This window comes from Serinus canaria, chromosome 2 (assembly GCF_022539315.1).
Source record: "Serinus canaria isolate serCan28SL12 chromosome 2, serCan2020, whole genome shotgun sequence".
In the NCBI taxonomy this organism is placed as follows: domain Eukaryota; kingdom Metazoa; phylum Chordata; class Aves; order Passeriformes; family Fringillidae; genus Serinus; species Serinus canaria.
In genome coordinates, this window is record NC_066315.1 from 55,689,057 (window position 1) to 56,793,796 (window position 1,104,740).

At 39.1% G+C, this 1,104,740-nt stretch overlaps 11 protein-coding genes and 1 long non-coding RNA gene across 50 annotated transcripts; 6 read left to right on the forward strand and 6 right to left on the reverse strand.

The window, feature by feature from the left end:
- Positions 1 to 24,310: 24,310 nt before the first annotated feature.
- On the reverse strand, positions 24,311 to 37,190 carry PDIA4 (protein disulfide isomerase family A member 4). Its single transcript, XM_009093859.4, has 10 exons — positions 37,023 to 37,190; positions 31,491 to 31,668; positions 29,712 to 29,917; positions 28,943 to 29,081; positions 28,242 to 28,447; positions 27,365 to 27,523; positions 26,310 to 26,461; positions 25,761 to 25,917; positions 25,433 to 25,666; positions 24,311 to 24,985 (listed from the first exon to the last, which is right to left on the reverse strand). Exons 1-10 carry the CDS (start codon positions 37,123 to 37,125, stop codon positions 24,570 to 24,572), a joined length of 1,950 nt encoding a protein of 649 aa, XP_009092107.3. The 5' UTR covers positions 37,126 to 37,190; the 3' UTR covers positions 24,311 to 24,569.
- A 26,895-nt stretch (positions 37,191 to 64,085) lies between these two features.
- On the forward strand, positions 64,086 to 84,359 carry CRTAP (cartilage associated protein). Its single transcript, XM_050971428.1, has 7 exons — positions 64,086 to 64,591; positions 68,229 to 68,378; positions 68,973 to 69,144; positions 71,607 to 71,735; positions 72,673 to 72,818; positions 74,842 to 74,925; positions 83,669 to 84,359. The coding sequence occupies exons 1-7, from the start codon at positions 64,142 to 64,144 to the stop codon at positions 83,726 to 83,728; spliced, it is 1,191 nt and encodes a 396-aa protein (XP_050827385.1). The 5' UTR covers positions 64,086 to 64,141; the 3' UTR covers positions 83,729 to 84,359.
- Positions 84,360 to 90,761: 6,402 nt separating this feature from the next.
- On the reverse strand, positions 90,762 to 131,932 carry SUSD5 (sushi domain containing 5). The gene is made up of 5 exons (XM_009093862.3): positions 131,227 to 131,932; positions 122,976 to 123,153; positions 110,842 to 110,960; positions 102,450 to 102,638; positions 90,762 to 94,178 (listed from the first exon to the last, which is right to left on the reverse strand). Exons 1-5 carry the CDS (start codon positions 131,321 to 131,323, stop codon positions 92,902 to 92,904), a joined length of 1,860 nt encoding a protein of 619 aa, XP_009092110.1. The 5' UTR covers positions 131,324 to 131,932; the 3' UTR covers positions 90,762 to 92,901.
- Positions 131,188 to 148,595, forward strand: LOC127059313 (uncharacterized). Of its 3 annotated transcripts, XR_007777003.1 has the most exons (6): positions 131,188 to 131,291; positions 132,424 to 132,648; positions 132,775 to 132,805; positions 133,601 to 133,680; positions 147,222 to 147,296; positions 147,884 to 148,595. It is a non-coding gene; the product is annotated as an uncharacterized LOC127059313 (long non-coding RNA). The 3 variants fall into 3 exon arrangements; XR_007777001.1 differs by having other exon boundaries at positions 132,424 to 132,805; XR_007777002.1 differs by having other exon boundaries at positions 131,204 to 131,291; positions 132,401 to 132,805.
- Positions 148,596 to 158,176: 9,581 nt separating this feature from the next.
- On the forward strand, positions 158,177 to 210,685 carry FBXL2 (F-box and leucine rich repeat protein 2). 2 transcript variants are annotated; one of them, XM_030235815.2, is made up of 15 exons: positions 158,177 to 158,281; positions 172,029 to 172,090; positions 187,083 to 187,137; positions 188,581 to 188,655; positions 191,552 to 191,646; positions 193,855 to 193,923; positions 194,010 to 194,105; positions 194,412 to 194,538; positions 194,734 to 194,808; positions 197,970 to 198,100; positions 202,087 to 202,147; positions 203,567 to 203,611; positions 203,904 to 203,960; positions 207,659 to 207,871; positions 208,825 to 210,685. In XM_030235815.2, exons 1-15 carry the CDS (start codon positions 158,279 to 158,281, stop codon positions 208,930 to 208,932), a joined length of 1,272 nt encoding a protein of 423 aa, XP_030091675.1. In that variant the 5' UTR covers positions 158,177 to 158,278; the 3' UTR covers positions 208,933 to 210,685. The 2 variants fall into 2 exon arrangements, with proteins under 2 accessions (XP_030091675.1, XP_030091681.1); XM_030235821.2 differs by lacking the exons at positions 158,177 to 158,281; positions 172,029 to 172,090; positions 187,083 to 187,137; positions 188,581 to 188,655 and having other exon boundaries at positions 193,991 to 194,105.
- Positions 210,686 to 210,915: 230 nt separating this feature from the next.
- On the reverse strand, positions 210,916 to 245,663 carry UBP1 (upstream binding protein 1). Of its 3 annotated transcripts, none has more exons than XM_018918239.3 (16): positions 245,007 to 245,663; positions 235,703 to 235,854; positions 230,607 to 230,683; positions 228,283 to 228,388; positions 227,572 to 227,678; positions 226,240 to 226,392; positions 225,973 to 226,083; positions 225,322 to 225,429; positions 218,780 to 218,883; positions 218,058 to 218,112; positions 217,787 to 217,877; positions 216,364 to 216,454; positions 215,584 to 215,690; positions 214,148 to 214,290; positions 213,539 to 213,590; positions 210,916 to 212,798 (listed from the first exon to the last, which is right to left on the reverse strand). In XM_018918239.3, the coding sequence occupies exons 1-16, from the start codon at positions 245,117 to 245,119 to the stop codon at positions 212,761 to 212,763; spliced, it is 1,608 nt and encodes a 535-aa protein (XP_018773784.2). In that variant the 5' UTR covers positions 245,120 to 245,663; the 3' UTR covers positions 210,916 to 212,760. The 3 variants fall into 3 exon arrangements, with proteins under 3 accessions (XP_018773784.2, XP_018773783.2, XP_018773785.2); XM_018918238.3 differs by having other exon boundaries at positions 217,787 to 217,880; XM_018918240.3 differs by lacking the exon at positions 225,322 to 225,429 and having other exon boundaries at positions 217,787 to 217,880.
- A 12,789-nt stretch (positions 245,664 to 258,452) lies between these two features.
- On the reverse strand, positions 258,453 to 404,449 carry CLASP2 (cytoplasmic linker associated protein 2). 12 transcript variants are annotated; one of them, XM_050970769.1, is made up of 39 exons: positions 404,106 to 404,449; positions 392,475 to 392,553; positions 379,829 to 379,932; positions 376,445 to 376,536; positions 376,049 to 376,124; positions 374,486 to 374,583; positions 367,348 to 367,418; positions 346,852 to 346,998; positions 331,633 to 331,712; positions 326,135 to 326,227; positions 325,350 to 325,495; positions 323,725 to 323,860; positions 320,627 to 320,697; positions 319,084 to 319,143; positions 317,891 to 317,968; positions 317,176 to 317,343; positions 314,486 to 314,541; positions 312,891 to 313,061; positions 309,556 to 309,579; positions 306,775 to 306,792; positions 304,747 to 304,848; positions 299,500 to 299,670; positions 298,479 to 298,586; positions 293,924 to 294,030; positions 289,836 to 290,077; positions 289,217 to 289,280; positions 284,015 to 284,178; positions 283,231 to 283,309; positions 283,025 to 283,075; positions 278,402 to 278,545; positions 274,564 to 274,707; positions 274,101 to 274,210; positions 272,591 to 272,744; positions 271,663 to 271,891; positions 267,192 to 267,385; positions 266,266 to 266,394; positions 264,401 to 264,607; positions 263,163 to 263,279; positions 258,453 to 262,104 (listed from the first exon to the last, which is right to left on the reverse strand). In XM_050970769.1, the coding sequence occupies exons 1-39, from the start codon at positions 404,298 to 404,300 to the stop codon at positions 262,018 to 262,020; spliced, it is 4,566 nt and encodes a 1,521-aa protein (XP_050826726.1). In that variant the 5' UTR covers positions 404,301 to 404,449; the 3' UTR covers positions 258,453 to 262,017. The 12 variants fall into 12 exon arrangements, with proteins under 12 accessions (XP_050826726.1, XP_050826725.1, XP_050826729.1 ...); XM_050970768.1 differs by having other exon boundaries at positions 289,836 to 290,080; XM_050970772.1 differs by lacking the exon at positions 309,556 to 309,579 and having other exon boundaries at positions 289,836 to 290,080.
- A 12,545-nt stretch (positions 404,450 to 416,994) lies between these two features.
- Positions 416,995 to 423,935, forward strand: HUS1 (HUS1 checkpoint clamp component). Of its 2 annotated transcripts, XM_009093868.4 has the most exons (8): positions 416,998 to 417,145; positions 417,426 to 417,553; positions 418,003 to 418,179; positions 418,826 to 418,933; positions 419,838 to 419,912; positions 421,755 to 421,854; positions 422,220 to 422,351; positions 423,139 to 423,935. In XM_009093868.4, the coding sequence occupies exons 1-8, from the start codon at positions 417,094 to 417,096 to the stop codon at positions 423,219 to 423,221; spliced, it is 855 nt and encodes a 284-aa protein (XP_009092116.1). In that variant the 5' UTR covers positions 416,998 to 417,093; the 3' UTR covers positions 423,222 to 423,935. The 2 variants fall into 2 exon arrangements, with proteins under 2 accessions (XP_050826755.1, XP_009092116.1); XM_050970798.1 differs by lacking the exon at positions 418,003 to 418,179 and having other exon boundaries at positions 416,995 to 417,145.
- An 18,144-nt stretch (positions 423,936 to 442,079) lies between these two features.
- Positions 442,080 to 657,292, forward strand: TNS3 (tensin 3). 22 transcript variants are annotated; one of them, XM_030236610.2, is made up of 33 exons: positions 442,080 to 442,283; positions 473,346 to 473,390; positions 488,753 to 488,864; positions 503,708 to 503,745; positions 516,797 to 516,835; positions 529,219 to 529,260; positions 540,833 to 540,885; positions 541,650 to 541,821; positions 545,776 to 545,826; positions 547,040 to 547,162; positions 548,639 to 548,703; positions 551,493 to 551,576; positions 554,763 to 554,875; positions 556,569 to 556,629; positions 556,782 to 556,857; positions 567,051 to 567,180; positions 568,141 to 568,206; positions 571,579 to 571,683; positions 593,731 to 594,987; positions 604,512 to 604,690; positions 605,046 to 605,163; positions 605,251 to 605,334; positions 627,619 to 627,790; positions 630,186 to 630,826; positions 631,452 to 631,538; positions 635,229 to 635,357; positions 637,651 to 637,746; positions 641,174 to 641,251; positions 642,972 to 643,049; positions 647,140 to 647,308; positions 648,243 to 648,311; positions 648,444 to 648,470; positions 649,409 to 657,292. In XM_030236610.2, exons 6-33 carry the CDS (start codon positions 529,234 to 529,236, stop codon positions 649,551 to 649,553), a joined length of 4,455 nt encoding a protein of 1,484 aa, XP_030092470.2. In that variant the 5' UTR covers positions 442,080 to 442,283; positions 473,346 to 473,390; positions 488,753 to 488,864; positions 503,708 to 503,745; positions 516,797 to 516,835; positions 529,219 to 529,233; the 3' UTR covers positions 649,554 to 657,292. The 22 variants fall into 22 exon arrangements, with proteins under 22 accessions (XP_030092470.2, XP_018773800.3, XP_050826754.1 ...); XM_050970781.1 differs by lacking the exons at positions 442,080 to 442,283; positions 473,346 to 473,390 and adding exons at positions 453,645 to 454,096; positions 514,104 to 514,268; XM_050970788.1 differs by lacking the exons at positions 442,080 to 442,283; positions 473,346 to 473,390 and adding exons at positions 453,645 to 454,096; positions 514,104 to 514,268 and having other exon boundaries at positions 540,833 to 540,877.
- Positions 657,293 to 1,044,566: 387,274 nt separating this feature from the next.
- On the forward strand, positions 1,044,567 to 1,060,266 carry IGFBP3 (insulin like growth factor binding protein 3). The gene is made up of 4 exons (XM_009093870.4): positions 1,044,567 to 1,044,951; positions 1,049,063 to 1,049,289; positions 1,051,876 to 1,051,995; positions 1,057,941 to 1,060,266. The coding sequence occupies exons 1-4, from the start codon at positions 1,044,567 to 1,044,569 to the stop codon at positions 1,058,064 to 1,058,066; spliced, it is 858 nt and encodes a 285-aa protein (XP_009092118.1). The 3' UTR covers positions 1,058,067 to 1,060,266.
- Positions 1,060,267 to 1,068,343: 8,077 nt separating this feature from the next.
- On the reverse strand, positions 1,068,344 to 1,074,384 carry IGFBP1 (insulin like growth factor binding protein 1). Its single transcript, XM_030229668.2, has 4 exons — positions 1,073,994 to 1,074,384; positions 1,072,140 to 1,072,318; positions 1,070,413 to 1,070,541; positions 1,068,344 to 1,069,246 (listed from the first exon to the last, which is right to left on the reverse strand). The coding sequence occupies exons 1-4, from the start codon at positions 1,074,382 to 1,074,384 to the stop codon at positions 1,069,115 to 1,069,117; spliced, it is 831 nt and encodes a 276-aa protein (XP_030085528.2). The 3' UTR covers positions 1,068,344 to 1,069,114.
- A 13,806-nt stretch (positions 1,074,385 to 1,088,190) lies between these two features.
- CCDC201 (coiled-coil domain containing 201) lies at positions 1,088,191 to 1,089,705 on the reverse strand. The gene is made up of 2 exons (XM_030227395.2): positions 1,089,169 to 1,089,705; positions 1,088,191 to 1,088,277 (listed from the first exon to the last, which is right to left on the reverse strand). The coding sequence occupies exons 1-2, from the start codon at positions 1,089,703 to 1,089,705 to the stop codon at positions 1,088,191 to 1,088,193; spliced, it is 624 nt and encodes a 207-aa protein (XP_030083255.1).
- Positions 1,089,706 to 1,104,740: the final 15,035 nt, after the last annotated feature.

The window sequence follows — 1,104,740 nt, forward strand, 5'->3', positions numbered from 1 at the left end:
GGGGACCTTTAGCAGGGCCAGGCAGTCGGTGTGAGGAAGGGTGAAATCTGCGTGCTCAAAGTAATCCTGAGACAAGCCGAGGGCCATGTTTCCTTTGTACATTGCTGCCATCTGCTGCATTTCACCAGCAGGCTCGTGGAGCGGCTTTTTCCCTTCACCATCCGCGGAAGAGCTCCCAAAGTAGAAAGAGCCCCCCAAAATCCGTCTCTGGGCAGCAGTTTCAAAGCAGCCCGGATTCATTTAAATCCGGTAACTAAACCTCTCTCTCGGTACTCGCCCAACCCTGCGATGTTCCCGCAGCTCAGGCAGGAGAGTTTACAACTCAGTCATTTGCTTATATTTCCCATCATGCAAATTTGTTGCGAGCCGAGAACTAGTTCTGCTCTCTGAACTGCCAAAAAATGTGGAGAGGGTACAGGGACACTGTTTAGTGGTGCCCAGGACACAAAATATGTGCTCTCCGTTAATCATCTTCTTTGCTTGCAGTAGTTTGTGTGAATCAACCTAACCAGAGAGGAGGAGTGATTTGAGAGAGTTATATAAATATCTAAACAGCTTAGGTAGCTGTCTGGTCTGATGGTAGTGCCCCCACTAAAGTTATTGATGTTAGTTACAGTAAGCTTTCTATGCTCCACCCCACTGCTAACCTTGACTGGTCTTTTCAAAGACCAGGTTGGCAGCTGCTGGTCATATTTATCAATCTGTAGTCATACTGAGATTGTAGCTGCTTAAAATTCTTCGGGAAATTTTGTGCTGCCAATATCAATTTTCACTACCTACTGTGATGCTCACAGAACCCAAAAAAATCACTATGTGGTACCACGTTTGCCTCTGCAACAATAAATTAAAATAGTCCTAGTATGGTAAAAGGAGCATTGAATTTCCAAGTGTTTATGGTTTTATTGGCAGAAATAGATACTTGATCATGCTAGGTACTTGGCCCATAATAGTCAATAAAGGAGACTACCTGAAAATAGAGATGATAAATCTGGCTTTGTGACCAAAGTAGAATCAGGGGTATGGCACTGATCTGGCATTTCTGTGGGTAATTATCTTGCCCAAAATATATATTTTTTTAATACAACAACAAAAAACTGAGGCTTGGAAAAAAAAATCTTTTTATTGATTAGAGATTCTTGCCTGCTTCTGTAGGAACTGGTCTCTAGTGGTCTCTAGAGTGTTTGCCTGGGTTATGAGTTGTCATACCAGATAAATGTTCTCTGCAGAACTCTGAGAAAAATTTTGTTTGTTTCTCAAAACCTTTGTTTTCTTGGACACATTTTCATTTTTTCCAGTAATTTTTAGCTGAAAAATTCCTCAAATTGTAAGAGTGTAAGAATTCCTGGCATTCTTCTCTAGAAATTGGAAAGACTCAGGGACCACTATGTAAAATTAATGAAAACTTCCAACTGTCCCTAGAATGAAATGAATATATTTATTTAATTAACCTGGCTGTCCTCACAGCAGTTGAGTGTCAGGCAGCATTTGCTAGGTAAGGGGGAAATGAAATACAAACACAGAAAGGAAAATTGTTTGTGGTTAGTAGTCTAAAACATATCCAAAATCTCAAAGTTTTGGGGGCTTTTTTTTCCCCTTTGCAGCAGTGGTGCAAGACAGCACCACTGAAACTCAGAAGAAACTTCAATTTCTCATTCTATTTAATGTAACTTATCTGAAAAAAAATATTTACACTACAAGGAAAGAAAGTCTGGAAGGAAAACCAGAATAAGAATCTCTGGCTCAGCCTTGTATAACAGTCTACATTACACAAAAGTAAACTGAATCCAAGTGAGGCCTCCTTAGGTCATTCCTGAGTGTTGTAGCATCATAAACATTACTTGTGCTTGAATATATGCAGTAATGTGTGTCTATGTGCTTGCCCAATGCCATTCAATGCTTTACTAAAGTACATTCTCGAGGATCACAATACTTTATCTTTCTCAGAGGCCTTCAGCAAATGTTAAATTTCCTCATTAGCCTTGACTGACTCCTTAGAATAAAAACTTTTTAAATGAAGCTGTTGTTTTAAGGGTAACGTGCTGGTTTTATTATTTTTCCCCTGATACAAAAACACATTAGTATCTTTCCAAAATTTGAATCTTTCCTTGCTACTGCGGTCTGTCAAAATAAACTGCTTTCATATTCCATACTATGTTCTTGAAGTGTAGAAAGTAGCTGTTATTTAGGTTTCTAGAATACTGGATGTCTTATTTTTGATGTCAACATTAAACTTAAAGGTTTTGATAAGAGGAAAGGGTGAGATAAGAGGAAAGGAGAAATAACAGTTATTTTTGTTTTGTTTACTTTACAGCCACTCGGGAAATCATTGGGACCCAATGATTTTGCAGAGACATTTAGCACACAAAATTTAGGAGGGGCTCCACATCTGCCTTCTAAGGACTGAATTATCCTAATTTTCTTGTGTCTCTAAGCCTCAGCCTTTTCTAACACTATACTTCTGGGGAGGGATGCTGTGAAAACAGCAAGAGGAGGGCTGGTCTCCACTTGTGGCACAAATATGCAACGTGCCAAAGCCTTTGCAGGAAAACATCTGTAACCAGCACAGAGGAAACATTATTAGGCCTTGATTCAGGATTAAGCTCATGCACAATATTTTAAAAACTGAAAGGAAGGCTGCATGCTTACAGGACTGCCAATATTTAAATATTCTGCTGACTTCAGTTGACACTGTTGCTAAATGAGATTTGATTAAGCAATGCTTTGCCATAAACCATGGAGTGGTTTTCATATGGTCATGAACTTCATATGGTCATGAACTGCCTGTACAGTAAAAGGTGTAGACTTTAATAAGAACATACACTGTAAATAAAACAGTGAATAAATAAACAAATAAATAAATAATGCAAAAAGCATCCATTTTTTTTTTACTTGAAAGCCAGCTGAGTGCCAAGTACTAATAGCGAAAATTATTTGAAAAATAAAGCTAAAACTATTATATACTAAGCACTTCTGAAGGGCAGCCCTAAACCTCTGTTAGCTGGAACAGATATATTTTTAAACATTATTTTATCTGAATTCCTGCCAGTCATTTATATTTTTGTATTTAAATTCCTATTCTCACCACAACAGTGTCTTATTCCCTGATCAGGCCCACTCGAAGCAATTCAGCTGAGATGTTCCAAATGGCAAATGTAATTGATGTACCAGTTTATGCAGGGCATAACATTACTACTGCATTAAGATTTCAGCATATGTAGGTTCCTGAATAAAATTACATGACATAATAAATTAGAAAACTGCAATATCAATTTAGCTTTGGAAGAACAAGTTGGATTAGAAAGATGAAGCACAGAGACTATCAAGAGATTTCTTGGTAGGCAATTTAAACTTCAATAAAAATTTCTGAGTGGACTTGGCCAGTGCTGTCAGAAAAAAAATAAAGAGCAAAATAATTTTCCTATTTGAAATTGATAGAAATCAATATTCAGGTGACATTTCCTAAAGTTGTCTGTCCTAAAGCAAATAAAATTAGGTTTAATCCTTGAGAAGAACATTTTCAAGTAGCTATTAATCATGAACATCACAAGCCTTTAAATATTTTGCTTGTGATCTCTTGCCTGTACAAGTGGAAAAACTTGTTGCTCCATTTAATACTCTTAACAAATTGCAACATTTAGTTTACTCACCTTGCTAAATTATGCTGTACCTTTAAAATAGAAAGAGAGAAATTAGAAAATAGTTTTCCCCCATGTCTGAAAAAGCTTGAAAGGTAGTATTCAAATTTCTCATTATATAAATGCCTATTAACAGGTTTTTCCCTTGGGTGAAATAACAAAGACTCCCTGTCCCCATAACTCATTATGTCCCTGTCTGATCACTCCTTCAATCTCTGAAGAATCCTGCCATTTACTACTGCATTTATAGACACAAAGCAAAAGCAGAGCAGCAGAGCAGTTGTACTGCTGCTACATATGGCTTCTGATGATTCTGTAGTGTTATGATCTTACTAAATCTCCTGGGAAGGAGGCGGAAGCAGTACACACTAGCAAAAATTAAGTTATTCTGTAAATCTCTTTGTCTTCAGTGGACACTTGCAAGTCTGCAGTGAATTAGAGAGCTAATGTTACAGAGAACAAAAACAAGTTGTTTTAAAGAAAATGAGTGTCATGCTGTAAAATTTAGTTGATTTCAATCAGGAAGCTCAGACATCAGTGGGAAATTTGTATCACCAAACACTTGGTGTGTTTGGTGATACAAATGTTGGTGTTTTTTGGGTTTTTTTTTTAGTTTGTATCACCAAACACTTTGTATCACCAAACTACTGCTTCTTGGCTACACTTATGATGCTTTTTAAACCTTTATGAATCCAGGGACATTCAGGAAAAAATAAGCAAATAAAGCCCAACCAACCAACTAAAAAAACCCTACCCACAAACTAAATCATGTTTCTCTTAGGAATTACAAGGTAATGATAATAATGGTAATAATGATTTTGGGACCATATCTCCACCCAGTGCAACCCTATTGCCAGATTAGTTCACTTGGAAAAATCCAGAATAAGTCCCTCAGCAGGGTCATTTGACTCCTTTATTTTCTTAAAATGGATTAGAGCTGTATGGAAATCAAGGAAGTGTTACTTCTCAGTACTTTGAATGAGTATCCTGATTAACAAAATTCCTTTCTGAGACACCAGCTATACTATTGTTTGCTAAAATCAGGAATATTCACCAAGCATTTCTTCTCAAGTATCTGCTTTCACTGAGGAAAATGCTTTGACTAATGTAAGCTGCTTTTCCCTTCCTACACAGTGGAAGGAGACACCTCTCATTTTTTATATTGGCAGGTGTAAGGATGATGTGAAGATGCTCATGTGTCTTGTATTCCTCAAACACTCCTAGGAATGTTGTTTGCAGTGTGTGTTGAAGAGTTAAATGAGATTATTTTGGTGAATGCCTGTACCCCTGTCACTAACACTCGATTTTCAGGTATACTGTGCTTTAAATACTGTGTGTAGCACACAGTATTTAAAGCACATTGCAGAATCTTTGTCACCTTCCTTTCAGTTTCTAAAAATTAATTAAAAGTAACCTTACAGAAGTATTCCCAAAGGTTCCTGTAGCAACATTAACCCTCTGACTCAACATGTCAAATATTTTGGCAGTGTGTTAAGTCTCCAAAGACACAGCTAAACACAGAGAGAGTGGGTCACAAGAGGGAACTCAGCATTCAACAGGGCCAGTCAGAAGAGCAGTTGTTCACAGCAAGCAAATTAACACAAGCCACATAAAGAAATCCTCTTGAGCTCTTACCAAAAAAACCTGTCTTATTACACTCCACTCTAGATTTCCTCTTCTAGAACACATAGCAAGGTTCCAGCCTACATTTTCAAATGTACATTCAAAAAGGTGATATAGAAGATGACACATACCCCAAAATTTATCCCTCAAGCCCAGCTCATACTGTTTGGTATCTAATGAGTGTGATAAAATAAAATACCAAATTTGAGGCCTGGGGAATGTGGCTGGAAGAAGGACAAAGATGAACAACCTCAGAACAACCCTGTGGGCTGATTTAAGGTTCCATTTTCTGCCAGGGTTTACAAATATTTTGGGGTTTTTCCATGATTATTAGATTCAAGAATTTCATCCCTTGTGAATCTCTGCAATAAGTAAAAGATGTGTCTGTGAAGATAAGTAGGGCCTTGTTATAAAACAATATGCACAAAAAAAGGGGTATGAAAACTCAGGGAAAATACACAATTCCTCTCAAGGGGAAAAAAAAAAAACTTCCAGTTATATTCACTGGCTGGAACCACTGTAACAATGGCAAAAAAATGCATTAAAGGGCAGCTGAGAGTGGCCCAATTTTGCAACCTTATGAAGAAAATTATTTCCACAAAAAAACCTACACAGATTTTGAAGTAGCAGCAAGTAAAGTGGATTCCAACTGTGATAAAGTCCAAAAACTTGTTGTCAAATTACGAACTTGTTTGAAGAAGCCTGGATACAATATTACTGATGTAAAGCATGTGCAAACAGACTGAGCTGAATAAACAAATCCCTAACCAAACATATTTGCAGCATTACCAAAGTATTTGACAAAAACGAGAGGTAGCAAATAATCTCAGGAGTAATTCCAAATTTTGTGTGCATCCCTTGCATTGCATTTTAACTAATATTCTACAGTGACATGCCCTTTTTTTTTCCTGCTTCTCTTCATGCTCAGTAGGTCTATGCAGCCAAAAAAACTCTGCAGGACTTAAAAAAAAAAAAAAAACAACAAAAAAAATAACCAAAAAAAACAAACCAACCTCCCCCCCAAAAATACCAACCAAAACCAAACTAACCAAAAACCCACAAAACAAAAAAAAAAAGAAAACAACAACAAAAAAAAAACCAAAAAAAAACCCACCCAAAAAACCCCAAAACCCAAAAAACAAAACAAAACAACCAGGACCCCACCACTTTTGATTTTCTGATAAATCAGGAAAGGTAATATTGTCTTCAGTTTAAGAAGGAAGATGAAAGACAAGAGATGTGGTTGTTGTTGCTGGCCGGGAACTACATTCCCACGAAAGAGACACTGCTTTGGTGCCCCTAACTTGTTTTATCTTAAGCTTTCTCAGACCCACGTTGAACCTCCTGGGTCTCAAGCACAACAGAATGTTATGCCTTCAAACAAAACAAATTGGATGAAGTTTTGACTCTTCACTTCCTGGTTTATCTGGCTTCAGAATATAAAAATTCTGGCATTCAATTGGTATTGGAATGAAATCGCAGCTTTGTTCTGAAGAAATTAATCCATAAATCATGATGCCATCAGGATACCAGTATTCTACAAAAAAACAACCAACCTAAAACTTTTTTTTCTGGTTCCAAACTAATGCTGTAAATACAGAGGCAGAATAGCCCAAATTTTGAAATTCAGACATTATTCAAAATTTTGGAAAATAACTCCATTTTCTAGTCTCCTTTTGGAGCAACAAATGACTGCATTTCACTTTTTATAGCCCAAAGAAGCCTGATATGACAGACATCAAGCTGAACTGAGTCTCTGCAATATTTAAAGCCAGTCTCTCTGAAATCACTAGGAGCGATGTTTACTCTCTTTAGGGTTATTAAAACTACTCCTGACATGAGACAGTGAGCTACTGGGCAGACAGCAATTTGAAGACAATCTAAAATCAGGCTCCTGAAGATTTTCCAGGGCAATTTCTTCTTTCCTCACCCTGCTGTGTGCACTCTTGGGCTGAAAAGGTAACATTTGAACTGCTATTTGCCACTGTATCGCTTTCCAAGATTAGCTGTGCCAATACAAGGGAGAGTGTGGGACTGCAGGTGGGAAATCAGGAACCGAAGTGTGACCTCAGAGGTAGGACCTGAGAGGTAGGTAGGTCAGCAGAAGAGGTTGCAGAGATGCCCAAAAGCAGCTTTCACCTTTTTGAGGTGAGCATAAGGGGGATAGTGAAAAGAACTGCAGCACAATGAAATAACAGTGAGTGAAATGCTGATTTTGGAAGGTGGAAGAACTTCTGTCCCAGTGCTGTGGTTTAACCCCAGATGACAACTAAGTACCACACAGCCACTTGCTCACTCCCCACCCTTCCACACCTCCCCTGGGATGGGGAGAATGGGAAAAACAACCACATAGATTGAGGTAAGAACCACTTAACAATTGGAATAAAGTTAATTATAAGGAAAAGAAGAGACACAGAGGAAAAAGCCCAAGAGAAAGAAGATCACTGATTGATGTCCAGCCCATCTCCCAGCACTGGTCAGTGGCTCCCTGCCAACTCCCCCCAGTTTATGTGCTGGGCATGGCATTCTATCCTGTGGAATATCCCTTTGGCCAGCTCAGGTCAGTTGTCCTGACCATGCTCCCTCCCAGAATCTTGTGCATCTGCTCCCTGGTGGAGCATGGGAAGCTGAAAAGTCCTTGACTTAGGGTAAGCATGGGACAGCCACAACTAAAACATCAGTGTCCTATCAGTCTCATACTAAATCCAAAACATAGCATTGTACCAGCTGCTAGGATGAATCCCAGTCCAAACCTTTACACCCAGTGCTGGGGTGCATTGCCCTCATGGCTGTGCTCCTTTGGACTTAAAACTGTGTGGCTGAGCTGGTCTGCACTATCTGGAACCCTCCATATATTACATGGGGTTTTTGTCTTGCAAACTGACACCTCTTTCTCCCAGGGAGTGACGATTTGCTCCACAAGTAGTTGCTGAGGGGCAGGTAGATGTGGGAATGCCTGGGGCAGGAGAAAGAATCTTCTTCAGGTGATTTTGTTTGCAAGGAGAGCATTTCACTGAAACTCTACCTTTTGGGTTTGCATTTTCACTGGTGCCCTTTGGCTCTGATATTGCCAGAAAAGAAAAAACCAAACTATGGTTTGGTAACAAACCAAACCAACAGAAAAAAAAACCCTCACCACGATCTTTCCTTTCTTCCTTCGTCGCTGTCAGTCTTTCGTATGTGTTCTGTCTTTGCTTTCATCGAGTTCGGGTTCGGCTGGGCGTTGGATGTGTTTCTTTGGGCTTCTTTCTTGTCGTTCTCGTTTAGTTCTTCGTTCTCTCTATTTGCTCTTTACTTTTTTCCTCTCGTCTTTTTCTCTCCTCTCTTTTTATCCTCTTTCTGTTCTCTCTTTCTCTCTTCTTTATTTTTCGCTTTTCTCTCTTTCTTCTTTTTCTCTTTCTCTTCTTTCTTCTTCTTGCTTCTTTTATTTTACAGTGTTTATTTTACCCCTAACATAAAAGTTCTATTTTGCAACAACAGTTTCTTAGTAGCTGTTGAGATCGGGATCCCGCCCATGCCGGTTTGCTCCGGGCCTCACCATCTTCTCCTTTGCAGCCCCGATGCGGTGCGGAGCAGGGAGCCAAGGACCCGGCATCCCCTCCCGAGCGGAGAAAGGTGCGGGCTGTTTGTTACGGGCTACAGCAAACACGGCTGAAATAATCCAATAGTTCAGATACATCTGCCAGACTGCTTGCTTGTCTCTGCCCACGCAGTAAACTCACACAGCAAACTCTGCACGCTTCGCTGGCTGGAGATTATCTGAGAGCAGCCTTTTTGCTGCTATCAGAGATCGCCGGGATGCCGGGAGGAAGAGCCGAGCACAGCCTCCTCCCCCAGCAGCCTCCACGTATTTCCATGGTCCATCTGCATAGCGCTTACCCAGCAGGCAGCGGTGCCCGGGGACGCTTCCAGGAGAGTTCTCACACGAAATTTAACACCTATGAGAGTTTAGGAGAGATACAGCATGTGGTTTTGGAAAGGGAAGAACACAACCATTTGGTTTTGCCAGATCCGATTATTAGCTACACCGCCACAACACTGACAGTGTGCCTTTCTGAGAGCTATAAATACCAATCTTACTGCTTGGTGCTTTGGCTGGTCCGATGGCAGTGGTATTTATAATTGATCACAGTCAGTTACAGATTTCTTTGTTCTTTCTCCACACCCACTGCTGCACTTGACTAGTCTTTTCCTGCTGAATGTCCACATTTTTTTTTTTTAATTCCCGTTTAATTTGCAAGCTAACAGTCTCTTTTGACAGCCTCAATCTTTTTTTTTAGCCTCTGATTTTCTGGAATAAATGAGGATCAAGTCAAGCATATGTATTTTAATCTTAATTCCTCATGGAACAGCCAGTACCTGATACTTGATTTTTGCCATTGTTCACAACACAGGCACTGTGCTTCAAAGGCATTTGTGGAGCAGCAGTTGAAAGTGCTGCTGTTGGGGGCAGAGGAGGAAAGAGGAGTCACTTACCTGAGATTCTGCTTTAATTATGTGGTTTTCATTTCTAATACACAGCATGCTTTTCACCGATTGATGAAATAGTCAAAGGGATAAATAGCAGAAATACATGATGACTGCCTAAACCTTTCACCTATAAAATGCAGGAATTTCTGCTCTAGGTGCTTCAGACCAATATGCCATTTGACTTCCAGAGAATACAGCAACTGAACAAAGTGGAGGTCCTTGTTTTGTGCAGAAAGGTGCTTAATTTTTGGTTGTTGAGAGCCTGAAATATTTCCTTAATGATCACTCCCACAGGTGGTGGCTCAAAGCTCATTTCTTTGGGCCATATTAGGCCCCACTTTCTTGACTGGGGAAAATATACAAGGGATTTTTTAAAGTCAGCTGCAAGATATTAATTGCTGAGAGGAATATATCCTCAGCCACCACAGATTCATTTTCCTGTAGGTTCTTCAATCAGAATTTATCATCGATTTGAAATCTGTATTTATTGTTTAATTATTAAATCCTGCTGGCTAAAATGCTATGGCTCCCATTGACCTTTCTCTTCCATTCCTCTTCGGGTTTTTTCCACTGCCTTCCTTTCAGCTACAGCTACCTCATAAATGCCTTGCAGCCCCACAAATGCAGAGCCTGCAAACAAAAAGCTCATTTTGTGGACTGAGCTGCAAAGTTGTCCCGTGTGCTCCCATCACCACCTCCACAACCTGCCTCCAGCCATGCCCACAGGCTGAACATGCAAAGGTGCTGACAGCTCTCTTGTGCTCACACGCTGCAACTGCACCACAGGATCTGCAGGCACAGCTCTGGAAATGGAGACCCATCCACCTCCCCAAAAACCCAAATGGCGTGAATATGCCTGAATATACTAGAAACCTGCATGCTGTCATAGATTTAAATCCTTTTTTGTTTTTTTTTTTCCCATTTCCCACCTTCAGGATTTTCTTTACCAATTCCAAGTTTCCCTGTTACAGATATGCTACTGCAATCCTTCTCCAAGGGTGTAGAAGCTATTTCCTAATGAGGGCTGAAGATAACCTTCCAATAACACTCCTTTGTCATGTATTGATATTTAATTTAACACTGTTAATCACCGTGGTAGTAAGTGTGCTCCCTTTCCTTTCAGTGGGTGTGGCGGCTGCAAACGCTCAGCTCTGTCCCAACCACACAATGAGCCCTCCCATCCCTACCACAGGGACACAGCCCCTCCAAATCCCAAGGGACATGCACACCAGGGAGAGTGCTGAGAGCTGGGTTAAACGATGGGAATTAGTAGCAGAGGCATCCCGGCACCAAGCCATTCATCACGAATTCCCGCTGGGATCTCAGCAGAGAGCCTGCCTGCTCCCTCAGTGCTCAGACACTCACCTTTACCTAGTAGGTGTCCCGGAAGGTGTTGTGCCAAGGAGGCACAAGTTGTGAAGCCTGTTCCGAGGTCAACACAGCCCATTTTTGGGGAGGAAGGGCTGCAAATCCCAGGGAAAGGCCCTTTTTGCCCTCAGGCCAGGCCCCGCTCCTTTAGCTGGCGCTGCCGGCAGCCAGGGCCCAGTGGCCGCGCGTGAGGGCAGCCGGGAGCTGAGGGCCTCTCCCTGGGGTGCAGGAAACCTCCCTCTCTTTTCTGGATTGTTCTTCTTTTGCCATCATGCCTCCTCCCTGCTTGTGTCACCAGCCCACCCGTCCTGCTGGCAGCTGCCTTTGCTCTTGGGCAGCCAGGCCTCGATGCCATTTTCTCTTCCCTGCCTCATCCCAGCTTTCAGCCAAGTATTTGGCCCTGGCTGGAGCTTGTCCCAAGCTGCCTGTCTCCCCACGGTCCGGCGGGAAAGGCACCTCCATTACTCATCACTGCATCCAGACACATTTATATGGTTCTGTTATATTGCACTATATGATTCTAGTGTGCTCTGTTTTCATGAGGAGTTTTCTCTCGGTTTTCCCGCTTTGGAAATTGAATCTTGATTCTCTTTTCTAAATACTTCTTCCTACCACTTGCTGCATGCTCTAGGCAAGCACAGTCATTTACAATAAACCTTTTAAATAAGCAAGATTTGAAGTATTTGGGAGTCCAATAAGAATGCGTCAGCCAGCTCTGCTCATTACATCTCCTGGCTGGCTTTGCAGTCATTAGGTCAGTAAATAAATTCCTATTAAATACAACTCTCATCTCAAGGCATTTTAAAACACTGTACCTAACGTGAGGAAGTAAAAATGACACCAAGTGCTTTTGTATATATGTGATGACTTTTTTCCCTAGAAAATTCCTTGCCTTCAAACCACCTTGAACCTACAAAGTTTGTATCTGGGTGCTAGGCTTCAAATAAAATTTTATAGGCTGGTTTCATTAATCATCCAGGGTATCAATTAATAGAATATTAGTTACCAGAACATTGTAAAGAAAACTCTAGTGAACTTTTTATTACCGTGATATAAACTGCAGCAACCAAGTCTCACACAAATGAATGTGATAGAAAGGTCAGTGACAGCAATCATCTGCTCTTAGTTTGATCACCCAAGTGGAATTTTCATTAGGGATTCTTAACCACAGGCTCATGGTTCTTTTTATGATCAGAGCAGCTTATTTATGGAGCCACTGTTTTTCTACATCTCAGGCCCACCGATTTCAGCAGACCAAGAAAGAAAGGTTAAGGTAACTTGATTAAGACCAATGAAATTTCCACTGGGAAGACAAAATCCAGTCAACAGCAATCAGTCCCAGTGATGCAATTTAGAGAGCTCCTTCCCTCTGGAGTCTTTCCCTCCCTGCTTCCTGCAGCACCAGGGAGTCTCACCACACTGCAGCAGAGCCTCTCTGCCTGCTGGGACAGTCACTCACTGGGGGAAACCCTTGTGTAGGGTTTTGGGCTCCTCAGACCTACAGCTGATGCTTTCCATGCATCCCTGTCCCCCCACACAGGTGTGGCACCTGCTGCACCTGGCACAGTCCCTTTACCTTCTGCTGGACACTCTGTGACAGAAACAGCGCTATGTTTCTGCCAAAAGCTGTTTACACCCATGCAGGAGGGAAGAGGATTGTCCCCAAAATAAACTGCAAAGGGAAAACTGCTGCCTTCCCAGCTCCCACATCAGTCTTTAGACACCAAACACCACCATCTCGGGCACATCCACACCATAAACCTGCAAGAGTCAAAAGTGATAAACAAAAATACATAAAAGTAATCTTCCTTGCAACTCTACCAAGTTTCTTGTGAAATTTGCTCAATTTCTTTTAGCAAAGTTTTATAAAAGGCTAACAGATTACAACATTGTCTCATTAAAGCAAAACAAACATTTTGAAGAGAACATAGTTCAAAGTACAGTTAGAGAAAGTATCTTCTCTCTACGCAGAGTTATCCTTTCACTAGAAGTTTATTTTGTTGTTTAAACTGAATTCTGGAAGTATTAACTTAGATGCTCAGTGTAAGAAATAATAATTGCAAATACGCAACATTGTTACCTCTGCTGAAAAAGCTGAGCTGTTTCTTTAGCAAGCGTTCCCTAGGGAGAGATGTTAGAAGGCTGAATATACAAATACCTATAGTCTGCAGAGATTAAATAAAGTCATTTTAATTAATTCCCAAGGGGGAGAGAGTCTTTCCAACCTCTAAATTGTATGGAAGCTCTGCAAGAAAAAAAAAAAAGAGACATGGTGTGTAATTTCAGCTGCTTCACAGCTTTTTTCCACCCCAGAAAACACAAAAGGTTTTCACAGCGATACAGGTTATCTTCCTTAGGACTGATACCCTGAGAAGGGGAAAACTATGTCTCACTTGGCCTCAGAAATGCTGCTAACAGGGAAAACATGAAATAATTTTCTCTGCTATCTTGAAAACACAGATCTATAATTTAAGAAGTTGTTCCCCACCAATTTAAAATAATGTCAGGTTACACACCTAAAAGAGATGTGCTCTCAGAATGTGCTGCAATAAGTGTGCATCATTCCCTGTCACTCTCCTAGCCCTGTGAATACTCCAAGGACTGGAGCTGCCGTAAATCAGAATGCATTAATTCCATGCCTTAAGGAGCTTGCAGGGAAATGTCTCTTGCCTGCTGCTGGTACTGTCATCTGTCAGAGGGGGAGCTGGTTTTGCTGAGGCATGTGGGTGCTCTTTCCATGCCAATAAGAGCTAACAGTAATTGATGTTAATAAAGCAATACTCTTTTACACTTACTAAAGGCATGGACTTAATGATCAGCAAGCATAAAAATAAAACTAAATGGAAACTCATCATACATGTTAGCTAGAATAGAACAGCTACAGTACATTAGAATATCCCCATGAAAAAATCCTCAAGTTTCAAAGAAGCCAAACTATGGATAAAAATAAACCATTTTGCAAAAAAATCTTTTTTCATGGAAATTTCCATAGCCACAATGAATGGCACTGTGGCCTCCAAATAAATTTCAATACTTCTTGCTGTTCTAGAATTCTCACCCTAAGCAGGAAGACTAGGCCACAAGTCTGATTCTATTTGTGTTTCTTTAATTGGTTCCAAAAGAGAAAGCTGGTCAGGTAAAAATCTGAGCCCATGATCTTCTAATGGAAAAACAGAAAGAATAAAGAAGAGAAAGAAGAAAGAATAAACTGCTATAAACATGCAGGAACTTAACATCTCAGTGATCCTCTGTGACCATATGTAATTGTTACTCATGCTCTGAAAATACAACGTAAAGATCAGTCAGATAAGAAGGTTTTTAATTTTGGGTAACTCATAATGCTGCTGTTCCTGTGTCAAAAAAAAACCACCCCCACAAACAAACAACAGCAAAAAACACCTTTCTACCAGCAATGCACCTAAACATTTAAACACCTATCCTTTGTTAATCCCCATCCAATCACTACTACTCCCCTTTACAGATGGGTATCTTCAGCATTAAAAAAAAAAAGAAAATTAAGGGAATATAATATGATTCCATGCAAAATACAGCAAGTCCAGCCCTTGGAGGATTTCTCTCTGCTTTTACATATTCTGTATTTCAGGTTTTACTGCTGCTGAGATGGTTTGTCTAGCTGATAATTCTTTATGTGACACAGAACCATTCTGAAAGATGTCTGTGTGACAGAGTAATGAATTTCCTTCCTGTTACAAGTTTTACCTATCTCAGATTTCATAATCATGTCACTCCAAATCCAAGGGAGCCACCAGTTTTTTTTCACAACCTATTTCACCACTCTCACTGGGGCTCCTCCCTGTGGGTCACACTGTGGCAATTTCAGCGGCAGTTTGCCAGGCCACAGAAGGAAAAGAGCACCTGATGCCATGTCTCTGGGAAGGGTTAAGGAGGAGACAAGATGGAAGCATAGCAGTGGGTGAGAGACAGATAATCTCCTCCTGCACATGTATTGGAAACTCAAGAACCAAATACTCCTGTCTTTTCTGTGGTGAGCATTAAAATCCCACACAGCCTGGGCATGTTACATTTCACTATACACTCCCCAGAGCAGGACTATGGGGATAAAACTCTGTGTTCTCCTGCTAATTATTTGACCAGGACAGATTTTCTCCAACATGTATGTTGGCACCAAGAAAACTTTCAAGAGTTTGAAGAGAGACTGACCTGCGAAACATTCCTTGAAGTCAGTTATGGAAACACTTCCAATAAAGAATTACACCAAAAGCCATGGAGACAAATACTCACAGGCCTTGAGAGAAAACCCAGGAATTCCTCCAAGTCCAGGAAAACCTAGCTTCCTTCAGTAACGACAAGCCTTTGGGGAAGGAAAAAGGTAGCAATCAGAGATATTAACTACCAGTTCCTTCTGCTTATTACCTAAGGAGAGAATGCCGCTCTGCCTGGGTCAGGGTTCCACTAGGCAGAAGAGACTATGAATTTCATAACAAAAGCAGCCCTCAGAAGGAGAGAGAAGCCCAAAGGAAAATAAATCAGATGAATCGGTGCTTATTGATGTCTGCATCCATTACATGAGAAGAAGCTGAAAAATAGGCTGAAGGGAAACTCTCAGACATGAAGTTCCTTTCTGCAGCTGAGCTTGCTTCTGGCAGACAGGGATGCTCTCATTTCCTAGCTTATCCTAAACATGTGCTGCCACTGCTCCCCTTGGGCTGCCTCCAGTGCTCATCAAGCTTCTCAGTGAGCTGATACAAATTTTCAGCATCGGCCCAAAGCACAAACACATTGAACTACTGAAGTTTCTCCATAGGCCAGTCTTTGGAACCCCTTGCTTGCTTGGAAACCGCAGAGCTCCTCTCAATCAGAGTGCCGAGGAGCTCGCTCCTTCCTTCCTTCCTTCCTCCCTCCCTCCCTTTTTGCCTTAACTGTCAGAAATGGATTAGTTTTGCCATTCCACCGATTAAAGCCATTAAAACAATCCGAAGGAGGGAAATGCAAATGAGCTTCCCAGTGGAAGTTCAGTTATCTTCGGAAAACGCAGCAGGGAGATATAAGGGGGGGGGGGGTGAAGCCAGCTCCTAGGAGACTCACGGGGAAACTCTCCGGAGCTGCGCCGTTCCCAGGGAAGGGCGGTGGGAGGCGGTGCTGCCAGCAGGGGCGGGACTCGTGATTTCCATAGAGCGCTCCCAGAATGCGGCGCGGTATCCCGGCGGGAGAGAAAGGATCTTTCCTGTCCCTAAAGGAGTGTCTTTGCAACCGTGGCTTTCACCGCCCTGCCGGGAATACGGACCTGAATGCCTGGGTAGTGGAAAACGAGGGACGCTATTTCTCCAGTAGCCATAACTTTAAAGTCATACTTTTAAGGGAGGTATAAATAGTACTGCTGGAGAACGGAGCCTTTGGCTGGTCCGAAGGTAGTGGGGTATCTCAATTGATTGTTCACAGTCAGTTACAGATTGATCTCCTCGTTCTCTCTTTCCCCCCTTCCCACTACTGCACTAGACTAGTCTTTTGCACCCCGAGCAGACCTTCCCACAGCATTTGAGCACCAGACTCTCAGCTCCAGCGTAAGGAAAAGCACAGCCCACGCCACAGCCAAAAAAAAAACCCCTCTTATAAATATTTATAACAGTGCCTGCTATCGCAATATCCACATTTCCAGCCACATTCTTGGTGGTTCAGCCTGCCAGGCATTGCCTGCAGCCTCCAAAGCACTGAACATAACCTGGCTAATTTAGACTAACCTGGTGACATGCCAGGAGCACAGCAGGGTGCTCTCAGCAGAAGTGTCCCATAGAGATAGGACTGGTTACAAGCATCTATAAACACATACCACTTAGCGCAGTTAAAAGTGTTGCCAAGCATTTTTGAGAAGTGGTGTAGGAACCTCATTTTCAAAACTACACCTGGTCAGACAGGTGCACCAGAGCAGAGGTGGCAGAAGGGACAGCCTAGCTCTGTCTCTGATGGGTAGAGAGCTAAAGTATTGTCTGAAAAGATGCACATCTGACCATTTTCAGGAAGAGAGGTGTCTCCTTGGCCTTGGGCAGAAGGCCTATCCACTGTTGTTAAAACATGGAGGGTCACACACCTGCTGCTCAAAGATAAATTCTTTGATGGAGCATGTCAGGCTCCTACTTTCCAAAAGGGAGTTCTATGCTGACGATCACAACAGACTGCAAGCACAGTTCTGTGACCTCAAGAAAGGTGTTTAGGTCTGAAAGAGGGGTGGCCTTCAGGCCCTTTTCTGCTGGCTGGAGCTTCACTGGGCTTTACCCACCACCCTGTTTGTTTGGGATTTTGTCTGATTCTCTCCCCATAGAGAGAAAATCTCCATAGAGATTTTTACGCCATAGGTGCATCCCAGATACCAAACTTCAGGCTTTACATTCCAGTGCAGGTGCCAGTCACCTAATTTTCTGACAATGAATCTTTTACTGGAATTAATAAATCATGGCTTGTGATGAGGAAAATTTTGTTCCATCTATAGTGTTGGATAGATCTTGCATATTCGGAAAGATTAACACTGGATTCAATGTAGTAGAAGGAAGAAAAGTTGGCCTAGGAAAAAGGAAATGTCATAGACAGCAGAGAGCCACATAATAACCACTCCTTTCTTGTGGCAAACAAATGAATGTAGCAGGACACTTATTAACACATTTGATAGGTTCTCTGAAGTCAAAGTGTCTGAAGAAACTAAATTTTGCTATTAGACTCTATTGAGTCTGAAAATGTTCATTATTTAAACACTATTAAAATGCATGGTCTAAATTAGTTATTGATTTCAGCCAATCACCAGATGAAAGCAAGGAATGCTTCAAAGTAAAAGAGTTTTGTGGCAATGTTATTTTTCCCCCCTATAAACAGTATCCCAAGATCTACAACTCTCACGAGAACTTTTTTGTACAGTTCTACTAATTTTATATCTGAACTGATGCATGTCTCCTAAGTGTTTTCTCTTGTTTTTTAGCTCTCATATGGTTATTGATCTGTAGTTACTAGTGGCAAATACATGTAATTGGCTGTATTGCCTGGTACTGCCTGTGATTCATTGACATATGTGTAGCAATCTTCACACATTGTCCTAATTTCCTCTTTCCTTTCCAAGCAGTGTGTTTTCCATCAGTGACTTAGGTCTGGCCTTTCAAAGTGCAGTGCTTCATACTCAAGAGGATGACTTGCTCCTTATATATCCACAGTTCCTCTTCAGGCTGAAGTGTTCAAGTACTGGATGTCTTGTGACACTGAAGTTTGACCATCCCTATAATTTTCAGCAAAACAAGCTGCATTATTAGGAAAATAACTCCAAACAAACACTGATTTTATCATACCACTGAAACTGTTACCACAGCACTGTAATCAAAGGAGGACTTTTTGATCCTTACCCGTTCTTTTGGACATTTCCCTGCATGAGCAAGCACTACCCTTACACCTACTGTTGTGTAGCTATAGCAAACAGCATGCTTCAAGGAGATCATTAACAATTATGGTGCACTTTGGAAGTGAAAGAATGAAAAAAACCAAACCCACTGTGACCCTTTTTTTAAATTTAAAATGTGGTTTTTCTATTGAAAGAATGGCTGGTTTGTCCAAATTGAACATTAAGGGTGATGTCTGAGAAAAACAAAGAGGCAGGCAGATTACAGTAAGGCCACTGATATTTCCATGGACTCATTAGCACACCAGTAAACAGCTCTCTCAATTTGCATCTGCTGAAGTCAGGTGCTCTATTACTGCTCCTTCGGGCTCAGGGAAAGGTGCTTAAACAAAGCTCAACCCTCTTGTCACTGGGCCCTCTGTGACAATCTGCTGGCTGGGACAAGCTACAGCTTAGTTAAACTAGTGGAGTTTTACTTGTTATATGTTAGTAGGTATCTTGAGACTGAAAAAGACCAAAACCAACTCAAAATCACAAAAGAAGTACCAACCCCCACATGAAAATACATCACTAAAGTCCACTGTCCAAAGGCATCAGCAGAAGTTACATATGAAATATTCCACATGGCAAAGTGAATGCAAAACTGAATGCAAACTTCCTTACTCAAAGCAGCAATACCAATTTCCAGTGGCATGTCCTGAATGCATTCTGTTGTTCAGAAATGAGTGTTAGTGCAGCAGGAGCAATCAGCAGAGCTGTGGAGCCTAGTTTGTGTTGCATACTTTGTCTGGAATAGGCCCATAGGTTAAATGAAAGTTATGAAGCTGAATATGGAAAGCAAACAGCAGAGAACTTGTGGTCTGATGTGTAAACCAACAAGATTAGCTGAGTAAATGGCCTTGTCTAGCATCAACTTCTCTAACTTCAGGAAAAATCTATAAATTACCTTTCCCTCCTCCCCTGAGACCACCTTCTGCTGGTTTTTTTTTTTTTTTTTTTGCTTTTTTATCATTCTGAGCAGCATTTTACCAGGCTGTACTGCAGAACAATTCTCTCCTACTGTAAGGCAAAAGATACCAGATTTCAGGAAGGCCACTATAACTTAGACAAAGGCAAGTAGAAGGTATTAATGCAGGCCAGGCTGTCAAGTGTCAGCTTTCACTATGAAGAAACAACTGGCTGTCCAAAACCCCAGCCTGTGGAATTCCTTCAGAGGATTAGGTTACTGATGGTGATAAGGGTTTTATTTGCATGGTTGGATTAATATAGCTTATCTCCTTTATGTTTCTCTTAACCAAGTCACACATAGCTTGAGAAGTGAACAGCATTTCTGAAACTGAAACTCCCACCTTTTTAATGTAAGGATTTGGCGCAGTTCACAGACCACATCCCTTTCTCTCTGAATGCAAAAATGAAACTGGAGAGTGGTCATGTTGTTCCAGACCCAAGCAGCCTCATCCAGCCTCTACAAAGACATGATCATTTATTTTTCATGGTACATATAGATCTTGTTCAAATTACAGCACAATGGTTTCACATAAAACCAGCTGCTCCTGACACAAAATCCAGCACTAAAATTAACATGACGTCGTCTGTGGCCTGAGAGCAGGCAGAGCTCTGTCTAAAAGAACTTGCTTCAAGTGCAGAGCAACCTCCAAGGATATTGAAAAAAACAATTGACTTGTGAGTGGGATCTGGGCAGATATGAGGACAGGTTATACATGGTAGAAGAACGTTTCTTTTGCCCATGGTTGCATGGCTTCACACAACCTACATGGGTCCAGGAAGGAAAAGAAGGGAAGCCCTTTGTAGTCAGCAACTGTGAGCCCTCACCTGGCACATGCACTACAGTGACATGCCCTGATTCCTGTGACTCTTCAAGCTGTGCTGAAGTCTTAGAAACGCCTGGCAACTGATCCAAAATGCTACTGCACTGAGTTTTGCTAGGGTTGCTCATAGATCCCTGATTTGCACTGACAAAGGGAGTTCTGCAACTGAAGCACAGCAAACCAAAGCCAAATTGCATAACAAATACAAGGGTTTATACCAGTTTGACTAAGCAGATTACACAGTTTGCACAGGGCTTGACTTACTCACTACCCACATCAAGGGCTGAGCATACAGACTGCAACACTCAGCCCTCAGCCCAGTGTCCATGACCCATGCAGGCTGTCAGCAAAAGGCCTTTTGGAGCACCAAGTTTGCAGTGGCTTCTCTTGCCTACCAAAAAAGAAAGGATGGCAGTCTGATCACTGCAGTAAATGCTACTTTCTGAGAAGCCTTTAACCTATAGCATTTATTCACGTTCTACTTTCCAGAACATCGCTACTTTCCTCAGCACATAGCTTCACACACAAGAGGGCAGAGAAAACTTTGTGGCACCAGCTCTGCAGTGCCTTTCTTGCCTGCCACTAGCCAAATCCTGGACCATACCCAGGCACTACCATAATTAGCAGTTCAGGCAAACAAAATTGCTGAGAGTAGAAACCAGGTAACAACCTTGATTGCAAACCCTCTACTGTTAACAATTCTCTTCCAGTACTAAAAAAACTATCACTTAATTCAGTATCAAGATCCCAGGACAGTATTTACTGTCACAGACACAGTACAGACAAATTCCTCAAGGAGCACCAGCTGTGCTACAGTTGCTGCCTACCTTAGTTCTTAACCCTTCAGGGAAAGGAGCTAACCCTGAAGAAGTCCCAAGTCTGACTACTTTAAGATGTACTACATTTTACAGAACTAAGTTTGTTTCCAAGAGGATGAATGTGTGGGAGATACACCAGGCCAGGCTCCATGGACTTTTAATATTAGACAAATCCTGCTGAAGCATAAACTGCAGGATCTCTTCCAACTGGAACCATAATCAGAAATTATGTCATAGGCTCATGCAGCTGTAGCAAAGAGCAAGTGAGGGGAGCTCCCTCATTCTCTTGCACTGCACTTTTTTTTTCTTCTGTAAGGGAACAACAAGGCTAATCAGCAGCATTTGGGTAACTGTTTAATAAAAGAATTTAGGATGCTTAGAAAGCATCCTAATGCTTCCGGAAGGAAAGAGCAGACATTGAATAGTGCATTTAACAAATTCCAAAAGATGGTATGAGCTGTTCTTCTTAGAATGCATCAACCACATTAATATCACTTTCTGTACAGAGATAACAGAGCTCATGGTGTATCCATCCCAGTGAGTTTCACAGAGGGTTCACACGATGTTGACAGTGCACACAGCAAGGGATAGGATACTTGTACTAAGGAAAGCAATTTGCTTTCTACTGTGACTCTGCCCAAAGCTTAGAGGCAACAGTATTCTCATCTTGCTGGGGAGTTATAAATGCATTTATTATGACATGCAGATGCCAAGGTGAGTGGCACAGCAAGGACTCACAGGAAATGTGGCCAGGTGACACCAGTGTAAGGATGGAACATTCCCTCTACTGCTCACAGTCTAAATCCATAACCTGCTTGGGGTAACACTGCCTGCTCTTGCAGCTCACTGTTGTCAAGAAACTGTAAGCAGTATTAATTACTGTATTCCTATTCAGCTCTGACTCAAGCACTGCTGCTCCTGAACAAGAGTCATGTGTTTCAGCACCATACTGAAGGAACTGTTTGTGTACCAGGCTGCCTCCACCTGGGGAGGCAAGGAAGAGAGAGATGGCAGGAGCACTGAGCAAGCACATCTAGGACACTCCCCTGGGCCTTGTGTCTTCTCTTGCCAGAGGGGCTCCCTGGAGGCTGCAGAGGTTTCAACCCAGAGAGGGGTTGGCTCCTGCTGGGAGGAAGCAGTTTAAAGGAACAGTACAGCATTGGCAATGACAATGCTAATAATTTAGCACATGTCAGAAGAGACGTGAGAAATGCTCATGCTCAACTTTAACCCTTACTGTCCCAAGGAGAATGGTGCCTCAGCCTTTCACCACCCATAAAGGACCCTCCCTTCTACAATTTCCACATTTATCCATATTCCCCTGTTAGACAGCAGCTGTTTTGGAATAAAACCCTTTAAGTCTGCAAACAACTAACAAGGAGTAATTTAGTTCCCCACAGTGCTGTGTGAGGTATTTGCTTAGGCACAGAGCCTGAACTGTGTTTTAAGAACTGATTTTAAAAGCCTGTGCCTAGTTCTTTGAAGAACTGAATTAATAATACTGACAGATAGGACAGAACTTGTTACTTGTCTTGCATGTATCTTTTCTAAAGCTGAAAAATAATCACCTCTGGTGTTCAGCTAAGTCTCATCTCATTCCTGTTGCCTGCACAACACATTTAGAATAGATTATAGCTTTTGAAAGCTCTACAGAAGAGCTGCAAAGAGAAATGGCAGTAGATGGGAAGATAATGCACTTTATCTGGTAAGAGTCTTGTAGATGAATACTGCCTAAGCTTAACAGCCATCTGTCCACTTAAGGACAGTGGAAAGAAAAAGCCCTCTAATGTGAAAAAAGGAGATGGATACTGCTTTAACACTTACTTTCTTAGCATGTCCCAGCTTTTGCTGATAAAGAATAGGAGCTGAATAGCGTTCAGGCACACCCCAGCACTCCCAGGAGATTTGATACTGTCCCTCTCACTCACAATCTGCTGGTGAGCTTTGTTCATTATCTTTGGCTAAACCATGAATTAAGAGAAAGCCTTCCTGCAGTCCCATACACCTCTGCAAGAGTAATTTGATAGTTGTGCGTTGCTGTGTGGGTTGTTAACAGTGGGGGACAGTCCCCTGCTAAGGCGGAAGGGAAGGACACCCCTACAATAGGGATGCCACGTGCAGTAGGAAAGCATAAGGACTATGTATCCCCTTGCAGTCCCTTTGAGTCCCCAGACTCTACCTGAACAGCCACCTCCTGGACATGGGTTTATCCTTGCTACACAGAAGAATGCATCTCTCCAGAAAAAAAAGAAAAAAAAGACTGGGGAGTGGTTTTAGATTTACACACCCTTCAAAAATCTAAAAACTAATGCACCAAGCAATTACTAAGGAAGTCTAGTCATATTTTCAAAGACAAAAATAGTGCTGCTAGAAGAAGAACTACCTGTAAAACAAAAGGTGAATCAAAACTTCCTCAGGGACACTCAAGCCACACACACTGCAGCATCACAGCTCTGAGAAGGGTCAGACAGTCCTTCTAGAGAGCATAGAAGCACTGTCTGCAACCTCAACATGGCCCATGAATTTATGGACACATCCAAACTGGGCCACTAGATAAAACCCCACTTTTAAATGCATATAGTCCCAAGGGCAGCACAGAGAGGATGTAATTATTCTTTGTACCTGCAACATGAATAAAGGCTGTTAGAAGGTCTCAATCTGCTTGCCCAAAGAAGAATCACTACCAAACTTTCCTCTCTGCAAAAGGAAAGGAGACAGTAACACACAGATTTGACACCAGAATCCCAGCATTTCCACCCACTAGATGCTCTCTTTCTGCCATACTCCAATTACTCCAAAACATATTCAGGAAGACTACGATGCAAATGGATAAATAAGGACTAGTAAAGAGAGGTACATTAGAAAAACTTGCTATTTTTGCATCACCCTCTCTACAGAGAGGAACAAAGCTAAAACAGGTCTAGAGCATATTTAGTTAGCAAGTCCCTGTGTCTTATCTCAGGAGGACCAAATAATTCATCCACACTTTAGAAAACCTCCATTCTTATCCTCAGCTACGAATACAGTGATAGAGTCACATGAATAGGTACAAAGAAACATAACAGAAAAGACTAGCAAAAAAGACTGCTCCCCCCAGTAACCATAACAACAAATAAAAGAAATCTGTTTGTCTGAGGGATCTGCTTCTCTGTTTTTGGTAGTATCCTTTAACTTAAAAACAGCTGCATTTGAGTCAAAGAACAAAGCTCGAGATAGTCACAAAAAATAAAGGATGTATTTTTCTCCAAAGATCAAAACCGTAACTAACATAAGACATTCATATTAGAGTATTAAGTTCAGTGTCCAGAAAAAAACTCATCTGCCATATAAAAAAAAAAAGATACTGAAATTGCTTTACTGCTCAAGAATCTCTTTTCTCAAAACTGCTTAATTCTTCTCTCACCAAGTTTTGTCAGTGACTTGATTTTAACTACATTGTACAAACAACTTTTCTTCTCCACCCTCATCTTATCTAAAGCTCTTCTTTTGTTCTGGAGAGTTTTGTTGCATGTTCCTCTATAAATTTGCTCAAATGCTCTAAATCTCTGTCCCCGCCTTCAAATTTAATTGGGTTGTTCTTCTTGTCCTTTGGAGCAAAGTAGATGGTGGGGAATCCCTCCACTTTGTAGTGGTCATTCGTCACGTCGTTGGCAGTAGCATCCATCTTGGCTATAATCAGATTTTTCTCATTCTTGTATTTTTTGCCTAGCTCATTATACACTGGTTCTAGTTTCTTGCAGTGTCCACACCATGGGGCATAGAATTCTATAAGAACATCATTCTTTGGATCCATCACTATGGTATCAAAAGTTTTACCCACTACCACTTTCACAGGCCCTTTGTTATTTTTTGGCACTGGCTGGGACTTCACAATTGGCTTCAGTTTTCCTAGAAGGAAGCAAAACACACACAACACCATTAGAATGTGGTAAGAGCAGCCCTTACAATCTCCCCTAAGAGAGGGCAGAAGAGTACATCCTCACCCTCCTGCCAGTGAAAGATCACTGCACTGGCAAATGAACTTGCCTCAGCTTGAAACACAGGCTAGTCAACTGGTGACCTTTTGGCCCAATAACCTTGTGAAATACAGGCAACAGGTTTTTTTGCAATTCCCCCTAGAACTCTTCTCCTCTTTTTATGGCTGTCCATCCACAAAGTAATAACCCATGATTCAATATAATAGTCTCAAATATGAATGACCACCTCACACTTTAATGCCACAGGAACATTTTAGGCTTGTAAAACAGACTCTGTTTACTGGAGCCATTGCCTCAGGAAACAACTCTTGGAAGTTTAAACAAAATAGCTTAGAGAGCCCTATTTTAGAAACTGTACCTTTTTTGAATGCCACCACAAACTGCCTGAGTACATCAGAGTCAAACTCTTCTGGCTCCATGGCATACTTCTTGCCACCTTCATCCAGAATGGCAGCATTGACATCCTCTCCACTCTCAAGCAGGCCCAAATCTTTTATTTCAGAAGAATAATCTTCCTCATCAGAAACAGCAAACACATATTCAGGGAAGTCTTTAGCCACTTCCAGGACTTTGCTTCTCCAGTACTGAGTAGCTGAAAAACCAGAACAGGACAGAATTGGTAATTTCTAGTTATTTTGTGCCCGCCTCCTCTCAAAGTGAAGGAAGGGTAAATGTAGCAAACCCACCAACACGGTAGTCGAAACTGAAGTCCACAGAGTAGTAGACAACCACTAGAGGACGCTTGGAGTATCTCTTGGCATCGTTGGAAGGCTTGCGATGACCAACTAGAGGCAAAGCATGTTTTAGCACGTGCTCTTTAATCTCAGATCCATCTGTAGAGTCCTGTAAAGAAATAGTGAAAAAAGTTCAAGCAAACAGATTTAAGCAGCATTTCTGCTACACACTACTAAAAAAACCAATATTGGGACACACATGAATGCAAAAGAGGGAAGGATGCGCTATAAAAACAAGGCTGCAACCACATTTTCTTCAAACCTTTGAGCACTGAATATTGTATGGACAAATTATTATTTGAAAACGTAACATCTGGACTAATTATGATTCATAAAGTCCTCTTGAAAAAGAAATACAGTTTCAGTGGACAAACAGGATATTTGACTCAAATGTCTAGTGGGAGTACTTCCAAGAGGAAGATACCAACTGATCGTAATTTGCAGAGAAAGAGAACCTTCAGTCCCACACATAAACATTTTAGCTCTGGACCATCTACTCACTTTAAGATTCAGAACGTGCATCTTGGGCTCGTGCTTCGACTGAAATTTTTCTGGCTGCATGACAACCAGTTTTCCTGGAGAAACTTTCAATAGTTTTGCAATCTCGTTGCTGAAGGTGTGATGGAACTTATAATCTTCTCTCAAACCATTAGCTGAAAAATTAAGGTTAGGGTGAAGGAAAAGTCATTAGAAAGTGAACAGACAGACTGTAACTGAGATAACTGCAAGGAAACTCTCTTCCTGTTCTCCAAGTGACACAGAACAACCCAGTCTAAGACAACAGCTCTCATCCATGGGTGAGAAGCATATACATCCAATTCCAGCAGCACTATTTGAATGCTGTTCAACAACCCATCCACTTGGTGAGTTATCATACACATTCATACACCTTGAACAGATTCCAAAACATATGCAGCAATACAGTTATTCTTTTGTCAATCTCTTACCTCTTGGCTTCCCCCCAAATAGGTCAGCTAGCCAAACTACTGGGGCAGCCTGAGAAACAGTTCTGTGTCTTGCCATGCTGAAGCAAACAAATGAGCTCCTAATCCAACTATGACAGCAGCCCAGAATCAGACATAGACAGGTTGCCAGGAATGGTCTAAACCAAACTGACCCAGAAGTGGATGATGATCCTTTCTGCAGCTGTCTCATCCAAAATGAGTTTGGTGACAACTGACTCTGGGCTGCCAGATAAGAAACAAGAGTTTCCTATCTGGCAGCAAATATATCTAGGCTTTAAGCCAAGAAATTGTGGTTTGCTCCTCAGGAAAGAATTTTTCCCTCCTCTCTAGTCCACATGTTTTTAGTGACACAATTACCAAGCAGAGGTATATTCTGTGACTGGCTGACACTTAAGTTACAGTCTCAAAATCTGGTGTGAGCTTATTTTTTGAGTACAAGTAGAAGATCCTTCTTCCTCCTACTACTTCTTCTCCTCTCCAACCCTCCCCTACTATACTACAAGCAGAAATACATGATCTCTCCATGCCCAAAGTCCTAGGCAGAATCCCAACCAAACATATATTCCATTAATATTTTAAAACATTCTTTACCTGCTTCCTGATAGAGCTGATAGGCTTTGTCATTCTCTCCACTAAAGACACCAATGATGATGACATCATCCCCATCCTTCAGAAATTCTTGTACCTGCTTGGTAGCCTGAATCTGTTTGGATGGAGGACCAGCCTGTTCAATCATGTAGTCGACAATACCTGTGAGAGAAACCCGCCCCCAAAAAGTTGCTTAGAACATTAACTGAACTGAAAGATCCAGGCATTCCACCTAAAACATTTAATGTCACACTTCCCATGAATACCTTTCCTCCTGTGCAGCCCTCCCACAATAACCTAAAGACCAAATCAGCAAGATTTCCGTCCAAGTTTTTAAAGCTGCAGTTCTGAATATTCCCTTTCAGGCTGGTTTCAGAAGAGGTGACCAAGCACACAAATCCAGGAATATCAGTTGATCGTGCAAGCAATGCTCCTTTCTGAAATTCCAGACCCTTCACTGTCTCCTGAACCTGTTATGAACTAAAGTGCTACTTGAATAGTCTTAAGTCTAATTAAAACTTAATATTTGGTATTTTTGCCAGCCCTCAAGGTGCATTCCAGTATAATTAAAACCTACCCATTTACCCATACTGCCACTGCTTCACCAAGTGTATTTAACTCACTTGACATTGAAAGGAGCTGATACTACCAGCAAGTGTATTTAACTTACTTGATATTGAAAGGAGGTGATACTACCACCAAAAGAAGTTATGAAGACTAGAGACAAATTTAAATATCCTGTGTATGTATGAGAGCAGAATTTTTCAGTTTTTCCCAGCTACAGCTGCTATGACATTAACAAGTCTGTGAGTCCTACAGATACGTCAAAATATCTGTAGCCAAGCCCTGAGAGCACAAGAAGAAGTGTAAGCTGCAGTACCGTATTTTTCCCGTGGACCACTGTAGTCGTAAGGCTTGCCCTTGCGGAAGATTTTGAGAGTTGGGTAGCCAGTAACATCAAACTTCTTTGCGAGCTCCGTTTCAGCCGTGGCGTCGACTTTAGCCAGGGGGATGGGAGGCGTGCGCTTGCTGAGCTCCTGGGCAGCCTTCTCGTACTCTGGAGCAAGCCTCTTGCAGTGGCCACACCTAGGGAGGGAGAGCAGAGGGCACTTCTTACAAGCCATTAAGAACTTACTGCCAGGTACCTTCTACCCCTGGAGTGGAAGAGTTAAATATTCCAGAATGCAGAAATAGGATCATTGAATCTACAGAGGACACTTCAGCCGTGTCTCTGCAACCTGAAGCTGGCCTCTGTGCCTGGCCTCACATTACCATAGGTAGCTTCATTTTTAAGCTAAGGACCAATTCCTTTTGGTTTTCAGTATCTCAGTGTGTTCTCAAATCAGTAAATATTGTGAACCTCCAGTGAAGATCTGGACACCACCCCTCACTGAGACATAGATCCAGTCTAGTCTGCTAGTGATTAGCAACATGATCCCAGGTGCAGATTAGAACTGAGGTACATCAGAGCTTTGCATGAGGCAAAGGTGTGTAACGAGGCATAGCAATGGAAGACAGGCTCACCAAGTGTGTGCAGGCCATCTGTGCTAGATAAATACAGGTGACTGCCCTCTTGCTTACCATGGAGCATAGAACTCCACCAGGATTATGTCGGCATCATTCACAACTTCGTCAAAATTATCCTGGGTCAATACCAGAGTAGCTTCGGGTGGAGGGGTCCAATTGGGGTCAGAAACCTCCTTGACTTTGGCCACAATAGCTGAAATACAGTTCAATAACCCAATCAGCAAGCATGCATTTATCTTATTAGCAGCATGTCAAATACAAAAATTTGAAATCAGAGGGCAAGCACAATGCTGGACCAATGCTTACACATCAAGCTTACATGAGAACACTTTCTTAATCAAGCTCCTTTATGCCTTATTTCCTTGTTGGCATTACCAAGAAGATCTCTTCACTTCATAGAATGTCTTATGCAGAGCACAGATCTGTACTTCGAAGCACTGAATTCCATCTCAGACAGAAAAGGTAGTTTTTCCCCCTCTGACTAGAGTTGGGCATATAAATTAATCAAAATACAAGGGGGTTTCTATACAGTCAATATTTAGATCAAATGTTTATTGGCTGATTCTTCTGCAAACATGAGACTGTCCCCTCTTCTAGTCAAGTCATATTTCTAGAAACCTTCTGTCAGTAACAGCACTACCCACTACCTGCAAAATTGTCCTCTAGCATGTAGCTTGTTGAGTGAACAGGGAAAATTTCAGCATTCATAATATTACTTGTTTTAAGATAGAGATCAGAGTCCTTCAAAACAGCCACATCCTAAGAAACAAGATTCTAGGCTATTTTGTTTTCTTACACAGAACTGCAAAGGACTGGTGCTTACCATCTTCTGTCCGAGACCCATCGTAGTCAACAGCTTGACCTTTTTTCAGGATTTTGATGGTTGGGTAGCCACTGACATCAAAACGACTCGACAGTGAAGTGGCTGCAGTAGCATCTATTTTGGCTACAGGAATAGGAGGGTCATTTTCCTTCAGAGTTTTGGCTATCTTCTCGTACTCAGGAGCAAACTGCTTGCAGTGCCCACACCTGTCAGAGGAAGACACAAGTAGGTATGTAAATGCACAACAGACATGCAAAGATGCTCAGCTGCCCTGAAATGCCAGGATGTCTTCTGACAGATGTCCACATCATCAGCACAGAAATGTTTATTTTGGTACATGTTCAGATCATGGAGAGATGAAGAGCAACTGTAGCTAATGTAATCGAAACCTTTATTTTTCTTAATTTTCATTCAGTGTAGAATGTATTGCCATATGCTTCATAAAACCACTGTAAAAAATTCAAAAACTGCTTTTACAACAAAGTTGTAAACCTTGTATTTCTCAATTCAACTTCAGCTTCTCCTAACCAAGGTTCATCTTCTCTCCCTAACACCCTAAATTGAAATAAAGAGGAAATGAACCAGCAGTTCAGTCTGCCTAATGCAATCTCCCATTCAAGATGGTAACACACCATCTGCCCCCTCTCTGGCCACATCAGAACTCTCTCAGGAGAACAGAGGCTCCTGATGCAAAAACAGGCATGACCAAGGATACCAGCATAATAAATGTTAAAGACAGCCTGACAAGCTAAAGATGAAACCTGGAAAATGTAGGAAAACAGAAATGTGTGGCAGATAGCCTTTCCCCCTTAGCATCTCAGCTGGAAGGAGGGGGAGCAGAAAAATAGGAGAGGTGTTTAGTCACACATCCTTCTGCTCAGATAAATTGAACTTCATGTTTAGTTTTCATCTAAGATCATACTGCCCCTCTATTCAAGGGTTGGAGAAGGACCAAAGTCATTTTTCTATCACTGAGCCGCAAAGGAAAGGTTCTGGCTGCAACACTAACTCAGCAACTCTACTGAAAGTATCTTCTATCTTGTTTTCCCCCAGTAACCATCCCTAATGTTTTTGAACATAAGAATGCAAGAGAAGACACATCCTGGCCTAAATCCTTTGTCTTGGTTATATGCAGGTAAGTCCATTGTAGCTCTCAGGAGCAGACCAGTGGTGCACTATACCCTGGGATGCCAGCAGAACTGCCATTATTAGGCAGATGTATGAGGCACTGCTTAAATTGATAATACAAACAAGCTGTGTCCCTAACACCTCCACACCCTTCTGGCAAGGACAGAAATGTGAATTTGGAAAGGAAAACCTTCTGGCAATTCCCCTGCTAGGGAACCCTTCATTACTCCATCTAGGTGAGCAAGTACACACGTTCTCAGTGGTCCAGCACTGGCACAGGACGATAGCAGGCTGCAAGGCCACACTGAATGACTTTTGCCTCTCTGAGACCATTTCTGTTCCCTGACAGGCACAAACCAGGGATAGAATCAGGCTTGTGCTCCCCTTGGCATGGGATCCCTCAGTATGACCCACATCTGTGGAACAGGAGCAGGCTGCTGGTTATTGCATGGTACAGGGGCGGGAAAAAAGGTTCTTCCCCACCACCAGAACCATCTCTTTTTCTGGACTAGCAGAGCCCTGGGCACCTCCTGCAGTCAAGTTACACCTTTGTCACCTTTAAAATGGCAACCCAAGGTCACTTTTTAGGAGCTTGCCCTGGCAGAGAAGCGCTCTGACACTGCACCCATGGAGGTGCTGCTGTGAACCCACCATGGTGCGTAGAACTCCAGCAGCACGGTATCCTTGTCTGCCGTGAAGCTGTCAAAGTTTGCATCATTCAAGACTAACACACCATTTTCTTCTTTAACTACAGAATCATCGTCATCTTCGTCATCTTCTTCATCGTCGTCATCATCACCTTCATCATCAGCTTCTTTTGTAACAGATTCTGGGAAGGTAAGAATATGACCCAGATTAGATTGTGTCAAATTTTACATTAAAGTGACAGTACCAGATTGAAGAGGATTAGGTACCTCCTGTGGTTAAGTACCCACATGAATTAGTTTCTGCTCCACATACAGTGACAGCTGTCTCAGTTTGCAAAGAGCCTGGACTCAGATGTTTGACCATTTCAATTTTGTCCACACTACACCAGCTAACAATTTTAATATTTCAGTAAAGTATCAACAGGTATTTCACATTTCAGGGAGAACTAACAAAACGGACACAAGAAGAATCAAAGCACGCAAATCTATGCAACAGTTTCCATCAAGGTTTGGTGGACATCTTGTTGAAATGTGGGCAGAGAGGCATGTGTTGCTGGGCAAGAAGGGCACACAGACGATACCTGAACTTCAAACAGAACCCCTTCGTCATGCAACAGAGCAGCTGTCCTTTCAGTAGCCAACCTGAAGTTGGAAAAATTAGTGTCTTACAACAAAAAAGCAGGTGTTATCTGTTCCCAATGCTCCCCATGTACCCCTGCTCAAGAGACCTGTAACACCACAATAGCTACGTGCTGTCTGTCTGAAGGTCTAATAAACAGACACACTTGCTATAAACCCAAAATTTAACATTTCACTACTATCAAAGTGATTTGGAGGCAGCACTTCTAAATTGTGCTTCTTTCCTGACTGCTCCATCCACCTCTGCAACTCCTGCTTTCAGTTACAGAGATGCTTCAGGTCTGCTATTCATTGAGGAATCTTTCCACTCACAGGAGCATCAATCACTGCTCTGGATCAGCAACAGGCTGCAGTGAGTGTAAAATCAAGTAACTGACTGCAGGAGTCCCATGAAAACCCACTCCTATGCAACTGGCAAATGCCAGGTACTCTTCTAAAAAAAAAACAAAACAAAACAAAACAAAAAACCCAAAAAAACCCCAAGCAAACAAAAAAAAAAAACCCACAAACAGAGTGAAAGCTTCTTCTTTCAAAGAATTTTTGGGGAGGCCTTTGAATTAAGGCCGAAATCACTGATCCAGAACAGTCCTTTAAAGGAGAAAGGAAATTTGTTAAATTACCAAAGCAAAATTAGCATATGAAAGCTGAAGCCAGCATATTTCTACAGGTCCATTCTTTTTTGGCTTGGAATTTGAGATGGTTTTTTCAATATCTGACCTTTCACATGTTCCTTTAAGCTTTTTTTAAAAAAACAAATCTGCTATCTTTCAAGGAAACCAGACCTTCCTGAAGGACTTGAAAAGAATTTCAGTTACAGAACAACTAATGAAAATATCTCATCCCAAATGAAAACTGTAAAACAATGAAGTTAAGTCCCTTTCAACCAGTGGGAGTCCCAGGAATTGGATTAAAAAAAAATTTAAAAAAGAAAAAAGGGATTAGGGTTTCTTGTTTAAAATTATTTTCTCTTTAAATGGCTTTTGACTAAGCTGAGAGGAGCTACCGCAGCAGTATTCTGAAAATATTCTGATTTCACCAGGAAGTTAAAAGTTAAAAATGATAAATATTGCTATCCAGATATGAAAAAGTTAACAAAACAAAAGCCACTTTTGTCAGACCAACAGCAGACATTAGGAACAACCTCACCATGGATAAAATTATGCGATTAAATTGCAACAGCTACTTTTATTTTAGAAGAAAGTATACAAAAACAAGCCTATATGCTCTCAGGAATAGGGCTCTTGGAGAAAATATGCTGATTTTAATTAGAGGTCAAATTTACGTAGCATGAAAATAGAAAATACTTAAGCTTCTGATGAAGGGAGAGATCACAGGAGATCATTTATCACACAACCCTAGTCAGCTGGATTAGGTTTCTTTAACAAGTACTAGTGTTTCACCTGATCTTTGAGGCAGCTAAAAAGCACTATTTGCAAGCAGACAATGCCTCCTGTGTTGCAGCTCTTGCTCACCCTTGAGTGAATGCACACCTCACATACCGGCAGGACTGCCCTGGTGAAACAGCTGGATTTCAGGAGGCTTCAGCAGGCAAAACCCGTGCCTTACACGGGTGCCCAGCAGTTCTGAGGGCTCTGTTTCACCACAAGCTGTTCCTGAATTCCCGGCCATTGCATTCCTAGCAAATTGCTTCAGATATGATTTTTCCTAACACAAAGGAATGTGAGCAAAACCAGCCGGCCAGTTCTGCTCCTGCACCTCGAACTACCCGCCAGGTTGTGACCCTTGTTCCTGCTCACTCTGCTCACTCCCCACCCCCAAGAGAGACACAAAGACCACAGCAGCTACAGTGGCACCTGTTTTTTTAGAAAGAACAAGGTATTACCTGCAAAAACATCCAGCACTGGTGGAAAAAGTAACCATCAGATCCACTATCCCTCACTGAAATAATTCTGTGTCTTTCCCTACAAGTGGCCGTACAGCCTGCCAGTGACACATTGTCAAGGGCATTACACACACACCCCCTTCCTCCTCCCTGGAGATGGAGGCAGACAATAGCCCTGGAACAGCAGGACTCCACCTCTTCCCAAACGGCTGAAGGAGGGCGTGCATTAAAAAGAAACCTAAGTACACTTAGATATCGGTCCTTGGAAGGGCAGACTTACTTTCTGTAGCTTCCAGCTTCACCAACACCCAGGGCTATCACAGCTACCTCTGCCATCCCTTTACTGCTGGAACTGAAAGACCTGTTTCAGGGACCCAACCACGGGAAAAGCAAGCAGGACTTTTTTTTTTTCTTCTTCCCATAAAGAGCAAGAAACTTTCCTCTGCATTAAAGATTTACAATTTAAAGAGAACAGAATGAATCTAACTGTGACACCTGAAGTGGCATAAGTAGCTAATAAATACTTACATAAGTCAGCTCATGAAAATAAAACAGCTGCCCCCAAACTGAAGTATCTTTGTTTCCTAAAGAGACTTGCAAAGCCAGTGGACAAACCAACAGCTGTGACAGCTGTGGCTAAAACCTGTCCTCTGGTAAAGTGTGTATGACCCCCTCCTACTTAAAAAAACCCAAAACTGCACACAAAAATTTTTTTAAAAAACACCAAAACAAAAAAACTCCCCAAAAACTCACAAAATCAATCCACAAATTTCAACACATTACTACACAAGTCAAAAAACATGATCAGGAAGGTACTTTTTTTAAGACTTGAAGTACACAATGCTGGCTGGCAGGCCTTCTTTAGGATAACAGCTACTCTGTAATGAATTCTTACAGTAACTTCACTGAACACTCAGCATTTATCAGAAATATGGCCTAGTAATATTTTCTTAAACAAAGAAGATCCTGTACAGAAAAGCTGCATCCAGACACCAATGACTTTGGGATGCTGCCTGAAAGTTTCCTTTTGAGGAGCACACTATTCCCTAATTGGATGAGCTCAGTTTTCAGAAACCCAGAACTCAGGACTCATCATGTGTTGCTAGGGTGTTCAAAGGATTTTCAATAATATCAGCCCCCTTCAATCTTTTCTGTGCTGGACCCTCTACATGATCCCTCCTTTCCCATCATCAGGATGCCAAGGGCGTAATGGTCAGGTTCCAGACTAACCTTACTTCCAGCACATTCACCCCCCTGCCCTGCTCAAACCTCACTTCCCAAACCATGCAGTGCCACAAGCTGGCTTCAGAACTTTTCATCTCCCCAACAACCAATGTGTGTAAGATTACTTCCTTGTTGCAAAGTAAATTTATTCCACTTCACCCAAGTCTGCATTCCAAGGACAAAAATTGAAATCCCTAACTATGTGCATTTTTAAGGCAAAGGCTTTGTCAAGGCTAGTTCATGATCTATATACAAATTCAAGATACACAATAGAACCTGAGAAACGATTCAGAGTTGGGCAGTGGATTAGTGTTCAGCTCCACACAGCAGGAGTTACTTCCATCCCTGTGTACCTTTGATCCCCAGAACTCCAATAATGAGAAGAGCAGCAAGCACGGGAAATACTGATGAGAGCCAGGCCCACAAGAAGCTGAGCCACTGCTGCCAGCCACAGGTAACACTGTAACATCACAGGTGTTACTTCACACTTTGAAGGTGGCAGGGGAAATCGGTACTGGGCTTTGTCACATGATACTAAGAAACCATAACCATGTTCTAGCTAAAAGGAGAGAAAGAGGCATAAAAATTGTATTCCAGTTTACAACAGAAAAAAATAAAAGAGCTCCACAGGAAGATTCTGTGTCTCCATCTCCTTACTGCAGATACCATATTTAAAACAAATCTCAATTTAAAACAAATCTCTTTACCCTCGTCCTACAGACCAGTTAGTTACACAAATTGGGTAACCGATCTAAATGCACTTCTGCAAGTTTTAGTGCCTGTTAGGCCAGCTAGAAGTTGCAGGACATGAGTTCAGAAGGTCATCCATAATCCAGTCTCTCTAAAAGCCCTCTAATACTTAAAATACAGCGGTGTTCATGCAGGAAATACAAACGATGCATAATTTACTAAAATCCACATGAAAGAAACTTAAAACCAAAAAAAGAAACACCTTTAAATGTCTGCCTCCTACTATACTCATTAAGCCTCAGCAGCTTTGTTTCAGCTAAATTTGGAAAGGAGGAGATACACGTCAGTGAAATCCAAAGACGGTAAGAAGAAACACCAAGAAGATGGTAACAATGGGCTTCCTTCTGCGAGGGAAAAAACAAAAAAATCAGTTCGAAACACGAAGAACGCACAGAGCTCCTGAACAAAGGAATAAGGAAAAGAGTCCTCAATTACAGAAGCGTAGAATGATAAGGGTTGGACGGGACCTTAAAGATCTCATAGTCCCAACTCCTCGGCCTGGGAAGGGACACCTCCCACTAGAGGTGGTCTTCAACACTGCCGGCACTGGGGTATCCACAACCTCTCTGGGCAACCTGTTCCAGCGTCTCACCTCCCTCAGAGCAAAGCATTTCTTCCTCATATCGAACCTAAATGTCTCCTCTTTCAATCTGCGCCCATTACTCCTCGTCTTAACACCACAGTTCCTGATGAAGAGTCCCTCTATGCATAATGAAATCGCAATCTGTCCCATAGGAGTCGAAATAAAGAATTCGCAAATTCCCTGGAGATTCAGAAGCCGGGGATTGCCAGCATGGCTAATTGTTTAGCTAGCTGCCACCTCCGTGCTTGGGAGAGGCGAGGCAGAGCCGCCCCACGGCGCACGACAGACGAGCAGCGCCGGGACAAGCGGCTCGCACAGACCTCAGCGCCTTCACGGGGCGGGCTCAGCGCCCTGCACAGAGGCCTGCGAGGAGCACCCCGGCCCCAGAGGCGCCCCGCCAGCCCGGGCTCCCCGCACGCCCAGCGCCGGGGCCGCACCGCCGCCTCCCACGGGGGGACCCGGGATGCACCGCCGGCCCGGCCCCTGCCCGCGCTCACCTCCGTCGCCATCCTCCTCCTGTGCGGCCGCGCCCCGCGCTACGAGGGCGATCTGAGCCAGCCCCAGCAGCAGCACCAGCATCCACAGCCCGCGCATCCTCATCCCGCCGCCGCTCCCGACCCGGCCCGGCCCGTCCGCTCCCTGCGCTGCGCTCCCGCCGCTCGCCCCGCCCCCGGCGGCACGCCGCACCCTCTGATTGGTCGCTGCCTCAACACGTGCTTGGCGCAGTCGCCAATCAACAATCATCACGAGGGCCGCCGGCGCGGGAGGCGCGGATTTCGCGGGCTCCGCGGCGCCCCCGGCGACCCCCGGCGGCAGCGGCCGCGGCGGGACACCGGCGCCATCGCGCGCGGAAGCGCCCGGCCGGAGCGGCGGCGGGAAAGCGGCGGCGCCACCGCGCACGGAAGCGCCCGGTCGCTCTGAGGTGCCGCCCCGCCATTGGCCGCCGCGGAGCCGCCAACCGCAGGCCGCCACGCGTGGAGCGCGCGGCCGCTCCGGGGGCGGGAGGGGGGAGGGCCCCGAGCGCGTGCAGCCACATCGCCCTTCGGGATTGGCTGGCCGGCATCGGGGGGCGGGGCCAGCTGCCCGCGGCAGCCTGTGAGGGCGCGCCGCGTGCTGCGGGGCGGGGCGAAGGCAGCGCTGGGGCCGCTTAAATTCCCTCGCCGGGAGAGGGAATGTCGGTGGTGTGCTGCTGCCGACGGGAGCGGGGGATGGAGGCGCCGCCCCTGGGCCCTCCCGCAGGGACCAGGGAGGGTGTGGCGCAGTCGGCCCGCCGGTATTGCCGTGGTCGCACGGAAAGGTGTGGCGGCACAATTTCTGTCTGTGGTTGTCCGGATGGTTTGTGTGGTGAACGTCTTAAGATGCAACAAGACAGCGCTAAAACCTGGGCTTTTGGTGCCAAAATTGCCAGTCTGTCCCCGTGCTTGGGCGAATTGCATAGGCTTATGGGACAATTGTTTTCATTTTTGCGAAACTTTTGACTCTTGAATTGGTAGGTTGTAAGCATAAAGCACTGCTAATTTCAGTGTGCGGCAGTTACACTGTAAAAGAGTAGCAGTAGCTGATGATAAATGAATGTTTCCAAGGTTTTGAAGTGCAGGCTTTAAGTATAAACTCCACAATTTTAGAGGATTAAGACACTGCATTGCTGTGAAAGGCTGCTGTTGCGTCAGTTGCCATTTGGCATTTGTAAGTGGTCTGGAGGTTGAAAAAAAACCCACATTAAAAAGCCTGCTGTGTTCTGCATTCACAAGTTATAGCCTAGAAGTCAGTGCTTTTCCTCAACTTAGCTGCCACAGAAGTTATCTTGAAAATACAGCAGTTGATACAGAAACGGTTTTTAAACTTACTTGGCATATCCCTAGAATGGAGTGGGACCAAGTTAAAACTGTCAGGATCCTGCCAAAATTGTGATCCTGATCCTGTCTGGTTTTGGTATTGGTATAAAAATTAGTTTGATTAATGTTGATATTCAGTAGTTTGAAGATAGCACATAACCAGGTTGTACACTCCATATTCTCAGTGGGAAGAATTAAGAGTATGGAAGGTTTTTATTTAGAGTCTTGTTCACTGTTTAACACAACCCTTGATTTTGAATATCATCTTGATGTGTGAAATATTTACTATCTTTGTATAGTAATCCATTTTTTTCTGATTTAAGCTGGAGGTTTTCCAACTGACAGTGACCTATCAAGGTGGAGGAGTACTGTCAAGCCCAACACTTCATGACAGACCATTGCAAAACTGGTTAAAGTAGCTTGCAGAAAAAGTGAGCATGTAAAATGGGGAAGTGGTGTCATTATTACTTTTGTCTGCTGGAGTGTGAAATACTGAATTAAATGCTTTTTTTTCATGATGAGTTTTATGGTTATTGTGGTTTCTTTCCATCCAGGTTAGCCAACTGAAAAAGGAGATCAGTAAATTTGCTAGGCAGTCAAAGGTGCCAGACAGTGAAAAGGAAATGCAAGTAATACAAATATAGGGAAGGTGGGATTGTTATTACTTATTTGAGCTGCAGGAGGAACGTCTGGAATGGAGAACTCCTGTGATCCCTGTTCAGCCAAGGACAGCCTGACTGAGAAATTTGCTGAATTGTCAGTTCATTGTGTGGGTGGTTACAAATATACTGGGCACTTGGAAGAGTGTGCCAGCTGTGCAGCTCTTCCAGGGGATTCCTTCCTGCTCTCTAAAGGGCTGGCTACCTGTGGGGCTGACCATATGCAGATGAAAATCCTCTGGGCTAAGCACTACTGGTAAGAGCACTGCTGCCTTTTGCTGAGTGCTCATTCCTTATGTAAGTTAAGACAGGAACCCTCTCCTCTTTGCCAGGAGGCTCTCCAGGCAGGAGGCAGGTGAAACACCTGCCCAGTATAGGGTCATCTCAGGGTTAGATGCGTAGAAAAGTGGATGGCACAGGTCTCCTGCAGCTTGTCTGATTGTGAGAAATTTGCCATACAAATTTTCTTGTCATGAGACACACTGGAGGGTCCAGAAAGCATGAGGCCTCACAGAGCACCTATGGTGTAGTTTCTGGGTAAAAGGCATTTCTGCCTGATAACATCTGCTGTGCTGCAGAAAATGTGTGTATTAGTGCACTCTAGTTATTTGAAAGTGGATTGCATTTTGTGCATACTGTGTTTCATGTCCTGATAAGGTGTTAGCATCACTGCTGGCAGACCTGTATCCCCAGGAACAAGCAGACAATAGTAGTTGTTAAATATGCTTCTCCTCTGGAACATTCAGTAAGTGTCTATCCTGTTGGTTTAAGTTGCCAGTGCCTACTTTAAAGTCTTCACAGGTTGCACTTGTGTTCTCCAACATCATTAAGTGGTGGACTGTGGAAATCTCTCCTTTACAAGACAGGCTAGACACTAGTAATCCTATACCTCATTTTGCACATTCTGTGGGGTACAACTGTTAGTCTTAGAAGATGCATATTCAGCAGTAAATATCAAAAAAGAAAAAGCCAATGTTCTTCCACAAAAATAATGAAAATGGTAAGATAGGTCAGACTAGGCTATATGGGTCTAACTTCTGCTATTAAAATGTATTACAATCTCAAAAGTAAACGTGGACCTACTTGGCCTTTCACAAGCTGTGAATCAACACAGAAGGGCAGCTGAGACAATGACAAACTCACAGCAAGAACATAAAGAGTAAATTTGAGCTAAAAATATAAGATTTAAAATGGCTCAGTGTCACACAAGTGTTTTGAATTATTTTTCTGGTAGTTTTCTTGTCGACCTCAGTTATCTAGTTTGCATAATAGCTAAAATTTCACATGATGCTGAGTTGCCTTGCACATACTCTTCATGTAAATCAGTTCAGTGAACCTCAAAACAATGCTTAAAATATCCATCCTGATTGCATTTCACCTAAATGATTTGCATTTCTTCTAAATCTAAAAACAATTTAGAGTAAGAGAGACACTTGTAGAGCTCATCATTTTTTTGCTCAGTGGTTGATTCATCTATTATGATGCTTATTTTGAAATACCTTTCAATAATTTCCAATCATCATTGTAGAAAGATGATAAAAAGTTTGATGTGAAAATGTTCCACTTCAATACTACTAAATTCTTGTAAGTTAATGAAATATGTCACAGTAATATAAATTCCTGTATTGCCCAGGAAAACTGATTGTTTTGCTGCAATGATTTTGAGTGTCTGTCTGGATGACTTCTCTTTTTTTGCCTCTTCTTTTGCCTTTTCTCCTTTTTTTTTTTTTCAGGGACCTGCTTCTAGGTTCTTGGTTCTGTTACCCCTTGTTGTGTCACTACCAGCCTTGGTAAAAATTCTCTCTCCATCTTTCTTACAAGACCCCTTCATCTGTTAAATAGGCTGCAATAAGTGACCCTGGAGATTTCTCCAGGCTGAGAAATTCCCACTCTCTCAACTTTTCCTCAAAAGAGAGGTGTTTTAGTCCTGTCATCATTCCTGTTGCCCTCCTCTAGAGTTGCTGCAACAGGTCCATGTCTTTCTTGTGCCCCAAGAAAGGAGCAGGATCCCAGAGCTGGACACAGTGTTTCAGGCGAAACCACCAGAGCAAAGTAAGGGAATCCCTCTGGATAGCATCCCGTCCTTCAAGTGTATCAAGTGTATCAATAGCAAGTGTATTTGGACACTCCATGCTGGGAGGATTTGGGCAGCATTTGTGGTAGTAAGTTAACCAGGGCCCAGGAAAAGAATGTGGTTACTTATTGTCAGTAAACTGAGATGCTGGCTGGCACAATTCTGGCCTGTGCCAAGCAGAGCACTTCCAAGGACTTCTGAATATTCTTCTGGGGCTGGCACGTTCTTGGAAGCTGTTTGTGTGCAGCCAGGCTGCTTGGATAATGAGAGAATTTATTAGCACAGGTGCAGGCACCTCCACATTGGTTGGCCTGGGTGCCTAGGAATATCCCAGACATGCCCAATTTACTGGGGCAGGTGTGGCAGTTCAGTAATGTGTAAGTTGGTGCCAAGAATAGCAGAGAACATGTGGGAAAGTATGTACTCACTGAGGTTAGTGGCCTAAATGCTGACTCTTACTATATTTTTGTTAGGGTTCTACATTGTAAGAACCAATGGATAATGAGATTACTTCAGTTCTCTATAAAGTTACATCCTAAATTTGGATGGCCACCTATCCAATACAGCTCTGTAAAGGTGGTTCAGATCTAAACTGTAGTTTATATCTACTTTTTCTTTTCTTCAGATTAAATGTACACCTCTAGAACACTTCCATGGAGTTTATTGGTAAATGGACATGGAATAAACTTCAGAACTTTCAGCAAAGTCACATTCTAGTGTTTTCTAGGGGGGCCTTCCAGGCTATCACCAGTTTTACCAGTGTCAACCCCACAGGGTGCTGATAGCTTTCATGGGACAGGGTGGATGTAACAGAACTTTGACCGTGACTGCTAGACTACCTTACTTTTTCAAAAGTAATTTTTCACTTTTTGTATAGGTGACAGAACGTTCTGCCTCCTGTAGAGGACAATTAAACATGTTCAGTGCATTGCTGGCTCTAGGACCTGGCTCTGAGAGGCAAGTATTGAAGGATGCATCTTGAACACGTGGCAGAGAAGAAGAGGAACTGTGTTTTTCTCAGCAAAGGTGCTGGTGAGGGGTGTGTGGAGGAGCAGTTGTGCTAATGGTGCTGTGCACCAGTCACTGGAAACACTGGTTTCATTTTGGGGTTGTTTTGGGGGGGGTTAGTGGAAACAAATAGAAATACAGATTTCTCAGCATTGTCTGTTTACACTTAATGCCTGCGTGGATTTTTCTCTGGTCTTAATTTATCTTTACTCTGATCCTTTGGCCTGTGAAGAGATCCACTGATCCTACAGGAAAAAAAAAAAAAGGGGGGATACAAGATGGAATGAGAAATCCCTTTTAAGTGAGGGTCCCATCTCCAGCAGAGTGAGTGAGTTGTCATATGCACAGTTGGTCACAAGATGTCAGTGTCAAAGAGTAAGTTGGAGTGAAGGGCCTGGGAAGCTGAGATCCCCCAGTTCCCCATGCTGGAAATACTGCAGGGAAACATTTGCTGCGTTGCCTCTTGGCATTGGAAACTGTTGCAGTATTGCTGGGGCTCGAGGCCATAGTGCAGGTGAGAAATCTTTCCAGCTCTTTGCAGGGTGGTTTTGGTTTGGTTGGTGCAGAAGACCCAGCAGAAAGCTGAGAAATTTCTGAGGCAAGGTGAGAGCAGGAAGCAGATAGGATTAGGAGCAGGAACAGATTCTGGCTGGAGGAGGAGGCTGTTGCTCTTTGGACATCAGTCTTCTGTGGTAGAGTACTCCACTAGGCAAAGTTAAGTATCCTGCATACAGCTTTCAGCTGACATATGAAAGCAGGGGCCTTCCAGGCTGTCACCTGTAAAGACAGGTGACACCCATTTTTTAATCCAGGATCATGATACAAAGGATTTAAGACTGATCTGGTTTGCTATGGTCTGTTCCAGATTACATCAGTGGAAAAACTCCAAAACTAACAAAAAGTGCTGTGTATAGCTGGCACAGCTTTTGCACCTCAGACTGCTGCATGGGAGTCAAGAGCAGGAGAACTTGTGGGGTCATGGGAAGCCCACTCTTATAATGCTTTCATTAAAACCATTATTTTGGCCCACCCTCCCTGGGATTTCCAAGAGCTTCAGGAAGCAGCTGTTTTCCAGAAAGAAAAACATGTCAGGAAAACACATGGTTTCTACTGAAACATCATTTTCCAGAACTGTAGTTAGGATGTGGTCTCCTTGACATTTATTTAGATGCTCAGTACTTCCTTCATGAAAAACCTTTCAAATGGGTTATGAAGGAAGAGTATTCTCTCTTCCACCACTGACTAAAACTGTGTAACAAAACATGCACTACTACAGATCAAAAATTCCTTCTATTTATAGCAAATCAGAACTAGACTACTTGAACTGTGAGATAGATTTGTTTTCTAATTAACATTGCATTTTTTTCCAAGATGCTCTTGCTTTTTTATGTTCTAAAGGCTCAACCTAGGGTATTTTTTTCCTGTTTCTGTTCCCAAGCACAGGCTTGTGTTTGCAGTTTGTTGTGTATTGTATGTTTAAAAGCCATGTCATTCTGCTGTTGCTTCTAGTTTTTTAGGAGTAAAAGCACCAGGAGATGCTACTTCTTGGTCTTTTGCTTTCAACCAAAATCAAGGCATAAGCTATCCTGAAATCTTAAATTCTTAAATAATTACATTGGCTAGCTTACATCCATTTTCCTCATATATGTACAATTTGCCAAAATAGGAGTCACATTGTATCCTTGAAAATTCCCTCCCTGCTCTCCAGCGCTGCTGTTCCAGCCCCTGTGGGCATAGCCAAGCTCACTGCTTGGGTACCAACAGTGACAAAGCTGTTGAGAAACTGCTGGTGTGAAAGCCTTGCCAAGGCTTCTACAATTTGTCTTGATCCAGATTCAATACCATGCAGCTTAAAGCTACTGGAAGTACAAGCAAGTCTGAATTTTCCCCTGCAAGCCTGCAGAACTGTACACTACATTTATGTGACTGTTGCTCAGTGATTTCCACTTCTCCCTTTTCAGAGCCTCTTACCAGAGCAGCGCAGTAAGAGAGACCCTCTGTAATTCAACAGACTTCAGCCACACTTTGGCTCTGGGTGAATACAGGTGGCAAAGCCATTTTTATGCTTATTTCCATAAGAAAGCATATTGCTCTCTCACCTTGTTCTGTGAGTGGCAGCTGCTGCCAATTTGTGATCAGTATTCTCAGGTGGATTGTGGGTGAGCATGTCTAAAATCAGTCACATGTAGGCTGGGAAGTGTTAGGCATTTACACTTCAAAAAGAAAGTGTCCTGCAGTACATCTCCTCCTTTCTTTTGGTCTTCCAGCTCTCTGAATGTTACTGAAAATAGTTCTTTCTTCAAAATCCTGCCTGCCTCCTGTTAGGGGGCCCCAGCCTCACCTCAGCTGGCATCTATGGGAGGAGCCCATTGTTTTGGTGGATGAGCCAGGACTGGAGGCAGAGTCAAACATCTTTGATAGTATTAGCATTGTATTGCCTGCTGTTACATTGGCCTCATGATTGTAAGGCAGCTTTTAAATGGTGATTCATCAAAACTGAGTATTTGTCATGTGCCTGTTTAAAGTCTGAGATGGTCCAGCTTGGGAACAAATTTTATGTTATTCTTTGGCTGTTTGAGCAGGGCCTGTGTAGGAGGGGACTGTAGATGACTGAAGGGACTGTGTGGAAATCCCAGATTTTGAGCCTGCTGGAGGAAATAAAAACCACACACAGAATCATACAGATAAGGATGCAAATACAGTGCCTGTGTCTAATTTGGCTTTATATTGGGGCATCAAATTGCCTTGCATTTCTGCAGATTTTGTGCCTGTTTGTCAGTCCTACAATGCTGTACTTCAGTAATACTTTGACTCCTTCAATTTTAAGTATTCTCTTTTTGTAAATAAATATTTAAGTAGAACTTTCCACATGTGGAAACTGATGAAAATGGGGAGACAAGGTTGTTCTATAAGACAGGCTAGTATTTTTTTTTCCAGTCCCCCCTTCTCATGCTTATGGAAGGTCCTTCCTGATCAAGCAACATCACTGGAGAGTAAGGCATTTTTAACCTAACTTACTACTTTGTGCTGAAACTGACTTCCCTGCACTAAAAATCAAGAAGAAAATACAGGTAGAGACACGGAGACAACAAAAAATAATTGAACAATTACAGGGGTAAATTCCCGTTCATAGCTTTTGAAGTCCTCTTTGCAACACTTCTGGATCTCATTGTAAGGGCACAAAAGGAGAGCAAAGCAGCGAACACCGAGGAACACAACTGCTTGGGAGAGGAGGGGATTCTTTCCAGACACGAAGGAGAAGTGGGATATCAGGCTGCAGTTTGCTAACAGGCTCCAGCTCGACCCTGGTCCGCCCGGGGAGCACCCAGGGGCTGGCGGGCACCGGGACCCCGCCTGGACCCCCGCGCCGGCCGCCGCTGTCCGCGGTGCTGAAGCTGCGCGGGGAGGAGGCGGACGGGCAGCATGCGGCGGACTGAGAGGGTTTTGTCCTTTCCGTGCAGGGGAATGATGCGGAGTTCCGCACGCTGGCTCATGCCGAGGTGGTGGCCGCGGTAGGTCTGTGCGGGCTGCTGGCAAAGCTTTGGCAGTCGGACTGCCTCGTTGGTTGCCTAGAGCTGGGATACCGGTTCAATGCAGAGAAGCCTGGACAAGGAGCTAGGGCATAAGGCTGGCTTTGACAATGTAAAGAGTTTGGGCTGAAGTGTATCCAAGGTTGCAACCTGTGTCCTGGAAGAGTCCCGTAATGGCACTGTTGGGGGTATGGCATATTGCAATGGTCGCATTCCCTGCTCACTCACCCTACCACACACACCCCCACCTACCCTCCTTGCCCCCTCCCCACCCCCCCCAAAAAGAAAAGAAAAAAAAAAAGAAGTATCCTTTACTTGTTTGACAATAGTGCTTTTTTTAACAAAAAGAGTCAAGCTCTTTGTGCCCTGTTTCAAATCTGTGGGATGGTGCTAACTGGGGTCGTTGCAGGAGAAACATTACTTGGAATCAGCAAGGAACATAATGAGGCTGTTAGCTGGGATTTAATGCACACACAACTCGTTCCCGTAAGATAAACGGTGTGTGAGCAGGAATGCTTTGTGTTTAAAAACCTCAGGTCTTCAAGTCACTTTTATTGTGTGTCCTTAACCATGTGTAGTCACTGGAAAGCAGGAGTATACACAGTTTATGGCTATGTTTAACATAATGATCCTTCCTGCTGGCTAGGAAGGAAGGCACAGGGTGGATGGCTGGGAGAAACCCCAGCCCCCTGCTGCTGGGCTGAGCATTAATGTGCTCACCAGCCCAGTGCAGGTATGAGGTACTGCCCACCATCTCTCAGAGCAGGTCAATCCTTGTTCTTACCAGGTATCCATCTTCTGATCCACTGTGTTTCTCAGAGGAATTTGGTTATTTTTTGGTTGTTGCTGGTCAGGAATATTTACGTTTCTGACTCCACAGCCCCTTTCTTTGGGTTTTGTTGGGGCTTTTTCCTTTGCTTATCTTGCTTGTTTTAGTTTGCTCCATTGACAGGAAATTTTTCTGACTAAACCTAAGCCAAGAGACCAGCCAAGCCTCAGGTCAGATTCAGCTAAACCTTAAAAAGAAATGGCTATGAGCTCCAGTTCCACTCTTTGAGGGTTTCATCTCTTTTGGTCACTGATGCCATTGCTTTGTTGATAATTAGGTCTAGCATCAAGCTGAGTCTCCACTTATATCTCTGGCTAGAGGGCTGCAGCAGGGTTTGGAGTCTTAATGGCAGCTCCCAAACCAAAATCAGATATCAGAGAACATGCAAACACCAGTCTGTTCAATACCCTGACTAACTGGACCTCTAATATCATCACAGCCTATCTTCTGGAACATTTTTAGCTTCTTTAGCATTTTATTAGCATCTGGTTTGGGGCAGTGATGGAAGTATAATACAGAGCTTGATACAGAACACAGAGTTCAGTGAACCTTTGGTCTGACATGGTAGGGCTGTATTTTTGTTTTTAATATTCCAAGTCAGGTTGTCAGCTGATTTAGAGCAGCTGAGACTGTTCTGAAAAGATAAGAATTCAAGATCCTAGTTTTGTTCTTTGGCAGGTTTTACAAAAGCATACAGGTGTCTGAAAATTCATTGCTGCTCCTGTAAAATTTAATAGTGTTAGGAACACAAACAACAAGAACACATCTGTTTATTACAGGTGCCTGTTTTTTCACAACTTCCATGTGTGTTGGAGATTGGCAGATTGGGTGGGTATTTGGTGTAAATTGATGCAGTCTTTGATAAGAACAGTCTTCTTGAAAATATGCAAAGTCTTCTACGCACTGAAAAGTAAAGGGACTTTACTGGGGATCAGAGGATTGATTTACAAATGGCATGCAGTCTTTGCTCAACATAGCACTGAACTGCAGTCACAGGAACTGTCCAATAATCTCTTTTTGTGCTGTCTGTCAGTCCTGAGTGAATCTGTAGGGCTTGTTTGGGAAAGCAGAATGTAAATGACAGAACTGAAATATAATCAAGACCCAAGTGTTTGAAATGTTGTAGGTAATAGTTGTTATTATTTCACATGCCAGTCTTGAAAAGCTAAGAAACCTGGAAGACCAGATCCTCTTTCCTGTGAAAAACAAACAAGTGAAAAAACCAACAAAACTCTTCCCCCCCTCCCCCAAAAACAAATCAAGCAAAACAAAACAAAAAAAATAAACCCCAAGCAAACAAACAGAAAAATAACCTAAAACAATGATGTTTAAAAAGAAAACTTTTCAAAACAAAATGTATGAAGTTTTACAAAGACAAGCACCAGATTCTGTATCTGGCATGGGACAACCCTGGGTGTATGAACAAATTGGGAAATGAGAGGCTGGAAAGAAGTGCTGTGGAAAGGAACCTGGGAGCTCCTGGTTGATGGCAAGTTGAATGTAAGGGCACAGCATCATCAGCTGAGCAAGGGAGGGGATTGTCCCACTCTGCTCTGCACTGGGGCAGCCTCACCTTGAGTCCTGGGGACAGTTTTGGGCACCACAATATTAAAAAGATATTAAGAAATCAGAGAGCATTTACCATTACATAAAGTAGGGGATGAGAAATATCACTAAGCATAGGCTGTCTGAGGTGCTCAAAGTCCTTTGCAAGTGATTCTTAAGGCAATTTGGAAGTGGTTCTTCACTACATAAAATAATGATTATAATAAGAGCTCCTATGCTGACTTACTTTCCCAAATTCAGGAAGAGGCCAGAGCAGGAATCCTTAGTGCACTATTTCCTGATCCTTGTTTTTACAAAACTGAGCTCGCTTCCTGTTCAAATAGACATTTTCCATTCACACTTCACAGCTGTAGAGTAAGACACATGACTTGAAATCACAGCCACCTTCAAAATACCACAGTTATTCCAAAGAGCACAATAATTCCCAATGGTGCAATTCATCAAGAACATCCACTGTGGAACATCCACTCAAAGGGCTTCAACAGCACTGGGATTCTGGACTCTGCTCCTTTACTCCACTGAATTTTCAGGATAAAGGGCAAGTGACTCCACAGCTTTTATCCCTGTATACCACAGGTAGGTTTGAAAGAATCCTCACTCTATGAACTTAAAGGCCTGTTAAGTAGGAATCACCAAAGGGAGGATTCCATTTCCCTTTGCCTGCTGCTCCTGCTTCTGGCAGGGCCATTTCTTGTCATGGAAACACCTGTGGCTATCCAGCCAATCCAGGCATGAAGCAGATGACCAAAATGTCTGCAAGTCATCTTACAAGGTAGCATGGGATCTTGGTAATGATCTGTGAGGCTGCAGCTTTTAATTATTCTAAACCTTCTCTCTTTGAGCTTGACATCTGCAGGGCACACCAGGGGCAGTGGGCCAGGATGCTACAGAGCTCCAACAGAACAAAACTGAAGCAGAATCCAGCAGTCTTAGATGCTCTCAAATGTTAAGATTCCAAAGAATGAATTAGCAATCAGAAGCATGGGGGCTTTATGTCAGGGGTTTAATCTTGCTGCAAAAAAAGGATGTCAGGCTCCACTGTCAGTCAGAGCAACATTGAAGTGGGCAAGAAGTAACCTGAAATGATTCCATCCTGTGGAATATTCCTGAAATGAATTCTGTTTTGCCTTCTGGCCCCTAAATGTCGCTGAAATGGTGACTTTTCTTTTTTGCTTGTTTTCAGAACTAACGGAGATGGGAGAAGCATTCCTACTCTCAGTTGGAAGCATTAGTGACCAAAGGTTATGTTTACTTTTGTTCCTTCATGTCCTTGTTTCTTCTCCATGTTCAGATTGGCATACAGGGCATACTTGTCTGGGGTGTTGTACTCTTGGGTCCTTTCAGAAATGGTTTTTTTCATTAGCTTTCCAGGAGATTGCATAAATTTGCAAACTAAGAATGGCTGCTACTGTGATGTCAGCAGAAAGTTGCTGCTGCTGCTGACGCTGTGCTGCTGCCAACAGAATGTTGCAGTGGTGCATAGAAAGCCTGAGTGCCCAGAGCACCCCTTTGATATGCTTGTTGCAAGAGGGTTCTCCTGATCCTCTTGGAGGAGAGTCCCAGCTTATAGGCTGCCCCTTGGCCCTGGGGGTCCCATATTTTCCCTTTTCAGTGCACAGTCTGCAAAGCTGCTGCCCGGCATCACTAAAAATGTTCAAGCAAATCTTTGCTGCAGTTAGTAATTTTTTTCCACTGGCATATTCTTTCTATTTTTTCCCAGACAAAATCTGGCTGGTGACTCACCTAGCAAGTAAGTAGAGGTTTTTTCCTAGGTGCATCTGATCTGGCTTTTGTATCAGTGTGTTGTTCATGCTCTCCTTTAGTAACTGAGTTGGTTTTGAAATGAAAAGGCCATTAAGATACTAGGACTTTGGTAAAGCTCATGTCAACAGCTTCAGCCAAAAAGGGGATGTCTGTAGCTCTCTCATGGGGTGTGGGCAGCTTTTGTAATTGAACTTGCAGGGGTTCCTTTCCCTGCATTGGGTTGGCCTGTGGCAGTGGGGTCTGTAATTTCCTCAGCTACTGGTTCAACAAAGACAACTTCCAAACTTCTGCAGACTGGCAGAGCTTCTGAGAAGTCTGTCTAAAGACTCTGCACTTATCTCCAGAACTGAAGGAAAGCAACTTAGTTTCTAAATTCTGTGATTAAAAGTTTTGATGGTCTGGCTTTACAATGGACGGAGAAAAAGAACAGCCAGGTATATTGCACTGTTTTCTTGCTTGCTATGTAAAAAAATCACTGCTACTTGGAGGGACATCCTGGAAGAAAAATGCTCTTTATTTGGGTTTACTCATTCTGTGGGATTCCCCACAACAGGCAGTTTTCTAACAACATCTGTTTTATTTTCCCTTGCCCATTACAGGTGAAATTGCTCATGGACACAGAAAAGCCCATGCTTCAGTGAGTGGCAAAGTAACCTCTGATGTTCCAAGCTTTTCAGAATCATGGAGCAAGCCACGAACTTTGCCTGCTGCAATAGGAGCCAGCCTTGTAGCCTGAATAAAGTTTCAGTGTATTTGCATCACAAAAAAGGGGTCCCTGGCTGTTTTGTCATTTTCTTTTGAAGGGCTTTTAAGTAGATGAAAGTCTGCTTCCTGCAGACAGGAAGTTTGTTTTTAGCCATGGTGGAATATATGGTTGACAACAATATTCAGTGCTGTCTAATTAGCCACTCTAATTTAATTTTAGCAACTCAGAATCCCATTTCTATCCAAGTTCATGATTTCTCCTTAGTATAGCTGGATAGATTGATGCAAATTGATAAGATTGTAAATAATTTGTAACGCTCTGTGACTCACACTGCTGTCTGTCCATGGGGAACAACCCCAGAATCAGAAGGGCTCCTTCTGTTTCTAAAGAAGATGATGGTAAAGAGGAAGACAACCAAGCTCCACCTGGTTTTGGACCAGAACCTGAGAGTCCAGTATCAGTAAGGGCCACCTTTGGTCAGCATTGTGTTTGGTGTAATTCAGAGCTGTCTGTTTCTGGTCAGGCAGCACTGGTCATTCATGGCTGAAAATACTGAGGGCTGGAGTCCTAGTGTGACAAAGTGCTTCCCCTACTTCCAGCCACTGACACCTGGAAAATCAGCTCTGAACTTTCAAGTTTGGTCATCATTTTGCTGGCATTCTGAGAGGGACCATGACTTTATCTTAGCATTGGATAAGAGGCAGCATTGTGTCTTTAAATGCTACTGGTGTAAAAGTGTAAAATCTGTGCGGGCTCTCTGTCATCAGCAGAGCCAGCTGTCCAAAGCACAGTTCACAGAAACTGTCCTGTGTCCTGCCCCTCTCCATGGACCATCTAAGTAGCTAAATGGACAGCTTAGACTGCACCTGTAAATTTTTTCATGACTAAAATTTGATGAGGAGACTCCTGTGTAGTCCTGCCATGTCAAGAGAAGGTTGGGCTGAAGGGCTGGAACACAATTCCTAATGGAATCTTCCTAAAGCCTGAAATACTAATGAAAATTATCTCTGCCAGCCACCTTTCTGACACAAACTGATTTCTTGTCACAGATCCACGCATCCTCTGGAATAGTAGCTGACACTTTACCAGTATCCTCTGAAACAGGCATTCCCACACCTGAGAACTCCAGCACCAGCAGTTTGTATAGCAAAGCCTGCCAGGAGCAAAAGAGGACAGAGGAGGAGGGTCTAGGGACACTAAGTAGGTCTTCTGCTCTTGTGGTCTGATAGAGCCATGCCAATGTTCATAGACAGGACACACTTGCCTTGGTACCTGTTCTTTCCCTCTATCTGTCTCCTCTGAATGTTTCTCCCTTTTCCTGGTTTCCTGTCAAGGTAACTCTTCAAAGGACTGTAGAAAACCAGTCCTTGTGCAGGCCATCTGTGCTATGGAGCTGCCTGTCTTGTTGTTGTTGCCCAAATGACTACAGCTCACAGCCCCAGCGACGAATTTCTGCTCTGCTGGATGGTGGTATCTCCTACTGAAGTGATCTTTCATTTTGTTCCTTTCAGGGAGCATTGTCAGTGTGGATAGATATTTTGTCGTGTGACAAAATGTGTTGGATCAGAAAAAATGGCCAAAGGGTAAGCCCAACCACAGTTCCTTCTCCAGAGCCACAGGCCCGGTGTTTTGCTGTTGTGAGATCAGGTGTGAAGTCAGACAAGATCCAAACATGTTCAGACAGGGGATTTAGATCCTTCTGTCTCTCAGTCCTGACCAGAATTTATAACTCTGATCAAAAGAGCCAAAGAACTTCATATGGTAAGTGTCTTGCCTTCAGCAAGGAGCAAGACCTGGAATATCTCCTGTCCCTCTAGTTCCTGGAACTTCTTTACCTATTTTCTTAGGAGAAATCTTTTTTTTTTTTTTTTTTTCCTCAAAATAACAGGGCCCTAGATAGATTCAAATAAGAGATCTGAGAACAGAGCAATAAGAGTTATTGAGGACTCAGCAAGACAACATAGAAAAAGAATGAAAGGTATTACTTTCCAGTTTTTGTAGATGTGCTCCAGGCCCTGCAGAGGTTTGGAAATAAAATAAATCCAGTGTGTGCATTTTTGAGATTGGTATTAGACATTCATGTTGCACCTAAATTTTCTTTGGACACCCTGCATGGCAGAGGGCTGGTGGGCTGCTGTGCTCTTGGCTGAAGAATAGGTGATGCCAGGTGTCTTATGAACACTCCAGGCAGCAGAGACCTCCTGTCTGGGCTGGCTTTCACTTGTGGGAACTCAATGGCTTCTCCTTTCTTTGCTGCTGTTTTGTTTCCAGGGTTTCAGAACGGTTTATACAGCAACTGCTACTGCCACAAGAAGGAGAGGAAAGTGTCAATAATCCCAGACTTTGCCACTCTTGAGTGCCTTTCCCTCTGGTGTGAGCTGTGGCTGGAGTGTTGGGTTTCCAGGAGAAAAATCTTTCTTGTAAAGGCTGTTCCTACAAATCACAGACTAGCATTGTCCTGCCCAATCCCTTTTGGACAGCTCTTTGGGGCTACAGCTTAAGATTTCTGAAAGCTCCTGTCTGTCTGATAGCAAATACATCTGATTCTTCCCAGTAGCTTCTAATCCCCTTGGAGTACCATGCTTTGTAACTGTGCTTAGATAGAAGTCTACAAGAGACTGAGGGCATGTCCACAAAATGCCATGGAGTGGATAATTTCTTTTTAAAGCCAGGAAACTGTCACAAATCTAGAGTGTTCAAGAATGTTTTTTAGAGTTGCAAGATCAAAGTTCTACAAGTTAGGAAGTGGTAGGATTCTGCTTTTTGGGGGATAACCTTAATGATCCTATTAGGATGGCATTTTATCTGTAATGTCTGTCTGTTTGCTTTGTTTTGCCATCAAGAAGAGCAACAGCTGCATTTGAAAAAATGATCAAACTCCATAGAATTCCTAAAGGGTTTCCAGATATTTTGTGATATTTTCACAGGAGCAAAACTGCTTTGTGTTTGCAAACCATGTGTGAATGGATAAACTAAGGACATTGGAAAAGAATTTAGGCACAGGATGTTGTTAGAGCTCTAGGGTTGGTAGCCTAAGAGATTATTTTTACCAAGCTGACAAGGCAAAATGTCTGTGGCCATGTGTCCCAACGAACACCTGAGCTGGCAGAGACATGGGCTGTTGTAATGCCAGTGACTAAGCTCTGATGTGTCATCACACAGCAGTTTGGCATAGCTGGGCTCTCCTACTCCAGAAGTGTTCACTCCAGCATCATTCTGACAGACTGCTCAGGTTAATGATTTTCAATATCATTTCAGGTTGCTGTAAAGCAAGCGAGTCTCCAAAAACAGCCCCAAAAGGAACTAATCAATGAACTCCGAGGTGTAAGGGACAATAAGCACCCTAATATTGTTAACTATTTAGACAGGTAAGTTCTTCTGGTATTATTGTGTGAATGTTCATTCATGTTCTGCAAGACAAAGGTTGAAAAAAACCCTCTTCAGATAATGCTGGAGAGCTTTTTACTTTTATTTATCTATTTGTATGCAATATGTGGGAGGAGAGTGAATTTTGTTTGCACTAATCTTTTCTGTCATGCATTGTTGGAAACCTGTTTTGAAAAACCTATCTGACTAAAACACCAGCCCCTAAGTTCACTACCTCCATGTGGTTTTGTTGGTTTGGGTTTTTCTTTTTTTAAGTTGAACGTATTTTCTGTGTTTTAGGATAAATGCTGGTAACTCATCATAGAAATTATTTCCCTGTACTTTTCACTTTCTTGCCACCTAAAATATCTCAGTTTTCACAGATGGGCCTTTCTCATTAGACTGCACAGACTCCAAGTAGTGTATAACCTAGGAGAAATGCCTCTTCTTCTCATTCTGTGTTCATTTACAGGTGCCCTGGAAATAGGAATAAACTGTTTTTCATAAGGTAATTTAGCTATGCACATTCATCTTCATGCCATTGTTTCCTTCTTTCATCTACCTTGCTGGGGATAAATTCTGGATAATTATGGAATACATGGATGAAGGACCTTTGAGCAGTGTCATTAAAGTCCACATAGCTGAAGGAGAGATAGCAACATCTGCTGAGAGGTAAGGGATGCCACTGGTACTTCTGGTTGTTTAGGCAGGCTGGTACTTCTGGACAGGTGTTAAGAACAGGAGTGATTTCATATTCAAAGCTTTGTTACTGCGTTGCTTTGGTGATACAGAGAAGCAGGGGTGTCTTAGGTGAAGGACCTGCTAGCACAGCTGTTGTGGTTCTCTCTTTTTAAAAAAAGATTAATTAATTTTCTTTTTGTCACCTGGATGGAGAGAGCCCATGCCCTGTTGCAGCATTGTGTCTGTGTTTGCAGGGGACAGTCTGTAACAACAATTGCCATTTCTCTTTCAAGAGGTGATACGTCTTAGCCTAGAAAGATACTGCTCTACTATTGATGAAGCAGCAGACTCTTCCTCTTGACAACACCATGTTCTGCCACTACTCACCTTTCAGCTAGAAGTGAGGTTGTTTAGAGCCATTTCCTTTCTTGGTAATGAAATCAGGTCATTATTTTTTACCCTCCTGTTTGTTTTTTATCTATCAGTGCCTGCAAGCACTAAGTCCCTTTTACTCCAACCTTGTAAAAAGTGAAAACATTCTTCTTGGAATGGATGGATCTGTCAAACTGGGTCGGTATTCTTGGTCAGGTACAGCATTCCTGGGCTATGAGGTGTGGGGCTGCTTAAGACTGACCACCAGTTCTCCAAGAGCAGTCATTCCCCTCATATTAATGCCCAGTCTGGGTGATTTCCAAGAGAAAACTGAGTAGAATCATAGAATAGTTTGGGTTGGAGGAGACCTTTAAAGGTCATGTGGTCCAACTTCCCCACTATGAGTGGGGATATCTGGAAGTAGATTAGGTTGCTCAGAGCCCTGTCTGACCTGACCTTGAATGTTTTCAGGGATGGGGTGCCTAGGACCTCTCTGGATAACCTGTTTCAGTGTTTCCCTACACTCCTTATAAACAGTTTCTTCCTCAGACCTAATCTGAATGGACCCTCTTTTGATTTGAAAGCATTTCCCCTTTTTCATAGGCCCTGACAAAAAAAACATTCCCATCTTTCTTAGAACCCCCCAGGCTGAACATCCCCAAGTGATGCATTGTTCACAGGGGTCCCAGGATGAGGGAAGAGACGAGAAAGTTGACTCCATGTTCAGAAGGCTTGGTTTATTATTTTATGATAGATAATATATAAAAACTATACTAAAAGAACAGAGGAAAGGATTTCATCAGAAGGCTGGCTAAGAATAGAAAAGGAATGAATAACAAAGGTTTGTCTCTGACCAAGACAGTCTGGACAGTTGGACTGGGATTGGCCATTAATTAGAAACAACCAGATGAGGCCAATTACAGATCCACCTGGTGCAGTCCACAGCAGCAGATTAGAATTGCTTACAGTTTGTTCCTGAGGCCTCTCAGCTTCTCAGGAGGGAAAAATCCTAAGGAAAGGATTTTTCATAGAACATGTCAGTGACACCCAAGTATTGGAGCCTTTCCTATAGGAGAAATGTTCCATCCCTTGACCATTTCTGTGGCCCTGTTCTGTGTTTTGGTAGCATGCTCAGCTTTCCCTGGTGGCAAAAAAAACTGCAGTAGGACAATCCCAGCTATGGAGGCCTGAAATGGTGCTGGTGGTGAAGGAATCCAATGAAGCCATCCCAGCCAAGGAGTCTAAGACTTGGCTGTGAGAAGGAAGGGGCTGTTGGGGGGCTCCCTTTGAGCATCAGAAGGGCCTCAGCTTGTCCCTCCTACCCCACTCTTAGAGGTTTCTGACACCAAAACAGAGACAACTTGAGTGGGACTTGTCACAGCCCTTTTTGCTGCCTGGCACAGTTGAGGAGATGAGAACTGCTGCAGCGTTGATGCCAGGTTTTATGACAGATTGGGAGCTGCAGAATGTGCCACTTGGCTGTCCCTGCTGTGAAGGTGCCAGCCAGCATGGGAGGTGCAGGGGATGCAAAGGAAGATGCTGCTCTCCCTGCAAGTCAGAGCTGAGTGCTCCCATCAGTGCCCTACCACTTGTCTCTCTGCTCTTGGTGCTGAAAACCTCAGTGGTCTTCAGATGAACACATGGGCCCAGATCCTACTGGGATAAACATTTCTTAGCTGTCCTCTAGTTTCTTGAAGAACAGCTTGTGCTCCTCATCTTTTCTGACAACTAAAATAGCTCATGCCTATAGGAAGAGGATCCCTAAGTCAATATTTTGTGTTTTCTGAGAGCAGAAAATTCCTGGACTGCAAGCAGCAGCATTCCCAGAGTCTTGGCAGGGCAAATATTGATTCAAGCTAGAGATATCTTGATAAATTTAATAGAATTATGGGCCAAGTATTCCAGGTACTGGACATGTGTTAGCAAGGTGCATGAAGATGGAGGTGCAGATTGTTCCTTCAGACCTATTTCTGCATCTTTCTGGTATCTCAAGAAATAGTACTTGAGCCCATGAGGAAATGAGTTTGGAAAGCTGTGGGTCATTTGTTTTCTTTTCCTTTGAGCAGCATCCATTTTTACTGTCAGCCAAGCATCTCTCCAGCCCCACCCCTCACTGATCACTGTGGCAAGGCAGATGAGGGAGGACAGGAGATGTGACAGTGAGAAAACTGCTTTGTCCAGAACCAGCCATGAGTGGCTCTCAGAGTAAAAACTGTTTAAAACCTCAGTTCAGAGGATACCCTTCCTTATCACTCTGTGATAAAGTTGTACATTCACTTTTTATTTGCCACTTTTTTCTTAAAGATGCAAAATCCCATTTATGGGGGGTTTTTGGTATGGCTTGAGATTGGAGAAGGGTCTCTTTCTTTCCTAAACTCCAGACTGCACTGCTTATGGAATACAGCCCACTGGATGGGTTTTATTCCCAGTCATAGCCCTCCTAGGTAAGGAAGACAGCACATTTGCATTCGCAGCCAGACACGAATGAAGAGTGTGGCAGAAAAAATATCATGTGGAGATGCAAGCTTTTAGTTGTAGCTCTGGAGGGTTTCAGCTCTCAGCCACTGGACTTGTACAACTCATATCAATGTCTTTGCCTGGATGAGAGTCTTACTCAGATGAAAAAGCAGTAAGATCAGTCAGTGCAGTCTGAAAGGGCCCATCTGGGGCAAAGCTGTCAATGGAAACATGAGGTGAGAGCGGGCCCAGCCAAAGCCAGCTCTGAGCCCCAGCAAAGCCCTGGCAGAGCGCAGAGCAGCCTCAGTGTCACTGACATGTTTTATGAAAAATCCTTTCCTTAGGATTTTTTCCTCCTGAGAAGCTGAGAGACCTCAGGAACAAACTGTAAGCAATTCTAATCTGCTGCTGTGGAATGCACCAGGTGGAATCTGTGATTGGTCTCATCTGGTTGTTTCTAATCAACGGCCAGTCACAGTCCAGCTGTCCAGACTGTCTCGGTCAGAGACAAACCTTTGTTATTCATTCCGTTTTTATTCTTAGCTTAGCCTTCTGATGAAATCCTTTCTTCTGTTCTTTTAGTATAGTTTTAACATAATATATACCATAAAATAATAAACCAAGCCTTCTGAACACGGAGTCAACTTTCTCGTCTCTTCCCTCATCCTGGGACCCCTGTGAACAATGTCACACCTCAGCACTGGCAGCCTGGAAGAAGGAGTTTGTAACAGCCAGCAGCAGCAGACCAGCCCTGGATGCTTGCCTCTTCCTGGAACCAGATCATTCATCCTGTGTCAGAACCAAACTGGTCGTGGGCTGCACCCAAGGGGAATTGTAGCCATGCCATGGACTGTGCACCCTGGTGGGACCGGCCACCTTGAGTCTGTGCAGGTGTAGAGAAGAGCCAAAGAGAGGGGGGTGGTGGTGTCACTGCTGGGGAGGCTGCTCTCCTGGGAGACTTGCAGCTAAATATTAATTAACTGTCCTGGATTTCCTGGAAAGCACAGCAGGCCTGATTTTTCAGATGGCTGCTGAGGTGAGCCGCTCTGGTTTCCTGAACGGCATCTCCAGGGGAAGCTGAGGGAGCTGCCAGGAGCCTGCAGCTGGCACAACAGAGGCTGGCAGGACTTGGGTGTTCCAGGAGCAAGGGGGGCCAAATGTCCAAATGTCCAAATGTCCAAATGGCCAAATGTCCCTCCAGCCCCATAAGAAGCTTCTGGGGAGTGCCACCACCCAGGGCAGGAAAACAGGCTGTGGCACATTAGAGCATGCAGAAGGACACTGAAGCTCTGCCAGCTTGACCAAGGAGCAGCAGTACCCTACAGGGAGAAAGCCATGGCCTCTTTAAGCTCTGCACCCACCAGGATTGATGCAGCTGCCCAGGGAGAGTGCCAGGGGGATCCTGCTGCCACCCAGTATGAGCTGCAGGCTGTGCCCTGCTCTCAGGGCAGTCCCAGACAGCAGCAGTGAGCACAGCTCTGGGAGCTGAGCCCGAGAACTCCTCCACTTAGCGCCAGAGCTGTGCCCTGGGAGGAGGTGAGTAGTTATACACTATATACAAGAGTGTATCTATACACTTAGCTATTTATCTGACCACTTAGTGCAGTATAAATTAGAGGGGTTTTCTTCCAAGCTTGGTGTTCGCAGCCCATCCTTGTGGCCAAATCCAAATTCTTTCTCAGCTGTTCAGGGTTTGGAACATTGGCATGGGCTAACCCGTGTTTGTGCTGGATGTTGTAATTGCCTGGGCTGTTGACAGTTTTCAAGTTTATTTTCTTCCTTGAGTTCTCCCCCTTTCTGAACAGAAGGGACAATAATTAAGACTCTTTGATTTCCAGGTTGTTGTAGTCTAAAGAGGAGTTGCCATCCTCCAGGGAAGGAAAACAGGGAGACAGAGTTGAGAGGTCAAAGAATACCCCTCTTTTCTTTGCAGGGGGTTTGAGACATATGAAAGTTGTTCCTCTTTCTGCTAGAAACTTGCTGCTTTTGACTTGAAACAGATTTAAACTTCCAAAGCCACCTGAGTGATGCTGAGGGCAGTAGGAAGATCACCCCTCACAGCCCAAAGGTTTTATTGGAACCTCAACCGTCAGAAGGAAACTCTGGCAACCCCCCAGTGGGCAACAATTTCATAAAGGTCAAAATAAAACTTCTGGGTTTAACAGCATTAATGGAATTCAGGGAATTAAGAATGAAGGTTTGTTTTTTCTAACTTCCAGGGTGTTGGACACAACAAGGGGAAGGAACATGTACATGAGAAGCCATGGCCTGTCAGAGGAAGGGTCTCTCCCCAAGGTTAAATCTTAATTTGGGGGTTTACTGGGGGTAGAGAGAGTTTAGGAGGGATATGAGATTGCTTTTCTACTTAGTTTATTAGCAAGGGTTATTGATTAGTAAATGTAAGAGTTTAGGAGTTGCTATGTTTGGTCTTTTTGCCTCTATTAAATAATGAAATTTAAAAATGTCACACTCAAACCAGACAGAAATTCAAAAAAGCACAACTGACCAATTGAATTAGAAAGAAAGGAATTAAAATGCAGGGTTGTTTTCTCACTTCCAGGATGACTGCCACAATGAGAGGGAGGAACACTTCTGTGAGAAGCCATCACCTGCAGGTCAAGGAAGAGCCTTTTGCCAAGACTTAAAGAAGAATTTTGGGGCTAACAGATCTTAAAGATGGAATAGGGAAATGAATGAGCTTTACTATCTGCTTTTGTCTTAAACTTATAGTCATGTGCCACATTCCAGATGTCACCTGCCCTGTTTTTTCAACATTTGTTTTCTTTTTTCTACTTAATTTATGTAATTGTGTTTTAAATAATGGATGTAAGAGGGTTTGGGTTGATTATGTTTTATAATGTGTTTTTATAATATGTTTTATTATAAGGTTTACTATTTATTATGGGTTTCATTTATTAAGTTATGGTTTTATTTATTAAGTCATAATGTGTTTTTTGTTAGTTAAACCCAAATTTGTTTGCTTCCTTCATGTTCCAAATGCAGCATTGATTTGGAAAAAACCCCAGGCACTCACTTTCTTCCTTTGGAAAGAACCCAGCCCCTCACTTGGTGGGTGAGGAGTATGAAGGAGGATCCTTCTTCCTCCAACCTGTGGGATTTTATCATTTATTCCTAAGAATTCTGAAGAATAAGCTTGAAACTGCAAACCCTTCAAGGCTGGGGACTAAGCCAGGTTTAACTTGCTGTTGCATGGAAGCTCCTTTGCTCTCCAGTCCAGATGTAAACATTTCCTTCCTTTTGCTAATTCAAATCCTTTTGCCATGGGGTTCCCTGGGGGTGGATGCCAGGGTGTTGCCTAGTTTATTTCACCAGCCTGTGCTGCTCCCTGTATTCTCTGTGGTGCTGCAGCCCCTGCTTCTGGGGCTCCCCTCACTCCTGGGAATCTGACTAGCAGCACATGGCACTCGGGTTTCAGGCTCCAAAAACAAGCAGCAGGTTTTAGTCCAGTAAGAGAGAAAGAGTCAGCCCCAGATCCCACTGCACCATCCATGGTTTCCTGCCTGTACTTGTTAAAAATGGGATAACTTTCCTAATTATTTGTTTTAATTAACCTATTGATTCATTGTTTTAAATCTATAAGTAGTGTATTAGTCTTTAGCAGTGTAATTTTCCATTTTAGCCGGCATGTATCTATGTTGGTTTTTTTTGGTTTTTTTTTTTACTGACTGTTATTGTTAGAGTGTGATTATTAGATCCCCAAAAACTTTAAGCTATGATGAACTCACCCTGATAAGCTTCAATGAAAAAAGCCCTTGGGAGTTAAAGGCTGGACACCTGGAATCCAGAATTTCTAGTCCTCCAAGAACACATGGAAGTAACTAGAAGATAAAGAAGAGACTAACAAAGGTGATTCAACATGTTCTGGAGACTCCCTGTCTGGGGAAAAGATAATAAGAAAATATGTGGATTAATTAGCATGAGAAGTGAGAAATCAATAACCAGTAGAAGATAAAATAATAATTGATGCAAAAATTTGTGAAATTTAGAACCAATGAATATTAACTTTTTTGCTAAAAATGTAGAAGTAAATGAAAAGTTTTGCAAGTCGTGTGCATCTATGTGGAGCACCCCAGCCTGGAATAAACTAATGCCTACTCCCTAATGCTACAAAAACAGTGCCAGAGGGTTTCATTTATCCTGATGCTTTTGGCAGCATACTGGCAAGTCTCTGGGAATCAGCTGGCAGCAAAACTCCAGGAACTGTCAGTGAGTAAGAGCAGGAGTGACTGTGGGAACAGGACAACAAGCATTCAGTGGGAATGGTGGCAAAGTGAGCAACATCCATCCGCACACACAAACCAGACTGTCAGGCTCCTCCTCCTCCTGGGGGCTCCTCCCGGGGTGTGTGAGCTCCCAGCCGCGTCTTTGTTACTCAAGAAGGTTTAAAAATGGGATTCAAAGTGTTTAGAGCCATGTGCCAGGAAAATCAGGAGAATCATCCCTATTCCATGCAAAGACAAAATGCAGAGTCCAGGCTGACAGAGCTGACAGCAAAAGGCTGGCAACAAGCAAAGCTTCAAAGCCTGGCTGGGGACACGTTGGTGCTCAGCCCTCTTGTGGAGAGGAATCAAACACCAGCAACGTTTGATGTTTTATTTTGGTTTGGTTTTGGCTTTTGGTGTTTGTCTTCTCACAGGAAAGAGGATCTGGGGTTCCAGGTTTCTCAGCCGTTCAAGCCTGAAGTGTGAAATAACAACAACTACTTAGATACATTACATTCAATTACAACATAATACTTAGGTACAGCATCCCCAGCACTTGCACCTGCAGGGCTCAGATTTTGGGCTCAGAAGGGCAGGCTCAGCTCAGTAATTTGTGAGAGCCCCTGCTCTAAGGGTAGCCACTGCAATGAAGAATTCTTGAGCAGCTCACCAGCCTCCATCCTGTGGCTGCATCTGCTGAGAAATGTACACAAACAGTCCAAGGATGAAGTGTTTCTAAGAAATCATTTTCTTCATGATTGGTCATTTAGGTCACACACCTACAAAAGCACTGATACTCAGTCTAAGAAAGCACAGGGATAGAGAGCTGGTCTTACTAGATCCTGAAAGCACAGGGTTAAATGCCATCTAAAGGAAAGGTAAATACTGGAACTGTCAGGGGCTTGGGTTTTCTTAGGTTGTTGTTATTTTATGGGGTGAGGTTTTTTGTTTTATTTTTAATTACCTGTGACTTCTCAGTTTAAAAATAAAAAAGAACAGACAAAGCTCTGGGCGTTGGCTATTTGTCTAGTTTGGAAGCCATGCTAGCATTTTAAATGGTTCTTCGCAAGTTTTTTCCAAGCTGGAGGGCTCTTCAGCCCCAAGATCACCACTGATCAGTGCATGAGTCCACCAAGAGCAGTGGAGAGAAAGCAGCTGGTCCAACTCTGACTGTGAAATCTGGGAGGTTGCATAGTGTCATAATGCAAATAATCTCTGTGTGTCAGACCGAAAGAACAGTTCTAAAGAACTGCTTGATTCGATTGGGAACTTTCAAATTCTTTGGATCTACAGCCACAGCTTTTCCCACTTACTAATGATTAATAATTAATTAATGTAGCTGGACATCAGAAAATGTCCCAAAGGACTGTACAGAACCAGTGCAGGACACACTGTTGGCATTCTATAGCTCTATAGCTAATATTTGAAGTACACTTTTCTGGCAAGTATCCAAAAAAAAAAAAAAAAAAAAAGAAAAAAAGAAAAAAGAAAAACCACTTCCCTTATAGACCTTCCACATTATTTTTCCTCAGGAAACCAAACATTGAACAGAAACAAGAGGTAGAATTGGTGCTTACAATTCTGTAACACCTTCTAACACCATATCTAAAACTCCAGTTTCAAGGGAAATAATGCCCAGAATTGTAGGAATATTCCAACAATGTACTTATTGCTTGTCATCACAATATGAATGAGTGAACATATGTCACAGGTTTTGTAGATAAACACACACACACAAAAAAAAATTGAAGGGTACAAGAGATTTATTTAGAACATGTGAAAAATGTGTATTTTATGTTTGGCTTTTCGCAAATATTCAAATGAATATTATATGTGTTGTGTTAGAAAGTTATGCTGTATTAATTTTCTTAAGTAATGTGTAAAATATACTTTTAGGTTATAACATAATGTTAAAATAGAAACTGTGCTATGTAAGACACTTCTTTCAAACACAGGTTGTTGTTTTTAAGGGTTAATCCTCTGTTAACGTGGGTCCTTTTTCGGGCATATGCTGCCCAGAAAAGGAACCCGGACCGACTGTAACTCTTTGTTTCTATTGTCTCATATTGTCCTAATCCAAATTGTCCAAAATTTTTATTACTCTAATTATTTTGCTACTTCTATAACCATTTTATTACTATTAAACTTTTAAAATTTTAGAAACAAGCCATTGGCGTTTTTCACAGAACATATATTTTCCAAACAAAACCCCTAAATCGTGGACGGCAAAAAACCCCAGTTCTCACGGACACTGGGAAAACACTTTAACGCAAAGTTTCCTTACAGTCGCTGGCGGTCCGGGCAGCCCCGCGGGCGGCCGGAGGTGCCGGCGCTGCGCTCGCCCCGCCCCGCCGCGGCCGCGCTCCCACCCCGGGGCCGCCCCCGCCTCCGCCCCGGCGTCGGGACCGCCTCTGCCCTGCCGTCGCCTCGGCCCGCCCGCTTCTCCCTTCCCTCCTCCCGTCCCGGGGCCGCCTCTCCCGGCCCTGCGCCCCGCCGGCGGTGGCAGCGACGTGGTGCTGTGCGGTGGCGGTGGCGGAGGCGCAGCCATGTGGGTGGCGGCGCTGCTGGCGGCGCTGCTGGCGGCGGCGGGGGCGCAGTACGAGCGCTACAGCTTCCGCAGCTTCCCGCGGGACGAGCTGATGCCGCTGGAGTCGGCCTATCGCTACGGGCTGGACCAGTACAGCACCGAGAACTGGCCCGAGAGCGTCAGCTACCTGGAGGTCAGCATGCGGCTGTACCGCCTGCTGCGCGACAGCGAGGCGTTCTGCCACCGCAACTGCAGCACGGCCGCGCCGCCGCCGCCCGCGGTCCCCGCGCCCCGCAGCGCGGCAATGCAGGAGCTGCGCCTCCTGTCCGGGGTGCTGCGGCGGGCGCAGTGCCTGCGGCGCTGCAAGCAGGGGCTGCCCGCCTTCCGACAGGCGCAGCCCGGCCGCGAACTGCTCGAGGAGTTCCAGCGCCGCGAGCCCTACAAGTACCTGCAGTTCGCCTACTTCAAGGTGAGCCCCCACCCTCTCCCCCCGCCTCTCCTTGATCCCTCCTCCTTTCTCCTCCCATCGCTCTGCTCTGCCTCCGCTCCCCCCGAATCTGTCGGAAGCTCTCTAAGTCTCGCCGGGTGCGGTGCCACCCTCCAGGCGCTCCCAGCGCGCTTGTCAGTGTCGTGGTGTCCTGGTGTGTCCCAGGACAGCCTCGACGCCCAAGTGCCTCGTGCAGCCAATGCTAGAAAAACCTCCTGTCATGCCGACCTCTCACCTGGCCCTCGGAGCAGGTTACTCTGGGCCACAACCTCATTCCCCATCACCTCCTCCTCTACACCAGTTCTCATCTGCCCCACCTCCATTTCTTCCTTGCCCCCTAGGCTGCCTACTTTGTAATTCTCTCCTTGACAAACCTTTCGGTTGTTTCCTCCCACTCCCGTAGCCCACAGTGGCATTAGCGTGTGCCTTGTCTTTCCCCCTGATTACCCACGTACCATCCAGCTCGCTCTTCACCTGTTTTTTACAACTCATCCAGCACCTCCCCTAGAATCAGCCCTTCCTGTTCTTCCTAGATGTCTGGCCACTGGACGCTGCCTCTGTGTCCAGTAGCTGTGTCATTCCTGCCCTTCTCTTTCCATCTTTCCATCTGCCTTACTTTCTAACTTTCTCTGGAACCTTTTTCAGACTCTTCATGTCACAGCTCTGCTATTGCAAATGATCTTCACTACTTCTCCTTCAGCGTGTCCACCTTCTTCACTTGCTCGTTTCTGGGCCAGTTCTTTCAAGTGCAGCAGCCCCCAGCCTGTGACTTGCAGATAGCCTCGTGCCTGGAAAATTCCAGTTTCATTACAGCTGCAAGAAGGAACGAAGCAAAAATTGGCTGCTGAAGTGGGACGCTGTAATGCTAGCCCTGGAATGGTATTTACCTTTTGCTCTTGGGTCAGCCAAGACTGGGGACACACTTCTCTCTTAACAGATTTCATCCTGTTTTTCTAGCTTCTCATCATTCTTCTGTCAAGGATCGAATTGAATATTTTCTCCCTTCTCATGCTCACCTTCCATTCTCGATATCAAGGTCCATCCCTCCTGCCATCCTCTCAGATACTGCAGTTATTTGCATTTGGGATTAACAGGGCCTGTCTGTGGGGAGGAAACAAGCTGAGCTCTTTGGTTGGGTAGTTTTCCCTTTTAGGCATTCACTCCCAGCATATCCCAGTATACATTACATAGGGTTGTATGCTTGTGCATTATTCTGAGATTGCCTCTTGAAAACATACATCTTCTAAACTGCTGCTGTGCCCTGTTCTCAGGAGTGCTGTTTCCTCAGCAGTTTTTCCAAACACTGGCAGGGAAATGGGTTCTCATGAAACCAGAACAGCACCCACATGCACAGCATCACACTGGTGTGTAATGCCTTCCTTAAAACCATACAAAAGAACTCGATACATTTTAACCTCTGCCTTTTCTTTTAACTGAGAGGGCAGGAATTCCTCGAATTCTCAAAGCCATATATGGATACCGAAATGACATCGCCACAAATGTTTCCTCTTCTTATCTTAATTTAACTATCAATTCCCCCCTTGTGGCATGTACAAAGTTTGTACTGTACAGATAACACCAAATATAATTTCTTCTTATCATTTTGAATACAGTCTAGTAACTGCCAGGTAGGAGTGTGAGAGGGGAATTGGAGGAATCCCTCCCCCTCCCTTTTAACTCTTTTTTCAATCACATCTGCATTAAGTTTGAGTAGTAGTTGGGTGGTTTTGCCCTTAGTGTCTGTTGTTTTTATTGTGTTTCATACTGGATTTGTAGTTCAGCTCTGAGCCCTTATCTTTCTCGGGGCGTTCTAAATGGGCCTTCTAGAGCCACAAACTTCTGCATCCAAAGGGCTTTTTCCTGGCTGGCGGTTTCTGTGAAAGGAATGTCCTTTCCCCCACCCCTCCACCCCCTCAAACAGCGTTTATAGTAGAGGAAGAAGCCGGAGGGAAATGCTTTATGTAATTTTTTAGAGTGACCATGTGTGTATTCAGGTGGGCTCCACAGAGAAATTTGCCACGTTGTAAGATTCTGGGAGTAGCTGTTCCTGCGCTGCTGCTTGCTCCTCTGGAGGGAGCTTTCTTAGAGCCACTGAGTTCACTTAGGAGTGTGTTTCTACAAAACCTTTTTTTATTTTTTTTTCCCCTAAGAGGTGAAAATTGAAACCAAGAGTGAATCACAGACCTAAGTAAAAATGAGACTTGTCAGCCTAGCAAAGAAGCAGCTTTACAGCTACAGCACAGAAGAAACCAGAAAACATTTGACGAAAGTGCAGCTGAGATTTCCCTTTGCATTTAGCGTGGTCGGGGCGGACTGGAAACACGTAGTTTTGGGACAGCCAGGAAGGGCAGCTGGCAGAGCTCCAGTGCTGGGACACTCCTAGCAGCACAGCAGTAGTGGGTGGGTTGAAGTTTTGCTCCTGTGCAGCCGTCTCTCAGGTTCCTTTCCAAAATGAAAGGGCACCTTTTGTGGGAGTGAGCAGAAGGGTGTGTGTGCACACTGTGATTCTTGCTTGTGGTTTCAAACGTGTGCTGCCAGAAGCTGTTGCACGTGTGAGTAGGGTTCTGTAGGAGTTTATTAGATTCACTGAAAACTGTTTGAATTCTGGTTTACTCTTTTGCTCATGTCAGTAACATAAATAAAGTCTCTCAGGAAATCAGAACAGAGATCTTACATTAGCATGGAAGTTCTGTGTCACAGTAACATAGAAGTGTAAACAGCAGCTGCTCCGTCTGGGTAGCAGTGGTCATCCAGCCAGGTCTCTTGACCATCATTTCAGTATCAGTACATCAACACACTGAACAGCCTGGAAAAGGGGTTTTAACCATTCACAAATACCCCAGACTTTTTCTTTCTCTCTCACTCTTCCTAAATATGTGCATATATACAATATAATTTATGAAAATACGTGTGTGTGTGTGTGTGTGTGTATATATATATAATTTTCAGAAATCATAAATGGCATTCATACAGAAGTACATACATGTTTGGTACATGGAGCTGTAAATGAGAAATGCACACATCACAGAGTATATCTAACAGGGATTAAAGTTAATTTAAAAATGGGCTCAGAAAGTTGCTTTAGGACACAGTTTTTGACCAAGTCTCTGCAGTATGATGTAACTTTGTAATGCCACCAGGAAGATATATTATTGTAATAATGTTCTCTGTGCTGCTAGGCAAATAAGTGACATAAACACATACAAACAGTAATGACTCCCAGCTACTATCCATAGGTTAGCGTCAGTACTTGCTGTGAGATTAATCCCTCCCAGGAGCCCTGGTATTTTGCCTTAGCTCTGTGAACAGGGGAGGAGCAAGGGATAAAACCTAATCTTTTTGATTTACAACAATCTGCAAAACAATTCCATCTGCAAAAATGATAGACTTTTAAGCTAAATTTTTCACACTCCGCTAAGAGCAAAACTGAGAGGCATTATATCAGTTTTACTGTACAGTTGTATCTGCTGAGACTGTGCTCTCAATAGAAGTAAAATTGTGAGTATAGTGAATGCAGGAAAAATCATTGAGAAAACTGGGAACCTTTGAACTGTTTTGTTTTGTTTTCTCCAGGTAATCTTTTTTTTTTTAACACCGTCTTTTCCCTATCCCTGTTTAGGCTAATAATCTTCCAAAAGCTATTGCAGCAGCTCACACATTTCTTCTGAAGCATCCAGATGATGAAATGATGCAAAGAAATATGGCCTACTACAAGAGCATACCTGATGCTGAGGAGCATATTAAAGACTTGGAGATAAAGCCTTATGAGGTATGCTTTTTTTGGGGGAGACTCTGCTCTTTCGGAACTGTTCTATTACTCCTCTTATTGGGTGAGATTCAGGGATCTCATTTGCTTATGTGTTCTCAGTTCTTAATCTCTTTATGTCATCTCAGTCATCTTTGTTGTGCCTTTTTGGTGCATTCAGTAATTCTCACCTCTCCTGCACTTCATTGTTCCATAAATGAGTCACAGCAAATCAGAGAGTGGCGCACCTGAATGCTGCTACACTGCTGGAGCTAAGCAGGTGCTCAGTTATCCAAATTCATGACTGCTGTAGTGGCACAGCTGAAAATAGCTCAGACATTTGGCTTTAAGATTCCATTGAAAATCTCTGTCACAGCCTGCACTTCAGACTCACACCGTTGCTTCTCTCCAGCAGGCTTTTCTTTTGAGTGGAAATAGAATGACATACTCTGCTCTCTAGGAAATACCTGTTAAAATCCATTAGTCTCCTGTGTTTGTTCTCACATGGTCTGGAGAGCAGCACATCCAGAAATGTGGAGACATCATGTGCTGTGTTTGAGTTGACACAACACTTCTCACGGGTCAGTTACTGCTGATTCAGTGCTGCCAATTTTTCAGAATCTCTTTGTCAGGGCGGTGAGAGCGTACAACGGGGACAATTGGCGCACGTCCATCTCCGACATGGAACTGGCTCTTCCCGATTTCTTCAAAGCCTACGACGACTGCATAGCAGCCTGCGAAGGCTCCCGAGAGATCACTGATTTTAAAGACTTCTATCTTTCCATTGCAGGTGGGTGCTTACCTTGAAACATGAAGGAAGGATGTCCCCAAAGTGCATTTCAGTTTATTCATAGGATTGGTTACCCAAGTCCTGTTCCTCAGTTTAGCCCAGTAGGAGTTTATTAGATTCACTGAAAACTGTTTGAATTCTGGTTTACTCTTTTGCTCTTGTCAGTAACATAAATAAAGTCTCTCAGGAAATCAGAACAGAGATCTTACATTAGCATGGAAGTTCTGTGTCAGAGTAACATAGAAGTGTAAGTAGCAACTGCTCCATCTGGGGTAGCAGTGGTCATCCATCCGGGTCTCTTGACCATCACTTCAGTATCACTTTGAGGCTCAGTGGTTAGTCAGCCTGCCTTTGCAATCAGCTTGCTGGTTTGTGTAGGTCTGGTGATCTGCATCTCCTTTCTCATAAGTATGACAAAGTTCTGCTAGCTATTTTTAATCTTTCCTGCATTAGAGTTTTACTCGTAGGTAAAATCTTTATTTTGTGTGTATAGCCAAAAAAAAAAAATCTATTGCTTTCAAAGGAAAAGGGACATCAACTTTTTAAATTGTTGTTAAAATGGCACATGCACATTTCCTATGCTCTTTGTCAGTGAAAGAAGCAAGTAATTTCTGTCTGTGCTCTGACATCTCAGTGTTGTTGGCAATATTTTTGTGGAGAGCACCTGCATGTTGTCTCAATAAACTTAGAAATTCTCTTGCACTTTTTATATTTTAAGTTGCCCTCAGGAAAAACATTCCAGCTTTTTGTCCTAAAGCCATGATATGTCTTGGTGAGGGCAAGCTTTTGTGAAGTATGTTTATACATGAGCAGCTTCAGTTTCTCATGGTGTGCAGCTGGTATCCACCAGAGCAGCTGACATGGAATAGCTATTGCAGGCTATTTCCTAAGCCTTGCCTTGCTCTTGGGCAAAACATGCAGAGGTCTAGAATAAAAAATACAGAGTGAAGCACAAATTGCAGGAGGTGAAGCAAGAAACACAGACTTTCTTCCCCAGTGGATCAGAGCTCTGACATCAGGACAATCCCCAAGCCACTGTAAGGACTAGTGTCTATGCTTAGCTGTGATTGACACTTATTATCACCCTCCCTCTTCCTCCTTGGAAGGGAAGGACAATCCCCAGCAGTAGTGATGAGAAGGAAAGGTAGGAATCACTGCATGATGTCACCATGGCCATGTTCATGCATTTCAAGTATTTCACTCTTTAGATAAGAACACTCAAATTTGAGTGGGCTGAATCATGCTCATGTTCCAGGGAGAGATATTCTGCCTGCAAGGGTCTGCAGGAAGCAGATAGTGTTAATGCTTCTGGTTAGCACTTACTGCAGGTAGCAGTAAGTGTTAAGCAGAAGAATTTGGGTCTTGCCCTAGGTATGTATCTCTCACTGAGCAGTGAGTTGTGTTAGGAAGCCAGCTGCCCTCATTGCGCGGGATCGCTTCGCCGAGGGACTCTCATCTCTGGCTTTAACTGCTGGCTGGAATTGAGCACTACTGTGTCTGGAGATTCCACTGCTCTTGTAAGAGATGGGTCTGGGAATTTCATTTGGCCAGTTATTTTTAGTTAGTTTCAGCAGTTATATTTAGGTAACCTCAGTGTTCTTCATGTTAGGAGTTGTCAGGGATGAAAAGTTCTTTTGTCTTTGTCAGAAATTTGCTGCACAAGCTTAGCTAACTTGCTTTCACCTGCCAAATGTGGCCAACAGGGAAACTAAGACTTTAAAATATCTATTTTCTGTGCTGTTGATGAATGTGATATATTCAGAAAATGCTTGAAATTTTTTCTGGAAGGTTTTCTTGATATGCAATTTCTTGAAGATAAAATCACCTCTAGTCCTATATTGCATTACGTATAGCAATTTTTAGGCTGGGTAAGCTTGTTCCTGGCTGAAAGTTTTTCTGTGGTGAGCAGCATATTCTCCTCTTTTTTCTCCCTTAAAACATCCAAACTCTGGGCCCATAATGCAACCACCTCTGGAGGTTTATTTTGCAATCACCTGCTGCATCTATTTGTGACACAGTTGTACTCAGCACCACAGGGACCTTATTTGTGCAGTAATATAATGAAATTGCCAAGGTTTGCAAAATTTAGTGAAGGGAAGAAAGGAAGTTTACAGCTAGGACATAATGCTGTAATACTTTGTACTGTGTAATACTTTGTAAAACCCACCAACCACATGCTGCCTGTAGGTGTCAGTGAAACCCAAGTGCTCTGCTCTCTGGAATTCCAGCTCTGATGCCTTCAAAGTCAGCCACACAGATTCTTACAGAAGGGCCTAGTACCAACACTTGATTCATACTTCAGATGGAGTTGAAGATTCTCAGTACTTCAAGCAGCAAGAGCCAGATGCCCAGGACCCAGGAGAGCATTATAAAGCCAGATTTTAGTGGGTGACTAATGGGAGTGATTATAACAACTTGCTCTGTGCTATCCATATCCTCTGTTGCTGTTTTCTTCCTTCCAGACCATTATATTGAAGTCCTTGCGTGCAAAGTGCAGTGTGAGAGCAATCTGACACCCATTATAGGAGGCTTTGTCGTTGAAAAATTCGTGGCCACCATGTACCATTACTTGCAGTTTGCGTATTATAAATGTAAGTAGTAATTTTTTGTGCTTAAATAACACTGATGTTGGATGATGTGGGATGGATTCCATTCATAATCTTTTCCCTCTAATTTTATGCTTTAGAATGTAAGTTGTGGCCTCCAGAATCTGCATTTTAAGCTGTTCTGGGACAGAAACCCCAAGTTTCCTGGTGTCTTTTGCTCCCTGTTATCACTGTAGTTAACAGACATGGGACAGAATTTCTTCCACAGACAAACCTACAGAGTATTTCATACTATTTGCTTTTTCCTAGTGTATTCTTATCATCCTGTTAGAATGGGGCTAAATGGATTTTGAAGAAAGAGGGGACCACTTAAAAGAAATTGTTGTATTCATTGCTCAGTGATCACATGTTTGATAGGTAAATTAATCAGTGGAAGTTGTGGTTTCTTAAGGAGCTGCTTGCACTGTAAAGAACACATGTAGCCCTTACAGCTGCTCCTGCAGGCTCCAATGTCAAAGGGAAGACACATCAGCCATGCCTCATCAAGCCATTCATGACTCTTGCTTGTGTTGTTTGACTACACACTTCACACCCTGACTCTTCCCTCTTTATCAGGCCTAGTACAGAGGGGTAGGGAGGGGTTTAATATATTTTTGTTGTTGTTGTTTTTTAAATAAATGCCCCAGTGTGTTTCACCAAGCTGTGTGCTGATCCTGGGATACCTGGGAGGAGCATTTGGTTAGGATTTCCATGGAAAACCATCAGAGGTTGATGATGAGTTGATTTTTGAATCATGGCCTTATGTGTTTCAGAGCAAAAATAGCATACAGTTTCTGGGGAGCAATTTTTTTTCCCTCTGTGCAGCTGGTGAGGAGGTAGAATATGGGCTGTGTTTCCATTTGAGTTTTCCAGAGCTTAGATAATAGCAGGAATTTGTTCATTTACCTTACCTGGATTTTTTTGGTGTGTGTTTATCAATTAGTGAATGACATGAAGAATGCAGCTTCTTGTGCTGCCAGTTACCTTCTGTTTGATGAGAAAGATGAAGTAATGAAGCAGAACATGGTCTATTACCAGTACCACAGAGACAAATGGGGACTTAAAGAGGAGGATTTTCAGCCCAGATCGGTAGGTGGATTACCTAAAATGCCTTCTAGACACATTCAAATATTTCTCTGAAATTCAGCAGAAAAATGTGAGATATCTTCTGGTTCTGGAGTTTAACACATCCTGTTTTATTAGAGCCATGGAGAAAGTTGTTGTACACAGAGGTGCAGTGTGTCATGTAAACAGTGAATGCCATTGTAACTCTTCCCTTTCTGTTGAAATATACTCTGATAGCACATAATATATGATGAGAAGTAAACTCATGCTGGTACTCCTCTGACACTTGGGCATATTTATGTCTTATGTACCTCTACAGAAAAAAGCAGCTGGCCCCTGAAATCTCTGATGATGAAATCTCTGAGTGACATTCAGGCTTTTGTGAATCATTATTTGCCAACACATAGTTGCCCACTCACTTGTTATTTCAGGTTCTGTGGGCATTGGAATGTGTCTGGATATGGTAACTCCAGCTAAACTGACTTTCCACTTACTCCATTTAGAAGACATTTGGGTGGATGAGGATGGAAAGAGGCTCAGGACTGCATTTCATCTAATTATCTAAATTAAAATGCTTGCTGCAAAGAAGACACCAGTCCATCCAGCAATAGTTGTCATCTGGCTTTGGAAAACGATTTTAAAAACGGGTTTCCATGCTGTTCTTAAATTTCCACGTCCAAGGAAATTTTGCAGCCTGGACTGTGACATCAAATTGGATTTTCCAATGATTCTTGTTACCAGGATTTAAGTCATGCAGCCAAATTGTGACACTCACTGACTGCTTAGGCTTCAGTCATATGGGCTGTGCAACTAGTTAGTCATTAGTTTAATTTGTGGAACATGTATTGCTTAGTGCCTTCTAGTCATGCCTCTTAGAGCACACACTTCATTGGCACAGTGGGAGCCCAGGCCTGCCCTGCAGGGCCAGCTGAGACAAAAGGCACAAAAATGCATTTGGTTCTTTCAGGCAGCAGCAGCAAGTCTGAGCTCACTGGGGAAGGGGACTGCTCCTTTGTCACTGCTTTTGGGAACAGAATGGTGCTTTGTAACCATGTTGGAGACAATGTTTGGTGCTGGTGGGAGTGAGGGGTAGCAACAGTATGAACCTCAAACCGCAGACACTTTTGGCATCCGAGCGCAGAGAGGGCAGAACAAGGGCCCTACACATGCACTCTGAATGTTTCATTGATAACTTCTGGAGCTGGGCACTGCAGATAATTTGATTTTAAAATACAAAATATTAAATGCACACAGCTGTATTTTCTTGTACTTTGATCTGTGTAGCTATAAACAGAAGTTGCTTGCTGTCCTAATCACTTGCCTCGAAAGCCATAATGCCTCTGGTTTATTTCCTAAAAGTGGTAATGGGGTGACAGCAAGATTTGGCTCTGGCACTAACCTTTAGATGTTCTTGTGAAAGAGGGAGTCTCCTGTTTTCTTCCCCAAAAGGAGTTAAATAGAATAATCAAAGTAGATGGCAGTTGGTACTCACAAATGTGAGAGTGTGAGGCTGAGCCACCCTGAGCTGTCCGGGCACACAGTGGGGAAGTGAGGAGGGACAGGTGAGTGACCTTGCAGAGTTTCCCTAGCCCAGGCTCAGGCTGGGCTGGTGAGTCATTATCATGCAAAGCAGCTCAGTGTGTCTCTTTCCCAGAACTGCCTGCTGCCATACGCCAGCACAGGGAGACAGAGGCTTTCTCCTGTCCAAAGCCCACTGGAATGCAGGCACAGGCTGCTGCTCAGCCCTGGCAGTCTCATTCCTTATTCTCAGCCTCGCCAGTGCTTTGAAACATGAGAAAGAGGAGAGTGCTTTGTTCTTGCAGTGAGGAAGCCTGTGCTTAGGAAGATCCACGGAAGAGTTTGGAATTGGCTGTTTGCTGTTTTGCTGTTTCCTTTCTCAAGCACTGTGAGCCCTGCCTGGGATCCACCTTTGCTAGGTCCTGGGATCCACCTTTGTGACCTCACTGGGATGGTTTCAGGAGGCATGTGATGACACTCACCTGTCTTGCTCCCCTAAAGTAACAGAAATTTGGGGCTTTTTTGGTAGGAGGCAGTTCGATACCACAACATTACCACGCTCCAGCTGGAAATGTATGAATTCGCAAAGGAACATCTGATGGATGATGATGAGGTGAGTTTTCCAGAAACGAAATCAGGGTCAAAAAAGCAGCAATTGTGTTTAAAGTGAAGATGATGCATAGCTGTAATTCCAGGATTTCACTAATATGGAAAAATCCTCTTGTAACCACGACCAATTTATAATGAATTTTTGTTTGGTAAGTGGAGTATAAGAACAAACCCAAAGAACATCATGTACCCTTAAAAAAGCATGGACAGAATTAACACAAAGGTAAATAAATAATGCACTGAGCCCACAGAAAAGAAAGGAAACCCAGTTTTTGAGTTGTAACACCAGGGGGCAGAGAAATGGTACAAATATATTTAAGCCAAATGTTTTCCTGGGTTTGGTGTTTGGGGGGGCTGGGAGGGGGTGTGGTGTTTTGTTTTTTTTTTTCCTAAAATATTATTTAAATTAGATTTAAAGGTCCTTACAATTTTGTCCAGAAGTAACCACCCAAATTGTAGTTTTTGTCCAAAGGAAGTCTTGTTATCTGTTATTTTTTCTGCTCAGTGGCATTTTGGTCACCCAATAATGCTTTTTAGATGGCTGGAATTCATGGTCAAGTAACATATAATGACTACTATTTACACTGGAAAATATCTAAGAGGGATTTTTTTATTTTGGTGCAAGAAAAGTAGTTTAATTGTTGAAAGGGCATTTCCTTCCGCAACTGAAATTAAAGTATAATTCATGGGAGGTTTTGGATTGCCTTTTGCTTTGTTTTTGGGTCCTTTCATTTAGAGGTTTAGAAAAATCTTCAAATGATGAAATGTTGCTGGCATTGACAAAGAAAGAGCTGTGCTCAGTTGTGACATGAGGCAAGGGTATCTGTAATGAGCACTGCTGAGGTCTTTTCTAATTAGAAAGATGATTAGAAGATGGTTTATGTTAAAAAATGAAAACACCTTTGCAATCTTTGTTATCCAACACATAGGGAGTGAGAATCTTTTACAGCAGAGAAGTAATGTCTGTGCTGCCTTCAGTATTCTTGTGATCTGAAAACAACTCTGTGTAAAATTCCATTGCAAGGTTACCAGACTTCAGGAAGACTTTCCATTGGGATAAAACCCCCTGAAAGACAGTTTAATAGGCTGGCTTTAAGGTTAAGCTTAGATGAGGACTAGTCTGTATGGATTTTCATCCAGGTGTGAAATATTTGAGCACTTTTTATGTTCCCTTGTCGGTTTGTGCTTCGTCCATGATGTTTTCTTATGTTAGGCATCAACTTAATTTGTATTTTTTTCCTTCTTTCTTATCTGCTGCTTCAAAACACAGGGATGAGTAGGGGGGTGAAGAATTAGGGTGGGGGGGGTGAAGAAGTCCTTTTTGAGGGTTCCCCCCATATGTTGTTAGAAGAAGGAGTTATAGAACAATCTTCAGTCTCCAGCACTGTGTGTAGAATAAACAAACACTCAGTTGCTGGCTTTCATTCCTGTAGCCCCTTTCACCAGGGCAATTACAAATGACCTTGCAATCTGCAGTGTAAACCTCAGTTGACTTTTGGGCTGACAAGGAAGTCACATTGCACTGGATTATATGTTTGGATTAAACAGGCAAAATTACTGGGCCTGCTTATGCTGCAGATACCCCTACCTCACATTCACTTTGTTTAGGAGAGTTACCATTCTTCTTCTCAGGGGAAAAGCTGAAGGGCCCAAAAACCTGTGGGGGATGGAGGCTGTCCATGCCTCTGGCTTGGCTCTGGCTTTTGGTAGTGAGCTCATAAATCCTTGGCTACCAGAGCTTGTCTTTGGCTGCAGGAGACTTCCAGGGAGTGCAGACAGAGCAGGAATAGCACAAAGGTAAAACCACTACCTTGCAGTTTCTGCTCTATGGGCAGGACCTGGTAGTATAAGTGGAATTTTTTTATTTTGTTTAATATTTCTCCTGGCACGGATCGAAAAGTTTGTTCCATAGGAATGTTGAAAACTGATGAAAACCCCAGATAAGGCATTACAGTAAAAACTTTATTAAAAGTTGTTAAGGATGGAAGCAAGCTCTCTTCTAAGTGCACTCTGTTTATTTAAACCATGTGCTCCTTGGGCCATAGGTCATACTTTCTGTGAGTTTCTATGGTCCATGTTTGCTGTTTGTGAAGTTTCTTGTGGGCTGGTAAGACAGCCTGCAAGATAATCTGCAGGGAAAAAATAATTCTTTTTCCCTTGATGGAAGCAAAAGGATTGATGAGGCAAGAGGATCACTTCCTATGTGAGTGTCATTATTTTCAAGTGGAGAATGTCATTTTATCCAGACTTCTTAGTGCTCCTGTATCCCAGATCATCCATGTGTCTTTCTAAATCCCCTTAGCAAAGCGAGTGAAAACATTGGGCTTCTTCAGGAACACACAGCAGTAATTGCAGAGGCTGGAACTGTCAGTAATGATTTTTGCATATGTTACTACAAGAATTACTGTCCTGCTTGTGTTACTCTATTAGTGTTTTTCCACAAGGAAATGAAAAACTCTTAATTCAAACATTTAACACAGCAGAGGTGACAGAATATCAGCGCCAGCTAGCTGCAAATTACTTTTAAGAAAAAGTAATTATTCTTAAATATCCTTGCAGTTTTCCACAGGGAAGTTAAAAGAACATTGCAGTGTTGCCATCTTGGTTAGCCATGGATGGCCAAGCTTCTTAATTTCTGTTCAGATGTGTAATGCATCAAGGCTATCATGGATACAGCTCCTGGTACTGCACGGATTTAAGTGGCAAACTGAGATGCTGTTAAGAGCCAGACACTCAGCTAGTGTAGATGTAACTCAGCACCACACTAATTGTATGAGACATATTTTTGGCCTGTAAAATCAGTGTTCTTATGGAATTTTTTGGGAGGGAGATAGCTACTTAGGTGTTCTAAATTACATAAGAACCACAAATATTTGGCGGGGATGAGCCTACAATGTGATTTTTCTTTCAGTACTTAATCAGTAGGTGAAAAGCTGTTGGCAGCTTTGACCCACTTTTGCTGGACATCTTTCTTTTTATTTATATATAGTGTGTGTTCCATTGGTGTAGTGGCTGAAATTAAAAGGCTCTGTGTTTCATCACATCCATGTAATGCAAAGAAGAAGAAGTATTGAACTAATGTGACTGGTGGAAAGAGGACACATGGAATAGCATCAAAACACAAGGGCCCCAGTGGAGTACTGATAGCAAGTAGTAATCTGAATTCAGGCTGTTTTTCTGTTTGGGAATTGCTACCAACATACTTTGAGCTTTATTAACTCACTCCTTGCATATGATTTACACAAGTGTGCTTGTAACAGCAAGTTTTAAGTGCTGTAAAGCCTGCCCTGCCTGTGACCTCAGCCCAGCCCAGCTCCAATAGCACTGCTGCCCTGGGAAGAGCTGGTGGCAGCTGTTTCAGAGAGAGCTGCCAGCTAATGGGCAGTGTTATGGTCCCTGTTCAGCACACACTTTTTTAAAGAAAAAAGAAGATGAGGTTGGTTTTGGGGTTTTTTTTTTCCATCGTCATTTTCTAGTGGAGATTGTTCCCGTATGGCTGGGTCTTTCTGCTTTCCGCTCTTGCTTCTGCACTGCTGGATGTGTGTCTTGGTCAAAGGGGTTCCTCCCCCCATCTAAGCCACTTTGCATGGGAAGCTGCCAGCGTGGTTGGGCTCAAATGGATGGCCCCAAGCTGCAGGTACTGGCACTAGGAGGAACTTCCACTGCCCAGATTCTCTTACACTTCTGCACGCAGCATGAAGCAGGCAAGAGGCTCAGAAACAAGGCCTCTGCTTTCAGTGCAATTGGAGCAGTGTTCAAGTCCCTCTGAAATTGGGTTGACTCATGTTTTACAGGCTTTAGAAGTAAGTTAAAAGGAAAACACTTTTACTGGTTTACTGTAAAATACTACTGTAATAACTGCAGTGTACTGTAGTCTCCCATAATATATGGGGAAAAAACAGTTAAAGGTTCAGAATATAGCATTGAAATGAAATGGAAACATATTTGAGAAAGTAGTCAATAGTCATGTAAAAAACAACTAAGCTCTCTCAATATTGAAAGAAAAAAAAAAGCCCTATAAGCATGTGGCAGTTGCTCACACTGTGGACTAAGTTTCTGAAAAAGAAATAAGTTAAGGGTCAAATAATTTTTCTGCACAAAGAATTGAGGGATTTTCTTGAATTTTCCCCAGCTAGAATGTGAGGAATGTCCAGTCTGGACTGTACAGCTCATGGAAGTTCTGGCAGGGCTTTGAGGTGGTTACAGTCAATTCTCAGATTTTAACTGAATGTTAGATCAAGAAACTTTCTCTTGGTTGAAGGCTGAATAAACCTTTCAGGCTGAGCCACTCACTGACACATGCCTTACTGTTGCCCTGAAATAATGTTTTCCCTCTCCAAAACATTACTGGCCAGTGGGCTTTGTGGTGTGTGTATGTGCAGGCTCTGTCAGGTCCATGGTCCACAGTCATCCGTGCCAATCCTTTGTCTTCACTCTTGCAAGGTGATTATTTGTTCTTAAACAAAATCTGCTGGTTTTCATAACCTAATCATTGTGACCACTCCCATTGCAGTTACAGGACAATAATTAATTCCAGGGCTGCTAGATCCTCACCTAGAGGCCACCCTTCTCACTACCACAACCTGATCACCTACACCCGGTACATGAGGGAATCAAATCTGTTGCTCTCACCGTTGAATAAGTTTCCAGTCATTGAGGTCTTTGAACTTCAGCAAAATTTGAATTTTTGCTCTGAAAGACAACTGGGGGACATTTTGGGAGATAAATATTTTCTGTTTAGGTCATAGGTTATAAGGAAACAAAGATCCAGTCAATTCTTCCTGCTCTGTGTGTTGTCTCTTTAGGCTGTTTGTTGGATGAGTTAGAATAAAAGCTGTTTCCTATTCATTCACTGGTAGTCACACATAAAAGCATGTCCAGAATAATAATTTTCTGTGGATCTTAATTCATTCTAGAACACTGTCTTTTATTATCTTCTCTGTTGCTTCCCCGAGGAATGGGATATCCCACTGCAGTACATATGGAATCCCTATAGGAGAGGCCATCAGCAGGTCTGCATTGGAAAGTGTGGGTTATTACCAGGAAGCAAATTGTGTCCCATAACTTTTCCTGTCCAGCTGAGAAAGGGCAGAAAAGATTATGGGTGGAGGCAAGGACCCATGAATGATTCATGCTGGCATTTGCAGAAGGCAATCATTGCAAGCAGTGGCAAAGTGTCTGGTCTGTCAGTGGGCAGCACAACTGCTGCTTGCTACTGTTTTTAAATGATGCTGTTAAAAGAAAAGTTGGTGCTGGACCATCAGCCTCAAGTGTGCCATGACAGAGCCAGGCACTCAGAGCTCTTCCTCTTTGCTGTTTTATTTTAATAGTTGGCTAGGAATCTCCAAAGTGCAGGTGTTTCTCTAAAAAGCTGTGTTTTCTGAGTGTGAATGTGAGGTTTAATGTTGCAAAAGGAAGGGTCTGGCCCAATGTATATCATGGTCTTGGACACTCAGTACACTGAGGTACTAAGTGAGGAGTTTTGCTGTCTTCTCCTTTTTAGGTCTTTTTTTTTCTTTTCAGGTGTTCTAGCTTCTCATAAGATTGTGCCCCAGTCTCACTGGCCTGGATTAGCTTATTCAGAATTGACCAAGAAATCTGTTTTAAAATTATTTTTTTATTATAATCCACCTACTCACATACTTTCTGTAAAACCTTCTTGAATTAATTACTGTGGCACACAACTTGTTCTTTCTGTCTGTGCCTCTGTTCCATTGTTAATCTATGCCAAGAGGGCTCACTTTGCATATCTAACAGATAATTAGAGGTTCCAGTTGGACAGATCAGCTTCAGTGTGAAGTGAGTGCTAATGGGACAAGGACAGTGCTGGCCTGGTCACAGCTGCCAGTGTGACAATGTGATCTCCTCCTCTGAGGCTGAGTTCCCACCTCTTCACTGGGCTGCCAGCCTCTCCAGTGACAACTTGCAAATGTTTCACATTTTGATTGTGAAGGCACAGGCAAAAATATTTTAGCTGGGGTTTTGTTTATGTTCAATCTGGAGGTTTTGCCTTTTCCAAAATAACCAACATCCAGGCAATTACTCAGCTGGATTGCAGCATATTTTATGTATATTGTTTCAGCAACAGTTTTTATATTTTTGCCATATTTCAACCTCTCTTATTCCTCAGTACACCTAATTAGACCACAATAGCTTCTGCTATGTTTTCCTTTAGAGCTCAGTTTCAGACACTAGAGATTTCAGTTTAGAGGTTTGTTTGGGTTCTTTTTCCCTAATATTGTTGCATTTAAATATATTTTTTTCTTTTCTTACATATTTCTGGATTTGAAAACATAGCAGGAATCAAAAACTTGAATTTTGTCTGTATGTTGTGTGCCTTCTGAAAAAAAAATTCTGTCTTAGTGATGGGAGTGACAGTTATATGTTGGATACTTAAATCTTTTAAACAAATTCAAAGTACAACAAATTGCCACCCTTCAGGACTTGCTAAAATCACCTCACAGTTTCAAAACCTCAGTGGTCTTATGAGATGGATCTGTGAAGTAGGGAACAAGAACAGCAGATATTTCAGCCAGCTTTCCTCCTGCTTTTATTTTTGTTTGCTTAGTTTCATTATTTCTCTCCTGACTAGTCATACTTCCTAAAAGTGTGATGTTAATACTTTTTAATCACAATATCCATAATACCATTACTGTATTCAAAATAGGCAGAATTTTCCTATTTCCTCTTACTGTTTTCATTGACAGTTTTAATGCCCTTTTCTCACCAGAACAGAAAACAGTAAAATTTTGAGTCTCAGAATCTAAGTGTCTAGAGGATGCTGTCTTTTGAAGGAATGCCTATTTAGACAAAAATGTGCTAAAAATGTAATTTGGATTGTAAACATCAATTGAGCAGACTCAGAAGCCCAGTGCAGTTCACAGATTTGGAATGGGTGGTGAAGTAAAGGGAAAATGAGCATCCAAACAAGGAGGACTTGCTTTTAACATAACTGGTAGCAGTTCTCATTAATTTAAATATGAGAGTGAGTACGAGCTGATCAGGTTTTCCAGCAGAAAATTACAATTTATTTTGGAAAAAACCTAAATGACATCTTAAGACTTTTTTAGACCATAGGTTTTTGTTAAGAAAGAAAGGACAGAAAGGTTTAAAGAAAACAGAGTTTATCAGAACATTGTAGTTACTAGAGTAAAAGGTTGGAAATGTAGCACTGAGCATCTGCATCTCTCTACTTTAAGTTGTATCAAAAAGTGAAGAGAGGCCCAGGTATTCCCACAGGGTCTCCCCTCTCGGGCAGTGTTTCTGAACTGTGCATGGAAGGCAAACCAGAAAATACCTGTGTTTCTGAGGGTGCCAGCAGATGGGCTGCTACAGGTAGTTTTGAGTAGTTTGAGATGCTGCTGTGGCAACCCAGGGCACTGGGAATATTTCTCTCTCTGCTCTGGGGTGCCCTGACCCCCAGGGGAGCACTGACTTTGACTCTCATTCATGGAGAAAGTTTCCTAGACTTCAAGATAGACTAGAATCCACAAAAGTGTGAAATAGATTATAGAGAAGAGTGCAGGTGCATCACTTGGTGAGATTTTTAGTATGTTGTGGATGGAAGCAAGATGGAGGGCACAGGGTGTTGTTCTGGGTTTCTTCTTCATGCTTCTTCTTCCTTCTTCTTCATGGGTTAGGGTGACATTTTGTAATGGGGCAGAAAGGGAAAATAATCTAGGTGTCAGTTCTTAATTGGATAGTTTAGTCTTAAAAGACCTTGTAACAAGAGATTGTTGGGCATTTTGTGCCTTCTAATGAAAAGCTGCCAAACTCACAGTAGTGAGACTGGTTTACTGATAAGAAATAATAAACACCTGAGTCCCAACATGAGCTACTGTCTCAAGTGCCTTCAGTCCAGACCCAGAAATGCTGCTGCACAGTTGCTGTTGACCACCTGCTTTCCACCGCTGACGGTGTTACCTTGTGCTGGAAGGGATCACAGAGGATTTTAGCTCAGTTGCTGTAGTTTGGTTGACAAGACAGTAAGTTCCAGCCAGTGGAGCTGTACCATCCCAGAGTCCTCAGGCTGGACTGCAGGAAGACATTTTGCTAAGGTACAGGACCTAGAGCTACGTTGGGAGTAGTTAAAATAAAGTTGGATTGCTACGTTGTGTTGGTGCCCTGAGTTAGCAGAGTGGAGCTTGTTAATTTTGTGGTCTGAATTAAATCCAGTGTATTTTTTCCCAGTATGGAAAACATTCTAGTATCTCTGGTTCTTCACAGTTTTGCTGCATTGAAGCATGGCTTGTGAAGATCCGTGGTTGAGAATGGAGAAGGTGTGTGTTGAAGGGTGTGACAGGGAACGTAAAAGGTTAGAGCAGACATACAAAGTCAAAGTTATGGCTCTACAAAACTCTTTGGCTCTGAATTTGAAGCTTTCTAAATTTTTTTAATGTTTTATGGTATCCTAACAACTTCCTAATTTAACAGGTGCTTTAAACATTTATTCCTCTCTAAGTTTGAAGATTTCATTGTCTATTTAAATAGCTGTAAAAGTACAGGAGAATTTACTGTGAAGTGTATAACATTTTCTCCTTTTAAGGTCTGTGTCACTGCAAGTCTAGTGCTACACTGGTATGGTCCATTTACCTGCATTTTATAGGTTTGTTGTACTAGTGTCTGCATGGAGGGTGTTTAAAACATTTGCACACCTGCTATTACAGTTTATTTTTTTATTAAAATAGCAGAAATTTCCCACCAGTTTTGGGGGTTAATTTCTTTCTGTTAAATTTAATCATTTCTAGGGTGAAGTTGTGGAATTCCTTGATGAGCTGTTAGAAGTGGAGGAAAAGAAGGAATCCTGATGAGTGAAACCACCAGGAAGTGAAGACTCACCATTGCTCCTTATATTATTTTTGATCACCTGTAGTTCCAGTTAGATATACCTCAAAGGTGCTTCTTTGAGCTGCACCTTTTGTCCCAAAATCCACTCCCAAAAGGTCACTTCCATGCTGCACTGACTCCTCTGTGAGCATGGCTTTTCACTGTGCAGAACTGGTGCACATGAGTTTCCCCCTTGAGCTTCCTTTCCCTTACACAAACACAACAAAACAGACCATTTCTGTTTTCTGGGATAACACTAAGCTTCCTCATTTCAGTGCTGTTCTACTAAGTTGTAGCAGTACAGCTAAATTCTCAACAACTTCTGTCAGATTATGAATTATGGAAGACATAAAAGTTCCTCTTTCTGAGCTATGAATTGTATTATTTATGTATGTCTTTTTATGTGATGGTGAATAAAGTGACAGTGAATCCCAGTGCACCTGAAAGATATTAAGGTACATTTGAATAGCTGAAATAAGGTGTTTAACAAAGCACAACTAATGATCTTGTAAACATTGCTTAAAGAATTCTGAAAGCAGTGTTGATCTTTCTTTAAAGCTAAATTAAATTCCACCATGTGAAACTGAGAATAAAAATATTTTTTTCTTCCTACCAGTTTTCACTCTTTCTGTTGAAACAGCCTGTGGTCCCTGTTGAGCTGGGGCCAGTCTTGTATGAAATACTGATGAATTTAGTATTGTCTTCTGTAAAAAAATAGTTTGTGTGGTTTTTTTCAGCCTGGACTGCATAGTTTTCATCCAAAGGTAAGTGCAGGTGGAAGCTGAGGTGATTTTCAGTAGAATAATGAAAAATATTTACATGTGAACTCCTGTCCTTTTTGTTAACTGTACAGCAGAGTCCAATACAGAAGTATTGGTGCAGACCAAAAAAGGTGTGATAGAGAATGGTAAGGAATTAGTGCCTAAGTCTAGTGAAGAGCAAAAATCCCCTTGAAGGGGATCAGAGAAGGATACAGGATTTCATCCTGTGCTTTCCACTTTTGTTTTCAAGGATCAAGCCCTGCAAGTGGTTTCATCCTGCTTGCATCAAGGGGAGATGAGCATTCAGTGCATATGAGCATCCATTTGAGCATTCACCTCCAGTGATGGAACTGTATTGAGCTGAATGGAAGTGAATTACAAACACTTAAAAAGGCACAACATGATCTACATTAGCTTGCCAAGTAGTTGCTCTTATAGTTTATATAAGCTGTAGTAATCTACACTATTGAGTGTCTGTAGGGAATAAGAAGGAGAATCCATAGGATGAGGTTTCAGTGTCCTTCAGCATATGACAGCAATGAAACATTTGAATTTGAGTGTGAAAGATGTTTGGAAGATCAGATTGGCTTTTTTAAACTGCTTTAATATAAATCACAACTAATCCACTGAAGTTGTTGGGCAGACTGTTTTAATCTCAAAATGAAAATCCATCCAGAGCCTTTTAACTTTAGGAGATTTGCCCAGCTCAGTTTGAGGTAAGGAGACCAAAATCTGGCTTGCTGTGGGCCTTGAACTGACAGAGGGTTGGATGTATCACATTTCCTCATGGTTTTGTTCCACACAATGTTAGCACTCAGCTCATTGTAATTTTATCTAAGAATTGAAATTTGCTTTTAAAAGTTCTTTACAAGCAGTTGATTGTAAACCATCACATCATCCCATGAAATACATGTCATATCCTACTGGGGTAGCTCCTCCAATTTATTCTGTGTTTTCTCTTGTTGGAGGTGTGTGTGTATGCTCAAGGGAGAGGCTATTACTCTGGAGCCCCCTTTTGTCCTTCTGCCTTCCAGCCTGATGGACAACTCCAGATTTTGTGCTCAGGAGCTCAGCCAGTGATGAGGGGAGACCTCATTGCAGTCTACAGCTTCCTTGTGAGAGGAAGAGGAGGGACAGGCGCTGATCTCTGTGGTGACCCGTGACAGGACCTGAGGGAATGGCGTAAAGATGTGCCAGGGAAGATTAAGGTTGGATATTAGAAAAAGATACTTCACCCAGAGGGTGGTTGAGCACTGGACCAGACTCCCCAGGGAAGTGGTCACAGCCCCAGGCCTGACAGAGCTCAAGAAGCGTTTGGGCAATGCTCTCAGGCACAGGGTGTGACTCTTGGGATGTCCTGTGCAGGGCCAGGAGTTGAACTCCATGATCCTTGTCAGTCCCTTGCAGCTTATAATATTGATCCTGTGATTCTGTGACAGCCAATATCTTCATCCTTCTCAAATCCAAAAATCCCACCATTAAAGGGTGTGGAGCTGTTTGAAGATGAATGTATCCGTCTACATTTGTTTTATACAGCATTTTTAGTTCACGTTTTTGCTATCACCCCTTACCAAACTGACTTCAGAGCTCTGCTGAGCTCTGGCTGTTGCCTGGCTCTTTGTTTCTGTGGTGTCCCAGCTCCTGTGTGCTGTCTGTGGACACTGCACTGCAAAGCCTCAAAGGCTCCAAGAACAATGGCTGTAATTCAGGTTCCTGAGCCCAAGGTGTCCCATAGCTGTACATCCTGGGTGGAAATTACACGTGCTTAAAGCTCCTAATCAGGTGTTGCCTGTTGGTGGAGCAAGTAGCATAGACTGCAGTAGGTACAAGATGAGAGAAAATAAATTCCAGGACCTCTTTATTTTGCACCCAGAATTATTTCTCTCCAGTTAAAGAACTCCATTCCCCTTTCGAGCACTAATTGTCTGAGATTCCTATTATGTTTTTTAAAGAGCAAAGGACATGGTAAAATACTGCCATTTTTTCACTCCACCTGTAAAAACTAGGCACCAGAGTTACCTTTTTTGTGATTCATTTGACTTCAACAGATTACAGTGGGAATACATTTGGTGCCTATGAACCTGATTTTTCCTCTTCACTGAACAGTTTCTCAATGGTTATTGCAAGCCTCTCAGGTTTTATCAATTTTCTGGCAAGCTTGTGATTTGGTCGTCAAGGCTTTCTTAGCTAATCCCTTCTCATGTTCACTCATTTCCTCACATCTTGATCTTGCAGCTAAACTCCCCTCCCTTCTCAGGTGGGGATTTCATGAGTTACTAAGATGTCCATTAGCCAATGATTTCTTTTTCTTAAGCCTGCCTAAAGTAAGTCTGATGTCCTTTACCATTTGATTTAACTTGAGGAGGCAACTGATTCTCTTGCAGCCTTGTGAGATAGCACCTTGCTCCTTTTTTCATTTTGTTCAAGTGTCTGTGGATTTTTTTTCTGGCTTTCTTAATTTCCACTTCATATAGTCCCAAGCCAGTTCCATCTTAATAAGTACAAGTAGTTCTCAAACCCTTGTTCTTTTCTAATGAGAAATAGCTCCTCTTCCAGTACTTCAGTATTTATTGTGGCTTTTTCCAGCATTCTCAGGTTCTTTTGACTGATTTTTCTTTTCCTGCTGCTATTGTTAAATGCCAACATTTACATGTGACTGTAATAACTTAGTGTCTATTCTTCCACTTCTCTGATCCTGCCAACTCTTCTTGGGAGGCAGTGGGAATATTCCTGCCTCCCTTCTGCCACCCCAAATTCCTGCAGTTGTGAGTCTGCCTCAGATGTTAGCAGCTTCTGCCTAACCAGATGGGATATTTAGATTTGTCTCCACTTTTGGCATGGTTTTCAGTGTGATGCTGATGCTCATGGGAACATCACCTTGCCCAACACACCATGTTCACGTGGCAGGTTTGAATGCAGCACTGGTACAGTGCATCTGTCCACCTTGGTGGTAGTATTGCCTGTTGCAGAGCTGTACAGCTACACTTTTGAATAATTACTCACATTTCTAATAGCAAAGCTGGCCGTCCTGGTAGCTGCTGTTGGCCTCTGACGCTCTGTCAGTGCTCACAAGCGAGTCTGTAATAACTCCACCTGCATGTTCCATCACCACTTAGGGGCGAATGGTGGGTGAAGTCCATCTCCTGGCAGATTCCTAGCGCAGGGATCTGCGTGCATGGGAGTCCTGAGCTTGTGTTCTTGTTGAATGGGGTCCTGCAGGATCGGGAGCTGCTTGGGAGCTGAAGATTAAACTGAGTCAGGAACAGTGTTGCACTGAGGGGGATATTTGCTTAGGTGAAAAATGCAACCACTGACTTTCAGGAGAGTGTTTCTTATGTAAGCACTAAAGCTTGGGTAAGGGAAGACATGCACAGGATAAAAATCAGTGCATTTCACAGACTCTGCTAGAGTATAATCCTTTTCAATTTAATGCCTACTCTTGCTGATAGCAATTCTTTTTATTACTGGCTCCTTGCGAATTCATTCTTACAAATGGCAACATCCATTAAAAAAAGGAGGAAGGATGGTAGTGATTTTTCTCCTCAAAGCTTAATTTTGCTCCAATAAAAGAGCATTTCAGGCTCCATATTTCTGTGCCTCCTATTTCCAATTCCTATTGCCAACAAAATCAACTATGAAAAACAAATACTTTTAGAATGATCAGTTCTGGCAAATTCAAAGGGAATACAAATGTCCTGCTGGGCTCTTTCATTTGCCATAGCAATCCTGCAGCAGACCTTCATTACTTCTGTTGACAAGGCATGAGCCAAAAGCAAATTCAAATTGCTCCGTTTTCCAGAGCTTTACTGCTTTGGAATGCTAGAATATAAACCCAAAAGTTAGTCAGTTGCTGTTCTTAATTCACCCTAAGAGCCCATCCAACCAACAAGGTGTCATTTCTCCCTACTTTCCAGACAAACTCTCCCCCTGAAAATCTGATAGCATGTCCTGCTTTACAAAGTTCTTTCTCAGTCAGCATCAATACCCACCATTTATCTTCACATCCTTTAGAGAGAATTATTGGTCTGTATTGATAATGGAGGCACACTTAGAAAGTCTTTCCATTTCAAGAGAGTCTTCATGAAAAATGGTTTAAATAGCATGCAAATTTTACAGCCCTGAAAACAGAGTTGTGATTAGACAAAGATTTGTTGGATTATAAAAGTACAAGTGTTTATTATGGCTGGTACTGAGAATAAACAATTGCCTGCATATGCCAGCTACTATGGAAATATGTTTTTAAGTTCTAATGTGAACTGTAAACCAAAGCTACTTCAGTTAAAAAAAATTCAATACTTAAACTGTGGGGAGGAGAAGCCAGTGCCAGAGAAAACATTCCCATTTAATAATGTTTGAACATAGAGCTGTGATGCAGTTTGTAGCAAGGCAGTGAGAAAAACCCACAACTAATCCTTCATTGCAGCTGTCTGAACTTTTGGTTGTCTGCCATACTTTAAACAGCGACTTCTTTTTCCTGGTGACTCAAGACTTGAATGACCTAGTGTGGAGAGTTTAAGCTCTATACAAAAAAGGAGTTAAGTGAGAAGTAGCCAAAGTAAGTTGGGTTGCACACCCCAGCAAATCAGGGGTTTGTATCTTAAGTCCTCTTCAGTGCCTAGGAGAAAATGTTAAAATAGATGGATACATTTTTATTTATTTATTTTTGGCAAGGAAATATTCAGTGGTTTAGGCATCCATCTCTCCTCCTTCCCCTCTTGTCTCTCCTTAAAGTACTGAAGTTATATGGAAATGAAATTCTGTAGAGAGCTTGAATTTTGAAGTTCATAAATGTGAACCTTTCCTGTAGAAAAACTTTCTAAGTTTTCTTTGATTATTTTAAACTTTTTCTTCCCATTGATATATCTCGTAGGCAGGTCTTTTCAGCATCCTGAAGTAACAAATGTACTTTTTTTTCCCTGATTAATTCTTTTGCAAAGTAATGGAATTTGCTTACTTTCAAGTGGAAATATGGGAGTCAGAGAAGTAATTTTATGACTGTTAACTTTAAAGGAAAAAAAAAAAAAGGGCTTTCTGCCTTTGCCCCATTCTCACTATCACTTATCTGAAAAAGGATTAAACATTTAAGTGTTATCCTGAGCTGGTAGAAACCCTATAGTTTGACAAGTCTTATGATAGTGTAATATTTCTTATTAAAGGTAATTTTTAAATGGTCATTCAAAGCTACATAATGTGATCTTTCACAGATATGTATTGTGTTTTAGCTTTGCATTACAAATTTTTGGGTATTAAAAAAAAAGGTAAATCATTGAAGAAAATAATCAATCTATGCTGGGTCCAATGCCCATGGCAACAAATCTCCAACATAATAGCTTTTGAGGTACAGTAAGCAATAAGACATCACAACACAATAACCATATATTGCTAGGACAAGCACAGAAATTGAGGGGATTTCAGCCCAAGAACTTAGCAAACACCTAAAATACACGACCCCCAGTGTTTCTGTACAAAGGGGGGCAGCCTCCTTTTGGTTGTGTGGGTTTGAACCCCCAAGCACTGCCAGTAGCTGTGGTGTCACACCCCTCAGGGTCTCTTTTCAGCCTGCTGAAGTGTCCATACACCTGAGCACAGGGTCTGTATGAAAAGGGGGGCAAGTTAATAGGTTAACAAAGGAAAGAAGAAGAAAGGGAGATGATATCCCAGTCTGGACATCAGTGGGAAAATTCTGACCAGCCAGTTGTAGCTTGGGGTTTCCCTAGAAGAGAATGATAGATAATTTTTATCACAGACTAACAGATCAATGGCTGGATGTCACCATCACAAAAGCACTTCTGGTATTCCCCCATTTTTTTCCTCTCCTAATTTCAACATGCAGCTGGCAGTTTCAGCTTTGATTTCTAATTAATTCATCTCCTACTCTATTTTGACCTTATTAAGACTTTGTATTCATTGTACAATGTGTATATTATTTACCATTCCCATTATCTGTGATTAGCCAAGTTTCACACACAGAAGGAAGTCTAAGTCAAATGCATAATTGAAGAGCTGTTTATCCCCATCTGTTTATTAGTTTTCCCAAACTCCCTGGTAAAGCAAATACTGTGAATACAAACAGATGATGCTGCAAAGGAGGGGAGCTGTTCTAAAGCAGAACTGGTCTGGCAGTCTAAGCTAAACACATTTTAGCTAATATTCTACAAGAATTGTGAAAGGCCTATCTCTTCTCCATAAACTGGAGTTTGTGGGCAAACTGAATCATTTGCACAAAAACACATGCACACACTTCCTTTCCTGGTGTTTTTGTAACTTGAGTTTTATTTAAATAACTCCAAAGCATTATGTTAATGTACACTTTCTTCTGGTTCATGAATAACAGGTGTTTCTAAGTCTCCAATAAGATCCTTGTACAATTTGTATTTGTAATTATATTTTGAGTCTCATTTTTACACATTCAGTTCCTGAGACAAATAGAATTGACTTTTCATTTGGAATGTTGCTACACGGAACTGTAACACCTACTTGTACCTTTCAGTTAAACAATATTTTTAATGGATGTTCCTGTGTTTATTTTTCAGCATATTTCCATGGGTTTACAGATTATATGTTTTAGTTGAGTTAACAGTCTCCAAAAAGTTGCTTGGTGTGAAATCCGTTGTTGAGTTTTTGTTTTTTAACTGCTTTAAAAAAATAGTTTACAACAGAAATTTTGAGTCATCTCATAGTGTAGAATGCATTAAAAGCATAAAGTCATGCATATGTCAGAGACATATTTACAAATCTGTACAGTTTCTGTCATTTTTATTTACTGTGGCTCTTGCCAGGCACACAAGATTCAACTCTTACCCCTCCAAGGTCAAACTCTCCAAGATAACCCATAGCCATTGCCTAAAAATGCTTTTTTTTTGTTGTTTACCAGCCCTGAGATTGATGGCTGCATGTAAGATGGGCCCAATTCTGCACTCCATTTCATAAAGCCTGCCTTCCAGGGAGTTAGAGGTGATTACCAGTGAGACTCAAGCCAGAGCACGGAATGAGCTCTACCCAGGCAACCTTTTCTCACTCTTTGACTAAGGCTGAATGGCAGATGAATTTATTTCTGACCTGCAGATTATTCACAGTTGCCAGACTTCCTCTTGTTCATTCAGAAATATAAGGAAGACCTCGTAATAAACTCACACGAACTATGCTAAGGGATTCTAGAAAACATGTTCCCCTCTCTTCCTGTTTATTTTCAGAACTGTTGGAGATGGAATGTGTTGTTGGAAAAGCCTCAGTACTTTTGTACCAACACCCAGTCTAAAAGCTGAATGCATTTTATCAGCTAGATGCAATTTATTTCTTTCCCAGGTCCGCTTTATCTTTCAAACCACAATAAGCAGTATGCAAAGGGGCTGCCCATCTCCCAGAGCCAGTGTCCGCTCCTCCAGCCAATGCAAGAGCAGAATGGTAAAAAACCAGTCCTTCCACAAGTATTACACTTGGCTTCGGTTGCCAGAGGTACTACTGGCTGTGAATTAAAGTTCAGTATCTTGGTCAGTCAACATCGTGTTCAGAAAGCAGCCGATGTTACACAGGGTTCCCCTGGAAAGTGCTTTATCAGTGTTTGGCTCTGTGATGAGAGGCTGCTCATCATAACACCTGCATTCCAAGGTGCTCTGACTCCTCTCCTGCTCATGCTCAAGGAAGAATGGAACTTACAGCATTCTCTGAATTCCAGGGAAACATCATCATTTCTACAGCAAGATTAGTTATAAGAATGGCATTTCTTCACTAAGGCTGAAAGAACACCTTCCAGAAAAGTAGCATAACGATCCAACATTTGTGGCTTGTTAAATTCACAACACTGAAGAAAATGACCTTAGTAATCATTGCAATACTATCCATTAAAGTCTGGTAGCAAATAGTTTTTCTTTTTAAGACACATCAGGTAATAATTTGTTATGGTGGTTTATCCTGACCAGCTTGGGCAGGTTCTGAAAAAGGAGCAAACACCAAGTGTGTGGTTGCTCCAAAAAATCCTTTTTCCATTCTTCCCTCCTTCTTTTCCTCTTCCAGCGAGAACAGACCAAAGAGGCCTGACCAGCCCTACCATTTCATTATAACCAGGTAACACAGAAATTAATCAATTAATTTATTATTAATAGGAGAAAAATGTAACAGCGGGACAAATTGAAGATGTACTACTGAGCACACTGTGTTCTGCTGGTGTCTCCAAAAGACCCTTGTGATAAAAATGTACAGATTCTCTAGCTCTGAAAAGTCGAATATGCTAGACTGCAATTTCAAAAGGATGAAATCTTTTCTGTCTTCTATGTTCTTCTAGCACACTTTTTTTATTCTGCTTTCTGCACTGCTGGATTTTAGCATCCATGAGTCAAGTGATTCTTCTAGCATCAGTATGTTTTTTCTTCTGATCTCTGCCAAAAGGCCCCTGGTTAGACTTTCTGCATTTCAATGTGCTGGTGGTGGTAGTGGTGGTAACAGTGATGTCTGGGCTGACACCTTCCATTTAGTTTATAAACAGAATTTTTCTGCTGCCTTTTTTTGAAAAACCACACGGCCAGAACAGCTGCAACCAGTAACAAGCAGAGAAGAATCACTATTACTGCTATGATAGCACCTTTACTGGCCTTGGGACAATCCTCTCCCTCACATGGCTCAGAAGTGGGGATGGGCTTTTCTCCAAGGCCCTGGGTGAGATTTTCTTGCTCAGCTAATTCCTGGGATGCTGTGTCAGTAATGATGTCTGGAGCTGGAGCAGTGGTTGCTACTCGTTCTGGGTAGGTGGTTGTGTCTCTTGGTTCTGTGTATGGAGTGTGATCAGAGGTGCTGACAGTCACAGAGGTTTCTGACATGGATGTTTTTAAGCTGCTGAGGTCAAACAGCACTGTTGTGGTGTGCTCCTGAGTTACAGTTTCCAGAGATGTAGCCGGATGTTCCCACACAGCGTCATCGTAACCCCTGCTGACACTGAAGCTCTCCAGACCACTCACTGATGTAAGTGGCACCGCTGTCTCTTCAGCCCCTTCATCATCTGCTGCTGTTGTTGCTGCCACAATCTGTGTTAGACCTTCCTCTGGAGCTGGGCTGCCATTTCCTGATTTCCTTACTTCCACGTGATTTGGCTGATCAGTTGTGAGGATGATGTCATCTTCTGTTCCCATGGAACCATCGACTTTATCACCCTCTTCATCATCCTCCACCACCTCTTGTGTTACTGGGTATCCATCTAACCAGGACTCGTCAGTGATGGCAACTGCATCCATCGCTGTCTTTGTGTCATTCGTTGTGAGAATGGGTCCTATGGGGAAATCCTCACTGTCATAAAACATTTTGGCACCAGGTTCATCATAGACTGTCTTCACACCAATGTGGTTATCACCTTCAGAAAACCGTGCTTTAGTGGAATCATCTGTCTCCTTCTCTGGTTCGGGCTCACTGAAAGTTTCTGATGGAAACCAGAACAAGTTTTTTTGGCTGAGGAGTGACACGGGGGACTCAGTTGGTGCCCTGCTTCCTTTTTCAGAAATGTCTGTGTGCTGAGTAACCCCCTTGGTACTTCTAGTTCTTCCTTCCTCTGAAGTTTTACTGAAGGAAAGCTGAATTTGCTCCTGCTCAATTTCCTCTTTGCCATTGCCATGGTCGTTCTCGGCAGGTATTGATCTGTCATCAGGAAAGTTATCTTCATAGTCAATGTGGGCCTCAGTTTCATCTAGAAAAATGAAAAAAAGCCTCATAAGCCAACATTTCATTCTCTGTCAAAGCACTGAGCTCATTTATTACAAGAATCCAAGAAGAAAGTGCAATGCAAAGCGTCTTCTAGGCAGTATTTTCATTCTGTGTAATTGTTTATTTGAAGAGGGCATGGTCTGTGAGCTGATGCTCAGTTTCAAGGGTTTTTTTTAAAAATCACAATAGGTGTCAATGCTAACTGCTAATGTCTTACCTTTCCAGATTTAAAAATTAATATAAATAACTCACTGTCTGCAGTTAGAGGACTTCCTTTGCTTATTGTTTTCTCAAACCTTTTCTTTCCCTAGTATGACTCTTTGCAAAATTTGAGGAAAAAAATTCATCTTATTCAAGCAAGAAGTGTGTGTGGAGAGAAAGATATAGCAAAAAATTAACAAATTACTAATTGGTAATTAAAAAAAAAAAAACCCAGACAAAACTAGAAGTTTTACAGCAACTTCATCCCTTTTGAGCCAGATGATTTTTTCAGTAGCTTATGATCAAGATATCAAGGCACGTTCTTATCAGTATCCTGCTTTTCTTCAAGCACCTTGGTGTTACAGTGGTACAATGCCTGGGGCCAGAACAGTTGTTCTTATTCCATAAGAGCTCTTCAGAGCTGACTGAGGCAGACTCCATCACCAAGGCTGACACTGAGTTCTGCTAGTTTTCATCTGAAGAAAGCAAGATGCACCCTGCAAGGCTGGAAAACTCTGTCTCAAACACTTGAAGCCTAACACCGAGTTAGCATGATAATCCTGTCTGTTCAGTAAACAACTCTCAGGCTTCCAATTTTAAGGAATTAAATGTTGCCACAGAGAAAACAGGAAAAACAATGAACACAGGACACAAAATTGGTAAAAAACTGAGTGCAGCAGAGGGGCAGATTCATTACAAAGCTTGGGTTTGATTTAGAAATACTCAACAGCTCTACCACTGATAGCAAAATAGTCTCGACTCAAAGCACAAAGCTAACTGTTTGAATTTGAATGGAACAGTGCATTGTACTTAATATTTCTTTCACTACTCTAAAGCCTTAGCTCAATGAAAAATTTTCCAAACTAGACAGGGTGGTTGATTTTCAGTTCACACAAGTTTTATTCTATAGAAAGTTGATGTAATTTCTGAGATTTATGCTGGCATTAGAAGTCATAAAAAATACAGCCTTGGGATATGGAAAATAACCTGAATCATGGTGAGAATTTTTCTTTTTAAGAGGGTGTTTAGTCTTTTATGAAGACAGTGAAGCAATAGACCTGGCATGACATGGGAAACAAGAAATTAATAGGAGAACCTGTTTTACAGATCACTGCTTGTAAACCCTTATCTTTTTTTGCCTTTTTACAGGCAACTGATTTTGAATTACATTTTCATCTGGGGCCCACCTCAATTTCCGCCTGAGTCACATTTTCCTTGGAGACTGCTTCCCAGACTTCTGGCAGAGCCATATTTGGTCTACTCTTAAGAAAGATTAGAAATATTGTCAAACCAGGCTGACCAAAACCACTTAGCAGTGATACAGCTCACACCAGCTCACTTTTTGCCAGAACAGCTTAAGCCAGGAGCCAAAACAGAATGAGCATTAGCAAAAGATATTTTCCTTGGAATAGCATCTGGGTCTACCAGAAACCAAAGCAGTTATGCGTAGGAAACCCAAATGAGTGTCCCAAATAGCCTGCAGAGAGTTAATGCCTCTGTGAAAGCTATCATGGTGGAGAGCTGGATGCTCTTAGCAGGTCCTCTCATCTCACAGGAAGTGCCAACAGCAGACCTCTCTCCCTCCTGGTCCCAGTGTTCTCATCTGCTTGTGTAATCCTCTAGATCCTCCCCATCCTCTCCAAAGCAGGAAAAAACTTCTTTCTCGTTCAGGGATGATTTAACAGTCAGGGGAATAAAACTCAGAGTGGAAATCTTCCTGGTAGGACTCCCACTTTTCTAATTAATCTTGAAATCTTTTCCAATAGCTTTTCAGACTTTCATGAATGTGTGGAGGCTACCTCTGAATATCGAGGCACTTTAGCAACATATTCAAGAAGCTCTGCATGGCACTATCCACCACAATGCAGCACTTCTACTAACTGGCAAACATCAGCCTCACTTTGTCCCTTCTCTTGCTTTCACTCTAGAATTTTTCTACCTGGCTGGCATTCTCTTTACATGGAAGTGGTGCCTCAAACTGTTTTATTCTCTAATCATCCAGACTCCTGCTAGAAGCTGATATCTGGCACATCTGCTTCACTTGAGTTCAGTGTGTCTGAGGAGAGCCTGTGGGTGTCTGTGGCATGTACATGAACTGGAAAATCACAATGTGAGAAGTCACCTTTTACCAACTGTTATGGTCATTGTTTTATTTTTGTAATTGAATCATCACAACAGTCTGCCTTCACCTCTATGTCTCTTGCAACCTCAATTTTTGCCACTCATTCACTTTCCACACTTCAGTAATCCAGCTGAGGTTCAAACAGTAATTTTTATGTTGTGGTGAGCAGGCACACACATCTGCAAACAAAAATTACATCCACATGCTTGTGCTGTTTCCTCCAGACCTATTTTTTAGTTAACAGTATGGATGGGCAGCTAGTATTCATCTCATTGACTGGTACCCAATGTGTGAGTGGATCACTGATGAATGCTTAACAAATGTAGTAACAGGCTTTTTAGAGATTTTGAAGCTCTTTCCCTTCAGTGTTTCTCCTGCCATGTGGTTTCAGCCCTCTAGGAGAAAATCCTATGGAGGCACATCAGGAAAAAGCATGGGCTTCTAAGAGAGTGCAAGTCCCCAGTCTATCAGAACATATCAAAGGTTTTTTGAGCCATCAATTGAGTCTCCATCAAACATGCTGCCTTTGGGCACGATCCTGCCTGTAGAGAAATGAATTGGTGTTTTCTTAATGCAGAGCTGGGGGAAGAAAAAGCCCATTGTAGTCTAAAGAGATCCTGAGATTGGAGCTTATTATGCGCTGCTCGTCACCACATAAGGGAGTCTTGTTCCCTCTCACAATCAGATTGTGGCCCAAGTTGTAAAGCTTGGGCCACAAGCTTTTGAATATTTTCATATTCAGTCTCCCCTATTTGTGGAGTTTATAGCAGAGACTATCAACATAACTAATGTTAGCTTATGGGATGCCAAAATGAAAGCAACTATTGGGCTCTCTAACCATCAAAGGAAATACAGACGCCCTTACTCTGGAGCTTTGATTTATATGGTCCTGGATTGACTTACACAGTAATAATACTCTATTCTTTCCTTCTGGGCCTCAGACCTTCAAATGGGACTTGGATTCAGTATTTAGTGACTCTGTGTTACCATGGCAATCTTTAAGTCCACCGTGAGCTTGATTTTCTGGGAACAGATTCCACAACTTCTGCACTTCTTTTTGCTCACCTCCTCAGCACTTTCCTGAACTTTCCAGTTCCCTGAATTTTAGTGTTGGTACTGAAGAGCAACAGCCAAACCTGATTCAGCTCCACCTCTTACCCAAGAAGTTGTAACTGTTATTTATACATATTTTTAAAACTGCTAGCAACTGTTTTTAAAGTGATTACATCTATCTTTCTACCTAGGCAGGTCTGGTTTTATGAAGAGCTAGCCCTAAAGATCCAAGATCAAAATCTTTCTATATTTGGTCATTGTTACATCTTGACCGTACCATCTTCTGGCAGACTCAAGGGTCAGTGAGTTTTAATTCACTGTCTGAGGGATTACTGAGTCTGAAATGAACACTTTACAGCAAGAGATGCTGAAATGACATACTACCAAAGATGTGAAGCTCAGTTACAGGGTAAAATCCTTTCAATTATTAATTAATCCTTCTTGGGAAGCATCCAGTTCTATAGAGCTTTCATCTCCTTCAGTTTTTGATCCTACTGTGAAAACAGTAACCAAACATAGAGACAGGCAAAAACAAAGAGCCTGGTCTTCCACACTCTAGGATCAGTTTAATTTTTCTTCTAGATAGCATATTGGCATCCAAGCTCTATTTTGGATGTTGCTATTTTGGGCAACCATAAAACGCACTGCATATTTTATGGGTGTATTTTTGGAGTACAGGAAATTGAAACCTGATTCTATGTAGACCATCATTATAAATATTTGTACTGTATGAAAACATCTTTAGTCTAAGAATCTCAAAGTAGCTACAGCAAACATTAACAAGACAGCATCTGTCTTTAAGGATGGGAAGGAAAAGAGCATGTAGACTGATTTGCCTAAGATAAGTAATTTTGTGAGCTGCAGCATCTCAAAGAGTTATCCATTTGGTTTGGATCTGGCACACAAATTTCTCTGTAGTTGACCACAGTATGCTAGACAGAAATTGTGCCTTTTGTTTTTTGCAATAGCTATAAGAAAGAGGATAACTTTTATTCCAGCAGAAAGCCTGCTAATATAAATAAATAACCCATCAAATTTTTTTCAACTTATTCCATTTGGCAGAATCCATTCATGCCAGATCAATACTTAACATTAATCTAATACAACCCCTCAGTGGCAGGCCTGGAAAGGGAACCAAATTTTGTCATAACAATTGTTTTGACAGGCCGCGGACACATTTGTTACTGATTATATTTGTCTGTCACAACTCTTCCTTTGCACTCACAGAATGGACAAAAAAAAGCATTCTCAAATAAGATCAAAAGCCATAGACATTTTGTTTGATTCTCCATATTAAAAATAAAAAAAACCCAAAAATAAATGATGATAGCTAGTCGTGCTTACAGACTACATGAATGTGAGCCAATATAATTTTTGAAAACTCTGGAAGTAATGTTTGAAGTAATGAGAGTTGTTGAGCCAGGCAACAAGACTGGTAGCTGCAGATTAAGTGGTCAAAGTCAGCCAAGTCCTCCTTACACTGACATCTGAAGGGTGGTCCTCAGCCTGGAAAAATTGGACTACCTTGGAATACACTATCTGTGTATCCAAGTGATGTCATTGGAGAGACTCCTTAGATGTGTAGAAGATATGGACTCTCTTGGCACAAGCATGTAGCTGGAAAAACCCAAATAATCCAGGGAAAAGGATAGATACATGACATTCTTCTGAGTTTTAGGGCAGAGGTGGAGCATGATTTCCCAGCCATCTCATCTGCCCTCTCTTTGAGGGAGGAAACCCTAGAAAATGCAGCCTAATGCAGTCCAGCCCTGACCCCTGCCACTGAAGTGTTGGTATTAATGCTTCTGGTATTGAGCTCATGGTTTATTTTGGGAAAAAAAAAAAACCAAACCAAATGTCATTTAGCAATTGTCAGTTTAGTCTCTGAGCTTGCAGGACAGCCACAGCATGGAACATATGCATCTGCTTTCAGACCTTACTACAATGTTCTTCAGGATATATTTTGTGAAGCATTCTCTCTACAGAAATTAAAAAAATAATAAATGGCAAAATCCATGTATTTCCTTGTTGTCTCCTTAAGGTTGCTTTGTTGGGCTAAATATCCCTGTGCTTTCAGCTAGAACACAGTGCCTTTTCATGACAAGGAATTACAGGAAACAGTCACGGGTTTTTTCTTAAAAAGCATCTTAATTAAAAATAGCTGTCTATTACCTGGTGTGCACAATGCCCATTACAGCCATTAGTAATGTCCTGCTTTCCTAATTTCCATCATACTTTACTGTATCCAGAATCCCCTTGAATTTCCATCATACTTTACTGCATCTGAAACCCACTTAATATAAGTCCAAAACTATTTTGTTCAGTTATGCCCATAGCCAGGGTTTGCCATGAATTTTGCATTATGTGCCTATTTGATTATCTACTTTTTTTTTTAAATTTTAATTTGCAAATCTGCTGACTGTATAGCTGTACATTTATATCCCAGGTGCACTTGCATCCCAGGTGCCAGAATGGACTGTATCTCTTCTTACTGGATCAAAACAGAGAGGAAAGATGATCACAAAGAGACTTCAAAGAACATTTAACTGCTATATTTAGACACTGCTATGATGATAGTTCTGTGACTCCATATTTGCTCTGCATGAGCAACTGGGAATGTACAGCCAGTCTGATCCTTTTCCACAAACAAGAAAAGCTTGCAATTATTGCTGTTTGTCTGATATTCTGCCTGGACAGCTGGGTATTATAATGGGGCAGTTACCAAGTAGAACAACGGTACTCAAGGTGCAACATCCACAAATCCCAGCAAGTTCTTTGAAATTGGATAAATGTCATCACTCTTCCACGGATGAGGTGGAGTAAGCAGCAAAGAGCAGTACAGTGACTTGTCCCTAGTCTCAGAGACACTGCAAGATGTAGGAACAGGCCTTATATCTCTCAATGCTCTGACCACAGCTTTGTCCCTGTGGCTCCCTTTTGTTGGAGTAAGAGCACTGGGACCTTTTCACACTTCCCAGTTGCTCACCCAGCACAGATGCAGAGCAAGGGCACTGTATCATCTTACCAGGCTCTAAACATAGCACTTAAATGTTCACTGAAGTGGCTGCACGAACATCTTTCCAGTGATGTCAGCCAGCTAGGACAGAAGTGGTCCAGTCTGCCAACAGGAATATAAATTCTCCATTAAGTCCCATCATTAACCTTCACAATAGGGAAGGTGCTCTCTTGCCTCAAAGCACTTAAAAATCAGTCTGTGTGCTGACTTCTGGAGTACTTAATAATTGTTCTCCTCTCTCCTATGACCCCAAAATATCAGTCAACTTTAAATCAGGTTCCTTTTAATTAAATTCTCTTTTTTTTTGTTGTTGTACTTTTTCACTGGATTCTTGCTTTTTAAAAAATAATGAAACCTATTATCACACATTTCAATCATCCTGTAAAGTCTTCCTTCTTAAAGAATTATGATCAGGAGGATTAAATACATAATTATTACTTGAACAATTATTGTATTTTCTGTCCCATGTCCTTAAAGCATTTGAAAAACATTAATCAGAGGAAGCCCACCTGAATGAAGTCTACATTTAAATAATTTACAAAATCATAATCCACAATATCACATCTGCTCCCAAGTTTCAGTGTTGATGTTTGTGATTTTACAGCCATGCTTTCCTACTTTTTTAAAAAATATTTTCCTCTCCCTGGCAGCTGTGTGAAAGGCTTGGGAAAAACAGGGGAAACAGAGTGTTTATCCAGAGAAAACAGTGAAACACAGACAACTTAAATGGCCTGGCTCTTTCCCTTCCTTATTTGGCTGTAATACAGCCTTATGTCTGGGTGTGATGAAGATAGCATTTCCATTAACCTCAGTAAAGGAAAAAGAATTATCAATTTGGTGCAGATTATAGGAGATTCAGACCCACTGGGTAAGTTGAAGTTGTCCCTGTTTATTGTAGGGGGGTTGGACCAGATGGCCTTGAAGGTTCTTTCCAACCCAAACTGTTCTATGATCAGATACAGATACTTATTTTTTTCCTTTTTCCCTCCACGTTCTTCCTCTATGTCCTGCATTGTTTTGCATAATCATCTGAACTGCTGTTTGTAAAACAGTTTTGGAAACTGAAACAGTTCAGAAAAACGCTGGTGCTTTCATTCTTTGGATTTTTTGTGTATCTGTACCAGTTGGATGGGGTCCCTAGTGCACAGACATGACCTATTTCTACTAAGAACAAGTTTGAACTTTTCTCACGATTATCCACTACCTGATGGTATATTCATGAGTCAAAATAACTCCTTGCAAGCTCCAGACATTAAGGAATATATATTCTGAAATGGATATACTAACTCCAGCCCATATAGATAGCTCAGCTACCCAACAGCTGCTCATTCCTTTGCTTAAAATGTATCTGTTTTGCCACAAACCTTACTTTAAAGATGTGATAGCCTTCTCAAAAAAACACTAAAATTTTCTGATGAGCATTCTTAAATACTGGGAAAAATGGTGGGCTTATACATTGGGCAAGGAGAAAGCAGAATTCAGATTACACGTACGTCTGAACTCATGGTGCTGTTTAGCCTATGTTTAAACAAGGGGAAAGTTAAAAGACTGCTGTGGAATTTAACTAACACATAAAGGTGGTTTTTACTGAGGGTTTAAATTAAGGAAATGTCATTTTACAATTTGCTTGGGGGTTTTGTGGTTTGGTTTTTTTTTTTTTTTGAAAAATCTTTTCTCGAGTCAAGTCATTTGGTAAGAAAATCCACTTTCACTTTTTTTAATGGAGTGAATATTCAGGCAACTACTCTTGCGCTGGCAGACAAAAATCCTGGAGGCATGGTGCAAGGTAAAAAGTGTTTGCCAGTTTATTGTTGGGGCAGAGGAAAAAAAGCCCCATCCCACAGTTTTTTGGCTGAGCTGACCTTTGACACAGGCCTGGACCTGGCCGTACCACTCGCCGCAGCTGTCGCAGAGCAGCGTGAACGCCGACTCCTTGTTGCCCATGGCGTAGCCCTGGGCACAGACGTACAGCAGCTCGTCCCCCATTTCAAAGCCAGTGTGGCCGTGCAGGATGGTGTGGGGGAAGGATGGTGGGTCCCCACAGGGCTTGTCTGGAAGGAAAAAGGAGATGACATTGTAAAGACTTCACAATTGTCTCTTAGTACCGTGCTAAGAACAGTTCTACTGAGGATGAACTTATGTGCATCCACAGAAGTTGTACATCTCATCTGTTTCATGCCCTTAATGTCCTTTCACAATTATTTCCAGCTGTAATTGCCCATTACAGCTGGAAAGTACAAATTGGGCTGTAACTGTGATGCCACTACCATAACTACTGCGATGTTATTGGTGTCAGACAGTCATGCATCTAGAAGGGATTTGTTTCAAACAAGGCAGGATGCCAGATCACAGCTGCCTTCCCTGCCTGATTCTACAAAAGCTAACAAGAGCTTGGGCAGGTTGGGACTGGAATCCAACAATTTGGACACAGTCATTTTTCTTAACCACAGAAATGCCTGTGGAGTTGTTTTAGACTGTCATTTTGATCTCTTCTACGCTGTAGGGAACCAGCAGATGCTGAGCAATGGCTCAGTCCACACTCACAGAAAGAAGAGGTCCAGGTGAGCACCAGTCAGTTTTCAGACTATCTCTAATCTTCTAATCTTTCTCCAATCAGGGGTCTTCCCAGATAGTAAAATCTCCCTTTCCAGGGTAGAGACACCCTAAAATAAATAGTGACTTGGGCTCATCAGCTCAGGAATACTCAGGCGTAACATAGCTCTGCTGTCTAGGAGAATCTGAAGAGCTAAATTTATAGCAGGGTATAAAACTCAAAAAGATGTTTGATAGTATTTTTGCTGACAGCATTAGAAGCCAGGAAGAAAAATTACTATGAGCGAGATCAAAACTGGTTTTTGTTGCATTAAAGAAGTGTGGAGAGGAGGCAGGGTGACAGCTGCCACCACTGGTGTAAACTGAATTTTAGCTCTCTTTTTCAGGTTTGAATGATCTTGGCCATTGTTAACAAGGCAGATCAAGATTTTCTAGAGAACTTCTGAGCATTGTGGATTCTCTTTCCTCAAAGTCTTTCCTGTCTGACAAGAGCTCTTCACAAGGGGTTTGCCATGTCCCTTTTTCCTCCATATTTTTTACATTCCTTTTTGGAATAGGTGCATCTTGGTTACAGAAAAACAAAACAAACAAACAAAAATATAATGTAAGAACATGAATTTTACCAAGAAACCCAAGGACAAAGACTGTGGTGTTGGTACAAATTATCGCTTCTATATTCTTTCTCAAATCTGTGAATTTTTTCCAGTGTCTCTAGAACCCTTATTCACTGTGTTAGAAAAAAACAAGCTGTTTATCTTGCCAAAGTAACTCAAGATCCAAAATCTTCTTTTGTCCATATACAAAGCAACCAAAATTAAAAGGCTCCTGAGTCCTGGTAATTATATTGGATAAGGGAAACACGGGCCTAAGTCTATGTTTTAGTATTGATCTCTCCTGTTGAAATAGTTGGCTTTGGTACTAAAACTTGATTGCTTAGCTGGTAAAGCAAAGATGATGTTCCTTGAAAAGGCTTTTATTTGGAAGCTGAAAAGACTCCAAGACTATGTTCCTAAACATGCAGAAGAAGAAACATCTTCAAAGAACACCCTTGCTATTTTGCTAGAGTCTTTTAGGGCATCATCACCACGAGATCTTGCAAGCAAGACAAGTGTTTCATTGACACCAGTTCATGTCCAGGGTTTTCAAAGGGCAATAGGCTAGACAGAAAAGCTTTTTCAATCTCCCCTCTGCAAAAACTCAGGCTTTCCTGCTTTTGCCCAGGGACATTCTGCAAAACACTTCTAAGTCTCAGGCTGCAGCTTTTCCCATCATCTACCCACTTCTGACTCAGGCATAGGTAGATACATGCTTATTTAGAAATATGATGTATTTATTTTGCCAGTCATTTACCTCGTAGTGAAATAAAAATCCTATGATAAACATCCACAATCTGTGAAAGTTCCTTTGGATCGGGCTTTTGGAAATTGTCTAAGAGACCTGACTAACCACTTCTCAACCGGGTATGCTGAAAAATATCTGCCACTAATGTAAGGGACATGCTACTGAAGTCAAATTTTGAAGCTTGTTCTCTGTACTGTACACACACAGAGGCATATATATATATATATATATACACTGTCTAACACCTTCAGAAGTTAGTGGGAGTTATGCACACATACACTGACAGAAAAAACAAGCTTTTGAGGCTACACAAAGCTCAGTTTATATGGAATCTTATGGAGGTTTGATATCCGAGGAAGTGAGGAGCTGTTAGCAGCTAATGCTTTTCCTGTGAACTGGCCGGATGAATAGAGATTGATGTGGATGAAAGGTATAAAAAAATATTTTATTGCCTCATAGGAAGGCTACAGAGCCTTGCATTTAATGTACTTTATTTATGTAGCTACTTCCATCCATACAAATGGGAGCTGTGTATCTGTTCTGAAGGAAGTATTGACCCCAAGGCTGCATGGAACAATTATACATCAGAGAGTATTCTTATCTATAAAGCCTTGCTTCTTAATCCTGTTGCCAGAGGAAGCAGAAAAGCCACACATTAGTTAACTATGGCAAACACATTCAAAAAGTACATTCTAACCTTCCAGGAAAGAAGAAAGCTGAAGGGATCTCTACAGTAAAATTTGAAAACAGACTCGGTGACAGAATTATGAACTCCTAAAAGAGAGATCTGGCTGACGCATGAACAAAAAGAAAAGCAGAGATTTTAAAGATGCCCATGGACTGACACTGGATGGGGAACTCTTGACTCTCTTACATGAGACTTTGTAAGGTCATGCATTTGCTGCAGAACATACTGAGTGACAGCATGGACAAGCATAAGTGAAAACTGATGCACTACAAAGACAAACTCAAGTTCCTACATCCATTTTGCTGCTGTCCTCTCCTGCATAAAGTGTACAGGAATTTTCCAGGTTACAGCATCTAATGGCTCCTCGTCCTGCTGCAGTCTCAGTTGCTATGACAATTCCTGCTCAGCCTTTTGCCAAACCTGTTCTTTCTGGCACACGAGCAGAAGTGACACTGGCACAGCAACTCATCAAACTGAGCCACTTCTGGGGACAGGCTTCGTGTTTTTGTGTGCAGCCTTTGTACCAGGAGCTGGAAGAGCATGGGCTTATTTGGAACAACAGGCAGTGCTCAGTGCTGGCATTGAGGCCATTTTCTTGCTGGAAGAGAGGAGGCAGATCTGGGCCACGGAGCGTGACAGAGGGTGTGTTGGCAGCAGCTTGTCATGCAGAGGAACAGTGGTGCTCTTTGTTAAGGTGACCACAGGGGCTGCCTGCAGTGGTACTGTTGGGTAGAGGAGGGCTGGGCTCCTCCATCCATCTGGAGCACTGATTTTTCCCTCATCTATCCTCCCATAAACCTGCATATTTTCTTGCTACTGGCTGGAAAATTAGCCCAACTCATGGTTCCCAGTAAAAAAGCTGCATCTGCTGGATACTGAAGGGCCATCCAGCAGAACATCAAGCAGGTCCCATGCTTGTCTTGCTTATGTCCGAGATCATATCTTAAACCTGAACTCTTGGAATTGGTTTCTGGACATCACAACCTTCCAGAATTTTCTACATGCTGACACTGAGGTCAAACAGATGACAGGCCTCCATATGTTGATAACTGACCTCCAGTAAGAGAGGGTGGATTGAGCTTCAGAGCAAGACAGCACAGCACAGATATAAGGAAATTAGTTAAAGTTCACAGGACATCCTCACATCAGCAGTGATTTGGCACAGATTGTGTCCTGGAGTGAAAGTCACCACCGCAGTCAAGAAAGATCTCAATATACATGTGCAGAAATCAGAACAGTGTCAACATCTGGTAAATGCATGGGAATGAGTGACACAGTGAAGATATATATGGGTGTTGAGCACTGATATGTTAGGGCTAGTGACAGCTGTGGTTACAGACCTCTCAGAGACTCAGCAACTATTTTTTACATGAGACTAAGGAGATCTGTTAATTGAGTTAGCACATTCAGTAATGATTGGCTTTTAGGAAAAATATCTCCTCAGAATAGTAACTTTAAGCCCAGAACACATGCGGAAAGGATTTTGTAACAGGTGATTCCTGGCAAAGAGTTGGCATGTGTCATTTGAAGAGCACAGCAATTCTCCTCCCCAGTCCAGATTACACCAGAAGCATCCCCTTTATTTGAACTATATGCATCCCACTAGTCTGTAAAGATTTTTTTTTGAGATGTCTTGATAAAATACTGTTTACAGAAAGGATAGCCTAAGATCAATGCAAAAAAACTAACATGAAGAAGATGCAGGCTTCAGCTTCCACATCATGTGGCAGAACCAGAAATTTACTGAAATCTGATTATCTAGAATTGCTGCTTTAACTGTGCACCACACTCTGAAAGCTGACATGAGACATCCACTTTGACATAAAACATCTCCCATTACAACCATCCAATTCAGTGAAGTTTTTCCAGAGAGGCCACTGGAATTTTTAGGATGTCATCTTGTCATTAAGAAATTAGAAAATGCAACTCTTATTGGTCAGACTTGTGAAGGAGATGAGTGAGGGTGTTTATTTTGCTTCTTGATTGCAGAGACCCTAAAGTATATGGAATTTTTCAGCAGGATAGAAGTACTGAGTGTGAAGAATCAAAACTCAGTTATAGCCAATGTAAATGATGCTTGTAAGCTACCAGTGCTAGGATGCCTCTTACATCAGACAGGACTTGTGGGACTTTATTAGTTTAAGTAACATCACCAGAGAAGTGGGAATTAACTGTCAGCTGTATGCAAAGCCATGAAAAATAAAGCTGTAGCACTAAAAAAAAATTATATCTACAACAAAGCATGACAAATACGAAGAAATAGTTCAAATATTACACAAAGCAAACTGCAGTTTGATTGCTATTGTATAGTACACTTAATAAATTTGCTGTGAAGAATACACTGATTTCTTTTTTTCTTACTGCTGAGAAAGGCTAACTAAAATATGTACACAAACCATCAAGCTTTGATGGATATCTGGAGCCAGCAGTCATATTTTAAAAAGTTTGATTTGCATTTATGCTGTACTCTACAAGCTGCTGCCTGTTTAGTTTTCCTGTGGCGGCAGCAAATCAAAGCCTTATGGAACAGATCTTATTTGTTGCCTGTAAATAACAGTGGGTCACTGAAAGAAAGAACCAGTAAAACCTGGGGGTTATTAACAAAGAGATCTTTCCTTTGCTGCAATAAAAATATAAGGAAGAAAACCAAGAGGATTATAAATATTCACATGGAATTGAATGGTATGTGTTATTACAAAAAAAATAAGGCAGAAAAAATTCCAGTTTTCTAGTTTTCTTGCTTTACCTACTTTAAGGTATTTTCTTATGAACTCTGATAGAGATACACATTCTGTGTGCCAGATCTAACTTACTTGTGATACTGCATTTTCAGAATTGGCTGAATCTAATATATCTTTAGATATTTTTTGGCACTCAGAGCCTAAAAGGGAAACGTTCTCAGCAGATTCTGAGCTGGTACAAGAGATGTCTTGCTGACTCTAATGGCTGCATAAAACATGTGTTTATGAGAAGCTGAGAAGACACATTTCTCTGTACTGTGAAAACTGCAGCTAGACTCAGAGCATTCATAAAACATTACAGCTACATCTTTCCTTGTCAAACAGAGCCCTTAGAATCAATTCCCCGTAAAAGATAACTCTTAGTCTCAGCAATTGCTGTGATTCTTCTGCGTGTACAGATCAAAATCCATTTCAGAAACAAACAAAAAAACTGTCTCTCTCTTCAGGACTTCTATTTGCAAAAGCCTGATGCTGTAAGCACACCCAGAGCTCTTGCTAGCGTCTGACTGCTGCCCTGGTGTCTGGGGCAGTAGTCAGTAGGGGAATGCTGAGATGTGTGCTTAAGGAATTTGACTCCACTCATTTGCATGGGAAAGGTTAATTGAGTGAAGATTAGTTATAAATCAAGGGATAAGAAGCCAATTTGGTTTGTACTAGAACTTTCAGAGTGTTTCAAGATGCATTCTGCACAGTCCTAAGAACTGAAGGTGGAGTTGCAAGGAGTTATTAATGTCAGCTTAGTTTCTGAAGTAGAGGTTGATGTGACTGTTCCCTCTGTCTGTTTTCAACCAGTCTATCTGAGCCTTTGGCTCTTCTCAGCCAAGTCTGACAAAGAAGGAAAGCTGCTGTCTGCTCATTATTAGTTGGGTGGATGTAAAAGAAATGAAAGGGCTTGAAGAAATTAATATAGCTCTCAGTGTAAGAAACCTGGGATTTATAACTTTCAGCAGGGCAAAATAACTTGCCTTTTGCACTTAACTATAATGTGTTACTACATTATAATTGCAAATGTATGGATTAAAAGGGATGTCCACTTTTCTAAGAGTTTAAAAAAAATTCATGAGGTTTCAAATAAGAAACAACTCATTAATCCAAACTTAGACGTGTAGTTATTAGCCACATGTACATAAGATCAGAACAGATATGCTGTGTGTGAGGTTGTGGTGCAAAGTTTACTCTTGCTGCTTCTTACTGGATATTTGCTAAAACTGGAAGTGGCATCCCTGAGGATGTTCTTTCATCAGTCAACAGCTCTGTGCTGCCTTGTGTGTTACTGCTGTAATGTTAAGGCTGTTTCCCTTCTGGGCTTTGCTCTTCTCATACCAGCTACAAACTAGGCTCTGCCACACAACTTCATTTAGGTCTTTCTGTTCAAACATAGGCTCCACATCCCAACTTTTTTATATATTTAAGGAAGAGGGAACCTTAGAGTCACCCAGAAAAGTTTCTGTGTGTAAGGACTACTTGAGTGCATTGGGATGATCATCCCTTTCTGTCATCAGAAAATTCCTCGTCTTCTACAAAACAAATTCTTCATAACTTATACATTCTTTGCAAATGATCTGAATTTCCCCCAGAGTTTAAAGTATGGCATAGCCTTGTCTGAGTATATTCTTGTCTGCCCCTTTACTGTGAGCAGTACCAAACCCAAAAGGTAAACACAGCTCCTTTTCCAAGATCCAGCATCTCGGGTGGAGCAGGTGGGGACACACAGGGGAGCACAAGGGCACAATGGAACAATAGTGGCCAGAGCAATGATTGCAGCATCTCACAGCTGTCCCAGCCCACTGCAAGGTTTTTCTCGAGGGGGAGGATGATGACAAAAGAGATTTGAAGGAAGACAATGAGAGAGTTTTGCAGATGTTTACAGGGAGCTGGTCCCATGTGTGAGGAGCAGCATGGAGAAAGCACAAAGGTGCTTGTGTGACCACATTAGCAACTGGGTGACACAGTTGGCATTGCTCACAGCAGCACGGAGCCTGGAGTTGATATCAAAAGGGTTATTTGAGAGGATGGTCAAACTCTGCTAAAATCATTCTTTCTAGAAAGAACAATTTGGTATACATCAATTATGCATTACCTCTGCCACATTTCACTTCAACCATATTTTCATCCCCACTCCTGCCACTGGCAGTTTATCAGAATGACCCCCCCTGTGCTGTGAACTTACTTTTTTTCAGTAAATGCCATCAGCTTACCCTTGGTTGTCCTGGAAATCAGATGCAAAAACTCACTGTGGGCATCAACAATCTGTTTCAGGGGTTCCCAAATTTCTTTACTCAATCCTGCCTATCAATAACAATTTACTTTTTGCCTCCAGAATTCATCTTTGTTTGTGGATTCTGGTAATTAAATATTGAAAAATTTAAGCACCAACGTACATTGGAAATAATTTGCTTTTCATAAACCATCTGGGATATATCAGCGTGCCTAGCAGCCTTGTCTACACTTGTTAAAAAAACACCAAAACCAAACCAAATTTAAACTAAAATGGAGGCAATGAAGTTGTTTGCATACAAAAGTTGTGTACTGATATACAACAGGGTTCTGTGTTGCAGCTGGAAACCAGCTTGCTGAGTTACAGTCAGCCACAGTGCTGAGTAAGGGACATGCTTCAGCCATCTCCATTAGATTGGTGCCAGATATATACCTTTCCATAAAGTATGTTCTGTGAGCACCAAAATGGGTTCTGCCAGGTCAGTAGTGCTGTTTGAACTCCCTAAACTGCAGCAAAGACAAAAGACAATACGATTTATTTGCTGCAACTTATGTCTTTGCAGAAGTTGGCTCTTGTAGCGGGCGATTACTACAAAGATTTATCCCTTAACATTCCCCCTTTCTCTCTCAGTAGCAGAAAAATTGAAGGCAAAACTTTTAATGTTGCAAGACAGTGTTGACTCTGTGTTATTTCAGAAGTATATCAGTGCTGACCTTCATCCTTTACACAAAAAGCATCATATTGGTCATTCACAAAGGGATCGGTTTCAATTTTAACATCAATGGCTTTCACGCTCTGCTGTTTGCTGCCCGTCTTTCTGCATATAATTGTCCTAAAATAAAGAAGAAGAAGAAAACAATAATCAGAAATCTTCTGGAGCTGTACATGCAGGTGAAATTTGGAGATTTTTTAATCAGAGTAGTCAGGCTTTAGCCTTAGCTGTTTCAGCATTGGCACGCAAAGTAGTAGTGTGGGAAGATCTATGAAAAAAAGCCAAGGGAGAAATAGAAGTAATTAGAAAAATGTTTGCTGTAGATCAGTTCAAGGCGTAGGGAGCAATAAAGGATGTTTATCTTATAATGTTCTATAATACTTCTAAATATCAGACCTATATCCAGAGTAATTAAGTCAATATTTTGCTCTCACAGCTCAGCAATATATATTCCCAGTGATGGCACCTGGATAGAAATGAATAGGAAACTCAAGATTTGATCTGAAATTTTATAAATCATTAGCATTTACATTAAAGAATCATTAAGGTTGTATATTTAACTGCTCAAAAGCTAACACAGGCAAACAGAAAATTCTGCTTGGGTTCTTGGAAGAAAAACAGCTTTTCTTTGTTTTTTTTTTTAATACCGATTTCACACTCCTGAGTAAACTCCATTTCTTCTGGTTTGGTACTCAGCAGTACCTAATCCATCCTGTTGCCCCTGATAGGATTGAAGAAAGATATTAGATCTGTTTCGGGTTTTACAACCCTGTGGATGCTGATGATGAAGAGTTTACTAATTATCCCTTCCCTCAGCTGTACTGGCTGATTAAAACTAGCAAATGGAAGAGAGTTTGTTGTAGAAAACATTGGTCCTACTGTTGGACTGAAGGTTACAAAAGCTGGGAAAGTCATTTCAGAGCAAATTTTTGCAGCTAGATATTAATGGTGTGGGTTTATATTTTTGTGGACAGCAAGCTTGTAGAGGTATTGCACAGTCAGCTATTCTAGTGAAAGGAAAATAAAAACACTTCCCATAGAACAAATCCTTCCACTGGAGGAAATTTATCATTTTGTATTGTGCAATTGTTGAACTAATGTGCCATCAGTCCTCCACTAAATTTGAGGAATAAAATAAGATAAAATAAAATCCAATAATACAAAAAAACTCCAAAATAAAGTAAATAAAATGCCCATTCATTGAGGGTGAAAAAGATCCCGTTGAAGCCCAGTATTTGATTGGGCACTTAAATGTTATAAAACAATTTACAGAAATAGGTTGAATTATGGTTGTACAGACTATTTTCACTTGGGCATGTGTTAGCTTTTGAGTAGTTAAATATGTAACTTTAATGTTCTTTTAATATAAACAAACAAAAGCAACATGAAACAAGACTTATGGTGGTGGTCACGCATATGCGCCAGAATGGTTCCTGCCACACTTCTCCTCTGGAAAACAACATGATGTCATTCCCTGCTGAAAGCCCTTTACCATTTAAAACCAAATTTGTTCCCTTTGTAAAGAAAGCTCCACTAGATTTTTTGAGGGAAAAAATAAATCCCTTCAAAAATGTCACTTTTTAAGGACAATATTGTCCCCACAAGTTTTAAATCCAGTTCTCTCATAATTTAATGGATTTAAAATATGAGACCTCTAATTCAGTAATTAAGCACTTAGTCAAAAGCAACTTGGTCTGTCAAAATAAGTACAGATGAGTGGGAGGAACAGGATATCAATTAGAAATTTTCTGTATGTATATAATATTCCCATATTGTTCTACTAAGTCTTAAAAGGTCTAACAGAATGAGACACTTATGCTTCCCTTCAAAAATTAACTCATCAACCTTAATCTTTCCAATAATTACTCAGTTGCTTAGATATCTGGATCAGTTATGTCTTGCAACACTAAGTAAACAGTAATTATATGACTGCAAAAACAAAGTGCTTTTCGTCTGTACTTTTGTATTTTAGGCTTCAGGCGCTCTCTTTCTCCCTCTCAAAAAAAAAAAAAAAAAAAAAGAAAAGAAAACAACAATAAAAAAAATAGTTTTGAAAACTGTTACCATCACAAAATTCTGGTCTCTGAAAATCAGTCCACAGTCATTCCTATGTTCTATCAAAAACTAAAATTCCTGAGACTTGGAAGCCACTTTTGAAATTCTTGTCTTGAATTTTCTGATTTCTAATTCCAATTTCTATGTTTATCTATTTTGCTTCTGCCCAAAACACTGTAATTTCTTTATCAATTCTTCATCAGGCTACAAAGTTATCTGTGGGTGACACATCTTTGGTACAATGAGGTCATCACCAAACCAGGATACCTGGCTCACGAGTAATATTGCACATTTAAAGTACTGGTTTTTCTCACCTTTGTTTTCAAATATTGTACATAAATTACAAGTTTGTAGTTGATAGATTTTAGCAATTAGCCAATTCATTTTAAAAACCTTTCTCAGGTGCTATCCAGTGTGACTAAACTTACAAAGGTGTACCTTGTATATAGTTTCAACATTATACTAAAGAAAGGCTTTAATTAAGATCTTTCACATATATTTACATATATCTGCTACTTAGAACTTTAATTTGGATTTTTGTCATATTAAAATTTATATGATTAAAACTGCAAGCATCCTAGTGCAATTCATCTGAAATGAAAGAAATCTTGCCTTGTACACAAGACACAGTGCTGGGTCAATGATTGGACTTGATCATCTCAGGTGTCTTTTCATACCTTACTGATTCTGTGATTCTAAAAAACTGAAGGAAGAAAAAATCTATTTAATCTCTTTCATTCCTTCTTCTCTGACAGTGGTTTCCCACCTCAAGCTCAGTCCTGCAAGCTTTAAACACCTTCAGCAAGTTATTACTGCTGCTGATGACTAGAGCTTCAAGAGTGCTCAGCATTTCTCAGCCACGAGTTGATCAGACCTGCAATGCCCATGGCATAGAAATAGTCTCTTTGCAGACAGTAGGGTTTCAGGTATGACTAAAAATACACATTAATAGTCTATTCTCTGAGTTCTTGAGGGTGGCCCTAAATCCTAAAGTGCTAGCTTTTAATCTATAATTAGAGCTTAAATACACGGGTACACTTTTGTCACAGTTCTAAAAGGTAGAGAGTGATGCTTTTAAGTTTGTTACATTTTTCATGACTGAAAAATGGGGACCAATTCAGAATTCATCATATCTTGAAATTTCTTCAGCAGCAGCACAGCTGTGCTGAAATAAGAGACAAAAAAGTTGTGCAGCAGTTCTACTCTTTCCAGCACCCTGCAGAGAGGTGTTGTCTCCTGGTTTGTTTCTTGACTGTTTTGAATTATTGCCCTGGGGTGTGCATCATGCCTGAGAGGATGCCACAAACTTTGTAATTTTTAAGGGGTACATCCACCTACACAGCCACTCAGAAGAATGTAGTCATGTATGCTTAGTTCTATTTATGGATAATTTCATGCATTAATTGAACTTAAGCTCATTTCTCAGCATATAATGTCATCTGATGCTCAGAGCAGTGTAAGGCTTGATTTTGTGCCTTTTAGTTAAGAAACACATTTGATTTCATTTTCCTTCTGTGGAGATTCCTGATGAAGGCAGACATGCTCAGAAGAAACAGACTGAGTTCAGAGAGCATACCACCCATAAAAATTGTCTGTGATCCACATCTGCCTGAAACATCTGTGCATCCCTGAAAATTACTCCTACATGGCCATGAACTCACAAGCTCAGCATTAAACCAGTCAGAAACACTATCACCATAGACCATCAAAGTACCACATATTATCCAGCAAGATAAAGATGTGGTTGGTGGTGTTGACAGCTGCCCCTGCTTTCTGATGAAAAATTGGAAGGTGCCTAAAGGTGTCTCCTTTGTTTCCTTGACAAGCTACTGAGAATCTTCTTAGCCTACTGTGACCCAGCTTGGAAGGACAAACTGCTTCACAAGGCCTCTTCTCCCCCAAAAGAGACAACAGGAGACCAGGGATTCTGCACTTTGTTGGACCTCAGCTTAACTTCTGCTGCACAATATGATTCATCCAACTAACAACAATTAACAGTCCTTCTTCTGTACCCACCTTGGAAAAAGGTCAGAGCTTGGCCAGTCTGATCATTGTTTTCCTGTGCCATGACTCAGATATTGCAGACATCATGTGCACACACACAGAGAAATTCTGATATGTGGCACAGTAAGGTATGAACCAGACTTCCCAGAAGCCTCCTGCTTACTCTTGTGCTGCCTAAATTTTTTTCTAATGTGTTATGTAATGAATGAGTAACTGGTATATTTTGCTCCACTCACATGGATGGAAATGAATAGTACTTATTTTACAATATACCATAATATGCCAGAATATAATACTTATTAATAAATATATGATAGTTATAGGCTTGAACTGTTGTAATTATAGTTAATGTCATAAATTTGATGGATGTATATATGTATGTATGTATGTATGCATGTATAATAAAGGAATTTTTATTAAAGACATAGTATTTTAATATAAATTATAACTTCTTTTTTATAGTAGTATCCACTGATAATTTTGCTTTCTAAGAAAATTACAAGGCAATTTTGTAATACTTGAAAATGTTTCAGTAAGCCCAAGTTAAAACATATGATTTGACAGCTGAGTTTATATGATAAAGTGTGATCCATCAGCACAGAAAACAGTAGGTGGGACAATTTTTGTAGTTGCTACTTTATCCACCAGTTGATTTTAGGTTTTGTAGTCTTAGTCAATAAATTCACTGAGCTGAGTCAGAATGGTCTTATGACATTGATTCATAGTAGTATGAGCTTGCAATATATTCAGCTCAGAAGAACATCAGGAACAATGTGTTTGCTGAGGCACTGTGAAATTCTGGTTCATAACACACTCTAAGAAACCTTCCCCAAATTAGAAAGTTTAAAGCTTCATCACTTTTCTTGGTAAAGATCAATCTTTAACATGTTGTGCTTTTTTTTTAATGGGTCAGCTTTACTGTTTGTGTTTCAGTAACTAGGTAAGAGAAAAAAACCAACAGTAGTCTGGGAGCCAAACTAGGGGGTTTTTATTCTTAGTCTTTCCCCTCTGTATTTTGGGAAACTGCAAATTACAAAGCTGGCTCTGATGAGGAATAAAATATAAATGACATGTTCATGATTACCAAAGGGAAGAAAATTTCCCTGAAAAGTCATGAAGGGGAGTGCAGGTGGGCTTTGGAAAGTCCATTGCCTGGGAACTATAGAGGATAATTTTGGCTGGATGTGTCCCAAAGAAAGCAGCTGCTAAGTGTGACATGAAGACATTCCAACAGCAATACTGCCACTGGAAATGTCAAAAGGAGGTCTTACCAAGGCAGAACCAATATCCTTTAGATTCTTAAAAATATACACCAAAATGCAGCCTTTTGTGCTTAAAATTGTACATATGACTACTGAAATAGTAAGGCCTCTGTTCATTAAATAAATATGGCCCATTCATGCAGGCTTTCCTACTGTAGCCTAGTATGGAAGGTTTTATATGGCCATTTTACTCTAATATTGCTAGGTACATATAATTTGAGCATTCTGAGTGCATGCAAAGGAGTGCATGTTGCTTCCTGGCCCGGACTAGCTGGGTGCTCAATGACATGTCAAGCATCACTAGAAAGGTGGTTTTACCCAATTTCACAGGCTCCAGTTTAATCCATGGCTTTCATAACAGAGGTTACTGATTAGTTACCAAAAGGTTTAAAAAAATATATTTTGAATGCTATTAATTTACAAAACAGTTTGTTTCATTCTCAGAGGAAAGTCTTTCAGATACCACAAAGCATTACAGTGATTCTAAAAAGAAAAAAAAAGGCAAAATACATGAACTTCTTTTGAAAAGTAGAAATTCATCCTCATTAGAACTGTCTGGCAAGCTAAAATCCTGGTATTAGCACCTCTTGTGCATTTGCAAAGAATAAGTATATCCCATTTCTGTCTTCATTTGATCAGATAAACAAAGGATCACCTTTAATCCCTTTTGATAAGAGAGGTGCTTTTTTTGTCTCATCCTAGTCTGAGCCCAGACCTCCTGAGCTTGGGTGCAAAAAGTTGCATTACACTATTGCAGGGGGTGTCTCACTGGTGCCTCAATCAAGCTCTTCAATACTGCCCTCTCTCCTCTGGAATTGCTGCTGGATGTCTTTTAGGATGATCACATTTCTTTTTCTCACAAATTTTACGTGAGTTATTTCACTTTACAACAAGCCCACTGCTGTGCTGTGTTCTGTGACTGCACCCAGCTCTTTCTCCTGCTGTGCCTTTCTAGCTGGTTTAAGGAAGAAATTCCTATTAGCCTTCATCAAATACTGTTGCATTGCACCCCATTTCTGTTACTCCAGCTCTAAAGTCAGGCTTGCCTTCCTGTTCAATATTCTGCTTTTCCTTGGTCTTATGAAAGGTTTCTAACCTTCTGGCATTAATTAATTTCACTAGCAAACTTTGGCCTTTTGTGCCACAGCTTGCTTAAGTTTTGCTAAATCCCTTAGAGCTTGTTACAAAACACCTTCCAGTAAAAATACAATTGGAAAGGGGGAGTCATATCTCACTTAGTAAATGGCAACTCTGAGGACTGTGATACTACAGTTCAGCAGATGGTGGTTTGGGTCCTTGTCCTAGAAAATACATGAAAAATATGTATTTTCTTTTGTGCAGTGCTTTTCCTCAAAAAAGTACATTTTCTAAAAAGTTATTCAATTATTGGGCTGTCTCTTTCACAAGAAACATAGCTGTCATACTTTGTCCATGCTGCTGTCCCAATTGTGCTAAGAAAAGATTTGATTTTCTCCTCCCAGAGCTGATGGAAAGTGGCTCATGGCTACATTGCTCAGTGATATCATCCCTTGGACTAAGCTGGCCATGCCCTTTTCCTAAATTCAAGTTTCCTGACTGAGCTTTACGCAGAAATCCCTGTTCCTGAAACACAATTACTTTGTTTTTTCCTTGCATGAGACTCACTGAGAAGATTGACAGGAAGCAGCCAGAAGACAAAGTCATGACACGAGCCGTGAGCTGTGGGGCTGGATTTTGTGACATGAAGGAATTCTGTAGTCCAAGACCTCCTCAGACAATTTCATAAGCAACATCAGCATTTTGAATTGGACCATGTCCTGTCAGTTATGTCTGGATTTTTCTCTTGAAGGGAATTACTTGACCTGCCTCAAATACATGTCTGGGAGCAAATTCATGCGCATTATCACCAGTCAGCAGAGCACAGCCTTGAAATAAAACCAAGAGCTTGCCAAAGCAACCTATCACCAGAACTGCTTCTCTGCAAAGAGCTGGTGGCCCTGTTTTAGCATGCACACCTGGATGAATTTCAGGGGACCCACAAGCCCAAGGCTTTACAAGTACAGATGAGAGGACTGGCAAGGGTTAGCAACTGACCCTTTATGTCATTCCTTGGATATTGCTTTTTTTCTCTCCCAGGAAATGTGATTTTATTGCCATGCTGTCAGGTACTGGGCAAGTCCCACACAGTAGGCAGAAAAAGAAGTAGGTAGTCTTGTGAAATGTCATATTTGAGTCTTATTATTGCATTTTCCACTGGTGCCATCTGTAATGAGGGCCCTGTTGTGTTTGACACTGTAGAAACATTCAAAAGTGCAAAACCCAAAAAGCTAACAAAAGGAAGGAAAAATAGAGACAAAGTAGTTTTCCTGGTAACAAACACCTGCTCTAAAGTCAGCCAAGAAAAAAACCCTCTTTTGTGACTCTCACAGCAGAGCTTATTCTAGCTGACTCTGCTTGCTCACTCCAGACTTATCCCCTCTGGAATAAATGCTCCAGGGACTGGGTAGGAACCAGCCCAGGGATTTCACACACAGGAGCAGGTTGACAGCCCTGCAGGAAGTCTGTCATAGAAGAAAAATTCTATGCAGAGCTTCAAAGCTGTTATAGAAGAGCTACATGGCTCCATCTCTTTGCAGGCAAATAAGGAACAGGATAGGGAATAGGACAGCTTCAGCTTTTCCATCCTACTAAAGCACTGGAAATGAGTAAATTTGAAATGGGGATATTAATACAAGGTGTTGAGTTTGTTTAACAATTTCTAAAATAAATGCCTGTTTGCACAGGGTTGATATTAATACCAATTGTGTCATGTTCACTTCCTAAATTTCAAAAACCCCAGAAAAGAAGTCAAGACCCTGCAGGACATGCTGCCCAGGGTCGGAAGTCTCAACACAGTTTTCCACCATGACATCTGAATTCACAAGATAGCAGTGAGAGCCTTTCAGAGAACTCTGCCAGCTTTTTTTCATTTATATTCTGGCAGATCACTTGATGGTTTTACTGACTCACTTGTCTGACATGCAAGTAAGTCATAAGAGTGTCATTTTTAGTACAAATAGCTATTAGGTCTCATCTGACAAATGAGACTTGCCTAACGACATCTCATTTCCTGAAATGCAACAATGTGTAATCCTTTATAAGTTACACATGGCAGGACTGACTTGTAAAGGGCTTACTTCTGGCTTGCTGGGAGAAGTTATCCCTATCTACTTGTCAGTGGCTCTTCTCAAAAAGTTCCCAAGCCCCTGGACTGACAGGGACATGTCTGTGTGAAGAGTTCTGAACCCTGAACTGGGTTGGCCTGAAAAACTGCAAGGGAAAGACAAGAACATGCCCTTATTCCTGTGAAAGAAGTTCTGTTTCAGGCTGCTCAAACCACAAAACCACCCAGTTTATTGTGTCTTTGGATTTACTGGCAGGGATCTATTTGTTTAGGCAATTTCCATTCTGCATCAGTTGAAATGATTCATATTCATCAAGACCTGCTGCTTGGGCTAGCCCAGTTTGCAGGGACTGAAGTGGCCATATTTAAATATGGATGATCTGCATTTACATGAGAGTCATCAGAAGCTTGACAGTCACCCAAGTTGGACTGGCTCTTCAGTCCAAATGCTCCTCTTTGCCCATAGAAGAGGTACAGCCCAGAGAGAAGGCAGTATAAAAATGCTCACACTGACTCAGTGCCTCTGCCATAACAGGAGAAACTCGCACTGGTTTCCAGGCTATGATTTGGCTGTAAAAATAATAATAAGGACAAAATAATCAACAGTGGTGGATATATTTACCAGGAGTGGGATTGTAATTACTCACGAAAACCATAAAGAGCCATCAGAAGTGAACAAATCACAGACTTGTGCAAATCCTGGAGAATGGATCTAGCAGTGAAAAAGTCCTTACATGTCTGCTAGAGATCCTGCTCAATTTTAAATCTAAGTGGTGAAAGGAAGGCTGAAGCATGTCAGAAAATCTGCAACACTGTAATGACTTCAATCACATCATTTGTTTGTGTTTACTTCTACTGCCAATGTCTAATTCATTTTTCCTCAGGGGAAAGATTGGGATACCTTCCAGGCACCAAATAAATAAACCAAACCTCATTCTTCCTGAATTTAGGAACTTTTATCATACTCCCTCCTATTTGTCTCCTTTCTGATGTACACAGTCCAAGAGGATACGGGAGAGCATTCGACTGAAGCTCTGTGATCTGCATTGGATGCCAGTCAGCTGCTGGGAGGATTCCAAGGATTTAGATCCAACTTATAAAGTCTTGAAGAGTTCTGGACCTGCCATATGTGGGGAGGTCACCTATCATTCAAGGACGTGGAGCTTCATCAAGATCAATACACAAGGTGTGCCCAGCAAAGAGTCCTTTATTTTGGAAATAATTTTCCATACTTCTCTAACTTGTGGGCATGCTGTGAAGCCTGCTTTCCCTTCTCTGGGTTATATCAACTTTATATCAACTGATGTGGAGAGGTTTTTCTGTGTATCTATCTTTTATCCCTGCTACCTTTTCTCCCTCCTGTCGTGTTTCCAGTTACCAAGTAAATGCCCAAAGTATTGAATTAGTAAATTTTAAAAAATAAATAACTAATTTAGTAAAATAATTGAAGTCCCTTGTTAGTAGATTTTCTATTACTTTAGTCATTCTTGAGCCCTTTTTTGAGACACTTTTAGTACTTTTCCCAAGACACTGTAGCAATACATATAGTATTCCAAAGGAGGCTATTACACCGACCTACACATATACATTTTTCTCATATTCTTCATCCCATTCCATGAACATTCTGGAAACTTCTTTGTTTGCTTGAATGTTTGTTTGTTTGTCTGTTTTTACTACAGCTGCAGTCTGACAGAGGTTTTCTTTGTGCTGTCCATAGCAATGTTCTCATATCTTTCCTGGCCTGACAAAGGTAAATCAGACCCTGTAAAGATATTTTCAAGTAGATTGCATGTTCCTCCTGCATGTATTATCATTGAACTCCTTCTGGCATCATTTCACCCTTCCATCTAAATTTCTCTGTAAATCACTATATTGGAGCTGAACTTGTTCAACTTAAACAGCTTTGTCCCCTTTGCACTCAGCAGCTCAGTTCCTTCTTCAGAGCTGCATTCACTTACAGTGAAAACAGGTTAGCCTTCTTAGGCAATTTACAATTCCTATTTTTCCCCAGAGCCAAAAATACCCAGTTCAGTGAACCAAGTAATATACTTCCTGGTGCTTGCCCAGCCATGGGTAAAATAGCCCCAGAGTATAAAATTCCAGCTCTGAAGAACATTTCTCTCTGGTGAAGCTTTCCAGTGAAGGTCAGTTCTGGTGACTGCACAACAGTGGTGTGCTGATGTGCCCCCACAAGGTTCTTTCTGATAAATAGTTTAGAGACTTCCAGGCTAAGGACAGGTTTACTGGGGGAATGGAGTACACCAAGCTAGAATGGATGAAAAGTCTCCATTTCCTTCCCATGCTTATGATGTCCTTTTATCACAATTTTGATATTGAAGATATTCAGTCCACAGCTGATCTATTAATAGTCACAGCTCCAGTGCCTGTAGCAATTAACTGAGGATCTCACTGGACTAACTAGTGGTACTGCTTAGATAAAAAAGCCAGGATTTCTTCTCCTACCCTTCACAATTCCTTACTTCCAGAGCACAGAGGGTGTATAAAGGACCCTGTACAACAACATTGCCATAGATTTCTTACAGTTTTTTAGCTTCCTGGCTTGTCAGCCTGCAAGACACCTCAGCAACTGTCTTTGAAAAATTATTTTTGGGGTTTAGAACACTGTCTTTTATCCTGAGACATTTCTGGAATTTTTGGGTTTTTTTTTTTTGGTACATAAAAATAAATTTTCAATCTATTTTTTCACCTGGAAAAAAATATAATCATAGAAAATGGTTGCTTTTCCTTGAAAGAGTTTAAATCTAATATTTCATTAACAGTAGTAATTTTCTGTCCTTTGGAAATTTTATTACTAAAAATACAGAAACACCAATGCTTACCTAAAAAACAGGCAACTGTCACAAAATCTAATAATATGCTAAAGTTTGGAAGCATTTTTTTCATAAAACAAAACTTTATCCCCACCAAATGTTGAAAATAGATTTGATATACTCCTTCTGGACAATTCCTGTATGGTCCCAGCTTCAGTGACATCAGACATTCCCTCAACACCTCCCTTTACATTCCTGCTTCAAGTTAGTCTCTCCAGAGGTGACAGTGCTTCGTGCAAGGAGAAGAGCTCAGCCTAGTGCCACGATGAGTCACCCGAGTTACCTCAAACACATGGAGGGACAACAGTTCCCTGGTGGGCTTTCCCAACAAACTCTCTGGCACATGTGGGTTGTCAGATCTGAGTGCATCTGTGCCCTTTGGAACATGCCTACTGTCTGCTCAGCCATGCATCAATAGCTTGGACAGACACGTGGCTTCCATGAGAAGTTTGGTTTGTGGAGCTTCTGAAGGACTGGAGAATAACAGAGTCAGTGGGAGCATGACAGCAATTCCAGCACTGTGTCTCAGCAAGGTCATGTGTCCTGCAAGGCTCTTTAGGGCTCAGCACCCCACTATAGGCCAGGGGAACAGGAGCCACAATGATGTAAAGACGAGGAAATTGCATCAAATCTGTGAAATCACAATGTGAGACTGATGAATGCTTGTGTACCTGCAATATTAGCTGTAAAAAACTAATTCTTGGAGGAGTGGACAATTTAGCTGTTTGTCATGGTGATTGAATTGTGGCCAGTGTTTTTCAGCAAATCTTAGTCAAGGTGGAAAACTTGCTTGACAATCATCATTCACACTTCCCAGAAAGCGATATGCTGTTGTACTTACCCAGCAGAGCCACTGGCGAGCCATCCTGTGGTGCAGCCAGCAAAAGAACAGTCCAGAACAGCCCTTTTCAGCTCTTCTGCAGTTGCTAAGCGAGCACTCAGGTCAACACAAGCTTTCTCAGCTTCAGCTAAATCCAGACCCTGAGAGTTGTTCTTGGACTCAAGTGCAAACACTTTCCCTGCAACACCAAGAAAGGACATGTCATCCATCATGGAATTGTACTCAATACATATTCAACAGAAATGTTGCAAATTATCACCAAATAAAGCTTTTGTGCTTTCACTAAGGTTATTTTAATGGCCCACCTTTTTTTTGTTTGTTTTGTTTTTGAAAGCCTAATTTAATCAGGACTGTAAGTATCCTTGTGTTAGCTTTTCTTTTAATTTTGTCCACCACAGGAAAAGCAAGAATGGTACTAGTCATTCCTAACTCAGAGGGGAAGCTTGTCTTGCCTCTGTAGGTCTGTGCTTCAGATCTGGAGAGATAAAGCATGATACTATCTCACATGCACATATAAAGTTAAAATCACAAAGAACAGCTCCTGCAGGCTACTAATGCTGGAATCCATTACTACACATTTTACAGTTACTCTATAACAGCTACATCCATAAAGTAAGCACATGCCTGAAAGCCAGTATTGCAACCCTGCCTTCCTTTCTATCAGAAATAGATTTCTACTTACTCTCTAAAATCAAAACTGTGTCATTCCATGACATCTGGTGTCTAAATGCAGACTGCTTCATTATCATGTCTTTTTGGAAAGAGAGATAGAGTTTTTTATTAATGGAAGGCTTTTTTTTTTTTTTGAATGATCATGAGAACATATTTAGCATAACATTTTTTTGTGTTATTTTCAGTTCAGTTCAGTTTATTTTACTTTAATTTATCTAATACCAGGAAAGCTGAAAGGGTGAAAGAGGTTTTGGCAACTGGGAACAGGGGTTCTGGGGTTTTGGCAATGAAGTTTGAGAAGTTACTGGGTTATGGAATAAACATATTATCTGGGTACTCCAGTTAAAGAAATAAACAATGAGACACTTTGCAGCTGACATTTAAATTGACATAACTATCTTGTTTTCTGATGATAACATCCCTTAGAATACCTCCTAGATTTCAAAGGTACAGACTGAGATTGCAGTTGCAGGAAGAAAACTTTTAAGCACTGAATTTACATTCAGTAAATGCCTGGAAACTCTTCTTTATGTCTTATTTCCAAAGGGGATTCGTGGTAGTGGTTATATGAATGCATAACTTCCAGCACATACCAAGTGTTTGCTATGTAGCCAGCTTCACACTCACAGGAGATATTGACCAGAATTGGGAATTCTTCAGACTAATTTAATTCTGCCTGGTTCTGTACCAAGTGCCACTCTCACCACACACTCTTTCAGCAAATTGGTAAATCTGATTCTAATCCTAAATCCAGGCAATTTATACAGGGAAGGTCTGCCCCCAACAGCTTTCTGTTCTCACCTGTGCACAACTACACCCACTAGAAGAATCACAGTCCTTACATCAAAAAATGTAGTTTCCCTCAAGCAAACATGTAATTTGTGTTTACATTAGCTAACAAGGGCAGACAGGTCCTAATGAAGACTCCTACCTTGGTGGGAATTCTACAGGTGCACTGCAGGAAGTCATCCTGACTTGGGAAAAGGGCAATTTAAATAAGCAGGACAAGCAGCTATGAGAAGGAACAGACATTCAGAGTACCCAGAGTGATTTTCCTAAGGCAGTTACCAGTAGCTGACCAGGAATACAACCAGAAACACTGGTCAGTGTGATAACCACTAGGTTATATTATCTTTGGATTCTCCACTGTAATCAAAACCATTAAGTGTAATTAGAATGGGGGGTTTTACTCAAAGTTGTGAAAGCAGCAAGTTTCTGCATCTCTGAGGGCACAAGCATCAGGATTCTTTACAACATGTCCCAAATAATGCACATGGCACTAATGCAGCTCCTTTTTCCAAAGCCTTGACACACACAGTGAAGTGTGCATGGCCTGGGGAGAGAGACAGTATAAACAGAGAATGATGGTTTTGAACAACCATTCTTAAGTGGCAAAACAACTTTTGCTCCTAAAGGAAAACAGGGATTAAGTGTAATGATTTGCAAGGCTCTGTCCCAACTAAAAGTTTGTCCACATTCTACATTTCACCATTAGACTGTTAGGACTAAAGTGCATCATCAAAGACATATAGAGTGAGTTTGCATAACATCTAACTTAAATAGTGAATGTTATTTTGACATGGCATAACCTTTATTTTCTAGCTATTAGTATTTCAGTTAGAAGCCTTAAAGAAAGGAAATGGTCAAGCTTTGAGTTCCATCTAGATACAGTTTTTTTTTATTAGTTTTACCAGGAAGCAAGATTTACATTTTTAAAGGAGTTTAGCCTATCCAAGACAGGGGCTGAGACAGCTTCCCTTGACTACTGTTATGCTGTTTGCTAGTACTTAAGATACATTAACTTTTTACTAGAAACTATGAAGATGCTGTCAACACACAGTCTTGACATTTGAAAAGGTATCTGGGATGATCAAATTATATAAACAAGTGAATTAAAAGGTGAGCTACGAAAGACTTGCTGGTTGGGAAGTTACAGTGAACTACTTTATAGGAAATTCTGGTTAGCCAGAATTTGGTTAGAAGTGGACAAAGAAGGCCAATCTGTTTACCAGACCAACCTGTGATTTTTCTTCCAGTTCTAGAAGCTCTCTGGCTGTCCAGTTTTCAAGATGTGCTCTCTGTTTTATCTAATTTCTTATTTAGAAAATATAATAGCAAGCAAAGTTCACTTATCAGATGGCTGACCAATGGAATGGCTGGATCCTCAATATCCTGAGATGTGTCCCATTACTGAGGGGCATTGACAGGGAAAAAATACAGGAGACAGGCTAATATGGTAACAAGAAAAACACAAAACCACATGAAAACAGGAAATCCCCTTAAACAAAAAAGACTGCAACATTGAATTCTGCACCTTACAGTGTCATGGCTAACATACTCAAGATACGGATGTGTTAGATTTTTCTCACTTTTAATCTCAAAAGTGGTATCATTTTCAGTCTAAAGGAATCTAAGGGTCCTGGATAATTATTTGTAACATTTTTATTGGTCCTACTTGCAATTAAATGTTTCTTAAAAAAAGGATTGTCTCTCATACTTGATGGCAAAGCAGTCATTTTTTTATATTGGGGTGGTTAAAATCAGTCTTATCTCTGAGAGAGTATCAAGAGATGTGTTGTCATTTTGTTTTAAATTTGAGACTGTTCTGTATTTCCATAAGACACAGGATGAAGGATCATGTCTACATGAAGAATGCAGGATGCCTTTGGTTGTGGTACCTTTGAGCAGCCACCATGTCTCAGTTCCCTCTCAACTCTGTCACTCCATTTCTGCCCTGTAACATCCATTTCCCATGACACTTCCACCTCCACAGGGGGGTGGAAACTTGTGACCAAAATGACACACTTTTCTGAAGCTTTTCTAAACAATGCAAGTCCCTTTGATTTAAAGATAAAGCTAAAAATCCACGCAGAGTAGTATTTCTCAGGACGCTTACTGAACATGTTGAGTTTAGCAGGTTCAGAATGAAAAAGATCCTTGTCACAGTATGATTCTTTTAGATTCCCATTTGAAACAAGTGATAAAGCTTTTAACCTCAATAATGAGGCATAAATAATGAGACATCATTCTTCCAGCCTCTATTTGTCAGTGTGATTCACAGTTCACATGAAAAATTCATGTTTGAAACGAAAGAGATTTCCTCTTTAATAACTAGCCTATATTAGATTGCTAGCCTCTACCATTATCTGATCACTGTTATTACAGAATATTGATTATATTTTGATTTTTTGAGAATGTTTTAGTTATTTTTTTGCAATAGATTAATATAGTTTTTATTTAAAAGTACCCCACTGTATTCTGATTGAAAGCATACCCAGAGATGTAGATCTAAGAGCTTCTAAGAATCATTTTTATCACCTTGTTCAATTCCTGCCTAACTAGACTGTAGATTTCCCCTTGTAATGCTGCCACCGAGTCAAAAAATTCATGGTTGAACCAGAGCATGTCTTTTCAACATGCATCCAGTCACAATTCAATGCCTCCAAGTAATGGAGAATTTACAGCACACCTCATAGTAAACTATTCTAGTGGTTCATTACTCTTACACCTTATTTCCAGCTCCAAATTTTGCTAAAGTCAGCTTCTAACAACTGATCCTCATAATGCTTTCAAGACTTAAGAGACATCTACAATCAGATATATGGAAGTGCAAAAACAGATGTTCCTCAAAAATAAAATCAGACCAAAAGCTGTTTCTTCATATTTTACAGAAAATCAGTGGGTTTAACAGAATTGTACTGGTTATCATGAAAAGAGTTTGGCTGAATTATTCTTTTACGGTAACAGATACAACAAGAAGTTTTTCTGAGGTGCATAGGCACAGTTCAAAACCCACCTCAATGAGTTCAAATTTCTCCATGTCTTCAGCAGGATTTGCATCATGCTTGAAGAAGGAACATAAAACTGCATAGTCAAATATACCTTAAAGTAGGAACATCCCTCAAAAATAATATAAAATGAAAGGACTTTAAAAGGCATGCCCAGTGTGCTGACCTCATGACATGACATTTCCTATTTCAAATCATAAAACTTAATCAATTTCAACAAAACAAATTTAGTGAAAGATGTACAAATGTGGAATCCAATACATTTTTACTTGAATGTTAAATATTTCAAATTGAGGTAAAGGAGAGCAGAGGAAGGAAAGGTTACTTCCGTACTTTGAGAGAAATTTAATTTTCATTTCTATGAATATGTGTAGCAATGTATCTTGATTTTCAGTGTAAAGGTGGAAGATCCAGTAACTCTACAACTGCAGACAGAGATTTGGCTAATTACCGGTTCTACTTAATGTTCACAAATGTGGAGTTTATTTCTGTGAAAAACAGCAGTGAATGATGTCTTATTCAATTTTAAAAATATTGCATTGTCAGAAAAATAGCAAAATCAAGATGTGATCTTTGAGTTCCCCATCAGCTAAACCCACCTTGAGCCTAAATTTTGATTTTACTGGGCACTTCAGAATCAAATAGTTGGAATTGTTCATGCATGAATGTGTGTTATTTTGCAAGCAGGAGAATGAAATGTGTAGGCACCTGCTACAGAAATGTGAGCATCAAGAGAGAGCAGAAGAGAAAAAACATACATTTTTTCCTTTACTTAAAAAAAAAAGGACACAAACCAAGCCAAATTAAATACTTTAGTTGGGGGGTTTCCTGCTTTGAAAGTCATGCCTTTAGTTAGAGGCATGTCTCTCAGATCCTATCTGTGCCCAGCTTCATGGACTCTGGATCCTTCCACCTGCAACCTCTGCAGGCACTATGCATGGGCACTGCTATGACTGGCTGGACCAATAGGGCTTCATGTGATCCAAATTTAGCAACAGGCCAGCTCCAATTTGGCACAATTGGTAATGCTTTGAAGTTAGCACATTTTTCATTTCAGGAGTTTCTCAGTATGGTGGAGGAATCACCATCACCCTCTCCTGACGTGCTCTGTCTCAGAGCAAGTACTCTGCAGAAAACTATGGTTCATACGTGTGGGTATTTTAGGAGCCTTGTAAAAACAAAAGAGGGAGGCAAAAAAGTGGAGGCAACTCCTGTTAAAGATTTAGGAAGTCACATCTTGTTCTCCTATTCCAGTGCAAATGGAAAACAACTTAAACACCCTGAATTTGCAGTGATACAATTGAGAAGTGCCACAATAACACATATTAATCTCCAGTGAATGCACTGGCAGTGGCACACCATGGTACCTCAGGGCATAAGCAAGCCTTTGGGGAGTCTTCTGTCCATCTGACCTGGACCTGTACAGATTTGAGCAAGCTCATTTTGATTGGGGAAAAAAGCAGCAAAGCGAAACAGAGCTATATTTTATTTCTGCATTTGCCTGGGTATTTCTGCAGCCTGTTTGTGCTACAGCAATATGTGCCACTGTAAAGAGTGGTCAAAAGAGATCAATTAAGCTCCAAAGTTTTACACCTCTATCAGACCTCGATGGCCGTCAGTTTTATTGCCTACTCTCCGTCATTATTTTTGTGTGAGATAATAAAGTGAAAGTCTTCCTTAGGGAAACACATTGCAACCAGTTTCAGAGGTTTGACTGTAAGAGGGGCCAGTCTGAATTTCACAGGTTTTTTACAAGACATATTCTAAATCCCTTTAGCAGTTTGCAACACAGTCAGATACCTTCAGTTAAAAATGACAAATACACAAACACATATGTGTCACTCAGAATGGTCCATTGGCACTTAAGTGACATTTACACGTATTAGAAACTTGCACCATTGTGTTTTCACCCACACCTTAAAAATGAGAAGGTGGTTTCTGACTGGATCAGACCAGAATCTGCTATAAAAAAAGGATTAATCCTATTTCATACTCTCAGATCTTCTTAAATACAAAGTGGTGAATTTTAAAGCTGACATACAGCATTTTCTTCTGTTTTTAACCCAGATGGCTTATAAGACAGTGTTACAGTTGTGTGTTCAAACATTAATATTAAGAGAATCCATTGAAGATCAAGTTAATAGCAGACTTACATATCTTTCACAATACTGCCAAGAATTTAAATAAAATTGCAAACCACATCATTGTAATAACGCTTGACAACTGCAAAGTACTTCAGATATTCTGCCCATTCATACTATAAATATTTTACTACAAGTGAAGCAAATTTGACAAACTGTTGAATGACAATTAAAATCTGTCATGACTTCTGCCTTAAAATGATCTCCAAGTTCTTTTCCCTCTCTCTTTTACAAGATGCCTGTTTAGGAATCAAAAAAAGTTAGTTTTGTTAATTTTATAGAAATAATAAAAATTGGAATGTGCCCCTGAAAGAACAAGGGGACCTTCAGGTGAAGCATTCTCAGCAAGGGAAATTATTACTCTTGCCCTGTGTCCTTAAGTTCTGTGAAGAGTCCTTTTTAATGGATATGCTTTTCCCCTCTCTTCTCATTTCAAAGGCATTTTGCTGAGGAAGGAGTGCATCCTAAAAACAGAATCACAGTTTTTTTCTACTGCAACATAGTGCAGTTGTTTGATGCATTTCTTTTCCTCTATGCTTAATGAAATGTAACTCTCCTTAAACTTTACAAGAAAGGGTTCTGTTGTATAAATGTATAAATGTATAAATTTATACATTCTACTCAAAGCTGTAGAAACATACAGGCAAGATTAATTTTCTCCCTTTCCTTTGTCATCAACTGAAAGAAATTTAAGTTAAACAGGAAAAATGCTGTGAGAACGAACAAGAAGAGATTTTTATTGCCCTATAATGTGTAAGTTCTGTTCTCTGGAATAATGCAGCAAACATCAGTGGTAAAGGATTAGGGTATTGGAATTAAAAAATCCTGAGATTGGGCATAAATCTATTGCAGCTGTGAAAGTGGAAAAATGTGACCATTCAGCATGCTGTCCCAGGAATACAGTTGTTTCAGAAGTGTTTTGGTTTAGACAAGTTGGTTATCATTTTATCACAAGCTGAATAAGTAAAAGGGTGTTAGGCTACTGGAAACTTTCAAGGGATGCAGCTTTTCAGGGTCACCATTGCTGAGTAAAAAGTCCCATTTCAGAGTAACTGGTAGCTGGTGCTTCAGCCAAATCCATGTCCTGATCACATTCCTGAGCAGGGAAGTGCAGATGAAGCTCATGTGCAGAAAGGTGGGCAGTCATTTTCAGCATGTGTGGCACTGAACAGAAGAGGTTATCAAAGTCTTTCAGTTCTTGGATTCCCTTCCTCAAGTATCTGCCTCGATAAAGTGACACATCTGAAGTGGGGAGATAGGAAAGTTCTTTGGAGAAAAGGTACTTTGAATTATAAGGAGAGGTCTCCTAAAATATAGCTGAGTCTTCTTAGTTGTGTTCTGGCTTTGTTTCATTATTCCTATTTCCTCTGGAAAAGTTCACTATCCTGTCATTCTGTTGTAATAAAATAATCTTAGCCTTCTGGGATCTTATTTCCTTTCTTTGCTTAACCCCAGGATATTTGTAAAGTCTCAAAAAGCTCTGAATCAGAAGTTTCCTAATACAAACTGGGGCATGTATTTAAGCCTCTTATTAAAAAAAAAAAAAATTTGGTTTGGTTTTTTTTTTTTTTCTTTTTGCAATAACACATTTCAACATACAGCCCTCATTCCAGCCATAGCAACCCAGCCCAAACTCAATGGGAGACTCACCATCAGCCTGAACAGAGATGATCTGAAGTAAGAAGAAGAAGACAGATCCCACTCCCAGGAGAAAGGTGAGAGAGAATCTCTGAGAGCCTAGAGCCATTGCCCTGCTTCCAAAGCCCTCAGCTGCAGGAGGTTGGCTGCCGAGGCTTTTCCTCTCTCCTCCTCTGCACTTTCGTAGCGGGGTCTGCGGTGATGATTTCAAGGAGCACTTTCCCTCGGCAGGATCCTGCGTCTTGGGTTTGCACTGAAGGCGGGAGGGGTGGAAAAAGAAAGAGGGAGGGAGAGAGGAATCCTTGGCTTGGCTAGTGTGAAGGGGAGGGGAAGGTGGGGGGAGATGTCCAGCCAGCTGGGCTTGGGGAGAGAGAGGCTTTATCCAGCCCGGTCTGCGGGGCAGCGCACACACAGAAGCGGTGTGAAAAGTCACATTATCCTGCCGGTAAATACCTAATGGATCACGGTGGAGGAAATGTAAAAGCCAGGAGGGAGAGAGAAGGGGGGAAAGGACAAGCGACGAGCAGCAGCAATCCCAGTCTGAGAGGAGAAGGGCAGCTCCATAGCTGGTGCTGGTTCCCGGTGAGTTTGTGGGCTCAGCTGTGCATCTCCAGAGGGATGGGCGCAGGCGTGGGCAGCATTTTCCTCTCCTCAACACAAAATCAGCCAGCAGTGCCTTGCTGAGGTCAGTGGCTGCTGCAGGAGAGTGATGGTGCACAGGTGAGGGCTGAGGAGAAGTGACAAAGGCGTAGAACCCTGGCGACCGAGCCTCCCTGAAGAGCAGCACTGGGATGGATTAATCCTGCTATTTCAGATTCCAGCTTTGGGACGGCCATGAGGAACTGCAGGTTGAAGCTGGGGTCCATCAGCTGGTCTCTGTCAGCCCTCCTGCTCCAGATAAATGATCTCGGTCAGGTTTGAACACTCTGAAAGCAGCTGTTGAAGGGAGTTTCCAGTTCCCACTAGCACTTACAGAACTGACATCAGTCCTTCATTCTCATTCATCTTATATTTGTCCCAACACAAGTCAAAAGAAACCCCCACAATGAGAGGAAACATGCTAGTGGTGATGCCAGGATTAATTTAGCTAAATACATAAACGGAATAGTTTTGTGTTGCTGTTGGAACTCAGCAGGGCTCAGAAATGTTGTTTTCATATTCCCATCCTATTCTGCTTTTATTTCAGCTTCTTAAAATTTTTTCCCTTAGAAATTTGAAGCGGGGCAGAAATGTTCAGTCTGGCAAGAAACTATGAGCTACCAGAAGCAGAAATAAGGAGCTGACCCTTCTCACTGCCAGAAGTCCTGGTGTCCTCAAAGGCAAGGTGTAGGCAGCCACAGGCATGATCTGAGAATGAAGAACTTGTGTAGTATTGGTTTTGGTCTCACAAAAGTGACTCAAGCTCAGGAACTCCTGTATGAGAAATTCAAGGATGTAAGTAACACCGTAGCAGTAGAAGTTTTTAAAACACCAACATTTGATGAATTTGGGAAGATGATGCTCCAGTCCTGTTGACTTTAAAATATTGTGACCTTCTTCCTCTCCTGTATACCCATACAGGCATATGAATCTACAGGCAGAAAACTTGCAGGTAGGTTTTAGGTGGCTTTGAATTTTCTGTTTATCCAAAGAATAGGAAGGGCAGGAGGGTTGGGGTTGTTTTTTGTTGATTTTTTTTTTTTTTTGCATTGTCTTGCCAGCCTAACTCATAAGGATTGCCCCCAAAATTAGAAGGATGGGAAGTTTCTTTCTCACGTCATCCTTAACTTAGGAGGGTTGGCATAACACAACTACAAAAGTGCATTTCATTTCAACATAAACTCCATGTTCTGTATAACAAGAATGAACATACAACATAACAGAAAGGGAAACAGAAAATTGTAACATGCATTGAATTTATGTTTTTTTACTAGCAACATAGCTAATGGCATAAAATCAAGTTTTAAACCTCTGATACACCAATTGTTCTGTCCCTATTTTAAAAAGTGCTGGACACATTTAGAGAGACAGCAAAGAGACTCCATGAATCTGAGTAAGTAATTACAGCAAGACTCACAGACATTACCAGAGACCTACCATGACCACAGCTATAGGTCCAGGTTTCCCTGACACTTGTCATAGGGATTATGACTTTGTTGGCCCTTTGCTGTCCTCATGAGTTTGGCCAAAGCAGGTGGAGGAAAGGGCAGTATCTTCCGGATTTCCATCTAAAATTCCTAAGGTCTGTTGGGTTAGTTTTGCTGTAATTGGCTCATTTCCTTGTGTTGATATAACTAAAGGCATGTTGCCACTCTGGCTTCTGTCTTGGAAAATCTCAGCTTGTATTCTTGAGTAGAACATCTTACTGATTTTAAAGATTTACCACAAGATCTGTTACTTTTTGAAGGAATGAACAGTTTGTAGAATGACCTGGCTTCTTCCTGCCATCCCATCTCAAAGGCAAAGGAAGTCTGTAAGTGTGGAAAGGTAAGGATATTTACCAGTTATGAATTCCTGGAAGATAAGTACTTCACTGCCAAAGAGTTGTCCTTCCAGTCTTAGATTCCAGCAAAAATTCCTGGTCTTAGTGTATTTTGGAAGATTTTTATAGAGCTCAGCAGAGTAGGTTTTAAACTTAGAAGATATGCATGGTTTTGCATTGAAATCAACATTAATAGAGGAAAAAATTCCCGCTTTTAGAATCAAATCCTTCTTGGAACCAAAATCTCAAAATGAGATCTGGAAGTTAAGATGCTTAGAAACCGATAAAACCTTTTGCTCAGAATCTCTGGCATTCATGGCACTATAGTAGCACATCAGTCAGACTATTCAGTGTATAAAATACAAAGTTTTATGACAGATTACAAAAGATTAATTGTGCCTGCAGCTTTACACCACAGATAGATCGTGCCTGCCTTGGGAGCAGTGAAGGTGTCAAAGGGGATATTTTATAAAACAGAGTTTCATTGTGTGCAAACCTTTATGCAGTGAGTAAGACAGGGGAAGGCACTGGGTTATAAAGCATGCACATACACGTATGAATGCACACACAAAAGACACTTGTGTGCTGTGAAGCACACAATAAAGGTTTGGACATCTACAACCTGAACAGCATCTGTGCACATTTACATCTGGAATATGTCATTCAAGTTAGAGTGGATTGTTAAGACTAAATAAAACACCTAAAAGAAATGAAAGTGAATAAAGACACATTTGCAAACAGCAACACAATTATTTACATTATATATTATTGTATTTGGTCTCTTCATATCTACTACTAGGAATATTTACTTTCTGCCACTGAAAATTTCTATACTGTAAACATTGCTCCAATTCTGCAGATTCTAACACATGATCTTGAGCCTCTTCAAGATAAGGACTAGGCTCCTAAAGCCTTGAGCAAGTAGCCACTCCAAATCATTTGTTATCTCAAGCCAAGCTGGGCAGATGCTGGCAGATTTGTTAAAGTGCTGCAGCTGGCCAAGAAACTTGTCTTTGAAGAAAGAATGCTGGAAAGTTATAGGAATGGCCACCTTTCATATCAGAATAAAGCACAATAGAAATAAAGTTTCTGTTCAGAAAAAGATACCTCTCCCATTACTAAAGCATGAGATTCTGTTTAACTTGATTCTCTGTATAATGCAATAGCTTCAATAGATGTTGACAGTCTGGACAATTTAGCTTGAAGAACTGAATTTCAATGGGATATAGGCTTCAGGTTTACTTATCATCCTAAATTTTCGCTACTTTCTTTTAAAGAAAGAGATGCAGAAAGAGCAAGGTGGCAGCTAAATGACTCTAACCAGCATGATTACTAGAATTTATAATACAGTCTGGAAGTTCTGAAGGCCTCTCTTGAGCTGAAGTTGGAAGGAGCTAAATGCACAAATAACTGAGGCATACTGTTTTCTCAGTGCCCTACACTCAGCTGCAGCATCTACACAGAATTATGGCACTGTAGGATAACTCTGTAACTATTTGCAGTGATGCCATGCCCAGGTATGAGTTCCCATTTCCCAGCTTTCAGACACCAGTTGATCCATATATAAATGCAACCAAATAACTGGTTTCCTATGGACCAGACATGTTGACAATGTCTCTCTGAGGATTTGGGTTCTGCAGTTTAGTAGCACATCAACTCATGAGCCTGCAAAGCCTCTCCAGACTCTCTCTCTTCACATATAAACAGAGATAACCAACTTTACACACCGCTCTGATTTGCTCTTAGTGAATCAGCATAAGTTCTTTAAAAATACTTCCATAGTATCATATCATTGCAATGGGTAAGTCTATGCCTTGTGCCCCTGCTAGAAAAAGGACATGAAGAATTATGACTTGGCTTCCCAAGGACCATGTAAAGGGATCTGAAGTACCTAACAGATTATATAGCATTTACATACAGGCACTGCAATGATATCTCCTAAAGGCTATGGAGCCTGTGTGACGGAAAGGCAGGCAGGGAACCTTGGTAGGACTGTACACCTATTGTTTCCATGGATAGTACACCTACTGTATACTGGGATCCAAACTTATTCTGCAGCTGGATCCAAGCTTCTAACCCCCAAAAGCTAACTGGAAATGTGAGAGAAAAAAGTGGGAGAGAAAGATTTCTTTGTTTATAAAATGTGAATTATTAGGCAATGGCAACACAGACAAACATTTTTCAGTGTCTGGCAGTCTGCAACAGTCTACTAGCTTCAGAGAACTTTTTATTTTATTTATACAGAGTGTTTGCACCTAATTAAATGAAAAAGTAGAAATGTGCAGAACTACCTGAAAGTAATTCAGGGAGCTGACAAAAAAGGAGAAAATTTTTTAAAAAAGGAAAAGACATATTTCCCCCACTTTGTGGGTGGTGGGTTGAACAGAGGGATCTGTGTCATGGAGCTGCTGACCCTAAGAAAGAGTGTGATTCTTACACTTACATCATGCTATGTGGGGTCAGGTGTTGTCATGTGACAGGCCATGACCCTCATATAAATCATTGCCATGTAAACTGTTAAAATCACACTTCATTTCGTGGAGACTGAGCAGTCTCAATAAAAGAATGAAGATATCTGGTCATAAAATAGCAGCTGCAATATTAGTGATATACAAAATTAATTCAATTCTTTTTTCTGACAAGCAGAGGCAAACCAAACTTTTGGCTGCTCTTGGTTGGTGTTATTTGGCCAGGGGAGACTGGTAGCTTCTACTTTCTTCATTTTTTAAGGCCTTGCATCAGTTTAAAGGGTGAAAGTTATGTAGCAGTGTAGAAAATGATGTAGTTTTACCCAAATGGTTTATCTGTGTTCTCTGCAGGCATCTGTAAAAGTCTAGGTGGATAAGAATCTAATACCTTGCCTAGATTTCTATGTTGAGCCTGCAGACAAAACATTCCCATTTCACAATTTCATCTGGTTTCTCACTCTCTCCAACCTTCACCAGCCATGACCTGCAGTTAGATGAGAGAGAGCAATTAAGTTCGAGGCTGCCTTCATCTACTCAGTCTACAGCTGCTGAATGCTCCCCACTGTGGATATATGGCATGGCATGAGCAAGTATGGAATGTGGCTCATCTTCTCACAGTCCCAGGGCAACAACCAGATAAAAGACAGTCCCTTCCTGAGCTCTCACTGATGCTGTGGGTCTCCTCCAAAGCAGGCTGCCTACACCAGCACCTGTACCTGCATCAGCAGGTGCTGTGCTGCATCCCCTGCACACACAGGGCCAACAGGGACCAACACACGAGAGCTGACCGTCAGTATTTATCACAAAACCTCAGACCATCTCCCTCCACTCCCACTTTAAGTGCCTCCAACCACCTGTGAGCTGCATTGTATGGAAACCCAGGAATACTACAGGGCCAGTGGCAGGAGGACTTTGGCCCCAGCAAAGTTGGCACCTCCCTGGCACACAGCTCATATCATGGAATTTCCTTCCCATTGCAGAATTGTGTTCCAGCACCTCTGCTTTGGTTTTCAAAGGGACACCATTTGCAAACAGATCCCTGCAAATATGGAAGAAGGAGGAGTCCCCCAGAGCTGCAAATGTTCCCAACCAGCTGTGGGGAATACACAAGGTCATGGTTATAGTGTTTGTCATGCATCCAGCACAGCAATTGATTTGTAATTTATTTTACCAATCACCTGGTAAAATTTGTCACTATTTTACCAGGCACCTTTTGACTTTTGTGTCTCAGCTTCGTTCTCCAGCTATTTCCCAGGAGTTTGTTTAACTGCATTCTAAGGAGTGTTCCCTGAACCTTAGGGCATCCTAATTTGTCCCCAGGTGTTAGCTCTGCCCTCTAGTGCTGTGCCTGCCCCAGGGTGGTGTGTCACAGAGCCGTGGCTGCTGTTCAAAAGCTGACTGGTCAAACGCTAAACTGCCAAAAACTTACAAGCTGACTAAACTGACTTGACATTTTTGTGCCTCCTGGGAGTGGGCCACCAGTCTATTTCTAATCATTTAAACAGCAAACCTCTTAAACACAGCCTGCCTAAACCCCAGCATTTTACAGCACCAACCAGTTCAACTAAAATCTATTTATTGCATGTTGAAGTGGCTCAACCTGTGGCACTGATCCACCCCACAGGTTCTTGGCTGCTGGGGGTGTGACCAAGTGTTGTGTTGAGCAAAGGCAACTGAGAAAGCTCTTCACTTCAGTGCCTGGAATTAAAGGTCCCAGTCAAAGGAACAGTGAGCCAAAGGGAGTACAGGGCTCTGCTGAAGCAGAAGGTTTTTATGGCAGACTGTCACAGTAACCAGCCATGGTACAGTCAGGAAATATAAGTGAGTTTTGGCCTGGATGCTGTGCAGTTTGCAAACCTTATGCAAGAACTTGTGCAAGTGCTTTGCACTAAGCCAGTAGCATTTTTAAGTAGAGTTTTATGCAGACTCTGAAGTGCTGTGTTTTTCTAATTCCACTTGGGGAAAATGACATTGCTCAAACGCGCTGTAGCTGTTAGGATAAAGTTGTCATGTTTCCTAGCTCTGCAGAACTGAGTACAGAGAGTTGAAAGCAAGGCTGTTGATATCAGTATTTGAAATGCCTTCCCTCCTTGCACAAGCCAAGCATGTCATTACTAAGGTCGCTATAATTTTTGGTAAGACAATAAAGAATAGGAAAATGGGAAATGCCAAAAAAGCTTTGAGTCTTTCTTGTCATAGCTGCTCATTTGTACTTGGGAAGAAAATAACATTCCACAGTCCCCATCTTCCCTTTTTCCACACAGCATGCTTTCAGGTCAGACTTTTTTCACACCTCCCTGAGATCTTTCCAATATATACAGGTACTTGAGAAACATGGAACTGAGCATTTGGGAGCATAGGGTTTCTGAGTGATATGTAAAGATCATTGGAAAAATTAGTATAACAGAGAATAGATTAGAAAAGCTCATGCAGATGAAGAGGTTTCCAAGCTCCTGTGAGAGTTTGGAGAATTAAAGCATGGAGAAGAGGATAGAAGGAAAATTATCAAGCTCTTTTGCTCATAGGCTAGGGAAGCCTAATTTCTGTTTTCTCAATTCCCCCACCTTCATCTTTTCAGAAAATTTCTTTATCAGGTTTCTCTCAATCTCTTCTTCTGCATCTTTTTTGCATCTTTTCTACAACATTTCAGCTTCTGAGTCTCATGCTGACACTCAGCTCTTCTGGTGGGCTGTGTGGGCATGGGGGTATGTCAAATACCCAAGCAACTTATATCAGCAGACCTACCAGCCATCAGTTTTACAATAGTGGGGGTTCACTTTGGGAGCATCACCTTGCATCTTCTCCCTCTCAAAGCACCCTTCAGTTTGTGTCAAGAAAATGGATACACAACATTCAAACCACGTTCACACTACCTGCCAAATACCATCCAAAACACCTGAAGTTGACTACACTTCCATCCTTGCAGTAAATCCAATCATCAGGAGCTGACTAAAAATTGAACAACTGTTAATGCAAACCCCACAACCCCCTAATGGTGGTGGGAGTTGGGCAATAACATAATTTGTGTACCAAAATATGGTCTTAGAAGTCTATGAGTTACTGTCTACCCCTGGAACTGGTCAGCTCTTGCAAATAGGTTTGAGTTGAATAATGTAAGGAACTGTAATTGGTGTGCCCACAAATGCCTGGCTACTAACATTGCAACCATTGATTTTTATTACCACTACAAAAATAGTAGTGTATTATTATTAGCTAAAAAAAATCCCATGAAAATATAAATATGTTGTTACATTAAATTTAAATGGACACCAAAACATGCTCTTTTAGCAGTGGAAGTAGCCAGGACATTTTTGATATTAAAATATTTATTTAGAAAAAAAAAGACCTATTATTCTTCATCTGGTTAAAAAAAAACAAAATAAGAAGAAAAATCAACACTGTGTGTCCTCAAAGAATTGATCATTTAAACTCCATAAGTAGAAGGAAATTTGTAATAACTCTGTATTCCTAGGCCAGTTCAAGGGTTGAATATTCCTATTGAGAAGATGAGCAATTTTTGTTTTTAGCATATTAATCATATATTTCATTGGCAAACAAAACTGAGCTCTGCCCTGAAGTTTGGAACGTCTGCAATTTGTAATTGTACAAAGAGGCTGGGAGAAGGGAATCAAAACAGAAGCTTTTTGTGTGTACGTGCATGCATGCATGCACACCCACACGTGCGGGTGGGTGTGCTCCTGTGGGTGTAGGAGAAGGAGGGAGGGAGGAAGGGAGGGAGAGAAAAAAGGAGAAATATTTTCCTTGCTTCTATATTTTTGCAGCTCAGGACCTGGCAATAGGTGATTTCCAGGCATGGATCTAATGGTGCAGACTTCGTCGTGTGCTGATAATGCCTAAATTATATATGTGGCTAATGCTTCCCACTTGGAAAACTTCTGTATTTTTCCTGTGTGCCTTATGAGCATGTGATATGTTTGGTTAAATGTATGAAAAAGATGCTCTAAAGGATCAAATTAAGTTAGATTCAAAGTTCAATATTCGCAAAAGAAAATAAGTCTCTGGGATAGGAAGGTTAAATAGCAAGCTATTTAATAAATAAATCATTTTTAAAAAAAAAACCATTTCGATAAATAAACTAGTATTTAATTATACAATAAATATGATCTAATTTCAGTAGCTGACTGAGTTACTTTACTAAAAGTCAATTTTAAATCAGCAACAAATTATTGACCAACACATAATGCCTGAAATAAGTCCTGTCGCAATGTTGTTTGGTCTCTAGTGTTAGCATATTTATCAATCTGTCTTTTCTTTTTATTTGCCTCATCTTTTTCTGTCTCTTTCAGTCTACTTGTTGCCTTTGCAGAGCACAACCAGTACTTCCTACTAGGCCAAGCAGTCTTAAGGGAGGAGAGATGAAAGAGGGCTTTGCATGTGAGTGCCAAATGCAAATATTCTGTGCCTTTGTGTGCAACAGAGAGAAGATAATGAAAGTTCAAGTTTTTTCTGTGTTTCAGAAAAAGGTCAGAGTTATATCACAATAGCCATCTGGTCAGAGTCATATCACAATGGCCATCTGGTCAGAGTTACATCACAACAGCCATCTTAGCTTTTTACAGTGCTTCTCTAGTTATGTATTTGTCACTCAGTGAGAAAACTTCATTCCAGGTAGATTGTATACAAGGAGCCTTATTCTAATTTTGCCTTTGCATTTGAAATCTGGGGTGGGGGGGGAAGTCCTGACATTTACCAAGATTAAATATGGCTCACCAACTACAACAAAGCTAAATCCAACCTCCCTAACTAGACACCATGCTAATTACTCTTCATTCCATAGGGATACAGGATACATGGAGTGGCTAAGCAGGTACTAAACATGACACACCTATTTCACAAGCTCTAAGAGTAGATGGTTGCAAAGAGAACGTGTTATGGCTCATGATACAGAAATCTTGCTAGCTCACTGACATATTCAAAAGAAGATGGGAGGTAGTTCAATGTACATTAAGTACGACAGCTCTGATTTTTGGGCCAGAGAGAGAAACATAAAAGAGTTAGTGCAACATCACATGAAAGGGGTAAGAATTCTACAGGAGACACAGTAGCAAAAACATACAGAAGAGTAAAAAGGGGAGCTTCTTCTAAAATAGAGAAGAAGTTTTTCCTTTGAAGAAATATCCAGACTTCTGTGTTTTGCTGAATTGTTCCTTCAAATCTTCTGCAAGTCGTGTATCACATATACTCAGGCTATCAAAAATCAGACTGTGATAGCCCTCACCAGAGCTACCTGCTAAAGAAAGCAAACTTTGCAGATTTAATTTCAGACCTAAATTAAAATTTCAGAATTTTAAGACTGTCCCTCCAAACCAACTCTCTAAAGATCTCTGAATTTCAAGTTAACTTGGCCCTGCAGAAGACACATAAATGTGGAACACAAGGGTGCAGCATTTAGAAGTTTGTAAATACCTGGTCTCCAAAGGTCCACCTGCTGTTGCCCATTTGCTTTGGCAGCACTAATTCCTGGCTAAATATTGGCGCAACTTGAAATAATTAATTACAGATACATAGCTATTTATAGCCCTAATAGATTCCAGAGCTCCAAAGCTGCTGTCATACTAAAGGACAGGTATAGGCAGAATTATCTTTGCTCTTTTTTAGCTTTGCTTTCTCCTCCTAAATCTTTCCCATGGCAAATATTTCTGTCCTCCTGCTTCATTTTAGTTTCCATCCTTGCCCTCCTTTCTCTTTTTTGTTTCCTTAAGTTGCTGTCTCTCCTTCCCTAGCTCTCTGTTCTCATGATTTTATTCCTATTGACTTGTCCATTTTCTTCTTCTGTCCTGCCTTAGACTACAGCAAACAAAACAAAACATGAGGTGAACAAGATGAATGGTTTTACCTGCAGTAAGTTTATTGCACATCTTATGATATTTGGTACATGAATCCTTAGCATAGGACTAGGGCTGGTCTTGAGAAATAGTGATTTTTATTTGGAAAAGAGAAAGCAGCTTTCTAGCACACATGGTTTCTGAGAAAACATTATCTGAGCGTACCCTGAAGGCTGAGAAACCAAAGGCAAATAAAAGGAACCTCAAATTGATTATTTTTAAGCCAGAAGGCAAATAAAAAGTAACTCCATATTGATTATTTTTAAGCCACCCTCATCACGTATGATTTTGGAACACTTAGAGCTGGCAACAGTGCAGCACAGATCAAGCAGAGGATTTGCCAAAAATCAGTCTGAGCTTTCTCCATACATTTGTTTCCTCTTCTGCTCTTACCTTAAACCTTTGTGCAGGATTTTTTAGGACGGACTGTTAAAATCTGTTGCCTGCAAAACAGCAGCGTGTACTCTGAAAATCTGAGAAAACAAGAAGTGGTGATTGAAAAAAGGAATAGAGGAATTTTGTGAATGTCATGCTTCCTCCTTTCACAATTCCTAAGTGTGGATGGGCTCTGAGTCTGCCTCTGAAAACAATATACTCTTCTGCCTCATTTCTATGGCTGGTCCCCCAGGCCACCTGTCGTCTTTTGATCACAAAGACCAAATAATGGCAAAAAAGAAAGGCAGTGTGACAACACTGGCAAGTGGTGAGCGTGATTGGTGCTCAGGAACAAAAAGGGAACAATGCTAAGCCACAGCATCATCTATCTTCACCTTGGGTGTGAGGGGTATTGCTTAGCTTTGTTTTTAACAGCCTCAAAGATGTCTCAGTAACAGCTTAGCTTACATAAAAAAACTTCTCCAAACTTGACCAGATTTTTGTGATGGGTGCTTGACTCTCATCAGCCATTGTTATTTTATTTTGTTTTATTATGAGAGGGAGCAGAAAAATTACAAGCTGAGATGATGTTCCCAGTTCTCAGTTGTTTTCCTTCTGTTTGTGTAGACAAGGTGTCTGGCATCCTGGTCATACTGAAAATACCCCATGACACGTACACGTGCCTCTCTGTGCAGTTGCTATCTTATTTTTCAGTCCCTTCCAGGCATGAATTTATCTCTTCCACTCTGAGTGATCTAAAGCTCAGAAATCAGAAACTGTGGAGTCCATAAGGGAAATAACACACAAAGAAGAAAAACAGTGATTTACAATGATAGCGACTGGGGTTTTTCCAAGAAATTCTTATTTTGTGTATTTCTCTGCCCACGGTGTTTCAGTTTCTGGGTTGGTCAGTTTCATGGGTCTGAACTGGAACGACGTGCTACACCATCAGGGCAGAAACAAGCGCAGAAAGCTTGGCAGCGCTGCTGTTGGCCACCTGCTGGGGTCGAGCATATGGAGGTTAATGGGCGAGCCAGGGCTCGGCTGCTGAGAGCAATCCATGGAAGGGGTTCAGCAATTCCTGTCCAAGCAGAAGCGAGCAGGAGGGGTTTGTGGGTGCCCTGCAGAGGTGCGTGCCTGCCGTGACTGCATGTGTGGCGTGAGGAAGACGGATGTCTCTAAAGCCTCAGCAATGCTAGGGGATCACAGATTCAGGCTCACCTTTCCTGAAGTGCACCAAGCTGTTCCTGCATGATAATGTCACCCTGCTCCTCTTCTGTGTGCAGGCACACCTGTCTCCTTCCTAAACATTCCTGCCATTCCTATGTTTTCATGTTACTGAGTAAATGGGAATAAAACTTGTTCTAAACTTACCCTGTTCCCTTCCTGGGCCACACAGGAAGAGAAGGTGCTTAAAATCTGCAGTAATATTCAATGCTGAATGGTGCATTTAAAAGCTGACAGAAATTGGCCTTTGAAGCAGCACCTTTTGGAGAGTCAAAGGGTCTCTCAGAGATAGAGCCAAGCTGTTAGAAAAATTCCTGACTGTAACACTCATTTGTCCAGTTCATAAATCTGCCTCCCTATTCTTCAAAGTGCCAGAAGTTATCTAGCCAGACATCCAGCTTTTATAAGACAGTCTAACAAGCTGTCTGGCTCAATTAGATGAACTCTGATGGTGCTCCAGATTTTCAGTCAGCAGACCACTTTGTAAGGAAAATATCTTCTTGCAGACCCAGTTCCCTTCCAGTGCTGGTAGTTTAACCTACAATGTTACAGTTCTTAAATGTTTTTTTTCAATGAACCACAAAAAAAATAAGCTCAGCAGTCCATCCACACACCACAGTTTCAGCTCCTCAGTTCCTCAGCCCCTTTTTTTCTTGGCCTTCTTCACTGTAAATGGTGAAAGCAATATTTCCTATGGTCTGGTTGTGCAGAACATATTGTGAAAAAAATAAAAAGCTACATGCTTGGTTATAACTGAAAAATTCTGAGTACAAAAGTACTATTTGGGGTTTCTTCAGCCTGAGCTCACTCTGTTCTCAGATAATCCCATAACAGACTGTTCCATACGACCGCAGATGTAAATGGCCCCACAGAAGCTGGACTCTATTACCAGGTTAGGCTGTATAGCCAAGTTATATCTAATTTCTGTTTCCATTACAACTTCTAGTAGACAGCTGATATGGCTCACTTAAACAGAAGCAGTCCTTATAAAACACAGTTAGGACTTGTGATCAATAAAGAGTAAAATAACTACTAGAATTACAGACTTGATGTGATGACTCTTTCTAAAAAAATGACTCACTTAAGAAAGTAACTTTTTTTACTAGCTACCCAATTAACCTAATCTTTCAAGTTTTACCTTTGTCAGTCAGCATATATACTGAGAGTATCACTTTTTCTCCTGGCAGACAAGGGGCAGAGATGCTTTTACCTTCCTGTGTTTCTACTGTTCACCGCTAATGACTTCAGGAACCTTCCCAGCAGCAGTCCAAGAACCCATCTGCTCTGGTGATCCCGCACTAGTGACATAGGCATAAGTAAGGCAACCACAGAGGCAAAACTTTAGGGTACAAAATCCAACCAGAAACCTGAAAAGCTGGAGTTTCATAATGACTCATTTCCCATCATTTCATGCAAGGTTCCTTTTTTTTTTTTTTTTTTTAATGTAGGCCATGCAAAACTTATTCAAATGTGTTCTATCCTCTGACTGAAAGTTGACAGTGATAAAATTCTCAGTCATGCAAAACACAAAGAAAAAAGGTAAATGCACGGTAGGAATGCAGTGTTATTAGAGCACTTATGTGTTCAAGATTTACTACATTTTAGCAAGCAAATTCAGCAAAACCATGTGGATTAATTTTTGCCTGTGTTTAGTTTTTTGATTTTGAACAACCATTAGCAATACAAAGTGAATCCAAATAAGATGCAACTTCTGCTTAGTATGTCATTAACTTAATTCTGTACAAATTGTTCAAATAAAGGCTTAAAGTATAAGACAACAACTTATCATCCTGTATGAAGAAATTATCAGAGAAGAAAAGCTAAACTGGTTGCATGTACTTCAACACATTCTAGAGCAGACCTTATTTTTATAAACTTCAAATGTTAATATGCTTTTTATATGGGAGATAATCAGCAGGATTACGTGGAAAGATGCTGACACTGTAACACACACAGTAAAATAATTCTCAAAATACTAGTCATTATTTTCAATTATGTTTTTTATTTGATTGTTAGAAGCCAATCTTGTTGATCCAGCAATATACACTTGGCTTTGCAGCCACTGTTGCTGCTTAGTAATGTCTTGGGAAATCCTATGCCTTTGAAATTCCATGCAAATCATCTAAAAGGAGCCAACATTAACACTCAGGCTGAATTAGAAAATAGAAAAATACACGAAGAAAGTTGTTTAAGGACAAAGTTGTCTCCAGCTAAAATTAAGCACTGATTCACAGTGACATTATGAAAACACTGAACTGTACATTAAAATTCCTAAACATTGCTGCTATTCACAACAGGCCAATGCAAACATTTGTTACTTCTCTGTCTGAGAGGGAATTTGTAAGTTAGGAAAATGATGTCAGTACAAAAGAATTCAAAACTAATTTTATCTGATTGGCAAGTGAGTTAAAGTACTGAGATACTAAATAAATATTTGACAGCACCATTCCATAGTATAATTTATTTCACATATGCAGTAAATTAAAGGGAAAGCTTTCCTAAACTGCAAGCAATTTCCAGGCAAACCACTAAGCAGGATGGTGGTGATCGCTGCCATTGTGTCATGGCACAGCAACTTCCTACCCTTGCAAAGGTCACCAGAGTTTTGAGCGAATAATCAAAACCACAAGGCAGAGAATGGTAGAGTAGGTCCAATTTTGTCACACTTGTGACAGGGAATTTAATTTTATATCACTGAGCATTTCTGCTTATGAGGATGAGGAAACAATGCTGAATGCCTGGCCTTGTACTTGTGTCAACAGGGCTATCGCTATGGATAAGGAGTTCAGAGTTTTGCCTAGCAATTGGTATTGCTGGGAAAATTCATTCCAGCATGACAGGCCTTGTTGAGATCTTATTTTAAATTTTTGATGTGTCTCAGTAAGGGAGAGTGTGGAAATGTGTTATTCATGACCAGTTCTCATAGGCACACAACGGCACAGGGGAGATACAGGAGGTGGGATATACAAACTATTAGATGGGATGTACAAACAGACCCAGGACTCAGAAATACTTTCAGAGAGTAAATCAAGATTTAGTGTGGATCATTTCTTGTTGTGTGGCAAAATGGAAGTTGCAGAGGTACTACATGTTTAGGTCCCCACAGTTTTGGCAAGGTTGGTCTGTTCAGTGGTTCCTTCCAAAGTAGACTTTCTATGAAAAGTTTGGTGATCTGACATACAAAGGAGAAAGAGTCTCACATCATTACAAGGGCATAGAGCTGCATTTGTAATACTGCAATTATAGAGATATTCAGCCTGGTTTAGACCTTGCTGAAACACTAGGGTCAAAGTTGGAACTGAAATTCCCTGAAATTGAAAGGCTTTTATGCAAGATTTTTATTAAATCCCCTGCAGAGACAATAAATAGCTGCAAAGTTCAGCTTGTTTATATCCCAGAGGACTTACCAAGGGCAAGATTTATAACTAATTATGGGGAAATATAGGTAACACTCAAAAAATGCAAGCCTTAGCTATATGTAATATATGGTTTTTAATATCATATGCTTTTAAAATTGATGTACACCTTATGACAATATTTTGGACACTAAATATAAAACAAAAACTGTTCAATTCTAATTTCACTTACAAAACAATCACCATCAAATTTGTGCTTTTTTTCCCTTTACAGAAAAAGAAGAGTTGTAGGCATCTATTGTCAAAAACCCAAAAGAAGTGAAAGGAAAATGAAAACCTGATTTATAGGGTGAGATTAAATTCAGAATGACAATTTTCTCTTTTTTCTTTTTTTAATAGTACATTTTATGGTTTTTACTTCGTTTTCTCCCTTAACTTAGAGAATATCTACTGATTATCCTACAAATCATGAAACCTTAACTTACACGTCTTTAACATGCTTGAACTATTAAAAGAAAAATGAATACAGACAGCATTGGAGGTTGTACATTAATCTTCACTCTTGATATAACAATTTATATCATAAATGAATATACATGGTCTCCTTGACATATTTTTTGTCATGTATGCAGGGTCCTTTTTCTAGAGAATGCTCATACAGAAACATGCATTTGTTGTGAAGCTTTCCTAACAAAATGCTGGGTCTGTATGGCACTTTGGCATTATTCTGGGTGAAAAGCATTACATGCACATAAGCTGTGTCATTTAAAAAAAACAATTTGGAGATTAGAAAGGGTGAAAGTGAGAAAGAAAATAGAGGTGCTAGGAAGTCAACATTTTATCTTCCTAGACTTGCAGTGCAATATAATTACCAGTCTGAAGTAGCTGTTCACTTTGTTTAGCATTGTAAAATAAACTCTCTTTGTGTGCATGTAGGTTCTGCTGCACTTTGGAACTGACTACAGATCATGACTATGGAAACACCAGCAACAAACCATTTTCTAACAATGAGCAGGAGGAGTCAGAAGGTTGACTCATAAGTCAGCACCTACTCAGTTACCTACTACTGATTTCTTCAGAGGTCTCAATATCTTTTGCAATTTTTCCAGTTTTAAAACTTTCAGCCAAAATGTCCACACACAGCTGCTGTACAGGCAATCTTATGGGCAAGTACACCTGTCCCCAAACTGGACACAGACAGGATAGAACTGTTTGGTTTGAAGAAGCTGAAAGAGTTATTTCAATGACAGGTTTAGGTAATTTGCTCTATAATTTGTAGCAGAGGTTTGGACTGTCTGTATTACTTCTAACTACAGGGAAAATAATAACTGTTAAATTTAACAGCATCTCTGAGAATATGAATGCATGGTGTAAAGTTGTGGCATACCGAGTGAGAGTAGTTTTAGTAACATTTTAATTAAACAGCTACTGTGAATGCCAAATCATGTGCTCTTAAATTGATGAAATTCAAGGAAAATACATTACAGCTACATCTACCTGTGACCACACCTCGTGTGAGCTGAAGTATGATATATACTGGGATCTGACTAGTCTGAGTGCTATACAAGAGCTGACTTATTCTTTGGTTACTTTAAAATTGTCAGAAAACACCTCGGTTTTGACGGGAAATAACTTTTAATAAAGGATATTGTCACCACAATACCTTATTTTTTTCAATGTTATATTATTGAGAAATACATTTTTGGTAGGTGAAAAATTTTATCATGGGATCTAAAGGCAATTGCACTGCTCTTCTTTCTCTGATCTTTAAGTACATTGACTTCCAGCTTTTCCTTCATTGTTCACTCCTGTCATGACCCCAGTACAATGCTGGGTAGTCCATCAAAATGTACTAGTTTCTCTTCTGGCCTTTTTCTGAGCACAGGCTTCTCTTCCCGCTGATCCACATAGTGCCTGGGGAATTGGTTCCTTTTGAAATGAGGTTGGTTTACCACCCTGTGTTGTAAATGTCACTCTAAACAGAGCAAACACAAACACATACGTTGGTTTGGCTTATCCCTGTCTTTCAAATCCTCCGTGTTATGCTCCAGTAAATTTTACCACAGAACCTTTGCAATAGGCACATTCCTCCCACCCAAAGCCTAGTTCTCTACAAATGTGCTTACGCAAATGCCTTGCCACTCAGTATCATTTCCTAGTTCATTTCTGCAGCTTGGCCATTCTTGCTGCCAAGTGTCATTTTTATCTGGACAGGGTAAAAACAAGCAAATAAAAATATGTCTGCAAAATTAAAAAATTGATAAGGCAAGTGGAACTGATGTTTGTTTGTTAGTGATCTCAGATTTGTAACAAGGGTATGAAATTAAGATTCTTGGACTTCTAATCAGCTGAGGAAAATCAAATTATAGGAGCAAAGGGGTTGCTATGAAAAATTAAGACAGTGCCTCACTCCTGACTCACTGAACAAGGAACCTGTCTGTCTCTGTTCATTACAAAGGGAACACAGACACTGTGTTTCTAGAGCCAGCACATGCAACACATGTACTTCTATGATGTCCATTACACAAAGGCTGAAGCTCATTTGGGAATATCTGCAGCCCTAGACTATCCTTACCTTTTCTGAGAAGAAACACCTTTTGATTCATTCATCTGCAGGACAGCTGGAACTTTCAGGCTCCAGGACCGTGCCAACAAAAGAGGTAGGTGTAAGAGGTAAAGCCAGAACAAAGTAGCATCCCCTTATCTGGGATCCAAGTAGCATCCCCTCATCTGGGTCACAGCTCTCTTGTCCTGGGCGTCAGCAGAGCAGAGAATTGGCCAGCAACAAAGGCCAACAGCATCACAGGCTATATTAACAGGAACGCATTCAGTAACTTCAGAGAAGTTATCATCTCCCTCTGCTCAGCACTTATATTAGACCAGATCTGGAGCACTGAATAAAGTTTTCAATCCCCAGTACAAGATAAATTGGAGTAAGCTCAGTAAAAAGCCACCAAAATGGTTGAGAGAGTTGGAGTGGTTGTCCTGTGGGAAAAGGCCGAGGGACCTCAGCTTGTTAGGCCTGGAGGATATAAGAATTTGGACCTAATAGAAGACTGCAAATACCTCTTGGGAGGCTGTTGAGAAGATGGAGACAGGCTCTTCATACAGTGGTACAGGATGGAAGCACAAGAGACAACAGTTACAAGATAAAAAGCAGGCTTTTACTGGATATTAGGAAATCCTTTTTCTCTATTAGGGTAATCAGGGAGTGGAACATGTTACCTAGAAAGACTGTGTCATCTCCATCATTGGAGGTTTTAAAGACCAAACTGGCTAAAGTCCCAAGCCACCTGCTCTGATCTTAGAGCCAATCCTACTCTGAGCAGCAAGTCAGACAGGATGACTGCCTGAGATCCTCTCCAAGCTGAATTTCTCTGTGATTCTGTAATACTAAATCATTATGTGTGCTGTTCAGAAAAACAGCTGCTGGAAAAGGACACTTTAGTTACCTCCTATGTGTTGATTTTACCCTGTCTGACATTCTGCACTCAGAAAAATGCTGGGTTGCACTCTGAAAAATTTCAAGGATAGTCCAAAACCATGCCTTTCTTCCTGATTAATAACCTCTATAGAGCTGAGTCTTGGGAAATGTAGAGATTTCTAGTGTTTCCATTTTATTTTTTTTCTTCCAACACCCTATCTCCCAAATCCACACCTCAACCCTGTACTGCTGCTGTAGTCTGTAAATACCAGGAATATAGCAGAAGAATGACCATGGATAATTCCAGTGCAACCACATAAAATCAGGGAAAACATCAGGATGAAATAATAACGCTGCAAAATGTTATAAAATAAGTATTTCCATGCCAAGTAATTTAATTGGTATGTAAAAAGCTTTTTTTTCTTCCTTCCTTGCATAAGATGACCTTGTTCACCACCACTTTAGGATTGATACTTTTTCTCAGAACAGCAGATTGCACTACACAAAGTCACACTATACGTTATTGGTATTAATAGCTTAGCATCAAACTCACACTTTTAACAATGATAACTCTTTCTGCCTGAAATCTGCTATTGCTTCACCCTGCTGCCACCACTCCTCTGTAAAACATCTGGTTTTCATCCATCCTCACTCTCCTCCAAATTCTGACTCTTCTCCCCACAGTTTCAGAGACCCAAGCCTGCTCATTTTCTGGCTGCTTCCTGCCTTCTTTGTTAGCCAGACTGTGACTGGCAGGAAGTGGAAGCATGTAAGGTCAATCAGTCTGCTGCAGAAAACGCATGCAGCAGATGCAACAAATGCACAAGCCTTGTAATAATCCTACAGATGAACAACACAGGAGGTAAGGCACGCTTCAGCAGGTGACCTTAAATAGCACATTAATTGGCATAAGAAAGGAGATACTGCAGTTGAATGTGAGAGCTGGCACCCAACATCTGTGTTGTCTGCAGATGTCACATTTTCCGTAGAGGCAGGTGATGTTCAGGCTCTACAAGGAACAACACAGGGAACATCTGTTTGCCTCCTCCCATGGAGTCATGGGACATCACACCTATGTCAGATGGGACCAACAGCAATTATTGAAGGGATCAGGGTCCGTCCACTCACGAGGTAAATGCTTTTCTACCACTTAGCCCTGGATATAAAATGTTCATGGACTTCCAAGGAAATCCTAAACCATGCCAAACCTTGACCCACTGATGTCTGTCATTTTTCCAATGGACATATTGAAATTGGGATCTTTCCCCCAGAGTAATTATTTGTTCCATTCAGTATCTCTGAAATGATTTCTCTATATGAGGTACACTGTGGCTGTTATTTGATGTAATTCTGGAAAATCTCTATTCCTGCAAAGCATTTGTCCTCCAGAAAATTAAAACAGCATCATACTTTTCTATTTTCCAAATAAAGTAAGATCAAAAGAAAAAAACAGTGAATTGCAGAGTATGAACTCCTGAACTATTTTCATGAATGCCAGTAGAATTAGAATGCAGATTAATTTAACTCTGTGACTGTTGAGGAAAGAAACTGATAAATTTTGTCTTTTTTGGTAATGAAGGGACACAAAAAGATATTCTGTATGGATCCCTATATTGTCTAAATAACATATTCAATAAGAAGTAAGTGCAATTCACCCTTCATCATTTATTATTCTCTTCATTAATGTGCTTATCACAACAGATAGTTGCAGTGTTGCCGTTAGGATTTTGTCACCATTTCCTGCAAATCAAACTGAGAGCTATTTTTATCTCTTATGTATCCGATATTTAAGAGACATTTCCTACGTAAAAAATGTAGATATCATGGAAATTCTTCAGAAATACAGTCTTGGCCTTGATTTTGCATGTTCTTCTACATTATTGCACGCTTTTTTTGGATATGTTACAAAATTTCCAATCAACCATTAGTAATAGGTTTAGCAGTCGTTCAACCTCCCTCAAAACCCTCGTTCTCATTTTTTATTCCACAGAAGGCAATTTAGGGATCCATATGCAAACACTTGCTATCCAAAGCAGTGCTTGCTGCCATTGATAGTCCCTGTGAAATCAAAGTACAAGTACTTTACCTAGTAATGGGAGTCTGGAGGACTGGAGATGAGGTTGCAAATGTTCATTTAATTTTGGGAAGACATTCAGGCCAGCCATGTTTCACACTAGAAGTGTACACATCATGTTCAGTAATGCCTTCCTTCTAGCTCTAAGCCTGCCTCTGCCCAGCTGTGTGACATTGAACAGGGGTCATATCGGGCCATGCTGCAGTTTATCTTGATTTAGAACAGAAACAAAAACTATTCCTGGGCATTTGGGAACAAAATGCTCCATTGGATAATTTGAGAACTAACAGTGCCAACGACAGAAATACACTGAAATTTTCAGTGGAAATGTACCCTTCTGAAAATCCATGAAAAGAAAAAAAAGTTTAAAACCTTATCTTATCCATCATTTCTAAATGGGCATCCCATTTGTGACTCCCACTGTTTCTGTATACAGTGGTCCCACCCAGGGATCCATTACCAAAAACACTAAACATCCTGACAGCATTAATATTTATGCTTCACTTCGTATATGTATTTGTGTTTGCATCTTGAGGCATGTAATTCCAGGCTCCCTATACAGTCAATAAGGAGCACATGGATTCTTTACTTTTCACAAGTCATTATAAAGACATGTTCTTTTAGCCTAAGCAGCTAATTTAGATGCCTAAAACTCAGCTGTGTCCAAAACTATGCATTGAAGCAACTGAATGCCAACAGAAGAAAAACCTCAAGCATGAATTTCAAACTGGTAATTTGGGAAAGAATCACTACCAAAAGGAGCAATGACTACATAAATTAGGTATCTTTGCTGTCTCTTCATCTTTGTTCTTTACTGCGCTCCAACCTTTTGCTGTGAGCCAGATGAGAAGGACCTCTCTGCATTTAAGTCTAATCCAAAGAGTCCAGGGTTTCACAATGTTTGCTTTTCAAAGAACCAAGCGCATTCTTAAAATTTAAGAAATCTCAAATAAGAAATATACAGTAATGGAAATGCCAGAGGCATGAAATATCTCTTCTGTTAAAGCAATAGTTTGTTTTCAAAGTTTAGAGAAAAGAGCTACCCTGCCTAGGCATTTGACCACAATACTTTTCATTCTCCATTTAAAATTCTAGTATTTTTCTTCTCCTTTGCTTGTATTCAATAAAACTCCATTCAGGTTTCTACTTCCCAAGACAAAACAGATGCAAGGATTTTTAGTTTAGGTGACCAACAACTAACTACATTAAAAGGCTTTTATTTCACAGTTGCAAACTAACATTATTGGAAAATTCCAAGATATTATTTACAGCATAGAATGGGTTTATCAAACATAATATTCAAACAACTGAATTGTTGGAAGTTATGACACACATAACCTAAATTCAAATGTTAGGTCTGCTAAATTTAATGAATAATTTGAGTGTAACAAGCTGAGATTTTTTTTTCTGGTGATTTTATGCCAATAAATATACATACATTCCCCCAAAATACAAAGCTTGAGAAAGAAAGCCTTTGTAAAGCATCTTTAAGAGTTCACATTTGTATCCTTTAGGGAGTGGCTTATAAATGTCTTTAAATTAAAAAGATTTTTAAAACCAAAAGCACTGCAGCACATTGTATAAACAAAGGGTTTTATTGTACTTTGCAAAGGGTATCCTATTCCTCACTGCTTCTGCCACCCTAATATATTCACATGACTGCAACAAATGGGAACTAATTCAAAGGAGTATTAAACAGTAAGTTTTATTAGCATTTATTATTACACAGACAGAACATTGGGACATGCAATAAAATACCACTCTGCTTGTGAGCCTAAGTTTTATTTTTATTTTCAACCACACAAATCTTACAACAGTGACTTTTTATACCTTTAATTTTGCTTCATTTTTTTAAACATAGCTCCAAGCCAGCTATGCTAAGCTACTGGGGAAACCATACATGGTCAAACTGCTACCAAATGTCTGTACCCTCTGTGCTGTTGACAGACATATGCAACAGCAGCTAAACATATGTACCATGTCCTTCTCTGGCACCCAAGTTACCTTTCCAAACTTTTATCGGACTAGTTCTCCCAAACAAATATTTCCTAAGGGCAAATGTGATAGAAAATTCAACACCTCTTACTTGAACTGGAAATTAAATTAAAAACACCCAAGCAGAGCTCCTTCTGCATGGCAAATGAAAGTGTGCTCTGAAATGCAATTTAAATATACCATATTAGAAGAAGTACATAGTGAGAAAAGCCGGGAGCTGGATATGGGGGAACTCCTATAGCAGCCCTCTGGTTTTGTGATTACTGAACTATATCAGAAGGTGAGGGCAATCAATCACACAGACACTTACAGGACTGATGCCATGCCTTATCAAAGTCTCTCACATAGATGATAATTGTCAAACTTTGCCAACATATTATTATTATTATTTGAGTGACTGTGGTAAAGTTCAAAGACTTTGTCTGGTTGAATTTTTGTTCTCTTTTTGCATTAAGTAAAATTTTCCGCTGCAAAGATTCACTAACACAAAACTGAGTCTAAAAACACCACTTTAAATTTTTCTAGAACAATGAGAACACAAAAGAAGGACCAACCTTGGCCTATCAAATCTAGGAAAAATGGTTGGTATGGGAATGTCCTAAACACAAAGCTTTCACACATCATCTATCTGTGCCTGAAAATATTGTCTGGTTGACATTCAGAAGTTTTCCTGTAAATCCTGTAAGTAAGTAAGTGCAGGTTGCTCATGACCTTGTCCAGCCATGCGCTGAAAATCTCCAACATCAGAGACACCACTGTCTGCGTGATCCCTGTTCCAGAGCACAGCCACTCTTATTGCCACAAACCTTATATCCAGTTGGAATTTCTATTTTTGCAACATGTGACTGTTATATCTGTATTTCACAGGACATCTTCAAGGAGAGTCTGGCTTCATCTTCTCTATATCCCCCATTTTAGGTAGTAGAAGCTTGCAATTAGATCCCACATGGATGTCTTGTCTAGATTAAATGAACACCAGGTCTCCCCTTGTTTGGCATAGTCTGCAGCCTTCAAAGACTGTAGTGCTCTTACACCTGATTCTGCCTATTTTGTCAACATCTCTCTGATGACGAGGACCCAGACCTGCTGACAGCACTTCAGATGCAGTCTCATGGGTGTTAGGTGGATACAATCACTTTACTCAGCCTCCAAGCTGCTCCCTTGCTAATGCAGTTTTTTAACACAGAGGTCACTTCTGACTCACGTTCAGCTCAATGTCCACCAGAGATGGACAGAGCTGCCCCAGCCTGTGCCCTTGCAGAGGGATACCTCATCACAGATGCAGGATTTGGCATTTGCCTTTGCTTAGTGTCCTGAGATTCCCATCAGCATTTGAGGTTACTGTTATTACAGCTTGCAAAGGCCCCTCTGAATGGCTGCCCTGCCTGGCAGCAAGTGACACACTTCTCACAATCTAGGGCTGAGGTGGCTGAGGATGCACTGTGGCCCTTTGTCAGTGTTGGGGGGAATAAGTTAAATGCAGAAAACTGGCAAGGAGGACTGCAAATTGACCTGGGAATAACTTTGATGAGCCTGAGTGAACAGCAGCCAAGTGATCCTCTAGCATGGATCGAGTTTAACAGTGTCTGTGTCTCTGCTTAGGTACCTCTGCCCAGCTGCTGCATTGGGAATCCCCTAGATAGTGAGGTAATGGAAAGAAATTTACTCTTATATTCAAAGCTCTTATATAAATTACTTTCTAGGAATGAGCTTGTGGTTGTCCCAGCTGACAGACTTTTTCAGCTTGCAGGGGTTTTTTGATTAAAATATTTTTTGCATTTTCAGGTGATACCACAATATGGACAAAAAGGAGTCAAAAAAGTCAGTAGTGAGGTGCAATAACACCGCTAATTGGTCCAGACCCAAAAGGCTGGATTTCTGTCTCTCACATCCTAAATATATCCATAGGTGGCAAATGTATGGCTGTCTTTTCCTTCTTGTGGGATGAAACAAGACATCTTTTTTCATATAGTCTTTTTTTTATACATAAAATATTGATTCAAATCTATTTTGTGACAATTCGCTCCTTCTGACAGTTTTCAATCAAATGAGAACTGATGTTAGGCAATGGAGAGTCTGCTCACACATTTGCCTCCTGTCTTGCATCTCTTGCAAAAACACATCCAAATTTAGCTAATCATACTGGAGTCCTCATCATCAAAGATGGTGGATGTTTTGTAATGCCCCTTCTTTTTGCAAAATAAGATAATTTTTTCCTTCAGGTTACTGCAACTATAATTGATTCTAATTCTCTAGATTTCTTTATTTTTACTGTAGTGATAGGGAAATTTGTCACTATCCTTACAATACAGTCCAGACATTTGCCATATGAAATTTTTTTTTTTAAAAAAACGTATCATGGGGTAGTAATCTTTTCCTTTTTCTAAATGTGAACAAATAGAATTTAGAAACTGCTAGTCTGGGCCTTCTGCAATTCAGCTGAACATGTCTAAATTGTTTATACATATTTCACATTTCTGAGGCTTTCTTCCCTGCCATACAAACCAGATCAGCTGTATTAACCAGGTCATTCTCCAAAATCTGAAGAGTAGAAGACAGCAGATTCAAAGATGTGCCAACAAATTATATGTGCATGTACCAACTATTTTCGTGTGGGTTCTGAGAAAGGACACTTTCATAAGAAACTATTTTTTACTGTTAATCAAACCAGAATGTTTCATTCCTTAAAGGAATGAACACAGCCTGTTCCAAAGTGCAAACTCCTGTTCCTCTGCAACGACCACTTATAAGTCTTAGAAACCTGAAGGACTGAATCAACAGAAAACAATACCTGCTGGGACAATTTTTTTCCTCACAATTTTTCCCATCCTTTCCCTCACTTTTGCATGGGGTATTGTGACTGCTGAACAGATGTGACCCGTAAGTGCGCTACTAACAATGTTGTATTTGGCTTTGACAGAAGTTTTGTACAGAGAGTGTTTGCAGAAGCAAGCAGTGCTCTTACTGACAGCACGCATTGCCTGAAAACTCTTGGCTGGCTGACAGACCGGCTTTTGTGGATTTTTCTGTAGTGATTTAGGATGTTATTGTCCCCCGGTCATCTACAGCCGTGGTTGCAAGTTGCAGCTCCCATTGGTGGCCATGGTGGCATCTCAGGCTGAACGTTTCATCGCTCTCCACAACTACCTGAGCCTGAGGGGAGGCTGTACCCAGGTGGGAGCTGGCCTCTTCTACCTCCTTGCAGTGAGATGACCAGATGTCATGGCCTGAAGCTGAGACCAGGGAGATTTAGACTAGACATTAAAAAATAAAAATTTCACTGTTAGTGTGGTCAGGCCAATGCCTGAATAGGCTGCACAGGGAGGTGGTGGAGTCCCCATCCCTGGAGGTGTCTAAGAGGTGTTTGGATCTGGCGCTGGGTGATGCTGTTTAGCGGTTTAGAGGTTCCAGTGGTAGCGCTGGTCGATGGTTGGACTTGATGATCTTGAAGGTCCCTTCCAGACTTGACGATTCCATGATTCTGTGTCTCCAGTGTGTCTCCAGGAGGTCACTGCGCCCAATACAAACCCAACACCAGGCCGCAGACGGGCGGCCACACCTGCACGGGCAGCACCCCGCAGAGGCCCGGGAGGGCGGGCAGCGACCGCAGCCCCTCCGCCGCCCTCAGGGCCGCTCCCGCTGGACGACAGCGCCTTCCCCCGGGAGGCGGCGCGGGGCGGACCGGCCCCACGGCGCAGGGGCGGTGCCGGTCACGCGGGCGCGCGGCGGCCCCGCCCCGGCTCCGGCGGCAGCGGCGGCGGCGGCGGGGGCACCTGGCGCCCTCCTCGGGGCTCCTCGTCGCCGGGACAACCGGGATCGCCGCCGCCGCGCCTCTGCCATGGTGAGGAGCCCGCGGCACGGCCCCGCCGCTCCGCCGCAGCGGGCTGGCCCGGCCGCCCGGGGTCCGGGGCGGGCAGCGAGTGCCGGCCGGGCCGTGCGGAGCAGCCCCGGGGCCGGGCGGCTCAGCCCGAGGCGAGGGTGGCGGGCGGGGGAGCGCGGGGCGCGGATGCGGGGCTGGGCGTGCGGCCCGCCGCGGGGCTGCGCCCACCCGCGCTGTTGGCGAAGGGGAAGGAGAGTGTCTGTCTGCCCCTCTGTCTGTCTACCCCTCTGCCTGTCTGCGTGCCTGCCCAGAGCAGGTGGGGCCGCGCTGTCCCTCGCTGTAGCACATGCCTGCGTGTCTGTGGTGAGGTGTGACGGGCGCCTTGCCGCCTCCTCCTCCTCCTCCTTCTCCCGTGTAGCGTCGGAGCAGCCATGGCAGGGCTCTGCCTGGCGTGTGACGCGAGTCAGGTGTGTTGTCCGCCTGGATAACACAGGCGGGATGGTGTGTTTATATGGGTGTGTAAGGCGGCCGGGGAATGGTGAAGGTGTGTCGTCCCCCTTATAAAGTCGAGAGGAAAAGCCAGGGCGTGTGTCGGTGCGCAGGGCAGGGATGGGGTGTCACCGTGTGGATGCACGGGATGCTGGGTTTGGGCGCTGTGCTGTGTCCTTATGTGTGTGCCGTGAGTCAGGGTGTGGCCTGGGCTCTGTGCAGATAGTAGATACACAATGAGCGTAATGCTGTGGCTCTGTGTGTATCTGCTGTGATTTAGGCTTCGGGTATGGTGAGTTTGTGTTGTAGCAGAGATGTGACATTGTGTGTAGGGCCATAACATGTCATCGTATATATGTAGCTGTGTCTGCCTGCTGCTGTCTGGTACGGGCTTGTTCCTGTGTGTATGTGTAGTGAATATTGGGTGTGGCATAATCTGTGGATATTTTTAAAGGCATGTATTCTATGGGTGTGGCAAGGATTATCCGTAGTCCTGTAGGTACATAGCAGATACTGGGAATGGTGTTTTGTGTGTACAGAGCAGCAGTGGCATGGTGTGTGAGCGTGCATGGTGTGACATACTGTGATGTTGTGATGAGTATGCAATGCATTTATAATAGATATGTGGGGTGAGTGTGGCAGGCACAAGGTTTGTTTCACCTGTGTGTGGGGACGGCATGGCACAGAGCACATGTGTGAGGAGGGTTGCAGCGGAGGAGGAAGAGCGGCTGTGGTTTGCTCTGTGGGGATGTGACACAGTACGTGTATGCCACGAGTGGCAGGGCAGAGATGCATCAGATGTTTGTGAAAGGAAGATGACAAGGCACGTAAGGGGGAGTGTGTAGGGACAGGCACAGCATGTTTGGAAAGATGATTGGTTTGAGCCCTGTTTTCAATTATGACTTAATTGTCTGATGCCTTACTGCTTCACAGTGATAGCTACAACGATAGATGCAGGAAGAAGGCACAGTTGCTGGCCTTTCCCACATGAGGAAGTACACAGTGTTTTAAGGCAGTCACTTCATGTGTATATTTACGTGTGTGTAATGATAGTAGGTTTTCTGGATCAGGTTCTAGGGAGGCAGAGGGAGCGCTCAGCCTCACAAAGGGAAGAACTATATTCCCGTGGTATTGCAACTTTTTGTCCTTTAAATGAAGGCCTGTTCATGCACTCACTCTTTCTTCCCCTGCAAGTTGCTTTCTGTTCCTTCCCAATTCTAGCCTGCATGTTCTGAACACAAACAAAGCAACCTTGAAAACTAAAATGTAAGGTGCAATAAAAATATGAATAGACTGTGCATGATTGCAATATGCTTTGATGGAGAATCAGTTTGGATTTGCTTTGCAAAGGTCTTAGGATGTACCTGTTGCTACAAGGAGGAGTGAACCTCAGTGAATGAGGCTGTGGATGGTGTAGCATGGTGGAGTGATTGTGATGTGACTCAGTGACATGTTCTTCATGTTAATATCCCATCAGAGAAGATGCAGTATCTTAAGTCAGTTCAAGAACATGGATTTCTCTCATGTTCTAAATTGAAGATAGATTACAGACTGAAAAGCAACTAACCAAATGTCTATGAACTGCACCAGGGGAGGCTCAGGTTGGACATATGGTAAAATTTCTTCACTGAAAGGGTTGTTAAGCATTGGAATGGGCTTCCCAGGGAGATGGCAAAGTCACCATCCATGGGGTATTCAGGAAACTACTGTGGCACTTAGAGCTATGGTTTAATTGACCATGTGGAGGTATTCAGACAGAGGCTGGAATCAATCTTGGAGGTGTTTTTAATTCTTAATGAATCTATTGTTCTATAAATTAATATTCTCCATTCACCAAATTCTAGGCATGGAGATTTTCTTTGTGGTCCATTTTGACATTCCCAATGAGATAGCTTTAGCAGTCTAAACTCAGCAGACATAGAATCTGCAAAGCAGCATTGGTGCTGTAATTGCACAGGGGAAATCTCAGAAATTATGCCATCTGCTCTGCAGATTCTTATATTGGGCAGCTTCTTAGTTGCACTTGACAGCTGTTAAGCTGTTAACCACCATTTTTGGTATTATTTTAAAATTTTTCAAGTATTTTATTCAATTCATGCTTGTAATTAAAATTTTTCTGTCTTACAGGGTTAGTCCTTTTCAAATTGTTCTTTCTTTCTTAATTCTTCATAGCTTCATAGAATTAATTTTGAGCAATTAACACCAGACCTTTTAGTACAGGGAATATCAATGTTCCTAAAAATCAGAAGGACTATTAGCTTACTGCTTGCTTATTTTACCACAGAATAGACTATTTGGTCATCCTAGTTAAATTGAGGGATAACATGGAGCTAGCAGATGTGGAAAGTTGCTAATAAAAGTCAGGTTTTCTGTGAAGCATGGCAACTATTTTTAGGTAGGTGTAGAAAAGTAGTACTAGTCTTGGCACTGGGACAATATTGATCTGAATCCCAGCAGAAGGCTACACATTGACAGTACTTCAGCTGTTTCATCATTTGGAAGTCAGAATAACTGCATTAATTTAATGTAAATTGTTATCAACTGGTAATTCATTCTACTGAATTAGAAATGCACATAAGTGGGATATTTTAAGTAGGACAAAACCAGATGGAATTGACACCAAGGAGTTCTCCCTCAAGCTAGTTTAGACAATAGCCACAACATCCACTTGCATTCTGTCTGATAATCTTTTTAGGAAGGTGATCCATATTCTCCATAGAGTTCTGCTTTTCCCTTGTTTGTTTCTTTGTTTGGGTTTTTGGGTTTGTTTGGTTTATTTTAACCCCTCCATGTGTTTTAGGACAATGCAAGAACTGTTAAAATGTTTCATCATACTTGATGTGAATGTGATGAAGCTTGAGTCCAGCTATTCCCCTGAGCTTCTACAAAACAACTTTCCCACTTGAACTTTTAATGCAGAGTGAGACATTCTCATTCTTGTAAAGCTTCTGAGAAGGAAGATTGTAAACACAGAGTAACTTCTATATGGTGAAAATCAGATTTGCATTCTTAAAAATGCACAAAAATGAATACATGAGGCATTAAAAGTGTATAATGATGAACTTAAAATTCACTACATACTGATATCTTCTCTGTCAATTCCTTTTTTTTTCAGGATCAATAAATTACTTGCATGTCTCTCAAACCTTAAACTAATTGTTCTTGAGACTGAAGAACAAATGGTTTGTAAGGATCAAACATTTTTCTCAGCCTAATTTTTCAAAAAAATATGCTGTACTCTGAATGTCTGAAAATCTGTGTGATTATATGTGAATCTGTGAAAATATAGTGTGATTCTACAGCACTGTGTGAAACCAAATGGATTATTTATGTGACAAAATTAATTCTAATGCAACTGTAGTCCCTGTGAATCATTTTGTGGTGGAAGCTGCCTTAGATTCTATTTCAGTATGTCTCTGTAGAGTCTCTGAGTGGTCAAAGGAAAGTATCTTTCTCAGGTGTTTTGAACTTAGGCTGTTGCAACTTACCTTTGAGTGTTTGATACTTAAGGAGGGATTTTTTTATGTATCTGGTCAAGGAAAAGTAAGCACAGGATCTGTAAATGCTTAATTTTTGCTGTCTTAAATGACCTCCCTCTTATACATCTACCCCCATCCACCTGAACCAAAACAGAACAAAATCCATCCAAACAAAACTACAGCATGAATTTGGAGTAAATAATTTCTGTTGGGTACAGGGAGGTAATGGAAATGCAGCAATAGTTGACACAAGGGCACATCAGCTTACAAAATCAACTACAGCCAATTTCTAGAGGGATTCCCCCGGCTTTTTATCTTTGCATTGGAGGAACCGCTGCTAGAGGAGGACTTGAAATTTGTCCTTTTCTGGACTTGCACATTTTTGACTGTTTGGAGCTATGAACTCCTGCTGTGTAGCCCACAAGAAAGTACTCAGTATTTGGTATCAAGCTGCAGCACTCAAAATATTTACCTTAATTATTGTTACACTCTTCTTTTTCTATTCCATTGTTTTCCTGTGTTCTCCTTGGTAGGCAGAAGGAAACAGTAAATTTGGTTTTCATTGGATTTGATTGCTGTTCAGCTGGTTACCCAGTATGTTCTGTAAATTTAAATCAAGGAGACAAGGACATAATCAAATCTGCATAAATGTGAAACTCTACCAGTATGTCAAGTTTGTCTGTCTTCAGAGGTTGAAATTGAGGTCAGAGCTTCACAGAGAAAAGGCATTTCCATATCATAGCTTGATGTTACATGGTAGTTATATAGATATTAAGGGGCAAATGTCTAAGAGTACTTGCAGATTATAGGCTATTTTCAGAACTACGTCTGAAACAAAAGTATCAAGATAATTTTATTTCTGCAGAAACATACACTTTGACAAATATTGAATGTCCAGTTTTCTAAATCTCAACCTATTACCTTTCTTGAAACAGTTTGAAAAAGATGTTTTGGAAATGCTACTATGATGCTATTTCCTTGGAAGTCAAGTGTAATGCTTGTAACCATGAAGAGGTACCTAGTTTTGTCTTTTATAATTGAAAGCTTTTATTAATAATGCATTTCACGTATGGCAGCTTTTATTAATTATGCACTACATATATGGCATATGTAGCCACAAAGCAGATTTTTTTCTTGTTTCTTTCTTGTTAATTTTATATGGAGATTTGACTTGCAGAGAAGATTTGCACTTCATAGTAAAGATTTCAGGCTCAGTACTAGGAAAAACCTCAGTTCTGGCATAGTGTTTAGGAGGCAGATCAAGCACTGCTTTGAAATGGCTTTGTAGAAACTGTGGAGCCATTTCTGTAATAAGCCATACCTTTTATGTCTCAAATGTGTTTTTGAAGAGCAGTTGTGGAGGGGGAGGATTTGTACTCAAAATTTCAGTTCCACAGGTGCTTAGAACAAGGGTTCTGACTGCTTCAACCATGCAGTCAGTACTTAAGCTGTGATTTCATTTGCAGTTTGTGCTAAGCTTGCAATAAGAATTGCCTTTCTGGATATGGGATTGCGTGACTGGAGGGAGGACTCTGTCAGTTCAGATTAGAATGGTGCAAACTCCTGGGGAAATGGACTTGCAGAAGAATCTCCGTGTGAACACTCCAGGAGGATTTCAGGTCTCTGTTGTCGTGCCATCAGGCTGTTAGTTTGTGTGTTGATATTGAAGACTGGGAATAAAACTTAGCCATATGTATGTCAATAAAAGCAGCTATATGTAGAAGTGGGGATTCAGAGATGTTTTGATAGGGATTCTCCTAAGGGCTCTGAATCTGTGATGTAGATTAAATTTGGATGGCTGGAACTGCATGGCTGTCCCTAGGCAAATGTTACTACATTGAAATGAACGGACACTAACTTTTCTCTTGGACTGGTTTTGTTCAGGAACATATCATGTTCTGAATGCCTTTGAGAATGTGTATTTATAGTATGATTCTACAAAATGGCGTGACACCAGCCAGATTTTTTTTTGTGATTACACAATTATTAATTTGAGCACACAGTCCTTGTGGATGTTGTGATGGAAACTACCTTAGAATCTTCTCCAGTATTTTTGCTTACAGTCTCAAAGTTACTTGAGTGGTCAAAGAAAAGAATTTTTCTCAGGCGTTTCAAATTTAGGCTTTTGCAAATTCCATTTGAGACTCTGCTTGATACTTAAAGAGGGATTTGTCATTTACCTGGTCAAGAAATACAGAATCTGGATGATGTATAATCAACATTGTAAGGGGCTACTTTGTACCCTTGTGATGGGTTACAGGCAACAACTGCTTTGTCCGCCTGATTTTAATTTTCTGCCATTCTCCCATTAATTAATGGGTCTGTTGCTTTTCAAGCCCATAAAGATGATAATATGGGTTTCCCCATATTCCATTTCAAAGTACTTTATACATTGGACTGCTAATTAAATGCTTTATTTTAATTTAGTTTTTTTAGGAATGATGTCTAAATGCATCATCATGTACAGTTTGGAAGGGTATAATCTTAAAAGACAAGTAATGGATAATTATTGGAAAAAGGAAATGTTCAGTCATTTTTTTTTTTTTAAGAGAAAGTAAATTGAAAGAAAGATTTGCCAGTCAGTATATGACTAACAGATGATGAGGATAAAACTTTGTCAAACCTGTTTTTTCAGCTGTCTCTCTGCATATGTTTAAAGAATATATGGGGATACAATTAACAGCTTTTTTCCAGATCTCTTAGTGTTTATGTGGTAGTTGTTGGATTTTTAATTTTATTTATTTTTCTTTCCTGATCTGAACTAGTCTCTAGTCATGGAAGATTAGGTAAGGAGTAGTTTACTTTTCTATGTGGTTTAGGTTTGTTCTGCCATCTCTGGTAGTGGTTAGAACTAAGTGCCTTGAAAGGCAAATGTGAGCTGTGTGCACCTGAATGAAGGGTTAAGTCTTCCATGTAGCTCCTATCTCAGAGTAGCATAGGGAAAGCAGAGCTTGCAAACCTTTTTTGCCAATAAAGTGTAATGCCTCTTTCTTTTAGTGAGATATCGGATTGAACATAATGTTTTCTGCCATGCTGGCTACCAAACACCAGTTACATGATAGCAAGTATTGATAAAATGTAATCTTTCATCTGAATTTTAGGCCTGCAAGTAATTATGTCAATCACTAATCTGCAAACCATTGGATTTCCCCTTTCTAACCAGCAGAAATAGGAGCTATTCCACTGGAGTCAGAGGATTGCTGTCTCTTTGGTGACTTAGTAGGAGAGGGTGAGTCTTGCATTAGGGTATGGGCATCTCAGCTAACAGGTCATGTTAATCTGTTAGACCTTAATACCCTGGCTGCTTGCAGGAATGAAGCTGTACTCTTTAAAAGACTTGAGCGGTAATTTCCAAATATGTTGTTGGCAGTAGGTGACTGCCCTTCAGAAAAACACACAGGAAAGGGTGATGAGAGCTGTTTGAGCAAAAAGCAATGGGCTGGTGTGCTCGAGGCAGCAGGAAAGGTAACCTCCTAACACCTGCTCTGCACTGAGGCACTCCAGTTGGAACAGCCACAGGCCTCAAAGTAGGGTTGTGCAGCTGTGGACTACAGCTCTGAAGTTCACAAGTGACCTTGTTCTGTCACCCAGTAAGAACAGGGCCTTGAGAGCCAGGCTGATGCCCTCCAGTAAAATGTGAATGATGTGGTATGAATACCAGTGCTGGCAAAACAAGAATGATGGCTTTTCTGGAAGAGAATCAAGCAGCAAAGTGGGCAGTGTGGCCAGCTGCTTCTGCCTGGAAGGTTTTATTATGTTAAACAGCACTTATTCTGGGGAAATTTTAAAAGCATTATGGCCCTTATAAGCAGCCTTAGGTCATTGGGAAACATTAAGGAAAAATAGAGAGATGTGCTCAGTTGCATTTAATCTTCTCTGAAAGTGAGCCTTAACTCTTTAAGATGACCAGCAAAATAAGAACAGAAGCATTTGATGTGAGGTGTTGCTTTTGTTCAGTCAATTTGTCATCACAGCGTTAGAAGTGAAAATACCCCAAGGAAAGACCAGTGCAAAAGATCTAGGGGGTATCTGGCAGCCGGGAGGAAGCTGTAAGGCTACTGAAGACCATGCCCTAGGCTCTAGCAGTCTGTGTCCAAAGGGAAGGAAATGTTAGCCACCACAGCAGGCCAGGAGGGCTGAATTTTAAAATGCTCAAAGCCATAACCTGAGCCAGGGTAGGGTGAACAGCTGGAGCATAGGAACAAGAACCTGGAGGGCAGACAGTATCTGTTTGTTGAAGTAAAAGATTTTGCCAGTCTGTCTCTGCTGTAGACAAGCTTGGTTCAAGATGGGATTGCATTTCAAGGTTCATTTTGGTGTATTATAATTTTTATTGATTATACAGAAAGCTTTACCATGGGTTCCAGTTTAGCAGCAGTCCTGTGTCATCAGCTGTTGTGTCTTCAGTATCACTTACTTCAGTTCTGTTGGCAATGTATATCCTGTCTAACGCTCCTTTTGTTGCCTGGATACGTTTTGCCACTTGCATGGTGTTAAATGGTTCTGCCTGTCTGATGCATTGATTGCACATTTCTGGAGGAAGCCCTAGCTAGCAGCAATTCCCTGAGCATTGGAGAATTTTATACACTTATGCTAGACTGCAACATGGGATAATCTGAAATTTATGGTAAAGGAAGGTTGTTTTGCCTCTTCTTCCTCCTCCATTTTTATGGTGTATTTAAACAGAGAGCTTTTTAGGATGCTGTTCATTACTTTAGTTTGCTTCTGACCTGCTCCATGTAGCAAAACCAATTTGGTGGCTTTCCTACCACTATAGCACCAGGTGCTTTCAATACTATGGCAAAAAGAAAATTGCACAGGCAGCAATTAGGTGTCTCAGTAGAGGAGGAGAGATGTGCAGCAAGCTGCTGGGTTTTGTTTGGCAACAAAAATCTGCAAATCAAGGTACTGAATAAAACTTTAATTTTATTTTCTCAGGGTTTTCCTTTAGAATTTGGTTTTATCATGTCTATTAGTGCATGGATAATACTTAATAAAAATTGTTCTTTCCCGTGAAAACCTGAAAGACTTGATGCTTTATACATATGGCTGTATTTACAATTTAAATAGGATGTGTGCTCTGTCAGCCATAGAAGGGAAGGAAATATATGGTTTTAATTCCAGCCTATTGTCTCCTTTGGTGGAAATGACCCAATGTTGGGTTTTTTCCTGAACTGATAAATATTTCAGCCTTGTTTTCAGTCTAGATGTCTTTTGCTGATGCTCTTTAGAGTCTTTCACACTTCATCTTCCTCAAACCTACTCTTGCCCATAATTCCTTTAGCATGCTACTAAGCAAGGCTATTTTTGAGAGTCTGGGTTTTTAATAACTTTTGATTTGAGAAGTTGACAGGTTGAAAGTCCTTATCTACTCTGATTTCAGTGGAAATTAGATACATAAATATCTCAGTGGAACTGAGCCATAATGGATGAGCTGCTACCAAAACTGTTTCATCTGTTAAGAAAATAGTCCTCTTCAATAGAGGACTGAATGAGAACTGAAATTGCATGCTTTAAAAAAAAAAATATATATAAGGACTGTCACCAAAATTAGTAGTGTAACCTTATTTTGATCTTGAAATAACTCTATCAGAAAAGATTTCTTCATCTCATTAATTCTGGTGAAAGCAGGAGACCCTTATCACTAGCTGTTAGACCAGAAGAGATTAATGTGGTGCTTTCAATGGTGGCATGCTAAGTGTGGTGTACCAAGAAGTAATGTTCTAGGACTAGTGGCAATTAGTATGTTTAATAATATGGAAAGGGAATTCAAATGGTGAAGTTATCCTTTCTGGGTTTCACAGATTTACACAACGGGCGCTTTGTTTATATTATAAAGAAATTTTAAAAAATGTAGTTGCTAAAGAAGTTAAATGTAAGAAGCTATCAGGTAATTTTTAAAGAAAATACTGCCTTTTTAGCTCATAACCAATCTTCCAAAACTACAGTGAAGATATTACCAAGACAGATCAGTTAAGGAATGTAAGAAATGGCTCAAGATTCAAGAAACAAGGAATTACAGTTTTCTCTTGCGGATTTTGTTTTGTGTTATTTGTTCTTGCAATTCTTTTGGAATGTGGAGATCTTCTGTAACTCCTCTTATGTTTACAGGAAATTTGAAACTGGTTTTAGTGTAACATATATTACATATCTTCAATTGCATCCTTTTTCCTTGTGCACAGATTTGTCTGTTGTATTTGGGGATTTTGTACAGTTAAAACCATACTTTTGTAGAGTTTGAGATACCCAATCTTTAATGCAGTCAAACGTAATACAAAAGCAACGAGAGGAGAAATATTCTTTCTATGTTCAGGGTATTCTTAATTGTTATTCTGGATTACTTTGTACAGGTATTCTGAGGGCATGTTGATCTGTAAGTAAAGAAAAAAAAATATTTGGCAAGAATACTGTGATATTGTTACAGTGATCAGACATTTCCTTAACTGAATGGTTTTGGTGGATTTTTTTTTTTATGAATAGAAACAGAAAACTAGAGGTTATGTAATAAAAATTAAGTAAAAATAAAAAGAACAATACATGAATGTACTAGAGTTTTAGCTTCATTAATGGAAGTTTTAAATCATCAGAAACTGTTCAAACAATGGATATGTTGTCATTTGCACCTACTGTCTTCTTTCTCTGCTTGCATGCGTTTGAAATCATGTTACAAATGTTTATCTAGAAAATGGCTACTCCAGTTGTCCTGTGTTGGTTCTCTGCTAGGGGGGAAACTTATTGAGGGGCCTTTAAAGCCTCTCTTCTTCTGAGATGCAAATGCAATATGGCTCTAGAGCTTAATAAACTTTCACAGAGTAAAAGAGTACTATAAAGAGACACTTCCATTTTTCTTGGTGTGCTTATTCCATAACAATAATACATTAATATATGAGAACTGCTGCTAATACATACAAGAACACACAAAAGTTGCTGTTTGAGGGAAAACAGCTTTGAATGTGTTTGTGGCCTCATCTGTGGCTGGTGTAGCAGGGGTGGTACTTTGTGTGGCTGGGCAGGTCACATGCTTCTTGTAGTATGTAGTAAAAGCTGTGCTTTTTCCAGTTTGAACTGGGATTCCTAAATGAACTGTATTGATCAGATAAGCTGTCATATATTCAAAATAGTTTGCCCATCCAACTTTACCTTTAGAATATTCTTACATAAAGATTATAAGCTTTTTTCCTAAGAGTTGCTGGCTTGGTTGTAAGTTTAGCTTTTCAGCTTGGCCTCAGTGGGACAATACTTACTACTGTGCTGTGATTTGTAGCCAATTCACTTCTGTTGATGAATAGTTGAAAATACTATTTAACACAGAGAGCTGTAATGCATGCTTAGGTCTTTAGAGCAACTTGCCTCATACCGTACTAACTCAGATCCTGTGTTATCTTCACACAATGAGCATATATATATAAATGGGTGTGTGTGTATGCATATATATAAATGTCTTTATATATATATCTCCATGTTACTGTGTACTTGAGAATCTGTGGTGTAAAAAAATGAGGATGGTTAGATTTTTTTTATGCAGGCAAAGTGACAGCACATGTAAACTAGTAGCACTCTGCAAAGTAGGTTTATTTAAAAATATATGCTTATGCATATGTGTGTCTGCTAGGTGATGTCACTTTTGAGGCATTATCTGCAGCTATGGAATAATTTAAGTTAAAAGAGGATTTCTTGGTCTGTGATACTGAATGTTCAGATTCTCAACCACAATTAATGAGATTTAAGTTTACTTGTCTGTTTTGTCACAGACTTTGCATGCTCTCATGGAGGTGACATCCTTTTTTTGTGATTTATGTTCCTAACCTGCAATGCATAGGAATATTTCCTTACTTGACTCTTTAGTGATACTAACTTCTATGAGGATGGCATATATGCCCCTTTTTTCTGGATGAGTTCAGCTGTAAACACAATTAGGCATACAGTCTCTTCTTAAAAAAAAAATGAAAAATCCCAATATATGCTATTGTTTTCAGACCCCAAGCTGCAAATTTTGAGTAGCATATAATATAAAAATGGCACACATATGGATAATTCATAAACCTATGAGTTGTCAAAGTCAGAAGCAGTCAACCAGTTCTAAAAATGTCATTGATGTACATGGTATATTTCAGCCTAAAGGCTGAAAGTATCAGCAGCAATGGGTATTGGATATAAAACAACCAGAGCAAAGCTGAGCCTATGGTCAGCCATGTGGAAGTGCTTAAAGCCAACGCCTCTCCTCTGAAGGAGCTAGAATTGTCCTATTGCAATATGTGTTCATGGTTGTTTTATGCTTTGAATATCTGTAGTCCCCAGTCTCTGAATAAATGTGCTGCTCCAGTTGCTGGAAAAGGAAGCTTGATTAAGCTTGTCAGTCCTGTTGAAAGTTGACAGCTTTATTGTCTTTAGAGGTGTGGATAGCTGTGCACAGAGGTAGTGGGTAAAGAAATCTGTGTCAAAATTGAAACCAGTAGTATGCAGTTGAACTTGCAATCAGTCTAGGATGTACTGGATGAGAAAAAAGATTCTTGGCAGCAGCCAGAAGGAGGTTCAAGTTTTCAAATCTTACAATATTTTTGGGGGAGATATTTTCAGAATTCCCAGGTGTGTAATTTTTGCAGTCTCCCTTCCTTTATGAAGACAGAGCCAAGCTTAAATTTGGCTTTTTTTTTCCTCTTTCCTTGCTTTTATGGATCTTTTTTCTTTTTTCATTTTTTTAAACAAGAAGCAAAGCAAATAGTTTCCAAGTATTCAATGTGTGTGGACAGTAGGATGAACAACAATACCCTGATGTCAACAACAGCATATGCTTAATAAAGGCAGAAGATTTCTTCCAGTTGTTTTAAGTTTTGTGTGATTTTTCTTGTTTACCTTTTAGTGTTCAGAAAACTCATCTGTTTTGTATCCTTCTTCCTATTTTTTCTTTCTGGTATTGTGGACAGCAAATGAACTCCCTAAAGCTCTTCTCTTTGCACAGGAAATGATTGCTTGTGACTTTGACATCTTCCAGTCTTTGCCATGGTTCCTTAAATTCCATTTCACCTTCTGTTTTGTTTAGTGCTGTGTTCCTGTGGTAAAATTTCTCAAACTTAAATATTTAGACTAAGTTGTAAATCTGGTCAACATCTTTGTTTTAGTCTTTCTATTAAGCTGTTGACTATATAACTTTAGTATTACCTGCTTATTTCCTTGGCTGTTTTCTTTTAGTCTCTTTTTTTTTTCCCTTTTAGGCTATGTATTAATTATATAAAGATTGGGTGAGAGGTATTTTCAGTTTTTCTTGTAGCATTTCTTGACCTGCTTACTTTGCTTATATAGCAGTTGCTGCCCTATCTGTGACACTAAATTCCTTAAATGTGCAGATAGTTATGTTTTATCCATATTCACATGCCTGAGCCAAAATATTTGCACTGTAGACAGTGAAAGGAGGTACCTGAATAACTGGGAAGTGTCCAGGTTTTTTTTTGTAATGGGACAGTTTTAGGACTGTGCAGCCACTATGTGTTTGTATATGTCTTGTCTGAAGTTTCCCTACTGCTTGAAATACTTCTTTGTGCAGTGTAAGTGTGCTTGCTTCAGAATTATTAAGTTGCTCCACGATTTCTGTGTGGTTAAATTAGCACTAGGTAAGAGCAGGTGTATCTGGTCTTTGTTTTGTACATTGAAATTATTTTATAGTATTGACAACTAACGTGTTGGAAACTTGATATTAACAGTAATTGAAGAGAATTAAGCACCTAAGTAGAAGGTGAATAGCCTCTTCAAAAGTCGTTTTTCTTGTTGGTTTTTAAAATAGTGATTTTTCTTTCTTTTTCTAGGTTTTCTCAAATAATGATGAAGCCCTTATTAACAAAAAACTACCCAAAGAACTTCTGTTAAGGTAATTGTACATAACATATTAAGGAGTGAAAACCTGAGGATTGTACATGGTTTATGTGTCTTACAGGCTATCAAGTGCTATTCATTCTTTCTTAAATCCTCTTGAAATAAATAACACACCTGATTTAGTTCTTGGAATTCTTCACCTTGTTGCCTTGATTTGTTTTAATTTGTTCAAGTTATACTGTACCATGGAAGATGTAATTTAGTTGTGATTTTTGACTTGCATGTCAAAAAAAGAAGTGAAATAAAATGGCCATAAAACTTTGTGTACCAAGTAGCCAGCTCTTCCACATTCTCAATGTTTTATATCTGTCTGAAGAGCCTGATTCTCTAATGTAGTTCACACTCTTCATGCTATGAACTTTATTATAACAAAATAAAATACAGATTCAATGTCAGAGCTTCCAAAAAAGTCAGTTCTCTATCTAAATAATAAAGTGAAAAGCTCTATCACCATTACTGCCAGTCTGTGTTGTATAAGGTAGAACCAACAGAGGGATCTTTCTTATTGTAGTCATTGGGTTACTCATAAATTTTATCAGCTTGCTGGTGTGTGAGTAGATCATCTTTGCAAAAGGTACCTAGAAGACCAAGATCAGTAAGTTCAGCCCATGACTGGTGGAGTCTTCATGCTCTCACATGGTTGAAAGTTGATTTCAAGCATAGAATAAACCAACTGCCAAATGTGGAGGTATTGCTTGGTTGGATGTGGCCACTGCAGAGCTGGAACTGAACCAGGTCAGCAAGGTCTTCTGTTCCTACAGAGAGGATTTGTTACAGATTAATCCTTAAGGTGAATGAAAGAAAAAATGTTTGGTTATGATGGTGCAATTACAATTTTTAGTACTGGTGTTATTGAAATTGAAATAGCTGATGATTATTTTCTCAATATACTGAAGAGGTGTTTGGGTCAGCTTGTGTCTATGTCACTGCTTCAGTCTGATTTGAAGTGGAAGAGTGTCTCAATGGTATTTTGCATCTTGCGCGCAAAGAAAATGCTCCTAAGATCATTGTGACTATCACAGTGCTCTCTCAATGATATTAAAAAAGCAGTCTGTTGTTAAAGGAATTGAATTTTAAAAGGCTTTTCATTTTTGTTGAGATGTATTCCATGTGGTGGCAGACTGTAATTAGACTCTTGGAACTGTTTAGAAAATGTGATTAAAAGAGACAGTCACTGAAGGAGGCCCTGAACAGGAATTCTCATACCTTTTCCTTTGTTGAACTCGATGCCACACATGAACCACAAGATAAAAGTCTATGTAGGATGCTGCCTCCTTTGCTAAAAATCTGCAAGCACTTCTTTTCAAGCATTAGGACTCGCCAATATTTGTGGAAATTACTGTCCTTTTCACTGTTATGGATGCTAAGTATCTCATTTATGTAATTGACTATAATTTGTTTATATGGTTTAAGTAGTGCAAAGTATCATGCACTGAGATAGTAAGGATGTCTTTTGGAGCATCTTTCCTAACAGAGAGGCTGAGGGAGCTGGCCCTGTTCAGCATCAAGAAGAGATGACTGAGAGGAGCCCTCATCAATGTTTGTCTGTACCTGAAAGGAGGATGCCAAGAGGATGGAGCCAGGTGCTTCTCAGTGGTGCCTAGCAATAGAACAAGAAGCCATGGGCATAACCTGGGACACAGGAAGTTTCACTTGAATGTGAGGAAGAACTTCTTTACTGTGTGGGTGGCCATGCACTGGAACAGATTGCCCACAGGGATGGTTGAGTCTCCCTCAATGGGGATATTCAGGAACCATCTGGATGCAATCCTTTACCGTGTGCTCCAGGATGATCCTGCTTGAACAGGGAGGTTGGACTGCATGACCCTCTGTGTTTCCTTTTAACCTGACCCATTCTGTGATTCTCTGATTTTAAAGAATTCAGGAGGAATAAAATCCAAACAAATAAGTCCAAGTAATTAGACTCTACCACTGACTTAGCTGTTTGTTCTTATATTCAAGATAGCTTAGTACAAAGCAACTTGAGGCTTATCTTGGATTTGAGGAAGTGGCGCAGCTAATCCCTGCCACTACACTGTTACAGCAGTGTCTAAAGAAGCCTTTTGCACTGTTGAAAGGCTTAGTGGGGCTGGAACAAGAACATAAAATATCCCAGGCCAAGCGTACGCGGAACTGATTCAGCCAACCATCTATTTTTTGTGCACAAATGTCCTTTTTGCAATTGCATGGTGATTTACTAAAGTAGTGTTGCAGATGTAGCTAGAAGAGTTGATGATCTGAGAAACTGAACTGAGACTCTCAGCTTTGTCCATAAAGAACGTGATGATCCCATGGGTCTGCTCTGCCAGAGAGAAATAAAGTGCATATTTCATTATACCCACAAGACTGTCTGATCACCAGGGTTTTGAAATGGAATGGAAGAAGTGTGAGAGAGGTGCTCTGTAAATCTCCTTTTGAAATTGTACTGGTACAGGGACAAACTCACAAAGCAAATGGCAGAACATGTCAGAGAGAGGGATATGCATCTGGGTTCTCATCCCTGCAGGATGTAGATATCTAAGGAAGTTTCAGGGCACAGACCTGCCTGTCTAAAGCTTTATCAGTGGGGAATTTATTTTATGAGCAGCACCTAAAGGCTGTTCTAAGCATAAGCCTGAATGCCTTTTGACTCCTGAAACAGTATCTGTTCATGCTGCAACATGTTTTAAAATTGTCTTGCCCTATGGCAAGACAATGACAGGAGAGCTTAAATATTGCTGCACTGGGTGTAATTAATATTCTAATTATTTTTCCTTTATTAGCTATGCAGTCTGCCTTTTAATTAAAAGGAGAGTAAACCAGTTGCAGTGGAAACATTTTGCTCAGAGAGCTGGAATTGAACAGTAAATACCACTGAAAGTGTCATCAAATGTACTTAGTTTGCTTTTTGCTTGTATCAGATATGTATGAAAACTGTTAGCATTACAGCCCACTTTTAAAAAAACCCTACTGGACTTGTAGAAAAAATGTGATTAATGTCTTGTTACAAATACCTGGAAATTAAATGTAAACACCATTTCTTCTGTTTCCAGAATTGGTCTTGTTCTCATTTGCATGAGTATTTAAATTTATGTAATCTGGCTATAACAAGCAGTCAGTCCAATTTTTTCCTCTAAAATTGAAAAACTTTTTTCCTGATGGTAGACTTACAAAATAAAACCACTTTGAAATTTATTCATAGAATAGTGTTGCTATACTTGCATACTCTAAAGTTGAACAAAGTTATCCATTGGTCTTTTACTGCAGTTTATCATCGCTTTTAATATTATGATTGCAATTATTGCTATTACTAATGTAACAATCAGAATTATATTGGAAGGCTTTCAAGCCAGTGTCATGTCTGTTGCACATTTTCTGTGGAGTATCTACTATGCTTCTAAGTAAATGGTTGAGATCCCGAACTACTCAGGCACAAAATTCTTTTGAAAGGATAAGAAATAGGAGATTATTTGTTCTTTCTCAAGCAGACTCAGATAACTGGGCAGAGGAGGAAGAAGATATCTGATTAATATGGACAGTGGTGCTTTTGAAGAAGACCCTTGTTTGGAGGGGCAAGTTATACTTTGAGGTTGGTGGGATAGCTGGAGTGGAGAAAGGGAGGTATTTAATTTGTAACTTTTTCTGGTTTATGGAAATTCATTTTTATTTGTAGTATTGGAGTATATTTTTTACCTGTGAAAGAAATAGTCTGCTTCTAAAAAAATTTTTGTAGTATTCAGGCTAAAGGAAAAATTATCACCCCTGTGAGCTGTTGAAGTGCTATTAGTTTGCCAGTTGGCAAGGAATGCTTGTTCCCTTCTACTATTACATATTGCAAGGAGTAAAAGGTTGAATAAACGCTCATTTGTATGATGTTTAAGAATTGTGTGGTGGTATTATAAATTGTGCAATTTAAACAGTTTTTGGATGATTGTAGCTTTTTTCTTTTTTTTTTTTGTAAGCCTATGTGTTTATGAGAACGCATCAATTGAATATACAGGACATTCATTGTAGAATTGAATTGGTGTCTGAAATTCATAAACACTTATCTGTCATCAGAAGAATGAGAAATCAAGTCAGGCTAATACAAATTTTAATTGCTGGGGAAAAACTCTAAAACAATGGATTATTACAGTTACAATGTGCATTTGAAAATAAGTTGAAACTAAAAAAATGAAGTCTATGTAATTAATGTTAGAATGTCCTGATTTTTTTTTTACTTGATAAAAAGTAACAAAGCACTTCTGAAAAGGGAGATACAGCCAGTTCTTTTGGCATGTAGAAAGATGAGTAACATTTGTTAATTTGTATTTTACCTGCTAATGCTCTGTGAAAACTGTAAGTTTTTTTACAAAAGTAGTAAGCTTAAGGAACAGAGATATTTGTCGCTTTCAGCTGCTTAAACCATTTTCAGTTCCTTTCTGCCTACAAAGTACCAACTTCATAAATTGTACCACAAATATAGAAACTATTGTGAATTCTGTTGTAAACCATACTTTCTGACTGCATGTACTTAAGAGTAGATCTTAGCTATCAGTCTCAAAATTTGAGTGGTCAATCAGATTTAGAAGAGAATAAGTATTTGGGACTGAAATTAGGAGAGGAACCCAGGAGTGGCATTTCAGCAGCAGCTCTTTTTGTAAGCAATATTATGCAGCTTGAGAGTTGAAGTTTTCATGTAATGAAGTTTTGATAAAGTTTCTCATGCTAATAAAGTTTTCATGTTTCCATTCTTTGTTTTTATTACTGCGTGCTGCTTTTTGCTGAGCCTTTAATGTGTTCATTGTTGTAGAGAAAAAGTAAGCTTAAAACTGGTGAAGTGAAACATAGTAATTGATGTATTTGAAGTGATGCATTACCATCTGTGTGCTGAACTGGGGGGGAAATAGAAAAGAAATACAGCAAAGGATACAAAAAGAAATTGTCATAATGCCATGGGTATTTCTTAGCTAAGTCCTTGGATGGCCCACAATTGCTGTAAAGTTTGGCTGCTGTATCTTAGCATACAGAGTACTGACTAGTGAGTCAAAGAACTGAAAAATATAAAACTTTTGTCTGGACCAGTTCTTGGTTGGTAAGAATTTTGTAAGCAGAAAAACAATATATGTGTTTTGAAGGGGAAAGGAAAAAACAATCTGTCATCTCAGACATGATTCATTTTCCCCACTACAAGGATCTGTATAATTAAATAGGGAAATATTTCACCCTGAGTAGCTGAGACTGCTGTTTAGTGTTTGACAGTCTCAGGGAAACATTCCAGTTTTATAATGCACATGCAGTCTTTTATTTTGATTTTAGAGTGTTTTGCAAGTCTTCAAAGTCCTCTATAGTAGTCTGCCAAACAATTACAGTTAAACTGTTTAGAATTAGAAAGAACCAAATTGATACAAGTATGTAAACTATTCACAATTATAAACTGAAGTGATTATATTTCTTATGAAAGTAAGACTTCTTTTCTGTATATTTTCACAAGTCTATGGTTTTTGTAAAGCAAATTCTAATATTGCCTCATAACAAGTAATTTTCATTAAGTCTTTTAATTTAACATGCCTGAAGTACATCTGTCCAAAGAATTAGTGCAGAGCGGCTCTAATTCACACTATTCAATAGGGTGTGAGTATCCTTTAAGAATTTGCTAACTAGAAATGTGGAGACTAACACTGACAAGAAGGAAGCAGAAACAATGCAACAGATGACAGCAAGTCCTATGACTCCTGTGGAGTCATATATCACCATTTCCAGTGGTCCTTACCTCTGAAAAAGTGATCAGAAATTAAACTGAGTAAGTGATCTGAATGATCAGGCACAGGTCATGGATAAGATAAAACCTTTGGAAATTAGTTAAATATTTTGACCTTTAGCTAGAAAAACAACAGAATTATAATTATTTTAGGACTATAGAATATATGCAGGGTTCTTTCAGAATCCTTATGTGCTTTGGCAGTAATTAAAAAAATAATATCACCTTATCAATGCTATTTTTGTTATAACATGATTTATGTAATGTTACAATGTATGGTCATTTAGTTTCTCTGTGCCTTCAGACTTCAAGGTAGTGTATCTAACTTCAAATACACACAGACAATGCAGTAAGTTGCAATTTTCTTATTAATCAGCTTTTTAAAGAAAAGTTTCCTTTTATTCTGGAGAGGGATAGTGTTTTAAAACTTCCCAGTGACTTATCTCATGTTCAGGACAGAACTTGGGCTCTGCCTGAAGAAACTGAAGGTTGAATCAATGCTTGGTGGTCAGTATACCCCCTTCAGAATGTGGAGAAGGTCTCATGTTGACCTTTTTCTTACACTGCTACATGCATTGTTTTTCTGCTTATGAAATTCTTACCAAGATCAGTTCCAGATGCAAGTTTATATTTTTCAGTTCTTTGCTTCACCAGTCGGCACTTTGTATGCATTTTCTTCCTTCTTTGTATGAGATGCTAAACATTTGCAAATGATTATATGAACAATTCAGTTTGAAATTGGAGTAGGTAGCTGCCATCCTCTATTTAGTATTTTTAAGTGATTTGGTTTTGTTCACAAACAAGTGCCAGTGTAAGCTCAAAATGGAATGTTTTGGGCAGCGATATTTCAGATGGAATCCTTTAAAAATGTGAGTGAGAGGCTCGAAGAACAGATGCAGAAAATTGCACACTAGTGCTCCTGTATACTGTGTTAATGAGGAAGAGGAGGTATGGAAATGGAAGTGGAGTTTTATTGTGTCAAGGTGCTAAGTAAAATTTGTGAATTTTGAAAAGCAAGTATTTTCTTTAACATTTCTGCTTGGGGCTTCCTTATAAATGGAGTGCTTTAGCTGTACATGGTTCAAGTCAGAAGTATTATCTCTCAGTAAGAACTTGCTTGTGATAAAGGATTAGTCACACTGGAACAAAAAAAACAAAAGTAAATAAGTATTTGAAGGAAGAGTAACAGTTGGAAGGAATATAACAATGATTTACACTACCTTTAGAATTGTACTTTACCATTTATTTTGTTTCATTTTGTTTTTCTTTTATTTGCTATTCTGACTCTCTTTGGAATCTCATATTTAGTGAAGACTTAATTCGATGTAAGGCTTTATTTCCCTTGAAACTGGAGTTTATTTAAACTCAGTCTCTTCCTTCATTCATTCATTCATTATCAGAACTAATTGTTCAGAAGTATTAGTGATATAATCAAGTCTGCTTTTTATATGGAGGCAGAGGGGGAAATGTTCTTCCTCATTTCCATGTGAAAAGTGCCATCAAAGAACAAAAAGGCAGTCAAAAGATACTCTTACTTTCTAAAAACAAAAAAAAATATTCTTAAATATTGATGCTAGACAGTTTAAATAGAAAACCATACATAAAAATACTCAGACTTTTTGGTCTGTAATTCATGAAGTATTTATGGAAGAGGTGAACATTATTATCTGTGTTTTCATGATGCAAACACAGACATTAGGAAGATAAGTCTTTTGTTAAAGGTCATCCTCCAGGCCAGTAGCTGAGCTACAGGTTGGATCAGGTCTCCTGAATCCTACTCCAGCAACTAACCAAAGCGCATTATATCTGTGGTTTATGGAGTGTCCTTGAGCTGCATGTCACCAGTGTGTCATGTTATTTATCCACTTCCCTAGCTAGGCACTAATGTGCAGGGTAGATAGGGTGGATTTTTGGCTGTTTGGTGCCCAGATTATAATCCCTTCACTCATGAGAAAAAAGAGACTGTAAGATAGTTGGGATGCCCAGTGGGTTGTATTAGGACTGCAATTTAAACCACTGTGAACTAATCATTAGGCTGACTGCTTTTATTTAGTAAGATGTGTTATAGTTGCCAAATTTGTACTTCATAAAATCACTTCATAAAAATAAAATCTATATTAAAAATTATAGACTAGCTGAGGCTGGAAAATTAAACAGAACTTGCCCTTTTTGAATTTATCATTGGGCATTTTGTTTCAGATACTGAGAGTATCTGAAAAGGTTGCTGTTGTGTTGTTATACATAGCCGTACTTTACATATAAATAAAACTTATTTTCAAAGAATGAATAATAGGATCCACTTGTATTGCAAGTAACATGTAGACCATAAAAGGTTAGATGCTGTCCTTTCTAAAATGAATCCAGCAAAGCTCATTTCTGTTGCAATGGAAAATAGATGTCAGACATCCTGTAGTTAGCCTAGTATTTTGCAATTGCCAATACTTATGTCAATGTTCTGTAGTAATAAGTACTTTGGTGAAAGAAAAGGAGGTTTGGCTTGTAAAGAAGTGGGTTTTGCATTTGTTACTGAAAAACTTTCTATGGAGATCACCTGAGAAAAATCTGAGTTGTTTACAAGTGGAAACGGCAGAGTTAAATTACTGGAAAGTTTTGGAGCATGTAACAGAGTTCCTAGTTTAAGTGCTTTACTTTACAAAATAGCTCATCTGCAGTGAAAATGGGTTTGTTTTAATATTGACCTGCATTAGATGAGTCAATGGATGTGTGCTTTGTTGGTGTTCCTCAGCCTTTTGCTATTGAAACAGTGCTGACAGATAAGATACTTGTTTTTTTAATAGAAAATAGTAAATTCCTTAAGATTTAAATATGCCTCACAGTTTATCTTTCCAGGACAAGTGTTATATTGTGGGTTTTTTTTAATAAGGTACTACGGGATTTAGCTGCAAAGTTGGTGAAGTTCAGAAGTACACCAGCATTAACATTGCTAATTTAATCATATAGATATAAGCTTATTTATTTAATATTCATTAAAGATTCTGCTTTTCTGAATTATGGCTAAGAGTTATTTCTCTTACCTATATGTTTTCTAGCCTGCATATTTTTGTTCTAGTGTTTGTACACAGTGCTGGACTACACTTAACCATGAGATGCCTCATACCTCAGTAGGGTGTTTAGTAAAATGGAGGACAGATGGTGACGAGAAATCTCCCATGTATAAAGAATTGTACATATGGTTTCTATACACTAAGTATGACATTTTAGGAGAAATACAAGACAGTTTCTGTGGTGGTTATCAGACTTCGCCACTGTGTGTGTTCAGACACAATTAGTGTTTACAAATAGTGAACTAAGAGTGTCTGATGCCCATTTCCACTGTTGCTTGGTGTCATGGTTTGAGCCTGGCACAATGTCGGTGCCCCCATGAAAATACATTCTCCCTGGTGTCTGCTGTGAGATGTCATCAGAAATAGAGCAAAGCAGGCTCCAGCTTAGAATAAAAGGGAAAAAAACTTTATTACCTACAACTATATGTAAAAAGAAACACACAGAAATCAGAATGAAAACCTTCCAAACATTCCTCCTCCTCCCCCCACCAGATTTCCAACACATCACAGTAAGACAAAACCTTGTCTTTTCAATTTAATTACCACCCCTCAGATCACTAACTCTCAGTCCAGCACCACCCTTCAGATAATCAATTCTCAGTTCATCAAGAAGAGAGGAGTCCCTCTTGCACCATGGGCTTCCCCAGGAAGCACAGTTGAGACCTCTTGTGTTTCCATGTCACACGTGGCAGCGCCCAGAGAACATTTGCCATCGTGACATCTTCCTTCTATGTCCAGTGCTCTCACCACTGTGCATGGACCAGAGCTGCTTCTAGGGTTTTCCTTTTAAGGGTGCTTTGCCCAGTTTCCTTTTAAGGGTGCTGTGCTCCAAAAAGAGCACAATGTCTCACTTTTGGGACACCTGTCCCCCCCAGATTTCACCCCCTGGTGCTGAGGGGTCTCAAGAACAGAGATCTTCTCCACTGAAGATCGAGGGCACCATCACCCTCCTCACCCGTCGTCTCTGTTCATGCACTCTTTCACATCACGTCACCTCACTTTCTTGGCTCCAGCCATTGCCTCCCCCTAAATGCAGTCTCTGTGTCACAGGAAAAATGGTTCTGTCCATGGCTATACAAGAAAAGTCCAGCCAAAGGCCACTCCATCACCTCCTCCCACCTAGGATTCTTCTCAACTTCTCTCAGACATCTTTCACTTGCAAAAACTTGCATCACACTTGCCCATTTCCTGCTATTCCATCTCTGTCTCTCTCCTCATTCAGCTCCAGGAGGATCAGCATTTGTAAGGTTTCCATCATCCAAGAAATGGGTTAAAATCTCAGGCTCTGCCTGTCAGAACTCCCACAGCTGCCCTGCCGGGCACCTTCTCACTACCCCCCTTTTCAAGGTGGCACAAGCTCTCTCTCTCTCTCTCTCTCTCCGGGGCTGCCCAATGTCTCTCAGGTTCCTCCACCCGGGCAGGGGAGGTCTGATCTCTTTCAGGGATGGAACACAAGGGAGCTTCCCCCTGAGAGTTCTCAGCTTTTAACGCCCGTGTGTTCTCAGAGGCATATCCATGTCCTCAGTGGCCACACCAGGTGCCAATATTCAAATCTGAGCACCTATTGGATTGACCACAGCATCCCAAAAACTCACTTCCTCTCAAACCAGGACACTTGGGCGTGCATGGAGAAAATGCTGAGAAAAAACTACTAAAAAAAGAAAATCAAAGCTGTGAAAGCTGTACTTTGTCTCCTATTTTTCCATGCATGTAGACTTTACTCTTCCGTATTGCATGTGAAGGACTTTAATGCGAACAGATTTGCTATGCAAGGAATTCTACAAGTCACTAAGAAATCCATAGTCTAAAGTAGGAAAGACATAACAGATTTGTTGTGTGCATGTTTTGTAACAACTGGACAGTGTGGCATAGTTGAAAAGATCTTCTAAGCAAGTTATCTAGTTGATGTGGTGTCTTCACTGAGACATTTCTCATCCTGGTTACTTTGGTTTTCATTTAGATAAAGTTTGTTATCATCCTTGTGTGCAAAGCCACTATAAATTTAAACAGCATGAAAACCAAAAGTTCTGGTGTGGAATTCCATTCATAAGTCAGTTGTAAACAAACCCAATCTTAGGGTTTTAGTGAAGCTTTTTAGAAATTACCAGGTGTCATACCAAATTCTGGGGGTAAGGCCAGAATTTCTAGGAAGTAAAGTGTCTGTGTGTGGTGCTCACTGCATGCATCTCATGATCCATTTTTTATCAAGCCTTATGGCATTGTATCAAAATACCTACAATGAGTACTTGCTGGGGTATTACTTCAAAAGCTTATTCTTCATGTGATCAAATCTGGAAGGGCCTTACAAAAGCAACAGAGAAGCAGTTTGACTCTTGCACAAATTGATTTCTCCCTCTGTAGGAGGTACACTGTTCAGTGTTGGGGTTTTGAGAAATAGCTTGTTTCTTTCTGTTGCCCCTTAGGGAAGGAAACAATGTTAGGAGTCAGCTGTCTCTGTGTTTGGAAAGACATTGGGCAATCTATTTATAGCACAAGAGAATAAAAAAGCACATGTGGAAATACATGGGAAGATGCTGGAGACTAGATAACCACTTCCTGTCAGCAGAACCATATAAATTGCAGTGAAAGTATCTCAAAAAGACAACCTAGAAGGTCTGTGGCCCTCTTATGCTGGATTTTGGTGAGTCTTGGGTATCAAGCAAATTCCAGAGTAGAAGAATATGAATCCCAGCTGCAGCACTTTTAAGCAGGCAAGAAATGGGTGAGATTCTGTAAGAATCTGATGCTGTGTCAAAAAGGCTGTTACGATGGCCTGAAATGGCTTTCAAAATGGTGGTGATGAAATCATACTTCATGTCTGTGTACAGCCTTGCTGATACTAATTAATTTTTTAATGCTCCATATGCTTCTGATGTCTACATTTGAAGAAACATACTGGAAAAGTAATGGGCAGAGAAAAAGAGATTTAAAGAACTGAAGTAAAACAACTGTTAAAATAGGAATTAAAGATGACATGATAAGTGGCTTTTTAACTTGGTGAGGATAAAGTATGAACTGCTAAAGCCCTCTTTAATTTGGTGAAGAAAAGTAGAAAACAGCATAGAGCTGAAAGTCAGACATTCACCTTGGAAATAAGGGAAACATTTTGACAGAGTGATTAACCAGTGGAACAAACTACCAGAGAAGGTGATGATTTTCCATGTCTTGAAGGCTTTCAAATAAAGAATAGATCCTTTTCTCTAAGTCAGGCTTTAGCCAAATGCTAGTTTGCCATGAGGGAGTTGAGGAACTCTGAGCTTGTACAACTCTTTGTGCCTTTGGCATGAAACTGACGTGTGCTGTAGGGACTGTTAACATTGAAAGGTCTCCAAGGCCAAACTCATGAGGCATGTGTCCAGAGTGGTGTGTGCCTAGGGATGAAAAGGCTTGAAGGACTACCAAGTGTTGGTAAGTGTATTTTCCTTCTTGAGCTCCATACAGCCTTACTGTGGAGAATGGAATAGCCTGGGACACTAGAACTCAGAACAGATGATCTTAAACGTTACTGTGAATGTATTAACTTAATTTCCATTTCCTTGTGTTAATACATGCCAAAGACTGAAGTGGAAATGAATCCTGCTGCTGGCTGCTTCCACCCATGTAGTTGTGGTCATAGAGGACAGAAATGCTATACAACCAGCAGCTGCCCTGCTTGGTAGTTTTTTCCACTTTTTAAAATTGCAAGTGCCTGCTGATGGTCCTTCACCCAAATGCCAGACAATGTCACTGTCTGTTCCCATCTCATTTTGTTGGTTGCATTTAAAGTCTTTAAAGACTCTGAAGTCTTTTAAAGACTTGAAATGACTTTAAACCTCAGAGTCTTGTGCCTTCTTGTCTAGTTTTCCTGACTGGTAAGGATTTGCTAGTAATTCTGTGGGACTGCAAGGAGACAAGACAGTGTTTGTTAGTGGTACACATGAAAGACTGTATTATAGAGGGTAAATAAATCGAAAAGCATGGAAAAAAGTGTTTTCAAGCACATATGCAAGATGCCTCTTTGGAATTATAAAGGTACTTACTGGCATCTCTTGCCTATTGTACTGTGTAAGTGAAGGATAATAATTAATTGTGCTTTTGATTGCTGGTAATGCATCTTAATGTTGTTAACTGTTTTCATGTGAACAGCTTGGGCTGCCTTCCAGGAAAGGTTCTTCTCTGTAACAAAAAAAACCCCTAAAAGCATCACAAATGTTTACACTTGCTAAAATATTTCTTCTCTTAATATAGAATAGCCACTTTCAGTTTTTAACTTCTTGAAAAGTCACTTCATACAGAATGAAGCAAAAATAAATACATCTGTTCTCCATTTGGTTTTAGTTTAACTTTTTTTTTTAGCAGAAATCCTGCATCAGCGTTAAACTCTTAACAGCAATAAACAATGAAACATGAAGATAGACTGTCAGACAACTCAAGAGGGGTGGAGGTGTATAAAATACCCTTTCCTCAAGATCTTACAGTTTCCTCTGTTGTTTCTTATTTCGGTAGAACTGGATACCTCACTTCTAAAGCATGTCACATTCTTATTTAGGCAAGAGTATTGTGTCACAAGTTCTTTCATTGTGCAAATAACATGGAAATCTGTCTTTTGTGCTTCTGTAAATCTGAGATAACCCTCAGGTTCCACTCTCACAGTGGTTCTATAAGGAAGCTTCTGCAAGCTGGGAAGCTTTTGCAGCTCTCTCTTGTTGTAATCTCCACAACCTCATCTGCTGACATTTCCCTCATGGTGGGGAGAAAGGTGATGTCAGAAGAGGGTTTCTGGTGAGTTGCTGGTATTTATGCTGCTCTTAAAAGAGAGAGAACACTTTTCAGTGTTTATCTGAACAGTCCAGCAATTTTCTGAGCACATTAGTGCATTCAATGCCGCTAAGTTTCCTGAAGTGGACAGGCCTCAGAAAGGATGTTCAAATGTCAAAATACATGCTATCAAAATAAATGTCATTGACAGGATTTTATAAACTGTTTCATAGCTTCTGAAAACATCTTTCCTTCTGTTTGCTTGGCTTTTAGTTTTTTTGAGAAAGTATATTACTCTATGGTAAAAAAGAGAAGGAAAAAAGTTTCTAGGTGTCAAATGAAATATTGGAAGACTACTATCTTAAGTTATCGTAATAAAGGTCCAGAAGTTTGTTCTGTTTAAGAAGTACTTTCATTACATTTTTTGCTCTTACCACAGCTAAAACAGTGCTTAAGATGTAGGCATCCATTTTGAGCTCTAGCTTCAGGTTTTCATTTGAAAAACAGTAACCAGAATGTTATGTGATTAAATTCAACATCTCTTACTGGTTGTTTGCTTCTCGGTGTTATTATCTAACTATAATATGAAATTGTTCTTATTACTGTTCATGATTTTGATGACTGAAAAAGTTCCTTGGCAATCAGATAGCAGTTTATCAGTGAATTACAGGATCATCTTTCATATATTTCATAGCTTTCATTCTATGTAATAGAAAATTATTTTTAATAGGATCTATATTTTATGCTTAAGCTAATGATTTCTTTTTCACTGAGAACATACTCTGAACTAATTTAGTTGGTGTTTGGACATGGTATTTAGCAAAATTCATTTTGACAGTGAAAAATTTCTTTCTGTAAACTATTAAGAGCTGACAACCTCGGAAAACTGGTTCCATGATCAGAATAGTAAATCTGAATTTTCAGCTGTAGTTGTTTCTTGTAGAGTAAATTTTTTAAAAAGATACTATGTTAGACTTGTTAGTCACTGTGAAACACTTTCAAAAATTTGGATCATTGTCCCTTGTATTAATTACTTAGATTCTTGAACTTGGATTTATCTATGTGTTATCTATTTCTTACTCTTCACCAACCTCTGAAATCTTCATCAGTATTTGTGTACGTTATTTCTTTAATTGTAGCACAATTAAAGGAATATAAGCTAGTTTCTCTGAATTAAGAAGAAAAAATGATCTGTTATAGTAGGAATAGGGAACAGAAAATAGATTTTCAGAAGCAGCACCTGCTGGGTTCTCATATGTTGGTGTTGACTGTCTTTAGATGATAGCTATGATATTATCCTGTAAGTCTCAATAACCAAAAAAAATTTGGTAAAACACTCATACAGCATTTAACCTGTTTTTTTTGTAACTGGTGTCTTTCTGTAGAACTACAGAAACGTGAATACATGCAGTAGTTGGAATTTATAATTAAACGTTTTAATTATACTTGTTTTCCTTTCTTTCTAGAATATTTTCTTTCTTGGACATAGTTACTTTGTGTCGCTGTGCACAAGTTTCTAAGGTATGTATTTCTCCTGGGGTTTTTTATTGTTCCCTATGCTGTTCTCTTAATTACATCCAAATAATGGGATTCATTGCAATCTGCTTCCTGTTAAAAAAAAAAAAGTTTTCTCAGTCTCTTAGTTTATTTAAGCAAATGAGCAGGGGTCCCAATTTTGTATGTAGATGTGGGCTTAGTTGCTGTGTACAGGAGTTCTGTCTAAAGGCTGTGGAAAAGATATCCAGTCTTGTTTGCTCTGTATCTGGAGAAGGGATTAAGCACAGTTTGGCATTATGGCATTTGCTTTTTATAAAGCATGTGGCTGTATAATACTATTTTTCAGGTGTAATTGCTGCTTAAAATTCCATGTAGTTTGGTTAATGTGCACCATGTGTCTAAGAAGTAGATCCATCATTTTCTTGCCAAGTACAAAAGTAGATTGATGTTAAGTAGATGGACTGCTAGTGGAGGAAAAAGGTACACACAAGATATTTGTGAAGACATGCTAAGTTTTTATGTTTAGCTTGTCTTCATTTTTTCTTCTTGAAATAAAATGAATAATACTCCATTTCTACATCAGCTGCACACAATGAACTGTATTATTATACAACATAAATGAATTTCATTTCATATTTTTCTTCCTTCTCTTACAGTTGGGTTTGGTTTGGGATTTAATTGGTTGGTTGTTTTAATGTATAATTGTGTAATGATTTCATTCTTTACCCATATCACCTTACCCTGCAAATTCAGTAAGTCTTGTGAGTCAGGTAACATCAGGTTTCATCTAAAACCTACAAAACTGCATAAGAAAACCAAAGTGGTTGAATAAATTGTATATTTCTCTGAAAACTTGTCAGTTGGATGTGGTATTCTTTTTTCTCTCTTTTTCTGCATATATCTGTGTTTCTCTGGCTTCTTAATTTTGCTTTTCTTTGAACAGCTATTGCTTTGACAGTGAAGGACAAGCTCTCAAAGATGTACATGTAACTTAGCAGATGGAAAGGAAAGGCCTGGTCCTAATAGTGGAAAGTCAGCAGTTTTCTGAAAGGTTTCTGTTTTCTCAGAATAGTAACTAGTGAGGTTGAGGAACTGTGGTTTTATTGAGAGGAATCTCATCTGCAGCTACTTTTTTTCCAGTTAGATGTAGCAAAAGTAACTAGAAAACTTTACAAAAGCTTTTTAAGAATGGAGGATTAAATCTTTCTGTGTATGTGCTTTACATTTAATATTTTGCTTTTTCATATGTTTTGTAGCCACAAGTTAACCTTTGAAGTGTAATCCGTTTAGGACATTTGAGATTAATTTCTGCAAATTCTATGTTTTTAGCTATGTATGAGTACTAATATCTACAATTTCTTTTTTTTTTTTTCATGCTGCCTGAAATTGTCAAGTTTGTAATTGCATTTCTGAGAGGAAAATGAAGGGAGCTGGCAGTAATGAATAAACTGTATTTGTTTTCTGTAGGCATGGAATGTTTTAGCTCTGGACGGAAGCAATTGGCAAAGAATAGACCTCTTTAACTTCCAAACGGATATAGAGGTTAGTGTCTTTTTCATTTAAGGGCTTTTTTTATTCCTATGGAGATGTTTAAGGGCATAGCCCAGTTTGAGTGCCCCTCATGCCATGCTTGTTTTCACACATTTTAAAGACTAAGTTCACAAAAATAGTACTGTAAAGCAGCAAATGAAAAAAAACTCTGTATTTGCCTTTTTTTTTTCCTGGATGTATGTTTCAGTTTTGGTTGCCAGCTGTGTATCAGATTATTTTTATATATCATATAGATATAAGGCTCTAGAAATTGAAGCCTGCTCATTTCCAGAAAGGAAAGGTGTAAACAGTGCCTCTGGATGGAGTGAGATTCTTGGAATTGCTTTTACAGTCTAGAGGATGGTTTTGCTAGTCCCAAATCCTTCTGTGAGGGGGCCATCTAGTGCTGGAAGCTCACTGGACACTTGGCTACAGCATTTGGAGATAGAAGCATTAAAATGCTGGACAACTTTTCCTACTGCTGGGTTGCCTAGATTTGATTTGTGTGTATCTGATTAACATTTTATGACCATTTATTTCATTTCCATTTAAACCTTGTGTGAAGTGCAGGTAAAAAGTCCTTTCCAGTGTATAGTGAAAGGTTTAAGGGCAGACTTGTCTTCTGCAAGAAAAACGTGTCTGCATTAATGCCATCATAGATGTGCATAACAAAATAAAATATGACATCTGAAAACGAAGAAAAAATTAGTGGGGAACCACAATTCCTTGATTCAGTCTGAACTGGTTTATTATTTGTTGAGACAAACTAAATGTAGACTACAATAATAGATTTGCTTCTGTATTTTATGTTTTAGCTTCTTAGTTGCATGAATAAAATCCAGATGTGTTTCATTTGCTGCATTTTGCTAACCATAGTACAAACTGTTCCTAAAGCTTTGCAGTAACATAGAAGGTAAATTTTTTTCACCATTCTTTTGAAACTTTATTGCCAACTCCTGTGCTCTACTTACCTTAAACAAGAGAATCTTACAGAGGTAGGAGAAAGATTTTTGGCATCTGACTCAATCTAAATGTGTCAAAGAAGATTTGGAGTTTTAATGTCATGCTTTCAGTTGCCCTTAATCTTGTGTTCCTCATTTGCTAAGAAATAAAGTTAAACCCCGCAGGTCTGCAGTCCTTCCTGTTGATAGGCCTTTTCTGTGTTTGCAGTCATTCTGGTATTTAGAAATACAGAATTGTATTTTCAAGCTTTCAATATTTTTATAATATTTTTTACCTAGTGATGTTGCCCTCTGAGATGCTGAGGTATTTGTAACATGGGATTCACGAGAAGGAGTGAAACTAATTTATGATCTTCTATTGCTATAAAAAGCTGTTGTGGTTTGGAGCAATTCAGTTACTTCAGTATATTTAAGTACATTTGTAATACATACCTCTTTAATTTACTCATAAAAGTGTGTTCAGCAAGAAATTATTTCACAAATCAGTTCTTCAACAAAAGAATTTCACATTTGGTGTCTAAGACCTCTTTTTAGCTGTTTTAGTATCATATCTTTTTGTCTGTGAATTTAGGACAGGTAAAAGCTCCCAACTAGATTTGGCAACTTTGTGCTCAGTTGGACATTGTGCTGTTTGGTGATTTTTCAGTCACTACTTGATCTAAGAATATCAAATTATGAAAAATTAGGTTTTGTGAAATTTTCTTTGTTTATGACTTTACATGGTAGAGAATAAGGTGGGGGGGAGGGAACCCTATAAAAAGGGTTTGTTTTATATCGAAAATGTGTGATCTTGAATTTAAACATACCTTAGGATTTCTTGGTATGTGGAGCCAATTGTAAGCTGAGGTAGGTTGAAAAACTAGTTTTTTGAGTGAGAAATATTCAAACAGCCAAATGCATTTGAATGCAGAAAAGTTGTTTTCTTTAGTGTGCTGTTTTTTTGGGAGGTTTTATCTGATTAAAGAAATAAATGAGTTTCAGAAAACTTATCTCATTATTTGTTTGCATTTTCTTTGAATAATTCTTTAGGATTTGGCTTTTTTCTGCAATGTAAATTTAACTTGCATTATATGTTATTCATTGAAGAATTTATCCTTATAGTAAAGGTATTTGGCCTTTGCTGAGAAATAATACTGATTAATTGAAAAGCTTAAAAAAAATTAAATTAGTTTTTCAGTTTGTTTTGGTGTAAATTCTTTGGAGTGATAAGATAAGCAATGTTGCTTATGGACCAAGAAACAAGCTCTGATAAGAAAATATTTTCCCATAGTGATGGCCAGGACATTAGTATTAGAGAAGGACAATAAAATGTAACAACATGACAATAAAAAATCCACTGGCCTGTAATTCTACACAAATTTCTTCTTTCAAAAAATAAAGGGAGAGTTAAAAATGCACAGTGCTGTTAGGTGTTAGTCCTGTTGTTGCTGCTCCCACCAAGGTGTTTGGCACCATTCAGTTGCAAGCATCCCTAGCAGGAGCTGTAAAACAGGGACTTACTGGAGGCTGTTGTGATGGACTGGCCTAAGCAGGTCTCTGTGGGCAATTTAAACTTAGGTGCTGTAAGAGTGGCTGGGACCCTTGAGGAGTGGCCAAGCCTCCCATTCCACCTCTGGGGCAGTTCCCTATCCATCTGACAAAAATTGAAGATCATTTTAGTAGTCTTAATGGGGAGGGTGTGCTGTGACAAAAAGTTAAGCTGTGTGTGATCGAGTGAAAAAAAGGAGGAGAGAATTAAAGATTGAATTGAACAGTACCTAAGTGTGAGTGGAGATTCCCAACAGGTAACTGTTCTTTCTTAAAACAGAAAAAGAAATTCAAAGAGTTACAGTTCTTAGTATAGTGGGGTGTAGCTGGGGCTAGTCTTAACTCCTGGGATTTTTAATTTGGTTAGAATATTGTGTCAGAATAAAACTCAGCTAAATCTTCCTTTTATTTGGTTTAAGGGTCGTGTTGTGGAAAATATATCAAAAAGGTGTGGTGGGTTCCTGAGACAGCTTAGTCTGAGAGGATGTCTTGGTGTTGGAGACTCCTCTTTGAAGTAAGTAAAATCTTTGATGGAGACATCACTTGTTTCCTAATGTGTGCACCAACTGCAATTAGATTACTGTTATGTCTGTTTGTATTTCTGACTCCTGACTGATGAGCAAAGTGGGATACTTAGGTAAGTACTAAATACCTTAGTATTGATTGACTAAATGAGACATCAGTTTGAGATCAAAATATAGCTTCTGTTATTTTCTAGTAATGAACTAAGAAATGAAAGCCTGTGCTTTTCAGAAGCATGCCTTTTTCTTTCATTAGTATTATGTTGATATTTCTTCATTTTCAAGTGGTTAAAATGTTTTCAGACTGTACTCTGTCTTCCTTCAATAGTCAGAGTATCAAGATTAGTGGTCATTTTATTGTTCATCATTTAGTCTGGACAAGAGGTGACCCTAGAAATAGGAGGAAGGATAAAGACTGGTACTTACATTGAGTGCCTTCAAAATCAGGAAAGATCTGGAATTTTTTTCTTGGTCAAAATAAGAACAGACAGGTGGCAAGAACATCCTGGGAGGATCTAGAGAGGACAATGACCCTTCTTTTACACTGGATATGAACACAACTGAGCAGTTTGTTCCCAGAACAATGTTTGAATCCATATAAGCTTTTTCCAATGCAAACCGTTTAGCCAGGTTCTTCTGGATATATCTGTGAGTATTTAAACCCTAAGATCCTGCCTCCAGCTTAAGGTGGAGCACCACAGGTGCTTTAGGGCTCAAAGAACATTTGGAGGAAATCTTGGGGTCTGGCTTTTTGCAGTTATGCTTTCCTCCTCTCTGCCTGGAGCCTGGGCTGGATGGTGTTCAATCTCAAGTACTGCAGCCATTCTCAGGTGGAAAATATAAGCACAAAGATTTTGTTACCAGTGGGCATTAAGCTAGTGTCCTGTGACTTTTAGCTATTTCTAAAATTTATAAGTAAGTCAATTCTTTAACTTTTGTCTCTAGAGTAAATTCATGCAGCATTAATTTGCAGATACTTGTTCTGAAAGTGATTTTTCCTGTAAGGCTATTTGCATTGTTTCCAGATCTATTAGTTTTGTAGGCAATGCTAATTTTTCTATTTATCCTTCTTCTACATCAACTTTTAAGTAAAATAGCCAATTACTGATGTAGATGTTGGCCATGTAAGCACTGAATGCTTGTGGCAGGTCTGTCAGGACATGCCCCATGCTTGAATCTCAGAGGCAGTTTGCTGTTCCTCCAAAGTGTAACATCTTTCCAAGTGATTTGAAGAGTGTCTTGATTGTAAATCTCCCTCCAGTATATGAATTTTGGAATAGCTGTTTTGAATATTCAAGTGGAAACTCTCACCACTATAACTGCTTGCTGGGTTTTTTTTCCCATTGTTTGCAACCCCTGCTGTAGAGCCAGAAGTTGTTACCAGCTGAGCGTGTAGTCAGATCTGTTAACCAGGGCAAGCCTCCAGACAAAACTGTTTTTGTGTCTTTCCTTCCCTCCTGCCAATAAAATCCATGCAGCTGAAGGAAACATAGGCATAAAAACAGTTCTGAAATGCAATGTATCTGTAAATATTACTTTGCACAGATGAAAAGAAAATGTATGTATTTCTTCTGGCTAATTAGTATAATGATATATACAAGCTCTCAGCAGAATAATAGATCAAATAATTCTTAAAGTTCATATCCAGTAGTGCACACTGATGCTTTTTAATTTTTAAAATAATAAAGAAGCAATTTGCAGCCTACAGGGAATTCCACTGGTAGTTCTATAGACTTAGGTCACCACTGCTATTGTACCAGGTGTGTCCCTTTCCATTTGCTGTGGGAGCAAGCTCCTTATTAAGACTTGCAAAGGCTTCAGTAATGACATGTGCAAAAACTCTTCCCAGAAGCCTAATGTTTTACTGATGTAAGACTTGAAGCTTTCTGTTTATGCCCTTTGAGTTTTTGTTACGGTATTTGAAGAAAATCCTGGCTGATATATGACAGAAATAACCACCTTGCCCAAGTGGTGTTTGAGAGAGAAACAGCACTTTCCTAAGACCAGAAACTTGCAGTAGGAAAAGGAAGAAGCAACCACCGAGACAAATGTGTTTGAAGCATGCTTTGCAACTACTCTGTGGCTTGAAGATCAGCCTTTTTTGACCAAGGTGGGAGGAGGTACAGGTGGGACAGAGCGCACTCTAGTGACTGCCTTGCGCTCGGGACTTTTTATTAATGCAGCTTTTTGCTGTGTTTTAGGACCTTTGCACAGAACTGCAGAAACATCGAACACTTAAATCTGAATGGGTGCACAAAAATCACTGACAGGTAAGTCAAAGAGGTTTTTTGATTGATGGGAAATTTTGGAAAAAGAAGTAGCTGAAGGTATTTTTAGTGTGTCTGCTGTTTTGCAGCACGTGTTACAGTCTTAGCAGATTCTGTTCCAAGCTGAAACATCTGGATCTGACATCCTGCGTAGCCATCACAAACAGTTCTTTAAAAGGCTTAAGGTAAGAAGATTCAGTGTTCTGTGTTAAAGAAAAGTGTTTAAAGAGCTGTTCAGCATTTAATAAAGTTAAAAAATTGGTGCTGAACCTTTATACTGTGAATCAGCACAGGCTGTATTCTATATCTAAGACTTCTGGGGTGTAGACTGTGGTGCTTGTGTGTGGTCTTTTCTCATGACTTTTCTGTGGAAGCCTGGCACAGTCCACTGGCTATCATTAATTTCTAACAGTGTGTTTAATTTGGGTTTCCCACTGTTATGACTATTTGAAGGCTGGATTTAACTTTATGTATTTTTTTAATTCTCCCAGTGAGGGTTGCAGAAATCTGGAACATTTGAATCTTTCCTGGTGTGATCAGATTACGAAGGATGGTATTGAAGCACTGGTGAAAGGGTGTAGTGGACTAAAAGCTCTATTTCTTAGAGGTTGCACACAGGTACATAATTGCTTGGGTGATCCTTTAGGAATAAAATTTTATTTTGGGTTTTTGAAATCTCCATGAATTAAAAAATGTCATTTTTGTTATAGTATTTTGTTCAATATTGCAAGATGTGTACATTTGTTGGGCTGCTTTGCTGTGCTTTTAATTTCTTGTTTCTTTTCCTATGTCCAATTTAATCACTAAATACAGTTAGAAGATGAAGCATTGAAACACATTCAGAATCACTGTCATGAGCTTGTAATCCTGAATTTGCAATCGTGTACAGTAAGTATTTGAAGCTTCCAAAGGTACATTCTCTAAAAATCAGAAATCATTTTGAATGCTAATCAATTGATCTGCTATACATCTAAGTAAGATAGTGCATTTATGGTGTTTATAGCATTTTGTGTGAAATAGTATCTTTAAATGAGCTGGCTGTTTCTACAGCTGAATTTTGACTTGAAGTGTTGGGTTATTTTTTCCCCTTCATTACATCTTTTAAGTGTGGTAAGCTCTAGAGTAAGAATTAACTGCATTCATTCAAATTTTATGAACTGTGTAGCATTTTGGTCTATTCATAATTCTAAGGTTTCTAATTGAGCAGAAGTCATGTTCTGGGCTACATAATAGAGAGTAAAAAGTAATGGCATCATAACTGAAGATGATTCAGAACCATCTAAGTGGCAGAAGGCATGCCTTTCCAATATTAATGGAGAAGACATTCATTAGTCATGAAATGACTGGGAATCATTCATGTACTTTTAATTCTACTTCAAGAACACAAATTTTCTTTGCTCTGGTTAATATTGGCTTTTTCATTGTTTCTGATGTGACTTTTCAAGAATGGGAAAGGCCTTCTTTTAGATTTTAAATGTATCTAGGTCATTCTTTCCCTGAAAATAAGCCTTAAAAGATATTGAAATCAATTAGAATTTCAGTGTTTCAATCATGCAGAGTTGAATAATAAAATTATATTTTTATTTGTTTGTTTTTGAAAAATTTTCTAGTTTTATTGCTAGAAGGCATCATAAAAACCTGCTAGCCTTTCAAATCTCTTGTACAGATTATTCTAGAATGAATGTGGCATGGGAACATTTTTTGTTAAGATTGAACCTAATAGATTTCTTTAAAGTGTTGAGTATTTTTGAGTGTTCAGGATTATTTGAAGTTACATTAAAATTGCAGAAAATAAGAACAATAAGAATACAAAGCTTGAGCTTCCATGTTACTGATGTTTAGTGAAAGAGAATTTTTCAGTCTGAATGTAGGTGCCCACAGAAGCTGGGCTCTGAAAGAAAATGGCAAGGAAGTTCCTTCTTTTGGTCAGAACCACGCCTAAAAAAAACCAGTACATAATTTCCTCCCCTTTTACTCTTCCTTTTGCTGCCCTTCTCACAAGTTCTTTTGCTGTTGTGTCTTGCCTGAGACTAATGAGATATATCAAGGCCAGCCCTTTCTGATTGTTCTTATGGAAGGATCTCAAGCAGTCAGATGATAATCAGTTCTTATCTCTCCCACTTCACAGTGGCATTGGCACAGAGTTGCACCAGAGCTTTCCTTTGGTCAGGATATCTGTTGTTATTTAGTACAAACAAAAAATCCTCCTGAGGGAAAGTATTTTTTCCTTTCATTTTTCCGAGTTGCTAGTCTGTGTGTCCTACCTAATTACATGTGCTTTAAGGCTGTATTTCACTGGAAGTCTGTCCTGCTTGCTATGGCTTGGAAGCATGCTTCCAGAAGCATCCAGGCTCCATATGATCAAAGGGATTTTTACACAGCAGGTGTCCTTGTGCTTCATATGACCCCCACTGTCATTCTAGTGACTCTGTTTTATGGACCCTGTAAAATGCCAGGCCAGCTCCAGCAGTTGTGGAATGAACTTGTATTAGCTTTGGAAACTGCACATTTAAAAGGTACCATCTTTAGAGAAAGATTCTAGAAATTTGCAGGCATTTTTCAAACACCTTTCTTTCCTGACAGTGATATGGGCATTGAAATCACAAGCAGTTTCAGAGTGGAAAATTTTCATATATGACTTGAGGACTTGTTAGAGCAGCATAAAATTTACATAGTCCTTGCCTTCAAAGCCATCCCTTTTTCCAGTAACAGCATCATGTGTATTTCTCAAAGCAAACAGAACAGTTCCAGAAAATAACATGGTTTTGGAGAGTTAATTCCGGAAGTACCTGACTGATTTCGACAGAACTCCAAAACTTATCTTCTTACCTGTGGATTATACAAATCCTTCTGGATCCCCCAAACGAGACTTCTAATTTTCTGCTGATAATAATTTGACTGAATTATTTGCAAGATCTAAACTTCTGATATTAAAAAGTGATGGGCTGGGGAGGGAGAAGCATAAGGTAATCTCCCTTTGCACCGAGCTACTGCTATTTCTCATGCAGTTTTCATCTAGGAATGATTATTTTTGTGGTAATAGCATCATAAATACGCTGCAGTTGCATGAGCATACTCAAATGAGGGGCTTATACAAGGCTTTCTATTAAAAATACTGTGAAGGTCTTTGCTACTATTTCAAGATTAAGGCAGGAAATAAAACAGCCTGTTCCACACAGCAGAAAAATTAAATTGATAGTGTTAGGAGGAGGAGGACAGAGAGCTTTTTTCAAAATAGAAGACTTGTAAACAAAATTCTATTTGCACACACACAGTAATCCAGTTCCTGTTGCTATTTTGTGTGCAGCTGCAATGGGGCTATTTCTTATAGTTCCTGTTTCAGAGAGAAAACTTATTTATTCATATTCTAAATTTGGAGCTACTCCTTACAGAATATTTACCTACAAAATGTTTTTGAGAAATTAAAAGCTCTCTTTTGAGTTAAATTTTTCATCTAAAGGGGTATGTATAGGCTAGGGCAAATCTGGCTTTTACACTTACCCTCTGTAAAATATTGATTATGTGTAATTGTTTCCCTGTAACTCTTGCTTCAAAAATTATCAGAAGCTGAAGGGTTTTGCCCCTGGGTTTTAATGCTCCAGGGCAAATTAGGTAGTTAGCTCTCCTGCTATGTGGCTTTGAAATCTCTTTTGCACTGTTCCCAAATTTACAAACTCACTGGAACAGAAGACCTGGACCCCACCAATATATAAGAAGTGAGCACAATTTTAAAAAAGTGAAAAATTATAAACCAAAAAGCAATGTGAAAGAGGAAGACAACAACAAACAACTCTCACTTTGTGATTCAGACTGCCTTAGAGTAGAACTTAAGGTCTGTGGAAGAATACATAGTTAGGTAGGAATTGTAAATGTTGATTATCTTCAGTTTTATCTTTGTATGTGGCTTCCTGACTGTATTTTTTGATGAAAATCCAGGTTGCCTTGGTTATATACAGTGTGACAGTAGCAGTTCAGTGGCAATGTCTTGAGTTTTGCTCTTGGCTGATTACTTGATAAGGAAGTAACTTCAACCTCCTTCTGTATTGCAGCAAATTTCAGATGAAGGCATTGTGAAAATCTGTAGAGGATGCCATAGACTGCAGTCACTCTGTGTTTCAGGCTGTAGCAACCTGACAGATGCTTCTCTCACAGCACTTGGTCTGAACTGTCCAAGGCTGAAGTGAGTATGTTGTGAGTGTGTTGTGTGTCATGTTCTTACGGCCCGATCTAAGAAATTCACTTCTGAAGATGAACTGCATTTGCAACCAAAACATTAGGTACATAAACTTGAGGGCTGGTCCTCTGTAGCTTCATATTAATGTAGTTCACTGTGTATCAGAAAAACAAGAGCTAATATACAAGAAATAAGATGTGCTGAACCCAGCAGTTAAATCCTGTGCTTCTAGCTAAATATTTTAGGTACTAACTACAAGCAAGAAAAAAAGAAGATATAAAGCCCATTACTGTTTTAAAAGCTAAGATCTGTGGTTGTGTTGTTTCTTTTGATGTTTGTACTGTGATGTGGTTTTATGCAGTCATTTGCCTTGAAAAATAGCTAAATTATATCTGATTATTATATTTAAAGATTTTATTATAAAAGTGCTTTTAATATGCACTGCAGTACAGCCTGGTGTTCTTAAACTCTGAAATAAAGTGTGCTCATATCTTTGCAAGCATGGACTGATATTTATGAGAGATGTTTTGAACAATAGGGGCTTATCAGTTAAAAATAATATAAGCTTCCACATTGGTGTAATTTGTGCAAACATATATGATAAGATGGGCTTTCAAACCATTGTTCAGTTATGCAGCAGCTCCCTGGGGTTGGAGACATTGTAGAGGCAGATAATACTTCTAATTTTAAAATAAATTAAATTAAAAGATTTTTTGGATGACAAATGGCCATCTATGACAGGAACACACAGATGTCAGGACTTTTTATTCTTAAATCACAGACAGTGGAGGAATGAGTAGTCTGTAAAAATTAGGGGATGCTGCATTCAATTTCCAGTGTACCATATGCTGATGCACAGTGTTCCTTTAGCTGAATGGGTGAAAAAGTGGTTTTGTTACTGTAGAAAACCTGTCCTTTAGACAATTCCAGCCAACAGTGCCCTTTGTCTCCCTGTTCATATTTATTAGGAGCCTTTTGGCACACTTACTTGGGTTCCCTAGAAAGCTGTGCTGTTACTGCTGGTCTTTTCCCACCATTTCTCTCATTTTCTTTATTAGCATCTCAGATGGGAAATAAAAGGAGGTCTAAACTGCTGCTAGTTGTGCAGTGCTTTCCAAGGGCAGTACAAGTGCAGCAGGAATTGTTTCATCTTTGGTACGAAAACTGTCAGCCACGAGGGGGAAGGCGTCTGCTGCTCTGCTCCTGTAATGAGGAGCAGCACAGGGAAAGAAAATGACCCTTTGCAGTGATTGCTGCTGAGGATTACTGCGTGTTGGAAGGACAGAGGATGCAGCTGGTTACAGCTAGACTTTTGGGACCATGGATGGAAAGTACTTGATAAGAATTTTGTTGGAAATCAAAGGGAAATGTAATTCCACACTTGTTCTGTACCTTCTGAATATATCAGTGTTGAGTGTGAAAGAAAACTGCTGCCTCTGTTGGACTTGTTGACCCTATCAGGAAATTTTTGTGTATTTTCTGTGCTGTGCTACTGTCACTTCACTTCAGGATCTTGATGTCCTACTATGCTGCTTTCCGTGATATTGCTGCATTTCCCTGATTCCTGTTACCAGTCACAAATATCTCCTTGGGCAGAAACTTAGGTCAAGCTTCCAGCAGACCCTTCAGCTGTATTTCTTATCTCACATCAACATACAGATATCTTGTCATCCCTCTTTACATTTGCTCTTTCAGGTGCTTGGTACCATCTGGTTGGGTTTCTTTTGGGTTTTTTTTGGTTTTTTTTTGTTTTTTGTTTTGGTTTTGGTTTTTTTTTTGTTTTTTTGTTGTTGTTGTTTTTTGTTTTTGTTTTTGTTTTTTGGGTTTTTTTTATTATTTATTTGCACTTTTTAATGCTATAATACTTGTAGGTATTTTGGCAAGGCTTGTCAAGAAAAGCACCTGTGAACCATGAATGCCTTTGTCTGGGTGGAACTGTGAAAGTCAGGATCATATTCCTTTCAGCCTCACCAGTTGCTAATTCCACAGGAGTAGGGAGGTGCTGAGAGCAGAGACATTCCAGGTGTGCCCAAAAAGCAGCTGTAGGCAATGAATGCAGCTCTGAGTCTGACTCAGAGAACATTTCTTCATAAGAGGGGAGAATCCCCTTTGAATATCATTTTGCCTCATCAACTCCTGTGTTAGGTACTTTTTTTCACAAGTCACTGGGTGGGAAATTCATGTCAGCTGTAACAGGAAAAAAGAAGAGCCCTCTGTATTTAAGCACAATCACTAAAACAAAAGCAAAAATTAGAACTTTGCTCATCATTTCCATGCTACCCACTGCCATCTCACCTGGTTTTTTCATTCTGAGGCCTGATTAATGCAGCATGTGTGATTACAGCTCACTCCCTATTCTCCTGCCCTGTCTGCACACCCAATTTCAGGACAGCTAGAGCTGCTTACCCTTTCTATTCCTCTGTTTCTGTAGTTGTCTTTTCAACTGGGTGTGCAGGAGATAGTGTCCTCACTATTTGGGATATCATTGCAGATGTCACTGCCTCTGCACCCCCCTTTAAAATCAGCCATGTAATGAGATGGGGTTTGTAGCAAAGGGGCTTGTAGAAAGGAGTTAGAAGGGTGACAAATGTGAGCTGAGTTGTGGGAGTTTTTTTTTTGTGGTGGTATTGTTTTTTCCCTTCCTTTTTGGTATCACAGGCAATTTTCAGAGTAGCTGAGAGTATTTTATGATAGGCTGCTAACTGCCCTTGATGGAAGGGCTCAGAATTCCTGAATATAAGACTGTAAAGTAAGTCCCAGAGGTATTAGAACCATCCATTTGGAAAGACATGCCTGTCTTGTACTTAGCTTGAGTTTCCCTCATACTTCTGAACCTCGTTGGAAGACTGGAACTCTGAAAGTGGCTTTTCAAGCCTGTGGGGCTGCTCAGCTCTAAACTTGGCTGCCCTCTTGCTTTTGGCTTGGAAGAGGCTGATCCAGCAAAGTCATTGTCAGAGCCCCACATCCTGTACTTCGATGGGGTTGGAATTCATTCACATACCCAGTGTGGCTTTTCCCTTTGCACTTTCTCTCTAAAGAGAGTGTTCTAATGGCCTCCCAAACCAGTGGAAGGATCTGGAAGCTTCTCAGTATTTCCACAGACAGTTCTTTTGTCCCTCTTTCCCTGCCTCCTCCCTGCCAGCCCCAGCAGTGGTTGCTGTGGTAACTTGCACTTAGTTTGTGCTGCTCATCCCATGGCTAAGGGGAATGTGGATTCCCCTTACTCATCATGATACTCACTCCACCTGCAAAGGAAAGTGTTCCTTAAAAAAAGGATAAAGAAAGCAAAGACAACAAATGGGGTGGAGGCCTGTTGTGCATACTAGTTGTGCTGTTTGGGGCAGTTGACCTTCTGGGATTTTTTTTTTTTTTATACTACTACTTCCCAGTGCCTGTTGGAAGAGTGTTAGGATTATCTTTCCAAAACACTGTCATTTTATTTAAAGTTGTGTTGATATAGTTTGTTTAGTTTGTTGTTCTTGCTCCAGGCTTGGAGGTTTTTAGCTCCATGCTTTCTGCTAACTTACTTCACTGTGCTTCAAGCAGGGGCTCTGAGGGGATTTCTAGTAAGCACTTTCTCAGTTTTGTGGTTTCCCAGCAGCCTGTGCTTAGATAACAGATGCAGGCTTCATCTGCATATTCCTTATCTCATGGTTTATTTTCCTATATCTTTCCTCAGATAATACATGAGAAAATTGGTCACTATGCTTTTAGTGAAACAAGAGGTTAAAATGACCCTCATTGTGTATAATTTTTTTCTACTTAATGTTCTCTGCCTGTCAGAATCTTCTGATAAGCTGGATTAAAAGTCTGCTTTTTAATTTGAAATCATGGTGAAAAATAGGGAAGGGTGTGTGTGTGTGTATATTTCTGTATATATACACATACTTTTACTATTGAGAACTTTTAAGTTGCAGAAGACAGATTTGTATCTCAAATGCATTTGCTTCTCTCTATGCTAATGTTTTCTTTAACATTTAAAACTTTTCCAGGATTTTGGAAGCTGCAAGATGTTCACATCTCACAGATGCTGGGTTTACCCTTCTTGCACGGGTAAGGGTCACTTCAGAAGGCAACAGCTTGCCCTGTTTCATTGCTGCTGAGCAGCTGTGAATTGATGTAGTCCTGCTGGGAAGCAATATGAGAAGAGGAAAATTAAAGCAGAAAGAAGCCAGTGGAGGAGGGGATTAAAAATCTATTTCATTTCTGGGATATACTTAGATCTGCAGCTTGATCGAATTTGCCATCTATCATTGTATTTTTCACTTTTTTCCTCTCTTTTTCCATTTGTTTCAGTTGTGTTTGTTACTCTTAACATAATTCTAAACTCGTGTTATGTATTCTAGCCAAATTTCCCTTATATTGATGGCACACTCGCTTGTGATATTTATATCAACAAAATCAGCATATAATTGATTGTTCTGAATATAACTTTAAATTACAGTTCATTTATATTATACATGATAAACTATAAGCACTTGTGCCCTGGTTCATGCTGTAAATCTGTCCAGTAAACATATTGGTGTCAAATGCTTCATGTTTAGACTTGGTTTTTTGCTAGTTAAGAAATCTGACCATGAAAATTATACTCTGCAAATGGAATTTATGCTGCTGATATTTAATGTGAATGAAAGGGGTTTTTTTGGTAGCCACAGTGGTTAAACAGAGTGGTTTTCTGATTGTCCAGCACTGCATCCTCAGGCTCTTGGTAGTCACCTCCCTCAAGCCTGCTCTTAAACCTTTTTTTTCCTATTCCTGGAAAAAGCAGACTGGGAATTGAGCCAAGCTTTGGCACTGTGTGGTCTCCTGCAAGGTCACAAGGTTACATCCTTTTCTTGAAATTAGCCATGATCAGATATTGAAAGCTCTTCTGAAAGCTTGCATGGGGGGGTCTCAGAATGTTGCTCTGAGGAAATTGGTAGGTGTGACACGCAGCTTCCTTTTAAAATTTTCAGCATTTATTGCCAAAGTATTTTGGTTTTAAGGCTTCTTTCTAGTGTATGACAATGAAGGGAAATGTGCCATGGGCTTCAGTGTATTCCAGGTGAGTCAGGTGCAGCTGATAAAGGCAGAAGTTGGGTTCATGTGTGTGCAGAGGAGCTGGCTTTAGTGCATGGGCTGTACATACCATGGGTTTGGAGTGAGCCGGGAAGGGAAGCAGGGCTGCTGAGCACTGGTATGTCCTGTTCAAACCTTACAGGACTAGGAGGAGACTTTTCACTTCATAGGAGAAAGGCTGAAATGTATGTAGATGTTTCAGAGGGAGGTGAGCTATTGCTTGTTAATTCATTTGTTTGTTTCTTAACAGTTTTTTTTGTCATTTGATGATGATCAAATATTTGAAGGGATTTAGATCACAGTCTCCTCTTGCAAGCTGTGCTGTCCCATATTATAAGCCCTGTGCATCATTTTATGTCTATATGTTGTTTAGTTTATTTTTTTGTTTATCTGTTCATTTTTTGTTTATTTTAGAATTGCCATGAGCTGGAGAAGATGGACTTGGAAGAGTGTGTTTTGGTGAGATTTAATATGAAAAGGAATATTGAATGTATAATGTAAGAATGCAATACATTAACACCTTTGTCTAGATGTTCTTTGGTTTTTATAAATAGTCTTGTGTTTATGGTAGGAAATAAAAATAATTTTTGGGAAATTCTATACAGGGAAATACTTGGAGAGTAACAGGTGCTGAGTTGTTTTCCAGAAATAACAGAACCCTCATCTGGTAGAGAAAGAGATAACTTATTGGAGGGTTGCCTCTCCTGCTGTCTGTTGCTTCTTGCTCATGTTCGGTTTCTTTTATTCCCAGATAACTGACAGCACATTGATACAACTTTCCATACACTGTCCTAAGCTTCAAGCATTGGTAAGTGTAACTCCTGGTCTGTGGCCTGTGATGCTTCCCCGGGAAGGACCCACAGGGACAATTCCTGCAGTACAAGCCCAGGCTGTTCACTGTGTCTAGAAATAATTCCTGATGTACAGTGACACTGTGACATCAGTGCAAAATATGTGCAAGTTTCATAAGTATTCCAAAAGCAGCACATTACTCCTAAAATATTTATATGCATTGTATGATTAAAAAAATATTACCAAATCAGTAAGTAAAAACCAGAAAGCTTTTATTTTATGGTTAACATCTTTCATATTTGATTTAACTTAAAGCATTTAGATTCTTTATGGATATTCTCAAGTGTTCAGTAATGGTTTTCTTAAAGAGTATAACACTTCACATCAAATATTGAATAAACAAAACCACCCAGAGAAGATAAATGTAATCACTCTGTAAGCAGTTTTGCATGCAAGCACTTTTTTCCAAGCACTTTTTTCCATTTACATAATAAATTATGGAAGGTTTCTTTGGACTTGACTTTTGAACATAATTGGAGAGGATTCAGAGTGGGGTACCCTGCTTACTGGATTTCAAAGAACTGTTTTCTAGGGAGTGGTAGCTTAGATCTTTCAGATCACCAAACCCAATTTGAGGTAACATAAATTTGTCTGTTCTTCAATCAAGGTACTTGAAAATTGCTGGCTTGTTCTTACAGCAGGAACTCCTGTATTTCAGGCCAGTTGTCCTTTTAGTGTAGATTTGTTATAACTACTTAAATCTACGTGAGAGAACAAGTATCTTTATAATCTGTTCTTAGATGGGATTAAAGGAAGGTGTTCTGCTTCCCTAATTAAATAGTGTTATGATTAGTGTTACTAAGGTAGCAACATGAGGAAAGATGGCTTTTAAAAGGAGCTTGTTCACTATTTAATGTTGTTGGTTTTTTTTATTTTTCCTTATCAACTGTCTAGTTTCATTTCTGAACCATCATTCTTGATGTTAAACCAAATGAGTTGTCAGGAATTGCAGAGCCATTTATGTGGGGCACATTTTTAATTGTAATCCCTTTGCAGCCAGTTCTTGCAAAACATTTTTTGTACCAGTTCTGTCAGTGCTTCAACAGAGATACCATAAAACCTCATAAATCCCAAGCATTTTTTTCTGAGCCTGCTCCTCCTTGCTGGCCTTTGTGTGTTTGCCCACTGGCAGGGAAGTGTGGCATTGGTGAACATCACAGCTTTTCCAAGGGAACCAGAAATCTTGATTTCTTTAGTATATATATGCATCTTTATATATAAACTGTGGATAGGAAGGATGGATACTCAGAGATTGTGTGTGAACAGCAGTGGCTGAGAATTACAGGAAAAGACAAGGCAGGCAGGTGCCAAATACAGTGCATGAGCTAATCTTGGTGCTTCCTGTAAACTCCTTTGCAGCTGTGCTTTAGTGTATTTGCAGTTAGAACAAACATCTTGGAGTTGCAGAGATTGACTTTGGATTTGCTTTTGTCTTGTTTGGAGACTCAGTAGATGATGGAAATGGGAAAATCTTCTTCAGTATTAGAGTGCTGTATTGCCTAATGCACTTAAGAAGTCATTTCTGGTAAAAGTGTTTAATTGTACATTTAAATTAGTAGAGAAACTGTGAAATACTCATGATAGTCCTGAAGATGAGAAGACAATTGTATTCTTGACAGCATGTGAAGTTCTCATAGTATGTCATGCCATACTAGATTTATGGACAGCTTTTAGTATGTTTTAACAACAACAACAACAAAATAATTTGACCATATCTCTTTGTTCTTAAGGTTTCAAGCAACTGTATTTGTAAAATTCCACATTATTAATGCTTTTTAGCAAGCTTGGGAAGTCAGAAAAATCCTGTGGTTTACTATGAAGTGTGTATAATTTGGCATATTTGTTCTACAAAGTTCTATGAACTCAGCTGTACATCCTGTGTTGTCTTTGCAGTACCAATACCGTGTCCCAGGAAAGCTGATTTTATAAGCTGCTTACTTCCAGGGATGGAATACTCCTAATTAGCCAACAGCTTCACACAGCCTCCTGCCCTTCCTTGGAACAGCAGCTCTGCTAGGAACGTTGGTTAACCCTGCAGCTGCTGGTTGTCCCCAGGCTCTGAGCCAAACCAAGCACTCAGAGCACGTACACAGAGAAAGGAGATACAGGAGAGAGCTGATGTGTTTGAAGACTTGGGAGACTGCCTGAATGGGTGTCAGGAGTTAAAACACTGTTGCTAGGGGCAAGCACTTCATTTCTGCTGTCTTTTGGAGACAGCTTGCCCTTGTGGTGTTGCTTGGAGTCCCTCTTGGGTGCTCACACTTTGCGTGTAAAACTGGACCAGCTGGAGCTGAAGGGAAGCTGCTGAGGTGGCTCCTGTCAGACTCTAGGGAGATGCAGACCTGTCTCCCAGCCTTTCTTGGGTTCCTTGTTCATTCTGTAGAACAAAGGCGAAAAATGTTGAGGCCAAATTGTTTCAAAGACAGAAGAGATGCCATGTGTCTGGTAGCAGGAGGGAAATGCTCTGACTGTAGCTGAGGTGAAGCAAGGTTGGGTGTCCGCAGGTTGCCCTGTCAGGCTGGAATGAAAAGATGTGTTGTACCCAGAGAGGGGAAAAGTTACATGTTAGAGTTGGGGATTTGGCAGGAGGTCCTTTTGAGCACTGCTATTTGCTTGCTCTGAGTTAAAAAGTGCTTTTGGACTGCTGCAAGTGTTTCTTCATCAGTTGCTGTCTGAAAAAAACTACTTGGGGCAAGGAGCTGCTGCTTCAGAACCAGGCACTGTTAGACTTAGGTACAAGTACAGGCAGAGCCCAGGGCTGAGCATAAAGCAAGGCGCTAGCTCAGAGCCCAGGGCAAGAGGAGAAGAGTTCACAGATCCTGCACATTTCACTGGGGAGGACTTGAGAGCATTCGTTTCAGTGGTGACAAAGAGTGGTTTTTCTAAGCCGCCTCTGAGGAATGTCTGTTTCCTGTTGTCATCATCCGTGCTTCTCCAAAAGTCATGAATTCCCTAAAGAAATGAGAGTGCTTTATGTGGTGCCACTGCCTGAGATGCAACATCATTTTCCGTGTTCTTCAAATTCAAGGGAGTAAAAAAATATGCTGAAGAGGAGCAGATTTTTTTGGTTTATTATGCTGACTGTTGCAGAAATTACTGTTCCTGCAGCTGTACAAGATGTTTATTGCTCCTTGTCTGTACAGCCTGAGGTGCCAAATGTTCATGGCTTGTTTTTCTTTGAAATCATTATTTGGCAAATCGGTCTATTGTGATTGTTCGCCATTTGTGTGAACTTGCACAGGCTTGGTGTATGTATGAGACCATGGCAGCTGTGAAACAGTAACCCCTGAGTAGATACTCAACTATTCCCCTATGTTCTCGATCATCCTTTAAAGTTGTTTCTGGCACAGTGCTATTTGCACTGTGTGGGACAGTTGGAAAAGAATTCCCACATTCATAGAGAGCTAAGGGGCCTGAGGAGCTTTGCCAGTGATGTGTTTTGGGACTCAGCTTGTTTTGAAGGAAAGTTAAAATCAAGTACAGCCATTTTGTTAAGTAAAGCAGTTTCTTTTTTTACTCTTATGGGTTTCAGCTTTCTATTATTTGTAGCTATTTAACCACTGGAGTGAAGGAGGTTGAAGAGGACTTCTGATGTCCAGAGGCTCGAGTAACTTAGGACTGAGGGATGTTGTTAATTGTTTGCCTCTGTTTTAGAGCTTATCACACTGTGAACTGATCACTGATGATGGGATTCTTCATCTGAGCAACAGCACGTGTGGGCACGAGAGACTGCAGGTGCTGGAGCTCGATAATTGTCTCCTCATCACGGACGTGACTCTGGAACACCTGGAGAACTGCCACAACCTGGAGAGAATCGAGCTGTATGACTGTCAGCAAGTCACACGAGCTGGCATCAAACGGATCAGAGTAGGTGTTTCCTGACTTGCTCCCGTGGAAAAGCCAGAGCTCTTGGTGCTGCTTGAGACTGTAGGAGTCCTACAGGTGTCCCAGGCATGGAAGGCTGGATAAACCATCCTTCTGTTAGGTCCCCATGCGTGTAACTTCCCTCTATGAACAGCAATAATTGTCAGTTCTAACTCATGACATTTTGCTGTTGGAATGATGAGCTCTTCTGCCTTCTGTATTTTTTTCAAGTAGAGTCCTCTGTTTTTAGGATGGTGTAGTGGCATGCTAAATCCTAAATAAATGTTAATACACAGAGCCAATAGTAAATGGTTCTGTATGGGTATTTCAGATATTTCAGGGCTGTAGGGCCCTCAGGTCCTGGAATCCAGCCCCAAACCTTCTCCCTGAGTATCTCACTCATTAGGTCAGGGACCACCAGCATTGTGGAGGTAGCCTATTAGCCTTGAAGTTAAACTTGTCTGCAGCTTCATATCCCAAATTTGCATACAAGCACTTTTGCAACTGGAAGGATCATCTCTGATAGTGACTCGAAGGCAGAAGCACAATTTTATTTCATCCTGCTTTCCAGGATGAGAACAGCAGCAGAAATATGGGAAACAAGATTCAGAGAAGTTGTCCCTCAGTAGCCAGGGTCCACCCCTCTCACCCTTGCAGCAAAACCTGTGCCTCTCCTGATGCAGAGCTGTCTGGGCTCATCCGTTCTTTTGTTGAGGAACCAGAGGGAGCCCTGTGCAGGTTGAGTGCACAGACACTGGTGTGCCTTACTGGATGTGTCACGAGGAATTACATGTGAGGAGAAGACAGTTTGGCTGGTATCCATTGTATAGATGCTTCCTTCATAGCTAACTAACCTTGATGAGATAGCACTTGCTGGCACCACAGTTGAGGTGGGCTGCTTCTCTTTTCAATTCTGTTCTTTCTCTGCCATTATAATGCAGCCTTTTCACCCACAGGCTCATCTACCTCACGTGAAAGTTCATGCTTACTTTGCTCCAGTAACTCCCCCTCCGTCTGTCGGAGGGAGTGGACAGCGCCTGTGCAGATGCTGTATTATCCTCTGACAGTGAGTGCAGCCACACAGAAAATGTTGTTGAAGAAAGGGACGGCAAGTCAGCGGAAGGAGTTGGTTTCCTGACAAGTCCTAATGGTGTTTGGTCATCCAGTTTTGTGACAAGAAAAGTATTTTTTTTTTCCAGGTAAAAATCTTAACGTAATGTGCAGCTGTGGATTAAGTTGGTGATGCTTTGGTTTGTATTAGTAACTCCTTCCTTCTGTTGGCATGAGAACTGCGGTACCGCGTCAAACGTGTGGGCGTTGCAGCGTAGCAGCTACTTGGTGGAAGTTCACAAAACTTGGAAGTTAATTTGCATTTGTCAGCACTACTCGGTGTGAAGTTCTGCTGTAACGTGGGGCTCAAGCTGCCACACCAAGGAACTGAGCCTGCTGTTCTGTAATATACACCACAGATCAAGTATCAGGTTTTAAAGACAAATCAGCTTTAGCAGATGTTGACCAAAAAATGCAAAGTAATCATAAGCTCTTACAGTAAAACAGCAGCTTGTTCTTCTTCATGATTCAGCTTCATATTTAATTATGTAACAGGACATAATAGGTAGTGTCAAAAGGTAAGGTAGTACCTCCAGATACCACAGAACTAGAAATACTTCCCAAGTTTTTGGACTTGGTTCAGTTGAACTCTGCTGGTACAAAGCTTGTCCGACGCAGGTTGTGCCCGATGCCATCGGCTTGACTGAGGGTAAGAAATCCTCTGTGGCAGTGCCCATGCACTCTACTGTACCTGCTGCCACAGCCAGCCCTGCTGCTGCCACCAACACTGCCGTGGGCTGGAAGGAAAGGATGCAGCGCTTCCCCGAAGAGAGGTGCAGCACACATGCTTTTCTACAGATGAAGGGAAAACAGGTTCAGCTACAGAAGAAGGATGGAGCAAGGAATTCAATTTGGCCCACCCATTTTAGGGACAAGCATATGGGCTCACCTGTAGGCAGGAGTTGAACCATACCAAACCTGTGGTTTTCAAATGTAGAAAGCCAAACTCTTCACGTTTGGTTAAGAAGCTGTCAGCTTCTGAATGATAATAATGATGATAAAAATCTGTGTATTAACTCTTAAGGCCATGCTTTCATCCTTAGTTTTTCAGTGCTAGACGATTAGATAAATTTTTATATTAAGCAATTTAATTATCTGAGAGAAACTACTTGACAATTCAGAAAGCTTTTTTCGTGTAAGTTTGACTGTGTGTGTGTGTGTGTTTTAAGAGTTCAGGACCTGTGTTTACTGAAAATTAAAAAGCAGTTGGAAAAGCTAATACTGGACAGTACTGCCATTCCCCCCTGCAAATTTTAAATGACTTCTAAACAAGGAGTGAGTGTGAGCATGAACTTCTGTGGCCAGCAATGGCTGGGCTGTGTGGACTCACAGAGGATGGGAACAGTAAATTAAGAGTTCAGCTTTGGGGTTAAATTACACCTTAGACAACAGTACATAGATTTCTTTACTAGTACAAAGTAAGGCAATCTGGGCTTCTTTTGCACAGTAGTGGAGTGCTGTTACAATCATACTTAAGAGTTCCATTCAGACACTGCTGGTCTAATGAGAGTTTTAATTAGATTTTATTCTCAACTGTACCAGGGCAGTCGTTGGTACCAGTATGTCAATGTGTTGCCTTTTGTTGGCTCATTTTTTTTTTCTAAGACCATAATGAACCTTGTAAGTCTATTGCATTGAAGATGTACAAAAAGAAATGGAACCTACTCTGATATAGGAAACTTAAATAAACAATCAGCTGATGTCAAACTTGGAATTTGTTGGAATTATTTCAAATCTAAGCAAGATTTCTACTAGAAGCAGAAGATCCATGGGAATGCACTGTGTGCAGGATATACTGCAGGGCTGGTTTACTTCCCTTCCTTACCTTGACTACGATTCTTGCTAGGGCAGGTCTTGCAATTAAACTAAATCTTAACAAAGGACTGTCTCTAATGTGGGTGTGGGAAAAAAAGAAGTAAACAAAAAGAAAAGCACATTTACAAAATTATTGAAAAACATTTATTATACTTAAATTGAAATGTGTACATCTTATTAAAAAACAAAAGCCATTTGCTGGTGCCATAATTTAATTCCAATTTCAAGTGAGCTGGACAAACTACTGTACAACTTTCAATATTCTTTAAAATTAGATATTTGGATACTTTCCAATCAAGGATTTTTCCACTTTTATAAAACATTTGGATTTGAATATGGTGTGAGCTAAAAAGACACAAGTGTCAGTTCAGGAAAATACTAGGACCAAGCAATACCCAAAGATGAATGAACAACTTATAGGCAGAAATGTTTAAGTACATAAAATTTTACTTTCAGTGCAGAAAAAAAAAACCAACCAAAAATAGGAAAAAAAACTAGGTTTGATGAATTTAAATTTTCAAAATGCTACAGCTTTCAGAAGCTTTTCTGCTAAGCACTTGAGCCAGTTATGGAAGGGGAAATGAAAAAGTCAAAGTTGCTTTTTTACATGCTGTAGTATTGGTTTACACAGAACACCGCAGCATAAAAAGCAAACTATTCCCAAGCTTTTAAGCCAGAGATCAAGTTGGAACTTTCCAAAGGCACAGAATAACAGCTCTGAAACTGTCGCTTAATACCTCTGGAAATACTCCCCTCGAAGTACCTGACCAATTGAAACTTAATGTTAGCCTAGGAAATGCTGTGCCATGACTTTACAAGACACATCCAAAATACCAAGAAAGCACATTGCCTGTTTCAGAGAAAAGTAAGTATTTGGTCATATGAAAGAGGCACTGTAACAGGTGTACAGTATGGATGGATGGAGGGTGCAGGAAGGTCAACTGAAAAGGTAAGAAGAGATTTGTCCAGAATAGGAGCTCCAGCAGGACATTCACCTGCTGGGAAGGAAACTTACAGGGTGTGCATTTAGTGTTTCTCAAGCAATTTATTTGATGCTGCTGAAAGCTATGACAGCCCTGTGGTGCCAGTGGGTCATCTTCCCTCATCTGCATAATTCCACTGAAAACCCCACTTCTCGCTGCCAGTATTTTTAAACCCACAATTTTACAAGCAAAGAGTTAAACTGCAGCAGTGCTCTGCAGAGAACCTAGGAAACTAAACATAAAGGATGCATAGGCAATTCTTTTCCATTAAATTCATTAAAGCAAAACACAATTACTTGGTACCCCATAGGATTTATATTAATCCCTCCAATAAGGTACTATTGATAATGCAGTTTGCTGCATGCATATATTGCATCTGTCTAGGGCTTCTTAAAAGCCCTGTTCTGGCATTTACACTTCTTACATACACTCTTATACACAATTTACACGGGAAGCTGTTTTGACAGCTTTACTCTCAAAGACCTGACAACCTGATCACTATCACCTTAACTACTCATCTCCACACAGATTAGCATGTGCTCTGCTAACATCAAAAAATAAAACCAGCCTAAGGTACAAGCACGTAATAGACAAACTGGCACAGAAAGGTAAATGCCCCAAAATAAGTTTACATTCATCTCCAACTGGATACAGTAATAGAAAAGCAGCACTGCTTCGCTTCTATAAACTGCATCTACTGGCCATAGTTTGCCTTATTTCAGTGAAGGGCAAGCACCTTTGCTTACATTGTCTTCCATGCCTGTACAGAAGCTGTCATGGCATTATACCTCTCATGAGGACACTTAGCTATGGCAGTGATAAGAAAGTTCACCTATCAAACAGCTCATTAGAAAGGTCATTTTGTGTTTTCAATATGAAACATCTTATACAGTGAAGTTAGATCCTAAGGTTTTGGATGATCTTCATAGTCTTTAGGCAGGACTTCATTCTGCGTTGGAGTATCAGTCTAGCAAGTGTGTGATGTCACTTCAGAATTATATGGAAGCCTTCTCCATTTTCAGCTGAAAAAACCAAAGGAAATGTCTGTTTGTCTTCCCTTAACAGAATCACAGAAATACAAGCCAATGCACCAAAACACCCTAGTATGGACTTGGTTTTGAAAATAAACTCATCTGCAACAAAAACTTAAAGGTTTCCTACTTGTGCTAAACAAAAATGTTATGATTAATGATTTGTAACTGGATCTTCAAAGAGGGAAAGCTCCTGTAGGTGAAGTTTGCACAGAGTCAAACTTGTCCACTGATTACAGCCATTTGCTGGCACCCTGTACCAGAAATGAACTGGAGTTCTATGGAAGAGTGGGATTCAACAGCAGCCTATTGAATGAAGATGACTATTGACTAGCAGAGAAATAAGAGAATGTTATGCTCAATTCTGCTGACTTTCAGGACTCAGTTAAGATTCAATTTCTGAACTTCAGAGGTACTACTGCCAGGATTTTTGATTTTTTTTTTTTTTTTACCTATTTTGAAACTTCAGCATTCTCAAAAATTATTAGCAGCATCCCTGTCCAGTGATGGCTGACTGAATTTGACAAAGTTTGTTACTGAATCCTGCACTGGTTCTGAACTGAAAGCTCAGAGAAGAGCCTGAGATGCTACACAGAGGCTGAAACCTAGCTAGGAGAGGGAGAACTCTGAATATCTTCTGTCACTGTGTATGGAAAACTTTTATAATTTTTAAAGAAGGCTCCTTGCTGGAATAAATGATTAAGTTTTGACTGTCAGAAAAGACAACATACCTTTTATTGTGGTGAATAAGAAACAACTCTCATCTTGAAAGTTTTGAACCATCTAAAAAAAAAAAAAAAAGTTTCAAAACCTTCTGAGTATGACCAAAACAAAAACAACCCTCAACAACCCTGATATTAAACACAGCCTTTTGTGAGCAATCATGTATTTTTGGTTTTGTTCAGCAAGTGACAGGCATATACAAAATTAAAATCCATGACTATTAAAATACTGCTTTTTACTCTTGTGACAACCAGCTGGGAGCCTATTACCGCTGTCTGTGTTGTTGGAACGCTGTGGGGCAGACACTTGAACAAGCAGAGTTCAACAGTGTTTAAATGCTCTCTGCCTTTGGTTGTGCTCAAAATAAATAACTGCTGCAGCTTCTCAAACTATATAAACCAGCTGCCTCTGTCTTCCCATAGTTTCAGTTTAGTCAGGCAGACAAAAAGTCACATTTAAAGAATTCGTCTGTTCTTGTAAAGGAAAAAATACTCTAAATGTCAGCAAACACTAGGGTTGCATTATCAAACAGAAAAACCAGTAATAAATGAGCAAGCATAAGAAAACCCTCCACTCCCAGTCATAAATAAAATGCCAAAAATTAAAATTTCAATTACCTGATCACTAACAAGAATGTGGATGCCTGTGGGACCCTGTCTGTAAACTTGGTTGATCTGATGCAACGGAATATTAAATGCCAAAGCAAGCTTGCGTGTGACTTCTGAGGCTGCCATCTCCTCTAAGTAGATTGCATGATAAACTGCAAGAAAAAGATCATCTACATAAGCATGGTACTAATGGATAACAATAGCTATATGAAAAATACCTGAATTTGTTTATTTGCTTACTTTATACTTTCAAAAATTTTAAACCCTAAAACTTTAAGATTACTCTCTTCTTGTTCTCATTAAGAGCATGAACTGGCCTAACTTTTCTTTCAAGGGAAAAGTCATAAACACAACTCTAATGGGGGAGGCTTCTATTTGTTGAGACCAAAGGCAACGTCCACATTTTTTTCCTGTATCCTGCACAAAAAGGCACAATCATGTCAAACAGATTTAAAAATGGATCTTTAGAGAGTTACCTAAAGATGGTTTTGAAAGCAATTTTGGGCAGTCTCAAAAGAATCAGGAAATACCTACATTCCACTTATGTGCCTATGCTGCTTCTTTAAATACAGATGTAGATTTTGGGTTTTTGGTAAATAGATTCAGACAGTTGCCAAAGGCTTAACTTTCTACAGATGATCTCAGAGCTGAATGGAACACAGCAAAGAGAACAGTAAGACAAAGCAGCTCTTCAGTTTGAAGCTGTATTTACAGTTCAATATCTTTATTTAACAATGCAACAAACCCTTGGCAGCTCCAAGTTTGCACGTTCTTCTTGCTGAAGATATCTTGAGTGAAAACATGTATTTGACAAGTAGCAGTATTTTATTTACAAAACCTCCTCCACCTCAAATCTTGCATAGAAAATCCACAAGCAGTATTGCAGTAGCCTGTGCAGATTTTAGCTGGGGAGAGAGGTCTCTCAAAACCAAGAGCAAGTAAAGAATAATTTTAATAGCTTCATTCTCTTCACTGTAAGAGTGACATGGATTTACAAATAAACAGTTACATTTCCATCTGTGTTGAATCAACAGTTGTCAGGGAAATAATACTAAAATCAAGAGCGCATTCACTACTTGGCCGTTTTTCCTCGTCCAGGCTCTACAGTTTTAGTGAAAACGACAGCAAAATCTAACAGAAAATGGGAAAGAATTGTTTTATTTGCATGAAGCTTTTACCTGCACCTACATTTACATGGCTGATGCCTTGTCTGTAACAACATGCACAGCTGATTCCAGAGCTCCTTCATTCACGACCATGTAACTACAGTCAGTTTTATCAACAGACTGAAAACACTCAATGGTTTAACCTTGAGGGGTTTCAGGTTCTGTTTGCTCTGTGCTGTTAAAGCAACAATTGTGCTGTGCTACAACTTCCCACGGTTGCTTTGTGCACCAGGAGCAGCTGTCCTGCCCAAGCCCCAGCTGTGTCCCCGCCTGCCGTACCGTATATTGCACCGTTGCTGTCTGCGCTGCCCGCGTCCTGCCGTTCCAGTTGTATGCTCCGTAGGGGCTCCTGGCACACGTAGATTGTTAAACGGGGCCTCACGGACCTGCAGGCCAAGGAAATCACAAGGAAGTCACACGAAAGGTACCCTGCAAATACAGGGGCTGATATGCCACAACTGTAGGTTTGTTATGGTAACAGTACACTGGATATGGCGTTTATCACTGAGCCCAAAAAAATTAAATTAATCTCTAAGTAAGTGGTCTCAGATGCTGCTGGATTTACACAAAACTTCGATCAAAACTTCAATCCATTCAGATTCAGCATCCTATGGATGCTGCTTGTTGGGCTCCTGTAACAGGACTACTGAGTAACAACAGCAATTCTTCCAGGAGGGTCTATAGTACCAAACACCCATTTCAAACAGAACCAGACATCCCCTGGGATGCTGCCTGTGTTATAACTCAATACCTGTAACCTCAAAACACCTCAGGGGTTGTTTTTAGCTCCCCAAATGACCAGTTTTGAGCCTTGGCAATAAATTCACCCATGTCCAAGAAAATGGCAGGGCCCAAATGCATTGCTGCAGCCTTACAGCCCACCTGCACCTCACCTGGGCATGCCCTGGAGGTGTGCACAGGGAGAAGAGTGTTAAACACTGCTGCCAACTCCTGAGGCTGATCACACAGGCACCAAGGCCCATCCTGACACTAACTTGCCAAATCTCCCAGTTCTAGAAACCCCCATCTAAACCCACTCAGCCTCAGTCAGCACATCACCTGGATTTCAGTGCATTATACAGCCGAATTCCATCGGCTGGACCACAGATTTGTACCAGATCTTCTCTTGTCAGCTTTAATAAATCAGCACCTGGACAAACACATGAGGATTTAATGAAGATTACTGTAGCACATAAATTCTTTCAAAAATAAATGGTATGTTCATTTAAACCAAGAGTACCAAACTTCACCATGACAAAAACAGAATTTGGGACATGGGAATAAGTAATCTTCAGACCAGGCTCTAGGGAGTGCCAAATAAATCAACCTGTTTTCCAAAGGTGGTGAGTTACAGTTTATGCTATTTACAGCTTTGGAACAGTATGAGTCTGCAAGGCACACAATTTCTGTGGAGAGAGATGACTGTTCTAGAGAAACAGTGATTTTTGCTGGCACCCCAGGGTAGTTAAAGTAATTTTAAACACATTCAAAATACAGAGCAAAAATATTCCATGGTTTGTCACGCAGTGAATTACCCCAGACATTCAACTACCCATCCATCACTTCCTCTGTGCACTTAAGTAACAACAATGCACTTGAGTATAGAAGGTGTTGCTGAAGCAAAAAATGGGAGGACAGATTTTTTGAGAAGCAGCATGAGTGTCAGAGAATAAAGCAACACTCTGAAATATATACACTGTAATAGATAAGTGGAAAACAGGGAAAAAAATAGTCTTCATGCATGAAAATACTCCACAGACTATCCAGGAATGCACAAATAAAAGCCAGCAAAAATAACTGATCAAAGCCCTTAAATACTATAGTAAAAAAACCCCCAGACCTGAGGTAGCATAATAAAATTCACATAAACTACACCTCTTGTTTAAAAAAAAAAAAAAAAAAAAGAAAAAAAAAAAAAAGAAAAAAAAAGCCAGCTAGCTCGTACTTGATTTTTATAAAGATAATAATGAAAAAAAAGAAAAGTTTTCCAAGAGTCTCTGTCAGAAATTTGGTACTATAGTTTATGGAGAAAGCTCAGCAACACTCATACAAGAAGCACAGGTCAAAAACTAACCAGCAGCAGAAGAATAAACCTTCCCAGAGAAAAAACCTGGTACAAAGGAATTCTGACAGAAGCATGAGCTAAGCTAAGAGGCAGAGAGCTGACATCATTCACAACACTATCCCCATTAAGTGTCACCAAAGAAAAAGGAATTTACTTATGGTGAGTACTGTGGCATACCACCCTTTGCACAATTCCAAGGAATATTGAAGAAGCAAACAGCAAAACACAGCTCCACACAGTTGTATCTATTGCCATGTCTTATGTTCAGACATACCATGGGAATTGCACTGCTCTTTAACCAGCAAATCAGTAAATAAATATGCATAAATGTGGATACCATGATGTTGTTAGAGAACTCTTTTCCCACACAGAACCTGCTCAGTAACACAACAAAAGAAAAAAGTAAACTATAGATACCTGAGAAATTTGAAAAAAGCCTTGTATAGGCAGAGAACCTATTCTTGAGCAACCATTGCTGAGTTTCCTGGATTGTGGCTGAAGGATGAAGCTGCTGTAAGAAACGAGATTGGATACGATAATTTGGATACTAAAAAACCCAAACAAAACCCCAGCAATTAAAAAAGATCTCCCTCAGTTCAACACTTTCTTATAACATCAAGTGCAAATCAAATATCTGACACAGCTATATAAACACACTTATGATCAATACCAGAAAGCAAACACTCACATCTCCTGACCCTTGAGAGGTTCCATCTCCTTGATGATTTGGGGAGGAAGAATTGCTACAGATTAAAAAATAAAACCATGTATTACTAGAATTCTATAAACCAAAATATTTAACCATTGTTGACAGTTAACTTGGAAATTCCGAAACAATAAATATCACAGTTGAAATTAAAAGACTGCAACTTGTTAAACTTAAGAGAAAGACCATTCCACAGTATATGGATCAGGCCACACCACTGCCAATAATTTTTGTATGAACTGCAGGTTTGGTTAAAGCAGTTTAATTAACACCTCAAAACAAAATGCCTTCACCAACGCAATTTTTGTTGAAAAGTTTTTAAAGATATCTGTTGGGCCTTTTTCTTGCAAATTATACTAACTGTATGATGGAAATGAAGACTGTTCTTACTGAAAAAAGGTAAAAATAGTTTCCATGGAAAAGGACTAAATTACAATAGTGAAAAGGTAAAGTGTTTGCTATATGGCAAAGGATAAGAAATTGTTTTAAAAAATGTATAGTAAGAAAGAAAGATGGTGAGGCAGAAGTAATTACCTTATAAGTGAACCATGTGATACAAATGTCATACTCTAAAATGAATATATAGGTCAAAACAATCTCCCAATTCCCCAATGGAAACAACACAGTTGAATTTAGTCAGAAAATGTTCTGAAAAAGCCTGATTAAAATGTTGCCTTAAATGGGGATACAGAATAGAAACCTACCTGTCTGGGACACTGTAGGTGTTATGCTGAGCAGAGGTGAAAGTTGGAGCAGGAGTAGGACTGTTGTTTACAAATGTTGTAGGAGTATCTGGCCATGGTGAGCACTGAAGATAAAGAATTAAAATTTAAGTTTCTCTTGACAAAACCCTCTTTACTCTGATGTATGCTTCTCTCATTTAAAGCCAGGGGTTTATCCACAGACTATTCTGATTTGCACTTCCAAATAAAGACTCCCTCTATCCCACACATTACATGCAGATATTCCAGGTAAAAAGCAGCTGTTTTATCTTGTTCTTTTAGAAGACTTCTAGTTATACTGTCTTCTCTTCACAAAAATGTACAGATTATTCAGTTTAAACCAAAACCAAAAAACACCCACAGCCACCTGCTGGAAAAAAAATATTTTATCCTGAACAGGATGAAAGGGCTGTTTAAACTGCCCCACGACAAAAAGTGTTCCGTAACATTAAGGAAAGCTATGAAGCTAGATTGCACCTTGTGTATAAAATTAATGTCTCTGCCCTGAAAGCAATCAAATACAAACAGAATTTTCTGTGGAAATTTTGTGAATTCAAATTTTTTAATAATTTACTGCAGGACTAAAATTATGCTTACTTACATGGACTGATTTTTCTGAACTGCTTGGTAAACTGGAATTTTTAAAACAGGCTTAAGTCATCACAAGTATATGATAAGCCAGTTGTCCAATTCTGTCAGTCTTTTTTGGGTATTTTTTTAAATCATCGTGAGAAAGCTTTTTGAAACAAGGCTACCTTTTAGTGCTTCCAACAGTACAAAAAACCAGTATTTAAAGAAAAACAAAAACCAAACAAGTTTTGATATGTTCAAGACATGATTAAAAGAAGCAAGCAGCCCACAATCAGGTAAGCTAAGACCACGCCTCTTAAGACAAAGATTTCTGATATACTTATCATGTACCAGCTAAATACCTTGTAAGAATTTTCCAGATTTATATCACAGCCTTGCAGAACAAGGTGGAGGGGAACAACTATGACTTAATACCAATAGAAACTTCTTTCAACAATTTTGTGTTGAAAAATCCTTCCTTTATCTGAGGGAAACAGTAATTAAGGGCAACACCAGCTGCCACATTCTGTAAGAGAGTTAGCAACATTGCTGTGCTGGACCCCAGTCTTCACTTGTCAGCATAAGATGGCAAGTTCCCCAGGACGGCACATGGAATTAAAATGAATTTGTCTTGCATGCAAATAGCTTAAAAATGAGGAACTTGCTTTATTTCTCTGAGATTTAGCATTTTTGTTTGCCACAGAGTCCACAGTCTGATTACATGGTCAAAGCCACCCTCTGGGCTGCAAAAAGTGCCTCCACACAGTGCATGCTCCTCTATAACCTGGTAGAGTGACACATTCCTCCTCCAAATCTGTATATTCATTCCCACCTGTCTCTCTTCTCAAGCTGATTAAATATTAACCTCAAAGATGTTACACCAGGTAGCTACAAGTAGCCTTCATTCCCTAAATATGTGATCCAAAGTTGTAATTTTAAAATAAAAGCCTGACATAGTAACATTAACTTTGTTCTTCTGAAATATTTTGAAAGTGCAATTAAAATTATTTAATTTTGTGACATCCTCCTCTTAAACTTTAATCCAAGATGTTTATCTGGACACACAGATGCAAGTTCCACATCCTTGGCAACCATTCCCACACAAGATTCTAGCCACCATATATTTAAATTCAGGGGCACAGAAGAATTCACTGGTGCCAGAGAACACCTTTTGAGCCACTCCCAAGGTAGGTACTGCAGCCAGTGTTTCTGTCCTTCAAACCCAGCTGAAGTTCTTCACAACGAAGCTCTGGGTTTAAATCCAGAAAGAAGCACATTTGAAGCATTCAGAAAATTAAAATCCCGATCCAAAGCAAGTAGCCTTTCTTCTCCCATAAATGTACTTTCCTGCCTTGTCTCCTATTCCAGCAAAAACACCACTAACTATCCACTGAGACTCAACAGGCTGGTTATAAAGAAAAAAAAGAAATAGTAGAGTGTAATACTACTGCAACATAGCTACTGCCTCTGTTCTCCTTGTTTGGGTCTTACAGGCTGGGGAGAGAAAAATGAGCATTTGAGCACTGAGATACTTAATTCTGAAAGGTTCAAGGAACAAGAAAGTCTTCCAGCAATCAACCCGAGCCGATTATGCTTTTGGAATCACTGCAGTTCACAAACTGGATTAAGCAAATGCCTGGCAGACCAAATCCATTAACACTACAAAGACTAAGCAAGGATGTGTTTTCTTTTCTAACATCCAGCATGATGATTCTGGATTGAGGCAGTTGAGGGCTACAAGGGAAACGGATCACAGAAAGTAGCACTGCTTCCCTGAAAAAGCCCCTGCCATTGTCACTCTCAGGGACAGAACACGACTTCACCCTTGTGGACTGATCCATCAGGATATTTCTTACATTCCTAAGCCAAAACTGAATTAACCAAAGGACATTCAGGAAGTTAATGATACTAAAACAGAAGTCCCTGAGCAGTAGACACAAAACTGGGAGAAAATGCCACCCTGTCACTGTGTAATAAGAAATTAATATATACTGATGAATTTACCAAGATCATGTTTTTGAGGTCTCAAGACTAAATGCCCTCCATTACTAGCACACTGATACTACTATACTCCAGAAATTATGTCTTATTTCCAAATGGGGATTAATTAAGGAGAAAACTATTTTGGTTTCAGATGTTTAACAGCCTTCTGTAAAACACCATGACTGAAGATCTACTGAGTTAAAAAGAAATGTAAGAGATCTTTCTAAGTGTGACTAATCAGATTTAGGATTTAAACTCAGAACATTTCTAACTGTAGAGGAACTGCAAAATCTCAAATTGTTCTAAGCCGTGGTTTAATGTAATATCCTTTCCTACCTCCAATATACTAGAATCTGCCCAAATTCATGCCTTACAAGAGATTTTAGCTGAACCTTGATAAAGAACTCTATACTATATTCAAAGACAAAATAAACATAAAAACATAATACACAACCAAAATACAGTAAGTCTAATTTGTTCTCCAGTTTAGACTTATACTTGGACACACAGCACCCCTTAGAGAATAAAGCATCAATTTTCTTATACATGGTATGGAGCAACCTTTCCTGTCTACATTTAACATTCCAATTTATTTCAAGGTCTATACCCGAAAGTCTTTTAACTTCCAGGTGCTCTATAATCAGCTCTATCTGCAAAAAATGCCCATTTGACAAGGTTTAATCAATGTGTAGTTTATATATTAAAGCTTGTGACATATAAAACACAGTACTATAAAAATCAACCAAAATACTGCAGACAGAAAAAAGTGCAAAGGCCCAACTACTACAACACAAATTTTCCCACTTTTACAAATTCAAAGCAGGGGGAAAAAAAACAGTGTTTTTTGGGTTTTTTTTCCCTTTTTCATTAGGCAAGAACTAACTTTTATGTACAAAGAGAGAGGAAAACAAAGTGCCTCCTTCATAAAGTGGCCCCTGAATGAAGGTCACATGTATGTAAACATCCACTCTGAGGTCCAGAAGGCAAGGTTAAATTTGTAGCCTTTTATACCTACAGAAAAAGCTAAGTTAAAAGCTTCATAGTGTGAAGAGTCTAATGAGCAGTTTAACTGTATCCTGTCTGTTTGAACAACACTGAGATAAACATTGCAGAGCTGCATTGAAAGCACTGAATTTTGATACATCTGGTAAATTCAGAGAAGCAATGGAAAAGCTTATCTAGATGGCATTCTTATGAAAATAAGTGATAAGGGAAAGATGGGTGATGGTAGTTAGAAAAAAACCCTCTGGTTCTTTGAAAGGACAAAAGAGCAGAACAGCCACGCAGAAAGAAGTTTCACAAAATTCCTTAAATTATGTTAGAAAGTCATAAGAATTAAATTGAAAAGAAAACATATTAGATTCAATGTTTTCTGAAGGAAGGATAGCAAGAAACCAATCGATCCAAACCCAATTGTGACTGAGCTGGAAATAATCACATAGGAGAAAAAAAAAAAGAAGCAAAAAACCTGTAATATCTAACAAACAGAACACTAAAATCTTGGAGGGGTAAAATAAAAAAAACAGTATACAAAATGAGATGCAAATAGCAAGTAATGAAAGGTTAGGTTAGGTGTAGCAGGAAGATAAGAATTCACAGCTTTAAAATCAAAGAGAATTATAGACAGGATCAACATTATTTTCAGAATTCAAAAAAGGTAACTGAGTATTTCTGGGCAACTAATAAGCAGAGCTAAGTCAGCAATCTTGACTGCGTCTAATAAAAATACATTCCAAACAATTCTGGTTTGGCTTTTTCCTTTTGTAGAGCTACAGCTCCTACAGAACATGTGAAGTAAAAAGATCCATCATATAGAAACACATAACAAGTGAAACAGTGTCCATCTCATACTTAAACATAGGGAAACAAGTCTTCATTTTTTGTGTCTCAGCACCTCTGTGACAACAGTACTGCACAATATGGAACACTTGATCTGCACGTCTGAGGATGTCTGGAAACAGCCAAAGCTTCTGATGGCCATGTTTAGGAAGACAGATTTGCAAGGACAGAACTGCTTTAAGTAGAAACATTTATCATACCTGTCCATATTTACAAGGCCCACAAAAATAAGCATGTCTGGTGACAAAAGAAAAAGGTCAATGAATTTGCCTTCAAGATGTAGACCAGATACTCCTTTTCTACATGAAGCAAACAAGTTCTACATTCACCTTCTATAGCTAAAACCAGTACTGAGTGCATGGAAATAACCAAGGCTTTACTATGAATACAGAAAAAATAGTGTTTCCTGGTATTTTTTATGGGCTTGGTGATTTCTAATAATTTTGCTAATGATAAAAAACATAGTAATGATGGAAATAGCATGTGTTGAAATCTGCAAACAATACCAAGTTAGCAATGCTGAAAAGATTTCATCCAGTGCGGACAAACTTCAAAATGGTCTCAACAAACTGACCAAATTATCTCAAGACAGCGTTTTATTACAGGCAATTGAGAAACAGGAATAGTGAGCTGCACGATTACGAGAACAGGAAAGCTGTACACAGCTCCTATTCAAAATAGCCTGTGGGTCATTATCCTTTGTGGGCTTTGGGAAAGACATCACAAATCCAGTACTGTCCTATCTAAGCTTTTCTTCACTACAATTAAGGTAATGTGGAATTAAGGTAATTCATAGGAGCTTAGTATTCCAAGAGATTATTAAGGAAAGGTTAGACAACTTCTAGCTGAAGTGATGATTTAGCTACAGTTCGTCCTACTCTGGACAATGGATTTGTCTTATCTGTTTAAAAATACTCTTCTCTGTTATTCTTCCTGTAAGCAACAATCATTCAATGAAATACTTCTAACAGCAGGAGAAAAACACAGAAATCCCTCCAAGGACAAGCTTTAGAAGATACTTTATAACCAAAAGTGATAAAAGTCTGTTTTCTCCTGCCTCTCCCCCAGGGCCAGCTGGAACAAGTAAAAGAATGCACTGCCAAAGAATCATAAAGGCGCACCTTAAAAGAAAGAACAAAACCCAAAAAACCCCCAAAACAACAGCTAAGAACAGTAGAAGGTAAATTCAGACAGCTCAATGCATACAATAGTTTTGGGTGCACAAAACAACAAATTCAAATATCCTCCAAAGAACCCATCTGACTAATATTGCTTGTTCCTTCCCACCCAGTTAAATGGGTTATAAACAACAAGAAGCATACACACTTAAAACCTAAATATAAAACTTTACACATCAATTTCATAGATCATAAACACGAACCAAATCATGCTTAAGCACTATTGGTAAGAGCTTCAGCACAATATGACTGTTCAAAGAACAGTCAAATAATGGCCTTCCACAGCCACGTTATTGATTGACATTTAAATCTGCCAAGTGAAAGATGTGGAATTGCTCCCCCTTAAGGAACAACATTTAAGAAATCTAAAATGCTAACCCTTGGCAGGATGACTGCACAGGACATTTGTCAGGAAGGGCACAGGATATGTCAGATTCCCTCTGAGGTGCACGGATAGGGTTAACATAACACAGATCATGAAGATGAGCTGACTCTTCTGAACTGCATTAAACCTGCTTGGAGCACAGTATGTAGATGGCTAAAGGAAAAATCACTAACAACGATCTGCAACACAGCATGGTTTTTTAAAAATGCTGATGTACATGAAAACTTCTACTGAATATAAGTACAAATAGGAGCAAACCACTAAATTTAGCTGTTCTTACTTCCACCAATTACACATGTATAGCAAAGCAAAATGCTATTTCATTTCAAGTCATATAAACTGAAAGCTCTTGACTCAAGTTACACAGTCCCTCTCCAACAGTTTAAGTGTTAGATTTAGGAAGGATTCCTTTGCTGAAAACAAACATGGAGTAATTGAGATACAAAGAAGTGAATAAAATTAGGACACAGCAATCAAAGTAGTTTTACTTTACATAATGGAAGTTTCTCCTATATCTAACACTGCACAAGGTATCTTGCATAATCAAAAGGTAAGCAGAAGTCCCTTACACTGCCTCGCTTTGCCAGAGAATCACCGTAGTCTGCTGGCAAAGTCCGCTTGCTGGACTTTTTCTGCTCATGTTCAACTGCATCTTCAATTATAGGCTCAAGCCTCATCTGGACAAACACCAAAGATGTGGATCAATTTCTTTTCATTATACAGTGAGGAAAGATCTAAAAGCCTTTTAAAAACTTCTGAAATATTTAGAAAACTGCATAGAGCTCACTGATGTTTAAATAAAAAAACCTAATGAGGCTCTGGCCTTGAATTAAAAAATCTCTGAAAAACCGACTTTAAAGCTCAAATTTGGTCAATAAACTTAGGAGTCCCCCCTCATTTTTTTTTTGGTTTTTTTTTTTTTGCTTTTCAGCTGCAAGATTTTGAAATCCATATCAAAAGTCTTGCTCAAGGGTTCAGTACAGTCAGTCAAACAGTGTTCAATCTAAAGTGTGTTTTAACACAGCATCTACTTAGTATCCAAGTTTACTAAACAACATCTTAAAATTGAATACTGCTGCTTGCTGGACAAGTTTGTCAAATAAAAAGTTTATTTCTATGCAGAAATAATTCTTCCCAAACCCTTCCAAGACTGCAGCTAAGTAATGTGCTGTATCTGTGCATATTCTCCTCAGTCAGAGAATGCAATTTTATTTTGTTACCTCTGTGAGAACTGTGGTGTCATATGAAGGCTGATACTTCTCTTTTTCATGTGCAGTTCGCTTTTCCATCTTTTCTCTGTCTGTTTTCTGTTTTCTGTCTGCTCCTTTGGGCTAAAAATGAACAGTTATGTGAACATGAACGGAAGTGGGAAATGGTTTTATAACTGAAATCTGATCTCAGACATGAACCATTACAAGCAGTAATATAATGATTTCCCATATCTTTATGAAAACTTAGAGACTCAAGGATCTGTTTTCTAATGTTACCTTAAAAACTTTGATTTGACAACTGGCTGAATGCAGATGATCTGTATATTCTCCATTCTCAGTCTGTTTAAAGGTGTCAACCTGAATTCTAAAAGGAACTCCTTTCTCTCCTCCGTGTTTACGAGGTGTAAATTCAGTGCTGATACAATGTACCTGAAAAGAAACAATGACCAAACAAAAAAGACCTTCAGAAGCATTGCAGGCATGAACTTTGTATGTTACCTACATCACATGAACAGTTTCTTGTAAAAAAATATAGCAACGCTAAAGAAGGCCACTGACTAAAAGAGTTTTTCATCTCATACACCCTCATTTCAGAATATTTTCAAATACGCCCAACTCCTTTAAAAGTCACCTTTTAATCAGTGTGTAATTGCTTCAGCTGCTACATCAGAATGAACACTGTGTTTCAAAGCTATACAGACCCCTTAAGGGTATCTAGGCAGAAAATCAGCGCATGAATGAATAATCTCACTGGACAGTGCTCTCAATTTATTTTGCTTCCTTATGGAATTTTAAGTGAGCCTGTAGAACAACCCAACTATAGTGGCATAATATCAGTTCCGCTTTCAGTCTGTTATCATTTCTTCTAAAGAAATGTATAAATGAAACTAGTCCCTAATTTATCGCACAGTCCTTCAAGGCAACTACATTTTAGCAATTATGTAACTCTTACTAAAAAAGTATCATTCTCAAGCTCAAACTTAATTTTCTGACAATATAGAATTTAACCTATTTTGACAACCAGAGTAAGACAAGTTGCTACCTCAAACTTGACAGCCATACTTTTTTACAATGAAATCAGATCTGAGACAAAAGTAAGCAATGTGAATATGAACATTTAATCTAAATAATTTCCAAAGAAAGCATGTCCAGTTGCCCTGAATATCAAATACACAAATAATAGAATTCTTACCAGGAAGCCTACTGACATAGTAAGAAACATCTTTTGAGTGCCTGATTTTAAACACTTTTTTGGTAGGACAGTACTTTTAATTTTGAATCCTTAAGCCAAGCTTCTGCTGAAAGTAGTAATAAGAGTTACTGAGAGGAATGTAAGTTAATTCTTATACTTCATACAACTAAATATTTTAACTATGACAGCTTTCTTCAAAGAGTTTTCTGAAAGATTTTTATTTAATTTTTTTCTAGAAACCCAAATTAAATAGAAAAACCATACTGGGACTCGAATAAATCTATGAACATGTGCTTTTTGGTATTTAATGGCCATCCCACAAATAATAAAACAGGAAGCTTTGTAGTTCAAGTATACTGCTGTTTGTGACCTGAAGGGCACCAAACACAGACATCCAGTCAAATAAAGTTTCAAACCTGAATAAAAGCAGATGTACATTTTGTTGGATCCCATAAAAATTCAACTGCATTTAGCTGGCTTGGATTTGTCTTGATATCAATGACTCCAACAGACATTGGAATATCTATTAAAATAAGTAGCATATATTTCAGAAAAGTAAACAGCAAGTAAACACTATTAATAAATCATAATATAATTCATAATTACCATCACCATACACAAGGCAGGATGGAAAAATCTGGGCTTTGGTGGCTTGACCAGTTTCTTACGACTGATACAAAGAATCTTAGTAGATTCAACATATAAAGCGCTCAAGGTTTTGGGTGCTTTTTCATTCTCCTCCCCTGCTGCCACCCCTGAAGTTAGGCACTAAAAATGATCAAGTTACAAAAAGTACAGAAACCATGTTGGTGCTGTTTTCACAATCTAATAGAGAAAGTTACTTCTGTCTCTGTTTTACTAATCACTGCAACACTTTGCAATCAAAATCAGAAAGAATATTAAATGTGTATGGCTGCAGAACTGCTATCTAACTTTTATAGCCCTTAAAATTCGAAAAGAATGTATAAGTGGTAAGAACGTTTATATTCAAAACACACACTATGACAAAGCAGCATCCAGAAATCTGGTCTGTCCTTTTCCATCAGCCTCAGCATAAAAGTGAACGTGACCAATTTAAATTTGGAAACCGAATTCCATACAGTGGCAACAAAGAGAAACAATTATACCTAAGTCGAGCAGTCTGTCCCCAGGGCGGTTCCACTTCCAACCCTCTAGCTGCTGGTGCTCTGTGTACTGCAACCTTCTGTCATGGAACACAACTCTTATAATGCTCTAACAAAGAAGAAAACAAGCCTGTGATGAGCCACAGAGTCACTACAGATAAAAGTACTAAACCATCCCAAAATAGCCACAGTGCTAATAAATACATTATTTACAGCAAAAATTTGGCAAGCATCAGTATCCCAAAATATTCCAGAACACAGAAATAGAACTGAGCAGCAGGAGATACTTTAAGATGTGGTAAAAATGCAAGGCAGAATTACATCTGACTGGATACTCAAAAGGTCACTATGAATTACATACAGTAAACTGTGCAACACTGGCAGCACACCATCAACCCTGTGTAGGCAATACCAAAATATTTTAGAAAGCAAACACCAAAGATTTCATTTATTAAGAAAAGTGGTATATATTACTTGATCATTTTTTCACTGGGAATTCTGTGAACTTGTATAGGGCATTTTAAGAAATAAAATAGAAAATTCCCTTCCTAGTACTTGCAAGATATTTACAAAAAATCTATGATTTTACTTACTAGATTTAACAAGTTCCAAACTTTCTCAACTACTCTAGATGAAATATTCATCCAGAACAACTACAACACGATTAATTTTATTCAGCTAGAAGCAATTCTCTTACAATACCTGTTTTTGTGGACAGCTTTGGTACTGATAAACGAATGCACATATAAAGTAATTTGTTACAAAGAGGCTGGAAAATACTGTGTACATTGACAGTTACCCAACAAATAGAATGTAGACAGATTTGCATATTTTTTTCCACTATTCTACAGTCTTCCTTGTATTAACAGCAGCTAAAAGTGTCCACAAAACCCAAAAACTTTTAAATGGAGTGCCTCTTCAAGCTGGATTGCACTTCCTTGGGTTTATTTCAAAGATATTATTTCAAAGGGTTTATTTCAAAGATAATGGAAAGCAAATGTGTGTGTGTGTGTGTGTGTGCATGTACACGAATAAGCACACACACACAAGGGCACCATTCCTTCTGCACTGCAAACTGGCACCTTTGGAACTTGGAAATATCTGTAGCCACCTTCACCTCCATGAAATGATTTCTTTGGTAAAATACTAGGATTCCAATATTTAATTATCCAAAATGGAAAATTCATTGATGCAGCGTTACAATACCTTGCTACGGTAAAATTAACTTTTCTAAACTTTTACACTGCTTTGCCCTATTGTACTTGCCAAATGACTCATCACCCACATACAAAGCTAGAAAATTACAGAAGAGAGACACCCAAGGCTACAAGGAAATTGCACCTAAGGGGGCAAAACAGTCCACATGCTTATTACAGCAAGCCACCATGCCAGGATGTAAAATGTTTAATTACAGAACTCTCAAATCCCACTTTTATTGCTCGTGCTTAACTCTTCCTGAAATGATCTCTAAACAAGCATCCCACAGACAAATAAGAACAAGGCCTAGGACTATACAAGGAAGCCAAAGTTCACAAATTACACAGCCCAAAGCTGGCATGTAAAGATTTAGACTCCCACAGGCACACTGTTCTGGTGCATTTATCAGCACCACTTTCAAAGTGACTTTAAGTGAAGTTTTTCCCTTCTTTCCTAATACCTGAATAAGATTTTTTTGGAGACTTCTATAAAATCAATAATCATCAAGTGCTTAGAAGAAAAATCTAAACCCTTCCATCAGCTCTTTTAATCATCTGTACTCCAAACTGGTTAATTTTTCAGTTTGCCTCATTTTCATACTTTTTAAAATACCTCAGATCAACAGTACTTTCTACTAACATTGAAACACAAGGAGACAAATCTGGAGCTGAGGAAAGGGGCTCAGCTGTGGAACAAACTGCTCAACAAGCAGCAAAATTAGAGATCCATTCTCCTATGGATGCATCTCCAACATCCCGCTGCTGCAAAACCCAGAGGCTGGCTCCCTGTGTTTTCTGTAACACTTAAGGAACATGATCACAATACCTCCACTTTTATCTAAATGATCCTCTACCTTCCTCTCACCTCTCCTAATCACTTGAAGTGGACAATGTGATGGCTCAGAAGACATGGATACAAAATCTACAGACAACTATCTTAACCTTTGCATAAATGCTTAGGTCTACAGCACACACAAGTGTGCACTGGGTACTTATATCCATATGTTTTTATTTGTAAACATCACTGGTCCACATATTCTAACCAATACCTAGTGACAGCAGAAAAAAAAAATCCATAGAACATAGAGTCTCTGGTTTGTTAGTAACACTATGTAGTGAACGTGAATTTACCTTCACCAGTTTTCCATTGATCTCTGGTATGTCTCCAGCTTTCCGATTATCTAGCATCCGGATCTCGTAGGACTGACCTTTAAAGAGAAAAAAATTACACGAGTAAAACAGCAAAAGCACAAGGTTATTCTGTGTTTAATGCATTTAGATTAGCTTTTGGTTCACAGTACAGAAGGATACCAGTACCCGCAACTTGAGTTTGAGAGATCCAGATAGCAACGTGCACTTTACACCATGCAAATTAACAAAACAAAGTAACACTTTTGGGTTCCTTTAAAACCAGAGATATTTTCAAAGTTTAGTTATTTATTTTTGTGTCAAGTGTAACTACTTGTATCTCTATTTCTTTTTCTGAAAACAAAACATTTCAAGGCTGAATTCCTTTCTTTTTAAAACTGCTGAATGGCAACATACTGAGAACCATTAACTGGTCTTCCAAAACAAACTCTTGTAGAGTTTTCATACTTCTTCCAAAACCTAAGTACTATTCTCCCAGGTTTAACTTTGTCCATATACCTGTTGCCTTTGAACAATTTTATGCTCTGTATGATTTCAGAAATAGACCTTTAAAAGAGACAATTACCATTTATATCAACAGTAAAAGGAAACCTATCAGTGAATATGACAAACTGTTGTGCTTCAAAAGCAAAGCTTGCTACAATTTATTTAATTACAAGGATTTTTTTCCTTCCAGAGTAAGCAGCACATATTCATTTGCAAAATCATGTTTCCATAACTAAAACATGGGACTAAATAAATTTCAACACCTTCACTAAGATGAAATGCAGTAAGATCATCACATACACTGCCCTTCAGGCTACCTTTATGGTCCAATGTGTAACACGTTTAAGACATTCTGACATGCCCTACAAGGAAATAACCCTGTGAATGAGCAAATAACTTCCTTCATCTCCTTTCACTTTTCACAGACTAATGTTACTTCCAACTATGGACCATTTCAGGGTTGTTTTTTTTTTTTTGCTCAAACACAATAAGCATATTTATGTATATACTCTACACATGTACAGGCTTTCCTTACACAAGCAGCATGTGAACAGTGATACAGTCATTGATGACATAAATTCATATGAAACAGATGTTCACCTGGTACAGCTGAGTAAATAACATATAATTCCTCCTCCTATATTTAACAGGAGGAAACTTTTCCTGTTAGTGTGATTCATTCAATTACCAGTGTTATTCTACTCACATAGCTATAATATATATATATGTTCAACTGTGTTTGAAGTCAGCATCTCTTAGATCTGGCAATATTAATAAACTTCCTCAAATATTTCTCTGTTCTCTCTCAATGTTTTTTGGGGGGGTAGGGAGGTGGGTGAAAAAAAATTCTGATTGTTTCTTCAAGAAGTATGGCTAGCCTTTCGTAGATACAAAATAGTATTAAGACAGTAGATTTGATAAAGGTAAAAATCAAAGAATACAAGACTTGAAAATGTGAAAACAGCTCTGGAAATTTTCAAGACAGAGGAACAGATACAGTCCATTTTGGAGTTTTGGACACGTAGCTGCTCTGAAAGTGTAAAAAGCACCACAGCACTCATTTTTGCTATCCCTACATAAGACCTATATACACTACTTTCTCTGTTCTTTCCTGGAGAACAGGCAGAGAAGCAAGATGACACAGGCTATGGACAGTAAGTGAATCCAGTGTGAACTAAGTTCACACTGAACCTCTAGCAGCTTCATTCACAAAAATCCCAGAATGTTCAAATTTGGAAGGGACTTTTGGAGGTCATCTTCAGCAATTCCCCCGCTCAAGGCAAGGCCATCTACAGCCAATTGCCCAGCACTAAGCCCGGCTGGCTCTGAGTGTCTCAAAGGATGCTCATTGAGACCATACTTCATAAGCTTCTTGCTAAAGACCTCATGGGAGAAACCAACAAAAGCCTTACTGAAGGAAATCACTTACAAACAATACCTACTATCCTCTCCTTGTCTGCCAAACCACCCAGTTCATCACAGATGTTTATCAAGCTGGTCAAGCATGATACCCCCTTGGGAAATCTGTGCTGACTACTCCTGATGGTCTTGTCCTTTATGTACCAGGAAATGGTTACCAGAAAACACTGTTCCATCGCTTTCCCAGGAAGCCTGTAGTTCACTGGGTCCTCCTTTTTGAAGATCGGAGTAACATTAGCTATGATGTAGTATCTAGCACCTCTCCTAGTCACCAAGATCATTCAAAGACTAGTTATTAATGGTGGCCTCACAGTGACACAGGACACTGCCCTCAGCACTTGTGTGTGCTTCCCATCAGGACCAGTGGATTTATGTATGTTCAGTTTGCTTAAGTATTCCATGACCTGTTCTTCTTTCACCAAGGCTACATATTCCTTGCTTCAGACCTTCCCTTCAGCTCAAAGGCCTGGAATTCCTAAAGACCAGTGATACCAGAAAAGACTGAGCCCAAGAAGGCATTCAGTACTTCGGCCTTTTCAGTGGCCCATGTCACCATGACCAATGGCCTATTCAGCAGGGGGTCCACTTCAATCATCTTCCTCTTGCTATTTATGTACTCACACAAGACCACCTTGCTTTTGACATTCCTCACCAAATTCAGTTCCAGCTGGGCTTTGGTTTGCTGATTGCACCCCTGCAGGCATGGATAGTATCTCTCTACTCCTCTCAGGTTACCTGTCCGTGCTTCCACATTCTGTATGCCTATCTTTTGTATTTGAGTTCCCTTGCTTACCCATGCAAGCCTCCTGCTACTTTTGCCTGACTTACTGTTCATTGGGATTTGCTGCACTTGAGCAAATTAGGAGGAGCTAATCCTTGAATGTTAACCAGCTATCTTGGGCCCCTCTTCCCTCTGGAGCTTTATCCCATGGGACTCTACTCCCCTGAAGTTCAAAGATGTGATACTGGTCTTCTGCCTTGCTTCTTCCTCTCAGGATCATAAAGTCCATCTTGAAGGCAAACAAGGCAGACTGACCTTGATGCTCACAACCCCAATGAGCCTTTTCCTGTTTCATGAGGTATCGCAGAGCCATCCTCTACCACTTGGATCAGGAAGCTGTGTATCAGCCCTCTGCAGTCATACCCTGCTGTGCTGTCCCTGCAGGAGACACCACGTTGCTTGAGGTCCTCCTACAAGGACCATGGCCTGTGAATGTGAGGCTACTTCCAGCTCTTCAAAAAACATCTCATCTACTTGTTCATCCTGGTCAGGTGGCCTACAGCAGACACCCACTACAATGTCATCCAGATGACATAATCCATCTATAATCCTTACCCATAAGCTCTCAACATCACCTATCCCTAAGCAGTACCCCACACATTCCAGCTGTTCTCCCACATAACACTTAACCTCTCCTCCCTTATCCTCTTGCTCTGCCTTTCCTTAAGAGCTAATATACCCAGACTGTAACATGGCACTTTGCAAGCCATCCTATGTCATCATGATCCCAAGATCACACAGATGTCTTAAATCCTCATGCTTACTTCCTATGCTTCTTGCACTACTGACGTGTGCACTTCAGAGGCACCTCAGCATGCTGACTTACCACAAAGGGCTTTGCTGTTTCCTTGGAATGATGCTGTGCAGACACTTACTTGTTCATGTCCAAATGCTGGAGATGACCCTGTCTAAGCCTCCTTTTGTTGATGCTGTGTTCCCTTTCACGTTCTTTGCTTATAAAACATGGCCATCACTCCCTCACAGTGCTGCTGTCAGTCACCCCCTGCCTGACTGTTCCTACTTCAAAGCCCTCTTTACCAGGTCAGCCACAAACTGGCTAAGATACCTGCACTGCCCTTTCAAAGCTGGATCCCATCTCTCCCAAGCAGTTCTTTGCATTCACAGAACTCCAAGTTTTGCTGCACTGTATAAACCAACCCAAAGAATGCTTCCCTTTTAAAAGCAATTCTCTTCCATACCACTTCTGCTGTTCCACATACATCTAGCTGAACAGCAGCCAACCCAAAACACTGTGCCACAACTCCAATGTGTTTCCAATGGACCCATTTAACAGATTTCATAGTAAGGACCCTGCAAACCCCTGAACAACCAACCATCATTGCTCCAAGATCAGAACTTCTGGAATCAGCTTCAGCTGAACATCTAATCACGTTAAATATTCCATCACAGTCTATTGAGATTTAGAGTCAAATTCCACAAGACAAAGAAAGCTGAAGTAGATAAAGGATTGGAGATCCTAGGGCTTTAGAGCTAGAGAAGGGGGAAGAAGAGGTGGGAAGGTATGAAGCCATTGATATGATCCAAAACAAATGATTTTGAGTTCAGAATACTAGCTGACAAAACTTAGGACACCAATGTAATTCTCAACGTAAACCTTCTCAGAGGAAGGTTTTATCATATGGCAATAACTACATTCAGCTTATTCTAGCCAGCAGTCAGTGGTCTCTCTAGGAAAAAAAAATCAGTTTTCATGAAAATTAAAACCCAGGGAAAAAGGAAAAAAAAATCCTGATTCACATGAAGTATTTTCTAGTTAATTTCTAGTAAATGTATACAAACTCCAAAGGTAACTGAACTTGTGATTGTGTTTAAACATAATACAGTTCTGGACAGACTAATTCTGTCAGCTCTGTCTAGCTAATTTGAGAGCAATTACAGTGGTTCCTTCTGTGCAACACCTCAGGGACTGACATTTTAACATTTATTATGATTTTTGAGGGCTGCTTCTCTGTACCTCATGCATATATCCAGTTAATCTTATCGATCAAATTTAAACAGAAATGCCAAATTAATCATGAATTTTCAGCTATTACTGCCTGAAATCTGTCTCCTAAAAGGTCCGTTGGCTTGATTTTACTGGGGGATAAGAGGGGCAACACACAACAGGAAAAAAAAAATAAAACCAAACCAACAAAGGAAGAAAGACCCCACCCCTACTAGAACCAAAGGGAAAGTAACACCATACTACAGCTGTGAGCCTACAAATTGGACCAAAAAAGACTACTAGCAAGGCATCCTTATCACCTCAATGTCCACAATCTCATTTCTAACACGCATTTATTTTGGATATAGACACACACGTATCAAAACATGAAATATCACTCCAGTTTCAGACTCGCACCAGAAGCTGCATTCACACACATATACCAACCTTGATTCAAGTATGTGAGAGTTTCATCATATAATTTTACTGCTGGAGATGTTGCAGCACACATAACATACTGGAAAGGTGGATGTTTGGTCTCATTTTCTTGTGGAAGGCTGGAATCTTCCTGTTTGAAAATAGGCAGCGCCAAAACATCACTGAAAAGAAAAAAAACCAAACAACTTTGAGATTGTTGGCCCTGTTTTGATTGAAGTCAAAGTAAAAAAGTTATTTGTGACTTAAAAAACCCCATCGTGAAATACATACAGAATTTTGTTACTCATTTTATTAGTTAAATCTATATGAGCAGTATCAAAAAGATTTCCCACCAGACCTTCAGGCTAGGATTCAAAAACAATACTATGGGACTTAAGCAGACAAACAATTTTGCTGATACTTTCAAAATCTAAACTTTGCTTCCTGTCTCCACTTAAAAAATTCAGTTCTCTCTTAACTTTTCACCTGTCAACACAGCCAAACTTGCCTAATAAACATGGAAATGAAAGCAAGGCTTTCCTTTTCTTCTTTAGAATAATGTATTTCCCAAAGGAAGTTGCCTACACTGTGAAAGTATCTCTCTCCTCATTTAGTACCATTATGTCTAAGCTGTTAATTCTGTTGGCATTGTCAAGCGTTTCTTAGGCTTTGGCAGACTGATTAGCTCAAAAATGATTAAGCAGCAGATTCACAAAACATAAGCTATGAAAAGTTTATGCCAGGATTCACTTCACTTATCTACGATGCATAACCATCAGAAACACTTTGGAAATGCTATGTTTCTAAAGAATTAGAGAGCAATCCACATTGCCCACAAGCTGTGGTAAGAGAGACAGCTCCACCACAACCAGCAAACACATCTTCTGCTTTCTACAGAAGTTACTAATCTGTTTTAGTAATAATCTTCCTTGTATATGGAAATCCTTCATAAATTCGACTTTAGGAGCTTTTCTTGCACTGAATTGTTGTTCATGAAGACATCATCTGCATATGCATGCAACTTTCTTTAAAAATGTTTCTAATGTGAATTAAGATCTCACACCACCACATCTATTAATTTAGTTTTTAACCAACATGTATCTCGTTTGTATCTCTTGCACTGATCATAAACATGGATTTAATATATATTGTAAAACAGTAATAAATGCCTATATTGCACAACTATTTTTAGGTTGCACACTAAAATTTTTGAAGTAAAACTGTTTTTTTACTGTTCCTCATTTCTGCAAGAGTCTGCTTTATTTAAAGAAAAGTCTATTAACTGCTCTTGAATTCCAGCTCATATCTGAAGAATCAAAAAAGTATATAATAATAAATTCAAAAAATGAAATGACAGCCAATATTTTCTTGTCACATGGTCTGCTTAAGTCTTAGATATGCAGAGTGTAGGTGGGGCACCCCAACTTTTTTTCAGAGCAAGTGCCACATTCCGTTAGGGATGTTACTCCCCGGGCTACTTGGGAGACTGTTATATCGACAAGAAAATATTTATGAAGGGTGAAAAACTCTAAGAAATTTGTCTATGCCTTGGAGAGACTGTACTGTGTCTCCCCAAAAAGAGACCAAAAAAAGACACACATACAAGTTTCCTTTCACTAGGAAGAAACCGCAGGAGATGCTACAAAGACTGATGTAAACAGGACAAGGCAGTACACTGTTCAAAAAGGCATCACAAGCCTACTGAACCGTGTCCTAGCTACTTCTGACACCACCTCCTCAAACTGTAGCTCAGAGAAGAATTAAGTAAGTTACAAAGGAAGATGTGAAATAACCACTTAAGACAAGCGGACACCCTTAAAAGAGTTTTCTCATACAGAGGCAAGGATCCGTGAGTAGGACAGCAAAATCCATAGATGGGTGAGTGCTCCTTGAGGATGACTCAGAAGAAACAAGGAGCTGCTTCAAGCCCTGATGTCATCAGGAGGGCAGCAGGAGCAGCCTGACACAAGAGGGAGTGCCCTGAGAGTGACAAGCAGAGGGAAGCCTGCTCTCAAGACAGAACTGCTACACCAGGAACCCGTGCTCACCACACACTTCAGCACCCAAAACACAAGTGCCATTATGAGGAGGAACTTTAAAATGGCAAGAACATGGAAACAATGGCAATGTTTAAAATACACACATGAGTCAAAGTGCAACAACCAAGGCATGAGAAGTATCTCATTAAATAAATTACCTGTAATTCTTGACTAAGTCCTGCAGCAATTGCGTTCCCATAACACACAAGATTAAAGAGAAGTCTTTAATGTATTCATGAAAAATATCTTTAAAGCCTTCATTTTCTACTCACAATTTGAAGTTTAAAATGTAGCTGGTCTGGCTTAAGAAAGTGTGATGTGAGGTTAATGAATTAGCTAAGAGACTTCGCATTGGAAGCCTACAAATACACCAATTTAGGCAGCTTTAAACCAGCTTTTGCTAATACTTACAAAGCATAATTACTAACTGCCACTGGAGAAGAAGAAGGAAAAATAAAGACATACAGCTCTATAACCCTACAATTTAGCTCTAAAGAGAGCACAATGTTCATTCTTAAATGCCACCATTCTAAAAAATACTCCAGAAGACAGCAGAAGCCAAATTTTTTCCTAGAAAGTCTTCTGAGTACTAATACATTCCAAAGGAAAAGACAAGCCAATGCAATGTAAACTCCTTCCAACACCATCTTTAAATAAATACCACTTAAATAATATTTTGATTCGTTCACTTGCAAAGAATGAAATATTGGTGTTTTTTGCACTTCAACATACACTCTTTCCCCATCTAAAAACAGATTAAAGCTGCAATTAAAACAGTCAATAAGGTATGGTAAAGTATTTCAAATTAAGACCTAAAGGACCAGTTTAAATAAGGACTAGCTAAACTTCACAGCGACAAGCATCTTCTACAAAACAAAATTCATTGCAGCACAGGTGAAGAAGAGATGCAAAGACTGCTCACAATGGGAAACAGAAACTTAATATTTTAATAGTGCTCTTTACTTAAGCTAAAGAAGATAAACTGCACATAATATATGCTATTGCATCAATCACATTACCAGAAACTATGGAGATGCTAAAGCAGTCTTTTTACCACCTCTAATCTTATACTGATTCTATTTTAACACCCAAACCAAAAAAACCCCAAACAATCAAAATAAAACCCCATAAAGAAATCCCACTAACAAACAAACACAATACAGAGAACAGATCAACCTTGTCAGTTCTAACCTTTTTCCTCTCACACCCCCATTACAATTTCTGCATTTATGAGCCAATGTCCCAGCAGAACAAATCATCTGCCCACAGTCAACCTCTGGCAGCCTCCATGCTTACATTCACTTATGTAGGCATCCTTTAGTCATTTTCTTACCTGGTGAAATCTTGGTTTTGCTAGGCCAGTATAGATTAGAGACAGGGACTTGTAGTGCCAGCTTCGCTTAAGTTATTCACACAGCAAAGAACCTAAACCTAAAGTTCTTACCTAAACTGAAGTGCCCACTGGCAGAGCAGCCCAGATGGAGGAAAAGCCAAGTGTTCCAAAATAGCTACTGTTGAAATGATTTCAGACTACAGGAGAACAGAGAGCTTGAAGAGACTGATTCTGTTACTTTTTTGTCTTTATTAACTTTTGATCTTGTGAAGTAAAGACTCATTTACTTCACTTGTCTAATTTAAGTGAACTTTAAAACTACAAGCATGCTAATGTATGGGTGGATAGTAACCTTTGGAAGGACAAGTAGCATCTTTTGTTGTATTTTCTGATATCATTTGAGAAAGCCCATCTAGCAGGGCTTACTCTCCTGATGGAAGGAACTCCGAGACCAAGTTTTTGAAACTATTAGCTCTAGTAAAAAAAGTCTTATCGCAGTTCCTCAGCATGTGTTATCTAACGCATTCAAATAAAAGGCATTCTTTTCTTCCTATAGGGAGGAGGAAAATTAACCCATAAAAAAACCCAACAGAAACAGTCTTCATTACACCCCAAGTGCAGGCAGCAAACCTATCCTCCAACACAAGTCTTAGCTACTTATGCTACAGAGGTGCATACATGAAACATCATCATACAAAAGCAGGAAGGCTTAGAAGAGGAAGCAAGGCGAATGTTACCACTTGAACTAAAGCATCCAGTGGGACGCACCACATGTGAGAAGCTGTCCTATGTCATGTACCCTAGGTGAAAAGAGTACAAAAAGACCAAGAAAAATGTAATTTATCTCCCACATGCTTGTGTTTGTAAGCTTTCAAAATCACCTTCCTTAAAAATTTAAAATCTTCTTTCCACACATTGTCCACAGCATTTTAAAAAAGCCTAACACACACATAAAAAAAGCCTCTCCCTAATAATAATAATAGGGTCAAAAAATAAATGAAGAACATCCTGTCCTCACAAGAACAGGAACTACTATGTCAACAAAATTCAAACTGGTGTTCCATCAATCATCTGCCTTATCTATCTTCTGGATTGTATACTTTTGGGTGTGAGTACTAAAGCATCCCAAAGCCTTTTGAAACTTGAAAGCACTTTTTTTACAAGGACAAATACCTGTAAGAAAAAATTTTCTCAAGCAGTCTTTGAATTAAGAGTTATGATCTCAAGGCCAAGCTCTGAACTGTTCAGAGGTATGAGCAAGCCACCGGAAAATGTAACGCAATGGAAGACCTAATACTTCCTAAAAAGCAAGTTTGATGGGGGAAGGACCCCTGGAATTAATTTCTGGGAAACAACCTCCTCTGCAGCAGCTGTGCAAGAAATCCAACACAGGAGAAACAGGTGCAAATGTAATGCTGCTCCTGGGAATCCCACAGACCATCACACAGAAACTCAGATGGAGAAAGGCTTCAATTTAAGAGGAGTCTGGCACTCCCAAATACAAGAAACCACCTATCAAAGAAAGAAGAAAATGCCAACAACAAAACCTGTGTCCTTCCTACCAAGGAAAAGAAGTAAGAATGTTCACCATGACAAATCCACTCCTCTGACACAGGGAGGTCAGGCAGCCACTCCCGCTTGCAGCAGGCTCCAGTACAGACGGCTCCTACATAGGAGAATGCCAGAAGAGCACATGAAGGCAGACCTGCTGCCCTGCTCTCAATCTGCTATATCCATCCAACATCAGAGGTGACAGGGGAACAAAGAAGACAGTCCTGCCCTTTGAAGTCTTTTACTTAAAAATTAAACTGGCCCCTGACTTTTTGTAATGTATTCACACACTCAACCTGGAAGAAAACAACAACAAAAAACCTCAAACCCATGTCAATGTCAACAATCAAGAACACGAGGTTTATCTTTCAACTTGTTTTATCTGTGCTAACAGAACAAGGAAGCTTAGGTTTATGGACACACTTTTCCTTCAAATGCCTATTTCCTCACAGGTATTCACTTATTTGTGCGCTTGTATGAAGAATCCAGCTCCAATTCTAATCAGTACCTGACATTTTATTTTAGAGTCTATATGTGAGCGAAAATTATTTTTCTACAGTGCAATGCATAAAAAAATAGAACAGACCACTAAAACAGAAGCCTTATAATGTATTCTGCAGAAAACACTTTGTACATCTAAAAAAGCAGAAAAGAAAAAAAATCAGGATACCATCAGCAAACACTCCTCTTTCAAAAATCCAATATAAGCAGCAGTGGAGTCTCAAAAGAGTGGGAGACATTAGGGGAAACATAAACAGCAATTTGTCTGTCATAATATAACAGCAGCCAAAACCAGGGCCTGAATGAGATAACTCTTTTTTGGTTTTGCACAGCAATTACTAAGTTAAGGCAGTAACTGTCATGACCCAATCATGTTCATCAGAAGCCAAAAAGGCTGTCATGGACCCAAAAGATGTTAGAAGAGAACACTCTCCCTTTCTCCTCCTGAAGAGAGCTCTAAGTTGTAAGACAACGTTCCCCCAACTCCTGACTGACCATCTCAGAGTTACTTCAGCCTGAATTGTGCTTGAGAGGTTGGTACACAAAGTCCCCTCACCAGCCAAGGCTCTCCACACCACAGTAAGGAGACAAGAGTGAAGACTGCATTAGGCTTTCCCTCTTTTCAACCAAGGCAGCAGACAGCTGCATTCTCCAAAGACATTTTAAGTGTTTGGGAGATGCAGCAGAGTCAAACTGACTTGATTCTCCAAAAATGGAGGATTGCCTGGATGTACTTTCTTACAGTCTTTTGTAGAGACTTTTCCATTTCACAACCAGAAGTCATTCTTTTTTATTTAGTTTGATGAATTTCAGGTTTTAACCTACAAATATGTACCAAAACAGCTACTCTTGATATAATTTTCAAGTTACCCATGACAGGGTTGAATTGTACCACAATTGTATTGGAATTGAAAACATTTAAATAAATCCATATACTAAGCTTTCAAATTACACATAAAAATTTAGTCATTAAGATATCTGTCTATTAATGCTCAATTAACTCAATGTATAGTGATTTAATTATCAAATACTTCATTGATAAAAAATTTTTCTGCTAGAAAGATGACAGGCAGTTCTTTGAAACTTGTCTTTACATAGCCTCCATTTTTTTGCAGTTCATAGCAACCGTGAGTGATCCTAAAACATACACAACTACTTCTGTGTTACAACAGATATTATGAGGGATTCATAAGAAAACATTATGGGTGCCATTATCAATGGAAAATAACATTAACTCCCTTAAATTACCTCAAAACTCAGTATCACTGAAGGGTACAATGTTTTTATATGGGTTTTGGTGCAGGTGTTATTTGACATATCTGACGACTGCTACTATCAATTTAATTTAATATTGTGATTATAGGTAGTTTCTTTTTGCATGAGAAGGCGCTACCAGAAAAAAAACAGGTTTTGAGACTTGATAAAGAAATTTCAAAAAGTATTTAAAACTGGGTGAATATGCAGGGAAATTTAGGAGGCACTTAGCTGCCTTCTAACAAAAGTTCTATAATGGACTGATGATCAATGAACATGTGCAGCTTTATCAGGAAGAATAAACACAGGAGTAATGCCATAAATTCTGTCTAAGGGCTCTGACTTATCATCAGCTCCAGGAAGTATCAACTCCTTTAGATACACCCCCAACAGTTAAAAAAATTACATGCAGATCTTCTAACAAAATCAAGGTGGCATATACCTTGAAGAGTTCTCCGAGGACTCTCCTCTAAGCAATATTAATTTTCTTCTTTTGTTTTGTTAGAAAGTGATAAGTAATTAGCTTCTAGTAGCACAATGAACAGTGACAGAGCAGTATCTTTCCTGTTCATGCTTTGCCACTTCTCTTGGTTTTCCCGTCTCACATCACTTGACAGGCCATAATTTCTCTGAAATAGAAATCTAACCAATACATAGAATAACCTACGTAAGTGCTGAGAATCATTCTAAATCCAACGAACACTAATGGCAATGAGGTGACCCCTTGAACTATAGGGTCTGTGAATTAAGCTACAAATACCATTACTACTCTGCATGTTTTCCAAAAATACTCTGCAGATGAAGTGCATAACAAGATTCAAGACTAATATATAGCTTAGCTTATACAACATTACTTTTTAAGTGATGTTTTTAATGGCTACAACTCTTTCTGCAGTAATTCAAAATGTCCTTACAGGCAGGTTATATGCAACAAAAAGCCAGCCATCATAACAGGATGATACGACCAGAAAAAAAAAAAAATCTATCCCACAACAATAAGGATCATAATTCTTACAGTTCCTAGAAACTGGAGTAGGTGCATTACTGGAATGAGAAATGAAGGTATGAAAACACAGGAAAATATAAAAAACCTAACAGTCAAAATGCAGAACTTTTATTCATAAGAGATTCTAGAAAGAACTGAATCAAAATAGAGAAGATCAGTTCTTGAACATGAGCACATGCATTTTCCATTGGTGCCTGCACTTAGAACCCATCCAGGCAACAACCACACAGCTGCCCACAAAAACTGGCACACCACTTCAGGGGATGAATGTCTAAATGTTTGCAAAGACAGAAATGAGACAGAAGAGGGATAAAATCCAGACAAGCTGAATATAAAATCAGGAATATTCTCATCAAGAGAAATGAATCACTTTGTCCTCTGAACTGGCAAGTTCTAAATGTTATTTTTAATAAAAAAAAAAAACCAAACACAAAACAACAAAAAACAAACCAACCAACCAAAACACAATCCAAACCCCACACAGAACAAAACCCCCATCAAATACATGCCCCACCATAAACCCACTGAACTCACAATACCAAATACTATAAGAACTGTCCTCATTTATATCCAGCAGAAGCCCTTTTCCGTAACTTCCAGCAAACTGCACGTCCAAACATTTTACCTGGGAAGTACTGCCTTAAAGCATACAAAATAGATGAAGCTTGTGGTCACCTGCAAGCTTCAGTTTCCCCTGAGAGAGAACGGGCCTTTTATAAAGGCTAGGCCATCAAAACTATCAAGCACAAGTGTTTTACTTCTCCAGACAAAATCCTTTAACACCGACAAACCCTGTCGAAAACATTGGACTTAAAATGTCTGTCGTTGCCTCCAAAACAGTTTCTCTTTTTCACACTAAGTCGTCACTCAGGAATCCACACATTCTGCCCATGAGCAAGCTGAAATTTACTCAAACAGTTTTAACTTAGTTTCGAAAAGGCACATCCAAACGCTACTTAAACACGAACTCTGTAAAACCTGGAAGACAATCAGAAGGTAAGGAAAGCTGACTACGAAGAGAGACCTACACAGCAAGAAAAAAACCTCCATCATTAAAGACACACTACATAGAAATAACCCCATCACTACACAGAAATACAGAATAAGCACTGAATAAAGAATAACCATAGTACCACTCTATTAACGACAACGTTTACCTGGTCTAGAAAGAACATTTTTAAACCTGGCAGGAAACACCTATTGTTTATCACGACAGAACTAAATTTGCCGAGTGTAAGATGACCATAGTTTGGAACGCAGGGTTCGGTTACACCCCGAAGGCTCAGCGAAATATCAGTTTTAGGGCAGGAATTTCGCATGTAAAGGGAACAGCAGCCCAGCGCAGGCAGCTGCCCGCCCTTCCCGAGCGGCCACCTGCCAGCAGCATGGGAGGGCAGGGCGGGAGCCCCTCCGGCACGCTCGGGAAAAGCCTTCGGAATTAAAATAAGTAAATAAATAAATAAATAAATAAATAAACAAACAAATAAATAAATAAATAAATAAAATAAAATAAAAGGGGGGAAAGGAGAAACTCCGGCTCCTTCCCGCGCAGCCTCAGCCTGCCCAGCGGCACGGGCAGGGCTGCGCGGCCCGAGGAGGCCGGCGGGGACGCGGCGCACAGCGGCGGGGATGTGCTGCGGGGCGAGTTACCTCATGCTGTAGGCACCGGCTCCCAGCTCCTGCCCGATGCCCGAGAGGCTGGCGTCGAAGTCGTGCACCAGCCCGGACTCGATCACTTCATCCATCTTCAGCACCCACGCCATGTTCCGCCGGCCCCGCCGCGCTCCCGCCGCGGGAGGAGCCGGACGGGGCGGAGCCGCTCGGCACCGGCGCCGCCGGGAAGGCGGTGCCGGGCAGGCGAGGGGGCTGGAGGAGACGGGGGGAGAGCGGGGAAAAAACACGTGCGGGTCGGGGGAAGGGGGGGGACTCCGCGCTCAGCCCCGGGGGGGGCCTTTCCTCGCGGCGCGACCAGGGCGCGGGGTCGCTCTCAGCATCCTGCGCCCGCCCGGCCGCCGCGGGGCGCTGGGGACCGGGCGGCCGCCGCCTCCTCCTCCGACCGGACACTGCCCAGCGCCGCCGCTTCTGCCGCCGCCCGAGCTCCGACCCAGCCCAGCGGCGCCTCCCGCCGCATCATTCGCAGGGGGGAGGCTGCGGCGGCAGCAGCAGCACCGCGGGCGCCCGCCGGGGAGGAGCCACCGCCGCCGGAGGTCACGGCCGCCCCGGGGGCTCGCGCCCGCCGCTCCGGCGCGTCCCGCAGCGCCGCCACCGCCGCTGCTCACGACAACATGGCGGCGGCTTCCACCCCCGAACGCCTGCCGGGGCGGTGCCTGCCCGCGTTCGGCGTCGCCGATTGGCCGGGGCCCTCCGGCAGGGCCAATCAGGGGCAGGCGCGGAGGGGTGAGGGGGTAGCCCGGCCAATGAGGAGGCACTTCCTCACGCCAGGTGACGTCAGCGTGACGGGCGCGAGCGCTGCCTGCGCTCCGCCCCGGGCCCGCGGCATGGCGGGAGCGCGCCCCGGAAGCGGCGGCGGCCGCAGGCCCAGGGGCGGGAGCGGGAAGGGGCGGTGGCTCGCGCGGCCCGCCCGGAATGGCGGCTGCCTGCCGGGCCCCCACCGCTCCCCAGAGACCTCCGGGCGGTGACTGCTCTGAGCAGCCGCGTTCGGTGCAAGGTGTCCCTTCCCGTGGCTGCGGGGATAAGCTTTAAGGCCCCTTCCCAACCCAAACTGTTGCGTGGTTGCTTTTTCCAGAGAACACCGAGGAGCCTTCCCGGAAAAACAGCCAAACCCCACAGAATCACTGACTATTCTGAGTTGGAAGCGACCCTCGGGGAACACGAGGTTGGAAGGGACCACACTGGGTCATGCGGTCCAACCTCCCTGCTCAGGCAGGATCGCCCTGGAGCACATGGCGCAGGATTGCATCCAGATGGTTCCTGACTATCTCCAGTGAGGGAGACTTCCACAATATCCTCTGTGGGCAGTCTGTTCCAGCGCTCGGTCAACCACACAGTAAAGATGTTCTTCCTCGTGTTTAGGTGGAACTTCCTGTGCATCAGTTTCTGCCCATTGCCTTTCATCCTATTGCCTGGCACCCCCGAGAGCCTGGCTCTGTCCTCTTGACACCCTCCCTTCAGATAGTGATAGATACTGGTGAGGGCCCCTCCCTACTCCCAGAACAATTCCCTTCATATTTAATAATTCAGACAATACTTGGATAGTTTTAGGAGTTTTTTCCTTTAAATGTTATGTCTGGAGAACAAACTACAGAACAGTGTTAAGACTGTAAAATGTATTTTGATCCTATAGCAACGTGCTTGAAGTACAGTTGCACAAGTTTTGCAAAAGATAAAGGCAGGAAGGCCCTAACTTCATTAAGAGTTAACAAAATGGTAGCTGTTGTTCGAAATGTGCATATGGCATCCTCAAAGATAAAGAGAGGTACACAGACCATGATTTATGATCTTCAAAGAAAGTTTGTAAGTTGAAATGTCTACGATCTTCTCAAAAAAACAAAAGTACTGGTATTTTTCCTGCTGTAATTGTTGTAAGAGTTCTCTGCCTGTCTGGGCAGAGATGAACACTTCATCTGCCTATAAGGGGAAGCTTAGAAAAAGTGAAATTTATTAAGAAGGCAGGGGCTCATGGAGAAGACACTAACATGGGCACTAGCTACCATGTTACAGCTTTGAGTGAGAAGAACTGGAATTTACTACAGGCAAGATTTCTCTTTTATGCCTTACAAGATGACAACAATATCCAGGCAGCAGAAATAACACAAACACCCAGTTTTGTAAGTTTTACAAAAGAAGGCTTGTGGGAAACTAGAAGTAGTGCACTTTCTACTTCTGGCAGATAAGACAGGCTACAAGACCAGAGAGGCCACACACACTTTGATTTATGCAGAGCAAAACTGGTTTCTCTGCTTACTAGACCTATGCTAACATAGCTACATAGCAGTTACGAGATCATAAACTGGTGATTTTTATACTGGGAATTGTTTTCTTGTGACATAAATTCCAGTCATTCCTGAGTGTATCCTGAGTGGACACAGTGAAACCCATCCTCTTGCATTTCAGTCTTTAAAAGTTGGGTGTAGCTTGTCCATGATAAACAAGGTGACTGCTAATGTTTCTGCAGATGTTCTCTTTACCTATTTTAGGACACAAAATGCCCCTTTTCTGTTAAAACATGAACATTAAAGGGGAGGTATTTTTTCTTTAGCGTTATTTGTATCCCTAGCTCATTCGCAACAAGTTTTCTGTAGAGGTGTGCATTGTTTGGTTTTTGCTGTTTTTAAAGTACAGGCCTGTGATGTGTTCCTTTGGGGCAGGTTCCTTGACCAGTGCCATTCTCACATCCTCAGCTGAGGATCAGCAATGCACACAAATTGCATCTGAGCAAGCCACATCCACAAGTCTAGGACACTGCCTGTGGTCCTGCAATTCCATTTCTGCAGACCCAGTGACTGGAATTGCAGAGATGATGTGATGGAGAAAAAGTGCAGGCAGTGTAAGTCTGATTTTGCCAATGTAATTTTGCTTTTGCAAAAAAAAAAAAAAAAAAAAAAAAAAGCATTCCAAGTACAGTTCTGCTGAGATGTGGGGATTCTTGGACATTCCTTTCTCCATCTGCTTATCACTACTGCTGGCTGGCATCCTCCCCTGAGGCTGATTGCTTCTCTGTCAGCCTTACTGATGCCCAGATGTGGGACTGGGGTGTGCTGTTTCACTAAAGGTGCACTGAGGACAGAGCCAAGCCACTCAATGATTAAGACCAGACTGAAGCCTCGTGCCTGAACTGGTTTGTGTTCTTTCTCCTCAAGGTAGTTGGCCTTGAGGGGCAATTTTATTAGAGATCAGCTCCTGTACACAGCCCAGAATTGGTGGAAGGACTCCCCCTACGCTGCATTTCAATACCAAAACACAGATGCAGGCTGCCATCCAAACCTAAAGGCAGCTGCTCAAAGTGTGTGGGAAGAGCAACTTCAGAGGGACTCAAATGGCAGATTTTTAGATAAAGGTGGGAAAATAGAAGCATATATAGCGAGCAAAAGCTAGGACAGGAAAGGCAAGGACATGGCAAAAACAGGCCCTGAGAAAAGCTGTGAGGGGACCAACCTCCTTGTGACTGAATGAGGGAAGACTGGAGGAGTGAGTGGATACTTTCCACCCTCAATTTCCCTTGTGGTTTGCTTCCTTTTGGGCAGGAGCCGTGCATGTCACTTGTGAACAAGGTGGGAACTCGAGCACCCATCCTTCATTTCTGCTTTATTGCTTGAGTCAATAGAAACAGCACTGTGTTTGCTATCTATTTGTGTTAGCCAATCTAAATTTCAAATCACTCTCACTTTTGTACTGAGATGGATTGATTTTATAAAATTCCACTGCAGTTTCATTAGTTTCAGGCTTTGGAACCCAAATATGGCCTCAGTTCCTTTGGGTTTCTTTTTGGCTGTTTGTTTGCTTTAAAATCTAAAACTTAACACATTTCTAATAATGACATGCTACTCAACAATTCTGCAAGAGGGCTAGTAATGCTGTGATGCAGCAATAGTTGAAAGGCTACCAGTATAGAAAGAGCTACCTCAAGATAAACTATTAAACACTGTTATGTTTATGTACATTGTATTTAGCCAAAAAGTAATAAACTAACGCTTAATACAAAGGGTGGCCTACATTATAAATTGAAACTTAATTAAGATCAAGATTATCTGTAATCTATGAGCCTAGCTCTTGTCAAAGCACAATCATTTTTAATTATAAGAAAATTTGAATACTGTACACAAATAATATTTCAATCATGCAGAGGTTAAGTGGGTTCATAGCTCACAGGAATATGCTGATGCAATAAGCTGTATATTGCATGAGAATTTCAATGCAAAGCATTTAGCCTGCACTGATATGACAAGCAGCCCAAAACCCTGGTCCCACGGATCAGTTGAGCTCCAGCAAATAATCAAAGGAGATATGAGACATCAAGGTCTTTCTACGTCTGTATTATTTCATATAAACGGAGTTTTATCTACAGACTGCAAATGTAATTAAAAAATCTCAACCAACCAACCAAACACATCTGTGAATATCATAATAAGCAGCAAAGCATTCCTAACACTATTAGCAGCATGCACATACAGTGACATGGCTTGTGAAAATTGTAGGGCTACAGCAAAGTAGACCTCCACCATGTTGACTCTACAGCTCCAATTACTTTGAAATTACCAGCTCTATTTGAAGCTTCAACTTGTGGATTAGCAAAGATTGCATGTACAGTCTGCATCCCTGTGTGTTATAGCATTATAATTATGATGATTAAAAGTCACCCCCATTCTTCACTTACCGCAGGTAGCTGTTGTTACTGGTGGGATACTGGTGGTGGTGGTAATGTTCAGGCTGGCTGTGCCAGAAAAGCATTTTGGGGTGAGGTGAAGGTGAAGCATTGTGTTCAGCTACGAGATGGTCGCTGCAGTGATGGGAGATAGAAAAGAGAAAACAAATACTCAAATTCAGATTACCGTTGCAGTTGTGTTGCTCTCAGGCCTTTATGTTCAGCTGCTGGCAGCAAGTTGTCCCTCCCTCCAGAAGAGGCAGGTAGCTGATGGCTTTGGCTTCCCACATGCTCTCCTGCTCCCCAGACTGACTGTGCTCCTGCTGCTGCCCAGCTGCAGGGCTTTTCTACTACCAGTGTGGCATAAATGCAGTTCAGCATCCCTGTTTCTTTCCTCCTGTCCCCCCACACTGTCCTGGAGTGCCAGTGAGCAAACCCTGTGCTACAGAGCCAGGGAAAGGGCTATTTCACTGCACTTGGCCTCAGCTCCCCCTTCACACAGTCCAGAGACCTTGAACACTGTAACCTGCATAGACACGACTGACTGCAGAGAAAAGAAAAACGTTGGAGTATACAAAGATCTCTCTAAGGGAGAAAGATGCCTTCTCAGCAGTGTTTAGACTGCAGCCTTTTTGCCTGTTCATTTCATTCTGGTGGCAGGCAGACTGCAACCTTATAGTCACCTTCTTGCCTTGAACCAAGATTCAAAAAACTCCAACCTAATGATAAAAACACTGTCAAATTGCAGGAAAAATATTTACTCCAACACCACTCCTCACACCCACACTTTAGGGAAAAATCATATTCAGATGCAAAGCAGCTGCTTGGTGCACTCAGTGCCATTTGTTTGCTGGAATTTGCAGCCAGGATTGCAGTATCAATTTTAAAACATACAAAATAGTACAGGTTGATACTGGAAAGACCTTGACACTCAGAAGTAATAGGAGGCACACATCCAAAATCCTCATCTGAAAATAGTTACCTGCAGAGGGCACCCATTCTGCTTGAAGAGAAAGAACTACTGACAAATAGTAGTTCATTGGTGGGTTTTTTTTTTTGTTCTTTTTTTAAATACCAGCTCATTCAATAAAAAGGTATTTGTAAAACATATTACAATATTGTGGCAACACACAAGCTATAAAAATCAGGACACCAGAGAGCAAGATTCTGGGAAACAAAAAGGAATTATTTAATATTAAAATTATAATAATATGTAGCAGTCAAAAAAGCTTCAAATAAACATAACTGGTTGGGGATTTTTTTAATAGCCTCTCAGATAATTCTCCCTTAATTTACTCTCTTTACTTAACATCAAACAAAAAAGCAGAGACCAGAATCATAAAATGGCTTGGGTTGGAAGGGATCACAGAGATCATGTACAATGGGCAGGGACTCCTTTCACTGCACCAGGCTGTTTAAAGTCCTATACAACCTGATCTTGAACACTTCCAGGAACGGGGCAGCAACAATTTCTCTGAGCAACCTGTTCCAGCATCTCACTACTCTCACTGCAAAGAATTTCTTTCTAATATTTAATCTAAACCTACTCTCAGTTTGAATCCACTCCCCCTTGTCCTATCACTACATACTCAAATGTCTCTCTCTGTCTTTCTTGTGGGCTTCCTTCAGGTACTGGAAGGCTGCAGGTAAGGTAACCCTTAACCCTTAAGCCATCTCTTTTCCAGACTGAACAAACCCAATTCTCTCAGCCTTTCCTCACAGGAGAGGTGCTCCATCCCTCTGATCATCTTGGTGGTCTCCTTTGGACTTGCTACAACAGGTCCACATCCTTCCTGTGCTGGGGAACCCAGAGCTGGATGCAGCTTTCCAGGTGGAGTCTCACCAGAGTGGAGTAAAGAGGCAGAATCATCTCCCCAGCATACAATAATACAGAATAGTAGAGGAACTGTAAATGTGGGATGAGAAACAAACACCCACAGGTGACACTGCCCAGGAAAGCAGACAAGAATTGGGACTGCTGCCTTACTGATTCTGGGAGATTATTCTCCTCCAAGTGGCACGTAAGTACTTTGAGGAGGACTGTTATGACACAGATCTGCTTGTGTACACAAACTGATATTTGGTCCAGCAAGGATGAGAGCTGGATGAGTCTTTTCAAGGTTGGTTGTTCATCTTCCATGTCTCTGTAACCACAGACTTGAAACAAGCATCCAGGAAAGGGCTGCACATGTCCCAGCGATCACTGTTTTACTTTTTTAATAATTATTTTGATTTCAGCGACTGTAGGAAAAGAATATATATCCTGGCATCCAGTTTGCTACATAAACCGGTAAGTTGTAAAATAAAGCTACTCTGTCTTCAGCCCTAGATTTCAGCAAAGGAGTTAAATGCATGCACTGCATTTATTTGGAAGCTCCATTTCCATCTACACTGATTATTCTCAAGAAGAGAACTACACATCCCACAGAACACTTTCACAAACTTCCCTTGGGGTTTACAAGAGCTTTCCATACAGAGGGCAGGCATGTTTTGTTCTGTGACTTGTGTTTCTGTCAAATGGAAAGGGTAATAGCACAGGTTCCCTTCCACTCAAAAAGCTCTACCACAAAATGGCTCCCACCTCTCTATGCATGTCCCACAGAGCTCATGTGGCTTTAAATTGTCCAACACTTTTTTCCCTCCCCAAACAGCTCACTGCTTTTGACAGATGCTCATTTGTCAGAATGCAAATGAGAAGGAACACTGCAGTTTTGTTTAGTCTTTTTTTGTGAAGTCCAAGACAGAACTTGGGAGCAGAAGCATTTGAGACCTGTATTGTGTCTTTAGCATAGACTTGGTTCCTAGCCCTTTTAGAATTAATCTTGATATTTTTGAGCAACACAAACACCATATATCAGGGTCGCAGATTTGTTCTTAATATCAAGACAGACAATTTACTGTCACTGAAAATAACCATCCCAGGAGAGCCCAGGCAAGCAATTGCAGATTCAGCAGGTCTGGGTTCAGCCCATGTATTCCAAATGCAGATAGTGAGCAAGAGCTTTGGTTCTCTGATTTCAGCTGTCATTAGCTTGCCCAGCTGTTACCAGAGCTTTGACTCTCCTGACCACAGCAGAAGGCTGTAATGAAACACAGGAGCATCACAGCAAATGTGCCCATTCAGTCTCTTCCCTTCATTTGATTCTTCAAATACTACCCCTATGTGGACAAGTGAGTCATTGATAATATCCAAAAACTACTGCCTCGAGGAGATGGGGTGTTTGTAGGGAGGGTGAAATAATGGCAGCTTTTCTGATCTAAGTACCTGCTTCTTACAAGAGGTAGAAGTCCCAAGGCCCGTGTAACAGGTGTCCCTCATGGTATGCAAACTATTTCATACTTGACAGAGTGTGACCACAGAAGCTGCTGCAACAAACCATCCTATCCCACCGTGATCACTGTCCCTGATGGTATAACAGAACCAAAGCACAACTAGGTCTTGTGGACTTCTATGGAAAATCACTGTGAAAGTGGAAATTTTGCCCTTTTTATTCCCCTCCAAGGGTTGACAAGATGATTATCAATCATGATGCTTTGAGTTCCTTGTATGGAATATAGTAGACAGAAATGAAAAAAAAGTTATGATTCAAACTAATTATTATTCAAAATAATTCAGTGTTTCTTGTCTTTGTCCTATTCAGTCTTGTGTTTTGACTGATTGCTGTTGTGAACAGTATATGGGTACAGCTTCAAGTAACTCAGTTTTTAAAATCAGAATAAACTTCTCAAGTTACATCTAAGTCTGGTATTTTGCCTTGTGAAACACTGTATATTCCCCACACCCACACCTGCTGCCCTTGACTAACCTCTAGACATAAAGGCATGTGGTTACACGGTCCTTCAAGTTTGGGGACAAATAAGATGAGTTTTTTACCTTGTACTGTTTATTGTTAGGGGGCTATTTTTTTCTTGCTTTATGATCTGCCCAGTAAGTACACTGATCTCAGCAAAGGAGCACTGTATACACAAGCAACAAGACATTATTTATTTAAAACATCTCTTGCTCTAAGGCTTGTGTATGGCATGCAAAGTCCAACCTGAAATTTAAGGTGGGGAGGCTCATGTTTTGCTAATGGGTGGATATGAAGTTAAGTACTTTAGCATGTAGTACCTGATAACTTTATTGGATTTTTTTCCCCATGAGCTGCATGCAAAATGATGAAGTCTCCTGAGGCACCACTCAACTTGCTAATCTTTTTAATAGTGATCAGACTCTTCATATAATTTTTCTGATTGCTCTTCTGAGAACTACAACAAATGACCTTAAATACTGGCATATTACATACGACCAAATGTCATCTCTGCTCTTTGCTTTCACCAAGTAAAAATTGTTCCACAGACAACACATGTAAAACTTAAGCAGACACAATATAAGACACTGTGAACTCAGTATCTATTCTGAAAATTTTGTTTAATAGAAGCTTTTACTGTCCAGTGATTTTTGTTGTGCTTAAAATACTAGTTTTCAGTTTAAAGTCAGAAGAAAGTTTTATATTGATGCACAAGCAATCCCTACATACTTCATTCCCAAAACAGAGTTGAGGAAAGTATTGTTATTTTGATGCATCCTGTTTGGTCTTTGGACTCTTTTTGGTTGTACAGCAGTTGCTGCCTAATGCAGGGTGACCTTGGATAACAGTGTTAGTTATCCATGTCTAAATAATACTCCTGGCTTGGATGGGCTATGAATCCATCATACATCTCTGTGAAAGGCGCTGACACACACTTCTAACCCCTCTGTTTTTGAGAACACAACTTCTCTCTGTCTCTCCTATACACCTTGTTAGTGGGAGTGTATTCCCTCCTACTGCAGTGAACTTAATCCATGCTGGGTAACAGCCACAAGCAGGAACAACTTCTGCACGTGATCCATCCCTGCACTGACCTGCAGTTCTCCACACATCTCCTGACACATTAAGGGCTGACCCAGGCCAGTCCTTTTGCTGTGTCTGGTCATCTGAAGGTGGCAGAAGTACAGGGTCACCGCTGACAGCCTGAGAACAGCAATGCACTGTGTCCATGGAGTACAGCAGAGGATGAGCAGCAATGCCCCCACATACTCTCCATGTCTACCTGCCAACTTTAATCTTGGATTCTTGGATATTCTAGGCATTATAATTTGGGCCTGTTGAATGCTGAAGCACTGTAAGCACTGCTGCATTTACCAGCCCTTCTGTGATACAGAACTCTTGAGAAGCAGGCCCGCCAACAAAAATAAAAGGGAAATGGAAAACCCACAATGAACATTTTTAGTAGAACTCCCAAGTTCCAGCAGTAGTCTTAGGACAGTGCCAGCAAAGAGACAAGGCAACACATCACAGGATATCTGACAGAGCTCTGCTTGATGCATAACCCTGCTGAGCATGCTAAATGCTTCAACAGCTCCTTCTGATCATTTTGATCAAATACATCAGATATGTAGCAGACCCTGTGGACTTGCTTCAGTGTCTCCTTGATACGAGTGCTCACTTGGAGAAGTCACTTCATATGTAAAGGAGAAATATGGATTGCTTCCAATGCTCAACTGTCAAATTACAAAAACTATAGATTTGGCTGCTTCTGAAGAATGCAGCAGGATATGCTCCTTTCCTCATGGGGTCTTGTCCCCTTTTAGGAAAGTCTGCATTGCAAGGAATTCCGGGTCTGTAGTTTATTCCTCTGTAGTCATATTCCTCACACAACCTACTTCTCAATCTCAGGATGCAAAAGGTGCTGAAGAATACATGCCTTACTGACTTCACACCCTACAAGATGAAGCATGGCAAGTATTACCTTTGCTTTCTTCTGTTTTATCTGCTGCCTTTTAGGAAGACCATGGCCTCCAAAGAAACCCATGACATGGAGATCATTTGTAGGCACTGAGATTTCAACAGCATCACTGACCAGAGAGTATTTTGATTTAACCCATTACATCATACCTGAATCTAAACTTAAGCTAGCATATTTTTATGATGGTGGCAAAGGGTGGAGTCCATTTTATTTTTAGATGACTCACAAGTCTGTAAAGGTGGACAAGTTCAAGAAGGTGTTATTCTGCTATCCTGTGCTTGGTAGTGTAAAAATCAGTATTTGGACTCCCAGATTGCTGTGGCAATGTAGGCTGCCTGACACAGAGCTTGGTTATTTCTCACTTCTAATGGACTGACTCCCTTTTACTTGAGGCTCTGAGGCAGCTTTGGTATCCTGCCAGGTCTAACATTTTCTAGCATGGGGCTGGCTTGGGTTTGTAAATAAAGTCCTCCAAAATCAGTATTTTCCTCTCAATTCTCAAAACAGAAAGCAAGACATAGTGTATTTCAAGAAAATTCCCTTCCTAAAAACTTTACAAATCCCAAAGGGGCTTTAAGGTTTTTCAGAACATTAGCTACAACATACAAGGGGTTAAATTAAGTATTTACACCATGTATTTTCCCTCTTATTTTCTAGCAACTCTGCCTTTTCCACCTCCTAACAGTGCAAAAATCTTCTTATATGGCTCAAGCAGTGGCCAATTAATAGATTTCTGAGAAAAGGAAGCCTCCAACAGTATTAGCTCCTTAAGTAAGGTTTTAAAAAGTTTAAGCTGACACTTTCTAAACAACCAGGTAATATCCAATTTAGATTTCTTCTCTAGGGCAGGTACAGACTATAATAAATGGTGATGCATGAAAATTCCTTAGGGAAAGCAGGTAATTTTGTCTTGGAAAAGTATTTCAATTGATTAGTTGGCCAGCATGGCTGTAGCTGTCATCTCTAAGATCAAAACCAGCATCAAACAGCTCAGAAATTCTTTAGGAAAGATACAACCATCTGTAAAAGACATTTACTATAGTGGAAAAATGTATCTGCATCAGTTTAAGTTGTGCTGAAAAGACACAAAGTAACAGGCCAGAAATCACTATTTTTCTAGCTTAGAGGCTTTTTGTGTTTGCATACCGTTAGGTACATTTCACATGTATTATTTCAGACTAGCATATAAATTATGGGTTTTAAAACATGCTGATCTGCAATTTCAAATGGAACACACATCCCTTCCCCTACAGGCTTGCCTTGAGCTGTTTATCCAAGCTGTAATCAACAGTTTCCTCAGCTTCCCCGGTATTTTGGCATGGGCTGTATGAACTCAGGTTAAACACACTGTGGTAAAAAACAGGTGGGGGGTTTTCTCATATTTCCTCCCCCACCACTGCCCCCTTAGAGGCAGACCCTCTCAGCCCAGGACAGACATTCCTTCATTGTCTGGCACAGGTTTGTGAGTCCTTGGTGTTGCTGGAAGATCAGTCTGAGATTATTCCAGACAAATCAGATGGGGGAACATATTAGGGAAGCTCCCCCAAAGGTATTCTGTTGGGTCTGCCACAGGCAGAGATGAATAGATGGTGAGGGAATACCTAAACCAGTTCAGCTGACTTTTGACAATATCTGTCTACTGCCTAACTTAAATCTACACATTTGTTTTTAACTGCTACAGGTGTTCCTTGGACAGACAGGCCCTGCTTTTGAATTTATCCTGACATAAGGTTATCAGAACCATCTCCAGTACTGCCTGTAATACGAGTTTACGCAGGGCCAAAGATCAGCATTGGTGGACAATATCATGATCTAGGTAAGAAAGGACACTGAAAAAGAAAACTTGTAAAACTGTGATGTCCAAGATCAAGTTCAGTTACCTTTTCACCTTGTATCTGATATCAGAGTGGTTATCAGACATTCACATGCACATATGTTCCTTTTTCCACCAAAGAAGTATTTTCCATGTTTCACCATCCATAATTTTTTCCAATCTTACCCGCTCAAAGTATTTCCCCTAGGATCACTTATATCTATCTAAAATACATCAAAAGTGACAGAATTTTTATATTCGACAAAAATCACAAGCAGTATTCAAAACTGATTCAAATCAAAAGCAGTATTCAAAACTGCTTGCAAATTTCTTAGTAAATACACTTATTATCCTAAAATCCCATCAGCAAATGAAGGAACTTCTTTAACTGGGATAATCCAAGCTGCACAGCTTGGAAATTCTGAGCTCTTAAAGTACACTAAAACATAGAAACACAAATAAAATATAGGAAAAGAGTAAGCAAACTTTGATTTTTTTGCCAGACCAGCACAATTAGTTATTCAAACTTCCCACATTTCTGGAAATCTACTGTGTTTGAACAAAAGAGAAAAAAACCACAAAAATTATGAAGCAAATCTTTAAAGTAAGTACATTTAATGAGTTGGAAAACTCACATGGGGGAGAATTTAAAGATGCTTTCTTCAGTGAGCTCAATATAAGTATTGACTTTTTTCCTACCCGGAAGTAGACTGCAATTGCAAAACTCATCAGTTTACTGTTTTAAGTGGGAGAAAGCAACAGATATTGTTCTCCAGAAAATCTTCCAGTTCCGAACTGCTTGTGCATCCTCACCACATTGATGTTTATTGTTTCTCTGTGTTTGTGAAGTCCCAGCCTAAGACAGTGCAAGTTAGCACAGCCAGTGGGACCGTTCTCACTCGCCTCCCATAGAGAGTAATTGCAGTGTAATTCAACAGACTTATTTTTCAAAATTATTTTCTCTTTTATGATTGTTTCCAAAGGGACAATGCCACAATCAGCATTTGAATTCCTTTGCTGAAAATTCAAACTGTGAGCAGTTTAGGCCTGCATTCTCAATACAATTTTTTCATGGGTATGTTTGTGACTTTAAACACGGATAGAGACCATTAAGAATATGTAAGTGTTTCAGGATCCAGATGTTTGTTCTTTTTGCTCTGTGACTCAGACCGCAAATAATAAACACAACTCAATCTGTTCCAACCTTTATCTTCAAAAACAAACAAGCAAGCCAACTCAGGAAAATTTACATGATCAGCTCTCCTTTCAATTTACATTTATTATCCCAACTTCCTTGCTAAGACTTCATCTGAACATAACGTGTTACTCAAAATTCCTTAAAGCAAATGACATCCAAGTCTGAGACATCCACAATATTCATTTCCCATCCTGATTCTGCATGTAGCTTTTCTTCTCCTTCCTCTTTTTTAAAGCCCAAACCCAACCTTTAAGAATTACATTTCAATATTCAAATGACTGCAATGACCTATATCTTCACAGGATATTAGAAGGAACATATAGAAACTCTGTCTGAAAAAACAGCAACTTATAACTGTCCTATTTTTTCCCAGATTTTTAATGCTAATCCATTAGAGAAACGACCTCCAGCAGGAACATAAGGCATGACTAATCATTGCTTGAATTTAACTGAGCTAATATCTACTTATAATATAGGAAATGAAGGCAAAAAGCAATGCAGTGAATCTGATCAACTGGCTGCTGTGGAAATAATTTTCTTTCCGAATTGTTACATTCTGATGGGTTCATGTAATATAAATAGGTTCTATCTGTTTACAAAGATAGCAACCCCATCTCTGCTGGAAACAAAACTAGTCATATCACAAGTAAAATATTCATTTAAATATATTGCATTGAGATTTTTAATACATGGGATATCTTCACTTGAAACATTTAAAGACTGCTTCAAAGCAAAACTGATGAACAAACTTCAGGTAAATATCTTCCTCCCCCCTACCTGGAGCAAAAATTTTCAGTCATATAGGGGATAAAAAACATATCTTTTGTTTACATGTAAAAAAAACTAGGTTTCATCCAGAATATATACTGTATGTTTTCAATAACTTATATTTTCAGTATGAAATAGCATCTTCAAAAAGATGACAAGTAACAGTCATCTTGCAATGGTTCTCTGAAAATAAATATTACCTATACAAAATGCAGGAATAACATACAGGGCTATTAAGCTTAGAATTCGTGCAATTTTTTGATGTGACTTTTTGTATCATTAAAATGTAAAAACTACAAGACTGCAGACTGAAAAATATTTTTAAATATTAAAAAAATAATATGTAAATGATGTATAATGTACAAATAAATGAAATAATAAGCAAAAAAAATCTGCCTAGATGAAGGAAACTGTTCATATTCTATTCAATTTTTTAAAAATTTGTCTAATATACCTATATTCACAGCATGTTCTCAAATGCCAAGTCAGATTTAGTAACTATATAAAGAAATATCATTTGGATGCATAAAACATGAAGATACATTTTTTCAACCAATGCTGTATGAATCACATTTATAATTTTTCTTATAGCATGTGATCAAATAAAACAGAAAAACCAGAATGTATACATTGCTAATCTTTTAAGTAATGTTATGTACATTTTATTGCCAGTATATGCACAATGGTAAGCATAGAACTATAAATACACAATGTAATTAAACAGTAGAAAACAACAAGGATGTTACACGTAACAAAGGAAAGAAGGAGGAGATCCTATTTTCTTCATGTAGCTGCTAAAAAGGGCTAGCAACGAGTTATGACAGTCTTGGATTTAAGTCTTTACATATATTTCTACAACTTTTCCTCCAAATAAATCTCTGCAATGGCATTGCTTCTTTAATAACCACATCTTAGCTCTTTCTATTGCATTCACTTCAAACTAAAGTAAGAACAACCTTTCATGTTAACTACAAGCATCCGACAATTTTTTATTCAGTTTTGTTTTTCAGGGTTCCTAGCAGGTAAAGTATGTAAGTAGTTTCTTATGATATTTGGCTGCAATGTTGAAGAATAGAGTGTTGAATAGACATTAAGTGATAATTTGGAAAAAAAAAAAATTAAGATTTTTCTGTAGATAGTTCTTCTACAGGGTGCTATATGCAGCAGCTCAGTCAAAAATTAGTCACCCTGAAGAGGTAGAGAGAATTTTAGCCTAGCATAGATCATCATCCTTGGCAACACTATTTTCTCTCTTATCAGGACACACTTCCTCCAACTAGACAAAATCACAGTCAAAGGGAAAATAACGCCAGGAAAAAAAAGTTCCACTATTCCTGGGAAGGGCACTGTTTCATCCCATTTCTCACTTAATTAGCTTGCTGCTTATACAAAAGAAAAAAAGGAAAAAAAAAAGGAAAAAAAAAGGAAAAGACAACATTTAGGGACACATTTACTTATCTTTGTTCTCTTTCCATTATCAACTTCATAAATACAAAGAACCATTATTCACAATATACTAACTCTTTTTCAAAAATGGAAAAACAAACCCTCGAAACATTTCCACACCTTAATCCAGATGGGTATTGAGGATGCTATTCAAGAAAACCATGCAAATAATTTGGTGCAGCTTTTCCTACTCATCCAAAATATATATTTTTCTTTAAATTAAAAGGTGGTGAGACCCATAGCATTTGTGACTATTCCCCCCTCCCCCCATTTAAATTCAATGCAGAAAAATCTTGGTGCTTTTTGGAAGGTAAGGAATAAATAGTTTTCTGCACTGCTGTCATAAGATCCCAAGTGAGTTACAATACAAGACTACTTGTTCCAGCAATTAGGTTGAGAGGAAACATTCTAGTGATAAAGATAAATACATACTGAGCATGCTTGGGCAGAGCACTCCATTCTGAAGCATCCTGCTTGAAGAACGAAAGGTGACAAGGATGGTTCACGTCCATCAAGTGACCATGAACTCTGCTGCTCACCAGCAGGCTGCCACACTGCCACCAGCTCGGCAGTGCTGCCCTGGCAGGGCTGTCTCCCACAATAAGAGGTACTGGTTGTACCAGTCCTCTGCTGCGCACACGAAATTCTTATTTATGCAACAAACATACAACCAATGAACAATATCACTGTGACAGAACTGGATCAATCCAGCTTTCTTTTTATAGGCATATTTCTCAATCTCCAGAATATCCCAAACAAGCTGTAAATAAGATGATGAACCACCAACACAGTGAACGAGTCTCACTGCAGTTCAGACTAGTTCAGCCTTGTTTCGCATCACTTCTTGTTTCTAGCAAAGGACATGATGCTCAAACAAAATAGCAATAAAAAGGTAATGTTATCTGCAGCTGAAGAAAAGCAACAGAATTTATATTTTAACTTCTGAAGCTTAAAGCATACCTTTTTAATTAGCATTAAAAAAAAATCTTTTTTTTTTTAATACAGTAACACTGGCAAAAGTTAATGGGAAGACACAGAGGATTATGAACAGGGTAACCGATGGATAAGATTATTTAAAATTTTTATTCTGCTTTGATCAACTGATGTTAATACTGTTTTTCCTTAGATTTGGAATAATTCTATTGCAACAGTCTCATGCAGGCTGAGGACAGCCATTGGTTAAAGAAAAAAAAAAAAAACCAAAACCCCAAACAAAAGAAAAATAACAAAAGAAGGGGGGAACAAAACAAGAAAAAAGTTCCAGAAGTTGCATGTAAGGATTTTCTTTCACTGAAGAGGGCCTTGCCCTTGCTTTAGGAGACCTGGTTAACTCTTGTCAGCTTCATTAGCTTTGTCCAGACATATCTGCTGCTGTATCCCCTGCTCCAGAGCCTGTTTGTGCACGTTTGATGTAAAGGTTCAATAATTTCATCTGCAAATTTAAGCCAGAAATTAACTCTGTTTAGTATTTGCAAGCCATACAGACTGACTACAGAAATGGTACAACAAAATAAGACATTAATCCTTTTTCTTTCCCTAAAACCAAAACTGTACTTTACACAGTTATTCAAAAGGAACATACATGCCAATGAAAACATCAAACACGAGTAAATTTGACACAAGGAAACTGCTCAAGCTTCTGTAAGGATGTAAAGAATATGACACAAAGTAGCTTGATTAAGATAGATGGAATATCTTCCTCCAATTATAATGCTTTTCTAAATATGGTAGTGTTTTGGGTTCCTTTATCTTTTAAGTTACTGCTGAGGTTTAAGCCTCTAGTCAGAGCTGCTAATGCTGGTATGTACTAAAGCTTCCACTGTTGTCTAGAGTCACTTTAAATACAATCACTGACAGAGACTATTTTAAAGATAGAACTGTCTTATTCACAAACACACAAAATTAATTGTCCTCTTTTACTCCCAAGGACAAAGAGATTCACAACTAAAATATAGCTGTGTAGATGCAAAAAACTGCATGAAAAAGATGTCAATGAAATCACAAATATCCTGAAACAAAAAGGACCAGAGACTGGTTCTTATTATTTCAAATCAGAGATATTGAAAAGACTGGTGAAAGCAAAATAACAAGGAGGAAGAATAAAGGGAACTGCTGTATGTAACATGGACATACTATGTTCCTTGTTTTTCAATCAGAACTTGCATGAAAACAAATACAAGAAACACTGATAGGAAAAGCCTGCTGGATACAGCCATTATCACTGCTACCAGCATACAAGGAACTGACTTCATTAAAAAGTAGTAAGAAACATAGTTGAGTAATGATCTTTATGCAAAAGTTTGCACACTTGCATATAAAAGACCTGTGGACTTTCAGTTTTGAATATTTTACAGTGAAGCCATATTAATACAGCTGATAGTCTCTTTCAACTATACACTTCTTTGAAACCTTCTGGCAATGGCAACCAAAATGCAAACTCATAGATGCAATTATGAGCCAAGATTTCTTTAAATCATATCTTGTACTTACTTTACTGCCAGTGAGTTGACTGAGATGTGGTTTTAGTTCATCACCTATTACTGCATGAATGGCTACGAGGCAGAAAACACATGCCTTACGAACGCTGCTCTCTGAGTTATCATAACCCTAGAAAGCAATAAAATGAACTTTAATACCTTATCAGTTAATGATCAGAAGCCCCAGAAAGTTATTTACTATAATAAATACATTGAAGTCTATGGGAAATTATTCTCAGCGTAGCCCAACAAAGCATTCTAAGAAAACCCCAAACACACAAATATAGAGCATGCAGTAAAAAAGCAGACTGCATATTAATAGTCATTGATGATCATTTTCCAGGGTGAATTTAAAACCCACACAGTCCTGTTCATAAGTTACACTGAAAACAGAGCTGCTGCATGCAACAGGTGAGCACATAAGAGAACCTTTATAGATTATACAGGTGTTTACTTAAAGCAAAAGACCAGTCACAATTTAGAGCTTTCTGGCTCTTAATGAAGAACTCTCTTAACAGTTAGAGACTCTTCAGTTAACCCCCACCTCATTCTTCCACGATTTTTGGGATTTTTGCCATTTTTCTATCACTCCATGCCTGGCTGTCTCACTCAGACTCCCTTCTCTGACGGCACCTTGCAAGCCTCTATTTTCCTGCAGATGTGTGACTGGATCACACTCATTAAAGATAGAAATCTGCAGACTGCAGCTGCCAACTCTAAAGAGTCTTGATCCATGAAGGAAATTAATGTATTTTGGCTCTTGAAAAGGTGGTAAAAAATTCAGTTTTAAAGACAAAGGAAGAGAAAACTCGAATATTCTTCTAATTTTATTTAACTTTTTAAAACTGCTTCTTTCCTCTTGCCTCCAAAAGCCCCAGCTGATGAAACCCTACAATTATACACAAATAAAACATGGACAATTTCACATCAAATTACATAACTTGGAAAAAGGTATGAACAAGAAAGAACTATCTTAGAACTGGAATTATTTACCAAGCTTACCTATAACCAGGACTTTATATCCTACTGAGATTTCCTGAGTCCTAATCATGGTTATAATTTAGCTCCCTGCTAATCAAAGAGATTGTTCCAACTATTGAAAGTATTTTGGGTCAAGGCAGCCATCAACTATCAGACAAGTGAAATCCTTCATAAGAACCAAATGGTACTATTTTTTACAAGTCTTTGCAACTCCTATGTACACAGTTTCTTTTTATTAGTCTGTTTGCTGCTTCTTTCTTCTTTCCTTACCTGTATTAGACCTGGCACAATCTCTGGTAAAAGCTGAGTAAGGGTTTCTTTAGATACTCTTTCTATAACTTTTGTTTGCATTTTGATTGCAGCCAGATTAATGGGATAATCTGCAGTTTGGATAATTGGACAGAGAACTTTGATGCACTGATCTGGGCTAATGGAAGTGGCCAGCATGGAAGCAGCTTCTTCAGCAGATCTCACCACCTATTGAAAGAAAAAGACACAGAGAAGTGATTTGTATAAGACTCTTACTCTGCGGTCTGTTTTCTGGCAGTAATGGTCTTGAGCATAAAAATTTTCTATCAAGATATCTGCAGTATTATAGAAATATACAGAGAGTCCAGTCTTCAGACATTATTTTCTAAAACCACAATTCTTCCCAGTATTCCGTGGCTACTATGCCCTTGGCAATACACATATCAGTTTTTCAAATCTGTTTGTTTAATAGGATCTAAAATTTCTGTATTCTGCATACCCTCCAACTACACAATGAAGTATCACCACCTTTGTAAACCTGTAATTTCTTGTGTTGTCATTTGTTATTGCTTGTTGGGTCAGAGATCACTGATAAAACTTGCCTTCACATTCATTTCAAAGGTGTGTTTAATGACATGCCTAGATTGCTAGTTGTAGAAGCCAATCAAGCTGTTTTTCTTCCCCTATAATTTTAAAAGAAACTATGACAAGAGAGTACTTTAACCCTGAACAATATGCAGAACAAGAATAATAAGGTAGGACTTCAACAGGTACACATGCTCAAAACACAACAAGGGCACCACAGAGAAAATTAACATCTGATCTTCACATTGGTGCTGTGGTGGCATCTGCCATCTAACAAGGGGAAGCAGTGTACAGAATGAGTGGTACACAGTGATGTACAAAAACCTTCAAAATTTTCTCTCCATCCCTTACTCTCTCACTCCTAACACACAAAATGATGAGAGGTAAAAAAGCACAGGAGCAGAGAAGAAACAATGGGGAAATGACACTGTAATAAATACAGTGTATGAAACAAATCCAGAGAGCAAAGGGAAAAGAGAAATGAGTATCAAATGAGTGATGAAGTCATGGGGTGAGAGGAATTGCACAACTTCAAAGCTTGAAACTCCAAGTAAATTCCACAAAGTGCCATTGCATGGGGAAGATGTACTCATTTAGCATAAACATGGATTCTTTCCACAGCATCAGTGACACTGATGTCAGAAGTTGAATATTGGGTTTGTTATTGTATCTGTGTTTCCTATATTTACATGCATTGTCCTTTATTGTGTATGCAGGCATCACAAATAACTCTGAGCAAGGTTACATTTACCCTTCTCCTGAATCCCCTCACTATTCCTGGCACAAGCACCTCCCCCACTGACATATTCCTGTGCATTTTCTCTTAACACCATTCAAAGCCATGCTTTCAAATGGAGCAGAATGGAAAGGGTTGACAATTCCTTGTCTTGTTTAGTCTCATCTCTCAACTATAAATCTCACTGCAATCCAGAAACTTGTTTTACATCTCTAGGACATTTATATTCTGCTCAAGATGCCAAACAAGGAAAAAGCACCTTTCAGTAATTTCTTGAAGAGCCATGGTGACACATGGTCCTGTGGGATGGCACCCAAGGCAATTGTTATTAGGGATGATATTAACCATTCAAGAGCTTTTAGAACTGCAAGGGTTTTTTTTCCTTGCATACCCATGTTAGCTAATATCATCATTGTTATTAAACATAAAATAATATGCTTGTTATTAAAAAAAAATTACTTCTTCAGTAAGAACTGGTTATTGCACATTTTCTGGACAGCTCTTTCATTTTGTAATAATTTTATAATAATATAACCTTAAACAAATAAAATAACTGATTACTGACCTCCTTATGAGGATCCTTATGTGCTTCTAAGGTCTTCATAATTGTGAGCTCTGCATAATTCTTAAACCTTGCTGGCTGGTTTCTTAGAATTTCTCTTAGAACTTTCAGTGCCAAAGCTCTAATTGCATGCTAAAGATTCAATATTAAAATAAATGAGTTATGCATCTTTAAACAGACATATGTTTATCACATTTGTTCAGATGCTGGAAAAGTCTTTAATAATGGAAAAAAATATCTGATTATGCTTTGCACACATATACAGGCTCAATCTAGTGTTAATAAATAAAAGTAGGAAAGAAAGCTCTTCAATCTCTTTTTTTGCAGAAAATGCAGGTTACATATCATAAACACATTACTTAATTATTTTGACTTACCTATGCTACCCAGAGTTGCAAACACAAGGGCTGATAAAACCATCATGCAAATATATTTTTTACTTTTTCTTTATATAATTATTTTAAAAATCAAACACAAATACTAGTGTCTTTTTGATCCTGAGTAATTTCAGAAACATGGCCTTTGTAGAGAACTATTACACAGAAAGAACTCAATCTCTTCACAACAAGTATTACTGTGTTTTAGAAACAAATTTTTAAATGCTTTGCCACACATGCTGTTTTGATATTCCAGATTCATTCAGGGGCTATAAACAGATAAGCTTTGAATCTCAGAGCAAAATGTTTCATTCAATCAAATATGTCAGATTCCACTAATAGGAATCCTGGAGAAAGTAAGTACCACCGATGCCCTTTTCATCATCAGAGGAATTGGACTTCATGGCATTTTTGTATTTCCACAGTTTTTTAGTTTTTCCACCACTGATCTGGAATTTGTGTCCTTTCTACAGCTCATACAAATGTCAAAGGTACTGAAAAAGTAAGCCATGTACTTTGTTAACATTCTTAACTGGATGTTTCTGAATTTACCTCTTTATCTCCAAGTGTTTCAAGCAGCAGCAGAAGTATTGTTTTGAAGTGCTCATCCCAAACACCAAAAGACTCTTCCTGAGTTAACTTCATGAGCTCATACAGGGCAGCCTTTCTTTCTTCAACTCTCTCATTATGGTTTGATAACTCTTTCAGTAGCTCTGCAACCAGATCAGAATGGTCCATGGGAGGCTCTGTCAAAAAGGAATGCACAAACACAGTTACTACAGATAATAATAACAGTGCCTGTTGTACAACTAAAGGATATATTTTAGTATGACTTGCTTGTTTCCGAGCACGCTTTTGTTTGTTTCCCCCCACATCTGCCTGCAAGAATTGCAGTTTAGCTACTACATTTTCAGTGCAGCCAACACTGCTGAACAAGCTAACAATCCCTCCCAAATCCCTACAATGACACAGCAAAAGCTCCCTTGCAGGCTAGTCTCCTGCAGGAGTTTTTAGGGTTGCAGTACCCATTAAATACTCTGCATCCTTTTAAATCTGATCTATAAAAGAAGGGCCATCTTTCCCATATGACCCTTCCATTCAAGATGAAAAAAATTATTTTCTATGTTAGTATTACAAAATTGTTTAGACTGTTGTAAGCCACGATTCCACAATAGCTAGGTTGCTAAAACAAATGGGGGGAAAAATGTACAACAGCTCTTTGTACAAAAGAGCTGAAATAAAGGCAAACCAGGGCTACTAGTCCCATAGATCCCAAAACCAATTCATTAAGAGATGGCTCTGGATTTTTGTTTTTATTAGAGAGGATTCCATGAGAATGGAAAAATACATTATTAATACATAATTAATGTATTTGTAAACACTGGACTGCAAACCGTCAAGAAACTTAAATATGGTCTTAATGAAAACTTGAGCATAAACTTGATTATCTTTATTCCATCACTGAGACCCATTTAGCCTTTAAGCTTCCATCTTTTCACTGAAACATCTGGATAAATTAACAGAAATATGCCTTTTCCTAAGGTGAAAATTTGGAAGTTCTGGCATACAATGCAAATGCATTGCACCTTTCCTGAAATGACTGCATGTATTAACTAACACATGAAATACATCCTCCGTAACAAATTAATTATATCATACACTGAGAAACCACAGCCCTTGAAATGCTGTACAAAGCATTCATGCAAAGAAAACAGTAAATGCTGAGTAACACAGAATTAAGTGTCTTAATATCACACATCAGCTACTGTAAAAATCATGCCAGTTTTGAACCCCACATTCCTATTTGCATTCTGTTTTGCATGAATAAACAGGAGTACCAGTAACTGAAAGCAAACTACAAACACTTCTGCTGCCTCTGTATTAATGGATGATTAATGTTTGACTAAAGGGCAGACTGAAATTGCGTTAGGTCAGTTATTTAAAGCAGATGAGCAGAATGGACAGTCATTTTTATGGAAGAAAGGTCATTACTTTTACTGGCAGCACTATTATACCTGTTCTACCAAACTGTAAGGATTATAGTTACAGCAAATCCAATTTCAGAGAATGCATACCGACACATCATTAGCAAAACTACTTGTATCTGTTTAAATAACATATTTTCATTTAAATAAAGTATTTTCATCCATAGATGAATGGATGGAAGGGTTAAAGAGAGGGGAAAGTAATAGCCATGTCCATGGAGGAATAAGAGGAGGAAAGAAGCTCCAGTAGCAGACTACATAACTGAATAATGTGAAGCTAACCAACAGAGATATGCCTTTTCAACTTGCCTTTTCCATTCCTTTGTATGACTTAGCACCCAGTATTTAATTTCCAAACATTCTCCAGATAAGAATGGAGAGGCATAGAAGAAGTCACGTTCAAAGTCTACTCTCAAAATTTCTTTTTCAGAAAGGAAACAAAACACAAATGAAGAGGAGCAGATACAACTCCTTTATTTGAATGAATTAAAATATGCATTAGAGAGATAAATAATTGATGAAGAACAGTTCTTTTCAAACCAATCAAATAATATCCTTTTGACAGGACAAACAGTGTAAGGGCTAAAAGGGAACATGTATGTCCTGAATTTTGGAAAGATTTTCCTACTGCCACTCACAGCATCCTAATATAAAAACTATGCAAGCATGATGGCCAAAAAAAGCAAACAAAGCAAGTGCAAAACTTGATGAATCACTTGCAGGGTGACTGGATTATAAATGGCTTTCTACTAATCCAGAAGGATATGAGCGATGTCCTTGCTTGGATGTGTGCAGAGCCTGGTTCTGCTGGATGCATTCAAAGTAATGTGGAGCCAACTCAGAAAATCTGTAGATGACATCACTTTAAGGAGCAATCACAAATGTTCTGAAGAACAGGATAAGAACTAAAAATTATCATGTTAAATCAAAGGAATGGTCTGAAAGAAAGAAGATGCCAAGTGAAGGCAGAAATCTTAAGTCCATTTACAAAGTGGGAGGTAAAAAGGAAGATGTTTGGAAAGTGCAATCCATGGAAGTAAGCTGAAATAAATAAGCTTCTTTGGAAAAGAACACTGTTTTTTAAACAGAGACTGTGAACTGCTTTTAAGTCTGGAAGTGACTTGGAGAGCCAGGTTTCCTTAGGCTTCAGATAAAAAGCATTTCCCTTGGGGGAAAAACCAAAGTGCAAGTGGTTGGAAGATTTAAGTTGTTACTCTGAAAACCTTTTTATGCAAGAGAAGGAAAACACTCAAATGTGAGTCATGTGAGGCACTATGGCATCTCCTCCACAGAAAATTTTCAACTGCCAGACAAACCATCTGTAAAATACATGTTCCTGCCCCAGTGCTGTTGACAGGACTGTATGAGCAGCTAAGGTTTTCCCATCTAGCCTTGTATTTCCACGTCTTTCTGTCAGTAATGCAAAACAGGATAGCTGGGAATCCAGTACTAACGTAATTTTGTGTCAGGAACAAGCAGCAATTCTGTGGAGTTTCCAAAAACTGATAACTAATTAGCACTTCAGGTTTATGGGGAAAGTGTGTAACTCTCAACAGAGGAGTCGCACACACAAGGTATTTTGCCAACTGTATCTTCTGTCTTGCAGACTTTTTGCAAATAATCCCAGTGAAATTTTAAAAGTAACACACAAATGACAGAATGTGCATGATACAGCTAAATACTATGGGTGAACAGCACAGGAATGAAAGCGAGTACTTCATCAAGACCCATTAAAGAGCAGACCTAAATAATGCATTGCACTACTCTTCCAAGCAGCACAAACTCATACTAGATGGGGATGCTTCACTCCAGCCAGTCATGAGTTGTTACAAACTGGATCATGCTGGCACAGCACAGACTGCATCTGGCTTAATGCAATGCCCAAAAAAATGTTGTCAGAAGGTAGGAGGCTTCTCCCATGTAAAACAAGATCCTTTAATACAGAATCTCGAACATAACCTGTTTCTGTATGTGGATGGCAAAGCTATTTAATTATTAATATGTACATGATAAGATTTGTAAAACAGTGCTTTTCCCTCCATCTTTTTCAGATGATAGTATCTGGCTACATTATATGCTTCTTTATGATAAGTAAGAAAAACAAAGAAAAATGCACCATACTTGAATTTGGTTTTGATTTGATGCAAACTTAAAGCCAACTTATAGAATAGGTGGATAAAACACCATGTCAAAAAATAACTCTGTTTTTCAATTGTTTCTGTAACACATCTTGTGCAGAATGACAAAAGCAAAACAGGTAGAAGGGAGATGATTACTTTGTCCCTTATTATTAAGAAAGTGTTTACTTAAAAACTTAATCTATAGCTGAACAACAGTGAATACCAGATTATGAGAACCACTGTTTGTTAAAATAATGACAGCAGTGCTACTTTGGAATCTTCTTAACACAGAGATATAAAGAAATACCTAAAGATAAATGGAGAAATATCATAAAGAAGCTCTGGAAGCCTACAGAACAGCAACCCATGTTCCTGGATTTACATGGCCTACATGAAACACCTTCCTGGTAAAAAGCCAGTTTGTTTTGTTTCATTTAAAAATAATGTTTAGTCAATAGGAAATGCCAGTACCATGTTTCAAATATAAATATATTACTAACAAAATACTTAATCTTTCACCTAATTCCCAAACCAGTTTGATCCAGTTTTACTTCCTTGCTGTAAATCTTTTCTCCGCCCTCCTGCTTTAAATTTCAATCATAAAACAATCTGATAGGTAAATTTATACTGGCAATACCAATAAAGGATGTGCTTTCAGAAGTGTATAACATATTTCAGTGTAAGTATACAACATAGTTAATTTCCTTCACTTTTACCCTTAGTCTCTACAGATACCAGGTAATCCAACAATGTAACTCAAAGAGATGACTAACAAATAAACTAATTTAAAATACAGCATTTGTAAAAACCACTCAAAGAAGTGATACGTATCTTCCTAACAATAGCTTCAGAAACTGAACTCCAAGATAGAAAATCTCATCATTCTTCTTCTAGCACAGAATGTAATCTGAATCTTACCATCACGAAACTGCTCTGCATCATCATCAAACATTGCTTCTTTCAAAGCAGATTTATTAAATGCACTGATACCATCAGAATAATTGTATGGGTTGTAATCTCGTGAGCGTGGTGAGGAGTGGGGAGGCATGGTGTTGAGTAATGATGTTTTGTTATCCAGAGCTGTCCGGCCTGTATCGCTCACACCGCTTCCCGCTCGCATGTCCACTATTCCTGAAGCACTGCAAATCTGCACGAGAGGAAGTGTCACATGAGCATGTGAAACACACTCTTACACCTTTCCATTAACTGCATCACTAATTCATTTATGTGAAAAACTTACAAATTTCAAAATGCTTAGAATTTTCAAACCAGCCTTCTAATAAGAAGTCTTAGTTCCCTAAACACTGCTTTCCTTAAAAAAACCCAGAAAAAAGAAAATGTATGTTGTCCAAAAAAATAAATCATAAACCAAAAATAGTTGTATTTATCTTACAAGTCTGATGCAAAGTGATTAAAGATATGTTTAAGCATATATGTATATGGCAAGTTCAACAAATCTTGCAGCCAAAGTTCCACAGAAACAGGAGCCTTAAATATTGCATCTTAACAGCCCACAGGTGTACAAAATAAAATAAAACATTCAGAAAAACCTATGTTAGGATACAAACTTCTCAAAAAAATATTTTCAGCTGTTTTGCAAGATCACAGATTTCTAAACTGCTAACATGTTAAACACACAGACATTGCTACATAAAATCAGCATTTACGTTTTCAAAATGCAGCTCAAGACTAGAAACATATTTTTCCAAAGCTCTTAAGTGATTCAGGAGAAATGCCCAATTTAAGAAGAATATAAACCTCCTGAAACAGATGCCTTCTTATCTGCAATCAATCAGACACTAGCTTAGTTTGCTGATACCAATATGGACTGAGTTGAAATACTCACCGAATCACCATCATCTTTTTTAGCGTCGCGTTTCACAGGCTCATTCATATCTTCCTGACTACGAAAACTGAAATTCTGAATGGCTTCAGTGACTCCACGAAGAGAGCTGTAAATATCTTCAGAATTCATGTTTTCAGTGTCATAGTCAAATGCACTGTGGGCCATGGAGAAGGACATAGGAAGTAAGATGGATTTATTCTGTTGATCTGTACCTTTAAATCACATTAGCAGGCAACTATAGAGACTCAGGAAATATTACTAAAATTATTACTTTTCTTGAAATACTTTAAGAAAATTGTCTCTTCACAATACAAATTTGTATTATGGTATGCCTTAATAAGTGTACTACCACTGACACAGAAAGCACTGAAAGCAGATAAAGGAAAGGCTACATTAGGTAACAGCATCTGCCTGAAGAAAAACTTATTTTGCTCTGTTTTTCTCTGCTGAATGTGAAACAACTGGAATTTTTACACCATCCTCTTAGTCTGAAAAAAGTCCTAAAGTAAGGAACACTGATAAAAACTCAACAGCAAGTTGACTGGTAAAAGCAAAATTACACAGTTGTCCACTTTGCTGACAACATCGTTACTATAAAAACACTTGTAAGCTATTACTTCTTTAATCTCCCCAGTATTAAATCTGGTTTGATGACCCAGTGTATTGCTTTTGGCTAGGACAGACTTAACTTTCCTCACAGTAGCTGGCTGGAGGGCTATGCTTTGGATTTGTGCTGGAAATGAGATTGTTACCATAGGGCTGTTCCAGTACCAGCTGAGCTGTGCTTACACAGAGCCAAGGCCTATTCTGCTCCTCACACAGCCCTGGCAGTGAGCAGCCCAGGGGTACACAAGGAGCTGGAAGGGGACATGGCTGAGACAGTTGATCCCACTGACCAAAGGGATGTTCACACCATATGGCATCATGATCTAAGCATATATCACTGAGGGAAGGAGGAAGATGTTTAGAATCATGGCAATTGAGTTCCCAGGTCACTGCTACAAGTGGTGGGGCCCTGCTCTCCTGAGGACAGCTGGACACCTGACCCCCCCATAAGAGGTAGCAAATTCATTGTCTATTGCTTGCACATGCAGCTTTTGCTTTACCTAATTAATTGTCTTTATCTCAGTTTTCTCTCTTTTATATTCTGATTGTCCCCCATATCCCACCATGGGGATACTGAGTGGCTGCATGATGCTTAGCTGTTAACTGGGCTTACACCATGACCCGAGATGACATATTTTAACACTTGTTAGAGAAGCACACTTTGGTTTGCTCTCTTGCTAATCCATCTGCATTCCAAGATGGACAGCCCTTTCCCACCTCAGGCCAGCATGTCAGACCCTTCTGGGAGGCTGAGCAGTTTCATTCTATGGAGGAAGAGGGATTATTATTGAGCATCTGTCATTCTGTGCAAAATTTTGCCCATGCTTTCATTGCTGGGGTTCCATTTTGGACAATGTGTTTTAAGCATTAGATGTGGAATTGTAACACCACCAGTCTACATTACCTTGGTGACAAAGCGTTCTGTGATGTATTGGTTGGGGAAGTGAGAGGAGGGCTTGACCAACCTGCTGGGGAGCGTGGAGAAGGTCTTGTTAAAGGACTTCCCATCGATCCCTGGAGAAGGAGAGGTGAGAAAAGATACTTTAGTAGGACTAAATGCATCCCTTTTAACTTACTATATTTATTATTATATTTATTTTTCTGGTGCCCAGAAACATTTAAAGAGCTTCAAGTAAATTCCTGGACTGTCTAACCCATTACTAGTAATTTCAATCGTGTGGAACTTTGAAATTAGAAAGTACAAAATAATCTACTCTTACGAAGCACATCCAAATCTATTAAGCCACTTGGAAGCAACACAGACTTAGAAACTGTAACTGCAGAGAGGAAAAGACATTCCATAGAGAGCTACTGAGTAGGCTTTTACACAGTAACTTCAGAAGGAAGAGTAACAGAAGTGTGGATACCTGACTGCTGTTGCCTGTATTCCGGAGATGATTATGGAGAAGCTTTGTGGCTCCATCCTGAAATGTTTTTGGTAAAGCACCCAACAGCATTGTAAACTCTGGAGTGTTGAGTTCAAAAAGGGAAATCAGCACTGACTGTGCAGCCTACAAGAAGAAAACACAAACTGAAGACATTAATTAGAGTTTCAAAGTAATTTTATCAGCAAAAGATGCCATAATGAGTGGTAATCACAAAATGTGAGTTAAGTCTTGATCAAGCTTGAATAAAGATGTTAACAGATGTGAACAAAAGCAATTCATATTTGCTGGCAAGCTGAAGTTCTGATTTTGATAAATTCAGGCACACAACTATCATTGTAACAAGCAGTCTTTCAGAAAAGTGCTTTTCAAGCCCCACAGCCCCACATCCTTACTGAGGAAAAAAAAAAAAGAAGGAATTTGCAAAATGGCTTTCAGAGTTTGGGAAGTTGAATAAATTTAGAGAGAGAAATGAAACACTCAAGGCAGCAGCAAGCATGTGATCCTTTCTACTGAGTTCTGCAAGTGGTAAAAAATTACAGATGGTAACACACTTGCCTAAAAAGGAAGAGTTAGCAGTGCAGAAACCCAACCAAACAAGATACCCTAATGTGGAATGAGACAGTAGTGATCACAGCACTTGATACTCCTCATAACTTACCCTACAGCCAAACTGGTTAGTTAGCCTTGCCTCTGCTTCCCTTAACCTTTCTAAAAGGCAGGCAAACGTCATGGGCAGTGGAATTCAGCTGACTACATATTCTGATGATGAAAACTGTGGAGTAGTTTTGTACTGGATGTCACCTCCCATACTCTCAATTTAATCAGTTCATCTTTACCATCACATTCATCCTACAGCATGTTTTACATATGCTGGGTTTTGGTTTTTTTTTTACCTGAATAAAGAAATCAGCGTTCTCTACTAACAAAGCAACACAGTAAATTACTCAATAGCTGGATTCCCTCTAGTACAGGAGCTGCTGATTGAAAGAATCAAGTCATGTTTGTACAGTCTGATGAAGATTCACTGGATAGTATAACAAACCTGTCAACATAGTAACTAAACTTACAAGTGCAAATGAGAGCTGGAGGAAGTTCTCCAGAAAGACTTCTTTGTAACACAAGACTGTGGTTGTAAGACTAAGCAACTATGAGCAACTTACATAGCTCACCCTCAATATGTGCCATGCACTGGAGAGAACCAGCGCCTCATGCTAGACAGAATGATAGGCAGCTTGCATAACCACCAATACACTCCAAGCAAGTAGTTTAGTAAATTCTTTTAGACATTTATTTCCCTCCTTTTGCTTCCAGAGCAATGAACTGTAGCATTTTTTAATTAAAAGTGGAGAGCCAAGGTATGAGCACACATACCTGCACACATCTCAGTATTAAGTTAAACAACAAAAATCCTAGCGTGTCAGATTGCCACAAATTATCTTTGCATACTCATGACTGGTTGTTTTCTTTAACACTTATTTCCTTGTCCCTTTGACAGCCTTCCCTTCAAATGATCACCCTGAATGTCCTCTGCAATCTGTCTGATGTTTCTCCTGTCCTTGTCACTTCTAATGGGCAGTCTATTAATCAAAATTGATACAAAGCAAAACCAAGACAAATTTCCCAGCTGAGCAGAGGTTTGGGAATCACCACTTTCTTTTTTCTGTCTAGTTAGTTAGCCAGTCTCCTCTCCTTAATACTGTGTCTATTTAAGCTGCTATTAAGAGAACACAATAGCCAGTCCAGGACTGTATCAGGATAGAAACTGATACCATCAAGTCTGCACAAAATGAAGCTCTGCCTATAGTATCAAAATTGATACTGGCTTGCAGAAGGTTTTCAATGCAATTATCTATTTTCTCTCTTTCTTCCTTGCCAAAGAAACCCTGCATTTTAGAGTATTTAGAGGTTTTTTTTCTCCCCAGCATAAGGTCTCTGCTGAGATTTAAATACACTCACATAGAGATTACCTTTAAATGACTGAAATAAGGATTAGAAATATTTCTTTGGTTTGCTTTCTTCTTAAAAATCTAATAACAGATTCAAACTTTTCCCAGAAACATTCTAATCTTGGAAGAAATCTAAGTTTTTAAACAGAATTTTACCTTCCAGAAAGAAGTCCCATGTTACTGAACTACACTAAGAGTGCCCAATGTGAGACTAATCAACTAGGATTTTTCATAATACTTAGCACTGGAACTGTTTTTGCTAAGGAAAAAACCAAACCCATGAATTACACAGAAATTTCTTTAAAAAACTTTTAATTTAAAGAAATTACATTAAGTTCTACAAAGGTTATTACACTAAATAAAATTAAGAAGGCTGTGATTGCAGGTTGAGAAGACTGTTAAGAGAATTAAACATTTTATACTATCAGAATAACTCTTTTGACTTCTAATTGGCAAAATTTTACTTTCAAGAGTTAAAGGATTTTTGCAGTTAGTTGCCTCAAAGAGCTGTGTTATGGAAAGAAAAATAAATTCTGAAAATTTACATAATTAAGGTGTTCCAGATGGTTAAACACACTGGTAATTCCTAGCATGATTCAGTTACTTTTTGACATAAAAATGCTTATTAGGGTTACGACCCATCAGATAAGACAGTTTGCCACGTGTCTCGGGACTAAAACTTCACAGATGTAGAAGATAGCTCTGTTTCAATTCTCCTCCTGTTTTATGATCTTTTATATGTTACTAGAATATGATATCTAGGCAAGGAAAGTCCATTGGATGTCATCTATTATTGTTTTCTCAAACTTGTGAAGTTATACAAGAAATGAATGACTAAAACACTACCCCCAATACAAAAACTCTCTGGTGTTTTTTTATTATGTATTACAACCATTCTAGATACCAAAAAGTCTTGGTTATTTTTGTTTTTGTTTTTTCTTCACATTACAATTTGTAAGCAGTTCCTACTATTCTTTCCTACATCCCTCCTAAACAAAGGAAGTTGCTTTCTCCAGAAAAGATGAAGCTGCCAAAACTCAAACTTAATTGAAAGAAGCAAACAAATCTCAACAAATTAACTGCTGCAGCTTTTCAAACTGCAAAAACAGAAAAAGAGAAGAGTTAGCTCTCTGCGTTGCAGACACTTGCACTGAGAAACCATAAAAGGTACATTTTTGTAGTGTTGACATGCTAAAAATGGCAGCTACACAGCATGACCTGTAATCATCAGAACAACAAAACTATTCCATCAAACCACACATAAAATGATTTTTTTGCTTTCTACAAATTGAAGTGCTGTTTAGAAACCCTTTCCAAAGACAGCACTAGTACATTTCTTAGGGTTATTTATCCCTGCTGTGTCTATGTAGCTCACAAATGTTAATTTTCATTTCACATTTTCATTTCATTATGTGGAAAAGGGAGGTTTGCACGGGTGGTGCACCATCACAATAAGACTATGACAATAAGACTATAACCTTATCAAAGCACTTTCTTTGTCCAAGGTTCAACAGCTATCTACCTACCTGTTGTTTATAAATAAAGGACTCTAGAAAATCCAACAGAGATTACACTGAGTTTGCTACCAAATTTACCACTCACTCTTGATATAAATATGCTATCTAGTATCACAGGGGGTGGTCTCTGAAGTAATATTAAAACTGTACAAAAATGGCCAGTAAAGAGATTTTAGTACTAGACAGTACTTGCAATGAAGAATGATAAATTATGAAACAGAATCTCAACATACTAACATATATAAAAACACAACTGTGATGGAGAGTTTCAAGATGTTGATTTAAAATTTTTACTTCAATATTTTTAATTACCTGGAATGTTTTGCAATTCTAAGGACACATGAACAAACATACCTTCCTAACATCTGAGCTTTTAGGTTCTGTGGTCCAGGTGATGATTCGAGACACTGCTAACCTAGTTTCACTTGAATTTACAAAATCTCCTGGATCCATTTGCTGCGCAAGAGTTTCTATGTATTTTAGGATTGCAACTTTGACCTGCAAAGAGAAACAGAGTCAGGTGGACAATAAAAATGGTGGGCTGCAAGAACAACAGAGCTCACAGAGCGTTCACTCCCTAAAATAAAGATTACTTTTTTCCAATTAAACTACATGTCTTCAGCATTAATATATTTTTTTTTTGCAATAAAACAATCTACAAAAAGATTTAACATTTGAAGAAGAAAGTTATTCCAAAGACATCCAAATACTCATAGAAAGATTACAGTTCACTGGTAGCAACTAAAAGACATAAATCATTGCATATGCAGAAGCTTATATTAAAAAAAAAAAGAAGTGAAGAAAAGATTCATTCAGAATTATTAAGAAAGTTTTTCAAGTGCTAAAATGAAAAATGAACAATGAACATCATCTGATGAACCAATGATCACTTCTTACTAGCTCCTACCAGGTAGTTAACACTCAGTGCTTTTTCACAAACCATCAGGTTGAGCAGTCACAGTCTCTGGAAATAAGCCACAGGAATCTTCCCACTAAGTACTGAAACATGTATGGAATAGCATTTCTAGGAAAGACTTAAGATGGGTCACATGCCCACTTTGTTTGAATATATTTAGATGACAGAGCCATGGATTAACCAGGAGGACAGAAAACCTCCTGAGCTCCCTGATTTATCTAATCATTCTCTTACTCCACAAGCCTGTTTTATGCAGAATCCCTGGTTTGTACCTCCCAGGGTGCAGCCCCTCTCTACTTTCTCCAATACTGCACCACTGCACAGTTTTGGGCAAAGGTCTATTACACCTGTGTATGTCTACAATATTTACTTCCTCAGCTCCCACTACCTCAGAAATTTGTCACCCAATCTGTCAACAAAAGTTGTGGACATTTCTTTAGACCATCTATCAGGTTTAGCTACTTTTATTTCCACTAGTAATTGTAGTGAACCAAAAATACCTATCAGGAGGGAGAGACCTAAGTCCATCATAACCAGAAAGAAAGATTTCTGGATGTATTTCTGGTTGTTCATGGCTTGTAGTGCTATTTAGAAATTTCTCTCGGTCATGAAACTTGCAAGTGATTAAAAACTCAAGATACACTGGCACACACAATGACGATTAATAATGAATACTTCATTTCCAAAGCAGCTGTTAAAGCTCAACTTCTCTGAAGTTATACCAAGCAGGAGCTGAAGGCTTTCATCTTATGCAGATGAATATCTACAAATGCTCACTATTTGATAGATATTTTCCAAGGAAAAAACCAAGCCATGAACATCTCTGCAGCAAAAAAACTTAGGCCACATGGCTTTCCAAATTCAAAGCAATAGCTGACATTTCTAGATTACATAGGGAAACCACTGTGACACCACTACATTTGACTGTTGATGATTTAAATAAATCTAATTCAAGACTTAAAGGTTGCTGTTAAGGACTGTAACACTTAGAACACCTGGAGGTACTTCTCCTAATGAAGAGACTCTGAAGTACTGTATGTAAGAGAGACCAGGATTATTTAGTGTTTGAAGAACTGCTTCCTGAGAAACTTGCACAGACTGCTGCAAAGAAGGGGGATCTCTGACAGAACAGCACTGAACAGAAAATGAATGGAGCGAGTTCTTACTAACAGAACTCTTCACAGTGAAACAGAGTGCCAAAGCTAAACCTGACAGCTATTTTGAAAAAAAACCCCATTTTTTACTAATTGTTTTTCAGGTAAGAAATTCTGTAAGGGCTACACCTTTCTGTGGTCACTATTATTACAGATTAAAAACTCCACGCTGAAGTAAAACTCTGTAAGAGCAGCAAATCTAGCTTAGAAGTATCTTTGCCAATATTTCCAGTAACTACGTACAGAGCTGAAATTTAGAAATAGAAAGGCTAACATCTTCAACAATCTATTTCACTCTTCAACAATCCATTTAATCTTTCAGAGAAAAAAAATTTTTGGACTGCAGTGAAAGCATCTCCAGCATTCTTACAATGAGTATTTGCTGTTAAGTCGAAACCACTCTCTAACTTATTGAATACTTAGGAGTGATTGCCTGTACCATTACACAGCCAAATGACTAAAATATACACTAAAGATAAATTGTTGCAAATCTGTGTTACTCAGGGTTTTTTAAATCTAGAAATTTTAATGCTGACTTAGGTAAAAAAAAAAAAATCTTCCGATCAACTGTGGCAAAAATCATTGTCAACAAATCAGCATTTTCAAAATTAAGAAGGATTCAGGAACTTGAACTTTGGTCACAAATGCTTAAATCAATTCCTCACTGAGGCTGAGTTGATATGAAACACAAGAAAAATGAAGTGATGATTGGAAGTGTATTTCAGGACAATATCCATCCTTTGGAAACTGTATGTTTTGCACCTGCAAAAATAAGCTAAACAGATTATATCCCACCTGGAACATTTGACTCCTACGCCTATCCAAACATTTGACCAAACCAGACACATATATCTGACACCTCCAAACTATGTCTCAGTAATTCACCCCACCTAAGTTTAAAATGACTGCAGAAGCATGACAGATACAGCACAGTACACTAAGCTGCGTCCCTCATGCATCAGGCAGTACAATTCTATCTTCTCTATGCTTGGCCATCTCACTGCCCAGCTATCCAAATCTACCCCTCTAAAAGCTCAAGTTTTACTGTCTGAGACTTAGCTGTCTTTCTAAGTGTAAGAATGATAATGACAGCTTACTCCAAATGATGATGATTATTTATTACTATCATGTGAAAAAGATGAAAAAGTAATTTGTAGAAGGGAATCATTACACAACTCTAATTTCTGATCTACCATCCCCTCCTTCTATCTGACCATCTTTAGGGATGCTGATAATCCCTTCTCTTTTTCCTGTCACAGCAAATGCTGTTTCTCAATATTCCTAGAAGAAAAGCAATGAAATAATAATTTATTAAAGAATAAAAGCTCAAGACTTCAAGAATTGGAGTACTCCAGGATTACCAATTATTCAGTGGGTTTTGACCACACCAATTGATTATATCAATTATTCTCTCTGGGTGCACTGAAGATGGGATTTAGGCAAAATACTCAATAATGTGGATATTAAATAGATAGTTCTGATCTGTGGGCAATGAATAACTTTACTGTCTGAATCTTGAAGTTTAAGTTACCACATAAAAAGGAAGTAAGGGGCACTTCCTTCTGGAAAAATAAAGCTAACCTTCTCTTAAACAGTTACATAATTTACCGTCCCGAAAATTCATTCTAAATACTCTTGGTTTTGCTTCAAACTATACTATAGTATAGTATAGAACTATAGGTGCTCTTCTATGGAGCTAACTTTTACTGGCATCTTGATTTCAGAATTCCCTCCCAAAATTATTTTCAGAATGTCTTCCCACCAAGTGTTTCATTTTTCTGAATTCCTTCTTGACCATTTAGGGAATAATCTTTAACTTGGTCCCAAATCAGCCTAGTAGGAGTCCATGTCTTGCTCCAAATCTACACTCTCAGCTTTGAAATGTGCTTGACAGACCTTTAACAGCTACACACTATTTCATGGAAAAAGGAGTATCTCAACCATCAAATTCGCCTTCCTGGGGAGGAAAACCAAGCAAAATAAAACCAATCTCAATTTGTTCCAAGGATTCATTTAAACAACAAACTGATTTTTACTACCTCATTTGCTGTCTTCAATAAATGACAGCAGTCCCTTTTTAATAGAGCTCTACGAAGCAACAGTGGTCAACGTATCAACTGTCCTCAAAAGCTTAAAAATATAAGTTTTACTGTATTGTAGACAAAAAAAGGCATATTCATGTGACTTTAGGTTCAACATAAGTCTGGAAAAGTCACATTCTTGTGCAGCATCAAACGGAGTAAAAATATTTCGTGCAGGATAGAGCAGAAGATGCCAGTTACCATATGCTTGTTATTTCCCCTTTCTCATCACTTTTAAGTCGTCTTAGGATTTGATGCATTTGTTCTAAAATCAACACTCTTTGGAACTGCAAATGTACTACCAATACATTTTTACTTTTCAGATATGCAGGCAGGACTACAGATTCTTAGGTAAAAATGTGTGTAATTCTAAAGCTACACACTGCTTTCAGAGAAGTAGAGTGTACCACAGAAGTAGCTGATTTTTATAATAGTAACTCAAGTTCACATTAATATTAGAATAATTTAAAATAACTCAAGGCCTATCAGGCTGAACACAGGAAAAAATATATCTGAACTAGGGAAAAAGTATGGGAAATCACAAACATAAAATTAGGAAAGACTTGATAGAGTGAGTTTGCATAACCAGCTTGATGTTAGGCAGCCACATTTCTGTTGCTCATTTTTACTGTACTGTGTTTTTATTAGATCTCTCTTGCAGCAAACATTTTCATACTAGTGTCATGTTTAAAACTGAGCATCTGCATGCTTAAAGTTTCTCGCAAAGGTTAGTAGCAGCATACAAGGCATTCAAATAAAAATTATTGGTAACACTGTAAGAGTTTCACAGAGGGTTAAGAATAAAAACAGTAATTCAGACAAAAACCTTTGAGCTCCAAAAAGAGCGAAGCTGGTCCTGCAGTGCTGGCTTGACTGTCTGAAAGTTTATAAAAACAAAATCCACTAATTGAAAACCTTTTTTTTTGTTGTTTTTACACAAAACAAAAGTAACAATCTAAATTCAAAAATTAAGACAAGCAAATTTCTATAAATGATGACTTCTGCTTGCAAAGCAAGCCTAAAAAGTCTTACCTTCAGGCTAGGTGTTTGGGTCTGGTCAACAGTAAATCTCATTAAAATATTGAACTGGAGGTCATTTGGAAAAGATTCCCTGTAAACAAACAAAGTAATGTTAAGTTACATTAAATTTTCTTTTAAGAACTGTTGAGAGGCACCAAATAAGCCCTCACTCCTCACAGTAAAGCTTAAACTGCTACCAGGTGCCAGTGTATCTCACCTTTCAGAAACATCTACCTACCATGTTAAGGACAAGATTTAAGGAATTCCTGCTATTAAGCAATTATAGCTAGAACAGATAATGCTAGTAATTTGGAATGATATAATAATGCTATGCTAGAATTCTGATTCGAAATCAGGCTATTAGTGAAGTCTGGTGAGAAGGAAGGGAAGACAGAAAGCAGATCCATTATTACCATAACTCCTTAAAAGTTAATGCTGACGCAGAGATGAATATTCCAGTGGAAATTTCACAGCAAAATAAAGAAGTGCAAGCAAAATTTCTACATCACAAGATGAGACAACAAACATTCACGTCTCAAATGCACATTCTGGAATCAGCTAAGTAGTATCATATTAATTGTTCAGCACTGAGGACTCAAACCCTTTCGATTAGGAGTCATTTCATAAAACCAAAATGCTGAAGCAACAAGGTTTACAGAAGTTTCAAGATCTGCTATGAGCTATGCATTTTTCCAGAAATCAAACAGCACACCAAAAATATAAAAGCAGCAAAAACCTTGAAAATAGCTAACAACTATGTTTATTATTACTTTTTAAAGAGCTCATTACACATTACCTTGTGACATCAAGTGCCTTCTGAACTTTTGCTTGTACTGACCCAAGCAAATCAGCACCCATTTTTTTCAACAGCTGTGTCAGCAGTACAAACAGCCAGTCCTGCAGATCTTCTCTATGGACCTGGATGAAGTCGACCAGTGTCTCCAAAAACATACTGAACACCTACAAGGCAGAAGAAGATGGAAAGAGGGTAGGATGGGGCAAAAGAGGAAACGACACTGACATATGCCGAACTTACAAACGAAGAAAGCAGTAAGGGAATCAGAGGCAGAGAAAGGCAGTGTTTTGCAGCCAAGCGGGAAAAAAAGAAAAAAAGAAAGGAAAAGAAAGAAATCTGCCTTGCTTTTTCATTGGATTTTGATATAGGAGAACTTTGGAAATGTTAGCTGACTTCTGTAGAAGTTTGACAATTAGTTATTCCATGCAGTTTCGTCAAGAAAAGGAATGCTTACTGTGATGGCTGGCGCAACCTCAATTTTTCCAGTAAAACTTTATTTTTTACCCTCTCAAGCTCTATCATTAAGTTGATTTGTCATATGCCTCAAAGACTACAAAACCACTTTCTTTTAAAAATAAAAAAAGCTGCCAGAATTCTTTAGCAAAATATTAATTTTAAATATCTGCATTATTAAATACTGCAAAATGATGACAAGCTGGCCAATTCCTTTACAGAAAATACTTGTACAACAGAACAAGATTTTTCTACTATTGCAGGTATCCCAACACAAAATTATTCACCACAGTAGGGAAAAAAGCCACAATAGACTTCAGATTGGCAAGTGTTTAAAACACAGAAATACTTCCATTTTTTTGAAAACATTATATCCATTGTTTTCTTTTCAACAAATAATGTTGAAAAGACTGCATTAGATAAAAAAACCCACCAAAACAACAAAACCAAAAGAACCAAAACCATGTATATTTTATTGGACTCACATCAGGAAGAAGGGCTTTTTTGGAGAGAAGGGGTCAAGGAGGGTGTGACAAATAGGTAACTTTGTTTAAAGAGCTCTTTTAATATATCTGACTTGTCCTAAGTTTTTTCCAGACCTAAGTGGGAAATCAGGATGTATACACTCTATACTTGTGTGGCCCATGGGTCTCCTGTTTCTCTGACAAGACAAATGGGTGTTTGAGCTGAAAAAGGTTCCTTCACAATGCACACTCCAGCACAGAGTTGAGTACAGAAGCACTGTTGTGGTGCAAAGAGGGTTGGGCAGAAATTGTCTCCTGAGTGCTTGGATGCAAAGCTAGAAGAGCTGGTGCAGAGGAAGGGCTGGAGCCCCACATCCTCCTGCAGCTGAACTGCCTTGTCATTAGGCCCAGTTCTGCTGCTTCTGTGAGAGTGGAAAACCCCAAATTGCGATCACACCCCACACAGCTGTACACACTAGGCCATGGAAGCAGACTTTCTTCCACAGCACTGAAGCAGTAAGGAGGAGCTGGCATAGGCTGCTGCAAGCCTTCTTTGCTGAGGAAATTTGATAGCTTTTCATGATGATCATCAAGTCAGGGAAAGCAAATTCACACCATAAAGCAGTAAAATTACACAAGTATCTCTTAAAGTAGTGTCTCCAAATTTACACTAGAAATGAAAAATAGATTCAGATTCATTTTATCAGGAAAGGTTGGACCAGATCATCCTTGAGGTTCCCTTTTAACCAGGTATTTTATGACTCTTTCACGATCTACTGGAAATGTGGGGAAATTTTTTAATAGATATCTTAAATACTGAAAACCTGTGTTAGAAAGAGAACAATACAAATCCCTACTCAATATAAAGCCCATCAGGAACAGCTACTTTAATTAACTTTGCTTTTGCTACAAATTACATTAAATACTGGGGAAAAAAATTGCCAGCTTCTGTGCTGTCTGTGTAAATGTATATTCAAGTCTGAGGTTTCAAAATTACCCTGCCAGTAGTGGGATAAGACTTTTATGTGCAGGACTGGAAACATCTTCTGTCTCAGGCTAAACTGAAAATATACAGAATTTTGTGGCTACAAGCAGTAGCCACAGTTGTAAGAGAGGTAAAACCAAACCAAATACGTCCTTTCTGTATTGTAATATGGAGTCTTCAGCTTTCACAGCCCTAAAGTAAGGGGAAAATACACTTAGGCAAACAAACAAGTTCTGGTGCTATAAAGATTACATTGTGCGTGTGTGGGGTGTCTCACAAAATCCTTCAAACTGAACTACACAGCTTGGCAGAATTTAAACTTGTACCTGTTTCACAGAGTTTGCAGACACTGACACACATGGCTTTTCCATTAAAACATGGAAGCTGAACAAACTGGTTACAAGCCCTGACTTGATGAAGTAATATGGACTTCTTATGACACTTCAAACATATAAAGTGGCTTAAACTGAAATAATTATAAAGTGAATTATGATTCACTATGGCTAAAGTACTCTGAAGATCCTGTGCTAATGTTTTAGCTGTTAAAAATACATGCAATTGAGGACTCAGCTTTTTTTTAAAGCTTTGTTTCATTTTAGATTTACCACAGAGAATATTTAGAAAAAAATAAGTCAAGTAATTTTGTTGCATTTAAAAAAAAATACTTAACCTATCATTTTGTCTCAGCATGAAGAATTTAAGAAGGCTGAAAGAGCATTTAAGGTAAAGGATGAATTTGGAATGGAAAATGGAACTCAAGCACCTATATGTTGAAGAATGTATGTGGGTACTGCAAAAATTGCAGTTTCTGTTTTTATGATGCAAACTAAAATACTGAAATCAACCATCTAAAGTTCAAGTTCATAATAATTTGACAGTGGAAGAAGATAAACAGATATGGAAATAATTATAAGTGATCTACCTCTAAAGTGAATTATTTCAGATGTGCCAACCACCACAATATAAAGCAGGAATGCATAACCAAAAAATGTCAGTTAATTAGTAGATAAAGCACATCTCGTAACTTTACCACACGTTTTACTAATTGTTTATAGCATTTTATGATTGCAAAAGGCTTGACACTGCATGAACTCTTTGGGGAAGAAAAATAGAGAAAAGGGGTTAATTGCACATTCATGCAAAATAAGGTTAGGCTTCCAACAAATACTGAACCAACTTACTCTCTAAAGAGAGTTCCAACACAGGGGACAGCATGCAAAACCAAACAAAAACAGAACAGAACAAAACAACAAAAAAGGGAAAAAGATAAAAACACACAAATTAGTGGCCATCAATACGAAGTTCCTGTATGGAATATAAACCAAAATAAAACAAAAAAGGTACTTCAAAACTTTAATGACAAATTTAAGTAATTTTATTGGGATACCCAATTTAATTTTAAAATAAGCACTTGGCATGTCCTTTAAGACATTCTCCTATTTTCTCCTCCAAATATTATTACTCTCTTATTCTATGCAATTCCCTCCATCCAGATATCATGTTAAAGTAAACCTTATAAAATCCCACAAAAGTGATGACAGCATAATTCCTACAGACACTTGAGTAGAATCTATGATGAGATTTATGTAGGCGTATGTGTGTGATTAAAAAAAAAAAAAATCACAGCTCATGAACTCTTACTACTTAAAGGGTTCTCCTGATAACATATTGATAACTATTAATAGTTTTGCAACACCAAAAACCAGGCAAAGTTTCAGGGACTGAACAGCTGTACCACAGGTTACAACACAGGCCAAATTTTTTTGAAGCTACGTAATTTCATATCACAGTGGCCAGTAAACAGAACAATCAACTGAACAAGTCAATATAACATTTTTAAAGGCTTATTTAAAAGGTAAAAAGCTCTTCTAGCTGTGACATATGCATTACTGCAATACTAATTACCACAGAACAAACACACTTAAACCAAGCTGCTATTAACAATTTGGTAATTACTTCAAAAATTCCAGCAATATTTCCATACTTAATATTCTTTCCTCTGCTTTCACTTTTTATGTAAAGTTTTTTTTTTTTAACTGCTTGGTTTAGTCTTTTCTTCTGGATTTCTGCAGTATGTGAACAACTTTAATACCATGTTGCTGTTGGCAGTACAAGTTATTTCCAAAATACACGGTGTCAGAGATAGCAGCAGTTACTTTTTCCAACAGGAAAAATAAAGAGGACAGATGAACACAAACGTTAACCTGTGAAGACCTCTCATCACTCTCAATTTTATTTTCCATTGCAGCAATAATAAAAAATGTTACATATTTTTAAAAATATGTAAAATGTATTGCATAATCAAAGTAGTTTTTCAGGATTCTTCTGGGAAAAGTCAATACTTCTAAAATAATACCCTATAATGAATTCATCTTTATAATTTTATTAATTCTGAAATACCAACACAAAGTAGGACATGTTATACTCAACATAAAATACACCTCTTCTTTCAAACAAGCCTATAATTAAATAAAATATAAAGTTAGGCTTTTTTTTTTTACATTATTACATTTATTAGGCTCCTTCCTTACCTGCATTTCCCTTCTGCTATGAGAAACTGCCAGGTTTAATCAAGCTGTACTAGTAACCCACCTCCCACAAAAACTGTAAAAATACTACCATGCAAAGTAACTCACTTAAAAAGATTTTAATGGTCTTAGAAAACAGAAGCACTTTCCTTGTTATATCATCCATACTGAGTCATTACCTAAGTAAAACTGAATAAAACAGCACATTTTCTTTTATACCAAAGTATAGTCTCCTTCTGGACTATTAAAAAAATAACCTAAAAATTATTCACCAGTCTCAACTGCCAGCCCTATCTACAAAATTCATGGAAGATATCATAAGCTACGATAATACACAATGTCCTAGAAAATAACTAAGTACACATTTGGCATAGTTTATCTGATTATGTATGATTTAGTCAGACAACTCTATTTGTAACTTAAATTTCTGCAGAGCCTTTTCTTCTCATTGAGAGAAAAGCTATACTTGTGTTGAAGTGCCTCTCTAAACAACTTCTTAAAAACACAGATTTTCAGCACAAACCGCTGGACTACTTCAATGCATTTTATATAACATTGACCTTCACTTTATTTCCACGATCCTGCAGAAAAAGGGTGAAAAATTACCTTGCTCAAAACTCCGAATTAAATTAATTGAAATCTGATACCATTAACTACTTTTGCTTGTGAAATTTTATATATGCAAATATCACTGATGTAATTTACCATACCTGCCTTTCTTTTAATTTATGTTTTCAGAAATTTATTGAAGATAAGAAAAACTTACACATACCTTACTGTGAGGATCAGCAAACATTCTTGTGAAGATCTCACACAATCTTTTCAATTCAACACGACTGTCAAAATGACAACAAAACATTAGTCAACTCCCCTGCTAGTTCTGCAAGAACACTAATGCACAGCAATCAGTGAAATCACTAGTTAATACTGAATCAAGTAATCTAGTAAATTAAGTTTTGTTTGAGACATGGATAAAAATGTAATAACTTTCATCTAAAATGAGACTTCAAACCTCTTCAAATGTCTCTTTTAAACTGTCTCATGTATTATACCTTACTTTTGTAACAGTGCAGATACTGAAAAAGGTGTTCTTAGTAGTGAGTAGTAAACAATTTCTTCTGAATAAATACCCCAAAATTATAGTAACAATAATTCTTCTATTGACAGTAGATGGAAGCATCTTATGAACCAAACCCTCTGTATGGCAAGAATTCTCAATTGTGAATTCCCTACATCCACTAGTATATAAACATACACTAGTAGCCAGAAGTGAGAAAAGCTTTGTTGTTCCTTCCCCCATCTTACTCTCAAAGACACACCCTGCCTTCCCTCTCTCTCTACCTTTAACCAACATTGAAAGAAGATGTTTCTCTACTGAGATGCCATCCTACCTTAGAGTTCTCTGGTTCTTTAGTAAGTTCTGCAGGCCTAGAAGGCCTTCTTTCCTCTCTGACCAGTTGGTGCTGGCACAGCGGTTCAGGACCTCAGCCACGTCTTCTGTCTGCCTCATGTAGGTGGGGATGCTCCCGTTCCTGGAGCTGTAGGACCTTTCTGAACAGGCACTTGATGCATCACTGTTGGCATCATCATCTGAGTACATCCCATACGATTCGTATCTTCTTCGCACGGGCTTCTTCTATTGTACAGAGACACCCCAGATCAGCACTGATTCTCAAAAGGATAATACAACATACCCATAATGGGTCGAAACACCAACAGTTTCAATAACTGGTGTGTCCCCTACTCCCTGCAGTGACAAATGGCTCCAGCCATTCAGCAGGTCAAACCAAGTTAATGAAAACATTTTGACATATGCCTTACATAATATTCCAAATATAAACCCAAAGGAAATGCAGATGTTTGATGAAACATTTAACTTTAGGTCTTCTTTCAAAAACCCATGAAATTGCATAATAGGGTGACAAAAGACCATTGCAAGTTAGTTATTTCACTTCATAGCTTTATATAAATTACAGAGTTTAAGAATCAGAGGTCTACACAAATTTTGACATTTTAACTCATTTGTATCAAACAGGTTAATATCAAAATATCAAAATATTAAACTATTAAAGAAGAAAAATAGTTTCTATACCTTAGTCCGTATGTCTCCTAAGAGCTGTTAGCAGTAAATTATTGAAAAGAAACAGAAATTGAGAACAGGAAGGTAAGGCATAGCAGCACTGTGAGTAATAAACTTCCTGCCACTGGACAATATATATTCTTACTGTAAATTTTGTTCTTAGCTCTCTGTGTCTCATTAGCATATCACAGAATGTCAAGATGTAGTTTGCTAAGTTTCCATTTCCAGTAAAATATTACGTATCATGGGCAGGTTGCTCACAAAGACTTCTCTGTCAAAATCTTTGTGTCTTATGTGGTGATATTTGAGCATGAGCACATTAACTTAACACATGCAGTCAATTGTTACTTAACTACAAAACCTTGATTTGAACTATTTGTTTAACTTTAATATCTAAATTTTGTCATTGCAACAATTACAGTCAATGTTCTACAAAAAAAAATTATTACATAATGCAAAATTCTAAAATCTCCTAAAACAAAAAACAAGCCAGCAAAACAAAACACAACATACCAAAGATCAGAGGGGGGGAAAAAGCTATTTATCCTAAAATGAAAAAAACCACACACCTCTGCAAAAGAGCTCTTGCCATTCAAACTCTGGAGCTGAAGTCAGCATTTAAAAACTTAGTTTTGTTACATACTCAAAGAAGCAGTAAGTACAAGTGATTGTTTTCCCCTTAGTTACCACTGCCATTTGCACAGGGCTCTCATTTTTAACCATGGAATAACTTAAAGGATATCACAATACTAATCACAAACTAATCAATACAACAGGAAACAAGCAGGCTTACTGTCAGCAGAATGAGCATACATACATGTGTGAGAGAATAACTGAAGGGAAAAATCACAGAGATGTTAAGTGTTTTGGAAAAGGGAAAAAAAAGATTTTTCAGTAAACGAATCTGAAATGCCAAGGATGGTACTAAAGTAAAAGACAAAAATATGGAAAGATTTCCATTATTGCTGCATTTTATACAGCAATATTCAAAATGGATCTTAGGCAGAAGACTGACACCTCTTTGGCTTCACCACTACTAAAACTGGCGAAGTATTTTTCATAAAATAAAAACAGTAACACAATCTGGAATATTTTTGTATTTATATTATGTATGTCAGGACTCAACATTCTACCTTTTAAAAATACCACTATGAGTGTGAATCTTCAGTCTATGGTAAAACAATAAGGGTGTTTATTACCAGATTTCCATCTCCATGGAGCCATTTGTACAGGACAACCTGTACCATTTAGAACATGGCAAGGAACGAGGCATGCAAGTACTACAATAATAAAATGATGCAGTTCTTGATCCTTCTTTGTCATGTCAGACTCTAGTTAAAATATACAAACCAATTTTCCTCTAACATTTCTAGCAACATCATGATATTTTGGATTCAGGTAATGCAAACCGGTTTCTCTGAAGAAGTTTTATTGCTTCAACAAAGCAGGACATATTCAAGCCTCAAGAGTAGTTATTGGAAACATGACTTTCTCCTCAGCTTATATTCTTACTACATTATTTTCCCAGCAAGTTTGAAAACTAGGAGGCTGCTGAAAGTAATGAAGATACTCTTTGTGATGGACCCATGTGGAGAGGACCATAGCACAGACTTTCCAGCTATAGCCACAAAATTTCTATGTTCCACAGACTATTCTTCTATTGTTCCCTATTCCAAAATCCAGACTGACTTCCAGTTTACAAACCAGAATTCACTATTAATGCTGAAAACTTTAGGCAAGTTTGTAATAACAGAAAGGGGAAAATGCACTCAACTTCACCATGACCTCTTATGCAAGATTTCACAGATATTCTGACGTCTATGCCAGTGAAGGCACACAAATTTTAAACTAATATGTCAAGAAAGAAGTATTAACCAAGAAATTAATAAATACTCATACTAAGAATATGACAGAGTTCTTCACATTTTGAAATTTTGTTTCTCTCTACTGAGTTATATCTGACTGTTATTCAGAGTCTCATTTGTAGTTGTTTACTAACTTTCAAAATAAGTTTTTCTTAAAACAGAGAAATAACCATTTCTCTAAAGCATTCTGGTAACTAGAAAAAAGATACTTACAAGTATTTAATGAGATGCAAAGAGCATACAATAATTGATAAAATGTACCTGATTCATAACATCAGTATTTTAAATTAACCAAGGATTTCTACTTGCTGATGTAAATATCAGAATAGCAAAATATATCACGTGTTCAGTTTGGCTTACAGGGGCAGGAAGGCAGAGAAGCCAAACCCACACTTTTAAAGAACAGCATAGATTAAGAAAGAGAATAAGCAGTTTTAACTTAGTGTAACATTTTGAAAACAAAGAAAAACAAAAACTAAACTTATGAAATGCTACCTGCTGTGATGGTTTTGGCTGGGCTAGAGTTAACTTTCCTCACAGTGGCTGGGTGTGAGGTTGTGTTCTGGGTTTGTGGTGGTGGATTATCCACATGGTGGATAACATAGCGAGGTTTTGTTATTCCTGAGCAGGGCTCACACAGAGCTGAGACTTTTTCTGCTTTTCCTACTGCCATGCTGGCCAGGAAGCTGGGGGTGAATGGGAGAGTGGGAGGAGACACAGCCAGGACAGGTGACCCAAACTGACCAAAGGCACATTCCAGACCACATGACATCATGCTCAGTATATAAAGTGGGGAGAAGGAGGAAGAGGGGGATGTTTGGAGTAATGGTGTTTGTCTTCCCAAGTCACTGCTGTGTGTGGTGGGGCCCTGCTCTGCTGGAGATGGCCTGCTCATGGGAAGCACTGAATCAATTCCTTGCTTGGCTCCTCCTAGATGCATGGGTTTTGCTTTCCATATTAAACTGTCTTTATCTCAAGCCACAGGTTTTCTGGCATTTAACCTCCTGATTCTTTCTCTGACACCAGTGGTGGGGGAGAGAGAGAGTGGCTGTGTGGGGCTTGGCTGCCCAGCCATCATTTTCTCTCTTCAGTATCAATTTCACCTGCTGTCAGACAGAAAAACTTTAAATGGCACCCAGACTTCTGGTAAGCAGAGGGCTTTAGCTGTCATCATTTCCAGCTCTAACAAGCCTTCAACCTATCCTGAAGTTTTTCTGGCTGTTGTGAGAAAACTGCTGGTTAGTTCAGCCTGCTCAAGTGGCTCCTTAGGCCACTCCAACACAACAGTCCAAGACTGTTCCTATCTGCCATTAAAAAAAAGCATTCTTCTCAAAAGTTAAAACCTTTTTTTTTTCTCTAGGGAATGAAAATTCCAATACTTGCAGCTCCAGCAACTCAGTTTCTTTCTTTTTTATATTTTGCCCCCCAAGAAGCCAATAAAACAGTAATTTACAAGTTGTTCTGCATGCTAATGTACAGGAACCAAACACTTAAAGAGCCTGTAACCCCCACAAGGTAAGTGTGTGATTCTTACCAAAGCATCTGCTACTGCCTCTTCCACATCAGAACCTGTGTTCAGAACTCGCATAGCGCTGACTGATGACGATAATCTACTCGACTGACTAATTCCAAAGCCAGCACCTGTTACAACAACAAAAATAAATACAAAGAATTCAATCAGAATAGAAAGCTGGGATGTAAATATCACACTGACTTATAAAAACCCAAGTAGAAGAAAAGCATTTGCTTAGCATTTTTAATAAGTTATGTAGTAGATAAAATAACCATTTCCATTCTGAAGTCTTTAGTGGTACAGACAAAAGTAAGAATTCAAGTAAAAAGCCGGTCACCCACAAATGTTCCGTTCCAACATCACATGGAAAAACCCCTATAAAACAATGGTTTTATTTGAAAGAAGTTTTGCTTTTTCAAAAATTAATGTCTTCTTCATTTTGGGTTTTTGTTTTCATTTAGAAAGAAAGCAAATACAATAGGAAGGCTATTCAGATTGTTGATTAGAAAACTACATGCATAAAGAATGCTCTACAAATACTAAACAAATAGAAAACTAAAAAAAAGTTTTTCTGCAAGTAAAAAAATGTTAAGGATAAAAGGATTAACATTGGAGGATGAGGGTGGAGACAAAATCTAGCAACATAAACACAACTATCTGGATTATTAAAACCACAAAACTCAAATTAATATAAATAATGCTTCTAAAACTGAACTATGAAAATAACCAAGTAGGCGGGGAAAAAAAAATCCAGGATGACTGCACAGATGACAGCAAAGGGTACTCATCCTTCACCTGTGGCCCCATAAGCATCAGGAGCGTAGAGGGCACCAGTGGATCTGGAGTGATGTCTGGAAGCTGCAATAACAGGATTAAATATACCCTATCTATGACCATGGAATCAAAGTGCTGCAATAGCTGCTCAGGTGAACAAGAGAATATTTATCAAAAAGATTCAGCTTAAGCACAAGAAACTGAGTATTAAAAAGAAGCAAAAATCTTCAGAGTAGCTCTTTGATTATACCAAATATGATTATAAAGGTTTATGTACACTGGACATTTCATGCATAATTTTTTTTAATTTACAAGATTAAGAGCAGGATAAAAGCAAGTACGTTTAAGTTCAAAGAAGAAAAGGTGCACAGACACACATGCACACACTCACACACAAACAGAATCACAAGAAATACCTAAAAAGTTAACAGTCCACTGACACTGGTCTTTCATTGTGGACTTAAATTCTGTGTGCTCCAGTCAGAGCCAGAGCTCACATATCAAACATTATCTGCAAAAAGTGCCTCCTACACAAACCTGCTGTGTTGGCAGCTGACAATTTGTACACACTTGAATTCTTGCCTATGTTGCAGACAACTCAACCTCAGTAAAAACTCACCACTATGTAAATGAAGTTAAAATTAGGCAATTATAATTAAAAGTTTAACATAAGGCAACCAATGCAATTAATAATTCACATACTTACTATTTTATTTAAATGAATAAAACGTGAAGCTGAAACACATGTTAGTTGCTACAGCTCATTAAGATTCTTTAAAGATATGGCAACTGGAAACTGAAAATCCTTAAGGATTTCTGAATAAAACTGAGTACTCCACTCCTTACGGCACTTGTATAAAACTGCTTTTTTAGTAATTCTGAAGAAGCTGACTCACCATTGCTAGGATTTTCTTTCTTAAAACAAGAAATTTTTCAATTAAATGTGTTTTTAAACAATTCAACTTTTTTCTTCAGTTCACTTAAGTCAGAATTTTACTGCCACATAAATGACAATTTAAGCTTGAACCCAAATGTCCACCCACAGAGGCAAAACTCCTAGATAAAATCTTACAATTTAATAAGCAACCATAAATGAACATATCTTACTCCTTCTGGATATATAAAGTAGCACAAACAGACAAATCAAATTAATCATCCTTTTCTCTGATTAGCAAAGACCATTCAAGACTCTGATTTGAATCACATACAGGTGAACCATGGACCAAACAACATTTTGGGAAGGACCTTTTAACCTGAGTGCACTTCCACAATGATCCTAAGCCCTGTAAAGATCCCAGAAACAACACTGTGTCTTTCCTCATTAACTTCTCCACTCCTTACATAAGGTACAGTGAGGTACTTTATTTCTAACTAATCCTACATAAAGATGTTTGGCTAGGGCATTTTAGTTTGGAATTAATGCTTCATGGAATGCTTGGTTTTTCAGAAAGTGAATCTCAGCATGGAAAAGGAGACAGGACTGAGGGTGTCCCAACACAGACATCACAGCTGACAGCTCTTTAAATACAAGCATTAACAGGATAAACTTTCCCCTTACTTTCAATCAATGAACGCTGAAAATTACAGGTTCAGCTGAAAACTAGAAATTCAAGCTTTAGGCAAGAAACTTGAAACGACTCCTGCCCCTACATACATTTGAAATATGCTGGACAAGTTTTTAGACAGTGAAAAAAAGCACTATATATAGGGCAAAATGTACCTCATTCCAAAACATATCTTCAAGAATATTCTTTGTACCCCTCAAACTGCAGAAAATGTCAAGTATTTCCTTTTGCTGTTGCATTTTTTAAAGTAATAATAAAAAAAAGACTTTATTTTAAATAGACTCACACTAAGATGAAATGAATGGTTTCTTAGCTAAAATACAGACATTATACTAGTCTGATATTTAACACTGACTATATTTAACAAAGGTAGACACTTCTATATAAATTACAAATCACTTGCCTCTTAATAGCTCTTATCTCCCAGTTTACAACATTAAACTGAGATGTGAGATTACATAAACACTTCATACCAATGTATACAGTGAAGCAATTATGTAGCATTTAGGTCATTTTATACCCTAAAGGGGGATAAAATCCATTCTATTTCATTTGTGTTCATTAGCAAAAATTTCTGTGCTGACAATGAGAGGCAATACAAGTTACATTCCCCTATTCAACCCCATGTCAAACTGCCTCTAGATACACAGAACTGAATTTGCCTTATTTCATCTTTCACTTGTACCAACAAAACAATAAATGACATTTTAAATCATTCAAATAAAAAGTCATACTGAAAGAAATCTTCATTGATTCCTATTCCCAGTATAATTTCCTTTTTTTTTTTTTTAAACCAATGCTAGATTCCTATACATGGTACTTTGCATTCTCTGTGCTACCAGACAATTCCACCTATTTCACTAGTATAGGTACATGTTTTGATATCTGAGTTGTAGAAATGAACTACATAAATAAGAATAAAACCTTCAGTGGCATCTATTCCAAATATCTCACGGTATTGCCTAATACAGACTTCTCAAGATAGTAAGCATTCCACCAATTACAAAATGTAAATCTGATCTTGAATGCATGTAATTCAAATCAAGCTGTAATGCAGCAAAAGAAGCACCAAGAGTTCTGAAAAACACCCTTGTTTTTAAAAGAACAGAAGGTACATATGTACTTCAACACAATCTCCCAGCCAGTCAGTGTTTTAGAAAAAATACAGGTTTCCTAATGGATCCTGAATAACATCTACATTTAGTATCATTTCCCAATTAAACAGCATCTGGGCAAACTAGCATTACTTACTGAAACAGCTTTCATTCAATTAATCTGTACTCTCCCAATAAAACCATGGCTGGCAGGAAGCCCTAACAGACCACAACATATGTCCAGTGCTAATTAGGAATACAGTAGGGTGCCTCAATTTGAGATAGAAACCAGAGATTTACTATTTTCAGACTATGTTTAACAGCTAGTATTATGAAGTCCTTAACTGTAAGCTACACTGAACAAAGCAAATAAGAAGGATACATACTGAAGACTATTTCAGACAAAGGTAACATCAAAAAGAGATATGTTTCAGATTCAATTGCACAGAGTGTATTATTACCAAACAAGCAAAACAAAAACTCAATCAACAAACCCAATATGTAAAAGTATTTTAAGCAAAATTTACTATCAACTTCGTAGTAACCTCGTCAAAAATACATGGAGATGAAAACCTTCCCTAATCCTTAGCCAACATGTTAACGAAATAATAAACTAATATCCTTATGCCTCATTGCCATCTCAGAAACAGACTGATAATCTTGCAAAACCTTGCAATTCATGTCAGACCAATAAGTTGCTGACCATATAGCTAAGGGGACATAATTAAGTGTATTTTCTCCTTACACACTAGAATAATTCATTGACTAGGTAGAAAATTTTGAGCAACAGCTGACTCTGGACTCAAGTACCCAAGCAGTGAGTGCTGCAATAAAAAGAGAAACAAGCCATTTCAAGAAAACATCCAAAACCAGGAGTGCCTTTTCAAAATGGCACCTGGACACTGTGTATCACACACCTTTCTAGACTTGGTACTTCAGACTAAGCCTAGCAAAGCCTGTATTTCCCCTGTGTGCAGCCCATTCACACTCTGCTCAATCCTCCATGGGGGTAAGTGGGGGGAGAGCCAAAGGAAGGGAGAACACGGTGGCCAGCTACAAGCTAAACGCAGGAGGCACGGATTCGTTAGGCGCACGTAAGGAGGGGCAGGGACAGCCATGCACGACAAGGCTCCGAGTACTTACCCAGGGGTGGGAAAGAGCGGACAGGGCTTGTGTCCCTGCTACTTTCACGGCTGGCCTCCCTGCTGCAGCCCTGACTCACACTAGGCCGAGGAATGCGGCTGCCTCGCGCTAGTATGATTCAGGGTGCAGACAAACAGCGGCACAAAGGGAGAAGACATAAGAAAAGTTGCAGTTTTAATGCAATTCTGTTCCGCAGTAAGATCAAAGATGCATTTCTAAGAAAAAACATTGATGATTATGTCGCATTTTAAGTCATAACCTTTTTTACAGACTTTCTTCAGTGTGCTGGGTTAGTCTAAGTGTAGTCAGTTCAATGAAATTACTCTTTTGCACAGCTTAAAACGGAAATTTACTAACTCTTTATAGAATGGTTGAAAGACCCGTTGGAAAGGATGGAGAAAAAATGAGCAACATTGAGTAATGGTTCAGAATTTGTGCTCAAGATGAAGTTAATCAACAGCAGCACCAATGGAAAACTCCACAGCTTTATAAAGAAGGAAAATAAAATTATGTGGCTAAGATAAAAATCAACAATACAAAGGAAGAACAGCATCAGTACCATTAAAATCAACAGATGTTTTTCAATAACACTGTGTGCAATAAAGTGTAATCGAATTATACTGAGGCTGAAGACATGTAACCTTCATTTCAGCATCACAGCATTTACACATGTGCACACACATACATGGAAGACATGAAGTAATGAAGAACAGATTTCCAAAATGGTATTACACTTTCATTCAAAGGATATGGGTATTTTGGGTGTGAAGTGAAAAAAAGAGAAGGAAGAAAGGGAGGTGAGGAAAAGTACAACTACAACATTCTGACAAGACAAACCTCAGATTTCAGTTTCAGTTTAAAACTGTCTTGAGTATCATAAACTAGCCTCAGAGAACTCAGCCATGTTCCAGGACATATTCTATTTTTTCCATCCACCTATAATTAAACAGCAGCTGTAGATATCCAGCACTTAAAGTAAGAAGGGCTATAAAAAAACCAAGAGTTATTTGGTGACTCTTACCTACTGACAACCTAGAAGGACTAGCTTCTCTACTGCATCCCTGACTTCGTGGGATTTTGCTCCGTTTTTGTGCAGCTGCAGGATTCACCAATACTCTCTGAACTCCTGTGTTCATAGTGGAAAGCGTGGTTGTTGTCAAAACTCTTCCAGGAGACCCCGATCTACTGCCAGCTGAAGGTAGAATGAATAAATATTAGCAACAGCACAGTGGACAATCAATCATGGTTAAAAAGAAAATAATACCTGAAGTTAGTAGGAAGGTGGTGGCAGACTGAAATGATCAGGAAAAACTTACAAGGTAAAAACATGAAATAGAATGCCTTGGTCCGAGTTCTTACAGTACTGCATATAAGGCAGCTCAAATTATCGAGGCAAGGAAGCACCTGACATGGTATTTAGCACTCCATGAGCTCAAGAAACCACAATTATTATTTCTGGACTTCGTCAAGAGCTCCACAGTCCCAAATATGAATGTGTTCTTTTTTTTTAAGCTATGTGGTCTTGCTAACCACATTTTCTATTAATAGAGAAAAGCAAGCAAACAAACCTGTTGGAAAGCTAAAGGGAGAAACTTTAAACTAGGATTTAATAACTATCCCAGCTCTTCCAATGCAACCAATGTTAGAATTAATTAATGTGATTTTCCTAACATTTGAAATCTTCTCCCTTGCTTTTAAAAGTCTTCAAGGACTATTCTGACATTAAACAAAATATGACAGAAGACAGAGTACTCATGTACATTTCCGTGGAGCTTACCCCACAAATGACATAAAACCTTCAATTAGTTTAAAACAAGCTAAAAATTTGACTAGGATATATTTAAGTGCCTTAAATTTCTGGTAATTAAAACTGAACAGTACAAAGTACTACAGATGTACCAAGTACACTATCACTACCAGAAACTTTGGTCACTTATCTTTAATTTTGAAATTTTAGTTACAGAACATTCAAGTTCTAAGTTCTTACTAAAGAATTCATTCTTCCCTAGCTGTAACTAATTTATATCACCAGCTGATATTAATATATTGTTTCCAGCTGTACAATTCAAGAAATATGACCAAATAAAAGCAAAAGAGAATTTCAATCAAAGACTAATTGCATACAGTTTTGAACCCTTCATTAATCTTCAAAATACAATCAGGTAACTGTATGACCACAGTGATGCTATCAGATTTACAGACAACATGCAACTGTTCAAGTGAATTTCATGGGTTACTTCTTATGAAACACATTGAAAAAAAGATACAAGTTGACTAAAGCTTGACTATATGGGAAAAGAAACAAAATCCCAAACGAAGTAAAACATATGCTGGGTGGAAGAGAGAAATCTAAAAAAATGTACCATGCATGTACTTTCAGATTCATTGTTTGAATTCAAACTTGAAATGATTATTTAGCAAAATCCCTTTTCCAAACTATGGGCCTATTCAGCAGAAATGATAAATAAAGTATTATGCAGCCTGGAAAAAAACAAGCACAACTTGTATAGCAACAGAAGAATAAGCAAACTTATAAAACTGCTGTTATGTGCAAAAATTAAGGGTTTGACGGTTTCTTCATATCAGGGTATTTCAACTTAGAGCTGAAATTACTATGCTTTCTTCCTGTTTTGTAACTCTTTAAAACAGTAAAAATATTGCTGAAGGTTTCATTGTGGTACAGACTGGTACATTTTCTTCAATAGGTTAGAAATCTAAAAAAACTTACTCTTCTCAAAATATTCAGAAGAAACGCAACCACTTGTTCTAATACTTTATTTAATCCTTCTAATAGTCTGACCTGTAAAGTGTACCACTGCAGTGCAAGCTAACTGAATGCAGCTACACAGCCTGAAAACAGCAGCATTGGCTTACTCTTGTCACTATTACCACTACCACCAGACCTAAGTGAGCTGAATGATGAAAGATAGATTACTAAGGCACTACTCCAAAATGACAAACCCTTCCCACCTCTCCTGCTTTCTACATAAGGATTGCACCCAATTAAGTTATGCGCAGCATATGGTAAAAAGCCAGCCAGAATTTCTGCTGAATAGGGTCCTTAAATGAGGCATGTCAAACAGGTGATCAAACAATGATGTGTACACAAATTCTGTAGACTCTTACCACCAATGGGGTTAGCAGACTGTGATCCTGAACAAGTGTAAAGGCAGGATTAGGGTAGGGATTTATAATCCATGAAGAGGGAGGGAGCAGAGCAGATTAAAAAATGAATGGCAAATGGAAATAAGAAAGCTTTAGTCATTTCACACAGGAAAAAAAGCCACAAGGGGGTTATGCTAAAGCAGTGCTATTAAGTAGCTTCCACAATTGAAGAATTAAACTCAGATGCTATGTACAAAGCAGATGAAGCAAAGCTGCACAAGCAAATTACAATTCTTCAGCTTTCTAATCAACAACCCAACACTGAAGAATTAAATTTCAATTAAGCATGAAACTGTAGCCTGGATATTACTTGAAAATAATATTACATTGCCAAAAAGGTTCAAGAAGTTCAACAGCTGAACAAAAATTACACACAAGATCAAAACTTTGTTTTTGAGACACAACAGTAAAGGAACTGAGCTGCAGGTGCGGTGGATGACCAAAACAAAAATCCAAATTCACAATGGCATAACTGAAAAGACTTGCATAGAATTCTTTGTTTTCCTCTTTAAAAGTAATCTTGAGTACAAAAGGAAGAATTTGTTTCCATTCAGAAATTCTCTGAATGTCAACTGTAATGCAATTTTAGCAGACTCTGTTAAATTACCCAACAACCAAACTGGAAAGAAGAGGAAAGAAATGTAACCATTTTTTTCCACAGGTAGGAATAAAATAGAGACATTTACTTTATGTTAATTTAAAAATAGAAGAGTAAAGGGCTTTTAAAACCCTAAAAAAAATGGTTTTTTGTAAAAGCATTCAAATTTGCAAGTCTTTCGTAAAATGATTTTTGAACAAAAGATAGCTGTAACCCAAAAATTAACAAAAGCATCTGTGCTAGAGTGGTTTTAAAAAAAAAAAGCTTAAATCTAGTATGAAGCTATTCTCTCATTATATAAGCTGGGGAACTTAAACAATCCCCTGTATGGAAACATTAAGCATCATGCTTCACACAATGCTGTGAAAATTTTCAGTCACATAAAGAAGCATCACCCAAACAGCTGGCATACAGTCCCTGAGAATTCTCCTTCGCCTCTCCATTTGTATTTGCCCTGCTTATCTTCCTTAAAACATCTCAGAATTCTTGTTCTCCCCCACTGACAGGTTATAATGAGCTATTTGAAGCAACTGGTTATGAACAGAAGTAGTAATAAAAGGCTGTAAAGATGCATTCATGCATTTAATTTTCACACATCATCACATGTAGTCAGATCTAGTTATCTCAATTTATCTCTTGAGACATTAATACTGTGTAAAAATGAAAAATAACCACAACAACCCTGTCATTATTAGTAAAAAAACTGGAAAGGCCTAATTTTGCTTCTCTGGATATACAGTTATTTATTGTTATATGAAAGTGATCATCACTTAACTATTATATTGCTACCTAAATTTATCCCCCTCCCCAGACATTTATCAAGTATCTTCACTTTTATCTTCACTTAATCTTCACAAATTTACCAAATCTATTCAAAGTGCAAAAGTATTTTCAAAAAGCTTAATTCCCAACTTTCTAATACTAATGAAAAAATTGTTACAGACACTGCTTATATCTTTTCATAGAAGGGAAGAAGGGATTAGAAGGAACTTTACCTTCCCTCCCTCTTAAATTATTCACATATTCTTTGCTTATGGTACAGTGTTGCAATCTGTAAAACAAGTTTTGCAGAACTTTTGTCCCAACAACTCATTTCAAGGCTCTCATTTCACAAACACTTCTGGGACTAGAGTATTGTCAAAGTCCTTAAGGGAACTTCTACTGAATTTTAGTAGTAGCAGTAGTAGTAGAATTTTAGTAGTAATTCCACTGAATTTTTAGTATGCTACATTTATCTGATCACATTGTTTGAAAGCTTTATTTCAGAAAACCTGAAAACACTAGATCAGGCTTGATCCAACTGTATTTGCTGGGAAATTAAATTATGCAAAACTGAACAGCAAGTACTCTAACAGGAAAAAAGGAGCTACTACCTGCTTTTTTAACTTCTAAAATCATTCTATTTATAATACATGCAGTCACTGCTATGAAGATAAATGCTTCTCTCATTAAATAAATTATTAAAGGGTTTTATTAAAGCAAGTGGATATGGTTAGTGATAGCAAAATAACTGTATTGAAATTTTTAAACCTGGTTTAGAACATTAGATCTGACAATTTATACATGTGGGAAGTTAATTTTAATTTTATTGTGCATTTGTCTTCTTTTCATTAGTTTAGCTGCATTTCACTTAATCAGACAAAGGTAAGAATCTGAAAATGCTACAGAGCTTAGTCAGAAAATGTCTGTTGGAGACATGAGATGTGTGGACAAATTGCAATAGGTCAGCCAGTGCCAAGAGTGTGAGGTAATCAGGTCTTTTTAATTAATGACCAAGTGCTTGGCTAGATCTGCTTTGGTTACTAAACACACACAGAAAATTACTGTGGATTAGCTGGCACATATTAAATTGCTTGTTTTAACCCTTTGACTCAACACAAGCTCAGTAACTGATTGTAATGTCAGGGGTTACTATTTTTCCTTCAAAGAAGAGTTAAGTAACGGCTGTCTGTAATAAAAAAAAAAAAAAGGAGTTTATACACAAAAGCTATAGCAGCACCTAGCTTAAAGAAAATGAGTATTTCTGGCTGAAATAAGACTATTTTAAAAATGGAAAATTAGGTCTCTCAGGTAACAATGAGAACATCATTCAGTCTACCCATTCTTCTCTATTACTAGTCCATGTTTATTGGCCTTTGACGTTGGGGAAGTCAGAAAAGGGGGGGAAAAGAATGTTGAGAAGTTATAATTGAAGACAGAATTTAAGGATAGATTTCAATTCCTACTACATTATCTAATTTAATTGGCAAACTAAGACCTAACCTAGTATTTTGTCCAGAGAAAACAACATGAATTGGAAAAGCATGCAAATACCACTGACCCAAAACACTGAAAAAAATACCTTCATTTTGGTCTGGCGATGATGAACCTAAGGCACAGAACAACAACTCAGTATGTAGCTTTTTTTAAAAAAAATTAACTTTGACTGTAGCCATTGGTCAATGAATATATGCTTAAGCATTTGGCCTCTTTATCAGGTATAACTGATAAACAGAAAATACATACGCTGAGATTGTGACACCACTTTGGTTCTACTCCGTCCTCTGGAATCTGTTTTAGAATTTCCAATGCCAACAGAAGGGGTGGAGAGCTTTGATCGTATACGACCTAGAAAAGAAAAAGGGCATTAAATCAGTTTTTCACAGCCATGCAGGAAGCAGAGCATCAGTAGTATTTACTAATATTTTCTAAAGTTTCTGCATATAAAAGAAGCACAATGTAACTGAACTGGTGACAATTCGCTTGGGATAATTAGTAGAAATTTGACCACCTTGAGGAATTTAATAGCTGAGGAAGCAAGATACTTTTCCTCTGATGCTACATGTTTCATCAAACAATTTGCACATTACACCTTCAACACCCTGGACTGGCTAGCTACGTCTTCCTTCCTTCCATATGTGTCTACTACATTAAAAAGGGGGAAGTTCACTCAATACACTGCAATGCAAACACTAATGTTGCTGTATCAGGTACAGTGTTCTCATGATTACTTGAGCTTCTAATTCTACTTTTGCTGTCATAAGAAAACAGATTCTGAGCTTTCTTCCTAACTTCACTTCTCTTTTTAAAAATCTAAATACCAGATTCCTTATTACTGAAGATTCTACTGTATTCCTGGCCCCAGTCATACAGACTTCTACAGGATTTCCCAAACCTTCTAGAGCATTTTGCAAACACTAAATGCATTTAAGTACTTCTCATGACAACATGATATAAAGAAATACTACTCTCCTCACTAGACAGGAAAGCCAAGCAAGAGACACATTAAACTAAGTATCTACAAATGAAACAAGAGATTCACTTTTCTCTAGAATGCCAAATGGCAAATTCTCTTGGGTTTGCTCAAAGCTTTCTGCATTGCTAGCCATGTTCCTTGTAACATCCAGCATATACAAAGAAATTACAGAAGAAAGGAAGATCCCAGTTGTCTGAATTATAGCTATCTGAAAGACTGTTCATAAAAGAAAATAGTGGTGTTGTATACTACATTTCCCAAGCCAACCTCTCAAACAAGAGAAAAACTAAATCAAAACCAAACTCATGCTAATCATAATTCTTCTAAGCTGCAAGAACAAACACCAAAAAGTCTGTACAGGGTGGATCTAGCTCAACAAGCTCAACACTTTTAAACACAGCATGATTAAAATATTTTCTAGAGATGCTGAGTTAATATTTGATCTAAAAGAATTAAGTACATAGACTGTTATTTAATTCTAGCCTCCTTAGGCTTTCCACAGCAGAATTTGGAGATCAACCAAGTTAATATTATTAATCCAAGTAGAGGGAATAGCCACAGATGAGAGTCTATAGAAAGAGAATCAGGATAAAGGAGGTTATTCACTAAAACAATAGGCTTAGCAAGAACAGTTAGATTAACTAGTCCAAACTCTACTAGTTATCCCCGTGCAATGGCATTTGAGAGCTGTGAGACTGCAAGGCATGTAACTGCATTCAGAATTTGGCCCAAAACCTAGGAATACAGAGTGCCACTATTTCAATACTAAGTTAAAGTATCACCTGGAACCTGTTTCAGTTTTATCAATGTAAAATAAACCAGTTTGTGTCTGTGAGTTAAATGAACTGTTAACTCATTTGGAGCCTCTACATCCATTCACTAATGGCAGGTTTAAATGCTAATTACAGATAGAAAATTAACTTCCAAGTCTCACAGAGATGAGTAATAGTAGCACCTGCTTCCCAGAGCATGAACACACTTGATGAAATATTCTGTGACAAGACTTGCTTTAAAAAATGAACGCAAAATTATAAAGCCCCTGTATTTTCACAGTAGAAATGCTAAGCAATGGTACTTAAGACTGCAGATGAGTAACTGAGAATTAAAAGCAAAAGAATTTTAAAAATAGTATATAACAACCAAGTATTAAATGCATAAGCTGTTAGCCCATAAGCCCATTTTTGTTATGAACCTCCACAAAGCCCGAGAAATACCAAGTTCTACTTTTAAAGCTTCATTTGTATCAATGAAAATACAAAGCTGAAAATATTAGCTAGTCTAACAAAGTAGTTTCTTACCATCTTCAGAAGCTGTTCCTAAACAGAAAAAATAATAAAATACATGATATTCCATACATAACCATGTCTTTGAAGTTTCTTTTTGAGATTAATCTTGGAAATCTTGAGAGCTAAAGCTTTTATGTTGTAACTCCATAACTGAAGTAAAATAATCAAGAAAATATCCATACTACACTGAGAGCAATTTACAAGAACAAAATGCACATCACTGCCTTTCAAACCACAAAAAGTTCAATAGAAGAAAATTACACCTATGAGATCAGTCAAAAAATTACATATATAGATCAAAACAGACATTAAAAATACTGTAATGCAAGCTCTCCTGGAAATATGAAACATACTGTTATACATAACCTCAGAGAAAAACACAGAGACAGTGTTTCTCACACTGGACAGTGATAATTTGATAGGAACTGCCAGCAGTAGGATTTCTCTGAATTAAGCCTGTGATTACTCTCAAGACCAAGTCTTGCTCAGAGACATGGAAGGAATATGAGCTTGCTGAAATCAGATCACACTCGGACAAGTATGCTGAGCTTAACAAGGCTTGATTTTTGGTAACGTGAGAGTCAGATAAGGCTTTCTCCCATCAGTACCTACGAACTGATGGGACCCCTCCTCATCAGCAGTCCTTCCTCTAAGTTCCTCTGAAACACATCTTATTACAGAATAAAATGCATACTAGTAATGATAAAAATGTTAAATACCCCTAAAAAAAAAAATCAAAGGGTATTTCCATTTTTATTTTCACCCTCTACCATTTTTGCCCTGCAAGAAAACTACAACGATGAAAACATCTGGTAGTGTTTTTGGCTAGCCTGAACACAGCTAGACTTGCTGGGAAAGTTTTCTCATGTTACAATATCTTCACAGAACTATTTTTAAAAACTCCCTCTAAAAAACTAGTTCAGTGTATTCAATGCTTCTTCCCAAAAATCAGTTACAGTAATATGTAGGTAGGAGTGCCTCAAAGTACCAAGTGAAAATTTGCCAGTTTGCAAAAACTCAAAACCAAGCAAAAAACCAAACCCCCCAAACCCTGAGCTATCTCTCCAAATCCAACAGTCTTGCAGAGATGGATCTTGGAAGGCAGATCCTATGCAACACCTAAGACAGGCTAACAGACTCCTCAAAGCTCCTAAAAGGGGTGGTTCTGTTTCTCGTTCCCCTCAACCTTGTGCTACCACCTGGTCTGGATGGCTAAAGGTTCACTGGCAGCTCCAAAAGCTAAAGAACAGAGTATTAGTCACTTTTATGAAATCCGTTTTATGGAGTTTGTTCGCCTACAGTCATCAATAATGGAATATCACAAGGTGCTAACAAAAGAAGAGATAAAAAATACATGGTAAAGGTTAGTGGGCACAGGGAAAATTATTAGTTCCTCCTGGTGGTGGTTAGATCAGAACAGCTGTATCATACAACTACAGCTGGACAGCTGAGCTGTTTTCATTCCATCTTGTAGATCGTTTCTAGAGACAGCTTCTAGAACAAAACCCCAACTGTTAACTCTGATCAATTGTATAGCACTTCCCTTGCTGCTTTAAACAGAAATGTGCAACGTATTAGTTGTGACTTCTGGACAGAACAAAAGAAAAAGCCTACATGGCCCTAAGAACCTTTATTTCTGGTGACAATGTCCAAAGCTCAAGATTTGCTATAAATAACAGCTATAAACAAACAGCTACAAGTAAAGCCTACTATAGCCTAAAGAAATGTAACGTGGAAATAAGCAATACAAACTCTACTATCCTATACAAACACTCCTCATTTTATTAAACTAGTATTGACATCTTTAGTGCTCAAAACCAGCTCCAATTCTTTCAAGAAGCATCTGTTTTGAAATTATTCAGGATTATGATTTAGAGATCTAGTTTCTTACTTTTTTCATTTCTATGAGGTACATTTGCTTCCAATAAGCTACTAATTCTTCCAAACATGCACAGTTAATAAATACATCCCATAAAATATTAAGTAAGCAGCAAACTTATTTAGGGCTTGTTAAGTGCTCCCAAGCAGTAAATTAGAACTACAATCACCAAGCAGCAGGGTGGGACTGTCAGTTTATTATATGAGAAGCATTATTTGCACACACCTGAAACAGACAATTGCTATGAGAAGCTTGATGCTCAACTGCTTTGCAGTCCCTCTATGTGTTCGTAACAGAGTGAATTAATCAAAATCAAAAGCGAGTGCTAAAACTTATGTGGGATACTTGATATGTGATTCTAACAGCCAGGGCTTCTTCATAAATGATTTTTTAAATAGAATTACATTTTACTACAGAATTTAGAAGCACTTAAAATTATGTAGCAAGTCTAAATTTTTATATAGGAGATTTTTTTGGGTTTTTTGCCTTTTTTCATACTTAAGTGGTCAAGCATGTTCATCTCTCCCACTGCTGTTCTGCTAAGTCAAAAAAATTGAATTCACATGTAAAACTACGGAATCAAGTGGAACTAGATTAATTTCAAATGCATGTATTTAACTAGTTAAAATCAACATGTAACAATTACAAAACTGCTCTGTAATTAACAGAGTTTCTTTAAAAAAGAGGGGTAATGTCAGATTTCTGATAATGTTTCTGTTGCTGACACAGACCAAACATTCACAAAATTGGCAAATACAGCAATAGCACATAAGACATCAAGATTACATAGGTGTTAATGGAAACAGCATAGTAATTTGTTAATGGACAAATATATTAAACACCAATACTTTTACATAAAAGACACTTTATTAGATATTTAATAGAATTAGAGGACAGACTAAATAATTTCTTACCATCCATCTTGTCAGAAGTATCCTCTTTGTTGAAAAAGCAGGCAAAGAAACATGGAAAACTTAGTGTGTTAGAATAAAGGTGTTCACAGCAGAGTCATAAAACATTAATTGAGGAAAATACATTAATATTAAATACAGCAGACATGTTTATCTAATTAATGCATGTATAAGCTAACTTAAGCAAAGTCGGTTTTGCTCAGTGCAAGGCACAAAATTACAGAAGAGAGTACAAGTACCCTGCATAGTGATATTGATTCTGTATTTCCCAAATTTGAGAAAACCCATACAGGAAAACATTTATAAATGGTTTCATTCTTGGTGTATACAGTTACTGAAGCATCAGGACATATTTATATCATTAATGAACCATATATTTCTATTTCTTATGAAATGTGCTTCTGAGTATGAAGCCCCACCTGGGGTAAGGGACAGGAGGGAAAAAAACAGCACAATTAAGACAGAGGACAAATGAGAGAAAGTTTCACTCTGTTTTAAAAGCATTAAATATTTACCAGTTCAGCTGGAAGGTAGGGCAGAAATATTCTGACAGTAACAATCAAAATTAAAATATTTAGCACAAGACATATAATTACAGCTCAGGCCTCCTCAACAAGGACATTAATACTCAAGAATGTCAAAGATAGTCAACATTTATAATAACTAGAGAGTATCCTCCTGCTTCTAGCATAGTGTTATAATAAATCATAAATAAGCAAGAGTTCTTGTATTAATAATGAAAAAGGGAAGAGATGGGTGAACACAATTATGGATTACTATGCTTATAAGCTTCTGGCCTTCTAAGGCTTGAAATTTGGTAGCTGTGTAAGCAAAAGGTAGATATTTCTCTGCAAGCCAGGCTGAAAATAAATTCCAGCTCTAGGACACAATGTCATTTATTTTGGTATTGACTGCAACACCTAAAGGAAGTGGAAAGCACTACAGAAATAAAGTAACATTGCTTAGGCCTTTTCAGACCATGGTCAGCATTAACTTGATAGTTCTGTCATTTAACTTTCCATATTTGGGCTACTATAAATAAATCCCTTAAAATGAACAGAAGAAAGAACTTTACAAAGTAGCCCATTATCTGAAACATGGCACTTGCTTGGATTTGCACTCCATTCATTTAAGGGTTACCTTTTGAAAACAAAGAGTAAACAATATTTTGAAGCTAATCCACAACAAGCAACAGACACTGTCTACATAGTATGTATCCTTCAAATTACCTTACCACAGTGAAAAAACTGCTAGGAGATTGAGCCAAGATCAGTCAAGCAGTACTGCTTTTACGTGACTGCAAAGCAACCTTGGTCTCCTTGCCCTTTCACCACTGCCCTTTCACTGTCGGCACTAGGATTTGACTTTCATTGTACTTCGCCAGTATTGTCTTATTTTGCCATTTCAAATGACATCACACTGTTCTCCACAAGTGAGTGCCTCTACTAGCTAGGCAAAGCTATCCAGCAACTCAAATCCTTCAAATGAATAGGACCTGGATTTATTGCTTATTATTCCTCTCCCCCAATCCTCACTCATCCAATCAATACATTACAAAGAGAATAAGCTATTTCTGTTACTTTCCTGCTAAATCCACCACTGTTTACTTCACTGGAAACCTCTGTGCCCTTCTCAACCCTTGCTTACAAAATTCTTGGCATGAATCAGATATTGCTTTTAAAGTTGTAAAAGCAAACCAATACTCCAATCAAGAGATAATTTTCTGTGAAAGTCTTAAGACAATATAGTCCCTTCATTTGAGCAGCATAAAGAAGACATTAACAGAGCAGGATCTCTCTGATTTTCATTTGACTTTTCTTTTCCCTCTGTCACCATGCTCTGTGCCACTTTTACTTCTCTGAATGCCAGCTTTGACTGAGGTTCAAAACATGTTTTTTTGCACATCAAAACACACCAGACAATACTCTGATCTTGGAAAATTATCATCCCACATCTTTCAGCCTTTCAGACATTAAGTTAGAAGGAACTCACAGTTCCAGGATTATAGAACAGTTTGAGTTGGAAGGGACCTTAAAGGGACCACCAAGCACCAACCCCCTTACTGTGGACAGGAACACCTTCCACTGGAGTGGTTTCCTCCAAGCCTAGTGCTGAACACTGTCAGGGATGGGGCATCCATCATTTCCCTGAGGAACAACCAGTCTGTAGCCTCCACCAAGCAGCCTCATGTCGGTGTCTACCTGCAACCCAGCAGGCTCTGCTGCCCCCACTGTGGTCAGCAGAGGGAGCCCACATCCAAAACTGCTATTCCAAATACCAAGTATTGCTTTTAGTTCAGGATTGCTCACTCTTTAAATTTACACTAAAATCAATGCCGTTCACAGCACTTCAAGCGGGCCCGGATGACAAAAAGAATCAAGTAATTTTAGGTAGCTTTAAACTTAAGTTCTGATTTTAAAAAGCACAACTAAAACCTTTGTAAACCACAGCCTACATGGATGCTAACAACTGCCCAAACACAATCCAAATCAGAAGAACTATACAGTGTCTTTGCCTCCTGTGATCACCGATAGCCATACTAACATGTCTCTCCTTGGTGGTCTAGCTGGCACAGAAGCTGAGAAGAAAAAAACAGTTTCGTGAACACTGAACCTCTCTTTCCTCACTGTTATCCCTACAGCACTGGTAAGATAAATATTTAGAAAAAAACCTCCTTCATAGTCCTTTACTATTGACACTTCATGGATGTTCTAGCACCTACACTACCACTACAATTACCAATTACTTTTCTGCACTCTTACCACTTGTAGCACTTCCTAAGTCTAACAGCAAATATCAGTGGAGACCGTCAGCTAGGTAAAGCATACACATAGTTCCATCAATGCCCTTAGGAAGAAATTATGAACTCAAAGTAGCAAGTTGTTGTGTAAAACACTTCTCTATTTCATGAAGAAGCCACCTCTGACTGCCAGGGATCTCTTCAGCACTCTTACAGAATACCTGAAGAACTGTGAAAAATGGAATATCAAGAGCTCTCACACTTACTTCCCTGTTACTTTTGTTAACAAAAAAAGGCATGATCACCACGTGCTGTTAAGTAAAGGTACCACTCCTTCCAACACTTAACATTAATTCTACATTAAGACATTCAGAGAGCATAGTATGGACACATTCTTTGCATTGGCATTCTTCCAGCACAAGAAAAATTAACCATGTAGGAAAGTTTGCAACTTACTTCAGAACACCTGCTCTTTTGCCACACTCCAGTGCTACTAACAACGATGACTGCTTTTCAAATACAGGAGGACTGCACTGTAACTTTTTGATCAAGAAAATCACAAAGACCTCTTAGAGCAGCGCAGAGGTGCTCCTCTTACCTAGGGAGGCGTAGGACCCCGGGGGCAGCCCGGCTGCGGAGAGGCGCCCAGCTCCAGCTGTCTGTCCAGCAGCATGGCGGGCCTTGGCGCCCGCCGCAGCGTTCACGTCGATGTCACTGCGAGACCTCTGCAGGGTGCCTGGGCTTGGGACGCCCCTGCTGCTGCCTGGAACTACCAGAAAAGGGGAAGAAAAAAAAAAAAGGAGTCGATATTAAATAAAATTAATGATATTTAAGAGAGTAGCATCTTCTATTACCACACCGTGCTTTGAAGAAAGCACGAAAAACTATTTAAAAAACTAGTATTAAACCAAAAATTACTGAGATTAAAAAGCAAACTAGACCTGGTCTTGCCATGAATGGCATATAGAAACAATTTGTGTGACAGCAGTATTTATCTCCATTCAGCATGAAATTTTAGCATTATTTAATGCCAACTGTCTGTTCCCACTGTAGCACAAATGACCTAATTCTGAACCTTCATGTGATTTATTACATTATTGAATGATTCACAACTGTAAGAAAATTCACATCCTTCCTTGAGATACTGAAGGAAGAAAAATATTCCCACATTTCAGCTAAGGTGAGCTGAATGTGTACTCTTGATATGTTTTAGGGTTTAATTGTCGCTCTGATTGTTTAAGATTTTCTAAGCCTTCTGATGTTTACATTCTTGTAGCAAACTTTCTCACACACTTTCTGTAAATATTGTTTTGCATTCTTTTATACAAGAAGAGAAATTTGATAGACTTGGTTTGTCCAGAGTCATTGGAGAAGAGGTACTTTCACCCTCCAATCCACTGTCACTTTTGGAAATCTATAAATGTTGGAGTCAGGAAATAAACTTCCCTTTTTTTTCACCTTGAAAGCAGCAGTGTGTGCGCTTGTGTTGTTTTGTGTCCTATAGGACATCTAATCTTTAGCATTTTTGTATTCACTTTCTGTTATTTACTGAATTTTAACTATTTGCTTAATTTTAACCACTGTTTTAGGTCTTCTAAACTTGACTCCCCTGATCAGTTTCAGTATCCATTCTTAAATTACACTCCATTTGTAAAAAAGCTGCTCAATGATTTACTCTCAAGAAGTTACTAAGACATTATGGGAAAAGAGACTGAAGTTATTAAATTCCAAAAACTAAACACATAATTAAACTCTTTGAATTACAAATATGCCATTTGGCTGCTGTTCTTTATTTATTTATAAAGAGCAACAGCTACATGGGAACAGATGAAAGAGAGAGTGAGTCTTTAATTTCTAATTGCCATAGGCATAACCATGAACAGACCAAAGAATAATGTTTTGTTTCTTTGAGAATGACTGTTCCATGACAAAACTCCAGGACAGCGGATCAATGAATTCAAAATTCATAATGAATTATGTCTTATAATTGAAACAACTGAAACTACATAAAATGTGAAGTGAGTGTGAGGCAATCTGAGCTCCAGGTACAGTTTGTAGTGACATATACCATTATTAATCTAGGAAGCGAGGTAAATGCTGATACAGTAAATTTTTAAGCTGCGTTTAGAACTTTTAATTCATAGAACACGAAGAACAATAACTATGCACTGCACTATATTACCACCACCTTACCTCTGCCTGCAATACTTGCTGGGCTGGCTGCAGACCATTTAGATGACAGAGGCCGACTGAAAAAAGTCAATAAATCCAGTAAGTCTCATGTATCAGATGTAAAAATAAAAAATAAAAGAGCAAAAAAAAAATTTCTGTTCTTTTCTCCCCTTCAACCTTCTCACCATATTTTTTAGATAAATACTTTAAACAGAAAATGGTTAAGAAAACCAGAATTATCTTTTCCCTTACATTTTATAAAACTACATCCTTATCAGAAAGCACTAATCCTTCAGCTACTGACAGGCACACTTTGCTAACAAAGTTCAGGCATTCCAGACTAGGTCACAGAAACATTTAAGGTAGTCAGTACAAGGTTTTAACCACAGGGCTGATCTTAGACATCAGCCATCAAACAAGAACAGTGGGAGATACTGAAAAAGTTTTATTTGTGAGAGACATTATGTGAAGTGGTGTCTGCAGAAACAAGAAAAACAGGTGTCCAACTCATAAGCCTCCTCCAGTCCCAGATGTCTCAAGAATCGAGTTACAAATTAAAAAAGGAAATGCTGATGTTTCCAAGCAGCTAGACTCCATTTCCCCTGTTGGAATGTAGAGGCTCCCATAACTTATAGAAGAAGAAAAATCCCATGTCTTTTCCTCTATGTTTTGCCTTCATTTTGTTCTCACTGCAAAAACAAGTAGTTACTGAAGCACAATCTTCCAGTCTATTCAAGTTTAATTGTGAGCCCATCCTTTGGCCTGTTTGGAAGGGTAAAATGCAGCTGGAGAGACCAGGGAAATGAAAAGGACTGGTAGAAGAAAACATAATAGCATATTCATTGGATAATATTCATTGGTTAAATGTCTGATGGGGAAAGTTTGTATTTGATGAAATAGTTGAGTATTTCATCAACAGTCAAATTTCAAGCCCAATTTCAGCCAAATTTCAGTGTCTCAGCTTTAGTAAAAACAATTCCTTTAATTTTAAACCTAAAAGTAGAGAGAAAAGAGATGCCTCATACTGTGTATTTACGCCAGTTATTAGCTCAGGCACTCAGCAGTAATATAGAGGTCAACACCATAACCTAAATCTTCACAGAAGAATACGTGTTTGCAGCTTGCTCTGAAGAAACCTGCTTTTCTGACATGACCAACTAGTGTTTTGAAGGTACTTTGCCTCAAGTAAGGTGAGGAGGCTGAGGTAGAGCTCCTGACCTTACAACTTGCTCCAAACAAAATTCCCAGACAACTGCCACAATCTACTGCAAATGACATTTTATGTAAACAGTTTCATACAAGTAGGCAGAAGTTAGCACATTTCTCTCTCATTCCTCCATCTTCTCTAAAAAAATTCTGGATTAATGATCTGTATGAGATGTAAGTTCAGAAGGTCAAAAATCACAGAGGATCAGACTTCTAGGAAACCATACCCATATTTCCTAATTTAGCCTATACAGGGGGAATTCAGCATTCACTATAGTAAAAGCCAGAAATAAAATTTTGGGTAACAAACATCCATCTGAATATGAAGTTTGTAATAAATTAATTAAAATTTCATGAATTCCAATATCATCACCTATTCTTTTCATTTCTTATTTTACCCCTCCCTTCCTGTACTTTAGCACTTACACATCTTGCAACATGGAAAGCAACATTTGAAGATTTAAGAGTATTTTAAGATTCTAATTTCCCTGTAATTTAGTTTTTAACAGTATATTACCAGTAACTCATTAACAGCACTTTTATTTTCAGATGGGGAACAGATTAATTTTAACAAGAATATTTAAATGTTTATCTTTGAATAAACATTTGTGGAAAATAAAATGCTGGCAATTGATTGCATCACAGACAATTAATTTTTAAACATTTTTTTATAATTACAAGTATCATAGGAAAGGTAAACCTCTGGTATTTAAGGAATTAGCCCCCCCCAAAAAAAAAGTGAATTCCCATATGTGAGAAGCAGTCTTTGCCTTCAAGCAACAAGTGAGCAGAGAAGCTCTCTGGTTTTGTCAATTAAGATCTGAAATATTAAAAGGTTGAAATACTTTGAGAAGCTTTCTAGCTTCAAAGACAAAAATGGCCACATACTGCTTCTACTACTACTTCACACATTTCCGCTAAAAAGCCAGTAGATTTCTTTTACTATTGGTACCTAAGAAAGCTTTAATTTATTCAGCTCAAGATTGTCTATGTATTTTAATACATCACTGACTGCAGCAGACTCACCCTGTAGTAAGTGGCAGAGCTATGAAATACTGCTAATACATATTCAGTACTGTGAAGACAGGGAGAAAAAAACAAACCAATCTCCAACAAATCTCACTGTTGACATTCCTTTTTCATGCTTGCCAGTGAAAAGACATGATAAAGGAATTACACCATTACAGCTTTTCTAGACCTATTCAGAACATCAGAATGCTGGACATCAATATGATGCTTGAAGATATTTTGGTGTTTAAAGCAGCTGTTAAGGAAAGCTATTATGAATACAGCATCCTAGTATCCAGTTAAAGACTGTCTGTACTTTGCACCTTGCTGGGGTAACACTGCCATATAACAAAACACCAGAGAAGATATTTTAATTAAAAAAATTAGAAGTCACAAAATAAAACTGCAGCTTTTCTGTACTCAACAGGAATCTGGATAATTTGCCTTTGAGAAACTGTGTTTGTTTCTTGGCTCAGAAACAGTGAAGTGTCTCTTACTTGAGGCTCTCCTGTGAGCTGGAGGATGATCTGTCTGACTGAGGGAGAGATGCTATACTGCCAGAATTCTTCAAGTAGGTCTGAAGGCTTCTTTGATAGGGTGGTTCCAGAGAATTGTATAGAGTCTCAGCTTCACTAGGAAAGTGATTTCTAAGACCCAGATAAGCCCTGCAAAAAAAGAATAACCACGCGTAAATGCTCAGTATTTAAAGGGTGGAGTCAGGAAGTAAAGATTACAGAATGAACCATGGATAGGAGTGAAAGGAACTGAGAGTATGTAAAGCACACAGCAATGCTCATCAAGTCAGCTGCATGGACTGAATTAATCTTTTCAAAATAACTTAAGTCTATCCTCTGAATGTCTCACATTCACTCACCAGTTGTGTGGGGAAGCAAAAAGAATTGTTTTCTGGTCTTCCCAAAGTGCTGCAGTTGTTTAAAGATTTAATTAATGGGATTATAATGATTATGCAGCAATATCAACCTTTCTAACTCTTCTTTCAGTGGAATCATCAAATGCTGCACAACTGCACTGACTCACTTGGCTTTGAGAATGTCTTTTGCAAAAGACACTAGGTAGCAATTCAGGACAGAAACATCAAACAAACTTGCTTGTATCTTCTTCAGCCATGGATAGCAGCTTACCTTGGATTAGAACCTTCTATCACTCATTCAGCACATGCACTTTTTCAGAGAAAAATTAATCAAAACTCACTTTCTTGCCTCCACTCTTGCTTCTGCATCAGCATCATGGATACCCTTCTTGATTGTTTCAACCAAGACAGCTGCATGCCTAGAAGAAAGACATTTTTCATGCTATTTTGCTACTCCAAATTCTAAGCAGTAGCTTTACACTTTAATTAACATTTCACCAACTAAAAAACAGCTGCAATGCTAGTTCTTTCCAAAATATGCAGTAAACAAACACTTAAGCACACTGATGACATAACTGTACCTTCTGTAAAGGTTTAGGTCAGCTTACTCCTTCAATCTAAAAGGATTTTAATCTACTTCTGACATACACCCACCTATCACACTTAAAATGTTATTTAAAAATACCTTTTTTAGGACACCTGCCTTCCTGAAATGGAAAAACTATTTCCACTGTTTTATCAATAGTAGGAAAACGGAAAAACTAAGACCATAAGTTTTCTTTCATCTCTGAAAGCTTTTATCATATGTGTTCTAAACCTGAACACAAGTTCAATGAACAGCAAAGTACCCATCAGAACACAAACCTGTGAAGATAAAAAAGTTTTAATTCAAGGTAAGCTTTGGGTGGGAGGTTTGTTATTTGGGGGGTGGGAGAGAGATGGTGGGTTTTGTGGGTTTTTTTAGACACTTTGCCATAAATGATTTCCCCATTACTCCCCTTCTCGGGAGCACCCTGGGGAAGAAGCAATGTGACTAGAATGAGCTGGATGAATTCTTCAGAGCTTTTCTGGATGCCCTTTATTCTCTTTGCTCCCACCCTGTGTTTACAGTGACCAACCTGCAGAACTGATGCACGTACAGTTTTCCCATCTATCTGGAGAAGCCACAACGTGCTCATTAGCACAAAAAGACCTCCAGCCTAAGCCCATTTGCCCTTTCACAGCAAACACACAGATTTCCTCCTGCCAGGAGAAAAGACAGATGCTTACCTGCATATGCATTGCTCACACGCAGGATAGGAGAGGCAGAGGGTAAGGAGAGGAGGCCACAGGAAGCCAAGGCTGTAAGATGCAGCTCTCCTTCCCCCTGGCACCTGAATGAGCCACATGACTTGCTGTGCTAGAAAGGCTATCTATGCCAGAAAGGCTGGCCAACACTCAACAACATAATCCAATTAAAGGATTCAACGACAATATTTCTGTCTTAAATTACATTAGCAGTTTATTTTAGGGGAAAAAGTATACTGGCCCATACCTTTCCAGTGAATGTGTTTGCCACTCTTGTAATAACAGGTCTAAAAATTCAAAGGAGCGCCTAAAAACACAGAACCAAAGTCATAATTAAATACTCATTTCTCTAATGTGCTTGTGGAATAAACACAAACTTACTCTCTCCCCCTGAGGGAAATAAATGAAATAATTGATCATCTTATTGGAAACTTAAAATATTCTGTATATTAAGCAAACACGCAGGCTAACTAATCTTAAACTTCAAAATAATAGACATGGTTCAATTTACAATGTGCTGTTCAAGTCATGTTATTACACACACCCCATGTCAACTGTATTAGATGACATAAACAAATGAAGTTGAAAAAATTTGTAGAGTATAAAATCCTAATATAAAAAAATATTAAAGACACAATATAGGATTTCTGTGGCAGTATACTTCTGTCCCAAACACTATTCCCCCATCCTTCCATCTGCTACTGCTGAGTATGTAGCATAAAGAAAAACACGAGACCATTAGCAGAGGCCTCTGCATATAAAAAGAACTGCAAAATATTTTCTGGCACTGTACTAATGAAGATATCTAACTGTATTCATTATTAATTTGGGAATCTTGACAATTTAGCAAAGTGCCATTAGCAAAAAGCATACTTTTAAAAACTATGTCTGAAGCTAGATCCTGATGAAAAATCAAACTGACACAGATTAGGAAGGTGTAGATAATTTTCAGGCATGTAGTGAACCTGACAGCCTGAAACTATCTCTTTTTCTGGTTATTCAGCATTTTGGACCTGTTCTGGAGGGACAAATTTGGTTTTTATTCTGCCCAAATCCTTTGGACATTGGCAAGGCATGGCAAGAAGCCCTGCAATGCTTTTCACTATTACAACCAATCTAGTGTTTTGCTGTCTTCCCAAAAGAATGAAGCAATATGGAGACAATGCCTTCAGTGATGCTCACTGGATTGTGAACTGCAGTACCAAAGCCACCTGCAGTCTAATGTTCCTCAGTAAAGGCACAGCACGTGGAGGCACTGAAGCCCTGTGAATTGTTCAGCAGTCAAACCAGAAGTTGTGGCAGCTCAGTACAATCTGGGTTGAGGTAACACTTGCTCTGGATGCAAAAGCAGCTTAGACTCAAAAAAAGTAATTCAGATGCTCAAGTTGTTCCTGCATGCACACAGTCACTTCGCTTTCAGGACTAGTGTCAGTCCAGAAACAGCATTAACTGCTCTTGTGTGATTCGGTACAGAAAATGACACTGTCAAAACACAATTCATTTCTTAAGAGCCATCCCATGGGTTCAAGCATCATGTTCTCAGAGAAAGCAACATGCTGGAGATGTAGCTGAGCTGCTGAACACCACAACACATGGATGCTCTATGTCCTAAGGTAGCTGCCACTTTCTCAAGGCTGAAATTAAAATTTGCAGTTTGCAGTTTACTAGCTAACAGTTTTGTGTGTTCAGCATTTATGGCCACAAATCTTCTAATTTCTTAATTTTCAACATATGATAATTGTATTTTAAAAAGCAACAGCCTTGGTAATTATCATTTATAATGTACCCACCTTCTAACTGCAACTGATTTTGAGGTACAGTTGCTTGTTATTAAAGGTATGAGTCGTGGCACATGAGTATGCTGCCAAAAAAAGGACAATGCAGTTAATGAGAAAAGCATTCCTGAATCCTGAATTTGTACTGTACTTATTAATTCAAACAGAATTTACACCATAATAAAAACTGCAATAATTTAAACTGCTTACCAAAACTTAATCATAAAATACTATAAAATGAAAGACTGCTGTTAGCATGTCAATTGATTAAAGCTAGTTTCTTCCAAAAGGTCAAGCAAAAACCACTTCCATTGCCATGATATCATGATATACAATACTTTGCTGTCAAAAGTAATATAAGAAGTTCAAATGTAGCTGTCTGCTCAAAGGAGCTGAAAGTTGATGCTATTTTAGTTTTACCACAGGAAAAAAAAATAGACATAGCTGTCTTGGAAGTCAAGGTTAGAGAGCAAAAAGTGAATCAATGAATATGAAAATATAGGCATTCTTAAAAGGATCAGTATGATTAGTATCACAAGGATTAAATATATTTAATGCAAAATATGTCAATAAAGTAATAAAAGCACTGATATAGAAGCAAGCTTATATATATAATCTATATGGAAACACCTGATGGGAGAAGAAAACTATTAAACTATGCACAAGATAAACTACATTCAATCCAAATGCATTACAGAATTCAGAATTAAAGCTGCCTTACTTCGCTTTTCTTAACTAATTGTAGACACAAAGCATTACCATTTTAATTTCAAGTAAGAGGTTCAACAAATCTATTTTCAGTTAATTTCTTTGGTCCTTTCTTGATTAAATACCTACAGTAAATAGTCCCCAACACAGTGTGAAAGACTAGGCTAATTTAAAAAAATCCAAGATCTTCAGAAATACAGTACTGAAGAATTCTTACTCTCTCATGTATCACAGCTGCAGGATATAAACACACAAATCACAAAAAAAGCAGAGATAATCATCAGCTCACAGAGTACTGCCAATTTTAGGATTAGGAAGGAATTAATAAAAAATTCTGGAAGAGCCTAGCAGTTACATTTGTTTGTCCTGATATACTTTTAAACACAGTTTTAGGGGGTTTGTTTGTGTTTTGTATAGATTGTAAATTGAAAAGAGGCATATGACTTCCAGAAAGGGACAATGGGCAAATCAGGGTAAAAGTAAAGTTTTTACAGATGGAGTAACCCATGCATTCCAAGTATTTGGAACTAATGAGTTGCAATTTCTAGAAAGTTATTTTGCAAAGGAATCAAAGCCCCAGGCTTGTCTTCATTCTGTTTTTAACATGTCATACTTCACCTGCTGCTCCTTTGAGGATGTAATGATGTGCTTCATTGCAAACCACCTTGAAGATCAGTTGACAAACCTGAATCTCGCCTCCTTCTGAGAAAGATTTCTGCTACCATGCCATCTCTCCATGATTCCCTCCCCGCCCCCCACCTTTTTTTAAATTGGCTTCCTGATGTACTAAGTGTCAAGAAAGAAAAACCAGACTGCAGTGTAAGAACTTCCTGCAGAAGAAAGATGAAATCCAATGAAGGTACAAAGACGTGATGAAGCTCTTCAAGATCACTGGTATTACACAGCCTCCCTGTTTCTATGCAGACTCTCTCCAGAGCAATCACACAGTAAAGCACCAGGATCTGAACTGGCTGTCACTGGATGCTCGTGGGAATTTTTGAGTAAAACACTGACTCCAAAAACTGTAGTAGCTTGGGTTCTAAATATTCAATTGATCAAAGACCCCCCTGACCAAGACTCATTTAGTCCAAAGGACAGAAGCCCAAACAGACATGGGAATACACTTCTTTTTGATATTTAATTCTGAAAACTGAATTTTCTACTAAAAAACCTCACATATGCCATTTATTGGTTGGGTATTTGAACACTGTAGGTAGGATTTTCTTGGTTTTTTATGCTTCAAATCCACTATGTTAAGTCACAGCTAGGAACAGAAATTTAAGCAAAACCAGGGCAACTATAGCTGACGTGTAAGCTTGTCTTCAAATTAACTAAACCAATAAAGTCAATTTAATGTAATTGGTGAATGTTTATAATTTCTTACATGCCAGAGCTTGTCTTACATTACTGCAAATGGTATTGTTCTCTTACAACTTTAATTATCCTGTGTAAGGTGTATTCTTTCCCTCTCAAGTCTGTGCCATCTCACAGTGAAGTGTAAGAGTCTGGGGAAAAAATACCGAGGAGTTTTGTGTTAGCCCAAGTGCTAATGCAAAGGTCATGCATGCAGAGGTCTCAGAGCACATTCTCAGAGGCACAGAGAGACAAAGCAATATACATTCTGAACCATACTGAAGATGGCAACAAAAGGTGTAAGTCATGAAACCTCTTAGTTTTCCAACAACACCACAACCTCTAATGCAGAAACTACAGGCAATCTCCCACTTTATGTGAAACACACCAGTACAAGTCCCAAAACTCTAAACATCTTGCCTGAGACACCAGTCAGTAGATGCTCAAAGAACATTCAGTAGAAAACAGCTAGGATAGAGCACTCCTCTGTTCTGTATGTTATAGCTTTGGGGACTCAGCTTGGAAAGTGCTTGAATTTAGAAATTCAAGTCTCTATTGGATTTTTCTTCACGAACTTGTGCTTTCTGAACTGATCCAGGCATGTGTAGCCTCTTCAACATTTTATCATTAACTCCATGGTTCCAAATTTTTTTTTGGAGGTGAGTGTATATGTAGAAAGAAATAACTTTGTTTTGTTTGCACTATTTAAATTCTCACTAGTTTCTTAACTACTAGCTTAACTTTGTCTTTTCCAAGAAGGCAGTTAAAAGCAGTTACCCTTTGAAACACACTTGGTCTTTTTTCAATTAACACATTACAAAAAAATCCCAAACCCACGAAAATAGACTAGCTTTTCACATCTATTCTTCTATCTTTACTATGACAATGCTGTCAGTTGGTTTCAACGATATGTAGCATTTGTCAACCCATGAGAAACATTACTCCTTTGTTAAAGAATGATTTAAAAACCTGTATTTCAGTGTAGTTGTTATCTCTGCCAACAGCCATGACCTGAAAATTCCTAGCAGGTGAAGTGAGACTGGAACACCTACCCGAATGATGAACCTGATGGCTGCACACCCAGAGGTTGCCATCACTTTGGCGCTGTTGGGAACCAGGTTAAAAAGAGTAGGCACAATTGCTTCAGCGCCATGGTCAAACTTGTTTCCCAGAACAGTTGAAAGGTGGCTGTTTAGAGGAAACATAAATTAATTTCTTAGACTTAAAATAACAAAGTTCATTGTGGATTTTAAAGATTTATCCTTCTAAACAACAGAATTTCTTAATATCATGATTTCCAGGAACACTAAGAAACCAAACATGAATAACTTTGCTTCATAATGAAAAAACAAGTGCTACAACTGGAAAGCATAAATTTTCATGTCCACATAAAGTATCACTGTATTTCTGCTTTTTAACAGACTGAGATCTATAATTCCAAAATTTTAATTAATTATTGAGGTTTTTTCCTTTTGAATGCAGGCAAAACTTCTAAACTCACCACAATCAGCCAACCATAAAATTTGACCCCCTTGTCTGTTAAAGGTTACATTTTCAGTTTTAACAAATATAAAAACACATGCCACACACAGTAATTTAACTGTCCATTGGTGACAACAAATGCTTCCTTTGTGCAGAGACTATATAAAAAAGAATTTGTAGCCAGCAGCAAATGACACATCAAATATATCAAAGTTTTAGGGATCAAGGAAAATTCCAGGTTGTTAGGCCTGCATGAGAATATTTGCAGAGTACTTTTAGACTGCTCCTGACTTCATGTTGGGAATGATTATTACAATTTTCTCAAAGTCTCAATTTCCTTGGAAAGGGCAGTTGTATGCTTCAGCATTTCCTCTCAGTCTGTTCAAACAAGAGACCAAAATGTGGTGTCCTGTTTCAGATGGTCACTGAAAATCAGTGGTTACACTAATGTCTTTCCAGAGGATAAAAAAAGTCATGGAAAACATAGAAATGTCAAAGACTACTCTGGTTTTCCCCTCTGCCCTTCAATTTAAAGGAGTCCATGAGATGCTAGGCGTGAAGATTTTATTTCAGTTTAGCCACAGCTTCTAAAATTATTACGCTCATCCGTCTCGTGCCCAGACAGACAACCCTGGAAGTTCAAGGCTAGGCTAGATGGGGCTTTGAGCAACCTGGTCCAGGACAAGGTGTCCCTGGACTGCCAACAGGGTTGGAACCAGATGATCTTTAAGGCTCCTTCCAAGCCAAACCAAATCCCTGATTCCATAAGAGGTATTACCTCAGCAAAATGCTCTATGTTCAAACCACTACAGCACTGTTTACATTGTCTTTACAAGCAGTGCTAGTGAGGTGCTCTGCCAATCACCCAAGCATAAGTGATCCTAAGGTAAGTCCCCAGTATCATTCACAGCAGTTGGTATTAACCTGCACTAACGATGACTTGGCAATGATGGTAACTGGTTATGCACATACAAGTCATTATAGGATTATAAACCATGTGTGTCCCCTCAGAGAACAAATTCCTTTAAGCATTTCTTTTCCTCTGTGGCTTCAGATCCTGACTTGACTCTATCAGTCACAGAGTACAGCAGTCCAACAAGAGAATCCCTCCTCTGAGAGACACTGATAAAGCACCACTAAGCCAGCCCCACAGTAGCATCTAGCAAGGTGCACAAGGCACAGGAACTGTACTTACGCTACAGTAATGCAGGCTTCTCTAACCACCTGGGATCTGAGATCCTTGGCTGACAGCTTGAAAGCACCATCCAACAGCCGTAAATGCTGGAAAAATCCATCGTACTGTGCAGCTCCAGCAACAAGCAAGGACCGAACCTTCTTCAGCTAAAAAAATATCAGCATTTGGGTTAGGACACTGCCAACATGCATTTCAAAACAAAAGAAAAAGGAACAGCTTCACTATGCAAAAATACATGTTGGCATTCCTTAAAGCAAAATTTTCAAAATATATGGCAGGGATTAAAAAGAGCTGTAAAAAATTAATACTAAGCTCTAGAGGTAAAAAAAAAATCTCAGAATCCAGAATACAAATATACAAACACATACTTCCGTTCACATACCTGTTTATAAGCATTAAGATGCCATAAATCTGATTTAAAAATAGAAATGGTACATACACACAAAAATTTTAACCCTGTAAGTGGAACTTTTCAAAGCTGCACACAAGAGATGTTAATGTTAGCAGTAAACCTGTAGAATATGCAACTTTACATAAATGCCAAACTTAAACATCTGTGACGGCTTTTAGAAAAGCTTCCACTTAAATGTCAGCAAAAACGCATTTCAGACTTAAACCACTCAAACTTACTTACTATACAGAAATTCAAGGTGTAAAAACTAAAATGAAAATTTCTTTCATTACATGGAGTGCAATGACTTTAGGAAAAAATATTTTAGAATATCTGGCTGTCTGTGCTTTATGAAATGCACCCACCCAAACCTAAAATCAGATTAAAAGTTTACCGCATTAGTTCGCTGATCCCAATCATGTTTGTCATCTGAGAGAATTTCCCTGATTTTGTTCAACGTTTCTTCAAGTTCTCGACTAGAATAAATCTGTAGTATTAAAAATAATAATAAAAAAAAATCAGGAAGTTCATATTGTTAATATCCCAGGTAATGTGATGAAGAAAAACAGCTTGATAAGAGTGAAAATACAATTCTAATCCCACAAATCTTACCCCTAAAGTTCCAGAGATCTGTGTAAGAGTCATAAATGGGCATTTTAAGACCAGTCTGTAAGGATATCACTGAGTAATGAATATTCATGAAAAAAAAAAGGCTGAAGAAGCAACATTTTCCCTTCACCATTTTCCTTTTCTTTTAGCTCATCACAAAGATTTTAACTTTCACCTTCGTGATGAGCTAAACATACCCACAATTTCATTAACTCCACTTAAAAAAATAAATAATTCAATAGGAGCAGAGGTTTCAGACAATCTGCTGCAATACTGTTGAAACTCAGTTTCATTTTCATAGTCTTATAATGAAACTCGACCAACATTTTAATTCATTGCAACTCTTTTGGAGCTGGGACTCTCTGGGGAACTAACTGTGCTGTGAGAACACTAAAACTAAAATTTGTCCGAAAAATTAAAGGGCTTCCATAGCTTCTCTATGTATTGCTACTTTAGGACTATCATTTATTAACTTATACAGTCAGTAAATAAATATAAGGAGCCACCTCTAGTCAGAATTCTCACTATACAGTAAGACTACCAATATCAAAGCCTGAGCAATCTAATCATGCAACAGTCACTATTTGTTTATAAATGAATTAATGTCTTTATTGAACTGCACATGTCTAAGAACAGATTTTTAAAGAAGAAAGGCCTACTTGTGAAAAAATATTATTTTTAAATTAACTGATTTCTCTTCTATTTTCCTGGACATAACTCAAAGGATGCTTTTTTCTGTTTACACTGCATACACAAAATTTCTAGTTCTTTTTCTTTTCAGACTGAGAACAAGTTTAGGAGAATATGAAGCAAATTACTAAACAGAAACTTAAGCTGGCCTGTTTTTGTTTTTTTTGGTTTGGTTTATTTTTTTGGTTTGTTTTGGTTTTTTTTCCCCCTTTGTTTTGTTTTTATCTTTTTTTAAGTATCATCAGCTAAATATTTCCAGTTTTTTGGATCAGAAGGTTTTTTTATGTAAACACATTAGGCAAAACTCACTGGCCCACACACAAGCACCTGACACCACCTGACATACCTTCCAGACACAGGGCTGGCAGATGTGGGTCAGGACTTCAAGGAAACTCATGCCTTTCTACAGTGGAAGCTAGACACCAGCATAACTTATGTAGCACCTAAACAGCAGGACCTGATGCTCCCTCATTATTTAAGACATAATTTTTGTATGTGCAAGAGCACACAGAGGTAACAAGGGCCAGTGGTTAGGCCACCTTGTTTTGCATGAACTGGTTAAAAGCTGTGTCTCTTGAACACACTGTTGTTCTAGCACGTATATATGCATCTTTGATCTTATTACTAAAATGAGGCAATGTCTTTCTTCGGTTCTGCAGTTACATTGAATGATTCTTTTCTTTAAAATATCTTAATTTCCAAGGCATCTTCAAATTATTGTAGGGATTATTCCAAATACAGTCCAGTTTTCCAGTTTCCTGAGCACATCAAATAAATTTAACCTACAAAAGATATGGAACCTTAACTCTACTGACATCTACTCTTTTCCCAACACTTTAACAGAATGCGGTTGTGGAGGTATGCATATTTCATGCTGGAATCTGGAGGAGGTGAAAGACATCACAGCTCTAAAACACCTTCATACTGGATTTCCAGAAAAAAAAGGGTAGGAACCTTCTGAGAAACAGATTAATTAGTACACCCAGACCAGCTTCACTGTAAGGTGTAAAATGCCTTCTGAATATACTTTACCAACAAAAGAGAGATTTTTATTGCCATGCAGCTGTGTGAGCTCTTCCAGGATACACTGTGGAAGCAGCTTTGCACTTCTATACACTTCTATGACTGCATCCATAAAAACCAGAAAGCTGTTCCTCGTGATTATTGTTTCCTTCACGGGAAGTCACTAAATATCTCATGTATTACTTACTTAAAATGAACAAATGACTTAATGAAAAAAATTGGGTCCAAGTGTAAGATGCTTTCTACTCCACCACCCACAAAACATGAGTTTTGTATCACCATTTAAGATATTTGTGTATACTATTAATAGTTGTTAAACAACCCTAGTGGTAGCCTATTAATAGTTAAACAACCCTAGTTTATTCTAACACTAATTCGGTAAGTACCACACTCTGAAAAAACCTAAGTATTATGTGTATCTCACTAAGCTTTTTTATGAAAATTAATTTCCATTCTGAAAGAAAATTTTTATTTTTGTGTGAAATTGTAAAGGACTAGTCACTGGTTAACTCAAGATGCAGTTTCATACTACAGTGACACTTCATGCCATCAGAATTCACCATGTGATTCAACCCCCTCAGGATCTCCCTTTACCACAACTCTCTCTTTGACCTGTCTCCTGCTCAGTTCAGACCTTTAATACACAGAAAGCTCATCCTACAAGAGGAGAGGCAAGAATTTCTTTGCCAACTCAGCATTTCTCTGTGAATTTATCATAAAGTGAGGTGCAACAAGAATGGAAGCAGCATGATGCCTTTTGGTGGCATCAAACTGAGGACTGACAATGCACACTCAAATCCCAGACTGAAGTCCTGGTCAAGGTACAAAAACCTTTTGCAAGCTGTTTCATTAAGCAAATCCAGAAAATATAACTTTTCTGTTGTCAGCCTCTGTGTCACAAGAGACCATGTTGTACAGTATAGTTACTGCTGCAAGACTAAAACATGCTGGGCACCAGGCAAACACAGAAGCAACCTGTACAACGGGTTAATGTCCACCCCATTAGCATTTCCAGGCAAGGAATTCAATTTTTTCTTTAATTACTTGGCACATATAGAACTGGGCTTAGGAATATTCAAATTGGCATTGCAGTGTAGAATTTAATAAGCGGTATAATTTTATTTTGTCATGAAACGAAAACCATAATTCCACTGAAAAATCCTGTATTTTCAAGGTTGCACATACCTACCTTAATTTCACAGGAATAAAAGGGAAAATTTTAATAATTTCTTTTTTCCCTGCCCTCAATTAATTACACTTTTAGGAGGCCAAGATGAAATTACGTATTCAGCCAATGACATAATGCATTTTTTGCTCAGAAGTTCCCACATCAGACTCTATAAAAAGAACTGAACTTGTTTTTAAACAAATTTTAGCTATTAATGGGAGTTTTTCCTAATAACCCGAACACAGAATTTTCTTCTGTTTCAGCAAAGGCTTTAGTTGTAAAAACAGGGTGGTTGTAACCTTGAATATGAGGGCACGATCCTGTCACTACAGTACTTTTTAGCACACAGATCCATCAGACTACATCTAAAAATCACCCATCTTCTTCATAAACTGCTGCTATCCATTAGAGGGCAACATAAACACACCTCCTTAAAGGCAACTGTAACATCAAAGACAGAAAAATTAAAAGCTCAAACACAAGTAAGAACAATAACTATACAGATGGAAAGTATTTTCAAATGGGGATTTAAAAACTGGGTACAAGTAAACAATATGATATTCCTAAAAAAAGATGAGCAGTCATATGAACAGCTTACTGGAAAGTCAGATATACCATCAGAGACTTTTAAGGATGACTTAAAACATACCCATAGTGTAAGTAACCTCAAGTTATTTGATTAATTCAAATGCACTTAATCTTGATCCAGAATTGAATCTGGTTTTCCTTTTTTACTTTCATTGAAGCCACTTCTCAAACCCATAAATGCAATGAAAACAGAAGAGACACAGGAATGGGCCCAGTAACGCCCAAACAACTCTCTCTCCTCGTGCTGTCCTTTGCTTTTAGAATAATTTGGTAAAATACAGGTCATAAACATTCTTTTCTCACAAGTCTAACAGAGAAATTTCCCACTTCCTTAGTAATTAACATGGTTGCAAAACATGAAATCTGCTTTGGTTTTTTTCTTTTTCTGGAAGATGAGAGACTGTCTACAGCCAGAAGCATGAAGTTGGCCAGGAAGTCATTATTCCTAAGGACACCAAAAAAAAAAAAAAAAAGCTTTCTCTTGTGTGCTCATCCATGAAACAAACTGGTAATTTTGGAGTCAGCTACATATTTCTCTCCTGCCTCCTCACCTCAGCTTGAGGGGTATCAGAAAAGACTCATGTCTTTCTTCCCTATCTCCTGCAGCTTAGAGAATGACCTGCCTTCCTAGGCCATTCAGCAGTCAGACAGAAAATAACACGTGTTGGTCTGTGTCCTGTGGTCAGCCCAGTTTTGTTCCTGCAGTGTTACCAACCAGCCTGAGTAATTAGAGAACTCTGTGTGGGACTCTGTGCTTAGGACAGCACACACTAAGGCACTTAACCACAAGCATCACGTTCTCTGTTCTGTGGAACATTCTCTGTTCAACATAACAGGGATAAACAATATTAAGAGCTGCATGTTTTTATCCTCCGAAGAATTCTTAACACAGTCTGAAGAGGCAAAGACACATAAAGCTCTTACAGTGTTAGACAAAGACTTCCTTGATGTGACAGGGATCATGGAGACTGAGTGCTCCTTCAAGAAAGCAGACAGTATTGCTGCCTGCAGAAGCAGATCTAACAAATAACTATGCTTGGGAAATAAAAATAGAACAAAAGTACATATCAGGAAAGGGGAGTCTTACAAAATCCTTCTGTCATTTGGGAACTATGGCTTACTGAGATTTTGGTTGTGTTCCACACCTCAGCTCCTCAAGGAAAACTTAGTCAAAATAGCCCTCGTACACTACACACATATTAAATGACTCAACTATGTGAAAGTATCAAATACATGCAATTCCCACACTAAAAGAATAGAAATTCAAATCTGATCTTCTTAATTAAGAATTCGGAATCCAACAAGTTCATTAATATGAAAATAAGGCACTAGATTAAATTTTTTTAGGTATTACTAGAATAAGGACATGTATACCAGACACACATCATTACAATTCAGACAAATTTGAAAATAAATTCTTGCTGTTTAAATTATTTGCCTATATTATTATTCCTTGATTATGCCTTGAAATTGTAGCCCTAAACTTTCCAAATATCATGTTAAGCTTTTTCTTATTAAAACATCCAATTATTTTCACTAGTTCATTGAAAAAGTTTGAGAAAAGCAATAAGGCATTGTAGCCAAAACACAATGTGGTAATAATTAGTAGGACAGTAAAGAAAAGGTGGCATTTTTTTTGTTAACTCCTGGGAAAATATAAAGAGCTTTCCATGTAGACTCTAAGGTCAGAAAGAGGGAAAAGTAACGATGCTTGCTTAGAACAATGTAAAATTATGTAAATTGAAAAAGCATGTTAACCCATTATTGTAAATAAATATTTCTGAAGACAAACATGAATATACACAGCCTCTTACCTGTACAGTAGGAACATCTGTAAATGCCTTAATAAAATCATCCTCATCCACAGCTCCAGCTCCTCCTTCTTTAGAGGAACCTAAATGAACATAAAATACTGTTAAAACAGAATGCAACATACAACAAGGTTTTAAATCTCTTACCACCATCTTTCACCATACCTACTTTCAAATATTTAATATATCTTAAAAAAATGCTGCATTTTTGTGCAGAATCTCAAGACCTTGAACTCTGACTTCACCATGAAAAAAAAATACCTTTTTTATCCAAAATGAACAATTCCAAGTAACTTCTAATTTGACAAATTTAATGGTGTCATAATTTTTATTTTTGCGTCTAATTGGAAACATGTTTCATATAACAATCCCCCTAGCAGCTTTTGCATTCCATTCTGAGACCTGCACCCTGACAACAAAGATGTTCTAAAATAAAGCCCCAAATTTCAAATTATTTACCAGAGCAAGAGCTATTCATCACTAAATGGAATTCCTCAGGATGAATTTTCATCTTAACATATGTGCCTTAAGTAATCAACCCTGAAAGCCTGGGCGTTGATTTTTATCTTTTCCAGTATTCTCACATGAAGCTAAGAAGTGTGAGGTACATTTCTTAGTCTTAAGGTTACAAGAACTTCAACAACAAAAGACAAGACACAGTGAGGAGAATTTGCAATGGAGCAAAATCTGAACTTCAGTGACCTTGTTTGCAGACCACTCATGATGGAACTGTTCTCACATGACAGCCAAAGAGGCCCAGCAGAAGGCCCAGGGAAGAATTCTGACAGGTAACCACCTGCTGGTTTCACACTGGTATACCTTGCAAATTTCATTAACATCTTGTCTTAGAAGCTAAGACAACTCTAAGCAAGAAAAGTATTTGAAAATAATGTCTGATTTTGCTTTCCTGAAAAAACTCAGGTAATCAAGAAAGCCCCCCTTTTTAAAGAAATGAGCTCAAGTTTGCTATCAAATTAAAGAACAAGGTCATAAAATCCAGGCTACACTACAAGTTTAGAACTCTAAGCACAAGGTGAAGCTTGGCAGAATCCTTGAGTATCTTCAATAATTGCATCAGGAAGGTAATACGACAACATATTAACCACATGGAATCAGTCCAGTTGAACATTTCCTTTCTAAAAGGAAAAACATAATCTGTCATAGCAAATTTGGGAACAAGTGCCTCTTTCAGAGTGAGACCTACAGGATAGATGGCAGAATGTCCTCCCTGCCTGGCAGAATGAAATGGAGGCATCACACAGAGAAGACACATATTTCACTAACTACAGAACAAATAAAAACCATAAAGAAAAAGCATTTAAGAGGCTGAATGGTCAACCAAGAACAAAAAGCTACAAATTCTTGATAAATCAAATTTTTGATGGCTGCACTCCAAGAACCATGGTTTACAGTCCCTGACCTCTTAATTCTAGTGAAGGAAATTATGTCTGCTGTGTTTGTATACATGTGCAGTTTGGAAGCATGAGGGTGCACTACTACTACAAATTTGGTGGCAACTTACTAGATCTCAACACTGCTGTGCAGAACAAGATCTCTCAGATACCTCTGTGGCTCATTAGGGTAAAACCACAGAATCTGGACACAGTACCTGCAGTATGATATAGGAACATCTAATAGATTTTGAGTGCCTTAGCTCAAGGATGCTGTAAAGAGATGCTGTGCACAATACATTTCAATGTGTGCATCTCCAACACCATCTGTCACAATTGCCAGTGGCAGCCAGAAGAGAAAAAAGAAATTATAAACACCTCTTTCTTCTTTCAGAGAGCAAAGGGAACAAACCCTTCCAAAAAGTTAATGACTTTTTGACCAGCTAAAAAAAATGAAGAGGGAAAGATTGATTTACACTCAGAACACACCCTTCTGCCACACAAACTTGTACAGCTCTTCAAAGGGAGAATACCCTTGTCAGAGCAGAATTTTGTGGAGAGACACCTTGAAAGAAGTAATTTGGCCCAGAGGCACCACGTTAGAGTAGGTGGTACAAACAGCTACTTAGATGTTCAGATCATAACCTCATTTGTTTGTCCATAAATACTCCAACAGTTAAGGAAGTCTCATAGAAACAAAATAGAGTCAATATACAATACCTACTCATGAAAAGTAAATAGAAAAGTAAGGTTATAAAAGTTCTGTATTATTATTCAGTTACATAAATACACAAATACCTATGCTAACACAGGGAAAAAAGTACTTTGCATTCCCATCCTTTACTTACCATTTTTTTTTCTAGGGAATAAACTACAGAAACATTACAAATTGACACATATAGGCCATGAACACAGAAATACAGAAAAATGTTTGGGTTTCAAGTGTTTGTAGTTCACTGCTGTACACCATAAAGATTAAAAGAAGATAAAGTTGCCCTTGCTAAGTAAGTAAATGCTGTCACCTTCAGTCTACCCTAAAGTATCACTTTTAAAATTAGGGAACAGCATGACTTAATGACAGATATTTCTAGCACCTAAACATTATCTAGTAATGCATCCTGAGGATTAAGGAAAATCCTTTATCCAAAGAATAACAATTTTTTACTTCAAAAAGAGAAAGAAGAGGGACAGACTACTATTAAAATCCATTTGACATAGTACAGACACAGAGAACTTTCCATCTTTCTGAGTTTCAACAACTAGTTCACAACTAAAAACCCGTTTTCCTTCTCCAAAAGTTGTTTTATTACCTTGTTGACTGGTAAAAAAATAAAAAAGTTATATGGTTCAAAGCTATCTGTAAACCACATTTCACTTCTATTTCACTGATCCTTTGCCACAACTGCACGATGGCATATGCATACCAGAACAAAGTATTAAGTAACTTATTTTCATACAGTATAGAAGTCAAAAGTCCACACTGCCTAAAGAGGAAAAATACTCTTCAATTTTTCCCTTCCCTTTCCAATTTCTCTGTAAGTATTTTTACCAATTCTGTTTACCAAGTCACTGTTTCTGTAGAGACAATCAAAAAATGACAGAACTCCACCTGCTGTTTCCCAATTCAGGAGAAAGTATTTTACTGTGCTCACAAGATACATAACAGTCATACACATGCAGATGCCTTCAAAGGATCTCTCATGCTTTTGTAAGGCTTGACTCTCCTCCACAAAAGCAACACCAGAGCTTTAGTAAATTCTCAATACAGACAGTGCTGCCTCCAGACCCCAGACTGATACATCTGTCAAAGCATACATACAATCTGTTTTGTTGCTTACCTTCTCAGACCAAACCTGTGATCACAAATTTCTTATATCTCTCTCTAGTATTAATTCCTTCCACTGAACAGTGCATGTTCAAGGCTCCCCACAGAACACACACTCCTTTGACCAAATAGGGACAGGTTCAGCTACTGCATTCCTAAAGGCAAGAACACTATAAACAATTCTAGGGGGCTTGAACCCCACTGCATTTTTAACATCTTTAAGTGCTCAGCACACAGCTAAAATTCAGAGCCTCATCAGTTGGGTAATTATATTACCCTGTCTTAGGACTTGAATCCAACCGAGTTTTTTTTTCAGCTGAGACCCAGAAGAAAAAATTCTCTCATGGAGAGGAATAAAAATACATTCAAGACATTTATCTACATTGTTTGTTAGTTTTCATTCCTAACCTTTACTTTTTCTTATCCTCAAGCCTCTTAGTTAGACAGACTCTCAGAGAGCCCTGGAAGCCTGAGTTTGACTTGAGGAAGCTGGTGAGAATATACCAAATATAAGAGACAGACCTGAAATGGAAACATATCACGGCACCTAAAGTCCCTCTCAGTTTTACAGTGGAGTGGTGGGGATTTTGAGAGGTTTCTCTTTTTTGTGTATATGTTTTCAAGTTTGTTTTGTTTTTTAAACTGAAGTTCAATGAGTCTAGAAATGGAAGCAAAAAAAAAAAAAAAAAAAAACCCTCACTTCTTGCAGACTGCTAAGAGAGATGACATTTTTATGAGTTAAACTTAAAGTTTTCTAACACTTTGCAAGGCCCTAGGAGTCTTTTTTTGGAAGAAGGTTTATTCCAGTCATAAGGCTGAATTCAGCACTGAGAATAACTCAACACCAGAAAGAATATTGTATGCAAGCAAGGGAATTACCCAGCCTTTTGTGAAATCAATTTTTTCACCCAGGAGTTAATTCCTGTGGTTGAGTTCTTCTCCTCTTCAGACTAAAACACATGAAAAACTTCCAATATATCACAACTGTGGAATGTTCACTTGCTCTACTGCCCTGGTGCTTTCCCCAGTATTATCTACAAATCTGTACACCATCGGATGACAAAACAATATGGAAAAAGAAAGATGCTGAATGTGATTTTGGACTTGTATTCCTGTTTTGAAAAAGTGAACTGCTTCTTTAAAGTATGCCTAACTGTTAAATAAAGTACAAAAGTGGTGGCTTAAAAGTACAAAAAAATATATTCCATTTGTATTTGGTAGCAGGCCTTTACTGGTCAAATTCATTTTTTTCTACTTTCCTAAGTCTTTTGACAAAAATTTCAAACAAAAAATTTCCCTGTGAAAAAAGGGAATTTTAGGGTATAGAAACTTAGGAGTAACAAATACTCTAAAACTGTTTCACTTGTTGTTCCTAAATCCTTTCCTCAAAATGTTTCCCTAAAAAAATTTTAACTATTTTCTGATACAACATGCATCACAATTTAACATTTCAGTAAACTCTGAAAGAGATACTGTTTCTCAGATGTCTTTTACCCCTCAGAAATCTCTAACTGGAGGCAATAATTATCTTACTTAAGATTAAGAACATACCTACAGTAAAATGATGGGGAGTACATTTTTTTTTCTGAAAGATAATAAAATGTTATGCCTTTGTCTCAGCTAATTCAAAAGCTTAATTTCTTATCTATCAGAGACTGAAGCAAAAGATGCAGTTAATTCGGGACTGAAAGGAAAAACTACTGCTACCCTTTTGGCTTTGCAGGTTAATCAACAATCAGCTGCAAATTAGGAACAGACAGCAGCTTCAGCTCTGCGTGGGATAAATGGCCAGGATAAGCTCAAGTACTTACTCAGCTTTTCATATAATAGATTAACTGGCAACTCCCACTCACTCCTACTGACCTCTCTCATTCTAGCACTGGTACAGCTGAGCACTAAGTCACAAAGGGAGGGGCTAAACCAAGAATAAAATAAACTGGCCAAGACGAATAGTTTCACTGAGCAAGTTCCCTAGTCTGCCTCACTGTGGGGCCATACAAACACCAAGGCAGCACAATCCAGCAGCTGACTCAGGATCCAAATGAGTTAGAGAAGACAGGGAAGGAAATTAGCCCAGGCAGCTTAAAAAAGTACAGCTGCTGAAAGTCTAAGTATAGGCTGAGGGGAATAGAGCAGTACCTAAACAAAATGAACTCAAGGAAGGACAACTGCAGAAGCTACATGGTGAAATGGACAGCTTCTCTCACAAGACACAGAGTGGATCTAACTGCTGATCCCAAACAAAGATAGATAAACAAACAAGCCAGTGCACACACACAAACTATAAATAATAGATCACAACAACCCTATCAATGACAAAGACACAAAACCTAATTGTTTCTTCAGCATGATACTTGCAATAATAACCACATTCTGTTCCCAGCCATAGTGGGCAGATGTTGCAAAGGTCGTATTTAATTCTTTGAATGTACATTCTGCTGTCTGTTAGTCTCTGTAACTGGGATTTTTCCTGAATCTTCTGTAGCTCTCAGTCTTTGCAAAATCTCCTTGCTTATCCTTGGGTCAGGCCTTATTATTTACTTTTAAAGTGGTATCTGCTGGGGGCCAGGGAAGGAAATTCCAGTGCTTCATGATCTGAACCTCTGAGATGGCAAGGGCGACTTTTAAGGCAATGACTGTGATAGTACCCTCCTGTACAGACTGATCTCAATCTCAGTATCTCAGTAAGGACTCTCTTTATCTTTCCAGGTATCATAAGACTACAAAAATAGTCTAGAATAGCATCTTTCCATAAGTCTGGTTCTGTAAAACAGGAACCTAATGTTGAGAAAATTGGCTAGAGACTGAGAAGTTGTGAAAATTCCCTTCAGGTTTTAAACTACCGAGTTATCTAAAGCTATCTGATGTACTGTGCATAGAGACCTTGTTGTATTAACAGATTCTAACATTCTAAATGTTCTTATTTCCATGTTTGAAAAACTGATCTGTGAACTTCAACTGACAAACCTATATAAAACCTCCCATAAAACTAGCAAATAAGTATTCTTCAGCCTCAAGTATCTGTATGAAGCACAAAGAAGGTGTTCTTTCATCTTCAGGCGAGTGACAGTAACTTAGTATAGAGATGCTTTCAGCTTGCCTTAGGTTAGGAAAACATTTGAGAGCAACAAAGAAGCAGCAGTTGCTCGAGTAAAAACCACTTGGATCAACATTAGACAAGACTATTTTTTTAAACAAGAACCATAGCTCCAGATAGTTATACTGGTAAATCCTACAGGATGGATATAATTAGACCAACTTAGATACAATTATGTTAGTTTAAGTAACTTGTACTGTTGGCATCACTTACTGGCTTTGCTATATACAAGCTAAGAAACAGATCATGCTGCTAATTGCCACAACTCTGCCAATAAAGCTTTGGGGAAGACCAAACTATGAAGAGCTGCAGAGATCCTAGCTTAGACAGAAGTTTTCATCAACTGAATTTCAGCTGCCTTATGTTCATTTCCCGAGAGAACAGCAACTGCATCTGCAAACAAGTAACTCCCCATTCTCCAAAACCTCTCTGTTACAAACGTTTGCAAGCACACACCTTGTCTACCAGAGAAACAAACAGAACTTCATTGGGAGATTAATTTACTGGGTTGCTCAACACATTTGTCTTATGGTAGTTATTACCTGCATATAGGGAAACAGGAGAGTGAGAGAACAGCCAAAGGAACCTGTACCAGTCCCGTGGGCCACTGCAGTTCATGACTGAGTAACTTAGCCTAAAATGCATCTGACTGAAGCTGAACTGCCTTTGACAAAGACACCCAGGCAGACAACTAGTATGAACAAACCCATTCAGTTGTTCCAACACAAGCCACCAGAGTTTTTGAAATGAATTTCAGAAAAATGTTTTTAAATCATCAGATACAATACTAAACCCAAATTAACCTCCCCCCCCCCCCCCCACCCCGCATCTCCACTGGCAAAACCTTCATGTTGTTTTTAACCAGCTTAGAAAACAATTCATGTGACTAAGCAGAACAGAAAAGCATTCACTAGAAAGCCCACTTTAAGGAAACTGACAGATGAATTCTGTCATGTTCAGCCCCAGTGACTGACATTCACTCTGTACTGACTTGTCCACCCCACTTCCTCCAATGCCAAAAGTCATCATCCCTGAGGCACCCAGAAAGTCATTCAAACTGGAACAGCAGCATAAACTGAACAAAACAGCAAAGTATCTTGAAATACCTTTACAATACTTTGTATTCCTTACTTTATCTGCCTATGTTAGAAATTTGGCAGACACAGTTAAGAACTTCCCAAAACAGCCAACCTGCACTGTGCCTGTTCCATTGAAACATTCCTCCTACATGCCAGAGACATTGCTCATGAACACAAGTTTCTACCCAACAAGTGAGCTGTCTCTGAGGGCTGAGATGCTAAGCAGATCTCTCCATACAATTATACACCCCATGAGAGAACAGGAACAGGAGGGACAAGCAGAAATTAGGAGTGAGCTGCACTTCCAAGGAAGAAAGTGATGCCAGATTTTCAACTATTAGGATAGCCCATCTCAAGCCTTGAGGTGTGACATGTTAATCAGGCACAAATACAGGACTCCTGTACTAAGAGGAAGCACAAAATAATTCTTAGGTGGACTGAAGATGACAGCACCAGCATGCATACTGTACAATTCGAAGCTGCTCTTGAGTGTGCAAATTCCTTTGGAATTATGTATTGAATATAACATGCTTCAAGAAACTTAGTCAGTAATGTCTGAAGCTGATTCTTAACACTGAATGCATAGTTTCAACAAGCTTAGCCTCAATTCCTTTGTACACAGATTCACAGGTATAAAGGATTAATAATACTAGTTCTTCACAGATATGCTGTGGTGATCAATTCAGTTAATAAACATTTACCAAGCACACAGTAAATAAGAATATTACAAAACAAGGAAAATAACAGTGCTATACTTAGCACAAAGTTTAGACAGCATACATTAGGTAAGACCAAAGCTGGATGTGGAAGAAGACAAGCAGTTCCACAAGCAGTGAGAACAGAGATGCCTGACTTTTTAGGCTTCTCTCAAATTGATTAATGTTGGTTTCTACTCAACTGGAAGCTCATGCAGTCTTCTTTCAACTCATGCACAGTGTTCATGCTCCCATGGTAATCTTTTAAAGCACTCATGTATTTCTTTTCTCTACTGGCACTCAGTTTTCATAAATAATTAAAAGGACATACATTTGTGACCCTGCCCCCCCACTGGCATGATTGCCAGTTTCAACAGGTGAATTTGGAAGTTATGCTAATTTTATGAACATGATAACATTAGTCTTATTTTCAGTTTTTAATGTAACTTCCTAATAACCTATTTACATTTTACTTTAATTTGATCCTAATTTTACATTTGAATGGGGAAAACTGCACTAATTATTTTACATTACAGAAATTACTGAGAACAAGCAGGAACACAAACAATTGATCTGTACCATCTGTAATTCTGATGCCAAAACAGAATGATTTGAGACACTGTGACGTAATAGTTTCAGTAATATAGAATTTTCATTACTGTTCTAAGTGCCTATTTGTGTACCCCATTCTGGAACAATTTAAACAGACACTTTATTAACAATTATTCATACCACCTGTCACCACAAACTACACAATTACCATTTTCACGTGCTCTAGATAATACATTTTCATCTTCTAGAAGTTCACTAGGGCAAGACAGAAGATGAAGGTTGTTTTTTCTCTTATACTGTAAGAACAATTTAATTTATATGTTCCAAAAAATAATTTCCAACACTGGTGCAAATACTTCAATTACAAAAATAATTTCCATTCCCTGCTTCTCTGCTTGAAAGCATATACCATTGTCAAAAGAAATGAAACAGGTTTCTTAAGACTCTTCTCCCACACACCCTATGAAGAGGAATCACACCTGCTACTCCACAAAGCAGCAATGCAGGAACATTTTGAAATGGTTGTCTTTGCTTATTCTTTGACACAGTCACAGTCCATAAGGACTCCAAGTGGCAGGGCCAGCTGATTTCAGTCCATCTTCCTCCTCCCTCCTTCCTCTTTTTTCTTCTAGATTAACCCACATGAAAACAAACAAATTGCTTCTCCTTCCTATTGCTTCAAATAATCATTACTCAGTGTCAGCAGCTAAACAAGGGCTGGGTTGTCTTCCTTACTCTCATCACTGTCTGGTACAACCATGATTGCCAGTAACATGTCTGGGACCAGAACCCCAGGCAGAGATGTCACAAGCAGGCTGGGCTACATCTTGTGGTGTGCTTTTGTCTCCAGACCTCTTCATTTGTGCTCCACTGGTACTCTCTCCCTATTTTATCAATTTACAAGCTGACTTTCAAATATGAGCCTTTTGAGAAAAGATTGTCTGATAAAATATCATGCTTATACCAACATAATGAATCTTACTGTCTGATAAAATATCATGCTTATACCAACATAATGAATCTTACAATTTAACTGAAACTTCTAGAAATTTAGTGAAAAACAGGGTAGTATGAACTATCACTTGGGTGACACAGAAAACAGAGAGGCTAATGAACAGTGTTATGGACACATATTTTCTGAAAGTATATGTAAATGGAAACTCCAGTGATTGCACAACCATTTATAATGGTCCAAGGAGAACAGGAAGGGATCCCTAACCTCAAGTGCCATTCAGGGGAATAAACAACAACAAAATCCAGTAACTCTCAGAGAACACAGAAAGTCCTCCTACCTCCCTGAACTCTGTATAAGGTTAAAATAGCTGCAGTTCATGACCATAGGATTGCAACCCAGCAATTCTGTAGGCAAGGACTCTTGGGATGGAAGTTAATTGACGTTAACTGTGGGGAAGAGGAAGCAAACAGGCATTCTGTAACAAATTCTCTGATTCAGAGTCTGATACCCAAGGCTAATCTCTAAGGGTGCTCAGAATGACAAAAAGACTTTTTAGCTGGGATGTTGAAGAAAAATCCTTGAATTTCACTACCACCTGGAAATCAAAAAGGAAACAAAGTGCCACAGAATGTCAGGGGTGCTTTGTTGGCTAGTATTACCTCAGAGCAGCTTTACATCATACAAAGGGTCAGGGTAGAACAAGGAAAACCAAAAAAGCGTAGTTTATTTTACACAACGAATAGAGCACTTTGGAAATCACTTAATGAGGGCTAACAAGAGTAACAGAGTAGACATTCATGGACTTCAGAACTCAAAATTTAAAAAAAACCCTTGTGGGCATTGATTATTATGAATTCTTTTGGTTTTTGTACAAGTGAACATAGAACTCTCTTGAGTCTGGAGACAATCGATACAGTGAGCATGAGTTCTTGTTTCAAGTCCATTCACAAACCTTCTGTATTTACAGTTCCACAATTACTGAAACCCTTCTAACACAAATGTTTCTTAACTACAGCACCTAGCTCTAATGAGGTTAACTTCAACTGGCTGAAATTCCACCTATCTTTCAGTCTTGCACTTGTTTTATGCAGGTCCTTTTTACTTAAATTTCGTCCTACTAAAGCTTCTAAAGGCTTCAGACTGTCTCCTGCTAGGAAATCAAGCCAAAAAAGCAAATAAGCACTATTTTAATATTTTTCAACAAAGACCTGTATGTCTTATTGAGAAGGGGGAAAAAACATAATGAGAGATACAAAAGCCTAGCTTAAATTTTCCTAAAGCTGGGAATAGCTTTCTACATCTCCTTCATGTATGGTGTTACTACAGTGCTCACAGCCTTCTATTGCCAAACTGTTCACCTGGTTCAACCAGGTTTTCTAATTACTTGATTTCTGCAGACACATTAGACACATTAAAAATTGTAACAATGTTGTCAGTATAAAACAATAACCAATACATAATATTGCCAGCCCACCAATGTAATAGATTTTTAAAAAACCCAATGAACATAGATAAAAATACACCATACATCAAGCATTTCTTCCAAAGGCCACATGGCTCTCTTTAAGAATCACCACTTCTACATTTAATCCATTTTGAAGACTACTGACCTAAACTAACATTTTGGGAAAAGAGAGGATGCCAGACTTCTTATTAAGGCAGCCTGAGGTTTCCTACTAAAACTTACCTTATATAAAACTTCCAAATGGTATGCAAGCAGGCAATTCCCTAGAAGACTTGGAACAGAACTTTCAAATTTGCAAGAGAACTTGACAAAGACCTATCAGAGATCTTAAACAGCACTGGGAGAGGAATAGAGCTCATTTGGCTGACATGAACTCAAGCCCTTTTCTACTGTAAATTATGGTGTCCCTTACAATTAAAAAGCTGCTTGAGCCATACTGCCAAGAAAAAGCCTCTGAGAATCGAATTTCTGCAAGGGCAGAACACAGAGTGCACATCCTCAGTAATAAGAAGGCTTTAGAGCAAAGAGGTATTTTCCAGAGGCTCTACCACCTGAATGAGGAGCCGAGAGCAAGTGTATCAGGACTAAGTAGATCAGCTGTGTGCTTGCTGGCAAAGGTCTAACTTGGCAAAGTGTATCGACCACAGAATAAGAAATATGCCAAACAAAGCACTGTCCCATTAAGTGGAAGACCTATCACTTCTCATTCATCACTAACAAGAAGCTCAGTGTCTGAACATCTCCAAGCAGAAAAGTCAGAGGAAAAACAGCCTGCTGGATTCTTTACTCCCAGAGCAGGAAACCACTGTGGCCGCCTGATCTGGTACTTTTTTGGCAAGCTGTCTTCAGCAGGCTTGATCATGCCTGTCAGCAAATCCACAAATTCTACAAACCTTCCCATCTCGACTGCCAATAGGAAAATGTCTGGCATAGTCATTCCAAGCACAAAGAGAGAGAATTCCAGGCTGAATTCCAGGCTGCTATTGCTCATATAAGACCTGTTTTACCTGCCTTCCTGGACCATGATGTTGCACTTCCAGTGCCACCAAAGTACATTTTTTATATTAAAAGGAAAATGCCCAAAACAGTGAGAAATTCTTCTTTTTTTTTAATATCAGATGTGTCCTTTCACTTGAACAGCTTATCTGGGCAGTAGTGGAATTACCCATTTCTTCCTTAAGAACCATCTCCATGACATATATAATGAAAAGCCAAGCACACAGACATCTGAGGTATAATTCAGCAGGTGTCAGCAGGTAAGAAAGCTAGAGACGTGGCTAGGGAGTACATTTTTCTTAGCCTCAAGAGAGGATAGCCTCAAACCCTTTCTGGACCCAGGGAAAAAAACTGTTGCCACCTACAACTCATAGGAAAATACACCTTTGTCAAGCAACATTCTATGAAAAGGATCTTAGGGATCCTTTAAAATATAAAAGGCAGTTTAAATGAATGGAAGTTGCAGTAATCTCAGCCTTTGCTCAACACAATTTCTATCTGCACTAAATTGTGCCTGGTCACAGAAGACTGAAGAAGAGAAACTGCAGTAAAAACTTATTTCAACTGCACTTGTCACTTACATGACTTTGGAGATTTTTGTGGAAGGGAAATAAAAAGCAACACAGTTAAAGGAGCTGCTCCTAGTTTTTTCTCCAAGGCTGAATTGCAACTTCTGAATATGGATTAATGGCTATTTGAGAGTCAGAGAAAAGGGACAATCAGGACCAACAGGTGGCAGAAGCACGAGGTGAGCAGTGAAAGCCTGAAATACCCATCCAGTGCTTATGAAGAAAAGGCGAGAAATGGCACGCCTACTGACTTGGAGTGCAGTGGTGAGCACAAGGATTTGGGACTGTAGGATACAGCAGATTCTTACTACATCAGCAAGAGCAAAAAACTTCCAGAACTATAAATGTACTCCATGGCGATGGCAATTTTGAGGCTGGAGAAAAATCTCAGGTGTCTTTTAGGCACCTGTGAAGTAGATCCTATACAAACTGGATGTGAAAGAGCATCAAGGTTTTGTTGTAGCCATAAAGATCCAGGAAGTCTCTAGGATAAACAGAATAGGATGCCCTAACTGGGCTCTCCAAAGACCATGGTTCTCTGTGGAATAAAGCTTTCTAAAACCAGCATTTTGTCCCATCATGACAGTGTGCCTCTAGACACTTCTCCTACTCTTGTACTCTTCTAGCAGTCGTTTCTGACCACTGTCAGATGGGACAGTGGGCTGCCCAAGCCTCTTGTCTGACCTCGTGTCATTGTTCATATGAAGATTATTGCAGGAAACTCCTCACTCCTGGAAGAGACTACGACATTATTGTTAAAGAAATACATTTGGCATCTACACTAATGTTCTTGATTAGGCCAGGAGATGCAGGATTTGTAAATACTGTATTAAAATTCTGACTACAGACATCCTACAGAATGAAAAAAGAAGGGAAATAGATGGGTATGTAAACACACCCAAATATTTTCCTCAGTTGAAAGGAGATGGTACAAAGCAAGGAATGACCAAAGTATTCTGGTTTTGGCATGATTAATTTTAATTTTTTTAAAGTTTGGCAATATAGGAAAAAAAGAAAAAACAGCGTACTAATTTTTGGGGTTTTAATCTGCTTTACTACTGTATTTTCAGATAAACTGAAAAATCAGTGAGTGGTTATTCTGTTCTTATTTCCCTTCACCTTGTATCTCCATGTTTTCAGTGCAGAGCATGTAAAGTGAAAGCCTACATGTAAAAAAAACCAAAACATTAAAAACCATCTATATTTAGTAAAATATTATTAAAAGCCCATACTGAAATAAAGACGAATCCTAAGCATTCAGTTCTGGTACTATGTACATTAGTCTTGTATGCAAAAAACCACCATGCTTCAGGTTAAAGAGATTACATTATAATTAGTTATTGATTTATATTTACTCATTTATAACACTTCCTCTGTGCAATAATAACAACAATAATAAATATCAATGAGACAATTTCCTTTATTGAGTCTTTTAGGTGGTATTTTCTGATACTATTCTGATATATGTTCCTATCAATTCTCAGTTACACTATGACAGTGTTGATGCAGCCCTGTGGAAATCTTTTCAAATTATTAGGAATTCTTAAGATCACTATTGAAAACCAATAAATTTTCAAAACATCAGCTGTATCTTAGTAATGTGAAAATACTTAAAGCAGCTTATTTGCCATGCATATTTTCTATTTGCTTTGCAGATCACATTTGAGATTACATGAATAGGAACACAGAAAAATAACTCTTACAAAAGCCCCTTACTAAAAGAATCACTTATTCATAAAAACCCTGTACCTGAAGCATGGTGTATTTCCACAGAATTATGTATTTTTTTTAATGTGTACATGAACCATCCAAAAAGCAGCCACTTCTTTAGCAGTAAACAGTTGCTTTTGTTAGACTACCCCCGCCCTAAAAAAATGCGGATTTCCCTGTTCTAAGATCATAATTACTAAGCATTCCTCATACACATCTTTAAAGCTACACCATGAAAAAAAATATCCTGCCAGGGGTTTTGGCCCTCATTTTTTATCTTTCACAATCAATCTCACAATACTGACAGTTAAAAGAATAATAATAAAAGTCATCCAGACGTAACATACACCTCTGATGAGGGCTCTGGGTGATGGCTAATCCTTTCTAGACAAGTGAAGCAGTGCATTCCTACAGTAAAAATTTAATCTACACAGACCTTCTCCAGAATTTCATATATATATATATATATATATACACAGTGTGTATATATATATATATATATATATATATACACACACACTATATAGATATAGATATATATATATATACACACACACACACAATAAGTGCAGTGTGGATTCCAGCAGAGATACCCATATATATATATGTATTTTTTTCTTTTCACCAACATAAATGCTATCTCCAGACATTAATTTTATTTATAATATGAGAGACCTGTATAAGCTTAGTGTACACTCACAAAAACAGACAGATATGCACACACCTTTACAGATGAATAATTACATAAAACAGGGTGCCTTACTGTTCTCTGCTCTGCAAAAATACTGCAGTCATGAATTAAACATCACCTTCCAAAGTTCTCTGTTTTGTGCCTCTCTGGCAAGGTTTCTGGGAACACTGATTAGAATCTGAATAGCTTTACATTACCTCCAACCTTAGGCCCACCAGCTGATCCTGGCTTTCTTGCACTGTTTGAAGGATTTCCTGGCTTTTTAGGTGCCGGAACCTTGAAGGCTGAAGCAGCTGATGATGGCCTATTTCCATCCACTGACTCTTCATCATCAAAGCTTTTGTCTAGAAAAAGATATGTTAAATAAAAACAGAGCTATTAGAATGGCTTTATTTTCATTTCTTAACAAACTATTTTCCTTCACGTTTCACAGAAATTCACAAAATGCATAAATAAAAACAAGTATTTATCAGTTTGCCCTGTCTCTGATCTAGGAATAAAATGACAATGGGAGATAAACAGCATTTTCCACATTTCACATTCTTATAAAATATAATTTTAGCTTCATAATTAACACAGTAGAACTGAGCATAAAAAAAATGAATCCTACACATCCACTCCCACAAAGGAAAAATATCTTTGCACAGACTGCATTTTTTTAATCATTTCTTAATATTTTCCCAAAAGGAAAGCCCTTAATATAATTTTTATCATTCCAGTCTACTGAAGAAAAATGCTTCTCCTTTTCCTTCTTTCACTCATGCATGCATTTTCTGCTACACATCCTCCCACAATGTGTCTAACTAGCACTCCCTGTCTCCTTCCTTCCACCCAGATTTTTCAACTTACAATCACAGATCCTCTTGCAGATCAGCCGCCTCATTCCTCTGATAGCTGTTCAATCCCCTCACCCTAGGACGGACCCAGCACCTCACATGGCCACATGCGGTAAATTCTTAATACTAATCAAAGATTCTATCAAAATCTGCTCGCAAACACCCTAGATCCACCACTGAGATTTGTGCCGGCATCTTTCTCTCCCTTCCCTGCACTAGGTGCTGCACAGCCAATGAGCTGCAAGGTGACATCATCTTCTGGGAGCCAACGCCAGAGGAAAAGGTGAAAATTCTCCATGCAAATAAATTCATTCCCACACATGGTATTTGCCACTATTCCAATCCTTCGTTTAAAAAATTAGACAGGCAGACAATATTCAGAAAGAGGGCTTGCACTCCTCTTTCCTATAATTTCAGGTTTGTGTATTTTTAATCATGAAAGAAATTCATGCCTAGTGACTAAACAGTCTCAATTCAAAACACTGTGCCTTAAAAGAACCCCAACATATTCCAACAGCAGAACATAATGTTTTCCCCACCCACTTAGGGAAGAAGGATTTATCTATAAGCTTGAGCATGGAAAACATCCAGCCTATGGTTCCTATAATACATAAAATGGGCGAGGCTGAGACACAGCTGCACTACAGTAATGAAAGACCAATTTAGCATATTACCTTCTCGAAAACCTGCCATTTGTAAAAAATAAAATAAATTTCATGGCAAAACTTCATTATCTCTGGAATGGTTAACTGTTTACCCTTTGCTAATTCAGAACTTGCTCCCAGGGAAATGTCAACTATATTTAACAATGTAGCCTCCCAGAGGAAGGCAGCTTACATTAAAGGGTATAGCAAGGTTTTGTCCAGCAGCACTGGCAGCACCATCCAACATCAGAACACCCTGCATTTAACGTGTCCAAGATCACTGCTGCTATAGTTAGCACATTTTTCTAGCATTTGCCAAAAGCTGTGTTTTGCACTAATGAATCTCCACGATCAAAGAAACAAATAATCACAAGAACAATATGGGTGCATATTACCGATCTGCATTAACATTACTTGTTCCTCTCCTATAAACACTCATTTTTAAGCAAATCTTGCTAAGAGTAATTGTTTGGATCTGTAAACTCTCCGAATGGGAGGAAAAGGCATCAGCCTTCCCCCTCAATGTCCTGTGTGTTGCCATGGAAACAGCACTCCCGCTCAGCATACGGGCTGAGCCAGAATACATTTTGATTCCTAATGCTTTTACTCTCACTATCTTAAATAGAACCAGACATCAAGAATTCGAGCAAAGAAAACCACTACCACAAAGGCCAGATTAAGTGAAATGACTTAAATAGTCACAGAAGGGTAGATGGCAAGTGTTAATATCTAGGATACCTGCAGCATTACAGGTAATTTTAAATTAGAAATACCTTGCATATTTTTGAACAGCATGATCAGATCAACACTGACACGTGAGTATGGAATCATGAAAACAGACTAAAAGTGAAAACAGGCTTCACAAATAAAAATGGTTCTGTCGTTGCACTTTCAAATCTGATGAAGAAACAGGCAAGACTTTCATGCTACTACCCAACAGCTCTACAATGCTGCACTGATATGCAAATATTGCACAAGCCTTTGCAACAATAAAGTTATCTGCAATACAATCCTAAAAACAGAAACTAAGCATTTGCTCATTTATGCAAAATCTCCTAATCAAGAAAAATCTAGACAACCCTAAACAACTGTGTACTTTGGGAACCAGTGACTCAGATAAAATAGTTTTATTTTTACCAAACAATTCATTATGAAGGAGTATCAAAGATGGTTAATTTTAGAAGTTACTGCTCAACCCCAAAACATGCAAACAGAAAAAAATGCAAAAGCAAATGTTTTGACCTACTGACGTGCTGTGTATATTAGAGGATACATTAAATAATGTTCTTGGTAATACTGTCAAATTACTTTGCCTAGATAAAAAAAATTTTTCATACATTTTAACAATTGTTAACACTGTATTAAAAATCTACACTATGAAATAGTTTTATACAGTTTTTCAGTCCACATAAAACTCATCTTTTTAAAATAAATGCCTATTTTTTTTAAGATACACAGAACTGAGTTAAGCCACTGATACATGGGTGTTCTTAACTAGACTTTTCATGGTTTATGTTAAAATACATTAAAAATTGCTGTGCAGTTACTTGAAGTGTTCCAAAATAACAGCACAGTACCATAAGCAAGTAAAATTAATGGCTGAAAAGGATCTGTTTGATTCTATTAATGCTGAAGTGATAATGCAGCTGAGCCTCTTTTGTTCTGGATTTGTTTATTTTTTAAATAAACATAAGCAGGAAAAACTCATGCTGTCTTTTAAAGAAACCAGAGGTTTTCCCCACCCTTTTAGGCCTTTACACTTTAATCTCCCTAGGATTCATCATCAAAATCCCTAGTGATCTTTAGGGACACAAAATTTTCAGAAATATGCCTTACACTGTGAAGATCCAAAACCTGAAGTCTGTATTTACAGCACTTCATGAAAAGAGAGCACTATACTTGCTCCCCTACAATGCACCTTCCATGTGCTCTCACTCATCTGCAATGATCCACTTGCTGGTAGCTCCTGTAAAAGCATTTCCATGTACTTCAGCATAGAGAAGCCCAGCTCCAGTTGTAACTGCTGGTCCCCAGGGCACAATCAAGGAGCAGCTCTGCTCAATCTGGCTTTACTATGCCTTTGGCTGGCCAAAGGAGCAGGGGCAGAGCTCCTGACAGCCAACATACAGAGCATGGGGATCACCATATTTCAGTATCAAACTGTGCCTCTAAGGTTAGTTTTATGTAGTCTACAAGCAAAATATATCTCTATAATGGAAGTCATAAAAACCTAAATGTAATTGGTATTTCAAAACAAAGCCATCTGATAGATGCAAACTTTTTCATTCTAAAATGGCTGGATAATTTTCATTCTAGGTCATTTTAACACTTTCAGAGTAACAAATAGACCTGACAGCTGAGAAAGCATTATCCAAACAGTGTTTTAAAACAAAGCTCCAAAGTACTAAAAATAAAAAGCTGTATGAATTGCTAGCAGCCCACAGAACATATTAAAGGCAAAACACAATAAATCAAAGACAGTGAGCCTCAGTTAAACCCCACAACATGTTCTTGTACTTCATATGCAGTATTTTAAACCCTAGTGCATAAGGAATTTTGGAGGTAAGCACACCATACAGAGAAGAGCCTGAAATCCTGTACTGCCAAAAACTCCTGAAGAAACCTGATGAGCAACAAATGTTCTCTCTCTGGTACAAGCTCTCTTCCAGATGAGCAACTTCAAAGCAGGGGAAGAAACAATTCAAGAAAAGGTTGTTTTTACCTTCAGAAAGCTAGGAACTCAGGATTGAAAATCTAAGCATTAGAAGTTTTCTATTCTAACAGAGGGCAGAAATCTGTCCACAGAGGATGCTCTGCAGGTACAATGCACCAAGTGAACTGCTATCAAAGAACTGCTGTGCATTTCTACAAAATCTTTGAAGAGTTGTCTAAGAAATCTTTCCAGTAAAAGACTCACCAAACCAACCTGCAGGACACATCAGAACCCAAAGTCTACACTTTCAGACCTTATGATTTACCAAAGTTATTTGAAGATTAAATGCATGCAGACAGACCAAAACTTGAACTATCACTGAGCATTAAACACTAAAATTCTTAAGAAACAGACTATGTCATTTGAACTAAAAATAAACAAAATATATGTACTATCTTCCTTGTAGCATTACTCTTGGGGGCCAGATCACAAATATGTAGTGTATGTTTTCTGAAGTATTCAGAGAGATCAAAGCATAAACATTTATAACAAAACTTGATATTCAAAGAACATTCTAGTACTCCCAATATTTTAAACTCCAGAACAATCTACTTACTGTGATTTGCCTATACAGCAGTAAAAGTAATTATTCATCCAGTAAATGTAAAGATACATCCAGTGACAAGGAGAATCTAGGAGAAATCTAAAGTTTTTCACATCCAGAGGGAAAAAATATTTCATTTTCAAAGAAGATTAAATTAGAATACATTTATTGTTAATGCAACTCAAGCCTCCACCTTAACTGGTTTGAAGGTTCATATAACTAATGTGACACTCTGGGATCTAACATTTTGTAAGTCGTAGTCAGTAACAGAAAAATAAAACACAGTATCACCTACAGAGCAGTACAAATACAAGATCTATATTCTACCCATGCTACACAGCAGTAGGAAATCAGAAGTTGATTTAAAGCAGATCCTCAAGTGACACCATGACGGTAAAAAAACTGGATCCCCTGCAGTAATACTTAACTAAAGCTGGCAATAAAGGCAAATCCGGATATTGTTTTCAGTAGCAACATCGTACATATCTAACACAACTAGGGTTGTAAATACCAACTTGCAGTATTTTACTGTTGACTGACAAGAGTCAAACTAGAGAACACAGTATACTTAATATTTACATATTTAGTAAAACTGCTTTTAAACTGACTTCTGTTCAAAACATCTGTATCAATTTTACTTCAATAACTGATCATTATAAGCTTTGCCAACAAGTACCTATTTTTACCTGCTGTTATCACTTCCTCTTTCTCTCCACAAAATATTTATGAGGATGACTGCAAAACCCTACCTAAGCAGAAAAACCCCAAGTAGATGAACTCTTTAAATTTCCCAGTCACTCCCCCAATCTGTGCCTACCAAGACACCCAGTGCCAGTCTCCCTTCAGTGACTTATAAACATAGACTGCATCAATTACTTGGAACATCTGGGACTGGATCATTAGCTCAATTCCAGATGAACTGGTGCGGCCTACAACAACTTCTGTCAAGCATGAAAATGAAGCCGCAAGCACTACACATGCATCAAGTTAGCTGATCCCTCTAATCCATACTTCAAGCCAATGCCCCACATCATTTAGTGAGAACTTTATCCCTTACACATCAGGCATTCCATACAGTCCAAATCTGTTTGTCCTGACACAAAGGACAGGATTCATTTGCCTAAGCACAATCATCTAAAACCAGTTTAGACAGTCCTGGGCATCCTGTCTGGCGGCCAGCTGACATTCCAGAAGGCCACAGATCTCTTGCAGCTCTTGTGTCAGCCCCTCACTCACTCTGCATGGCTACCGAGGATCCTGCAAGGCACCTCGAGCGGCACCAGACTGTGGCAGCAGCTCTCTGCCTACAGAGAGCAGGGCACAACTTTCCCAGGCATTGTCCTGGGAAAGGCTGTGAGAAGATCAGAGAAAAGAATGATAAACAATTCTAATCTTCACTTGCTGCACCTGTTGAACACGTGGAATGTGTTATGGAGATTTGTCTACCAAAGGGTGGTTTCTTAATTGGCCAATGGTGACGGTGTTTAGATGGAAGGACCAATCGGGTCCACGTGTATCTTGAGTGTCTGTAAGGATGATGGGTTTCTTAATAAGTATAGAATAAAAAAGTGATTGATCAGTCTTCTGAGAATCATGGAGTCAATGCTTGTCATTACCCGGCTAGGGGCCTGAGGTGACAACAGACACCTATGGCTGGACAGAAGAATTGCACCTAAGAAGCCTCAGATCTGTCATAAAGGCATTATTCCTTGGCATTCCACCCATGCCACAACAGGTCTTGGGCTTCTAAACCACTGAGAGACAAATTCTCAAGCTCAAACAAAAGCCTGCATCCCACAGTGATGGAGCATGGCTCTTCCTGGGACAACAGTGGAAACACAGAAGTAACGTGAGGCCACTTACAGATGGATTTAACTTTACTTCGTGTTACCTCCTTTGCTCCTCTTTGCCTTCCTGAAGGAAGCAACTGTACCAATGATAGTGCTGGCAAATGGTTCTCTTCTGTGCAATACATGCTGATGCTCACCAACAAAATCTCAAACTCCTACCAAAAGAGACTCCTTTTTCTGCAGTAACACCAGAGGGGATAGACAAGATAAAAAAATACCAATGAGAACAGTGTTTGAAGAACAACAAAACCTGGTTCAAAAATCCCACAGAGTTCTTAAACCAAACATATTCTTTCACATGCTATTTTTTCAGGCAGTTCCAGTTAAAAAAAAAAAAAAAGAACCAAAAAGGCAGCAAGTAAGGGGAACAAGAGTCAGCAGCAGGAATAAGGCAAATATTTGTCAGTTAAATTTTGCTGTTGATCTGACCTCAAATTTTAATAAAGTTCCCCTAATTTTTCAACAAGCAAAGCAAAATACAGTTCTCCTACAGTCCACTGATCAGTTACAGCACTGAAAGAGGCTCACACCTGCTTTTAGGGTTTTTTTGTTCTGCTGTATGCATTTGATCTCTTTTAAAATATTACCCTCAATGAATAGGACAAAATAAAAGAAGGAAAATGAGGAAGAAAATACTACACCTAACAGACTTTTGAAAAAAGAAGTATTTAGGAGTGGCAATGGCACATGCCACGATAATTATTCACATTTAATACAAGTCTATTCCAATGACATTAGTAGTTTATCCATTCTGCTCCAGTTTCATGAAGGACTATGTTAAAAAAAGATTAATTAAAAAAAACATAACATATCCCCAGTATTATTTTCCTAACCCCAAAGAAAAGTTAGTCTTACAGTTACAGTTACTACTGTCTGGATGAAAGACAAGACTTAACTACAGGTTTCAAATAAAGCTGCAGTAAGCGCAAATAAGCAACTGAACTAATTTTGCACCCAAGTAAAGCTTCATTCCCATTTCTAGCTCTAGAATATCTCCTGTAAACCTAAGTACTTTTCTAATTTTTACTTATTAAAGTTTAAGACAGTTTCTGCAAATCTTGCCGTATTTTACATTTTTACAACATCTGTGAAATCACCATAGTCCACATGTTTAAATTAATTAATAAATAATTTAGTCCTTCCTAAATTCTTGCAGTTGGACTTTCTTTTGTTACAAATGTGCAGCATTTCCCAAATGTTACTGAACATTTCCCAGAAAACTTACTGAAAAGTGAAGATGCCGTCAGTATCACGGCATATTTAAAAATCATCAATTTCACTCTTTACATCCTTCCTGAGGCACATTCAATGGCCTTCTGAATCAACACTGAATAGTCTACAACCTATTAGCAAATGAAGCACAATTTTCTCAGTAAAAGGAGAAGAGAAAGATAATGAGGTTCTCCAGAATTCACGACAAGGTCACCATCTAAAATAGGATTCAAGACTAAACAGCAAGGCTGAATATAAAACTACGTAACCTTATTGTTCTTCCAACATCTGGACTATGTTATTGCTCTAGGCCACACTGCACTATGTCCAGCATTAACAAGTCAGGTGCCTTTTAGGCAGGGGTAGAAGGACACAGACATGCCTTGCATAAGAAATCAAAGACTGGAAGGTTTTTGGCATTTTAAACACAAAGGTTGAATCACTAGCTGTAACACAGAAACTGATGGTATACTCCTCTATTTTAGCACAAAGTAAAACATGCCTACCACAGCACAAATGTTTTGCTCTCTTATGAAATACCAGAATTAAAGCTGAGAAAGACAGTAACTTCTGAAGCACTCAAGAGTTCTGCTAAATGAGTGAGTACTCCCTCAGAGAGTTTCCCTATCCAGACACTGATTAAAATGAAAGCAGGTAATTCAGTAATAAAAAAAGAAAGAAAAAGAAAGAAAAAGAAAAAGCCCTTACTAAACTTTTACTCGATGCCTGGTAAATTTTTGTGAGCCACTTTACACATAAAAGACTCTCAATTTCTATCAAAAGTGATGGTCTATTTAAATGTTGAAGTCTTTCTGAATTCAGACCTCACTTGTGGCCAAACCCTTCACTCAGTTGTTTAAGCTGCCCTCTAAAAAAGCTGCCACTTCAAGTATCTTCTTGAAGTATAAACTTCACTATTTGCATTTAAAATATTCTGTAAGCTAACAGCCAGTCTTTGCTCAGCAGGCCTGCTTTAATTTCTTTCTTTATTATTTCATCTTCAGAAGTAATTTTATTTTTTTCTTCACAAATTCCTTTTGCTTATACATCAAGTATCCAACTCTCAACAGCACCAGCATTTTCTTCAGTGAATCTAATGACCGATTTTAAAACCAATATATTTATCACAAGAGTGGGTTTTATCTAGAAACCACTATCTATAAACTGCAATAATATGCCTGGCATTATTGATGTATGTAAGTTCAGAAAAGTAGCAAAAAGAACCACCAAATTTACATAGCAGCAGCTAAGTCAAATGACTGATATCCACTGAGAAACTATTCAATTCAGGACATTTCCAGTACTTAATTCAGTGACACAGAAGCACCTGGGCTTAATGAGTTGAATTTTCAAACTATCAATTACATCACAGCAAGGGTAAGAGAGGCACTCATAAGTACCAAGTTCATTCATCCTTAACATATATCTCAAGTACACGTGATAGGGAAGGGGTACTGGATATATGCAATGTCAATCAGAAAGTTTACAAACAGGGAGCTTAAATTGGGATTTACTATTAGAGTGTGACAGTGACAAATGTAAGTCTACCATCAGAGAGATTACGATAGCAGCTAACATTTCCATTAGTTTTTAGTGTGGCCAATTTCTGCATGTTCAACTCCACCAGCATGTTGAAAATGTAAAACAGCAAGCCAGACTCACAAATAAAACATGGATCCTAGAAGCAGAAAGCGCAATATGAGCACACAGCAGATAAAATATTGAGAAGTTTCTTTTTCTGCATTTTAGATCCATGTAGCTTAGGAATTACAAGTTAGTATTTGCACAAGAAAACATGCATATCACAGCACAGAATAAAAGGGGTTGCTAATGGCCTTTCAGCTCACTGACCCACCTGATCTCTGCCTTACACAGTCAGAAGTAGAGATTAAGAAAATATGGCAAATTATCTTTTACTCTCAATGCTGCCACTTCACGTGTGGGTCATAAAAGTGGTGGTTTTAAGAGGCCCAACTCTCCTCAAACTGGATTTCTTAACACAGAATTATAAAATAGTTTGGGTTAAAGGGACCTTAAAGATTGTCTAGTTCCATCCCTCCTGCCATGGGCAGGGAGACCTTTCACTAGACAAGGTTGCTCAGAGCTCCACCCAACCTGGCAGTGAATTCCTCCAGGGAATGAGGCATTCTCAACTTCTCTGGGCAGGCTGATGCAGTGCCTCACCACCTCAAGTGAGGAATTTCTAGTCTAAATATACTTTTTTCAGCTTTAAGCCGTTAGGCCATGCCTTTGTAAAACATCCCTCTCCAGCTTTTCTGTAGGCCCCCTTCAGGTACAGGAAGGTGCTGTGAGGTCTCCCTGGAGCCTCCTCTGCTCAGGGCTGAACAATCCCAATTCTCTCAGCCTGTCTTCACAGTAGGGGTGCCTCAGCCCTCTGATCATCTTTGTGGCCTCCTGTGAACTCACTGAACGGATCACCTCCCTTGCCCTGCTAACCTCTCTGCTTTTGATGCAGCCCAGTAGAGAATTGGGTTTTGGGGCTGCAAGCCCACACTGCCAACTCATGTCCAGCCTCTCATCCACCAGCACCCTAGAAGCTAAAAAACTCACACCAGATCTGGAAAATCTGAAGTGCTTGGTATATGGCTAGGCAGCTTTAGTGGCTGCCATTTTTCTAATTTAGTGGGAACATGATCCAACTCCCAAATAACATACAGAGACTGTTCCCTCACAGTGTTTCTAATGAGTTTAAGAATCGACAATGCTAAGAAATTTTAAACAAAACCAACCTACACAGAAATGTAAAAAGTTTGACTTTTATGTTCAATAGCCAACCTCACACTGTGTAAGTTCATTGACCAAAGGACTTTTATCAGGTCAACAAACAAAACAATCCATAATGATAAAAGGATTTTTTGTCAAATACAAATCTACTCATGCTCATTGCTTATGCAATCATGGAACACCATGCAGCTCCTGACATGTGATGAAAGCAAAACCATCTAATTTGAAGGAAGTAAGGTTTTTCTGCAGGCTCTTAAGAGTTTTGCTCTACAACTTCAGCCCTTCTCACCTTTCCTCAGGCTCCAACCATCCATAACTTTGAGGGCTTAAAAGTGTTTCTCAGTTGAACAGAAAAATTTTCACATCAATTAAATATACATGAAGAAGTACCAGAAAAATTCTGGTACCATGAAAATCCTGTTGTCTACATTCCATATAGCTGCGAAATTCCTGTGCATTTTAAATTGTAGGTAGTTCTTGTAAGAGTCTACATACACAGCTGGTTTTCAAAAGGCACGTTCAAGTTATCAATTGCTCTTTCCAGCTGTTGCTATGAAAGAGTATTTTGATGAACAAGCTGGGCAAAGAAAGTAGACACAAAATCCAAACCACAAGTTTTTAAAATTAAGATGCTTTTATAAATACAATACACAGAATGGAATTTCTGATTCAGGCATTTCAGACCCTGAAATGATCCAAACGTAGCTTACTTGCTCATCAGTATTTATTAAAAATAACATATAACAGTAAGGAAATACTCCTGGTATTTCATAGATAACAAAGATGAAAATAAACCCTTCAAGGCAAATATCCAACCAGTCATGTGGAAGATTCGTGCAACATCTATGAAAGGAAACCCTTAGTAGGCATTAAATTTCTCCTGTGGCTGTTCACAATTCTAATGGGTTTTTTGGTTTGGTTTTTTTTTTTCCCGAAATGTACTTTCAAAAAATAAAAAAATAAACAACACACCCCCCCCCCAAACAATCGAAAACATGCAGACATAATGGAAACCACCAAAATAATATTTTTTTTTTTATTACATAACTTGTTCTTAAAAGCTAATAAAAATTGACTCCAGCACTCCAGATAACCAAGAGTTTTGGATGATAGATTAAACATATCTGGAAATCTTTTTAGTACCTTTTTAGAACTCGTGTTTCTTGTTTAATGAAAACAGCAACCACCACCACCCACAAAATTCTTTGACATTTTGAAAATGTCATTTAGAAATAGGAAAACAAAACTTGTAGTTATTCCCCTAGAATATATTAAAAAAAATCAGGTGCACTTATCATTCTAGAAGCTATGCTGGTTTTGAGAAAAAAACTGTGTCTGTCATATGCTTGCAGCTCTGTTTTTTAAATAAAAAATGCTCTGAGTTGCATCCTGAACTCTTCTTTGAATTAATTTTGCTATTCACATCAGTCTTGAACCTTGCTGTATTCATCCGTTCTCTCTCTCCATCTTTTCATAGAGCCCTTGGCTTGTTTACACATTCCCTTCCTCTCCCACTCAGCTGCTTTACTTTCCCACTGTTCTTTTACTGCCATTAGCAACAGTACTTGCACTCTACAGACGAAACACAACTCAGAATCTATGTTAATCACTGGGAGTAGCATATGACCTTGCTGTGAAAAGAAGCTTTGCACTAGTTCGGAACAGAAATCACATTGCAACTCACGGTATCTGTCCTTGCTCTCTCAGGCACAGCCATGTCCCAAACCATGGGCCCACCAACTGCTAAAAACAGAGGAGGAGTGGTGGGGAGCAACTACAGGAAAAGGACTGCATAGTCCTTCCATAGTCCAGGAAAACGACACCATGCCACTGCAGGTGTGGTCAGCATGGTGAAGAAAACACGGGCCCAAACAAGAACAGAAAGGAGAAAAAGTGACACACTTCTATCCCACACAAAACCTTCTGCTCTTTATATTCCCACACCCAGGACACAGCTCTGAATGGTACAAAGCACCACAGTTACAGCCTGACCAATTTCTAGGCCAGCGTAGCAATTGCTTTATTATCACCATTCACAGGACTCTGTTGGTTTAAAAACTCTCCTACCAGAGGGTAAGAAAAATCAGAAATACACCTCAAAAATCCACATGCACTAAAATAACATATATATTTTAAATCAAGCTAATGCCTCAAACACCATGGTAGCTTCTGTACCTTTAATATGTTCAATCCCTTTTTCAGTCAAAAGTAAAATATTAAAGCTGTACAGCACCCACACTTCATAGAAACTAGTTAATCAGATTAAAGACTTAGGAAGACAGCCTTCCCTCAGAAGAACATCAGGGAATGGAAGATAATTGTTCTCATGCTTTAGGACCATGCATACATTAATCAAGTATTTTGAAAGAAGACAAAACACAAAATTTTATATGCATATGCAGTAAGATAGAAGGATAATTTATATTTATAAACCAGTCACATATGCTTTATCATCTAAAATCTGACAAATGCTTAAAGCCATGAAACATCATTACATTGCATGCCATTTACATCAAAATACACTAATAAATAAAGAAGTGCTTATTCATTGTATGATACAAAACAGTATACTTAATATACACTAGTGCAACAAATGTGTACCAAATATGTCCTCTTACAAAGCTGATTATATGCTTTTAGATAGTCCTCAAATACCTTATGTCTGGTACTGCAATATGCTTAGCACATCTTAAGAAAACCTATGTCTGATCTTCCCTGGAAGGCCATTCGTAGTTTTAGGCAGATAATTTTGTCCTTATCCTGATTACCTTGCTCAACTGGGATCAAGGGAGTCCCTCACCTATGAAATCACAGGGTAACATAGCACAGACTGCCAAAAAGGTGAGGAAACACCAGTGGAAGCTGTTGAACTACAAACCCCGGAGAGAAACCGCACAATGCGATGCGCACACTGCGGTTCCATCCACCACCTCCTCAGCAACCTAATCTGGTTACCAACGGATAATGGCAGATATGCATTATCCTCCCCAAGGAACAAGAAAACCTGAGCGAGGAATGGTTCCTGGCTGGCTTTTCTCAGCAGCCTCCACAACTTGCAGGGCAATCACAGACCTCCACTCACATCAGTATGTGCAATGCCCTTAAGATTCAGGCAGCACATGCTTTCCCACTGGCGTGCATTCACTACAGCAGAAGTTACGGTCCATTTGTTTGCTGGGCCACAAGCACAGGATTATTTTTTTCCCCCTCCACATTCTTCCAACAATAGCTTGGAGAGCCTGAGACAGTTAACATGGGGGCAAACTGAAAATCTGGTTCTTCCCTTTAATCTTCACTTGAGAAATCAGATTAAGATTCAACTGCTAAGCATCATGTTTTATTTACATTTCTGCTTGTGCTCAAGAAAACTGGGAAAAAAAATTCCAGAAAGTTCCAATAAGCCAACGTCTTGCATTCAAGATAAAATTGACATTACTACTTCTTAACAGCATTCCCAAACATACTTTGCAATTCTGTAACACATCTAGGCCGATTAAGTGAGCAAACCAAATACGACAAGTAAAAAATCTGATCTCTGGAGTATCTGCACAATGCCTTCAGCCTAGTCTCACAAATATTTAGTGAAACATACATACTGGTCACGACAAAGTGACATTTTGCAGAGAAAAGACATTTCGCAAAGGCTGCAGAATCACTAACCTTAAAATATTTTCTTCTATGTTGCATATATTAGGAGGATATACAGAATATTTGCAAAACAAAAGACTGCAGCCAAACCATCATTAAATTTAGAAAAATAGATTAAGAAGTTTTCTTAACAGTAACTAAGGTTTTGTTTTCCCTTGCAGTTTCATAACACAACATCAGAAGACCGGATTCCTTGTAAATGTGGTAAGCAGTAGTTTTAAGAGAGACCAACAGCTACATAATCATCCTACACACTGTTAATTGTATCTGGCATTATTGCTCAAAGCTCCTACACAGAATGTCAGCTGACTGCCTGAACAGTACTTTGTTCTTAGTGCCTTTGTTAATGACGAATTAAATTATACAGAAGAGAGCTCCACAACCACCCTCACTTTATAAACCTCGACCATAACAGAACGACAAAAATCCTACAGATTTGCCTAGAGAATGCAGTTATTTCTTAACATGCTACAACTTGTATTCTTAGTCTGCAAGTTACCACAATTCATGTTTACACTGCGGAGAACTGTGTTGCCTCACAGGAAGGAAACAAAGATGAAGAAAAACATTTCCAAGAAAAAAAATCTCAGCAAGAGTGAGCTTGGTACATATTCAGTTTTATAAAGACCATGACTTCCCTTGCACCTTGCAAATGACAAAAATATAAACATCAGAGAACCGCCTCTATTTTTTTTTTAGCATGTACAGTCCAGACATAATTTCAACGCTCTGGTCACAATCATTATCTCCTTCAGTCTCTGACATATGACAGAACGAAGAGAAAAACACACATTTCAGGTTGCCTCAATAAAGAGTCTTTCCAGGACTCTTACAACTACTGTTTCAGCAAATTCAGACAGAAGATTTAATCTTAATCTGTGATCTTTATTTATAATCTTTTTTATGCAAATCTGCATATGTCGTCACTTGTGAAAGCACAGCTATCCTACCTCATCCCTAAACTTGCTGCAAGTCCAATGAATGTGCCTCAAGTCTCTCTAAAAATAATAATGCATATATAGAAAGTCATCAAGGTATTAAGCTCAGAGAGCCTGGTTGACATGCAAGACCAAGGGGTGTCCTAAAGATAAAACATAAGTCTAGTTTTTAACTAAAACCCAACCATATAGTCTGTATTGCTTTACTGACCTACTTTCCATTGGTTTGTGTAACAATACACTGTGCAGTGAAGGAAACGTAGTAACATCCCATGTCTCTATTAAATATACATCCCCAGCTCTAGCAGCAAGGCTCTTCTTTTATGGCTATGCCGACTAAGTGGGAATTTCTTCACTTAACAGAGCAGGTTAACATCCGCATGTTTACAAAGCAGTATAGTAAAACCTGCCTTATGTTGCAGAGGTGGCCAACACAAGTAATACCGAGGCGAGAGGGGTAAACACAACGCCAACATAAAAATGCACAGCGGAATCGGCCAGAGCAGTAAATAATTGAGATCTCGGGCCATCCCAGAAACGCAGGCACGGTTAAAATTCCAAGAAGGGCTGAAGCTGCCACGCTCGGCGCCCCGATACCCTCCGGCTGCCGCACGTAGCATCTATCGCCCGGCTCGGGCGGAAGCGGAGCCCGTCAGCCCGAGATACCAACCTGCCGTACCAACCTCCCCGGCCCGGCCGCGCTGCCGAGAGCCCCCGCAGCCCCGCGCCGCTCCCCAAGGGCACGGCGGTCCCCACTCACCGTCCCCCACAGCCATCATGCCCGCCGGTGCCGCGGGAGGGCGGGCGCGGCGGGTCCCGACCGGATCCCCGCCGGATTCCTGCCGGCTCCCCGCCGCTAACAGCCGCCGCCTCGCTTCAAAATAGCAGTCCCGCCTTGGGAAGGAGCCTCCGCGCCGACTCGGCCCCGGCCCGGCCCCCCGGGCGCTCCGCCCCCGCCGTCAGCGCCCGCCGCAGCCCCCGCCACCGGGGACAGCCCACAGCCCCGGGGAAGCTTTGCCCCCTAACCACCATCACGGGACATGAAACCAGAGGAGAGGAAGGAGCCTCGGTTAAAGACGAGCACTCTGCAGAACAGAGATCAACCAAAACGTAACATAACACGAAATGAAACAAAACAGTAAAGCCACAGGAAGTAGGAAAGAGCTCCGTTGAAGAAAGCTGCTGCCTCTTTTTTTGAGTTTTCGGAATAATTCTTTGGAAACACCCCCCACCCACAGCACCTTTAAAAGAGAAACTGCTTCCAAAGCATGTGTGCAAGACACGCTGGGGAGCATCAATGACAGCCTGCCCAGACCTGAGCTGCTGATCAGATTGTACCTGAATCTACGTTTTGGGTGACATGTTGAGAGCAGAGAGTGCAATCCAACAGTGATCAAAAAAATAAAAAAAAGAGTAGCAACTAAGTACCAATTTACTTAGTCTAGCCAAAAGAAAACTTTAAAACTCAGGCAGACTGCAGCATATGCTGTTGCACAGAGCATGAGAACCACGCATTTCCAAGGAGCCAGACACAGTTCTCTGTAGTAATAATCCAAAAACTCCTTAAAACCAGTGAAAGCATCAGCCTGATGAGGCCCTTTTCTTCCAAATGGGCTCAAACTGACCAATACACTTCATTGGTCAGTAAATTTTCCTATTTAAAATGATAAGCCATCGGGAAGAGCAGCTGAAATGGAAAATGATGTGGCTACATTTTGACCACTTGCATTGAGCACACCAAAGGAATACATGCAGCTCAAAACCTCTGTAAAATCATCACAGCAGCTATCACCACTATTCCCAAACTATATATATTCATGTTGTGCTGCACTGGTGAGCTCTATTAAGAGTATGTCGTCACTGTCTCCATAGTAACTATATTTCCAAATAGAAAACAGCAAAGGGAAATAAAAAAACAATAGTGTAATGTGGAAAAACAGATACACACTAGTGCTATGGATTTTTATTTGCCCCTTTTTTTTCAGGAGATCATGTATTTCAGCTGCATCTTTATTACCCATAACACAGCTCCCCTACACCATGATACTAACATCACATGTCATATCAGTCATATTTTGTGTTTGCAAAGTCAGTCCTTTAAACCATTAAATAATAAAATGGAAAAAGTGCACGGGTTGCACAGAGATGTACAATCCATCTTCAGCCCAATCATTCTGCTGAGTGCAGCAGGGAGTTCAGTATTAACAGTTTCCCTACTTTTGTTTTAATTCCCTATCTCAATAATGACACTACTATCCGATACAGGAGTCTGCTTGAATTCTCTTCAAGAAAACAGTATTTACAAATCTCAGGCAGCAGAAACAAGTGCTTTTGTAGTGCTGAGATTGGCTGCCAGTTCTGTTTCCATAGAAATGAACATTCACTTGCTGAAAAATGGTGGGGGGGGAGGGGGGTGTGCTTCAAAGATCTTCTCCAGTTTGGAAGGCTACATATAGTTCTGGTGGAGTGAAAGGGCAAAAACTAGCAGCTCGTGTCAGATACTACTTAACAGGCAAACATCCTGTGATGATTCTTTTAATACACATCATTACGAATGTAAACAAATCCCAAGGTTTGCATAGCAGCTTATTCATTCACATAATTCACATTAAAGAAATGATCTCTGATTTTACTATACACATCCTAAGAGTAAAAAATCAGGGGTCAGCTGGAGAGGCAAGCTAGCAGTGGGATACTATTTAAGGCTGTAAGCCACTCTCATAAAGCAAAAGCACTAAGATTCCTACCCAGTTCCCTTGTTAGACATGGCACCTCCTCATGTGTTGGCTTTTGAAAATCCTTGTTTCCCACCCCAATCATTCCACCCATAAGTATTTGAATTTGCCTTCCACCTTGTCTACGCTCGAAGAGGATCTGTCAGTCCCTAACGGTTCTCCCCCTGTTCTTAACCATTCCATCAGAGACCAGATACAATAAAGGAAAGAGGTAACATAAGACTAAAGGGACTTTTCTCACTAGGTCCCCTCTAGCACACTGAAAAAGTAAGATATTATATCTACCAGTGTGCTAAGATGGCAAGAAGGAGACCTTTTCCTGTTCTACCTGTATTTCTCCCACATACCTAAGCATACCAACATGATGTCTTTTAAAACTTTCAAGTATTAGATCAGTATTTTTTAAAATATATATTTGTTTTGACTATCAATAAAGTATGGAAAACATTTTTGTAATCAGGTTGTTTAAAGCTGCAAGCTTTGACTCTTTATTCCTTTTTTTCTTCCTAAGTACATGCTGGATATAAAGACTGAACAACTGACGTTAGTATTATTTGATGAGAGAATCCTAAGTCACATCTCTAGATTCTCAGAAACTAGGTCAACACACCAAATATTCACTACCACAGCAGTGCAACTCAGGGCTATGAAGATGACATATTTCGAGGTTGTATTAACAAGTTTGTCCCTTTGTCCCCACCACACAGTGAACAGGACCCCTAACAGTACACTCACCCTACTTGGGACAGTAACTCCACCTGGCAAAAAGCCATTTCTTTTGCTGTTAAGAAGGCCCACTAGGGAGTTTAATTATATTAAAGCCAGTTGAAGTGTTTTTGTGCTTTCCACCCTGCCTCTGCCTTCCCCCACTTAGGAAAGACAACCCTATTCTCCCCCTCACCATCCCAAACCCTGCTACAAAATATACAAAACAAAACAAACAAACAACAACAAAAAAATCCTCAACACTGTAACAGATATATTTAGCCAGCAAAATCTGGCCTTTATCCAGAGATGTTTGATAAAGCTCCTGAAAGAAAAGTTGGAACCAAGGCCACAGGAATTCAACAGTAACTTGAAATCTACACGTGCAGGCAGTAAATACAAATTGTCCTTCAGAGAATAATGAAGCACAAAGCCAAGATAAAGCACTAACAATGGAAGAATACCTTTTCAATACCATTAAAAAACTGCCTAGATGGAAGCAACAGATGAACTAGGTTCAAGCAAAAATACTGAAACCAACGCATCAAGAGGGATTCTGTAATTTATGGTACCAAAACAGAATCACAGTAACTTTTGCATAGAAATTGCCACCTACAAGACAAAATACACGGTTTATACTGTCATAGATCAGCATTAATATCTGTGTTTTGCACATGAGATAAAAATAGCTTCAAAATAAACTTTCTCAACTCTCTTAAATGGAGAAAAAAAGGACAGAAGTGCTATGTTAACTAGTCCAGCAATGTGGTATATATATTTTCATATATTTAAATTATTTCAATACTTATATTACCCTTTGCAACTTTCTCTGTTCTCCTGAGAACTGACAGAAAAAACAGACAGAAAATACTGACAGAAAAAATACACATGTAAAATGCATCTCTGCATCTCTCAAGCCTATGAAACCTAAGCAGCTGTATTAATGTTAAATGCAAAGATAATGGTTTACCCTTTCATAATGACTAACTTTACAATCTAACAGAACACAAGCATTTACATTTTTATGTAGAACATTCTTCCCCAAATTAGAATGCTGTGGGTTTTTACAAAAAAATATACATTTTTACAAATGAATTTTTAGGTGTTCAAAAATAGCAATGTTTTATTTCAAAGCAAAATGCAGCATAAAAACTCTAGCTATGTCTAAGAAAAGGTTACAAAAACACTTTCCTTTGAACTTAAAGAAACTTCTGTTTTCACACTAACAAGAAAAGGGTGAGAAAATTTAAAATGAAAAAGGTATATTTGAGTACATTAGGGATTATATACATTCCTCAAAGTATTTCAACTCTTGAACAGCTACACTTTTTTAGATACAGCAGACCATAATCAACGTAGTTACTTTGAAAGACAAATTAATATGAGGAAACTCTTCCCGATAAACAAGATCTATTGATTCCTTGCAGAAGACAATGAGGCTTCCAAAACTGACTATGCTAAAGCCACTGCCACAGCACCTCCTTTTTTTTTGCTGTTATGTAACACTTTTTTCATAATTTACAGTTTTAAATCAAATTTTCATCCTAAGAAATACTGTAGCAAAAAGCAGTAAGAAGCAACTTACTGCTTTCTGCCTAACTGGTTGTCTTTTTTTGAAATACACCAAAATAAGGAGCTCAAGCTCAATGAAGTTTTAACTTCAACAATTAAGTTGTCTTTGAATGCTGCAGTCTCCTATTTCTGTAACTGAAAACTCCATGTATTATAATCATGATACATCATTTTAACAGAGAAAGTATCAAACACACCCATCACTAAAGTACATTTTTCTCTTAGAAACATACTAAGGATAAAGGTTCATCTGAACTTTTTTCCCATACATGAACACTTTGCAGCATTCTTCTATCCTCTACTGAGCACATCTGTAACTCATTAAATATTCACTGCTTGTTTCCATGCAGTTTCAACACCTTTTCCAATCGTATTCTGACCACAATCCAACAAATAGTTCCAGTAAAGTGTACAAGCTCGTTTCACCAAGTGTCTCATTTTCTTATTATTTACATGTTGCTATTCATCCATCTCACATTGAGAATGCTAGTATTTAAATACTTATTTTGCATTAATCTAAAGCTGATAAATATTTGATCTTTCATACTCACCACTGACGTTACTTAAAATCATATTGTCAGAGTTTCTTATTTCATCAAATTTTGCAAAGATTGTTTGCAACCTATAAAGAAGAAAAGCAACAAAGGATTTTTACATGTCTGAAATCCCACGGGTTACTGATAAAAACAGAAATCAGTTTATTAGCATATATAAAGCAGCAATGCAAAATACACAAGGGATGAAGTGTATGAAGAAACAATTCCTAAAGGATTCCTCTTTAGCTGAGCATCTTCACAGAAATGCATAGAAAACAAAGTATACTTAGCAAAGAACAAAAATCATGTTATTAGCATGATTAAAAATAACCTTCTATAGTTCAGGTTCAGTAACAGCACATTTTAGGTATATATAGTGTGTATATATATATATACACACATTTATTCATACTCAACAATAAAAGGTTACAATTTGAAGTATGGAATTTTCACTAGAAGAAAAAAAAAAAGGACTGCTATTTAATTTATTCTAAGACTATTAATAATTTTCTTCAAAGTTTTTGTTCCATAAAATTTCCTCAGTTGGTTATGAAAAGAGCTCTGTGCTAATTAGCACTTCCATAGGAAAAAAAACCCAAACAACAAGACTTTCTTCTAAACTTAAGATATCCTAAACATTTAAATGTGTCTAACCCATACACCACTGATTTTAACTGTCATAACAGAGAATACACTGCAAATGTTTTGCTACATCTAAACAGCAAACAGACCAACAAAACTCAGAATAAACCAAGCCAAAAACTCCACAACTCCTACATTTGCAATCTAGTCCCACAGGGCAAAAAGTGGTGTTCAATCAAGAAAGCTGGCAAAACACTTCAACAGCCCTTCCTCATCACTTCTGCAGAAAACTCAATAAAAGCAGTGGAAGTATCTCCCAGAAAAATGTGACCCATGCATTAACAATAGATTTGTACTGACACTGTTCAGCTGCAAACAATTGAGAATATTTTCTTGTATTTCTCCAAAGACTTCTCTGAATTTTAGACTACTTGGAATAGGGTAATATGTAACACGCACAGGCGATTTTTAGCTCCAGGACTATCAGCACTGAATTCTGATTTTAAATTAACAAAGTTATGAACAACAAATGACATTACAATCTGCAGGTTTCTAAACAGGTACAGTTCAGCTACATCAGAAGAACCAGAGACTGTACTACTCAATCCAAAATTTGCACTGATAGGCTGTCTTTACAATTCACAATCCAAACTGTTTTATGACAAAACAAGAAAAATGGGTAAAAACTAAACCTGGGTATGAAAATTCTCACAAGAAGAAAAGTCAAGGACACACGAAGATTTCACTTCAGCACTTCATTATGCACACACCACTTTTATGCAATGATCCATGCAGAGAGGCAGTGCACCTAGTCTACATTCTCTGAGACTTGCATATCCCTTTCACTCACTGGGACCTCATTTATCTAATAAACCTCATTTACCTAATAATGAAGAATGTGATAAAAAAATTAAATGAAGACAGACAACAGCAGAAAAAATGTGAGCCTTTCCCCCCCTTTCCAACAATTTGGGACTCTCAGAATGCATTATTTTTACTTTCCGAATACTTCTAAGCAATATGCTACAGAGCAAATTTGTCCTGGACTTAGGCCCACAACAAGAACTATACAGATCTCCACAAAAAGGCCTACCCTACTACAAGGATCTAAAACAAAACAACCAAAAACCCTCTTAACCATTTAAGTCAATAACCCCTAACACAAATCAGCAGTTATTCTACCATCTCAACTTATCTCGAAACTAGATGTAGCTCAGTAGTAGTTTGCCTAATCTTTCCCTAGCACACTCACCAGCTTGTGTCTAGAACCTATTATACCCTCTCCTTTTTGCACCACCATTGCATTTCCAACCAGTGCTGCCACAGCAAAATGTTTGAAACGGCAGCAATTCACAAATGTCACTGCTTTACTATTAAAACTCAAGTTTTGAAAAGATCAGTTTTGCCAACCAAAGGCAGTATATACCGAAATGGGGTTTTCTGCACTTCAACTTGAAAAAGTAAAACTTTTGAAATGAAATTGTGGTACTGGAATTTACTAATGACACATGAAATCCCATTAACAAGCTATGTCCTTTCAACCGTACCAAGCGAGAAGTTCACATGAGAATCAATATCTATAACAATGCATTAGGCCATCTTGCTTTCATAACAAGAATGTGTTTGCCTCATATGTTTGTGTTTATCAGGGATTGTTGTGAATTCCCCTCAACAGTGCTGGATTCCATAGCAAACACTGCATTAGCAGTTCACCTAGTTAATGAGGAAGACTTAACAGTATGTCTGAAAGGCTAAAACCGTCATCCTGAGAGAAACTAAATATGACTAGAGAGATTAACAGATTTGCCTTAAAAGTTCACTTTGATTTTTACATCCTGTAAAGCTGATGTTATCCACTTGGCACAAATATTTTAGAGAATTCAAAAGAAAAAAAAAATTTCCTGCCCTTTTAAACTTTGTTTTCAAAAATGCTTTCCTGAGTGTTTTAAACAGAAGATAAAAGCAAAATGCTTCCTTGTAAATGCGTTACAATAATACACATGTTGCCTCTCACTCTGGGCAAAATATTTGATAAAGTATTAACTATAAATAATGAAAAAAATTGTGTTGGTCAGCACTGGACACTACACTGTCAGTGTTGCAGGCTGGAGAACAACACACAGTACTGCCACTCCTCAAACTTTCAAAGCATGTCGTTATGACCAGAGACACACTCTACAGTATTTGTCATAGCTGCAGCAACAACAACAGAAGAGCCAATTATCACACAGCTGTCAACATGGTAAAGCACTACTGTAGAACCAACCCTCTCTTTAGAAGAGTTTACAGGATCTGTAACTACTACTTTGCAAAGTCTCCCACAACAAGCTTCTTCCTCCCTCTCCTCCCACCCTGCTCTTCTTACTGCCTTCTTCTCTTATTTTTTCACATGGTGACAAGCAGCAAGGCAGTATGGGCTAGAGTCTCTAAAATTATTGCAACCACCATCAATTTAACAATGTTTACAGGAGGTTCAGCTTCTTGCAAAAGAGAGCCTGCCAAGAGGAGTCCAAGAAATTTTACAGGGCTGGATGAAGACCAGTTTTACTGGCAATAAGGAATGTTCTTTGAGAAGGGAAGCATTATTGCTCCTTCATCTCATATCTGCAAGCCCAACTCTGGATGTGGCAATCATAATTAACCACTGAAGTCACCACGTCACTGGTAGATAGAAATACTATCTCCTTTTCCCCAGTAGCCATAGACAGGTCTTCCCCAACTTCTGATACAGACGGGAAAATTCCCATTGACAAAACCAAATGTTTGGGACAGCAGATACTTCTGGATGGACTGTGAGTGAATGAATGAAATTGTAGCACTTTAAATGGGGGCTCCTGGCAACCTGCCAAACCTTCTCCAGCAGGCGACAGGTCTCAATCAAAATATGAAAATACTGTGGTGAGGATGGGCAACAGGAGGAATACATATGTACTCTGCTAGGACACAGCTTGAGTTGACACGCACACACACGGAAACATGGATGCTTCCAGAGAACGTGCACAACGCTTCACACTGAAAAGCTGTTTTTCATGACCATGCTTAGATGGAGTTCAGCTATTCATATGACAGGCAGAGGGGGATACCTAAATGTGTGGACCTTGTGGTGAAGAAGCAAAAGAGCACCACTCCCCTATCAACAGCAGAAGGAAAAAGAAGAAGAAGAATGGATGGTGAACTAGTCTGTTGTTTATGTCCAAACTGAGTCTTAAGCAGGAAATGGCCCATATGAAATTTTGCAGTTGTTTCACCATATTTCCCCCTTCCAAGAAAAAAAAAAAAAGATCTTGAAGACATGTGTCCACATCTGGACACACAGATGGACCTCATCTACAACTTGAACTAGACAGATAAGTAGAATGTGCATACCACATAAAATGTGGTATTCAGAAACGCATACTGCAATATGCTTCAACATTTTAGAAAATGAAGTTTTGGCCCTAGACATAGGAACTAAACAAATGACTGGTTTTTTACATTTCCGTTTCTCAAGCAACAGTGGGGGAATTTGTCAGATGAATTCCTCAATGATAAAAGCTTTTAACACTCAGACTAAGTAACTGCTATCCAGAGCCTTGTATACTATTTCCATTCAGGAAAGATGAGCCACACAGATTCCATACAGTAAAACATTCCATTTGGCCCACTGAGAACAGAACCTCTTCAGTATTTTTGGCTCACTGAACAATAAATATAACATCCATTTTCAGTATTCACAAATATATTAGCACTACTGCTTTCAGGTCTGACACCAAAGACTGTCAAACCTTTCAGGCAGCAATTATTACAAAAGAGAAAACAACATCCAAATTTCCAACCACTGACTTGATACTGATTGTTCTGAAAAAGGAACATTCTTCAAGCAAAAAGCACAATAATAATCTGAGATTTCTAAGTTAAAAAATAACAAATAGGAAGAGGAATTCACTGATGTTATTTATAAACAAACTCACCAATTAATCTCAGTAAAGAAGAGAAATGCACTGAAGAAAAATAAATAGTAAATAAGTCGAATTGAACTACAAAAGCAAGATCTCATATTTTATTCATTACTTAGATTACAACAGGTCCAGTAAAGCCCTGTAGAAAATCCAGTATTTTCCACAAAGGCAAACCCTACCAGGTGCAGATTAGAAAACCTTTTAAGCCTACTATTATTAAAGCAGTGACTGTAACTGGCTTTATACAGACACAACATGTATATACCATTTGCATATTTAAGGAAGTTGAACAATTTCTCAAAACAATGCTTGATTAACTTTCCTGCCTTCCTTTCAGCAGACAGGAGCTCTTATTTTCAGTGCTCTAGGATGGAGTGCATTCAAGCAGCAACACACAGCTCTGTAATGTGTAATTTGTTATGCAAACTAAACAAGCTTACGTTCTATTGATTCATGCGTGCACCAAACACTAAAGTAATTGATTTTTTCTGCTAATATTTATGTTTACATGTAATTTTTAATGCACTGACTTACAGCAAAAGGAGCTGCAATGCAGTTCTTTAAGGCTGAACTCAACAACTGAAAGCAGCCGTGTCTGAACTACAGATTATCTGTAATACTTAAAACCCTTAAAACCTACCCAGACACACACACACGAACACAGATTCCCCTCAAAATAATGATGATACTCTACATCAAAGGGTTTTTTCCCCACAGATCATAGCTCCTGCATAACCACCTGAAAATTTTACTGCATCTGAGCAAAGGGAAAACCTCTGACAGGCACGGGGGAAGAAGCATCTTAAATGAGGTCTGCCTCTTAAGGAACAACAGTCTGAGCTACCACAGAGCTAATCTGTCTTTCCTGAGCTTTGTCAAACGCCTTCTTAGTTGTGTGAAGGAATAAGACAGGACTACAGGAACTCATCTTTCTGTCAGGGATGGATGGGACAGAGAGTAGCAGTCTCATGTTTAACTCAAGCAAATCATAACTCCCCACCTGAAACCTACTGCAGAGGACACTGCACTGACTCTCAGCTCATGTACTATTTAATACTAGGCCTGACTGTCAGGTGCAAAACTGTTGGAGATTTAGTGGCAACAACCCATTTAACATGCACCAAGTAGAGTCTTGCTTCTTTATGTAAATGCAAATTATACAACCATGCTTGCTTTCAGATCAGGGGGAATTTTGTATTCAGCTGATTCAGACAGTGGAAACAACAACTTGGCACCTACTGCAACTAAATTAGAAGCTGTTGATTGTCCTGAGGATACAAAGCACCTATGGTGTTTAATCCTATTTGGATCCCAGGATGTACTCAGCTTGTATCACATGGAATTGTAAATGGTGAGTACTGAACTTAAACTTACAGTCAGACCCAACATTCATTGCAAAAAAGTTGTTGTATCTGCACTCTTTTACTCTCTGTTCCAAAAGATGTCCCAGGCCCTATCTTAATGAAAGGAAGATCTTCTTGGATATGTCCCACTTATTTGCTAGGAAACTTAATTTTTTGAATTGTAGTAATAATATGGCCTAACTTCTGTGGTAACCATATAATCCATTACTAGTCTAAAAATAAGACTATCATTAAATAGAAGAGAAGGTGTATGACTTCTCATTCTCATAGGCAGAGTAAACTTGTGTCTCAACAGGCTGAATGCTGCCTGGAATGAGAAACGATAAATTCAACACCCTTCTTCCATGGCACTTTTTCATTCATAGAACTCTAGAATGGTTTTGGGTCATCCAGTTCCAACCCCTCTGTCATGGGCTGGGATAACCTTTCATTAGACCAGCCTACTCAGAGCCCCATCCAATCTCACCTTTAACACCGCCAGGGACAGGTTATTCACATATACAGCTTCTCTGGGCAGCCAGTTCCAGTGTCTTACCATTCTTACAGAAAAGAATTGCTTCCTAATATTGAACCTAAACCTATCCTCTTCCAGTTTAAAGCCCTTGACACTGGTCCTATCACATCCTTGTAACAAGCCCCTCTCCAGCTCTCCTCACACTCTCTTTAGATATTGGAAGGTGTTCTGAAGTCTCCTAAGAACCTTCTCTTAGGAGAGTTCAGTTTTAGCTCTTAGTTTAGTTTAGTTTTTTAGGTGGGTCTGATGAGTCACTCATCTGTTATTTTCTCTGAAACCAAGTAGTAGACATATTCAGCTTTATCAAAAAGAAGTGAGATGAAAGTGATAGTAAAGTGGTATGCTAATATATACAAGGGGTTAACACATTTTAAAAAGTATAAATTGTTTTAACAAGGAATTTAAAAGATTTTATGGAATAAACAGTCTTTCTCACTAAGTATAATTTCAAGCTCTGTCTAGCTTTCTTAATTAATCAAAGGTAGAAACAAAACAACGTTTTGTTTCATATAAACTAATACAATAATACTACTAATACTATAATAACTAATAACTAATTTGCTTTCATATAAACTAGTCAACATACAACACAGTCAGAAACTCTAGTAACATCATACTGAAAGGCAAAACTAATCGGAATATAAAATAAATATTGTAGTAATTTTAAAACACGGTTTTTAGTGAGTTTAAAGTTCAGATAAAGAACAGTAAAACATAAATGGCTCAGAATTACAAAATCAGAACAGCTAGCTCACCTTCCAGGAGGAATTCCTCTTTTTGTAAGATCTATTCGTACTTTCTCTCCCACATGTCTATAAACCTCTACAATGGCTAGTATGGCAGCATCTCTCACCTGTGAACAGTTTAAAGAGTTAATTTCAGGGTTATAGAAACCAAAACAACATTTGCTGACAGGCCACTCATCTTTCTGTTTCTATGGTCCTGTATGTCAATTCAGTTGAAACAGTGAGGGTGAAAAGGAAAGGAAATACAACTGTTACATCAAGATGGCATTTGTTCCAAGTTAGAGCATGCCCAGATGGTAAAAAATCCTAGAAATAACAGCTTTCGAGGGAATTTCTGGATCTGACATAAGAATAGCATTTGTGGAAAAATGTGCTTTATCTAGGACTTGCTCACAGCGGGCAATACATTCGAAAGTTAGCTCCTGCACTCAGTCTTGACATTTCATCTTGCTTTCATCTGTTTTGACATACAGCAAGGTCCTTCTGGAAGACTAAAACTGTCCACAAGAGTGTACCAAAGTGATTGGCATTTTATTTATTTCAACTGGAATCAGGTGGCATGAGATCAGCACAGGAAAGGGAATAGGGCAGGACAGTGGAAGGGGAAAGAAAGGAGATAGAGTGCCTCTTCAAAGATTTTAAACCATGGTCATCACAATAAAAACTGCCAAAGGTGCATTTTAGTAAATGCCATTATTCTCTATAAAGAATGTCCGGAATTAATTTAGTATTCTTCTTTCCAGCAGTTCAAACTAAACATACAATTGCTCTAGCAAGATGTGAACTACATCTTTGCTGATCATTAATAAACAGGACAAATTCTCATCAGAATTTCTCTAGAACAGAACAATGCTATGCAGCACAGGGGAGATAAGAACTTTGCTGCATTCAGAAATTAGGCATAAAGACCAATCCCGTTTAAAAGTCCATCTCCTACCAGTGTTATCTTCTCCCTTACTGTATCCATTTTCCCTCAAACACAACTTCAGATAAATCAAGATATCTTAACTGTTTCCACTGGAAGATTTTCTGAGGTTCAGATGTCACCATTATGAACTACTTCCTGATTTTCACTGCAGATGTTTTTGCTTACTTTAATGACTTTATTGACAGTCCTTGCATGTTCTTAAATGCCATTTGGGTTCTAACTGGAAAATAATTACACATAATGTTAACCTCAGCAAATTTGGCAAACAAGTGCAGGTTTCATATAAGGGCTGCTTCTGGAGGTAATTTGTCGTGTCAATAGCTTATTTTTTCATTTATTTCCTTTCAACATGCTCTGCAAGAAACAATTACTTTCAGCAATTACTAGTTTCAACTTCTGAAGAAAAAACTAAAGGGACCAGTATATCATGATACTGCTGCCTTTGCAACTCTAGTTTCATCTTCCAGTGAACGGACTGATTAAGAAGAAATTTCGCTGACTTTTTCTCATGGTAGAAAAGAATAATCTGCTGCACACAAGGACTCTTATCAGCTTTTCTTTGAATGCTTACATTTATTTTGCTTTCACTGCTCTATCAAAGAAAGTATAGTTGTTCAAGACCCAGTAAGTACTGAAATCCTTACCTGACTGTTGGAGTCACCAAATGCTATACACAGATGTGGTACCAACTTGCTGAGGATTAATGGCTGTGCACCGTAACTAAAAGAAAAAGGGGAGTGTTATTTAAGAAAAAAACAGAAAATTATTTTTGCAGAAGTGAACTTTTGGCTTAGATTTTACAGAATATAAACGGACATCAATCAAGCTCTGTCTCTCTCTTACTAGTCCTTTATCTACTTTCAAATAAGATAAAATTTCTGTAACTTTAGTCTTTCTTTCAGAAAGCCTGCTACTTAAGTTGTTTGGTTTTTCCCATACATTAATTTAATTGAAGCAGACTCCCTAAAGGATTACTTTCAGAGAAAAATGACATTCAGAAGGATAGAACCATTACATCTCCATAGAAACAAAAAGCTTACATGTTTAATGTAGCAACAAGACACAAACACACTCCTTCTCGGGATCGGTAATTCTTGTGTTTAAAACCAACAGCAAGGCGTTCCCAAATGTACTATAAAAGCAGAAATAATGGTCTTTAATTACCAGGAGCACAATACAATGTAATTCTATTCCATATAATTACATTCATACTAGTTGCAAAAAAAAATAACAGAAGGCAGGTCCACTGGAAAAATGATAAAATTAACTTATGAAATGCACAATATGGAACACAACACAGATTAATTCTATGCCAAAACAAATTCCTAAAAAAAGTCCTTCAGCAATCTAACTGAGCATTTCCCTTGTCTGAGAATGAGCTCTTAAAACATACAGAATTCTTACAGTTAAGGCACACAAAACAAACATTAACATCACAAACTACTGACTCAAGCAGAAGTTACTATATTCTTTTTGCTTCATATTCTGTTTCCCTGCCAGAATTTCCTCACATCCATTTTAGCTGGTCCTTATCCATACTCCTGCTGCCCTACTTCTCCCTTACTTTTGCTTTAGATCTATTTCTTCATTTTTTAATTATTTCTTGCCCCCTCATTCTAATTCCTGAGCTTCCATTTTTGTTCTGCTTTCGGTTCTCCTCTCCGTGCTGGTGCCGCTTCCTGTGGTACGATCCCCCGGCTCGCTACACCCTCGCTCACCTCCTTGCGCACTCCTTTTTCTCTGCCCGCCCTGGCTCTCTGCCTGCTGGGTTTATCCCGTTACCTTTCCATCTCCTCGCCGTGCTCTAGCTGAGTATCAGGGCGCTGGAAGCGCAAACGTGGAGCAGAGGAGCTCGGGGATTCTCCTTGGGAGCAGATGCATGGGCTCAGCCTGCAACTCGCCCCAGCTGCAGCGCTGCCATTGCAGCCCGGCCAGCATCCGGGCAGCGTTGCCTAGCGATGGATGGCTGCACACTGCCAGGAGCTGCACACTTTGCAGCCCAGGCACCTCCCTCCCGCCAACTGCACCCTGGAGTGCTGCAACTGCAACCTATAATGACGCCACACAAAGCTGCTAAAATGTATTACATACTAATTATTGCAATCGGCTTTCTGGAAAAAAAAAAAATAAAGCCCTCACAAACAGCTGTTGATCAACAGAAACAGAGCATAAGAGCAGGGAATATGCATCCTCTTTATTAATGAGGTAGCACGCTTCAGAGCAGACATAAAATTTTCCAATTAGAGCCCTGCTTGATAATTTTGTCCCATCTGTGGTTTTTTGTTTGTTTGTTTTATACTTCATTGCATTTAGAGAAAACAAACCTTAGACGAGCAGGATATGGCTTGCCAAAACTGCATAGCTTAACAACAAAGAACAGGATTTTATGAAGAAAACATCCTTCCAATTAACCCACTGTCACGGACAAACGTGGGAAAAAGGAAATCTCCTTGCTAGATGTATAAAAATACAGGTAGAGAGGGAACTGCAGACTACTGAAATAAACAAAGCAGACCAAAGAGAAATTTCCTCTTCCACTGAATTATCTCTTAAGAACTAAATTTTTTAAGCAAAGTAATTCAAATGGCTGCTTAAAAATTTTAACTCTCACAAGTTCCTAGCAAGAGTTGATGCCAACCTTTCATCCACATTTACACTGCCTATATTTTTATGCCTTCCTGCCCATAAACAGCTATATCCAGTTCTTGCTCATAAAAGAAACAAAAAAGCCCCAAACATCTAAAACAAGTAAAGGGATTTACCAACAGGACAAATTAAATATTTTTCAACAACATGCTAGAAGAAGCAAGGTGAGCTGACTAGAAGAAATCTACAGGACTTATCTTCAAACAATTGTTCTATTCAGCTCTTCTAAAGGGATGCTTCACTACAGCAGAGAGCCTAAAGCTCTGTATTTCAGTGTTGGAGGCACAGGAAAGACTCTGCTGTTTTGGTCCCTGCTGTGAGGATGATTGATGCTTTTCATCCAAAGTTGTAATGACCCATAAGCTCTCCTGAGAGCAGACAACCAAAGCCAGGCTTCTCCCACCCTGGAGGAGTTACCAGGAGAGCCAAACTTTGTCTTACACACACATGCTCTTCCTTGGACCCCACAAACCTCATATGCTTTCTGACACAGAGTCATCTTCACAGGGGATGGAAACTTCTTCCATCACCTCTATATACAGCCTAACAACTCTGCACAAAGATGGACCAACAATGTAAAACTTTCCTGACAAGAAAAGCTAGTTGCACAAAGCAACTACCATCAATTTCTTTATCAGCAACTGAAGGTGCTCTGCTGTGCACTTGTCCAAATGCTGTTGCTCTGGAGGTACTGGTCTGTATGGCAGGTATTTGGGAGCATTTGGGGCACAGAAATATGACATTTATGAACTACTTTCACATCAACACAAAAAATACTGCCAGGTCTCTTGGTCAATGAATATGACCAACACTGCAGCTTGTGAATAGATAAAGGCGTGTTTTGTGGATGGTATTACCAGACCCTGATGCCTAAATCCCAACCAGATCTGTAGCCAAAGGGAGATAAACATGTTCTATAACAGCCTAGCATGCTACATGTTTTATCAGACAAAGCAACTGACAATGATTTTCTCACTCCAGATAAAGTCCACAACACATTATTCACTGCACACAAGCATTTAAACTTGAATCTATGAATAAACAAAGCCAGGAATTAGCACATACAAAACCCCATTTTTTTCCTTATTAACCTCTAAAATTAGAACCCAGAAACAGATTTTCTTCAGGAACTGAAGACTCAAATAGTAAGTTCTTACTCACATCCAGCATCTCCAGATTCCAAATAACATCACTATTCAAGAATATAATCTTGTTAAACAGTCCTCCATTTTTCAGACTCACAGAGTCAAGATATAAGATTAAGCACTCAGAAGCCACATAATGCTTAGAACTGAAGGTTAAGCAAGGCTCCTTACAACCAAAAATGACAAGCAAAAGGGCAACTTATCCCCACCTCAGTTTGTTCATGGTTCACATAGCACCATTGCTAGAAGGCCAGATTCTCCTAAGTTAGAAAATGTGCACCTTAACTGTAGGACTAGTCCTACATGTTAAAGTACAAATCTAATTTTAAATCAATTTGGAGCTAATTAAACTTATTTATTCCCACTGTCCAAACCCAGAAGATAATTTAATTAACAAAGCCTGGCATAAAAATATCTACTCAGAATTAAGCAATGATGTGCAAAATATGCAGAATCACATCGTGCCAAGAATTTTATCTTTAGCTGAACAATACATCAGTGTCAATCCATTAAGAGTATCTTTAACATTTACACCATTAACAGTGGCAATAACATTGTGACATGTTCAAAGTTCATACAAAAGTCATAAGCTCACTGGAGGCCTCCATCTGAATCTGCATTAAGCAATCATACCATGGGTGGTGCTGCTTCACACATCAGTTTCAATATAAGATTCTGTGCTTGCTCTCGAACTTGGTCTTTGGCATCTCCCATACGATCTATCAAAGCCAGGAGAACTGCAGAAAGACAGGGGAAAACAAGAGAAAGTAAAAAAGATTAAACACTCAGTGGAGATTTTCTAATGCTTAAAGGTATTTTTTTGAAACAGATGTAATATACATGTCATTCAAAAATAAAAGCTGAGTTTAAGTAGGCCACAATATTTTAAAACCTCAAGTGCATTTCTGAGTATTTTATAAGGCTAACAACAAATGCATAAGACTAAAATTGAAGAAAACAGTAACTTTTAACAGGTTAAAAAGAAACCAAGATTCCCATCTTCAAAACTGTGTGAATGACTTTGATTTCATCTTCAAAAAGTGTTCCAGAGTGTTAGCTTCAGAATGTCTGGCTTTTCTAAAAAATAATGCTAGGGGTGGTGAGTGGCAAACAATTGGAATAGAAATACACAACTATTTTAAAGTTGGTGTGACTTAGATGTTTAAGAAAATCGAAAGTTTTAAATCCCTTTATTCACACAGACTATCTTCAGGAAACCCAACCTTACTTCAGTAAAAGCATTGTTAAAGATTACTATGTTAAAACAAGCATCCTTAAACAATATTTAAGTAAAATTGCACGACAGCTGATGATTTCACATCCTAAAAATAAGTAAAAATCAAAATCAAGGGACTTGCCAATTCTTTTTGTTTGCATTTCCAGAGAGACGTTTATCGTTACATCAGATAAACGAATACTATGACATTAGCAAAGATATCCCAATGAACACATAGCCAGCTCTGTGCTGTGCAAGACACACTGCTGTACTGGTTCCCAATCCTCCATCTGGGACCTACTCTTTGTGAGATTCTCCCGCCCAGTGCTTTCATTACCACTTCTTCAAAATGAGGGGTGATGATACTGAGTGTGCTGCCTTCCTTCAGGGAGAACAACTGATGGAGTTGGTGGAATTGGTGGAGATGCCATCCCTCACAGGACAGTGATGTAAGGTACTCCAAGTAAAAAAAGAACCAAACATCTTCACAGCTAAAATTACTTTTTGCTACATTTGATACAACATCACTGAACACCTGAGAATATTTTGCAGTTACTGCCTAACCTCAACAGACTGCTGAAGAATTTCTACTCACTAAAGAAATAACGGTATTTGGCTATTGTTTGAAAGACAGATCTGAAGTAATTTTACCAGTACTTAATGATTTTATAATAATAGGTAAACAATAGATTTGCCAGCAAAATAAAGGGAAGAGAGTCATACAATCTGAGGAGGTTCCCCTAGTCCCCTGTTCCTACATCAAAACCAGCAGCCATTTCTGTACCACGCCTGTTACTGACAAAAACAATGCTGAAGTTGGAACTTCCCCTCCTGTGATATCTGATGGCTTTCTAAACGTCCTAATCTGAGTATTTAATTCTACTGGTTCTGGATACTCCACTGACATCTCCAGCCACCGTTATCAAGGTTTTGTGTTTTTCATCTATCTTCTCTACCATTTCTCCTCTGAATAAATTAGTACGGCTACTTTCATCTAACAGTCTGAAAAGAAGAGTCTGAGAGCTTTTTGTTTGGGTTGGATTACCATTGTTTTGATAATGTGGGACTTTGTCTTTATGGTTTGGGTTTTTAAGGGGTGTTTCTGTTTTGCTTGGTGGTTGGGTTTCGTTTTGGGGTTTTTTCCCATTTTGTGAACAGAAAAAAAAGTCCAGACCTTAAGACGTTATTTTTGGGAGTACACAGCTGACCACTCCCATGAACTTCCAACCACCCATATTACCTATCACTGACTACATTTTTCTTGTCAACAGTATTTTCCATGTCCATTTTCAGCACTTCTGAACTGACCTTGTCCCCATGCCTTACACTACTAGTGATGTGTCGACACTGACCTGACTGCTAGGCAGCTGAAGGCAATTCTAGCTTTACAGAGAAGGAAACAAACACAGCCAGTGCCAGTTCTGCAGGAACAGGGCTCCTTTGTGACTAATTAGCACTCTGAGTCATTTGATGGAGCTGCAGATACCAGGGCTCTGCTCAAATCACCAAGGCAAGCATAGAAAACAGCTAGGCGAAGCTGCTGAACAGAGATGAGGTCACCGAGTTAAACTAAGCTATGACACAGCCCGCAGATTTCAGTGTGTGCAGCTACTGAACACACCAGCCTTTGCCACTCCTGGAGCCCTGACAGAGGGACAGTACGCTGTGGGAGCTGTTAAAGGGCCCAAATGGCTGCAGGCTTGGCTTTTTTCCCCTAAAACTCAAGTTTCTATAAGACTCCGTATAAGGCATGATACATTCTATTTGCACAAGACAAAAGAAATTAGGCTGTTGAATGCTGGCAACCACCGGCTGGTTTCCAGTGTGGCTGTTCATCTTTTCTGTCAGAATAAGCTCCAACAGAAAATCATTGGAAGTTGGTTTTCCTATTGATCAAGTTTCAAAACAGAACATCATTTTGGCTGCTACTTTTCTTTTAAGATGTGCAGGCTTTCTCACCAGCATTATTGAATTAGTGTCCCTCTTCATACTGCAATGCAAATACATGCATTTGGTTGTTCCTGGCATCAGCCTGCAAACTCAACAATCTCAAACAGATGTCAGAATTAAAAGAAGGGTGACAAAGGAGAAGTAGGACCATACATGAAGGCTGTATTCAATATGGCAGCCTCCTAACAAATTACTCAGTGAGGTATATAATTTGTCACATGCACTCTGGACTGAACAATCCTACTGTGTTATATTAACCTTATCCCTCTTTTATCTTATGTTGCCTGAATTCTTAAATTATTTCAAATAGATTTTAGAAAACCTATTAACATATGACATCTTTCTGTTATTTATTTCTGCTGATATGCTGAGAAAAAAACTACAGTAAATTTAGGAGACAGTGATTCCTTTTGCAGCTGTTGTTTATTTTTTGTGAAGCACTGTATTTCATTCAATTTGCCTTTTTGCCACATTTTAGCATGTTGTCAAAGTTTCTTACCACTTCCAGTCACTCCTGAGGTTTTCCTGTTAAGGTTTCTACACTGCAGAAATCTTATTCTCCTGAGGATTTCCCGCTAAGATTTCTACATCACAATTTTACAGGTTTTGATTACTGAACAAAACCTAAAAGTGCTAGCAAAAATACTCCATAGCGGACATTAATTCTACCAGATCTACCTCAAACTGACCTCCTATTTCATAGAGTCATAGAATATTCTGAGTTGGAAGGGATCCATCAGGATCATTGAGTTTGACTCCTGGCCCTGCACAGGACGCCCCAAGAGTTGCACCATGAGCCTGTGCATTGTCCAAAGGCTTCTTGAGCTCTGTCATGCTTGGTGCTGTCACCAATTCCCTGGAGAGCATGTTCCTCTGGCCAAAGAACCTTTTCATGATATCCAGCCTCAACTGCTCCTAGCTCAACTTCAAGCCATTCCCTCAGGTCCTGTTGCTGTTCAGCATAGAGCAGAGATCAGCACCTGCCCTTCCTCTCCCTCACAAGGAAGTTGCAGACTCCTATGAGGTGTCTCCTCAGTCTCCTCTTCTCCAGGCTGAACAGATCAAGTGACTTAGTCACTCCTCACATGGCTTCCCCTCCAGACCCTTCACCATCCTCTTTGGCCTCCTTTGGACATTCTCTAATGATCTAATGTCTTTTTTATGTTCTGGTACCCCAAACTGCACTCAGCACTTGACGTGAGGCCACTCCAGCGCAGAGCAGAACAGGACAGTTACCTCCTTTAACTGGCTGACAATGCTGTGCATTTACATCTGAGCTGCTATTTATGCTTTTTTCTGCTATATTCATAACAGAGTTTATCATCCCATCAGTTTCTTTTTCCATTGCCTTCCTTTTCTTATCTCAGTATATCTGAATAAATTTTCCTTTATCCAAATTCATCCAATAATTTTATCACCACTAGTTGGGACAGTATGCATGAGTGAAGGCCAAAACCAGCCTTCAGAGTCAGAATACAGCCTGAGAGATTAAATATTTATTTCCTCTACTAGGATTGAAAATGATAAAACAAGTAAACTGCAGAAATTGCCTAGAATGACACCCACTGTATTTTTTAAAAATCTGAGCAGTTTAACTATTTGACCCCTGCAGCAAAGAATACCATAGGCAGCCCAAACAATTTCCTTCTGTTAAACTTTAATAAGAGTTCCTTCTGGAGCTTTTCAGTTTGTATTGTTGCTTTTTCTTCTCTTCTGACCACTTACACCTGCTGTTCTTTGTACACCTGTGCTCATTTTAAGTCTCAGGTCTACCTATTTCTATGAATCAACTTTAGATAGTCCATTACTGCAGGCTTAGAAAAAATCATTAGGCAAAAAAGCATCTTTACTGAGGAAATGTTATTAATGTTGGCAAAAATTCTGTTACTAAATAGAAAAGTCTTTGAGAACAGAAAGAGATAAAACCTAGGCAGCAATATCTTCCTCGTTCCCTCAGAAACCTTGCCAGCTTGGGCAGCAGCACTGAACAGCTGTCATTAGGAAGGAGGGAGGGAAAGAGCTGCCTCTGCAATTAGGGCAGTTTCTGTTCTAGGCAGGATGCACAGGAGAGAAAGGCATCCCACAGGGGCTCCTACAGGGCCAGCCTAACAGATCCATGTGGTCAAGGGGCTACTTCTAAGCAAAGAATCATAAGCAGGCTCTCAGAGAGGGCCTCAGTGCTCCCCTCCTCAACATAAAGTCCTGGCCAGTTTAATCAACAGCAATTTCAGACACTAATGTGCTTCTTGGGGTCTCTCCAGGAGCTAATTAAGAAAAGCATTAGTGGGATTAATGACACATACTGTTCATCATCAGTAGCAGAGAGGAAGAAACAAAAGCTTTTTTTATATGATCTATCCATGTGCCTATCAAGGTGTCAGTCTCAGGAACATGAAAATAGTCTTAAAGGCCAAAGAGGTTCAAGAGGTGTATTAAACCTGAAAGAAAAGTAGAAGATTGAGAACAAATATTCATGGCATCTTCTGAAATTTTTAAGCAGTAAACTAGGTTTTTTACATAATTAGAATTAATTGGAATCAAGCTGAAAGCAAAGAAGGCTAGGATTTCTCTACTCTGAGTTAAAAGCACTGCATTTCTAGGTGTCATACAGGGAAATACCCACGGACAGCAAGCAGATGGCATTCTAAATCACAGCCTATCACTCAGGCATGGATCACTTCAGGTAAAATTAATTCCCACTACTAATAAACTCCAGTGTTAGCTAGCCAGGACAAAGAAAACCCCAACAAACACCAAAAAGCCTGCATAGATTTTTACTTTTTTCACTGAAATTTCAGAGAATCAAATCACAAAGATGAAAAAAGTTGTGGCTTTAATCAGTTATGACCTTCAGCTGTGACCATTAACTACCGAGGAAATCAAAGAAAATTTAAGGATTTACTGAGGTGTTGCAGGAAGTTAGTAGTTTTGTTAAATTTAAAAATACAAAAGCAGCTATTATGGAGAAAAAAATACAAATAATGGACTATCCTCTAAATGCTTTTTTCAAAAAAGAAAGAAACCCATGAAACAGTCACCATTTTATTGTTTAAGAAAATCCTACAACAATCCAAAACAGCTTTTCCTGAGGTCAGTAAGCTATAAAATGAAAAGGCAATATCAGACAAAATACTTGACTTGCATTTAGATGCAACAAGGCATCCCTGAGACAAAACATCTTTCATATAAATAGAAAAGCTTGCTTTACTTTATCTGAACAACTCAGTTTCTTGAGTTATTTAATTTCCAAGTTTTCTCTAACAGCATAGCTTGGCCATTTTTTAAGCAAAGACACGGAACAGATAATTTTGAAGGTCCCTTCCAACCTAATTATTCCAAGTTTTATGTTTAGTTGTTCTGCAAGCATTTTTAATCTTGAACCCTCAGCAGAACGTGCCCTTAGTCTCAACATCCCAATTAAATTAATAAAATTGAAAAATAAGAATAAAATTCAGTCGGGCACTAATACCTGAAGATCCAGGATTTTTCTACATGCCATATATCCATAGTAACTCATGCTAATACAGTTCGTGGTCTTCATGGATTTCATGGATTTTCAAAGCATTTCTCCATACCACACTAAAACCACTTATTAGAGAGTCACAGCTTGAATAAACTGCACACTTGAGTCTTTTCCACCCAAAAATTCAATCATTAAGTAAGAGAAAAAGCAAAAACTTACAATGTGGGTCTCACTTACTGAACGCTGATTTCCTCAAACTACTATTCCAAATTCTTGGACCAACTGCTTTCAATCCAAATCCACTCAAAAAATTGAGGCATGCTGCAAGCCCTTACAACTGCTTTAAAATACATCAGGAAACACAGAACCATTTAAGTCAGAAAAGCTCTTTTAAGATCATCATGGCCAACCCCTAACCCAACACTGACAAGGCCACTGCTAAACCATGTCCCTCAGTGTCACATCTACAGTAGACTTTCAAATACCTCCAGGGATGGTGATTTAGCCTCTTCCCTGGCCAGTAACAGTGCATGACAACATTTTTCCTAATATCCTATCTAAATCTCCCCTGGCACAACTTGAGGCCATTTCCTTTTGTCCTATCACTTGTTTCTTAGGCGAAGAGACCGACCTCCACCTTGCTACAACCTCTTTGCAGGAAGCTACAGAGAGCAATAAGGTCACCCCTGAGCCTCCTTTTTTCCAGGCTACATAATCCACAGCTATTCCTCATCAGCCTTGCACTCCAGACCCTTCCCCATCTCTGCTACCCTTCTCTGGACATGCTCCAGCACCTCCATGTCCTAGCAGTGACAAGCCCAAAACTGGACACGGGATTCGAGGTGTAGCCTCACCAGTGCCAAGAACAGGGGACAATCACTGCCCTGGTCCTGCTGGTCACACTATCCCTGGTACAGGCCAAGACACCCCTGGCCTTCCAGGCCACCTGGGCACACAATGGCTCATCTTCAGCCACTGTCAACCAACACTCCCAGGTGCTCTTCTCCCAGCGCTGCCTGGGGTGGTTGTGACCCAAGTGTAGAACCAGGCATTTGGCCTTGCTGACCCTCCTACCACTGGCCTCAACCCGCTGCTCCAGCCTGTCCTGATCCCTCTGCAGAGCCTTCCTACTCTCCTGCAGATCAACACTCCTGCCCAGCTTGGCCTCATCTTCAAACTGTCTGAGTGTGCCTTCCATTCCCTTGTCCAGATAATGGATAAAAATATTAAACAGAACCAGCCCCAGTGCTGAGTCCTGGGGAATACCATTTGCGCCAGTCACTAACTGGATTTAACTCCGCTGACCATCAACCTCTGGGCTCAGCCATCCAGACAGTTTTTAAGCCACTGAAGAGTGCACCCATCCAGCACATGAGCAGCCACACTTGCAGGCTTCATTGTAACAATAAATTTCATTAAGCATTTAAATTAGTCTGAGGACACTAGTTTAAATGCTCTTCCAACACTTCTAGAAGCTACCCGGTAAAAAACTTAAAGACTTCAAATTTGTTTTACATGTTAACATATGGCACTACAACTATCTTCCAAAACTATTTTTGCCCAGTGGTTTCTTTTCATAAGAAGATGAATTTCAAACTACTATTAAACATATAAACACATTTACATATTGAGTTTTTGTGTGTAAAATGTGTATCCCTATTGAGACTTATACATACAGGTATATATGCAAATTTAACCTATTGGTGTTTCATCATTTTAACTGTCAACTACATTTCCTGTAATTTTCAGGTAAGTGCAATTATTTTGCAACATGTTGTATGGTTGTATGTAAAAGCTAATGTCAATATAGTTATGTAAAAGACTAATGGACAGTTCAATATTTGCAGAAAAATATGCCATGGTACTGCACAGTAAAACTGAAACATATTCTGTATACCTTTATTGTATTCTTTCTTTTCCTTTTGACAATAAGGAGAAGACCAAGTCATATTCACTTGTTTTAGAAAACAGAACTAAAAGTATGAGCAGACACTTTTATCATCCAGACACATATGCCCATAATTCTAATTATCTCTTTTATTTTGGATATATATGATTATTTTAATAATTAATGTGATCACCTGGGAAAAGACACTGTGATACAGTAATTATGTACTCTTATGTAACATCTCTTTTAATCACAGAACAAGCAGTAGTTTTAAATACCAAATGATGTAACACTCAAACACTGCTTTATTTTTCCCAGAATACAGATGCATTGTCTTATGAAAGAACACATACCCTGGTATTTATTGCTTCCAAAGTATTTTCAAAGATTTTAAGTGGAAGTACTAAAAGCAAGATTCCAAATTTGTGTGTCTAGACTCCCAGAACACTGATGCCAGCTGCAGAGCACGCTCAATGTGGATAATCATAAAAGGATAACACCTTATAAGAAATTTAGTGCAACGTTAGATGGTTGCCTAGGAAACTGAATTAAGTCTCTTATCAGGCATTATACTTCAATACAAAGATCACTAACATGCTCTTTGAAATACTGGAAGGCACCTGCCCCTACCACTGTTGTATTGATTTTGCCCAAATGTAATTTACAGCATATATGTAGGTTGCAAAGACTTAAGACTTAGTAAAGCATTCATGTTTTTCACTTCATAGCAGAAGCCTGTAATGTTTAAGGGGGTGACTATTCAGTGACATTAGCTGTCCTCTGCACTTAAGAAAATCCACCCACATCAAAACAGAACAGGAAATTAAATTGGGATGGGGTGTAAAAGGTGAATATGTTTTCCCATATTGCAGTTGGATAATGTATTACTATACTTCCATCATTTACTCAGATCATTTACTCAAAATCACAAATAAAAACATCACATGGTCACCAAAATGTAACAGTCTTTATTAAAAGAAAAATGCATTTAAGGTTGCAGGTTTGTTATAAGTGAAAGCAGCTATAAAATTGAAGCTTTACCTAGAAAAGAGAGTGTATTGTATTTTTAAAAAAGCAGAGAACAAAGTAGGTAGGTATTTTACATCTATCCTGCTTTGCTGTAGTTATGGTGTAATCCCTATTTTTTTTGAGAATGCACGTACCTACAATAGCTTAGTGCAATAAATGAAAAGTTAACTATAGTTTGAATATTTCAAAGTAATAATTGAATTCCCTGGAAAAATTCTGTTATGTTTGCCTTCAAAAAATAACACATTCACATTTATTTGACTAAAATAGAGAAAGTAAAAGCCTACCATATAAATTACTACTAAGATGGTCTGTGGAGCCCGAAGAACCTGTTACTTAGCTGAACTACTTTGCTTACAAATTTCCCAACATTTTCAAGCTTGATTCCTTGATTTTTGTTTTTTCCTCATATCACCTAAGCCACTGCACATCTGCAATACATGATTATATACCTCACTAAAAATATTCAGATCAAAGACTCACTTAACTGGACATAACCAAGTTAAAAAAAAAAAACAAGAAATAAAACCCGCTAAAATGGCAGTTTGCATAGAATACTTGCTTCTCGACAAATGCATAACTGTGGATATTGATTGTATGAGGTTCAACAAGGCCAAATACCGGGTGCCCTGTTTGGGTCACAACCACCCAATGCAGTGCTACACAGGCTGGAGAAGCATCTGGGAAGTAAAATAAAAAAATGAAGTGGTACCTCACAAGCCTGTAAGAGGTCTCTGCAAACACCTGTGCAGAAGGTAACTCAGCTAACAAGAGTGCAGCTGGACTTCCACACAGCTCTCAAGAAGGGATCTTGCCCTAAAGAGGATGAGGCATGGAGCAAAGACGCTGCCCTGGAGAGCAGGCCCCAAATCCACCATCACTGCACAGGAAACAGGTTGTTGTAGTAGACAGTCTCATGCATTAGTATTAGGTAAATTTTCAGGAAGCAGCTGCTGTCATCTTATTGCAGGGGTTCCATACCACTGTCTCCTTATCACAAAAGTTTCATACCTTCTTGGTGTTTCTTGTGGGCAGCTCCTCAGAGCACTGACTCTTTTTTCCTCACAAAGAAGCCAACTGACTCCAGTTGCCTTCTCAACCACTCAACCCACTCTTATACAGCACTCTTCTTCCCATTGTTACAGCTGTGGCCTGGTAAAGTCAGGCCTGTTCCTAATCTTTGATAATTGGCCCAGCTGCAACTCCTTACTTTCTACACTATCTTTATTTTCTTATATTCTATCCCCCTACAAGCAGCTATGCAATAGAGGAATCTATAAGCAATAATTACAAAAGTAAGAGACGACAAATACAAACAAATACAATTATGCCACTATGAATATATGCCACCTCTCTGGTATGGTGTGGCAGATATGGCTTCCTCAACTCAAATGTACCACAATAGAAAGGCACTGAAAGGGCAAACAGTTCTATACAAGAAACAGCTCCATTATGTCTCTGAGCTGGGGCAGAGGGAGGGATAGCAGAAGACAGGCATGGAAGAGATCCATAAATAGAAAGTGGCAGTCAGGAAGGTAAGAAATGTTGGCTCACCTCTCTAACACAAGATCTAGCAAGCACCAAGTTTTCCAGGCAATCAGTCCTGGAAGTTCTGCATACTTAAGTACTTCAACAGAACACTGCAAAAGCCAAAGATCTGTGTGGGTCAGAACTAAACATATAAAGCTGTAGGAAAACAAAGTGACAGGGCAGACACTGGAGACACACCATGTGCCTCAGCTGGCCCTAACTGTGAGACTGCTGACAACTCCTACTGATGAAGGAGTTATCACTGCCTGTTTCTCCTGTCCTTACTTTCTTCTCAAGCATCTGCAAACAAATCACTGTCAAATACGAGTCTTTGGTCTGACTTACTGGAGTCAGATTACATTAGAAGACAAGTCTGCAGAGTCAACAGAACATGATTTAGGAAACTCCTGGTTCTTTGAGTTTTCTTGAAGGAAGCAGTTCTTTAGTTCACCAATGTGCTTTTAATTATTCTCATAAGCCCTGGACTATACAAACCCAGACACTTACAATAATGTTTTTATATTACTGCTTAACTGACAAAAACTGAATAATATTCCGATCTTGTTATGAAACTTGGAGAGAGAGCTAACAACTGAGGAGAATTCACATTGCTCTTTTTAAAAGTAATGTAAAATACTGTTTTCTGCCTTTACTGAGATGAGACTAAGATTTCAGCGACTGTTAGGTTTGTTTATACAGAAGTTGATCATGAACAACAGTAACTCGCATATTCTAGAGGTCTTGATTCTGGAGATGCTCTGAGGATCAGTTTCAATTGAAGGCACTGCTTCTTAACTTAACTGAAAAATACTTTGAGAATACACAGCTTCAGATGTTATGTATGTTTGACGGTCACCCAGTGCCAGTACTCTCTCTCTTCTGTTTTTTAATATAAATACTACTGAAATTTAAAAATTCAATTTGCACATGGTCTCACTCAACTACTGTGACAAGAAAAGCCCGAATCCACAAGAGGATTTTCAAACTGTTCTCAGATAGTTCATACTTAAAACAACAGAGAAAAAGTGAATAAGCTTTCCAACCTTCCTTTAATAATGTTACTATAATTTTAGGTTTTACAGAGTCTTAAAATAAAAACCAAAACTTTGCCAAACTCTGGAGCAAAACAGTGTTTGTAGCTACAAATGGAGACTATTCAGAAATCAATACTGTGCATAGCACAATATGCCTTCAGTTCCCTTACACTGTTCCAATACAAAATTAATCATCCAAAGAAAAGCTCTCAGCAACAAAACAGATTTAAATTCTGCAGCACACTACTGCAGTAGTTCCACAGAATACTGAAATACGCTTTCAATTAATTTAGTTAGCAGCTTGTCATAAATTATACTTTGTATTCCTAAACTTTGAAATTTTATTTCAAAGCTCTTAATTACAAAACTAGATATGTAAAGAAGAGGAAGCTTAAAATTTTGACAGACAATTTGAGATAGCTAGGGATCAAGGAAAATGATGTAACTTATTCAAATTTTGAAAAAGGACATTCACTAGAAACTTCTGTCAAAAACAGCCAGTGGTATAAAACCAACATTAATGTCCTAATATCACTATCTCTTTTCAAAGCCAGCAGCAAATGAGTTGATTACTGTAGTTTGCTTGTACCTCCCAGAAAAAAGGTCTCATACTCCAGCACATGTAGATCCATTAACCTGAAATTCATCTGAGTAAACATTTCACACAGGAGTAAGAGTCAGTATTTTTTTTTTTCATCCCATAAAAACTTTAGACTACTACAAGCTACAGTCAAGTTAGCTAACAGGAGGTGGACCACATAATCCTCTGAGACTACAGGCTTCAGCAGGCATAAAGCTCTGATTAAAGTGATCTGCAAATAAAACCTTCCATCTTCAATACAAGTTAAAGATAATACTTGTGTTTCAATGTAAATTTTAGAGGACTGTCTCAGGGAGTGGTAAGCAACTATACAGCATGGAACTAATCAGTGGAAAAGCACTCCTGAAACCTTTAAAAAAATCCCAACCACCACGTAAGAAATCAGTGACAAATGAATACTGACATGCTACTATACAATTATTTCAATTCCAACACCAGTAAAATGCCTGCCAGTACACTATAATTAGCTGAAAATGTTTTCAACATGTTCCACTTCAGCTGCTAGGAGGTGGGGGGGAAAGTGTCTTTTACTGTTTGGTCTTAGGGAGAAAAGTTGTATTTCACTTACCAGTTCCTATATAGGGTTTAAAGCGTCCTGATAGTCTGTCAACAAAGGCACCTAGAACATCTAATCCCAGTAGTGCTACCTGTTGAAACAAAAGCATTAGATATTATGAAGCAGATCAATGAGGAAATTTTTAGAATATATTGCAAATAACTTAAGCATAGAAATGCAAGTATGCTGAAAAGCAATCTTAAATTAAGTTTCAGTTGAAGAGCTAAGAATTCTTTCAAAGTTCCTATCAAGACAAAGTTAAGAATATGCTTGAAATGGATCAAGTTTCTTTACATATACCAGAGCTATTCAGATTTTTAAATTCTTGTCTTAAAACAGAAGAAAATAAATATTAGAAATTCATTGCTTTCCTATTTTCAACTACAAAACCCAAAGACATGGTTTAAAGCCTTCCCAGATGCTAAGAGCTTACTCCTGGCAACTTAGCTCATCCACTAAGGTCATTACATCATTTTCCAAACTCCGAAAAGAAAATAACTGAGAAGCTAATTCTGCTTTCCCTAGTGGTCCAGACTAGACCATTTTTCCACTTGCTTGTTAAACTAGGGAAGCCTAATTTTTCTTTTGCTCATTAAAAAAATAATAAAGAACCTCCTCAAACCAAACAAAAATAACAAGAAAAACTAAATCAAAACAAAAAACCAACTCAACCCACAACAATGAAAAAAAAATAATCCCAAACAAAAACTAAACCAAAACAAAAAAAAAAAAAAAAAAAAAAGGAAATGCAAAATACTACTGGAGTTTTGAGGAATTTCCCATCCTTGCAGAGAAATCAGACGAGACAACAATATCCACTAATACAGAAACAGAAACACGAACAGAAATTATCAGTTTGACAAAATTATTTTAAGAAGTAGGGCTTCTTTTGCTATTTACTATCCTGCATATTGTTCCAAGACTTCCTTCTGTATTTCCTACAATAGCTCATAAGGAACACCAGAACCTGCATTTTCACAACTTGTAGTCAACTCAATTTGCTGCTGCCCATGAAGGTGCAAACGGAACAACCATTTGTCAAAGGAACAACCTCCTCAAGCTTGGGAGTTCCTTACAGCTTTTCCTCCTCTTTATTTTCTAGTAAGACATGCACTGCACATTTTCCCCCATGAACTCATGACTAGAATTCCTCTCCTTTATTAGCTGTTTATTTTCATAACATTTGGATCTGCATTTTTTGGACCCCTCTGTTTCTTTAAGATCCCTATCTGTCACAATTGTCCACACTAGGCAGAAGGCCAGAAGAAAATTTGACTGGATATGCATGTGATACACATGGCCCACGCACACAGGGCTCATACGAGCCTTGTTTCCATAGGAAACTAGAAAAATAAGGTCCTCAAAAAACCCAAGATTAGAAGCAACCACACAATTAAGCTGGTTTTAATAAATTCAGTATTAGCACAACAGATCTTCTTTTAAAAAGAAGTTAGTACACGGTTAGTACAACCTACCTGGACACAATTCTATTACATACTAAGATACAGGATAGCATATATAAGTGGATGCATCACCAGCTTAAATTAATATATTGCCAACAAGTAAGTACCTACAGATTAGGGAAATAGAATATTATAACTAGTAACTTACTTAGACAAAAAAATAAATATAGATTAGCTTTTGTGGTAATGTCAAGGCTTTCCACAAGGTTTTTCCTTTAATGTTACTTTCCAGGTTATCAAGCAATAAGAAACCATAGTCAAAAGCTCTGTCTAAAAACCAGTGTCTGAAAGAAATAAATTCCTTCTGGAGCCACAGTTCTCCTATGCTTCTGTTTCCTGACTACAAACCCACCTGAGACTTGACAATTTTAAGGTACCTTTCCATGAAAGTGTTTTGCACAAACAGGAGCCTTTTCATCTGTAAACATACATTTTTAAAAGTTTCTCTCTTCTACAAACATTTGATTATCTTTGCAAAATCTGTCTTGAAGACTTTCATCCTCATGAAGAACAGCAACTCAGAAACTTAGAGCAAAACACATGCATGAGCTTTACCTCACACAAAGTCTTCTGTAGTCTGCAACTTTGAAAAGGTATGAAAACAGGTATAAAAAGTCATAATAACTGAAGAGTTAAAATGTTAGTGTGGCCACAAGCTGAAGTAATGGAAAACTGCTCTAGCTACAAAACTTGCTTTCATTCCACATCACAAAACAAGTCAGCAGAACCACACAACTACAGGGGATAGCAAGTGAACTATCATCTGCTGTTTTTTTAAATCAGTTTTAATATTTCTCTGTTCTGATACACAATGCTCTAAGCTTCAGCATCTCCTGGTAGGTATCACCTGTGCATTATTCAAGCAGCACTTTGGAAAGAGTCCTTACTTTAAACGGGGTCACATAAACACCATTCCAAAATAAGAAAATTAATTGTAAGTTGCGGCAGAACTTAGAGGTTCTGCAGAAGACCTGCAACAAAGAGGTTCCAAGTTCTGAGGCACTGTGTGAGACCATTTACCAACACAGGCTCTCCACTATCAACAGAAAAACCTTTCAGCAGCATCACTGCTCTTTCCCCAACAGCTCCAATGAAGGATGAATGCCTTCTGGGATTAAAATCAATGGATTTGTTTCTTACTCTGCATTCATTAGGCCTTTTGCTTGCTGTCTAGAAAGAGCCTTTGTATGTTGAGACTGATTCATCAGCTCACCATTGTTTGAAGCATTTAAACAGTGCTTTTAAAGTTCATAGGGAAAAAGAAATTTAGGCTCATTTGAACTGGAGTTGGTTATTTGCTGTTCTTTAACAAGCCAATATTAAGCCCATCCTTGACTTCTCAGATCACAACAAAGTTGCCAAACCAACTGAGAAATATTTTACTGTTCTGGATAAAAAAAGACCAGACTCTTTAGTGAAATCAAGACGTTCCAACCAAAAAATGATTATGAATAGAAACAGTGATTAGTAATTGGGCCTATTCTTGCTCTGCAAGCTTGTTCCTTTTCCAGCTCTCCTTCTGCACACACTTTCCAGCACTTTTCCTGCCCTTCTGTGGACAATTTCCAGGCACTTAAGTTTTCTGCTAGAAAAAGAAATACTGTTCTTCAAACCATACCTGGATAACCGTGCGTGCTTACTGTTATTTTCATTGTGATTCTGTAATTTCCCATCCCTGTGGGATACAGCTAGGGGCAGGACACTACTAGGAAAACATCTCTACTTGTGTAACTTGCCAAATGACCTTAATACAAATGTCCTTGGATATAGTCATAGGATCTCTGAACTGTACATGGAAATATGGGTTCTGTAGAACAGGATCTGTGAACTAGTGATGAGAATCTAATGGGGAAATTATGGAGGTCCCTATCTGGAACTCCAAAGAATGAAGTTAAGGCACTGGACTTCCTGTCACCATGGGGACAGCTGTGGTATCACTAACAATTACTGACAAACAGGACACAGCATGCCAAACAACTACGCCCTGCAAGAGCAAGCATTGTTCCAGCACTGCACTGCTGGAGCAAGATATATGCAAAAACTTCATGGGATGTTTTTCTTAAAGTATTATCAGCCAAGACACAAGGTACACTTTCTTAATTCTCATAATCTCAAGAACCTTGCAAGCAGCTCAACATGAAACAAAAATCTTTATATTTGTGCAGTATCTTGTACTTCACTTCTTGAAGTTTCATATTCTTAGTTCTCTCTACTCATCTTTCAGGACACACTTCTGCTCTCCTATTCTATACTTCCTGCTCCCTTTACTATTTCCCACTCCAATTCCATCCACTTCCCCCATATGCAGAGATCTACCCATACTCCATTCCCTCCCTTAGCTCAAAAGCTTGCAGACACTTAAACATGCCCTTGGCCCCATGAGCTAAAGGACACTTCCATTTCTCTGGGTCATTGCTTCAACCTGTGGGGTTCTTCAGTCCCAGCCATGACATCTTCAGACTCCATTCTCCCTGCCACTCAGCAGCAGTTGGACAGCTGCCTCTGCTGACAGAAGCCAAAACTGCAGTCCCAGCTGCTGAAGCTATCGCACACATCATCTATACTGTAGATATTTTAGCTGACAAGAACACATTATTTCCATTTTCTTGCTTCTTTCTCATTCAAGAGCACTCATTGTTCACTTCCAACTCCAATAGTATGATTTTTTTTTTAACACATATCACATCACATTGCAAGGAGAGAGCAGGGTTGCTGGTATCTAAAACAGTCTTCAAGCTCAACAATTGGAGTCCAAGTTCATTAGCAAATGCAGAGCCCCCTCTACCTAAAAACACAAGGCTACTGCCTTCAAAATGATGCTTTGCAACTATACTTTGGACTACAAGGTAAGATTCTCCTAAGCACCCCATCTTTGCTACTGTTGAACTACCTATCAGCTGCAACCTTATTGTCTCAAAAAGGGTATAGACTATCAAACTTCTGATAACCTTCCCTTCACAATTCTCCTGTGATGGCCAACCACAGAACATCTCAGTTACTCAGTGCAAGCAACCACACTACCAGAGGATTGCTGAATGAATCACCCATATTTATCTAAAGAGTGACAAGTGTATTTCTGCACTGAAAGGCTTGGCTTCTTCAGGGGACTTCCCAAAAGGCACAATTCTGGGATGTCCCAGTTATGCTGACCTCTCCTGCACTGCAGCCAGAACAAGCAAGCAAAGTGCTCTCAAAAAAATCTGAGAGGTTATTAAAAAAAAAAAAAAAAAAGGAAATATGTTTTAATGCCCTTTCCCTAAGTTGGGAACTTTGGCTACCTATCTTGTCTGCCCACATTAACTAAGAAACATTTAGCCAATTCTGAAGAATACAATGATATAACACTCAAAATGATCACTGGAAAAAAAAATGTTTACAACCTTCTGCTATTTCAAAATCTCTCTTCATTTTCAAACTGAACTCAGACTGCGAGTGTGATCTCCAGACTGTTCTGTATTATGTGGACAACGCAGTATTCTAAAATTTGTGTACTGCCTCCAGCTTGATCCATTACAGGAGCATCTCCAGTTTACTTCACATGTGTGTAAGAAATTTTTCATAATTATTGTCCCAAGGACTGTGAGCAAAACCCAAAAGCATATGATGCAGCAACACTTGACATCATAAGCCTCTTTTTTTTTTTTTTTATAAATTGTCTAGCTAAAAGTTTATGTGCTGCACTGGAAAAAGTTTCCAAACAGAGCCTCTTTAAAAGCAAGGCTCAGTAGGAAGACAATGAGATGTATGGTATTTCTCATTTTAATAAATAATTAATTTTAAAACTTTTTCCCCCCAAAGAAACTTGCAGTCGAAAGCCCTTCTAAGCACATTGATGGTGCAAAACAAAGAAACACTTTATTTTAGGACTCAGTTCTTTCAAAAGAATTTAATTCTTTTTGTGCCCAAGGTCTCTTATTTCCTTTCCCATTTCCTCTTATTTAAATTGTATCAAACATACAGTGACCCCCGTTCTCTGCTACTTACTCCCACCTCTGCACCAGCCCTTCTGCTGTGGAAAGAAAAGCATTCATGCAGCTGAACAGCAGCCCACTTCAGGGAACCAGCCCAACAAAGAACAAGAGAAGGCATCTTGTGAGCTGTGTCTCCTCCCTGATCCTGCTAGCTGGGCAGCCTCACAAGCACTCCCATCAGAGCAATGCAGGAATGACGCACCAGCACCACTCCTCAGCCAGGAACAGAAACTGCTTGAATCAGCAGTGCTGCTAAAATCGCTGGGCTCACACGCACTGACTGCTGCCAGCTCTGCTCTGAAGGACACACCTCTCTTCTGACAAACTGCATAGGGCTTGGAAAGGCACTCTACCCACACCCAAATCAATCAAACTGCAAGCTAAAAGTGACAGTCCTGTTATCCCTCTTGACCTGCAGACATATTTGATCTGGTGCACTGAAATTGCCTTTAACATCAGTCAAATCAGCTTGCTGAAACACTGGAAAATGAACTGAACATTGACAAAATGTTAAGTGTCTCAAGAACAACAGTGAGAACAGAACACCTGGCCACAGGAGCAGCAGAGCTGCTGTTTCAACCACCAGCACAGTGACGCTGGATAACACAAACTGAAGTTGCAAAACAACTGAGAACTGTCAATTCCACCTGTGGAGGAGATGCCTGAGACTTTGAGACTATATATTCCCCATTCCCAATTAAAGACCAGACAAAATTAATTTTAATTAAAATAATTAAAACTTCTTGGAAGTGTCCCTTGTCTTCAGGAGATCTGCTTGATTATTTGCCTAATATTCCATTACACTTAATGTATCATGAAGAGAACATAAACATTACATAAAAAAATAGCAATTATTACTCAAGAAGGAATCAAATAATTGAGTTTGAAACTAAAATTGGATTCACACATGGACAGGTCAAACCATGTTCTCATTACATAGAAAAAAGAAAGTAGCTCCCACACAGCCAAGATCAAACAAAACTTGAAGAAAAAAAGAATGAAATTCAGCAAAGAGTTCAAAGTCAAACATTTCTTCTTCAACAAAGACATTTAAATTAACAGCATTTGCTAACAAAGACTAAGGAAATACTGGAATCTACACCGTAACTGAAAATAAAGGTTTAGCAGGGTCCTCTTTTATTCCATTTCTCTGTCCTGCATCTTACAGTCCTACAACTCACTATGGCATTTGCCTTTTGTGCAGCATATGTTGGCTTGTGTTCAGCTTCAGATCCAAAACAACCCACATATTTTATTCCTGAGATCTGCTACACACACCCCGCACATCCTGCATTTGTGCATTTGGTCATTTCTAATTAAATGTCTGACTCCACATGTTTTATCTCTGAACTCTCTTTTTTCAGATCTCAGTATCTCCATTTTATTCAGGTAATTTTAAATCATAGGTTCCACCTCACACACATATGTGCAGTCAGCCAAGCTTTAAGTGCTGCCATCTCTCTGCAAGTCCTTCAGACAAGCATCCCAATCACTTGTCTTTACCTATCTGCAAAATTACAGTTCAAATCTTCTCTTCCCTTCTGGAAATTGAAAGCTCCTCCTGCTGGCCTTTTGTTGAACTAAAGACAAACCAAAATAAATACTTGCCAAACCAAGGAAATACAAAAATGCAACACCAACATTACTGGTATTTTAGTATCTTTTGGTATTTGGCATCGAGACAAACAAACCTCAGAAAAATCTCACTCTTCAAGATGCATAGAATAAGAGATAATTCCAAGGATTTGACTAAAAGAAACAGTTTATCCACACTATCAGAAAGAGATAGAGTGAAATCAGATTTTCTTCTTCCCATGGCAAACAATCTGCTGCTCTGGCATAAAACTAGTGATTAATAATTATTTTTCTACTGCAGCTGAGGAATAAAACAAGCGAAGATATTGACCACAAAGGTAAGAAATCCAAAAGTGACTCATAGTCACAAACATTCCTGATTACTCTTCTCATATAAAACTACCTGGAGAAACTACCACCATTTTAGTCATAGTTTTTTGTTAGTTCTGAGCATGTATGATTTCTTTAAAGAACCAAAAGGTGGCTTTATTGCTCACAAATAATTTTAATGAGGTAGTTGTTCAGTTTTGGTGTTCTTAAAAGACTCCACAACATACTAACAGTTAAGAATAGATTTGCAAAGCTCTACATTAAAAGCAGTATTTCCCCATCCCACTTCTCTTCAGCAGGAGATCAAAGCAGATTTCCAGATTACTTGAGTCAGACATAGAACAGTTTGAGTCACCAGACTGCACAGTTAGATAATCTTGTAATTATTTCAAGTGACTACTGAGCATGAGAGAGACCAAATAGATGTGTTAAACAAAACTCATGTATACATAGATGAAGATCCAGGCTAACCCAGTAACACCAGCAAATATCTATCAGTAGTACCACACTCAGAATGGGAACTCATTTACTGTTTGAAGTTCACCTGAGAGTCCAAACAGAAAAAATAGCACTGTTCCCATTTCCTGAGATTGCTAAATATTTCAGTTTGAGATCAAATACCAGCAGAATAAGTCTATCACTCAACTTTAATATTTTGCATTCAACTTACCTACTCTTATTCCTCACAGCCTTGAGAAAACAGTTGAGGGAGGGGGGATAGGGACTGACATATAGCCAAAAACCCAAATCTCTGCATTGTAGAAGGAGAGAGATTAGACCTAACCAATACAAAATAAACCAGATCACCAAGCAACCAATTTTCAGTTCAGTGAGGAATTCTTTCTTTCTATCAAGATACAAAATAAAAATTTAAATTATGCACATCATCTGTGTACTCCCTGACGTTGCACAACTTTGAGAGTCTTTGTAAGCCAATCCATCACTGCATAGACATCATAACTGAAGTCCTCATCATTCAACATAGACTCATCTCTCTCTAGGTCATTCCCTATGTTCTGCAACCAATTTTCACTACAACTCTGAACCACCTGCAGATGAGTCAACACATTCTTAATCCCACCTTTCTGTTTTACCAGTAACTCAAGCTAGTAATTGTGTTTTCCACTTCAATGAGCTAGATCAACTCAGAAATTTTCCTATCTACTCTCTCAGTTTGGAATTAGGTTGTTTATTAAATAACTATAAAAAGTTGCAAACTTCAGAACAGCAAAAGCACTGTCTGCTTTATGTGGCCAAAATCTTTTTGGGATGAGTTAACTCAACCTTGCTGATAACTAGCCCACATTTAGAATTATAGCATTGTTTAGGCAAAGGCCTTTAAGATCATTGAGTCCAGCTTGTTTACTGAATGCTTACTCTTTTTCCCCCCTCTCACTATCAAGCCTGCCAAGCCAACCTTCCTATTACTCCTCCAGAGTCTTTCCCTTCTGGTTACATGAGCCAAAAACTTTCTAGGGTGGCATACCATAGAAAGTTTTCTCTTCACAGGCACAACATAAGAGTTGAGACCAGAGCTCTCAGATCATGCATCTCCTCTTTCAGTATAGCCAACAGAGTACACTGCATGCAAGAACTGAGCTTTCAGTGGGAATAAAAAATATGGCACATTCAGGGCAAGTCACATTAGTTATCCCTTTATTATCCATACACATCACCACGAGCAGAAATAATGCTCTCCATCAAAACTTCCTCCAGCATTCCCCACTTGTATCTCCAATTCATCTAGCTCAGCAGTTCTGAGTCTCCAGCCATTATCACTGCTTGTGATATCACCAGTTATGTCAACTGGGAGGGATTCATTACTTTAGGACTCTGGAGACCTGCAAGACCTTCAGCAAGATACAAAAGAAAGATGATAAGCAGAATTTTTAAGTGCTCTATGAATCCATTTCTCAGTAAAGGGTGACCAACAATATGTTAAATAATACAGCAATCAAAAATCACTAGGTTTTTTTTGAGAAGACACATAAGTCTACTTTCTATTGTTCAGGGCCTGAGTGTAATAACAAGATAGGATATAACATTTAAATGTGTAACATCTATGCTGACATAAGACAAAATATGCAAGTAAAACACACCCCATTTTCCTATAATATTAATCTTCATTTTGAAGCAGCACATACTGGCAGTCACTACCACAGCCAGGAACAATGGTACTGATCATGAACAAAACACCCAAGATCTTATGCTGTTGCCATTAATATAGTCACAGAATCCTCTGAGCTGGAAGGGACCCACAAGAATTATCAAGCCCAGCTCTGAAGTGATGGCCCCTACAGGGATCAAAGCCATACTATAACATACATGATGTGCTTTGAAACACAATAAAGAGCCACCAGTAAGCAGACATAGAGAAGATGTAACAAAAATACTGTAATGATTTAGCAAGCTATCTTTAAAATTCTCAGAATTTGTAATAGTCTCATTCTGCATGACTCTTTTCAGTGGTACCCAGCCATGTCATAAGGGCAACAGGCTCAAACAGAAACACAAAAATTCTATCTAAACACATGGGAAAAATTTCCTTTACTTTGAGGGTGACAGAGGACTTGAACAAGCTGCCCAGAGAGGTTGTGGAGTCTCCTCTAGAGATATTCAAAACCCATCTGGCTATAATTCTGTGCAATCTGCTCTTGCTAAACCTGCTTTAGCAGTGAGGCTGGACTAGTGGATCTCCCTTCTGTGACTGATGCTTGTGGAGCACTGCATAGTTCTCATTCATCCTACACTCCAAACAGCTCAGGAGTTCTGTCATCTTACATCAACACCAAATAAAATGTCTTGCACTATGAAAAATACATCTTGAAAATTGCATTTCCAGTCCTAATACTGAATTCTGCTAATTGCAAGAAGAAACTCTTACATTACCCTGTTAAGTAGCTAGCACTCTTCAAGAAATGAGTATTTTTAAAGACCTGTCTAGGACTTGCACTAATCAATTTTTTCACCAACAGCTGCCCTCAGATGATTAATTTAAAGGCAAATAAATTATATTTGTCCAGCATACGCTACTTCCTCAAGCTAACCCGACCTTTACTGACAGACATGCTTCCAAAATAAATAAACCATATGCGCAAATAGAGTTAAGCCTTTATTATTTTCAGACCTCAAACTCAGAAGTTGCTACGTGCAAACACTGGCGGATTAAAGTCAGTGTAGGGGGGAAAAAAAAAAAATCCGTTTCAGGAACACACTGCCCTTCGAGGTTACTCTGCGCCCTCCTGCTGTGTCTCAGAAAACAGAAAAAAAAAAGCGAGAACAAGCTCACTGCAGCGAGTTTAAAGGTCCCAGTGCGGGCCGATCACATTAGCAGGGCAGGGCGGAGCTGGCCCGGCAGGGAGCCCAGGGCGAGCAGCGCGGCTCGGCAGCGCCCCCCGGCGGCGGCAGCGCGGGCCTGCCCCGGCCGCGCCGCGCACACGCACCGCGGGGAGGGGAAAATTCAAAATAAATAAATTAAAAAAAAAAAAAAATCGCCAATGCGAACACGATTGTCCTTGGCACTAAAACTGCGCTGTCAATGGCCTTATCGGCTGACCGACGTCAGAACAACTCGCAAGTGTTAACGCTGTGTGAGGGAGTGATCGCTCTTTTCCCGTGGCTCCGTCTAAAAGACACACGCACACAGGAAAAAGCGAAACGTGAGTCATCATCGGGCCGCTGTGAGGATACTGTATAATTTCCCAGGTACGGGAAAGTCACCTAAAGACGATATAAACAACTTTCAACTTACAGTGGGAACCCCAAGAAGCCAATTATTCCTTAAATCGTCTAAAATACACACACCGTGATACAAATCCGGCGGAGCAGCACTCTTTACGGCCTGCAGAAAACGATGGCAACCCCATGAAACACTACACCCAAGTACAGAGACCATGGAATGGGAGTGGTAGCGCGAAAAAAAATAAGAAAAATACTCATCAGCTATCTTGTTTCTGAGAAAGAAGCACAACCCGAGTGTGTAATATAGTCGTGGGGGTGAAGGTGAGGGAGGGGTTTAACATAATGCCGTGAAAAAACCCTCAAATCCAAACCAAAACCAAAACACCACCTAGCCAACAATAAAGGCAAAACCAAAACCCCTATTACTGCTTCTTTAAGGATACACACAATAAAACATTAACCACCCTTCCAGAATTTCGGAATTCCCCTTTGTGCGGGGAGGGATAATACTGGCACAAATGCAGTTTTACTTCTGCTCTTACCTGATTAAAAAAGTAACTCTGTACCTCCCTACCATGATGAATCATGGTCTTCCCGGACCGAGCCCCGCCGAGTAGTCTTACCTTAAAATTACTAGAGTTGACCCACGCTGTTAATTCGTCGATCACTTTGTCAAGGCGCTGCTGGTCCTGCTCTAGATCGGGGGACCTCGCCGGGTCGCCCAGGTACTCCAGCAGCTCTTGGCCGACCTGCATCCTGCGGCCCACGTCCTTCTGCTGTACCTGCTCGCAGAAATAATCCATGCTGGCAGGCTCCATCTTCGGACGCTGCGGAAAAGTTTCTTCGTAGGCGAGACGAGGGCCTCAGGGTCGGAAGCACGGGCAGGGCAGGGCGGGCGGCGGGGGCGCGGACAGGCCTGCCGTCCTCATGGAGCCGCTCCCGGCGCTCCCCGCCCCGGCTCCGCGCCCGCCGCCCCCATGCGCACTCGCAGCCCCGCAGGGGGAAGCCCCCGGCGGGAAGGGAACGCGGCGCTGCGCCGGGCTCGGTAGGAGCCGCTCACTCCTGCTCAGGGCTTTCCAGCCGCCTCCACGCTGTCCCGAGGGATCCCGACAGAGCTCCCCGCCGCCGCCCCTCCTCTTCCCCCGCCGGGGAACGGGAAATAGAGCTCGAGAACAGGCGCTGCGGGTGGAGGGGCTCGCAGGCACCCCGGCCGTGGTCTAGGAGGGTCCCCCGGCGAGGTGATGCGCCCCCGCTCGCTCTGCCTTCTCTCCTCCCGCCCGAAGACAGATCTGCGGGCCGCCTCTCACGGGCACCGGCGAGGCCGCAGAGAACCTCTCATGCTCCTGACGCCGTGGCCTCCGGCCCCTCCTGCCCGCCCACGGGGCGGCTCCCAAACTTTCGTCCCGGCGGGTCTCAGCGCCGCCTGCTCCACTCCACCGTGAGCCGAGCCGGGCCGGGCCGGGAGAGTACCCCCAGAGAGCCGCTCACGCTTCGCCGCGCCTTCCCCCGGTGGGCTCTGCGGCGGCAGCGCCGCCTCCGTCCCGTGGAAGTTGCGCCTGCCGCCGCTGCCGCTGCCGCCCCGGCCGGCGCCAGGCAGACACGCCAGGCGGACACACCGGGCGGGGCACGCGCGGCCCCGCCTCCCGCCGCGGCTCCCGCTTCCCTTGGGAGTGCGCGCGCCCGCCCCGCGCTGCGGCGGGACGGACGGACGGATGGGGTGGATGGATGGCCGGGTGGATGAATGGCAGGCAGAGGATGGGCAGGCAGACGGGTAGTGCGCGCTCCCGCCGGGTGCTCCCCCGGGACCTCTGCGGGTCGTGTCCGGCAGCATTGGGGGCGCATGCGCCCTTCTCCCCGCTGATCGCCGCCGTGCCGGTCCGGCGCTCTTGAGGAGAAAGGGAAAGTGTTGGAAGAACGGGGGAAGAGGTATGAAAGGTCCTGGGATGCTTGGGTGCTCCCCTGCCTTCCTCTCTCCCCCTTCCAAGCGCGGTCCCGGCTTTGCCTAGCGATGCCCTGCAACCCCTCCCGCCTTGCTCAGTGCCCAGGTATAAGGCGGGGAGATCGTCATGGAGCCATCCCACTCCCGGTGTGGTTGGCTCTGCGGCGTTGCTGTCCGCAAAATCCTTATCTGGAATGCGACAACACGCCAGAGAGACACGGATTATTAAATTCAGAGTTGTGCAAACCTGGGTGCACAGTGCTATTCCATAAATCCAGCACAACCCATCGGATTTTGCACACTGTTACTAAAACAGAATCACTGATTCACAGTTAGGGTTGAATGGGACCTCTGGAGATCATCTAGTCCAACCCATGCCAAGGCAGGATCACCTAAAGGAGATAACACAGACATACATCCAGACATGTTTTGAATGTTTCCAGAGAGGGAGACTCCATGAACTCCCTGGGCAGCCTGATACAGGGCTCCACCACTTTCAACATAACCAAGTTCTTCTTCATGCTGAGTTGAAACTTCTTGTGTTTATTTTATGGCCATTGTTTTAATTTATGGCCCCTGCTCCTCCTCCTGTGGCTGGGCACCACCGAAAAAGAGTCCAGCACCATCCTCTTGGCATCCACCTTGGAGATGTTTATCTGCATTAATGAGATCCTTGTTCAGTCTACTCTTGTCTAGACTAAACAGGCCCAGTACCTGCAGACACTCCTCATAAGAGAGATGCTCCAGACCCCTAATCATCTTCATGGCCCTCTGCTGGACTGTCTCCAGTAGCTCCTTTCTTGTTCTGAGAAGCCCAGAACTGCACATGGATGTGCAGTTGAACTGGAGGAATTGTTCATGAATGGCAATTTCCCAAGTAAAGCCCCAGCATGGCTGACCCACATGCAACCTGCCAGGAATCCACTTGAATTAAAACAGAGACTCTTAGGTGAGGGGCTGTGATTTTAGGTGCTGTTTCAGGGCCAGTTTAAACTGGTCCAAGTCCCCTTGATGGTGGGAAAGGCAGTCATGTCCTCTCTGTCCCCCTGCATTGGCCTCTGTGGCCTCTGAAGGTGTGATTATGGCTTTCACATGCAGGGAAAGGAAAGCAGAGGAGGTCACCCTTCCCCTTCTCCCACCCTAGCTGCTCCATTTGGCCCTCGTCCTCTCCCCCGTGCCAGACCCTGCACACGTTGATCACTTGGGCTGATTTAATGGGCTAAATGACAGAGCTGGTGTTGGTGAGCTGCGCTGGCTCACAAGTCCTACAGGCAAAAGCATGGGACTTGGAAGATGGGAAGCATAACAACCTCCATCAGTGGCCATGGACAGTGACATTGGCCTCCTGCCCCTCTGATATTGAGAGGATTCACCTCATGCTAAACTGGAGGCCACTGATGATACAGGCAGTCCTTTTCTTCCCTGCTGTCATGTATACAATTCTTCCCTTCCATACACCAGAGCTGGTTTTTATTTATCCACACTTAAACAGTTCAGAAAGATAATATTTTTATTCCTTTTTCTCCCTTTTTTGAAATCACATAACTAGCTTTTTGCTGATTCAGATTCCTAAATTTTCTCACTCTGGGGTTAAGCAGCTACCAGAGTTGGAGCAGGTAAAGTGGAAGCAGACACCCAGAAGATAGATGGGGAAGACAGCCTTTGTGTTATGAAAGCTCAACTTAGTTTCAAGACAGCACAGTCTGGCTGTCTGGCTTGTCTTGTAAGTCTCTACACTGGGGAAGAGTGAAACTGCAGGAAAGCAAGGTACTCCCTTCATTTGGCTGCTGGATTTAGACTGAGGAACCACACCTGCAAATTGCTGCTTCACAGCAGTGTAAACCAGTCAAACTAAATTGATGCTACAGTGCTCCTACTTGTCTGCTTCTCACAAATCCCTTTCTCAGGAATTCTCCACTTTCCTTCTGTCCCATTGATCTGGAAAAAAAAAAAAAAAAAAGAAGAGAACTCTGCATCCACAGGTGTGGCAGGAGGCAAGACAACAAGCAGCCTTTTGTTGATTTTGGTGAGATGCAGCAACTGAGGATCCCATGCTTCATCAATCCCTTTACAATAATGAAGATGGTGAAAAAGCTTAAAGATGCCTTTAAAACAGAAATGTATGTATTTACTTTGAGCTTATTATAATTGACAAGAAGATTATGAACTGCTCATCATGTTTTCAGGAAGGAAATCCAAAAAAGGAATTTTGGATGAAGCTGAATAGTTCTTGTCTTGTGTATGCACTGCCACTTAAGAAGATATGGAATTGCAGGTTACTTTTCTAGGAAAATGGGACCCAAGAAACTTCTGGAAGTGAAAAAATAAATTTCAGAAAAAAAAAACCAAACTGGATTGCACTATTTTTTATTAGTTCACTAGAATCTGATTCACTGGTGTTGTCAGTTTAAAAAGCAAATATCTTGCTATGAAAGTTTTAAAAGTAATTGTTGACCTAATAATATTGGCTAAATAGAAAAGAACTAAGTAGATGGTACTGGACTCTTGGAGTATTAGCAACTCTAAACAATTTCTGTCCTTGTCCAAGCTATCTGAAAAAAAAAAACCCAAGTAACACATAATTCACTTTTCATTACAGTCTAAATTAAGCTCAGTCTCTGAAGAAAGAAAATCCTAAGCAAAAAGAGGGGGTAAAGCTTGTGGCACTACGTTTCTGAAATTCTCTCAATTCAATTCAAATACACTGATTAGGTAATCCAGTTGCTGTGACTAGCATTGAAACTGAGGGGAAGGGTAAAGTATAGTAAGACACGCACTTGAAATATCAAAACTATTTTGTCAACTCAAAGACGGCATTGCAAAGCTATGCTAAGGGCAAAAAGTCATGCTGGGCTATGTGACCTTTCTCTTTTTTTCCATTTCACGTAATAAGTGTTTTCTTAAAAACCACGGCAGAAAATAATTGCCTTGCTGTAAAATCAGAGGATTAGACCACTGTATTTCATCCTGTGATCCTGTGACTACTTGCCATGACTAGTGCCTTTTTACATATTGATTATAGATACACTGTTGTGAGGTACTGTTATTGATATAACAGCAGAAAATGGTAGCCTTTTTATTCCTGAGGTGTTTTGCTAAGACTAAGTCAATTTTATTTGAAACCTAACACTGAGAGGATTTTTTTTTTTTGTGGTATCAATAAATGTTGGTTGACATTTTCCTCTGCAAACAAATAGCTTTTGGATTTAGCAAATAGAACTTCTGGATGTTCATTTCCTTTTTTAGCAAGGCAGGAGTAGCACTCCAACTCTGAATCCAGAGCAGTCCTTCAGTTTGGACAAAAGACATGGCTTCGTTGTAGATGTTCTCACAAAGTCCTAGTGGACTTTATACTTAGGGATGTGGGCTAGGCTCCAAAAAGAAGGCATTTTCATTCAAGCCAAAGATCTTTTAAAGCTTCTTATTCTCAGTTAAGGAGATTGCTTCCTCTGGAATGCAATCTTCTTTTTGATATGCGAGCATGTGAGCCTAAATCCACGACTTTTGTGTATTCATACAATACATAATATTTTGTAGAGCCATTAAGCCCCGTAATTGGATGCAGAATCAAAATTTCCTTCTCAATGTGACTTGCTAGCAACCAGAGCAATTACAGCAGGAGCCGAGGTAAATGACGCTAATCCAGTGAGGCGCGTTTCCAACCTGAATTGCACACCAAACCTGTTTCTACACCCCCAGCCCATCCGAGTGTGCTGCACAATTCCTGCACGTATTTTCCTGTTCTGAAAAAGGAGACAATCCTACCAGCGGGCTGGGGAGGGAGGATGCCGTGCTCTTTGTTCCTCTGGCTGATAAGAAAGCACGTAGGGTGCTTCAATCTCTGCTCTGCCCTCCTTCCCTTGCTAGCAGTAAGCCTGAACAGGTTCAGAGCTCAAGCCACCTGGTCATTGATCTCCTGTAGCAGGAGATTGTCAGTCACTGCTGCAGAAAAGCTACTTCTACAGAGTGACTTCTCTTTCTGAGAAACCCTTCCCACACAGAGGATATGATCCCATTGATGAAAGAACCACAGAAATCCTCTAAAAAGCCTCTGCTAAAAAGTTCTCTTCATCACAAATAGCGAACACGGACCAAAATAATAAAAATAGAGTGAATTTTAAAATTTCAACATGAGTCACTCAGAAAATTCCCATAAATTACACTTGATGTAGCCTAGGTTGACACTGAAGAAATCTAAGAGAAAATTTTTCTTCCTGTTGGATTCCCCAGGAGCTGGGTCAGCACATCTACAACATGTTCCACCCTGGGTGACTTGAAAAAAATGTTTAGATTGCGACTTGGATGTACTGTCTTTCAGTCACCAACATTCAAAAAGGGCCCAGAGTGGCTGGCTGCCTGCTGAAATTCCTCATTGTGCAGTTGCCTCCCAGACCCAAGCTGGTATCAGTGCCAACTCGGGCTGCTTTGACAGTGCCACGTGGCTCCTGCAATCTGCCATCAGGAACCTGAACTGGTGAGTTTTGTTAGCCAGGGAAAAGGGCCGGCATTGGTGTTCAGGGACCTATGGCCCAGAGTGGCCGGCTGGCTCCTGAAATTTCGCATTGCACAGTATGCCTCCCAGACCTCAGCTGGCACCACTGCCAACTTGGGCTGGTTTGACAGTGCCAAGTGCCTCCTGCAATCTGCCATCAGGAACCTGGGTGGGTGAGTTTTGTTTGCCAAGGAAAAGGGCTGGCATTAGTGTTCAGGGGCCTGTGGTGCTAAGTGGCTGGGCGTCTGGTGGGGTTCTGAAATCCAGGTTACCCCTGCCCCATCCCTTACTCCCCCCACCGCCCACCAGTGACTCCCTGCAGGAGCATGTGGAAGCCCAAACACAGGCTTTGGGTGACATGCAGACATTGTGGCCTCGAGGGCAAAAGGCGGGGGGGGAAGGGGGGGGGGGGGGGCTTGACAGGTGCAGAGCTGACACTGAGGATTAGGGGTGCAAAGGATACAGGGTAGCAGGTAGGGTTAGGGTACAGGTGCAACCCTAATGGTGGGACAGCCCCAGAACCCTCCCAGCAGGTGCAGGCTGTTACCCCAATTGAAAGGTAGGGATGATGTTTGGATGCTGCAGTGTTACAGGTAAGGGTCGAGCAGGTTTTTTTTTGTGTTTTTTTTTTTGTTTTTGTTTTTTTCAGGGGTTTTTAAGGATATTTTAGGCATTTTTTGCAGGAGTTTTTTAGGAATTCTCTGGGAATGTTTAGGATGCCTTTAGGGCTCTTTCAGGGCTTTTAAAATACTATTTTAGGGTGTTTTAAGGGCTGTCTTACTACTAATTAGAATTTTTAGGGGTGATTTTGGGTATTCTTGAGGCTGTTTTAGGACTACTGAAAAGTTTTTAGGGCTTTTTGAGCAGTATTGAGGGTATATGGAAAACTTTTTTAGAACTAGGGTATTTTTGAGGTTTTTGAGGGAATTTTTTAGGGTTTCTTTTAGGGTCTTATTAGGGCATTTTAAAGACTTTAGGGGTGTTCTTAGAGCTCTTTTAGGACTCTTCAGGGATTTTTAAAGGTTCTTTGGGGATTTTTAGTGGTGTTTTAGGGGCTTTGTAAAAGTAGGGTACTTTTAGTGTATTCTGAGGCTCTTTTTAGATTTTTGTGGGGTGTTTAGGACACTTTGAAAACTAGGGCTTTTTTAGGGAATTGATAGGGTTTTTTTTAAGGGTCATTTCAGAGCATGACAGAGGCTGAGGGGCACTGTGGGGGCTTAAGGGTGGCAGAGTCTGGGAGCTAAGGAGGGAGCAGGGAGAGGGGGCAGTGGGTGACACAGAGATGCTGAGGGTGGCAGGGGTAGCTGGAGGTTGATACTGAGAAGCTGGGGGCTGAGGGGCAAATGAGAGGGCTTAAGGGTGACACACAGGAGCTGAGGGGCAGCTGAGAGGGGGCTTGAGTGGCATGGGGGGGGTTTGAGGGTGACAGACAGAGCCTGAGGGCTGGGGGGCAGAGGGAGGGCTTGAGGGCTGGACAGTCCAGTGGAGATCAGTGCTGGAGGGTACAGCTGCATCACCCCTCAGCCTAATTAGCCCCCCTAACAACAGCCCTTTCCCCCAACAGCAGCACAACACAGCAATCCTAACAGTGAGACCAGAGTGGAACCCTCCCAGTGGGACAAGACAGCAACCCTCACACCAGGACAACAACAGAACCATGAGAGGACAGCAAGATCCACTGCAAAAAGGTAGGGAAGACATCTGAGTGTTAGAGAGCAACAGGTGGGGCTTGGAGGCTGAGGAGCTTTTTTTCAGGATTTTTCCACAACTTTTAAGGATATATAGAGGATTCATGAAGGTTTCTTAGGACATTTTTGGCTTCTCAGTGTATAGAAGGGGTTTTTAAAGGCTATTTCACGATATTTTGGAGTATTGTTATGGCCAGGGTCAGGATCAAAAGGGGATGCTCAATGAAAATGCAGAGTTTTGAGACTGCAGTGGAATCCATTTGACATGGGTCAGTGGTCAGAGTGGACTTGAGTAAGACATTGCAGGTCTGAAGGCTGTAAGTTCTAGGACCAGTGGAGTCTCTATGGCTAGGGTCAGATGCTAGCAGCTTTGTAGGGGAGCAAATCCGGACAGTAAAACTCATCACCCCACGACTTTGCCACATTTAAAGTCACACCAGGAACGTAGGCTAGTGAATTTTGTTTCCCATGGAAAAGGGCTGATGTTTTTGTCAAGGGGCCTGAGACCCGGAGTGGCCATTGTCTGCTAGGGTGCTGAAAACCACAAAGCCCAGAGCTTCAGGCACATTGCACCTGCAAAAGGCATCCCAAGGGGAACACAAAGCTGCCACAACATGGCTTCCACCACAGCTTTTTTCCTTGGAACCGGCCTTAGACAGAGTGGCTGGAAGCCTCCTGGAATTCCACATTTCGCAGGATACCACCCGGACCCAAGCTGGCACCAGTGCAAACTCGAGCTAGTTTGGCAGTGCCAAGCACCTCCTGCAATCTGCCATGAATCAACCCGAACTAGTGAGTTTTGTTAGCCAGGGAAAAGGGCCGGCGTTTGTCTTCAGGGGCCAGTGGCCCGGAGTGGCCAGCTGTTTCCTGAAATTCCACATTGTGCAGTATGCCTCCTGGACCCAACCTGGCACCAGTGCCAGCTTGGGCTGGTTTGACAGTGCCAAGCGCCCCCTGCAGTCTGCCATCAGGATCCTGGGCAGGTGAGTTTTGTTTCCCAGGGAAAAGGGCCATTTTTTGTGCTCAGGGGCCTGTGGCTCCGAGTGGCCGGCTGCCTGCTGAACATCTGCATTACGCAGGATGCCTCCCAGACCTCAGCTGGTACCACTGCAAACTCAGGCTAGTTTGGCAGTGTAATGTGCCTCCTGCCATCTGCCATCAGAAACTCGGGCGGGTGAGTTTTGTTTGCCAGGGAAAAGGGCCGGCGTTTTTGTTCAGGGGCTTGTAGCCTGGAGTGGCCGGCTGCCTGCTGGAATTCCGTATCGCACAGGATGCGTCCGAGACCCAAGCTGGCACCAGTGCCAACTTGGGCTGCTTTGACAGTGCCAAGTGGCTCCTGCAAACTGAAACAGGAACCAGGGTGGGTGAGATTTGCTTCCCAGGGAAAAGGGCTGGCATTGGTGTTCAGGGGCCCATGGCCTGGAGTGGCTGGTTGTCTGCTGAAATACAGCATTGTGCAGGATGCCTCCAGGACCCAACGTGGCACCACAGCCAGCTTGGGCTGTTGTGGCAGTGCTAAGTGGCTCCTGCCATCTGCCATCAGCAACCCAGGCTGGTTTTGTTTCCCAGGCAAAAGGGTCGGCATTGGTGTTCAGGGGCCTGTAGCCTGGAGTGGCTTTCACAAGCAAGAGGATGACAGGCTGTCCTAGGGTGATGTTATGATGCTTGTATCCCTAATTGTGTCTTGTGTTTATGCTGGATATTACATTCTGTGCCTTTAAGACTGGCTGAGAACGAGGGTGGGGAGAAGAAGCAGCACTGAGTTTTTTATCAGGGACTGGACTCACTCTTCCACAGTCTGCTGGAACAGAGAGCACACTGTTGTTGTCTGGGCACAGACGGGGCAGAACACGGCACTCCTTTTGCTTTTTATTTAGCTAGCTGAGGCAGTCTGAGCTTTCCTTGGATTGGTTTTCTTTCCATTTTCTTGGAACCATTTAAACCTGCTCCAGATTAGGACCCAGGGAAACACCGAGAGCTTGCACTTTGTAGCCTGCCGGGGTCTACTCTGGGCCACAGCCTTTCCCAGCACTGGAGGAACTGATAACAGAGCGACCACCCAGGAGAAACTTTCTTAATTTGTTGTTTCTTCAGAGCGGTGAATGAGTTTTTTTCCTCCAGTATTGTTAATTTTGTGTACTGGGGAGTGCTTTGCCTGTTAGATAAACAGGTTTTTTTCCACTTCTCTCTGAGGAAATCCTTCCCAAACTGGTTGGGGGGAGGGGCCATGCGGATTTGCTTTCCGGAGGGGCCCCTTTTGGAACTTTTCTCACAAATTTGCCCTAAACCAGGACACAGGCTGAGAAGATCCACAGACAGCCCAGAGGTTCTGAGTTATTAGGAGAAGAGGGGGTACAGCTGCTGTGACAGTTTCCGACTCTGTCACAGCAGTTGTACCATTTCAAGGTTCCTTCCCAAAGCTGTCTGTATCTGCTCTCAATAAACCCTAGCACTTCCGTATTAAGCCAGTATGGATAGAGAACTGAACCTCTGTTAATCTGCCTTTTCTCCTACAGCTATAGTAATAAATGGCTCCTGCCTGGCCTGAACCCCTGAAGTAGAGCCTGTCAGTCAACTGTAATGAGAGCAAGAGCAACATAAATCCCTTTTTTTGCAGACTTCTGGGTGTATGTGTGGCATATAGTAATTTATTTCTGACACCCATCTTGGTTATTAATTCTCTGTTCTTTATTATTTAGGGCAAGCAGTGAAAATTTTTTGTATACATAAAGACTGTCTTCTCATTGTGGCTTAATCTTCAGAGGTTATAAAGCATTGTTAACAACAGACCATATGTAGAAAACAAGCTAGAGAACAAACTTCTGTCCAGCTGGGTTGGTTTTGGGCAGCCTGGGTTTTGGTAGTGGGGAGGCGCAGCTTTTGTGAAAAGCTGCTAGAAGTTTCCACCATGTCCAGCAGAGCCAATCTCTGATGGGTCTGAGACAGACATGCCACTGGCCAAGGCTGGGCCCATCAGAAATGACGGTAATGCCTCTGTGATAACATATTTAAGAAGAAAATCAAAACAAAGCGGTGGCACAGTTTGAATTCCAGCTAGAGAAGAAGAGGAGGTGAGAACATGTGAAGGAAACAACATGCAGACACCAAAGTCAGTGAAGAAGGAGGAGGAGGAGGTGCTCCAGGCACTGCAGACAAGATTTCTCTGCAGGCCGTGAAGATCCACAGGGGTTGCAGAGATCCATTTGCAGGCTGTGGGGGAGGTGCCCATGCCAGGGCAGGTGGATGCCTGGAAAATGCTGTGATCCAGTGGAAGACCCAGTAGAGAGAGGGCACCCCTGCTTCCAGGCTGGAGCAGCCTGTCCTTGGGGAACTGCACCCCACAGAAGTGTGATCCATGCCACAGCGGTTTTGGGAGGACTGCTGCTCATGAGAGTGGATCTGTGCTGAAGTTCATGAAGAACTGTCTCCCATGGGAGGGACTCTCACAGGGGAAGGACCCCCTCTCCCTGAGCAGCAGATCTCAGGTGACAAACTGACCAAAACTCCCCATGCCCTGTCTCCCTGCACTGTTGGTGGGAAGAAAAGAGGGTTTGAGGGAAGATGTTTTTAAGAGCTTATTGTACTTCTCATTATCCTCCTCTGATTTTATTAGTAATAAAAAACAACCTACTTTGTATCTCCAAGTCGAGCCTGTTTTGCCCTTGGAGTGTCTTCTCCCAGTCCTTATCTCAACTCATGAGCACTTTGTTAGTTTTTTCTCTCCTCTGCCCAGCTGTGGTTGGGGAGGGTCAGTGGGTGACTTTCATGGGTGCCTGGCGTTTGACCAGGGTCAAACCAGGAAACCATAGTCAAAGACAGAAAAGCAAATTATTTGGATCTCTTAAACCTTATGCAATCCACATGTATTAGGATGCCACAACTTGAAAGGGATTAGGTCAACCTTCCTTCCACAAATTCCTGCTTAACTTTCATGTAGCAATGATTTCCCTAAAAGCAGTCTGCAATTATGCCTGTGAGAGATGGAAAGTGTGTTAAACTGCAAAGTTTAATGTGTGGGATTTCACACCACCAGGGCTTTATCTTCTGCAGCCACGTTTCACAAAACAAAAGGCTAATTGACCAGTATTTAATGAAAAAGTTGGAGATAATTCTGCTAGGTATAAACTATTGTCCAAGTCTGAAGCTAAGACTGGACCAAGCTGCACCTAAGCTCTATGAGGAGTTTAGAAAGCAAGAGAGTATACTCTGAATTTGTGATTCTTCCTTACTCTTTTTTCTCTGTAAATAATTCTACAATTATTCTAATTAGATTTTTCTTTGTATGTTTCATCCATGATGGAATGAATCTTGTCATTGAACTTGTCACACTTTTATAAATGTATGTTAACCCCACTTTTGCTAATACCTTTCATGATGATTCTCTAAACTACTCATTTGTGACAAATTGACATAGTTGGCAGGATCCTAGATGAGAATTTGTGACGCCCTGCTGTACTGGTTTCTCTAGGAAAATCTTCAGCTTTTTTCTACAAAATTTACAAGGCCTAAGATAAATACAAGCAGAGAATAACCTCTCCAGAAACTATTGATGTATCTGTCACTATGCAGACCCAAGGTTATTTCTTTTCATTTTCTTCATAATGACAATTGAAAGAGAGCATCAAGGTGTGTGAGCAGTATCTCAAGAACATTACAAAATTAAATGTTAGAGAGGCAATTTAGCTGATCTGGGGAACTTGCAATGTGACAAAAGAACACCAGACAATCCTGACAGACCAAAAAAGAACATTAGAAAACTAGTGTTGTTCTTTTTTGGTCTGTCAGAATTCGTCTCTGCAAATGCTGTAGTTTTGAAGGACTGCAAGGAACCAAAACCATTAAGGTAAAGGACGCCGTCAATAGGAAACAGGCATGCTGCACATTGACTAGGAAAAGCAAAGTTTTCCTTCACTTTCTATTTTCTTGACCTATTCTAACCTTTGCCTAAATCCCAGTGCATTAAGCTGGGAGCCTGGCTACATGAGGTGCCCGGTCTGGCAGAGACTACCTTTCCCAAAACACTTTCAGTTGCCCAGCCCTTTCTGGGTGGCCTGGTACCAGTGAGGCAGTGGAAAGGCCCCTCACGAAGCTGTTGGCTCCACATTGTAACACGACTGTGGCTTTCCTTCCCCACCACCGCGTCCTGTGGGGCAGTGTCGGAGCTTGGCCCCTGCCTGGGGCTGATGGTGTCTGCCGCAAGGGCCCCCTTGGCTTTGAAAAAGAAATTTCTCCAGACGTCCGGGCTGCGACCCATACAGCCGAATTTTCACGTATGTTCCGGGGACGCCAAAGCATTTTCGTGCTAAGCTTTTCAGCCCGGATTGCGACGAGACGGCCCCCGCGGCGGAAGTAAACGCGGTCGGTCTGAGCCAGGCCCTGCCCAACCCCGCCGCGCATCCGGGGGCGGTGCGGGGTTGGTTGTGAGGCCCCTCCCGCCCTCCCTGGCCCCCTTCTGTGGCAGCGGGACAGGGGCTGCGCGGGCCGGCGCCGCCATGCGATTTCGGGCTAAGATCGTGGATCTCGCCTGCCTCAACCACTTCAGCCGTGAGTATGTCGGGCCAGGCTCAAGGGCGGCAATGCCTCTCTGAGCGGCTGGGGCCGGATTTCTCGGGCAGAGAAAACAGGAAGGGCGGTGGGGGCCACAGTGCTTTCCTGGGAGGACGGGGCATGAGGCGCTTTCCTTCGCCCCGAGGTATTTAGGAGTTTGCGAAGCAGCACGAGCTGCGTTTGTAAAAGCTGAAGGGTTTTCTGTCTCGCAGAGACTGGGGTGCATGGAGTGATCCCCGCTGTAACATCCTCCTCTCTCCCTCCCTACCTCCGGCAGGTATAATTAACACAATCGCCAAGTTAGCCAAGACCTGCATCCTGCGCCTTACTGTCTGCAAGCTGTATTTCATCCTCTCCGATAAAGTAGCAAATGGAGGCGCCAGTATGTGGTGTGAGCTGAGCCAGGTGAGCCCGGGAAAGTTCAGTAACCACATTTTGAAAACCAGAGCATTCAATTGGGTTTGATGTACGAGGCATTTCTTGTATCCCTCACCTTCCATGTGCCAGGTCTCTCAAGGTCTGTCTGGTTGCACGGGTGTTTCAGGTTGGATACTCCCTTTCCCTTGATTGTCACTTCAGTGTAAAACTTCAGCGTGTGCTGGCCCACGTGGGCCTGCCCAAAACTGGAAACAGGAAAGTATAACTCACTGTCTGATGGACTGATTAGGTGTTAGGGGAGTACATTAAACTGCTTAGTCTGAAGCAATGAGTTTTCATGGCTGAGAGTCCTCAGGTGATGTGGGGTGGGGGGTGGGGGTGTGTTCTGGTGTACAAATGCAGTTCTAAGCTTAAGGACCGAGAAATAAAACTTGCCTCTCTCGATTGCTTTATTTCCTGACTTTCAAAAATTGTAGGGGAATTTCTTCGATGAATTTCAGATGGAAGGAGTAGCTGCAGAGCACAATGAAATCTATTTAGAGTTTGTGCCTGAGAACCTGTGGAGAGCATTAAAAACTGCCCAGAATGCTAAGGCAGTGAAGATCAAGTTGACTAATAAACACTGTCCCTGTCTCAGAGTTGCTGTGGAGCTAGTAAGTGCAACCATGCTTTCACGTTCATTATTAAGAAAAAGATTTCTAAAATTTAGTGTGTTTCCCAAGATCAAAGAGTCATAAATGGTATAATTCTAAAAAACTAAAGAAACATTGTGCCATTTTCCATTGCACTAGCCTTTCTTGCCATTATGGTTGGTAGCATACAGAACCAGCTTCGTGTTTTCCAAAAGACAAGGAGGAGGTGGAGGAAGAAAACTATGTTATTGAAACAAGTTTTTCTAAAGTCTGCTTTTCTCCATTCCTTCATCCTCTGTATCTTCTGCAGATTATTGCCTTTTCATTGAAGCCGTTAGGTGAAGGAGGTTTCAGTGTTTGGTTCTGTGTTTTGGCTTTGGTTTTTCTGATATTGTATGCTGACTTCTGATTCTTTTGTCGTTGCTAACTCTGCTGATTCACCTCTTCAGCTCTAAGGGTAGCTTATAGATACACTAATGATACGTCACAAACTCTTCCTCATTTGAAAGGGAAGCCCACTTAAAAGCATATTGATAGGAACTGAGGGAAAACTGGAACTGAATGTCAGGCATGTAGTTATAGCATTTCCCAGAGTGGGTCTGAAAAATTTAAATTTGGAATTCCAGTCTTGTGTTTAACTGCAAGAGCATCCTCTTTTTCCCTCAAGCCATCCTTATCAAGCAGCAGTAGGATTGTGACACATGACATTCCTGTGGGAGTTATTCCCAGAAGAATGTGGAATGACTTCAGAGAGCCCAGTGTGCCAGACTTTGATGTAAGCCTCTGCTTTTATATTCCCTTCTGAAAGGGGGGTTTGCAAATGGAATGGTATTGCTATAGAGTATACTATGGTGGGGTTTGCAAAGGAGTTGAAAGGCAAGAGGAAAGACTGGAGGCTGCAGTTTTGGAGGGGTATGGAACATGGCTTCTATCCTTACAAGAGAGCCCAGAACATATGGAAACAGAGTGAGTGGTTGCCAATTGCTTCTGTGATGCTCATGGCAGAGGAAGGGAGGAGAAAAGGACTTGCATGGCTTAAGTCTGGAGCATCTCACACAAGTTTAGACTGTTTCAGCTGTTCAGATGCCAAATGGCCCAAATAATCTATTCTTTCTGAAATTTATGGCCTGTCTGGCAGAGTTAAAGTTATATGTGTTTCCTCCTGATTTTGACTTTTAGCAGAGTTGTAAGGAAAGGTCCTTGTACAAATGTGCTCCTATTTGAGGTTGTGGTTGTCTGTTACCTCTGTACCTAAGAGTATTTAGATTCTGAAGACATACAAGAAGAAACTTTCAGTATTTTGTTCTTTTATTTCAGATTTTCAATTCCACAAATTACTGCAGTATCATAGGAATGTTGTTCTTTTCTTTTTGGCTATGGTAATTGACTATTTAGTAACACAGATGTTCATGTGAGAGTGTGATCTGCAAAAACATGCCTCTGTTTTGAACATAGACTTGGAATGTTAAGTATGGAACAATTGCTAGAATGATGGCCTGTTGGTATAATGGGAAAGAGTTCCTCTGTTTCTGAGACATTTGCTGATTTCAGATAGATATTGTACACCCTGAAAGCCGTAGATAACACGGTCCAAACTATGAAAGAATTGAAAGCAGAAATAAATGTGTCCCAATCACATCTGAAATACTTGTGCAAATGTAGTTCTTATGCATTCCTAGGTCAGTATTTACCTGCCAGTGCTGAAAACAATGAAGAGTGTTGTGGAAAGAATGAAGAATCTCAGCAATTTCATTGTAAGTTAAGGTACTTAAAGCATGTGTGCTACAAGTGTTATTTCATGAGGGTCATAACAGGTTGCCTAAACTGGTGCTGCCACATTATCTTATCTTGAGATGACTTAGACATTGAAATCAAGGCACCTGAAGCCTGTGTAAAGCCTGAATAGAATTATGGGATTTATTTTAGGATTTACACTGAAGAGCTTTTCTTGGCCTTCTCAGAAAATGATGCTCTTTGTACTAAAGAACATGGCATTGTGTTGCTACAAACTACTCTTTATAGCTGGTAAGAAATGACAGTACTTCAGGAAGCTGTGTGGAGATTTTCTGGGCTATTTCATTAAGGAAATGCCTGTTAAGTGAGTGTTGTGTTAGGTATCTGTGAATGAACTTCAGGTAAACTTGACATAGGATTTAAAGGAAATGCTGCTAATAGCCCCTGGATGTGACACTCTGCTTTAGACTGACATGTTGGATTTGCAGTCTACCCTGGATTTCTAGAGTGCCTTTTAACAGAAGGAAGCCCTCTGCAGTTGGACAGAAAAGGGCTTTGGTTTTTTATTTAGTTGTTTGTGCTCACATTCACCATAACTGACTGACATGAAAGTTAGTAAGTAAATGTAGAGCTTTGAAATAGTTTGGGTTTGGTGCTGTTCATACCAGTTTTGATGAATAGGAAATTTTCTGTTGACTGAGAATACTGAAATTGGAACAGTCTCAGTTTTTCAAGACTTGGAAGAGTTGAGAGATTACCTTGGGTTACTGGCAGTTTTGCAAATGGTAGCCGTCCTGCAAATACATATAAAACTCTTTCCTTTTGTGAGATTTTTTTGGGGGCTTTGTTTTTATTTTCTTTCCTTCCCCCATGTCCTTGGTGGATATGCTTATGCAAAATTGAGCTCAGTGCTTTTGTTTCTAGAGCTAAGGCTCTTTTCTCACACAGCATAGTTGTATGATGGGATTGGATTTATACTAGGTGTCTTGCTTTCATGTTGTTACATCAAGTGTCACAATTAATTATTTTTGCAAGATGCATCCTGGTAATTAAACTGGTCAAGATTAGTGCTGCAAAATGGGCTTAGAAGCAATTTCTGATAGTACTTGTCCATTGTCCATTGTTTGGAGCCATTCTATACAAGATTCTGATTGCAGTACAAGCCTTTTTTTTTTTTTTTAAATTACTGAGAATTCATCTAATCACAGAAGCAAAGTGCTTAGTTGTGCTTTAGGAATCCTCTGATCTGCTTGGGATTTGTGTAAGACCATATATTGTCTCCTTCAAATTCTTTCTTCCAGTTTACAGGATGGAATTTGAAAGCTTTTAGCACTTTTCTAGGATTTCTGTCAGTTCAAAGCCCTTATTGGAGTTACTGATCTGATCTACTGTTGTCTATTTTAAATTCTTGAAAGCAGCACTGTCAGCTTCTGGTGCATCCCCTTTTCTGTGTGTGTCATATAGACTGTGTAGGTGCCTTTCTATTTGTTGAATAACTGAATGGAAATTCAGGAATCTTTGCATTTCTCCAGCTTCAGTCTCTTATTTCTGAAGTCTTTTCCTCAGCACATGAACTTCCAAATCTATTACTTGTTCTAAAAGTACTGGAGAACAATTAAATTTCTTTCTTTTCATAACTTCTGAAAGTTTGGCTCAGAGTAATTCATATGGGAATTACTCTAGACCAAATTCCCAAATGGGAATTTTATAGCTGAACAATCAAATGTTCAACCATTTTCAGAAAGTATGGTTGACTTGTACTGAAGTACTCCTGGAAGCTTTTATTTGAACAAAACCAAACTCTATTCCTCTGTAATTCTGCAATGTGAAAGTAGGTTGCCTAAAATTGAGATTGATTGCAGGTGATTGAAGCAAACTTGAGTGGTGAAATGAACTTGAAAATAGAAACTGACTTAGTGTCTGTAACAACACATTTTAAAGACCTGGGAAATCCTCCCTGGGGTAAGTTTCTCTGTTACCTCTTATGTCTGTCTGATCTCATAACTTAAGTGTATTGGTTATAACAGTACTTTTTGACTTTTATTCTTTTGAAAATAGCATTAAGTACTTTAAAGTCTTCAAATGAAATCTTAAAAGAAAAAGTGGAGTGGCCAGTGCAGTGTCTGTTTCATGTTTTGGGTGGTGGTGGGGAATCTCTTCCATTATTCTTGACAGTTTGATAGGAAAACTGGGATTTCTTTTTCTTGCACTGTTCTGAAAAACGAGCCAGTTGAGTTCCAGCACTTCAGCAGTTTTCAGATATGTCCTTATGGGTGTTGAAAGTGCTTTTTGTGTTTGGACTAAGTATTGTGTTCTTACTCTTTTAGCATCAGAGGACGGATGTCAAAGTTCTGCTCAAGGCAGAGATTTGGAAAGTATGGCTGAAGCATGCATAGACATCAAGAAGCTGCTGCAGCTGCTTGCTGGACAGCAGGTCAATCCTACAAAAGCATTGTGCAGTAAGTTCAACAGCTCTGCTTGTGAACTCCAGTTAAGTAGGGTCGTTTGCCATACTTAGTTTCAGCAGAATATCAGTCTTCTGTTTTGTCTGTCTGAAAGTCAACTATTTTTACTGTACCCGAGGACTTCTAGTATTTATATTTTTAGGCAGTTAGATTCACGTCCTAGGCATTTGGGAAAGAAAAAATAAGTCAGGCTGTTTTAAAAGTCTCAAGCTGAACACTCAGACTCACTAATCATGTGTGTTGTCTTGTTCTCTTTGTTTTAAAGTTATTAATGTTTATTATTATTTTGAGATACTATTTTTGAAAGTCTTAATGCCTCTAGCTTCTAGCAGAGAAATTGGAATTTACTGGCATGTTTTTTTGGTTGGGTTTTTTTCCCTCAGGATGTTTTCTAATACTAAAATGCTTTTTATACAGCTAGTGTTTCTAGCCATAGAAAACAATACTTCTTTTCTAGCAGAAGTCTTTGCAGGGGTTTATATCCTATTTTTATAACTGTGATTTTTCTGAGAACATCTGTTTGTTATGGTTTAGTGCAGATACTAAGAATTTCCCAAGGATGATTTAAATAATTGGTGTAGCATTATAAACCTATACACTATATATTTACTTTTTGGTATCATCTTTCATAAATTATTAATGTTTCACAAACCCTCAAGGATTTTAATTGTCAGAAGTGGTGGAAGCATTGTTTTTATGGTGACATCTTTAAAATATGTAATTTTTAAGTATTTTTCCTGCTTTGAGGTGAATTCGTGTTTTAATTTTTTTTTCCTCACAGATATTGTACGTAAGAGAATTGTCCACTTCATCTTGCTCCATGAGGAGGTTTCACTTCAGTATTTTATTCCAGCAGTTGCCTGAGTGTTTTGGAATCTTGGTCATTTTCCAACCTGAGGCCTCTTTCATGAAGTCTGAAATCTTTCCTGAGTTGCTGGAGTATTTTGATGTGAGACACTGTCAGATGCAGCCATCAGATGGACATTATTTCAATATTTATGAAAGTGTTCAAAATACCTCCTCCTCCAGACAGCCATTTTTGTGAATAGTTATATGCTGTGAAAGACACAGTGCTGGGGAGTGTTGGTATATCTTACTCTTAGGAGGAGCAAAACTGAAATTTGTCTTAGCCACAGCTCAAAACATCCCAAAAGCACACTGAATTAAATACTAAAAAACTAAAGGTAGAATTCACCTTTGGAGCTGCTGTTGTGTGTATTCAGTATTGAGCAATGCAATCCAAGTTAAGAGGTCTCTGAGCAAGCTATCATACCTCCATGAAACAGGAGAACCTTCTGGAAGGTTGCCTGATTGGTATTTGCCTGGGCAAGTGTGAAGTGGTACAGAATTGAATTCTGTTCCAGTAGGAATCTTTTGGTTACACTTGCTCCAACATATCTCAGTAGCTCTGTTTGTGCTTAGTCTTTGTTTGACTCTTGGCCTGGGAGGATGAGCAAAACAGTCTGGATTACTTTGTTAATGTGGGCAGTGAAAATCACTGTGTACAGAATGAATATCATATGAGGGCATGCGTGAGCACAGAAATTGGTGTGAAATAAAGAACAAGTTCTCTGTGGATCACATTTTTCCCTTTCTGGCTAGAAAACATTGTACAACCTGTGTCATCATGGTGTCAGACATGGTAAGATTGCGTGTAGGCTCTCATGCCAAGCAGCCAAGAGGATGACTGAATTTCACTCATAGGAGTACTGTCCCTGCTTCTACCTCCTGGTTATTTTCTGAGGTCTTTTCCTCCTTATTCAGTGTGTGATTTATTTGTTACCCTGGCATGTACCATGCAGCTTTTGATTGTTTTACTGATTGAGTCTATGCTGCCAAAATGGACTGGCAGTTTCTTCTAGAAAGTAGCTTGTCATGGTCAGAAGTGCTGGGTTTTTGATGGTTTGGTTTTTCTTTCAAGGGGCATTGACATTAAGGTAGCAATGAATCTTTTGTCCATGGAGATGCAAATGCTCAAGAGAAGGCTGAAGGAGATGCAGTGGCAATGAGAAGGTAGAATAGTCTTGCAGTGATGAGTGTGTTGACTGACTGTTTATAGAACTTTCTACCCTCTTTGTTCCTTCCTGCTCTCCCTTGCCCTGCACATTGCCTCATCAGTTGTCATATTTCTACCCACTGCCTGCAACATGCTAAGGTTTGCATCTTTACTATTTGCAATGTCCAATTTTGCCTATGTTGTGAGTTGACCTTGGTAAGCAGCCACTCACTCACACCTGGTGGGATGGGGGAGAGAATTGGAAGGGTAAAAGTGAAAAAATTCATGGGTTCAGATAAGGACAGCTTAACAGGCAAAGCAAAATACAGAATTCATTCACTACTTCTCATGAGCATAGGTGTTTAACCATTCCCAGGAAAGCAGGGCTCCATCATGCATAACACTTACTTGGGAACACAGACTGTATAACTCCAAATGCCCTTTTCTTCCTCCTTCTTTTTCCTGATGCTGTATGATACAGACGTTCCTTTGATCAGTTGGAGTCAGCTGTCCCAGCTGTGTCCCTACCAATTGCTTGTCCCCAGCATATTTGCTAGTGGGACAGTGTGGAGGTAATGCCTTGATGCTATATAAATGCTGCTCAGCAATAACAAAAACATTGCTGTGTTATCAACACTGTTTTGATCTTAAATCCAGAACACAGCACCATATGAGCCACTACAAAGAAAACAAATTCTATCACAGCCAAAACCAACGTAGGCTGCTGTTTCTTGATAGCCCAACTGACAATTAATGCAAACAGATATTTTCAGTTCTCTTTTTTTATGGTTACTGTCTTTGTTTATGCTAATCAATCAGGTTTTATATTTGTGTTTGCCTCATTTGTTTTCTTTTTCTAATCCATTATAGGATGTGATCAATCAGATAACCATAGAATAAATACTCTAACACTCTCACATAGATGCCTCCTAAAATACTTGCATCACTTTTATGTCCCTTGGTGTCCCTTCATGTTTTTGGTTTCTTCCTCTTAAACCTTTTTTGATATGATATGGAAACTTATAATCTTCTCTTGTTTTTCTTGCTTTTTGGTTACACACTGCATTACTGATCCTTATTTTTATGCTGTATTTGAAAAAGCCTTTGCTAATAGTCTGATTTTTTCAATGTCACAGCAATTAAAAAAGAATGACATTTTGATTAGAAAAAGAAAACAGGGTGGTAAAGAGCTGTGGGAAAATGTATTTCTCTGCATTGCTAAGAAAAAGCTGGGAACAAGTAATGGACCACAGTTAACCCTTGTGAGAGGGTTTTTCATGAATGACAATTCTCAAATGGGCAGATTGCCATGACTAAATGTAAGACTGAAATTATTTTGACACTGTATGCTATGAAAAAAAATACTGTTTCCAGAGCAAGCATCATGAATGGCCCAGTTAAAATCATTTAGGCATAGACTTAGTTATGTTGCATGCAGAATAGGTGGCTAAATAGCTTATGTGATCCGGACTTAAATATCTCTGCTTCAGTTCTTCATAAAACAAGAATCTTTCTGCTATACAGCTGGGTGCAATAAGTGATGAATAACTGTGTGAAGGATTTCCAGTGCACTTGGCTTGTCTGATAGAAGCTTAAATTCTAGCCTTCTTATTAATGCAGGGACATCTTTATGTCAGGGAAACAAACTACGTTAGTGTGTGTGGGCTAGTGCCATAAATGTTTGATTCTTCTTTGTTTAGACTGGGATGATGCATGTGTTCAGCTCTTACTTGCATTCTAATTAATCTTCCACTTTGTGATATACTATTCATGACAATCTTAAGCACAATTTATTGCAGTTCACTAAAGGACTGTTGGACATTCTGACTTTTCATACCAGATCATTGGCTAATTAGGTAGGGTTTTTTAGCACTTACCAGATTTATATTTTATGAACTTTTATGGTTTACTGTCATGTCATAGCTATGGAATAAGGCAAATTTGAGATGATTGCTTCTACAGTGGGATAACTGGCTGGATAAACTGGAAGGGAGAACAGTGAATGTGGTCTTCTTGGGCTTCAGCCAGGCTTTTGACACTGTCTGCCATGACATTTTGATAGACAAGCTCAGGAAGTGTGAGCTGGATGAGCAGATGGTGAGGTGGATTGAGAACAGGCTGTATGGCAGGTCTCAGAGGGCTCTGATCAGTGGTACAGGGTCTAGCTGGAGGCCTGTGGTGTCCCCCAGGCCTAAGTATTGGATCCAGAAGTAGCCAATACTGCAGAATGTTGTGCTGCCATTCAGGAGAATCTCGACAGGTTGGAGACTTGTTCAGTGAAGAACCTTCTGAAATTCATCAAAGGCAAGAGCAGGGTCCTGCACCTGGGGAAACAGAACTGCATGCACCAGTACGGGCTGGGGGCTAACTTGCTCTGAAGCAGCTCTGGAGAAGCAGGTCCTGGTGTGCAGTAGGCTGCCTCAGTGTGTCCCTGTGGCAGAGAGCCACTGATATCTTGGGGGTGCATTAGGGAATGTGGCCAGGAGGTCATAAGAAGTGATCCTGCTGCTCTACGCAGCCCTGGTGAGTCCGCATCTGGCGTGCTGTGACCTGCCCTGAGCTCCTCACATGGACACATGGAGTTCCTGGAGCAAGTCCAGAGGAAGGCAGTGAAGATGAGGAGGGTACTGGAGCACCTCGTTCATGAGGAGAGCCTGAGGGAGCTGGGACTGTTTAGCCTGGAGGAGAGCAGACTGAAAAGGGATTTTATCAACGTCTGAAGTATTTGAAGGAGGACATCAAGAGGTAGGACCAAGGCTTTTCTTGGTGATGAGCATCAGGATGAGAAGCAATGGGCAGAAATTGGAACACAGCAAGTTTCACCTGAACATGTAAAGGAATTTCTTTTGAGCACTGGAATAGGTTTTCCAGAGAGGTTGTGGAGACTCCCTCCCTGGGGATATTCAAAAGCCATCAGGACATATTCCTTTTTAATATACTTTAGGGAGCCCTGTGTGAGCAGGGAGATTGAGCTAGGTGTCCCACTGGGGTCTCCTGCAACTTTACCGATTCTGTGATCCCTGCAAAGCTCATCTCCCTCAGAGATCATTTGGATTTGCAAAGTCAGACATTCCAGAGCATTTTGGACAGGAGGGATGCATTCCATTGTGTAGAAGACCTGGAGCACATGCAACATGTTCTTTGCTTCATTCCAGTCTGCCTTTTTTCCAATCATACTTGGGAAAAATGTTTAAGAAAGCGGAGATAAGGAAGACCATTGTGATTCATTAAATCTCTGCCATAGAGTGTCAGCCATGATGGGTGCAAGTCTTTCAAAGTCTCCTGTATCTGCAACTAATGCTGTTAAAGGCAATTTTGTATTGTTTTTGGTTTCTCAGAGAACAGTAGTTTTTTCAGTGATGCTTTTCTGTCTGCCTTATAGTCTCTCTGTCTCTGGGAGATAGGCAAGAGATTTTAAACTTACTCTGTATGTATCATGTGTCTTCAGTACAGTTTCTGTGAGTGAGCTTCCATTCTGAGTCTTTGAACATTTCTCCTTATTTGCAAATTCACCAAGTCCTTCAGGTTAAAGACTCATGCTTGAAAATCTGTAAGTTTCCATGGTTGAAATTACAGTTGGCTTCAGATGGACAGCACAGAAGGTAGTTGTCCTAGGGGGACTTTATGGTGCTTGTATCCCCATTGTCTGTTCTGTTTATGCTGGATTTTAAGATCTGCACCTTTAAGACTGGTTCTGAGAGCGAAGCTGGGGAGAGAAGAAGCATACAGTTTGTTTTCAGAAACTGCACTTGCTCCCACACATTCCTTGCTCTCTCTCAGTGCGTGTTGTCCTCAGCACAGACAGGGAGCAGGAGAAAGCTCTCCTTTGCTTTAGTTAGTTTTTAACTAGCTGAGGCAGAGAAGTTCCACAGATGGTGAGTTTTCTTTTTCTTGGAACTGATTGCCCCTGTTCTGGATTGAAAATCCAAAAAACCACCTGGAGTTCGTGCCTGTGACCCACTGAGGCCCAGGATGCAGGATTTTCCAGCTCAGGAGGGACTGATAAGAGACTGAGTGAGCCAAGCTGCACCTTATGACAAGGACTTTCTGAATTAGCCATCTCTTCAGAACAGTGAGAGGTTTTATTGTTTAATATTCCTTTTATGCTTGTGAATACTTGGCAATCTTTTCCACTTTTCTCCAAACAAATCTTTCCCCAAACCAGTTGGGAGAGGGGCTGCTTGAATTTGGTTTCTAGAAAAGACCACTTTAAAAGTTTCCTCCCAAATTTGTCCCAGAATAGGACAATAGTGAAGGCAGATGGAAGATAGGCCCACTAGAGGGGAAATGAATGATTAACTCCCTCAAGTATGGTATATTCATATTTTAATATGACATGGCCACAAAAAGTTATTTCCTTCATTCTGCAATAGCCTGTGAGTTGTGAGGAATGAATATATTTACAGAGAGGGGAGAGGAGGCAGCAGCCCTATTTACTTGGATTTTTCTTTTACACAAAACCATTTTGTCACAACTAGACTAGTTGACAAATGAACTTTTATTTGGTTCAGTTGCACTGGTGGAATGGAAATCTCATTACACGCAGAAAGGAATGCTCCATCTGATCACCGCCACTGTAGGCTTGAAGTAAAAAAAGTAATCCCTCCCTGTAGTTTTTTTTATGTCCTCAAACAAAACATCTGTACATTATATGTGTAGGATGCTGGTTTTTCAGAGGACTTCAACACATTATCTTTTCTAGCCCAGTTAAAACATGCTTATGAAGTCCACTGATTTTAATAAGAATTAAGGAAATCTTCAAGTTAAGGATGAATTTATTGCCAGTCTGGATATTTTAGCCATTAAGATCCTAAATACTTCAGCACCAAAATGCAACATAATTTTTGACATTTCCTTCATTTTTTAAGTGCACACCATTTCCCTCATTTTTAACAACGCACAGTTGATTAAATGAATGTTGCCACATGTTGATGACACTTTTGTAAAGAGGCTTCAAAAGATTAATAAAATACTGGAAATAGTTTTATTTCATTATTAAGGTATAGAAGGATTGTTGTTGTAATGCCAAAGATAAAATCCCATTGAAGTAGAAAGAAGTATGTTCTACTGGTCTTCTTCCCTAGCTTTAGGCTAACATGTCACTACTTCTAAGATCACACTCCAGCTCCAAAAAAACCCAACTAACCAACCATACAACATCCTGCAGCTGAAAGTTTTGTGTACTATATTTTTTCTATACTATTGCAATCCTGTCAGTGAAATAATTAATCACAATTTTCTCACTGCTAAATTAAATCAGAGATCTTTGTTATGCAGTGAGTTAGAGTGTGTTATCTTCCTATTGCTGGTAGTTGTTACATTTGTAGAATTCAGTAAATCACTTCCTAGCCAATGGAAGGAAGTAGCTGTTAAAACCTGGGAGAAAAGTAATTTTCTATTATAAAAACTGATTTATGCTAGCAAGACCAAGCCAGCAGGAACTCTTTAAAACATTTAAAACATCTAAATTACAATTCCCCCACCCTACCCCCAAAACCAGGAGACAGTTCACATGCTGGTAGTGTAATTTGGTGATTCTCTATTGCATTCCTTGCTTGTCAGTTGACTTTCATCTATGGATAGGTTTGCTTTCTGATTAACTGTCCATATCCTGGAAATAACTCTGAGAGTTTTTGTTCGGGTTTTTTCCCCCCACTGTATGCAGTAGCAATACAGTTAATAGGAAGGAAAACAATATCTTAAAAAAAACCCAACAAACAAGATTCTTTCTCTCACTTTCACATTCTTGTATGTCCTTTTATTTAGCACTACAAGTCTCATACTTCTGCCTGATTTCTAAATGCTGAAATGTCTGTCATGACAAATGCTGTGCCATAATTTATGATGGCATTACTTGCCCTGTCTTTTCTTTCCACAGTTAATTGTCATAGTTTTAAATACAAGATTTATTTCTACTTGTGGTCTTAAATAGAATGATAGAATCATGAGGTTTTTAAGGTTGGCAAAGACCTCTAAGATCATGGAATCCAACTATTAACATATTGTTGCCATATTCACTGCTAATTTACATCCCCAAGTACCACATCCACACACCTTTTGAACACTTCCAGGGATGGTGATCTCACACTTCCTTGGGCAGCCTATTCAGTGAAGAGATTTTTGCTAATATCCAATCCAAAGCTCCCCAGTACAACTTGAGGCCATTTCCTCTCATCCTGTCACTTGCTACCTGGGAGATGAGACCAACACCTACATGGCTACAACCTCCTTTTGGTAGTTATAGACAGTGGTGAGCTGCCCCAGAGCTTACCTTCTCCAGGCTAAATACCCCAGCTCCTTCAGCCATTCTTCATAGGACTTGTGCTCCAGACACATCACCAGTTTTGCTGCTCTTCTCTAGACATGCTCCAGCACCTCAATGTATTTTTCTAATGAGAAGCCCAGAACTGGACACACGATGTGAGTACTCTGAGTGCTGAGTACAGATGATGATAACTGTCCTAGTGCTGCTGGCCACACTATTTCTGGTACGGGCCAGGATGCCATTGACCTTGGCCACCTGGGCACAATCTGACTTGTGTTCAGCTGCTGCTGAGCAACACCTGCAAGGCCTTTTCCACTGGGCAGCTTTTCCAGCAACTCTCTTCACACTCTGCACAGGGTTGTTGTTACCCAAGTGCTGGACCTGGCACTTGAACTTGTTGATCCTCATACAATCCAATTTCTGGCATAAAAGTGTGCTTGTATTTAATTAAATGTAATCCAGCTTTTTAACACGGACACCCTCTCAGTATAGGCAAGATTTTTTTCCTGAGTTCATAAAGTGTATCTTGGTTTGACATTTTTATTGGATTCTCTTATGCCTGTGTTTTAATTGTCTGTGTTTCCCCATGACTCATTTTTTTTTTAAGTGTTTTTTCCTGAGGTAACAAGAGCAAAATCATCAAACTGTACTTTGGTTCAGAGCTTCTTTCCAGGATGAAGGGAGCTTCTGCAGCTATGACTGCATCATAAAAACCCCCTTGAATCTGGGTAACTGTACTGGAGCAGTTATCCTATGTAAGTTAAATTTATTATAATTTTTTGTTTGGCTGTTGAAACAGATCCTGTTTCTAGAGGAAAATTCTATCCTTCTGTTCAGTTTATTTTCATTATAAAAATGCAAGCTACACAAAAAAGCTAAATTAGTGGTGGGGGTTGAGGGAAGACTGGTGGGGCCTGGCCGGGATTTTTATAAACACAGCAATTACAGAGAGACAGGGATTTCCAGCCCAATATAAACAGCTGAGGCTGAATTGAAGTTCTTGTGAATTTGTTGTCCTTTCCTTAAAATGTACATTGTATTTTGCAGCTGAACAACCTACTTAAAAAATGACTGCTTCAATGTGCTTCAATTTCCACATTTTAACAAATTGATTTTACTGGTGGCAATAAAAAGCTACTGTTCATTTGATTACTGCTGAATGTTTGAAGGTGTCATAAAACTCAATTTGTTTAGAAAAGTGTGAAATGTTGCCCATAAATGAGAAGGCATTCTACAGTGTTCCCCTGTATACTCTTTGATGAAAGAAAGATTATTACATACATCTGAAAAAATAGACAAATTATGGTTATTTCTAAGATCAAAGAGCAGTTCCCCAAAATGCCCAATCTATTTAAATTTAACCTTTTATTTTTATATCTAGTTTTTGATAGAAGTTTGTTACATATATTTTAAGGGACTATCTTGGCTTTGTACGGTGGGCTTCAAGTAACCATTTTTGATTGGTTTGAATTCCACATTTGAATTCTTAGGCAAAGCAAACACCCTTTGTATCTGCCACATGCTGTTGCCAGAGTGGTTCAGCTTCTCCTAAAAGACCTAAGGCCTTAGAAAGGCCTGGAAAGACACTTTCAAGGCTTTCTGTGATCTTGTTCAAAACACATTAAATTTGTAACAGCTGCTAAAGTATTTCAGGAAAATAGCTACTGTGTTTTATTATTTTTTATGCATCCACACAGCCACCCAAGAATAATTGCACTAGTAGGAAAGAAGTAATAAATAGTTATAATGTGTATTTTGATGGCAATTACATAATTTCTTAAGAATTCCAGAAATTTATTTTAATGTAATTTCTACAGCACAAATTGGAAAAAAACTTATGGGACTGGATAGCCGTTGTACTGTTACTGAGAAGCTGACATACACTATTCACTCCAACCATCTGCAGAGAAAAATGTTGAGGTTTTTTGGGTTTGGGATCTTTATCTTCTTAGACAAACCATTTTTGCTTTTGGTGTCTCAGGCTTGAAGTAACACAAAGTGAAAGTTACTTCCAGATAAATGTGGGAATGGTGCCGTTATATGAGGGATACCCTCTTGAGAAACTGTCTAATTTTAAATATTTGTGTGCATTAAGGGGCTGATATAAAGCCTGCTGTAATTGGTGTGTCTCCCTAGCTTTACTAGCATGCATTAGATCCTCAGTCCTTTCTGAGATTTGCTAACAGACTCAGATTCTCTGAAAATATTAATTTGTCTGCCTTTTAACTTGACAAGTCCTGTGTCAAAATGTTCCTTTAATAGGTGCTCAGAGTTAAGAAAAGCTACAGAACTCTTAAACTATCCAAAATGAAAAAGAAAAAAGTCATCATAAGTTACTTTTTACCATGATAATCTTTACCAACTGGTTTTTGCCTGAAGCCAAATTTTTTTTCGATTAAGGTACCTCAAGGCTTTATTGACCCATGGCATTCACCCAGAGGACAAAGCTGTTGCTGCATGCCACCTCTTGATGGCAGGAGATATCCACATACCAGTGTTGACTCCATCTGCCAAAACTGGACGTGCACTGGAGCTAGTGTTTGGGGCTGAAGTACACAGATTAAAAGGTTATTGTTTCTTCCTGCAAGTGACTGCCAAATAATGTAACATAGAACAAAATTTCCATACTGGGGAATAAATGCCACTAATTTAGATTTCAAGGTCAATTCAGAGAAGGCCACATCCAGACTGTGGGCAGACAAATGGATAAGCTAAAAAAAAATAGTAATTATTTTTTTAATACATTTGTGAAACAGAAGTCACATCCCTCTTTCAGAGTTTTGAGGCTTTTGAAATAAAATACCACTTTTATTTTTGCCAGTTATTTACATAAATCTCCCCCCCTTTTTTTTTAAGGAGTCTTTCAGGAATACCTAATTTCTTTTTTTAACAGTCTAATAATATCACCCATTTCAGGTGTAGTAAACATTAGGGCTAAAGACATAAGCTATATAATAACCTTCCTCACTTAGGTTCACATGGCAATTACCAACAGCTTTGCCATTTGTATGTGTCTTGGGTTAATTAAGAAAATTTAAAGAGGTGGACTCTCTACAAAGTGTGGATGCTAACTCTCCTAAGTTTCAACTTATTCCTTTCCTATTCCTCCAATAAGGAAGGAATACAAGTAGACATAAGTGAAAAAAGTAACAGTTTACCAACAATTGAAACAACAATAGGCAAAACCCCCCCAAAGCAACAAACAACCCACCTCTGAAGAAAGTTTAAAAAATCTACAAAATTGCTAAATCTTGTTGAAAGAAATTAGAAGGAAGTGTCTTTACAAACAAACTGATGGTAGATAAGGCCAGCTATGGAGAGATTAAAGAAGCAATGGGGGCAACTACAAATTCCATAGGAATTCCACTAATTAACACAGACTGTTACTCACTCAAGGCTGTGCTACATCTCTGGATTTAGAGAAAAAGAACAGAGACACAAGGAAAAAGGAAAATGTGTGTGCGTGTGTGTACATGAGAAGGGGTCATTAGGCATTTTGGGAATCTGTACCTCTTAAGTACCTCAGCCAATGGGGAAAGAGGGAGGGGAATGTGGCCGGGAAATTGGCATAAAAGGAAGGCTGCATCCTCTAAAAATTTTGAGACACTCCATGGGGAATACCTCATGACCTCTCCCTTTATTCAAATAAATTTACAGGACTCCTCTGTCTCCTTTTTGGCCATAAACCTCTGGTGTTTGTGGATTAATTTTCCTGACATCATGAAGCCCATGGGAAAAACCAGACACCTAAAATGGCAGGGTACCACTCCCTTCCAAGATCGAGGCCCTTACTGCCAGCAATGTGTAGGGAGACAAAGGGAGAAATTATGTCAGACTCTACCCCTCTAGATGGTGCCCTCCGGCTACCACATGGCTTGAAAGACAAAGGGAAAATCAGCTCTCTATCCCAAGATGTTGCTCCCCGGTTGACCAGGGAGTCTGGAAGACAAAAGGGAAAAAAAGACAGCAGTCAAAAAGAACTCTCCAGTGAAGGTAGGAGCCTATGAAGCAGCTCTAGTGGTAGACAGGAATTCTTGGCACATGTGGATTCAGCTCCACTACCCACTGATTCCTCCTGCTGCCTGCTGGGCTCTACTGATGTTGGTGCTTCTGTTCTCCACACTGCAGGTGCATTGGGCGTGGGGTGGTTGGGCACAGCCCCAGGGACCTGCTTAAACATTTTCGGCATATAGAGCTTGCAAACTTCACTTTGAAACAGTTCCTAATTATCATGTGCCATTTTTCTGAGTCGCTACAATTGCAAGCCCAGAAACTTGCCTGTTGTATTGCACTAAATTGTTTAGTTGTTCTTTTGCACTGGGTGATTGGAGATTTGCACTGAGTAGTCGTTATATTGAACTGAATAGTTTATGTTATAGCACATGGTTGGTTCTTTCCCTCTCTTATCACATGGTTTTTCCCTCACACACCTCTCTCTCCCCTGGTCAGTCCCTCCCCTTGCCCCTCCTCACTTGTATCCCATTGGCTGTAGTCCCTCCCCTCCAGCCCCCTTTCCCAGCTCTTAAAATCCCATAGAGGAAACTGGGTGGCCTCTTTTTTCAATGTGAGTTTTTCCATCGGGTGGTTCTCGTGGGAACAAACTGAGGACATTTGTCCCGACATGGAGAAGAGCGCTTCTCATCTTTTGCCTTTGTCCATGTAAGATCGTGTGGGCTGGGGTCCATAGCTAGCCGGATTGGACCTGAACAGCCCATGCAGACATGGCTTCTTACACTTGCCTGAAGCAACTCCATAGGAAGCAGAGCCTCCACTTTCAGCAAACACTTCTGTCCAACAGAGTGAGATGCCTAGGAGACCCAACTTTTAAAAGTATTTGCTGCACCTCTTCCCTCCTACCCCCTGTATTTGTTTTCCAGCTGCAGGGTCCTAAAGAGACACTAACAGTTTTTGTTGCAGATAGATATGCAGTATAATAACATTTTGGATTACCCACAACAGCATGGCACTTGTTTGGGGAGGTTCTTCAAGCTGTGTGCCATTGACCATCTGCACTCATCTACAGCTGGGTTGTCACTTAGATGCTAACACTTAGATCCTTTTTGCAGTCTGCTCCTCAATATTTAATTTAGTCCTTGTCATAGGTGGACATTTCTTGTTTTGAAGGCTGAAAGTCATTCTTCCTAGAAATCAGGAGAGAAGGCAGCCAGTATTTCCTCCCGCAGAACAAATTATGGTAGAGGCATCAGATATCTGAGTCCTGTAGCTTAATCTCCATCCAGATTAACTGAATAGTGAATAGCAAGTCCCTCAGCCCTTTCCACACAGATGATCCACAGGCTTTTTATTAGTCAGTGATGATAAATTTCGCTGCATTGTATTCCTTAAGTGGGTAGTAATATATTCAAGCCTTCCTTCAAGGCTTGAATAGTTATTAATTAAAGTAATTATTTAAGTTATTAATTAAATTCTCTAATTACAGGTGAAGAAGAGCTTGAACTACAAATATGAGTGTAGGCAGGAGGAATGCTATGTAGAAAAGTTTTTGTGGCTCTCAGTTCAGTAAAGAGGAGGCAAGTGTAACAGGTTTAAGACACGTTAGGAAAAAGTTTTCTAATTATTTTGGCAGCAAAAGACCTGTTTCTATTCTTATAGGAAATATAGCAACCATCTACCCATGCCAATATCCAAAACACTTTAAAAGGCGGTATGTTTTCAATACACTGTCCCCTGAAGACCCTCTCCTGTTGCAGGCAGCTTCTTTCTCTTTCTTTCTTTCTTTCTTTCTTTCTTTCTTTCTTTCTTTCTTTCTTTCTTTCTTTCTTTCTTTCTTTCTTTCTTTCTTTCTTTCTCTCTTTCTCTCTTTCTCTCTTTCTTTCTCTCTTTCTCTCTTTCTCTCTTTCTCTCTTTCTCTCTTTCTTTGCCTCTTTCTTTCTTTCTTTCTTTCTTTCTTTCTTTGCCACTTTCTTTCTTTCTTTCTTTCTTTCTTTCTTTCTTTCTTTCTTTCTTGTCTTCAGACAAGGTTCTGTGTTAACATATTATTTGACTGTTGTTAGACTAATATGGGCAAAGAACAGCACCATCTCCCCAATGGAAATCCCTTTACTAAATTGATTTAGTACAGGAAATACTGTACTTTTTGTTAGGAAGAATAAGCTCTTTATGACTTTCTTATTTGGGTTATAATTCTCCTCTTCCCAGTCTGCCTTTTTGGAATTGTATTATGGTCCACTCTCACGCCAGCTTGGACTCTAATTGTCTGACTAGAGGTTGGGCTCTAATTATCTTATAGCTCATGTAATGTTAAACCATCTCTCGGACTGGTTGGGTGAATTGCAAGAAAAATATAAGCTGCCACAGCTGATTTTGATCCTTTCAATATGGGACCTTTGGCTGATCTTGAATTGTACCAATAACCCAGTGTGATGGTAATGGTATCCTTTTCTAAACTGAGAGGGACCAATCTGATTTTTATTTATGCCTCAACATATTGTCAGGAAAATTAATCCACAAACACCAGAGGTTTATGGCCAAAAAGGAGACGAAGTCCTGTAACTTTACTCAAATAAGGGGAGAGGTCATGGGCATCTCCCATAGGGTCTCTCAAATTTTTAGAGGATGTAGCCTCCCTTTTATGCCATTTTACCAGCCACATGTCCTTTCTCTTTCCCCACTGGCTGAGGTACTTAAGAGGTTCAGACTTCCCAAAATGCCCAATACCTAAGACCCTCTTCTAATGTATACTGCCCCATAATTTTTTTTTCTTTGTGTTGATCAGTGGAATTCCTATGGAATATATGGTTCTTCCCGTTGTTTCTTTCATTTCTCTAAATCCATCTTTTTTTTTTTAGCAGACCCACTGTTTGTTTGTGTTATTGATACATATTATAAAATTGGCTTTTTGCAAATATTAAAATGGATTTTATATGTGTGATGATAAAGTAACTTTGTTATAAAGATATATTTTTTATTTCTGTTGTTAATTAAGCTTGGTGAAATAGCTGACATAATTATGCTTGTGTTAAAATGCCTGCTTGGATGGGATACCATCCAATGAACAAATGAAGAAGACACCTGCTACAGATATGCCAACTATCAGCACTCACCTTCTGAAGACAGTGTGGACCAAGGCTCAAAACTTGGAGGTGATAACAGAATGGACTAAAACCACAACCAAGGAATATGCATGCTCTAAAAAGGTGGATCCCAGGAGGAGATATGCTAAACAGTTCTCGGAACACATAAACTAGTTTGGGGAAAGGTTTACTATGCATAAGGATCCAAGAATATGCAACAGGCATGTAAGGGAAAAGGTATTTAAGGGGTATCTCTGAAGATAACAGTGTGGCTTAGTGCCAAGATGCACCTGGCCATAATAACCTTTGCTCTATGGTCCTTGTCTCCTATTGTCCTTTATTAAACGTTTTAAATTTTCACAGGAGAGTGAACGTGTTTTTCACAGTTTGTAAAGAAAAATCTCCCTCATTCCAATCATCAATCAGTAGAATCCTTCCCATTGTTTTTTTATCTCTCAGTACTAGTTTTATCTACCAGCAGACTCACAGTTTGTTTGTAAGGGCAAGCCCCTCATTCTTTCCAATATGTTATACCTGAGGTGAAAAATTACTTTAGAGGCTGTATGCGTGCTGGCAGCCCAGTCTCCAGGGAGGCTTCACCTGACAGCTCATTAGAGCTGCAAGCGAGTCCCCACTTGCCAATAGGACAGATGCCCCGATGTCCAGGAAAAATATGCCTGGGAAATTTGGCAATGGGAGGAGCCTTAACACACAAAAGCAGTTAACAATGGGGGCCATTTTTCTTTGGTTTTCTTAGAGGGATCAGGGGCTTGCCCAGAGGGTCATCTTGGCTCTCCTCTCCCCCTCTCACCTTTTCCTCTCTGGGGTCCTGCTTTCCCATCTGCACCTGTCCTGCCCTTTTCCTCTCTGGGGTCCTGCTTTCCCATCTGCACCTGTCCTGCCCTGCTTTGCCATTTCCCTGATGCAGCTCATCGTCATGCCAGCCCAGTGAAAAGTGAAACTTTCCACATTGTGAAAAGTGCCTATTATATGGCTCTACGCAGATATTTACTATATTATTATGTTGTATTGACTAGTAGTGCTCTACTAACATTTTAATAGTATGGTAAATGTAGTTTTGTAGTTAAAAACTAACTTTTGTAGTTAAAATAGGAACTATGTAGGTGGGATATTTTTTTAAGAAAGGAATGAGGTACTCGCACCTGACTTCCAATCAGAATGTAAGAAAGTGACCTCTACCATTGGATTGCAAGGAAGGGCTTGACTGACAAGGCTCTAGGAGAGGCTAGAGATATAAAAGATATATCTTGAAGATGAGCCAGCCACGTGGTAGGCAGCCACGAAGAAGGTTCCCAGGCCTGTTTTTCACATGCATGCGCCTTTCTTTCCCATGTTTAAATGTCTGTCCGTGAGGGCAGGTGTTTCTCAGTCCTCCTGTTTTAAAGTGAAGTATTATGAACTTTTCTTTTAGCTTCCTTGAAAAAGTCTTGAGTAGGGACCACTAGAAAATGAGTATAAATAATTTTGCTAAAATGTGACAAATAATCTTGGACACTTAGGAGCATCACAGGATTTAGGTTCAGTTGTGTACTTTCTTACTTGCAAAGTCCAAAGTATATGGTAATGTTTGCCTCAGCTGAGCGAAGGCATAAAAACCAATGTGGTTATTTTGCATATGTGAAAGATTAAAATACATAAAAAAGAAGAAGCGTGTAGAATATTTCCATGGGAAATGAGTGGATTAAGTAGGCAAGCAAAGTTTCACATTGGAAAGAAGAACTACTTATTGAAATAGGTGGCCTTGGGATTTAATGTTTTGTCTTCTTCCCTACATCTCTGAAGACTGAAATGTGCAAATGATATTAGCACATTTATTATATTTAGTTATAAAAAATATTAACTAATCATTCTCATTAGTTATTAATTATTAGCAACTCTGTCTAACATGAATATTAAGAACACGTGATTTTTGCAGGTTTAGTGTACCATCTGTCATCTACTTTTTCAGGGGAGAAATGCAGCAGAAGAGTTGTCCGGGGCAGGCCAGCAGCAAGTGGGTGCTTGCTGCCATGGAAGGACACTGCAATCCTCTCACTCCATCGGCACTCCCAAGGCAGGACCACATTTCTGGGAAATATTTTAAAGTCGCAGGAAGAAGCTTGAAATTTTTACTTGTTTTTAAAACATCATAAAGCCATCTCCTCATCATTTTAGGACTTGATAAAGTAATCTATCATTTTAATTGTACTCCAGCGTGTACATGTTTACAAGGTTTCATAGCAGTTACCCACGAACAGTTTGTGACTTGATCATCTTTCACTATTACTCCATCCTTTTCACTCTCCTTAATTAACTATCAATGCCTCTTGTTTCCCTGTGTATACTTTTACACTCGTCTTTATCCTTATTTTTCAGGGTGACTGTAATACTTCATTTATTGTAACCAAAATAGAAGAGTAAAACCATAACACAATCCTATACAAACCACCTACATATAAGATAATATTTATGTAAGTCAAGAGACGGCAACAGTAAGGATGCCCATGCAAAGAACCCAAAGGAAAGCAAAACAAACCATACTCACCACCAAGAAAAGATGCAAATATTTTTTCTTAGGCTTACAAAGAACTCTTTTGTAATTTGTAGTTAGCCTAAATAAATTTGTAACCTGAAAAGTAAATATCTATTTAATTTGAAGATTTCTCTGGTGAAAGTGGAAATGCTGAAAAGAGAAAGTCTGGAATCTATCAGACCACAGCCTGAAAAGAAATTTTACTAATGTTTCCAGAAACAGAAATTTTTGTGATAATTACTGCTCTTGTAATATACTCCAGTTTTGGTCATAACAAATGTTTTTTTCTTTACATGTGCTAAAAGCTGTCTGTACCATCTCCCTGGATTAAATGCAACATGCCAAAGAATGACTTTCAAACTTGGAGCCATTTAAAATGGCACAGATGGAACTCAGGGGAAGTAACTCTGACTGGATTGCAAACACTGAATAGCACAAGAGCTATTCAGCATCACATGCCTGCTTTACTACTCTTTCCAGATTGATATTCCTATTAATATTTAACTTGTAAGCAAGCTGCATCCATAAAATAGTGTCATCTGACAATCTGACTTTGTTCTATATAGTGTGACATTTCCAAGCTTTGACTCTGCAGTCTGAAGAGTTGCACACTCTGAATTATCTCAGAGCTCCTTCTAATCTCTCTCCTTGAGCTACCATGGCCATTGCTTAACCCTAAACCAATCTCCATCTGCTGGTTTCTGTACATTCCCACATTTTTTATCTGTCTGTGAGTTTGACTGGTTCTTGATTCCCCTGATACTAGAAAAGGAGCAGCAAAACATTAGAGGTTGCATGTTCATCACTGATGGAGAGAATCTTGTCTCAAACCTTACAGTATTTTTGTTATCTAAATGAAATGAATGAGAGACAGAAAAGCTTCCTTTTGAGTGCAGTAATTTGATGCTGCCCTTGGTCCACACAACTCACAAACATAGGTTGTGAAGATTTCCTTCAGAAGCTGTTGCTTAATGGTAACTTCTACTTAGAATATGAAGAAAAAGAGAAAGGGAAAACTTTAACTAATGCAGGATTCATTTAGAGGACTTCAGCTGTCTTAAAGATACTCTCCCAGGTTTTCACCCAGTTTATCATCATGTCTTCAGAGGGAGGGGTAGTGAGGGAGAATGAACCCTTATTCACCAGGAATGGGGTGATTACAGAGCAGCTGACAAGAGGAAAAGGGAAGGCAGAGGCCAAATGTATGGCAGGTTTGTGAAAGGAAGAACTGTTTTGTTTATACTTGTCCTTCTTATTGCCTAAGGACAAAGTTAAGATCGAATTCAGCTGTGGCAAACTCTGTTTTTCTCTTTTGTACTCCAGATGCTGAAGCTTGTGTTTCTTTACTGTGGTTTGGACTGTGGAGAGTCAATTAAGTGAATGCCCTCTGGTTTGGGAAAAGAGAAAGAGATGAAGTAAGTGCATTTAAAACAAAGGTAAATAGCAAAGTTAACTAGGTCTGTTTTCCTGAGCTTTAGTGTCTTGAGGTCAGTCTCTTGAGCAGATTCGATGTACAAGGATGTGCTCTCAGGATTTTATTGATGAAGGTGTCCCAAAAGGGGGATTCGGGAGGATTAATTTTGGTAGATTTTCTGACTAAAACGAAGCGCAAATGCAACAAAATTATATATGAGAACTGTTTATTGATAAAGAAGGGTAAGTGTTCTTACCGAAGGGAGATAGAAAAGAGGGCAGAGAGGGAAAAGAGAGAGAAACAGAAGGCAGGAATGGCGTTACAGCAAGAACCCCGTGCGCTCTGTCGGCATCAGCCCGGCAGATGGAGTGTGTGTGCTGCAGGGCGCGGCGAGCCCACACGGCTCCCGTGAGCGCTCGATTTCCGAGCGGCGGCGGCAGCGGCGCGTCCCCGGCGGTGGGGGCAAGGGCGGCGAGCCTGCGCGGCTCCTGGGAGCGGCTGGGGGCAGGCGGCGACTGTGGCGGGCTGGTCACCGCGGGCTGGTGCTGCGGGCAGCTCTGGAAACACGGCGGTCTCTGCTCCGTCCGGGAAGCAGCGGAGCACCCGGTCGTGGCTGCGACGAGCTGCCTCTCGGAAGCGGTGAAGCAGGGCAGGACAGGTCCGTCCAGGGAAGCAGGACCACAGGTAGGAAAAGGCGAGGGGGGGAGGAGGGCCAAGCTGAGCCTCCGAGCGAGCCCCTGATCCCTCCAAGAAAACCAAAGAAAATGGCCCACGGTTGTGTCACAGTTAACTGCTTTTATATTCTAAGGTTCCTCCTACAGCCCGATTTCCCAGGCATTTCTTCCTGGGCATTTTTCCCGGGCATCCAGGCATCTGTCCCGCTGGCCAGTGGGGGGTCGCTTGCAGCCTGATCGTAGAAGCTTCTCTCCTGCCTGGCTGCCCGGCGAAGTCTCCCCTGGGACAGGGCTGCCAGCCCGCGTACAGCCCTTACAGGAAGCCTTCAACTAATGTTTAACATATGTTGAGGCGTAAATAAAAATCAGATTGGTCCCTCTCAGGAGGCATTAGCATAGTTTGCATGCTTCAGCTACCTCCTGTTTTTAGGAAATCTGAATGAACTATCCAGGAATGAAATTGCTGAGTTTGAAAACGACTAGAAAAAATTATTAAGACAGAGATCTAAAGTAAGATGTACTCACAAGCAATAGTTATAAAACCAAGCTAAAAACAAAAGTAACAGAGACAAATGCACTGTGCAAGGCCACCGCAGCCTAATTCCTGGTTAGATCTGCTGCCTCACACTGCACCTAGCTGTGAATTTTCAACTTGTCAAGAATTAAACAAGAATGTGTTTATAGTGATTATTTCTATTACTGAAATCTTCTGGGAATACATGAACACCTCCAGCCAGAGCTGAGTGAGAAAAATCTAGCAAATTTGCATGAGGGTGGCTCTGCAATAGCTATGTTTAAAAACCTCAGGCAGTTCTGATGTCACTGAGGGGTACTTTTTAAGGGGAGTAAATAAAAATTCAGCATATTGTCATGGTTTAACCCCAGCCAAGCACCATGCAGCCACTTGCTCACTCCCTCACCAGCTGGACTGGGGAGAGAGTTGGGAAGGTAAAAGCTGGAAAACTCATGGTTTTGGAAAGATAAAAGCTGTTTAATATGGAAAGCAAAAGCCGTGCACACATGCAAAGCAAAACAAGGAATGAATCCACTGCTTCCTATGGGCAGGCAGATTTTCAGCCATACCCAGAAAAGCAGAGCCCCACTGTGCATAACAGTTACTATGGAAGACAAACACCATCACTCCAAATGTCCCCTCCATCCTCCTTCTTCCTCCCGCTTTATATGCTGAGCATGATGTCAGATGCTCTGGAATACCCCTTTGGTCAGTTTGGGTCATCTGTCCTGGCTCTGTCTCCTCCCAACCACCTCCAGCTTCCTTGCCAGTGTGGCAGAACAAAAAGCAGAAAAGGCCTTGGGTTTGCAGGAACACTGCTCAGCAACAACAAAAACATCTCTATTATCCTCTCTTCAATCCGCACAAATCTAGAGAATAGCCCCATACCAGCCACTGTGAAGAAAGTTAACTCTACCCAGCCAAAACAAGCACACGCCCTCTTTCATGATCATTGAACCTTTATTGCTGGTAAATATTTTTTATAAAGAATATTCAGATTAAAGGCAAAATTGCTACTGCAATCTTCTACCTCAGTATAAAATTTTAAGTAATTTCATTCTGATTTTAACTGCTTTAGCTGATTAGTAGAGACAGTAAAAGAATCACCTTTGAGGCAGGTGCCATTTGACCCATTTATTCCTTGGGGAAAGAAAGGTATTGACTGGCAAGCTTCACACAGGAGCTGAAAACTTCTCTTGTAATGGTTAGCATAACCTCAGAAATTATGACTATTTGGTTAAACATCTGAATAGCTTTAATAGAAGGGAAGGGCCAGAGATACTGCCCCCAGAGTCACTCACTAAACACATTATTTTTTCAAGTGTCAGCCATTATTACCTGCATTTCCACTGTACTCAGAAGGTGAATGCTTTGACATGATATGGTGTTGATTGTGTGCTTCATAGTACAGACACTGACACATTGCCCGTGGTTTCCCATGTAATCAACAACTATTCAGGCTCACAGTGTGATCCAGATGTCAGTTACAATTATGGTGTTTTGAGTTTCTTTTATTGCTAGTTGGTACTTATTTCTTTATTTTGGTATTTGTAACTCCAAGTTTTCTTGGTGGGAAAGAAAAAGGAAAGTGATCAATATTTTATTTTTCTGTGTAATTTTGAATTATTTTCTTTCCTGTTAGTCTTCTTTTTTTTTTTTTTGGCAGTGATTTTGTTGTACAAAACAGTGAAGTGCTTGGAATTTGTCTTGAAAGTGTCTTTTCCCTGGTGACTGAAATGAAAGGAAGCATTGTGTATGTCAGGTTATAGAATGAATTGAATGGAAGGAGATGGTTTAAGATATGCTGTGGTGTGTCTTACTATACATAAATGCCTGCATTTGATAGCTGCCTGTTGAGCTGCAGAAGAAGATGCAAATTATCTGAGGGATGCCCAGACCCTGATGTCAGTGTTATAGCTGTCTGCCTGCAGCATTGTAAAAGCTGAAGTCCAAAGAGAGGTGGATAAATACTTCATGTCCAAGATGTCATCAAAATGTGTGCAAATTATTTAAACCACTCTAAAAACTCACTCTGAAGAAAGATGCTAGTGTTCTAATTTCTAATTCTAATTTCTGGAATTAGTGTTCTAGTTTATAATCTGTCAGTTAGTTACTTCTGCTAGATTCGTTCCTCCTAACATGGTCAAAAAGTTTTTGCAAGGTATTATTTAGCTACCGATCCCCCCCGACCAAACTAGATAGGAGTTAGACTTACAGCTAAAATCAAAGTAATTGACATTTTACAGGAATACTTTTTAAATAGGAATTTTAAAAAGTAAATGGAATTAAATATGAAAACTGATAGTCTGGAGATAGTTCTAAAAATGGAACAAAGATAAGAAAATTAGCAAAGGAGGGTGACTTTAAATGACTGTGCAGGTACAGGCATTTATGGAAATAGATTGGCTTGAGTTAAGTAAGAGGGTAGAGAACTGGCAGAAACTAATGTAATTCTGCTTTATATTGCACCTGGAGTTTATGTGCAAATACTCTGGTGGCAGAAAGGCACCCCAGGTTCTGAGGGCTATAGGCATTACAGATCAAGAATAAGCTAGGAGTGGATCCCATTTAGGATGGGATTATCTGTGCTGTTAAATTAAAGAATGAGTACATTCACAATTGCCAGAAAGGTGGACACTAGCAAATACACAGCAAAGCAGGCACTGTAGACATAAGCTTTAATAGCAGCTACAATATGTAGTGATCAAAGCTGAAGATAATAAAATGGTGCTATAAAGTAAAGGAAAATAGTTAATACAGAAGAAATAAAACCCAATATTAATCCCAGTAGTATTCATGGTGGAAAAGACAAAAAGTATAACAGGGAATTCCACTAGAAATGAAAGAGTTGTTAATGGATAAACCTTAGTTTCATAGCACAGCAGTCTTCAAACATGATTAATTTCTCAGTTGTTCCAAATTAGTTATTTACATGATTCCCTGATTTCTCTGTCAAGGTTGTTCTGAACAGGGGACAAAAATTCCTATCTTCAAAATTTTAGGAAGTATTTCAATGGTAAAAGGAATATGTAGAGTACTCTTACTAAGGAGAAGGCAGTGACTGACAAGACAGGACTTACAAGACCTGGGCATAAGTTAATGTGCTAGGAAAAATTGTTATATGTACTTGTAAAGGCTTGTACAGATTCACTGTATATCACTTTGAGTCATAACTCACCAAAAATAGCAAGATGCTTTGGATGTAAGAATAAAGAAATGGATATAATTGTACCTAAAGTCACTGGTATTGTGATAAACTGTTACATACACCAACCACTTACCCCTTCTAATGCTTCTAATGCAGTGAAGCTAGGCTTTGCTATAATCAAGTGCTGATATCCCATCCATAAAAAATAAACAGCAACCTGAACACAGATCTTGCAGAACACGTCTGGTTTGCGTGATTATTAAACACTCAAACTGAAACGCAGTTTATTTGTAATTTTTGGCATTTCATCTATTTCTTCAGCATGGATAGATGAGGTTGAATTGGCTGAGTCTCTACTCAGTAATCTCTGCTGTTGGAAGAACCTGGGCAGAATAGTAGTAGGGCACTTGTACTTCCACTGCTGACTAAACTTGGCCCTGGGATCTAAATCAAGGAAAAGAAAGTAGCCTTGCTTTGAACAAAGGCATTCTCTTTCTCTACTTGGTTTAGTTTCAGATATATCATTACCAAATGTCAGACATGAGATCGCCCTCCATCCCTGTACTTATAAATTGCAGAGCAGTAGTTAGAAGAATCCCTTAAGGCACAAGAGTTAAGGATGCATGATGTGCATGCTTAAGGTTTCTGAGGCAACATTTACAAACAATAAATGATCTGGTTTTATCTTATTTTCTTTGGGGAATATTTTTTGTGTAATTTGGTTAACGATACAAGGATTATAAGTGTGTGACTATGTGTATATATAAATACATACTCACAGTTATCCCCAGGAGAAATGCAAATTAATTGCTAAAGGTCAACAGTTGCCCTGTTGCTGAGCCAGTAGTAAGAGGCTCCCTGTTGATGAGCTAATGCTTTCTTGGTTACATTCACTTAGATAAGCTAGAGGACTCTTCTAGGACAGAAGAGTCCTCTTGATGTCTGTTGAGGTGCTAACTAACATATCTCGAAGACATGTTTGCTGCTCATATTGTAACTTACTTCTGGAATGCATCATGGTAGTATCCTAGGTGAGCCAAAAAAATGTGTACTATATTCCATATTTCCTCTAAATCCATCTGCACTGTTTGTGTTACTGTCACTAAGAGTCAACAACCTGGGAAATTGAACTTGTGTGTTTTACCCTGGTTCACAGAAAAGAAGGGGTCTGTGGTCCCTTTAAAAGACAGCCAACAGACATGCAGAGACCTCTTTTGTCACTCTCTGGGCTCCCAAGGAAGTTCTTTGGGCAGGTCTCTGGTTAGAAACCTGAGAAGCTGAATTTTGCAATCCAAAACTGTTTCAGAGTTGAGTAACTGGACAAAAATTTAGGCTCCTTGAGGCACAGCATTGGTTCTAATATTACAGAGACATAGCACACTATGCTTAAGAAGGGATAATTATTATCACGTTTGGTTAATTACATTTCCTGTTTATAGTATTGTCCTGGTTCCAGCTAGGACAGGGTTAAGTTTTCCAGTAGACAGGAGGGGGCATGCCTAGGATGATGAGGTTATTCAATACTACTTCACGTCATTCCTAGGATGGGGGAAGGAATTCTCTGAATCACTCTCTATTTTGTATACTTTTGTTGTTAGGATTGTTACTATTTGTTTTCTTATATAATTGCTGTTTCCAGCAATTGTTCTTATTTGATATTTATTTTTTGTGCCTCGAATTCTCCTCTCCAGCTGCCAGATGGGAGAGGGGAGTGAGTAGAGCAGGGCCTGGGTTTTGGTGGGAATACTAAATTGGGGAACACCGTTCATAACCCACAACAGGTACTTAAAGAGTGCAGCTCTATCTACCCTTATCTAAAGAATCTTAATTTCCAATAAATTGCTAGAACCCAAGTGGTCTGGCTCCGTATTCTAGAAAGCAGTAGTGGCTAACCTGCAGTCTGTGAAGGTTCTAAATCGACATGGAAACTCATGGCTGCTCATTTATGAGGTCTTGTATGACTTCACTGATAATTGGTAGCTGATACTACTGGACCATAACTGGGATGTAGGATGCTCTGCACAGACTTGAAGAAGGCTTGCTGTCGCTTCAGTTTAAGGAAATCCTCCCATCTCCACTAATAACTAGTGTACACATGTACTAATTTTATTCATAGACACTCAACATGTACAGCAGATTCTGTCTCAGAGCTGTTATCTCTACAGATTGTTCTGAGTTGGGGCCTGTTTCACTGTCTGAAAAAGGGAGGTGGAGGAAGAGAAATATATTATTTTGAAGCTCTTGTGCCATCAAAAAGCCCTGGCAGTCACTAATCATGGAGCAATGCACTGAGATTTGAGGAAGCATGTCGTAATGCCATTGGTTCTCTGTTTTGGATTTTTTTTTTCCTTAACTTTGTGTAGCCAGTTACACACACTTTTGTATGTTCTGCACTAAATTTCCAGTCATGTTACACTAAGTATATGATACATGGAATTTGATTCAGTTGTATCCCATCACAGGAGTTTAAGAACTGTGCAACTGATCCCTGTGTGTGGAACTTCGTTTGAGTCCTTTCCCTGGGGTGACTTTATGATGCTCATATCCCCATTTGTCTGTTTAGCCCAGAAATAAGTTTTGCACCTTTAAGACTGGTTCTGAGAGCGAAGCAGAGGGAAGATGAAGCTCAGAGGTTTTTTTCAGAAACTGCACTCACTCCTCCACATTCCTCCTCCTGGACTGCATTGTCTGTGGACGGACAGACAGATGGCGCGACAGAGCTCTCCTTTGCTTTTAGTTAGTTTTTAGCTAGCTGAGGTAGAGAAGTTCCCTGGACTGTGTTTTTTGTTTTTCTTTGGACCTGTTTAAACCTGCTCTGGACTGAACACCCAGAGGAGCACCAGCAGCTCACACCTGTGGCCCACCAGGCTGGGCCTGGGCAGAGGCATTTCCTGATCAGAGACTAAGCAAGCCGAGCTGCAACCCATGAAGGGGACTTTTCTGAGTTTGCCACCTCCTTTGGAGTGGCAAGAGGTTTATTTTTTAATACGGCTCATTTATTTTGTGCTGGTGAATACTTTGCCTGCCAAATAATCAGGCTTTTTCCATTTTTCTCCAAGGAAATATTTTCCTGAACTGGTTGGGGGAGGGGCTGCTTGAATCTGCTTTCTAGAAGAAGCCCTTCAGAGGTTTTCTCCCAAATTTGCCCTAAACAAGGACAGTTCTATGAGAGAACTGATTTGAGTTTTGTGAAGAGTAAAAAACAGCAACTGTTTTACTTTTTATTTAGTTCTCTTTCTTACCAGTTTTCTCTGTATCAAATGACACATGACTTCCCTCACTCAGTACCACCAGTCTTGCCTTGAAAGCACCTCTGGAGTTAGTGTTTTTTTTTTTTTTTTCTGGACTACAGTTGTACTAGTATATGTTAAACAAAGCTTCAATTATGCAATTTATTAGAGGCTTTTCTGCAGCCTTCACAATTTTAAACGTGCCAATTTCAGTGTTTCTCACTAGTTTCTTCATAATGCAAGGAAAAAAAAAAAAAGAGGAGCAGTTCCAAGAAACTGGAGAACAGAAAAATGTTTATGCAAATATGTAAAGTACCAGGCTTTTTTTGTTATATCACAGAGTATCAAGTATTGGATTGCATGAATACACATATAGTGCTCATTGTATAATAATGTAAATGAGCCAACCTTAAAACTGCATAGTCCTGATTTTTTACAATTATTTTCAGCATGTTTATATTATCTTGTAGGGGGTAATGTAGGCATATATTTACAAGGGCTTGCCTTGCAAGCTGATAACCTGCAAAAGTGTAATAATTTATTAGGAACATCATAAATCAATACAGGGAGAAAATGCTGTAAATATTGTGCAAGATTCTTGTTCTTGTCCATTTTTTATTAAAGAATCAGAGTACCAATAAGAATCAAATAATTGATTGATTTTTCTGCAACGCACCGTCAGTACAGACTGAAGTTATTCCCAGTTTAGAGATTTTGCATCTTTCTTTTGATTTTGTACCAACTGAACATTTCAGAAGGTTAATGCAGATCGATATTTCATTGCTGCACTTGTAACACGGTCAGGGGTGTGTTTGATAAGTCAGCAGATTTAACATTAGCTTTTTAACCACCACCGATGCCATGTATCATCTGTACCAGTAAGTGAGTGATGGAAAATAGGTGAGGTGGGTTCATTCCTAGAACACGATGTTAAATAAGCTTGAAAATTTCTGAAATGGTGACTTAGTGCCCAAAGCTGACATGCAGGGGCAATTCATAAATCATAGAATGGTATGGGTTGGAAGGAACCTTACAGATACCAGTTCTGTCAACAGTACATGAATGAGATGAATATTACTTGTATGGCACTGCAGCTATAAGGATTTGTTTTGCTGAAAGTGAAAAGAAACAATAAATTCAGTTACCAGAGTGTTGTTGCAAGCCCTCAGCTGGGTAATAATTAGCATTGACTCCATGATTGCAGAAGGCTGATCAATTACCGTACCATACCATACCATACCATACCATACTCATTAAGAAGAAACCTATCACCCTTGCAAACAGTCCAATACAGCTTTGACCAGATTGGTTAATCCAATCCAAACACCATCACTGTTGACCAGTCAAGAAATCACCCTTTGGTAAACAAATCTCCATAACACATTCCGCATGTGCACAACAACAGATGCAACAAGTGAAGAGAAGAATTGTTTCTCATTTTTTTCTCTGAACTTCTCACAGCCTTCCCCAGCACAATGCCTGGGGAAGTTGTGCCTGCTGCTCTCTATGGAGAGAGCTGTGGCTACACCAGAGAACTCTTTTTCTTGTTACAAATAAAAATGTGGTGGTTTTTCATGCTAGAATACAGCTGCTGGATGGACATTTACGAAACACTGTAAATTCTTATGCTACTGTTTATGTTACATTTGGAGATACCTAAAGTTATTTTGCAATCTCTAACACTGAAGTCAGATTACAAATTTATATTATATTGAAAGTGTTCTGAATTTTAGGAGACTTAGTCAAGGGAAACTTGGTATCTATCAAGTGCTCTTGAGGCAAATGTGATCTATATATATATAGATCTCATATGGCATATATATATATAGATATATATCTATATGCCGTATGAGTGGATGTAAACATAGCATATGCCATCACTGTATTTATTTTATGTGCATGAAAGACTACTGTACTGGTTTGTGTTACTGAAGCAAACTAACAACAGGACTGAAACTATTTTTCTGTGCCCTGATTTCTGCATAACTTGCTCTTAATAAGTTCTTGGTTGCTGGTAAGAATAGATGATTAGTTTCATCACAGTAATAACTGACCAAGCAATGCTTCTTCCGATGTAAAAACTTGATTTGTTCACCTGATACATTATTCAGATTTGGTTGCTTCTGTAGAAACGAGTAAGAATAAAGCAGATCAGGGCAAGTGGTAACCCAGTGTGTGAAAGGTATGAATCACTACCATAACTACTCTTACTTCATTCTTTGGAATATGTAAAAGTTTTTGTGATGTCATTAAAGTAGAAGACGAGACTATTTTGATAGCAGGTTAGCATAGCACACAGCTGATTCCTTGACTCGGCAAGTTTGTGTCTGAGATTAATATTTAACATGGTCAGTGGCAACATCTCTAGGCAGGTTCAAAACCACTGAAACTTCTTTAAAACACTGACACAGATTTTCTCCTTCCCTGTCCTTCCCAATTCCTAAGAAAATGTGATGAAGGGAGGGATTCACAATATAGAGGTGATAATTACAGCTGTAAACATATTAGAAGGTATTATTTACCATAGACATACTATAAAAAGTAAAGAACATTTATGCTAGGCTAACACTGTGGTATTAAACCTACACACTGAACTTCCTAGCACTGAGCCTTCACATTGCAGATACTGTGCAAAATATTTTCTTTTCTTTGGCTAGGGTCATATGTAAAATACGTGCATCTGTAAGCTGGTATCTGCATATATGTGCAGCATTGCCTAAGTGCAAGAATTTAAAAACCATGTGTTAGAGTGCTAAATCATGATAGTTTAAATTTTAAAAAATATATTAATTTCTGCCTTCTTTCCTTGGAGGTCAAGTTTTGAAACTTTTGCTTGAAAGCTAGAAGGTGATTGTAATTCTGCTTTTGTTTTGTTGCAGGCACTTTGCCTATTCCCATAATATGAAGCATTGCAAAAAGCAGACTTAGCATTGAACTTTGAAACCCATCTCTGGGATCTCTAGAGATCTCTGTTTCTTGGTGGTCCTTTGTCCTCAATGCAACAGAATTGCAAATATTAGCCACTGTATTGTCTAAATAAGGCAGAGGAAGTGCCTTGTGCTAGAATAGGCTCGCTGTAAATCTAGCCTCTAAGAGTAAAAAAGTGTTTATTATTGCTTATCACTTCTATGAGCTTGTTTCTGGGACAAGCTACAAGGTCACATCATGTTTACATGGGGTCCTAGTCATAAGAGGCATGCTCAAATCCTTTTCTTTGTCACTAGTAACATGCATTCACCTTAAGTGAGCCCTCAGTTACCATCTGAGTGTGGTGTGTTAGCAAATCCAATTCTATTAAAGTTCCTTTTTGCTTCAGTTAATATTTGATTATATATAGATATAGATATAGATATAGATATATGCAAGGAGTGGCCTCAAGTTATGCCCGTTTTAGCTAAATTTCAGGGTCCCTTTGGGGGTGAAATTCTACACCAAAGGAAAGTTATGGAAGTTACTCCTTATGCAAGTGGAAGTAGCTGTGAACCAGCAGGTACAGAGAACAGTGCCACGTGTGCATGTCCTGCAGGTAGTCCAGGTATGGAGCTGCCCTTTCTTGAGCTGCCTCAAGGGAGAGGGTAATTCTTGGTGTGTAAATAGCATAAATATCAGTGTAGTAAAGAACTCTACTTGCATGAACATATGTACACAGGGAATCTACAGCCTTAGGCAGTGTGAAAAACGCCATTCACTTTTGTTAAAAATTTAGAAGTTTTATAGTAATGAAAATAGTAATAAAAGTTAGCACAATAAGAGACAATAAAAAGTAAAGAATTACAGACGTCCATGTGCCTGGCACTCTGCCACAAAGCACACCTTGCTAACAAAGGACTACCCCTTAAAAGCAATAGCCTATTGCATATTCATATATCTCATACATGATTCAAATATTCCTTTCATACTAGGGTGTTTCTGCTTAATTTTAGCTTCCCCCCGCCCCTCATCTTCAAAATCATTCTTCTTGGTTCCTCGAAGTCTGAGCTTTCCTGATAAGGAGGCAATACTTCTTCTCTTGGGCTCTTGGTGTCTGTTGCTGTTATCTCTGTCCAGTTAGGATAATGTGAAAAATTTCTTGATTATCTTTTCCATTCCTTGAGCTAGTTACAAAAAGTATCTTACATCACATAGTTTCTATTTTAATATTATGCTATAGCCTAAAAACTATATTTACCACACTACTTAAAAGAGATTAATGCAGCATAACTTTTCAACCTAACACATATAGTATTCATTATAATATTTGCGAAGAGCCAGTATTGTAATATGTTTCTATAACAAGCAGCATCTAAGCTGTGATTTTAGGGATCATCTTTGCATCTGTGATGCTGTGCTGAGAAACTAACAGGTGCAAACCTCTCGGTTTTGGCTTCTTTACTGTGGCCGCTTTGCACGTGGCTGCTTATGGGTGTTAGCCTCACTCCTCTGCCGGCAGCCACGCCAAGCCGTCCGGGAGAGAGGTAAATGCTCTTGTTCCAGGAGCTGCAGCTTCCAGCCTTGCACTTAAGCTCAAAGCCGCTGGGATACAGGGAGGAAAGCCAAGCCATGCAGGGCCCTAGGGGTGGCGGCACTCTCCCGGCCTGGAGATCCCCCACCCCCCTCCCGAGCAGATCAGCCTCCCGAACGGGGCGGTCGGGCTGCCGCAGGGAGATGGCGCCAGGTAGCAGGCCAGAGGAGGGGGCTGGTGTCGCCGCTTCAGGGTGAGGGGCAGCAAGGCACGGCTAGGCTGCCCCGTAGCCCCCCGCCCCAAGCCGGGAGTAGTGCCATGCGCCTCTTCCCCGCCTCCTCTTCGGCCTTGATCGAGACGCTGGACGCTCCCCACGGCGGGAGGGAGCAGAGGAAATAAAAACAAGTGTGTGCCGCGCTGGGGGAGGGGGATCCCTGCTCCCGCTCCGCGGCCGAGCCGCCTTGTCCTGTCCCGGAGCCAGGAAAACGAGGTAAACTTTGTCGGCCGTCGTGATCCACGGGAATGGGAACGCGCCGGCCGGTGCGGCGGCGCGGGGCTTTGTTCCTGGTGGGACGGAGGAGATTCGGCGGCCGGGAAGGGAGGGAGGGACGGAGGCCCTCCTGCGCGCCGCGGGGACTGAGGAGATGCGGGGCCCCCACAGTCGCCGCCACCGGGTGCCCGGGCTCCGCGCTCGCCCCGGAGCGTGTTAGGGCGGGAAGGGCGCATTCCCGGTGGTGGGGCCGGGCGTGGGTTCGGGCAGTCGAGAGGGATTGGGAGCTCCGTCCACTGGGACAGTGTTTGGGAGTTCATGTTAGCAAGAGGGCAGAGATGGTGGAGCGGTGCCGCAGGGAAGGCAGGATGGCGGCGGGGCTGAGGGCCGTACCGTCCGCAGGCAGGCTCCGGCCGAGGGCGCGGGAAGGCGCTACCGTATCTTTGTAGTCACGCTAGCTCTCTGTCCATGTTGGACAGCTTAGTGGACGGGTACTCGCTTCTCTCTTCGAAAGTTACTAAAAACCTGTGGGTTTGTCAGGCAGGGAGACGGCCGGTCTGGGGCAGCGGGGAGCCTCCCCCCGCTAGCTCGTCGTCCACAGACAGCCTTGCTGAGGCTGTCCTGGGCCTCAGCGCGTCTGCTGGTCTGTGTGATAAATGGTGATGGTTTTGGTACCCATCCAGATCTCTCCCAGCATTTCTGAACTGTTGGCAGTGTCTTGCCGTCACTGGCTAAAACTTCCAGCTGCTTGAAACTTTCTGATCACTTTCTTAGATAAATGATCCTTACTGAGGATCGATATTGAGAAGCTTTGTATGTCTTCTCACAAACGTCCGGGTCTTGAACGGCTTTTGGGATTGGTGCTGGCCAGTAGTGCAGTGTAGGTGGCTCAGGCTCCACAGTTGTGATCCTCCATGTCGGGTGGTCTCCTGAATGTTAAGGAGTTGCACCTTAACCAAGAGTCGCATTTCCAAGTCTAGGATTAGGTGAGCAGGTGAGAACTACAGTATTTTCTGTAACTTGAATTTTTTATTTTAGAATACTGCTTATATGTTTAACAGAGTTTTGGGGTTTTTTTTTTGTTTGTTTGTTTTTTTTTTTTTAGATGCTGAGAAGTGCCTGGTGGTAGTCATTACATTTGTAATTGCAGTGTTTACTTTCTGCGAGGTATGAAATGAAACAGTAGTGAAAGCTGTATGGGCTTTGGGACTCTTTTATGTGATATTTGATAGGAAATTTCTGTATGCTGCTCAGCTTCGACTGATTACAAATGTCTTAGACTGGCTGATTTTTAAAAGAAACAACTACAGCTAGTCTAGGCTAAGCAGGACTTTCGCTTAAACAAAATGAGATTTTTGATGAGGTTGAAGCTGTGAAAGAGAACCTCAGAAAGTAGTGACCCTGTTGAAACCTAGGTTCTAGTGAACCTCGAAGAGGTTGAAAGTAGTGAGTTTTTCTTCCTACATAGACAGAATTGGCTTTTTTTGGTGCAATTAAATCAATTACTTCTAATAACTCATGTTTATTGGGAGTTTTAATTAGTCAAGAAATTTGTTGAAAGTACATGTGCTCATGAATCAGTGGTGCATTACCAAGAGTTTTCTATTAATTAAGTTAAAACATTCTATTTCAGCTTAGATTGTGCATGTGCCCCAGGGAATTATTATTTAGAGAAGGCAGTGGCCACAAGTAGTTTAATCTGTGTTCCTTGCAATCTCTGATTTAATCCAAAGTACCTTTCTGCAAGTCACACTTTGTTTTACTAAAACAGTTGTGATATTTTTGAATATCATCACCATTGGCATTACCTTCTTTGGTCTGCTCTTGTTTTTTGGTCATTCAAAAATATTTCTATCTCAAACACAGAACCCACAACAGGGATCTTTTTCTTTCTCTCTCTGGGCTGCTTGCAGGGAGGCATGTTAGTCCATTCCTCAGGGTTATCTGCCTCTTTGACTATAACCTCTGTAGGTAGCAGATCAGAAGATACCACTGAGATGGAATATAATCATGCAGAATTTGGAAAAATACAATAATTTCTTTTGCATTAGAAAAAGTTGATGGGGAGTCTCCGAATCTCTTTTGTCTGACTTCCCTTCTCTGGAAGTGACCATAATGACAGAGAATGAGTTGGTATTTTTGAGAGCTGGGTGGCACTTATTTGGATAAAACCATGTTAGTATAATTATCTACATGTCTCCTAAATATACAAAAAGAGAGATATGATAACTCAGAGTAGTTCTGAAATTGCATAACAGGTATAATGAAGGAGAACCAATATAAGGAAATTCTTTTAGAAGTCAGTAAAAATGCTATAGAAACTTAATAATTGGTTAGCATTTAATTTTGGGGCTTACAGTTCCATATTATTCCTGGTGAGAATTTCTAGTGGTGCTTTTCTGGCTGCCAGTTCAAGAATGGGATTATTAACTCATTTGCATTTTGGAAGTATCTTGGCTCAAATACAGGACTGAAAGTAACTGGAAATTACCATGTCCTAATGAGAGTCTATGTATCAGCTACACACTTGACCTATTGCTGAAGTGTCTTTTGGAAAATACCTCTTGATGGAGACTCTCCAGCTGTGAAGGAAAATGTGTGATAGGTGAGGTGGGAGACAGGGAGTGAAAAATTCACTTTTTTTTTTCTATTCTTTTTTTGAATTTTGCTTTGGCTGGGCTGGGTTTTAGATATTTTGTTTCTCCTGGTCTTAGTACCTTTGTGGGTGGAAGGTGAGAAGCAAACCACGGGACTGGATACCCTCTCTAAAAGTTAAGTTTGGTTTCTGCTTAGTTATTTCTTACACAGCCGGCCTGTAACAGGGATTTGTAGGTAAGTATTTGCAGGTGTTTGGCAGCAAATTATTTTGGTGAGGGGTAGGGAAAGCAAGCATCTGGGAAATGTCAAAGCTATTAAAGGTTTTGGCAGGCCAGCGTCCCCAAAGCCTGCCATTTGATGATGAATAAAAACTGAGTTCCAGAGAAACAGCCTGCAATCTGATGTTTTACAACTAGGGATAGAGCGGGCTGCTGTTTCTTATAAAAGATGTACAATATCAGCAGTTTGTTAAAAATTACATTTCAATTGCCAGCACGACAGGAAAGTCCACCAGGTAAACAAAACCTAGCATGTTTTCAGAAAATCAGATGTTCCCAGAAGTACACAATACCCACAAAGATATTCCTTATAGGTACTATTTCCAGGACACTGACTGTTTAGAAAAGTATGCTGTAACAAGTCACTATTACCCTGAGGTATGTCTGAGGTTTTATTACGTTTATGGTAGTGTGAGGGAGTCTGCAGTGATAATGGTAATGCACTTAATGTGTGTTAGTGCCCCCTCACCCTTTTTTCCCACTTTATTTGGTAGTCTTCTGTATTGATGTATTTCACAATGTAACTGTGCTTTTAAAGTTGCTTTTTTCACAGCTTAAGAATATAACTGGATTTGCATACTCAGGACTTGATAATTTCTGGAAAAGAGTATAGCTTTTCTGTGCTTGATATATTAAGGCAGAATTTTCATAGTCTGCAAGGGTCTGTTGTAGCGATCTGCCAGTGACAGGAAATTAACATTGCCTTGCTTCACAGGGATTAGGTGTCCAACTTTCTTTTTTCTTTTGCTCCTCACTCTCTCATCTTGCCTACCCACCGTGCTACTGTCTAATTACCCTGCAGGTACAGACCTGTGTGATAACAGAATTGAGATAATGAATTGCTTGAGGCATAAGGTGGCAGATTGATATGCAGTAGTCTAACGGACAGATGTGTTAATGCAGCCTGCTTTCAGTGTACATCCACTAAAAAGGACCTGAGGAAATTAAGTAGCCTCAGAGACAGAGGAAGGGAAGATGCCATTATATCTTTGTAGTCCCGTGGGCTGCACAGACACTCTCTTAGCTTTGGAGATGGCAGAAAGAGGATGTGAACCCATTTAAGAATGTATTTATTTGTGATTTGGGGAATAAGAAAAAGAATGGTGGTGTTTGGAGAACAGTCTATTAGATTTTATATGTTCAGGAGAAACCACTAGAACTTAGCTTTTTAACTTTTGGTCTTGCATTAATTTACTGAAAAGACAAAACTTTGGTGGTGATATCTTTTAAGCCTTAACCAAGAAACAAACAAACAAACAAAAAGCAGAGTAGATGGCATCTTTTTTCCTCCCAACTTGTTCAAATCTGTATACTTGCAGATGAAGTGAAAAGATGATTGTAGACATGTGATTTTACTTTCAATTAAAATGCTGTATTATGGTTCTTCTTGAAGAATAATTTTAGTTAGGGAAATTGTGGAATCCTGTGATGTGAGTTTGAGCACTTTTCAATACAAGGAAGAATGTATGTTAGACCATATGTAAAATTTTCAATGTACCATACTAGCTTGTGTACCTTGCATACAGTTTCTCAGACTCAATGCTTTGTAAGCACATTATCATTGATCAGTAGAAGAACTGTATTTAGAGCTGTCTTTTTAGTTGAAGTAAAATGGGTGGCCTTCTTTCTTCCATAGGTCTTTCTGTACTTGTTCTTTTTTTGCAGCTAGTACTACTAAAATTCTTTTGAGGAGATAAGGTAAAAAGAAATTGCTAGTATCTAATTTGATGAGGGATATTTATATTTGTGTAATATTGCCTTGTTGGATACCAGGCTCTCTGCTTAAATGTGTTGTCTATAAGTGTTTCTTTGTGCCATATAAAGCATGTTGCACCTTTTACCTTTTGGCAGACAAAAATGTCAGGTTTTTGCAAGGCTTCTTGGTTGCCAAAATAGGACATTTTTATGTCCTAATCATCTTTATTCATCTCAGTTAGTGCATTTTGGGGCCTTTTTTTGTGCACTCAGGTTTCCATATGTCTTGGTTTAGTGATTCAGCAACTTGCTGCAGTTGAAAGTGACCCAGAGAACACTCTGATCTGGCTTGCCACCTGTTCTCTGGAGGGGGTGAGGATGGCCCAGAGATTTGTGTTCTGCATTCTGCACCTTCTTTCGTGCTGCTGGTCAGTGTCAGGATGCTGCTGTTGCTTCTTGTCCTTGCATAAGTGTTGAGATAAGGCACGAAATGATGACACAGACACTGCTGCTCTCGAGGGGAACAAAAAAAAAGGGGACCTTTATTTTCTGACTCCAACATTTATAGTTTTCCAAAGGTGACAGTGGATTGCAGGGTGACAGAGCCACCTCTCCAATGCCACTGGACAGACCAAGGGTCCATCAATTCTCTCCACCTCCATGAAAGAATGCAAAACATAGGTTATTTACAGAATTGTGTGTGAGAAAGTTTGTTGAAAGAATATAAACATCAGAAGGCTTTACAAAGTTTTACAAAATCAGGGCGACATCTCACCCTTTTCTGTCTAAAAAAGAAAAAACGAAAAAGAAAATGAACAATGTGAAAAACAAACGTGAACAATGTTCAGTGTCCATTTGCGGAGGAGTCATCAGAGCGATCACTCGCGTCGTCTGCATCCGAGTCATCACTCGATGAGTCACCCGCTTGATGCCTTTCAGGTTGGTCACGGTCTCCATGTTGCCCGTCGGCCGGATTCTGTCTCTGCGGTCGCAGGTCAGGGCGAACACACTTCGAAGGTACCCAGCGTACCCCAGTATCTGTGGATACACAAGCATACCCGCGCCCCGAAGCGATAAGGTCATAGGGACCTTCCCACTGTTTGGTGACTAAATTCCGCACCTGAACCTTCGCTCGAGGCTGAAGTGCCTCATCCGCAGCCTGCAACGAGAGATGATGGTTCAAAATGACAGGATTATTTGAGTTCTGCGGCACAGTGAGATGATTGATTGTGTACAAAGCTTTTGCCAACCGACTGTGCGGGGTTTCACCCTGCATTCCCCGTTTTTGTTTTTGAAGAACCCGCTTCAGAGTACCATGAGCGCGTTCTACAATAGCTTGACCGGTTGGAGAATGAGGGATACCAAACTTGTGTGAGACACCCCACAACTGCAGGAACTGCCGCACCTTCTGTGATGCGTAAGCAGGACCATTGTCGGTCTTCACAGCAGAAGGTATGCCCAGAACGGCAAAGGCCTGCCTCCAGTGGGCAATGACATCACGGGCCTTTTCTCCAGTGTGAGCAGAAGCCCACATCGCAGAGGAGAACGTGTCCACCGTGACATGCACATACTTGAGCCGGCCAAACTCGGCAATCTGGGTGACATCGGTCTGCCAAAGCTCCAAGGCCCTAAGGCCTCTGGGGTTTACCCCTGCCGGCAAAGGCGGAGCAAGCGCGTGGCAGTCGTCACACGACTCAACAATGTCACGAGCCTCAGTTGGCGTCAGCTGAAACTGCTTCTGCAGGGTATGTGCGTTTTGGTGGAAAAACCCATGTGATGCCTTGGCCTGCGCGAGTGTATCAGGCTGAGGTGCCACCCACGCTGGGTTAGCCAACTTGTCAGCCCTCGCGTTACCTTCCACTATAAAGCCTGGCAAAGAGGTGTGACTCCTCACATGCAGAACATAGAAGGGATGAACCCGAGCCTGAATGGCACGCCACAAGGTCTTCAGCAAATGAAACAAGGCAGGATTACTGACCTCCTTCAAAACCGAATGACCCAATCGCTGCGCGATGTCGGCCACATAGGCGGAATCCGTGACCAAGTTGAAAGGCTCCTGGGAAAATTTCTCAAATGCCATGACAGCAGCCCTCAGTTCAACCAATTGGGCTGATCCATCCTCATGACCTTCCAAAACCTGCCACTCAGATCCATCCTTCCAGGTAACAATGGCCTTTCCGGTCCTCCCGGAACCGTCAGTGAAGACGGTGGGTCCTTGCACGGGTTCCTGACTATTTTTGGGCCGCAAAGACATTCGTGTGAATTTCGCCACATGCAACAGCTTATGGCTGGGCAGATGATAAGTGATCTGCCCTGAAAAGTTTTCCAGAGCACTCTGCAGGGACACACTGTTTGCAAAGCTCCAGTCAAAATCCTCCCGTTGCACCGGGAGTACAATCTTTGCGGGATCCGCACCCATCAATTGCAAACACCGTTGCCGGCATTTGATTATCAAGCGAGCGATTAGCTCAAACAATGCAGTTGCCGTCTTCTGCGGCTGATGGGGCAGGAAAACCCATTCCAAGATGTGCAAGGAATCGGACCATTTGTCACTCCACTGGCCAATGATACCTGTGGGATGCGAATCTGGAGTGGTGATGAACACAGTGACATCAACGGAGGGATCAATGCGATGAACTTGGCAAGCCGAAACAGCTTGCTGAACCACCTCCAGCGCCTTTTGCGCCTCAGGGGTCAATGTGCGAGGTGACTTTAGATCATTGTCTCCTTTCAACAAATCATACAGCGGAGACAGCTGTGCATCGGTCAGTCCCAAATATGGACGCAACCAAGTGATGACACCTACCAATTTCTGAGCATCATTCAGTGTCTTCACAGAATGCACAAATTGCACCTCTTGGTGACAAATTGTCTGTTCCAGAATTTTGACCCCCAAATACTTCCAAGGTGGTTGTTGTTGAACCTTTTCTGGAGCCACTTGCAGCCCATGAGCATGCAAAGCATCCAGCAACCGAGGCTGAATCCTCAGCAGCTCATCCTGGGTGGACGCAGCCACCAAAATGTCGTCCATATAATGATACAGACGTGCATCAGGAAACTGCTTGCGAACTCCAGACAAGGCCTGGGCCACATACCATTGGCATATGGCTGGGGAATTGCGCATGCCCTGGGGCAGCGTCCTCCATTGATATCTCTGTGCCGGCTCAGCGTTGTTAATTGCTGGCACCGTGAAGGCAAATTTCGGCCTGTCATTGGGATGCAAAGGAATTGTAAAGAAACAATCCTTCAGATCCACAATGAGGATCGGCCAGTCCGCGGGAAGCATGGTAGGCGATGGCATGCCCACCTGCAATGTTCCCATGCCTTCCATCACGGCATTGACCTTTCGGAGGTCTTGCAACAACCTCCATTTCCCAGATTTCTTTTTGATGCAGAAGACAGGAGTGTTCCAGGGACTGGTAGAAGGCTCCAGATGACCCTGGTCCAACTGCTCCTGCACCAGATTTCGAAGGGCGACCAATTTTTCATGAGGGAGGGGCCACTGGTTCTCCCAAACAGGTTTGTCTACCAGCCACCGTATAGGAGGCGTAGAACAGTCTGCGCCCTTCGTCGCAGTGGCCCCCATCAAAAACCCGTCCCGATGCGCACCCCCCAGGCGGACAGAACATCCCTCCCCCAGAGGTTAGCAGGGGTAGAGGTAACATGAGGCCTAACCCAGGCCGTCTGTCCCTCCGGGTTTGCGACCAGCACGGGCCGCTGGCTCACGAAACATTGCGCCGTCCCTCCCAGTCCTGTGACAGGCGTCTCCACCGGATCCAGGGGCCACTCCGGGGGCCAGGCAGCAAGGGAGAGAATCGTGACATCAGCCCCACTGTCAAGAAGTCCGCGGAGGCGGATGTCCGACGGCGTCGCACCAGGGTTGGACAGGGTGCACAGCATCTCGGGACGGTCCTTGGACAGGACGGTGGTCCAGTGAACTTGAGGCGACCCAGTGGATCCAAAGCCGCCCACACCACGTGACCGGTCAGCCGTCCTGCGAACAGAGGACTTAAAAGGCACAAGTTGAGCAATGCGCGTCCCTTTTGGGATTGTGACGGGGGGGTGGGTGTGGAAACCATGGCACAAATCTGCCCTGTGAAGTCTGCATCAATGAGCCCCAGGTGCACAATGATGCCCTGAATGGTGGCGCTAGACCTCCCCATCAGGAGAGCACTCATGCCTCCACCCAAGGGACCAAAAGCATCCAGGGGAATCTTGTGTATCCGACAAGATTCTAAGACAACAGTTGCTGCGGTGCAGACATCCACACCTGCTGATCCGCGGGTGCTGGCCGCAAGCCGGCAGAGCAGACCTCCATCGGCTCCGGGGTCTGGAGAGAGACTTGTGTCGGAGCGCATCTCTCCGGGGCGCTCCGCTTCCAGTTTCCCGAACCCGGCAAAGCCTGGCCATTAACATGAGCCGTCGCCTTGCAAGCATTGGACATGTGACCAGGCCGTCCACACCGACCACATAAAAACATGGGATATTTGGCCTTCTGCGCCTTCTTCCCCCGCTTCTTGCCATTCCGCGCATTCCCCTGCTGCGGCCACTGGCTCTGCGGCGCCGCCCAGACTGGCTGCACAGCAGTAGCCACGGCACCCAACTTTGGCCTCACAAGGTTGAAATTCGAACAGGCCTCTGCTATGTCTGCGATAGTAGCAGTCGCAGGCAGAGCCGCTATGACCCTCCTACAAGCCTCATTGCTGTTAAGTTTTAACATGTTCGAAAGGAGGCGATCCCTTGTCATAGCATCAGACACCTGCCTCTCCAGAGCTGCAGACAGCCGCGTTGCATAGTCCATGAACGGCTCATCAGCCCTTTGGCGAATGGTCTCATACGGCGCCTGCGGAGCAGCCACCTCCACAGCCTGAATCAGTGCCGCCACGCCCAGCTCGTGGGCCTGTTGAAGCACAAGAGGATCATAGCCAACCTGCCCCTGAACATCACTAAAATGCCCCGTGCCCAACAGCATGTCAGCGACAACCGCACGCCGGGGGTCCTGCGCCCCCAGCGCAGCATTCTGCTGCACCGCTTCAGCTGCCAGGCGAGTCCACTTGGCGTCAAAAACCACAAATTGCACAGGGTTAAAAAGAGCATGGCCCAGCTTGCGGATGTCGTGAGGTGTCAGCACGTCCGCGGTAATTCTCCGGAGAATGTGCATAACTTCCACAGACCCCAGACCATGCTTAGCAACCGCATCGCAAAGTTCCTGCTCTACCTTAAACAAAATAGGTTGATGGGTGTTGTGAGCAACACCCCTGATCACAGGGAAGGCCTGGAGACCCTCTGACGAAGTTGCAGCACCTGCCACAACCTGTCCTGTGGGCATCACAGGGACAAAAGCAGATGCTGGGCTGGGAGCCAGCCTGACAGCGCCAGGCCCTGCATCTCCTGCAGCATCAGCAGAGCCAGATGAGACTCCCCCTTGATCCCGCAGCTGCCGTGGGGATGCAGGATCACACATCTCGTCAGTCTTAGCTTTAACTTCCTGCCAGAAACGGTTAGGTTCCTTCGGACGCACCGTCACCTGACATGAAGGCAGCGTCCACAAAGCCAACGAGGAGTGACCCTGGCCCCGAGGAGTCACTGGCTTCCTGCCGGCAGCGTCGGTAGACGCGCTGAATCGAAACACCTCAGCGCCCTGCCGCGCCGCAGCCCCGGCAGAGGGCTCCGCGGGGGGGGCAGGCGCGGGCACCAGCACGGATCGTGAAACCGGTGTGGGGCCCCCCTGCCCCGACACGGGGGCGGGGCCGGGTGCCGAGAGGGGCACGGCCCATGGAGTCACGTCAGAGCGGGCCGGCACAAGGGGGGGCGGGCAAAGCCCTGATGAGCGCCGGACCCGTGCCACGAGAGGCGGCAGCCGGTACCACCTCCGCTGGGCGGGGCGGGGCGGGCTGCCCGGCCGCGGGGGCCGGGCCACCTGGAGGAGCGACGGACAGCCCGCCCTGGGCTGCGGCCACGGACTGTGCTTGCCCAGGGACGGGAGAAAAACCGCCTCCCCCTCCGAGAAGCTGGACCCAGGGGGAGGCGAAGTCCCCCCCACCGCAGCCAGGGGGTACCTGGTGGAGACACCACAGTGCGGACACAGAGTCGTCACGGAATCAGAGTCAAACAGAGGCGGTAGCAGGGCCCGTGACTGCCCGCCGTCCCCAAGCGCCGGGAAGGCACACAGGGAGGGAGGGTCCCCCCCCGTCCCGCCGGCTGGGCGGGGCGAGGGCGGCCCCCCGGCTCCACCGAGCCCCCAGATGCCCGCGGGGCACCCCCCGCCGGGCTCGGGACCAGCTGGCCAGGAGCCCAATCCACCCCGGGGGAAAAGACATCGCCCTCCGAGGCGGAGCTGCCCCCCAGCTCTCCCTCTCGGGGTGGGGGGGAGGGTCCTGCGTCATACAGAAAATCAGACTCCCCCTCCTCCACATCTGAGACAGAAGGGGCCCCTAGGGAACCCCGAGAGCTATAACGAGGAGACCCCCGCCAAACGTTACTCAACTTTTGCCAGTGCACCATCAGCGACCTCACATCCACCGAACAATCGTCAAGGAGAGCAACCATGAGGCGATCCCCCACGTGAGACCACGCCTCCCTAGAGATTGCCTCCAAAGGGTCCGAAAAAAACCCTTGCTCTCTGGCCCACAGAAACAGACTCTCAAATTCACTCCAGGAAAGAGAAACTCCCCTCCGGTCGAGGAGAACTTTCCAGAGATCTGAAAGAACAGAATCATCCGAGGAACTCACAGAGGCTGCCATCTCTCACAAGAGCAGCAGGCAACGCCAGGCAAACAAGGGGTGGGGGGAAAGGATTCAACCTCACCCAGCAAGGCCACACGACACTCGAGGTCTCAAATTCACATGAAGGGGTTCACCAGATGTTGAGATAAGGCACGAAATGATGACACAGACACTGCTGCTCTCGAGGGGAACAAAAAAAAAGGGGACCTTTATTTTCTGACTCCAACATTTATAGTTTTCCAAAGGTGAAAGTGGATTGGAGGGTGACAGTGCCACCTCTCCAATGCCACTGGACAGACCAAGGGTCCATCAATTCTCTCCACCTCCATGAAAGAATGCAAAACATAGGTTATTTACAGAATTGTGTGTGAGAAAGTTTGTTGAAAGAATATAAACATCAGAAGGCTTTACAAAGTTTTACAAAATCAGGGCGACACATAAGTGGGTACGTCCTCCTTTACAGTCCTCTGGCAGCAGTAGTGTCAGTAGCTCCATCCTTTGGTATACTGAGGTTTTTTCCTGTTTCAGGGCTGTGGCTGTATTTGTAGTGGTTAGCAGGGATAGCTTGCTGCTGTTAGATAAGATGGTAGTTTAGCAACATAGGGGGAATTGAGGGCAGCCCACTGTGAAGAAGGGGGATGAAATTGGTGTTGGAATCTGAGACTAGGCCATTGTGGCAAATAATCCATTATTCAGGGAGCCAAGAAAAGACGGATACCACAGCACTGTGTTTGGGGTGCTCATGTGCAATCTGGAAGATAAGGTGAGAAGGAGCTTGAAGGTGAGCCTTCCACATCAGAGGACACTCTGCTGGTTTAGAGGTCTTCCAGTATGCCTCTCAGTATGCTGTACATGCAGATTATCCCCTTCCTGCTTCAGTACTTTATTATGAAGAGCAATTTCTCTAACAGGAGAGACTGAGATGTGCTCAGGTCAGGCATTCCTGACTGTTTCATACCAACCACAAGCTAGTGGTTTACTCCATTAGAAGTTTCTTCCAGCGCTAGATGGTTTGGAATGCCTAGCTTTAGCAGTGTTAGATTCTGTACCACATTGTGAGCATCCTTGTCTTCTGCCTCTCATGAAGCTAGTGAAGTAGGAGGCCTGATCTGTGTTCCACAACCTGGTATAACTTTTACCCTAATTGTAAATGAGTTAGTCTTGGAAATACAGCTTTTGTGCATGCAAGCTTTTGATGAATGGATGATAGTGGCTTGTTACAGTCTGCATCCTGGAAATAGTAGCTATAAAGAATATCTTTGTGGGTATTGTGTACTTCTGGGAACATCTTATTTTCTGAAAACATGTGCTAGGTTTTGTTTACCTGGTGGACTTTCCTGTCATGTTGGCAATTGAAGTGTAATTTTAAACAAATTGCTGGTATTGTATGTCTGCCAGGTTACAGGTGATTTGCTGTTTTTAAAATTATTATATATACATGAAGAAACTTTAGCTTCCTGGATTTTGGTAACAAACTGTTCCCTCTGGCTTTGATGAATGTGTTGTTACCTGACTGTAGCTAATAAACACGTAGACTGTTGTAGTGGTGAAGAAAAGCGAACCTAGATCTATGGTTTAATTAATTGCCGTTGATTTTAGTATGTAATCAGTTTAATTTGTGCTTGAAAAACCTCTTAAAACTTTTCCTTTAAGAACATAAAATATTCCGCTAAGTTAGAAATAAGTAATTCCTGAGGCATGTAATCTTGTTTTGCAGTCATTCAATTATTTTTGCAATTATCAGCCACACTCAGTCTTTAGGACTTCTTTTATTTTCAGTTGAGATGGATTTGATTTGGAAGATGAAAAGTCAAGTACAACCTATGTCTGCAGGTTCTGGGAAACCTGGCATTTCCAGTGGCAAATTCAATAGGTTAGGGTGTTTAGGATCAAACTCTGGAGGAAAATGCAGGGCTTTTTTAAGTACTAGACTGGATTTTAAGTAATAAATGTTTGGATTAGTAGATTTCAGTTGAACCACTGAGATTGTTATTAGCCTGTTTCCTAAAATTTCTGTCTGTTCTCTACTGGGGCTCTGGTCTAGCCCCAGTATTGGATTTTTTTTTTTTTTTTGACCTGTAAGGTTATAAACATTTAAAAAAAAAAACCTGCTATTCTGTTATAGCTGCTCTTGCTCCTTGAGTATATTTTGTTGGAATAAAACTGTCTTTCAAATATCAGCAATATGCATGTTTTAGAAGTGCATCTTCAATCCGTAAGTAAATTATAGCACATAAATATGGACAAGTCTTACGTACTTTCTTTATGACTGTGGAAACAAATGACTGACAATTCTGTGCTTTTTGTAACTTTGCCGGTATTCCCTCTCAGCAGGTATTCAGCAGTGGCCTTGCTACAGTTGATACCAGCTGTTCTGTGTTATTTTGAGAGCTTTTTGTATTCTGTAGTATTTTATGGATGCTAGTATTCTTTTTGTCTATTTTCTTTCTGTCTTATATACTGTGGTTATGTAAAATATTTTGTTGCTGCCCTGCTGCTCCTTTACCTGCCTGCCTTCCAAAAGTATATTTAAAAGTGAAAGCTCAAATCTTATGTTAAGATTTGTCTGTCTGTATTAAATTACATATGTTGTTTCAAGATACTTAATGATGGGGGAGAGGAGGAATTAGTTTTAGTTCTGGCTTGACTCTTAATATTCTTCCATAGAGATCTTGCCTTTTGAAGCTTAAAAATTCTGCCTTTTCAGTCTGATATTGTGCTTTGACTTCTGTTCTGCTTTCTGGAATGACTTAATTTGTGATATTTTTCTCCCCCCTCCCTCCTCCCCTACCCCCAGCCTTGGTGAGCACTGGACTTTTCTCCAAGGAGTAGCTTTGCTGAAGCACAATAGTTTTATTGTTAGCATTGATAAAATGCATCATAGGATTTATAGTTCCATCTAGGAAATGAACCTCTAGAGGAGTTATGCCAGAAGCCAATTAAAACTCCATTCCCCAGAAAATGCAAGAATAGCATGTCAAAATCTTTTAGGTTTTGTGGGGAGTATTCTTTTGTTTAATACCTGCTCTCTCTGCTGTGCAAAGGTAATTTGAAGAAAACTAATTAAAAAACCCTGCAGTTTTAACTTTTTAGTACTATGGCATTGAAACACTTTGACTGTTCCCTGTGTGTATACATGCTGTTACTCTATTTTATTTTGAAATGCAGACGCTCATTCTGCCCTGAAAAAAGAATAGCTGTTCTCTTTGTATGTTAGGGTAATAAAGGTATGAACAAGCTGACCTTTACTGAAAGCTAGAGACTACTTAATGAGGCACTCCAGCTTTCATTATGGTCTGGAGGAGATGATATGTCTCTTACCAAGAAAGAGGATTTGGGGGCTAATTGGGAAAGAGTTGCTGTGTTCAGCTGTGACGTCTTGAATCTGCAAGTACAGAACAGTACTTCTGAGGAAAGTCAGGGCTGAAGCATTGATTCACAGTCTAGTTTAAGGCTATAGATTCAAAATGGTCAGTGATCATGTGGTGCAAGATCACGTGTTGCTAGAAGGAGCTGATAAATAATCAGAAGAATCTTTGAGAATTGTTTTCTAATGGCTTGTGCTTATTTGTGAAGAAGGCAGCCCCTAGTTAAATTAACACTTCATGTTAAAGATCCAGTTGTCCTGGTTAGTGCCTTTAGCTGTGTGCTTTCAAGTGAGACTAGGTCCCCTGCCAGGTGTGAGATTTTGTGAAACCATAAGTTATTTTGCTTAATGCAAAAAACTTGGTTAGGCTGAGCTGGACTGAAATGTGAGTAAAGCCATATTGGTTGTGCATGGTCTGGGTTTTGGTAGCGGGGGGTCACAGAGGTGGCTTCTCTGAGAAGCTGCTAGAAGTTTCCACCATGTCCAGCAGATACAATCTCTGATGGGTCTGAAGAGGGACATGCCCCTGGCCAAAGCTGGGCCAGTTAGGCATTATGGTAATGCCTCTGTGACATAAATGAGAAGAAAATCAAAACAAAGTGGGGTCATGGTGTTTTTCTATCCAGAGGAGAGGAGGAGGTAAGAACATGTGAGAGAAAGAACATGGAGACACCAAGGTCAGTGAAGAAGGAGGGGGAGGAGGTGCTCCAGGTGCCAGAGCTAAGATTCCTTTGCAGGCTATGGTGACTGATGACCATGGTGAAGGAGCTGTGCCCCTCCAGTCCATGGGGATCCATGGGGGATGCAGAGATCCCCAGCTCATGGGGTAGTTGTTCATGCTGGAACAGGTGGATGCTTGGAGGAAGTTGTGATCCAGTGGGAAACCCAGTGGAGAGAGGCTGTCCCTGCTTCTAGGGTGGAGCAGCCTGTCCTTGGAGGACTGCACCCGGTGGAAAACTCCCCCATGCTGCAGCAGTTTTGGGAGGACTGTTTGTCTGTGGGAGGGACTCACGTTGCTGTGGTTTTGGAAATACTACTGCTCATGAGATTGGAACCATGTTGGAGAAGTTAACGGAGAACTGTGTCCTGTGAGAAGGAACCCCACGGTCTCACAGGGGAAGGACTTCTCTCCCTGAGCAGTGGAAGAAGATCTGGGGTGATGAACTGACCAAAACTCTGCCCCCTGTCTCCATGCACTGTCAGTGGGAAGGAGGGAGGCATTGGGGGAAAAAAAGTGGTATTAAGGGCTTATTTTACTTCTCATTATCCTCCTCTGATTTTGTTAATAATGAATTTACTTTGTACCTCTAAGTTGAGACTGTTTTGCCCTCGGAGTGTCCTCTTCGGGTCCTTAGCTCATGAACCCTTTGCCCAGCTGTAGCAGGGGAGGGTGGGTGGGTGACCTTCATGGGTGCCTGGCGTTTGGCCAGTGTCAAACCATGACAGTATTCTGGGTAATCATTCTAATTTCAAAGACTTTAACTTCTTGCTCTGGGAGGGACAGGAGGGATATACTATGTGTGAATGGGAGGTGGTGAACATTCCTGAAGGGGATTAATTTTGAGGTGACTTACATGCTTTGATCCTTGCCATCTGCAGGCTGGCTTGTTTTAGCTTGCTAATATAGGGATAGCAAATTCCCGCCTTCCTTTTATGTTTGGAAAATTGCTTATAGCCCACACATGACTCTGTAATTGGGGAGAGATTGTTCATTCTTGCCTGCTGGAAGACATTTTTCTGTCTGCTGACATGGAGTTCCAGACTAGACAGAGAGAATGCAAGAAGAATGTAGATGGGAAGTAGGGCTGCACAACTCCTAAGCTACAACTCTTGAAGAAATTGACACCAATTGTCCAGAACAACATCATGTATTCTGCAGGATGAGGGATCAGTAGCACTCTGAGGCTCCTCTATAGTATTTGGTTACTGTGTAGAAACTTTAGTGAGTTAAGGAAGATTTTATTTATTGACAATGCACAATAGTTCACTCTCATGAATATGTTTTTCTTGTTTATTTCAACTTCAGACCTCATAAATGTGGGTAGAAGGGATCATATACATGGACAAGGGGCTGGTGATTGTAAATTTATGCTCTGCTTCTCAACCAAACATCTTAAAGACTGTTAAGCTTGTTCTCTGTTGAACTTGTATTGCCCTGCCTCCTCTTAAGTTTCTTTTTTTTAAGTCAAGATTTTCCAAAATAATTCGGATTTTCTTTGCATTGAATTTTCTCAGAATTCTGCCTGGGTGCTTATCCTGCAGGTAAGATAGCACTTGTTGGATTACAGAGAGATTTAATCCCTTAAACTCTTCCCCCGACCAAAGACATTTTCAAAAGTTTTGCATGTGCGCGTGTGTCATTTGGAACTTTTTATCTCTCTGAGGGTATTTATTTCTTATTAAGGTAGAAACTAGCAGCACATGAGTCAGAGTTCTGGCATAAGCTTGTAGGTTTTTTTAGTGGAATTTCCCCCAGTGCTTCTTCTACATTTAAGGATTTTAGGAGTTTGCTTTGGGTTGGGATCATTCTTAGATTATTTTAAGGTCTCACAGAATTTTGTGCAGAAATGTGTTTGATAAAGGCTGTGATCTAGGATGGATAAATGTAGTCTGTCCAGCTTTGGTTAGATGATTTACCTTGATGCTTTTGTAGTTTGTGGCTCGATCTAGGTGCATTGGGTCCTAAGGAAAGAATATTAAGCACTCTTCTCACCCGCCTCATAGAGGTCTTTTTAAGAGAAACCAGGGGCAGTTGAAACCTTCTGAACTCGCAGTGACTGTCACCTGCTGGTAGCTGGGCCTCTGCTAACAGGAGATTGTGTATTTGGGGTTAAATTTGAGTAAACTGAATAAAGCTTTTTTTTTTTTTTTTTTTTTTTTTTTTTTTTTTTTTTTTTTTTTTGTGTTTGGGAGACCTTGGGTGATATAGTAGTATTAAAAAAAATTAAAAGAATTGGCAATTCTGCCATCTGCTACCATTTTTGAAGAGCAGTAAGTGGTTTCTAGTAATTGAATTGCTTTCTTAACTGATGTCTCTTTAAGAAGTGGTGACTTAAGCAAGTTAAGTGAGTCAAAGAACATAAACCTGTAAAAATGATTTTTTTTTTGAGGACTGTATTAGATATTGGCACTTACTATAGGAGGACCTTTGGGACACCTTGGAGGATAATTTTTTGTTGCTGTCTCTTTGGAAGTATTTACTTCTAGATGTAGATAGGTCAGTCAGTGGTGAAGAGGAAGTCTTAGCATAGGTCATGATACAAGTAAGCATTGCAGTAGATTATAAGCTATACAAGCTTATGCAAACTGGAATGCTTGGAAATGATGGCATGAGTTGGACAACTATGAGTCTAAATTCCAGATCATCTGATTCTGCTAGAAATTTTCACTTAGATGACCTTGTAGGATCACCTTGCTTTCCTGAGACTGAGCTCACTGGAATTTCAGTTCAGGCAGCCTGATGTTTGGGGAATGCTTCACAAAAACCAAGAAGTCTGTAAGTGGTTCTCTCCTTTTCACAAAGCACATTCAGTCACAGAGAGTTAAATACAGCCATCCTTTAAGAGGCAGAATAATAGAAAGATAAATTTTCTGCAAAGGGTTACTATTACAAGACATATCATTTAGTCTGAACACATCTTTGTACTCAAAGCACCTGTAAGCAGTAAGAGCCAAAAGGGCATCTATATGTTGTGGTACAATAATTATACAATTAATAGATTGTGTATATGTGCATGGAAAAGATTAATTTGTCATGGTTGGATGAATAGAATAGAGTAGTTCAGGTTATGAAATTGCAGAATTTGTTTTAGCTTAACTTTAAGGAATTTTGTCACTTATTCTAAAAAAAATACTTCATCCTTTATTTGCTTGCAAAATGGTATTTCTTTGTTACAAATTTCTGCGCTGGTATTGATATCTTATTACCTGTTCTATCAGTAGTAAATTTTGATTTCCAGAGTTCAAGCTGCTATCGTATATAAACACAGGACGCTTGTGACTGTATGGAGGACTTGGAGACAGGTTGGAGTCTCGGGTTCACATGGTGAACTGTGGTGAGTTAGGTTGTTCAAGGTGGTGAAAGAATAACTGGAAAGCAAAAAGGTGGACAGTTAATTGCAGGCAGGGGAAGGTGACAGTTGCAGTCAGTATAATAACAGGCTGTGGATGAACTTAAGCTGAACTGAACATTAGTTTGAACAGCTGTCTGGCATTTTGTTTTCCTTTATGCATTTCCTCCTGTGCCGTAACCCTTCCTTCTGCCCCCTGTAAAAAAATTCAGTCCAAGTGGGTTCTGACACAGATGTGAAAAAAAATGTTGCCTTCATCTCTGTTAATAACATTAGGAAGCTTTATCAGATGCTTTGGTAAACATTTTTATTTCTCACTTAACTGCTTTCTTGTTTTACAGAGGAGAAATGGATATGCTTAGAGCATACCTATGTGGCTGTGTAGGGGTTAAGTGCTATTTAAAAATTGTTTTAGTCAGGGGAAAAAGGTTTCTAATTCTAGTGAAGTATTTTTGGAATTTGCCTTGTCAGTTAGTAATATTTCACTAATTGAAGCAACCCTTTATTTAAAACAGGCTCACAACAATTCATCTGGAGAATTGGCTCGTGGGCAAACTGAGGTACGTTCATTCATCAGTGATTCAACGTATTTTATATGCTGATGTTTCTGAAGTAATGCTTTTAACTTAGAAGAATGTAATCACATCTGTGCATTCCTTGTGGTTTCCCTGCTGCTGAGGGCTGCAGCTTATAAAAAATTTTACTGCCTTACAATCTTATATGTAGTGAAAATTAACAAACAAAACAAGCATATAGTCACTAGGCTCTCTTTGGCTCTTAGTATCAGGTTTGTTTGGCAACATTAAGACATTATAAATCTTTGCTGAAAGAATACTATGAAGAGGCAGGTCTCTCTTTCCCCCTTTCTCTTCTCTACGCTCTTGCTTGGCAGAACAGTGTGTATTCTGACTGTAGTTGGCTCAATATGCTTACATGTGTTTGTAGGAAAGTGAGTTACTGTTTGGAAATTCTGCTTTTGCTGTAAGAGAAAGGACAGGACAGGGCCTATGTTGATATACAGTGACAGTTGAAAAATTTTACAAATTTTCCTGCCCTAAACTGCATTATACAAAGAAAGTCACATACTTCTAAAAGGTCAACATACAAATCTTGAGTAGCTAACTGTACACTTGCAGGGGGTGTTTTCGCAGTACTGCAGAATCACTGCTTGTTCTTAGTTGCTTAGTTTTGTCAAATGGCTTGCTGCTTGTTGAAGAAGTCTACTTTGCCAGATAAATATATTTTGAAAGAGCAAAACCTCTAACCATCTGGCTTTTTGGGTGAAATCTGTGGAGTGATGAAGACCTACTAATACTTTTGGCTGGACTGAGACTTGGTAGCTTTTTCTGGAAAGATTGCCTCTTCTTCATTAATAGATGATCGCTGACACACCTCAGGTTTTGACAAAACAGTATTTGTGCTTTCCCTTCACAACATTTATAAAAATACCAGCCTGCAGATCTGCCTTGTCAACAGACCTGCAAACAAACATGTCCAGGCAATAAAGATGCTTCAGAATTTGTGGTTGATTTCAACAGCAATATTGATACACTACATGATATACTCTGTAATAATGAAAATGTTACCAAATAATGTCAAAACTGACTAAGCCTTTTAAATAAGCATTCAGTGGTCTCACATGTTTTTTGTTATTAATTTCCACGAAATTTCAGATTTCGGCAAGTGTATCATGGGACTATTGTTTTGGAAATTGTTGGAACCCAGGAAATTCCTCTAGCTGCCCTAGAGGACTCGTTCCCCTGCCCAGGGGGCTCAGAGACCTTGGCCCAGAGCCCAAGACTCCTCTGCCTTTGATCTTTACCCATGGAGCAAATTACCACCTTTATATGAAGAATTACAAGTCGAGTGAGTTTAAGGAATAATAGTTAGTTTGTCACGGGGTGAAAAAACAGATTTTTTAGGTTTTTAGACTGGGGGCTCGGGGTCCCAAGATAGAGGAATTTGGGCGTGCCTTGTCCCTTTTCCTTCTTCTTCCTAGCCTCCATGTTTTGAGTGATGGTGGCACTTTTAGATTGGTTTAGAGTAGAAGCTCACTGTCTAACATAAGTGATTTGTATTGGGAAATAATTGTCAATAATGTACACGTAGTTTTTAGTATAAAAACACAACACCACCACTGAGGCAGTCAGTGTGCCTCAACCCGACCTGCCAGACAGACCTCAGCGGGTCAGAGAAAGAATTTTATAGATAAGAAACAATCAGCAACCTTGAGAACGAGAATAGAAGAGTCTGACTCCTTCTTTGAGTGCCAGGCTGGGAAAAGAGACTTTCTAATGCATCTCGGGGTCACTCTGACCAGCAGAGATTCTGAGAGTAAATTGCTGTGATCTAGCAAATTACTTTATTTGAAGAATCTATTCTAGAAGTGCTTTCAGGTTTTTTTTGTTTTTTGTTTTATTTTTCGTGTGGGGCAGAAGGAGTAGTTACTGCTCTGATAATGAAACCCTCTAAAAGTGCAAGAAAAAGAATCTAACCTTTGATAAAGTAGAAATTATGAAGGCTTTAAAGGAAACTTTTTTTCTGAGAAAAGAGTAAAAAAGCAGAGTACTTTTCCAGTGTACCAATATGAAAGTACTCTTGGTGCTACAGATGTGAATTGAAACTGAAGATCCCTGATGGAGTGATACTGATGAGATTGGAGAGTATTTGTTAAGAATAAAAGTTTGTGGAGCTTTGTTGTTGGTAGAAGGAAGAAGTTGGTGTTTGAAGTGGATTCTTTGGGCCTTTGAAAAGGATCATGAAAATCAAGTTAGGCATGTGTCTTGGTGAGTTTTTCTTTACTTGCTGTGATAAGAGATCCTGATTTTAATACCAGAGAAATAACCAGGATAGCTATTTAGAAATTTAAAGTGTGTAGGTTTTTGAGCCAAAAGAAAAGAGCAGGTTAGTTGAGTTAAGCAACAATTGCATTTTATGTAATTTTCTTGATGTAATAGTTTAACTGTTTATCCTTGGGTGAGTGTCCAAGTTAATCAGCTACAGAGTAGGCAGTGTATAATAACTCCATAAATGTCTCTTGTGTTTGATTTCCATTTCCACAAGAGCTTTAGGTCTTGTAGCTTAATGTGATCCTTGTACTTATGCCATTTTACATTATTCTGGTTCATTCATATGGTAGAGGAGAGGAATTAAAGTTCCAAGCCTCAGGCCGGTAGCAACAAATCTTTTCTTGGCTGGATGAGAACATAGAGTGGTCCCAGTTGGTTGTAGCCTGCACTCGTCAGTGACCTGAACTGATTAAATTTGTCAAGACGTCTGTTTTCTTGTACTCTTTCTAGATGTAAACATTTGAATGGGAATAGCCAACTGAAAAGGTAGAAACCATTTGGACAGGCAGGCAAGGGTGTTATCCCATCTCCTGTAAGGTGGGATTAAGGTTAACTTAATTAAAATTCTTTTATGTATAAAAATCTGAGGTTCAGCAGAAGTAGGTATAATTATGGTTATTAGCTTGCTATTGATGCATTCTTTTACATAGCATGATACGCTTTGCTGCTAAATATTTCTTACATTTGCTCTCTCAAATAGAGGTAAGGTTGAACCTGATATGGAAAGTGCTTTCCCCTTCTGTATGGCAAATTGTGAGGGCATTTTGTGCTCAGCGTGTCTGCCAAAGCCTGAACAGCCTGCTTTCCATAGTACTGATTCAGGTACCAGAGTGTTAAGGATGGTTAGAGCTGGGAGCACTGTGCAGATTGGAAGAAGAGCCTTATTTTGCTGTTTGTCACAATAAGCAATGTGTCTGTTACCATGAGGTGAACACTGATTCCTCCTTAGCATTTGTTGTGATATAATGACAGTTTTAACCAGGAAGTTTTGACACTAGTGCTTGCTGGTTTTGGTTTGTTTGGTTTTTTTTTTTTTTTTTTTTTGGGGTGTGTGTCATTCAGGTTCTTTAGTAAAAATACAAATCTACCTAGTACCTGCACTATATCAAACTTTCCAAAGTTTAGGTGGTGGGTGTGGATTCTGTATATTATCTGTGGTTAGTAACAATAACGGAATATGTTCGAGGCTTTGATCCAGTATTCTGCTTTAACAAGAAACACTTGTGTTCAGTGGTCGGTACCACCAACCTTGTAATATCAAAAATAAAAAAAAAAAACAGAAGGTATACAGAATCTACAGTTCCAAGCAGAGTGTTTTTCATCAGCTTGTGTTTTTAAGACCACACAGGACCAGGATAAATGCAAAATAAATGACTAACAACAAGTTGTCTGCTCTCCAGCAAAAGTAATGAATTTGCATCCTGGAGCAGGACTATTGAATAAATATTTCTGATTTTTGGAGTGGCACTTATCCTATATAATTTTTTGTAGAAGTCAGTGTAATACTAGTTAGATTCTCTTTCCTGAAAATGGTTTATTATAACTTGATGGAAAAAAATTGTCAAAGCTTCAGTAAAAGAGCAGGAAAAAGTGAAACTAGATGTTATGAAAGAAATTAGGCTTTACCCAAAAGTGCACAATGGAAATTTTAGTTTTCCACATGAGGTTCACTCCTGCTTCCTAAATTACTGAATAAAAAATTTTGTAAGCAAAAAATGTTGAGTGCTCAGGTTTAATGAAATGGAAAAAATGTTTTTATTTTAAGTAGTTATATAAAATATGTTGGTTTAGATTACTGTTTAGAATAGTCTAAAATAAAAATAAAAAGAGGAAATAGATAAGGACATAATTCCAGGCATACACATTGGGTGTTGTTTTCAATATGAGTTACTATCATTAGTGCATATGGTAATCGGTATAGGAGTGCTTGTTTAACTAGAGCTGTTTACACACTGAAACAGGAGTGTTTGGAATGCCATTGCTTCTAACCTAGAGGAATAAATTGAAGAACCTGCTTTGGTGTGGAGAGTGAAGGTGTTGAGTGAAGATGTTTTGGCCATAGATGCTGGTCTGCATTCTGTTCTTTGCTTAGAGTAACTCCAGCCTTTCAAAGTATAACAGCCAGGTAGACTTCAGTCAATAATACTGTCTTTGTCAGTAGATCTTATGAGCCATGCTAATGGCCTGGGTTAAAATGAAGTAGGTAAATAAGGATGTGTGTGGGGAGAGGAGGAAACTGAACTGAGATTGCAGTTTCTTCATCTCACCTGAATACCTTTAATGAGGTCTTCCTGCATACTTGGAAGGCTTGTTGTCTTCTGCTTTTGAAGATGTAATGGTCTGACTGATGACCTCCCTGATAAATGCACTTTCAGTGTTAATTCTTCCTTAGTACAGCAGCTACTGAATGCACATATATATGCAGTGTGCAGCTGTCAACTTCCTTACCTCTGTGAACTTCTGTCCTGGATGCTGATTTTTTTCTGGAGGACAGTGGGCAGAAAAGATATATCTGTATGATACCACTTCTGTGCTGCACACATTACCTGCCTGAAGTGCTAAATTGAATATGTTTTAGTAGCACACTTGCCTCAAGCAGGATTGTTAGGGTAGGAGAGAAAACTTGAGCTTTGAGCCTAAATTAAATGGGTAAAAATATTCGCTGCATTAGTATCAGTAATATTTCTTCTACTTCTTAGTGACTGATTTAGTGACATACATCTTAATTTCTCTCAGCTGTTTTTCTTCTGAACAATGTTCTGACACATAGCTGCTTCTGTCTGTCCTTTCTCTAGTGCAGGTCTGACCTCTTCTTTTGCTTTCTCTCCTTTCTCTGCAGAACTTGATAAATTTCCTGGTTATTCCTTGTTAGATTGTTCCTAGTTGTTTCCTTGGGAGATTTCCTGGTTGGGTTTTTTGTGATTTTTGTTTTAAATTATTATTTTGTTTGTTTTTGTTGTTTTTAATAATCTGGTTCTTATCACATTGGGAATCTCTACAAGAGAACTCTTGGTAGCTCTTTGGTATTTGGCCTTGTGTCTGCATTATGTCACAAGAGGGTTATGTCGCACATTGCTGCAGTCCTTTGTTCCTTCTGGAAACGGTCTCATTAGGGACTATCAAGATAGAGAGAGAAAACACGCATATAAACTCAATGTGTTTGTGTACCTGAAAGAATTCATCTGCAGGTGTGATTGGAAAAATAATTTGATTGGATTGGAAAAGATTTGATTGGAGATTGTTTGTGTAAGATGATTTTAAAAAAACCTGGTTAGCTGGCAACATTTTGAGGGTAGATGCCTGATGTATTTGAAGTGCAAGTTTTCTTATGGTCTTCATTTTGTTTTTCTGTAAACAGAATAAACCAAGTATGTTCAGATATGGCCTTTCCCCCCCGTTATTTAAATACATGAATTCTAGTCTTCAGCTGTCTAGTTCTGTCTATGTGGGAGTTCCAGTCATTATGTAATAAAAGCAGTGTTATAGACAAAGTCAGTTCATTTAACAAAGAAGAAAAATAGCCATTGACAAACACTGAAATTTCATGAAAAGTGAAGGATAGTCCTTTGCTGCTTTCAGACGTTTCCTTTCTGTGGTATTTTCCCATGCAGAACCAATGTTGGCTTGCCAATGAGATGGGGATAAAATAGACAAGTTTTTCAGTGTCTGGAGTAACGATTGTCTTAATGGACTGTCCATCTGTCTCCTAATTGCTATTCTGCTTGTACAGATGCATGAGCAGTGGAGAAATGGAGGTGTTGAAACAAAAATGCAGAAAAGTGATAAAATGAAAAGATGTGAGATCTGCTGCTATTTTATGCGAGGAGTGAACCTCAGGCTCCTCTGTTTGTTCGTGTTGGGAGGAGTGGGGATGAACCACTGCTCTATACAGGTTACTGATTCCTAGGGATATTAGGATAAAAGAGAGCAGTGAAGATTTGGCTGGAGAAAGGCAAGAAGGTTGTGTCTCTCCAGCAGGCATGTCGCTCTGCCTCCATTCTCCTGAAGGAAGTTAGACTGCTAATGGGCATGCATTCAGACAATCCTGGGTGCTGTTTTTCTTCAGCATACCCAGTTTTTCTTCAGTTACCCACTTCTGTGCAGATCTGTACATACTATTTTCTGGGCTGAAATCTCAGCCAGATCATAACGGGAAGAACTCTTTGCAAAACTGCAAACACGATGAAGTTTGTATTTGTGGTTTAAAGTTGGAGGTAGTCAACTTCAAAATTTAAAAAGGGAAAAGAAATGTATCTAATTACCAGTCTTTTTCAAACGTTTTATTCTCTTATGTTACGTTTGCATCCTGTAGAAATAGTTTTTCAAAGAAAGCTGATAGTGTTTTGTCTCAAGAACTGAAAATTTTGAGAAGAGCACCTGCAGTTGATGAAGGACCTAGAGGGTCTAGGTAATGGTCCTCCTCTGAGGTGAACTGTCTACAAAGGATAAATATGCATGAAAGAATAGTACATGAGACATAGATCCACTCTCTTATTAGAGAGCAGTGAAGTTGCTCTTACCTTTAGTCATGGCTCTCTCTGGACAGGTCACTTGATAGGGTAGCTAAGGCTCTGGACCCATGTTCCAGAACCCAATGTGAGACTAGGTTTGTTCTGCTGCTTCTCTGTTGCATCTTGCACTGCCTTGTGTCTGTCTGGCTTTTAACTTGTTAGTTCAGAGCTGTAAGTCACAGAGCTAAGGTGAAAAGCTTTGTGTGTGACGGCCAATACAATTTTCCTTTCAACTACTAAGGTGTTTTTTTTTAATTCTGACAGCAGCAATTGGAAGCAGCTGTGTCTGGAAATCTAGATCTCGAGTACTAGGCTGTACGAATAGGCTGTGGAGCAAATTTATCCTTTTGTATTGTTAACTTTAAACTTTGAAGTATGTGTCAGATACCAGCCTGTATAAAAGCATGTGGTAGGGTTATGAAAATGGTCAAGGGGATGGAACAATTGATTTTTGGGAAGGGACTGAAAAGATGGGGACTCTTCACTTTGGTTTTCCAAAAACATGGGGCAAGTTATGCAGTCTCACAATGCAGAAACTTGTGTCAGACACAGTGGGGGTTTACTTTAAAGTGAACAAATAAAGATACTTTAAACAAAGGAGAGTTGACTTTTTGGAGCATTCTGCTGCAGAATATTGTGGGGCAGACAGTACAAGCATGTTCAAAGCAAGAATTTAACAGAACTAGTGGGAAATGTGCCCATTAGCATAAACGGGGAGGATACGTCTGTGATAGACCTTCTAGCATGCATGTACATGCAGAAGCATGAAGGGAGTGGGACACAGAAGGGACGGGGGGCTGGCTTGTTCTGCTTGAATAGTGTCTCTCTGAAACAACAACGAAGTACTTGTGTGAAGGAGGTGGATGTTGTGCTAATCCAGTAAGGCAAAGTTTGTTTTGAGCCATGTTTTTTGCAGTTGGCTGTTGATATACTGAATAAACATTGAGTGCTGGTGCTTTTCACCTCCGACCTTTTTCTTTAAATCTGTATGGCTTGTAAGGTCATTTGGACCCTGCTTTTCAGGGGCTTTTTTTGGTTGGGTTTATTTATTTGTTTGTTTTTTGAAAAGTGTATAGGTTTGAAACCCTGGTACTTGGCAAAATTTCTTATTAAAGTAATGAAGACCGGGATGTCTTTAGTGTGAGAAACTACAAAGGCCTCTGCTGCTTGAAATTATAACACAAAATATTTTCAGCAAGCTGGGATAACAGTACTTTCTGTCATTTTCTGTTGCTTTTTTGGCCCTTTATGCTTGTATAGTAAGGCAATTTTGTGCTATCAAATGGCATGATTTTTTTCTTTTTGACATGAACTTTACACAAGTGGTTTGGTGAAACATTTTTTTCCTCACTAACTTCTCCATGTGCTGCCACTTGAATCACAAATCAGGAGCAGACTCCACTTGGAGGCGTATTGCTGGTTCAGGTTGTGTGATCCTAAGTCATAGCTCTCTTCTTTAGCTTGGTCTACTTCTTTATCTTTCTGTGAAACACCTTGAATGGATGAGGAGAAAATGGGGTATCTATAACAAAGACTCCATTGTCTTTGAAATTCCTCTTAAGTTATTTAGTAATAGTGTTACTACTATAACTAGCCATTTGTGTACATTTTAGGATGTGTGTGTAAAAATAAAACCATATTTTTATACATACATACAAATATATACAGCCAGAAATGCCTTATTTCAGTCAGTATAAAAATACTTTGGTGTTCTAATTCTTTCACCACCATCCTTCTTGTCACGTAGCATAGGTTCTACAATATTTATATATTCACTGTTAGTACTTGTGGATGTACTTAAATGTGAATGATAGGTTTAGTTGATGTCATTTGGTTAAAATACAGTGCTACTTTTGAAGCAATAATATGTTTTCCAAGAGATTCTCATATGAGAGCTTCAGGGAATCTCATATGCTATGCTCTTTGCTATTTCTGGGAAGTTCTTAATTGTATATTCATATTATCCTTGTATAAGACTTTTGACATAATCACTTTTTTTATTCACCAAGAAGTTGTGGTGAGTCCTATTCTAAAAGCCAGGTTTAGAGGGGAGATGGACAATATATTACTTGGTCTGTATGCACAGTAGGCATTCTTGAATATTTTTCTGGAAATGAAATCTGCAGCAAATGTGGAATACTGGTTCAGGAGGACGAAAGTTAAAATATCCTCTTTGACTGCGTGGAGAATAGAGAAACTCAAAGCTATTTTGTTTCATCAGTATAATACCAACTGTTGTATTCTGGGAAGCTCTATCTCATCAGTATTTGCTTGAGGATTGCTGGTTATGGGAAAGTGTGAGTAACCTGAAGAGATTTTATTCTTGGATTTTTTTCTCTGAGATCTTTACGTAACTGGACAGAAATCATGCAACTTCTGTGGTGCATTTCAAGTAAGAAGGAAGAGAGGAAGTGAAGAAGTAACAGTGAGCAAACTTAACAGAAAGGGCTGAGAGATGACATTCCTCTGTTTGGTGTGTGGTTTTTTGTTAGTGATACGGTTTATTTATATGGCTTATGATTAATATCATAAGCCATATAAATAAACCGTATCACTAACAAAAGTTTTGAAAAGGTTTTCTTTTTTGAACTAGGGCTGAGTCTTTTCATGAAGACTTCTTTCAGTCACCTCTTGTCTGAACCTTTCTTTTGGACACATCTATGGACATTTCTTTAGCCTATAAAAGGTGTTGAAATACCTATTCTGCTAAGACATTTCTGGCCCCTCCCTCCAGGTATTTAAAATAATAATTGTAACCATTATATAATCCAGTGGATTTAAAGCTACCTTGGAGAGTAGAAGAATGCACAGGGAGAGTCCTAGGAAATTGCAGTATAGGTTGGTAAGTTATAGGATAAGGAAAAGTAATTTGTACGACCACAGGTGGGAAGTGAACAAAACATATATTTTTTTATTATGATTCTGCAGTTATGCTGAGGTCATGTAAAATTCAGCAGAACTAGAATCTGCCATAGGGAAAGTTAATAGGGTTTTGAATGTATATTTATAATTTTCTTTTACCTGGAATGTGACATGGATTTTTACAAGTTTTGGAGATAGCCAAAACCTGTTTGCACATTATTTCTCTATCTCATCAACACAGAGAAACACCTGAAATAAATGATTTCATTTCAAAAGTCTAATATTTTTTATTAGATTTTTGAAAATTTTCTCATAAGTATAAATTAATCACTGCCTGTATGACTTTGTAGGGAACCAATTCTGTTCAGCTAAGTGCCTTTTTTTCATTTGTTTTTAATGGGGCATGTATGTGTGTGAATATAACTATAGTTACATAGTTTTTGTGAAGATTATTTGAAAATGTTTAATAATATTTCCTTGATTATTTAATAAAATATCTAAACCCTCTGACTGCCTCTTTAAAGAATGAAGTGTTATTACAGTTGCAGTTTTCATGTTGGAAACATGAAGTTGAAATAAACTAATGTTGCTTAGGTCTATTATTCATTGAAACATTAACTGTTATGTTGTTATACAATATTTGGGAATAATATTAGGAATACCTATTCCATAGGTGTAATGAACCAGTGCTAAGTCTCTGTCAAGAAGGAATTGCTGTACTGGTATTGCCAAAAACAAAGTTGTGGATCTTGACTGTTTTAATCTATATTGGCTTAATGTCAGTCTGGAGAGTTTTTTGTGTAAACTGCCTTTGACAGAGTTGCTGTGAATTTTGCATCTGATGATGTTTAGCCTGTAGCTACCTAATGAAAGTGCTCTGGCCTGAGTAGTATTTGAAATTCATCAGCTGATGAGGACAGCTGAGGATGCATCTGTAAGTTTTTACACAGTCTGCAGAGTTATGTTGATATAAGTCTGCGACAGAGTTCCAGCTTCATTAGATTTCTGCATGCCAAAGAGAGCACAGCATGGCAAAATATTTCCAGAGTAATTTTATAATGCTATCAGTTGAGACCACATGTAATTGCAGCCTTTTCTTTCAGCAAAACCTGAGTCTGGAGCCTATGGTTCTGCACTGTTTTCTTCCAGTTTTTGCTCCTAACAATTATGCGCACTTTGGATTCCAATCTTGAGCCTCATAAAATTAACATTGCTTGCTGTTTGATGTATTTGCTTTGCCTTATCTTCCGTTCCCTTCCCCTTCCCCCCTTCTTTTTATATATTTTTCTTTCTTTTTCCTTGGTGTCTTTTTTTGTGGTTCTCCACTAAAGCTGTACCAGGTGACAACAAAAAAACCTTTGTCTAGGCTTCTGTAGATTTCACAGTAGGTTATGATGAGTTCTTGTATAAAGAGACTGTAAGTTGTTGGTACTGAATTTCCTAAATGAACTGTTTAACTGAATAGCTTGGAGAGCCCACAGTGGCCTAAAATGAACCACAGGGAACAAAACATGCACATTTTTAAATACAGATGCCAAGACTGCAGTGCAGAATATTTCCTAAATACCACAGAGAAAAATTGCATTTGATGTTTGTGTTATAAATTAAATGGACAGGTCGACTAGTTGATCAGCTAATGTCAAGACCTACTTAAACTAAACTTCAGTATATAAACTGTGAGTTATGATAATTGTCTTTGTAAGAGTGCAGGTGCCAGGGTTTGTGAAGAACTGTTTGTTAGGTGGGAAATAAGGAGAAGCAGGCCTAGCAACAGAATAAATTTACGGTCAAGTTTATCCATTAATTTCTTCAAAAGTGCAAGTTCTGCTAAACTTATTTTCAGAGAGCGTCACAGCCATGTCCCAAAAGAAGAACTTTGCAGGGAAGAAGGGAGGATAAATCTAAAAAGAAGAATTGTGTTTTGTTGTTTAGAAGTTTACAAAGAGAAACTGCAGCAACCAGTGGAGACTGCTTTTATCTTTTCCTTTTTTTTTTTTTTTTTTTTAATATATATGTAGAAGAGGCTATGGAAATGAGGGACTCCCAGCTCTTTGGGAACAATGCCCAAACCCAGTACAGAACCTCCTTGTCTTGGATTGGAGAAGTAACCTGCATGTAATGACATTTTTTCTTCTTCCTAGACCCCTGTCTCCTTAAAAGCATCTCCTGTAGTTTCAAAGGCAAAAAACCCAACCAGGACAGAGATTTTTCAAAACTAAAAACTTTGATCTGTTTGCTATCAGCTATGTTCCTATGTAATTCTGGAGTTCAGCTATTCTTTTTCTTTATTGTTTATTTTTGATATTAATCATACTTCTGACAACATCATCCAATTTAACCTGAAGTAACATGCTGCAAATGTCATACAGGGGAATTTGTGCCTTTGATTTCTACAAGGAGTGATCAAAGTGTCTAATTACCCTGGTTTTAGCTAGGGTAGAGTTAATTTCTTCTCAGTAGCTGTTAGAGTGCTGTGTGTTGGATTTGGTATGAAATGGTGTTGATAACAAACTGATGTTTTGTGTTTTGCCAAGTTGTGTTTATATTAAGTCAAGAACTTTTTTCTCCCCCTTGTCTCACGCTCTGCTGGTGAGGAGGTGAGCAGAACAATCTGGGAGGGAGTATAGATGGGACAGGTGACCTGAACTGCCCAAAGGGATGTGCCACACTATACAACATCATGCCCTATATATATAAACTGGGATGAATTACTGAAAGAGTGGCCAGGCTGCATTCAGGAGGGGTGGTCTGGCATCAGTCAGCGGGTAGTGAGCAATTGCATTGTGCATTGCTTACTGTTTCCTTTTTATTCTCATAATTATTTACTATTGAAAATTAGGTACAATACAATAGTAATTATTAATAAATTGTTCTTATCTCAACATACAAGTTTCACACGAATTCTTCTCCCCATTCCATGTGGGGTGGAGGGGGAAGAAAGAGGGGAGCTGACTGAGCAGCTGGTAATTTCCATCTGGGCTTAAACCACAGCAGGCGCCCTTCCTGGGTTTTGGCACCAAAAAGACTATAGTGGGTTGATCCTGACTGGATGACAGGCACCCACCAAAGCTTCTCTATCACTTTTCTCTGTAACTGGACAGGGAAGGGTTCATGAGTTGAGATAAGGACAGAGCCAGGTGACTCACCAAATGCCATCATGGGCAAACTAGGCACACATTAGGGAGATTAATTGAATTTGTTGTTAACAAAATGAGAGCAGGCTAATGAAAAGTCAAGTTAGACATTAAAAATACCTTTTCCCACCCCTGTGTTTTTTCCAGCTCTACCTCATCCCCCGCCACGGGTGCAGGGAGATGGGGAATGGGGATGAACATCAATTGATGACAAGTTATTTCTATTGCTGTTCAGGGAGAGGAGTCTTTCCCCTGCCTCCAGCATGAGGTCTGTCCCATGGAAGGCAGTGCTCCACAAACTCCACCAGTGTGAATCCATCCCATAGGCTGCAGTTCTGCATAAACTGCTGCAATGTGGGTCACTGTTCCATGGGTCCTTTGAGAACAGCCTGCCCCAGTATGGGTCCTCCATGGGGTCACAAGTCTTACTAGGAAACCTGCTCCCTCCTCTTCAAGGGTCTGCAGGTCCCTGCCAGAAGTCTGTTCTGCACAGGTCTCTCATAGGTTCACAGCCTCCTCTCACGCATCTACCTGCTCCAGTGTGGGTCTCCTCCATGGGCTGCAGGTGGATTTCTGCATCCCTGTGATCCTCCATGGGCTGCAGAGGGACAGCTGCTTCTCCATGGTCTTTACCACAGACTGCAGAGGAATCTCAGCACCCATGCTTGGAGCACCTCCACCCCCTCTGTCTCTACTGACCTTGGTGTTTGCAGAGTGGTTCCTCTTACATATTTTCACCCTGCTCTTCTCTGGCCAAAATTATATCTGCACAATAACTTTTTTCTTCTTAAAAATGTTATCATAGAGGCATTACTACTATTTCTGATTGGCCTGGCCTTGACCAGCAGTGGCCGTCTTGGAACTGGCTGGCATTGATTGTGGTGGAAATGGAGGAAATTTCTATCCATTTCTCATAGAAGCCACTGCTGTAGTCACCCTGCCCACAAAAACCTGGCCATGCAAACCCAGTACATTATTAAGCACTGTATGCAATCCAGTTTTATTTCTCAAATGTTTCATCCTCTCATTTAGACTTCCAAGGAAGTAGACTAGTAGATTATTTCTCTTGCTAATTTCTGCTGATTAATATACCTTATCATGGGAAAGATTTTCATAAAAGTTTATTCCTGTAGTCTCTAATTTATTATTTATGGATGTAAGTGAATTATCTTGGCTTTACACTGTGAGTATGACCAACAATATTTCTTGAAGCTATTCTTAAGATCAAGCTGACTGTGAATCCCCAGTGGGGATAGCCTCTGAGCCCCCAGACTGCTCAGTGTAGTCAATTGTTGCAGTCTCAGCTCCTCGGGGCTTCTGTGGAGTTTTGGATATGCCCGTGTGGAGGCCGTATGTGAAAAGTGTAATTGATTTTTATTACTGTTCTTGTGCCTGTCATGTAGTTGTGTTTCAGTTATTTTTGGAATCAATAAACCTTTCACCTAGAGCCATGGTAAGTTGCTTAAAGCCACAAAGAAATCTTGTGATACCTCTTTACCAAGTTACCTTAGGCATTGCACCATGCTGGGAAACTCTCTCAACCAACATATGGGTGGAAGTCTGGTGCTACAGTGGTCCAGCCATGGGACAGCTTTCTGCTTCTAGACACTTGTGATGCTAAAGCTCAGCACAGGTGTTAGTGTTGAATGCAGGCTGTTTGCAGTATTTTAAAGACAGTAAGGTGCAAATGTGAAATGCAAATGAAGAAATGTGAAGAGTGCTTGGAGGTTTTTATGGTCTGGTGAAACGTATATTTATTTCTGAATAGGTGGCTGATATTTCCAAAAAGTCTGCCAATGAACATGAATGTTGTTCTGTACCTTCTAGAAAAGATAACAGCTGTCAAAGGCTTTTGGTAGCCTTCTCTGTTTTTCTACCTAAATATTTCCTAAGTTATGGAAGCCATAAAATACATGTTGCAAATGGTATTGACTTTTTGAATTCTGTCCCCCGTCAGATTTAATAATCACATTATATTACAATATGATATTTCAGCTATTGTGGAAGTAATGCTACTTTAAACTAGTGTATGTTTCTTATGCAGAAAAGAAACAAAGAGATTTTAAGGCTTTGGTTAAATTGGCTGCTGTGATAGGGCAGTACTTATGATATTTTTAATCAGTTTAAACTGAACCAGTGCTAGTTTTTATGTAGATAAGACCTTACGTCAAAAGACTGTTGGGTCATATCATAGACCTTATTCTTTATTTCCACTTAAAAGATAAGGTATAGAGGGAATTGTGAAGTTATGATAAAAATTAATTGCAGTGGCCATGTCCTGATATGGAAGAGATTCCTCACATTCTGTTGTCTCCCACACTTGAGAGTGGAAGAGCAAGGATGAGAGAATGAGTGAGACCACTTTCATGCTACTACTGTTATACTGCTAAATATAACTTACTGTTAAATTGTATTATATACAAAAGTATACTGTTAAATTATTTTACATATATACACTACTATATATAACACCACTGTTATTTTTATTTTAAAATTATTTATATTTCCCTTAAAATTATGACTCAAAAGCTGAGTGAAGATCTGATGTTATTCTCCTTGCTTCCAGCCTCAAGAAACAGCTTCAAGGTCTCACACCTTCAAAAATAAGTCTTTTAAGAAATCCAGTATCTGTGGATTCTGCAAACAAGTCATTGATAGCCAAGAAATTTCATGCAGAGGTGAGTAATACATGATGTGGTTTTTACTTTCTTGCTTTGTTTAGAAAATTAGTTTTATATTAAAGTTTTTAGGAATACATGTTTCTGGTAATTCCCCTTGGACTAAGTTACCTTTGGTTTATTTCCTTCCTTTGTACAGTAAGGTTTCCTGCTACTGTCAGGGAATAGGGTTCTGTAGTAGGTAATTGGACTTGTATAATCATGTGCTTTTACTACTATGCTGTTCAGGCAGAGTAAGGCAGTGCCTGCCAAGGATCTGTGAGGGGGCATATGAGTGATGTTTGCACAGTGGATGACACTTGGCTCTGAAATTCAGTCTACAAATGAGGAAGTGTGTGACCCTTGCTCTCTGAAGCAAGAAGGATTTATCTATGTTAGTTTGCAAAAAAAAAAAGAAAAAAAAAAGAAAAAAATCACAAGAGCAGTTGTCTATTTCCTTTATTTTTTTTATTTGCATTATGCTCTGTCTAATCCTTAGTCCTTCAGTCTAATCACTCACTGAAAGAATAAAGATCTCCTGGATAACACAGACTAGAGACTTTCTGCCTGCGGCATTCCTGCCTGCACCTTACTGCTGTTTTCCCTCACTCTTCTCCCTTCCTGAGTAGAATTGCCCATCCTTTCATCTTCTCCATGGGAACACCTGTGATAAAATTAAATATTGGGAAAGCTTAATAGGTCTTTTCTGCAGGTTATCCAGGGACAGGGCTTTTGATCCCCTGGTTCCGCCTGGTTAATGTTTGACTCCTGTTATTCTACGTTAATCAAACAGTTTCTCTACTTGCTATATGCATGGTTTACTTCCTAGAATGAGAATGTTATTGTCTGTTCATCTAAAAAGTAGTTGCTGTTTTCACTTAGAGGTGTTTACACCAACTTCAGGTTCTATTGAATCTCCTTCTCCCATCTCCACTCTTCCATATTCTTCAGACACCTTAGGATCCTTCTGAGGGTTTGAGAGGGAAGTGTGAGAGGATGTGGAAGGAATGGGGCCATTTTTGGAGCTATGGTACAGACTGCACCATAGAACAGCTATATATCCAGCATTATAGCTGTCATGATAGGAATGGTAATTATGTATGAATTTCTTTAAAAATTTCTTCTGTCTGTCCTTCTGGAGGTTGGTTCCAAAGTTCTTAGGATTTAGCTGTTTTTAATATAGCAGATTTTTTTTGGAAGGAAAACTGTTTAGTGAAGGAACTGCCAAAACACCTTCTGGATCAGTTTCAATGTAAAAAGTGCTGTATCAGGAGAGAATCAGAACTTTGATTCATAGAATTATTTAGACTGGTAATGACCTCTGACATCATTGTGTCCAAGTGCTAACCCATCACATCCAAGTATAACACTAAAACATGTCCTAAAGGGCCACATTGATGTGTCTTTTAAATGCCCCTTCCTTCCAACACACTCCCCATTCAAATACATTCATGTCTATGATACATCTGTGTCTATATCAAAGTCAGTTTTGGATAAAAAAAGCTGTGAGTGTTGTGTAGGTTTTTAGTAGTATGTGGTAGTAATTTTGGGAGTGTGGGTTTTAGCCCTGTCTTGTAAATGTGGTGTGTAAAAACTTACTGTGAACAATGAACTATTGAATGAAAGGTGCCTTTGAATGGTGTCCCTTTAACCTTTTGTACTTCATTCTGTCCCAGTAAAGCATTCTCAGTTACAGTTTTTTTACAAAAGTAGTGGCAGAAAGGAGAGTTGGAGGAGGGGAAGCTCCTGGCTCTTCTTCTGCATGGTAAGCATGTTTGTCTTTGATACAGATTCTCATTATGAAGTAAGGACAAAAAGCTGTGGATTGATTTTGACATATCTTGCAGTAAGTTCAGTACTGCACAGCTCCCCGTGTCTCTTCAGCACTACCTCAAACTTGAATGTTCTGGTTTGATTTTCCCTGAAGTACAGTATAATTTAATTCACGGCTAAGTAAATAATACGTAATCTTGCACGTTTACATGGTTAGCAAAAGGCCACTAGAGTTACAGGAGCCTTTTGATTTTTAAGCTGCTTACCCTAAATGTTGAATGTTCACTATTTTACCTTATTTGTAAATGTAGAAACCTCCCCAGGGATCCCCCTGGTGGGGAGACCCCTAAAAAGTTCTGTGCCAGTATTGACAGATGAGTCAGACTTTTGGTTTTTTTGGTCTTCAGGTTGCTGTTTGTTTTTTTCTTATCAAAAGTTCAGCACACTGTCTACATCTCAGACTTAGCGTACAAACAGAAGGCCCTAAAAGTCACAAGGCACACAGCTTCAAGGTCTTTTAAAGCTATTTTGTCCAATTAACTCTTAAAAAAGTATTTTATTTCTACCTTTCTACCAATAACTAATTATTTGTCTGCTCACGCAACATCCACATTGAGGCTCTTTCTAACCAATCACTCTGTTCTACCAACACTGCAGAAAATGGAGCAGATGAAGAACAAGAAAGCGATCACACAATACCCAAAATCTTCTATCTTGTCTTCTATCTACCTCCATACCAAAAACCCAAAACTCTAAGTTTTTCACTCTGTGATAAACTATACTACTATCTATTTCACACACTCATAGATTTCAATTAATCCTAAAGTCTTGGAAGCTTTCTCCATGGATGAAGGTTAAAAGCAGTATTCTCCTGGGGATCAGGATTCTCAGGACCAGCATGTTGTCTTAGTTAGCATGAGTTCTAACATCATTATACTGCAAGGATTTCATATCACCAGAGCTTGTTACCTCCTCGACGTTTCTCTCAGGCAGCTCCTCTAAGCACTGACTGTTCCTGGTCCTTGCAGCAGTCATCTAACTCCAGATCCCACTAATCCACTCTTTTATACCACTTGTTGTTATTGGCTACAGGTGTGGCCTGTTAAGATCAGGCCTGCTTCTAATCTTTAGTAATTGGTCCAGCTGCAACTCATTGGGGGATAAGATTACCTTGTATACCCCCTTCATTTACCCATAGTTTATCCCCCTACACAGGCAGAGAAATATTCCCTGTGGAACAGGGTTCCAACAGTAAACAAGCTGTCATAAGGATGTAATTTCTGTCTTTACAAGTGGATTTCTATTTTATTATTTTTACTTTATATTTTATATATATAAAATAGATGCTAAACATTTCTTTTATTTTCCTTTCCTTTTAAAAATTACTATTTTTCTTTGTTGTGTTGTGATAGAATAATTTTTAGGGTAGAACAGAGAGCTCTGAATCGCCTGAATGTCTAGACTTCCTGGCAATTAAAAAAACTGAAGACCAGATATGGGAGATTTGAGTAATTTTAAATAAAAAAGTATAACTTCACATGTTTTAGAACATTGATGTGATGGGTGAAATATATGCAAAAAGTTGAAGCACTGTGTAGATGTCTTTTGATGAAATTCCTCTCATCTCCAGTTGATAGTTAAGTTACCTAGTTTAGGTTTAGCTGCTAGTGAGGCTTTACATGCAATACAAAGCATTGCATAAACTTTGAACTTAAAGCAATTAGTGGTTTTTTGAATGAATTGAGTGTCTTTTTGTTAATCTAATGTAGCTATGAATGCGTTTGTTTTGGAAATACATACGTTGGAGTGATCCAAATAGAAGTTCTTGTAGAATTTTAGTTCCTCTTAGTTTGTTTTTTGTTTTTCCTTGAAACCTTTTTCCTTGATACTTTAACTACATTTGAGTTTTGCTTTCTTCCTTTGATACTTTCTTACTTTAAAACATGTATATTGTTATGTGCTGTTAACTATTGTGAGCAGAGACATGCTTACCATGATATTATGTGCAAGCTGAGTGTAATAAAGGATACAGTTAATCTTCTTGTCTTATTTGTAAGATATTATACATCTTTAAATGTAAATTGTAAATTGTGTTAACATGTGTTTCATTCGTTAATCGGCATATAGTAAATAAGTCCTGGACTATTTCATTGAGCAGGTTAAGGATAGAAACTATGTTCTCATCAAATTGCAATATCTGTGTTTAATCAAGTGTTTTCACGTGCTTACAGACTGTAGATCAAGACAATTGGAGCAATTTTTCTTCTTTAAGAGGCTTGATATTTTTCTTTGAAATTCACCTACTTGTTTGTAACTCTGCTTGTGATTGTCTAATGATCCACTTAATATTTCGCTTTCAGGTTAGTTGGAGTTACTCAATTGAAAAAGCCCTCTGTATTTAATCAAATTCATTGCTTGTCAAATTCATGGCAAGTCAAAATACATTTTTATATTAAGACTCATCTAGACGTGACAGATGTTTGGGCATACTGTGTGTAAATGTATGCGTATTTAATTTCGTATTACTATGTTGCAGGTGGTTTTATATACTCTGTTTTTCAGTAAACAGTAAGACCAGTAATAACTTAGGAGCATCTTCATAATGTGCGAAGCATGTCTCTTGTTACAGTCCTGACAGACAAACTAGAAAGCTTGAAATTGAATTTGACTTGACAAACTTGATTATTAGAATTTGTATCCTGCTTGGGCTAGTGGCTTTACAGTTGGGTCTAAATGGCAAAGAGTGCAGTGAGCTACGAGTATTTGTGTCAGTCTGATTTCCATTGAGTGATCCTTGTGAATTAAGATCCTGCAAGGTGCTTACATGGGTCTATTATGAGATGTATCTATCTATCTATCTATCTATCTAATATTTACATATATATATATATATATATATATATATATATATATATATATATATGCGTACAATGTAACTTCAACATAACTAAACCACCTTCTAGTTAATTATGGCAATGGGCATTGTTTAACCCAAATATTATGATTAACCATAAGATTGTTAATTATGGCAACAGGCATACCCATCTACTCATGATGTTATAAGATGGGAAGTCTTTGAGAGAATGAAAAGACTGTCATCAAATTGAAGGGGATTTTTATCATATCACTATTTGCTCTCTGTGTGGTGTTTGTACACTTAACATGTTTTCTTGAGGACTGATCCAGCAGATCAGATTGTCTTCTGCAGGTCTGTTTTAAGATGGCTTTGAATCTCTTGTTTGTGGTTTAGACTCGCCAAGAAACAGGAAAAAACAAACCAGAAAACCATACTATTTTCCAAAGTAATTAACTGCTAATTACCTCCAAATTTAAAGCAAGATATGCAGCTTATAGGACCAAATGGCATGGTCTGTTGTTGTCCCTAGAGCAGATAAATAACTTACAACTCTGGTGAGCTCTGAGGAGAGATTACAAATTGCCCAGGCAAGGCTGACTTAGGTGGGGACCCAGGCTCTTGCTGTAAAACTTCATTTGACTGTCAGTCTTGTTTGTGAGGATGTCCCAGTGAGACTGCATTAATTGAAGCAGAGAAGTCTTTTTAGTGACCCCTCAGAAATGAGTGGATGTTGACCTGGATATGAGTGACACAGAGTGTACTGTCCTAGAAAGGAGGAGAGTGAAAAAAGAAATGTGCATGGCAGCCCATCTGTTGCGCTGGAAGCTTGGGATTGTCAGCCCCTCTTCTCTAGATAAAAGGTGCACACAGTAAATAGCAAGTTCCACTGGATTAGCAAAATGTACTCTAACACAATTCTTCAAGATATGCATTAATATTTCAGTGCAGAGCTTAGCTAGTGAGACACAGAAACTGTGCACGCCATGGAAGTTATGTGCATAACAACAGCACAGACATGAAAGGGAATGATGATTAAAGACTTACTGGAGCATATAGAGATACAAAAGAAGCCACTGTAATCAGCAGGCATTACACAACTGGTACATAAGCATTCTGTCTGAACACACCCACACTGCAGCTGAGAGAGACAGTAAAATTGACATCCTTTGATGGAATATTGGTACCTTAGTAAGAACTCGGAGAGAGGGGAGGAATTTTGGCAGAAATCTCCAAGGTGAGTTCCTACTAACTTAAAAATAAAAAATGCACAAGGCAAAGACCTCTGTGGAATGTTTAATGTTCACAGCTGTTACATGATGTTTCAGAAAATTATCTGTAGAACCTGAGTTTCCTATTTATTTACCTCAGAAGTAGCAACTTAATGACAACAGAATTTGATCTGTGATTATTTAATTTAAAGTTAACATTTAAACATTACTTTTAACCTTAGTGCTCCTAAGGTTTCTAAAAAGCGGCAACTTCTCTTTATTATGGCCACTAAATAATTAAATAAAAAGTAAATGTGATCCCTCAACCCACAGTTTTTGCCAGCAAAGTCAATGACTATTGGCTATTTCATATGATATTCCTGCAATTTTATAAGCTTAGCCCGCTTGAAGGGAACATAAAATTCCTAAGGGTAATTGGAAATTAGAATTATCTGCTCTATTGAGAAAATCTGAAATGAAATGCTAGTATCTTTAGTGTGAATGTGACAAACTTCATATGCTATGTGAGGAGAGGAACCTCAAAGTAAATATTGATGGGTTTCAAAAACAACTTCACCCTTCTAATTAGCTTCAGAACAAGGGGCAAGACCAGGGGAACAACTACAGTGGGAGACAGAAATAATGTTTAGGAAGATAAAATTTATTTCAAGAAAAGGTGGGTTGAAGAAAATTGTTGTAATACTGAAGAGTTTGTTTTGGTACATGAAGAAAGCTTCAAGACCCCAAGGCAGGCTACAAGCATAACATATTGATTGTATAAGCATATGTCTTAGGTTGGAAATGCAAGATGTGTTTAGAGGTGTGTGTTCTATTGACATCTGTTAGAGGTGGGGCAATTATCTTCTGCTAATTGGGCCACCACTTAAAACCAGGTGGTGCAGTTTTTTTCGCTCTTCCACAACCAGTCCTCCCTCTGGAGAGTATCTTCTGCTAATGGGCCACTGAGTATCACTGTGTGACTGATAAAATTACATCATCCCATTGTGAGATGCTCTGCCCAGGGAAAGGAGCCAAACATTCCTACCTGAATATAATCTGAGATTTGGAACACCACAGTCAGCCTTTTCCACTGGATTCCCAGAGGAAGACCAAGCCTACGTGCACCACCACTGGACCTTCAGAGGAATACTACACCCTTCTAACAGGATCACTGCTTCAATGGAACCACATCTGTCACTGCAGGAGGACTGCAGCAAACATTTAATCAAGTTGCTACCCACACCCTGACCAACAGTATTCTGACACTTAGTGTTGTTTTGTATTACTGCATTTTTATTTTTATTTTTTCCTGATAAAGAACTATTTTTCCTCCTCCCATATCTTTACCTGAGAGCCCCTAATTTCAAAATTCTAATAATTTGAAGGGAGGGTGTTAGCATTTTCCATTTCAAGAGAAACTGCCTTCCTTAGAGGATACCTGTATTTTCAAACCAAGGCAGCATATCATATTGAAAATATTCAGATCATGTTGATGGTTTCCTTTTCATAGCCTATATTATATTTTCATCTGGTGGTGGTCTTTGTCACTTATATTTTTTGTATGAGCTTTAAGAACAACTATAAATCAGAACTTCGAGGCCCATAGGGTTTTACCCACATAATCTAGCAGCATCTGCCTTCTTACTTACTTTGGAGATAACCCTTTTTAAGCTGATCTCTTCTTATTTTTCTTTGAGCCTTGTTCTTGACATAATTTATGCAGGATATGTTTTCAAGATCCATCACAGACATGCATGCTCTTGAGATCTTACACTGTCTACAACTGAAGATAGAAGAATAACCTGGAGACAGTCCAGCCATTTTTTGGGTTTCATGTGGGTTGCTGTCTACAGTAATCCACAGTGTGGTTGAAAATGTTTTGTGGATGAAATGTTGCAACATGGGGTTATCTTTTTAGCTGGAGGAAGGAGGTATAAAAATTGCCTTTGTTTCTAAACTGGAGTAAGGTTATCCATATCCTAATTGATTGGCAAGCATACCTTAAAAAGTTTGGGGAAATTAACAGTATGAGTATTTTTTTTAAATGTTAAAATATTTTCATTGTTGCTACTGTTCTGGCTTTGTAAACCTTTTGTGATCAAGATTTTTCTACAGCACAGGAAGAAGGTGGGAGTAAAGGAATAGAAAGGACATGCTATTGCAGCTGTAGTGCCAAAATATTTTTCTCTTTATAAAGATTTTCCACTGCTGTTGTTGGCAACAGCAGGTGGAATATTTAATCTGTGGGAAGGCTCATTCACAACACTATATTGCCTCCCCCCCCCCCGCCCCCCAACAAAATGCTGAAGTTCTACCCAAATTTCCCATAACTGTCTGTTAGCCTTGTCATGGTTTAAGGAAAACCAGACGTTTTCAGTTGGGGGAGGTGGTTCCCTGTGGGGAATGTGGTGGAGCCAATGAGCTGGCTAGTTTTGAAGAACCAGTCATCTGGCTAGTTTTGAAGATACATGTCTGGTTAAACCACTAAAAGAGTTGAATATGCCTCTGTGGAAAAGCACATTTAAAAAATAATAAAGCCAGGGAAAGCTTTCTTAGCTTCTGGATTTTGAGGAGGTAGCTAGCTGACCTGGCCCTGTGTGGCCAGGATGGGCAGGGCTGGGCCAGGCTGGGCTGGGCTGCCCTCGTGTGACCTGCACGGCCGGGATGGGCTGGCGCTGCGTGGCCAGGTTGGCTTTGCCTGCAGCACAGCTGAGATTTCTGCCCTCTGAGGGGTGGTGCATGGGATGCTGAGGCCCTCACTGAGGAACCTGTTGGGCTCTGTCCTGGTGGCTGGCTGGGGCCCCTTCCCAGCAAAGCCCCCTAGTCCGATTTTCTACTGGCGCTGCTGCGCCATGCTGGCCGGAAGCTTTACTGGTGCCAGGAGCAACCATGCAGTGGGGACCAGCGCTGGGAGTGGCCCCACGGCTGCCACTGGGTACAGCCCTGAGGCCAGGAGTGGCCAGATCTGGAATGGCTGTGTGGCCGCCACCAGCCTGGACTGGGAGGGGCCACATGGCCGAGTCTGTGCAGTTGAAATCGGCATGACTGGGACAAAGGCTCGCAACCATAGCTGCCTTGGCATGGCTCATAATGGACTTTGTGTGTTTAGCTGCTTTGAGCGAGCCATACTGTGGACAGAAGGACAAAACCAGCAGCAGCTTTTCTTGGTATTGGCGCTCTGAGTGAAGGAAGAGCACTAAGTAAAGCTGGCAGCTGCCAAGGCTCTCACCGTGTCGGCAGAGACCACATCAATAGCAGCGAAAGACACATCAATTTCCCTGATGCAGAGGCTGGATAAGATCAACCTTTGAGTGCTTTAAAACTCTGTAAAAACTGTTTCAATTGATGAAGCTTGAGAACAAATGAACCTATGAACACCAATACTCACCCAAATCAGGAAGAGGAAAAGGTGAAGACATGTAGGGAAAACAGCATGAGACACTGAGGTCAGTAAAGCAAATCAGATTCTAGATGGGAGGAGATTGAGGAAATACCTTAGTCTTGGACTGAAATTCTTTAATGAGGCTATGGTGAAGATACATTTTTTGGTATATCAGACTTTGTTTTTTCCCTGTAATTCGTGAAGTACGTGGGGAGATGCAGCATTCACTTGCAGCCCACGAAGAAAGGGCACTCATGCTGGAGTGTGTGGACGCTGAATAGCTATAATTCAATGAGAAGCTTGAACAGAGAGTAATGAGAGAGGTGAGAAACTTTGCCTCAGGGATAGAAGAAGAAAAACCTTGTTCCCAGGGATAAAAGAAGAGAACTTTTGTTTTTATGATAAAACAGCTCATCCTTAAAATAGTGCTCTGTAAGTTGATATGGCCCATTAAAGCAGCAAGACATGGGAGGGACTTTTACTCTGGGAACAGATTTTCTTTACCCAGGCAGCTGATTGGCGGTGACATGGAAGCCAAGGCTGCTGAGGGAACTGTTGTGGAGAAGTCTCCATAGCGTGGCAAGAGCGACTCCTCTCCTAAGCAGACTGAAGAAAGATTATTTTAGAGGTGGTAAACTGACTGCAAATTCCAAGTTTTGTCTCTTTATGTTTGGTGGGAAAGAAAAGAGGGTGTGGGGGGAGAAGTGTTCTGAAGGTTTATTCTGATTTTCTTATAACTTTTCTTTAATTCTGTTAATAAAGTTTTCTTTATACCCTTTATAGTTTTGAACCGGTCTTCTCCTAATCCACATTTCACAGCAAGAAAATAATTTCTAGTGGGTACACTGCTGTTTAACCAGCACTAAACCCACTAGATATATTGTTGCATTGGCTGGGAAACTCAGATCAGCGAACCAATACCACTACAGCCTTAATCTTCAAAAGCAATGTCACTGTTGTGTGGCAGTGGGAGCAATATTCAGATGAGGAAACAGTGGTTGGCAGAATATGAGGAAAAGAACAAAAAGTAAATGGAGGATAATATTTGAAGCACAGGAAATGCACTAGCAGATGTTGTTGCTGTAATGTGGCTATTAAGAGTAGTGACGTCTTTGGCATGTGGCTTTGGTAACTTCTTAAAAATAGAAGTGTTTACTTTTTCATCTAATGACTAATATGTTCAGCTAGGCTACACCTATCCCACCCTCTACACAAAGTGGGCTGAGGGAAGAAATGCACAAAACTGCCTCACACAAAATTTCATGCCAGCTTATTTTTAATGCTGTACTTAATTTCTGTGTGTCTGATTTTTATGCTGCTTTCCTTTTGATTTTTTTTTTCTTGAATTATTGCAAAGTTGGTAGGAACAGGTCAGCAGAAAAGTGTAGTGGGGTGAGGTTTTTTTTTCATAATCTGATCACAACAGTATTAAACACTTGTTGAAATAAAATAGCCAGCAAACTGCACTTGTAGCAACATTTCATCCACAACACCATTTCAACTAGACTGGTTTTGCTGTAGCCAGTAGCTATTTGGGAGATTTTGGTCAAAAGTAGCCTCTTCTCCTTCCCTGCCCCAATGAGATTTTGTTGTGGTGGCCGTAATTTGCATTTTCAGAAACCATATCAAGTTATTTTAACAAAAAGAAAATGTATTTTCTTCAGAGCCAATGACAGTTCTGATATTTTGTGCAGGACATTTCCTGCAGGTGTGAGCTGTTGGTCAGTAGCAGTATCACTAGCCTACATATTAAAATAGTTGGGCTCTACCACTTCTATTACCCTCTGACACCTATCTGTCCTGGTATTAAGAGAGAAGTCTGGAGTTGGGAACTCTAAAATTCAAGTCTTGACTACATAAGTCTTTTTATATGCTTGGTTTAGATTACATTCTGTTTTGAATTTTCAAGGACTCTGCTATTACTGTCAAAATCTATCTTTAATAGCATGTGTCTGTTTTGCTGAATTGGAGATGCTGAGGGAAGGAAAGCATCTTTCAAACATCTGGGCCTTTGATTTGGTATCCCAGTTATTTTGTAACCAGGAAGTTAAAAATGAATATCCAGGCCTGTCTGGTGTATGTTTTTGCAACAAGTAATTTTTCTTAGGGATTAGAAAGACACTAAACTGGGTTACATCTCTTTGATTCTCTATTTATATGCAAGTTACTACCCCAAGAGTTTTCCTGAATTATCTTCTTTCTACCCTTGCCATACATGGTGGGGTTTAAAAACAAACACACAAAAACCTATCACAGAGAATCACTTGATAAAAGCTGTGGTTAAGTGCATGATTGTCTTTATAAGCCAGCCATATTCACTATGTGTGCAGTGTGATGGAATATATGAAACATGTTGCCATAACATGTCCATTAAATGCTTAAATGTGTCAAGGTGCAGAGCCTTTACTGGACAGAGAAAAGGGTGTCCTGGTAAAGCATAAATCATTCTGCAGTTCATTTACAGCAGTAGTTTCTTACTTTGTAAAAACATTGCTAGTGGTTTTTGCTTCTTACAAGAATGTAAGAAGCAGAACTTTCATTTTACAAAACCTTTGGAGCTTAAGTCTTAAAAATATGGTTCACTATGCTTATTCGTCTCTCTTTACTCTGGCAGCAATATTGGTAACTTGCAGGAGTTAACACATCTTCATTTTGATACCCCTACTCCCTTTTTCTCCCTATTGTTTAGGAACTGTTTTGAAGTGCAGTAAATTGACTAAATATGGCTTAGTCTCCATTTTCTACTAGCCAGCTTGGGACAGTTGTTCTTGAAGCTTCTGAAAGACTCTGTCTTGAAGTTGCTGTCAAGGTTAAGTTCACATCTGATTTGAGTGATTTGTTTCCAGAAAAAACTGTAAGAGCTGTTTGTGCACACAAGTGCAGAAAATGCTGATTTCCTTGTACATGGAAACTTAAAAAAAAAAAAAAAAAGTTGCATTTAGTTATCGACAACTTTAATAGAGGCTTTGTGTTTTGGTGGTGTTTGTGATTTGGTTGTACATGAACCAGTAGCAAAATCGTGGAAGTTGTCATGGAATTAAATCTGTTTTATATTTCTTCTTGCCTCACAGAAATCTAGGTCTAAGCATCTACCTTGTCTGTAATATCAGGCCTTTCTGACAGATCACCATTTTTTAATTTACTTTTTTTGTGGCTATCTTTGTTTTTGGAGGAAATCTCAAAGTAGCTTATAGAACAAACAGATAATATGTGTATTTTTAGAGCATTTGTTAGCCTTTTGCAAAGGTAAAGCTAATCATTGTACTTTGGACCTGATTAGCATAAGAGGTTTGATAATCAGGATGCCTTGGCAAGAACAAACAGAGCAAGAAGACAAAAATCAAGAAAGAAGATTGCATCAAGACTTTTACAAGCAAGATATGTTGAAAAATGTGTAAGTTAGTTTATGTGATGATTAACCCAATCATTGTAGTAAAAAATTACTAGCCTTCCTGGAATGGTATATAAGCATATGTAGTCCACAAAGACAGCTTCTGACCACCTCTCAGTCTCCTTGCCTGTCTTCATTGCCAGTAAACCATACTGATGTAAAAAATGAATACTACTAAATAGACGGTTTTGGTATGTGAAATCACTTAATGAATTTAGCCATTCATCCCCTATGCTGTCATGCAGGAAAAGTAAGTTTTTCCTCATGGTTTAAGAGAAGTCTTCCATTTGCTTTAAGGTTGATAGAGTTTTTAAGTGCTATATATCATTATCAATGCTAATAGTGTATTTGTGTGAATGTTAATACATTTTGAGGATAAAGAATCTTGATCCTGTAAGGCACTATGAACAAAGAAGTTGCTCCTAACTTATATGTGGGGAAAATAAATGAACATATCATGTTGTCCTAGGGTGACATTATGATGCTTGTATCCCCAGTCAGGTGCTCTGTTTGTGCTGGATATTATATTCTGTGCCTTCAAGACTGGCTCTGAGAGCAAAGGCAGGGAGGAGAAGCACAGAGTTTGTTATCAGCCTGCACTTATCCTCCAGATTCTGCTGAACTGTGTTGTCTGGCAATGGATGGGGCAGAACAGGGCCCTCCTTTGCTTTTTAGTTAGTTTAGCTAGCTGAGGCAGAGAAGTTTTTCCCTGGACTGGTTTTCTTTCCCTTTTCTTGGAACTGTTTGAACCTGCTCTGGATTGGGACCTGGGGAGCACCGAGAGCTTGCACTTTGTAGCCTGCCGGGGTCTGCTCTGGGCCACAGCCTTTCCCAGTGCCGGAGGGATTGATAACAGAGCGAGCACCCACAGGAGAGACTTTCTGAATTTGTCGTCTCATCAGAGCGGTGAATGAGTTTTGTCATCTGGTATTGTTCATTTTGTGTGCTGGGGAGTGCTTTGCCTGTTAAATAAACAGGTTTTTTTCCACTTCTCTCTGAGGAAATTTTTCCCGAACAGGTTGGTGGGAGGGGCTGTGTGGGTTTGCTTTCTGGGGGGGCCCCCTTTTGGAGCTTCTCTCCCAAATTTACCTTCCACCAGGACGCATGTACAAGATAGAATAGAAGATGTGTCAGTAAGCCTTACTTTTTTTCCCCCTGAGCAGTGATTGGAGCATGAGGGCTTTTCATTCATGAGTTGTTGCACTTGAATATGAAATGAGTATGAGAATTTGCTGACCTCACACCTTGGTACTTGCATCTTTCCTGTTGGATCAGGAAGCACAAAGAGACAAACATGGCTTTCAACTTCTGTGGCCTGAGGTTATGCCCCGGTTAATCTTGGAGTTAAACCTCTGTGGTATTCTGCAGCTTACTGATATTGGAGATTGAATAAATAATTTTTTTCCTGAATATAAAATACAGGATTAATCCCTCTTTAGCTCATGGTAACCCAAAGGATAGACACTGCTTGGAATTAAAGCAAATTTCAGAACAAAGGAGGAAGTGCATATGGAAAATCAAATTAAAAACAGCCTGTGTCAGATTCTAGCTATTGTGCTTTGCATCACAGTTACATCATTGCTCATCTGGCTGCTTTATAAGTTAAATGCTGTTTCCTGAATCTAAGATTGCTGGTACAATTCATCCTTTCCTGCTCTAGGAAAAAGGAATTTAAAAATGCTTACTTCTTGAAAGTAATGTTTGCAACACTGTATAACCTGAACTACATAATCATAAATTACAGTCTGGCCAGTTCTAGTGTCCTGTGAGTTTGAAGTCAACCTGCTTTTCTTACATCTCTGGGCCTGCTGATTTGACTAAGATTCAGAGGTTACCCTGGGAACAATTTGATCTTACTATCTGTGCTATTTAAATGGTAACACCTCTGGTATATGTGAAGCTTTAATGGTGTCAAGATATTCAGCCCATGACGTTTAACTAGACATGTGGTATCATGAGCTGATAGAATGCACAAATCTGACAACACTGCTGTAATTAACTAGTCTTTCAGGAATGGATGAAAACTAAAATGCATCTTTTCTTTTAGTTTAGTTTTGTTTTGAAGTATGTAAATACTTTAAGAGATACAGACTTGAGTTTGGCCACGTCTCTTACAGAACACTGATGTAAAGAAAAGGAGAGTACAATCCACTTACTCTTTTAGTCATATATATATATATATATATATATATATATATAGATATAGATATAGATATAGATATAGATATTTTTTTTTTTTTAATTTTTTTTTAGTTTGCAAGTATGCCTGCAGCAGGAAATGTGAAGAAAAGGTAAGCATGTTTTTTTGACCTCCCTTCTTGCTGTTGATCTACATTTATTCAGAATTGAGGTAACAAAATCTGTATGAGGTAATTAAGAATAAGATGCCTAGCTGGGGTATTGTTTTTGTCATTGATTAAAAAAAAAAATCCCAATATAGTTGAAACACTTGCACCAATGGTTGAATTTCTCAGTCTTCCCACAGGAGGGGATTTTTAAGTTGAAAACATGAAGTTAAGTGGGTCAAATACAAATCACACAGTTCTGCCAGAAAAGAAAAAAATATATCTGAGTGAATAAGCAATACATACTGTTATGATCTGGTTTAAACCCAGAAAAGCAAATAACATTAACTCTCTGTGTGTAAACTGTAAAGAGCTTGGGGGGGTTCAAAATGTACCCAAAAATGGGATTAAAACCAAACAAGGTTAGATGTTGGTGCCAAAAAATTGGTGCACTTTATTTAATAGTAGAAGAGGCAGAGAGAAAGAAAAAGAAAAGAGGAAAGGAAAGAGAAAGAAAAAGAAAGAATGGAGAGAAAGGAAAGAAAGGAAAGGAAGGAAGGAAAGGAAAGGAAGGAAAGGAAAGGAAGGAAGGCACGGGACTGGAAGGTAATGTTCACGTTACGGAAGGCCGTGACGTAAGGAACGTCAGGACGGAAGGCGGTAAGGAAGGCAGGCATTCCGGAATGAAGGCACGGAAGGACGGAATTCGCATACGCTGTACGGCAGCACGTACTGCACGGCCAAGGAAGTACTGCGAAGGCCAGCAAGTCCATCCCAGCCCGCCCATCCCTCCCTCACGCCCGCCAGCTACCTCCCTCCCGCACGCACCGCCCGCCCAGACCCTCACCGAACCCTCCGACCAGCCCGCACGAACCGAACTCAAGCACGCACGCAGCGAAACCAGCAGTCCATGTGGGGCTCGGCCGTGCCAGGCGTTAGGTGGCACGCCTCTCACCCATCCAGAGGTCCCAGTGTGGTCTTGTTGCTCCCTTCCATCTGGTCTTCTTGGTGGTGAGGGTTCCATGCCACGCTGCCACATGCTGAGGAGTACAGAATTCTGTGGATTAATATACACTTTACCCCACTTGCAGGGGGCCAGTTTCACATTGTCCTTTGTAACATCATCTCTAGTGCTGTGGTGCAGGGTCTGGAGACTCCTGGGAGTGGCCTTTTGATGGGTGGTGTCACCCGCTTCTGCAGATAAGCTTTCCCATAAGCTTTCCCTCGGAGGAGGGTGCCTCAGCTGAGCTGGTCTGTGCATTGTGCCGCTTTCCCCACCATGCCCTTTGGCGGGAGGGTCTGTGGGAAGCCTGGCAGCTGATTGCCCTGGGACTGTGCTATTCTCCCTGAAAGGTGCTAAGCTTGTGCTTTGTGAATGTCTCCAGTTCCTGAGTTTTATCTTCATCATTGAATGGTCCAGGGCCTCACTCGCAAGGCCTGTTCAGGGTGGGGTGGTATTCTGTGCAGCTTTTGTAATACAGTTCTAAAAGTCCTTAATGAAAATGTTGAACTATAATATTTCAGTCTCTGACACTTGCACGCCTGTATATTAGCCCCCATGTATGTGTGTATACACACACCTATACAAATATATGTATAATTTGTACAGCAACAGAGGTTTAAAGGCAAACTTTTGGCATTGGATTATAAAAGTATAAACATATTATTAATTTTCAGTGATTATTGTAGATTCCCCCAGTTTAGTTTCATTATTAGATTTTTGTTACTTTAGAAGATCTTCAAGTTCCTTTCGCACAAGATGACATCAGTAGTTCCATGGTCTCACGTGACTTTCCCCATTGCTACATTTGTGTAAATCAGAGACACAGATTCAGTATAAACTCTTGGAGGGCTTTTTTTTTCCAGCAGCACTTTTATGGGGTAATATTCCCTTCTTTTAACTTAAACTTTTGATTAGTACTTGCTGTCTACTAAGACAGCATATTTTATAGTCTCTTCTGGAGACCAAAGATCGAGACCTAATATCTGTGTTGTTACCTTGATGTTTGCAAGTATTTGTTTGGTTCAGTGCATCCAACGTGTATAACTAAATTTGAGAGAAGAGTCTTTGTTTTGTGAAGGACTTGGAGATTTTTCAGGACATTTTGGGAAGTTCTAGTAAAAACAAGTTTCAATAGGCTAAGCATTTCCTATTTTGAGTAAAAATGGTACATGTGCATTTGAAAATCACTGTGTTGTGTGGTATGCTGGGTAAATGCAGAATTCTGGGCTTTTTATTGAAATAAGATAATAAAATACACAATAACCATATCTTAAAGTAAGAAACTACCTTTTAAAGGATTTCATCACCTATATACATTCAATAATGACTAGTAATACTATAATAATGGTTGTCAATTGGTAGAAGCAAAACAGTTTAGTAGAAAGATGTACTTTCTGTTAGACCAGATGATGTAATTGATCCCTCTTTGCACAGTAGCGTTGGTTCTCAAAATAGTACTTGCAGTATGGAATTCTACCAGTTGTATAAGAAAGAATCTGATTTCTTGATAACATTGGTAGCTCACAGATTTACTTGGGTAGGTGCTGCATAGAACCAGAAATGATCATGTTTAAATAATTCTAGAGACTGATGTGATTCTTTGAACTTGTTTTGGAGATTAACAATTTAATATGTGTGCCTTATGATTAAAACAGGAAACTCTCATTTCAGCTCTCAGGCATTTGAGTTTTGACTGTCAGAAAGAGTTGTATATGGATTACCAAAAATATATAATAGCCTGACATCGTGATACTGACTGGCATGTTTTACAATTTTTGAATAACTGAAATGAAATTACTAGCATTTGTTACAGAATATTGAAAAATTATGAAAAGAAGATAAAATTCAATAATCATTTTTTTCTTACAAGAGGCTTATTTCTGATTTTCAGAGAAGTGGTCAGCCAGCACATAGCCTAAATTCAGAATTTTTCTATGAGTCTTTTTTTCTTCCTGACTACTTTCTAAGGCTCATGATTTCTGCAACCATCAGTGTATGTAGTTTCATGTTGTAGTTGAGACGGTCACAAGACAAAGCAACCCTCCATTTTCAGAAGGCTTCAAACCTGGTTTTATTATAGCATGCAGGCTTTTTATACATTCTTACAAAACTCATAATTTTACACTTTACCCCTTGGTCAGGAAAGACAAACAAAGTGATAATTGGAATAGACAGTTGCATGTTTCTCTTACTTATCCTTCTTTCTTTCTTGGTTTCTATGTCAACGACCTTGGTAGAAATTTTTTTCGGGGTAAACATGGATCCTCTTATCAAACTTCAATCTGGCTCACAGAAGTCGCTGTAAAACCTTTTCCACCGTTTCAGATAGTTGGTTGTGTTGTGTAAGATCCAGCTGGTACATTGTCCTGGTTCAAAGGACAGGCGTCTGCCGAGGAAGGTGGGAACCTCCCTTGGAATGGAAAATGTGACCCTCTCCCCTCCAAATTATTATAACTTTGAACTGACAGGCTTTCAGACAAAGATATGGGGAAATGGACAACAGTTCTTTTTTAGTGTGTGTGTATATATATATGTATATATATATGTATATATATATATATGTATGTAGGTATGTATGTATGTATGTATGTATGTATGTATGTATGTATGTATGTATGTATGTATGTATGTATGTATATACAACAAGGCAAACAACCACAATGACAGCAACAACAAACAGAACCAGAAGCCCAGTAACAGTCTTCTCTTGGCTGTCAAGCACTTTCCCCTTTGTTGTAGCTACGGTTACAGCTGGCGGGGGCGCTGGTGGCTCCTGGCCAGACAGGACAGGTGTGATGATTCCCCCACAGGTGCAAGGGGCACTGTGGTGTGAGCTCAGCTGCTTCTCTGCGCATTGGTAATGGTGGGTGCTCCAGCAGGAGAGATGGATAAGGGGCTTTCTTTACAACGTCACAGGGGCAGTCTCACCCATGGTAAAGAAGTAGAGCTGGGATGGACTCTGTGGCGGCCGTAAATTCTTCGTGGTAGCAGGAGCTTGACCATTCCCCTCCTATTCGGAGAGAGAGAGAGAGAGAGAGTGTGCAGCCACCTCTACCCCTCCTCCTTGGCTACATCTTTTTTTCTCTCCTAAGTACTGGTCATTATCATCTCTTAGGCAACAAATGGGACAAAATTCCCTGAGAGAAAAGGACAAAAAAGAAAAATCATAACCTCCAACATAAATGTATAACTTTGAGGTTGGGTTTTTTTTTTGGTAGCTGTTTTTCATTAAAATAAAAAAATATGTTGGCAAGGGGTAAAGTTATTGAAATGGTATTAGTGAGAGAAAGAAACAGAATGATTTCCTCTTGTCTTTGTTCACCACCAAAATATGGATGAGTTACTTTTTCATGATGGATTTGAACTTTCCACCAGATATCTCAGGATGCCTCAGAATGTTTTTAGGAGCGTTTATTTTGTTTTGTTTGGTTAGTTGTTTTATCCTCCCATGACCTATCCTGTTCTGCATGATGTGGGGAAGAACCTCTTTACCGGTCCAGTTATTAGCTGATTAGCTCTGATCCTTTTTGTATAGATGCAAGAGATCTCACACAGAGTTGTTGCATAACTTTTTTCTTTCCTTTTTTTTAAAGAAAAAGAGCATCCTATAGACTTTGAAAGTGGGATCAAAGAACCTAAGAACCATGCATTTTACATTGCTTCTGCTTGAAACACTCCCTTAGATAACATTATGTAGCTCATGCTGTGTTTGTTTCTGGGAAAAGAGAATTAAGTAGCTTACAAAAATATACCACTCCATTCTTCTTCAGTTTCTGTAACAAAAAGTTGTTTGCCCTTACTTACATTTTACTCTTAGCTCTACTAATGAGGCATTGCCTGCACATCCACTATTACAGCTAAAGGCAATAGCAACATCTTGAAGGGTATTCTGAGTATCAACAGTGGCTGTAATTGGGTAGCAGGCAAAATGCACTGGGCTCCAGTGATATATAGCCTTCTGCAACATTGCTGTGTCATACTATTTTGCTTTTGCTGTGCTGCTTTTATTTACTGTGTTGCTTTTGCTGGGTATTTTGATGACGCATGCATACGCATGGCTGAATTCCCTCTTGCAGTATTGCATCTGAAAAGTTGGAGCCACCCCAGCCTTATATTGCAACTGTCTTGGTTTGAAAGACAGGTGCCTGCCAAGGTAGGTGGGAGCCTTCTTGCCTTCTTTGGAATGGAAAATATGACCCCCGACCCTCCAAATTATTATAACTTTGAAATTGTGGGGCTTTCAGGGAGAGATATGGGAAAAGGAATAATTGTTCATTACTAGAATATATATATATTCACACACACAGAGGCATATATATATATATATATGTAAAATCAGGCAAACAAACAAGAACAACAGCAGCAAAAACAAGCAGAAAAACCCCCAGAAACCCAGGAAGAGACTTCTCTTGGGTGCCAAGCGCTTTCCTTTTGGTGGAGTGATGATTGCAGCCAGCAGGGGCGCTGCTGGCTCCTGGCCAGGCAGGGCAGGTGCAGTTATTCCCCCGGAGCTGCAGGGGGCGCTGTGGAGTGAGCTCAGCTGCCCCTCTCCGCATCGCCAATGGCAGCTCAGCCAGCAGAAGTGATACAAAGGTGCTTTCTTTACAACCACACGGGTGGCAGGCTGTCCCAGTGCCTCTCCCAATGGCGAAATGGGCTGTGGCAGGAACCTCGGAGCAGCAGGCTGGAACAGCAGAGGCAGGCACACCCGGGGTGGCAAACAAAGTGTAGCAAAAATTCCAAAGCCATAGCAGGTGCCGCCAGGTGTCCCAGCAGACACAGGGTGATGGATTAAAATATAGCAACAAAAAAAAAAAGGCCCAAAGCAATGGCCAAAAACAGTGTGGCTGGGCAGTGGCGGCTGGGCTCCCTCAAGCAGATGGGAGACACTTCCTCCGGAGGTTGAAGGGGGTCAGGGTCCCGGGATTCCCTCCAAGTAGATGGTGAGGGTCCTTTCCAATGCAATCAGATGTTGAAAAGGTCCCAGATCAATGGCAGCTGTTACGAATGAAGGCTCCTGATGGTAAGGAGAAGCTGCAGGACAGAACTCCACAGTGGCAGTGAATTCTGGCTGCAGCAGTCCCACACTAAAACCACTACCATCTCCCCTCTGATCCAGTGAAGGAGAGAGTGGGTAAGGACAGAGTCCAGCCCCTCACCCCCCACCCAAAATCTTGCGGTGTCTCTGCACTTCTCAAGAGAAAGCTGCCCAGTTAACAGATGGTACCAAACTGAACCCTTCCCCCTCCTCCTTCTCCCATCCACATCTTATGTCTCTTAAGTGTTGTAGTTTCCATCTCTTAGGCAATACACAGGAGAAAAAAATTCCTGAGAGAAGCAAAAATAAAAACATCAGCACAAACAAACAACAAAACAAAAAGAAAGAAAAAAGGAGAAATTCTAACATTCTGACCTCTAACAGCAAGGAGTTGCCTTACTGGCTTGATAGAAGATTGAAAACTGGAGGCAGACGTAATGAATAACCACAGTTTGGTGGAAACAGAATGACAGTATTATCCATTATGAAGCTTTATCCCAGCAGTTCTGACTGTTTTTTTATCAGCTAGCTTAAATGTCTTAAGCTTTGTCAGAATTTTCTTTCACTACTTCTGTTGATAATACAACATTTAATAGCATTTTACTAGTAATGATTTCTAAAAGGGTGCTTCCCTTGTCTTGTTCTTTGTAGCTGAAGAAAGCATTTAAAATACTTCCTACAGTTAAGGCATAATAATGCAAATTCAGTCTTAGTCTGGGAGAGCTAGTTTTGATGATAAAATATGTATTTAAATGTCATTCTATGCCATTTTATTGCATTATCTCTTTTCCGAATAGCTGGAAAACTGAAGATATATTTGGAATGTAAGTGTTTAAGACTTTATTCTACTGTGTTCTGAGAGAAGGGACTTTTTAAAAATTACTAGAGAGCTGTTAAAGCCAGTACTGTGATATATGAAAGTCAGAAATAATGCTGTAAAATTCAGGTGTTTCCATGTCAAAAAAATGCTCTCAATCTCTAAAATGGGCAAATTGGGTCCTCACAGAGGGGACTGTGTCTTTACAACATGGTATTTGCCCACTTTTTTATGGGAAAGTGGAAGGGTCCTGCTTTGTTCACAAATCTATGGGCTAATTTAGCCTCCTTTGGCTTACTAAGCAACATATTCCTAAAGTTTTTGAAGATGTTTTCTATAAACTTCCTGCTGCTGGAGAGGTCACTGCCTTTTTGACGTGATTCTTGCAGACCTTCTATCACAGATTGAAATCAGGCCTGTGGTAAATTGCTGGATGCATCTTAGTAGTGCCTGATGCAAAGAGCTATTTTCCCTTCTTATGATTTAATACATTAAGCATTAAATTTACCTTAGGGAGATGCAAAGAGTCATCCTGTAGATGTAGGGAAATAAAGCAAAAAACCAAAATGACCCCCAAACCAATTTTTTTTTTCTTTTTTACCAGCAAGTTTGACATTTATCTCCTGCCTTCATATTTTTCTGTGATGTTGAGTAGAAAAGACAGACATTGCTGCCTTCTGGTGCCCTTCTGTACCCCATTCCTTTCTTTCCTGTAATAAGTATTTAAAAAAAGAAAACAACCCACACTTCTCTCCCATTTTAACCTATGCTTGTTGTTTAAATATTGCTTTTACCTTATCTTTCATCTCTTTATTTGATGGGCATAGATCTGTCCCACGTCTTAGACATACGCTAGATGCAGTGAAATCTGTGGGCTGAGCAGTGATATCTGTAGTTTGTTGTGACAAAAATCCTGTCTCCTCACCCTAAAACTTCTGATACTGTTGACTGAAGTGCCATTTATGACCATAAGAACAACAATGCCTAAAGCTCTTATCACTATTATTCAGGTGTTGGAAGCAGACTGAAACCCCGAGAAACCAGACTGATACTAATGTTATATGTCCAGAACTCTGAGATACAGCCTTTCTGGTACACAGTTTGTTTCCGTTCAAGAAAATTCAATCCATGCTGGTAGTTTGCCCCTTTGGGAGAGGAAGATGTTGGCAGAACAAAGAGCCCCTCTGCTTCCTGGCCGCCTCCATATCTGGTAATGTGCAAATTTTGTTTGGCTTTGCAAGTGAAGAATTTTTTCTCATGAAGATTGTACCAAAATACATACACATGGAATACTTAAAGAGCAGCATAGTTCCCTGAGTAATCTATGCCTCATAAAGCTTGGAGAAGTCAGATCAGATACAAAGAGAGAAGAAGTTAAGTCTCATACAGATGTATGCAATTGTCAAAATTAGGATTTTTTTTTTTTTTAGCTGAAGAGGCAGCAAAATGAGACATGTTGAACAAATATACTATATATTTGCACTAATTTGTGTTAAATAATTTCAACCTATTTTACAAAGCTCTTTCATCTGTTATACAGATTAAATCAGGAGGGGCAGTAGCTAGCATTTACAGTTCAGGTTGGCAAATTAAACCACAGTGCAGAGAACTAGTGCAAAGTCCAGTAAAATCTAGTTTCAAGATCTCGGTTTCTGCTGTCTTGTTTAACCCCTGTTAGCAGCCAAATTCTGACTTTCTTTTCCTTTGCTTCTGAACTAATTTTGAACAAATCATATTATTTGAAGAAGGAAAGGACTTGATCTCTGTTTATTAGTTTACAGTTATCAAGGGAAACTCATCAAGTTTTGCTTCCAAGTACCTTCTGTTTTATTAGAAGATTTTAAAAAATCTTTTCCCCAAATAACCTATGTACCTATGTCTTTGCCTTGTGTGTATTCTTCAGAGAACTGAAGAACTTTCATGATGTAGGTCAGGACTGTGACATTGCAAAATGAAATACAGCATGGAAGAAAGCCTGCATTTGTCAAAAGTGTTTTGGAGGGTAGGTTGGAAAAGGGGAACAATAACTGACAGGCATGCCAGAAGAAGAAGACTAAGGAGAAAAATATTTTTTTTCCCCAGCTTAACTTGAGAGCTCTAGATGGGAATAAGTAGGTGTGTGTGGTTTTTGTCATTCAGAAAATCTCCTAACATGACTATAATTTCATGCTATTTGCAGGATGTCAGTGACTTCATTTTGCTGGTCTTTTCACTCTTTCTCCTTCATTTTGTAACATAAGTAGTGAACTAGAATGAACAGGTTTATTATAGGTGAAGATTCTTCCCCCTGCACATAGTTGGTGTTACACATAACCTGTGGCAAGCATGCTAGAATTTCTTAATTTATAAAACTGCAGCTTGAAAGAAAGTGATATTATAGCTATGTGGTTAAATTGCTTTTGCAAAAGCAATATAATAGTGTTTGAGATTTGGACTTTGAAATGCACCTTCGGTAATAACTTACTCATTCTTTGAAGATAGTTGTTCACATACTTCTTGCAAAAAGAGAGTGAAAAGGAAGGAAGATAAAAATGAAATACGCATCTGGAAGTGGAAAAAAAAGGTCACTGAAATGTAACTACTGGTTATCTCAGCCAGTGAGCTGTTGTGTGTTGTGCGGGGGCATTATTGTGTTGCTATTAAGAGTGAGCGGGAACATATTTTATTTTCCTAGCGCCAGATATCCTGCCATTTGTTGACTTTTTTTTTGTTTGTTTGACTTAACATTTATCTCCTGTTAGTCAGTTACTCATTAACTGATGTGGCTGATGTTATAGTCATATGAAGAAAAATTACCCACAGATTCACTGGAATCAGAATTCTTCATAAAAGAAATTGTTTTTAATCTTTTTTCCATCACTATTGGACTTTTTCGAACTAAGGCTGAATGCAGGAAATATCACACCAGGAAAATGTTTTCATATTAACTGTGTATGCAAGAACAGGCAATTTGTCTTTGAAATAGTTGCTTGATTATTTGTGACTAGACTAACAAGGTACCTCTTTGTCTATGTGCTGGGCACCGAAAAGGTAGGTATTTCTTAAAGTAGGCAGAGCATTCTTACCTTCTGGTATGGCTTGTTAATATGTGATTATACAGAAGTACAGAAGCTAAATTTACCTTGATGTGGAACTATGAAATATATAAGAATAAAGAAACTATTGAAAGCTGACAAACCTGGTTATTGTAGATGTCTTTAAGATTAACTGTAGCTTCAGTAGGTGGACCAGAAAAGTCCTGAAGTTTATTGTTTTGTGCGGTTGGTACAGAGTGTGTAACTTTTTAAACCAATGACTGAGAGCTTTGTACTTGGTTTCCTGTCTCTACATTGTCACTGGATTTAAGTCTTGCTGTTTTACTTTTTAGCTCTATACTTTTTTATATAAGCTTATTTTTTAGCATGACACCCAGACCTTTGAAAACTAGGAAAGAGAATTTGAGCCACTTATATATTCTCATCCTAGATTGTTTGGATGTCATAATATCCTCTGTTGTCTGTTAACAGGTTTAAAAACTCTCTTGCTTTTAACCTGTGTCTGGGTTAACAGTGGAAGAAATTGCTTCAACTGCTCATGAGAACTGAAGTTGGAATACAGCAAGGTCTCAATTATTTTGCTTCATCTGGGAAGAAATGTGCTATTTGTGTATATGGAGTTAGAAAGAAAAAAAGGTCAGTGCATCTTGGGTGGTTCATTGAGTTTTGTAGCTCTAAAACAGCAGCAGAACATCAAATTCTTTGATTTCTGTAAAAAGAAAGTGCAGAAGAAGATGAAATTTTTTTGTAATGTTGGTCTGCTATATATAGTTGTTTCAGTATAGAGGAGCTCAGGGAAGAAAAAGAAATCAAGTGTTATTTTTAGTGTTAGCTCTCATCTTCTCACAGTCCAGAGTTGCCTGAATAAGATTCCACAAATCTGCAGAGATCTGCAATTCTCTTCTTAAGTTCTTGTCCACTGGATGTCTCCAGTGTTCTTGTGTCAGAAGAAAGGGGATTTTTCTTCAACAGTGAGTCAGCTGTAATTAGGTAGCAAATTACAGCAGAACTGTGTTTTAGTTAGTCAAAGGGGTAAAGATATGCTTGATTCCTCAAGGGTTTTGATCTGTGGTGGGAAGGGAGACAGCAGAGATTATATTTATGTATGTCGGTGATGATAATTTTATTCCACAGTGGTTCCAGTTAATAATTACATGAGCATGTAATGTTAGTTCATCTCTTCCACTGCACAACTCAGCCAGTCTGCAGGCTCCTTTGGTGTTTCCATTAATTCTTTGTTCCTAGTATATACAGTGAGAGGAAAGAAATTGAAATGTTATGTTTATCTACTTTAACCTTAGGTGTTGCTAATGAGAACATGAGCAAAACCAGTTTATAAGTATGAGGTAATTTCATGGTCAGGACAACTGAGATAGTTCTTCTTTCCTCCCTAGATGCAGGTGTTTGCTGCTTGTGGTGGTGGTGCAGGGTGCATGTGGCTTTGATTCTTTCAGCTGGGCACTGTTTTGCTTGGTGGTTTGTCACTTTGGCTTGAAAGAAGAGTTGGTGGTTGTAATTCAGGGTAGCATATGAAGTTTTACATGCTGTGTCAGGCAAGAGGTCACCAAGGCAGATGATGTCCTTGCTTCCAGCAACAGGCATGCTATTATGACAGGTTAGTAAACATCTTCCATGTATGGAAGTATGGGTGTTTGGTTGGATAGAGTAGTGAATTATGAGTCACAGTCACAAAATGAACTGCAGATGTGCAGCGTATTAAAACCTCGGACTTACAAGCCTGCTGAGGAATCAGAGGGGAGAGCAGACAAACTACAAGAGTTCAGTCTGTCCTGTTTTCTTTAGGGGTAGTCTAGGATCATGAGTGAGCTGGGAGTTGAAGAAACAATGTGCTACATTTTTTTTTCTTCCTTTTTATGAGTAATTTATGATTTAAGAAGCACTGAGAATTGGAGATCAGTCTTTTTCATAACTGTTTATGGAGGCAAATGCTGTCTCTTCCATGCTAGAGGTTAAAAGCTGTTCCTGAGTGTTTAAGCTGGAGTGGGTTGTCCTTGCGTGTTCAGGTAGTAGCCCCTTTGACTCTTTGCCTGTGTTGTGTACAGAACTGATGTTTCTTTTTGTTCTTGCAGCTTGCTCTGTTGCATGGGCTGCATCTTCTTTTTAATATTCTAAGGATTATAAATTACTTGAGGCATGAGGCCCCCTCTACTCAGTAACCCCCTCTGTGTACCATGAATGGAGTATCATAGGAGTGTTCAGAAGATCATAGCAGCTGTTCTGAAAGAAAACTCCACCTTTGTTGTCCATGTGTTGCTGCAGAGTTTCTGGCTCCACTCTGCTGGCAGAGAGACAAATCTGTCCTGGAGAGCCAAAATTTTGAAGGTGAACATGTTAAATGAAACAGTTTTCACTGGGGTTAACCTCAAGGTGCTTGTTAAAGTGAGCATGCATGATGACTACTACTGAAGCTCAGCTGAGTGGTGTAAAGGGATGAACCTACAGTCCTTTTACTGTATGTGTGAGATTTGAGAATCTGCTATACGAGATTGTAGAAATAATCTAACACTTGGTTTTCCCTAGATCATCATGTAATCCAAGTTAATCGGCTTTTCCTGCCTTTCTTTGTGTTTTGGTTTCTGAATATCAAAATAAGGTGGTTTGTGCTTTTTTGGTGTGATGTATACAGACTATGTTCTTCATAGGAAGTGTTTTTAATTTGGAGAAAAATCTGTGAAGATATGTGAGTCCGCAGAATATCTGTGCTGCTTCCTCTGCTAAACCCATGACCCAAAGTCAGTTCTAGAACAAGGGCAAGGGTTTGGTAACTGCTGATGTTCTAGATTTCTTGAAAAGAAATTAACTAAAACTGAGATGATGATTAAAGAATGCTAAAAAGGGTAGAGGAAGGGAGAAAACCCTTCATATTTCCCTGTATATGTGATGTGAGGGAAGGCATTACTCTTCAGCCTGTTTCGTTGATTAGAGTATGTGAGCAGGGCACTGAGTGTGCATTGAGCTAGTGCTGACTTTTTAGGGAGCTGAAAGTAGATAGCACAGCTGAGAGCAGCAGTGGATGCTCAGGTTCTGTACCTGATCTGATTAGTGCTTTTTTGACTGTCTGGAAAGAGCTTAAACAATGCAGCTGGGACATTTTCAGAGGTACTGCATTTTTTTACTTATTTTATCATTATTTTTTATTCCAGGTGGTGACACCCTGCTTTCTTCCGAGCAGCTATGAGCTGGTAAGTATTTTTGGCACTACTGATATCCATCAGGTTTTATTAGGTTATAGGTTAGATTATTCTTGTAGTCTCCTCTTATTATTTCAGTACTGTGCTATCACTTTTCTCTCTGAAGGCTTGGCAAATCAAGGGTCTATTCCTGAAGCTTGTTACTGTGCCCTATCCCATGCAGTAATCCACATGTTTTATGCTTTTATTTGTGTGTTTTAAATATAAAAAATACTTCAGTAATTATTTGTTTTAACATACTCATATCTCATGTCAATTTGGAAGTACAAGTAGTGTCAGATTTATTTGGGACCTGTTATTTTTTTTGTTCCTGGTGGAACCCATACTTGGTTAGGATAGGAAAACCTTAAGCCTTTTCTGGCTTGCAATACTGCATTTGGTTGTTTTAGCTCCAAGGGTAATATGAGTGATGCTCGAAAGATGGATTGTAACAGTTACTTGTTGAACCAGCACTGGCAGCTGCTAGTGTCATTACTAGGACTAAGCAGCCAACAGCTGATGCACCAGTGTCAGCCAAGAACTCTATGTATGTTAGGTGATACAACCACTGGCAATTAGGAATCCTACATCTCACTTCTGCATTGCTATGTGAATTGGCCAAGTTACTTTGTACATTTTTGTGTCTTGATTTCCCTTCTGGAAAAATACGGGTAATGGTACTTACCTGTCATGAACCACAGAACTCAAAAAGTGGTTTTAAAATTATTGTCCTGTAAAGCAAAGCCTGGAAACTGAAATCAATAATTTCTGGTATTATGAGGAATGTGAGTATCAACTCATTGAAGATCTCTTCTAGATTTTACCCAGTAATTAACCCATATCAGAGTCTGAGGATCTTGTAGAGCATCACTGCTAAAATTATTAAAAGAAGAATTATTAAAATAAACCCTTTCTTCGTAGCTCACAGTATTAGGGGAATACTGCCAACTGCAGTTTCTTTCTCTTGCGTTGTGCACACAACCCAGGTATTGATTCTGAAATAGAAAACCAGTTACTGTAGTTCAGAAGAAATTTTAAGCCTACAGCAAACTGTGGGATATGTTACTAGTCATTAGTAATTCTGATTGAACTTGGTTTATGTGAGCTTGGTTTATGTGTGCATGGGCCAATGCTGATAATGTAGTCCCAACGGACTGTGTGATCTGCTGGCACTTAAAGAGTGTAGATGGCATAACTGGCCTAACCTGTTTTAGTTTACTAGCAGGAATGTGGACAGAGGTATATTCAGTCACCAAATAAACATTTACTAGTTTGGGCAGAAGGAGTGGAATTCCATTTAAATTTCTTGCAGGGATATCTGTAGGTGAAATATTTTCACAATACAATATACAATATGTTTTATTGCTGAGATTGAGATTGAATGGTGTGGTTTGCTTTTGGTGTGTAATGTGGTGACATTTTTATATTAGGAGTCTTTGTTCAGCACAAGTAAATTTTTTCTATTTAGTGAAGAGTTCTGTTGTTCTGAAGGAGAAATAGCTGCAAGCAGTTTCTTTTACAACGGTTTTGAGTGTAAAGTTTTGGCAAGATCAAGAATAAGTAGTTGAGAGGCTTAGATAATAGGGAGGGCAACATCTATTCAAATTAAACAAAACTTTGTGGCATCATAATGTGCTGCTGAACCATGATTTATCCCCATTCACTCCAGCCAAGGAATTCCAACCTTTTAGTCTTCACATGAATAAACAGTACATATGCCTTCTTTAAATCAGTGCTGCATCTATTTAGTCAACGTAAAGATTGCCTATATTGTGCTCCTTAAACTGTCTTATAGCAAGGTAGTTGTTAGACTCTCAGTGACATATTTCTTGGAAGACTACTGAAGCCTGATGAAATTCACAGATGTTATTCTTCTTCAAAATGTGTGTTTTATTGATTATTTTCTTTTGTCTGTTACCAAACTAGCTCTTCCCATTTCTCGTGAACCACGTCTTGAAGCTTTGTTATGACATCAGGAGCCTCTTCTATCTACTCAATGCAGCTGTTTAGGCTTTCAGGTGCTAAAATATAAAGCAGTTCCTGTGCTCTAACACTACTTACTTTATGGTGTCCTGCACATTCCTCAGAATGTGGGATGATGTTGGTCTAGCTCTGTTAATTCAATTCAAATGTTTAGCAAAGATGATGTATTCTGTTGCACCTAATTTTATTTCATGAAGAAACAATGGCCTATTTGTGGGAATGGTCTTTTATTGCAGAGATTTACAGCTTAACCCAAAAACTGAAGTGAAAAAAAGAAGGGGGGGGAAAAGTGTCATGGTCACTGTGTTTGTTTTTACCTTAGAGCTGAGTGGGCTTATATAGTACTTCTAAAATTAGATAAAAATCAAAGTTGGTAGGTTTGTTTAAATGGTCTTTACTGGAATTATTGGATTGTATTTTGAAAGATTGTTAGTTCCTCAGAAGATAGTATTTCTTAAATTTATGTTTTTAATTTTAAAAAATGCTGATAATTTAAGTCTTTTTCTCTAGTGCTGTCAAAATAAGAAAAGGCTTAGGCCCTAACTGTAAAGCTCTGAATGCTTCTTGTTTTATCTATTACTTAAAAAAAGATAAAAATGAAAAGGAAAGCCAACAGGAGCATATTATTTTAGAGATAATTTTTGGATTCCAGGAAATAGTCTAGGGTATTTAAAGATGCTTCAAAAGGGCAGTAAGCTAGTCTTCTTCACTGTATTTCTTTTTTGTCCTTTATGAGAGTGTATCTTTGAAGAGAATAAAGCAGACTAACCTTAATTCCTCATAGTCCCATCACCTATGCCACCAAATTTCTTGAAGTAAAGAAATGTGTGAAGGCCCAAACCTCTTACATACATGAATTCTTATCTTAAAATGACTTCATTGATGAATGGTCCTTATGACTGCATGACTTGTCAGTTTTAAGACACATTTAAAAAGTGATATCCAGCACAGAAATTTCTGATTTAACCTCAATAGTCTTACTTCCTCCCCCCGCCCCTTTTTTTCCTCATGTTTTTTTCCAAATGGTTACCAAAGAATTCTTCATACCTCTAGTCTACCACTTAAATATAACTTGTCATAACTTGCTGTTTTAATGCAGACAGATTAAATGGACACATACCTGTAAAGTATATTTTACCATAACAGTCACTTCAAGCTGAAGTTTGTTTAGCTGTTTTGCTAAGTCTTTGAGTGGAAGTTTGATAATTTTGACAGAAATTGGGGAAGGGCGTCAGGGGTTCTGATTCCCCCTTCTGCTTAATTATGCAAGCTTCTTTTCTGCCTGTAGAAAGAAAAATCAAAGACTTGAACATTCAGGTCTCTCCTAACAAACTAAAACCTGATTTTGAACAGTGAGTCAGATTGTGCTCTGTACTATTTCAAAATAGGAGGAGGACAGAATAAAAGTAATTGTGGGAGAAATAGATTGGTTTGCTTTGGTTTTTTTTTGGTGTGTGTGTTTTTCATTTGGTTTTTTAAAAGGAGCAGGAGCATACCATGAAAAAATTGCTGAAGAAGTGAGTGTGAAGTCACAAAGGCTTCGTTTTAATTGCCTATCTCATTTTTTACTTGAAACCCACAGTAGTTTATATATATATGCCTACATACATTAAACCTAGTGCCAATATTTTCTCAAAAAAATTGAAAACTAAGAACTGAAAATACATGTTGATATATAAAAGTTAAACCAAACTCCCAGCTATGTATGGGAAAAGTGAGGAAGAGAACAGGAAACTTTAAGAAAATTCAGTACTCTTAACAGTGTTTGAAAGACTGCTTGTCCCTTGTTGCTAAAGAACCCTCTCTTTCCTTTTTCCATGCTGTTGAATGCAATCCTCTCCAGAAGCTTGGTATGAGAAAGATCAATGAATATGAGAAAATTAATTTTTATCCCTACTGCATTCATTTTTAAACACATGTTTTGAGAAAAACAATGTGACCCAATTTACTGTTCCCATGGAACACAGTCACACAGTCAATCTGTTTTTAATGTGGGCATGCAAGAGATTTTTTAAGAAATTGGAAGCTGAATAATTGTTTGTAGTATTGGGAAGGTCTGTGCATGTAGATGAAGAATTGCATTCCCCAATTTCATTTTTAAGTGGGGTCTCATTACTAGAAGATATAATATGTTAATTTGGGTTAGTCAGGCATGACCTCCAAACACAGTGGAGTATGATGACAGTAACTAAACTTAGCTAGAAACTGATATATACAATGATTTTGCTCTGCCAGCTCTGAATTTGGATTCTGGCTTACATCAGTAAAAGCTTTTATGAAAAGTTTATCAAGTGAGTTTGGTTTGTAACAAGTGTCTGTGACTAATGGCTAATTATTCTCATATTTTTCCTGTCTTTCTTCTTCCAAGAAATAGTGTGAAAAGCTTATAGAAAACTAGGAACATGCCCAGCTCCATTATTTAGGAAAACTTCCTTTTTATTTTTTTCCTATATACTAGATTCAAACTTTAGATTACAGGATCTGTGAGATGCATGCAAAATAAGCATTATATGCATACGCAGGCATGATTTGGTGAAGGTGAAGGACATGCTAAATCTACCAGACTTTCCCATTGGTATGAACTTTCCTGGCTCCTTCCAAGATGGTCACCAGAGCAGTTCTTAAGGGAGTGCTGCAGGCTATAGCTGCCTGTCTCATGCACGTGCCTGCACATCATGGGAGGGGAAATGCAACAGCCTGGTTCTGTTCTCTAGTTTGTTTGCAAAGGGTGGGAATATCCAGTGGAGGTTTGTATTTGTCTGTTCAGTTCCTGCTCTGTCACTATCCAGAACCATAGTGCTCATGTCTCCATGAGAACTGTGGGCTTTGGAGAAACGTTTAAGGAGAGATGTTTCTTCACTTCTGGTTCATACAGCTTTCCTGAACTCACAAGAAAGCAAAGGTGAAACTTTTGCTTGAAACTTTTTGAAACTTTTTTTTAAAGCTCTCTCTGTCTTGCTGTTCAGTTTTTCTTTATTAAATTTTGATGTGTGCTTTTCTCTTCCTTTCCCTTTTTTTTCTTTCAGCTTCTTAAAAAGTATTTCCTGTTTTCTCAGTTTCTTGATTTGTAGTCATAGATATGCAGAAGAACAGACTAATGTGACACTTTCTTGAAAAAACTTGTGAGCTGGTGCCTGATTTGAAATCCTTGACATGATTGTGTTTTAAACTGTTTTTGGATTTTAGTTCTCCAGAACCAGGCTGGTGTGGGCCTCTTTGTAATGCATTTCTATGAGGTTTGTTTTTTAGTTTTAGATTTCAAGTGCTTACCAGAGTAAGGCAATGCTCTTCAAAGACTTGCAGAGTTGAAGTTCCAAAATGCTGTTTTAAGTGTAGTCAGTGCCTTGTTCATAAGTGTCTCTGACTTAGTCATAAGAGAGCACAGAGAATAAAACTGCATGAATTGACTACCCCAGTCCCTCAAATTAATGAAATGCAGTGATCCTGAATTGAGCTGTGCAATTCAAAAGCTAGTCATTGCATTTGCCAGGAGGGAGGGCTCACATTGTTTCTAGGAATATTAGAGGATTACAAGATTTAATAGGAATTCAAATATGAAGTTTTGTTACAATACAGTATGTTCAGTTCCAGGCGTTCATCCAAAATGAAACGAAAAGCAGGCTTTCTTTGAACAATCAAAACAACAGCAACAGGGAAATTAGCAAGAGGGAAAGGTTTGGTTGTTTCCAGAGCCAAGTTTGCCAGCTTGTTTATTTTCCAAATTGACTTCAAACCTTTCTACTGAGTGTGGTACTTCTTCAAGGCAGAAGCATCTGCTTTTCAGAAGTGTAACACTAATTACTATAGCAGATAAATCCTGAAACATGATTTTCTTTCAAGGTATGGCATGCTTATTTCTGCCATCCCAGCTTTCTTTTTCTAAAGCAAAATTATCCAGATTTTTCAGATTCCTCAGTATAGATATTTTTCAGATGGCATAGAAATTTTTCTTATATGTTTGACTTCACTAAGAAGCAAAGGGGCTTGCATAAGTTCTGCTTGACAGCTCACAATGGAAAAGGGAAATACCCACTACAGGGTGTATTTTTTTTCTGCTTATCTGCATAATTTTCTATTCTTTCATAGCTTATTGTGAGAGTGAGATCTTACGTCCCTTGTGAAGATGCCTCTGATTAAAATTTGAAAATGCTTCTTCAACACTGAAATGTGTGAAAGGATAGGGCAGTACTAATGCCATCACAATAAGTGAATGCTAGCCAAATAATAAAATAATAAATGACTGTGGCATTAGTTATTACAGTGTAATCAAGGACTGCCACTTGTTTTTCAGAACAAAAAGACAAATCTTTAGTGTTAATTTAAAAATCTGTTTTTCTTATAATCAGAATTCATTGTAAAAAGCACAATGAATCATGTATCTATGTTCACCCTTCTCTTCAGATAGAATTGTGAAGCAAGTGTGATGCTTTAGGTAAAATTATGATGTTTGGTCTGACATCTATATAATGGTGAATTCTGTTTGTTTATTGCTTAACTAAACTTCAGCCTCTGGCATCCCATTCAATTTTAGTTTTCTGTCATGTCAAAAATCATACTTGTTTCATTTAATTTAGGTTTTTCACATTGGTGCAAAATTTAGTACTTGATCGTAAGTAAAATGGTGTGGCAGAAGTGTTGCATATGAACTTGCTTTTGATTGTTCTCATTTAATGTCAGTGAATGCTGGAGTCAAGCCTCAGGCATGTTTCTCAGAGAAATGTCTTGGAGAACACCACCTGGTAGATTTTGAGGGTGGAAAGGGGGAATTAATTGGGTTTTCGGTTTTTGATGTCTTTAAAGTGCAATCCAAATGAGAAGTGTTCAGGGCAAGGTAGTCTTACTGATGAGCGAAACAAAGTTAACAAATGTGAAAAAACTAGAGGTGGTGTCATTTTATCTTTTGCTATAATGACTTCATTTTTCCTTCAGAGAGGCAGTTTTTAGGGAGTCATCAAAAATCTGGGGTGGTTTTGTTCAATAATGGTAGGAGGGAGAGGTGGGATTGGTTTTGGAATGATTTTAGCGTGTTGCATGGAAAAGTGGTTTTTATTTCTAGCCATGTCAATCTAATTTCCTTTAGAGCTGTCTTCATTGGGGGGTGACAGTGTTGTGTTTGATATGGAAATGCTGTGGTTGGTGAGGTGCAGAGGTAGAACCATAGAATCACAGAATGGTTTGGTTGGAAGGGACCTTAAAAGATTGTCTAATTTCAACTCCCCTGCCATGGGCATGGACACCTTGCACTAGACCAGATTGCTCAGAACCTCATCCAGCCCGGCACTGAACTCTTCCAGGGATGGGTATCCGCAGCTTCTTTGGGCAACCTGTTCCAGTGCCTCACTACCCTCACTGTAAAGAATTTCTTCCTAATATCTAATCAGAAACTACCCTCCTTAAGTTAAAGCCATTCCCCCATGTCTTACCACTGCATACACTTGTTAAAAGTGCCTCTCCACTTTCCTTGTAGGCTCCCATTAGGTTCTGGAAGGCTGCTTTAAGGTCTCTCTGGAGTCCTTTCTGCTGCAGCCTAAGCAACCCCATCTCTCTCACCCTGTTTCAATAGGAGAGGTGATCATCTTCATATCCCTCCTCTGTATCCTGCTCCAGAAGGTTCACATCTTTCTTGTATTGTAGCCCCCAGAGCTGGATGCAGCACTCCAGGTGGGTTCTCACAGGAGCACAGGGGCAGTCTGCCTTGACCTGCTGACCAGCTGCTTTTGAGGCAGGCCAGGATATGGTTGGCTTCCTCAACTGGAAACACACATTGTTGATATGTGTCAAGCTTCTTGTTCACCAAATCCCCAAGTCCTTCTTCCCAGGTTTGCTCTTAATCCATTCTTAGCCCAATGGGACTTTGGATTTGACCTTGTTGAACTTCTTGAAGTTCACACAGGCCCACCTTTCAAGCCTGTCTAGATCCCTGTGCATGGCATTTTTTCCCTCCAGCGTGCCCATCACATCACTCAACTTGGTTTTAACAAACTTGCTGAGGGTGCACTTGAGCCCACTCTCCATGTCACTGACAAAGAGGTTATAGTGCCAGTCTCAATAGCCACCCAAGGAATGCCAGTGGTCTCCACTTGGACATTAAGCCCTTGACTGTAACACTGTGACTAGCCAGCCAATTCTTCATCCACCAAGTGGTCCCTCTGTGAAATCTATGTCTCTCCAATTTTTAGACAAGGGTGTTGTGTGGGACAATGTCAAATGCAATGCACAGAACAGGCAGAGTCAGTCACTCTTCCTTCATCTGCCAGTTCTTGTAATGCTGTCGTGAAAGGCCACCAAATTTGTCAGGCGAGATTTGCCATTAGTAAAGCCATGTTGGCCATCACCAATCCACCAATCACCTTATTTTCCATGTGCCTTAGCTTAGTTTCCAGAAGGATCTGCTCCATGATTTGTCAGGCACTGAGGTGAGACTGACTGGTTTGTAGTTCCCTGGGTTTTCCTTATTTCCCTTTATAAAAATGGGGGTTATGTTTCATTTTCTTCCAGTCAGTTGGATCTTCAGTGGAATGCTACAGCTTCTCAAACGTGATGGATAGTAACTTAGCCACTTCCAGTTCCTTCAGGACCCATGGATATTTCTCATCATGTCCCATGGACCTGTGCTCCTTCAGGTTCCTTAAGTGGCCTTGGACCTTGTGGTCTCCTACAGCAGACAGTTCTTCATTCTTCCAATCCCTGCCTTTACCTTCATTGAGTACCTCAGCCTTTTACATATCCTGGGTAACCAGGTCTCCCATATCCTTCTTGAGAAAACCCACATTTTCCCTAGTCTTTCTTGCATCACCAGTATACCTATGGAAACCTGCCTTTAATGCCCTTGGCCAGATCGTGTCAGTTCTCTGGCTGCTCAGACAGTTTTTCTGTTTTTTCTTAGTCTCTACCTTCACCTTTTTAGAACATACCTTTTTGTGTTTGAGTTTGTACAGATGTAACTTGTTGATCCATGCAGGCCTCTTGAAATTTATGCCCAATTTCCTCTTGGAAGAAAAGCTCTTGAACCAGGAGGAGACAAAATCCTTGAATTTCATCCAGCTTTCTTGAGCCCCTTTTGCCTGCAGGGCTTTAAGCCCACGACATTCTACCAAGGAGATACCTGAAGAGGGCCAGGTCTGCTCTCCCGAATTCCAAGGTAGTGAGTTTGATGTGCATGCTCCTCACTACACCAAGGATTTAGAATTTCACTGCTTTGTGGTCACTGTAGCCCAGGCTTCCCTTGAGCTTCATGTTCTCCACCACCCCCTCCTTGTTGGTGAAAACAAAATCCAGCATAGCTCTTCTCCTTGCTGGCTCATCTATCACTTGGAAAAGGAAGGGATCAATGTGTTCCAGGAGCTTGCTGGATTGCCTGTGTCCTGCCGTGTCATCCTTCCAACAGATACTGGATTGTTTGAAGTTCCTCATGAGGACCAGGACTTGTGACCCTTGAGGCTATTCTGTTTTGCTGTAGAAGGCCTCATCAGATTGGTCTTCCTCGTGAAATGGTCTGTAGCAGGCCTGCACTATAATGTCATCTGTTCCTGCCCTCCTCCCCTTTCATCCTGACCTCTAAACTTTCAAATCAGCTCCTCATCAATCATGAGGTAGAGCTCCATGTTCATTCACAGAGAGGACAACACCACCTCCTCGTCATCCCTGCCTGTCCTTCCTAAAGAGCCTGTACCCTTCCATTCCAAAATTCCAGGCACAGGAGTTGTCACAGGGTTTGTCCCAGTATGTTTCCATAATTTCAGTAAAGTCATAAGCATACCTATGTGTTACGCAGGTTAGCCATAATATACTGGGTATACTGTTATCATGGTGTTCAATATCTTATGTTGAATTTAAGTATAATGACTACACAGGGGGCCCATGAAATGTGATAGGCATCAAATCTTCTGTTGTCTCTGATTTCTAGTTTTACATCTGGAAAATAGTTCTCTTAATACACATCACAGTTTCCCAATGGAAACCTCCTTTTACACATAGTATTAGGTAAAAACACCCCAAAAATGATGCAGTGAGATATTTTAGTATTTGGTGATGTTTTCCATGTGAGATATCAGACCTTTTGCCTATGGCAGTATGTCTTCCAAATGGAAGAGAAGTCAGAAACTGGAAACAGCAGCCATGAGATGAATAGGGAAGGGGGGAAGGAAGGACTTTCACAGTTTTGTTACAGAGATTGTAAAATCAGTTTGGCTGTTGTTTTAATTTTTTTTATCAAATTTTTTTCTTTACTTTTTTCACTTGGATGTCCCATAGATTTATGTGTGATCCCTTCCTTTTTTTTTAGCACTTAAAACCAAGATTTATAGTTGGCACAGCTGTCTGTTAGAGTGGTTAGAATGGTCACCCCATGTGGGTGTAGTAAATAATGTTGAAGTTTCAAAAGAAATGTCAAGCCTTCACTAAAACTTTAGGAATTTGAAGTTTAAGTCTTCAATCTCAATGGGGCTGATAGTCTTGGTTAATATGTTTAACTTGGATATTAGAAAATACTTTCAAAGCCTCTCTTCATATGTGTTCAGTCAGAGACTTGAAGCTGGATTGTCCACATCTCGAACAAAGGTACCACAGAAGGTAGCCAGTCAAGGAGTTTATTTGTCATTTGAGTCCTAGAGCTGATGAATAGGCAGCAGGAACAGCAATATTTGGCTTGGGGCAACAATTTTAAAGCTGTGAAGGGAGTGTATGAAGGCTTGGATGTAATCCCTTATTACATACATGCATACAGACACTCCATGTGTATACAAACCCATCTGTTTACCTGAGATGGTTCTTTCAGCACAACTCATTTCAGCAGTCTTCCCCTTAAGTCAGAAGAAAAAAGAAACAGTGTGATCCTGCAAGCTGAGATAGTTATATCAAGCCCTGTGCTTTTAGCACTCTGTGTTTCCTCATTACTAAAGTGGAGAGAGCTATTGCATCTAGCAGTGTGGGACATTTCAGTAGAAGCTTGACAAATGGGAGAGCAAATTCAAAACATTTAAAAAAAAAGAAAAGAAGAGCTTCTTGCTTCTTATTCCGTATTCCACCTTACAGCTGTCCTAGAAAACTTGCAGACTACACCAATCCAATGCCAGACTGAGAAATACATGGACAAAACCCCTTTTAACTGGCACTACCCCTTTTAGATGTAAGCCTCATTTATGTCTCTATATGCAATTAAACAAATAAGCTTGTGTTGGAAGGATAGGTGCTGAGTTCAGCTTTTGTATGAACTTTCTGGTGAAGGGCCAAAGTGGGCAGTGAGTTTTCCCAAGTGCTCTGCTCGTGCACCTCATGAAGTCTCTTTGTATGGAGATTTCCAAGTGAATCCAAAACCTGTATTTTGTGTGTTTTGTCTTTTTCTATTTGAGTCTGTGTATTTTCCTAGGTAGCAGTGGATGTGCTAAGACTGAAATAATATTAACTGAAGTTATAGTTATACAGTTGTTTGTCCTATATATGACCTTTAATCTGCTGAGAAGAACCTGGAAGTTTCAAACAATAGGGTTCATGGGTTGAATTAACAGCACTGATCAGTCTGTATGTTAGTTTTTCTGAGTGACAGATTTGTACTTGCGGCACTGTGGAGATTTGACAGCTCAGTAATAAAATCAAACAAACTCAAAGCCTATTCCCATGGATTAACTGTGAGCCAGTCTCACAATGTAAGCATTATGGTTGATGTGGGATGCATGCCCTGGTAAACTGTGTGTGGTTCATTTTTCTAAGCAAGGTTTTGAAGATGGTGTAATTTATACACACTGAAAACCTATAGCTCTTTCCAGTTGACATTTGTAACTACAGTGTGTCTGGACTTCAGTGAGCAAAAAAAGTTGACAGTTATGAAACTGCCTCTCTACTTCAAAACATCTTTCCCACAGCAGGATTTGGAGACCAATTTTTAGTTGTACCACTGCTAATATGAGACTTTTTGTAGTAATGGATTGTCTCTTTCCTTTTAAAAGGTTTGTTTTAAATCTCCATTGATACAATTTAGCATGTTTTTAAGGCTTGAGAAGATTTTTTTGTCCAGTACTTACAGAAAATTCTCAGCAGTTCACTTCATTGATGTCCACTTGAGTGTCTGTTTTCATGAAAAAGCATAAAATGAGAGATTGGGTGAAAATGCAAAAGGGAATAAGTGCTTAGCAATGTACATCTCCATAGATCTTGTACCTTGGAATAAACACTCTCTGTAGCTGAGTACTGTCATATAGACTTGAATATGCAGGATGATAATGCAAAACTAATTAATTTTCCATATCTGTTTGAAAGGCAGTTAGCTTAATAATACTGTAGAATGAACATGTATTTCTGAATTATTTTTTTGTGTATGTGTGTATATGCATATATATGCCATTAGGAGAGGATTTCTTAGAATGTATTTAAGCTATCTGGAGAAGTAGTTTGTATTAACTTTTCTCCTTTTGCAGGCTAATAACTCTGAGATGGTTAAAAATCATGTAACCAGAAGTGTAAGTAATTCTGTTTTATTTATGATTTTTTCTTTTACTTGGCCTGATTTATTTTCCTGCTTGTGGCTGCTTATTTGTATCACATCTTCATAAAGCATTTGTTGCTAGCCATTTTCAAAGTATGCACTTTGGTTTCTGTACTGTGTGAAATTAGCTTCTGATTAGGACCATTAGTGGTTTTTTCCAACACTGACTTTTTCAGAAACAACAAAATGACCTCTGCATCCCTTGTTTTTAAATCAAGCAGGGGAGAAATAAAGGGAAATATTATAGTCTTCATAGACTCAATTGTATTTAGATGCATTCAGAAAGTCAAGAGATTATTTTTTCAGCAAGAATAATATTAATTCTTGTATTGTATTCAATATGAAATTGATCTTTTGGCTTGTATTTGTTCCAGTTGCTATGCCATGTTATTTAAAAAACAAATTAGGTGCCACTTCCCAACCCTTTATTACTGTGGCTGTAGTACTCCTGATAAAAGTATTATTAATGACATTTATTGAAGTACAGTAAAACCCGGTTGTCTAATATGGAAATTTCTGCAAATAGGAAGTACAGCCCATTTCAATACTAACAGCACTTTTAAGTATACTTTTAGCACAATTTCTGTAAAATAAATAAGACAAAAAAGAAAACTTTTAAAGTCCTTTGGAGTTACTTTTTAACAGAGATGTCAAATCTTGTAGATTTTTAAATAAATTATGGGAGATGCATATAGTTAACTATCTGCTAGTAGGCCACTGTAATGCAGGTGTTTTATTTGCCACTGTGAAAATGAGGCTAAAATTTAAAAAGGGGCAGAAGAAAGGACTTGCAAGATGCATGTGGTCTTCACCAATTTTTTGCTCAATTTCAGACCAGATCTCTATTGCAGTAAATGAGCATCTGTTTCACAGTGTTAGTCCTGTGTGCATTGCATTTATTTTGTGATGCTGTCCATGGTTCAGGGCTGCAGGCTTCTGCTGGTGCCACTCTGTGCAGGACATGAAGAGTCCTGATCCCTGACTACCTGTGTAGACAGGAGATGTTCAAAGAGGTTATGTTTGTGTTAGCAGTATAGTTCATTTCCTTTGGCTGACAAGAAATGTTTTTCTACAACCAAGGGTATCTCAGTGTTGTATCCATGTTATTATCTACTCTTTCAGTAAAATTAGAATTATTTCTAATTGCTAGAATACATTTGATATTGAGATCAGCTAAAATGTCTAGTGATGTGATTGTTTCACCTTTCAGTTCACTGTTCTCCTCCTTAACTAGACAAATTGACTAAAATTATCAAATCAGAAAAGAGCATACTTCTTAGTTATTTGCATATGGATAATTGGTTTTGGACAGCTGCTTATAGTGAAACAAATGTGAAGCAAAATAGTGAGATCACTCTGATCTAGTTGCAAGTTGAAAGTTTTTAGCATCTTTGTATTACATCTGAATACTTCAGAGGGTTTCCTGTTTCTACTGGTTGTTGCACAAGCCAAGATCAAACGTTTCTTGACTTTTTTGTTCTGTACATGTAATAGTTTGTGCACAGCCATTTTGAATGCAGCTTTAATAGCAAGCAATGTTTTTTCACCTGTGTCTTTTGTCTCACTGTGTTTTGCATTGATTATTACTTGACTATTAGCAAGCTTCCTGAAATTGTCAGTAGTTACTTTCTATGGACCAGTATATTCCAGGAGCAAAGGTTGACATGGACAGATGTGCAGAAGAAAGGTCCAATCTGAAACACAGACGTCTGTTTGGAAAAGAGAGGAGACATAAAGCTGCGAGGCTGGGCGATTCACAGAATGCTGTCCCCAGACAGTGGGGCTGGATGCAGCCATGAGATGAGGCTTGGATGAGGCTTTTGCATGTCTCATTCTGTGACTGCAGCACACATCCCATCTGTGTGGTGCTAATGGGAGGTGCACCTTTCTGTTCTCTTCCTTCTAACTTTGTGCCATGCTTGTCCTCCTTTTTTTTCATTAACTAAACTGGAAGAAACTGATTTAACGATTTCTTGTCTCTGGAATTGCTTCTTCTTTCTCTTCTCTTCTCTTCTCTCCTTTGCAGATTGTTTCATGGCATCTGGTCCAGGAAAGAAAAACTCTCTTGTTTTTTCTGGCAATGTGTCTCCTAATGGATTATTTCTAGCATCAGCTCTTACTGCTTTATAGGAAAGGAGTGTAAACATCAGCCAAGACAGTTTTGCCTCGGTTGTGACACTACCTAGAATTCAAAATTTTGTTAGGTTTTTTCTAGTGTTCAGAGTAGCTCTGAGGCACAGATAGCACATTCTTACTTGGGAAATCAAAAGTGCATTTTCTTACATTTAAAGGCCTTCATCATGGAATGTTATTTTATTCTTAATATTATCATATTTAAAACAAATAAATCAAACTTCTTGTTTCTGCTGAAGGCTAGCAGAAATGATTCTGTCACTTTCTGCTCAAAAGTTGTGTGCACATAATCTTCTGTTAACAGGTGGTCTAAATTTGTGGTGAAAGTTTTACTTCAGTTTTGATCATTTTCATCTTAACTAGGTCTGAAAGGAGCTCAGGAGATCCACTCTGAAGGCTTTTCCTCTGCTGCCAGCTCTTTTTTTTCCCCCTACTCTGCTCATAACTTTAGAGGAGAGCTGCCAGCTCATAACTATCTCTTTAGAGGAAATAGAGCACATACATACAAAAACTTTGTGTTAGGTGCCACTCGGTCATGCCATACAGAGCCTCACAATGTGGTAGGTGTGAATTAATGCAAAAACCTTTACACTCTGCTATGTCTGTTGTGCTTATTTACATTGCTTGTGAATAGTACTCATTCAGGAAGCTTTTTCAAAGCTCCAGCATAATTATGAAACTCTGCTACAAGGAGCACATACATAATTTTAGGTAGTTGAGGCAAGCTCATTTCCTAATACTTAAATTAGTAATACTTACATATGGAAGTACTAATTTCCCTCATAGATTTGTAGTGGAACACAGCCATTTAGTGTTGTCATGACTCTGATTTACTCAGGCTGGTGTGCAAAAGACAATAGAGCTGATTAGGGCTAGGTGCTAACCTCACAAAGCTTTGTGTGAACTCCTATTCTTGAGATATTGTAGAACTAAGGCTTCAAGAAATATTATTTTCTCAAGAAATATTATTTTCTAAATGTGAGCATGTATACCTGTAAAATTTTACACTAGGACACAATTATACCTCATTCCCACATGAGTAATGACTTCACATGCATTCAGTATTTTCTTCTTAAGAGTCCTTAGTAGCAGAAATGTGCTATGTGCCTTCTCTCTGTTATGAAAAGAGACCAAGTCATGGATAGACAGCCCAACCAAGGAACTTCCAGGCCATGAGCAGGGCTGTTTTCTTTAATCTAAGTAAGTTGGAAGATAATCTTGTACCCTGGTTCCTTCTTGCCCTGGCAGATTGGTAGGTGGGACTCTATATCCGAGGGCCCAACACACTTCTTAAATATTGAGGTGGACTACAAAGCCCTACAGTGAACTTGTTTGGGAAGCCTGGCAGTTTTGGCTGAAATGGTAGGAGCTCCCATGAAAGAATCATGAGAGCAGCTTTGCCAGCTGCTGAGAGAGAGAAAGCAAGCTGGGATTTATAAATTCTTTAGACACTGCCATTTGCAAGGGTCACATCTGTCTGGATTCCTGCTCTTACAGCAGGGGAACAGATCGGGTTTTTATACCACAGTATACAAAACAAAACTAAATTTGCTCTCAAACAAATAGCTGCTTGCAGTAGAAATAAATCTCTTGTGTGGAATCAACTAAAACAATATTTTAAATTAATATTTAATATTTACTACAGGAACTGATACACAATAGCATAGAGATATTTTTATTTACAAAGTATGAATATTTTCTGCGCTTGGAATCATTCTCAAGCCAGAAGCCAAAAGATTATGCAAAATCTGTTTCTCATCCAAAACATCTAAACATGTTTCACTGTGTCAGTAGGAATTATGGTGGGCAGTCCAACGATCAGTGTAGTTCACTGCCCTGTCTTTTTCTGCAGCATGCTGGAGTGTATAGAACTGTTACACTGTGCCTTGGAATAGGTTGGAGAATTTCTTCTGATTCCTGTCCATGGTTTGAGGAATGAAAATAAATCACAGATTTGGTTCAAATGCATTCAGGTATCTTGCTGATGAGTCTCTCTCTTCATATTTTTATTTATGCTTTTTGAATGGTGAGCAATCACACAGGGAAAAAAAAGTTTCATAAGATGATTAAAACCTGTATAAAACCAATGTAATTTTATGCAGATTAGCTAATCAAATCCTCTCTTGCTTATAGCACCATTAAAAATGGGCACAAATAAAATACTTATATTCGAAGTAGATACATGTCATTCTTTCAAAATGTCCTGATACCTTTAGGTCACAGATTTGTCATTGATTGATATTTCAGATAGTTGGTTTCTACTCATTTATCCTTATGCATGTCAATGCTTACATTCAGGAGGGAGCCCAGGAGAGAAACAGATGAGCTACATGAATGCATGCCAGATCTTGTAGCTCTGAGTTTGCAGTAGTACAGTTCCTCAAAGGAACATATATATGGTTGATGTACAGCTGACTCAGCTGTTTAGAACAGCTCAGTCCTTGTAACCAGTTTTTTTTATATTCTGCTGAGATAATTTTTAAGCAGATACTATACCATTCTGCTAATACTATTGTATTGTAGTTCAGTGCCAGCAACTGGGTCTTAGGAAAGGCAATTGCTTGATTTTTCATTTAGCTTCCTTAGTCTGTCCTTGATTCTAGTCTCAAAAGGGGCAAGTCATAATCCCACTTAGGATTTCTAAGCCCATGTGTGGCCCACATATCTAATTTTACTTTGGTATTGGAAACTAGTAGGTAGCATATTTGGTTTTTGATTTACTTATTTTTCCAGAGCTGTGTAGTAACTCAGTATACTGCAGAAATGCAGATGAATTTGTCTGGGGCAAAACTGAACTCCCTTCTCTGTTGGGGTTTTTCACAAACAGGATGGGACTGCTGGGATACGATCCTTGAGCTTTATTGCAGCATCAGCCTCATTACATGGTTAAGACAATAGGAAGATGGCAACAGCTCATATACTGCCAGCAGCAGCCAAAGATTTCTTTGTTACAGAGCATTTAAAAAACTTTCTAGCCAATAGCATATTGCTAAAGCTTACAGACAATTGTTCTAGCCAATCGCTAAAAGCACATGCACGCCTGCTTCACAGAATGCTTGCTTGTATGCTTTCTATTAACAATACACAATACACCATTATTAACCTTAAAACTTTTTACTATCTTGCTAAGTATAGCATTGCTTGCACTGCTTTCCTGCAGTCTTAAGGTCTATCTTAGCCAAGCCTAAAACTCAAGCTAATGTTTCATGTCCTTGCTTGCTGTACTATTGTAACTTTTTCTACTTTCAGACTTTGCAGCTGCAGCTAGCTCTTAAGTTTTCTGTTCTTTCTGTTTCTAAGGCCTGCTTTTACAGCTTTCTGGAAATCTTCTTATCTTTACTATTTCCCACTTTTCCCTCTCTCAGTACAACTACAAAGAAACTTTCTCAACTTTGTAGTTTATTAACTACCTTGCATTACATAGCTGTATTATAATAAGTATTTCTTTTTGCTTGTTTGAGGCACTTCTCTTGCTTGTTTTAAGAACTGCTGTTTACACTACAGCAATTTTAATGCTGTAAAAAATCTGGTCTATTCAAAGAATAGAAGTCAAATCTGGTAGTAGTTACTATTTATTGTTCTAATAAGTCTTGTTTGTTCTAAGGTCTTAATTTAAAGCCTTCATTTATGTCTATACTTGAGAACTTTCTGTGATTCTATTTCATACATCCTTCTCTTGTATGATAAAAACTTATTTGATAGTTTTGTCTATCTGTTGCACATACTGAAGTATATAAGGTACTATTACTAGTATCACCACTAAAACTACTAACACATATAAACTTATTTTACAAAGTTTCTTTAACTAAGGTGTAAAGCTCTATCTTTTGAACAAATTATCTACAATCTACTGCCTTCTTTGATTCGAGATGTTAGATCTTTCCGCTTTTGTATGCTTTTGTGAATATAACACAATCCTTCAAATTCCTCACAACCATGTCTATGTGCCAGTAAAAGAAAATCAGTTGCTGCTGTTTTGAAGGGTAGTATGTCTAACACTGCTGACGTCTATTAGCATATCACTAATTGCAAAAGTGGCATTGGTTTGTTTACTCAGTGAACATCTAACTCGATCTAACTGTTCCACTGCCTTGGCAGAAGGAAGTTGGGATAGAAGCAAACCTGCTGAAACTCTTTTTGCAGCTTTCTAGGGCCTAAAATCACTGTTTCAATTTTCTTCATATTGATGGGTGAATCTTTTTCCTGTATGTTTTTTCTTAATGACTGTTTTAGTACTAGGTGCTAGCACAGTAAGTTGTCTAATACTGCATGGACTACGTTCAAGGCGTGATGGAATGCTTTGCTAAGCCCTATTTCCACAAATAAACACATATCCTTTTTGTAATTGTCTTGAATATTGTTCAGCCCCATAAAGTGCACCCCAGCTATCTGAGTAATTACACCAAAAGCTCTTGTTTCTATAAGCAGGGTAATTGGGACTGACACTGTATTTCGGAGGATCCTTGTCTCGCCAATTGCTATCTAAAAATGTAAGACAGAAACCCATTGTTAAGGAACTAAGAATCTTCAATTCCTGGGGTTCGGAAGGTGCTTTAGGAAGTTCTTTAGTTTAAATGTCCCAATTAACTACAAGATTGCTCCCGTTGGCAACTTCACCTGGCTTACTATTGGTTTTGGTCAAGGGATCATAATATATGGGCATCAGCTAATCTTTTACTGGCACACTGACTAGGCAGGTTGAAAAAGGCTTTTCTGGGTTCGAATTGGACAGTCATATGGTATCTGAGCCGGCTGCCTTGGCTAAGGTCACCCAGAGATTTGGTTTTGGTTGTTCTACAGGCAAATCTGCACTGCAGGAAGCAATTAAAGCTAGCCAGCATCGATTTTGCTCTATACCTTTCATGAGCTATTTTTTGGCAAAACATTTTCTCATATATTTCAACTCACAAATTCTGCTTTTGTTCCTTCCTAAAGTTGCCTGAAGACTAAGTGACTGTATTAAAAAAGTGGGTTTTTTGGTGTTCTTTCTGTTTCTAAGGCCTGCTTTTACAGCTTTCTAGAAATCCTCTTACCTTTACTATTTCCCACACCTTCATCCTTTGTCCTTCTCATAATCTTTCTGGTGTCAGAAGCTCTATTACAGTGGACTTTAGCCTATGAACTGTGTAAGCCTAATGAAGTATGAAAGCCTACTGGCTGTAACCCAAGTTTCCTTATTCTGTTCTTGGAAAAGTTGAAAATTATCATCTAGGTGAGATAATGACTTTTTTTACAGATTTTTTTTTTTTTGCAGGCATTATTTTTTACTTGATTGTCTCAATTTCTTTGCGAGGCCTTCTCAAGCCTTTCAGCATAGGACAGGGGATGCAGATTTAGCAGAAAGGTTATTTCTTATTCCTTCTATTTCTGGACTTGTGGAAAGGTTGTCTCAATGCCATCTCTGTGCCACATGGTGTGAGATGGCCTATACACGATCTTTGTCATGTTTTTGCTGTGAAGCGGCTTAAAGTAAGATTATAAAGGTATGAGATGCTGTTTGCTGTGTGGGACAAGCACAAGCTTGCTATTTGAGGCAAGCCAGGAAATCCATGAAGAAATTTACCCTCTTTTGTGTCAGAAGAAGGTGAATAAACAGGGCTGATCTCAAAAATCCACTTTGTTCAATCTGTGCTTTAGTTTAATTGGACTGCTTGGCTTACTTTCTACACTTGCATTAACAGCAGGCTGTACTGGGAAACTTATATCTAGGGACTGTTGTGAGCTGGTGAAAATGATTCGGAATTAAATATGGGACTGTTTCTTAGCTTCTGTATCATGTCTTGGTTGTAGGGGACTCTGGGATGGTGTCATGATTTGACACAGGCCCAGTGCCAGGCACCCATGAGAGTCACTTGCTCACCCTCCCCTGCCACAGGTGGGCAGAGGAGAAGGAAAAAACTTTGATGGCTTCACAAGTTTAGATAAGGACTGGGAGAAAACACTTCAAGGGCAAAACAGGCTCAACTTAAGGTTGCAAAGTGAAATTTATTACTAACAGAATTAGAGGAAGACAATGAGAAGTAAAATAAGCCCTTAAAACACTGTTTGCCCCCAGCCCCTCCCTCCTTCCCACCAACAGTGCAGGGAGACAGGGCATGGAGATTTTGATCAGTTCATAACTAAGATTTTCTCCTGGTGCTTTGGGAGAGGAGTCCTTCCCCTGTGAGACTGTGGGGTCCCATGGGAGACAGTTCTCTGTGAACTTCTCCGGTGTGGCTCCACTCTGACAAGCAGCAGCCTTCTTCACCTGCTGCAACGTGAGCCCATCCAATGAGCAGACAGTCCTTCCAAAACTGCTGTGGCATGGGTCTCTCTTTCCATGGAGTGCAGTCCTCCAAGGAGAGGCTGCTACAGCCTGGAAGCAGGGACCCTCTCTTTCCACTGGGTATTCCATTGGATCACAGCCTCCTCCAGGCATCCACATGCCTGGAGGACAGGCACGTGCTCCGATGTGGCCACCTCCCCCATGGACTGCAGGTGGTTCTCTACGTCCCCCATGGACTGCAGGGGGACAATGCTTCACCATGGTCTTCACTACGGCCTGCAGAGGAATCTTGGCTCCAGCGCTTGGAGCACATCTTCCTCCTCCTTCTCCGCTGACCTTGGTGTTGCCATGTTGTTTTCCTTTACATGTTCTCACTTCCTCCTCTTCTCTGGCTAGGAGCAAAACCTGTGACTTTTCCAGCAGCTTCCCACAGGAGCCATCTTTGTGGCTCCCCTGCTACCAAAAACCAGGCTGTGCAAAACCAATACAGATGGTTTTGTCTGAGGACTTAATTTTTGAGAAAGTTGGCATCACAAGCTCTGTGATGAGTCCAGTACTAGGTGCAGGAGCCAATGGCAGTGAAAGAAGGAATACAGAGTGTGTCAAAGGAGAGAGTTGTATGGCTTGAGTTTTTTCTGGAAAAGAGCAATGACACAGTACCTTGGATGCAATGAATTTGCTTATTAATTCAAATCTGTGACTGGAGGAAAGGTGATTGGTTGTTAAGAAACTATTGCCTCTACTTGCTGGCTTTCATACAAACGCAGGTAAATTTGACAAATGGTTCTTTGCCCTTGCTTACGTAGAGATAACTTCTATGTGGTATTGTTTGGAATATCAAAATTGTTAAAACTGAATAAATAGGTGAATAGAAGGCGTTAACTTTATTGAAAACTGTTTCTTATATGACTGGTTATACTGTCTGATGTACAGGTTGTGGCAGCATTGCCAGGCATTTCCAAGGAAGCAGGGGAACAAGAATCATGGGGAGAAATTAACAGAAGAATAATCTCAGGGTGGTCTGTCCTACTCACAACATATCAAGCCCTAGTTTCACTGAATCTATTGTAGTCACAACTCTAAATTTTTAGCCAGGTGTGATTAAAACATTCCATATGGAACCACTGTTTTTCATTGCCCTACATCTTCTCTACTGCTGTTAGTTGTCAGGAAATGAAAATCATACCTAGTTTTGTGAGATTTTCTGTGTAATTGTCCATTCTGGGATATGCCAGATGGCATTTGCTGTCTTTGAAGGTTAGTAAATTTTTTTGCCATTATTCCTCCAGTGTATAGCAAGCAGAAGACAGTGTTTGCTTGTTTTCACTTGGATGGAGATGATTTGCCTTTAAGTATGGTCTGACCTATGCTGCTGAATCATATTTGGGGAAACTTGTATTCTGATGGTTTGGTGACAGAGCATGCATACAGAAAATATATATCTCACTAATGGTTTTTTTTGCTAGTGCTTTGCATTATGTTATTGTTCATATGCTTATACACTGAATGCTATTGGGATTTATTCTAGTTTATCTGGCACAACAGTGTGAAATAATGATTTTATCACTAACTTTCATACCAGAGGAAGCTGTTTTAAGTGTCTGATTATTCAGGATACATGACATCTTAGTCATCCAGTTTTTAGTAAATTGAAGAAGTACTTCTTAAGCAATGGATGCATTTGTCAACAACAGAAACCAAGGAGGTGTAGAGTCCTACTTCTAATTGCTTTCTATGTACAAAACCAAAACAAAATACACCAAAAGCTATGTCTTGAATTTCAGTTATGGTTTTTTACTTGTTTTGGCACCCATGGTATATTATCTAAAGCCTTTAAAATTCTAGGAAGGGAATGGGTAAAAAGAGGCTGAAAATACCATGAAGTTTCCTTCTCTTCTGTTGTCTAGGTAAAGACAGAAACTAGTGAAACTGGGACCAAACACTTACATGAGGTGCACCTTATGCCATCAATTGTGCTTTAAAATTTGCCAGAACAGTTCACTTTGAGAAATTCTGAAAGAAAATGTTCCACTTTCATGCTTATATGTGTCCTAGCTATTCCCAGGTTTTGATACACAGCGTCATTTTATGGAAAGTTCTAAGAGGTCTTCCATTCAAACACAGTTTATTTGGTTTGGGAATACTTGTGTGTAGCTAAAACAGATAGGATTTATCAGTTTTTTCAGCTCTAATTCTTGATAAATAAGCTTTTATGTGCATGTGTCTATATATTAAGCATGAATTCAGGGCAGGGAAAGGAGGGAGTACCTTTCTCTTATTGATTTAATGATGCATGATACTAAATTGAACTTCTGATTTTTGTATCAAAATATATCCATATCTAAGTGCTAAATTAAAAAATATACAAAACACATGAATTTAAAAGTATTAAACATAAAATATACATAAGCTAAATATATATATAGAAATAGTTAAATGTAAATTGAATAAGATTATTTATTTTTATTTAGTGTTTGTATAGTAGTAGCTGTCTTTTTGTAGAGTTTTTTTCTTTTAAAACCTGTCCTAGAAGGAAGGGATACTGGTCCTTCCAGATGTCTCTTCTCTCTGTTACTTACAGAGCTTGGGTGACAATAACACTGGAGCTTAAATCTAAGACAGCTACAATTAGGTGAGACAAATTCCATTACTATGGTTCATGTAGGAGTATATTTTTACACTTTTTCATTCATAGTTACTATTACTGAAGAAATGGAACTACAAAAGTAAGCTACTACACATTCTCAGGAATAAATTCTCAGGAGTCTGATACAGAAGTATATATTTCAATATTGTCATAAGAAAATCAGTGGAGAGGAACAGGAACTTCTTTTGCAGGTTTATACAAAAATTCAAGTTAGATTTTCTCAAAGCCCACTATGTTTTCTCTAATCTTAATGCCAAGAAGAGCACTAAAAATGTCACAAAAGATTTTCTGGCAGTGGTGAGATGGAAGAGGTAGTAGAAAGTTAGACAAAACTTCGGCATAACCACAGTGTTTGCATTCAAAACACAGGGCAGTGATCCTCTTGTATCCTCTTGTTGTTATGGTCTTTCAAATCATAAATGAGGCAAAAAGGTAGAAACACTGACATCAGTGACAGCAAGTTAAGGTTCTGGATTGATTTTTCTGCTTTCTTTGTTCCAGAATTCCAGCAGTGTTTTGAAGAACTCATCTTTCAGTTGTGACAAGGTATCACGGCAAGTATTTCTTTCAAATTTATGTAGCAGTGTTAGGTGGTGTGGCAGTGGGCTCAGGCTTTGTTATTTGTGGTTGTGATTTCTGTGAGTTCAGTCTTCTGCACGATATGGTCTGCTATGCAAGTTTCATTTTTACAGTGCCTTTGTGAGAAAACAACCAGACATATTTACTGAGCTGATCTTCTGATGTTTTATTAAGAAGGACAAAATTGTGGAAAAGTTCAAGTTCCACCACCTGGAAAAGAAAGAGAAGTATTTGTAGACTAACCAGTGAAATTATTTTAATTACATTTATGTCTGTTGTATTTTGGGAACTGGTTTTAGATTCACTTCAGTTTTACTCAGAGCAGGCTTCAAGATCTGCAGTGTTTTACAGATCGCTGGTCAAGCTTCTAATTTGTAAAGCATTTGCAGAATTCTACAGAGAGATGTGTGCAGACAGAAGTACCTATACATTTCTATTTGACTCACAAATTTGTTGTGCTAGTATTTGTCAAATTGCTTGTATTCATTTTCCACATTATTGCTTGCAGAGATTTTTTCACTACAGTTTTGATGTGAAGAATTCTGGTGAAGAACTCCATTTGTGTTCTGAACTGAATACTTTGAGCTCTGTAGGCATTTAGTGAGTTGTAATTGTAATCCAGTTATTGGAAACATCTGATACTTGGCTGTAGGAGTCTATGTTGCAATTTCTTCTCATTAATGTGCCATGTTTCTTCTTGGCTGCATTGCTCTAAACTGCCACATCTAATTTCTTCCAGAAGTGCAGACTTTGATCACATTATGGAGGAAAGCTCTGAACTTGACCTCACTTACATCACAGAGCGGATTATTGCTGTATCCTTCCCTGCTGGCTGTTCTGAGGAAACTTACCTCCACAATCTACAAGAAGTAACACAAATGCTCAAATCCAAACATGGTGATAATTATTTGGTATGTGTAAGATCAGCCGTTTGTGACTCATCTTCCTTTGTCATGCAGGAAGACTACTTTATGTCCACATAAACCTTTGTAAGCTAAAACTCACTTTTGGGCCATCTTTACAGCTGTGTAAGCAGGTTCAAGATTTTCAGTAGTGTTTTAAGCAGCTAGATATTGAAAACACTTTTTTTTGCTGGGGCAGTGCAGTCTCTGTTTTGGTGTGGTGATAACACATAGTCAGATGCTGAAGAATAATTTCACTGACCATTTTTATTGTCCAAAGCATGCTCTTAAAAGATACACACCCTGCAGTGGGGAGTGTGTTTTTGTTTGTAGCAGTGAGCTACATCTGGGTTCTCAGGTGGGTATCTGATAGTCTGTCACTGTCATGTCTTCACTTGTGAAGGCAACATTTAAAAGTAGGGTTGCTGTTGATGTGTTCTGTCCAACTCTTCCTCATTAACTTCTTTAGATGCATTTTTCATGCCATTTAATTTTCTATAGGAAATCAAACAAATATATAGTGAGCTCTGTGTGCAGATTTTTTTTTTTTTAATGTTGACAAAAAGCTGTTAATCTCCTGTGCTGTTTATTGGCTATTGCCATGGCATGTATTGTCTCAGCTTGTTCTATGAGGGTGAATTTGAAACAAGGCCAATATTTTGTTTACTTTTCTTCTTGTACTGTCTTTTTAGGTATTGTGTGTTAACTGTTAGAATTAAATCCATGACTTCGGGAACATGAACTTTACTCACAGTAGAAATTAGTTACTGGAGAGATTCCACTCATGATTTAAACACATTATCTTCTTCTCACAAACTGAGATGTCATAGGTGCATTATAAACCAGACTGAACTTGTGATGTGGACTGATGTCCTCAGCATGCTGCCTTGCTGCCTTTGGCTTCTCTTCCATCAGGCACTGGTAGCTTATAAGGCACATGATAGTAATAGTGTGAACGTAACCTGTGTGTAAAGCTTTACAGGTTCAAATTCACCTGTTCTCTGGCCATTTCTGTGCAATAATAGTGGAAGCTTGTAGTCTCTCTACTACACTTAATCTCATTTAATACTTGATTGTATTACAAAAATCTGATATAAGTCTGGTTTAGTGTCTCAGAAGGATTTTAGTCTTTGCCTCTGAAGGTCAGTTTCTCCTGCAAAGTTGAGATTTTTTTTTGTTTCAATTCTGTTATATTTATTAATTTATTTTCTAATGGATACTTTGGAAATCAGCTGTCTTGATAAAAAGAAAGCTTTATGCTATCTACTCCAAGTGTGTTTCTGCAAATTTGCAATATAACCTGACAAAGCCCAGCCAGGCTGTAGATTCAGAGAGCTTCTTTTTAAACTACCTTCTGTTTCTCATGTTTTGAATACCTCTTCAGCCTGCTCAAGAGGCATATGTGAATCAGCAAAGAAAAAAAAACCCAAAACATCCACGAAATGGTATGCAAATCAGCAGTCCTGCTGAAGTTGATGGGAACAATTCTGCTCTTCTATTGGGTCAGGGTCTCAGATAGCAGAACATATACTGCAGCATTTGTCATTTTTTTCTGGCTGTTTTCCTTTCACTACAGTGAAATGAGTGAACGCATTGTTTCCTGTTTGAGTCTGAGTTCATTATGAAGAGTATGAAAAAAACCCCATAAGTATCTAATTTTCTTTAACAGTAAAAGATTATACTTTGACAGTCTGAGACCAGAGATTAAAGTCTGTTGATAGCCTACAGTGAATTTTTTCTCTGCTTTGACATCCTAAAAAACCATATTCCCTGTAGGCTTTGGTTCCCAGAAGAAACATTACTTTTCCAACAGATGAAAATTAGAAACTGAAGTTAATGCTCCTCTTTTTTGTACCAAAATATAAGTAAGTAGACCTAGGATATGCCAAAGAGGGACCAAAAGGGATGCAGGTAATCTTCCACTGTGTTATGGTTAAATCTCAACCAGTAATTTTGCCCCACACAGCTGCTCCCTTGCTTTCTCACCAGTGGAATGGGGGAGAGAATTGGTAGAGTAAAAGTGAGAAAATACATGGGATGAGTTTAACAGGTTACACAAAAGCTTTACACACAAGCAAAGCAAGACAAGCAATTATTAATTGCTTTGTATGGGCAGGCAGATGTTCAACCATCCTCAGGACAGCCAGGCTTCATAAGCCAAAATGATGACTTGGGAAGCCAAACACCACCACTCTGAATGTCACTGCTCCCTACTTCCTTAGGTTTATATGCTGAGCATGTTATGTGGTATAGAAAATGCCTTTGGTCTGTTGAGATCACCTGTCTTGGCTCTGTCCTTTCCCAGCTTCTTATGCATCCCCCGCCCACTCACTGGTGGGGTGCTATGAAGGCTCTTGGAAAGAAAAAAATTTCTTGAAAAAGAAAAGCTCTTGACACTGTGTAAGCACTGCTCAACAATAATAAAAACATCCCTGTTTTATCAACACCATTTTCAACAAAATTCCAAAACACAGCCTCATATGAGCTACTGTGAAGAAAATTAACTCTACCCCAGCCAAAAACAACACACAATGGCATCTCTTTAGACCATATACTTCTCTTCAAAGGCTTCTGTGATGTCTTGCTTTGTTATATGCGAAATGTTGGTTCCTGTACCTTCTCATTTCTATTCTGTGCTGTTGGGATTCCTGGAATATCTCAGTGGGATTACTGTAGCTTGATGGGGACTTGGGTACAACAGCATCTTTGAGTTTGGTGTCTGACCCAGCAGTTACAAATACCCATCATGAACAGGACTGTATCTTGATACAGGAATTTGAAATTGTTCTTAAATATAAATACAATAAGAAATATGAATTAAAAAAGTTTTTGTCAAGTACTCCTTCTTTTTCTGTGGAAAGTTTTAGGTAATCTATTTCTTAATATAGTTTAGCACTCATTTTAAGAATTCAGTATTGAGAACTACAGTTCTCTGTTACTTTGTTTTCCAGTTATGAAAGCTAATAGAAAATTACAAAAAAAGATGTCATTTATAGAAGTCAATGTTAATATAATTCCTGTTTTACTGTTGGTATTTCAGGAAGGATAAGTACAGTGATGTAGTTGCTTTAACCTGTTCAGTTTTTGCCTTCTTTGCTTAGACAGCTGATGAGAGTGCTGGTTAACACAAAAGGGTAATACTTTAGAAGAGTGTTACGCTTTAGAAAAGAGTTGTTAAATTGTCCTTGGGTAGTACTAAACTGTATTAGAGACTTGCCTCATATTTACTCTTTCTCATGTTTATGACCTGTTTATTTCATTCTCTCAGTGTAATTAATGAGACGTTTTCAATGATTATGCAATCTGTACCTAACTTGGCATGTAAAATAGCCACGCTGTGAAGGATAATCTTCCTCATTAGCATTGTTTCAGTAATGGCATTTCAGCTTGAGTAATGGTATTTCAGCTTTTTGTTTTTGATTGATACCAATTTAAGGCACTTTCTAATGAAAGAGTAAATTATTCTTGTATACACTGCTTTCTTTTGTTCATTCTGCTGTCTATCATTTATTCCTTATTAAACACTAAGTGGAGGGTAACTTGCTATTTAGTGGGTTAACAGAAGAGATGGAAGATCTCATAGTCTAAGTTATAGTTAAATAGGTTTGTCATATCTTCCCTGCAAAGTTTTGACAGATCAATACTTGTCAGGAATGCAAATTCAAGTATTGAACAGTGTACTACCCTCCCAGACTTGTTAATTCTTGTGGTCAGCATTATATTTCATGATAGCCAGGTCTCTCAGTATACCTCTGACTCAAAGCCATGTAAAATAAATAAGATGTAGTAGAATTTTAATTGTCCTTTTTCAAAATGTGCATTTAAGTTTAGCTTTAGTTTTGTTGTAAAGAACTGAATACCTAAAATACATTTGCTAGTAATTTTTATGTTTCAAATACATCTATTTACTACATAAATTGTAGAGTCTTGTTGGTTAATATTTTTTTCTTTCTTTCTGAACAGGTATTAAACCTCTCTGAAAAGAGGTATGACCTTGGCAAGCTTAACCCAAAGGTATCAACTGTCTTCCATAACATAGCTTTCTAGTGTTAAATATTTAAATGGCCTGATAAACCCTGAAGCTATGCAAGTGTTCATATACAGAGTAAGAGAAGAAGTTTTGGAAGATACTGAAACACCCCACATGCATCCCTTTTTATTTTTTCTCAAGTTCTGTTTTGTGTCTGTTAGATCTGTGTTTTACACAGCTATTCCTGTTATTTTTTGGGGCTTTACACACAGGACCATAAGCCTGTTGTGACTTCTGTAAATCTTCTATTGGGTGATACAAATTTTACTTCAAGTATACTATTTTTGTGCAGTCACAGGATACAAGAGTTGTGTACTTCAGCTGAAGCTAGTGAACTTGATTCAGATAAGGACTTCTTTTGTACTGTCTTTGAGTAGTTGCCTCTCTGATCATTAGAGGCATAAAGCATTTCAAAATGATTGATGTCTGACTCTTGTTCCTTCTCACTAATTGATGTATTTGTTGTAAGAAATGATGTGCAGGTACACTTCAGCATCTGTTATAAGGCTAGATAGAGTGGCACAGATGTATATTTACAGCAGTAGATCTACAGAGATAAGCCACCTGAGGAAAATACTAAAACCCCTCTCAAGTTTAACTTTTTGCATGCTTTATTGACCATGAAGGATGGATTTTTTAATATTAGGCATATGTTGAATGCATAATATGTATGTATTGCATATGTTTTGTTAGTAAATATGCATATAATAAAAATAGGCTTAGTAAACTGTATTATGTAATAGAAAATCTGAACAAAATTTTTGCATGCTGTAATCATGTTGCACATGAAGGAAATAAATTGAAAATAAAATTAAAGTCATCAAAATCATTATTTGCTCTAATTCTAATTGAATTTACTGGTATAAAATACCAGTAAATTGAAAATCATGTAAGAAATCAAGACCTTCAGAAATGTTGTCGCTTCTAAGTAGTTGGCGAGATTGGAATGGGGTGAGGAGGGGGAGAAGGAAGTTTTTTGTTTATTTGTTTTTATAAAAGTACTAGTATCTTAAACACAATTCCCTCTTCCCCATCTGTAAGCATCATGACAGTTAAATTGCATGATTATCTGAGATGGGAAAAGTTGTGAAGACTTTCAACCATGACATTTATTTGAATCCAGATTTTAGTATGTGATACTAGGATGTGATACTAGGGTCAAGGTGTCTCTCGTAAATGTTACTTGTTTAATTGCAGATTATGGATGTGGGGTGGCCTGATTTCCATGCTCCACTTCTTGATAAGTTGTGCACCATCTGCAAGGCTATGGAGTCCTGGTTGGACAATGATCCTCAACACGTGGTGGTGATCCATTGCAGAGTAAGTGCTGTGGATGAGTTTGTATTCATTTTCAAAAACCTTGTCCTTTACTCTTCTTGTTTTAAAAAATAAAAAGTTAGATCTGTTTTCAGTGTTGGCAGCAGTGTGCCAGGTGTTCTGTTGATGTAAATAAGCTTAAATCCATTGATCTCCCATGCTTGTTAAAGATGTCTTTTTTTATGACTTATGTCCTAGCCCTTGCTGCAGGTATAGCATGAGCCAATGTTACTTCATCCTTCAAAGATCACTGTTACTTCTGTAAATGTATTTAGAAGTTTGAGGTTTTTCAAGCTTGATGGAAAACTCTCCATGATCTGTGACACTCATGAATTTTGTTGCTGGAAAAAGATAGGTGCTGTATCACACATCATCTCTTTAGACTGTGTGTGGTTGTAGGAAATGAGGTCATTAAGGACCTTTTGAATACTTTTGAAAGGTTTTAATTAACCACATCATTACAGTGCCTTAGAGTAAAGCTACCAGTGTGCTGTGTTGCTTCCTCCTGCTTGCTCACAATAAACAGAAATAAAGAAAAACCTTAGTTAAATTTGGATAAAATGAATTCAGAACTGGATTGGTAGCTGTGCTCATGACACTTGATGCAAACCTATCTCTGTATCACTGGCAGATGTTATTCTAAACAAAATGATGGGATGGAAACGTCAAATCTGGTTGTGTAATCTCCACTCCCAAATTTCTTCCAGGCAGAATGTTACTGTATGAAACACTTGAAATCTTACTAGTTGCAGGAATGCAGCCAGGAAAACGGCCCATACGTGGGACAAAAGGGAACAAAGTATTACTGGGTACACAATCATATACAAATTGATAATGCATGTTTTTGATTAATGCCTTTTGCTAATATAGGTTTCCAGCCACAGAGATAGATACAGCCACCTACTATCAGCTGAGAGACTGAAAATATTTTGAAATCTGTGAGAATTATTGCATGTTAAATTTCACTGCATTTGTCATGCAAATTATTTAAAAATACTTTAGAACATTTTTTAAATTATCCAAAGAAAATCAGTTACTATAAATCTCAGGTGTTGGGGAGGTAAAAATATGAAAACATGCCAGAAAGGCCTATTCTTTCTAAGACAGGTGTTTTATAGCATTTCCTCCTGGGAATTGCAGCATTGTCTAGACTTGTTGTGAATGATCTCTGAAAAAAATAATACAAAATTAGAGTAGTTCATACAATTTTTTTCTTTTTCCCAGTTGGTTCCTCTTAGTTGGTAAGATTTGACAGGCATGCACTTAGAAATCCTATTTAGTGGTTTTTTAAGTCATTTGTCAGCCAGCTTATATTGACAGATAAGTTTCTACCCATTATTTCCATCTTTCCATCAACTCAGGGTATATGAGAAAGGACTCTGAATCTCTTGCCTTGAAATTGTATTTAGTATGGGTCTTAAATATAATAATGCCCAATAATGTAATACATAAGTTATGATTCCCTTTTTCCTAATACAGGGAGGAAAAGGAAGAATAGGTGTAGTCATATCATCATATATGCACTTTACCAATGTTTCTGCAAGGTAAGTATGCATAATGCATGTTGTGTGTTTTTTTCCAATAAACATTGGGAAAAATGCCTTTTAGTTGATTACTGTCTGTTTGTCAGGTTTTCTTCTCAAAGAGTTTTGAAGCATGTCTTTCTTAACAGAGGCTGCTTCCATGATAAGTTTTCGTGTAATCCTGCTTCCAGTAGGAGACTGAAATAGATGACAGCCTAAGGTCCCTTTGAAACCGAGATTTTATTGGTTTGCAGAAAACTTTTCTGAAGGATGTTTTCAGATGAATGGTAGAATGTGTAAGAAACCATTTTTATGTCATAGTACTATCTTTATTCTGTTAAACCTCTCTGTTTGCCACATCCATCAAGTAGCCTCTTGAATTGGTGAGAAATTCTTCCTTAAGTACTTGAGAAAAACTGTTATTAAAATCTGGAAAGAGTGTTTGAATAGGGAACTCCTAGACATTGATCCAAGTGCAGAATGAAGTGTAAAGAATAATCTAGACTTGAGTTCGCAGTCAGTTCAAACTGTAGTTGTCTGATTACTTTGTTTTAATTGTTTCTTTTGGAGAACTCAGATTATGAAATGACAATTGACAATTTATATTAAAAAAAGATACAATTTGTTAAATGGTCTCAAAAAGGATGAAGTGCATTTTGGATATTTTTGTTGGGATTCTAATAACATTGTTTTCCTTTGGGGTTTTAAAATTTATACGCATACATAAATGTATGTATATACATTTTATATACATACATAAATGTATTAAAATAAGAATATACTCTACATGTCATGGTTAAATCAAACTTGGTCCTGAATTCACACCAGCATGTCAGTAATAGATTTGATTCACTACTGTAGTTGATGGAGTCTTGAATCACTAGAGGTTAATGGCAAATTACTCATGGATGTCAGGCGAACTTGAATCCTGGAAAATAATCTGTTCATTGGGGAGCTCATTGCAAATGTTGGCAAACTCTGTTTTAACAAGCAAAGTGCTAGCAGTTTTTGGCCAGTTAGGAAGAGGCTGCCTAAATTCTGGATGACGGTGTGGGTGAAGATGAATGTATATGATGGATTGGGTGAGAGAGAGGATTTGGGTCAGGAATATTTCAAGTACACACTATCTAATTTTTAACAGCCATGAAGAAAAGGCTCGACTTCATAGCCTGATCCAGCACCCTGTCTAGACAATTGGCATCTTCTGATTAATTTTTGGAAAAGGCATAAATTTCATTTTTATCCTGATATGCATATGTGTACTTTGCAGGTTTTTTTTTTTTCTCTGAACTCATTTAGGTTGAACTATTTGGGGAATTTAAAAGTTCAGATATTGGTGTTGTCTTGATTTAGGGCAGATTTGAGAGAGAACCTCCAGAAGGGGGCCCCCCCAGAAAGCAAACCTACATGGCCCCTCCTCCCAGCCAGTTCGGGAAGAATTTTCTTGGTGAGAAATGCAAAAAACCTGTTTATTTAACAGGCAAAGCACTCCCCAGCACACAAAATGAACAATACCAGATGACAAAACTCATTCATCACTCTGAAGAGACGACAAATTCAGAAAGTCTCTCCTGTGGGTGCTCGCTCTGTTATCAATCCCTCCGGCACTGGGAAAGGCTGTGGCCCAGAGCAGACCCCGGCAGGCTACAAAGTGCAAGCTCTCGGTGCTCCCCAGGTCCCAGTCCAGAGCAGGTTCAAACAGTTCCAAGAAAAGAGAAAGAAAAAAGAAACAGTCCAGGGAAAACTCTGCCTCAGCTAGCTAAACTGACTAAAAAGCAAAAGAGGGCCCTGTTCTGCTCCATCAGTGCCCAGACACCACAGTGGAGGAGTAAGTGCAGGCTGATAATAAACTCTCCCTGCCTTTGCTCTCAGAGCCAGTCTTGAAGGCACAGAATATAATATCCAGCACAAACAGAGTGCCCAATTGGGGATACAGGCATCATAACATCACCCTAGGAAAGGTGTGTTCTTATATTTTGGAACTTCCAGATCTTTTATGTTCTGATGCAAATTAAAACTATATCTGTTATGAGACACATTGTTTTTATCTGGAATAGATATAAAAGTATCACCATAGCATGTTACTTGGCATATGTGATAAACAACATTCTTACTGATTTTTGGCACTTCTTTTTCCTTTGTTTCTGTAACCTCTTGCCTTCCTTCACCCAAAAAAGACCCACATAAGAACCATTCTGGGTAAAGAATAGAAGAAAATGTATTTTTTGGAATGTGTTGCTCCTTGATTGTGTGTTTGAAGAGTTTATGGTTTTCTGATGTAAAATAATTCTTTTTCAAAGACAGTCTCTTCCTTGGTGGCTCAGGGTACAGGAAACAAAGGCCGATTGAATTAGTGACTGCTTAAATTAACCTCTATCCTGGTACTACAGTTCTTTCTGAAAAAGAAAATAAATTTGTGTTTTATAGAGAGAACTCCCAGTGGTGCATTCAGAAAATTATGGCAAGTATCCTTCTTTGGCAGCCTGAGCTGTTTGGTTCTGTCAAAATTTTTTGCATTCTGATTTCAATGTATTCTTGTTGGAAGTATGCAATTCAGTTTATTGAATTAGGATGTAGGTGCTTTGCTCAGGAAGGAAACTCTCTTAAGGTGTTGAATGTGAAGGTATCAGTGGAATAAACATCATTGTCTACAATAACTAAATTATTAGAGTTGCTAGTTAGGTGCTTGTTTTTTTTATTTTTCTTCCCTCCTTCTTTTCTTCCAAATATTTTTGCATATTTCAAGCAGTAGCCTGATGAATTTTTGAGATAACACTGAAGCAAAATAACATATGTCTCTTTCTTGACAGTGCTGATCAGGCTCTAGACAGATTTGCTATGAAGAAATTCTTTGATGATAAAGTTTCAGCTTTAATGCAGCCATCCCAAAGAAGGTATTCAGTTTGTCTCCAATTTATATCAATAGGAAATGTCATAATTATCTTCTGGACCCATCCCTTAATCCCTCCCCAGCTATGTGGAGGATATTTCCACAAGATCCTCCAGTGCTTCCTGAATTTTCAGCACTTTATCTTATATTAATATTCCTTGATTGATGAGATCTCTCCTTCAGTTCCTGCATGTGGTCCCAGACAGACAAGACCTTTTGTACTAAACTTACCTAAATGAGTTCTCACTGCATTGTTTATTAACAAAGAGATATTACAATCTTGATTGTTCCAAGATAATAATAAACTAATTTTTCTGTGGTATAATAATGAGTATGTGAAGTATGCTGATTAGTGTGCAATAAAGATATTTTTACTGCTTGTTTAGAGGATCTGCAGATTATGCACTTGCCCCATGCCCATGCTAGTAAATGTTTGTCCAAACATGCAATATTCTTTATGTTTATCTGGATGTGTTACCATTTCAGTCTGTCTGTATGACAAAGGTTGAATTAAGATTTGAAGTAATAAGCACTTTGGAAAGTGAATAGTTCTGGGGTTCACTATGTACCTTGTTTTTATGACAGGCAATTGAAGGATTCAGTACCAAAATAGACTGATATCCATCAGGCAAATAATTGTGATATAGGTGAATCTCTTTAGAAATATAAAATATCATCTGGGTTTGATTTGGTAATTACTGTTTTGGGGTTTTTTGTCTTAATCCTTGTGTATGCAGTAGGTAGTTTAGAAGTTGTTTAAAGTATAATAATTTGCTAGAAAAACTAGTAATAACAACTAATGTAAGATGTTTGGTTCTGTTAATCTCCAAATAAAAACTTAACAGTTACTTTTTTAACCCATTAGGTGACATGCACAGCTCCTTTTAACTTGAAAAATAGTAACACAACATTCCATTAGACTTGAAATAAACTTTTCATGAGTAGAATTTGACCGGCCTTTTTTTTTTTGTTTCAGTTTTGTGCTTGCATATATGTATATATGTGTATCGCATTTCAGTAATAAGGATTTGAGAATGCTGCCCATCAGACAGAGAAGTGTGAACCATAGCAGCAAAAGGAAAGAGATATTGTTAATCTTCCCACCCAGAAGCCCTAGACAGCAGGCATATTTCACTGAGAGCTAGGAACCTCCACAGCAGCCTCTGAATTGAGCATCAGGGCAGTTTTCCAACCATATTGACAGGAAGTTTCAGTAGCTACAGTAAGCTAACTTAACTGTATGTGAGCCCTAAAGCCAGACGTTAGGTGCAAATGGTTGCATCTATCTTTCCTACACCCCCTTCAAGGACACTTGCTTAATTCTTCTGGGGGTAACTGCCTGGGGGAGGGTCTCAGAGACACTCAGTTTGCTTCTTGACTGATGGAGTTAACACCTTTGCTCACCAGTACTGAACTTGAGCTGCCCTTGCTATCTTACAGACATATACACATACTTAGGAGCGTAATTTCTCATGAGAACAGAGGTAGTTTTCCAAACTGTTTGTCAGAACTGTTATCCCAAATCTCACCTCTTCTACCTTTGCCTGGCCTGGCAGTGGCCACTAATCTTATTGCAGAGAAGGGAAAACCAACTCTTTTAATATTTGTGGATAATTTTATACTCCTTTGTTCCCATTCTGATCAGTCAGTGGCCTTTTAATATGCTTTTTCTGAAACCATTGCTGGGTACTTAATTAGTGATATCCTTGTTAAAACCCAGTTGATGTATAAATGGGTATAATTTAAGTGGATCTCAAAATTGTAAAATATGAAAACACACCCATTTTTCACATTTTGAAACCTTTTCTCTAGGAAATCTTGTCCAGATAAAAATAAATTGTGGCCACCAAGTCACTTAGCTTTTTCCTACTGCTAGTTGGGTACTGTAACAATGGCAAGAAAAGTAACTGTAGACCAGATCTACTTTGAATCCATTCTCAGATAAGCAGTTGAAGATTTCTCTGAATGAAAAATGCAGATAGAGACCCTTCATATGAAAAAAATTTATCACAAACCTTCAGGATAAAGGTTTGAACACTCTTCAAAAATAAGCCAACTGTGTCTAGGCCCCTTAAGTGCACTGCCTTGAGAAAGGTTTTCAAAAATTTAGTCTAATTTTTGTAATAATTTAAAGCTGGTAAAGAGAAATTTGTCACATTAATAATAATAAATAATTTATTAAAGTCGTGAGAGGTCACTGACAAAACATTTTAACACAATATTTTTTGTTATGTTAGGTGTGTCAATTTGTAAAATTTGTGCTTTTGATGTACCAAATCCTTTCAGAAAGACTGAAGGAGAAAACAACAAAAAAAACCCAGTTGCCTTTTCTTAACATTTAAAATAAACTGAGCTTTGCAAGCTCTTTGTAAGATGAAATCTATTTTAAATTACCCACAACCCCCATTCTGGGGCAGTAAAGCTGTTGTTACTATGCAGGGTATCCTTAGTTGTGGTGTTGCCAGGAGTTTGGTTAATGAGATTTGTGCATAAAGGTGAAAAAAAGGTGATTTTTCTCTATACATTCCTGAGAATAAAGGTAAATAAAGATCTTCTCATAAGCAAGGAAAAAAAAGGGACTCAAAGCTGGTGGAAAAATTAAAGACACTGCAGTGATGTTTACTTGCATGTATTTGCTCATGAGCTTGTGACCAAACCACATATTAAATTGCAGAAATAGAATAATTTTCACATTGCTGTGGTAGTTTTCCTCTTGTATTGTGCTGAATGAGATCACTTCTCATTATGAAGATGTTATTTGACTGCATTGCCCTTAAGATTTCTGATGAGGGCACTTCTTGCTCTTGTTTTAATAGAAGACGACTTCACTGTAAATTGGATGGGAACCATATCATGCTGCTGCAAAAGTCATTTAAGACTACAGTTGTAACTAGGAATGTGTACCAAAACAATTTACTGTCTCTTCTACTTAATTTTTTACTTAGAGTAGTAATGTAAATATCTAAAATAAAGATATCAACAATGGCAATGTAACAGCCATGGATTTAATACAGTGGTAAATTAAAGTGTCTTTTGTGAAGATGCTGTTTTGTGAAGATTATTATTTTGGATTTATGTGCATTGTCACAACGCTATTCATTACCCATAATCTGGAAATACCATTTTGTAAATAATGTATTTCCCTAGTAATAGTGGTTTTATGTAATTCAGATAAACTTTTTGTTTTCAGATACGTGCAGTTCTTAAGTGGCCTTCTATCTGGATCTGTGAAAATGAATGCAACCCCTCTTTTCCTGCACTATGTTATCCTTCATGGCATCCCCAACTTAGATGCTGGGGGAGGTAAATTACCTAATTTTTCCTATTCAGGTGTAGGATCAAAGTCTTGTTTCATTTTGTAACGTTCTAGAAAGGCTGCATGAATCTCAAATTAGAATTAATATCTTATTGATATCCATCCAAATATTCCCAATAAGGTAGCCAGAAGAGAAGCATTCTAAGAGTAAAAATTTGAGCAGGTGAGATAAATTTCTTGTTCTTTGTTAAATGAATTGTTGATGATATTTGTGTCTGCCTGTTCTGAACAGTTGTGGTCTCTGTTACTGCAAAGGATCTGGAAACCTGGTCAGGTTTCACAGTAATTTCCTCCTTGTTTTGGGAAATGATTATAAATATAATCTCTTTTCTGTTTTGAGATTGGATTTTGTGTTGATAAGATGTTCAGATAGGGTGTACTTACAGAATTACACAGAATCATTTTGTTTGGAAAAGAACCTCCAAGATCATAGAGTCCTTTGACCCACCATCACCTTGTCAACTAGATATGGCACTAAGTGCCTTGTCCAGTTGTTTCTTGAACACCTGCAGGGCTGGTGATTCCACCACCTCCCTAGGCATTCTGTTACAAAGTTTAACAACCCTTTCAGTGAGAAAATTCTTCCTGCTGTCCATAAGGTGCTTCCTCTGTGCAGCTTGAGGCTATGTTCTCTTATCATATCATTAGTTGTCCAGGAGAAAGGGCTGACTCCCACCTTGCTACAATCTCCCTTCAGGCAGTTATATGGAGTGATAAGGTCTCCCTGAGCCTCCTTTTCTCCAGGTTAAACAACCCAGCTCCCTCAGCCTCTCCTCATAGGAAATGTGTGGAGACTCCTCACCAGCTCCCTTGATCTTTTCTGGACACACTACTGCATTTCAGTGTCTTTCTTGAAGTGAGTGGCCCAGAACTCAGCACAGTAGTTGAAGGGTGGCCTCACCACTGCTAGTAACGTGGCTTGCTATCCTAAGTGGATTTAGAATTAAATTGATAGAATGAGATAATGTGCTAGAGCACAGTGAAGAAATACAACTTTAATGGTTGCACTTGATGAACTTAGAAATCTTAATGATTTATGATTTGTTTCTGCATTTTTATTATCTGAAGGTAAAACAGTACTGGTCTTTTGTAATATAATCAGCATGCATTTGATTATATTGTCATTGTTGTTTAATCTGGTTTTATTTCTAAAATAACTGCTGTAATAAAGTTAGGGTATTGTTTGTTCTAGGTAAAAATTTAAGGGCCTTATTAATTTTGAAAAAAATTTGAAGGTCAAATAATTTATTTGGAAAATGTTTTTAGTTTACATCGGGGGGTTTGCTTTCTTTTGGCCATTATCATTCTTCCTTTATTAATTTTGTTTTCTTGCAGAATTTATTTCCTTAATTACCTTATGAGAATCCTTTAAAGTCCCTCCCTGTTAAATTCAGAACTAGTCTGAAATAAAATAAAATAAAATAAAATAAAATGAAATGAAATAAAATGAAATAAAATAAAATAAAATAAAATAAAATAAAATAAAATAAAATAAAATAAAATAAAATAAAATAAAATGCCTTTTAGCCAATTTTGCTTTGAAGGGTATTTTGACAGTCCAGCATTGCCACTTATGTGCCATTTTGCTGAGTCTGGATGTGCATGAAGCTTCCTAGTTGTAATAGTTTTCCTATATCTGAATGTTACAAAACGCCCTTTTTATTGTCGGATTCTTTTCAGCTTGTTGGCCTTTTCTGAAGTTATACCAGGCTATGCAACCAGTTTATACATCTGGAATATAGTAAGTTGTAAGCATTTTCCGCTATGTTTGAATTTAGGTTTTAATTTCCATGACTGCAGAATTACATAGCCTTTTTTAGTTTTGTTTGTGGGATTCTTGTTTGTTTTGTGGTTTTGTGTCTTTAAACCGTGTATTTTTTTTCTTCTGTCAAGTAGCATACAGTCAGAAAATCGAAGTCGAATCTGCATTGCTATAGACCCTGCCCAGCTTTTGAAAGGAGATATTATGGTGAGTTAATTGTATGGAATGAAAATCTATTGACATGACATTTAGTTTACAGTTTCTGACCTGTTTTGTGCTGTAAAAAAAATTATTTGATGAAATGCCTGGAAATACTACAGAATAATTTAGGTTAATTTAGTCATCATTTTTGCCTTTCATGGGAATAAAAAGTCTTGTAAAACTCAAACAAGAAGGTTTTTAGGAGGAAATAGTTTTCAAAACAATTGCTCTCAGCATTCTCATTTTATAGCATCACCATGTCCAGTAAGGCCTGTATTGCTCTTTTCTTTATAAAAATTACTGTGAGGAATAGTTGTAATTTGGCATTAAAATATTTTGCCTTCTAATTTGGCAGGCAGTGTGCACAACTGTAAAACTATCTGCTATAAAGAAAATGCCTAAGTAATTCTAAATTGTTCTGTCACTCAAAAAAGTGCGATACCGAATAAGGGATAGATAATGTCTGAGGTCTGGCCAGCATAGGGTTAAATTTTGCAGTAGCCAGACAGGGTTTGGACCCAAAGGTTATTTTGTATGACCTCATGTTATTTTTCAGGGACAGGGGGAGGGCTTCCTTCCTGGTCAGGTAGCGTGATGGAGGGAGTGCTCAGGTATTGCTGGGCTTTCTGGGAGGTAGAGGGGAGGAAGAATGCGAGAGGTCTGTGAGCAATTATGTGTGAATTGTCTAGGTTTTGTTTACTTGTACTCTCCATCACTTGTATTGTTGCTGTTACTGTCTGTGCATCCAATTCTCCTCTCCAGCCTGCTGCAGGGGATGGGGGGAGGGGTAGTGCTTGAGCAGTGTGTGTGGTTTGGAGTGTTTCAGTGGGAACACTAAATTGGAAAACACCATTTCTGAACCACAATAGTCTTATTTGGCGCCCAATGTGAGGCACGAAAGGATAGGACAGGATAACAACAGGTCTGCCCAGAGTGGGTTTGCAACAAATTTCATCTGAGCATTTTGTTGCATTAGGTCCAGAGCCACTGGTCACAATGTTGCTTAAATTGTCCATGTAGTGTGGTATTAACATACCTCATGATGTTTTTCAGATCAGGGGGAGGGATCAGGATTGTTTTGTTGGTGTACTATGTGATACAAGCTTATGATGTGGTAACATCAAGGACAGTGAGGGTCATTTGGATGTGTATTGAGTACTGCTCTCCTGCCCTGACCTCCAGCACTATCTTTGGGAGTCAATTTATAATCATACCCAGTTTGTGGGGGGAACAGGGGAGAATGATTTTCCCCAGCTTTTCACCTCATTTTTCTCTTTCAAACCTCTTACAACAGTTTTTGAAAACTTTGAATTCCCCTTGGATATTTAGGAAAGCTTGTTCTTGCGGCTAGGTCTGCCTGCCACCTCTCCTCAGTTTGGTCCACACCATTTTAGAGTTACAGGAGATTTTTAGGAGGGTCTTACAGAGATCTGCCCCCAGGGTGGGTCATCATGAGTGGCATGGAAGGTAGGAGAAAATGGGCCAGCTTCTGAAGGACTATTCTTCTTCAATGGTTTGTAAGTTCACCCCTGAACAACTACAAGACTGTTGAAGTGATAAAATATGCAAAAGAAGAAATGCTGTGGCAGTTCTAGGGAGGAATGAAGTTATCCAATGTGCTGGGCTCTGGCTGCTGTTTATTGGACATTGCTCATTACCAGCCAGCACCCTCAGGGGGAAGGGAGGAAAGCATATCAACAGGCACTGTGGCCACTCAAACTGCAGCTGAATCAGGGGAACAACATGTGCTGGTAGCAGTTGTTCCTATACAGAAGAAGAAATCCAAGACTGAATCAAGTGGCATAATGAGGGATGAAGAGGCAGTAGGGCATTCCACAAGAGGAAGAAGCAGGGCAATCACCTGATCTCTGTCCCTGGGTGAGCTGTGAGGTAGGAGTAAAGATTTCAGCCACCAGCTGGGTAGCCCCTGGTGATGTCGCTGGTCTAATACTGGGATATTGTGGCCCATGATATGAAAGCAGATGGTAGTGAAGCCAAGCAACTGGGATGTGTATCCTAGAATGTGTACACTGGGATTGGGAAGAGGACAGCGTCTCAACCTTCAGGAGGTGACTCCTGTCAGGTATAGGGAATCTTGTATCTTAGCAAGGGTGATCTATTAGTGCAGTGAAACAAGTGGAACACCATGGAGAAAGGTATCCAGTACTTGAGAGAATTAGCTGTGCTGGAGGTAAAAGGATTTTTATATGGATTCAAATAATGAGCAATTCCCTATAAATCCAGATAAAGTCTGGTGTACACAAACACCACATGTGGTGGAAGTTCCTAGGAAGTGCACCATTGCTGTATATGAACTCATTGACAGTGGTGTCATGGAAAGAAGGTGAACAAAGAGTGGATAATTTGGTTGCCAAACTCCGGCTATGTGAAGAAAGTATCTCTTCCTCCCTATGGGTCTGCATCTTGTCCATGGAAAGACTGTCCCACGACCTCCTGCAATTCAGAGAGGACTACCGGCAATTGAAGGAAATGTCCCATGCCCTGCCAGTACGGACCAGTCTCTGCTGTTAGCAACAAGTGTTGTCCTACTCAGGAGAGAGGGTACACACTGCAAAGTAACCTGTGGTTTTGCCTGCATAACCATGGAGAGGATATATGGAGGTGGGATGGAAAACCCACCTCTGTCCTTGCAGCATGGGTGTGTGAATTGAGAGGAAGCACAACTAGTGCAGAAAATTCTTCAAGGATAAATCCTGCTCCAGTTTCCAGTGAGGAAGACCTCAGAGAGAATAGGAGGACTGATGCTACTTCCAGTGCTCTTGAAGGGATCTCCATGCTTACAAGAAATAAGTAACAAGTACTGTTACAGGAGGAGCCCTACCTTCAGCCAGGTGTGGGAAAGGGACAGTCTGATTTATTTGACTTCATGGATCCCATGGCCTGGAACATCAGACCCACATGAGTGTAAGGTTTTAGTTGACACCAGCATACAATGTACCCTGATGCCATTGAGCTATGTAGGGGCAGAATCTTTTGCTGTTTCTGGGGCGACAGCTGACTGTAATGGAAGCTGTAGTGAGCCTGACTGGGAATAAATGGCAAAATGACCCAGCTGTGACTGGTCCAGAAACCCTGTGCATCATTGGCATAGATTACCTTAGGAGAGGGTATTTTGAGGACCCAAAAGGGCATCATTGGGCTTTTGGTGTCTCCACAGCTGCTGTGGAGACGGAGGAATTTGGACAGCTGAACACCTTGCCTGGTTTCTCAGAGGACCCTTCTGCTGTGGGACTTCTGAGAGTCAAAAAACAATAGGTATCAGTCACTGCCACAACAATGTACCCTTGACAGTAGCACAACAAACCATGACACCATGATTTGTCGTAGCATGGCAGCCCTGACTGGGTAATAATTAACACTGACTCCATGATTCCAGAAGGCTGATCAATTGCTTTATTATACTATACTTACTAAGAAAAACATATCCCTTACAGACAGTTGGATACAGGTGGACTCTATTGGTCCTTGAATTCAAACACCATCAACATTGGCCAGTTAAGAAATCACCCTTTGGTAAACAAACCTCTGTAACACATTCCACATGTTCACAGCAACAGGTGCAGCAAGTGAAGATAAGAATTGTTTATCATTCTTTTCTCTATCTTCTCATAGCCTTCCCCAGGACAATGCCCGTGAAAGTTGTGCCTGTCGCTCTCTGTGACCAGAGAGTGGCTGCCACAGTGATTGCCCATGCGTGAAGTGATTCGTCCTCCAGAGAGCCAGGGAGTGGTCAGCAAGACTTGCTCACCTTTTATTAGTCCTGTATGGCCAGTTCATAAGTCCACTGGAGAGTGGACACCACTTCTGAGTGTTGCTGTGCTGGGCGTGCTGGAACGTCACTATGAACTGCTGGAGTCCAAGGCAGCAAAACTTTTCACATTGTAATGCATTTTCCTCTGTTCCTTTAGCAGAAAAGTGCAGGCAACAGTCTGATGTTACATGGAGGGGTGTCTAGTACACCTGAAACAGACTGTTCCAGGACTTGAAATCCAGACTGAAATGAAAAAGGGTAAGGCTCCTGAATACTTGCAACACATTGATGGCATCATTCTGTGGGGTTACACAGCACAGGAAGTTTTTGAGAAAGGCAAGAAGATAATCCAGGTCCTCCTGAAGGCCAGCTGTGCCATAGAGCAGAGTAAGGTCAATGGACCTGCCCAGGAAATTCAGATTTTAGAAGTAAAAAGGCAAGATGAGTGTTGTCAGGTTCTCAGGTTCCAATGGATGTAGGCAAAAAAAAATAGCAGCTATGTCCCCACCAACCAGCAAGAAGGAAACACAGGCTTTCCTGGCTGATACAGGTTTTTGGAGGATGTATTTTCAGATTTTAGTTAGATTGTAAGACCTTTCTATCAAATGAAGAAGAATGATTTTTAAGTGTGGTCCTGAACATCAAAAAGCTTTTGAACAAATCAAAACAAAGACTGCTCATGCAGTAGCCCTTGGGCCAGTCAGGACAGGATAAGATGTGAAAAGTGTGCTCTATACCTAATCTGGGGGGAAAATGGTCTTTCCTGAAGTGTCTGGCAAAAGGTATCTGGGGAGACCTGAGGATAAGCCCTAGGGTTCCAGAGTCAGGAATCCAAGGCCTGCTACACCCCTACTGAAAAAGAGATCCTGGCAGCTTATGAGGGGGTTTGAGCTGCTTCAGAGTGATTGACATCAAAGCACAGCTCCTCCTGGCACCTCAGCTGCCAGTGCTGGGTTGGATGTTCAATGGATATTTCACACATGCCACTGACGCTTCATGGAGTGAGTCATGCTGATCACATGGCTAGCTTGAATAGAAAACTCCAGTTGCCCAGGGATCTTGGAAGTCCACACAAATTGGCCTGTAGGCAAAAATTTTGTACTAACATCAGAGAAGCAGGAGGTGACATGCTGAGGAGGTCTCACTATATAATCGGCACCAGAAAATAAAAGCAATATGCTCTCTATACCAACAGTTCCTGCTGTATTGTAGGGATACATGGAAAACAGAAAGCTGCTGTATGGAGTCCTATGTGACAAGTTGCAGAAGCTATTGAGGGACAAGGTCAATCAAGTCAGGTCACGGAGCTGAAGGGCATCCAGTTGGCTTTAGGTATGACTGAATGAGAGAAATGGCCAGCACTCTACCATGGATGGTGTACACATGGATGGTGGCAAGTGCATTGTGGGGTGTCTGTACCGGTGGAAAAAGATTAATTGGTAGCACAGAGGTAAACATATCTGAGCTGTTGAATTATATCAAGACATTGCTGCCTGGATAGAGAAGCTGGCTGCAAAAGTATCTCATGTAGATGCACACATACTGAAGAGTCAGGCCACTGAAGAACGTTGCAACAACAGGTGGATCAAGCTGCCAAGATTAAAGTGTCTCATGTGGATCTGGACTGGGAACATAAGGGTGAATTATTTCTTGCTTGGTGGGCCCATGACACCTCAGATTATGAGGGAAGAGATGCAACATACAGATGGGCTCGTGATTGAGGGGTGGATTTAACATGGGCTCTATATCTCAGGTTATCCATAACTGTGAAATGTGCTGTAGTCAAGCAGGACAAGCAGGCAAAGCCCCTGTGGTACGGGGGACAATGGTCAAAATATAAATATGAGGGGGTCTGGCAGATTGACTGCATCACACTCAGGCAAACCCACCAAGGCAAGCACTACCTTCTTACAATGCTGGAATCAACCACTGGAGATGTACCTTGTGCCTCACGCCACTGACAGCAGTATCATCTTGGGCTTTGAAAAGCAAGTCCTGTGGAGACATGCCACCCCAGAAAGAAGTGAGTTGGACAAGGGAACTGATTTCAAAAATTGCCTCATAGACACGTGGACCAAACAGAGTGGTATGGAGTGGTTGTATCATACTCTATCATGCACCAACCTCTGGGAGAACTAAACATTACAATGGACAGTCAAAACCGTATTGAAAACAATGGATGGTGGGACCTTCAAACATTGGGATGCAGCGGAGGCCACCTGGTAAGTTAACATGAGAACTGTACCAGTTGAGTTGGCCCTGCCCAGTCAAAACCTCCACTTACTGCAGAAGGGAATAAAGACTCAGTGGTTCATGAGGAATATGTTAGGCAAGACAGTTCGAATACGTTCTTCTTCAAGCAAAGGCAAATCCATCCATGGGATTGATTTTACTCAGGGACCTGGATAAACTTGGTGTGTAATGGAGAGGTACAGGGGAAATGTGGTGTGTACTTCAAGGGGACTTGATTTTTGGGTGGGAACAGTAATATTAAATTGTGTAATGTTGGTTGCTGAATGGCGCTGCCAGTGTAAGCAGTGAGAACAAACAGTGGGAGTGGACTGCTCCAGATACACCAGTCATGAGCTCCTGTTGCAGCTTGCAACCACCCAACAGCACACCAGCCCTTCTGCCTTAGAAGACACCTAGGACAGATGGAAGTGATAGTCATGAACTGAATTAACTCAGCAAACAACTTGGAGGGATTAGGCCAGTGGCTAGGGAAATGATACCTGTGCTTTTGTGTGTGTGTGTGTGTGTGTGTGTGTGTGTGTGTGTGTGTGTGTACATACACATATGTGTGTGTGTGTAGATGGAAAGTGTGGGTTTTGGGCTTGATGTGGATGGCATAGAATAGAGGGGTGGATAATGTCCTGGTCCTGTTCAGGACAGGTTTAATTTTTGCAACAGCCAGAAGGGGCATGGCTAGGACACAGAGATTATTATTCTATACCACCTTGTTTCATTGTTTTGGGATGGGGAGGGGCTTCCTTCTCATTTGGATTGCATGGTGGAAGGAACAGTTGGGCACTGCTGGGGATTCTGTGGGGGGGAGGTTTGAGCAATCGTATGTGACTCATTCATTTGTTATTGTTGTTGTTGTTGTGTTTTTTCTTTCTTATACACTCTGTTATTGGTATTGTTGCTGTTATTTTCATTGTCTTATTTTACTGCTGTTTTCAGTAAATTGTTTTTGTCTCGGTCTGTCATTTATCTTTTGTGCCTCCAATTCTCTTCAGCCTGCTGCAGGGGTGAAGAGGAGAGAGGGTGTGGTCGAGTGGTGTGTGGTTTGAAGTGTTTCAGTGGGAACATTGAATTGGGGAATACCATTCCTAAACCACAACAGTGTCCCTGGTATCAGATTATTCTTTTTATTTTCCCTCCCTATTCAGTTCTGTATATTGTTCTTTTGTTCTTTCACTGAAAAAGGGAGAAACAATTTTTAAATATACTATTATAAATTGGCATACTCTGAAAGTTAGAGACAGTTTCAAATTAAGGACATTTTGTTAGTTTTTGGAGAACTGTTGGTGCCTAAGGAAATGGAATGGATCACAACAGAAATCAGTCTGAGATAAACTCAGTATCTCTCAAATGAGATTTTAGAATGAAAAAAGAGCTTGTAGCTTTTCAGTAATGCATCATTTTAAAAGAGATAATATTCCTTAATCTCATGCTATTATTTGAGATAATTCTGAGCAAACCAGTGTCTTTTTCAGCATTTCAATATTTCCTAAAAAAAAAAAAAAAGCTTCAGTTTTGAATATTTTTTTATAATATCTAAGCAAAATCTTCAGACAAAAAATAATGATCTGTAAGATGCTCCACCTCCAATTCCTAAAAGGTTTAACTATTTGAAATGCATGTTTGTTTGTTTTTTTAAAAAGGTAAATATCCTTTCTTGCCTTAGATTTAGGGAATTTGTTAACATCATGTGAATAGCATGTGGTGATCCAGAACAGATGTAGCTGTTGAAAAGCTGCACTGACATCTGCAAATGCATATAGGAATTTTCCAGCACATTTACCGTGGCTTGCATTAATTCTTGATTATGGCATCAAAAGGTAATGAAGTCAGAATTCAAAGTTATGCTTAGACTTTATTGAAAGTTTATTATGCATACTGAACACTAAAAGATGTTTTTAGTCTATGGATATAGAGGTAAAATATTACTGATTGTAAAAGAGAACAGAGTTTCATTAAAAATTGCAATTCTCTGTAGGTAAGTTCATTGGGGCAAAAATTAAGTTAATTTTAACCTAATTAAAACTTTATTTCATTTTAAGCTAATTTAGGTTAAATTGAAGGCTGGTGCTTTGAATTAGAAAGTAGAAAGAAGGAGGAAGTCCCTCTCTCATTCAGCATTTTTATAAATGAGATTATGTAAAAAACAGTACACTTTGAATAAATCCAACAACTGTGCAAAGCCAAAACTTAAATTATGTATGAATGTATATAAACTGAAAGATGCTCTTTTCAAGTGTTTTTGCTCACATAATACAATTACATGGAGTTATCACAGTTACTTCCATACTAATTCTACCTTTTGGAGCAGGTTAATATGGGAAATAGATTTGTAGAGACTCACAAGGGGTAGTTTTAGATGATTAACTTTAAAGCATCTAGGTCATAGTGTGGCAAAAAGCTGATAGGCCAAGAAACACTTACAGTGTATTTTAAATTGGAAATAGCTGGCTTCTGACTGTGATTGCATGAATTATAACATCTGTATTGTCTCAACCTTCTCAGCAGATGGAAAATAAAATAAAAGTTTTTAAAACGCCTTTCAGTTGCCCTATCTCTAGGTGATTAACAAAAAATCCAAAAGATTAGTTCTAATATCTCTCATCAGGGCTCTCTTCATTCTGTTTCTGTCCATTTTTCACTTCTAGGCAAACTTGCCTTTTTCATCCTTTATGATGGTGTTTTGTCTTTACAGAGTTGCTTGGCATGCTGGAGATTGAGCACTTGTTAATTGACTCAAGCAGTCCAACTGTTACTTATACCTTACCTTTTGGTAATTAAAATGGTCAAGTCATGCTGGAAGTTGTGTTGGACTAAAAGGAAGTAGATCCCTTTAACAGGGGTGTGTACACAATTAGTGCATGTAGAGCACTGTCTAAAGAAAGATGCAAATACTATTTTGCCTGGTATTGCCAATATACTGTAGGGGATTATCTTAAACTGAACAAACAAACAAACAAACAATCTCCTTGCTTTCTGATTAAATAGAGATTACATGCATAGCGAATCACCCAGCCCTTATAATGGTTTAGGAATATGTCATTTGCATACAGAGTACTTGACAAGAAAACATTTCTGGTAAAAGGGCTGAAATATTTCAGAAGTTGTCCTGTGTGCCAGTTACATGGTGAGTGCTGATTAACTTCTGGAATTTAGGATATAATGAGGTTGCTATAATGAAGGCTAGATAGTAACATCTTGTTAGATTTTTCAAATTCTGTAGTGAGAAGAATTTAATTACTATGTTTTAACCCCAACTTTCAGAAGCATCCTTTGTAAGCTCTTATATTTTTCTTCCATTATTTCATTTGAATAACTCTATGCTCTTCAGTTGTTTGGCATTTTCTATCTAGGATGCTTTTCTTATTCTGACTTTAATAAAAGTGATATTTGTTTTCTTTTTAATGCATTTTAGTAATATCTACTTTATCATAAAATCCTGATATAATCAGGATAGTATAACAAAATTTTCAGTCCTGTGACTAAACTTGCCAAAATTTTTACATATTCCTGTAAGAACGCTGAGTGCCTTTGTATGACAGTAGAGTCAGAGAATTAGTAGGTAAAATATCCAAAGGTTTTGTCTAAGGGAAACTGGTATTAGAGAATGGGTATGGTGTTCACTTTTAGCTACTGAAATTCATACTAGATGTTTCTGTAGAGTTCTTGTTCTAGCCAAGGTGTGAAAACTACTATCAACTTCATGGAGTAACTTAAAATAAGATCCTGTCATTATAGCAGGTTTTTTACAAGTCCTAAAATAGATATAATCAGCTTGCAGGCTTGCTTTGAAAAAGTCCTCATATTCTTCAGTTATTTTGAAAACGGTCTGCTGAAATTCATTAATTTTGTAGGGAAGAAGTCTGTATACAGGGCAGCATTTCAATATTGTACACATATTGTGTACAGTATCACAGATATTGTGATTCTGGCTCATAAACTACTGATGGGTGACTGATAATGATGAAAATAGTGATTATTATTTTTTACATATCTAGAAGTACCCTGCCTTGGACCTGTGTAATCTTAAAGGATTGAATAACTCATACCCTGCTTGTTCCAACATCAGAGGTGTCTACAATAAATTGTGTTGTGGCTGCTTTAATTAGCAACTAATGTATACACATTTGTTCAGAATTGTAAGAAAATACTATCTGACATAAAAATTGCTCTGTCTTTCTAGATAAAGTGTTATCACAAAAAATACAGGTCAGCTACTCGTGATGTGATTTTTCGCCTTCAGTTTCACACTGGAGCTATTCACGGACATGGTTTGGTGTTTGGCAAAGAAGATTTGGATCATGCCAACAAAGGTACTTGTCTTCTGTGGTTGGTTGGATGTGTATATGTGCAGGCATCCAAGCACATGCATGTGATGATCTTCTTCAGCACCCATTTTCAAAAGGATTCTTTTTTTTTTTTTTCCCCTTACTTATTCTTGGGGAAAGGGAGACTGCTTTGAGTTAGTTAAATTGTGGTGTGTAATACCAGTAAAACTCTAATGACAGGAAAAGCTCTTCAAGCAAGTTAACTTGTCAGAATAATTCAGCTACTCCTACACAGTCCCTATCACCTTCTCCCTCATTTAAATGGTGACTCTCTTTGTCACCATTGAAGGAAATAAGGTGAGCTAAATAATTCTCTTTTCTCTTTTCTGGCTAGTGAAAACAGTCATAAAATCTGATAATGTGTTTGTGACATAGTCTAAGTCTTTTAATCTGCTTCAGAATATCAAAGAATGGACACAGTTTTCAGACACACTTGAAAATGTGTCACACTAGTCCTCATATTTTCCAAATCATATTGTCAGTTTTATTGTGTTTATATGCAGGATTGGAACTTCCTCAGCCTATGTTACTAGCAAACTAAAATCAAGCACATTTTCCTGCAGCATGCAGCATAAGGATACAAAAAGTTTTGTGGTCAAGTATTGTGGTTTAGGCAATATGGGTAACAACTTTTATTTTCCTGGGTGTGTTTTCTTTATAAGCCATGTCTGTATCCTGTCTAGAGAGGGGGTTAGGAAGTGTACATCTCTTCTGCTTTTGACTGTTCTAGAAAGCAAGCAAAACTCCAGCTGGCATTTATGTGGTCTTTTCTGGAGAAGGTGTGGCACAAAGAATATGGCTTTTAAAACCAGATCACTGAGCTGTAAGTGGGAAGGGAAGAGTGATGTGTGTACATGAGATAGCTGTAGAGAATCCTGATTTCTGAGTGCACTGAATCTGCTCTCCTGGGAAACATCTTGCTGAATTCCTGTCCTTTGTTCTCAGATGACCGTTTTCCTGACTACAGCAAGGTGGAATTAGTGTTTTCAGGAACTCCAGAGAAAATTCAAGGTGAGCATAGAGAACCAAAAATATGCTTAAATTGAAAATAAATCATATTGAAATACACATTAAAAAAAAAAAAAGTTTTTTTTTTCTTCTTTTCTTCCACTTCTCTTGTAAAAAATCTGAAATTTTACTTTTTCATTATAATATATTGGTTACTGGTTTAAATTTGGAAAAGTTAATACAGACTCTGCATTTATATCAGCATAGGAGTCACCAGATTTTGTTTTAAAGCTATACTGAACACTTGCTACAACTAGTAGAAAAGATTAATATATCTGTGTAAAACATAGATAGTAGGTGGTTTGGCTCAGCATGAGTGACAGCAGTGGCCTGTCCCATAACCTCTTTTGGATGTTGTCATAATTGATTATGTTTGCAGTACTGAAGTTTGGTCTGTCTTCAGCTTAGCATAAAGAGATACAGCTGTAGTTTTCTTGGAAATGCTTCTGCTTTGAAGTTGGCTTGTCGGATATTCTGCATGCTTCCAAAATTCTGTTTTAATATGTTTAAGATTATGTGGTAATTCTTACTTGCAGTAAGAATTTAAGATTATGCAGATCATTGCAGCTTAATTCTGCTAATGAATGCGTTCTTAATCATTTTATGGTGTCCCAAAAAGTATGGATTCTGCCTAAGACTGATTGAAAACCAAATACTCTTAACTGTCTCTCTCATGCATATTCCCATTCAGTGTCCTCACTGTCCTGTGAATTGCATCTTTTCCTCCTTTTTTTTCCACATGAGTTTGATAATCTAGAAAATTATGGCCATAGCCACTAAGAAGTTGGATTCTGTCCAACTGAACACAAAAATCTCGCTTAACTTGTTTGAAAGCCATAAAATAACTCCAGTTTTATAAATGAATTTGTCTAGCTTGTTCTAGTAAATGTTTGAAGATAGGCCAGTTAACATGTCTAAAAAAGGACCAAAATTTTTTTCAAGTTTCCCTTCTTTAGATGACAAATGAGAGGTGTGGATTTTTTAGTAGGCTTCAAGCTGTTGAAAAGTAAGGTTCTAAGTAATTGGATATTTGTATTCAGTTGCTGTCTGAGGAATTAACTGGCTAGGTAGAGCAGCTTACCTTTGTTACTCAACAAGTTATGTTTTTTTATGAAGAAGTCTATGCAGCAGTCTGGGAAAAATTCTTTAACTTCAGCACAATAGTATATGATCCCTATACAATGGTTAGTGCTTAGTTTTGCACCATACAGTGCTTAATACAAATGCCAGAGATAAATGTGACCTTGTGTTAATTCTCTACATGTGTGACTAACAAGTCTTGTGCCAGCTAATGCTTCCTTATTTACTTATATTAGTGATTAATATGTACTAGTAGAGATCTTAGTTTTGAGAACAAGGATCATCTATCTCAGAACAAAGAATGATAAGAGAAGGACATTATGACATCACCACATGTTTGAAATATTCTCCAAGAAAAAAGATTAATCAGAAAATCTGGAACCATATCCAAATAAGTCCACAGAAATAATTAGCATATATGCATGTATTCAGGAAATGTGATGAGTATGTATTTTAATATGCTTCAGAATATCAAAATATATTTGTTTCAGGAATATAAGCTGGTCTGTTAGGTTACTGGGAGTACCTGCTTTGAGGAGAAATCCCCATGCAGCCAACACTGCTAGTAATGTTGGCTTTCTAGCCTATGAATTGGTTGGAGAGTTTATTTCCTGGTTTTTGGTGATGCCTTGAAATACTTACTTACAATTTCTGCAAAATGAGTTTTCCACATCTGAAAGTACAGAATTATAGAATAACTACAGTGTATCTCTAGTCCATCCTCCTGCTGAAACAAGGCACATTTGTAAGATCAGACCAATTTCCCTAAAGCTTTGTCCAGTCAAATAATGAAAAACTTCGGGGACTGAGACATCACAGCCTCAGTGGGTGGGCCATTTAAATGTCTGACTGTCCTCACAGTGGAATTATTTTTTCTTATGTTGACTCTAAATTTATCTAGATTCAAATTATTCAAATAATTTTCAAATATTCTTTTCCTTCTGCCTTGCTCCAAACTGGCTGTCTCCTCTACAGCCTTCAGGAGGCTGCTGTCAGCTCTTTGTCAAGACCATCTCATCTCCAGACTGAAGAAGCCCTGACCCCTCAGCCTTTCCTCACAGGGAGTCTTCCAGTCCTGAGCACCCTGGTCATGCTCCCCTGAATTTGCTTCAATTTGTTAAAATAATTCTTGTATTCTGTAGCTTGAAGCTAGACGCAGTGTTCTAGAACATAACTGACTGCGCTATTTTTAAGAAAGAATCCAGTTGCCAAGAATATAAGATCCCTGAATATTTAATAATAAAGTTTTTAAATCTGCCTTTTTGACAAATGTCATCACAGAAACTCTCTATAGAAGGCTTTTTCCAGGTTGCATGTGAAGGTACAGGACCATAGCATTCTAGTCCTAATTGTAACTATTTTTGTTTTAAATGTCACAGTATGTGCATAATACTGTTGCTTTAGAAAAATTTACAGTAGGACTTTGTAGACACACCTAAAAGTTTGATAACTGAGGATTTCTTTGTTCCCTAATCTAGACAGAAAAGACAGTCTGTTTGATTTGTATCAGTATCAAAGCCAAGTTCAAGGTCATGAATTCTTGATGCCTCTGTGCTTTGCTTTTGAATCACTGGATTATGCCTAAATTCCTCACTGTATCCATTTAAAACCTGAACATTATTTAATGCCTTGTTAAGGGCACAAAAACATGGGTTACTGCTGCAAATTCCAGGTGCATTCAGCAGAGCATACTTACATGCAGCAAAACACATTGAAAGCCAGTTTTCTGGTTTCAGATTCTGCAGAGCTGCCACCTTGGGGGAACTGGAAGGGACATGAAGTCACAGTTTCAGCTCTTCCTGTTCATCCTTAGTGATAAATTGCTCTGGTATCAGAATGATAATCTATCTGAATCAGAATGAAATCTGTAACAAAGTCTAATTTTATCATTCCTTTAGAACCATCTCCTTCTAGATACTCATGGTTTCATTCTCAGAAGCTCTTTATCATGTCTGACCCTCTAAGGCTGGGTGGATCATCTTTGTTAGTTGTGTTTAGGGACTGATCCAAGTTATCAGCCTACATCATAATCAAAAAGCTCAAGATAAAATTCTCTGAATGATAAATTGAGCTTTTCTTCTGTTTTTTTAAACTGTTTTATTTAACCTTTCTTCCCCTTTTGCTGCTTCTTACATTTAATTTCAGAACAGGGTGTTGCCATTCAGGGAGCAAACGTCTGTCAGAAGGCTACATACATACATACATACACACATACATACATACATGCATATGTATGTGTATATAATTACATATGTGACTGATAATTTTTGGTTTCAAAGACATGTCTCATTTTAGGATGTGAACACCTTCAGAATGATCATGGAGTAATAGTTGATTACAATACATCAGACCCACTGATACGCTGGGATTCCTATGAAAATATGAGCCCTGATGGGGAAGGTGAGTAACTTTGTCACATTAGACCAGGGCAAAACCTTTTGCAACATTCCAGAATGTTCAAGAGAAGAAAGGAGACCTCATTTGCTTGAAGCTAAGGCCACTTTACTAATGTGTGAAGTAGCTTTCTACCTTTCCCTTTTTGGCCTTAGTGGTTCTGATTTAGGAAAGAAAGCTGTAGTAGTTGAGATCCCTGTCAATACACATAATGAACTGAGACATGACTGATTGATAGAAGTTACTTACTTGTAAATTTGCCTAGAGACTTCTTCTCTTTGTTCAAAAGCTTCTAGTTGGAATTCTAATACAGAATTTAAAGAACAATAAAATTATGTGGTGAGTTTGTAGCTTTTGGTTACTGTGTTATCTGGAGTATTTCAGAACGTGCACCTGGCTGTTACTAAACAAACAGTAAAGGATGTGCCTATTTTCATATCTTCCTTTGTAAACGTTCTTGTTTACAGGTTTTTTAGATTTTTTTTTTCTGTAATCAGATGGCAAAAGATGAGAACCTCCAGTACTGCTTCAGATTCTGACTCCAGTGTGAATGCTCTCCTGATGTTTTCCTTGAGTGAATGCTGTGCTTTTAATGGATGTAGTTTTCATGTAAGGACTCGGAATGTTACACCTGTGGCTGCACATGTCAGTGCATGTGCAAGCCTGACTTCTTACAAGTAAAAACATGAGATAAGGTATTGAATAGATACCAAAGTTCTTGTTTTCACAGTTTACCTGATATCAAATGAGAGACACGTGAAGCTAGAATATTTAGGTAGCTTCTCTCTAGGTTCAGTTTCAATTGATTATTATAATCTGGATTTGGCATTGACCATCTAATGACCACATCAGTGAGGGCAGAAGCTTACTGGGAGCTTGAGCTTCTTCCACTGCCTTACTCTTGTAATAAGAGTATTTCCTAATGCACAGGAGACTCCAATCTGCAGAAAACCGAGACAATAGAGAGGGTGGAAAGAGAACAGTCATTTTATGCAGCAGGTAGACCACTCCATAGGGAGTCGTCAGAGCTGTAGGAGACTGTGCAGTGTATTTTAGGAGTAACGTAATGATGTTTCAATATAATTTATGATTCCTTTCCCTTCCTCCCTCTGCCATCCTTTCCCCCTTCCTTTGCATGTACCTAGCCCTCAACAAGCAATGCATTGAGGTAACTACAACAATAGTTGTAGTTCATTGTAGGTAACTACAACAATACAGGAAGTCGAAAGCAGAGGTAAACATGCAGGCAGCGCTCTGTTGGAAGATACAGAACTGTATGCTGTTCATGTCTTTGATAAGAGTTGGTCAGAGCCCATTTACAAGTACAACTAGCTTGTTTGCCTGCTGTTCAGAAGTCATATCTGCTATTTAATAGATTTTTCTATCTAATTTGTGTGCAGGGTACTTTCTAAATTACCTGAGATAGACCACAAATATGATATGATAGCATAGATATTAAGAATTTCATTGTACATCTGCAAAAAAACCCACTTGAGTTCAAGCTAGAAGATATACCACAAGATTAGATGTCTATATTTATTCTTTTCTCAAGTAAATATGTATGAGGCAGACTGTTAACTTATGATATTCAATAACAGAATTGCAGGCAGAGCAATGTCTCTGCATAGGTTGGGCAAGAGGTCACGAGGAGCACATAAACAGTCAACACATATATTTTTCTCTTAAGGATGGGGTCTTTACTTAACACCAAGTTTGAACTTGTGTTAAGTAAAGACCCCAAGCTGCTTAGGGTAAATATAGTGCAGTTAGGTCATCTTCTGTGTAAGATTTATAAACACTGGGGCAAGCTTCTCTTTAGGGTTTGTGCAGATGTTTAGTATCATGCTTGTGCGTTAAAAACGTGTATTGCATCCTAGTTTTCACTGAGGTGACAGACCACTAAGGGGAGATGCTGATTTCACATCCAGAATGTGATCAAAGTCAAAAACCTTAGAATATGAGCCCTTTAGGTGTAATCCTGAAGTCTGAGAGACAATCTGTTCCGTACTTTTGAAAATATAAAAGTGTAATACATGTTACATTTAAAAGTGATAACAGTCGAGATATTTTTATGGCGCATGGAATTGTCAGATAGAGCACCTTTTTCAGTTTTATTTTACATTAAGTTAAACCCATGGCCTTATGTAGGAGCTGGTCTTCATGGTTTTACTTGTACCTGTTTTCCCACAGGAATTTCAGTAGGAATAGTATGAGATGTTAGTGTGACAGATGATTCTTATATTACAGTTATACACCTTTTTGTTAATGTCAAAAAATGTGAGCCCATGAAATTCCTTACCAAGGTGGTCAGGAAGGCTACAGCAGGGCCTTGTGAGCATGAATTGTTTTGTAGGTGTATGTGTGTGGAATGTGTATTTCCAAGTTGCTGTGTTAAAATAGAAATTAGAAGTGAATGAGAGTAGTATCTCTTTTGAAATGGCACAACTATTTGGCTTTATTTTAAAAGATGGGAAGACATGATAAAAGAAAAATATTCCCAAAGGCTCTTGATTTACTGGCATGATACAGTATTATGGACATAAGCAACTGCCTTTCAAATAATCTTGAATCATTTGCTAATAAGACTGTGTACATAGGTGTTGAATGTAGCCAGGCTGTATTCAGTTTGTTATCTGAATTTAGTTCCTTAACCTTCCCTCTTAATATTCTTATGGAATTTTGACAATTGGAAAGCAATAAATTATTTGCATTTCTTCTTATAAATACTGTTTCTTTTCAGATCCCTTGGGAAGTGGTCCTCCATAATAGATGAAAAATAATATTAAGTTAATAATTTTCAATTTATATAAATTTCCTCCTCCTTAAGCAATACATTAGCACAGAGACTTCTGCTACACTGATTTAAAAGTATGCATTTAGGTGTAGTATTTGGAACTAGAGGAATCGGATCTTCCCACTGCCATGTAGAAGTCTGACATAGTTGCCATTGCTTTTCCTGTGTTTTTGAAGTCAGGAAAGACATTTGTGATAGAAAGGAACAGAAATGACTTTTGATCTTTCTGAGCTCTCTTTTTTTTTTTCTTTAAAGTGTCACTTACAATAAATGTGTATGGATTTACCAAAGGTTCTTCCTTTGCTGCAAAATAGCAAGATACTACTACACATGTAGTATCTTCCAAAATCTCTCTCAAATATGAAATGACAAATAATATTGAAAAAGGCTCCCCAAACCAGAGGGATTGAGGTAAATGGTAAAGGTTTGATTTGTCTTTGGTTGAGGAGTTTATTTTTAGTTCTCAGTGATAATTTCCAGGATTATTACTTGGCATAGTGCATCAGAGATACTGTTCTTAAACACTTCCCTCCTGCAGAAAATACAAGTCTTTTTTGAATAGGAACCATCAGTTTATATGAAACCTGCCAGTGGATCCTGGTAAAAGCCTGGGGTCTGAAGTGTTCTGAAAATGAAATCAGATCTCAAAAAGATATTAAAATAAAAAGATATTAAAATAATATATATTGCTAAAGAACATAAACTCATTTTAATAGAAAAGGTGAATTATTGGAAGAAGACATGAATGCTACTCTTCCTTTTGTACTGTCTGACTGCTTTGCCTCAAGTCTATTCTAAGTATCCTGATAGCACGCTAAAATTCTAGAGAGAAAATGCCATTTGTGTGTGTGGCATTCAGTTGCCTGAGATACAGGATTTTAATTTATTTTTAATAAAGAAAACTGCTAAACCCAAAGTTCATTATTGGCCAAAATAGTATTTGTTTTGGTTCAACTGAATTCAGTGGATTGGCAACAGAAATGCACATGGTTCTTGTTCAGTGTTCCATTTTAAGACATTTCACTTATTTTAACTGCTGAATCCCTCTGCACTTTTTTGTCTTCCAACTCTACAGTCTGTGGAAAGAGAAGCACATGTGCATGTTAGAATTGCTTAAAATGACAAATGAAGGACTTTGATTTAGTCTTTACAAAGCAGATACTTAAATTTCTTTCTCAACAAAGCCTTGCTGTTTGTTTCCCAGCAAACTACCTTTGCTTGCTCAGTGGTGCTTGACAATTAGAACAGAAACAGCTTTGGCATAAAAATGATGTTTTTAATCCAAATAGGGTAGGGCTGAGTGAATCCAAATTCCTATGTCTCAGGAGTGTTGCTTTCCAAATTTTCTAGTCTTTTGTAACTGTAACAGTCAGTCAAAATTTGCCAAATATTTATAAACTGGTTTGCTCCTGCTTTTTTTCTTCTCATAAAGGAAAGTATCTGAGAAGTGTCTCCATGTACGCAATAAATGTTTCCATGGAGGCAATAAAAATAACCAACATTCTGGTATGCACCCGTGTCATGTGATGAGACAGGATGTTTGACTTCTACTGAGATTTTTATTGTTCTCTTCAACCCAAAGTAAATAGCTATTCAGTAGGAAGGTGCCCTCTTATGTTTTTAAACACTTGTGAGGGCCCCTTCAATAATGTAAAACTCAAAAGTTGAGGCAAAACTGCTTGGTTTTGGCACTTTACAGGAATGCAGATGACTACCAAAGAAAATGGCAGCTTTGATGCCATTTCTGGTGAGTGAAGCTGAAGAACGAATTCCTAGTGAATAAATGTTAATTTCAGTTTTTAGTCATCAGTTGGATGCAGTATCTTTTGAGACAGAGAGAAATTTGGTAGAACATACGGATAAAAATGTGTCCTCTAACAATTCCCCTCTATTTGACAGTAAAAACAGAGATGCCTATAGAAGATAGACAAATTTACACTATAAAATGCTGCTGCCTTAAAACAGTATCTGAAACATTTTGGAGTGTCTGCTTTTAATTGAGTTTTCTTTGAGAAAACCTAATTCTTCTATTTCTTGAAGTTTTGTATGTTCTTTTCCTTAACAGATAGATTTTAAATTAGTTTGCTTAATAATGAAGCTGACAAAGAGTTAGAGAAAAATTAATATAATATGGTTTCTTTAGTATGTTAGAAACATTGAATATAAACATAGTATTACAAGATTTCACTTCTAAGTGTGGTGCAATAGGCAATTCTCTTTTGCTGTCCTCATTAATACATTAATTTTAACAGTGCTGTGGCTTAAATTTTTTGTTACCTCAATATGTTAGGGAGTAAATATAATTTCACACAGATGTTTTCAAGTTTGTGCTTAATAAATTAAGATTGGTCTGGAATGTATTTTCTCTGAACTTATGCTTTGGGGATTTGGGATTTTTGGTTGTGTTTGATTTTGTTGGGTGTTTTTTTGGTAATCAAAAAGAAAATAATTATAGTATTTTGCATAGGTCAGATAGGAGCCCACAGTTAAGTGCAGCTGGGGCCAGACTTTAAAGGATTTACTTATTCAAAGTTACTTTCTTGTCTCTTTTAGGAATATATCATAAGATATACTGAACACTTCATTGAAAGTCTAGAGTGTTCACTTAAGTGCTGAGCTGAACTCCAGAACTTTGCCTGTGCAGTTCTGTTGAAAAACAGTTTTTTTCCTTTTACCCAAACATATGACTATGTTGATAAGACAGTGTCTGAAGTGAGAAATTATGTGTGTTTTACTTAGTGCCCCGAGACAGTGATTTTCTTAGGTACCATATACAAATTCTGCTTAGTTTAAACTTAGCTCAGATAAAGAGAATATCCCCCAAAATACTAAGGGCCAAAGAGGAATAGTTATACCTTACCTAAATATTGAAAGTCTTATGTTTGAAGACAAGAAGAGATGAGAACCAGGGTTCCCTAGGCCCCTGAATTTTTTCTGTGAGCCTTCTGCCTCTCACTACTGGTGTTTCCATTTCTGGGAACACTTGCCTCCACACCCCTTGGTATCAATGTTTTTAACAGTGCACAAGTTTATCTGAAGCACAGGTTGCACTTGTCTAATACTTGCAAGCTACTGCAGAGCAAATTTTTTGCTTTCAAAATTAGAAAATGTATTTTAATGTCCTCCAATTTATTTCTGTCTTGTCTCATTAATAGGCACTGTTGTTATCCCAAGGATTTATTCACTAGCCCTTTGTCAAAAGCTTTCATTACGCTTCTAAACTCAAAGACCACAGGGTGAAATCTGAGTGGTTTAATAGATGCTAATGTAATTTATGTGACATTTAAATGTTCCTGCAGTTCTACCTTTGTAAGACTGATCTCTCTCTTCAGCACAGCAGATTCAGGTAGTAGAAACTAGGAGGAAGGTAACACATGTGGCTGAGACTATGTGGCGGTTTCGGTTCAAAAAGAGGGCAGAAACAGCAATTAGGTGTAGTGGTTTTGGTCTGCCAGTCTGAGTTTCCCGGCCAATGCACCAATTAATGTAGTGGGTCTAGTGCTGGTCAAATCACCGGTGTACCCACTAGAATTATTTACTCATCTTCTGCTGTGAGATAAGGATTGGGAGGAGGGCAAAACAGGCTCAAAACTTTCAAAGGTATAAAGAAAACTATTATCAGAAGTTAAAGGAAAAAAAAAAAAAAGAAAATCATAAGAAATAAGAATAATAAGAAAAAAATAATAATAAAATCAGAATAAACCTTCTGTTTGGAACACTTCTTTTCTTTTCTTTTACATTTACTGACAATGTAAAGAGACAAAACCTGGGACTTGCAGTCAGTTTACCACCATCTAAAACAGTCTTTTTTCAGTTCTCTTAGGAAGAGGAGTCTTTCTTACCATGCTGTGGAGACTTCTCCACACAAAACAGTTCTCTTGTGGCATTAATGTCACAGCAAATCAGCAGACGTCCAGAAATCTGCACTCCTGAAGTCCTTCCCACATTTTGGAAGTTTTTTCTCATAATTACCACCATGGGTCATTTCAGCTATTGGGGTACTATTTTAAGGATGAGCTGTTTTAGTATAGAAATACAAATTCTCTTCCTTTATCTCTGGGAAAAGAGGTTTTCTTCTTTCATCCCTGGGGCAAAGTTTCTGATCTCTCTCATCTCTCTCTGTTCAAGCTTTTCTTTGGATTACAGCTACTGCAACATCTGCTTATTTTAGCACTGATGCTTCTGCTCATGGCTGTAGTTAGAATGCTATAGCCCCCCAGTGCATTCTATGAATTACAGGGAAAAAATAAAGTCTGATATATCAATTATATCTTCACCATAGCCTTACCAGAGAATTTCAGTCCAAGACTAAGGCATCTCCTCAGTCTCCTCCCACCTACAATTTGACTCTGTCTTCACTGACCTCACTGTCCCATGATGTTTTCTTTACATGTCTTCACCCTTTCCTTTTCCTGATTTTGGAGAGAATTGGTGTTTGTAGGTTTGTTTGTTCTCAAGCTTTATAAATTGAAACAGTTTTTATAGAGTTTTGCAGTGTTGAAAGGTTAATCTTGTCCAGGCTCCGCAATCAAGGAAGCGCTGTGTCTCTCGCTGCTGATCACGTTATCCCTGCTGGCACTACACAAGCCATGCTGGCTGATGGTGCCACCCCAGGACTCTCCTTCAAGCGGGGCACTGGAAAAACTGCTGCCACTGCTTTTGCCCTTCTGTCCACAACAAAGCTAGGCTAAAAGTGGCTGAGCAAACAAAGTTAATTGTGACCCGTGTCGAGACAGCTGCAGCTGCGCGGCACTGCCCCAGTTGTGCTGGTTTCAGCCATGCAGTCCCAGCCACAAGGCTGCTCCTGGCCTCAGGGCCACTCCTGGTGCTGATCCCAGCCATCTGGTTGCTCCTGGTGTTGGGATGGCCCCTGGTAGCATGGACTGACAGGCTTTGGTGGGAAGGGGCCTGGTCACACCAAGATGGGGCCTGGCAGACATCCCAGGAAGGCGCCAGCCTGGACAGTTACCTGTTCAAAGGCTGGAAGCAAGAGAGCTTTTCCCAGGCTTTGTTTGTTTCTGAATGTGTTTTTCCACAGAGGAACGTTCATCTCTTTTAAGTAGTTTAACCAGGTGTCAATCTTCAGAATTAGCCCTCTGATTGATTCCACCAGGTCCCCACAGAGAACCAATACTGCAGCCCATGAACTCCCTCCCCAACTAAAAACCAAACAATCTTTTAAACCAGAACAGACTAGCATTAACTTATGGGCCATGTAACACTGCTTTTTCAACCAAGTCTGTATTTGCCCAGCTTATATGATTTTTTTAGTATGTTTGTCTTTATCTTTTAGCATGTGCCTGTTTCTTAGTCTTGTCACCTTCAATCTATGGTTGTTGATGTTGTTAATTTAAACACTAATGTCCAAATCAATATCTCTTCCCATGTACAGATATGACAGGAAAACCCTCCTCACCCAATCTTACAAGCTGTTTAATGGACCAGGTTGAATAAAAAGTTGCAAGAGGTGATGCCTTCAGATTTTAGCCTTTTTATTTTTCAAATCTTCTACTGCATTAGTGCATAACTCTAAACTCCATATAAAGTGTTAGCTACTGTCTACACAGTTTGGTCAGAGAAAACAATTCTTCTAGGCCTGAAACTCAAGGACACCCTACAGCCTCAGGCCCCAAAAAGTATAAAGAAAAGTGAATGGGGGGGGAGCAAAGTGGGGGAATATGACTTCATTACCTGAAGCTGTAATTGGAGGATTAACCTCTGATATGTAAATAGACCAAACTTATATCTGTCTGAAAAACTCGTGACCATTGTTCATTTTGGGTGTAGCCCTTTGGGGAGGCTTCGTCTGCCCTTAATGTACCTGAAGGCCCTTCATTAAATTTATCTGCTTTTATTCTTTGAACTTTGTCTGGCCTCTGTTTCTAGCTAAGCTCAAAAAAGGCATCAGAGGCAAGCCTCTGCCACAGGTGTTTTCCTTCCCTGCACCTGCTTCCTGAACAACTCTTCCTCCTTCTTTTGAAGGCAATAGGGCATCCCACCTGTTTAGCTTCATTAGACAAGGAAAAATAACCTCCTTGATGGTTTAGGTATTGGATATATTTTAACACCATACTTGCTTGAGAGTAAAATTAGCATGGTAGCATCAGAGATTAAAAGTGTAAGGAAGAAATAATCCAAAATGCCTTATTCCAAATCAGGATTTGATTCTTTCCTAAGACCAGGAGGAGCAATTAAATCCCCACTCTGTGTCCACACCAAAGTATGCATACACTGAACTACCTTATAAGTCATATATATGTGAGTGTTAACTCTAGTAAACAAAGGAAATGCGAACAGATGGCGTTATCAGTCATGATGCCATTTGTACGTGGCGTAAGAAGTCATATAATCATTGCATGTGCATGAATGAACTTGAATTAAGATACCAAATTAGTTATGAATGTCAAATGACAAATCTCTGGGAAGACTTACAGAACAAGAGAAGGGTTTTTTTAGGCCATCATGAAGCAATAGCAATCCTTTTTCTGGTGAATCCTGAAGTAATGATATTGTTCTGATTGGGAGTAATTTCTGCCCTTTTGCCGATCTTTTAACATATTATGTACCTTTGCTTTTTTGGCTAGACTTCTTTCCAGTGACTGTCTTGGTCCTGCTTGGTGGTTTCAGCTGGCCACTGCAACACTCCTATAGGATAATGATTTTATGATGTCCATACTTTTCTCCCCATTGGCAAGCATGTTCTGTTGATAATAAAGCTTGTTCAGAATGTATTCGTTTGTTATGAAGGTGCTTTGGTCAGGAAGGCTTGATTCTATGACAAGTGTTGTGTTGTTTTTTGAAGGAGTGCTCTTTCAGCAAATTCATCGTGCTGAGATTTATTTGGACTATCCTGTAACTGTCTGTGACAGTGTCTGGGACACTGGTTAATTAAACAATATGTGTAAAGTTTCTACCATTGAATACTTACTGAAGAACTGAGGCATTTTCCTGTAAAGGTTTCTGCAGGAAGCATCTTCTACAAATGGTGATACCTAGAAATATTTTTTAATTCCTTGCATGTGTTTCCAAGATGGTGTTAGTACATGAACATCCACCTCAAATATGTGCTGGTGGATTTTTTTCTTGTCTTTGGAAAAGACCATAATAAAAGACTAGCCCTCCTGAGTCCCACAGTTTTAGATTTTAATGTCTGGATTTTGAAGAGTTGCCTGTTATATTCTATAGTCTGTACAGAGTGAAGCCTAATACTTTGTGTTTTTTAGCACTATAGACCACAAACACTTCTGATAGTAAATTGTAGTTAAATAAATTCCTCCAAACCAGGAGATTATATTTTTTTAAGTGACAGAAGTATTTTAGCTGTACAAATAACAATAACAGTCTTTAGTGTAGTTAGCTCTTGTACTTTGCTTGTTTTTTAATAATGGTAAGGGAAGCTTTACTAGAGATAGTACAATTTGTTATCCATGTACTGATCCCAGAAAGCTGGGATCACATGTTATGCAAATTGATCCCTGGACATCTCTATCCCTGCTCCAGCAGTTTTACTCAAGTGTTAAATATTTATCTGTGATTCCTTTTGTTTAAGACTTAAGTTCTTTGCAAAGATTTTCTTGGACATCAGAAGGCTTTGCTAAGCAAGAGGATAGTGAGAGATGGGGTAGACTGCAGGTCTGCCTTCATATTTATCATACCTACTCTAGATTCTGCATTCAAACATGGGTAGAGTCCAAATGCTGAAGAAGAGCACTAGTTCAAACTCCAGACTGAATAGATGGAGGCAACTTTCTGTAATCAGAGAGAAATTTTTTTGTCAGAACCCAATCCTATTTCTTACTGTTTACATGCTCTCTCCAACTGTGGAAGTAAAAGTTGCATTACTACATCTCTTTTTCGTTGTTTATGTTTTCTCTGTTCTTTGAGTTCCAGGTAGAAGGATCTGTACAGCTTCTGAGATGTCCCAGAGCAGTGAACTCTCTCTCACTTAGTATGGGCCAGATACTGTTTTTCTCTCTCCTATTTGAACCTTGAAGAATGTTGCCTAAACTGTTACCCTTTTAAGGAACTTGCTGAACTTCTGAAGTTCATCCAAAGTTTTCTGTGTCAGGATATTCCCTGCCCTCCTTTCAGTAAATACGCATAAAATATTCTTTGTATGAAGAACTTTTGTTCTTAAGTCATTTAGGTACAGTATAAGTTTCCCACCAAATACATAATTTATGTTTGTATATGCTTATTCTGAACGTGTGTAGACCATCTTCAAACTTTTTTTACAAGAAATAAATACTATAATTATTATCATATAATGTAACCATTGAGTCAGAGATGACACGTAGTCAGATCAGAAGGCAAAGTGGCAAAAAGCCTCATTTATTTCATCCTCTCTTCTTCTATAGCTTAGTTCGCTACAGGTGGACCTGATGAGCCATTTAATCAATATATTTCACATGATTGTGTAATTAACAAGATTTGTAAACAATCATTTGCCCATTTGTAAACAATCTTATGAGAAAAACAGCAAAACAGATTATTAGAAAAACACTATCTGCAGATTGTTTTTAATATTTGGCAATCATTGTTTATCACCAGCTCCCTAAAGCTTCCCAGGCCAATTCTGGGAAAACTTTTCTAGCTTTCTCTCTCTCTGACCACGCTGTCAGATCCATAATATAAGGTTACCCCATATGGCTTGTACTTTTGCTCTATTACCTGAAAATAAATAACAAGTTCTTTGAGTCCCAGTGCAAAATCCTTTAGGTTCAATTATTGAGATAGAAAATTAAAGAGCTCTGCTAAACATATGTGTACCTGAACTTCCTTTTTTGATATGTGTACTTGTTTAGAAACACCTGAAGATCAATTTATGTGCCATGGAGTGGTGGAGCAATTTTATTACGAATGGCAATACTGTGGAACTACATGTTCCATACACAAAGAAAAGAGTAAATCCATTATGTTGACCTTTTGGACAGCCACTTTAAGCCTTTCACTGTGGTTCTGTACAGTTTTCAGCAACCATGTAGAGCCATCAGTGTTTTTCTGCTCTTTATATTTGATGAGCATAACTAATTTTTGCTGAAAGCCTAGCAGTGCAGTAAGATAAATGCCATGACTCATGATGTGTGTGCTGTTTCATCTGTTTGAAAGAATAAAGATGAATTCTGAATGTCAGCATTTGGAGTATGCGCTTGCAAATTATTGAAGTGTTCCTGAAGATGGGTTTTGTTTTTGATAGGAACAAAGGGAGATAGTTTCATGTAGTTTAGTGACATTGAAATACCCTTAAACTTTACTTAGTGTTTTGTTCTTGTGGCAATGTTTCTGTACTGGGATGTTATATTGTTCTTTTGCTGGGTATTCAAGCACAAGGTACTTCAAGTTGAGTCTTCGCTTAAAATAGCTGAAAAAATTGTGCAGAAGTAGAATCAAAATGACACAATAGCTTCTGTATATTGGGTGACAGTTGTAAATGTATCAGTCTATTCTTTGTACTTCAGATCGTGGAACAAGTATTTTTTTCTGTTGATCCCAGGTGGGCAAAACTGGGATGATAAATTACAGTAGTATTCTAAGGATGAGCCTGTGCTGGCTGACTCTGTCCATGTTCCATACTGGCTGAACAGCAGCCAGCCTCTGGTCGAGAAACTTGTACTTTGTGAAGCAGTTTTTTCTTGCTCCAGTGTAATTGTAAAAACATTAAAGTACAAATGTGATCCTTTTGACTGGCAAAATAATCTTAACCTTTGCACAGATAAAGGTTCTGTCAGGTCTTGGATGTCCTCTTCTCTGCTTCTCAAAAGATTCAAGGTTTAAGGACTTCATGTGATCCTGTGTGTTCTGTTTGTTAGCATTTTGCTAACAAGAATCCCATCAGTTGTTTTCCTTTTAGTGTTTGTTCACATTTTGTTTTTGTGATAACATGCCTTGTTTTCTCCTGCCTCTTTATTTTTCTGTTATACTCAGGGACTTGAGAAACTTAGCAAACCAAACAATTTCCTGATGACCTAGGTACTGCTCTACTGCTCTTTCATGTTGGAAAACTCCCTTTGTTTAAAATGAAATGCATATATGAATATCAGGTTTGCTTGGGTTAGGTTAAGGAAAAAAGAGATTACTTCATACCTTTTTCCTTCCTTTCTAGTTAAATTCTGTTACCATCAAATAATAATTTTCTTAAAGGTCTTTAAAAACATATTAAAGGATTGCCAGATTAATGTTTATGAATCAGAAACTGATCTCAAAGTCTTGAACCAATTTATGAAATCAGGACCTACTTACCTACTTTTTATGTCACAGTTTGAGAGTTGCACTAAATGCAATTCTAGGTCTCCAAATTGCAGAGAGCGCTACAACTGGGCAATGCCAGGTTCTAAGATGCCATGGATTCACAATCCATATATTTTTCCCCAAATTTTTTATCAGTTCATTGTGATTGATTCGTTTGCATGACCCTTCTCTGCCACTCTGCACCAATCCAGGTATCATTTATATTTGCAACAGTCAGCATAATAATTTTGAAGAGGTGTATATTGTAGCCTTGCTTACAAAATTTAGATCTATATCTAAAGATATCTACAAAATCTAGATCTATATCTAAAAATTTAGATCTATATCTATATCTAAAGTGGATCAGACTGGTGAGCCCAGTAATCCAGTTGACCTCAGATGTGGGAATGTGCACACAGCCAGAAGTACCTAGTACTGCAAAAGGTGATACATCCCAGGAGGCCTGGTCCTGGTAACAGAGGAAACAAAATTGGTGGAATGGTATGATTAGAGAACATTTTTCTAAACACACCCATGGACAGGTTTAAGTAGTGGTTGTACCAAAGTATTCTTGTGATGGAGCAATAGCAAGAGCACCATATTGTTCTGTATCTCGAACAATAAAATTTGAGCAGCATGGTGACCTGTCTGAATAAATCTGTTGCAGATTTATTTCTTATCCATAGGGTAAGTTAATTTATGCAGTGATGCTATTATGTTGTCTGTGTTTCTTCTGATAATATGTCTAGGTGCAGGTGTCAGTGTTGAGCCTCAAGCATGCTTAGTGTTAATGGTCCAAAATCACTGGCATGTACATGCAGTTCAAGCTTATGAAGGAGCAAAAGTATCATAGCAGTGAGCCCCTGAAGGGGGAATAATTAGCATTGACTCCATGATTGCAGAATGCTGATCAATCACTTTATTTTACCTTACCATACCACACCATACCACCCATCGCCCTTGCAGACAGTCTAAAACAGATGGATCCAATAGGTCAGTCAATCCAAGCACCATCACCAGTGTCCAATTAAGAAATCACCCTTTGGTAAACAAATCTCTGTAACACATTCCACATGTGCACAACAACAGGTGCAGCAAGTGAAGATAAGAATTGTTTCTCATTCTTTTCTCTGAGCTGTCTCACAGCTTCTCAGGAAAATCCTGGGAGAGCTCTGGCTCTCTCTCTCTTCAGAGGATATGTGATTACTGCACAAAAGAGGCCTGTAATTGAAGCAAGGAAAACACTTGGGATTTTTTCCTCACAGAAAACCAAAATGCAGTGAGATTAAAACTAAATTTGCATCTTAAGTGAGACACATCAGTTTGCATTAGGAGTTTTTAATATACTTCTCTGTTTCTTTTCATATCTTGGAGGCAAATGTGGGAGATTTCAAATTTAACAGCAATTCTGCATCATCCTGAAGGATCATCCCAGTTCTCTGGTTTTGGAAAAGTACTGCCAGCGTAGCGTGTGTTGTGTGCTTTGTGTCTTTTATTAGAATTCTGACTTGTTTCATGTGCAGCCATTTACTGATTTGCAAGAACAGCAACACTTGAACCAAAAAGTGTGTACTTTCTGAATTAGGTTTGAACTTAATTTTTAACTCCTACATAAACAATGATCAGGTAGATGCATTTTGGTGATACAAGAGCCACTTTTATCTTTTGTTCAACTGACAAGTCATTAAAGTCCTGACAATTCCTGAAATAGAAAATGAACATTGTCCAGGGGCACAGTTGTCTGGTGGCGATGCATTTGTACATTTGGAATTACGTTTAGAGGAGAAATTTGTGGACTGCTCTGTGATGAGATACAGCTGTTACTAAAGGAGGAACTAACAGCTTCACTTCCCCTAGTTTGAAATTATTCATTCCAGAGATAGAGAAGGTAAAGCCTCCTGGGATCAGGGAGCTTGAGAGCAGCAGCAGATAAAAACAAGTGTTACTGCTACAGGACTGCCAGAAAGCTTTTCCTGCCTGAGAATTCTGGCAATACACAAATGTTTGAAGATGTGAATGAGTGTCTAGCCTGATTGGTCAGTGCAGGAGAAGAACTTTTTCTAGCAGCTGTTTATTTTGGGAAGAATGATGTCAGTGATCTAGAAACTGAAATTCACTCAGCTTTGTTTGGATATTGAAACCGAATATGAAAAGAACCACTGTAAAGGATTAGCTTGTAGACAGAATTACCTTTGCAGCCAAGCTGTTTCCACTCCTCCTTTACTGCAGTAGTTCAGATTTCACTGAACATGATTGCCTCCTCTGGCTCCACCCTTGTGTTTACATTTTCATTTGCTTTTTCTGGCTGATACAAGTCTCACGATTCTTTAACAAGACTACTTACCTCCAGGAGCAGAAACAGTGGCTGCAGCTCAAACAGCAGGAGTAGAGGCATTTCCGGCCTTTTTAAGCTTGGGGATTTGCCCTAACTTTGGTTTTCCTATGTGCAGAGTTTTGCTTAGTTGATGTAAATATGCCAGTGATTGACTATTGCAGAAAATTCCTAGTCATGCCTAGTAAAGAGGTAAGTGACTTTGTTGTGGTTCAAGAGCTGGAAATACAAACCACATGTATTTCGCTATGGATTTTGTAGGAGTTACACAGGGAGAGCTTGTAAGGAATGAAGGCCTGTTTTTGTTAGAGAGAGAAAGGAAAAGACAAGCCCACATAAAATAATTTAACTTCAAAAGAATGCAGCTCAGGACTTGTCCAGTTTTGCCTGAAGGTAAAAATATTTATTTATGAGGTTGATAAAAGATAATCCAGATTTTCTATAACGTTTCTTGCTGCAACATGCACAAGGGTACAGTTTGAAAAAATTTGTGTATTTGCAATCATCTTTTTGTTCAGGTGGACTGAATCAGAACAGCTCTTGCTGAGTTTGTGGTGTATGAGTTTACCTAGCTGGCTTTCATTTGTTATGTTTTCCCAAGTGATGAATGGACAGTGGGTAGCTGTGGGGACAAGTCAAAAGGCTTAGAGACTGAAATATTTTTCATTCACAAGCCTGCCTTTGGGTATTTGGATTTCAAGAAGAGAAGTGCCAGGAAGACACAGGCTTGGAAGGATGTCACTAAATTTGGTATGTGTTAGTATTTCAGGTCATAATTTTAAATAAGATACTCTTTGTGTATCAGGTAGAGGAGTGAAAATGCACACATAACCTTTGCTCTGAGTTTTTAAGTTAGGAGAATCAGTGTGTGTGTGTAATTCAGATTCATCCTGGGCAGTTCAGAGAGTTGGAACAGCTCCTGGGAAGAGTGGTCAGGTTGAAAGAAAGAGGGCCCCTTTGCTTTAGTCAATTAAATTCCAGCATTACTTAGGTCACCTCTGTTGTGATCTTGTTTTGACAGCTATGTTGCTGTGCATTTTAAAGTGTTGCTTCCTTGGAAAAAATGGTAGCAGGGATTGAATCATACATGGAGATGAGATATTGAATTTAAAAGGCCTCTGCGGTGCCATTACTTAGCAAGGTGTAAAGAATGAAACTTTGCACTGCTGTTATGTTTTCTCATTTTCTTTTGTCAAAACTGTTCCCTGCCTATGTGCATAGCTTTACTTTTACAATTAAGTTGGTTATCACCTTTTTTTGGTGAACACATGGTTGAAGACTGGGGTAAAGTGAAATCCAAAAGTCTTAGTGCAGAGGTATTCTAAAATTACATTTAAGAAAAAGGTAGAATATGAAATGAAGATGTTATATAATAGAAGAACAACTAGAAACCCTTGTATTTTTTATGTTTGTAGTATTTGAATAGTTCATTTGTCCTAGTTTTATGAACAAACAAACCATATATGTATATAGCTTTTATATATTTATGGTTGTATATACTTATAGTTTTTATATATATAGTTTATAGCTTTATAAGACCAAGTTCAAGGTGCTGCACCTGGGTTGGGGCATCCCCCAATATCAATACAAACTAGGTGATAAACAGATCAAGAACAGCCCTGCTGAGAAGGGCTTGGGAGTGCTGGTGGTTGAGTGGCTGGACACAACTCAGCAACATGCTCTTGCAGCCCTGAAAGCCACGTGTCCTGGGCTCTATCAAAAGCAGTGTTGGCAGCAGCGTGAGGGAGCTGATTCACCCCCTCCACTCTGGCAAGATCCCACCTGCAGTGCTGCATACACCTATGGGGTCCCTACCACGGGAAGCAAGACCAGCAGAGGCCACCAAGCTGGTTGGGAGGATGGATGGTTTTCCTTATCTCCTGTGAGGAAAGGCTGAGAGAACTGTGTTTGTTCAGTCTAGAAATGAGAAAGGTCACCCCTTTTTTCCTAACTGCACCCTTCCTGTACCTGAAGGGAGCCCACAGGAAAGATGGAGGGAGATTATTTACAAGAGCATGTAGTGACAGAACAGTCTTTAAACTGAAAGAGGAGAGATTTAGAAGAGATATAAAGAATAAATAGAGGGTGGAGAGACACTGGAACAGGCAGCACAGAAAAGTTGTGGATGCCCCATCTCTGGAAATGCTCAAGGCCAGGTTGGATGAGGCTTTGAGCAACCTGGTCTAGTGAAAGGTGTCCCTGCCCATGGCAGGGGGGTTGGAATTAGATGATGTTTAGTTATCCCTTGTAACCCAAACCATTTTATGATATATTCTATGATGATAGTTACATTTAAAAACTCCAAATTAATCTAAGAATGTTTTCCTTCAACTGTGCAAATTAGAAAATAATTTTGATATGTGCAATACGCATTTTATTTTCACAATTAGAACCTGCAAGTTTAAATATCCAGACTCCTCAGGAACATCTGGATTTTTGTTTAGCTATGAGTTTCATTCTTTCTTATCTGTTTATAATGCAGAGTGGTATTTTTTTGGTTCCTAAAAAGGTAGCTATCTATTAGAGCAAATTGTCTAGTTGCAAATAAATTATTTTGACCCACAATCGCAGTTGTTTTCTTGTGAGGTCCAATAATATTTTATTCATAGTTAAATTTAGAGCCAAAAATCAGCAGGTCCCAAACTCTTATGTTACTCACTTCATTTGTAGACACATAATATGGCTCCTCAAGCTCTCGCGTAAATATCAAAAGTCATGTCTGTCAGGCTCACCATCGTACTTATGATCAGTGAGACTTCTGTTTGGAAAGCCATTATTTCAAGAAATTGCTTTAGGGATTGTGAGAAACGACTGCTCACTTTAAAATTTTAAAGGTTTATTAAGCCTCAACAACACAACAAAGGACTGAATAAGGAAAAGGGACAGCACTGGGAGCATGGCTGACTGCCAGGGCTCATCCACAAAACAGCTGCTTTGCCTTTTATGCCCCTGGTGTTGCATCAGGCAATCCTGGCCCCTCCCAAAGTCTGCCAGTCAACTCTTCTTTGCTGTCCATTGGTGGAAACCTTCTTGCAACTTCATTGGATGTGAGGTGTTCCCCATTCCCAGCTGCCCCATGCAAGGGACATATATGCACGTTGTCCCTCTGCATGTCCTGACAACCCTGACAACCAAGGCTGTCCAGTGGCAATAATACAGTGTGGGGAAAGGGGACCTCGGGGAGAATAGAGGGTGTCCAAACAACAAACTACAATAACATAACCATACATCAACAAAACTTCTCTTAACATACACACAATAGTCATCCCTTAATTGTGAGAGCCAGTCGTCATATTACCCATCTGTAACAGAATTTTTGAAACTTGGTAGTGAACCAGACTTTCAGCAGTGATGTTCATTTTCCTAAAATAGTGTTCCGGCATCAATATGGGGTGACCCAGCCCTGGGACTGGCTCAGGCTTTGTGCTGTTTCCAGAGTTTGGAAAACTTACTCCGAAACAGTTTCTGATTGTGAAATTCAGTTTTTTGAATTGTTTTTTTTGTGAGCCCAGAAAAACCTACCTGAAACAACCTCTGAGGAAGTGAGGCCTCTACACTGAGCAAAAGCCACCAGGGAAAAGAGAACCTGGCTTGAGTGCTCCAACTTTGTAAAGAAATCCTGGCAGCCTCTGGCGCTGTTTCCAGACACAGAACTGGGTCTTTGAGGAGACGGTTACAATCTTGGGCATAGATAGATATGGTATACAATAAAATTTTGGTTATCCAGGAGAGATAGCTTTAAAGTAAATTTAAAAGCTATTTATTTCTTCAAGTTATTTATTTATTTAGTAAAGTTATTATTATTTATTCATTAAAATTGTTTATTTTTACAAGCTTTTAAACTTACTTAAAAGCTGTCTGAGAATCCTGAAGTAGTTTAGGGCTAAGGCTAAAATAAGGCTACTAACATAAATGCAGTATTAATTTTCATTTTGTGAGTTTTGCTTTTTTCTTTGTTTGTTTGGGGTTTTTGGTTTTTTTTTTTTTTCCTAAGTGACATTTTGAGTAAGCTGTACTTGCATCTCTTCAGAGTAGAAGCTGTACAATTCACATCTGGAAAGCTGCCAAATATTTGGGGTTGCCTAGCATTCCTAGCAAGATGCAGAATAAATTTGATAATTTTGTACTAGTGGAAGAAGTACTGGACAGGGTTATCTCTGAATCTTACAGAGTGCACATGTGCAAGACCCTTGGGTCAGTAGTCTGCTGTCAGTGTGTTTGTCTTTTTGTCTGTACTTGTGCCACTATGCTTGTATGGAACTGTATGCTTGTATGGAACTGTACTGGAAGGGCTAAGAGAGGGTGATACACAAAGGTTTTCTGTTGCTTCCATGGCTGTACTTGAGAATTTGACAGGTTTCCATTTCTGCAAGGAGAAGCAAATCTGCATGCTGGAATGTTTGATCTTGTGTGAGGTATTGTATTTGGTCAGGCTGAGCTGGAGTAAATTGTCCTTTGGAAGCCCTCACAGTGCTGTGCTTTGCATTGGTAGCCAGAAAAGCGTTGATAACACACCAGTGTTGTGTCTGCTGCTGAGCAGCACTGGCGCACCATCAGCACTGTCTCCTTTACAACTCTCTCATCTCCTCCTCCCATCAAGTGGGCTGGGAGTGGGCAATACCCTGGAAGGGAACCCAGCTAGGTAAAAACAGCTGACCCAAGTTAACCAAAGGGAAATTCCATACCATATGATGTCAGCTCAGATATAAAAGCTGTGGCAAGGAAGAGGAATGGGGACATTTGTTATTTTACAGTGTTTGCCTTCAGGAGCAACCACTCTGTGTGGAAGTCCTGCTTTCTGGGAAGTGGCTGAACATTACTCTGTGCTGGAAGGTAGAGATCACTTTTTCCCCCCTTTGCTTATGCACTCAAACTTAGTTACTGCTCGTTCTGGTTTTTTGTTTTGTTTTGTTTCGTTTCGTTTCGTTTTTGTTTTTAAAATCCTGCAATTTATTGTGGTAACTGTTATCAAAATACTTCACGTGAAACACCAAGTATGCTTCATAGTCCTAGAAGGTCGTGGGAGCTTATGAAAAATCACAGCGTGAAAGAGCCTGAGAAACTCATTTGGCTGTATTTTTGATACATCTTCTTTCAAAAATATTGTTTTAAAGTATCTGTATACAGACATTTAGCCTCATGCGTAGCAGCCCTTTTCAACATGGAATTTACATATCAGACTTGATCCACTGAGAAATTTTACAGCAAGGGGAGTTGCTTTCCTTTTTGCTCAGTTTGATAACTTTTTCTGAAAAGGAGTGGTATTTTGGTGTTTTGCATGTGCTGTTTTTAAAATCAACATCAGACAAATAATAGTTCCTAGTCCCTAGAAAGTTAAAGATTGTCCTTTAGCTTAGCTGAAATCTATTAAACTATTGTATAACCTTTAGTATGTATTTTAACTGATGGAACCTTGTCAGTGGTTTGTCCCCAAAACTTTTTCCAACCAGAACACTTTGCTTGCCATTATAAAGACAAATGAATTAATTATCATTGTGAGTACAATTTCTGCATAAGGCTTTTTCTAAATGGATATTGCCTAGAAAAGTTTCCTAGTTTGGAAGTTCATGATCATGATGCTATTTTACATATATTTTGAAAATGTATGGTAGAGTTGATGTTGAAATGCATGTGGCTTTTGATTCTGGAACTACAACAGATGTAGTTGATGGTAACCTTTGAGAAAAGTCTGCCTGTTCCTAAATTGTAATGGTTTAATTTTCTTAATCTCAAATCATTCTCAGACTATGAGTACGAAATGTTTTTCAGAAATACCTGCTTAATATAATTACTCTGGTCCATGAACATTGTCATTTGAAAGTGGAACTACTTACTTTACTTTCTCGGCTTTACAGACACTAGACATATTTATTCCTAAATCTTTCCTTGAGAGATAGAATTGTGCTTATTTTCAGCACTGAATAAAAATTCAGTAGCCATACTTTAACCTCATTTTGGTCTAACCTGTATGATGTATTAGGTGTGATGTGTTAGTTGGGAGTAAGGCAAATATAGTTACTTCTGTGGAGGCTTCCACTTAAGTTCATTAGTCCTTCTTTGAAACAAAAACATGACATGCATACCAGATCCTCCATATATGTAGAAATGTCATACTTTTAACATTTACTTGTGCATTCCCTTGTGTAGAGGCTTTATGTGTATTCCAAGACTGCAGCTCTGATTAAAAGCTTGTCTTCTCCTTGCAACACCAAGAAAAGGAGAAAATTGTTCTTTGTAGTATAGTCAAACCATCAAGTAAAAATGGACTAAGTAATAATTACATAATATATATATATATATATTAAAGGCTAGTATTGCTGGTAGGTTTCTGCCATTCTTACGCTGAATGGAATGCATAGCAGCTACTCTCAAATTTCTAGTGCTGTAATGGGGGATTCTTTAAATTAGTATGAAGAGTTTGTGGTGCCATAAACATGCACTCAAAACAGAATTAAAAAAGAGGATTTTATTTGATCTTGAGCTACAAATGGCATATTGTATTTCCATCAAGAAAAGTCTTGTGAAATTAAAGAAGATAATGTCATTGTTCATTGGTATTTGCTGTAGTTATAGAGTTGATTTAGTTTTGCAGAAACAGTACCATTAGTGTTAACAATACTTGTGGCATGACACTAGTCAAAGCCCTTATATAATGCCTTGTCCTTATCTCTCCTTTTCCTTTTTATTTGTACCTCCACAGTGTTGCATACCCAAGGTCCCATTGATGGCAGTCTGTATGCAAAAGTGAGAAAGAAGAGCTCCTCAGACAGCAGCATCCCTGGTGTTGCTCAGGGTGTTCATGTTACAGGCAGTCCTGATCACAGTGATCATACCCTGTCTGTCAGTAGTGATTCTGGACACTCCACAGCTTCAATCAGAACAGACAAGACTGAGGAACGCCTTGTCCCAGGAGTTAAGTGGGGTTTGAGCCCACAAGAGAAGGCAGAACTGGACCAGCTACTTAGTGGCTTTGGTCTGGAGGATTCTGTCAGCACTGCCAAGGATATGACTGATGCTCAAAACAAATACAGTGCTGCTCACCACATAGTGCCAGCTCACATTCACATGAATGAAGTCACCAAAATGAAGGACAGGGAGACTGATATTCTGGATGATGAAATGCCTAATCATGACCTTCACAGTGTGGACAGCATTGGGACGTTGTCTTCCTCAGAAGGACAGCATTCCACCCACCTCGGGAACTTCAGTTGCCACAAGAGCAGTCAAAACTCACTTCTTTCAGATGGCTTTGGAAGTAATGCTGGGGAAGAGCATCACAATGCTTTTGCTGCAGACCTGGGAATTGGTGTGGATTCCGTCTTTGAGAGGTCATTTGGAAGCACTGAGCCAAAGTCAACTGAGCAATTGCAACAGAATCCTTCTATCTCACCCCATCCACAAACCTATGGCCCAAGTAACTACTCTACTCAGACCTGGGTACGCCAGCAGCAGATGGTCACTGCTCACCAATATGGTTTTGCCCCAGAGAATGAAAATAGGGTTGCCATTCATAACACTGTGGAGAATTTGGGCAGTGTCCAGAGCCAGTCCCAAGTCCCAGATGCTCCAACATGCAGCTCTAGCAGCAGACATGCTATGCAGAGAGGGCTAGGAAGCATGCTGGGTGCTTCAGAGGTTGAAGAACATGCAAGTGCTGACAATTTTAAGTCAAGGCAACTGCCTCAGAGGAACACAAATGGCCTGAATCTAGGACAAAATGCTGGAGACTTGCCAGCTTCTCCAACTTTGGATATTGATCAGTCCATTGAACAATTGAACAGACTGATCTTGGAGTTAGACCCTACATTTGAACCTCTCCCTACTCACATCAACACTCTCACGAGTGACAGAAATCAAGTAAATGGCTTCAGCAGCCTTGATGCACACATGGAAGAGCTTAACAGTAGTTCTGGCTTCCACAGATTTGAGGTCAGAAACAGGAATGCCTCTGGACATGGTAAGCTCTAATACTTTGTGAAAATCATTCTTTCTCTAGCACCTGTGTGTTCATTAAATGGTACAGTGGGACTCTCAGGTCATTGCTCGCAACTTTGACAGTGATTATCAAGGGATTATTTCTGATGTTCTCTTTACATAATCATCCAAGATATGGAATCAAATGATGTAAGGTAAGTGAGTTTTGCAGGTACTTGCCTTTTTGCTTGAAAAAAGTACTGTTCAGCAAGTTCTTACCTGTTATAGATCATCTTTTGGGATTATTTTGCTGTTGTGAATTTAAGTTAAAAGGGAGCAGAATTTGTACATTGAAACATTTTTAGAAGGCATTGGTGGTGTAGGTTTTTCATTATTACAATTTCCATTTAAATTAGGAGAAAAAGTTCCAACCACTTTATCTTCAAATACAGTGTAATGATGCTGGTATTAAATTTATATGCTATGTTTTCACAAATAATATAATATTTGCCAGTAAAGTATTTTAAGACATGCTCTTTTGGAAAGTTTTCTGTTTAAAAATGCACAAATCACAGTGCTTATTTGTTATCTCTGACTCTGAAACGATTGCAGCTGGTGGAATTAAATACACAACACTTGCTGACTGTGTTGCCTAAGTAATGCTACTAGAACTAGCAGCTTTGCAAAAGGATGAGTAGTCTGCCTCTGGCTAAGTCCACTAAACCTATTATTAATGGTCAACCTAAAATTTGTGACAAATAAGCTCTTGCCTGTCCTACTGTCATGTTTGAAAATTTTATGTGATCTAATTTCTCTCGCAAAACATTTGCCCTTGCCTCCCTTTCTCCCCTTCCATCTTCCTCTTCCTCCTTTTCTTGTCTCCAGTCATGGTGCAATGAGAGATTTGCTCAAATCCAGTCCCTAGGATTTGACTGAGTGTTAGCCAGCATGACAGAACATCTGCCCATGGCCTCACTGGACACAAATGAGTTGCTCCAGCTCAAGCCCCGGATGATATGCTAAACCATGAATGTGCCTAACTAGTGTGTGGTGTCTGTTCATGGGCAGACCTGTGTGATCAAGGATTCTTGTAGGGAAGGTGAAATCACAGTTCTGTGCTTAGGAGGGTAACCGAGGACTGAAAAGTCCAAAAATCCATGACTAATAAATGTGAGATGCTTTGCTGCTTATTTTTAATACACAATTTGTATTTTGTGGCATTAGTTTGTAGTTCTCTTGATCTTTCCAAAATATTAGCTGCTGGACAAATTGAGATTTCCAGCAGGAGAGAATTCTTCTCTTTATATACAGTAAGTCTAGTGAGGAGGATAAAGAGATCATTTAAAATAAGTCACCTTTTACAGTTCAGTGTTTGAATATATGAAGCTTAAAAGAGATAATTGACATTTTCTCAGAGATTCTGGTCATCTCGAAGTAGAAGTCACTGTAATTTCCCTTCAATTTAATGTCAGGTAAATAGACCAGTGAAAATAATTGTGCTTGGGCAACAATCTGGAAGAGGATTTGTTTTAAAGAATTAAATTATGGAATTTCTGTATTTAAGGGAATCAAATATAAATGTATAGGCAGCATTTAAAATTCTGGATATTTGAGGGAAGGTATCAGGGCACAGTAGAAGAGGAAACACTTTAGTAGACAGGAACATAAGAATAGCCTTTAATTAAACAAAATTAGAAAAATAATTTGTATTGCTTTAGAACAATAATAATTTTTTAAGTTTATCTTTATGTCAAGTGCTAAAATGTTCCATTTCTGACTTCTGCAAGTAACTTTCAATTTATACTAGCAAGAGCTTGATTTTAAAACTACTCAGGGTTCTAGAAGTAAAACAACACAAATATGTGGTATGCTGCCACCTCTGCTTGAGACTAGGAGGTCAGCAGCACGTACTGATTTTCTAAGTGCTGTAGAATTTATATATTTACATATCTGGACTTGCCCCACTGGAATACACAGAATCATACATTTATTCATGCATGGTATGCACAAACCAGCATGGGAAAAAGCTGTTTACCTGAATGAATATTAAGAATGAGGAGCGCTGGAATGTTTTTCCTTATATACACCACTGTTCTGAATCACTGGATTGAGAACTGGCTGCATATCAGGTCTCAGGGGGTTGTGGTCAGTGGCACAGTCTACAGATGCCTGTAGTTCAGGGGTCTAAATCCAGTCTTGTTTAACATATTAATCAGTTGGATGAAGGGGTAGAGTTCCTCCTCAGCAAATTTGCTGATGCATAAAGCTGGGGGGAGAAGCCATACTCCAGAATGTGCTGAATGTGGTTTATCTTACTTTGGAGTAGACTTGTAGAATTTTATAGAATGAGGATAAGTAGGAGAACATCCAAGGCACTTAATTAGCTGTTTAAACTAGTGCAGCACAGGAGCTGTAATTGATGGCACAAAGAAATGCTGGCTGCCATGGGGATGAAGAAATAGCAATTAATAATGGATAATGAAAACAACAACAATGGCTGATCTTACAGAGTCAGGTTTTAGAGGGAGCTCTATACTCTGTGACTTAAACACTCCTTGACCTAACAAGTATATTAATAGAGTGAATTGGCCTGTGGTAGAGTTGGCATATCAGGACTGAATGGTCTGAGTGAGGTTGACTGGATGAATGAGACACTCTGCGTGAATCTCTTCAATGGGAGGAACGCCCAGTGCTGGAGGTGGATGAGGTCAATGTGATGCATGATGTGTGTGTGTCTAACTTGAGGCTTGCGTTACAGGAGGATGGTGGAATTATCTGGTTTCCTTCATGAGTGGTTTCCTGCAGAAAATACATGCCTTAAAAGTGCATGCGTGTTTCCAGTGCCCTGCAAAGCTGGAAGAATGTGCCTAAGACTGAAATGTGTGTGTCAGCTGGGATGTACATTATGGTGCATTCTTGCTTCTGTTTGCTCATATGATTCTACACTTCCCGACAGATTGGCAACTACCTCTCCTTTCGTGCTTCTTCCTAGATGTTTTTATACACATGTATCCTTAGCATAGGTCAGCCTAGCCCAAACAACTGACTGCCCATGCAGCAGAGTTCTGGGTTCTCTCTGGAATTATTTCTTGCATCAAGTGCTTAGCATTTTTGGATCATTGAATTTCTTTTTGCTAGGACGTATCTTTATGAACCATGCAGAACAATGGTTGATGACCTCTTCTCTCCTCCAGTGTCATGTGTTTTGCTTATCAGAGGTGAATCACTGCACCGTTTATTAAGATTTTTTCAATTTTTATCTTTTACATGAGCTGAGTTATGCACAGATGTGTTTCTGATAGTGAATGAAGCTACTGTTTACTAATAACACAGTGCTGCAGTAGTGCTTAATTTTAAATTACAGGAAGTTTGTAGCATGAAAAAATTTTGATGTGTATATAAGCTTTTCTTTCAGCCTTGTATTACCCATTTACTTCACTTTCTGTATATTCTTTTATGCCTAATAATTAACACATGACCTCAGTCTACTGCTAAAGATATTATATTTTCTCAAATTAGCCATCTTTTACCACAAGGCTTATGCTTGTTCAGTTAAAAAGGAAAGTGAAATCAATGTTTTCCTTCAACCTACAAAACTGTAAAATCAAGAATTTGTTAATAAATGTAGAGGACAGAAATGTTTTTACCCATTTTCACTATAACCTACCCTCATTGTCCCCCATGTCTCATCTATGTAGCCCACCTTTTCCCTGTTAAAATGTTACAATTTGCATCTTTAGAAAAGTATTGGGTGCAGGTGAAGAATTGTGTGATCGAGTGAAGGTAGAACACAGAAACACATGCATTCAATATTTGGGGCAGCCTGTTTCAATGACTGTTATGCATTTCTACATAAGTTTGCCAGCATGAGGAAAAGAGGTTCTATATTTGCCATGAGGTTGAAATTATATTGTTGCTCTCATATAATTCTAATTCCTCTTCATGCATGAGTTATGGTGTTTGAAATTACCATCTCAAAACTTCCCTAGGTTACCTACTGTAGGAATTACACAGATACACAATTCATACAAACATGTATTTCACTTGGAGTTTATCAGCTCAACACAGAATTGAGCATTAAACAAAGCCTCCCTCTCTCAAAGAAATAATGCAAAATGAATAAAACCAAAGTGACTTAGGATCTGAGTGCATGTCTGGAATTCCTTCACAGATCTTTCCTCTATCAAAAATAAACCTTTGGAGATGGCCCAAGATACAGTATCGTAAATCATACTTCACTGTCTCTGCAGACAAAGCAGAGAGAAAGAAATCCTTTTTGCATACCTTATTAAATAATATTTTTTAAAAGCATTGAACTGTTGCAGATGTTCCCATTTACTGTGCTATTCTGTGGGTAAGCACAGGCCCTCTGAAATAAATTGTGAAGTGAGGGAAAAACAAAGCTTGTCAAACTTCTCACCTGCCTTATTTGTATGTAAAATACACTACTAAACTTGTCATTTCCGTTGCACAGGAAAATTTTGGTGCCCGACTTGGGAGTTAATTTTACAGTGGTTAAGAGTAAATTTGAGGTTTTAGGTAAATTAAAGGTAAAAATTGAACTTTTAAGTTATAACTGAACTAGATTCAATTTTTAAACTAAATTAAATAACTTTTTAAGCTACAGTTAAAAATTGAATTTTAATTACATTTAGCAGCACAATAATTTTCAATTTATGTCATGTACTTACATTCAAATTTTTAAGTCTTGTGATTTTTAGCACGTGGGCCTGAGTGTACCATCATTATGAACTCACTCTGTGGGTTTGGAGATACCAGTCTGGACTTTCCACTGGGCTTGCTTCCCATTCTTAGCATAATGTAAATGGGCTATGAAACTAAAGTGACAGATCTGCAAAGCTGCTGTGTCCTAGGCTTTATGGTCTACTTGAATTTGGGGTAGAATTTAGACCTTTTCATTTGCTTGTTAGACTAATTGGTTATAAGGAGTTTACACTCCTAGTCTGCTAGCTGTTAAAAATTGGGGTTAAAAAGAATAGTTTGTTTGTTAGCAATTGCTAATTATTGGGTATTTTTTCAAGACTAAAGGGATTTTTTGACTTCAGCAGCACTTTGTGTTACATTCAATGCCTTAACCTTTCTAAAATGTATCACAGGCACAGCATGGTTGGCTTTTGTTCTAATTAATAGTTTTGAAACAGTGTTCCTAAAGATCTGGGAATCTAAAAGTTTGAGCATATCAAGATCCTTGTTTAGTACTTGCATCACTAATCCACCAAGGTCATGGGTTCAATCCTCATACTTTATTTAAGATTTGAACTCAGTGATCCTGCTGGGTCTCTTTCAACTCAGAATATTCTGGGATTTTGTTTTTCAACTGGCTATATTTTTCATTATCCTTTTTCCACCACAGCAATATTTAGTTCAAGTTTTGTCATGCTGTCTTTGAAGATACTTTTTCTTTCAGTATGTCATAATGGTTCTAAAGCTGATTCTAATTTCTTAAAGTAGATTTGCTATGGTTTATGCATAAAACTGTTTTGAAAGCTTGATCATTGCATGCCTTCTTTAAAAATCTTAAACGTTATAGAAGATAAACGGTGGCGAAGGAGGAGATCACTTTCAGTTTGGATAGTATTGTTGGCAACATTTTTAATATATGGGATACTCCCTGAGGGCCCCTCTGTTAGAACTTAACTTACAGACTTCTTTTTCCTTGTTGCGTTCTTAAGCCTCATGTTGCATTGTATGCCCTTGTTTCAACAGTAATTGAGAGGGTTTTTTAAACTGCTGGGTAGGCATTGACTTCTGGAATTTCTGCAATGCTAACACAGTTCTCCCCAGAGTGTTATTTCAGCCTTCATGACTTCTGCTGAGGTCTGTGAAAGGCACACTGGAAAACCAGTTTTGTGGAAATTTTCACTGTTCCTTTCACAACAGAGCCCTGCATTTTATTGCTCTGTGGGTAGAGCTTCTTATGTCATGCTAGCTTTCCACAGCAATTAGAGCTGTGGTAAAAAGCTCACCTGAAGTGCAAGCACTTGATCTTTTCCTCTTTGTGTGTAACATGCTTGTACACAAGCAATGAATTCCAGCTTGTCTGTCTGCAAAGTGTGTTAAGTTGTATTGATTGGTTGATTAGGCCTATATCCTAGTGAGGTTTCCCTTTGTTTCTTCAACAAATATATTATTTTCTTAAACCACTTAAAAGTTTGTCAGATTTTCTTGAATGTGTAGATGTAACCTGTTTCCTCTTGTGAAAGGATTAGAATTGAAATGAATTGCAGATTCCAAAAATCCTGCTAGACAATAAATGAAGTTAAGTGAGAAGGTGCCTGTGAGATAATATAGTTAACACTGCTTAAGCTATATCCAGAGAAAATGATCTTAACTGTTGCTCAAGTATTGATGATTGAAATTCAAGTGGTTAAAATCAGTTTTACAAGGTCAGACATTTATATTTCAATACTATCGCAAGGAATTATATTTGCAACCAGTTTGATAATTCGTTTATAAATGAGCTATAGCACTGTTATTGACAAGCCAATGGAGACAAGATTTTAAACTTAGCATTGTTTTCTTTCCAATAGTTATAAATACCTCTCAGTAGTAGCTGAGGAAAGCTAAGTAGTTAAAGAAACCAAACAATGATTAACCTTTAGCTACTGGTTAGCTGTAGCTTTTGCATGGTGATAACCATCTGATGAGGTAAGTGCCTGATGTTGTTCTGATGCCAAGCTGTTGGAATGTTATTATTTGTTCATTGGGCAAAACAAAACTACTTTTGTAGGGAAAAATTACTTTCACATGGGAAAAGAGAGAAAGGACAGTATATGAAATGCTTTGAAATAAATAAATATGTTCTCCTGGGTTATTTATGAAGCTCTGCCAAAACTTTAAGCTAAATTATAAGAACAAAAATGAATTTTGTAACTTCTAGGAAATCTTAGCCACTGACACCTTGCACTGTAAAAGGTTCCTTTCAAATTATTAAGTCTAAAATATTAAATTATTAAAATATAAGTCTAAATATTATGAAGTAAAGTTTTGAAACTAATGAACTAAGTAGAAGTAATTTTTTGCTTACTCCTTCACTTAATTTTAATCTCTTAGATTTATCTGCTTTAAGCTTTACTGAAATATATCTGCTCAACTTCTCCTCTCTGTTGGCCAGCATCCAGTGGTAATTTGGTATGTGAAGCACTTTCAGTCTATTGGAGGAGAATATCCATTTTCCCAGAGAGACCTCTTGATAGCTTTCTGAGGACTACATTAACTTTGTAGAAATTACTTGCTTCATGAGTGTACCAATATTATTGATGATGAAATCCTCTAATTAGTATGACAAGCAAAACTTGTGTTAAATTTCAAAGGTCTTTTTTGACCAATCCAAAAGATAGATACTCTTTATCATAAAGTAGTCTACAAGGCCATGTTAACTAAGAGAAATACTCTGAAATAAATTGTCTATGCCTTTGTAATTTGGTTACAAATGGAGTGAAACTCTTATGTGCTGTTTCTGGCTCCTACTACATCCTGTGGAGAAGTGGAGGGATTGGGAGTATCTGGTCTCAGATTGTCTGAGATTCTGCAGTGATTCCTACTCATTTTTTTTTAACAGAAATTACAAATAAAAAAGGAAATCCAATGCAAATGTTGGTAAAGGCTGGAATAGTATAAACGCAGTCTGCATTCTTAAATGTCTCAAATTTCAGTAGAATTCACTGTGACTGCATAGTATCATGTAAGAAGTTTAGAAGATATTTGTGATTTCATGTCCTTTTCTGGCTTCAAAAATCTTGAGTGATGCATCTAGTTTGCTTACAGGTCTTCAGCACATACTCTTTCCATAAATGAGAGACCACACATAAAAATTCAAGTTGGGGGGAAAAAAGTTAAATATAGATGCTTAAAAAGTTTTTGAGTTTTCCAGGTTGCAGCAACCATGAAAACAGAATCTCAGTTGTGTTTTTTTCACTAGCTTTATAAATACTGACTTGATAAAATTAATAACTGGCTGTATTTGGACCCTGAAATTTAACCTTATTGGTGGAATTTTCAAAAATTACTAACATGGTTTATTGTATTGATTTATTTGCTTCAATAGTAGTTATTATAACATTTGCTTGGATGCTAGCAGAGATGGATTTTTTGGAAGTGTCTAATTCTGTAGTTTAACAAGAGATTTATTAATATTTTTAGGATATTCCCCTACTTGCCAGCAAGTTACTCACGTTGATACATACATATGTCAATGCAGAATCAGTTAAGTATAATGGATTTTAGTCTAAAATCCCTGTCTTGTTTCAAGCTTGAATAAAAACTGTTCCACTATACAGAAATGTATTTGTGCATTAATGCTTTGTAATTGTGTAGCGTAATCAAGGTGGAATGTCTTTAACACAGACTCCTATGCTGCGTGCCAGATTTTACACCTTAGCTTCTATCAGCTACTTCAAATTAGGAAACTGATGTGTGTGTAAGGTGTATGCTATCATCTTTCTCTACCCAAATTGCAGATTAAGCCCTCCTGCTGGTTTAGATGATGAAGGACACACTTTGGACTCCCAGTGTTATGGCTCCATGATCAGGGCCCATAGGGAGATGTGCTTCAACCACACACTTGTTGGAAATTACTGTAAAGGTTTAAGTTACACCCAGCAATTAAAGTAACTTCTTGGGGAAATACTCAGCTCTTTTAAGAGAAATAGCTAAGCCTCAAAGATCTTTTACATATATATATATATATATATATTAATATATATATAATATATATATATATATATATATACCATAGAAGCTCTCATAGGAATATTTGAAAAGTTGCTGTCTGTGTGGTTGTTTTGTGACTACTCAATAAGTTTTACAGATCCTTGTTCTTGATTTAAGAAGGGTAGGAAAAGCAATTGTTGCAGGAGTAATCTGGAAGTGCCTGCTGTTTGGAGTGGATGACTGTGAATAAAATCCTGCTAATCATAGCTGTGCGTCTAGTGACGTGCTCTTAATAATGTCTTTGGAAAAAATTAGTGCTTTATATCCTTGAATGTCCTGGATCGTTCTGCTGGTTAAGGTTACTCTTCTGTGCTGTTCCTCAAAAGGATTTACAGCTTCCGTGTGTAGCTAATACCTAATTTTTGTGATTGTGATTGCTATGTGTGTCACAAAAGGTGTACAGTGAACTGAGTTTATAAGGGCCAGGATCTGTTTTAGCTAAAAATAATCTGCTTTTGGGAGGGGAAAGGGGTGGGGGAAACGCAGCCCTGGGCAGCAGCAATGGTTTTTCTGCCCAGAGCCACTGTGTCAGAAATGGCAAGAGAGGCTTCTCATTGGAGTGCCCGTAGCGGCCCCTGCTGGCTCGCTCTTCCAATTGCAATCGGGGTGAGAGCTTCAAAAATGAGCATCAGGAGAAACATGCCGCTTAACTTACTCCTCTACAACAAAGGGGACTGTGAATATTTTCCTGCTGGTGTCTTTTCCCCACCTATGTGGTTTTGTAAAACAGTTTGAACATTCTTGATTATAATCACTACAGACAGAATAGTGGAGTTTGTTTTAACAGCTCTAAGTGAAAAAAAATAGTTTCTTAACCAGCTTGCCTGTTTTCAGCAACAGGTATGCAAGATGATGATGCAACAGGGAAAAGGCTCAGAAAGTTAAGTGTTGGGCAGTATGACAATGATATTCCTGGGGAATCATCATACAACAGGTGTGGATGGATGAAGTCTCCTGCTAATCACCAGGCTGTAATTCCAAGATCACCAATTGCTGGAGGGAAAACTAAGGAGGTAAACAATCAAGAATTTTTCACTAAATACTGGAGTGAGTGGCCAGTAGGAAGTCTTATGTTCTGTGTCCAGAATTAATGTGAAGCAATTGGGCAGTTGCATCATGGCAATATGAACAAATAACTGCATTCACCTCAGTAATGAAATTCAATGTTTAAGGATGTTTTTGTCTCTGCATGTTTTGGATGTCTCTTGTGTTTACATGTTTTCAGTGTTCCATGATCTCTCTGCTGGAACAGTAGATTGCATTATATCTGATTACAGAAACCTTCTGTAATTTGATGAAGAATGCCCCTCTGTGTCATAGGGTTAAGTGAGAATTCTCACACTGTAATTTTGCTTTTTTGTGTCTTAGATGAGTGTTGTACATTACCAAGATGAAATAGATGGGGGAATCTTCTCCACAATAAAAAATGGAAATGAAGCTGTCACATTCACACCAGCTTTTCCCCTGTCACCAGAGGTGACATATGGTAAGAAAATGTCTCTATTTATTTAAATAGCACTATTGATATTTTAGCTGTTACCAAAGAGGAACTGCCCTTTTCCCTCTCTCCTAGTGACAGCACCTTCACCATGCCATCAGCAGATTCCCTCCATCCAAAAGGTCAGCAGCCCATCTGAGCTGTACAGAACCATTTCTGGTAAGGTACCCCTCTTTCCTAAGTAATGTGAAAAAAAACTGTGTATGAAGGCAACTAACACAACAGTGGTTTATGAGTAGGACATATAAATGGTGAGTTTAGACATGTGAGTCAGAGAAACAGATTTTAGCAGTCCTATTTTAATCACCCCAAAAACAAATGAGTAATGAAGAATTATCCAAGAAGTATTTAATACCTTTCACATTGTAACTGCTAACAGGGAGTCCCGTGTTCACATTCATTGTGCAAATTTAGTGTGAAGCAATTAGGCAGCTGTGTCATGGAAAGAGGAGGAAATTCAGCTTAGTGTTTGAGGCTATCCTGCTCTTGTTCTCTGTGTGCATGGTTTCAACGTTCCTCAGTCTTCCTGCTAATATTTGATGACATCAAAATACTACTATCAGGAGACTGGAGTTCTTTGTTATTTTAAGCAGATTTTGTCTCCATCTCAGGAAAGATGGGTGATATCCATGTTGCCATCTTTCCAGGCAAGTGAAGCTGACAACAGAGCTTGACAGTAGCTATGCTCAAGTCAAGGAGATCCTTTACCAGAGGAATGGATGTTCTGGAGGGTTTTTTTGCCATGATACAGTTTGTAAATGCGCAACCATGGGAAAGTAGTTGGTACTGGATGATTACATATTTAAAGATTTAATATGATCTAGCTATGATTTTTTTATAATAAAGGATAATTTTCAAGGCTTTAACTCTTTGCTACTAAAAGTAGCAGCTAAGCTACTGTTACCTGTCACCTTTTTTGTGCAAAATTATTTGAAAACACTAGGATTTAAAGGAAAGAAGTATTTCTGGACTGCATCAGAAAGTGCTGGACATAGCAGGAAGCCAGCTAATGTATTAAAAACCTGAATAAAAATCACAGGCATTCATTTCATGCATTAGATATGTTCTCATGAAAATTCATGTATATTTAGTATAGTTTTACTTCTTAGGCTATGACTGTCTTCTCCAGGAGAATCTCCAGGATAGTAGACTTTTCAATAAATTTGATGATGGGTTTTGATGCAATAATAGTTAGTGTTTCAGTTTTAACTTGAAAAACCCTTTATGTTCAATTTGCCTCACTTAATAGTTGTCAAAAGCAAATAACGTCAACACAGAATAAAACTATCTTTAGCTTTAGAAAAATCTACCCAGTTCAAGACATATCTTTTTGGTTCTCCCTACTTCTAAGTAATTAGTGGCAGATACCCTCCTGGTGACAACTTCATCAAATCAATTATAGGTTGATCTACTGAACGCTTTGTTGTTAAATGGTTTCTATTAATGTTGCTAAGAGCTAAGACTTGCCCTGGAAAAATATTTGGCTTTCAATGTGTTTCTCTATTATGATTCTCCTGCTTAATTTTAAATAATGTCATCTCTCAAGTGCTGGTTTTAGATACTCAGTTAATGAAACGCTGAAAATAATAATTCTAACTTTTAGAAAAGGAGACAATTCTTCCTTTGACTACCTGTTCTAAAATGAAGCTCAAGGTGTACTGAATGCTGCAAGTTACATGCTCATCTCCATGCAGCTTTGGTTTTAGCTGTAAACATAATGTACTTTGACATTAAAAATGTTAGTTGTTAATTAGTTAAAGGTTAAAAGTGTATGAGGTGGGTCAGCTAGAAAACATGTAGTAAAGACACCTGTTGGCAAGCATCTCTTAGAAATGTTGATTGGGTGATTTTCCCATCAGAGCACAGAGACTTCTATTGTTAGAGGCACATAAGAATCATACTTTAAATGTTTTAAAATTTTCTCTTTTCCTTTCACTTCTACTGTAGTTATTGCCTGTATCTGCAGTAAGTATCCACTGTATCTACTTGCTTCTGTGTCTTCTGATTTCTTTCACAAGAAGTGCTTCTTATTTCTGCTACCAATCCCTAATTCATGCCCTGAGTAAGAGTGTTATGTTTTGTGTGTTGAAGAGACTAAGAATCTGAAGGGAACAGATGCAGCTGTTCCTGTGGTTGAGACTGCTTTAATGCACATGCCATAAAGGTGACTCTAACAGTGTGCACTTTGCAAGAGTTCTTAACGGCCTCAATTTTTAATACTTTCCCTTGCAGCCCACCTCTTCTTTTAAATGCTTACATGGTCTTTATTTTGGTAAAAGTCAGGAAACATACTGACTTCTTAAAAAATTTTCAACAGCATGAGGCCTTTTGTGTCATGGACTCTGGAGTCTTAATTTCTGCTTTTAAGATATTACTAGTTTTGTCTCAGTTCAGACCACCCTTGAATTCAAAATTGATTTGTTCTGCATATCAGCTTTGCTGTTTATCTGCTTTTAAGTTACCGGTGAGGATGCTGTAACCTGGTTACCGATTATCTAGATGTATTACTGTTTTGTTTCCTCCCTGTTTCCTTGTGGAGAATAGCATCCAGTGTAAGTAGCACTTACCATATCAAGGGATTCTGTTGTGCTTTTAGAAAAGTACAAAAGTATATATTTTAAAAGAAAAATTAGTCAAGAATTGCAATGATATCCAGTCCTTAAGTATAAAAAATTATAAAATTCTCTGGTTTTTAAGTTATTAATGTAAACTGCGTATCTAGTATCTTGAATGCATCTGATTTTTAACCTGTTTACCTAAGGACACTGTTTTAATAGTCTTATAAAATGGAGCTCTGTTATCCCTAGAAATCTTAATTTTCTTTTCAGGTAAAACCACTTTGCTGGGGAAAGTCAGTCTAGTAGTGTTATGTATCTGCCTATCTTACATTAGCTTTGCCCTAACTCTTCATTCTTCCCGTACATTTATTGGAGATGTTCTGCCTGCAATATTTCAGAGCCTTGTTCTTTATCAAACAGGTATATATTTAACTTCCCTCAGTCTGTATGCATGCAGTAGTCAGCACTACTGCTCCAGTGTTCACTTGCTGCTATGGTTTCATGGCCCTTTTCTTCACTTTACGTAGCTTGAAAGTAATACAGCACCCACAGAGTTCACTCTGAATTGTCTTTGAAAGACACCTTGTTTCTTGAGATGAACCTAAGTAGTCTACAAATTGGCTAGTGGCCTATAAATTGGCTAGTTTTACAAATACCGCTCAAAAAATAGGGCTGCTCCACACAGAGCCCAGATACAGCTCTCTGGAATTTCTCAAGAGCTGATGTATATTACATGGGAGGGTGAGTCCCACACATCAGTGAAGGAACTGAAGCACTATTTGTAGGCTATTTTGAAACTTATAAAGGCTCTTTTTTCTTGAACAGCAGACCGCTAATTTAAGTCTCTTTGTATATAGAAGTAACGCATAAAAGCCTAGCAAGCTCTTTGCCAGGGGACTGAATGCTCGCTCGCTGCCCTGCCACTCCACCCCTGAGGCTAGATGTGAAGAACTGCCCCTTCTTCAGCCCTGGTCAAAGCACAGACAGAACTTTGCAGAAGGTCTGCATTCACAAACAGGCATTGTCTTGCTACAGAGGGGAGGGATCTGTGAAACAAGGGAAGATTGTCTGTAATCCTTTATCAATGTACTGACAAAGAGAAGACATGATGTCACTTTTTTCCATCTTTTCTGAACAGCCTAACTAGACTTGTGTAGTTCAAGCAGTGCAAATGATGGATTTAAAGCATTGCTGCCAGTGTAAGGAATCTCTGAGCCTTCAACCTTCAACCTAAAGCCTTGCTATCTCATCTCTTCCATGGAGCTTAGACTATGTAGTGTACTCAAAGCTTGTGTATGAGCTGCATCTATTCCAAAAATTTTAGAAAGGACAACTTTTCTCCTCGTGCCGTTGTGGAACTCTTCAAGACCTCATACTGGAATATTTCCACAATTTTTCTCCTACAGACTCTGTTTTTATCTGACAGAGACATTGTATCCCTAATTCTCCTCATTGAATAACACAGACTGATTCTATTACATCATCCAGCAGAGTGATGACTGTTTAATAAATGTATTGGAAGGCAAATCCACAACCTAACAACCTCATTATTGCATAATTCTATTACTATTAGAATTTTATACTGTTGTGGTATCATACTGTTATTCCAGTATTGTAATTTCTTCCAGTCACTGAGTTGCAAGGGAAATGGTACATACTGCTTAACTTTTTGATTAAAAAAATATCAGGGTTCTAAACTGAGGGTCAGTTTGGGAGTAAAAGTGAAACTAATTTATGGAAGGGAAAAATTCCCTGTTTATGATGGGCAAAAACTTTCTCCACAATGTGAAACGTTTTCATATAATATTCATTTATACCTGTCTTTCTCTCCTCCTCTTATCTGTTTTTGTAAGATATACATGTCCAAAGCAAGTAATAGATTCAGAACTTTTCCAGACGTCGGGGTTCATTTGCTTAGAACATCAATGCATCCACTTATGTGGATGGTTAACATAAGCTCTCTCCTCCTGGAAACAGGTACATTTTCAATTTTGCTATTGCAATTTTTTTCAGGTTTTTTGGATGTTTTGTTTATTTTAGTGAGTTTTCATTTCATTTCTTTGTTGAGGCTATCAATGAAAAATAAAAAATACAAGTAGAGAAAGGAAATTTGCGACTTAATGCAAAGCAGATACATCAGATTTCTGTTACATTTTCCATTGTCCTGCAATTTGCATTGACATGTTTATGTCGTGGCTGAATACAGTGTTCATCTACACAATATTTTTATAATTAAACACCTAATGTTTCTTAATTGATGTGTTACTCTTTGAGCCAGGTCTTCTGAGCTCTCAGAGAACTCATCACACCTGACATAGCTCAGCCACCCCAAATGGCATAAAATTAGCAGGATATCTTCTGAGATAGTATTGGAAACAGAAAAAGGTTTAATAAAAGGCAAAATAACAAATCTCTTACAGAGAAAAAAACCAAGCCAGGGCAAGAGATCCTTGCTTCTGCGAAAACACCCCACAAAAGTGATTATTTCCTTTGTTCTCTTCTTTTTCTAGTGAATTACCTAGGAGGGACCTCTTGGCCTCTGTCCAGTTGGGCAGCCCCAGGTCTGAGGTGAAGTCCCAAAGGTCCTATGAGGTGTCTTTTTACCAAATTGAGGAGAGAAACCTCTGGGATTTTTGCCTTTTTAAACAGACAAAGAATAATTTGTTAACTCTGTCAACAGAGGGCATATTCCTACACTTAATTATTATTAAATACACCATTTACTAGTGCATAAGAAGCCTCCATAGGCTTCTGGAGCAAGCAGGAAATTACTTGGATCTCCTGTTGGGATTCTACCAGCATGAACTTATTGAGGGCTTCTAGCAAGAGCATTTGGAATGCTGTAAAGCAAAATGATAAATGTTCTGAGACCACTTCTTGGTTGTTGTAAACACTGAAGTCAATATCAGGTACTATGATCCATCACACTTTTCTATCTCTAGGTCACTTTCATTTAGCTCAGTAAAAAAAATCTTTACACAAAGTTTTTATTGCAGGAAGGTTGGAGATGACTTGATGAGTTTTCAAGTCTTCATTGTCAGAGATCTCCTTCCCTTTGTGCCACTGATTATAATACAGTTCTCAACATATCTTTCAAATATAATCATGGAAATGTATTTATTTGGTCTGCGGAGAAATAAGCAATGCTTATTATCAGTGATTTCACTCTGGTAGTCCAAATTCACAGAAAAAGTAATATTCCATCTCATGTGCTAAAAAGCTTAACCATTTCATTTGGTTTATATAAATTTGAATGGTGGAAAATATCTTGTAACAGTAGAATGAAATTGAAACTGAAAATAACTTAAATACTTGTAGTCCATGTCTCCACTGAGTGGTATTAACTACAATCCTTACAGTGTAACTGTTTACAACTGAGCTATTTGATAATCAGCTGTAATTGAGATATCCCCTCCCCCTCAGTTTGGCTAAGATTTTCAAGGGAGGAACTCTCCCAGTCGACACTACTTAACTTCCCAAAGCTTTAGAGATGAAATGATTTAGAGTTTAATCCATTTAGCTAGCTAGGTTTTTTTTTACAGCCATGTTAAATGTTTCTTCATAAAACTTAAAAAAATCTGTACATGTTTTAGCCTGTCAGCAAACACTCTAATATGTCATTGATTCAGAGGAGAAAGGAATATTATTCTACATAACTGAATATAAAAAGCTAGGGCCTGCCAAGTCCATGGCAGATAGTATGTGATGATAAGCCAGTGGGACAATATAAATGTGTGTTTTCTTTGGCTGATACATTAAAGCTGTCCAAAAAGGCTGCTCTCATTACTGGATTTTCATAAGAAAATTCATTCTCTAAAATATACTCTCTCTTCCACTGCTTTTGGAAACTCTAGGTTGATAAAATATTCAGGAACATGAATACATTTTGTTTTGTTGCCAGTGTTGTATCTGATCACAGACTCAATAATTCTTCAAATCTGATGCTTATGTTAAGACAAAGATATTTCATGATGAATTATTCTTACAGCTTCCCGAGCTAAACTTCTGCAAAGGGACACAGTCTGCTGTGACCTACATGCTGAACATCACATTGAACATAAGAAAAATTCAAGTACAATAGATGGTCATGGAAAATACTGTGCTAGCAGAATGCATAATCTAGTGCACATGTACATAATTCCGTGTGCAGCTTCTCTGTAATACTGAAGAATTTGAAGGGGAAAAAAAAAAAGAAGATAGTTGTGTTTGGAGGTTTTTTCATGAACAGGATGGGACTGCTGGGATATTTTCCTTGAACTTTTATTGCAGCATCAGCCTCATTACATGGTTAAGACAATAGAAAGCTCATGTAAACCAGCAGCAACCAAAGATTTCTTTGTTACAGAGCATTTAAAAAACTTTCTAGCCAATAGCATATTGCTAAAGCTTACAGACAATTGTTCTAGCCAATCTACTAAAAGCACATGTATGCCTGCTTCATACAATGCTTGCATGTATACCTTCTATTAACAATATACAAAACAACATTATTAAGCTTAAACCTTGTGCTATCTTGGTAAGCATATTTTTCTGCAGGCTTAAGATCTATCTTAGCCAAGCCTAAAACTCAAAAAAAACCCTTCTTACCTTTACTGTTTCCCACAGATAGGTTCTTCAAACATTACATTGAAGAGATGTTGTGAAACTATTCACTGTCTCCTCTTCCACCCTCCCTTGCTTTTGTAGCAGGATTTGCATCTGGACAGAAACACTGTGATCATAGATCAGAATGGGCCTTAAACCATTACAACAGCTCTGTTAAAACTTCTTTGGAGATAGAATCAGATACTGATTTGGAAAGACTGGTTTATACTGTGCGTTTAATTTTCTGTGCAAGTATTTACATTTTTTTTTTGTTTGTTTGTTTTAATGGATGACTTTTCATTCCATGTGGGCAAAGTGCTGATAGATATGTAAATCAGAGACTGTTCCCTTAGAAATGGCTCTCTCAGAGGTCCCTTGGCACTGCCTGCATTATCCATTTGAACCAAGACACTTCTGAAAAGTTAGATGGAGTCTTCTGCCTCAAACAAATGTGAATTAAGTTTTCTCACAGGAAATGAGTATCCAAGTAGTGGAGACCGTAAATAGAGAAAAAGGCTCTCTACTTGCTCAATCACTTGTTTTCTCCTGAATTGAAATGTTGAACTGCATGAAAGGAATGGCAGATCTTGTGACAAAAGAGTTTTCCTACAGGAGTTCATATGAAATAAGGTTTCTTGCTTAAAGGGACATCTTTAAAGTCTCTTGCATGTTATATGTCTTTCATCAATGGTACCTCAACAAGTCTGACTGGTCCTTGATCCCTCACTACTAGCATTAAATCAAGCAACTACGGATAGGTTCTTCATCAAGAATCTACCCACCCTCTACGTGCTTCCCTTTTTTGGGGCACCACACTTTAATCCAGTTTGTCTGTTACTTGTTTTGTCTTGACTAACTTTTCATACCACTGTGAACTGTACACAAAACTGCCTTACTTCAAAAGGATTTATTAACTGAGAAAAAACGTGAAGTTTTGCATAAGACACATTATTGCCTGTTGCAGTTTCACTCAGGAACCAATATATCTGAAAGTGCAGCTCTCAGCTTTCATCCTTCCTGTAGCTCTAATCCAAAGGCATTTTCTCTTGAGAGAAAGCAGTAGCGTTATCTGGTGTTTATTTATTTTTGTGGTTGTTTTTGTTTTTTTTTTTTTTTTAAATACTTGCCATACAAGATAACTGACTGTACTTGGAATATGCATTTATTAGTTGAAAAGATGATGGCACTTCCAAGGGTGCTGAACACAGTTTCTTGTTAGGTTCACTAGTATCTGTGAGAGCTCAAAAATTCTAAAATTTAGTCAATAAAATAAGCTGTATAATTCTGAAGTTCCAAATGCCAAAAAAGGTTGTTTATATAATCAAATATTACATGGGAAACATGTGTTTATACAGTGCTTCAGTGTTGTTACTTGATCATGGTAGCAAACATATGTGCCTCTTCAGTTAAATTTGAAATGCACCCTGATAATACACTGGTGGGTGGTGGGGGTTTGGTTCTGGTTTTTTCCTCTTTCTTTTTTCTTGCTAAGAACCACTGAAAAAGTGATTACTTGAGTGGTTTTTAAAGCATTCTGTTTTAGAGAGTTTGGTTTCTCTTTCTTTCACTTTCCATGGGAAAAAGTAATGCGTTTCCCCACATAAACTAGTCATTTGATAAATAACTATCTTTGTATTTATTCATTGAAATGTAGATGAATAATATCTTACACATACATAAAAAACCAAAATAATCTGAAGCTGAGAAATCCATCACTAATATTTGCTTCTTTTGATCATGCAAACAATAAACCATTGACAGAAACTTAAAAACCATTTTAATAGAAATACAGGATTGGATGAGCAAACAGCCTGGCAGATGTGTTTGTTTTTACACATACCTGAGGTTACTTGTTTGCAGTGCATGTGCATAGCATACATTTTTGAGATGTCACTAGTTACTTTGTCTGGAAAAGGTTAAATTAACAAAAACCATGGGAACGGCTACTGCCCTTGCTATGATTCTATGAAATTTTTTCAATTTTTCCAGGATGAGGACTCCTACTATATGGCACTTCATGACTGATGTGCTAAATTATTCCATGTAGTTTGAGGGAAGCCCGAAGAAGAGAGTTCCAAAAATCAAAGTACAGCTGTGAGCACACGTTTTCAAAAAAAATGCAGTTTTAAGATGATCCTGTGTTTGAGTGAATGGGAGGGTTTGTCTACTGCATTTACAAGTTAAAGACATTCTGCAGTTTCAGAATGACAGACCTTCCAGTGTTGAGTAGGAACAGAGAGGAAATACACATTCAGTTCCACTTAATTGTTTATAGTCTAAAGGTCATATTGCTCTTTGTTTTTTTAGGATGCTGTTCTCCCCAGGTTAATTCTCTTAATGTTTATTCCCTCTTGCAGAGGAGGAGAAAACCTAATTAATCTGTGTTTTTCTATGCCTGAGTTAGGCAAGTTATTTCACAAAACCATTTATATTCAGGCACCTTGTAGACAAAATCTGAAATAAGCAATCTACTTGACATCGACTCCTATGTTTCTGTCAATCATCAGAGTAGCAAGGAAACACATGACATTCCTTCACAAACTGTGGAGTTTGCTGAATTTGTATGAAGGGCATGACATAGCCACTCTGCTTCAGGGATTCTTGTTGGAGAAAGGTGCATGTTACACTTCAAGCCCTACATTTTAAATTTATTTTAATTAGAATTTGCAGTGTAATGGTTCTGATCAAACCAGGAATCTTAGGTGCTGTATCTAGGAGAACTGTACACTGGTACCACCTGGCAGAGATTGAAAGACCTGATCCTGATTTGCTGTGCTGTGCCTGGAACAGCCATTAAATCGATTCTTCCTGCCAAATAACAGACTTTCTCCTTCTGAGGCGGCAGTATCTTACACATTGACCTAAACCAAATCAGTTCCTCAGTTCCTTGTGTTGGATTGACGTGTCCAACACTGCCTTTCCTTTTCTTCCTAACTCTTCTTTTGGGTGCAATCAGCCTTGCCCTTTCCATCTTCTGGTTTTAGAGTTTCAGACTTTTTTCTTCCTTGGAGAAGAAAGTCTCATCTGGTTGAAACTTTGAATTTGTGATAGAAAGACAAGCAAAATGTGAGATTTTTGTTATGTGCCCTTCTGTTTGTTACTAATTGTCCGTGTCAGAGGGATTTTCTTGATGAGTAACCCCTTAAGTATAACTGAGTCTATTAGAAGGATCCATGCAAAAAAATCTTTAAAAAGGGTGAATTTGATAAATGCTGACAAAACTCAATTATATTAATACTTTAAATTACATTATTTCTGCTTACATTACATCCTTATAATACTTTGGAAAGTAAGTTTCTTACTTAACCAGCCTTCTTCTTATGTGATCGCAGACTACTTTGTTATCTTCTTTGTTAAAGGTTACTATTCTTGTTCCCTTCTAATTCAGCAAGTGTAAATATCCAAACAAGCAAAGCTTTCTAGATTTGAAAATCAGGAAAAGAATGACATATCCAAAGTTCCTGTGATTACGGTGCTTTTTATGCAGAAACAGGGATGATTTCTATGGAGAGAAATTTTCTCTAGTCATTATTCTTTATAGAAGTGTGAAGTTTGTTTTTACCTGCATCTGGCTCTGCCAGGAAGCATCCAAGACAAAGTGTATTTGTATAATAAATATTCAAAGTAACGGATGTCACTTATGTACTGCTGCATAATAACCTCTTCTGACCCCATGGCAAGGATTTTCTCTTCTTTTTACCTGATGATATGGTGTATATCACAACTAACCTTTGCTATTTGGCTCTTCTGAGTGCAATCTTTATGCAAAGTGCTTAATAGGAGCAGCTGCTATGAAGGAAAACAGTAGTAGGAATGAATATTCTTATAAAGGAATAGTTTGATTTACATTATGGTCTGTGGAAGAAAGCAAAATATTAATTCCTTTACCAGTACTCATCTCTATAACCAAGCCAGCTTGTGTATTTTAATATTATCAAAACAATTTAGTACATGCATTCAAAACGTGGTGCCGGTAGAAATTTGAAAGCAATAGAATAATTCATTATGGGAAAATTTTAAATGATTGTATTTGTTTCCGTCTAGATCTAGTAATTTCCTGCAGTGATCCCTTCAGAAAATACAGTGTGCTGGGCACTGATGAACAATCTGAAAAGGAAATGTGCTGCTCATTGCGGAGCTGCAGGGTTTCCACTCGTCTTCCTGACCTGTGAATAAAACACGCTCAGAACAATGCTAGGGGGATGTTGAATGCAACACGATAAGGCTATACGTGTTTTGTAATCTTGGGAAGCAGTAAAACTTTATTCAGAGCTCTGGATGCTAAATTTATCCAAGAGTGTAGGGTCACTTTGTTGTAATGGAGTAGCTGGGCTTTGGTCAACATTAAAAAGCACTGATCTGACAATTCTCGGTTTCGTGTCTTGCACCTCTCTGAAAGAAACAAAATAAGTGAGGTCAAATGAAGTGGCAGGGGAAGAACAACACCCTCCCCCCAGCACTCAACAAAACTCCCAAAATTAACCAAATACCAGCACACCCAACCCCTCCCCCCAGCCCAAGCTCCCAGTCTCCCCGGTTCGAGTGCCGGCCGCTCGCTCTCCGCCCCCGCGGCGCTGCGCGGAGCGCAGGACCCGCTGGGAGCGGCGCTCTGCGTGGAAGAGGCGGTGAGAGCCGGGCGGGGAAAGCGGGGGGAACGAGTCAAAGGCAGATGAGGTGGAGTCAGCACAGCAGGCATACACTGAATGGGCAGTCGAGCTGAAGAGCGAGCGGGAAGACTAATCTAACAACTATCGGGGAATTACTTTCTGCCTGGATGAAGTGAACTCTTGGCCATTCTTCGTCTGGGAGGCTGTATTGAGACAAGGGAGCCTGTGCTTCTCTCGCCGCAGACCCTGGAACCCACTTTGCGGTGAAGTTCTAACACGCGAGGGAGAGTGGCGGGTGCTGGCAGATGCGGGCAGTAGCTTTTCCCAGGTCTCTGCGTGGCGGGCTGGCGCGCCCCGCCGCCGGGATTCTGTGAGCCTCGGGCAGCATGAGGCACGGAGGGAGGGAAGGAGGATTTCGCACAGCCCCGTGGGAGAGCAGCTGTCGCGATGGCTTCCGTAGGTAGGTTTGCGATTCCCCGCGCCCCTGTTTAGGGCGTCTTCCTAAGTCTGAGAACTCGTTTTGTGGGTTGGTCTTGCGTTTGGCTGGTCGCGCTGGCCGCAGCGGCGGCGAAACGTGACCCCGGGAAAGGGGAGGGCGGCGGGAGCTCCCTAAAGCGAAGCAGCCTCAGGCAGGGGCCGCTGCGGGTGCGGGGTGGGAGCCGGGAGCACACGTAGCCTGCGGCCTGCTGCTGCTGCGAGCTCTGTAGAAATTAAGGGGGAGGAGGAGTTACGCCTTTTGTAGTCATGTAACAACGTTGGGAGTCTGCCCAGAAACTAAAAAGGTTCGCAGACAAGGAGTTCTGTCAGTGTGAGAGTTTTCTGCAATCGCTGACAATGACTGAGGACATGAGGCAGGGCTCGAGAGTTTTGTCTGGTCACTTTCCTGCAGAGGAAGCCCTGTAATTTTTTGTGTGCCGTGGTGGGTCTTTTTCAAAAGTAGAAGAAGTGAGGGCTGCCTGGAGTATACATAATTTCTGTCTACGTAGAAGAAAATTTGTCCGGGCTGAGTCTTTTTCCTCTCTTGAGGAATTTTTAGTAATGTTAAAGCAGCACTGAATTTCTTTTCAAAAACATGGAAGTTGTAAGATTTTGTAAACATGAGTCTTTCTTATATGAGGAATATGGCATTTTCTGCTTTCAAGATTAGTGAGAAAAACACTTTATTTTGCCATTAGCACTGGAAGGGTAATTGGTCTAATTTGTGCATCCAAGACAAAGTGTATTTGTGTAATACATGTAGAACACTCTCTAACTTCAGATCTGAATTTTCCTTGAAAATCTAATAGAGTCTTAGAGTAGCCAGCTGTTGCGTGGTACAGTGTACAGGATGCAGCAGAATGCAGATGCAGCCTGGTTCCTACAGCCTTAATGCAAACAATTTTTCTATTCAGACAGTATCAGCACATGGTTGGGTAAGGACTGCAACCCTAAAAGGAGAGTTACTGAATCACAGTGAGAGACAGACCAAGAAAAAAATGCAAGACTTCTCAGTTGCGTGTTTTGAGATACTGAACAACACTGAAGATAAACTGAACTGAGTTTATTTTTACCAGTATCAATTTCAGATTATTAAAAACAGCCTTTGAAAAGTCAGGATTTTCTGGTTTTAAAATAAAATGGTCTAGGTATACTGCTTGTAAATCAAAAAAACAGCCCTCACTTTTGCTATTCAGGCCGCAGTGAGCTGGGTTTCAGCATTTTGTTGCAGGCAAGTGACTAGAAAAATGAACAGGTTGAAGATTGTCACATTCAGGCAGAATTTTTCTCACAGCAGAAGAACAGGACCAAAGTGAGAGTTTTGATAGAAGGTCCAAACATCAGTTTGATTGCTTCCATTTGTTCTATGAGGCAAGTATGCCTCAGACATCAAAAGCTGCATACTGGGACCTCTCTGGTTTCCCGTGGCAACAGGCAACGGGACTGAGACCAGAAAAAGGGGAGTTTTAATTCCTTCTTTGTCACTCTTTCACCTTAGAAGAAGTATATAGGGTCATAAAATAGGAAATGTCACAGAGTCTTTGTGCTTGCTTCTCAGAAGTGTCAGAAAGTCAGGCCCAAGCTCTGTCCCTTCTTCTTTCGCTCAGTTTGCCCTCTCTACCTTCACCCTTGTCTCCTTTCCTTTGGCTTTGCAGTGTATTTTGTCGGTAGACATGAGTGGCGCTTTTCAGTTCAGCACAGACACAGCTTAGACCTGCATCTCCAACATTTCAAGCTATTTTAATGGATAATGAACTTGGGAGCCCATTGCTGATATTTACTCTTTTCTTGAACAGTGCTTGGTCTTTCAATGCATTCTTCCTGAAAAAGTATTGCTGTTCATTAGAAGTTACTATATGCATGTTTCATAGGTTCTTTTTTCTTCTCTAAAACTATTGCAATTTAATTGTATGGTTTGATGAAAATTGTCGTATTCAGCCATGTGTCTGAAATTCTATTACGAGATGAACCATGATAAGAGTGGAATGGTCCGTCTCTAAAAGCATTTTACTAATTTGCTGTGTAAACTTAATGTGGACATGTTAGTTTCTAATTGTTTTATTTGATTTTTTTTTCCCACTACTGAGTGAGCTGCTGTACATAGAGACAGAATAGGGATTCTCATGTTTATGTGTTATGTACTGATAATGATTCTCTCCTAAAGAGTGTTTTAATCACATTTTATGTTACATGTGATCTGGAAGTCTTGAGGACATGCCTCTGCAGCTGATTTGCATTCCTAAGACAGCAAAGCTTGCTTAAAGTCAGTAGCACAGCATCTGCAAGATCTTTTCAAATACATTAAAAGATATATGCAACTGATTGCTTTAGTCCTTGGGGAAGTTTCTTTTCTTCCCCTGGTACTACTTGGGAGAATGAAATGAATTAGTATAAGAAAGCCTTTCAGAAAGTCATGATAAGGATTTTACTGCTTTCAAGATGCTTTATTGTTATTATGCTGAGCAAATAGGAGTTATTTGTATTTTGTTGTTTGAATGCATGTATGATACCAAGTTACCTGTAAAACGGTCTACCTATTTTCTCAGAAAAGAAGCCATATAGTACAGGTCTTAGGGCTTTAGGATGGGGTAAAGTGTGGTCTGGTGAATCATACTTCATATTCTGATCGATGTGCAGAGGGTAAATGCTGTTAATCGTGTCAGCCTGTGGTTGTCTGGAGATAAGCTGACACCTGGCATAGCTTCAGAGGCTGCATATGGCTGCCACTGGCAGGCTGTTAGGGAGCTAGAGCTTGCAGAACACAGGAATGTAGCAATACGCCCCCACTTCTGTCATGCATCTTGCTGGCAGGCCAGAGTCTCCCCTGAGGGTGGTGAAATGCCAGCCTTCCTCACCTAGTGCTGGCTAGGGAAGGCTGCTGTGCCAAGGATGTTTCCTCAAGGGGTGACAGCTCTCTTTACAGCTCTCTTTAGGGCATAAGGCAAGAATGATTTTTTTTTTTTTTTTTTTAATTCTAAATTCATTTGACAGGCTCTCAAAAAACAGTGAACGCTTTCTAAATGCACACAATAAATAATTGCATGAAGTTAAAAACCTTCAGTACTGTAGTGTACATTACATTTAATTATTAGCAATTTGGGTTCTAACTGTTAAATGTGTTTTTTCTTCACCAAATAAACGTCCCTGAGAAATATTTGTCTGCCTCTCCAGATGGGCTGTTTTATTTCTGAGATTGTCAGTCACGCCATTGTTGTATTTTCTGTAATATCCAAGTATGTAATACATATTCCACTGAGATTCTTCTCGGATGAAGCAACTAAAGCTGACCTTCTTTTGTGCAGAGAGGTTAATGCCTGGATGCTAGAGCCACTGTGTTAATGACTTGCCCCAGGTTCAGCCTGACTGATTATTTGCGAAGAGAGTTGGTCCACTCAAAACAGGCATTAGGAGAATCTCCTAGCAATAGTAATTTTGTCTTTTCCTTCACAAACATGAAAAATCCTGTGACATTTTCTCTGCTTGGTATTAGTGGGTTTTTGGGAAGTGTGGGAACTGAAGGTGTCTCCATGTTGGTACATGACATGTACTCTTTCTAAATGAGGAGTGGAGCTACTTAACATTGAATAGGAAACCATGTACTGAACAAAAGATACAAAAAAGTTATTCCATCCCCTCGTATCTGAAGTTATAAAAGACAAGACTTTAGGCATCCTTTATTGATTTCCACATATTCTGTGAAAGGGAAGGAACAGTGTGACCAAAGTTGATGGGTTTTATATAAGGGAATAATTTGGTTCACTGTATTTTAGGGAAATTGGAAGCAGAATGTAGCAAGTTTAAAAGGTCAGAATTTCAGTAGAGTTAGTACTTTGGCCGAAAGCAGGAGAGACTGCTGGTCTCTCTTACCTTTTTTGGCACCTTTGCATTTGGAAAAGCAAGGGAGTGAAAGAGAAGATAGATAACCTGTAAGAATCTTACAGTGCAAATAGACTTGGAAAAGCATTAGTTTGTTACCTGGCTCAAGTGGGCCATTACTTTGGCTTATTTCAGAGCAGTATTATTTTCTCTGTCCATTCGGCTTTTATAGTAGCCTCAGATAGTTGTGAGGTAATGAGCTCGGTGTTTTGGAAGCAGAATACTGACTTTAGGCTCCCTTTCCCCAGAAGATGTAACTGAGGATCTTTACTTGAGTTTTCAAGCTGATACAATCCACATTAACTAACACCTTCTCACAAAAAGTATTACAAAGTTTGAAACGTATGAAAACCTACAAAAATACCAGGTATGGTAGTGAAATGACTGAATGTTGTTACCTGTCTTTTATCTGGACCATAGTGTGGGTTGAGCTACTCTGGGTTTTTTCCTTTCCCAGTAGGTTTGATTTTTTTTTTTTTTTTTTTTTTTTTTTTTTTTTTTTTTGGTTTGTTTGGTTGTTTGTTTGGGGGTTTTGTTTTGTGGGGATTTTTGGTTGGTTGGTTTTGGGGTTTTTTTCGGCTTCCTTTTTCTTCTTTCTTCCAATAGGTTTAGTAGATGAAAGTATGGGTTAATCTGTAAGATCTTACTTTATATTGCTGTGTGGTCGGCACACCCAGCAGTTTCTGCTCACAACTGAAAAAAAACAACTTCTACAGGATTTACCTCTTGCTGCCAAGTAGAAGAGTGAACTGGATATTTTTGTGCCTTGCACGTTGACACAATTAGTATTCTTTTCTTAATGTCACTTTCCAGTAGGGTATGGTGCAAAGAGTCCAGCTCCTTTCTAAGCTCCTCCTTTAAAGATGATGATCAGTGATAGTAAATGTACATCTGACCTGGGTGCATGAAAAGATAGAAACATGAATGATCCTGGCTTTGTCGTGTCACTTCTTGAAGTAGGGAGCTGCACTTTTACATTGACAGTGTTTTCACAGCTCTAAATGGCATGGTAGGGGCCTGAAACAAGAAGCAGTGATGCTTTGGTTTCTGTCAAATGTGCCAGGCTAGTTAATTCTGTAGAAGCTATGAAATTGCAGAATTATTGATTCTGTGAGATAAAGGGTTAACAGCTGACCAGTGAACTCTGCATCAGACAATGAGGAGACATAGCCAAAGTATCCAGCCAGTTTGTTTTTAATTGAAGTAAAAACAAGGCTGGTTTCATGGGAAGTTCCTTTAAGATATACTTGTTTCTAGCCTGGGAAGAGTTGTACCGAGTTTGTGGTTTTTGTGCAATTTAGATGCCTGGCTGCCAGTGGCTTTTCACTCTATGTTTAGTATTTTACACCTGTGAAAATGGGGTGTGAAATGCATCTGTGACATGACAGCTGTCCTTCCCTCAAGCTCTAAAGATAATAGCAGCAATCCAAGGCCTGAAACAGGGAAGAATCAAACCTTGGTCCCTTTATTCCAGCAAGTGCTGTAGAAGAAGTGGAATTTGCTGTGTAAATCTGTTGGACCAACTCTTATGCACGTAGTTGTGCTCTTATTAGAGTGAGAGATTTTAAGCTATTTCAGAGGGAGTGCCACTCCCCTCTTTGCCCCCAGACTCTTGGTAAGTGGATTCCAGTGACTCCCCCTATATTCTGGTATCAGGAGACACAGAGACATGAAAACAAGCAAGCATGTGGAGATAAGTTTGGGATTGTAATCCTATTCCTCTGAGGAATGCAATTCAGAAGCAAAATTGTCTCAACCTGCAGTGTAATTGGGAAGCATCTGGGCAAGTTCATGTGCAGAGATGAGGTGCCTGTTGCACTTGAGATACTTTGCCAAATGCTGGTCTCTGGAGATTTGTCGAAGTTGTGTTTCTGGAGAGGCTCTAGTAGTCTTCCCACTGTTATAAATGATCAACAAGAGAGCCAAATTAATAAACGCAAAAGATTTTATTTTCATGACCAAAACACGGTCCTCAAAATCCATAGCCAGAGACAGCATCGAGCCCGGGATCGGCGCTGGGTGAGCCTGGGTCTGACCTCTGTCGCATTGGATCCCCCTCTGTTCACCAGTGCTGTCTCCGACGGGGCTGTTTGATACATTTCTTTGTGCCTGAGGCAGGGGTGCCCCAATTTCTTGTGTAACCCCGCATGTGCACCAAGGTTTCTTTTTACTGTGCAGGGCTGGACAATCGCTGTTTCCTGGGTAGTGGCGGGCGCTGATCGGGTCAGGGGAGTCGCGTATTCAGACCTATGTTTCTCGAAGACTTCGGTTCTCTTGCTTGATGATTCTGTGCTGATCCTCCTTGGGTGTTCCTGATGGTTCCGGGGAAGCCCATCTCTGCACCAGCCATGTTCTTTTATTAGTTAACAAAGCATTCTTCTCCTGCTGCCACCAGGAGTTTTGTAATTCCAGTGTGGTAATCTGTCTCCAGGTGGTCGTTGGATGTTAAATCCATTTTACAATTTTTATTTTATACATTTTCTCCCTTAAGCATGAATTACTTTGTATTACATATTACACTATGTATATCAAGTTGACCAGTATGGGTTTGTGAAACCAGCTTGTCTGACTCTTATTTGCACCAGTATGAGGATGACTGTAATGTAGCTGATCTGGTAAATACAGATTCAGATTTTGGTAGCTCTTCCACATGAAACATTTCTGCAGTATTTCCTAAAGTTCACTTCTGTGGCTGTTATGAATATTGTTAAAGTAATGGTGTAGTTAAAAGACATTTTTTGTTAAAAGGTGGTTTTCTGTTTTCCTCATCCAATTAAATGTTGCTCTGATCAGTGTGTGCTGTGTGATGAATTCAGATGGTTAATAGTCAGGGCACTAACTTGCAGATTTTTTTGTCTCGGACATATCTTTTAAGTACCTTGCACACTCCTCATTCAAGTAATAGCAGAACCAAGCTCTGCCATGAATTGAAGGGAAAACAATATTCATTTTGACTTGTTTTCAGTGGCTTTTTACATTTGGAATATTTGCTTATGGAAAAAATGCATTACTTGATCTTAACTCTTTGTAGGAGTGGATTTATTCCCTGATTTCCTTGGTTTTGGGTTCTTTTTTTCCCCCTCCCTGATTCTTTGGAAGTATATCAACTCAAGAGACAGTAATTAGAGATTGTTTCGTCTCTGATTGTCTTACTGGGTTTCAGTCCTGCCAATGTTGAGATCAGTAGGGCTATTCAGGTGAATAAAGCTAATCAGATGCATGGGCATTTGTAGAATTGTAAACTATTGTGGAAAATAGTGTGGTTGAGCCTGGAGCTATGTGAATAGGTGTTGACTTTTTAATACTAATACAGAATAATTAAATGTAATCTCCATTAGGGCTTGACTGGTACCTCTGTGTACCTCTGAAAAACGGGGTGAAACTGGTCCTGTATAAAGCTCTGCAGTAATAGCATCCACATTATTCCTCATCTAAATGCATCTGTTTTAACTGTATCCTATAGTATCTATGTGCAGTATAATTAAGTTTAACATATTTCATATTTCAGTCTGGTGCTGTTTGCAGGCTGTTAGGAAATAAAGGTTACAGTTGTTTTGCTTCTTTGTCTTTGTGGCGTGAACAGAGTCACACCTGAAAACTGTAGCTGCACAGGTGTCATGGTTTAAGCCTAGCCAGTTGCCAAGCCCAGTGCAGTTGCTAAGCTCTCTCCAGCCCCTATGATTGGGGAGAGAATTGGAAAGGTAAAAGATAGAAAACTCATGGGTTGAGATGAAGATAGTTTAAGAGGGAAAGCAAAAGCTCCATACACAAAAGCAACACAGAACAAAGAATGACTTCTTCCCATGGGCAGCCAGATGTTCAGCTATCCTCAGGAGAGCAGAGCCCATCATCACATGTAACGGTCACTTAGGAAGACAAACACCATCACTCCAAATGTCCTCCCCTTCCTCCTCCCATTTTGTATGCTGACCATGATGTCATGTGATCTGGAATATCCTTCTGGTCAGTGGGGGTCACCTGTCCTGGCTGTCTCCTCCCAGCCTCCCGTGCACCTCCAACTGCCTTGCCAGTGTGGCAGTATGAAAGGCAGGAAAGGCCTTGGCTCTGTGTGAGCCTTGCTCAGCAATAACAAAAATATCTCTGTGTTATCATTACTGTGTTAAGCACAAATCCAAAACAGTCACATACCAGCCTCTGTGAAGAAAGTTAACTCTATCCTGGACAAAACCAACACCAGAGGTAAACCATGTGCTGCTCTGTGCTGCTAAACTTTAAACCCCTTTTGTTGTGTCCTTTTCTCATCCTGTGAGCAGAAGGCACCTTCATGCCTTCACACCAGGTTTATATAGACACTGATAATTTACCCCTGAGCTTTCTTTTCTCCAGGCTGTACAGTCCCAGCTGTCTGGGACTAAGCCCTTGCTTCTATAAAAGATGCTTCAGTCCCAGTGATGGTGTCTTTGTGACCTTGTGCTGGACTTGTTCAAGCAAATCCCTGTCTCTCGTGTACTGATGAGCCCATAAATAGGCACAGAGCTTCACATGTGGCCTTTAATGCTAAGCAGGGAGGAAGGATCACCTCCCTTGATCTGCTGGCAGGACCTTGTGATGCTAGCCGAGATGCTATTGCCCACCTTTGCTGTGGAGTTGTATTGCTGGCTCCTGGTCAGCTCATTGTCCATGAGAACCACCAAGTCCTTCTCCACAGAACTGTCTCCAGCCAGTCCATCCCAACATGTGCACGGATTATTCCTTCTCAGTTGCAGGAGTTTGTATTTCTTCTTGTTGAACTTAAGATTTCTTTTCTTCTTAGATTAAATAGGAAACTTACAATTTCCTATTTCTTCTTGTTGAATTTGAGATTCCTTTTTTCCCATTTCTCCCACATCTGAATAGCAGCACAACCATCTGGTTTGTCAATAACAGTTTTCTGTTGTCTGCAAAACTTGATGTTGAAACTTTATCCTATTATCATGTTGTTAATGAAGGATGTTGAAAACTACTGGTCATAGTATCAGGGTATAATGCTATGACTTGCCTTCTAGTGAACTTGCTGCAGCTGATCACAAGCCTCTGGGCCCAGATATTCAGGCAGTTTTTATTAGATCTCACTTCCACTTATCTAACCCTTGTTTTATCAGTATGTTTATGAGGATGTTATGGAAGACCAAGACAAAAACCTTACTAAAGTAAAAATAAGCAACATCCACTGCTTTTCCCTTGGCCACTTAGCTAGTCAGTTTACTGAGGAAAGTTCTCGGTGGATATGCATGATTCCTGCTTTGTAAATTCATGCTGACAATTCTCAATCCTTTTTCTGCCATGTGTTTGGAAGTGGTTTCCAGGGTTAGTTGCTCCATCACCTTTCCAGAGACTGGGGTTATGTTAACCAAGCCTGCAATTCTTTGGATCATCCTTCATACCTTTCTTAGAGCAATGAGTGAAAATTGCTCCCTTCTTGTTCTTAAGAATCTCTCCAAAAGGTCATGGAGACCTTTTAAAGATTATCGAGAATGTCTTGCAGGGTATCAACCAGCTCCCTCAGCTCTCATGTGTTCAACCTCTCAGTCCCCAATGGACTCAAATATGTCCAGTTTGTTTTAGTTCTCCTTTGCTTAGTCCTCCTCTGCTGAGGGTATGTTTTGATCCTGATTTTTCCTGTGTTCTCAGGGGCTTGAGGTTCCCAAAGGCCTGTCTCACTGATAAAGACTGATATGAAGAAGGCTGTACCTCACTGTCATCTCTGTCCTTATCCATCAGGTCCCTGCTCCATTCAGCAAGTGGGCCCTACCCTGAGACCCTCCAGCTTGCTACTACCACCACCTGTTCCCTCCACCATGCTTTCTTAACCAGAAGGGACCTTTTCTCCCTGGAAGAGACTCCCTTCCCCCCACCCCCAGCAATGATATGAGGTGGTATACAATAACTCCAGGTGCTGGCCTACTGCAAAAATTAGTTCTGTAGTGGCTGGGACCAGGACACCCAGTTTTCTATTGGTATTTTAAGTGCAAATGGTGAACTTGACTAGACATACCTGATTAGCACTGTGGACTGTGAAATGCAAAGCATCTTGGAACAAACAGTCCATTCTCATCTTTAGGGCTATAGAACGTATTCTGGAGAAGTGATCAAATAGTTTGAGTGTAGCAATTCTGTAATCTCTATTCCCTCTGCTATTTGACCTGCTGGATGTTTTCAGCAATCATGAGCTGAAAACTCATTTTGTGAAATAATATCAACTGCAAAAACAAACAAAAAATCTTCCTTATAATCTTACTAAGAGAAAACCAAGCTATGTTATGAACACATTTTTCAGTACAAGGTTCATAGAAATGCATGTTGTTTTTAAATTTGCATTTACTTTGTTTTCTTTGCTGCAGAATCTCAAAGTTACATGGAAGCCATTAACCTCCCTGTGGTGATGTCTGATGGCACCGTGGGCACTAACTCTTCTATGCTGAGGGCCAACATGCAGACTGATCCCTCTTTTCAGCGCTGTTTTGCATCTTCATGTACAGTTGCAAATAGCAGTCCTATCCCAGGGGCAGAAAGGTAGGAAAAGATTCTTCTACATCAATGTTTAGTTCTCATAATGATGGTTCCCAGACAAGACATTATGCTTGCATCTTCACTGCAGATCATTTTCTAAAAACTTTGAGGTGGATTGTGACGTTTAATGTTGGAGTCCATTGGATGGATTTTAACACATACAGAGGTGTTACTTTTATGTGAGGAACACAATTAGCTTTGAAGATAAGTGAGAAGACAAATAGAATTTTTGAGCTCAATTATGTTATTTGTGCTAGCACATAAATATAGCTCATATATAAGCTCATGTTTATTTTTCTGTGTGCTTAACTGGTGTCTCTGATGTTTAACTTAAAGCCATGTCATGAAAATTCACATTGGAATAAGCTGTATATGAGAGAAAGGGAGCACTCTTCTCACTGCAGACATGTTTTTAGTCAGTAAAATGTCAGTAGATTTGCTTTGGTAGTGTATAGCTGATTACCTTTCAACTGATCAGCAGGCTTAGAAATTTTATTGTTTTATAGTTAGATTGTGGTAAACATGTGGGGCTCTGTACAATAGTGCGAACTGTATAAATTTACAAAGTAGTTCTTGTCCAGAGGAGCTTACAGCATAAGCTAAGAAATGGCAAGAAACAGCAAACAAACAAGGAGTCCCTAGTTAGAATGGTCAGAAGACCATAGCAATGCATGATCAGTCATTAGCTGTGTGCTATGTTTACTCAATAGACAAGGTGGTGCATTAGACCTGAAGAAGTTACCTTGTCTGTCTCTCTGCAAAAACATTCCTTTCTGGCTAATTATCATATTCTTGTTTTTAGCTATTTGGCTCCTTTTTCTCAGTAAGTATTTTGGAATGCTTCTGGTGGGAGTGTCAGTGTGTCAGTACTTCAAGTATGTCTTTTCCTATTTATCTTTTATTTATCTTCCAATCTAATCGGTTTCATTTTCAGTCGGTACTGAGACTGTGAAAGAATGTTTTGGTTTTGTGATTACAAATGTGAACCGTAAGATGGAACAAAATATTTTGGTATTTGCTGCAGAAGAGGCAGTGTAACAGTTACAAGTGGATATGTATTAAAAGCTTATCAGGCAATTCAGTCATTATCAAGTTTACATTCCTATGTCAGACTTTTATCTAGAAAATTTTGTTTGCTTCTTTCTAAATATTTTTTCTATGATTTTTTTTTATTTCACCTAGAAGATAGCCACAGCTCTAGAGGAAAGGTTTTTACTTGCAGTAATGTCTTCTTCAGTATGCTTACCTTCCATTTCTTTAATGCTCTTTCTAATTTGAGCTGTTTAAATCTACTGGCATTCATTTCCACAACTCTCTTTTAATTAAAAATCCTTTCTTTTTCGATGTATATCTTATGTCAGCTTTTTCTCTTTGCAGTTCACAATGAGTTTGTTCTCTCTGGATTTGGTAATATTAGTAATCTTTTCCAGCTACAGCCTAAGGGCATTTCATTTTCAGAAGCAAGGAGACAGCTCAAACTTTTATCAAAAGATTTTATCAGATTTCTTTTGTTTGGGAGGACTTTTTTTTTATTTTTTACTTGAACAGGTAGAATTGCTACGCAGTAGAAAAAGAGAATGTTTACTGTTGAAATATTGAATTCTATAAATAAGAGCTTTTCCACTGTCTAATAAATTAACCACTAGACCTGCCTTCTCTCTTTTTTTTTTTTTTTTTTTTTTTGTTTTGTTTGTTTTTAATATAAATTGTATTTAAGTAGATCTGGTCTGCAACTTATTCCTTGTGAACTGTGTTCTTACCATTATCATAGTTTGTTGTGTGATGGTGCATAACCACCTCCTCAGCCCATTTATTTTTCATTTTTATCCTGGTGAGCCTAAGACACTCTGCATGCAAGAGCTGGTATGGCCGTGTCATGTTTCTTCCATAAACCTCTACCTCTCTGCAGCTTTGGCATAAGAAATTGTTGCCTCCTATTGTCATTTTTCAGGTAGCACTTCTGCTCATCAGCACAGCTGTATGTGATGCAGTGCTGCAAACAGCTTTACTAAACTGATTCATATTAAAATTAAACCCCTCAAGCAGGGAGAAGTATTTTTAGCTGTCATTAATTTAATGAACTGGTTTACCGTGCAAACTCAGAAACTGTCCCATCAACATGGCTGGGTGGAGGGTGAGATAAGATAGAGCATAATGGATGTACATTGAAGAAGTTACTGGTCAGGGTGAGGTTGGAATCCCTTGATCTAGCTGCATTACCTGGTCCAGCATATTTTCAATGAGCACCCTGGGCTTTTTTTTTGTCCTGAGTGTCATGTTACATTTCTTTCAATGACCACTGAAGTATGGGTTGTACAGTAACGTTTTAAGGGAATGATGTGGCTGGTGTTTTGTTTTTGTGTTCAATTTTTGGCTTTTTTTTTTTTTTTTTTGACAGCTCTTCTGCTGCAGAATATCCTTGGCTTGAAAACAGCTCTAAAGCTTCCCTGTCAACCCAGTTTTCAGTGGGAAACACCAGGCAGCCAGGAGGTTACCTTGTGCCCTCTGAATTTTCAAGTGCTGTGCAGGATGTCTCTCTCCTGTCTCATTTCCAAACTCCAGGAATGCAAGTTGTCACCCTGAGCAACCTGGAGAGTTCACCAGCAAAGCCACACCAAGAACATGATATCAGCAGCAGTGCCCATGCCTACCTGAGCTACAGCACCGGTACCAGGGACAGTAGCTCCCCCCAAGAGGAGACACAAGCTGCCTGCATAGCCGGCACTAGCATATCTAAAACGCTGAGCTCATCAGTGGCAAGTGCTGATGACAATGACTTTTTGTCACAAAACTTTCTTACAGTGGCCTCTGGACACAACAGCCAGAACAGTGCAGTTCTGGATCACCATGGAGGGAACCTACATGCTCAACCGCCTCTTCCAGAGAAGAAGAGGTCCTCTGAAGGAGAACGTTCCTTTTGCTCTGTGTCACCTTCTTCGAGTGGCTTCTCTAGCCCTCACAGTGGAAGCACAATTAGCATTCCCTTCCCAAATGTCCTCCCAGATTTCTCAAAAATGTTAAGCCCTTCCCCAGTGCCAGGTAGGTTCTGTATCAGAGAAATGCAAAATACATTAGATTTTATATGAGTTTCTAGAAAGAATTGTAGGGGTTTTAAAGGTGGAGAGGGAAAAAAAAAGTAATGGAATATAAATGGCACAGAGGACTTGAATGTTTGCAGTAAATGGTGCCAGTTCCCTGTCTTTGGATGCATTATTCAGGAAACAAGGCTTCAGATTTATTCCTCTGCTTCCTAGAAGCCAGCCATTGGTCAGCTTACCTTTTCAGCTGTCAGATTACAATGGATCGATGTTGAGTTCAATTTCTTTTAAAAAGGCTGGCTTCTCTCTGTACCTTTTAGAGTTGTGCCAAGAAAAGTAAAAGATGTACATGTGTGTTCTTTGGGCCCTGTTGAGAAATTTGTATTTAATGCAGCTTTATAACGAAAAGATTTTAATATTTTAGGATTTTGCAAAATGAAACATACATGCTTTCAAAATCTTAGTTTACGTTATTATATTTGCTGGTTCTAAAACAGCTCAGTTTCTCTAAACTGTCCTAATGGTGAGTTTTTTGAGTAATCATGGTGATTGGAAGTTGGAAAGAAAAGTAAAAACACTTTTGTATTTTAAAAAATTCTTGACTTTTTTTCCTTTTTATTTCACAGAAAACACAGCTGATAAACATGTGACCGTAAAATTTGTTCAGGACACATCCAAGTTCTGGTATAAGCCAGATATTTCAAGAGAACAAGGTATATCAATTGATAAATATTCTGACACATATGTTCATAGAAAGGCTAGTTGGTGAGGTCTTGATTTTAGATACATACCTGATCTCTAAAAGAAATATAAAACCTAGAAGGGCCATAGACAACCCCTCTTGTTTCTTTTGTTGAAAGGCTGAATTTGAGTGTGGAGGGCAGTCAAATAGTCCTGAAAAATATGCAGTTAATCAAATTATTAACCTAACTGGACTAACTATGAAGTAATAGAGATCTAACTGTGGTAGCTGCTGCAAATGCTCTTTGGTGTGAAGCTGCAGATTTTTGAATGGCAGATATGTATGAAACAACACCAAATGGCTGTCTGCTCTCTGAAATCTTCTGAGTGTAAGTGTGCTGTTCTGACATGATCTCAGAATAATTAATTAGCTAGGTCACCACAAAGGCATCCTCACCCACCAGTCATTTTGTAGTCTGAATTTCCATGTCAAGTGCCATACATTGTTTCTTAAAGGTCACTACCATGGAACAACATCTTTATGATGTATGTTGCAGATACAGCACTTTTATATGTAGATGTATTTTTCAGTAAACTGAAGAAATCTTTCATTGCCTGTGTGAAAATTAATACTTAAGAGTACGTGGGGTACTGCATCTGTCATACGGAAAAGACAATGACCTGTTGGAGTGAGTACAGAGGAGGGCCACAAAGTTGATTAGAGGGATGGGGCATGTTTCCTGTGAGGAAGGCTCAGAGAATTGAGATTTTTCAGTCTGGAGAAGGAAAAGCTTCAGAGTGACCTAATTGCAGCCTTTCAGTACCTGAGTAGAGCCTACAAGAAGGATGGAGAGGGACTTTTTAGAAGAACATGTAGTGGTGACAGGGCAAGGTGAAATGGTTTCAAACTGAAAGTAGGTTTAGATTAAATATTAGAAAAAAATTCTTTACTGTGAGGCACTGGAAGAGACTGCCCAGAGCAGCTGTGGGATGCCCTCCAGACATAGAAATGTTCTAGACCAGGCTGGATATGGCTCTGGTGTAATGAAAGTTGTCGGTGTTCATGGCAGGAGCATTGGAAGTAGATGATTTAAAGGTTCATTCCAATCCTGGCCATTCTTCCATGATTCTGTGAACTTACACACTGTCCCTACAACAGTACATACATAAGCATGCTGGGTGCTCGTTACAATCCACTAATCATAGAGGAGCAAAGCGAGCTCTCTGTGGATTCCGGATAGAAACTTCAGGTTTGAATATTCTGTGAAATGAGACTAAAACTAAACAAGGTTAAATGTTGATACCAAAAAATTAATATATTTTATTTGACAGTAAATGAGAGAGAAAGAGAAAGAAATAGAAAAAGAGGTTGTGGGAACAGATTAAGTAGAAATATATCACCCCTCTGTGGGTCCCAAGATTAATGCAAGTTGGGCCCAGGTGCCTCCCCTGAAGGGGGATACTCTCTCTTGTAAGACTGAATCTGTTGCATCACTTTGCATCAGCCCTGCTGTGGTGCAGGGCCTCAGGAATGAGTCTGGGGAGTGCTTTAGGGGTCTTTGTTGGATTATGACACTTCCTCAGCTGCCCCTCACATGAGTGTCCTGTGGATGTGGCTTTCCCAGAGTGGGGACTTTTACAGCTGAGCCAGTTTGTGTAATGGAGGGTGGATGTTCACTGAGTCTGACCGGAGGTCATGACATATACCCAAAACTGTCCTTCCCTCTTTGCTGGGGAGGAGTCTGTGCAAACCTGGCTGCAGATAAGCCCGTGGGCTATGGCCTCCACCCTGAAGCCAGCTGGGGATGATTTTCAGGACAGCTGCTGAGCTTGACTCTCCTGTGAATGCATCCTTCTCCTCAAACCTGAGATGATAGAAGTGACTGTTTTTCAATCTTATCTCAAGCTCTTTTATGTGGCTGAACTCACATTTCAGGGTTTCAGTCAGGAGGTCCATTCAGGGTGGGGTGGGCTTCGTTGCTGCAGCTTTGTTACACACTTTGCCATAATGGGCAAAAGTCCTTTATAACAGTGTTTCAGCCATGAAACTATAACATTTGTCTCTGACAGTGCTTTCCAAATGCAGTTGGTCTGACTGTGCTTGTGTTTATACTGTAATAGTCAGCCATAGTGAATTGTGAGTAATGAGATAAGGCAGGATTTTAAGCATTTTTTAAAAATGTGGCTGTCAAAAAAGGAAAAATTACTAACTAGTTTTACATTTAGAAAGATATTCCTACTAAACCAAAATAGTTTGAACTTCAGCTATTGGCAAATAATGAATTGCTGTGTCTGTCTAGTTACTATGTTCTCAGATGGTGAGGATGTTCTTTTGTGGTTAATAGGATGTCTGGGGAATAAAGATCATAAAAAACAGAACATTAATTCATTTTTGTATGATACTTTGCTGGTCCTTTCACTCCAGTCTCCTTCACATTATCTACTGACCACACGTAATGAAATCTGAGTCTTTAAATATGCAGAAAAATACCTCACGTGGTGTATGTCCAGTGAGGGACATAGATATAAAGCAATTTAAAACCTAACTGCTTGAACAAATGAAACAACTGTCTTCCCAACCTTTTAATATGCCTCTTTTCATCCTTGAAGTAAAACTTCATTTAAAAAAATGTTTTAAGGTACTCTTGCTGATCTTTTTTGATTTTCCCCCCCCCCGTGTTTGTTTTTTCCCCTGTGCACAGACTGCTCCTGTGACAAATTATTACTGTATCCCTTTCTAGAAGTGTTATGTACTGCTTAATTGCAGGGGTTTGTGTATTCATCCTTATTCTCTCAAAACAAGACATATTGCTGTGAAGAAAGGTTCTTTCCTTTGCCATCTGACCTATGAAGATAATAGAATGCATACGTTTGCTTTACTTGCTTTGACAGAAGAGATAATTATGTCTGCATTTTCCTGATTTTTTTTACTTCCTCTTTTTTCATGAAATGAACCTTTGCTTTGTAAACATCAGGCCTTGCAAAATATGCCTTTGTGCCCCATATGCATAATATCCATTTTCTGTATGAACAGTCAATTAAGGAGTCCAGTGTCAAATTTGGGCTCTTTCTAGGGTTTCTCTGAAGGCATGCTGATGGTTGGAAATTCTAGAAACAAAGTATAATGGTATACACACACATATTTCTAAAACTTGTATGGGGCAGGAAAGAAAGAAAAGCACAAAAATTTTAAAGAGCAGAATATACACTTAGGTTCCTTCCTTTGCTTCAAAACTCCTCAGGCAGTAAGGTAGCTTTGCAGGGATGAAAACTTGGTGGTGGATGAAAATGAATCTGTCCTGCCTGTTTAGGCTGAATGGAAAGTGAAAAACAGTGTTGTCTAGTCAGTGTGAGAGCTACAGAGAGCTATGCAGTCTTTTAACAAATTGACAAAATCTAAGCAGAAGTAGACTTGCTCTTGCAGTGGTTGTAGGAATTCTGGTGGGACCTGAGCACTCCTCTTAGTTTAAAAAACAGTAAAAGTTAGGGCTCTGTACTTCAGGCTTCTTTTAAAATAAGTATCTGTGAGATTTGGACAAGGTGTTTCTGCACAGGTCCCCCAAATACTCTTAACTGTGTTTTGTTGTACGGCAGTGAGGATAGAGAAAAAGACCTTACTTCTTCTGGTGTCCTATTCATTATACATTTGTACTTGTGTACTTTTTGAGTGTGTGCATTGTGCTTGAACTGTTTTTCTGTTTTTTTCCTGGAATCCCTTGCAGCCATTGCTGTTCTCAAGGAAAAGGAGCCTGGGTCTTTCATTGTTCGAGACAGTCATTCTTTCCGGGGAGCCTATGGGCTAGCAATGAAAGTTGCCACACCACCTCCTTCTGTGCTACAGTTAAAGAAAGGTACTTCTATATGTTATTAAAAAAGCTATACATAGTAGGTAGTCCTTATTGGTGGGTAGCAATCTGTTAGAATCTTCACCTCTTCTCATAAGTGCAGCTTGCATTGCAGGTTACGTTTTCTGTGTTGTTAAATGAGACTGGATACGATGCCTGTTATACTATATGGTTTCACCATGACTTTTGTAATGGCTGTGTATGTGTGTTGTACCTCATCAACCTAATGAAAATCAGTGTCATCTCAGCAGCTGGTCTTCCCTAGGAATCAGAAGTTTGCATTTGATTCACGGGCTACAATGTAAAGTTTTCACTCAGCTGGAGGGCTGAATATTTTTGATCCCAAAGTTTTTTTTTTGAGACAGTTCTATTTCCGATACAAATCTGAAGAGATTCCTGAGGATAATTGTTTAAAAGAAGTGGCGATTTATATATCTACTCTGTCAGCTCTAGTGCCTCCATATATAACTCATGCCTGATGGTTGTGAAACATAAAGTGAGAAGAACATGCAGAAATCAATAATTGGTATATGGAAACTCAGCAGCCAATATCTGTAGTGTTCTTGGTTCCATTTGTACTACTGCAAGGTTAGTGGAGTGGTTTTTGTTGCTGCTATTTTTCTTTTACAAAGCTTATTATGTTTCATTAGTACATAATGACTGGTGAGGTTGGCAATTAAGATTACAGGAAAGCATTTATTCTTAGTGTTGTTTTTATGGAAGTATGGTTTTGGCTGTTTTGGTTTGGTTTTTTGTCTGGCTGTTGGTTTGGATTTGCTTACTCTTTGGCAACAATTACCAGTTCACCTCTATTACAGTAACACTTTGAATCTGTTTTAATCTGGTGTCTTGAAACAATTTTTAATAACAACTTGCCATGTAGTCCTTTTTGTTGCCCATAAACATCAGCAGAAACACTGCAATGATTTATGTAATGAACTCAGCGTAGGTGTACTGGGGTGGTGAAAGCAACAACTAGGAGGCAAATTGAAAGTAGCTTGTGAGGTGTTTCTAGTAGTCTTTTCTTATTAGGGAAGTCCAGGAAGACATGAAAGCTCACACTCAGCCAGGCTTCAAGAGACAGTTTATGTCAGTAGTAGTAAGACTAGCGTTCTTCCACTTCTCACTTCATGATACTTAGCTTTTCTGGTTTTCCCTATTTATTCCCAGAAGGCACAGATTGGTTCTGTTTCCTGTAGTGTTTCTTGTTCCAGGCTTCCCTTCCCCACAAATCTTGCAGTAATTTATTTTTAATTTGGTGAGAGCATAACAGCAAACAGTAAGCTGTTTGAAAAAACAATCAGTGCAATATTTGCTTGCGTAGAAGTTTCTGCTGTCCATATTAATGCATTCATTTGTATTGGCCTGAAAGTCAACCCTTGAGGTGTTTCCTGATAGATCAAGGGGAGTGCCTGTTTGTAGCTCTTTTGTTAAGGTTTAAATGGTTTGATAGCTTTGTCCTGTTGGTATGAAATAACCTTTTAACTATTTGGAGAAGGATTTAGTTTTGTAGTCAGATAGGAAATACTGTCAGTCCATCTTCCAAGAAATATTTGTCTTAATTATATGTCTGCATATATATGTATGTGTTTAAAAGAATGTCAAATCTCAAGGGATTTTTTACACTTTTCTTGGACTTTGAATCTCCTCTTTTCATCCAACTCTACAGTTTTGGTTTGTCTTCAATTCCTGAGATTAAAACTGTCTTAAAAATCTAGTGAAACCCTAGTGCTTCATGTAAATGTTTGTTTTCAGGAGCAGAGACATAGCATAAAACTGCAGACATTTGGAAACGTAAAAATGTACTGAGAGAATTGCCATCATTACCTTTGTGTAGCTTAATCTACTCTCCTTTTAATCTGGAGAATTTCTGTGAACAGAAATATCACTGGAAATGGGAATATTTTTTCATACTTTTCTTCCTTGTCACTTTGGATACAAGTTCTTTTAATGGGCAAGTGCATCAAAATTTCTAGCCATTCATTTTCCAAATTTCTGTTCCTGTCTGTAGCTGGGACCATATTTGGATGGTTTTGAACACCAGTGTATATTTGGATGTCAGTCACTTAAGAATATAAAACTATTTCCTCTGGCTGTCTAAAGTGAGCTGGTTGCTTATTTGTTTTTTGAAAAACAACCTTTCAAATACATCTTGTAACTTGCAGAGTAGGTCTAATTGTATTCTTTGCATTTTGTATATAAAACATTTGGTAGTGATGTGGAAAAACTGCATAAATACCTAGTTTGTGAGAGTTGTCTGTTAATTGCTTCTTTTTATGAGTCTTTTTTTTCAACACAGTTGGAGATTCGTCAAATGAACTTGTAAGGCATTTTCTGATTGAATGTACTCAAAAGGGGGTACGCCTGAAAGGATGCCCAAATGAACCATATTTTGGTGAGTACTGTGCATCACAGGGACTGAGAAGATGGAAACAGTTGGCATTTGCCACTGCTGACTTGGATGGAATACAAATGAGAGACTACTTTGTTTGAGTCCTGATGATTTCTGTAGGAGCCCGTTCCAAGGCTCCAGGAACCTTTTACGCATTTGCTTTAAGCAGATGTGCAGGGCACTCTAGCATAGATTCACGTGACCAAGCTTCAAACAGTCAAGCTTGTCTACCACTACCAATGTAGCTGCAGAAAGCTGAGCTAAATCACTCTTATAATCCTAATTGATTCAGGACCTTTTGTCCTGTGTTATATTTATGCTGCATATTAGGTGGCTAAAAATGATGCCAGAGTGAGATATTCACAAAGTACATTATGCTATGTCAGTACATTATTTTATGTAATATGATGGAAGTACAATACCCCTAATGGCAAACAGCCTACGTAGCTGTTGACTCATTTTCTTTCCACTCATTGGGGGTAGGAGGGGAAAATAGGATGGGAGAGCTTATGGGTTGAGATGAAAACAAGGAGATGCTAACCAGTTACAGGGCAAAAGAAACTCAACTTGGGGAATTTTTTTTTTTTCCAATTAAAATCAATATTCAGGCAGTCAGATGTTGAGGGATACATTTAGTGAAGGTAGATGGGTTTGTAAGCTGGAAGTGCAAACTGCAGATTGAGCTATGGGTGTCCTAGGCAAGAGGCCATGACTCTTTGCATAACAAAGGGCCCGGGGACCTGCATGGCCGGGTGACCACTCAAGAGGTACAGCAGCAGCGGCCAACCCCCTGACTTTCCTGCCTTTTGGTTGTAAGGGTATCTTGCCTCAGAGGCACCCAGTTTGAGCTGTTATTTTGTTATTAAGTTGTTGCACCAAAATTAATTGTTTTAATGATCTTGAAGTCTGAGACTCTGCTAAGGGAAACCTGGGGTTGAGCTTCTGAGGAAAAATCTGACTGTAAGTGTGGGGTGTGGAGCTGTGAAGGGGCTTTGAGTACCAGCTCAGGTGGTGCAAGAGTGACTGCCAGAATGGCTCCTGGATGGTCAGACAGAGAAGTTTCCTCAACATGAGAAACAAAGACAAGTATTAAATAACACTTTTCCTTCCCCTTTTCCCAGCTCAATTTCACTGCTTCCTCCCAGACTCCTTATGCCCACTGCAGTGGGTGTGAGAACATATGATCATTAAGTTCCTCTGCTGCTTCATCTCTCTCCCAGTTTTTCCTTCCTGGGATGTGGGCTTTCCATGTAGGCTTCCATCCTGTAGAAAAAAAATACAAAAAAACCGAACACATGTTTGAGCATGTGTTCTCCGTTGACCACAGAAAATGTCCCATCTGTTCCAAGGTGAGGTCCTCCAGAGGCTACAGGGTGCGGGATGGCAACTTGGATACCCAGAGCATCTCCTCCTCCTCCTACTCTGTCCATGGCATTCTCTCTGCAGTGTCTCACCCAGCCTTTTTTCCATAGGTGCCCTGCAGTGGGTCTGCTGGAATGGGCTGTGTTTGGCATGAAAAGCTCCCTGAACTTTACCCAGAGGTCATCCTGGAGCCCTCCCACCCCCTGTTACAGGCCTTGTCACATACACCAAGTACACCTGTGAAAGGGTCGTCTACCATAAAATTACCTGATGTGAAATAAAGTTGCATTTAAAATAAAGGTGGACTGAAGTTTATCAGTATATAGCATGAGACTTACCTTAAATGAGAACTTTTAGTCCATTCCTTAATCTTGAAGTACCTGTTTAGGCACCTATGTAGTCCTGCTAGTCATTTAGTTTGAACATCTCCTAGTCTTTCCGTTTGTACAGCCTGTGCTGGTTTGAAAATGAACCACAGTGAGAGATGAACCCCACACAAATACCTTGAGAGCAGGTCAGAGTTACAGTTTAATAAAAAATATAACTGTAAATGCTGTGATACATAAAAACTGGCTTAAACTCACTAAGTCAGAGTACAGTCTCGCACTCTGTTGATCAGGGTGCTGGTTGCAGTCTGCTTAAGCAGTGGCTGCAATCCTGTTGAAGTGATGATTGCAGTCTTGTTGAAAGCCGTGGTCTTGTGAAAGGTCGGGTCTTCCTCTGGGTCTGTTGAGCAATGGTGGTGATGCCCCAAGTCCCCAAAACCCCAGCTGATAAACAGTCAGGTTCAGGTGGTACCTCCCTCGGGGTGGGGAGTTTCACAGTGGAATGGTGTCATACTCTTGAGTCATTGCAATCATCCATTCTTGCTAGGGCCATTGAGTCCACAATGGCCCCTGAGCAGAGATGACCTCCTCAGGATGGGTGTAGTTACCATGCCTGAGTTAATTGTGAAGACCACTGTGCCTTGCAGGGTTTGCCTCTTCTCCCTTAGCTAACATCCAGTCTGAAGCGCTGGGTGCACACTGGGCAGCTGTTAAAAACGTCCCACTGTTAACACTTCATCAGGAGTTATGTAGAGGGGAGTAGAAGACAGCTTGGTAACACCCCACATTGTAACCCAGGACACAGGCTCAAAACTGGTTCACCAAGTAGGTGAACAGGCACTGCTATGCATATTTATGGGTAAGATCATGAAGGATGGATAGTATCAATCAGTCTTTCCATTTCTGTAGGATCCTTGTAGCATTGGATCATCTTTCTGTTTCAAAGAAATTTTTGATGGACTGTAAAGATGCGGTTGGTTTTGGTTGAACTGGGATTTTTCTCCAGCACGTGGTTATAATGTTTGCTGCTTGTTAGTAAATGGGATTGAAGGATGGCTTTTTGTACAAACAGGCTGATGAATACTGTGCCTTCGTCTCATTCCTTATAGTCTGACATAATAATATCAAAGGTAACTAATACTGAATTACTTCAGTTAAGGCAAGACCAAATTGCAAGAATGACTTTGAATAGAAAAGAAGAATCATTTTATAGAGAATTCTGTGTACCTAACTGCTGCCTTAAATGGAAGAGGTTTTACCTGGACTATCTTTTATACTTCCAGAATTACAAAATAGAGGCGTGTGTAGACAGAACACTAGATGATGAAGACTAGGTGGCTAAGAGGTGGAACTTGCCTTTTTTTACCTCATCATGTAGCACAAGCAACCTCATGTGCTCTTGCCACCTTCATAAGAATTTACTACATTTAATGTAGCAGGAGCTAAGAGTGTTGAAAAGAATTTACTGACTTGTATATGTTACTGATTTTGTAATTTTTGTGCTTTCTCCATTTGAAGCACAGACATTTAGGTTAGGATCTAAGCAGTGTATATAAGAGGAAAAGGGAACATAGGGTTGTGATTACTGAGTTCAAGAAGATCTTGGCTTAGGACCCAAGAGATTTTTAAAGTGAAGCAGAGGGGGTTCTTAGTCTATAAAATACTTGAGAGCAAACATAACTTAAGCATTCTTGTTGCCTACCAAGTTAACTGTGCATGTCTTGTTGCTTTTCTGACCACAGGGAGTTTGACAGCTCTAGTGTATCAGCATTCCATCACTCCACTGGCATTGCCCTGCAAGCTCCTCATCCCAGACAGAGGTATGCTTGTTGGCGTACAGAAGAGATATTCCCAGCCAAGTTTTGCTTCAAAGTATCAGTGTCTGAAGGCAGGTGAATGTGTCAGAAGTTAAGATCTGAGCAGAAACTCACCAAGGAGGAAGCTTTGATGTTGTCTTCAGTATTGGTGATGACCCTTATCCAAAGTGTGGTTGTGAGCATACTGGTACTGTGATATTCCAGTCATAAGCATATATTCATCATGGAAATCCATGCAGTAATTTACCATGTGGGAAGACAAATGTCCTTCTTAGACATGACATGATGCCAGTGTATGGTTAGATTTAACCACTCATTCAGGTCTGGATAGCAAAAGGACAACTAGATAAAGAGTAGATGGTGCCCAGAGTGTGACACTGGCAGGAAGAGTGTAGCAACTTGTACAGGTTCAGACATTGTTCAGGTAAATGATCAAAAAGCCTGTGTTGCTGCATGGAATTATAATTCTAATTTTGCTTATACTGATTTCATAAATCACTCTTAAGACAAAAACCAAATGCTCATGCTTGTCCAGTAATTCAGTTGTCTTATGTTTTCCCACATGAAGTTAACCCCAGACACATTATTGAAATATTAAATATTCTTGTCGTTTGTGGCTTTAAAGGGCTTTTTAAACCCTTTAAACTTTTGTCATAGACCATATGTTATTATACAAAAATAGCATTTGATTATGCAAATACACCAGTGAAACCATTTTAGCACAAAAATATGCTTTGGTAGATGTGACAAGAGATCTCATACATTTATATGGTGAAACAGTGTGCAGATTGGCTTGTTTTCTCTATCCCCCTCACTTAAAATGGAAGAATTACTCTGTTCTTCCAGAGGTACATTGGAGGTCTGAAACATTTGGCTTGTCTTGAATAAACATACCACAGTGAAATTTTATTTTGGTTTTATTTTTTAATCCAATTTGATTATGCATTTTAAGATGATTTTCTGTAGTTAATGACAGGATACAGTGCCTGGAGTATTTAAAATGTTTGGATAACTGTAACTAACCATATGAATAGTCTCACGAACTGTATTATGGCTCTCTTCCTCATTTGATTATATTCAAAGACAGCATGCCTCATGCTAAATGCAGCAGTAAATGAGATCTTTTTACATGCATGCATATACCTCAAATAATATGTTGGTGGACAGTTTTCTTACTACTTTTAACAGTCAGTTGGGAGGAAATGTTCCACTGCTGTCTAATGGTTCAGATGTTTTCTTTTTTCAACTTGAGAAGAAGGTTTTGTTGTCATCCTCTGGATCAAAATATAATTAATTGATTTCATCATGGTAACAGAGTCTTTTTTGTATAAATTACTGTAAATCATAGAAATCAAACGATATCATTAAAATCACACTAGTCAAGATATTTTTGGCTGTAGTGAGGGAATACAGCTATAAGTATTTCTTAATGTTAAATCATGTGAGTCCCTACAGCATATGCCTGTGTTACGTCTTTTATTGTCAGGAAATAAAAGTTAAGCATCCTGCTTGCAGTGCTCAAGGCCAAAAAAAACCCTGATGCAGCACAAAACCTACATAGATGATTATAATTGCAGATAAAAGGTGGTTTCATGTTTCTGGCCAGGAGTTGTTCAGTAGATGAGATCACAGTTATAAGTGTAACAGCTCATACATGACTGTGGACTTTGATTTGTTGATTTAAATCCATACAAGACATGGACAGTGTTTTTTCTCTTTGCAGATCCCTTGGAGGAGATAGCAGAAACTTCTCCACAAACTGCTGCAAACTCAGCTGCAGAGCTTCTCAAACAGGGTGCAGGTCTGTTAAACTTTTATCCTTGTATTTGACTGTTACCAAAGTTTGTATCTTACAGGTTGGGAGAAGCTGAAGCTTAGACTGGATTAAAGGATTTTTTGAGGGAGCAGTTAAATTTATTGTGCTGGGTAGAAGTGTAAAAGGCATTGTGAGGATATGTACCAAGTTTTTTCCATTTTCTGCAGCCAGCTCCTACGTTCTGTGTTCCATTTCCCATTGTGTGTCTTGTGAGAATATGAGGTGTATGTAGGTTACTTCAAGCACAGTGATTTTTAAGCAGGACATTGCTTTCATAACTGATAAACTTTGAGAGGATATTTTCAACCTGTGGTTGCAAAGGTTCAAGAACTATGTGTGAGGTCTGCAAAAGCCAACTAGGGAAGATGTTCAGTTAGGCTTAAGTTCTCATCATAGGGATTAACAATACCACTGCAAAATGCTTACTGTTGCATCAATCTGAAAAAAATATTAAAGAACATTTTATATATTAAAGAACTCTTTACATTGCCTGGTGCTGCATATTCTTAGGAAATGTCATGTGTCTTTTCCACTGGATGCTTTTATGGGTTCTTATGCATAGTGGAGTACCCGTTCTGGCAAGTTGAGTTGTGTTACCGCAAGCTTATTTGATGTGACAGAAGAACCATGACCAGAGTATGTTCAAAATGTGTGATGCTATGCACTGTTACCATCTGTATAGCTCTCAAACTAGGGTGTTTGCAAGAGCATTGTAGAGGTGTGCTCTGCTTCTTACCTGCTTTGTTAGCGTGCATCTGATCCAGAGAACTAGTTTGTCTGAAAAGGTGTGGTGACATTCTAACTCACCGTATTGGACAATGCTCTAAGTACTCCTACATAATCTGAGTTGTCTTTAGAAATGCAACCAACTGTGTTACTCTGCTGTACAGTGGTACAGTGCTGTACAGTCTGGGGGATCCTGCCCACTGGATCCTGCAGTGGTCGTTGGTTTTCAGGTTGTTTTGCATTCTCCCCAGAAGCCACCCAGTTAGTGCCATTAGAGCACAGAAATACACTACATTTGCCCCTTTCTTTTGAGTTTAGCCTACTACTGGATTCACAAGTGAATGTTGTGGCAAAGCATGTGTTTCTAAGAATGCTGCCTCATTGCCCTCATGCATTTTTAAAGCACTTCTGAAGGGGCAGTTATCAAACTGGCCAGCTCTGGAAAGAGTGTTGCTCTTTGCTTGTGCAGCAATCTGCTTTGACTTCTAAATTTGAAGCACCGCTTCAAGTGCTGTAATTGAGCAGGCATGTGTGGCTGAGGCAATGGCAAACCTTTGTGAGGCTGTGCTGCAAGTGAGCACGTATTAGCTTGCTAGTTGTTGTTTGTTGTAGCCAACAGGGAAAAAAAACAGAGAATCAATTTTTGTAGAGCTTTACGTCTTAGAAAAGCTATCAAAAGGGGCATGTATTATCTTCCAAGAAATACTGGTTTCTCCTTGCTCAGACAATGCTTTTCAAAGAAAAAGAAAGAATTATTTCTTCAGCTGGGGCAGTAGTCAGATAAGTCTTTATGGGAGCTTTCATATCATGGATCATTTAGGGTGCTTAATACATTTGATTTTAACATATTTTGATGTTTTTGTTGTTTTTAAACAAGGATTTGGAACCCAAATAGATAAATTAGCTATGAGAGGTTCTCAGAGGTTTTTTTTTTCTGCCTTGATACATCAGGGTTCCCTTTCCAGTCACAGAAGCATTCAAGTTGTGGAGTTCAACACTGAAGTGCAGATTCAAAACATGTAAATTGAGTCCTTTCAAAGAAACTTTAAAGCAGATGTACTTTCTCCCTGCCCTTCTATACCCACATTTCTCTCGCTCTACAAGCAAAAAACCAGTGTTTTCCTCGAATGATTATTTTTTATAGCTCCCTGAAAAACCTAATGAGCTTTTCCACGTTCTAAGTGCTGAAGTTGACTAGAAATCCTTTGCTTCTTAGAAACTGACAATTGAAGACTGGAAACCATATATTCTATGCTTTTCCCTAGAATACACCTTGCTTTATTAATCTGCCTGTTCAGCAACAACATTTTCTGCTTAAATTAATTGCAGTTCTTAATTCTCTTTGCACTGATACAGTCAAGAAACTAAGCATTCTGAACAAAGGACATTCCCAGTCTGAAAGCAGCATTGTTAAGCTGTTGCTGGTGGCCACTGATGTGCTCCAAAATGTCATCTGTGAAAGATAAAAGTAGCAGCATTGCAGGGCAGCTGCACTGAACAAAAAGTCTTCCTTTTGTTGTAGCTTGGAGCATGTTTTCTCCAAGATTACTGTTCTCCATATCTTGTCAGGCCATGCATGATGTTCTTTAATGACAAATCTTTCTGTGTTTCTCATTATCTTTGCTCTCCTTTTTTTAAAGCTGACATGTTTTCACTTTGCAACACTTCTGTAAGTTTCCATTTATTATTTTCTGTGCTACAGATGCAAAGGACACTCTCTATCGGGTAACTTCTGTTTGAACGATCACTTTGAAGGCAATCTAGATAAAATGCTTGGAAATTTCATTTAGAAACAAAACCTGAAAACAGTCTGTTGACAGCAATGCACAGTGTGGCAGAAGAGGAAGGGACTCTGATGTGTGTGGCTTTTAAAGAAGGGAAACTTACTGTTCTGGGGAAGGACACACAGGATAGTGAAGAGCTTTAGATATGTAGCGACCATACACAGTAATGAAGAGAGTTTATGGTTTGGAATGTTCATTACAATTTTGGGTTGCTACTCGTCTTAAGTCCTCTGTGCATGAATTTAACTGATTGAAGCAAAAGTTTTTGAAATTTTCATAGCAATGCAAAAATATATTTTTGAAATTTTATACTTTCAAATCAGATAAATGAAATGTCAGGATCCCTTCTTTCACTGATGGACTCCAGAGCTTTAAGTTACTGGGCTGATCATTATGATGGAGTCAAATTTAGGCTTATGGACTTTATAACTGTATGATTACTTGGTTGTTTTGAAAGTGCCAGTGTCTAGCTCTATAATTTTATGTTGGTAGCCATAGGAGAAATCTTAAGACAGATTACAGAATAGCTAAATAAAAAGAAAAACTGTTAGATTTAATTTAGTATTTGCTTTCATAGTAATGTTGGCAAGCCAAATGAAACTGCTAAAGAAATGAAATGTAACCATGGTAATTTGTATGTGTCAGCTGACTTACTTTTAAATTTTGTCCTGGATACCTACACAAGTGTTTTTACCAAACACAAAATTTCTTGGTGTTAGTGTTTAGTTATGGATGTGCAAAATCATTCTTGCTTTTTCTTAATTTGTTTGTAAATTTGACTTTTTACCATAGTTCCACAGTAAGCATGTGAATAATTCTGTTACTGCCATATAATAGTCCATATTTTAGATGCCACTGTACTGTGTAGTATTATAGAGTAGTACAGTATTATTGTATAATGCTATATAATATTAATACGTATTTTCTTAGTGCTCACTGCAGATTTGATGTAAAAAGACTGATAACCTTAGAAACCAGTGAGTATCTATTTTATAGAGATATTTCAGAAGTTGCTAATATCTCTAGAAGAGGAATAGTACTTTTAGAAGTAAGTGCATGCTGAAATAAAGGAAAGGCCTAGAAGTGTATGTCAGTAACTTTTATCAGTTACAGTTTTTCAGTATGGAAATTGTGTTACTTGCTCTAAAATCATTAAACATACATAAACTATTAATGAGAATTAAAGTGGAATGGGCTTTAAAATGACCCTCAGTTCTTTCTGGTGTGAAAACATTCTTGTCTTGCCAATCAAGTGAATGGTTTCCTTTGACTATAGTTTAAATACTTGAAACTGTAGAACGTGTAAATATATGTTGCAAATGTGTATTTTCTTGCTGGCTGATGTATTTGAACATAACACAAAATAACCCCATTCTTTCAGGAATGCCTTTGCTCCTGTACTCCCTACAAGTGTACTCTCTGGTGTTGCTTTGTATTTATTTAAATTTCAGGATATGTATGGATAATAATAAGTATATTCATTGTCTTTGATATAAAGGTATTAAAACCAAATGGAGAGTAAAAAGCTTATGACCTCTCAAAATCTTTCCCCTCTTTCATCACAGCTTGTAATGTTTGGTACCTGAATTCAGTAGAGATGGAGTCCCTCACAGGATACCAGGCAGTACAGAAAGCTTTGAGCCTGACGCTGATGCAAGATCCGTCTCCTGTCTCAACTGTTGTCCATTTCAAGGTGTCTGCTCAGGGAATCACACTGACAGATAATCAAAGAAAGTAAGCAAATAAGGATGGGAAGGGATTATCAACCCTGTCCCTGTCAGAGGGGATTATCATCTGGCCGCTGTTGATTTGATGTTCCTAGTTACATTTCGCAGTCTCTGTCTCAGAGGATACCAGGATTATAGGAATGATGGTGACTGTGTAAGATTTGGAAGGTCACTTTGATAAGACATTTTTTGTTGTTATTTCTTAGAAAAGTACTGGCTTTCCTAGCATTTGATATTGAACCTATTCTGTGAAGTAATTTATCTTCATGATGGCTTTCACCAGCATCACTGAACAGAGGTGGCATAAGCAGATGATGGGTATTTCCAGGATCTGAAACAGTGTTTTTTTACAGGATAGCCTGTAAAAAAATGTGATAAAAAGTTAATTTATATTTACTTTGTTCTAAGTGCTAGCTAGGCTACCACAAACTCTTTCAATTTAAAAAAAAAAAATTGCAATAACAAAGGAAGGACAACAGGAATTCATTATAGATTAAGAAAAAAAGGGCCAAACTTCTTCATTCCATGGGGTTTGCAATCATTTGCAGCAGATCACAGAACCTTTACCTTAATGGTAATGCCTAGGAGTGTGAATATTTTGAAATGTAAAACGATCAAATTATTCACAAGTTCCACAAAGTTGTCTGTCCCACTAAAATACTATCTAAATGGCCAGTTTTTAGAAAAAATACATTTCATACTCTTAGCTCTTAGCTTGAGAATCAGTTTTCCTTTAGTTCGAAAAACTTTATGTTAGTGCTTTAAACATATTTATTGGATTGGAGCAGTTCAGGTGAATTTCAAAATCACTCAAAGATAGCAAAAAATATTGTCTGTATTAAATTAAGACTAAATACAATTTATTTTTCAGATTAGTTTATTGTTTGGAATTCTAAGCATATTTACTGTTTCTGAAATTAATTTTCCTTCTTCCTATCCAGACTCTTTTTTCGGCGACATTATTCAGTCAACACTGTTATTTTCTGTGCTTTGGATCCACAGGACAGAAAGTAAGTATGACAAGCAGTATTTTTAATATGTTATTTGTATTGTTCTACCAAGAAAAGACCAACAAACAAGCTGAAACTAACTTTTTTATTTCTCCATTCTATGTTTCTTTTACTGCTTTCTTAATGGACAAGGTGGATGAAAGATGGCCTTTCTGCAAAGTAAGTAGAGTCTCTTTTAACTGAATGTTTGGTGTTCTAAATTACTTTTGTCTGAGAAATGGAAGGGAAAGCATTTGTTCAGAGACAAAATTCTCTCAGCCCTCTGTAATTAGACATTGGTTACTTCACCTACACCTCTGCAAATTGGGGTCTAATTATGTGGTGGGTGGGGGTGGGAAGTCTGGAGCCAGAGCTCACATGGTTTATTTAGATTGCCGGTCTGTGATTTGACTGTGGTTTCAGGCATTGGAGATATTTGCTCTCTCAGTTTTGTGTTCCACCTGTCCAGCAAGACTTAGCACAAGCTTTTCTCACTTAGACTTACAGCTTTAAAAAAAATACCTCTCCTGGTACACAGATGAAAACACTCCTAGTAATATTGGTGTGTGGCATAAATACATGGTTACCTGTGGATTGCAGAGTGTTTTCTGTTGAAGGCAAACTTTGTTGCCACCCTTCAATCAAAAGAAATAACTTACACAGAGAGGCTCAGCACTTGTTTCTGGAAAGGAACAGAAATAGATGGCTTAAATCCTTTTTCCAGTACTCTGTCCACTAAGATGTGTGGCCCTCAAAATCCTCTCTTTGGGCAATCCCTGACACACCACACCACACGCCCCTCAAGCCAGGTTAAACAATAGCAGTATCGAATCAGATTAAATATATCTCCAGGGTTAGCAGCATGTCTCTGACAGCAAACAGCACAGGATGCCATATGGACAAGAGTAGCAGGAAGGGGACAGTCTGCTTCCCTGATTCTCTCCTGAGCTGGCTGGTCCAAATGGACCACTGTGTTTAGCAGCCACCTGGAACCTTGTCCATCAGAACAGAGAAGTCTGATATGTGTGCTTGGTTTCTGCAGTATCTTTTCTGTTTTATGAAGTGAGGCAATGCCTATCTGTCAGTTCTCTGACATACTTTGATTGCTGCCCTTGCAGAGTGTTTGGGTTCATTGCCAGGAAGCAAGGCAGTGCCACAGACAACGTCTGCCACCTCTTTGCAGAGCATGATCCAGAACAACCTGCCAGTGCTATTGTAAACTTTGTATCAAAGGTCATGATTGGATCCCAGAAGAAGATCTGATACCCTGCCATCCTTGATTCAGAACTCTTCGTTGACTTCACTGAAGGAAATCACTGTGAGAGGGAGAAAAGCTATTCAGCAACAATGTCTGAATATTGTCATTCCCAGTAAGGAAAGCAGAGGATGATCTGTGTATTGTGTTAGCAAGAGCTCAGGCTTTTTCTTCAAGATGCCTTACAAAGCATTATTTTTTGTTTTTATATCAGAGGACAAAACAAAAGAAGCTGGGTGCCACCTTAAACCACGTAGCCTTTACCTGAATGAAGCATAAATGAAGAACTTTTCTCCTGATGGGTTTCTAATGTATCTTCATACGCTGTTTCTCATAGTTTATTGGAGCAGAAATACTTAGTAGATTGCACTACTTTTTTGTTCAGGAAGTGTTCTGTAAAACCTCCACAAAGACACTTGCCATGGTTGCATCAATGGTAGTTATAGGCCTTGCAAATGTGCTTTTAGGAGAATGATCATCTGAGGAAAACTATTTGCTCTTCCCTATGTCTTTGTGATCAGTGATGAGAACTGAATGGAGAAAGGGGAAGGCGTATGTGAAGAGAACGTTTGTGCAAGTTGTTTTATGGTAAGAAAGGAGTGGCACTGTGGAATATTCAGGAAGATTGCTCTGTGTTTAGTGTTAAGAAGGCTGAGCTGTTTTAGTTTGAAAATTTTTCAATAGAGCAAAAGTGGCAGAACAAAAAGAGATGTGAAAATCTGTTCTATAATAAGGGGCTTTTTGTAATTTTTTTAATGCAGAGAACTAAGCAGGGAAGATTAAGCATTTTAATAATTACAGGATGAAAATGAGGGAAAAGCACAGAGGAAGATTGTATAATTTATGCATTTTTACTGGTGACAGATTATTTATAGTGGGTCTCAGATCTTGGTATGTCAGAGAGATAATTCTTAAACTAGACCACTGTTGAGGTTTACCTTTAGCACTATTTTGTGTAAGTAAATGTGTGTGTAGCCTGTGCCTTGCTAGAGAAAATAGTCTGATATTTTGTCTTTCGTCTTACAGTGACAAGACACTTCCCATTTTCTGCTTCTGCAGTACTGTTTTATTCCCCTACATAATATGTAACTATATTTACGGACTCTTCTACCCCATTATTTTGCTGGAGTTTTGAGGATTATTTTACCTTTTTTTTTTTCCCATCTATAGGAACTATATTTGATTTGTTATTCCTTGAGCTAGGAAATCTGAAAGTGAATGGAATTTATTTTGTTACTTTGTCCCATTTCTTGAGAGCATTTATGTTATGATTTCTACATCCAGCACACTTGTACATATCTCTTTATCTTTCTTAACACATTGATATTTGAAATACATAAGAAAGTGCTATTTAGCTTTATAGAAAATTAATGCAGTAGGTTACAGTGGAAGCCTGCACAAGGAGAGTAAGCCACTGAGATCTCCTGTGTAGTTCCCATTCATTGAGAAAGAGCAGTACTAGATCCCTGTATGAGAACTGATGGTTATAATGCAGCTGTAGTGTGGCAAGTGCTGAAAAATTTCATTGATTCTGTTTCTTTCATGTGTAGCTGTCAACATTACGTTAATAACCTGAGGAATAAAATAACATTCTGTATTTTGTATGTTGATAGATGAACCACTTTATCCACTTGTAGATTTTAATCCTCTTATTCAGCAATTTGAACTACATTTGCCCTGTATAAAATATGGGGGGTTGTTAACAGCTCTCTTTGTATTTCCTGAAGTATTAGGACCATGTTGAACGTTATTCAGTGACCATAGCTGAAGTGTTACCAAATCATTTGTGTAACTACCAATTTTGTGTAAATAACTTTGTGTTTTTTAAGAGGAAAGTGGTGAGGAAGAGAGAGAGAGAAGAAATATATGAAGTTTAATGTATTTGGACCAGAAAGTGGTTTATTAGTAGCAGTAGGCATTGGATATCTGTAGAAGGGTGAAGCAATCCAAAGTGCTGAATTCAATAGCTACCATTGAAGCAAAAAAGGCAAGTACCTCTGATTGGTGATTCTTTTGGCACAGAGGTATACTACTTAAACAGTGTTCATATACCATCCAAGAAAAAGAATGCAGTTCTTACATCTAGGAGCTTTGCTCCTTTTATAAAATGTGAGAACAAGTTTTCTTTTAAGATTCTTTTGGAGTACCAAGATTCCAGTTGTCTAATCTCATCACCCTGTTGGAGCCCACAGAAATTCTTCAGTTGGCATTTCAAGTAGATTTAAGTCTCAATTAGATTTTAATCCGATGTGTCGAAAGAATTGAAATGAGGAGGATTTTTTAAACTATATTTTTTCACTTATGTAGATAATAAATTTTAGTGTGTCTTCTTAGACATTAAGTGTTGGCCTTTGGGCTGAAAATAAAATGTCTTTTTTTCCCCGTGTATTGTCATTTCCATTCAGGACCTTATTTTATATTCCTTGTGCTTTCTCAAGGTCTGCTGAATTCAAAAGCATGAGGGATTGCATGCTGACACTCCTGGTGGTATTTTCTGGGAGTTTTGCTCTACTTACTAAGTGGGAAAAAAGAAGTTACCCTGTTTCTAAGGGAGATTTTCTATTTTGCATTCCTTTGGATGGTATATTGCCATGTGCATTTGCTTTTTAATGAATTTTAAAATGGACAAAGCAAGATAGTTTAATATGTACCATTATATAATCTGTGTAGAAAAATATTCATGGAACTTTTATGTTCATGGCAAATATAAGACTAATCTTTATATAGCACTTTCTTTCAAGAGTTTTGGTAGATGTGTATATGCAATTTCATAACTAATGGCAGCAAGTTGACATATATTTACCCAGACTCCTATTAATGTGGTTCATAAATACACTGTTATAATCATACAGAGTTAAACTACAAAAATGCTAAAAGCCACGGTTTTTATTAACGGTTTTGTGTATCCAATCCTGTCATTAAATATTTAATATTTCTTTCTTGGTTTTTCCTACTAGTGAAAATTTTAATTTTTTTTCTTGAAACTGTAAAGAAGCGTCTAAAAGTCTTCAGTATATAAATGAATGTTCCATAAATTCTTTGTATAGTCATTTTCTCTGCTCTTCAGATACCGCCTCTTTCAGATTATAATAAAATTACAAAAGTGAAATTCCACCACTCAGTGTCACAGAGCAGTCTATTTCGAATGAAAGTTACCTTCTGGCATTCAAAATCGGCTAATAAGCAAAACCTTCATGAGTTAAGAATAATTTGGGTGCTGGGGTTTAGTTGTAAGAAGTGTTTGAGATTTCCTTCAAGGACTTCAGATGAGCCTGTGTTAGTGGTTCAGGTCAGTTGAAGTGTATGATTTTCCTAGTTAATTTGTGGCTATAATGGTATAAAAGTATCTATTGCTTGCATTGCATATTTGGGTAAGAGGGAAGAATATGATACCATCCTCTGAGATATTGTAACCGTTTAACTTCACCTCCACTCTGCTTATGCTGAAAAACCTTCCAGAGGGGGCTGAGAAATTTAACCCCTGCCTGAAACAGGTACAAAAACAGTGCATCAGCCAGACAGTGAAGGTTGAGTTATATACATGCTTTATCAGGGTTATTTCTGAGACTGATAAACTCTGGTATGTCATGCTTATGCCTTTTCTGTGAGTGCCTTGGTTTGAAAAGACGGGTGTCTGCTGAGGAAGGCAGGAGCCTCCCCTGAAATGGAAAAATTAAACCCCCTGCCTCTGAATTGTTATAATTTTGAAATTAAGGGGCTCTCAGGCAAAGATATGGGAGCAGGAATAACAGTTCTTTATTAGGGGAGAAAACTAAAATAAAAAATGCAGTAATACAAAACAACACTGACAGAGTCAGAATACCACCTCACACCCTGTTGGTCAGGGTGTTGGTAGCAGTCCAATTGGAATTGTGCTGTACACTCTTAGAGTGACAGATGTGGTTCTGTTGGAGCAGGGATCCTGTAGAGGGGTGTAGTTTTCCTCTGAAGGCCCAGTGGTGGTGTAGAGGGGCCTGGTCTTCTTCTGGGAATCCAGTGGAAAAGAAAGTGCTCCTCTGGGAATCCTGTGGAGAACAGTCACTGTGGTGTTCCAAATCTCAGATTATATCCAGGTAGGAGTGCTTGGCTCCTCCCTCTGGGCGGAGCATCTCACAGTGGGATGATGTAATTTTATCAGTCTGCAGTGAGACTCAATGGCCCATTATCAGAAGATATCTCCTGGGAGGGAGGATTGGTTGTGAAAGAGATAAAGAAAAACTGCCCAATCAACAGAAGATAACTGCCATACCTTTAACAGGTGATAATAGAATACAGACCTCCACCCGAATCTTGCAACCCAGGACAGTGAGGCATACACTGGCAGGAATTTTTCATTCTGTGTGCTTGACTGTCATTCATCAGTTTGTGAAGTTTGTGCATGGTTGTAAAGTGACATTTGTCCATTAAAAGTGTTGTTCTTTTATTAGAATGAATTATAATGTGAGCAGATGACAAGGATGCAATAGTAAAATGGTCTTTTGTGTCAAGAGTCCAGTCTCTCCTGTTAAACTCTTCTCCTTTAACCTGGATGCCATTGTGTATGTGTGCTGCTGTTAGTTGCATTTTAAGGCTGCTCTGCATTTTAAGTCTTTGCTCCAGTGGAAGAAAATCTGCTATCAGGACTCATCCTAGATAATTTCACAACTAGTTTATATGCAGTTGTTCTTATACCAGTGTTCCCTTAGTATGAATAACTGTTCTCTCCTTGAGATATTTATAGCAGGAATTCTGCTCCCCCTCGTGTCCCTAAGTCTTCTTTTGGCAAGGCTAAACAAGTCAGCATTTGGCTTTTATGTGCTTTTGTGTTTGAAAGGCTGATTTTTGTCCATTATGTAATTTCTTTGGAGAGACCTTTAAGTATACAGCCAGACACTGTATAAAAGGGGCAGAAGCTGCTGCCTTCTAATCTTTTAAACGTTTGTATTAGAAAACTCTTGGAACAAGAAAACTTGGCCCACGAGATAGGCAGAATAAATCTCTCATCTGCTTCTGCTGTTGATACCTAGAATAAAGATTATGGTAACATAAACTGGATCAGGCAGTGTGGACAAAGGAAATCACAAGAGCAAATAGCTGAAGAAGTTTTTAAAAGCCATAGTCAGAAACAGGAAGCTTGCAGGAAATCTAACACATCGGGCAAACTACCAAGAGGGCAGTGGGGAGCTTTTTAGAGAATTTAAGGATCTTGCTGAATAACTGAGAAGGAATGTGCATCACATGTCACAAGGGATATCAAGTTGGAACTCTTTCCTTTCTTTGAAAACATTTAGTGTCTCACAACGTACAAATGTTTGGACCAGCTTTAATGTTTTAATATTTGCAGAATCACAGGGTGGTTGAGGGTGGAAGGGACCTAAAGAGATCATCTAGTCCAACTGTGTTGCTTCAAGAGGGACATCTAGAGCCATTTGCCCAAACAGCTTAAATTTACTGGAGGTAGAATCTCCAGTCTCCCTGGTCAATCAATGGTAATTCTTAATCACCCTTACAATGTTTCTTAATATTCAGAGGTAACCTCCTGAGTTTCAGTTTGTGCAAATCACCTCTTGTCCTGTTAAGGAGCATCACTGGAAAGGGTCTGGCACCCTCCCAGTATTTATGCACATAGATGAGCTCCCCCTGTGCCCTCTTTGCCAGGCTGCACAGCTTCCACAACCTCAGTTTTGTGTCATCAACAAACTTCCAGAGGATACACTCTGCCTGATCATCCATCCAGATCATCAATTAACAACATGGTATGAAGGACCTGACCCAGTATGGACCCCTGGGGTAGACCACTAGTTACTGGCCTCCAACTAGACCTTGCACTGCTCATCAGCTGTGTCAGCACCCAGCTATGCAGGCAGTTTTCAACCCACTTCACTGCCTGCCTATCTAGATACATTGACAGCTTGTCTATGAGGGTGTTATCCGAGACAGTGTCAAAGGCCAAACTGAAGTCCAGGAAGACAGTATCTGCTGGTTTCCCTTGAGCTAAGCCACTCATTTCATCACAGAAGGTAGATCAGTGATGACTTCCCCTTAATGAAGCCGTGCTGACTCCATGGAGATGGACAGAGGGCTGGAGTACCTCCCCTATGAAGACAGACTGAGTGACTTGGGATGGTTTAGCCTAATAAAATGAAGGCTCCAGGGAGACCGGTTGTGGTCTTAAAGTTCCAGTACTTAAGGAAAGCTTACAGCAAAGATGAGGAAGGACTCTTTATCAGGCAGTGTAGTGATTGAATGATGGGTCAAGTAATGGTTTTAAAGAGAAAGAGAGTAAGTTTAGAAGAGGAAATTCTTTGAGTCAAAGGGTGGTGAGGCACTGGAACAGGTTGTCCAGAGAAGCTGTGGATGCCCCATCCCTAGAAGTGTTCAAGGCCAGGTTTGATTGGGCTTTAAGCAACCTGATCTAGTGGAAGATCTTCCTGCCCTTGTAGAGATCTTTAGGGTTCTTCTCCAACTCAAAATCATTCTATGATTCTGTGGCCCACAAACAGGTGGTGCTTTGCCTTGCAAAGATTTCTTCTCTAGGTACATAATATCAGCAGTGTTTTATGGAAGGTGTTCCGGGTTGCAGCTAATCAGTGGTGCCTTTACAGTAAGGTAAGCAGTGTTTACAAATGGATTCACCTCAAATTTCTGCATGACCTTTTAAAAAAACGAAGTCTTTAAAATCATTAAAATACATTTTCATAATTGTAAAAATCTTCTGATGTCTTTAATGGTGTTATTTGAAGAGTTGTTTAAAAAGCAGAAATAGCTTTTTATGTAACAGTGAATTATTTTCTGTTACATACTGTCCTCAAATTTTCTTTTAAATATCTACAATTATTTGTATTCAGTCTAATTAAATCTGACTTTTGGATTTTTTTCTGTTGCCACCTGTATTATGTACAAGTCAGGATTTGTTTGTAAAGCAGATGGCAAGTATGAGAGAAAATCCAGAAAAATGAGTTGGATGAAATGCTCTATGGATGGGGAATTAAAATGTGGGATGGAATTGGTCCAGGAGACCCGTATGCTTGTGTTTACTCTAGTAGAATAATCCAGCTTTTAAAATAAACAGAACTATGTTGATTGAAGTACTAGTTTCAAGCCTTTCTGTTTGCAAGCTAATGTGAAACTCCCACTAAAGCACATGGTAATTGTTTATACCTAGGGTATGCGAGTGATGAGAGGAGGCCCAGATTTCAGCAGGAAGCTTCACAGCACACAGATTTCTCCCTGCATATGAAAAGAGTTAAAATGCGTTTGTATAACTTAGTTCTGCAGTAAACTTGGAGTCATATTCTCGTGTAAAAGCGTGTTTTGCTCCAACTGACAAAAAGTCAACAACCCCTAAATGTAACTGCTAGAAATAATTTTCCTTGTTGGAGCACTCAAACAACTTCTAACCACTTCAGTCTCTTTCCATAACAAGTACCTGGCACCAGGTATTGGAAATAGCCCTTAAAAGTCTGTTAAGGATTTTTATGAGGAAATGTGGCTTAACATGTGTCAGTATGTTGTCAGTATGTTCTGTCACAAGGCAGTTAATAAAAAAATCCCTAAAGGTGGTATTGATCATGTAGTGGCATAACTACAGTATATGGTATATACATGCACTGAAACCTGTATGTAAATTTGTTCCTGTCAAATATATATTTAGTCTCATGCCAGTTGAAGAACATCCAGATTTGGTATTTTTTCTGTATTACTTCTTACATGGGACCCATCCATACCTGTTTCTCAGCAGAAATGGAATAAACATGGTTTGAATCTCTTCAGTAGTAACATTTAGTCACCTTTCACTGTAACTTAAAACTTTTGTGCCTTATTTTGTTAGAATAACATGTTGAATAGCTCAGAATTTTGCTTGCTCCTACCTCGATACATTTGTTAGGTGTGGAATACTTCCTGGCCTAAACCTTAGTCCCTAAACCTTAGTCCCTAAACCTTAGTCCAGTTCATTGAGTGACATGCAGTCTGAGTATACATTTTCCTGTGTGCACTGTCACACAATGTATTGGTTTTGCATGGCCTGGTTTTTGGTAGCAGGGGGAGCCACAGAGGTGGCTTCTATGAGAAGCTGCTAGAAACTTCCATCATATCTGGCAGAGCCAATCCCTGATGGGTCTGAAGAGGGACATGGTGCTGGCCAAAGCTGGGCCAGTTAGAAAGGCTGATAATGTCTCTATGATAACATATTTAAGAAGAAAAATGGATTAAATTGGTCAATGAATCAAAACTCTCACACCAGAATCCAATTACCAATTCCCTTCAGGTAAACAATCTTCCACAATGCATTCCACTTGTTCCAAAACACAGGAGCAGTAAATGAGATAAGAATTGTTTTTTCTTTCTCTGAGGTTCAGAGAATGTGAATTCCAGAAAATCCTTTAGAAGTTGTGCCTTGCTTTGCTGTGTGAAGAGAAGTGCGGCCACAGGTAAAGAAATAGCTGCATGAGCAAGCAAAGCTAAACAAGGAATTGGTTCAGAATTTCACATGATAAGGCTGTTCTTCAGAAAGTTGTGCAGCTGTGGGATGAGTGAGTTCATGGTGCACTGGGCGAAGATCTGGCTGAAGGGCAGAGCTCAAGGGTTGCAGTGAAGACGGCCACATCTGGCTGGTGCCTGGTCACCAGCGGTGTTCCTCCAGGCTCCATTCTGGGGTTGGTTCTGTTCAATATATCTCTCAGTGATCTGGATGCAGAAATTGAATGCACCATTAGCAAGTTTGCTGATGATTCCAAACTGGGAGGTGCTGCTGGTGCCCCTGAGGGACAAGATGGCTTGCAGAGGGATCTGGGTATCTTGGAGCATTGGACAGTGATTAATGAGATTAAATTTAACAAGTCTAAATGCACCTAGGATGGAGTAGCACTTGACACAAGTCTAAATTGGGTGAGGAGTGGCTGGAGAGCTGCCTTGCAGGAAGGGGGCATCAATATCATGCAGCAGTGTGAGCCTGGCAGCCCAGAGGGCAAACCACGTCCTGGCATGCATCAAACACAGTCAGTCCAAAGAGGTGATTATCCTGCTGTATTCACTGTTGGCATGGCCTCATAACTGGGTATCATGTGAGACCCACCATGTAAAAAGGATGTGAAGGTTGTTGAATGCATCCAGAGGAGGGCAACAAAGCTGGGGAAGAGACTGGCAGGTATTTTCTCTGAGGAGCAGCTAAGGACACTGGGCTTTATGCAGTTTGGAGAGAAGGAAGCTCTGGGGTGACTACAGTGCTCTCTGCAGCTTCCTTAGGAGGGGTAGTGGAGACATGTGGTGGCCAACAGTGTCCTGGAGGCCTCACAGTTACAGATAACCCTAATTATAGAACTCAACCAGTCTAGGCCATTAGGGACACAGACAGCTATTGGCCAGTTAGCCAGGTGGCAACGAATTTCAGCCAGTCGGGACCAACCATATGGGCTTTCTAAAACTGTATAAAAGAAACTCAATAAAAGCTGGCTGTTGTGGCATGAACCTCAAATGTCGTGTTGTGTGTCTGTCTTGATTGTGACAAGGGGTGATACCTGACGTGATCGGTAATAGCCAGACCATGGGGATAGCGGCGGAGATGGAACCCCAGCAGAGGAGGGCAGCCAGGGAGAGCTGCCTGCAGTGGGGTTTGCTGCAAAGGTCTGGACTGTGTAAATAGAAAAAACCACTGAGGACATGGGGACAGAAGTTTCCACTGAAGAAAATGCCGTGGTATCAGTATGGACCCTCTTTTTATGCAAATGGGAGATAAAATACCTATATGAACTGGCTCTACAAGTCTTGTTGGGGCTTGAGAAGCCTGGGGGACACCACAGCAGACAGTGCCACTGTCAGTGCCTGAGGGGCTGGAGGACCCTACTGGCTGTGAGTGGTGCTGGGGACCAGCCGACCAGAGCCACGCACCGCCAAGAGCCACCCTGGAGTGGGCAACAAGTCCCATCGTCTGGCAATGACTGTCTACAGCCAGAGCCCAACGCAGTGTTCTGAATCAAGCACGGCAGTGCCGAGGGTCACCATCCTGGGGGGGGCCCAAGCAGCCACCCCCGCCCTGGGACTGGAGAACAGGGCATGGGCAAGGTAGCCATGGGGAGTGGCGGGTGGCGCCTTCCCAGCTGCTGCAACCTGCTGTGGCCCACTTGCCTGTGGTGGTGCGGGTGCCCGATGCACAGAGCAGACCCAGAATTATTTACCGAGTTGAAACGCACTGAGGAAGGCTTCTTTGGTGAGGTCTTCTAAAGAACTGATAATCAGAGACACCAAGGCAAGTGATTGCCATAGAAATTCTTAGCCAGGAGGTGTCCAGCAGTAGAAAGACGCAACAACAACCAACAGCTTGCTAAATTTTGAAATGTCTGGCATTATGAAATTTAAGGACCATATCTGTGAGTTGTTCAATATTATTGATGTTTGCCAAGTCTTTTTTGATAATTCTGTAAACTTTGAATTAACAAAAACTACTTAGATTTGATTATGACTTGCACAACTTTTATCAAAGTCTGCTTTATTAAACGTGAAATTATCTTGCAGCATTTAACTATGCACAGGAATGACTTCTGAAGATTCTGGTGTTTAATTCTGCTAACTAGTTTTAATATTTACCCACTTAGAAATAAGCTAAAGGTTTTTAAGGGTGCCTTTTTGGAAGTGGTAAGATCATGTCAGCTACAGATTCCAGAGAGGGATGTTGTTAAGTGTACTGATAATGCATTTGCAAAATTTAGTAATACATTACAAAATTAAAATCAAAATCTGAATATCATCTTGTCTCTTAAGTGTGTATTTTTATTAAGCTTTAAACTCAATGCCTGGCACACATAGGCATCCAGCTATAACATATTTGACATTCGTTGTGGGCATTCCTTTGATTACTTGTAAGATTTTTATGTTAAGAAACTTTTTCAGTAGACATTAATAAAGGTTTATTTTTAAGACATGATATGGAAAACCTCCCAACCAAGGTCTTGGCTCTGACCAAGCCGTGGCCCTGGCTGGCAGAGGAAGTATGCCATTAAACCCAGGTGGTTCTGTCCTAAAAATGAAATCAAGTCACTTCAAATTGTAAATTTGGTCTTATAAAACCTGGATCCCCTTTCTCAAGTGCTGCGCTGCTGCGTCCAATGCACTTCACTCCCCTCCGAGCGGGGGGGAAGGCGGCCGGGGCTAGCTCGGAGTACAGCAGCAGCTAGCAGCTAGGGGCACTACCCGGATCCGTCAGGGACGTCCGGGCTGCGCCTCGGCAGAAGCAGCAACAGTATCGAAAGGAGCGGCAAAGGCGGAGAAGCCAGAGAGAAAAGAGGGTCTTAACTGGCCTGGTGCAATCCAGAGTTTTTAATGTATCATTGTCTCCAGGGCATCTGGCAGGAAAAGACAAGGACAAAGGGGAGCAGCAATATATAAAGGGGTGTACAAGAACCAATCGGGGGAAACTGAGGAGGGGAATCAACATAACTGACACCGGTGGCAACAAGTGATGCTCGAACAAAGGAGGGGCTCGGGGCACCTGCCCAATCACCCCCTGTGGAAGGGAGAAGTTTCTGGAAGGATGGGGGGGTTTCAGGAGATGAACAGGGCTCTGGAGGAGGGGAAAATGTAACAAAAGGGGCAGTTGCTAGGGGAACGGGGGTGGAGACAAGGGCTTGGCAGCGAGCCCAGACAGGGAGGACACCATTCGAGGGAAAGGGGGAACCAGGACTGAACCATCGAACTGGGTATAGGGTTGTAACTGGGGGAAGCATCACAAAACAGGGGGGACAATACAAAACAGGGGAAATAACATAACTAGAAACCGCGCACCACAACATCTCACTCTTTTTGTTTTAGAAAAAATAAAATTAAAACTCAGTTTTTAAAGTGTCCATTTCGGAGCTCGCTGATGTCTGTTGGTGGGCATCGTTGGCAGGTTCGGAGACAGCAAACTATTGGGGAGTGGGTGAAACTGAAAGTGGTTGCATCTCCTCATAATGCGAGGTCTCTTGGTTAGAGTTCGTAGCAGTAGGGAGGGAGACGTGGTTCACTTGTGGTGCGGCGGTGGATAGAAGACGGAGGAGTAGCTTATAAATAATTGAAAATCAGGTGGGTTGAGACAGAGCAACAAACTTAAACTGATGAATCGGGTTCTAACTGAAACAAACGAAGAAAATAAGTTAAAACCGAGGGCTCTGGGGTGGATGGTTCAGCCTGGGGGACACCGGACACGACATGGACTTTGCGCTTTCTCCTCAGGGCGGACTGGGTCACCTGAGGGGTGACCCTTGGTTTGTGTGCCTTCCCTGGGAGGAAGGGTTTTACCCACTTTGAGGGGACCCATTTGAGCCCGGCGGGGGTGGACATGCATGCGTATCCACGACCCCATGTTACCAGGTCAAATGGCCCCTCAACCTTCCAGGTTTCAGGGTCGGAGATGGTGAGGGTGTCTGTGAGGTGCAACCTGAAAGGGAAGGCACACAAAGCAGATGTTATCATTGGCAAAGTCTCATTTGGTGAAGTAGTCGTGTCCGGTGATGATAACTTATTGGGTGGGTTGGAATGGGTAAGGGTGTGGGAATGGGGTCCCCTCCCTGGATTTTTGGGGCTGATGTTAAAACTTCCCGCCTCATTTTTATCCTTGCGCAGGGGGGAACTGCGCTCGGAATTCAGTTTTTTTGTTGGTTGTCTTTGGATGCTGCCTGCTCCTTGCGGAACTGGAAAAACTGTTTCCGCAAGGGGCAGTCAGGCATCCAGTGTTCTGGGTCGCCACACAGATGGCAGTGTCCTTGGCTGGGCCTCTTGCTTTTGGGTGACGTCGGCTGCTGCTGGGCGGCCATCACATCGCTGTCGAAATTTGTTGATTCTGCGAATGACACGCGACGGCTTGGAGGTGGAGTTTTTGGATCCTCCTTGGCGAGGGATGGTGCCTTTTTCTGGCAAGCTTCGATCATTGATTGGATGGTTGGAGGAGGATCGACGGGAAGGCTGAGGATGACTGCTTTGCAGACAGCGTTAGCATTGGCATTAGCCAATTCTGTTAGGATCTCGAGTCGAGCGCTCTCCGCTTGGACTTGATGGTTGATTGCCCTGCGGAGATGCTCGACAAAAACAATGAAAGGTTCCCCTGGCCCCTGATGAATTTTGGTGAAAGTGGGCTCCTGGGCAGTAGGGCGGAGTGCTAAGAATGCCCGTTCGGCCATCCTTGCACTCTCCCGAAGCGCTTGACGGGGGATATCTCTAGCTTGAAAAGCTCCGTCGGCCCAATTCCCAAGACCGACCAATAGGTCGGTGTAAACCGTTTCACCACCGAGGGTTGTGGCAGTTTGGGGATTCTCCCACAATTGTGGAAGAATGTCCCTGATTCCCTTTTTCCATGCCTCCTCCCACACTAAGAATTCGGTGGGGTTGAGGAGGCATGAAAAAAGCGTCCGCAAGTCGGCGGGTACAACATCAGATTCTAATAAAGAGGCCCGAAGGAGTCCCCGGAAGTATTCACTCTCCCGGGAAAACTCTCTTTGGGCCTTGCACAACTCCTTGATGGTGGAATGGGGGAATGGGGTCCATTGCGCTCGGGAGGGCCCTACGCTTTCTTGGTGGTAAGAAACAGGAGCGGCAGTTATTAAAGATGGCACAGTAAAATCCGAATCATCTTGATCTCCACTCCCGGAAGTCGGGGCGTGGGAACTGGGAGGCGGGGCGTGGGAACCCGGAAGCCAAGGGGAGGGGTCAGGTGTGGGAACCAGGGCGGAGCTAGGAGGTGGAGCTGATGGAGTTGGCTCCGCCTGAGGGGCATGTTCAAAAGGCGGGGCTTGGGAAGGAGGAGGGGAAAGGGGCGTGTAGGAAGGCGGGGGATTGGGAGAAGAATTAACATAATTAGGGGCGGGGTTATAGGAATGGGAAGGGGAGGAGAAAGGGTTGGCGGGAGAAAGGAAAGGATTATGGGGAGAAGAAAAACTGATGGCGGGAAAAGCCATGCGGTCGCCGCCATTTTGGGCTCCATGGGAGCCATTTTGTGAAGAGGTCTGGGGGCTGCTGCCCTCTGAAACTGCAAATCTAACTTTGGGACGCACAACTGGGGACTCAGGGGAAAAGGAATCGGGGGATTGGAGAGAGCTCTCCGAAGTCTGGCCAGGACTTTGGAGGCGGGGGGTCAGGGAACCCTGAGGAGAGCCCGGCGGGTGGTAGGAAGCCGGCGCGGTGCTCTCGCGAGCTGCTCTCCTAAGGGTTCTGCTATTCTCAGGGAGAGAAGGGGTGGGACAAGGGTCTGGGACACGGGGGTAGGGAGAACACGAATGGGGGGGTGGTTGTTCCTTCGATTTCTGTTTTTCTCTAAGAGCTGTAATGATTTGGAAGGTCCAATAAACTAATTTTTTGTTTTTTGATCTCCCTTTAGATTCGAATTGTGCTAATTTGTCTCCAACTGAATTCCAGAATTTTATTTCATTAACTAAATCCAGGGAGAGCTCTGGAAATTGAATGAACAACCATATGATTAAATCTTTTAACTCCCGCTTAACAATTTCAACATTTCTACCTTCAAGGGTACCCACAACTTGGTAATAAACTCTTTTCTGGGGGACAGAGAGTTTGCAACCCATCTCTGACCCGCAAAAACAAACCTTCGGAGTGAAACGAAAAAAAACACTAACAAAAAAACCCCAACCGCTAGCCCCAACCTCACCCCAAGAGCTCAGGGCGAAACTTCGACTCGACCGGGTGAAACTGGGAGATGGGGGGGGGGGGGAGCAACTCCCGAAGTCGGGAAGCTGGAGTTACTCACCTGACCAGCGGGAAAACGGGGAAAAAAAACTCCGAAGTCCGCGGCTTTGATCCCGGATCGGCTCCTGGGTGCGGGGAGGTGTCGATCCGATCCCTGTCCGGAGCCCTACCCCTAAAACGGGGTCTGCTCCCGAAGCAGGGTAGTTTAACAACCACGGAGCAAGCGGCAGACGAAGAAAAGGAGGCGAAAACTCCTCTGGAGGCTGCTGACTCCTGCCGCGGGGCGAGGGGGTCTTCTCTCGCCGCACGGTGGGCGCCAAACTGCTGCGCTGCTGCGTCGAATGCACTTCACTCCCGTCCGAGCGGCGGGGGGGGAAGGCAGCCGGGGCTAGCTCGGAGCACAGCAGCAGCTAGCAGTGGGGGGCACTACCCGGATCTGTCAGGGACATCTGGGCTGCGCCTTCGGCAGAAGCAACAGTATCGAAAGGAGCGGCAAAGGCGGAGAAGCCGAGAGAAAAGAGGGTTTTAACTCGCCTGGTGCAGTCCAGAGTTTTTAATGTAACATTGTTTCCAGGGAATCCAGGCGGGAAAAGACAAGGACAAAGGGGAGCAGCAGTATATAAAGGGGTGTACAAGAACCAATCGGGGGAAACTGAGGAGGGGAATCAACATAACTGACACCGGTGGCAACAAGTGATACTCGAACAAAGGAGGGGCTCGGGGCACCTGCCCAATCACCCCCTGTGGAAGGGAGAAGTTTCTGGAAGGATGGGGGGGTTTCAGGAGATGAACAGGGCTCTGGAGGAGGGGAAAATATAAGGAAGGGGCAGTTGCCAGGGGAACGGGGGTGGAGACAAGGGCTTGGCAGCGAGCCCAGACAGGGAGGACACCATTCGAGGGAAAGGGGGAACCAGGACTGAACCATCGAACTGGGTATAGGGTTGTAACTGGGGGAAGCATCACAAAACGGGGGGGACAATACAAAACAGGGGAAATAACATAACTAGAAACCGACTGCGCACCACAACACTCAAGGTAGGCTTGGAGGCCTTGCCCGGGAGGGGCTTTCCAAGTCCTTACTTACAGTCCTTAAGCCTTTAGGAAAAGGGCTCCTGCAGCTATGGGTGATGGTAAACATTTAGGCAGTGGTAGATATTTTTGTTCAGGGGTGCTTATTATTTTGTTGAATGTATTGTTTTACTGTACATAACGGGATAGTTGCATGTTGTCCTGATCACCCTTCTGAATTTAATAGGTTGAATTATGTTGATTGAATTATTAAGGCTGAGAACAGAAGTGAGTACTGATAACCTGAATACGTCTAAGTGAGATTGTATACAAGTATGTATTATGATTGACTAGTGCTTACTAGTCAGGGCATGCACGAACATTGAAACCTTTTAAATGACTCTATTTAAGAAACTATTGAACTCCAGACTGACAGCCAGCATTCATCTTGGGTGTAAGTTTAAGGCTTCTTAAAGGATTATCCAAAGATACCATAATCCACTGAATTTTTGATCAGTGAGGCTGACTGTGGATACTGAGAGTCTGGTCAAAGAAAGTCAGATAAACTTTCCCAGACATTCCTATGGGGAGTTTTGAGAAAACTCAAAGAATTAAAACAATCCTGCAGCTGGTGTTTTGAACGAGTTGTTTACTTGTAAGAGGTGCAAGAAGGGTGTTGTTCCTAATTAGCCAATGGTGTGAGGGGTGTTGATTAAGGACCAGTCAGGTCCACATTTATCATAACTGTCTGTAAAAAGAATGTGTAGTTTCTAATAAATTTTGCATTTTGCCTCCTGAGACCTTGGAGTCTGTATGTTGTTTTATTCACCCATCCTCAATGTAACAGCAACATCTGGTAAACCCCGGATGTGACTGCAGCCAAGACTGAAGAACCAGGGGTTTGCTGGACCCCGTTGTTCTCTGCAGCCAGCTCTGATGAACAAGGAGTCCGGTAATCTCCAACCTTCCCTGCAGCCAAGACTGGAGACTCGCAGTTGCCTCCATCCTCTGAGACAAGAGGTACGGTGCCTTTTCCCCGTGCCCTCCTAAAAGGGGGCTTGTCTTTTCTGACCATGGGTAGTGGAGACAGCTTAGACTACTCGGATGGGTCCCCAGCAAGTGAGAGTTTGTGTTCTGGACCAAACCACTGCTTATACAGACAGCTGGGAAGAGATTCTCTTTGAGATGGAGAATCAAACCTCTATAGAGGAACAAATCATGCTTTCTGTGTGGAAGGGTGCATTGCCGTGCATGGAAGTCACTGTATTGGATCACTCTATGGATGTCCTGCTTTGCTGGGCAAAGGCTCATGGATTTTTGGTGGGCACTGGGACTGCTTTTAGTTTAGACACTTGGCAGTTGCTAGGAGACCAGCTCTGGGAAGAAATCTCCAGTGGAGATAAGGACACTGTTATGGATGGATAATAAGATAATTGGCTCTTGCAATTAAGGGATAACTATCATGTGAATATTAAGAAAAGCTTTAGCAATGTATAGTTAGATAGTTATGTTATTGTAGTTTAGATGCGCTCTGTTCTCCCCATAGTTCCCTTCCCCCCCCCCCCCCCCGCATTGTTGCCGTCAGGCAGCCTGGGTTGTCTAGGACAATAAGAAACACATGTGGTGGACTCAGAGAGGGTGGACAATCCGTCTCTGAACACTGATGTGCCGGAAGGAGAGGAGGCTGAGGGGGCTGCTGGCGGCTTTCCCTTGGCTCCGCCTGTACCCCTGAGGGACACAGAAGTTGCTCACAAAATATATCCCTCACTGCAAGATTACAACCCCCCGATATACCCCTCTCCCCATGATCATATAATGCAAACATATCTGTAACCAGCTTGTGAGGGCTTCGTTACCTGAGCCCCAGCCAGAAATTTCTGGGCATCCTCCTCTGTCCCCTCCACTCTGCCACCGCCTCTCCCAGCACTGCAAGCACCAGCAGCGGAGCCTTTGTGGCACCCAGCTTCGCTTCCCGCCCCACCGCCTCTTCCCTCTGCATCCCAAGCAGCGGCGGCAGAGCCTTTGCAGCAGACAGCTTTGTTCCTCCCGCCGGCGCCTCCTCTCTCCACGCCACGAGTGGCAAAGGGGGCAGCTCCACTGCAGACAGATGGTGCAGCTGGAGCCATTGTCCCCTCAGCCTCCCCGTTCCCATCAGTGGGGTCAGCGCAAGCATCTGCACTCTCTCCTCCCTGTGCCGCGAGTGGGGCTGTGGGCGCTGTGCCTTCTGTTTCCACTGTATCGATGCCACTGCCCGCAGCGCCCACCATGGCTACCCCACCCGCCTCAGCGCCTCAAGCCAGCCCACCCTCTTCCACTTCTTCTAGGCCGTCCCACCTGCTGCTGCCCCAGGATGGGGACAGTGACACAGATGAAAGCCAACAGCTTGTCCCGCAGTGGGGGAGCGCCTTGTCACTTGAGAGCCGGCACCAACAGCTTCGAGAATGCCTCAGAGCCACCTGTGGACATTGCCACCCTGTCAGGTCACCGTGCCACCAGAGCACCCTGGCCGTTTTTGGGAATTGGTCAAATTCAAGCTCTGGAAATGGGGAATTGGGACTTGCTGGAGAAGATGGGAATGCCCAGCGGCAGCATTATCAAGACTGTAGATGCAGGGTGGGGAGACACAGGGGAAAGTCAAGCGGTTGTTCCAGCATCTGCGGGAAGTATGCAGGTGAGTCATGGAGTCATGTAGCCCCACAAGGGGGTGTGAAAAATGCGTATTTTATGATTGGCTTTTCGCAAATATTAAAATGAATATTATATGTGTTGTGTTAGAAAGTAATGCTGTATTAATTCTCTTCAGTAGTGTGTTAAATATAGTTTTAGGTTATAAAAATTGTTAAAATAGAAACTATGCTATGTAGGATACTTTTTTTAAAGAAAGGACTTGCAGCAAGATAGCAGCCACAGGACACCTAAATCTTTCAGAGAAAAAGAATTTATTGCTCCCTTATCAGAAGAAACGAACTTCTTCCCGCCTCGAAGGCGCTGTTAGGATTAGGAGGAAGAAGTTGACGATGACCAGGCCGAATCCTGTGTTTGAATGGAATTTATGCATCATGTATGAAGTGTATGAATATGCAACAGGCTATTGTTTTTAAGGGTTAATCCTTTGTTAACGGGTGTCCTTTTTCGGGCTTGTGCTGCCCAGAAAAAGGTACCTGGACGTCCATAACTCTTTGTTTTTATTGTCTCATATTGTCTTAATTCAAATGGTCTAAATTATTATTACTCTAAGTGTATTATTTTTATAACTATTTTATTACTATTAAATCTTTAAAATTTTAAAAAACAAGTGATTGGTGTTTTTCACGGGGGTGTCCAAATCTTTCCTGTATTTAAGGCTCTTCCCAATGGGACAAATTGACAGCCATGATGTATTGGATGGAAAGTTGTGCAAGATTTATAAGATAAAGTAGCAAAATATGGGCTTGGTTCTTCAGAAGTTATTCAAGTTATGAGGGTGTTAAACACAGATCTGCTTGCCCCATTTGATATTTAACAGCTGGGTCAAGTGTTGTTCCAACCTGTGCAATTCAGAGTTTTGAGGACAACTGGAGGCAGATAGCTGATAAGGCTGCAGCAGGTAACATGCAATTACCTCAGGCTGATCCCCGATATACCCTTGGAGTAGATGCTCTTATGGGGAAGGGTGTCTTTTCTAATCCTGATGTTCAGGCTGCATTGGACCCTGGGATTATTGAGTAGGGTCAAAAGACAGGCATTGGGGCATGAAATAAATAGGGCAGGAGATTTTTCTTCATTTAAATGCCTTTATTAAAATCAGCTTGAGTGGGGGCCCGATGGGTCACGCACATGCCGCCACTGCTCCCAGGAGTGGCACGGAGGAGGAAGAGTGCAGCTTTGTCCGCTGGTCTGCAGGCAGAGCTGGGGCTTCTGTCCTCCTGAGAGCACCAGGAGATTCCACACCCCAAGTCAACCTCTGAGGTCCTCCCTCTAGCCAGTATCTCTTTAGGCCAGGGCTAAAGGCTAAAAAAAAGGTCCCAGCAGACCCCGGGTTCAGGTGCTTACCCTTAGACGTCACTTAGATTGTTCAATCCTGTGGTGGCTCGGTGTTTCAGGGGTTTTCTTTGCTGAACTTGGTGAAGTGTTCCTACTTTTGCATACAAGCTCTGATGTCACTTCATCCTCACAGTCCCGGGTGCGATTTTCCAGGAAGCAGCAGGGGTGATACCTGACGAAGGAGGATTTCAAACAATTAAAGAATTAACAACAGGTGATTAAAAAAAGTCTTAACAGGTAATTACAACATGAAAATGTTAACAATAAGTAATTAAAGCTCTAACTTAATACCAATTGGTTTAACTTGTCAACTCTATAACATTAAAATAGACAACTTTTTACTCCTAACAGGGCACTGTTAAAAACTATGGAAACGGCTGCTCTCAGGCCATGATATGTGACAATAACCTAATAAATAAAGGAACCATTTCTGCCACTTGTTGAGAAAATTGCAGCAGCCTTAGAAAAGCAGGTTGAGGATAATAACTTAAGACAGATTTTATGTAAGCAATTAGCAAAGGATGATGCCTGAAGACTGCAATGAAAGAAAGTGATTAAAAATGACAGTATTGTTTGAATTTTGTGGCACTGTAAGGTGATTAATTGTATATAGAGCTTTTCCCAGTTGTCTGTGAGGACTTTCTCCAGGCATTCCCCCATTTTGTTTTCAAGAACACACTTTAAAGTATCATGAGTGCGTTCAACAATAGCTTGACCAGCTGGAGAATGCTGAATACCAAATTCATGCAACACTCCCCATAAACATAAAAACTGCCACATCTTCTGCGCGATGTAGGCAGGACCATTATCAGTTTTCACAGAAGAAGGTACACCTAAAATCACAAAAGCCATCCTCCAAGGGCCAATAACATTGCGACCCTTTTCTCCAGTATGAGCAGATGCCCACATAGCAGAGGAGAAGGTGTCAATAGACACATATGCATACTTAAGTTAGCCAAATTCAGCAATATGGGTGACATCCATTTGTCAAAGCTGCAAGGCTTTTGGAACTCTGGGGTCTACCCCTGCTGGTAAAGGTGCAGCCAGGCCATGACAGTCAGAACAAGAACTGACAATGTTATGAGCTTCCCTTGGTGTTAACTGAAATTGTTTCTGCAGAGGATGTGACAAAAATCATGCGACACTTTGGCTTGTGCAATTTTGTCCGGCTGAGGTGCTACCCAGGCAGGGTTAGCTACCCTGTCAGCCCTGGCATTACCTCCTGTTATGAAACCTGGTAAATTGGTGTGACTCCAAATGTGCAGGATGTAATATGGATGAACTCAGGCCTGAACTGCACACCACAAAGTTTTCAACAAATGCAACAAAGCTGTGTTATTGACTTCTTTCAGAAATGAACAATCTAAACGTTCGGGTACATCTGCTACATAAGCAGAATCAGTGACCAGATTCAGAGGTACCTGGGAAAATTGCTGGAATGCCATGGCAATCTTCACTTCAGCCAACTGGCCCAAGCCTGACTCATGGCTTTCCAGCACCTGCCACTCAGATTCATCCTTCCAAGTAACAGCTGACTAACAAAATTTTACCTGAAAGTCACACATATTAATTTCAGCAGCCCAAACTGTTTACAAAACTGCAGGCTGCTATCACTAACTCACCTGGACCAGACTATGCAGCTGAACATGCATGAAACAGCTGCCTTGACACTTAGCTATGAGGAGAATCTCCTTGCCTGTAACACTAAAGCTGAACTGAATTTTTAAAGTAATTGTCTTTGTAATTGTCAAAGGACTAAAACATCAGTAGAATTTTGATATGTGAACTATTTTCTCCTTGATTGCAATTGACAGCATTAACTATTTCTTCTCTTTGGTAGGCTGAGTGTCCATCCATGATCCATGCAATCAGCAGTGAGTCTGTCATCCTCAGCAAGTTCAAACCAGTAAGATGCAAATATCAGATAAACTGATTGGCAAAGTTTACAGTGGGCAGCTTCTCAAACTCAGTTAGAGGAGGTTCACTGAAAACTATTACATTATTATAATGCTGGTGAAATTTGAACAAGCACTAATGATCTGCATGTATCAGATGTGCAGTCAAAGAGCATCTATTAAATGCATCTGCAAAAGGTAATTGAGAAAGTAACAAAATTATCAGTGAGTTGAAATTCATTTTAGTATCTGCCTTTATGTTTTTAACATATAACTTCCTTCTTTTTGTGAGAACTACAAATTTATTTGGTGTTGCAATTTGGGTTGGCCAGCTTGAGGTTTCCTGGCTAATGCACTTATTATGTAGTGGATCCAGCACTGGCTAAATCATCAGGTACCTACTAGAATTATTTACTCATTTTCTGCTGTGAGATAAGGGTTAGGAGGAGGACAAAGCAGGCTTAAACTTTAAAGGGTATAAAGAAAACTTAATTAACAGAATTAAAAGAAAAATTGTATGAAAATCAGAATAAGCCTTCAGAACACTTCCCTTCCCCCCACACCCTCTTTTCTACCCCACTGACAATATAAAGAGACAAAACTTGTGACTTTCAGTCAGTTTACCACCTCTAAAATAATCTTTCTTTAGTCCACTTGGGGAGAGGAGTCTCTCTTGCCATGTTATGGAGACTTTTCTACAGGGAACAGTTCTCTTGTGGCTTCAATGTTACAGCAATCAGCCCCCTGGAAAAGGGAAATCTGTCCGCAGTGTGAAAGTCCTTCTCATGCTTTGCAGCTTCCCCACAGCTGCTTTCATGGGCCACGTCAACTTATTGGGGTGCTATTTTACGGATGAGCTGTCCTAGCATAAAAGTTTTTTCATCCATCTCTGGGAACAGAAGTTTTCTATTCCTATTCCTGGGGAAAAGTTCTTAATTTCTTTTAGCTCTTTTTGTTCAAATTTCTCACCGGATTACAGCAGCATCTACTTGCTTTAATACTGGTGCTTCAGCTTACAGTTGTATTAGAACGCTACGTCTTCTTAATGCATTTTCCTGAGTTTGAGGGAAAAACAAAGTCTGAAATATCAAATATATCTTCACTATAGCCTTACAAAAAGAATTTCAGCCTAAGACTAAGGCATCTCCTCAATCTCATCCTATCTAGAATTTGACTCTTTCTTCACTGTCCTTAGAGTCGCATGTTGTTGTCTCTATGTGTCTTCACCTTTTCCTTTTCTTGATTCGGGAGAGAACTGGTGTTTGTAGGTTTTTTTGCTCTCAATATCAATTTGTTCTCAAACTGATATCAGCTGAAACAGTTTTTATAGAGTTCTGTATCATTGAAAGGTTGATCTCACCTAGGCTCTCCAACTGAGGAATTGCTGTGTTTTTTGCTGCCAATCATGTGGTCTCCACTGGCATTGTGCAAGCTCTGCTGGCTGCTGGCGCTACCCCACACTTTTCCTTCATGCGGGACACCGCGAAAGAGTAAGAAAAAAACCCCGCTGCCGCTGCTTTTATCCTTCAGTCTGCAGCATAGCCGGCTAAAAATGGCTAAGCAAAGTCCATTGAGAGTAATGCCAAGATAGCTGTGGCCACGTGGTGCTGCCCCGATCCTGGCCATGTGTCCCTGGCCATGTCACTCTCCTGGTCTGGGAAGGCAGCAGCTGCATGGCTGCTCTTGGCCCCATGACAGCTGTAACTGCAGGGCTGCTCCCAGCCCTGGCCTCTAGTGGCCTTGAGGTTGCCCCCAGAGCTAACCACGGGGTCATTCCCAGCGCTGGTGCCCGGACCCCACCGGGAAGGGGCCCCAGCCACCTGCTAGGCCAGGGCCTGGTGGGCTCCCTGGTGAGGGGCTTGGCAGCCTGCTTATCACACCTCCAGGGGCAGAACATCTTGGCGGGGCCACACAGGGGCTGCCCCGCCTGGGCAGAGCTGCCATGCGCTACTCCAGCCACGCACGGGTCCCAGTGGGCCAATTCACCCTTCAAAGAGCAGAAGCCAAGAGCATTTTCCTGGGCTTTGTTCATTTTCACATGTGCTTCTCCACAGGAGCGTGTTCAACTCCTTTAAGTGGTCGAACCGGGTGTCAGTCTTCAAACCTAGCCAGCTGATTGGCTCTTCAAAACTAGGCAGTTGATTGGCTCCAGCAGGTGTGCTCAGGGAACCGCCTCCCCCCAATGAAAATCAGACTTCCTTTAAACCGTGACATTGGGAAAAATGGGTCATCCAAGAATTAAACAGCGAAATAGTGTGCCTTACCACTGTAGATCTGGTCTCTTACCCAAACTTAATTCAGTCCTTAACTCAATTTATGTACCACAAATGAGTGCTAGAGACAGCTGAACAATATCACAGCGCATGTTTAAAAGAAACCAGACTTTACTAAACCAGCAGTTATGGAACTGTTTATATAGAAAATGGAATAGCATGGGAACATCTAGTGCTTCCTTGTATGAACTGCTGGAAAGAATATAAGAAAATGTAATTACAGTAGTAGCTAAAAGGAAGACACTGTTGAGTGTGCCCATGGCACTTTAAAATGCATGTTTAAAAAACAAAGAAGGAGCTGTGGGGATGGTATATACCCCCATGAAAGCCTTGGATGTTCTTAAAATTCTCAGTCATGACCTAACAAACTGACAGTTGTCGGATGCAGAATGGAGTCAGCAATTGTGGGACTGTTTGCCCATTGCTTCACTTAAACTTGAAGATCAAACAATTTAAGGACAAGACTAAGCAGAAGGATATATACCTTTGATATGAAGATTTGCCTATAACTTCCTTTAACTTCAAGAATCAGGCATTTTAAAGACAGGACTGAGCAGAAGGATATGTATTTTATAGTGGAAACAAGAGAGCGATGCATTGCCCCAGACAATTTTTTGAACATTATCTCTGACAGTGTTTGTATTGACTTGTTTGTAACTTTCTTAAGTTTGTGTAATTAGGCTACAGATATAAATAGCCTGTGGCATACCACCCTGCAAAGTTGTTCTTGATGGCTCCTGGACATGCCTGTAAAATCTCTTGAAGGTATGTGGTATAAACCATGGCTGGAAAGGCTAGACTTGTTGAGTAGGTAAAGAGCGTCATTGGAGCTAGGAGTATTACCTGTGTCACCATCATTGTTCTGTACATTGTGTCATGTTTGTCATCCTGTCTGCAAGGGCCCTGCAGAGGATGACAGACACTGCCTTTGTGTTTAAGAACAAAAAGAGGGAACTGTGGTGACTAACAGCTGGCCTGGAGGCCTCCCAGTTTGGATAACCCTGATTATATAACGTGATCAGTCTGGGCTGTTAGGGAACCAATTTAGGCCATTAGGGACACAGACAGCTATTGGCCAGTAAGCCAGGTGGTAACGAAATTCAGCCAATTGGGACAAACCCACGGGCTTTCTAAAGCTGTATAAGGAAACTGCACTCAATGGAAGCTGGCTGTTGTCACGTGAACCTTGAATGTCGTGTCGTGTGTCCATCTCCACTGTGACAGAGAGGCAGGTGCTGATCTCTCCTCTCTGGTACACAGTGCCAAGACTGGGAATGGCTGAAAGCTGTGTCAGTCAGTAAGGTTCTGACTTGACATAAGGAAACATTCCTTTGCCAAGACCAAACCCTGTTGAACAGTCTTCCTGGAGAGCCAGTCATGCTTGACCTTGCCTTTCAGCATTTAAGAGTCATTTGGACACTGCCTTTGACAACATGCTTTAACCTTTGGTCAGCCTCTTGGGCTGGATGATCAACCAACTGAGATAGTGTATTCTATTCCTATATGTGCATGAAAGATGCAAATAAGAAACTGGAACATGATCAAATTTCACTGTGGAATCCTCTGTATCCTTCCCCCTCAGGGAAGTCCCCAGGGCATTGCCTTGGAAGAATTTACCATAGAGTTTCTCCCACTTAGTCGGATAGAAAAGATTTCCTTGTGGAGTCTTGCACAGCACCATGAAACACTCCAGTTCCTTTTCCCATATGTTCCAAATTCTAGTGGTTTTTCCTTTCCCTGTTTCCTCCTTGATTGAGGTATCCCTGGTGGCCAGCCCCATCTTCCCTGAAGGCCAATGGCCTTTGTCCTGATTTCCCTTCAGTGTGCCAAAATAAACCTTTGCTGGAACAGAATCATACAAAAGGCCCTTCTGCCTCTCTTCACTGAGCTAGCCATGGTGAGTGTGGTGTGTGGACTGCTTTGCCTGAATGCTTACCCAAGCAGCTTTTCCACTGGAGGTGCTTATTGGGGAATAACTATAGGTAGCAGCATCCACTGTCTAAACCCCCCCTCCCGCTACATTTCACCTTGGCAGGATTAAATACTGTCGTCTTGTTCCTCATAACAATTGTGACTAGAAGTGTTTTGATGACCTCACCATTCATTTTTGTACACATTTTTGTTGAAGTGAAATTTTTTCATTCAGAGCATTTCCCATCATGATGTGAAGAATTTTTTCCCTTCACTTTGCTAGAACAGTATAAAAGATCTTTCAGTTCTGATTTGAGTTTCACTACAAGCAATGATCCAAGATGAACATCACTTCCACCTGTTGATGAGCCAAAAATACAGCATGTAGCTGGCTACTGATTGCAGTATAGTTCAAGAGTTAGTGTTTGAATACAACAGCTATTGTGCTCACAATCCAGTAAGTTGTTTTATTTTTCTTAGCCTAACTCACCAATAAAAAAGACTCAACCCTTCCTCCCATGCCAATCCTCCCAAAGCCTAAATGCTAATGAAACATCCAGTCTGTCTTGTAAAGTACTTTGCCACCAATGTGCTGTTAAAATGGGCTAAACCCTGTTTGCCACAGGTAAATTATACAGATGGTGTTTCGCCACTGAAAACTCGAGTTTCTTCACAGTGAAGCCATCAGTACTGCTGAGTCTCTTGGACTTCTCTGAAGAGCTGGCCATCATTTGTTGGTTGTGGTTTTTTTAAGGCTTCAAGACCTTGAATCAAGTTAGTGGCTTGCTTTTCTTTCTTATTCAAAAGAAAGTTCACAGCTTTCCAACTTTCAGTGAAAAGCTTTAATATTTGAGTCTTGATGATAATTTATAAATGCTGCACATGCCATGAAATTGTGAATTTCAAAAAACTGTTTAGGAAAAACAATGTCTGCTGATACGTATTCTTTCCAAATCTAATTGTTACAGGCACTGAGAGGTGAGGTATTTATTAAGATAGGCAATTATATCAAAGTCTGGATATGTATTATGATGAAATGTGTCATGCATAGCTGTGTATCTTAATGTTTAAAAACAGAAAAAAATCTTGGAATCATTATAAGTTTTGGATAGTTTGGATGAATACAATATCTGAGTCACTCTGGGATTTATGTGTGACAATGTGTGAGATCATCTGAGGACTGTTGGCTCTGACCTTTGACATTTGTTGGCATTTACTTTTGAATCCTAGCAGTCATGTTTGCTGTTTAGGGAAAGACTCTGCAAGGACTAGAGCAGGCACCAAAGGTGAGGGGAGAGCTGGACAGATGTCCCTCAACAGCAGGAATCATGCAAACACTTGACCAGTGCAGGCATGTTGCAAGCTGGGCAACCAGTGCGTGGGGAGCAGTCCCCAAAACACAACCTTGCATCATAAGCACTTCAGTTCTTGTTTGAAGGCAAAGATATCCAGGAAGACAGGAGAGTAAAAAAAAAAAACAACAAGGTAACTGCAGAGTTGAGGAATACTCCCAGTGCAGGCAGCTCAATGGGTAGCTGCAGTGAAAGCTGTGGGTTGTACCTTTGGTGGAGGGAAGTGACCCCTGGCCACCAGCCCTAACCTGGCAGTGTCTGTCTGCCTAACAAAGGGCATGGAGACCTGTGGCACCAGACAGAGAGGGGTGTATGGTGTCTGTGGTGGTCACTAAGGGACTCTGTAGAACCCAAACAAACAAAAAGGGAACTCCAGATCAATTATTATGGCCAAGAGGCACATGTAAGGAGCATGAAGTGTGTGTGAGGAACATGTACACAGGGATACAAAAGCCCAAAGATCCCTTTGTTTGGCGTCCCTCCCCAGAGCCATCAGCTTGAGCTGCTGTGTTGCTGCTGCACCACGAATAAATGCCTTAAAGGGACCAGACTTCTGGGACTCTGCTCCAGGAAACTGAGGGCTTAAGGTGAGGGAAACCCGTCTGACTCTGTGAGAGAGGTGTGTGTAGGGAGTCAAGCAGGACACCTTTTGGCTTGCTGAAGCCACCTGCTGCAAAGAATCTTCAGTCTCAGTAGCTAAAATCGGGGGTGGTGCAAGTGTGACTGCTAGAGTGACATCAGAATGGTCAGACATGAATGCCTCCTTAACTTATCCAATTCCCTGCAAAAAAAAGGAAGAGAGCAAATGAAGGAATTAATGTATGGTTTTAATTTTTCTCCCGTCCTAAGAAGCTTGCATTAGCTTGTTATGGCACTCAGGAGACTGTGTGAACTGGGAAAAGATTACTTTTGAATGATATGCAGTTTAGAAAAACAGAAAAATTAAGAAGTGGTTCACAAAGCTGTACGGTTCCTGATTGTGTCTGGAGATTGCTTGTTGCCTAATGTGAACTCTGGTCCTGAAGCTAGAGCCTGTAGGATTTCTGTAGCAGTGGGTGAGATGGTGATGCTTTAGGCATCGGTAGGCTGGCATAGACACATGGCTAATTTTTTTTTTCCTGTTTTTTTCCTATTCATGTGTAAGAAGGGAGTAAACCAGAAGAACCTTCCCAGGGATGTGGTAGAGAATTTCAAGATGGATTGAACAGGATTCTAGATAATCTCATCATGGCTCTTTCACATCAAAAAAGTTGGGAGTGATGACCTTCCAGCCTGGTCTGTTCTAAGATTCCATATTTTAAAACTCTAAAGCCCACTTGCATCTTCCTTGCAGGGCTAAATTGGCCTAAGCAAAGGTGTGAGCTTAAGTACTTTAGTAGGTTTGTAATAATCTCTGTGATGCCTTTATTGTGGTGCAAGAAAGCTGATACACATACACACAAATATATATATATATATATATAAACCAGGAAACAGAATACTTTTAATTGCTATTATCAAATCTGCTTATGTCTGCTTGCCTGATTGCCAGCTATTTGAAGCCATGCTGCAGTCATCTTTGGTGCCATCCTCAGTATCTCGTCTTGCCAATTCAATGTTCCCTGCATGAGGCATGCACAGAACCCTGAAAGGAGCATTTGTGCAGTAAGATATGACTGTTGGCTTGACTGATGACTTGCTTGAATATATCAGGGAAAGTTATCTGAACAGCTTTAATGCACATGCATATACAGAAGTATATGTCTTATTTATATGTACATGTGTATGTATGTATATTTATATATGTTTTATACAAATTTCACTATGCCAAAGAGAATTAATTTTAATATATTGTTTTGCTGCCATATCAGCAGTCTGATATGCATATCTTATTATGTAATTTATATACATATCTCTGTATGTTTACCTTTTCAGTTTACTAGACTGTGCATGTGATACATATTTCTGCTGTGGGCATAGATTACAATATCTCATTAAAAACTACACTTAAAACTGAAAGGCCTCTTTGCTGTAATTAGCAGCTGATTATACTTTAGATACTCCACCAGTGGCATGCTCATCAGTACTTAATGATGTGACACTGACAACACAGGGATTGTGTGACAGCTATAAGATGCCCAGAGGAATGGAGAATTTTTTGTTCCAGCTTGGACAGCTTGGTTGTAGGAAAAAGGTGAGAACAGAGAGGGGCTACTGTTTCAGGGACATCTGATGAAGACAGAAAACCTTTTTGTAAAGAAGAGATCTTAGACAACATGATTAACTTGTTCTGCATTCTCACAGACAAGAAGAACACATCTGTATCTGATAGTCCATCTCAGTTTATGAAGTTTTACATACTTCTTCTTTTTCTTAGAATTTATCATAAGGGGGATATCTGAGAAGGATATCTGCTCTTAAGGAAATGATACTAACTCTCAGGAACTCTTGAGTTTCAGGAGTAGTAATGCATTTTAAGGCAAGCAAAATGTGGATTTAAGTGCTGGATGCTGGTCTGTTCAGTGGAAAGTCTGGGTAAAATGTCAGCAGCCAAGGGGTTCAGGAGAATGAAAAGACAATGGGTGCTCTTACCTCCTGCTGGTTTCTTAATGACTGGCATGACGAGTTCTAAACATGGGTAAAATCGTGGCAGCATTTAATTAGATCTGTGAGGAGAGTGGAAGGAATTTTGCCTAGCTTTTATACAGAATTAAATTTTCCTTATGTAACCAAAATACTAACCAAAGATTTCCAGAATCAAAGCTATCATGAATGGGTTTACTGTGTTATGTTTTTATATACTAATATATGTGCACTGTATGATGTTTTTGTATGTGCTGAAATGGAGGACAGTGAAAGCCTGGAAAATTTAAGGAGTCTGGCAATGCAAGGTGATGACAGAAGCAAAAGCAAAGTTAATTTCATAACTCTTGACAGTCCCAATTGCCATCAAATTACTACTGTGCTCAAGTTTATTTTGGCTCATTTCCTTGGGAGCATCTGCCTTTATTATTGTTTAGAGAACAGAGTTGGGAGAGAGTGGTTGGCCCTTTCTTGGGACTTTTTTTTTTAAATTTAGTTTACTATTTGTGCTTGGCAGTACTTTGAATTGTGCTTAGTAGTTTTAAAGACATTGATTCTTGCTTAAAGGCCTTTGGAATTAAGCCACCATGAAGAAATTCTCCACGGTGGAGTCAGGCTGGTTAACTGGTATTCCCGTACCTCCCAGCCTTTTCATCTCTTTTTTAAGCAGTGGTAGTTGAATGTTTCCCAAAATGCCCGGGTTACTCTGATGTTTTTGCTGACAGCTGAAAAGTTCTTCCCAGCAGATGGCGCATTTGTACAGTGCCTGAGACCTGCTGGAGCATCTAAAACTAATTCTCTGATTTTGAACTTTCCTTCATGCTGTTAAGATTACACAGAGTGCTTGCACAGTGATATGGACACTTTTTGCTCCTCAGAAAAGAAGGAGCATATTGTGTCCATCAGGATCCTTGGAGAAGATGGTTCTTTTGAACAGTGTAAATTGTAAGTTGTTCATCTTTGTTTTCTTCTAAAGTTGAAGCCATTCTGTTTAAACTGAATGGTGCCACTTTGTTTCTAAAATGCAGGAAATTATAGAGCTCATTTTGGTGAATGTGGGCAATGAAGAGTATCTGAATGGGGGGTAGAAACCTACCAGGGAGAATGCTGACCTCTTGGTGCCCCTCTCCTGGGAATTGTATGGCCACATCCCTACCATGGCCCCAGTGACAGCTCACTGTACCTCCTTCCTGCTGCTCAGCATTAAACTTAGAAGTCTCCAGAGGGAAACATGAGGAATTGTGAGTGAGGCAGCATATCACCCTTACCTGTCGTATCACTAACCTCTATCCTGTACTAATCAGTATACCCTGACACAGACATTTCTTTCCTTTAAAACATTAGTATAGCTCATTTCTGAATGAATTTTACAGTTATCTAAAAATAACACATTGTTAATGAATTTCTAGCAAAATTTCTGTACAATGTCAATGTAAAATGATTGTATTCTTTTGTGCAATTAGAGACCAACTTGCATATTCCATGCCCAGTTAGCATTGAAAAAGCATGATGTGGTTCTAGTGTCCTAAGGCTTAGATGAAATCAGCTCAGATCTGCTGCTAATGGGTGTTCCCTAGACAAGCTTTTTTGCTTTGTCTGGTAAGGATTTTGTGGCATCGTTTGTTTGGGTTATTTTGTAGGTTTTGTGGGCTGGGATGTTTGGGTGGGTTTAAGGAGCTTTTTTTGTTTGGGTTTGTTTTTTCTTTTTTCCTATGAGACTATCCAGAAATGATAATGGATTTGGATTATAAAGAGAAATCTTCCTAAGTGTCTTCTTAGTACAGTGATGCTGAAATGAAGAAACTGCGACACCTGGTCCCAATTGTACCTTTATAACCACATCTTTGAACTCTCGTGTATTAAGGACAGTCTCTTCTTACACATTAGATTGGAAAGTTTGAATATCCTTGCATAAGGTTTGTTTCTTTTATCACTTACTATTTCTAATGACTTTACAGTAATGGTATCTAAATATGACAATTATGGAAATCTGTGGGGAACTTGAAAAGCTGATATTTAGTCAAAGGCTTTTTAGGTTAGATTGCTCCCTACTAATGTTTATATTTGCAATGTACATGGTTCAGAGTAAATATTTTCATTTGATTTTGCAAATATTTTGAGGTGCTTTTTATTAAGTATGTAATTACAAATATAAAAAGTTGCTCATGGCTAGCATAGACATTTCTCTTTCTTACCTGTGCCCTGTTGGTTTTCTTGAAAGAAATAGGGAAATAGTGAGCTTTCTAAACAGTGAGCTCACAACATTGAAATTACTGTTCACTGACTCCTCTCATCCGTGAAGATAGATCCAGGGTGTAAATGCAGATGCATGAGTGGAACTTTTCCAGCTTTCTCACATCTAAAATACTGTAGCAGAGCACTGTAGTCTGAGCTACATCCCTACAATTTATATGGTTCTCTCATAGATGCCTGTAATCTGTGGTTAAATTGAGGAGAAAAATGGTGCAGTTACTACATAACGTTTCTTACTGAGTTTTTCAAGCAGTGCTTGTGCTGGTGCTGCAAGTCCAGAAGATAATCAGATTTCACAGTCAGAATGATTAGTAACACTGAAAAAATGATCAAATATCCTGGTTACAGGCAAGTCTTTAATTTTGGCTGTACTCATACGCTGCGGACCAGTGTGTGTTAGATGCACAGTCATTATTCCACTTCACCCAAACAGCAGTAGTAGAGAGTTGCACCAGGGGATAATTTACTCTGCTTAGTGAAAATATAGCTGCACTGTGCACATCAAAAAAAAAACCTACCCTTGGTTTCAGCTGTCCAACAGTGCCTCATGAGCTGGCTTCATTTTTATACATCTACTTTGCCATACACATGTTTTATGTTAAAATAGCTCAGCATCTGTTAATCTTTGTAATGGACCCCAAGGCTGCCTCATCTTGTTCTCCTTTTCTGTTAAATCCATGGCAATGTCTTTGGAAGATATTTTCCTAATCCTCTTGTGGATTTTAAGTTTGTTTTCTTTGTACTGTATTGAGCTCCAAATTGGAGGAGAATTACTGTTGTTTGCTTGATGAGTTACTCATCTGCCAGGAAGCTCCAAGAAGTCAGATCACTTTCTCCTATAGCTGCATCATTCAGCCATGCACAGAAGCTGAGTCATGACATCATCAGCTACAAGGAATTAGAATAGTATTTTGTAAAACTTTTAGAATACTTTAATAAATAATTTTCAAAACTGGAGGGGCCAAATCACCATTACTAGAAGTCTTTTTGCCAAGAAAGCTTTATTTAAAAACCACAGAGCTATAGATGGTCATCCATTTGTTTAGATGAGATATTATAGCTGGTGTTCCTACGAGGAAACATTGGCTGACTTGGATTTGTTCTAGAATGGAGATCAGTAGAGCTTAAAATCCAGTAAGTGTAGTCCTATGGTCTGCAGCTACTCTGCTGATTGGTGGAAGTCTGCTGATGCTGTGCTTCCAACCTCTTGCTTGAAATACTTTTCCCCTGCAGTTCAGCCTTACAGGCCAGGAAAAGACATTTACCTACCAATGGACAACTTTGCTGATGTTTATACTCTTGAGGATCAAATGCACCATTCTAATGTTTGCTCTAGATAGTGAATTGAAACGTCTTTGTATTCCACACAGGCCCACCTCTAAATGCCTTGCTTTTTCTTCCAGCGGAAACACAGGCACAAGTTTTAGGTAAAACACCTTACCTTAAAAAGGTAATTTGGCAAGCTGCCAGCTTAGAGATTTTTATCCCTTCTCATCTAGCTGTGTTTGCAGAAGTTTTCTTAATTGAATAGCGCTCTTGTTTCTGCCTCTATAAACTTGCCTGGTAGTGGTAAAATTAGTGGATGTTTCTTTGGCAACCAGGCTGCACAGCTACTGCTCCTGGGACTGTTTCAGCTTTTTCCATTGAGTGTGGCTGCAGGTGCTTTTCTCAATCTGCCTCCCAGTTATAACTGTAGAGGAAGTATTTGCACTCTCTCCATAAAAGAATAGATCAGACCTTAATGAATAATGAAAAGGCTACAGCCACAGATCTTTTTTTCATTTGCATTTGCATGGAAGTTTCAATATAAAAGGTTTCTAATGTTGTTACTGAGATTCACTCTTCTCTCAGGTGCATTGAGCAAATTCTTTTATGTGGCTTGCTTCTCTATAAGGTAGTGGTGTGACACCTGTCTATCTGATGTGCCACCTTTTGGGACATGTATATTTACAGTCTCTTTTGAAGATGAAGAAAACTGTGGACTGAGTTAGACTTAATAGTTCTTTTTCTTGAGAGCTAAGGAAATAAGTTTTTCAAAAATACGTCTTTAAAGTTATTAAACAATTGTTTTTCCAGAAATATGAGCATTTCTTTGTGAAGACTTGATATAAAAATTGAATTACAAGCTGCATCAAGCAGCCTGAACTGGTCCTTACAGGTAATATAGAATGATTTTCTTCCTATTCTGCCTAAAATTCAAAATTTAATAATCTCAAAATAAACTGAGATTATTATTTCAGCTTATAAGAGATATCAATTTGTGAGTATAATCTTATTAAACTCTTTATCTTAAAAGGGAAGACAGATTGAAAGTCACATGAAAATTTATTACTTTATTTGTACAAAAATTTTGGAAAGTATTAAGGGTTTAGGTAAATTCTCTTCATTTGGTAAAATTAGTTAAAACCCGCCAGCAAAGAAAATCACAGAAAATTATCCTGTTTACTTTTCATATGTGCCTAATGGAAGAAAGGTGCTGTAGCCATTAGACTACAGTACTTTGTCCAGTCGTACTTTAAATTCAGTGAAGTTGTTATAACCTCCAGAGGAAGGTTTCAATTCTCCAGTTTTGGATAGCTGTGAATGTCTGACTGCTCACCATTGTAGGATGCTGTAGGTAGGTTAGTGGAAAGGGGTTGGTCAGTGGGCAACAACAATCAGAAATGTCAGTTTGCAGAGAAGTGCAATGAAGGAATTATAGATTCCTTATGGAATTAGAGACTTGGCTATTCCATCCTAAATGCAGAAGTAGACATTTCATTTTGAAAGGGATACAGCAGAAGCAAAGGAATGTCAATAAAAAGGCAGTGAGATGACAATGGACATCAAAATCTCGCCTTTGCTTTTTTTTCCAAAGAGATGACTGAGGTGTAAGAGAAAAAAAAGTTCTAAATAAGAGGACAACTGTTGTAATTCAAAATGATACTTTGATAATAAGTGGGTTTATATTATAAAATATTGCACAGGTGATACTTTATAATTTTTTGCTTTTATGCCTAAATATCCCCTTTTATACAAAGGAAAGAACTCTGTTAAAAAGTGCAGTATCTAGAGGACTCGAAAAATTTACTGTGAGAAGATTCTTCAGTTGTTCAATAGTGAGTAGAATGAAATTGTGGGGAATAGCAGCATTAAGCTTTAAGTATAAACTGGGTCAGGGTTGTCTATGGCAATTATTATTATTGCAAAATGCTTCTTTATTGTAAGTAGCAGTTGGTCTTGCTGTTTACTTGTAAACAGAAGATATCATGCCTACTGACTTCTTAAAATTAATTCACTCACATCCTTTCTCCTCCCCAGAATAACTGCTTTACTACAAGTGATAGTTCTGTGCAAATGTGCTTTACATTGGGACAAGAACACTGAATATGGTATTAATCAAACTTTTAACTGGGTCAAATACTCAGCTGAATATAAACTGGCTGAGGTCCACTGAAGATCTGCCAGTATGCAGGACTGGCCCAGAGCATTTCATGAAGCTAAAGCAATGCCAAATGTTTTCTTCAAAGGGTGCCCTTTCCCAGGATTGCATATTTGATGGAATTCATTAGAGATTAGAATTATTGAACTGATTACCATAATAGCAAAGTACAAACAAGAAAACAATGACCCCAAATCAAATCACATATTTTCCCTGTTATGTTCTTTTTCAATGCCAATCTTCTCCACTGCTCTACTACTCTTGAGGCTGATTAAGTAGGCCATAATAAAATTTCATTATAATAAATTTTTTAAAAGATGAATGTTGTTTTTGGAAGAATAATGTGCCCCAGATGCTATATGTATAGTGACAATAGGACTCTCCACCTCCTTCCGAGTTCACTTGAAAGCAACTGTAAGAACATGGTCTCTAATGTGTAAGTACCTCATTAGAAACAAATACAGTTCAGGTAAGGTGGAGACCAGCCCAAGACTACTGATTTTACCACAGGGAAGTCAATAAAAGGAATTTAATTAAAGCTGCTCAACTTTGCTCTTATTTGACAAACTTTTAAAATGTATTCCCCGTCCCACCACCACCTTTCTTTCCAACCCAGTCCAGCAGCAGGAATGTGGAGGAATGAGTGCAGTTTCTGAAAACAAACTCCAAACTTCTTCTCTCCCCTCCCTTCACTGTCAGAACCATCTTAAAGGTGCACAACTTATTATCCAGCATAAACAGAACAGACATTGGGGATACAAGCATCATATAGCCAACCCAGGATATTTTTCCCGTTTACAAGGTAACCACTTTATCTTTTTGGAAGTACTATTCTCAGAATTCGTTACAGTGATTAATTCTTTATTCATCTTCTTATTTGCACAAAAAAAGAATTGGACAGTATACATCAGCACAGGGATTGCATGTTGTAATTAAAGAAGAATGTGCATGTCATCGTAATAAATTAATTACGCTTTCCAGGGAAAAAATGTCACTTTCATTGTTTCTTCTTCAATGGCCTGTGAAAGATAAAATTTATTCTTAGCTGTATGTTGAAAAATATTTGGTTTTAGCAGGGCCTGTTTGAATGTCTGTTTTAGAGATACATATTAAAGCAAGACAATAAATTAGCATGGGTGGTAAATACAATGGTAAAAACTAGGGGCATGTTTCTGAAAGCTGTGTTCAGACTTCACAGTAACTATCAAGAAGGAGGTGAAGTAATTTATGGAGAGTTGACCTGAAAATCAGTCGAGATACCAGACCCAAATGACTTTGGTCTCATACAAGTCTTTCTGCTGATTCGGTACGTGTCATGTGCAAGTCTGGGATATGGATCACTTCCAAAAGGTAATGATTTTGGTTGAAAAATAGTCACCAATTCCTCAGGGTTGGCTGCAATCCTGGTGGAACTGATGGATTTACTTTTATATCAAAGGCTGAACAAGACCTCTCTTGTGATAAACTGATATGTGGTTTGGGCTGTGCCTGTGATTTTTACAAGAGCCTTAATTTCTGAAGCTTTGCTTCAATTTAGTGAGCCAAACTATATTTCATTTTAATGCATTGTTTTCTTAGTATCTGCTTTTGTCCTCCATGCATGCCTCTAGTTTTCACCATTGTATTTACCACCCATGCTAATGTATAATGGGAGAGACTTTCAGTTGCACTGTTGGAGGTGAATCAAATCTTAGTGCCCTACAATTCCAATAGAAATAGCAATTTTCCCATTTGAGACACCCATGTAGTCACGGACTTTTAAAAATCTCAGCCTTGTTAGTCTTTTTGTGCTTCTGGCTTTATGCTAAAGACCCACTAGTGTTTCTTGAGATAGGTAGTCCAGCTGAAACAAAATGAACTTCCTTCTGCAACTTCTCCAAGTTTACATATACCCTCAATTGGTATGTGCTGAAAGTTGAACTGATGCGAGAACAAGAGTGAGTCTCCTTCCTATTTGGCCTTGTAGCTCCGTGAGTAGAATAGTATTATTTCTCTTTTGTGATGGAGAATGCTGGCTCCATCATTAATGAAAATGCCTTCAGCCTAGTCCCACCTGCCTATCCTTCCCTTGCCTCAGGTGACTGTGTCTTAGGGTGACTTTATAATGCTTGTATCAATTGTCTGTTCTGTTTAACCCAGAAATAAGTTCTATACCTTTAAAATTAGATCTGAGAGTGAAGGGAGGGGGAAGTGGTGGCAGGCAGTTTGTGTGTGTAGAAGCTTCATTTTCACTCCCCTGGAATTCCTTTTCTCTTGGTGCATGTTGTCTGTAACATGGACAGGGAGTGAGAAAACTCTCTCTCGCTTTTAGTTGTTTTCTTTTTTTATCTAGCTGAGGCAGAGGAGTTCCCCAGACTGTGGCTTTTCTTTTTCCTGGAACTGATCAGCCCTGCTTTGGACCATAAAACCCAGAAAAACACCAGGAGCTCATGCCTGTGGTCCACTGGGGCCCAGGACACAGCATTTTCCAGCTCAGGAGGGACTGATAAGAGACTGAGTGAACCGAGCTACACCCCACGAAAAGGACTCTCTCTCTGAATTTGCCATCTCTTCAGAACAACAAGAGGTTCCATTGTTTCATATTTTTCATTTTTCCATGTTTATGAATACTTTGCTTGTTAAATAAACAGGTTTTTTTCACTTTTCTTGAAGGAGATTTATGTCTCCTGAAACTGTGTGGGGGAGGGGCCTCTTGAATTTGCTTTCTAGAGGGGCCCCTTCAGAGGTTTTGTCCCAAAATTTGCCCTAAAGTGGGACAAATACTTTTTTGCACCCAACATGGGGGGGCAATGTCCTAGGGAAAAGTATTCATGTGTATATATATATATATATAAATGTATATATATAAAATATAAAATAAATAATATAAATATAAATAAATATAAATATAAATATAATATAAATATAAATATAATATAAATATAATATAAATATAAATATAAATATAAATATAAATATAAATATAAATATAAATATAAAACAAGGCAAACAGATAACAACAACAGCAGCAACCACAACCAAAACCCCAGGAACCCATTAACAGCCTTCTTTCAGCTGTCAAGCACTTTGTTCCCCTTTGCTGTAGTTGGTGCAGTGATGATCACAGGCAGCAGGGTTGCTGGTGGCTCCTGGCTGGGCAGAGCAGGGGTGATGATTCACTCTCGGCTGCTGGGGCCGCTGTGGTGTGAGCTCAGCATCCTCTCCGCTGGTTAATGGCAGCTCAGCTAGTGGGAGAGACAGAAAGGGGTTTGTTTGTGAACTCACAGGAAACAATCAGTCTCAGTGCTCCTCCGGGTTGTGAATTGCCTGTAGCAGGCTGGAACAGCAGAAACAAGCACACCTGGGGTCGCAGAAAAATGCAGCAAAAACTCTGAAGCTGTGCCCAGAGCCGTGAGGGGACATGGGGTGTTGGGTTAAATTATAGCAAAAATCCTGAAGCAGTGGCAGAAAACAGCAAGGCAGGGCAGTGGCGGCCCAGCTCCCACAAGCAGACAGGCAACATTCCTTCTGGAGGGGGTCAGGGTCCTGGGTTTTCCCGAGGCACCTGAGTGGATGGTGAGGGTCTTTTTCAGTGAGATCGGGTGTTGAATGGCCGCTCTTATGAGCAAGGGCTCACCCATGGTAAGGAGAAGCTCTATGCAGGACAAAAACTCCATATTGGCCGCAAATCCTCTGGGCAGCAATGGTCCAGCACCAAAACCCCACCTGTCCCCAGTCCCACCCCAAGAGGGCTGAGCCCAGCCCCTCACCCTACAGCTAAAATCTTGTGGTATCTTTGCACTTCCCAAGAGAAAGCTGCCCAGTTAAGACGTGGTAGCAAACTGCACCCTTCCCCCTCCATCTCCTTCTCCTGCTTAAGTGTTGCAGTTTTCATCTCTTAGGCAACACATGGGAGAAAATGCTCTGAGAGAAGGAAAAAAAAGGAAAAATCCTAACCTCCAACACACAGAGACGAGATCTTTCCTGGTTATTACAAATAGATCAGATAATGAAATGTAGCACTGCCTGCTTTCCCAGAAGTTAAAAAGTGAACTAAACTGGGGAAAAAAAAAGATTAAAGTTTTAATGAAGGTATTTTTTTCCATGGAACATATTTTGGCCAGCTGAACTCCTCCCATTCCACCCCCACATTTTTTGGCAGTCAGCAGTCTGAAGCACTTAGAAAGCAGCAGACAATTTTTTTTTTTTACAAACAATTTCCTAGCAAGTTACCATTATAAAAATATTTTGAAGTCAACAAAGAATATTGTAAATTACCCAAACAAACAACCCTCTCCCCAAAACCCCGTGCCTTTCTTAATACCTGCTTCCATGAGTTTGATACCATCAGAATTTGAGATTTAAAGAACAGCTAATCAAAGCAATGGCGGTAGATGAAAGACAGGAGGGCTTTTGAGTCCTGAATAATTCTTGCACCTGAGCAATGTTATTCCTGTGACAGCCTTCGTGTGGAATTTGATTACAAGGGAAAGGCAGTTTTGAAATGAGGATTTTTCCTTGTATTATCAGAAAATTTTCTCATAGTTCACTTTTTCTTTCCAAATTTATTCATATAATGTGGGGGCAAGGTCCCAATTTCAGAGAACGAAGTAACATTTTTAATTCCTTGAGTTTCATTTATCTTCATTTATAGAAATATTCCTAAAGTGCTGAAAAGTAGAAAACTTCAGGTATTTGTCAGTTAGGTTCTCTCAATCTACCATATGGCAATGCATAGTTTTAACTTCCACGTGATCTTGTTCACTGTTCTTGATGGCAGATTGCTACACAGCTGTGCTTTAGTTGTATAAATTTCAGTCCTCAATCACTTGTCCTTTATTGCCTTATTTTCTTTAGTAAATACTACTCCATTCTTTTTTTTTTTTTTTTTTTCCCTATTCAAACCTCAGGTAGCTGTAAAGAACTGGATGCTGCTACTTTAAATTAGTGTTTGAAAAATCCTCTACCACAGGAGTTATCTACAACTGTGTGTGAATAAATGAGCAAGACAGGAAAAGAACCATGTCAATTTTTTAAAAATAAATCTCTAATTGCACAATTAGGCGTCAGAGCAAAAGTGTATCTGATGGGTACGTGTAACCTTTGGCTTCTTCAGAAATGTGAGAGGAGGAGTTTATTTGTCAAAGCAAATTAGAGTAGATGTAGTTTCACATTTCCACACAGACAGATCCCACTGCAGCAAGTCAGAAACTTGGTCATTTATGCTTAAGCATTCCTTAATTTGATTTAGTCTAAGAGAAACATTTTGTCCCTGTTTGTGTGGTCATTGCAGCATGGAGGAAGTGGGGGGAGAGCTGTGGCTGGGATCAAACTCAACTATTATAAATGCTAAGTATGTTAATTGACTATATTTTTGACTATAAATGGGAAGTTGAAAGGATGCCTGCAAGGTTCAGCCTCAATACAGTGGCTTGGCAGAAAACTGGGTTTAAGCTTTTAACTCAACCATAAACTTCCTGAATGAAACCGTGTTTCCTTTGGGTTTCTTTCCCCTTACCATGTATGTAAGAAATAATCAGATTTTGTTTATTTTAAAAGAGTACTATGAAAAGAAGTTTACTGCTTTATTCAAAGGACTTTGTTATTAGATACAGTAACCTCAGACGCCACATAACTTTGAAATGGGTAAAACTCAACGTAAGTGAGATAAAATTGATCCCATATATTTAGCTCTTGAAAAAACATACCTGTATCATAGAGATGTTACCAGAATATAAGGCATAGTTGGGAGGAGCAAGGTTTACAAACTAGAAAGAATTGATTCTAGCTGCCCTCATCTTTGGGATTGGATTATTTTGAATTAATCCATTAAGTACGTGACACTTTGGCATGGTAACACTGCTGATTTATGGGTTAATTGTTTTTCAGACACTGTTTTTGTAGCACTGAGTATGTGTTTTATGTTTTGTCTATTTGTGTCTTTTTTGTTGTCACTGAACCACCATTCTCTTCTTCCCATAGAAATTTGGTTAAATGCCTTAAACTTTTGTTAGCAGTACTGGTCGGCATAGTAGATGTCACAGAAAGCAAACTGCCGACAGGTCTGGTTAATTTCAGACATGAAACAAATGTAGGACACTGGCTTTTCAAGGAGCAGTTATGCCAGACACAAAACATAAAATATTACTTAGTAAGTGCATGAACTGGCTGGATCTAATAATGCACAGCTTGAGGTACTGTGATCCATGCTGCAAACATATGTGAACAAACATAGCACCCAGTGGCCCTTGCTTCAGAATGGTGTACACCAGGAATACTATTCCTGGAATAAGTGACTAAAGTTCTTAGAAATCTGTGGATCTGGGCATATTTTTCCCTTGTGCTACACATAATGTGATATCCAACATCTGGTAGTAGACAGGTTGCTACTTGAGTTTCGTGTCCCAAAATACACAGATCTGGGAAAGAAGAGATAATGACTGCTTCAGAAACCTCTGTGGGAAAACACACTTCCAGAAAAACATAAACAAAATGAAAACAAAGTTTACAGACATCTAAGAAACATTTGGTACATTAAAAGGAAAAACAAACAAACAAATCATCATCAGCTGATAAATGAGTCAGAAGTCCATGACCTCCCATTGCAAAAATAAGGGTGAGACTAGGCCAGCACTGGCTTGTTTTTGATTCATGAGTCTGAGACTTGGCCTTGCATTGAAGGGTGAGTAGCTGCACATGTATATGATGTTCTCTGTGAGAGAACCCTTGCAACCTCATTTATATGGTGGTTAAAACAGCAAGCGCTAACAGGTCCTGGTGAAGTTCTGACCAAATCATTGAGAGTGATCAGAAAAACTGTGAAGAAATTTCTGCAGTTTTTCAAAGGAGGGGCAAAGCTTTAGACTATTCAGAGAGCAATGTGTTTTCCATCTTTAATTTGTTGTACAATTACTTACAGTAAAATAGACTACCAAAAATCACTAGTAGAAGAGAAAAAATATATAATTAGTGGACATCATTTCCACTCTAAAAAAGTGAAAATATGCAATGCAGTTAATATAAATTGCTATGTGACTTCCCATCTACCCTGTTGCCAGTGAAGAATGATGTTTTAAAATAGTGTATGAAGTGTCTTGCTGTAAACCTAAGCTAAGCTGTTAGGCTTTTGGTAATTGATGATGTCAGTCCTCCTCTTAATCTAAAATCTGGTAGAGTGTTTCCCTTTCCTTTTACTTCAATATTTTTTTTCCTTTTCCTATTCTTTGAGTATTGAATTTTCTTTTTCACCTAAATTAAAAACAAAATTGTTATTTTAGAAACCCCGGCAAATACCTGTTGATCTGTTTCTATGTGTACATGTATTGTAGCACTGGCTTTTTAATAAAGAATCATTTTATTAGATAATCAAGCCTTCCAATAGATATTTTTTGACATTGCCTGGCTGCCAAATCCTCACCCAGCAGTTCTTTTCTGTGCATCTTCCGTAACTGGACAGGGGGTCAAAATGACAAAAAATATTGCAGGTCAAGGCAAAGACAAGGAGATCACGTTCTAATTACTATCACAGGCAAAACAGACTTGACTTGGGGAAAGTTAATTCAACCTGTTTCTTCCTTTTTCCCCTCTCCCCCCTCTGCTGGGCAGTGCTCTGCTCATTCAGCTCCCCCTGTGGAGCTCAAGGCCAGAGAGCTGAGAGGCACTGGGGCTGCTGGAGCTGTCTGGAACCAGTTGTGTTAGGCCTGGGGTAGCCTCTCCTCTTCCAGAGAGCACACCTGGGCACTCACGCATGGCAAATACCGCCAGCAGATTTGTGTGTCTGTTTCCTCTTAAACAGTACAAAGTGGAACTGAGTATATATTTGTAGTGTAAATGACAGCTTAGCGTGGATATTATCTGACTTGGCTCAATCAGAGCTAACTCTGAATGTTAAAAAAAGCCCAACTGTGGGAAATTAACTTATATGTGATGTGAATTAGCATTGGTATTCATGCTGACTTCTCTAAAGTGAGGTGAATTAGCATTGGTATTCATGCTGACTTCTCTAAAGTTGCAGTGGTTGATTCATATTGTCCTCAGTACAGACCTATTTTTGACTCACTGAGACAGTGAGTACAGAATGATATAATAAGTATTGTGTCTGATTATTTTCTTTCTTACTGTGAAATCTTGACAGGATGCTGAAATTAGAGATGCAGTATTAGTATAGACAGAGGTTAAAGGAAGCTGAGCCTTAGAGCTCCATCTTGATTTGAAGGGGAGCTAGACATCAGACTGCATTTGAAGGTCAGGTTGAGTAGATTGAAGTATTTATTCCTTCATGAAACCACAGACTAATGAAGTAGATATTTCTTGCTTGCCATTGAGAAGATTTTCTATGTTATTTTTAGTGCCTTTTACCCATGGGTAAATATCTGTTTTATAATAAACAGACTCATAGCACATGGCTTCAGTAATGCCAAAGAACTACTTAAGTTCCTACTTACAGTAGATAGATATCCACTCTATTTCTCTGGGGAATGTTGATGACTCTGACTGCCAAAAACTATGGATGTCTGGAGAAAAAAGAATATTTCCCCATGATTGCAGCTTTATAGACATAAAAATGCCACATATTTAAAACTTGTTCTGCAGCAACACACTCTTCACTGCAAAGTTATGAAAGCCCAACTCTACCTGACAGAAGAAAGCAATATAGTCATTAACAGGCTTTGAAGGTCAGGGAAAATGCTGAATTGTCGATTAATATCATTGTTAGATTTAGTCTGCAATTATTTTAGTTCATCTGTAAGTCTCTGTGCAATGTTGTGCACTTTTTGCACTGGAGTTCAAGTGCAATATTAAGCATGGAAATACCAAGGACTAGAGGCACTTATGGAACCTGGAGATGCTTCCGTCTTTTACTGGTAATCTCTTGAGGAGCAGGCAGTGGGGAATTTGCAAAGCAAGGTAACTATGGCTGAAAAAAACCATTTTGGCCTCATCAGAAGAGAGGTGACATGAAGCCATTGAGATAAATCTAGTACATGAGAATCTCATACAAGCTATCAGGATCAGTAAATGTCCTGTCTCTTGCATTTCAAATCTTAGTTGAAACCTATATTGGAATGTACAGAATAAAGCTAGAAAGCCAAGTTGGAAAAAAGATTTCTAAAACTGCATGGTCATTTTGCTGGTGCTTGCTTCAACATATGTTATACTACAAAGCAACTGGTATTATAGTGGTAATGATCACTTAATCTTATAGTATCGTGGAAGCTAAATAATTGCAATCTAGCATAAGGTATTCAGAAAAATAAGTTCTGGACCTCTGTTTTTCTTCTGTGCGTATTCCTCTGTTCTGTGCATATTCCTCTGTTCTGTGCATGTTTTTTTCTTCAAAGAAGCAACACAATTCAGTAGAATTGCAAATTGTGAGGCAGATAGTGGAACATTAATCCTACTGAAAGGAGATGAAAAAATTCACCCACCATTTCTATACAGGTCTTGATTGACTTTCTAGCCAATGAGAAAATCTCTGTGCCTCCATTGCTTTTCTTCTGTACTTCTTCACAAGTTGGTTACTTATACACAGCCACTAGTGGACTTCCAACAAAAATCAAATTTCACATAGTTATTTCATTGACATTGGCTCAATGTTGCTTGGCACAAGATGTTGTTCATATTTAAAGTGAGACATCATGAGGTCCAGGATTCTGACCTTTGATGTGATTCAAATTCCGGGACGGGGTCAAGATTCTGAGATACACAATCAAGAAATATTAGACTAAAATGAATGATCTATTAGAACACTGGACAAAATATTTATGTTTTCCAGTGAGTACATGTTGATATAAGGTTGCTTTTATTATTATGAGCTACTAGAAATACTACTAGATCTTAATCTTAAAACTTAATCTTTTATCAAATCCCACCTCATGACAATTCATATAGTTTTTAAAGGGTTCAGTGCAGGTTACAGCATGGATAGGAGTCTGGTTTTTATTTCTGGCAACATTGTTGATCTTTTTTATAACTTCAGTCATTTGACTTCTCACTCTTTACTGGCCTTATATATTCAAATAATAAATACACCAAATTGTCTATGATTTTTTTACCTTGTCTATCTTAATGGCATGTGCGTATGCATAATTGATTGGAAGCTTTGGGTATTCATATACCTTATAATAGTATTTCTACAAGAACAGCGTTTAGAACTTGTGTTCCAGTTTAAATTGAGTCTTTTATTTTAGGTACTTCTGCAGTTGAATGCTCTGTAACCCTGTTTAGGAAAAGAGATACACAGAGGTATCAATGACACTACTAGCTGAGATAAATATGGGCCGAGTAAATGCTTCCCAGTTAGCAGTTGATTGTACTCACACAGTCAAACTCTGACATTAGGATTCAACATGATTGAACAAAATGTGTTGAGAACATGAAGAGCTGCATATTATAAACACTTACTAGCCAGGAAAACAAATTTCACATCATCTTGGAAAATGGACATAAAATTAATTATTTTGTAAGAAATGAGAATTTTAATGCACAATAAGTCAGGGAAATATTATTTTCTTTGTATTGGGGTAGTGAAAAAAAGGGACAAAATGATGTTTCCTAGGAATAACTGTGAGAAAGCTATGCCTTGTGTTGCCATCTCTACTTGGCAACATGATTGATAAAATGAAGCAGCAAAGAAATCACTGTGTGTTGGGAGCAATTTACTCATGATTGTTAACTGATTGTTTTATGTTTTCAGTCTTTCTGGAATATGCATATTTATATAATTCCTTTAGCTTGTTCTGTTTGAGTACTACAAGAATTAATACTAGACCAGCTGACTTTTCAGAGCAACCTTCCTACATGTTAAAATTTGAAGTCTAGAATTGGAAAGTTTTTGTACTCCATAAGTATTAAAGATGGTACTGGTTGAGCAAATCATGCTTAGATGTAACAGACTTTTAGGGAGTAAAACAACCAAAAGTATTTTTCCCCTCAGTGAATGCTTCTTTTTAAGACAGTGTTAGAGCTAAAATTACAGAAGTTTACAATTTTGCTGAAGCCACTATTGGTGAAATGAGGACTAATCTAGTTAAATTTGTAATTAAAAACCTGTAACAAAAATCTGTCCCTCAGAGCTACTACAAGAAACCACAGAAAATATTCATCCCCACCCCCCACAGAAAAATTAAAAATCACTTTGTAATTAAGGCATCATTCCTATCTCTTGGCTTTGGTTTATTTTTGCTTTGACCTCCTATGTTTCAAGAAGGCTGTAGCCTTACCCTGTTTGTAACATTTCAGAGAAGAGCAACACCACAGGTTTATTAAGGTTTATTATTCACAGAAGGAGTGAAAAATAGTTTTAATCTATATCAAGACTTTGTGCAAAGAGAAAGGAATTTTAAGACCCTGGTGAATTGGAACCACCTCTAAAAGAATGTAATTACAGCAAGGAAGATTCACATTAAGTATCTAGGAAAACTTGAAAATGGAAATGACAGTTGAGCAGTAAACAGCACTAAGATTTATAATGTAACATAAAATTCCATACTTCTTTTCTCAAAATATCTGCAAGAAGCTCAGGCGCAAAAATTTACTCTTGATATATGCCTTTCCATTGCTGCTGAAGCACAATTGCTAGGTATTCTCCTCTGTCTTCTAAGTGAGGATAACCAACAGTCTTTATTGCCTTACTGCTTCCTTTCTATTTTTAGTTCTCTAATAATTTCCCTCCTTTCTATTTTAGTTTTTTTATTTGCCAATGAATAAAGGGAAAAGTACCTTTAGAATAAGACACCTCTACTGTCTTCTACAGTACATCCTCCCCATTCCATGTCTCTTCCTCTGTAAGAACACCAGCATTTTTTATATACTTATGAAAATAATTTCTGAAATATAATCAAATCCCATCCTTCACACATGCTTTTTTTTCAAATAGAAGGACAGCTAAATCCATGTTTCAGAACAGGGAATAAAATATATGAAATTGCTTTAAGGAATTATCCCTTTCAAGCACTTGTCTCTTCAGACTCCCTTGCACTGTTTGTCAACTAAGGAGCCGTTAGCACTTTTTTTCTGAATGGTTTTCCCTCCAGGTCCTGACACCTGTATAATTTCCCTGTCTCCAGACTTTTAGAGACATTATGTAAGATATAATTCTTATATAAAAGAATTATACCTCCCTCTTTCTTCCTCACCAATTTCCCTCTAATCTTATATTTTTCCTCTACTCGTGCTTCTGCTGCAGCAGGAACACCTCTGGCAGGAACAACCTGCTGCAGGACCTAATGGCAGAGCCAGTCTGTGGATTGTACCTTGGATTTCTGTAATACCAACTGCCTAGTTTTGAAAAAGATTGAAGTTAAAGCATTTCTCATATCTTTGCAGGAGCTTGTTCTGCCTATGTCCATGGAAGCTGTAGTTTTATCTTTCCTTCCACTGTCTCTGGAAATCTTTCCCATCTTTAACCTATGTGGCCTCTATCTACAGCTATATGTTGCATTTCTGTGACAGGTATGGTAGTGAAGGTGCCAAAACCCCTGATATGTCTGGTACAGTGCAAGGCAAAGAGGGCAACTTAATTTAAGTAGCTAAATAAACATGTCAACATGATATATTATTATGCTTATTAGCCTTGATTTTTATAATGAACTTGTCATTAACTTGGAAATTCCAGAATGGTGTCGTGTTCTCTCCTACATTTTTTAAGACTTAGTATCTTTGCAGCTGCATTGCTACAGAGAAGAGAGGTTGTACAATAGCAAGGAATTGGGATATTCTGCTTCACTTAAAAATACTTTATCATAATGGGTATTATTTGTCAGATCATTTGTCAGAGGCTACTGGGAATGTCAGGCATCAGAATAGACTCCCTAGGCAAGTGGTCGATTTACCATCCCATATTTAGAAGATGAGTAGATGTGATGTTTAGGAACATGTTTTGGGGATGTATTTGGCATTGGTAGGTCAAAGACAGACTTGATGATTTTATGGGTCTTTTCCAACCTAAATATTTCTAAGAGTCTATATATGACTGCTCAATGTTTGAGAAGCATGCCATTTTCTGCAGAGGAAGGAGGACTGAGAATTTTGGTTACTTCAAGCTTAAATTTTTTTCTAGTTCTGAGAGCAAATATGTCTACATAATTTAACAGTATCTTCAAAAGAGAATAATCTCCAATCTGAAAGCAAAATTGAATAATTTTTCCTGTATCTCCTCTGGCTCATCTATTAGTTGATGGAAGGGTTTACGAAAGTCTTGGCACCAAATTATAGTATCACAAATGGGGCCTAATGACTGGGTCAAATCAAAGGTCATGGAATGAGATTTACATGTGGACAATTAAATGTTTTCACAAATAATTCTAAAATTGTGAAGCCAGTATCACAGAAGTGTGAGAACCCTATTTATTTAGAAAGTGATAAAAGTTACTATCATTGTGCAAAACTACACAGCAGCAGAGACAATGTCTTTGCACTGTAAAAATATAGACACAATAACTATCATAACTGGTAAGTATACTTGTATTCTTTTTCATATGTATTTTCAGGTTGTTTGGATATAGAAGAAGGAAGAAAACCATGGTTACTTTATCTTTGTTAATAATGTGTCACATTAGATGCCTATCAAAAATGTCTGCAAATATCCTGAAAAATCAAATCCTACTGTATGAGTATTTGCATTTCACAGATAAATTTATTTATCTTAATTTTAAATGCAGTTCTTACCAACTGACCAATACAGGAAAATTGTAGGTGTTTATAAATCTGAGGAAACAACTGTTCCTTTTTTTTTCTCAACCAGAAAACATTCACGGTGTAAGGAGTAGGATTTCTTTATTATAGTTATGTTAAATATAGGAAAACAGTTGTATACTTTTTGTTACAACATGAGAGGTTTAAGAGAAAAATAGGAAACGCCATTACTGCCTTGACTATTTTATTGTGAAACAAACATGATTTGGGAATCTCTGACGTGGATTTTACCCAGTTCCTAAATGGGGTCTGTATAATTGTGTTCCCTACAATACCTGACTATAAAATGTTCTTTCTTATGAAACAAGGCACAGAAGCCTGCAATGGCATTCTGATATTTCAGTTGTCTAGCCATTTGTATCATGAAGCATGGTAAAATGTAGGTCTATGAAGTGTGGAAGAAAGAGGTTAGGTAGACCTTCCTGGAGGAAAAGGGAGAACATTTTTACCTGCCTTGGGAGAATGTATTGTGAGAGGAATGTGAGAGGAAGCTCACAAGCCTGCACAATATAGAGTGCTTAAGGTTTATAGGAGCACAGAAACCCCCTACATATGTGGAAGCATGGGCAGTTTGCTGTGAAGCAAAGAGAATGAAAAGTCAGGAGTTGTACCTACAAGTACCTTTCTAGGGGTCAGACTGGTACTGTGCTTAGGAAGCTGTGTTTAAACCTTTCATATATCTTATTATTTTAACGACTGTGTTTTTCTTCTTCCTCATTTGGACCAAAATAATATATTCGATATCCAAATGATGCATGAATTTCTTGGTATTCTAAATTGTCTGGTCTTTTCTTTTTTTAAAAAAAATATTTATTTTTATTATTTTAATTTTATTTTCCCAGCAGCTTGCTGTAGGTGAGAAGCCTGGGCAGAATTGCCTTGAAGGTCTAGCTGATTTGGGGCTCTATCACATGTTACTGGTGTCATTAATAAGCTGATCATTACACAGATGAAGTCTGTATCTCTGGCTTTTTTTCTGTTTTTAGTGAAGAGAAGAACAAATCTCAAAACTTCTATATTCCATGCTTGCCTAGCACATTATACAATAATATCTGTTAGCTTCTATCCCCTATGTGGAAGAATGGAAAGGAGGACCCCTGTGGGGTCTCACAGGGAAATGATGAGTATAAATTCACTAAATATTGGGGTATGGAGTGCTCTATGACTGTCAAGATTGCTAGGAGTTTTGTGGAGAATGACATTCTTTTTGAGTTCTGAAACTGAAATTCAAGCTGAATTTGAGCTACCCTGTGCTACTATGTAGCTATCATTCACATTCGTGCTGTTTTAAAATGTATGAAGAAACCAGATGCAGTAACTTTGTCAAACTGTAATGCTTGGCCAAAATTATTTCTTAGTGAAAGCATTTAAAAGATTTTTAAACAAGCCAACACAAATCTGCTTCCCTCTTATTCAAACACTTGTATCTAATGGACTAATCTAACGTCACAGTCGAGATGGACATGACACTCCAAGGTTCAAGTGGCAATAGCGATCTGTGTTGTTCACAGCTCATATTTATATGGTTTTCAAAAACTGCATGTTCAGTCCCTACTGGCTGGTAACTTGTTGCCACCCAATTCACTGGCCAATAGCTGCCTGAGTGTGTGCTTGCCAAAGATTGGCCAGCATCTGTTCCTTGCAGTGAAGTCCTTCTGCTTTTCAGTGCTTTCATCCATAAAGATGTTTACTTCCTTTTCTCAAGTCAAGGTCAAGGTTACTTGTGTCTGTGAGGCCTTCAGGCCAGCTGTTAGCCATCAGAGTTCCCCCTTTTTGTTTTCTGACTACAAAGGCAGTCTTTATCATCCTCACAGGACCCTTTGCAGACAAGATAACAAACACAGCACAATGAGTGAAATTATTATGATGATACAAAAAATTACAAGCCCAGTTTGAACAAGATGCTTCACCCAGATTGATAAACCTAACCCTTCCAGCCAGTGATCTATCCCAGAAAATCCTCCATACAGCACATGCCATCAAAGTCTTCACAACCATGCGCATGAGCTAACAAAATAAAATCAATAGCAGCACGATTTTGCAAGGTAGTATGCTGCACACTATCTACATCCATAGCCAAAGCACTCAAAATTAAGGAAGTTTCATTTACTCTTTTTGTTATAAAGCAAGCCACTTTATTTAATTCAGAAACTATCAGGGGTAACATTTTGCTTTCCTGTTCAATTCAGTCACACATATCATGTCCCAGTGTATAATTAAAAATTACACATCTTTCTGCTGAATCATCCTTCTAATGTCCCTATAATGTCCAACTCTTGGGCTTTAAGTGAAGAAACAGATAAATTGTCATCCAAAAGAACCAGTAGTTCCATACAGCGGGTTGTGGTTCTAGGAAGAGCATCACATTTTGACAGTATTTTGTGTGCCATTCAAGGGTACCCCCACGAAGCAGGTATGAAAAGGTTGTTCTGGTTATGCCACAGACACACAAAATAATGTCTGATTCAAAGCATGGAGCAATGATACCCAACCATTGTTATTGTTCTATGGAGTCAGCTGAGGGGCTGACTGGTTGTGACCCAGAGCAGAGTGCAGAGCAGGGCTCACGTACTGGGTAGGTACCCATCAAATTCCAGCATCTGTAGAAATACAGGCATTCCTGCGCTCCCAAGTGACAAGGTCCCAAGTACTTTCTCACATGTTGATAATGAGGTCCCATACCAATACTTTATGCTTGGGCAGCTGGATGTCACTGGAGGATTATGATGACAAGAAAAAAATTTAAAATGATAGGGTTTTGGGAGTTTAGCAATATCATAAGGTGATGCAGCATGTATAGAGCTTTGGCCACCCTACTTTGTGGGGTTTCATCAGACATTCCCCTTTTTGTTTTTCTAGGATGAGCTTCAAAGTGCCATGGGCATGCTCAACAATGGCTTAGCCTATAGGGGAATGAGGAACACCAGTGAGATGTGACACACCCCTTAATTGCAAGAATTGATGAGTTTTCTGTGAGAAATAGGCAGGGCAATCATCAGTTTTAATGGTGTGGAGAATGCCTAGGACAGCAAAGGCTGGCTGCTAATGTGTAATAGCATCATGGCTTTTTTCTCCAATGTGAACTGAAGCCCGTGTAGTGGATGAAGAGGTGCCTTCTGAAACAGGTACATACGTTAGCCGACCAAATTCAGAAATGTGTGTGACATCTGTCTGCTAAATTTGTAAGTCTCACAGACCACAGGGGTGTGCACTGATGCAGTGTGGCCTTGATGATCAGCACAGGTATTAACAACATTGTGAGCCTCGGTATTTGTTAACAAAAACTGTTTTTGTAAGGCCTGAGCAACTTGGTGAAAAAAGGCATGTGATGATCTCACTTGTTCCAGCACGTCTGGCTGTGGTGCTGTTCAGGCAGGGCTGGCTAGCCAATCAGCTTGTGCATTACCTTCTACTATAAAGCCAGGCAAATTTGTATGACTCCAAACATGCAATACATAACAGGGACAAGTTCTGCCTTGGATTGCATGCCACAAAGTTTTTAACAATTCAAATATTGCAGCTTTATCAATTTCTTTTAACAATGATCAGTCCAATCACTGTGTGATGTCTGCAACATAAACGGAATCAGTTACAAAATTCAAGGGAACAAGAGGGAAACATTGAAAAGCCATGGCTACAGCACAGAATTGTAGAGGAATTCCTCATTGATCAGGGGCATGGATTGCCCCTAGAGGGATTGGACAACCCAACCTTAACCTAAAAAGGAACTGATGTCCTTGGGGTCACCTTGAAGGCCCAAAAAGAGGAAATGTTGTGATGTTGCAAGAGCTAAGATGGATGTATGGATGTTAGACTGGATGCTTTAACCATAAAAAAGGCTGTACCTGATCATGCGGTGTCTTGATGCTTACCAATGAAATAGACGCATGATCTGTGCTACCAGTCGTAGATAGTTGGCTGCTGCATGCACAAGGGAAATGTGTATAAAAAGAGCGTTGTTCAGGCAATAAAGTGAGAATCATATGTAACCGTATTGGTATAATTGTCATTACTCGGCTGGCTCTCTGCGGGACCCTCTTCACATAATTCCACAAACTGAGGTGATCCGCTATCATGACCCTCTACTGTTTGCCATCCATTGCCATCTTTCCAGGTCACAATGGCTTTTCCTGTTTTCCCACACCCATGAGTAAAAAGAGTGAGACCCTTCAAGGGTGTGCAGTTGTTTAGCAGTTTCAAAGACAGCACAGTGTTGTCTGGTACTGCTCAGTTGTAACACTTTGTGACTGGGTAGGTGATAGGTAATTTGCCCCGTAAACTTTTGTAAGGCATTTTGTAGTGCTGTGCTGTTTGTAAAGCACCATTCAAAGTATTCTTGTTGTACTGGAATGATAATTTTAAAGGGATCCCTAGCATTCAGCTGCAAGTATCTCTGATGGCGTTTACTAAGTAATTGTGCAATGAATTCAAAAATAGTGGGTGCTGTCTTTTTAGGTTGGTGGGGCAAAAAGACCCATTCTAAAATGTGTAGTGGGTCAGACCACTGAGTGTCCCATTGACCAATAATACCTGTAGCATGTAATAACAATGACTATTGTAATAGAAACCTCAGGGCATAGTCAATAAACTTGTCTGTTTGCTATGGCCCACTCTACTGTTTCAAGTGTGGCTTTCACTTCTGGAGTTAATTTCCTTGCAGAAGTTAACTCAGGGTCACCTTAAGAATATTAAACAAGGGTGATAGTTGTGGGGTAATTAACCCTAAATAGGGTCGTACCCAGTTGATGACACCCAATTTTTTTTGTGCATCATTTTATGTTTGGATCTTGGTTGGAAATTGAATTGTTTGTGGCTGTATGGTTTGGTCTAATATTTTAACTCCTAAGTATTTAAGTGGGAGTTGTTGTTGCACCTTTTCTGGTGCAATTTGCAACCCTAACTCTAGCAGAGCTTGCATCAATTTTGGCTGATTCTGTAAAAGGCCTTCTTTGGTTGCAGTTGCTATTAAAATGTCAGCCATGTAATGATAACAATAAGCTCCTGGGAAGTGTTCTCTTACTGTCAATAATGCCTGTGCAACATCCCACTGGCAAATTGTTGGACTATTTTTCACACTATATAGCAGCACTTTCCACTGATATCTTTTGAGTGGTGCTGCATGATTTATAGAGGGCACTATAAATGCAAACATTGGGATATCATCAGGATTTAAAGGAATAGTAAAGAAACAGCCTGTTAAATCGACAATCAAAATGTCCCAAGTAGCAGGTATCATAGTTTGGGATAGCATTCCAGGCTGTAAAGCATCCATACTTTCCATAACTGCATTAATTTTTCTTAAGTCATGGAGTAAACACCATTTACCTGATTTCTTTTTAATCACAAACACAGGAGTGATCCATGGACTCATGGATGGCTCAATATGTCCTTGATTTAATTATTCTATAACTAACAATTTAAGTTTTTCTTTAGTTTTTCTTTTTCAAGGTACCACAGATTCTGTGCAGTTTTGTTGAGCTGGGTGCTTGTACAGATTCAGGTTAGGTGTAGTGCAATATAATATAGAATAACACAGTATAATAAAGTAATTAACTAGCCTTCTAATATCCATGGAGTCCTCCTCATCATTTCTCCCTGTCACTGGGGTCACATTGAGTCCTGTATTTCCTTGGGCCTCTCAGGTTTTGGCTGTGGATGCGGTGGGATGTGGTGCCCTGCGATCCCAGGTGCTGGCAGCTCCACACCAGAACTCTCAGCGCTGAGCACCGCTTGGCTCCTGGCTTCCATTTGCACAGTGCATGTGCCTGTGAACAGGCACATCAAGCAGCGATGGGGCTGTCGGCATGAGTTCGTCATCAGTCATCCACAGGCAGAGGAGGATAGAATGGGTTTGTGGAAATTGGGGGTGTAGGACAAGGTGTGTGTGGTGCAGGTGGTGTTGCAGGGATAGGAGGCTTGGATAGCAGCCACTCCCCTTCTAGTTTCACACCCATCCTTTCTGCCTACAAACTCAATGTGGCACTACTCCCCCAGCCACTCCCTCTTGCGCTCCACTATCACTGGGTGTTCTGGTGGGTGGTGCCTGTGATGCCTTAGCTGCTACTTTTGCATTTTGCTCAGCTTTCAGCACTTTCAAGGTATCTAGCACCAGCCTCCAGGTAGTCATAGTATTTTTAACAGCCTCATTGCCTCGAGAGGCTGACTCAAAAATCAATTCACCAGGCCATTCCCAGTTTTTGGGATTAAATGTGGCTTCTGTGGTGGTATCTACCCCTTGGCTGTTGCACCATAGCAATAAAGTTCACAGTGCCTGCTCATCATATTTTGTCCCTCATTTGCCCAGCATAAGGGTTCATACATTAACTATAGCTTTTTTCAGTTGACACTTGAACTCCCATTGTCCCCAGCAGCCCACCTTCTTAATTGCAGGCCTGGACCTTTGCAGCTCTCCACACTGCTATTCTCCACTGGGCTTCATCTCCGCCACACTCCACACGGCTGGCTATTGTTGCGTCATGTTGGGGTCACCACTTTTCAGTGCTTCCTTCCTTAAAGAAAGCACTACTTTTTCTCATGAGTATAGGCTGATTAAGTCAAGGTCAAGGTTACTTGTGTCTGTGAGGCCTTCAGGCCAACTGTTAACCATCACAGTACAAAAGAGGTTCTCTCTTTCCTGCGGCATAAAGAACAAGTAGCAGTTAAGGCCACTTATTGGTTAAATTCCAGTACATTTTTGGGAAAGTAAACTGATGTATATATTAGCAAAGGTAATGCATATATTAGAAAGTAAGAAAGGCATAAAGCAAGGAACTGTCTACAGACTAACACTATAAAGTTCACTTGGACTAACACTATAAAGTCACCAGGACTGGGTGACTTCCTGCTGGAGAAAACACTCAAAATGAAATATTGCACACTCCACACCAACATGGGAAATCCAAGGGCATGTGTGCCCTGTTAGCCAAAAGTGTAAGGACAGTGTAGGCAGGGCTATTTGGGCCTGTGTTAATCTGGGTAGTAATAGAAATACCTTCCAGAATTACAAGTTGTATATCGCTGCTATTGTTAGGAAGTCATATTCTCAGACATCCCAAACCTATCTAATTGCTCTCTCCTGCTGTCAGGAAATTCCGATGTTCCTATCTAACCAGGTAATTTCCTATGTAATTGTAGGAGTAAGCCTTGCTACCTTATCAATGGAGGGAGAAGTCAAATGAGTAGCATTTTGAAAGGAGTGGGGCATGTGTTGATGGTTGAGATGGTTGAGAGTGGGTAGCATGAACAGGACTTTCCCCCTCCAAACCCCTCATTTAAGTTAGGCTTGTTCCCTGCACATACTGAAGCTGCAACCTTCAAAAACTGAATTGTTCAGAAATTTGTGCTAGTACCTTTTAGGTGTTTTTAAGGATATTTACTGACTTCAGTATGCTTCTTCATGCTATGGACACAGTTTAGATTACACTGCTTCTCAAACTTCAAGTTTTATGTCTTCTTTCCTTCTCTGAGAGGAAGGAAACTGTTCTATGATATAGTTCCAGCACATCTTTCTACTGAGAAATGCGAAGTACAGAAAGAAGACCTTATATAGCTTTATATTTCAAATTAAGAGAATAATTTCCTTTATTTTTTGAAAGTAGAATTACAATCACCATCTTCAATATAATTTGCTGATTGTCTCTTAATGAGAACTGCATCCCTGTACAGTACTTTGGTAGATATGCTCCCAGGTGTAGAGGAAAAGTTAGTAATTAGATTACTGCCACATTATATATAATTGCAGGAACAGACTTCTCGAGTGCACCACAAATGGGAAATGGATTAATCAAAATAGATGCTGCCGATTAATAGCAAAGTTTTTCCAGATGTTCCCCTTTTGTATCTTAGTTATTTACTTTGGACCTGAACACAAAAATATTGCTAGTTTTTTTCCTTCTCTCTCTGCACTGTGTGGTGAATATATTCTCACTCATAGTGTAGATGGTCTTGAAAGGGTCTGTTGGCTTGTGCCTCAAAAGTTCTTGCCTTCATGTAATATGTGGCGTGTGGGGGGGTTTACTTGCTTGATTTTTTGATGGAGTTCAGTCCAGAAATACTCATGGCTGTAGACCAGTACATCTAGGAAAGTGTTTGTTGTCTGGTTATATGAACAATGGCTTTGTGCCTGGGCTTGTGTTTTTGAACTGTTGCATTGATGTGATTTGATAGCAAATAAACACAACTTCTTATTACAGGTTTGTCTTTTTCTGTGTATTACCACATATGGGTATTGGGCAGCAAAATACTCTATTCCCAGAATCTTTAACAAAATGCTAGTTAAAGATTTTCTGAAGAATGATAGAAATATATTTTTTGTCTTATTTAAGAAGGTCTAAGTTCACTAAAGAAGCTAGGACAGCAAAACATGCTTTATAAGAACAGTAATTGTGTCACTATGGTCATACAGAATGAACGAGTGTCCCGTGCCGCTATAAAAGCGGTTGTCAGGGAGGTTTCTTTTGATAGATTTCTTGGATGAAAATAAAGCGCAAACACAGAAATATTTTATCTGAGAACCGTTTATTGATAAAGCAAAAGGGCAAGTGTTCCTATTAAAGAGAGATAGGAAAAGGAGCTGAGAGAGAGGGGGAAAGAAACAGAAGATGGGACTGCATTACCAGAAGAACTTCAAGCTCTTTGTTGGCATTGCTTAGCAGGCAGAGTGTGCGTGCTGCAAACCACAGTGCATTTGCATAGCTCCCATGGCAGGGTGCGATTTCCAAAGGGGAGCAGGCTGTGTGTTCCTTCCATTGGCAGGGAACAGGCTGCTGTGGCCATGGGCACAGTCCTGGAGCAGCTGCAGGCTCCCATGGTCGAGGCGCGGTGGCTGCAGGCACAATCGAGTACAGGTGGCAGCATCAGGCTGCTCGCTGTGGCCTGGTGCTACGGTAGGTAGGTGCAGGGCAGCGCACTAAACATGGCCATGGCAGAGGCAGTTGTGGTGTGGGTGGCAAAAGGGGGCTTGTGCTGTGGACCTGGCTGTGTGCCAGCTGGTGGCAGCGGTGGCTGTGCCTGGGAAGCAAGGCGGGGGGCTGCAGCGGCACCCTCTCCATCCCGGGAGGCAGCAAAGCATGAGGTTGTTGTGATGATAAGCTGGTTTATGGGAACGATGAAGAAGGACCACAGGGAGGAAAAGGCAAGATGAGGGGGGTGGGGAGGCCGAGCAGACCCTACAAGAGAGCCTCCTTTACTCCAAGACACCTAAAGCAAAATCACTTCCGTTGTGTCGTAGTTAACTGCTTTTATGTGCTAAGGTTCTCCACAGCTTGATTTCCTGGGCATCCCATCATTCTTTGTGGGCAGCCAGGTATTTGCCCCATTGTGGAGGCTTTCTCTGCACTGATTTGTTGCCAGCTGAAGCCTCTCCAGGGATCAGGATGCCAGCACAGTCTTATAGGAATCTTTCACCATATGTGTTACATATGTTGAGGCATAAATAAGAACCAGCTCAGTCCATCTCAATAAGGTTACTACTTATGTGCAGTAGAGGCAGGTAAGACAGATTTTAGTTTGTTCAATAAAGGAGGGTGCAAAATCCTTTGTCTAGGATGGAATAACCCTATGCACTAGTACAGGCCAGACTGCTGGAAAGAGGCTTTGCAGAATCGGAAGTACTGGTGGAACACACTCTGAACATAAGTCAGTAATGTGCTCTTGGTTGAAGGAAGTGATTTTACCTCTCTTTGTGATACTTGTGAGATTGCATGTGGAGTGCTGTGCACAAATTCAGATCAAAAGACAGGGAGGGAAAAACTGGAACATATCCAGGTGGGTGCCTGCCAGCATATGGTAAAGGGGTCTAAGGTGAGAGCTCAAAATATCAGAATCCCTTCAGCCTTAGGAAGAGAAGGCCCAAGACAGATCTTATATTGGTATCTATAGTGTCTATACCTACCTGCAAAAAAGATGCAAAGACTGACTATTCTCAAGGGTATTGATAGTACAAGAAGCAGTAGATACATGTTGCAACCTGGAAAATTCCAGTTAGAGAGAAAAAAAATCACCTTGATGGTTGTCAAACACCACAGTAGTTTGCCCAGTTAGGCTGTAGTAACCATAAATCACCAACCTTGTGTGAGAGCCTGGAAAGGTTGATGTCTTGAGACATTTTGGCATTCATATGTGCAGGGGAAGGGGCAGGTCAGGCCTTGCCCTGGTGAGGCAGCTATCTGCCCTCTATACCCACACCCCTAGAGCCTATATCCCAGCCTGGCAGTGGCTGCCAATCATGGAACACCAGAGGCAATGCCTCACACTCTCCTAACCCAGCTTCTAAGTGGACAAATGACCAGAGTTCCTACCTAGGGGAAGGGCCCAGGAAGGCCAAGCGGTATTTAAGGCCAAACATGAGAACATCACTTTTTCTGGACCCTATCTCCTTTTGGAGTTTCTATCATCAAGGGAAACCGGGTGCTGGTAGCTATATGTGTGCTTTTCTGTATTGTTTCTGTCTTTCTCACTTCCTTTTTCTTCTTCTTCAATTCCCCCTTTTTGGAATTGTTGAATAACATGTAATTGAACAGGCTTTGAACTTTTGCCAAAGTTTCCTTGATTTTCTAAAGTTCCTGGTAAAGTTTGTTGTTTTGACCTCTTGACAATATCTTGTCAGTATTTCTACCATGTGTCTAACTCAGAGTACATGAACAACTGTAAGCCCTGTAAAAATCCTGTCAACTAAGGCTTACAATTTGGTGGAGCTTTACATTCCCATACCAAAGTGAACTCTGGAGATGAAGCTCCTTTCTCTTTCAGAGAGAGCTTTGAATACAGTAAATCTAAAAACGAAATGAAACTGTATTTGAATGCTTTGAATACCTCCATGAAAAGTAATTCCTGTCTTTGCTCAGTTCTCTGATGATGACTTCAGACAGGAAAATGAGATTAATTTTCTGATAGCTTACTTGTTTTCAGTGCAAACTTCACTTTGATTTGACTGAGGACTTTGAGGGCAAAAACAATATCTTGCTTGCCTTTTCTTCTCTTCCCTCCCCTCCCACCCTTCTTTTAAAGAAAGCTGTGGTTGATTTTAAGTTCAGTTTTCTGGAGTATAAAGGTTATGGAACTCCAGGGAAATGTGGATTTTTTTTATGGTGTATTTTGTCCAGTAGGTGTCCCTCATTCATAAAGAATCTTAAAAGGATTTTTCCACTTCCAGACTGTAGATAAATGAAAAGCTTCAAAACCAGTTACCTGCCTTATCATTTGCCCATTTAAAATAAGGTACAAATGACTATACTGTATATTACTGGACTTTGAAATTACGGAATTTTTGCAAGAAGTAGCTCCCATTCTGACTCTAGTTCAGTGTGTACAAAAACAATGGAAAGCATTGTAGCGAGAAAAGGCAGGGGAACTGGCATGGTGGTGATTCACAGCTGCTAGGTAATTCTGATGTGGTTTGAGCAAAGGTTCTCTGCTGAATGGGCATCTGGTTACAGCTTTAAAAGTAATTTTTTACATGAACAACTGTAAGCCCCGTTTTTCAAACAGAACCCTTATCTTCTCAGTGTCTTATTGAAAGGCTATTATTTCTTTTACCTCAGCCACCTTTAACGTTTCCAGGTGGTGGTGGAGAAATTAGGAGAAGGCTTGGTGGTGTGAGAAACAGAGGCACTATATCTTCGGCTCTCTATTGGCAGCTGTGCTTCTGGCAAAACCTAATGTTTTTAGGATGTAAGAAGTAATTGTGCTTGCTAAAGGGCAACTAGCTGCCTTTACAACTGTTTTTTTTTTCCTTTTTAAATTTAAAACCTAAAAGCTATGCATTTTGACTGTAAGTGCAGGGATCAGAAAAAAGAACTGCAACAGCATGAATGAGCTGTAAATGCCATGATGACTGGATTGAGCTAGGAAGGGTCTAGGATATGTGGGAAGCTATGGTTTCTAGGAATATTTTTAGAAGAATAGGAATGTTTGAGTAATATGTTTTAATTGTAGTTAAAGAATATTAATTTTCTTGAGCCACATCTGCTTAATTCAAATAACCTCAAATCAGTAACAGGTCTTCAATTAACCACATAGACAGCAAACTGCAATGATACTTTAGCATTTGCTTCTGGGTATCTAGATGTAGCTAACTTGGTATAGACAGGGAGTCCTATTAGAAAGTGATCAAGAGACCTGCTCAGTTCTTACTTTAATCCATGCATTGGGGAAGAATGTGTGGCTAAATGGAATAAATAGTGACAATCTTCTGGAGGCTGACATACAAGTCAGTATTTCTAATACAGAAAGTGAAGAAGGAGGTCTTTTTTCTCTGGCCTGGAAACTGCACCATGTGCACCTCCCTTCCCCATTCAGTAATAACCAGGAAATTAGGAAAAGTGGCTGTACTTCATATATTGGCCAGCCACATTACAGCAGCTAGTCACAACAGAAAAAAACAATCAGTGAATCAAAGGAAAAAAGCCTTTGAGAAGTTCTGTCTCTTGTAGCCTTATTGAGCACCTGATTTCAAAGGCCTCACAAAACCATTGGGGTAACCATCTGTTCTCCCTTTAGCTATTTTCATAGTACAGCAATCCAAACCAACGTCTTACTGATTTGGGGAAGGCAAAATAACTAGAACAACAGAAAATACCTGAAATTTATTATCTAGCGTTGAAAAGTGTCTTTTAAAAAAATTGCTGCTTTGAATGGCAGATCACAGCTGTGTACTATATGCTTCAGATTTTAATTTTCTACTAGCCTTTTATTGGATAAGAAGCCATCAATATTTTAACTATGTTTTCCTCATAATTTCAGGAAGCCATCCTGAATCATGGCCTAAGTGCTTTTTTGTTGTTATTTTTTTGACTCTGCCATTCTTTCATGCTTTTAGTTAGTTTTAAAAGGTTAAAAGTTGCTTTGTGGCTTCATATTTTAATTCCGCAAGTAATTTAGCTGTCCTGTCCTTTCTTCTCCTTCTCCTCCTTCTCATTCTTGTTGATGTTGTTCTTCAACTGTTCTTATCTCAACCCATGAAGTTTACATTTTTTTCCCCTTGGATTCTCCTTCCCACTGGGTTCATATCAGGAAGTGTATGAGCAGCTGCATGGTACATAGTTTCTAGCTGGGATTAAACCACAACAGCAAGATAAGCCCTCCATTCTTCAATGATCTTTAAATACTAGGTAACAGTGCATGAGTGCTTAGAGAGATGAGTGTTCATGGCTGCCACCTTGGTTGAACTGCTGGGAACTGGGATTGCTGGAGCAAAAAGTGCTGGGAACTGGGATTGCAAGGATCATGTTTACTTCACTCTGCTGTAAGACTAAGGCATAGAGGGTTTGTAAAGAACTCATTAGGATCAGGTCCTAACACTTTCCAAGTGTGCCATTTCCTAACCAAGTATCAAGCAGCATTGCCAACAGTAATGACTTGTTCAGAGGGTTGAATCACACATTTGTATGGGTCGTTTTGGAGGACAAAATGTAGGTGTGGTACCACCACCACTGTCTTACTGAATTTGTAGTTGCCATCTTGTTTTCTAGTCAAAGACCAGAGGAGGAAAAATAAGAAAGGATCGCAGTTCCCCTGCCCTCATCTTTTCTTTTCTACTACTAGTTCCTAAAGAAGGTGTTAGAACATTTTTCTTAGTGTTTTCCCAACATAATGATATTTTTATCTTGTATTTATGTCTCACAGTTGCCAAGTTAGCTGACCCAGGAACACGTCTGGTCTACTCCCTGAACAGATCACACTGCTATCTCTGCCAGTCAGGAAGTGGTGAATGCACATGAGGATTAGGGTAGGACCACTAGTAAACATTAGTAGCATTTTTGTTAATCAACAGGAAATTGCCAGTATGATATATAGCTGGAATGAAATACGGCCTCTCTGGGTTTTGAGCTCTGAGAGGTTAAGAAAACACAGCAAGTAATATGAAAAGGACATTGATTTTCTCCCATGAGTTCTAACAGAGAACTACCTAGTCACAGTAAAAAAGAGTCCCTGCACAGCAAATCCTAGGAATGTAGCCTGAAGCCTCAGACTTTGGAGGGGGGCCAGCTATAAAGCTCCCCTCAAGTTAAGACTTGAGTCCATTCACTTGGACACAGAGGCCATTTACAGATGCTAAATTTTGCTTGGTGGCGATGCTGCAAAAGCCAAAAATAAATCAATTTGTTTTTTCAACTTCATAAATGTAGTTCACATTTGTTTAAAGCTATGGTATCCAGGCCTGCCAGTGACTCCAAGGTAAGATATTTTTGAAAATAGAATAATTACCTTAGCAGGCTTTTGTGTAACACATCTGTTGACATGCAAATGATGGATATTATAGTATATGTTGGTGTACAATGACTGTATTAATCTTCTGTGACCAGTGAAGTGGTAACCTTTTAAGAAAGAAGAAATAGCCATAGCCCTAAGTGTCTCCTTTACTTGGAGTTCAGAATGTCCATTTATTTAATCTTGCTGCATATTATAGGTATTTATTTGGTTTTTTTCTGAAAGACTGGGGTTGGAAAATATTTGGTGAAATCAGTAGTACCAGGTTATAGGAGGAATAAGCCATCCAGAAACTTACATGTCTGTTAAGATATATAACAATTATTTCAATAACCAGCGTTATATTGTAGTAATTTCTTCAATTTCCTGTTGTAGAAAAATAGTTGTTTTTGGACATCATGTCATATACCTATTTCATTAGGGAGCTTGGGATAAGGGATCTAATCTACAAACTACACTGGGCTTTGTGACTTTAAGCATCAAATATTATGTGGCATACAGAATAAAAGGGAAAGGATTTTTTACCATGCCTTATCTGACACACTAATAAAGTTAACTTAGGTTGAATTTCATATGAAGAAATAGAAATGAAAAAACATTCTTATTTTGCTGCAGATATTTTTTCTTGAAATTCTTTTCTCTTTCTTGGAATAACTAACTCACATAGTAGTGTTTAAGGCTGCATCAAGAATGCACTTTATCTCCCAATTGCTACCACATAAAATATTTTGGTTCATATCCTGAAACAGTCTTAGAGTGCAGGAACTATTTCTTTCTCTTTCCTCCCTCCCTCCTGCTCCATCTCCCTGCCCCCTCAAGCTATATCAGAAAATATGCTCCGAAAGTACGCCTAATGCACTTTAATCACTAACAGGTTTCTCAGTCTAGGTGGTCAGACTAAAGCTCCTCCAAAATAAAGCCCCAACTGCATGTGTTGTGAACATGAAGTCCTCGGCACTAGGTGCTGTACAAAACTGTGTTTATTGTGCTGTACTGCTTCCTAAATGCAGTCAAAGACTGCTGCCATAAAAAGAATTTGGAACAAAATAGAGTAGAATTGCAGAGTATTTGAGTAAAATAATTTTAGAAGTTTTACACATCTTAGTGGGGAAGGTATTAGATTTTAAGCTGATGAATTGAGAGGAGGAAAAACATCTTTCTGTGGTTTTAGCTAGCAGTTCTTATGTCTAAGATTGTGACCCATTGTATCTGCATAGGGTTGAGGACTACACCCAGTGCAAGCAGCTCAGTGAACGGCTGCAGTGCAAATAGCAGGTTATGCCCTGGATGGAGGTAAATGACTGGAGCCCCAGCAATGACCCATGACCTGGCACGAACCCTTTGCACAACTGAGGGCATGGGAACTTGGGGGCAGGCTGGTCCATCCCTCAGGGTCTCTGTGGCAACAAATGAAGGACGAGAAGACTCCAGACCCAAAATCACCATTGGAGCAGGTGCATAGACTGTAAGGAAACAAAAGCCCAAGGATTTCTTTGTTTGGGGTCCCTCCCAGGTGGCACCAGCACAAGGTGTCGTGCTGCTGCACCATGGTAAAAGGCTTGACCATAACTTATGGGAACCAGACATCTGTGACTGCTACATGGTACCTGGGGCTGAGCCGGTGAGGGAAACCTGTCTGTACATGTGAGTGGAATGTGTAGGGAGTCAAGCAGGGCACCCATTGACTCAGTGAAGCCACGTGTTGTGATGGGGCTTTGGTCCCAGTGGTAACAGTCTTAGGTGGTGCGAGTGTGACTGCCAGAGTGGCTCCTGGATGGTCAGGCAAGAAAGTTCCTTCAACATTAGCATAATCCAGTGCATACAAAGGAAACTTATGTTCAGGCTGGATAGAACGTGGTATTGCTGAAAATAGGGAAATAAACTCTCTAATTAGTTTGTTAGGGTAGAAAGCAAATTTTATTGTCTTGAGCTATATGGGGATCCCTCCACAAATCATGTACATCAGTTATCAAAGCTTTTAACTATTTATAGATTTTAGCAAACAAAGGAATTAGTGTTCATTGGCTAACAAGTTACATGATGTGAGAAATGGATTTGTAAGGAATCCTAAAAACCTATCAGAGAGCTCACATAGTTTTGTACACATGTGCGCAAACACTGAGATAAGGTATGTTGACTTAGGAAGGCCGTGGACTACAGATGACATTGTTGATAGAGGGATTGAACTTGAAGCAAGTTTCAGCAAGTTTCAAAATGTGGCCTTGCAAAAGACCAGATATTTTAGAGAATTAGAACTGTGAAAGATGCATTGTAGTAGGACCATGTGAGGTGAAAATATAGGTGATTTGCGTTAGAAGTATTTAGTGGCATTGTGTGGCAAAAGCTAATAGGCTGAAAAACATTTATAAGGTGTTGTAACCAGGAAATAGGTTGGCTTCTGATAAAATGACATAGAGTTTTACACCTCTTATGTCTCACCCTTCATCAAGACTGATAATGGAATGAAAACTTTTAAAACGCCACTCAGTTGCCCCATCTCTGAAAAGCTGGGAAAACCAACAACCTAGCTGTCTTCATTAATTAGTATTCTATCTTCTATTGGTAATTGATTTCTTGCTTCTCATGCCAATTAGTCCACATTTTCTGTCTTTTTATTAGCTTTTTCTCAGACAGGGAGAACCCCAGTAATTGTCTTAGTTTCTTCTTCATGTCTGGTTTCTGTAACTTGTCTTTGTGGTTTATAAATTCTGCACCCTTGGTGTCCAGGTCTCAACAATAAATTTCACTTCCAGGATTTGTTAATTTCCCATCCCAGGTCTGAGAGCACTGAAGCATGACAGGCCCTAAACGTTTTTTTAACACATGGATATCACCCAGAGCTTGCTTGTTAACTGCTATCTGTTTCATGGAATAAATCACCCTTCTTGTTGATTAATTCCAAACATTTTTCCCCACTGCTGAATAGGGCCCTTTTTATAGAAATATAACTTTTTGGTAACAGTATGTTTATTCATTTAGTTTTTATATGTCAGAGGAGTGACTATAATGATAACAAAGACTGAAGTTTTGATGTACTGAGTAGCCCAGTATGATTTCCTCCTATTAAGAGCAGAAAAAATATTTTGCAAACATCTAAGTGAAGCCAAACATTCTTATGACTTCATATTGTGGCTTAGCCTCAGCTGCTTGCTAATCCCCTGTCTCTTTCCCAGGATGGGGCAGAAAATAAAAAGAGCAGGAATGAGAAAGCTTGAGGGCACGTATAAAGACAGGGAGATTGCTTACCAGTCAGTTTTGTGGGAAAAAAAGTCTTATTGTGGGTAAAATAACTTAATCAATTGCCCATTAAAATAACATAATCACTAGTTGGAGTAGTGGAAATAAGGACAAACTTTAAAATAACACCTTTTCTTACCTCCTTCACAGATACGGTATCACTTCATTCTTGTTTCATGCTAGACCACTTCCCCCACTTCAAGTGGTGCAGGCAGATGAGAAATGGTGTGCTGCAGTCGCACTCCTTCCTCCTCACACTTTACCCCTGCAAGAGTGAGAGGGTTCCTTTAGGCTGCAGCTCCTGTCAAGAAAATATGCTGTGATATGAGTTCTACATTGGCTGCAGTTCCTGCAGTAATATCCATTTGCTCCGGCAGGGTGTGTTCCATGGATGGCAGTGACTATCTGCACTGGTGCACGTCCTCCATGGACTGCAGGGAATAGTTACTCTGTCACCTGAAGCATCTCCTCCACCCTCTCCTCTTTCTCTGACCCTGATACTCTGTCTTGTTTGGGACCCCTCCTCCTCTCTCTCTCTCTCTCTCTCTCTCTATTTCTATTTCTATCTCTATCTCTATCTCTATCTCTATCTCTATCTCTATCTCTATCTCTATCTCTATCTCTATCTCTATCTCTATCTCTATCTCTATCTCTCTCTCTGATGTTTTCTGTCTTTTCCTACATACATTTTCACAAATGCATCTCAAATGTTACTGGTATAGTCTTCTCTGGTCTGTGATGGTTCTCACTGGAGCTTGCTGTAAATGGCCCAAGTCAGCACAGTACCTCTCCACCATTGCAGCCCTCCTGTTACCAACATCTTGCACCTACTCCAAAACCAGTTTTGTCTATTTGAAAGCCTGTAGAGTGACTGACAAGGCAAAATTGACAAAATTGATAAATCTTGACTGACTTATGTATTACTGACCCACAGAATAGGAGTGTGGTACCTATCAGCCAGTAGGTAGGAAGGAAGTACAAAAAGATTGTTGTATTGTATTACAGATTTCTTTAAATATAAAGATACACATAGAATAAGAGAAAAAATATACAGTATCTTTACTGGACTCTGTTTCTGCTTTTCCTGCCTTTGGCTATTTCACTTATATTAGGATGAAGAGAGAAGTAAAGTTATGTTAATGGCATGTGACCATAAGAACCTTAGACAATATGAAATTTCTTAGAAAGTGAGCAGGAATTTTTGACCAGAAAACAAGAATGCTGCTTTATCCTGGACCAGTACTGGAGTCTAAATTTGAAATTAAAATACTGTTATGTTATGTTATGTTATGTTATGTTATTATACAATCCTATATATTAGTACTTGTTTTACAGCACAAAATGCACAAAAATGAAATGCACTAAAATGATGCCTTAAGTCATACATGGAAAGCCTTGTTCTGTGTTGGAATTTCACAGAATGTCATCACTGCCAAGGGACTTCTCACACAGACCATGTATACTGTATATTTTGGAGGGGAATAATTTACTGTGAGACTATTTAAATTTGAGGTATCTGGTAGGAAGTAGGACTTAACCTTCCTGCAGAATAACTAACTGAAGAAGGAGAAGAAAGATTTATCCTTATATTTTTAATTTACAGTTATTCTCTTTGGTAGTTTGTCATTAATGTTTACGTACTGGTTCCACACACTTTGAATATTTGAGAAGAACAGAAACAAAGAAAGATGATTTATTCACAGGTTTACTTTTAAGGAGGTCAGTGACCATGAAAGCTGATTTATAGCCATAAAAATAAAAATCTGTCTCTACTACCATACAGTAAACGAAATAGTATAAATTTTAAACTTTTTTTCCCAGCATACCTCAGTTGAGCATTTTTTGACATTATTGATAGCTCATGATTCTCCAGGCCCAGATCCAAACCTTTCAAATGAGGGTTAAGCATGAAAAAAAAGCATCAAAATGTGTTATGCATGTGAGACTGAGCAAATCTACATCTTCATGGTTTTGCTTCTTCTCATTAAGTATATTTATGGAAGGTTGTGTAGTCCTAGAACATCCAAACTAGAGACGCTGTAAATTGTTTCAGGACTGCAACATACATTTATTTAGGAGCGGCACATTTCTAGCCCAGCTGTTAGAGGTTACCTCTGACACACAGCTGAGGCCCATACAGACACTCACTCACTCCCTCACAGTGAGAGTATAAAAGTAGGAAAGCTCATGGCTTAAGATTGGATGTTCTAATAGTTAAAGCAAAAGCTGTGTGCTAAAGCAGAACAAAAAAGTTAGTTTAGTACTTCCCATCAACAGACATATATTTAGCCTTTGCTTGGAAATTAAGACTTCATCACGCATAGCAGTTACTTGGGAAGACAAAGTCCATAACTCCCAGTATCTTCCGTCCTTTTCTCCCCTCCAGCAGAGCATGACTGTATATCTGGTTACTCTTCCAATCTGTTGTCCTTTTGCCTTCTCAGCTGATTGAGGAACGCTTTATTAGTGATACATAACATAAGGAAAGACAGGAAATAAAGAAACGTATGCAAAGTGCTATAAATAGCCAATACTATCAGCCCTGTGAGAAACAAAGCTCAGTCTTTAGAATTTTTAAAAGTTTAATAAGGGGTGCCTGGCAAACTGCCAGAAGCATGCCATTAACTACAACAACTCTTCATATATGCTTTCTTATTGCATTGGTCAAATGTATATTAATGAAGATAATACATATTCAGATATTCCTTTGAGTTTACATGTTCTGAGAATTCTTTATCTGCATTAGACCCCCCCCAACCTCATCTTAGAGTATGTGCCACAATGCAGATGTGATTTTGAGAGTCTTGTATTTTATTTCCTCACAAGGACCTCTGGTCTGTGGTTTGAGAGTTATTGATAGCCAAAGGGTCAGTAATAGATTCTTCCTTGTGCTTTCAATGTTATTTGTCTGGTTCTTTTCAATGTTATCTTATCATACATTCTAGCCATTTTTACAAGTACTTTCAATCAACATTAGCTATTTCACTATTGTCAGACAGTTACAAAAATAAAGGCATTAGTTATTATTTCACAACTACAATTACTTCTTTAAAAGTTAATGTTATTTTGCAAAAGCCTAAACTATAATATATATATTTACCACACTAAGGTATAACAATCTATATAGGGATTACAGTATTAACCATAAGAGTCTGACAAATTATACTCTATCCAAAGAGATTACAAACTGTACTATATCAAAATAATTTACAAAAGCAGAAGCAAAAGTATGGGTTTTATTTGATAGTAAATATGGGAGAGAGACTGAGAGAGAAAGAAAGAAATATAAAATAGGTGGGTGTAGGGGGGGTGGACAGAAAGAGAGTAACAGGGACAGAATAAGGAAAATAACTATCCACTCTGTGGATCCCAATGATGTTCCATTGATCCTCTACAGCTGATTTTCTTGGTGGTGAAGGTCACCCTGAAAAGCATAGAATCTGCTGGGTTATTATATGTGCTCAGGCCAGGTAGGAAAATCCAGGTTCTACGATGTTCCAATAACTACATTCCACAATGTAACTACATTCCAGTTCTACATTCTACGATGTTCCAGTAACTCCTGTGGGAATTACCACATAACTTTCTTTCATAAAGCATGTTAATTTGGAAGCTGCCAGTTTGCATTGTGCCCCTGGGGATCACTAGGGAAGCAGCTGATGATTGTCTCTTTCAGATTATGGGTTTGTTGCATCACATGCAGTCCTGTGGTACAAGGTTTTAGGAATGACTCTGGGGAGCACTTTGGGAGACCTTTGATGGATTAAGGCACCCCCTCAGCCGCCTCTCACCTCAGTGTCCTATGGATGTGGCCTTCCTGGTGTTGGGGGTTCCATAGCCAGTTGTTTTAGGGAGGGATGGCTTCAGAGGCTCTGAGCAGAGGTTACAACACACCAAAACTTCCTCCCCCCACCTCAGCTGGGAGGGAAATCTGCAAACCTGCTCCCAGCAAATGGGTCTGTGGGCTATGGCCTCCCCCACCCCAAAGAAAGCTAAAGATTCTTAGCAAGGCTGCTGGGTTTGGCTCATTCTTTTCCTTATTTACTTGTTTGTTTCAGGTGACTGAATAATAGGTTTTCCCTTTATCTAATTTGACTTACAGTCCAAAGTTTCAGTCAGGCATCTTCAGGGACTCTTCTTTAGTCGTACCTTCTTTATACAGTTTTTGTTATAATGAGCAAAACTTTATATCAATGCTTGAGGCATGAACTATTTCAGTCTCTGACATGTGCCCCCTTGTCTTGCCTTGCCTTGCCTTGCCTTGCCTTGCCTTGCCTTGCCTTGCATTGCCTTGCCTTGCCTTGCCTTCATCTTTGCCTCTTTTACTATTAAATAAGTTATATCAATTTTTTGGCACCAACATCTAACCTCATTTGGTTTGAATCTCATTTTTGGTTATATTTTGAACCTTCAAAGTTTTTTCCATTTTAGACACAGAGACCTTATTTTCTTAACTCTTCTGGGTTTAAACCAGATCACGACACCTTGGTAAATATTTAAAGAAAGAGGAAACAGCACATTAGTTTGAAGACTCCCCCAAGTCGTTGTTGGGAAGAAGACAGAATGCTAACTTCTGAAATCTTGCAATTAAAAAAAAAAAAAAAATCTGCCTATTCTGTCTGTGAGGACAACATCCAACAATGATGTGTGGAAAGTTAATTACCTGGTAATGAGAATATGAACCTTTTGAACTCTGGTTCATTTGAATTGTCTGGAGGTTTGTGGATGCCTTTAGAGTTAGGTTATTCATTCTAAGTTATAGCAAACTCAATAGAATTTCTTTGATATGGAATTTGGGTAAGAAATTTATCAAGAAAAAAGTATGTCATGAGCTTGTCATTATTCCCTAGATTTGATTGAGTTGGGAACTTACACAAGGATAGCCTTTTTTGTAGTATTAAGGCATTGCTTTCTGTCTGAAATGGAAAATCTAAAATATGCTATTTTAAATTTAAAAAATCCAACCCAAATCAATCAAACAAACAAACAAAAAAAACAAAACAAAACACAAAACTCTAAGAAATTTTGAAACTCTGAAATTAAACACTTTTTTGTAGGGTAATTCCAATTTCATTGTCCTCAGGCTCTAGTTGAATTTTTTTTTTTATGGTTTGGGAGAAAGTGGAAGATTCATGGATTAGAAGGCCTATTCCATTTGACCTCAAAAAAAAATTCAAGAGACATCATGTGAACTTCCCAATACTTCATATAAATCTGTGACAGAAGCCTGGAATTCCTGAGGTTTAAGTCAATGCTTTAAGAACATGGCTGTCTTTTACATCTTATGCCCATCTGCTGCCTCCCCAGGTAAAATCTTGTGATTTTGAGCCACTTTCAACCTATGGCAATGTCTGCTCTCACTTGTCTGAGTATAGACATAAGCGGAGGTGTAAATTACCAGTTGAATATATCTTGATTAGAAAATTGGCCAAATTTGTGGTGGTAATTACCTTCTACATTCAACCATAATCATGTATTTGTAATAAGAGTATTCAAGTTAAAATAATAAGAAAGAAAAAATATCATTTGTCACCAATAAGTGAATGGAAAACTTGAAAAGACTGGTAGATTTAGTCTGCTGCTGAAGACAGACACACCTTAAAAATACTTAATTTTTAACTTGCTGAAAGCTTGCATCAAGTGACATGAAAATTATGATAGCAGCTTCTGTAGGTGGTAGACATCTCATCCCATAGTACTGTTTCTTGCAGAAGAATTACTAGTATTTATTTTTCTCTTGTGTGTGTGTGATTCATATATCTACTGCGATGGAAAAGTGATATGTTTAAAAATAAATTTATGTGGAAGGGGCTCACAGCTGTTCTCTGAGTCAGAAAGAGTTAGTGAAAGAGAGGAGCTGATAAGAGTCGCCTTTGCTCCTGAAAGGAGCTTTACCAATGCTGTCAGCATGGAAACAAAGGAGAGAGATATAAATGAGGGGCAGGCCATCTTGCTCCAATGAGTACTGTGCTGATTTACGCTGACCAACGAATAAGTATAAACTTTGTGAAAGAGTATAAAAACATGCTGTAAAATAAACATAAAGGAGCCTTCTCAAATACAGTTTGTTATGACTGTCTCGACAACGATAAATTTATATACCTGTATATTAAAGAAAACTCTTTAAAGTGGTGGAATAAAGTAAAAACTTTGGCACTCATTTGTATTAGAATGCCTGCCACTAATTGCAGTACATTAGATATAAATTCATTTTAGCTTTGGTGGAAAGATAATTTTGGCTTTGTTAGAGGTACTAAGGGAAGGGAGGGCAGAAGAAACAAGAGTACGGTGGCTTGTAGGTATGGATTTCAAAAGCATCTAAGGGATTTCAGTAAATAACTTTCAAGTGTCAAAATCAATTGAAATTGTGTGTTCTTACACATTTTTTAAAAAATGATGTCTTACTTCAGTGAAGATTTAGCAAAGCAAAGATGGTTTATTAAAGTTAATTGCTAATAGTATTGATTTTTGGTCTTAATACTACTACTAGTACTACTTCCCTATCCTCAAGGAAATTTCACTTACCGAAGACTTATATTTATTATCTTCATATTTTTTGACTGGTGTTTGTGTGTGAAGTCACATTTTAAGAGAAACAAACCCTGGGAAAGCTCTCTTGCTTCTGTCTTTCGAATAGGTACCTGCATGCTGGCTGGGCCAGGCCCCACTCCACTGCGTGGCCTGGTGGGGCCGGGCTGGGCCCTGCTCTGCCACAGTGCTGGCCAGAGTGGGCCTCAATCTGCCACACGGCCAGGCTGGGCTCCGCTCCACTGCATGGCACACCAAGCCTCAATCTGCCACACGGCCAGGCTGGGCTCCGCTCCACTGCATGGCACGCCAAGCCTCACTCTGCTGTGCGGCCAGGCTGGGCTCCGCTCCACTGCATGGCACGCCAAGCCTCAATCTGCCACACGGCCAGGCTGGGCTCCGCTCCACTGCATGGCACACCAAGCCCCACTCTGCTGTGTGGCCAGGCTGGGCTCTGCTCCACTGCATGGCACGCCAAGCCCCACTCTGCTGTGTGGGCAGGCTGGGCTCTGCTCCACTGCATGGCCACCAAGCCCCACTCTGCTGTGTGGCCAGGTTGGCCTGCGGTGCAGCTCGGCTGAGCTTCTGCCACTGCCGAATCCAGCCATGGCCCGCAGGCCAGGCGGGCTCTGCTCGGCTTCAGGTGTAGCCCAGGTGGGCCCCGCTCTGACCTACTGGAGAGCAGCTCTGCAGAGAGGGACCTGTGGGCTCTGGTTGACAAGATCCAGCGCTGTACCCTTGTGGCCAAGAAGGCCAATGGTGCATTATAAGGCCTGGGTTGCATTAGAAAGAGCATTGACAGCAGGTCAAAGGAGGTGCTCCAGCCCTTCTACTCAGCCCTGGTGAGACCACATCTGGAGTGCTGTGTCCAGTTCTGGGCTTTTCAGCACAAGACAGACAATGAGATCCTGGGGCAAGTCCAGGGGAAGTCAATGAAGAATCTGAGGGCACTGGAACATCTCACTTATGAGGAAAGGCTGAAGGAGATGGGCCTGTTTAGCCTGGAGGATAGATGACTGAGAGGGAACCTTATCAGTATCTATAAGTATCTGAAATATTTGAACGCAGGGTGTCAAGAGGATGGAGCCAGGCAGCTGAGAAGGGTGAGAGACAATGAGCAGAAGCTGATGCACAGGAAGTTTTATCTGAACATGAGGAATTCTTTACTGTGAGGGTGACCAAGAACTGGAACAAGTTGCCCAGAAAGGTTGTGGGCTTCCCTGAGGATATTAAAAAACCATCTGGACACAATCCTGAGTATGATGTTTGAGGGGATCCTACTAGAGCAGGGAAGTTGGACTAGACGACCCACTGTGATTTCTTCCTACGTTACCCATTCTGTGATTCTTTAATCATGACTCTGACAGTGATTAAACAGTCTAGCTGTGGACTATAGGATATATTTTTTCAAAGCACAACTCTAAGCACATGTAAGATTAATGTACATGGACTTAGCCAAAGGACAACTTTAATCCAATAACTGGATAATTGTTAATAACTGATTTTGAATGTGCACACTGTCTTCACAACAGAAAGTGGGCAACTGTATTAGGTCCCTTCCAGCATCTGGCTGGTATTTGGCAGGCTCACTACAGTGAATGTTGCTTTGACATCTTGTTTTGACAGACTTGATGTTTCAGAGTTCATGCGCTGATGGAAGAAATAGAACTGATTATCCTCTACCAGATACCTGTTGCAAATGAGCCAAACGAGTCAGCTCTCTAGTCAGAAAAATCTAGACAACAAAATGCAGCTAGAAGATTTCTAACACCTGCCCCTCTGTTCTGGATCTAGGAGTAGGATTATGTGATGAAGTTGTTTTGTTTTTCTAGTAAATGCCAGTCTTTCATGGCTAACTGGCTGGCCTCTTGGTGCAATGCATTATTGTTCTGTCTCAAATGAAAGCATGCTCGATGGAATTAGGAATGTGAGGCTAACTGCCAAGGAAAACATTTCTGTGGCCTACAAACCTGCCACCACTCAGCACCTGTCTGGGCATGAATTGGACATTGTAGCACTTGATCCATGGCAGTAAGACTGAGAGATGTGTGAAATTTTTAGCTGTGTTATTCTCAGTACTTGAACACCCTCCTGCGGAAAAAACATATGAAGCACATTAGATTAACCCCTTTTGTGGAAAGCATGCAGCCAAAAGTGAGGCTTGCTCACTTACTTTTCCACCTCTTGTTTGTGGAAAATGGGTGGAAGTAAAACTCTTGCAAATCAATGCAAATTCCCTTTAGGTTAAAGGCACTGGGGGATAATGGAAACTGGGGAAATAGGGAATGAATTGGGGAAAGAAAGAGAGATGGATTTCAGCCTAGAAGTGCACATTGTATTCAGTTCAGGATAATTCTTCAATTAGCATTTACTTCTTCCAAAGGAATTCTATTTGTAACTGCTCAGCTGTGGTAATTTGTGACAGAAAAATGATTTTGCACAGAGGGAGGACAAGGAGGCCTGGTTGCAAGGAGTTAAAGTGGCTGAAAGCAGGAATCCCAGAGACAAAACAGAATCCTTGCGAGAGAGTGGCCTGGTTGCAAGGAGTTAAAGTGGCTGAAAGCAGGAATCCCAGAGACAAAACAGAATCCTTGCAAGAGAGTGAGGTCGTCCTCCATGAATTGTCTTGTAGATCATCCTGGAATCTGAACATTCAGGGTCTAAGCAAACAGCAATAGAATTGGGGTGGGGGATAAATCCAGGGCTGGGCTGACTTGTCCCATGGAACTGTACTCTGGATTGGTGCTGGTGCAAATGTGTATAGGAAATATACTTGTGACACATTTTTGGAGACTCCATGTAGAACTGTGTATTGCAGGAGGACTCTGCTCAATGCAATGTTCATTAAAATTGTGTATTTCAGCACTAATGTGTGTGTAATTTTCTTCAAGGGGCTCCATTAAATTTCCGCAACAGTTCCCTATTGTGATTCTTTCTGGTAAGTTACTCAGCACTAGACATGAAACAAACAGTAAATAACAGGCAGGAAAATTCTAGAGTTGCAGACAGGGTAGTTTCACTTGTCTGATCATAATTTAGAATTCCTTATGGACCTGAAATTATCTACAGGTGTCAGACATTGCCCATAATAGTCTGTATGAGAACTTCTTTAAAGAAAACAGTTAAGTAAAATAGAAAACAAATTATGTAAGTGTTAAGATAGTGCTGGGTAGATCGCTTGCATTGCACACAAGCTCTCATCCTTGCTCTCATCCCAAACATGATTTGGACTCTGAAACTTTAAAACTCAGTTTGACTAACTGATACATATACACATTCCTTTATCTTTTTTATTTTCACTTCTTGAATAACTCTATAAGCAGAACACAAGAAATAGAGACAGGATAGGAAAGAAATATGCAAAAAGCCTCATAAATTTTGAGATGAAATTGCACATTCACAAAGATCTCTGGTCAGTTGTGTAACTTCAAAACTCAGTCTCCATATATTCGGATCATATATGAGTCTGAATTTTAATACCTAAACGTTTTATGAGTTTTCAGTGAACTTGTGAGTTCATCATTGTGGCCTAAGCTTGGCAGCCCAATAGAACTTTCCATCTGTCTCAAATTAGACATGAGCTTTCACTTTGCCTTTGGAGAAGCACTTGCTATTTAACGGTTAATAGACTTAACATAATTAGCCTCTACAGGAAGAATACACTCTATAAACCATTTCCCCCTGCCTTATTTTTTGTGTGATTGCATCATTTGGAAGAGACTGTCTTGTTATCTACTTACTCAGTTTTCTGGTAAGTTAAATGAAAAATATTAACAGATATCAGAGTAGTTAAAAACCATAAGTATTCATTCTATGTTTTCCTGGACATTATCATCATCCAAGATTAAGTCCATATTTACATATATTTTCTTTCTCATGTAAGAGATTAGTATATCTAAAAAATATAGCTATATTTTTTGCAGTTCATCTCAGCTAAAGAAATACCAAAACCCAAGGAAATAATTTCAATGCAGTCAAGAAATTTGCCTTGTGAGACAATTTGAGACAATTTAAGGAGAACATTCTGTAATGAGGTTGTTTCCCTTTAAGGGTTCCAACAATCCATTTTTACCAACAAGGAGCAAATACTAATAAATGAAAGTGGAAAAAATAATGGTTTATTAATAAACAGAACACCAACAGGCAGGAAGCAAAAAAAAGGTAAATAACTGCTAGATACCAAACTGCTAAATTCCACAACCACACTGGAACAGAGATCTGAAATGCTGGAAATACCTCCTCCCAATACGAGGCCTGGTGGGATGGCCTTGGGTTGGTAGGATAAAGGGACAAGATGGTGTCAGATCCTTTGTGGGAATGCTGGAGCCTCAAAGAGAAGTTCCAGCAGCGGATGAATGCCTGAAGGCTCATCCAGAGTCAACCTCCTCCCTAGAGGAAGGCACAGCTAGCTAGGCAGGGCCAGGCAGAGCAGCTGAGCTAGATGCACTTCTTGTCCCTTCTTTGCTGGGTATACTGACAGCGACTGGGCCAGAGTGAGGCTGCTTTACTCCACTATTGCCAATACAATACCCATGGCTTTGGACAGGCAGCTGTGGAATTTGCCCTTAAGGCAGCTCAAACACCATTAAAGCTTTCAGGGTCAAGGAAAAGGGGAAAAAGACCCCTTAAAAACTGAAAAGAGAAGCAATGAACTAAAATCCCCCAAAAACAGAAGAAAAGACTTTGCCTGAACAAAGATTAAGCAGCCAATGAAGCAAATACTATTCCACGAACAGCAAAAGTCCTGGGTGCAGAGATTTTAAAAATGCCGGTGGATAGCAAGCCCCTGCTGCTGCAGGGTCTTAAAGATACAGCAACAATTTCTGCATGCAGAGAGATATGGAATACAGTAACATGAATGAATCATCCCAGGACAGATATCCAGAGCCTTTGCATCAAAACTGCACAATGGTAGGAACAAGCCCCTGGTATTTAAGATACAGTTGTTTCTGTATCCTGTGGTCTTATTGATCCTTCAAGTGAGAGCTTGATGAGACAACTAACAGTGAATACGCTTCAATAATTGAGTCTGGATAAGTTTTAACATATTTACCTATCCCCTGCTGGGGGTTTATATACAAATTACAAACGGAACAGGACTGCTGTGGAACGTGCCTTGAGCTGTTTTATTTTTCAGCATCAGTCTCATTACATGGTTATGACAATGGGAAGATGCCATCAGCTCACATCCCAGGCAGCTGACCTAGAATTTAATGTTACAACTTACTTGATAAGCTTTTTCACCAATCACACAAAGCAGAAGCACATTGACAGTGGTTCCATCCAACCACTGTAAGCACATGTACCTTGGGTTAAAGCAATGCTTGCTTATTTTGAATACAATACCTGCTTGTAAGCTTTAAAAAGCACAGAGCTCCATTATTAAGCTTCAAACTTCCTAATATCTTGCTAGATAAACTAGCAAGATAGCTTAGGGAGTTATCCTAGACAAATGTTAATACACAGACCATTGCTCTATTTAAATAATTTTTCTGCTTTTTAAATAATTTTTCCACTGACCTATCTCATGGCTACTGCTTAGGTCTAATCACAGTTCTGGTGTCTCTGAGACCTGCCTATTGCAGCTTTCCCAAAACCATCTGATTTTGTGGATTCCACAGAAGGGGGTGCAGCAGAGGTAGCTTCTGTGAGAAGTTGCTAGAAGCTTCCACCATGTCCAGCAGAGCCAATCCATGATGGTTCAGAAGATTGATGTGGCCAAGGCTGGGCCTCTTAGAAATGGTGGAAACACCTCTGTAATAACATATTTAAGAAACAAAAATAAAGGTTGTGGTGCAGTTTTAATTCCAGCCAGAGATGAGCAGGGTGAGAATATATGAGCTAAACAGCTCTGCAGACACCAAGGTTAGTGAAGAAGGCAGGGTGGATGGTGCTCCAGGTGCCAGAGCTGAGATTCCCCTGCTGCCTTTGGTGCAGACAATGGAGAAACAGCTGTGCCACGGCAGTCCATGGAAGTCCATGGGGAAGCAGAGATCCCCCCACAGTCCATAGAGGAGCCCATGCCTGAGCAAGTGGATGCTTGGGAGGAGTCTGTGTCCCTGTGGGAGACCCATGGAGTGAGGTCCCTGCTCCTAGGCTGGAGCAGCCTGTCCTTGAAGCAACAGACCCTGTGAAAGAGTGACCCACACTGCAGCAGTTATGGGAGGACTGTTCCCTGTGGGATTGAACTCACACTGCAGCAGTTCACAGGGAGCTGCTGCTCCTGTGATGGACTCACATCACAGAAGTTAATGGAGAAATCTCTCCTGTGGGAGGGACTCCACAGTGCAGCAGTGGGACTTCTGTCCCTGAGCAGCAGAGGAAGTCACAGGTGATGAACACAGGTGATAAACCCCATTCCCTGTCTCCTTGTGCCACTGGGGTAGGAAGCAGAGCTGAGGACGGAGGGGTGTGGGGACAAGGTGTTTTTAAGGGCTTATTTTACTTCTCATTATCCTGCTCTGATTTTGCTGGCAATAAATTCACCTTATATCTCTACGTTGAGCCCACTCTGTCCTTGATAGTATCTAATTAGTGAGCGATATCTCCTGGTCCTTATCTCAAGTCAGGAACCCTTTGTTAAATTTTCTCTCTTCTGTCCAGCTGCAGCAGAGGAGTGAGTGAGCAGCTTTTGTGGATGCCTGGCCTCAGTGTCAACCCATTACACTGTGATATAATTTTAATTTGAGCTAGTGTTCAGGAGCTTTTACAGAATATATGCACAGAATTTTCTAAAACCTCAGAGCTGTTGAGTCTGCAGTTCCAAACCAGAACAGATCTATGTGCATATAAATGAGATTCTTGGCTTGTTACTTTGTGTAGGAATGAAATATTAAATAGAGATGTTAGAAAATGAGTAGTGTTATTTTTGCTATATTCTGACTGCTCTATCTGAATGGAAACTCCAATGTAATATTAGTTCCAATCCTTCTTATATTTTGTTTATTTTTCATTCTATGGATTGACTGTTCTTGTTTGACATACAATTATGTATGATTTTTCAACAGAATGGAAAATAAGTAGTCATCCTCAGATGTGTGGCTGATATTTTATAAGATGCTTTAAGCCATCTCAGAGCTGCTCTTTGAAAAACTTGGATATTGCTTTCCATTGACAAGTTGCACAAGTTTCACATTTTTTATTTTAAAAATCTGTTTGTTACTTGAATCTACATAAGATTACCTGGTAATTCTAAACAGAACTTCTGTCAGTCATGCAAGGAGCATTTATGGTAATTTTTTATATCATCACAGACTTCTGCAGCACAGTTAGGATTTAGTTGTTCACAGGAAACTTTTCAGGTAAAACATACCAGGCATTTTGAAAAGCAATTTCCAATACTGAGTATTTGGACACAGCAACCTGGTTTCAAAAATTTACCCTTTAGGTGATATGTCTTGATCTTCCTACTTTTTCAATATACTGGAGTGACCTTATTTTCAGAAAGATATTTCATGTAGAACACATCTATTAACAAACTGTGTTAAAATAATTACCTCCCTTCCCTCCTGTGAGTTTTCCTTTAAAAACAGGTGGAGTTTATTGCTTTTCTTCGTTATACTAATTAGCTGATATGTATTTGATGCAGTGATTATTTGAAATCATAGATCAAATGTATTGCTTCCTCACGTTAGTGCAGATGTGGCTGCCTGCTTTAGGGCCATTGCCCAGTTTTTGTTGTCAGCTGTTAAGGTATGTTGACACAAATCTAGTCCCTCCTTTCTAAGCCTAACCCAACTTCGCATCTTTTTTAGCACTTTATTCTGTATTTTTAAATTTTAATTTTTTAAGGAGGTCTTGAAGATTCCTGTATTCTTATAAAAGCAATTCTAACAACTTCAGCCTTTTAACTTCTGCATTATTTTAAAAAAATTCTTTATAGTGGATAGAGGTTTTCTAACAAAGTTTATTGAAAAGTTGTAGGGAAGTGGTTGTCACCTATTTATTATTTACATCATTTATTTATTTATTTATTTATCATAATGTATTTATTAATAAAATACTATTAATATGAATACAATAATACTGTTCTGCTTTGATGAAGAAAGCTTGGTAAAATTAGATATTCACATAAAAGATTGGGCCCACATTATATCCTCAATTTCTTTTTCTTTTTAAATGTAGTATAATGTACAGTTTCGTTTTGCATGTCTTTTCTGATTTTGTGGAGCTGGCACTGGACTAAATGAGCAGAAGCTGGCTAAGAAAGTTTTTCTGTGCCAGTCTTCCCTTAGAAAGCTTCTCAAATGCTTTTGGTTCTGTTTAAAATCACAAATAGGATTATTTTTTCTTTCACTTAGAAGAAAGGTAATTTTACTGCTTATGAGAGTATGTGTAATTCCATTCTAACTGACCCCTGGTTTTACATAACGTATTCCATCTAAATGGCCATTGTTTACAGATCTTGTTTCTCCTTTCAAATTTCATGTATATTTGAGTGCTGTTTACTGCATAAGCCCATTTTTGAATCCCATATTCTTTAACATATATGTGTACTTGTTAAATTAAGCACTATACAGAATGTGGTTTGCTTGATTTCATTGAAAGGTCTTTGTGATGATTGATATGGTGGATCCTGTTGCAGTCTACTGTATAAAAGTAAATGTCACTGTCTAAACAGAAATAAGAGGTAAAATAATGTATTTGCAAGTTTTAAAATTAACCAGATGGGTGAAGCATGCACACACACTTCAAGTGTTACTGCAGTGGGGATCACAAATTTGGTCTCCTCTGCATACTTTTCATATTGTTGCAAGCAGGTTGTTGCGTCAAAGCTGTGTCCAGGTCGTAGAAAATTTTCATGCTGAATTTGACCACTATTTAATTACAGGCTTGAGAATTATTCTTAGAGTCTGCAATTTTTTTAAAAAAATCTGATTATGAATCAATGCTTGAGAATGAATGCAGTACAATTTAAAATTAATGTCTGGCGGACTTATAGCAATGGGACATGACTTGATGCTCTGCTAATGGATGTAAGAAAATTCTCTACAGAAAGAAAGCAGCCACAGTTTAAACAGTCTTGTAGTAATCAGTAATAAACTGACATGTTAATAAAGATTCAATCAAGGAATTAATGAAAAAACAATAGCTTACATAAGTTATCGTGAGGGAAAAGTAAAGGCAAATTGCTCCAAAAATTGCAAAAATTCCAAAACCTAATTTCAAAACATCCTAAGTAATCTTTATAAATTAGCTTTCAGCAAAGCCATATTAAATAGAAAACTGTAAAAGACATATATTCCCCAATATACGCATGCAAGGGTGAATTTATATTTTTCCTCTAGGAAAAAAGGAATGAAGAATTATTTAGTTCCTCTTGTATCACTTTAGGAGTGATACAAGAGGAACTAAATAATTTCTTTTAATATTTACATTGAAGAATGTACTTGGAATTGGGTGAATAACTGTTGACATTTGTGCTATACATGTAAGTAACAACATGCTGTGACTTGAACACCACTTTTCCCTAACAACAACCAAGCTTTTAAAGGGTGAGAAAATATGAAGAACTGGTATTTTGGAGTTCTACATATGGGGGCATGAGAGTCTAAGGAAAACCAAGAGTCTTTACTTGGGAGACATGAACCATTCAGTTTAAAGTGCAAAGCAGCAATAACAATTTTGTACTAACAGTGCCTTAACCTTTTGGAGTTCAGCTGTCTCAGAACAGAAAACAAGGCACCAGGAGCTGAATTATTTAGAAGCAGGCCTCCATATTATTGAACACAATGTGTCAAACTGTCCGTCATTTCAGAAGAGGAGGTTATTTTGCACAAGGGATTTTAATTTTTTTAAAACAAATTTGTATCTCAGTGAAAAAGCCCCATACATGGCTCTGCATATTTTCAGTTGTGTTACAGGATGTTTTTATTTCAACCAGGTCTTGTTTGCCTATGTCTAGATAAATCATCATATCACTTACTTGACCATTTCGTTATGAACTCTGGCTTTAATTTATTGGAAAAAATGCAGCATACCATATGCAAATCTAACTCAGAACTGTCTACTAACTCAGAAGAGTCTTTTCTAGTTGTATGTAGTCTGTGTAGCTGCCAGCTAGAAAAAGAATTTCCTATACTCAAAGGATTGGTTTGAATTTCACATGGTACTCTGTATGAACATTACATTTAGGTATGCTGGCCATAAGTTATAGGTCTTCCCATAATCACAGAATTGTTCTCATGGTGCTTTTTATGTTTTATACATCTATTTTTTGTATTTGATACTTGGGTAGTTCAGGTAAGAAGATAGGCTTTTCATTGTGTCTAATGAAGTCACATCTGGACTGTTAATCAGACTGTTTAAGTGGGAGCAGTTACAAAACAACTGCTAAATAAATTGAATTATTTTTATTTTCATTATAGAATTTTAAATGCTAAAGTAGAAGAAAATGGTTTAGTATTTGATATTGTCTTCCTCAAAAATTGAAACCAATTTATTTCAGTAATACTGTTCAGGAGGGATTAATGTAATTTGAATTCACTTTGTATCACATTTAACCTCTGCGTTTATGTCAGCTTCATTAGACTTCTTGAGGCAGAAGGCCAGCTTGGCTGAACAGGGTTCTTACCTTGGAAATAAGATGGAAAACATGGGTATGCCCAGTGGAAACAGGGTCAAGCGGAGTGGGAAGAATACCAGGATATTTCTTGCCACTGTAGGGAGAAAATTTGTACAGCCAAGGCTCAACTGGGGCTGAGGCTGGCTGGAACTGCAGGGGACAATAGAAAGAGTTTTTTCAAGTATGTTAATGGCAACAGACAGTGCAAAAATGACATCAGCCCCTTACAGGATAAGGATAAGGATGGTCACCTGACAAACAGGCATATGGACAAGACATGGGTATTTAATGCATTCTTTGGCTCTCTCTTCAACATGGATGATGGACCAAGGGGGTTTCACTGCCCTGAGATAGTAGACCATGACTGTGTGAATGATTAATCACCAGTTGCCCCTGAAATTGTGTGGGATCTACTTCTTCAGCTGGATCCCTACAAATCTGATGGCATTCATCCAAGAATCATCCTCAAAGAGCTAGCTGATGTCGTTGCAAAATCTCTCTTGATTTTTGAGCGATCTTGGGAATCTGGACAGATCCCAGCTGACTGGAAGTTGGCGGACCTTGTCCCAGTTTTCAAGAAAGGCAAGAAGGACGACCCCAGAAACTACAGGCTTGTTATTCTTACTCCAGTTATGTGCCTCTCTCATGGAGAAGATTACTCTTGGATTACTCTTGGAGGTATTGGAAAACACCTGAAAGACAATGCAGTCATCAGTCACAGTCAGCACAGCTTCTTGAGAGGGAAGTCCTGCTTGCCAAGCCTGATTTCCTTTTATGACAGAGTAACCCACCTAACTTTTCAAGGCAAGCCAGGTGATGTAATATTTTGTATTTCAGAAAATCTTTCCATACTGTCTCTCACAGTATCTTCCAGGAAAAAATATCCAGCCTACAGCTGGTCAAACACATCATGGGATGGGTAAGCAACTGGCTCACAGGCTGGTGACATCTGGTCCAGACTCATGACCTGTTATGAGTGGAGTTCTTCAGGGCTCCATCCTTGGCCCTGTGCTTTTCAGAATCTTTATTAATGACCCAGTAGCAGGACTGGAAGGTATACTAAGCAAGTTTGCAGACAATACTAAATTGGGAGGAAATGTTGACTTCCTTGAAGGCAGGGAGACCCTGCTGAGAGACCTCAACAAATTAGAGGACTAGGGAATTATCCTCTCTGCTCCCCTGGCATTTCCCAAATGATTTGAAAATCCCAGCCTGTAGGCTATTTAAAAAAACCCAACAGATGTGAAGAAAATAATTTCAGTGTTAATAAGGCTATCTCTGGGAGGGATGGACTCCTTTGGTAGCTTGCTAACTTCTGCAATAAAAGAAGTCTAACAGAAATACTAATATGACATTTGGGAGAAACAGCTCTTGATGGAGCCTATAGGATTGACATACCCAGTATTATCTTAGCTCAGAAATGGGCAATTGAAAAGAATCACAGACTCAGCTTTTTGTCAGAAGGAATATTCTTCTGACAGATACACTTCTTAACTAGACTGTTTGAGTCATAAACATTAATAATTTTACCACGATAGAAGAGAGATATAGAAATAATATGGACATGGAAATATGGAAAGGCAGAAAAAAAAAAATAAAAACACAAAAAGGAAATGTGTAAAGGAGTAAAATACACAAAGAAAGCCTAAAAGAGCTAAGAAAAGAAATGCAAAACAGGACTAGGTCCTCTGGGTTACATACAGTCAAGGAATTGAATTGTTTTAGGCTTTAGGAGGTCAGTGTTTTCATTTTTCAGTATCTGAGTTTGGGCTGTGCTTGCTCATTGCTCCAGGGTTAAATCATGGCGGTGAAAGCTTCTATTTTAAGTTGCAAAACCAGCAAAAAACTTCATAAAATACACCATTCTTTGCTCTTTTACACCATTTTGTACTTTTATGTTTGATTTTGCTCTTTTACACCACTTTTGTACTATTATGTTTGATTTTACTAATCCATTTAGGTATTGAAAAACAATGTCTAAGCACCTTTCTTGTCTTCTGAAATAGTAGCATTGTGAAGTAAACTATCACAGTGGAGAGAAAAGCTTTTGCTTCCCTGTTGTTAGTGCGTGTTTGTATCAGAGCTCAAAGCGTACTTTGTATCAGGCTACTTCCCAAATTGATGCTTTCCTTTCTGTAGTGCTGCTGAGGTAGGAGCAGCACAATTCCAATTTGATCAGGTTGCACCTTCTAGGAGTAGGTTGGAATCCTTGGTGGCATGCTAGTTTGACGAAAAGTAGTTGCTGCACTGATACTGGATATGGTTAGAGAAATTGCAGGATGAGACATATTATGTATTTTTGCTTCACTGTGCTTGATTTTGGTTCTTGCACTGATGAATAGCAATGTAACTACCTAAATTCTGTTGTCTTGCTACCACTCAAAATAAGAACACATCTCGGCGTCTTTGTTGTTTTGTTGGGGTTTTTTTTGCGTTGGTTTTTCTTCTTTTTTTTTCTTTATCTTCCTTCTCCCCTCCCCCAAACTGTTGAATATCTGCTGGAGAATGTCATGCTTTGAAGAAAAACATCTATATTTCAATATGCACTTGACACTTCCTCTCTAATCCTCTTTGCTATTTTCCAGCCTTATGCATTCAAAATCTCATTAAAAGAATGGGGTAACCTGAAGGGTTTTGTGTCAGAAACCATTGTAGATAAAGCAAAATCAACATAAAACACTTTCAAATATATTGCCATTATAAAATATTAATATTGTTTTTCTATTAACATTAATATTAAATATGTGCAATGAGTAGCTATTTATTATTAAAATGAATTCCCAGAATCATTAACAGAGGTAAAGCAAGGGACATTGCAGCATTTTCATGTAATTTGCACTTAGTTGTATAAAGGAATGGTATTCATAACACAAAGGACTACTTTTCTATAGCTTGATCAATGGAATTGATTTATTGCCTGCTTGGTTACAAAGAAAATAATTAGAAGTACTTTGATATAGATTAGGTGGAATGGAATGGAATGGAATGGAATGGAATGGAATGGAATGGAATAACTTGAGCTACTCGTAAGGTAACTACATTTTGTTGCTGTTCTGAAGTGTATACTTCATTAAAGAAGGTTTTTGAGATTTTAGGTATATGGTGCTTTGGAGGGGAAGAATCTATAAGCTCTAATGAGCTCTATAAGATTGCAATTCAAAAGTCTTGTACTTCAGCTTGCAGTTGTACTGATATGCATACCTTAATTTTTTAATTTTTATATGCTGTTAAATGGACGTTTTATTATTTGCTGTCTTTGTGGAGAAAAGGGATACATTGAGAATTATTGAATATTTTTACTCCTTTTTTCAGCCAAATTTTTATTGAATTTCCCCTTTTCTATCAAGATTGATCTTGGTAGAAAAGAATATACTTAAATAATCTAGAAAGAAATTTTTAAACATCATGTTTTGACATATAATTCCTGCACTAATCCTGGAATTCCTTTCAACATCATCAATTGTATTTTACTGTGACACAGTAGAGAGAGAAGCATTATGTTGCCTCCAAGCCACTAACTGCTCTATTTACATTCTCCATTTGTCAAATCTAGTTTACTGCTATGCTGCCTTTGGCTTCTGTTGCTATGAGGGAAATCCAGCAGCACAATATTTAGAATGTGTTGCGATGGGGAAGATTTGGATTAGTAATCTTGTTTTTGCTTGTCAAGAGAAGAATTAAGATCTAATAATTGAATATATTTCATAAAAAATAACTGCAAAATACTGTTATGAAATTTTACTTGCTAGGACTTTAAAATTTTGTTGATTCTAGCTAACACAGTTTTTATTGGTGTCTTAAGTGACAATGTAAGATGTAACCAAAAGTATGTATTCTATCACCATCTGTTAGAACCAGGTGGGGCAGTGTTCTTTATCTCTTCCATGACCTGTCCCTCATAGCTCCGGGGGACTGTCTCTCTTAATGGGCCATCAAGTCTCACTGCAGGACTCATGACTGTTGTGGTCATGTTGCTTCATATACCCCAGGTTCCTCCCTGATAATTCCCTGCCAGGTGTGTCAATCATCCCTCCTTTCCACACCCTGACCCCTGCTGAGCACTGCCGGTCTATCCTGGCATTCCAGAAGGGCGTCAAGTGATTGGCAGAATTCAAAAGATGCCCCACTCCTGAGGAGTGACACCATTGGGCCATCCAGGTGTCATTTGTCCCCTGAGACTTCCCCCCCCACCTGGTTGGTAGCCCTCTGTGCCCCTTCCCACCCCCTCTCCCCAGGGTTAAAAGGAGCAGCAACCACATGGTTTGGGGAGCTCTGTTGGAGCTCTGTTGCTGCATTCAGAGGCCGGTGGGCCAGGAATAAGCTCTGGATCAAAGCCCTCCAGTAGAAACCAACTCCTTTTCCTTCACCATCACCTTAAATCTTCTCTGCCAGAGGTAAACCTGAGCTCCTGCAAGCCTGGACTTGCCTCCATGTGCCCAGCTGCAGCATCCAGCTAGCCAAAGGTGTCTCTCACCACAGCTGCCGCCTTTTGGTCAAGCAGCAAGGGCCAGACAAGCCCAGGCACGTACCGTCTGGCTGTATTGGTAATAATTCCAAAATGTGACATGACATCATCTCATTGTGAAACGCTCTGCCCAGGGGAGGAACCAAGCATTCCTACCTCGATATAATCTGAGGCTTGGGGCACCAAAGGCGGCCTTATCCACTGGATTCCCAGAGGAAGACCAGAACCTTCTACACCACCACCGGACATTCAGAGGAAGACTAGACACTTCTTCTGCTTCAACAGAACCACATCTGTCACTCCAAGAGGACTGCAGCTACCATTTAATTGGACTGACACCAACACCCTGACCAGCATAGCGTCAGGTTGTATTGTAATTCTGTCAGTGATTTTATGCTATTGCATTTATTTTCTTATTAAATTGTATTTCTGACATGGAGTCTTCCACTGGTTTGCTTTCAAACTAATACAATTGGTATTCCTCCTATGCCTTTTCAAAGAGAAAAGAGTTGATTGAGGTAAAGGTATGATATATATTCTATGTATCACTGAAGTTAAGATAATCTAATAAAGCATAGAGGGATTTAAGATAATCTTTGTCTTGTCAAGTCCTCTATAGTAGGTCATGACAATGATTCTAATTTTGGAATATATCTGATAGAACAATTCTGAAAAAAAAGTGTCACCACAATTTAAGTCCTAATACCTGGCTATCTGTGATGTTTCTTCAAATCTACACTCATGTAAATACAACATAAATAAAGAACAAGAGTCTCAACATCTGTCAAAAAGTTATAGTGGCCTTTGCCTTCTAAAGAATGTAAATCCCCTTTGCTCTTTTCAAAGCTGAAATAAAAAGAAAGCCTTTATCCCAATGTCAAGTAATTTAAACTTGAGGCACTTGCTGTTTAAATTCTTCAAAATAAATTTCCAGTTGAATCCACCAGAATGGAGATTTGCTACACCTTTTGTGATCAAAATATTTTTCTTCTTTCATTTCAATTTTTAATTAATCTGAAATCCTTTACTGGTTGACAGTTCTGAACTATACACCAAAATTTTCCCGGTGAATGTCAATTCCCTGGCTGATGTCAATTGGTCTCATAAATTTTTTCATGTATTCCCTTGCTAACTCTGGGCTAAATTTACATTTTCAAATGTGAAGAAGCCACATAAACCTCCCACAGATCTGTTTGTTGTAACAACAGTAACCTGAAGCCATCAAATTTTATTTGCAATGAAAGATATAATAAAAAAATCAAACAAATGTAGTTCCTGTCTACTAAATTAAATGGTGCTTTTCAGAGAGAAATAGGAAAGGGTACCCTTTATTTTCCTTCAATATTTCCTCAGACATGTGATCAAAATACATCAGAAGCTGGTTATTAAACCAATGGTGCTTTCTTTAGCTTGTACCAGTGAGCTTTAGGACTCACAAAGTTGTACTTTTCAGTACCTGAAAAGGGACTGCTGGCTCTCTATAGAGAAGATTGCTGTGGTTGACACATTATGGCATGCTAAAGGAAGGTGATCTGCTATTTAAGGTAATCTTTCATCCTCCTGCTAGGGCCTGTAATCGGTTTCCCCTTTTCTCTTAAAATGTGCTGTGTTTAATAAGAAACTTTTTCAGCAAAAGTGCATCTTCAAAAAGAATTAGAATGCAGTGCAACAGAAGACTTCCTGGAAAAGCTGAGGGTAAACATATTTAGCAGGGAAAACAAGGATGATGAATGATTGACAGAATAATTGCCAAACTTGCATGCAGTTGAGGATGTTAGGGTCAGTAGGCTAGCTCTTTTGGGAAAATATTTTAGTATTTTGCCTTGCTTCTATATGGAATTTGGAAAAAATAGAAGGAAAAAAAGAAAGAGAAAGGTCCAGGAAGCAGCATAAGTGCTTTCTCCCATAATCTTTCTTTACAATGCCAGAGCTAATATCTTCTCATGTGTGAACTAGTTATTTTTTATTCATACTGATTCATTTTCAACAGCATGAAAATGCCACCAAATTATGGAAAACAGTATTTCTTGTATCTTTGGCAATATTTCAGAAGCATTTAAAGGCCCCCAGTGGAATAAAGGTTATGCATTCAGACCACATCATTGTGAGTCAAAACCTGCCCTTGAGAAGTGTTAGCAGACCCTGGGGTCTCTTGTGTCCCAATACAGTGCCCTGGCAAAACTGCCTCCAATTATAATGCACAGAAGTAGTATTGCAGTCAATGAAACTTAAATAGAATTAGCAAAGTTCAGAGCATTGAAGAGATTGGATTCTTACTTTATAAGAACAGAGAAGACAATGGGAATTTCAAAATACAATTTTTTAGCTTTGCCAGGATTAGAATGACCTTGACTCTCAGCCAAGAACATTCCAATTGAGCTAACAGCAGGAAACACATCCAATGTTGAGATCATCTTTGCAATAAGATAACAATTTAATTTCATTTGTGAAGGTCATCCAACCTTGTTTAAGGACAGTATTAGTGTACAGTATGTTCAAATATTTTATTGTCACAGTGTGAAAGACATGAAAAGGAGTCCAAGAACCAGGATACAACTGCTCTAAGAAAATGGTACAAAAGGATGCAATACTATTTCTTACAAAATATTATAATGAAATGTCAGAGTTCCTAGATGTTATTTTAACTTTAAAGTCTAACTTTTAATTTCTTCCTTTAACTCCATATTTTTTGCACAATATATACAGCTGTTCAAACTCATCATACATTTTGAATCAGAAACCATTTTTGGGAAGTCAGTCAAGCCATTCTCAAACTGCTCATGGTAGTGATTTTTGGCTTATTGGAAACCAGAGAAACTGCATAGAAATGATTTGGGATAAAAGTGCAAAAGAAGCAGTCCTATTCCTCTGATAAATTTCAATTTTGATCCATTTCATTATGCAATTATGTGTCTTAGATTGTGCAGACTGGGATCAAGGAGATGACAAGTGCTAGGGAAGGCACCTTTCTTGTACAGTTCCACCACAATGCATGTATGAAAACATGGCTTTAATTTAAACTTACCAGAGGTGGCTGTGCTATGGCACTTGGCTGTGAACTGGAGTGACTGAAATATAGGTGTATTTTTCTCTGCCTCTTTGCATGGCTGATTGAGGTGATTTCTTTGACTGCTTTTCCTGCCCATGGATGCCCCTCAGATCCTGTGGATAGGTGGAAAGGAGACAGACCTATTAGAGTCTCACTAATCTGTGTGAAATATTTTTCAACAAAATTACTTGTAATTTATGGAATGTAACAGAATTGCTTGAGGAAAATGGAGCAGAGGTAGCAGCAGATGTAACAAATCAAAGGTTGTGCTACAAATAGCTTTCCTGTTTCCCAGGATTCTAAACAGAGCAGGAAAGCTTTCCTTTTAATAGATTTTTTTGAACTCATTCAGATAATAAATGTATTGGAAAGCTGAGAGAAAGAGAAATTAGGGACAAAAAGGAAATTTCAGCTTTATTTAACAGGTCACCATAACCTTTGTCTTCCCATCTTCCAAATCTTTCAGTCTTGAGAGTTAAGAGGAAAGCTTTACTTGGATGAATTAGGTAGTGTGATGAATTATAACAGTGACTTGGGAAAAAGAAGAGTTTTTTTGTGACTCTTCTCACTCTCTTTGAATTGAATATATAAATATATTTCTTAGGGGTGGGAAGCAACTGCCTTTTTTAGGTGATGTTGATGAAGAAGAGGTCCTCAAAGACTTCACAAATCAAAGAGGATTTTCATGCCAATTGTGGAAGAATACTAGCAAGTCAGCTTGTAGAATTAGGGAGAAGTATGCTTTGCTTTCAAGGGACTTAGTTGGAAAGACCACATGCCTTTAGAAGTAGTTTTTGGTTTCTAAAAAATCAATCTTTCTAAACCTTGTAATTCAAGGAATGCAGGGAGCCCCCGACGCAAGGAATGATTTGCATCTGACTCCATGATTCAGAATGCTGAACAATTGCTCTATTAAAACTAGAGCAAACTGTCTGAGACAGCCAGGACACAATTTTGACTGACTTGGCCAAGGAAACAAAACAATCTTCACCGGTGTCCAATAACCAAATCACTTTGGGGAAACAATCTCCATAACACAGGTGCAAAACAACAGGAGCAGTGAATAGACATAAGAACTGTATTCTCTTCTTCTTGAGGTTTCTCACTGCTTTTCCCAGGAAAAATCCTTGGAAAATTGTGCCTGCTGCTCTCTGAGAAGAGAGCTGAAGCTACAGAAGAGTATGATTTTTTTCCCCGTCTTCTTTTGTATTTTTTGGTTTTGTTTGTTTTTGCTTTTGTTTTGTAGAGCTAATTCTGATTTTACAATGACAACAATTTAGGACTAATTCTACTAAAAGGGGCTGTGAAATGAAGAAATCATTTCAGGGAGTTGATAATCAGTTGATAATCTATTGATAATCATATTTAATTGCATGTTCATCTTCTTACTTGGGATCTATATCAGTGTTTGCCACTGTGCCATTTCTGAAAGACAAAGTGTTTACAGTACTTATTCAAGGGAACTCAGTAAAACTCCTTTTCAATGACTGGTATTATACAGTAATGAAACCACTGAATCTGTTTCCTTGAGCTCTTTTTTGGATAAACTTTGAATATCAATAAAGTTCAAGCCTACCTTGTCCTACCTTGATTTTTCTGTTTTCAAAGTCTTGTAATTGCAGGTACTGAAGTTATTTCTACACAACAGTGTACAGGTCCGGTGATTCACTGAAGAATTGGTAGCTGAATATCTGCAAAGGCCACCACTCATGCTATCTGAACTTCCTTAATTTTGACAGTTATAGGTAAAGAATTTGCATCATGGCTATTAAGTGTACACACTTACTAGAATGACTGTTGCAAGTTGTCCTGGTTCCAGAGAAGACAGGGCTAATTTTTTGCACTATCCAAGAGGGAACATGGCCAGGACCTGGAGATTACTTTGTTTCATTTCATATCATTGCTGGGGGCAGGGGAAAGGAATTCTCTTGGCTCTTCCAGGGAGAAAGGCTTCCTTTCTGTCAAGAAAACATGGTAGGGGAAGCCATCTAATATTTGTTTATTGTCGTGGACCTTCCGTGTAAATTGTTTCTTTATCTTATATCTTTAGTTAGTAATATTTTTGCTGTTATTGTTAATTTTCTTACTTCATTTCTGTTTCCAGTAAATTGTTTTTATTATTTATGTTTTTATAGTGCTCTGTACCTTTTGTGCCTCCAATTGGAAGGGGAGAGGAGAATGAGTGGTGGTGTGGTTTCAGTGGGAAAACTAAATGAGAGAATACCATTCCTAAACCACAACACAAGTCAAACTGCATATTAACAATTTTCAGTTTTCAGATTGTATTTTCCTCCTAAATGCTCACTGCAATATCCTTATATTCTCTGCATTCCTTTAGGCATTTCATCTGATCTTTCAAGCTCAAAGACTGTTGCTTGTGTGAGTACACTTACCAGGGCATGTGAGTACAGTTTTATGTACATTCCTATGTATATTGTCCTGAGTCCATTTGCTAGTTGCTATTGTGTGATTGAACAATTCTGGCTTCAAAAGTTCCTTTTGGGCCTCTGTAAACACTGAAAAAGCCACTGTCATGGGTCATTTGTAGAATCAACATTCCATTAAAACTTCTGGAAAAACTCTAAGTATCAAATTTGGTACTGCGAATATCTCATAATCTTGCTGAAATACGTACACCATCAGAATAATTTAAATGAGTGTTTGGAACTTGCACACTTAAGAATCTGACAATTTGTATGGCACTCTTTTTTTTGGTCAGAAAATAAACTGGTTATTCACAGGAAATTGGTATTTAGATATAATTTTTTTTTTACCTTTTAAACAGATAAAGACCCTCTGTTGACTGCAGACCACCAGGAATGATTTCCAAGCTAAACAGTGGACCACAGCTCCAGTTAAAAATTCATGTGCTGTTTTCATGACTTTAGATGCCTGCCAATACTTTTTCTGACTGATTTTCACTGCTGTCATGAGCTGTAAAACTGAGACCCACAGGGACAGTAGTTGCAGGCCAGAAGTGTCATTTATAAGACAGTTCTGAAAACACTGGCTAAGTTACTGTGTGACTCTACAGGAATGGAGACAGCCATTGCTTAGTAAAATGGGGGTTTTTTTCAGGTGCCTAAAATACACATATGTTGCTACCTTGTAGTCAAGTATTCCCAGTGCTTTTGTGACTGACAAACTCCATAGTCACAAGACTGTATTCCCATAATACTTTTTAGCAGTTTAACTCCAACTCTCATGAGCTGATAGTCAAGTTATGTGGCTGTCCCATACTACCAGCTCTAGCATTATAAATTTGGGTGTCCTGGTTATTGCTAAAATAGTATTTACTCATAGTTTGAATAGCAAAATTTGGCTAGTTGTGTCTTGACAGTTATATTCAGTGATCTGACTATCACATTCTGCTGTGGGGAATTGTGAGGAGTTATTTTAAAATATATGGTCTAGAATGAAATTAAGTCAACTGAGACAACCTTGTATCTGAAAACTGTTTATTGATAATGAAAAACAAACAAACAAAAAAAGATTTGCCCCACTAAAGGGGGCTAGAAAAGACAAAAAAGGAGGAAGGAAAATGGAAAAGGAATGGGAAAAGAGAGAGAGAGTTGTTGATGTCCACACAACGTGGGGTGCATGCACTCTGCCTGCTGGGGAGCCTGCGCAGCTCTCAGAGGCACGGCTGCTGCAGGGATGGGTGACCAGACATGCGGTGAGTGAGGAGGCTCTCGGGCAGGAGGTCCAGAACAGGGTCAGGGCAAGGATCGTGGTGATGGGTGGATGGGAGGCAGGCAAGGTTGGACCCAGGTGGCTCAGGCAGGGATGCAGGGATGAAACGGCAGGGGGACAGTCAGGGACACAGGGAGGCAGGGCAGGTGGTGGCTGGCAGAGGCAAAGGGGTGGGCAGGACACAGGCTACAGACAAGGCTCAGAGGTCAGCCGGTGTCCTGCCAAGCACCCAGATGGAGGAAAGGCAAGAATCTTAGAGTGAGCAAGTGCCAGCTGGGGCAGGAGAGCCAAAAGAGAGGCTGGAGCCTGGGCAAAAAGGACAAAAGGTGGGCTAGGGCGAGGGCAAGGGCAAAGAAGCCCCTCAGCAGGCTGGAACAAAAACACAAGACCCAAAAGGCTCTCAGACCCAAAAGGCACAAAAGACAAGACACAAAAAGCCTATGTTACGGAGCCCCAAAAACCAAGTCTCAAAATGTCCCAAGAGTTGTGATGCAGTTAATTTTTATGTTCTCTGGCTTCTCCTAAAGTCTGCCTGCTGACAGGAGACCATTGGCCCAGTCCAACATTCCACAGGAGTCCATTGGTGGAGACCTTTCACCATGTGATTGGAGAAGCCTCGCTGGAGAGAACAGTGACTTTGGTGTTCCCGTGCTGAGGCCTGTTCCATGTGAGATATGAAATGGTTGCCAGGCAAAGGCTCCCCAAAGACAATGCTTTAGTCCATCAGAAGATGGACTCATCAGCTGCCTCCTGAAAGTGGCACGTGTGCAGCCTTTCCCTCAGAGGCTTCTGACAACCAGTGTTGAGACAAATCAAACTGTCTCTTCATGCTGACCTTTATTGACTACATTGCAGGAAACTCTGATTTTTATCTGTGAAACATAGATGAGCTCAAGAATCAGTGTTAGCAAATTGATGTGAAACTAGCTTGGGTTTTGATTTCCTTCTGTGAAAAGTTTGAGAGAAATAAAGGTACATGAACATTTTATTAAGATTGTAAATGTAGGTTAGCCCATGGTTGTTTTTATGTAATTGTCTCAGACATCCCAGAATATGTACAGTAAGAGCTGTGTGATGTGTGATAATATCAACTGTTATAGATGGGTAATGCGATGGTTGGTTCTCACAATTAAGAGATGAATACTATGTGTACCTTAAGAGAAATTTTATCCATATATAGTTCTGTTACTCTGATTTGTTGTTTGGACGTGCTCTGTTCTCTCCACGGTCCCCTTTCCCCCTGTATGGTTCCCAAGGGATGGCCTTGGTAGTCGGGACATGTGAAGGGAGGATGTGTATCTGTGTCCCTTGCATGAGGCATTAGGGAGGAGGGCAGGCTTGTTACTTGGAGGTGTGGCATGACAACACCTGACCTCCACTCCACTGGAGTTAAAAGAAAGCATTCTCCACCCATGGACAGTGATGAAGAGTTAACTGACAGACTTTAGCAGGAGCTAGGGATACCTGATGCAACACCAAAGGTATAAAGGGTGGAGCAGCAATTTTGTGGAGGAGCACATGGTAGTTTAGTTCCATATTCCCAGTGCTGTAATTTTTCCTGATTCAGTCTTTTATTGTATTTTGTTAAGGTTTAATAAACCTTTGAAATTTTAAAAGTGTCGTTTCTCACATCAAGTAAGTTATATCGAACAAAGCAACTTTACTATCATTCTTACACTTTGTTATATTGTTATGTGTGCATTTTATATCATATTTAACATGTGTTAGTTAAATCTGACATGTATCCCACGCTTGCATCTTTCCAAATGCATTACTGCCAGAAATTGTGAGCATCACAGGATTTTAGAAAAACTTTAATGAGTTTGAGGATGGTGACCTAGGTAAAGTATATTTACATTACATTATATTAATGTATATACAGTATATTTATGTTACATATTACATTAATGCATAGTATAATGCATTAATGAATTGTAGGAATGGCAGGAATTAGAAATGTTTTAATTTTATTAAATGTTTTAACTTTGTTTGCACATTCCTGACCTTCAAAATTCTTTAAAAAATAATAATCTGTCAGTGCTTTGGAATTTTTGAATTAGGAGCAATCATTGAGAATTTCCTCAGATAATGTGAAAATTAATTTAGGGGCATTTTCCCATTGGGGAATATATTACATAATTTTGCAAGATATGAGAAAAAATTGTGGGTTTGGTGATACAGAAAGAATAAATAGCTTTATCAGTGCCAATGAAGCATACACATGCTTTCCAGATTTTTAGGATTTGATTTTGCACTGCAAGCTTATTTGTATATGAAGAAGTCAGAGCTTAATTCTCTGATGTTTATTCATAGAAATACATCTTTGAAGTGACTGGATCTGCTTGCCTGGAGAAAAACTGAAAATCTGAACATATATGTACCTCAACTTTCTGTCTCCAGAATAAAATTTTCTAGGCACAATTGTGCTTCAAGCTACTAAATACTTTACAGTCAACTTTTCCAAATCTCTACAACACTTCAAAAAAAAAAAAACCAAAAAAAACCCCCCAAAAAAAAACCCCAAAAAAACCAAAACACACTAACCCAAAAAATCCAAAAAGCAAAAAACCCCACCCAAAATTAAAACCAGAACTACAACTTAATCCAAAGCCAAATGAAAATAAAATAAGCAAGCCTCCCCTTATTTAGAAAAGATTTAATGTGTAAACTCAAAAAACTCACCTGCAGTATGAGTATGACACCAAAGAATAAACTGCTGCTTCACTGAATTTCTAAAATACTAACATAATTCTATAAGAGGTTTTTTTATATTCTGTTTCTCCTCTCCTTGTTTTACATCTCAAGGATAGGTTTTTGCACTTTGCTGACTGAAGATGTTAAGTCAATCTGCAAAAGAATATTGAAGTAATTTTAAGTAGGTAGGAATTTAAATGGTAGGCTATGGCTTTGACTGCAAAGAATGTAGCTGAGCAGATAAGGTTTATCTTCCTATATTCAAGGCACAGCTATATGGTTCAAGTAAAAACTCAGTCATAGGTTCTGCAGGATTTCAAGTAGACCTTACTTTCACAGACATCTGCAAAGATAAAGGCAGCTTTATTTTCATGCAAAACTCATGCAATTCTTAAATTGATCTATTTTTTATGGTCTGTTTTCCATTATAACGTAGTGGACAGCATTGAAGTAGCTCTACCCTATCAGAAAATGACAGCAGAAAAGTTTAGCTTAAAATCCAAGGGCATATCATATGCAATTAATTTTTATTTTTAATTTTTTATGTAAACACACAAAATTGAATTCATTGAATTAACAAAGTTGGTGTAGATTTTCGGTTCTGTGTGGTATTTTAACTAAATACTGAAGGAGAAATTGAAACCCAGCAACATTCAGGAATTCCACATGTTTTAATTTATAGGATAATCAAAGAAAAATTAGATCTCTGGATATTTCTTCATGGATTACAAGTTAGCCCTTAATTGTTTGCTATCAGAGAAGCCTCATCAAATGCCAAAGCATCACAAATCATGTAATACTGGGAAAAGTGCTATAATTGTGTTTTGAATCAATTTTTTATGCACTTTAATCTGAAATAATTTATTTGAGTTAAAAAAATTAAAATGTTGTAGGGCATATTTCAGGCCAAAAAAATAAATGGTACCAAAGAGGTGATACTTAAAATATTGTTTTCTTGGTACATTTCAATAAAAAGCATTAGTTACAGTGTCAAAAGATTGAGGACTATAAAACAAGCTAGAACAGTGTTCTCAGAAATGCAGTTTTTCCATGCTTAAAAAAGGGGTTTTGGTGGGTTTTTCATTTCTTTCTTTCCCCTCTTTTGTCTGTCAGGTTTTGTTGTTTTTGTTTTTCCCTTTTCATTGGCTACTAAATCTGCAAGCCAAACAGAGGCACGCAGCAAATTAGGTCTGTACAAAGGTACCATGAATGTATTTCTTGTGTGTTCAGAGGCAGTTTGGTAGGGATTTCACAAGTAGTAAGTTAGGATAATAACTTAGTCTGGTCTTCAGCAGCCTTTTGTAGCAAACAGAGGCAGTTGCATTCTTTGTTTTTCTAGTTATTTGATAAGACTTTCTCATTGTTACCTATTTACACCGAGCTGCCGTTTCCAAACATATGGGAACTGTTCCTTGTTGGAAGGAAGACATGGATGTTTAAGTGAGCCAGAGACCTGGACTTGTATGTTTCTAGCTGACAATCTCTAGAATGTTTGTCTTAACTGTTATGAAAGTCATCTGAGACAGAACTCAGGAGGACAAGCCAGTCACAAAACAATGTGCTTATACCTGTATAAGAAGAGCAGCAGAGGAGTTGTATTTGTAATTTTTGCTCTGGCCTTCTTAGGTGTTCTAGAATCTAGTGTTCTTCTAGAATCAAATAGTGTCTTTTTAGCATAGTCACTAGCCCAAATGAAAAGCTTGGAGTGCATCCAAGCTTCTGTCTTCTCATAATGTGTATTCTCAACTGCCTATACTTAAAAATGGTTTAATTGAGATTCCCAGATATAAAATTTAAAGTGTGCAACCTGCTATTTCTTATCTAGACCAAACTAAGTCACTGAAAGGTGTTTTTTGGAGCTGGACAATTCCCGGTATCCCAGTGCAGATCACATTGACCAGATCCCACACTTGTATTTCATGCCTACAGATACACCTTTTGTGCCTGGCTGTTAGTTTCATCACTGGACAATGTTTCCCTGAAGAGGAATGTTTATATTACTTTTTAAACTCTAGCATAATAATAGATTTTGTCTTTCACAGCTTTATTTTCTGTTTATTTTATGAATACTGGTCTATTTGTTTGAACACTTAGATAAGGCAGATGAAGCCATATCCTGTGTGACAACCCACGTTTAAGGGGAAGGGAGTCCTCCTGAAGGTGGGACATCACATCCTGTCAAACCAAAAATCAAGATACTTCATGATTTTAAAACAAAATTTTTTGGCTCTTTTGCCATCAATAAATAATATTAACTTATTGTTTTTCACTTTTTAATCTCTGTCTCTCCTAGATTGAACTGGAGTTTCCCTTTGTTAGCATGGATTTTTTTGTGCTTCTGTTCTTTGGAGTTGCTGACCATTTTATGCATCATACAATGAGCTATCTGTTTTGCTAGATGTGTCTTCATTGCTTCTCTGCTTTAAGGCTAAAAAAACCTGAGAATAGCATGCCTACTCTGAATAATAGCTTCTGCTCACCTGAGTAAAATTTTGCTTCTTTTTTTCAGGGCTACCAGCAGAAATGGTAGAGGTTGGGAACCAGTTCTGTACAGCAGGGCTTTAAGCTTGAATATCACCACGAAAACTGAGTTCTTTTAAACTAAGGTTGGTTTAAAAAAAGTAATCTTCGATTCCAGAAACTAATTTATTTTCCTCTGTCAAAATTCTATTTTGCAGTTAGGGATTAGGTATTTAAAAGCCTTTTGAGAACTACTATGAGTTTGTAAACTCTAGAAAACATTATTTTTTTATAAAGATACTAATAGCTCTTGACTTTAGGTATATTAAATAGGTTTACATCAGAATATTTTTTAAGAAGAAGCTGTAAGCATAGAGCAATTATATGGTTCCTAATAAAAATGTGTTTGTGGACTAAATTTTTTCATTTTGATTTCCATCTCTAGTAAAACTAAAATTGTATTATTGAGTGAGGAAATACTGAAGATTGTAAAGCTGTTATTTTTATGAAACTGACTACTTGCAAAGTATTTAATCTGATGGCATATCTCTTATTTGTATGCAATTTAAAAAAAAAACTCTAGAGTAAATAAATACTTAAACAGGACAATCTAGTGAAATGCTTCCATAATAAGACCAAAATGGTGTTCAAGAAGAAAGTAATCTTTGACACAAACCTAACCAAAGAGCAGACCAAGTAGCAGCCACAAATCTGCTGTTAGGAATGCCAAAAGAATCTTTCAGGGATTCTGCAGTGAGCAGGGTATTGCAATGAGCAGGTTGAATTTCTACTGCCAGAGACCCATGTGAAGCTGGCATTTTGCCCTAGATCAGCTGCCTCAGCATGGGCAAAACCAGCAGGGACAGCAGCTGTTTGTACTTTCTCATAAGGGGCCTGTAGGGACTCCAAGCAAGCAGGAGTTGACATATCAGCCACAGTGGGCAAACCCATCACATCAGCCAGGGCATGGCACAGCAATTGTTAAACAGTTCGAGCAGAAATGGCTCCTCTTCAACCAACTGAAAACAGCCAGTGGAGGCAGCAAACAGACTCAGTATTTGGTGAAGAAGGGCTCAAAGAGATCTTTTCATTCCCAGTCCTAGTAGTGTCTGCTCCCTTGAGCGTGGTTTTGGCATACTGCAGAGCACAATCATCTGAAGCTGCTGGAGGCACTGCAGCAGCTGTGTCAGAAGCTCCAGCCTTCTGATGGTGGATGTAGCTCTCCAGGTCTCAGGTTGCCAGGAATGCCTAATGCCTTTCCATAACGTTGGGGCTGACAATCATTCACTTTCAGATGGTGTGGTGTTGTCCATGAGCTGTGTCATCAGGTGAAGAAACTACTGGACTAAGTTTTGTTGAGTAAGAGTTTGATGGGTTATTCTTGCAGCCCTACAGTCTCAGTAGTCTCAAACCTCTGCTATAATGGAGATGCAGGTGGATTTGGATCCCTGTCAAGTAGTTAGTCGAGGATCTGTCAAACCTGAAATCGGGAAGCTGGTCACTGCCCAGGTAGGAAGAAGGATTCTCCTCCTGAAAACTTGATAGTGACAAGAAGGACTGACACCTTTTACAAGATGTATGAGGCTCTGGAACCAGAAGGACAATCTACTGATGGGGTGGGTAGAAATCCTTCTGGGATAAAGGGGCCATCTAGGGCAACACCACCTACCTCTGCATCATGACCTCCTCTGTTATGAGGAAAAGAAAGGTAGTTGTCATAGGTGACCCCCTTCTCAGGGGGAGAACCTGATATGTAGACTGGACCCAGCTCCCAGGGAAGTCTGTTGTCTCCCAGGGGCTTGGGTAAGGGGCATTACTGGAAAATTCTAGACTTTAATAGGGTTCTCTAATCCATGTTGGTCATTCAAGTTGTCAGTGATGAGATAGCAAAAAGAAGTCCAAGGATAATCAAAGATTTCAAGGCTTTGGGAAGAGTGTTTGAAAGATCAGAATCATAGGTATTGTTTTCTTTGATGCTTCCTCTAGCAAAGAAGAGTATCAAAAGGAACAGGCTGACTCATCGGACTAACACATCTCCAAGGCTGAAGTGGGAGTCCTTTTGAAGGTTCTGGGGTCCATCACTGGAACCTCTCAATGATTTTTTGAACATTCTTAGGAATCTGGAGAGATCCCAGTTGACTGGAAGCTGGCTAACATTGTCCCAGTTTTCAAAAAGGACAAGAAGGATGACCCTGGCAACTGTCAGTGAGCTTGTTAGTCTGACTTTAGTGACTGGTAAAATTATGGAGAAGATTATACTGGGAGGTGCTGAAAAACTAGTCATTGATCACAGCCAGCAAGGCTACATGGGCAGAAAGTCCTGCTTGTCAAACTTCATTTTCTTTTATGACAAGGTGATGATCTTAGGTGATCAAGGGAAGCCAGGTGATGTAATATTTTGGATTTCAGTAAAGCTTTCCATATTGTGTATCACAGTATTCTCCTAGACAAAATGTCTAGCCCACAGCTAGATAAACACAGCATGTGATGGGTGAACAACTGGCTTATGGGCAGGGCACAAAGAGTTATAGTGAATGGGGTGACGTCAAACTGCTGTCTTGTCTGTAGTGGGGCTCTGCAGGGCTCCATCCTAGGTCCTGTTCTCCTTATCATCTTCATAAATGACTTGGATGCAGAACCCAAAACAATATTGAGTAAGTTGCCAATAATACAAAATTGGGAATAGATGTGGACTTCTTTGAAAAGGGGAGACCCTGCAGAGAGACATAGACAAATTAGAGGGATGGTGTTACCTCCTTCACAGGGGTCCCAGGATGAGGGAAGAGACGAGAAAGTTGACTCCATGTATCAGAAGGCTTGATTTATTATTATATGATAGATAATATATAAAAACTATACTAAAAGAATAGAGAGAAGGATTTCACTACCATGCTAAGCTAAGAACAGAAAAAGAATGTAAACAAAGGTCTTCTCAGACCAAGACCGGCTGAACAGGTGAACTGTCATTGGCTCTTAATTGCAAACAGTTTGACGGGGCCAATCGCAGACCTCCCCGTTGCATTCCACAGCAGCAGATAAGAATTGTTTACAGTTTGTTTCTGAGGCCTCTCAGCTTCTCAGGAGGGGAAAAATCCTAAAGAAGGATTTTTCATAAAACATTTCGGTGACAGGATGGACAATCACCAACCATATGAAGTTTAACAATTTCAAGTGCCAATTCTGTACCTGGGATGGGCAACCGTGCTTGTGTGTATAGACTGGGGAGTGAGAGAATGGAAAGCAGCATCATGGAAAGGGATCCTGGTGGATGGCTGGGTGAATATGAGTCAGCAGTGGCCTGGCAGCCAGGAGGGCCAGCTGTGTCCTGTGGTTGAGCATTGCCAGCTGGGCAAGAGAAGGGATTGTCCCACTCTGCTCTGGGCTGGGGCAGCCTCACCTCGAGTCCTGTGTGCAGATTTCAGCACCACAATACAGGACAGATATTAAGCTATTAAAAAGTGTCCACAGGAGGGCAGTGAAGATGGTGAAGAGCCTTGAGGGGAAATCATAGGAGGAGCAGCTGAGGTCACTTGGCTGAGGGGAGACCTCATTGCAGTCTACAACTTCCTCATGAGGAAAAGCAGAGGGGCAGGCTCTGATCTCTTCTCTGTGGTGACCAGTGACAGGACTTGAAGGAATGGTCTGAAGTTGTGCCAGGGAAGGTTTAGGTTGGATATCAGAGAATGATTCTTCAGCGGTTGGATGCTGGAACAGACTTCTCAGGGAAGGGGTCACAGCACCAAGCCTGAGAGACTTCAAGTAGTGTTTGGACAATGCTGTCAGGAAAGAATGCTGTCAAGAATGCTGTTAAGAATCATGGTGTGATTCTTGAAGCTGTCCTGTGTAGTGTCAGGAGTTGGACTTCAGTGATCCTTGTGAATCCATTGCTTCTCAGGATATTCTATGCTTGTAATTCTTTACAGAGTTTGGCATATGAAATCTCCAATTTTCTGTAAAAGATGCAGAGAGATAAATGCAATCATCCCTTGCTAGTGACCTTGTAGATTGTTAAATGAAAACACTGTGTCATGTACCACAAGCTAGATAAAAATTATGGGAAACAATTGCTACTACAATACCAGATACTAAGAAAATGACATCATAATTGTAACTGCAATTGACAGCCAAACTCCTTCTGTACTGGCTAGTTTTCTCATACCTTCTCCAGATAATTTTCCTTCTGTAGACATCAAAATATCTGAACTATCCTCCAGGTTTTGGGCATCTCCCTCCAACTTTGTGTGGACTTATTTGCTACCAGACACTGTGACCTAAATTAATTCTCATAAAGCATAGTTAAAAAACTGTTAGATTTTTTCTTTTAAATATAACAAATTTCTTTCAAAAATAAGTAATTTCTTTTAAAGATTTTTTTTAAGGATAAGTAATTAATTTCCTCTCCCAGAGTAAACTCTGGCCAGAGTTGTTAAAGGTATCGCCGGCCGGGGGCTATGTACAAACCACAAATGGGATGAGACTGCTGTGGAACGTGCCTTGAGCTGTTTTATTTTCCAGCATCAGTCTCATTACATGGTTATGATAATGGGAAGATGCCAGCAGCTCACATCCCAAGCAGCAGACAACTTAATGTCACAACTTACTTTATAACTTTTTTGACCAATCACACAAAGCAGAAGCATACTGACAGTGGTTCCATCCAACCACTGTAAGCACACGTACCTTGGGTTAAAGCAATGCTTGCTTATTCTGAATACAATACCTGCTTGTAAGCCTTAAAACATAATGCACAGAGCTCCATTATTAAACTTCAGACTTCCTAATATCTTGCTAGATAAACTTTTCTGCAGCTTAGGAAGTTATCCTAGACAAGCGTTAATACACGGACTATTGTTCTACTTGTCCTTGCTTTTCTACATTTTAAATAATTTTTCTGCTGACCTATCTCATGGCTACTGCTTAGCTCTAATCACAGTTCTGCTGTCTCTGAAGCCTGCCTTTTGCAGCTTTCCCAAAACTCTCTGATTTTGTGGATTCCCACAATAGGCACAGAAATTTAGGTGGGATTTGTTCACTTCAACTGTATTGTGTAGTCAACCATGGTTAGTATTAGTAAGACTAAGTAAGACTCAGTTCTCTACTTTATTTTGTGTTATAAATTTTTAATTGACTTGAAGTTCATCAGGATTACTCTAAAACTTGGTATTTGTGAGAACAGCTTTTGATCACAGCAGTTTTGATCACAGCAGTTACTTATGTAGTTAGGTTGAACTTTTTCTTCTGGGCTTCCAAGTCAGAGGCTTTTGATAGTTGAAGGGGTGATAAATGTTACCACGCACAGTTTTAAACACTGATGTCTTAGAGAACCTGAAAGACTAAGTGATGAGTTCTACATTTTGGCCACAAAAATCCCCTACAACGTTACAATCTGGGGCTGGTGTGGCTGGACAATGTTCAGGCAGAAAGGGACCTGGGGGTGCTGGCTGGCAGCCAGCTGAACATGAGCCAGCAGTGTGCCTTGGTGGCCAAGAAGGCCAATGGCATCCTGGCCAGTATCACAAATAGTGTGGCCAGCAGGAGCAGGGAGGTCATCCTTCCCCTATGCTCAGCACTGGTGAGACATCATCTTGAGTGCTGTGTCCAGTTCTGGGCCCCTCAGTTTGGGAAGGACGTTGAGATCCTTGAGTGCATCCAGAGCAGGGCAACGAGGCTGGGGTGGGACTTGGAACACGTAAGGAATGTTTGAAGGAGCTGGGGTTGTTTAGCCTGGAGAAGAGGAGGCTTAGAGGTGACCTTATTGCTCTCTACAACTTCCTGAAGGGAGGTGGTAGACAGGTGGGGGTCTGTCTCTTCCACTGGGCAGCAACTGACAGAACAAGAGGACACAGTCTCAAGCTACATCAGGGAAGGTATAGGTTGGATATTAGGGAAAAAATTTTCACCGAAAGAATAGTAAAGTACTGGAATGCTCTTCCCAAGGAGGTGGTAGAATCACCATCTTTGGATGTGTTTAAAAAAAGACTAGACATGGCACTTGGTACTATAGTCTAGTTGAGAGGTTAGGGCATAGGTTGGACTCGATGATCTTAGAGGTCTCTTCCAACCTCTTTATTCTGTGATTCTGTGATTCTGTGATTCTGTGATTCTGTGACAGAAGATGCGAGCCATGACGTGGCACTTGGCAATATGGTTTAGTGGGCATGGTGGTATATTAAGTCAAACATTGGTCTTAATGATCTTTTCCAGTCTTCTATGATTCTATGATATTTGTTGTGGATATTTTTAGAAAACAACAATGACTAAATGTCACGCTTCTAAAAAAATCTCAGTCTTGCTATACAGTTTTTTGGCTCATTGTTAAGTTATTGACATCATCTTTTGTTAACATCATAATTTCCCCTAATTTTATTTATTTATCCAGGCACATGATGGCAGTAAAGTACTGAAGAGCCCACTTGCCTCCTCTATCATGAAAGAGCACAATAACTGGCTACTGCAAGAATTTAGTCTAACCAGAATGACAGCCACAGACAAACTGCATTAAATATAGGCACATATAATAACGACCCTTAAGGAATAAAACCTATATCTCTGTGCATGTTCATTTGTGAATATTTCCTTGCTGCCTTATTTTCTACAAAATACATACTTGAGTGTTAGGTGCCAGCATGGGTTAGAAATGTCAGTTCAATGTGCAAAATAAAACTTTTTTTTTTTGTAAGTTACATATTCATCACTCTCAAATGAGACTGAAACCCAGTACAACTATTTTTTGTTCTGCTAAAATCCAGGGTAGATCAAATTGTGATTTAAAAATTGACCAAAAAATATGGAGTAGAGATATCTTACTGCCATTATTCAGCCTATGTACTTGAACTTTTATATAATGTAACTGTAATATCAATAAAAGCATAAACAAGATATACATAAAAAAATGATTCCTGGAGAGAAGAAAAGAGGAATGCAATGGAAGAAAATAAAGGGATTGATAGAGCAATTTAGCTGATGGCTAAATCAAAAGCTATCTATCTATCTATCTATCTATCTATCTATCTATCTATCTATCTATCTATCTATCTATCTATCTACCTCTGTGTGTGTGGATATGGATATATCTATATCATCTATATCTATGTCTACATCTACAAACACATGTTTGTGGATACGGATATATCTATATGCCTTAAGCAGGGGTTAGAGATGCATAACATGAATTACATCATACCTACAAGTTTTCTCTGAAATGGTAAATTTCTAAATATAGAATTTTGGAGTTTATTCCATGAAGAATATTTGTATTGATTCAAATAGCTTCACTGTCACAAGTGAAAAATGCAAAACTAGAAGATTCTGCATGTAATTCTGAGTCATCTCACTTATTATTTTGTTAATAACTGTTGACATTAATAATGCTATATGAGTAAAATGATAAAAATTACATTTTGTAGTGCATTTACAAATGACATTTGTCTCTGCCAAATGGCACATTTATGACCAGTGAACTAGGATACACTTACTGAACTAATTATTTCAGCTATGTATTTTCAATGTGATTGAAATCTTTTCCTGTGCCTTAGCAATTTTTTGATATTACAGGAAAATTGCTAAAATATAGGGAGTGCTATTCCCACTATTTTGAACTTCACAAAGAAGCCTTTAGACATTTGTGTGTTAGTAAGACCAAGCAAGACTGTTCCTTGTCTGAGATGTGAGTTTGAACAGTGCTAGTCGAGTGAATGAAAATTATGACGATGCAGATGTGACTCCTTGTAATGTGGACAAAATATTATTTTACATCACCCAGTTAGCTCATTTCCCATGATATACTTGGGCTTTATTACACAGTTGCTCATTCACTATGTTTTGAACTATGTTATGAAATATCTGAAGGTGGTGAACCGCTGACACAAGTTGCCCAGATAAACTGTGGATGCCCCATCCCTGGAAGTGATCAGTGCCAGCTTGGATGGGGCCCTGGGGGATTGGAATTTGATGATCTTTAAGGTCCTTTACTGTACTAAACCCCATGGTACAGTTGGTGGGTGCTGCTACCTATTCCCAATTAGCACCTCCAGTGGAAAGGTCGCTTGGGTAAGCATTCAGGCAAAGCAGCCAAGCCCACACACCACACTCACCATGGCTAGCTCAGCAAAGAGAGGCAGAAGGGCCTTTTGTATGATTCTGTTCTACCAAAGGTTATTCCAGCGCACCAAAGGCAAATCAGGGATAAAATATCTGGCGATGTGGTCTGCACAAGGTGAAGTATGGGATCAGTGGCCAATGGCCTGAGGACACAGGAGTGGCACAAAGGGCAGGGCAAAGGACATTGGCCTACAGGGGAGACAGGGCCAGCCACCAGGGATACCACAGGGAAAGGAGAAACTACCAGAGTTTGGGACATATGGAGAAAGGAACTGGAATGGTTCATAATGTTGCAAGGCTCCATGGGGGAAGTCTTCTCTTTCAGCCTAAGTGGAAGCTCTATGGTATATTCTTCCAAGGCAAGGCAATGGGGATTTCCCTGAAGGGTTCAAAGGATTCCACGTTTTACAGCCAAAACCCTTCTGTGGTGATATTTATCTTAATCTTATGTAGATTAAAGGGGAATATTAATGTATAGAATACTAACTGCACTTAAGCCCTTTGAAAAACATTCAGAAAATGCCTGTATTTTCATGTCAGTGTAAGAGGTGACAGTTTCATATATAGGCAATCTCAATCTCTAGATATCTGATTTAAATATATGTTATTAATTTACATATCTCTTTTCCCTAAAGTTTTTTTTTCTAGCAGTAATATTTTTTTGACCATCAGACTCCTAAAAAAGTCACTTCCTTTTGAAACCAGGACACTGTCTTTAGGAGACAGTTAATATCCCTTTGCGGCAACTTAGTAACTATTTCTGCAAATCCCCGATCAGCTCAAGTAATTTAAAATTGTTGGTTGGAATATGGCATAACTCTTAGAATTATCATTACAGAAGCCTACTCTGACTCAACAGTTGTTTTATCTGCACAGATAAAAAGTAGATCAAAATAGTCTGATAGGGATCAACACCTCAAATGAATTTCCACTTGCCTTATTTATCAACATCAGATAGATATGTTTCTTATTATTAAGCATCTTTTGCTTTTAGTGACGAGTCTTTATATTCTGCTTTTCCTGAATTATTTAGAGGTAAAAAAAAGAATTCATATTCTCAGCAGATAAGAATTAAAGAGGCTGCTCTTTGACTAGTGGCTAACATTAAACATGCCTTTTTTCTGATCACTGTTGGATCATAGAGAATTATAAGGAATTATAATTGGTATATGGCAATTTTTTCAATTTCTTAATTTGAAAATGTTTATGTCATAAAGTATAAAATAAACCCCCATTTCTTATTCCTTCTGTTGGTCTTTTAAATGCTTTCTGTTAGAACATCATGGAAAGGGTAGGTATCTGTAAAAGTAACACAAGGCAAAACAGCATGAAATAAATGCAAATGACTCTGTCACCTACTGTTTTGTGAGTTATACACATGATCAGTTCTGAAGTTTGGTTTTCAAGTGAATAAGGCCACAGGGATTTTTATTAAAATTTCAGCTACCTTTGGAATATGATCTGTGCTGCCTCTAGTTCTTAGTTCCCAAGTTTGAAACCTAAGAGTTAGAGAAGAATAGCCCATCTTCAACATCACTTGTCTCTCCTACAGTGGCAGCTGGTTGTGCCCAAAGATGAATAGTCTTAATGTTCAAGTAGAAACTAGTAAAAAGTGATGTCTCTCATGGGTCTGTAGTTGGACAATTACTATTTAATATCTTCATCAGTGACATAGTCAGTGGGATTAAGTGCTTCTAAGCTCATCATGTTAAGATTCATGAATGCATCAGCTCCATCAAATCTCAATTATAAAAATACTGCTGGTGTCAGAAGATTTTCACTAAATATAATCTCCCATCTTTTAGCAAGTCTGAACCCTCATGTTAGAAAATAATGAAGTTTTATAACTTAATCTTCTTGGTTAATTTCATAGTGTTTTTAAGCACCAAGAATATTTTCAATTTAAAGGTTAAAATTAGGGGTTTTAAAGTCTTTTCTATTTCCCTTTACCCAAGGGAAAATTCTCTATGGATTTTTGTAAATTAAAAAAAATGGCAATTGGAATGAACTACTTTGAATCAAGGTGACAGCTGGGAGCATAGCCTTGTTAGTGAGTTCTGCAGAACTTGTTAGTGAGTTCTGCAGCGAGTGGCTGCTTCCCACTTTATTTTCTGGTAAATCAGGGTACGTATACTACTTTTTTTACATTTTAAATAATATTTGAATTTCATAATACTTGGTGACTCTTTATGGTTGTGATCAGCACACAGGCTACATATGTTAGAGAGTTACAGGGCATGAGACTTCTAGAAAGAAAAAAACCAAAACACTTCTTTGTCCTGCGATGGCAATAACTATTCAGTCTCAGGAACTTCTTTCATTTAACATGTATCATAGCTAGATGTAGTGTACCTTCGGGTAAGAGGAGAGCTTGTATTGGGGTTTTTTTGGGTTTTTTTTTTTAGTAGGAGATTGTCTCAGTGAACAAATGGTTGTGAGTTTTCTGAGCAATGAATTCTTGTGAGGCAGGTCATCCATCAGCAAACTGGTTGTAAAGAAATCTTTAATATGAATCTTCCTTCTGTAACTTCATATATTTGAAAATGTCTCAGCAAAGGTAACTGATTTAGACTTGGAGTAGCAGTTGCTCACTTTGCATATTCAAAGACTGATAACAAGTTTTCAGTAGCTGCAGGTAAATATTAAACTTTTGTCTTTTTAAGTAACAAGTGTTTTTCCAAACAGCAAAGTACCTTTAGTACTTGAGTATCTTGAACTCTAAGAAATATTAATCATATGAGAATGGAACTTTAGCCTATTCTTTCTAGTTAGCAGTCTCATAGGAATATTTGATTATTGCTATATGAAAAAAAAATTCAACTTGCAAAAATATTCTGTCATGAATAATGTTTGGACTGAAAGAAGGATAACAGATGCAGATTACTTCAAATGCTTAGCCAATGACAAATCCAGTACTTGTATTAGGATGGAAAAAGAGAAGGAATTACTTGGAAACCATATCATAATCTCTAATCTCAATAGGATGCAAATTTTAGAACAATTATGAAGGAAGCATGGAAAACAAAATAAAATTCAGGGCAAGTTTAACTATTGCAAATCACTACATATGTGGTGAACAAACTTGCTTCATTCAAAATGTCTCATCATCTATAGACAAAAATCTGGGGGAAAAGAAAATTAAAATTAGACTGCTCTAGCATTTTTGTGATGCACCTGGCATTCAGTACTACACAAGAAACTATCAGGGAGGATGAGGAATAATGAAAGATAAACAATTATCCTATGCTGGCAGAGGTTAGCAGTGTTGAGTGTCAGGTGCTGACTTGCCTGGCATGCGATTATAAATGGTGAACCTAAAGAAAGAAATTTGCAAACATTCTTGCTTCACAGTTTTGTTAATGATCTTGACATTTAAAAATATATACATCTTAAACAGATTAGCTGTCAGTACAAGGAACAAATGTGAATAAATTTGAATATTGATGTAAAGGAAATGAGTTAAGATATGATATGATAAAGCTGTTTTATTAGAAAATAGCAGCTGTAGTCTTGGTTTCAGAAGGAATTGTGGTAGGCAATTCCCTTTGCCTCCCAAGTCACACTATGATCATTCATGACAAGAATAACTAAGGAAAAAAAAAAGATTTCTCCCAGTTTGTGTGGATTAGGAAAAAAAAATTATTGGAGAGAGATGTAAAAGAGACATATTTAAACCAAAGGATATTATTAGCAGCAGAAGAAATAAGCAAACTGGTTACTAATGTATTGAATTTTAAAAATACTAGGAAATTCTAACCTCCTTGTAAGACAATTCAGTTAACTCCAAATTGGAGTGATTGCTTTCAAATCACAACTCAGTAAGATTATAAAGGGAATTCTACAGGGCAATAATTATAAAAGAATAAGATTGGGCTGAAATAATGGGAAAGTATTTTTTAGTATTATGCTCTTGTGTCAAAAATAAATGGTATTCTCAGTGTATAATGTAATGTATTTTCAGCATAATTTGGATTAGTAATGAAGGAAGATAAATGACTGAACTCACACCTTAAGAAAGTGTTATTGAGTTTTCTGTATGCTTTGATTTTTACTTTCATTTTGCTTAACTTGCCTGAATAATTTTTCTGATTGAACCATATCCTTTTTGATACAAACAACCTGTGACTGTGCTGCCCTAAGTAGGGGGCTAGGTATGTCCTTTGTGGACAGCAGGAGCAAATAATCAGAGTTGATTCACCTTTGATCCTTCAACACCATTACGTGCAAAAAGGGGCACATTGTTGTTCTAGTGTTTGTTGCCTTGCTGTGATTGCTCACTTTGATGACACTAACACATCCTTGTCATTCTGGTGTTACTTGCTGTGATTCTCACAGAGGAGTAGTTGAAAGAAGGTTTGCCAGGTGTGAGAAGAACATGGTGATTATGTGTGTGATTATGATTAGATTTAGGTTCAATAAAGTATCTAAATGTTGCCAATGCAATCTATAAGAACTCTATGAGCTCTTATGATGGATTATGACCACGAGGTTGTGGTCCCTCCTTTTGAATCAACCTTCAGTGAGACCCCTTGCTTTTTAAAACTTGGCAGAGATGTCTAGGTGCAGCTAGGTCCATCTAGTTTCAGATTTGGTCAACAGTTTATGACTGAAGGTTATAATATAGACAGGTTCAGCTAGAAGCCTACAGGTTTATCCTGTACTATTCACCTACAGTCTTTGTCGATGCAGAATTCCCAATTACAAAGCAGCAAAGCACCTATGAAACTATTGCAGGATTTTCTCTCTAGGTTTGCTTGAATCTTAGCACTTTTTGCACACTTATCCAAAAGTGAGTATTCCTCATCTTGAGATGGGATGTACTCTGCATTTTACAAGGAATCCCTTGTAAACTGCTTGCAGTTTCTGGATCTATTTTGCCCAGTTGGCTTAGTCTCCAGCAATATTTTATGCCCTTTTATAGGCCTGTGTACACCAAAGTCAATCACAAATACCTCTGCTGCCCCATCTCTGGACTGTACTAATTAATTAATGGAGGATTCAGCCAGTTCTTCCTGCAATATCCACCTGGTGTTCTTATATTAAGACAAATCACACTGCCTATTAGAGACAGAGAAAAGGGAGAAGGATGCATGCATGGCGGAGGGGGAAGACATACCTAAGACCTGACTATACCTCATTTGTGTCACACTGCTTTGTTTTTATTTGACTATTTTTGGGAATTTTGAGAACAAATGTATAATATTATTGTCCTATGAACTATCTATATCCGAAGGTTTGTGTCAAAATAACTGAAAGTAAAATAAATAATATATTGAGTTACTTTAGTTCTTGACAAAACACAATTCAAACAAACTAAAATATTCATAAATATTTGCACTTTCTAGTGTGTCACCTCAATCAGTAGCCATCATAAATAGAAAAGATAGTGAAGCCAAACTGCTTTGAAATAATTCACTTGGTATCCTACAATCAGGTCCATATGCTAATATAAGAAAAAAACTAACAGGGAGATTTTAGAAAGTTTTAGAAGGAATAAAATATTTAGTCTGTACTCAGGAATTTTTTTTAATTATGTCTGAAACCAATGAAATTACTGTCATTGTAATGACTAAGGTAATCTGTTTGCTGGATTAAGTTTATATTTGCTAAAGAAATAGAAGTTCATAAGTTCATTAATGTAGCAAAAGTAATGTTCTCTTCAAACTCTTCATGAATTCCACTCCACTGAAGGCATAATATCGACTTAACATACAGATATTGCTCCATTTTCTAGAATAATTTTAGAGAAATTTGAGCCATATCCAGATGGCTTTTGAAGATTTCCAGTGCCATTGTTCAGTTACTCTCTCAGTATAAAAGTATTTCCTTTTATTCAGAGGGAAACCCCTGTATTTTTGTTGGTCCTGTCACTGGACACCATGTAAAAAGAGTCTGATTCTGTCCTTTTTGTATCCTTGCCTCAGGGATCTTGATAAGACCCCTCTGTGTGTCCTCTACTTAAAACTGAACAGTTCAAGTTCTCTCAGCCTTTCCTCATAGGAAAGACACTCCAGTCTTGTAGCCATCTTCATGGCCCTTTACTTGCCTGTCTCCAGGACATCCATGTCTATCTTGTAATGGGGAGCTCAGAACTGAAATCAGTACTTCAGAGCTGGAATCAGAGAACAACCACCTCCCTCAAACTGCTGTCAATACTCTGCCTACAGCAGAGCAAGGTGCCAGTTAGCCTTCCTTGTTCTAAAGACACATTGCTGCTTTGTGTTTTGGTTTATGTGGATGTGGCCCGTGGGGATATGGTTTAGTGCTGAACAAGGTGATGCTAGATTTATGGTCAGACTCCATGATCTTAGAAGGTCTTTTTCCAGCCTTAATGACTGTGATTCTATGCTTACCTGCATCCTCAGGTCCTTTTCTACCCAGAAGCTTTTAGTTTCTTCCCAGGCTGAAGGACTTGGCACTTCCACTTGCTGAACTTGAAATTCCTGTTCTTTCCTCCAGCATGCCAAAGTGCCTTTAGAAAGCATCATCACCCTTTGATGTATTTTAATATTGATACCTGCTGGTACCAATATTAAAATGTAAAATACATTCTTATGGGATTTTATATTATTTAGGAATAGCCTGTTCTACTGTAAATAGTCCTCTCTTAACTCACCTACAAGAGGGCTTTTAAAAATTATATAAATAAAGATTTGCAAAATTATGATAAAGGTTTGAGAGGTCAGTCCATCTTGTTGTTTATAGCTTTACAGGCTATTGTCAAGATGAAAAACGAATTGATCTGTTCATTTGATATCAAGGGATGACAAATTTAGAAGCAATTCTAATAACAACAGAATGGAACTATGGGAGGTTTATAGTTGAGAGTAATGTTTCCTAAAAAGTCTTCTCAAGTGCAGATTTTGACTTGCATCAAATGCATTGAGCATACTCTTCCATTCTAGTATGCTGTGAGTGAAATAAATTTATTTTTGATGCAATAGCACAAGTTTTCACCTATGGAAATATTAATTTTAGAATAATAAGTAAACAAACAGTATTTTCTGAAAGATGCCTGTTTCTACAAATCTTTAAAGATCCTTTCTTTCTTCCTTTCGTTGCAGCACTTTTAATAATCCAAATGCTTTACTGAAAGCTATTTTTCTTCTGCTCAGTAATGTGTGATAAGTACTAAGAAACAGTGGACAATGTAGGAAGCATCTCTTTTTTTCTGGTGCTGCTTTTAAACTACCTTAAAAATTTCCTGAGCCCACAAAAAGACCTCAAACCCACAAATGATGTCTTCAAAGGTAGATTTAACCATGATGATGGTTATTGTTATCATAAAACTTGATACCTGATGTGCTTATTTAAATTCCACTGGGTATTCCATTGGAGTATAAACATATTTGGAAGTCTGCCCTCAAGTCTGTGTATATCAGCTCACATTATGCTGTTAGGAAGAGCCTAAACATGAAGGTAAATATAAAAGATTGAATACTGTTTGTTGCCTCTAAGTTGTATGGATCATAAAGAGTACCAATATTGCTGTAGCATTCTAATCATAATGCACAACAGTGTGTATTTGGAGATTGTTTAATGTTTGTGGTTTGTGTTTTTTTTAATTTTTGTGTTTGTGTTTATAGAAGTAATCTTTGTACCCAGCAGAGTTTCACGTCAGAAGCACCCTCACTGTAAACCTTACTAGATCATTGAAAACCTGAATCTGACTTTGGAATTTTAGTATAAGCTTCTTAAACTTATTTGAGAAATATTTGTTTTAATTTAAGAATGAACTCCTAATTATTTTATGGATGCCTGATGAAGGACCTTAAAGCTGGTTTATAAGATTTAATAAATAGAAATTTAACTATCAAAGTCTATGAGGGGCTTGGTGAACAATCTATACCGAATTTTCAAATTGGAGTGGAATTATTGCAAAATTATTTTTCAATTTCTGCCTTTTATTTGGACTCAAAATTATGACTTCTCTAATACCTACAAACACCTTACTTGGAGGCCCAATCACTATAACCTTTGTGGTCCTCTCAGTTTTCAGAGTCCTGCTATTTCTATACTCTGAATGCATTTTTCTCCTGGAGATAAACCTACTGTTCACTAAACAACTCCATACTGTTGTTCTTTTTGGGTATCATTTTCCTCATTAACTCACATTGATCTGTTTGGTTTGCGTAATTGACTGAATCACTTCAGAGCTTTGGGTTTTTTTCTGAAGGAATACAAGTTTTTAGACCTTATGTATGAAAATAACTACTCTTATTATTTTTCCGATGGTGGTACTCTGTGTTTGTAAGCTTGAAAGATGACAAGAGAAAGTCATAAGGAATAGCAGAACCAGTTTCTGAATGGCAAATTGTAAAGATAGCATGGAATCAACATAGAGGAATAAGCTAAAATCATGGGAATGTTTCAGTGGGAGAGGAATTGAGTAGTGATAGTGATACCAACACCTTTGAGGGAAAACCCCTACAATTTTCAAGAGTGTGTGAACACATAGTTATATAAACATATGCAATAAACCACAGCTCTACTCAGCACTCATAGAATTCTGTTTAGATAACTGCTTCCAGGTTTGGGGAAGGTTATGGCATTTAATTTTCCACTTTCGTTTGATAGCCATAACTTTAGGTGTCATGTCAGGCTCGAGTTTCTTCTGTTCTTTGGGTGTGTTTTGTCTACTCAGAAGAGAATTTGTTTTCTCTTGTGCAGGATGATCGTTTCCTACATCTTTTTATAAGTGTGAGAACTCTAACAATATGTAGGGTTTTTTAACTGCACTGAGGAGACCAGCTTATGTTCACATTCTTGTCTCCAATACTAATCTTTTTAATAACCTTCAGTTTATTCAGTTCTCAAAATTCTATGCTGTTTTCAACTGCAGTTCTTATTTTTCATTCCAGATACCTTTCATTTATCAGCTCTGAAATCTGACCCTGCAAGTTTTCCTGTTGAAGGCTAAATTATTTGGCCTTTATATTAGGCCTCCTTTCAATTATATATATTTCATATATATATTTAATATATATATCATATATATATTTAATATATATTATATATATTTCAATTAGTTGTCTAGCTTGTGTTGGTTCTGGGGTCCTCAAAGAGGCAAGAGCAGTTGTTAGGTGTAGTAAAGTTGTTTATTGTGTGAATACACCAGTCTCGAAGGTAAAGAGTTCAAGAAGTCCATGTTAATGTATTAAAGTCTATGTTAAAAACTTTTTGTCATAGAGTCTCAAGCAAAAGCTGCAGCTGCAACAGCTGCTCTCTGGCACAGAGTCCCAGGTTCTGTGTAGAAGCAGCAGCAGCAGCAGCAGCAGCTGCAGTTTTTCCTTGGCATAGTCCCATGTTCTGAACAGTAGCAGTAGGAACTGCAGCTTTCTCTTCTTTCTTATTTTTTCTGTCTTGTTGTTCTTCTTCAATCTTCTTCTTCTTGTTGTGGTTGATTTGTCTTACACCTCATTACAGGGTATTTTATTTATAAAACACCTAATTAGCCAAAAACACAATTACAAAACATTCATTCTAAACTAATTTAACTTAATTTTAAATATGTGAAAATAGTACTAAAGTAGTGTCAGTTCTTACCTAAAAAAATTGCATATAATACTATTTATTTATGCAAATATACCATATGTTTTCTTACTTAAAATTTACATATATAAGTTTATTTATCTACATGAATGGTTCTATCTATGTATGCCTATAGTTCTATTTGTTTTAGAGATCTAAGAAAAGTTTTGCTATGTTTTTCTCTCTGCAGTGAAGTTACTGAACTTTAAACTAGGCCTTAGGGCCTTTACTTGCTAACACAGTTTCTTAAGGTACTTAAAATGCATTTCTATTTACTTAAAACTATAATTTACACTTCCACTTACTTAAAACTTAAACTTTTCTTTCTACTTTATATCTATGTGGCTTAATATATCTTAATTTCTCTAAAGGCTTTAATTCAAGCTCTTCATTAATCTCTCTGAGGACACAGAGAGGCTTGCATTCCAACAATTAGTTATCAATCTCTGGCTCAAGTGTTCTGTCTTTAGAATTAAATTTTCAATATAATTTTTTCTAAATCACTTTCCTACAATTAGTTGACATTTGGCAAACATTCCACTTGTGAAACTATATACACAATCTCTTTTCTAATATGCTGTCTCGTAATAGGTCATAAAAATACAGTTCTGAATAATCTTCTCCTTCTTTTGCAATTTCTTTTTCCTTGTTCTAACTTTGTTTTAATTGAAAGGATAAAACTTCATTGTGTGAGTCTTTGTCAGCTAGTGGGATGCATTCTAAAATCAGAAGCAGTGAGACAACAGCTCCCTTTGGAGGAAATGATAAATGCGTTCCCCTACATGACTAAAAAAATTAAGACTTGGCTAAAAGAGAGGTTTTAACCTCGAGTGGAGCATTAAACTTTAAAAAAAAAGGTATTTGATAGATGTGGCCCAGCATTTCTGACTTATTTTTCTTCCTTTCAATTTCATTCATGGAATGTAAATTGTACATTATTCAATAGTATTCTTTAGAAAAGTCCATATTTTACACCAAAAGCTTTTACAATTATTATAGCACTTTACAAATCGCACACCAATTCACAAATCCATTTATTTATAGACTGTGCAGCTTAACTGACCTTTGATGATACTGATAAACCCTAATTCCCTATTTCCTCTGATTAAGCTTGGATGATGTGAACATCTGCTGACACATTCAGTGACCTGTCAGAATTTGGCCTGACTCCCAGAAAGTCCCATTGACCCCTTCCTGTAATAGCTTCTTATCCTGTGATTTTACTGGACTAGGAATCACAAAAGGAGTTCAAAAGTACTCAGTTCATATGTGCAAAATCGTAAGGATTTCCCAAATTGACACCACACTCACTCTTTCAAAGTACAGATTCATGTACAAAATGTCAATATTATTTTATTTCCAAGTCAAAGGCAGGGAGTAGTTTATGCCCAAACTCAAAAGTCAGCTTGTACAGAAAAAAAATGAAGGGCTTTTTAATGTTACAGTGTGGTTTTACCTGTTCTGGGGCGACCTGCACTTGCAGCTGGTATTTAGAGCCAAATATTGGTAGACATAAAAGCTTTCAGTCAGACAGCTGTATCCTGCATTTGAGGACGCCGACTGGGGCATAACCTTATGCACTGTTGTTAGAGTTCTAATACATTAACTTTTTGTACTTCATTGTATGCTAAAACATAAAGGATTGTGATGTGATATTTTTGTCATATCCCACACTTGCAGTATCGTTTCTGCCCATTTGCTTGTTCCAACACATGGCAGAAAAAAGATTCAGGATGTTTTTCTTTGGTATTTATCTTTCATCCCCTCAGTAACTATTGAAACCACTGGCTACTTCTATCAGTTGAAGAGGAGAATGGCTTCATAGGTACAGTGGCTGTTAAGGGAGAGACACTCTCCAAATTCCCATACTGAAAAGCATATGAAATTGAAATGGGTGATTTTCATCAGGCTTTATGATTCCAAGAAGCATGGTTGGCTCACATGTGTCACCTGGCAATCAGACAAAAAAGTTTGCTGCCTCTTTGCTCTGTCAAAAAACTGCATGTTTTCGACAAAGGCTGAGGACAGGTACTGACAGGTGCTGAGAAGATACTGTGTCAATCAGGTACTGAAAGTCTTCTGGTAGCTGAGTTACAGAGAAAAGCAAAGTTTTGCATTTAGTAACAGTATCTTAAGGAAAGCAGAGTTTTAAATAGAAGGAGCTGTAAATTAAAATAGCTTCACAACTGAAACATAACAATATTTTACTATCTAGTATTGGAATCTTTGGAGGTTTGTACTAAAATGAACAATGTGTCAAGCTGTAACTACCTAGATCTAAGCAGCAGGCCTCTCATTTTTGGATTCTGAAATACTTCAGAAAAAGTATGTTTTTTCCTTCATACAAGATTCCTTTCATACCCGTATTGATAATAATTGGAACTAAAATAATGAAAAGAAAGGTTTAAAATTCAAATACCTTATCTCGAATATTTGATTGGCTTTGTGGACAAAGAGATGGACAGATTAAAGATAGGTGAGTGGTTGGAAAAATTGTTTAAACTTTTAATTTTTTCTGTAATTTATGGCAGAAAAGGAAACTAAACTATGTTTCTGTTTAAGGCCTGTGAAAAGACCTTTCCTTTCTTTTAGTATCTTGAAAATAAGGTAGTTCAGAAAGTATCAGACACACTATTTTCAAGGACAGAAATTGGATTTTCATCTTCCTTGAGTTATGTGGAAAACAGTTCTTGGTAGAATTAACATCTGGAAAATTTTAAATAGAAAGTTTTGTATTAATCTTTGACTGGATTGTCATTTATTGCTACATTTTCCTCAACAACATCTCTACAGGTGAATTGTGCATCCTGTATCTTTTGTGTTCCCTTGGAGTCCTTTCATAATGACAAAATATGTGTGTTTGCATAAGGAAAGGGAGAGGGAAGAGTCAAGGGGAAAGGAAGGAAGAGGCTGACAACCTCAAAGAGCTTCTTGAAATTCACTTCACCGTTTGATACCTACAGAGGAACCAGGCTTTATTAAAAGTCACATTTATGGATTTCATGCTAACAAAGATGCAGAGTTGTTAGTCAGAGCAAGCTGACCACATGTGAATAATATTATTAAAGGTAGGATTAAGCTGACTCAGTCATGTTTATAAGAATAAACACTATGTGTAAAATATTTCTTTTGAAAGAACTAATGATTTCTTGCCAAGACAGCCTTTCAGAGCATGCCAATATTACTAGATTATTGCCTGTAAGGAAACAAATATGATGAACTCAACACCTTTTATAGATGTCAATCTATTTATTAAGAATTTATTAATCCTTTTAATAAAGCCATATTTCTGTATTTTCAGTTGGTTTTTACCTTTGTATGTATGCTAAAAACTTTACTGGCCTAAGACTGCCACATTTTCTGTAAGAGTCAGTTCATGGGTTCCTATTTTCTTTCTTTCTTGTTTCTTTGTTTCTTTTATTTTTTAATGGCTGGTGGAAATGGGAAAATATTCTATATGTAATCATACTTTTTGATGTTCCAAAATCACCTCTCTAGCCTTAGACTGTTATTATATTTCTGTACTGAATTTTGAGAAGGCCACAGACTTCAAAGTGAAACACTGCAATTACATAGACTGGTCTTAATGTAGGATTTATGCTGTAGCATCTTTTTTTGTTGTGATATTGATTAATTTAAAATAGAATTATTTCAGAATAACCATAAAGGAAAAAGAATTAATTTACTGTCCTTGATTTCATAACCATAGATCTTTTTAAGATCTAAACAATCAAATATCACACACTTGTTCAGGGAATCCCTGCACTAAGCTCCTGTAAAAGTATGTTGTACATAATGTATATATTGATTTTATTCAGCAGAATTCTTTCTTTCAGGTCCATCTAGAATGAAATATCTTTTCTACAATAACTATTGCAATAACTATTAGTTACTGCTTTGTGATAACCAAACCCCATATAGTACTATGGTATTTGAATGAATTAACTGGGGATTTTCTTCTCCTTTATCAGGCACTAAAATTAGCACAAAGCTAATTTCTTTACTGTGGGTGTTTGCCTTACAATGATTGGAAAGCCTTGCCCTTGTGTACAGTTACTGGTTACTCACACATAGTACCTTGTCATATTTGAGGCTTTCTCTGTTACACAAGTACTTATTTTTAAAAAATAACAGAATACAATAATTCATAATCTGAAATCTAGAACACTAAAGTTGAAATGCATTTGAACCGCCCTAAGTATTAAAACATGAAAGTGCAATAAGAAAGTACTTGCAATCAGAAACAGATAAAAATGAAATGAATGATATTCATTAACTGGAGGATTTAGATATTTGCTGGACCATGTTATCTGAGAACTAAAGCATCATTCACTCCTTGAAGTTTCTACCCCTATGATCCCCTTAAGTTATGGAAGTGTTATCGAGACTTTCAAACTGGGAAAGCAAATGGACATTCCAGTGCTTGGGTTGGTATTAAAAAATTCTAATATCTTTCTGCTTAAATCTGTGGGTTATGTACTTGTTTGCTATACATATTGTATGAGCAGTGTGATCAGAAATAAATCTCAAGAAACTGTCAACTTTTCAAACCACTTTATTTTGAGTGGCTTTTGCTAAAATTAATATTGTTATTCCTCTACCATCATCTTGTTCTTCTGTAATCATCATAATCTTCTCTTGCTATCATCATCATCATTATCTTCATCTTCACCTTCTTCATAATCTTCTTCTTCATCATCTTCTTCTTCTTCATCATCTTCTTCTTCATTGTCTTCTTCTTCTTCATTTCAGGTACCAGTATACGAACTTGGAGCAAGAGTTTAGTTCAGTACCAATTAGATATTCTCATTTTTGCCTCATTAATTCTGCTGGCAAGAAAAGGAATTGCAAGTCTACAGGAATAGGAAGAAATAGAAGTAGACAAATGAAGCAAAAAAAAAAAAAAGCAGCACTTGATGTTTGGAGGCTGTCTGGGGCCATGATGAGGCATTTGGCAAGAAAGTGAGTGGCACTCTCTATTCATCATTTCTCTGTGTATCTTGCCACAAAATATCACAATATAAAATACGAAGTTTCTGATCCAAGTAATGATGTGTTATAACTCCAATATTTAGGAAATTGTGAAATTCTTTCTTTGAATTAATTTAAAATGGTATTAAGTATTTAAACAAACAACTTATTTTTTAGGTCTCATCAGTAAAGTTGATGAGAGAGGAAAAGTTAGGAGAATAAAATATTTTTTAAATACAAAGTAGCCTTTCAATTATGAGCAGAGAAACATTTTTACATAATAATGTAAATCCATGTATCAGGATTAGTTACATCTTTCCTAAAGTATTTAATAAATTCTATCATTGATGTATTTTAGTAGCATGATGAAAATAATTGATTTGCAATAATGAGGTTAATGATTCAGATTAAGTAGTGACAGGCAGCTTGAAGGTTTTGTATTACGTCACAGTAAGCCGACAAGAGAATAAGTACATCATCATCATGTGATTCCAAAACTGTATGCCAGCAAAAGTAAATTTAAATAATTAAAAAGATGCTTTATTTTATCATACAACATTAGTTTAAGATGTGAAAATAATACAATATAATTATTTGTCTTTCTTTCATGCCTGAAAGGTAGTGGATAATATGATCACAAATATACCTCCACTTGTCTCGAAACTAGTTGCATATGTTCCAAATTATAAAGAAAAATAGCAGAAGAAAGTGGATAGAAAAGTTTGTTCATGAAGTGCAGGACTTGTTTGAACTAGTGCTTTGTGGTTTTTTTACCCTCATGCAACATATCTTAATTTTTATGTGTCAAAATTTTTTTGTCTATTCCAGCTAAAAACATACGGTCCTAGAAACTACAATAAATGTGAGGAAGAGTTATTTATGAAGAAAACTAAAAACAGACCACAAAAAAAAACCCAAAACAAACAAACTAGAAAGAGAAACCTATTTATTCCATTTAAATAAATGTAAACTAATCTTAATTTAAAAAGCTACTAAAACCCAATAGCACCATACAAGAGCTCTCTACCTAGTAGAACTGTTGTACTTTCATCAATTGGAATTACATGTAATGAAAAACCATGGAAACGTTTGTTTGTTGTATGTTGAATACCATAATAACATTCTCCTTTCTTACAAAAAATATATACACATGACATTTTAGATATTTATGCCACACAGAAATGTATAGAATGTTACTATTTATCTTCATGAAAAAGTGTTTCAACATAATTTTACAAGATAAAGAATAGATCAGATTTAGAGCCATATTGATAGGCATGGGTATATTAGAAAAGGGAAGGTATAAATCTTCACATATTTGATTTTTTAAGCTGATATGCCTGAGCTTAAAGTAAAGGTATGGTACACTTGAGCCCTCACCTAATCATTAATCTGTGGTAGAAATAGCCATTGCTGTTTTCAGGAAAGAAAATAATTTCTAAGGAATGACTAAGAGTGGAGCATTACGACATTTTGGCTGGATCCTGACTTAAAGAAAATGTCAAAATATGAAGCAAAGGAAGGAACAGTAAAGAGAGGTGATTCATTTATCCTGAAGCTGGACTGGAAACCAGTAATGTAAACCAGATTTTGTGATGTGCTAGTTGAAAGGGAATGCTCTGTGAAAAGAGGAGTTTTTGGCTGTCAAACAGTGGTTTGCATAGAATCACAGAACAGAGATTATTGCTTGAAAATACTGTAAGGTTTCTTTGAGCATCAAAAAGATGTGCCAAAGAAACATTGGAAGAAGTAACAGTGATCCAAGAATTGGCAAAGATTTTGTGAACTTCTTTTCCATCTGTAAGAAAATAATAATAATAATAATAATAATAATAATAATAATAATAATAATAATAATAATAATAATAATAATAATAATAATAATAATAATAATAGTAATAATAGTAATAATAGTAATAGTAATAATAATAATAATAATAATAATAATAATAATAATAATAATAATAATAATAATAATAATAATAATTTAATTAGAGTTGGAAAACGTCTTCTATCCAGATATAAATAAAGTATGGACTGATCTGTTTATGCAAGTTACACAAAAAGGATTTTGAGATTCATCCAACTCTAAAACTTGTTGGTGATGTATGACAGCCATATCAGAATTATGCTACCAGGAAATGATTTTTCTGCTGACTGGTGCTCTGTAATTAAATTGAAAGGTTTTTCACAGGCAATGTTAATATTTAAAGTGTTTAGCCTTAAAGTGGGCAAAATGCAAGAGAATACAGGGCGAAAACCCCAGTTGTTCTGGGAAGCAGGATAGAGACCTTCATATGTTATCACAAATTTTTGTTCAGTCTTTCTAAGGTAAAGATCCTCCACTAACCAAAATGTGTTTTATCAAATAAATTAGCCAGGTAATAACAGATGGGAAGTGCATGACAGTGGGTTTGCTGTACTTCACTGCAAATATATACAAGTAGTAGATACTGTACTATAATCCTCTCCATGATAAATAAATGTGTCTTTTCAAATACTGAAAATGGTCTCTGCGCTAAGCAGATATTCATGTACTCTGTCCCAAACACATCTTGCTCAGTGACTTCAGGACCATGAAGCAAGGAACACATAAGAAAAGTTAGATTTTTGTTGTGCTAATGGGGCAGCAAGTCCAGAGGAATATTGCTTTTGGTGTTAGCTTTTGGGAATTTTATAGTAAATGTATAATAATCTTAAATTAGGAATTTAAAAGAAATCAACATTATTTTAGTAGGATTTTGGAAAATTTAGCCACTAGTGAAGCAAGGCAAATTTGTTTTAATTATTCATATGTTTGGCTGGTTACACACGTCCCTTGAGTATTTCCAGGCATGCTTCCTAATCATTGGGAAACTTATAGAACTGTCTCTTGCTAATTCCACTTCAAAAACAATGCTTCAAAAAATAATAATCAATTAAGGTTTTACTTTAGAGACAAGCTTGCTTCCTAGTTAATTATTCTTAGCTCATAAAAATTGTGCTGACAAGTGGTTGAGTCATATCTTTATGATCTCGCCAAAAGCCACACAGCAAGCACAGGAAAGGTTGATATAAAGTGAAACCATGTGCATTAACTCCGCAATTAGCTAATTATCCAGATCAGTAGTAGTATGAATGTGCCTTGTGAAGCAGAAGTCACACTGTGAAAGGGTCTGCTATGCTCTTGAAAGTGAAATCAAAGTCCTGCAGTGCTGCTATGGTGACATTGCCAATATCATCTAGTCAGTTATAATCTTCAGGAACTTGTGTTTTTGTAAGAGCATTAAAATTTCTTAATAGCACTCAGAGAAAAAAATTGCATTACTCTGTAGAGTACACCACACAGAGACTGTAAGTCAGAAGAAGACCTCGGCAATGTTAATATTGATTGTTGTGGATCATACCTAGAAGAGGTCAGCTTGTGAGTGGCATCTGTATCGTCTTGCTTCTCAACTACAGGAATAGAAGTCTATTGCTGGCAAGTAAAGTGAGTGTGGTAAATGGATACAGTTATTCTAGCTGTCTTCACCCTTGTTACTGTTATCTGAGGATATGTAGCTTTCCCCATGTTCTCTACAAAATTCTAATAATCTCTACTGGCTCAACTTTTATCTATCTTGATTATGCAGTTGACAACTGGATGTAATGAATATAGTACAGAGTTTAGACCAGAATGGGAAAATACACATTCAAACGTACAGTATTCTTCTAGGCTTAAAACTTTGCCTTACTTCTCTTTAATTATAGTGTTTAGGTTCAAATTCAACAGTTAGGTTATCAGATTAAGCAAAAATATACGAGGAGATGTAATAAGTAATTTGATTCTGGAAAACAGAAGGAAAGTATGATTCTGAAATAATCATTTAGAGCCATAGTTATTTCTTATAATTTGTTGTGTTTTTATTTCCTAATTCAATACATGTGTACTGAGGCGATTCATAATGCTATTGTATTCCATATCTACCTGTACCCAAAAGTTGTTATTGTATGTTTAAGACACTACAAATGAGAACCTTGTGTGTGAGGGGTGTTATCACTGGCATTTTTTAAACTGGTGATCCTAGGCAGCTTCTGGGTCTTTGCCATGTGTCATTTCCTTCACAGGCTGCTTGGTCTTTGCTCACACAAAGGTTTTTATTTCCCTTTTTATGTTCGCTTTTGCTTTTTTGTTTTTCTTTTTCCTTCGGCTCAGAGAGACTGCAGTTAGCAGTTTTGACCTGCCTTGGGATGAATTCCACAGGTGCCTGTCCGCAGTTGAGGCATTGTGCCCACAGCAGCAGAGCACCCTCGCCCCCAGTCTGGGTCACTAGGCACAGTGCTCAGCCAAGAAGAGAAAACACCAAGTGGCTCCGGCTCAGCTGCTTTGCCTGGCCCTGCCTGCCCTCCTGTCCGTGTCTGTCGAGAGGAGGTTGGCTCCAGACAAGCTGCTGGAATGTCATCTGCTGCTGGAACTGCTCTGTGAAGCTCCTGCCTTCCCAAGAAGGATCTGACACTATCTCGTCCCTTTGGCTTACAGGCCTGAGGCTGTCCCTGCCCAGTGCTGTCTTGGGGAGGGAATTTCTGACATTTCAGGTCTGAAATTTTTGACATTTCAGCTCTGTTCCTGTGGGGCTGGGGATGTAAGTTTGTAATAGTTTGGTATCTAGCAGTAATTTATTTATTTTTTTCTCTTGCCTTTTGGTTAGTAAACTTATTTTTTCAATTATATTTATTCATATTCAGTCCTCATTGGTGGAAAGGGATTGGTTGAGGTAGGCAACTTATTCCAGAGTTCTTTAAACCTAGACAACATGACCAAAAAAAAAAAAAAAAAGAAATTCAAAATTGATTTAACAAGCTAAATATTCATAAAGTGTTGTTTAGACATATGCCTATAAAGTAGTGCCATGTGAGAGGTCAGTATTACATGCTCCTACTAAAGAACATATTTCTGTAGGCCTCTTAGCAGAGTCTTCATAACATTTTCTAAATGAGACATCTTATTGCTGTATCACAATGGACTTCCAAAGGATTCTGTCTATTACAAGGTTTCAGCCTTCAATCTCTCTTGTGCAGAAGCATTAGTTGCTTAAATAGTATGTTGCAAGCATTTCTTAAAGTGTTTATTTCCTCCAACTGCCTTTTTTAGAAAACAGATTTAGTTTTGTGTTTCAAATCAAGCTGGACAATACTGTATTTGATGATGCTACTAGGTGAAATGACCAAATGTACCATAAACTGAATATGTGAAAGAGTATAATGTATAAAGGGTATAGTGTTTCAAAACCAGTACCAAGAGATTAACCTTTTTGTGCTAAGCTTTGTAAAATTTCACCTGCAAGCAGACACTAGGTCTGTACTATTAGGCACGAATACTCAATTTCATAGGAGTTAGATGTAGTTTTAATAGTTTTTCAAAATGAAACATGCAAATAAATGTAGGTATCCTTTCTTACTCCATCTGCATCAATGACCAGCAAAAATGAGTGCTTCTTTAGATTAGAGAAACTTTTATTGTGTTGATTTAAGTCCTTATTTTTCATGAAGAAAAGCAACAGGGAACAATAGCTATACTAACTTGACATGGCATGGAGCTGGATATGATTTCTGTAGGGAACATCAAAATATGTTCAACAGGCTCTCTAGTTTTGTTTATTTTATATTTTTATGTAAGAAGAACACTAGTTTTATTTCCACTCTTAAGTTTTGCAGGGAAGTCATTAATGGATTTTCATTTTGGTACATTTTTTAAAAACAAAGAGAAAATAGAAATGGTTGTAGACAATCATTGTATGTTTTTTGTCACCCTAGGACTCAGAAACCCATTTTCCAGGCAGAACAGAGCTTTTAAGTTATATTTTTGGAACTGTAGGGAAGAACTCTAAGTCTTTCCTCTTTGGCCTTCTGGGACTTCTCTTGCTCACCCTTGGTCCCATTCTGGTGCAGAATGAAATAAAATGGAATTGTTTTCATTTCTGTAGATTGGTACCTGTCCAGTTCAAAACTCTGACTTTGTTCACCGAAGCTGGTGCTTCACATGTTTTCTTTGAGGAAAAATCATTGATGCATTAAGAAGAGTCTGGTGAGAACAATGTCTCCCTTTAATGAGTGGCAAGGCTTATTTGTTCTTGCTGGTTTTGATGTTACTATATTGAGAGGATTTTAACCTTTAGAATTCTGTGGGATGCTAGAGTGGTTGCAGCTATTTCCATGATTGGCCTTGAGAGTGATTTGATCACAGAAGAGCAATGAGAGTAAAGGCCTCAACTGCTGCCTTGTCATGTTTGTGCCACACCTGAAATGTCCAAAAGCAGATAACCAGAGCAGCCATATCTTGTGCTTTTCAGCCTGGTACTCTGTGCATGCTTTACAGCTATAATCTGGATATGCCAATGAATTTTCTTCTGTGTTGATTTTCCAGTGTTGGAGTGTTTTAATCTTCAAGTCTGGATTTTTGAAAGATGGCCAGGAAGAAAACAGCAGGAGTAAAGAGAAGTAGAAACTACTGAGTTTGTACTATCAAGTCCTCTCTATTGCTTCTCTGGCCTCTATTTTGTGTCACTTTCAGCTGCTGAGCATTTCTTAAACAAAGAGCATTTTACACTACCACTATGTTTTTTTTTCTTCAAAAGTGAAACTGCCAAACCACGCTTTGACAAAAGAGAATTTCCCTGTTCAGAATCCAGCAAGGAAACGTAAGTGGTAGTGTGAGAAGCACCTCATCTAAAAGATGCTGTTAAATAAAAAAACAACAGTTTCATGCTCCGTTAGTCTGTAAATTTATATTCTTGTCCATCAGCACTGGGTATATCTTCTTCCCTGTATGAACTGAGCTTTATTGTTCACAGATCATGAAGTCCTTGAAAATCCTTTGACTTTTCTAGCTGTTTATTTTATGATATTTTTATAAAGGAGGAATGGTGACTATATATTCTCACACAATTTAATTTTCTGAGAAGTCAACTCAGCTTTACAGAGACATAGATCACAGAATTCAAACAGTGTATATTTGAATGCTTCCTATAATCACAAAAATACTTCGTATAATAAATAATTGGCTATGCTTTGCATATCTGTGCCTGAAGCTCGTAACTTGTACTTGGACGTCAACCCCTTCATACACCATGCACTCCAAATCTGTGCATCTCTTCATTGTGTGGCTGTGTGCTGTGTTTACACTATAGTATATCTGCAATGATAATATCATTGTTTGCTGTAAACATTAAAAGACCATATAATACAACACTCTTTCTGTGTAGTTCTGATAATTTTTTTTGGTGCCACATGTTCATCATGTAACGATTTTGAGTTTTGGCATAACGTACTGGTATAATCTCCATGCCTTGCATGTTTTTCAAGATAAGTTATTTTTTGTTCAAGTGCTAATGGCACTTTGGACCTAATCCAGAACTGTTTTTTTACAAGTTTGTCGTCACATTTTGGAAGTGTAGGAATAACAATAACATCTTTGTTCTATCACTACTGCCAGTTTCATCAGGTTCTAATAGAAAAAGTGTCTATTATTCCTCCTTTTGCTTGGTTTTGTTAGTCATAGCTCTTCAGTCTTTGTTTTGACTTTTTTTTCACTCCCTGTTCATCTCTTCCCTCCTTCCGGCCTAATTATTACCACATTTCTGGGAATTGAGCAAATTCAGTATTCTAATAACCTAGGACTTGAAAAACAACACAGTTAGATCCTATTTGCATGATGACTAATTTCCACTTTTTGTTTTAAGAGCTAAAAAATCCCTTATGCTTATACTTGTACAGAAAGGAAGAGCTCTTCCTTCTTAATGAAAACTTACAGGAAATGTATCCTGAATATGTTACCCTGATGAGACTGGAAAAGGAGGATAGAGGGACTGACTTACCTTGAATATGTGACTGTGAAATATCTTACAGTCATGGGGGTAATTCTAGGATAGAGATCAGTCAAACAAAAGCCATCAAGAATCAAATTTGTTTGGAGAGCAAGCAGATAAGTTTGACAAGTGCTATGATGCTGGTAGTGATTCTTTTTCTTGAGGAAACAAGAGAAGAGAAAACTGTACAGCTAACTGTGTTGAAGTGCAGCTACTTCTTGACTAAATAATCAGTCTCACTCTTTTCGGTTGTTAGCTATATTTTGAATATATTATGAAACAATATAACAAATTAAATTCAGTTCTGGGATTATATTCTAAACACCAAGTTTCATCTTCTCTTAGTTGAAATGCATGAATAGCATTTCATAACAGTATCGCATGGCTTTCATCTCACTCTTTCGCCACTAGAAATTGAGATATGTTGTGCACATACACCCTTCTAGATGTAGGTACAAATGTAGGATTGATAATTTTTAAAAAGAAATTATTTTCATGGAGATTCAAAGAAACTAGATGTTTGGGGAACATATCAACTCTGAAAAGGCTTTTTATGGTGTGGGAGGAGTAGGTCGGTGGGTGGGGGAAAGAATTCTCATTTGCAGAGAGGAACATCTGATCCAGGATCAACGCTCCCTTTTTATGACTTTGCACTCACTATCATGAGACAAATCAGACTTGATTAAACACACACAGTGATTAAACATACACTTATTTGTGTCTGTATAGCATGAAGTGTTACACAGTTGTGTAAAACACCTCAGAACTATGTTGCATAAAATGGAAAAGTACAAAAGTGTGTATGGAAAGCTATGTTTCAACAATTTTGGTTGAAATTTATTAATGTTCCCTTGCACTGAAACATCAGGGAAAGTGCAAATGTACATTTTTTTTTCTTTTCTGGTCATGTTCTATCTCCATACAACAATATGTCTTTTACTTCGTATGATTTACATATCTACAGTACTTAAAATGTTACATGAAGAACTTGTTTTGTGGGGTATTTTCCACCCAGAGTAGAGTAGAAGGATAAAAGAGTTTCAGCTGGGTAAGTCTGTACAAATGAAGAGTGCTTTCTCTAACTCAGATGAACCATCTGATGTGAGCACATCCCTTTTTGTAACTCATAGCAAAAAAATTTTTCTTAGAATTTTGGTTCGCCAATTTCAGATTTCCTGGCCAATTTTCTCATTGAAGAGTATATTAGTTCATCTTTCCTGTCTTCTTCAGACTTCATAGTATAAAAAATTTTGACACAGATTTAGTTTTGCTGGGTGAAATCTCAGAAATTGAGCCTTTCAGTCATGTTTCATCTCCTAATAAATAAAAAGTGTCTGCTGTGGGTCACTCGTCTGTGTCAAGCAACAGCAACCACCGGACAAGTATAGAGCATATGTCCCCCCAAGTACTCTTCCAGCCACTGGAAATATCTCACAGCCATGAGATAGGATGAGCCTAAGGGTGACAAGGAGTATTTTTGCTCCTTGAGGTTTCTTGCTTCTGTTTCGGTTTGGTAGCTCTCACTGTAATTTCTCTGTAAGTGCTTGTCTGATCTCTTCTGCGACCCATGAAAACTCTCAAAATCACAGTATTCAGTGGCAAAACATCCCAAAAGTCTACTGCCTGTTGCATGAAGAAAAACTCAATTGTTACTTGTTTTGCTGTTTTTACCTGATTTCAACCCATGTCAATACTCCTTTTGAAGGCCTGGGAGAACACCTAGAGACAAGCATTTTAGCCAGCCTTGTGCAGCTGGGTCTTTGATGGGCTGACAACTCCTGGGATGGTATTAATTGGGTACCCCCAACTGTTACTGCCTTTTGTCACACAGCCCTACATCATCTGTTCAGGTCTAATGCACTTGCCAGAAACCAGAATAAAATCAATAGATGGTATTGTCTCTTTCAGAAAGGTTTCTTAAGCAACTACAGGTTGCTTAGAACAATATGTTTTTTGGTATATTTTCATGTATGCTTCTTTATGCTTGCATGTAAAGTCCACCTTGGAAAGTTTTATCTTTTTAATTTGTTAGTAAAACAAAAAAAAAATAGTCATAATGTTAAGTTCATCAGATTTGACCACTTTGTATTTCTCAGTCTTGCTATCAAAACATCAGAGTGGGGAAATGTCAGAACTTTTGTAATTTTCAAGTTGGCAGCTGAGTAATTTTTTGAGTTTTTTCTGCCTCTGCTGGGCATCATGTCAAAATCAGAAAATGCAATTTGGCAGCTGTGTTTGGTTGTTACAGGAAATTTATAGGAAAAGAAACAGTTAATTGAGAGAGGAAAATTTTGCAAGATGTAAGTTCATAAAGAGGCCCCTCCTTTGGTGATGAAAAATCTTTTAAACTCTATTCTCTTATAACTATACACAAGCAACATTCTTTTCACTATTTGCAACTTAAAATACCTTCTTTAATATCCAGTGCAGGATTCATTTTATACAATAAAACCAGAAATACAGCAGGACAGTATAAATAATACTTACCACTATTTTGGATTATGTGGGACTTTTTTTCCGGACTACATTAAGAAAAATAACAATCATCTATGGAATAAAACTACTTTTTTCAACTCTGTGATGATATTTATTTGGTCTGAAGTTTGATTCATAGCACAGGTGTTTTTGAGGGCTTCTGAAAAAAACGTTTAAAAGAGAGTGTCTTTGATTAAGTTATTGGGACTAAATTAACTTTGTTTTAATTCACCTACCTGAAAATTAAGACAGGCAGAGAAGAGGCTGTTCAGGCTTAATGATTTATATTTCTACATCTGAAGTCAGATTCTTGTTTATGAATTTTATCTTCACAATCTCTGTTGTAGATGAACTTTTTGTATCAAGATGAAGACTAAAATGCAAGCTCTTCTAAATACTTTCAGTAAACTCTCAGAAAAAAAGCAAAGATGAAAGATGTGACATTATTTTCTCTGTGTGATGTATCTTTTTTTGTGTGTGTGTGCTTTAATTATAAGGTATAGATTAAAATCACTAAGTGGCTTAAGGACTGGTAGTAACAGTGGAATTTTGGTTTATTGATCATGGGGCAATTTTTTTTGGCACCTGGCATTATAGGGTCAGATGGGCTTCACCTGTCCAACAAGAGCAAAAGGATTCTTGCCCATGAGCTGGCAGGGCTGATTGTGAGAGCTTCAAACTAGCTTGAAGGGGAAGGGGATGAAGCCCAGCTCTCCAGAGATGAGCCTAAGGGTGACAAACCAGACTCAGCTGTCACTGTGATATTTTATGAAAAATCCCTTCGCCAGGATTTCTTCTCCTGGCAAGATGAGAAGCCTCAGCTTCTCCATGTTTTACATCTCTGGAATGTGATTTGGAGAACTGTTTACCCAGCATGTGAATTGTTTTTGTGTAGTGACTATTCCCAGTCCAGCTGTGTCAGACTCTCTGGTCAATCATGGGTTTTTATTATTCATTCTTGTCTAGCCTTCTGATGTCTCCTTTCTCTTTCTTTAGTATAGTTTTAGTATATAATTTTCTTTTAATAAAATATAAGATCATAATATAATAAATCAGCCTTCTGAGAACTTGGAGTCAGATTCTCATCTCTCACCTCGTCCTGGGGACCCTCACATCAACACTGCGACACTCAGCAGTGAAATCAGCCCAGCTGAAGTGGATGTGCACTAAGGCATGAAGCATTGGTAACAAGTGAGAGCTAAAAGCCGTGGTAGAGAAGGAGAGCTGGGATGCAGTTGCTATCAAAGAAACATTGTGGGATGACTCTCATGACTGTAGTGCTGCAGTGGATGGCTACATGCTCTTTGATAGAGACATGAGAGGTATTTGTTTATCCATGTTTATTATGGAGTCTCTTGACACTATAGAACTTGAGGTTAATGACAATAGGGCTGGATGCCTATGGGTAAGAATCAAAGGGAAGTCCAACAAGGCTGGCATGCTGGTGGGACTGTTATAGACCATCCAAACAGGATGAAAAAGTGGATGAATTTTTCTATAAGCAGCTGCAGGATGTTCCAAGATTGTAATCCTTATTCTTGAGGGAGACTTTAACCTGCCAGACACCTGCTGGGAACTCAACACAGTGGGGAAGAGGGAGGAGAGAGTCAATCTGCTGGGGGGTAGGAGAGCCCTGTTGAGGGACCTGGACAAGCTGGATTGATGGGCCAAGTCCAAGTTTTAGTAAGTACTAGTGCTGGGTCCTGAACTTTGGCCACAAAACCCCCCTGCAGCACTACAGGTTGGGGACAGAGTGTCTGGATAGAGGCCAGGCAGAAAGGGACCTGAGGGTACTGATTGGTGGCAGACTGAACATGAGCCAGAAGTCTGGACCGGCAGCCAAGAAGGTCATTGGCATCTTGAACTGCATCAGGAATGTTATGTCCAGCAGGACTAGGGAAGTGATTCTTCCCCTACACTCAGCACTGGTGAGGCTGTACCTTGAGTACTTTGTCCAGTTCTAGGCTCCTCAGTTTAGGAAGGATGTTGAGATGCTTGATTGCGTCCAGAGAAAGGCAATAAGGCTGGTGAAAGGTCTGGAACACAAGTCCTATGACAAGGGGTGAGGGAGCTTGGGGTTGTTTAGCCGGGAGAAGAGGAGGTTCAGGGGAAACCTTATCACTCTTTACAATTACCTGAAAGGAGGGTGTAGCCAGGTGGGGGTCAGTCTCTTTTCCCAGGCAATCAGCAACAGGACAAGAAGACAAAAATGTTAAGCTGTGCCAGGGGAAATTTAGGCTGGACTTTAGGAAGATGTTCTTCACAGAAAGAGTGATTGGGCATCAGAATGCTTTGCCCAGGGAGGTGGTGAAGTGGCCATTCCTGCGGGTGTTTAAGAAAAAATTGGAGGTGGCAGGCACTTAGTGCTATGGTCTATTTGGCAAGGTGGCGTTAGGTCATAGGTTGGACTTGATGATCACAAAGGTCTTTTGCAACTTAGTTGATTCTGTGATTCCATGTCATGCTGCTCTTATGTGGAAGCCTGTGGGCCTACTGGGAAAAGGGGAGTGGCAATACCCTGGAGGGATGCACCATAGGCTCCAGGCCTTTTCCATAGGGTGAGACAGAAGGCTTCCCCCATAGTGCTCTGCAGCACTATGTTAATTTACCCCAGTTCTGTAATCCCCATTGGCCTGTTGCCTGTCCCTACCCATTTTACCCCTATATGGTTTTATTCTAGAATATTCACAGAATTCACAGAATTCTGTGGAAGAGACCTTAAAGATCATCAAGTCCAACCCATGTCCTAAAACCTCAACTAAACCATGGCACCAAGTGCCACACCCAGTCTTTTCTTAAACACGTACAGGAATTGTGATTCCACCACCTCCCCAGGCAGACCCCATTCCAGAACCTTATCACCTTTTGTGTAAAAAAATTCTTCCTAATTCCGACCTATATTTCCCTTGACACAGCTTAAGACTGTCCTCTTGTTCTGTCAGTTGTTGCCTGGTGAAAGAGACCAACCCCCACCTGACTACAGCCACCTTTCAGGAGGTTGTAGAGAGTGATAAGGTCACCTCTGAGTTTTCTCCAGGATAAACAACCTCAGCTCCCTCAGTCATTCCTCACAGGGCTCGTGTTCCAAGCCCCCCAACCTCATTGCCCTCCTCTGGATGTGCTCAAGCGTCTCAATGTCCTTCCCAAACTGAGGGGCCCAGAACTGGACACAGCACTCAAGGTGTGGCCTCACCAGTGCCAAGAACAGGGATGACCTCCCTGCTCCTTCTGGCCACACCATTCCTGACACAGCCCAGGATGCCCTTGGCCTTCCTGGCTGCCAGGGCACACTGCTGGCTCATGTTCAGCTGGCTGTCACCAGTACCCCCAGGTCCCTTTCCACCTGGCACTGCCCAGCCACACTGTCCCCAGCCTGTAACGTTGCAAGGGGTTATTATGGCCAAAATGCAGGACTCAGCACTTGGATTTACTAAACCTCATCCTGTTGGACTCTGCCCATCCATCCGACTGTTGCAGATCTCTCTGCAGAGCCCTCCTGCCTTCCAACAGATCGATACACGCTCCCATTTAGTGTCTGCAAATTCACCAGTGGAAGACTCAATCCCCTCATCCATGTCATCAATAAAGATATTGAACATCAATAAAGATATTGTCCCAGCACAGAGCCCTGAGGGACACCACTGGTGGCTGGCTGCCAGCTGGCTGCAGCTCTGTTCACCACCACCCTCTGGGCCTGGCCATCCAGCCAAAAATGTGTAACCCAGCAAGAATGCTCCTGTCCAAGCTGTGGGCTTACAGCTTTTCCAGGAGTGTGCTGTGGGAGACAGTGTCAAAGGCCTTGCTGATATCCAAGTACACAACATCAGCCTTTCCTGCATATACCAGGTGGGTCACTTGGTCATAAAAGGAGATCAGCTTGGTCAAACATGACCTATTGTCACCGACATATTTTATGAAAAATCCTTTACTTAGGATTTTCCCCTCCTGAGAGCTGAGAGGCCTCAGGAACAAACCGTAAACAATTCTTATCTGCTGCTGTGGAATGCAACGGGGGGAGTCCATGATTGGCTCCGTCAAACTGTTTCCAATTAAGAGCCTATCACAAAACACCTGTCCGGGCCGGTCTCGGTCTGAGAAGAGTTTAGTTTAGATTCCTATTCTATTCTTAGCATAGCATGGTAGTGAAATCCTTCTCTCTATTCTTTTAGTATAGTTTTTATATATTATCTATCATATAATAATAAATCAAGCCTTCTGATACATGGAGTCAACTTTCTCGTCTCTTCCCTCATCTTGGAACCCCTGAGAACGGGGTAACAACCTATCCCTCCTAAACCCATGCTGGCTGGGTCTGATACCCTGGCCATCCTGTGAGCCCTGTGTGATGACACTCAATATAAACTGTTCCATAACCTCAGCTGGTACAGAGGTCAGGCTGACTGGCCTGCAATTGCCAGGATCCTTCTTCCCACCCTTTTAATGAACGGCCATCACACTGGCCAGCTTCCAGTCATCTGGAACCTCACCAGTGAGCCAGGACTGCTGGTAAATGATGGAGAGAGGGTTCAAAAGCTCATCTGCCAGCTCCCTCATCACCCTAGGATGGATTGCATCTAGTCCCATGGATTTATGAATATCCAAGTGGCTCAGCAGTTCTCTGACTGCCTCCTCTAATGGGGGGACCATTCTGCTCCCTGATATCACCAACTAACCCAAGAGGACAGTTATCCTGAAGGCAAGTCTTCTCACTAAAAACTGAGACAAACAAGGCGTTAAACACCTCTGCCTTCCCTTCATCTACAGTAAAAAAGTTCCCCTCTGCATCTAATAAAGAACAAATATTAGTCTATTAGTCTTACCCTTCCTTTTACCATTAATATATTTATCGAAGCATTTTTTGTTATCCTTTACAAAAGTCGCCATTTTAAATTCAAACTGAGCTTTAGCCTCCCTAATTTTCTTCCTACATACCCTAGCAGCTCTCTTAATACTACCTGAGAAACCTGACCCTCTTTCCAAAGATATTACATCCCTTTTTTATTCCTGAGTTCCTCCAAAATCCCCTTGCCCATCCAGGCAGGATGTTTGCCTCAGTGACTTGTCTTTCCACTCCCAGTTTCCCCATTGGTTAATGTAACCCTGCCTGTCCACCCTGGCACTCCCTATTGGCTCCTGCCCTGTGTACCTCCCCTATTCCCCCAGTTGATTGGCCCTGATGGTTTGCTCCATCTCCTCTTTTGCATATTTATACCCTGGACTCTCCACTGTCTGTTGTCTTCTGTCCCTAGGCCCCTTCAGCGCCGGACCATAATAAACCCTTGTTGGAACCCCATACAGAAGATCCTCCCATGTCTCACCTGCCTGGTAGCTGTGGTGTGCTTGAGTGCTGGAGTGTATTATTGTCGCGTGCCTGCCCAAATGCTCTCCCTCAGAGGACGCTTGCAAGGAAGGTAGTGGCACTGACTACACTCTTATAGGTATGATGATGAGAATACAGAAAACAATAGCATTTTCCACAGCGTAAAATGTTTTGACTGGAAATAATTTGATGATTTTGTGTGTACATCCTGCTTCTTTTTATGAGAATAAACTTGGAGAAATTGAGATTTGGAATTCAGAACTATTTCTCATTTGCTGTTAAAACATTTACTTTGCAGGGTGATGTCCAAACAAATAAAGTTTATCTTAACGTGTTCTTAAAGGCCTGAAGAGTTGAACAGCACAGTAACTCAGACAAGCATGTTCCAGTGTTTCATCTTTTTAAGGCTTTTTGCACCCTAAAGTTTAAACCTAAATCTTTCTATAACAGAAATAGAAAGAGAAATATGTCTTACCTTTTTCATAAAGATTTTATTTCTAGATTTGAAAATGATTGTCCATGCATCTACTTAGGCTCCTCTTTCAGACTTAAATTTCTTTCAGTCTTCTTGTAGGTTATACTTTTGTAAAGCTCTCACCTTCCCTTCTTGCTCAGCTTTGGACTTTTAATATCTTCTGCAATATTTTTAGAGTATGTTACACAAAATAATGCATACTGCTCAATGCGAGACCTTTCTATCTATTTCCATATCTAAGATGGTGTTTCTCTGGGTTTCCTTCTGCCTGCAAGCAGTATTACATCATCCTTTTCTACCTTCTGATTTCTGTACCTTTTATATCTCATCTGTATTTTACTGTTTTCCAGAAAACGTGTTGAGTTAGCCCAAGTAATTTTGAATTCTATTCTGCTTTTCAGCTTATTTGCATTTCCTCTAACCCTGAGGGTACTAATGATAAACACACTCTCAGCATTATACATATTGTGTAATTAATGATAACAGTAAAGTGCTCAAACTAAAACCTGAAGAAGCCTTTCTGTTGGGAAGTAATAGCTGTTACTCTGAATACTGACATTTAAAATTTACAACAGATTCAACTAGACTGTGCTTTTCTCAACTTGCTCATGAGCAAGTAAAGAAAAGAAGTATCAATTAGTCTTGTGAAAATTAAAGCTTCTAACTGTAACTGCCTATTCTATATTCATACAACTTGATAACATGTTTTACTGAAATAATAGATTGATTTCACATTCCCCGCGCTTCATAAACCATAAAATATGGTTTGGTTTTGCCTGTCTCCTTGGGATTTTTTGAGCCTTACAAGTTATTTGCCTCTTTTCCTCAGTGTTCTTCCTGAGGGTTGAAAGTGCCCTGTGCTGTCTAATGACTTTTGTTTTTGACAGGTTTTAGAAAAGAACTGCTAATGAGGAAGAGGTTGCTTTAGTCCAGTTTGCTAAATATTATGTGCTAAATTAGGGAATATGCAGTCAACCTCGAAAATGTAAAAATGTTTTTTCCTATCCTTTTTTGAGATTTTACTGTAAAATCACTAACATTACACTGCATTGGCTTTCTAATTTGCAATTCGCATTTTGTAAGAAGGGAAGAAAAAAAAAAATTCATTAATCTGGCTTCTTAGTATCATCACAGGTACACATGATTCTATGAAACTGTAAGTACTAAATTAGAAAACACACCCAGTGCTTGTATCTGCAAAGAAAATCCAGAAAATATAGCTAAACTCATGATGTCGTCATATCTTTGACTGTGAAGACAGTAAAAATAACTTCAAGTTACAGAAATTATTATTTAATCTTTTGAGGTTATGTACTTCTAAAACTCAATACTGTGCAAGAAGAAAACATGACTTTGTCTGAAAAGATAATATGGTAGAAATAAAACCATATAGAGTTTGTGTCTTTTGGGACCAGGTCTTCCTTCTTCTCTTTCTGTGTTCTTCAAGAAAGGCTGCTGTGCTGGAGTCTCATTTGGCTGCTCTTTTCAAGATCACACATGTGTTGGCCATGTAGCAAAATGGAGTGGTATAGTTTCTACTCGCTGCCTTTCTGCTATTGAACATAAAAACAAGTCTCAGTGCTCTAGAAACCAGATGGGCAGTTGATTCTGTATTTAAATACCTGAAATACACACTAGATTTCCCTTTTACTAGTTACTATTCAAGGAAATGCCATATTGGAAGAAACGGTAATGGAAGTAACCCTTTAAAAATTGTGCAAATAAAAACAAAGGTGCCTCAAAATTTATTTTTAGAAATAAAGATGTGGAAATGGGTTCCTTTTTGTAAGATTTTTGATACTGTGTGGTAGATGCTTGATTTCTTCCATAATGCTATTTCTTCCATAATGTTATGTTATGTTTTCTTAGTATAACTCATTTCAAGTAAAAAATATAAAAAGACTTACAGAAAAGAAAGGAATTTATTTTGAGATCCACTTTTTAAAGGAAATGCTTTACTTGCAGTGTTAAAGCTCATACTGGAAGAGTTAACTGAATTATGAGAATTGCAAATAAAACCATACTGAACACATATCTAGAAAAGCTTTATCCTGTGATTCTTGTGATATTTTGAGAGAGGGGATATCTTTTTCTCAAAACAAACCACTTTGAAATCTGCTGGCAAGGCCTATAAATCTGTGCCAGTGAAACAGCAAATTATGTCCTGCAGTTGTCTGAGCAATCTCAAACTGAAAACCACTTCTGACAAGTCAGTAAAACCGACTCATCCCATAAATCTAACTTCAAGAGCAAGCTGTCTGCACATGAGCTAATTGCTTAAGCTGCACTCTGATCTGTACAGCTGACTGCTCTGTTGTCTCACAAAAATAGGTAGTGATGTTTGCTTTGGTCTTTTTTAACCTTTTCAATTCCTTGGGAAATTGACACCAGGAAACAAAAAAATGTCATGGATGAGTTTATGGTCCTTTAAAGAGAATTATCCCTTTATGCTCCAAAATTGAAGTTGACATTCACATAAAGAAGTTTACGTAATATTTGTGGGTGAAATAGACAACATGTCCTCCACCATATGGACTTCTTCATGCTTCATTTTTCCTGGAAAAGGTAGGTAGCACTCATTTATTTATCTTAACTGCTAGACACTGCCACAGGGTCTTGACCTGCCTAGATTGAAGCTCACTACTCTGTTTTATAGAATCATAGAATCATAGAATAATTTAGATTGGAAAAGACCTTTAAGATCATTCAGTTACCCTAACACTGCCAAGTCACTAAACCATGTCCACAACTGCCACATTACATAGCTTTTAAATACCTCCAGGGATGGTGAATTAAACAGTTCCCTGGGCAGTCTGTTCTAATGCTTGTTAACCCTTTAGTGAAGAATTTTTTTCTAATATCCAATCTAAACCTCCCTTGATGAAACTTGAGGCTGTTCCCTCTTGTCTTGTTTGTTAAATGTGAGAAGAGACCAACTCTTACTGCACTACCACCTCCTTTCAGGGAGTTGTAGAGAGCAGTAGCATCTTTCCTGAGCCTTCTTTTCTCCAGGCTAAACAATTCCAGCTCTGTTGGCTATTCCTCTTCAGGCCTGTGCTCCTGTGCCCTTCTCTGAACACACTCTCACTGTCTTTCTTGTAGTGAGAGTCCCAATACTGAACATAGGAATTAAGGATGAAGTATGAGAATTAAGGCATTTCTCTGTCAGACAGGAAGAAGATACCAATACACAATAGTGCTGAGTCAGGAGCAGTTTAGATAAATGTCAAAGAAAATTAATTCACAAGCAAAAAGCTGGTTTTCTACTTTATAAATTTGACTTGGGAGAATTGCTTTTGGCTTTATTGAGTGGTCCGAAGTGGTTTTACATCAGACCTAGGATTATGGTTTGGTGTGAGAAACTGAGTGTGGATTTTTTTCACTGTGTTCAAGTAACACGGATATATCTTTCAGTGCTGAGTGGGAAATGACAGTCTGTTCAGCTCAAAACAGTGCATTGATGGGGCAATATTTTATAGTAATTTGAAGGAAAAACAGACAGTTTACTGGTATTACACTGTGAAATTTAATTGAATGATTGTGAAACTTGTGGGTCAACTTTACAAAACTTTCGTGTTGTGCGTGCAGTAAAGAATGTTTTGTTTGGGTTTTTTATCCCGCCTTGAGATACTGCAAAGAAACTGCTGAAAATTCTCCTGTGTCCTAGGAGTCCTGTTTGTTTCCCACAAAGTAGCTATCTGATGAACTGCTTTCCCCAGAACCTGTTTACTGTGGAAATGAAAATTTTTTCAAGTGTTTTACCAGATGGATAGAAGTGGTATACCTATGCCTGTGTATAGAATCAAGCAGTTTTCCTTTTCATTATCTCAGGGAGGTCAAACTAAGCAGTGCTATGTGCTTACATTGATTTTTTTTGGTAAACTACTATTTGTTTTGTGAATTTCTGCAGTGAAAGATGGTTCCACTTGTGCAATGCAAAAAGTGAAAAAAGAGAATATGAAGAAAACAAATTACAATTGGAGGCTGAAGGATGCAATTTGTATTCAGGATTGCAGCTTACAACTCAGTTTGTATTTATTCTCTGATAAATTTTACTGGACTAGAGATCTATAAAAGGAATCACAGTATAATAATACAATACAACATGTGACCTAAGCTGGAGAGTACCTAAACCTCAGTGTAGAATAAACTAGGTCCAGTTTCCATATTTTGATAAACATAGTTTTATTTTTATCAAAGTCCCATTAAGTCTCTATCACATTCAATTTCTTTCTTTCCTTAGGTAGGGCAAAAAACATTTTGTATCAAAAAGAAAATTGTTAAAAGAAGATCCCAGCCATTTTGCTTAGCTGATTAACTATTACACTGAGCTGTAGCAGCTTCAAAATATTTTGATTATTTTGGATTGCAAGATAGGGAATAAATATTATTTTTTAAGAAATATTGGCATCAAGTAGGAAGTCCATGACAGAACTGTGTGGGAATATACTTTTTTGTCAGAGCATATTGACACATTCAGCAACAATTTCCTAGTAAATGAAAGCTATGCTATATCATGGCCACAAAACTATGAAGGAATCTTGATTGAAGGAGGAAATCAGTAAAAGGGTTTATTTTTAAGGGAATAAGATTTCTTTTATTAATTCATCTATATGAGTATATAGGGCATTAATCTATAAATGTAATAAGGTAGCATACTTTGTTTAGATGATGTGTGTGATGCTGATGACATATTTAATATGTTAAGAAATCCTTTATCTAGGCAACGGTTGTGATTTTGTCTGGGGGAATGCAGATAGTGATTTGGTCAATGGTTTGGTTTTGGTACCTGGATATTTGCAAAATTATATGTATGTAAATTGTATGTGTGGTCATTTTGCTACTGTAATTAATCTTTGTTTTTAGGTAGAAGCTTCACTTTTTAAATCCTAGGTAGTAAAATCTAGGCACATGCATGGATCCACATGCAAAAGATAACCAAACATTAGGGTTAGAAAAATCTCTATTGGTTCAACTAGCAAGATAATCTCAGGATTTATGATGATCTAAGTTTAGTCGATATTCTATGACAATGTATCTGTATAAATGAACTTCCAATGTTGCAGAATTGCTTTGGACACAAAGAGTACATAATTTTATTTCAGGGCTTTTAGAAAAAAATCACAATTATTTTCAAAAGTAATTCAGGTGAAATCTAGTATCTATTTTGTCTATTCTTTAATTCTTTAATTTTATCTAGTCTTTCCTATTATGATATTTTTGGCTGCAAGTGGTGGGTTATAGGGTTTTGCTCACAGTGTTTAAATGGAAGCTTCTTGACATCTCTACTCTCCTATGGTGATTGATGTTATCCTTCTGTTTATAGTCCTTTTTACTATGTATTTTTGGGTCTATTAATTAATTAAGGCATTTCCAGATCTGTTAGGAATCAGATAGTTTTGTAGCATCAATTTATTAACCACAGCACCTTTTTTCACTGTTGAAATTCTGTTGAAGTGGTCTTTGTACTTGAAAATGTATCTGGAGTTAAGTTTCATGTCATAGGCCTGCTCCAGTACCACCTAACTCTGGAGGCATCTAATTTCCATTAGGTCCTCAACTTTGAATTTGTTTTTTTCTGTGGAAACAAAGTCCATGTGATGTATTCTTTTCTTCCTTTATCCTCCCCCCATAGGAACAAATCAGGATGTTTGTGAAAGTAGGGGGCAATTCCTTAGTAATTCCTTTTCTGAAGGAAAGGTTCCATTAGAAACTTACCCTTTATTTGACATGGGAGGATTCATATGCTTTTCATGTACGTGGGACTTTATGAGGTTTCTTCCCCACATGTATTCTTTGATCTATAGAGAGGGTTGATGTCACAATATACTGCTGTTAAAACATAATTAAAAAACTTTATTCAACGTCCATCTTAATTTATTTTGATGTTCACAGGTTGTTTACCTCATAGCTCCTCGGGCAGGTGAGGCTGTGCTAGAAATGTGTTTTTAATCAGCATGTCTCACCAGCATTGTGTTTATCTCATGCTTACAAGCATTCAATCATCCTAAATAACTGCTTACTCAGTTATTTTTATAGGTTTTAGGAAATTAGCATAATTAAGAAAAAGCCCCAGTTATGAGGACAAGTGGTGATGTAATTCCCTCCCCCCCACCAAGCTCCCTCTCTGGAGTCTCTCTGTGCACTCTCTATGAGATGTATCTTGAAGAGTGTTTCTCAATCTTGGTTTCTGGGAGGAACCAAGATAGAATAGGGGCCTTCAAACTCCCACGGCTTGGAGCCCTAGAATTTGTTTTGTCTTTCTGCCTAGGGAAAGGCCCTGGAAAAGTACTAGCCGCTAATACAAAAGACTGTCGGATGGCCACAGGGTTTGCGACCCCGACTGGTATTAAAAGTCTCTGCTTCAGCCCGCGCATTCAAAGGATGAGTTGAAACTCTTCAGTTTTCGGTCTCAAGGTTGTTTATTGTATCGTTTTTATAAAATTTTCTCCCGGCCCAGCCAAGGTCTGCTCAGCAGGGCAGCCAGAGGCACTCAGCCTGCCCCCAGGGTGGTGCTATCTTTTTATACTAAAAACTACATTTAACATGTTTACAATTATTTTCCAATACCTATCACCTATGTTAGACAGTGAGCTTCTACTCTAAACCAATATAAAAGTTCCAACATCACCAGTGAAGATGGAGGTAGAGAAGAAGAAGAAGGAAGGCTAGACAGGCCCAAGTCCCTCCAACTTGTCCCCAAAAGCCCCTATACTAAAAATCCCAAAACCTACATTTGCACCCTATGATTACTTTCTCACTACACTACTTACACTGCTGTGGCTTTTATCTCTTCATGTAAAGGTGGCAATTTGCTCCATGGTTCGTAATCGTATGCACTGGTGTTCTGGGCTGTGTGCCAGTGTCTCTGAGCCCCCTGGCAGGGGTCCTGGCAACTCTGGACTCCCAAAGGGATGTCCTGACTTCCGACAATAGGCTACAGAGTTACAAATATATATGCAAAGAATACAAGAGAACATATAAAAGAAAAAGGCAAAAACCAAACAACATCACCAAATCCCAGATTTTATCCAGGTAAGAATATTTGGTTCTTCCCCTGGGCAGGGCATTTCACAATACGATGATGTAATGTCCTAAGGTGATGTTATGATGCTTGTATCCTCATTTGTGTGTGCTGTTTATGCTGGATATTATATGCTGTGCCGTCAAGACTTGCTCTGAAGAGTGAAAGTTTTGTTCTGGTTTCTTAACAGCCTGCTCCCCCATGGCTGCGGGACACAGAGATGGGGCAGTACATAGTGCTGCTTTTGCTTATTGCTTTGCTCTTGCTTCGGCTTTGCTCCTGCTTTGCTTTTGCTTTTTGCTTCTGCTCGTTAGTTAGTTTAGCTAGGCAGTCTGAATTTTTCCTGGACTGTTTTTCCTTTCCCATTTTTGGACCAACTCGAACCTGCTGCGGACTGGGAACACCGAGAATTTGCACCTTGTGGCTGCAGCAGCTGCCCCAGCGCAGGAGGGACTGATACCAGAGCAAACACTGCAGGAGAGACTTTCTGAATTTGTCATTTTTTAATTTGTCATTTTTAAGAGTGGTGAAAGAGCGGTGTCATCTGGCATTGTTCATTTTGTGTGCTGGGGAGTGCTGTGCCTGTTAAATAAACAGGCTCTTTCAGAGGAATCTTTCCCGAACCGGTTGGGGGGAGGCACTGTGTGGGTTTGCTCTCTGGAGGGGTCCCCTTTTGGAGGTTTTCTCCCAGATTTGCCCTAAACCAGGATGTATAATTCCATGAGTCATTCTTGGGAGTCCTTGATGGCCCATTAGCAGACATGGCCCCCCTTTAGACTGAGAGTGCATTGCGCAGCTGCTGCAAATGACCAGCCATTAAGAGCTCATCAGAAAGTGATATAGGTGGCGACAGAATGCATGCTTTGGTAACCCAAGACAACTTTTTATATACAGGGAAACAGGTTCTGGTCCATGTTGCTAAAGTTACTTATGCAGTTTGTGTTTTGAGGTATTTGGGGAAGACAGATTCTAAGAGCATGTGAGTGTGGGTGAGTGAGAGCATGAGTGAGTGAGGGGCATGAATTGGGTATCCTCAGTTATTACACCTCTGTCATTCCCTTGTAAGACTGGATGTAGATGGCTACTTCATAGCTTTAACTGCCTCCAAGGAGATAAAGCGTGGTTTTACCTTGAATCTGAGAGAGAGCATTAAGACTTTAGATTTACATTGTGTTTCTGAACTTTATATTGAATACTCAGGATGCTAGCTATAAAGACTATAATTCCAGGAGTGCCCTGTCCTTTTCCATATATTACGTAAGATCTTGGGTCATGTACCTTGGCTGCAATTAAGCCGAGTTTCTGGTCTCGACAATTGACTTTAATTAATTAATGGATGTTATAAAAGAGTGGGTTAGCTGATTGAGAGGAGAGCTGGAAGCAGTGCTATGAGGAGCACTAAGGGTAAGATGGTTGTGCAAGGGTTAGTATGAGCTGTGAGGAGCACTAAGGATAAGGTGGTTGTGCAAGGGACAGGAAGGAGGAGAAAAGGAGCCAATGTTGTGAGAAGCTGCCTGTGGGAACTCACAGAGAGAAGGTAGGAAAGTTTTATAGTAAGATGACAAACTGACAGTGACAGTAGGACTGGTGCCAAGCACCGAGGCCAACAATTGGTGGCCCTTACAGGGATGAGCCCTGACATCTTTGATTAGTGTTAAAGCTGAAGAAAGATCTCTCAATTAAATTAATTTAACTAGGGAATGCACTTGAGGGGATGTGAAAGGAGCAAGCAAGGAAGGAAGAATTGTTTTAAATCTTTCTTTGAAGTCATTGAGAACAATTTAGTTGTATCATGAGCCGTTTTTCTTTGCTGACATCTAGCAGTCTTTTGAGACGTTATGGAATGACCCAAGTGATAACAACTGCTTATAGAACAACAATGTTGTCCTTCACCTAAAACAATTCCCTTTCTAGGCTTAGTCTTTGAATAACTTTGCTCTTTTTTTCTTACAGGGGTTTGTTTGGTGTTTTGTACAGGTCTCCTGCTCAGTGGATGTAACTTCATACAGATGTTTTGGGTTTTTTATGCATTCTAGTAGAGAAACACAGCTTGCAAAAACAAAGCAGCATGCAAAGAAACACAAATAACAACCTCTTAATGCTGACTTTTTAATTAAAAATAAATATTATTAAGTCTCAGAATATACTTCATAAGACAGAGATTATTCATTATTGAATGTTTTCTCCTTCCTCATTGTTTTGGTCATCCTTAAATAAAATTAAAAATTCAGTGACTGAGTAATTGAGGGCACAGAAGTAATTTGATGTGTTGAGCATGCCTCCCTAATGCATTAATTACTTTATTATAAAGTGTACAAATAGAAATTTCTGTGATAATAGTATCTTTATTACACTATCTGGTGAAATAAAAATATTAATTATTCGTATCATAGGTGGCCAAGCTGCATAGCTTCTTGTTGTAATGTACTACCATATTTTCTGCTACTCCCAGCCATACCCTGCTTTTCCTTCCTGCTGTTGCTCCATGATTTATGCTAACCTGCCAGGCAGCATAATGAAACTTTAATTTAAAAGATCCATTTTCTCCTATTGAAGGTGTGAACAGGTATGTTTTTCATGTTAATGACTGGGAAGGGTTTTTGTGACGTATGATAGGAAATCTGTTTGTGTATTGGAATGTGGTAGAACAGGAAAATTAAAAACAAGGAATGGAAAGTCTGTCAGCAGTAGTAAATATTTTTACCAGGAAATGTGTACTGCTTTATGTTTTTCTTTCTGGAAATATCAAAAATGTCAAGAATATAAAAAAGCTGGAAAATTACTGATTGTAAAAGAATGGTAACAGCTGGCTTTATGCTACATGTTTGCACAGACATCTTGAATTTTCCTTTATCAGACAGTCTCCTTTTTCTACCTGCTACACTGTTTGCATTCCAAAATCTCATGTTAAATTTCCTTTGTGGAAAACTTGCTTCCTGTTAGCCCAGTGAGTAAGATGACTCTTATTTTCATGCACAGAGTAGATGTTGATCTTTCTTCATCAGTGTCACGGGTTAACCCCAGCCAACAGCCAAGCCCATGCAGCCACTCGGTCATCTCCCATCCAGCAGGGAGAGAAAGGGGAGAATAAATGCTGGAATACTCATGATTTAAGATAAAGACAGTTTACCAGGTAAAGCAAAAGCCTTGCACCTTCCTGCAAAGTAAAGAAAAGCAAGGAATTAAGTCATTGCTTCCCATGGGCAGGTGTGGTGTTGTAACATCACAGGCAGGCAGGTGTTCAGTCATCTCCAGGAGAGCAGGGTCCCATGACATGTAACGGTGACTTGGGAAGAAAAATGCCACCACCCCAAATGTCCCCTTCTTTCTTCTCTCCAGTTTACATACTGAATTTGATGTCATGTGGTCTGGAATATCCCTTTGGTCTATTTAGGTCACCTGTCCTCATTGGGTTTCCTCCTAACATCCCATGCAACCCCAGCTGCCTTTCTGCTTTCAATATTGTCAGTGTGGCAACATTGAAAGCAGAAGAGGCATTGGTTCTATGTAAGCCTGCTCAGCAAAAGCAAAAACATCTCTATATTATCAACCCTTCAGCACAAATCTAAAACACAGCCCTGTGCTAGCCACTGTGAAGAAATGTAACTCTGCTCTAGCCAAAGCCAGCACAATTAGCTTCAAGACTGCTTCAATACCAAGGTGCAAATTCCTCAGTAATGTCTGTCAGGAATTATGTCAGATGAACTCCTAATGTTTGCCTGTTAAAAGCTAGTAATTCTATGTTTTGCCTTATTTTCACAAAAATTGGTGTGAGACTCTTTTTATGCCTGAAAAATACATTTTTCTGTTTACAGGAATTCTGATGCTGTTGTCAGGAACAATTTTTCTGCTGTATCTTGCATACATAATATTTATCACATTTTTAGAACACCAGCATAGCATGCTTCAATTAAAAAAATCTCTTTTTACACTGCAAATTATCGATTATGAATTAAATATGTCTAACAAAAAGAAGAAAGTGAAAAGAGTTCTTCTGTGCTTTTATTTTCAAATCACTTAAGATTTTTGATTCAGAGACAGTAATTTCCTATTATTGTTAGCTCATTTCCCTACTTTGAGGCTCTTTCTCTTCTCTTCTTTCTCTTCTCACAGATAATCTGTGTTCCCCCAAAAAAATGTTTAAAACACCACATCTAATAACATCGCATAACGTCAGCAGTTGTAGGTAGCACAAATCCTGTGTATAAAAGTCACCTGAGGAAATTTTATGAGTTTGAGAACTCTGCCTGAGGCACTTTTGACTCCTGCAACTAGTGATTGCATGCATCTTCTCATGTTCCACACATATTTTATTACTCTTATAAATGTCTCAATATTTTTACCTATTCTCATTTATCAACAAGTGTGAAAATAGTGTCTATCCCACTGAAAGTTGGATAGACTTATTTTGGGAGAGTTATTATCAAAAATGTGTATTTTTATTTTTTAATAAGAACCATGACCTTAATTAACATTCAGGTAAGTGAATTTTAATGTTAAAAGTTGAATTAAACAAAAAAAATGAGACATTGAAGGTAAACTTTCAGAAGTATTTTTGCACAGGGAAGATTTCTGTGGTCCCACATTACTGTATTTTAGTGACCACTGACAAAGAGCCTAGTAGTAGCCTTGTAATGTTGTTCATTGTTTGGTTTGGAGGATTTTTTTATCCTGAAGGGATATAAGAAGAGATTTTTTTTTTTTTTGCCAAATTCTGAATTTTGGTCTGAGTCCATAAAAGAAATTGAGGCCACACTGAACAGTATGGCTTAAGGATGGGACAGAAGGGATAAGCCCTCTTCCATCTAGTACTCAGCTAGTACTGCTGACTATGATTTTGGTCAGCTCTCAGTATAAAACCCAAAACATTCCTTGTTGAACTTCTACTGCTAATTCTTGCTGCTCTGGGGAATTGTTAGGTTTTGTGTGTGTATATGTTTGTGTATGCAGATTACTAATTGTAATATTCATGATTAGAGGAAAGAAATCCTCACTGGATGGCAAAAGCTCTAATCTTTGTTTTACTTGCTAATTATCTTGAATTCAGATTTTGCAAAGAACAAAATGGCAACATGAAGGTTAAATTTAGCATAGTTAGTCAGTTGTGTCCACTGACTTTGTGTAACGTGGAAATGGCAACATCTAGTGCTTCACTAAATATTTATAAGGCATAACAGCTCAATTAATTGTGGTTTTAAGAAAAGTTTCTCTGCTAACACTTGCACCTGTGGCTACAAATCAGCTTGGCTCTTCTCCTCCTGTAGTATGTGCAGAAAAGTTCCTCTGGCTTTTGTCCAAATCGGGGAACACATCTTCAGCTGTAAACATGGAAGGGGATGTGGGGGGTTGAATATAGCCAGAGTGAGATAAAGATACCAACAAGGTCAAATGTTAGTAATCAAAATGATAATTCACTTTTTTTCACTAACATAGTAGAGAGCAAGGAAAACATAGAAAAGTAGGAAAGAGTGAAGAACTACAGCAAACAAAAATGTTAATCACCACCAAGAATCTGCAGCATCCCATGAAGATCCTTCGTCTTTCATCTGTTGGTAGCTGGGTGCACTCTGTAAGGGCTTGTGGAGCATCTTTTACTTATCATCATGTGCTTTTCCAAGCCCAGGGACGATGGCAAAGGCGTTCTCACCATGAAGACCTCAGTGCTCTTTAGACATTTGCCTGATGCACTTAAAGTTTATAGGTTGAAACCTGGGTATTCAGGCAGCATAACCTGTAGCATTCATGTGATGGATGACTGGGGGTTACAGTTCACACTGTTGGCAGTTCAGGCATGAGAAGTTTTGTTCTACTCCTGTTGATTTGTATGTGCCACGATTCACTCCAACAGAACCAAGACTTTAAAGTACTTAGACAGGAAGGACCTTTGAGGTCCTTCTCTGAGATTACCTCACTTGTGAAGTTCACATACAACTTACTATTTGGACTTGAAACAAGCAAGCTGAATATGACTTTCGTTCCTGGACAAAGGGTGGAGAAAAGCAGGTGAAAAAAAAGATCTAAAAGAAAGCTAAAACTAGCTCCATAAGGCACTCAGTGAGAGCCATGTCACTAGAAACCTTCAAGTGAAATCCTTCTGACAAATCTGTTGCTCACAACACAATAATAAAATGTGTAAATAATTCAGAACTAAAAAATAATTCACACTGAGGTTAAAAGTAAAGGTCAACTGTGATCTGTTTATTTTAGATCACATAGATCCTTGAATAGTAAAGGAATTCAACTGTTTACTTCTACTGTTGAAAATACCTAATGAATATCTAAAAATTGAATATGGTAAAATCCCCAATTTTCTCTTGGCCTAAGCTACCAATAAGGTAGCTAGTATTGTAGTAGCAATTTTTTCTTGATTTAGAAGATTAAAATATAACAACCAGTTTGTGTAAACTGGTACATTGACATTTGAACTTAAGCAAATTGTCAGTTTGCATCAGCAAAGATTTTTGACTTTTTTCTTAGAGTAGGAATTTTGCTTCTAAACATTAAAATAGGAACAGTCTGCACATTTTGGGGATTTTGCAATGTCTGTGGCTGGACAGAAATTCTGTTTGCATTAAAACACCTACTGGTTTCTCAGGAAACATTATGCTTTGGTGGAAGAGTTTGAGAAGCAGGGAACTAAACAAATATGAACAAAAAAATTAATCTCAGATAGTATAATGGTCCATGTAGGGGACATCCCTATACTTCTTCCTGTTTCATCTGTGCTTACTGTATCTGTATCTCGGCTTATGTTTCATTATCAGTGTTCTTTAAAGTTTTGATTTGCCTAAACAGTTTTGTGGTAGAAAATAAAGTATTACATATGATTTCTAAGTCATCACTAGCAAAATGTGGTAAATGGCAAAATGAAAAATCCTGCTTTTTCTCTTTGTCCAAGGTAAGGGAGAGCCTGCTGCATATTGGTGGAAGCACTGCTAGAACAATCATCCTTAGCTGGGGAGGAGATAAAGGAGCAGTCATGTATTCTTTCTATATTCTTATTCTTGTAGCAACTGGAATTTTTTTCTTGTAATTACTTTATGTTTTCACTTGGTACAGAATGTTTTGCACATGTTGGATACATTTTTTTTGTTCCCTTGATAAATTCTTATCGTCGGCTGTCTAAGTTGCATCCATTCAGTGGCTGTTTATTTATAACTGGCTATTTATTATTTGCACTTATAAATCCAGGGCCTTTGAAATCAGTGTGTTGTCTTAGTTCTTATCTTAGTGTCAGTTATCATCCTATATGTGGTCTTGGGGAGCCTCTTCTACCAGTTTGTGAACATCAACTTCTAGTTCAAGTGGTGGCATTTTTCTTCAAGACAAGGAAGAATAAAAAAGAAAAAAAAAAAAGGAAAAAATAGGAAGGAACAGTTGAAGGCCATCTTGTAAAAAATATTCAATCACTAACATTGGCAGCAGAATATTTAATTGTGTAGTCTGCTGAGCCCTGAAACAAAAGAAGAATTGTACTCATTTACCAATGAATTCAATGTGATAATTTTCATATACCTAATTAACCACACTATTTACAACCATCAACCACTGAATTGCAAGAATCTGGGGCTTTGTAATTATTCTTAGATAATGGTAGTAGAGAATTTGTTTCCACAGTATTGGAAAAGAAAATTACTTTATTAATTTATCTTAATTAATATAAGTGATTCTAGAGCAGATAACTGCAGTTATATAGTGTTCAGTTTTGTGGTCTGGCAGTTTTGATGCTTCGCCCTTCAGGATTATTAGCTGCATGGTATATCCAGGCTGTGATAGGCCTTTGAAAGTCATATTAATTTGTTTTCTTCTCCTATTTTCTGTGTGATGCTTCTTTTTGTCCCTGCTTTCTCAATGACTACAATGGCTTTCCAGTAAGGAACAGAGGAGTGAGGCACTATAGCATGTTGTCCAGAGAAGCTGTGGATGCCAATCCCTAGCAATGTTCAAGGCCAGGTTGGATAGGGCTTTGATCAGCCTGATCTATGCCCAGAGCAGTGAGATTGTAACTAGATGATCTCTAAAGTCCTCTCCAACCAAAACTATTCTAGGATTCTATAGCTCTAAAGGTTTAGCGGCCTTTGCTAGATGGTGACATTACCTCTGCTTTATTCTGTGCTCCCTCTGAGGCAATAGTTGAGGCAGCTATTGTGAGACATGGTAAAAGAAATTTGCTGGTCCCTCAGTAGGTGGAAGGCAAAATGCACAGTAGTAATATGCTAATATTGAGATGGAGAAATAGAATATTTCTTAGCATAGGTGTTGAGCCATCAGTAAGAAAAACCTTGGGGAATTGTCATAACTAACACTCTCAAATGCCAGTCCAGTATTTTGATGATGAGGTGGAAGAGAAAATCCCCACCTTTCTCTTTAAAATTAATCATTGACATTGTGTTTCAGGCTTAATTAATTCATTAAGTGTCTTTTCTAACTAGTAAAGTCACAAAGCTGTTAAAACAAAAGCAAAAAAATTTTTTTACAAAATTTACCATTCATAAGTGAATTATTATTTTTGTAGGGAGGTAGAAACTTTATTTACATCTATCTTTCTTTGTAGTTTGATTGACTGTCCCCATTCTTCTAAGAAAACAAAGACAGATGAGCAACTCTGTTTGCAATTATTTTTTAAAGCCTTTGATATCAGGGTTAAGTCAGTTCCTGTTTATCTTCTCTCTCAGAACTTTTTCTTTGATAATTCTAAGTAATCCATCTGAGCATGTTTTTATTTAGGAAAAGTTTTCTGTTATTTTTCTGTGAAAACTTGTCTTTTTCTCATAATATTTTAATCCCTTGCTGATAACGATCTGTCTAGTCTATAAAATTTGCACTTGTATTTATTAAGGAAAAAGTGCAAACACTTTGACTAGGAGCAGAGACTTGAAACTTTTTTCTCCTCCCATATTCAGCAAAAATCAAGGATATTGATTGCATTTCAATAAATCTTCAGCATATATTTTTAGTGTTTCACTTTGGACAGCTGTTTATTCAGCATGCAGAAGGGAAAGTTTTCACTTTAGGACAGTGGGCAAGCTATATCTCAGGGATGTAAAACTGCTGTATTCAAGTCTGGTTGCTACACTATAACACATTAGTATGAGAGCAAGCACGCACTTAGCGTGTTTTGTGTGTGCTGCCCATCTCCCTTAGTTTTAAACCTGAAACCTCTTCTTGGATCTAAAAGACATTTATCAAGAGAAAGCCCACTACTTCCCAGAGAGGATGGGTCTTGACATATACTTGTTCAAATGATAAGAAAAGGTCTGCTGGGAGAATGCCTTAGCAGCTTGCATTTGCAACATAATTTTTGTTTTCTTTTACAATAAAAATACATATAGTTTACAATAAGCTGAGCATGCTCTCTCTTCTTTTGCACTGGTTGCAGAACCAAGACTGTGAGAATGGTGGCTGTATCTTTCTTCAATTTTGTGGTTCTTTCCAGTCATGTTTTCTGTTGTGGTCTGCTATGGAAAAATAATAAAGTACAACAACAAAAAAGTCTTTCACTTTAATGTGGTTACAATGGTTTCCTTTGCATATTATCTTCCTTTTAAGTGTGGTCTTCATGCAGAACATCAACAAATAGTATAAAGATTTATTACAGATTTAGCTCAGCAGAACAATGCATTTTCTCCAATAGATATAATTTTTTTCCCCTAATGTAAGCCAAACATGCTTGCTTTTTTAGTTGGGTAATCAGAATGTTAAGACTGAGGAGACATGGTAGTAATTAATTTCTCCCTCTTTCCTAAAACAACCATGACCAAATTCAATTTCAGCTTGCATATTACAATACGCTTGAATGAATGCAGGAAAGGTCTAACATGCATTAGCTGGAAACCTATGATTCCTTGCAAGAAAAAGAGGCTGCTTCAGGGCTCATAAGATATTGCCTCAGATTGTCCTGTTATGATACTTGTATGTCATTGCCACATATTTAGCAAATTTCTTCCTAATATTATCAATTCTATCACAACCTAAGAAAAAGGAATGTGGAAATGTCACTCACATCAAGTTAGTGTTGTATATCAAACCACTTTTATTAAAGACATCTAAAATCCATGTAGGCTGATTTCAATCATTGGTGGGTTTCTATTTCAACTAGATTTTGGCCTACAGTGATCAAGGTTGTAATATTTCAGGACAAGATAGCAAAATGATTCTGTATTAGAAGTGGATTTTTTTCTCTATCTCATGCCAAATTAACTTTTCTTGAAGTACAATACATAGAACACAGCATAGTGATAGAGTGTAACAATGATGTATAACAAGAACAATATTCTGGCCTCTTATTTTACACTGCTCTCATGTCTAACTGAAATATCTTACTTTCAGTTATTTGCTTAATGAATGAACATTCTTGTTTTTAAACACTACTGTAATACTTCTTCTCCTACATAAAAAGGAAACAAAACCGAAAAGTACTGATGAGCTCTAGAATTTATACTCCTCAAAATGTGTCTTAGCATACATTAGAAGAATGTATGCTTTGATATTTGTCAATATATAATGCAAGCCTTGGAAGTAAAATTAAAGAAGTCTTAGTTTCTGAATCAGTTTATACGATCAGAGCTCAAAAAAATGTATAAACCACTTAGACTTCACACTAGACTGCTGATACTTTGCTAAGATGATAGAGTACCATAGATTATAGAGTACCTTTTCCTTTCCAAATTCTTTCCTTTGTTTATATAATCCCCACCTTAGGATTCTCTCTCTTTTGAGTGAGTGGAAAAAGCCAGGATTTTCATCAGCATTTCAGCTAGATATTTTGGACCAAAATGTTGCTTAGTTTGTGAAGTTGTTAAAAGAAGAACTATATTTAAAGGTTAAAAAACTGTCATGAAAAATAGAAATCTACTCCTTAATTCAAATTATTTCCTGAAGGTCTTTTGAAAATTCACTGAAGAAATCTTTTTATCAGCCCTTCCTCATTTGCTCCTTTTTAAATTTAGTTTTGGCTTGGTATTGCACATTCTTTTCCACCAGTTGTTTTTCCAATATGGTTAATATCACAAACATTAAAACATTTTTTTCTGCTCAAGGGAGGAATGGCAAGGGGCCAAAGAGAATGACATCACATTTTTAAAAGAAACAGGATCCTGAAAATTCACCCTAAGAATATCTACGACCATTCCACAGATCTAAAAGATCACTATAATTTTTCTTTTCTCCTCCAGGATATAAACTGCTGTGTAATGCACCAAGATCAATGGATTTTAATTCTTCCAGACTTCATAGAACTTCAATAGATTTTAATTCTTCCAGACTTCTATGATCGGGGGTTTTGTGTATGTTTTGTAATGATTTTGAAAACCATCTTTAAAATATCGTTTGTACCTTGCAGAAAAAATGCAATTGAAAGTTTATAGGCATCAAAGCCACTTAGAGGTCTTAATGGTGAAAACAAACCAATAATTTTATTTATTTTTTTTTTTAGGGAACAGCTACTTACTCCCTGCATTTTTATATAAATTAACAAAACAGCTATGAGAGTAAATACAGCATAATTGACTCCTCTGAAAGAGAAAATATGTATTATGTCTATTAAATAATGCATAACAATATGCATTAATGTGTATTAATTAAATACATTAAATAGTTTATTAAATATTCCTTTCTGTTTTTTCAGTTGAAAAAATGACATGGAATATTTGCAGTGTAATTAATAATAAGTAATATCTAAAATGCTACTGTTAGACTTTAAGCTTCTGTAAGGCTTTTGTTTCCATGGTTCTCCCTACATTTAGAATTCTGCCTCGAAATGTGTGCCTTCACTTTCTAGCACTGGACAGATAAACATTTATTTGATCAGAAGAGCATTTTCTTCTTGTGGCAACCAAGTTTCACACTTTACCTGAAGAAGGGTAGGCAGAGATGAACTGCATTAAATTTCACACAAATTATCTCTGTTTTTCATTTATGACAGGTAACTGAAAACATGGGGTGTCCCAGATACACACTGTCAGGGTTTTGGTGAGACAATCAGGAAGAAATGTTTATTTGGACCACTTAAAAAGTTTAGTAATGCACAACCAACATGAAAATGCAGCAATATGGCACTGAGTTTTAATTCTCCCTTCTGGAGTCTGAAGGAACTGTGTGCATGACCAAGAATTCCCTGAGTTACTTTTATCAACCTGTGGTGCTAAATATAACAATAGTACTGACTGCTTTTGGACAAACACTCTTAAGGGCTAACTTTGTTTGGCCTTTTTCAATCTAGGCCAACTTCACTTGTGGTCCTGATGCCTTGAGAGACTGCCTAGAATAGAGGCTAGACAGTGTTAAAGGAATAAAGTAGGTATTTATTAAAAAGGCTTGGGCAGTGCAAAACCCTGGCCATGGCTACACCCAAGATGGACAAGGGGTCACACGTTTTCACACTTTTATAAGTTTATACATTGGGGTTAATTGTCCAATTACAGCTTCAGGTTATGAAGCCCCATCCTCCCAGATTGCTTTCCTCAATTTGCTGTTGTTTTTAGGTTTTGGGCCTGAAGCTGCAAGGGTGTCCTTAGTTCTCAGGGTGTTGTTTTGTCTAACTAAACTGTGAAGAGAACGTCCTAACACTTAACATGAAGTTAAGTTATATACTAATGCAGTACAGAATCTGGAAAAGATGAAAGCTAAAACTTAAGCATCAGTCCCTCCAGGGATGAGGAGGGATGGAGGAAGTGAGAAGAGGTGCCATGTGCATATTCAAGCGTCTGGGATTCAGAAGACTTATTCCTGAATCAGTCTTGAGCACAAGGGGAGGGAAGGGATAAAGTAATGATAGTTACAATTTTTTTTTTCCTTTTTTTTTAAGGATCCACAGCATATGGCAGCTAGGTACTTAATTTCTATTCAGTAGGTACTTGGGCCTATAACTCTTTGAAACTTTTTTGAGGATACAGAATTACATTAGTAAGAAAAAGGATGGCTTCTTGCAGATGTCTAAGCTGGTTTCCCTTCTGTAGCCTTATTTTTTCCTTTGGAACTTTTGCTGCTATGAGACTCAGTCACAGTCACTCCACATCCAAAGATTTCATGATAGTCATGGACTAAAGTATCTTGATCCTATGTATGATTCTGAAAATGGTTCTCATCTGCAATCATTGGCTGATTTAAAGTAATTTGTTTTATTTATTTATTTTTTAAAATTATCATTAACAAAAGGAACCATTCCAGCATTCCCAACTTGATACCATTTAAGGTACAATTGTATCACTAGACAGAAAATCACTATTACAATTGAACACTAGCAATTAATAATGTAATATCATCTGTAGAATTGCTGTGTTTCAAAGATATTCTTTCAATATGCTTAGCTGTTAAAATTAAGTGTATTGAGATGAAAATCCTTACTACTGACATATTTTTCAAACAAACCTTTTCTCTGGCATCAGTTGTTGGATACCAATCTGAGATAGACAAAAAATTTCAGGAAAGCAGAGTATCTTCTGCTTTGTAGAGCACAGCTTTGTAAATGAAAGTAGTATTTATGTATGTACAGACACTACTTTATTTGTTTTCCAGATTCTCTAAGCTTTGTTAATCGAGAGTATTGGTAGTTGCACTGATATCAGGAATGAATAATATTCCTATCCCTTTGGATTGAAATACAGCAGTTTAAAACTTAGCAAACATGATCAAAGTGGTCCTTAAATTCATGTCTCATGACCACTTTATTCCCAGTCTAAGGCTGTCCTATTGATAAGAGATTGTTATTTTCCTGGTGTGGAGCAAAGTCCCTAAATGTGTAAGGGGAAAGCTATACAATTGAATTAGTTACTTTTTGTTCATTACCATTTAAGTGTAATCTTGTAAAAAGATTTGTATTAGTATGGGCCCACAGAATCTGAACATTTCTCTCCTGAGAACTTCTAGTTCTGTGTAATGTACCATCCAAAACTAAATTTGATGAAGTTTCCTTCAGCAAACTTTCAGAAAAATAAAAATTCCAGGAAACTTCCTTGGCATAGAAATCACAAAGAATTAAGGCACTTTAACATTTGGGAATTCACATAGATGTATTAAGGTTGCTTATCTTTTCCTCCCCTTTTCTCCTTTTTTCTGCAGAAGATACCTGCTCTCTGAAAATCAGGTAGTTGTGCTTAAAATCAGTTGTTGCTTTTAAAAGTCCAGTTTGCTGGACTTAATTTTGTTTGGGGTTTTTTAATAGCAAAATGTTGATTATCCAACTGTTTACACATAAATGAGTAAAAGTTATCAATTACTCAGTACTAATCCAAAGTGTGCTATACATATGGTATATTACTTATTACAAGGTGAGGATTCTGAAATTTCTTCCTACTTGTTTTATAAATCTGGATATCTTCTTTTTTTATTCTTATTTTCTTAACCAATGATCTTTATTCTGCTGTATTTCTACAAATTATCAACAAAGATTTGTGGCCTGTATCTATCATCCTTCTGGTTTTTACATGTGAAACACAGGACAGAGAAGTGTTTAAAAAACATCTTTATGTTTAAGTTCATTATCACTGTGATGGTGTTTCTGTAAATCTGCAAGTAATTTTAAGTTCATAGTAAGATTCTGTGAGCACTCTGTAATTTCCTGTTTGTTTAGGATGTGAAATAGCACAGTGGGACGTTCTGAGAGTTTCTTATCAGTGTGAATTGATGTTCTTATACCTTTAAGTATAATTTTGATTGTCACAGAAATATGAAAAACAAATTCTTCAAGCCATATTTTTCAAGTGTTGGCATATTCTGTTAAAGTACACAATGAGCTTCCACAGAAGTAAATTAATTTAAAACAGTCCATAGGGCAATTTAATTATTAATCAAGAAAAAAGTAATTGTTGATGTCTCCCTTAACAGATCTCAGTATCTGTCTTTGGTAATTAATTCATTCTTTCTCTTTCCCTTAAAAAAAAAAACAAAACCAAAACCCAACAAAATAAAACAAAAAAGGGAGGGATGGACCAGTGAAGTCAAAAGAGAAGATTTCATGTAGGGCATTTTGGAAAGAGAAGTCTCAACTTTCCCAGTCCCAATAAACCTGTTTAACAAACTTTCTGCATGAATACATAAACAGGTTATAAAAGAGATCAGGAAAGTTTTTAGTAGGAATGGGACAAGAGTAATGTGATAGGAAAATGGTTATGGTTTTAAACTAAAAGAGGGTTGTTTCAAAGAAAATCAGTGCAAGAAATTTTTTTCATGAGAGTGGTGAAAACATGAATGGGTGCCCCGGAGAGGTGGTAGATCCCTGGATATTTGAAGTCAGACGGGATGGAACAACCTGGTAGGTATCCCAGCTATTTCAGGGCCTTGGACTCTAAAGATCCTTTCCAAACCATAGTATTCTTTGATTCTATGGTATCATATGAAAACACCTAAACTTTTCCTTTGCCTGGTCAGCAGGTCTCATATAGCCCTATAAATGAAGTAGTAGTCTGTGGTCCACAAGTTTTGTGACAGTATTTGTGTTCTTGATGATATTGTATAGGCTAAAACCCAACCTCTCACTTTCAATTTGCCATTAAACTCAATGCTTGACTATGCACATCATCTTCTGGAGAAAACACTATTTTGTTTGTAAGCTAAGTGTCTTTCCTAGGCAATTACTGAGACATCCTGATGCCCCATATACTGTGTTGATTTTGTAGAAACCATAGAGTAATTGAATGAAAACTCATTATTACATCAGGAAATTAGACAAAAGTTCTTGTGGGACAGGATGTTTTGTCAATTTAAGTCCTCTGGCAGTTTGTGTATTTTCAGAATCAGAATAAAGATTCAGTTAATATAGAAAAGAATTAATATTAGAAGTTTTTTTGCATATGCATTACTACTTTCCTATTTTTGTTTTCATAAACCTTGAATAACTGTTGGCAAAAATATCAAGAATAAGTGGGAAAACTTGAAAGGAGATCAGGATTACAAAAAGCTTAGAAAAATAAACAAGAAACTCCATAGATGAAGCAGAGAAAGATTACAGCTGTAAGTATATAAACACGTCTGTGTGGCTGCTTCTGGGAATACTTATTGCTGCACTGTTCACACTGGGCTGTTCTTTTCACGTCTTTCATCTGCTGCTTGCATTCTACTTTGTGTTCTGTAGTTCCATAGAGGAATTTATACTGATGTTAAATATCCTGTCTTTCACCAAATCACATTTTTCAAAATTTCTTTCCCGTGTATTTTTTCACATAAAAACCATTGCCAATAGGTATTTTCATATATAAAATGAAACAAATTTTTTAACACCCCTTTATGTCTCCCATGGAAGTGTTTCTTTACTGCATTAATTCCAGGATCACATCTCAGATTGCAGCCTCCTTCTAGCTGTGAAACACACCTGCATGTTGGGCTTTTCTAAGACTCTAGATTTTAACTTGACTAATCACGCTGAATATTTATTTTAATTCCATTTTCTAATATTATCATGGTGAAAGCTCTCACTCAGACTCAACGCTGGAAATCTCCACAGATAGATCTGGTATGTGTGGTTTATTGAACTTTGGGAGTGAGTTTGGTTTTTTTTTTAGCAGAGTACTGATGTGAGTATATGAACTTTTTGAAGCTAAATTCAGACATGCTCTCTTTATTTTTCCACTTTATATTTAATATCCTTTATCCATAAAAGTAAGAGATAAGAGGGTTTATATTTTGTACAGTGTTTTGAATGAGTAATATAGTTCAAATGGGTAGAAATGTGGGCCTGGAAGTTATCCCCCTTTTAAAAATCTGATTTTAAAAAATAAAACTAGCTTATAACACAACTTTATCATATCGACAAAGCTTTCTTCTTGTCTAATGTCCTTCATTTAGATGGCCAATTGTTTCTCTGCTTTGGATACAGTCCATTTCTGAGATTTTTTTCAGCTGACTAACAGGAACAGGGAAAGAAAAATGCAATTTTATTCTTGCTAACCTATTGCAAACAGGTATTCAGGTTGGTGTAGAAGAAACACAGCACTTTTGATTTTGCAATGACACCAAGTTTGATTTAGGGAGAAAATTGAATCCAATATCTTTCACTACATTGTGTGATAGCATAGAGAATTTTCCAATGTAAGAGTTATAAAGGAACTTCTTAAAAGATTTTTTTTTAATATAACAATATCGTATTTTGCATAAATTGTATCTTATCAGGTCCATTCCTTTGGAACATTTTCTGCAATTTATTAAATAAGATTCTTATATGATTTTTTAGCGAGAAGGAGAGAAATTTTAAGACTGCCTTTGGCAGCAGTTGTCATGCACATGCAATTGCGTTAGAACATACTAGGAATGTCTATTTGTATCTTTATTTCTGTTTTATGTTTTTTATTACCTTGTTTTCCAACTGTAGGAAGTTGAAAGTCAATCAAGAAATATTACTTAATTAAAAAATTTTTGGCTGTAGGTGCCATATCAATCCCACTATGGTAAGCAAGCAGTAACCACAGCAATCATCTTAAAATCAAATTCAGCATGTTCCAGTTGGACAAGAAGTAATGGACACAAGTTAGAACATAGGAAATTCTGACTTGATATGAGGAAACAAAAGAGAATGGTTCAATATTGTTACAGATTGCCTACAGAGCACATGGGACTTCCAGACCTAGAAAAGTTCAAGTCTGGACATTGTACTAGAACATTCTGATTTAATTAAACCTGCTTGTGAGCATAAGGATGAACTACCTGATCACATGAGATTACTTCCAGCAAAAATTATTCCAGTCCAGCTGATCTTGGAAGCCAAACAGGTACAGTTTTTTTACTCATAAACTTGATAGTTTTCTTCCCAGTACAGTGCTTTAGTTTTGAGGTTAACAGTTTGAGGCATGCGTTAATATTGAAGTTTTTTTGCTCAAGCAATACATCTAGTAATTAAAAGAACTAAACAAAGTGCAGGCAGTGTGCACAGGAGAACTCCTTTCCATTGGCTGCCCATAAGGTTAGTTGTGTCACTTTTTTATATGTCTGTGCTATATACCTGTTTATTTATGCTTTGTTTGTGTACAGGAAGCCTCAAAAAAGTGCTGTGAAAAGAAAATAAGAGGAATGCTGACCCTGCGGGGAAGATGAACCTGAAGAGATCAGCAAAAACGTGAAAAGCAGACAGCTTGGTGATTATGTAGACTAAGAGCTGAAAACAGAAAATCTTTCCTTAAGAAGGGATGGGAAATGTGATTTAAAGGATCCCAGTAAACTTTAATTTTGGAAAAAAAATTCGCAGCATGAATTGTTATTTTTTATAATAAAAAGTATTATAAGCATCCCTCTTTATGTCCATGGAAAGGAGAAAGAAATTGTTTGAGGAAGGAGAAAGTACCCATATTTGTTTCAAGTATTCAGCTAAAAAAAACCAAAAAGACGTATTCACAGACACGCAATTTTTGCTGTTATTCAGGAAGCTATTAATCAGGAGATTTGTCTGGAAGTGAAGGAATAGGATGCAGCTCACGAAAGATTGCAGGACTGGAATTGCAAGGCTGAATGTAAAACGGCAATTATTGCCCAAATAGTGGAATTACAGTTGTTTGAGAAAAGTATGGAAAGATAGCCGGACAAACATAGTTTGATACAATGTCAAAAATCATCATAGCTTGCAAAGAAAGGAAAAATTCCTCACAGAGGAATTCCAAGAAAACTCCCCTCACGCTCTGTATGTTTTATTTTTTTGTAGTAAATAAACCCGGGGGGGGGGGGATTGGAGCGGCAGGATCATGACATTCATCATAAGATAGAGTTGGAAGGCCTTAAATTTTTTTTCTGCAGGAATACTGGCACAGAAAAAGCGTGCTTTGACACCCTCTGTAATCTATTTCAGAGTTCTTAGAATTAAAAGAAAGCCTGAGTGCTAGTACATGTTCTTGCAAGGATCAGGCTCCTGGTAAGTTCTATTTTTAATAATGTATACAAGATACAGGAGTTTACTAAAGAACCAACCTTTTAAGAGCCACCATTGTCAACAATTAAATCCCATTGCAAAACACTCATATTACTGGTGAACTTGCAGAACAAAAACCTAACCAAACACTCTAAAATAAAACTTCACATTGTCTTTAATGCAATACTAGGCAATAGTTATATTTTGTGTAGCTGTGAAACCGGCCCAAGCACACTGCTCTAGTGTGAAATTAATTTCACCACTTTTAACCTCAACCTCTTGCAAGGCGATTTTCAAGTTAGGGCATGACTTTATTTTATATAAATATATTACTAAATTAAAGAAAAGCAGTTTTTCAAACGGTTAGTTGTCTTAAGTCTTTCAGGAAAAGTGGAAAACATGATTTTTATCAATAGAAGAAGATATATTGCATGTAAAAATGAGAAATGGGGAAAAAACTCCCCAAACATTTCAATTTAGCAAAGAAAGTAGTTGGCTTGTCCATAAATCCCAACAATGGGTCAATAACTTGACAGATCAACATGCCGTTTTAGGATAAATACCCAGGAGGGTAAGCATGACAAAATCCCCATTTAAAGAGAATAACTATGAATCTGAGTACTAGCCATATTACACAGAGAAACTATACAAGTTTCTGTGAAGGAGCTAGTTACTGCCTAGCAAGCTCAAAAGTTTCAGACTTTAGCTTTTACTCAGTTTTCACCGAATAAAACAAGTCTGAAAATTGACCCCAAAAGATACGGAAAAAATTAAGGATATAGGTCTACCGCAATTGATAAATATAGGAAATGCCAGCACGTCAACAAAAGGAAGAGCAAAGCCCTTCATCCTGAGGTAGAAAATCCCCATGGACCACTCTATGTTTGGGGGCTGGCCCAGCTGGAAAGCAGCTGGCAAAAAAAACTAACACAGAAGGATAATGGTATCTGTTCTCTGTTAGACAGGTTATTGCCAGCGTTTGGGGGAAGTGTCACCTCAACTCAGCAGTTTGAGGCACAGCCTGGAGATTTTGGCCTGTTCGGGCTCACCAGTACAGGGAGACATGACATTATGAGGAGAGTTCCGTGACGGGCCAAAAGATGCACAGTGGACTGGAGCTCTTGTAATTCCAGCGAGTATGAAAGTTCCCATTTTCCCTAGTCTAATGGAAGATATTTCTACTGTGGTTCTCAATTCACATTCGTCATGTGAATCAGGAAGCATTCTGCAAAAAGAGAATCCTCAAACCATCTTAGTCTGGAATGCTACCTTCCTAGAAGAGCTGACAGATCTGGACAGAGCATTATGACATGTGAAGTATTAAAATCTGGTTTTTGTACCCAGACTGACTTGTTTGAAGTCTCCATGTTCTACTTTGAGACTTTCAACATTTCCTAAATGCACATTTTGAAAGTGTGGGTTTATTTTGGAGTTTGTATACACAAAAAACATTTCACAAATGTTATTATCACAATGTAATGTACACCCCTTTTATTGGTTTTATTATTTATCTGGTTTTATATGGACCATTATTTTCATAGAGCATGAAAGCATGGACAACTGTGAGGAAACCGATAGAAGCTGAAAGCAATGAAGGGAAGAATATTTCATAATGAAAAGCATAGTTTAAAGCATATTCAAAGATCACTTCTCAGCAACAGCAAATTAATGCTTTTGCCCTCTCATAAAAACATGATCTTTCTGCACTAGGCTATCTTCAAATGTAATGATGTACTTCAATCATCAGATATTAATCTGATGGAAAATAGACATAAACTGTGTGTTTGGTCCTGCAAACCAATCTGGAGTGGATAACACACTCTCTGAATAATCAGAGTGTGATTATCTAAGTCCTTGGGAAGAATGTGTACAAGAAGCCAAGTGTGGGAAGGGTAATGGTGATTCTCCCCCTGTCGTACCATTTTTACTTCAAGGAAGACAAATCCCAGGGAATATATACTTTTGTTTCTGACCTGTTTGCAAAGAAAGTCATCTGCACAAAATTGTCCTTAAAGCAATTCAAACTCTCCGTGAAAAACATCTTTTGTTAGTGGCTCTATTTGTTTCAGCGTAATTTAATGGTATATGTTTGTTTGAGGCATTCACCTACGTAAGTAATAAATGGTATTGATGCCAAAACACTTTAAGTGCTGCACAGGACTGATTCAAGTATCTCACAAACACAGAGATAAAACACAGTGATGATTGTCCACCTAGTAAAATATCAAATTGAAGAGAAATGTGAGAACGTTAAGTTAGCAGGTTAGTATTACACAAAAGAGAAATCTGTATGTCCAGAGGAATGGGATGTAGACGATGTGATGGCAGCAGCTTGAAGAAATATAGAGGGGAACAAAACAATAGCCTGTCATACCAGAACACTACACTCCATTTTGCTGGATACAGCAGTGGAAGGCACGTAAGAATATGGTAGCAAGCAATTATTTAATCCTCTGCCGTGGTCTTTTCCCTAAGCTTTCCTCTTTGTTCCTTTCCTTGAAAAGTGGGGTAAAATGAAATAGGGATGCTCAACTAGCTTACAAAGGAAAGGAGATATCAATGATTGATGAAAGACTGACTTTTTTCTTTCCTTCATCTAGGCAGGTTACTTACTCTGTGAATAAATCTAGAAGGGATTTCTTGTTAGCTTACAGGTGTCACTCATTACTTGACAATGTGGTGATTCGTTCAGATAGTCATAACCCTGACTTCCTGGATTGACCAAGTCTCCTTTCTTAAAGCAATATGATTTAGCCTGATTTTGCATCTGAGTTAGTGCTATGCCATATTTTACTTTAAAATATGTTTATGAACCACAGGATGGCAAAAGAAGATTTGTGGTTTTTCCTTTTTCTGTAGTAAAAAACCTGAATTTTCATTTTAGTTATAGACTGTCATATAGAAGTGATTTATGATTTATGAACCGTATTGCACAAATCAGTTTATCCACATGGGTTCTAATTTATATAGATATTCAAATACATTCTCATGGAAATTATTGAAATTTTCAGTGGTTTGAAGATTGAAGGCAATGAATTCAAGGAATTTATTCCTACTAACTTTCTGTTGAGCAACATGTAGTAGGAGAGGAAGATAGAATTTATTTATTCTTACCTCTAAAATTGGAGAGATATAGGTTTGATGGATGGACTGTTAAAAAGATAAGGAATTGGGTGGATGGTTCCATCCAAAGAGTTGCATTCAATGACTCAGTGTCCAAGTAGAAATCATTAATCAAGAGCCTGTTGTTGGATTAATACTACTTAAACAATGACATCATCAATGACCCAGGCAATGGGGTTGAGTGCACACTCAGCAAGTTTTGGGCCACATCTCACTTAGTGATGTGGTTGATGTGCTTGTGAGAAGGGATGCCACCAAGAGGGACCTTTAAAACTTGAGGAATGGGGACATGTGAACCTCATGAACTTCAACAAGTCCAAGTAGAGTCTTGTAGCTTGGGACAATTCCCAGCATCAACACAGACAGGGTGATCAATGAATTCATAGTACTCTTGCAGAAGAGGACTTGGAGGGAGTGGTGGATGAAAAATTTGACATGAGCCAGCAATGTGTACTTGCAGCCCAGAAAGAAAATTGCATCCAGAAAAAAAGGGTAGCTCACAGATCAAGGGAGGTGATTCTTCACCTGTACTCTGTTCCTGTGAAACCCCACTCCATTACTGGAAATATTCAAGATCAAATTGGATGGTGCCTTGAGGAAACTGATCTTTTCAAGGGTTTCCATGTCCATTGGATCAGATCATCTAAAGACCCCATCCAACCCAAACCATTCCGTGATTCTACAAGTCTGGTTAATGGTTAAATCTCTCTTGGCAGTTGTGAACCTCTTGGTGAGCAAAGATCAAAGTGAAACAAACACTTGTTTCTTTCAGATTTTTCTTCAACTTTTGTAAAGGCATATTATTATAGGAGAATGGGAAAACCAAGATGCCTTATTTATTTATATTTCAGATACATAAAATAATTTGGAAATCAGCATCATTCAAGACAATGGAATGTTTGTAGCAGGTCTAGTGCTGGCTAAGTCCCATTACACTTATTAGACTATATTCATTCATTTTCCTGCTTTGAGATAACTATTAGGAGAAGGAGGGCAAAACAGGCACAAACTTTAGAGGGTATAAAGAAAATTCATTAACAGAATTAAGAGAAAAATAGTAAGAAAATCAGAATAAAAAATTCAGAATACTTTTCCTCCCCCCACACCTTCTTTTCTTTCTTACATTGACAATGTAAGAAGACAAAACTTGGGACTTTCAGTCAGTTTATCATCTCTAGAATAGTCTTTCTTCAGTCTACTTAGGGAGAGGAGTCTCTCTTGTCATGCTATGAAGAGTTTTCCACAAGAAACAGTTCTCTTGTGGCTTTAATGTCACAGTGAATCAGCTGCCCAGGAAAGGAAAATCTGCTTGCAGTGTGAAAAAGTCCCTCCCATGCCTTGCAGCTATCTCACAGCTGCTTTCATGGGCCATGTCAACTTATTAGGGTTCTATTAAGGGATGAGCTGTTCTAGCATAAAATAAAAATTCTCTTCATCCATCTCTGGGAACAGAGCTTTCCTATTTCTATCTCTGGGGCAAGGTTTCTCATCTCTCTCTGTTCAAGCTTCTCATTGGATTACAGTAAAATCTACTTGCTTCAATACTGGTGCCTTGGCTTACAGTTGTGTTACAGCACTACATTCCCCCAATGCATTTCTATGGGTTACAGGGGAAAAGAGTCTGATGTATCAATTACATCTTCACTATAGCCTTACAAGAGGATTTCAGCCCAAGATTAAGGCATCTCCTCAATCCCCTCCTATCTAGAATTTGACTCTTTCTTCACTGACCTCAGATTCCATGTTGTTGTCTCTATGCGTCTTTTCCCTGATTCAGGAGAGAATTGGTGTTTGTAGGTTCATTTGCTCTCAAGCTTTAGCAATTGAAACAATTTTTATAGAGTCCTGTATCATTGAAAGATTGATCTTGTCCAGGCTCTGCAACTGAGAAATTGCTGTGTCTTTCTGCTGCTGATCAGGTGGTCCCAGCTGCCACTGGCTGCCGGCACCACCCCATGTTTTTCCTTCATGCAGGTCTCCAAGAAAGAAAAATAAAGAAAAACTGCCGTTGCTGCTTTTTGTCCTTCAGTTCACAGCATAGCTGGGTAAAAGCAGCTGAGGAAACAAAGTCTACTGAGTCACTCAGAGATAGCTGTGGCTGCTTGGCCCCAGCCATGTGGCTGCTCCTGGTTCAGGACAATGGCAGCTGCATGGCTGGTCCTGGCCCTGGCCCCTCTCAGCTTTGGGGTCACTTGCAGCACCAGCCACAAGGCCATTTCCTGGTGCTGGTGCCCAGGCTCTGCCGAGAAGGGGGCCCACCCTGCTGAGAAGGAGCCCCAACCATCTGCTGGGCTCCCCAGTGAAGGGCTTGGCAGCCTGCTCCCCACCCCTCTGGAGGCAGAAAATCTCTTCTGGGCAGCACACTGACCCAGCTGTAGGGGCCACGTCAGCCCAGCCCAGCCTGTTCAAAAGCCAGAAGACAAAACAGTGTTTCCCCGGGCTTCCTTTGCTTTTAAATGTGCTTTTCTACAGGAGCGTGCTTAACCCCTTTAAGTGTTCCAACCGGGCATCAATCTCCAAACTTAGCCAGCTGATTGGCCCTTCAAAACCAGCTAGTCCTGTGGTTCTGGCAGCTCCCCACAGGGAACCACCCTCTCCCCCCACCTGGAAACCAGACTTTCATTTAACTATGACAGTGTTGTAGGTAAATACATTCTTAGAAGTGTTAATCTGGGCAAGTCTAGCAACACTGACAGAGAAGATATTTTGCCAAGGATTTTAATATAACTCAGTCAGAACTGAAAGCATTTTGGCTCTACAACAAGGTTTTTGCTTTTATCCTGAGCCTCTCATATCAATGACTTCATTGTCTATGCTACTCAAGATAGTGAAACTAAAGTCAAATTGGGTATGTCTCTGTGTCAGGCAATCATAGCTCTGGTTTCTGCACAGGTGGAAATCTTTGTCAGCTCTTCCCTATTGTGCTGGTTTGAAGATAAGCCAGATGGAGAAATTAACTCCACACAAATACCTTGTGAGAGGTTTCAGGACAGAGAAGCAGTTTAATAGAAAAATAAATAAATTACAATAAAGTCAATAGTACAGAAACACTGTCTTAAACTGACAAAGTTCAGGTACAACCTGACACCCTGTTGGTCAGGGTGGTGGTAGCAGTCCGATTAAATGGTGGTTAAGTCAAGTTGAAGTGATGGATGTGGTCTTGTCAAAAATGGTGGTCCTGTGGAAAGGTCTTGTCCTTCTCTGGAGGTCCAGTGGTGGTGGTCAAGATCTCTTGTCCTCTGGGTGTCCAGGGGTGGTTGTGGTGTCCCAAATCCCAGATTATAAAGAGGGAGGAATGTCTGGTACCTTCCCCAGGGCAAGGACTTTCACAATGGGATGATGTATTTCTGAGTCATTCCTGGGAATCCTTGATGGCCCTTTAGCAGAGATGATGCCCTCAGAGTGGGTGGTGCTGCTTGTCTCAGTTTAGAGACAAGTTTAGGAGAAAATCACTCTAGAATGAATGTTTCCTCAAAAGTAAAGAGTTTCAGAATCCCTTCTCGCCAATAAGAAATGAATATTAGTGGATGAAAGTGAAAAAACCCAACAGTTTATTGATAAACAGAATTCCTGCACAACAGGAAAAAAAATACTAATGCTAATGATATTGAATTGTTAGAACCTTACCCCCACTCTACACGCATACCCACACCAGAACAATAAAACCCGCAAAGTGCCAGGGAAAGAAAAAAACAACAGCCAGTCTTTTGACAGGGAGAAGCAAAATGGTGCTGACTTCTGTCTCAGGGAAGAAAAAGACCCCACAAGATGCACTCAGCAGCTCAGGCAAAACCAGATGGGAACCTGGTTTGGTCTCATGTTGGTCTCCTCTTCACAGCAGATGAAGCTGGTGGACTTTGATGTCCTTTTCCTTGTTGGCTCAGCCTTTCTGAGGTCTGGGGCTGGGACAGAGAAGCCCTTTCGCACCCTGCTGGTCCCTGGATGATTCATCTCCCATTGATTGTTCTCTCTGATCTCAGACCAAAACCAAACTGTTCAGGAAAAAAACACTCAGAAGGTTTGCTATGGCAGCCTCCTGTGCCAGGGAAAGGAAAAAAAGCCTTCTTGCCTAAGCTAACAAAACACCAAGTCAGCTGAACAACAAAGTAATGCAGTCCCCACAGCACCACAGACACCTGAGAGTGAGGCTTTGAAAAAAGCCCATGCAAGAGCCCCAAGGCTCTCCCCCCACACTCCCTGGACCCACCTTGAAAGCTACAGCATTTCTGGGCACAGAGCAGATGATCAGGAAATAGAGCACCATCATAAAATCACCCCAAGACATGGCTGCTTCCCTGGGGGAAGTTATCACTGTTGAGCTGAGGTGAAGATAAAGAAACATGGCTCCACCCATTTTAACAGTTCATCAGAAGGTGATATATATAGATGGTGGTAGAATACATGCTTTGGTTACTCTCCATGTTGTAACCCAGGGTACCTATACTAACTGAAGACCAGAATACAAGCTCAGAGCGTAACGAGAAAAAAAAATCACTTGAAGTGGCAATGAAAATGGTTTGAATCTTCTGGGTAAACATGAAAGTTAGGAAAACACTAATTTTCTGTTCTGCCCCATGAACTGCTTTCAAAGAAAGATTTTAGCTGTTAACATAAATTTACTTTTTTTTCAGCATAATTTCTTTCTTATGTAGTTCTCTTTTTCTGATTCTCAGCTGACTCTCAGGTCTATCAGTCTTTCTCCTGTACATGTCTTAAAACTGTCTGAAAATGTTATGGTCCTAGAATCAGTAAGATTTTGAAAGCTTCTACTGTCTTAGTAGCAAAATATTGCTACAATATTATACAGAAAAGGGAAATATTCCTACTATGCAGTTCTTTTTGAATGGGATTAGTACATAAGGAAGTAGTGGATAAGGGCTCTATGTGGGCATAATCTTTGACTATTAGACATTAAAGGCTGAAGTACATCTGTCCAAGGACATCAAGGATTATGAAAAAAGCTTCTATACATATGTTTGAAATTAAAAAAAAGATTAAGGAAAATGTGGGTCCTCTCAGAAAGGTTATGAGAGACCTGGTTATCCAGGACATAGAGAAGACTGAGGTACTCAAAGTTGTTTTTGCATCAGTCTTCACAGCAAGTGCTCTAGTCATGCTGCAGAAGGAAAAGAGTGAAAATTGGATAAGAAAGAACCTCCCACTCCAGGAGATCAGTTTCAAAAACATCTAGGGAACCTGTAGGTGCACAAATCTATTGAACCTGATGAGGTTCATCCATAGATCCTCAAGGAATAGTCCAAGGATGTAGCTAAGCCACTATCCATCACATTTGAGAAGTTGTAGCATTGCATTAAAGTTCCCACTGACTGAAAAAAAGGACACATAACCCCCATTTTTTAAAAGTAAGATGAGGGAGACACAGGGAACTACAGATCAGTCAGTCTCAGCCCAGTCCCTGGCAAAAATCATGGAGCAGATCCTCCTGGAAACTGTGCAAAGGCATATGGAAAATAAGGAGATGATTTACAACAGCCAACATGGCTTGACAAAAGGTAAATAGTGCCTAATAAGTGTGGTGGCCTACTGGTGTGGTTGCAGCTGTGGTGGAGGAGGAAAGAGCGATTGACATAATCCACCTGGACTTGTGCAAGGATTTGACATTTTCCCTCACAGCATCCTTGTCTCTAAACTGAAGAGAAAGGGATTTTATGGATGGATCACTTGGTGGGTAAGTAAATGGCTGGATGGTCACACTCAAAGAGGTGTGCTCAATGGCTGGATGTCCAAGTGGAGACAAATAGCATTCCTCAGTGGTCAGTATTGGGACTGTCACCTTTATCAGTGACACGGAGAGTGGGACTGAGGGAACACCCAGCAGGTTTGTCGATGGCACCAAACTGTGTGGTGCAGTCAACACACTGGAGGAAAGGGATGCCATCGAGAGGGACCTGGGTGAGAGATGGGCAGGCTTGAGAGGTTGTCCTGTGTGAACCTCATGGATTTCAACAAGCCCAAATCAAAGGTCCTGTGCCTGGGTCAGGGAAATCTCAATCACAAGTACAACCTGGATAGAGAACAGATAGAGAGGAGCCCTGGGGAGAAGGACTTAGGAGTGTTAATGGATGAGAAGCTCAACATGTCTTGGCAATATATGCCTAGAGGCCAGAAAGCCAACCATAGCCTGGGTTGCATCAAAAGAAGCGTCATCAGCAAGTTGAAGGGGGTGATTCTTACCCTCTACTCTGCTCTTGAGAGACCCCATCTGGAATACTGTGTCCTGTTGCAGGGCTCCCCAATGTGAGAAAGTTGTAAATATTTTGAAATTAGTCCAGAGGAGGCTATGAAGTTGATCAGAGAGCTGAAATACCTCCACTATGAGGACAGACTAGGAGAGTTGGGGTTGTTTATCCTGGAAAGGAGAAAGTTTTGGAGAGAACTTAAAATAGCCTTCCAGTACCTAAAGAAAGCCTACAAGAAAACTGGAGAGGGACTGTTTGCAAGGACACATAGTGAGTGAGAGGACTAGAGGGAAAGGCTTTAATCTGAAAGAGGGTAGATTTAATTAGATATTAGTGAGAAATTCTTTACTTTGAGGATGGTGAAGTACTGAAACAGGTTGCCCAGAGAAACTGTGGATGCCCCATTCCAGGACGCATTCAAGGCCAGGTTGTATGCAGTTTGAGCAAGCTGGTCTAGTGGGGCAGGGGGAGTTGGAAGTACATGATCTTTAAGGTCCTTTTCAACCCAAAAAATTCTATCACTCTATGACTCTATGAAATGAGAAAAGGAAGAATTAGTCTGTAGTCCAGTTGCCACAAGCACACACTTCTTTTATTCATTCCATAAAAAGACAGAAAAGGACAGGGCTGCGTCTTATTTTCTCACCTCATCAGATTCATGAAGTCACCAGAGAGCAGAAGTTAACTAAAATGATCAAGGAGATGGGCTGTTGAAAAGGCCAAGTAAATTTAAACCTAGCAGCCATGCAATCCACTCTCCACCAGTCAGTAAAATTAACTAGTTTGAGCAGTCCTTTTTTCACTGTATGTATACAGGAATCAAATCTGTGGCTTCACTACTTAGAGCAGCACACACTTCTATTTTCTGCATCCAAAATAGAAGTATAAATTTGAGACAGAGTAGACAGAGTAAGTTTTGTAGGTTGGGTGTAATATCTTTATTTAAATCAGCTCTAATCAGGTCTTTTAGCATGTTTTTATTGTGCCCATAATTCTTAATATATAGAGAATTCTTTTTCCCTTCAAGCATTAGAACTGAAACAGAGATGAAAATACTGTGTTGAAAAATTAGTTCCTCTTCATAATAAATTGAGATCATTCTGGTGGTGGTGAAATCATTTCATATCCACATTTCATCACTGGTTGAATAATGCAAGCATGTTTTTTGCATGTGGCTTATTCTAAGCTCAGCATTTCACTAGAATGAGTATCTAAACTACAGCTGGCCCAGTCCGTACTATTTTTCTTCCCCAAATTTCAAGCTTCTGCCCAAAGGAACTATGTGCTGTATTTTCATGTATTAATATGTAAAGTTTGAAGAATTTTTTGATTGGTTCTATCCAACAAATTGTTCCTAATGATCCTGTCCCCCATGGCAATGTCAACAAAGAGTAAAAAAATGTTGGACTAGACAACTTACAGCATATTTAATAATTTTTAGGATAAGAAAGGACAGAACTATGAGAAGAATCGCTGAACTGTTTTCTCTTGTAAAAAAGCTGTCTGCTGTCTGATATCTAATCAACTACTCTAAGTAATCTTTTACAGTGGGAACTGCTGTATATGACTAAGAGGTAACTGTCTGATCCTAGCTATTACAAGGAAACAAAAAAACCCCAACTCACAAAACCCTTAACAGATAAGGGTTTTATCCCTCAACCCTCAACTTTGCCCAAAATTCAAGACACTATCAAATTTTTTACTAAAAATTCTAATGCACAGCCTCATCCCTTGCTGTCTCAGCTGAAGCTTCTAATGTTCTTCCTAAGATCAGAAGATCAGAATATCTCAAGAAGGTCATTAACCTCTGCGGGTCTATCCTCACTTGGTAAGCCAGTGTTTTTCAATACAATGCAGATTTTCTGAGCAATCACTCAAGGTGAACATTTCTTTACCAAAATCAGCATTTTCATCATGTGTTTCATCAGTCAATAAATCAAAATCTGATACTAGCACAACATTTGTACCTGCTTTTGCCAGTACTGTGGGTTTACATGATTATGGCTCAGGTTTACCTAGTGGCTTTCACTACAAACTTAGTAAGCTCTTTGTCTAAAACGCTTCTTGGCATTGTAGAAACTTCCATCCTTAAACTCTACTGTGAAATGACAGTAAAGGCAGGCTGACTAAAACAATGAACAAAAAACCACCTCTACTCTCTATTCGCCCAAACTAAAATACATCTAAAACTTGTAACTTCAATTCTTATGTTGCAACATTTCTTCTCAAGTAAGATATCAGAATAAAGAAAGTCATGGTAGGATGAGTGTCTTCTAGCTCAGTTTTCTCCTTTTGTCAATGGCTAACAACAGATTTTGAATTAAAGAACGGGAGCACAGGGATGAGAGGTTTGTATTCTCTCAGCTTTTAATGGACTGTGGGTTTGATGATTTTCCAGGTCAGAGCCTGTGATTTAAAGAAAGTCTAAATTTTTACAGAAACACCCCACACTAAACCATCTCTTCTCTGATTTATTTTTTGAATATTGTAAATTTTTATTTAAATGTAAAGGTCTGATATTTATTAAATTTCATTACATTAGTCAGAGCATAGCTCATATAATAAGGTTTGTCCTACATCACTCTGCACTGACTGATAGCGAGCTAATGTGATACATGAAGGGATGAGATATACCAGCAAAGATGCGAGTGAATCTAAGGTTTTATTTGGAAGCATCTGTATTTAATCTCTACTCCACTCTACATCAGTAAAAAAATTCTCTACTCTACTAAAGCTTTTTTCAGTTACTGTTTATGGACTTAATCACAGTTCTACAATAAATCTGTCCTCTTGACATCTTCTATTGCTCTCTCCAAAGCCATGGTAAAAGAGCATGAAGAGTTCAGCTCTTATGTGGTAGCAGAAGTAGAAGCTCATTCATCAAGTTCAGGCTGTCCAGAGAGACGCTGCTGCTGCTGCTGCTGGCACTGGTGTCTTACCCCAGCACCTGTTGCTCCAACAAGCTAATACCACATAAAATGATATAGACACAACTATTCCCTTGAAAATGTCTGGGAAAATTTATCTTACATTTTTTAAGACCACTTTGGAGGTTTTGATCGGACTAGAATTTCTTGTCCTCCTGAGTTTCTCCATGAATACTAGAGGGTAAGTTGCTATTAAAAGAATGAAGGAGGGGCTTGCATGCATTTATATGTACAAATTAAATACTCCAACAGTGTCCTGGGCTGTTTATCAAAGGATGGAAAAATTAATTACAAATTGCGTGTTATGAAAACACTCCCTTGTCATAAAATCAAGGGTTCATTTCAATTATCACTAGTATTCAGATTTTAAAACAACAGTTAATCAGAATGTAGGAGAATAAAATCAAATAATGTGGAACTAGAAGAAGAAAAAAATTATGTCCACACTTAACTTCCAACCTGTTTCTACTATTAGGCAAGTACCTGATTTGAAACAAGTGGCTAATATCTACTTAATGGTAAATACAGCTTTTTACCCCAGATTAAATCTATTAATGTTGACATCATGTTAGTTTAAAGATGTAACTCTCTTACTGTAATGAAAATATAATTTTCCTTTAAATGTTACATGTTCAAGAACTGAACTCAAGAAATGGAGAACTGGTCAATAAGACTCTTGGGCATATTGAACTTTTCTGAACCAGAATTACTGCATTGTCTAGGTTTCTTGTGCAGCGTGGACTGTCTCTCATGCAGAAATTTTTAACTGATAAGCTTTCTAAGTCCTGTATTCTCACTGTGAGACTGGAAATTTCAATGAATGCTGTACTTTTAAAGACTATTATTTGTTTGTGCACACTAGCTATGATTCACATAGCAAATCTTAAGGATGACAGAAACTGCTTTTGCCAAAGCAAAGTACTCAGACTTAGCACCGACGTTAAGTGTCTGAGTTTTGAGCCTAAAAACAAAACCCACTGGCAAAAAAAAAATCAATTAAAAATTACTGATTTTCATACCTTCCATGAAAGGAACTGAATATGTCTAGTATTTAAGACATTAAAGAACAATAGTTCCCAAGAATTTTACTCAGATTTTCCATGTTAACAAGACAAATTAGTCTACAAAACTCTTGTGCTTTTTCTTCCTTTTTAAAAAATATTGTGGTTTTTTTGGTTATAAGTCACACTTCTGCAACTTTCAGATATCAAAAATTTTATTAGTAGAGAAACAGAAAATGCTCAATGTTCAGCAGATTACAGTAAAAATATTCTTTTATTTTCAGTGTGTATAATAGAAACCTGGATTTCTTCCCTACTAAATCTGGAGATTAGCCAATGAAACTTGCTATGGATTTGCAGATATTTTATGTTCTATAAACTCTTTTGTATGCCTGTCAGCCAGGCAAAAACTTGTCATCTGCTGTTGAAGCATTCTATTTTTATCTGCTCAATTGCTGTCTGGAGCTGCTGGCTGAGTTTCTCTGCTATACCCTCAATATACTGATTGGGTGCAGGAATGTCTGGCCCTGCAAAATACCAGGAAGGCATGTTTAGAGGGTTTGCAGCCCACCACAGGGCTGTAGATCTTCTATTACTCAAAGCAGCCAAATGCAACAGTTATATATTTTTTTTTAACTTGGGTACAAGAGGAAGCTCATGCTGAAACACTGCGTGCTAATGCTAGTGAGCTCTATTAACACAATTAGAGCATTTTAAACAGTATGTACTCATCCTGTATTAAGAACTTTTTCATCAAGTGCCAACCTCACAGCAATTCATCCCTCTGAGAAAAGTGTAGGTAATGCCAATGGAATCTCATCTGATTCAGTGTAAACTATGGAGGCATGGAGTCAGACCAGCAGGGAATCTGAGATGTTTATTCAAAGGAGCAAGCTGGTTCTATACACTTCTTCAATACACCCTATTTCCTTATATACTATTTTTCACTAAGCGACCTATCACATGTTGCCATGTCAGTAACACACTTTCTTATGCCCATAAACAGGGGTGATCACATGCTGTTCAGGTGTCTGTCAGCTTCCAGCAGGCTTCTCTCCACAAGGCTCTGCTGTGTGGCACCTCCTCCACACAAGGTCAGGCAGAAACAAGCTTCTTTGTGCTCTCATGGCATTCAGCAGACACATCCCACAGCCTGTGACTCAATTCTATCCATTCTCTCCCCACAATTCAGGGAACTGAAGTCAGCAGAAGGCAGGTGTCAAATTTTTTCTGATATCAGCTTAAAGATACTTCTTTACTCTATGTAAAACTTACAGGCAATCTAAAAAAATACACTATTAAATGCCTTAACAGGTTACAAATTTTATCAGAGAAAGTGAAAGACAGAGGAAAGTATGATGGTTATGCTGCTCTTCCATGAAGGTAAAAAGGTAATATTCTGTAAATGATCAGCATTAAGTGGCAGATGACATTCTAATGTGTTATTGAAGGGAGAATCATCCTTTTATCAAAAACCACCCCAATATTGCAATTTAGCAATTATGAAAGTCATTCTGAGAATAAAGGAAAAAGACATTTCATCAAACGCCATCTCTTATTGCGTCCTTGGTTTATGAGAAATGTGTCTCTCATTCAAATACTGCTTATTTTCAGTTAGAAGCATTCCTTCTAATTTCAAGATATCCTGTTTCACATAAATATTTCTGTCCTTCAACTCCAATTTTTAATAACTGCAACATCAAAGTAAAAGTTGTGACACTAGGCAATAGGAAAATTTCTTTAGAAAGAAAATAAGTTTTCTGAAATTTTAGGGGGAAGTTTTATGTTTCTGTATAGATTTGTATTTTGTCTTCAGTCTAGGTTTTTCTTTGAAGATGAGTCCTGCATTTGGGCTACTATAAATTTAGAAGTACTGTATCAGCATTGCTTACTGCTGACTATTCTAAATCTCTTGGTTTCAAAGGAAACCTTTTGCAGATTGTGCTCATCTGTTTGTTCATTATTTGGCTATCTTGCTTTTCCAGGTGTATAATTTCAGAAGCTAGAAGAAGTTTAAGGCCTTAGTTCAAAGTGGGCTTAGAGTGATTTGACAAGAATAAGAACAGTAGAGAAGGACAAATGGATGCTGTAGCAATGGGGAACAAAGGAGTTGTTCCCCTATGGGTCCGAAGATCTCCTTCTTGGAGACAGCACCTATAGTTTTGTACCTTTAGCTACCACTGGACATAACCAAAACTTAGCAGAAGAAGGGCACCCACTGGCTGCTCGGCTGCAATGCTGCTGTCCATGTGTTCTATCACCCAATCTGCTTCCCGTTCATGTGCTGTCCATGTGTTCCTCCTCAAAACTGCCTCTCGCCCCACAACTGACTTCCAACCACCTAGTCTGCAGCTGTGCCTTTCCAACAGGGCCTTCTGGTGAGCATAAACCTTAAAAACTGTAACAAATATAACCCCATATCCCACAGGATGTAAAGCTTGTTTTCTCCAAAGGGATTTTTCTCCTCTCCAGAGCAGCAATAAAAAAGACTCTTTGTCTGTAAAAAGGGCCAAGTACAGAACATAAAAATGATGCTCTTCCAATAGGGCCATCTTTCACATGAAGTTGTAAAACACAGAGCTAGAGCTAGAACGGAGCCAGAACTAGCAGAGAAGTTTTACAGTACATCAGCTTCATTCCATGTATGGGTAACATGGTAACTAGGCTTAACTTTTGCCTTTGCAGGAGCTTCAGATATTTGAGGTATAAATTAGAACCATGGGTAAAAATGCTCAGGGTTCCTTTTCTCTATCCAGCTCATTCCAACCTAAGGTAAAAAAAGGGGTCTTATGTTCTTCTTCTTAAAATATGCTAGTAATTACAAATTCAGTCTCTGGCTTTATTAGTAATTACAAATTCAGTCTCTGGCTTTATTATAAAATATGGTCCCTACACCTTATTACACATGCCAAAGTACTGAGCTGCTTGAGCATTTTTTTTTCTTAACTTCTCTACTTCACAAGGGGAGAAAGGATCCACGTTTCAGTATCTTACTGTAAGGGCTGTTTGCCTTGAGGATACTCACTTGCCGAATGGAGACCATTTTAAAATATTTTTATGGAACTCTATCCTAACCTCAGCACTTGATTATATAAAAAACATTTTGATAAAATGTGTGCTTTAAATATGCTACAATGCTCTTTTTAATGTCTCTTATTCTGTAGTGGTTTAAAGAATGGGAAGCACATCTCATTGGGTTCTGAATTTTTACCACTTTTGAAATGATGGCAACTTACTGAGTCCAGATTGTCTCCCTAATAAGAAGGAGAGATAGGTTGGGGAAACAAGTTTTTCTGTCTTTCTATATTGCAATTTATTTGTTTCATGTTGTACCCACTAGACTTTGAACATTGATAAGTAGCAGGTAAGGAATGACTTCCCTCTTTTTAGAAAGACCTGCTTTGATTTGAGGCTTCAGGCCTTTCAATATGAAGATGACAAAAGCAAACAAAAAGTTTTAATTTGTCTGTTGCGTATCCTTAAGAAAGAATTGCATTGCAATGCTAAAACATCTATTTCATGTGTTAACAGCAAAGCCAAGCAAAACAGGATCAGATGATGTTTACTGACAGCAGTATTTTCACATGATAATTAAAAAAAAAACAAACCCAAACTATTGTCAGCAATAGGATGTTTTCTCCTTTTTGTTTTTGGAAATGTGTTTGGTTTTTTCTGTGTCATGATGCAACATAGAATAAATGCTTGCTTCTCAGAAGTCAGGAATCATGAAAATCCACTCCCTGGAAAAAATCTCTGCAAAAACATTGTACTGCCTCATACTCGTGACTTTTAGTCTGCCTTTTTCTTTGATGTGGAAAAAATAATTGTGTTTTAAAAAGCTAACATGACCTGTAAGGCAACCCACCATTTTATGCAAAAATGAAAAAGGGTTCAATTTCTCACTGTTTTAATGCCTCCAAGCCAGTAAATGAAAGTAAAAAATAAATCAGCTCTTGAAAGAACATTTCTAACTGCAATTAGCAGACAAGTTATGTAGGTGTATCTGATAGCTTCTTTTTTCAATACAATTGAAGCTGTTTATCTACCTACCAGTGGCAATGAACTGTCTTTCCTTGTGCTTGAAGGCAGAAAAGTTGGACAGTGATATAGAAAAAGTCTTGCTGTATTTTATTTACCTGTATATTGTTTGGGTAATTTTTAAGAGTTTCCTAATTCTCTTTTCTATTTTGTATCCTGCTCCATTTGTAGAACTTCTTATGAATTGTGCTCATGAGTTACACAGGACTAATAGCTGACTTTACTTCTTAGCTAGACTTTGCCTGTTTTTGTTACAACAGGAATAAATACTTGAACTCAAGGACCTTGCTGGTAATATTTGTTACTTTATGTTTGTTAATTTCTTTGAATTAGAAACAAAATATGAACTATTTTTCTCTGACTTCACATTATTTTAAAAGGTGGTGTAACTGGGAAATTATACAGAAATCACATACTACAGAAATATCATGGCACTGCACTGTTACTTGCAGTATTTTTTCAACCTGTCTTGATATCTGTTAGTTATAGATGACTTTAATTTGGAAAAACACAGGTGGTTTTCTTTGTACTAAGAATTTTTAACCGCTACATCCAGATTCAGAATGTTTTGTGTTTCTGGTGACCAGAGCTTTGCAAGCATTTTCAATATGACTTACATAAACTTTTGCTCATATCTAATTAGTAACTAGCCAGGGAAGAGAACGGTCACACTACTGCTTTGCTCACTTTTAAAGCTTCATTTTGTAATCACAGACAAAGAATATCTTTAGTTTTCTGGTTATAGGCAGGTTTGTCAGTCCCATTGCAAGGTTTCTCTTTATTGTCCCTTAAATATATTCTCCAGTGATTAGGCAACCGTGCAGAAGAACTGTTGTACAGTAAAGCAACCACCTATATGGACATTTTGGGAAAGATTAGTAGTGACCTTGTGCTGAATTAGAGAGAGGCTAAGGAAAAGCCTTCTGAAAACAGTGAAAAATCTTGCAATTTAGATATTGTTAAAAATAATTCCAAGAAGCAAGAAATGGAATGTCAGAGAAATACAAATTAAACTTTCAGTAGCGGATAAACTCCTACAACCAGTCTACAGTCTTACTAAGCAGCTTTGAACCTGGGTAAACAGAGAAATAGGGAATAGCTAAGCTATAGAGAAAACCACTCCCATGACAAAATTCTGAGCAAAAGGTCTTTACATTTCCTTCAACCAATACTTAAATGATGAAGGGAAAAGTAAATGCAGGACATCCATCAAAATTAATGGTCAACTATAGGGATCATAGTTTCTTCCTATGGGTTTGAGAGAAAGGGAACTTTTTAAGGAAACTTTAATCTATTTTGTAAATTCAGCTGTGAAAATTAGCTGCTTCTATCACATAATTAATTTCAGATTAATAAATATCCTATTCATTTACGTAAGGTTAATACTTAATAGTTCTGACTGCAACGTTTATTGAGAAATGCTTATTAACTGCAATGCATATTAAAAACAGAAGTTAAACTATTATTCTGTTATGGCAGGGGAAGCTTACTAGATGCTGTAGATAAATTTACTTTCGAGAAAGCAAAATAGGCATAAACCTAAACCTCCCCTGACACAACTTCAGGCAATGTCTGACATTTCTGAATACCTAGGATCTCTTGTTTCCCCTTGCAAAGAGACTTTTTTTCATAGACCAAATGATAATGTGATTTCAAAATGTGTTGAGTGAACAGAAAAGATTGTGAATGGGTATGTACATGAGCATTTTGGGTTAGCGCATCCACTACTGCAAATAATTCAAGTAAAACATACACAAACATAAAAAAGAAAGAAAATATTTGCAATATTTTGTTTGTCAAAATTCCTTATCTTCATTCACTGATAGAATATTTAATGGCTCAGTGTACAGCTAGGAATTACAATGGAAAAATGTAGAGGTTAGTGAAGGGTGAAATTAATAAAAATTAATTAACCACTTTGTCTAGCATTTTATTGTAAAGATGAGTAATTTGCACCTATTACACATTGAACTCCATGTTTTCCAGATAGTAAAGGTATTCAGACAGTCTGAATCTAGATTATATTTTCCCCTGCCATTGAGCATCTTTCTTTCTTCCACTTGAGGACTCTAGACAGTTGACTTCTAATCTAAATATGTTCTAACTCCACTGAGTAAGGGATGATATATCTGTGTAAACACGTTACTGTGGCTTTAAATATTACCTCAACAGTCTCACCAATGGTCTTCAGCCTATGAATAATGTGGACAATACAGTTTGCCTGTTTATATCTTGGTGGTCTTGGTGTGGCAGTTTACAGTCTAAACATTAACACCAGAATGAATTCTTTGAAATGGTGAAAGTAAAAAGCATAATAAAAGAAATGGGAAAAGTATGGAAGCACATATACCAGTGTGTAAACTGTAGGAGGAATACACCTTCTCAGGACATTAGATGAAAGATTGATTGAGACATGGCAGTCTGAAATTTTTCTTCAAAAAGAACTTTTAAAAGAGAAAAAAATTCAGGTGGAACTGCAGCTTTCTCTTGCCTCTCATCACACAATTTTTTGATAAGTTTGACTTTATAATAAAAAGCCGCTTAAGTCAAAATTTTATCACCTTCTCTGCTGTGATCCTAATGCCTAATTCTTAAAGTTTATTGTGATTCAACTAATTTGAAACAGAAACTGTAATTAAACAATAAAAAAATACAATTGTTTTCCAACAACAGCAACAACAACAAAAAAGAAAACTGCCTGGTTCTCAACCCTATGAATCTATAATTTTCTCCCACTTCTTCTCCCAAAATTATAAATATTCAAATTCTTTGGAGGTCATGGATACAAACACAAAAAGTTTGCATCCATTTTCACAGACACATCATGTCAAACATTTTTTTATTCTTTTAAAAGCACATGGAATTATTATTCCATAATTTTACTGACTTGGTGCATCTCAAGTCAGAACTTGCATTGAAACTTCCCCACTAGTTACGTTTCCAGCTACTCAACATTTAATAAATAATATTGTGTCAAAGTAAAGAAAAAAGCCCCCCCCATCAGAGAAAAAAATAATAAAATTTCAGCAAAAGAGCCAAGCCTCATGGAGTTTAATACAAAAATGTGATGAAAAGAGAAGAAAAAGCCATTTCTGAGTGGTTTACTTGACCTGAAAGGTTTTTCTTTTCTTTATTTTGTGTTTCAGTTTCAGACCAATGTGTTTCTTCTGGTATTTTGAGTGAATATATGTGAAATATGGGAAGTTTATTTTATTGTAAGTATGTGTCCTGGTTTGGGACAAATTTATTTCCTCTAAAGGGCAGAATTCAGCAACCCCTCCTTCAACTGGTTTGAGAGATAATCTCCTTCAAGAAAAGTGGAAAAAAACCCTGTTTATTTAACAAGCAAAGTACTGACAAACATGGGAAAATGAATAATATTAAATGATAAAATCTCTCGTTGCTCTGAAGAGACGGCAAATTCCGAAAGTCCTCCAGTAGTCCAGGGAGAGCGCTTTCATGGGCTGCGGCTCGGTGTGGGAGTGCCTAGGCAGCTGTCCAGGTGTTCTGGTCCCCAGAGAAGCCAAAGTGTTCCAGAAAAACAGTCCTGGAAAAAACCTTTCTTGCCATAGCCAACGAGGAAAACCAGCATGAAAAGCAAGGAAAACTCCCAGTTTCTCTCTCTTTTTCTGCAGTGGAGAACTTGGAGAGCACTGCCGCGAGCTCAAAGAAAGCTGAACTCTTATCTCTATGTTTTGAATACAGCACGAAAATATTCCACCACTCCCCCCCTGCCCCCTTCTCTCTCTCTCTCTGGGCCTAGCTTAAAGCTACAAGACCCATTTCTGAGCAAAAAGACAGACAACTGGGATACCAGCGTCATAAAGTCACCGCAGGACAGTATGGATGAAGCTGTTTTTAAATAACAGAATGCACAAAAAAATCATTAGAGTATTCATCATGCTATTACCATGAAATACTTGCAGCAAAACACAAAATATTGCCCTTTGGTTTACAAATGTATCTGAACAACTTCCAGAAACACAAAAAGCACGTTTGTGGCTCAAAGAATTTTACACCCTTACATACCCTAACTATATGAAATATAGGTGTTAAAATACCTAAACTACAATAACTTTTGATGTTGTAATAATTATAAAAAAGATGCAATTTTGCCAGTAACAGCAGTGATAGCTGCTTTAACAGCATCATGATTATCAGATAATTCCAATTGAATTCTTATGCAAAAGAGTCAAACACAAAAATGGGGAGTATACAAAAGAGTCAAACACTGAAAGGGGAGTATAATAGGATCTGAAATTTGTTCTTGATCCCTACTATGTGTCAAGGTCTTGCTTCCAACTGAAATTAATGCTATTCTGAATTTAAATTTTATACTCCTTTTTCTCTGACAAATAGAATATTAATATAATGAACAGAAATCTTTATATGCATAAAATATAGCACTGATTTTAACTGACTTTCTTAGAAGTATGTTTTGGAACAGACTTTTTTAAGAATATCTGATAAAGAGACTTTCTTTATGCATCTAAGAATGGCTAAACAGTTGATAATGCACATAGCAACATTAGTAATTTTTGGAATTAATTCCATCTTTTTGCCAATATAACAACTTTTCATTATGGCTTCCGAATTTTGCCTGACAATGCCAGTTCTATTTCCAAGCAGTTAGCGAAAACTCTGTCACTAGTTCAGCGACATAAAGTGCAGATGCTTTCTGTAAATAACATGTTTACCATCCAGGATGAAATTCATCACTTTGCATTGGGCTCACAAAGGCTTTCCCCTACCCTGCTAAACCACAAACTAAAGCTTTACATTGTGTATCTATCATTTTGGGGAGCCTGTATAAACTTCACCAGCATGAATAACTAGGGACAGTATGGCCCAAAAGCAATATCTGCTGCCTGTGGTACAAATGAGTACATGAAACTGCCCAAGAGCAAAAGTTATTAACTCCTTCTACTTTAGATGCAGTTGTGCTCAGAAAATTGGTTCTTAAAATACCAGTTTTGAACTTGTCACTAGTGTTTTACATATTCAGTTTTTTAATATGTGTGTAACTCATGTAACTCAAATACCACTTGAAAGACACACAGGACACACTGGGTGGGTTTGTTCTTTCAGTTCCATAGATTCCTGCAGTTATCCTACTCAGAAAATAGAAGTTCTGCTAGGAAGCAGAGTTAGAAAGTTTCCCTCATTAATCTGACACACAATTTGTCTAGGGGATCATAATTTCTGAGGATGCTTGATCCCAATTTTGGAGAAATGGGTAGTCTTTTACATATTGCAGACCTAGACCATCTTGTTTCTGTAAGTAGGGATTGAGATTTAGAACTATCTGGAGATGCAGTACATTTTTTAATTTTTGTTACTGCTGTGAAGCTTTTGATGAAACTGTAAATTTTCCTCACTCGCTTTAAGCCAGAAAAATTTAGCAAATTACTTTCACTGTTGTGTTTTTCCCATCTCATGACAGCAAAAATTGACTGGATTTTGTTGAGACACTGGTTTCTGAGAAAATAAATGCTTTTGGAATTAATTTTTCAGCATTTATTTTTAATGGCATATTTTTTAACTTCCTAAGACTTGCATTTTATGATATAGTGGTTTATGTGTTACAGTGCTGGATTGACCTCTGGGCTTGGTGATCTTAAAGGTCTCTTCCAACCCTGAAGATTCTATGATTCTATGATAATAAAATCATTTTTTTCTGATCTCAATCTTTTGAATGTGGAAAAAGTAACTTTCACTAAGACTTTTTGTTGATTTAGAGTGAGGCCTGTTTCACAGTGCAGTCTTGTTTGTTTACTGCAGGGATTCAATAAGTAAGAGTTTTAGGTAAAATATTTGTGAATGCTTTTCTTCTTTAATCAGACTACAAGCTACTCAAACAGTGAGTTTTATACAGATAAACCTTATTTGATCTCATTGATCAAGCTGAGATTTTTAAACATTCACAGACAGCAGAGAACTACTGAAGTAAACTAAAGGAAATCCATGAAATTTAATACATATATCTTGGAAGACTGAAGAATTCTTGATACAGATGTGGTTCTTTAATATATTTGTGCACTGTTTGATTATTACTGAATTACAGCAGTAATTCAGTAATAGTTAAAAAAGTTAAAATAGTTTAAAAAGTTAAAATAGTTAAAATAGTTATTACTGAATATACAACATATGAACAATCAATTTTATTTGATTTGATCTTTGGGATCTTTGATTACATTTTATCAAAAGGAATGTTGTGTATTAGACATGCCAATATGCATCTGGATATCTGTGAAATGATTTTTGTAGAAGTCGGATTTGGCTCAACACTTTGAAAATCAAGTCAATATAAAGCAAAACAAAGTCCACACATGCTTTTAAAAGTATGCAAATATGCATTTTGTGCTTTTCCCACCCTAATGTCTATGCTTATGCAGGACATGCCCATACAGTGCACTGAGCCAAAGAGCTTCAGAGAATGTCAGTCTTACCTATATACACCAATGACTTTTCTTCACCAAACAGTTCTTCAAATGTAGAATCCTGCTAGGTCTTCCCTGCTATGAAATTATTTGTGTTTTAAATAATGTGTATGTATACAATAAAATCTTAATGAAGTAAAATCTTCCTCTATTCTTTTCACTTCTCTTCCATTTGATGTTGAAGCATTTCTGAAATAGTTTATATAATCAATGTTCCTAAGTAGGTGCTTACTGCTAAGATCTGTCTGCACTAAAAAGTATATTCTAGGGCAGATTCTAGTATATTTATCTATGAATTCCTAGATAATATGTTTTAATGACTAGATGATGATGATCTAATTTTATTAACTGTTTCATCACAAGAAGCATTATTACTGAAAGCATTGTTTTGCCATATTGTATAAAATCACCAGTTTCCTGGATTTCTATAAACAGCTTATAATCTTATTTTATAGATAATAGTTTCAAGGAAATTTTAGAAAATCTTGATATATCAGCTGTTGCTTAGTTGCAACAGTTGCTCAACTGTTGCTTAGCTTTCTAAATCTACACCACCTAAGACTTTAAGAATCTTCAATAAGTGTTTTTAAGGCCTGACTACAATTGCTTGATTATTTTGGACAAGATACTAGCCAGGACGGTCAAAATGCACTTCCTTATAGGTATTGCACTTTCACTAGAAATATAACCTGGAGTAATTTCTTCATCTTCTAAAGGGATTGATTCCACAGTTTATCAATTTTGCATTAAATTTGATATTTCTGTTCAATTTGATGAGGCTCATGATACTCAAATACTGGGTACTAGTCCCTCTTGTGCAAAAAGCTTTCACCTAACACATAGAACACTAAGAGTCTGGCTAGGAGAGAGGACAGACATGAATACTTTCAGGCTGTCCCCAGTCACAGTCTCTTTCAGCACATGGTTTTTGTAAATAATTTATATTTCACATTAACAACCAATTAACAAAGGACATTTTATTTTTCTTTAAAATTATTCTTACTCAAAGTCTTTCTTTGTGTACTTGTACTTACTTTACATATGAAGAAAAGAAACTCTTTAGTTATTTATTTTTCAAAGTTTTCAAAGAGAAATATGCCATCTTTAAGATTTTAAGTTCATACACATAGAGAATGAAGTAGTACACACTTAGGAGTTCCAGTCAACTTACATTCCTCTGAGTGCTGAGAACAAATTGAAGTATACATACATAATGCCTTAAATTCTGATAAGAAATTTATTATACTGTGCTGGAACAAAATTAGGGAAGAGGAGGAACTTCTTTCATTGCAGTATTTTAAATTTTTAAACTTTCTTTAAAGATATTTTGATTGCTTTCTCTATAATTTTTGTTTTCTCTTGCTAGGCTATGTCTGTATTAATATCTGTCTGTGACTAAAGCCAGCAAAAGGGGTATTCAGTGCTTGTCTTAGCAAAATATATTATTTTAGGCACAATCCTGGGAGAATAGACTGTATAATTTCATATAATCTGTCAAAGCATTTATGTATCAGATGACAAAAGGATAGACTGACCCAGTTGCTATAGAATGATGTAGTCTTTTAAAATAAGACTACAATCTTATTTTAAAGATTTTTAAAGAATGATGTAGTCTTTTAAAATAAGACTACAATCTAATCCCTGAACAAAAAGAAGGATCTTCATTACTACACTGCAAAATTTCATTGTCATATTATTTTGTGATTTGGCTAGCACAAATGTCTACCCTCGATTATGTCCACTGACACAGGTAAAGTAAATCCCACCTTTATTACATTTTTTCATCATAAATATTTGCACCATTAGCTCTTCTTCTGCACAGGGACTCTCTACCTCCAGCATGTATTACAATGCTTCTCAAGGTAGAACAGCATTGTTAGGTAGTTATATGGTCTAATTTATGATTTTAAAAAATAAATACTGTTTAAATTCACTGAGTGACTTTTCACAAAAATCCATGTCTTGGAACTTCAGCTAACAAAAGACACATTTCAGGTATGCTTATTTTAATCTCTCAGTCTGTCAGAAAAGCAGATGGGATTATACTTCAAAGCTGAATTAACAGCTATTAGTGTATAGCTGGTAGATAATTTCAGGGATAGTATACTCTGGCTAAAGAAGTTTTAGACTTTGAGAATTTAGCTGGGCTATTTTGATTGCAATTGGTGTATTTAATAGTGGCATGCATTTAGGATGCAAAGCAATCAATTGCTATTTCTACATTGCAAAGGTTTACTATTTGTTGTACTAAAAAGAAATATTAACTTATCAATCAAACTACCTTCCTAAGACTGGCATTACTTGCTCTGAAAGTCAAATTGGTTTTCTTTATATTGTGTTTACTGACAATTTTGTTGTCATTATTTTAGTGGTTTGTAAAAAAGAAATTAAGAAAGGAGTTAACAGATAAACTTTCTTTAAGTTGCAAATAGTATTTGGTTATACAAAAAAGTATTGTTTACTTTAATGTGTATCCAAATTAGAGTTACTGGGGATAAAACTACCTGATGATCATTGTGGGTCCCTTCCAACTTGAAAAATTCTATGATTCTGTGACAGTCTGATTTTCTTGACTCAATAATATTGCTTATTTTTTAATCCCTTCTGCCGATCTATTTTTAAAATATCCTGTGGACAGCTGAAAACATCTTAAAATTTCACTTATCTACTTATAACTGTCCATCATTCACTCAAATAAAAAAAAAAAAAGAAGCAGTATGGTTTTTGGGTTTTCATTGGTAATATGAAATTGATACCTTTAGAAATCCAGGGAATGTTTTCATGTAGGTACACAAAGTTGCACAAAGTTCTCATCGGGGTGCTCAAAGCAGGCTGCAGATGTGATATATGTTTGATGAACAAGAAATTCAAATATTAAATGTATTCAACCTGCCTAATTATTTTCCTGAAAGGTCTAATTTATTGTAAAGTGTAGTCCTAATAATATATTAAGGAACGTACACATTTCATTGACATGACACACAGATTGAGAAAGATGAGTAACTGCAAGCAGCATATTTTCTTTGAATGAGTAAGAGTTCAGGTGACAGACCACATTTCACACACTTCAGAAATGGATAAAATAATGGAAGCTACCTCCATTAGGGTGAGTCAGGTATGGTGTAGTAATACAATACCAGAATGACAGTGAATTAAGAAGGAAAGCTTAGTAAGCCTTTTGTAATTACTGCCCTGATGGAGCTGTACTATGCTCATGATTAATCTTCAAGAGCTTTCTGCAGCACTTGAACAGTGCAGTGTTCAAGTCTGTTACCTACTCAAGACTGAATTGGTTCTAACATGTCTGGTCTATGATTAATAGTATGGTGAAATACACACTACCTGTTTTCTATCCTACCCCCGTCCCTCAAGGAAAAGTCAATTCTTTAATTAACAAGTGGCTATTATACTACAATTTCTAACTTCCTCTGTCAAGGCAGCTAAACTTAAAGGGACTTTTCTCTCCCCCTTTGCCTCTTTCTATATTATTTCTTGGTCATGAAACTTCAGCAGGAGTTCAGCCCCTCACAAAAATGACACATTTGCATCCAAATCTTGAATCACCAAGGGTCTATTTCTCGGGAAAATAAATGTTTGCAACAGCTTTCCTTACTCTAAACAACCCAGACCTTTTTTAGATTTTATTAGAAACAGTTCTTATTTGGTCATTAGTCCCAGTGTTTCAGATGGAAAAGAGCCAAGGATTAGGTACATCTGGATCTGATTCCATCACTATTAAAGGAGTCAGTTACCTGCCAGCCTCTATTGCAAGGTGTGAAAGGACTGCACAGCTAAGCAAGTTCATTGGATCAATTTGTCAGCAGTGAATGGGGAGGAAGAAATGAGAGAAACCTGTACCATGCTTATTTTTCAATATTAGGAGAATTTTAGAATAAAAGGCTGAAGACAAAAGAACTCAGAGTTGCACTGAGCTGAAAAATGTGTAAGTTGGTCATCAAGTCATATTCCTGTGATCTAGAGGAGATAAAAATTGTAAGAATGAAAGTATTTAAGTGGTTGCTTAGTATCAAAAGCGATGGACTTGTTTACACTATCTTATAGAGCCATACTAGAGTGCAATTTTGCATTACATTACCAAACACTTTGTTTTTACATTTGTTTGCATTACATTACCAAACACTTCTGCTGTCTTATCATATAAATAAACACACACCTTAGAAATTTCTACGCCTTCAGGTGTAGAAATTTATATATGCTTAATGGTATCACACTCCCTGGTGCATCTATGCTTTTATTGAGATAAAAAAGAAATTATATGTAGCTTGAGGACTTTGGGGTTTTCTTTAGAATGGGTTTTGAAAAAAATATAAAGAAGATGCATCTAGCCTTTTTAAAAATTATTTTATTCTTAAAAATAACTGATGCACTTTAGAAAATTCCCTAATCAGCTATTGTTATTTTCTCTGTATCTTTTGATAAAACTTAATTTTATTTTACTTTTGCTTACTATTATACATATTTTTCCATCACTTATATTATCAGTATAATTCTTGTCCTAATGAACATTGCAGTCAAGTCACTCTTCTCCTTAGCCTCTCTAACTGTGAGACAGGAAAAAAACCTAGGGTTTTTTGTAAAGCATTTTAAAATCCAAATGACCAGTAAGGTATGAAGTTTACTGTCCTGCATAATTTAAATCTCTGGTTGGGAAAATTAATGAATGCCAGTTAAAGCCTTAATATTCTATTGAGATCCATATAATTGTCATGCATATACAGAAACACAGGAGAACAAATCTCCTAGTTACAAGTGTCAAAGGATCCCTTACTTAGTGAAAGATGTGTAGCTCACTGTGCAGGGAAAATAGCAGGAGAGGGATGTGCGTGCAGAGAAAGAGAAAAACAGCAAGAATGGAGGGCAGACAGGAAACTCCTTTGTAGGGCAAAGGAGTGACAGGCAGGAAGGCCCTGAATGAGAAGGGTCAGAGTGAATTGAAACCCTCAGAGGATCTATATAGACATTGCTTAGTTTGGAAGTTAGTGCCAGTTTTTATCACTACAGAGACCAGAATATCCCAGGACACAAAGGACATGGAGAAGATTTGAACCAAATCCAGCTGGAAAATGCGTTTGAGGAGTTCTAAACATTTTTGATGAAAGGAATGTGTATTTCAGGATAACTCCGCATCGCTGGTTCTCCAGCTCAAGGAGTCCTAGTTCAACTTTCCCAGTATGCTGTCAGGAAAATATGAAGTCATGCCTGGAAGACAAGTTTGTGATAGAGCTTTGCCTCGGTTTACTAGCGGTTTTGAGGACGTGGAACGACTCCCAGGAATGATTTTGATGAACAGGAGGGGAACCTTATTAGAATTCCAATGGGATGTGCTAGTCCATAACATGTGCAGGAAATGGCTGAAATTCTGAGGCAACTTGGCTGTTGTGTTTTTGTCTTTCTGCCTTGGATTTTTAAAGGTTCATTTTTGAATTTTAAATTTGGCCTGTGAAAAATTGAAATCTTTACACTTACTCCTCAAGAAGCTGCCTATACCCTTTTGTGGATCTTGAGCTTTCAGTCACATTTTGGGTTATATTTATCAGACTAAAAGAATATGTTTGCCCAAGATAACCCATAGACTGTTATTAAATTACCAGCCTTGTATATCTTGTATTAAATTAACTTTCTTGTATGTGTGAGTTTATAAATACTTATGTATCATAACAGCTGTTCCACAGTGGACCAAAGTTATATTAATCTTAAGATTCCATTCCTGATAGTAGCCAATGCTTAGAGAGAGCATGTAGGGAACAGAGAAATCTCACAGTATTGATCATAGAAACAAATCCTAGCCATATACTCAAGTAGTTAGTTGTTTGTTACACTGAGTGTTTTATATGCCTCCTTCAGGTGGCATGTTGAAATATGTTCATGTTTGACACGCAAGAAGGGCTCAGGAGAAATGCTGTGCACAAAAGGTGACAAAACTAAAATGGTGTATTTGGTGACCTGCTTTCAATGAAAACTTACATGAACTGAAGAACAAACAAATCCTTTATTTATCATTAATACTTTTAAAATCTCACTCAAAGCTGTCCCAGATAACTTCAAGTCTGAAGATAAGCATGTAGTTACTGAAGGTTTCTTCCAGTCTGATGGCCGCAAACATGAACTTGTTTATAAGAAATTTTACACTTTTTCATCTTTTCATCTCCTTGCTAGATATAAAGTAGGATGATGTACATATTTTGTACATAAAACAAAACCAGGAGTTTGAGAATATTTTTTTCTTTCAAAATTGCTATTGTAATGCTAGTATTAATGAAATTATAATGTTGGAGTCTAACATTTCATTTTATTAGACTTGCACCTCTTTGCTAAACATTATACTGACTCCTGGTATTCAATATAATGATTTTATATCATTAGGAAATTATTAACACTAAGCAAAATGTATTACATCAGCTATTTTGGGCCACTGATTACAGCAGCATTTGGGTAAACTATGATGAAATTACTCCCTGTTTAAAAAATAAATTGAAATAGTTTTCTATCTATCCTTCTCTTGCATTATGTTTTTTCACATGGTATGGAAAAAAACCTCCCTGAGTTTACATATGGGGTCATGTTAAACCTACATGTAAAATTTTTTCTTAATAAATAAAAAGAAGCTTGGCATCTAGATGTACACATTGTTTTCTTCTTCCTTTGAAAATCTTGAAATCAATACACTGATCCTGTCAGAACAGGAAATGACAAAAGGGGGAAAGTGCACATAAGGACAAAAATGCAGAGCAGAACACCCAGGCTGCAAATTTAATGCCTAATTATGTGTTTAAAAACTACGAATTGCCAAAGTGAACATAGCCTTTCATGACTTATGTTCATCCATTTCTGCTTTCACATTAAGTCACACAAGCCCAGTATATAGTATTTCAGTTGTTAACCTTCTGCTTCAAACTTCCAATTATAATATTTTTTAGCAGAATAAGTACAGCCTGTTATATTTATATATATAAATATATATAAATAATATATTTTATATATATATATATATATATATATATATATATATATATTTCTGGTATATTTCCCAACTAAGGAAAGGTATCTGGAGTTCTGATAATATAGTGGAGATGGAAAGCAGAATATATTACATATGTTCTTGCCCATTTTATTTCTTAAAGAAGTAGGAATACAATGAGGAAATCCATCGCTTTCTGGCAAGGCTTTTAAGACTGTAATATATCTTTCCATTTCACATACTTTATTGTGAAGAATTTCTAGTATTTTGCAAAAATTATTTGAACTTATTAAGAATTTCTTGCAAATTGGAGATAATTGTATGTTTTTCATATTTAACAAGTTATTTGTTCATGTCTGAATTTAAAGTGGACATTTTTGACAAAAATTTTCCCATTTGAAATTTCTAATTTGCCAGTAGAAATGTTTTTCAAGAACATTTTTAAACTCGTTTCAATATGGAAGAAACAATGTTAGAACAGCAAATAACTAGCAGTGTTTGGAATACCTTATAAAGCCCAGATCACTTTTCTGATCAGACCAAACCTTGAATTTTAGATGAGGTTCCTAAATACCAAATTACAGATTCAGTTTCACATAGGCCATACATATACTATAAAATTCTCTAGCATGTGTCAATTACCATGATTTCTGATTTATGTAGTCTTGAGATTAAATCCCTGAAATGAATACATTGGTTTTCTTCCAAAGTGTGATTTTTTTCTTAAACTGATTTTTCTTTTGCTGGTTCAGTCCTGTAACTAAACTAAATTACTTTGTAAAGATAACTTTCTTTATGCCTTGCCTGAACTGCAATCTCACCTATGTGCACTTTGAGTTAATCAAAAAAAGCATAAATATGCTTACTCATCATGTTAAGCCTTCTTCAAGGTGTGTACTGAATTGTTTAAACTAGTTGAAAATGTCCTACCATGATCTAGGAATGCCCAAACTCCTATTCTGGAAGACATGAACTGACAAGCATGCAGGAATCTTGTCCATACTACTGTGATGCAAAGTCTTGGAGAATCTCCTCTTATGTCACGATCCTATTTTTCTGCTCCTTCAAGTCACCTAAAATGTATGACCTACAGGAGTCTTCAAAAAATACCTGGGGCAGGTGTCATGTTTGTCATATTACATGGCTAGCCAAGTGCTACAAGCAGGACTAGGTTTGTTTGCCTTCCAAGCTTCTCAGGTTCCATAACAATTCATCTCTGCCTATTCTCACTATACTACATACATATAAGCATTTTAAAAATTACAATTTGATGAACATATTCCTTACAAACTGTTCATCGCAGATTTAATAATTTTAAAAAATAATTAAATAATTTTATGCTCTGAAATTATCTTACTTTTGTTGCTGAAAAGTTAAAATAAACCACTTAATCCTTAACCACCATCTTGTTTATTTTGATGTAGCTTTTCTATATTCTTTCACCTAAAAAGTTACTTAGACATCCACTCGAGTTTTATATCATTTTTTCTTTTGTCTGACATGCTAGCAAGAAAATCTAATTCTAGAAATATATGGTAGGGGGAGGGGGGAAATATAACCAGAGGTAGGTATAGCATGTATTTCAGTAATAGAAAGTAATACAAAACCCATGCAGACATTGAAAAATACTTTTTCTCATCATCCCTGCTGTATTAATTTACCAAGAAATTTCTTCTACTCTTCTCAGAGAATTTCTATGTGATCTAAATTAATTACTTCAAAGTCATAATCTTCTCTTTACCTTCCTGATACTGCATAACAGCAGCCAGTTTAAACTGTTTGTCCTAAAGGCCCTATAAATGGGTCAACACAAGTCATATTTTAACTGGTTCTGTTGTAGATTGTCTGGTTAGTAAGAGCACTCGCAATGGGATCTTTAAATGACACTGATCTTGCCATGACATACTGAAGAATGTGCTGTAATTTAAATATGGAGACATTCAATAATGTGAATCTGAAAGCACAAAAAGCCTATTTTTAGTCTGCAACATTTTGGAGTTTGCTCCTCCAGATGTAAAGGAAGTGTCAGAGCAGGCATGCACTCAGGGGTCCGTGCTGCACACTGAGCCCATGATTACCAACAGCTGATCTGTGGTTCCATCCAAACAAGCATCCACAATGACCTTATTGAACATTGGTGTTTCATGTAAACTTCAACAAAACAGACTTATTAAAAGAACAAACAATACCACTTGTCCATACTGCAAATTAAAGCAGAAAAAGAGACATGACAGGAAGTTTTAAGGGAAAGAGATTTGAATGGGGGAGGAAGTAAAAAAATAATTGCTCATTTGTTTCTGAAATGTCATTTTTCTTGCCTAAAAAATTCTGTCAAAGATTTATTTACAAGTGTGATGGTTGACCAGTGCCAAGCCTCCTTTTTAATCCTCAATGGGCCTGGAGAAGAAAACAAGAATAATCTTGTGGGCCAAGGTAGAAACAGGAACATTGTTTACCAGTTACTATCATGAGCAAACCAATTTCAGTTTGGGGAACAGCAATTTAATTTAATTCCTACTAAAATAGATCTAGATGGTGAGAAACAAACCCAAAATCCAAACCACCCTCCTCCTAATCATTCCCCGCCTTTTCCTCAGAGTCAACTTCCCTTTAATTACTGAGCTCTGTGCTTCGCCTCTGCCCCGAGCAGGAGGGAAGATGCACTCAGCCCATAATCACACCTGGAACCTCTCTTGCATTTCGTCCCCCTCTGCCCTCGGGGCTGGCAGGGCTGTTTCACCCCAAATCCCCTTACCCATCCCTGCCTAGCAGCTGCTCTCCTTTCCCATCTCCGCTTCCCCCTGTGCCCTGCGCTGAGGCTGCTGGAGCGGCCGGAACCAGCTGTGCCTGGCTCGGGCCAAAGCCATCCTCTCTAAGAGAGCCTGCAGAGGCTTGGTGAGATCCCTGTGAGTGCCTACAAAAAGCAGTAGATGAGCTGTAATAATTGATAAAGGCTGTTAAAAATACAACTGGCAAGTGTCTCATACCTTTGCATTGGGAGCTTCTCTATTTGTGAAGCTCTGAAGAATGTTAGCTGAAATTTAATCGCAGTCAGTCAGTGGGAATGTATCTGGAGTTAAGAGGTAAGGAAAAGTAGCTTAGTCAAACTGTGTATTTAGTTTTTGGTGGGGCAGGCAAAGTATTTCACAACATTATTTTCCATCAGAAAATGCCCATCTGGCATATGTTTTTCACAGAAAATGTTACTGAATACTTTTGGTAGAATTTTATTTAGTAGTTTATTTTTGTTTAGTATGTATTTGAAATCTTGTCTGGTAGCAATGTTAGTTTTTTACATTTCTGAAATAGTAGTTTCTGATTTATAAGGACTTTTGACTTTTGGTTATGACTTTAGACTAAAAAAAAATAGTAGAAGAGAAATTCTGACTTTCATTTCCCTCTAACAGTTCAGTGTCAGTTTCTGGAAAAGTCAGGATATGCAACTCCAGGTTCACAAAAGGCCTAAGATGTCCTGACCTAATAGTAATCAATTGATACATCTTAGATGTCAATCTTTTTTACCTCCTGTGATGTTATTACCAGAAGAAAACTGGCTTAATAACTTTAATAGATACCACCCATTGTCTCTAAGCCTCATGATCTGTGTTAGACAAAGTCCTCTAACTCTCTGAAACCCACCAGTTTTTGAGTGAACTTCTGCATGCTGTGTGCAAACTCAGAGATTGCCTCTGACCATAGGCTAACACCCATGTGTTATGCAGAAGAATTCCTCAGAGCCACAGCTTTGATATATGGATTGCTTTTATTCCTCACTAAATATATTGTAGGTTAATCTTAGTTAGCTTATGGTGGTACAATATGAAAATGCCAATTTGCTCCTGTGTGTTCTATTCAGATAAAAGACATTTCTTTTCCAACTGTGTTCAGTTAGATACTAATATTAGTCACCTAATTAAAGTCCAGATAAATTAGAAGTACAAATGTAATTTACAACTACTGATTGAAACACATAATTACTTTATGACACTGATGAATCACATCATTTCAGTGCTCATTTTTCATAGCACCCTGTGAAGAAAATCTGTTGTCTCCTGTGAAGAAAATCTGTTTTTAAAGTCTTGATATAATTCTAGAATACTATAACATTAAAAATCTGATGTAAAAATTTATTTTGTCAGAGACAAAATATAATTTGTCAATCCACAAAACTGCAGAGAAAAGCTTACAAATACACATATGCTTCAAACATTGACAATAATGACATTTTAGGGAAAATAATTTTCTCATCTTGAGCTTTACATTTGTGGGCACTACTTACAGTAGTGCTCAGAAATAGCACTTTTGTCTAGAATTCAGTTCATAAATATAGGCATAGACAGTGACCATTTCTCTCCTTTGAGAACTACTGCAATGCATGTGGAAAACAGATGTCTAAATGTTACAGGTTATGATGTAAAGCATATCAGTGCATTTCAGTGTAATAACAGAAACCAAATACTGAAACTGGCAAGAAAAAAAAAACCAAAATCAACCCTACACTAAAGCTCTTCCAAGATAGGATAGTTTTGTGTTATAAGAATTTGTTTTTATGTATCACGCTGGCCTACAAGGATATTTTGGTAGAATCAGCCAAACTTGGAAATTCATCAGATTTTTTCAACTGGCCATAAAAAATTGATGTCAAAGGAATCACGATTTGGCGTTATATGAGAGACTAACTTTCAGAAGTGGGACTGTACATCAGCTCCCAGCTGCTTCATTTTGGGAAGTTTATACTTTTGCACATTGTCTTGGCTTTGGATTTCTCACAGTAGTTTAGTTAATCAGCTTACTCCTGTTGACTATTTACCAATTCCACTGTATGCCTGCAAAACTGAGATATAATAATACTTGTAAACCTAAGTCGGGTCTAGAAAATTTGACTGGTAGATACTCCTTGTAGGATAAATCTTTGCAACATAGTACAAGAAGAAATAAGATCACAAGACATGGTGTGAAGATGAGAAGGGAATGTGGACCAAGGATTTGGGAAGAATGCCAGAACTTAAAACAGCTGTTGTACAACAAAGGCCCCTTGCAGCTTTGTGGTCTACATGTATTGAAAGCATGGCCACAATGCCATGAAGTTAATCCTGTAACTCGATCCACAGTTAATCTATGCAACTCATTTGCATTCATTGATTACTTTTACACTAGCAAATTAAAGATGACTGGATGGTTTTCTGACATGGAGGCCCATGCCTATGTTGTAAGACATCTTAGCTTTCAAAACAGGCTAGCTAGATGCAAACTATCCCTCAGGAATACTTTCTATCTTCCAGATGCTCACTTGGATTTGTTAGGGAGAATGTTAGTTGCCATGAAATCATACAACGGATTGTTCTCACAATAAATATAACCAAGAAAACGTTAATTCATAATTAACAGCCTGTCTGGATGATTTTTTTTGGTAAAAAATTTAGTAAGTTTAAATGAGGTTTGAATTAATAGACTTCAAAAACTTATGTAATAAGGAATATGCTTTTTACCTTAGAGAAAGTCAAGGACTTTGTCTTCAAATGGTCTAGGTTCCTAAATATTTTTAAGTACAGTTTGTCACCTGCTCAGCTCAGCTGCCAATAACAATGAAAATACCTAACTTGCAACAAGTTGAATCCTCTAGGCACCCTGATTTCAGCTTTGAGTGAATTTAAAACCACCAAATTGGTTGGTGATGGTGCCAAATTGCTCCACATAAAAAGAGACAAAATTTGTGGTTTCTCATCCCTGGACTATACTTGTTCCTTGAAAGTCTGGACCTTGAGACTGCCAGGGTAATAGCCTAGCAGCTAGGTTGAACATCCACTATAATTCATTTTATAAATTAACAAATATGTCATTATTTTATAGAGTTGTATTTCTTCAGTAACAAGAGAGTCTATAAAACCACCATAGTTCACACATATTCATGACAAATGAACATTAAAGAAGACGGAATAAGGATTTTAGATCATGTGTATGGGTATGTGAAGCACTGTGACACTGGGTGTCAAATGGGACTGAAGGAAGAGCACCTCTTCAGGTTGTTTTCTGGAGCTATGGTAGATATAATTTTCACATATGTTTAAGATTGTGTATTCTGCAGGTATGAAAGTGGAGTTGTTGACAAAGGTTGCTAGTTAGTTCAGGTGACTTTGTACTGGACTTTGTGAATCCCATTCTCTGACTCCCAGCTGATCTTAGCCAATTTGTACACCTGACTTGACACTTGATTTGGGGTTATACTTTCCAGTGTGACAGATCAGTTACAAGTTAGGTGTCCCAATATTCTACATAATTTCTATCTTTTTCATTTAATCTAAGATGACTAAAAATAATGTGTTCAAACTATTGTGCAACTTAGTGTAAATCATTAATATTTGCACATTAATTTTCATCATATTTACATGCTACTGAAATCACCCTGAACCTTGTTCATCGACTTATTTAGCTGTTTCTAATGCTGAAGAACTTTCATGCTGAACTAGACCAGAAATTAACATAAGTCTACTCTAACCCAAGCTGTGGACTTATTTAAAAATAACCCTTATATGCTAACTTAGCAGAAAACCTGTCATTTTATTGGTACATGCGTTTTCTATGTCTCTAAGAAATATTTTTAATTACATTGATTGAAAACTTCTTTTAGGTACTAGAATATCTGTGACTTCATAAATCAAAAATGCAAAGAAAAAAGATGGTAGACTTATTGTAAGAAGAATGTCCCCTTAGATAATGACCTCCAAGCTTTGTGTGCTTAGAGCAAAGTTAAATGGAAGCAGAAAACCATAGATACTGATGGTATAATTTTTTTTTTTTTTAATTTTTTTTTTTTTTTTTTTTTTTTTTTTTTTTTTTTTTTTGTTGCATCCACTTTTTTGGGGAAGTGAAAATTTTCAGTCTCATAGTTTGGCCTTATTATCCTTGCACACAGAGGAGCATACAGATGTATTACAGAAGCAGTAAACAGGATAAATATAGTGGACTTATATGTGTTCATTCTGAGTAAGTCATAATGATAGCATATAAATTTAACACAAGTTTTAATTTAAAATGGTTTGAATACCACTATGGTAAAATGTATGGCAGACTATGCTGAGCTGTCTTGGGAATGCATGTACTCACATTCTATCTACACATGGACTATTGCACTTAGGGACAAGGATTTTTTTTTTCTTAGAAGGCTTTGGAAACAGACACCATTTAGCCTGACAGCAGTTTTATTAATCCTCTGGCATTTAATTCAAAATGCATGTATTATGCTAGTTTTAAAATAGGAATAAAACAAGTTTTAGTAGGAAATTGTAGACCCTGAAGTATTCATTCATTGATCAAAATGCATATTTAGCTGGTCACTTTGCTCTTTTTCCTTATTATAATAACGATCCATTTCGTATCTGCCTGCTGTAGTGCAATATTTGATTATCAGTTTTCAAAGACTACAGCAGATACTATTTTTGTTTTGTCTGTAGGCTGCTTGGTGACTGAAAGTCACTGCAATGTAGTAAGTGTTTTTCTAGACACCACCTGCTAGATCAAGTGGTGAATTCATATAAGCATTAAAGATCCACAAATGTTTTCTCCATGGTTTTGAAGCTCCTGTCATTAACTGAGTAGCACAGGGAATAGAAAATTCTACTATGAACATCATAAAATACTTTGCTCATTCAGGTTCTTTTGAAGAATACTTGAATGATCCTCAATCAGTGCTCTTTAACCTTTCTGGAATGTGGATATATGGTAGCTATGGATATAGGTTGTTCTAAATATATCATAAACAATAGTAAGATTTAAAAATTTATATTCAAGAAGTGTCCATCCAGATTTCTAAGCATCTTTGGAATTAATTGCAAGAAGGAATGCTAGTAAAAGCAATGAAAACAGTGGTGTGTATTTCTTCTTATGGTTTTAACCATGTCTGAATCTAATCCATCGTCCCAGTATTAACAACCTAACATGGCCTGAAAATTGTCATTTAGTATTATGTCCTATGCAGTTAGATTAACATATTGTTAATCTAACTGCATCAGTATGTCTTCATAATGAGGAGACATTGGGGCACCACAAAGGTGCAACAAAATTAAAGCATAATGGAATCAGCTGGTGAATGTTGCAAAATTTTTTGAGATTTTCTTTTTAAGAGAGAAAAGGAATGCAATAAGATGTTTTACTAATTTTTCTGCCTGTCTGTTTCTTGTCCTTTTGACACAAACCATTTGCCATTATGGGCTCTAAACTTAATATTGTTATGAAGATCTGTACCACAAAGCATGATCTTACACTAGATTTAAACACACTAGAAAAGACTAGCTTAGGTAGGCTAAGAAATTTTTGTTTGAGAAATATGTCAACATCCCAAATCATATAAAGTCAGCTAAGCTGCTTTCTTAAGTTGTTTCAGATAGCCCTATACCTACAACACAGTTCTGTCTAGCTGTGTCTCCTGGTTGTTGCTTGGAGTGCTACGGTTGCTGAGTTTTCATTTAATCTGTTTTCACAAGTGGGAACTCATACTAGTTATTTTTTGGGTTGTTTTTAAAAATTCCCTCATATTCTAATTTCTTCTTCATACCTTGAAGCTTTGTCTACATACAGTAATATTCCAGTAATATTCAGTAGGTTTTTGTTTAGGAGAGTTGGCCTAGATATAACCTGTGGACCAGATTTGATATATGGTTTTCGGTAATGTGGGCACAGTTGGCCTGGTCTGTAATCTGACCCATGATTCACACTCCTGAGAGTGTTGGCTCATAACAGTTATGCTTGATCTCATTGTAGGGCTGTGCAGTCAATGTGAGACAGACTTTGGCAAGCAGGAACAAAAATTTTTGAAATTAAGCTTGTGCCCTTAGGCTTCTAGAAGTCTGGTACTGCTGTCTGCTTTGGAGTACTGTGAGGTTGTGTACTTTGTCATGCATGCTTATTACAAATAAAACAACCTAATGACATTTATTTAATGCAATTTCATACCTTATGCAATTTTTCCAGTTCTTTTGCTTTTGAATTTTTATCAGTTTGTTCTGAATACCAGCAAATCTGCTTGCATATGTTTTAATATGTAATGGTATAAAATATGCACTATTTAAATGCTGACATGTAACTTTGAATATATATTTAGCTGACAGGAGGACTGAAGGAAAAAAATATTCCAGGTGGTTTTTCATTAGGAAAACACGTTTTCTCTATTTCTCAATTGTCATGGTTTAGTAATTGTACTCCTCAATTCAGTGCCCCCTCTGAGACACTTCAAACCACGTTACCTCTCTCTGTGAGCAAAAAGAGAAAAGCAGCCCACAGTTACCTTTCCCAACCGCAAAAAAAGGGCATTTTTGATACCTCATATGTATGTTCCAGCCTATGATAACAGCATGTGTAGAGATGAAAGAGGCTCACCTGGCATACACACTACTGTTTTACAGTGAAAAAAGATTCAATGCTCACAGAAAAAGGTATGGGTTTAAATTGCTGGGGTCTTCTTTTAATTTGATTTTGTTCTTTTGGGGCTTTTTAAAATCAAAAATCCAAATGTGATGGTATGATAAAAATATTCTCTTCCTTTGTTAATTCCTGTGCTATCAGAGTTTGAGGAAGACAAGAAACCTATCTTCTTGCTGAAATGAGTCAATTGCTTGCCTGCTGACCTGATGGGGGGTGAGACAGAAGGAAAGAATGGTCTGGGAAATTAATACTTATGTAAATTTATAAGGCCTGAGCTATTTTTCTAATAAAATCAATGATTTCTTTTAGCAGCTTTGTTTAGTATTGGTGTAGGAGAAACTATAAATTTGAAATAACATAATTTTAAACAAAAAAGTTGAACAAAAGGCTTGCTAATACAAGTAAAAGCTTTAAGAGGAAACAATACTAGGTGTCACAGCTGTTGCAGTTAAAATAATGTCTTGGCTTGAAAAGGCAGGTGTCTGCTAAGAAAGGCAGGAGTCTTTTGTGAAATGAAAAATGTAAACTCCCTCCCTCTGAGTTATTATAATTTTGAAATTAAGGGGCTCTCAGGCAAAGATATGGAAGTAGGAATAACAATTCCTTTTTAGGAAAAAAAATTGCAGTAATACAAAACACCACTGACAGAGAATGACCTGATATGACCTGATACCCTGTTGGTCAGGTTGTTGGTAGCAGTCCCATTGGAATTGTGGCTGCAGTCCTCCTGCAGTGACAGATGTGGTTCTGTTGAAGCAGTGATCCTGTAGAAGGGTGGAGTTTTCCTCAGAAGGTCCAGTGGTGGTGTAGATGGGCCTGGTGTTCTTCTGGGAATCCAGTGGAAAAGGCTGACTGTGGTGTTCCAAATCTCAGATCATATTCAGGCAGGAATGTTTGGCTTCTCCCTCTGGGCAGAACATCTCACCATGGGATAATGTAATTTTATCAGTCATGCAGTGACACTCAATGGCCCATTAAGAGAAGATATTTCCCAGAGTGAGATTGGTTGTGGAAGACATAAAAAAACCTGCCCCACCTGGTTTTAAGTGGTGGCCCAATTAACAGAAGATAACTGCCCCACCTCTGACAAATGGCAATAGAACACACACCGCGGGCCACATCTTGCATTTGTAACCTAAGACAAATAATTCTAAAGTTTATAGATTACTAGGTTCTGCCATCCCAATGTAAATGGGTCTATATCTTATTTAGTAGATTGTTGATGATCTAGGTGAGTGTTGTAGGTTTTGTCCAACTAAACTGTTCTATTCTAAATCCTAACAGGTTAATAAACGTGATTTGTCTCACCTCAAAGACAGATATCTTGGCCCAGTTTGTTATCTAGATTTTTTTTCAGGATATAGTGAAAAAGTTAACTCTTGTCAGCATTTTTTCTGCAGGTTTTATTTAATTTTTTCAGGAGGTATCTTCCTCTCTCGCTCCCTGTCTCTTTCTCTCACCCCCCACCTCTTTGTCTTTCACTCTAATATTCTCTCCCTTCCTCTTCCACTTCTTTCTCATCTTCTACTTCCTCTCCCATCTTTCCCTCATCTCTTTGTCCTCTTACCCTTTGACTCTTTTCCTTTTCCTAGTCTCCCTCTTTCTCTTCCTATTCTTCTCTTCCCCTCTTCCTTTCAGTCTCTCCCAGCCTACTTGCTCTCTGCTACCTCTCCCTGTACTGTCTTGCATCCTCCCTCTCTCAAAGAAATGTAGGTGAATCTCTCACAAAGACACATTTAAGACATGCAGATTCAAATGAGATGCAGCCGTAATTGTCTGCTGATCAAAACAATTGAGCTTATGCCATTGTCATCAAATAGCAAGAGGAAGGAGGAGCCAGTACACAGCGTGAAACAGTTGGTATGGAGGCTCAAGCAATAGTTTTTATACAAGTTTTGAGAATTTTTCCTAATTCAGATCAGCTCTGGTAAGCACTCCTGATGCAAATTAAACTTGCACGTTTGCAAATGCAACAAAATAAATTAATGGAATCAGAATTTAGTAACCTGTAAGTTAGGGTAAGAGAGCTGTACATGCTGATTATCAAATTTAATAGTGATCAATGTGATGTCTTTGTTGATGACATGAAACTATGAAGAAGTTAAGTTCTTTGTCAGGATTTGGGTTTCAGCAGAGTAGTTCTGCTCCATTTGAAGTTAACAGGAATAGAATCAAGGACTGACAGATTATTGCCCCAGTTTTGTAACAGGACATAGCATGCTTAAATGTCTTTGAAGCTTTTGTGCCGTGTCCTTTGCAAGACTGGAGCATATAAGGAGATGTAAAATTTTATTGCTCATCAGTTAGATACTTTTTTTCCCCAGTAAGAATGCCCATACCGGTATGACTCATATTTTGACTGAAGTAGTAATTTGATCATAAAATATTTACTGTAAGAACAGGAATGGATGAATTAGCAAGGAAAAAATAGTAATGATTCATAATACAGTCTTAGTCTAAGGATTTATGGATGCATCTGTGTTGAAATAAGTTATAAAAAGAAGAAAAAGATTGCTTAGCCTTGCAAGTCACAACATGAGGCATTGCAAATGCTAAGGTTAAAACAGTTCATGATCTGATACTTTTGCTATTTGAGGCAAGCTTGCTTCTTTAATGTTAAAATACATACTAAAATGGGGAAAGAAAAGTGTGTGAAAATTTACCAGACAGTGAATTAGTCACAGAATCACAAAACAGCTGGTGTTTGAAGAGGTCTCCAGAGATAATCTAGACTAGGCCCCGTGCTAAAGCAGTCTCACTTCCTCCAACATTAAGTGTATTTTGGTTTATTAAGAAAAGCTGACATCTGTAATAATGGGTGTGTCTTCCACTTATCCTATCCTTAAAACCAGATATTCCCAGATATGCTTCTAGTTTACATTTGTCTGCTTTTCCCTCCTTACTTTCCAGTATGTTCTCACTGTGGGTGGGCTCATCAACTCAAAGCAATTGTTAATGGGGAAAGGAAAAACATACTATACCCATAAAAATTACCCTGGTTTGTGGATATTTATTCAAGCTTTTATGTTAGATTATTAGATGTCTTGAGCAGTTCCTGGGCAAGCCCACAAAAATGTGTTTGTTGACCATTTTGTTGACCAAAAATAAGCATGCTTTATTCTGAAATATGCAATATAATACTACTACTGTGATTTTTTTAGGGGTTTGAGCTGCAGTGTTTAAAGTAGGTATATATGTAAAGATTATTTAGTTCTTTTCCATTACCTTTGGAAAGGAATGTATGAGAATGATTAAACTGATTTTTAAATTAAAAGTAGCAGTGAGCATCTCCAAGGAATTATATCTGTCTATTCACCATGGGAGTCAGGTCCTTAATTCATGGAAATCAGCAGTGAAATGCTGCATATTTACACACTCCAAGAACATGTATTCCTACTTGCTGTAGACTACAAATAATGCCTTAATAGCCAAATTAAGCCACTCAGTTTACAGAATATAGACTTTGTACTATATTCACCACCATCTTAAGTTCTGTTTCCACTGTGTTAAATACTTTCCTTATTTTGTTACTTTTTAAAACCTGCCAAACTTTACTAAAAAACCCATTTCTTAAGATCCTCAAATACTGCTAATTTTGACAATAAAATGGAGAAGTAAATTTCTTATTATCTCGTAATATTTTTTGCTATGAGATTCCTATTTATATGCATTAACAGATAACTTATTTTAATTTCTGACTTAATTTTTAAATCTGATTACAGTCATTTTAAAATACTAACCTGCATTTCAAGTTTTGCTATTCTTTCAATTTTGAAAAACAATCTTGCAACAGTATTTTTTTTCCATGTGAAAGCTTATATACATAAACTGAAGAATTTTCACAAAGAAATAATAATATTTTTCTACTTATATCCATTATGTACCTGATTGTAATCAAGGCTATATTGTACCATATACGACTACTGTAAGTACCTTTCAGACTCTTTGCACAAGAAAACATTAGACATCCTCTCTAGCCTTGTAAAAGCAAAAAAAATAAGTGTAGTGATTCTGAACTTTGGCAAACCATGCAAGTACAGGTTGTGAAGGGACTGGAGGAAGTCTGAGCTAGCAGACATGCTAAACTGCTCTAATCTCTTTGGTTTAAAGCAGAATACTTGGGAGTGTTGTTAAAAAGGTGGAAATGTTTAATGTTTAATTTATGGAATATTGTTCGCCATCAAAGACAAACTACCCACAATATGTTACAAGTTATGCCTTAAAAATACTTTCAATACATTGAAAACAATTTCTAATCTTGCTTGCTATGTAAGGTTATCAAGAAGCCAATGTGAAAAGCTGTTTCCTTCCTACAGTAACTCTAATGCCTTTTTACTTAGTCTCAGACTTGTTCATAATGTGGAAGGCAGCAGCCATTGAGCTGATGGATAACAAGCTGCTGAGAGAGTTCAAATAAGGATATTAATACTGTTACATCCATCTGTAAACACTCTTTGGTCAAAGGCACTGCAGCCTTTGACTTTATTGACTGTGATGCTGTCAAGACTTCAAAGAAAAGCTAATAGCTTAATATTTGCATAGCTAAAGACAGTTTACATTAAATAAACTCTCTTTTGACGGTACTTTGAGAATAAATAGAAGCTTTTACAAATTTACCCTCAAGCTATGGTTGTACTTTTTGTATCAATGGTATTATCAGAACAAATAAATATTTATTTCAGAAGTATCCTATTAGCTTTAGAACAAAAAGTAGCATTTAGTTCTCTTTGAAATAAGTGTCTAGATGACAGAGAGATCCAACTGCTTTTATGACATGAATATAGTGTTTTTAATGTGACCAAAGAGGTAGGTCTTGTTTCAAGTAAGAGGAGGCACAGGCCAAAATTTCCATGAACATTAAATGAAGGTTTTTTCTGACCACCAAAAACTTTCACATTTGTAAATTTTCGCACCATTGCACAGAAAGTGTGTGAAGAAAGCAAAAATATTAACGTTTCACTTGTGTGTTATCCAAGAGTTAAATTTTTTTGGGTTTTTTTATTTTTTTCTAGTTTTTGTAGGAAGTCAGGTGGGACAAATACTGTCTGTTGAACTACTGAACTGTTTAACAATCAGAGTAGCTATAGCATCCCAGAATCCTATGTATTGAAAAAGACCTCTAATATAATGTGAAAAACTGGAAAGATTAATGTCTTTATGACATTTTGGGATACATATGAGGTGGAGGAGGGGGCAGGCTGGGCCTTGTTCTGATGAGGCAGTGCAGTGCCCTGTACACCCCACCCCTAGAGCCTGTACCCACACCTGGCAGTGGCTGTCAGCCCCTGGCACACCAGAGGCAATGCTCTACACCTACCTCTGGAACCCCAGCCTAGCTCCTGAGAGGCCATATGACTGGGAATCCCACCTGAGAGAACATCACAGGAAGGCCAAAGGCTATTTAAGGCTGAACATGAGACAAGCATGTGTCTTGACCCTTCACAGGAAATTTCCCTTGAAATTTCTATCTGAACGCTGCTGGAATCCTGGACTTGGCAGTTATACCTGTGCTTTCCTATATCTTTTCTGTCTCTCTCTCTCCTTGTTCTAATTCCCTCTTCTTGGAATTTTTGAGTAACTTAAAATCAGATCTAGAGTTTGCTTAGTTGAATGGGCCAGGTTAATCCTAGGAAAAATGTTTTATGTTGATTGAACGTTGCACTAAACCTTCTCCAAAGTTCTCTGGTTTTCTTAAGTGGCCAGTAAAATTTTGTTTGTTCTGATCTCTTAAGAATACCTTGTCAGGATTTATCCCATGTATCTAGCTCAGAGTACATGAACAACTGCAAGCCCTTTTAAAATCTCATTGAGTGAGTTGTTAGGGGCCTTTCATATCATCAGGACTACCCATTGATCTAACACTGTCAATCCCACCCTTAACCCATGTCCTGAAGCACTGTATCCACATGTCTTTTAAATACCACCAGGAATGGTGACTCAACCACTTCCCTGGGCAGCCTGCTCCTATGCTTGATTGAAGTTTTCTGAAGAGATTTTACTAACATCCAGTCTAAAGCTTTCCCTGATGCAACTGGAGGCTACTTTCTCTTGCTCTATGCATGTTACTGGGAGAAGAGACTGACATCCTTCCCACTACAACCTCCTTTCAAGTAGTTGTATAGATTGATATGGTCCCCCTGAGGCTTCTTTTCTCCAGGATAAACACTCCCAGCTCCCTCAGCTGCTCCTCATAACACCTGTGCTCCAGATACTTCACCAGCTTTGTCGACACACTCCATCCCATCAGTGTCTTTTTTGAAAGGAAGGGCCAAAAACTGAGCACAGGATTTGTGGCACAGCCTGGTGCAACGAGTGCTGAGTACAGGGGGTTAAACACTTGCCTAGTCCTGCTGGCCACTCTATTTCTGATACAGGCCAGGATGCCATTGGTCTTCTTGGACACGTGGGCATGGCTGGCTCATGTTCAGCCAGCTGCCAACAAACATGCTCAGATCCTTTCCTGCTGGGCAGCTTTCTAGCCACTCTGCCCCCTGCCTGTTGCACTGTGTGAGAAATGACTTCTCACTCTTAAAAATGTTAAGGTTTATTAAACCTTAACAAAATGCAACAAAGGACTCAGTAAGGAAAAAGGACAGCACACTGGGAGTTGGTGACCGGCTGCCACGAGCTCACCCGCAAATTGGCTGCTCTGCCTTCTACACCCCTGGTGTTATATCAGGCAACCTTAACCTCCCAAAGTTTGTCAACCAGCTCTTCTTTGCCATCCACTGGTGGAGACTACTTTTTGCAAATTGATTGGAGGTCAGGTGTTGTCATGCCACACCTCCCTAGCAGCAAGCCTGCCCTAGTCACAGATGCTCCATGCAAGGGATGCATCCACACACCCTCCCCTCACATGTCCTGCATGACCTAGGCTGACCAGCAGCAACAATACAGAGCTGGGAAAGGGACCTTGGGGAGAGCAGAGGATGTTCAAACAGCAGATCACAGTAACACAACCATGCACCAATAAAACTTCTCTCAACATACACACACAATATTCAGCCCCTAATTGCGAGAGCCAACCATCATATTACCCATCTACAACACAATGCGTGGGGTTGTTGTGATCCAAATGCAAGGCCTGGCCCCTGTCTTGTTGACCCTCATACAACTGGCCTTGGTGCATGGATCCAGCCTGTCTGGATCCCTCCATAGAGCCTTCCTGCCCTCAAACATAACAACACCTCTGCCCAGCTTGGTGTTGTCTGTAAAGTAAGTGAGGTTGTACTTGACCCCCTCATCCAGATCATCAATAGGACTACTAAATGGGCCTGACCCCAATACTGAGCCCTGGGGAAAACCCCTTGTGACTGGCTGCCAGCTGGATGTAACTCCATTCACCAACATCCTCTGGGCACTGCCATCCATACAGTTTTTCCCAGTGAGCAGTCTACCTATGAAACTCATAAACAGCAGTTTCTCCAGGAGAATGCTGTGGGACAACACTGTGAAAGGCTTTACTGAAGTCTACATAGGCAACATCCACAGACTTTCCCTCATCCATAAGTGGGTTACCTTGTCCTAGAAGAAAATCAGGTTTGCCAAGCAGGACCTGCCTTTCACAAGCTCCTGCTGTCCAGGCCTGATATCTTGGTTGTTCTGTATATGTCATGTGATGGCATTCTAGATGGGCTGATCCATAACCTTCCCTGGAACCGAGGTCAGGCTGGCAGGCATGCAGTTCCCTGGATCATCCTTCTGACCCTTCTTGTACATGGTCATCACACTAGGTAACCTCCAGTCAATGGGGACTTCCCATTGCAAAATATAAAATTAGCACCACTGTTTGCAGAATTTATTCCCCAAATGGCTTACTATGCCATTTCTAAAAAAATAATCTGCCTGTTTTATTTTATCACTAGATGAAAGAGTAAAAGAAAGAAGGATGTATATTTCCACTTGGATATGTAAATTCAGCATTTTTATATAGGCTGATGTGTCCAGAAAGAGTTAATTGGTCTTCTACTAATGAAAGTTACATTATAAATGTTCTAAGTTGAGCAGAAGGATGTTAAGACAATACATGCTACTAATCAGCTTTAAAAATCCTGATCTAAATAATTTTTTTGATGATTCAGGATTGGGTTTTTTGGGTTTTTATTTTCATCATGGTAATGAAAAAATCCCGCCATAACATAAGGAAGAAAATTAGTAAGCCATGTAAATCAAATGCAAACAAGTAGACAGTTAGAAAGACAAAATACAATCTTCAGCACTTCAAATGCAAAAAAAAAAAAAAGTTTTAAAAAAATAATTCCCAGAGATATTAGATAACCCAGCAAACTAAACCCACATGTGCAGTTGAATCAAGAGAGAGAACTTTCAAGGCTGGGTGAGTGAGAAGTTTCTGTGTTAATGAGAAGAAAGGAAAGTAATACTAAAAAATTCAGGAGAAATTTCTTATGAAATCCTGATGAATTTCTGGAGTTCAGAAAAATAATGTGTCGACTAGTAGAAAGCAAGTAGACAGTGGATGTACATGTTCATGCTTGAGGGGAGAAGTTTGAGGATAACACAGAGAAGAATATAACATAAACAAACATGATACTCCTTCCTTACAAGGTTAACACAAAATGATGCTCAAATGTATAGAAATTAGGATTTCAAATTTGGGTGTTTATAGAGCATATATACTGTAGTTCAAGTAAATGACTGTCAAGTGAACAGGTGGATGTGAACAAGTTTGAAAATAGCTGAACTGACATGTTAGAACACTGCTTAGCAACAAGGCAAAATTTTGACCTTTGGAGACATTCTAGTGTTGCTGGAAGGCTTACCTGGCTCTGCCTATATAGTCTGAATTGTACTTCTGATTTACAGCAAAAGATACAGCTCTTGTTTGTAGCTTAGGCCAGGACATACTGATATGTGCACACACTGATCAGGGTGACAAATAAACTGGAGCCACACTCTTCATTGCCTTTTTGTGATATGACAGAGGACTTTGATTTTTTCCCCCCTTTGTTCTGAAATGTAAGAGAAATACCATTAACCTCAAATTGATTCAATTATCATTTTCTGTGATCTCAAACCATGAAATGCTGCATAAATATTAAGTAAATTTAATTACAATGAGAGGTTTCATTGTATTTCATCTATTCTTTTTCATTTGCATGTGTTCTATGCTTTCATTAACACTGCCGCTGCTTCTGAAATATGGCAGAGTAAATAACAAGCAAAAGTGTTCAAAGAATTCACACTGGATTCTAAGTGGTTTTGCAGTTTGTCTGTGCTTGGGGCTTTTTTTCCCCATAAGCCCAGATAGTATAAAGAAGATCTTTAGAACCAACTCTAGGCTCTGCTTTTTGAAAATTACAGGCATGGCTTCTAGTAATTCTAGTAATGGTGTTCTTATTTCTGCTGCTAATGAATAGATGCTCCAAAATATTTGGTTGGATAACTCATGGAACTGACTGATTGCTGCAGAGAGAAAATGTTGTGCAGTTCAGGGCTCTACAAGTAGTATCAATAGTTATTGTTGCTTTGCTAATGAGTAATCTGTTGAATTAAACTTCACTGAACTATTATTCTGATAATCAGCCTGGATTCCTGGTCAGGTTTATGTCTGAAATTTTGGTGTTTGGGGAATTTTACTGGAATTATTTATGTTAATTTAGCTGTGATGTTGGAATTTCATATACTATGAACTAATATTTCTAGGAGAGACTGGCATGTAGTAGCCAGAAAATATCTTTTTCCTTGTCTGTCTAAACATGAGTCATCAGTAAACCTCATTAAGTGAACTGTCAATAGATGATGTGATTTATTAAAGCAACAATCCAGCCTAATGTTTCTTTTCTGTGCAGACGCTGACCATGACAGAGTGATAATAATGAAGCCTTACCTCTTCACACTGAGTTGGTGGGCTGTGTATCAGCTAGCAGATGAAAGAAATATGCTAGTAAAGTGTGGTTCATGATGTCTTATGTAAGCTGTCTCAGAACCAAGGAAGGCAGCACTTAGTTCCTAACTGTCTCGTCACTGTCTGGGTTTTGATTTCAGAAGGCTATGAAAAGGGAGAGCAAGTGAAAGATAACAATGAGGTTAGAACTCTATGGAAGATCCCTTTTGAAAATAGCAGCAAATTCATCACTTTTTGAATTTAAAGTAATTCTAGTTTCTGTTGACGCAGATGCATACCAGCCCTCAGCGCAAAATACTGAAAAACTGTAACACACCAGCTTGCAGCGCCCTTGCTCAATGGAGTATGACTACTCCAATGTGTAAAATCAGTGTCCATGATCATATTAGCACTTGGGTAGTAGGGATGTAAAGAGTGCAGGTGAGTGGTTCCTCTACTGCAGCACAGTTACTTTGAGAGAAAACAATGCGGCAGATACAGACTTTGCTACAGTTTATTCTCATTTTGGGGACTAGGGCATCTCCACACAGTGTCCCTTCCATATTTTCCAGAGACAGTGTTACAATATAAACTAATCATCTATATCAGCAATAGGCTTGCTCCTGAAAAAATCTGGCAGGCTAATGGAAACTACACTCAGCTTATTTAAAAATATATTCCTTTTTGTGTGAATGCTGCTGAAGGGATAGACAATCCTTGCTAGTTCTGAAAGTTAAACAAAGGTAGAAAAGTTAAAAAAAAAAAGTCATACTGACGGAAAAGAAGCATACAATTGTAATAATACCATCTTGGAAAGTTGTTTTTGGGTATACAGAGAACTCCAGCATTAGTTCATATTTTCAAGGAAGAAATTTTTCTAGAGCTGGGGATACCGGAGAATTTCTTAAAAACTATTAATCATGACTTCCTATTTTCATACTATACTTTAGATATTCTGAGCCCCCTGATTCATGTCATAGCACCAGTAACTCATCTTTCTTCCTTTATATCTTGACCTGCTCCATTTAGAAAATAACCTTCTGGGTCTACTTTGAAAATGAACTAAGGATCTTCAGGGCACCTAATAGTCAGCAACTTGTGGGAAGGTATAAGAATCTTACAACATTTGCCACAGTTCAGATTTTGCCCTTATAAACAGTACTGAGTACATTTTGTACCATCATAGGAGTAGTACAACACAGCTGATGAAAAGGTTCTCCTTGGTTTCTTCACTGGCCTTGAGCTAGATGTCAGCGTAACCAGGAGCAGATTGGCATCCTATTCTTGAACTGTCTCAGCTCTTTTGAAACAATCAGGTAGCAAACAACTTTCCTGCTGAAATTATTCACCAACTGACAGCTCAAGGCACTTGATTTGGGAGCCATAGCTGTGTTGAAGGGGAGAATTAAAACCAAATGAAATGAAATTTTCCTATGTATTTGAACATGTTTACACATTAATTGATGCTTATGCTTATACATAGACTGATTTAAAAACAATTAAAACATCAAGGAAACTTTATCAAATCTCCACAGATTGGACTAGGTGCATATGATCTATAGAGTTAGGCATTCTCTCAATGTATTTTGTAAGATGGGTAATATTGCGAGTCATCTATATGACCTGCAGCCTGAACTTTGTATAATGTATGGGACATTGTTCCTGACAACAGTTTAAAGGAAATTGTCTGGACTAAAAATAGTGCTGTGTATCCTGGTTTGTCTTAGATTTTATTCTTCTTAACTGTAATTTTCTCTGTGAACACTAGATGAAGCCCTGACGCTTCTACACAATAGGAAAAAAAGAACTCAATGAGATAGATTGTGTCTATTGAAGTCCTGACTTCTGCTAAGCCAAAACAAGCAGGGATTTTTTTTTTTTCTGGTCTGCTCTCCTACTGCACAGATGACTTCCTCTGTGCTCAAAATGTTCCCAGTCAGGGTAACTAAATAACTAAATAAAGTAAAAGAGGCATTATGCTTCCTTGTATTTTCGAAATATCTTTTCATTCTATTTCCCTTCTCTCTTTAGGCTTGTCTTTTTGGAAAGTTTAAAAAAAAAAGTGGTATAAATATATTTAATAATCTAACTTCAAAATGGTGTTTAAATTTCTGTTCTGAAAAAGCAACAGTTTGGTTTACTGACCATTGTGTCTCCAAGACCTGTCTGATTTCAGTGTCTGAAAACAGTTACGAAGCTGAATGTTTTTTTCTCCTCTTCTGCTGCATTCCAGCATGAGTAATATCAAATCAAAAAGAAGGTATGAAAAAGTCAGGGCACAGTAATGGGGAGCCAGAGGCAGAACCCACACTCACAGATGAGGAAAAAGAATTAAAATTATGAGGCTGTAGGAAATTCTTGTTGTTTTTTTTTCTTTAATAAAGCTTTACCACCTGTACTGTGATATTCTAAGGAGCTCTAAGAGAATAAAGCTGTTTGGTCAGCTTTCTGTCTCTAAAAAATTTCAGCCCATAGAGGAGTAATTTCCACGAAGAGAACTTGTACTCATTTGATTGCATACATTGTAGAGAGTGCAAGCAAATGAATAACATGTAATTGAAATTTCCTTGTTGGCTACAGCTTATGTCTAAGTAACATGTAAGTGTTTCTCTTCTTCACAGTTCATATTTCTCTCCAGTTACTTAAGTTCTTATGCAGCTGATGATCCAGGGAGAAAGGTAAAAAATGTCACCTAGTCTTTTCTGAAGCTGTGTTGCAGGACAGAGGAACAGCACTGAATTGGTAAAATATAGCCTCAAAGAACTTTGAACACAAAGACCTCAAAATAGCCGTTCTGCAGCATGTGCAAATTTTCCTTATTTTAGAGAATATAAACATAAAAGTTACTGGATCTATCTCAGGTAGAGAAATTCAAGAGCTGAGAGGAGCCTGCGTGTCACAGCATCTGATCTACATTTTTAGCATGGAACCACAAAACATCAGTTTCCTTCTGATGCATTTTCTCACCTATCTGCAGCAACTTGAAACTGGACATCAGAGTGCGCTCTGAATTCACAGAGCCACTGCCTGAAAATGGCTTCCACCAAGAGAAAACTGCAGTTGTGTAGTAAACGGATGGATTTGAAAGATCTAATATGGTTTGCATAATGAGAGGCCCATGTTGATAGTTGATTAGCTCAAACTGCAGCTCATCTTATGTTTCTGACTGATTTCAGAAGACTGAAGCTCCTGTGTGGCGGAATCAAATGGTATTTTTATAACATTAGGAGAAATGTCATATCAAGGAATGGCACTGGATGGCTGGAAATGGAACCTCTGCCTCACGTCACTGTCAGCAGCACCATCTTGGGCTTTGAAAAGCAAGTCCTATGGAGACATGCCACCCCAGAAAGAAGTGGGTTGAACAGTGGGGACCCATTTCAAAAACAGCCTCACAGACAGCTGGCCAGAGAGCACAGTATTGAGTGGGTGCCTTGTGCTCCCTCTCATGCACCAGCCTCTGGGACAACTGAACAGTACAATAGACTTCAAAAAAAACAGATTGAAAGCAATGGGTGATGGGACCTTCAAACATTGGGGTCAGCATTTTGCAAAGGCCACCAGGTTAGAGGTTCTGATGCTAGAGGTTGTATCAATCAAGCTGGCCCTGTCCAGTCAAGATCTCCACACACCACAGAAGTGCATAAAGTCCCTATGGTGCGTATGAGGAATGTGCTAGGGAAGACAGTCTGGGTTAGTCCTGCCTCAAGCAAAGGCAAACCCACCTGTGGGATTTTTTTTTTGCTCAAAGGACCTGTGTGCACTGGTGGGTAAGGCAGAGGGACGGGGAAGCACAATGTGTACCTCAAGGGGGTTTGATATTTGGATGAGAGCAGTCTGTAATGGTGAATTGTATATTATATAATACTGATTGCTGAATGACACTGCCACTGTTATGCCATCCATAACTACTACAGACAGTGGGGATGGACTGCTCCAGACACACCAGGTGTGAGCTCCTGATGCAGCTTGCAATCATCCAACAGCACACCAGCCCTTCTGCCCTGGAAGAAATCTAGGACAGATATAAGTATATATTTGGAAATTGTAGCATCTGGGCATGGCATAAATGGCATAGAATAAAGTGTGGATAATGTCCTAGTTTCAGTCAAGGTCAGGGTTAACTTTTTTGCAGTAGTTGAGAGGGGGTGGAGCCTGGAGCCTGTGGGCATATCTAGATTTTTATTCTATACCACTGATGTTATTGCTGGGGGTAGAAGTAAGGGCTTCTCACTTCTGAGAAGAAGGGGGAGTGGCTTTGGGTGGAAGAAAAAAGGTGCCATGGGGAAGTTCTGCAACCATATTGTCCTTTTCCATGACAACAGGCAACAGGCAGGGTGGTGGAGTGGTGCTGATCATGCCATGTTTTTTCCTTGTTTCAGGCTTGGGGAAAAAAGCATGGTGGAGGGAACAATGGGGTGCTGCTAGCTGTAGTCACATCTAGTCAGATTTGCATGTAATCACCCTCATTTGTACACTGCTACTATTAGTATTGTTGCTGTTACTGTTCATTTTCTTGTGTCATTGCTGTTTCCAGTAAATTGTTCCCTCAACCTGTGTCTCTACTTTTTGTCTCTCTCTTTCATCAGAGGGGGATGGGGGAGGAGAGCAGTTGGGTGGGGCTTAATTTCCAGCTGGGCTTAAAATATGATGTCTCCTTGGAAGTACTGGCAATCCTTGTACCTTGAAAGAGTTCTAAGTGGTAAATCATATGTGATTTGCAAGTACAGGATTTACAAGATTTCATACAAATAATCTTTCTGCATATGCACAACCAAGAACAAGTTAAACTATGTAAGTCTTTGTTATTTCAAATTACTGAGTCAATCTAGTTGAGATGTTTGTCCGGAGGCAGGGAAATTTCAATTCAGGTGATAAATATTTGGCATAGTTACAAATAACTCAATTGTGATTAATGACAGAAATTTGGGAGCAATCATAATGATGTTGCTACCTTTAATTACTGGTAAATATTAGACAATACTTCTCTGAATAATTTTATTTAATAAATTCTCATAAATAATGAATTCATCCTTAAATGTGAGGTGTGGGAGTGTTTGTTTCATGTTTATGGTTTTAACAGATTTTGAGGCAATTCTTTTAGATAATAGACTTCTGAAATATCTTGTACAGAAAGAAGAATATTTTGGAATTGGCCTAAGACTCGAGAGACTCTTGTTTAAGTGAGCTGAATTTTTTCCCTGTTATTTTGATGAATTCATACTTTGATGAAAGTTGAATGTATTTTTGATATTATTCTGAAAATGAGGAGATATGAAGTTACTACATAGGTTTTGAGGAGAGGACAGTTTAATTATTTACCAAGTTCTATGAACTTGTCAAATGCATTCAGACACAACTATATCATTTAACTTATACTGGTTTAATTTTAATCATGTATTGTAGAATAAATGGTAAGGGTTAGCCTTAAATACATTCCAGTAGAGGAAAAATTCAATTAGGAAAGATTGAGGTTGACTGGTAATTACAGAGGTAACAGTTCATGCCTCTATAGTTAAAGGCTGAGTCACTGTTACCATATAAACTGGGCTTCTTATTCCTTTATTCAGAAACTGGGAGGTCATCTCTTAAGGGCAATTATTTTAATAGATGATAGGTAAATTCCAATTGTAGCAATGAAAAGAATTATTCTTTTAACAAGTAGAACTGAAATCTGTCAGAAGCAAAAAAGGTTCCTTAACTGATCAATGTGATATTTTTGGACTTCAGTACAAAACCAATTTTGCATGAGGAAATCTTTGCAAAAATAATAAAGTATTCAAAATAAACTTGTTCTAGTGATATCCTTTAATGTGAGTTATGCTGATTAGTTCCAGCTCACCCAAATGTACTGCATTACCGCTGATGTACTAATAGCATTCTGGTAACTCCTACTCTTAACTGGGTTAGAGTAATTAATATGCTATAGGTAATGCAGTTTGAAAATGTGTTCCTAACAGAGCAGTATATTTCACAGTGAAGTGACAGCCTTGATGTTAGATTATTCCATGTTAGAGTTACCTCCATAAACTATACCTTCACTTGTTTTTGTGTGTATTAATGTATGTATAAATTTTAAAGCAGTGATAGGAAAGCTGGAGTATTTGAAATCTTACTAAGTCTCAAAACAAGTCCGAAAGTTGGTATTTGTTTGCTTTGATTGTACTCTTCAGAGTGTCATTGGACTAAAAGCCTCACAGTACTGTGTTTTGTTTGGTACAGTGAAGATTCTCGGGCTGTAATAGCTGCAGGTAGAATCACATATATTCAATATCTTTCAGTCCTAACATCTTCTTATACTGACAGATTTTTTTTAAACAACAAATGAAGCAGTATCTTCTATGTATATAAGACAAACAAATGGAAGAGACTGTTTCAGATGGGATGGTGACAATAACATGAACAGACTAAGCCTAAAACTTTAGTTAATACCTTAACTAAAAGTAGGATTAATTTAATTTGAAAGGCTCACAGAATTTATGTTGAAGAATCAGGAAATTAATGGATTTCAAATTTAATTCGAAATTAATTTAAAAGATAATTACTAGAGCTGTTTAGCCTTCACTGTTTTAAGGCATTTTTGTAATAATGAAATTATTAACATTACCTAAAACTGTTGTAGTGCCTTTATGGAACAGGATTTCTGAGCAACCCATCCTAGTGAAAGGTGTCCTTGCTCATGGTGGGGGGGTTGGAACTAGATAATCCTTAAGGTCCCTCCAACCCACGCAATATTATGATTCTATGATATTACCCATATCTCAAAGAGCTTACCTTTTAATTTTAGATATGACTCAGTGAATGAGGATAATAAACTGGCCAGAGAGGTTGAACATGGAAATAACAAGGCTTGCAGCAATAAGCTGAGGCAATGACTTGATGTTGGTATTTAGAGACAAAATGACTTTAATTTTAGATCATTGGGGTGTTTATCCTTGAGTAATCTTCCACATTAGTTTAAGAAGGGAATACTAGGAGATATTTAAATGAAAAAATGGGAGATTTTGTAAGCCAGAAATTCAAGTAAGCTGATGCACCTGTATACCCACAGAGACAAAGAGAGGCTGAGGGAGAAATGGGAGATCAAGATGGTGACATAATTGTCAGAATGGATGACTGACAAGAGACTGAAATAGTTCTGGTTTTGTGTTTATTATTACATGTTAAGAACTCAAGCCTCTAAAATGCAGCTGATTTACCAGTGTAGTTAAGCATGTACTTTAGTAGTACAGATGGGCAGTTATAGATTATTTGGCCTATGTTTTCATTTTATAGCCTATGCATTTTAGGAAATATCAGCTCTTGGATTTTCTTCTAAGTTCTAAACATGTAGTTTATGTTTCATTTACTCTGGCTTTACCCAGGTTTCTTCGTTATCTCACTGCATTTATATTTTTCATGACTTTGCATTTTGCTCATGAATGAGGAATACACAAATTTTACCAAATATGATGCTTGCTGTTTCTATTTGTGTGTGTCCTTTATCTCTTTGCAGGGCCCTCCCCTCTGCATTATGAATGTACTTTTAGTTGTCAGCTCTTACCCTTTAATCAATGAACCAATTCTGACTTCCAATTGGGAATGCATTAACATAAACATACTGTCCCATAGTGTGGAAAATATTCCCTCAGTAAAGCAGAGGGGTGTGGAAAGGGGTATGGAAAGAATGATAATGCCCAAAGCTCCTATGGAACAGCTGGGAATGAATCAGATTGTACCTGTTAGAGGCATGCACTATAGAGCAGTAACCTCACCAGACTTGGAAGGAGGGGCAGCCTAGTTCCTCATCCAAGCTGTCACACCTGCACACTGGAGTAGGAATTGAGGCCAAAACTCACTTCATCTAGTTCAAAGCCCTGCAGAAATACAGAGATAAGTCTGTGATCCCCTAAAGAAATATAGCAAAATAAGAACTGCTAAGGCATTTATATAACAGTTATATTGATATAACAAAGTATATGCATGTGTTTCTACAATCCGTCAATAAAAGCCATACAGTGTTTTGTGGCTGTTATGTTTCTTTTAGGTCATCATCCTTAAAAGAAGGCAGAGATACAAGTACCAGGGTTGTGGTTCCATTAAATAACTTACAAGAAGGAGGTGGATCAATTTATCAACTAAGAACTGGAATTTAAACATTTAAAAGACCTTTGTAAAGAAGGGGGTGACAGACTAGAATCATCTTGTAGCTCTCATTTAATGTTACCCTGCACAACCCTTAATGAGTGACTAGAAAAGAGACCTCTCTCAATACTGTCTGAACTATCAGAGGCCATAGGAATGACACTCTCACAAATTATGTATTGCATCATTTTAGAGGAGGTGTGAAGAGACAGTTTAGTTTTGATTTGTCTCAATACTGATTGTCAGAGACTCGTGGGGGAGGGGTCACACATGTGCCACTTGCAGGAGTCAGCTAGGAGATGATGGGAGAAAGCATTGTCTCTGGGGAAAATTTGCCTGGCGACCATTTAATGTCTCACATGGGACAGGCAGTCAGCAGGGGAACACCAAAGGCACTGTACACTCCAGAGGCATCTGCAGTCACATGGTGAAAGCTCTCCACCAATGGACTCCAGTGGAATGTTGGGCTGGACCAGTGGTCTGCGGTCAGCAGGCGGACTTAGGGAGCAGCCACAGGATATAAATATTAACTGTCTCACAAGCTCTGGGGGCTTTTGGGTCTTGTGGTTTTTGCAGCTTGGTGACTCTGGGGTTGGTTTTATTTTTTTTAGACTTGCTTTTTGACTTTGGGCTTTATGAGTCTGGGGGCCTTTTGGGTCTTGTGGTTTTTGCTTTAAATCCTGCCTGCTGAAGTTGGCTTTTTGCCCTGGCCCTAGCCTGTTTTGCACTTTTTGCCCTCGGTCCACCCTGCCGTTTGGTTGTCCTGCCTTCACTGGCTCTTGCTGGTCCTCCTGTCTGTCCTGCCTCCCTGTGCCCCTGACTGTCCCCCTGCCGTTTCATCCCTGCATCCCTGCCTGAGCCACCTGGGTCCAACCTTGCCTGCCTCCCATCCACCCATCACCACGATCCTTGCTCTGACCCTGTTCTGGACCTCCTGCCCGAGAGCCTCCTCACTCACCGCATGTCTGGTCACCCATCCCTGCAGTAGCTGTGCCTGTGGAGCCGTGCTCCTCTGGGATCTGTGCAGGCTCCCCAGCAGGCAGAGTACGTGCACTCCGCGTTGCATGGACATCAACAACACTCCTTGATCCGCTCTTGGTAGCGCCCGCTTTTTCTGTCTCTCTCTCTCACACCCCATTCCTTTTCCAGTTCCTTCCTTCTTTTCTGTCTTTTTCTAGCTGTCTTTTGTAGGGCAACTCCTTTTTTTTGTTTTTGTTATCAATAAATGTTTCTCACATACAAGGTTGTCTTGGTCGACTTAATTTTGTTCCAGACCATCTATTTTTAAAAGAACTCCTTGCAGTTCCCCACAGTGGAATGTGACAGGAGCCAATCATTTTTACAAAATAAAGTAGAAACTCCTCAGAAACCAAATCTATTATGATGAATTTTTTGTTTCATTTTTTGTTTCATTTGAACTTACATGATGGATGAATGGGCAATACAGTTGTGAGGAACATTTTGTAGGCTCTAATCAGCTAAAATCTGGAAGTGATTCAGGTGCCAGGGAGGCATGTACAGAGAAGTTTCATCATCTAGCTTCACATAATGGCAAGCAGGAACCAACTGTAACAAAAATATCTTTTATTTGTGATGAAAAAACTGTGTTGCATGAGCAGTTGTGTGAGAACTTTTTAAAAATTTTTTACAATGTGAAATCTAAAGGTCATCCCAAAACATCTCACATATTATGAAAAGCAACAGTCTTAAATTGGTCTGAACTACTGGGTAGCTTCTGCCAATTTCATCATCTGAAAAGGAATCAAGACCCTATCTTTTCACATTGATGCAATCCCAAGGCAGAAGTCTGTTGGGTTTTATTTTACAGCTCATGGCTAGATTTCAGATAACTGGAATGTGAAGGGTTTGCACAAATACTCCACCATCTCAGGCTGCATCATTATTTTCAGGCTCGTGGGTCAGTATAGAGAACTGTTAATAGCCAGGTTTAAAGGTTTACAAAAAGATGATGAAAGTCACCAGATAAAATCTTGGCTTATAAAATTCACTTTATATAAATGCTTGATTACTATCTTTCAATAAATTAAAAATTGAACTAAAAAGACCACAAAAGCATACATTTTTGAGTTGTAGATAACATGAACATAACCTATTTAAAACTTGTTGAAGTCTAGATTTTGGTAGTGATTGTACAAAACAAATTTAAATGTGTTTGTTAATCACTCAAGTAATTTTACAACTCAATAAATAATCAAAGAGAAATCAGAAACTTTACCTGAACTGAGATTTTCCATTGAACATTCAGAATAATTAAGTTCTGTTTGACACTTAATTTTCCCATTGCTGTATGAGTACGTCTGTTTTCTTTACAAATTAACTGAATGTCTTTAAAAACAGTTATGGTGACTCTAATTTATTCTAAGACCCCCCCACCCCCCCCAACCCCCCCAATAAACTATTGTGCAAAACATCTTTAAAGTAGATGTAAAAAAATCAGAAATGCCAGTATGTTTTTTTCATACTGGGACTGCTTTTAAAGTGGTGCTGATAAAGGCAATCTCTACTCATAAAGCTGTATGTGAGTGGAAATTATATGATGGTGTTACCAGATTTGTCCACACCTGGTGAATAAACACAAATTTGCTTGTTCTACCAAAACCACTGACCTGTGGAATTGCGCAATGCCCATGGTGTAAGAAAGAGAACTGGAAGTTCACCAGCCCCAGTGCCCTGCCATCACAGCAAGGTCAACTGGAACACTGGGATACCCAACCACCATGGACCACCAGAGAGACTCCCAGAACAGAGCACATGCAGAAAGGGGAGGGAAATGATGGTTAGTGATTTCAGGGAAATTATGATCATATGTATATTTAGTCTGGGACAATCAATGAATTTGTATGTAGAATACAATACGTAAACAGAAACTTCCCTGTACTCAGCATACTTTAGGAGGAGCTACCCCCCTGGGAGAATGCCTACGTCTTAATGGCTTCCTCTTGGTGTTAGGGAGTTTTTGGTTTTTTTAAATTTTACTGAATTTTTGGTAACAATGAGACCACAAAATTGCATGCTGTTTTCTTTTTTCCTAGAATCATAGAGTTATAGAATCATTCAAGTTGGGAAAGACCTCTTAAGATCATCAAGTCCATCCATTAACCCAATAGTGTTATGTTCACCATTTGTCCTTGAGTGTCACATCTACATCTTGATTTTATTTCTCTGTGCTCAAGGTCACAACATTCTCCTTGTCCAAAATACTTTGTTATTTTAGGGAACTGAGTACTGGGTGATTAGGAGCTGGGGAGTAAATTAGAGAGGTACAGAACTAGTCTGCTGGTGAGAATGGAAAAAAAAGGATTCAGAAAAGGATTTAAAGCAGTTCCCTGGCATCTGAGTGGCTGCTTGCTGCTGGGAAAAGCCAGAGCCATGGCTGGCTTTACCCCAGTGTAAACCAACTATTGGCACTAAAAGGACATGGGCTGGTGTGATCAGAATTTGCTATTTTGACACCCAGTGAAATTCACACGATTAACATCACATTTTTATTAACTACTTGTTAAAAGGCAAGGCTTGTTTCATCAAAAAGCTGCAGTAATTTCTGTAGTGATAACTGTAATGTAACATTTGTAATAGAAATTTCAGGTTCTACTAACATTTTCACTTATATCAACTAGCATTTGGAGTTAATGAGAACTGCAGTATCAAGACTTGCTTTGTTAAGAGAAGACTTATTTCTTTCCATGTCACAAACTGCCTTCCAGCCAGTAGCTGCCTGGACTGTGTCTTTTCACTTGAGTTATGAGTTCCACAGTTTCTACTTCTTCTGTACCATCTTTTAGAATAATGTTTATGCAATTGGCTCTTATATTCTCAGGACATGATAAAGTCAATATTTTTCATGAGTGCTAATATCTTATGTTAAATTATGTGATTGCATCTGGGGAAATTAGCAGAACTATTTTTTGAGCCTGCCTGTTTTTTTGTTGGTTATTTTTTTAAACTAAATTGGTACACAACTTCTTCAATTCTAAGGAAAGGAATCGGAAAAAAACAAGAATGTGAAAGGGAATTTTTTTTTCTTTTTTAGTCCTTGCAACCTATTCTGTGGTACCATAAGTAGCACTGACAGAATGCTGGTTGTGTTCTTTTAGGGTTTCCTCCTTGACACCCACTTGAACTGTAACTTGCAGCTGAAATTAGTAAGATGATCAAATTAATCAGGTAAAGGAAAGCAGATCATTATGCTTGTTCTATTTATCTGTATGGTTGCATGCGATATACATCTGGCATATGTGTTGTGTGTAAAATGGCCCCATATGATTGTGTCCATGTTCTTTCTTACTTTTTGGTTATTTTCTTTGAAGATTGCCACATTGATACAGGATGCCTGGGCTAAAATATAAGCTAGAATGCCCTACTTCTTTTATTTCTCCATTCTTTTTCATTACAGGATTCATGTGTATATGAATTGCAGTCTCCAGTCTTTACAAACATCGCTATTGTTTGTAAAGAATTTTCTGGCATAACCCAGCCTGCAGGGAAATCTGATGTTTATACCAAGAAATGGTATTTAGTGGATATAGAAAAGTAAGAAGTGCCACAAGTACAATCTTTCTTCACACTGACATAGGGTTTACTGCAAAGGTAGTTGTAATGAGCTACAGTTTTACGATACAATAAGAAAGACAAGTTCCAAATCCAGTGGCCAATACAAATTCATAAATAGGCATAGATGCATGCACTCAGTATTGTGAAGTGTAGGCCAAGAGGGCATGTAAATGTTTGGCTCACTAATGTGATAGAGAGCAAGAGATAGGCTTCAAATATTATCATGCATAATATTGAAACTGGTTCTGTGCTGACTCTTCTAAAAGTTATTCATCCAGAAGTGGAACAAAATAGCTTAGCAAAGACCACGCAGCAGGAATCAGCTGTCCTTTTTTCCCACTACAACTGGGAAATAAAGTTTGGAGGAGTTTTTGGGTGACGATGTCTGTAACTCCTAGATTTGGCCAATAGCCTCTTTACCTGGGAAAATCTGTATTGATGCAGAAAACATTTCAGTCCTTGATGACATGGAAAACCTGGCTATTTGCTTCACTTGTCAAGTGAAAACAGGTGGAGTTGGGGAGGGAGACTATGAATGCAACGCCAAAAAACCAAGAAATTTAAAATTGCACATTATCATTCAATTGCCTGCATTAATTGACTTATTTAGAAGATAGAGGACATATTACAATATTTCTCAGTACCAACTTGCTCTTTGTGCAATAGTCATATAGCACAGGCTTTCAAAGTTAGAGTACAGATTGTTTTTAAAGAATCTGCTTCCTAACTGCTTCCCTTTAGATGCCTAAATTTGCTGAATTTTCTCAGCTCTCAATTAACAAAGAATCTACATTAGATTCACATTTTTATTGTGATCTGTAGAATACTGAACACATGTAAAGACTTTCATTTGTATTCCTAGAAGAGACTTGTATTCCTAAAAATCTGTCTGTAAGTATTTACTTTTTAACAGTATACTTCTTGCCAGAGGAAAACACGAAATCTTTCTGACGGACTTTGTCAGATTTCAGTTTCTAATGGAAACCTGTATAATGCAGGTTTATTAATAAATCATTTTATTTAATCATTTAACTTTTCTGAGAAAGATTTCCAATGATACAAAGAAATTAGTGACTTGACTGAGTCTTATTATTTAAGTTTAAGCTGAGTGCTTATTTCATACTGTGAGGAAGTAACAACCTCAAGGTTCTAATATTAGACTTGCTTAATTCTTCCAGGCTACACTGAGATCTTTAGATGAAAGTACTGTAGTACATTGTTTAATAAATTAACTGATTTCTTTAGGCCAACAGAAATTGTTGCATTTTGTTTGTTCGTTTGCATCACTTCGGTAGACGTAATTAACACACAGATGCCTGTGAAAAATATTTCTGTTAAGGAATAAATATTGACACCAGTTGTATCCTGTTTATTCTTATTTTATTTACTTTGGTTGAGTTTTATAACACAACATTTTGATTCAGGAGCAGGCTAATTTTGCTTGCTCATTTATGTAGTCTTATTTCTGTCATTAAAAACTTTTCAGCAAGGTTTTCATGTGAAGTTTGCTGCCTAGGAACTGGAACAGTAATTTAAAAATCATTCTGCTTGTAGTCAAGTGTTGCAACCTTTCAGATGAGACAGCAGAATCACAACACACAAGCAAGCAGGAATGAAAATTACATATTTCTTTAAGTTGTATATGTATGTCCATAATGATCAATGATTCCCTCAACTACATTTAGATTTATTTTAAACCAGAAGACATAGGAACTCTGCTGCTTTTAAATGATCAAATATATAAATGCTCAAAATCCCATTCAGTCTTTATGTGGCAGTAGATATGAATGGTGCACAACTATCTTCCAGGGTTGTGTGTAAAAAGGCATCTGCAGGTTATTCACTTTTATAGTAATGAGTGCCTGGAAGTATTCATCACTTATCTGGTGAGCTTTATGTTTTAGAAAAATTAGAGTTTCGGTTGTAACCAAATATTGTACCATCTATTGTGCCATTTTTATTCAGTAGTAAAGCTTTTGCAAGTATGCTTTCCTGTTCAACTCTCTGATTCTGTGACATGCTTCTAGACATTAACTAGTGGTAGTTCCATCCATTCACATGAATTTACACATTTTTAATCCTCTGATGGCACAGTTGCCTCCACAGTGAGCAAAAATACCAAAACTAAAAATCCTTCCCTGTTTTTTATTGACGTATCTGAATTTATGATGATTAATTATACATTAAATGTGAGGCATATGATGTGGCACATTCAAGTATCAACAATTTCTATGATTCTCTTGTCATTAAAGATCTGGCAAGAGACTTGGTTTTGCTTGGTGTTTTGCTTGTTGTTTTTTTGCTTATTAGATAGATACTGCCTTATAGGCACCTTATACTTCACAGTCATTTGTTGCTAAACATGTAGTGTGAAGACAGAAAAGTTAATTGTGATTCTCATAGCAAAAAGAAAAAAAATTGCATAAAGGATTTAGTAATGCATTAGCAGATTATAAAATTATTATGAATGGGAGTTCAGCAGAATTTTTGAGATACATTCTCTTGATTCTATATGATTAGTCACATTATCCTAGGATTGCATTTAAAATCTATGGAGCTGTGTGTGAGCATTTTTTTTAACCAAGTTTTTCTCTAGAAGAATTGATGACCAAGGTAAGTAAAGTTTTCTAACTGTCACTTTCTTAATGAGAACTTCAGACTATAAGAAACCTTCAAAATGCATAGTAAAGCTACAGATGATTTCTCTGTCTTAAGGGAAAAACACATAAATGACTATTAGAGTACTTGTATGAGAAACACAATGGCCAATTTTCAGAAGATAGATTTTTTAGATTATTCAAAAGTAGAGAGAAGGAAGAATTTATTTTAGTATAAATAAATTATTAACAATACTGCCTGCCTTGACAAAAATAAGATAAAGCCTGATGTGTCTGGATGTATTTTAAAATAACATCCCTTGTGTGAAATATAATGTATTCAACAAATTACCTGGTTGTATATGCACCTAGAAACTCTAATACAGGGGTTTGTTGTGGAAAATATTGAAATGTTTTTAGTTTGTAAATATTATGGGATTCACGCCCTTTAAATAAATAAATAAACAAATGAATTTTTGTGAAATTTTATTCTAGTGTAATTTTAGCAATAAAATTGTATTTATCCAGCATGCTGGTTTCCCAAATTACTTGCCTCCCAGGCATTTGATCATTGCAGAAAAAAACAATACACAAGTCAGTGATAAAACTCTCCAGTTTCACAATTTTGAACTTATCTTCAGAAAAGTATCATATCAGGAATCATATGGTTGCCTTTCCTTGTGTTTCCACAAAGAAACATAGAAAATGTTTTCTATTAAAAATGTGAATGAATGTGTCATTTTTGCCATTAAAATGTGTGTTTATTTTAATTTTAAAGAGAGTAGTAAGAGGTGCTAGAAGGGTCAGAAATTTGCTGGATTGAAATGACCACCTGAAGACTGTGCATCACTGAAATCTTTTTTGTCCTTTTACAGCAGACCTAGTTCAGAATAGGAAACTCAGACATAGATGGAAATCTTCAGCCTTAGCAAACAGGGAGTTTTATAAGCATATTATTTCAGAAATATTATTTCAGAAAACATACACATAGAGGACCTGAGATGTTTAGCCATAACCTTCCCCTGCATTTTGAATTTATAATGAAACGTGATGCACTGCAAGTTTAAAGGGAGTAGGGGAATTTCACTGCAATAATGCATTGGTCTGTCACTAGAGCAGCAGTAATGGCACATTGTGCTAGTGATTCATAGTTTCTCATTTAGAGCGAGGCTTGCGTCATGTACTGTGCTGCATACTTCCTTTCTTTTCAAGTATGCTTTTTTCGGACTGCTTTATTGTTGACTGGGAAGTGGAGCTGTTCCCGATATATTCATAAGGTAACATCCTGTACAGGAAGATTTGTTTTATTTTACATACAGCTGCCAATATACTTTAAAGTTGATGGTGTCCTCACTATTTTTTTTTTCTTTCCTTCCTAATCTAAATTGATATTTAGGCTCAGTTTGTGAGTCAGGCCTGCTTAGAGAAGGTCACCCGAGGCTCACAGAAATTGCTGTAAGCAGAAAGAGTTTTAAAAGCTCCTCTCAATCAGGAGGTTTAAGGCACCTATTTGTTGATCTGTATGCAACTAAAATGCATTAAAACCCCAAATACAAACTAATTATGCTCTTCTTATTTTGCTAATATGAAAAGCTACATTGCAACAAGAAGTAACCATGTACTTTAGAAGGTGACGTCCAAGCTCCCATGAGATTAAAACTGCTGCTTCCAGAGATGTCACAGACAAGGGTTTCTAGTGACAAAAAGCACAGGACTCACAAATGTATGACCATCCTGTTACTAGGATGCTATTTTTTACGTAAATTCTCTATCTCCTTCCAGCTGCAACAGATCTTCATGTCAATATGTAATTCTTTTCTTGCCATTCATGATAGTGTGATGAACTGAAGCTTATGGGACAGGGTGGAGAAAAAAAGTATGATGCTGTACCTAAAACATCAGCAGAAAGCCTTTTGCTGTTGCTGTTGTATTGTCTCTGAAAAAATCAGAGGAATACTGATTCTTCAGGATTATGTACCAGCCATTTAAATTTGGAGAGTGATTTTCCTAAAGAGACAATTTTTGGGGCAGAACAGGTACACCTCATCAGCAATACTGTAATATACCCAACATTGCCCCAGTACAGAAACTGTTTGTGAGAGTCGGGTTTGAATTGAGAATTTCCTGGACCTATTCAATCTTGGACAGTTTCCTGAATCTTTGAACAATAATATTTCTTATGACAAGATGTTCTTTTTCTGGCTTGAACATCTGTCTAATGGGAACTAGACTGGAGACCATGCAAATTAATACCAATCAGTTATTAATCCCCTGAGCTGGAACACTTGAAACAGTTATTTGAAAAGTGTTCTTTCTCTTGCAACTAATGCTTAGACTTCTCAGTGTTCTTTAGGCATATCATTATTTCTGGTTAGCTGAAACTGTTGACATTGAAAGGCCCTCTTTTTATTCAAATGTTTCACTCAGCTTAAGTCAAGGAGGATTACTGAGCTGAAAAGATTTTAAAAAATTAGTTTCTACAGAGATCTGTACATATAATATTGCATTTTGCCATTTTCTGTATCTCTTTGCACATTCATGGATTTTTCATGTGAAGAAAAAATCACTGTCTATTATTTTAGAAGTGTATGATAACAATACTGCATTTCCATGAAGATCTCAAAGAACAGCTTTTATATTTGTGCAAAATGCTAGACACAGCTTTCCTTTTCTTAGGACATTTTCTGGGAAGAGAATATGTCTGTGGTATAAATAATACAAGAAGTAATTGTCAAATTAAAAGCATTAAAAAACAGAAGAAGAGGAGTTTACCAATATGTCTTTCCAAGTAATCTTATATGCATTTTAATGATGTTCTTTCAAGTCCTTCTAGGTTTTCTTCATCTGATTATTCTGCTTTCTTCCTCTCAACTTTTTTTGTCTGCCAAAACACTGTCATATTAACCATATCTGTGATTTAGTTCAAAACAAAACAACCAATTTAATTGCTGCATAGCGAGTTATGTATCCTCTGCATGATTACAGAAGAAAGTCTACAAGAGAGAGAGACCACAACTATTATCTGTGCATACAAACTTTTAGGAAAATCCTTGAAGAAACATTTTTTCAGAAAATAATTTGAAACTAAATTCAGACTTCAAGTAATTTCAGTGCTAAGTATTGAGGGCCTGTATTTTTTTTATTTTTGCTGATGCAAGAAGTATGAACTAGAATTTCCAATGACTTTTGGTCTACTTTTATTGTGCTTCATGAAGGAAAATCAAGCTTCACTAGAGTGTGATTTTACTGTCCATTGTCATAGATAGCAAAGCCTCCAATACACTCATTCCTCAATGGAACAATGAATAGAAGTAATTTAGAGCTATGATTTCACTGAACTGAGAGAGCAAATTTAATCTATAAAGGGCAAGAAGGTGATAAGTACTTTTTCTTGTCTCACATAGAAAAATGAAATAGATGAAATTACAAATCTCTTGAGTAAAACACTCCCTGCAAAGTTAGAGAAAAGATCACAATGAAAGCTTACTGTAACCTGACAAGCATATTCTGAGTGGGGTCTTTTCCTTTTCCTTTTCCTTTTCCTTTTCCTTGGCGTTGACTTGGCAGGTTCCGTGGCATGTGACGTGGAAGGTCCTTTTCCTGTGTACTGTTACCTGGTCCTTTGCCTGTTGACGTGTCCTTTTCCTTTTCCTGTTTCCTTTTCCGTTCCTTTTCCTTTTCCTTTTCCTTTCCCTTTTCCTTTCCTTTTCCCCATTTTCCTCCTTTTCCTCCTTTCCCCTTTTCCTTTTTCCTTTTCCCCTTTTCCTTTTCCTTTTCTTTTTATTTTTCTATGACACAATTTCAGTTGAGTTATCATAACGTAACTGAAACATTTGGTTAATATATAGGACAAAACAAGGGTACTATGCTAATTGTCTTTGCTAAAGTTTGAATTCCATAAGGCTTTACACACTGTGTGAGCAGGAATTCTGTTGTCAGATGCAATTTCATGGTGTTTCTTTTCGGCCAACTAACATAAATTTTGGGGAAGAAAATCTGGTTGTCTGAGAGCAAAGAGAAATAATTAATGTCTGTACTCTCTTTAAGTACTCTGACAGTTCTAGACTCTAAAAATTTGTATGCTTTTTCTGGGCAGTAGATTTGGTCACATTACATGATGCAGTGGTTGTAGTTTAAAATATTGTGTGCACCTTAGTGCTGAAGTGAAGTTTGTATAAAGAATATGGCAGTTTGAAAATGGGAGCAAATAGGTACAGGGGCTTATTGGCTCTGTAGCTTCACATGTTCCCTGTCACAGGAGAGCATTACAACCACAAATACTGCCTGTGCATGCTCTCTTGTTTATCATCCTGCTGAGAGGGAGAGAATTTATTTTCAGAGGATCTCCATTTACAATATCTTGCTCAGAGCAAGTGAGGACAAAGGGAAAACTGATACTAAGTACATGCTGTTCATATCTGCTCCAAATGTAACTATTTTCTTATGCTGCAGCAACACACTCCCTTACTGAAAAATACAATGACTCATTTAAAGGAACAAAATAAGGATTTATAACAGAAACACACTGTTCCCTGAGATGGTTAAACAATGCATAAGGCTTGAAAGAGCTTGATTTTTCTTTCATAGGTGGACTAGTGGTTAACTATGTGGAAAAAATTAAGGAAACAATATTTTGCAGATTGGAGTTTATACTTTGCTCTCCAGATTTTAGTTCCTTAGATGTAGCATAAAAAGGAGAGGAGCAGATGCCAGAAAAGCTCATTAGTTAGCTGAGTGTGTTTATTGAGATGTTATGGGACAGCCACTAAAACCAAGACTTTTATTCAAATTCGAAATGATATTTAGTACTTGGAATAGAAGTCGAATAATTTAGAAAATATTGTCTTTAATCATTGCTTTTCATCTGCTGATACCAAAATTTTTGCTTTTTATATATTTTTCATGTACTCACAACTCTATAGACTATTATTGTACAGTTATGTAGTTTCTTAGCTAACTACCCTGTTAGGCTAGACAAACACATTCCTGGAATCTAATTCTCATTATGCTTCTTCAGTGAACCAAGGCCATGTCACTTTCCCATGTATTTAGACATACTTAGTGTGAGGTTAGAAGCGAGGGGAAGGCTTCAGAAGGGGGCCAAAACAAGAGGGGAATTCCTTCATTAACTGTACTTCTACACAGTTTTTGTCAATTATGCTAATTTGCTAAACCTAAAAAAGTAGGTTTATAACTACTTTTGTAGGTATAAATGACATGTACATTCCACCATAAGTACACCTGGAGGACCTTCAATAATGGTAACTGCTTTTTATCATTTTAATCTTGTTTGGCTTGTGATTTTAGGGCTGAAAAGGCATCACTGCTGATTATCTAATTCAACCCTTTTCCTTACTTCAGTATGAAATACTACCACTCATACAAGGATGAAAAGGGTTGGTTTTCTTCAGTGTGTATTTTATGATTTGGGTTCTGGAAGTCTTGTAGCTTGTAGCTTAATTTAATGTCTAGTTTTAAAAGACAGATTTAATTATTTGTTTCATCTAAAATGGAAGTTATATTTATTATTAACTGATCTATTTATTGGATGAAGTACAAATCAAAAGTTATTTTACTTTTTCTACATCTCAGTAATGGTTTATCATCATTCTTTTCATCTTCCATGCTTTTAAATTGTTCAACAAGTTGTGGATTTATTGCATGTGAGATGACCTACTGCACTGAACATGTCCTATAGTTTATCTACTCATATTTGTTTCTCCTTATTGGTGGAAAGGGATTGGGTAAAACTGTAAGGGGAGGTAACCCCTTTTAGAGTGCTCACCTCTTAAAATTCTCTTAAACCAAGACACTATTGCAATGGTTTTGCTGAATTTAGACAAAACTTTCATAAGAGAGTTTGGTCAGTGACTTGATCTTCCTATTTGATAGGAAAAAGTTTGCATTCAAGTGCATTACGTAATATAGGTTTTATTCCCTTAAGTTTCTATTATTGTGAAATAAAAGATTGACTTGACATACAGAGGTATCATGAAACTTTATCTTTGAAGGTTCATAAATCCTCAGAGATGGGTTAGAAGTATATTTTATTTACTTCTTATCTATTTATTAAAACTACTCACTGCTTCTAGAATCCTAAGTAATTGGCATTGAAATTGATATACTCACATAATGTATTGCTGTTGCATTCATGCTCATTATTGTATTGGAGGAGCAGACAACATGAAAATAGGAATTTTGTCTTTGTCAAGTTGCCAGTATGTATTTCTTTTTTCTAATTTATATTTACAGCCCCTGGAAAAAAGTATTCCTTAATGTGTATGTATTAAATACCCACTCAGCAAATACTTTGACATTACAAAATAAACTATTTTGTTGGGTCTTTCATTTGCATCTATTCATCTCAAACAATTTATTTTAAAGAAATACTTATATGGTATCTTATCATTCAGTAAAACACTTGCAAAAACTACCTATAAGCAGTCCAGTTTCAACTCACAGCTTGCTCCATGCTCCCATGAGTACAATTTACATGTTATAGGTTAGGGTGCCTGCTGCATTAACTGCATCATTGTTTCTTATCTCAATATGTTATCCTAATATGTTTGATATTCTCCAAGTCATGGACAGGAAGCTGTTTGTACTGTATATTTGAATAGGTTTTCTCAAGATCTGCTGCAAATTAGATTATCAAACCTGTCTTTATATTTTCAAAACAAGAAATCTGTACAGTTGCTTACTTGATTAAATATGGTTTCCCACATAGAACAGCTCAATGTATTTGTTAGACTGATTATTTCACACACAGAATATTCTGAGGAGGAAGAGACCCACAAGAGTCACTGAGTTAAACTCTTAATTGAATGACCCACGCAGGGATCAAACCCACAAGCTTGACATCAGTAGCACTCTGTTCTAACCAACTGAGCTAATCTGAGGGTGGAAATTTCTTTTACTATATGAAAATAAGGTTAAAAGCCATTCACAGGCTGATAGGTTTAATTCTGTCTCTATCTATATAATAGCATTATAATGTAGAGAGTATGTATTCAGAGTTGCAGGTGGAGCTATTTATATTACATAGGTGAAGGATATTGATATTTATCTATTTTATTTTGAGCCTTAGAAATCAGAAAAAACATCCTAAAATCTTGGAAGGGTAACAACTTCCCCTCGTGCTTTTCTGTGTGTATTAAATATATTTTTCTGTTGGTTGTACTTGAAGCTGGGTGAAAGGAAATACATATCAAATAATACAATATCAAATAATTCTACCTTACATATCAAATAATTCTACCTTAAGATATTTCTTTTAAAGTTTTGTTCTACAGTGTTAAATCAAAAGACTAAGTATGCACAATGTTGCATATGCTTTATGACCTTTCAGAATATTCATACGCAGTCCAGTTTCTCAAAACAGGAACATTTAACAGGTTCTAAAACATTATTACACCATGCTTAGAAGAGAAGAAAAAACTATAAACAGGTATAGGCAAAGCTGTCAGTGGGAATATGTGCTGGATTGTTTTCCTGTTATCTGTTACAGTATAGTGAGAAATGAGGGAAAAAATAATAAATTGCTCATATTTTTTGATCAATGAAAATTCAGCTTCTTCTCTTAATTACAAACATGAATAAAATATATTCCCCCACTACCTCTGCACCATTTAGATTTCTACATTTTAAAATAACCTTTCATTTCCCCCCAAACTGCTCCAGAACAAATATTTCTGTTTAAGACTGTAACTAAGCCAGAGCTTTACAGATGCAATGACAGTGACATGTTTTTAAATGACAGGTTGTAGCTGGGTGGGGTCAGTCTCTTCTCCCAGCAACAGGATGAGAGGACAGTCTTAATCTGTCCAATGGGAGATTTAGGCTGAACATTTGGAAGAAGTTCTTCACAGGAAGAGTGACTGGGAATTGCAATGGGTTGCCTAGGGAGGTGGTGGAGTCAGTATCCCTGGAGGTGTTTAAGGAAAGACTGATTAAGACACTTAGTGCCATGGTCTAGTTGGCAAGGTGGTGTTAGGTCATAGGTTGAACTTGATGACCTCAAACATCTTTTCCAATCTAGGTAATTCTGTCATTCTATGATTCTGTAAGTGCATAACTTCTATAATGTTTCCTTAGAAAAGAATGTTTTCTCTCACCTTAACAAGTAACATATATATTTAACTTCTAGAAATTAATCTCAGTGCATGAGCATAAGCTTCAGAAGAATTTGACTTCCTTTTCCTATAGTTAAAAATTGGCATGAGGCATAATCACTCAAGACCTTTCACTTAAGAGTTAGGCTTCACAGAACTTAGGTATTGTTACTTACCTATAATTAAAAACAAACTAAGGAAACTATTTTGGGCCATTCTAGAACAAAATAACTTAATGCACTGTTTCAATAAACTGAAAATTTAATTGCAAATACTAGTTTTGCTCTAATGGAATGTACTCTGGCCCTGAGAAAAAATATTTCCAATCCAGCAGTGAGATTTTAAATACTTTTTATTACTAACTACATTCATAATGCAGGGGAAAAAACAGCCAACAAATCACCAAAATAACAGCTTTACACCAGAAGTTGTTTTGAGTCAAGAAACTGAAAAGTTTTCCTTAGAATTCAAAGCAGAATTTAACCTTTATTAAAAATTGATTTTTTCTCTCCCAAGTAAAAAAAAAAAAAAATCAGTTAAAATTAATTTGAATATGTGTTGGTTTTGCACGACCTGTTTTTTGGTAATGGGGGGCCACAGAGGAGGCCTCTGTGAGAAGCTTCTAGAAGCTTCCACCATGTCCTGCAGAGTCAGTCTCTGATGGCTCTGAAGATGGACATGCTGCTGGCCAAAGCTGGGCCAGTTAGAGAGGGTGGTGATGCCTCTGTGATAACATATTTAGGAAGAAAATCAAACAGAAGTGCACGCAGTTTTTTCCTAGCCAGAGAAGGTGAGAACATGTGAGGGAAACAACTTTCACAACCAAGGTCAGTGAAGAAGGAGGGGGAGGAGGTGCTCCAGGCACCAGAGCCAAGGCTCCTCTGCAGACCGTGGTGAAGACCATGGTGAAGCAGCTGTGCCCTTGCATCCTGTGGAGGTTCAAGGGGGATGCAGGGATCCACCCACACCCCATGGGGAAGGTGTTCACCATGGAGCATGGGATACCTGGAGGAGGCTGTGATCCAATGGGAGATCCAGTGGAGAGAAGAGGTCCCTGCTTCCAGGAGGGAGCAGCCTGTCCTTGGAGGACTGCAACCCATGGAGGAGTGACCCATGCCACAGCAGTTTTGGGAGGACTGCTGCTCATGGCAGTGGACCCACGCTGGGGGAGTTCCCAGAGAACTGTCTCCGTGGGCTCACAGGGAAACAACTCCTCTCCCTGAGCAGCAGAAAATCTCGGGTGATGAACTGACCAAACACCCATGCCCTGTCTTCCTGCACTGTCGGTGGGAAGGAGGGAGGGAGTGGGGGAAGAGAAGCTGTTTTTAAGGATTTATGTTACTTCTCATTATCCTCCTCTGATTTTGTTAGTAATAAATTCACTTTGTACTTTTAAGTTGGGCCTGTTTTGGCCTTGTAGTGTTTTATCCCAGTCTTTATCTTAACTCATAAACCCTTCATCAATTTTCTTTCTTTCCTCTGGCCAGCTGTGGCACTGGAGGGTGAGCAAGAGGCTTTCATGAGTGCTTGGGCATTTGGTTAGTGTCAAATCATAACAGAAGAAAGACAAAGAGGGCCTGCAAGATTTTATATGCTAGTCCATTTATTTTGATTCATGCAAAAAACATAGCAAGAGCAATCAGATGAATTCTTGTCATTACCTGGCAGAAAACAAGAAGATACATAGCCAAAATTGTGTCAAGTCTAATTTTCATCATGAATATAATGGTAGGCTGGTAGGTGAAGGAGGAGTAAAGATATTTTGTATCCTTTCCAGTTTTTGTTATTATAAGAAAATAATATAATCTTAATGAAATTTGTGTTTAAGTCACATGAAAATTATTGTTGAACATGAGTAGTTACCAATAGTTTACTATTCACATGGGTCTGTCCTGGGTCTGCTCTTCAGTTGATAGCTAGACATTGAGCTAGAGTTTATGGAAATTGTATTTGTTCATGGGAGGAACTGCAGAAATAGGCTAGGGTAAGAAAACCTTAAAATTAAACTTCTCTGCATTGGAGGAACTAGGAAAATACAATGCAATTCAACAGGGAAAAGTGCAATACACTTTGGACAGATGTCATAGTTTAACCCCAGATAGCAACTAAATGCCACACAGCTACTACCTCCTTTGCCTCCCTTCTGACTCTACTCCTCTCACTTTCCTCCCAGTGCAGGGGGTAGGAGAACACATAGAGTGAGATATGAACACTTCAATAATTGAAACAATATATAAAATACAACAATGACAATTATAATAATACCAACAAGAAGGAGTGGGGCAGAAGAGAGATAGATAAAACTCAAGTAAAAGAAGTGATGTGTGGTACAATTGCTCACACTCCACTGATCAATGCCCGGCCTGTCCTCAAGCCAGTATTGTCTACCATTCCGGGCCACTTCCCACAGTTTATATACTAGGCACAATGTTCTATGGTGTGGATTAGTCCTTTGTCCAGGTTGGGTCAGTCGTCCTGGCCATGCTGAGTTTCTTGTGGACCTGCTCACTGACAGTGTGTGGGAAACTGATGTCCTTAGCTGAGGGTAAGCACTTCTGGGCAACAACCAAAACATTTGTATGTAACCGACAGAATTCTCCCCAGCCACAACCAGTATCTGCCCATTATTTCATATCATTTGTATCATGCCTGGTCCCAGATTTCCCACAACTTTTTCTGTCTTTTAGCAAATAAACAGGCAGATATAATTCCCTTAGTTTATGGACATTCCTATAGAAGTCCGTTGAGTTTATTTAATCCATGACCTTGAGCTCCATATGTCATAACAGTCTTTCAGGCATGGAAGATGGGTGTGTGCATCATTGCTTGCTGAAGCCTACTCCTATTCCATCACCACTTCACTCATCTGGTTTCCTCAAATTATGTATTTTAATATATCGATCAGATCTGGGTTCAGATCTGCAGATCTGGCATTGCAAAAATAGATGCCACAAGGTACCCAGTGTAGTAATGGGCATATAGCCTCCATAAAACTGATAACACACTGTGGTATACGGCACATAAGAGCCTGAAATTAAATTTTTACCTATTCTTTGCCAAATTCAAATCCTTCTGAGGCCCACACCAGACTTCCTGATCCTCCCTCATTACCTACCAAGTACACCCAGGTCTTTGCACAGAAGCAATCTCATGAGTTTTGTCATTTCCTGAGGCATGAAAAGACTGACTGTTTTCCCAGGAATTTCTTGTGCTACAGGAACTCTATCCCCTCCTATACAAAGCAGAAGGTTTCATTGGGCAGGACCAGCCTGACTTGCAGATTCCCCTGTGTTGACTAACCAGGTGCCTTTTGCTTAATGTATATCTCAATGTTTGAATGTCCCACAACACACTGCTCTCAGTGTGTTTTTCAACAGTCCACTGCATTGCTCAGTTTATCCAGAGGGTGGAGCATGATAGGGACTGTGATATACACACCCATTCAGTGCCATGGTCTTTGGCCCAAGTGTCTGTTAGACAGATTTCGAAATGAGAACTGTTCTCTGACGCAGTTATTTTGGGGGTACTGTTTTGGGCTGTGGCATGAAGCACAGGGTATATTTCCAGCCATCCAGGGCTTATTTCCACCATTGTAGATACATGGAGCTTGCCTTGATGGGTTTGTGGGACTGTGAAATAGTCAGTCTGCCATGCCTGCCCATATTTCTATTTCAACCACCATCCTCCATACCAGAGAGAGTTTAAGTGCTTGGCTTGCTTAATTTCCATGCATGTTTCACATTCATAGATAGTTTGTACAACACTGTCCCTGGTTAAGTCCACACCACAATCATGAGCACATCTGTATGTTGCATCTCTGCCTTGATGACCAGCCACCCCCACAGGTCATTATTCATAAGTCAGTATGTACACAAAGGATTGGCCATTTTTCTCCATCAGCAATGTCTAGAGCCAACTGGATAGCTTTCACCTCTACAAACTGATTTGAGTCACCTTTGCTATCACCAAGTTTCTGTGACCGGTAGGGAACTCCATACAGCTGTTTTTCATCTCTGATGCTTTTCTACAATGCAGCAGGACCCATTATTAAAAAAAGGCATATTGCTTCTTACTTTCTGGTAATTTATTATACAGTGGGGCCTCTTCATCATGTTACCTCCTCCTCTGGTGACAGAAAATCATCTCTGGCTTCTGATCAGTCACTGCATGACTAATGTTTCCCATTTGATCTTATGTGATCAGTTCAACCTCTTACTCCATGGAGCATCATTTGCATGATGAGTAGAAAAGACTCTCCCTTTGAACATTTAGTCCAAGATGGACAACCCAGATGCCAAGAGGAGCTGTACTTCAGTGACAATAATTTCCAAAGCAATTTGAACACCTGATATGTATATATATTATGAGCTGACAGTATCTCTTTTTCAGTTGGAGAATATTGGTCTTCAGATGTTCTCTACCCCCAACTCCAAAAGCCTCTAGTCAACCTCTAGTCTCTCCTGGTGACCTCTGCAAGAGTTTCCAGGTAGGATCATTCTCCCTGGCTGAGGTGTAGAGCACATTTTTCATATCCTCTAGAATCACAGAATGGCTTGAGTTGGAAGAGACCTTTAAGGTTCACTTAGTTCCAACCTACACCCACAAGATAAAGTTGTCCAAAGCCCCATCCAACCTGGCCTTGAACACTGACAGGGATGGGATCCTCAGAGGGGCAGTGTCTCACCACCATCATAATGGAGAATTTTTCCCTGACATCTAATCCAAACATCTTCCGTTTCAGTTTAAAACACTTCATTGCCCTATCACTATTTGCCCATGAAAAAAAATTGCTCTCCCTGTTTTTTACACAAAGTAATATAAAGTAATATAAGGCTGCAGTTAGGTCTTCCCAGAGCTTTCTCCAGGCTGAACAACCCTAGCTCAATCAGCCTGGTCTCACAAGAGACGTTCCCCAGTCCTCTAATCATCTCTGTGGACCTCCTCTAAGTGTGCCACAACAGGTCCACGTCTTTCTTGTGCTGAGTGCCCCAGAGCTAGGCACAGCTCTCCAGGCAGGGTCTCATGAGAGCAGCACAGATGAGGAGCATCATCTCCCTTGACCTGCTGGCCACACTTCTTTTGATACAGACCATAATGTGGTTGAGCTTTGGGCTGCAAGCATCCACTGTTGGCTCATGTCCAGTTTTTCATCTATCTTAGCAGGGCTGCTCTAACAATGAGTTCATCTCCCTGGTCTAACTCTTGCACTTGGACTTGTTGAACCTCATGAGGCTCTCATGGGCCCATTTCCCTAGTTTGTCCAAGTCCCCACAGCTGGAATGCCTTCCTTCTTTTCTGTCAATTACACCACTGAGCTTGGTGTCATCTGTAATGCTGCAAACTTTGCAACACAGTGTTTCTGGAACCATGTACTTAAATTCCTTAAGAGCAGTCTTTAATGTCAGTCACTCAAAAAAAATTGAAATGAGTATCATCCAGTGTGCTATGTCTCTCATATGAGACCTTTAAAACTAAGGATGAGAAAAAATCACCCATCATTTTATGCAAAATCAAAGCATTTATAGTCTAATTTGTGAGCACAAATGCTTTTGTTGCTGCTTGGTATGGTCTCAGTTCCAGAAGTATATAAAAAAGGAAATAGAACAACCTAAGACTAATTCAGTAAACCTAATTCTCTTAAAATTATGGCTTTACCCAATGTCATTTGAATATTTGGAGTAGGATCTAACTTATGGACTTAAAGAAGCGCATGTAAATCAGAGTATAATTAAGTTTTGGTGGGGCTGGCACCATCATAAAAGGCACCTCTTGGCTTTCCCAGAGGAGGTGGTCAATTAATGTTGAAAACCAGTTACTGATATATTTCCAAATTAGTATTCTATTTACAAGTTTCTTTGCTTTTCATTGTCCATAAGCATATGGGTGGCCCACATCATTTATGAAGCATTTAGAAATCCTGGAAAATCATTAAATGTTTAGGATCTCTGACAGTATGATGAAGGGTTTCTGCTTGTTCCCTCTGGGGTTTAGACTGATACTCAGTTGAACCAGATGCTGCCTTTTTAATCAAGGAAAATTCCATTTGTATCAGTGGATTTTTTTTCTGAGTACAGCTAGGTTTGACTCACTGAAGTGAAATAATTGTCTTTTTTTGGTCTCCCATAGCTCGACAAATAACCTTGCTCATGCTTAGTTATGCATTGTGTGGTCCCATCAACTTCAGAGGGCTAAACTCCTGTTTATTCAGTTGCAGTTTGCATTTGCTATGGGTCTGATTAACCAGATCTAGTTCCTATATGTGATATAAGTTCTGTGCCTAGTCATCAGATCTCCTTCTACATGCCAGTTAAAAGCAATTACAATTAAACACATAATTAATTTCTTTGAAAAGTTAACTAAGTTTGTCACTTTCCTATACTCGCTCAAATGTCTTTTGTATGATTTCTTTATCTTGCTAGGTAGTTGCTACTTTGTTAACATGGTCAATCCAACTTCTCCAAATTTTACTAATGAATTCTTCTGAAATAAATTGTGAAGAGGCTTTCAGCACTTTCAGACACTAGGCATTAAGAGCTGGCACTAAAATTTACACTAAAAAATATATGTACTATATTGTACATATAACAATAGGCAGAACAAAAACTTGTATTACAATTACTACTACATTGCATGCAAAAGAAAGGGTTGGCCATGGAGCCTTTACTCACACAAGCCCACACTCTGATACTACCCCACAGTGAAGGACTGTAGGAATTATGTTCTGTGGGAATTATTCTTGAGAGATAATTCCACAAAAGAGGCTATTTCTATGGTAGTGTTCATGTAGCCTATACACTTTCATCTTCCAGTGTAGAAACAGGCTAATTTATTACCCTTGTACAGACCTGCAAAAACCTATTTGGATTCCCCTGGCTGAATGTTGAATCACTGCCTCAGCATAACAATCTTGGATACTGAGTAACATCTGCCCATTTTAGATGTCTATCTCCTGTTAGAGATAAATATTTTTAGACACACCTACTAACTATTTTTTGACTGCACTGCAAACCAAATTCTGCTCTTTGGCTTATAATTTTTCTTCAAATCAAAGGACATGATATTTGTAAATCAACCCATGCTTCAGACAATCACTATGTTTAGTGGTATGGTTAATGAATTGCTTGACTTCAAATACATATTCAATGCATTTTAACAGGTTTTGTGCTCATATGGAAAATGTCTCAATGATTTCCATAGATACCAACTCTCAGCTGAAATGCCATATAGCAGATGTGGAGGGCACATATAAGCAGGTTTTAGACCATTAAGCCACGTACAATTGTTGTCTATCCAAATTTCCTTTTTTTTCCCTCCAGAAGTATTAGCTATGATTTTTATCAAGTTTGTAATATGTCTTCTCCTTAAAAGTAAGGACAAGCTCCAACAAGCTTCACCAATGTGTCAGTTTGAAAGACGGGTGTCTGCCAAGGAATGCAGGAACCTCCCTGGGAATGGAAAATATGACATCCTTCCCTCCCAATTTTTATAACTTTGAAATTATGGGGTTTTCAGGCAAAGATATAGGAAAAGGAATAACAGTTCTTTTCTAGTACATACATACATATATACACATATATATATATATATATATACACACATATATATAAATAAACAAGGCAAACAAACAATAACAACAGCAGCAACAACAAACAGAAAACAACCGAGACACAGTAAGAGCCTTCTCTCCGCTGTCAGGCGCTTTCCCCTTTGGTGTGGTTATGGCCAGGGCTGGCAGGGGCACTGGTGGCTCCCATCCAGGCAGGGAGGGTGTGATGATCCCCCCGTGGCTGCAGGGGATGGTGTGGTGTGAGCTCAGCTGCCTCTCCATGTGGTTAATGGCAGGTGAGTCGGTGGGAGAGATAGAAAGGGGCTTCCTTTACAAACTAATGGAGGGGAGCTGGTCCTGGTGCCCCTCCGGATGGCAAAATGGGCTGTAGCAGGAAGCTCAGAGCAGCAGGCTGGAAGAACAGAAGCAACACACCCAGTGTGGTGAACAAAGTGCAGCAGAAACTCTGCAGCTATAGCATGACCCGTGCAGGTCAGGAGGACACGGGGTGTTGGGTTGTGTGCAGTGAAAATCTGAAGCAGCAGCAGAAAAAATAGCTGGGCTGGGCAGCAGCAGCCGGGCTGCTGCAAATGTTCCCTTGGAAGGGGTTGGGGTCCTGGGTTTTCCCTTGAGGCCCTCAAGGAGATGGTAAGGGTCTGTTCCAGTGAGATCAGATGCTGAATAGGTCCCCTTCAAAGGCCATTGTTACAAGCAAAGCCTCACTCATGGTATGAGAAGAAATAAATAATGGAATTCCACAGTGGCAGAAACTTCTTCCCACAGCAACTGCAGCCCAGACATCTCCCCTCCAATCCAAGAGCAAGAGAGTAAGGAGCTGAGCCCAACCCCTCAGCCCCTAGCCAAAATTTTGTGGTATATCTGCACTTCCCAAGAGAAAACCCCCCAGCTAAGAAACTGCAGCCAGGTGGACCCTTCTCCTTCCTCCTCCTCTCAGCCACATCTTTTTTTCCTTTAAAGTTTCATCATTATCATCTCTTAGGCAATAAATGGGAGAAAGAAAAAAAGGGGAAAACTCCTAACCTCCAACAACCAATTAGAGGAGCTGATGATCCAGACCATCATGTGACTCATTTCTAGAGGTTTAAAATTTTTTTTGAGGTCTGAATTCGATGGAGTTTTGGAGGTGTTCTAGTTCATGAAAATCCAGTGGCTGGAATGATATTGAGCCTTAGCCCATCCGTTTTGTTACAATTCATATAGCTACATTTTTCCTGTGGAACCATGCACTGGCTTGCTAATTTCACTTCCAATCTGCACTATTCTTTTTCTATGCTTAAAATGTCATGCTGAGGTAAAATAGTTATTTAGAAATTACGCTGGAAATGAATTTACTCAAAGGTCTGTTGGTGTTTTCAAGCAGAGAGAAAACAACGAACAATATTTACTGCATATCTGTGGAAAATTACTGTTAGAATAAGGTTTCAAATTACTATACTTATTCATCATAGGCTTGGTAATCATTGTTGAAAGAATGAACTAAATATACAGATATGTTAATAAACTGGTAAAATTATTATTTAGTGGACAGAAAGCAACAAAGTCCTAAATAGTGAGGCTTTATCTTCATATTTAATGCTTTTTTTTTTTTTTTGGATTTCGTCACATTTGGCATAATGGAAACCACCCACATACTTGCTCATCTATTTAAAATTACCCCATATATGGCATATCCTACAATTCAATAGCAGTTTGTCTGTGAAATATATATATTTAGTCAGGTTGCAAATATAAATATTAGTCAAATATGATGGGAGGAGTGTTGAGTCATCTTGACTTGACAGTGCACTAAATTAAAAGATTAAAACTTTTCTGCAGACATGCCTTCAGGCTATTGCATCTGTGAATTGGCAGATTGTGAGTGTTGAAAACTTAAATCTGTTGCAGCCTTGTACATGATTCTACCCAGAAGTGGATTATGGTAGGGAATTCAAACTAGATAGGTTTATGGATAACCTCATTTGGACAAGTAAGGTCTGAGACAAACTTCTGTCATTCCTATTCTGAACCTCTTCACAGAATCATAGAATCACAAAATGTTCTGAGTTGGAAGAGACCCACAAGATCTTTGAGTCCATCTCTTAAGTGAATGACCCACATGGGGATCAAGCCTGCAATCTTGGCATTATTAGTACCATGCTCTAAATCTGTTTTCTGGAGGCAAATATGATTTCTGCTCTGCTACATGTGGAGCATTAGAGCTGTAGAAGCTTGAAAATATTATGGCTTGAGGACCTTACCATGTTTTCTGTTCACATCTTATTGTACTGCATATTTTTTTGCCTTAAAGTTGAGGTTTTTTGATATTTCAGTCTTGGGTTAGGGTGAGAAGATTAAAGATAATAAACATAAAGTATTCATGTTTCCCCAAATTTCTTGATAGTCAGCAACATTAACATTCTTCACACTGCTAAAATTGCAGAGATTAGCAATCATTAAAGACTGAAAAGGATTTTTAAATTACAAAATTCTGGTTTTAAATGTTTATCCTTCCTCTGATTTGTTGTCCTAGACACACCGCTTAGTCCAAATGTCTTTTTATGATTTTTGGGGTAAAATTTGATCCCATGAAAATCAGGAAGAATATTTTTCCTAATTTCCTCTAACCTCATTATAAAACTAGATAATATGTATTAAGATTAATTTATGGAAGATAAGGTAGATGAACTGCACAATGGTGGGAGGAACTACAACTCAGAATCATGTAGTAACAGTTCCTTCCCTGTAATTTTCTTTATCTGCATTTGGAAAGGTAAGAGTCCTTACATGATGGCATTTTCTGACTATCTATTCAAGTAGTAAATCTGTCAATAGCTGACTGGTGGCCTGCAAGAAGATATGAACAGTAAGTAGTTAAAAAGTAATAAAAGCAACCTAAATAGTGCCTCTCATAATGAAAGGAACTATTTTACATGTATAAGAAAATTTGCAAAATACTTGTGATAGTAATAATATAGAAATACAAATGCAGTAATTAGAACAGCTTCATAAAATGTATCTATTACTGTATTCAAGCAATATGCATGCAGAAACTGAATAGTCTTGTTAATGTTTATACATGTGTCATGGTTTTGCCCCAGCCACCAAGCACCACACAACTGTCCAGTCCCTTCCCCACCAGCAGAATTGAAAGAGTTACATTAAAAAAAACCTCATGGGTTGAGATAAAGATGGTTCAACAAGGAAAGCAAAAGTCATGCTCACAAGCAAAGCAAAACAAGGAATTATTTCACTGCTTCCTGTGGGCCAGCAGGTGTTCAGCCATCCCTGGGAGAGCAGGGTCCCATCACATGTAATGCTTACTTTGTGATTTTCTCCCTACTCTTTACTGCTCTCCAGCACCATCAATCACTATAAAATCATAATGGCAAGTTATTCTGATGGCAAGAAAGGATATTATGTATAATGTTGGAAAGCTTTTATTATGGATATCAAAATGTGAATTATTTTTTAAAAAATGACTGTGTGTGAAGAAATAACACAATCAAAACAAGAGGAAAAAATGTTATGAATTTCATTAGAAAGGGCCAGAAAAGGCAATAAACAAAGATTCTTCCCTCGAAAGCAAAACATACACATAGGCTCAATAATCAATAAGAAAAAAAGTAAAACACGGGATGATATACAGAAGATAGCTAGAGTCCATTCTTTTTGTTGGTTTTTTCTTTTGTTTTTGTCTTGGGGACTTATTTTTTCCCCATATCTATTTTTTGGTTTGTTTTTGTTTTGAGTCTGGGTGGGTGTTGCTGCCCCTGCTCCTGCCTCTGAGCGTATTGTGATGCGTGAGAGTCCACCTAGGGTTTCCTGTGAGAGCTGGGGGCGAGGGATGATTGCTTCCTTCTGGTGCGGCGATTTCATCTCAGCGGCCCCGCAGGGCAATCCCCCTGACAACAGCTACTGTTGCTGTGTGGCTTTTGCCCTTTTTATCTTTCCCTTTGGCACTGTGACTGGAGCTTAGTGGCTTGCTTCTCTGCTTCTCTGCTGTTTTAGGAGCCCAAAACCACTGCATGCCACACAGGCACTGGGGACCCCGGAGACGCTGACTCCCTCTGGGGCCACCCCCTCTGCACAGCCTGACCCAGCGCCACCAGCCGTCCTTACGAGTGGGTTTCGTGATGGTTCATTGCCTGATCTCAGAGTGCAAAAACCAACACGGCACAGGGGCTTGCAGTGATAATCAAAACAAGTGCACCTTTATTGAATAACCACAGCAAAATGCATAAGGGAGGAATTGGGGGAAAAGGGAAAACTAAGGAAAAGAGGGAAGAAGAGAAAGTATATAGCTACCAAACATAGAAACGGCAAAGTCCTGCGATGTCCAGCTGATGGAGTTTACCAGGTCACGTTCGGAGAGATCTCAGGGTTGCAGTTCGTCTGAACTCTTATCATACCCTTTTTTGATGGGGGAAGGGGTAAATCTTGAAACTGAATCAAAAGTAGTCTATTGTATTTTTGGGGGAAAACATGGTATTTGGAGGAAAAGGGTACACACAGTCCATGTTCTCAGCAGTGGGCAAGAACCATTGTCTTCTTGGTCCACTGCTCACACCTGTGACATCCAACTTGCTTTGGTTAGTTTGCCTCCCCCACACACCTCCCCAGGTTGGGGGTTTCAATCCCAGTCCTTGGAAAGAGTGGGGGGGGCTTTTTCACATAGGGATTTTTTGTCTCGGTCTTTGATGGAGAGGCTTCTTACATCTCAGTCTGTCTGTCATGGAGGTTGTAAAATAGCTGAGGGTCTTCTGTGGGGGACCACCCGAAACTCAGGAGAAGTCCAGCCAGTCCGAGAGGTGGGACAAATTCCAGGATTATTGTTGCAAAGGGCAAGGTGCCTCCTTCTTCTTTTCATCAGGTTCAGTGTAGCATACAGCAAACACACCTGTAAAGAATACCTTAGCAATGTCAGGGGCTGTGCTCAGGTCTCAGGGTTCTCGGCAAGGGATTTTCTCCAACAGGTCCAGAAATTTCAGATGAGGGTCTTTTCTTCAGTGGTCCCCAATGAGGATCGTGAGGCAGATGAGGGAAACTTCGGTCAGAAGGACTAGCCATTGCCAATAAGCTACCTTGGGGAATGGTGCCCTGCCCTGCCCTGCTGTTCTCTATCGCTGCTTTAGGGCTTCTTGCTACATTTTAACCCAACATCTGGACACCCATGGCTTCTGTCAGGGCCCCAGAGTCTCTGCTGCGCTTCGTTTGTCACCTGGGGTCTGCTCGCCTCGGCTGTTCCAGCTTGCTGCTTTCAAGGTTCCTGCTACAGGCCATTTTGCCAACCAGAGGGGCACCACCTCTGTGGGCTGCCCCAGTGCGTTTGCGTGTTAGTTTGGCACAGCCTGTTTTTTGGTAGTGGAGGGGGCTGCAGGGGTAACTTCTGTGAGAAGCTGCTAGAAGCTTCCATCATGTCCAACAAAGACAATCTCTGATGGCTCTGAAGATGGACACACTGCTGGGCCCAGTCAGAGAAGCTGGTAATGCCTCTGTGATGACATATTTAAGAAGAAAATCAAAGCACCACAGACACAGCTTTTCTAGGGGTGGTGAAGTGCAGCCCTGATGGCAGGGCAGCCTGGCTAGCAGCAGAAGTGTGGCGAGTGATTTGCCAAGGAGGAACCTAGACAAGATCAACTTCTCAGCACTCCAGGATCCTGCAAGAGTCTTTGAATTAGTGGAACTTGTTCACAATGGTACCTACAAGCAGCAGTTTTTCTTCTAGTCACAGAAGAGGAAAAAGTGAGCACATGTGAGGGAAAACAACACGGCAGCACCAAGGTCAGTGGAAAAAAAGGAGGGGTGAAGGTTTTTCAGGCATTGGAGCTGAGATTCTCTGCAAGTCCTGGTTAGGACTATGGTGAAAAAACCTGTCCCCCTGTAATCCATGAAGTCTATGGGGGATGCAGAGATCCACTTGCAGCCTGTGGGAAAAGTGCTCACCCTGGAGCAGGTGTATGCTAGAGAAAGCTGTGGTCTAGTGGGAGACCTGGTGGAGAGAGAGGGTGGGCCCCTGCTTCCAGATATAAAGGACCCTTGCTTCCAAACTAGAGCAGCCTATATTTCAAGGACTGCACCCTGTGGACAAGTGACCCACACCAAAACAGTTTTGGGAAGACTGTTTTCCTGTGGGAGGGACCCCACAGCATAACAGAAAAAAGGCTTCTCTCCCTGAGCAAAAAGAAAAATATCTCAAGTGACAAACTGACCTAAACTCCTGTCTCCCTGCACTGTCAGTGAGAAAGAGGGAGGGGCTGGGGTGAAAAGAGGCATTTTAAGGGCTTGCTTTACATCTCATTATCCTCCTCTGACACTGTTAATAAAAAAATTACTTTATGCTTTTAAATTTAAACCTGTTTTGCCCTTGGAGTGTTTTTCTCCCAATCCTTATCTCAACTCATGAACCCTTTGTTAATTCTTTTTTTTCTCCCTCTCCTCTGCCCAGCTGTAGCAGAAAAGAACAAATGAACAATTCTTGTGGGCACCTGGCGTTTGGCCAGTGTGAAGCCATGACAGTTTGTAAAGGAAGCTCCTTTCTATCTCTCCCACTGACTCACCTGCCATTAACCACATGGAGAGGCAGCTGAGCTCACACCACACCATCCCCTGCAGCCATGGGGGAATCATCACACCCTCCCTGCCTGGATGGGAGCCACCAGTGCCCCTGCCAGCCCTGGCCATAACCACACCAAAGGGGAAAGCGTCTGACAGCGGAGAGAAGGCTCTTACTGTGTCTCGGGTTTTTTCTGTTTGTTGTTGCTGCTGTTGTTATTGGGGTTTTTTTTCCTTGTTCATATATATATATATATATATATATATATATATATATATATATATATATATATATATACACACACTAATAAAGAGCTCTTATTCCTTTTCCTATATCTATGCCTGAAAACCCCATAATTTCAAAGTTACAATAATTGGGAGGAAAGGATGTCATATATTCTGTTCCCAGTGAGGTTCCTGCAATCCTTGGCAGACACCTGTTGTTCAAACTAGGACAGTCTTGAACTTTAAAAGTTCAAAAGGATATAGACCTTTAATACTTCTCAGAGTAAATGTCTGAAGTATCCTTAAACAAGTCAGTGTAATTTGGAAACCTTTGTAAATACATTTGTGGGCTGACAGACGATTAATGTGACAGATAAATGGCAAAGCAAATACTGTATTCAATTTTTAAACGTGAAGAAAAAACAAGGAACAATAACTCCGGCAGAGTCGCTGATAAAAGATATTGGAGGGAAACCTTAAATAAACTACTTAAAATTTACAAAAAAGATGTTGAAACATATGTAAGATTTTAAAGAGCAAATCAGGTCAAATCATTCCACATGCTTTTTTTTTGCTGATTGACTAAATTTATGATTCAAAGATATGTAAATATGCCACACTGCAACTTTAATAAGACATTTACCCATTCTGATACACCAGATCTGGACATTCCTAGGCCAATCACTTCACAAATTTTGCCTAGCAATGTCTAAGAGGCGCTGTATGCTGCTGCAATGCGGAGTGTGCCTAACTTAGTAAGCAATAGGGATACACAGTGAACTAATTGCAAAATTCAGATTCCTTGTCCAGAAGGTAAGCATGTATAAAGCTGCCCCACTGTAGTGCATACTTTTTATGAAATCGTTGATGACAGCCCTCAAGTACACAGAAGGCTCCTGCGTCCTCCTTCAGCTGTCAGTTTTGCTGTGGTAGTACCCTATGGACACTGAGGATCTTGGAGGCAGAAAATAATTTTGAGTTAGAAAGTAGCAGTGAAGGAGAGATGCTGTCAGGGCATGATGGTGTATGGGCAGATGATATTAAGTTATATGATAGTGCAACATCAAGTTGTAATAGTGTTTCAGTTTTGAAAGCTGAATTCTTCAATGACCTACTCACCCATTTTGTTTGAAAATGCGTGCCATCAGCAAACTAGGGAAGTAGAATCTATGTGTAATTGCAACAAAACGAGTAAGAGTTTGCTCTTACTCTTTCTCTAGAAGAGCACTTCTTATCAGGTGGGCAGGTTCCTTTAATGTCCTGAACCCAATTATGTTCTATATTTTTGTGAAGAGTTTGAATCATGGACTGAAGGCTATTTTTCAGAATTTTATAGCTATTGTTATGCTAGGAGAGGTTACAAGAACAGTGACAGACATGAAAGATATTAAATGCATTGATTGCTAATCAGAAAGAATAAAAAATTGATTTAAAAGACTAATTAAAATTAAAAATATAACTATATATAATCAGAAGAGTCAAGTGTACAAAGACACAGAAGGAAAGGCTATTTGTCCTTATACTGGTTAAAATACTATGAGTTAAAAGGCACATTTAATCTTGGAATCAATATTATCAACACTTCTTTCCCAGTCATTTTTACAAAGCAATGTTTGATAACATTTAGAAAAACATAAAGCTCTTCGCAAAAACAATAATGGACATTTGTCCACTTATGAGTGTGACTGAATTGAAAAAACTTCCATCAAAAATTTCAGATTTTAGTAATTTAATTTTTGCCCTCATAATGGAATTCTATCATTTTACCCAAAGAAGTTTTAAACATTTAATGAAAATTGACATTTTCTAATATGTGTTAAAATATTTAATAATAATTAGTGTCAAAATTGTTCATCAAAAATAAATGTTTATGTGAAATTTTTCTTCAGAAAAAAGCCCCTTTACTTTCTGCAAAGCTATTCTTGAAAGGGTTGGCTTCAGGGACAAAAAAATATCATTCGAGTTTCATGTTTACTTGCATGGTTGTAGGAATGAAGTGCAAGTATTTGAAAACTGAAAATGGTGATACTTCTATTGATTTGATATGTTTGTATACTCAAATATTCTTGCCTCACATAGTCTAAGTTACTTTGTTCTGAAACCAAAAATAGAAATATAGGTTACATTTACTAGATTATAAAAGGACTATAAAGGAATGCCTAAGTTGCATTTTGATTCTGGATTTACATATGAAGTTACTGTCAAATTTTAATTTTACTCTTTGACAGTCTCCCAGACTCCTTTCTACACGAGCAAATGGTCTTCCTGGCTGTAAGGTTTTTTGTCATTAATGGAGTCGTTAATGGACCCTAAGCTTCCTTACCTCATGCTACTTTTGATGAAGATGATTGGAGCATCCATTGTTATATACTGCTAGGAAGGCAACATGTAGTTCTGGACCATCAAGCATTTGGCAAGTGTATATTGAAAGAATGTATCTTATATATATGGGAAAGCTATCTTCCCATAATACCTCATTTATGAAGATCAATGCAATCTCCAAAATGTCTCCAAAAATCCAGGGGAAGGGGATAAATAAAGAGGAAATTTCTTCTAGATTGGATGTTACTGTGATTGATATTAGCCATACATAGCAGAAAGGAGCTTTGCTCAGCAAAGCATCTCTGGGAAAACAGATTTCACAGATCTGAATCAATGGAAGAGGAATTAAATAGATCAACAAACGTATCACAGGACATCTATGGCAAAAGTAGAAATTAAAGCCAGGTTTGTTACATCTTTGTGTAAATGAGAGTTCCTTCTTTATCTTTTACTGTATTTGCAGGGATGTCCTGACGAAGGCAGGAGTGATGCATGACTCCATGTTCTCAGAAGGTTGATTTATTACTTTATTATACTATATTATATTAAAGAATACAGAAAAGATACTTAATCAAAGCTAAAAAGATAATAATGAAAACTTGTGACTCTTTCCAGAGTCCAGACGCAGCTTGGTACTAGTTGCCCAATGAGTCAAAACAACTCACACCAGAATCCAATCAGGCAATCACCTTTGGGTAAGCAATCTCCAAACACATTCCACATGAGCAAAACACAGGAAAAGCAAATGAGATAAGAATTGTTTTCCTTTTCTCTGAGACCTCTCAGCTTCCCATGAGAAAAATCGTGGGGAAAGGAATTTTTTCAGAGAATGTGAATGCCACACTCTTTATGATTTTCATCTCCACAAAATACTTGGTGATATGTTTTAGGAGTGGAGTCCGAGATGCAGTGCAAGTACAGTCATTTAAAACACAGGCTTGCTGCTTGTCTTGCTTTGTTCTGATTTCTCACTCATCAGTAAAACAAAAATATTACACAAAAACTTCCAGGAAGGAGATTTCAAAGAAAAAAGAGCTAGTTAACAACTTTTACAGATAGGTGTTTTGTTCCTTTCAGTTTTTCTGCTTTGTAATCAATGCTTCTTCCCCATGAAACATGCTTCTTTTACCCATGCAATCTGCTTTAGGTGTATTAAAATTAATATTCTAAGGCACATTGTTTAAGGACTTGACAGTGTTTAAAGGTTGCCTACAGTTTAGTTGATGATGTAGATGAATTCTATCTAAGCCAGCCTTAGTATTTGGATGCATTATAAAGTCAGCTGTTAACAGCAGCTCGGTAGAGTTCTTGCTGACAGTGTCTGTGTGATCTGAGGACTCTGACTGCCCAGCCCTGAAGCAAACTGTTGCTTATTGAAGATGTGAACGACCTCAGCTGTTGAACCTTAGTTCCAGACTCCATGGCTGTCTTTCAGAGCTGGCAGGAGCTGATGTTTGCTTGCTCCCCACTCTTCCCCAGATCAAATAGCAGTTTGTGTAATCCTGCAAAATATGAAAAGTGGAGTGAAGTGTGTCACAGATTCCCCTCTGCTGCTCTTTTACCTTGGCTATCACCTATGGCCAAGTTTCAGACAGTCAACCTGAGCATTTCAACCATTGCAGTGAGACTGAGAACAGCTGATATAGAAGGACCCTTGACCTAGATCAGCTTTGAACTTAAGGATAAAGACAGACATTTGTTAACTTGTTTTTTCCCATTTATAAACCAAAATAGCCCTCTGAGTTTATAAGTTGCAATAAAATGGAGATGAATATGTGTAAAGAAATCCAAAATTCTGCATTCTGTAAGATGCTATTGTTGGAAATTATATGACTTTCCTGATATCTTTCCTAATTAATTATTTTAATTAACTTTTCTAATTAATTGTTTAATCATAAGCAGTGTAATTTTCCACCCTGTCATATACCACAGTAGCCAGAATTAAATGCTTGCCATAAGCTCCTGCTGTGGGAACGCAGTTTGGGAAAATTACTAAACAATGAAATCAATAACCAATAGAAAGTAGAATACTAATTGATGGAGAGAACTGTGTAGTTTATAGCAAATGAACTTAATTTTTTTTTTGTTTGCTAAAATATATTAATAATGAAAAGTTTTGAAAGAGTGGCTGTGTGTTTGGGAGGGTGATCCCATGTACACCCAGCACTGTAATAGAGACATGCCAACTTTTTAATGTTAAAAATAGTGTTAGAATAATCCTGGCCTTATTTTAGCAACACTATTATTACTTTTTAAAAACTAATCAGAGCAAATATGACACTTTAAATTACACAGCTTACCTGAGGTCTGAAGCTTACTATAATTTGTTTAAATTAATATAAATTACTAAAAGTATTCAAGTGGTAACATTTGTTACTTTTTGTTTTCTGATGTTTATCAAAATTTAATATCAAATAAACTATAAAATGAGACTTAGATTAAATAAGTTCTTTAGTTATCTTCTCCTAACTAACACAAGGGGAAAAATAATTTAAAAACTACAAATAGAAAGCAGGAGTAAAGGAATATTCTAGAAGTTTAAATAATAATCCTTGCTTATTTGCTAGTTTTAGTTGAGACTAGAAGTGGTCATTTATTATGGTCTTTGATTCAAAACTGGGGTTTTCAAAATAAGGTCTACAGATCTTTGGTAATGTCCAGGTTGTTTCTGCGAGGCTTGAATAAAAATTGAGAAAAATCATAAATAGGGGATTTGTCTTTTAGGAGCCTGTACACATAGGAAATTTGGAATCATGTGACTGATTGACTAAGGGCTGAGACTAACTCTCTAAACTGGTGCTGGAGAATTATAGCATTTCTCCCAAAGGGACAGAGGTATGAGAGAGTTGTTGGAGGTATACATAAGACCTGAGGGGAGACCAATAACTGAAGTTTGATGACTTTTCATATTGGAGCTATGATATTGTTACAGAATTTGAAGACAGTACTGCAATATGCAGTGACAAGATAAGAGTGGTCCTGATTTTATTCTGACTTACATTACCTCTCTAATTCCACAAAGTACCACAATTCCTTCTGGTTTACATGGCTGTTGGTAAGGCAGCAATTCAGCTCACTCATTCAGATGAATACTGATTATACATTAAGGGTTTTTTTGTTTGAATGTATATCCTATGCTACTTTGGCTGGAGACTTTTAAGTTCTTTGGCAGAAATAATGTGTTTATAGAGTCCAGTTTGTTTATAGATAATACCAATGAAGACACTTTGTTCTTATACATCTTCTTAATCTATTTTGCCATAAATGAAGAAATTATTTTTTGCTTACACACCAGATATTAAAAACAGATTGTTTCTTTGTTCTTGCTGCAGCATGTTATCACTTCCATTGCCAATTCCCTCTTCCTTCAAATTACCAGCCACAATTTTATGCATCTTTCTTTTTAAAAATTTTCTTAAGCAAACAATTTTTACTACTTTCTTCTGAACTCAATACTTTTTTAAAGTGTACTGTCCAAACTTAGAATACAAGCTGTATTCCTGCTGATATCCTTCTGCTGATATTCCTTCTGCACAAATAATTTCCCATCTATCTCTTAAGATGTCTATAACTATGATAATGTTTTGTGCAATATTGTATTATGTTTTATTCCTGCTTAGCTTCTGATTATGCACAATAACACATAATCCTTCTCTGCAGAAATGATACCTAATCTCTTTTTTATGTTCTGTATTTGGGTAAACATTGTCATAATGCAATATTTTATTTTTTCATCTATTTTTTTGCAACTGTCACACCAAACTGACAGAAAAACTTTAAATTGTCCAAAAGTAGGCTGTTTTTCCTAAAAATATGAACAAGTATATTATTTCTGTTCAGCTTTGTCTCAGCAATTGACCACAGTTGTATGTGATATGTTTTTGCTTATAATTAAAATGTACAGATTGTGTAATTATCTACAACCAACACAAATAATTCCTGTGACATAGTCCAGCATCTGTTCTGTTTGAAAACCTATTTTTCATTTTGATAAGAATACAAAGGAAAATAAATAAAACTAAGTCTTTTTCTTCACAAATTTAAGAAAATGGTGCTCCTAATAGGAGTTAAGTTCTTCAGATTACCTGTTCCTGGAGGTCTCTCTAACAAGAACAGATTCTCCCAGTCATTAGAGAAAATTCAAATTCTCCCAAATGTCAGCTCTGGAGTTAATCCTCCCTTTCTAGGGGAGAGCTGCTAGTCAGAGCTTGCCATGAAAAAAAACATTTAGGTCTTCCCCCTCTTCTTTTCAGTAGCTTCTATAAAATTTTCCAAGGAAGCCCTTTCTTATCCCTTCTCCTTTCCTTTATTCTAACAGCTATTTTCAGTCCTTTGCTCGATTTCCCTACAGCATTGGAACTAGACAGACTAAAGCAAGCTCATTTGATCCTTTTCCCAGGTGGAGGAAAAGAAGGGATAACACATCTCTTGAGGGAGCAGATGTGACTGCTTATGGATGGAAGTGATTCAGAAGCCAAAAAAGTTCATAAAAAATGGGATACGTAAATTGATATCCTGTGAATACTTGCCTGTTTTGAGAGTTGGAGGATGAAACAACTTCTTGAGCTGAGGAATGGATAACCAGAATGTCTGAGTATGCACAGCCTTTCAGTTAGGTAGACTATTGAACTGCTAGAGCTTCAGAAAGATACCTTTAAGAGTTGAAACACTTCACATTTCAATTTTTGAAAGGTTTTAAATATCTGAAAAATTGGCTGCTTAACTGATCTAAATGAAAATTTCAATGAAGATGGGTCATTTAAAGGTCAAGGAAAAATTGGTTTATCTTTTCAACTGTATTTCTAGTTTATTCTGAGGGATTACTTAAAATTTGGGAACAGTACTAGTGAGATTTTCTACATGTTTATTTCAGGGAAAGCAAACTGGAAAATCTGTAATATGATTTTTTTTCTCATGTTTTTAGTTTTAGAGAGAGTTGAATTTTTATTGTTTGTATATTTTAATGGCATTTTCTACAACATAGTATTTCCATTGACAGTGTTAGTGAATAACTTGAAAATGTATTATCAAGAACTTTAATGAGTAGCATCTTAATATGTGATCAACTTTACTTAAAGAAATTGGTAGATTTAACAGGTTATGAACAATGAGTAAGAGCAGCACAGATGAATATGACTGCATATTTTAAATAATTCCATAGGAAAACAATATAGGATAAAGGTTTTTCCTGCAAGTATTTCTCCCATAAGTTAATATTATTCACTGGTATAATTTCACAAAAATTTCTAGTTAATTGCTGTAATACTTACTGGTGAAGAAACTGTTTAATATAAAACATTTAAGTCAAAATAGTAGCAGCTATAAAGGGAAGCAAAATGTGGAAATTACTGACGAAGTGAGGAGTGATTACTCCATGCCAGGCTTCTGGGTACAAAGAACAAGCCAAACATGGACTTAGGTAGGAATGTCACTTGATAATGTCTTGTTCACATGGAAGTCAGTAAGACACTCTCCTGTTTTTAGAGCAGAGAATAAAGACACATAAACCAAACATTTTCTTCCATTCTGTCAGTTACTTTCACCTCTCCCTTTCCTTGTTTCACTCTAGAACCCAAACTGGCAGTAAATAAAAGCAGACTGCAAAATCTGATCTTACTGAATCCATCTCCTGCAATTATTTCAGACACATTATTGCTTTTTTCTTAAGGTGTTGTGACTTAGTGTTTGAAACTTACTGCTTTTTAAAGCCACTAGACATGTTAGAGGATTTTTAATCTTTCTTTTCTAAGGTGGATGTAGACATAGTGAGTTATGCTTCCTATTATGCATTCCTTTGTCTTATTTAGTACTCCTTTGGGGAACAGAAAAGTGCAAGCATCACCATTTCCCAAACAAATGTGGTTGTATTTCACCTGAACTTAAGTCATAACTCGCAACCTCTAGTATTTTTGTTATCCTATATTCATATCTACTCTTTAATTGATAATTATATATATTATTATTATGTAAAGGGATGGTGTGCCAAAACATAAGCAAGTGAGTGGAAGTGGAATCCCTCAATCTGCTTCATGAGGTGTCAGATACAACAAACCGCACCTGAAATGTTACAAACAATTCAAACTCAAGGCTTTCATCTAGTCCCAGAGATTTGACATCAATGCAAAACCTGGTGGGATGAGTCCTGTGACTGGAGTGCCACGTTGGATGGCTACAAGCTCTTCAGGAGGGATAGACAGGGTAGGTGAGGTGGGGTGTGCGTGTTGTATGTAATAGAGGGACTGAAATTTTGAAATGTTATGGAGCTTACAGTTGACAGTGTCTGGATACAGTTGAGAGCCTCTGGATAAGAATCAAGGGACAAACAAATAAAGCAGTGTCATCATGCAAGTCTAACATAGACCACCTAGTCAGGAAAATGATGCTGATTGATTTTTCTTTGAGGAATGAGGGGACACTTCCAAGTCAACTGCCCTTGTCCTTATGGGTGACTTTAACTTGCCATATGTTAACTGAGAATACCACACAGCTTCACAAACAGGTCCAGAAGATTCCTAAAACACTTGGATGATAACTTCACATTACAGGTACTAAGGGAGTCAACTAGGAAAGATGTTTTCCTTGATTTGCTGCCTATTAACAAAGAAGGGCTTGTGAGTGGAGATTGGTAGCTCTCTTGGCCACAGCAACCATGAAACAATCAAGTTTAGAAACTGCTGTCCAGAGGGAAAGTGCCAAAAAAGTTTCAACTCTGGGCATGAGGAAAGCAGACTTTCAACTGCTCAGGGGGAGCAGGAAAATGCTTTTACAGTTCTGGGATCTAAAAGTGCTGGTCATTTTGACAGTTCTGGGATCCATAGGTGCTGGTCATTTTTTAAGCACCACCTCCTCAGGGCACAGGAACAGGCAATTTCAAGATGTTGGAAATCAAGCAGGTGAGGGAGGAGACTGGCTTTGCTAATCAGGGATTGTTTTTTGGAGCTAATGTGAAGAAGGAAGGTGATGTGACATGGATGGCATGCATGTTGTTCACCACCTTTGGGAGAAAAGGTATGCGGCCAAAGCTCAACCAGAGCTTTTTGAAGCTGGCCAGAAATGTGGGGTGCAATAAAGAGAGTTTTTTCAAATGCATTAATGGCAAAAGACATTGTAGAAATTATCAGCCTACAAGAGGATGAGGATGGTCACCTCACAAACAGGGTCATGGACAAGGCAGAGATGTTTAATGCTTTTTTTGCCTCTGTCTTCAACATCTCTGATGGACTAATGGAGCTCCAGCACCCTGAGCTGAAGGGCCATGGCTGTGTGAATTAGAAACTTCAAGCTGACCCTGAAGTTGTGTGTGATCTACTCCTCCAGCTGGATCCCTATAAATCTATGGGCCTTGATGGGATTCATCTGAGAGTTCTTCAAGAGCTAGCTGGTATTTTTGCAAAACATCTCTCAATGATTTTGGAATCTTCCTCAGAATCTGGAGAGGCCCCAGTTGACTGGAAGCTGGCTAACCTTGTCCCAGGCAAGACCTTGGCAACCACACACCTTCCAGTCTCACTTCACTGACTGGTGAAATTATGGAGAAGATTGTCCTGGGAGGGTCTGAAAAACACCTGAAAGAGAATGTGTTCATTGTTCACAGCCAGCATGGCTTCCTGAGAAGGAAATCCCGCTTGCCAAGCCTGACTTCCTTTTATGACAAGGTAACCCACCTAACTGATCAAGGGAAGCCAATTGATATAATCTTTTTGCACTTCAGTAAATCTTTCCATACTGTCTCTCATAAGACTGTGTCCTCTAGGACAAAGTGTCCAGCCTACAGCTGGTTAAACACATATAGCATGGGGGAACAACTGGCTCACAGCTTGAATGGAAAGGGTTATAGTGAATGGGGGGACATCAGACTGGTGTCCTGCCACTAGTGGGGTTCCACAGGGCTCCATCCTTGGCCCTGTGTTCTACAGCATCTTCATTAATAACTTGGATGCAGGACTTGAAGGGATACTAAGTTTGCAGATGATACTAAATTGAGAAGAAAGATTGAAGGAAGGGAGATTCTGCAGAGAGACCTTAATGAAATAAAGGGCCAGGCAATCACCAGCAATATGAATTTTAACAAAGAAAAGTGCTGGATTCTGCACCTGGAATATACAGACAGATTGGGCAATGGCATGCTGGAAAGAAGGGCTGAGGAAAATGACCTGGGGGTCCTGTTTGACAGGAAGTGGAATGTGAGTCAGCTGTGTCCTGTGGTGCATCAGGCACAGCTTTGCCAGCTGGGCAAGGGAGGGGATTGTCCCACTCTGCTCCGGGCTGGGGCAGCCTCACCTCAAGTCCTGTGTGCAGATTTGGTGACTGCAGTATAAGAAAGAGTTAAAGGTATTAGAGACTGTCCAAAGAAGGGCAATGAAGATGGTGAAGGGCCTTGAGGGGAAGTCATATGAGGAGTGGCCGAGGTCACTTGGTGTGTGCAGCCTGAAAAAGAGGAGACCGAGGAGAAACCTCAGTGTTTACAACTTCCTCACAAGGGGAAATGCAAGGGCAAGCACTGACCTCTTCTCTCTGGTTCCCAGTGCAGGACCTGAGGACCTGAGGGAATAGCCTGAAGTTGTTTAAGGGGAGGTTTAGTTTAGATATCAGAAAATGGTTCTCCACTCAGAGGGTGGTTGGGCCCTGGAACAGACTCCCCTGGGAAGTGGTCCCAGCACCAAACCTGATAAGAGTTAAAGAAGCATTTGGACAATACTTGTGGCCCATGATGTGACTCTTGGGAATGGTGCTGTGCAGGAAGTTGGACTTGAAGAGCCTTGTGGGTCCCTTCCCTTCCTGCTTATTCTCTGATTCTGTGATTCTTTTATTTTATGTTCTGTGAATATGAGATTTAATTTTTTTTTATTTATACGTTTTAGAAAAATTTGTTTCCTGAGAAATATTTTGCTTCTATATAATGCATGATTTTATGTAATTCTATGCATTAATCCTTTTAAAGTTCAATTCCATTTTTTCCTCTAAACAAAGTATAAATCCACATCTAGCACGGCATAATGAAATTCAGTATTTTTTAAAATGCTGATTGTTTGCAATGTAAGAATTTGTTTTGATAGACTTTTGGGATGAGCATGATGAGTCATTTTCCTGGAGAAATCTTTTATTTCTGCTGAGGAAAGTGAGTTATCATTCTTCCTATACATTTTTCTTCATTACTATTCTAGCAAAAACCTCTGAGTAAAAGTTGTGTCAACAGAACCACCCTATTATCTCCTCAACAGTCCTCATTGCTTCTCACACATATTTGAGAAATGAATCCAGAAACTCCATATTTGTTTAAGGCAAATCAACAGCCTTCTTCTTGTGTATAGCTTTGTCAACATAAGAAAATTTGTCTTAGTTATAGCTTCATCTACAGCAGCTGTTCATTCCTTCTTTCCCTTTAGTCCAGTCCCTTCTCAGCATTTGCATTTTTTACATTCTCAGTTTTACAAAAAGGAGCAAGATATGTTTCCATTGTGACATTCCCATGGTCCATCCCCTTCCAGAGAGGGACTGAATACTTTAGGAGAAAGAAAAAAGAGCAGCCTGATGATAGTCATCTGTGTGTATGCTCTGGAAAACTGTTACACTACTCCAGATGACAGTGGCTGTTGTCCTTATCTTTTGCTTAATGAAATGTTTAGCACCTAACCAGGAATTTAAAGCCCTTTGAAAGAACTGAAGTTCTCAGAAGTTTTAGAAAACTAATTACCAAGACATTGGCAAGACTACCATCTTCTCTGAGTCCACTTACAAATCCTGAAACAAAACAATCCTTTTATCAAATGAAAATAATATTTTTTCAAATACAATGTTAAAGCCACCCAAGGAATATACTGGAGAACCCTTTTTTGGTCTTCTGTTGTTTGGCACATTTAATTTTCACTGGGAAGGACTATCATCTTTAGGTATCTCATTCTTACCCTTCATTGTGGCCAAATTTAAAGTGTTTAAATCCTTTCATTTCTTGCTCAGACCTAAAGAAATCATAATGGAACCAGGACTTCTTCATTAGATGACCTTATTGAGAATCAGTTTTCCCTTGGTTTCTTGGGAAATACAGGAAGATAAACCTATCTTTTTTTAGCAACAATTTCTCTGTCGCTTTCCCATATACTAAAATGGATTTTCCAGTGACTAGAAGGATCATCTTCCCCCCAAATCACTGAATTCAGCATGTACTCCATGATTCACTATGGCATGGAGAGCTGGCTTCTCACTCTCTCACCATCAGTGATGGGATAAAGCCATGCATGTTTTCCCAAAAAGTCAATTGAGAACATTAATAATAGCAGTAGGACAAGCCTGGCAGAAGTTAATATTTCCAAAGACAAGCTGAAATTCAAAGTCATATAATTTATGCATCCTAAAAATCTGAAGGCGGTGACAAAAGGGATTTTCTGTTCACTACAGAATAGAGAGTTTTTTGAGAGCTTCTCAAGAAATAAGCAGAAGCATAATAAGACTATAGAAAAATGAACATAAATACATTGTTTAAGTAAAAGATTAGTGAGGAGACAAGATACTGTATTCAAATCTAAATTACAGGCATGCTTCTAATGACAGAAATGACCTTCTAATGAAAGATAAAAAATGTTGAAATAAACCAAAATAAATATTGTTAGTCTAGTTGTCTCCAGCAATCCCTTCAGAGGGGAAAAAAGAGGCCTGTGAAATTGTGTTACAGTGGATTAGATAAATTACCACTGGTCTCAAGATCAGGGTCATCTTGGTGAGGCCTAAAATAATAAATTTACTGAATAACAGCCTTATCTCTCACCCTGTCTTTCAAATGTCATCACGCTGAGTACCACTTTCTGCCATGAGTAACAACACTAATTTAAGTGCTGATTAACCATAGTAAGAGTTTTGTATTGGCACACCCTAAATCAAGATAAGGAAACCACCCTTTTTCAAAAACAGTTAGGCAGACAATGAAAACACCAACATCTTTTTCTATGAATGCATTTTCCTGGGTTTTTTTTCCTGAAAAAGGATCAAATGGTAAAATCATCATCTCTTAGTAACAAAATTCTAGTGACTCAACAGGACCATGATTTTATAGCTAAGCTTTTATTACAGGTAGTGGTATTCAAGGCTGATTCTTTTATTCTTTCTGTGGTTAGCTCTTTATTGCCTAATTTATTTTTGATGTTAAATATTCATTGTTAATATTAAAATTATCCTAAAACTGGAATATATGCAAGTGTGTTTGTGTGTGTGTGTAAGGTCATAGCTTTAATTTGCCTTTGTTCACCAATAGTAAAAGAAAAAAACAGACTAATCTCATATGTGAATGAATTCTTGTCCATATTTTTGGTATCTAGAAACAGATTTTTTGAATCGGGTACAAAAATACACATTTTATAATACATCTCTATTAGTGCATCAGATATAGCTAACATAAATAATTTTTCAATTAAGGACCTACTTTTGTCAATATCCAAAACTGTGGAGCTATAGGAGTAAGAACATTTAATATTAAATTTCTACCTCCTCACTAATCCACCACTGCTAATCACCATAGATCATGAGTCTAATCTCAATTCTGGATGTGATTATAAAGAGTAAAACTGGACTAAATATGGCACTGGACATGCTGGCAGGCAGTTTAGGCTTTCTTCTTAGCAAATCCATGGACTTACTTCATACTCCTGGGCAAATAACTGATTTTCTCTATGCCTCTATTCTTTTTCCTATTCATGTTATTTCTTGTATTTTATGTCATTAAATCTTTGAAGAACATGTTACTTTGTTTTGTAGTCAAAAACCAAATGTGGTTTTGATTTTAAAATCATCCTTAAACATAATTGCGCTACCATTGCTTTTCCTATAAAGTTTGTGATTATTTATATTTTTAGTGATGCTGATTCCTGATTTTAGAATAATTAAGTTCCTATATGCTCCTCAATAATTTTTTTGGTTTAACACATATTCACACAACAATCATTTGCTTCGGCTTCATATATATATACATATACATATATATATATATATATATATATACACACAAAAAAAACCCCCACCTGTTTCAAGATCTTAAGAAACTATTTTCATGGACTTTTCTGAGACTGCTTGCTAAATTAATGGTTTTGGACATGTTTTATGAAAGGAATTTCCTTCTAGATTGTTCTTGTCCTCATTACAAAGATTCTATTAATTCACATTCTATTAATTTCAGTCATTAAAATAAGTGATTAAAAATAATTTTGAAGTCTTGTAAAATTAAACTTTATTTTCTTCACCAAGCATTTTCACCTTGCAGATTTAATTTTTATTAAAATGTGTTCTGCAGCTATCATTCACATCTGTTCCAAATTTAAAATATCTTCAAAATACTGTTAGCTAGCTTCACAGCCTGTCTCTGTTTCTCAGTTTTGGTCTTAATTGGAGTTAACATGTTGGTTAATAAGACATATTAGAAACAGCTCTGGTGCCATCAGAAATTTTAATTTTTCCTTCTTTGGAAAATACAAGTAGTGAAAATACTGTCATGCAAAAAAGTCCTTACAATTCTTTAATCATTGAGTTCTTATTTTCTATCATGTGCACTGATTTTTTTTTTAGGTGAGCACATACACGTTCTGTAAAAAGATCAGAGCAGACTCATTTTCTACCACCTTCCAAGAAGTGATCTACTGTTAATTTTTTTCTTTGTCTCTTGGTAATTGTGGATGTAATCCAAAGCATACTGGAAGTCAATGCCTGTTCTCTGAGGCAATTGCAAGGAATGAACCCAGTGATCTAATAGGTCTTTCAGATCTCTAATTACCTTGCTCCTATGAATTCCAGTCCCATGCTGAGGTCTGTCAGGTAATCTCTAGATGGATTAAATAGCTGTAAGCTATTATTTTTCTTGAAAACAAGACCTTGAGAAATTTAAACTCACAGCAGTATATTATTATGATGAAAATGGAATTTTATCTTCCCTAGAAGAAAAACCAGCACTGAATTATTTAGCCAGTTAGTCAGTGGTAGATTGTCACTACCCATACTGAGGTGCTCCCACGTAGTCCATACATCTCAAGTAGAGTATGGATGGATGTGTCATTCACATTTGTAATTTCAAATGGAAATATCTGTATGTTGGTTGTGAACATTTGGGTTCTTTGATCGTGGAACAGCTTTTAGAGCACCTGGCCTGCTGGAGCCAGATGGGCTCTATCTATCTATCCAGGACAAAAGGATTCTAGCCCATGAATTGGTGGGACTCACTGACAGAGCTTTAAACTAGGTTAGAAGGTGGAAGGGGATGAAACTGTGCTCTCGAGAAACAAGCCCAAGGGTGGTAAGCCAGAGCCAAGGGTGAAATCAGCAGCCCACTTTAGGAGTGTGTACACTGACGCATGCAGCATGGGCAACAAACAAGAGGAGCTGGAAGCCGTGGTACAGCAAGAAAGCTGCAATGTAGTCACCATCACGGAAATGTGTTAGGATGACTGGTGGGACGGGAGCACTGCTATGGATGGCTAAATGCTCTTCAGAAGAGAAAGGAGAGGGAGAAGAGGTGAAGGTAGGTCTCTTTATATTAGGGAGGCACCTGACACCGTGGAAATTGAGATTAATGGTGATAAGGCTGAGTTCCCATGGGTTAGAGCCAGGGGGAAGGCCAACAAGGCTGACATCCTGGTAGGAGTCTGTCATGGACTGCCCAATCAGGCTGAGGAGGTGGGTGATTTATCTTACAAGCAGCTGGAGGATGTTTCAAGATTAGCAGCCCTTGTTCTTGTAGGTGACTTAAACCTGCCAGATATCTGCTGGGAACTCAACACAGCAAAGAAGAGGCTGTCTTATAGTTCTTACAGTGTATGGAAGACAAATTCTTGTCACAGCTGTTGAGTGAGCCTACCAGGGGAGGAACTACACTAAACCTGTTATTTGCAAACAGAGGTGGGCTGGTGGGAGATGTGGTGGTTGGAAACTGGGGCACAGTGACCATGAAATTATAGAGTTTTCAATCTTTGTTGAAACAAGGAGGGGCGTCAATAAAGTTTCCACATCATACTTCTGGAGGGCAGACTTTGACTTGTGTAAGAGATTTATTCTAAGAGTAACTTGGAAGCAGCCCTTAGAAAAAAAGGAATCCAGGAAGGATGGGCGTGCTTCAAAACAGAAATCTTGAAGGCACAGGAACAGACTCTCTATGTGCCAAAAGATGAGCCAATGAGGAAAATGAGTGGCCTGAATAGGCAAGGAGCTTTTGAAGAACCTAAGGAAAAGAAGAGGGTGCATCACCTTTGGGAGGAAGGTCAGGTGTCTCAGGAAATGATTAAGGGAGTTGCTAGGTCACATAGGAAAAAAAATTAGAGAGGAAAAAACCCAGTTAGAACTCAATCTGGCCTCTTCCATGAAGGAAAATATATTTTTTTTTTTTATGAATACATTAATGGCAAAAGGAAGGGCAAGGACCACCTCTATTCTCTATAAGATGCGGGTTAAATTTAGTAACTATATATGAGGAGAAGGCAGAGGTACTTAACACCTTCTTTACCTCCATTTTCAACAGAAAGACAGGTCACTCTCAGGACAGCTGGCCTCCTGGGCTGGGAGGTGGTGTCAGAGAGCAGAACAGTCCCCCTGTTATGCAGGAGGAGGCCGTCAGAGCCTGCCGGGCCACTTGGATGTTCACAAATCTATGGGACCAGATGGAATCCATTCTAATGGGATGAGGGAGCAGGCAGATGAGCTTCAGATGCCACTCTCCATCATTTGCCAGCACTCCTGGCTCACTAGGGAGGTCCCAGATGACTGGAAGCTGGCCAATGTGACACATCCACAAGAAGAGCCAGAAGGGGGATTTGGGAAACTACAGGCCAGTCAGCCTGACCTCAGTGCCTGGCAGAATGATGGAACAGATCATCCTGAGTGCCATCACACAGCACCTACAGGATAGCCAGGGTATCAGATCCAGCCAGCATGGATTTAGGAGGAGTAGGTTGTACTGACCAACCTGATCTCCTTTTATGACCAGGTGACTGCCTGTGGATGCAGGAAAGGCTGTGGATGCTATCTATTTGGACTTCAGCAAGGCCTTTGACACTGTCTCACACAGCATATTCCTGGAAAAGCTGGCCACCATGGCTTGGACAGGGGCACTCTTCACTGGGTTAAGAACTGGCTGGATGGCCAGGCCCAGAGAGTGATGGTGAATGGTGCTGTATCCAGTTGGTGGCCAGTCACTAGTGGGGACCCCCAGGGGTTGGTACTGGGGCCAGCCCTGTTTAATATCTTCACTGGTGATCTGGATGAGGGGATCGAGTCCACCACCTGTAAATTAGCAGATGAGACCAAGCTGGGAGTATGTGCCAATCTCATGGAGGGTAGGAGACCTCTACAAAGGGACCGGGACAGGCTGGTTAGAGGGCCAAGTCCAACAACATGAGGCACAGAATCACAGAATGAACAAGGTTGCAAAAGACCTTTGAGATCATCAAGTCCAACCTATGACTTAACCTAACACCTCCTCATAAACTAAACCATGGCACTGAGTGCCACATCCAGTATTTTTTTTTTGACATATCCGGGGACAGCTTAACTCTGGTTACTTAGTGACTGCACAAGGTTTTAGTGAAGATAAATCAGGACATGCTGGCAAATTTCTTCTACAAATAGTTCCTAACTTTGTCAAGAAGGTTAGCCTTTCAGAAACAAATTTGTGTTATATCTTGTAGTCTGGGTTGCACAGTTTATATGCCTCCTTGTGCAGGGAGATCTTGTTCTTGGGGAAACTAGTCTTCTGTTGATGCTTGGTCAAGGTGGCACACCTTTGTTATGCATCAGCTAAACGAATGTCACTGATTGTAATCAGCAATTAAGTCTAGTTTAAGGATTTCTTGCTCATTGCCAAGTGAGTTGCTTCACAGAACATTCAAAAGAACAAGCAAGAATAAAAACAAGATGGTGAATAAATACAAAGGGCTTGTAGCTGACTCTTTTAACAGAATGTATTCTGTTTTTCTTGAATGGCAGAAAATACTTCTGGAATGCTGAAAGAACTGCAAGATCTCTATACATTTGTTACTATCACTGAAAAGCAGCAAATGAAAATCTGTGTAAAGTATACAGTTGTTTTTTGTACCATCTGTATAAAAGGATCCATGTTGAATGTCTTGAGAACATCTTAAATGTTTAAGAACAATGTGAACCACTAGGAGGGATTCTCCTTGAAATAAATAAAAAAATTCCTTCTCAAACATTCCTGGAGAAGTTTTTTGTGCATTCCTTCCAAAGCACGGCTTCTAAAACTAAAACATATTCAGTTCAAGCGTCATTCTAACTGCTTTTTAAGATTGTTTTGTTGCAGTATCCAAGGAAATGCAAAGATAGAAACAGTGCTATTTTGCCATCTAGTATCCTGCAATCCATTCAGTCCAAACACAAACATTTGTGGACTGATGTCCTAGTGACAGTTGCTGACTGGTCCAAATAAGACATGTTGGCTAATGGTTCAGAATCAGGTTATTTTGCCTGTCCATTCCATTTTAGAGTGGCTCTTTGACAGCAGGGAATTGTGGCTAAGCATCAACACCCGTTGCCTCCTACTAGCCAATAAATCAATACTGTCCCACCACCATTCTTTTATTTTTTTTTTCTTTCTTTTAACTTGCAGTCTAAAATAGATAGCTAAGCAGTTTGTTTTCACAGCCCAAACTCAGTACAAAAAAGGCTTGCAAGATGTGGAATTCGGTTCAGAAGAAGCTGGCACTTACATACCAAGATTTGTTCTTGTTCTCATAGATGTGACACAGTACTGTGTGGAATGATAAGCACCCACTCTCAGGAAAGTTGAGGGTACTTAGTCCTTTGCCTTTCAAAAATCCTGCAGGGATTCCATTAGCTAGAGTCAAGTTGCTGTATATATATATATATATATATATATATATATATATCAGTGTTACAAGCTGGAGTCAATCAGATTCCTGTCCAAAGCCACTGAGGTAATTGTTAATGTTAACATTGAATTTAATTGGATTTGAACAGATGCCCAAGACAGGAATATACAGAAATATGCTAATTTTAAATATATTTTCCAGCTGTTCAATTTCCTTTTATCCTTTGTTCATATGTCAAAAGTTTAGCCCTTGAACTCTATATGTTTTTGGAAATGGTCTATTATAACTGAATTGGTTGTTTATGGGCTTCTTTGCATTCATTTTTACTCTGTCTCAGTGGTCCACATTGTGTCCTTCCCTTGATTTGAGTATTTGGCCCAGTGAGACTGAAAAAGTGACCATGCTTCAATTTGCTTGTGGTTGTTTTTAACTGTGCTCAGTAGGAAGGTAAATGTGTTATCTTACAGCTCATAATTTCTACTCATAGTTTTCCTCATCTTCTGCATTCAGTTCTATAGTTTGTAAAGCAGTTTAACTGGCAGGATTGGAAACACTAGCAGATAAGACAAACATTCCTAAGGTTTTTGGTCACAATTTAGATACTAGAATATTTGTTTAGAGTACTCTTAGATGTTAGTGGCTATTTTTAGACTTAATCCTACGAATAAAGATAGTAGGATAAATGCCAGCTGGCATGTACATGAAAGCAGATCTGAATGCTATCCTATTTTTTTACCTCTTTCAGATCCCCTTTATGTTTTTTTTACGAATTGAGATTTTTTTTCTGGATTACGATGCATTATAGTCTGCTGGAGAACTGTTAAAGCTCAGATGTGTCCAAACCTGACTGTCAGCGATGGAGAGAGATGAGGAGACTGACTTGGTGATCAGAATCCCATTTTTTTTTGTGGGATACAAACACTTATATACTATTTCAGGGTGACTAGTAATGTGTACTACAATGATTAGGTTAAAAGCACACACGCAAACTTATGCATTGTCGTGGTTTGAGAGGAAGTGAGTTTTTTGGGATGTTGTGGTCAAACATAACAACATCTCTTGCTGGCAGAGTTAAATGGGATTTCCTTTTTCCAGTAAACCAGAAAAATCCGTTTGATTTACTCTTCTTGCAATCTAGGTCTAATTTTCAAAGTTCTGTTTGCTTTTGCAAGGCATCTTGTTATCCAATCTCTTATGTTAACCAGGTCCAAAGTCCAGTCATCTGTCTTGTGTCCCCCAACATTCCAACATCTGACATTATATTTTGTGTAATCTTTCCTGTAAAACTGTTGTGTATTTTGCAAAACTTGTGTTCTACAGTGGCATTGTAATTCTGCTGCACTACCAACAATTAACAATCCTGTTGCTGGAAAAATGTGTTCCTACACAGTGTCAGTACTGAGCTTGTGAGTTTAGCTGACAGGTTATATCTTAGGGTATCCTTCTGCCATTTTAAAATTGCATAAATTCTCCTAACAGGTTTATACAAGTTCAAGACTCTTAAAGTAGAGCACCCAACATAACCTTTAAAAAAGATCAAAGCTCTTTCCTCTTCACCATGTTTGTCACAAGAAACAGGTGCAAGGGAGTATTTTAAAACATTAATGGATTCAGGACTGAAAATTAAGTATGATACCTTTTCAAATATGTCCCTAATTCACAAGTTCTCTAAAGGCTTGGAATTGTTAGATCTGGTTCAATTAGTATAAAGAAAAAAATATTGCCAAATTTTCTTGTAGAGCTGTTTCTCTTTCGAGAATACAGAATCTTGAAGTGTTGAATATCTTGTTTACTGGGGTTCTTTTGAGAGAGTAAAAGAAAAATTGTGCCTGGGGGGGTTCTGTCTCTATTCTGAGATATGGAAGATGCAACTGATAGTGAAAAGTCAGTGTCATCTAAAAAAACTTATGCATCCTTTTACAGATTTTTTTCACATTTAGGTCTGTGTCTAGCATGAGCACACATGGCTCTATGAGATGGATAGGGAATGGGTGTTGAAATCAAGCTGATGGCATTAAGCTGCAAGCACCTAACAGCAATAAGCAGACACACCCCTTCTTTCCTTCCCAATTGAGATAATTTGTGAGCTCTCTTTGTAGGACTCCTTTCAAGAGTTTCAGAGATCAACTGAATAAAGAATTTTGCCACTTTCATCTTGACGTATTCACACTGGTCTACTAGCCTGACTTGGTCCCAGACTTCAATATTATGTCATTCCACCCAATAAATTTGCTGACATTAAAGACCATCTACCATCCAGAGCAGAAGGCAGTACTTGCTTTCCAGACAGTCTAGCTGGCCTGCCATTATTTCCCTCCCTGATCATGATGAGCACTCTGTGTGTACTTCTGTAGTATGAAACAAAACAAAACAATTTTCTGTTTGTGTGAGAATTTCTCTTTTTGAAGTCTCCTTCACCGAGGCATTTTAGATTCTTAAGTGCACTGGCTACTGAGTAGCTCCATCTTGTCCTTCTAGCATGTCTCAGTGAGAGTGACAAGTTCTGTGTGGTACAGCTGCATCAAGAATTATATCATGCAATAAAAACCCAGAGTTACCCTTTGTATGTAATTACTATAAAATACAGTTCTGGATGTCAAATTTTAGGTTCAAGAGGTTGTTGCTCTCATTCTGTCTCTTAGTTATGAGAAGTCTGTGTCAAGTAATCCAAAGCAGAAAACTGAGGGCATTGCCCTCATAGTTAAATTGAATATCATATTTGCTCTAAAGCTAAGTTTAAAAAAAAAAAAATAGCATTGCCTCATAATTCAATTGAATATCATATTTGCTCTACAGCTAAGTTTAAAAAAAATAAAGAAGGATAAATTCAAACAAGAATAAAGAAGGATAAATTCAAACACTAATAGATAGGCTACTCACAGATTAGATATTTAGAGCAAAATTCTCCTGGCAGAAAACCCAGGAGACCTGGGTGTGTATATATGCATATAAGAGACCTTGCATATTTTCCTTGTTCTGTAGATGCTGCTAACAGGAGTTCTCAATCACTGTACTTATGTGGAAGAATGAGCTGCATTTTAGCAACTTTCTTCCTGTTTCCAGGAGTTTCCACCTCATTATTAAAAGGTTTGTTGCAGTATCAACCCAAAACAATTTATGTGGCAGCAGTAGCGCCCTGTAGATTTCTAATAGATGAGGGATTAAAAATGAAAGGTTTTTTTAAAGTTTGTTAGAAAATTATAACTGTCAGTAAGTTTCTTCCTGTTTTGTGGGCATGGAGGTTTTTTTTTTGTTGTTGTTGTTTTTGTTTTGTTGTTGTTGTTGTTTTTGTTTTGTTGTTGTTGTTGTTGTTGTTGTTGTTGTTGTTGTGTTTTTTGCCTTTTTTTTTTTTTCCTGGCAGAAAATGCTGTTTTATCAAAGTCAGTTTCCCAAGTAAGTCTCAATAAACAAACACCCACCCCCCAAATTATCAATTTTGCATTGCTGAAATGCTTCTTATGAAAAAAACATGGAAAAATCAAATTTTCATTCAGTTATTAGAAGTTGAAATCTGAAATAAGCCTTTCAAATTAATCTAAAAAGATGTTTGAACTGGTCTGTTTATGTACATATAAATATTTTTGAAGCAGATTTTTTGGGAATGATTTGTAGTTCCTTTTGAAAATAAAAGTACAGATTTATCCACAGTTGTGGCATTCCTGTTAGCATGCATGTCCATTGGAATACAGATGTTACAGAACTCTTTGTGAAACTTCTTTGAGAAACCAAGTGAACTCTCTTTTGATATAGGTTAAATATACCCTAAATTCAAGACAGTTTCAAGAAATACACAACGGTCTTCAGACAATACTTTAATAATTCATGGTTTGACTGAGCAATCAAGTAAATCTGGTATATTTGGCAAGGTGTAGTATGTGAAAATTACTAAAACAAAAACATTAAAGCAAAATGCAAATGAAAATTTTACATGTAGATTTGGTTCAGAAATTACCACTGTAGTCCACTCAAAGCTCAGCCTGCTGAATTGTGGACATCTGTGCTCTTGTATGTCCTGGAATTGTAGAATCTGCAGGACTTATTTCACAGCATAATTCAGGGTGCCTATCATACTGTGATATGCTAATCAAAAAGCTCTTCAGTGTGAGGAAACTGAGTCTAAAAAACCCTCAAGAACTGAATATTTACCAGGTCTTAAAGAATCGGAGAAAACAAAAAAACTGCTATTTTAATCAGGCTCAAAATCTACTTTGGTGCAAGTGTCTTCAGTTGATATATATGGTCTTAGAGCAAATTCAGCTAATTGAATGTGCATTTGACTGTTCTGAGTTCTCTTGTGAATTTGTAGTGAAGTGCTTGTGTACTGAAAAAGGAGACTCATAGAAAGATTTGGTTTGAGTGAGGCAGAAGAAAAAGCTCTCTGGAGCACACTTGGCCCGTACAACTTTCCAAATGTTATCCATTTCACATTAAGGTCTTTTTGCTTTATGTGCTCTTTTTGCTTTATGTTCTCATCCTTGGTTATGTGAAATTTACCTCGTTCGTCTTGAATAATTTACATTTGCATAGGTTTCGGTTGTTGGATGCATGATTATTTTCATTTGCTCCATTTTTGCTAGTTTGTTCTTTCCTGTTAAAGCTTAAAATATTAAAAATTAAGAAACTTTCTAAGCAATTGTTTTTTTACGTAGATCCAGATCTAATGCTCAAAGTTGCAGTGTCTGTGTTTCAATGTACTTTTCTTTGGGATATCTATTAAGCTGAGAGCACTAAATACCACTTACTCCAAATTTGTCAGCTTTTTTCATGGCTGATAAGTCTGAATAATATCCTGATTTCTGCTATTTGTTGTTACTGGTAAGGGATGCTGAATAGTTAGGACCAATAAAAAATGACTGTTGGGGTTTTCTTCAACTTCTTTTTTTATAGGGTTTCTTTCCCTTAACTCATTTATCTTTCCCATCCTTCCCTTCCTCTTTTCTTCAACAAGTATATCTTCATCCCTTTAAATCTGCCTTTCCAGAGCCAACAATCTATATGCTTGGCAGGAGGAGGAGCAAACAGTACAATATTGCTTGCAAAACAAAATTAATAATTTCCAAACTTATTGATTCTGTTGACAGTGAATGATGACATTACACTCAATTTATCCACAGAAATATTAATAAAGTAAAAAAAGAGAAAAATTAGCAATTAATTTACCCAGTTCAGACTTTTCAAGTTTCACTGGTCTTGTGGTGTTTTTTTCCCACTAAAATGTTGAAGTTCTTCTCTACGTTTAATCAATACTTCAGCACTAGTGGCCTTATGCAATATTTATATTTAACACTTCAGTTCACTACTGCTATGAATATGAAGCTTCAGATTGCAGCCACAAGATAAGTCTACTTGGAATCCCTTTCAATTCTGAACTAGTTGTTCCTAATCTGAAGTTTGCATGGGCCCACACACAGAATAAGTCCTCCTCAAAATTGCAGACTTGTTGTGCTAAGTCATGATGGAATCTTGTCTAAGACTTTGAGCCTCAAATGATGATTGATCTCGGTTGATAAACATCTTCAAAATTCCTTCTGAGGAGAATAAAATCTCATGAGAGTCTTGAAGAATCCATAACTTCACGTGTAGTCATGTAAATGCCTGTAACCAACCATTCCAGATATCCACTTGAGCTGTGCTTTGTACTGCTTTGGCTCCTCCCCGTTCTTCCCAGACTCCAAAAGAAGCATGAAAATTCTGAAAAAGACACTGTTTCCATAGCATTTAAAGCTCAAGAAGTAAAATATGCACAAGGTATTTTCTGAAAAATCGAGACATTTAGTAAAATTACAGCAGTCTCCTAAACAGCTCCAACTGCACTTGCTTTTATTATGACAACAGTACATGGAAGCCACAGCTGATAGATGTTCCATGAATGAATTGTTCTAAGTGCAAAAAGAGTCCATGCCTCTAACAGTTTGGTCCAAGCTATATGTAATATGGGAAAAAAAAGTATGCAGTGCAGAAAGAGGAGTTTAAAGAACTATATACTATTTTTACATAATTATTTATAGGATTGCATATACTTATATATTGCATATAGAGCGTCATTTGACCACCTTATCTCTATCACACTCTCAAGTGTCCTTCCCTTGGTTTGGCCTTGAGACACATTTTGAAGTAAAGCAAAAAGTATTTTGCAGATCATTTTTATAGTAAAAGCAGGGCAACCCCAACAATGGGGGAGATGATGAGGAGGACTCCATCTTATCAGAACTAATTAATTACTTTATAGTACTATATTATTCTATATTATATTACACTACATTTCAGTACATCTAAACTGAATTTGCACAAGCACCCAACTGCACTCAACTGCCCAGAATCTCGTGACTGTCTGCTGACCGACAGTCTGCACACACACTTGGTCCTGACAGACCAAGGAAAAAAACCACCATCACTTTGGGTAAACAATCTCCATATTGCATTATATTTTGGCACAACACAGGAGCAGCGAATGAGACAAGAATTGTTTTTGATCATTCTTTTCTCTGCTTCTCTCATTGCTTCTCTCAGGTTCAGAGAAAGTGAATCCCCACAATTTTAAGGAACATGCTGAGCTTCAAAATTGTACAGATAGGCAAATAAACCGCATGCTTCATTATAGAGTTACATGTACATGTATGAGGACATGGTCCCCTTGCTGGCATCCAGCTAAGGATACCAGCTGGTTACCTGGCTGGGAACCAGCTAAGCAGATAGGTGTTGGTTCTTTAAGTGTGTATTAGCTAACAATGATACTTTCCATCAAAAATACATGCGTGCATCAATATACTGCTGTTAGCATTGGAGAACACTAATTTCAGCATGAAATATGTCTATAAAAATTTAATGGATGCCTTTTTTTCTGTGGTCTTATATGCAGTGTTATGAGAAAATCCCTGAACTGCTCTTTCACAGATTAGGGATTTCCACGTGACCTCTCACTTAATCACTAGCTGGTTTTGTTTTTCCTTCTTCACTACTGCACTTTCCTTCATTTTTGTGAAGGAGTCATTTGTTTCCAGACAGACTTTGTTATGGCACCCTTCACAGGTAGTATTTTAATGCCCCATAGCTATTTCTTTCTTAGCCCAATGATTCATTAAAATAAGGGAGTAGTAATATCCCCCACGCAGAAATAGCAGGTGAGTCAGAAAAATTATTCTGCACAGAATTATTTATTAATCCTGAATGTCTAAATGAAATGTGAAGAACCTTAGTTCTTACAACTGTTGTGGTATACCTACTTGTATATTCAAGAATAAGTTCAGTTGCAAATATGACAGCACATCACTTCTTAACATAATTGTGCAAGCATCAAGGAGAAGTTGGATAATTAATGACTATTTGTAAAATCTTTTATTTGCGTTTTAATTCAGTGAAAATATAAATAAGGAATGTAGTGCTCCAGAATATCATTATTGCTTTAACCATTTCCTTTAATTATTAAAATAAATAGAAGCTTTCAGCTTCTGCTGTTCCAGTTTTCTTTTTTACATAACCAATATTTATTTGTTTACTACTAAACCATGTATCCAAGTGCCACATTCACAGACCATTTGAAGACTTACAGGAACAGTGATTTCACCACTTTTCTGTGCAGATTATTCCTTGTGCCTTGTATCCTTTCAGAGAGGACATTTTCCCTAATATCCATTCTAAACCTCTCTTGGTGTAACTAGAGGCCATTTCCTCTCACGCTGTCACTTGCTTCCCGGGAGAAGTCACTAACCCCTACCTGGATACAACTTCCATTCAGGCAGCAATAAGGTCCTCCCTGAGCCTTCTTTTCTTCAAGTCTTTGACTTTAAAATGTTTAGGGTCCATCACTCAAGACAGTCCTATGTCACTTGAACAGACTGTGTAGGTCTCACCTGAGTAAGGAAATGTCATGTCCAATGTACAATGCTAGAAATTAATGCAAAATTTTGCTTTCACATTTTTATAGACATTGGCTAACAACAGAATTGTGAGCTTTCAGGCCTGGAATTCAAATCCACAGATTAAGAGTAAATTCACTTTAGTGATTCAAGCTTTCCTTTTTTTTTTTTTCCCCAATAAAGATTTCACCTATCCCAGCTTGCTTATTCACAATTTTTCCTTGTCTCTGCCTAAATTCTTTTTCTGATTTCTGTCCAACTGTTTTTCAATCTACACAGTCTCAATCTCCATTATTTTTCCAGAGAAATCTCTGTCTTCTACCTTGTCAAGTCCTAGTTTGATCTCCCTGTTAGTGGTCCCCATGTTTTACATATAACCCCAGAAAAATGTATAATCAGAGTTTTCTTCCAGTCTTTGATTTTCTCTTTCATTGCCAGTGATTTGCAGAGTCGTATTTCCCCTTTCCTTGAATTTTGTCAATAATTGCTTTCTATCCCTCTCCACTCCTGGTTTCTTCTAGTCCTGACAAATGCACCTTTTGCATAAACAATGACTGCAAAAAGCTGCTTCTGGCTCCTGGTTACTTGAACTACAAGAAGAACAAGGTTGTGAGAACATCAGTTTACAATGTTTTATGAACTAATTTAATTTGAGAAATGTAATAATATTGCTTGTTTTTCTTGGTTTAACTCTGCTCCCTACATATTAGAACTCTTGTTTTCTTGCTCCATTGCTTGCCTGGAGTTCTGGCTGCATAAATTCCAACCCTGTGAGACAGATTTAGCACAAGTAGATGGAGCTTAGGCATGTGAGACTCACCTTTTTGAGAAACCAGTCAGCTGAGGCATATCTCATACAAACCTAACCTTTCAGAATAATTCTTAGTCCTCTCATAAGCCTAAGAAAATATAAAAGGCAATTATTCAAAGATTTAGAGCCTTCAGAAATGTGTACAAGTTTGCTAGTTTTCAAAAGAAGTAAGTTATATTCTTGGTCCACAAGCCATCATTTTATAGCATGTCATGCCCCTCCTCCAATGAATGAGGACTCATATAAAACCAAAATATTACTAGACTTTTCAAGCATGGACAAGCCCTTATGTTTGTCACTGACCTCATTCTTGGAAACAGCTGAGCTGTTTTTCCTTAAATTTTCAAAAAAAGGTTATCCTAAGGCTAAAACTTAGTGTGGAAAATTTCAGTTTAAAGGATTACGTTTTACAACTGAAAGCTCAATCTTACAATATGGAATACCAGACAATTCTAGCATGTAGTATATTACTAATCTTTTGTGTGTGTGTTTTTGTACATGTAGATGGAACCTCTCTAAAGTGCTCAGTTTAGTTTACTCCCTCATGAAACCAGTTCAAGTTACTTCCCCATGAAACCAGTTCAAGTATTACCATCTATTTAAGCACAGCATGCTTAGACAGCTGCTAAGCAATTGCTAAGTCATCAATATGTTCAGTATTTGCCAGTGTTTTTCAGTACTTTTTTTTACCTTCTGGGTGGTTCATAGCAAAAAAAAAAAAAAAAAAAAAAAAAAAAAAAAAAAAGCATGGTCAGAATACACCAAAGCAGAAGAGAACTTGAAAACTTTGTTGTTGTGGTAGTATCATTACTCTTAATTAACATGATACAACAATCAATTGGCAGTGCAAATATCATAAATCATTCACATATCAGGGTTCCATGAATGTAAGAATTTCTTCAGTCTAAATATTTGCATAACATGCTATTCTTTAATCCTTGCACACCAAATGGAGCAATTTTAAGTGAGAACAAGCTACAAATAATATACCTTGAGCATTTTATGTGAGCAAGGAGGAGACAAAGTGGGAAAAGTACTAAGTCAAATAAACACAATCAAGCATTTTAATTACGGATATAAATTAGGAGAGAAGAATCAGCTTCTTCACCCATATGTACAGGGAATTTGAGAAATTTCTCTAGAGAAGGTCTTAAATAGAGAAGAAGGTGTTTTGGTTTGGTGACTAAAACCACTGGAGATCAAAACTAACTGGAGACTTGGGAAGCTACAGTGAGCTACCTACATGACCATAAGAAGTGTCAAGAAAACTCAGGTAAGTGTAACAAGATGTAGTTCATGCTTTTGTCCCCCCAGGAAATTACTCTGAATCACAGTTTAGGACAAAACTGATCCCTCCGAGTCTTCTGTTGGAACTACCACACTGAAAAAATAACAAAAAATTTGGTGTAGAAGAGGCTTGCTCAACTGATGTCAGATTGGGTAATTAATTTCTCTGTCTATGTGGGTCATCAGTTGCTTTTTCCTTAGAACTGTTTTAGTGAACATTTTCTTGTATGTGGGCCTTTATCATCTGTCTCCATTTTTCTTCATCATTCTGTTCTGAAGAAAAATATTTCCACTGACAAGAAAACCTTTATGATTGATAGTTGTCACTACTTAGTTTTACTTGGTATGTCTTAAATGCTTTTCAGAGCGCATTATGTATTCATTCATTCTTTTAATAAATCTTGCTGTCTCTAACCCATGAGGCTGGGCACATGTGTCTGTGCAAAAAAAGTCTGAAAGATTTTCCATGAAGTCCACTGTGCAATGCTTTGAACATGTTTTTAGAATTCAGATAATCACTATTGCCATTAGCCTCTTCAGTACCTTTGTCTACCTTTTCTCCTCCTTCAACAACGTGTTTTGATTCATATTAAGCTCTTGTTACGCAAAACAGTAGTTATAAGCCCAGTTGTTTGCAGGATAAAGTTTTAATGCATAAGCTCTGCAGAATGAAACAAGCAGCAGTGATGAGGGACAAAATAAGCAAGAAAAAATGAGGCATTTGTACTATTTTAAAAGTATCTCTGTAACCTCTTAATCCCTAATTTAAAAAGGAAATAACAATATAGATTATAAAGAAAGATTGATCATTGAATATAGAATATAGATTGTTTTCATTAACAAAAAGCATATAAATCTCTACTGAGCCTCTATTTAGGTTCTAATCAAACATGTATTCTAATTTACAAACCAAGATACCATGAAACTCCTTCAGCAGTTGGAAGTGTCCCTGGTACATAAATCAATGTAATTTCAATTCTGCTTGCCAATAGAGTTAAGTTTTTAGAAGTGAAGCACACATGCCAGTAAGAACTTAATTTATATATCTATTAATGGAATCTTTCCCTGGTATTTCTTATTGTTCTAACACTACTCAGATAGACATGTTGAAATCAGATTTACTAAAATTGATAACATTTGCTGAAAGTAAAGCCCTGTTGGTTTTCCAGTTTCTGCAGTGAAGAAACTAAAAATGAAATTTCTCTATTTTATTTCAGCCCGTGTTTAAGTAAGTCTAACATTCCTCCTGTTTGCAAACTTCTATCAAGAGGCAAAATATTTATTTATTTATTGACTGATTATATCTGTGGTCCTTAAAACCCAAATTCATATAATAGAAGTGATGCCTTGTGAAGGCTGACCTAGAACAGAGGGTAGATGGAGTCAAAGAATAAAGTGGGTATTTATTAACAGGCCTCAATGGACACACCTTGGGCAGTACAAGAGTCCAGCCAGGGCTACACCCAAGATGAACCCAAAATAGTCACAAAAATGGACAACTGGTCCCAGGGTCCCTCACTTTTATAAGTTCTGGCCTATTAGGATATTGGAGTTAATTGTCCAATTATAGCTTTAGCTTATGAAGTCCCACCCTGTTTGTTTTTTTCTCTTCATTCTGCCATTGTTTCTGTCCTTGGGCCCAAGCTAGAGAAGGAATTGTTTTGTCTACCTACTCTGTGAAGAGAGCTTACCATCCCTTAATACGAAGCTCAGAACTACACACTAAAGCAGTGCAGAATCTGAAAAATATAAAAGCTAAAATCTGAGGCATCAGCTTAACTAGACAAAATTGCTTTTGTGAAACACACTGAGAGATATAAATACATAGTACTTAAATGCATGGTTTGTGGATGTCACAGCATAGGCCACAGTCCAGATACAGAGAATCACCATACAATTTCAGAAGTCTTTAAACATTTGCCGATACAGAGTAACACCGTGACACATCAGGTTTCAGGCATCTGCCCATACAGAGCAACACCATATCACACCAAAAGCTTCAAGCACCTGCCCTTCTTGTTCTTTAGCCCAACCTTTTATACCCTCATGGTCAAGCATTGCACCTGTGTGCCTTCTGTTCCTTTTGCGGTTGGTCAGTGCACCTGGCACTCCTTGGCTCATTGCCTTCAGTGCTGCTCACCTGCTTTGCACAGCTGTAGCCCACTCCAATTACTGCAAACTGTGTGCCTACATGTGGAAGCTGAGCTGACAGAAGTTCAGCTGGAAGTTTGCTTAAGTGATACCTCAGTCAGTGAAAATCAGCAGGCCTTTCTATTCAAATATGTCTAAGAAAAAAGGATTTTTCAATGACTTCACACTGAAGAACATTGGGGCAGGATAATTTTTATCCAGAAACTTTAAGGTGTTATTTTCTATTTACAAATATATAGATCTTCAGAGCCTCAGCTACAGAGAAAAATAGATTAGCTTTAAATAGATTAATAGCTTATTCTGCTTCCATAAACCATAGTAACACTTTTGTTTTCCTCTTCCTGACTTTCTGTTGGTTATTGATTCCCACCCTTCCTACAGGGAGGCTCGGAAAATTATGAATATGTTGTTTTGTTTGAGGACTTCTCCCAGTGAGCAAAGCAATGTTCACACTGTATGCCTGTATCTTAAAAATTTAAAATTTAATTACAGTGCTCTGGAGAGATACACACAGCAAAAGGCAAAAATCGCATAAAGAGGTAAAATTGTGAGATATAATGAAAATAGGAAATAATACGTGAATATCTTGGATTAACAAGCAGAAAATATACTTCCTAAAAAAAGACCCTTCACAAATTTTCCAAAGCTAAATATCTCATCTAAAAAAGTGGAAGCTAGACACTGTGCTTATTTGGTGTAATAGCTTACTCCTCATTAATTTTTACATACTTGACTTCATATTTATTTTAAATTACAGGAAGGCTTTTTTACTTCGTAGTTTATTTAGTGAAAGATGTATTTGTAGACATGCCAGTGTGCAAAAGTTTGCATGGATTTTCTACTAGCAGCTGACCATTGGTAGGCGAGGGGCAGGGTAGCTGATCATCAGCAGTAGCAGAGTAACCCCACTGATATTGTTGTAAGGAGATCACCAGGATAGAACTTGGCTTTTCTGTCTTCTTCCAATGTGCTTGTAAACTTAAGATGGCTGAGAAGACGATGAAGAAAGCTTCAGAAGAACATTAAAAGAAATGCTGAGAAAACACACAATTTGTGTATGAGTACTGCCACTCTCAGGAAATGCTGACAAAACATAATGTTCTACCAAGATGAGAGAATTTGAAGGCAGGGGTTATTCTGCATAAATGTTCAGAAAAAAAACCCATCAAAAAAGGTTCCAATTTTTCACTTTTTGCAGCAAATTAGACTCAGATGAGTCTATTACACTTGAGCTATAGCAATTACTTTTGATGATATAAATTGAGTTAATTTTCCACATTCATTCAGTCCTTGATTGAATTTCCAGCTGTACCTGAAACCCAAGAAATTCAAGACAGAAAGGAAAAGGCATAATCGATATCTACTTTCTTTTCTAAATATGTGGTGGAACTCATATCTTTCTTCAAATGTTTCATTGTGCTGCTTTGGCAGACTTTCCTGGTCTTTTGACCTCGACAAAAGTCAAACCAGTGGCCTCCCTTGGGAAAGTTTGCAATGCACCTACTGAAATATGTATATCTTGACAAAAGTGTTGTTGAACTTCATAAATTACAACAAATCAATGAGAACAGAAAGATAAAAATCAGCCTATTAGGTTTCAATACAGCATTATCTTATAACTCCGTAAAACTGTAGGACTTCAGCATTTATGCCTTATATATCTTGGAAAAAATCTTTTCCAATTATAATACTTTGACCTTTTAATGTTTTGTTAGCATTGTCACTCAGTCTTAATGTCTCTTTTTTACAGCAACAGCATGCAGTAAGGGAGATGCAAAGTGAGCATACAGATAGCAATGAGAAATATAAAAGTGTTTTGTAAATCTAATAATATTTCATGGTCTTTTGAAAGGTATGTAGAATTCTTTAGCTCAGTGCCTTATTCCCTTGAAGGCAATTTCTAGCAAGGCTATGAGACAGAGTGGAAATTTTCCAGAGTAGAAATCCATTTTGATTTAGGTGCAATGTACATCTTTGAGTTAAGTCTGTCATTTGAAAACATAGCTGTTTAGTCTGACTGCCTGTTCCAGTAAAAAGCCTAGGCTCAGAGAAACTACTTCAGCCAAAGGACAGAGATAAGGGCAGGGAGACAGAGAGACTGCTGTGAGAGCAGGTCAACCTGACCTAGGATAAAAAAGAATTAGCGGCAAATGTCATTCAAAATTTGTAAAAATGAATTTGTATGAACCTATTGTGAAATTGCATGCATATGTATTTGAGAGGGGCATAAAAAGGATCTGGAGTTCCCAGAGGTAGCATGTCTTTTAAGGGGAGTAATCTCCACATGTGTCCAGCACTGGAATAAATATACCATAAACATACCAGATTTACAACTTCCACAAAGTTGTGGAGTTTTGTTTGTCTCCAGAAAACAGCAATTTTTTTTTGCCTGGGGGGAAAGGAAAGTGTAAATAATTACTTTATATGGAATAAACACATTAGATCCTCAACAATCAAGAGCTTTAGTGTCTGCAGTCCCATTATCTCATCAAAACATAACTTTGATTGCCATCATGCTATACAGAGCCTGCTTTGCCACTTCTGCCTTTCTTGGCTACAGAACAGGAATCCATGCAACATGGCTTTGGGCAGCATTGATATGCAAGAAGAGATTCAGATCACCTGCAGCCCTTTTGGAGATGTCCATTAATGGGCAATCTGAGACAGAAAGGAGAAACATCTTGCTGTAGTTTGTGAATAGAATGTCACAGATGGAATGAAAACTTGAAAAGCCCAAATTTCCAGACACTAACTTGCTCCTGCAGCCTGCATCTCCTTAGATGGAATTATTGATTCCTGTGCAAAAACTTGCAAAGAAGGGTAAGAAATTAGACTGAAATGGAAAAATGTCAGATATTTTCCTGAAGCTGAGCAGAAGTAATAATGCGAGACTAATCAGCAATGTTGATATTCAGAATTTTTATGGCCTCTATTTTAATTTTAAGCAGCTATCTTGCCCTTTTTGTTATTATAAAGAACAGACAAATGAACAAATAAAAAGTAATTCTATATATTCGGGTTCGGGTTTTTGCATTCTTTGTTGTGTACTTTGCTGTCAGTGGTTTAAGAGGGGATTCCTTCATAATGTTTTTGTCTTACCAGATGAGCGTGTCCTTACAAATATAAAAGACACTGAGTTTCCATTCCTTTCTGCTCCAAGTAAAAAAAAAAAAAAAAAAAAAAAAAATCTATTGGTATTTTTTGTCCATGAAATCAAAATCACTCGGCAAATATACTGAGTTACACTGCTGGAAATTTTTGAAGTTTCAAACCAACTATGCTGATGACAATGTGATACCAGCACATAAACACAGGGAAAAAATCCTGTAAAAGCAGCTTGGTCATTATGGTCATATGAATGTCTTCTGTGCTTTATTGCCATGACCCACTAATTTTCATTCTGCCTTCCTAGTTTAATAACAATCACCATAAAAATCATCATTCTCTACAGAAAAGTCCAAGGGCAACACACGTGCAATGACTACATCTGTCTGGGTTAAGTATTTACCAAGGTGATAAAAACTGTTGTATATTCTGAAGCAGGACAGTAACCAAAAATTAGTTTCCTAATGACTGGCAGACTGTTCTGTCTGGAATTTAAGATAAAATATGACAAAGCTTTTTGCTTTGGCTAGCTTATGGGGGAAGGGTTTGATGTAGATATTAGGCTACAGAAGACAGTCCAGGATACTTTTTGACTCAGCTCCTCTTTTAAAACATTTTCTATGCCTGATGTGGGCATCTTCTTGCTCAGCATTCTTCTCCCTTTTGGATCCTTAATTTTTCCCAAGATGTTTTGTATCTAGAGTTGAGATAGTTTAGGAGACTATAATTAGACTCACTTTTTCCAGGTCTAAGTCATTTTTACATCTCACACTATTTTCAGTAGATGAAACTCTTTCTTTGTACCTCAGCAAAGACAAAACCCTCACCCTGGCTCATTTCTAGCAACTAAAATCTACGGTAGGAAAAGCCTGAAATAGCTTCCTATCAAAAATTTGGTCTTGGTGGGGAAAATAGCTACATGTACTTACACCTAAAATTTCAGCAATCCACCATCTCTTTGGCAGCATTACATAAACCAGTGTGGTGGTGCATATTTTATTTAATTTACCTTCCCTTATTCAGTATGGCTTTTGTCATCTCTTTTGGGTTGACACTGGCCCGTGAAATCCACTTGCTCACTCCCCTCTGCAGCTGGACAGAGGAGAAAAAAAATTAACCAAAATTTAACCAAGGGTTCATGAGTTGAGATGACGACCAGAAGAGAGAACACTCATTAAATACTATCATGGGTAAAACAGGTTCTAATTAGAGATATGGTTGATTTATTGTTAACAAAATCAGAGCAGGATAATGAGAAGAAAAGTAAGACCTCAAAAACACCTTCCAGACACCCTTCCCTCCTTCCAGCACTACCTCCACAGCACAAGGAGACAGGGAATGAGGGTTATGGTAAGTCCAACACCATGAAGCAGTGCTTCATCCCACTGCTCAGAGGGAAGTGTTGTTTGCCTGCTGCACCATGGGATCCCTCCCACAGGAGACAGCTCTCCATGAACTTCTCTGACATGACTGGATCTCACAAGCAACAGCTCTCTGTGAGCTGCTGTAATGTGAGTCCATTCCCTGAGCAACAGTCCTCCCAAAGCTGCTGCGGCATGGGTCACTCTTCGGCAGGGTGCAGTCCTTGAAGAACAGTCTGGTGCAGCCTGGGAGCAAGGCCCTCTCTCCCTGGGCCCCCACAGGATCACAGCCTCCTCTCAGGCATCCACCTGCTCTAGCATGGGGCTCCTCCATGGGCTGCAGGTGTACCTCTGCATCCCTGTGGTTCTCCATGGGTTGCAGGAACACGGCTGCTTCTCCATGGTCCTCACCACAGGCAGCAAGGAAATCTCAGCTCCTGTGCCTGGGCACCTCCTTCATCACTGACCTTGGTGTCTGCAGAGCTGTTCCTCTCACATGTTCTCACTCTGCTCTTCTCTGGCCACCATGAAAACTGCGCCCCAACCTTTGTTTTGATTTCTTCTTCAATTTGTTATCACCAAGGAATTGCCACTGTTTCTAATTGGCCCAGTTTTAGCCAGTGGCATGTCCATCTTTGGAGCCTCCAGGGATTGGCTCTATCTGACCTTGGGGAAGCTTCTAGAAGCTTACAGAAGACACCCTGCTACTAAAAACCAGATCATGCAAACCCAATACATCATCATAACCCACTGATAACCATTTTCTCTCATTTAGAACATTTATCTTGGTACTTCAGATGTGTAGACAGACCTGCTGAGAAACTAAAAATGTGAATATCCTACAAGGAAGTTGGAAAGAACTGGGCTCTGTCTCATCACTGCAGGTTTTAACACTAGATCTTTGGTTATATACTGTTGAAGTCATTGAAGAGACTGTAACTGGGCTCATTGAATTAGATATTTTGGCTTTGGAAAACCCAGTTCAGGTCCTGAAGCAAAATTGCAGATTTTTAATCCAGAGTGTTTGCAGTAATTTTTGTGATAATATGGTGCCCAACACCCAGATACCCCTCAATCCAACGAGATTCAACACAACGTTAACCACATATGAATTTATTACAGAACAATACAGATTTAATTTGAGAGGGTGACAAATTTCAGGTTGATTGCTAGTTTATCTGAACTGAATCCCTGAAGTAACTTTGAAGAATATTTACTGTCTCACAACAACAGAGAAGAAAACTTACATCAGTCATTAAAGAAGCATCTTCACTGCACTATTAAAGGGCTTGAGACCTTGCTTAAAAAACAGCTGTATGGTATTTAGAGGTGATAGATGATTTGCTTTAAAGTTGAACTCTTTCACTGCTACCATGATTATTGCTTGTGTTGTCAATACTCAACAATTATAATTTTTTGCATACCGTTTTCCTTGAGTGATCACAGTTCTGAAGTCTAAGCCCTAGTGGATTTACTCCTTTGTCTTCTTACAGCACAGTAACTCATAAAAAAACCCCTCTAATCTTGCTCCCACCTGGTTGCACAGTTTACTTTTGCACTCTTTATTCTTCATTCCTCTGCTCAGATATTACATGCTTCACAGATAAAACTGAGAGCACATCTACACCATCTATGCAGGCAGAGAATTTAAATACTTTACTGGTGTCTGACAGGGCAGGGGCATGTTATCTGTTCCGTAAGTACTTGTTTAACAGATTGGGAAATTGAAAAATATTGTCAGTAATGCCTGATATAGAGTATGTGCAGTATCAATAAGTCATTCTACTAAATATATTTTTGACAAAGGAGTGGGGTTTCTTTTTCTCAAATAAATACATTTAATTTTGTATTATAATGTCCTTCAATCCCTTCATCTTTGGCAACCTCTCTTATACATTTTGTCTTTCCTCCCAGTACAACAGAAAAAATGGCAAGTCCTTCTGACAACCCAGATTATTATTGGAAACAAAGGCAAATACATTCAAATCTCTGTCATAAAATGCCACATGTAGTAATTGAGTTATATATATACATATTACTTTAAGAACAACTAATTTTATAATACGGAATGCTTAAATAGTGCTTTAGTTAAAACCTTCTCCAGCAAGAGATGGTGATCAAATAAAGTGTAGGTAGTTAGACATCCATAAGGTAATGCCTTCAGAGGGTTTGCTGCACTTTTTAGGAGGCTGAACACTGAAGGGTCATTGTAATTCTAAATATTGTATGTGCAGTGTGTGAAATGCTCTCCAACTTCCCTTCTTTTTTTTTTTTTCACTATTATTCAGTTCCCTGACAAAAAGGTCACCAAAATGTCACTGTATTCTGAAGTTAATGTCATACATCATATCAAGCTGAAATTTCCCTCCTCAAAAAATTCATGCAAAAGCAGGGTGAACACTGCCACTGCTTAAAAGGGATCTGGTCTAAGATTTCCTAAAGAAGCAAGCTGGGAAAAGATGCTTTCTAAAATTTATTTTTATAACTTGGAGTCATACTGATTGCATGATGTACATTGCAAGCAATCTGTTTTATTTCCCTTCTGTCTTGACCAACTGACTCTGGCCACAGAGAGCAGCCGGCACAACTTCCCCAGGCATTGTGCTGGGAAAGGCTGTGAGAAGATGAGAGAAAAGAGTGACAAACAATACTTATCTTCACTTGCTGCACCTGTTGTTGTGCACATGTGGAATGTGTTATGGAGATTTGTTTACCAAAGGGTGATTTCTTGATTGGCCACTGGTGACAGTGTTTTGCATACAACTGCCCAATTAGGTCAAAATTATATTGGACTGTCTGCAAGAATGAAGAATTTTCTTAGCAATATAGTATAGTGTAATAGAATGAAGCGATTGATCAGCCTTCTGGAATCAAGGAGTCAGTGCTAATTATTACCCAGCGGGGACCCATGCTACAATAACTGACTGGTGAGGTAACCTGTAATAATGGCAATAAAAATAAAATATTAAAAAGAGTTAAAAAATTTTAATGCAGCACATTCAGTTTTGAACTGCTAATATAATGTATTATTGGATATCCATTCTGTTGAGATAACTTTCTTGGAGAGTAATCTTATTACAAGAACTGAGTATTTCATAACATTGAAAGCTTTTTCAAATACACAATGTCCTATATCCATATACTTGGAGGTGCTGACCTGTAAAAGTTTATTGAATAGACAGAAACTTAGAGAAGTTTCCTTAAATTGCACAGTATATAACAGACACCATCTCTGCGTGGTGGAATTCCTTGGTCTGGGGCCACCTTCTCAGCTGGCTTCAAGTGTCACAATGTTGTTCTTCTAGCTTTCCAAAACTTTATTTTAAACGTCTTGAGTTCCAGCAGAAAACAAAGAATTTCTCTGGATAAGATTTAGAAGCAGATTTTTAGCCTATGTAAACCCATGATTGCTCATCCAGAGCTAAGACCTCAGGGTGGATAAATAAACTCTAAGGAACTAAGACACAACTCTGTTGTACAGACAGAGGTAAGCAATGTTGTATTTCACAATTATGAAACACTGCAAATTCAAACTCCAATCCCTGCCCCACTCAATCAAGTTCCTTATAAGGATCAGTAAAGTAAGTCAAGACACACACATCTGCATCCTTTATCTGTGGATTAGCAATTCACCTTTAAAACAAAATTACATTTTTATTAACCAAGAAACTTGAACACTTAAAAAATAATTAATAGATATTTTTGGTTCAGCTAACGGCATTTTAAAGTTCAGCTTAGGACAATAAGATTTTAAATAAGTTTTGGGTTCTGCAGAAAATATTATTTTCTTCTCAGCCATCTCAAATGCTTCTTTCTGAATCCAGGAGATTTGTCTTCTGTGCTCCACAGTATGATCTCAGAGCAAAAGACTGACATGAGAATTTGTCGCCATTTTTCATTTATATTGTCCAGAGACTCCACTTCTGAATTTCACAAAAAATGTCTCACTTCAGTTGTATCTTAAATTTTTATCAGACTCTGCAGTGAAAAATGAGCTGTAATTCAGTAAAGTACTGAGCACATGGATAACTTAGAGTAATTCTTAGTCCCAGCAAAGTATGAATTTAGGAATGGCTCAGTGCTTAAAAGTAAGTATTGTTGAATTTGAGTCAAAAAGAATTGCTTAACAATATACCTAGCATTGTTGCACTACTTATTTTATTCAGCCTTTTTGTCCTTCCTTTCAGGAAGGAAGGAAACTGCAAGGTCAGAAAAAATTATTTTAGGAAAAATATGTTTTTGTGACAAAAATCCAGAGTATAGTGGGCATGACTAGGACAAACAGATCAGTTTATATTGGTTATTTGCATCACAGCATGAGGAGTAAACCAAGATAGTATTCCTGAGCATGAAACAACATGAGAAGCATATTTTGCTAGAGAAGCAAAGACCATAATTTTTCTCTATATTGTAAAAGGTAAACTGAACTTTCAATAAAGTACCATTAGAGCATGGTAAGAGGTCAGTGCCATAAGTATAACATCATAGAGATTATTTCCTGGCCATTTGGAGCTATCTCAGAGCTCCTTTGACTGGGGACCTCCTTAACTGGAAGAAGAACGTCTATGCATCATTGTGGTTGCAGTACATGCAAAGACCTAAAGCTAATAGATTAGCTACAGATGGATAGATACATCTGAATATGTGGTAGTTTTTCTCCTAGAATTGTCAAAATTCTAGAAGAAAATGGTAAAAAAATATGTTCTGAACATGTCCTATTTATGTTAGGGGCCATTTTAATTTTTTTTTTCTTTCATTCTATCATTCCTCTTATTTACTTTGCCTTTTAACAGAGAACTTGGCTGTGTTGCAAAAACCTAGAAGTTGCCACTTCTGGGGATCCACTGGCATGAGGAAGCCTTCAGAATTCCTGTAAAATGTACATAATCTTTCCCAAAATGGATGATTTTGCTGACAGAAGCATTGAAACACTTATAATTACTGGACATTGTATTTTTATTTTTCTACCAATACAATAATACATCGCTTTGGGCTTCTGTGCTTGTGTCTGGTGGTCATGATGAGAAATATTTCTATGGGCTGGTAACAAACAAATACAGGGTCCCTGTGAAGGTTGATTTATTGATGCTCTAGGCTGTTCACATATGGCAATAATCAATCCCCATATACCAGAGGCATCTTGGTTATTTGTAAGACAATTGTGCTAAAAATAATCTTGTGCAAACCAGCTTAGGAGTAGCAGAATTCATGCTTTATCTTAATTTGCATGGCTTCTTTTAAAAAATGAAGAAAGTTACTTGGGGTGTGCAGTTCTCTCCTTCTTTGGTTAATAAACAGTCTCTATTTGTACAAATCATGGTGGTGTGGTCTAAGAGTACAGGAAATGCTGTGGAGTAAAATCAAAGGGAGCTCTTGCATTAAAAGACTGGATGTGGAAAAGGAAACATTTGAAACAATTCTCTTCAGCTGAATCTTGTCTCATTACAAAAAGCCTCCCACGTCTCTTTTTGGTTCCTGTGCTTTAGCTCAGACTATGAAGGAAGGTTTCAATTACACTTTCCTTGTGCTTTCTGGAGGTTTTACAGTACATACATGGATTCACTGTCTTCCTTAGAAAAGATGTAAAAGCATGTTCTTCACTATGAACAAGTGGAGAAGTAAATGTAATCTTCAGCATGGACTTCCTGCTGTAAGTTTAGTTTTGAAAACTAGACGTTTTCCTGTCATACAAAAGGAGACAGAGATCTTTTAGCATAAGTCTCATGCCTACTTGTGTCTGACTCTATTCTCTTTTCACATTTTAATGGGAAGAAAATCCGACCTTACAGCAATCTGTTTTATGTTTTGAAAAACTGACAACATAAGAGATGAAGTAGATGTCTCAAAACAATATATACTCTATTGATAACCCAGATTTATTTCTTGCTCTAAATTTCTTGTCATTAATAACAGTATGAACTACTCTACAGGATACCCTTTCGGAGTACACTTGGTTCAGAAAAGTCCTCTTGCTTAGTTACATGTGCAGATAATAAATCCAGCTGCCAAATGTAAATTTTCTAAGAAATCTGTGGTTTTTCTTTTCTCTATAGAAATGTTCTGTAAAATATTTTGTCCCAATGAATATTTCAATACATTGGTCATTGTTTCTGTTAAAAAATTCCCTAAATTTTCACAATGTAGGCTTCAAGTATTCTACTGCAAATCATTTTCTATTTTGATTCAATTTGTGTACAATAATGTTGATGAGTTTTTCACAATGAAGCAGAAAGTAGGGAGAGAATTTTTCAGTGCAAAATCATGTATACAATCTTTTTTTTTTCACAAAACTAACATATGGAATACTATATGCTACAAACATACTACAGAAAAAGATAACAAAGATCAACCTTAAGTGCTACACGGATTCTGTTTCTACTGATTTGCTGGGTGTTTGACCAGTAATGGGAACTGTAATAAATTACAGTGTGCTTTCTATTTTTGCAAGGCCTATTATCACATATGTATAACTGAGTAGCTTCCCTCAGCTTTGTCTAAATTATCTGCAGCTTCAGATTTTAGCCTGAAAATAGAGTAGTATACAATACATGTCCAGTTTGTTAATTATCTTATTTAGCAGGACCTACATAGAACATGACATTTTTTCAAGATCCTGAGCAATTCAGAAACAGGCAAACTCTGAGAAACCATTTGTCTTCAACTGCATTAACTCAGTAATATTGCATATTTTTTTTTCTCTATGGGAAACAATGTGTGAAATTTTATATTTAACAAAATGGAAAGGTAAAAGATTAGGCTGTGAACCTGCTATACAAAACAAACAACTTTGTGATTCATACATACTCTGAATGGTGGATTGTTTTGTTTTTAAAAATTCTTTCATTTCAGAAGGCATTTCTTGACTTTCTTGACTTTTGAGAAGTTAACGTGCACTTGACAATTAATTCTTTCTGATGGAGAAAAAATTGATGAAGAATTTCCCATCCATATCTTATTTCTATGGTATTGTGTATAATGAGTTAAGTAGTCAACATACTTTTGCTTAAGAATTTTCAGATCTTTGAGTGCTTTATGTCATAATACTCATGATGGAAAAGTGTATTTCTTGGGAGTGTGCCTGGGGTATGTCTGATTTTTACTTTCAAAAAAAGAGAAAAGGGGATAAATGGTTAATAAATGGTTAAAAAGCATCTGGTATTAATTAACTTTTAAGATATTCACTAGTTCAATATCAGTGTTTCTTTACCAATTTCTGCACAATATTCCTCTGAAACAGATCAATGGTTTGTGGTGGTTTTATTGTTGTTGTTGTTTTTTTTTTTTTTTTTTGGTTTTTTTTGGTTTTTTGTTTTTTTTTTTTGTGGATGGCTATTAATTTTTTTTCCTGACTTTGATTAATATATGAACAATCGTCACAGTTTTTGAGTTTTCAAATCTTGTGAACTCCAGGTATCTGATGAAGTTCAAACGTATTAGGATCTCACCTACTAGCAAAATTCCCTTCAAGATTCAAGTTTTTATCAACCTCAAGCAGAAAGACTGATTTATTCTATAATGTTTCTATGCTGGCTGAGCAGAAATGGACCTTTCTTTTTTTCTGTGATTCATCAAAAGTTTCTGCAAAATAACAACTCTGTGGCTTCCAGGAGGTGTGGAAGCAGTCAGGAGCTTTCAGATGGTGAAGAGTGAACTTATTCCTTCCCAGCTATCATCCAGGCCAGAACTCATGTTAAGTGCCATATCAATTTTCTGGCCTTCCCTGACTGTTGTATGTTTTATTAACTAATCTAATAACAGTAAAACACAGCAGAAAATTACTGCAAAAATTACAGAATAAGTAAGAAGGAGGAAAAATTATTGACAGCACTACGTCAGCATCTCAAAGCTGTTGCACCATAAACACTAGATCTAAAATCAAGACCATTTCAGGGCAAATAAATTATTAGATGGCACAGTCATTCTTCAGATATGACTGAACTCATCACTAAATTCACCACTACTCGCCACCACTGACACACCTTCTTTCAAATTCACTATTCAGTTGTCTAAGTGGAGATAAACAGAGTCAATAACAGACATTTTTGTTTTCAAACAAGTGAAGGACTGGTTATCATGAAACACCTCTTGACTGGAACATTTACTCAGGAGGTGGTAAGACAGACCCAGTGCTGTTCATCAACCAGGATTCCTCTTTCCTGCATGCTGGTGTAACATCAGCAGGAGTCTCCTCTACTTCAGTGGTGACTTGAGGAGTGGCTTTGATTTTGGTTTTTTGCAAGAGTATAGCACTGAACTATTTCTGAAAGAAGGTTCCAATGATTCTTTTGCTGAAATACAATATGATTCTTGTATCTAAGAATTAGGCAATAGTTTTGTTCCTGGAGGATCCAACAGGTTTGCAAAGTCTCTCAGAGAAGTGGTTGCAAACGGGAAATATTTATGTTGAGTTACTCAGCCTGCAACATTTTTAGGATGCCCAGAAGGAGAAAACTTCACAAAATTTCTCTACAACAATGTAGTACATGGGAAATGTACATGCCATTGGTAAGTAGTAGCAACTGAAGGTCTGACTGAGGTCTGACTGCCTATGGGATTTAAAGCAAACCCCACGCAGGGAGAAAGGACTGGCAGAAAAGTCCTCCTCCAGGGAGGAGAGTCCTCCATGATATCAGAGGGCTAATTAACTACTTTATTAAACTATATTATTCTAGACTGTTTTACTCTACATCTGAACTGAATCTGCACAAGCACTCAACTCCACTGCCCAGAACCTCGTGACTGTCTGCTGACCGACAGTCTGCATATACGCTTGGCCCTGAAAGATCAAGGAAACAAAACACCATCACTTTGGGTAAACAATCTCCATATTGCATTCTACCTTGGCACAACACAGGAAAAGTGAATAGATAAGAATTGTTTTTTAGTTCTCTGAGGTTCCTTGCTGCGATTCCCAGGAAATATCCTTGGGAAGTTGTGCATTGGTTTTCTCTGTGAAGAGAAATGCGGCCACAACTGCCCTGAATTCATATGCCTTTGTTGAATCTAGTCACAAAATCCTTTGTTGAATTCAGTCACAAAAAACCACATTTTCTGTCTCCTGATTCAAAATCCTATCCAGAAATCTATCTTTTACTATTAAATATGGTCTTGGTCTTCCTGATTATCACTGCTTCATGAGGGAGTTTAAATTATTTACTGGAGTGTGATATTTAAGTCCTTATGTGTTTCATACTTTGATGTTTACCTCATATTAAAAAAGGTAATTTGATATTGATAGCATTTTTTTGGTCTAAGACTTATATGAATTTTTTTTCTTTTATAATTTTTTGGCTAATTTTTTGGCTAAAGATTTTAGCTGAGGTTTGAAAAAAAACCGATATGAAAAGTCTAGTGCTTGAGAAAGAATGTTACATAATGCAAATCCTAAGGAAATTTAAATAGCAAAGGTGCTTGCTTATGTGACCATATTCAGAAATTTTATAACTGGGTTCCCCAAAAAGTTAGCTGTTCAGAATCTGAACAAAGAATCTGAATCCATGCTGACTGTCAAAACACCTATTAACAACACATGAGTAATCCAGCACTAGAGAGAAACTTTTTTCTTAGTGTTTGGACTCTAAACAAAGATCCATCTTTTTTTTTTTTTTTTAATACAGAGTTCCCAATGCTTAAATACGGTTTTCAGATTAAGGCATATCTCCTAGAAATTACCAAAACAAAATAAAAAATATGCTTACTGAGAATTCCTTAGATATTAGTGGACAAAATTTGACAAACAAGGATCTTTTCTGGAAAGGTCTGGAAACAGTAGGTAGGAAACATTGCTAATTGCTGTTCCAAAGTCGGGACAGATGTTAGCTCCCTAATATAGAATCATATTTATTGAGTCCAACTGGAAACCTAACAATTCTACCACTAAACCATGTTCCTCCAATGTCCCAGCTAGACACATTTTAAATACATTCAGGGCTTTTAACTCAACTACTTTTCCCAACAGCCTGCTCCAGTGCTTTGCAATCCTTTCTGTGAAGATGCTTTTCCCTACTAACCAATCAAAACCTCCCCTGGGATAACTTGAGTGCCCTTCCCACTTGTTCTATCACTTGATATTTTAGAGATGAGACCAACACCCACCTCTCCATAAGGGTGACCAAAACCCACCTCTCCATAACACCCTTTCAGGCAGTTGTAGAGAGTTCTAAGGTTCCCCATGAACCTCCTTTGTTCCAGACTAAACACCCCCAACTCCTCCAGCTGCTCCTCACAGGACTTTTTCTCCAGATCCTTCACCAGCTCTGTTGTCTTTCTCTGGGCACACTTCAGCAACTCAGTGTCTTTCCTATACTCAGGGGCCCAAAACTGACCACAGTATTGAGGGTGTCACCTCACCAGTGCTGAGTACATGGGAGTGATCACTGCCCTGCTCCTGCTGGCCACACTGGCCACTGGCCTATTTGGTCCCCTCTGCACATGCTGGCTCTTGGTTTGCTGCTGTTGACCAGTGCTCCAGGTCCTTTTCCAACAATCAATTTTCCAGCCACTCTATCCCCAGCCCATAGCATTGCATGGGGCTGATGTGACCCAAGTGCAGGACCTGGCACTTGGCCTTTTTGACCCCCATAAATATGGCCTTGGACAATACATCCAGCCTGTCCAAATCCCTCTGCAGAGCTTATCGACACTCCCAGCTAACATGGTGTCATTTGCAAACTTACTGCAGTCAATGATCCCCTCATCCAGATCTTTGATAAAAATATTAACAGGAAAGGTCCAAATCTGAGCCCAAAGAATCACCACTTGTGGTGTTCCAACTACCATGTGAATTTAACTCCGTTCCCTGCCACTCTCTGGGCTTGGCCATTCAGCAAGTTTTTATCCAGAACTCAGTTCACACATCCAAGCAATGAGTAGCCAGTTTTTTCAGGAGAATATTGTAGGAATCAGCATCAAAAGCTTTACACAAGTCCAAGTAGTTATTGTCGGCACTAACACAAACAGCCTTTCCCTCGTTCACTAAGTGAGTCGTGCTGCCGTGAGGAGGAGATCGGGTTACTCAGAATGGACCTGCCTCTCATAAACTAATGGTGGCTGGACCTCATCCCCTGGTTGTCCTATGCATGCTGCATGATGGCACGCAAGATGTTCCATTCTAAATAAAATTTTGAAATTTGGTGACTAAAGCTCCTCTTAATATTGTATAAGGACTTGACAACAAACTGTAGGGGGATTTCAGAAGCAACATTAACAGTTCTATAGATAAAATTTAAAATTTAATGTAGGTGTTAAAGTGGTAGGCACTGCTGCCTATCTTTTGCCCCCTCCTGTCGAAAGGCAAGCTGAGTTAACATTCAGGCAATGCAGTCAAACCTCCACTCAACACTCACCACAACTGGCTCAGCGATAGAGGCAAGGAAAGCTCTTTTGCAAGGTTTTGTTCCAGCAGAGTAACACCGTCACCGAAGGACAAACCTGGGGAAAAAGAGGAAAACCATGTGGAGCAGGCAGCTTATGAAGGGGAAGGGACTGGGAGAAGAGCTAAGGGCTGGGCAGAGGGGCCTGGCCTACAGGGGTAGGGGGGTGGCCACCAGGGGTACCGAGCCACTGACAGGGGAAGGAGAAACCAGAGGAAGTTGGGACACCAAGTCCATGGGGGAGACTGTTTTTCCCTTTGTGGGGGATGAGTCTGTGGTAAGTAGTTAATGTTTCCAGGGCTGAGGGCTTGGGGATTGACCAAGGAGGGAGAGTGCATGGGATGATACAGAGGGGTGAAATAAAACTCAGTGTAAACCTCCATGTAATGTCTGCAGTTTAGTGTGAGGTTGAATTTATATATTAAGCAAAACACCACATTTGGCATGCTAGAAGGAAACATCTCTAGGCATCTGAGCAGTTATCCATTTGTAGTAATAATAGGCATGAGCATGTATGACAAGAAAACTTTATTTATTCCGCTCTTTCTGAAAATTATGTGCAATTTTCATAACAAAATATCAAGAAAATCTGTGGAATGCTAGAAAGAAAAATATAATTAAAACATACTAAAATTATGATTATGCATCACAGCAAGAAAAGCAAACTTTTTTAAGGATTAGCTTTTAAAAGAATACTTGTCCCAGACTAAACAGAGCTTCCACCTCATGGAATTTTCCAGCCTAAAATCAAAATGTATTTAAAAAAAAAGGGGAGGGGGGCAGTGTGGAAATGGAAAATATAGATCCTTCCTGCAAAAGTGACTTCTTTATCATTGTTTATTGTAACTGACACTCTTATGGGTAATCTTGCATTTCCTTTCTAAAAGGATAACTGAGATAAACCACCCTGGTAGCCACCTTGCTACCAAAAACCAGGTCATGAAAACCCAATACATCCATATATATGGCAGTTCTATAACAGAGGATATGCTGCAAGGAATTGTACAATATGTAAATGATGTCGTTCTGTGAGTTGTGAAAAACTTGAGGCCAAGCAATTATTAATTAGAAATTGGTTAAGAAGCACTGCTTTATTTTCAACAAGGATGAGAGAGACGGGGAGATTGTGAGATGGTCAAAAGAATCCAAATTTATTCTGGACTACCTATGCTTATATACTATTTTAGGAAGGCTAGTAATGTTTTACTACAATGATTGGGTTAATCATCACATAAACAAACGTATGCATTTTACAAAATTGCTTGCTTGCAGAAGTCTTGATGTAATTTTCTTTTCTGATAAGTCAGTCTGATTTACTTTTCTTGCAATCTTCAAAGCTTTGTTCTTGCCAAGGCATCCTAATTATCAAATCTCTTGTGGTCCAGGTCCAAAGTCCATAATCTGTCTTGTGTGTCCCAATACTTTATCATTTTTTAATTGTTTGTTATAGCCCTATCACTAGGATTCATCTCCTCCTTTAATTGACACAATTGTTTTTAAAAATGAGAGATGATGGTGTGAACTCTTTGTAACATAAACCATTCCAGTACCTGAAGATGGATGAGGAAATTAGGTATTAACAGCTATACAGTTGCCTGCTTCTAGGCAAAAGGAAGCCAGAATTTTTAACTGAAGTCTACTGTACCATAGAATTGGTATTCTCATATGCTTTTTTACCTCCTGCATTGATAAGAGATCTAAACTTAACACAAGATGAGACCTTATTATTGCCTTTAGATACTTCAACATGCTGAAGGGATAGAATGTCAGAAAAAACATGAAATGAAGGATAACTTGAATAGGGCAACTAAGGATTCTATGTTTATATGCCATAAATAGGCTTTTGTCCTGATCAGTCTTTTTGATTGCTGCATCTGAGATAAAGGGGTAGTAGCCTTCGTAAAAGAGTGAAGAGGAGGATTCTGGAGACTGGAAAAATTTTAAAAATGGAAGAAGAAACAAATATATAACTTGAACCTGTACAAAAAGGCATATAAAAAGGAATTTTCAATATATGGACAAATGAAGTCATAAATGTGAAGTTTTTCAGAATTTAGATGAATCAAGACCCTAAGCTTTTTCAAAGGCTTTAAAAATTAAATGAAAGTGTGAAGACCTGAAAATCTGCCACAGTGTAACCAAAATTGCCACGAAATTGGTGTAGGAAAAGGAAACTGCAAAAGAATTTATCCTCATCTTCTAATCCTTCTAATCCCAGACCATGGATATAATCCGTGTGGATAGAGAGCTTTCAAACTGTAGGAACATACTGGAGGGGAGGCTGAAGCTGATGGTCTCCACAGATACCTACAGAGCAGGCTGATATGGAGGGGGAAAGTTGTTTCTAGCAGCTACCTCTAAACAACTAGCTGACATATCTTAGATATTTTCATAATAGAAAAAACTGCTTTATTAATGGCTCTTTCTATATGAATTAATAACAAATTTTGTCATTTCTGGCATATGTCCACTGTTCCTCCAGAAAACTGCATTTAGTTCATTACAGATAATGTGCTAAAAATTAAGAATTTCTAGAATATGTGTGCTTGTATGGCCTTTTCCAGTCAAATTTGTTTTTGTGGTCTCTGCTATTTTCTTACAGTACCTACCTACCTAGCTATCAATAAAACATCTGGAAATAATCATAACACTTGCATCATTAAATTTTCCACCAAAGAAACTGCTAAAATTTGTATTGGAAGATGCCCAATATTTCACTTAAAACAGACATCTGAAGCAAGAAGAGTGCCAAAATGTGTTGTAATTAAATTAACATTTTTAGTCACCCAGTTCTGAAGTCCTTTAATTTCTAATACTCGCTTTTGAAACACATTTTGATGTGTTTGAGAAATGATAGTATGCTGACGTAACAGATTAGGTCTCTCTTTGTTCCAGTGAAGTGGTGAGGTCCAACAGTTTGATATCTAGCAGTTATTTACCTTTTTTTCCCTCTCCTGCCTGTTGGCATTCTTTTTGTTAATAAATTGTTTTTTTTCAATTTTCATCTATTAGTAATTATTTCTTATTGGTGGAAAGGGATTGTTGGAACTCTTAGAGGAGACAACTCCTTCCAGAGAACACTCTTAAAATTGCCTCAAACCTACATCCCTCCTGGCAGAGCAGATGTCCTTATTTCTAGAACTTCCTAATGTCTGATACATCTTTGCTCTTTAAGCTTAAGTAACTTTTTTTTCTTTCTTGGGTGCCATGAAATATATGTTAGGCTCAAACATGCCTTCCTGATGATTTTTATAACAATATTGCACTGATTTACAATATAACACTTCACATATAATAAATCTGAACTAAAAGAAAATGTGTTCTACATAATCCTTTCTAACCTCTAAATAAAGATGATCATGAAATGCTAGGATATTTTCCTTTGCTTGAAGATCATTAATATCTAACATGTTGGAAAACCTCATGAAGAAGCAAGCATGTAGGTATTCTGGCTGCCTGACTGATGATTTCTGATGTCATAACATCTGTGGTCACAATCTCAATGATGTATTGAATAAAACAGTATTAATGTAGTCAGATGATTCACAGGATAATTGATGTTATTCTGCAATCAGGCAGAGATTCAGTTAAACCACCAATGATTTTTACATTTCAATGCTAGATATAGATTTTGTGTTGTGTTTTTGTTTGCTTGCTTTTTCAAATGCACTGCAGAATTCTGTTCTTCAGGCAATTGACTTAGAGAGTCAAATTAAGTTGAATATTATCTTGTTCTTTAGTAAATCATATGCATCACTCCATGCCATTGATTGATGATCAGGGACTACAAGGTAATAATTTATAGGACAGACCTGCCATATTCTGGTTGTATTTTTCTTTAAAGGAACTTAATGGTAACTGGATTCATATCATGAGGAAAGATTCCTAGGCCTCTCACTTCAGTTCTCTTTATAGCCAACAGAGAAGAATGGTAGTGGTTTCTCAAAAATATCTCTTTTTATTTTTAAGGTTGTGCTTCTTTTTCCAATTTATTTGTTTTGTAGAATGATGGAGCTTTTGTATGAAACAGATAACGCCTGAAAGAAATGTGACAGGGAGACCGGTCACTAGGATAGACAAGTGCTAGTAAATTCATACACTGCCCCATTGTTTGGCTGTAGCCTTGTTCTGAAAAAGATTGTCTTTAGCACATAGATGTTCTCTCGTGTTCTGTTGGCTGATTTTTTCAAATACACCATTGCATTGGGAAAGATGTATGCTGTGAAACAGATGGTTAGTCAATACCTGTTCCTCTCTCCCACCTGTGCTTGGGGTACAGCAAGGAAAGAAACTGTCTGAGTGCACAATCTTGCTTAACTCCTCATATCTTCCATACAGAAATAAGGAGGTTTCACAAAAGATTTCTTTTCTCTCTTGCCATTTCTGTATAATAGCATGATGTATGCCATTATTTGGCTTCACATTAATATTCAATGAAATTGCTTAATATGATATTATAGAAGTGAATCATGATTTTAAAAGGATAAGAGGATAAGCAGAGGGTTAGAACCAATTCATATTGAAGTTAGATACACCAACAATAGGTTAATGATTTTCAGATGCTTAACCTAAAGCTAATTGTTATATTATATGAGCTCATTTGTAGAAAGAAGGGGAGCAAGTGAACCATTATAGGGACATATTGAAACCAGTAGAACAGTGCCCTGCACCTGGACTCTATGTTAACCCATCATGAAGCAGGGGGCCTTGGATCGTGCCAGTGGGTCCCAGAGACCTGATGAACACCTTCCTGACTTCATCCCTGGGACCACTGACCCAATTCGAGACCACCAACCCAATTCAAGAGAATTGTGCACATGTGAAGGGCTAATAACCTCATTTCAATTCAAAGTGGGGATAGGAGGTGCTGGGGTTATGCATATGAATTATTTTGGGAAATAAATAGAAGGTAAAAATCCTTGAGTGGTGTGGTCATGCATTTCGGGGATGACCCCCCCCCCGCCCCGTGCTGCCTGCTGGTGTGTAATAAACATATCTTTCTAACTTTGACTAGGTAGAGAGTCTCTGTCCCTGATTTTTGGTTTTAATAGTTCAGAAGAGCCCTTAAATCAGGGCATGAATCTTTAGTTTTGGAGGTTGGCTGCTCAATTTATTGTTCTATCCAAGAGGTTTCTATACTGTTCTGGACAGTAAAAATTTTAGAGGTCTACTAAATGGAAAGACTTTATGCAGAAGTGCACCTGCCTGTACCAGCTTTGAATTCAACCAAAAACTGGTAAAGAAATTCCCCATTAGGAAAAAAAGTGTATTTCTTAGAAATCTGTTTCCAAGCAAACTTTTCATTGTTTTGTAAAATGGACAGTGAACTGCATGAGTGAACTAGTTGGAGACAATACACTAGTGTCTTTCCAGTGCGACTAAAATGAAATTTTTAAGGTGCATCCTACCAACATGATTATTTCAAAAAAATATGTTTCTTTTATTCCCATTAGTCATGAAACTTTAGAATTGTATTGTTGGGTTTACAAATGAAAATCAAAATGCTACAAACTTCTTTGCAAGTTTTCTACTACATGTTGTTTTGAGATAACTTGAATTTCCAACATGACAGAAATGTAGCTCTGAAAATCTCTGGTGAATATCTCTGCTTGTGTGACCATTATCAAGACCAAACCTGATTGCTATCTTCTGCCTTGGAGAGAATTTGTGCATCATATCCTGCCTTATCCAGTCAGTGTTTTCCATATCAGTGATTTTTTCTAGCTCAAATCTCCACCTCTGTGTACGGAACTACAGCATTTCATTCAATGAAAAACATCATTCTGTAAGTTATATTTCCTCTAGTCTGAAGTACCATATAGAATTTTTTGGTGAAATAGAACATGAATACTGACCTGACTGAAAATGGCAGCTTAAAAAGCCTATTTAGAAAGTTTTATTTTTATGAAAAATTGATCAGAAGGTAAAAGTTTAATTGGTTTAAAAATATTTATTTTATCAACAATTTCAATTTCTAGTTGTTTGTTTATTGGAAGTTTTTAAAAATGAATTTTATATTTTTCTTCTGATTAGGCAAATTTCAGTTTCCAGTTTAGAATATACAGGTAGCTGTCAAAAATTGGCTGAAAAATATTTGAAGTATAGTCAGCAGGCAGCCATACTTTGTATCATTAGGCACAATAATGCAAATACACTCGTACAGATCAGGCTTGCAGAATCCTACTTTAAACTGTGTTGCTGACTTTTTAGTTTTCTCAGATGCATAATTTTATTTTTGAACAATTTTCAAACCTATTGTGCCTGTTAATTTAAGTTCAATTGGTTGAATCATCAGTTGATATGACTCAGGTTCTCACAGCAACATTAAGATAAAACAAATTGATACCAAAATTCTAGCAGCGCAAGTAAGGATGTTTGAAATTTCTTACACACTTTATTCCAACCTCAGTTTTTAACTAAAATATAGTTCAGAGAAAGGGAAAGTCAAGAAAATAATGCATCTACTTGGACAATAAGTTTTGCATTAACATACCTATTCGAGCTTACAAGTTTAGCTCAGTTAACATTCTTGTGTGAAGTTTGAGAGATCTGTATATCTGTCTGGGATCAACTCTGACTAAACAGTTGGATGCTGTGGAAACCTAGACATAAGCAGATCTGCCTCTCTTGTCCATACCAAATAGCTGCAGTGTTGCTCAAAATTGTCAGACCTTTGCCTTGGGTAATAAGACTGCAATACCTTTCCTGTAATGCAGCACTGTTCAGAATTACTTTTATGTACGTTGAAATCTTATCTGAAATTAAATTTTACTGTGCTAGATGTTGTAAGAAAATTACAGTCAGAATGGTATTGGCATATATGCTATTGGTATTGCCCATAGTGTGCAAATTAAGAAACAGAAGCTCCTTGAGGGAACTGAAGTTCCAGACCTGATTTCCTCCCCTTGTTTCTCTTACAAATCCAGTTATCCAAACAAATGCCCTATATCTCTAGACACAAGATAATAGCTAGTTTTCTGGCCCTTGCTATTTTGGCTCTGCAGCAGTGAATAGTACTATCAAAAATCAATTCCAACAGCCTTTAGAGATACTTTTGCCAGATTTTATTGCCTAGGTAAAGATGGCTTATTCATTTTATCTAATTTTCAGCAAAAAATAGAGAAATATATTAGACATATGAACTTGGTAACACTAGGGAAGGCTAATCAAGTAAAAAAGATCAATGTTTTCTTAAATCCTTTGTTGTCCAAGTTGCTAACTACCCTAAAGTAGTGTTTTTGGATGTCGAATGTCAAAGCAAATTTTGGTTGGCTGAAATGAAGCCTTAGTCAGATTGTTCTTTTACTAATGCTAAATGACAAAAAACATACTTTAGTGCAGAATCACCACAAATTCTTTGAAATTATACCATCCCAACTTTCTCTTGGAATAAATATCCCAGCAATTCTGATGCCTGAAAGGTATTTTTATCAACTGCCATGATCAGATATTTTTAAATTCACACTTAAAGGCTTCTCAATTTTCCTAATTCAAGCAGGGAAAAGTGCTGCGGCACTGGAGTCCATGGGTGGGCAAGGATAGGTTGGATTCAATCTGCAAGGGACCCTCAGCCAATGTCATTCAGCTCTAAATGCAGATGTATCATTGGCCAGAGAGCTGGAGGGGGCTAAGCCCTCAACAAATCTCATGTGTAGGTGGAGCTCCTATAAAACAAGCTGGAGGGATAAACTCAAGGCTGTTAGTCACAAGAACTCTGGTGTGTGAGTCTCTGTCTCTGACCCACATCCCCATTCATGTTACCAAGTGCCATTTTAATACCTCGATGTTGCACAGATCAGCTCTTTACTATTGTTCTTTACTGTGAAGCTGGAACCACTATGCTTCAAAAAGCAGAGTAATGTTAACTGTCTTAGCATACTGACAACTGTAGATAGTGCCCCTTAGACTGTAGGATTTAAAAATAATACTACTACCATCTTCGGTTCCCCTGGAAATTCTTAACCCTTTGCCTCTTAAGAAATTAACTTTTGATTTGCAGCTGTCGATTGAATGTGAGCATGAGCACACGTACATGCAGTTGGAAAGAGGAAGAATAGGGCTTCCTGAGGAAAGCTCCAGCAATGTCTGTGTGCACTGAAAATTGATCTCTGCCTCTTTGGCACACAGATGGCTTCCATTCTTTTGATATTTAAGCACCTGAGAAATTTAATTTGTATATGCTGGTAGGTAAGCCCTTTGTCCCAATGTTACAACTCGAAAGCTAAGGCCCTAAGAGGTTAAGTTGTACTTGTAAATACGTTATGGACTTAAATTAATAACGAAATCTTTAAATAAGAGAAAAATGCACAGATAAACCCAGTAATAATTTATTTAATCACTAACACTTTGGTGCAATGCAGAGCCCACAAGTTAATTTTAGCTGTCTATTGCTGCCTAATTCCATGGAATTTAGCAGCAGACTGTCAATGTGGAAGGCTGGTTCAGAGCAGAATAGGAAGTGCAGATGTCACCTGAAAAGTGCCGCAGTTTGCCACAGCACAACTTGGCATACAGCATATTTTGGGCTTCCTAAGAAAGCCAGTACTTAAATATTAGTTCAAATGCAAACTTAATAGCTTTTTAAAACTCCTGGTGTGAGGGGGAAGGGAGGCAGGGAGGTTAGGCTTGTACTTAGAACTTCTGTTAATTTAATAAAACCTTTAAAAGCCATGGTCCCATTATCCATGTCAAAAGCCAAGTATATGGTGCCATTTCAATTTCAAATGAAACTATAATCGATATTTTTTGTTTGTTCATTATTTACTCATCTCTCAGCTGAGCATTTTAAACAGTGCATGAAAAAGAAAAGAAGATTGTACACCTGCCCAAACCCCTGTGGGACTCTGAAATAATGCAGCATGTTTGCAACTGCGCTTATAACAACTTGGTTCAAATCACCTGGTGGGGGGATGTCTTTCCATCAACTTGAAGTGACTGTGACTTGTGTTTTGCACCATGAGTGAATCCTTTTTTTTTCAGAATAGAGTTACCAAGGCAAGAACCCGATTGGCAATCTTCAGAGGCAAACTTAAATGGTTCTCAGTACTTTCTGCAGCTGAAATACGCTTTGAAAATACAACTGAAGGAACAGAAGCTTGAAGAGCTCAATTTGTTTGATGAAATTTCCTGTGCTAGGGTCATTAGAGAATTCCTCAGATATCCAAGCTGTCTTCAAAGGAGCTGGCACAAAAGCCCCAGGACATCTGCAGTCTCAAAATGGTGGCCAAGGATTGGGTGGGATCTTTTGGCATCTCAGACAGTTCCAGATGCCTTACAGTTTTTAGGCCACAGAATAAAGTCCTGTACTCATCAAGTTGTAGATGCTTTTCTGTAGATTCTGTGGCAAATATATTTTCTTTAAATCTTCTTAATTTTAAAATAGCATAAAAACTAAAATATGTTTCTTCATTGATGTGACATAAATTTGGTAAGGATAAGCATAGGAATAGGTTTTCTCTGTCATAATTGAAAATTAATTCATGCAATGTCCTCATTTTGGCTGGGATGGAGTTAATTTTCTTAGTAGCCTTGGTTTGGATTTAGCATGTGAATAATGCTGATAACACACTTATGTTTTAGTTGTTGCTAAGTAGTGCTTACCTTGAGCTAAAGATTTTCCAGTTTCCCATTCTCTGCCAGTGAGGAGGTGCACAGGAAGCTGAGATGGAGCACGGACAGGACAGCTGACCCAAACTGGCCAAAGGGATGTTGTATACCATAGGGCATGGTCCAGTATATAAACTGGGGGGAGTTGTCTGTGAGCCATCGATTGCTGTTCCGGGACCAGCTGAGCACCAGACAGTGGGTGGTGAGCTGTGGTATTGAGCACCACTTGTTTCTCTTGGATTTTATTCCCTTCTCTGTCTCCCATTATTATTATTATTATTATTATTATTATTATTATTATTATTATTATTATTATTATTATTGTTGTTGTTGTTGTTGTTGTTGTTGTTGTTGTTGTTGTTGTTGTTGTTGTTGTTGTTGTTGTTGTTGCTGCTGCTGCTGCTGCTTCTGCTGCTGCTGCTATGATTTTTATTATTTGCATTATTGAATTTTCTTCTACTTCAATTATTAAGCAGTTCTTACCCCAAGATGGCTATTTTTTTTTCCCAAGTCTGTTCCCCACCTGACCCCAGAAGTGTCAGCAAGAGATTTCAAGGTACTCAAGCGCCTTCTGGGCTTCAACCATGACATGCAATATTCAAAATTCTCCACATGTTCTTGTTTTTTTTATATGAAGTTAAGTTATAGTTGACAAGCTGAACTGTCTTGAGCAGAAACAGTGTGTTATTTCTAGATATATCTCTGATATGTTTTTGTTCTGCAAACAGGCAAGTTATGGTATTCATCTATCTTTTCTATTTGTTAGATCATTGTTATTATAGTAAAGATTCCTCCAGTCTGAAAAAGCCTACTGACAAAATTATTTCTAATGTAATGAAAGGCAGGATCTTGCCCTCAAATAAACAGTTCATCCTTTCTGAATAGGGATAAAAACCAGTGCATTTAGGCATGTGAAAAGAAAATAAATGCATTTGTACTCAAGTAACCCACCAAAAGGATTGTCAAAGAGGAATTTGCCATTGTTATTTGTATACTGCCAGCTTTTTACCTCTTAGGACATTTTGATTATTTTTAAAGGAAAACAACATTCAAGAATTAAATTGCTCTTTGATGATCACATCAGGGTTTTAAAGTAGGGAAAGCCAAAAGCTGAGAGAAGTGGTCACATCCTTCTGTTATGGGGCAGCAACAATAGAAACCAATATGATTTTAGACATTTTTATCAAGAAGTTTATTTCCAGTGCTTAGTGATACCAAGAAAAAAAGTTATTTTATATTGAAAGCTAAAGTGAAGTATATAAACTGAAGAGCTTAAAATGCAGAACAAATTTCCCTAGAGAAAAAGGATTTTTAAAGGCTTAAAAAAAAAAAAAGGAAAAACCCAAGAAAAACATTCACAAGTCATATTTGCATGGCTTGTAACACAGTAGTAGCAATATCTCTTCAAAATCCACTTTAAATGGCAATCCCAAAGTGGCAAAAAAATGCTTTAAAGAGCAAACAAAAAGCATATGCCACTGAGTGCCCTCTTTCTCTCATGGGGCTTTATAGAGTTTATCATATATACATGTTAAAGGATACTTCAGCTTTCATTTAGACTAAACTGATGGCAGCAGGGGAAAAACATATGTCCTCAGAGACCTAATGAACAGTGGGGCTGAAGTTTTATGTCAGCCTGTACTCCCAGCAGCAGAAATTGCCTAGAAGTTATTGAATCCCCAGAACTTTCTGAAATGCTGTAAATAATCAACATTCTTTCATAAATTACTCTATCCCTCTGTTTTTATAGATTTTTTTTCTGTCTAATCCATTTTTCTGGGTACAGTGATTAGAAAAGTAGCAAAAATTTTTGAAGATTGATGAAGCTTTTTATTCCCTTTTATTTCCTTTATTTCTTTTTTGTATGAGACTAAAAGCTTTGCTTTTTCTTGACAAGATAAAGAATAGGAATAACATGGAGATCACATGGAACAACTTCAAAGTGTAGCACAGCTGGAGCTGAAGCATATCTCAGCATCTCAGATGGGCTAAGGCAGCCACAATAGCTGCCTTTGGAGTCTCATCCCCCTCGGAATAGAAAACCTTTGGGCATACATAATGGAAATACTTAGGTCTCTCAGTCCAATATTTGTTCTCTTTCCTGTAAGTGGATGAGTATTTTCCAAATTTCTGCCATATATATAAACTGGATAATTTATGACATACACAGTGACATTTCACTAGTCAGAATTAATAGTGACCAGGAATCTAGTTGTTTATCTTTATGCTTACGGAAATCACTGAATTCCAACCATACCAACATAGATCCTGATTTTCAGAATAACCAGGTCTGTAAATGCAATGAAGAAAAACAGCTCATGGAAAGTAACGAAGAAATGAAGGAGACTTAAAATTTGCACACAACACAGCAAGATGAGAGGGAAAAGCAAAGAATATTATAATAGGGGGTAGTTAGCTTGAAATTTTTACTGGGGATTTGCTGAAAAGTACTGTACAAGCAATATAAATTTGCATAGAGTGGTTCAGTTCTGTATGTATTTTGACCTGTGAAGACTGCTTATTCAAAGCATCTAAATCTAGTTCCGGGAAAAAAAAATGTTTCAATGTGATCAGTTTGATGTGATCCTATTTAAGCCCATGGGAAAATTGCTGTTGACAGTGTCTAAGACCAAATTCTCATTTTCCTGTATGACCCCAGTTAAATCTGAAGACCAGTACCATGAGCCATAAATCTAAAAATTTAGGTTGTCAAATAAAAAGAAAATTTATGGAAATTCCACCACATACTGTCTATCTACTAAAAAAAAACACACAATGTCACAGGACTTGAGTTTATATTACAGGTCTGTTTCCAGCTCTGCTTCAGAAAAATGCAAGATCATTAGATGTCTTCAACAATTATTCAAATCATGAGAGTAATAACAAGGAAAAACCAATTATTTGTTACTTTCACACAAGCTCTTGCCATTTCACCACCTGAAAATTCAATCAATGGAGCATAAGGCCAGTTGATTCTAGGTGCATCTCATCTTCAGGTTGGAGACCTTCACATAATTCCAAGATCTGCCTAGAATGCATGTAATCATAGAATGGTATGACTTGGAGGGGACCTTAAAGATCATCAAATTCCAAACCCCCTGCCATAGGCAGACACATCTTCTGCCAGACCTGGATGGTCAAAATCCCATCCAACCTGGCATTGAACACTCATAGGGACAAAAACTTCTCTGGATTACCTGTTTCAGTGTCTCACCACACTCACAGTAGAGAATTTCCTGCTAATATCTCATATAAACTTACTCTCTTTCATGCCTTATCACCACATACCCTTGTAAAAATTCCCTTTCCAGCTTTTTTGCAGGGTGCCTTTAGGCACTGGAAAATCCTGTGAGGTCACCCCGGCATCTCCTCTTCTCCGCAACTGCCGCAACTGCCTCAGCCTGTCTTCACAGGTCCTCTGATCATCTTTCTGGCCTCCTGTGGACTCTCTCCAAGAGGTCCACATCCTTCTTAAATTGAAGGTCCCAGAATTGTACACATTGCTCCAGGTGGAGTCTCGTTTATAGTAGCCAAGGATCTGATTATTGCATAATTATATCCAAAGATTAAAAAAAAATATATTTTAATTTAGCATATCACTGAATTCTAAATTATGACTGTCCTGGATTGCCAAGCAAATTGTATTCTATTTGCCATCTGTATGGCAGTTGTCTTCTGTTAAGAGGGCAGTTTTCCTGATCTCTTCCATACCCACTCCTCCCTCTGGGAGACATCTGCTGATAACAGGCTACTGAATGTCACTGCCTGACTGACAAGAACTACAGCATCCCACTGTGAGATGCTCTGCCCAGAGGGAGGAGCCAAGCATTCCTACCCAGGAAGAGGCAGCTGCTCTTCCTCTGGGAAATCCAGTGGAGAAGCTGTGCTGGTGTTCCAGAATCTCACTGGATCTTCAGAGGAAGACTACACCCTTCTACAGGATCCCTGCTCCAACAGAACCATACCTGACATTCCAGGAGGACTGCAGCCACAATTCCAATTGGGCTGCTACCAGCACCCTGACCAACAGGGTGTCAGGTTGTGTAATGACTCTATCAGTGTTATTTTAGATTACTACATTGTTTATTTATCCTTTTATTTTCTTCCCTAATAAAGAACTGTTATTCCCTGCTCCCATATTTTTGCCTGAGAGCCCCCCTTAATTTCAAATTTAGAACAACTAGGAGGGAGGGGATTTACATTTTTCTGTTTCAGGGGAGGCTCCTCCCTTCCTTAGCAGGCACCTGTCTTTCCAAACCAAGACAATGACTGACTGATTTTGCCTGGGTGTGTAGTTCTTCATGCTGGCTGCTACTGCCACTTGCTGGAAAACAGTGCTCTTGATCCATCAGTGTAGATAATCATGCTTCTTGAAATCAAGACTCTTGTAGCTTTTACAATTTTAATGCTCTGTCATTCCACTTCCATCAGTTATGAATTTTTCATGGGGGAAAAAACCCCATCTGTAATCTCAAGGGTGTCATTATCTCATCTTTCTTCAAATCTCTAGTATTCAAGCAAAAGAAATGTCAAATCCTCAGCTATTACTAGGGTTCTTATCAGATCTTTGGATTTTCTGAACATTTACATTGACAGGATTAACTCTTTCATGATTTAAAAATACTAATACCACTTTTAAAAAACTTTGTGTAAGACCGTTTTGAACAGAATGCATTTACTGCATAGGGGTTCTTCTACTACTTAATGGGTAGTGAAGCAGTCCTGAGTTCCTGAGGTACAGGTTTGTCCATGCATTTGGTAATATCATATATCAGAGTTGTTGGGCTCTGTATATCTTGCTGCACCCATAAACTTTCTATTTTTCAAAATCAATGAAGCTATGTGCTGTGCAAGTCAAATAAGGTGTAGTACAAATTTTATGTGTTGCTGAAAATCTTTATTCTGTTGTTTGGAATGGGATCCTATTATTTATTGGCACTCATCTACTGACATTGCTCAGTCTAAAGTAATCTACAGTTGAGAATTATGCCACGATGGAGGGGTAAAATCTTTACAATATATATATATTTCAGCTGACTTTGGCTGAGCCTTTTTGACCATTAAAAATTAGGTGTCTGCAATTGTCTTTGGAAAATGCAACAGAGAACCCTTGGATAATTGTGTTCTTGTGCAATGCTCTTTGTCGAAACTATTTGGAAAACACTGTAATTAGTAAGTTTACTTACTAACATGACATGACAGGACCTGCATAATAGTTTTAAAGTTACTTTAATTCAATGCTTTCAGTTATTTGAAATTACTGACCCATGAATTGAAAAGCAAAGTAGTTGGCATTTACAAATAATATCTTATTTGTATCCAGTGTTTCTCTCCATACAAGCAAGGTGAATGAGATGTTCAAAGATATTTTTTGGTGTTCAAAAAGAAAACAGAAGAAGTGAATTGATCAGGTCTGGAGTATAAGCTGCTACTTGAACCAGGGACACAATGTCTCCTGAGCCACATATTATATGCTTGACAACCTGATTCTTCATTAACTGTCTGTGACAGTGTAATAATTCCAAATGTACTGTTTTAATATGAAACTGTGTAAATCAAGAATCTTGTATTTTTATGGAGACAGATGTAGACTATGCTTAATAAAGTTAGGCTAAATTTATTCTTGGACATATTTTTTTACACAGACTTTTCATGTACTCTCTCATTGGTAAGAGATCAGGCCTGCAATTCACATTGAAAAAAAAAATTCATTCAGTATGAAGGCAGCTTTCCTCTTTATCAATTGAAGAGTTGACACTGACATTCAGTTTCTGATAGGGCAAAATCTTAGATGCTGCTTCAGGCACAGTAAAGCCCAAGGGAATTATTTCTCCTATATTGGACAGGACAGTTAAAGATACCATGACCACACAATATGAAAGGAACATTAAGGAACCTAAAAATATGTTTCACAGACACCAAGACACTGAGAGGGAGACATGAAGAAGGAAGAAGAAAGAAAAAGCAGGCATCCAAGTTGTATTCATCAAATATAGTAGCAATAAAACCATATGAAGATTTTCATATAAAACCATATGAAAATTACATATTACCATATGTAATTGTCATGCAATTACACCTGCTCTGGTCTCTCAGGTGTAATTGCACGAATATACTCTTTCAATACTTTTGTCCTGTCCTTCTTTATACCCTCCAGTAACAGCAGTATTAAAACCCATATTAATAATCTAAACTTTAGCATGTCTATTATGCTTCTCATTTCAACCTAAATGCCTGTTGAAGCAGAAAATTAGTAATAAAAAAAAACTTCAATTTAATAGATTTAAATTGATCTGCTCTCTCTATTGATTTTGGAAAGCTTCACAGTCACATAATTGAGACTAGTTGGCAAAAGTTATAATGGAACTCAATGAAATAAAGGAAACCTGCCCAAATATCCTTTACCAACAAATCAAAATTAGGGTTGCAGCCCACTGTCAGATCCACAGGATCCAACCTCACCTCATGTTCCTTTTTCCTTTCCTCCCTGTGAATATACACAAGCAACTAAGCCACAGCTGGAATACAGTTTGCTAGGAAAAATGCATGTATCCATTCCCTGTTGAACCACCAGGGTTCCATGCCACTTGAAATTCCTTTTGCTGAGCAGAATATTATTTTAAAAGGAGGCCTTTTAGAAACTTTGCTGCAAGTAATCAAAGAGGTGCGTGAGGATTAAATCCTCTGTTCTTTTGATTACCAGCATGGCCTTTGTGTTTGGAGAGACCATTACTGTTAGCAAAACACCTTATCTAGTGTTGAAAATCACTAGTTCAACCTAATCTTATCTCTATTTGCAAAACTGCCAACAGTTTTCTTGACATTATGCAAAAGACAACATTTAAGACACATAGTGCCTGGAAAAACTCATAGAATAAACAAGATAAGATTTCTAGCTATTCATGACGTAAGTAGTTTTTTTACTTTTAGATTTCCTCTCAAGCTTGGTAAAATGTTCATTAGCTCTGGTCTCTCAGGTGTAATTGCATGAATATACTCTTTCAATATTTTTGTCCTGTCCTTCTTTATACCCTCCAGTAATATCAGTATTAAAACCCCTATTAATAATCTAAACTTTAGCATGTCTATTATGCTTCTTATTTCAACCCAATGCCTGCTGAAGCAGAAAATGACTATAGAATAGTCATAAATAAAATTGGAATCAATTATAGAATGTATGTAAAAATCAAAGTCTATCTTTAAAAAATGAAGCAGTAACCTGAAAACTAATGAATAATAATAAAATAATATTATTATTAAGAAATGCACAGTGTCCATACAACCTCCCAGTTTTTCATTCCTTTCGTGTTCTAACTTTGTTCTTTCCTTATACTGCATTTAGTTCTGATTTTATGTAATTTTGCATGGTAAAGTCTGTTTGCTGTGAGCAAAATTATTTTCTAAAATGTAGAGGTGCTTTTGTGTTTATATTTTGTGACCATAACTGGGATGGCAAGTTTAGAAAATTGAGCTCAATGACTTATTGACAACATTAAAGAAAATGCAGCTAGCTGGCCTTTGTGAATCAGTAAGCATGTGAGTAAAATGATTTTATTCCATTTCAACTTCTCTCTCATCCTGCTTTTTCATAGAATGGATAATGAGCCTTCACATCAGTTTTTACGCTAAATTAAACTACACATAATTAATTTGATAATTAATTATTATAATTCTTTTAGCTAACCATTTCAAAAACTAAAATAAATGGGAGAATTTTTTTACTGACTATAATCAGCTACCACACAGAATATATGGCATGCCACATATTGCTCTAGTATTTTACTATGCTTTTATAATTGCATTCTACACAATTTTCAACATAATGAATCCTCATTTATGTAAATTTGATTAGTGAATATGTTCTATGGGTAATTAGAGAAACTGATTACATGACTCTACCTTGGTGAAGGGGTTGGACTAAATGATCCCCAGAATTCCTTCCAGCTCTAACTATTCTGTGATTCCTCTTCTGTAATGCACATCAGTCTTAATGACACTCCAATGTAACCATTTTATTGTATTATATTCAGGAATGTGAGTGCTTCAAAAAGAACTTTGCACTTCATAGCCAAGGGAACAGTAGACAGCCACAGAGTACTCTAAGACAGAAATAGGGTATAAGAAAATATTTACATCTAAAAAAATTTGTAAATCTTTCTGAAAATGCAAAAAAAATGAGTCTAAGATCTTGTATGCCTTGTCTCCTTGGATTAGCCAAGAAGAAATTCAGGGAAGAGAAGAAATTTCTTGGTTACAGTTTCAAAGTTTCTGCATGTGTAAGGATTTCTATTAGCAAACAACAGTTTATTGTACCAAAAAAAGGCACAACGAGACCAATGTTTGGAGACACATTCAGGAAAGGTATGAAGGAATGATTTTAAATAGTGTGAACAATTTAACTATGGAAAGATGAGGATTTGAATTGATAGCTTTCTAAAAGGATACTAATTTTCTCCTGTTCAGAGAAACAATGAATAAATTACTGATCTGTGTGTATCATGACACAGAAAGCTCTAATTACTTTTTGGACTCAAAATTTATCAGGCTTTCTCTTTCTTATCTATAGTATTTTCTAGCAATGCAACCTCCCCAACCTGATTGGTCTTTATGCTTCCTGTATTGATTTACATTCAGTAAATTCAGTGAATTTCAGCCAAGAGTTGACTCCTGATGTTTCATTTTTACATGCACTGTATATAAACAATCAACAACTTCACACAGAGTTGAAATGGATATTGAGATTAGTCCTGCTAAATTTTAATATGAACGGTCAGCCACGTGTAGAGAAAATAAAAATATTTGATCTACAGTAAAATATTTTTGGATTACTATAAGTAGACTTTTAAGTAAGGATTGTGTTATTTTATAGGATTGTTTAAAATATATTAAGTAAAGCTAAATGGAATTTTTTTCTCTACTTGCTCAGCTGTCTTAATGGATATGGGCCAGAAAAGCTAATGCAATGTAGTAGGAGAAGAAATGTAGTTTTTTTCTGGCTGCAGGTTTGCCTTCTGCAGTGGAAACATTACCAAGTCTGGAATGAGAGTATGAACAGCCAAATGACCTGCAGTTAAACTAACTTAATCTGGTAAATGTGGGGCACTTCAAACTTTAGCAGCTGTGCAGGTAGTAGGGAGGGCAGCAAAGGGAAATACAGAAGGAAAGGGCTGAATTCTGGCACATGTGAAAGGGTTGCAAGGAGTCAGCAGGTCAGGCTGGCCCATAATAGTTGTGTTTGTGTTTCCTATTGGCTGTGTTAGGGGGTGGTGTTAATCTGTTTCGCAGATTTTCCCTCTCTTTGTACATTTTTCATCTCAAAAATGTACAAATTCCAGGACAAATGGAGACTAGACTATGTTTTATGGTGCCTTCTCTAAAGGGATGGAAAAATGCCCAACAGCTATTAATTAATTTGAGCTGACAATGGCCCTGTGAGAAAGAGAAGCATTTACAGGTGAAGCTGAAAGAGGCTTTTTCTTAAGGTCACAGGGACATTTGTGGCAGAGCTGAGAACTGTATTCACGGGTCTTGGCTCTTAATGCTATGTTAAGAGGCATCACACTATCTTCTCTTCCACTTCCCACTGACAGATGCATGAACAGCTGCATGATTTGATGTTTATGGATGCTTCTATGTGACTTTTAATTCAGAGTAATCTATGAAAAGAAATGGTGACATTTGTAGAGCTAAGTAGATTAAACTGACCCCTGAAAAGATGCACATCCTTTAACCATTTTTATTAATGCATCCAAAGTGAATTACTACACATACCAAAAGCACATAAATTCCGAAGTCTGCATTTTTTGAACCACCTCACTTATGCTCCCAAGGAATGTGCTGGCTCAAATAGAGGAATGTGAAATTCTTTCTTCTTCCCTTCTCCGTCTCTTTTTCTGCTGGCTATTCATATGCTAGACAGACATTAAAAGGAAAAAAGGAAGGGTGAAGAGGTTAAATCCAGCCCTCCAAAATCTATATGTTCATATTTGTTCATATTTTATTTCCAAGTTAGCCAAACTTCCTGTTGCTTAAAAATAGCTGTACTGGAAATCCCATGAGAAAAAAAGGTACATGTGAAAACATTGATGCAATCATCTTCCATTCCCACAGAAAATAATAATATTGTCTTAGTCAGTTTTGTACCATCTCTTCTAGACCCAGACTCAGGAATTAGTTCATATATGCATGAAACTGTAGAAAAACCTAAAACTGACAGTACACATTAAATTATCACAAATTTCCATCTGCTTTTTAGTAAAGGTTTGGGCTGATCTCTGTGTTGTCTTAACTATTTTATCCATCTCTAATATCTGTCCATTTTGTCAAGATCTGTCTCTCTCATTTGGATGCTGGTAGAACTTGAGGCTTTAAATTCTTTGTGGATTAAGGAAAATAAAAAAAAAACCCTGTAAAAAAGGGCTGATTGGTTGACTAGACTTGATTTTGGCTTCTGTATCAAACTAGAATTTCCACATAAATGGATTTAAATGTCTTTTACATTTTTTGCAATTTAATGTACCTTTAACACTCCAGCATTTTTAACATACTTTTCCTAATCTTTTGATATGTATGATACATTTCCCAGTGTTCTTCTCTGTGGATTTTAATGGGATTTGACCTTGCATAAAAAAAATCTTGCATGAAAGGGCCTGAACACAGTAATTCAGAAGGTCTTTTAGTTGCCCTAGATTGTGCCTTAGTCAAGCAGAATGTGATTTTACTGGCCTATGTGCCGTGCCCAGAGCAGAACAGTGTAGGGAGAGTCACTAAACACCATGGCTGTTTTGCTCCACTTCTGACCATCACATTCCAGGAACCTCAGTGGTGTTGCTTAGTCAGCCTCAGGAGTCCAGCATACAAGTCTTTCTTGTTCAATTACTTATGGTCCTGTCATGAATTTCATAGGCAGAAAGCTGAAAACAGATAATTCAATAATTTAGTCCTGACTATTTTTGAAATATGTATTTATGTCCATTTTCTGGACTAAGTAAGAAAATGTAAGCAATGGGATTACTTATATTAGTGAAGAAAATATCACTAAATACTAAAATACTTAAGAGTGTGTGGTGGTTTGAGAGGAAATGAAGATTTTTTGTGATGGTGTGGTCAAGCCAATCGGTGTTCAGATTTAATATTGGCACCTGGTTTGTCCACTGAGGGCATGGATATGCCTCTGAGAATACAGGGGGTTAAAAGCTGTGAATTCCCAGGGGAATTACCTCTGTGAGTTCTGCTTTGGGACTAAGCACACCCCCCTGCCCAGCTCTGAGCTGGGCAGGGGGGGAGGGGAGCCATGCGGCCGGAGGGAGGTAGGCCAGGCCTGGGCCCAAGGGTGGAGGAGAACATTGCAAGGCTTCGGGCAGCTATTCCCCATTTTTCCCCCCCTGGAGAGAGGGAGAGAGAGCCAGAGCCGGCGCCAGTGGTAGTGTGGCCGGCGTGAAGGAGAAGGGGGGGGTGCCCAGCAGGGCAGCCAGGCGTGGGAGTTCATGGAGAAAACCGGCAGAGCCTGGGACTTTTAACCCTTCTGGGGAAGATGGGAACCTTGCAAATGCTGATTCCTCCTGAAGTTGATGAGATTGAGAGGATGTTGAGAAGAATTCTAGGTGGGAGGAGATGATGGAGTGGCCTTTGGCTGGACTTTTCTTGTGTAGCCACAGCAGGACCCCCTTGTGTTCCTGTGATACAGAGACTGCATTCTAGGGGGAGGCGATGGCTCAGAGCCAGGAGAGTGCAGTGATGTGGAGGAGTGAACAGAGACGACGGGTGAGGAGGGTGGTGGTGGTGCCCTCCGCTTCGAAGAAGAGGAAGAGGAAGATGATCTCTGTTCAAGAGACCCCTCGGCCCCAGGGGGTGAAATTTGGGGGGGGACAAGTGTCCCAAAGGAGAAGGACTGTGCTCTCTTTGGAACTGGACAAAGTATCCTTAAAGGGAAAAACCCTAGAAGCTGCTCTGATCCATGTGCAGTGGTGAGAGCACTGGACATGGAATGAAGAGGTCACGTGTGGTGCAAGAGGGACTCCTCTCTTCTTGAGGAACTGAGAATTGGTTATCTAAAGGGTGGTGATAGAATTGGAAATTTGGTGGGGGGAGGAGGAAGAATTTGGAAGGTTTTCATCTTGTGTTCTATGTGTCCTGTGTGTGTTTTTTCTTGTAGTTTAGGTTAATAAAGTTTTTTTTCCCTTTCAACCTCAAGTTGGAGCCTGCTTTGCTCTGTCTCTGATCGCATCTCGCAGTGGATGCCAGGGAAGGAGGTATTCTCGTGGGGGCGCTGGCATTGCGCCAGGCTCAAACGATGACAGAGTGAAACCTGGGAAAGATTGCATCAGCAATATTTGTATTTAAACTGTTTCTCAATGAGCCAGTTTTTTTACTTAGGCTGTATCACTGGGTTTTGCTCTTTTCTGACATCTCACTCTTTTTTAAAATCTTTTTTTTTTTTTTTCAAATCTTTACAAAGCCTCCTTGGCTCCTAAGTTTACCTGCGTGGGCTTACAATGTTTTTAACTCTGCCTATTCTGGTCTCTTTATGGAGAGGGTTACTCTTTATCATATGTCTAATTTCTTAAATGTGCCATTTCTTTTTCGCATGGATTCTATGAACTATAAAAGATTATTTTTTGCACATTTTCTTAAATCAAACACCTTTTTCAGGAATATTCTGTTATTGTAGTTTAAATGCTCCCTTTTGAACTATCTACATTCTTCTCTAATTTCACACATTTTCAAAGTGCTGCTGTGACATTCATGTCTGCATACTCTGAAACCCCAAATCAAAGAAAGACCCAAAGCTCTCCTTAAGCACATGCAAAAAGAGGAGGCCATGAATTTACATTTTCCTTAAGATAGTATCAGAATATGGGCTTCTTGGTTTCAGTCTGTAAAACATTACAGAATTTCCATGTTTATGTTATTCTTTTTATAGAGCTGAGGAACAGACTTATTTTTGTCTCTGAAATCAGCCTAGTCAGGTAGCTGTTACTTGTTCTACTGACTCACAATTATTAATGGTATACAAATATATAAAACATCAGTTAAACACTTATATCCATAATATATACCTCAGTAAGTACATTTGAAGGTAGTTCATTATATGAGGAAAAACAAACAAACAAAAAAAAGACAAGACAAACAGTTAATCAAGTGACTTACCAGTCACTCTGTATAACTGTGATCCTATTGCTGCATGTGGTCTGACTGAAACTGACTTATGGAACCTTTGCATCTACCCCAAGAGGCTGCGGCTGAGCTAAAACTTTAAAATCTTATTCAATTTGTTATTGAGTATTGAAACATTGACTTGGGCTAAAAAGTCATATAAATTCTCAGATTTAATGGCCTACACAAGTTAATGAGATGTGCCATTTCGCTATTTTCAACCGGCATATTTTTTTCCCTAATGTGGATTTTTGTAGGACAGGATAGGTGCATTGGCTTCACAGTTTTCACCTAAGTCAAACTCTGACTGACACTGTACTTGACTGTGAATTTGAAATGTGTCCTGGTGCCCAGGATATTTTTAACCATGTAGGGGAATGGCATAAACCATAGCATAGACTTGACATTTTCACCTCTAGCCATCCACCAAGAAACAGCTGAAGCAGGTAGTTCCATTGCTCTGGTTACAAACCTGCCTGGAAACTCTGTTTTAGCTTGTGGGAGAGAAGAAATCCTATCCAATCCTATTCTTGCTCAAAAGAAAGCACTCTGGGAAAGGTTCAGCTAACAAGGAGGTAAGAAACAGGTCATGTAAGCAGCACAGGTTGTATAGCTGCCCTGTGCTTGCCTCGTGCATGAGGCAGTGACTGGTTGAGGAGATGCATGGACACCACATGATCAGAGAGCTGATTAGGTAAAGGGATGCATGAACAGTGACACTGCAGGGGCAGGCAGCCAATGAGTGCTTGTTTTTGGTTCAAGTTTAAAACATAAATGTTCTTGGTTCATTAAAATAAACGACCTACTTTGGGAGAAGCAGGGAGGTCCATGTGTCTTTGTTCCTCATTGCTACAAGTGGCTGCCCAAACCGGGACCTTTCAAAGGTGGTGAAAGATGTGGACTGCCCCAGTAGCAACTTTCATTGGACCAGGAATTGGGTTAGACTAGGAAAAGTTTGGTAAAGGAACTCACATATGTGCCTATCACCCATCAGGTGAGCAGTGGGAGAATTATGGGAGGAAAAATATCCCTGATACAAGGACAAAGCCTAGACCTGTTATGGCAGCTCCGGCATTGGCTAAGCTTGTTGGAGTGGGTGTCCACACATGTAAAAGATTTCCCTTCTACTGGGACATCCCAATTGCAAGCCTGGCAGGCAGTAGGACAGAAACTTTTAAATATTGTCAGGAATGATGATGGCACCTCTCTACATGGGGGTCTATTATGGCGGCTCTTCAAGAAACTCATGCAGAGGTCCACGTGTCTTTGTTCCCCATTGTTAAGTTAGCTGTCATTAAACCTAGTGCTTCTGATATCTGTGATGCTGCTTAGTGAACTGTAACTTATTAGCCACGCTCACTTTCCCACCTTCAGCTTCACAAGCAAAAGGTGTCCTCAGTAAACTTACTGCTGGTATAGACCCTTAAATAGTGAAAATTTTCCTTAAAGAAAAAGGGCTGACATTTTAGTTTATGGCATGCTGACAAAATGGCATAAATTACATGAAATCTGAAAGCAGCAATTCAGTTTATTCAGTCTACATGACATGGAGGTCTTAAAAAAATAGAACAAGATGGAAACAAATGATGGTGAAAAGGAGATATGTATTTAGAGACTGATGAAATAATTCAAAGACAGCTCGTCTTTGGTGAGATATTTGTGTCATTATGTTGACATAGTCAATATATCATGACATGGGCAGTGACCCTGGTCCAATGCCTATTGAAGCCAGAGACAGAATTCTGCCACCTGAATTAAATGCTGTGCAGAGCATTTAATTCAGGTGGCAGAATTCTCTCTTAAAAACCTTTGGTGATATAAAATTGCAGCTACTCTTGTTGCCCTCTCTTTCTTCTTTTTCTTCTGTTTGAGGAGGCAGCTTTGGGAGGTGGACACTTGTATTCACAGATTCAGTGGTCAGCTCTGTTAGGGTACTGGTTTTGTTAATTTTTTGTTCATGCTGTAATGAATGATGATCTTTCATATCCCAAATCTATGAGGTGGATTTTCCTTCCTATAACACAGCATTCGTGATCTTCTCAGTTTTGGCTTGAATCAGATATTCTGATGAATCACTAAGTAGAGTGATATTTTGATATTTTCAAAATTGTAACTTGACTAGTTGAGAGCAAGTACATTCCTGAATGCAAAAATAAGGCAACCCCCCAACTAAATGTCAGCAATATTGTTTCTGCATGAAGTGATTTACTCACAAAGTGTTGAAACAGAGATGTTAAGCAATCCACATTTATCCTTTAAAAAAAAAAATTAACCCCCCACCCCCAACCCCAAACAAATCTGGGCACACTCAATTTTATTTAAAGATGCAGCCTGACAATATCTTCAACACCCATGTTTTGATGAAAAATTTTTGAGATAATTGTAAAGGCCTAACAGGTGATTTTAGGACTGCTGCCCATGGTACACAGGAACTTTACGGGACAACTGTGCAATGAAAGTTAATGGAGAAATAATCATAAGCATAGTGAAAGATACTGAAACATGATATTCTTATTCCCACTGGCTGCTTTAATAGAACAAAAATGATCATTCAATTTAAATTTAAACAAGGGTCACATAGCTAAAAGGAAATAATTTGATGGAAATTTAAAGAAAAACAAAAGTGAAGCAAAGCAAATTGTTAGGAATCTATGAAGGAGGATAAGACTCTTTAACAAGATGGTGTCCTAGACATATTCTTCCCAAGCTGTCAACCTTGGGAAGTCAGAGGTAGGGTAGGAAGGTGTACTGGTAGATAAAATAAAAGGAAATCTCTCCTTCTTCATTTTAAGCACACAAAGATCTGCTATACGGTTGATAGTGAAAGGACCTCCAGCTGTAGGTAAGAGGAATTACCTTGGTGCTTTTTCAAAGTTCTGTCCAAGATAAAATACAGTTCCCATGTAGTTATGAAAACAGAATGTTTGTGTTAGGCCCATACAACATGGTTACATAGAAGCTCTTTGGGTTTTTTTCCCCCAATCCCTACAAGTCTCCTTATTATGAATGTCCTCAGACTCTTTACCTACCTCTTTGGTTTAAGTAATAACTAGTCATTTGCCAAAGATGTCACTATGACTTTGAGAAATTACCTAAAATATAAGGAAGCTGCAGTGCTCATTGTGTCCCAGGGAATTAACTGGGTACAAGTATCTCCTAAGTGCTGTTGTACTGAAAACAGTGTATGTTTTTAGCTGTGGATTGATCTACTTTTTTTTACATTACACCCATTTTAAAGGATAACTCAGATTATTCACACTCTGTATTGCTTTGATCAGTATTAATCCTTTCTTTTCTTACCTATCAGATTCCTTACTGTTCCTGTAATTTAGGACACTTTATAGCAAAGCTGAGGTAGCCTGAGCAAAACTGGGGCTTTAATATGATGAACACAAGCATAATTTTAGAATGGATTCCTCCCTGAAGAGCTACAGTGATAAATACCCTGCAGTGGAAAACATCTTGAAGGGAAGGAGGGAAGGGAAGGGAGGGAGGGAAGGGAAGGGAAGGGACGGGAAGGGAAGGAAGGGAAGGAAGGGAAGGAAGGGAAGGAGGAAGGGAAGGGAAGGGAAGCGAGGGAAGGGAAGGGAAGGGAAGGGAGAGGGAGAGGGAGAGGGAGAGGAGAGGGAGAGAGCGAGAGGGAGAGAGAGAGGGAGAGGGAGAGGGACGGGAGAGGGAGAGGGAGAGAGCGAGAGCGAGACGGGAAGGGAAGGCAAGGAAGGGAAGGGTAAGGGAAGGGAAGGAAGGGAAGGGAAGAAAAGAAAAGAAAAGAAAAGAGAAAGAAAAGAAAAGAAAGAAAGAAAGAAAAGAAAAGAAAAGAAAAGAAAAGAAACGACAAGAAAAGAAAAGAAAAGAGAAAGAAAAGAAAAGAAAAGAAAAGAAAAGAAAAAAACGAAAAGAGAAAAGAAAAGTCTACTGGTAGAAGTGAGTATCTCTATTTTCATTGAGAATTATGCCCTTTAAATCCATTGAAACTATGTGGACAACATTGAATAATAAGCTGTTTACCTTCTGATGCCCATGGAAGACTGGATTTGAAAACACACAGAGTGTATCACATACCTTTATTATTTCCTACAAAATGTGGGCGTATAAAAAACTTACATCCCTCAGCAGAGAACTGTGGAAAACAAGAATGAGATCTGAAAGTTCTTCTCTTTCAGTTACAGTACATGTAGTACAACTGGAGAATAATGCGAAGAAAGCATTGAAGAAAAAAAAAAAAAAAGAGTTTTTTACCACTACGATACTAAGACATTTTAGCAAGAGCCATGCAGTTTTACACAAAAATTCAGCATTTTCTCTTTTATTATGGGAGTAGAGGGAATCAGTTCTAGCTCTTTTATAGCCTCTCTAAAAGCAGTTTCTTAAAGTTTTTGCTAATTTAGAAATTGTTATGCTCTTGTATTTTACTTTCATAGTTGAGTGTTTAAAATAAAGAAAGTAAATACTTATTTAAGATTTAAATGTAACTAGTAAACTCAAGAAAAAAGATTGATGTTAATTATGGTCTTTTGTCAGACTGGCTATTTTACTGCATGGTAATGTTGCACAGAAGAATATGACATTTAAATCTGTTTTCTTAAATCGAAAGAAAGAGAAAATAAATGGTCTACCTTAGAATAAGGTACACTGTTAGCTTAAATGAAAGTATTTTTAGCAAAAACCATAGTGGAAACTTTCAGGCAAACTTTCTTGAATTTTTCAGTTCTTTGAACTATGGCATGAGTAGGCTTTTTCTGGCCCTTAACAGAATACATGCTGAGAGCTGATGCTTCTTTTCTTATATTCACACCAGTTAATTGTTTCAGTGAATGCTGCACATTTGTCTACAACTTGAACAGGGAGTGTAATTCTGTATAACTTGACTACAATATTCTAGCCTTCTTCATCAATATCATTATGTCAACAACAGTCTATTACAGTTTCTAGATTCTTCCTCGAAAAGCCAAAACATAAGTAAAGAAAAAGCTTAATTGACCTTTTTTTTTTTTAATCTTCAGGTTTTTCTGATCTTGCAAAGAGCAACCATAAGTTCCAAATTCTTTCAGAGTATTTTCCCATAGTACATTCTCTTTATTGTCTTTCAGTGAAATGCTCCTGTGTAAGTGGTCTTCCAGTCTGGTACATATATCTCAGTAACCTACTGATTTCTTATGTGTTGGTCTTGGCTATATGGTCCTCAGATTGAGATACATAGCCATTTTTAAGAGCAGCCCATTGTATGTACAGTATGTTTGTAACAGAAAATTTCACAGAAACAGTTATATACTATTTACAGTGAAAAAATCAGCTGACCATATAAAGTTTTGAGGCCAGATTGTAGAAGAATGCATGAAAAATCCATAGGCTTTTATATAGCCTCAACACCTTTTAAAGTAGGTAATCCAGGAAGAAAGCAGAGTAAATATATAAGTAAGAATTGTCACCTTCCTTTCCACTTCTATTGCACACACTGCCCAAGGACATCTTGTTTAATATGCATACCCATGTTTCCTCCTCTCCATGGCATGTGCAAGAACAACTCAATCTAGCTGGGCTTTCACACAATTAAGAGTAGTTTCCTGAGTGAGTTAAAGAACAAATAAACTGCTGCTCTCAGCACTACCCTGAGAAAGAGCAAGCTTGGGAATCTCAGTGTTACTGATGATTTGCACCCATTTGGCCAACACTGCTGATTGGTTTTGCAGTTGATCGTGATGTTCCTGAAATGGTGTCAAAGCACCTCTTTTACTCAGACTTCACCAACTGACCTTTGAATTCAAAAGAGCCTGGTTATACCATTATTATAGAAAGAAGAAACAAACCCAGAAATGAATGGAAAATTTATAAAGAAAACAATCTCAAAATGCTAGATATAGATACATATTGATACACATATCAACAGAAAAAATATGCTACAACCAGTAAGAATTCACCAAAAGCATTTTTTTGAAATCAGGTAGGCAGAAAAGGGAAAGAAAAGCCCCAACTCATCAGCAAAACAAAACCCGAAATCCTAGCAACAACAATGACTTCAGTGAGTGAAGGACAACATTACCTGGTTCTGTGCCACTGGCAATTCTGTGCTTTTCAAACATCACTTGCAGCATGCTCTTCAGATTAATGATTTGAATTCCCTTTGGGTTAAAATTTGTTCCAAAAATAACATTTTAGATCATATTAATTTCTGCTCTGAGTTCTAGGAAAAATAGTCCTGAAAAATAAGAGGAGTTTTATGGCATTTGTGATACAGAAAATTAAGGAGGGAAAAATACCAATTCTTCCCTTCCCTTCCCTTCCCTTCCCTTCCCTTCCCTGCCCTTCCCTTCCCTTCCCTTCCCTCCCTTCCGTCCCTTCCCGTCCATTCCCTTCCTGCCCTTCCCTTCAGCTTCCCGTCCCATCCCTTCCCTTCCCTGCCCTTCCCTTCCCTTCCCTCCCGTCCTTCCCTTCCCTTCCCTTCCCTTCCCTTCCGTCCCTTCCCTTCCCTTCCCTTCCCTTCCCTTCCTCCCTTCCCTTCCCTTCCCTTCCCTTCCCTTCCCTTCCTTCCCTTCCTTCCCTTCCCTTCCCTTTTCCCTTCCCCTCCCCTCTTTTCCTTTTCTTTTCACAGATGGTTTTGGCCCTAATATCCCTTATCCTATCCCTAATCTTTTTAATGTCAATTTTGGAAATTTTTCATCCTGCATTAGTAGTTTGAGGTAAGGGAATAATCCTGGAAAAGGTAGCTTCTGAGATGAAAATATATGTAAGACAGGAAAGAAAAACCCATGTAAAGATGACAGTTCTCATTTATTGTTATTTAAGCTCTTTGCAAAGGTACAAAACGAATGTACTGTGATGAATCTAGGGAGAGCTTAGGAAGCTATTGAAACTGGAAGGAACATACCTTAATAGCAACTAAAATAAATCTGAGTCCATGAGTTTTTTCTTTGCATGAGGGGATATGTGTGTCCATTCTTGTTTGCACACATTTCTATATATATGGGTGAAAAAAAAGTCTAGCTCTCTATCAAAAGTATGCTTTGGAATGAAAAACTCTTGTGTAACATTTTTTAAATTCTATATTTTAAAGAAATTGTTTACTTCCCTTCATCACGAGATTGTCAGTGACCCAAACCCATCGTTGGGAAATTAATTTAAGTGTTTGTCCAGAGAAAGTGATTCAATCACTTAGAAAATGGCAAAAAGGCCATTTTCTCTTCTTTTAACCTTTTAGGAAAAAGGCAGAAATAAACATTCAACTGAGAAAAATAAAACATTTAGAATAAATCCAAATACAATTAGTTTTTATAAACATTATAAAATGGGGTTCAAACTCTAAATATTTAAATAATTAACAAGGATTGTGCTGACCTGGGTAAAAAAAAATAAAAAATTAATTTCATTCTTTCCAAATTCCTTTGACTCCAAGCCCCAAATGAAACTTGAATCTTAAAAAAACAAAAACAATTTTGCAGGATTTTGTTGTTGGAAATCCATCAAGAGGATGTAGCCTAGCATTAACAGGCTAAGTCTGGAACCTGAGGTTCGACCTTCAAAGAATAAACTATTGACAATGACAGCAAGAATGCAAAAGCAAATTGTCTGGTGCACAGGATTTGGATTACAATTATTTATAAGAATTTTACTTAAAAGAAAACAGAAGAAAAATAATTTTTAAAAATGCACTTAGTGGACACTTTCACATGTATGGCATTTCCACTCAAAATCCATATTTGTTTTCTCTTATTTTTTTTTATCTTAACTTAAAAGTTTAGAGATGTTTTCAAGCTTGGAAGTCAAGGGGAAAAAAATATGCTGTTGTCATTTGTTTGCTTTCATTACTAGCTTATGATGTCAGAAAAGATAAATTGTATGTTTCCTTAATTTTGCCTGTTTACTGAAGTTTATTTGCTTTTCTTCTACATAAAAATCTATTTTGAGGCACTAATAAATTCAAAGAAAGATGGTCTTTTTTTCCATGACTAGAATATGTGTTCAGCAATGTACTCACTGTAGCTTGCCTACCATCTGAAGGCATTAAAGGACACTCTGAACTACTTGAGAGTTATTTGTGGTTCCCATACAGTTTCATAGAATCAGAGAATAGTTTGGGTTGGAAGGGGTCTTAAAGAACATTCAGTTCCAAACCCCTGCCATGGAGGGGGACATATTCTACTACACCAGGTGGCTCAAATCACTGTCCACCCTGGCCTGGAACACTTTCAAGGTTGGGGCATTCACAGCTTCTCTGGGCAGCCTGTGTCAGTGTCTCACCACTGTCATAGTGTTATATCTCATCTAATTTCATAGCTCCTCTTGAGCTTTCTTGCAGATCTCCTTTAGGTACTTGAAAGCTTCTACAAAGTCTTCTGTGGAGCCTTCTCCTCTCCAGGCTGAACACCAAATGTCTCAGCCTGTCTCCATGGGAGAGGTGCTCCAGTCCCCTGATCATGTTCATGGCCCTTCTCTGGGCCTGCTCCAGCAGATTCACATCCTTCTTATATTGTGGACCACAGACTGGACATGGTACTTCAGACAGGTTCTCACAAAAGCAGAGGAGACGAGAAGAGCCACCTCCTTCAACCCACTGGTCATGCTATTTTTGGTGCAGCCCAGAACATGTTTGGTTTTCTGGGCTGCCAGTGCACATTGCTGGCATCCCTGACCAGCCTGTATCTGACCAGCTTGGGATTGCCTGACCCAGAAGCAGGACCTTCTACTTGGCCTTGCTGAACTTCACAAGATTGCACAGACCCACCACCCAAGCCGGTCAAGGTCCCTCTGGATGACATCAAGTCATTGACCACAACTCTTAAGTGTGACCATCCAGCCAATTCCTTATTCCAAGGGTGTTTCATCCGTCAGGTCCTTGCCTCTCCAGTGTGGAGACAAAGATATCATGCAGCACAATGTCAGATTTCAGGAATGCGGCCAATGTATACCACCACTGTGTGTTTTATCACATTAATTTTGGTAATTTTTCTGTTCTTCATCTTTTTTTTTTGTCATTTATGTGGTGCTCGTAGTGCAAAGATGATATGTGGAATTTTGTACCTGAGGATGCTCCAGAAGCAGTATGCTCCCAAAACAGCAGGGATCCTATTCTAGGTAGAAAGCAGTGATAATCCAAAATATAGCAGCTTCTTCAGCCTGAAAGTAGGAAGCCCTTTTTGTGCTCTATTTCATTAGGAAATAGAGATGGGAAGAGTCTTGCATCAAAAAGGTAAATTACTGTAGATTTAGACAGGGGATTTTCTCTGTGCCTTAGCAGCCACTCTTTCATCCAGCATCTCAACTGGACAGCTTAGAGGGTGGAGTGTGGATGACTGATGGTTTTGGATTATAAGGGCTCAACATGCAGAAATAAGGATACCTTTACTTGTCATTTCCAGAAAAAAAAGTGTATGTAACCTGGCAGCATATAAAAGTAAGGTGAAGACTCAGTTTTTTTCAGACTTAAAATATGTTCATCTGCATGCCTTTCCACATGAACATACCCCCAAGTAGTGATGAAAGTTCTGGGATCTTTGATCTTTGGATTGGTGAGGCTGCAGCCAATTTGAGTAGGAGTTTAAGGAGCTACTTTAACAGTGGGAGATGTTGGTGTATTTTCAAAAGAGCGGAGAGAGGAAAAGGAAAAGAACTGAATGTTTCAAGACATGTCTTCAAACACTCCAGTGTTTGGAAACTAGTCACCAGTTACAGATATGAATCTTATGTTTCCCGTGGGACTTATTCCTGAACGTCTCTAATCTAAGTGTAGTCTATTTAACATGCACCAACAATTTCCAAATGGCCAGCAGCTTTGCTTTGAGCTTCTGGGTGCTTGAGCCATGATTTATCAGACACTTGTAATACAGAGCAGTATAACATCCTTTGAGCTTACTAGGGCACACCAGTGACACTGCTGATAGAACTTCAATTTCTCCTCTTCTACTGCTTTCTGTTAGGGACTGAAATCTGCAGCGATAGTGAGGTAAATAATAGCTGAAAGGCAGAAATATCTGAAACCACTCCAGTTGTTTTCAAAAGGATTGTGTGACTATGCCCTGAGAGACCCGAACACATGATGGCAGTAGGATGCTGCAGCTGACTGTGGATGGTGGAAATCCTGGACCATAACAATATGACTATTTCTGGTAGTTTAGTTAACTTATAAAAAGGGGATATTTGTGGAGATCCACCATCTTCTAGGAACTGCTTGTAGTTCTAGGTCACAAGAGTCAAAATTCACATTAAGTTCATTGCATCCATGGAGACTTATTTGTATGCTTGCCACCTTGTCCAATTTCCTTTTAGGACAGGAAAGAGAAACTCCTTCTATTATAAATAATGCGAGGGATCTGATTTTAAATATTACCTGTGGAATTTTACAGGTGCTTCTCACTTCTTCAGGAAAATGTTACGAGAAATGAAAAATCACCACTTACATCAACTCTTCTGTCAGGCACTAATGTAATTTCTTTGACACGCCTAAGGAGTCCTAGGCAATTTAGTCACTCATTATACAGCGTCTGAGGTTCTTTATACCTCAGAATAATTTTCAGACCTTTCTCTCTATCCTTTTTCCTATAATTCTACTTCACAGAAAATGCACCTCTTTAGAGTAGAGTAAGCAGCACTGCAAGGAACTTTCCACTAAAATTTTAAATACTATCAAAACTTTAAATATAGAGTGATGGCTCACCATTCTGAGTCATCACAACTGAAAACCAGTTTTATTGACAGGATTTCTTGATCTTTAAACCTCTTATGTGCTTGCTAAAGTGTTTGCTGGAAAAAGAAGAATCTTTCTGCATGTCTCCAGATTCAAAATATTCAACATGAGGTGATTTTCAAAAACCAAATAATTCTTTGCAACTAGACTCCTGTCACTTAGTCTGTGGGCTTTTTAACCATGGATTTTCTGCCAGATGCAAGCATATTTGTATTACCTAAATACAAAGAAAAGGTCAAATTTTCTCGTGTTGTAAACATTTTAGACTTTTATAAGGAAAAGGTTTAAAATTTCTACCTACCTAGAAATAGGATGCAGAATTTTAATTAACCAAATGATTCCATGATATCTTTAAATATAGACCACACAGAAATAAAAACTCTGAGGTAACAAAAAGAAAATATCAAGAAGCATAGAACCATAACATCATTAAGGCTGGAAAAGACTTCAAGATTGAGTGCAACCATCAATCTAACACTGCCAGATCCACCACTGAACCAAGTCCCTAAGCACCACATTTTCAAGATTGAGTGCAACCATCAATCTAACACTGCCAGATCCACCACTGAACCATGTCCCTAAGTACCACATTTTCTTGTTTTTTTGCTCTACAGAAAAATCTGAGGATTTTGAAAGACTTTAGGATTTGTAAATCTGAGTAAGATGTAGCAGGCAGATACTACCAGATAAGGAGGCTGATCTGTGAGGTGCTAATCTGTTGATGCTTTCGAACTGTTGTTTCCATCATGCTCAAATAAGCTCTAGCCACCTAGTTTTGATCTGAGACTTGGCAACCCACAAACCAGTCTATTTCAGCAATAAAGCCAAATGAGCATTGCAGCATCCACTATAAGGAACTACTTGATTTCCTTCTAATGAACTCTGTAATACTATCAGTTCGTGTAAATGCCTGCCCAAGAGGTTGTCATTTTAAATGGAGAAATAGGAGCTCCTGGTTAGAATTTTTTTAGCTCTCAAGCAGATGCTTAGATCATCTGGATGATACACATATACCCTGGCTTAAGGAACAAGTAGGTCCTTGAGGACTGGCACTAAGGATGCTTTTTTTCCTGTTAAACAAAAGCCTGAGTAATGCTTTCCGCATTTACAGGGTTTGTCTCAAGTGTGTATTCTCTAGTGCCTAGAATAGAGAATGGTCCTACATTCTCAGGATTTGTAAGATTCTCCCCCTGGTGCCTTATTGCAGTATTTCCCACAGTTACAGAATAACCAGGCTTGTGTTCTTTTCCAGTTTATTTATGGACCAGTAACTTTAAGAGTTTCATTTTCTTCAAAATTTCTACTGTTACTATTCTAATTTGGTTCAAAATTTACCAATTTTGTTTTAAATTCCTCTCTTAAAAAAGTTTTTGAAGGCAAGTTGAGTGATCTTACAGAACCCCTTCCCACAAAATAACAGAATAAAAAATAGCTTTACTTTAAGTTTTAAGTTGTGTCTTATGAAAGCAAGACCACAGTTACACAAAATAATTTTCTAACAAGTACAAGCACTCTGCTAAAGATTTGTTTGTGGATTTCCAAAGCTTTTGGATAGGTCCTTCTCTAAACTCACTTGAAAGGAGCCAAATCACCACGGAAAGGTTTTTTCTTGTGTGCGTAATTACAAACAAAAAGTTAGGAAATAAAAGATAGTATTAAACATATCTGGTTTTAAAGTGAAAAGTTATCCCTAATATACCCCAGGAATTACTGCTGAGACGCAGATACCTGAATTTCATGTACAAAATCTGAAGTTGTGACAAATTTTTCAAGTCATGGAAGTTATTAAGACTTGTCAAACAAACTAGATCAAGAACTATCTGACAATAATGAATGACCAGGAAATGGATTGGCAGGTACAACCTGATGGTGATAAATCTAAAAGAGGGTAATAATCCTACTTATATAGTCCCAACAATGCTATATTGCTTAATTACCAATCAGGAAAGAGACCTTGGTGAAACAATGATACACCCCCTTATTAAACTTTGTGCAGTCTTGCCCACTTTATCCCAAAGAGAAGAAGTTTCCTTTGTAGACAAAGAATACAGAGAAAAGATGACTTGAAAACTTGCATTAAAAAGAAATGCAGATATATTAATATTATACTTTGCTTTTACTTTGAATGTTTTGCTTTTCATGTGACTAATGTCAAATGCAAGCTTATACTAATTTTTTTAAGCCAGATAAATGCTTCTCTCTTTTCTTGGTATCTTCGGAATTCTAATGTCTTCTTACCACACCAAAACTCACATTGGGCTCAGAGAGTATTCTCAACAAAATATAAACACTATGCTTGATTACTTTCAAATCTAAAACAGGAGGTTTTCACAAGAGAAGATATTTTGCACCTTGCTTTAATATATTTTTCAATACTTGATTGTGGAATGGATTACAAATGTGAGTTGCATGCTTGGTCTTAAAGTGAATTGTATTTGGTATGACAGATTTGGCTGTACTTGTCAGGTACAACCTGCCAAAGGTGTAAGTAATGTATTTAGTCCCTTTGTTTTTCTCAGGAAAATGAGGCAGGGCAGAAGAAGGCAGAAAAATCTTGTCAATAAACTAATTAAAATTCCACGTTTCTCTGCCTCATTTTCCTGGTGACTTAAACAGTTCTTCCAGACAAGTGAGACAGATTTTGTTCATATGATCAACAGGGCAGAATGTGAATGTGCGCTTTCAAATCCTGCCTCTCCCCAGTGTTATTGAGACTTTTGCACAGAAATAGAGAGATAATACATTCAGTAGGCAACAATCACATGCTACTGCTTACCTTGGTCTTTATAGCCAGGCTTCTCACACGATGTTACAGAGGTGAAAATGGCATATTCAACTGCCAAAAGTTAGACACAAATTTGCACACATTGGAAAAATCTGTATTTGACCTATTTCAGTTGTCTACTTTTGTACGACTGCTTCCTGGAAGTATATCTTTCTCTCTGGTGATTATAAAGGAATTGTAATTAATCATTTACCATATTCAGTACTGTTTTCTACATTTGGTCAGAAGAGTACCACCTTTATTGTCACAATCCCAGTTACTGAGTGAGTATAAGCAATTCTCTGTGAAGTTCCTAGTTGTTCTTAACTTTGTTTCTTCTTCCTTTCTATTTCTTCTTCTCCATTTTGCTTGGGGTTTTTGTCTCATTTCTGGCATGTTGTGTTACCATTGCTATTAAATAATAATTACAAGTGTTTTTAATCCCCTTCAATGTATGTGGTGGTCTGGAGCCAACTGGCTTTCTAAATCAAGGTAATATTCTCAAAGAGGACACTAAACTGAGTTTCATTACTGGAGAATAGTAGCTTTTCCTAAGTTAAATCAGAGGGTCAAGTCTATTATATCTTTAAAGGCTTAAATAGTTAAGTGAGTTTAATTCAGTGGACTTTGGGACTATGGGACTATGAACCCTTTCCCTTCTGATTAAGTGGCATCCCATCCTTTCTCCACTCCAAGGTGGAAACAACATCACCTGACCTTTGATTTATAATTAAAGTATTCCAAAATAACAAAAATGCTACCTAGTCCTTTCTCTAGTGTACATTGTGTAAAAAGTTCACACTGTGATTTACGCTTTAAAAATAGTTCAATTGTGTCGACTCATTGGCCAAAAAGTAGCCTATTGAATCTTGAACAGTGTGCTTTCCTAAAGCAAGCATGCTTAGTCTGATCATCCTTTAGGGAGATTTACCAGAATGCAAGGACAAAAATTATTGCTTTGGAATACACAATACAGAAGTATTTGATGGGCCTCACCTGAAAACACAAAAATGCAATGACTTTTCTATTTTCCTAATAGAAATTATTTCGTGGCTAATTTGCTATTCACTGTTTCACTTGATATTTGCCTAAATCCTTTCCCCTGTAATTTAAAGGGAGCATTACAACATCTAAATTTCAATGTCATTTTTGGAGCAAGACTCTTATTGCTCAACATTTCCTGTCGTTAGTGCGGAAACTAGCTCTTGGCTCTAAGTATAGTACAAACACAAGGGCCTTCCTGTTTTCCCTGCCATGCCCATTGATCACGGACAATGCCCTTATTCCCAAGACTTGTGTATAGTACTCAGTACCTTGAGAGGAAGTAGCAAACATCTTATTGAGGCATGTACTCACAAACTGTAAGAACCTACATCCTGACAGCTCCATATCTTTTGTAGTAAAGCTGTTACATAATTCTCACAATTTCTTTATACGCATTTGCTCTGAGGGCATTGAAGAAGAGACTGAGGAACAATATGTGCATTTTGAAAATGAACAGAATCTATAGTTTCTGAGGTACTAAGACAGCTGTATGGCAAGTTAGGGAAGACACATATACCTCTCAGAATGACTAGGTAGTGAGGTTCAGAGACAGAAAAATATGCCAGAATTCCTACCCTTACCAGCAGGGCCTTGCTTTACAGAACAAAATTTAGGATACTGTAGGAAGAACATTAAGAGATTACTGAGGCTTATTTAAGTTACTAATAGCAACCATAGTATTATTGTTGTTTAACTTACCAGCTTACTAAAAAATAAACAGCTTCTGCTCCCATTTGAATTTTGCATGACATTTTAGTTAGAATTTGCAGACTTGCTCAGTTGAATAGGCTATCATAATTCAAAAATAATTTGGGCAAAATTGAGGTGTAAAGGAATTTAAAAATAATAGTGTTTACCTACAACATTCAAATGCTTTAAATTTTGCAAGAATGTTCTCAGGCAAGGCCTAGAACTTAGTATGAGCAATATGAAATGAAACCTAAATATTCAGTCATGAAGAACTGTTTAAATTACACAATGACCTCTAAGCAATAAGGGTCTTTTTTTCCCCCCCAAGGCCACAAGATCCAAGATCCATTGTCATTGGATCTTCTCCAGCTTGAAGGAAGTATTGTGGGGTGAGGGGATTTTTTCAAAGAAAAGACTGATTATTTGGATTATATTCTGTAATTAAAAGAAGATATTCCTGGGAAGTTTGAGCTTTTCCACATGCACAAGGAGACAGCCTATTCTCAGGATTCCCATTCAGCCTGGCTGTTATGTGGCGAGCAGTTAGCCTGGCAGACTGCCAAAGATTTTGTTCATTATGCAAATACCAGGAAGGAAATGGAGATTTTTCAGAAGGATTTGAAAAAGAAAATGGGTATTGTTAATTCTCATCCGAATCCAGGCATCATTCTGTGTGACAAAAAAGGAGGAACACCGCTGAATATTGGCTTTCTATCTGACAGATTCTAAAGATTCTTTACACATGGAGTGATAGGGTTTAATAAATAAGGTTCACTGGGGTAATTACCCTGGCTTATCCTAGAAAAAAAAATTATAATCACTTTGTGTATATATAATATCAGAGGCTGTGTTCAAGTGGATCAAATCAGCAAGAGCTGTGGACAGCTGAGAAGCATTGCCAACTGTTCTGATAAAATTCTTGTGATATATGTTGCTTTTTCTTATACCTCATTACATGAACTCATCCTATTACGTGAAAATGTCAGTTTTTCTTTAAAAACAAATAGGTCTTATCATTGTAGCTAAAGAGATTAAGTATAAAATATAACATTCAGAAGGTCAACATTAAAAAAAAGACAAAATAAAGAAACTTTTTTTTTTTAATTCACGGTAACCCTATGGGTTGTGAAGAAAGAGGCTGACTCACAATTTTTCTGTTCTTAGAGTTAACCATTCCTGTTCTATCCTCTTGACAGAATACATTACACATATACAAATACAGTGCACTGAGTGGAAATTTCAGAACCTTTGTCTATTGCTGGAAGGCAATATGGGTCAGAAAATTGTGCCTTTGTTTTGAAGCTCTAGTTGCATGCAGTTGGAATCCCAGGTTTGAGACTTGGCTTACTTTATACTTCATGAAAGCATTAAAATTATTTTTTAAAACAGGCTGAAATTTACCCCTATACAGATCACAAAAAAAAATATAAATGCTTGTGAGTCTCTTTTCAGGTGATGTGCTAATGAAAATGTTCCAAAGGAAAAGAGCGGTGAAATCTTCTTATATTTAATGGAATTCAAAGTGCTCACAAGTTTGTTTCTTAGTCATATTTGAAGAGGCAGTTTTCAGGAAAGCATTGGTACAAAAAATTCTGCTGCATATTATAATATGAACTAATGAGAGATTTGCCATTGATTTTGAAGGGACTGTGCTTTCTCTACTTAGGCCAATGGAAAACCCTTTCTTGTTGCACCTGGCAGTATGAAGCAGGTGGTGTTTTTTTTCTCTTTACACAATAGAAACAGTACATAGTACAACAGTACTATTGATTCAGAAGTTGGGTCCCCAGTAATCCACTCCCTCTCTTTAATAATGCTGCATAAATGTTTCTGATTTTGTTCGGGTTTAGGAGTTTCCAAATTAAAAAGAAACTCCAAAAGCTAATAGCGACAATACTTGTCAAAGATATCAGGAATACTGAAAGGGTTACAGGTTTGTTCTTTTGCACTAATAATAGATTCAAGTCTAGAAGGGGAGGTTAGGAACAAGCTGATATTCATTTCATACTAGCTTTTTTAATCCATCAATTACCCAGTTCAGAAACTGTGGTAAAATATGTACTTTATATATTGCCATTGGGCATCTGCCAGTTAACATGGACTGTCTGAGTAATAGTTCTAAGAATCACATGAAAGAAATCAGTAGGGGCCAAAATGTTGAAACTTTAATAATACCTTGGGATCAGAACTGCCTTTGGCCTAACACCATGTACTGTACTTCTTGAGAAATCATTGCATTTTGAGTTTAATGATCAAATGCATATTCATTTTTCTTGGTGTACTTGAAAAGCACGGGGACATTCCCCTCCCAAGTGCAGGCAGTTTGTTCATTTTCCAGCTGTGTCCTATTATAGTCACGGGGCTAGATTTTGAGGAGGTATTACAGTCAGGTTCCTAAGCCACCTGAGTGAAGTACAGCAGTCTGTGTTAAGCCTGTTTGCCATACTGCAGCAGTTGAATTAAACATCTTAAAATGGGGGCCAAAATTTCCTAGGAGTCTCCCAGGAGGAATCAGAGCTTTGAACCACTGATACTAAGCCAGTAAGAAACACTGAAGACAGGTAGAGAGGCAACCCAGGATCCTCAGCCTGGACTGGGCAAGTTCCCTATTATGTGGTTTCCAGTACTCACCTGGGAAGAGTGAATCTCAGATAGCAGTCCCAGCTCCAAGTAATGCTCAAGTATTTTATTCAATGTCTGTTTTATTCAAAGTACATAAAGAGTTATAGATTCCTCCAGACACCTCACTGACACAAGCTACCTTAACTTATTTTTGCAAAGCAGAGAAGCTCCCAAAGAAAATGGAACAGTGTTCTATCAATTTTACCTCCCTTCTCTTCTCAAGATCACACCAAGCACAAACATGGTTAAGACACTGCAGAGTGTTGTACAGGAGCAATTACTCAGTCAACAGTGTTGTGACCTCATATCCTGCTTGTTACAGTCTTCTCCTCATACAGGGTCCTGTTTGAGATCTGCAGGCAGGCTCAGTGCTGCAAAGCATCTCAGATACTTTGAGTTGCGGTGCTCTTTTTGAAGTGATTGTCCCTGATTCAAGCCTCCTTGCTGACACTGCATGCAGAGGTCTGATTTTTGGAAAGAAGTGGTAAGGGAGCAGCTAGCAAAAAAATTAATTTAGAAAGTCTTTTCATCTTCCCACAGTTTCTTCTGGCTACTTGGTGAACATATCTGCCTTTTAAACTCCTTCATTTATTCATGTCATAGCATATGGTTCCCCCTCTTCATTCAGCTTGTCTCAGAGTATCATTCCTGTATATTCTTGATCCCCATCCTTCAGGAACTCTTTCTTACCCATTCTTCTGTCCCCTTTACAAATTATTCACATTTGCAATTTGTCACATTTGTGATCTGTACTGAAGTCCTTTTTAAATACACTTTCCAGGGATGTGTTCTCATAAGAGAACACCCTTACTGGCAAACCATTTGCTGGCCCATAGATCAGGAACTAGCTATAAGGATCATAGAACTAGCAGTGCTTCAGGTCTGCAAGCATCTCCATCTGAAGGTTTATGACCAGAAAGTGATTATACAGAAAATCCACAAGGGTTATTTGAAATTATTTTGCCCTCTCAAAGCTGAGCCAAAATGATCCTCAGAAGTTTAACTCATGTCTAGCTAATACTGAGAAAATGAAATACAAAATAACCGTGGTAGCTTACAGCCAATATACGTCCTACAGGCTCCAGCCTCTTATGTTAAGCAATTAAATTTGAATCTGTGCAGATACAACCTGCAGCATCACCTGCCTTTGCCACATTAACCACCAGCTCAGTCTTTTGCACAGAGGTATCCATAAAGCAGCTGTGCTGGCATCTCAAGCAGCCACTGGATGCAAGCTGCTGCATAGTTGAAATTTGCTAGCAGTAATAAATCATACAGGCCTTCTACCACTGTCACAGGAAAAGAAAAAGTTCAGTTGTTCAACATCTACAGATTTTCTTCCCTACTCTTTCATTCTACCCAATTTTGATAATAGGCAATAGACTGATCAAGGAATTTTAGAAGCAGCTGAGGCCAAATCACATAATGTCCACTAATCACAATGAACTTTTAACAATCTCAGCTTTTATTTCTAGTAAAGTTCATTTACTGATTCCTGAGTTGAAATGTTTGGAATGCAAAAGCTGAAAGAGAACACTCAAATTCAAAGAAAACCTGTTTTTCTTGGATTAATAGCCATTATACAATATTAAAATTTCCTACTGAAGCAGTGACAAGATGCCATTAAATATAAGCCCTGAGATACCTGACAACTGCCTTTGAAGTAAAATATTTTCTGTACAGACAAAACAACAATGGCTTCTCTGAATTTCCATCACTGTGCATTCCTTTCTGGTTTTAATAAATTATCCCATGTATCTTGTTACAGAAAATTTGAACCTGCATTACAGTTATCAAAAGAAATCTGACTTGGGAGTCTTTGGTGCATTTTTTCCAGCATGCCATGTCTTCAGAATATGTGTGATTAAACAAGAATATTTCACTAAAATCTAGAAGAAACTTAAGATGATTAATAGCTGCAAATAAAAATTTAACAGCCCTTTTAAACCTGGTAGATAAACAATAGGCCCCTCCTGAATCAAGAAGCTGCTGTATGATAGATGGTGAAGTGACCCTTCTCCAGGAACCAGTTTTGCCACTAGATAATTTCAAAGTCTTGTAGGCAGACTATATAATTAGGCAAAATTGGCAGTGAACACTGAGGATAAGTGGAATAGCAAAGAATAGAATACTGGAATAGCAAAGCTGTTGTGAAGGAAGTGCACTGACAGCAGGTGTCTGAAGAGCATGGAATAATGGTGGGCTTTGTTATGACCAACTTTAATACACCATCTTTTGCTATGAACTTGAAGGTGCTAAAGTCCAAAGGGAGGTCAGGTATCGGAACAAGTTGCCCAGAGGAGTGGTGGAATCACCATCCCTACAAGTGTTAAAGCAAGGTATGGCTATGGTACTGAGCTACATGGTTTAGTAGTGGACTTGGCAGTGCTCTATTAACAGTTGGGTTTGAAGCCCTAAGAGGTATTTTTCAACCTTAATGATTCTCTGATTCTGTTTGGTTTTTTTTAATCACTTTACTTACAATAACAACAAGCTTCTGTGCACAAGGCTGTACAAGAGGTATTTTTAATCTAATATTCCTCAAGAAAATTCAATGAGAAAATATTTTTACATGAGCTTATTAGACTTCTAAGACTTTCCCAAAAGCAAACAGAGTGGATTATTCATTAAAGTACTTTTAATAAATTGAAAAATGTTTTTTTGCTTGCCTAGCTAAATATTAAGGTTCTCTGGTACTTTTTACCTGGTCCTAATAGAGAGACATTCTAATTTATCCAGGGGACAGGCAAAACTTCTATTTCTCCTGCAGTTAACTAAGCACAATTAGTTAATAATTAAGCACCTGAATATGGCTAGTCTTTTTTTTGAGGAAGAAAAGCTATGTTGCGTTTCTAGAGTTCCTGACTGCGGCAGATACTTGCTGAGGGTCACTACTGCTGAGGGTCAAAGTTCCATGAGCCGGGATGCTTGGCTTCAGCATAGGGAAAATATGAAGGAGACGTATGCAGTGTTGCCCAAGGAGTACTGACTAACTCCCAAAGATTGACAGCAGACAGTACAAAACCATATCCCAGCAAAGGAAGCCCTGGTACCCAGCTTTAAGCTCTCTGACTTGGATTTTTAGGCCACAGTCAAAGGAGTTGGGGATCAACAGTGCTTCCTTTGTAGTGACCCTCACATCTCTATGCACACATATATATGCATGCTCACATGCATATATATCTATACACACATATATACATGCTCACATAAATGTATATGCATATGCTAATCAATGTGTATCCATAGGTGTATGTGTATATGTACATATATATACACACATACATATACCTTTTTCTTTCAAAAAAACAACCTGAAAACACAATGCATTTTAGGATTATAATTGCTGTAACAAGCATATTCTAAAGGACCTCATGAGTCAGATCTCATCCTCGGCTTCATACTAAATCATACACTTTTTCCATTAGACTCTGTACTCCCTGCTGCAGCTGTGGTTTGGAGTTTTTTGAGCAAGCAGAAGCAGTGCAAACTATGTAGAACAACTGAGAGAAATCTGGAGTGAGATCTTTATATTTCCATTGAACTCTAGCAATTTTGAGTTTTCACTCCCACTGTTGGAAACTGATTTGTTCCTTGGTCTTCACAGATCTTTAAAGCAGAACTGATTTGGGACTTTTTCAGGAGGATACCTTTATAAATAATCAGCTATTGTAGCTAAATTGTTTCAATAATTCAAGTCCTCTAGAAGGCAAAAATGTTGAAGTCCCTTTGTCCTGCTGAAGTGCTTTGTCCGGCTGAAACCACACCCGTGCCATGATGCGGGTGGTATGAAATGAAACAGTGATAGAAACCCCACCACTTGTCTCCATAACCATGACAACCATAAAGTTAGAAGGTTGAATAGACCTACACCATTTCTGCTACTTTAGCTAACTGAATCTATTTGATTTTGAGAAAGCATTATTGGGTGAGGGAGGAAGGAGAGGAAAAGAAAGAAAGAAAAGGGCTGGTTTTTTTTTTGTTGTTGTTTTTAAAGAAGCCTCACTATTGAAAACTGTAGTATCCAAATTCCCAGATGACTACCCCTCTGAACTCAATCATGCTCCCAGGAGCACAGTGTGGTTAGAAGAAGCTCAGGGTGCCAGAATTACAGCTGTGGTGCAATGCCTGCCTTGTACAGGAGCATCAGACCAGGCAGAATGGATCACTTCCAGGAGTGGTTCAAACCCCGATACCTTCGAAAGCAGCTTTCAGGCTTAGATTTTGGCTACAATGCACTAGCAGCTTTTCTACAACCATTTCCATAGAAAGATGAAACAAATTCTTTCCCTGTGTGCTGGTTTTGGCTGGGGTGAACGCTCTTTTCTTCGCAATGTCTAATATGAACCTGTGTTGTGGATTCGTGCTGAATACAATGTTCATACTATAGAAACGTTTTTGGTTTCTCTGAGTTGCTTGCAAAGAGCCAAGGCGTTTTCTGCTTTTTGTACTGCCATGCTGGTGAAGAAGCTGGAAGTGAGTGGAGGGCTGGGAGGAGACAGATGTGGGACAGGTGACCTTAAATGACCAAACGGATATTCTGGTCTGTGTGACATCATGCTCGGTATATAAAATGGAGGAATAAAGGAAGAATAGAAGGATGTTTGGATTGGTGGCAGTATTACTTGTAATGGAGTGGAGCCTTGCTTTTCTGGAGACGGCTGAAGACCAGCCTGCCCATGGGAAGTAGTAAATTAATTCCTTGATCTGCTCTGCTGTCATGCACAGCTTTTGCTTTACCTATTAAACTGTCTTTATGTCAGAACACCAGTTTCCTAGATTTTAGTCTTTCAGTTCTCTCCTCCATCCTGTTGGTGGGGTAGCTGCATGGGACTTGGTTGCCGACTGGAGTTAAACTATGTCACCCTGGCCAAATAACTTCTGTCGACCCATTAGTTGCAATTCAGACTCTTTCCCAAATTGTCTGAATTTCTGCTGAAAGGTTTCCCTCAGTTTGCACTGGGAATTCTTCCTTTCCTCAGGCATTGGCACTGTCCATGGAGCCAATTCAGCATGACTGGGGGTGCTCTTGGCACTGCTGGCTTTGTAGGGTTTATTTATTTCATCCAAAGACCTAGAGACTTAGGAGAAACCCACATTGCAGGCCATCAAAAATGCCCTCACATTTTTGATGGCCTGCAATGTGGGTTTCTCCCACATTGGGGAGAAACCCACATTGCAGGCCATCAAAAGTTTCAATGAAATTCCCATTTTGATTTTTTGTTTTACAATGGGTTTCTCAAACAAATGAGAATTTAAAATAAGTACGAAATTAAAGTAAAATTTTGAATTGAAAATGTGACATATATTGCCACTGACATAAATGCAATAATGTCCCCAAAAATTGTCTTCCAATTTGCATTGTAGTCCACATTTTCCCTCTATTAAAAAGAGTATCTCTATTATTTAAAAAAAACCCCAAACCAAACAAAACTTCATGTGCCTACAAAACAACCACGTACAAAACCATGAGTTTGACTGCAAGGACAAAAATCTATTTGACAATAAGCAATTGTCAGTCAGTAAACCATAGTGTTAGTCACATTAAATTTGTCCTCCTTTTAAAAAGACACACATCTTTCCATTTTACACTTGGTCTGAAAAACTAGAATGGCGAAAAGGCACAAAGGTCAGCAGCTGGAGGCAGTTTAAAAATATTTATGAAAATTTTCTACCAGACATAACCTTTAGAAAAGATATTTTTCAAAGGGCATTCATGACTACTTTGATGACACATGTACATTTTGGAAAAAATGTTAAATCACTTTTTCTATGATTCTGTGTTGCAAAATGGATTTTACTTTGACTTTATTTTTCTTCTGTATTTACACAGTGATAATGTATTGTGATATAACAAGCCTTGTGGCTATTATTTTTAATTTAATAACACATATAGAACTGTTTAGTTACAACACAAATAACAAAAAAACTCATTTAGCAAAATAAGCAAGATATTTTAATATAATGTAGACTGAGTTCTTAGCACTTTCCAAAATAAAAGTATTATAAAATAAATAGAATCAATTGAATATTAAAACATACCGCTTGACATCTGTAATATGCTATATTTTAACACATAGGATATATAGTCAACACATTAACAGAAATGAAAATACCATTTTTGTATCTTATAGATCTTTTCTAAACTGAAACATTACAAATTATAACTTTTTAACTTTTTTTTTTTTTGCCAAAGCTCCTCTTCGCAAGAAATATTCAAATTGCAACTCAGATGACAGTTTCTAAATGTTGGTATTCCACGAAACAGAAAGTCCAAGTTTGATTTCTTTCATAACGAAACATTAAGTAATTTTGTAGAGTCCAACTTTATGGTGGGTGAAGTGGATGGTAATTGTTTCCCTGTGAAGAGAAACACTTCCCAAAAGCTGATTTCAGGGTTGACTTTGAAACTTCCTGCTGGACAAAGAAATTTTAATTCATATGCACCTTCAGAACTAAGCACTGGTTAATAACTAGCAATGATTAGCAAGAGACATGCTATCAGAGAGGATATAAAACATAAAAAAGGTCAAAGGAAAAATGTAGAAACATGGCATACTTCCCCACAGACCTGTCCTGAGTTTTTTCTGCTGGTTTGTGTACAGCCAGAACTACTCATTACAAAAGCAGATATTCCAAGGCAATGTAATTGCCTCTAGTTTCCTGGACCATCAAAGTGACTACCAAGACTGAAGTTTTTAATTTGCAATAACTTTAAGATAATTCCACTGAATTTGATGCTTTTGTAATGATTTGAAAAATCAAAATCAGGCTTCCTGAATAACGTCAAATTTAACTTTTGGTAAAGATTTAGCATTTAGAAGAAACTGAATTTTGGCTGATGTGCACAGACAATCTGACCATATGGCTGTGCATAAAAGCCTAATAGTTTGATTGTGACATTTATGTTTCCCGTTTGTTGTTAAATGCCCATGTCTCACTGTAGTTCTGTATTTCAGGAAAAAATCACTAATTAAGCTTTGCTGAGGTCTTGATCAACCTCAGGTTATTTTGTTATCAAAAACTACATTCCTTCACTGCCTTTGGCTGAAGTTTATCTTGTAATTTCCAGCAATTTTCAAGAATTTGGGGAACATGAAACTTTTCTTCTACAAGAAATCAACTGAATTTAATGCTTGTCACAAAGGAAATCCAAATGTTCTGTGGAATCTGTTTCTTAACTTACTTGTATGTCCACAGGCTTATACTAGAAACATCAGTATTTCCCTACATCTTACACTCTGCATGTTATAGACAATTTAACCTGTATTCATTCCTTTTTTTTTTTTTCATTTCGTGTCTATGAACTCATTTACTTTCATAGCCTTGCACTGTTTTGGGTATGTATGACAAAGTATGAACTTCAATTAGGTGATTTCCCTGGAGGTTTTAGAATATCCTTATCAAAACAATCAGAGAAGCCTCATCCCATCCTTTTGTCTATAACTAGGTTACAGTTCTCACTCCTTGAGTCACCTAGCTTTTGTTTCCAGCAACTCCCTCTTACTTCTCAGTCCATACATGTAATTGAGCTGATGACCCACTTCGCATTCCTCAGGGACTTGTTTTATGCTTTTGTTGTTTTTTATTCTGTTTCTTCTCAAAGTAGAGCTTAATTGTAGAAGATTGTAACTGGTGTCTCTCTTTTGTTCTTCCAACACTTCTTTGACAATCTTGGAGTCACATGTTCTTATTCTTTTACCAATTTTTATACAACTTGTCTGTGATTTATTTGCTGTGTCTTTCTCAAGGTTTGTTTACTTTGGTCTAGGCTTCCCAACAGAATAGCAAGTACATGCTCTGCCCATTGAATTTTTCCTCAAATTTTTCAGAAATTTGAAATTCAGAAATTCAGAAATTTCAGAAATTCAGCCGCTGACAGATTTGAATTTCTGATAATCCTGGAGTTTACAGAGAGTTCTCAATTACTTGAGAGGTTAAAGATTTTTTTCCGCAGAAGTGAAAATATGTAATTTTTGCTAGTATCTTAATAAATGAAACCCTTCCAAAAACATATACATAGCCAACTTCTCTTCCAGAGACTCATTTGTAATTAGTTCAAAATACCACATGGGCAAGCAAAATGTAACTAAAATGCATTTTTTTGTTCCTTGGGGACCTACCTTTTTGAATGAATGCCTAGTGTAACCTACCAACATTAAGAACTAATGGTTCTTAAAAATAAGCCTCCAGAAAGTTCTGCACTGACAGGATATCTCCCTCTTAGATGCAAATATAAATTTGTAGCTGCTTTCACGGTTTCTCAATGTTTCTACCTTGTGATGGAACAGAAACAAAAAATTTGAAAAGTTTGGCAAGAATTATATTGTCAAGCTGGCCATTTTTAAAATGAAAACTGTAATTTTTTACATTTTGAAAATTTGTCATTCTAAATTTGTAAATCAGAAACCTTGAGCAGTCCATAGGAAGATAAAAAGAGGATAGATTCTTTTGTATAACAGATCATTTTAATTAGAGCTAATGTAACATTCTGGCAAAAAATATAACTACATTTAATATTGGTGTGTGGATTAAATGCATGTGTAAATCTTCCTCCAAAGGTTGATATTATTATGAAATAATGTTGCCTTTATTTGGAAAACAGAATGACAAAGCCTTAATGATTTCTGATCATTAAGGCTGTAAAGTACTTGGACTAATAGTTTTACAGCTCTGGTGCTTAGACCCTTACAATTATGGACTAATTGTCAGGTCATTCTAAATATTTGCCGGGGTCTCTCTCTCTCTCTCTAGCTGGTCAGAGTGACCCCGAGAAAAGTTCGAAAGTTTCTTTCCCCAGCCCGGTGCTTGAAGAAGGAGTCGGGGCTCTTCATTTTTTCGGTCTCAAGGTTGTTTATTACATCTTATCTAAAAAATTCTTTCTCCCTGTCCAGCCGAGATCCGTTCGGCAGGACAGTCAGAGGCACTCCGCCCTCCCCCAGGGTGGTGTTATCTTTATATACTATAAACTACGTGTACAATATTTACAATCATTCTCCAATACCTATCATCTACACTAGACAGTGAGTTTCTACTCTAGACCAATCTAAAAGTGCCAACATCACCAGACAAGATGGAGGTAGAGAAGAAGAAGAAAGGCTAGACACACCCAAATCCCTCCATCTTGTCACCAGAAACCCCTATACCAAAAATCCTAAAACCTACATTTACACTCTGTGAGTATTTTATTTTTATATTATCTAAACTGCCGTGGCTTTTATCTCTTCATATAAAGGTGTTAAGTTGTTCCATGGTTCGTACTCGAATCCACTGGTGTTCTGGGCTGTGTGCCAGGGTCTCTGAGCCCCCTGGCAAGGGTCCCAGGAAACTCCAGACTCCCAGAGGTATGTCCTGAGTTCCGACAAATATTCATTAAGCAGTTCTGGTACATGTGTGACATTTCAAAATTCCTGCTTTTATTATTCTATGAAAATTCATATCTAAACAAGTTTTAGATAAGAAAAGGATATTAACTTGCTAAATTCTGAATGCTATGACTGGAACTGATGGTAATAAGTGAATTACAAATATTGGCAACTCTTGGTTCAGGTTTTTAAACTGTGGATCTTCCTAAACTCAGGTATTACCCCAGACATACATTGAAGGAAATCAGATAGTGGTGACTTTCTTGCTTGAAGTGGTTCTGTTTATCATAAAAGGTAGTGTTTCAAATGACTTGTTTTTATAAATATCTGACATCAATTGTAAGTGCTTAATTGACCTAACTAGATATCATCTATATTTTTTATATTCCTAAAAAGACAGTAGCAAGTAGTCTTCTGCAACAATATGTAACAGAAATGGTTTTATTCCTGGTTATTATTTAGCAGAAATAGAGATGGAAAAATATTTTGCACAAATCCGGGCTACAGACTATGCTTTTTTCTGTTAGAAATGAAGTTACTAGGAAAATATCAGAGCAGTCTCTAGAAGTCCAGAATCTTTCTCTTTGGCATGTTTTTGAAAATGAAAAGAAATTTACCTCTGGCCTCCTATTCAAACCTACAGCTACAAGTGCAGTGCACAGAAAACTGGGAAATGTATTCCTCTTTCATATTATTCAGTACTAGTGACATGTACCAATTATGAGTTATTTTCCTTTAAAGTCTTTGGGAATCTACTTCTCCATAAAAATTATTTGCGATTATTTGCGATTTTTATTGTAGCTGAAGATATAATCACTAGGTTATTCCCAAATATAAGATTAAATGCAGTGAATTAAGATTTAAATGTACATGAAGAATGTACAGTTACCTGTACAAAGAATTGGAAAACTATATTCTGCCTTAAAGCACCATAGTAAAATAAAAGCGTGATTACAACAGCTTTTTATTTATCATTCTAAAAAACCCGTGACTTCAAAATTTTTACTGTAGAATATAAAATACATTTTTTCTTCTTTTTGCTCAGATGATTTTCAAATATGGAAGCTTATTTCCTTAACTATTCCCCATAAAATAATGTTTCATTTGTCTTTAGTCCATTTATTAATGTACAGTAGGTCTGTTGAATTTTGCAAGTTATTACTTCACTTAGATTTTTTGGGGTTTTTTGACTGTCATTTGTTCTACTGAAATAAAATTAAATTAATTTTTTTTTCAAAATTACATGTGTGGCACTAGAGTTACCTAAATGGATTGGAATAAGCTGTATTTAGAGTAAATGACAGCTTTTTAACTGTAGCAGGTAGTGTTATTACCAAAATAGGTGTGGAATCCACTGATGAGTTTCAAATAGAGTAATTCTTTGTGACATTTTCTGAAGGTTATTTTCAGCTTTCCCTGAAAGAAAAAATTTCAATAAAAAAACATGAGAATGAAAGGAATTATGGTTTTTTAAGCTTTAACTACAGTTACATAGAAAATACTGATTAATCATTGGCTGTTTGAAGAACCCATCATTAAAGTAGCCAAGAACAAAAAAACAGACTTCATGCCAGACAATAAATTGCTTAAAGGTAATATTTAAAAAGCTTGGCTTTGTTGGTATATTTTTCAAAAGGATTCTGTTGCTAAGAACTATAGATAGTAATTTTGGAGTAATATGCTCCTTTTGTGGTATAACACAATGCAAAAAATTTTGTCCCCCTTCTGGCTGTCAAGCCCACCCATGCTTGCTTAGTTAATAATAAGCACAGTTCTCCAAGATGGCATTTGTGAGATAGCAGATACTTGCATATACAGATGCTCATTATGTAGATCATTCCATGTACATTAATGGGCTTCCTGGAAGCAAAAGGGCACAGAGTCTTTCTGGGTACGACTGTAAGACAGGGCCAGCATGCGTAGCAAGAGCAAGGCATTATTGCACTAAGAACTTCAACTGATTTTCACTTACCTGAGGCATCAAAGATGGGCTACATGCTTGTTTCAGTTCCAAGGCTTTGCACAACCGTGCCTTTTGTTTACATTTCTTCTCTCATATTCCCTAGGGCACCAACATCTTTTCTACCTGAGGCAGAAGCCCATTCCTTATCTGTTCCTTTTTCACCCTTCACACACACTCCCATCTTTCTCTGAGTTGTCCAGTTGCCTTGGAGGAGGGCAAATAAACAAAAAAAAGACAACCTAACATAAAACCAAACCAAAACAAAACCATCACCAACAACAACAAAAAAAGGCAAATAAAAATCCTTCCCAAAAGTCATCTGTTAACTCCTTCCTCCTTGTCTTTAAGGTCCATGGAGCCCGCCTGCTCCATGCAGCATTCCAGCTATCAGTGTCCACACCTGAGTGCTGCATTTTCCTGGCTCTGCTCTGCTCTGCACCATAGACATTGTGCTGACCTGCAAGCTGCCCTCCTCATATTGGGGATACAGTTATCTCTTTGACTGAGATCCCTCTCTTGTAGTGTCAAACCAGCAGATTGCTGATATTAGGAGGATCAGATGGAGAGTAAGTTATCTGACATAATATTATGTTTTCCAGCAGAGGAAAAGAATGCCACATTTTCTCAATGCTCCTTGGCCGAAGACAAAGCATGTAGCAGTGTTGGGGAGTGCCTATTAGGGCACATTACTACCTCCCCAACGTGCCATGGCGTGCATGAAGGTGCACAGTGGAAGTTGTATATAATTTTTGCAAGGTGAAGATTTTATTTTGGTGCACAGACATTAAATTTGGACATGCTGCTTTTGAGCCTCTTGTGGTACAGGTATGGGAGAGAACACATGGCAACTGATTGCCTATCTTGAGACTGAGTGTTCCTAGTAATCTGACCTTTTAATAGTTTTTTCCAATGTGCTCTGTAAAGACCCCAGAGACTGTATTAAAATTCTTTCAAAAGATTGATTTGGAGGCCTGCACTGCTTTGAATTGCATAGACAACATCAGGAACAAGGACACACAGACTCATTTTTCTGCTTCTCAGCTTCTGATAGAAATTTACTCAAAATTAGCATATTGATGCTTTTTACCTGTCAAGGTACAGAATTCCTATGAAGGCAGATCTGTTCTCAAATAGCCATTCTCTTACTGAAAACAGATTGAGTCTGGCCCAGAAAGTTCCTATTTTTACCCACACGGTTAAAAAATACTTATGTTTTTGAGTTCCTTAACTGTGTTGAGAGGACCCATAGAAACCTTAAGAGGATATTGTCAGCACAGCTCTCTCATGGTGTGCTTCGGGATCTTGCAGAGCCTCCTTTGACTGTGTCTGGGCCACATCTAGGCAGTTACCTCTTGCTCAAGCTCTTTGATGCTGTTTGCTCTACTTAAGTTCAAAGAGAATGAGAAAGGCAAGACATTATAGGAAGGAGTGGGAAAGATTGCTGTGGAAGGAAGACAATTTCCATAAAGCAAGAATTTTAAGGTCTGATATTTTATTTGGTCTGGTACCAAACAGGCCTTGAAGTTTTGTCCATAGCTACTTGGATATTACTGACTTACTTAGGTTCCCAACTTTTAATGCTCTCTTTCACATTACTTTCCTTTTCATCTGCTGGAGAGTATCATAATTTTGCCGTTTTGAAAAGAGTGAATTTGAAATGCCAGATTAAAAGCTACCCACTCAGCTTTTGCGTAGTTTTGAATAATGTATTCCTGCAGAACAAATGTATGTAACACTTTCCTATCATACATCTAATTAGCTAGCTAAAATGCTCTGTCTTGGGATACTGCCTTAGCACATGATACATTTAACAATTTGGTAATTTAATTATATATTGGGAACTCTGAAGAACAGTATTGCCACAGACTTTGAAGTTTTATGTGCCTATTAGTCAGGAAGAGAGGAACACTTTTTACATTTTGTTTAGTCTTGGAAAGTGTGTTATTTATACACCAGGTGAGTTCTATTGGCCCAGGTTCAGATGTCAGATCAGATATGCTCTAAATGCTGCAGAACCCTCGGGACAGTATCTTAAAGATATCTCTGTTAGCAGCGATGAACATGTGAAGACATGCTTGTGTGCGCAGGTTTGTCTGCGTATGTTGTATATGTGAACTCACAGTCATTCTTTTAAAAAAATCAGACTGTAAAACATTTTGTTTTGTTTGCAACATGAAGATGTCTATGTTCTGTTTAGTTTCCTTCTCCAGGATTTCTGTATTTCCAAAGAAGATCTGTCAATGAGTCTGTGGCTCCATAGTCTTTAGTATTGGATGTAGGTACTTCTAAAATCTGTAGCAGCGCAAGTTTGACCTCAACTTCACTGGACCTCCCCAGTCACACCTTTTCCAAATCAGCATGACAATTTGTGTACAAAACAGCATTCATCAAGGGACTAACATCTCGTGTTTTAGAGTATATTTTGTCCACTTTAGTTAACTAATTTTGTTAGCGGCTTATGTTTATGCATAAGAATGTAAGTCTGTTGCCTCATTGTGATGATTTCCAAGGTAGATGGAATTTTGGTTTTAAAAGGTCCTGGGATCTGCCACTGTGCCTGCCAAATAAGAATGTACAATGTGGAGAAGGCAGGTGACTGGAGATGACAAGATGTGTAGACATGCTCCTTGAGAGCGTGAGTTGATCAAGTGAAGATGATCATTCCTTGCAAACCAATATTATGCTGGGTAGTGAGGAAACCAACGCACCCCAATTCCAGAAATTTCCCCTTCAAGCCTAGGGATCCCCAAGCAAGCACAGTTCAATGCTTTTATTGCACGTGATATTTGTGGATACAGTAGAATCATGGACTCGTGTAGTTGCAACATAAATGGAGTGTGATTTTCCTTGCCCATGCTTAGTTCTTTAATCCCTGATGCAACAGGTGAGATTAGAAGCATGATTCATGCTTACCTGTTTTCTGGAAGTTGCCAGGGAAATGGACAACAGTCATTGATGTTTTCATTAAAATCTTTTTGGAGTAGAAAATGTCAGATTCATCATCAGTGCCATCATCTGTATTCTGAAAATTGCTACCAGCCAGTCCAAGCATAAATTTGGAAGATGTATCACATTCCAGGGAATAGAGGTTATGTGGAGACAGGCCTACTGGAATGATGAGTTGGGCCATGCATGTCAGCCTTTCAGGCTAAAGTGCTGTACCAAATGGAGCACTTTCCAGCAATTCAAAAATTGTGTGTTTACATAAAATTACTTGTCACACACCTACCTTCTGACATTGACCACTCAGGTGCAGTGGTCTGAGCACTGTACTCATGCTTTCCACATTTTTAGGAGGAGTGTGTTGTCATTACACAAAACACAATCCCAGGTACTACCCAGAAATCATTCTGCTGTCTGGAACCTCCCAGCTCAGGCTGCAGCCAGGCTCCCTGGGAGGCAGAGGGCACTGCCCACTGCACTCTAGACAGATCTCCGAGTTCTTGCTCTTTTCTCTGTGCTTGGTAATGAGTTTGTAATAGATGGAATTGCTGCTTTTCACTGAGGCCCTATGCATGGATGCTTTCTGCAGAATCTGAGCAGGCCCAGTGCCTTTGTGCAGGACAGTGGAGATCATTGCAAAATTTCTGACTGATCAGTGATGTTGTGCTACTTTAAATGCAATAATTTTTTCAGATTTTTTTGAAGATCTGCCTATAGAGAAAGAAGGATTCAATATGAGTGATCAGACCAAACAAAAAGTATATTGTGCCAAGACTGTACATCAGGAAAGGCTGTGACATCAAAGAACAGTGGTCTTAGTAGCAATAACATTTAAAAGACTAGACCATCTTGAAGATTATGAGATAAATGCTGACTCATAGAGCAATGAAGAAATGCCATGCCTACTTGGAAATCAATTCTGATGGACTCTGAGTAGCAGATTCAGAATTTTAAAATAACCATGATGGCTCTGTATTGAATTTTCAGTTTGCAGCTCATGTAACAGAATCCAGCATAAGGATCTCCACTAATTGCTTCAGCAGTAATTCACTGTAGTCTAAAAAGTTGACCTTACTTACTTACCAGTATCAAAGTGGGCGAAACTGTTACAAACTGCTAAAATCATTGCATTTTCCTTAGAGCCACCACAGAAAATGTGTTGCAGCTAGTACACCCCTGAAGGACATCAAGTGAGATTTCTTACGCCACTGTTCAGAACTCGGTGTCTAGAAGTGCAATTTCTTGTCTCAGAGACTCATCCTCTATCACTGAAATGAAGGTTTTCGCATCAAGTCTTCAATATGTAAAATGTTTGAATGTGGGGAACTTCAAGATAAACAAGGCCACTATGTTGTAGCTGCACTTGATGATAATGGCTTCTCAGTGTACATTCAGATGTATATAGTCTATGCTTAGTCTTCCAAATTAAGAACATATTAACTGTGCCCTAAAGCAACCACAATCCTGTTGCTTTTTAATTTAAAGTCCCTACTATGAATGTTGGGGGTTTTAGTTGAGACCTGGTATCAGTGCAGCATGAATTGAAAAGCAGTTGAAGTCTCAGCAAGGGAAGATTTTAAGACATGTACAGTACCACCAGATTTCCTTGACAGCCAGGTCACAGAAGGTACACTAGGACATAAGGAATCAGGGGAAGCATCCCAAGCTGCGTTTATTGATAGTTTCTCTACCAAATCTATTTTGCCCTCTACCCAACTGAAAAACATTTGTTAAGTAGTTAGAAAGGTGGCTTTAAGCAACCTAAGTCCGTCCCTCTAATCCTGAGCCAGCTGGGGACTGTTTAGTCATCTCTGTAATGCAAAGAAGCCTAAGGCTGTGCTTTCTGCCCTGTGCTGACATGTCTTCTTCAGAGAAGGTGAAGAGAGCAGGTGGTAGGGAGTAGGCATAGCTGTGTTTGAATTCTCCTGTGTCTGGAAGAGCAGAGCTGCAGGGCAGCTCTCTGCCTGCTTTTCTGCTGTTCAGGCAAATATTACACTAAGTGTTGAGTCTGCTCTGCATGGAGCAATCAGTTAACTTCAGAGATCTATTTATTTATTTAGCATAAAACATTCTTGAGGGCTTCTGATCTAGATGGGTCATGAGTCAACAAATGCTTTACTTGTTCTAGTATCATATTGTGTTGCTGCCCTGGGCTTGTTTCTGATCTTAGGCACTTTAAGTGGAGTTTCGATAACTGGGCAGCATTCAAAATTTGCAGCTCAGACAAAAGAAGAAAATTAATGAAGGTGCAGCACACTCATTCAGCATAATTGTCTGACATCTGTAGCTGTTAATTGTTGGAGAAGTAAATCTCTGTTTTATGACTACACAGAGATCAGCAGAATTACAAGGCAGGGTCTGTTTCACATAATGGGACGGAACAGGCTCAAATTGATTTTCATTTGCACAGTAAATAATCTTTCACTTCTTTCCAAAGCTCTTGTAACACAAGAAGTTTGGCTCAGACAAAGACACTTTCAGCTTTTCTTTCTCCAGCTACATACGTTCAAAGTGGAAAGAATGAATAACCTTTCAAAAGAACTTTGCTTTAGTCTCTGACCAGACACTCAACTCTGACCAACCATAGTAACAAAGTTTATTTACAAAATACATTTTGTAGAAAAAGTTCAGTGATCTTAGTAAGTCAAGCAGGAAAGGCTAAAAAATGTGTTAACAGGCCTTTGTAGAAAGAGAAGTGTTGAGACAGTTGCTCTCCTCTCAGTAATTTTAAAAACATTGGTTGCACACAGAACAAAATTGTGTGCTTTTTACTTTGGCTAGACTTGCCTTAGTATTGTGAAGTCAGCTGTTCTACTGGGGCTGAAATCTCTTCTGTTGAAATCAATGGGAGTCTGTCCATGTACGCAAGTAGACTTGAGTTTGAAGAAGAATCAGGCACCATGTCTTGGCTATTATTCTCCCTCTCTGAATATGGAACCTCCTGCTGCTCAGAACCTATGTGATGGGCTCAGCATGGGACGAGCTGGACAACACTCCATCTGATGCCAGCTGGCCCTTCCATCCCCCTGTGTATACTCTCCTGGAAGTAGGGGGCAGATTTTGCTATCATATTCGGGATCTCTTCACATGGCTTTGCTTTGCCTTCCTGAAACAAGAGTATTCTAAGGGACTTTGGACTGCACTGGAAACCACTGGAACTGCTGAGAACAAAGGCAGTCTGTTTGCTTCCCCAGCCCAGATGTCAGGGCATGTTCATTACAAACTCCCTACCCCCCTCACAGAAATTCCTGTCAGGAAGAGAGGTTGGAAAGGGGCCCAAGCAATTCCTCCAAAGACTATTCATAGATTGGTGGTCCCAAGCCTTCACTACTTATAAATTAAGCATATGAAACCATGCAGTTACTAAAAATAACCTGTCTGGGCATCTATTTGTTTTTTATTTGGGGGGCCATGTCAGGTATGTGTCAAATAACTTTTTTGGATAAGCAGTCTTTTCTTCAAAAGAAAATGAGTTCCCCACCTAATAACTCGACTCCAGAAGCTGAGATGCTGAAATGCAACACTATTCCAGTTAGGTTTCTCACAGGGCTGTAAAAATTGATTATTATAGTCATGGCTAGTGCTTCAGTACAGTCTTCCTTTGCCAGGAAAGCAATTAGTAGTGATTTTGCTAATCAGAAGAACAGTAATAGGAAATAATTGACTGCCCTTTTTTTTAGCTAAGGTCTTGCATGTATGAGAGTAGTAGACATACTTAAATCACCACGAAATAGTTCAGTTTATGGAGCAGCTACTCTTCAACCTAATGAAAAGCCTACAGTATAAGATTCAAAAAGTTATCCAGAGAAGTATCATGTGCCTGACATGGGGCACAATCTCATGTATACAGTATGTGTATCTGTTCTTACAAAAAAATTAATCTCACACTTCTTTTAAAAATTTGGATTTGCCTTTTTTTCTTTTTCTTGCAGTGTTCTTACAACACATATTTTAAAACAAGGCAACCAAATATTCTTAAGCTAGAATCTTTCATGTCTGACAAACTGTAAATAGACCCTAAAGATGAAATCCTTAATCCTGCATTTATCCTCAATTTTCTGTATCCCAGACATCCTGTATGTGTCATAGGTGACCTTTTATGCACTGAAACAGGATCTTTTCCTGTGCCTTTTGTTAGCAGTCAAGGAGAGAGAGAACTCAGAGAATGACTTATCTCGTGCTACTTTAGGTATGAGAGTAGGAGAAATTTTCCTTTCATGACTTCATTTCAGTAAGATCTATCATGTTGTTCCACTTGAGAAAACTCAATGAACAGAGGCTTTAGCAACCTCTAGTGTTTTGAATGCAATGCTGTGATCTCAGTTTGCTCCAGAAGGATGTTGTGGCAGTGGTGAGTCCCTGTGGGCAATCAGAAGAGCTACCAAAAAATGCAGAAAAGTGAAAAGGGAATAGGAAAACTGTGGGGAAGATGCCCATGCATTGTGGAGAAAGTTGTGTGATTTATACTGAAATAAGCAAAACATGGACAGAGGTGGCATGTTTTCAGATGTGAAGCCTTGCAAAATCAAGCAATTCTTACTAATATGTGGTGAGAGATGAGCATATTTTGAGGATCGATATGTTAAAAATTAGCCTTTAAAGTTCTTCCTATTGCAGCATTGCTAAGAGAGAAAAAAACGGGGTTACATATGGCCTAAGAGGAGAGAAGATAAAAACCCCAAACAACAAAACGGTAGAAATGAATGTATGTGTTTGCCACTTTCATCCAGGAGAAGAAGCCATCAATATTGCAAATATCCTTATTAGGGATAATAGGGTTTGGTCAGCAATCAGGCCACTGACAGAGTGCCACAGAGCAAATGACTGAGAAATAACTCTCCCACTGGTAGACTCTGTTACTCTGCATCATCAGAATAACATATGCAACATGTTACATGATTTTAATGTGTATACAGCTTCAGTACTGAGAGCTCAGTATCAAGTGATGTGGTGAATGCTCTACTTTAACATATACTTTGACAGTCCTATCTGCTCCCCCTAAAAATACCTTCTGTTCCATGAGCTCTACCCCTTCACCATGTAGCATTGTTGCCTTCCTTTTGCATATTCATAGGTTCAATAAAGGGTAATGTTCTGTTTCATGCAGAACATTAGTTCAGGTTTCAGAGTTTTGCATTCTCACTTTTGTTTCTGCCAGCACTTTTCTTCATTATATTCCCTATTCCTTTCCTGCCATGCCTTTTTTTTTTTTTTTTTTTCACACAGCCTGTGCATTAATCCTTGTATCCAGGAGATCTGAGAGAGTGCAAGTGGATCACTCAAGGTGACCAAGGCCAGGTTTACTTGTGCACTCTGTCTTCAAGTGTCTTGACATCCTTGTAAATTAATAGCAGCTTTCACCCCCTAACAGGCTGAATAATCACTGAGCACATGCAATCAATCAATCAATTAATTCTTCAGCTTTCTGACAAAAATGCTAAGTATGAAAATTTGCTGTTTAAATATTGTGAAATGAGGTGGTGGTTTCAGCAACTCCTAGTCAGCAGGTCTTGTATCACACACATGAACAAAATGTCACAATTCCTTCTAATTGGCAACCTTGCTGAAAATCTTAGGAACCGCTCCAGGTAACATGGGCAGAGGAACTTGACTGTTATTACAAGAATGTGATATCTTGGTAGAGACATGTGGAAAGCTGTAAGTTCTGTCATCCGTGCTAGTCTTCACTTGTGAAGACTTGCTAGTCTTCACTTAAAAATCTTCAGCCTCCAAAGCAACTAGTGACACAGTGAGAGGAACTTGCAAAAAGAGAAGAGAAAAAACTTTGAATGGGTCATTTTGTGTGAAATTCATTCACATACTGAGCATTGCTTTTTTTTTTAGAAGAACATAGTATGCAGTGTGAGTGATATTTTAAAGCTTGAGAGCTGAGTTGGAACACCATGCATATATATATATAGATATTTATTTATTTATTCGTATGTATATTTGTATTCACTAAGACTTTAGGGGCAACAATTATTGAACACTTCTGGAAATTAAGCTATTTATTTGACCACATCTTAAAATATCACCCAGCAATGACAGCATACCAGTTTTGGCAGTTAACCACATCACTAGACTCAGGTGGGAATCCAAGATCTGCTTCAAAGCCTTTGAATTTTGGATCAGGCCTCAGTTAATCCCAGGGAATCTTACCTGATATAGCACCTTCTTCTGCCACACTCGGCATTTAAATTAAACTAGCTTAAACTTGCTTGGGATGGGTAAGAATCCCTAAGCCTTGCATCCACTCCCTGATACAGATCTTGCATCCACTTATATGTTGCCTCTCAATTTGGCCATTGAGTCAAAAGTCGATGCTATCTGCTTTACTCTCCTGCCCTCTGGGATACAGAAGATACCCTAACAGAAAAGCAACATAAGGGAGCATGTAAGTTAACCTAATGGGGAACTCTCAAAGAACCAAACCAGACAAACCTGTCTTTCTGGAAAGTGCAGTTAATTTTTTTTTTTTCCCAAGCCTAGCCTAATGCCTCCTCAGATTGAAAGTGGAGAAGACAGGTGATAATTTTTGAATAGCTTAGGAAATATCTGGTGATGATATCAATACACTTTCATGGGTGACATGCAGCAAGACTGAATTAATCACATAAATTCTACACATTTTGTATAATACGCTGAAATTGTTTTCATTTCCTGCCCGCGTGAGCAAGGGAGGGGAGGTGGGGGGAAAGGAGAGGAGGGAATGCTGACTCAGGTCTGTTTTCTCAAGAAGTAGAACATGACTCTCTGAGGATTTACTTTGATAAGTTCCTGTGGAAGACAAGGTTGTTTATTGTTTCATTTGCATATGGATTACCCTAGAAGCAAAGTATTAATAAATGACAACAGAAAATCATAGCTAGGAAACTCTAAAGGAGTTCTAATTTCTTTTAAGAATGTGTGGCTGCATGATGAATTATTTATCCAGCCAAATTGTCTGTGATTTTATTGCATATTATGCTTTTTGAAGTTAGGAGATAAATAGTGACATAAAGAACAGTAAGTCTTCATAATTCTGCATCTGACCTGGCTGCGAAACAAGTGTGATGTCTTGACCTTAGTAAATTCTTGCATGGAGAAATACATTAAGTCATCTGGCCTCATTTTTTTTGAAATCAGTTTTCCAGAAACTGGAAAAAAGTAATGAAATTATTAGCTTTGCAGAATCTTAACTATTTTTAAGAAAAATACCACTGCTTTCATTTATTTCAGCATTTAGGCTTACTTCTAAAATTAGAGAAATTTGATTTGAAACAAATGGCTGTCATCTATGATGGATTATACCTTCTTTTCATTGTTCTTGTAAATTAAATGAGGCTGGCATGAAGTTCAAAGAAAAAGTTCATGTGGCAAGCTACAGTTACAAGACTGGAGTCCATTAGAATATCTCTTTCTTCTCATATATACAGTACTGATTTTCACATAATATATTTTTTGGAGATGTCTACTTCAAAATCAGTGGCAGGACAGGACTTGCCATCTCTGTGGTTGTAGGAAAGAACACCAGTCTCTCTATATTTAAACTCAGATTCCTGTTCTGACTGGTGGACTAGAGGTTCCCAAAGCAGGTAAATGTAATACTACGCATTAAGAATGTATAGCTCATTGATTCAAATCAATCTTTATTTTTCCACTACTTCCACAGCATGAATGACTTTCCTAGTGGATATTATCAAATTAATATGGTCAAAATTAATGTTATAAAGAAATGAAATTTTCACTATGAAGTGAAATATTCTTGGTGTAAATTTAGAGAAGGATAACCATAGCTATCATTCAAAATGCATGCTTGTAACAAATGGTTATAGAATCACAGCAAAATTGTAATACGCCTTATACTGAATAATAAGAAATCCCAAAGCAGTCTTGTTGAAATGAATGGGGTGAATTGGAGTAAGAGAAATGTGATTAAGCACTCAAGTGTCATTAAGACTCCATGCAATCAAGGACAACAGAACAAAGAACTCCCATCAGATGTCTTAAGGTTGATATGGTATTTGTTTCTCAAAAGCTCATGCCACCATTTGCCTTTGCACCATCTTCATTTGCTGTTCTGAGCTCCTTGTCTATTCTTTAGTATTATTTATTCTACAGGAACAGCTAGGGATATGCACCACAGATATTTGGGTTTAGTGCTGCTGAAGATATTTGAAACATTAATAAGTCTGTGTGAATGTGTGAGCACATGTGATGGAGACAAAAGGATGCCATAAGGATCTGGAAAATTTCCACATAATTATCACTGAGATCTATAAAATTCCTAATTTCAACTTTATAAATAATGATAGAACTTTATGATAATTTAAAGGTCAAAAAAGTCCCTGGCTGGGGGTTGTCCTCTTCTCCCAGGCAATTAGTGACAGGTGAAGAGGAAATGGCCTCAAAATGCACCAGGGGACCTTCAGATTAGACATTACAAAGAACTTCTTTACTGAAAGGGCTGCCAAACACTGAAACAGGCTGACAAGGGAGGTAGTGGAGTCACCACCCCTGGAAGTGGTCAAGAAAGGTTTGGAAATGGCGCTTAGTGCTATGGTTTAACTGACATTGACATTTAGTGTTTTGCCAAAGGTTGGAATAGATGATCTTGAATGTCTTTTCCAACATGAATGATTCATTAATATAAATATAACAAAGGTATCTCTTTGACCATTACAGAAAGGGTTCAGGTAGAAAAACAATAGTAAATTTTCTTGGGTTCAACACAATTCAGGAGCATGTTCAGGGCCCTGAACATCAGAGAAACACAGAAATTTACTGATGATTCTGATCATCCAGATGGCACAGATAACCTTGGCCTTCAAGGTGTGAGTGATGTCCTTGAAAAAAGAAGGACAACATTATATATCACAAAGGGAAATCAAGATAAAAACACATAACACAGAGGAAGCTTTTATGAACTGGCATATACAATGCTGAGTTAGAAGGATACAAAGGAAAAGAATTTTCAATTATGGTGCAAAACAAGTGACATGCCCTGTCCTTTTTAGTTGTAACAAGATGTATTTCTTAACATAGTTGTCACAGCCAGGTTTGTTATTATAGATAGGTTTCCTCCTTATTCTTTTTACTACCAAAATAATACTGACACCATGTTGGTCTAATGCTTAAATGTTCCTCTGAAGGGACTCTTTAGCTCCTAGCGTAATGCTGCAAAGCACATCTGATCTGCCTCAGCTCACAAGGGAAAGGTATGTCACCATGATCACAGTTATGTCCAATCCTACACTACTTTTGTTGAACAATCAAAGCTGCTGTCCAACAGAACAGTCTTGTACAGATTGCAGCAAAATAAAATAAAATAAAACGTGAAAGGATGCGGGGCTAAACTGACCCCCATGCAAATATCACTATATATTGACTACATGACATATGATTATATTCCTAAAATTCAAGGACCCACAACATGAGATGGGTTAGAAAAGTGATACATTAAAAACTCTCCAGAAAATAATTTTTAACATTTGCCTTAGGATTTGGGACATGTAAGATTTTTTTTCTTTCTGTTCTTCTTCATTATCCATACAGAATATATAACTTCCAAAAGTAGAGGGCCTGAATATATATATAATAACAGATAAATCTGGGTTTTGGAAATTCTAGAAAGTCATGAACATGCTACGATCGCAAATTTTGAATATGATGGCTGATTGATTTCTCTGTTACTGAATTAATATAATGGTTCTAGCTGGGATAGAGTTAATCTTCTTCATAAGACCCCCATGTGGTGCTGTTTTGGCTTTGTGCCCAAACCAACATAACACACCAGAGTTTTGTCTGAGCAGCCCTTGCACAGTGTCAAGGCGTTTTTTTCATGCTCTGCATGCACAAGGGAGCAGGGCAAGAGATAGTCAAGAAGCTGGGACAGGATACAGCCAACATAGTGGACAAAAAATGGTTGAAGGCATATTCTATACCATTCAAAATGGTGAGGGCGTGGATGCTTAGCTTCTAGTTGAAGTCAATGAGCTAATACAATTTCATACTGAACTTTATTTTGGAAAGTAATGTGTACCTCATAAAAGACCTTTTTCTGAAAAATAACACTGGACTCGAGCAACTGAATCAAATCACAAACTGAGTTTACAGCAGGGAGAAGTTTGGAGAATCTGGCTACAAAGTGGTAGATTTACTAGGAAGAACAACTTATGGTTTTTAGTAGAATCAGAAGTACATGAGCACTACTGCTAACCAGAGACAGACTTATAAGTAAGGAGAAAAAGATTGTCAGGAATGGGCTACAGACCTACTAAAAAAAATGAAAACCTCAGACAGGATGTTAAAAGGACAAATAGAATTGGACCACAAAGAGAGAAAATGATAAAATAAGAGGGCTCTAATTTGTATATTAGGGGGAAAAAAAATCAGTTACTATAACTAAGCTTTACCTTGGAAGGAAAACACAAACACAAACACAAACACAAACCCTAATGATGTACTCATCTGCTACACAAGAGAGGGACAAGGTAAAAAAGATAGGCTGAGAAGAGAAGGATGATTAAAGGTGGAAAAGGCGATCTCCTACATACTAAATTGATACTTAAGTTCTAAGTAGAAATTAAGATCATGAGGGTAATAACAGGGTATCTAATCAGAAATGAAAGGAGGAATGGTATTGCCATTATCATTTTCAAAGTAACAGCAGAGTTTGGGCTGCGGACTGTGTGAAAGAAATGAAGGAGTCTGAGGGAAAAAGGGACCAGCTAAAACACTAGAAGAATTAAACATGAAAATGCAAGTTCAGTAGCAGACATTTTTAATGATTTTATCAGTTTGGAAATATGGGGTGGAAAGACAGAGAACCTGGCCTTGGACTAGATGTAGCTTATCTAATTACAGAAAGTTTTTTGGGGATGAATTGGTGAAGTGATCCAGGTGGCTGCATTCCCATCAGTTTGGTCACTCCTACAGGAGCCCTTAACATGTATCTCCAAAGTCAAAGAACAAAAGATGTGAAGGCCAATGGAAAGAGAGCTAAACTGTAATGGGGTTTTCTTTAACAGAGGTGCATACTAGGTTAGACTGACACTACTGACATTCATCAAGGTAACTTTCTTGTAAGATGAGTACATGTAATGTTTCCAAGAGTAGAGATTATGGTAAATCATTCAGTTCTTTACCACACAGGAATTTACTGTTTAAGGAACTCAGGAGGAGTGTTATTATGTGAACTGGAAGTTCAGTAAATCAAAAACTAAGCAGAAAGCTAAAACATTCACATATTGAAAAGGAAGACCCCAAGATGCAATTATCATCAGTGAGGTTTCTTACCCACCAGTCTTAGGGACAGATACTGTGCAGTGTTGTCATCAGTGAGAGAACAAAGTGTGTGAGATTCTAGCTGACTGTTGAATTAAGATACTGCTTAAGACTAACTGCACAGAAAGCCTGACTGCTGACAGCTCCAAGATAGAGCCACAGCAATGGATTTGCATAGTACAAGTTACTGGAATAATTACAAATATAGCTGGACAGGACATGCCTGACCTTGTCTGGCCCTTGCTGCTTGATCAAATAGCGTCACTGTGAAGTTTTCACCTCAGAGACACCTTTGGCTAAGCTGGATGCTGCAGCTGGGCTCATGGAAGCAAGTCCAGGCTTGCAGGAGCTCTGGTGGTCCCCAGGTTTACCTCTGGTGGAGAAGCCTTAAGCGAAGGTGAAGGAAAAGAAGTCGGTACTGATGGAGGGTTTCGATCCAGAGCTTTATTCCTGGCCCACAGCCTCTGAATGCAGCAACAGCTCCAACAGAGCTCCCCAAACTGAGTGGTTGCTGTTCCTTTTAACCCTGGGGAGAGGGGGAGGGAAGGGGTAGGAAGCCCACCAACCAGGTATATCTTAAGGGACAAAGGACACCTGGATGGCCCAATGTCCCCCCAGGGGTAGGGGGCATCTTTTGAATCTGCCCAATCACTTTATGCTCTTCTGGAATGCCAGGATGGACAGACAGTGCTCAGCAGGGTGCAAGGGAAGGGGAAGTGGATGTGACTGACACACCTGGCGGGGAATTACCAGGAAGGAACCCGGGGTATCTGAGGCAAACCATGACATCACAGTGCAACAACAAGTATTGTACTGTTGACAAAAGCATTTCCTAAAAAGTAGATTTTTGTCAGCTAGAGGTGAAAGAGAAGCAATATGAAACAGAATAAAATAGCAAACCAAAGGATGACAGGAAGCTTGCCAGTGTGACACAGCAGCAGAAAGAGGAAAAAACAAGCCCTGCCTTCTACATTATGCAAGGCACCAGAATAAGCCAGGGTACAATATTTCACATGGTTCTAGTAATTTGCATTCACAGAAATGTATCTTAAACTGAAATGGAAACAAAAAAGGGCTATTGGAATAATATGGATAATGAAGAATCCATGTTAAGGGAAGAATAGAAACCTGGAAAAGGGCTATTAAAAATTAAAAAATGAAATACATACATACGTAAATATGAGAGTAAATGGTGGAATACTTGGAATTTTCTAATCACAAATGTTTTTTCAGAAAACAGGGATGAAAAAAGAACTGTACTGGGTCCAGTAGGGACTATAGAAACATGAAAAGCTCTGTGTAAAGGGTGAATTTAGACATAGAAATGAGTCAGCCAAGTCAGTATCTTCCTAGTAAGTTCCTGATACAATGGTACCATTACTTACTTAAAAGCTCTAGTGCTCAGGGCACCTGGGCACCATGCCAAGATAATGGTTAAACTACATCTGGACCCATGCTGGCTCACTTTCAGACAGTGTCAATACCTGCTAGTGTACTTTCCTATTTCCAGAAGGGAGGCTAGGATAGGCAGAGAGAGCTTAGGTGCATCTATATGTGAGAGGGACATGCAAGAAATAGAAAAGGGATCAATCTGGATTTCAATGTCAATGCACATTTGCGTTCAACAGCTGTACAGGCACAGGACGAAAGTGCTTCAATCTGAGGTGCTTCAAACCACTATATTTGAAAACACTGTAAGCATATCCATTTCATATCTTTTTCTATTTATCTTTGCTTTCATGAGCATCTTTGCATCCTGGTTATATCAATCCTTCCTCGGGCCTTCAGGAACATTTGGAACACAAAAGATGCACAGATTTTTTTCTAGTCTGTGTCAGCTGTGTTCTCTCTGCCCACTTTTTGACCAGATAGTGCAAGAGGTCATAGATTTTCCAGTTCCATCTTTCAGTGGAGGAAGAAATAGACATATTTTATTCTATTCTTTATCCTGCCTTTGGTTTTCATAAATGTTGAAGGGATTCCTCCTGTGGCTGCTGCAGCGAAAAGTCGCTGAAGACTTTTTTATCTCATAGTATCTTGCTAAGTATTACAACTTGACTGTCTTTTGATTTACCTTTTTGCTATCCATTCTCCATGTTCTGCGCAAATGTTTGTCCAAATTGATTATTTTAAATGTTTAAGACTTGTAAGTCAAGTTCTTCAGACATATATTGGGATTAAAGCAAGCGAAAAAGCAAAAGAGGAACCTGGAAGTATTTGCCTTTAGTTTCAGAGCCTCTAGAATTCTTCCAGGACACAACACCAAGACAAGAAAGCGATAAGTTTATTGTTGCTTTTCTCCTTTTTTAAATAAAAATAGAGTCTTGTTTAATCACTTCTCTAGAGGAATGGACAGTTTCAAATACAGCATGAGTACTGGGATATTTCCAGGCCAAACTGCAAAAGGTGGTGCTGCCAACTTAATATTCTGATATTTTCAAACAGAAGGGCAAAGGCAGACAGCAGAAGTGTTTAAATCTAGAGCCTGTTACCCTCTAGAGTCACCCTTGTGACTCTAGAGGGAAACAGTCAAAAGAGCAGAAGCAGCTTGCCCAAGATGACAGGCTCCAGGAAGGCAGAGCAAAGCCACCTCCATGCCCTTTCCCTTCCCATCTTGGCAGCCAGCTGAAGGCCACACAAGAGGAGCAGGGGGTGTGGAGACCCTAATTTTAAGCTTGCACACTGTAAAGTTTTCCTCATCTGTGATTTCAATCACTGCTTCTTGGGTTGGCATTGATATGCACAAGTTGTTGTTGCACATTTGCCTTTAGTGGCGACTTTTTGTAAAGGCCAGGTAAAGAGGGGAAATTGACATTTATCTTCCTCTGAGTAGGCAAAGCTTTCTCTCTTTTTCTGTTAGAAATTCCTCCCCTTTCCAAAGCATTTATGGTGTTCTAAGTATGTTGGGGACATTATTACAGCATAAATAATATGCCTCACAATAACTTTTACCCCCGGTCTCGGAAGTAGGCTTCCCATCAGACTAATGTAAGATTATTCAAAACTAATCTCTTAAAGTCTTGACATTTGCCATCACTTGAATCTTTCCAAAAAGAACTGAAGCAGCATTTCTTTTAAAGCTGTAAAATCAATAAACTGAGTATTCAATTTTTTATGAAAAATGGGAGGTAAAATGAAAAATCTATCAGCTGAATATGGAGTTACAAATATGAAATTACATTTCTCCTGTTAAAACACTTACCTTTTGCACTCAAATATTTCTATTGCTTACTGATTTTTTTTGGAGAAGATATATAAAATATGCCAACAACAAATTAGTATAAAAATATATTAATATGAATGAATAATCTTTGCTTACACAACTATGTAATCTAACAGTATTTTTTATACACTGCCACTGAGGATCAAGTAGGTCTTGATGACCAGGTCTTCAGTTTTTCTACTACAAAAAAATCTAAATCTTATCAATATTTTTCTGCAGAATGATTTTAAGTGATCATTTTATCCAACAAGTTTCAGTTGTCTTGAGAACCAATAAGCTGTAAGATTGATCTTTGTTAGATCACTAATAGATTTTTAACTATATAACTGAATTGCCTTGATATTGTATTCAGCTGACTTTCTGTACTTACAGTTTCATCCAGTAAAGGGATAGAAATACAGTTTCACACTTTTTAGGTACCCTTATGCAAGTATCCATCCTTAGTGTCATTCTCTTAATGATTTTAAGATTATTAAAATTATTCTTTTAATTATTAATTCTTCAGAATTAGGAGTAAGGGTTAACTGAAAGAAATTTTAAATGCCAGAAGTGGAATGAGTGGAGAAAAAAGTATTAACAAATTTCAGAAATGTAGATTTCATTTGGGTAACCTTGGCAAATAAGCTATTAGGAATTAAAAAATAAGGTTTCACAAAGTTATAACGCTAATCTATGCTACATATCTAGTGAGCTGTTTGATTTCCCTTGGAAAACAAAGATAGTGTTGTAATGTTGTAACTTATGACTAATAAGTTTCATTTACATACATCTCTAAATTTTGGGTTACTGAATTGCAAAGGTTTTGGGGACTTGTAAGAACAGGAAATAGACTGTACAACCTGCTTCTTCTCAGATTAAGATGGGAGGGATATAATGCTTGCCATTCAATGTCTCTGGGTAGGGAAAGTATGATTGTTACTCACCAACCACTGATTGGCAGGTTTAGCATTGCATGGACAGGTATTCACTGGATTCTCACCAGCATGCAGGAGGCCAGACAACAAAGGCAGAAGGTTCACATTCATGTTTGCAAAAAATTCATTAAAAAAGCCTAGTATGTCTCAAAAAGATTGATAAAAATTAACTAGAGACAGCTATGCATTGTCTCTTCTTGCTTTACCCACCAAAAAGGCAATCTATGGTCTACTGTCCATTTTAAACACAATGAACATTTGGAGAAGACAAAAGAAATACCTGTTCTTGTCCCCCCAGTTTGACTCTAAATGTTTTCTAGGTTCATGTCCAAGTAACATATTTTTAAAAACCTTCTTATGTTTATGTGTGGTTTACACTATCATTTGCAAAAAATATCTCAACAGGCTATTTGCTTTATTTTGAAATTTCAAGACTTTTCTGTGGTTTCTCCACACCCTGTAAATTTCACATCTAAATAATAGGAAAAAAGGCCAATCTTCTATTTTCCTGTTCAGTGTTCCAAAGAAAACTGTTAGGAAGAAAGTTACCAATCACTAAGGTAAATTTCTATGCCAGCTCATTCCAATCATGTCATCTGGTAGACCTATATCTAAAAATGGCAAATACTTGCTGATTTGAAAATACAGTTTAACTAAAATGATCTTATTTATGTAGACTAAGTTTAGGTGTGAAGGGGAAGTGTATAAACCTAAAGCGAAACATATAAACTTACTCAGATTCCATTAAGGTCCCTGTTCCCAGTTTTTCCTTTTAGCTACATCTCTGTAGCTCTCAACTTAGACTCTGCATTCATCACTGAAAGTTTTCAAGAAGAGTGAGCATGTGTATTTTCTGTCTTTGTTTCTCTTTCTTGAGGAAGGAAAAACAATGTGCCTCTTCATTTGATCTGTTAATATGGCACACATAAAATCAGGTACCTGTAATTTGAAGAGGGAACAGGAAACCCAGAGGAAAATGTGGAGTGATCTTGCACTTCATGAGAGTGCAAGTTGCTACATCGCTATTTAAGAATTTGTAATCCACCTAGGGTGCAGGATCATCTTGCTCCTGAGGAAACTTACTCCATCAAGTGATTAAGTGGAGGACTTAGTTGCATGTCTGGCACGTGATTATTACCCAAAATCAGATTTTTTTACAAACCTTTAGATTTGGCCAATCCACAACAAAAATTCACAATCTGCATATTTGCACCTTTACTTGCCTGAATATGTTAAGAATTCTGAATCTGAACCTGAGATTCAGTTACCTAGATGACTTAAATGCCCAACTTTCATATTTGTCAAGGAATAGGATGTAGGCACTTTTAAAAATGTGGCTTCTTTCTCAGGAGCTTAAATTTAAGTTTAAATATCCAAGTTTGCAAATATTGCCATCGGATCTGTAGATATGCACATATATTCACACATGCTTATCAGGGAGAATTCTTTTGTTTAGGGTGTACTTATTGTGCAGTGCTATATTATGTGAAAGTTGCCTTACTGGCTTGTCTAAACAAAGTTTGTGATAATTATACAAATCTTTTTCTGCTTTGAACAATCATGCTACAATGAAGGCAGTATTGAACGTGCAGCACAAAAAAAATGAAAAGTGATTACAGTGTAAAATCTTAACACTTTACTGGTATAACTAAAATCCTTTAAGATCAATCCAGTTCCTTAAGCATTTCAATTTCTGTTCTCTCTTCATTAGTACAATATTATGGAGAGATGTGACCCATTTTGGCCCTTAAGAGTATTATTTGTTGCCTCCACTGTGAAGCTGAGAATGGTGAGCCGTTATTGTTGAAGAATAATCAAGTGACTAAATGGGGCAGCTGATGGCTAGCTCACTTCTGCTTCTTTGAAAAGTTTCACTTAAAGCTGTAGGCATCTGCACAGGATGCTATGGTGGTAGTGGTAGATGAGATTACTTCCAATAATTTCTCTCCATCTGCTTTTATAAATGTTGTTTTTAAGTAGTTCACTGGTTCCTCAGTTCCTAGGGGAGGAAAACGCAAGTGTTCCTTAATTCACTTTTGCCAAAATGAACCCAGTTCGTTCAAGTAACCTGAATGATATACATCTTTGCTCTGGCTCCTGTTAACTAAGGTGAATTGCTCTTAGGAAGTGCGGTTTCCCTACCAGATGTAAGAGTTAGTGTTTTCAGTAAAAAGGCAGCTTACTACCACATGTAGGAGCTAAGTCCAGAAGGATGTCTATTGAGAGCCAAAGTGTTGAAAAATGCCATTAGTTTAGAACTTAGAGAGGAAAAGGCAAATGCGTACCACATTTACTGTTATGAATTAAATACTCTTGACAGAATTTGGGATTATATTTAGTATATCTTTTTTCTCCAAGAAAAACACCTTTGAATCTATCCTTTCTAAATATGGCAGTTGAGTGAGTGGAGTCATTGCCATATAAAAGTGGTGCAAAATTAGAACACTGGTATGTAATCCCCCTTATTACTACAGGAATGTTTCAGCTAGTGCTTAAAGACCTATTGGACATCTAAAGCATTGCAATTTACTTAAAAACTGCTTATAACAAGTGCCTTAGTATTATCTGCCAGTCTGCCAGTTGGATTGGAAATGTAACTAATTGAGCTGAGCAAAGAGATTTATTTTTTTTCTGTTTTGATTGTAATCATTAAGTCTACATTCTTCTGCCAGCTAAAGCATGGATAAAAATTAGATATTCTTGTCTCCTCTGTTCCATCCCTCAAAGAGATGGAAATATTCCTCCTCTTTCACTAAATTTAAATTCAACTCAAATTTTAATTCAATTTCAAAACCTTCACATAAAAAAAGAATGTAAGTTGTACATAGAAATATAGGCACTTATGCATCTTTCAAACAGATTATCTTGGCACATTCTCCTTTAATTTTTTTGGTTGCCTCCTTGAATACCCTTCTGCTTTGCATATCTCCTGGGCTGTAAGAGCTAGGATGTATTAGTAAAGCTTTACCTGTTTTCCCTTTACCCTCTAACTTACTGTTATGAAATCAGTAAATTAGCTGCTGAGGTTTTGTATGTATTTAGTTTTATTTAATATCTTGAAATCCACAAATCTCAGATGTGACTCAAAGACGAATTAAACATCTTGCCTTCAAAATTATTAAAGGTGTTTTTATTTACTGTTTTCTGGAGTGATTGAATAGTGTTCTGGCTCATGAAAGTACAATCCATTCTTTCATTAACTGTGACAACTGAGAAGTGTCACTTGCAGTTGACAGTCTTTAGTTTTGATGGAAGTGTAGTGCAAGGGTTAAAGTTATACTGGAATCAATTTTCTCAGATTTAACAAAAGAAATAGGTAGGATATGAGTAAAGCATACATCTTTAATGCATAGGCAGAAGAGTTCTGTGCATGATTAGAAAGGAATTCTGTGAGTAATTTGGTTCAGATGGCAATTCGGTTAAGGAGGTGTGAAGGGAAAAAAATTGACTATTTGTTATAGAATAAAAGTTTAGGTGAAGCAAAAAGAAATGCTGCTGACCCTTACTAGACATGAAAAATAAAACTGGATTTTGTTTTCATAGACCATAAAGGCCAAGAGCTTATATGAAAAACATCTCTTGTTTTCAGAAGAAATCTGTCTCTGGTGTTGACTAGGAAGTTCACAGGGCTCAAACAGAATCACAGAATGGTTGCAGTTGGAATGGACTTCTGGAGGTCACCTGGTCCAAGCCTCCTGCTCAAGGAGGACCACCTAGAGCCAGTTGTCCAGGACCAAGTCCATGTGGCTTTTAAATATCTCCAGGAACAGAGACTCCACATTCTCCCTGAGCAGCCTGGGGCCATGCTCAGAGTCAAAAAGTGCTTCCTGATGTTCAGAGGGAACTTGTGTTCCACTTTGTGCTCATTGCCTATGGTCCTGTCAGGGGGCACAACTGAGCCTAGTTCCTCTAAGCCTGGTTCTGACATTTTTGCTCTCCCTTCAGGTATTTATCTACATTCATAAAATTCTCTCTGAGCCTTCTTTTCTCCAGGCTGAACAGTCTCACCTCGTTCATCCTTTTCTTCATAGGAGAGATTCTTCAGCCCCTTAATCATATCTATAGCCCTTTACTAGAGTCTCTGCAGTCTGGAGTCCAGAACTGAACACAGTAATCCAGATGTGGTCTTACCAGTGCTCAGTAAAGGGGAAGGAGCACCTCCCTCAACCTGCTGGCGTTTCTTGGCCTTAGGCAGATGAGGATACCATTAGCCTTCTTTGCCGCAAGGGTACACCATCGGCTCATGTCCAATATGGTCCATCAGGGCCTCTAAGTCCTTTTTTGCCAATTTCTTTCCATCTGGGTATATAGTAAAAGTAGGGCAACCCCAATGAGGGGGAGAAAATTATGCATCTGACTCCACTGATATCATAAGGCTAATTAATTACTTCATTATACTATATTATTCTATATTATATTACACTATATCTAAACTGAATCTGCACAAGCACCCAACTGCACACAACTGCCCAGAATCTCGTGACTGACAGCCGACAATCCCTGATAGGCCAAGGGAACAAAACACCTTCACTTTGGGTGAACAATCTCCATACTGTGTTCTACTTGTGAACAACACAGGCACAGCAAATGAGATAAGAATTGTTTTGATCATTCTTTCCTATGCTTCTCTCACTGCTTCCCTCAGGTTCAGAGGATGTGAATCCCACGTTGCCACCAGCACATACTGCCGTGAGGGGTTGTTTTCTGCCAGATGTAGGACTTTGCACTTCCTATTGTTGAATTTCATGAGGTCAGCCCATCTTTCCAGCCCGCCAAGGTCCCTGCACATAGCAGCAAAACCCTCTGGTCTATCAGCTATTCCTCCCACTTTTGTGTCAGCAGCAAACTTGCTGAGACTATACTCTGCCACATCATACAGGTCATTAATAAAGATGTTACACAGGATTGAATCCAGTACAGATGCCTGAGGTACACTGCTAGTTACTGGCCTCCAACTTGGGCTCATGACACTAATTACCATGCTCAGGGCACAAACATTCAGCCAGATTCCAATCTACCTCACCATCTCCCTATCCAACCCCTACTTAACATCTTCTGTATAAGGATCTTATGGGAGACATTCAGCCAGAAGTCTTGCTGAATCCAGGTAAGAAATGCTTTCTCCTCACCTTCAAGACCACTCAATGCAGAAGGTTGTCAGGTTGACCAAGCACCACTCTTCTTTGGTGAAGCCATACTGACTACTCCTGACAACTGCCTTGTCCTTCATTGGCCTGGAAATTGTTTCCAGGATTAACTGCTCAATAAGCATTCCAAGGCTCAAAGTAAGAGTGGCCTGCAGTTCCCTGGGTGTTCTTGTTTGCTCTTCTTGAAGATAGGAGTGATATTTGCTGTTTTCTTCAGTGCTCAGAGTTACCACAATCAATCAAAGATTATCAAGAGTGGCCTCACAATGACAGCCAGCTCCCTCTATGCTTGTAGCTGCATCCCATCACAATCCATGGGATTTTGTATGTCTCATTCTATTCTCTGATATGGTACTCTTTCACTAAAAGTACATTTTTCCTGCTCCACGCTTCTTTGTTCTCTGGGGTGTGGGATCCCTGAAGATTGATCTTCCTAATAAGATGGAGAAGAAAAACACATGGAGTACCTGTGTAATCAGGACCTCTGTCCCATTCATCAATGTGCCCACAATTTCCCAAATCTTTATTTTGTCATCTATGTGCTTACAAAATCCCTTCTTTCTGCCTTGGACATCCCTGGCCAGATCCAATCTCACTTTGGCTTTGACTTTCCTAGCCATATTTTTGTATGCTTAGACAACATCTCTGTACTATTCCCTGGCTAACTGCCCCTGCTTTCACCTTCTGAGGTTTTCCATAATTTTTTTTCTGTTTTGTTTTGTCAGAAGCATGTTGTTCATTGCTAGGCTGGACTGCTATTGAACTTGGACAAGGAGACTCCTGACTATAAATCAGCCTTTTTGATCCCCTTCTATCCCCAAGCCCTCATCCTGCAGGACTGTACCAAATAGATCCCTAAAGAGGCCAAAGTCTGCCCTCTTGAAATCCAGCACTGGGATCTTGATTTTTTCCCAGCTTCCTTTTCTCAGGGTCTGCTCTCCAACATCTCATGGTCACTGCATTCAACAGTACGGTCAACTTTCATATCCACAAGGAACCTCTCCTTTCCCATTGGTATGTCTGCCCATAGCAGATACCCACTACAATGCCATTAATGTAATGTTTTTACATCCTTACTCAGAAGTTTTCACTTTGTTCAGCATCCATCTCCAGGAAAAGATCTCTGCTCTCCAGATGCTTTCTCAAATGAAGGGAAATTTCCCGTTCCTCATCTTCCTGGCCTCAAGGAAGTTTGTATTTCTCCGCTGCAACACTTCAGTCATGGAAGCCATCCTACCACATCTCCATCATCCCAAGAATATTAAGGTTCTGCAGCTGCACAGAGATGTAGAATTAATTTTTTTTATTACCTATGCTATGTATATGAGTGCATAAGTGCTTTAGAGAGGCACTCCAGCATGAGCAACATAAATTGATTTCCCAGAAAGAATTTTAGGAACTCCCCCAAAATGGTGCCTTTTAGACACTTCCTTGCTTCTATGCAAGCAGTAGAGGTGGCCTTCCTTCAGCCCTGTTTTCCTGATTCTGTGATCTCTTTCTGTCACATCACTCCAGGTCCTTTAATATCACTCCAGTCCTTTCCACCACTTTCACTAGGGCTTGTGGAAATTTTCTCCCTCCACATCACTGCTACTTTAAAGCCCTGCATATCAGGTCAGCAAGCTGGGTGGCAAGGATGCCCCGAAAACAGCTTGAGAGCTGGCTGCTGGGCTGTAGCCACAGCTCTCGTCACAGAGAGCAGCAGGCACAACCTTCCCAAGGATTTTTCCTGGGCAAGGCAGTGAGAAAGCTCAGATAAATAAGATGAAAACAATTCTCATCTCTACTTGCTGTTCCTGTTGTTTGGCCCATGTGGAATGTGTTATGGAGATTGTTTACCAAGAGTGATTTGTTAATTGGACACTGCTGGTGGTTGTTTGGACTGATTGGCCAGTTGGGTCAAAGCTGTGTTGTGGCTGTCACAAAGGGTCACAAGGATTTCTTGAGTATCTCTTTAGTATAGCATCTCTTAATTATTGTGTAGTATTAGTGTAATGTAGTATAGCTTAATAAGGCAATTGCTCGGCCTTCTGAAATCACTGGAGTCAGAGCACATTATTCCCTGGATGGGGGTCATCTTTCTATGATACTGGGCAGTTCTTTGTAGCTTTGAAATTGTTCTTTCATTGAAGAGTAAGAATATTGTTCATATGAAAGGGATGTACATGGACTTTAAACAAAATAAAACAATTTCTGCAAATACTGCAAAAGCTGTTACTTTAGCGTGCTCATGTTAAAATATGAGGCAGAATGTGAACCTTTGTCAATTACAATCCATTAAAATAAAACAATGACAGATCTAATTTCTGAAAGACAAATAATAACATTTTTGTGTCTTGCAAGTCTTTAATGTGTTTCAGTTTTATTAATGAACATATTGCTATTATGAAAGTAATTTGTTATTTTTTCAATCTTGTTGAATTTCTTTCTCCACACCAGTGCAGACAAATATGTATGGTTATTATTTTATTGTTGCTACCTTGTTGTTAACAGAAGCGTCACAAAAAGTTTGAGAAGATGAAGGCCATCTGCATTCTGTTCCTGCCAGTTAGAAGTATAGTCTGGTCAGGGAGGCAGCAACATAAAAAATTATACGTGGTTGGGGACATTGTGCTAATCAAATAATGAAGTGAACTGCCCAACTATATAAAGCAGAAGTCAGGCTCCATCTCAGTATCTCAGAGGAAGTCTGGGAACTCCAATTTCATTTAACAGTTGATGTAACTATTTCATTGAAATAATTTTTACTTTGTCTTTCACAAAGCGCTTTTGTAGCTAATGGCAAATAGAGCTCTCTGAGGACATTCCTCACTCATGTGTGTTAATTGTATTAAGCTCTAGCATCATAAGAAATCTCTAGTCCTTACCTTCAGAGCAATTTTTCAAAGGTAGAAATTAAATAATTAAAATAAATTAATTAGAACATAATAATTAAAATAATTAATTTCATTAAATAATAATGAAACTGTACCACAATTTTTCTAGATCCTTCATTAATGTCATTCTCAGAAACAGTCCCAGACAAGGTTCCAGAACCCACTGTACACAGTGTAATTGATCTCTTACAAGGATTTTGTTATTAGTTTTATTACTCCTATCCTTAAGAAAGAACGCCTTCATGGGATAAATTTCAGGCTAGAAATACATTGTCTCTCTGGACACAGAGGTTCCAGACTGTGACATGGACTCAGACCTTCAGCTTCCTGTGGCCAGTCCAGTACATGTGACCATCATGCAATTCATTCCTTGTACAGGTAAGTACTAACATATAGGACAGGTATTAATATTTTCAGGGTTGTCAATCATTGCATAGCAGTGCCTTGAAGAACAAAACCCTCTTCAAACCTGCCCACAAAACTCAGACTTGTTTTTTAATCATCATTCAGATAGTTTAGAATTTAAAGAAATAAAAGGTTCACCTTGTTTAGTAGCCATAGAGAAATGAAAGGTGCGTGTTTGATCCAGCCTGCAGGTGAGCTCCTGGTGCATCTGCACAGCACACTGGCCACAGAACCCCATGCAGAATGGCAGAATGTGCCCTTGGTCGCCTCTATGTGAGGGCACATTATAAATCACAGTAGCTCCATTCAGAGCAAAAGGTTTCCAGCAGTGTAAATGGAAGAATAATCAGGACCTTTTGGTCTAAAAAACACATCCTGAAAAATTGGCATGAAGATTGCACCACAGCTCAAATCTGGAAAGATGCAGCATGTTTCCTGAAGAAAGTTGCCCTTTCTGTGTCAGAACTCCAAATCAGAGCAACATGAAGTTGTGCATGTAGGAAGCCATGCACTGGTTGCTCTTCACTGCGTCTGCTTAATTATTGGTCACTTCGGTGGAAGCGACTCCAGGTTTATGGGCAAACTGGAACAGTGGGAACAGGCAGGGTGGGACCACAAGGAACACCAGCGAGCACGGTGGGTGTTGGCCATGGGCCCCTGGAGCGCCCCACCCCCTCCCGGGCCGGAGGAGAAGGAGAAGGAGAAGGAGAAGGAGAAGGAGAAGGAGAAGGAGAAGGAGAAGGAGAAGGAGAAGGAGAAGGAGAAGGAGAAGGAGAAGGAGAAGGAGAAGGGCGAGCTTGCCGCGGGCTGTCATTGCTCGCCGCTGCCCGCCCGCAGCCGGGCAGGAGCGCAGTGCCGGCGCTGCCCGCAGTCTCGGCGCGGCACAGCTCGGCACGGCTGGTCCGGACACGCATCCTTCCCGCCTGCTGTGCTGCTTTGCTCATCTGCAGCCCTGCAGGGGCCTCGCCAAGTGGGCCCTCTCCCCCGCACTGTCGCTGCTGGGAGAGAAAGCACCTGGCACCTGGCAATCCTGTTGCTATTCTTTTCCCTGAGAGTGATTTTCCCTCTTCAGGGAGTAAAAGATCTCTGAAAACTCCTGCGTGGTACCAAGAGTGGGAAAGGTGCATGAATCTTGTGTTATCAGATAGTTGTGGGGTTTTTCTTTGGGAGATGACTGGAAGAATAGCGTTTTGACAAATCAAATAAAACTCCTAAACCATGAAATTTTTCAAGTGGATCCTCATTCTTCCACTGTCTCCACTTTCATATCATGTTCTCAGTGTTACCAAAACATGTAATTCCTTATCTTAATCTCAATATGAATTCATTTTATCAGGCACCCTGCAAACTAAAGCTTGTATTGCAAAGAAGTGAAACACCCTGATGTACTCTCTACATTATTAATGCATAGGAAGGTCAAGCTCAAAGTTTGGACACGAGGCTGAAGCTGGGTACAAAATGTCTGCTCTGGTATCTTCCTCTGAGACCACCTGCAGCTGAGGCTGCAGTGACAGCATGGCACTGCTGACATTTCATGGTATCATTAGTGTGGCGGAGAAGATCTTAAAAAACCCCCCAAAACCTCAAAGTAAATGCATTTGTATGTTTCTACATCTATGTGTAAAGATAAACTCTCAGACAGCTGAGCTCAGTGCAGGTCTCATAGCTTCTGTGAGTCCTGAGAGCTTGAGAATATCTTTACTAGTGAGGACCAAAGGTCTGTCTGTGTGGTTTCTAAGACTAGCAACTGAGTTGATTCCCAGGAAAGAGTGAGAACAGAACAACTATATATGACACATCTTCTGACTGTTCTAATCTCTGGCTGTTTTTAGCTCAGGGGATTTTCTCTAGCTCATGTGGTTTGGCTATTCAGCAGCCCTCAGTAGACCTAACTTCCAAGTGCTTGTCTGATCTGTCCTTGAACTCGTGTAACCCTTTTGCATGCAGAAAAGTCTAAGTCTGTGTTTATACTATTAAACTAAACAGAGCCAGTTCACAAGTCCAAGCCTTGTCCTGTGGTTCTTGATACTGTCAAATTGTTAGTAAGGGCTGTGGTACAAGCTGATCATTTCTCTACCCAAAGACTAGGCAGTCCAAAACATCAGCACACAGAACACTCACTGGTCTCTCTCCTGTCTGGGGCAGCAAGGCAAGTGGGACCACTGGGAGCACTCCTGAAACTGTAATTTCAGCAAGGCTCTGTGGTTACGTGGTGATCTGAAGGAGATACATTCGGCAGTTTGGATGTGGCTACTCTGCTTGAGGTTATAGGAAAGCTTAGCACTGCAGACGTAAATCTTGTCATACTAGTTAATCCCAGGGTCAGAGAATAGTTTCACTTTCTAACTCTGGTATAGCTGGAGACTGGCATCATCTTTTGTGCCACAAAGGAGCTTAGAAACTCTATTACCCTAGAGCCAGGAGCAGGATATTTTGTCTTAGAAAAACACAAGTATTACAAGCATCCCAGTTTTCACTCTGTGCCAGAGACCAGTTCTCTTGATTCTTTAAGGTAAATAAGAATAGTTTCTTAATCTTAGTTACAAGCCTTTCCTGCTAAGTAATGAAATGAAATTGTCAGGGCCTCTAGTGCAAGGAAGGAGTGAGGTATCCTGCTCAGCTTTGTTGGTGTTTCTCCTTGCAATAATACTTAGCTTCTCAGCCTCCAAGCCCCTTAACTTTACTCTTGCAGTCTTCTGAGTGGGTCCCCAAATAGGAGTGTTAGAGAAGCAATCACTCAGCTTTGCTGTTGCATTTTTTTATTGTTTTATTAACTGAATGTCAATAAAATACATAGGCCTACTTCATACCTTGGAGAGATTGAGCCTATTGGTGGAGACTCTTACATTTACAAAAGAAAGGGACCATCACAGCACTTGTGGTGGTACAGGAAGTATCCTGTAGAAACCTGGGATCCTGGTGGCACAGGGCAAGCACTACATATGGTAGCATCTCTGCTTTACTAAATGTTTTTTTCTTTAACATGAGATCACATCAAGGATGAGAAAAAACCTCACTGTATGCATGCAGTGTTTGTTCAATGTTATGATATGCCAACAAGATGCCTGTCAGTTTTTTGCTACAGAGATGTTTCTTAACTAAAATCTGAACCTTGCTGAGCAACAGCTTATGGCCCATCTGGCTTCATGCTGCCATCAAATACTGTAGCTTTTTTGCCTGTCAGTGAAAGACAGTGCAAACAGAAGTCAGACTACGACACTCTGCTAATGTAAGAAGAGAGTATTTTTGTTTAATAAAAAAATTTCACACATTGTGGCCAATACAGTTTTGCTAAAGAGAACCCCTGCTCTCGTCACAGCCATGCTGACAGAAGGCAGCTTTTGTCAAATCAGGTTAAGCCTTTGAGAGAGCTTGTGTAATTACACTAGCAAAAAAATTCTGTTCTGGGTTGAGGCATTTTAAAAAATACAAATATATATATATACCTACCTTTATTTATATATATAAACTGAAGATGAAGTTTAACATTGCAGTCCCTCTGGGAACAAAACCTCTTTATGAAGTTCCTACTCCAGCACCCACAGCACAGTTTGCTTCCCCTCACAGCTGTGCTGTTGAAAATGATGGCAGCCCACCACGCAAAGGGTACAGCTGCTTTGACTGAAGCTGAGTGCCCAGATAGCCTAATGCCCCCAATCTAGTCGAGCAAGATAATTTCACTAAACCATTTTGTAGTGTGAACAAACAATTGCAGCTGTGCTTCTGACCTACTGACAAACCACTCTACTCATATAGAAACAATGCCGTGCTAAGAAATAGGTCAATTTTCATATAAGGAAGAAAACCTTTGTACAACTGTACAAAAAAGTTACCCTCTGTTTAAGAGTTTGGAGGACTTTTAAAATAGTGTACCACAGGCAACCTCTTTAATTTTTCTTCCTTCTGCTATTTGTAGAAAGCCCATGGCAAAGATTGTCTCTTTTACGTGCACCCAACAATACCAGGCTGCCTGGTTCCATTTCAGAGCTCACTGTTGTTGTTATGGGAATAATTAGGACGCCACTATTACAATATCATGTACCTGGGATGATAAGATTACTTTGAGCAAATTGCCTTCCTTTTAAATCTCCCTCTTGTTTACATGGAAGTCATGACAGACTCTTGTTAAAATAATCTTATACTTAAGATTATGCAATTTGTAAATAAAAGACCCAAGGGTCCAAATTTTGGTACAAGTATGAAAACAAAGTGGTGGATAAATTCTGTCCTTGGAGTCAATTGTCTTTTTCTAATGATGTTTGTGGGCAGGAGCTCTGGAGCTTGTGGAAGCAGAATGAAATATAAGTATGAAGAAGGTATTTCTGCAAATGCCATTTTATTTATCCTTTTTTAAAGAATCCATGGATAAGAAACACTGACAGTTTCACCTTAATTACATTGATTGCAAATAAGCTAGTCTAAACAGCAAATGCTGATTTTTCAGAGCTTTTGTTTTTTTTTGTGGTGTGGTAGTTTCAAACACAATGTAGGTAATGGAGGTTACTAACAAATTTCATCTGCACATTGATGAAAGAAGTTAGAAGTTCATGTGTTTTTTCTTGATAAAATATTGATATTTTCTCCAGAAATATCACACGCAGTTGTGTCCAAATTCCAATAGCCACCATCAAATCCAAATTATATGAAACAAGTGGCCTTAACATTCAAGAATTTCTAAAGAATTCTATATTTTGCCAGCTGTTTATAGGCTTAAGCAGCAGAGAGATTGTTTAAAATAGACTCTAGTGGGCCAACTCAGGGTGAGATTTGTTTAAATTTATGTAATGTGGCCATAAAATTGTCCACTCATCTCTATTGATGCCATATTCTTCTGTTGATACACAGTCTAAAATAAATGACTTGCATGAATTACAGACCTGTGTAAATTTGATCAGAAGTCTTTCTGTATTTAGAAACATTGCCATGGGCTCAGAACTATCCACTTTCTTTGACTAGGAGAAAAGGGAAAGGCAGAGCTTAGCACTAACCCAGCAAATCCTGATCCCCCATCAAACAAATGTTTTAAGTACTGATGCATTGTGGTAGGGAGGGGGCTGATTTATAAAAGGAGTTAATGGGCTCTAGGAAAAAGAGCATACAGTTTTCAAAACATGGAAATTAGTCACTCTTGACTATCTGATTATTTGCTAGAAGATTAATTGGATTTGTGGGGTAGTGGTTTTTTGGCTGGCTGATGATTTTTATTTATGAGGCCCGTGGAACTAAGTCTTTTATTCTTTTGGAGTTTTTGCATACCCTCCTGAACAGAAGCAGAAAATACAATTTTGAAAGAATCTGAGCTTCCACTCACTGTACCCAGTTTCCATACAGCATTGTTTTCTGTCATTAAGGCTGCTTGTTTTGCTTCTCAGCACGTGCACATGCACAACCCATTCGTTTGTGTTTAGCTCCCAGAGAAATCCCTCCACCCACACAGCTAAGCATCTCACCAGCCATGCATGTGGCCCGTGTTTTGGGCGGTGGCTCCCTATTACTCCAACAGTTTTGTGGAACAAGGACATTTAACTGCTCCTGGTGTGCACCCTGACGGAGGGTAACTGCTGCACTCAGCAGCTTAACTACATTCATTCAGTGTTTTCCATTGCAAGGATTATTTGATTTCTAATGCTTCAGCTTGTTGTTGGTCTTTTATAACAAAGGAATTAAATGATACTAAAAGTTAAATCCAGCTCCCATTTGTTTGGAGTACTATAAACCTCTTTATTCTGTACTGAACTATTGCAGAGTAGAAAGAGTATTTATAGTATCTAATCTTTGCTATTTAAAGTAGTATATTATTATGAGGGCTGTAATACAATAAATTAAGGAGGGGACAATTACTGTAGCAATCAGTATTATAGTATATCATAATTGAGTGAAAGGTATTGCACCATATGGAAATATTAATGCCTCCAGAAGACAAAAATATTGCCTTCATCTTACTACTACTAGCATATTTTTGATTCATGGTTGAAAATCATGGTGCTGTTGCTTTTGAAAGTGCAAATTTCACAGTTTAACAAATTATTTCCAAATGCAGATTTCTTCTAAGAACGTTGTGTTACTGCATTGTCTGTTATTGCCACATCTTGTAGATCCCAAAACATAGGACAACAGATGACTTAGTTCAAATGATTCTCTCTTGTTTTTAATATTTTTAACATCCAAAGGAGGGAGATGAGAGGTATTTAAATGTTTAATAATTTCCAGATTTCTAAGCTGCTAGTCTTTTCAGTTGTCTGGAAAAAAATCTAATGGCTATTATTCATATTTTTCAGTCAAAGATGATTTGGGACCTCTGGTTAGATTATTAAAGCAAAACTGCTCAATTTTGTTGAGGTATACTTTCACTTTTTGCTTTCCTCTAACAAAGAATAATGGAAAAAATAGTTTTTAATAGTATTCCATTGAGTTCCTTCTTTTGGTCAAATGTGGATGTGTGACTGCCTGTGTGACTCACATTTTTTGATGGAAAGTTTAATATATGTGTCTATACTTGCATACATTTAGCAATATGGATTATTCTATTATATATCACCATTATTGTGTTATATATAATAATATGCTATTCCAATAATAATAAATATTTTGTGTCTTAAGACCTTATATTTATAAAGAGTTAACCTAGCTTAGAAAACCTTAGAACCTAGTCTCTCTCCAAAGTGACTTTTAATTAACTTCTACGTAAGCAAATTCTCAGTGTAGATTATTATGTCATTTCAGTCCTTAAGCAGATTTAATTTTAAAAATGTCAGTTGTAAAGAAGAAAAATTAAAGTCATGCACCTCATTCAGATGAGATGATTTTGTGCAATGCTAAGAATTAGGAGGGGCAATGAAGATTTACAGGAGGGTATATGCTGAATGAAACTGGTCTTAAGCTATGTTGGAATATGTTATTAACAGCAAGACTGCAGTAGGCTTTTTCTTGAACTCATTATTCTCATAATTTGAGAGATCTTGTCTGTCAATAAACAATTAACATTTGTTTTAATTATAAAATGCTGCAATTCTATATGTGGTCCATAGAAGACAATTTTCATGCTGTACTTTCTTTTGAGAGTCATTTATGAACCAGAAGCAATTTAAGGAAATTAATTAAGTTGGCTAAAATGAAGAGTAACATTTTAAAAGGGAACATGAAATGAGACAGCCTTTATCTTTAGCTTCTGTCTAGAATAATAAAAATTCTTGCTAGGAAATTTGATTGTAGATGGGGCCAGAAAGCTCAGGAAGCATCTGCTCGAAATCACTTTTCTAGCAGGCTGAAAGAGTTGTACATTGTAAAAAATGCATTTTGGAGAGACACAGCTGCATAAATAGGACTATTACCTTTGTCAGGACAACCCTTTCCATGTCCTACTGTGATAATAAAACTATATATGAATATTTAAAAGTGTGTGTGTGTATATATATATATATAAAATCGGTAAAAACTGCTGCAATCATCCTACTTCTGACCAATCTGGATCAATTCAATGAATATTTTTAATGCAGAAATAGTCTTAAGTGTAGACTAAGATATAGAAGCCAATAAGGACAGGGATAGATTCATCTTTTGGAAGTAGGGGAAATTTTTCTTTTTTTTTTTGGTGAGGAACTGCTCAGTGTGCAGTGTAAGAAGTTACATCAGATTCTGTCAGTTTTCATCCATAATTTAGAAGTTTTCTAAGTCAGACTTCAGAAGATTTCCTTCAGAATTGAATTCTGGTTTCAAACCCAGCATCCCATACATAACAAGTTCTTGAACAGGTTACACTTTGAAGACCAACATATAATATTAATGCCTAATGTCCTTTACATTTTCTAGATAGTAGGGGGAGAGAGGTATTCATTCCTTTAATCTCCTAATGAAGAGTTATATGTCAAGATTTTCTGCCAAGTGAGGTATGATATGCAGGACTTAATTCTCTTTCCCCTCCTGCCAACTTTCCAAAATTCTAGCTCCATTAATTCTTATCAATGCTATGAAAGGACAATCAAACCAGTGGGAGTGTGAAATGGATTCCACAAGTTATGGGACTGTCATAGACTACCTTCCTAAAAGTAACTCCCCATGAGAGATTATTTTGTTTAACTGAAAGCTAGTAGTGTTTCTTGTAGACGTTCTCCACAATTCTGTTCAGATATCATAGAATGATCATTTAGGTTGTAAAAGACCCTTAAGATCATTGATTCCAGCCATAAACCTAATACTGCAAAGTCCATTTACTAAACCATGTCTCTAAGTGCTACATCTACACATTTTTTAAATGCTTCCATGGGGACTCAACCACTTCCTTCAACAGCCTGTTCCAGTACTTGAGAACCCTTTTGGTGAAGAAATTTTTCCTAATATCGATTTTAAATCTCCCCTAGCACAACTTGTGGCCTTGTCCTCTCATCCTAACTTTTGAGGTGAACCTCAAATGCCCACATTTTCAAATTACTTTGAATATGATGCTCAATAGTAAATAGACTACGGTCCTTTTCCTCTAGTAAACAGCATAAACAACAGGGAAGGTGTTGTTACTCTAGGTGCCTATAAAAATCTACACAATCAAGTAGTTTGTTGAAGGGATATCAGACCATTAAGTTGAAGCAGTGAGTACAGAAGCTCCTGTTTCTGCACTGGGTGCACTTCAAAACTCTGTTTTGTACTAGTCTGCTAAACCTAATGTCAAAGGGCCACTCATTTGTTCAGTCTCAAATGCTTCCAGGTCATCAGGAATATTGTCAATGACTTCAGCAGCAAGAAAGGGATTTGATTTAGTCCCCTTGTTTTCTGGTCACACCCATATGTATAACAAGGAGATGCACATATCTTTCAGGCATCATTTGTGACATTAATTCTTCTTAGAAATACTTTACACAGAATAAACAGAATGTTTGTTTATATCCTATGACTTGACTTTCAAGATTCTCCTAAGAACTGACTGAGTTTGTGACCCAGAGCCAAAACCAAGATAAACAACACTCTTGTGAATTGCAGAGATGGGCTTTGTGCAATGATAACTGTGTTGAAATTTGTAACCAGCCTTATCTAAGATCTGTTTAAAAAGTCACAATAAACTTCTAACTAACCCTCAGGGAAATGGAATTTTGAAAAACAGAAAAACAAGAAGCATTAGACAGCAGGTGATATTAAGCATGCATTAGCAAATAGGTCATATGTGTTTCTGTTCTCTTTCTAGGTATGAGTTCTTTGAAACAAAGTATTTTTCTGTCATTTTACTGTGAAATTCTTCCTTTCAGTCTATAGCAAATCTTAGGATATTTTTCTGCAGTTTCCACATCCAGAAGCAAAATTCATGCCCAAAACTATGCTCCAGCTAGAGACCCTAACAAATGCCTTCTAAAAGGACAGAGATTCCCATTATACTGGATGGATTTAGGATCAGATTGCTCACAGTGGTACTACTGCATTGTGCCAATTTTCTGTCATCAAGAGATATTGCACTGTTATGAAATAATCTGAATTTTCCGGCAAGTACTGTTACCTATGGTTTGATTTTTTTATTCCTGTTCTGCTTTGGGACTAGGTAGAAATGCCCACTGAAGAGGTATTTACAAAACAACAAACCATCTATCAAACAGAACCTGCTTGTGAGACAAGCAATTAAGAAACACTTACCCATAAGAGTTTCTCTTCTATTTTAAGGTGTCTACACTAATCCTAATAAATGCAGGAAACTTAATCTTCTACAGGAAGCTACAGTTTTTGTACTCTGATTTTGCTCCTTTATAATTCTGTGCGTGGTTCTGCACAGCTCTTTTTGCATGCCATTGTAAGGAAAATAGACTGAAAACCTAACAGGCTGGCTGGACAATATTCATGGTGAAGTGCATAAAGCTTCTGAATATACAAATTAGTATCTTTTGTTGAAATTATGCCCTGCACATCCTAAAGAACAAAACTATTTCTGAAGTCTTCTTAAAATTATGGGCCTACATTGTGGAAGAAAAAGAAAAGGAAGACAATTTAGAATTAATATTTGAGCCATTTTGAAAGAGGTTTGCTAATAAGAAATTGTGTATTGTTCTCCATCAGTCTATGCATGGTGGACATCAATATTATTTAATTAATTAGTAGAGGTGCTCAAAATTATGAATGGCTTATAAAATGGAAAGTATGACTGCTACTGTCTTCCTAGAGATTAAAGTCCTAGTTGAAGAAATGCAATAGGGAAGAAAAATGAAGCAAAGTGGGGACTGATGGCAAATAAGTTTCCTGTTATTAGCAGTGTACCTCAGTTACTTATAGAAATTATGTGTTATAATTGGTTATTTAAAGATTATAACCTATAACTTTCTTAGGCATTAGCAGCCAGAGGGTTGAGATGCATAACAGCAGGCATTCAGATGGACCTGAGACCTGCCTATTGTAATCAACAGAAGGATGGATCTTAACACCCATGAGACCAAAAAGGCTTTGGGTATTCAGTGCTGCACAATGCTGGACTAAGAGGCATAGTCTGACATTCAAGATAAAACAAAACAAAAAAGTAGAGTTGAAAAGAGAGAACATATGGCAAATATTGAAAAAATTGCAATCAATAATTCATCAGCTAGGACAATATATAGGATGTTAGAGATACCATTCTCAACTGGAAATGGTTGAGATACATGATTTGAACATGTGTAATGAACAAAATGGACTTCAAACTATCTATGATTTTTTGCACACAGATTGTCCCAGAACACTTCATGCTTTTTGTAGGAGGAAACTTCTCAACACAACTCACAGCATATGCTTTTACCTCTAATGGCAGTCTGTGACAGACAATTTTACAACTTGGCTTTTTTTTTTGCTCAACTTACATATTGTGAAGCTTTTAAGAGTGTTTTTGTCTTATTCTGAAGGCCACCTGGTAACAAAGCATCTAGATTTACAGGTATTAAAATTACTACCTTTTTTTTCCTATAATATATAGGTGATATTTTAAAAATACAATGAGATATTCTTCTACTGTAACATAGTGTCATCAAGCTGTGAGACTGAACCGAGAAAAAAGAAATAGAGAATAGACAGTAGACTGAAATAGAGAATAGACTAAATAGAGAAAAAAGAATCAACTTGTGCTAAATTAATTTATCACATATTTTTTACACTTTTTGTCTTCTGACCTCGATTGTATGTAAATGTATCTTAACATAAGGTATGTTCATGTCCTTCTAATTTTTAGAATGAACTAAAACATAACCTATTTATTCAAAATCAAATGTGCATAAAGGTCAGTTCTCCATTCTCTCCATTCACAGTCTTAGCTGTATTTTTCTTCCAGTAATCTAAAGTCTTTTGATCACCTCACTGTGATTTTAAGGTAGGATATGATTTTTTATTAAGGTTGCTTTGGGTTTGTTTTTTTTTGTTTTTTTTTTTTTTTTTGTTTTTTTTTTTGTTGTTGTTTGTTTGTTTTGTGTTGTTTTGTTTTTCACTTGTGGATAGAAATTCAACAGTGTCAGTAAGTCTATCTCCAGCAGACTGTACACTTTGAAGCAGCAGCATTTCTCCTTTAATCTCTTATGACATCTGCATTTTGGAACGTGCACAATACCCAGATTGCTGACTGCAGTGTAAGTGTGGAGAACATCTGGTCAAGCAGTAATCTCTTTTTATGAAGAAGTCCTGCAAGCTAGATATTTTCCATAATTTCTTCCTCCCTCTAATCCCCCTGTTCTCTTTAAATTCTCTAAGATTTTTATTGACAGATCACTATAGAATGTCTAACTAGTACATAAAAGATACAAATACATCTCTGGGTAAGAGCTTTGTGAAAGGAAACCTAACAGCTATCTACCCTTCCTCTATTTATGTTTAACAAGATGTCTTAGAAAAGGGAAGTGCTTGGTAACTGTTTCTGTAATACCATCAATATATATTATTTCATTATGTATGTCGCTAATAGCAAAGAAATGTCTCAATTCAGCTGACTTCCCATCAAAGCATTTATTTCTCCTTTGGTTTCCTAATTTTATCTGCTCTCAAATTCAGTTTGTTCCATTGTTGCTGTTCGTTTGGGGGTCCCTGGGGAGTCCCCAGGGGCCCCCCAAGCTGTATGTTCCCTGGTAGCAGCAGCAGGCAAGGAGCCTCCACACGGCTCCTGAGGGTGCTGATCAGATGGGGTTTATTGGGGGTCCCAGCCCCGGGAGCAGCATGGTTTCTGAGGGAGAGGGGGGGAAGGGGAGGGAGGGGGAGAGAGGGAGAGCCTAGGGAGAGAAGGGCCAAGAGAAGAGCTTCTGTTCTCCCTAGCACGATTTTACAGGGAGATTCAAAGTGGGCACAGAATAAGCCTTGGGCCAGTGGGGTTACAGATCCATGATACTGCAGGGGAGGATCACAGGCTTGGAATAAACCCTACATTTTCAAGGGGTGAGACAGAGCACACCTTTTAACTAAAATGTAACACCACATTCCATCACACTCAACTCAGATTGCCATATTCAGACAAGCAGCATAGTACCCTGCTGGCTACCCTGGCAGCATTTGTGAGGAATCCACTAGAATTTGCACACCTGCACACCTGGCATAAGAGTCTAAAGAGATGGAAAACACCTGAAGTGTTCATGTCTCGCCCCAAACCAGAAGGAGATCTGCAGGAAATTTTCATTTAACTATGTTTTTACAGACAGTTGACAAATAATGCTGAGATTTTACTCCTTGCCTTTGAGAAAGCAGTGACTTTTGAAGCGGCTTTTCAATTAAGTATTATATCAACTGACTCATTGTAAATCTCAGTAGTCTTCCTCTGAAGAACAGGAACATATTTAGGAAATTCTTTTTACTTCAGGAGTTTGTTGTACATAAAATTTCAAGGTTGGCAAAAAGGAGAGCAGAGATACCAAAATTAAGAGATGCTTTTTAAATGAGGATTTAGTCCTCAACACAAGATGAGCCATGTATCTCTAGATTTCTCTGAAGGCTTTTTCATTTGGTTCATTTTGGTTTGTTTTTGTTTTTCTTTGTTTGTTTCTTTTGTTTTTTGTTGTTTTTGTGGCTGTGTTTTTGTTGTTGTTGTTGTTGTTTTTGTTGTTGTTGGTTTGGTTTGGTTTTTTGTCTTGCTTTTTGCTTTTTTGCTTTGTTTTTTGTTTGTTTTTCTGAAAAAGGAAAAGGGTTGGGAAGTCACAAAAGTTTTAAAATGGTATTGTAAGGAAAGTTCACATTCTGGACAGTTACATTTTGGGTGCTATAACCACATGCACTACAAGGAATTACACTAAAAAGTTGGGATTGCTCCATAAAGTGACCATGAAGCTGAAAGTAAAGCTACTTCAACCACAATTCTATTTTCCATTATTTCTCCCAGTAACAAACACAGACACCACAAAAACATACCAAAAGGTATGAATTCAGCTAAGGTACTAGAGAAGAGAGCTGAATATGAAGAAGGTGTGAGGATGAAGTCGAGGGAGAAATAAAACATGTTCTTTATGTGCTTCCATAATATGGGAGGACATGGGATTTGTTGAAGCAGTGCCTCGCAGTTGTTTCTCTTCTGCTTTCTATTGTTTAGAATTGACTGTAGAGATTCAGTGCATGAGTTTGTCTCTCCCTCTCCTCCCAGTAAAACTGAATAAACAGGAAAAAATGCAAAGTCTCTAGAATAAACAGTACATGTAAATATGAATATTCAGATTTGGTACAGCTTTATAAACATAAATATTGCATATTGCATATTTAGGCTTGGTCTTGTTCAAGTAAAACAGCTCCATCAATAATAGCAAAGTTTGGGATGTAAGTGTCATTCAGCTGTTTGCTACAGGTGCACATTGGGGGTTTTAGCTATAGGTGCACATTGAAGTTTTTAGTTTTGTCTTTCTTCTTTATAAATTTCTAATCTGGCTTTCCAGACACATTGGTGTCCATCTTGTGATTTCCAAGTACAGCTCTGAACCAAATTCTGTCCTTCATATAAATCTAGTGTCCATTGGTTAAGACAGTGAAAACAACTATGTTTTTAGCAGAAGCTCTTAGACCCACCCGACCTCTGACACATCACTGGCTTTCTCCTTGCAAAGGTGATCCAGCTACATATTTGTTGGTGGTAATTTGACATTTACAGCTCTTTTGGTCAAAGCCCCATGATGCTGCATTAATCTTGATTAATGCTATTCAAAAATATATACTAAGTTCAACAACTGTGTATTTTAAAAAGGGCATTTTCTTCTATTTTGTGACATTGAAGATATCTCTTTCAATTAATGACTTCAAAATGGTGCACCACAGCTTGTGTAACACCTTAAAAGAAGGAAGAGAAAGGAAAAAAGTCTTTCTGATTGTGAGAATAAAAATTCAGCTTGGTGAAAATGCTCTTGCCACAGTCTGAAATACAAATTACACTCATACTAGTGTGTGAGAGGTGTACAACTCTGGTGAAAGAAAGGCTTGTTCTCTTTCATTCCTCCCATCCCCTTTTCCCCATTTCACTTTTGTTCCCTCAGCATTTCCTATGCATTTTTGTTTCAGTTTTGAAAAGAGCATGCTATAAAATCTCACCCCAACTGAAAAATACCTGTACACATACAATGTGAGCGAAGAAGGCCTCCTCTTCCTGCTAGACCTAATCTGATACATGCTGTCTAACAACCCCAAGGAGTTTTGGACTTCATCACCTACAAAACAGTTATTAAAACCAAAATTTCCAAAAAAGTAACAGCAAGTTTTCCTGCAATAGTCTGGGGAAAAACCAAACCAAACCCAACCAAACCAATTCAAAAAATCAATCTGAAACAGCACCTAAAAAACCTCAACCAACCAACCCAACAGGAAAAACCAAAAATCAAAACAAAAATCCCCCCCAAAAAAACCAAAAAAAAAAAAAAAACCCACAAAACCCCTAGAAAACCCAACCGTGAAACCAAACATGCAGGATATTAGGCTTGATCCTTTCCCGCTTTGTAGATGGGCTCGTGCAGACAGGGAATCTGTAATTCAATCCTGGACAACCTGCGACCTCTTTTGGTCAATTAACAAAATGAGCACAAGGACAAAAGAATACTGAAAATCTTTGGTAGTCACTCATCGGGGAGTTAAGCAAGGCTGATCTCTCTTCTAAAGCATCTTTAATTTCTCAAGGAAAAGTGTCTACTCTTACACCATATTATTCACAAAGAAAACCAGATATTTTTTATCCTGCTGAGTACGATGCTACATTCAAGATGTTATTTGCAAGGTATAAGTACTGAATTAAGAATAGATAAAACCGAAAAGGTGATTCTAATTATCTAAAAAACATGTCTTGTAAAAAGTGCAGCTTTCAAGTTTAACAGTATCGTAGCTCAGTACCTGAGCAGTAACATATATATTTCTCTCTTCCACTTGAATTTTGACACATTTGAACAGCTGAGGTATTACTGAAAGATGAGCTTCAGTATTACTGATGAAGGGGCTGAAAGTAGAGCAGTAGTCTGGCTCATAATTCCCTCAGCAGAACATTTTTGTACAAGTCAGTATCTGTGAGTATTGCTGTTTTTGTTTTTCATGAGGAAAGCTTCTGATTGAAACACCATATATTTGTCTATATATACACCTCACCGTCCTCTTCCTCATGAGAGTGCAGCAGAGCTTCAGAAAGAATCGTCACAAAATTTGCCACTGCCAATTCAGATTTTCTCAATCAAAGTTAAGCCAAGTTAACAGGAGGAGCAAAATATGCCTAGCAAAACGGAAAGAGAATTTGCAGTGGCCTGAAGACAAATACATGCATTGTGCAAAAATCCATGAAGAATTTCGATGTTGGGAGTTTGGGGGGATGGATTTTTTGTCTTTTTTATCCTAGATTTGGGAAGACATTGCAATGGAAACTGTTTTCTTATATATGGAAGGACAAGTTTCAAGAGTACAGAGAACACTTAAAAAAAAAAAAAAAAAAAAAGTTAAGGGAGGCACATCTTGGAAGATACGGGGCAAGATATGGACCGAGTCCTGGGCCAGAGAGCATCATCTTCTCAAACGTGGCTGGGGTTCCTGTGTGTGTGGGTGTGGTCCTGCACATACATTTCCCCCCCAGTTTTCCTTAGAAACGCAGCTGTCATATGAGCTGTAAGCCGGGCTCAAGGTATGCCCCGAACCTGCGGGAGGGCGAGCGGGTGCGAGCACAGGCGGACCTTCGCCAGGGCCGCGGCTCTTAGCCCCAAAGTGGACAGGATTGGAGCTAGGAGTCCAAAAAAGGGCACTCTCCTCGAGCTTCTCTCGCCTCTCTCGGTGCCAAGGGAACACACACGGTCACGGGGAAGCGCACGCACAGAGAGACCACTTTTTCTTGAAACTAGAGACACACGACGTGGCCCTCTCGCCAGAGCCCTACCCCTCACAGCTGATTTCTAAGAAGCGCCCATAAACCCCCGGCAGCGCGGCGTCCCCCGTCTGCTCCCCCCGCGCTGCGCCGCCCTCACAGCCCTGCGTGACCGAGCCCTGGATCCGCCGAGGGCCGGCTCTTCCTGCCGCGCCGCGCGTTATTCATGGCGCGGGGCGGGCCGGCGGCCGCGGCGCTATATAGGGCGTACGGACGGCGCGGGGGACAGCTGGGTGCGGAGTGGCGGGGAGTGCGGCGGGGCAGCGCGGCTGGCAGGCAGCACGGGGAATAAAACGAAGGGAACCTCGCTTTTTCTTTCCCCCATCTCTATTTTTCCCTTCTCGGTACTATCTCCTTTTCTAAAATGTTTTTGGACGAAATTTTCTTCTGACCGTCTGGGCTTGGCTTTTTATTTTTTTTTTCAATTTAACTTTTGCAAAGTTTTTCTTTTTTTTTTTCCTTTTTTTCTGAGTGTTGTGTGTGGCAAAAAAAAAAAGTTACTGTCGAGCCAAGTAATTCAGGCGCGCTGCAGGGAGGAGGGGGGAAAAGAAGAGAAGGAGAAAGTTGCTTTTGTTGCTAGCGAGCTTTTGCTGCCTTGATGTGACTACGGGCAAGCGACTGCACAGAGGGCCGGCGTGCGAGTGCCGGCAGCGCGGCTTCCCGCCTCCTCACGCCGGCAGGCTTGCGAGCGATCGGCGGCTCCGCTCCCCGCGGGCCCTCGGAGGCGGCCCGGGCTGCGCCGCTCGGCTCGCTCGGCCCGCAGCGGCGTGTGAGCGCCCGCGCGGGGCTCTGCCCGTCCCGGGCCCGCGCGGGGGCGGCTCCCGGCGGCCCCCTCCGCCCGTTGCCATGGTGCCGCGGCCCGGCGTTCTGTGGGCAGTGGCGGCGGCGGCGCTGGCGCTGCTGGTCCGGCGGGCGGCGGCGGCGCTGGCGGGGCCGGTGGTCCGCTGCGAGCCTTGCGACGCGCGGGCGCTGCAGCAGTGCAAGCCCCTGCAGCCCGACTGCGCCGAGCGGGTGCGGGAGCCGGGCTGCGGCTGCTGCCTCACCTGCGCCCTGCGCCTGGGGCAACCCTGCGGCATCTACACGGAGCGCTGCGGCGCGGGGCTCAGCTGCCAGCCGCGGCGGGAAGAGGCGCGGCCGCTGCAGGCGCTGCTCGAGGGCCGCGGACTCTGCACCAACGCTACGGCGGGCAGCAAGCTGCGGGCCTTCCTGCTGCCGGGACCGCACGCTGCAGGTAAGGGGCTGCGGCCGGGGTGGGGACGCGAAGGGCTGGCTTTCCTGCGCGCCGTTCTCCCTCTTGGCTGCTTTCTTGCTGGGATGGTTTTTTTTTTTTTTTTTTTTTTGGTTTTTTTTTTTCGTGCGTTTTTTGTTTTGTTTTGGGTTTTGTTTTGTGTGTCGCTTTCTTTTGTTTTAAGTTACAAAGGGAGCAGCATGAGCGGGGAGGCGTGGGCGAACTCTCAGCCGAGCTCTGTCTCCGGAAACGGCCCTCGCTCGCTGCCCCCCGGGGGCGGGGGGCTCTGCCGGGAGCCACGTAGTCGAGCTTGGGATCGTTTTGAAGGAGGCGTGCTTTGACCGAAGGAAAGGACAGTTTACCTCTTATAACTTATGTATATACCGGCTTTCTTCAACACCGATGCTGGGAAGTAGCGCCTCACAAAAGAGACAGAGCTGCTCCTTTTTTAAAAAAAAAAAAAAAAACGTGGGAGAGGGATTGTATGTGGCTTCTGCAGTGCATGGGACTGGCTGGCTACAGAGCCTGGATGAAGAGAGAGAGAGAGAGAGAGGGTGTAATCTTCGCCGTTTGTCCCCGGTGTACATGGAAAACAGAGTGAGCAAAAAACTCGAGAGTGCGGTGTAACTCTGCACTGCAGCGTGGGTAAGTCAGGGAAGTCTAGGCACAGAGAGGAACAGACAAAAAAAACAAAAGACGAATTTAAATATCCCTTTGGCCTGGTAAAGTGGTTACTCAGAACAAAGCATTTGCACCACAGTGCACGGCTGGTTTTTTGTCTGTACTGCAAATAAATCCTTGTTGAAACGAAGATTTCCTGTACCTCTTCCATGTCTTGTAAGTGAGATGTTCACAGAACGGGTTTTGTTTGGAAAGGAAGGGATGGCTGAAAAAAGTTCTGTTAGCATGCACATTTTTAAAACATTTTAAAAAACACAGGGAAAATTGGGATTCCAATTGAGAGAGCACAGTCCCTCTATGCAAGCATTTAATTAAACTCTTTGCTAACCAACAGCAGGTATATTAAAATTTATTTAATAGAAAAGTGTGTCAAAAGGCTTTCCACTGTTTGCATATTTAAAAAGCCGGAAGATTTTCTGCCAGGTTGTAGGGACTCTTTGACTAGCCATTCCTTAGCTGAGAAAGTGGCACCAATGTTTCAGTTAACTGCCTGCTAGAATAACAGGCGATGCCTTATTATAATTATTTATGTGCTGCTTCCAAGCTGTGACAATTTGAATGAGACTTTGGAGGTATTAACTGAAATGTTTAATCTCCTTGGAACATCTAGTAGCTTCCCTCATAATAGGAACTTGGATCATCCTGTTCATCCTTGGAGTAAAACTGGTAACAAGAAGCATCTCCTTGGTACTTAGGACTTGGTGGCATTTAATCTAGGGGTAGTGCTTTCAACAGTAACTGTTAGAGAAAGGGAAAGACAGAGTTGTATTTAGCTAAAAATCTTTCAATTTTCAGCTGAATTCTTATTTCTGCCTTCTTGGCTGGGGGAGAACTCTGTCTTTGAAATCAGTAGGAACTTTTGATTCCTTTAAAAGTGCATAGTAGGACCCTCATAGCTCACATTCAAGGAGTGAAGCTTGCAAACCTGGTGTGCAAGAAGGAAGAAGTTCCCAGAACCTGTATGACACATAGTGCCCACTTCCTCATGAGGACCACTCCACTCCCAGCTCTCAAGCCAACACTCCCTGGTATACACACCTCTCTGAGCAGGATCACATAATTTCCTTTATATGCAGCTAGGTCATGCATCACGTGCTAATCTGCTGCTCCTTCCTAGTTCATGGAAATTGCTAGAAGTTTGTATAGAGTAAAGTATATTACAATAGCATTATAACAGAAACTGTAGTAGGTCACTGACTTTCCAGTTGTTCTTTTTGGACACAAAAGTGTTAAATAGTAGTGTGCATTTGAAATCCTTTCAATCTGTTAAAAATAAAAAGAGAATGGGTAACTCATGGCTGTTCTGTTTATCTTATGAGGATGTAAACCTAGCATGGCACCAAGTTTTGTGAAACTGAGTTAATAAAATATGATTTACAGTTTAAAATGTGGCAATATGATCATTTTAATCTAAAGTGTAAGATGTACTATTGAACTGTGGTGGCCTTTCTGAACTGAAATGACCAGACATGGTCATGGATGCTCAATGCATGTTAAGAATATTTTTTACTTTTTTTTTTTTTTTTTTTTTTTTTTTTTTTTTTGGTGGAAGAGAAAAATTAATGAACTGGACTGATTGCAGAAGACCTGGATTCAGGTTTATAACATTTTAGTGGCTCATTTCTTGCCAATTTCATTGAGAATGTGGGGGAAAAGATACTACTGTTTCAGAACAGGACACTAAACCACCAAAAATATGTTCAAATACCACTGAGAGTCTGAGTTAAACCCACAAAACCCAGGAAATTTGGACTTAGGACTTAAACTTCCTTAATCCATTTGCACTGTGATTTGGATTTTCCTGGTCAATTATGTCCATTGCCAGCAGTGGCTGCACTAAAACCACCAGTACCAAAATATTAACTCAGAATCCTCTTCCTCTTATGTTCCTTCTCCCATTCCTGTGTATTGGCAGTGCCACTGTACTCCCTGTGTAGAAATATTTAGCATTAACAACCTATGTGAACATGGACTTTTAATATGGAATTTCTCAGCTTTTGCAAATTTTTTTTTAGTGAGTCATCAAGTATAACTTTAGTATAAACTATAATTTTACTGGATGTTATCATTAAGCACTCCCAATAGGATTTCCTTAAATAAAATAAAATAAAAAAAAAAAAAAAAAAAAAAAAAAAAAAAGTGGTCAGCAGCTAAGGCAGCAAAGCAAATAGTGGAGTATGTTAGGACTACCTTAACTGGAAAAATTCTCTGGAGGAAATGCAAGTAGTTACAGTTGCGCTGCAGGAGTCTCCTAACAGAGAGAAATGCAGCATAAACAAAAACCTTAGAAAGTACAGGAACACTGAACTTATGTAGTATGTTAGAAAAATGTGCTTCTCCTGACTTTTTGTGGATGGTAGTTTAAAGAGAAAATATTTTTGAAGCTCAGGATGAAAACCGTGTTTATCCTTGGAACCACTATAGAATGAATAGCGGTTTTTGTCCATTACTTTGAAAATGTGTTTTGTACACCAAGATGGTTTTTTATTTTAATAGCAGAGAAATGAAAGTGTGCTGTTCTTTTTCTAACCCGTTCTGTGTGTTGAATAAAGTAAAGAAAAAAAATTAAAAAGGCTAATTAGAACCAGGAAACTCAGCGGGCTAGAGTTGATAGTATTAACTTCTTAAAAAAAAAAAAAAATTACGGCCCTGGAACTGGCAGAGCCACACTGCAGCCCGTAATTGCCCGAAGCCGGCCGCGTTTACTGGAGTTGATGAAGTCAGCAGGAGCGGAGGGGAGGGATCCGCGCCGCGGCGCCGCTGGGCTTGCGGCGGGCTTCGCTCCTGCGGCGCGGGCCTGCCCCCTGCCGGCGGCTGGCGGCACTGCAGCGGGCGCTCGGGGGCCGTGGCTCCCGGGAGAGTTTCCCGGTCTCGAGTACAGCCGGGCACTTTGTGAGGCCGCGCTGAGCATGGGAATGCTTCAGTTAGAAAACTTTTTGCGTGGCAACAATGGTGCTGACACATGGGGAATGCTACATAGTTCGTCTTTTTGGTATATTGCTAATTTGTGAAAAGGAAAATGAAACGCAGAGCCTAATGTAGTGGCTTGTTTTAGGAGGGACCTCATTGTGCTCTATAGCTTCCTTAGAAGAGGAAGTAGAAGGGCAAGCACGAATCTCTTCTTGCTTGTGACCAGTGATAGGATCTGAGGAAATGGCATGTGGGCGAGGTTCTTCACTCAGAGGGTGGGTGGGCTCTGCAGGGAAGTGGTCTCACCAGCAAGACTGACAGCATTCAAGAAACATTTGGACAATACTGTCAGGCACGTGGTTTGATTCTTGGTGCTGTCCTTTGCAGGGCCAGGAGCTGGACTTGAAGAGCCTTCTGGGTCTCTTCCACCTTAGGATACTCTGTGATTCTATGGTTCTATGCCCTTGCCGACACAGCCAGCAGCCAAGTAACATTGTTTCTTCTGCATTTGTTCTTTTTGAAGGAAACTTCAGTGATTCAGAAGAAGACAGGAGTACCAGCAGCGTAGAAAATCTGGCCATTCCAAACTCTCACAGGGTGCCAGATTCCAAGTCACATCCACCACACATCAAAATAGATATCATCAGGAAAGTGCAAGCCAAAGATACACAACGCTATAAAGTTGAATATGATTCACAGAGTACGGATACATTGAATTTCTCTTCTGAATCCAAACAAGAGACTGAATATGTAAGTATTTTTTGTAAATAGGAGGGCATTTGCTAGCCTGTGAATGTGTGTGTGTCTGTGTCTGTGTATATACATAAGCATGTTGTGCATATGAAAAGATAAATAATTACACTAAATAGCTAAAGAGTGGTAATTGTTGCAGCCTTTTAGGACATTCTGGCATTTTAACAGGTAAATCTATTGACTCTGCAAAATGCATACACAATCAGCAGACCAAGAAGATTGTGCTCAGGAAACACATAGGGCTAATGTAATGATGTTTACATCAATACAAGCATGACTTCAACTAAAGCTTCTTAGAGGCCGAAAGTTCTTGTTCCTCCCTGTAATTGTTGCACATTTGTTTGAGTGGACTTGGAGTGTCATTATTAAACTTGGTTTCAAACTGCGTAATTGAAGTGCAGTAATGGAGAAAAGATGCTTCTCACTGAGTGTTCATGCTCATGCACTGTGTTCATACATTGCCTGGTGCAAATCAAGGGAGATAGGCTGAGCTGAACTTTAGGGTCTTGACTAGTCAGTCACTATATGACATGCTGAGCATCACCTCCACTTGCAGTTGCTGTAGGTGCTACTGCCTAAACACAAAGTCTCATGGTTACATGAGCTGCCATTGCTTCCTACTGATTGTGCCCAGTGAATTTGCAGGGCAGTCAGAGTATGGCTAATCTGAGGGCAAGAATAATAATTCTCTTCCTGGACATCCTGCTGATAATCTGTGCCTTAGGACAGATGGCTTAAAAAATGCATCTAGATATGCTTTGGCATTTTATCAAAACATGCATGGTAAAAGCAGATGTGGCTTCTCATCCTCAAAAGAAGGTTTTGAAACTTGTACGAGGTGAAAAACTCTGCCTGAAGAGAGTGTGGCTTCCAAGAGTAGCTTCATTTTTAGTTTGTCACTGATGTCCAGCCATCTAGTTATATTGCTTCAGTATCTTCCTTCCAGTGTGTCCTCTTCCCAAAAAAGTGAAGAAAAAGTGCCATCACTAAAGGAATGAAAGTTGGTTGCTTGAGGAAATAGATTCTTAACTAGGATGAGTAGGGATAGTTGGTATAGGTGAGCAAAGGTATACTAGTTTACCAAGGCTGCTGGTGTCTTTAAGAACTTGAAATAAGTCCATCAGGGACAGGTACCTTTGTCAGCAAATGCTCTTCTAGCTGTGTCTGCATGTTAGCTTTTGATACTGGTCTGGCTGACTTTGGAAGCTTACTTCAAAATAAAAATTTTTAAAATCTGTTGATCTTTTTGTAGGCCTAATTTGGGATCAAATCTTTGAATATCTGTCACTTGCAGTCAGTATGTTTGAGCAGTAAGAGAAGCCATTTAAAGCCCATGCTTAAAACTTATGGGACTGGTTCAGAAAGAAAAAGTGAAGGTAACAAGGAAGGTCTTTACTGGCCAAAAAACTCCATTTTAATCTCCACTACTATGGAGATTATATGCTTTCAGACACTCACATTAAAAAGTCCTTTATATGAACAAACTATTAGTACTACCACTTGAAAGTATGAATGTCATTACTTCACTAATTAAAAACAGCCCCAAATGAGTCTTCGTGCCAATGTAGCAACTTAAGTATTTGTAAACCATGAAACCATGCAAAGAAATTTTTCGTGTCTCTGCTGAAGAAGTGGGCTGGTGGTACACCCAGATAGGAGTGCAGCTAAGCACAGACTTTGTAGGCTGTGACTCTTAAATCCTGATCCCACTGCTGACACTGACTGCCTTCTTGGCCCCTGGCAAAATGTGAAGCTCTCTGCTCTTGATTTTCTGACTTCAAAGTGGGGCTTGTCATGCTTTATTCTCCCTACCCTGAAGGGCTGCAGTGAGATAAAATTAGTTGGTGTTTGAGACATGCTCTTAGAAGTGCTTCTGGAAGCTCTTTTTGGCTCATTGTCCTAGAGCTAATCCTTACTACCTTGATGTCAGCCTTTTTCAGATGAAGAAAGAGAGGAAAAAATGTGATGTACTTATCTAATGAGACTGCTGTGTGCAGCTGGTCCTCTGTGTGACTGCATCTATTTGATTCAATTGAAATTGGGAATTGTTGTCCAAGTTGAGGTATTTTATATATACATTATGCCAAACCACTTATTTTCAATTGAATCAATTTAATTTAAGCTTTCAAATCCAGCAGAATCACAAAAAATCAAATGTCACTGGGGAAGGCCTATCCTGTAATGTATTTCCAGTGGCCTACTTTCTTCTTTTCCCACGTGGTGCAAGGCCAGCTTTTCCAAACTTAAGTTATATTCTGTGTGACTGATTCACATACTGGTTAACCCTTCCCAAAGGTATTTGTGACTGTGATTTCAACTGCCTGTATGTGCCTCAGCATAGCATAAGGCTTTCAATCTTTAGAAATCAGTTTATCTTGATTAGAGCAGAAAGTCAGATTTTTTTTTTTTATGAATGATCTGCTTTTGACATATTCAGCCATCTCTTTGTTTTAAGGGATTTACTTGGATTTGTGCTTTCTTTGTGCTTTCTTTTGTCCTTTAAAGATTTATTAACTCTTGAGTGAAAGATGGATTTTGGGAGTGAAGTTTCATTTGTGTTTTCTAAAACATGCTTGTTAACAGGGTCCATGTCGTAGAGAAATGGAAGACACTTTAAACCACCTAAAGATCCTGAATGTCTTGAGTCCCAGGGGCTTTCATATTCCAAATTGTGACAAGAAGGGATTCTACAAGAAAAAGCAAGTAAGTACAGAGTTTTTATTGTTTTAATTATTGCATTTCACCTTTTCTGCATCTTTGTTGAAGGATCTTGCCAGCAGTGTGCGTCATATATAATTTTCCAGAGGAACTAGGTAATTTCCAGTTTTAGGACCTGATCCAATAGTGCTGAACCTTGTCAAGTGGGGATAATATTTTTGTTTTTTGTTGATCAGGACAACAGATTCATTTGAGAAACTGCATACCTAATCACACATGGGTTGACTGGTGTCCTAGATACTAATGCCCTTTGGTTTAAAAAAAGCACTGCCTCTACAATAACCCACAGAGCTAATGTTGCAGTCACCATATGACTGCAATAGATCAATGCTTTGAATTGTAAATAGCTGCTTCAGAGTTCCTAGAAGACCTACACTGGATCATATTACATAAAGCAACTTGAGAAAGGTATGTATCTGTCCTTTATGGGCTACACAGATCGCTTCCAAAATCCAGGTCATGTTATCATGAAAATGATACTTCTAATAGTTACTCTGCAGCAAGGATGGCTTCTCAGTCTTTTCTGGTTCTGAGGTTGTGACCTTTCTTGACAAATGCCAACCAAAACTGTGGGTATTTATGCTTTAGTTGTGTTGGTTTGAGCTACGGCAGCATTCTCCATTCAGTGTTGCCATTGCAGCTTCTTCAGAACTTGGGAAAGTGCAAGATGTGTCAGGTTCTTTGTTTAGCGTGCACATCCAATTTAATTTCAGTGTTTACTTAGTGGCCTGCCTCCAAATATATGTTTCTTGGTATAATTCCAATATTTCCTGAATTCAAAGGTTTCTTTAAGACTTTTCTCAAGGACAGATTTTGTTTGTGGACCATCATGTCTTTCCCTTCAGGTTTACGCAGATCAGCCTATCTCTGGTAACCAAAGGAGTGGTTGATAGCTAATGCAGTTCATTGGTTGGAAGCGAGAGATCAACCTCTGACTAGGCAACCTTATTTTGGGAATGGTATCTCTCCATTTTTTGGCTTTCAGCTTTCTTAGAAACAGTCCTTTCCTTTCTAGTATTCTGTGGAGCTCTGCAGTAAACTGTCAGTGTCAGGTGGGGCATTTATAACAGGGATGAGATTTCCAGTCTTCCTTTTTGCCATCAGTCCAGCATTGACAGTGCTGTTTGACCTTTGGTACATGCTGCTGAGCTTTTCTATGCTTCCCAGCTTTTCCTGAGCAGGTGGTGGCAACTCCTAAGCAGGGGAAGTTTCTTTTTGTTGCCTGGAGCTTTGAGAAGCCTGCATCAGCCGTGTTGTGCTGTGTGTAAACTAGCAGAGAGCAATGCTCACATCTCCAGCTGCTTGTGTTCAGAAAATGCATTGGGCTTCTATGCAGAGTGAGACTAGGACTGTGTTTTGTGCCTGTGTCATAAAAGTATTTTCTTAGCTGCTTTAGAACAGCAAATCATTTGGCTGTATTCAAGGCACTCAAGTGTGCCATAGCCCTTTTCCTTCTATATGTATTATAGAAGACTGAAGACTGGTATTTACTTTGTTCAGTAGATCTTCCTTTGATCTTTCTTCAGACTCTGAGGTTTTTACTTGCAAACCACCACATTTTTGCAGACAATCTCTGGCATTATGTGTAGTAAATTGGATCTGCAGTAAGCATGTATTAAAGTATCTTACTTGAAAGGAGGACTGTACTTTAAAGTTCAGTCATAGTTTTATCACCAAGGCGAGAATAGGAAATACAAAGAAAAAAAAATAGGAAAGATAAAAATCTTGCCTAGTATTTGTTCCTAGAAGCTGATTTATGAGAATAATGTGTTGGTACAAGGCAAATAGATGCTTCTGTGCTCTGTGTATTGTCTGTGCTGCCTGGAAACTTCAAAATTTAAGGTTCCTGCACTATGTGCAATAGCCCATCTGGTCAGCATGCACAGAGAATGAAGGGACATTTTCATGCCTAGCCAGCCTTGTTAAGCACTGTGCCAATTTACATAGGTCCAGTAGTTTCAATGGTAGTTTGAAATGACTCAGGGTTTTGCAAGAGATGCCCACAAAGGGAGATCACGTGAGTAAACATTCTACATGATATTCACTTGGGTTGCTGATTCTGTAAAAGAACATTGATCAATCCTGGGGACAAGCCCTCAGAGTGGGACTTACAGATGCAGCCTGCTTCTCTCACCAACAAAATACAAACCAAAAATAATAATAGTTGCCCTCATAGAATTAACTCCTAGGAATAAAACATCAGTTTGAGACGTGTGTGAGTCCTGTCCAGATCAAATTAACTGGTCTGCAAGAAATAGTGACAAGTGTATTTGGGGTTTTTTTGAAGCATCTACATGTAGGTCTGATATTTTAGATATTGTGAGCAGATGTCTAATCTCATTAACAGAATTCTATGCTGTTTTATTAATTTGCTTGATGCTATTATTAGCCATGTTCAATCTGTAATTGAATTATATTCTATTGTCACAAAATTCAGAATAGTAGGTTAGGAAGAAGACAGTAAATCCATTAAAAAATGGCTGAAAGCTAGGCATTTTGAATTCTAGAAACAGTTGCCAAAACCACTGTCTAGGATGAGAATGTAGTAGGTTTTGGATTGTAGGAACCTGATAAATTATGATCATGCTGCCACCATTAAAACTCATTCAGGAGGCACTCCCATATTCTGCCTTTCTGGTCATCTAGTCTTCCAGCCAAGTTGAAAGCACTTATTTTTCGTGACATTTGTGGATATCTAGGAACTGACTTTTCAAGAACAACCATGAAGAATAACTTTTTTCTGTGAAACACTTCTAAGAACAAAAATTAATTCTAATTTCATCAAAGGTTTTGATAAAATTAGAATTAATATATTGGGCAATTACTAGAATTGCCCCATGTTTCTATACTGGAGCCAGATACTCACCTAAATGTGAGCTGGGATTGTTCCACTGAAAACAGAGCTGCACTTTCCAGGAGTCCAAACAGCCTGAGGTATATGTCAATGTCTGCAGTTTGTTCCTGAAGATCATGGTGGTAGCTCCATGGAGGCCTCTGGATTGACCAGGAATTCAGTGGGATACCATATGCTTTGATGTGCCCCATGAATGCATCTGCAGTATTTCTTTGTGGAAGGGAGAAGAACAGGTGGCATGGGAATGGCAGCTGTTTCTATCAGAAGTAATTGGTCTCCACTGCTTGGGCAGTTTTCCAACTTTTTAAACTTATGAGGTCATACAGAATAGCTGGGCAGAGCCTAGAAATGTATGTGGAATACAAAATTCACAAGAGCAAATATTTAGATATTTATGTTTTTCCATGTGACCTGTTTACTACTTCAGTAGAGGGTGTTGGCTGTTTCAGGATAAATGCATCACTTTTTAAGCAGAAGAGCTCTACTATTGACAGCATGGCTGAGTGGGTAGGAAAAAACACTTGGAAAAGATGTTTTCTCATAGAGTGTTATTTCAGCTGTAGAATGATCTTTGCTTTTCAAATGGATTATCTAGAGGAAGTAAAAAAAAAAAGTAGTAGGGAAGGTGTTTCTGCAGATTAACTTCATGTAGTAATTACTTCTGAAAATTGTACAACTGTTAAAAGCAGTTAAAGCCTCCAACAGCATGAGAACTTTAATTGATCATTTGTTTTGAGAGTGATGCAAGTCTACAAATCAGTGAGAGTTGTGTAATATGCTTCATATAGTCTTTCTAAAAGGGGAGGCTATGTTACTATTATTAGCAGAAATGTAGTTTCATTGCCAGAGCACCAGCCTGGCAGCCAGAAGCCCTATGCTCTTTGGGCTCCATCTGTGCCTACTTTGTTGGGATAACAACTCTAAAAGTGCTGGCTCAGTTTCCTTTTTGTAAAATTGTGCAAATGCTGTTATTAATTCCTCTGTTTTGAGCAGGAATTTAAGTCATTAATAATTCTTAAGCTGGAGTCCAGTCTATTCACCTCCAAAACTGAAGAAAAATTTCCTTTGACATCAGTGGATGTTGAGCAGTCGTCCATGGAAATCCTGGAGAATACATGTAAATTCTAGTCAGGCTTTTGAGACAATAAATATAAGGTTTAGGACTTACGCTTAAAGATTTAGTAACAGATAAGAACTGAACTGCAGGTAACCATTTAGTTCAGTGAATTATTAATGTAGCTGTTCTCTCAGTAGGTTTGAACTTCTTTACCCTCTTCTAAAACTAAGCTGATATGTATGTTAAGCTGGACCTTGTCATCCTGCTGCTGTCCATTTTCATAGAGCCAATGCAGATTTGTACAAAAGAAGACACTGCATTATTTCTACATTGGGCTTTTTAACTCAATAATATATGAGAAGGATGGTTTAATTTGCAGTTATGCTGAATAACATTACATAATTTATGGTAAAATAAAATAAACAAGATAGTGACTTTTTTGAAAAAATTTGTACCTAATGTGTGACCTGCTTCCATCTCTTTCGCAAGGTCTTAGTGAACATGGTCTACCCTACTCCATGCTGCCACAAATTAATTGTCTCATAGGCCAGTGTGCTGGTGCAGGCTGTTCCAAAGTGTTCTGTATTCCAGAACTCTCCAGTTCTGTCCAGGATAGCACTGTCACCTGAGACAATAAACTAGACATGGAAAGGATCAGTCACTATGAGCAGCATGTGAAGCCCAACGCTTGCTTCATGTTTTCTTGTGTACCTGCACATGGAAAAGGCACTCATGTGAGCCTCTGCCATAGCCTCCTGAGCTATTGGCTCTGCCCATGAGCCTCTGGAGAACAAGAAGTAGAGGGATAGTGATGACATTTACCAGATTGTACCAGCCTGAACTTCTGAAAACTTCAATTACTCTGAATGGATCTCAGAGGCAACAATTGCTCTGTTTGAATAATAGACTTGACAGTGTTGAGGGACATAAGTAGCACCAGTCCAGCCAATCTTCCTTCAAATTGGCAATGCAACAGACAAAACCACAGGAAACTGGGTGTGCTTGTGTCACTGCCTCTTTTGTGAATACATCCTGAGTAAACAGCCACCTTTGCATTTGGAAATTCTGAATCACCAAATCACAAAACATGAGCTGACAGGGAGGCTGTGTCTTTACAGTGAGGCTGACCATTGCAAACCTAGTGAGATTCTCAATAAATCTTACAAATGGGTAAAACCTTTGCAAGGTCGTAGTGGTTCATGGCAATGTAACTGTGTCCAGGGTCACATATGAATGCAGCCTGCAGCATGTTATCTCCTTTAGTCTACTTTTTGCCATTCTTGCTTCCTTGGGAGGAGCATTACTTACTTAGTATGTAGTAGACTTTATAATGCATATTTACTGCATTATTGCTTCTAAAGAGGTTCAGTGTTATTGCCTGTGACAGTTTCAGGTTGGTCAGATTTACTGGCAAATTCCAGCAGTTAACTTAAAGCTAACTTGTTATATACTAGTAAATACACAATTTTTTTGATAGGAAAATATGCATGTAAAGTTCTAGTCCACCTAGCAGGTTTTGCAATAACCACAGTGTAGAAGGATTATGTATCTGTTGATAAGTGTCAGTTACACTTTTGAATTTCTTCCAGTAAACAGATGCAAACCAAGTGTGTTTCTTGCTGCAATGGTTGTCTTTGCCAGACCTGTGCTTCAGTGTAGAACATATCTGCTAAATTTTTTTTCTAGAGATGGGTCCCAGTCACTAGCCCATACTGATGTGTTGTATTCAAAGGGGGCGACTGTGCAGCCAGATAGGATAGGGAGCAATTAATGTCTATTTTCTGGTAGTTCTCAGTGTTCTCAGTTCTTTATTATATTAGACCCCAGAGAGACTGATGGGGAGAGAAGGTAAGTTTTTATTGAAATACTTTGCAGTGGTAATAAATATTCTGTTTGATTCTGTCAGATATGGTCAGGATATTGAAGTGCAGGTATCAAAGGAGCAGGAATACCTGCTATCTAATACAACAAGTGGAGAAAACAAAATTTGTGCTAACTGGGTCTTTCATTATGTTTCAGTGTCGCCCATCCAAAGGCCGAAAAAGAGGTTATTGCTGGTGCGTGGATAAATACGGACAGCCACTTCCTGGGTATGATGGGAAGGGAAAAGGAGATGTCCACTGCTATAACTTGGAAAGCAAATGAGGATTGGGTGCTAGCTCTTCTGGCATCTGTGCATGGCCACTGGACCTCACAGAGACCTTGGAGGGGCTGGGCACACACTCTGGGACTGCACTGTCTGTGGAGTAACAAGCTCTGCTTCCTGCAGCAGATGGGGAATTGCAGCTTCTGTGGATGCTGCTGCAGCTGCACCCTGCCACTAACACACCTCGAGCTTCCTATGGGATGTATAGGGACCTCTGAATTCCCATGTAAACCTGCACTATTGATACCCAGAGAGAGAAAAAAAAGGCACTTCAGAATGGAATCAGGGAGTCTCCACTGACTTTTTAAAGAATGGCCTGTGACCAATTAGATCCCAAAAGATACTGGGTTTTTCATTTTAAATAATTTATAGACGTTAAGCCTGTAAAAGTATTAAAAAGAAGAACAAAACCAAAAAACCCACAAGGACTTAAACATAAAGCTTTTTTTACAGGTCTGATGGGAAACTTGTCTCCACGGGTAAAAAGTTTTATAAAAATCTCAAAGAACTTTTTAAAGAAATGTATTTCTAAGATAAAGACATGGCTATTTTTTTCTGTAAAATATATTATGAATATTCTGTTAGTCTCTATTTAATATAATTGTTTTTTTATAAACTTTATTTAAATGTAACATGTGAATACCAAATATTACACAGTAATTCTAGTGTATACATCTGTATGCAAAGAGAAAGTGAGGTTATGGAATGATTTACAAATACGTTTAGCTCTCTATGTGTACACACTGACCTGTTCTAGGTAAGAGAAATGAATTTTTGGAGCAAAGGAAGTGTTTCCAGAAGGGATTGAGTTTTATTATTTGATATAAGTACAAATGCCAAGATAATATTTTTTTTAAATTATTTTATTGATAATTCTAATGTACCCATCACTGAATTATGCCACTGGAAAGGATAACAGTCGCACTGAAGCTCTTGGTAAAGCTTTCTTCTGTCTGTACGTTGCTTCAGTTGTGCAACAGGGCTTACATTTCCTTCATTTACTGCTCACACTAATACAGAATATTCACGGACAAAAAATTGCCATTACAGTACTACTCTTTGTATTTGCTTATTTATTTTGAAAAGGTGTATCTATTCTGTGTTGTCTTGGTACATTCTACCAAAGCACTTACTCTGTATGAGGAACTCCTGTTGAAAGCAATGTCAACAAGATGGGGGGATTGCAGACCCTGGGTGTTGAAACCCACGTGTTTCATTTATGCGACACACAATTGTTGCTTGCTTTGACTATGGTAGAAATCATTTGCCTGCATCTAAGCATAGAAAAAGAACCATTGGGTTTAAATAGCTAAATTCACTGTCTGTCACAGTGTTATATGTCTTTTTAATTGGAAGAGAAGTGATTTGGTTTTCTTGTGGTATGTGATGCTTTCACATAAGGAAGGCTTCGGCAACATTTTTTTTTGAGGCTGATTGTTTGATGTACTTTGTGAAAAATTCTGTATGACAATGAAATCTGGATAAGGGAAGGTGGCCTGTGAAATGTATCATCTCTCTGGAAAATAATGCCATATTTTGTATATGTATTTATTTATATATTTTATATAAATATTTTATATATTTATATAAATATATATTCTTATATGTCTCACTATAAATTTTTGATGTCACTGTAGAAAAAAGAAGCCATCAACACTGTAATTCCTTGTTGGGTTGGGAATTCCATGAAGACTATGGACATTGGGTTTTCACCTGCTGGGGCTAGGCAGTGTGTTGATGGAGGAGGGGCTGTGGTGCTGAGGAGCCCATTCCTCTCCCACTGCCTGAATTACAACCATGCTTGTTCCTGCCAGCAAAGGCAAATGTCTAGAAACTCTGACATGGAAGGATTTGGAAATGCAGCTTGCCAGGATTGAGGCATCCCATCACTATAACTCAGATATTTAAAGCCTTACCCTGAAATGTATTAGCTGAACAGCACTATGAGTGTTCTCCACATCTTTCCAATTTCTGTCTAATGAAATGAGTTCATATCATCATTAAAACTGAAATTTTATAATCTCATGGTAAGAAAAAAATTGTTTGTGAAGTGATGCTTACTTCAGGCTAATACAGGTTTCCTGAAACAAGGTTACAGAAAGCTTTGTGAAGTGAAGATTTGTTGCAATATTTTTACTGCTAAAGCAGATTTAATGCCTGCAAGGATTGGTTGGCAAAATAATAAATGATGGGCTTTTATTTTTTTTTTCAGAGTTGTAAACCAATTCTTTTCAAATAATTTCACAGAGAGAAGAAAGTTGTATATACACCAATATTTGGGCGTATAATCATAGATAAGAAAATAAGGGCTTGATTCATTGAAGTGAGTTATTATTTTGCCTCTATTTTTTTAATAACAATCTGGTGAGCCTTCTGAAAACAAAAATCAGCTTCTTGTCAAAAATGATGCAGAGGCAAGTCATGCCTTGCATGTTTGCAAGGCACGACTTGCAAACATGTAAGGTGTTTCAACAGCCTCTGACAGGCTTTATGATTCAGGTATTTTGTTAATTATTTCAATTTTTTAGGTTTTATGCTACAATTAAAAACAAATAAATATAGAAGAAGCTGGCTAGTAGAGGTCATTAAGTCATATACTATGAAAAAAACTGCAAACAAACTACATCTCAAGGAGCTAAACCTGATTTAAACAAGCAATTCGTCACATGAATATTTAAGAAATGGTGTTCAGCTCCTTTATTAGTACTAACAGTCTTTAGTTATGTAACAGAGAAAGCATACAGCCATAAGGGGAAAGAAGAAAGATGTGTGTAAATCAGTTTTATTTTGTTCCCAACAGACATCTTTGAAAGAGAAATTGTGTTTAAAAATAGCCCCAAAAATAAAGTCTCACCTGTCATTTAAAGCTGCATCTTTTCAGAAGTTGCCTTTTAAATATTTTTTACAAGCACAGTTGCTTGCACTAGTATTGGATACTTGCCATTGTCAATCTGATGTCCCTGTCAGTTGACATGACACTGGTATGATATTATGAAATGCAAAATAACATTATTATCTGTCTCCAAAGAGATAACTTTTTTAAAATGAAAGAATTGGTAGCTTTTTCCTTTTTTCTTTTTTTTTTTTTAGCATTCCTATTTCTGTGAAGACAAAGGTCCAATTCTATAGATAAGAGTACTTGTAATTCAAAGATTTTTCTCATGGCTAAGGGCTGCAATTCAAACAAATATATGTATTTGTGGTCCACACCCAAGCAGCAGGATGTGGGCAGCACAAAGTAAATGTATGGGTCAGTATCAGTTCAGAGGAAGATGAGTTACCTCCAGGTCTAAGTTAGAAATTATTCCTGCTAAGAGCTGCAGTGAGTGGAGAACTTTGGATTTGGTGACAGAAATTAAACCAATGCATTAGAAAAATCCCTTATGTCTTGGTGCCTTCACTGTCTTCAGCTTCAGTATTTTATTGAGTGAAAGTCTGCTTTTTTTCTAGTTTTCAGTAAGCTCTTTCAAAAAACTAAGGTGCTCTGAGTTAATATTAAGAAGCCTCTGAAAAAAAATTATAACTTAAAACATTATTTGCACCTCAAATATTTGCATGGCAAGGCATTATAAAAAATCAAAATATGTATTGCAAAACTTGCTGATTTCTTCATGAGCATGTTTTGTCTCTAGATAGTACCTGGGTACCATATGGAGCCCAGATGAATATTATTAGTATTTATTTTAGCATGTGTGATCAATAGCTGCATTAATCCCTATAATTGACCAGAATACAAGTTAAAGTTTCCTGCAGACAGCTCTATTATCCTACAAACTCTGAGAAAGTTTCCTTTTTAAATGCATCTACTGTGCTGTAGTTTTTGGAGCCCAGAATATCCTTTTCCACCTCTTTGACATGCCTGCCTTTCAGGGCATAGTGTTAGCTATTCGTGCACGAGGGAAGGAGGATTCATTGAATACCAAAACCACAGAATTAATTCACTTTTAGTACAGTCTGAACTTTTTTGGACTAAATTCCATAGAAACCCTACACAGCATAATTCCTTATTGAACTGAGCCCTAATTTAAGTAGTGGTTTTTCAAACTATTTGGGAAGTCATCTTTGCATATCTCTAGTCACTCTAAAACTGCAAGCAAGGATGGCTCCACAGTGATTTCACATATTAGCAATAGGAATTTTATTTAAAATGTGAAAAGTACTAAGCAATTTTCCTGGAGGTGAAAGCATATTAGTATACAAAATGAAATGTTTATATATATAGCTGTTTTCTCTGTGGTCCTGCTGTGCCTTTAGAAATCCTTCAATTCTGTTAATTTCTACCAGAAGAAAATGCTTCCTTCCTCATTTCAAGGGACTCCTTTTTCTTTCCCAACTCCCACTTTTTTGTTTTTTTTCTGAGAGATCCAAAAATAAGATCCAAAAAGGATGAGTATTCCAAGGACAAGATTTCTGTGATCAGTATCAGTAATGGCTTCATCTGCAAGCAGGCAAAATAGGTTCAAGGCCTTTAGAAGAGAAGTGGTTTGGTATGTCCTGTGGGTATCTTGGAGTGTCCATCCTTGGAGATACTCAAAAGCCATCTGGACACAGGCCAGGCAACCAGTCCCCAGTGGTCCTGCTTGAGCAGGGAGGGGTGCAGCAGGTCACTTCCAGAGTTCTCTTCCAACATAAAGCATCCTTTGAACCTATGGGCCTGTGAGCCTATCAGCAGCAGTTTGGTGTCCCAAGTTCCAGCACGTGAGATTGTCTACATTATGCAATATATTGATTGAGAAGATGCTACAACATTTTTTGCCCAAAAGAAAATATTCTGGTAAGATGGCAACTAGTATAAATTTGTTGTTCATCAGAACAAGCTTCAGTCTTAAAACTCTGCATTTTATTTACTTCTTCCAGTTCAAATTTTGCAGAAGTAAAAACCAGCCTTAGAGAAAATCCCATTGAAAAAAACTTTATTTTTGCTTTTACCCTGTACATATGATAAAAAATGCAAATGGCTTCAAGGCAGAATGTTGCTGCTGAAAAACAAATGGAGACCAGGTATTAGCAAAAGCAGAGGGTAATGCTGCAAATCTCATTTTATCCTTGTAGAATTCATGTCCTACTGCTGTATGCATCCTGGCTTTCTACTTCTGCTGACCTGTCCAAATTCCTTAAGAGCCTTTCTCTGTCAAGGCTAATTTTACCCCACTGCTCTCCCCATGAGTGGGGATGGAACGAAAGGTAGCAAAATTATCTCTGCAGAACAAAGCTGAGGTTTCATGCAGAAAAATCACCTAATCTGAAAAGCTCCAAAGAAAATGTCTCTGAGAAGGACTGCTTTCCATAGCCACTTGTGGTAATACCTTCCAAAAGTGGAAGGACTTGCTTACAAGAGCCAGGTTGAGAGTGCATTTCCTCACTCCTTGCAACTGGAGAACAGAGGGTATTTTTGCCTGCTTATGCCATATCGAGAATATTCAAGGTGAAACTTGGTTCCTATGTCTCCTATGTAATTTGCACTCAGTAAAAAAGACCTAACTGAGCATGCACAGTTGATTATTGTTTTATCACAGGGGTGCTGCACGCAACTTTCAGCCTTCAGATGCTGCCATACGTTTCTACAGCTGCTATTACCAAGCTACCAGTAGTATGTTACTGATGTCCTTTTTCTGTTCCCTTGATGGGGCTAAAAGCAATACTTTAGCTGCCAAAGCAGCAATAAACAGAAACTTCAGGCAAAGAAAAAATATGAAAGATGATGACTATTATTGCCACCATTTGCTCTAGGCCTCCACAGGCATCCCACACTAAGATGCTGTTCCAAAGAACCTCAGCATTTCCACATCAGCTTGGTACATTGCAGTTTGCATGATTATGCAATTAAAAGCTTCAGTATAGGCACAAATAGGCTGCTTTTTGTTAGCTTATGTCTGGGTTGGAGTAGACTGAGAGCAAGAGGAAGACTGCCTATGCTGTGTTCAGTTTAGCAGAACTGTAGCACAAAGGCTCTGCTAGAAGAGCTGTGTCTGTTGGTCAGGCACTCCCCCTGATGGAGGCTAGTGGCTAGTAAGGAAGCAGCAAGGAGTCAAGCATTGCACAGCCCCTGCCTTCCCTTGTGTACCCTTGTCTCTGCTGGGTTGCCCATGCTGCCACTCAAACTTGATAATCCAAGAAGGTGTCTGAAAAGATGAGCAGGAACTTTTTCAAAATAAACCAGCTATGATCTGGAATGGACTAAATTTAAATTTATTCATTTAAACTTTCTGCAACATTTAAGAGCACCCTTGCTCCCAATGTCTTTCTCATGGGATGCTACCCCTCTCCCTGTACCCTCACAGTAGCTTCCTTGCATGAACTTTGCTTTATGGAGGAGGTTGTAAGTCAAGGGAGGAGAAAAGGAAGGAAAATAAAGCCTTTGTTTGTTGGCAGAGCTATCATCAGAGCTATTTTCATTACTCAGAATGCAAGTGCTGGTATATTTGGGCTCCTGCTCCACTGGTACTTACTGGTAATACAGAGTGAAATGGCTGTATTCCCAACAGATCCTCTCCTTGTTCTCTCACACCTTTAACTTAAAAATGGCTAGGTAATGTAGGGTGGTATGTCAGTAAGAGAACCCTTCCACTCACACCAGCTCTGCTACTGTTACCCAATATATATCACCTACCTGAATCCCAGAGTCAAATAAACACAATTAGGTGTTTGCTAAGATGCTCAGACCCTACTTTCCTGTGCAGTCTGGATACCTGCCCAATTCTCAATACAGCTATTTGTCCATAAATGAGAAATGTGTTGGCAAACAGAAAACATAAGACCTATCTTCAGTGCAGCCTGGGGAGACTGTTTAGGCTAGTGGTTTATCAGTGGAGTGATAGCTGAGGAAAAGTAGACCAACTTCAAAAGTGTTGTCTAAAGGAACATATAGAACTTGACCACTTGACCACTCGCAGCATGGTGAGAGACTCTAGCTTGGAGTGAGTAGCTTGGATCTATTTTTTTTCAAAGGCTTTTTTTTTTTTTTTTAGTGTATTATTATTATTATGGGTTGAGCAGGGGTTAGACATTGGTGTTGCTCAACAATAGCAAAGCAAGGATGTGTGTAGAAACATAATTCTGAAAAGTCAGTGCTGCTAAACTGCTGGTAAAGATCAAGCATCTTTACTTCTGACTTTGCAGAAAAAAACCTGCTCTGTTTTAGCATTTTTTTAGGATTCCCTTGTAATATCTAGTGCTATGGGAGCTGAGTGATTTCCAGAAAGGCAGTAAATCCTGTGACACATCTCTGCCATGTGCCATTCCTTTCCCTCCCACTTTTCTTCTCCCTGAGGAAAGAAAGCTATAAATGATGCATTTTTAATTTTTAATTTTATTTTTTTTCTGTGTTTAAGACTAACATTAGCAAGTGCAAGATCAAAGGGATATGTTTGTTTGTAAAGGGCTAAATTTACATGTGCTTAATATCCTAATATGCATTTTGGACTGGGTCTGCAGGAAGATGTTCCCTAAGTTTTTCTTTTCCAAAGCATGTGGTCTTATGGGAGAGAAGTGACAGAGATGCTGATATGAGCTTTCAGTGTTAGGGTTGGTTACCCTTCACCACCATTTCTCTACTCCTTTCTCTCCCCTCACTTTCTGCCAGCTCTAGCTGATACAAATGTGTCTCTGCTGTACACCAAAGCAATGAGCAGAACTGACTCAGTATAAGCAAAGGTGCTTGTACCAGGTGATTTTTGGTTGTCTTTGGACAGCTATAGGGGAAACAATGGGTATAAAATGAGGTACAGAGGGCAGTGACCTCATTTCTGTGCTATGAATATTTTGCAGCTGGCAGTAGGCCATGGGCAGGAGGATGCATGACTGGAAAAAACTCTGCTGCAGCAAACCTGATGGTTTTGGCAGGAAGAAACGATAACTGGGTAGGTAGGGTTCTCAGGTGACATGAACCAAACATCACAGATGCTCATCTAGGACCTTCCCACCAGCTAATTTCTTTTTAGGTAGAGTAGGAGAGATGCAAGTGAATATGAAGGGAGGGAGCTGAAATAACAAGGATCAGTACATCTGCTTTACACATTCAGCCACACACCTGAGCTGGGTGAGTATCCTGTGCCACCTTCCTTGTGTGCACACTCATTCCCACCAGGCTTGGCTTGCCAGCACAGGAGGAACCATTGCAGCAGGCACACACTGAAGCCAGCACTGCCAGCTGACACATGGAAAAGGAAAGAAGAGAAGAGAAGAGAAGAGAAGAGAAGAGAAGAGAAGAGAAGAGAAGAGAAGAGAAGAGAAGATAAGAGAAGAGAAGAGAAGAGAAGAGAAGAGAAGAGACAGAGAAGAGATAGAAGAGAAGATACAGAGAAGAAGAGATAGAAGATAAGAGAAGAGAAGAGAAGAGAACTCCAACAAAACAAAAAACAAACAATCAACCATCAAAACCACAAAACCAAAGTGCTCCACAAACAGTAAAAATGAAACAAAGAAAAACTAAAGACCTTTGATTTTTCACCCTGATGTTTGAGACTGATCATAAAAATTAGGACAAAGCAAGGTGTGTGTCATCTATGGTGTAAATGTAGACTAAGCTTCCAGCAGCATTTTCATAAGGAAGATAAAATTTGCCTGCTTTGCCTCCTTGCATTAGTCCTAATCCCAGTATATGGAAGAGTCTGGTTCTAGTCTGACAGCTCATCCCAGAGCAGCTGAGCAGATGTCTGTCCTGGTGAGTCCTGGCAAGATGTCATAGGAGGCCAGATTGCAGATGAGGCACTCCTCCCCTGCCACTTTCAGTGGGAAGTAAGGGGCTAAACACTTCTAAGAAATTGGCCAATCATTCCTGAATGTTGTACACAGTAACTTCTGCTTCTGGTACTTAACCATTAGAGGAAAGAGTATCTCCTAAACCCCTGTCCCCACTGAAAACTCAAATTTCTTACAGCTAGGATGGGAACTTTCCACCCTGCAAAACATTGGAAGTAGCTGTCCACTGGATTGCTATTCTGCAAATAGACTATTTCTACATAAACTATTAATGTTTCCCTATATATATAATAATCCCAACAAAAAGAATCAATTTCTGCTCTTTAGAGATAAACATTTACGCAAGGTCTGTGGGGTAAGAGCAGTCAGAGTACTCTTAAGAGTGTGCTGTAGCTGTGAGTCTATGATTTCCCCTCCTTTCTTCACTATTTTCCTTGGCAATGCCATGACAATTGCTCTGTGCTGAGCAGACTCCCTGAAAAGGACTCCAAAACTTGCTGCTTCTTCATTATTTTGATACAGAGACTGCCAAGCATTTGGACATAGTGCATGTGGTGCTGTAACACAGTTTTTAGCCATGTTTCACAGCTGCTCAATACAGAGATGTTAGACAGTAGTTAGTTACACTACCAATACCATAGACTGCTTTTTTTGTAGTGCTTTCCTTGGGAAGATCTCAAAAGGCTTCACAAAGGAGGTCAGTAGTATGTCCACACTTTTGAATCTAGAGCAGTTTAATAGATCCCCATTGGATTGGCAGACACTGGCATGCAGATACAACACAGTCAGCAAGGGCAACGTATGAAGCCACAGAAACGTGACAGGGAGAGCAGAGATCTCTACACTTTCACTTTGCAGTTTCAACAAACAGCTTCCCTCTCCCATTTAAAACTCAGAGTTTGTGCCAGCAAATGGCAGGAGACTTTTAGGTTTTCACTTCTGCCAGACTCTTGGAAAATGTTATCACTACCCTCCCCGCCTGTTTTCATAGGAAGGGTTGGTGCAGACTGTTTTCACCTGTGCCACTTGCTTACTCCCAAACCCGTTTCTCCATGAACAAAATCAACTTGAAGCCAGAATGGCAGTCACTTGCATTCTCTTTTTCTCTGCAATCACTAAGTTAAAGGAACATGAAGGGGAGGGAAATGAACCATATCCCAAGCCAGGAGCACCCTTTGCTTTCAGAAAAAAGTGTGAGGCTGTTTTTTTCCCAGCCTCCTTTTTATAACCTCTGACTTTCTGTGCAGGAAATGGCTCTTTCCAGTCTTGATGTTATCTTGTAAATATACTAATACTGCTGCCTTGGGCATTTGAGTGGAAAAAGGCATCCAGATTTACTATCCAGAAAATCTTTTAATAACTTCCCCTGGAGGCTGCTATTTTGTCTAAGACAGAGGCTTGCATGGCACAGCTGGGACTGGAGAGGACAGGACTAGGGCAAAGGGGCAGGGAGACCAAAAGAAGGAAACTCATCAAAGGTAAAAGGAACACGGCATTCAGGAGGTAGATTTGCAAGAATTTTCCTGTTTTCCTGCTGAGGTCAGACTGTTGAAGGGAAACAAGTAGAAAACAAGAGACAAAGGCAGAGCAGAAGACTTTTAATAGCTCGTTTTAAATAATATTGTTAACATCATGAGCGACTTATGCTTATCAAAGGTAGTGCAGAATATCATATTGTGTTTTGCCATTTTTCCAGTGCATATGTTTAAAAAAATATACAAATAATGTCCCATCAGGAGCTTTGGTATATAATATTTTTTTAAGAAACAGACTGGCATTGAAACAGAGGTGTAAAAGTAACATAATATGTTAACAAAACATGTTTTAAATAAGTGTCTAAGCATGCTTTCTACTGAAATCTATTTTTAAAAATTCAGCTTTACATCTATAAATACATAGTACAAAAATGCAAGTTTACAAGCCAATTTTTTCCAATAGCTACGCCATTTGAAGGCTTTGCAGCATTCCTCCAACACAATGCATATATTTAAGCACAATAATATTAAGTATTTAAATATAAAGTTATGAAGTGTTTGAGAATATAAATTAGTAACAACACATAGAGACAAAAATACATGCAGTGCGAAATAAATAATTCATCAGCTTTACATATGAGAGTATATATAATATTATACAAACAAAATATACAAGATTGTAGGATTTGATCTTAAAGTAGCTCACATTTGTCACTTAAACGTGTAGGCAATCTCAGTGCAGTAAAAATGTTACTTTATGGGGTTACTCATACACTCAAAATCAGGTGCACAAGACTACCTCAGTGAAATGGCTCCTGATTGGAATGGTTCCTGACTAGAACAGGCCCCACAGAAAACCTTGGGGTTTAGTTTTATTCTTGTGAGCTGAGATACTGTTGGCATTCTGGGTCTCCTTTAATTGCTGGGGATCCAGGAATTCTTCTGCCATTTTTGGGATAGACACACCAGCATTCAGCAGATTCTCCATCCAGCAAAGTTTCACACTAGAATATTATTAGCAAAAAAAAAAAAAAAAAAATTCTGAATAAGTAACTGTAAGATCACTTGTGAGGTACTGCCAATAGAGGTGTTGGACACAATTAGGGTCAGAAGGTGGGGACCTGCCATGCACAGGCTTGTTTTAAATGCAGTGGTCTGCAGAGCCTCTAAACAACACACTTGGTTAGGGAACCAAGACCTAAGCTCAGCTACCACAAGAGCAACTTCAGACTTAAAACTGTCCGGTCCTTGGTAAACAGCAGTAGAAAGAAGCCAAAAAAGCAATATCTTCCAGTGCCAGTGTGAGAAATGGATGGATGGCAGAATATACAATCTCATAGGGTGAGAGCAGTGATTGAACTTTTTGTCTCTTCACACAAGGAACCAAAAAAGGTTATATGTTTGGGTTTTTTTTTTCTTGAGGAGGGGCTTAAACTGGTTTCTGTTTGTACTTGATTAGATCCCAGGTCACAGTGTTTGTGAGTCACACGGTGATGCCATCCCCAAAACCAAAGAGTCTTGGTGACACAGAATTATGCTGACCTACTAAATTTGTGTGCATGACCTGTGGTTACGGGGTGTGGCTTGAGGTTCGAAGCTTTAGTTAGTTTTGCAGGTTACTCTCACTGTAACTTCCAATAGATTTTTTTTTGAGGGTATAATGGAAATGAGCAAATAACCTAATCCACAGGCAGCACAAATCAGTATTTTTGTTAGGCCTTCAGAAGGTCAATTTTGCTCTAAAGAGTTGTTTGTTTTTTTTTTTTTTCACTGCCTAAGTAGGTTTTCCACTGCCTGTGAGCTGAGAACCCTCTCTTTACATATTGATTATTATATATTCAATGGGTTTTGGCAAGGAGTATGGTGGATCTTATGCATTAATGTCAACTGAATGAATGCTAACAAATCAGGCACGTGGGACAGATAGGGTTAAAATATTTGGGAAAATGCTTTGAGTGAACCTGTTTTGTGAAGGGAAAAAGACTTCTGCCTCTATTGCTGACAGCCACCAGCATGCAGCTCACCTTGAAGAGAAGGACAAACCAAGTATCCCTGTTTTCACAACCTGCTGCAAACTTGTGAGTTTGGGAGCAGAGGGCTGTGAAAGGGTTGGCTGTATCAGGCTAGTAGCAGCACTGCTGTGAGCAGAGAAGGGGGAAAAGGCACACACCTGTTTGCTGTGGTAAAATCCATTCTTGTTGCAGTTGGGCAAGTAAAATTTGTAAATCTCCCCTCTGCTTCTCTGCTGAGCCTTCACCAATTTATACAGGGCTCTGTAGAGCTCCTTCTGACAAGGACCCTGCAAGAATACCAGGACAGTGAATACCAAAATCACAAGTAAATCAGCTACATAAAAGGTGATCAGAATATAGACAGTAAAAAGCTGAAAATACTTATTAGGCATAAAGTCTACACCAGACTGTTTTGCATGTAGTTTTTCTTCTTTCAGTAAAACCACAGCCAGAAAACTCTGGTGCTGCATTCAGACCTTTGTTTTTATTCTTTGAGGTTTTTTTTCTGTTCTATAAACATGGGGATTTTAGTCCTTAAATTGCCACTCAAGAAAATTTAACTTGTACTAAGTAAACACATTACTGCTGAGAGGATACAATCTCCCCTCTTATAGGGAGGCGGAAGTTAGAAGACTGGTACATGAGATTGGTCACGTTTTCTAGGTTGCCATGGCTTGTGCTCTGTTGATATATGGAGGATAGGTGCAAGACACATAGATGGTGCAAGAACAAATATCTGAATGTTTGTTATCTTTTGTACAGGACAGACTCGCTGCCAAAGCAACATGGAGCCATTCTGTAGCTCTGGGACTAAACCTCAAAGTTCTTGGAACTGGGAATGAAGAACTCTTTGCAATATTCACTGTTTTCACAATTTGCTGGCTCTCTTTTTCAAAGTCACAATTTCTGTATATCAAAAGTACCTAACACATTTGAATCAGTACAAGAAAGGAAAAGAAACCGAACAAATATTTCTACTTTTTGAGTGAAAACATAATCTCTGCTTTTGCAAAACCTAACCCATGCTAGCCCCTCACATAAGCTGTCATATTCCAGTCTGTGGGTTTATCTGTGGTTCGGGGTGAGAAAAGCAGAAGCCCTAAAAGTCAGAACTGCAGCTAACAGCACATGTACATAACAGTTCAGACTAAATCAGTGATTAAGTTCTGTTCTGGATATGGAATGAGGCTTCCTAAAGTAAGGTGATTAGTATATTTATTCTTTTTCTTTTCCATTTTGTCAGTGACCATTACGAGCCAAATCTTTTGTTCTGCCCAGCTAACCCAGCTCCGTAATGCAGGGGTGCTGCTGCCGCCTGGGACCGGTCTGACCGTGGTTCTCTGGTGCCCTCACGTGGAGCACAAACCTGCTTGCAAAGGCCTCACATTCTCATCACCCACTAGGATTTTGCAGCGTCGAGCCCCACTTTAATTGTTGAGGGGTCTTCTTTCTACATGAATACCCTTAACAGTGTTTCCTTGTGATCAGCGCGAATCACATTCTGTTTTGCATTGATATTTCATCAATAACTACATGGAAGGACTCCCTTTTATTTTGCTGTGTGTCGGACTTTTCTTAACTAAAACAAAAAAGGAGTCCAAGAATTTAATGTAGATTCCTGTAAATTAAGGGGGAAGGTTATAATCTGATTGTAAATATGGTGAAACATTCAGGCTCTGCAGGAAGTCTGTTTAGGACATACCTGATGCACACCTGTTATTATGGCTCCTGACGTTTTGTCTGTTCCTCAAGCATCTGATGAGAACATTCCAAAAGCTGGTTTGCCAGCTGCCCAAAAGACTGATATTTCAAAGTTGCTGCTAGAAATTCAGTAGAGCAAGGCTTTACTGAAATGGTCTCTGAAAGTTTTACAAAGAAAACCCACCTGCTCTTTCAATTTCTTGAGTTCAGATATTCTCTTCGCTTTCATATTTTCATATGCAGTGATGGAATTCCAGGGAATGGATTTATCCTGGCCTATGGGAAACATCAACTGATAGTTCAGCAGCTGATCCTGTGTTATTTCAGTGCTTTCCAGAGGCATATCATCAGGTTCTATAGAATCTGGAAGTGAATGATATTAAGGTAAACATCTTCAGTGAAATTTGGCATTTATTTCTCAAAGTTTAAAAAGGTGAAGAAAAAGATAAACCAAAAAAAAAAAAAAAAAAAAAAAAAAGTAATAACTAAGACATCCATTAGAGTAGATCCAGTAGGAATTAATTACATGCGCAGCATGGCAAATTATACTTTGGTAATAAATTCATAGAAGGGCTCAGCAGCTATTCTCCAACAAGTTGGTTATTTTATGATCCTTCAAAATTACTTGAATCCCAAAGATGAAGTTGCAGCCCATCTGTTAGAAGTGAAAAAAACCTTCTTGATTACAGTGGGTTGTAGAAACTTGGCTATATGAGAAAAGATTGAAGTTAAACTTGTAATGAATTTAGATTTTTGTCAGAGTGATGTATTTCTGATTTTAATCATGAGAGGAAATGGTCAAGACCTCATCCCATGGTATCCTGTACTTTGCTCTTTCTTATTCATAAATAAGAAGGGGTAGCAATTCACAGGGGCCAGAAGTTGCTCCTGCTGACCTGCAGTAGACCAAATAGCAAAGAACTGGTAGAAAATATTTGTTTCTGCCTGATCATGGCCTTCACTGTTCTGCCTGACCAGTGCCTAAATCAGCATGTGTGAACTCTTCCACTGAAAGCAAGAGAAGCTCTTTGCAATTGCAGGTGATTCGTCATAGGATAAAATTTTTATGTGTCTAAATTACTTGCTGGATCAAGGCTGTAAACAGGCAATGGATTGACAATGTTCAAGAAAAAATGAAGGTGAGAAATTGAGGAAGGAAAGAAAGGAAGAAAGAAAGGAAGGAAGGAATGAAGCTAACTCTGGAAAAATCAAATCAAATTTAATGCAGGTAGCTTAAATACTCAATTTGGTCACTGTTCTCTGCCTTCCCCACCCCCTCAACTACAAGAGAAACTCCACTTACTTCTACTAATGGCTATTGTTATTTTGAGTCAATGATGATTATTTTTGTAATGCTACTGAGTTAATAATCACTTCATAGACATAGCAGTAGTGATGATGAAAATAATAATAATAACAATCATCATCCTAATTATAATTATAATCATAATAAATTGAAAAATACTAAAATAACACTGAAGAAGTTCCTGCCCATCATATAGTTTAAGATGCTTGAGATGCCTTTTTGCCTCAAGATAATTTGGCCAGCACTCCATTGCTCCAGGTACATTTTATTCCCAGGCACAAAGCCTTTTCATTCTCTATCATGACTTTTAGAGATGGACATAACCAAAGCCTATAAAACATTTGTCCTATTCCAGCTGCCGTCTGCAGCCTCCCAGATACTTTATTGTAGTTATTCTGCATTGTTCCACCACAATGCTTTAGGGTTTTCGTGCTTTCAGACTCTAGCGTACTAGCTTGTTGCAAACATCTTAGGCACACCAGGATGTGCCTCACCTCGAACAGGTCAGAGCACGTTTCCCTGGAAAGTGCATTCCAGCCTCCCCGTATTTCAGACGCTTCCCTAACTTCGCTCATACTTCGCTCAATGTTCCCAGCCTCTGGCTCCCGCAGCCCGCGTCGCGCCTGCCCATCCCTCCGGCAGCCCTCGGCGAGGGCTGTGCCCAGCGCCCGGCGCGCAGCTCCCGACCGGGCCCGTGAGGCGGCGCGGAGCGGGGACGCGATGGTTCGGTACCTGCCGGCTCCTCGGTACGCATCCCTTCCACCTCGCTGGCGGGCAAGCACGTCCCGCGCCCCTGGATGAGGGCGGAGAGAGGCCGGGACTCCCTCGCGGGGATGTGGCAGCGGAGTCCCAGGCGGCAGCGGGCGGTGTAGACCCCACAGGGCTGCCCCGGCCCGAGGGCGCAGATCTGACAGCAGCCGCAGCCGGGCTGCCGGGCAGCCTCCGGGCAGTCGGGCGGGACGGGCGGGCACAGAGCGAGCCTCTCCGGGGTGCAGGGGGCGCAGAGCACGGGCTGCGCGCCGCGGGCCAGGCGGGCGGCCGGCAGCACCGGGAGCAGCAGCGCCGGGAGCAGCAGCAGCGCCGGGAGCCAGGCGCGGCACAGCGCGCACCGCGGGCCACTCATGCCGCTGAGCAGGGGCCGGGGCAGGGCGGCTCGGCGGCCTGGAGAGCAGGAGGAACCTCACATACATTCGGCTTGCCCGGGCCATTTATACAGTGCTTTGCCTGAGTATTAATCTTTAACCCCGAGTTAACTATTATCTGACAAGGGGGGCCGGAGAAGCGTCGTTTCACTGGCAATTCAAGTCCCTGGCCGCTGTTCCCCTCCCCTTTCACTTTCCTCCTTTATCTATTTTCTTTCGTCCAGACATGCAGGAATGCTTTTATTCCCTCACTCCCACCTCTTTGCCCCAACACAGTTAACGAGGAAAAATGTGGTGGGGGCTGGAGAGAGAATTGGCAGAAGGGAACGGATGAATTGGGGCTATCCCCTCCCTTTTTGCTTGTCACAAACGTCTCCTTTCTTTACTTTTCATAAAAATGTAAATGTTCAAAAAAACAAGGGGGGAGGGGTGGGGGGAGGAGGGAAATCCCATTGAAACTGAAGCAACTGAATTCATATTTCCACAGCAACAAATGCAACAAACCTTTGTTTAATTTTCGTCATGTGGCTGCAGGTTAGGAGTACACTGACATACCGAAGAGGAGGCCTCAAGGGTAATAAAGCCATCAGGGTCTTGTAACTACTGCACACATGCACGTAGGAGTCCTTGCATTAACCTCCGGGGATGGCTGCGCAGCTGAAGCAGGGTCTCGTGTGCCTGGGCTCAGTTTTGCTCCTGGAGTGAGAGAAGGATCAGTCCCCAAAACAGGGAAACCAGTATTTTGTCAAACGGTTAAATAATAAATTAGATATCTGCTTTTCTGTCTGTCCTTTTAACTCTCTCCATCTCCTCATGTATCACCTAGGGGAGGTGTAGGTGGGAAATCTTTCCTTTTCTCCTTTGCCTGCAACAGTTGCCACTCTAGTAAAAGTACTCAAACTTCACTGTGCTGAACAGATTATTTTATCCTGGTATTCACAGTATGTACCAAGCTTGAAATAGCACATTCCACTGCAAAGTCACGTAATGCAGCATGATTTTTTGTTTACTTGATTTTTTTTTGTTGGTTTTTTTTTCTACATTTATTTATCTTCTTTTGTAAATACATCGTTTATGTGAAAGAAAGTGAAGCATAACTGCAGAGCATGTTTAATGTCATTATTCACTCTGTTCTCCAATATTGATGACAAAGGTTTTATTTATAATGTAGTGATTTCATACCCCTCTATATTCATAAGTCAGTTCTCAAAAGCATTGTCATTGATTACAGACTTGAAACATTTTCACTTAACTACTTTTTTTAAAATTCAAATACTTTCAGGTATCTCTATCTCAATACACCAAATTTGAAACTCATTAGTATTTTAAAGTACTTTAAAGAAACCTAATTTTACAGATTTTAAAATAATTTAAAATAGTAAAATTTTAAAAATAAGTCTGTAGACTTTGCGTGTCTGGGTGGGAGCAAATTTTGGCTAAAAATGTAGGGCACAACAATTGCAATTAAACTTTTCAAACTATTTTCCCCACTTTCATTTCTACTTTTTATTGTGCATCTGTCTTGGAAAACTACGAGTCTCTTACCATTCAAAATGAAGTGAAAATTATAAAGGAATGTGTCTATTTCCTCTCCCAAAGAGAAAAATGAAACAATACAAAACAAAGCCTCTTTCATGAAGAAACATGAAAAAAACAAAAACAAAAACAAAATCGAATGGAAAGTAGACCAAGTTGTAAAATGACAAAGACCCAAAGAACTCATATGCATTTGTATATGTGTATATGTGTATTCATTGGCCTCTCTATGGATTTTACTGTTTAGACAGCTTTTTATGAACTGAATTGAGGATTATTGACTGACTGCTTAACATAAGTTACTGGCCTCTGAAATTACTGTACTCCAGCCTGCCACTGTCCTGCCTGCAGTTTTTCTGTCTAAAAAAACTGAGGTGAACTGAGAATAAACAAATTTTAATGATATAAGAGAAATGATTTTTAAGAAGGATTTTTTAAATCATCACCATCATTTTTAAGTAATGAGATAAAGACGCAATGCAAGAAGTGTGTACTTGTATGATGTACAGGCCTACATAAAAAAATCACTGTTAGTTTCAAAAAATCTCATTCTTCATTTCAGGTCTTTGGCTCATTTTTTCTTGCTGTCAGGCAGCTGGCAGTATCTGAACTGCTCAGGCAATTCCTAAGAACTTGCAGCCTTTTATAAATCAGATTTTTTCAGTGTATCCAGTAAGAGAAACAAAAGATAAACAACACCCCTCCCCACAAAGTGAAAAGTGTTTTTGAAAGTATTTTTGGTCTGTTTCCTTCATGGTTCCAGGCGCACTTGAAATCATGGCCCAGCCCTTTTTTCACTTGCTGTCTTTTGTGAAATTGAATTGAGGAAACCTAAAAATCTGCCAAAGAAGATTTTTTGAGATGTTCTTCTATACAAAAGGTAAACCCATGAAAATCAGTCCCTCCATATTTCATTAATGTAATGAACATATGTTAGAACAGGTTATGATAACTTGGGACAGCATCAATCAACCAGACAATGCTTTCGTATAGACCATGGGACATCAATGAAGTGAAAGCAGTGAAAGCAGTGTATATGTTTATGTAGACTCTGATGTAATACCACAACTCATCTACCAATCTCCATCTCTGACCCTGATATTTCTTTAAAGAACACAAGTAGATAACACCCAGGAGGTTAAAAACATTAATGATATAAAGTTGTGTTTACTGAAGACTTTTGATGGTAATTTTTAGGTTTTCCAACTGTTGACTCCTAACTTGAAGCACTTGTCAAAAGGCACCACATGAATCTCAGGCAAGGTTTACTTTTTCTGCAAGATTTTCCCATTGGTTTCTCAATAATTCTTAGACAATTACTTCACTTTGAATGATAAATAAAGTTAGGGATTTTTTAATTCTTTTTCTTTTAAGTGGAGTGACTCACAGAATGTAAAGTCCTACATACATTTGGGTGCAAGTCATTTTATCCACTAGTTACCAAAAATTCAAGTAACTTGCCAAATAATTTCCTACGGAGACTGCTTATCTGGATATGTTTTTAAAAACCCCAAATAAACAGCGGGATATCCTCATATCTTTTTTTAGGTAAGAAACTAATTCTAAATTTTAAGCCTAATATCTGTAGTGGTTTTGGTTCGCTAATTGGAGATTTCTTGGCTAATGTACTAATTACTCCTGATCAATTATTAGTGCACCCACTAGAATGTACTTACTTATTTCTTGCTGTGAGATAGGATTAGGAAAGAGGCAAAGAAGGCTCAAAACTTTAAAAAGGTATAAAGAAAAATTTATTAACAGTAACTAAAAGAAAATAAGAATCAGAACACAACCTTCAGAACATTTCTCCTCCCCCTACAAACTTTTCTTTCCCACTGATAATGTAAAGAAACAAAACCTAAAATTTCCAGTCAGTTTACCACCTCTAGAATAGTCTTTCTTCAGTTCACTTAGGGGGAGAAGTCCCTCTTGTTAATGTTATGGAGACTTCTTCACAAGTAAACAGTCTTTCATGGCTTTTAATTTCCACGAATAACAACCGCCTGGGGAAATCTGCATCATGAAATCCCTCCTATTTTCACAGCATCTCCCACAGCTGTGTTTATGGGCCATGTCAACTTATGGGGCACAGTTTTAAAGATGAGTTGTTTAAAAGCAAAGGTTTTCATTATCAATCTCTGAAACCATCTTCATCTCTAGGAAGAGAGATCTCTTCCTGGGAGCACAGGATCTTCATCACTCTTCTTTCCTTCTCTGTTCAAAGTTCTAGAAGGATTACAGCTACTTTAACATCTGCTTACTTTAGTATGGAGGCCTTTGCTCAATACCTACAATTTGAACACTTTCATCTCCCCATACCTTCACGCATTACAGGGAAAAAAAGAGTCCTACTCCATAGCTTTACAAGAGGATTTCAGCCTAAAACTAAAGGCTCATCCCTCCTCTCTGGGTCTTGACTTCTTCACTGACCTCAGTGTTTTCATATTGTTTCTTTGCGTGTCTGCACTTCTGACATGTTCTCTTACTCGAGGGAGGATTGAAGCACCTTAGATGGTCCCGTGTCCCCAGCAGGACTTGGTAGCTTGTGGCAGGAACTGCGGCAGGGGGGGTAGCAGCCAGGATCTCAGCAGGCAGCACGCCAGGACTGATGGCTTCTCCTCTGCCCCTGCCCAGCAGCCAATGCAGGGGTCCAGCAGGTATCCTGTGGCAGGGGCTGCCTGGCCCAGCCTGGCTGAGACAGGGGCAGGGCTGGCCGTGTTACTTCTTTGCCAGCTGGAAGGGAAAAGAAAAGAGTTCCTGGGTTTCTTTTGTCTTTCTGTGTTTTTCACAGAAGCGTGCATAGCTTTCCAATGGTTTAACAGATTATCAATTCCCAGAACCAACTACTGATTGATTTCTTACCAGACACAGAAGAAACTGCTGACAATCTCTCCCAAAACATCCCTTCTGTGATGCAAAACTAACACAATATCCAAAAGCACTATGATGCACACACACACACATACCACACACAAGTGGCATCAAGCATATGAAAAGAAACAGCTATGATACAAATATAAAACCCATAGTTTCTTCTCTGAATTTATTCCATATAAAAGAATGCTGTATTTCAGCTCTGTGGGTGATCAGGAATTCTAGTCAATTGATTGTGCTTAGGTTCTTGATGAATAATTTGATTCACAGATGTTTTGACTGTTGTCACTTTGTACCAATGATATGTAAGCCATTTGGTCTTATTTATCTATTCTCATTGGGTAAATATGACTTTTTGAATTAAATTTTGGGTGCAGAGAAGGCTGTATTCCAAGTTTGTGTTAGACTAACTTTTGGAAGCAGACTGATTTTGCTATTTTGCCCCAGCAATTAATTTGGCTAAAATATGTGAAATAGCTTGTAAATACCTAAAACTAAATCTGCAGTAACTCTAGTGAGAGGCAGTCTCATGGCAAATCTAGCTGGGGAAGGCTTCTATCAACTTCTTGCATTAAATTATGGGTCATGAAAAAAAGAGAAAAATGTAGTTCCTCTCCTTGGTGGCACCCAAAGTGTCTGGGCACTGAGTAAAACACCTTGTTTGCAATGTTGTGCATACATAGGCTAGCCAGAAAACTATTTTCTACAAACAGTTGCACTCCTCTGGCAAGAGAGGTTAAAGTCCTGTAGTCATCCTACCACGGGCCAGCCGCTTTCTCAGTTTGCCTAGCTGGAAAAATAGTACAGAAACATTTTGACTTACTGTGGCGTGACAAAGCTGGAAGTGTTACAGAGTATGAGTTCCTGTGTGGACCTTTAATATAAAAAAATCCCTTCTGCTTCACTGCTTCTGCTATAGTCAGCATTACCAAACCCAGGTAGGAGTATTTCTGTATGGAGTATTTCCAGCCATGGAAATAAAGGCTTTTCAGTGCCTACTCAGTGAGCTATAGCTTAGAAGGGACTTTCAAAAATGTCAATTACCCACTTAGCACTGGCTCCAGGCATCTAAACCAGGATAAGCTGTTTAAATATCTTTGTATTTTTCAGCCACTGTGTCTCTCCAGGCTCAAACCAGAAAAGAACACCACTAACCATATGATATGCCCTTTACTGCAGTCCCTGAAGGCTGTAGGTGCTGATAGAGTGAGACTCCAGCCCTCAACACCATTAGGTTTACTTGCTGAAGTTGTTGCTACCTTATGCCAATGAAGGAAAAGGCAAATTCCCCAGATATTTACTCTTAAAGCAATTTAAACATATTAGCACTTACAAACGCATCTTCAAGCATCTCAGGTGAAGTGTGAAGAGCAAAAGACTACCACTTACTTTGATGTCTGGGTCTGTCACACAGGTTAAATGCCAGGATTCACATGAAACTCCCCTTTCCCCCTGAACAAATACATGGCTTTCCAGGCACAAGCATTTCTACACGTAGTGGGGAGAAAAGTAGGCAGTACTTATGGAGAAAAAGGAAGATCCAGACCCAGACCAGGGCCATCATAGTCACAGCCAGTTGCACAACTTAGAGGAAAAGTGCCTGGAGGACAACAGCCAGCAATAATTAATGTGTATTGTTTTCTACCTTATCAAGTGCAACAGTGGATATTCTCTTTGACACTAGATAGACTGGATATTGAAAGAAACTTACCGCAAACTCAAAACTGGAGGAGCCCCTGATGTTTCAAGTTCCTGATCTTTTCTTCTGAGGTTTCATGGAGACTTCTAACCTCTGTGAATATATCTGGCTCTTAGTACTTTATTCTTATGTGTCATTCTTTGATCTTTTCATTTTTAAAAAACGCTGATAAAAATAGGAATAGTCATAGGATCCAGACCAGAGTAAGTCAAGAGGTCCCTTTTCTCTGGTCAACTGTCCCTTGAAGTAGGAGGTCAAAGCTGGCAACAAACATGCCAGAACTGTGCTTCCTAAAGGAACAGGGCCTGGGCGCAGGCAGAGCAGAAGACAGCAGCCTGGAGTTCTTAGCAGGAGAACAAGGAGAGTGATAAATGCTATTAAAACAAGAGGACACATTTCTCTCTATCAATTAAAATTGGAGACCACTGTCTCCAAAAAAACCCACTTTTTTTGGAGACCACTGTCTCCAAAAAAACCACTTCCTTTCAAACCAGGACACTTGGTTTTCACATTTTGGCTATTCAGTTCTGGTTCTTACAGAAATAAAACAGTTTGCCCAGCTTTTGTCAGGAAATCTGTCCCAGCCTTTTGTGCTGGGGCATTTCTGATTTCAGCAGTATTATTTGTCATGATGATGATGATGATGATGATGATGATGATGATGCTATTGTTGACAGTAATACCAAAAGTGCTTTTTTCAGGTTTCAGAACCTCTACTGTTTCCTCAGATGTCATGACACAGGATTCTGGGACTTCAGTAAGTTCTAGAGAGCCTGAGGCTTGCACAGAGAGCTGAAATCAGGTAAGCCTCCGCTGGGAATCAGGTTTGCCTAAGCTTTAGTGACTGGTGGTGTCGGGTTTCACACTGGCCAAGTGGCAGGCGCCCACTAATGTCGCCTATTTACCCTCCCATGCCACAGCTGGGCAGAGGAGAGCAAAAATTAAAGGGCTCAAGAGTTCAGATAAGGGCCAGGAGAAAACACTCCAAGGGCAAAACAGGCCCAACTTAGAGGTATAAAGTGAATTTATTAGTAACAAAATCAGAGAAGGATAATAAGAAGTAAAATAAGTCCTTAAAACCACCTTTTCTTCCCCCCGCCCCTCCCTCCTTCCCACTGACAACACAGGAATACAGGGGGTGGGGGTTTATTCAGTTCGTCTCCTGGGATCTTCTTCCTCTGCTCAGGGAGAAGGGTCCTTCTCCTGTGAGACTGCGGGGTCCCTCTTGCAGGAGACAGCTCTCCAAGAACTTCTCCAGCGTGGGTCCACTCTCGTGAGAAGCAGCCCACCGCACCTTCTGCAACGCGAGTCCCTCCCACGGACAAAGAGTCCTCCCAAAGCTGCTGCGGCGTCGGTTCCTTCCTTTTAATGTAATTTTCTACTAATTCATGTATAATACCTTTCCCCTGTGAGCTGATATTTTTCTCATAGAAAACAGTCTTTTGAAAAAAACTGTTTTACAGACTTCTTAAGTATATAAGCAAAAAAAGCATAAACCCTGACATTTTAAAATATCAAGTTCAAGACTTACTTTCCTTTAGCTCACTGATTGTGCATTCTGAGAAACTATAATAACCAACAGACCTTTGTGGTGTCATGAATCTGCTACAGTGTTTTTGCTTCTCTTATTCATCTCTTCTCCAAATGTGATCATCATAGACTTCATTTTGCTGGTCTTACACAAGAAATTTGCCCTGTGATTTGTTTTCTTTTATCAATTTTTATCATCTCCCAGCTGTGGCTAAAAAATGTTCTACTGAATGTACTAGTAAAGGTCAGGATGCACTGTTGATTTGCATGCTTGCATCATAACCTTTGTGGAATAGTTGCCAACCCTACAGTTTTAGTGAACTTCTTCTCAGCTTCCCAGAGGTATTCAGGATGCCACACAGCACTTCTTTCTCCACTATTCCAGTTCCACCCCTTCTTTCTAGCACAGTTAAAATTATAACACATATCCACAGTTTATTTACAACATATGTTTTGTAAATGAATTTCTTGATTGTAATTGCAAGCCTTCCATCTTATTGCAATGTCTTCCCTCCCGTGGCTTCTTGTTGTTGCTGAGCTATGGTTTGTGCAGGTTTTGTAGATTTGTGTGATGCTTTTCTTCTAGAGGAATAACAAATGCTGAAGCATCCATGACCTTTGTATGAATACTCTTCACACAACACCAATTTGATTTAGGTGCAGGCCATAATATGCAATGAATTGCTTGTGCTCTCTTGGCTGGGTACTTTGAAACCCATTTTACCTGGAATCTTGTGCTTTTTTTGGATCCAGTTCCTCTCTGAGTAAATTTGTCAGCAATCCTGCACATACTTTGTTTCTACATTTGAATTTGCATCAGCTTTCCATACTATAAAATTGAATTATTCAATTTCTGTGAAGAGAATCTTTGCTTTCCTCTCATAGAAGTGTGATATTTCTTTTCCCCTATCCTTGCTGGCATCTCCTGTTTAGGAGAAGATGTAAGCTTTAGGAGGATTATGGTATCTGCTCGTAGAAGAATGTCACTACAAAGGACAAACCTGCAATGACATGAAGAGCTGAAAGCAGAAAACAGCTACAGCAGGACAGGTAGAGCTAGGAAAGGCCAAAAGTATGAAGTGGAGAACAACAAAAGGGATCCATATGGCAGCAACAGTAAGAAGCAGAAGAAATATGAAGGATATTTTTCCCCTTTCTTCTTTCCATTTCTGCTATAAAAATGAAGAAAAACAGGAAAAAAAACCCACAAAGAAATAAAAAAAACACAGATGCAGGACAGTGAGTAACAAAACAGTGATGCAAGTTCAATCTTATTTTTAATAAACACTTAGGCAAAGTGGAACTACTTTGACAGTAACACTTAAAAGCACTGTCTTCAGAGAAAGGCTAGAAAAAGTGGTTCCTGTCTTGTGAGCCAGGACATTTGGTTTCAAGCTCCTATCTCGCATGAGAAGGGGATTTGAGATGCAATCTGTACTTCCAGAGTTTTGTATTGTGGGCTGCTGGAATTGAAATCAGATAGACAGAATTCCTATCTCACTGCTGTCTGCTACGCATCTCCATGCACATGTACCATCATTTCATGATGGAGGGGTGGGACTGCTGTAAGTGCTCAAAGCCACATGTATGAGTGTATCCAGGAGACTGCAACTGTCCAGCTCTACAGGCTTCGCATGCCTGTTGGGACTGGCTGCACTGCTAAGCACCATTTAATTTCATAGAAGCATTAGGCAGCTATATAGCAGTAGAAAGCCTGAGCAAGGTTTGGGCAGGGGCAGGGTGAGCAGCTCAAGTCCACATCATAAAGGAAGTGGTAAGATCTGTGCCTAGTTCAGGTTTTTAGCAGTATTTGAGAATGTTACACAATTGCTTCTACTGCTCTAACTTTTCTAGGTGCTACTAGGCTCAGTGTTTGTTCATTTGTTTCTAGTAAGTTGGAAATATTGAAGAGGAAGCTGTTTTAGTAGGCATGGTGGAGTGCATCAACAGATGGAGCTAAGGGAGATCTGCATGTTTGTATGTCTTATAGAACAAAACACGACCAAGTGCAGGTCAGCGACACTGTTGTGTGATTTATTACTCAGGGTTTTGTCCATAGCAGGAATGTAACTATGTTGTAACTTAGAGGGGGAAAAAAAAAATCTGTTTTTATTTAAAATTTTCCAACTTTTCCTAGTTATTTTAAAATTGTTCAGCTGTGATGAGCAAAGGAAGGATCTAGTTTCCATTTGTCTGTTACATAAATCTAAAATATGTTAAATACATATGCTAAACATTTTTCTCTTCAAACTGGCCTCCTACAAAAGCACCGCAGCTGGGCAGAGCACTCCCAGCTCTGTCAACAAGAGTACTACCATTGCTTCAGTGGGAACAAGGCCGAGCTCATAAATCCTGGGTGAAGACATTTCTGTTTCTTCCCTCTGTTCTTGGTAATGTTTTTGTTCTTCTCCCTCTAACATCATGCTTAGTCACCATCAGCAGGTAGGTTGTGTAATATCAGGGACAAGTGTACTGAAAACAGCTCCATAGGTCAAGGTCATAGCTTCACTCCAAAGGGAAAAATACTGCCCTAAAAGAACACTGTCAATGAGAAGGCTGTTCTGAACTTACAGCTGTGTCCATGTTGCATTTGAAAGTCAGGACAACACCAAATTGGCTCAAGAGCGTGTTGCAACTCTGGTTCACATTCACACATTCATTCATGGAGGAAAAGGGCTTCTTATTTTAGAGAACAGGATGTCCTGGGGCTTCTCTTCTCATAAGGATCTGGTGTCTGTAGCTGGTAACCTGTTTCAGCCTCAGCCAAAAATCCATACTTAAGGTCTGTAATAATTAGGAAGACTTCTCTTTTAGAGGTGTTGGATTTTACAGCTCCATTTAGGATTTTATTTTTTTCACTGTGATGATATTGTAATATAAATACTCAGAAAGGAACTTTGTGCATGAAGAAAAGCACTAACCAAACAGTAATTTGCCATTGTAGAGGATGAACATCAAAAAAGAGCAAAACTGCATGCTAGTAGTGCTCCTCCCAAAGTCTATTCCTTTCAAAGTATACATACATAGTATGACAGAGAACTAGCCATATCACTGAAACTCAAAAATTTAATTCCAGTAGGTTTGTGAGTCTGCTGGAGAAATGAAAGGAAGTTCAACCTCTGTAAACATATACAGAAAAAGAAGAATAAAGAAATACTAGTTGTTTGGTGGGATTTTGTAATTTTTTCCCCTATGGACATTCTTACATGTGAAGTATAGTTATAATAGTATAGTTTTGTAAGTGCAATTTGATATATTTAGTTTCACATTTTCCAGCATCCTGATTTTATAAATTAGACACAAACCTTTCTCTGAGAACACCATTCACTAAGGTCTGTACTGTATAGGTCTGGTTGAAATTCCTTGGGATTGTTACATGCAATGAACCATGGATACTGTGGTTGCAGAACGTCAGACACCTGTTGGAAAACCCCTGAAGAACCAGTTGAGTGCACTGATAATCTCATTAAGTACTATAAGCAGTTTTATAACTTTTGTAAACTCATGAACACCTAAATTATTCCAAATATAAACAAATATAATATAGTCTTTTCTATTTATTTTTAAATGTTCTAGAGAGGAAATAGAAATAGTTTGCAAAATCACGAGACCCCCTTAATTTTTTGCATCTGTCTGCCTGATAGGCCTTGAAAACTTGGAAAGACCCAAAGTCAGTTCTATGTTACCATTTGTACAATTTGTTTTCCTCGACTGGGATTTTATTGGCACCAACTAGTTCCATGAACCTGACAGGGTGGCACCCTTGCTTCCTGAAAAGCCTTCCCATCATTTACTGTGTTCTAAATTTCAGAAGTTTTGCATTGCACTTGGAATGAAGCCAAAGATACCTTAGACATTAAGTAGCCATATTCCCTGGATTAACCTTGCATTTAATGTAGCCCAAAGCAGGGCTTTAGAAGGAATTTTGCAGCAACTATACCCTGGCCTCCTAAGGTCTGGAATTCGTCCCACACGACCTTTCCACTTTGCCTAACATCATGGGGGGCATCAACCCAAGTAGACAAAGGCACTTTGGGGTGTGACAACAGAGTCTGGGTCTTGGCAGAAGGCCAGTGTCAGATATCAGAGGGTGTCAGATGGGCAAGGAATCCAACAGTGAAGAGCAGGCACTAAAGACAAAAGACATCTGTATCTTATAAGTAAGGAAAGAGCTAGAGGCCAGATTGGAGAAGACATTAAGTGAAGACATTTGAAGACCAAGAAACTGGATGGGCAGGAGCCAAGAGTGACTTTGAGAGGCAACAGTGAGAAAGAAAAGCAGAAGCAGTATCAAGACTTCTTGAGACTAGGATGAGAAACCTGAAGAAGGAGCAACTATCAGGGAAGGTACAAATAAACAAGAGGCAGAACTGGGTCATTTGGATTAAGCATTGGGTCATGCAGCCAGACTAATCTGTGCTTTTTTTCCCAGGGGTAGAGGAGGGTTTTACACTAACCTTGCACTTGCCTGATTTTAGTTCAGCCCCTGGCACAAATCACAGATACTGATGAAATGCCTGCAGGCTCTGGGGGAATAGCAGCACATCTGCAACCATGCCTATTTTATCTCAAAAACAGCTTGGGATCTACACCAGCCAGGAGCTCTCTGGTTGCCAGAGGAACCTGTGGAGGCCAGACAAGCAGCCAGGGTAACAAACACAAACAAATTCCAGAACATTATAAACTTGAAACCAAGTGAGCGTGACTTGGCTCGTGAACTGAAGGACAGCATCACCCCACTGCCTGGCTACACAGAAAGCCAGGTCTGAGGATAAGGCTGTTCTGAGAAACTCTGAAGAATTTCATTTCAAGAATCATTAGCAAAAACATCCTAATTCCTTTTAAATCCTGAGAGAGATTGTAAAACCACAAATTCACTCTTACATTTTGTAGTGTAACACAGATGCTATCGATTGGCCTGTGTCATAATGCTGGCATGGGACATACTTCTCCTTCTCTGCCACCTTGGATGTGAGATATTACAAGTTACAGTTTGTGGAAAGGAAATGCAAAAGATCCCCTTGCATTAACTGCCCCATTCTTAACTGGCAGCTTCTTTTAAAAGGGACCTCTCCCCTTTGGGGTAATTAGTGCCTGGAACAGCTGCAAAACCTGTATAAACCAGGAAAGTGCACATTCTAGAGCCACACAAGTGCAGAAATGTGTGTATGTGGGTGGTAAATCTGTTCTGGATTCCTGCTGCTGGCACTCCATAGATAACTTAGAAATTATAAACTCTGCCTGTATAATCTAAAGATTAAGTAACAGACAGCAGTAGAAATGAACATGAATGTTGCGCTTTTTGCATCAATTCTTGACCGATGCTTCAGAAAGTTCCTTTGAGTTAAATTGCCATTTTGACAATACAGCTATCAGGTAAAACACCCTTCTTGACCTCCATGAAGCAGCTCCAGAGGGAAAAAAACCCAGAAACCCCATACTTCCTCAAAACACGCAGCCAAGGATTAACTATGTCCAATAAAACAGTGAGTTGTATTTACAAGTTAAGGCTGGGACAAACTGATTTTGAACCAAAACTTCAAAATAAACTGTCATTAATTAGTAATCTCTAAAAAACGGCCTCCATCCTTGGTGCCTCTCAGTATTTCCTCACGACATCTGGTAGCAGCAAAAACATTCCAGATTGCATCAGCTTTGCATCAGCTTTCCTTTGGCTGACCAGGATTACAAAAATTGCATCAGCTTTGCATCAGCTTTTCTTTGGCTGACCAGGATTACACTCGATGTGGCCACTAGGACTATGTCTAGTGACTTCTTGTTAAGAAAGATAAGTAACCATGTAAGACTTAAATGCTACATGAAAGATTAAGGCCAGAGAGGGCTGTGGCAGGATCAAGAATGATTCTTAAACATAAAGTTCTTCCTCCCTTCTTTGTTCTAGGCCTTTCAGCCATTATAAATTAACATTGTCTCTACAGGAGAGTTAGTCTCTTCTTAACTCTCGTCTTAATTTATACCTGCTACTCTTGAATTTAAGAGAAAGAATGACAAAATAAATAAATAACAGCAAAAGATCATTTTGGAAGGAAAGAGGAAGCCTAACAGGCACTATATCAGAGTGTGATTTATTGGACCTTGCCATTCCCACATGATGGATGTGACAGCACTTATCCCACAGGTAGCCCAATCAAGCTTCTTCAATTGTCAGTTCATGTTTAGTTGCCTCCTCAATGTTTTCAAGTTGACGAAGCAGCCATTCTCTTTCTTTCTTTCTCTGTTATAGAAAATAAAATATTGTTTAATCAAGCTAATCTATTCAGATAGCACCTGCTTTCAAAAACAAACAACCTACACGAAGGGCTTATGACCCAACTCAGTTTTGGCTGGAGTTTTCCATTTGTTTTAAGCAAAGAAGCTTTTACTCTCAAAGCTGGCAAGTTTTCTTGACACACTCAAGAACAATTTGATACAGAGAAAAAACCGCAGCAGAACAGAATTTGGTGGCTTCACACTGACATGACAACCTGCCCTCCTATCCTTTCTATGGGCTTTCCACAGGCCCCTAGCTAACAATTAAAGTTTCAGAAAATCGAGTTCTTGTGCACCACAGACAACCAACCAGAGCATTTATTAATCTAAGCTTTCCCCAGAAAATCCTACTATAGTCAAAAGGACTGCTCACAAGATCCCTTTTGCAATGATTGTCATTCTTTTTATGAAGCATTACAATTTGGATTTAACAAAAAAATGGGTAGGTTATTTGTTCCTCAAGTTTGATCTGACTTGCTAACATTAAGAAACTTTAGAATTTCAATTACTGATTTCTTCCTATTCTTAAATATCTTCTGAAGAAAGATATATTAAAAAATATACTTTCCCACTTGGTACACAATGAGTCATACCAGCTCACAAGCTGAAGCAAAAGTGCTAGTTTGGAAGTTTGCAGGGCATCCTGTCACAGGGTATCTGTGATACCATTCCTGATTAGGAATGGTATCACAGAGTTTACCAGGTTATGACGCAATTCATAAACAGATGTCCTCACTGCTAAAGTTTTGGAAATGTTCCATTACTATTCCCACTTTACTAGAAATATCTGTTTATATTCTATGTCGGTAGAAGTTTGTGTAACTTGGCTGTTGAATAACTTAATGAAAGTCTTTACCTGAAGAGCTTTATCAATTTTCTTCTTTCTGGATTTTGCTACCGGGGGGTCTTTTATCCCTGGTATTCCAGAAACCAACCATGAGGGTCCACTCTTGGGAGATACTGCAGCATCCACAGATGCTCTGGTGGTAGCTTGAGTTTCTGTGTTTGGGACAATCTTGTGAGCTGGCTCTTGATTTGATTCATCAGAGGCCAACACAGTGGAAAGCCTCCTTCTAGAAAACACAAGCCGAGAGCTTTGGCTTTTCTCTTTATTTAGTTCTTGCAAATCAGATGCCGTTGAAAGCTTTTTTGGGGATGGAGGAGGGATGTACACATCAGCACGTACTGACGATACTCGAGATAGTGATCTACTCAGATTTGATTTTGGCATTGGAGAGCCATAAAGCCTATTTGTGGCATCTTGGTCCTTGATTGACTGATTTGTCAGCTCTGTAGAAGATGAGAGCACTGAGTCCACTGGGGTGCTGTGTTTCACCATTCTCTTTTTCAGAGATCTTTTAACATTCAGAAAAGAATCATCTTCCTCTGACATCTTGAAGTCAGGTTTATCGCCTTAAGAAAATAAGATTGTGTCATTGTTCATGCTGTAAAAGATGAACTGTAAGCTGCTCTTTAGCAGCGAGCTGTTAAATCAAATCTGAAGTGTGTCTATTTTTATTTCTATATTCTGTCTTTACATAGAATTTATCCTTTATATAGATCAGTGTTCAAGGATTTAGAAGAGCCATGTTGAAAACAGAACATGAAAACACATCTGGTCACACATCCAACACTTACTACTCCTCTCTCAGCCTTCTGCATGAGGAGCTCTCCAAGTGTGCTAGAATTTTTAAAGATTTTTCATTAACTGCAACATCATTAGGATTGTGTTTCCTCCTTCCAGGTATATAAATAATATACTTTTGGAGTTTCAGCTGCTAACACTCTGCATGCAGCTGAAAAGTATTAGATGGCAGAGGGACCACTGTTGTGTAGCAAGAAATCAAGTGCTCTGAAGAGAGGGGCAGAGAATTTCTGGATTCACCAATGATGTCTTAACGAACTTGCCATTTTGTTTCCCTTAATTCCTTGAAAAGGGGCCCACAAACCTCTAATTCCCTTCTATTTACTTGACATTTATCTTACTTCAGCTGACCCTAAGCTTTGATTCTAAAAAATGTATGTTCTGTGCAAGTCTATTTTCAACTGAATTTACTCTGGCAAGCTTGCTTTTGCTAGTAGCATTATTCCTATCCATTTGCAAACCCCCAATAAAAATAAGCTCTGCTTCTTACACTTGCTACTTCTTGGCCAGAAAAGCCCAAGATAAAGATATCTGATTTGAGATATATTTAAGATAAATATGTAAATCAGGTGAGCAGTTAAATACTTCTAGTAATTGTTGTAATCTTTGCTTTCATGAGGTTGTTCAGATCTTTCATGCAGGTTGATTGTCATGTGTTCTAAGCTGTATATAGATTGCAGCCTTGGAGGGGCAAAACAGGATTACCATGAAGCAGGGCACAAGAAGACAGGGAAGTATATTTGCTGATGTAAAAGGTGCTAGTTCTCCATTCTTTTACATTGTTTTGCACCTGTGTACTGTCTAAGTTTTCTAGTAGAGTTTCATATCCACTTTGTGTTTCTGAACACAGAGGCAGCAAGAAATAGGGCACTGACTCTTCAATACAGCAGAAGCCAGGTGTTCTGTGGTTTGGGTTTTTTTTTTTCCCTCACAAAGAAGGAGCTGTACTCCATAATAGTTTTTATTGGACACCCATTTCTTCTCTCACTTCCTAGCACTGCTAGCTTGTGTGACACATAGGCAGCACTCAGTCTACAGAGACTGCCTTTTTCCTTTTCTGTTTAGACAGATTGACTTCCTTTTGTCTTTATCACAGGAGTGTACACGATTAATCTCAGAAAGGGAATAAGGAGGATTTTGCAGCCACCACTCCTCCCCCAAACCTGTCCTCAGCCATATATTTTAACACTTTTCCCTTTATCATTAAATGGTCAATTAAAAGCTATTTCTTTCTTAAAGTAGTTTTGAACAAATTTTTTCAACCAAAGCTTTTGTAAAAAACAACAATGATTTTTCTTATTTCACATTTCTCTATGTTTTAGAAAGATAAATATGTATAAGCAACAGGTTTTTCTGCTCCAACACCACTATAGATAAAGGAGAGAAGCCTAAAACCAACAGAGAAATAGAAACTATTTGAGAATATCAGAGTATGTCACAGAGAATGCATTTTGCAGGAAATTTGACAAAATATAGGAGGCTTACCAGACCTACCAGGTTCCAGCTGATATCTACATTCCTTCCTTTTGAAAGTAATCTAACTTCAGCTGCTACTTCCCTTCTTATAAACCTATTCATCCTGGCCCTCCTTTGCCACAGACACTCCCTAATTAACACATCTAGCATTTTTTGAGAGTATCAACATTGCTTCTAAATGAATAAATAACTTTTTAGAAATCTAGGATTGATTAATCATAGGAAAATGGGCTAGCCAATTTATCTCTATGCTATATTTATTGGTGGTTAATCTCTGCTGTATGCTGCCTATTTTAATCACAAAAATACTCTAGTGGTTAATTGGCTTCACCTGGCTGCTTGAGGCACATCGAGGATCTGCTGCAAGATGGGTGTGGGTTGATGGAGTATATTGCCATCCTGATTTTATTTTCTCACTGCTTTTCTTGTTCAAAAAATAAATGGGAAATTAATGTTAAATCTGCCATGAAAAGGCTCTTCTTTTAGGAAAATAGAAAGTGAGAATAAACTGAAAAACTGTAAATTTCAGCGTGAATGTCATGGTGTTTGCAGCTAGCAGCTAACGACAGCATTTTATCTTCAAGCATGTGTTTTCAAAGTATGAGCTCTTAGATTAGAATTCCATTGGTTTGAAACGGTATGGTTTAAGTGGAGGACTGTAATTTTTATCAACTGAGAAGCAGCTGGACTACACCAGTCCTGAATTGCAAGTCAGCTCTGTGGTAGCTGACAGTAAACAGCTGTTATCACAATGCTGTAGAGCAGGAACAGGTGTGAGGGAGCATGTGCACAAACAGTGGGGTAGCCCCTTTTGACAAAGCGTGACCTGTGGACCTTGAAGCTGATGAGACAGACCTAATTTCACAGCTTTATGTGGATGACCTGGGGTTGAAGAGTGCATCTAGCACAGACAGAGGGGCAAAAGCACTGATCTCACAGGAATTTGAACTTTTGGTTCCAGGGAGTCTGGGTATTTCAAACCTAATCATAAACCACTCTCTTTTGCCACATTAATAGTTTTACTATGAATAGAGAATTGGAGCTACCAGTTCAAAATTTAGAAGTAACAGGCTGTCAGTATATGGATAAAGTTGCTAGGCTTAAGTTATGCGCCCCTAAGGAGCTGAAAGAGAGCTTGAGAAATGGAGGCACACTACAATCACATGGATTGCATGAGTAAACATCTTGGAAATAAATAGTCTGTCCAGGATAAGCTATTTATTTCCTAAACTCCCAGGGGAAGTTCCTACAGTAATATTTGGAGAATTAAACAAAAACTATTTTGAGATACTTGTGGCTGGGAAAAAAAAAAAAGTCTCAGCCCTTTATAAACACAGACTAATCTTTACCTCATTTTGAATATTTGTAGTTAGTTTTCATACCTTGTGGCTTGGTGAACAAACCCACCAGGCCAGTCATTCTGTGCCTTGCAGGCCCAGCAAGCCAGTTCCTTATATAGTACAGAGCACAGTGATGTCTTGACATGGTGTCTCAATGTTTGTGCTGTCCTGCTGCACAGTGGCACATAATATCACCTCTCCCAGCAGGGCAATGGTGCAAACAACACTGAGCAGCATGAACCTACATGAGAAGCTTTTTGGGGTGCTGAGAAAACTGACAGAATTTCACTGGACCCCTTCAAAACCACATGGCCTTGCCTCCCAGCTGGTGCTTGGCACTCCTTGCTGTGCTTGTCCTCCCTTTTTGGGTCCTTTTCCATGGAATCTCACAGTCTGCAAGTGATGTCTGTAGCCACATCATCTTTATGTCCACCTTCCGTGGCCTTTTCTTCAAAACTCTAAAAACAACATCCCCCTTTTCTAAAAAGCATTTTCTTCCTTTTTTTTTCTAGAGCCTTGCTAAATATTCTCAAGATACAAATAAAGAGATTTGTAAATTGTTCTTTCTGCAAGTAATGGTTTATCTTACATCCTACAGATCCATCTCTTTATCAAGTGGTGGCAGAATGTTACAGAGAATAGAAAAGACAACTCTACAGAGATAAGACAGAAGAGAGTTAATTTATAAGTTAATATATATAAATATTAATTTAAGAATCAGAGCTTAGCAGAACATCTGCAGTGATGATATTACCTTGGGGTCAGTGTATCTGTAGCCGTGTTCTATATCTGAACAGGAAAAACACAAACTGTGGCTTCAGTGACACATTGAAAGCTTCTTCCATCTTTCAAAGAATGATGCATACTCTGTCCTGAACTCAGACCTATTCCTTATGAATAATTTCTTCACTAAATTTACATTCCTTGGAATGATCATCTTTATCCTCAGCATTGTCTACCTGGTATTTTGAACAATAACTTCAAAGGTTTGGATACAGCATTTTGGCCTTTATTTATACACAATCCCTCTCATTTGTTGCATAATGTAAGATGGCACTCAATTCTAGCAATGTTTATATATATCTTCGTATATATTATATCAAACTCCCTCTGCTTTAGGTTTATGTCTTGAAAGATTCTTTTGTTGATCTCATTTTAGGAGATAATTTAATCTTCTTTCTAAATTTATTCAAAAAATGCAAAATCTACTTAGGTTATTGCAGTCCCTAAAATTTAACATTAATTCTTAAATTTTTTACTTCCAAACCCAACAAAAGTGGGGGATATAATAACAGCACAGTGTTTTGTTCTAATTTCAGCCCCTTCATTCCAGTTCAAATAAATGAATTCACTTCAAAGACATGGAATTTTGGGGAGGCTTAATCTGGAAAAGGGAAATACTGGAATTATTTTTCAGTTTATCAAGGAATAATATACACAGAGGGTCAAAAATGGACACCTTTCTCCCTTTGTCTTCTGATTTCTTTTAAAAGATTGCAATTCCTCAATTGCTGCTCTTTTAATTTCTTAATTTTCTAGTCTGAGTATGTTGCCAAACAGTTCTCCTGAAGGGAGCTTGTATTCTGAACCAATCCTTAACTCATAAGCTTCCCTAACATATTTTCTTGAATTGGATGTGCAATTCTAGTTTGTAAAGTCACAAATCTTGCATAATTCTCCAAGCTAGGTTCTCTCCAAGGGCTAGGTGCAGTCTTTCCCAGGCAGAACACCTAGAGGCCCTCTTCCTGCTCTTGCAATTAGTCTGATGTTTTCAGGCATGGAGGGTGATTCCAAGTACGTAATAAGAAATAGGAGCTGGTGAGTAGAGCTCAGCATTCCACTCTGTCTGATGACCCGTGGTGGAATGACCCTCAAAGCATTATAAGGAAGAAGGAAGAGCCAGAGGAAGCATGGAAATGGTGGTGAGGAGCAAAAGGAGAGTAAAAGGAAGAAATTAACAGATGGACACAAATGTGAAAATGTTTTCCTAAATTTAGACTCACATAGAAAGAATAAATTAGAAGAAAGATAAAAGGAGTGCAGAAAACAAAGACCAAAAAAACAAAAAACAAAAAAGAAAGGTTATCAAATTGTTTCCTAAGTAATTTAGAAGACTTGGACCCAAATTACAAGCTGTTTATGGATGAAACTCCATAAAAATACAAATCTGATTCAAATTCACATACATTCTGTATATAGGCAAGTCAATCAGGAGTGCTCTAAGAGTTGCTGATCAGACCGAGCTCCTTAGTGAAAATCTGAGTGAAATATTTTATTTGCTAATGTGAAGTCTAAAATGATCAGGGAGTCTCATCATGAACAAACTGCAGAGTAGTGCCTCCTTTAGGACTGGAGCGCTTTATGGTACAGTGGGAAAAAGGAGAAGTGATTCTGTTCCAGTAAGCTCCACTAACATTGAAATGGAAACACTGCAGCACATTCTGTGGATTTAATCTCTTCAAGTGTATAAAGCTGCACAGAGGGAGCCAGTGGAACTTTACAAAAGCACCTCAGCACTATTTCCACTTATTTCAGTAGGAATTACATGTCTGGACACCACTGAGAATCCTTAGTTTTGTGATAGGGTAAATAGTGGGGGCAGGCATTTTATATGCATTTGGAAGACACTTTAGAGTAGAATAGAAAATAACAGCTTGGAATAAAAAGGAATAGAATATTTCAGTTGGAAGGGATGTTTAATGTTCATCCAGTCCAACTGCTGACACTTTAGACTGACCACCACTGACAGGCAAAGAGAGTCACCTGGCCAGGAAACCTTTTCTAGTGTGTGACTGCCCTCTTGCTAAATAAATATTTCCTAACGTCTAGTCTAAACCTCCCCCAATGAACATGGCTTTGAGCCATTCCCCCATGCCCTGGCATTGGATACCAAGGAAAAGAGATAGGATCTCTGTCTCCCCTTCCCCTACTCAGGAATCTGTCAGGAGCAGTGAGATCACTCCTCAACCTCCTTCTCTCCAACCTAGAGAAAACCAGTGTCCTCAGTGTAGCGTCTGCCAGCCCCTTCACCAGCAAAACCTTTGCTGAAACCTTCAGAAAACAATGAATCCTTTGTAGTATCTTAACCAAACTTTTCTGTGCCTAAAAAGCATTGTGTACAATCTTGTTCTTCAGCAATTTTAAAGGTTTTGCCTTTTGGAACAATTTCTTCATGTGTTATTTATGTTGTGGTGGTAATGTGAAAGTGGTACCTTTGCAAGTGTTGGCGGTTTCCATTTCTCAGTGTGGCAATGACTTTTTCCTGGACAGAGGCAAGATCAATGTCTGTCTGTCAGTGTCCAGGAACAGAGGTACAGCATAATTTTCATTCAATCTGATCTTAGGAGCACCTCATAAGGAGCCTGAGAGGAAGGCTTTAGGGAATCCTGGATAAACAGGTGTAGCTATTTCATAACCTCTCAGTAAAAAAAAGGTTTTGAACTATCAGTACACTGAGTCATGATGTGTGCTTCAGGTTATATATTTCTACAGGTTTTGATTATGACTGTTATGACTGCACCTGTCCAACTGGACAATAAATCAAATTTTGTGTGTTCAAAACCGTGATCTTGAACTACTTACTGGGTTTCATGGCAGCTCAGAAAGTCAAACCCTTATTTAAATGTCTAAATTATCTTCCATATGATTCATTTCAATAAGAGTTTTTTAAGGAACAATGAGACTTTGCTCTTTGAACCATTTCAAATAGTCTTAAAAGCTTTTAATATGGGTGTCAATATAAATTTTTCACCAATGTCCACTAGTTGCAGGCAATTGGAAGCTGTATTCTAACAGCCAATTCTTTTTTTTCTGCTTTAATGTAATAGTAGGACTGAAGAAACAAGTTCCTTAAGGAACATACCTTTACATCTCAGAGAAAAGTTCAGTGCCACATCCTCCCTGAGTTTAGACCAGCTCTGCCCTCAGATAGAATCCTTGGTGTCTTTGTGAAAGGAAGATTAGTTTGTACACATAAAAAGATGCTGCAATATTAGGATGAATTATGAAAGCTCAAAGCATTAAAAATTGTCTCTCTTTTTAAACAAGGTTACAATACACAAGTAGTCAGTCTAAAACCATTGTGGGGGACGTCAAATTGAAAAAAAAAATAACTTTTTTATGTAGAAGTCTGGAGGATCAATATTTAACTTCAAAAAAATCTAATTACCTCTGTAGTAAGAAGTCAGGTATACTTTAATAGAAGTGGAGCCCATTGACCTTGATAAAATCAATGTGTTACCACTGCCTTTGTAATTGCGTCAATGATTCCTCTTCATGACACTCTTGTCTTACCAGAATGCCACTATGTGCTCTGTCTGCATGTTGTTTATTCACTAGTCAGTGTCCTATACACTTTCTACGTGTTTCTACACTCCACACAAGTCAATCTGAGTTAATATTCAACCGAGACCTTTCCTCAGTAACTTGCTGTGTCTTTTCTGATACAACTGCTCCTTTTTAATTATGTTGGCAGAGCTGCTGAGGAGCACATAACAGTATCACCAAAGTTCAATAAACATACAGAGTAACTATAGAGTTTGGGGGAAAACAGTCCGTGCTGCTTTCATGACCTTTGGCAATAACATGAGCCCAGTTTGGCCAAACAAACGTCTAACTTCAGATCTCTCAGCAACCAGAAAATGATGGATTTGTTTTACTTTATTACATCCAATAATAAACTGAAAGTGCCGTGTTTGTGCAGTGCAGTAGCATGGCCAGACTGAGTATAGTCCTGTGCAGGAAGTAAGGCCAGGTGAATATAAATGGCTCTTTCTTGCAGCATTAGAATGGTGCAGATGAATTCCCAGGTGGTCTAAGCTGGGGGCAAGCTAATTAATCAGTCAGTCCCACTGAGTTACTGAAGCAGAGCACTTCTGATAGGGAAGCTCATCTGCTTGGTCTGTGATGATGTAATAATTGATGTTACACCATCTCTATGAAAGGCATCATTGGCATCTTCAGAGTGTGCCTTGTAAATAAAAAGGATCTTGATAATAATGACTACTTCATCACTAGTTTCTTCCTTTCTAGCTCTTTATGGCTAAATCTAATAGCAGTTAACAAATGCCTGGTTATAAATACAGGAACAGTGCAAGCCTGGGAGACTCATGTTAATGTAATGTTAAAAACTAGCTTCTATTCTGAGCTTTGAGCCTGGAAACCTATGCAAACTACTGCTGAAGTTGACAGCAGAAATAATCTGCCCAAGACTGAATATTAGGATCAGACCAGAATTCCTAAGAAGCCTGACTATACCTCAAGATTCCCATTCTTAAATGCTCTCTTGACAGTTCAGAGGGTTTCATAAGAGCCAAAAATGTCATAGACAATCTCTAATACATGGCTCATTTTACAGTTTTGACTCTTTTTTTCCATCACAATGGCCCAAACAAGAATATGGTCCATGATTTGATACCTGCATAATTGTTTCCTTCCATTGAACATCATGTTCTGCCAGCAGAAACAGCATTAGGTGACCCGTTGCTCTAGGGAATGGCTGCAAAACTGGAAGACTTTGACATAGATACAATGGCAATGCACCAAGGTACACAATGGACAATGTACACAATGTTCTCATTTTCTATTCTCCCCTTCTGCCTGTTTGAAATCGACAATATCCTCTGATAATATTTTTGGACAAGAACCTCAGTTTCAGTCCTGGGTGGTTTATGCTATGGAAATGCTGCAGTCTGGAATTCCTCATGTCCAAAAGTGTTACCAGAAGGGTAACAATCTAATACTGATCCTGCCTCATTCTTTAAGCAAAATGAATTCTCATACTGTCTCTGAAGTGATTTGGCTGTGTAATGGGACATGGCAGAAAAAAACTCTCCAAGTAATGACCTGAGTCATTAATCCAGAACATATACTATCTAGTTAACATATGTGCCTGTGAGTGTACATATTTCATACACAGGTATAAATAGCTCTGTGTGTATCCATGTACATAGAATTCCCCAAATAAACTCTCAAAGGAATACACATTTTAGTATTAAGAGAAAGCCTTAAAATACCAGTGTGGCAGAATAGATACAATGAAAGGTGAAGGACAGATTTTCAGTTGATTTATGTCCTTTTGACTTTAGTGAAGTAATTCTGATTTACACTTAGGAAGGTCTGGCATGTTGTCTTTCAGAAGGGAAGGACAAGGCAAAACACGGCTACATAAGGCCTCAAACAATTCTCACTAATGTAAGGGCAAACCAAGATCAGTTCCATCACACTCCCTCACAGCACTTTAATTCTGTACAACTCACACTGTGCTCTCTAACCTGCAAGAAAAACAGCTGGGGAGATTCTGTCTAGCATTTGGATTAAAACCCCTTGCATCTGAGCCCAGGCTGTTATACATCACAAGGGACCCTCCATTTCCAAGGTATCTCAGGGCATATCTTCCAGGACAGGAATGAAGCATCTGAGCACCTCTGCTTCTGCTCTGAGCTGGCCAGATGGAGTCTGCTGTCATTTGGAAGTGATACAGTCAAATTGCTTTGAACTACCCAAATTTAGCAACTCTATTGTGAGGCATATTTCCTGACAAAACTGTATCAGTTTTAAAATCAATTTTAAGTTAACCTATGCAATTTTGCTCTCAGGTTGGCTCTGCATCTTGCATAACATAAAATGCACTTACAAAATCTACGCTTGTCCTAAATTAACTAATAATTTCTGCCTTGTGAAAAGGGAGAGATAAACTTCCCCACACTGTCTTCTGGTCTGTGTGGCTGGTATTTGGCTGGTCATTGCATATTTATTTCCTCTGCTTGCACAGTGAATGGTACCCTTGGCCCAAGCTGGCTTACACTGTGGTCAATGCAGAAAATCATAAGGGAGCTGAATTGATCTCAAGACATTCTTTAGTTCAAAGCAATTCTGAAAGCAGAATTGCAGCATTTCTAGAGGCATGTTCATAGCCTGACTGAGAAGCTGTAGCTGGAAACTCTGAGAGGCAACTTGGTATATAATAATGAACACAACTTGATTTAAAAAACAAACAGAAAAAAAATCCCAAACAACTTCTGCCCCAAAGCCAAACTGAAACCAAAGCAACAATCTCATACAGCTGTTTATTCAAGCAATTTTTTCCTTTATTTTTAATTTGTTTCCAGAAATTATAATAGTGCAAACACTCAGTATAAAAGTTGCAATAAGAAATTTACATTCACATTTAACATTTCAGTCCATTCACTTTTTAACATAAAAATAGGACAAATATTCAATTGCTCTTCTCAATTTAACAATCCTGAAAAAGACTGGAAGATACTCTACAATAATATATTTACATAAAAATAGACCCGTATTATTAATGAAAATTTATCATTAGAAGTTACCCAGTGTTAAGTTATTGTATTGTAGTATGTATATACATATACATATATATATATATATAGTGTATAGCTTTAAAGATCAAAAGATTATTTATTAGGTTCAGTGGGCTGCAGAAGTTGGAATAATGACATCTGGACTTACTTGTTCACCCCCTAAAGTTAGGACTACCCATTTACCTATGTAGGTGTTTCTTTTGTGATAAGGTAGGCTTCCTCCTTGTCCTTTTGAAGTCACTGGTCACACCCCATCTGACATGGCAGAGGAATAGACACTAGAATAAGGCTTAAACTAAAAATTCAATAATTGTTGAAGTTCATATTTTCGTTAATTTCAATGGGCAGTTAACAGGACTAAAAGTTCTACTGAAAACTTTTATAACAATAAATACAGAGAAGAATACATTGGTTTTCCCATATGTCTATCTGATGCAAATCATGCTTTTTTCCATGAAGTCTAAGCAAATATTCAAATTAGTCCAGAGGCAGTGCAGAATTTGCTGCAAACAACTGCAGATATAGTAGATTAAGATTCCTCTTGCACAGTCTTCTTACTGAATGTTCCAATTCAACCAACCTTATAACACTCCAAGCCTGTATCTTTCCTCTAATATTTTAGTAAAGACTGGTATCCAGACACAGACAACATGACTGCTCTTGAAATGGGTTTGCATGTTCTTGGTAAACTACTAGGGAACATGAATTAAGCTACACCACTCTTTCTCATCTGTGTCTCTTCTTCATGCCCTTGAGCAGAGATGCTCTCCTGTTTGCTGATGGCAGATTGAAGCCTTATTGCCCAGCTTGCTGCCAGCTGCTGGTGCCTGCACTCCCACCACAGAGTATGTTTATATGCCCTTTCAGGTTTGTTGTCACATGTACTGCTTCCTAATGAGATTATGTATTATGTTGTTTTTTTTTCCTCTAAACATCTATTATATATAAAAAATCATCTTTCTGAAAATATATTTTCTTTATGAAAAAGAAGTTTGACAACCATGTGACAGAGGACCTGCAGTGGGAGATGGTAAAGCTGGCCTGAGTGTACAGTAAAAACCTCAACAAAAATATGATGGCATTGGACAACTGAGGGTGAGTTAAGAGTAGAAGGGGTACCAGTTTCTGAAGAAGCACTATTTTATGAGCTGTAGGTCATATTTTACATGCAAAGAAGACTTACGTGGTATTAAGAGGCAGGCAGGTATGTCTAGCTTCATCTCTTCTTATTGCTATATTTATTACATTTAAATATTTATATGATGCTTAAAATTATGGATAAGCCTATAATGGCTCACTGTGATCATGTGTAGGCAGACTAATTTTGTTTTTGTTTTGACTACACAAGCTCTGTGTAGTCTTTTGCTTCCTACCTTAGGCTGCTGAACATTAATTATAAAACACTTTTACATCTTTTGAATTAACAGATTGGAGAAATGCTGAGCATCTTATTTCCAAGCAGAACCTATGTACATATGCCAGCAGGGCAGAAGTTAACCTCCAGATAGCAGAGAGTACAAGGACTTACCAGCAGGATACAATTCAGACCGATGTTACAGACAGATGCAACAAGTTATAAAGACAGGCATTTCAAGAGATGGGTCAAATTTGGCTGAATCTGCTTGAAACTGTGAAATGTGTGCCAGAATTTAACCTCTGTCAGAATTTCAAAGAAAATAATATCACTGTTCTAAGATTCTCTGTATTGAGTTAATTATACTAGATAAGGTAGCTGTTCTTGGATTCTAGTTTTCAGACAAGTAAGCATTGCTTTCATTCTTACTGTATTCTCTAGTATTTTTCAAAGCTACTTCTCTGAAATAACCAGGAGTTTGAATGCAGAAAAGAAACTCTGTTTGTTTTGTCAAAGTTCAGTTTTGTATGGCCAATTATACTTGTAAATGGGAGCAAGTTATGCAATCTCTTTTCTGTTTTGTTTTTCCTTATTGAGCCCTAGCAATGTTACTGTAAAGAAAGCAGAAATTCTAAGTGAAGAAGAATCTCTACCGTAACAATTAAAAATATAATTATCATGAAGCAATTTTGATGGGACAGATAATTAATTTTCATTTACATTTCACTGAAAATTCTTGATATATTACTTGAATGGCATGTGAAATCTGCCTGAAACTGACAACCTTTGCACCCATGTGCACTAAGGAGCAAAAGATGTGAGAAATCACCTAAGACACTTCAGGGTGCCAGCTGAAGGTTTTCATAACTGATGCCTCTACAGACAGGTCTAGGATTAAAGCAGAAGGTCAGGCACTTGAAAGTAAGACACAATAGTGTGCATAACCACAGTAATTAAAGCCCACTTTAGTCCACAGCAAGAACTGTTTGTTAGCTGTTTTACCACCAGCAGGCTAACCTACAACTAGCAAACCTGACAGCACAGTTACAAGGTGTTCTGTAGAGGACAGCAGCCAGCTTTTGAAAGGAATCCCAAAATATCTGAAAATATTTTCTGCAGAATTCAGCTCACTGTATGTGCTGAGCTTTCTAGGAAACCTATTCTTCTTCAGCTTGGGCCCACATATACCTGTGTATGGCCTCCCTCCACAAAAAAATGGAGTGCTCCTTGCATCCACATAGCTGTACTGGTAGTGAACCAAAGAAGGAAAGGAATTAATAAAAAATCTTCACAGTGATGCAGCACTTTTTTTCCCTTCAGTTTAATGCAGATGTGTCATGTCTGATGCCACAGAAGGCATAAAATGGGGATCCTAACATAAAGAAGTAGATCCTCCAGCATGCAGTAAGGCACAAGCAAAGCCAAGTCCTTTCAGGACTTACACTATGTACGTTAACCAACGCTACTTCGAATTCCAAGGTGCTTCCTAATGATCAAAAAATAGATATTAAAGGTGACAACCCCCAATTACTTCTAATAATTCCTTCTGATATTCTGGAAGTGGTTCACCAGGACATCTTGAATATTTTTGTAAATGTGACACAAAGCCTCAGAAACTGATTTAACCATGCAATTAAACACGAGCCTTATTTTTGATTTACTATGAATCTGGTTAAGTACTTCCAGATCAGATGCTTCAGACTTGTCCCATGTCACTGAATTTTACTGCTGACTTCAGAAGAGTATTGGCTTTTCAACCTTTTTTTTCAGCAATTGCTATCTCACAAGCTACTTTTTTTTTGGTATTTTGTAGTCTTGCTAACTTTGCCCATTTTTTTTCCTTCTTCCTTCTTTTTATCCTTGCATTGATCAGATTGTAAATCACATCAGGCCACCCAAGCAGTGTGATATTTTGAAGAGGAATTAAAGAGCAACAGGCAGCCACTCCCTTATTTACCTTAATATATTTATTAATGATTTAAATTTGGCCTGAGAACTCGGTGAGAGGTGGGATTAAAATGAACAATGATCTCAAAATTGCCTATACAGGGTTCTGGAAAGCGGCAATCATGAACAGGGAGCAGTGTCCAGATTGTCATTATTCACAACAATTACACCACACTGAGATGTAAAACCCACTGAATTTGAGATGAGTTGGTTTATGACTGTTAGAAACCCTTAACTACGATAATGAAGACAATCATCAGTACAAGGTAGTGGTTTTTCTATGCAGGCAACAAGAATATATTGTATGAACCTGCCTCTTAATTTAGGATTACAAAAGTACTTGCAGAAGCTGTACTGCTTAGTTCACTCTACAGTCACCTGATTAAACAAAAAAATTAACAGATTTCTGACTTCTATTATAACTCTAGCTTAAAATGTAAAATGCAAACCCTTATCCAAAGCAGAAAGTATTCACAGTCTACACCCTTTCCCTTTGCCACTAGATTCAGTGTCATGCTCCTCAAATACTCCTTAATTGTCATACAGAAATTATATAAGTAATTTGAGAAGTAGTCCTGAGTTGTAGTGACATGGATATGACAACTTCAAAAATGAGGTGTGCAAAATACCTTCAGAATTTTTAAGTTTTCCTTCAGAATTTAAAGTTTGTTCATCAGCTTTGTGGGAAAAAAACAGATAGAGGATTGGAAATTGATTTCTTATTTCAATGTCACTAGCTGACATCAGCATCAAGCTGTGGGTAAGGCTGTGGTGCCTAGAGGAGGCATCTCTGGAAACATGGAATCAGCAGAGAACACAGATGGCTCGAAGCCAGATAAACACTATGAACTTTCTCTGGATAGTTCTGTTAAATACTTTCTGCTTAGCAATAAAAACTATTTGGAAAATAAGTAAAAAAATCGGATAGAAATAAGGCAACAAAATTAATTTATATATATTTATATATATATATATATATGCACATACACACATACATATATATATATATATGTATGTATGAATCCAGGAAAACTACCTATTTGAATTATGTACTTTTCATATACAATAACTTATTATCACACTAGAAATATACTCTGGGTAACATGAATGGGCCAAATTCACCTTCTTTGCCTTCCATAGTGTTGCACCTGCATACAGCAAAGATGGATTTGACACCTAGTTCTTCTTGATACATCAATTGCAGTATCAGAGAATAGCCACTGAATGTCAGATACTACACCATTTTGAACTAGAGTATTGGTTTGCTTTTTATATTACAGAAAGTAGTTTATTGCTTCTAATGACCAGAAGGTACCTTATGAAGACAGCTTAGAGATAACACTT

Bases quoted from the DNA above. Each gene is read 5' to 3' on its own strand.
- CLASP2 (XM_050970768.1), bottom strand. From the start codon at position 404,300: ATGGAGCCTGCCAGCATGGATTATTTCTGCGAGCAGGTACAGCAGAAG. The intron at 320,698-323,724 runs GTAGGTGTTCCA...TTTTTTTGGCAG, and splicing joins CCATCAGGTTCATCATTCGG to CATACTCATGTGCCACGACT. The intron at 274,708-278,401 runs GTATGTTTGTTC...TTCTTCTTGTAG, and splicing joins AAAGCTCAGATGTTAGGAAG to GCTGCACAGTCAGTGCTGAT.
- IGFBP3 (XM_009093870.4), top strand. From the start codon at position 1,044,567: ATGGTGCCGCGGCCCGGCGTTCTGTGGGCAGTGGCGGCGGCGGCGCTG. The intron at 1,044,952-1,049,062 runs GTAAGGGGCTGC...TTCTTTTTGAAG, and splicing joins GCCGGGACCGCACGCTGCAG to GAAACTTCAGTGATTCAGAA. The intron at 1,051,996-1,057,940 runs GTAAGTACAGAG...ATTATGTTTCAG, and splicing joins GATTCTACAAGAAAAAGCAA to TGTCGCCCATCCAAAGGCCG.
- SUSD5 (XM_009093862.3), bottom strand. From the start codon at position 131,323: ATGGCTCTAGGCTCTCAGAGATTCTCTCTCACCTTTCTCCTGGGAGTG. The intron at 123,154-131,226 runs GTGAGTCTCCCA...TTGGTGTTGCAG, and splicing joins CATCTCTGTTCAGGCTGATG to GGAAAGTGTTTGCACTTGAG. The intron at 94,179-102,449 runs GTCAGCTCAGCC...TCATTTTTCTAG, and splicing joins GGTCCAGGCCTGTGTCAAAG to ATGAAACTGAGGCCCACATT.
- CRTAP (XM_050971428.1), top strand. From the start codon at position 64,142: ATGTGGGTGGCGGCGCTGCTGGCGGCGCTGCTGGCGGCGGCGGGGGCG. The intron at 69,145-71,606 runs GTGGGTGCTTAC...TCTTCCTTCCAG, and splicing joins CTTCTATCTTTCCATTGCAG to ACCATTATATTGAAGTCCTT. The intron at 71,736-72,672 runs GTAAGTAGTAAT...TTTATCAATTAG, and splicing joins GCAGTTTGCGTATTATAAAT to TGAATGACATGAAGAATGCA.
- PDIA4 (XM_009093859.4), bottom strand. From the start codon at position 37,125: ATGAGGATGCGCGGGCTGTGGATGCTGGTGCTGCTGCTGGGGCTGGCT. The intron at 26,462-27,364 runs GTAAAGAATGTT...TTAATTTTTCAG, and splicing joins TCAGCTCTATCAGGAAGCAG to CTAATGGTTTGAGAGAAGAT. The intron at 25,918-26,309 runs GTGAGTAGATGG...ATTTCTTTACAG, and splicing joins TGCACGTTCTGAATCTTAAA to GACTCTACAGATGGATCTGA.
- UBP1 (XM_018918238.3), bottom strand. From the start codon at position 245,119: ATGGCGTGGGTGCTGAAGATGGATGAAGTGATCGAGTCCGGGCTGGTG. The intron at 225,430-225,972 runs GTAACAAAATAA...GTGTTTGTCCAG, and splicing joins ACACCACAGTTCTCACAGAG to ATGAGGCTTGAGCCTATAAT. The intron at 218,884-225,321 runs GTAAGGGACTTC...CTTTATCTTCAG, and splicing joins CTCTGGCAAAGCGAGGCAGT to TGCTCACCATGGCCAGATAC.
- CCDC201 (XM_030227395.2), bottom strand. From the start codon at position 1,089,705: ATGTCAGAGGAAGATGATTCTTTTCTGAATGTTAAAAGATCTCTGAAA. The intron at 1,088,278-1,089,168 runs GTAAAGACTTTC...TTTCTATAACAG, and splicing joins AAATTGATAAAGCTCTTCAG to AGAAAGAAAGAAAGAGAATG.
- IGFBP1 (XM_030229668.2), bottom strand. From the start codon at position 1,074,384: ATGAGTGGCCCGCGGTGCGCGCTGTGCCGCGCCTGGCTCCCGGCGCTG. The intron at 1,072,319-1,073,993 runs GTACCGAACCAT...ATTCACTTCCAG, and splicing joins GCGTACCGAGGAGCCGGCAG to ATTCTATAGAACCTGATGAT. The intron at 1,069,247-1,070,412 runs GTGTGTGCCTTT...ATAATATTCTAG, and splicing joins GATTTTACCACAGCAAACAG to TGTGAAACTTTGCTGGATGG.
- FBXL2 (XM_030235815.2), top strand. The intron at 194,106-194,411 runs GTAAGAAGATTC...TAATTCTCCCAG, and splicing joins AGTTCTTTAAAAGGCTTAAG to TGAGGGTTGCAGAAATCTGG. The intron at 194,809-197,969 runs GTAAGTATTTGA...TCTGTATTGCAG, and splicing joins TGAATTTGCAATCGTGTACA to CAAATTTCAGATGAAGGCAT.
- HUS1 (XM_009093868.4), top strand. From the start codon at position 417,094: ATGCGATTTCGGGCTAAGATCGTGGATCTCGCCTGCCTCAACCACTTC. The intron at 418,934-419,837 runs GTAAGCCTCTGC...ATGCATTCCTAG, and splicing joins CCAGTGTGCCAGACTTTGAT to GTCAGTATTTACCTGCCAGT. The intron at 419,913-421,754 runs GTAAGTTAAGGT...GATTGATTGCAG, and splicing joins AGAATCTCAGCAATTTCATT to GTGATTGAAGCAAACTTGAG.
- TNS3 (XM_030236610.2), top strand. From the start codon at position 529,234: ATGGTTAAAAATCATGTAACCAGAAGT. The intron at 540,886-541,649 runs GCAAGTATTTCT...AATTTCTTCCAG, and splicing joins AGTTGTGACAAGGTATCACG to AAGTGCAGACTTTGATCACA. The intron at 643,050-647,139 runs GTCTGTTAAACT...CTTTCATCACAG, and splicing joins GCTTCTCAAACAGGGTGCAG to CTTGTAATGTTTGGTACCTG.